Consider the following 1146710-nt stretch of genomic DNA (forward strand, 5'->3'; position numbering starts at 1 on the left):
GTGGTTTCTCCCTGAAAAGCTTTGAATGCGCACCCAAGTCTTCACCTGGGTTTCACTCTGGCAAGTTTTTACTACTGTGGGTCTTTCCTTCTCTTCCCACCTGTGAAGGGACATGCTGCATACTCAGTGTTCCCAGAAGGGCTTCTGGATCAGGTCAGAAGGGGCTCTCCCAATGTGATGTGTGCCCTATGAGGCACCTAGATAGGAAGTGGGATGTTGACACTTCCATCTGAACACTGCCTTCTTCCCCTGCTGGAATGAGAGGTCCATACAGCCTGCATTGGCAGAGTGTAATTGACCCAAATTTGCCCTCTTGGTCCCTGTGCTGTCAGAATAAAAGATGGCTTCTGTAACCAGATGGCCAAGGGATCTAGAGGGCAGGAAGTGAAGCCAGGTTCGTGCCTGGCTCCATGCTAAGCCCTCTGTCCCTCTGAGCTCATCCAGTCCCCAGCAGCTCTCTGGTTCATGGCTACAGCTCATCCAAGTGGATTTCTCTCTTCATGTGCCCTCTCAGCATGAATCAGTCTGGTCCAAGCTGCATTCTAGCATGGCAGTGGCTTCTGGGAAAAGCAGAGGTTGCCAGTCTTCCTAAGGGACAGAGCTGGGATTGCCTTAGAATCATACTTTGTTTGCTATTGATTGATCTGGGCATGTACAAGATCTGGCTCATCTGCTGCCCACCAGAAATGAAGGTCTCAGCTTGAAAAACAGACTCTTGCTGGTATTCTGTCTGCCAGGGCTAGGAAGAAGGTATGGGACACCTGTGTGTGTTACACATACCTGGACCAGGCATAGGTGCAGACAGCAGGGGACAAGAGGATTCAGTGTTGGATTCCAGGACAAACTTACACTTGCTTCCAATAAGCCAAATGTCACAAATCCAAGGTGGCCCTGGAGGAGCAACCATGGCCTTTTCCTGCCCTAGGTCTTGGACAGCATTGGCAATAGCAGCCTGCCAGCTGGTCCAGAAGGAGCCTGGGGACATGTGGCAATGTCATGCTTGGCACTTGCTGGTGAGGTTGGCCAGGGCATGGAGCTGTAGTGGAGTCCAACTTCACCTTCCAGGCTTGCCCAGTGTTTTGCAGGCGAAAACACCTCCTGGTTATTCTTGTTTTCCCACTGCTATGTTTTATGATGTGTTAAGTTTGGGAGAAAAAGAAAATTCCTCCAGCTGTGGACTCCTCCCAGCTGCCGGCTCTCCAGGTTGGTGATTTATGATCTGCTGAGTGCCAGAGCATGCTAGGCCCTGGGAGAGCCTGGGAGAGGGGCTACAGGGCAAGCCTGGGGCTAAGGGGCTCCCTTGTGGGTTCCTGGCTCCCAGCCACACCCTCTGAACTGGTGGCCTGCTGTATCTGCCACCATGAGAGAAGTCAGCAGTCCACTGGGAGGTCTCAGAGAAAGGCTTGGCTTCCAGGAGATCCCCAGGCCTGGCCAGTGACCTTGCAAGTGGGAGGCCCCCAGCCCAGCTCTGCCTCAGTGCCAGGGCCTTCAGTTTTGGAGGACAACTGGTGACCTCCAATGATCTGTGTGTGCCAGTGCCTGGTCCCCAGACTCAGACATGGGGTGCTTCTCCAGCTCCCTTCTGTAGGAGTAGAGGCTGCACTGGTAGAGAAGGATTTGCAGTAGCCCAGCCTGGCTGTGTGACTTCTCCAGGGTCTGTGGCAGGAATCATGCAGGCTGCTGAGCAGAGTCACCTCCTCTAGGTCTGCGTCAGAGATGGCTCCCAGGAGGGCCTGTGCAACATTCACTGCATAAGGGTATACATGTGCTCTGCAGTGGGACTCTGGTGATAGGAGGACCCTCGGGAGCTGGTGATGTCACCTGGAGTTCCAACTCCAGGTAGAACATGACCCTGTACATACTACACCCCCACAGCCCTGTCCCTCAATCAGCCATTCCAGGGCCTCTGAGAACCAGGTACAGAAACAGACGGGCCGCTGCTGCTTGGGCAGCCCAGCATCCTTGCCTCAGAACAATGGTGCTGTATGAGCGGAAGTCACTGCCATTGCTCTTGCTGTATCTGACACTCATGGAGGACACTTGGTGTGGGTGTTGTGCTAGGTAACTGTGTCTGCAGAATGCAGCATAGGGAGCCTTTGCAGAAGACACGGGAAAGTTGTGAATGGATAAGTATGTAACGTCAAGTTGGCTGGAGTAGCTACACAAACAAGTCACTGTGTGACTCAGGGGGGAAGTGACCATGGCAGTGATGCTCCACAAACAGGCTTGCATGTCCTGACTGCTCACAGTGGAGAGAGGGCTTGTGGCTGGGACATGGCCACACAACAGCCTCCTCCCAGGAAGTCAGCACATCCTACGGCCAACAGCCAGCTTCTGAAGCACCCACTGCATGGATGCCGTGTGCACGGGTGTGGGTAGCGTGAGCACACTGACAGTGAGAGCACCAGAAGTGCTAGCCTGTGACCTTCTGGGACCAGAAGTCTTCGTACCGCCTCTCCTCCACAAACTTGGGGTTCTATTCTGCTAAACTCACGATCAGGCAGCTAGCTCAATGGCTCGGCACACAAGTGTGGATACATCCCTTGTGATTACTGACGCTACCCAGTGTCACAAGTCCCAGTCCCAGAGATCTACACACAGTACTGTGTAGTTCTTGCCAAATGTGCATTGCTTTTGCACTGCTGAAGAGTCAAAAACTCCCAAGTTGTACCATCATTAACTGGGGTCCATCTGAGTGGCCAAAGGAGGGCACAGCCAGCCAACTTGCCCAGAAGTGCTTATCTGAGGGCTTACCAGGGTACCCTGGCCCGTCCCTCCCTTACCAGCCCTTTGAAGCATCCCCTGCCCTTCCAAGGCAGGTGCTCTCTCACTTCTTGGTCTGGGTCCTCACAGGACACCACCTGGCCACAGGGCAGCTCCTGTCCCAGCCTCTGGACAACAAGCATCTATGTGCTTCCTCTCCAGTGATGAGCTGTAGACACCTCTATCTCATTATGACACAGAGGGGCCCAGCAATCAGGGATCCCAGGTACTCACTCTTGCACTTGTGTTATTACTTGCCTCGTGTTTACATCTTAGCATCCATTTACCCTCCCCCAACCCAACACACTTTCCCTGAAGGTCCAGATTCTGAGAGAATCCACACAACCCTGCCTGACCTGGCCCTGTCTTACAAACCCCTTATTCTGCAGAGGTCTTAGAGGTCTCCTTACCTTCTGGACGGGACTCCCTTGCAGAACCTGACCTGACACTAGGGGTAGCAGTTGTGCTCAAATCTTATGGCAAAAGGAGGTGCTACTTAGCTCTGGAGGCCAGGTGGCAGTTGAAGTCAGGGAGCCAGGCACCACCTTTCCCAAGAGGTCACTAGAACTGTACCTGCCTGGATGGCTTGGGCAGCCCCCCATGTGCCCCCTGCTCAGTGGCAGTCAGTTGGAGCAGTCACTAAGGGACCTCCACATCATAGTGTTTTGTAAGCCAGGAATGTTAAGCATCCTTGGTCTGGTCCTTTGGTGCCAGGTGCTTTCATGTTGTGCTCCATTATCTGCTTCCTATAGGCTGAACTCTGTCTGGGTAAACAAGCACTTGAACACCAGTAAGTATGTGAGCTTGCTCCACTGGAGATGGGTCACCTTGGACCATGAAATGCTGGCAACATATGCTTTTGTGTTTGGCCTCTTTGGTGACATTTTTAATACAGTTGCTCTGCTAGAGTAACGGTTCCTTTGCTAACATCTCTGGGGGTGGTCCTGAGAAGAAAGGCCCCTGACAGAAAATGTTAAAGGTACTCTATGGGGTGGAATTCACCAAATCTACAAACAAGTCCAGAGTCTTCACCAGTGGGGAAGATGTGTTCTATAGTGTACAGGGACACTTAGTCCTTTGCTTAGTTTGAGGTTGTCATCTCCAAGCCTGGCCAGGTGAGGACTAAATTCTGGTCTTCAGAAGACAAAGGCAAGACAGTGTTTCCTTGGTGGAAAGAAGCAGTGTTTTCCTGTGACCTGAACGCCTGCTGTGAGTGTGCTGCACATAGCCTCTGACAAGTTAAGGTAGTCCCTTCGATCCTTAGCTTGCTAAGACTTTTGTTTATTAAAACCGAGACTTAGTATCTCATTGGATTAGACATTTTTTCTGCATCTGTTTAGAGGTTCAGAGGAAGTGCTCTTGGGAACAGTATTCTCTGAGCTCTTCACTTGGCACCCTTTGTACATTAGAGTCAGTTTTGCTAGATGTAAAATTTTTGGCTCATAAAATCTTCCTTTGAAAATGTTAAATATATTATCCCAGCTTATCTTATAATAAAGATTTGCTTTTAAAAGCTGGATAACAACCTAATTTTTTCCTCGTATTCTTTTTTTTTTTTTTTTTTTTTGGTTTTCCTCATATTCTTTTTGAATTGATGCCTAAAAGATTTTTTAGTTCAAATTTCAGTAACTTTACTAGGAAATTCATTGGTATTGGTCATAAGTCACTTGATAGTATCAGGAAATACTGTATTTCAGTATGAACCTTAAATCTTTCTTTCAGGAATATTCTTTGAATTATTATTCAAAATTGCTTTTGAATTACCATTTGTTCCAAATCCTTGCTCTGGTTTTCTTCTTTAAAACTTCTGTTATCATCTATATGTGGTGGGATATATGTAAGTGAATGCTGCTGCCTAGGGCCATCTGATGGAAGTGCACAGACCCTTGATGCAAGAAGCGACACACTGAACCTTAGTAGCATTGTGTGACAAGTTTCGACTCATTTAGTCAGTTGATTGTGAAGCACGATTGAGAGACGGTGTATTTTAAAGTGTGCCTTAAGTCATACATAGATCACGAACAACACCTTTCAATGGGGCTGTGCAATTGTGTCACTTCAGATTCTGGCTTAAGAAACTGTCATCACAGGAGATGAAAGGTGTGTCTATGGTTATAATCTTTCATCTCTTTTTAAAAATACTTTTTTACGTCTTTACTGTTCATCTAGAATGTGAGCATCAATCAGTCAACTCTTACATTTAATCTTATTTTATAAACCATTTTTGTTTTATATTTCATATATCCCTGCTTCTCAGTTTTTCTATTGAACATATAGAATGCGGCTGGCAAACTTTCCAATGGGCCAGGTGATATGTATTTAAGATTTTATGATCTCAGATGACACAATTGCCTCAGCCACTGCCACTGTAGCACAACAGTAGCCATAGACAATACATAAGCTAATGGGCATAAAAGTTTACAAAAATGGAAACAGCACATATCTGGCTTGTGGACCACAATATGCTGACTATACAGAAAGAGAAAACAACAGAAGTAAGGAAAGGTTCATTTCTTATAGTAGCTGTCTTGTATTTTGACTTCAAAATGAATTTTCTCACACTATATTTAAGTAGAATCACACTATTTTTATGTGGGCAAATTGACGAGCCAAAGATGGTGTTCTGACTCTCTGATATTTACAGCAAGTTTTTCTCTTTTGTAGCCTTCCTGCACTGGCCAGGTAACTCTGGAGCAACCTTCAGTGATAATATCAACAGAGGTTTTGGTATTTTGTTAATAGGAAGGCTGTTTTTCTACTCTTAAATCTGATGTTGCTACTGGTTTCTAAAAAAATGTTCTTTATCGTATTCATGCCTCAGCTATTATGGTTGTATTAGATATCTTTTAAGATCTCTTCCAACTCTAATTGTTTCATGATGAGATCATTACTACTGCTTTTGAATTATAGCAGTAGACCAACAAAGTGCTCCACCAATAACTTCATAGCACCCACTGAGTTCCACTGACCTGTCAGACAGGCATTTCCCAATCTTCTGGTCCAATTCTCAAACCTCAAGACAACCTGGAAGAAAATTAATTCTTGCAAGGAATTAAAAGAAATTAAGTAGAAAATGAAACTTTTTTGTTGTAAAGTTTTTCTTTGAGATTTTTAAAAATAAAAATAAATCACTGAAATGCCTTTTGAGTACCAAATGTAAACTTATTGAAAATTCTGTAATATTCTGGGGAGATTAGGGCTAAAATGTCCAAAGAAAAATAAATTACTAAAACTAACATGAGAATAAAATCTGTAATTTTTATTTCTAAAACATTTTGGTCTAAAATCTAAGCATCATTAAAAATATGTATCTTATCCATTTTCAATAGCCTGTAGGTAGAACTGGGTGTGAGTGAACTGAAATTCTGGGTGTCCATTTGGCCTCTGAACAGTAGAGCAGGGGATGGAAGAGGCCTTGGGTTGTGCACCTCCTGTGTGTTGCCCTTCATCTCTATTCCTCTTTGGCAAGTTGAAAGAAAGCAAATGTATGCATATTTATATGTAAATATTTTGAAACATATTTCAAATTAGCTTTTATATACTCACAAAAGTATCGGTGAGTTTTATATTCATATCCAAGGTAGTAAATGATTCATTATTGGTATTAAATTTAGTATTTCAATCAGAAGTGTTTTTTTTCTTTTTAATTTTGGTTTATTAGCACATGTTTGTGGTTATAATGACTACATTTTTCACAGGGAGTTGGTATGCGTACAGCCTTCTCTTCTCTTCCCCTCCCTTCCATCTCTTGGTCTCCTTCTCATTTGCAAAGGATCTATTATTTGGGTTGTTGTAAGTCTTCTGGACTTCAATACAAATTTTAGAGTCAGCTTATCAATTTCTATTCTACCTTTTTCTCACTTTGCCTTACCCCCCCCAAAGAATCCTTGTATTTTAATTGGAATTAGATTGAATCTGAAGCTCAACTTGAATAGAATTGTTATCGTTACTATATAGTATTAAGTCTTCTGTTCTAGGAACGTGAAATATCTCTTTAATGGACTTTATTTAATTTTTGTTAGAGATGTTTTAGGGTTTTTATCATATAGCTCTTTCATATCTTTTGTTATATTTATCCTTATATGTTTCATATTTTGGATGTTATTGTAAATATTTTAAGTTTCTATTTCTGTTTGTTACTAGAATATAGAAACACAATTATTTGTTGTCTACTGACCTTGGATTCTGAATCTTGCTAAACTTACTTATTAGTTAGTACAGTGTTTTAATGGATTTCATCAGATATTCTACCTAGACAATCATGTTTTCTGAAACCAATGAGAGATTTACTTCTTCCTTCCCCATCTGGTATCTGTTATTTCTTTTTCTTGCTATATATTGTGTTGTGCAGGACACTAGAACAGTACTCAGTCAAAATGGAGAGGGTTTCTTCAAAAAACAAATGAACACTGGAGTGGACATTTTTGTCATGTTCCTGATCTTATAAAAGCTGTCAGAGGGAAGTAGAGAGTAGCCATTGAAAAACTGCAAGATGTCAGAAGTCAGAAGAGAAGACATAGGGAGAATATTCCTTCTGTAGAGGAGAGTAAGCCCTGCAGAATCAGCTTGGGAAATGACATCCTGTTGATTCTCCTTCAGTACAGTCCTTGCTTGAAGAAGGCACAAACCACAGATTTGGGATCTGCAACTTTACTTATTTTCTGAGCAGCAACTACAGGTTTGAACAGCTCGTTTAACTTCTACTATCATCTTTCTTCAATTTCTCTTCAGCTTCACATTGTACTACCTGATGTAGATTTTAATTTAACTTGACTGAAGGCCTTGATAAAGTTCTTTTGCTTTGCTCCTCCTTTCTGATTCTTTAGACCTAAAGTTTTGTCTTCAATCTTCAATAATCTTTTTCTGCTCCATCTTTCTGCTGCCCCTGGCCTGAGCCTGTTGGGGGGGGAGGGGGCACTGGACAGACTTAATAACACATGGATGCCATGCCATTGGGGAATTTGGCACTGCAGCAGAAGATGGGAAGCCAACGCCTCCTCAATCAGAAGTTTTCAATTTGAAATTCATCTTTGAAGAATGAAATGAAAACAAACACAACGAGCATTTCCAAATTTACTTATTTCACTGAAAAATTAAATATATTCAAGCCATAAAAATACAAGGCACACAATGAAGGAGGGGCATGTTTAACATCAAAATCTGAAGAATTTTTCTTACAACATTCTAAGGCCCAGATAAATAAAAATAATTCAGACAATACATAGTAAATAGTTTCATTTAAATAACAGCATAAATCTTTCTCAGATAATTATTATACATTATCTACTCTTTTAATGTAACATAAGAAAAAATTAAATTATAGATACAAACATTAAAGGCCAATCACCAAAATCAAATTAATATTTAACAGAGACTATTATTTATATAAACAGTTTTTGTTTGTTTGGTTTTCTTTGAGGCAGGGTCTTACTGTAGCCCAGACTGATCTCAAACTTGCGATCCTTCTACCTCATTCTCCTGAGTGCTGGGAGTATAGACTACTGCCATCATCCCCAGTTATAAACGGTGTAAATGGCTAGAATCATCAGTTTGATTTAATATCACATATGTTTCCAGTATATAATTATTTTTTAAATGAGAATTATCAATTTTAACTCAACCAATTTAAGTATTCATTTAGTCAAAAGAATAAAACAAGCCTCTTTAAAAACTTAAGATTGATAGATTACTATTAGTCATTTTTTCAATACATAAAATATTCTGTTCTCTACTGAATCATACTGCACAAAGAAATGTACAAATAGCTTTGTAGCTTATTTATATATGACTGGGCACAAAATTCCTTGACCAAAATATCATTATAATTCTATGAAGCAGGTCCTTTAATAGGATGAATGTAATAAGGACCAGAATCTCTTACCTTTTCAAAACAAGAGTATGGAAATTTTCATTTTCAAAAATATGAACTTGGTTTTCCAAAATCTGGGTTCCAGCTCCAACATCCAAATGTTTTCAGCAGAGGTGGAGCAGCAGTGAAAAGAAATGATTTAATGGTATTTGGGGAAGGGGAGAACTATCCTAGATCTTTGATTGAAAAACACATCTGGTGTAAGAGATACTACAAATGACTCAAAATTACATAACAGTGCTTATGTCAAAGTTTATTCGTTAGCTAAAGAGGAAGAGGAAAATAAAATGTAATATTTGCTTTTAACAAAGCAGATTGAGTAATATGTTAAGCATTAGGGTGGGATAGGAAAGAAGTCAGCTAGGCAAATATTTCCTCTTGGACTTTCTCCATAAACATCTATTTTAGTTCTGGACTGTTCACCAGGGTGCCCAAGTGATGGACAGAGGGAACTCTGCCCACCCATAAGATGTTTCCCAGAGCTATGGGGCCTTCACTGGCTGCTTCTAGGAAGGCAGATACTCTGTGGAAGTTCCTGGGACTCCATGGGAACTCAGGAAATGGATGCCAATTTATGTTACAAGTTAATCCATACTAATTGCATTTCTTTTAGATTGAGTTATTCAAATACCAGCTGGGTGCACAGACTGTAGCTAAAGAACATGGACAAACATCTGTCTTAAAAATGCCTGTGAGGGGGTAAAAATGTGAAGTTGCCATTTATTGGCCCTATATTTGCTCAGAATAAGGGTGTATAAAGGCCTGGTAATTCTCACCTTCCTTTGGCCACCTTCCCAAATAAAAGATTAGCAAGCATAGTTTAAGTCTTTTACTGGGTTCTGTAATCCCTTCAACCAAATAGCCAAGCTGTCATTGTTTTATGTAACCTTTGTTCCACTGAAAAACATGGGAGAGTATTATGCTATTGTCCAGAAAGATCAAGAGTCAGCACTATTCACCCCACAATGAACGGTGCTGACTTTGAGGAGATTTTAGAGAGAAAATTAATTGATGCACAAAGAAAGCACACTGTATGCAGACCCAAGTCCCTCAGTGCTTCTCAAACTCCAAGCCACTTGGCAATTACAATAGGAGACAATAGAAGTCTTTTCTATTCCAAAACCAGAAGTTTCCTAAGGACTCTGAGGACAATTTCATAGGTAAAGTGATACTGTTCCAGTAAGCATACATATGAAAAATAACACAATGATAAGTAATTGAAAACCAATATCCACTTTCAGAGAACACATCTGTAATTTTTCAGCCATGTGGGAAAGTTTCCAAAAAAGAACAATTACTTGACTACAAATACTTATTGAGAACTGCTCTGTATGAATATATTTTTAAAATACGAGGGATAAATGATCATAGTATAGTTAATTGAAGGCTTAGCTAAGCTGAGCAGCACTGTGGGGAACTGCCCCATTGATTATCCCCAAAGCAGGCTGTAAGCAGTGCAAGCTGTAAAGAGTTAACCCCACAATTGGCTTATTTTAAGAAGTCTGACCAAAGCATATGAGATAACACACGGCCAAGGCCAGAGTGACTCTTATTGGCTGAGAATTCCATTCTCAGCCTAACACAAGAATGCTTTTTCTCTTCTCCTACAAGCCTTGCCTATGTCAGCAACAGATTCCTAGCAACCACACTAGCCCCCTTACTCCAACTTAACTATGATTGTGTCACCAATAAATATCAATGGTCCTGGCTGTTCAGGGCCTTTGCTTGCTCAAGGATTGGTCATTCCAGTTTTCTGTCTCTGTCTCTTAATTTTGTCTCTAAGTCTTTCTTCTCACCATGTATCACAGCACTGGGCAGGAGATCAGGAACTGCTGCAGGGGTCTCTGATAAAGCACCCATCAATCTCAATTTCCTTATATTCTAGCTGCATAATCTAAATCAATTTCTTAAAAATTCTTTTCATTAATCTTAACATTTCACATATATATATGTATGTGCATGTACATATATGTATTTATGTGTATACATATGTATATTTATATATGTGTGTATATATTTAGTGGTTGTTTATTATAGTCTCCTGATCATCCTTTCCAGTGGTTAATAATGTACAACATAAGCACTATTTTTTTATAACATGCCAATAACCTTAATTTTAGTGGCAACTGCATATCACAAGTTGCTATCAAGAAATTTATTTTTAAAACTTTAAATATGTTACTTTGATCCATGGCTTTATCCAGCAGGCCTGTGACCTCAGTGTCAAAGCTAACCCCCACCTCTGCCCCTGCCCCATGATGTGAGTAGTCCTAAAGGGGCTGACTTCATTGCTCTGAACCAGAAGGATGCATGATAAACAACACCAGAGCAAACTACCTCCACTGATGCTACCTCAAAACAGCAAGGCTTCAGTGAGACTGTATAGGTAACAGAGCTTTTAAAGTATAAAGTGTTACATAATGCTGGTCTCAATCCAGTGTCCTTATTACAGAATTCATGTGGGAAAAGGTTACCTTTGTTTGAATCATGCCACAATGTTGCTTTCTCATTTGTGTCACTATATTCATGATGTCAAACTGTAACAAGATGACATTAATTTTGTATTATCCACATAGGGGAAAGATGAAAACTATGGGTAGCTAAAATATTCCCTATCTCTATCCAGTAACACAGATGTCAGAAAAGTCTCACTGCCAGCCTCAAGAAAATGGGTTTTTTAAAAACCTAGTCCAATAGATAAGGTTTGTTTTAAAAAGTTTTCAGGAGAATGCAAGAATCAATCATTTACAATAAGAAATGCTCTACAATAAAAACCAAAAATGCTCTCCAAAAGAAGTAACAACAAATGTGCCCTTGTGTACGCCCTTCTTTGTATTATCCAGAAGGAGAACTGAAAGCAGCTATGTAATTCTGGAAAAGCACAGAAGGCCTTGTCTGGCCACAAGAGTAGCAGAGCTGCTTTTCATATACACAGCCCATCCATTTGAATGGAGACAGAGTCCCAGTCAGCTGACAGTAGATTCCACACCTGTGAGCAGAGAGCAGTCCACAATGAGTTGAGGCCAGAGACTGGGAGTACTGAGAAACCCTCAGGCCAGTCTGACATTGTGGGCTCCCAAGGAGTACAATCGTCTCAGTAGGACGTAGGGCAGCTCTGGCACTGTAAGGCCCTGTGGATATCATGTGATATACTGTCAACTATAACCCAAAAGTGTACAGTTTTTAGAATGCAGGCATCCCTTTATTTTTATAATGACTTAAAATTATACTTAAGCCCTTTAAAAAACCTTTATTTTATAATACACAGGAAGGTGCTGTTTCCTTCACCCTACTCCCCCCCCCCCGCCACTGATACCTGAATAATTATGGTATAATATAAAAACCAGGAAACCTCCCTGGGACATTGCACAGGGCTTGTTCAGATAGTGCTGATTTTCTAGGCAGTCAAGCACATGTAGAAGGCTCTGCACTCTGGTACATCTGTGAAGACCCACACAACTGCAGCCACAGCCACAGCCATAGCTGCAGCAAGAAGCAGAGCTGTTGTGCCACAAGATTTCCCTAAGACACACACCCATGTACCCCAAACTCCTAGCCCCTTACAGCGAGTGAGCTGCTCTTTGTCTCTGTAATTATTTCAGAAAGGTTTTGAGTAAAATCATATAACCCCTAACCTTTTGATGTAGCATTTTTTTCACTTAGGATAACTGTCATGAGATCCATGAAACTATTCCATGTATTCATGATCTATTCCTTTTTATTGCTAAATAGTATGCCACAGTACTGATGTGTGTCCATTTGTGTAGCAACTAGCTTGTTACAGAATATCTAGGTTGTTTCTTGTTTTTGTCTATTATGATATAATCTGCTAGGAACATCTGTATACAGGTTTTAGTATAAAAATAAATTTTCATTTCTGGAATAAATGCCCAAGGGTTCCACTGCAGGATTTTATGTAAGTTTATTTTTTGTTTCTTTAAAAAATCTGATCCATCGTGTTCCAGAGCCGTACATTCCTAATGTGTATGGGTAATATATGAGTAATCTAGTTTCTATAAACTTTCACCAGCATTTGGTGTTGTCACCATTTTTATATTGGCCTTTCTTTCAGCTGTGTATAATAGCTTATCATGGTTTTAATTTGCATTTCCCCAGAGGCATCTCTTCATGTATTGGCCATCTATGCACTCACTTTGGTGAAAAGTCTGCTCATGTCTTTTTACCTATTTCTAAACTGGTTTGTTTGTTTGTTCTTTTTTACTGTTGATTTTTGAGGGTTCTTTATATATTCTAGATTCATAACTTTTCTTGGGTATGTGGCTTGCAAATAGTTTCTCTGAGTCTGTAGCTTATCTTTTCATCTTCTTTAGCAGGTGTTTTACAGAACAAATTAGTCCAGAAAAATAAATGGAAGACATACCATTTGGAAAAGAAGAGAGATATCTATTTGTAGATCATCTATGTATCAAATCCCAAGGAATCCAAAAGGAGAAAAAAATAAAACCTCTCAGAACTAATAGATAAGTTCAGTAAGTTCAGAGGATACCAGATCAACACATAAAAATCAACTGCAACCACTGAAATGAACATGTGGAAATTAAATAAACACAATGCCATTCATAAGTACTCCAAAGAAAATGAAATAGGATAAATCTAACAAATCACATACAGGATCTATATGCTGAAAGTTACAAAATATTAAAGAATACAAAGAAGACCTAAATAAACAGAGAGACATTAAAAAGTTTTATAGCTTAGATCTAAAATGTCCCCTCAAAGCCTCATGAGTTTGGAAGGTAAATGGATCATGGGGGTGCTATGCTCACCAGTGGATTCATCCATTGCTGAGTTCAGGGTTGAATGTGCTGTTAAGGGGCAAGGCCTGGCTGCAAAAGGCAGACCACTGGGAGGGTGTGTCTCACTCTCTGGCTCCCCTTTCTCTCTCTGCCTTGTGGTGCCATAGGGTAAGCATCTGTCCTCTCCCCATGTCCTTCCACCTTGCCCTTTCTTCCTTGGAGCCAACCAACTATGGACTGAATCCTCTATAAAGACCATGAGCCAAAATAAACCTCTCCTCCTTTAAACTGTAGATGTTGGGAATTCCATTCCAGCACTGAGAAAGTTGTTAAGGCACCAAGTTCTTGGATGGGATGATTCAAAGAAGCCAGGTCTCCCAAACTGATCTACAGAGTTAAAGCAATTTTTACCAAAATTATTCCAAGTTTTTTTGTGTAGATATAGCCAAGCCAATTCTAAATTTTATATGGGAAGAAACAAATCCTAAAATGGCTAAGACAATTTTGAAAAACAAGAAATCACTCTATCTGAGGTTTAAGATTACTACATAACTACAGTAATCCAAAGTGTGGTATGGCAGAATAGATACATAGGTAAATATAACAGAATATAAAATCAGAAATAGAATATTATTTTTTGGCAAAGGTGTAACAGCAATTCAGTGTAAGAAAATATAGCCTTTTCAAGAAATGGCACTATTACAGAAGAAATGGACAGATTCCTAGATACATATGAATTACCAAAGTTGAATAAAGAAGACCTAAAAATTCTGAACAACCCAATATCAACCAATGAAATTGAAAATGCAATTAAAAACTTAGCAACTAAGAAAAGCCCGGGCCCTGATGGGTTCACTGCTAAATTCTACAACACATTTAGAGAGGAAATGCTGCTGCTACTGTTTAAACTCTTCAATGAAACTGAAAGGGAAGCAATACTCCCAAATTCATTCCTAGACGCAAGCATCACCTTGATCCCCAAAGCAGAGAAAGACCCAACTGAAAAAGAGAACTATAGGCCAATCTCACTAATGAACATAGATGCAAAAATCCTCAAGAAGATAATGGCAAACAGAATGCAGAAGATCATCAAGAAGATCATACACCCTGATCAAATGGGATTCATCCCAGGGATGCAGGGATGGTTCAATATACACAAATCAATCAATGTAATACACTATATCAATAGAGCCAAGGACAAAAACCATATGATTATCTCCATAGACGCAGAAAAAGCATTTGACAAAATCCAACATGCATTTATGATAAAAACCCTACAAAAAAATTGGAATAGATGGTCTCTACCTCAAACTGATAGAAGCCATCTATGAAAAACCAACAGCCAATATCATACTAAGTGGTCAAAAACTGAAGTCCTTCACACTAAAATCAGGAAAAAGACAAGGATGTCCACTATCACCACTCTTGTTCAATATAGTTCTGGAAACATTAGGCACTGCAATTAGACAACAGAAAGAAATAAAAGGAATAAAGATAGGTAATGAAGAAGTCCAATTGTCATTATTTGCAGATGACATGATACTCTATATAGAAGACCCCAAGAACTCCACCAAAAGTCTTCTAGACTTAATAACCAAATTCAGTCAAGTAGCTGGTTACAAGGTCAACACACAAAAATCAATAGCTTTCTTCTACACCAATGAAAGACTCACCAAGAGAGAAATAGGGCAAATAATTCTTTTCACAATAGCATCCAAAAAACTGAAATACCTAGGAATCATCTTAACGAAAGAAATCAAGGACCTCTTCTGTGAAAACTATGGCACTCTGAAAAGAGAGATTGAAGATGATATCAGAAAATGGACAGACATCCCCTGCTCTTGGGTAGGAAGGATAAATATAGTGAAAATGGCCATACTTCCAAAACTGCTATATAGATTTAATGCAATTCCAATTGAGATCCCAGCAGCGTACTTCATAGACCTCAAGAAAACAATCCAAAAATTCATTTGGAGCAAGAAGAGACCCAGAATAGCAAAAGCAATTCTAGGTAACAGAGACATGGCAGGGGGTATCACAATCCCCAACCTGCAACTATACTACAAAGCTACTGTGATAAGAACAGCATGGTACTGGCAAAGAAACAGGCTTGAGGACCAGTGGAACAGATTAGAAGATGCAGAAACAATGCCAGACACACTCAGCCATCTCATCTTCAACAAAGGAGCCAAACACCCTCACTAGAGGAAAGATAGCCTCTTTAATAAATGGTGCTGGAAAATTGGGCTTCAACTTGCCAAAGATTAAAACTAGACCTGTATCTCTCATCATGCACTAAACTAAAATCAAAATGGATTAAAGATCTAAATATTAAAATAGAAACTCTGAACCAGTTGGAACAGAGGTTGGGTAGAACCCTTGAAGACATTGGTGTAGGAAAAGATTTTATGAACAAAACCTCAGTTGCCCGTGAACTAGCACAAACAATCAACAAATGGGATCTCTTCTTATTAAAAGGCTTCTGCACAGCAAGAGAAACCACCAGCAGTGTGAAGAGACAACACACAACGTGGGGAAAAATCTTCACCTGCTCTTCCTCAGACAAAGGTCTACTATCTCGAATCTATAAAGAACTTAAAAAGATCAGACCTCCCAAATTTAAAGATCCAATCCAAAAATGGGCATCTGAAATGAACAGACATTTCTCAGACAAAGAAGTAGAAATAGCAAATAAATACATGAAAAACTGTTCAACATCACTGGTCATTCGAGAGATGCAAATGAAAACAACGCTGAGATTCCACTTCTCTCCAGAAAGAATGGCTGCTATCATGACATCAACCAATAACAAATGCTGTTGGGGCTGTGGGGAAAGAGGAACCCTGCTCCACTGCTGGTGGGAGTGTAGACTGGTGCAACCACTGTGGAAATCAGTATGGAGATACCTCAAAGAACTAGGACTGGAAGTCCCATTTGACCCCACTATTCTACTGCTGGGGATCTTCCCCAAAGAATTAAAAGAATCATACCACAGTGATATATGTGCACCCATGTTCATAGCAGCACAGTTTGTAATAGCTAAAACTTGGAAACAGCCCAAATGCCCATCAACTGGAGACTGGATAAAGAAAATGTGTTTTTTTTTTAATAAAATGGAGTACTACTCAGCCATAAAAAATGAGAAATTAGAGACATTTATAGCTAAGTGGGTGCACATTGAGGCGATACTCTTAAGTGAAATAAATAGGACACACATATGTAAATACTGAATAGTTTCTCTGGTGTGAAAAACTAGAAGTGTAAATAAGGACTAAATGTATAATAGGTAATGTGAAATAGGAATAAAAGGAGCAAAGGAGAAGGAAGTGGGAGGGCTAGGGGAAAGGATAGAAGGGAATGGGATTAATATGAGAAAATGGAAAAATAGGAACAAAATCTTTGTAAATAGGGAGGACTGGAGGGGTTGAAGGGAGGGCTGGGCAAGGGTGAAAAATAAGAACCAAGAGAGACTATGTAAAGGTGCAAATTTCCAATAATGAATGTCATTATATTGTATACCTAAAATGTACCAATGATTAGAATGAATAATCAATAATGTAAAATAGGAAGCAAAGGTCCAAAGGGGTAGGGGTAGTGGGAGGGGCAGGGGAAAGGAAAGAAGGGAAAGGAAAAATGCTGAGAAATGGAAAAAATGGAAATAAAGTCTTTGTAAATAGGGAAGGGTGGAGGGCGTGAAGGGAGGGCTAGGAATGGGGAAAAAATAAGAACCAAGACACATTATGTAAAGGTACAATTCCCAATGAGAAATGTAATTGTGTTGTATACCTACAATGTACCAATAAAAGAATTTAATAAAAAAAAGAACTAGACTAATCTCTCACTATATATAAAAATCAACTCAAAATGGATCAAAGACTTAAATACAACAAATGAAACTAGGATTTACCTCAAGAAAGTAGTGGGGAGACACTTCAGGAAATTGGTCTCAGCAGATATGTTTGATTAAGACTCCAATAGCTCAGGCAAAAAAGTAAAAATTGACAAATTCAATCACATTAAACTAAAAAGCTTCTATATAGCAAATCATCAACAGAGTGAAGAGACAACCCACTGAAAGGGAGAAAGTATGTGCAAACTATTCATCTGACAAGGATCAATTTCCAGAATATATAAGGAACTCATAGAACTTAACAGCAAAATAAGAATGATAATAATGAATTAAAATTGGTAAATTATCTAAACAGACATTTCTCCAAATAGGATATGTGAAGTGTGATCACGAAATACAGGGAATGCTGCTGCTGAGGGTCATCCCATGGAAAGATAGGGATCTTCAATATAAGAAGTAATGCATCAAACCTTAGCAGCAGTGTATGGCAAATTCCAACGTGTTCAGTGCCATCAGTCACTTGTGAGGTATGGTTGAGAGAAGGTGTGTTTTAAAATAAGCCCTCAGTCACAGATCACACACAATGCATTTCATTGGAGTTGTGCAATTGCACCACTTCAGATTCTAGAGTTTTAAGAAATGTCATCACAAAAATAAAACTTGGTTCTATGGTTATGGTCTTGAGACCAAGATTCAAAGTTCTCAATGAAAGTCACCCAGTTCTCTTGCAAAGCAAAAAAAAATGTGTCAATTAAGTTCCAACATCATGGTGATGTTGTGTTTTTTGACCTTGGTAGAATTGTGCAAGCTGAGTTTGAACCCAAGAACACTACAGTCAACTCTGAATACGGTAATCACTTTTTAGAGTCTTTAAGAAATGATGTATGTAGAAAATGTTCTAAGAAATGGGCAAATGGTTTCACCTTCCATCATGACAATGTTCCATCTCACATATTGTTTCTAGTATGACAATTTAAGTATTATAATGTATCTTTATCCACTTTATTCCTTAGATCTGGGACCATGCTGAAAAAATGTTCAACATCACTAAACTAAGGAAATGCAAATCAAAACCATAATGAATGTCGTTGGTTTCTCTTGAGGGAGACCTGGAACCCCGGAAAGCACCGACTTTTAAAGAAAGAAAAGGAGACAGCCTGGGGGATGAACAGCAGTTTAATTCCTCTGGCACTATTTGACAATCACAAAGGAAAGAAGCAAGGCTTTTATACATGCAGGAAAGCAGCTTAATTATTCTTGCTATTGCCTTTCTGATTTTCACCTCTGATGATAACTAGTGACTTTAAGTGACTCATAAAAGCTACAAGAGAATTCACAAGTCCCCTGTTTCTATTCACCAATCCCGTACATCAAAGAGCACACTGCAGCCCTCTTCTTATCAGATAGTATCAAGAGAGCAGGATGACTTTAGCCAAAAATCAAGCCCACCAGCCCACCATAAACATCACAGATGTGGATGTGCGTAGTGAGTGTATCTCTCTTACCACCTGTAGAGTCACTGGGTCCCGGTCCTCTGATCCCAGAAAATGGTAAATAAGAAAACTAGGAAAACCTGTTTTTCTCCTGTGAGACTTTTACAAGGTCTCAAAGTTTTCTGGCATTCTTTTAACAAACAGACTTGTGGAATTTCCCAGAAATGACTTAATTCTCTTAGTTAACAAACTTCTTGTGATCTATTCTTACAACTAGATAGCTGAATTCTACCATTTCCCACAAATGAGATATAGTTTCACTACTTATAATGATGATTATCAAAAATACAAAAATAACAGATACCAGCAAGAATGTGTAGGAAATAGAACACTTGTACATTGTTAGCAGAAATGTAAATCTATAAAGACAGTATCTAAAACAGTACGGAGGTTCCTCCAAAAATAGAACTAGAGCCATATGATTCAGTAATGTCACTAATAGATACATATTTAAAGAAATTTAAATGAATATGTCATAATCATCTTCACTCACACACTTACTGCAGCACTGTTCACAATGCCAGAGTACAGACTCAACCTGTCTCCATTGATGAAAGGATGAATGGATAAATAAAATATGTGTTATGGAATACTACCCACCATACAGCACAATAGAAGGAACTGGATAACATCAAATTAAGTGATATAAGCCAGGCACAAATACACAAATATTCTCACAAATACCTGAAATATAAAAAACTGGCTTCAAAGAAGTAGACAGTAGAGGTTACATGAGCCTGGGAGAGGTGGGGAGAACAGTAGAATGGAGACAGGATGGACAATGACTACAGGGTACAGGTAGATAAGAGAAATAACTTCCAATGTTCTACAGCACAGTAGCATAACTATGATTGAAAACAATTAATTCAATATTTCAAAATAGCTAATAGCAAGGATTTTGAATTTTTCAACACAAAGATCTACATCTGAGGTAAAGGATACACCATGATCTGATCACATTGCATGCATGTACTAAAATGTCACGGTGTACCCCATAAATATGTATAATTACTGTCAATTAAAAATAAAAGTATAGTTTTAAAAATAAGGAAAGCAAAACTGTATACTGAGGTTGTTAAGATGTACCATTAGAACAAATCTATCTATGTAATTATAAAGGAGGAAAAGTAAATTAATTGATTTTGTTATATCATTGTTCTCTCTTATTACTGGTTACTGTTTTTAGTTTCTTAATGTGCCTAACTTATAAATTAAATTTTAGGGGCCGGGGATTTAGCTCAGTGGCACCATGCCTACCTGGCAAGTGCAAGGTCCTGAGTTTGATTCCCAGTACTCTGAAAAAAATTAATTAAACTTTAACATCAGTATGTATGTATAGAGAAAACAATATATTCAGATATTTCTTGACTTATAATAGGGTGCTGTAAAAAGTAAAATCTTAAGGTAGGCCATTTCCAAAGCAAAGTATTTAACTCTGAAAAGTTACTAGCACACAAAATTGTTGAATGGCCTGAAGACATGACAAAGGTCATGCAGCTGGAAGATCCTTAAACAAATGGAATGTTGGAGGAGAGATAAACAACTAGTAAAGCTTTTGTTGAGAAATGCAGATGTGAGTGGAGAAGGGAGAAGAAAGGCATAAAATGGTTCATTTTCATGGTAAGATAGTTAAGGTTAAGTGGAAACATACTAACCACAGCATAAAACCTCTAAACAAGAACATTGGGTTCTCAGGAAGTCCCAAAGTACAGACCAGAGAGTATTATAGGAAAATCCAAACTCAAAATTGGACTGGGACCAGGAAACTGCCGTATAAAGAGGTAATAAAACTTAGGCAACATCTGGGAAAGGAATACTGTCTCTCACAGTATTCAGCCAATGAGGAACTGGAGGAAGGGACCTGCATGCTAGGGATAAATTGCTCACTGTAACTGCCCTGTACATGCCTGCTCATTCGCTGATCTTCATGCCTCCGAGTCCATTCCTTGGGTCTGGATAAGTGAATGCATTTCTCAAAGGTTATACCATGGTAAAATCATTTAATTTGGAAGTACTATGAGCAAAAAAGTGCATTTATAGTCAGGTGTGGCAGGCACATCTGTAACTTCATGTCCTTAGGAGGCTGAGGCACAAAAATCGCAAGTTTGAGTCCAGCTTAGGTAATTTATGAAGATCCTATCTCGTATTAAAAGTTTTTTAAAAGGCCTGGGGATGTAGTTTGCTGTTAGTGTGCTTGTTTCCCATATATGACATTCTGAGTTTGAACCCAATACTGAAAAGAAAGCATTTATACTGAAGAATACTATACTTATTTTGTGCTCTTTGACTGTGTGATGATTGACTGGGAGTTGTACCTCACTATGGCTGCCTGGCATCACAAGAGAATAACTTAATGCATATTGCTATCCCAAGAAAAGAAAGTGCTATTTCTACTAAATGGTTGTTGCTTTTGCACCATTCTAATATCAAAAAATCTTAAGTAGAACCAGCGTAAGTAGAGGATCTTCTGAATAGAGATTGGTACTATTTGTGGTTTCAGGCACTCACAGTAGAACCTGGAATATACCCTTCAAAGATAAGGGGAGACTACTGCAATGATTTATGTATTCTGACACTATCATTAGATACTATCAGGGAAAGAGTTAAAAGTGATGAGAGTCGGTGAAATGCACATGTTGGCTTAAATGACCTTGGTTGCTGCCTTTCTGCAGAGAAACTGGCTATTTCTCCTGGGAAAGAAATGTTATGTACAGATAGCATTGAGTGCCCTGTGAGAGTGTCCTTGGTTTTAGCCAGACCCAAGACACTGCCCCAAATATGCAGGCTTGTTGGCACCAAGCCACTTTTGTCTGAACACAGTACTTAAAAAACTAACAAACTGGGTACAGTGTTGGCATTTTCTCTCTTGCCTACCAAAGGCACCATTTCATCCAGGATCCTTCCCCAGAAGATTCCCTTTCATCTTTAGTGCTGTCCCTTGCCTCGTTGTGTGGTAATGCATTACTGGACTATGCTCATATCTGCTGTACTTTCACAAGAAACTTACTTTCATCTATATAAAATCATGTGGCTCTTCTCTGTTGGTGTGAATTCAAAATTCAACTTTCTGTGGCCACATATATGTGGCTCCTTGCTGTTACAGATGCTTATAAATGCAGTAGAATTTTTATCATTTTTGTGAACTAATTCTTTATATAGAGACCTTTTAATGCATAATGTCTGATATTACCATTGCTACACCAATTCTTTTTAATTAGTGTTTGCTTAGTGTACAGACACTCCTTGTTTATGACCATATTCCTTTCCTGAGACTAGTTCATTAAATGAATTGGTCACTAAATGAGGAACTGTATATAGTATGTACATTACAATATTCAGAACAAAGAAATGGTCAAAGGGAATTCCAACATGATAACTTTGCTTTTATTTACATAACTCTTACATGCAGTACTATACAATGAAATATTAAACTACAGTATTACACTGTACAGTACAATAAGCAAAACTTACAGTTCCGTACTGGAGAAAAAGCCACCATAAGGCCACATTCCTGCTTACATTTCTGCATCATAAATCCAAGTGCAGATCTTAAGTCTAAGCAACAGGTTGCTAAGTCCAAACAGTCATTAAATGAGGAATATCTGTGTGTATATATATATATATATATATATATATATATATATATATATATTAACTCTTTAATGTATAGTAGAAAAATGTCCCTTAGGATTCCTGTTAATCACTTCTTGGCCTTTTGGCTAAGATCAAGTGTGGGAGGATTCCTATTAATGCATCACGAATCTGACTAAAAAACTAAATGAGTGTTACAGAGTTGACCTAATCCTGAAAACTAGTTTATCACATCATCTGATAAAACAAATCCCTAAAAATTAACTTGAAGATAATTAAAATTGTTATGTGGAGATTGTTAATAAATTGGGATGGGGAAAAAGAAATGAGGCAGTATTTATCACATCAATACAAGCCCTCCCCACTCTTACAAGACATGTTGAAAAAGTCATTCAAGTACAACTCATTTACTTAGAAAAAGTGACATGTCTAAATGAGAAGCCATAATACAATTTAAATCTGAGACATTGTTCAAGTGGTACTTCAGAATCAACCTGATTATGTTTTGCAAAGAGATGAACTATTCTAGATGGCTGCAATTTATTGAAGACTCACTTAGAACTCTAAAATGTCTCTGAATGAATGGAATGTGATTTAGTTAACAACATCAAGAAGTAACAAGGAGAAATATAGTAAATTATCAAGATGTCAAGTCATTTGGAAATTGCTCATTGAATCAAATCAATGCCAAATTAAAGTAAAGCTTAGATGATTTTTTTCTGAAGACCCTACATTATCTTTTCCATATTACATACACAAAGGATTTATGAGGACAAAGTGAAAATTCTAATACTAGGAGATAGAAGCCTGTCTTGTAGTCTTTTCTCTGTGGCTACAGGGTTGTATGATCATGGACAAATTGCTTCAGCTTTCTGGTCCTGTTTCTTCACCTCTAAAATGAGTGTTGGGGATAAATTTCCTTACCTATCTTTCAGTGTAACCTGTTACATGTCTAGAGTCAAGACAATTCCTAGGGGACAGCATATCCAAAAGGATATCAAGTAGCTATAATATCAAACTGCTTCATAAAATATTAAGAAAAGAAAATCCTCATTAAATTATCTAATTTTCCCAACATACTTTTAAGGACCGTTGTAAGATATTCTGTAGAAAATGCAAACTTTAAAATGTATCAAAACTCATCCTAGATAGGCCAAATCTTAAAATTTAGCAAGAAAATACAAAAACTAAAAATGTCAAGAGATGTGACGGTGACCTTGATGTGGTCACCTTATATATAACAGAGAAGTGGGCAAAATTTTTTGGGAGAAAATAACCAAGCAATAATGCTGTGTTTAAAGCAACATTCCTGCCAGTGAAAGAAGCAGCTGAACTGGGGAAGTGGCAGAAGCAGTACTTGCTCTTGGTACTGATGGGCAGAACTTACAAGAAGTAAGTGTGAGGGCAGCATCACTGCAGAAGTCCCAAAGCTCCAGTTGACTGTATAAGAAAAAGAAATGCAAGGCACCCACAAGATGCAAATGAGTTTCCCTTTCTTGTGCTCTGTCCCTGGCAGTAACTACACAGAAAGGGAGTGTGTTGAAGGTAGAGGTTTTGTCAAGTATTTCACAGTCCTCTATTTTTCCAAAGTGTGGCACACTGCACCATGCTATTGCTATCACAGAAAAAGTCCACCTCAGTGAACCTAAAGGTGCTTCACACTTCATTGAAATTATTTTGCACCTCTGTTAGTAATACAAAACAACGTAAATGTCAAAATGAATTTAATTTCCAGAGTAGAGTAGCACTGAAAAGGTTTTCTTATAGGTGCAAAAAGTCCCACTCCTTCAAGACCCTATTTTGGTCATCTTCAACAACAGAAGGACACACACTTGAGAAATCTCTGTGGTGAGGACAGTATAATAGATACCTATTCCCCAGAGAGCTGAGTCAATGATCCAGGTATCATCTACCATCAGTAAGCAGAGGGCCCTCTCCTTTTGGTTTTACCTTTGATGAAAACGTATTTTTCTTACTTAATGAATGCAAATTCTCCTGGGAATTCAGGTCTTCTGTGTCAGAGTCATATCCTCCATTATCATTTTCTGAACAAAGAGAAGAAAATAATTGATTAAATGGAAAGTGCCATACAGAAGTTAACATCTTAATGAGAAAAGCCAAACTATATGAGAGGAATTTTCACCTATTTTTCTTGTAAATAATTTCATCATCAACCCCCATACTAATCTTCTTTCCCCCTGCTTTAAATAAAACAAACAGGCCAAGAGAACTCTGCTTCTTAGAATTATCCTCAGGGAGTTGATTTCTGAGCAATTTCTTTGCTCCTAATTATTATATTATTCAAGTACTCTTCAGGTAAATTTTAAATATATGTAACCTGCAGAAACTATCAATTGGGAACTATAGAAAATAATTCTTTTGGGCTGGGGATTTAGCTAAGTGGCACTGCACCTGCCTGGCAAGCACAAGGTCCTGAGTTCAATCCTCAGTACCAAAAAACCCCAAAAACCAAAAACCAAAAAACAATTCTTCTGTTTCAGAGTTTATTTTATGAATAAAACATAGCATGTTATAAAAGTCTCACTTTAACATCTTGCATTGTTTATAATTCATAAATTAGTATATGTTGATCTATTTAGAAGTAGTCTTAGGCTTTACTGAAGAACATAATATGAATCATCTCCCCCAAAATTGCTGAGTTCATTGTATGATTTATACTCATTACTTTTGTTAATGTTGCTGTATAGAATCTTTCAGATAAGCCAAGGGAGACATTTTTCTCAAGCCTCAGAATTGAGCACTCAGAATACTGTTTCCCATATCATAGCAGCCAAAGATTTAGAAAGTTTGTTATATGGCATATTACAAAATCAATAAGAACACAGTTAACAAGTACTGTAAAAACTAAGTACATTTCTAAATGGGTTAAAAGAAAATCAAATAAAATTGAAAGGTATTTATCATATTATGACATTTTAAGCTTTGAAAGAAAATAATTGCCAACCCAGATTAGTATATATAGCAAAGCTATCCTTAAAAATTGAAGAACAAATGAAGACTGTCCATTAAGTATAAACTAGAGAAATTCATGAGTACCAAGCCAGCATTGCAAGAAATACTCAAGGAAACCCCACAGATCAAAAATACAGTCATGAGACTAAGGGAAAGAGTAAAGCTTCCTGGGAGAGAAGATAAGTGAATGAACAACAAAAATTAATCAAACATCATAAATATAACAAAATGACAGGAATTAGTACATACCTTTCAATAATAACACTATAAATAGTCTCAACTCTACAATTAGAAGGGATGGATTGGAAGGCAGACCAGATCAAAAAACAAGACCCAACTATATGTGGCCTGCAACAAAAACACACACAGACTGAAAATGAAAGGATGAAAAATGATACTCTAAGCAGCTGGAACCAGAAAGCAAGTAGGAGTAGTTTTACACATATTTGAAAAGATAGACTTCAAACCAAAACTGGTCAGAAGAAATAAAGAAGAACAGAAGAACAGGCGTGGCATAGTGGCACATGCCTATGATCTCAGCACTCTGGGAAGCTGAAGCAAGAGGATTGTGAGTTACAACTCAACATAGGTAAATGAGCAACTTAGTAAGACCCTATCTCAAAAAATAAAATGGGCTGTAGATATAACTTAGTAGAAAGCCTCTGGGTACAACACAATACTGAAAAAGAGAAAAGGAGGGGAAGGAGGAGATCATGAAGCAGGGAAGGAGAAGAAGAGGAAGAAGAAGAAGAGGAAGAAGAAGAAGAAGAAGAAGAAGAAGAAGAAGAAGAAGAAGAAGAAGAAGAAGAAGAAGAAGAAGAAGAAGAAGAAGAAGAAGAAGAAGAAGAGGAGGAGGAGGAGGAGGAGGAGGAGGAGGAGGAGGAGGAGAGGAAGAAGAAAAAGAAGAAGGAGAAGAAGGAGGAGGAGGAGAAGGAGAAAGAGAAGGAGAAGGAGAAGGAGGAGAAGGAGAAGGAGGAGGAGAAAGAAGAAGGAAGAAGGAACAAGAAGAAGAAGAGGAAGAGGAAGAAGAAGGAAGAAGAAGAAGGAGGAGGAGGAGAAAAACAGGGAAGAAGAGAAGAAGAGGAGGGGGAAGATGACAAGGACATACTGTTAAAGAGGAAAATTCACCAAGAAGAGATAACAATCATAAACACATATGCACTGAAAGTCAGTGCACCCAGTTTCATAAAACAAACACTACTTGACATAAAAAGGTAGACCCCAATACCATTATGGTGGGAAACTTCAACACCCCACCATCACAGATAGGTTGTCTAGACAGAAAAAATCAAAGGATTATCAGAATTAAACTACACTGTAGCTCAAAAGGACTAAATTGGTATCTACAGAATTTTTCATTCAATATAAGCAGAATACACTTTCTTTTCAGTACCCCACAGAACTTCCTCAAAATATTTTACAGCACAAAGCAAGTGTCAATAAATAAAAAAACTGAAATAATCTCATGCATTTTATCAGATCACAATGGAATGAAACTAGAAATCAACATCAAAAGAAACCAGAGAAACTACACAAACACATGGAGACTAGTAATGCACTCTTAAATGATCGATGGGTTACTTAAGAAATCAGGGAAGAAATTCAAAAGTTCCTAGAATAAAATGTTAATGAAAAGACTACACATCAGACTCTGTGGGAAATAATGAAAGCAATTCAAAAGAGGGAATGTTATACTTATGAGTGCTTACTTTAGAAAAATAGAACAAACCCAAACATATAACCGAATGATGCATCTCAAGGTCACAGAAACGAGAACAACACAAACAGTAGTAGAACACAAACAACACAAACAACCAGTAGAAGGAAATAAAAAATAAATACCAGAGCAGAAGTTAATAAAATTAAAAGTAAAGAAGGCCAGCACACAGAAGATGAGCCACTCCCAGTGCACAAGAGGAGGCTTCCCGGCCACCATAGCACCCTGCCCCCAGCACACAGGAGGTGAGCCACACAGGTGCCAACAGCACCCCACCCCCCATTGAAATGAGAAGACACATAAACAAGTCTCAAAACCAGACTTCCAGATCACCTACAGCAACCTCAAAGGGAAACAAGATGGAACACTCTGATACTCAAGCACCTGAACTCCCTGAACTGGCAACAAAAGAGGATCTGGAAAAAATGAAATCAGAAATAATTTCTCAGATAACAGCAGAGATTGTGCTCATAGTGCAAGACATGATTGATAAATCTAGAGAGGAGCTCAGGAACATGATGGAATCCCAACATAGGAAACAAATGGAATCCATAAAACAGATGCAAACAGATTTCCAGGATATTAAAAACTCCATTGAAGAGAACCAGGAAGGAAGCTCCCCCACCACCATCCCAAGCTCCTAGGGCAGAGAAGGTGAGCCATGTGGGCACCAGAAGCAGCCCCCCTCCCCACCGTGGAAATAAGAAGACACATAAAGAAGCCTCAAAACCAGACTTCTGGATCACTTAGAGCAACCCCAAAGGGAAACGAGATGGAACAATCTGAGACTCAACCACCTGGACTCTCTGAACTGGCAACAAAAGAGGATCTGGGAAAAATGAAATCAGAAATAATTACTCAGATAACAGCAGAGATTGTGCTCATGGTGCAAGACATGTTTAATAAATCTAGAGAGGACACAGATAAAAATAAATAGAGGAGCTGAGGAACATAATGGAATCCCAACATAGGAAACAAATGGAATCCATAAAACAGATGCAAACAGATTTCCAGGAGATTAAAAACTCCATCGAAAGTCTGCACAGCAGAATGAACCAATGTGAGGACAGAATTTCAGATATAGAAGATAAGATTGCAATTAGTGACCAGGAAAAGAAAAATTGCTTTAAAATTGTAAAGGAACATGAGAAATCAATCCAGCAGCTGCTAGACAATGCAAAGAAGAATAACATAAGACTGACTGGAGTCAATGAAGAAAGAGGAGAGAGTGCAAATGACATAAAAAACTGTTCACAGGAGTGATGGCAGAAAACTTCCCAAGGAGGGGAAAAGAACTTGACATACAGACAAGGGAGGCATATAAGACTCCAAATAGCCTTGATCAAAAAAAATCTACACATAGGCTTATAATAGGATTCCAGAAATCCAACAGAAGAACAAAATTCTACAAGCAGTGAGAGAAAAGAAACAAATCACATCCGAGGGAAAGCCCAGAAGAATCACAGCAGACTTCTCAATGCAAACCCTCAAGGCAAGAAGAGCTTGGATGTATTTCAAGCCCTAAAGGAAAACAGTCTCCAGCCCAGATTGATGTACCCTGCAAAACTATCTTTCAGAATTGATGGAGAAATAAGATACTTTGATGATAAAGAGCACCTCAGGAACTTCACGAATATCAAACCGGCACTCCAAAAAATTTTAGACAATACCCTAGGAAAAGACAATGAGGATCACAACCCCAGGAAACCCAGCAGAATGAATCCATTGGGCATGACAAATTAAATTCAAAGGGGGAGAATCCAACAAAAAGAAAAAGTCATGACAAGGCTTTTAAAACTTTTAACTTCATCTCCCTAACGAGTGTATAATTCAATCTTGTCATTGTACTGAATAGTATTTTTCTGATTCTAGAGTTGCACACCTTTCCTTGTCCTGTACTGGCTATTTATCATCTTCTTATGTCTACTTTTTAATTGGGTTGTCTATTAATGAGCTCTAAGAATTCTTTATATATTCTGGTCATAGGTTATATGCATTGTAAATATGGTCTGTTTAAGGACTACTTTTCATTTTAATGATGTCATTTAAAGTTCTAAATTTTGATGGAATCTCATTTATCAATTTTTTTCTTTTATACATCATGTCTTTTGTATACTAGGTAGTTCTTGCCTACCCTGAATTCATAAACATTTTCCCTTATTAAAAAAAAACTCCATTGAAAGTCTACACAGCAGAATGAGCCAATGTGAGGACAGAATTTCCTTATAGAAGATAAGATTGCAATTAGTGACCAGGAAAAGAAAAATTGCTTTAAAATTGTAAGAGACCACAAGAAATCAATCCAGCAGCTGCTAGACAATGCAAAGAAGAATAACATAAGACTGACTGGAGTCCATGAACAGGAGAGGGTGCAGATGACATAAAAAAAACTGTTCACAGAAGTGATGGCAAAAAACTTCCCAAGCAGGGGAAAAGAACTTGACATACAGATAAGGGAGGCATATAGGGCTCCAAATAGCCTTGATCAAAAAAATCTACACATAGGCATATAATTGCTAAGATTCCAGAAACCCAACAGAAGAACAAAGTTCTACAAGCAGTGAGAGAAAAGAAACAAATCACATCCAAAGGAAAGCCCAGAAGAATCACAGCAGACTTCTAATCACAAACCCTCAAGGCAAGAAGAGCTTGGTGTGATGTATTTCAAGCCCTAAAAGAAAACAGCCTCCAACCCAGATTGATGTACCCTGCAAAACTTTCTTTCAAAATTGATGGAGAAATAAGATACTGTCATGACAAAGAGCATCTTAGGAACTTCATGAATATCAAACCAGCATTCCAAAAAATTTTAGACGACATCCTATGAAAAGATAATGAGGATCACAACCCCAGGAAGCCCAGCAGAATGAATCTGCTGAACATGACAAGAAATTAAACACAAAGGAGGAGAATCCAACAAAAAGAAACAGTCATGACAATGATAAGTCATTATACCTGAGCTATAACCATCAACGTTAATGGTCTCAATTCACCAATCAAAAGAAATAGACTGGCAGAATGGGTCGAGAAGCAAGATCCAACAATATGCTGCATACAAGAAACACATTTAATTCAAAAAGAAACTCATGGTCTGAAAGTTAAAGGATGGAAAACAATACTCCATGTGACAGGAACCAGAAAAATAAAGCAGGAGGAGCTATCCTCTTTGCAGATCAAGTGGACTTTAAACAAAAATCTGAAACACTCTGGTCCCAAGAATTTCAGATAAGGGATACTCAACTTATATGTACAAATCTATTGTGAACATGTGTTTTCATTCCTCTCAAGCAAAAACTTAAGAAAAGGACTGTTGGTTCTTAACAGTAATACAAGAAATTTCTATATTGCTTTCCAAAATGGTTTTATCATTTTACATTCACATTAGCAGTTATTAGAAAGTTCTAACTGGTTCACACCTAAACTGACATTTGTTCTTTTAAAACTTTTAACTTCATCTCCCTAATGAGTGTATAATTCAATCTTGTTATTGTACTGATTAGTATTTTCCTGAGTGTTGCACACCTTTCCTTGTGCTATAATGGCTATTATCTTCTTATGTCTACTTTTTAATCGGGTTGTCTATTAATGAGCTGTAAGAGTTCTTTATATATTCTGGTCATAGGTTATATGCATTATAAATATGGTCTGTTTAAGGACCACTTTTCATTTTAATGATGTCATTTAAAGTTCTAAATTTTGATGGAATCTCATTTATCAATTTTTTTCTTTTATACATCATGTTTTTTATATCCTAGGAAATTCTTGACTACCCTAAATTCATGAACATTTTCCCTTATAATTTCTTCTTAAAGTTTTATACTTTTAGTCTTTCACATTTAGGTTCATAGATCCTTTCAAGTTATTTTTATGTATGGAAATAAAGAGTTGAGGTTAATTTTTTATATATGGATACCAGGTGTTCTAGTACCATTTGCTGAAAACACTATCTTTTCCTCTGCTCTTGAGTTGAGTTTATGTTCTATAAAATATTAATGTTAAATAATCTTTTGAAACTCAGTGGACCATATATGTGTGGTTCTATTTCTAGAATCTCTGTTTTATTCCAATGATCTATATGTCTTTCCTTACACCAACATTGCCTTGATTACTGTAGCTTTAGAGGAAGTCTTAAAATTAGGTACTAAATGTCTTCCAATACTGTTTTTTTTTTCTTTTTCTTTTTACTTTTCTAGGTCCTTTGTACTCCTACATAACTTTTAAATTTCAATAGCCAATTCTTCATTTATAGCAAGTATACATAGACCTGAATTTTTATATGTACCTTGTGTTTTCTAATCCTGCTAAAGTCAAATACAAGTTCTATGGGCTCCTAGAGATTCTTAGTGTTTTCTCTGTAGCTGATCATTTCATCTACATATAAAGATTTTACTTCTACCTTGCCAATCCTATGCTATTTGTTTATTTTTATTGCCAGACTATTTTGGTTTGGGCCTATGTTTCAAAGTTTAATGGACAGATGAAGAGTAGGCATAGCTGCCCTTGTTCCCCACCTTAGGGACAAAGGATTGTATCTTCTCCATTCATACATAAGACGATTTTGCTGGAACTATGGAGTACATCTTTGATCTGTTGAGAAGTTTCTGTTCTACTTCTAGTCTTCTAATAGCTTTTACCATGAACAGCTGTAGAATTTAGTCCAATACCTTTTCTCCAACTACTGACAGGATCATAAGGCTTTTTCCTTTCCTCTGTTAAAATGATGATTTTAGGGGGTGGATCTTCCAATGCTGAACCAACACTGCCATCCCTATAATAAAACCACTTTCTATATATTGCCAGATCTGACTTCTCCCCGCCCCCATTAAGTTTATTGGAACATTTTAGGTATAAAATACAGTTACATTCATCATTAGGATCTTGTACCATTACATGAGAATCTTGGTTCTTATTCTTTTCCCCTTCCCCTGCCCTCCCTTCACCCACTCCACCCTTCCCTATTTGCAAAGACCTTGTTTCCATTTTTTTCCTTTTCTCATATTTTTTCTTTTCCCTTCTTTCCTTTCCCCTACCCCTCCCACCTCCCCTGGTCCTTTAGACATTTTCTTCCTATTATGCAACATCAAGTATACATTTTTAAAATTACAATATCAAGATCTAAGAGATATTACCACAGATTTTACAGAATTTAAAAGGATATAGAAAGCATATTACAAAAATCTTTTTTTGAAATAAATTTGGCAACTTCTAAGAACTACCTTGGAAGACAAATTCATGAAACTAACTCTGGAGGAAATATAAAATTTGAATAGCATCTATTAAAGAAAGTATATTCCTAGCTTGAAAACCTACCTATATGACAACAGCAGGCTCATATACATTTTAACTGATAAATTTTATCAAACATTTAAAACAGAAAAAGAAGGAACACCTATCCCCACATTTTAGGAAATCAACATTGTGCTAATCCTAAAACCAGATAAAGATAATGGAAGAAAAAAGTATGAACATAGATAGAAATTATTAGGGGAAAATAAATAAGAACTAAGATACTCATGAAATGGTACAAGATCCCAATGATGAATGTAACTGTATTTTATACCTAAAATGTACTAATAAACTTAATGGGAAAAAAGTAAAGAAAAAGAGAAAAAAGATCAATGAATCAGTTAGTTCTTTGAAAAGAAAAAAATTTATAAACCCATAGTCAAATTTCCCAAAAAAGAGATGGACTAAATTAAAATTAGAAATGAAAAAGGTAAAATTAAATTACACATTGAAATCTAGAGGATCATTAGAAATTATCTTCAAAATTTATATTCAAACAAACTGCAGAATCTACAAGAAATGGATAAATTCCTAGACCCACATGACTAACCTAAATTAAGCCAGAAGATATACAAAATCTAAATAGACTAATAACAAGCAATGAGATTGAAGCAATAATTAAACTTCTACCAAGTGGAAAAGTCTAGGACCAGATAGATTTATGGCTGAATTCTACCAGATCTACCAGAAAAACTAAGAGCCATGCTCCTCAATTTTTTCCACTTAATAGAAAAGGAAGGAACGCTTCCAAATTTACTCTATGAAACCAGCACTGTACTGATATTAAAATCAAATGAGGACACAACAAAAAGGAAAACTATAGAACCAATATCCATATAAGGTAAATGTTAAATTTTAAAAATGTGTTACAGTAAAAGTCACATTGCCATGAATCCCCTTCAAAATACCCCTCCTCACTTTGAAAACACTTACCCCGTTGTTCTTGTCACTTTTGGAAGCAGTCCTGGAATTCCTCCTTCACGTCCTTATGAAATGTGATCAAAAGTACAGTGAACACTGCTGCTCGGCGCCATCCAAAGGAAAAGCAAGCTCATAACACCATAGTGTGTCCTCATCCACCTTACTCACCAGATCTGGCACTATGCGACTTCTAGCTCTTCGCCTAAGTGAAAATGGCCATAAAAGGTAAACATTTTGAATCTACTCAGGACATTGAGGCAGTGACAACAGCACAACTAAAGACACTCACCAAAAAGGATTTCCAAAACTGCTTCAGAAAGTAGCAAGAAAGATAGGATAAGTGTGTTCAAAGACAGGGGGGATATTCTGAAGGGAATTAATGACAATATATTTTACTATAATACATTTTTTAAAACTGTAAATGTTTTCCGTGTTTTGGATCATGCCCTTAGATGCAACAATCCTTAGTAAGATGGTTGCAAGCAAAATTCAACATCACTTTAAGAAACTCATATTATCAAAATAATTCCCATGTATAATAGTTTCAAAAAATGTAGTACCTAAGAATCAACCTAATCAAGGAAGTGAAAGACCTATATAATGAAAATTATAAAATTCCAAAGAAGGTGAAGAAGACATTAGAAAATGGAAAAGTGTATCTTGTTCTTGGATCAGCAGAGTTAATAGTGTTTAAATGGCCATATTACCAAAAACAATCTATAGATTAAATACAATCCCTATTAAAATACCAATAACATTCTTCACAGAACTACAAAAAGTAATCCCAAGTTTCTTTTGAATTCAAAAAGACCCAGAATAGCCAAAGCAATCTTGAGCAAGAAGAGCAATGATATAGGTATCACCGCACCAGACTTCAACCTATACTGTAAAGCCACAGAAACAAAAGCAACATAGCACTGGCACAAAAACAGTAATGTAGACCACTGGAATAGAAGACATGGAAACAAATCCAAGCACCAACAGACATCTGAATATTTTCAAAGGGCCAAAACCATATACTGATGAAAAGATAGTCTCTTTAACAAATGGTGCTGGATATCCATGTGCAGAAAATTGAAAATAAGTCGCTAACTTGCACCCTGTATTAAAATCAAATCAAAATGGATCAAAGACCTAGATATAAACCAGAATCATTAAAATTGCTTAAAACAACATAGAGGCAACAGTTGAAGCCATAAGGCACAGGCAAAGACTTCCTGAACAGGATTCCAAGACCACAGAATGATATGAACCAATAAATGAAAATATATCAAGTTTAAAAGCTTCTGCACAGCAAAGAAAATAACAAAGAGAAGGTATAATTCACTGAATGAGAAAAATCTTTCCTAGCTTCTCTTCTGTTAGAGGATTAATATCTAGAATAAATTTTAAAACTCAAAAAATGAATGCCCATGAAACAATGAACTGTTTTAAATGGGTAAATGAACTGAATAGATGCTTCTCAAATTGAAAAGTTTAAAGTGCCAAAAAGTATAAGAAAGTCTAAAAAAGTATAAGAAAAAATGTTCAACATCTTTAGCCAACAGAAAAATGCAAATTAAAACTACATATAGATTCTACTTCATCCCAGTCAAAATAGCTATCACATATTTAAACACCAAAACAAAAAACAAATGCTGGTAAAGATGTAAGGGAAAAGGGACCCTTTTACATTGTTTTTGAGAATGTAAACTAGTACACCCACTACGGAAATCGGGACCCTTTTACATTGTTTTTGAGAATGTAAACTAGTACACCCACTACAGAAATCAGTACGAAGCTTCCTTAAAAAACTAAGACTAGAAATTCCATTTCACCCAGCTATACCTCCTGGATACATTCCCAAAAGAATTAAAGACATCATACTCTTATGATACATGCATAACAACATTCACAGCAGCACAGTTTACAATAGCTGAACTGTGGAAACAGCCTAGATGGCCATGAACAGATAAACGAATAAAGAAAAATTTGTATACACACACAACAGAATACTATCCAGCCATAAGGAAGAATGAAATCATGCTGTTTGCAGGAAAATGCATGGAACTAAAAACCATTGTATTAAATGCAATTAGTCAGACTCAGAAAATTAAATATTGCATCTATTCTCCTATATAAAAAACCTAAAATATACCTAAGTTAATAAACAAAGAATAAAGGAGAGATGATGAGAAACCAGGAGGTAGACTTCTGGAGGTAAGGAAGGGGAAAATTAGGAGAGGGAAAAAAGGAGAGGGAGGTAATGGGATAGTCAACATTCCACAATAACCAACTAGACATTGCAAAAGAAAGAAAAATGTCATTCACAATAGGAATAAAGAGTAAAAGGAAACTAGACATAAATTGAAATAAAAATATACCTTTGTATATTTCATTACACAGTGAAAGCTCTCAATTTTTATTAAGAAATATAAAAATAGGAGAAAGAACCTCTATTCAAAAAGGAGAAAGCTCAAAATCATAATTAGGGCACTATTTCCCTAGTTAGTTTACAGATTTAACACAAATCCAAATTAAATTGGAATAGAATGTGTGTGTGTGTGTCTGTTTGTGTGTGTGTGTGTGTGTGTGTGTGTTTATATTCACGTGTAGACAAGCTACAGAATGTAGATCCAAGAACAGCAAAGAACCCTGGGAAGAGAGAACAGATAGGGGACATTTTACAAACAAAATAATGTCAGTATTTATTACAAGCCAAAGTAAGCAAACTGTGAATTTGTGTATAGAGGAATAGATAACTAAATTGAATAGGAATACAAAAACAAAACAAGTACACAGAGCATTTGCTACATGATAGTGGTGACACTGCAAATCTACTGCCTACTGGATCTCAGGGATTGTTTCACTTCTCTCCTCCTCTGAAAATTATTTCCAACCTTTGCTACTTTTCTACGCTTCTGACACCTCCATTCCCCCTTCCTCACTCTCAGCCCTTCATGGATAAATAAAGAGACCATGTGGAACTCCCTGGTTTCTTGGTACTCAGGAGATGGATCTACCACCTCTGTACGCACATCTCCCCTTCCTGTTGTGGTAACACAGGAGTCATGCCCTCTCACTGTCCAACCCTTTCTCTTTCTGCCTATTCAGCTTCTCCGTACGCAGGTTTCACTCAAATTTCAGACAACGTTTCTTCATCTCCATGACCTCCTCCAGATAATAGCCCATTTCTCTCTCCATTTCCTGAAAGAGCTGACTCAAGCACTTGTCATCATCATTTAATCACCTCCACTCATTCCTTCTCCCACTTCAATACACATTCTTGCTTCACACAATACTAAAATATACTCTCTAAAGCTGCCAAGTTATCTGGCTTTGAAATTTTGAATGACTTAAATTTTTCTTCTTTTGCTTCAACTGTCAGCAGCCTACCATACTGTTGACCATTACCTTCCTACTAAAACCTCGTACCTTGGATTCTTCAGGATACTACTCCTGGTTTTCCTCTTACTTCCCACCACAGCTTCCATCACCTTTGCCACATCTTCAACCTGGGTATTTAATGACGCAATTCTAAGGACTCCTCTCAAGATTTCCAATACCTCCTTGGAAGGTTTCAGTTATACCTTAGTCTTCAACTATGCTAACACAAAAATAAATCACAGACATGTCAACTGTACCCTACATAGAAAACTGCTTACTACCTTGCCGGTGGATGTCTCACAACTCCTCAATCTTACTAAATACACACCTGAACTAATGATTTCCTTGATGTCCCCCACACAATAACCATTACCAATAACTGACCCTTCGCCTACAGTCTTCTCTCTGCAGAAAGAAATGACACCATATGCACCCAGTTATACAATATGAGAACTTAGAAATCAGCCTTCATGCACACCTCTCATTTATGCCTGATGTGCAATCATCCCCGAGCTGTGCTGGACTTCCTGAATACTACTTCCCCTTTTAATGCCACTATTATTGTCTATTGTCTGTCTTTTGATTACTGCCATGGTTTCTTTTTTTTCCCATTAACTTTATTGATACATTTTAGGTATAAAATACAGTTACGTTCATCATTGGGATCTTGTACCATTACATGAGTCTCTTGGTTCTTTCTTTTTTCCCCTTCCCCTGCCCTCCCTTCACCCCCTCCACCCTTCCCTATTTGCAAAGACCTTGTTTCCATTTTTTTCCTCTTCTCATATTTTTTCCTTTCCCTTTTTTCCCTTCCCCTACTCCTCCCAATTCTCCTGCTCTTTTAGTCCTTTTCTTCCTGTTACACAATATCAGTTATACATTTTTAAAATTACAATATTAAGATCTAGGAGATATTACCACAGATTTTACAGAATTTAAAAGGATATAGAAAGCATATTACAAAAATCTGTTTTGAAATAAATTGGACAACTTCTAAGAAGTACCTTGGAAGACAAATTAATGGAGCTAACTCTGGAGGAAATATAAAATTTGAATAGCACCTATTAAAGAAAGCATATTCCTAGCTTGAAAACCTACCTATATGTCAACAGCAGGCTCATAAACATTTTAACTGATAAATTCTATCAAACAATTAAAAGCAGAAAAAAGAAGGAACACTTCTCCCCTCATTTTAGGAACTCGACATCGTGCTAATCCTAAAATTGGATAAAGATAATAGAAGAAAAAAGTATGAACATAGATAGAAATTTGTTTAACAAAACAAACTACTAGAAGTCAGATCTGGCAGTATGTAGAAAGTGGTTTTGTTATAGGGATGGCAGTGTTGGTTCAGCATTGGAAGATCCACCCCCAAAAGTCATCATTTTAACAGAGGAAAGGAAAAAGCCATATGATCCTGTCAGTAGTCGGAGAAAAAGTATTGGACCAAATTCTACAGCTGTTCATGGTAAAAGCTATCAGAAGACTAGAAGTAGAACAGAAACTTCTCAACAAATTAAAGGCATGTACTCCATACTTCCAGCGAGAACGCCTTGCCATGGCTTCTTAACAGTCTTTCTATTTCTACTCTTCCTACTCATTTGATTCATTCTCAACAGGAGGCCAGAGAAATAACAGATGATATAAATAGATGGAAAAGAATTCCAGATATTAAATTTTAAAAAGATTCTTAAAGTTCTCTGTTTAATATAAAAGACAAAAATGAAAATTTTGTTAAGGAAAACTTTCTGTGGCTGAAAAGACTCAACAAAAGACTGATACTAAAATGTGTAACAACTAAAACTAAGAAATCAATGGAATACTAGACAGCAGAATGATACAATTACAGAATTAGTGCACTAGAGTAAAATCAGGAGAAACATAAAGTGATACAAAATGAAAAGTACAGAAGAGAAGTGAAGAAACAGAAGATCCAGTGAGCAAGTCTAACACAGGTAAAACTGGAAACCTCAGATGGAGAAGAGAGAGAAAACAAGAGAAGTAATACCACATTTCCCCCAAAATAAGACCCTCTTGGAAAATAAGTTCTAGCATGATTTTAGAAGAGCATCTCCTGAAAATTGTGTGACATAACAGGACTCATTTTCCAGGGATATCTTCTAAGATCATGCTAAAACTTGTTTTCCAGGTAGGTCTTATTTTTGATGGAATAGGGTATATGAACAAACTCTGAGATTTTCCATAAAAGAAAATCGACAAATTATCTTCAAAGAAGTAATAATTAGACTGAAGGTGATTTCTCAAAAGCAAGAGTGAATACCTAAAGCTTTGATTGAAATAAAGTAATCATCAAATTGGAGTTCTCTGCCAGGGAAAATATCCTACAAGAACAAATGTTGATAATCTATAAAATATAAATAAGAGTGTGTGTGTTCGTGCATGAGTGCATGTGCATTTGAAGACCTATCAAAACTGAGAGAATTTATAAGTAGCAGATCTGCACTAAAATACTAAAGGAAACTGAAGGAACAAAATTCACATGAAAGATCAAAGATGTAAAAAGGCATTAAAAAATTGTAAATGGTAAATATGTCAGTCAAACTACTGTTTAAAATAATGATAGTAATCATAATAACAAGTATATGAAATTAAAACAGGATACACACATGGAATCAGTTGGAAGAATGGACACAGCACATTAAGTAAAATGAGCTTCATGCATTATTTGGCAGGCAGGTAAAAGAGAAAAAAATCTCTATATGGTCTGAAGACATTAAGTGGATATTAAGAAAATATTAAAGGCTTTATGCTAATAAAAATAACAATTTATGAAAATATATTTCTTCAAAGAGAAATTATAAAACAATGAAAATAGAAAATCTGAATAAAGAATAAGATTGAAAAATCTTACAAAAAACAACTACCAACCTCAGGCTTATCTGACTTCTTTTCCATGAAACGTTTTATAAATAAAAACTAGCAATTGTACACAAATTATTTTAGAAGAGAAAGAAGATGAAATAGTTCTAGAAACATTCTGTGGCATCAGAATTACCCTGCTATCAAAAACAAGCTAGGCATGGTGGCACACACCTATAATTCCAGCACTTGGGCAGCTGAGGCAGGAGAATTGCCAGAAGTTTGAGGCCAGCCTGGAGTATATAGTAAGTTCAAGGCCAGCCTGAACTACATAGTAAGATCTTGCCTCAAAAAAAAAAGGGCACAAACATTATAAGAAAAGCATGTTAACATCCCTTATAAACACAACAAAAAATAGTCTTTTAATTCTTAGTGCTGATTCAATTGGATATCCACTCACAAAACTCAATTCTAGAAGGATCCGAAATCTACATTTATTAGGTTAGACAATAAGGCCTTCAGAGGAAATAAAGAAACATCATGAACAATGCTGTATCAACTAAAGCCTGGAGTAGCTCCTGGTGTGGTATTGTAAAAACCTTTCTTGTTCACTGAGGTTCTTGACATTGGTTAAGAGGTGGGAAGGCTGATTAGCTGATCAAAAGCCAGTCAGAATGGTTCTACTCAGAATATACAGAATTGAGTGAGAGATATAATAACCATGAAAGATATGTGCACTGATTTAACAAAATGTTGAACATTAATAGAACATTTTATTTACATAGGCACAGTAGCTCCCAGTGACTCAATTAGGTTTATTAATAGGTGGACATGAACTTGGAAGGCCTTAAAAAGTACAAGATATGACTGTAATCCTCTCTCCGACACACAAGTGCAAAGACCAAATAGAAGCATCTCTTAAGAACAAGTAAGGAGCTAAAGATGAAACAGTATTTTGGCAACGGCATTTACTACAATGAGAATTACGTCTGGTCCTAGAAAGGAAGAGAGAGAGAGACTGTTCCAAGATACTTAGGAGTAAGTAGCATAAGCCTTGGTCTAGTTGACTCATCAGATCCTATGTGGTTCTGTAACCTGACACAACAAAATCACCAGAAATTTCAAGTCATCAAAGTTAAGTTTTAAAGGCACCTAAAACATGGAAAAGGCTAAGGATCTTTACATAGACTTTGCCAATGGGTCACCAAAATGACTTAAATTAGCAAATAAATCTGTCCATTATGTTTTCAGAATCAAAAAAAGGATTATTTTTTCTATCATCAAATGTTACAGGGCCAAGTACCTATTCACCTTGTTTTGTGCTGGACAGGGAAGCTTCAAGCAAAGAATTCCCCAGCATTTGGTGGTCTGGGATGTCAGGAACAGAGTGTTTACCCCAGCAGCATGAGGTGAAGTTTCACTTGATCAACAGCTGCCCTACACTACTCCAGTTCGAGACTGCACTAACCTGCCTTGTTCTCAGTGCAACACAGTCAGCACATAGACAGCACGTCCTTCTTCCTTAAGGGTTCACAAACTAACCTTCTGTCTGGTAACAGAAGCTTACCATAAATCAAGATGGCAAATCTATCATTCCTTATGGGACAAAATATTGTAGGAACTACAAATTATTAGTGCCTCTCTTGTTTGTTTTCTTCCACCTCCAATACTAGCTCTGAATAATGAATAATTTAAGAACATCTATTAAACATCTACAATTCACAAAATACTGAGCTTGTTTTTTGTTTTGGGGGGGTGGTTTTGGTACCCAGGATTGAACTCGGGTCCTTGCACTTGTGCAGCAGGTGGTGAAACCACTGAGCAAAATACGCAACCCTGAACACTGAGCTTGTTCTGAAGCAAAGAGGAAAAAGTCAATCTTTATCCTCAAGGAACTTGCATTTCAGTAGGGAAATTGAAAAATAATGATAATTCTGGCCAATAAAACCACACATCCTTTAACAGAGATTTAAGTACAGCCTATGGGCACCTAGGAAAGAGAATATAAATTCCACCTATCCTCCTGATGTTCTTAATAATTTGGGGACTGTGTCTGCGGCTAAAATTTTAAGTCACTTAAGTAACATGGTATTCTCTCTTATTTTGAACTGTGAATCCATATTATATATCTGTTTACATTTTCTGTTTTCCAAATCATTCCTTTTCTTAAGAGACCATTCGCTAGGTGGCAATAAAGAATAAAAGTAGCAATTACCATAACATAATATAGGATGTTTTAAATATATTTAGAATCTAAAAAGGTCTTCCAATAGAATGTTATGAGAATTGCTACTTTCATTGTAATTTCTTTTAAGAAAATCCACCCCGTTTTGTCACTTGGATGTTAATTTGCAAGTGTTCTAAATAAATGGGTGCCTCAACTATTTTTTATGTGCTTATTTTGTCTCTTTTTAAGGAAGCTAAAATAAAGGCAGGGGGTATTTAGCATGTAAAACAGGAAAGAAGCTGACTCAAAATTATACTGAGAACAACCTCAGTAAAACTGCTAATTTTGTCATAGTCCTCAGCAGAAGATCAGAAGATATCAGCCACTGATAGCACTGCTAAGGAACACTTAGCTCAAAAAAGGAAAAAAAATGGGTATAAAAGAAGCTACAACAAAAGCAGATAATAATCCTGAACAATAATTTGAGAAATGAAAATCAAAGCAAGCCCAAGACATCATTTCACAACAATTAAATTGAAAATATTTCTTTTTGCTACAATGACACAAATGTTATGAGGTTACAGTATGGTAAAGTGCCTAACCTCTTCTGGTAAATGATGTGGATTCAACAGGTAGCAAAAGCACAACAAGATTCAGACCCATTAGTTTAAGTATCCCAATCCTGAGGCTGTATTCTAAAGAAATAATTCAAAGAATAAAAGCTACAATTATTAACATGTGGTAATCACAATGTCTATAATGGAAGGAAAAAACTGAGACTACTACATGGGCTATGGCTAAGTGACATCACATGAGAAAGAAGGGTGCTCCTGGTCTCTCAGAGTGTAGAGGACTAGGAGGACTTCTGGAGTCAGAGAACAGGAAGTGTCTGCCTTACATTTCTTTAAGAGGAACCACAAAATACCCTGAATGGCCAAGGCAATCTTTAAATAAAAATAGTTTATTTACAGTTGTACTGTACTTTACCACCTTTTTAAGGTAACTGTAAAAGTAAAACTAGTTTATTTACAGTATTTTTGTGTGTGGATGCAACTTATTTATAAGTCAAGGACTTACTGTGTGGTTAATATGACCACACTTGCAAAACCAATAATAGATTCAATGCAATCTCAATCAAAATACCAACAAGATTTCTCACAGTAATACAAAAACAATCCTAAAATTCACATAAAACTGGAAGAGACTCAGAATAGCAAATGTAATCCTGGGCAACAAGAACAAAGCAAGAGACATCACTAGCCTAGATTTCAAGTTATATTACAAAGCTACAGTGACAAAAACAGCATGGTACTGGTACAAAAATAGACATCTGAATCAATAGAAGAGAATAGAGAATTCAGAAACTACTCCAGGCACTTCACCATCTGATCTTTGAAAAAAGGGCCAAAAACATACACTGGAGGAAAGACAACCACTTTAACAAATAGTGCTGGGAAAACTGGCTATATCCAGGCAGAAGAGTGAATTTAGACCCATACATCTCACCATTACTAAACTAAACTAAAAATGGATCAAAGATTTAAATATTAAAATGGAAACAATCTGCTAGAAGATATAATAGATAAAATTCTTGACAACATAAGCATAAGCATAAACATAAGCATAAACAAACACTTTTTGAAGAAAACTTCAATTGTATAAGAAATAATATCAAAAATCAACAAATGGGATTATATCAAATTAAAAAGCTTCTGCACAACAAAGAACCACAAAGCAAAGAGACAACCTATAGAATGGGAAAAAATTTTACTAGCTATTCCTCAGACAGAAGACTAATATCTAGAATACATAAAGAACTGAAAAGAATAAGATTCCCCAAAATAAAAGCCCCAATTAAAAATGGGCAACTGAAATGAGTAGACATTTCTCCAAAGAAGTAAAAATAAATACATGAAAAACTGTTAAAACATTTCTGGCCATTGAAATATTAAGATTTCATCTTACTCTAGAAAGAATGGCTATCATTAAGTAATCAAATTATAGGGCTAGGGATTTAGCTTAGTGGTTCCCCTGCCTGCCTCTCAAGTGCAATGTCCTGAGTTCAATCCCTGGTACCAAAAAAAAAAAAAAATCAAATAACAAATGCTGGTAAGACTACAGGGAAAAAAGAACCCTTGTACATTGTTGGTGGGAATTTAAACTGGTAAAAACAGAATGGAAATCAATATAAAGATTCCTTAAAAAGATAAAACTAGAAATGCCATTTTATCCATCAATTCTCTTATTAGGTATCTTCCCCAAACCATTAAAAACATCCTATTATAGTGATACATGCATATCCATGTTTATATCCATGTTTATAGCAACTCATAAGAGTTAAATCTTGGAAGTGGCCTATGTGTCCATCAACAAAATGACTGAATAAAGAAAATGTGACACTTATGCACAATAGAGTAATACTCTACTTTAAAGGAGGATAAATTTGAGTCATTTGCAGAAAAATGTATGCACCTTGAGACCACAATGTTAAGTGAAATTAATCAGATACACGAGTTTAAATATTGTATGGTTTCTCTTACATGAGAAACTCAAACTATAAATAAATTAACAAGCAAAATAAAAGACAGATAATAGAAAATAGGGAGATAAATCTTCTGCAAATGTGAAGGTGACCAAGAGATGGAGAAATGAGAGAAAGGAGGGGAAGGGGAAGTAAAAGAATTAAGACATACTATGCACATGGACCAACTCCCCACAAGGAATGTAATCATTATGTACTGAAAACATACCAATTAAAATTACAATTTTTAAATAGTCAAATTCATAACATCAGACAGTAGAATAGTAATTTCTGAGTGAAGGAAATGGGGAGTTGTGGGTCAAATGATACAAAGTATCATTTATGGAGGGGGGTGGATTTAGCTCAGTGGCACCATGCCAGCCTTGCAAGTGCAAGGTCCTGAGTTTGATCCCCGTACCAGAAAAAAAGGATCATTTATGCAAGATTTATACAAAATTTATACAAATTTTATAAATTTTGGCGGTCTGATGGACAGCATGATGCCTATAATGATACCATCATTACATACTCGAAATTCGCTAAAAGGGTAGTCTTAAGTGTTCTCACCTCAAGGAAGGAAGAAAGAGAAGAGAAGAGAAGGGAAGGGAAGGAAAGGGGAGGGGAAGGAAGAGATGGAGGAAGGTAAGGAAGGAGAGAGGGAAAAAGAGAAGAAACTGTGAGGAGCTGGATATGTTAGCTTGTTTGTGGTGACTTCTCAATGCACATGTGTATAAAAATATCAAGTTGTATACCCTTAGTACACATAATTTTTATTTGTCAAGTATACTTCATTAAGCCTGGAAAAAAAAGCCAACCGGGGAGGAAGAAGCAATACCAGTGAAAGGAAAGTAGGATAAAACAGGAAATAGGAGCTAATCTGGACAAGGAAGAAATGAGAAAAAAATCTACTGAAAAATATGGTAAGCTACTAATGTTTAAGGCAAGACAGTGACAGTATGGGTCAGTAGGGAAACAGCTGGCAGCAGATTAAAACACTACACTTGTATTATGAACCAAAAGCCTTAGAAATTTATGTGCCCTGAATGCACATTTAAGAAAATTATACAAATAAACCAAGCTTTATAGCATATTATAGGTCTCATTGTCTTCTTTCTGTGTGTGCATTTTTTTGTACTTCTCAAATTTTTTATAATGAACCTACATTGCATTTGTAATCTAGAAAAAAATATTACTTGGAAAGAATAAGGTCAATGACCAGAGCTGAACCTCAGCACTCTCTATGTGATAGCTTGTTAGAAATACATTTTTGGGTGTCCCCAGACTCTGCAGGCTAAGAAGAGCTATAAGCTGTCCCTCCCCACCCCTGCAGTCTGAAAGGCACTGCTCCAGCTCCTATTTCCACATCCCTCCAAGTGAACAACACACAAGAACCTACCAGAGTCTCTTCTAACCTTCCTGGGTGAAGACATGTCCCCATAGCCTGAATGAGGTGAGTAAAAGGCTTCTGCAGAGATTGAGCCTAAGTCCTCTGAGTCAGGCAGAAGGTGTAATCAGTGTCCAGAGCCAGCACACAATTGGTGTTCACCTGGTCAAACAAACGAGGCAAAGGATTTTCTGTTAGACAACTGGAATGTTCATAGATTTGACATTGTTATTCATTAATTCAGTCAGTGTCATTAGATAGTTCCTCAACTTCTTAAATGCCATACCACCTATTCTTAGTTAGGGGCTGTGATTCAATACTGAATAAATAAGAATTACCTGCGAAGCCTGTCTTCAAGGAGTTCATGTTTATGTACTCTATTAAAAGCCCTCATATAAAACAAGCACTTTTCATTTTCTAACTTTTGCCATAATTGGCCTATAGGATCATATTACATTGATCCCATTAGTTAAAAGCTAAAATATGTTTTATTGGAGACCTTTTTATTAGCTATCTGAAAATGAAGTGGGATTACTATAACCTGAATTTAAAATTAATGTCTTGAAATAGCTTTGTTTTAAAACTTTAAGAGACTGAATGTTAAAAATTATTTAAAATGTATAAATAAGACAAAAAGGTGACATAGCCTTTCAATGTCATATGATGATTTTAGGTCTTTCCAAACATTATGCATGATAGGAAATTGTAGGTTGCTCAATTCATTGTTCACTGGTGACTAACATTTCTAAACTTAGTGAAATTACATGGTAACCTATAGATTTTTGCCCAGTAGTGATATAAATAACTTGTCTCCTATAAAACATAACACTGAAGATTATAATTTATTGCCCTGTCAGGCATTAACCAAGATTTTTAATCAAGCCCAGTATTTTTAACACTGGTTAAAAATATCAATAAAAATATAGATCTTTAAAACATTCTCAGAATCACAACCACCTTTGCAGTCTCTTCCTTGTTCCTTCAGTAATTAACAAATTGAATAAAAGCTTGAATATGGTTTCATCTCAAACTTGTATGAGTCATTTTTAATTTCTTGAAAATTCTACTCTCACCAGGGGGAAAACCATCTGTTTCTAAAAAGAGGATGACAACAGCCTTGTTCTTGGTAGTGAAGCAAGGACTTTAGTGCCAAGCTTTCTGTAGAGCCAGAACTGAGGTATTAAGGACTTCACTGTCTATAAACAACCTCTAAGAATGATACTCAAGCTTCTACATCCCAACTACCTGATTGAAAATATTTGAAATGCTATGTAGTGTTATGGTTTAGATATAGAATGTCCCCCTAAAACCCTTACACACTCAGAGGAGAGGCTTTTGGAAGGTGATTGGACCACCAGGGTGCTACATTCATCAGTGGATTCATCCACTAATGAGTTCAGCAACTGACTGCACTGTTAGGAGCTGGGACCTGGATGGAGTTGGGTCACTGGGGGCATAACCTGGAAGTTTATCTTCCTTCTTAGATCCTCCTTTCTCTGCTTCCTGGCCACCATGACTTGACCAACTTTCCTTCACTGTTTCTACCATGCCATTTCTGCCTTGGCCAACTATGGATTGAAAACATGAGCCAAAACAAACCTCTCCTTTAAGTTGCAAGTGTCAGATATTTTGTCTCAGCAATGGGAAAGTGACTAAGACAGTATCATTTTAATTAAAGACAACTGAAATATCCTTTGAAATTTTGCCAAGTAAGTTCAAGACACTCCTTGATAAATGGAAATGTTCTTACTTATTTAAATACCAGGGTTTAAATATGCTGTACTCTGTATTCTACCAAATAAATACATGAATGTCCTTCAACTCCAAAGACTTATCCCCTTTATATAAACACACACATATACATATATACGATCTCTCTAGCACACAGATAAGCAGACTGAAATCCTTATCAATCAATACCAACAGTGACCAGTTTCAAATCTTCCATAGAAGTCGTAAATGCTTCCAGGTCGCTGATCAGACAAAACAGCTTTGATCAGAAATGCATGCCGATTTCCGACATTTACATAACACCAGTGCAGTTACTCAGAGATAATCCTATAAAGACATAAAAATCAAACTGGGTGAAATTCTCTTCCCTTACATGTTGAGTATATCTTAGAAATGATTTTAAAGGTTAATAATAAGCTGATTAACATTTAATTCAATTTTTCAGTTGCTGCTATTGTATAAACAATTCACCATCAACGTATATATACTAAAAGCCCAAGAGGTTATAAACTCTCCAAAAGTAAATTATAAAATAAAAATAAAATCTTCATTTATTATGAAGCAAAGAAAACTTTTTAGGAAATACCATGAAAGCCTTTTCCACGCATCCCATAGCATGGCTAAATAAGCTCCTGCAAGTGCTTTCTCAACACCTTCTATGCTTTACCTCCTCTGGATTCACCATCCCCACCATCACCCTCCGCCCTACCTGAATGAGCCCACGAGTAGCTTGAGGACAGGAACCCTGACTCTTTCACTTTCGTATCTTTGGTGACTAGCATATCGGAGACACTCTTGAAATGTCTGATTGATTAGTAAATTCCATTTAAAAAATGTGAGCATCACCTGGTAATCTTCATAAAGAACTCTGGAAATTCAGAGATCTTATTTGCAAGATATGAACTCAGTCAGAGGACAAAACTGTGATTTGTATTTGGGACCTACGATCATATCCCTGAGATAAGTTACCCTCCAACTCTTATGGAAGGTGCTGTAATGTAGAAAATCAAGCAACTGACTCAGGCTCAGGGAAGGGGAAAACATAAAATGTATATACTTGTTCTGGGATACAGAGGAAAGAAGCTCTAATATGGCACAAAGTGATCCTATCTAATCAGAAAAGGGGAGAAAAACCACAAGTTTTGGATTGTACAGGCCAAAAAGCAAGACATTTTTCTTCAAGAGTTAGGATGACTTAAAATAAAAGCCATTAATGCTGTGCATATCCTCAGATTCTCCACTGGGGTGCTCCTGGCAGTCTATCTGACTATACACTGAAGCAGATGCTAACCAAGACCAGCTCTTTGCAGTGGACTTTAGTGTGGGAGCAAGGTGCCAAAACAGAATTAGAAATGACACCCTCAGCACGTTGCCTTGGCAATTCTTACCTCCAGGACTGAGGCTACTTTGGTGCTTATGAAAGTGCTATTACACCCCTCTCAGAGACTGATGCAGCCTGAGAAAAGGGAGTGAGAAAGCTCGAAAGGCCCAGGGCTGAGTGACACATGCTGCCCTATCTGCAGTCATCCAGGGATTAGAGGTCCTTATAAAAGCTGTGTTTTCTATGACCAATTCCCAGTGCAAGCATCTTGGACTATATTATTTGGCATGTCCTATGCCTTTTAAGAACTGTTTTTAGTTTAGATTTTTAAAGAATTTTGTTGCTGCTATTTATGATAAAGATAACCAATATTCATACTGAAAGTAAAGTTACCCTTAGTCAATTTTTATTCAATGCTTATTAACCATTCTCTGTGGTACAAGTGGGAGAGCTGGGAGCTCCTGGACAGCAAGGAGGAGTGAAGAGTTGAGGTGTTGCCCCGCCAGAGCCACTTTGGTCCAGTGCAATCAGGCAGAAAAAAGAAATAAAGGGATTCAGATTAGGAAGGAAAAAAGAAAACCATCTTTATTCACAAGGTTATGAGTTTTGCACATAATCATACTACCATAAAGTTGATTTTAAAAAGCCATAAAAACATAAATAATCTACTTCAATAAATTTAAGTAATATACATAGAAATAATTGTATAAAAGCAAGTTTTGAAAAGTTTAAACATTAAAAAAATAGTTGTCACCCAGCAGTCATAGATATGAGTAAATTCTTATCCTTATGTGTTAGCAGCAAGCTCATGAAGGATTACTCTGACATCCTTTTGGACAATGGACAATTTAAGGTTCCAAGAGCATTAGAAGCTTATGTCAACAATGCTTAGCCAACTTGCAACTCACAGACCATTACTATGAGGCAACCTCTGAGCAAATGCTTTACCAATTATTAGAATGGCATAGACAAAAATAACAAATCATTTAAAACACCTTTTAAAAGTGACTCCATAGTCTATATGCTTCTGATATTTAGGTGCCAAGGTAACTAACCTATTTATTTTATTCTTGACATAAATTGCTTTGGCATATTCCCTCTATCCTCTTGCCCCTCATGCCCCTTTGTCTGTCCTTCCTTTCTTCCCTCCCACTTTCCCCTCTTTCTTTCAGAAGTACACCAGTAATTGCATGAATGCTTTATTACAAAATACACAGTGGCTGTACCTTCAATCAGTAGACCTTGACTTGCATTACTCAAAGAATTACTGATTGATTATAGGGTACAGCTGAACCATTTTTGAAACTGAGATAAGGTCAGTAAAGAATGTTCACACATTACTTAAGTATGCAGACAAGAGTTCATGCAACAGCCCTGGGGCTGCTTGCTAGGCTGGTCCTTGGCTGATGTCTAGGAACACAATTAGTAAAACAGTTGCTTTCTCTAACCTAAAACATTCTCAAAAACATAGGAATGGCTCACTATGCCTAGACTGTACAAGTAATGTGAGAATGCTAACCATCTTTTTTCTGGGTGTCTGGAATCTCAGTGATTGCTACCATTCACACTGGCACCCTGTGCCTACCTGACTGACCTCTGATGAAAACCTTGGATGCCCAAACTTGGGTGAGCTTCCCTGGTAGACAACACTTTCTACAAGTTGCTCCAGCTTGTTGTTGTGTGGCTACACTAAGAGAAGACTCTGGGAAGCTTGACTGGTTTCAGTGGGCTGATGTTGCTTTGTGTCTTTGCACCGAGAATGGACTGGAAGAGCCTTGACAAAGAGCATTTTTACCTAGCAACGGGAAATCCATCACCAAGCTTATGAACACCTTCTGAGTTATCTCGCTTTGTGATTTCCTGATTCACACTTCCCAGAGGAGAAAAACATACACAACATTACCTGTACATCATCCCTGGGCCATCACAGAACAGGTATCCCTGCAAAAGGGGAAAGAAATCATTGTACAAGCCTTCACTATTTTTACTGTGAACAATTTTGCACACAAGGTCTACCTACATCTGAACACTTCTATAAAAATGTTTTAGGAAGTAACAATATTTCCTTAATATAAAATATAACCGTTCAACAAAATTTAACTTATTCTGCTTATGAAGAGAGGGAAAACAGACACATATCTCATAGTATATAATCATTGGGCATATGTAAGTTAGGTTTAAAATGACAGGGCCAATAAAAGATAAACAAGGGCAGACTCCAAGTAAATGTGTTAAATACCCTTATCCCTCCCCCCTCCCCACGAAACTCAAGACTCTCCTTCCACCATTCTTGTCTTGCCTATTTCCCAAAGACTCTGACTCTACACTAGCTCCTTTTAAGATATGAACCTTCTCAAAGCAATCTCCTAAAAACACAGTAAACACCTAAAGAACAAACAGGCATCTGAACTAGGGAAATGAAAAGTGAGAGAGAAAACTTCCCAACCTCACCCAAATTACATCCAAATACCCTTAAAGTTCAACCTTGTCCTTAATCATTAGTCATCTAATATATAAAACAAAATATTTAGAACAGGGGTATTAGCAATATGGATCTTTTTCAGATATAAAAATGTTAAAGTCCATAAACACTCTCCTTAAAACACTGAAGATCATTTGCTAGGGTTATAATGCTCTTCTCTGAACTGAGAACTACACTCAGATCCTCTTAGAGATCCTTGCACAGATAGAGAAAAGAAAAGTCATGCTCCTACTCCCTGTCCTCATTTGATATCTCCCTGTGAAAAGTTAATAGGAAGAGAAAACCAAACTTCTGGCTTTCTATATCACTTAATGCTTTGAACTCTAGGTTTTTAAAGGCTTACAAAAAAGAAGCAAGTTTTCCATATCCAAAATTCTTTCCTCCTTTCTAGCTCATCTTTCCAACTTTTCCCTCCTTTGTGGTTCCACATAGTCAGATATATGGTGAAAGATACGGTGAGGCCATGATGCCTGAGCCTTCACCTCTGGAAACAAGGCTCTTCCTAAATAATGGCAAATGATACTCAAGCTTAGGGGGGTTGCATTATTAGGAGTGACTTAAGTTGCCCCGTGACTGACTCAGGGACAAAGAGAAGGAAAGTACAACAGACAGATGAAGAGCAAGATCAAGATCCTTAGTCCCATCATCTGAACCCACCACCAAACAACTCAGACTAGACATGGTTGCCTGGCCACTGCACTTTCTGTGTACTGAATCACAATGTTATGTCTTGCATGATCACAGATCAGGACTGTAAAAAATCCTAGCTCAATTCAGCAGGCTTTCACTAACTACAATGTGTGAGTCACTGTTTGAGATGAAGATATAGAGAGGAATTATTTCAGCAGATGAAGGAAAAAGACATTTGATTAAATCCAAATTCTATTCTTCACAAAAATCCTCAGAAAATTGGACTCAAATAGAACCTCCTCCACTTATTAAAGAATACCTACAAAAAAATCTACAGGTAACTTAATGGTAGGGAACTAGACATTTTCTTCTAAAATGGGCAACAAGGCAAGGTTTTCTTCTCCCAACAATCCTATTTAAAATCATATTAGAAGTTCTGGATGATTTAGTAAGATAAGGAAAGAAAAAGTATAATGATTGGCAAAGGACAAATAAAACTGTCTCACTTCTCAGATAACATGACCACTCATGTATATAAAATATCCTAAAGAATAAACAATAATAAGAACTCCTGGAACTACTAACCAAGGCTGTAAAACACAAAATTCATAAGCAAAAGTTAATTCCTGTCCTAATTAACACCAAGTAACAACTGGAACTGGAATGTAAAACACAATAGTATTTACAGGGGCTTCCCACAAAATGAACTGTATAGTATAAATCTAAAAAAAATACACATATGACCTATCTGAGGAACTCTATGAAACTCTGATGAAAGACAACAAAGATCTAAATAAAGGGAAAAATATTTCATGTTTATTGACAGACTCAACACTGTTAGGATCTCAATTCTTCCTAACATGATTTATATTTTCAATACAATTCCAATAAAAATCCTAGCAAGTTATATTTAGATATTAACAGACTAATTCTAAAGTATATATGGAAAGGAAAAAAATTCAGAATAGCCAAAAAAATATTAAGGAAGAACAAAGTTAGAAGACTATTAGTACAGGAATTCAAGACATACTGTAATGTTATGATAATCACTTATATGACATGGGACATTCACAAAGTTAGGACATATTCTGGGCATAAATACAAATCATAAAAAAATTTATACTGAATATACATTTAAAAATAAAATTAAAATAAATATACATTTAAAAATAAATTTAAAAATCTCTCAAACTTTTAGAAGTTAAATAATACATTTCTAAATAACTGAACTTAAATAAGTGATAAAGGCAATTATAAAACATTTTAAATTGAACAAAAGTGAAAAATACAAGATATCAAAATATGGGTACAGCTGAAACAGTGCTTGGGGGAAATTTATAGTAGTAAATGTTTTTACTGGGAATAAACAGAGCTCTCAAACCAATCATCTAAGTTTCTACCTAAAGAAATTTTAAAGAAGAAGTTAAATCCAAAGCAAGGAAAATAAAGAGCAATCAATGAAACCAAAGCAAGCCTTTGAAGAGATCAAGAAAAATGATTATGCTCTGGATTAGCAAAGTCCAACAGGACTTGTGAGATGGTGGAGCTATTCTATAGCTACACTGTCCACTATGGTCACTACCTGAGACTAATGAGCACTTAAGATGTAACTGAAGAACTCAATTTTTAATTTAACTTTAAATTGATTTATATTTAAAGAGCATGTGCAACTAGGGATAACTGTCTTGGACAGTGCAGCTATGTCGGACTAGTAAAGGGCAGAAAAGAGGTAGGGATAAAAGGGGAGATGGGGGAAGGAAGAGGAAGAGGCAAGGAGGAGGCAGGAAAGGGACAATCAAAATCAGAAATGAAATGAAAAAGGGGACTTCACTACATATCATAATGTTAGCACCATTAAAATGACAATAAGCAAGTATTATAAATAACTACATGCCAAATTCAAAAATAAAGATGAAAAGGACAACTTCCTTCAAAAAAATATTAGCCAAGGCCCTGAGTTCAATCTCCAGCACTGAAAAAAAAAAGTTTACTTATAAAGAACTGAGTAGGGCTGGGGATTTAGCTCAGCGGCACTGCACCTGCCTCCCAGGCACAAGGTCCTGAGTTCAATCCCCAAACAAAAAAAGAAAAAACTGAGTAGCATATAGAACCTAAAAAGTCATCAAGAAGAAGAAATTGAGGCCATAGTACAATATCAACATACAGAAATTCTTTGTCCAGCTGGTTTCCTGCTGAATTCTACCAAAATTTATGGAAAAATAACAACACACAAAATGTTGAAAATTGACTGTCTACATGGAGAAAAGTGAATATAAACTGATATATCATACCATGTATTAAACTAAAATCAAAATGGATCAAAGATCTAAATGTTAAAACAGAAATACTTACTCTGCTGGAAGATAAAATATGTAAAACACTTGAAGATATAGGGGAAGGGAAGGAGGTTCTGAATAGAACCCAAAGGCACAAGAAATAGTACCAAGAATAATCCCCAAATGGGATCATACTGTATCAAATTAAAAGCCTTTTACACAGCACAGGGAACACCCAACAGTGTGACGAGACAATCTACAAAGTGGGAAAAATATCTGCCAGCTCTTCCTCAAAAGACTAATACCTAGAATATATTAAAAAAAAAAATAGACCATCCAAAGTAAAAGTCCCATTCAAAAACCAGCAACTGAGGGCTGGGAATTTAGCTCAGTGGTTCCGCCACCTGCCTGGCGAGCACAAGGTTCCAAGTTCAATCCCTGGAACCAAAGGAAAAAAAAAAAACCCAGGAACTGAAATGAATTGATGTTTCTCAAAAGAAGAAGTACAAATAGTCAATATATGAAAAAATGTTCAACATCACTGGCCATCAGAGAGATGCAAATTAAAACAACATTAAGATCACACCTTCTGGGTGAGCCTTCTGGACAGCTGTACCACTACCTGAGGCTCCAAGGAGGAGAGCCACCCTCAGCACCGAGGAGGTGAGGCACACAGGCACCAGCAGCACCCCTCCTCCCCCCGTTGAAATGAGAAGACATGTAAACAAGTCTCAAAACCAGACTTCCAGATAACCTAAAGCAACCGCAAAGGGAAACGAAATGGAACAATCTGATACTTAACTACCTGGACACCCTGAACTGCCAACAAAAGAGGATCTGAAAAAATGAAATCAGAAATAATTTCTCAGATAATAGCAGAGATTGTGCCATAGTGCAAGACATGATTAATAAGTCTAGAGAGGACACAGATAAAAAAATATAGAGGAGCTGAGGAACATGATGGAATCACAACATAGGGAACAAACGGAATCCATAAAACAGAGGCAAAGAGATTTCTAGGAGATTAAAAACTCCATAGGAAGTTTATGCAGCAGAATGGGCCAATGTGAGGACAGAATCTCAGATATAGAAGATAAGATTGTATTTAGTGACCAGGAAAGAAAAATTGCTTTAAAATAGTAAGGGACCACAGGAAATCAATCCAGCAGTTGCTAGATGATATAAAGAAGAACAACACAAGATTGATCAGAGTCAATGAAGAAGCAGGAGAGAGTGCAGATGACATAAAAATCTGTTCACAGAAGTGATGACAAAAAATTCCGAAGCAGGGGAAAAGAACTTGACATAGAGATAAGTGAGGCACATAGGACTCCAAATAGCCTTGATCAAAAAAAGTCTACACATAGGCATATAATAGGATTCCAGAAACCCAACAGAAGTACAAAATTCTACAAGCAGTGAGAGAAAAGAAACAAATTACATACAAAGGAAAGCCCATCAGAATCACAGCAGACTTCTCAATGTAAACCCTCAAGGCAAGAAGAGCTTGGAGGAACATATTTCAAGCCCTAAAGAAAAACAGCCTCCAACCCAGATTGATGTACCCTGCAAAATTTTCTTTCAAATTTGTAGGAGAAATAAGACACCTTCATGACAAAGAGCACCTTAGGAACTTCATGAATATCAAACCAACACTCCAAAAAATTTTAGACAATATCCTAGGAAAAGACAAGGATCACAAGCACAAGCCCAGGAAGCCCAGCAGAATGAATCCATAGGGCATAACAAGAAATTAAATGCAAAGGGAGAGAATCCAAAAAAAGAAAAAGTCATGACAATGATAAGTCAATATGTATCAGTTATAACCATCAATGTCAATGGTCTCAATTCACCAATCAAAAGAAATAGGCTGGCAGAATGAGTCAAGAAGCAAAATCCAACAACATGCTGCATATATGAAAAATACTTAATTCAAAAACAAACTCATAGACTGAAAGTGAAAGGGTGGAAAACAACATTCCATACAAAAGGAACCCCCCAAAAGCAGGAGTAGCTATACTCTTTGCAGATCAAGTGGATTTCAAACCAACACTGATTAAGAGAGAAAAAGAAGGACACTATATCCTTGTAAAGGGAACAATCCAAGAGGACTTGTCAATCATAAATAATGTGCACCAAGCAGTAGTGTGCACAACTATACAAAAACAATATTAATGGACAAGAAAAATCAAATAAACACTAATACAATAGTAGTGGGGGACCTCAGTACCCCACTGTCACAAATAGATAGATCAACTGGACAAAAAATAAGCAACAAAATAACTAGAACGCAATCAAACTCTTGAACAAAGGAATTTAACAGATGTTTACAGAGTCTTCCACCCCACAAAATCAGAATAAACATTCTTTTCAGCTGCACATGGATCATTCTCCAAAATAGACCACATACTCACTTATAGAACATGTTTAAGTGCAAAGGAATTGAAGTTATCCCCTGTATATTATCAGACCATAGTGAGATGAAATTGGAGGTCAATAGCAAAAGAAACAGCAAGAATTTAATAAACACATGGAAACTGAACCACACACTTCTGAATAAACAATGGGTCACAGAGGAAATCAAAGAAGAAATCAGACAGTTCCTACAGTTAACTAACAATGCCAATACAACATATCAGAATCTAAGGGACACAATGAAAGCAATCTTTTGGGACAAATTCATAGCAGTGAATACTCATATTAAGCAAACAGAGCAAGATCAGTTAAACAAGCCGATCCTGAACCTCAAGCTTCTAAAAAAAATAAAAGCAGAACAAACACAAAGCTCATACACAGGAGCAAATTATAAAGATCAGAGCAGAAACCTGCAATGAAGACTAAGAGAATGATACAAAAACTCAACGAAGCCAAGAGTTGGTTCTTTGAAAGAATCAACAAAATTGACAAACCCTTAGCCAACCTTATCAGAAAAAGGAAAGAAAAGGCCCAAATCCATGCAATTAAGAATGAAAAGGATTAAATTACAATGGACCCAGCAGAAATCCAGAGGATCATTTATACCTACTTCAAGAATCTATACACCAATAAGATGGAAAACATAGAAGAAACAGACAGATTCCTAGATACGTATGAATTACCAAAGTTGAATGAAGAAGACCTAAAAATTCCAAACAACCCAATATCAATCAATGAAATTGAAAATGTAACTAAAGACTTACCAACTAAGAAAAGCCCAAGACTTGATGGCTTCACTGCTGAATTCTACAAAATATTTTGAGAGGAACTACTGCCAATACTGTTTAAACTCCTCAATGAAATTGAAAGGGAAGCAATCCTCCCAAATTCATTCCTGGAAGCAAGCATCACCTTGATCCCCAAAGCAGAGAAAGACCCAAACGAGAAAGAGAACTATAAGCCAATCTCACTAATGAGCAAAGATGCAAAAATCCTTCATAAGATACTGGCAAATAGAATCCAGAAGATGATCAAGAAGATCATACACCTTGACCAAGTGGGATTCATCCCAGCAATGCAGGGATGGTTCAATATACACAAATCAATCAATGTAATACACTATATCAATAGAGCCAAGGACAAAAACCACATGATCATCTCAATAGATGCAGAAACAGCATTTTACAAAATCCAACACACATTGATGATTAAAAAAAACCTACCTTAAATTGGAATAGACAATCTCTCCCTCAATTTGGTAAAAGGCATCCATGAAAAACGAACAGCGAATATCACACTGAATGGACAAAAACTGAAATCCTTCACACTAAAATCAGGAACAAGACAAGGATGTCCACTATCACCACTCTTGCTCAATATAGTCTTGGAAACATTAGCCATAGCAATTAGACAAGAGAAAGAAATAAAAGGAATAAAGATAGGAAACAAAGAAGTCAAAGTGTCATTATTTGCAGATGACATGATACTCTATATAGAAGACCCCAAGAACTCCACTAAAAGTCTTCTAGACTTAATAACCAAATTCAGTAAACTAGCTCGTTACAAGGTCAACACACAAAAACCAATAGCTTTCTTCTACACGTAACAACAGACTCACTGAGAAAGAAATAGGGCAAACATTCCTTGCACAATAGCATCCAAAAACCTGAAATACCTAGGAATCAACCTAATGAAAGAAATCAAAGACCTCTTCTCTGAAAACTATACCACTCTGAAAAGGGAGATTGAAGATGATATCAGAAAATGGAAAGGCATCCCTTGCTCCTGGGTAGGAAGAATCAACATAGTGAAAATGGCCATACTTCCAAAACTGCTATATAGATTCAATGCATTCCCAAATGAAATCCCAGCAGCATCCTTCACAGACCTAGAGAAAAAAATCCAAAAATTCATTTAGAACAAGAAGAGACCTAGAATACCAAAAGCAATCCTAGGCAACAGAGCCATGGCAGGGGGTATCACAACCCCCAACTTGAAACTATACTACAAAGCTACTATGATAAAACAGCATGGTACTGACAAAGGAACAGACCTGAGAACCAGTGGAACAGACTAGAAGACCCAGAAACAACTCCAGACACTCAGCCACCTCATCTTCAATAAAGGAGCCAAACATCCTCACTGGAAGAAAGATAGCCTCTTTAATAAATGGTGCTGGAAAATTGGGTTTCAACTTGCCAAAGATTAAAACTAGACCTACGTCTCTCACCATGCACTAAACTAAAATTGAAATGGATTAAAGATCTAAATATTAGAACAGAAACTCTGAACCGGCTGGAACAGAGGCTAGGTAGAACTCTTGAAGACACTGGTGTAGGAAAAGATTTTATGAACAAAACCTAAGTTGTCTGTGAACTAGCAGAAACTATCAACAAGTGGGATCTCCTTATTAAAAGGCTTCTGCACAGCAAGAGAAACCACCAACAGTGTGAAGAGACAACCCACAATGTGGGAAAAAATTTTCACCTGCTGTTCCTCAGACAAATGTCTACTATCTAGAATCTATAAAGAATTTTTAAAAATCAGACCTCCCACATTTAAAGACCCAATCCAAAAATGGGCATCTGAAATGAACAGACATTTCTCACACAAAGAAGTAGAAACAGCAAATGAACATGAAAAAGTGTTCAACGTCACTGGTCATTCGAGAGATGTAAATGAAAACAAGGCTGAGATTTCACCTCACCCCAGAAAGAATGGCTGCTATCATGAAATTAACCAATAACAAATGCTGGTGGGGCTGTGGGGAAAGAGGAACCCTGCTCCACTGCTGGTGGGAGTGCAGACTGGTGCAGCCACTGTGGAAATCAGTATGGAGATACCTCAAAGAACTAGGACTGGAAGTCCCATTTGACCCAGCTATTCTCCTGCTGGGTATCTTCCCCAGAGAATTAAAAGAATCATACCACAGTGATATATGTGCACCCATATTCATAGCAGCACAAACTTGGAAGCAGTCCAATCGTCCATCAAATGGAGACTGGATAAAGAAAATGTAGTTTTTTTATAAAACAGAGTACTACTCAGCCATCAAAAATGAGAAATTAGAGACATTTATTGCTAAATGGATGCACATTGAGGTGATACTCTTAAGTGGAATAAATAGGACACACATGTATAAATACCAAACAGTTTCTCTAGTATGAGAAACTGAAAATGTAAATAAGGACTAAAAGGTGTAATAGGTAATGTGAAATAGGAAGAAAAGGGGAAAAGGGGAAGGGGAAGTGAGAGGGGTAGGGGGAAGGAAAGAAGGGAATGGAATTAATATGGTAAAATGAAAAATGGAAACCAAGCCTTTGTAAATAGGGAGGAATGGAGGGGTTGAAGGGAGGGCTGGGGAATGAGGAAAAAATAAGAACCAAGGGAGATTATGTAAAGGTGCAAATTTCCAATGATGAATGTCATTATATTGTATACCTAAAATGTACCAATAAAATTAACTTTAAAAAAAAGATCACACTTCATTCCAGAGAGAATGGCTATCATCAAGAAATCAAATAATAACAAATGGTGGTAAGGTTGCAGGGAAATAAACCCTCCGACTTTGTTTGTGAGAATGTAAAACCATTATGGAAATCTGTATGAAGATTCCTCAAAAAACTAAAACTAGAAATACCATTTGACCCAGTTATTTCTCTTCTGGATATTTTCCCAAAAGAAGTAGATATATTACAGTAATACATACATACCCATGTTTATAGCAGCACAATTCATAATAGCTAAATCTTTGAAGTGGCCTGAATGTCCATCAACAGATGAATGGATAAAAGAAATGCTATTTGTATACAATGGATACTACTCTGCCATAAAGGATAAACCTGAGTCATTTGCAGGAAAATAGATGAGCCTTGACACTATAATAAGTGAAATAAATCAGACACATAAGCTTAAACATCACATGGTTTCTTTTGTATGAGAAACCTAAAATATAAAAAAAGAGAAAAATAAAACATAATTGGAAGCAGAGAGATAGATTGTGTTCAAATGGGAAGGAGATCAAGAGATGGAGGGTTAGGAAGGAAGGAAAGGGGATTAAAGAAAAGAAGTGAGATGCGTTATGTGCATATGCAACTCCACATAAGGAATGTGGCCTTTATGTAATGTGAATATGTACTAATAAAAACTGAAAAACAACACTGGACTGGAAGAAATTTAAACTGTTGTACACACCTGAAAACAGCTATACTTCAGCTATACTTCAGTTGTGCACAGAATAAAGACATTTTCTCAGTAAAAAAAGAAATTGTTCCAGAAAATTGAAGAGGGAACACTTCCCAACTATGAGACTACAATAACCTTGATAGCATAATCAAAGATATTACAGATCAGTACTTTTTTAAAAAATCATTATAAATACAGATTCAAAAATATCAACATGAACAAAGAGAATCAATATACATCTCCACTTATTCATTTTTCTTTAATTTCTCACAAATATTTTGTTTTTCAATGTTCAAATATTGCCGAACTTCATTAGACCTATCCGTAAGATTTTTCCGTTTTTTCATGCAGGTGTAAATGGTATTTTTAAATTTTTAATTCTCAGTGGTTCACTGCCTGTATTGAGAAGTGCAACTAGATTTTATATATTGGCCATCCTAAATCTTCCTTAAAGTCATTTATTTCTACTATCTTTTTTGCACATTCCTTTGGTTTCCTACAAAACAATCATGTTGTCTGCAAATAGAGACAATTTTATGTCTTGCTGTTTAATCTGCATACCTTTATGTCTTTTTCTTCCTTTATTTTACTGTCTAGCACCTTATAATAAATAGAAATGGTGAAATGAAATATCCACACAACATGGTATTGGTGCAAAACATATATCTCAACAGAAAAGAACAGCAAGGCCATCAATAACTCACACATAAGGACAAATGATTTTAGTGACAGGTGCCAAGATAATACAGTGTGGACTAGATAGTACTATCAATAATTAATGCTGGAAAAAGTAGACATCCATATGCAAAATTATTAATTTTACCCTATACTCATACTATGCACAAAATTAATTCAAAACAGATCATAGAGGCAAATGCAAAATCTAAACCTATAAAAATTCTAGATGAAAATTGAGGCAAAAATCTTTGTGGCATTGGATTAGGCAAAGATTTTTTAGTATACTAAGAGTATGAACCACAAAAGCAAAAACTAGACTTTATAAAAATATTTTTCCTCTTCAAAAGAACATCTTTAAAAGGACTTGTATGCTACATATATAAACACAACTTTTAAAAAGGACAATTCAATTTTCAAAAGCTGAGCAAAATATTTGAGCAGACATCACCGAAGAAACATAGATGCCAACACAAATTGCCAACACAAAGATGCAAATAAATAAAAACTATGATATACTACTACATATTTATTAGAACAGCTAAAATCAAACACACAACACAACAACAACAATACAATGTAGTTCTGGTGACGACGTGAAACAAGTGGAACCCGCGTGCTTTGCTATCAGGATCACTACTCACTATCTGGCTTTATCTTTCTTAAAAGCACTTTTCTTACCTAAAAATTTGTTTTTGTATGTAAATCCATACATATATGCTCCTATGCTTATTATCTATCTCCTCCAACACAAGCACTACGAATCTGGTGACTTGATCTGTCTTGTCACCCACCATTCTACTGTGTCACCCAGCACCAAGAAGAATGTCTGGCACCAAGTGGGCAATCAGTACATATTTATTAAAAAGGGGGGTGGTGGAAAGAAATGACACTGAGATAATTACAAGTGAATGTATGGAGGCAAGGAAAACAGGGCAGTCTATAGAGGGATAATATGCCAGTGTTGAAGAAAATTGAGAATATTATGAAGTTCCATGGTGTCATGCACAATTTACATTTTCATCTGTACATTAAAATTAGCTGGAAACCTTTGCAAAATTCCAATTTGAAACCACACACAACCAGCATCTCTGAGGATAGAACCTCAGCCTGGGTCATTTGTGAAATTTCTCATTTATACTGGTCAGATTTTTGTTGCTGGGACACAAGACTCAACACCCACAAGTTGAAGAGGTTCAATCTGGCTTATGGTTTTGGGGATTCAGTCCATGTTTACCCGGCTCCAAGGCAGGAACATCATGGCCCAAAGGGAATGTGGAGCAAAGCTGCTTCGTTCATGGCAGCCAGAAAACAGAGCAAGGAAACAGAGCCAAAGAGGAAGGGATAGTAACCAGATAGAGATCCTAAAAACACACCTCTGTGACTCACCCAGACATACCCAGAAGTGCGCTATACTAATCTCCTGGGCAGCTCCCAAGTCAATCAAGTTGACACTTAAGCTTAACCATCATGTTCCACCCCTCATCAAATTGATACTCAAACACATCTCCTTAAACCATACTTAATCCCCAAATATTTTAAAAGGTCATAATTCCGCCTAACATGATGTGGTTAACCTGCAAACAACTGAAAAGCATTAATCCCTTCCCCAAAGTCCCAACAGTTCCAGCATTGTTCAAATGCAAGTCGAAGTCACCTCTGAGACTCAAGGCATACTCTTAGCTGTGGACCTCTGTAAAATTTACAAAGCAAGTAACTTAACCCCAAAATACAATGGCACAGGGTAAACATTCCCATTCCAAAAAGGAGGAATATGGGGATTGTTATGGCTTGTATCTAGATGCCCCTCAAAAGCCTCATATGGTCATAGGTGGGGCTTCTCAAAGGCGATTGGATCAAGGATGTGATTCTGGGATGGATTCAGGGTGCAATGCTAGGATTAAGGGTGGTCCACCCTAGGTGTGACTATTATCCTCGCTAAGGCTGGGTAGCCTGGATAGGCTATAAGGGACAGAAAGGCTGCCTTTGCTGCCTTCTGTCTGTCATGAACTGTTTCTTCTCGTGATGTCCCCCTGACATGCAACCTGCCTTGGAGCCAGCCAACTGTGAACTGAAACCTCTAGAAACTGTGAGTCAAAATAAGCTTTTCCTCCTTTAACCTTGGATGTCGGGTATTTTGTCTCAGCAATGAGAAAAAGTAACTAAAAGAGAAAAGAATTGGATCAAAACCTAGCAAGGCTAACATTAAGTCCTGTAGCTCCATGTCTGGCAAACAGGGCACATAGTGGTAAGATGTAAGTTCCAGGGGGCTTGGGGAGCCCCATCCCCATGGTCTTGTTGGTTTTAGCCCACATGGCCTCTTTCTAGCCCACATCTCCAAATTTTTCTAAACTCTTCCTACAAACCAGTTCCAGAGATTTCTGAAACACATGGTGACAGCAATAATCACACTTCTCTAGTGCCAATGTTCTGTATTGGCCAGCTCTTCATTGCTGGGACACAATACTCAACACCCACAACTTGAAGAGAGAATTAACTTGGTTTATGGTTTATGGGGTTTCAGTTCATGGTTGACTGGCTTCAAGGCAGGAATATCACAGAAAAAGGGTGTGGTGGAACAAAGGTGCTTAGTTCATGGTGTGGTGGCCAGGAATTAAAGAAGTGGGATACCATCAGAGAGGAAGGGGCCAGGGACCAGATGTAAACCTCAAAGTAACACCTCCATGATCCACACGGTACATTCAGAAGTGTGCTTTACTAAGTCCCTAGGCAGCTTCCAAGCCAATCAAGTGGACAAGCTTAACCATCACAGCAGGTGATCCCAGGTGTAAAGTCAAACTTGAGAGCCACTGAGGAAATGGAACCTAGGCTTTTGAAACTGTAAAGTCAAACTTGAGAGCCACTGAGGAAATGGAACCTAGGCTTTGAAACTGTATATACGTGGGCATAAAACTTGTGCAAGTTATTTAACCTCCCTTAGCTCAAAATTCTTACCAACACAATGGGAATAATAACATACTTCCCAAAGTTGCTGTAAAACTAAGATTATATACAAAGCTCTCAGTAAATGTTGATTCTCTTCCCCAAAGTACACCTGATCAAATCTTCACTGTTAAGAGTGAGAAATGCTAATTCAATCATCAATTCACATCGTTTCTTGTTACCTGATTATCAGATTGAATACTTGCACTGGAGAAGTTCAGAAATGATAATTTTTTCACTTTCTTCATGATAAAATGCTCCCTAAAGCTATGTCCATTTTAAATTCAAGGGTAATTAAATTATGGTGGGAAATCTAGCTTATCTGTGTCATGACTCTCAAACCTGGCTGCACGTAAGAATCACCTGGGAAGCTTTTAAAAATGCAATGTCCATTAATAGACAACCCAATTAAAATGTAGACATAAGAAGGTGATAAATAGCCAGTATAGCACAAGGAATGGTGTGCAATTCTAGAATCAGAAAAATACTAATCAGTACAATAATAAGATTGACTTATACACTCATTAGGGAGATGAAGTCAAAAGTTTTAAAAGCCTTGTCATGACTTTTTCTTTTTGTTGGATTCTCCCCCTTTGTGTTTAATTTGTCACACCCAATGGATTAATTCTGCTGGGTTTCCTGGGGTTGTGATCCTCATTGTCTTTTCCTAGGGTATTGTCTAAAATTTTTTGGAGTGCTAGTTTGATATTCATGAAGTTCCTGAGGTGCTCTTTATCATGAAAGTATCTTATTTCTCCATCAATTTTGAAAGATAGTTTTGCAGGGTACATCAATCTAGGTTACAGGCTGTTTTCCTTTAGGGCCATGTTCATACTTTTTTCTTCTATTATCTTTATCCAGTTTTAGGATTAGCACAATGTTGATTTCCTAAAATGAGGGGAGAAGTGTTCCTTCTTTTTTCTGCTTTAAATGTTTGATATAATTTATCAGTTAAAATGTATATGAGCCTGCTGTTGTCATATAGGTAGGTTTTCAAGCTAGGAATATACTTTCTTTAATAGGTGCTATTCAAATTTTATATTTTCTCCGGAGTTATTTTCATTAATTTGTCTTCTAAGTTACTTCTTAGAAGTTCTCAAATTTGTTTCAAAAAAGATTTTTGTAATATGCTTTCTATATCCTTTTAAATTCTGTAAAATCTGTGGTAATGTCTCCTAGATCTTAATATTATAATTTTAAAAATGTATAACTGATATTGTGTAACAGGAAGAAAAGGTCTAAAAGAGCAGAGGAATTGGGAGGGGTAGGGGAAGGGAAAAAAGGGAAAGGAAAAAATATGAGAAGAGGAAAAAAATGGAAACAAGGTCTTTGCAAATAGGGAAGGGTGGAGGGGGTGAAGGGAGGGCAAGGGAAGGGGAAAAAAATAAGAACCAAGAGACTCATGTAATGGTACAAGACCCCAATGATGAATTTAACTGTAGTGCATACCTAAAATGTACCAATAAAGTTAATGGGGAAAAAAAATGCAATGTCCAGATTTCATCCAAGCCAATTAAATCTGACTCTCTGGGGTGACTCTAGAGCTTCCGTATTTTTAAAAAACTGGATTGAAAATTCAAAAACAGAGTCAGAGCTAAAAAGCACTGATTTACACTAATGATATCCCACAATAACAGCATGTCTGAGTCACTAGGGAGCTCTTAAAAAATAGATTGATTCCAGAACCCTAGCAGGGTTTATTGATTCAGAATCTGTAGAAGTGGAGCCCATCATCCTGTAAGACTTCATAAACTCCCCTCTGGTGATTCTGATGCAAACTCACTAAGGAACCACTACTTTAAACAAGGTATTTACTCTCCCTGTTGCATACCAGCAAAGATTGTTTTGAACTTTTATTGCTCTCGAATGCCAAGCATGCCTACTTCCTTTTAATCAATAACTGACAGAACCTGTCATAGTAACTCAAAAGATTTTACTGATCTTTTTGGATGTTTCATTTGCAGCCCAATCACCCACATCATCTACCACATGTTGTGCCCACCTCTGGCTATGTAGTCCATTGGTCTTTCTAACCAAGTCTCTCCAATGGGGTGCTGCTTTGGGAACAACGAGATGGAATCACATCACTCCCCAAGCTTTGTGTCCCTGTTTTAAGCGGCAGGCAATGTCAGGACAAATGAAATGAACCCCATTGGTCCAGTGATTCTGAATGAAATCTAAATTCTTCTCTATACCTAGAAGCAAACTGCTGATTGCTTCCCTCAGAGAGATAATGAAATAAGAGGAAGTAAAAGTGACCCCTGAGGTAAAAGTGATACAGTGCCTTGCAATCTTAAAACTGTACCTAGACACAAGAGCAAGAACCTTAGAGAAATATTTGGATGGAACTAATCAATTAGTACACATACTGCCATCATGCCACCATATTAAATATATTAACTCATGTAACCTTCACAATATTCCTATCAGACAGGTACTACTATTATTCTTATCTTATGAATAAAGAAACAAAGGCAAACAGAAGTTAAATGCTTGGATGAAAGCCACATAATTAGTAAGTGGTAGTTTTTGAACCCAGGCAACCTGACTTTGGAGTAAAATATCTTTTCTTTGTTTTGTTTTTTGAGATAGGGTCTTATTATGTTACCTAGGCTGACCTCAAACTCATGATCCTCTTGCAAGATCCTCCAAATGGCTGGAATTATGGGCATGCATCACCCAGCCCTAATCCATGTAAATACCCCACTACAGTATAGATGGGTGATGGCCAAGCCATTTAACAACTACAACCACAACAGCAAAGTTAAAAGTCCACAGTGAAACTAGAAACTACAAATCAGATCATGTTTATCTTGGGCAAGTCACTTAACCTCTCTGAGTACTCTTGTACCTGGTAAACAGACATTATAATACTATTGGCCTTGAGAAAGCTGAGATGAGGATTAAACAAGATTATGCACATGACACCCTTAGCAAAGTACCTAGCACTTTTACAAGCTCAATGTCAGCCATTATTATAATTTGTATAGTAATACAGCCCAAGTGGTTGGGGAGAAGTGGCACCCTATTAAACTGAAAACTTTCCCTGGTGACCTTAGATCTATAGATCTGGTGATGTTAGATTCTGTAACTACCAGTGCATCAGATCCAATATGAAATGCAGTAATAAAAGATTTTCAAAAAACTTGAGAACTGTCATTGTGACAAACTTCGAACCCATGCAGTCCAGGGCAATGGATCTAAAGTGCAAACAGCCTGAATTATGAAGCTACATAAATGTAACTTCACCAGGAGCCAAGTTTTCAAGGAGATATAAATTGAAGTTGATGCTGAATTGAAGAACATGCTAAGGAGAAGATTAAGTAAGGTAGTAAATATTAGCCCTCAGTCACATTTGTATAACAAGAAAAGAAAAAAAATAGCAACTCAAATAAGAGGTGGTAGAGCCATGCACAGTGGTACATCTTTATAATCCTAGCAGTAGGGAGGTGCTGGCAGGAGGATCACAAGCTCCAAACCAGCCTGAGCTACATAGTGAAACTGTCTCAAAAATAAGTAAATAAATAAAACAAAAAGAGGTGGCATTCATCATGCACCTGGCACCTGGAACTAGATGCTTTTCATGTACTACCTCATTTAACGCTCATAACAACCCTTCCAAGGTTAAACAAACAGAATACCATACAAGTCGATCTAAAAAACTCATGACTACACTTCTCAAACAGGCACTCAACTGCCTGGCAATTCAACTCCATTCCCCAGTTCACTGCTCCCCTCTTCAGGATGATGTCACAGGCATCTGCTGCAGCACACCTCCTCTGCTGTCCCATGTTGCCCCTACTGGCAGCCTGTGCCTGCTTACAGGCAGACCTCCCTCTACCACCTACATAAATGATCAGGACCTGTCGTCCCAGCTTCCTCTAGTTACAACAGAATGTGCCCTACTCCTTTCAAAACCAACTCCCCATCTATCCTAGGTCTCCTCCCCTCTTGTATTCAAGGACTCCTTCCTGTAATGTTCTCTTTCATTTGCATTATATCTCCCTTCCTTTGAGTTCAATCACACTGGCATCCAAACACACCATTCCAATTTTTCTGTCTTAAAAATCCACTTGATCAAAAGGTCCCTTTACGCCACTCAAGTTACTAAAATCCTTCTGTTAAAACACCTTACGCAACACGGAAGACGCCGAATCAGCCCGCTGCAGACAGGCAGGTCTGTGCACGCCCTACCGAGGTCCTGAGTCATGCGGAAGACACCGAATCACCCTACTGCAGACAGGCAGCCACCTGATTCCACATTGCCAAGGCCCAGAGGACACCAGACCACCAGACCAAGGTACTGAGTCCCACTGTTCCCGGCCCAGAGGTAGGGGCTTCTGAGCCACCATCCCACTGCTCCTGGTCCAGAGGAAGGGGCTTCCCGGTCACCATCTCTCCCGCTGCTCCCAGCCCAGAGGAAAGGGCTTTTGGGCCACCTTCTGTCCCACTGCTCCTGGCCCAGAGGAAGGGGTTTCCCGGCCACCATCCCTCCGGCTGCTCCCAGCCCCCAGGAAAGGGCTTTTGGGTCACCATCCCTACCGCTGCTCTCTGCCCCTGTCCCACCTCACCCAGCTCAGAGGAGGGAATCCGTGCAGGCGCTAACAGCCCCCCACCCCAGTTGAAATGAGAAAACACATAAATAAGTCTCCAAACCAGACTTCCAGATCACCTACAGCAACCCCAAAGGGAAATGAGATGGAACCCTCTGATACTCAACCACCTGGACCCACTGAACTGGCAACAAAAGGGGATCTGGAAAAAATGAAATCAGAAATAATTTCTTAGATAACAGGAGAAATTGTGCCCTTAGTGCAAGACATGATTAATAAATCTAGAGAGGAGCTGAGGAACATGATGGAATCCCAACATAAGAAACAAATGGAATCCATAAAACAGATGCAAATAGATTTCCAGGACATGAAAAACTCCCTTGAAAGTCTACACAGCAGAATGAGCCAGTGTGAGGACAGAATTTCAGATATAGAAGATAAGATTGCAATTAATGACCAGGAAAAGAAAAATTGCTTCAAAATTATAAGGGAACATGAGAAATCAATCCAGCAGCTGCTTGATGATGCAAAAAAGAATAACATAAGACTGATTGGGCTCAATGAAGAAACAGGAGAGAGTGCAGATGACATAAAAAATCTCTTCACAGAAATAATGGCAGAAAACTCCCCAAGCAGGGGAAAAGAGCTTGACATACAGATAAGTGAGGCATATAGGACTCCAAATAGCCTTGATCAAAAAAAATCTACACATAGGCATATAATTGTTAAGATTCCAGAAACACAACAGAAGAACAAAGTTCTCCAAGCAGTCAGAGAAAAGAAACAAATCACATACAAAGGAAAGCCCATCAGAATCACAGCAGACTTCTCAACACAAATCATCAAGGCAAGAAGAGCTTGGAGTGACATATTCCAAGCCCTAAAAGAAAACAGCCTCCAACCCAGATTGATGTACCCTGCAAAACTATCTTTCAAAATGGATAGAGAAATAAGATACTTTCATGACAAAGAGCACCTTAGGAGCTTCGTGAATACCAAACCAGCACCCCAAAGAATTTTACACAATATCCTAGGAACAGACATTGAGGATCACAACCCCAGGAAGCAAAGCAGAATGAACCCATCTGGCAAGACAAGAAATTAAATGTAAAGGGGGAGAACCCAACAAAAAGAAAAAGTCATGGCAATGACAAGTCAGTACGTTTCAGTTATAACCATCAATGTTAATGGTCTCAATTCACCATTCAAAAGAAATAGACTGGCAGAATGGGTCAAGAAGCAAAATCCAACAATATGCTGCATACAAGAAACACATTTCATTCAAAAGGAAACTCATAGACTGAAAGTTAAAGGGTGGAAAACAATACTCCATGTGACAGGAACCCCCCAAAAAAGCAGGAGTAGCTCTCTTCTTTGCAGATCAAGTAGATTTCAAACCAACACTAATTAAGAGAGATGAAGAAGGACACTACCTACTTGTAAAGGGAAGAATCCAAGAGGAAGAGATGACAATCATAAATATCTATGCACCAAACACTAGTGCACCCAACTATATAAAACAAATACTAACGGACATGAAAAGCCATATATGCACTAATACAATTGTAGTGGGGGACCTCAACACCCCACTGTCACAAATAGATAGATCAACTACACTAAAAATAAGTAATGAAATACTAGAACTCAATTGAACTCTTGAACAAATGAACTTAACAGATGTTTACAGAGTCTTCCACCCCACAAAATCAGAATACACATTCTTCTCAGCTGCACATGGGTCATTCTCCAAAATAAACTGCATACTCACTTATAGAATATGTTTACATAAGTGCAAAGAAATTGAAGTTATCTCCTGTACATTATCACACCATAGTGTGATGAAATTGGAGATCCATAGCAAAAGAAACTGGAAAAATGTCATAAACACATGGAAAATGAACAACACACTTCTGAATAACCAATGGGTCACAGAGGAAATTGAAGAAGAAATAAGCCAGTTCCTTCAATGAAATGACAATGACAATACAACATATCAGAATCTATGGGACACAATGAAAGCAGTCTTATGAGGGAAATTCATAGCAGTGAACATGCATATGAGGAAAACAGAACGAGCCCAGTTAAACAACCTGATGCTGAACCTCAAGCTTCTAGGAAAAGAAGAGCAGGACAACCCCAGAGCTCATACAAGGGAGGAAATTATAAAGATCAGAGGAGAAATCAATGCAATGGAGACTAAGAGAATGATACAAAAAATTAATGAAGCCAAGAGTTGGTTCTTTGAAAGAGTCAACAAAATTGACAAACCCTTAGCCAACCTTGTCAGAAAAAGGAAATAAAAGGCCCAAATCCAAGTATTAGGAATGAAAAGGATGAAATTACAACAGACCCAGCAGAAATCCAGATGATCATCAATACCTACTTCCAGAAACTATATGCCATTAAGTTGGACAACACAGAAGAAATAGACAGATTCCTAGATACATATGAATTACCAAAGTTGAACGAAGAAGACCTAAAAATTCTGAACAACCCAATATCAAGCAATGAAATTAAAAATGTAATTAAAATCTTAGCAACTAAGAAAAGCCTGGGCCCTGATGGCTTCACTGCTGAATTCTATAAGACATTTAGAGAGGAACTGCTGCCACTACTGTTTAAACTCTTCAATGAAACTGAAAGGGAAGCAATACTCCCAAATTCATTCCTGGAAGCAAGCATCACCTTGATCCCCAAAGCAGAGAAAGACCCAACCAAAAAGGAGGACTATAGGCCAATCTCACTAATGAACATAGATGGAAAAATCCTTCATAAGATACTGGCAAACAGAATGCAGAAGATCATCAAGAAGATCATACACCCTGATCAAGTGGGATTCATCCCAGGGATGCAGGGATGCTTCAATATACACAAATCAATCAATGTAATACACTATATCCATAGAGCCAAGGAAAAAAACCATATGATTATCTCCATAGACGCAGAAAAAGCATTTGACAAAATCCAACATGGATTTATGATAAAAACCCTACAAAAATTTGGAATAGATGGTCTCTACCTCAAACTGATAGAAGCCATCTATGAAAAACCAACAGCCAATATCATACTAAATGGTCAAAAACTGAAATCCTTCACACTCAAATCAGGAACAAGACAAGGATGTCCACTATCACCACTCTTGTTCAATATAGTTCTGGAAACATTAGCCACGGCAATTAGACAAGAGAAAGAAATAAAAGGAATAAAGATAGGAAATGAAGAAGTCAAATTGTCATTATTTGCAGATGACATGATACTCTATATAGAAGACCCCAAGAACTCCACCAAAAGTCTTCTACACTTAATAACCAAATTCAGTAAATTAGCTGGCTACAAGGTCAATACACAAAAATCAATAGCTTTCCTCTACACGAATGACGACTCACTGAGAGAGAAATAGGGCAAATAATTCCTTTCACAATAATATTCAAACAACTGAAATACCTAGGAATCAACCTAACAAAAGAAATCAAAGACCTCTTCTCTGAAAACTATGGCACTCTGAAAAGAGAGATTGAAGATGATATCAGAAAATGGACAGACATCCCCTGCTCCTGGGTAGGAAGGATTAATATAGTGAAAATGGCCATACTTCCAAAACTTCTATATAGATTTAATGCAAGTCCAATTGAGATCCCAGCAGCATACTTCATGGACCTTGAGAAAATAATCCCAAAATTCATTTGAACAAGAAGAGACCCAGAATAGCAAAAGCAATTCTAGGTAACAGAAACATGGCAGGAGGTATCACAATCCCCAGCCTGCAACTCTACTACAAAGCTACTGTGATAAAAACAGCATGGTACTGGCAAAGAAACAGACATGAGGACCAGTGGAACAGATTAGAAGATGCAGAAACAAGGCCAGACACACTCAGCCATCTCATCTTCAACAAAGGAGACAAACACCCTCCCTGGAGGAAAGATAGCCTCTTTAATAAATGGTGCTGAAAAAATTGGGCTTCAACTTGCCAAAGATTAAAACTAGACCTAAATCTCTCACCATGCACTAAACTAAAATCAAAATGGATTAAAAATCTAAATATTAAAATAGAAACTCTGAACCAGTTGGAACAGAGGTTAGGTAGAACTCTTGACAACATAGGTGTAGGAAGATTTCATGAACAAAACCTCAGTTGCCCATGGACTAGCACAAACAATCAACTAGTGGGATCTCTTCTTATTAAAAAGCTTCTGCACAGCAAGAGAAACCACCAGCAGTGTGAAGAGACAGCCCACAATGTGGGAAAAAATTTTAACCAGCGGTCTCTCAGACAAAGATCTACTATCTCGAATCTATAAAGAACTTTAAAAAATCTGACCTCTCAAATTTAAAGACCCAATCCAAAAATGGGCATCTGAAATGAACAGACATTTCTCACACAAAGAAGTAGAAATAGGAAATAAATATATGAAAAAATGTTCAACATCACTGGTCATCCAAGAGATGCAAATGAAAACAATGCTGAGATTCCACCTCACTCCAGAAAGAATGGCTGCTATCATGAAATCAACCAATAACAAATGGTGGTGGGGCTTCAGGGAAAGAGGAACCCTGCTCCACTGCTGGTGGGAGTGTAGACTGGTGCAAGCACTGTGGAAATCAGTATGGAGATACCTCAAAGAACTAGGACTGGAAGTCCCATTTGACCCAGCTGTTTCCCTGCTGAGTATCTTCCGCAAAGAATTAAAAGAAACCACAGTGATATATGTGCACACATGTTCATAACAGCACAATTTGTAATAGCCAAAACTTGGAAACAGCCCAAATGCCCATCAACTGGAGACTGGATCAAGAAAATGTGGTTTTTTATAAAATGGAGTACTACTCAGCCATCAAAAATGAGAAATTAGAGACATTTATTGCTAAATGGATGCACATTGAGGCGACCCTCTTAAGTGAATTAAATAGGACACACGTGTAAATACTGAATAGTTTCTCTAGCGTGAGAAACTGAAAGTATAAATAAGGACTAAAAGGTATAGTAGATAATGTAAAATAGGAAGAAAGGGGCAAAGGGGAAGGGGAAGTGGGAGGGGTAGGGGAAAGGAAAGAAGGGAATGGAATTAATATGAGAAAATGAAAAAATGGAAACAAAGTCTTTGTAAATAGGGAGGGATGGAGGGGTTGAAGGGAGGGCAGGGGAAGGGGAAAAAATAAGAACCAAGAGAGTATGTAAAGGTGCGTATCTCCAATGATGAATGTCATTATATTGTGCACCTAAAATGTACCAATAAAAGGATATCCAAAAAAAAAAGAAAGTGCAACTCTGACTGGCTTAGACCTGAGTGGAATCTTTATCCTGAGAACCCCAGGACCCCAGGAGGCCACGGCTCCATGTCCAATGATCCTACAACTCTGCTGTGACAACAAGATCATGCTTTTTGTGTCAAGTTAAAGAACTCTTTACCTAGCCTTAGATCACAAAGATTTTCTCTAATTTTTTGTACAATGAACTTCAGAATAAAGTTGTTTATGATCTCAAGATATGTTGCTAAGATTGTGACAGGAATTGCATTGGGCCTATAAATTAATTTAGGGAGCAGTGACATTTTTACTACTTTAAGTTGATCAGTCTGCTTCTGCACTACAATTTAATGCTGAATGTGTATGTGTATCAGCAACCTCACCCCAATAGTGTACTAGTGTATAATAGGGACTTACTAAATATTTATAGCAGGGAGAGAGGACAGGAGGGCCAAGGGAAGTCTTGAAGATTCTGGACCAGTGGTCCCCAAATCTGGTCATACAAACAATCATCTGCTAAGCCTGAAAAAAATTACATATTTCTGTGCTTCCTCCCAGTCCTACTGATTCAGAGCATCTGGGGCAAGGCCATGAATCTGTGTTCTTAACATCCTCTATAGTTGATTCTCAAGCACAGGCAAGTTTGAGCGCATTTGGTGGAGAGGCCAAAAGTGAAAGCAGTGTGCAAGGGGTGAGCTGAGTTCCCTGGGAGGCACCATTCTTCCTGACATTGGCCCTGAAACCAATGATGCTGCCACCAAGTTCCTTATGGCATGTTAACACGCTCTTCAAGAGAAATGGCTCAACCCAGTTATGGGCCTGGAGGAATCTTTTCCTACAAGGAGGGGGACTCATTTCAGTTGAATCTTTAAACCTCATTTCTTCTCCAAAGAGGAAAGAAGGAACCAGAATCCAAAGTTGTAAATAATGTCATTTATTCACTTCATTGCATTCTTGATTAATTCTCTAATTGTGAGGCACTGAAGCTTGAGAGAATCTGAAACAAGACTATTCACTTCCCAGGAAATTCCCTTTTCATTTACAATAGAAAAAGTCATAACCTACAAGACTATTCTATCATGATGAGGACAGGAAGATTAGAAATGAAAGCGCGTAACGAAGTAGTTCATAAATTAGATTTTAGAGCAGAGGATTTTTTAAACTTTGTTTCTATCTGGTTTCTCTGTTGGTGTCTCCTTTCCTTGGTGTCTCCTTCTGTGTGTGTGTGTGTTTCTCTGTCTCTCTGTCTCTGTCTTTGTCTCCTCTGTCTCTCTGTCTTTGTCTCTCGCTGTCACTCTCTCTCTCTGTCTCTCTCTCTCTCCCTCATTCTCTTGCTCCCTCCCTCCCCTAGTTGTACCTGTGAGATCTTGCCTCTGCCATATGTCCCCTGTCACATGGTGCCAAGTATTTTCCAGGTCTATTTCTTTTGTGCATTTGCACATTCATGTGGTTTAATTTTTATCATGATGGTGGTGATCTGTCTTAAGATCTGATCAAGCTGGATCTACTACTTCATTCTTCTTAATATTCTCATCTTATTTTTTCTTCACATAATCACTAGAACAATGTGTTAAGTACAAAAGAAAAATTGTTTTAAAGGAATGTATAACTGTTTGGGTTGCATAGGAAGAGTGCAGAAAGATACCAAAACATGCTTTCCCCATGGGCTTTGGGCAAAAGCCCTTAGCAGGTATTTCCCAGCAAACTGGGGCACTTTGAGAACTATATAAACTCCTTCTATGAATAGGGAAATGAAGTAAACAGTGCAAACCAGAAGGCTGCATCTATCCAGGAAGTGTGCACCAGGCCCTTGCCCAAGGTACCTTGATGGAAGAGGTTGGTTCCCAACTCCTCTCTCCAGGAGAAGCGCCCACCCCCACCCCAACACACACACACAGAGCTTTCCTTGATTGAAATTCTGGAACTGTCCAAAATGAGTCCCAGGAATGACAGGTGTCCTCCTTTAGAATTAGCCCTTAACACCTGGGCCAGTCGCTCCATCCCAGGTCATCATCTTTCCTGGTGACACAGCTGGTGGGCACATTCTCTGTACCACAGTCATTTGAGGCCTCTGCCGCCAAAGGGATCACCACTCAGAAATCCTGAGGTCCTGTTCCACGAGACTGGCTGGGACTCTGTTCACCTGAAACAATGCACAGCTTTTAGTGGGTAGCCTCATCATTTGGCCTGCACCCTTCCCTAAATTGAACAGTTCGGTCCCTTTTTTATAACCTTACTGACCTATGGGCTTGATATTTTTATTTACTTATTTTATTGTTGTTTTATTTTTAGCCTCATAAAAGAGAAATGTAATCCTCAGGCCATTTGGTAGAAAGACATATAGATTATACAGAGTGCCATGAAAAGACACATTGTATGAGAAACATAAAAATGTGCCAAAGGTATAGTCGTACGGATATAGATGAATCCCTTGTTCTCACTGTATGATCCTGAACAAATTAAATAACCTGCTAAAGCATTTATAAAACAGAAATAAAAATACCATTCAAAATTTATGTGAGGAATTAAATCCCAGAAACTAACTTCCTACTGTAACTGTCTTAATGTCTAAAAGGATCAAATAAAATAATTTGGATATAGGTCTATTATGGTTTAAATCTATAATGTCCCCCAAACCCTCATGTGCTCATAAGTGTTGGAAGGTGATTGGATTATGGGGCTTAGAGCTGACTGGTTAGGAGGTGGGGTCTGGTCAGAAGAGGTGGGTCACCGGAATGTACCTGGAAGGGTTTATCTCTCTCCCAAGCTCCTTCCTTCACTCACTTTGCTCCCAGTCCACCATGCCATGAGCAGCTCTCCTCCGCCATGCTCTCGGCCATGGCGTGCTATCTGGGAGCCAGCTATGACAGAAACTGGAACAAACTGTGAGCCAAAATAAGCCTCTCCTCCTTTAACTTTCAGGTGTGGGATATTTTGCTTCAGCAACAAGGAAATTGACTGAGACAGAGTTTATAGGATACACTAAGCCATCCCTAACCAAAGTCCTCTTTATCTCCTCTGAGACCTCTCCCCACTCCCAGCGTGAATGAGAGAATGCACACAGTAGGGGTCCTTAACCTTTTGAGGGCTATGGGCCTTTTGGAGAAGGTAAAGAATGTGTAGAGCTGCTTTTTCCAAAAGAAGCACAAATGTCTAGATGTGGGAAACCCTGCATGCATGTGGCATGGACCACACTATGGAGCCCGGGCCAAGAGCTCATGCCTGGAACATCAACACCTCCAGGCCACTCTCTGTCCTCAGGGGAGGATGTGACCTGCTCTCCTTTTTGTGCAGGACAAGAGAGTATGACAGGACTCATCCCAAGCCATGACCCACAGGAGGCTTAATCAGTCCACACAGACCCTGCCACCCTCACTGTACATGGGAATTTCTCCCCATCCCACATCTCATGTCAGGACACAAGCCTAGTTCCATTGTCTACATAGAAAAAAATTAACACAACTGAATGCGTTCAAAAGTTGACATCATCTCACAGAAGCAATTTCCCCCTTTAAATTTGTGATAAAAAATAGCTAGCACTTTTTAAACTCTTGGCACACATTGTCACCTAACCCTTACAGTAACGGCAAGAGGCAGGTCTGATTGTCTCCAGGGGACAGACTGCTACAGGTCACCCACCTAGTGGAGGTAGAACCAGCCTTGGAGCTGGAGCCCCACCTCTTCCCAAATGGCCTGACCCCGCTTCTCTGCTCTGTGCCTGGCACTGTGGTCCTTAGCTCCTGCCTCTGACCTTAGTTCTTGTGGCCAGAGAGGGCCCAGCATTCTTTTTTTAGTTCCCAAACCCTTCCATTGGGAAGGTCTCCCCACTCCCCAGTTTTGTGAATCCATAATGTGCCTTCCAACCTTGTCAGAGTGTCCCGACTTCCCCCACAAATGCAAAGCACTGCCTTCAACCCCTTGGAATTATCCTATTAACTTGTTGCTTCCTATTTCAGACAAAAACTTGCACTTTTAACATCATATTTGAATTTCAAATATCCACCCTCCTTATCACCTTGCCTGCTACCCTCCTCCAAGAAACTTACCATGGCAGAACTCCCTCTCATACAGCCAGGGAACTGTGGCTAGGACACCGTGAGATGAAAGTGAGGAAACAGGTTGCAATTATCCTGGAATCTTCATACATAGAAGCCTAGGTCACTGTCAATGGGCCTTTTAAATAGGGTTACATGAAAGCTTCCTGAACGGTCAGCAATTTTTGCTCTGCAACTATACCCCTTATGCTTTACCAGACTGTTGGCCGTTTGCCTACAGAAGCTAGTTAACTTCATCCACTCCAGGGCCAAGGTCTGTGCTGCCCTCTATCCCCCTTCTTGTGCTCCCACCCTGCCTGGTGGCTCCATCTCAGACTCAGGGGCTCCTGGCATTAATAGTTTGCACTTTCTGGATTCTGATCTGCACCTAGAACTGTGGCACGGTGAGAAGGCCCCATTGGCCAACACAAGACTCTTCTCAGAAATGTACTCACCTGGGGGATTGGCAGCAGATATGACAGGAATGGGCTGTGCACCTGCAGCCCCCAGAAGAGGGGCCTAGGGTATAAGGGTGTGGTCACACTCAAGCCAGGCAGCCCTGGAGTGGAAGACCACCAGCTGAATTCCTCTCCCATGTAAAATGGGGGCAATAACAGTCCTACTTTATAGAATCATTGTCATAGAACAAGGGCCACGTTGAGCACACTCAGTGAAAATGGCTGCTGTAATTTCCCCAGGGAACCACCAGAAAACTTGGTGACACTCCAGCCCAAATGAACTGAAAACACAGAGCCTCCTGGGCTCAGCCTCACTCCCCCCAGACCACGCAGTACCCACCTGAGGGCATTGTCATTGCATCCTTGGGCTCCTCCAGATCTTCCCACTCACTCTCACTCTCCAGGCTCCCTTCCAGAGGCCAGGACTCTAGACAAAACTGTGGCAATGGAATGGTCCCTGAGTCTAGCTCCAAGCAGTCTCCACAGGACAGCTGGCCTTTGGATGAGCAGTGGACGGTCAGGTACTCTTCATCCTCCCAGGTGAGGGAGAGAGCTTCCAGTGGATAACACCCATCCCCTTCGACATGGTCCCTGTCCAATCCCAGACCAGAAAACAGAAACCATGGGTCTTCAGGCCTCAGTCAGAAACTCCTTCCCCTGCCTTCCCCATGGTGCAGCAGGTGAGACCCACCTAGGGTCCAAGCAGCTATGCCAGAGGTGGCTCTAGGCACTGAGAAGCAAACAGTGATACAGGCATGGGCACTGTCCTGAAGGAGGCCCCAACATTGTGAGAACAAAGAGCAGCATACACGTATTAAAGTCCAGGTAGGAAGCAGAGGCAGCTAAGAATGTCATGACCGCAGCAGGCAGCTTCCCAAGTCCAGGGGACCACAGGGAACTTGCTGGAGGGTACAGCATGGCAAGCAGAGCTCTGACCCAAGTCTAGCACAGACTTTCCACTTGATAAGCAGAGCTTTGCAGAGCCTGGACAAGTTTATTAACTCCATTAAGACCTCAGTTTTCTCATTAAAAAAAAAAACTGGAAGGTCCAGAGCTGTACAGGGTGGTTAGAGTGCTGACGTGAAAGAACCCCATTTGCAGCTCCCATGGCTCCTGGCACACAGTGAGTTTACAGTAGGTATGGGGGACCATTATGACTGTAATGGTGACGATCCCTTAAAGCAAGGGATTAGAGGGAAAGAGCCAAAGGACTCCAGGAGCCACTCAAGCAGGTGACCTTCACAGCACTTCTTGCAAATATCAGGTCCTTTACTGAGTGCTGAAAAAGTGCCTATCTAGGGAGGCAGCCAGCTGGAGTGACATTTACTCCCTGTGTCACCGGAAGGACAAAAGAGACAGAGGAACAGTGTTGCTTCTTTTCTAGGGATGCAGCCGCAGGTGACAGAATGAGCCTTCTGGGGCTGCCTCCAGTTCCATGCACAGGGCAAGGTGCTTTGTGCAGCTAAGCAGACCTGCAGAGGGGTGCTCAGAAAATATCTGTTGCAAGTCTGGTTAGAGAGGATGAGAGGGAGAATTTAAGAGAAATGCACAAGATTAGTTTTTGCTAAATTCCTGGATGCTTGTTTCTCAGTCTCCTTCCCCACCCCAAATTGTTGGGTTGGCTTTGTTGTATCTGCCACAACCCTCCACCTCCCCTTCCCCTTCGCAAAGTGCCCTTTCTTTTAAAATCGGCTCTGACATCGCTTCTCAGCCTTTTGGCTAAGATCAAGTGTAAAATCGGCTCTGATGCCCCTCAATAGCTATAATCCCCGGCCCAAACACCCAGACCCCATCTGTCTCCATCTGAACTTTGCTGTGAAATGGACATGATTTATGCCATGAGAAGAATGGGGTGAGAGTAAAAGCGCATTTCATGTAAATATAGGCATGTCCACGTGTCTAAAAAAGATTCTACGTGGTCTAAATAAAGAGAAACCTCACTTTCAGGAAAAAAGTACTTAAAAATTGCTAAGTCTTTGGAGGAAAAATTGATTGAAAAATACTTGACCAAATTATGTAGAAACTATGCTATTTTATAAACATAGAAAATAAATATCCAGGAAATTTTGTCAAAAAAGCAGGAAACCAGACCTGCTGCCCAACCCCACCTCCCGCGCCCCACCCTGAGGGCACATGACACTGCTGCCCACAGGCCACTGTGCCACCTAGTTGACCCCCAAGTCACCCTCCCTCCTTACTCCCTCCATCCCCTTCTAATGAGCTCTCTAGCTTTCCTGTGAGGCCACAGCTGCTGGTGCTGCTTGGACAGAGACCTAGGGGGCACCAGCCCTTGGGACAAGAAGCAAGCAGGCAGCCCATCCAGGTGGACTTTGTGGCTCTGAGGGTGAAACTACAGCTCTCCTTCCACCACAAGTTTGGGAGAATGACAGCCTTTCCTTCTACCCTTCCACACATGCTGCCAGGCTGCTCTTGGAGATCTGACCTTGAACTTGACCATGGGCATGGGAAAAGTTCAAAGAGGAAAGAAGGGGCACTAGAGGTGTTGTGTGCACCCCAAGGCAGAGCCTATTTCATGGAAAGGGCAAGATATGGCAAGCTGAGGGATTTTAAGGACAATAGCATTCTTTAGAGCAAGGCCAGGCGTTTGATGTGCCAGGTGACAAGGCATGGTCCTTCACTAGGGTTCAAGACCACTCAGGGCTTATAGGACAAGTGCAGCTGGGCTCCTAGGCAAGCCTGAAGGGGCCAGGGCACTTAAAGCCTCTGCTCTGCCCAGGTTCCCTGCATGGGCTCCCTGACCAGCCCCTTCCCCAACATGCCAGCAGGGCTCCACTGAATCCTGCTGTTCTTCTGTAGCTATTTCTATGAGAGCAACCTCAGTTCAGCTCTGAAGTCAGTGAAATCATTCTGAAGGCTCAGCTCACTAAGGGACATTTACAGAGAAAACACTGCATGCTCAAGTTCCCCGAACAGCTGTCTGTCAAACATCTGGACCACCAAGCCATCCTCTCAGAAAGACAAATCAAATTAGCAGGTAGCATTTCAGACTTGAAATATTAAGGTATTGTAATTGTCTATTTCTTCATGGATAGACTCACAAAAAAGTGAGGTTTTGTGACTTATTGTACAACTCAGCCTTCTCTGCCTCTCTAGCATCAGGGCCCACCCTATGTCCCTGTTGGCTCCAGGAGTGCAGCTGGAGGCCCTGGGCCTTTGCTCCTATGAGCTGCACTTAGCATCTGGAAGGTCAGTTTGCAGCCACTCCAAAACATCAAGGAAGAGAAGACCAGGGCACTGCAGATCTGAGGCACCAGTGATAAGCCCAAGCTAGAGACACTTACTGAGTTGTTGTCAGAGAGGTGTGTGTGGTGGGGGAAGTGAGCTCTGGGACCCTGGAGGTTTGCGAGAGAACCTTGCAAAGGTGGCCATGCCTGCTATAGCCATGCTGGTCCTGGCCAGGCTGGGCCTCACCCTCCACTCAGCCAGTTTCTGTCCTCACTAGTTACTCTCTTGTCACAGCTGGTCTGGCAGCTCCAATTGAGTTAGACCTCTAGTCTCCTAATCATCCTTTGCTTTTGTAGGCAAAGTGCCCTCCTGAGAAGGGGTACGGTAACTTTAGGTGCATTTCAAAGACTCTTGCTTTATTGTGCATTCTTCTGTGGCCATGAAGACTTACATTATTACTTTTTCAAAATGATACTTCTTGAATTTACATTCATTTTACTTCTATGAATTCAACTACATATACTACTGGGGGGGGGATAACCTTAAGTGTTCTGCAATGACCAAATTTCCACCCACAGAGTACAAGCCCTAAACATGTGGGAGCAGGGAACCCTCTACCTCCTCAGGCAGTCTCAGCTCCTGGATGGATACACATTTTGCATACAGCATAGCCCATCAATATAAGCCCTCAGATTTCATCTAGGGCTCAACCAATGAAAAACTGATTTGCTCCCATTCCTGGGAACCATATAGCATCACACCATCCAAAATGATGTTCAAGGGTAATGTGACTTAATGTGATTTTCACCTTCTACCCAAATTTTAGAAACTAACCTTGCAAAAAGAATGCATCCCCAGCCAAGCCCTCCCCATAGCAGGCACGCAATCCCAACTTTTCTCCACAGAACGTACTCTACAGTACTTTATAATGCCATGCTTTGTAAAGATCTACTGCTATATGATTTTTTTAATCTCTTGGAATAGAACGTAGAAGAGAATGAGAAATGAAAAGTGAAATCCAATCTTCTCCAAGCAAATTCAGGGTTTCCTGGGGTGCTGGCAGCCATCTGGTGTCAGGAAGCAGCCACCTGGCAGATCATACGTTCTGGCATTTGGATGAGATTTTCAATTGATAGGATCTGTCTTTTAGCTAGAAATAGCCCAAGAAAGGGGACAAATACAGACTCATATTGAGTCCTACTGTGTGCCAGGCACTGTGATGTGTTTTACTTTTGACCTGCATAGTGACTCGTGGAGTAGCCATGGGCCTTGTTTGTAACTAGGAAGCTCCAGCTCAGGGACATCAGCCCACCAGACATACCACCAAGTTGCAAAGGTGAAACCAAGCTCTCTGATCTAGAAGTTCATGATCTTTTTATTCTAAACTGCACAAAATGGTTTGACACACACATGTCAGAAACAAAGAGGTTGTTGGCCTTAGAAGCCAGCTCAGAATTGTAGCCACATCTAAGGGGGTCTGCAAAGAGTCATTATCCCAGTCTGTGATCCTAATTACGACCCTACACAGGAGTGGGGGCCACCTTGGGTAACTGCTGGTCAAACACCATGCTCTCCTTCCTTTGGGGGTGGTCACTATGTCCACATAGAGCACAGGCTAATGGCCTGTTGGGGAAGCTATCAGGGTTTGAGTCCTTCTTTCAGGAATGTGGAAAGATTCCTGAGAGGGAAAGAGAGAATAAGATAAAAATAAAGCCAAGAAGTACACAGCAAAGCTGCTGGCCATAGCTGCATGAAACACGCAGCTAAAGATCAGAGACTCCACTAGTACACTCTGAACAACTTGGATAACTCCTTTGTGTGACCCTCCAAAGGGTGACCCTTCCAAGAACGACAGATTTTGGACATCTGGTACAGCCTAGCAAGTAAGAACACTAAACCAAATTTAATTTGATTCAGAAAAATGGAATAAATATGATGAGTTTTGCAAAAACAAAAAATAAGTAGATGACATGAGGTGGATTTGACAAAAGAGGCATTTTCTGATGAACAACTGCATGGTGATAACGTGGATCACCTCAAGAGGAAATGAGCTCTGCATCCCTCGAGATATTTGAGCAAAAGTCAGGACATTTCTTAAGATCAGGATGTCACAGTGCAGATTCTAGCATGCAGTAGGAGGTTAGATTTGACCATTTGACACCGAACAACCTGATACTCTGTGACACCATATGCTGGGAGTTACTAAATAAAGATATTAATAATAATACCTATTTTAAGTAATGATTGCATATATTGGAATATGGGCACATGGTAAGTGTAGAATCCATAACCACTTTTTTATCCAGCAGTTAGGGTCTTTGTTCATCACCCCAAACTATCTGGTAGTAAAACCTTTAAAAATACAGACAAGTGTTCCCTTATCTGCAGGAAAATAGAGTTTGTATATGTCCTTAGGGAGCAGGCTAATGGCTGTGCTTGGATAAATCCCTGTAGGTTATTCACTTTATTATTTTACCAAGAGTATCAAGCACTACCTAGAGTGCAATCTTGAAAGCAGCAATAAATATACTTGTGTTTATATCACTATCAGATGATGGAAATGAGAATCACTGATGGATGTGCTTGCCCACTCTGTTTTCCTGCATGAACTAGTAGGTTCGATGTTCTTATGGAAACTGTATCTGGATGCTTTCGGGGATGAGTGCCTGGCTCCCATCTGTCACAGTTCTCCTGGGGGTCCCATCATCTAACACTCACCATTGCCGCATACAGACACCCTCTGTGTCCACAGGGGGCAGCTCCAGGACCTCCTCAGTTACCCAAGTCCCCAGATGCTGGATTCTCTTATATAAAATGCAGGACATATTTGTGTATAACCTACACATACCCCTCCAGATGCTTTAAATCATCCCTAAGGTTAGTTATAATTCCAAATACAGTGGAAATGTTATGTAAACAATTGTTACATTGTATTGTTTAGGGGATAATAATAAAAAAAAAAGCTGTACATGTTCAATGCAGATGCAGTTTTTCTTCTGATATATTCAATCTATGGTTGCTTGAATCCACAAATGCAGATCCCAAAGATCCAGAGTGCTGACTGTACTTCCAGTCCATATGAATCTACTCTAGTCACTCACCCAGGATGGTCACCAAATAGGAGAGCTTTAATCTCAGCAAGTTTGTATATTGACAAACACAGATGACATTGGCCTGTCTTGAGCCCCTGCATTGAGCTAGAAAATGCTCAGCAGCAGCAACTAAGCCTGCATTTGTATCCCTCTCTCTGTTCCTAATAGGTTTCCAACTACCTTGGGCATGTGTAATAGACACTGGTCAGACTGAACTGAGAGTATGCTTTTCAGACAACAGGACCAGAAACTAGAAACACTTAAGGGTGAATGGGCACAGAAATGCAGACTAACTGAAAAAAATGGTTATTAAAATGAAAGTTTCAGTCTGGGTTTGAAAATATAGATGTATTTTTAATGCTTTATTAGCACCAGAAATGAGAATGCATTCTAGAACTGTTTTCATACCACAGTGCTCTAAGAAGCTGTGAAGGTGATAAAGGTTTGCTTGCTGGGAGAGAACTCAAGACCTGCCATCCGCAACCTGCAAAACATCTTGGGGACAATCATGGCCTGGGTGGAGTTTGCTTCCCCAAAAGCCCACAAGTTCTGGGCACAGCAACTCCAGACCTATATTCCTCTGTTTCTGCCTCCAAGGGGCCAGAACAGCACTGGGCACAGGAAGCATGTGGGAGCAGTCACTGATTACTTGGTGGTAATCCTCTAGCAATGCAATACACACAATTTACAAACTGTCTGCAATGTCACAAGTCTTACCTGCCAAGTCTCCTGATGTCACACACAGAATAGCAGTTCTGCCTCATATCCTGTTTCAAAGGGGTGGCCAGGGCTGGTGCCTCTGTCTCTTGGTGACGTTGGCATAAGTGAGAATGGGGCTCCAGGGGAAGTGCCAAGGACCTGGCCAAGGGTCTGTCCCTGTCTTGACCCCCTTGTGCCTCTCCAAGAGCCGGGCCTTCCCCTGCATCTGGAGAGGTGCTGTACCTCCAGCTCTCCTCCTGGTCCAGGCTGGGGCTCTGCTCTGAATCAGAATACGTTGCTTTGGTAAATTCTCTGTCCACAGATGTCTATTAAAAGAAAAGCTGATGGTTACTACCTCCACAGTATGCACTAAGAAAACTCTAAAGCTGGCTTCTTTAAAAAATGAAACAGTCTTTTTTTCTTACATGATTGTCAGTCAGAGCAGATAAGAGATAGGCTTGGGCTAAGACTCTCTCTGTCAGCTCCACCAGCTCCCCAGACCCTAGGCAACACGCTCAGCCTTATCTCTATGCACCTTAGCTCAGGGGCAATGAAAGTGCTCAATAAACATGAGCACTGTTTTGGTTTTGTTTTTTAATGAAAATACAACAGTTGTCCCTTACTCATGGCTTCGCTTTCCATGATTTCATTTATCAGAGCCTGAAAATATTAACTGGATGTTACGGCTTGTATCTAGATGTGCCCCCAAAGACTTGTGCCTTCATAGGGGCTGGATCTAGAGTGTGTGGTTACTAAATTAGTCCACTGATTGGTTTGACATAGTTCTAGGTATGATTAATGGTGCCCCACGCTGGGTGTGAGTGTTACCCAACCGAAGGACATGTAGCTTGGATAAGATACAAGGGACAGAAAGAGGGTCAATGCTTTTAGCTTGCTGCCTCCTGCCTTCTGTCCACCATGCACTGTTTCTCCTCTGCAATACCTCTCTGCCATACCACCCTGCATTGGAACAAGCCAGGTGTGAACTGAAACCTCTACAAACTGTGAGCTAAATAAACCTTTCCTCCTTCAATTTGGGGTGTTGAGTATTTTGTCTCAGCAACAAGAAAAAGTAACTGAGACACTAGAAAATTCCAGAAATAAATAATCCATACATTTTAAATTGCAGGCTGTTCTGAGTCTCATGGTGAAAACTCACACCATCCTGCTCCATCCTGCCTGAGATGAGAATCACTCCTCTATCCAGCATATCCAAGATGCATTCACTGCCCATTAGTCACTTCATAGCTGTCCTGGTTATCATGTCAACTATTACAGCATGGTAGTGCTGTGTTCAAGTAACCTTATTATACTTAATAATGCCCCAAAGCACAGGAGTAGATTTAAAGGAGGCATCAGAGCACAGAACATGGAAGGACAGATTACCTCTTGTGCTATGTGGCAAAATTTCGGGGCGTATAGGAAAAAATAATACATAGAGCAAGGATCCCCAGCCTCTGGGCTAGGGATGGGTATCAGTTCATAACCTGATAGAAACAGGGACACGTGGCAGGAGGTGAGAAGCAGTGAGAAAGCAAAGCTCCATCTGAATTCACAGCTGCTCCCTGTGGCTCACATCACAACCCAAGCTCCATCTCCTGTCAGATAAGCAGGGCTTTCAATTCCCATGTGAACTGTGCACTCAGAGATCCAGGTTTCTGGCTTCTTTGAAACCATCCCTGAATCCATGGAAGATTTGTCTCCCACAAAACCTGTCTCCGGTGCCAAAAAGATGGAGACTACTGGTATATAGGGCTCAGTTTGAGGCCTCCCCTGTGGCTCTCAAAACATATGCTTTGTGAATAGGGGAGAACTATTGTATTTGCAAAATTTAGATAAAATAGGAGGGAAAAATGAAAACCAGAAACTTTTTTATCTCTCTTTCCAATAAGAAGCTTTTTGTTTGTTTGTCTTTGCCTGTCGTCATGGACCACTCTGCACCACAGTGCATGGCTCTTCTGCCTGAACGTGACCTGATTCCCCTCTACTGTTCACAATCCTGTTGGTGTTGTGTTTCTCCTCTAAGGCCCTGCTGCAACTTGCTAGTGGTGCCTGACCCTTTGCAATACCACAACCTACTTTTCCATGGACACTAGGCTTTGTCCCAGCACACCCTTCTCAGCTGTCTGATTCAAGCCACAGGCATGGTCCTGGAGCTATTTCATAGCTCAAGAGATAACCATGTTCTTTGAAATTTCTTTTGAATCACTTTTAACATCTGTCTGCTTCCCTCTGTGAATGAGTTTTTTTAAATCTTTAACATGGGTTCATGTTTATAACTCTACAGAGTCATTATTTTACCTTCTGAGAACTAGGCTGCTACTTCTATCCCATCATCCAGATGTGGAAATAACAAAGGCACCTCCAACCCTGCCACCCATGGAGGGACAGGCCCCCAAAGTGCACCTTTACTTAATTGTAAATCATAAACATGGCTCCACTGATAAGACTGTGTACATTATACCAAAGGACATACCAAAAATTAAAATTTAAAATGAATGAGATAAAAAGGTAGAGAAAGAGCCATTGTCCCATGATTCCTAGCTGAGATCGCTGAGATCTCCTTTATGATGCTCCAGCTCGCAGTCCCAAGACACTGTTCCTATCAGCCCCTCCACTCTCTAAGGCTTCTGGTCTACCACCTGCTGCTTTCTTATCACCCCCCTTCCCTCATGCACATCCTCACTGTTCCTGTGACCCTACCTAGATTCAGTGATTCCGCCCCACAGCTGCTCCCCTAAAAAGGAAGTTGACCTCCAGCTCCTTCTCATGTCCCTCTCTGCCTCTACCTGTCTCCTGCTGGTGCCACATGGTGATCCCAGTTCCCAGTGAGCCCTAGTGTGGACCTCACAGCTGAATCTGAGTCTCCACCCACACTGAGGTCCAAGGCATAACTGTGGTGACAAATGGCATGCAAGACTTCCAGATGCTCTTTCCCTGAGTTCTTAGTAAACCCATTTTCCTTTCTTCCTACACTCATCTCTCTCAAGTCTCCAACGTCCTCTTCTCCACCTTGCCTCTCACTCCATAGGTTGAAAGAACACTTTAGATAAGAGTCCTCCATCTCCTGAGGCAAATTCCTCCAGGGCAGCCTGTGTTCCAGCCCACCTAGTGCTCCATCCAGCAGCCACTACTTACAGATGAGTGTCTGCCCTCACTAGTTCCCCATCATCCCCTTCTATCTCCCACCTCCATCAACCAGGCTTCCATCCCCACCACCTAACTGAAAGGCTCTAATCCATCTCCAGTGATCTATGTTATCCTCTAGACAAAGGGCAATGCTCTGTCCTCACAAATCTCACAAATCTCAGCACTGATCAGCCACATGCAGCTAAGAGGCCCCTTCCTCCTCCCACAGAGCCCCTTGCCTCCTGCTCTGCTCACCTAGAGTGTGGTGAGGCCACTCTGCTGGCTTCCCACCATTTCCACACCCCTACCTCACCATCCCATGTGTGTCACTCCTCTGTCCAGATTTCTCTAGGATGGGTGCCCCATTCTGACTTCTCAGCCATCATTGTGACTTTCTCAAGGTGGTCTCTACCAATTTGTGCCTTCTTGCTGTGTCATTATGCCAAATTCACATTTCCTGGCCCTGTTCTCCAAGACTGCTGCCTGTGTAGACTTTTTCCCCGAAAAGCCTGTGCACATCTTAGTCTTACATGGTACCAAGAACCCTTGCTTTTTCTCTGCATATGGTGGCTGATGTCTCCCAGCCAGGTCCTCCCAGGAGCTGCCTCAGCCAAACTCAGGCTCCTGCCCTGGGCCTGTGCTCCCCAATGCTAGTCAAAGCAGGGTGCCACTCAGCATGCTTCAAGGGTCTGTCCCAGCGCCACAGCTCCCCATGGGGTCAGCAGAGGCCCCACTGTGGCTGCTCTGCATTGGCCCTTCCTCTGCCCAGCCAGCTTCCAGCACCATCACAGGGGACCTCCAGAGGGCCAGCCCCATACACTTCCTTGCACTGGTGTCCCTGCCAAACAGCTTGTTTCCCACAGAATCCCCAGGGTCATGGCAATGGGTAACACCATGTGCCAACTTGGCTAGGCCACAGGACCCAGACACTTGCTCAAATGCCGGTGTAGATGTCTCCATGAAGGGGCTGTTTAGGTGTGTTTAACATTTAAATAAGTAGATTTAGAGCAATGGTATGGTGGGCCTTACCCAATCAGTTGAAGGCCTGGAGAGTAAAGACTGACCTCCCTGCAGGAAGAGAGAGAAGCAGAGAAGGACAGAGACTTCCTATGGCTGGGCCAGCTGCCTTCCCACCATGTTGAACCTCCCTCCAGGCAGCCAGGGCTTCTTGGACCACAGAGTGGGACAAGGCTCTGGACAGGAGCCAGGTACAGAGATGGGGATGCCGCCTCTTACCTGCCACCCCGGCTCCCTCTTGGGCAGCACACCTGGAGGTGGTCAGCAAAGGAGCAGCGTGACTTCCTGGGAGGGCCCTTGCAGCAGATTGAGCACCTCCTAGGAGAAACCCAAAGCTGCGGTCAGATCTAGGCTGGTGCCACTGGAGCCCCGCACCTGTGCCCCCCACTGTCTCCCAGGTGCTGCTTCCTCCCCAACCATGATCCATTTCTCAGCTCCAAAGACCTCTGCAGACCACTGACTTCCCAAAGGGAAAGGAGCCAAGGACAGCAGCCTGTGGCCCCATGCAGGGGACATGCAGAAGCTGGGCTGGGAATGGCCCCACCACCCTGGTTCCTGACACCAGCTCTGAGTCTTCTGCCACAGCTCAGCTGGGGCTCTGTGACCTCCCACTGTGGGACTGACTGGCCTCCTCCCTGCCCCCAGCCTCTGCTGTGTCAGCCCTCTCCTCCCCAAGAGGGTGGTGGTCCAAAATGTGACATGGCCAGGTCCTTCTCCTGCTGCATCTGCCACAGCTGCTCAGTCTCCACAAGTCTTTCTCCTCTCCCTGCTTCTCCCTCTTTCTCCAGGAGGTCAGTCTGGAACCTGCTCTCACCTGCTGTTGCCTCACCCAGCTGGTCTGGCCCACCTGCCCTTCTGTGCCCACATCCTATGTCCCACTGTTTCAAGCTGCTACAAGCTCCCTCTCACTCCCTAAAGCACAAGATACCTCCTTGGTAGCTCCTGGGCCAGCATTTCTCAACTCCCCCACACTAGCTGGATAATTGTTGAGACAAAAGTCCTGTGCATTGAAAGATGGTTTGTAGCATTTCTGGTCTTTACCTGCAAGATGTCATGGTGCTCATCAGTTGTAACCATGATCATTGTCTCTGGATTTGGCCTAGCATCCCCAAGAGGCAGTAGCATCCCTGCATGAGAAGTGCTTATCCAGCCTCCTGGCAGCTGCCAGGGCCAGCACTGATGCACCTCTTCCTTGCTCCCTGGCATGAGCTCTGCAGCTCAGGCTCTCGTGACTGCTCTCTACTTCTGCAGTCACTGTTGTGTCCTTGCCCACCCTCACCACTGAGGCTCCAGGAGCTGTCCACCTGCATCCATGCACCTCCCAGGGCTGCCACCCAGCAATATGACAGAGGAAGGTGCAGCCTGTGCCTCTGGGCACCCACTGCCATAGTCCTGCTCTGAGCTCCTGGCGCCCCAGAGGTGCTGTGTCAAGCACCCGCTTGGGTTCAGCCAGAGGAACAGAGCATGGACTAGAGAGGGAGAGGGAGGGAGATGCCAGGTCCTGCTGACAACCTCCCTGAAGGGTGCCACACGATGCCTGCACCTCTCCGCTGCTGTCATAGCTCATGTCAGTGACTCTCTCTCTCTCTCTCTCTCTCTCCCTGATCACACCTAGGGCAATCAATGTCACACTATCCACCAGAAGCTATAAATTCAGCAGATAAATGGGCAGGAGAGCAGAAGGGACCCCAGTGAAGCCCTTGCACCCTCACACCTGCTCCCAGAACCATGAGCCCCCACAGTGGCTCAAGTCTCAGGCTCGTCTCCCTGATGTTCCATTATATGCAGGACCATTCTGCCAACTGTGGTCTGAAGGACAGAAGTTCGAACTCCAGGACTGGATGTCAAACACCTGAGGTGGGTGAGGCTGAAGGAAGCAGCTAAGGGCCACCTGTACATGGAGCTTCAGTCCTTGTGGCCCCGCACCTGGAAGATGAGGCCCTCTGTGGCCCTTCCGTTCACTGCCAGGATGATGTCACCAGCCATGATGGCTCCGTGCTCATGGGCTGGCTGCCCTGGAAAAAGCCTCTTAATTCTAATGAGGTCGCTCTGGAGGAGGCTGCAGCTCCCCTGCTCCACCTGCACGAAGCTGAACCCCAGGCCATTGGTGTTCTTTTTCAGCCTGACTTCAAACTTAGGACCTGGATTGTGGAGTGTGAATAAAAATAACTCCTTCAATAGGCTACCACTGAGTGGCCTCCACATGCAGACCGTCACAGAGGCAAATTATTTCTATTTTTCATAGAAAGATGTCATTTGCTCATTTTCATAGTGGAGTCCATTATACCTGTAAATCCACATCAGTGCTGCCCAACAGAGATATAAGATGAACTGCAAACAACCCACAAGTATTTTTTCAAAGCTTTCAAATAGCCACATTTTTAAAAAGTAAAAGGAAACAGGGAAATAAACCTTAACCATGTATTTTATTTAACCCTCAATTTACAATACGGTTACATCCTGATAATCTCCTTGGAAATATTGTAAATTAAAAGTGCACTTAAATAATCTAACCTATCAAGCATACTAGCTCAGCTGATAGAGTATTAATCACCACCACCCCACGTCATGGGCTGACCGGGGGGCTATAGCTCACTGGCACTGCCAGCAACTCAAGTTTATATCATACTAAATATCACCAGCTGGAAAAATACCAAGATTCAAATTCAGAGCCCAGCTTCTACTGAATGTGTGTGGACTTCACACCATGATAAAGCCAAAAAATACTATAGGTCAAACCATTATAAGTTAGGGACCATCTGTATGTCTGAAATATTCCCATTTCAACATATAAGCAATATAAAAATTACTCGTATTTTTCATTCTTTTAATGAACTAATTCTTCAAACTCTGTTATGCATCTTATCCAGTTGGATTGCCACAGTTCAAGTGTGCAACAGCCACACACGAAGTGGCCACCTTGCTGCATAGTGCAATTATGGATATTCAACTAACATACAGAGAGAGAGCTAGCTTGTGGGCACATGCAGCATGTTCTTAGCATTAAGTAAAACTTGCACCACTTGTGCTTTGCTCTTATAGAGCCCTAATCATGCTTTATGACGCTCAGCACTACATTTTGCCTAATTAGACCATGGGGACAGTGATCCTGACTCTAGGGTCAGCTGTCATTTTGGTTAACCATCTAAGATGTGCATAGCCCTGGGCACCTAGGAATTCTGGCAGCCCAAGAAGCTTCTGGGCTTCCTCCAGTTTCCCTTCATCAACTTCACTGGCAACTGTGACTGTGGAGATAGAAGCACAACTTTTAAACATCAACTGGAGCAAGACTGAAGCAGTTAAGTGGAGGTTTCTGGAACAGCTGATTCGGCCATTGCCGCCCTGGCCTCCTTGGCTCAGTTTGTAGTCAGCTTCTCAAAGGCACCCATTGGAGAACAGAGAGCAGAGATGAAATAGGAAAAGGATTTGATTTAATAATGAGTGTTCCCCTCCTGCACACCACCCCCAAGCCTACAGCTGCCTTGCCCCTGACCTGCCCCATGCCTGTGTAGCAGGACCACAGAGAAAGAGCTTGTCATGGGGCTAAGATCCAAATCATGACATGCTAAGATCCAAATCATGACAACCTAGCAGAAAACCAAATCATAAGAGATGTGCAAGGACCTGATCCCTTAGAAGATGTGTAATTAGTGCAATTAGGCTCCTAAACTGAGTATGATCCTAACAACAAGGCTAAATTTCTGAACACCTTTGTCTTCCAACCTGCATGATCAGTGCTCAGGTAACTATCACAAATGTTATGGCAGGAATGTGTATCTGAAAATGAATGACCCTTTCATACCAATTCATCCCTAAATACTTCTAAACCATTAACACTTGGGCAGCTGATCAGAAGACTGAAGAAGGCTTGGGCAGAATTATTCCTGGTAATCATTTTGGAACAATGCATCTGCTTTAGAAATGTAAACCATCCACTTGGCTTATGATCATAATCAGCACTGCTTGCTTTTTTTTTTTTTTAAGAACCCAGAGGAAGGTTTCTTGCCTTTCCCCCTTTGACTTGACAACTCAAAAGCAGCACAGTATGACACGACAATAGTAACACTCCATTCTTTCCCCTCTCACCATCTGTCACTGAGACACAGCTCGTGGGCCTGCCAGGCAGGGCTGTTTCCAAGGAAACTGCCGCACATTAGTCTCCCATCCTGTCATTAGCAGAAGGACACTGCTGTGCCATGTTAGAGTCTCTTCTCTCCAAGACCAGCTTTGCAACCTGGAAGGATTGGTGGACACATTCAATTTACACTCTGGATGATGACTGGGCACCTCTCCCTCTGCAAAGCCTTCTTCCTTTTTCAATGCTTCTGATAGGGTGCTTCATTTGAATCTGAAATTCCAATCTCCAGTTGAGCCTTTGTGGGATCAGGACTGCATTCCCACCTGCCAACTGGACAAAAGCACCTGGAAGTCACACCTAATCCACCAGGGCACGCACTCAGTGCCAAACTCAGCTTCTTCCCTTTCCTCCTCTGCCTCAGTCTTCCCTTTGCATCTGTGCCCTCAAAACATGTGCATTTTCCCCCATTGAGTCCCTGGAGCCACACATGGAGGGCTCCAGCCTTCCCCTTTCTGCCCTTCAAATTCCCATCTGATTTAAGGCTCCTGAGCTCCGCCTGGGAACAGCTCCCCCGTACCCCTCCATCATTCCCTTGCCACTGCCAGTGCTCAACTGGTCTCCCGAAAGCGCCTGGTAGCCTGGCTTGCCAGACCCTGCCTTCATTTCCTTTGGTCCAACCCACATGGCTGTTGCTGAACATGGGACACTCTTGGTTAAAAGCTTCTAATGTCTCCTGTAACCTAAAACCTAAATCCAAAGGATGGCATCCCAGGTCTATGCCAGTCTGCACCCCTCTTTCTGTCTGATTTGACTTCCTGTCCTTCTTCCCCACAACATTCTATGCCCTTGTTAGCCAAAGTGGGTCAGGAATCAGGGCCAGACTTCACCTAGAAGCTGGTTAGAAATGCCAAGCTTCCAACCTAGAGATTCGGTCAGCTGGCCTCCCCTTCTGTGGCAAGCATCATTTGACACCAGGCCCATGACCCCACAGTGATGATTCCCAGCTATTGTCATGCCAGTAGGGCAGCCAGGTAGCCTCTCTAATCATGTTTGTGAGCAGAGGTCTGAAGAATAAAGGTTGCTAATGAATAATGACTGATCTGGAGATATGTCAACCAAGGTCATGAAGATAAGAGGATTTGACCATGAACAGAAGCCTCCTTTGGGAAGGAAAGTAATGAGGGCAGAGCTCTGCCTGGGAGCTTGCTGGGAGGGCTTCAAGAATCCTTTCTCTGTGGACTCCTGAGGTACCTGGAGAGGATGTGCCAGCACTATGCAGCTAAAAGTTGTCACCCCCAAGCAGAGGACAGAACACAGCTGGTTACCCAGAGACACCACCTGGGCATTGCATGGAATGAGGGGCACATGGTGGATGGACATCCTCAGCTCATGACCTCCTGAATTGCTACTCAGTGGTGGCAAAGAGACTCCAAGGACAGCCAGGGTGATGGAATGGCAGGAACTGGGGGTGGGGGTATCATAGGCAAAGGTGGGGGGAGATAGTGCCTGAGAGCCAGGGTGCACTGCTCAACGAGATGGCACAGGCATGGAGGGGGCCCTGCGGGAGCCTGGACAGAAAAGCCACTGTGCTTCCCCAGCTCTGTTCCACTGTCCAATTCCTAAGTCTAGCCAAGAACCATGATCTCTACAAGGCTATTTATAGGAGAGCTTTTCTGCTTGGAGACATCTGTCTGCTGTCTCCTGGGTTTCACAGCTCCATAGAAAAGTGATGCTAAGTGGCAAAAATAGACAAAGAAAGTCACATTTGGTTTCCTGGGTGCCTCTCCCCCACCCAGAGGCAACTGCAGCCTCTGCTGCTGTCCAAAAAAGCTCCAGAGGAAGGGAAGAGCCTCAGGGATGGGCATGCTCACCTGGCCGGGACCCTTGAGGCACTGCACAGCCCGCTTGTGAGTGAGGCCGCACAGACTCACTCCGTCCACCTTCAGGAGCCGGTCACCTGGGGGAGGAGGCAAGCCACATGCAGTGCCCCTGCAGCTGCAGGAAGGGCTCCCACAAAGCCCCTCCCCACACCCACATGCAGCCTCAGGAATTCAGGATGTAGAGCTTCCTGGTGTCCCCATGGGTCAGCTAGCTCCCACTCGGCTGAGCACCCTGCTCTCTGAAATATGTATCCCTACTTCCCAGGCACCTAAGAGATCCACCACAGAAAGGTCTATTTATGCTTGGCTCACATGATGAAGCCAGCCCTGTTTAACCTTACCCTTCCTCCTGTTTTCCTGCAAAACCATTTTTGAAAGTATTTTCAAGTCACTCATGGGTAATATTTATATCACCAGGATTTTTTTTATTTCAAAAATGGCCAGAGAGACATGGTTGATGTTGGGGATACTAGAATTCAAAGGGAAGTATAGGGAAGACAGACTAGATAATGAGACCCGAGGTGCCTTTTTTGGCTTGATTTTGGCAGTATTGGAGAACAATAAAAATAATTCCTTTCCTTTAGAGCAGCGAGACACGAGACAGGCCAGAGAGAAGGTTATTGTGTCCCCTCTGATACTAAAGTGGCTGCAGAGTGGGGGACCAATGCCAGCTCTGTCCCTTCAGGGAGGCAGTGCCCTCTCCTGTGACGCCCAGCAATAACCTTCTATAAATCATTTGATTTGTGCATCCCAATTTGCTACTCCAAATATTAGAGCCCTGCCTACATATCAGGTGGGAGGGGGCAGGTGAAATGCTCCCCTTCCAGGGAAGGAAAGCAGGGCTTGCAGAGGCAATGGTTTGCAGGGGGTCCCAGAGCAGATGAAGTGGGGCCCAAAGCTCCCCACCCAGCCCAAGGTGCCTTCTGCCCAGAACACAGAGCTCCTGGCACAACTCTGTCCCTCACCCTCAAGGATCTGCCCTTCCTTGGCAGCTGGGCCTCCAGGAATGATGGATTTCACATAGATTCCTCCATGGAGCACACTTGTGTTGATGCCGCCCTGAAAGATACAAGGGAAAGCTCATCCCTCATCACCCCAGCCTTCCTAAACTCCCTAACAAAGGGGTCTCCTCTAGCCCCCATCTCTCCCTCTGCCCATCTCCATCCAACACTGTCCTCTGTACTCACCTGTGAGGACTGCACTCACCAATGAGCAATAAAGTCATCTGTTTGCACAGAGCATAACAATACAGGCCAAAGCCCCGCCACACCCCCAGCCAAGCACTGGCACACAGCAAGAGCTTGGTAAGTAAAGTCGCACAAGATGTACCAAATTTCTTCAGGTAGCAACTAACAGAGGTGGATTTGCAATGGGCCTGAGGCCTCTGCTTGGCACATCTTGTGTGGACATGTGCTTGTTGGTAGCTCCAAAAGCAGAATTAAATTACACAGCATTCTTCAACTTACTGTTTTTAACTGATCAACAGATCATGAACACCCTACAGAGCAAACTTTATTCTTTTCCTTCTAATTTACTCTTCACATGTACACATACAATACAGATAGAGGTTTTATCAATGGTATTCTAGGCTTCTTGCACAGTTTTTGAATGTCTTCCTCTTCACTCATTTTCTGCCTCCACCTTCCAATCCCATGATAGGGGACAACGCATTAATAAACGGTAATAACTGGGCATCTAGTATCTATATACCCTTCTTTTTATTAGCACATGTTTGTAGTCCATAATGATTACATTCATTGTGAGGAGTGAGTGCATGTACCTAGCACATCTTCATTCTTTTCTTTTAACTTTTCTCCATACTCACAGAATCATATGAAATGGTTAAATAAAAGTCTGGCTAAGCTTCCCTATGGACACACACCAGGCACCTGAACAACCTTGCCATAGTTTGGGTCTGAAATGTTCCCCAAAGGTCCACATGGTAAGACTTGGTCCCTAGCATGAGTGATCTGGGGAGGTGGTGAAACCTTTGGATGTAGAGAAGACTTTAGATCTTTGCAGATGTGCCCTCAAAGGGAATTGTGGGAGCCCAAGTCCTCTCCTATCTCACTCACTTCTGATGTGCTGCCTTGCGCCCTGCCAAAAAAACCAGGCCCAACCAATCATGGGTTGAAACTTCCAAAACTCTGAGGCATAATTAACCTTTTCTCTTTGCAAGTTGATTATCTCAGGCACTTGTTATAGTAACAGGAAGCTGACTAATGCAGACTCTGAGTCCTGGTAAAATGTTATTCAATAAACCCAAGACTCCTTTGGAACTAGACTTCCAGCATTGCTAATGTAAAACCTTGAGGCGACCAATCATCACACAAGGGCTTCAACATCCCTCCTGAGAAGCTACAGACATTACCTCCCGGTCTCATCTTGCTAGTGGACTTCTGCCTTTTCTGGCCTCTTTCTGTCTAGCTTCTGCAGCTCCTGTTTAGGAAGAACTTGCAGGAGGGTGATACAGTTCTCCCTTCCCAGTCACACAGTAGCTTCAGCTTTATTTCAGACCACTATTTGGCGGCCTTTGTTTTTCACTAACAAGCACAGAAATGTATACACACTCACCTAGGTTATCTGTTGCACAGAAAGGGGGCTCCTTAGCCACAGTTCTGCACTTCTCTCTTGCTTGCTTAGTGGGTGCCCCATAGAAATCCTTCCATGTGACTGGAGCGAGTGTGCACTCATTTTAATGGCAGCAGCTTGGTGTCTATGTATGCATGTGATAGCACATGCAGCCTTTCCTCAATTGGTCTGAGTCATTTTTCCCCAGTGTTTTTGTCACTCTAAGCAACACTACATTAAACATCTTACATGTACAGCTTTAGTCACTGGGAGTCTTCGTTCTATTTCTATGTGCCCAAGGATATGTACATTTTCATTATAATAGATGTTGCCAGATTGTATACCAATGTGAATGTGCACATAATTATTCATATTTCTAACAGATTTGTATGACAGTCCTTTTTTTCTGCATCCCATCAGCTATATTTGGCCAAGCTGATAGTTATAAAATTTCATTTTAATTCAATTTATATTCCCATGGCTTCTCATGGGTTTGAGTGTTTTTCATGTGCTTGATGGCCATTTGGATTTAGGCAAGACATTCCACAATTATTTCTGAAATTAAATTTCTCCAAAGAAAATCTAAGATTTTTTTGCCAGCCAAAGGAAATCACCAACTTTTTAGCATATGCATATATATATATATATGAATAGTCTAAAATTTAGTAAGTGTTTCAGATAAGAAATAGCTGCATTTGATGTCTGTTAGAATTGTTACCACAAGCCAAGAACAAATTGACCATCCTTGGTACCAGCCTGCTCACACTCTGTGGATTCATGAGCCTTATTTCTTGTGGTCTTACTTGTTCTCTTAAAATCACTGACTGACAAGCTGATGGCAGGCAGCAGCCCAGGATCCTTGCTTTATCTAGATTCACAGCATTATCATGTAAGAAAGCAATGCACTCCCACCATCTCTTGGGTTTCCTCTAGAAATTTGCACTGGTCATGCCATTTCCTTACCTGCTGGAAAATTCCATTCTCATTCCAATCAACAACTAAATGCAACAATGACATTCCTGAAATCTAGAAATTTTTCAGGGTCTCAAGGTAACAGGTTTCAGTGCTCAGGAATAAGAGCAGCACCCTCCAACCTGTGGCTCTGAGTTCTTATCACCTTTGTGTGCTCCATTCTCCAAACCTTTGGGTGATCTCAGTTACATGGGTCACCTCCCTCTTTAGGAGTCTACCAAGTAAAACTCAGAAGCCAAATGCAAAGTGTCAATCTAGTCAGAGGTCTTACACACTGAACTTTGTCCTTGGTTTTGGAGGACCAAGTACAAGGCTCCACTGTGGCCCACTTGGGATGACCATGGTCTACTCTACTTGACTTTGGCTTGTGTCCCTGAAGCCCTATCTTCTCACTGTCCAGCTTAACCTCAGAGTCAGGACACATCCTCCAATTCCACCCACACTCTCCTCCTGTGGTTGGCACTCTGAGCATCTGCCCTTACCTCAACCTCAAGTTGTCCTGTTTCCTGGTCTGTCTTTGAACTCCCATTCCCTACAAGTGGCTCCCACAGACCTTCTTGGCTCACCCACTTTCCAGGTGCCACTTGTACACAATGCAGACATTATCAAGGTGGAAAGCCGACCAAGGCTCCAGATGGACAGCTCTTTAACTTTTCCAAGCCCCACTGACAATGCTTACAGTCACACTAAATCCAAATGTTCCATCTTCTTTAACCAGCTTCACAAAGTAGATTTCACTTGTCTTGATTTCCAGAGGTGATGGAAGGGAAGAAGAACCAGCACTCTGCCCCAAACAATGAACAGAAAAGAAGCATGAGGTGCTTGCCTTGTCTGCATGGATGACTCCTCTGAGTCTCACCTGCTCCCAGCAGCAGACAGCACTGAATCTAGAAACAGTGTGAGCTTCCGGGCTGGCCAACAGGGAGTCTCCTCCCTGTGTGACCTTGGCCAAGTCTCTCAGATTCTCCAATGTTCATTTCCCAATCCAAGAGCTAGCAAGTGGATCCCCTTCTGTTTGTATAGCTGCAATTGTGCCCAAACAACGGCAGGGGCTCAATAAATGCAGGCCCCTGTTATATGCACTCATGTTGTTAGAATAGAAGCTATCCAGTTGCTTCCTGGAAGCCTCATAAACAGTGCCAACCAAATGAGGATATGCTGGACATCAGAGATACAGCAGTCGCTTGAGGCAGAACCCAACCTCAGAGGGCTTTCCACTCTTTCTAGTTGTATCTTTGCCATACAATAGTTACATGTTTTAGGGCAGAGAATGATGATTGTACTGTGTACCAGATGTTTTGCTGGGTACTGTGGCAATTGCCATATAAGACTTATTCATCCAGTCATCAAGTCATGCAGCAGCATTTATTGAGTACCTATCATGTGCCAGGCTACTATGGTTTGAATGTCCCCTCCCAAACTCATATTGCAACTGAATGACAATCATGACATTCAAAACCATCACGAGAGACCATAAGGGATGAGTAGGTCACAACAGCACAATGTGCATGATGGATTATTTTGGGAGTGGTTTAGTTGTATTTAAAAGGAGAAAATTCATCTGTTCCTCTTTTCCTCTTCCTCTTTTCCCCTCTCCCTCTTTCTCTCTCACCATGTGATGCCATCCACCATCAAAAAGAAGGCCTTTACCTGATGCAGCCCCTCCATCCTGGACTTCCCAGAAACATGAGCCACATACATATCTGTTGTTGACCATTTACCCAGTCTATAGCATTCTGTTATAGTACCACAAAATGGACTAAGTCACAGGTGCTATGCAAGTTGCTGGGGAGATGGTAGCAGTGAGACAGACTGGCCTAGAGCAGAGTAGAGACTTTTAACAAAGAGATTGCCAACCAATCAGCCCATAACCACGTGATAATAAGTGTGAATGTGATGAAGCCCACACAAGGCCTTGAGACTTAGGGACACAAGTACAAGCAACCTGGAAGGGGAACAGTGAAGTGTGAAGTCAGATGTGGCTGACACAAAAACCCAGGGTGAGAAGAAAGAAGCCAGCGTGTGAGGGCCAGGCCAGATGACCACCAGTTCAAGGCAAAGAATGCCTGGGTCACTGTTCAAGCTCCACTAGTCCCTGTTCCTAGAAAAAAGGTCTTTTGTCACTGTTCAGGCTCCACTAGTCCCTGTTCCTAGAAAAAGGGTCTTTTGTCACTGTTCAGGCTCCACTAGTCCCTGTTCCTAGAAAAAGGGTCTTTTATCCCATCTGTCCCCTTTGCTTAGTGCTTTCTGGCACATGTTGGAAAATACTATTAACACACAGGAAAATAAGCAAGCTGAAATAAACGGAAAAAGTATCAACCCAAAAGAAGAGGTTTTGGAGATAACCTGGTATAGGAGCAGATACAGCCTTGGTTCTCCCAGGAACTTGCCAAACCGTCAGTCTGGTGAGGGATTTTATCTGAACATCAAAATCCATAGAATCAAACAGCTATCAAGGGTGCAAAGTGAGAGCATAAGCTCAGTTTTGTCACAGAAGCTTGCAGTCCACGAAGCTGGCCGTGAGACCCAGGGGAGGCCGTATTACATGGGTCTGACAATGTGTACCACAGCCCACAGTGGCCTGGGAAAGCCATTGCACCTCTCTCTACTGATCCCTGAAACCAGCTGGCAGGGTCATGGAGGCCCTCTCTGTCCTGTGTCATACCAAAGGACCCTCACAGGGAATGGTCTGGGAAGCAAGTGTCAGCTCTGGGTCTGACCCCTCAACTCCAGCCCCAGCTCTACCACAAACTTCTTGTAGACTGTGGCATGACACTTTCATCTCTGTGCCTCAGGCACCTCACCTATAAAAGGGCTGACAAGTGGACAGGTGTACATAGGCTTGGAGGAAGCTTCCTTAAGAGTACCTGGAGGGGATCAGCCTGCACCCCGGCAACAATCCACTGGACCCCCAACCCCGTTCCGCTGTACAGCCACCTAGTTCCACATTACAAAGACACACAGGACACCAGACCACCAGACCACAGTACTGAGTCCTGCTGCTCCAAGCCCAGAGGTAGGGGCTTCTGAGCCACCATTCCACTGCTCCTGGTCCAGAGGAAGGGGCTTCCTGGCCACCATCCCTCCCGTGCTACCAGCCCAGAGGATAGGGTTTTTGGGCCACCTTCTGTCCCACCACTCCTGGCCCAGAGGAAGGGGCTTCTGGGCCACCATCCCTCCCACTGCTCCCAGCCCAGAGGTAGGGGCTTCTGAGCCACCATCCCACTGCTCCTGGACCAGAGGAAGGAGCTTCCTGGCCACCATTCCTCCTGCTGCTCCCAGCCCTCAGGAAAGGTCTTTTGGGCCACCATCCCTACCACTGCTCCCAGCCCCTGTCCCACCTCACCCAGCTCAGAAGAGGTAATCCGTGCAGGCGACAACAACTCCCACCCCAGTTGAAATGAGAAAACATGTAAATAAGTCTCAAAACCAGACTTCCAGATCACCTACAGCAACCCCAAAGGGAAATGAGATGGAACACTATGATACTCAACCACCTGGACCCACTGAACTGGCAACAAAAGGGGATCTGGAAAAAATGAAATCAGAAATAATTTCTCAGATAACAAGAGAAATTGTGCCCCTAGTGCAAGACATGATTAATAAATCTAGAGAGAAGCTCAGGAACATGATGGAATCCCAACATAGGAAACAAATGGAATCCATAAAACAGATGCAAATAGATTTCCAGGAGATGAAGAGCCCCACTGAAAGTCTACACAGCAGAATGAGCCAATGTGAGGACAGAATTTCAGATACAGAAGATAAGATTGCAATTAATGACCAGGAAAAGAAAAATTGCTTCAAAATTAGAAGGGAACATGAGAAATCAATCCAGCAGCTGCTAGATGATGCAAAAAAGAATAACATAAGACTGACTGGAGTCAATGAAGAAACAGGAGAGAGTGCAGATGACATAAAAAATCTCTTCACAGAAGTAATGGCAGAAAACTCCCCAAGCAGGGGAAAAGAGCTTGACATGCAGATAAGTGAGGCATATAGGGCTCCAAATAGCCTTGATAAAAAAAATCTACACATAGGCATATAATTGTTAAGATTCCAGAAGCACAACAGAAGAACAAAGTTCTCCAAGCAGTCAGAAAAAAGAAACAAATCACATACAAAGGAAAGCCCATAAGAATCACAGCAGACTTCTCAACACAAACCATCAAGGCAAGAAGAGCTTGGAGTGACATATTCCAAGCCCTAAAAGAAAACAGCCTCCAACCCAGAGTGATGTACCCTGCAAAACTATCTTTCAAAATTGATGGAGAAATAAGATACTTTCATGACAAAGAGCACCTTAGGAACTTCGTGAATACCAAACCAGCACACCAAAGAATTTTACGTAATATCCTAGGAACAGACATTGAGGATCACAACCCCAGGAAGCAAAGCAGAATGAACCCATCTGGCATGACAAGAAATTAAATGTAAAGGGGGAGAACCCAACAAAAAGAAAAAGTCATGCCAATGACAAGTCAATATGTTTCAGTTATAACCATCAATGTTAATGGTCTCAATTCACCAATCAAAAGAAATAGACTGGCAGAATGGGTCAAGAAGAAAAATCCAACAATATGCTGCACACAAGAAGAGTACCTGGAGGGACCAGGGCACCACCTGGTACATGGTAAGTGCCAAACGTCATCTCTACATGCTCTGCTGACCCCTGCACCAGGCAGATGCCAGCCAATTTCAGACAAACTGGCAAGCTCTAGGGACCAACAAGAAGCAGGTAAGCACTGGGGCTATTACTGCCTGAGCCCTGGGACATGAGCAGGGATGGGTAACAGAGCCAGGGAACCTGGTAGGAGCTGTGCTGTAGGCAGAGGGATAGCCAACACAGGGCAGAGATAAGCCTGTCCCCACTTGTGCCCCACTGCAGTCTCCTGCCAGGCTACTTCAGGGACAGAGAGTGGCACAATCCATGAGTATCAGTGACAGGGGACCCAAAGCAAATGGAAGGGGCTGGAGTGTGGTCTGTGGGCCACCAGGGACTCTAAGGAGATGGTGAGGGTGGAGGGGAGCTGGGCCTGAAGTGCAGTGCTCAGTATGCCAGGGCCTGGCTCAATCTTCTCCCTTCCTGAGGTCTCGGTCAACAGCAGAGCCTCGCGTGCCAGCTTGGGGACAGCTGGAGGCCAAGATCATGGGATGCCTGATTGCCCGAACCCTGCTGGGCAGCCATCAACTTCCTCATGTTGTCTCCATAACCATTCTAACTAGTGATGAAGGGTGCTGGTGCCCAACCCCGAGCCCAGGGGCCCAGCCACTGGCAGGAGCCCTTTCTCCATAACCATTCTAACTAGTGATGAAGGGTGCTGGTGCCCAAACCTGAGCCCAGGGGCCCAGCCGCTGGCAGGAGCCCTTTTCCATGACAACCATGTAGGGCAAGCACCTATGTCCGCTGTACAGATGAAGAGACTGAGGATCAGAGGAGCTGAGTGACCTCTAGTGACATGGCATGTGGAGAGCACAGGACTTGGGGAATGAACTCTAAATTCTAGGAAGTGGACCAAGGGGCAGTCACCTTCACTGGCAGAGGTGAGCCCTGAGGCCTCTGCCAGGGCGTGGGGCTCTGTGCCTGGGCCATTTCCCGCTCCTCAGGGTCTCTGTCCTGGTCTTGTGTGTGTGATGACAAATGTCTCTGGTGCCTGCCACTCAGGATGTCTGTAGAGAAGACGCCAGAATTGGTCGTGCTGTCCTTTTCTTCCCTGGAGGCATTTCTACAAATACCTGTGAAGCAAGGTGAGTAGAGGTCAACAGCTTGGCAAGGCTGGCATCGCAGTGCCATCTGTATGGGCAGTTTTCCTTTGGGGACAGAGAGGCCTTTTGGGGGAGTGGTGTGAACTTAGTGTCTCATGAAGGACACTGTATTTGGAATAAAGAAAGATTCCACATGCAATTCAGAAACAGAAATGAGGCCACTTGTGTGACTCAACTATAAAGCCACAGGAGCGAGGAGAGAAAATAATGCCAGCTGTCCTCAGTGAGCACCACACAATGGGAGAGAGAGATGGAGAGAGAAAGAGAGATCTTTCTGCTTTCTCAAAAGACCCCAGAAAGGTGTCATCCCAGCTCAGACAAGAGAAAGCACAGTCTTGAGGATGAAGCATCCCGTCTCCAATCCATAACCAGCACATAGCACTGCTCTTAGCTCTGGCCTCTCCTGAAGACCCTGCTGCACACAACTACAATCAGCATGTGACCCAGAGACAACTGTGCAGGGTCCTGGGTGGGGTCTTGGTGATAATCAGACAGTGGTATGCATAGGTGGAAGCTGGGTCACCAGTTCCTGTGGAGCTCAGTGATCCTGGACCCAGTACAGAATGGAGAGAGGAATAGGAAGTAGGGAATCCATGGGTAAAACCTTGGACAACTTCCTTATATCTAAAATAGAGATGATACCATTACCAATAATATTGTAGGATTAGTGAGGTTTTGGGATTATTTATAGAGAGTGGGGATTTTGTATATGTAGAGAGAAAGAGATGAAAATATGTGTATATATGCATATATATGCATATTATATACTCAAATGCATGTATAGCTTAGTACATATGAAAAATAAGGTATTCACTATTAATATGTTAATAATAGCAGCTCAACAAACATACATTAGAGGAAGGCATAAGAGTTAGGGTTTCTTTAGACCTGCATATATAAAGGTACAGGTAGATTCTCTACTTTGTTTATTTGGTTTTTGGTACCGGGGATTGAACTCAGGTCTTTGAGCTTGCAAGGCAGGCAGTGGAACCACTGAGCTAAATCTTCACCCCAAGATTCTCCACTTTGATATAGGCTCATCAGTACCTAGGGAAATGCCCAAACTCACATACTGAATGAATTTGATTTGAATGAATTTGACTTAATGGATTTGGCTTTGAGTTATTCAAATCTAAAGGTATTCAGTAATGAGTAGAAATGCTAGAATCCAGGTCATTTTTTTCTGAATCTACAGTCATTGTCCTTCTGGCAATACTGTGAGCATCTGTTCATCTTCTTTCATGCCCTCTATAAGAGACAAGGATAAGACTTATGACTGAACTTGAAAGTCAAGCTGCATCACTGTGTCCTGTCTGATGGAAGCATGGTCTAGGAGACATCCTGTGGGTGATGAAAACTCAATTTATGCCAGCACTGTAGTGCATACCTGCAATCCTAGGCACTCAGCAGGAAGATCTCAAGTTTAAAACCAGCCTGAGCAACTTAGTGAAACTCCATCTCAAAATAAAAAAAATGCATAGGGATTTAGCTTAGTGGAAGGCACTCCTGGATTTGATCTCCAGTACTGAAAAAAGAAATAAAAATCCCCCTCACTTTAGACTAGACCTTGATGCTGCTCATGGCGGCATGCTATCTATCTGGGCCTTGACCTCCAGGCACCACTGGTTACCTCAACAGCAGCCTGAGCAGATAGAAATTCATGGCAGTCAAGTCTGTGCTCACAAGATCCAGGCTGTGTCACTGTGGAAATCTCTTCCTCCATCAGTGGCTCCATTGCAGAAAGAACCCTATGACAAAGGCCACATTCCCAGAAGGTGACTGGGGCCCTGCACTGAGAAAACACATAGTTCCTAAACATTGTGGATGTCTCAGTCACTTTTCCATCGCTGGGACATAATACCTGACACCTACCACTTAAAGGAGAGGTTTACTTTGGTTCACGGTTTCAGTCCATGGTCAGCTGGCTCCAAAGCCAAACCAGCATGGCAGAAGGGCCTGGTGGAGGACAGCTACTCAACCCATGGCAGCCAGAAAGGTGAGAGGGAGAGAAGGGAGGAGATGGGGACAAGAATACACCCTTTCAGGTTATGCCCCCAGCGACCTGCTTCCAGCCAGGCCCCCACTTCTGGACAGTGCATTCAGCTATGAGCTCGTCCATGGATGAACCCACTGATGAGCATAGCGCCCCCATGATCCAGTCACCTTTCACATATGAGGCTTTTAGGGAACATTTTAGATCTAAACTCTAGCAGTAGGGGACCCATTGTCTGGGATTCTATTGTGAGACTGTGGTCTAAACATTGCAGACTCTGGGTATCAATATCACACACACACACACACACACACACACACACACACACTTCAGCACAGCAGACCATCCTTAGACTACCTGGATTGAGACCTGATCATCTGCATTGTTTCTTGACAACCAAAGGGAAGGCCTGAGTGTGCCTCTCTGCAGAGGATGTGGAGGAAAAGTCAAGGATTGCTGAGTGCTGTGACATCCAACAGAGGTGGTGAGCCTCAGGCCAGCACTATGAGAGCCCTCGGCTGGCTTCTGGGACAGCTCCGCCCACAGGCTGAAACTCAAACAGGTGAGGCCCAGCACTGCCACCTCCCCATTGCCACCCACACCTTCCATGGCTTCTGGACAGGGCAGCTGCCATGCCTGGGAAAACCATCTGGTGAGGTTGTTCATATGAGCAAGAGTGAGTGAGTGTGTCTGGCTTTCAGAGAGAAAATAGTGCTGCACATAGGGCTAGAAATTGCAGCCTGGGCAACATGAAGCATCTCCCCTGGAAGCATCTCCCCTGCAAATGCCTCTGGTGTGTGAGAAAGCAATGCATGAGGCTGAGTCTGCAGGCAGACTCCTGTAACTTGCTCAATCACCCAACCAAAAAGCGGGGCTCAGGTAACTGAGCCAGATGTTTCTCAGATTACCATCACGGCCTCCAGCCTACCTCACATAAACACAATACTATTGACATTTCATCAGAGCAGTTATTTTTATCTAAAGGATGAAAAAACTAAAATTTTAAGAAAACAAACTTTTCTCTCGAGCTGATCTGTAACCTGCACAGCAGGTAAAGGCAGCATGCTTGCTCTGAAAACCCAGCTTCAGCATCAGTCTGAGTCCCCTCAGGAGGACCCTTCATATCCCCTTAGGAGGCTGCACCACACAGAATCCCCGGAGCAGCCACTTTCAATAAGCCCTTGGCTGAAAACAGGAATGTTCTCCCTGTCATGCAAGGAGCGGGTAATAAAGCAGATGCTAATAAAGAAGCAGAGTAAGTGGCTTCCTTTCAGCAAGATCAGCAGAGACAGGGCCTGTCCTGGCCCTGAAATCCTGGAGCTTATTGATTTGTACTGCTACACTGGCTCTTCACGGGCCACCACCACTAGGACAGCAGCATGAAGGCCCATACAGCCTTTGGCATTCAGTTCCCTGGAGTGACATTGTCCTTCCAGAAGCAGAGGAGGCCTGCAGCTTCTGAAGGGAGGTGGACACAGACCTTCGGCCTGAGAAATGGTGAGTTCTATGTGGTCAAGAGAATTCTGAATCATTTTGGCCGCCGTGTTGAATGTGAAGCCCTCCAGGCTGATGTGGTTCAAGGTGAGGATCTATCCTACTAGAAAATATAAACATCTCAGAAGTTCCATCAAGGAAAAAGGAAAGCATGCATTCTGAAAACAGCATCTCTGGTCAATTAATCAAAGATGTACCTGGTTTGATCTTTTTAGTTTTTGCTGCTGGTCCTCCAGGTATAATAGAAGATATAAAAATGCCAGAGCTCACTTGGCCTACATCTTCTCCTTCATTAATGACAAAACCTGCAATCCAAGAAGATATTTTAATGACTTTGTAGCTCAGAGATTAGGTTGTTTGCTTGGGCTCAAGTGGCCACCAAGCAGCACAGCTGATAGTTGGACCTGGGTGCACCACATGGGGGAAGAGAAAAGGGTTCTCTCCCTTCAGCTATCACAGCTGAAGCTGGAAATAGCCCACCAACATGCACTGGATCTGCTCCAGGAGATAATCGGAGACAGGACACGATGATTTCTAATCGAGCACCCTGTTTCTGGACCTTGTACCTATGTAGTTTTAAGGGTCTTAAAATAGGATGATAACAAAAGGTAAGAAAGATTGGCTGTTCCTTCCCATCACTATGAATCTAAGTATAAGAGAAAGGCTGTGGCACAGCGTAAGGGGAAATCTTTTGCTATCCTGTGCTTAGATGCACCCTGAAAATGCTTCAGACAAGGAGATTTTTGACCCCAAAGTCCCATTGCTCTTTAGGGATTCTTTGAGGTAGGAAAAGGCAGAAGTGATCACTGACAAAGGCAAACTGGGAGAGGAGAAGTAGGAAAAGTGGAGATGAAGCGTCAAAAGGAGAGAGCTGCACACAGCTGCCCCACTGCCAGGTGGCAAGGGCTGGGCTCACGCACAGGGGCTCTTACCAAAGCCACGGTGTGGGTCACGCTTCAGCACCACTTGTACAAGTTCCTGACCTGGGTGAGTAGTGAAGCTCTCTCTCCTGTTATCCTGTGACCCTGGAAGGGGAATCACACCATCATGCTGTGTTCCACCATCCCCCAAATAGAAAAGGAAGAAACCGAATTTCACACACACACACACACACACACACACACACACACACACACACCTGAAAGCAAAAATAGTTCCCATTTAATCTCCTACCACACCAGGAAGGGATCACTGGGCCTTAGGGGTCAGGGCAGTCAAGTTCAGCGGTGAGAGCAGAGGCCAGGTGGAGTGGGCCATGGGTCTTTTTCTGCACGACTTACTCTGGTTTATTTTTCCTGCCTTGGGACTTAATTGCTGGCAATTATGTCTAAAATGAAAACTCAGCAATGAGGCAGCCCAGCCTTCCCCCTGGGCTTTGCTATATCTGTGATCTGAGTGTCCCCCAAGGGCCCATGTAGCAGAGGCTTAGTCCCCAGCCTTCCCAGTGGACTCCAGTGGAAGGTGGGGGAGTTTCTATGAGGTGGCACCTAGTGGGAGAAAGTTAGGTCATTATGGGGGGGTTCCCTTGGAGGGGAAAAAGGGTCCCCTGCCCTTCTTCTCTCTTTTCTTCCTGGCCACCATGGGGAGAACAGGCCTCTTCCACCAGGATATTTTATGCCACTGAAGCCCAAAGCAGCAGGCCCAAGTAACCATGGACAGAAGCCTCTAAGACCATGGGCCAAAGTAGTCTTTATAAGCTGATCTATCTCAGGTATCTGTTAGAGTAATGGAAAGCCAGCTAACACAGGCCTCTAACAGCCAGAGGGTGATAGGGACTGGCAGCCCTGCCCCAGGGCCCAAGAGCGCTTCCCTAGCTTGTGTCTGGAGGAGATACAAAGCAGAGCCCTATGGTCATTCCCTGCCAGCTGGAGCTGTGGGTGGTGCACCCCATGCTTGTCACACAGGAACCCCCCAGTGGTGACCCACCACCATGGTCATCCCACATCTCTCCCCCCGCCCTCCGGCAGCATGGAGGTGCCTGTCAGAGTCAACAGAGGAGAGAGGCCCAGTGCTGTTCCAGACCCACACCCCGCTCTCCGGGCTTCATGCATAAAACTCCTCTTAGGTGTGGAATCTCTGCCTCCATCCAGCTGGAAACTTCCAGGAGGAGTCTACCTGCCCTACAGTGTTCTGGAGACAAAAGCCTTGGTATATTTTTCTGAACACACCACTCCCTTTTGGTCCTACTTCTCAGGCTGGACCAGAGCATAGGAAAGTGCTTTACTAAAGCTAATACACTTCCAGTCCACACATCCAGCCAAAGCCAGATGTGGATCCAGAGAGCTCTTCCCATCCATTAGCAGTTTGGGAAATAATTTTTTTGCGGGGGAGGATAATTTAAGAAAAAAAAGATCATAAACATTGAGAAGCAAAATAAAGTGGTGGCAAGATTGCAAGCAAGCATCACAGGTAAAGCTTCCTTCACCCCAATCTGGCTATGGCCTAGTCCTTACTTGGGCACATGCTCTGAATAGGTGGCTGCAAGAGAAGGTCACAGGTCATTGGCTTCTGGATCAAACAGGCACTGTCCTGCTGCTCCTGGCCAGTGCAGGGGCTGTGGGGAAAAAGACAAGGTGAGATGAAGTGTCCCTCAAGGCCATTCCACGTGTGTTTCTGAGTATGGGCAGTGGCCTGGGGAAGGCAGCCTTGGCCTAGCCCTTCAGCAGATCCATGGAGAGACCCCATGAAAGGCTCATTTGGCTATTAGGACCACACCAGAAGAGTCTTTCTGCCTGTGAAGCCACAGAGACCTCTTATGAACCCCCCATTTTCCACTTTTGGGTTGGATATGCAGCTGTGGAAGTCTTCACTTGCCCCACCATGGAATAGGAATCATCTTCCTGGGAAACCAGGTGTGATGGCACCAAAGCCAGGTAGTAAGTGTAATGCACCAGCACACTCCATGAATCCTGATGTTTTGCTGTTTGTCTCTGCTATCAGCTGAAGGCCTTTTGCGGGACTAGCCATGCCCCACTACCCTACATATCCTGTCCCTCTGAGGGCTACATGCCATCACTTATCTGAGTGATCACAGCAGACATTTGAGTTGGCTGTCCCAGTCACACACACTGCAATCAGGAAACGTTCCTGGGGGTGCCCCTTGGCCTCTACTGTGTCTGCCATGCTGGGGTTTGGGGATGTTTGTCCCCCAGGGGCTCATGTGTTAGAAGATTGGTCTCAGTGTGGTGGTATTGGGAGGTAGGGCCCAGTGGAAGGTGGCTGGGCTGCTGGGGGCATGGCCTCAGAAGGGATCATGCATTCCCAAGGACTCCAGTCAGTTCCCCATCTCTATGTCTAGATTCTTGTCTCACCATGGAATCTATCCTTCTCACATGTCCTGTCACTATGATGCTACCTGCTCTGAGAAGTGCGGCCCTACTTGAGCCAACACCATGCTGTTTAGAGTGTTAGCTTGCTGAACAGTGAGCTAATTAAATCTCTTTCTTTTATAAGGTACCCAGGCTGCATCATTTTATTATAGCAACAGAAAACAGACTAATACAACACAAGCAAAGATTGTTCCAGGCACTAGGAGAATGAAGGTTCTAGTGTGGACTCTGCCTCATCACCTCTGCACAGAAATAAGCCACATTCAGAGAACAGATCCAAAGCTGTGGGTACCCAGAGTCTTGGTACCCAGCTGGATGGCCAACAACCTGAACAGACCATCACTCAGAATGTCCCCAACACCCACCTACAGCCTTGGTAGCTGGAGCACAGCAGGGGATGCTGGCATGGGAGCCATGGATCCCTCACCACACCCTCAAGCAGTGATACAAGGGGCTCCTGGCAGGGAACCTGGCACTATTCAGAGAGATCACTAGGCAAGAGGAGCTGGGTGGGTTCAAAGGCAAGAGAAACCCAGCAGTGTGGGAGAAGCTGAGGATGTGTGGCTCTAAAGGAAAGGAAAGGCTTCTCTGCCCCAGGTTTTGGTTGCTCAAGTGATCTGTGCCAGACGAGCAACTCTCAGTTGTTAAAAGGCCACTTACCCCAGGTCACAAAAGTGCAAATGATGCCTGGCCTACTCATACTAGGTGCCTCAAGTGGTCACAGGTGCAAACAGGAAATAGATTCTGGTGCCTGCCTCACAAGCACAAGGTCCCGAGCTTGATCCCCAGTACCAAAAAACAAAACAAAACAGGAAATAGAATGGTGGCCATCAGGGCTCAGCAAAGGTGGAATGAGGAGTAAGTGCCGCATGGGGTAGAGCCACAGCTCAGGAAGATGGAAAGGGTTCTGTGACTGCACGGTGGTGACAGATGTACAACAATGTGGTGGATGTGATCCCACTGAATGGATGGGTTGGTCACAGCTGCTTCTGCCTTTGGAACAATATAGTGCTATAAAGTGCCATTAGTTTGGATGAGAGATGAAAAATGGCCTCAGCTTCTTTCACATACCTTCATGGAGAAGTAGAGGCTATTTCTGCTCACTTTGCATCTGTGCTAACCTGGGACGGATTTAATCAAGAACATGGCCAAATTGATACATGATAGCTCCAGGCCTAGACTTTGAGAGGATTCACAGCCTCTCCCTGGGCTCTCAAAGCCAAAGCTGCCCTGTGGAGCCTTTCTGGAGATACTGCATAGAGGACCCAGCCTGCTCTCCATCTCAGCCTGCACACCAAGGGTCTGTGTACACGAGAACAGGTGTCTCAGACCTTCCAAACTCACTGAGGACCATCATGATCCTGGCCTATACCACACAAAGCAGAAGAAGCCCTCATCAAAGCTCTGCCTGATTTTTTTTAGCCAAGATCATTGTGAAATGCAATAATAAAACAGTTGTTGTTTGTTTTGGATTTGGATCTGATATGACCCCCAAAATTTCACCCACTGAGGAATTGATCCCTAATATAGCAAGACACAGAAATGGGGCCTAGGGAGATGTTTGGATCATGAGGGTGCTGACCTTACCAACAGATTATCCCATTGATGAGTTCACAGCTGAATGGGCCATTAGAAGATGGGGCACACTTGGAGGAAGTAGGTCACTGGGGGCATGCTCTGGAAAGGTACATCTTGTTCCAGAGCCTGCATCCAGTCTCATTTTCTCACTCTCTACTTCCCAGCTGCCATGAAGTGAGCAGCTTTCCCCTGCCATGCCCTTCCACCATGACATGCTGCCTCACCACAGCCCAGAAACAATGGAGCCAGCTGACCATGGATTGAACTCTCTGAAACTGTGAACCAAAATAAACCTTTCCTTCTTTAAGTTGTCTAAGGTATTTTGTCCCAGTAACAAAAAGCTGATGTAATGGTTTAGATGTGGATGTCCCCCTTAAGCCTTATTTGATCATAGGTGAGCCTTTTGGGAGAGGATTGGATCAAATACTGATTGGTCCACTGATGAGTTTATAGTTAAATGTGCTGTTAGGAGGTGTGGCCTGGTTGAAAGATGCAGGTCACTGGGGGCATGGCCTGGAAGGGTTCAGCTCTCTTCCCTGTTCATCCCTTTATGTTCTCTGCTTCCTGGCCCCATGAGGTGACCAACTCTCCTCTCCCACATCCCTCTGCCCTGTCTTCCTGCCTTGGAGCCCCCTGAATATGGACTGAACGATGAGCCAAAATAAACCTCTCCTCCTTTAAATTGTGGGTTATTGGGGATTGTGCTTCAGTAACAAGGAGAGTGACTAAGACACTAACACATTGTTTTATGTCACTATATACTTTAGGGTACGGCAATAGATGCACAGTTTTTGTTCCCTGTTATTGGTTGATTTTCAGTGCATTGAGATATACATTTGCATTAACAGAATTTGGGTAATAATTTCCTAAGCATTACTCTCACAATAGATATAATACAGATGTACACACATATATACAGAATTTCAGTTCAAATGAATCATCAATACCCTGTTAATGAAGTAAATGTAAAACTTATCCCAGAAAACAGCTCCTGCAGCAGCAACTTTTGCTGGCCATGTGCTGCCTGGGAATCTGTGCTATTTATACAACTTGCAATGTAAGTATAATCCAAGTCCCCAGCTATTTTTAAATGTAGGGATCATTATTTTACAATGGAAAGTTGCATTTATATGCTCGTTATTTTCACATGCAGGTTTGAAGGAAAGGCCACCCACCAAAAGGACATTAAGCAGATTCAAGGCAGAAGTTTGTTTGAGTATGTTTGAGTCCTGTCCCCTCAGTTTCCCTTCCTGTAAAGTGGGGAGAATGATGAAAATACTTCACAGGTATTATGGCTTGTGCCTAGATGTCCCCTCAAAGCTTCATGTGGCCATAGCAGGGACTTTTTCAGAGGTGGTTTGATCAAGAGTGTGTAATGCTGGGATCAAGAGTGTCTGATTACTAAATTAGTCAACTGATTGGTTTGCTCCCCACCCTAAGCCAGGTAGCCTAGATAGAATATAAAAGGGGTAGAAAGAAGCTGCTACTGTCACTTGTGGCTTGCTTGCTTTGCTGCCTTCTACCTGCCATGAACAGTTTCTCCTCTGGAATGCCCCTCTGCCATCCCTGCCTCAGAGCCAGCCAATTATGGACTGAAACCTGTACAAACTATGAGCTAAATAAGCCTTTCCTCTCTTAACTTTGGATTTCAAGTATTTTGTCTCACCAACAAGAAAAAGTAACTAGGACAACAAGGTTTTGCAAGTCAAGTTAGTTGATGTGTATAAGTACCTAGAACAGTACCTGGCTTATGAGAAGGCCAAATGGGCTTACTGTAACTTGTTCACTTTGTTCTGTCCCATTTTTTGTTATCATCTAGTTGCTTCTCTACCAGTAGGAAAGAGAAACATGGTAGGATGGTGAGGTTTTGCCCTACATGGGCCCAATCCAGCCCATGGCCAGCCTTCTATAATCTCTGAACTTGGTTGCCAGCGATTCAATGAATGTCCACTTTCCTTAGGCACCTGACATCCTTTAAACAGCTGCTTCAAGTGCAGATAGCCCAGCACATCAGGCGCAGGGTAGTTGGGCTCAGAGAACAGAAGTAACCCACCTGCCTCTGACCCCTTCCACCCCAGGCTCCTTGGCACTGCTCATGCTGAAGTTCTCCAGTGATGTGCTCAGCAGGCCTCCCATGGCATCCTGCACCCTGGGTGCAAACATCTCATTTTCTGAGCACGACAGTCTCTGAATCCAAGTGAAAGGCTTCAACTGGGCCTGGTGGGCAGGACTCAAACTGGTTGATTTTTCAACTTTTCCCTGGTCTGCAGTGGAGGAGAAACAGATGAAGACAGATTCACATAAAATGATGCCATTTCCACGGCTTTCGCATACCCACCCCAAGCCCTCCTTTCCTCAGGCAGAAGCTGCTACTTGCCTGTGATTAATGGGATTGTGATTAGTCCCGGGGATGCAAGTCCTCCTCGTTAGCACTTGCTTCCCTCCCCTCCTCTTAGCTGACAGACAGGAAGCCCAGGAGCTTGGTCCATGGGGGTAACTCAGAATATTTCTGGGAATGCCAGAAGCGGGGGTTTGGGTAAGATTAGCTGCCACTACTCTGTTCTGCTCTAACCCATACTGATCTAGCTCCAAAAATGGTCTTATAACAAATGGAACTTCAAATAGCCAGAGCTCCCCAAATCAGGCTCTGCCCTGTGTGCTATACCCCTTAACCCTTAATCTGTACACAGCTTAGTTTGCCCTGATAATAATATCTCATTTAAGACCCCATTTCCTGGAACATGAATGTGTAGTAGCCATGTAGGACCCTCACTTTGACACCTCGCTTTCTCCCTTCACACAGAAAGCCTGGCTAAATGACTCTGGTCATATCCTGAACTTGAGACCATGGGGGTGAGGGACTCCTCACTTCACTCTTCATAGCATTTATAAAAACTGGGATTTGATCAATAGGTCTCTTGAGTTAATGAGGCTTTGCCCGTAGCCAATTTTATATTTTGAGGAAGGAAAACGTTATCCACAGACCATCTGTTCCATGCTAAAATCTGGAACTAAACCATGCTAAAGACCAGTGCAAATGGTGCCTGTGGGCTCCTTTTCTCTATGTATGCATGTGTGTGGAGTCTACGTTTGTGTGTTGATGGGGTGTGGGGCATACAGGGTGTGTATGAGGTGTATGTGATGTGGGGATGGGTGTGTGTTTGTGGTATCTGTGTATGTGTGCATGTGTATGTGTTGTGTGTATGTGCATGTGGTATGGCAGGGTATTTGTTTGTTTATGATGCATGTGCAATATCTCTCTGCATGTATATATGTGTGAGTAGGTGTCATGTATGTATATGTGTGATGTGGGGATATGTGTGTGTGTGTGTGGCCAGGTGCGTGATATGCATGTGTGGGTGTGCACTATCACTCCACGGTGACATGGTGCCCCTTGGCAGGTGTCGGTGGGCTCTGGCCCTTCAAGCAGCCTGTCTCCTCTTTGGTGGAATCTGGTTCATTGTCAGGGCTGTGCCCACTGAAAACACCAGGCTTGGGAATCAACAACTTGAGTATTTTCCAACAGTGGAATAGGCAAGAATGGATGGAGAAGTGGGGGCGATGGGAACAGGAGCTACAGTGTGTGCACAAACTGCATAGCATCTCACTCCAGAGCTTGGGCCATTCATGATAATATGATATCACATGGTGACATCAGTGCTAGTGGCACCCAGCTCTGGCTGAGAGCGTGCCCACGATGGGCACAGTGGGAGCAGGTGTGTTTTTCCTCTCCATGGTGAGCACTGTGCCTACTTTATGGAGAAGGAAACCTGAGGCTGAGAGAGCTACAACTTGCTCCTGGCCCCAAGGGAAGGAAGTGGTAGAGCAGAATTTCCACTGGAGTCTGTAGACCCTATAGTCCATGCTGCACAACAAGGTGTCAGGCATGCCAAGGCAAAACCAGCAGCATGGCAGGGGTGCCTAGCCTTCTGTTCACCAATCCTGAAGAAACTGAGACCATGGGCTTTGTCATGGTGGATGCTAACACCCTGGGGGAAGAGGGTTTCAACAGAGAGTGTGGAGGTCAGGTCTCAGCTCAGAGAGGGTTTAGAGGGCTTGACACAAGGGTGGGGAGCCAAGAGCTGATGCTCTTTCAGGAACAGGATGAAGGGTGGGAGTTCCAAAGCCAGTGGCACTCCAAGGAGCAAGCATGGGCAGCTCCTGTTCCCTGGTATGGGTGACTCGAGGCACAACTATAGCACCCAGGAAGCAACTGAGAAATGCCAAGGGCTCAGGTCTAGGTTAGTTGCAGTGTTTCATGCACATGGGTGACAGCCATGTCAGGACCACAAGAAAATGGGCATTGGGGTGGGGTCCTGGGCAGCTACCAAGGCCCTGGGAGACCCAGAGCTTCCCTGAGGCTGGGGCCACATGCTCCACAGCGCTGACAGCTCCTGCCTGAGTCAGTTCCCAGGTGAGGCATTTGAGCTCACAAGTCCTCTTTCTCCTTAGGGAACAAATGTAACCACAGAGTAACAAGCTGTTGAGACAGTTCGCAGAAGAATGGCTAAGAAGTGTTTGTAAAATGTTCAACTTCCCAACAATCAAAGAAATGCTGAGCAAAGCAACAGTAAGAAATTACTTTTACCTATCAAGTGAGCAAAAATAGTGTTGATGACTTCTACTCCCAGAGGACACAAGGAAACAGGTGGGACAACATGGAACCTGAGCATGGTGCTCAGGCACAATGAGGGCCTTAAAATGCCCTGCTCTTGTACCCAATAATGACACTCCTGAGAGCAGGCTCACAGAAGACTCAAGAAGTGGAAAAGCATTCCCTCCAGTGATGCATATCACAATATTGTTTGCAATACTGAAATACAAAAGGCAAACTATCAAAAGAGCAGGATGATGGACTCACTATGTTTCTACACAGATTGTCACAGACCAGCCACATCCCCCTACACACATGGCTGCTCCACATGAAGCCAGCTTCCAAGTCTGCCAGGCAGATGCATAGGTAAAAGCAGGAGCACGTTACAGGCAAGAAGCCACAGGTCTGCCCAGAGGAGTGCCCACCCCACCAGGAAGGAGTGTCCTGAAGGCAGCTGATCAGGAACACCTTCCAGGGGGGAGGTCCTTCACCTTATTCACAGAGACAAAATTCTCTGGGTGGGCTGGGCCTAGAAGGGTGAGGAAGGGTGTTGCAGGTGGAGGCTGCTAAGTCCAGAGGCCTTGGACCCCAGAAGTCCTGGTGTGATGTACTAGAGGTCATGGTGGCATGCACAACCACTAGAGAGCAAGAAATAAGCCAGGGCTGGGGCCACATAGGCCAGTGCAACATGTCTGTCATCCTGAGGGATGTGAGCTTGTCTCTCCAAACAGCACAGCTCCATGGACAAGTTTCCACTGGGGAAAACCATGATTGGATCAGTCCTTTTGAATGGCCACTTTGAAGGTGACAAAAGGACATTCAGAGGGCTTGAGTGCCAGTGGGAGCACTTGGTGACAGTTATGGTAGGAAGACAAGGTGCAGGGCCAGGTTCCCGATTTCCTGCAAAGTGGGTGCATGGGTGGTCCCATCTGAACAAGACAAAGACTATGGCAGAGGCAGTCATAGGGAGGGAGAATAGAGCATGAGGTCATGGGGAGGTGGCAGCTCTCAGCTATGTGGTCACTGAAAATGGATACCTGTGTTTATAGCAGCAGAACTCATAATAGCTCAATCTTGGAAACTGTATGTATATATGTCCATCAACAGCTAAATGGATAAAGAAAATGTGGTATTTCTATATAATGGAGTACTACTCTGCCAGAAAGAAGGATACACTCGAGTCATTTGTAGGAAAATGGTGCACTTTGAGACCACAATGTTAAGTGAAATAAATCAGACACAGAAGCTTAAATAGCTCACGGTTTCTACCATATGAGAAATTCAGAGTATAAATAAGTTAAAGTGCTAAAGAAAAGATAAACAATAGGAAGAGGGAGACAGATCTTTGGTAAATGGAAAGGAGAATCTTGTGGTGGAGGGAGGAGAGAATGGGGGGCAAGGGGACAAAAAAAGAATGAGATGCATTATGTACATGCACCAGCTCTCCACAATGAATGTTATCAACATGTATTACAAATATGGGCTAATCAAAAACAATTTAAGAGAAAATGGTGTTTGCAGTGATTTCCTCATGGGAAAGTCTCTAAAGGCAAGGGAAATTACCTATGTAAGTCTTCTTAATGGAAATGAATGTTAGGTCCCTGAACACTCCTAAGAGGGTGGAGTATAGAAAGGGCCTGGAAGGACTAATTTCGCAAGTGAGCTAAGGAGTCTATAAATGTTTTATGGTCATGAGATTGGCGATAGATGCTGCATGGGTGGTGTCTACACACCACATCCTGCAGCAGCAGGGCAGTCTGGTCCCAACGCTGTGTGTCCCCATCTGCAGCTCCCCATAAGTCTCCTGGAGCCGGCAGCCTGTGCTTCCGGTGAGATTTCTGTGTGCGTTTGGTTCTGCTGCCTGGACTCTCTGTATTTGGAAGCTGAAGCTCAATAGTTCTTTTTCCCAGTTGCCCCCAGCTCATGGGCGGGCAGCTAGAACCTGTGACATCATTCCCATCAGAAGTGGCTGCCACTCAACCAGACCCCATGGGCGGGACCCACTGCCAGCCTGAATGCTGCCAGACAGCCAGCTGGAAACACCACCCACACTGTCCCACTGGCGTGCAGCACAGTGAGCTGGCCAGCGTGTCCAGCAAGGACACTAGGGCTCAGAGAGGGGGAGTGAGCCTCATAGAGTCACACAGTGGCTCTTGCCTGAGTCTACGGCTTCTTTCCCAGCCAGCCCATCTCCAACTTTTAGAGGCATTCAAATCACCTGGGCTGTTTTTCAAATGCAGATTCTAACCCAGTAGGTCTGGAGTGGGATTCTGCATCCGTAGTGAGCTCCCAGGGACACACACAATGCAGGCCCAGTGCTGAAGAGTGCAAGAACTATATTTTATTCTTCCCTTTCATGATGGAGGAAGAAACAATGCTCAGAGATCAACAGTACCTGTGATAAAGCTAATGCTCAAAGCCAAGTCTCTCTGAGCCAGAAGTCGATGCTCTGGCAAATTATGAAAGGCCATAGCACAGGGGTGGATTAGGCAGGCTCAAGGTTCAGCCCCACCGCCAAGATGCTGCCACAGACCCAACTCCCCAGATCCCCTCTTGCCCCTCCCAGTTACACTGCTTCCTGCCTCATCAGGCTACTGAAAAGCTGCAGTTTGAGAAAACAGTGTATTTTGAACACAGAGGAGATCCTTCACATCAGTACTTAGCCAGGGAAAATAGTAAATAGCTCCCTGGCATTTCCCATGTGCTCAATAAATATTAAGTCTTATGCATGGCCATGTTTTAACCAATAGTCTCTTTCCTAATTAGGCCAGTGATGCATGTCCATCACTGAAAGCTTAATAAATACTGAGAAATGTAAAAAAAACAAGAACCAAGAGAGACTATGTAAAGGTGCAAATTTCCAATGATGAATGTCATTATATTGTATACCTAAAATGTACCAACTATTAGAATGAATAATCGATAATGTAAAATAGGAATAAAAGGTCCAAAGGGGTAGGGGTAGTGGGAGGCACAGGGGAAAGGAAAGAAGGGAAAGGAAAAAATGATGAGAAATGGAAATAAAGTCTTTGTAAATAGGGAAGGGTGGAGGGCGTGAAGGGAGGGCTAGGAATGGGGAAAAAATAAGAACCAAGATGCATTATGTAAAGGTACAATTCCCAATGAGAAATGTAATTGTGTTGTATACCTACAATGTACCAATAAAAGAATTTAATACAAAAAAAAAAGACAAGACAAGCAGGCTTGCAGGCATACTCCTAAAGGACATGAGGTGTGATACTTCAGTCCTGTTCATTTCTGTGTTCTTTCTTTGTGGTTTATAATGAGTTACAGTAACTTGTTATAGTAACACAACATGTTATAGTGACCAAGTGCACCTATGCTATCCAATACAACAGCCACACGTGGCCGTTTGGAATTTAGAGGATCAACTTGAATCATTTTTAGGAGAATGGATGCACCTTGAGACCATAACGTTAAATGAAAAAACTCACACATAGAAGCTCACATATCACATATTTTCTCTTATATGAGAAACCCAAAGTATAAATTAAAGAGCAAAATAAAAGACAGATAATAGGAAACAGGGAGATGAATCTTTTGCAAAAGGGAAGGAGAAGAAGTAAGAAGCATTAAGATATGCTCTGTACATGTACCAACTCCCCACAAAGAATGTAATCATTGTGTACTACAAACATGTGCTAATAAAATAAAATTCAAAAATTATGAATTGCTAAAAGTTAAATAAAATTAAAGATTTAACTAATTGGTTGTTCTTGCCACCCGGATAGGTACACAGTGCTGGTAACTCCCAGGAACCAAGGAGTGGGAGTTTCTGTCAGGAGAACATTCCATCGGACTGCGCTCCATCCCGTCAGGACCCTGCAGCCTCCCACTTAGGATTCTCTCATGCAGCTTCTCCTGTCATCGTTCTCCAAAATCTACTTTCACTGCCAGATATAGATGTTCTGTGATGTGGGTATCTAGTCATTCGTTAGAAGAATTTAGATTGCTTCCAAATGTTCCCTGCTATAAATCATTCTCTAGTGAACACCCATGAACAACTTTTCACACTCCTGCATTTATTACTGTGGAGTAAATATCTGTCTACAAGTAAAATGACAGGACCAAAAGAACATGAACTTTTTCAAGGCTTTCAATATATATTTCCAATCATACTCGGGGAATATTGTATCATTTTGCCACTGATACTGATTTTAACCATGCTTGCCAATCTGAGAAAAAATATACTTCATGTTTATCATAGCTCTGTCATTACTGGGGAGATTTAAGACTTTGTAAAGGCTTCTGGGTCAGTTGTATCTGTTCATACAAATGATTATGTGAAATAACAAACATGCCAAAGCAAGTGTCGAGCATACAGCAGGTGCTCACCGGTTAGGAGGCAGGGAGGCCGCCCAGAGCCTGTCTGTGCATGCAAGCCATGCTGGGCAGAGCAGAGGCCCAGTAAATATGTGCAGGTCTTGGCTGAATCTGTGACAAATGTGTGCTTTTTCCAAGTGATGCTGCTGGTGATGGTGAATTTCTTTCGCTGCAGGAAGCAAACACAGATGTTGGTACATTGTCCGTGCTCACCTGTCCACTGCAGCACACAAGTGCAGAGAGTACTGGCACTCATACACCTGGGCAGGGTGCACTGCTACACTTTCACACGGGCTTGAAGGTTCTATATTAACTTCATTCAGTATTTTAAAAATTTATATAATTTTTATTGTCTCTTTTTAAACCTAATAACTATAACAAATCTGAAGAGGAAGAATCATTCATACACACACACAGAGCAAAGTTTCTTTGACACTCTCAATAGAATGTTCCTTGTAGACACCAGCACTCTGAGGAACAGACAGTGGGATAGCCATGAGATTTCTTGTCATAAAGTTAAAAATGGAGCTGGGTATGGTGGTACATGCCCGCAATCCCATCACTCAGGAGGCTGAGGCAGGGGGATTGCCATGAGATCAAGCCCAGTGAGTTCAAGACCAGTCTCAACTACATGGTGAGATGCTGTCTATAAATACATAAAGCAAGCTGAAAACAGTCCTCACGGTGGAATTGATTTCTACTTAGTGCCACTAGGATAACATCATTTAATGGGAAACTCATATCTTCAGGCAAACATCCTGGCAACAAGCTGCTCTGTGAGTGAGATGATGCAGAACTCCAGGCTCAGGCCTCTCAGCACATGCGAACAAGCCTCTCCTGTGCTCCTGCAGCTGCAGCATAGTTGTTCCTGGGGCTTCTATCAAGCCGTGGCCACCACTTTACCACTTTCAGTAGCTCATCCCCAGCAGTTTTATTACTGCTCTCTGTCTGTCTATCTGTTTTGCTGCATCTCTGCAGAACAGCAATGTTCTTCCAGGCACAGGGAGGTTTTCCCAGAGTTCATAAAGCAGCCCTTTCCTGGGAGGCCTGGCCACGTGTCTCCAGGTTCTTGTGTAATGTGGGAAGGAAGATGCGTCCACCACCATCTGGAAAGCCCACTGGCTTACTTTCCCCTCCTTTCCTCCTGCTAGAGTTTAGATCAGGAATCTCCACCAAAGGCTCATATGTCAAAGACTTTGTAGAGTGGCAGTATTTGGAGTAGTGGAGCCTGTGGGCACCTAGAGGAAGGTCCTTGGGTCCGCAGAGTATGGTGCCAATGAGATCCTGGGACCCAGGACCGTGTCTCTTCCTCTCTTTGCTTCCCAGCCATGGTGTAAGTGGCTTTGTTCTTTACATCCCCTACCCTTCTGTGCTGCTTCACTGTGGACTCAAGGCCAGGGGGCCAATTGATCTTGAACTGGAATCTCCAAAACTGTGAGCCCAAATAAGCCTTTTCTTTGTACAAGTTAATTATCTCAGTCATCTTGTTATAGTAGTGGAAAGGTTTCTAACACGTAGTCTTTCCTACGTCGCAGCCACACACTGGGTAGTGCCGGCTGGAGTGGGAGCAGATCACTGCAAGAAGAGGGTTGAGATGGGACCACATTCAGTTTAGATTTAGAAGGATTTATCTGTGTCATGCAGTCTTTTGCAGTGGCTGCTTTGTTGCCAGACATCTCAGAGTACCCCTTCCTCTGGGCCAGCTCACCCAGGTTCAGGGCCAGCAGCCATGTGAAACTGACCATGCCCTGCAGTACCCAGCCCCTAAAGGAGCTGGAGCTATAAAGAGTCAGTAGCTGTCTGAGGGAAATTTCTGCAATCATCAGACATGAAAACTATCATTTAGTTCCCAAAGCATCCAATCAAGTGAGGTCTGCCCTATCAGTGATATGCTCTATAATTGGACACATCCCATTATCAATACACCACATACAATTTTTCTTCTTTTTAATGGGCACCGCACAAAATAAATACTAGATTTTCTGCATTTGGGGCTGGAGGTGTAACTCAGTGGTAGAGAGCTTACCTATCATGTGTGAGGCATTGAGTTCCACCCCCAGAACCATACACACACACACACACACACACACACACATACACACGCACACACGCACACAAATATTTTAAAGATACCCTCACTCCAGAAAGAATGGCTTTCAACAAGAAATCAAATAACAAATGCTGATGAGGATACGGGAAAAAAAGAACTCTTCTACTTTGTTGGTGGGAGTATAAACCAGTACAACTAGTTCAGAGATCAGTATAGAAATCAGTATGGAGAATCCTCAAAAAATTGAAATTAGAAATTTCACTGGACCCAACTATTACCTTTCTAATTATCTTTCTGAAAGGGTTAAAGACATCATATTACAGGGATACATGCATACCCACATTTATAGCAGCACAATTCATAATAACTAAATCTTAGAAGCAGCTTATATGTTCATCAACAGATGAGTGGATAAAGAAATTGTGGTATTCATACACAATGAAGTACTACTCTACCATAAAGAAAGATAAACTTGAGTCATTTGTAGGAAACCAGATGCACTTTGAGGCCACAATGTTAAGTAAAATAAATCCAATGCACAAACTTAAATATCACATGGTTTCTTTTATATGAGAAAGTCAAATTATAAATAAAGAGCAGAATAGGTAATAGGAAGTAGAGATAGATCTCTCTCAAATGGGAAGAGGATCAAGAGATGGAGGGAGGGTGAAAAAAGAGGAGAAAGGGGATGAAAAAGGAATTAAGATGTGTTATGTGCATGTACCACCTTCGCACAAGCAGTGTAACATTATATACTGCAAACACATACTAATGAAAAAAGATGTCCTGAATTTGTAGCAAAGAAACCTGCAGCAACACTACAAAGATCAAGTGCATCTCTGTACAAAACTGCATGTTTTATGCCTGCTGTCCATAACAAAACCAAATTTCAAGCAGCCATGCCAGAAGAAAGTTCTCTCTAGAGAAAATTATTTTACAAGTGTTTCCCATGAAGAAAACAACCAAAGAATATGCCATCAAAAATTTGAAAAGGAAAAAAGTATAGTAGAACTTTGTTGGCAAGTTAATAAAAGAATTATATTCTGGCTGTTGTGATAGGTACAGTACTTGCTCAGCTTTTTAAAATTCTAAATTGTATTTTCTTTTCTCATTCTGAATAAACATTCTCCTTCATGTGGTAGTTTGTATTTGTAACTTTGTAACTTTGTATCTTTTTTGTTTTTCAGTACTGAGAATTGAACCCAGACCCTTCATATTCAGCACGGTCCCCAGCCCTTTTGAGTTTTTATTTTTGAGACAGGGTCTCGCTAAGTCACTAAGCTGCCCAGGCTGAGCTGGAACTTGTCTTCCTCCTGTCTTTTCTTAAACATGGCCCTGCATAGCCTGTATCTCCTCTGCTTCCTGCATTTCTCTCTGGAGATTTTAACCAGTGCTAACAACCAAGAACAGTCACCGACATGGTCCGGCTCCTTGTTCTGGAAGGGACACCTTTTGATTGAATAATCAAACCATGCATCAGTGGTGTAAACACTGACACACCTAAGAATCATATTGTTTGAAGATGGCATCTTCCCCTGTGTCCTGGGCCGCTTCCGTGCAGGCTGACAAGATGAAGGATCTGTGACTATTGGAAGCATCTCGGCTTCAGCTACTGATAAACAAAATTGAAACCAGCTTCCTGTGTTAATTCTCCTGCTACTCACAGAGTCCCCAATTCTGTGGTTGCAGAAGCATAAAAAAGTTCAAGTGGTTTTCTGTGGCCACTGCCTGGTTGGTGGCAAGCAGCTTGTGACAGGACTCCATGGGATAATAGTTCCATAAAATAAGTTGTTCCTGCCAAGAAAGAAGACGAACATCGGGGGAGGGAAACCCCAATTAAGTAGTTTTTGTAAAGCACTGCATTTGCCTTGTGAACACGATTACTTCTCACCTTTAAGAAAGAAATTCCCCTTGGGGGTGGGGAAAATAAATGTTTGTAAAAATTAAACCAATTTATATGGAAAGCACCTACTTAAAGGAACTGTTGAATTTTCAGCTCCAAAAAATTATATTTTTAAAAATTACTATTTAAGGCATCTGCATTTTTATGAATGTTTTAAAACAAATTACATTAAAAATTAGAACCGTGAAGCATGTAGTGAAGAAAATAAGAAATAATGCAAAAGGAATGAATTAATTCAATATTCAAATTCTTCATAGATCTTTTAATTGCAGTAATTCAAGTAATTAAAATCTGAAAATTCATGAATATAAATATTGTTTATGTTTAAATTTGGTAAAAAAATCTGATAAAATGTCTGTTTCCTGGTAATATACAGGCCACTTTAATGAACTCAAATTGTGTGCAATTGTTATCTATTTTTAGATGTAACCTTTCTTTCCCTGAAGACAAATGAGAATTTATTGTGAAATTCTATTACAAATCATACTTTGACAGTATGTTAACTTAAAAAGCCAGGATGGAAGACACGAAAGAAACATTCAGAGAATGAATAAAAACAATTGTACTCTACTTTGGAAATTAAATCAAATGACAATAAAAACAGTGATCTAGTTAGTAGGAAAAAAATTTACATAGGAGAGAATTAAATAGGAAGAAAAATGGAATTTGTCCACTGCCACAAATCAGAGCACTTTGTCTTAAAATCATCACTGAATATGTACATGTACCAACTCCCCCATGATGAATGTAATCATTGTGTGCTGCAAACATGGACTAATAAAAATAAAAATTAAAAATTAAATAATCACTGAAATAATGTTAGTTCTGACCTGGACAACCCATGGAAGGCAGGGACAGAGCACCATCAGGGTACCAGTGCCAAATGGGTTGTAACTAAACTCAGGAGGTATAAATACTCTCACAAATGGTGTGCAAGTACAATTTCAAATGTTGTGTTTAATAGAGACCTTCTTTTTAAAGGCTTTTAAACTCTCAATGGCCATCAAAAGTTTGCAGTACTCAGTGTCCCATAGCAACCTGTGATCCTTGAGAGACAGACCAGGTGTCTCGGCACATGAGAGCAAGGGAAATTCGAACCCAAGGAAGATGTTACCAAACCTTCCAGATCCCAACCCCCCTGCAACTCACTCCCCACCTTCATCTCCCACCTCCAGCTTTGCTCTCCACAGGGATGGGTCTACAACTTCCAGAAACTTGACCAGGGGGAGAATGTTGCCCTTTAGGCTGATGGCTGTTTGTGCGAGTTTGTAAGGGCCTGACCAGGAAGAGTAGGGAGAAATGGCCTGCTGGATGCCTCTCCAAATCCCCTGGCTTTCACACTTCATCTTAGCCAAAAGTCTGAGAAGTGATTGGCAGATGTCTTCCAAATGCTCCCCCAATGCATCAGAACTTAGGGTGAGTGATGGCTGCCAGGCTGTGGGCACACTTCACGTGACTTGTCACTCTGTTAAATGGGCAGCTGATCACAGGAAAATGAAGCACAGGTCATTGATCAACTGTGTCACACTCACATAAGTCGAAATCTTCCCAATTTCTCTCCTTGGAAACCATAAAGTTCCAATTCTGCTATGGTTTTTTATTTCGTAAACAATGACACCTTTGGCACAGACCCTCAAGCCCACCTCAACTTCCAGCCTCTTCTTCTCTGGGGATACCCGGTGAACCAGAAGCCCATATTCCAGGAGCTGCTGAGTGGCCTGGAGCAAGAAAAAGACCAAGTTAGGAAAGATAGGCAAGGGCACCCCAGTTTTAGATGATGAGCCTCCAAGCACTCCAGGAAAATGTACTGAGCAATGTCTATTGCCACCAAAGCAGTTTAGGAAACACTTAGCTAAGCAGATTCTCTTACTATGGAACAGATCCACACCTCTGACTTGCTAGCATTTTTCTTTCCTTTTTTGACCCAATGAATCCTTTATTTGTGGCTTATCTAAAGCAGTACTTGGAACACAGTTATTATGTGTATGATACAGTAGAGTAATACTATTCTAAACTTTTTTTGCTTTTTTTTTTTTTAGGAAGGGGAGAGGTGCCATGATTACCTTTCTCTTTTTAAATTAATTTTGTTGGTACATTTTAGGCATACAATATAATGACATTCATCATTGGAAATTTGCACCTTTACATAATCTCTCTTGGTTCTTATTTTTTCCCCCTTCCCCAGCCCTCCCTTCAACCCCTCCACTCCTCCCTATTTACAAAGATTTGGTTTCCATTTTTCATTTTCTTATATTAATTCCATTCCCTTCCTTTCTTTCCCTGATCCCTCCCAATTCCCCTTCTGCTTTGCCCCTTTTCTTGCTATTTCACATTATCTATTATACCTTTTAGTCCTTATTTGCACTTTCAGTTTCTCACACTAGAGAAACTATTCGGTATTTATACATGTGTGTTCTATTTATTCCACTTAAGAGTATCGCCTCAATGTCCATCCATTGAGCTATAAATGTCTCTAATTTCTCATTTTTTTATGGCTAAGTAGTACTACATTTCTCTTAAAAAAATTTTTTTCTTTATCCAGTCTCAAGTTGATGGGCATTTGGGCTGCTTCCAAGTTTTAGCTATTACAAATTGTGTGGCTATGAACATGGGTGCACATATATCACTGTGGTATGATTCTTTTAATTCTCTGGGGAAGATATACAGCAGGGGAATAGCTCGGTCAGATGGGACTTCCAGTCCTAGTTCTTTGAGGTATCTCCATACTGATTTCCACAGTGGTTGCACCAGCCTGCACTCCCACCAGCAGTGGAGCAGGGTTCCTCTTTCCCCACAGCCCTGCCAGCATTTGTTATTGGTTGATTTCATGATAACAGTCATTCTTTCTGGGGTGAGGTGGAATCTCTGCCTTGATTTCATTTGCATCTCTCGAATGACCAGTGATGTTGAACATTTTTTCATATGTTTATTTGCTATCTCTACTTCTTTGTGTGAGAAATGTGTGCTCATTTCAGATGCCCATTTTTGGATTGGGTCTTAAAATGCGGGAGGTCTGATTTTTTTAAGTTCTTTATAGATTCAAGATAGTAGACCTTTGTCTGAGAAACAGCAAGTGAAGATTTTTTTTCCCACATAGTAGATTGTCTATTCACACTGTTGGTAGTTTCTCTGGCTGTGCAGAAGCTTTTTAATAAGAAGAGATCCCATTTGTTGATTGTGTTGGTTCACGGGCAACTGAGGTTTTGTTGATAAAACCTTTTCCCACACCAGTGTCTTCAAGAGTTCTACCTAACCTCTGTTCCAGCCAGTTCAGAGTTTCTGTTTTAATATTTAGATCTTTAATCCCTTTTGATTTTACTCTAGTGCATAGTGAGAGATGTAGGTCTAGTTTTAATCTTTGGTAAGTTGAAACCCAATTTACCAGCACCATTTATTAAAGAAGCTATCTTTCCTCCAGTGAGGGTGTTGGCTCCTTTATCGAAGATGAGGTGGCTGAGTGTGTCTGGCATTGTTTCTAGGTCTTCTAATCTGTTCCATTGGTCCTCAGGTCTGTTTCTTTGCCAGTACCATGCTGTTTTTGTCACAGTAGCTTTGCAGTACAGTTTCAAGTTGGGGATTGTGATACCCCCTGCCATGTCTCTGTTGCCTAGGATTGCTTTTGCTATTCTGGGTCTCTTCTTGTTCCAAATGAATTTTTTGAATGTTTTTTCTAGGTCTGTGAAGTATGCTGCTGGAATTTCAATTGGGATTGCATTGAATCTATATAGCAGTTTGGGAAATATGGCCATCTGCACTATGTTGATCCTTCCTACCCAGGAGCAAGGGATGTCTTTCCATTTTCTGATAACGTCTTCAAACTCTCTTTTCAGAGTGCTATAGTTTGCAGAGAAGAGGTGTTTCATTTCTTTCGTTGGGTTGATTCCTAGGTATTTCAGTTTTTTGGATGCTATTGTGAAAGGAATTGTTTACCCTATTTCTCTCTCAGTCAATCTGTTGTTCGTGTAGAGGAAAGCTATTGGTTTTTGTGTGTTGACCTTGTATCCAGCTAGTTTACTGAATTTGGTTATTAAGTCTAGAAGACTTTTGGTGGAGTTCCTGGGGTCTTCTATATCAAGTATCATGTCATCTTCAAATGATGACAATTTGACTCCTTTGTTTCCTATCTTTGTTTCTTTTATTTCTTTCTCTTGTCTAATTGCCATGGCTAATGTTTCCAAAACTATATTTAACAGGAGTGGTGATAGTGGATATGCTTGTCCTGTTCCTGATTTTAGTGTGAAGGATTTCAGTTTTTGACCATTTAGCATGATATTGGCTGTTGGTTTTTCATAAGTGGCTTTTATCAGATTGAGCGAGAGACCATCTATTCCAAATTCTGTAGGGATTTTTTTTATCATAAATGCATGTTGGATTTTGTCAAATGCTTTTTCTGTATCTATTGAGATGATCATATGGTTTTTTCTCCTTGGCTGTATTGATACAGTGTATTACATTTATTGATTTGCATATATTGAACCATCCCTGCATCCCTGGGACGAATCCCACTTGGTCAGGGTGTATGATCTTCTTGATGATCTTCTGCATTCTATTTGCCAGTATCTTATGATGGATTTTTGCATGTATGTTCATTAATGAGATTAGCCTATAGTTCTCTTTTTTGGTTAGGTCTTTCTCTGCTTTGGAGTTCAAGATGATGGTTGCTTCAGGAATGAATTTGGGAGTATTGCTTCCCTTTAAATTTCACTGAAGAGTTTAAATAGTAGTGGCAGTAGCTCCTCTCTAAATTTCTTGCAGAATTCATCAGTGAAGCCATCAGGACCCAGGCTTTTCTTAGTTGGTAAATTTTTAATTACATTTTCAATTTCATTGATTGATATCAGGTTGTTTAGAATTTTTAGGTCTTCTTTCAACTTTGATAATTCACACATATCTAGGAATCTGTCCACTTCTTCTGTGTTTTCCACCTTATTCATGTATAGGTTCTCGAAGCAAGTATGGATGATCCTCTGAATTTCTGCTGGGTCTGTTATAATTTCATCCTTTTCATTCCTAATTCCATGGATTTGGGCCTTTTCTTTCCTTTTTCTGATAAGGTTGGCTAAGGGTTTGTCAATTTTGTTTATTCTTTTGAAGAACCAACTCTTTGCTTCATTGAGTTTTTCTATCATTCTCTTAGTCTCCATTGCATTGATTTCTGCTCTGATCTTTATAGTTTCCTCCCTTGTATGAGCTTTGGGTTTCTCCTGCTCTTCTTTTTCTAGAAGCTTGAGGTTCAGCATCATATTGTTTAATTGGGTTCACTCTGTATTCCTAAGTATTCGCTGCTATGAATTTCCCCCATAAGACTGCTTTCATTGTGTCTCTTAAATTCCAATATGTTGTGTTGTCATTGTCATTTAATTGTAGGAACTGTCTGATTTCTTCTTTAATTTCCTCTGTGACCCACTGTTTATTCAGAAGTGTGTTGCTCAGTTTCCATGTGTTTACGAAATTCTTACGGATTCTTTTGCTATTGATCTCTAATTTCTTTACACTATGGTCTGTAAATATATATGGGATAACTTCAATTCCTTTGCACTTACTTAAACATGTTCTATGAATGAGTATGTGGTCTATTTTGGTGAACAATGTGGGTGCAGCTGAAAAGAAATTGTATTTTAACTTTGTGGGTTGGAACACTCTGTAAACATCTGTTAAGTTCATTTGTTCAAGAGCTCAATTGAGTTCTGGTATTTTGTTGCTTATATTTTGTCTAGTTGATCTATCTTTTTGTAACAGTGGGGTATTGAGGTCCCCCACTACTATTTTATTAGTGCTTACATAATTTTTCATGTCTGTTAGTATTTGTTTTATATAGTTGGGTGCACTGGTGTTTGGTGCATAGATATTTATGATTGTCATCTCTTCCTCTTGGATTCTTCCCTTTACAAGGATGTAGTGTCCTTCTTTGTCTCTCTTAATCAGTGTTGGTTTGAAATCCACTTGATCTGCAAAGAGGATAGCTACTCCTGCTTTTTGTGGGTTCTTGTCACAGGGAGTATTGTTTTCCACCCTTTAACTTTCAGTTTATGAGTTTCTTTTTGAATAAATGTGTTTTTTGTATGCAATATGTTGTTGGATCTTGTTTCTTGACCTATTCTGCTAATCTGTTTCCTTTGATTGGTGAATTGAGACCATTAACATTGATGGTTATTACTGATACATATTGACTTATCATTGTCATGACTTTTTCTTTTTGTTGGATTCTCCCCCTTTGCATTTAATTTCTTATCATGCCCAATGGATTCATTCTGCTGGGTTTCCTGGGGTTGTGATCCTCCTTGTCTTTTCCTAGGATATTGTCTAAAATTTTTTTGGAGTGCTGGTTTGATATTGATGAAGTTTCTAAGGTGCTCTTTATCATGAAAGTATCTTATTTCTCCATCAATTTTGGAAGAGAGTTTTGCAGAGTACGTCAATCTGGGTTGGAGGCTGTTTTTCTTTAGGGCTTGAAATATGTCACTCCAAGCTCTTCTTGCCTTGAGGCTTTGTGTTGAGAAGTCAGCTGTGATTCTGATGCGCTTTCCTTTGCATGTGATTTGTTTCTTTTCTCTAATTGCTTGTAGAATTTTGTTCTTCTGTTGGGTTTCTGGAATCTTAACAATTATATGCCTATGTGTAGATTTTTTTTTGATCAAGGTTAGTTGGAGTCCTATGTGCCTCCCTTATCTGTATGTCAAGTTCTTTTCCCCTGCTTGGCAAGTTTTCTGCCATCACTTCTGTAAACAGTTTTTTCTGTGAACATCACTCTCCTGTTTCTTCATTGACTCCATTCAGTTTTATGTCATTCTTCTTTGTATCATCTAGCAGCTGCTGGATTGATTTCTCATGGTCCCTTACTATTTTAAAGAAATTTTTCTTTTCCTGGTCACTAATTGCAATCTTATCTTCTATACCTGAAATTCTGTCCTCACATTGGCTCATTCTACTGTGTAAACTTTCAATGGAGTTTTTAATCTTCTGGAAATCTGTTTGCATCTGTTTTATGGATTCCATTTATTTCCTATTTAGGATTCCATCATGTTCCTCAGCTCCTCTATTTTTTAATCCATGTCTGCTCTAGGTTTATTAATCATGTCTTGCACTAGGGGCACAATCTCTGCTGTTATCTGAGAAATTATTTTTGATTTCATGTTTTCCAGATCCTCTTTTGTTGCCAGTTCAGGGCATCCAGGTGGTTTAGTATCAGATTGTTCCGTCTTGTTCACCTTTGGGGTTGCTTTAGGTGATCTGCAAGTCTGGTTTTGAGACTTGTTTACATGTCATCTCATTTCAAGAGTGTTGGGGTGGGTGTGCTGCTGGTGCCTATGTGGCTCACTTCCTCAGCACTCGGGGGGGGGGGCGGTGGCCCAAAATGTACACTTCCTCTGCACTGGGAGCAGCTCTGCTCCTCAGCACTGGGGCCTAAACTTTATTTTTCACTCAGAGTCTCCTGGGACATCTCAGACACAGGATTCTTTTTCCTAGCTGTGTCACAGGCTAATGGTCCAACCTCTTCCTGTTGTAGTTGGAGAGATGAGGCTCAGGCACAGAAAGCAACCTTCCAGATCACCCTCATCACTGTCTAAGCCAGCTGACCCGTGAACTCTCCACAAAGAAAATGGTCTGTCATGGTTGGCATTTCTCACTGTGCACAAGGCCTTGAGAGGCTCCCCCTGTCCAGATTTGCCAACAGTCAGCCAGAGCTGGAGACACAGTGGCCATCTATATCCTTCGGGTTTGCAGCATAAACCTAACATAAATATTTTTGTGTCTGGATGGCAGTCACATCTCCAGCCTGGATTCTGCTCTTTCCCTCCACCTGGAAAGCTCCAGTCCTCATCAGAAGGCAGACACACATGGACCCACAGTGCAGACATCTTGCTCTAGGCACCTCCAACCCCTTTCAGAAGGGTTTCCTTTGTGAGATCTGGTTCTTCATCTCTTCTTACCAGCAGAGAGTCCACTTCCTGTTCAGACTCTCTACCCCCAGACAGAGTCACAAAACAAGGACAAATTACAGCTTTTGTCCATATCTCTCAGGCTCATTGCTGACTTTGGTTCTGTTGATAAATCATCTCTGCAGAGATCAGATGCTGCCTGCAAATCCTGTGGTTTAAACTTCCAGACACTGAGTCACTTTCTTTTAACTTAGGAAGCAGGGACACCCCAAAACAATTAGGTGAATTCTCTTAAAGAATTTAATTTGATATTTCAGAAAAATTATTTTAAACCATTAATGTAATCTTCATGAGAATAAAGAGGCTTTTGCTAGACTTGCTTACTTTTTAAACTTGCTTTGTATTAAATTTTTTCATTTTTTAATTATAGCAAGAGGGATATGATACTTCAGTTCTAGGGGAATCCCAAAATTCTTAAACTGACTAAACATCCTGTAAGCATTTCCCAGGAATTATTTCATTATTATTTAGTCTTCACAATAATCACAAGAGACTAGAATAGCTATGTTTTTCACAGGAGAAAATAGGGGGCAAGAAGATCAAGTAATGGGGTCAGCTGAGCAATTTGTCCCTGAATGTGAATTCTTTTTTCCTGGAAAATTCAATATTTTCCTGAAATGTGGGTCCATCTTTTATTTTTATGGTCTATGAAAGTCACAGAGAAAAGTCTACTGCTATACAGGAATTTCATCCCATACCATAGTTGACATCTACCATTATGGTTGCAAAGCACACAAGCACATTTTTACACTGTGCTCACACAGCTCAGTGTTGTACAGCTCCAGGTCATTACTTGTGAATGGATGAGTCCTATTTAGTCACAAAATCAAGTATCACCACAGCCATTCTCTGGAGAAGGAAATAAGGGTTTTAGTATCTACAATGCCCTCAACCAGCTACTGGTTATTTGCAAATTACTAGTGACTGTTCTGCCCAAACTTTCCTGAATATTTTCCACTGCACAGTTCTGCCTGACTCTACCCTTCACTAGGACTCTAGCTATGGATAACAACATCCAGTCTCTGGTTTTCAGCATGCTCATGTTACCCCTAATGATGGCAACTTCCATTGCATGTCACTTCCAGTAGTGTATGTGTCCAAAACATCAAGTCCTATTGGAAAAACTGTAAAGCAAAGTACAGGACCATGAGAGGGAAATGGTATTAATGTTATATCGTAGTGACCCAAATTTATGTGGCAAAATCAAAATGAAACTAATGCTTTAATTTCTCTTTTACTGCATGTATCAGAATGAGGTAGGACAGAAGAAATAAAGATAGGCAGAAAGGGGACAAGGAAAATTATAAATTTTAAATTATACTTTTAAAAAGACCACAACTTCAGGACACAGTTACCCAAGGTTACAATTGTTTAAAAAATACACACTAAGGAACAAATAACCCGATCTATGTCTCTCACAGACATGTCCCAAAATGCTTTCCCATTGTTATGGCTTGTGTGTAGATGTCCCCTCAAACCCTTATGTGGTCATAGGTGGGGCTTTTTCAGAAGTGGCTAGATCTAGAGTGTGTGACTGATTCATGGTGCAATGCTAGGATTAAGGATGGGTGATTACTAAATCAGTCCACTGATTGGTTTGGCACCACCCTAATCCTAGTAGCCTAGATAGTACTTAAAGGGGGCAGAAAAAAGGTGCAAAGGTACCTTGTTTGCCTTGGTGCCTTCTGCCTGCCATGAACAGTTTCTCCTCTGCAGTATCCATTTGCCATGCCAGCCTGCCTTGGAGCCAGCCAAGTATGAACTGAAACCTCTACAAACTGTAAGATAAATAAACCTTTCCTCCTTTAACTTTGAGTGTTGAATATTTTGTCTTGGCAATGAGAAAAGTAACTAAGACACTCATGATGAAAGTCAGTGATCCTACAACCTGCTCCACAGGTGGGATGAATTAAGGTTCCCATCTCCTCTTTGTGGTGGTGGGGGTCTCCTCAGGCACTCAGAACAATGTCTTATTAATGAATATAATGTTTAGATATTTGGTTTTAGTACACTTTAGTACAACTATCCAGGGACAAATTCTTCCATTGAATATGTCTGAGAGACAAATTGTTCTGACCTAAGGAACCTGCCCAAGTTCCCATTTTGGAGCCAGGAGTGGAAACATGAATGCATGAGTCTGTTTGCTCCTGAGTCTTTGCTCTCAACAACTAAAATACAGAGTACCCAGAATGGAAACAGGTGGATGTGCATAATGTTGTCAAGGGCATCTTGGATCTGTAAAAAATAAAATAACAATGTCTGTTTCCATTTTCTGTTAACAGTGGGGCTTCCACAGTGCCTTCCCTGTTCATCCTGCCTTGCTGTTGCTGGTTTCCTCTCAAAGAGGCACCAGCTAGAGTAGGTCCTTGCTTTCATGATAATGGAAATTACAACCAAAGCAACACTATGAATTTTCTTAATTGGATATTGAAGAAAGATAGGGAAAGGACTCCACCTTGAGTAGCTGGAGGTGCCACTCTGAAGAAGAGGATCAGATTAGCCCCTTCACAAAAGAACAGAGCAGATTGATGGAGGGCTGTGGTAGGCTTGGGCCAAGTTGATCATTATCTCAGTCCTAGTTTCGTGGCTTTGGAGTAATCCTCATGACTTGAGGAACAGTCAGTTCCCATGAAATGAGTATGCTTTCTTCCACCACACCCTTCTGCCATGATGTTCCTCCCTTGGAGCCAGCTGACCATGTTCTGAATCTTCTTAAAATATAAACCAAACTAAACCTCTCCTTCTTTAACTTGCGGAGGTTGGGTGTTGTGCCCAGCAACAGGAAAGTTGAATAATACCAGGATATTCACCAAGAGATTCACAATTCATAGCCTTCACCTTCGAATTCCACTTTTGAGAATTTATCTTTAAAAAGCATCCTAAATAATCAGGACAAATCCTTCTCCTAATTCTATTCAGTGCAGACTTGCAGGGGTTGAGTGGGGAGATGAGTTCCTCTATGGTAAACGATTTCCTAAAGACTGTAGAACCTTAATAATGTGGACTCTCAGGCCACTCTCACAGGTCATATTCAAAAATCACTTGCAATTGTCTGGAGAATGTTATAATGCTAAATGGGGGGAAATACAGGATGCAACCAGTACAATTTCAACAGCCAAACCAAAAAAAAATGATTTAATAACACATCACAATCTTGAGTGCTGTGGGAAAAACGCTTCAGTGGTTGAGGAAGTCTGGAAAACAGCAAGTTAACCTTGAACAGGCTGCTCTGGATTTACATGGTTGGGTACCTTTCAGACAAGATGATACATAGCCTTACTCACCTGGGCCACTGACCAGTCTGCGCCAGTGCGAGGTGATGCATGGGCAGAGCCAGGGACCTGTGACCCAGCCAGCAGGCTGCCACCAGTTAACGGACTCCCTTTTTCCAAATGAAATAGAAGATCCAAGAGCTATGATTAAATAATCCAGTGGGTATTTGTGGAGTAAATCCTTAATACTGTATGTAGCAACAAAGTTTAAGCCACTTGTTATCTTCAACCTGTAATTCCACCTAGGAAGTCAGACCCATAATGAATTAAGCAGAAATACAGCTAATGATTCACATCAGAAAACCCTAATCTCAGTATTGTTTATAATAGTTCCATACTGCAGGCAATTAGCATGTTGAATAATAGAGCATTGATGGAAAATATGCATTAAGTGTGTACATAAAGATTTTGTGTGTATTTCATGTATAGTAGATGTACGTGTATAGATTTTGTGTGTATTTGGTATATATTTGATGGAGAGGAGAGTTTTAATTTTATATGTATTGCATCAAAATTCGTTTTCAAAATTTTAGTGATGTACAATGAAAGCACATGCATGATAAAAGTCCACCTTTAAGTCTGTATGCAGACGTATAGGCATATGAATGAGAAGAATAAAGAGCAGGGTGAATGCATCAAAACACAAGTGTGTTGGCTCCACTAGGCAGATGGAGGAGGAAATGTTTGCTTTATAATTAGATAGGGAAAGGATTTTGCTTAACAAACTCACACCCTGAGAAGGGTCCCAGTGTGCTTGCTCAGAGCTGACAGCTCTCTCCAGCTCATCCCACACCCAAGGCAGGCAGAGACAGCATCAGCCACTCTACCCAGGCCATCAAGGGGGACACAAAAACCAGTGTCCTTTAGCACTTATGAACACAGCACACAAATGGATCAAATCCATTCTGTGCTCTCCGTGGAGGACTGGGAGGAGAAAGTTTTCTTCAGTTTTGTCCCCAGATGGTGTCTGCCTTTCCAATCATCTTTCCACATTCTATTAGGGGAGGAGGGCACTGACAGAGCCTGGTACACAAGGCTGAGCATGGGAGAGGCCCGTGAGCAGTGTCCCTATCCCCACTGTGGGAGTCTCCTGAAGGTGAGGTCCTCGGCCTCCAGGCTCAGTTGTACGGAAAGCTTTAAAGTCGCCTCTGTCCTCTTGAAAGGGAGCATATATGGAGGCCAGACTACCATGTGCAGTAAAATTGTGTCTGTCCCTGCCTCTCTGATGATGTGCCTAGAGGCTGGCCCCCCGCTAGGGCTGGGACAGTTCTGCTAAGTGACCAGCCAAAAGGAAAAGGCCAGGCCTCACCTGGCTAACTCTGCTTCCAAATGCTCTTCTCTTTTAAAGGCAAGAAAACATGAGCAGAATATTTCTATCTAACTTCAGAAGATTGTGTATACAGAAATGTGGAGATCCCTGTGCTTCTTTTTGCGACTGCTCCCCAAATCTGAAGACCTATCCATATATCCCATCCTGTGGGATCCAGGGACCCCCTTCACTCATTCCTCAGTAGAGTGCCACACTGCCTCCATCCCACCTAGAGTAGCTAGTGTTGTCCTTGTTACCACCAAGCACTTACTGCAGCCCTGATTGTCACCCTGAGATTGGGGCTCACCAGGAGCAGGGAACACATGCTTCTCATCTGTTCCTTGCAGGGCCTGCACAGTGAGGGGAGGATGGCCAGTGAGCCCAGATGCTCATCATCATGGTGCCCACGGACAGCGGCCATGGAAATGCCTTTGCTGGAAAGGTGAAGAGAGAATGGCACAGAGAGACTCTGCTGTGCACAGATACACACAAACCCCCATGCTGCACTTGGAACGGCTGCCAGAAGCCACCCACTGTGGATTTCCCAATGGCTTGGATTGGCTCACACTCAGTTCTGTCCTATGTGTGATCTGAGAAATGTGGTTTTTGCTACAAAACAGTGGCTGGGATGACGCTCTAAGGTTGAAGCAAGGCTCCAGGCAACCACCCTAGCCCACTGAAACCTACCTTTCTGTGGGGCCTGTGCCAGTTAATCTTAATTGTCAACTTGCCTGGGTTAAAAGACTGTTGGAATGGATTCATCCACTGACCTTCACAGCTGAATGTGTTGTTAGAATGTGGGGCCCCATTGGAGGAAGCAGATCATGGGGTGGGGCAAACCTGGGAAAAGTGTACTCCTTCCTAACACTTTTCCCCTGGGCTCTGTTTCTCAGCCACCATGAAGTGAGCACCCTCCTCCACCATGCCCTTCTACCATGATGTTCCTGCTTTGGAACCAGCCAACCATGGACTGAACCTCTGAAATTATTAGCCAAATAAACCATTTCCTCCTTTAAGTTGTGTATGTCAGGCATATTGTCCCAGCAAAAGGAAAGTTGACCAATACAGGGTCACTTCTAATGCCATCTGCTTCCCCTCTCTCCTTGCCCCTTGGGATGAGGAAAGCTTCCTTCCTTCTGTTATTCAAGGTCCCAGCCTGTCTGGCCCCCAGAGGAAGGCCAGGGGATCACTGACTGCATCCCTTGAGCACCAGCACCCCTCAAGGCCCAGAAGGCCTTACCCTCAAGAACTCCAGCTCTGCTTCCTCTACCCGCAGAGCAGGACTGAGCTGGTGCATCTCTGAGACTTCTACTTGGACTCGGAGAGCAGTCATCCTTTTGATCAGAGTGGCAGGGATGTAATCTTCAACTTGAAAATACGGCTTTCTCTCTGCCTGCTGGAAACAGGATGCAGAAGAAAGAAGTATAAACCAGATGCCTCAAGGGGTTCTGAGTAGGACAGGAACAGATCTGTAGTCAGGATCCCATCATGGCCCCTGTGCAAGCAAGGTTCTTCCAGGTGCCCACCTGGGACAGCATCTTCTACCGTCTTAGAAGTGGGGCCAAGGGGTGGGGATTTAGCTCTGCCTGGCAAGTGCAAGGACCTGAGTTTGATCCCCGGTACCAAAAAAGAAAAAAGTGCCAGACGTGGGGCCAAGCCCTATGCCATGCATAAAAGGGGGAGAAGAAAAGAGCCACCTGGTTCTAGGCCCCTCTGTACCCTTGGTGGCCCTTGGAAACAGCAGGCTCTTTCAATCCTCACAGTGACCCTGTGAGACAGGCAGTATCATTGCCACTGCCAAGGTAAACAAGCAGAGAAGGCCAAGGTCACATCACCTGTAAGTGACAGAAACAAGGTTTGTTCACTTCAAACCCCCACACAGTTCCATGGTGGCACACCATTTCCCAAAAAGCACAGCAAACCCTGGCCCCAACCTTTTGTTCCTTGTTACTAACTTAGCATCTCTGACCACACATGCTCTGATGCATGTCCCTTCTTATGAGAGAAGGCTCACCTGTGCCACCATCTCTGTTCGAGGAGTTTGAGAAGAACAGGAACCCAGAACCCCTCCATGCCATCCCATGCCTCAGCCTTCATCAGGTCTGCTCTTTAGGGTCTGAGGCCACAGCACCCCTGGGAGAAGCTGGAAGATCACCATCATCCACTGCCCCATAGCAGACACCCTGAACATAGAGAGAAACATGCTGGGTTCCTGGAGGAGTGGTCTCAGGCCAGCCATAAAGATTGAGGATGGCAGAAAGGGGCAGAGGAGAAGCTGAGCCTGCCTTTGTGTTCCTGAATCAGCCTGTCCTTGTCAGGATGTCCTGCCAGCCTTCCTATGCCAAGCCCTGGCCCCCACCTTTAAGGGCAGCTGCCTATGAAAAAGGCAGCAGGGAGCTGGGAGAATCTGGCCTTCTCCAGGCAGAGGTGGGTGAGTCAGCCTGGAAGGGGACCCAAAGGGGACAGCACAGTGTCCACCACACTCGCACTATGTCCAGCCTTGTTCTGGCCCATGCCAGATCTCAGCTCATAGGCACAAAGGCAGAGAAATTGCTCAGCAATCAGGTGCATAAAAAAACATACAAAGTGTTAGAATGGCCAGTCCACAGGACACAGACACCACTGAGCACTGGTGTGAAAGTGGAACAAGAGAAACTCTCATTCCCTGCTGGTGGGAATGCAGAGTTACAGCAACTTTGGGAGACAGTTTGGTCATTTCTTGCAAAACTGAATATACTCTTACCACAGGGTCCAGCAATCGTGCCCTTGGCATTTATCCAAAAGAGGTGAAGACCTATGTCCACAGAAAATCCCACCTGGGCCTGAGGGTGTAGCTCAGCCATAGAGTGTTTGTCTAGCATTCATGATGCCCGGGTTTTGATCCCCAGCACCCCCCCAAAAAAAGTAAAAAAGAAAGAAAATCCTTTCACATGGATGTTTGTGGCAGCTTTATTCATAATTGCCAAAAGTTGGAGGCAAAGCTGTCCTCCCGTGGGTGAGTGGATAATAAATGGTGATACATACAGACAATGGACTACTATTCAGCATCAAAAAGAAATGAGCTTGCAAGCCATGAAAAGGCATGAGGGAACTTTAAAAGCAGATTACTAAATGAAAGAAGCCAGTCTCAAAGGGCTACATGCTGCTTGGTTCCAATTATATGACATCCTGTTAGGGAGAAAGTGAAAATTCAGTGGTTACCAGGGCTTAGGGGAAAGGAGGGATGAAGAAGCAGACAACAGAGGAGTTTTGGGGCAGTGAACCTACTCCACATGCACAACAGTGTATATGTGCCTTTTATAAATTTCTCAAACCCATAAAATGTGTAACACCAAGAGTGAGCCCAGCATAAACTGTGGACTCTGGCTGCTAATGGTGGGTCAATATAGGGTCTCCAATATTAACAAATATACATTCTGGAGCAGGATGTTTCTAGCATAGTGTGGGGTGTCCATATGTAGGGCTAGGGAATATGGGAAATTGTGCACCTTCCACTTGATTCTGCTGTGACCCTAAAACTTTCTGTTAAGGTTTGGATCTTAAATGTTCCCCATGAATCCATATGCTAAAGGCTTGATCACAGGTCTATGGCGCTACTGGGAGGTGGTGACCATTGAAAGGAAGTTAAATCACTGGGGGTGTCCCTGGAAGGTATATTGGGACCCCAGTTCCTTCCTCCCTTTTTCTTTACAGCTTTGCTCTACCATTCACTACCCACCAGGATGCTCTGCCTTGTCACTGGCCCAGATCAACAGGGGCCAAACAACCATAGGCTGCAACCACTAAAACCATAAGCCAAAATGTGTCTTTTCTCATTGTAAGTTAATTATCTCAGGTACCTTGTCACAGCAATGGAATGCTGATTATCATGTGCTCTGGAAAAATAAAACCTACTAAAACATTTAGGGAAAAAAGAATTTAGGGCCCTTGGCCCAGTATCTCATTGCTTGAAATATATCCAGGAGAAGCGAACATCCAACTAGAAAAACTGCAGGGACAAGGACGCTTATTTGAACATCATTTATAAAAGAGAAGGATGGGAGGCAACTCCAAGGATAATAACAGCAATTATTACCATATGTGGCCCTGTCAGATCAATGCCCTGCAGTCAGACTATAGGGAAATGAGGGAAGATGCAGACCTGGGAGCCAATGACATGGCCTCTCCAGATGCTTGCCAGGAGGGCCATGGAGGACATGATGTGTAGGGAAGGGCAGAATGCAAATCCAGTGTGGTAATGTTTAGAGCTGTGTAAAAATCCCATGCATGATTTAGGCTGAGAGAAAATGTACCCAGAGGAAAGTTGTTCTGTCATGATGATGTGATTAAGGAGATTTATTTTTATACTAAATTGTCTTTGTCTCCCTTTTTAAAATGCAAATGTAATCATGTTACTTCCCTGCTTAAAATTCTTCAGGGGCTATCAGTCTTTCATAACAATGGTTTTCAAATCTCTTTTCACCCTAGCACCAGAACCACTTAACAAACAAAATATAAGCCACATAAGAGCACACTAGTCCTCCCAGATGTGACTGGTGGCACTGCCAACTGCTCCACAGGCAGCCAGGTGCAGGATGGGATGAGACACTCGGTGGGCTGGGTCACCTCCTCCTCCTGCCCATTATGGATACACACAGGGTCCCTCTGCTGTGGGGCCACTTGACTATGATCTGGGACATGAGTGGAAGGCTTGGTCACAGGCCTGTGAGGCTACTAGCAGGTGCTAGAGCCTATAAAAAGTGTGATCAAAATATATGGTGAATGTTTTGAAAAAAGATATTATGGTAAAAAACACACTGCTGTGAATGCCCTTCAAAATGCTTTTTCACTTCAAACACACCTATCCCATCCTTCTTGACTCTTTCTGAAGCAGGTATGGAAGTCCTCTTTTATGAGTGTCATTAGTTGTAATGCTGTGGCTGCCTCAGTGTCCTGAATCAATGCAAAATATTTACTTGTCACGCTCACTTCAACTTTAAAGAAGAGTCAGAAGTCACACAGTGTCAGATCAAGTGAATAAGACGTGTGAGAACCCAGCATGATGTTCTTACAAACCTGCTTTCCTGCTGGCTGAAACTTGGCAGCAGCATTTACCATATTTGCTTTTTTGTCATACCTCACAAAGGCACTCATGAAAGAGAACTTCCAGAACTGCTTCAGAAAGTGATAAGAGCCATGGGATAAGTGTGTTTGAAGTGAGGAGGAGTATTTTGAATCAGATAAATGGCAATTTGTTTTTTACTGTAATAAATTACTTTAAAATGTAAACATTCACCATCTGTTTTGATCAGACCTTGTAGGAAATGGAGCCTAGTGGGAGGAAGTGAAGTCCCTGGAGGTGTGGCCTTGAAGAGGATACTGGGACCCAGCCCCTTCCCCTCTGTCTGCTTCCTGATCCAATGAGGTGAGCAGTCTCCTCCACCACACACTCCCATCACGATGTGCTGCCACGGGCCAAAGTGATGGGCCCAAGCAACCATGGACTAAAATCTCTGCATCTGTGAGCCAAATCAACCCTGCCTCCTTTTAAGCTGATCATCTCAGGTATTTTTGTCACTGTGAGGGAAAGCTAACACACTTCTCTCATGGCATCTGAAGTGCCCCTACAGTGCCTGGCACAGAGTGAAGTCAGCAAGTAAACTGAACTCTGGGTGATATGGATGAGAGGGTGCAGGCTGATCAACTGTAGGAAATGTGAAGGATGTTTATGGTGCTTATAAGAGCCTATAGGGTAGGCTGTGGGGGGTGGAAGAAAGCTCTCTTTTTTTCACCCAATTTTGCTGTGAAGCTAAAAGTGTTATTAAAAACCAAAACTTATTAAGACATTCTAAGTAAAAAGAATTTAGGTCCTTTTACCCAGCATCTCATTGCTAGGACTATACCCAAGTAATCACTAGAACAGAGTCCTGGGTGGACTCTTAGCAGCTCTCAGACCTCACAGAGCCACAGTGTTCTCAGCTCCAAGTGGAATATCCCTGGATTTTCAGGGTTAGTGTAAGGACTAGATGGTGCCATGCATGGACTGGGCCCTCCACAGGTTGGGACTGAGGGTGGATGCACAGTTGGGTGGGTTTGGGCAACTTGTGGCATTCACACACAAGGAAAAAAAAAAGCCTGCCTATAGGAACCACCAGAGGGCAACAGAGAGCATCTGGGAAATGCTCTGGGAACCAAGGTGTGAGACTTGGCAGGATCTGGGGTGGGGAGCTGGAAGTGGAGGACAAGAGCAAGCAGAGGCCAAGAGGAAGGGTGAAGTCAACCCAAAACCAGACAGCCACAGGGGACTCAGTGTGAAGCATTGTTATGGTTAATTTAATGTGTCAATGTGACTGGACCACAGGGTGCCCAGATATTTAGTCAAACATTCTGGGTTTCCATTAGGGTGCTTTGGGGTAAGATCAAAACATTAAAATTGATAGACTGAGTAAAGCAGATAACACTCTCCAGTATAGGTGTCTCTGTCCTTTGGTGCTGTTATAACAACATACCATAGACTGGGTAATTTACCAAAAACAGAAACTTATTTCTCACAGAACTAGAGGCTAAGAAGTCCAAGATCAAAATGCCAGTGCTAGTGGCTGGTGAGGGCTTCTGAGAGCTCTGCCTCCAAGATGGCCCCTCACTGTTATGTTCTTCAGGGCAGAAGAGCAAAATGGGAAAGGCCCTAGGCTTGTTCCCCCCAGCCCTTTTTTATGAGGCACTATCCATTAATGAGGGCAGAGTTCTCATGATTTAACCACTCCTCAAAGCCACCAGCCTCTGAGTACCAACAGGATAGGGTCTAAGTTTCAACATGAACCTTGAAGCAAATACATTAAAACCATACCAGTGGGCTCCAAGCAATCTGTTAAAGGCCCAAATAAAACAAAAAGACTGAGCACACTGTTGTGCCCAGATTACGAAGTCCCAAAGACCACCAGGAGGCCATTTTTGATGTAAGCACACGAGGGTCATTTATTCAAGCTCAAGCAGGGACTCTCAATTGTCACTGACACAGCGGATCAAGATTGAGAGCCCCGAGTTCCAAATTAGCAGGGTTTTTATTGAGGTTACAGCAAGCTTTGGTCATTAGCAGCCATATGATTGGTTAACATTTGGCAAGTATGAAGTGTAGAATTTTGATTGGCTAGGCTCATTGGGGGTTGAAGGGGATTACGTATAGGTTTTTACAAGAAGAATGGGGACAAAGGTTAGTGGTCTACTGTCACGTACTGATGGTCAGCAGACATCCTGACTAATGGCCACGACCACCCTGTGTGGACAGTCAGCACGTTAACAGATTGTCCTATAGATAGTGGGCCTGGGACATTTGTTTTTAGGGCAAACAGATGGCTGAGTAATAAACTGAGGAATCTTGAGTTGTGGATTACGTCCTTTGTCCCAGTTCAAGCACAAATTTGAGAGAACAAAGGAGACTGCTCCATTTTGGACAAAATGGAGTCATTCTGGTCCCACATTCACAAAATGGAGTCATTTTTGGTCTCACACACACGGGTCTTCTCCTGCCTTTGGGCTCAGACTGCATCTACACCATCTGCTCTCTTGGGTCTCCAGTTTGCCCACTAAAGACCTGGGAACTGCTTAGCCTCCACAGCCACATGAATCAATTCCTTATAATAACTCTTTAGATAGTTGAATAGATGGACGGACGAGTGGGTGGATGGATGGATACCCTATTGCTTTTGTTTCTCAGGAGAACTGAGACTAACATAGGAACACAAAGTTGAGTCTGGACATCTAGGTCCCTGGGGCAAGTAACTCTCTTGAGAAATTCTGGGTCTGAGTGACTTGGTATGACTCAGGCTCCCTGAGTCTTCAGGAGACCTGGACTATATTCCCCATAAACTCTAAGGACTAGAGTTAGACTAAAGTTAACATTAAGCATCTGAATCTATACACTGAAGGCTTGCTGCTGTATTATTTTGTATTTGAGTACTCCCACCTTTGGGGGAGAGGGAAGGAAAGCTTGCACATAGCAATTGCTTCAGGCTAGGCACCATATAGGCATTGTCCCTTCCCCCCTGTTTAGCAGCTTTGCAAGGAACTGATTGTTATTTTCCATTGGGCAGTTATAAAAGCCAAGGTTGAGAGAGATAAGAGGCCCAAGGCCATGTAACTACTAACCAGCAGAGGCAGGCTTTCAATTCCATGCTAACTGATTCCAAAACCCAGGATCATTCCTCTGGTTACTGATCTCCTAAGGATGGATTAAGACACCCTACCCTGTTCATATTAGCCATGCACAAAAGAGTGATCCAGAAGCTGCAGCAAAGATGTTGAAAGATTCACAGGGTCTCTCCTGGCTTAGGGCACCCTCCTCCCAAGGCCCTCAAATGCCTCAGCCAAAGGCCTGAGGGAAATGGTCCAGGATGGCAAGGAATCCAGCCCTGGGGCTGAGGATAGGAAGAAGCTCCAAGGTAGGCAGCAACAGGGCTAGAGGCATGTCAAAGTGGCAGGTAGGAGGCTAAGGGTACAGGCAAGTTTTGGGGATATTGTCTTCCCAGACTGGGGTGGTGCTGTTGTGCCCAGATTGTGAAGTCCCAGAGACCACCAGGAGGCCGTTTCCGATGTAAGCACACAAGGGTCGTTTATTCAAGCTTAAGCAGGGACTCTCAACTGTCACCGACACAGCGGATCAAGATTGAGAGCCCTGAGTCCCTAACTAGCAGGGTTTTTATTGAGAATACAACAAGCTTTGGTTATTAGTAGCCAGGTGATTGGTTAATACTCAATACATATGAAGTGTAGGGTTTTGGTTGGCTAGGCTTTGGGGGTCGAAGGGGATTACGTATTGGTTTTTGTGAGGGAGAAAAGGGGCAAAGATTAACGGCCGGTTGTTACATACTGATCGTTAGCAGACCCACTAATGGCCGCATCTATCTTGTGTGGACAGTCAGCTCATTAACTGCTTATCCTACAGATAGTGTGCCTGGAACGCTCTCTCCCCGGGTACACAGGTGGTTGGATAATAAACTCAGGAATTTCAAGTGGTGAATTCCTAGTTTAAGCACAAATTTGAGAGAACAAAGGAGACAGCTCCAAAATGGAGTCATTTTGGTCCCACAGTGCTAGGAGCATAAAGTGAATTCCAGCTTCTATAGACCATCATGAGCCTAGGAAAGTGGGGAGTGGGCATGGGTCCAGCCCAGCTGCAGAGTCATCCAGTCCAGGGCCCTCAGTCCATTCATAGAGCCATAGACTCCAACAGAAGACAGTCAGCATTTCAATTACAGAAACACACACAATTCTGCTGCCATAGCAAGGGCTTAGCCAAATGATTTGAGCAACTGTTTAAGAAGAAGTTCATCCTAACAGAATCAGCACAGGCCTTGGGATCAGACACCCTGAGCTCAAATTTAGACTTCACACTTATCAGCCACATGAGCTACAGATTGTTCTTCTAGAAAATGTGAGTTACGGTGTCAACTTTGATGCTGTTGTGAGAGGTGAGTGTGTTAACACTATGGGAAATGTCTAGGTCAATGGCAGGCATACAGTGATATCACCATAATGGTTGGCTATTACTATTGGTGAGGATGATGATGATAAGGAGGAGGATAGACATTCAGTAAATAATTACTGTTTTAGGAATGCTATGGTTGGGTGTGGTCTAAATGCTCCTCAAGGGTTCATTGTGATTAAAAGGTCTCTTCCCAGATGGGGTTGTTTAGAGCTGATGGAAACTTTGGGAGGCAGGACTTAGTGGGAAGCCATTTAGGTCATTGTGGACATTCCCTTGGAATTTCAGTTTCTCTTTCTCTGACCTACTGCTTGGCAAAGCATGATCTTCCCGACACATGCTCCTGCTGTGATATGCCACCATACACTACCCTCACCAGAGGCCACACCAACAAAATAGCCCAATCCTGGGCTCTGAACTTCCAAAACTGTGAAATAAATAAACCTTTTCTTTTTATAAGTTAACAGCATCAGGTATTTCAGTGTAATAACACATAGTTGGCAAAGACAAGAAGAAACCTCTTAGACCAGAACTATCTTACAATGTATAAACTTGATCTTTTTCATCATTGTATCATCCACAGCCTAGGAAAGAGCACTCAGCATATGATGGATGGATGGATGGATGGAGAAGTGAATGAATGGATGGATGAATGGATGGATGGATGTATAGATGGATGGATATAGATGTAGGAATAGATAGGTGGTGATAGGTCTCCCACTACCTCAGCAGCTATTATGTATAGTAGCTGTCCTCTTCCTATTGTGCTTTGCCCCCTCCCCTGTGTGATGTTGTGGGACCAGAATGACTCCATTTTGTCCAAAATGGAGCAGTCTCCTTTGTTCTCTCAAATTTGTGCTTGATCTGGGACAAAAGACATGATCTGTAACTCAAAATTCCTAAGCTCATTACTCAGCCATCTGTTTGCCCTAGAAACAAGTGTCCCGGGCCCACTATCTATAGGACAATCTGTTAACGTGCTGACTATCCACACAAGGTGGTCATGACCATGAGTCAAGATGTCTGCTGACCATCAGTACGTGACAGTAGACCACTAACCTTTGTCCCCATTTTTCTTGTAAAAACCTATACGTAATCCCCTTCAACCTCCAATGAGCCTAGCCAATCAAAATTCTACACTTCATACTTGCTAAATGTTAACCAATCATATGGCTGCTAATGACCGAAGCTTGCTGTAATCTCAATAAAAACCCTGCTAATTTGGAACTCGGGGCTCTCAATCTTGATCCACTGTGTCGGTGACAATTGAGAGTCCCTGCTTGAGCTTGAATAAATGACCCTCGTGTGCTTACATCAAAAACGGCTTCCTGGTGGTCTTTGGGACTTCGTAATCTGGGCACAACAACGTCATGCCAAGATGGTTGCTCCCACCAAAGAACAAACCCTTCTTCCCAGCATCCCCCTGTTCCTGCCTACCTAATATTTTCTCACCTCCTACCACCTAGTGACATCACTGGCTCCTCCATTCCCTAGTCACAACCTCACTCGACCCCACCTCAGCCCCTACAAACCCCACCCCAGTCTCTATAAAAGACTCTCCCTGCCCCGGCCATATTGCTTTTGTCTCTCCTTTGTTCAGAGACAGCCTGGCAGATCTATTCCCCTAATAAAGGCTTGTTGTGGCCTGGTCTGGTCTTGGTCTTTGGCCTTTTACCTGACAGGTGGGTGGATCAATGGATTCATGGATTGATGGATAAGCCTATGGGTGATGAATGGATGGAAGGATGAATCAATGGTAAGTATGTGGGTGATGGGTGACAAGTGAATGGGTAGATGCAGTTTACCTCAGTCTCAGTGGTAAATGCCAGCCAGTAACACTTCTCAAAAGCACAAGATCCACATCACTCTCCGTCACCCCTATCCCACAATGGCTTCTCCAGTGACTCCTTCCCAAAAGTGCCAGGTATCCTCCCTACCTCCTTTGGGTAACTGCCAAACTCAGCCTGCAGGGCAAGGACACCCAGCTGCAGCAGTGTCTTGTCATCACAGTGCAGTCTCTCCTCCAGAATGTCCTTACGAAGCTGCAGGTAGAACTGATGCCTGGGCAAGCTGTGCCTGGCAAAGAAATGCTGGAATGGAGGCGCTGATGCCAAGGGTGGGGAAATGCGAACACTGAAACCTGCTTATCATGGGGAGTGGGAAAGGATACAAGACGGAATATGAGCCAAGGAGCCCTGAGGACAATCCCAGGAAGACCAGTGAAGTCTCCTCCTTCACCCACACCTGGGCCCCTGCCTTCTGCTTCCCTGTGTCATGCACTTCACACAACATCCACAAGAGGGCTCCTGCTGCGGTTCAAGCAGAGAAACCACTATGTGGTCAGGAGTGCATCCAGTAAGCAAAGGAATACTGGGGTGGTGACCGACTCTAACCCCCATTCCTGGACTGACTGTATGTTGGAGGGAGGAGGGGGCAAGCTGGGCAGAGGAGAGAAAACTTTGACCTTGAGCAGACTATGTTTAAAACACAAGGGCAAGTTCTCATTTGATCAGAGCCTCCTTCAAGAAACTGATTTCCCCCTGTTCTGTCATACTAGAATCCCACTGACAGAAGACCAGCGATGGTCCCTGCTGCCATTTGCATGTAATTTGCAAAGCACAGGCTGTGACATCAGCCTGGACAGACATGAAAGCCTCAAGGGACCAGGGGACAGGGAGCAGCACTCACTGAAGCAGCCCACAGTGGCTGGCAAAGAACTTGATCCGCAGAAAGAGTGTGAAGGTGTTGGTGGAGGTCTTCAGGGGCTGCTCCCTTCAGCCTTCAGGGGCTATTTTACACAATCTGGTTTCACAGTCCAGGAAAAAGAACTCATTGCCTGAGAAGGAAACAGAGTTTGGAGGGAGAAGCAGTAGGGAGTGCCCCTCCCCTCAGACCCCAGCCCTGAGTCCTACCCAGAAGAGTCAGATTGAGCCTTGTTAGTGCAGGAGAGAGGAGGAGGAGGAAGTCCCTCCACACCTGGTCCCCAGGGGCCTTTGCTGAGGCCATGAGGGGCCAGGAACAAGAGTCAGAGGAAGAATATCAAGGAAGGAAAAGTTGGTACCAAGAGCAGAAACATCACACTTAGGGCTCCATGTCCACACCTCTGTATCCACAGATTCAACTAACCACAGATCAAAAATAGTACCCCAAAAATTTCTTCTGTACTGAATATGTACACTTTTTTCATGGCTCCCTAATCAATATAGTTTAATGCCAATTTAAACAGCATTTACATTGCATTAGGTAGTCTAAATAATCTAGAGATGATTTAAAGCATGCAGAAGGGCAGGAGGGTTGTATAGCCCATATGCAAATACTATGCTATTTTATATAAGAGATTTGAGCACCTGCACATTTTAGTGTCTGAGGAGGTCCTGGAACCAATCCACTGTGGGTGCTGAGGGATGACCGTGTTTTTTGTCGGAGAGCTGTCACTTCATATCTGCTTTCCAGCTATCATCTTTTGTAGATAAGATGAAAAGTGACGGAAAGCAGTGTTCTTAAGTCCTTGGCATGTGTCAGACTCTTCTGCACCAGTGCATCAGTGGGACCATTCCCACCTCCCAGTCCCAGAGTGTTCTGGACCGAACATGTGTGTCCTCCTGGAATCCATATGCCGAAGCTCTTGACCCCCAAAGTGGTGGGATATGGAGGTGAGACCTTAGGGGTACGTGAGGTATGAAGGTGAGCTCCAGGATGGGATCTGAGTCCTCATACAAAGGAAGAGAGACACCAAAGAGCTCTCCCTCTGCCAGGCAAGGACCCATGAGAAGGCTTCCAACTGCAAGCCAGTGGGTCCTCATCAGGAGCTGAACCAGCTAGCAGCCAGATTTCAGACTTCCAGCCCACACTGCTGTGAGAAATGAATGTCTATTGTTTAGGACACCCAGGCTAGGTAGGATATTTTGTGATAGCAGCCCACATTGACAAAGACTGGGTGTAAGTGGAGTTGCATTCACAACTTAAACCTTCAACTCCCATTGGATTTGTCCTCTAGTCCTCCTAAGAGGGAGATGGCATCAGCCCAGCCACTGAAAGCACCACCCCCACCTCTTTGCCCTTTCAAATGTGTCCTAACCTTCAGAGCCTGGTCACCCTTGGCCAGCCCTGGCTCTGTGCCGCTGCACAACTGAAGCATTTCCCCCTTCTCTGAGCCCATGTGCACTGCAACAGCCAGACTAGGCATGGGAATCCCACCCAATCCATACCATGGGGACTTCTGGGGGTAGTGGTCTTCTCTCCACAGGACACGTGCTCACTAAAGGGCCAGCAAGTATCCAGGCAGTTCTAATGGCCACCCTCTCACAGAGCCCAGCCCTCCTCTGCCCTCCCCTTTGCTGCCAAATGGAACTCCCCATGCCAGACTCACCTTCTCCTTAGGGTTTCTTCTCCCCCAGGGACAGGTGGGTCCTGAACACAGTCCAGGTGGCAAACCCTGCCCAGATGGCCTGTGTCCAAAGCCTAAGCTGGCCACTTCTCAGGGATTTTCCCAAGAGTCTCCTCACTCAGCAGCTCTAGGAATCACCCACATAGGCAGGGCTCAGGGACAGCTGCAGGAAGCAGGCAGGGGTTGCACTTGTGCAGTTGTTATTTAGATCACACTTTACAGACCAATAAAGACACAGTGCTTCCCGGAAATGCACTTGTGCGTCCCTTAGGAAAGCTCAGACAAACCTCCACTCATTGTGGTCACTTCACGACGCATAATGGCTGTTCTTTTCTTTGCGAGGCATTTTTGGGATAGCTAGTGAGAAGTATGAGGAGACAAGGACACTCTGCCAGCCCCTCTGCAGCACACTGAATGATTACAAACTTGCAAGCTTCTTGCACTCACAGGAGAACAGGGGGTCACAGAGCTTCTGACAGCTAAGCAGGTGCTGGAGCCCAGATTTAACCTGAAAGCCCACAAACCCCAACTCAGCCTGCTTCCCATTAGCCTCTCTCCACAGTAGGCAGTGGACTTCAACTGCCACAGAAGAATATTTGCAGTAGAGAAAAATGAAAAGTCCCTTCATGGAGAGGCAGAGATGGGAAGGAAATACAGAAACCCTTTCTCTCCGATGGCTGCAGTGGGCTTTTACCGGCTCCTGGGGTCAGGTTCAGAGTGTCATAGTCCTGCAGATTAAATAGATGTTTCTAAGGTTTACCTGCCTGACTTCAATGCACAGAGATTGATCATCCAGACCTGCAAGCCATAAAACCCTATAGTGTCCACACTCATTATTTCATGATAATCCACACACACTTAGCACTTTCCACACAAACACTTGAGGCCCTTGCCATGCCATCTGACGTCTAGGTGTGCAAAGTGAGGCATTCTGGGCTCAAGTGGCTTTCCAAGAGTGAACAGAGTTCAGGTACTGGATACCAGGGGTGCTGGAGCCACCAGGCCAGCCGTGAGCTTCCCAGAGACACCCACTTTTCATATAAGCCAAGTCGAAGTAGGTGATATCTCCAAGGTTGGCAAAGGGCATGACGGCATCAAAGACAGCTCCTGCTGTAGACTCAATGTCGCACTTCACCTGCAGACACTGCGCACTCAGCAGGACCACACAGATGTCTCTGAGAGCCAAGTAGGATTTCCCCTTTTTCATCTGAAAAAAACGATAGTAGCACCAGTGGCCACAATAACTGAGACATTGAGCCTGGAACTTGTGCTAGTTACTGTGCCAAGTGCTTTGCACATAGTGTGTCATCTAATTGTCAAACAAGCCTAAGAGAGGAGTGTGTTTAACGATCCTACTCACACTTGGGCCTGGCCTCGGGGTGCAGTGTTAGTGAGAGACAGAGCCTGAATGTGGACCTGCGCTCTCTGCTACTCTCCAGGAGGAAGCTCGGGTCTGAGGATGGTACAGGAGGAAGTTTCTCAACCCAGAGCAGGGCTGGTCACATGGGCCCTCTGAGACACCCTGGCTCCCACCCCACCCCTGCTGCATCCCTGAGTACCTGAGGGGTGCTTTAATGTGCTGATTCAGGGACCACACCTGAGATGGTTATATCAGTCTGGGGCAAGGCCCAGGACTCAGTATTTTAATGCCCCTAAAGTGACTCATGTGTAGTCAGAGCTGAAAAAGCCTGAGATAGCAGGTAACCAGGTCAGCAGTGTGTCACATAAGAGCCCATGTTCTGATGGACTATGTTTGGGTCCAGTTCCCTGAACCCCTTCTGGAAGTTCTTCATAACCCTATCTTTGAACACGTAATTTCTATGTGAAGTTGACAGCACAGTGGAACAGCCACAAGGAGCTCCAGCTCCCAGTGGCCTTGCCTCCTTGCCTCCCTGTGATGGGATCTGACTGCCAGCTCCTCTGTTCCCTGGATGCCTTACCAACCTCCTCTTCCCCCAGCTCCCCACACAGCAGTCTCTGTTGCCCTCCACCTAGAGTGGTCATAGCTCACATTCTCCCCCAACTGTACCCCTTGTAGAGGGCTGGCACAAGCAGAGGTGCTCCAAAATATCTCAGAGTGGGCATGGCAGCAGCTCTCTATGCAGAGCTGTCTGGGCAACTTAGCATAGACAAATGTCTCACCCACCCACAGTCCAGGTACCCAGGGCATCTCCACAGGAGGTTGTGATTCCTGAGGGAACAAATCTGTCTGGGCTAGGGCAGCAGAGATATGGGAAGGGAGCTTGACTTTTCTACCCTGCCCAGGGCATCACTCATGAATTCAGCAGCTAGGGGAGGGGAACTTGAGGCATAGGTCAAGAACCCAGGGGCATGGAGGGTCTCTGTTTACACAATGCCAAGGGAATGTGACATTAAACAGAAAGTAAAAAACACCATGGTTGGACTTGGGGGTATAGCTCGGTGATAGAGCACTTGCCTGTGAGGCTCTGGCTTTAATCCCAAGAACAACTAAAGAATGAAGGGAAGGAGGAAAGGAAGATGAAAGGAGGGAGGAAAGGAGGAAGGGAAAACAAAAGAAAGCCACCATGACACTTCAAGAAAGACAGAGAGAATGTAAATGAGACAAAAAGACCTGAGAAAAAGAAACATTTTCTATTTTAGACCTCCAGTGGCTGCCTTGCACACAGGGCAGGGTGCAGTGGCCTGTAAATTAGGTAGTCAGCCCTGCGAGAGCCCATTTCCCTGCAGGGACAGCCATGCTGTGAGCAAAGGGAATCTGTCTGGTTTCCAACTGCCAGAAGGAAGCACAGAGAGGTCTTTCTCACTGCACGTGCTTTATGAGCTCTACTCTGGTGCAGGTTCAGTTCTGCAGAGCCTCCAGAGAGACATTGCTGTGCTGGCTGGGATTTAAAATGTCCCAATAGTCCCATGCATGTGGAAGGTGATCGGGTCATGGATACTATGCTCTTCAGTGGATTCATCCACGTATGAGCTCATAGCTGAATGCACTGTGAGGAGGTGGGGCCTGGTTGGAGGTGGTCATTGGGGTTTGACCTAGAAGGGTGTACTTTGTCACTGGCTCTTCCCTCCCCTCTTAGCTTCCTGGCTGTCATGGACTGAGCAGTTTGCCCTGCCAGGCCCTCTGCCATGCTGTTTCTGCCTTGGGGCCAGCTGACCATGGACTGAAACCAAGAGCCAATAAACCTCTCCTCCTTTAAGTTGTGGGTGACCTAGCAATGGGAAAGTGACTAAGATAATAGCCATGGAAGGAGAAGACCTGGAGGGAGAGACAAGGGGCTGTGCAGACCAAGGGTGTCAGGGCTTAAGCAATGAACCTCAGATGTTCTAGCCCAAGCCAGAGAAACTGGGTACAGGGTTGGAGAATAGAAGTCTAAGCAGTCTTCTTTTGGGGGAGCCCTTGGTGCTCCTTTTCATTCATCCTAGCCTCTGCATAGATGCTGGGATTACAAATAGGCTCCTAGGCCTGTGTCTTGGTCAAGAAACCTGGCGGGGATAAAGTGCACCCCACAGCATCCCTAGCACTACGCCAGCGTTCTTGCTGGTGGGGTAGCTCCTCCCATGGTGGCAGGTGTGGCCCACCCACCTGACATTGGAGGAGACTGCAGTCACCTAAGCCATGTGACCTCCAGGGAGCAGGAAGGGGCCCTTGGGAATCACCCCTTCCTTCCTCCCTCTGCAGTGGGTGGGCTTGTATGTGTAGATTGATGGGGTCTGGACTGGACTGGCTCAAAGGGGACCAGCAGAAGAGGGCCTGGCCCAGTACTGTAGGCCAGCACACATGGGGCGAGGACAGGTCCAGGGAGAGGCCCTGGGGATACAATGCTCTCCCCGAAGCTCTGCCTGAGACCACATGTGAAGTGCACTCTGAAGGCAGCAGATCCCCAGGGAATATCACCAAGACACCTCCAACCTATCACATACCCACTTGTCACATTACCTGCATAGGTCCAGAATTCCTGAGCTTTGAGCAACTCAATCCTTGGAATTCTATGGGAAGCATAAACCTATCCCAGGCCAAGCCAGAGGAGGCTTCCTGCCACCTTCTGCACTGCTCTGAACTGTGAGGGACGGGCCACCCTGGGCATGGTGCCAAGACTGGGGGGAGACAGCCACCGAGCCAGCTGCTCCAGGGGGCCTGGGCAGAGGCCCAAGAGCCAGTGTGGCCAGGCTAGTAAGCACACAGGCTCTTTGGCTCCAGAGGGAGAGAGACAGGAAGGGACACTCCCAGTGCACCACATTGGCTGAGACTCCTGGTCCAGCCTGGGTGGGACAGCAGGGACCCAGCCTGGAGACAGGCAGGTACATGTCAGGGAGCTTAAAATAAGGCCATCACAGGCACCAGGGAGATGGGGCTCTCTGGGGTTTCTGGCTGAGAGACCCCCTCCCACCCCTAGCCACTGTTACCACAACTGATCCAGGCAGGTGCAGCATCACAGGGGCCTTGCCAGCCAGCAGGAGGAACTCTGGCCTGGAGAACTGGAAAACAGTCAGTCACTCACTGGAGAGGAGGGGAGGTGCTTCCCCTATGAGCTCATCTCCCTCCCCTTCCCTAGCCCTCTGCTCCAGAGCCAGAAAAAGACAGGAGTTACTAAGGCCCCGGCCAGCTGGCCAAGTCAATGTCCCCAGCAGAAACTGAATGGGATGGGGAAGGAGACTAATGATGTCCTGACTCCCGAGAGGCACACAACAGGCAGGGCTGCATCCTTAGCACTTCCTAAGTCACACAGTGTTGTGTGATTTTCCAAGTGTAAAATGCAGTGTAAAAATATACATCTGTGCAATAAAAAGAATAAAAAAACCAACTGCTCTAGGGTTAGATGGGGAAATGCTTGCTCCCTCGAGCACAAACTCAACAGTGCACATGGGCAGTGTCTGGCCTGGGTAACACAGTTCAGTCCATCTGCCTCACACTTGGGACCAAGATAGAAAAACTGGCCCCACCCTCATCTGTCCTCAGCCTTGGCCACTGCCTGGGACACATGTTCTCAGCTTTACAGCTGAGGAAATGGGGGCTCTGAGAGAATAAAAAGCTCATGGAGGGCCAGGGATTAGCTCAGTGGTTCCGCTGCCTGCCTTGCAAGCGCAAGGACCCAAGTTCGATCCCCAGTACCAAAAAAAAACACTCATGGAGTCACAGAACCAGTGAGTGATAGGGGGCCACCCAGCAGGGCTCCTACCCCAAGAAGCCAAAATCCCACCCAGGGGCTGAACTGTGTCCTGGAGTCCTCAGAGGACGAAGACTGGAGGGGAGGCAGCAGCTGTCCTCTGCTACTGCTCCTGCCCCCACTGTGGCTCCAAAGTTCCCAGGCTGGGCCCCAGCATCTCAAGGCCTCCGGGAATCCCTGGCAACCCCTCCTCGGGGCCATGATGGCCAGAGTGATGTTGAGGACAGCAGAGAACAGGATAGGGCATGTGGGAACATGGAGAGGGATGTTCTGAGGCTGTTTGGGCTCTTCTCAGCTCTGATCTGTTGAGAAGCTTTAAGCAAACCTTCCTGCGATGGGCAGACAAACAGAAACCTTCTGAGGACACAGAAGGTCCTTCTGGTCTGAGATAACAAAGGGTCCTGGATGGTGAGACAGAGGCTGGGGAAGGGTGAGCTCCTCAGTGAACACCCTGTGGCTTGGGGAGGGAACTCCTCCCAGCTCCAGGGGCACCGATCCCCTGTGGTCACTGTGAGCATCAGCTAATGGTAGTGTCCTGTTCTGAAGAAGGTGCTTTATTCTGCCCACTTCATGTGGCATGGCCTTTGGCAGACAGTGCATCCTGGCCCCGCTGGATTGCACCTGCAGCACAGAGCCCTCGGCCAAGCTTGGCTGCCCATGAGCAGTGTAGGGCCCTAACCCTTCTGCTGCCTTTATTCTCCTAACGCTACTGCCCATCATTACCAACCAAATAGGACATCTCCCCCGACCCCAGAGAAGGCCTAGCTGTCCCACATCTGTGGCCATGGCACACGCACTCTGCCAAGTCACTGTCATCACAGGTGGCACTTGGGCATCAAGCTGTGGCATGGACGGCAAAGCCCAGCCCAGGGAGGACACTCAGCTAATACTAAGCAGGACTGCACATTTCAGGTTTGCAGTCATCCATTCTATGGATAGTGGCCTGGGGTCCCAGTCCCCAAGGACCCTGCCCACCTTCAGCCTGTGTACCACAGTGCTGCCCAACCCCCCTGCGGAGGCCCCAGAGTCTCTTCTGCTCACCTTTCCCTTCCTCTGCAGGGAACTCTGCTGGGCCGTCGCTGGCTGTGAGCTCTCTGCCTCTGCCAGGAGCACAGATCCCAAGCTGAGCCACCCCCTGTCCTGCTGCCTGAGGGGTGCTGTGCCTGCAAGAGTGCTGGCCACAGCCAGGAGGGGCAAGGAGCAGGGTGGTGATGCCCATCCTGTCCTGTGACTGCCACCACATGCAGGCACTCAGCAGGGCAGGGTGCACCCACTTTTCAAACCCTCGTCATCCCGCACATGCCAGGAAGTTATCATATCCACAGGGGAGGACCGCACCTGCTTTTCAGATGGGGAAATCAAGGTCAGAGGAAGCTAAAGCCAGACACCCTCAGGTGTTTGCTTCTCCCCTACCCCAGGACTCTGCCTCTATGCTGTGGGTGCTATGGCCCCAGGTCCCCAGTAACCTCTGAGTACATCATGAAAATACCAGGGATTCTGACTTCCTTCCTTCAAATTTTATATATTGTTCAAAATGTTTTGACAATCAACCTGCAGTGATGCACTGCATAATAATGTTTCAGTCAACAGTAGACTGCATGTGTGACAGTGGTCCCACAGGACTATAATAGAGCTGAAAAAGTCCCATCACCTGGTGAGGTCAAAGCCGCTGCGAGGTCAAAGCACCACACCTTCTGTCTGTGGGGACGCTGCTGTACACAAACCCACTGAGCTGCCAGGTGCATAAAAAGACAGCAGATACAATCCCTTACAGCCATACAGCACCATTATGGTCATGGGCAATGATCAGACCTGGCAATGTTACTGGTTTATGTATTTATAATACCACAATTTTCACTGTTGTTTTTGAATGCATTCTTATAGTTATTAAGGTTTCCCATGTGAAAGTCTGCCTTGGCTTGTGGCAGTACCTTCTGCAGCTCCTGATTGATCATTGTCTCTTAATCTGTGGTTAATATGAGGCTGTCCTGTCCACTGTGAACCTAGCAGCATTTGGTTGTATCATATGTATTCACACATGCATGTGCACACATGTATGTACACGTGTGTGTGTGTGCCATAGGACCTAGGTGATTGTACACTGAGGTCTGTATAATCACCTAATGATGCTCTCTCAGCACGGTCCCACCATTAAGGGCTGGAATCTGGGTTTTTCAGGGGGTTTGGGGTGGTTTTTTTGGTGTCAGGTATCAAACTCGGGACCTTGCACTTTGGAGGCAGGCGCTGGAACCACTGAGCTAAATCACCAGTCCTGGAGGCTATATTTAATTAGAGTGTTAGGGGCACTGTCTTTATTGGCTGTTTCTATTGGTTTTAAACAGCAAAAAGAATGACTGTGAGGTGAGCTCTAACATCTGGTCAAGGCCCGGCTGTAGATGTGACACCATGCATGGACCCACTGGACCACACAAAGACAAGACACCATCACTGGCCTTCCCGAATCCATATGAAAATCAGCAAATCCTCAAACCTCAAACACACAGTGTCTCAGCTCCAGGGAGATACAGGACTGGATGGGATTTGATCTAAGCACCAGGATTAGACTGACTGCAGAAAAGACCCCGATTCTTCTCCCCGTCCCTGCCCATTGCAGTGACTTTGTTCCTCCCACCCAAAGATGGAGTCCAGCTCCCAACCCCATGAATCTGGGCCAAACTTTTCATTGTAGTTGTTTTTTGAGATAGTGTCTTACTATACAGCCCAGGCTGGCCTTGAACTCATGGCAATCCTTCTGCCTCAGCCTCCCAGGTGCTAGGATTACAGACATGTGCCAGCATACCTGCTCAGCTGAACTTCTCAAGGCCTGATTTGGCCAAAGGAATGAGGTAGAAGTGGTGGAGAACCCATTCTGGAAGCTCTTTAACTCCTTTCTCTTCTCTCTCTTTCTCCTCTCTCTTTCCCCCTCCCTACTTGCCTTGCTTCTTCCCTCCCTCCCCCCTCCGCCACTGTCCTGACAGCTGTCCCAGCCTGGCTGCTGGTAGAGAAGGGCCAGGGTTCCCTGACACTAAGCTGCCAGCTGAGCTCAGCTGGCTACACATGCAGGATGGCACCCATCAGACAGCAGAGTCCTCTGGGGAAGCAGAGCCGGGTCCCCAACTCACAGACCTTGAGCCCAGTAAGTGGGTCACACTGGCCATTTGCCTTGCCGCCAAGTGTGGCCATGGACAACTGCATCCACACCAAGGCCTAGTTCTCATCCCTGAGCCAAGTGAGGCTCGGTTCCCATTGGACATAGGGCCCCTCGACACCTGTGTGAGCCTGCCTTCTTCCTTTGCTGATGCAGCAGCACTGGGATTTGCTGGAGGACAGGAGGCCTCTCAGTGTGACCAGCAAAGAAGCAGGATATGCATGGCTGCAGTGCCAATGCCCTGCACCAGGTCCCTGGGCTATCACCTTACGGCTCACCTGTTCTCAAACAGGCTGCAGCGGCTGTGTGCTGAGCTGCTCCAGCGGGGCACCTGGTGGCTCTGCGTCTCTGTGCTTAGCTCTGAAACTAACCAAACAGTATGGTGGAGGCACAGCTGGGGGCAAAGGGCATGGTTTCCGTGAACCAGGCAGCCAGGAGCTTGGGTAACACCACGATTTTTTTTTTTTTTTTTGGTACCAGGGATAGAACTCGGGTCCTTGCACTTGCACAGCAGGCAACAAAATCACTGAGCTAAAAATCAGGCCCAACACCATGATTTATTGGCTGTGCACCCTTGGGGAGATTACTGAACCTCTCTGAGCCTGTATTCTCATGTAAAAGATGGAAAAGATAGTCACAGGGGTGGAAACAGCATTACAGAGGACATAAAGCATAATGGCAAAGAGCAGTGGGACACAAAAGGAAAGAAAGAAAGAAAGAAAGAAAGAAAGAAAGAAAGAAAGAAAGAAAGAAAGAAAGAAAGAAAGAAAGAAAGAAAGAAAGAAAGAAAAAGAAAGAGGAGAGAGGGAGGGAGGAAGAGAGGGAAAAGGGCAGCAAGTTCAGATTCAGTTGATAAGTAGAGGATTTGAAGGGCTTTTTGTTTGTTTGCTTCTGTTTTTGTTTTTGAGTCATGTAGTTCAGGGTGCCCTTGAACTCACTCTATAGCCCAGACTACATGATGATCCTCCTGCTTCAGCTTCCCGAGTGCAGAGATTACAGGCATGCACCACCTGGCTAAGGTTATTTTAAAAGCTACTCTTTTAAGATACTTGAAATAGTAACAAAAATATTTTTCAAAACTTTTACAGGCCAGGGATTTAGCTCAGTGGTTTTGCCACCTGCTGCGCAAGTGCAAGGACCTGAGTTCGATCTCCGGTACCAAAAAAAAAAAAAACTTTTACAAGTTACTTTTTCTTTCATTTCACTTGGAAAGTAAGTGTTAAAAGCTTTTCTTCTTTTCTTGCTTCTTTTAATCTGTTCTCATCCACTTGGACAGTTAGACTTCCATAGAGAGAGTTCACATTTGATATAAACAGAGAGTTAAATTGTTAAAATCATCCTGGGGGCACTGGAGCTCAGCCCCCTTTCTCCAGGGACTTTGTTTGCTGCTGCATGCACAGAGTGTCTGCCTGCCCAGGACAGGGGTCAGGGAAGGGGACCCTGGCCCACGCGGGGAGCTCCAGATCCCCACAGACACACCTCTGTGGGGCTGCACACAGTCCAGGGCCTGTGCCTTGGGGCTCCTGCCTCTCTGTGGCTGCAGCCTCTTCCTGAGCAGGTAGCTTCTGCTCTGCAGTGTGTAGGCATCTCCTTCCACAACTCTTCTCTCCACCTGAGAGGCAAGGGCATCATGCACGGGCAGCCCAAGGTCAGGGGGCACTGACACAGGCTGGATTCTATCATTACCTCAGAGATGGTGCCCAGAACCAAGCCCACCAGCCATTGCACATGAAGGCTGGCAGGAGCTGGGTATGCAGCCACTTCCTCCTGATGGGCCTGACAGGCTTCCAGGATGGCATGCAGCAGGTACCGCCTGCCGGGCTGGTCCTCACACATGGCCAGCAGCAGGGCATGCAAGGGCTGGCAGAACTGCAGGGGCTGGGTGTACAGGGATCGGAGGGGTGAGAAGCTGTCAGAGGCTCAGGAAACTGGTGCTGTCACTGTACCACCCATGCCCTCCCCTGCTGGAAAGCTCAGACGGGCACCAGGTTGTCACTGTGCCACAAGGGGAGAGCCACAGTCCCTGCACCAGCTGGGCACAGTACACTGCTCTCCAATCCCAGATGCCCTTCAGCCCATGTGCCTGGGAGCTCATGAACAACAGGTGCAACATGAACACTGCACCCACCCCAGGTCACTCCAGAGCCCCATCCTTCACCCACATTCCCCAGAGGTCCTTTTCTCCAGTGACTCAGGTGGGTCTCACGGGGTCTTGCCCTAGACCTCAAGCTCCAGGTCACAGGACCAGACTGGGGCCTTTTCATTTTGGAGATGCCTGGAGCAGTGCAAGTGCCCAGTCCTTCCTGAGCTTGATGTCATACGCAAAGGGCAAGCAGAAGGAAAGACGAGCCTCTTATAAGTTCTTCCCTCACTCATTTAAGTGGCCACCACTAAGATCTCAGATCCAGAGTGAAAACCAGACTGTTAGGGCTGGGGTGCAGCTCAAGAGTAGAGCACTAGCCTGAGATGTATGAAACCCTGGGCTCAGTCCCCAGCACCTCGAATAATAACCACACGGACAATGAGGATGAGGATGGTGGGATTGTTTCTCCCACTTGAGCCATGCTGAAAGCCACTGTGTAGCTAGGATGCCCTGCAGGTCCACAGAGAGCTGCACCAGGAGCCCCAACCTACAAAGCTGGTCCAGGTGCTCCCTGCCTCCAAGACAGTCACAGCCCAGTGGAAAAGACCTTCACGTAAAGGGAAAGTCAGGACTGTCACTTAAAGGGAGGAGACACACACAACCAGCAAGAATGCAGGGAGGAGCTGGGGGAGGCAGCAGCACGTACAAAGGCTGAGGTGGGAGATGAGTGGGTGCAGGACCACAGCTTGCAGCAAAATGACCATGTGAGACTCCTGGGTCCAGATGATGCCGAGTTTCAGGATGGTGGTAGCGAGTAAGCACAGAGCACAGGGGACATGTGCCCATGAAGCCAGGACAGCAGAGGACCAGAGAGGAGCCAGACAGGAGGAGGAGCCATTCTGGGCTCCAAAGGGGCCTGGCTGAGACCCGGAGTGCCACCCTGAGGGCAGCGGGGAGCAGAGGGATGCAGGCAGCAAGTGTTTCGAATGGGTCTCTGTGTAAGAAAGAGTGGCCAAAGCTGAGTGTGGTGACACAAGCCTGGAATCTCAGCACTCAGGAGGCTGAGGCAGGAGGATCGCTGTGAGTTCAAAGCCAGCCTGGGCTCCATAGTGAGTTCAAGACCACCTTGAACTACATAGTAAGACTCTGTTTCAAAAAAAAGGAGTATTGGGGCCGGGGATTTAGCTCAGTGGTTTTGCCGCCTGCTGCACAAGCGCAAGGACCCAAGTTCGATCCCCAGTACCAAAAAAAAGGAGTCTTCAGAAAGAAAGCACTGGGGTGTTGGCTTGGAAAGGGCCAGGTGAGAAGAAGGAAGGGAAAGAGGAAAGGAAGGAGGGAAAGAGGAAGGGAGGGAGGACAAGAGGGTCTTGGAAGCTGGGCTGGGTTCTCTATCATGTGCTCTGGTAGTACTAGCTTCTAAGAAATTTTTACAGTCAGATGAAAACACAAACACACACACGCACACACACACAGAGTGTGAAATTGTGTAAAATGATGTGCTAACCAAAGCTTAAGTTTCTGTGCTTTAAACCCTCTTTTATAAAAAGACTTTTATAAACTACAGAAAAGTCTCCGCAAGGGAGGCATGGCAAGGAGCATCTTCCCACATGTGATGACCACGGAACCCCTTTCCCAGAAAGCTCCTGGCTTCAGGAGGGGCTACTTTAAAAGCCTTTCCATAAATAAATAAGGAATAAGTAAATAACAGCATCTTTATAAAATCCTCTCACCTGCTGCTCCCTCTGAGCAAAGACAACAAGTGACTCTTCTGTTGCCCTCCAGCTCTGACTTGTGTCACTAAACTGAGTCATGACTGGCGTCCTCATCTACAAACCTGGCTTGGTGGGACATGGAATCCAGCGGCCCAGTAGAGGGTCATCCCTAGGGAGTAGACATGCATCTGCCCAGGAGAAACTCAAAGTTAGATGGCAGTTGCCTCTGCTACTCTGCGGTCCCACAAGCAGACCCAGCACAATTGCTACATCTGGCCAGTCTGATGCTACCTGTACTCCCTTAGCCTTTGCTGCCTCCTGTCCTAGAGCCTAGGAAGCCAGAAGTTTGCTTTCTAGCAATAACTATGACACCCATTGCTGGCAAAACATGTAAGAAGGAAAGTCTGCTGTGACTTCTGAAAAAGCCTTCATTTTACTGACAAAAGTAACATACATGACTGGTTCCATCCTATCTTGTGATACATGGAGTCATAGCAGCCATCCTGTGACCATGAGGAAACAAATCTATGGACAAAGGCCATAGATAAGGAGGATAGAGTGGAAATATCTAGCCTGGATCCTTGATACATTACTGAGCTGTGACCAAACCCTAGCACTGTGACATGCATATACTGAATTTCTTTTCAAGTCATTAAATAAGCATCAATACCCATTTCAATTTAATACTTTCTTGTCTCATATCCACTTCAACTGAGCATTCATCTTGGTCCTAATTTATGACCATTGGCAATAGTATTGCTGCAACTAGCTCCATCCTTGCATGCCAAGGGCCTGTTGGGTCCTTGGGGCTCTTGCTTTATGCTGCATTGGTGCCAACACCCAGGCTGTTACCCACAGCTTTCTTAATGCTTCTGTTTGAGTGTTGTAACAGCCTGATCAACTAGCCCACTCTGCAGGTGTGGAAACTGGGCCTCCGTGAGGCAATCCACCCTTCTCCAGAGCTGGGAACACTCTTAAACCTACTCTGCCTCTGAGGTGAGAACAAGGCCCCTGGGGCTGGGTGATCACTGGGCCCCCATCCCATCCCCCCAGAACACCTGCATCTTACCTGTGATGCATTTGGCCGCTCATCTTCCCTCTTTCCCTGTAGCAGCTCGGAGGCCTTGAAAGGAGCAGCCTCTACATGAGAAACGTGGTCTTGGAAAGAAAGACTTCTGGCCGCAGAAAGAAGGACTGAACAGGGGCACACCACATAGTTCGAGGAGTCTGCAACCAAGGCAATGGTGGGGTGTGGAGACAGGGTCACCCTGGAGGGCCAGCTTGGGGCTGTGTCTGACCACGAGCAGGGCAGGGGAGAACACGGAGAAGAATGAATCTGCCCTGAGGCTCAGGAACAGGGATGACAACCAGTGGCTGTGGCCATGGCCAGGACTTTAGCACCTGCATCCATTGGTGGCTGAGCATCTCATGATAAATGGTAAAGAGAGGTCAAGGCCACCTGGGAATTGGCCCAAGCCTGAGTTCTCAACAGCCAGACCAGGAGCCCAGGCAGCAGGACTTGGAGCGCTGTCACCATTCTAGGAAGCTCCCAGGCAGGGAAGAGGGAGTGAGGATTTGGGGAGCAGGTGAAAACCAAGGCACAGTGCATGGCCTTCTGTCGTCAGCCCCTGCTGGGACCCTGATGGCATGAGTGATCACACACACAGGAGCCTCCTCTGCATGCACTGACCTGCTGGCAATGTGCAACTTACAAGCTGAGCCCTGAGTGTGGGCTCTCAGTGCTGGTTTCAGCCACCAATTTAATGGCTCAGGGCTTCAACTCCATCTCCAGCACCTGCTCCTTTAACATCCCTGCTGCACAGAGAGCACAATGTGCAGCTTCCTGGAAGAGGGTGCTGAGGAGTTATCGCAGCAGGAAAGGAAGGGCTCTCCTGCTGTGTCAAGAGGTCAGCAGTAAGGGCCAGAGGCCATCAGGGGGTGACGCTGTGCCCTGGACTCAGGCCCAGGAGGCAAGGCAGAGCCTCGCCATGTGATCAGGACCTGGTGCCCCTCTCTGCACAGCTGTCCTGCCCACAGTCCCCTGCTCACCGGGGCCAGAGATCATCCATTCATATCCCCTCTGCACATTCACCTCCAAACCTCAACCTGGGAGCGCTTCCTTTCAACACCTGTCCCTCGCTGGGAACCATGTGGACTTTTCTTGTATCTTTCTGTATGTCTTATATGGCAGTTCAATAATTACACTGATCTCCCCTGAGTTTTGTCCTTGATAGGGCACAGATGAGTCCAGCATCCAGTAGACAGATGCAGAGTGTCCCTGGTGATTGTCCCCTGACTCCGTCTCCAGTCATGCCCAGTTGGCTCAACTGTCGGAGGGCCCCATATTGCCATAATCTGTCCCTAAGCTCATGAAATCCAGAGCAGGCCTTTCAGCGCTGCTATGTGGCTGGGTCTCAGCAACAGGCCAGCCTCCAGCACAGCTGCTTGGGGATGGATGCCCTCACCTACTCCTGATCCAGGGACCAACCATGACGGAGAAGCAGCAGGCAGAGTGACCACAGGAGAAGGGACTCAGCTCTCCGCACACTCTCTTACCATTGCTGAGGTCCTCCAGGAGCCTCTCTGCAGCCAGGGACAAGAGGGACCAAATTTCCTCCTCTGACAGAGCTTTGCCCCTGACCTGCAGGGTGCTGGCCAGCGTCACTGAGGCTGGGCTCATGCCTGAAATGACACATATGTGGCAGAGCCCTGCACTGTCACTGTGTGGGCACACAGTGAGGCTGACACTCACCACTCTAGCCACCCTCAATGCACAGTGCTTGCTACATGTCCTCACTGTGTCCCCAGGGAGGGACACACAGGAGCATGAAATCAGCATCCTCTGGAGGGCTGGCGGGGCTGGTGACAGGTTCTCTGGGAATGAGTGAATAAACAGATAAATCATCTCCAGGGAAGGGCAGGCAAAAACTCAAATGCAGGACCAAGTGAGCTGTAGCAGAAGAGCTCCTCCTGTGCCAAGCTGTCTGCTCCCTGCTCTCCTCCTCTGCCTGTGAACTTGGGTAAACAACCACTTTGCCTCCAACACACAAAGCATGCCTTCCATCTCTGTTTCCCTCACTCACTCTACATGGGAACACCTGCCCAGGGGCCATTGAGAGTCCCCAGGAGCAAGAACAGCTGGTCCAGAGAGGGTGGATCACACAGAGAGGCTGGGGGAGGAGGGCAGGAGAGTGGCCTTGTCTTCCCTCTCTTCCAAGCAGCATCCATTTCCATGTCTACCCCACCCCTTCCCTGACAAAACCACCCCCTACTAATCCTGGAGCCCAGGACCTGGTGGCAGCAGGAAGAGGCCAGCTGGGCAGGCTTCTTCTAATCTGATGATAACATTGAGCTTTTTGTGTAGCGGGGGGGGGGGTCGGTGCTGGGGGGTGGGGGGAGCCTACTGCAGCAGCCTCACCTCTCCACCAAGCCAAGCTCTCCACTCACCAGCTGCTCAGGACCTCAGCAAGAGAGACAGAGCCAGGCTAGGTCTTCCCTCTCTATCTGGGGCAGGAGGGGAGTGGCCACAGAGGCCCTCAGGATGCCTGACCCGAGCTGTTGCGTGTCACAGGGCTGTGCAGGATGGCAGGTGGGTGACCAGATGAAGTTTGAAGTGATGGGTGTGCTCCTTTCCTTGATGCAGTCACTGCACCTTGCATACATGCATCAAAGTCACACTGTACCCCACACATGTGAATAGCTACTGCATATCAATTAAATTGTTTTTTAAAAGTCATGGATTAGAAGTCCAGGCTCTCTATTTTCTTTTATTTTCCTCTTCTTCCTCTTTGTAAACTTTGCTTGAGACATAGGGGCTAAGCTTTCCCCTAAGGCCACACTTTTCTCACTTTCTATAACCACCATTAAAGGCAAAAAGTAAAAATAAGGGAGATGGACAAGACTGATTCTCAGACAGAAAATCTCCAAATCCCAATTGAAAATATAGAATGTGTAGTTGTTCTGATCACACTAAGACTAGAAGAAAGAACTTATTGAAAGTCTTCTAGGTGAGTGTGGCTAAGACCACCATTTCAATATAGTAAATCAATGGAGGAAGAACACTTTTCCAACAAATAGTGCTGGACCCATCATGCAAACACTGAGCACCAGCCTAAGCCTCACATGATATACAAATGCTACTTCAAGATGAACAGTGGATTTCACTTTAATGTAGAACTCAAAACTATAAACTTTTTTAAAAACATGGGTCATATGGTAATTACATATTTAGATTACACTGCACATTAGAATATATTGCATATTTAAAATATATTTTTCTATTCTAGAAATAGTTTTCTATTCTAGAAAATAGAATATATTTTAACTGTTTCAAAACCCATCAATAATAAGCAATTTGGGGCCAGGGATTCAGCTCAGTGGTTCCAGCGCCTGTCTTGCAAGCACAAGTTCCCGAGTTTGATCCCTGGTACCAAAAAAAAAAAAAAAAACTAAATAAAATAATAAGCAATTCAATTAGAAAATGACATGAACAGATATTTCACCAAAGATATTATACAGATGACAAATTGAACACATGAACAGATATGACACATCACTAGACATTAGGGAAATAAAATTAAAGCCACAATGACATAGCACTACATAAAGTAAAAATTTGTGACAACCCCAAATGCTGGTGAGAATGTGAAATGGAACAGCCACCATGGAAAACATTTGGCAGCGTCTTACAAAATTAAACATGCAATTACCATATGACCCAGTGACAGCACTGTTGTATTTTTATCCCAGAAAGATGGAAATGCAGGTTTACACAAAAATCTACTCATGAGGTGGCTTAACCAGCCACCTTGGAAAAACGATTAGCATGAACTAGTCAATTTGAACATGAATGTAAATACACACACACACACACACACACACACACGTCAGGTATCATCCCAGTGGTACCACCTGACATGCATGCACACCTGTACAAAGTGGCTTGGGTAGCCATGTCTGCTTCCTTAGTGTATAAACTCTGTGGGAACAGTCTAACATCACCTCTTCAACACCTATAATAGAGCAGAATATCATCTTTGCCATCACAAATTTTTGTGCAGACTTTGAAAGCAGAGAATAAAATTGAGGACTTAGAAATTATTGAACATACTATGGCCAATACTTTCAAATAAATATGAATAGGAGGGGCAAATGTGTGTGTGTGTGCACACTATTTGCAGCTGCAATTTATGATAGACCAAGTAAAGGCAAATGAAAAATATATAATATATAAAATAGGTTAGAATAGTGGTAAGCATAAAATAGGAACTTTTTACAATTACTATGGATACTAAGTCAGCATTCACAGGTAATTAATGTACGGGAATATTACTAAGGTTATTATAGTTATAGATATTTTGGATCCTAATATCTTTAGGTTCAATGAACTAACTTATTGGGTTTTTCTTGTCTAGTAGCCAATTAAGAGAGCCTAGGAATGGTGGAATGAGATCTCTCCCCCTATTTTTGGTTTTAAAACATAAATACACTTTACACCCTGCTCAAAAAGAACTTAAACTGCATTATAGATTGGCCTCTGCCATGGTGTGGATAAGTTTCTTCCCTGCCAAAACTCATATCGCAGTTTGGTTGCTGATGTAGCAGTGTTGGGAGGCAGGTCCTTGAAGAGGGATTAACACCTTTCTAATGGGGCTGGATCAGTTCTCGCGGGAGTGCATTATGTTATTGTCAGAAGGCTGGTTCCTCTGTCCCTCTCCTCCTGTCCACATGTGCCCATCTGCCTTCCTGTTTTCTGCACGAGACTCTCACCAGAAGCCAAGCAAGCAAATGCCACTGTCGTGCTCGTGGCCCTCCAGAGCCGTATGCTAAAATAAATCTTTTTTATTTCTAAATTGCTCAAATGTAGGTATTCTATTATAGTAACAGAAAATGGTGGTACCATGTGACATGCATGCAAATCTGTACAAAGTGGCTCAGGTAGCCATGTCTGCTTCCTTAGTACATACACCCTATGGAAACAGTCTCACATCACCCCAAAATGGATCAAAAGAGCCTCTAAATTCAAACATTGCACCATCCACAAACAGCACACTCCTCCAGCCAAGGGGTATGTTGAACTGCCCTGGAAATGCAATTGCAAAATCCACACCTGAGAAACTCTGGGGGTCAAACAACAAAGGCTTCTCAAAAAATAAATTATTTTCCCTAAAAGGAAAAGCATGAATGAAGTCCTGGGACTGCCAGAGTAGGAAGCTTCCCAAATCCTCCCCTCCATAAAAGCAATGATGAAGCTAGCAACCTCATAGACCCTATGGCTCTGTTAAACGCCCTCTCAGAGAACTGTCACTATCTGATCTATCTGGAAGTTCTGCTCTCACAGAATTGTTTTTATTTTCTTGATTCAGAGCCTTCCCAAACCAAATAGATTTTTCCCTGGGAGGCATTTCTCAAAAACAATCAACCACAATTGTTTAACATTTCTTGAGACAGCAATAACCCTTGGGCAAATAGCAAACTAGTCAGAAAAACTCTAGAAAGGAGCAGCTGGGAAATGAGATTACAGAGCCTTTGAGAAGAGCTTAAATAGCGCTAAGAGTCTAGAAAATCAGGTGAAGGCTCCCAGCTGTGTAAGTGCACAGAGTGGTGCACACGGTTAGCAAACAAAGTACCAGGCCCTAGACTCTTCTCTCTAGAAAACCACGGGCTCCAAACAAGGAGGCAGGAGGCTAAGGCAGAGCTGTCAGCTACCTGACTGGGTGAGGAAGGCATGGCTCTACATCACATGATGCCCTTCCGCAAAGACCAAGAGACTTATTCATTTGGGGCATTTAAAGATATTCCTGTGTCACCTTAGGTGACCATGAGATTAACTGAGCAGACATTTCAGTGACCACACATAACAAAGGCCTTGGAAAGTTAGTTCAGGAAAGTAGTTGGGAAAACAAGCAGTACCAAGTAACAGCAAGGGAGCCACAAGCAACAGGAGTGTGAGATCCTGAAGTGCCACATCCCATTATTTAAAACTCCAGTTTTCAACACCACCAACAACAAATAAGCCTAACACATGCAAAGAAACAAGAAGGTATGGTCAAAAACATAGAAAAGCATCAGTCATTGTTCCTATTCCTCAGAAGAACCAGATAATGGACTTACTAGACAAAGGCTTTATAGTAGCTGTTTAAAGCATGTTCAAATTACTAAAGAAAACCATTTCAGAAGAACTGAGGGAGAGTATGACAATGATTCTCACTAAACAGAGAACAGCAGTAAAGACACAGAAATTATATTTTAAAGGACCAAAAAGTAAAATAACTGAAATGAAAACCTCGCTAGAGGAGTCCAACAGCTGATTTCATCAGACAAGAGAGAATTAGTGAACTTGAAACTAGGATAATTGAGATTATCTCATCTGAGCAATGGAAAAAAAAAATAATGAAGAAAAATGAGCAGAGACCTGGAATGTCACTGTCACCAATCAGTTGAGGGTTCCTTTGCTCAATTCAGTTAGAAATCATGAATTGGGAAAGTGCAGCTCTGCTTGCAGCCCTCATGGTGTTGGTCAACACTGCCAATTGCTGGCCTCTGCCACTGCCAGCCACTGCTGTTCACACTAATTTGTGCAAGATACTATCAATAGACTCTGCTGGATGGATGCTGGTATTTGCCACTGTCAGCCATTGCTTGACACTAGCTTCTGCCAGACATGACCAATCAACTCTGCCAGCTCCTGCTGTTAGAGGCCAGTTTGTGCTAGACACCATTGGTAGACACTTTAGGTTGCTCCCTGCCACTGATCTTTGTTGGCTGCTGGTCTCTGGACTCTTCAGTGTTTATAGCTTTCTCTTTTAAAGCACCCCTTTGTCCAAACTACTCAGGATATAGAGTACCTTCTGAGCCCACACTACTTAAGAAATAAATCCCAAAAAAGGATTTACAGAACTGTCTGAGACAGCCTTATTTGAACAAGATCTGTGCTGCAGCACAAAGAAATCAGTACCTGAGAAGGACACCGCCTCATCAACTCAGGAAGTGTAAGGGAAATGCTACTTTCTAGTAGCTGCATGCCTGCAGATTGGCCTGAATAAGGCCTTTTGATTGGTCCAAATTTGGGTCTGCTGATTAGTCTAAATTGGTCTAAATTCAAGCCTTCTGATCCAAGCCTACTGACTGGTTTAACTAAATTCACACTTCTTAGTTTAAAAGTGGGCCTGCTGCAGTCAGGGCAGACATCTTCCCAAGATAGTGTGGGGCATTCAGCATAGCCCAACTCTCATGGCCATGGTTCATGGGAATATCAGGTGACATGAGCTATTTAACAGCTGTCATATCTCCACACAAAGTAGTGGGGCTAAAACCAGAGAATCTTCAGTAGAATTAGCTGTGTTAATCATGGTTTATTAGAGTTTGATGATGTTGGAGATGTCAATAATGGGCCCAGATGTCCCCCTTGTCTTTGCCAAGATAGAGGTAGTTTCCCTGCCATTTCTTCAAAGAGGCAGCAGCAGCACTTGGAGAGGAGGGAGCAAAGGACAGGTGCCATGCTGACCCCTGAGCCACCCCTCCTGACAGAGTAGCCTAGAGAGCAGCCACAAGCTAACCCAGCAGGACTCGGGGAGGACACTGAGGCAAACTGTCCAGGCCCCCCTCAGGGGACCATGGGGGAGCAAAGGGTAGTGACAGAGGAGGGTGTGACAGCTGTCAGCCCTGTGACCCCCTCCGGCAGTCACAAAAATGAGGCGAGATCAGGCACTTTCATCTGTCTCACCACCAACTTCACAAACATACTAGGGGTAGGGATCTCAGGAAGACAGGGAAGAGCAAGAGTGTTTGAAGGACTAATGCCCCAAATTACCCCAAATCTGATGAGAAATATTAATCAATATATCTAAGAAGTTCAACAAAGCCCAGGAAGGATAAACTCAAAGAGACCCACAGATCAACACACATTAATTGAGCTGTGAACAACAAATGAAGAGAGAATATTGAATGTAGGAAAAAAGAATCGGTTCATCACAAAGAATCCTCAATAAGAAATAAATGTTTGATTTATCCTTAAAAATCACAGAGGCAAAAGGTCACACTGGGTGACATAGTCAGAGTGCTGGGAGGAGAAAGCTGTCAGTCAAGAATTCTGTACCAGGCAAACCAGTCCTTCAGAATCAAAAGGGAAGTTAAGACCCATCTATGAAAACAAAACCAGATAATGTGCTGCTAGCAGGGGCTGCCCTCCAAGCAGTACTAATGGGGCCTTCAGACTGAGATGAACAGAAACTAGACAGGAAGTCTGATCCACATGGGGAAATAAGAGCACTAGTATATCTGACTGTATAGGCAAACGCAGAAGACTATAAAATGTCTTCTGCTTGGAACCATTTTTATCTCTTATTAGATTTAAAAGAAAAGGGAGAATCCAACATCTAACTGCATACAGTGGCTAAAGAAGAACCTCTCATGGTTAAAGCTAAGAGGTTCTTGAGGCTTGAAGTTGCAGTTCTTGTTCCTGGAAGTGTCAAGATCACAGATTCCACACCAAATACAGCCCTGAAGCCAGAAGTCAGTGACTCTGAAGTACTCATCAACCTGACCATAAAACACACAAACACAGCCTGCCATACTTGTTCCATGCATACCCATGGTCCCTCTGCAGAAGGAAACCTGTGTGTCTCACTTTTCTGCACACCTGTCAGCCTGCCTGGCCCTGGAGCTACAAGGAGATGCTATGGCCTGGCCAGGGGTATGACAAATGCTTGGGAACTACCCAGAGCTTTGGATTTCCATATCCCTCCCCAGTACCCACCCTTCATGGGGGTGGGGAGTAGCCTCTTTGTCTACCCTCTGGAGACTCCACTGCAGCCCATCAGCCTCCAGAACCAACCTGGAGTTACAATTCTCACTGTCATCTCTCCCATATTCCAATGCTGCTTCAGCATCAATAACAATACAAGTTAACACTTCCAGGGTGCTTACTACATGCCTAGCAGGATTCACAGGGATCATGTGTATTAAATCAGTTAAGCCTCACAATGAGCTTTTTAAATGAGGATGTTCTCATGCCCATTTTACAGATATGGAAACTGTTGGACAGAAAGGTTGAGTGACTTGGCCATGGACTTTGGTGGGTGCTCTGATTTCCAAGGCAAGGCATTTCACTACCATGCTGTGCTGGCTGTGGAATGGATATGCTGTGCTCTAAGGAGCCTGCAGTGTAGAGCTAGGAACAGTCATCAGCCTTTCATCACACCATGATGCTTCTGGGCTTCTTTCCAAGTTTTTCTAAACAATATGGGGGGGGGGGTGAGGTACTGCTTCACTATGGGTCAAAAAGGAGATCATTAACTATTACAAGAACATGGGGATCTTGGTCCACAGCCAGTGAAGACACCCTGGGAAAGCATCCACTCCCTTTGGGACCTCTGCGCTTCCCCTCCTCTCTCATGTGCCTTCCTGCACCTCACCTCTGTGGACCAAACCATCTGTGTTGATTCCATTATCTGAAGACTTATGTGGTCATCTAGTACCTAAAAGTCTCCTTTCCCATCTGAGGCCCACTTCCCCATCCAGGAGCCTCTCAGCTCCTTCTAATGGGTTCCCAGGCTATGGTGAATCCTGTCCACCAGGCCTTTCTTTGACTGGCATCCAGCCTTCAGCAGCCCTTGCTCTGGTCTGGCTCAGCAAAGCTCTTCCCTATCCTCAATGGTCAGTCCTTCTGTTTGGACCTCCCTCTTACATGGGACATGGTGCAGCACCCTGAGCCTCAACAGTGAGGCTGTCCCAACACTCCTGTCTCAGCCATTGTCTTAGTTACTTTTTTCATTGCTGGGACAAAATACTTGACACCTACAAGTTAAGGGAGGAAAGGTTTGTTGTAGCTCACTATTTGTAGAAGTTTCAGTCTATAGTTAGCTGGCTCCAAGGCAGGGTGGCACAGTAAAGGGGTATCATAGAGGAGAAACAGTCCATGGCAAAGCAGGTAGGAGGCAGCAGCAGCAAGCAGCAGCAGCCTTCCCTCTTTCTGTCCCTTGATAGTCCATCCAGGCTGCAACCACTGTGGAAATCAGTATGGAGATACCTCAAAGAACTAGGACTGGAAGTCCCACTTGACCTTGCTATTCCACTGCTGGGTATCTTCCCCAAAGAATTAAAAGAATCATACCACAGCGATATATGCACACCTATGTTCATAGCAGCACAATTTGTAATAGCTAAAACTTGGAAGCAGCCCAAATGCCCATCAACTGAAGACTGGATTAAAAAAAAATGTGGTTTTTTAATAAAATGGAGTACTACTCAGCCATCAAAAATGAGAAATTAGAGACATTTATAGCTAAATGGATGCACGTTGAGGTGATACTCTTAAGTGAAATAAATAGGACACACATGTATAAATACCAAATAGTTTCTCTAGTGTGAGAAACTGAAGGTGTAAATAAGGACTAAAAGCTATACTAGATAATGTGAAATAGGAAGAAAAGGGGCAAAGGGGAAGGGGAAGTGGAAGGGGTAGGGGAAAGGAAAGAAGGGAATGGAATTAATAGGAGAAAATGGAAAAATGGAAACAAAGTCTTTATAAATAGGGTGGGATGGAGGGGTTGAAGGGAGGGCAGGGCAAGGTTGAAAAATAAGAATCAAGAGAGATTATGTAAAGGTGCAAATTTCCAATGATGAATGTCATTATATTGCATACCTAAAATGTACCAATGATTAGAATGGATAATTGATAATGCAAAATAGGAAGAAAAGATCCAAAGGAGTAAGAGTAGTGGGAGGGGCAGGGGAAAGGAAAGAAGGGAAAGGAAAAATGATGAGAAATGGAAAAAATGGAAACAAAGTCTTTGTAAATAGGGAAGGGTGGAGTGGGTAACAGGAGGGCTAGGAATAGGGAAAAAATAAGAACCAAAATGCATCATGTAAAGGTACAAGTTCCCAATGAGAAATATAAATTTGTTGTATACCTAAAATGTACCAATAAAAGAATTTAAATAATTTTTTTAAAAAGATAGTCCATCCAGGCTACAAGTCTTGATTGGTGCCACCTATACCCAGGGTGGGGCTTCCATTATCCATACCCTTAATCCCAGTGTCACATCCTTAAGCCACATTCACATGCCCTAAACCAGCTACCTCAAAACTCCCCCCCCCATGACTATCTGAGGCTTTAGGGGTCTAGATTCAAGCCATAGCAGCCATGGTTTTACTTAACAAAGATGCACCAATGACCTAGCACAGTGACCGACCTAACATCCTACCCTGTGAAATCTGGGGACAGGCAACAGGATAGAGGTATAAAACAGGCAAGCAAATATCACCTAAAATGCTAAGCTACAGAGGAAAACAAGAACAAGGTGATGCATGATGGAATGTGATCAGTGTGAGAACTTTTTAGCTGGAGCTTCAGGGATGGTACCTCTGGAAGTGGCATCTGGCTGAGACATGGGAGTACAAGAGGTGCCAGCCACAAGAAAAGCTTCCCAAGCAGAGGGAGAAGCAGACACAAAACTTCCAAGATTTGGCAGATTCCAAAAACACAGAGAAGCCAGGCATGGGGAGCCTAGTGAGGGAGGTGTGCAAGGGAGTGAAGAAGTGAACTGGCACAGGCCCATCTGGGGGAGTTCTGAGGCCAGAAAAGCTGTTTGAATCCTTCCCTAGGTGATATAAAGGCTGGCCTGGCTGCTCGCTGCAGAGCAAGTGCAGCCCACATTCAACAACACCTCCGCAATTCTAGGAGGGGGACAGTTTTCATCCAGGCAAGCATCACATCTAAACTTTGCCCTGTCCCCAGGAAGCCTTTCTGTCCAAGTCCCCTGGGCAGCTGCCAAGTGAGTATCACCACCTTCCTGAGGATGCACCACATTCATTTGTTGCCATGGTTTCTTGCAGCATTGGTCAGGCACTGGCTTCTGAAGAAGCAAGGGTGTCCTATTGGCTAACGTCAAGGCTTTGAACTGTGAGATGTGGGCCACCTCCGGTACTGATGCCCATCCCCACCCTCCACTGAGCAACCACAGGGCCTCTGACCTCGACCTGGGGCTGCTGGAGAAGTTTACAGCCCTCTGTGGCATCCAGGGGAAAACACGTGGGCTCAGTTTGTGAGGCCTCTGAGGCCTCTCTTGGCTTTTGGGTCCAAAAGGCCACTGCCCAGGAAGCAAGGGAGGCAGAGAAGACAAATCACACAATGCTCTCTGTTCTTTCCAACTCCCAGTTCCCCTAACTGCCTCATCCTCTCTCCTCACTGCCCTTGAAATGTCCTGCAGGATTCCACCTCCCCCTGAGTATTCGTTTTAGGCTGCTGCTGTAACAAACTACTACAAACTGGTGGTTTAAACAGCAAAAGTGTATTGTCTCACAGACCAGAAGTCTAAAACCCACTTCACGGAGCTGACATGAGAGTACTGGCAGTGCTACCCTTCCTCTAGAGTCTCTAAGGGAGAATTTGTCCCTTGCCTGTCCTGGTTTCTGATGCCTGTGAGCATCCCTTGGCCCATGGCCACTTCACTCCGATCTCCAAGGTCACATTGCCTTCTCTTGTGCCTGTTTTAAATCTCCCTCTGCCTCCTTCTTAAGAGAAAATTTGCACCTATACTTCAGGTCCACCTGGATCATCTAGGATAATCTCTGTTGCAAAATCCTTTAACTTAATCCCATCTATGGAGTCTATATAAAGTAACAGTCACAGATTCCATAAATCAAAACATGAATACCTTTTTTTAACTTCTACTTTTTGGAGGAGATCATTCAGCCCACCACAGCCCCTTTCACTGTTTACTCCACACACACAAGCTGGAAAAGACAGGAGCAGTGGAGTTTGGGTCCCCAACTTCCTGACTTCCAGCTGTGTGACATGAGCCCTAGGTACGTACTTAACCTCTCAGAACTTCCTTCATTTTTGTTACCTGACAAATGAGGCTAATAGTAGCAGCTACCTCACAGCACTGAGAAGAAGATCCTGTTGGGGTGCTGGCCTATAAAGTGTGCTGAGCAAGTCTTGGTGCCCTTCTCTTCCATCTCTGTTCCAACTATCCTGAGAAGATTTTCAGCACCAGGGCTGCTAAGCAGCTGCCAACTCCGTGATTTTGAAGATATGGTGTTAGTTGTTTCTATCTATCTGTTGGGGTTGAGGTGCTATAAACCTTAGCAAAATTTTCTCATTTTCAACCTTAGCAAAATGCTTCAAATATCTCAATGTCCACAAAATAGAAAACCCAGGGGAGGACCCAGGGAAGGGCATGGGACTCCCAAGGAACCCACGCTCCCAGAACCCAAACCAGTCCCATCCTCCCTCCTCTCTTTGTTCCTGTCTCTCTCCTTTCCTTCCGCCTCTGACACCCACCCAGAGCCAGTTGCCCACAGTCACATCCGGACCTGATCATGGCTTACTGGAAGGCAACTGCGTTTTCTGTCAAGGAGGAAAACACTCTTCTGCCTCATGGGCAGCCTGTTTAATAGGCTAAAGGTATCAGGACCCTTCCTTTCCAGAACTCTGACCTCAGGCATCATCACTGCCTCTCCACACAGACCTTTCTTGCCCTAAACCCTATCCCTGCCACCACATGAACACCATGGTGCAACCTCCAGCATGGACACTCTGCAAACCTTGTGTTCCCATCCTTGGAGTGGAGAGGACAGTTTCTATCTAACCCAGCAGGTGTGAGGAACAGAAGAAATCAGTGTCAGAACAAACCTGTGCTGCCTGCCTTTTCTCAGAGCCACACAGTGGACAGAGCCAGCACTTGTAGAGGACCAGCATGGAGAAATATCTCAGGGGGTTTCAGAAGCTATTCACTCATCCGCCATCTTTATATACCATTTTCCCAATATTTGCTACATTCCCATCTCAAGTGGACTACTGTGATGGGATTTTTATTTACATGCTTTGATTTTAAAAGGAAACCATATATCATTACAATAAATGGGAAATTAGTATCATTAGATGTAAATAGAGGGTAATTATAACCATTTTTTAAAACTACTGCATTCGTGTCAGATAATATTGTTTTCCAGAGGCTCTACATCTTAGACCTGACCTTTCCTTATGAAAAGAGGAATTTTTTTGAGAGATGGGAAAAGTCTATGGCTCTGAACAGGAGCTCTTCTTAATAGTCTCTGAAACAAATGTAACTAAAATGCAAAACACATAATTCAATTTTCCACCTATGTCCCACAGTCCTGCCTGCCTGACACCATGTCAGCCTTTTTGTGGGCGAGGGAAGTGTTTTTGGTTGTTGTTTTGGTTTGGATTTTATTTTATTTTATTGAGACAAGGTCTTACTGCATAGTTCAGGTTGGCCTGGAATTCACCATGTAGCCCAGGTTGGCCTCAAACTCAGAGATCCTCCTGCCTCAGTCTCCTAAGTAATGGCTTTTTCAGCCTTTTTAAGGCTTCAGGGATAGTGATTTAACACAACCTGTGCTTTGTACAGGTTAATGGAATCCTCACCAATGATGCTTTAGAATCCTAAGCATAAGGAAAGTAGTACTTTGCAACTTACAGAGTTTTCATAAACTTGTGTGAATCCCATTAAAAACCCTTCTAAAATAGGCAAGGCAAAAATGGTCCCCGCTTTCAGATGGGGAAACTGAGGATTTAACTGATGTCATATTACCAAGGTCATATGGCTAGTAAGGGCCAATCACGTTTCTAAAGGAGGGTAGGATGGAGCTATGAGTCACAGGACTAACTCAAGCTACATGTGCTGAAGTTAGTACTCAATTTATTCAAGTTTTGAATTTAAAAAGCAGCTTTGTCTTGAGCCTTTGGATTCAGCTTTAAAGTATAATGATGCTCCAGTGATCTAATGGCTTACAAAGAAAAGAACTATCTCAGTATGACATTTGTTACTGCTCAACCAGCTCATAGTTTATCTGTCAGGGAGTCTCCAGAGAAGACCCAGGCTCAGAATATTTAAAAGACAGTTTCCAGGTAAATCTCAAGACAGTAAGAGAGGGGGAAACAAGACAATAGAAGAAAAAAAAGCCTCAGACACCTGCTGTGTTGGTGGGAGGAGGGTTAGCAAGAAGACAAAACCAGTAGATCTGTATGTGCCTGTGTATGAGTTCCTGGTTTATTATGAGGAACTGGCTGTTACAGTTTAGACCTAGGATGTTCCTTAGAGCCTCCATGTGTTCAGAGGTGGGGCTTTTGGAAGATAATTGGTTTCCACTGATACAGAAAAGGCATTTGGCAAAACCCAACACCCACTCATCTTTTTTAAAAACTCAGCTAATCAGGATAGAGAAAAACTTTCTCAATTTGATTTTTAAAAAATCTACAGCCCATATCTTATCCAACAGTAGGAAACTAGATGCTTTCCTGATAAAATCAGGAAGAAAACTAGGATAGCCCATCTTACCACTTCTCTTCAACACAGTATAGGAATTCCTAGCTAATGTGATAAAAACAAGAAAAAGAAATTAAAGGTATGTGGACTGAGACAGAAGAAATAAAACTCTCTCTGTCCAGTAATAACATGGATGTCTCTATAAAAAATCCCAAAGAATCAACAAAAAAGTCATTGAAACTAATGATTATAGAAACATTGTATGACACAAAAAGTGAATATACAAAAGTCAATTGCTTTGATTTTTAATTAATGTCAGCAGAGACAACTGGGATTTGAAATTATGAACACAATACTGATGGTCACATTAGCACCAAAAAATTATGAAGTAGTGAAGAAGAAGTCTAACAAAATACGTACAAGGTCATTTCGAGGAAAAATATGAAGTTCTGATGAAAGAAACTGTTAAAAATCTAAATAAAAGGAGAGTTATTTCAGGTTCATAGAAAGACTCAATGTTATTGATGTCAGATATTCCCAACTTAAACTGTAGATTTAATGCAATCCAAATAAAAGTCCAAAATGCCCATGAAGTATGATAAAAAAATATATGGTGAATGTTTAAATTTTTTAAAAAAATATTACAGTAAAGACACATCGCCATTAAACCCCATCAAAACACAGCCCCTCTCTTCAAACACATTTATTCCATCATTCTTGCCACTCTGAAGCAATTCTGGAAGTCCTCTTTCATGAGTGCTTTTATAAGATGTAATCAAAAATATGGTGAATACTGTTGCTGAGTGCCATCCAATAGAAAGAGGCTCATAAAAACATTACAGCATGTCCTCTTCCCTCTTATTCACTGATCTGGAACCATGTGACTCTGGCTCTTCCCCAAACTCAAAACGACCATAAACAATAAATGTTTTGAATCAATTCAGGACTTCATGGCAGCCATGACAGCACAACAAAAGACACACAGGAAAGAACTTCCACATTTGCTTCAGAAAGTGGTAAGAATGCTGGGATAAGTGTGGAAGAGTATTCTGGAGGGAGGACAATGTGTCTTTTACTGTACTGAGTTTTTAAAGATTTAAACATTCACCATATTTTTCAATTATACCTTGTATTTTGTGGTTACTGACAACTGATTCTAAAGTTTGTATGAAAAGGAAAAAAACAGAACAGACAACATAATAATGAAAAATAGAAACAGGGTTATAGGACAGACACTATCCACCTTCAAGGGTTACTGTAAAAGACATTACTCAAGAAAGTCCTGTATAGTACTGTTGAAAGAATGGGTAGATTGAAGGAAGAGAACAGAAAACCCAAAGTAGGCCCATATAAGTATCAGTTAACTGATCTCCATCAAAGGAACAGAGACAATTATACTGAGGTAGTCTTTTCAACATATGACCAGCAAAGGCCATGTGGGGAGCTGAGACTCCTGTTCCCACCTATGATGACTTACATTCACTCCTATGTCATCAGAGACCACCTTCGAGCCTGGGCTTCCACCTCCACCTTGGGATAACAAGATCCCCCTGGGGCTCTCCACTGGGGTGGTATTGGGGGGATTAATAGAGAGCCAGGATTTTGCTATCATGCAGGGTGACAAGGCATCCCCCTGGAGCAGTAATGAGGCACCTCTGACCTCCTAGCAAGGGTCGTATCAGCACAGAACTGGTGGCAGCCAGGGCACTCACCTCTGTGCAGCAGTAATGTGCCCTGGGGGTGCCAACAGGGGCTGAGTAGAGAACCTGGGCTTCTACCTTCACCTGGAAGTCACAAGGAAGAGTCTTCCCCTGCCAAGGCAGTGTCAGGGGACTCCCTTGAGGAGGAGGGATTAAGTAAGCCCCAAGGCTCAACACAATGCTGAAATATCTAGGATTTGATAGATATTAGTTTTCACATCAAGGACCAGGAAAATCTAAACATGAATGAAAAAAAAAACAGATGCTAATGCCGAGATAATGCAGCTGTTACAATTAACTGACAAGGATTTGAATGAGTAATTACAAAACATAATGTAAATAGAGAAAGTCTCAGCAAAGAAATAGAAAGTCTCAACTGAGAAATATAGAGAATCAGATGAATATTTTTGGACTGAAAAATACAATGGCCAGAATTAAAATCTCACTGGATAGGCTCAACAGCAGAATGCAGAATCAGAAGGATGAAATAATGGATTGAAAATAGAACAATAGAAATTACCCAATCTGCACAACAGACAGCAAAAAACACTTTGTGTATCAAAGATCATTATAAAGGAAGAGATAAAATCCACAGAATGGCAAAAAGTATTTGCACTTCCCCTAGCTGGTGAATCACATGTCTAGAATATATAAATAACTCTTACAATTTAGGAACAAAAACAGAAAAAACTCAATTTTAAAATGGGCAAAGGACTCAAGTAGGCATTTCTCAAAAAAGTATATGTGAATATTCCAAGAAGTGTCCTCAGCTGATGAGCAAATAAGTTGTGTAGCCATGCAATGGAATATCATTCAACTATAAAAAGGAATACTGTCCTAGCACTTAATACAATAAGGATTATTTTTGAAAACCTGTATATAAATGCTCATGGTTTAGATGTAATAGTTGCTTTATTTGTAACAGCCCAAAAGTAGGTTAATGATCAAAATGTCTTTCTGATGAATGGTTATATAAGTTGTGGTACACCTGTATCATGCGGCACAACTTAACAATAAAAACCAACCATTGATCCCCACGGCAGTTTGGATGGATCTTAAGGCCTTACACCGAGTGAGAAAGCCAGTCTCCAGTGTTCACATGCTGTGTAATTCTGTGGCAGTAAGGTGGGATGGGAGGGAGTGATCATAAAATGGTAGCAGGAGTGATCTCTCTGGCAACAGAATGATTCTGTGCCTTGATTGTGGTGGTTACAGAAGTCTACCTATGTGTTGCAGTGGCAGGAGTTTGACATATGCATTGTACCGGTGTTAAATTTCTGGGCTGGATATTGTACTATTCTCTAAGGTAAGACGCAATCACTGGAGAAAATTGGGAGAAGAGTTCAAGGGATTTCTCTGCACTATCTTTGCAGCTTGCCACTAATCTGCATGTGAAAATGAAATATAAAAGAAAATAAGCAACTGACTAGAAGAAAGCACATATACCAAATGCCCACAGGGCCACTATTCATACATCAATTAGGGAAAAATCTCCTCTGTAATTTAAAAGTTAAGAAAAAATTAGAGAACAAAAGTACAACTAGTCAAAAAAAAGTACAATTAGTCATTATATATTTGTGAAGACTTAGTATGTGTCTAGAAAATCAAGAAAAGCAAATTAAAACTGAGAACTTATCAGATAGTCCAAACTTTAAACTGATGTTGACAAGGTAGAAGCTGTGGATAAGTCCCTCTTATAATCTCCATTAATATGGGAATTAAGAAGACACCTAATTAGCCCACTGCAGACAAGCAGGTCTGCGCACGCCCTACCGAGGTCTTGAGTCATGCGGAAGACGCCGAATCATCACGCTGCAGACAGGCAGGTCTGTGCATGCCCTACGGAGGTCCTGAGTCACGCGGAAGACACCCAATCACCCTACTGCAGACAGGCAGCCACCTGATTCCACATTACCAAGGCCCAGAGGACACCAGACCACCAGACCACCAGACCAAGGTACTGAGTCCCACTGTTCCCGGCCCAGAGGTAGGGGCTTCTGAGCCATCGTCCCACTGCTCCTGGTCCAGAGGAAGGGGCTTCCCGGCCACCATCCCTCCGGCTGCACCCAGCCCACAGGAAAGGGCTTTTGGGTCACCATCCCTACCGCTGCTCCCGGCCCCTGTCCCACCTCACCCAGCTCAGAGGAGGTAATCCGTGCAGGCGCTAACAGCCCCCCACCCCAGTCAAAATGAGAAAACACATAAGTAAGTCTCCAAACCAGACTTCCAGATCACCTAGAGCAACCCCAAAGGGAAATGAGATGGAACCCTCTGATACTCAACCACCTGGACCCACTGAACTGGCAACAAAAGGGGATCTGGAAAAAATGAAATCAGAAATAATTTCTCAGATAACAGGAGAAATTGTGCCCTTAGTGCAAGACATGATTAATAAATCTAGAGAGGAGCTGAGGAACATGATGGAATCCCAACATAAGAAACAAATGGAATCCATAAAACAGATGCAAATAGATTTCCAGGACATGAAAAACTCCATTGAAAGTCTACACAGCAGAATGAGCCAGTGTGAGGACAGAATTTCAGATATAGAAGATAAGATTGCAATTAATGACCAGGAAAAGAAAAATTGCTTCAAAATTAGAAGGGAACATGAGAAATCAATCCAGCAGCTGCTAGATGATGCAAAAAAGAATAACATAAGACTGATTGGGCTCAATGAAGAAACAGGAGAGAGTGCAGATGACATAAAAAATCTCTTCACAGAAATAATGGCAGAAAACTTCCCAAGCAGGGGAAAAGAGCTTGACATACAGATAAGTGAGGCATATAGGACTCCAAATAGCCTTGATCAAAAAAAAATCTACACATAGGCATATAATTGTTAAGATTCCAGAAACTCAACAGAAGAACAAAGTTCTCCAAGCAGTCAGAGAAAAGAAACAAATCACATACAAAGGAAAGCCCATCAGAATGACAGCAGACTTCTCAACACAAACCATCAAGGCAAGAAGAGCTTGGAGTGACATATTCCAAGCCCTAAAAGAAAACAGCCTCCAACCCAGATTGATGTACACTGCAAAACTATCTTTCAAAATTGATGGAGAAATAAGATGCTTTCATGACAAAGAGCACCTTAGGAACTTTGTGAATACCAAACCAGCACTCCAAAGAATTTTACACAATATCCTAGGAACAGACATTGAGGATCACAATCCCAGGAAGCAAACCAGAATGAACCCATCTGGCATGACAAGAAATTAAATGTAAAGGGGGAGAACCCAACAAAAAGAAAAAGTCATGCCAATGACAAGTCAATATGTTTCAGTTATAACCATCAATGTTAATGGTCTCAATTCACCAATGAAAAGAAATAGACTGGCAGAATGGGTCAAGAAGCAAAATCCAACAATATGCTGCATACAAGAAACACACTTAATTCAAAAGGAAACTCATAGACTGAAAGTTAAAGGGTGGAAAACAATACTCCATGCGATGGGAACCCGAAAAAAAGCAGGAGTAGCTATCCTTTTTGCAGATCAAGTAGATTTCAAACCAACACTGATTAAGAGAGACGAAGAAGGACACTACATCCTTGTAAAGGGAAGAATCCAACAGGAAGAGATGACAATCATAAATATCTATGCACCAAACACTAGTGCACCCAACTATATAAAACAAATACTAATGGACATGAAAAGTCATATATGCACTAATACAATTGTAGTGGGGGACTTCAACATCCCACTGTCACAAATAGATAGATCAACTAGACTAAAAATAAGTACTGAAATACTAGAACTCAATCAAACTCTTGAACAAATGAACTTAACAGATGTTTACAGAGTCTTCCACCCCACAAAATCAGAATACACATTCTTCTCAGCTGCACATGGGTCATTCTCCAAAATAGACCACATACTCACACATAGAACATGTTTAAGTAAGTGCAAAGGAATTGAAGTTATCCCCTGTATATGGTCAGACCATAGTCCGATGAAATTGGAGATCCATAGCAAAAGAAACTCAAAAAATTTCAAAAGCACGTGGAAATTGAACAACACACTTCTGAATAACCAATGGGTCACAGAGGAAATTAAAGAAGAAATCAGACAGTTCCTTCAATTAAATGACAATGACAATACAACATATCGGAATCTACGGGACACAATGAAAGCAGTCTTACAAGGGAAATTCATAGCAGTGAATACGCACATTAGGAAAACAGAACGAGCCCAATTAAACAACCTGATGCTGAACCTCAAGCTTCTAGAAAAAGAAGAGTGGGACAACCCCAAAGCTCATACAAGGGAAGAAATTACAAAGATCAGAGGAGAAATCAATGCAATGGAGACTAAGAGAACGATACAAAAAAATCAATGAAGCCAAGAGTTGGTTCTTTGAAAGAATCAACAAAATTGATAAACCTTTAGTCAAGCTTGTCAGAAAAAGGAAAGAAAAGGCCCAAATCCATGCAATTAGGAATGAAAAGGGTGAAACTACAACAGACCCAGCAGAAATCCAGAGGATCATCAATACCTACTTCCAGAACCTATACGCCAATAAGATGGACAACACAGAAGAAATGGACAGATTCCTAGATACACATGAATTACCAAAGTTGAACAAAGAAGACCTAAAAATTCTGAACAACCCAATATCAACCAATGAAATTGAAAACGTAATTAAAAACTTATCACCTAAGAAAAGCCCGGGCCCTGATGGCTTCACTGCTGAATTCTACAAGACATTTAGAGAGGAACTGCTGCTACTACTGTTTAAACTCTTCAAAGAAATTGAAAGGGAAGCAATACTCCCAAATTCATTCCTGGAAGCAAGCATCACCTTGATCCCCAAAGCAGAGAAAGACCCAACTGAAAAAGAGAACTATAGGCCAATCTCACTAATGAACATACATGCAAAAATCCTTAATAAGATACTGGCAAACAGAATGCAGAAGATCATCAAGAAGATCATACACCCTGATCAAGTGGGATTCATCCCAGGGATGCAGGGATGCTTCAATATACAAAAATCAATTAATGTAATACACTATATCAATAGAGCCAAGGACAAAAACCATATGATTATCTCCATAGACACAGAAAAAGCATTTGACAAAATCCAACATGCATTTATGATAAAAACCCTACAAAAAATTGGAATAGATGGTCTCTACCTCAAACTGATAGAAGCCATCTATGAAAAACCAACAGCCAATATCATATTAAATGGTCAAAAACTGAAATCCTTCACACTAAAATCAGGAACAAGACAAGGATGTCCACTATCACCACTCTTGTTCAATATAGTTCTGGAAACATTAGCCACGGCAATTAGACAAGAGAAAGAAATAAAAGGAATAAAGATAGGAAATGAAGAAGTCAAATTGTCATTATTTGCAGATGACATGATACTCTATATAGAAGACCCCAAGAACTCCACCAAAAGTCTTCTAGACTTAATAACCAAATTCAGTCAAGTAGCTGGTTACAAGGTCAACATACAAAAATCAATAGATTTCTTCTACACAAATGACAGACTCACTGAGAGAGAAATAGGGCAAATAATTCCTTTCACAATAGCATCCAAAAAACTGAAATACCTAGGAATCATCCTAATGAAAGAAATCAAAGACCTCTTCTCTGAAAACTATGGCACTCTGAAAAGAGAGAGTGAAGATGATATCAGAAAATGGACAGACATCCCCTGCTCCTGGGTAGGAAGGATTAATATAGTGAAAATGGCCATACTTCCAAAACTGCTATATAGATTCAATGCAATTCAATTGAGATCCCAGCAGCATACTTCATAGACCTCAAGAAAACAATCCAAAAATTCATTTGGAGCAAGAAGAGACCCAGAATAGCAAAAGCAATTCTAGGTAACAGAGACATGGCAGGGGATATCACAATCCCCAACCTGCAACTATACTACAAAGCTACTGTGATAAGAACAGCATGGTACTGGCAAAGAAACAGGCTTGAGGACCAGTGGAACAGATTAGAAGATGCAGAAACCACGCCAGACACACTCAGCCATCTCATCTTCAACAAAGGAGACAAACATCCTCACTGGAGGAAAGATAGCCTCTTGAATAAATGGTGCTGGAAAAATTGGGTTTCAACTTGCCAAAGATTAAAACTAGACCTGTATCTCTCACTGTGCACTAAACTAAAATCAAAATGGATTAAAGATCTAAATATTAAAATAGAAACTCTGAACCAGTTGGAACAGAGGTTAGGTAGAACCCTTGAAGACATCGGTGTAGGAAAAGATTTTATGCCCATGAACTAGCACAAACAATCAACAAATGGGATCTCTTCTTATTAAAAAGCTTCTGCACAGCAAGAGAAACCACCAGCAGTGTGAAGAGACAATCCACAATGTGGGAAAAAATCTTCACCTGCTCTTCCTCAGACAAAGGTCTACTATCTCGAATCTATAAAGAACTTAAAAAGATCAGACCTCCCAAATTTAAAGACTCAATCCAAAAATGGGCATCTGAAATGAACAGACATTTCTCAGACAAAGAAGTAGAAATAGCAAATAAATACATGAAAAAATGTTCAACATCACTGGTCATTCGAGAGATGCAAATGAAAACAATGCTGAGATTCCACATCACTCCAGAAAGAATGGCAGCTATCATGAAATCGACAACAAATGCTGGCGGGGCTGTGGGGAAAGAGGAACCCTGCTCCACTGCTGGTGGGAGTGTAGACTGGTGCAAGCACTGTGGAAGTCAGTATGGAGATACCTCAAAGAACTAGGACTGGAAATCCCATTTGACCCTGCTATTCCCCTGCTGGGGATCTTCCCAAAAGAATTAAAAGAATCATATCACAGTGATATATGTGCGCCCATGTTCATAGCAGCACAGTTTGTAATAGCTAAAACTTGGAAACAGCCCAAATGCCCATCAACGGGAGACTGGATAAAGAAAATGTGGGTTTTTTATAAAATGGAGTACTACTTGGCCATAAAAAATGAGAAATTAGAGACATTTATAGCTAAGTGGGTGCACACTGAGGCAATACTCTTAAGTGAAATAAATAGGACACAGATGTGTAAATACTGAATAGTTTCTCTGGTGTGAGCAACTGAAAGTGTAAATAAGGACTAAATGTATAATAGGTAATGTGAAATAGGAAGAAAAGGGGCAAAGGGGAAGGAAGTGGGAGGGCTGGGGAAAGGATAGAAGGGAATGGGATTAATATGAGAAAATGGAAAACTAGGAACAAAATTTTTGTAAATAGGGAGGGCTGGAGGGGTTGAAGGGAGGGCTGGGCAAGGGTGAAAAACAAGAACCAAGAGAGACTATGTAAAGGTGCAAATTTCCAATGATGAATGTCCTTATATTGTATACCTAAAATGTGCCAATGATTGGAATGAATAATCGATAATGTAAAATAGGAAGAAAAGGTTCAAAGGGGTAGGGGTAGTGGGAGGCACAGGAGAAAGGAAAGGAGGGAAAGGAAAAACGATGAGAAATGGAAAAAATGGAAATAAAGTCTTTGTAAATAGGGAAGGGTGGAGGGCATGAAAGGAGGGCTAGGAATGGGGAAAAAATAAGAACCAAGATGCATTATATAAAGGTACAATTCCCAATGAGAAATGTAATTGTGTTGTATACCTACAATGTACCAATAAAAGAATTTAATAAAAAAAATGGGAATTAAACTAGGCTAGATTTTTTTTAGAGTCATCTATTAAAACAGAGAACATACTCTCTCCCAAGCCTCAGCAATGCCACCTTGCACCTCCTAGGGACCGTTCCTAGGTTCTGCAGGAAGCAGCAAAGGGTTGTCTGCAGGCAGATGTTGCCCACAGATGTTGCAGATGGGGCAGCAGCCAGCAGCAGGGCAAGTAGGTACTGAAGATGACTCCAGGGGGATCCAGGTGCCCCTTTCCAGGGAGCACAATCACCTATCCCTCTGCAGCAATAGCTGAGGGACAAATTGTTGGTTGGGATGATCAGGCAGGGCAGTGGTTTCTCACCCTCTCACAAACCATAGGGAATCAATGCTGTGTTCTAGGGGTGAAGCAGTTTCATTCAATCAAATCTATCCACTCAGAGCAGACCATTAGAAATAGGACTGGGGAAGAGACTCCTTCACTGTACCACACTTAACAGATTCAAGAGCTCTTACTTTAACCCAGGCAGGAAACTTGAGAGCATCTGAGGGGGTGGGGTGGGGCATTTCCCAACATTCCATTCAGCTAGGCTTTAGGGAGAGGACGCAGTGCCTAGCTCCCCTTTTGGGCTTTGTTCACCTATAACCCTCTGAATCCTGAGTTAGGAAGCTATTTCCCACTGTGACATCTATAAAGTGTACTGAAGTTAAGACAGCCAGCTGAGATAAGGGATGAAGGTCAAGCTAAAAGTGACTATTTCTGTCTAAACAGAGATGAGGCTAGGACTCGTGGGTCCCAAACTGTTAGATAAGTGAGATTAAAGAAAGGTCATAAAAGAAATGTAATTTACTTAACAAATATGGACAACTGTCCACCCCACCATGAACTGAAGAGGTCCACATGGAAACCATATTGAGGCCCACATGTCACCCATCAAGCCAGTGCTAATGACCAGTGCTCAGTGCTCAGGTCATTGTGAGGCTGCTGTTCACACCAGCCTGACAGGTGTGGTGGGTTTATAGAGTGGTTTGGCCATGCAGATGAGGAGCTCCATCACCTTCTTGCTCCACTAGGAATTTAGGCTAAGAATGTAATCCACAAGGGGACATGCCCGAAAATGTCCTCCAGGGCACTGGTCATCAAATGAATAAGCGATATGCCAGATGTTGGTGCTCCTCAAGTTCTTTCTGCCATGGGGTCTCTCCTTAAATCACTCCACATGCTCTAAAGTTACCCACTGCCAGCCCATCACCTGTACAGCTCTGCCTCAAGCTCACACCTCCCTCTCGTGCCCCCAGCCACCTCTTAGATGTCCTCAGAGGATGCTCAAGAGTGAAGGTGCCTTCCCTCCTCCTCCTCTCCCTCCAACTGCCCCCATCCAAATGCCTAGAACTGTCATTGTTATGGTTGGAATGTGTGTCCCCTCCAAATTAATGTTGAATGTGAATCTCCAACCCAACAGCACTGGGAGGAGGGGCCTTTGGGAGGCAATGGAGTTGTGAGGACTTTGCCTCATGAGTGGGATTGGGTGCCCTTCAATGGATAGAGTTTGTCCCATTCTTGCCCTTCCACCTACTGCCATATGAGGACACAGTGTCTGTTCCCTCCAAGTCACACAGCCTTCAAGGTGTCACCTTGGAAGCAGAGATTGGGCCATCACTAGACAACCCACCGGTGCCTAGATCATAGTCTTCCCAGCCTCCAAAATTGTGCAGAAACTGCTCTTCTTTATAAATCTCCCAGCCCCAAGTATTTGGTTATAGCAGCACAATTAGAATCAGAAGTCATCTCCCTAGCCCCTCTAGCCAGACCTTCAGGCATAGTTCTAGTCTCCTTCCTGCCCCTCAACTACCCCTCCACCTCCGAAATCTCTCTAAAATCCATCTGCTTCTCTCCAACAGCACCACTCCATCCCCTGAAACTGCCCTGGTCCAAGCTCCCTGTGTCCCTTCCAAATGACCACTACAGAGGCTCCCAAATGATTTCCTCCACTCTTGCCACTGTCCCAATCCATTCTCTGACTTCAGAGTCCTCTTCCTATAGCACAATCCCATCTTGTTTCTCCTCCATGTTCAAACTTTCACTGGCTTCCTGTTCTACACAGGATTAGCTCAGATTCACGTTCCTGGCAAGGCCTAGGGGACCCCCAAGCTGCCCTTCCAGACTGACCTCCAACCACTTCCCTTTGCTGCCTCACTTTTCCCATGCTCCTCCCCTCCCCTCCTCCAGTATGCTGTGGGGGACACTTTCACCTGCGTGCGGTCCCTTTGTCCTCATCAGCTGCATGACTGGGCAAATCACTGAGCCCATCAAGAGCTGCCTGCACTCTGTGGACAAGCTTCATACATAAATGATACTGAGACAAGAAAGACATGAAATCCTTAGGACATTTTCAAACATCCAACACATTTCCTGCCTCACAGGCACTTTTTTACACCTCACTCATCTGTGGAAGAGTAAGTTCTGGCGGCTTGGTCTTGAAATCTTGCCACTTAACTGGCACTAGCCTCCCAGAAACTGGTCCTTCCCACCTCCCACACACTTCCTTCCTACTTTCTTTCACCATCTACACCATTTTCAGCAACACCAAGCTACTGCAACCATCTTAACTCCAGGATGTGCAAGAATAAAGAGGTCTATGCCCAAGGTAAGGAAAGGAAGGAGAAGACAATGCGCAGGACACCTGCTGTCAACCAAGAGCAAAGTTAAAGCCAGGAAGAAGAGGGGAAGGAGCCAGACTGCTCAGGAGAAGAGCTCTGGGAGGAAGGCAGATAAACACTAGCCAAGCATCTCGGGGCCAATGGAACTCATCAGGGAAATGTTAATAGCACTGCAGAGTGGCCGAGGTCAGAGTGGACTGACCTCAACTAACTTGGAGCAAATTGTGTGTTCCCTTTGTACCATGAGTCACTGTGTCTGGCCCATGGAAGTTTCTCAACAGGTATCATTAACATGGGATGTGCAGAGAGGGCAGAGGTCAGGGTAGGTACAAATTTGCAAAGGTAGGGCTTGAGAGCACTGAGAGCTGTGGGTGACATTGGTCCAAGCTGCATGCCCCAGTCCTTGGAACCCAGTGTGCTTCCTCAGAGCAGCCACAAGGGTGTCACCTGGCTGCTGGCTGGAAAGGCTGCCTCCTAAAGCAGACTCCACAATTTAACCTCTAGGTATTAGAAGCAGCATTGCCTGGGTCTCTGGCTCACCTGGCAGAACCAGTTACAGCCAGCCGTGCTGCAGGCAATTGGAATTTGACGGTCCAATTGCCATTATTAGTTGAGGAGACTAACAAGGGCTGGTTGACAGCTTGGGGAACTCAGATGACCGTTCTGTTACATTAAAGGGGAGGAATTAGATGGAAGATTGATTAGAGCAAGAACTGAGGCTAGAAGCCAGGACAAGCTCTCCAAAATATCAGGTGGGCCTGTGTGGCACTGAACACCAGAGCCATAAGTGGGATGGGCCTGCAGAAGGGGAAAATAAGTGATGAGAGTGTGACCACTAGGGACAGAAACCAGAGAATTGGGACGGGGAGAAATGGTCTGCAGGGCTGCTTCACTTGTTCTCCTGGACCTCAATGGGTGCCTGGCCCATGGCCCCCAGATCCACAGAGAGCTCCTACCAAGCAGGCCCACCCTGCCTTTATGACCTCAAGGGCATTGAGATGACTGGGCAACTGGGGAAGGGGAAAGCCCAGAGATGCTCTCCAGGAAGGCTGGCATCACTTTGTACACATTCATTTAGGCTTAACACACTCCTTAGGAGGTTGCCTTGCTTCTATTTTTTTTTGGTACTGGGGATTAAACTCACAACCTTACACTTGCGAGGCAGGTGCAATGCCACTGAACTAAATCCCCGGCCCCCTTATTTCTATTTTTATAGAAGGGCAAAGTAAACATTACTTCAAAGATGAAAGAATGGATGCAGGATAACATAGCCAGAAGAATTCTCATTGAACTAGACACTTGGGTTCACACAGGCACCATTGACTGAGCACTGATGTGCTGGGTCTGAAGGTCTAGATGCCTGAAATTCAAAGATGTGGACCTCACTTCCATCTGACAGGATTCACTAATGGAAGGGAGCACTGTGTCTGCAGCCACCTGAAGAACTCGTACATTCATATATGTCCGCATTTCTCTGTCTTTCTCGGTGATGGGAGCACCAGTCTGGAGGCCCCCCCCTTCTCCATGGCCCACTGTCATCCCCCTGGCTTACCCCTTCCAATCCCACACCCATACTGCTACCAGAATCATCTTCCTAATATTTACATACAACACCTCCCTCATTAGAAGTGTCAATGACTCCCTGATGAAGTCCTGTCCATAGAAGGCCTTCCTTGCTCTTCCCTTCGCAGACCCCTTTCTTATCGGATGCCAACTTCACACATAGCCAAACTGCCTGCTGCTCCTAGAATACTTATTAAGGCCACTAGGCCTTTGCACCTGCTTTGCTCTGCCTAAGATCGTTCCCCACCCCCTCTCTACCTCCTACCTCCTGCCAGATCCCCTTCGCATTCAAATGTGCTCAGATATCACTTCTCCCAGAAGCCCTTCCCACCTCTACTTCAGCACTTGCTATCACCACAACTTGTCCTGCACTCCCACCTTCCTGACCCCCCTGCTCCACCCTGGAGGGTCCTCTGGGCAGAGAAAGGTGCTCCAAGCACCCAGAACATGGCTTAACACCCAAAATGTACTTACTAAGTGTGTACTAGGCTGGCAACCTAATTAATTAGCTGGTTTTAGCTATACCCAAACCCAGCTTTACTCTGAATTCAATTGCTGATTTGAAAAGAACATTGTTTAAACTGTTGAGAAACTCAATTGAGTTTTTTCTTTTCTTTAAGTATACATATATAAACACAGATGAATTACTTTTTTTTTCTTTCCTTTTAAAATATTGTCTGGAAGTCCACTAGACATGGCCTGAAATTCTTAAATTAAATCCCTGATACACTTCAAGCAATAAGTGGATATTCTTGCAATACTCTGAAAAATAGTGACAGCTGTCACTTATTAGGCTACTATTATTGTCTAAGCACGTGCTAAGTACTTACATACATCACCCATGTGTCTTCAACAGTGCAGTAATGTGTAAAATGTGTCCCCATTTTACAGATGAGGAAACTGAGTCTCGGGATAAGTTAAAGCCTTGTTTGAATTTTCATAAATGCTAAATACCAAAGCAAGGATTCAAACAAGGGTTGCTCTGACTCTTTACTCTGTGTTTTCTTCCCTGAGTCCACCCTGTTCTGCCTAAAAAGCAGATCTCATGTCTATCAGGTTCTCCTGGTGGCCTGGAACTATTAAGCCCCAAGGACACAGCAAAGGATCCCTAATGCAGGGCCTCACCCAGCTGCTTTATCTTAATTCCCCAGACCCAGACCCAGACCCAGGAAGGGTCTTTCCCTTTCCTTGACCCAGATTTACAGGAGAAAGAAAACCATGCCAAGGGGTACCTGTGTCCTGTGTCAAAGGCTGCATCGCAAAGTCTCCAGGACCTGGCTTCGTGCTCACTGCCCAGTTGCTCTGCCTTTGTTTACTGCTTGTCACTAGGCACTCGGCTGGCCAGCAAGTGAGTCAACAAGGCCCCTTCTCTTTCCTGCTGCTGCTGCTCACTGGCCGGACCCCACACTCTGTCCTGTCAATAGTACAGCATTACCAGGCAGCCTGCATCCTCCAAGCCAATGGCCTTCGAGAGAGCCAGGCCTGTAAGAACTCAAGTGGATTAGGTGCCACTAAAGGCCATGGGAGGGCTTCTCAGCAGGGCTTCTACACTGATGTCACTTTATCTCCTCCTCCAATAGAAGAAGGAGCCCTGACAGGGGCAGCAGCTGGTCCAGAGCCAAGGCTTTGTTTCACCAGTTCCCCAGCCTTCCAACCCCAAACCAGGATCAGACTTTGGATCTCCACCCAGGAGGACCAGAGCCATGGGACTTTGTAATGAGGAGCAAAGGACCTGGAGCTGCCCTGGAAGGAAAGGGGACTGAGGTCTGAGAAAGGGGAAAGGATCTTCACACTCTCTTACGCTGGGGTTCAGAAACGAGCCAGCAGAAATGGACACCAAGAAGAGTTCAAAACTCTGTAGAAGTAGCAATGGAAGAGCAAAACTTTTGATCCCCTTAAACAAATGACAGTGGCGAAACAGAGAAGTATTTTTAAAAAGGAAAATAAGAACTTCCGCTTGCCTCAAAAAATAAAATTAAAAAATTTATGAAACCCGGCACTGGTGAAGGCATGGCCAGTGAGCCTAGTCTCATATGCCAGTTGTGAGAGTGTCCATTAGTGCAGTCTCCCTATAAGGAATTTGGTAATGGTCACTGGAATTATGAATGCACAGACCCTTTGCAAACCCAACCGCTAAGCAAATAACCTGGTGGGTGTTTTTGCAAAAGTTCACGCAAGCATCTGAAAAAGGATGGTCATTGCAGTATGTTTTACTACAGCAAAACCCTAAAGACCAGTGTTGGTCAATAGTGGTTATATAGATTGTGGTTCACATACAGTATCAAAAGAACTTCACAGCTAAGCAGAGAAGGGAGGAAGATCTGTGAGTGATGGCACTCAACAACTGCCACAAAAATGTTTGTAAAAACACTAGGTGCGGTATAGTCCAGTACGATTGCTTTTGTTACAAACAGAACCTTAAAATACAATATGTATACATATTCTTATCTGGAAAGAATCTCAAGAAACTTGAGAGTGATGGCTTAGAGAAGAGAGAATTATTGCCCATTCTGGATTTTTTTCCCCCTTTGTACCTTGGTGTTACAATGCTTTTTCAAAAAACAAAAACTATGTTATAATTTTTACAAAATGTATCCATTTCCTATGTAAGACTTTTACTGGAATTCCCTAGAAGCTAGCAAAGAATTTTGCAATGTTTAGAACTATCTTGAGGGTTTTTTCTCCCATGTTTTTCTCCTAGGCCTTTGTCTTCAGGACCTGCCCAGGCCCTGGTAAGCCTGAGACTCTGGCAGAGGCAGCCTGTTTGCAAGGAACTAGCAAGTACCCAAGTTATGTTTGTTCAAGAACTGGCTCAGGCCAACCACACACAACTGAAGAAATTGAGGCTCAGAGAGAGAAAGTGAATTTCTGTAGTCACATAGCTGGTTCCTGGGAGAACACAGAGCAACATCGAAGTCACCTGCCCCTCAAGTGAATGATGGCTGCTTAAGGTGATCGTCCTTCCTCCTTTCTGTCAGGAATATTAGCACCCGGCAGCAATCTCCTTCCACAGCTCTGCTCATGCCTCATAAATCAAATTAAAGCTAGGAAAACTTTCTGCTTCAATATTGAAATTTTTGAGTTTACATATTTTTTAAATTCAGCTGCTTCACTTTTAGGGAATTGGTTTATTCATAATTATGTAGAGTTCTTGGAAGTAGGGTATGTAATCAATAGCCAGTTATGCGATTGTATTAGTCACTGTTGTCTAGGGAAAGAGAACAAATTGGACAGGTAGATAGACAGATAGAGGTAGGTAGATATGTGTGTACAGGTAGATATAGATGATATAGATATAGATGGGATTGGCTTCCATGATTATGGGGATGAAAAGTCCCATGAGCTACCATCTGTAAGCCAGAGACCCAAGAGAGCAGGTGGCACTCTTCCAGTCTGAGTCCAAAAGACTGAGAACCAGGAGAGTCAATGGTATAAGACCTAGTGGAGGGGAGGTGAAAACTAATGTGTCAGCTTAACAGTTGGCCTGTGAGAGAGGGAATTCTCCCTTCCTTTGCCTTTTTGTTCTGTTGAGGCCTCAATGGATTGGATGATGGCCACCCACATTAGGGAGGACAATATGCAAATGTTAATTTCATTGAGAAACACCCTCCCAGGCACACTCAGAATAATGTTTAACAAAATGTCTGGGTATCCATGGCTGAGTCACATGGACACATACAATGAGTCATCACAAGTCCACTTCTTATCAAACTGACACCCATACATATGCCTTATAAGCCACACTTAGTGTTCAAATAAAGCCAATAACAAGAGCACAATTCCACCTAACATGACACAAATATCTGATTGACAACCAAGAATGTACTAAAGAGGAGGAAGTAAAATCCTTGAGTGAGGTTTACTCTTTCCATTAAGTTAAATGCCATAACTTAAATAGTAAGGATATGAAATCAATGATACTTAAATAGTATATGTTGCTTGATAAGGGAATAAGAAAGGAGAGAAAACAAAGACATAGTCATTACTCAGCTTTCACGGAGGACTGGTTTCAGGGTCTCTCCCTGACACTTATAACTACCTTCTCCCACTACCCATTCTATATTCCCTTTACTTTCAACAAGCACCTCAGCTGATTGTGATTCTTTACTGGAGGAGTGACCCAAATTTTCTTACTGAAAGGTCTTGGCCACTAGCCATCCTGCCTGAATTGGGTGGTTGCAATTTTCCACTGACTATTCCCAGGGCATGGTAATACTGAGAGTCACCCAAAGGGATCTCAGTGCTCCAGACATGTTCTTCCTCATCTCCATTGAGGACCGACAGACAGTCCAGTGTCCCCTTGGTGGTCAAGATCAACCATTCTAGTCAACAGCTCTGTTTCCCTGTTGATTCAGAGGCCTGAGGAGCCCAGAATGGCCCCAAGAGCAGAAAAACCATTACAGACCAATGGGTCATTGTTGCATTCCCTGGTAGAAGCATTTTTCATTCAATGATGACTTCTAGGCCAGCAGAGCATAAAGTCAGGGGGAACAGGAAGGAAAAGTTTTATAGCATAGTAGGTCATGAGGGGTGATAGTGAGTATGACTCATTTCCACCCCTTGATTCTTGGACCAATGAGTAGTGGCTATGGGAGAAATAGCACTATACACAGGATGTGGATTCAGAGACTCCTCGAGAACTTGATCCAGCCCTGCAAGATGTGGCCACATAGCTAGTGCTGGAATTGAGTCTTCAAAAGGCCACTGCATTGTTTTACCAACCCAGCTGCTTCAGAATGGTGCAAATGTGGTAACACCATGAATTCCATGAGCACTTTGCCATGCTTCCTTTGCTGTGAAGTGAGTCCTTTGATCAGAGGCAATGCTGTGTGAAATACCATGACAGTAGACAAGGCATTCTCTAGGCCAATGGATAATAGTCTTCCTACTAGAGGTAACCCTGCATCCAGATTTAGTGTCCACCTCCATAAGAACTCACTGAGTATCTGGGCATCCCATGACACAGTCAAGATGACATGGAAATTAATCATCACAGCCCCTCATTGGGACCAAGGCTAAGTTCAATGTTTCAAACATCATAATTTGAACACCCCTTAAATCTCAAATAATAAAGCCTTATGATTCTAAACAGGGTTTAAAGGCTCTTGCATGTGCAGCAGTGACACTATAATGATGTTCCTTCATCAGGCAGCCCCATAGTGTCTCTCAGCAGCCCAGTGAGGTGGGTGCCTCCTGCCTGTTCTCCAATCACACTAGAGCTTGCAGAAGTTAACAGAATTGGTCAAGGTTGCCCAAGTTAACCAAATTAGCAAAGGTTCTTCCCAGATGGGAAGTGGTGAAGATGATAAATAGAAATTCCAAAAGTGGCAAAAATTTCAGATCTAAGAATAAGGGAAGGGTTGGTGACAGGCAGCCTAGCCAAAGTAATACCAGGAGACTGTTGTTTTAATGCAGGGCTAGTAGGGGCCGAGGCTAGGGCCCACTGTGTATAATTCCATATGCAAACATACTGGGATCAGGGAAGATGATCTTTATTCTACAGACTAGGAAATATAAGCTCAAGAGTGGCAAGTAACTGGTAAAGTTAAGATTGGAACCCCAAAGGGTCACACTTAAGACCTGCAAGCAAAGGCTGGCAGAGGTGGAGGGGTGGTCCTGTCTTTGGGGTGTGAGGCAGAAGGCAGGGATGGCTGTAAAGACACAGAAATGCTGAGCCACTGGGGGAATCTGGACAGTCCCGTGTCAAATGGCCACAGACTTTCCAGGGAAATTGTACTCAAAGGCATCTACCAATAAGTGTGACAAGGCTCAGACTTAGAACGGAAGCAATTTGGAGTGCGCACAGGAAGGGCTGTGGTGGGGGCCGCTGAGGAGGAATCAGAGATGGTAGGCAGCAGGTGGGCCCAGGAACCAGGAGCCAGGAGCCAGGAAGGGCAGAGGGAGGCCAGGGAGGCAAGTAAGTGACCAGGACATGGTGGGGGACAAGTGTCGAAGGCTGACCCAGTGCTTTGCACTTCATGTTGTGCCAATGCTGGGGAGAGGCAGGGACTTTTAAAGGATTAAGTCTGAGCAGACATGGTGCTTAGGTTTCAAACCTGGATTAAATGGTGCCTGAGAAATTTCTGAAAAAGATTAAGCAGAAAGGAAGCTTTGTAAATGATGGGAGGAGGATCCTGCTAAATATCAACAAAAGAGCAGGAATAGGGCCAGGTGGTGCTGGGCATGACAAGAATAGGCTGAACTGGATCAGGAGGTAACCAGAAAGGACAGTGAGGACCACGCACAGGGAGGGAGACCAACCCACCATGTCAGGGGCAGAGCCTGGTCTTTAGCAACTGCAGGACTGCAGTTCCAACTTCTGCAGAGCTCAAAGTCAAGTACACAGGCACCAGACGAAGGTGTATAATTTGGGATGTGTGAGGTTTGCTAGCATTGCTGTTGTCTCTTTACATGAAATTTGGGTGTTGCTTTTCTAGAACCCTAAATGAAAGGAAAGCATACACTAAGATTCCCAGGGCAAGGTCCTATGGGCCAGCCTGGAAGTCACAGGAAGGAGGGAGAGGCCTGCATAACCACCCAGATGCAGCCAGTTGCTGCGCTGCAGAAATCCTATCCCCGCCGCATTGGCCCTCTCCTTCCACATAAAATGAGCTTGCAGAAGCCTCTGGCCCAGAGGAGGAAAGGTCAAATTCAGGATTGGAGAGGAAGCAGCAGTGAGTTAGAGCCAGAGTCAGATCTGCAGAGGCCAGGTCTGCAGAGAGAGGAGGCACCTGGTGGACTAGGCCTGCAGGAGACAAGACAGGTGGAGATGATTAAGCTGCTTTTAGATGTGTTTATAGACATCGAGCTCCTGTGGCCCTTTTTCTCATACAACACACTCCTGTGGCCAGCATATTGCTAGAAACAAATGACAACTCAAGCACTCAGCTGAAAACAGAAGCCCCTAGTTGATAGAAGGACATCATCTTCCATGATTTCTCTGGTGCAGAGAAGGGCAGCCATTCCAGGGCACATCCTTCCGCATTTCAGGGAGTGGTAGACACTCTGCATTTGTTCAGTAATTAATTAAGGGGCCATGGCATGCTATCTTCCTGCCATTTCTCACTCCAGTACTTTCTTTGACCTGTGACATGGCTTTGATCTGTAAATGGTCAACGATGGCTTCGATTCACATCCAGTCAGTGCTGACTAAGCTCCAATGTGATCACTAGGTGAGAACGCAGTGCCTTCCTCCCTCACCCTGCTGCCACATTCTTGGCCACATGCACAGCTGCACCCCTGCCCTGGCCCCCTTCCTGCACCTTCAGTGGCCCACCCATGGTGGACAAACTGCTAGTCTCTGCCTCTCTCAGTCTCTGACCCTGCTGTGACCACCATTCTGCCTGACTCTTCCATTACTGAAGACTGGCCCCCCAGAGCATAACAATAATGAAGTGGATCTCCATTGTCCAATTATGCATTCACCATCCCACTCACTGGCTGTAGAAACTTGGGCACCTTCCATAACCTGTTTGTTAAAATGGAAAGAGTGTGAGAATTAAATGAACAAATTCATGGTAATCCAGTGCATATTTCACCTTGGGGTTTTTGTTTGTTTGGTTGGTAGGTTGTTTTGTTTTGTTTTTCCCAATCCTGGGAATTGAACTCAGGGCCTTGGCACACCCTCAGTCCTTTATGAATTTACTTACTTATTCATTTATTTATTTTTAAATTTTGAGATAGAGTCTTACTAAGTCACTAACTTTCCTGGGCTGGGCTCAAACTTTTGATCCTCCTGCTTTAGCTTCCCCAAGTTCTGGGATTGCAGACGTGCACCACTACATCCAGCCTGTATGTTCAATATGAGCTCAGCATGGTCATTATTGTTTTGTCATCATTATCCTTATTATCATTTATGAAGTTATCCACTGAAGTCAACTCCTTGCCAGGTACACATTTGAGAGTGTGCAAATGGCAGAGGAGATCTGTGTCTTGAGTAGCTTAGTGCTGGGATGGTCTAAAATACAACCACCTGCATCTCTATCTACAATCAGTTACCTGTAAAAAAATCTTCACAAGTATATAGTTTCTTTCAGACTCTAGGAATTCTTTATATTCTATTGGGTCATGAACTCTCTGTCAATATAATCCCTTCCCCCAGACCACAAAGCTCATCCAAACATGGGAAGGAGACCATCCTGAAAGATGGGGTGGTGTGCATTGCCTGGGATGTCTAGTTCTGTCAGTGTCACGTGACAGAGAAACCAGGACACCAAAGTCCAATGACAGGACAGTCCCAGTACCAAGGATGCAGACCCAGCAGACAGCATCCAGCCACGACCATGACACCTCGTGGCGATCACTGGAACTACACCAAAACTCCATCATAAAACAATCATTCTTGGTCAGGGCAACCTTGAAAGCTACTTGGTAAGGGGTACTACTCAATTATGGCCACTTTTTCTTAAGATATTAAAGATGGCCAGGGATTTAGCTCAGTGGTTCTGCCACCTGCCTCGCAAGCACAAGGTCCCAAGTTTGATCTCCGGTACCAAAAAAAAAAAAAAGATATTAAAGATGGACCGTGTTATAATGATGAAACCAGACTGGGTTGATAGGCTGGGTGAACATGGGCAAGTTATTAGCCTCTCTGAACCTCTGTTAGGTCTTTGAAAGCTGATATTCTCCTCATGTTTCTGGAATTGACAATCAATCCACTTACAATTCCTGGGGACCATCTTTGCTGAAGGGCAAGGACAACACCCACTTCACCTCCACCTGTTCTAGAAAGGATCACATGAAAGGGACAGGTGGACAGCTTTGTGGCTGGAGATGCCACACTGGCCACACAGGTTCTCCCCATCCCTGTACACACAGCCCTTTGCCCAGACATTCCAGCCACTGTTATTCTGGTCCCACCAGGGCTAGAGGCACTGCCTTGGGCAGGGAAGGGTGCCTTCCTTGCTCTGCTGTGCCTCTCAGGGAGGCCGCTGACAGGCTACTCTTGCCTCCAAAGAGTCACAAAGTATTAGGAGCCCCAGTTCCCATCCAACTGCTTTTCTCTCCCTGGAAAGGGTGTGACATGCTAGCTACATGCCATCCTGAAAACCAGACACTCGGTTTTCTTGCAGAGTCCTGCTAACTAGTCCTGTCTTATTCTTCATGTATGATAAATCCTCACCAAGAGCCTGCCAGGATTCCCTAAGACCTGGATCCATGGGTCCAAGTAAATCCCAGTTAAGAGCTTCACTTTTATATGTTATCACTGCTAGACAACAAAACACCCTAAAATTTAGTCCCTAACACAACTATTTTATTTGCTCATGATACTGAGGGTGATGAATGTACACAAGAATGGGGGACCGTCATCTTGGCAAGCAATCAATCACGCAGTTGTGGGGGATTTCTTTTTTCCTTGTCCATGGGGGAAATCAAAGATGCCAAGTCAGTAGCAAGGGGTGGAGGAGGGCAAGGACTCCAGCACCACAGTCTCCTGCATGTTCCTCTTCCCTATTCACTTCTTGTTTTTGTGTAGTTTTCCTCCCTTTTTCTATAAGTGGGTGCTATCTGGACCCTTCTTTCTCTGCCCAGCCTTTAAAGCAACCATTTCTAACCAAAAATTAACAGCATCATAACTCAGAGCCTCCCAGGGACCAAGAATCACTTGGATATGACCAGGGACTGAAAATGTCCACAGTGGCCAGGGTGATAGCAAAGACATGACAGGTGTTGGTGATGGTGCCAAGAGGAAGACTGAGAGAGAAGCAGTCAGGAGGAGTATTGAAGACTCGTTGTTTGGAAATAGCATTGGAGGGAAAAGTAAAAGAATGATAGAAAAGCCTAAGGTGAAGGCAGAATATGGGGTTCTAGTCCTATTTGGAATTTTGATGGTGAATCCATTAGACATTTAGACAAAACTAGGAAATTGACATCTTTGCAATACTGAGTCTTCTAGTTCATGAATGTGTTATATCTCCTCATGTATTTAGGTCTTTCTTAATGTCTTTTGATCAAATTTTGTAATTTTCTCCTTCAACTAAAAATCAGAACAAAGGGCCGGGGATTTAGCTCAGTGGTTCCAGCGCCTGCTTTGCAAGCGTGAGGTCCTGAGTTCGATCCCCAGTACCAAAAAACAAAGTGATGAAGAAAAATCAGAACAAATTTATGAAGCATTTCAGGCTATAACATTTTCTCTAAATACTTCTTTGATTGCATCACACATGTGTTTTATGTTTATTTTCATTCCTATTCTTCAAAATATTTTCTTATTTTGGTTATGATTAAATATTTTCTTATTTTCTTATTTTGGTTATGATTATTTGATTCAAGGGATTTTTATAAATGCATTTTCTAAGGAATGGCATGTTAAAATCTACTAAGAATGTGGATTTGGGTCTATTTCCTTGTACTTCAGTTTTGTTATACACACACACACACACACGCAAACACACAATAGTCTTATTAGTTGTCTGAAGATTTAAAACAATTATGCTTTCCTGATGACATGAATGTTTTATCAACATAAGTGATTCTCCCCATCTTTAGTCTAGAAACACTTTTGACTTAATATCTGCCAGCTCTGGCAGCGATACAATTACATTACTTTCTCTTCGTTACTAGTTGCATTGTATGTTTTTCTTTCCTAATCCTTTTAACCTTTATAAGATAAAGTTGCTGATTTTAAGATATATTTTCTGTTTCAATTCACTTTATCTTTGTCTTAAATTGGACCTTTTGGTTCATTTACTTTTAAAATAATATAGATTCATCTGGTAAAATATATCATTAAGTCTGTTTTTTAAAATCTTTAGCATGTGCTTTCTATTTATCCAGCCTGCTTAACATCCTTCTATCTGTTCTGATTCTAGATTTTATTTATTATTTTTACATCATTTCTTTTTTCCCATTCTTCTGGTTGGAAATGATATACCCTGGTTCTATTCTCTTTATGATTATCCTATAAATTATGACATAATGAACTTATCAATGTGTAAAATTAATTAATACTTTTAAGCAGGAACCTTAGAACATATCGTCAACAACAAAAATAATACAGAAAGGGCCCCAAACAGCTTTTTCATGGGCCTTATCAGTGATTGGCAGCTTCAGGATGAAGTAGAACATCTCCTTCCCACCAACTGGCTGCGGCAAACTTAGGGAAGTGGACAGGGATGTAAACTCCTTCAAGAAGTGCACAGCCACAGTAGTTGGTGCTGATGATGTTTGTGAAGAGTGAAAAGGTTATGTGGACTGAATCAGTGGTGATGACAATACAAGAGGTTTTATTGTGGATCCTTGTCTGCCTGCTACTGAGTAAAGACATTCGTGTTATAACCCAAGAAAGTAAGCACAAATCTCTCTGGGGTTGCACTGGGGATGCCAATCTGAGTGTTGTCAAGTTGGTTATTGTGAAAACAAGGAGGGAGGAGAAGGATATTTCTGTTCTCATGCCACTGTGGCTAAAAGAGCTAGGAGACTCCTCAGACTTCCCAGGCCCCCAAAAGATAGTATCTGCCAGTATGTTGTGAGAAAGCTCCTGAACCAGGAAGGTAAGAAACCAGGACCACAGCACCTATAGTTCCCTGTCTTGTTACTCCATGCAGCTGGCAACTGTACCAGCTTGTTGCTTATAGGAAACAGCACACCTAGAAACAACAAAGAAGAGGCTTCAGAATGTGTTAAACTTCCGGCCAAGAGAATGAAGGATGTCAAAGAAAAATGCCAGGCACAGACTTCAAAAAGACAGAGGCTGTCTGCTCTGAAAGCTGCTGCCTCTGGTCCAGTTCTAAGAGTAATGAATAAGTAAAATGAGAGAGAGAGGGAGAGAGAGAGGAAGGAGGAAGAAGAGGAGGAAGATTTCAGATATATTATTAGATGGTGGTTATAAAACAATCTTTATATTTAAGTAAATGAAAGACTACTTTGGAACTACAGTTAGGCCTCTATATCCATGTGTTCTATGTGCACAGATTCAAGTGACTGTAAATTAAAAATAATTGGTTAAAATAAATTTTATCTGTACTAAAGAACATATTCAGACTCTTTTCCTTGTCATTATTCCCTTAAAAATATAGTAGAGCAACTATTTACATTTGCATTATATCAGGCTTTGTAAGTAATCTGGATACAGGAGATAAAGTATAAAGCAGCAAGGAGGTGTGTAGATTATATGAAAATACCATTTGCACATATGCCATTTTACATAAAGAATTTGAGCATCTCGCACCAAGGAGGTGAGCCTCCCTGGCTGCCATACCACCACCCCAGAGCACTGAGGAGGTGAGCCATGTGGGCATCAGCACACACCCCCCACCCCCACCCCCCACTGGCTGTGCCAAGCCACTAACTAGCTCCACACTGCAGAGTTGCAGGGATCATAAAGAACATTGTTCTGAGCTTGAGAAGATAGAGTAGAAGTGAACAACACAAAGAGGGCCTTTCTGAGGCCCCTTGATGAAAATTAAAACTCACCAGAAAAGTGAAGAAAATCTATACAATACAGGCACACCAGACCACCTTAGCTGGGGGAGCAGTGGTATGGACCAGAGCAGTGCAACTGCAAGTAGATCCCAGCCAGGGCTCTGTCCTGACCCCAGAGCCTGGGGCACACTGGCTCAAGCCAAGGGCCTGCCTGGAAAAGAGCTGCACAGGCACACAAGCAACAGCCAGAGGTTCACCCCAATACCATCAGTAAGTGCACAAGACCCTAGCCAGAAGCTTGCTCATATAACAGGAACTAGGGTGCACAGCCCCCAGCCAAAGATCCTCCCAGACAACAGCTACATAGGGTCCCTAGCCAGTGGCACACCTAGATATCATCCCAAGTATACACAGGTCCCAGCCAGAAGCCTACCAAGACAATAGGTCACCTCAGGGATCCAGAAGGCCACCTTTATGAACCCAGGAATTAGTGTACTGGTGAGCAAGAGAGAAAAGGCAGCTCTGAGAAAAGGCATGCTGAGAATTGAAGACCACTGGGTGAGCAAAAAGTTGCCTCAACAAAGGCACAGCAGGCTGCATCTGTTGAAATGAGAAGACATATAAACAAGCCTCAAAATCAGACTTCCAAATCACCTAAAGCAACCCCAAAGGGAAATGAGATGGAACAATCTGATACTCAACCACCTGGACTCCCTGAACTGGCAAGGAAAGAGGATCTGGAAAAAATGAAATCAGAAATAATTTCTCAGATAACAGCAGAGATGCGCCCATAGTGCAAGACATGATTAATAAACCTAGAGCAGACATGGATTAAAAAATAGAGGAGCTGAGGAACATGATGGAATCCCAACATAGGAAACAAATGGAATCCATAAAATAGATGCAGACTTTCAGGAGATTAAAAACTCCATTGAAAGTCTACACAGCAGAATGAGCCAATGTGAAGACAGAATTTCAGATATAGAAGATAAGATTGCAATTAGTGACCAGGAAAAGAAAAAATTCTTTAAAATCATAAGGGACCATTAGAAAGCAATCCAACAGCTGCTAGAAAATGCAAAGAAGAATAACATAAGACTAATCAGAGTCCATGAAGAAACAGGAGAGAGTGCAGGCAACATAAAAAAAACTGTTCACAGAAGCGATGGCAGAAAACTTCCCAAGCAGGGGAAAAGAGCTTGACATACAGATAAATGAGGCATATAGGACTCCAAATAGCCTTGATCAAAAAAAATCTACACATAGGCATATAATAGTTGAGATTCCAGAAACCCAACAGAAGAACAAAGTTTTACAGCAGTTAGAGAAAAGAAACAAATCACATACAAAGGAGAGCCCAGAAGAATCACAGCAGACTTCTCAACACAAACCCTCAAGGCAAGAAGAGCTTGGAGTGACATATTTCAAGCCCTAAAGGAAAACAGCCTCCAACCCAGATTGATTTACCCTAAAAAACTATCTTCCAAAATTGATGGAGAAGATATTTTCATGACAAAGAGCACCTTAGAAACTTCATGAATATCAAACTAACACTCCAAAAAATTTTAGACAATATCCTAGGAAAAGACAATGAGGATCACAAGCTCAGGAAGCCCAGCAGAATGAATCCAGCAGGCATGACAAGAAATTAAACGCAAAGGGGGAGAATCCAACAAAAAGAAAAAGTCATGACAATGATAAGTCCATATGTATCAGTTATAACCATGAATGTTAGTGGTCTCAATTCACCAATCAAAAGAAATAGACTGGCAGAATGGGTCAAGGAGCAAGATCCAACAATATGCTGCATACAAGAAACACACTTAATTTAAAAAAGAAACTCATAGATTGAAAGTTGAAGGGTGGAAAACAATACTCCATGCAACGAGAACCCGAAAAAAAGCAGGAGTAGCTATCCTCTTTGCAGATCAAGTGGATTTCAAATCAAAATCTGAAACACTTCTGGTCCCATGAATTTCAGATAAGGGACAGTCAACCTGTATGTACAAATCTATTATGAACATGTGTTTTCATTTCTCTTAGGTAAAAACTTAAGAACAGAACTGTTGGTTCTTAACAGTAATAAAAGTAATTTCTATGTTGTTTTCCAAAATGGTTTTATCATTTTACATTCACATTAGCAGTATTCGAAAGTTCTAACTGGTTCACACCTAAGCTGACATCTGTTCTTTTAAAACTTTTAACTTCATCTCCCTAATGAGTGTACAATACAATCTTGTTATTGTACTGATTAGTATTTTTCTGATTCTAATGTTGCACACATTTCCTTGCACTGTGCTGGCTATTTGTCATCTTCTTGTGTCTACTTTTTAATTGAGCTGTCTCTTAATGAGCTGTAAGAGTACTTTATATATTCTGGTAATAGGGTATATGTATTATAAATATGTTCTAGTTAAGGACTGCTTTTCATTTTCTTAACCATGTCTTTTAAAGTTCTAAATTTTGATGGAATCTCATTTATCAATTTTTTCTTTTATACATCATGTTTTTTGTATCCTAGGAAATTCTTGCCTACCCTAAATTCATGAACATTTTCCCTTATAATTTCTTCCTAAAGTTTTATAGTTTTAGTCTTTCATATTTAGGTTCATAGATCCTTTCAAGTTATTTTTATGTATGGAAGTAAAGGGTTGAGGTTAATTTTTCACATACAGATACCAAGAGTTCTAGTACTATTTGTTGAAAACATTATCTTTTCCTCTGCTCTTGAGTTATGTTCTATAAAATGTTAATGTTAAATAATCTTTCAAAAATCATTGGACCATATATGTGTGGTTCTATTTCCAGATGCTCTTTTTTATTCCATTGATCTATATGTCTTTCCTTATCCCAACATTGCCCTGATCACTGTAGCTTTAGAAGAAGTCTTAAAATCAGGTAATAAATGTCTTTCAATACTGTTATTTTTTTTCTTTTTACTTTTCCATGTCCTTTGTACTCCTACATAACTTTTAAATTTCAATATCCAATTCTTCATTTATTGCAAGTACACATAGATCTGAATTTTTATATATACCTTGTGTTTTCTAATCCTGCTAAATTCAAATACAAGTTCTAGGGGCTCCTAGAAATTTCTTAGTATTTTCTCTGTAGATGATCATTTCATCTACATATAAAGATTTTGCTTCTACTCTGACAATCCTATCCTAATTGTGTCATTTTATTGCCAGACTATTGTGGTTTGGGCCTATGTTTCAAAGTTTAATGGACAGATGAAGAGTAGGCATATCTACCCTTGTTCCCCACCTTAGGGAGAAAACATTGTATGTTTTCCGTTCGTATAAGGTGTTTTTGCTGGAAGTATGGAGTACATGTCTTTGATCTGTTGAGAAGGCTCTGTTCTACTTCTAATCTCCTGATAGCTTTTACCATGAACAGCTGTAGAATTTAGTCCAATACTTTCTTTCCAACTACTGATAGGATCATATGGCTTTTTCCTTTCCTTTCTTAAAATAATGACTTATGGGGGTAGATCTTCCAATGCTGAACCAACACTGCCATCCCTATAATAAAAGCACTTATTACATACTGCCAGATCTGACTTCTAATAGTTTTTTTGTTAAAAAAATTTTTATTTATGTTCATACTTTTCTCTTCTATTATCTTTATCCAGTTTTAGGATTAGCACAACGTTGATTTCCTAAAATGAGGGGAGAAGTGTTCCTTTTTTCTTCCTTAAATGTTTGATATAATTTATCAGTTAAAATGTATATGAGCCTGCTGTTGTCATATAGGTAGATTTTCAAGCTAGGAATATACTTTCTTTAATAGGTGCTATTCAAATTTTATATTTCCTCCAGAGTCAGTTCCATTAATTTGTCTTCCAAGGTACTTCTTAGAAGTTGTCCAATTTATTTCAAAAAAGATTTTTGTAATATGCTTTCTATATCCTTTTAAATTCTGTAAAATCTGTGATAATGTCCTCTAAATCTTGATATAGTAATTTTTAAAAAATGTATAATTGCTATTGTGTAATAGGAAGAAAAGGTCTAAAGGAGTAGGGGAAATGGGAGGGGTAGGGGAAAGGAAAGAAGGGAAAAGAAAAAAATATGAGAAAAGGAAAAAAATGGAAACAAAGTCTTTGCAAATAGGGAAGGGTGGAGGCGGTGAAGGGAGGGCAGGGGAATGGGGAAAAAATAAGAACCAAGATACATCATGTAAAGGTACAAGATCCCAATGATGAATGTAACTGTATTTTATACCTAAAATGTACCAATAAACTTAATGGGAAAAAAAAAGAACTTGAGCATGTGGGGATTCTGGTACCTTTAGTGGGTTCTAGAACCAAGCTCCACAAATACTGAAAGATGACACTATCAGGAACAATGAGGTACAAAAACTGCTTTCCAAATTTGAATGGTACACAAATAAAATGTCTAGGAATTTTATGAATGGGATCACTTGGCATGGACCATGGTGCTGTAAATGTGAGCAGTGTCCCTCGAGGGTCCCACTGCGTGATGTAGGCACCTGACAGAAACCTGCATAAGGCTCCTGACCTCAATCCAGCACCCAGGGAAGCTCTGGTCTCTTGCCAGTTCACCTTCTCCAGTCACAATGTCAGGATCCAAGGGCACAATGTATATGGTTCTTGGACAGTGGGAATACCCAAAATTGATACCAACATCCTGGCCCCAGAGGAAAATCCTGTCCCTGGAGGGCAGACATTGTGCATTTAATGTTCTCTTCCTGATCTGCCCTCTTTTAATTATCCCTATCCAGGAAGACTGGAAAGTAACATTCCCTAGACACACTCACAGGTATGGAAACATTGGCCATGTCTACTTGGTGAAGACTGGTTCAGCCAGACTAGCAGGAAAGTGGAAGTGGCTAGTTGGGCCACTCACCCAAATGGTCTCTGATTCTGCTTTTCTGGAATGGCTTTCTTACCCATGTCCTTTTGATCCTGTAAGAAGCCTGGGAGAAAAGAGAGGTTGTCTAACCCTGAGGTTGAATACCTAGCACGCAAGTCCTCCGCCCAGGGCCATTAAAAACATTTAGGGATTCCTGTGTTTTCAGAGGGAAGGAGAAAAATTATGATGATATTACCCAAGGATATAATTCCAAATGTTCCCTGAATCCTTTGGCGAAACTTTTTTTGTTTTCATCAGAGAAAATGTAGGGTCATAAAAACCAAATTGAAGTGGATCTTGAGTCTGAGGAACTCTTAAGTCCCTCTGCAATGCTCTACTTCATTCTGCGGTTATGTGGGAGGCTTGAGCATTTTATTTCTCCATCTTTCCTCCCACAGGTCTCTCACCACATGGTCTCTCCTCCCACACATACTTCTACCATGGTGCCATCTGGCAGGTCATGATGTGGCCAGAAACCATTACCAAAGATCAAACTAATGGTGCAATCTCATCTTGTACTTTCAGCCTCCAAAACTGGCAGCTACAGAAATCTCTTTCCTTTTTGTACATTTGCAGCCTCAAGTATTTTGTTACAGTAGCAGAAAACAGACTGAAACACCTCACTCATGAAATGGGTGGAGATGTTGATATGCTGTCTCCAGGATCCATCAGTCACCCACACAATAATGAGTAGGGGGCCGGGGATTTAGCTCAGTGGTTTTGCCACCTGCTGCGCAAGCACAAGGACCTGAGTTCAATCCCCGGTACCAAAAAAAAAGAGAAGAGGTTTATTTAAGGGCTGGGGATTTAGCTCAGTGGTTTCACCGCCTGCTTCGCAAGCACAAGGCCCCGAGTTCGATCCCTGGTACCAAAAAAAAAAAATGTGTAGGAACCCCATCCTACACAAAAGACTAACAATAGGGGCCAGGCAGAGGTGGTAAATGCACTATTGACCCAAGGCTCCACTTCTACTTAGGCTATAAAAGATAGTGGATAGCTTAACTTTGTATATTTTGTCCCCTGTTTTAGTCAATCTTGGGCACTACAATGAAACCACCGCTAAGAAACTGTTGTTTGAACCACCCTCAAGTCCCATGGTTTTACTTGTTCTGTTCTTGGAAGCTCATCCATTCATTTTTTTCCCCTCAACTATTTCTGCTCAGCATCTCACTCACAAGGCTTCATTTTTATCATTCAAGGTTGCCCACGTTCTCTGGAAGAAAATGAGTGGTCATCGCAATGATGTTATGGCACCAACTGAAAATTCATAAAGTACAAGATAGTCACACACAAGAGTAACAGAAGTAACATAGCCAAATTACATTTTGAGAGTAGGAAAAAGTAACAAGAACAACATAAAACAATCACTTGCTACCAATTGCCCTCATCTGGTTCAGTCAACCAACAACAGTGCCTCACTCTTCCTCCTTACCTTCACTGCCCTCTGGGTCTCGCTGAAGACACAGCAGCCTTGCAGCCCTCCTAGGCAGGTTAAGCTCCCATCTGCAGGGCTGAACCTTCCTGTTGAGAGGGGCCACAGTCCATTAACTTAGGACTGTGCTGTGTTTCCATAGTCTCTGACAGTCACAGTGAATCTAGGTGCATGTGTTTCTACACCACACCACACAAGCATCCCACAGCAACTCAATGCCCAAGAGAGGGACAGCACTGTAATGTGTGGGACCCAGGGCAAAGTGAAGACAGGGAAGCCTGTTCAGAAAGCAAGAAAAGTTATTATTAAAGATATTAAAATGTAAAGCTTTCTTCTTCAAAATATCACTTCTTAAACTTAATAGGAGTAATAACTCACAAGTAACAACATAAATCTACAAATTCCAAAAGCTATTCTTATATCATTACTTTATGCACTACAATGAGCAATAGTAGTTTACTAATGTGGTGTTTTGATTGACCATGATATTTTTCTGGTTTATTTTTCTTCAAATTCATTTGTCAGGTAATAGAAATGTATACTTTAGTAACTTTTTAAAAAATTACTGTCAATGTGTGTTTTACTATAATATTTTTTATTTAACCATTTAAAGAAAATCAATTTTCAATTGATACAACTGAAAGTAATATCAATTACTTTTGGCAAGTGCAAAATGGCAAATACTTTTAAATTTGGAGAAGGATCTTTCTGCTGATAAAACTTATTGAAACTGCTAAGAGTGTTCTATAGGTTGACAACAGAAAGATAAATGTATAACAAATTATTTAAATGTATAAAATTTAGTGTATATATAGGACCGATTATTGTTAAAGAACATTTTTTCTAAAATAATTTCACTATTCATGGAAATTGTTTTCATGTAAGTTGCATAATTTTAAATGTACATTTATACAATGGCATTTTAATATTTCCTCCAAGATTTCCTATAAATTTTGGCTTCATGGTTGTGTATAGTTTAAAACATTTATTTATGCATTATTGCCATATCACTATCTTCAATCATCTGGAAAAGTTAATTCTAAAATTATTAATAATTTATTTGAAGCTTCATAAAAAAGTGTTCATTTTCATTGAATGTGACAAGTTGATCTTAATTTCTATTTTTAAACCTGTTGAAATTTACTTTGCAATTTGATAGCAGTTTTCAAAACCAGATATTCTAAACTCTCAAAAATTCTAGCAATTCCTTGACATTCTCATCACCACATCTCTGTTGTATCTTTATTTTGTAGTGAAAGCTCAATTCTGTAGCTAACAAAGATGGCTGCTTGTTTAGAGTTTGGATCTTCAGTTTCCCTAGAGGTCCATGTGTAAAGGCTTGGCCCAAGAGGAGTACACTTTTAGGAGGTGGGTGGAGCCTTTAGGAGGTGAGCCTGTGGGATGTCCTCAGGTCACTGTGGGTGTGCCTTGGAGGGAACTGGGGGATCTTGGCCCTCTCCTTGACCTCTTTTGCCTCTTCATGGGATGAGCATATTTGTTCTGCCATGCATTCCTACAACCATGAGCTGCCTTGCTCTGAAAGCAAGAGGGCCAACCAACCAAGGACTGGAACCTCCAAAACTGTGAGCCAAAATAAACCTTTTTGCTGTGTAAGTTTATTATCATATGTATTCGTTACAGTGACAGAAAGCTGACAAAGACACTGTCTGAGCATGGGCAGTTTTTGTCCTTGATTTCAGGCCAATCACTTTGCACCAGAATGAGGTGTAGGGCCCAGGGGGAGACACCTCCCACTGGGTGCCACCAGACCCTCTCCTTTCTCTAGGCCATGGTCACTACCTCTAATGATACTGCTTTAGTCAACACCAATTTGGGCTCATGTTCTGGCCCTGAGTGTCCCTTCAATGACTCACAATGTGGCAGACTGTTCCAGGTGCATGCATGTAGGTCTAAGCCTATGTTGTGTATGCTGCTGCCCAGTTTGCATTCTGTGCTAATGCACGTGATCCAGTGTCTCACCAGACTTCATTTACAGAACACAAGTCTGAAGATTAAAGTATAAGAATTTTTAATGACAGTAGCAGAGCAGTAAAGCAAGCAAAGACCCTTCCTTAGAGCTTGACCCTGTGCAACTGTACAGGTCAAATGTGCAGGAAACCAGGCTTGGCCCAAGGGGATGCTGCATCAGAAAAGTGGCCACATAATTACTCATTCAAGTGTGGGCACTTTTGAAAGTGCTGGCTCCATTATTAAGTTCACACTGGGGCAATGGGTGTAGACTGGCCCATTCTGGACACCCCTGGATACCTGGTCAACTGCTGCTTGTGCATAGCTCTTTGCCTGCTAACTGAGAGTGATCTTGACTTCTGTGACCTCCCAGCCATACCCATTCAAGAACTTACTTAGAGGCTTCAACCTGTGATCTCTCATCCACTCCTGTCACTCCTCACTTCCATGTTCTTCCCAGCATTGACAACTTTCTCAGTCTTAAAGGATCAAAAACACTTGCTGCCTGTGGGAATTATGTCCCAATCTCTACCAGCCTCATTGCCTTCCCAGCCTTGCCTGGGTCCAGAGTCCTTATCCTGATGTCTCAGCCTAGGCCCCAGGGGGGGTTTCAACTTTGACACACTCAGGAAAATGTCAGCTCCTGAAAACATTCGTGCAAGTGCTATCTCTGTTTCTCTGCCCTAATTGACACAGAATCTAGAGAAATGTCCACAATTTTATTATGAGTCTGTGGCTTTTATCTCAGCTGAGTGCACTTGAGAATCCTTATACTCATTGTTCATTTTGCCACTCTAGAGGTCTGGCCTTGGAGCCATAAGCTTTAGGACTGTTTGGAGTGGAGGAAAATCTAGTACCTTGGCTAATTTCCTCAGGGGAATGTTTTACTATGTAGTTTGTTGGGGGTTTTTTTCTGTTTGGGTTAAAATCTATGCCCCAGAGACAAGCTCTCAATGTTTGATTTTTCTCTTTGGCTTTCCTTTTCCAGCCCTGTGCAGTCTCCCTCTTGGGACTGCAGACTTCTAAAATATTGAGGCAAATTCTGCTTTCTAGGTCCTGATGCCCCAACTCACTATAAGGTCAGACTGAGCCAAATATTTGCACTGTTGCTTGGTAGACCTTGCTCAGTTGAGGATAGGAGCCTCATGTCAGGCCCTTCCTTTGAGAAGAGGTTATTGTGGCATCTTTATTCCCCTTGATGACAGAGACATCCTGCTCTCTGCTCTACAAAGCTGGCCACTACCAATCACACTTTGGCTTTTCAAGGAAAGAGAATATTTCAGGGGGCAGAGGATGAGGGGTAGGACAAGGTCTATGCTTGAGACTTTATCCTATCTTCATGGTTTAATACCCCCAAAATGAGTATCTCCCCTGTATACCAGGAATTGCTGATCCTTCAAGCATCAGTTGGAGTGTAGACTGCCTTAAGATCAGGAAAAAATGCTCCTGTGTAGCTGTCCCTTATTTAAGGTCACACCTTGAAGAATTCCCCCAAGTCTTGAACCCCTACTCTCTCTTCCACCTACTTGCTAGTCCCACAACCCAGGAGCAGGGTAGGCTGACCAGCCATGACAGTCTTCAGATGAGTGTAAATCCTGCATGTGTTGGGCAAGAGGGCAATGAAATCGACCCTTATAATAAGTGAAGCTCTTATTGTCTGGGAATATCCTTTGACATAGAGTTAAGAGCTGTTGAAAGTCCCTTTAATGAATTATTTTTTAAATTACCACATATGAATTGTACATATTTATGGGATTTGGTGTAGTATTTCAATAAATGCATACAACATGTTATCAAGGTACTGGGTTTAACACTATTGCCTCAAACATTTATAATTTCTCTGTGTTGTGACATTTAAAATCCTCTCTATAAACTACTGTATTTTGAAATATACAATTAATTATTGTCAGCCATAGTTATCCTAATGTGCTATAGAACAAGTGTCTTCTCTTTTTGTTTGTTTGTTTTTGGCAGTACTGGGAATTGAACACAGAGTTGTCACACTGAGATACATCTCTAGCCCTGTTTATTTTTTATTTTGAGACAGATTCTTTCTGGGTTGCCAAGATGCCTAGACTATTCCTGAACTTGCAATCTTCTTGCCTCAGCCGCCCAGAGTGCTGGGGTTACATGGCTACAAACTGTCTTATTTAACCTTGCTTTCCCAAAGTAAAGGCAACTTCACATTAGCATCAGAGGGCCTGGGAGCTATCTCAGGTAGGGAGATAAGACCAACCTCCTGGTTAGAGGCCCTGCAAAACAATCACAGGGATATGCATCACATTTGTTGAGGGACTCAAAACCCTGCCACCCACGTGACTTTTAATTCTGGTGGTGCCAGAATCTCCTTCCTAATGACACCATAAAAAGCTTTTTCATATTCAGCATGGAAAAGCTGACACTTTTGGCACTGGTTCAAAAAGGGACAGTTATGGAATGCTATTCACTCTCCACTAAGGGCCCTGGACAGATGTTCTGAAGAACCTTTAGAGTTACACATGGAAAAATTTCACTGGGTAGGAGAAATCCTTAGTTAAGAACTGTAAATAGGGCAGAGGTCCAAGCTGCGAGGTCTGGAAGGAAGTCTTCTTCCAACCTATGCATTTGTTAAAACAATAACAAGGATTTCATTATCAGTTATCAGACTTTAACAACACATTCTTTCCCTCCAAATATTCAGTTCTCTTTCTTTTTCTCCAGGGGATGAAACTGAATATCTTCAATGTCTCGGTATCATGGACCAAAGAGGTTTATTTTGGCTCATGGTCCTGGAGGCTGGGAAAACCAAGATCAGGTGACCACATCTGGGGAGAGCCTTAATCTGTATCAACTCCTGGAGTAAAACAGAAGGTGAAGTGGGTGTGTGCAAGAGAAAAGCAAGCTGGAAAGAGAGGGGAGGCACCAGGCTCACTTGATAGCAACACACTCTCAGAAGAATGAATCCTTTCTCACAAGACCTAGTCTAGCCTCTGGAGAAAAACACTAATCCACTCACGAGGATGGTACCCCAGTGACCCAGTCACCTTCCAAAGGCCCCTTCTCCAAACCCTTCTGCTTTGGCAACCAAATATCAACATGAGTTTTGGCAGAGACAAGCCACACCTAAATCACAGCCAGGAATACGTGCTGATTGTCTCATGAGCGCATGCATGTGTACTCAAGTCCATAGGTTTGACAAGATTGTCTCTCTTTCATGTAGCTAGAAGCAAAGATGAGCTTCCACTTGTAACTTCAAAGCACTGCAAGCTTCCATCTTCACTTCATTTTGCTTCAATTGTGACCAAAGAGCCCTCGTCATTTCTGTTCCTGTCTTACTCCTGAGGAAATAAGGCACAATTCTTACAGTTAAATGGAACAATTTGCAATTAGAACACTCACCTTTCTTCTACTCTTGCAAGCAGGGCAGAATCAGAAGATTCTAAAGAGCTTCAAAGAGCATTTTGGTGTCAGGTGGGACTGAACAAGGCACTGAACCTCTTCTCCCAGGGAAGGAGAAGTAGATTTGGCCAGGGCATGATGGGTGACCAGGTTTGCCAGTGAGGCTAACAGAGAAGGACCATGGGTGGACATGAGTGTCAGGATGGCAGGACTGAGTCAGTGAGCACCCCCACCCCAGTCCCCCAGCAAATTCTCCACCCCTACAATGACATCAGGGACCTAGGAGGTGAGATGAAGTCTCAGCTTTCGATTTGTGCACCCTGAACAGCTTGGTGAGCTTCTGGACACCTTATCAAAGACTTATCCCCAGTGTGGCCCAGTGTGAGTGGCCTAGGGGAGAACAACAAGGGAAGAGGTACTCTAGCAAACTGCAGCCTCTCCCTGAACATGACTGAGGACTCCAGCAGAGACTGAGATTTTGGGCCTGCAGCTTCTCCTTCCCCGATCCCAGCCCCAGAGAGAGCCAACAACCAGCTTTTGCCAAGACATTTCCCTGAAACAAGAGGCAGGAAAGAAAGCTGAATTCTCTAGCTCTCTCTTTCTTAGTCAGACTCCAGGAGGTTAACAAAGAGCCCCAGTAGGTTGATGAGGAGGGATTGGATGAGAAGGAAGAAGAAGGCTCAGCTCCACATTTATGTTATGAAAAGCATGTTGAATTTGCAGAGTTTCAGAGATGATTATTTTCAGTCAGAGGTAGCAAATTGTTTTCTGAAATCACTCACATGCATGCGCACTTATAAACGTGTGGGATGCTCTTCCTAATGTGGATAGTCAGAAGCTGACTGTGGTAGCTAATGCTAAATCAGAAGCTGTCACTGTTATAGGAAGGGGACCAAGAGATGGAGGGAGGGGGAGGGAAAAGAGGGGAAAAGGAAGTAAAGAGAATTAAGATGTGTAATATACAGGTATCAACCAAGCTGCCACCATGAATGTGATTATTATGTATTGAAAACTTGTACTAATAAAAATTTTTAATTAAAAAAATAAAATTGTATCCCATAGAGCTAGACTTTTCTAAAACTTTGTATTTACCTATTACCAATAACTATCACTAGTTACTTTTTCTCTTAAAAAAATAAAGAGAAAGAAGCTGTTAACAGCATTGCAGTACTGGGCATGAAACTGTGGAGCTGTTGCTGGAGTGCACTTTGCAACTGCACCAGAGGATTATATTGTCTTCTGCCAAGTCCAGATCTGGAACTTGTCTGGAGGGAGTAGGAGGTACCTAAGGTACATTCACCTCTCCCCGCAATCACATTCTCCCATGCTTCTTCTCTTTCTTGTTTATGAAACTTCTCCCTCTCAAGAGAGCTCCCATCCCATGTAAACTTGGCCTGTGTCTCTCTTCCCTGCCCTGCTCATCTGAGCTCATTGTGTCCCCTTTCTCCTCTCCCATCCATTCCTCGGCCCACTCTAATCCAACTCTGGTTCTACTGCTTCAGTATTCTAATCTTCCTCTTATGGTTGAGATTATTGATTGCTTTCTTCTCCCGTCCCTTTCCTGGGTTTTCTGTTACTTCCTCTGGCAGCTGCATGGCAGGCTCGCCACTCCATGCTGAAATTCCTCAGGCCTGGCTCTAGACCCTTTTCTCCTGTTAACTCATCCATACCCAAGGCTTCCAGTCAGCACTCTCTGGATGATTCATCTCTTACGTAGCTGAGCTCCAGGTCTGTCTAGCCAACACCAAATTAGCATCTCTTTTGAGCATCTCAAAAACTTTCAACAACCAAACAACCTATTTGCACAATTTTTCCACTCTAGCCTGGTCCTTTCCTAAGACTTCCATCTGGGCGAACCAGCACCCATGTCCATCCTTGGCCACAAGGCAGAAGCCTATGCATGTTCCTTGAGGACTCCTCTTTCACTGCCCCACCTAGCTTCATCCTTCACAAAAACGCACAAATTCTGCCAAACGGTCCTCAGACCCTTTCATTTACTGTTTCCAGGATTATCATCCTGCCTAGACCAGGATTTTACCTCTTGCCATGGAGACCACTCCTGAATCCTCCTGGCCTCTTTCCTATGAGAAGTCTTTCTAAGATGCCATTCTGAGCATGCCACCTCCTTTGCTGAGCATGCCAGGGTATTCACTTTGCATTTAAGATAAAAAGATTTCCAAGACGGCCAGTATGGTTCTTCCATTTTTGTCACTTTACCAGTCTTTTCAATTTCATCTCACGGCTCCTACTTCCTTGCTCTTCCAGCAAATCTGGCTTTGCTTCAGTTTTTCCTACCTACCCTTTTTCATCACAGGACCCTTGGATACCAACTTAATTTCTCAGAAATACTCTCTGTCTAGTCAAACCTATTGACAACTCAAGCAGCAGCTTCTCAGAGAAAACTTTTCTGGTCTCATTAAATACATTGATTAGTTTTATAAGACTATGTATCCTTACCATTTTGCATTATAACAGTGGTGATTTTCTTTTTAAACTCATCCTTTTTATATGAGAAGGATGAAGTCTGTAACCTCCGTTGTATTGCTGCTTCTAGCACATTGCTGGCAGACAATGAGCACATGATAAATATTTACTGGAAAAAAAGGAAAGAAAGAGGTACAGGAACTTGAAAGGGGAGGAAGAAATGGGGAGAGAATGAATGAATGTGCATTCCATTTCGGAGTCGCTAGAAATGGGCCAACCTAACATGTAATAGGAAAATAGTCTACCGGAATTTACTTGTTCAACAAATATTTATGTATTCAATAATAAAGTAACAATTCTCTGTGAGCATAGTTGTTTCTTTTGGAAACCATAGGAAAATACTCAAAAGAGAGAACCAAATCACCTTTCCTTCTATAGTGAAATGATGAACCACCGTTATTTGGCATGTATCTTCCAGGACTGTCTATGTATTTTTTTGCTCCATATATATGGTTCATAAGTGGGATCATTCTATATATACTTGTTTCTTGCTTTGTTTTTTTTCTTGCTTCTTTCTTAATGATACATTGTGAACGTTTTCTCATCTTGGTGAGAATTCCTAGAACATATGGCGTTTAAAGTGCTAACATATACCCTACTGCAGGGATAATAGCAATTTAAATGCCTCTCCCTCATTGTTGGGTATTCCAGGGTTTGTCAGTTGACGGCTTCTACAATATTTGAACGCATTGTGGGGCCTCAGAGTGAAATTGAGTAATTCAAGGAACCTGGAAGGAGATGGATTTTGGAGACACGGAAGGCAGCTTTCCTGGGGAGATGAAAAGAACATTTCTTTGAGTGTAGTGACAGCGCTGCGGGCAAGAGTCCTCAGAACTGAACACCCTGTCCCTCGAGTCAGGAAGCTCTTCGTCTCTCAGGTGTGTGCCCTGGCAGGTGAGTCTACTCGCCTGGCGGGCCTGGCCCAACGTCTGACCTTCAATTCCCGAGGCGAGGGCCCAGGAGGCGCGGCTTTGACTAGCGGGACACTGCCTGCCAGACTGGTGACTCGGGGCCAAGCGCCGCCACGAGCCGGCGCAGGTCACGCCCCTTGCCCACCAATCTCACCTCCGGTCGGACTCCGTCTCCAGGCTACCTCCGCAGGTCCTCTGAACCCGCGAGTGTAGCCACACCCCCAGGTTGTGGGCCCCGCCCCCGCAATCCGGGCCCTGGGCTGCCCCGCCCCGAGGCCCGCTGGGGCGGTGCGGGGGCGGAGCTTGCGCGATGACGTGGGCGGGCGTGCGCGGTGACGGCCCGCGTCCCTGTTACTCAGCGGAGTGGCCGAGGGCGGACGACGCGGCCCGGAGCGCGGACCTGAGAGCAGCGCTGGTTAACGGCCGCGGCCACCGTCCTGAAGGTGCCTGCGCTCCCGGCAGGCTTCCGCGTAGTCGCTCGCTGCGCGGCCGGGTGAGTGCGGCGGGTGCTGGACTCCAGGGGCGGGGGCAGAGGGCCCGCCGTGTTGATGTTATTGTGTGGCCGCCGCCGCCTTCTTCTCGGCCGTGACCCCTCCGGGTGGGGGCGGCGGGCCGGCGGGCCAGCGGGCGGGCGGGGGCGCAGGAACAATAGCGGCCCGGGCGGGGTGCGGGGGACGTGGGACCCCGGCTGCCGCCCCAGCACCGCCCCCGCCCCATTCAGGTCCCGCGTCCACGTCGCGAGTAGAAAATGGAGCTGGCGGGTGGCAAGTTGGGAACACTTGGGCGAAGGTCGGGACCGCGCTCGCGTCGTCGGGTCCCCACGCCCGCCCGGCGCCCGCGGGTTCCGCGTCTAGCTCGCGGAAGCTCCTTTGTGCGGACGCGGGCATCTACAGCGCGAGGAGGATGCGATGCTCCGGCCTGGGCTGCGGGGACCCGACCCGGGTGCGGGGTGCGTGTCCCGCTTGCCGGGCTGCGGGGGCCGGCGCGCCTTTCTAGACTGGAAGTTACTCGGCCGCGACCTTTTGACTCTTTCAGTTCCTTGGGCTCTTTGTCTTGCATTTGGGTTCCCCATCCAGAAGTGGCAGAACCAAGACCATTTCAAAGTACAGTTCTCTCTTTTCATTTTCGAAAGTTCCCCATCTTTATTGTAAATTTAGTAATCCGTTGACTACACAGCATCGGACAGTCTCCAATGGTTACTATTTTTACCTCTGAAATTCAGTGATGTTCCCGGAAGAATTCTGGCCTGTCAGCCCATTGTTTTGAGATAAACATCCAGTGTATACCTCCTTGGCCATGAGAACATCTGTTTATTTCATTCATTCATTCGGCAGCTGTTCAGTACTGTGTCCAATCAGAGAGGTTTGAAGGTAAAGAGAAATATCCCTAAATGGAAGAGGATACTTTAACTGAAATGTAATAGATGTGCCTTTAAATAAGATGATTATATAAGGTGGGTGTCTTAGAGAAGGTAGAGTTATATACTCTGGCTCATTTTACTGTTTTTTAGCAGTGTGTCTCTGGAACTTCAGGAGCAATTTTATATTAGTAAGTAGAGTTGGATTTGGTCTAAATGTACAGCAGCTTTTATTTCCAAATATATTTGTTCCGTTCTGGCAGTTACCTGTATAGTTACTCATATTCCCCTGCCGGGCTTACCCTTAAACCGTAGGAGGTCAGATGCTCTGAGTGAACAAGCTCTTGGAGGCACAAAGTAAGCAGTTGAGTTAGGATTTCTTGAGGGCAGGCCTAGCTTGCAGCTCTGTTACAGCCTGGAGTATAGTAAGTGTTCAGAAGAAGTTGGATTGAGGAAAAGCTCTTTATAATTGTGAATACTTAAAATTGAGCATTTACAGAAAACTTAATATTCTCCTTGGAGTTTGGATGCTTCATGTAGACTGTCACTTCCAGATGGCTGACTAATCGGTTCGTATAGTACATTATCTGTTGTGACAACAGGGCTTTTGAGTCACTTCGGTGTCAGTTTTCGTCCTGGCATTTCTAGGCTATTCCAAAGCAAAACCTTGTCTAAATGTTTTTAGTATGATTACTAAAGGAATGTATGTTATGAGACGTGTGTTTTTATGTGTAATCAGTTGAGTATCCTCATGGTGAGAATTCCAACTGCTCCAAAATCTGAATCACTTCTGGTCCTAAGCATTTAGAAAAGTGATACTCAACCTGTGTGTATATGTGCACGTACAGACTTGTATGGTGGTACTGTATTTCGTATGACTGTTGTTATTTTGTGAATATTATTTGAAAGGTTTTTGATGACTCCTTTGTTTTAACTAGTAAAGTAAAACAAAAGAAACAACCTGCATAAATGTTTTATTAAAAACACTTAATTTCTAATTACATTTTAGAAATGCTTACTAGAAACGTTGTCATGTGCTGTTATTGTTGGTAAAGTATATGGGCCTGAAATTCAGTAATACCTGTTTATTCAAGTTGTAGCACTTTTCCATTTCACTATTTAATATGTGTTAGCATTTGTTTTGGATATGAAGGAATTTAAAGTGAACTTATTTGATCTAAGTAGAACTGAAGAAATAAAATTAATATCCTTTTAACATAAGTGTTAAAAATCTTCAGACACCAAACTTTAATTGCTTTACCTAGTTAAGGTATGTTAGATTTCAGTAGGATTATTGATTTAAAAAAAAAAACAAACACCTTTTTGTGTTAGCTCACAGTTTGTGTTCAGAACCAGAGTTAATGTTCTGTTTACTACATATTGTTGGTTTTTGAAAATAACAGCTTTATTGAGATTTATGTATCATTAAATTCACCCTTGTGTTGTGTACATTTCCTTGGTTTTAAATATTTTCAGAGTTGTACATTGATTACCACTGTTTAGTTCCAGAATCTTGTCATCACCCCAAGAAGAAACCCCATGCCCATTAGCAGTCACTCCACATTCTATTCTAAATTATGTTTTAAAGGAAAAGAGAAGAGTCTGTTAGGAAATATATTTCTTGAATGCGTTTGAAAAGGTCTCCCTTTAAGTATCCTGGCACAATGGAAAACTATATCTTTCATATTCCTTTAGGTCCTGAGGGAAAGGCCACTTGGAAATTACTATAAGAATAAATTGTATTAAAATTGAGGTTCAAATTTTAACTATTTGCTCTATGCCTAATATGAAGATTACCTTAAGATACTGGTGCTCAGTGAAATAAATTAATTTGTTGTTAAATAACTAGTCCATAACTATCCTAGTGGTATTTAAGAGATTGTTGAATAGGAGCCTACTTCTAGTTGGTTGTTTTGGCAGTGAGTTGAGTTTTGACATTTGAATCATCTACATGATTGAGATGCTTTGTTGCACCTGTGGAAGCTCTCTTAAGTCTCTGGTCAAGACAAGGGTATTGGGTAGTAGCCTTTCTGATTCATGTAGTGTAAGGAAGTCATTATAACCAAATAGCTTTAGATGTGACTCATTTGCCTGTTTCGTTGAACTGTGGTTATTGTCTTAATCATGAGCTCTTTACCTGAACGTTTTGGAAGCTTTACATTCTTGCTCCAATGCAAGTTACTTTTAACTTTGATTTAAAAACTGAATTCTGATTCAAGAGAATCTATTATCTAAAAGGTGACATGAGTATTGAAATAAGAGTCATTCTGTCATTTAAGGCTACAGTGGAACTAAAGCAGTCCAGGTATCAGTCCTGGGTTCACTTTGGACTTTTATCATCAACAAGCTCTGGAGCCTTAGGCAAGTTGTTTAACCATTCTGATTTTAGAACTGTAAAGGGAGGCTGTCAGAACTCCTTGTTTTATAGAAGGCTGTTCCCCAGTTATGTGGTTCTTCACAGACTGTTTATAAAGAGACCATGTAGGGTGATTATCATGAGCTCCAGTCATTGACAGCAGTCAAAGAGCTGCTCAGTGGTAAAATGTCTGCCTAACATGTTCAAGCCCCTGGGCAGGACCCCCTGCACTGCAGTGGGATAGGGGTGGGGATGACAATCAAAATTACCTTGTATTTTCAGAAGCACAGAAAATTGTTACTCTTTTTCTCTAATATCTCTGGACTTATAAAACAAAAGCTTCACTAATAAGCTAGAGGTTCTGTGAACGGTAGATTTTGATCATTAGGCACCGTGTCTTCTGAGACTCAGTGACATTTTTTCAGAGACTATGGAAGATGTGAAAGTGAAGAGTTCATTAGCCTCAAGCTTATGATCAAGGATGCAATTTAAGGCATATCTAAACATTATTATTGTCTTTTAAAAGATGTGTAAGGGGGCTTCTCCCAAACAAAAAGCCCACTGTAAATCTCTGAGCAGGCCAAATTTCACTGAAATGTGTTTTTTAAAATTGTGTATGCGTAAGGCCTTTCAGAGAATTTATTAGCTGCCATTATTTTTCAAAGTAGCGTGTAATATTACAGATATAACTGATATTTATGTTTCCTATTTCCCTTTAGTAAGTATTACATCAGACTTGATTAAAATCTGCTGTTCTTTAGAAAGCTAGGGGACTCAAACCTACAGGTGCCTAGGATGGGCTTTAGGGCTAGCCCTGAGCTCTAATCCATGCTCCACATCTGATTATGAGACATAAGCTTGTTCAGGTTATAAAATGTATTTGACTTATCTGTCAAATGAGATTGGTAATAGCACATCACCTTATAAAGCTGTGAGGGTTAAACAAGGTACTGCATGTGGAGTGCCTGGGACTGATGTGCCTGGTTGGTAGATGGAAGTATTCAGGACATTTTAGTTATTGTTTTCACATATTTTTAACTTGGAACAAAATGCCCGGTAAATTTAAAATAATTTTAATATGCAGTTTATATTCCAATTCTTCAGAACACACCAGTTGTTTCCTTTACATTTCTGGCAGGGGTCAGGGAGTTATTAAAATTTGATCATCTCGTCTAATCTGAATTGACCGAGGTTATTTATGTTAACATTTGAACCCAGGAATCCTCTCTGCCTTAAAATTTGAAACTATTTCAAAAACATCCGTTGAAAGGATGGTACTTGCCACATGGTACTTGCCACATTCTCTGATACAACTTTATTTCACCTTTTTTTTTTTTTTTTACCCTTTCCCCCAGCAGAGAATTGCCTAAGCATTCCTAGGTTTGTTTTAATATCTAAAGGAATGGGAATTTAGGAGCTGAGAATAGCTTTATTATGTAACCCATTTGAAGAAAATGGAATGCTATCATATCTTCTTCTCTTTTTTTCCCTTTATTTTATTTTTATTTTTTGGTACTGAGGATTGAACCCAGGGCCTTGTGCTTGCTAGATAGGGACTGTACCACTGAGTTACACCTTCACCTGATCGTATCTTTTAATTTTAATTTTATTGGGATTTTGTCACGGAACTGCCTTGTACCCATTAACAGTTCATTAAGCATTTTTTAGAATTTCTAAGTTTTTGGTTAGTTTCTGTGGTACATTTCTTGATCCTTCTTGAGGTTAGGAACTATGACATGATGACACTGATTTTCAAAATGTGCTGTATATTGAGAAACCACTCTGCCACTCCAGTTAGTGACATGGGAAACTGACTTCTACACTGAAATCTAAGTCAGTCTGTACCTTCAGTGATCTACTTATAACTTTGATAGGAAATAAGGACAAATGTAAATGCACGATTTCTAACAAGGAAGCAAATATTGTTAGTCATTTCACTAGGAATTTCTTTTGTCATTGGGACATTTGGGGATTTCCAAATCTTAGCATCTCTTGCCTGGCTTTTAAAAATAACACTTTGATAGACTGCAGAAAGCAAGATGTCTTTTCTAAACTTTGGTTGTCATTGAGAGTGTAGCACAGAGGAGGCAGAGTAAAAGTATGAGAAGTAAATTATAGCTACTCAGATACCAATTGGAGTCCTCAAACTTGTATGTTGACTCTGAAAACTTAAGGCTAGATTTGTGCTGGGAGCACTTTCTTATGTTTAATCTTTGTCTAGTAATGAGAAATACAGGCTTCACTAGTTCACATCTCCTGCTGAGATGTCCCAGACTGTCACCCCCTCATGTTTCTGAGGACACTGGACAAAAAACCAGCCACACGCACCCCTGCTTTGGTTGGCAGGAGGCATCAAAAATATTGGGAAATTGCTATTTGCTAAAAATTTTTGATGGGATAGAAAGTCACCATTCTCAGACTTGCTCCAGAGAGGGTGGCTCATGACTCAGATGCTACTTGGGTCAACCAAAGTTGAAATGAAGGAAAGTTACTGCTAGATTTCTTGGTGACTTGAGAGAGCATCACTTTTTCAGTCACCAAACAAAACCCAAAGTACCTAGTATTGTCCCATCTACTACTGAGAATTAAAAGATTTATTTACATTTTATTTTCATTTTGACTAAGTACTGTATTCACTTTGATTCAGAGTTCCAAAGATTGAAAAAGAGATAAAGAATCTCCTTTTCATTCTGTACAGCCACCAGTTCCTCCACCAGGAAACAGTGTTTAGTGTGACTCCTTCCAGAGATAGGTTATATTTGCAAAAGTAATGCAGCTGTATAAATCTTTGTCCAAAACCCTTGATCTAGATGTATTTCAGAATATTTTTTTTTTGCAATTGTAGAAAGATAGTATAGTGTATCTACCATATTAACCAAAATCCTTAATGGGAAATGGTAATCAAAAACAATGATTCCCTATTGAAAATACAAATAGTACATCAAGTGGGACGGATAGAGCTTATAAAGCCCTTTTTGCCAGTTCCTGTCAAATTTGGCTGCCAAATATGTTTGTACTAAACTTTTTTAAAAAACATCTTCTAGTTTGAATAGATTTTGGTCTTGCCAGTCATTAACTATTCCTCACATATGTAGTGTGTATTCTCTTCCCCCTTCCCCAATCCAAGTTGTTGGATACAATGTACACTGCCCATTGCCTTTATTCTCAATATAGTTTAGAGATTATTTTCTGTTATGTACTGTAAAAAGCATGTTTCCTTCTCCCTCCACTTCTCTCTTTTTAAACCTCCTGGTATTCTGTTTGTCAATCAGTTTGGGCTGATATAGCACAATATCATGAAATAGGTGGCTTGAACAAAAGAAATGTCTTTCTCACACAATTCAAGAAGCTGGGAAGCTCAAGGGCAGGATACTAAGCAGCTTGGTTACCTGGTGAGGGCCTCCTCTTCATTTGACCAGCTCAGTTCCCTAGTAGACCCCTGCCTTCTACCTGCATCCTCATGTGGTCACAGAGAGCTCTGGTGTCTTTGGACACTAATTTCATTGTGGTCCCCACCTTTATGATCTCCTGGAAACCTTGTTACTTCCCACAGCCCACACCTCTGAATACCATCACATTGGATATTAGGGCTTCAACATATGCATGGGAGGGGGCATACAAATGTTCAGTTCTTAGCACCATTACACAAATGTACCATTTAATTAATCAGCTCCTTTTTATGTACATTTAGGTTGGTTTGAGTCTTGCTATCAAAAGCTGTAGTGTAGTGGATTACCTTGTGTATGCATCATTTTATACTTACATAGAAATGTACAGGATAAATTTCTAGAGGTGTAATTATCAGGGCAGAGCATATGTGCATTTGTAGTTTTGCCTTATATTGCTAAAGTGCAGCCTGTAGAGGTTGTCCAGGTTATATTCTCCCAGCACTAAGGACACTGCTTCTTTCCTGTTCACCATTATGAATGAGATAGATAGAACATCTTTCAAGAGTTAATTGTATTTCCTTTTTTGTGAACTGTTGCTATCCTTGCATATTTTTCTGTTGCTCATTTTCTTAAATTGTATTTATTTTTACATGACAGGAATTAATTCCATGCTATTTCTGGAGATTTTTTTTAAACCTAATTTGCTGTTTGCCTTTCCTACCCTAAGATGGTATGAGTGAGCCAAGTGTTATTTATTTATTTATTTATAACAGGTGACTGTTGAGTTATGTTAACGTTATTTAATAAACAGTCCATGTTGGTCTTTTTAAAAATACCACCTTTATCAGTTACTGAATTTTCATGTGTATTGTACCATTTCTGTTCCATTGACTCATCTGTCTGTTTAGGAACCAAGCCACCCTGTTTTAATTTTTTTTTTTTTGAGATTTGAAGGATTATTTAACATTAGCATTTTATAGAATATAAACTCAATTCAAGAGCTGAGGAAGAGAGAGTGTTTTCAGCAAACGGCACTAGAACACCTGGTATCCGTCTATAAAAAATTAACCTCAACCATTTTTTTCCATACATGAAAATAACTTGAAGGGATCTATGAACCTAAATAAGAAAGCCTAAAAGTATAAAACTTTAAGAAGAAATTGTAAGGGAAAATGTTTATGAATTCAGGGTAGGCAAGAACTACCTAGTATACAAAAAACATGATGTATAAAAGAAAAAAATTGATAAATGAGATTCCATCAAAATTTAGAACTTTAAATGACATCGTTAAAATGAAAAGTAGTCCTTAAACAGACCATATTTACAATGCATATAACCTATGAGCAGAATATATGAAGAATTCTTAGAGCTCATTAATAGACAACCTAATTAAAATGTAGACATAAGAAGATGATAAATAGCCAGTATAGCACAAGGAATGGTGTGCAACTCTAGAATCAGAAAAATACTAATCAGTACAATAAGAAGATTGAATTATACACTCATTAGGGAGATGAAGTCAAAAGTTGTAAAAGCCTTGTCATGACTTTTTCTTTTTTGTTGGATTCTCCCCCTTTGCGTTTAATTTGTCACGCCCAATGGATTCATTCTGCTGGGTTTCCTGGGGTTGTGATCCTCATTGTCTTTTCCTAGGGTATTGTCTAAAATTTTTTGGAGTGCCAGTTTGATATTCATGAAGTTCCTGAGGTGCTTTTTATCATGAAAGTATCTTATTTCTCCATCAATTTTGAAAGATAGTTTTGCAGGGTACATCAATCTGGGTTGGAGGCTATTTTCCTGTAGGGCTTGAAATACATCACTCCAAGCTCTTCTTGCCTTGAGGGTTTGCATTGAGAAGTCTGCTGTGATTCTGATGGGCTTCCCTTTGTTTGTGATTTGTTTCTTTTCTCTCACTGCTTGTAGAATTTTGTTCTTCTGTTGGATTTCTGGAATCCTAACTATTATATGCCTGTGTGTAGATTTTTTTTTTGATCAAGGCTATTTGGAGTCCTATATGCCTCACTTATCTGTATGTCAAGATCTTTTCCCCTCCTTGGGACGTTTTCTGCCATCACTTCTGTGAACAGTTTTTTATGTCATCTGCACTCTCTCCTCTTTCCTCACTGACTCCAATCAGCCTTATGTTATTCTTCTTTGCATTGTCTGGCAGCTGCTGGATTGATTTCTCGTGTTCCTTTACAATTTTAAAGCAATTTTTCTTTTCCTGGTCACTAATTGCAATCTTTTCATCTATATCTGAAGTTCTATCCTCACATTGGTTCATTCTGCTCTGAAGACTTTTGATGGAGTTTTTAATCTCCTAGAAATCTGTTTGTATCTGTTATGGATTCCATTTGTTTCCTATGTTGGGATCCCATCATGTTCCTCAGATCCTCTATTTTTTTTATCTGTGTCCTCTCTAGATTTATTAATCATGTCCTGCACCATGAGCAAAATCTTTGCTGTTATCTGAGTAATTATTTCTGATTTCATTTTTCCCAGATCCTCTTTTGTTGCCAGTTCAGAGAGTCCAGGTGGTTGAGTATCAGATTATTCCATCCTTTGGGGTTGCTTTAGGTGATCCAGAAGTCTGTTTTTGAGGCTTGTTTATGTGTCTTCTCATTTCCACGGGGGGTGGGGGTGGGGTGCTTCTGGTGCCCACGCGGCTCACCTTCTCTGCTCTAGGAGCTTGGGATGGCAGCGGGGGAGCTTCCTTCTGGGTGCTGGGACCAGCTCAGCTTCTCTGCCCTAGGAGCTTGGGATGGCGGCTGGGGAGGTTCCTTCCCGGTCCTGGGACCCGCTTAGCTTCTCTGCCCTCTGATTCGGTGTTTTCAGCATGACTGGCGACCTCGGGACCGCGTCCACAGACCTACCTGTCTGCAGCGGGCTGATTCGGTGTTTTCTGCACGACTGGCCCTGTTTTAATTATTACAGCTTATACTGTGCTTTCTGTTAGGACTAATTCCCTTTGATTTCTTTTACAGATTTTTTTTTCCTTGTTTGTTTTGTATGAACTTTTTGAATCAGCCTGTCTAGTCCATTCACCTCCTCTGCCAATCTTTTTGTCATTTCTTTTGAGATCACTTGATTTTTTCCATTATCAAAGTCAAATTTACTTACAGTACACTGCACAAACATTATTCTTGAACAGCCTAGCAGAAGTTGGCATATATATAAATACACTGGTGTAACTTTCAGGTCAAGATACAGAACATTTCCATTACTGAGTTTCCCCATATCCTTTCAAGTTGGTAGTTTCTTCACTTGTCCCTGACTGTGTTTGACGTCAGTTAATAGATTCAGTTTGACATTAGAACTTTTTAATACGAGAATTTACAGGTTTATGATATTGTGGAAATCTTAACCTTTATGTTTGTTGGAGTTTTTTGGGGGAGTCCCTAAGCATTTTAAAGTTTTTTTCCTATCAGTTTTCTATGTTTAAATTTTTTGTGTCACTCATTTTTCTTGCTGTTGAAAATAGCATCTTTTTCATTTTCTTATTCTCTGTATATAAGAAAGCTGTTTATTTTGTGTATAGATAATATTTTCTATATTAAATTATAAGCCCCCTTTTTATTTTTTAGGTATAAATCATGCCGACTTTTTTGTTTCCTTTGAATTTTTACCTCCTCTCCCCAACTTTTATACCCCTATTTTTTCTTTTAGATATTGATAGCAGTTATTTAAGAAGTTTGCAGTTTTCTTTCATAATATGTAAAACAAGAACTACAATATCTTATCTATATATTTAAGTAAGACATGAGTAATAATGAAATTGGGGTGAGATTATTGTTATTAGAGATTAAAAATTGGGCAGATATAAGTATTAGAGTAGTATGAAATTGTCTCTAAAGCTAATGTAAATACATTTTAAATAAATTCTTTTAAATGGACAAGTTGGTGATCATTTGATATGGAATGCAGAATTACTAATTCTTAATTTCCTTGGGTCTTACTTGACACATTTGGACTGCTTTCTGTAGCAGCAGAACCTAGAGACAGTTTCCAGAAATGTAGCTTAATTTGCTGCCAGGGAACATACAGCCAAGTTAGAGGTCAAGATCTGGAGCAGTGAGAATTAAGTGTGTGAAAAAGAAGGTGTTAATGCTTAGAAAATGGTTTTTACAGGGCCGGGGATTTAGCGCAGTGGTTCTGCTGCCTGCCTTGCAAGTGCAGGGTCCTGAGTTCGATCCCCAGTACCAAAAAAAGAAAAAAGAAAATGGTCTTGACAAAAATAAGCAGGTCAGAAAGACATGGAGATGGGGGAGGGGAAGGGAGTGTGCCTTGGCCCTAGGTTTGCGGTAACTTATCTTTATGAAATTATGCAGTACTTGGTTGAAGATCCCTAGCTGTAATTCAGTAGAGATCTCACTTATTAATGGAGAGTACATAGTTTATTTTGTCTTTCCTCTTTGAACCCTGCCCCCTAAAAAAAGCTGAAGCAGTTTACTATTCAAGGACCCATACGTTGTTGAGTAAGGTAGAAACAAAAAATTAGAATTCAGGGAAAACAAGAATCTAGAATATCCTAATAACATAATAAATATTCAGTGTTTAATCGTACTACAAGCACTGTTCTGATGTTTTACATGTGGTGTTTAAATGCTCCATGATGATCCTAGGAACCATTATTCCCATTTTATAGATGAGGAAACAGGCACAAATAAATTATGTAAGAAGTTGTTGGTGATCTTGATGAACAGGTTTATTAGAGTGGGAAGAAAGCCAAATTGAAGTTGGTTAAAAAGCAGTGAATGCGATTTTTTTTTTTGGTCCTGGGAATCAAACTCAGGACCTTGCACTTGCCAGGCAGGTGCGGTGCCACTAAGCTAAATCCCCAGCCCCCTAATGCATTTTTTTTTTAAAGAGTGAGAAAGGAGCAAGTGCAGATTGATGGATGTAGACAATTTTTTCAAGATAGTTTTGAAGTGGATGGGTAAAGGAAAACATGGGGTCCAAACAGTGAGAAAAGGAGAATGTCCAGGAAAGACATTACAGGGAAGAGACAGTTTGGCTCCTGTCTCTAAGACACAGTTTGAAGAGAAATCCTTCCAGGGAAGTTTGGTGATTAGAAAATGGAAGTTTAGACTACTGCCTTTCATCCCTTGTGGCTTCTGTTTTCTCAATGATACAGGAGATTCACATGCACAGAAAGGGATGGGAGTATGGGGAGTTTGAAGCAGTTTGCCAAGAGGTATTGATTGTTCACTTAAGGCGTGAAATCTTGAATTTAAAGTGGTATCAGTCTGCATTTGTGATTGTTTCCAGCATTAACTGATTAGATATGAGTACAGATAAGGCAGATAGTTGGGTTTATTCAGAGTGAGGTTTGCCAGGGGTATCAGTCATCATGGTCCAGAGAAACAACCAGTAGGAGATGTAGATGGATGGATAGACTACCTGAGATTTCAAGGAATTGTGAGGATTGCAAGTCTGAAATCTGTGGAGCAGATAGGCAGGAAACTCTTGGACCAAGCTAATGCTGTGGTCTTGAGGCAGGATATCATCTTCCTATCGGAAACCTGTTTTCACTTTAAAGACTTTCAACTTCTTAAATGAGGCCTGACCATATTATCATTATCAAGGATAATCTTCTTTCTGTACTTAAAATCAGCTCATTATAGATATTAACCACATCTACAAAACATCTTCATAGGATCACCTGGATTTATGTTCAATATAATGACTGCATACTGCAGTGTCGCCAAGTTGACACACAAAGCTAAACATCACATTAAGTCAGTTAAGAGAAGGAAAAGTGGACAAGGGAAAAAGAGAGCTTAAAGGGAATGCTTAGAGAAGTAATGATGAATTATAACACCTAACATTGGTCAGTAAAGGAGATGAGGTGAGAATGTGTAGTATGAATATGGTAGCACCAAGGTAATGGAGTTTTCATTTAAAATTACTGTAGGGGGCTGGAGGGTAAGTAAGTGAACCTGCAGGATTGGATGTCATGATCAAAAGGGGATGCCTGAAAGAAAGGTTTCACAAGGGTAATAGTTCCTGTCATTGATAAAACCCAGGATGCTTTTGGGTGTGGACTGCTAAGGTGGAAATGAAGGACAAATCTGTGCATGTGAGGAAGCCAAGGGATTAGAGTGGCGTTAGGATGTAGCTCAGGGTAGATTACTTGCCTAACATGAGTGATGCCCTGTGTTTGATCCCCTGGCACCCCACTTCCACCCCCCAAACACACAGAAGGAGGAAGGAAGGGAAGGAGACTAATTAAAAGGGTCCATCTACATGAAAGATGAAGTCAGAAAATGGTGATAAGAGTTAAGGATGTATTCAGTGAACCACTTGCTAATGTCCTTGAAGAATGAGGGACAATTGAAGGAAGGATAGATGCCAATAAGAAAACATAAATACAGTATAAATGGTTGTTTGCTTTTTAAAAAGTAGCAATTTCAAAAGGCCAAGTGAAGCAATTAGGGATGAGGAATTGGGTAAAATGGAGGGTGAATAGAGCATTACGGGAATGGCAGTTAAGGGAGAGTTGAACTTTTTCCTATAACTGAAGTAAGCAGGATTGAAGTGTAGTGGGATTAGCCTTCATGATAGATGAGAATGGTTTTTGGTTCTAGTGTTATTGGACTCTTCAAATGAAATTAAATAGAAAATCAGAGTGTATCACAAGTAATAAGGAACTAAGAATTTTTTAAACAGTTTTGTTATAATTCGTATACCATTAGAGTTCACCCATTTGAAGTATACAATTCAAGGGCTTTTCATACTGAACATTCATGTAGCCATCACCACAGTTCAGCTTTAGAACATATTTGTCAACCCCCAGAAATGCACCTCATGCTCATTATCACTCACTCTCCCCTTCCCCCACCTCATTCCAAAGCAGCCACTTAATCTTCTCTTCACCGTAGAGTTGCCTATTTTGGATAGTTTGTTATATAGTATATTTTCATTTGTGACTGGCTTATTGCACTTACTGTAAGCTTTTTGAGATTCATTCATCATGTAGTATGTATCAGTAGTCTGTTCCTTTTTATTGCCTAATATTCCATTATTCAGGTATTCCATACTTTATTTATCTACTGTTCATTTGATGGTCATTTGGATTGTTTCCACTTTTTGGCTAAAGTTAATACTGTCATAAACATTCGTGCATAAGTTTTTATGTGTTGTATTTTTTTTTTAACTTGGTTATATACTCAGGAGTGAAATTACTGGGTCATATGGATGACTCAAATGTTTAACATTTTGAGGAACTACCAAGCTATTTCTCAAAACTGGTGGTACCATTTGACATAACTGCCAGCAAGGTGCAAAGGTTCAAATTTCTCTGCATCCTACTCAAGCTTGTTGTTGTCTGTCTTGAATAGTATTGATTTGCATTTCCCCAGTAGGTAGTGATGTTGAGTATCTTCTCATGTGCGCATTGGCCATTTGTATATCTTCCTGGGAGAAATATTTATTCAGATCCTTTGCCTGTGTAAAAAAATTGTTAGTTTTACATACAAATACTTAAGCAGATCTGTGATTGTAAGTATTTTCTCTTGTTTTGGGGGTTGTCTTTTTACTTTCTTGCTGGCATTGTTTATAGCACAAAAGATTTTAATTTTAATGAAATCAAATGTCTGTGGTTTTTATCTATTAATCTATTTTATCTATGTTTGATGGTGCTTTTGGTATCTTATGTAAGAAACCATTGTCCAGCTCAAAAGTCATGACAATTAGCCCTGTGTTTTCTTGCAAATTTGTTTGAATTCCTTTGTGTGTGTGTGAATGTGATAAAGGGGTCAAACTTCATTCTTTTGCATGTGGATATGCAGTTGTCCTAGCACCATTTATTGAAAAGTACCACTCTTAATGGTCTTGGCATTCTTATTTGTTTTAATGTTTATTTCTTTTGACTCTTGGTTCTATTTTTATGTCAGCCTCATTGCATTGAGTACTGGACCTCAGAAGTTTTTTTTTTTTTTGGAAATTGTTTCGATTAAGTATGAGTGTACTTAGAGATAGATACACACAGAGGTGTGTATATGTAATAAATTGTAAAATCTTGGAAAACTGACTTGAGATGTGGTAGCCCCCTGAAACAGTTCATTCTCTTAGCAGTGTAATGGGATGTCTCCCTCACAGGGAACCAATAGATAAGGCAGGTAAAAGGGCCTGCCTATGGGTATATGAATTCCTTTTGGATTAGATGACTGATTTTTCTTACTTTAGTAGATAAAATTTTTTTCAGGTACATGTGGACTAAAGAAAGGCTTAGAACAGCTGTGAGAACTCCTGAACCAGCAGTAAGAGAGGAATTTATGCAAGCATTGTGGAATGTTGTATAATTTGAAGTTAGTGTTTTACACTGGGCCAGTCTTTTGTGATTGTCTTTTAAAACCACACACACACAAATTTTGTTTGATGTATTAAGCGTGTCTGTATGAAATGCCTTTATTATCTGGATCCTCTATAAGGTCTGATTCTGTAGGCTTTGCGTCACTTGTATGTCCTGGTCTTGTGACGTGGATGTTTTTTATTATGGCATTATATATGAAAAGTATATGGAGGTGTCATTTAATGTTTGAGAGCATCTCCTTTTAGAGAGAATTTTTGTTTACTTTTGGCAGAAAGCTAGCTAGTGGTACCAACAGTCCTGAATCATCGTAATCCAGTCAGAGAGTAAGATATTTTAAAATGAGGCTCTGGAAGTCTGTAAAGCCTGGCCTATTTTGTGTTTTATCCCTCCTAGAATGTGACCCTTTGGAGTTCCAACATAAAGCCAGAGGTATTAACAGCCCATTTCCCCACTCCCACACTTTCTTGGGGTCTTAATGGCAGTATTCAATCTTCCCTACCCTTGTAAATCTGTTGAAAGTTCATCTCATGCAGATGAAAACAACATTGAGATTCCACCTCACCCCAGAAAGAATGGCTGCTATAAAGAAATCGACAAATAACAAATGCTGGCGGGTTGTGGGGAAAAAGGAACCCTTCTCCATTGTTGGTGGGAGTGCAGACTGGTGCAACCACTGTGGAAGTCAGTGTGGAGATACCTCAAAGAACTAGGACTAGAGGTCCCATTTGACCCAGCTATTCCCCTGCTGGGTATCTTCCCAAAAGAATTAAAAGAATCATACCACAACGATATATGTGCACCCATGTTCATAGCAGCACAGTTTGTAGTAGCTGAAGCTTGGAAGCAACCCAAGTGCCCATCAACTGGAAACTGGATAAAGAAAATGTGGGGTTTTTTATAAAATGGAGTAGTACTCTGCCTTAATGAACGAAAAACTAGAGTTATCTATAGCTAAATGGATGCATATTGAGGCCATACTCTTAAGTGAAATAAATAGGACACACGTGTAAATACCGAATAGTTTCACTAGTTTGAGAAACTGATAGTGTAAACAAGGGTTAAAATGATTAAAATGAATAATTGATAATTTGAAATAGGAAAAAAGGTCCAAAGATGAAGGAGTGAAGGGAGGGGAAGGGAAAAGGAAAAGAGAGAAAGGAAAAACTATAAGAAAAGAAAAAAAAAATGGAAATGAAATCTATGTAAATAGGGAAGGGTGGAGGGGGTGAAGGGTGCACAGGTAATGGGGGAAAAAAAAGTAAGAACCAAGATATATCATGTACAGGTACAAACACCCAATGATAAATGTAAACGAATTGTACACCTAAAATGTACCAATAAAAGAACTAAAAGAAAAACAAAACAAAACGAAAGTTCATCTCAGCAGCTACCTTTCAGGCATTGGCAGATACCCCTAGAGAAAAAATGGCTCCAGGTGCCAGGCTCACTGCTGAGGATTTCCTTACATTTCTGGAGCTTGGTGTCTATGCTGTTTTTCTGCCTTGTTATTTCTGTGATGCCTTCAGAGAGGTTTTTATTTTATTTTTTTTTCCTAATTTCTCCTGGGGCCTTGGAGTGGTGTCCAGTTTTCTAGTTGCTCTCAGTAAGAGAGTAGGTCTGAATTACCTAGTTCAACTTTGTAAGGAAAGTAATTTGTTAGCTTTATGTCCTAAGATTCCCTATTTGAAATTCTAGTATATGGGGTTTTAGTTTTTCCTTGGTGTGAGATTTTGTGTGCTGGTTTCTACACATTGTAGCAGTTACCAGAAAAAGAGGAAAATAGGATCAGAAATAGAGAAGGGAAGAAAAAGCAGAGAAAAGTAGGTATTTTTGCAGAATTCAGGAGAGATAAAGGTAGGGCAACATTTTTGTTTGTTGCTGAGAAAGGGCAGTCACATAAAAGGAAGTGATACTTGTATTGGCATGTTGTTACAGTTAAAAGGCTGTGCAGTGGTGGCGAACCTATGGCACAAGTGTCATAGTGGGCCATTTGTTGTCATTGAAAGCTCTAAAAGGTTTGCCATCACTATAGAATCCAAGGTATTATGAAGGGGGTATTGAGCAGTCATGTTGGGTAAAAATTTTAAAATTGTTCCACAGAGAAACCTCACAATAAACTTTGAGTTATTTTTACTTAATTTTTAAAACATTCATCAGTATATGTTTGCAGTACATAATGATTACTTTCATCATGGGGAGCTGGTACAAGTACATAATGCTACTCAGTTCTTTTTACCTCTCCTTCCCCTCTCCTCCTTCCCTACTCCCTCCATCTCTTGGTTCCCTTCCCTTTGCAAACATCTATCTCCGGTTTCCTAAGTGAGAGAGTTAATTTTGGGGCTAGACTAATAATTGTATCTTACAGCAGACCATATCTGCAGCATAACCACTGGTATAGTAAGGGATTGAAGAGAGAATTTAATTCTATAGAACCTGTTAGATACATAATATATTACCAGTTTTGATTTAGGGATCAATTACTACCTTCATATATGTATATAAATGGATTTAAAGTTTTTATGAGTTCGTTCAAGTTCTTGATCTTCCATTTCCATTTTTCCTAAACTGAAAAATTACAAAGTTCCTGACACTTCAACGATTGGATTTGAAGAGGAGAAGCGGTATTTCTTTTGCAGCCTTTTCTATCTTCTCTTGAAAAACGAGAGCTATCAGAGATGTTCTATTTCAGATGATTTTATCAGCAGTGTCTTGGTTAATATTTTAAACTTATGGAATATAAGAATTGTATCTTAAATTGATTATCTTTTTTTCATGTCTCCTAGAGTTTGTGCAGTGTATGTGTTACAGGAGACTGAGTTACACCTGTCCACAGAAGCCATTACTGTTTTCTAGTGCTTTACAACTGATCACACCTTTTGCCTTTTTATGTGTCATCATTTTCCATGCTTCTCCCAACTTAAGAATGTCTATAATAGAAATTTTTAAAATATAGTTAACAGTGCCGGGGATTTAGCTCAGTGGTTCCACTGCCTGCCTCGCAAGCACCAGGACCTGAGTTCAATCCCCGGTACCAAAAAATAAAAAATGTATCTATATCTGTATCTATTTCTATAGATACAGATATAGGTATAGTTAACACTTGTATACTGCCACTTGTATACAGTAGTTTTTAGCATTTTGTCCTCTGCATATCGCTCTCAATAGCAACTTTTTCCTTCCTTCGCTTCCTCCCACCTTCCCTTTTTTCTTTTTTGTGGCCTTTGACTCATGAATGCTACATTTTGCAAGCATCTCCTAAAAATAAACACATCTTCTGAAGTATATCATACTTAAGGGTAAAAAAAATCCTTAATATCTAAATTCAAGTATTGCCATTTGTTCCTTCAAAAGGTCGGTTTGTACTACAACCAGCCACTGTGATCTTTTACCTTACTTCTGTAGTTCTTGTGAAGGTATTAAATCTGTGGACAGTTCACAGTGATGTTTCTGCAGTGGGCTGTAGGGGAATGTAGATGTGCAGTCACTGGAGAGTCCTATTCTTCCATGTTGTCCTGCTCTTTTTCCAGCAAAAGGTCAGTCTATGACTGGTTTTCTCTATCCAGGATTCAGTCAGTTAATGCATTATGTTTGTTGTTGGTTTAGTCACTTTTAATTAACATACTACAATTGTCCCTACCTCTGCTTTTCCCCCTCATGGTATTAGCTTCTTTAAGAGACCTGCTAGTTGTCTTATAGAATGTTCCCACACTTGTGCTTGCTTCAGTAGCACATATACTAGAATGTTCCCACATTTTAGATTTGTGTGATGATTTACTTGTGGTGTTTAACTTGTAGTATCTCTAGGCACTTTGTATCCTAAAAGCAGGTTGACTTTAAAGGCTGAGTTATGTTCAAGAATTTTTGGCTTAAGTGTTCTTCTGTACATTTATTGATACATAAATACAAGACATGAAGTTGTCTCTCAAAGGATGATCATTTGGTTAAGTGGTATTCACCAGATCTATCCATTATAAGGTGGGCTTTTCCTCCTTGTAATTAGCAGTTGATCAGTGAGGTGACATTTTGGTTCCTTTTATAATAAATCCTTTCTCAGCACCCTTTAACCTGTATTTCTAGCATTCATTGATTAGCTTTGTCCGAATCATTTATTTCATTTGGGCTTGCAAAACATTCCTTTTTCTAACCCTATTTTTTTAGGATATTATAGCCAACTTTCCTTTGTTAAAAAGACCTTTGTCAGCTAGAATTGAACTACAGTGCTTCCTGACAAGATAGGTTAAATGCTTATTGCCATTTAAAATGCTAGGTCTTTATTCTGAATATTGGTTACTAGTCACCTTCAATAGTGGCAGATAACTTTCTCAATATTATAGAAATATATTTTTCATTGTTCTGTCATTTCAGTTGCTATTCTTTTTTTTTTCCTTGAAAAGCAGGTTTGGTTTTTAGAAGTTTTAGATTTATAGAAAAATTGAGGCCTGTCATATAACATTTCCTGTATACCTCATACCCAGCATCTCCTATTAGCGTCTTAATATGGCACATTTGTTACTGTTGGTGAATTTTAGTCATTCATTATTATTAACTAAAGCCAACAGTGTTTTCAGTTTTCCTTAGCTTTTACCTAGTATCTTTTTTTTTTTTTTTTTTTTTTGCAACATTATCTCGTCCAGGATACCACAGTATAGTTTTCATGTTTCCTTTGGATTTATTACCTTAATTTCTCAGACAATCCTTTTTGGTGACAGTAATTTAGGTATTTTGTTGAATACCCTTTTACTGGACTTTGGTATTTTTTTCTCATTTTTAGACTGGGCTTTTAAGTTCTGAGAAGGAAGATAACATAAGTAAGGTTAAGGTACCATTTTCATCACATCATGTCAAGAGTAAATATTAACTCTTGATCACTTGGCTAGATCACTTGATCACGTGGCTAGGGTAATGTTTAGGAAGTTGACTGATGTCTTAATTTTACATGAATATTCAATTCTTTCATCCAGATTTCAAGCAGATTTACTACATAGGATCTTACAAGAGCAACTGAGGCTGAGTAATCTATACAAGAGCAACTGAGGCTTTCTGTTGATGCTTGTATTTCACGTCTCTCCTTATTTCAGAAACATTTTCCTGCTCAGTTTATGTATATAGAGCCAAACTCTTCTGTGAAAACCCTGCAAGTGATTTGTACCTAACGGTTTCGCTGTTGAGAGATAGTTGAATGTCACACTGCTGTATCTTTTTAAGAAGTTTGAAAATTGAATATGCAGTATTCTGGATTACCTTATTTGGCCTTTCTGTACAATTATTTCATCATTTTTAAAATGTTTGAACTTTAGCTTTATGGGTTTTTTGTATGTTTCTATAATACAAATATTCTTCTAACAACCTTTATGTAAATACTATTATTCTCCTTCTATTAAATTGAGAAACTTGGGGGGGGGTGAAGTTAAGTTGCCCAAGATCATACACTTTATGAGTGGTGGTCCAGAGTCTGAATTCAGACCTCAGGCTCCTCTTCTCTTTTGGTTAAGTAGGAGAGTCGTCTGTGATTCTGTATCATGTTTTCCTTTTTCTGTAGATTCATTACAGTCAGTATAATGGGTGTCACTCCTGTTAGCAGATGCCTTAGTGCGGCATTGGAAGCACCAAGTATGTAAGCATTAGTTTTTTGAGATTCCTAATGGAGAAATTTAGAACCTTGTATTTCAATACTTTGATTTAGTAGCCTTTTGCTGTAATTCTTTTTGGTGAAGAGACAGACATTTTCATGAATAATGCTAATGTTTAAAGAGAGTGAGCCACACCCCCACACTCCTACCCCCAGTATTGTAATCGATCCCAGTACCTTTGCACTGAGTTACATCCCCAGGCCTGTTTTATTTTTTGAGACAGGGTCTAAGTTGCCAAGGTTGGACTCAAACTTGCCATCCTCCTGCCTCAACTTCCCAGAGTAATGGTACTACAGGTGTGTGCCTTCATCTCTGGCTGAGGTCTTTCTTTTTAAAAGTTTGTTAGATTCATTTAAAGTATGAATTTTAAAGTATTATATTTGTGATGATATAAGATTAAATGATAATAAGTAAAAGCAATGACATAAAGAGTACTAAACGTATTTCATTGGTGTATATAGTTACTGCTGGCACTGTAGAATTGTTATTTTATGGAAAGAATATATTTCACCAGTAGTCTTACAGCAAACTTTTTAGAGCTTTCAGATACAAATAGCTCGCTGCTGCATGTATGCTATAGGTTCGCCACCACTGTCCTAGAGTTTTGGATCAGATTTCTATATTTCAGTTTTTTGATATGTTAACATGGTGTCCAGTGCCTCCTCCTTTCTGGTTTTTGTCCTTGTTCTCTGCCTTGTAGCAGTTAGTAAAGCCTTCTAGGTCCCTCATGTCATGGCATGTTGCACACCGCCCCCCCCCGTTTTACTCCCCCCCCCATTAAGTTTATTGGTTCATTTTAGGTATAAAATAGTTACATTCATCATTGGTATCTTGTACCATTACATGAGTCTCTTGGTTCTTATTTTTTTCCCCTTCCCTTGCCCTCCCTTCACCCCCTCCACCCTTCCCTATTTGCAAAGACTTTGTTTCCATTTTTTTCCTTTTCTCGTATTTTTTCTTTTCCCTTCTTTCCTTTCCCCTACCCCTCCCACTTCCCCTGCTCCTTTAGACCTTTACTTCCTATTACACAATATCAATTAAGCATTTTTAAAATTACAATATCAAGATCTAGGAGATATTACCACATATTTTACAGAATTTAAAAGGATATAGAAAGCATATTACAAAAATCTTTTTTGAAATAAATTGGACAACTTCTAAGAAGAACCTTGGAAGACAAATTAATGACACTAACTCTGGAGGAAATATAAAATTTGAATAGCACCTATTAAAGAAAGTATATTCCTAGCTTGAAAACCTACCTATATGACAACAGCAGGCTCATATACATTTTAACTGATAAATTATATCAAACATTTAAAGCAGAAAAAAAGAGGAACACTTCTCCCCTCATTTTAGGAACTTAACATTGTGCTAATCCTAAAACTGGATAAAGATAATAGAAGAAAAAAGTATGAACATAGATAGAAATTTGTTTAACAAAACAAACTATTAGAAGTCAGGCCTGGCAGGATGTAGAAAGTGGTTTTATTATAAGGATGGCAGTGTTGGTTCAGCATTGGAAGATCCACCCCCAAAAGTCATCATTTTAACAGTGGAGAGGAAAAAGCCATATGATCCTATCACTAGTTGGAGAGAAAGTATTGGACTAAATTCTACAGCTGTTCATGGTGAAAGCTATCGGGAGACTAGAAGTAGAACAGAGCCTTCTCAACCAATCAAAGATACGTACTCCATACTTCCAGCAAAAACACCTTATATGAGTGGAAAACATACAATGCTTTCTCCCTAAAGTGAGGAACAAGGACAGATATGGCTACTCTTCATCTGTCCATTAAACTTTGAAACATAGGCCTAAACCAAAATAGTCTGGCAATAAAATGACACAATTAGGATAGGATCGGTTCTCCTCCTCCTGCGTGCTGGGATTGGCTCACCTCCTCTGCCCTAGGAGCGGTGGAGTGGTGGCAGGGAGCCTCCTCCTGGGCACTGGGATTGGCTCACCTCCTCTGCCCCAGGAGTGGTGGAATGGTGCCTTGTTTTACTTTTTAAAACAAGGTCTTGCTGTGTAGGTTGGCAGGCTTTGAGCCAATGATCTTCCTGCCTCAGCCTCCTTTAGAAAAAATGAGGGCAAATACATATAAATATTGGGGGGGATAAAATGATCAAAAATCCCCATAATATAACTATAATATTTTTGTATGTTTCTTTCTTTATACTTTGAGTGTGTGTAAGAGAGAACATCTTTATGTGCATGGATACATAGTTACATATTCATGTTTATAAGGATCCAACAGTCATATTAGCATACATTAATTGAGGGCTAGACTAGTAATACCTGGTTTGATTTGATTAGCAGTAAAGTCTAAAAGAAAACAGACTTCCTGGCTGGCTGTGGTGGGTGTGTGCCTATAATCGTAGAACTTTGGGAAGCTGACATAAAAGGATCACAAGTTTCAGCCTAGCCTGGGCATCAGCAAGACCTTGACTCAAAATAAAAAGTAAAAAGAACATAGTTCAACACAAAGACCTTGGGTTCAATTCTCAGTACCACCACCACCACAAAAAAAAAAAAAAAAAAAAAAAAGAGTTGCTTAAAAGAAATGGGTGACCTTGGTTGGCAGTGAGAATTTTTATAAAGTAAGAGATTTGGCAACATTAATTTTTGTAGCTTGTCATCTACTAAGGCTTGTTATCATCTCTTAATTCTAACATGAGAAAATATAGGAAGGGATTTCAGGGATAGTGTGAAGTCAGAACTGTTTTCATAGTAATACTAAGGTTATTTGTCTTTTTTATGTCTGTTTCAAGAATTTTCAGGAGGTCATGTGACCTGACCTGTGGTGTGGCAACACACACAATGAAGAAGCAAGTAATGGAACCCAGCTGTCTGAAATTATTTGCAATAATGTAAAACACTGGCACTTTCTTCACTAGATTTTTTACAAAAAAGTTACCTTCTATCAAAATGCTAAAATGTGATGGATTATTATTTTAAAATAGATTTTTATTAAATGCTCATTTGTAATAGCTAGCATAGTAAATATTGATAGGTATAAACAACATAAATAAAAATTTTCTGATAAGAAAGTTCTCTCCAGAATTTTAAAGAGTGTAAAATACTGTTCAGTGAGGTCTGCAGAGTATTTCTCGATCTCACCATTGTCATAGTGTCTGAGAACTCATAGGCCACCAGGAAGCTTCATCTGTGTCAGGTATTTGAGGGCCAAGATTTAGACAGTTCACATTTGGGTAGGAGTATCAATAAAATTGTTAAATTTCTAGCCATACTGATAAAGTTAAAAAAAAACAACCCATAGATGATTGATACTGAGTGAAACAGGATATGGGAATGTATCCTGCCAATATCAAAAGAATAAGGTTATATTATAAACAACTGTGTATTACCTAAGCTACTGAAATGAAGTGGATACATTGACAAACACAAGAAGAAAGCTGTGTGTATTTATGTAAAAAATTGAATTTGGAAGAAAAAGCCTTCCCATAGGGCCTATTTCATTATAAGGAAATACTAATTTTATAGGGTCACTGTCCCTAAAGCAGCTATTCTTAAATCTTTTACTCTTGGAATATCTGTATTTATTCTTAATAAACACTGAGAATCTAAAAGAGTCTTTGTTTAGGCTACAGCTATTGACATTTACCTTATTAGAAATTAGAACTTTAAGCCAGACAATGTGTTGTATAACTGTAATCCTAGCACTTGGGAGGCTGAGTCAGGAGAGTTGTTAGAGCCTGGGCTACATGGCAAGACCTTGTCTCCAAAAGGAAAAGGAAAAAAAGGAGAAGGATTTAGAACCTTAAAAAATATTTGTCAACTAATTCATTTATGAGATAATAAATTTAACATGAGTGTTTTTATAAAAATAACTATTTCCCACAAGAAGAAAACAGTCTGTTGTGATGTCACAGATCATTAAACCCCTGGAAGACTCAGCTGTAGTCTTGTAACAGAATGAGTGGAAAAAGCAAGTGGCGGACATTTCTGAGGTCAACACTTTTGTCTTTTAGCGCTTTAGAGTTGTAGGTTTTACTTTGCTGTCTACTCCCAAAGTACTGTGCCTATGAGCCCCTGCTGAGCCACCTCCATGATCATCTCCCTCCAGCTGCCAACAAGATAATCTGCTGGAACACATCCTGCCCCATAAAATAGGCACTGGTGTTTACATGATCAGAGGCAGTGGACAAGCTGTGTCTGAGGTGGAGAGTTAGATGCTCAGGAGGACAGAGTGTGACACTATGACTCACTGGTGGAAGTGCCTCTGCTGAAGGCTGAGGGCTAAAGTCCTGAAAGCACAGAAATCATTAGTATTGTTCTTGTCTGGAAACAAACTTCACAAAAGAAGTTTAAGAAGCCCATAAAAGATTTCATGGAATTAAAGGCAAACTTAAAGAACAGAGGCCAGAGTAAAACTTTTTGACAGGAGCTGCAGAACAAACAAGCTAATTTCAGAAACTCCTGGATATTTATTGGTGAATCATGAATCCAGATAGCATGGCTGTCTTCCTGGATGACTGTGAGGATGGTTTGACCCCATATATGATTTTCTTTAAGAATAGTTTATAAATGGATCTTTCACCTGTCATAACTGGCTACTGCTTGTCATCTAGGTGGAGGTAGGACTTAAGACAAATGGAACTGATGTCACCTTGAGCTTTTTATTTATTCTGACCTGATTTATTAGGAGTGGAAACATGGTTTAGAAAAGTAAACATATTTAAGCTGGGCATGGTGGCGCACACCTGTAATCCCAGTACTTGGGAGGCTGAGGCCGGAGGAGTGCAGCAGGTTCCAGGCCAGCCTGGGCTACGTAGTGAGACCCTGTCTCAAACAAACGAAAGAAAGAAAGAGAAAGAAAGGGAGGGAGGGAGGGCGGGAGGAAAAAACATATTTAACATCTAGGTTTTTGAAACATACAATGCATTTAACTTAAACAGTTGTAGCTTCCTTATCACTGACTTGGCTAGTTGCAGATGAGAAAAGTGCACTAATTTTTTTTCTTGTTTTTGAATAAGTTCTAGGAATTATTCATTTTCTGTCTCCCAGGCATTTGTTTTTAGCCTCAGACTTGGGAAGTTATGTCTTAGGCATTTTTTTTTTAAGTTTTATTTATTTTTTATTTTTTTATTTTTGTTAAATTCTTTTATTGGTACATTTTAGGTATACAACACAATTACATTTCTCATTGGGAATTGTACCTTTACATAATGCATCTTGGTTCTTATTTTTTCCCCATCCCTAGCCCCCCCTTCACCCCCTCCACCCTTCCCTATTTACAAAGACTTTATTTCCATTTTTTCCATTTCTCATCATTTTTCCTTTCCCTTCTTTCCTTTCCCCTGTGCCTCCCACTACCCCTACCCCTTTGGACCCTTTCTTCCTATTTTACATTATCGATTATTCATTCTAATCATTGGTACATTTTAGGTATACAATATGATGACATTCATCATTGGAAATTTGCACCTTTGCATAATCTCTCTTGGTTCTTATTTTTCACCCTTGCCCAGCCCTCCCTTCAACCCCTCCATTCCTCCCTATTTACAAAGATTTTGTTCCTATTTTTCCATTTTTCTCATACTAATCCCATTCCCTTCTATCCTTTCCCCTAGCCCTCCCACTTCCTTCCCCTTTGCTCCTTTTCTTCCTATTTCACATTACCTATTATACATTTTAGTCCTTATTTACACTTTCAGTTTCTTTTCAGCCAAAAATACCTGACAGTCACTATGATGATTCCTGGAGCTGTTTGTCCTCTAAGTAGCTTTTTTCTCTCTTATAGTGACCTACATTTTAGTCCTTATTTACACTTTGTTACTATTCAGCCAAAAATACCTGACAGTCACTATGATGATTCCTGGAACTATTTGTCCTCTAAGTAGCTTTTTTCACTTTTATAGTGACCTACATATTCCAGTTACCTTCAGCTTCCCCAACTCAAAACTTTCTTTTTCTTTTTCTTTTTTTTGAGACAGAATCTCATGATGTATTCTAGGCTGTCCTTGAACTCAGTGTATCCCAGACTGGCCTGGAGCTCTGGCATTCCTCCTGAGTGCAGGGATTACAGGCAGTACCACCATGCCTGGTGAAGAGTCAAAATCCTCATCTTTCTATTACCCATTGTCTGATATTTCAAATATGTCAAACAATTTAATCAGCTTTCTAGGTTTTCTGTAAGAATGTAAATCTGATTGTAGTTAAAAGAACTGAGCCCTATTTAATACGTAATGGGAAATGTTTGGAAAAATGGTTGAGGATGTAGGGGAATTTGGAGGTGTAATTTTTATAGCTCTACAGAAAGAAGAGCTGGGAAGGAGTTGAGACCTGAGTCAAGGTCAAAGAGGAGGAACTTCATGGGGACAATGATGGACATTGGACATTGAGTATTTTCCTTGATGAAGTGAGGAATAAAAGCCACGATGAATTTGTTTTACCTCTTCCTTACCCAGAATGCTTGGCTAATTCAGCATAAGTAAAAACTAATTGGTTGCAGTTTTGACTTGCCTCACAAGGCAAGCTCTGCAGCTTTTGAGGTTTTTGTTTCTGCTGTTTTCAAGAGAAGGCAGTAGAGGACAGGTAGCCAGAAATAAAAGGAGGCAGAAAAAAGAAGGTAGTACCTACCATACATCAGTATATACAATAGATTTGTCCATTACAAACCTAGGTTATTTGATATGTGGATGGATTTACAGTAGTTTGAATCCTAGACTCGTTACTCCTTGAATGTTTCTTGTGTGTCCACAATCTCTGCCATTTAGCTAGTTTGAATTAATGCAGATTATGTAGTTGGTCAAAAAAAAGAGTGATACCAGAAAAAACCAAGGTAACATGATATTTTTATTCTAATCATGGGTCCTTTTTGTGACCACAAAGGCAACTACAGTTGGTCTCCTTAACAATTGTTAAAAGTAAATATGATTCAGATGAAGCTTAGAAAGTTTATGGTAACAGATTTGCTTTCCCTATGTACATTTTAAAAACTACACAAATTTTGTGAGTTGCTTTTGAGTTTACAGATTCTGGTACTATTTATAACTCCCGGTTGTTTTTATTCCTAAAGAGCTACCCCTCTTGAAGATGGTGGCTGGATTGGCCATCTGCTCTTGTTTCCCAGGAGGCATTAGTTTTTATCTTGCACTTAAAGCATTTCTTCGGTTCAGTCCTGCTTTGAGGAGCCTCACATTAGGCCACTGTACCGAGCAGATTGAGTATCTTGGTGGTGGCCATTGCCAGTATACATTTCTGAACTAGAAGACTGTTACCAGGATCTCATTGTTGATACACTTGCTAGCTTTGTAATGCTGCAGTTAATCTTCCGAATTTATATTCAAAGCATATTATTCTTAAGTATCTTCTATAAGCAAGGTAACATGAAGTATACTTTGGGAAATTTTAACAGATTAATCAGAATTTTTCCACCTTTCAAGTGCCCATAGTTCATTGAGAGAGAGTGTCTAAGTAAGCTAGAATTATTTAAGTATGTAAGACATAGGTAAATAAAAATACTTCATGAGTTCAGGAATTCTTTGTAAGATTGTGATGTGATTGTGCATCCCTCTCTGTCTTCCTGTTTGCTTGCTGAAATCCAGATAGTTTGAAAACAAAATCTAGATGCTTTCTAAAAGATGCAAACCCTGGATGTTTTCCAAAAGAATATGATCTAAAACATAATACAGAAAGGCTAAAAGCTTTCTTAAAAAAAAAAAAAATTTATACATGCTTGGAAAAGAGGAAGACTGTGAAATGAGAAAGGAAACCAAAAATTATAATACTTGTAATAAGGTTTGATAGAATTCAGGGCATAAAATATTAAACAGAACAGGAAGGATTTTTAAAAATTGGTTATAGTGGGAGACCCATACTTGTTTCTGAGAGTAATCTATACAAAGAATAAATAATAAATAGGAAATAAAAGAGATCTGGATAAGCTTATTAATAACTCCAGTTTCATGATCTTATCTAATATATTTGTGAGCTACATTATTTCCTTATGATAGATAATGGGTGCTTTCTCAATTTGGGCAGTGAGTCAACTAGTATATAGTTCTTGAATTCTTTATTATTTTTTTTGCCATAAAGGCAGCCTTAAGTATTTTGTGAAATAAGTAAAATTACCAAGTACTTATAGAGTCATAAGGAGACTAACATAACGAAATAGGAACATTTCCTTGAGTCTAAGTTCTGATTCCTTTAGTGTGCATGTGCACGCACACACACCTGTGTTCCTACCAAGCCTAACCATGAAAAAAATATAAGTAACTTTAAAAATGATGTAGTACTGACTTATGCTTCCAAAGAATACACATTTTTTTCTTATTCTTGCTAAGTACAGCTAAAAGCTCTGGATATTGTATGTAAAACAAATACAAGAAGACTGAAAATGGAAAGAAAATGAATAAGCTTAAGTCCTCAAGATCCAATAATTTGACTAAAATTCCTGGATTTCTTACTGCCTCATACATTCCAGAATAGATGTGGGAAGCTAGCAGTCCAGAAATGTTGGATATAGACAAAAAAAATAAGGCCCAAGAAAAATCTGTTCTCTGAAGCCAAGGAGCAAGAGAAGGGATAGCCTAATAAGACAAAAGTTTTAGAAAATAACCATCCCACTTAAGTCACATTGCTTAGAAAAATGACTCAAATTAGCAAGGCCAAGTGAGGGGGACCTGGATTTCACCATTTTCAGGCTCTGCCAAAGCAGCCCCTCCCACCCCATAGTCAGCAGAGGCAATATGGAGAGTATCTGTTGGCAGGGAGCCTGAGCTTGAACCTGAACCTTTGCATCATAAGTCCCTCCTTTTCTTCTTTCCCACCCAAGATCTACAAAAGCCTAGAAAGGAAACTATGCCTCTATTCTGCTGGGCAGTTCATTTTTTTTTTTTTTTTGGTATATCCTTTTATTGGTACATTTTAGGTGTATAATGTAATGACATTCATGATTGGAGATATGCACCTTTACATACTCTCTTGGTTCTTAATTTTCCCCCATCCCCTGCCCTCCCTTCAACCCCTCCATCCCTCCCTATTTACAAAGACTTTGTTTCCATTTTTTCATTTTCTCATATTCCAGCAGTGTCAGAGGAAGCCTGCTGTCATAGAATAGAACATGTAACTAAAATCCAGAGTCTTCTAACGTGATATTCCAAATGTCCAGGCTTCAATACTAGTTCTTGGTATGAGAGATTTGCATTAGAAAAGACAGTATATAATAACACTGAGATAACATGAACATTAGAATTATCTGACAAGGATTTCAGAGCAGCCATCAAGTTAAAATTTCATCAAGCAATTTTGAATATACTTGAAACAAAAGTGGAAGTTCTCAACAAAGACAATGAATCTGTTACTTTTATTTTTTTTCTTTCCATCTGCTGTGCTAGGGATCAAGCCCAGGGCCTCATGCATCCTAGGCAAGCAGTTCACCATTGATCTCCACCCCCAGTCCTTGGAAATTTTAGAAGTCAAAAATATTAATAGCCGACCCAGAAAAAGTGCAGTGGACACAACATATATATATATATATATATATATATATATATATATATATATATATATATGAATGATAAGTATGGGGGTGAAATAAAAGATACGGATCCTGCAGACATCAGAAGATAACAAAGGAATATTGTAAACAACTACACAAATAAATTTGACAAATGTTGATGAAAAGAACTAATTTCTTGGCATCTTACCATGAATGATACAGATAATTTCAGCAGTGCTATAATAGTAGGAAAATTTAATTTGTAGGTTTAAAATAAAACAGGCCCAGGTGGATTCACTGGAGAATTCTACAAAATTCATGACGAATTCACAGTATTTTTGCAGTCTATGCCAGGAAATAAAAGATAAGGGAATACTTTCTGACTTATTTTATGAAACTAGTATTATCTTGATACTAAAACTAGACACGGACAATACAAAAGAGAAAAGCACAGTTCAGTGCCGTTCAAAAGTACACGTGAAAAGATCCTTAACAAAATATTAATAAATATCAACAATATGTAAATGTTATCATACACTGTAGCCAAATGGGCTTGTTTTTTTCCAGGAATGCAAGATTGGTTTAACATTTGAAAATTTATTCGTGTAATCTTACACTATAGCCATAGTAACAGGTTAAGAACAGTCACATGATCATATCAATTGCAACACATTGACAAAATTCAGTAACATTTACCATTAAAATTCTTAGGAAACTAGCACTAGAGGGGAACTTCCTTGGCTGCTAAAGAACATCTACGGAAAATGCAAAGTTAATGTCACACTTGAAGACTTTGTTTTCCTCCTAGGATAGACAACAAAGTGCCAAGGATGACCCCTTCTTAACACTCTTATTCAACGTAGTATTCCAGCTAGCACAGTAAGCAAAGGGACCATGTTACCAAAAGAGATCTATAGATTTAATGCACGATTAAAATACAACATTCTTCACAGAACTAGAAAAAAACAACCCTAAAATTCATATAGAATCAGAAAAGACCCAGAATAGACACGTCCCAAGGGAACAGAGCAAAGCATGAAGATTGGGAGAAATGAATTCATTCCTTTTAGACTACAACATGATTATGTAGAAAATCTAATGTAATGTACAAAAGAACTTTAGAATAAATTCAACAAGATCATAGGATACAAGACTAACATACCAGAATCAGTTGTATTTCTCTACACTGGCAATGAACTTGTGGAAATTGAAATTAAAAGGACATTTATTTGCAGGATACGAAATAAACACAAAAATTAATAGTGTTGTACATCAATAATGAACCCATTGAGAAATCTGGAAAATAAATCCATTCACAATAGCTTCAAAAAAAATTAAGTGCTTAGGAATCAGCCTAACCAAGGAAATGAAAGAGCTCTAGAATGAAAATTAGAGAACTCTGAAGAAATTGAAGAGGACATTAGAAAATGGAAAGGCATCTCTTGTTCTTGGATTGGCAGAATTAATATTGTTAAAATGGCCATACTACCAAAAGTGATCTGTAGATTTAATGCACTTCCTATTAAAATATTAACATATTTCACAGAACTAGAAAAAACAATGCTAAAATTCATATGGAATCAGAAAAGACCCAGATTAGACAAAGAAGTCCTGAGTTAAAAGAGTAGAACAGCAGCATCACAATAAGGAATTTTCAGGTTATAATACAAAACTATAGTAACAAACAACATTGTCCTGGCACTAAAGCAGACCTGTAGACCAATGTCATGGAACAGAAGACACAGAAAGAACCCTGTGTACCTACCTACAGTCATCTGATATTTGACAAAGGGGCCAAAAACACATGCTGGAGAAAAGATAGCCTATTTAAAAAAATGGTGCTGGGAGAAATTGATATCCACTTGCAGAAAATTAAAACTGGAGTCCTATTTCTCACCCTGGGATCACATCACATCAACTGGGATCAAAGATGGCCTTTTCAACAAATAGTGCTGACATGGATATTCTTAGAATGCAAAATGAACCTTAATCTAAATCTCGTATTTTATACAAAAAATTCTCGAAATTGGATCACAGATCTAAATGTAAACCCTTCAATTCAACCATAAAACATCTATTTCCCCCTCTCGGCTCTCACAATCCCATCCTTAGTGGCAAGAATTAATCTTAGCTGTTTTCCATTTTTGTAATTTTTGTCACTTCAAGAATGTTGTATAAATATAAATGGAATTAAACAGTACATGGCATTTTGATACTAGCTTTTTTTTTTTTATTACCACCCAGCACAATGTCTTTAAGGTCTATCCAGACTGCCACATGTATCACATGCCTTTTTATTGCTGAGTAGAAGTCCATGGTATGAATGCACCACAGATGTCCCAGATATTTAACTATTGGGGAAACTGCTTCTATTTTACTTAGTAAAACTTTAAAAAAAAATTTTTTTAAGCTCCCTAAAGTAGCAAATAATTTCACCTTTTTCGTTTCTAATTGCATGGATTTCAACCTTTTCTTTCCTTTTTTGATATGATTGGCTAAGGGTTTGTCAGTTTTATTTAATTTTTCAAAGAACCAACTCTTTGATTTGTTGTTTTTTTTTTTTTGTATCATTCTCCTAGTCTCCATTCCATTAATTTCTTCTTTGATCTTTTTGATTTCCTCCTTTGTATGAGCTTTGGGTTTGTCTTGCTCTTCTTTTTCTAGAAGCTTGAGACTTGACATTAGGTTTTTTGAACTCACTGTTTTCTTAATATGGGTGTTCACTGCTACTATTTTCCCTTGTAGGACTGCTTTCATTGTGTCCCATAAATTCCGTATGTTGTATTGACATTATTATTTAATTGTAGAAACTATCTGATTTCTTCTTTAATTTTATCTGTGACCCATTGGTTGTTCAGGAGGGTGTTAATTTCTGTGTTTGTGAAGTTCTTGCGGTTTCTTTTGCTATTGGTCTCTGATTTCATTGTGCTATGGTCTGATAATATGCATAAGATAACTTCAGTTCCTTTGCATTTACTTAAGCATGTTCTATAAGCTAGCATTTTGGTGTATTTTGGAGAATGTCCTGTGTGCAGCTGAGAAGAATGTGTATTCTGATGTTGTGGGGTGAACCACTGTAGATATCTATTAAGTCCCTTTGTTCAAGAGTTTGGTTCAGTTCTAGTATTTCATTGTTGATTTTTTTGTCTAGTTGATCTATTTGTGACAGTGGGGTATTGAGGTCCCCCACTACAATTTTACTAGTGCTTATTTGCTTTTTTATGTCCATTAATATTTGTTTTATATAGTTGGGTGCACTGGTATTTGTTGCATATATATTTATGACTGTCATATCTTTCTCTTGGATTGTTCCTTTTACTAGGATGTAGCGACCTTTTTTGTCCTCCTGTTAATTAGTCTTGGCTTGAAATCCACTTTGTCTGCAAATAGAATAGCTACCCCTACTTTTTTCCGGGTTCCTGTTGCATGAAACATTGTTTTCCATCCTTTGAGCTCTAGTCTGTGGATTTCTCTTTGAATTGTGTTTGTTGTATGTAGCATATTGTTGGATCTTGCTTCTTGATCCATTCTGCCAGTCTGTTTCTTTTGATTGGTGAATTGAGACCATTGACATTGATGGTTATAACTGATATGTATTGCCTTATCCTTGTCATGATGTTTTCCTGGTGTTGGCTCCCTTCCCCCCCCCCAATACCCATCAACTGGTGCTTGAATAAAGAAGATCTAGTTTTTTTTAATATGTATAAAATAGAGTAAAGCCATGAAGAAAAGATAAACTAGAATCATTTATAGCTACATGGATACACCTTGAGATCATACTCTTAAATGAAATAAATAGGACACACATGTGTAAATACCATGAGAACATGAAGGTGAACATAAGAAACAAGGTGTAAGTGATGACTAATAATAATAGATACTGTGAAATAGGAAGAAAATGTTCAAAGAGGAAGGGAAACTGGGTGGGGTGGGGGAAAGGAAAGAAGGGAAAGAAAAAAATGAGAGAAGAAATAATAAAAATAAAGTTTTTGTAAATAGGGAAGGGTGGAAGGGAAGGAAGGGGAATGGCAAAAAAAAGCACCAAGAATATATCATGTACAGGTGCGAATTCTGCAAGATCAATGTGATCATAATGTACACCTAAATTGTACCAGTAAACTCAAAAAAAAATTAAGTAGCAAGTAGAAAAAATTATTTTTTGTTATTTTCTTTTTTGGTTTTTTGAGACAGGGTCTCACTCTAATTCAGGCTGGGCTTGAATTCACTATGTAGCTCAGGCTGGCCTGGAGCTCATGGAGATCTTCCTCCCTCAGCCTCCCCTGTTCTGGGATTACAGGTGTGCGCCACCACACCCTGCAAAAAATTCTCAGAGAAGGAAACCAAAGGTGCAGGATCTCTGGAAAGTTAAGTTTGTGACTTTCACTGATTTTTATCCAGAGGTCGTTTGGTAGAACCTATAATACTTGGATTTCTCTCTTCAGCCTCAGGAAGCATTGAAGACCTGGAAGAAAATAATAGGCTCTGTGTAAGTTGATGAGTCTGATAAGAGCATCAAAAAGACAAACTGACCACCACCAACACCTCCATTCTTCAAGATTGCAGGAAAATTTCATTTCTCCCTATACATCTCAGTTTTTAATTTGCTTAAAAATCACCTGGAGGGCTTGTTAAAGACAGCTGGGCAGCATCCTCAATTTAAGGTTCAGTACTTATGGGGTAAGACCTTAAGATATGCATTTCTAACAAGTTCCCAAGTGCTGTTGTTTTGCTGGTTGGGGACATTTCAAAACCATTAGTCTATTTTGGAGTGAACATGAGGGTGAGATGGTCAATGAAGATTTTGAACAATGTGACCCTCCTGTTATTTGCATTTTAAAATTAGCATCATCTAGGTGGTTCTTCCCTCCAGAAATATTCTCCCAGATAATTTAATTGGTGTTTGTCCTTATGGTAGTAATCATGAGACTGAGTGGCCAAATTGCAACCCAAAACCTACTTACTTATTGCAAAGTGCCAGCACTGCAGTTAAACCTTAATACTGAAGTTTTAGTTAAAAACAAACTTATACATTAACATCTTTTGTCTTAAAAGAAAAACGCAGTAATAGAGCTTTCAGTGTACAAACAGCTTTTGATTGAAAGGTAAACGTTTGTATTTGGTGTGCTTTTGCACAATTAATGTGATCTTTTCTGTTATATGCACACTGGTAGTTTGTCAAACCTTGGCTCATACATCATTAGCTTCAGAGCAACACATGCAGCACTCAGGTCATCTGTTAGTCTGTTTCTTATATCAGATTTGATATAATTTAAAGCTGAAAACAGCTGCTCAGAAGAATAAGATGATCCAAACAAAGTAAGAAAAGCAATCCCAAGTATTTTCATTGACTTAAAATTATTTGGCAGAGAATTCCACACTTTAAGGATTTCATTTTTGCAACTGCCAACTGTGCTATCCTTTGTCATCCCTTCACGCTTCATCTTTTCTGTCTTCTCGGGTGTTACCTGCAGGTCATAGAATTTATTTTTCCAGATAGAGCTTTCTTGAAATTCTAATAGTTCCATTTTCACATTTCCAAAATCTAACCAGTGTTAGTAGGAAAGATCAAGTTCTTCAAATTTGGCTTTATCTGAAAAAGTAAGAAAAGACAGGGTTTGCTCCATCTTATGGAACTATAAAAATCTGTTATTAAAATTCGTCTTTGCAACCGCTACAATGCTAGAAAATTCCTTGTAGATTTCCTAATGACTTGTAGGATTGTCTACAGATGTAGAATTTTCTAAATGCATTTTTAGATTTGGAAGATATTTCAGCTGCCCACTTTAAAGTTGTCTTTCAAAAACCTGCAATTTACTCTCAAATGTTTTGATATCACAAAACATCCTTTCTGCTGTTTTCCCTACACCTTTTAATTTTTCATTCAGTACATGGAAAGTTAGTGTAAAATATGTAAAAAATGAACATGAGGTAGTTAAGCCAGGTCATATCAGTAAGCTGTGGACATTCCTGCCCTTCTTCATTCATAAACAGCGTAATCTCATCCAAGCAGGGTACAAATCTCTCCAGGACTCATCCTCTGCTCTGCCACCAGACATTATTATACATAAGTAAAGCATTATACTGTACCTGAAGCTCAACAAGAAGTGCTTGAAACTTTAGAGCATGAGCCATGATGGAATTCACCAGTTTTTGTTGTTGTTGTTTTGTTTTTTGGTACTGGGGTGCGAACTCAGGACCTTGTGCTTTCAAGGCAGGTGCCAGAACCACTGAGCTAAATTACCAGCCCTGTTTCTTAGATTTTTAAAAATAGAATATGCCTTAGACACTTTCTCATTGCTAGGACAAAATATCTGACACCACAACTTATATTTCAGAGCATAGTTGGCAGGCTCAAATGCAGAAATGGTATGGTGAAAGAGCCTGAGCAGAGGAAAGCTGCTCTTGTCAAGATAGGCAGGAAGCAGGGAAAGAAGGAAGGAGGTGACTAAGAAGGCATACCCTTTTAGGTCATATCCTTGGTGACCTGTCTCTTACAACCAAGCCCACCTCTTAACAGCACATTCAGCTGTGTATTCAATCCACCCCATGATCCAGTCACCTAAGAGCCTCATGCGAGTTAGACAATGTAGATCTAAACCATAACATTCTACCTCTGGCCCCTAAAAGATCTATGTTCATCTTCTCATGTAAAATCCATTTAATCCTTTTCTAAGAGTCTCCAGAATTTTAATAATTTCAGCACTGCTGAAAAGAAAGTCTCCTCTGAGACTCAAGGCAAACTCTTGGCTGTTAGCCCCTGTAAAATTCAAAAAGAGACACTGCTGACATACATTTGTATGAGGTAAATACCTCCATTCCAAAAGAGAAAAATGGGAGGATAGAAAGGAATCAGACCACAGTTTAGCAGGGCAAACACCAAATTTCATAGCTCCATGTCCATTACCTGGGGCAAATTGTGGTGAGATGTGAGTTCAAAGGGCCTGGGCAGCATTGCTCACATGGCATTACCTGTTGGAACCCTCATGGCCTGTGTCTTGGGTTAGCTGTACTCATTGCCAACGACTTTCCTCAGACCTTCCACATTCCTGGCTTCTTCACCTTCCTGGAGTCTCCCCTGTAATTTTGGCTTCATTTTCACGTTCTGCTCTCTCAGGGTCACACTGCCTAGCCTTCCTTCCAGGCCTCCTGAAATTTAGGTGGAAGCCTTCCTGACCCTCAACTTTTGCCATTCTTCATGTCTGTAAAACCAGTATCATGTGAATGACACTAGCTCCAGCAGTAGCCATGTCGCTTGAATCTTGCCTTTAGAGGCCTCAGAGTGCATGGATGACAGAACCCTGTGAACCAAATTCCCTGGAAACATCCCTTACGTTGCCCTTCAGGAACAGGTCTCTTCTCTAAGCAAAGTCTTTGAAAGAAGTTTACTTCAACCCTTTTACACCACTGAGCCAGTGATGGGTCTTGCTGATTCCTGAGATGTGCTCAAGGCATTTTTCATATTGTCCTGATGCAAAGTGCTTGGCTTCTTTTTAATGCTAATCTTTTCTCTTTTTTTTTTAGCAGCCATCCTCTCCTTTGCTTCAATTTTGCTGGCTTTTCTTTTCTGGCAAAACTGCATCTTTTTCAAATTTTTTTTTTCTTTTCTTTTTGCTCCTGAATCTCATTGTAAATCTGGTTGAAATCAGAAGTACCCATGCCACAGACTGAATATTGGGCTGTCTTGAAATTTTCTCCACCAGATGAGTTTGCAACTCTATAATCTTGATAAAATGATTGGTTGGGGGTGGGGGGAGGGGAACCCAAATGGGATCAAATGGAAAAGCCTAAATTGACCAGAGTTATGGAAATGGTATAAAGACAGCTGCTTTTACAGGTGAGTTTTATCAAGGAACTTGTCCTTTTTTAGAGCTCCATTTCAGTATTTGCATAACTGTTGGACACCATCTGATCACATTGTTAGGATCTCAAAATCAGCATCTTGAAATCACTGTTTTCATCTACTTTTCCATTGTTGCTTATCATTCTTGCTTTCTTCGATTGACTTGCCTTAGTTAACTTATGATCACTACTTATTTTACAGTGTTTTCATTTTTCTTATGTTCCCAGGTTCTTTAACTTTCTTTACTTTCCCAGTCTCTTTACTGCTCTTTAGGACCTTATGTCCTTTTCCAGTGTGAAAACAGAAGCCATCAAATATGAATTCTTTCAGCCTGCCTTTCCTAGGCTCAGTTAAATGCTTTCCATTTATATACAGTATAATGCTCATACTTTAAAAGAAAATGTAGGGCCAGGGATTTAGCTCAGTGGTTTCACCACCTGCTGCCCAAGTGCAAGGACCCAAGTTGCATCCTTGGTACCAAAAAAAAAAAAAAGGTGTTACAAATATTTCTACTTTCACACATACTTCCCTTTCAGTTTTCCAGCCAATATATTTTTTTTGCCATTGTACACTAATGGTTACATTCTTGTAATGTTATTTCTCCAAGTTTTTCTTCTTAACTCTGATGGCTGTTATGGTGTTTTTCCTCTTCTTTCCTTGTTCCCTTCTTTCTTCCTTTCCAAAAAAAAAAAAGCTTACATGTAGGTCTTACCTCTCTTTTGCTTGCATCTTTCATTTTTATTTGTCTGTAAATGAGAATGCATGTGACTGAATGCTTTTCTGTGTTAATAGTGTTACTATCCTTTCTGATGCGCATACACTGGGATTTCTCTAGTTTTAGTTATTGTCTTTTTATCCAATTAGTTAGCAAATCTTGATTCTTTACAATGCTTCTCAGTTCTATCTTTATTTCCATTGACCTGGCTATGTTCATTTACCTTGCTAAAGTTCTTAGATAGTTCTTCATGGTCTGTGGTGCAGAAATAAACTCGTACTGCCTTTGTAGCCCTATTTCTGGGAGTGAGTCCTTCCTAAAATCTGTTGGCTCAGCATGATGGGGTATTTGCACTTGACAGTTGGTGCTTTTGCCTCTGTTCCTCTACCATCCCTTTCTTTTCCTCCCCCTCCTAGACATTGAATCTCAGAAAGAAAAATTCATAAGCAAAAGTCATCCTTTTTTCAGGCTGAATTCTTCGCTTCACACGTTTCTGTGCCATTGCATTTGTATCTTTTTTGATCCCTTTCTGCCTTGCCTTAAAATAAACTTTAGTACTTGAGTAGCTTGTTTCTGCTACCTAGTTTTTCTGTTCCTTGGCATCAAGAACATCTCTCAAGATCATCTTTATTTCTTCTTCAGAGCCTGCAACATGCTTTCTTTTTTATATCAGTGGTGGGAGGGACTACATTTTCTTTTTATTAACCTCTAGTTTTTTGGAGACAGTGTCCCTAAAACAATTAAATTTTGAGTTAAAAGTTAGCTTATCACTAATTTATTCCAAGATCTGTTTTACAGATGAGAAAAGTATGCCCCCCAAATTTAATTGAATTCCGTGGTATCATACCACTAAAGTAATTGATGGTTTCTGGCATTTTCAAACTTTAGTTTCTGACTTTCAGAAGGAATGAGGTTGACTGGAGAACTCTGAAGAGTTTTCATTTTCTTTAGAGGTTTTTGTCCAAGAGTTTAAGTCTCCTACATTTGCTTACAACATCTAACTTCTGCTGCACAAGGGAGTAGAGGTCTTCCATGAGCTGGGATTGCTTTGGCACTCTCACTAGTGTGGGGTCACAGGCAGAAAAGTAGCCTCCTTTTCTTCATTTTGTCCTGTAGAAGCAAGTCTCATTTCTCTTTTCTGGAACTGCGACTGCCTGCTTGCTCATTACTTTGCCTGGGACCCTTCTTCAAGACCTCCTTAATTGTTAGGAAATCATTTTTGTTTTCTGTAGTGTCTTTTATAAACTTAGTGTCGATGGTTACATGGTTTTAAGAAAAATACCGTAAGGAGAAGTGTTTGTCTTCATTTTCATCTTTAGTTGTCTGTAAAATCTGAATTCCACTTGGGCAGATTAATTTGTCACCACTTTATCCCCAACACTCTCTTAGTTTCCATTGTCTTTTATGGATTATAATTTACTATTCCCAAGAATATCCTTCTTCTTATTGTTTTCACAGAGGAGAATTGGTACAATAAGAACTTCCTTCTCACAGAATAAAACTCCCCTTTTTCTCTTACCCACTAGGTGGCTCAAGTGCACCATGCTGCAGCTCAGTCTGCTATGTGTGTGCTTCATCAGTGCTTTCTGCTTCCGAGTACAGTACTCTTGCTTTCAAATTGTCTGGTGAGCCCTTCTCTGCACCTACTATTCCACTGCTTTACATTTATGTGAATGGAAAATTTCCTCACATTTTCTAATTATTTACAAACAGTGTAATTGTTCCTCATGAAAAGTAAAAAACACTGCATTAAAATACTGAGATGATTTTGTATTTTGTCTTAGACTATTTTGGACTTCAGTTCACTTGCCAATAACCTGTATATAGATTGCCTCAAACTAGGCATACAGTTATAACTCATCCTTTTCTTCCTGATTGATAGTTACTATTCCTAGGATATAGTATTACTTCAGGAGTCTTTTTAAGGTACTGTGGGCTAGTTGCTTCTGTCAGTAGTAATATTTATTGTTTATGCACTTGGCACCCTACAGGTAGAGGGGAAAACTGGATGAATAAACAATCATGTTTATCAGTAGCAAACCCACTGCATTGATTTATTTTTTCTTGAATTTGAAGCTAAATAATGAGTTGTATGAAATGGCTAATGGAAGTTATGTTTGTAAATATCCACGAGGACAGATTTGTTTTTGACATTGTCCAAAATAAAAACATTTAAACTGTATTCTTTAGAAATATTTTATTATGCTTAGCTGGGTGTGGCAATACAAGCTTGTAATCCTGGCTACTCAGGAGACTGAGGCAGGAGGATCACAAGTTCAGGGCCAATCTGGGCACCCTGGTGAGATCTTGTCTCAAAAGATAAATAAAAAGGATTTGAGGTGTATGTAGGTCAGTGGTAGAGAGCTTGCCTAGCATGTGCCAGGCCCTGGGTTTGATCCCCACTACCATAAAAACAAAACAAAACTGTTTATGGTTGGTGGTTATTTTGATTTAAGTACAAAGGAGAGGCAACTAACAATGGTTGAATGCTTATTTTTCCAGTTTCTTACTTAATAAGAAATTATGTATATTATTTTATTTGATTCACCCAATAACCTGGCAGACAAGTACAAATATCTCCAATTTTTCAGATGAAGAAACTGAGGGATCAAGTGGCTTAAATAAATTTCCCAGGAGTAAACAAATGGTAAATGGAAAGGCAAAATGTTTGGACCTGTCTCAGACCTGCTTTTAAATACCTTTTCTTCCTAAGTGTCCTTTTGTAGTCTCCTGGAAAAAAGGTGCTTGTGCCTTCAAAAGCAACCTGAGCCACTCTGGCATATAAGATTGCCTGCCTGCCTGCCTGCCTGCCTGCCTGCCTGCCTTCCATCCATCCATCATCTATCCATCTGTCTATCTAAAATAATTATTTTCTGAAATGGAGCTGTTTTTAATTCTTACATCAACTGGTTGAATACTTCCATATCTGAAAGGCAGTAAATGCCAAACAAAGGAGTGATTGATTACCTTTGGAAATTGATTTTTAAATATTATAGAGAAATTTGTTTCTGTCAAAATAGAGCAAGCAACCATGCTGTCTCTTTGGCAGGAAAACTTAAAAATATAAAAAGCTCTAGAAATTTGTTCAGAAAAATTTTTGTACCTAATAGTTTAGTCTTTTTTTTGGTACCGGGGATCGAACTCCAGACCTTGCACCTTGGAGGCAGGTGGTGGAACCACTGAGCTAAATCTCCGACCCCCTAATAGTTTAGTCTTATTTTTCAGGTATACTGTTTTTATATGTTTAGTACCTATTGTAGTAACTATGAATGATTTCCATCAGTTTGAAAATATATGATTTAAGGAAGATGATGAGTTATTAAGGTAAAAAAATACATAAGTTTCTAACAATACTATAACTAGATAACAGTTTGTGTGTCTTCATAAAGTTCCTTTGATTTCTCTCATTTAAAGATCCTTGCAGCTATGCTTTAAAGCAGGAATTATGGTGGTTACCAATTTTCTTAAACAAGAGTAAAATAAAGTAAAACAGTTAAAAAAATTGTTAGTGAATGGGAGTATCTAATTTCTCTGTGGCTGTGGTATAATTTCCTGGTTCTGTAGTCTTTGTCCTTTGTTTTGTTTTGTTTTTTTGATACTGGGGATTGAACTAGGGACCTTGCGCTTATGAACCAGGCAGTGACAACACTGAGCTAAATCCCCGGCCCTGTCCTTTGTCACTGTATCTGAAAATGTTTATTAGATACATATGCTTCAAAATTGAGGTTGTTTCATCATAGCTATTAAAAGAAAAATAATCATAACTTCTAACTGGACCATTGATGTCATTTTGTGTCACCAGATTTAAGATAATGTCATCCTCCTATGACTATAAACTTATATCCCCCATGCCACCTTGCAGTTATCCTACTCAGTGACAAGATGCACTGACGTTTTTATTCCTTTTTATGTATTATCAGTTATTGACAGTATTACCATATTATACAGTGTTATTTTGTATGGAAATCCCTAAACTTTGACAATTCTTGATAACCAAGATAATATCATCTATAAAGGACTCATCTGTCTATAAAAATTTTTTGGCAAAAGTGTTTATAAAAAGTGTATTGAATTCCTGGACAAGTTAGTATTGATAAGTATGTAACCTGAATGATATTTGAGCTCTAAGGAGGGAACTTTCTTTCAGTTGTCAGTGAATGAGCATGTTTAATGAGTTAGAGTTGTGGCATGATGGATTACGATTAGCTGTCTTAATCAGCTTCATCCAAACCTTAATAATTACATTGTTTAGTCACTTCCTTATTCAGTAATGATGTTATAGTAAATAGTCTGAATAGCTAGCAAATGTGCTCACAGATTTTAAATATCTTTGATGAGTAGAGCCCACAAGAAATTGAAGACAAATGAAAATCCTTTAGAATTATGCAGGGTTTTTATTTTTTTTCCTTTTTTTGAATTTGAATGAAATTCAGATTTTTTTAATAAGAAAATCCTGCCTGCCTCACAAGCAGAAGGACCCGAGTTTGATCCCCGGTACCAAAAAAAAAAAAAATCCTATTTAACCTGTTGTAACTTTTTGTTAGTTGAAAGGTAGGTTTATAGAAAATTAGTATTTATATATTATCTATATTTTAAGTACCAAAAGTACCGTTGTTTTGTTATTTTGATTTTTTTTTTTAACTATGCTCCATGGTGGAGAGGCAGAGCTTTTATTGTGTGGCAGTACATGCTGCTTATGTATAAACACAAATTTTACAGATATCCTTATCACATGGTCTGAATTCTAATACTTCCTTTTTTGTTTGATTTTTTTTTTTAAGAAATTTGAATCCACTAAGTTGACTTCATGATCCATCAGTGGTTTGGGACTCAGTTTGGAAAACATTGCCATATAGGATTGAAAAGTAAGTTTTTCACCTTAAATATTAGCAGCAGACTAATCTAAAAGAGTGTGAGTATTTGAAAACCTTTATGGTAATTGAGTAGCAGAAAAAAATAAAATGAATCCTTCATGCTAAGTAATCAGCAAATATTATTTGACTTTTGTTTTCTGAAATTTAACTGAATGCTTAGAAGATATTAGATCAAGAACTATCTGAAGTATCAAGCTGACAAAGAAAACTTTAATATTGATTGAGTTACCATGGTTGCATGTCTGCCCTTCAAATTAAGGCTATAAAAGATGTTTCAAGTTAATTGTTTTTAAATGATGTTATTAACCAGAGCACAGCATTCTAAATATGAAAAGTCTATGCAAATATAACTTTATTTTATATGTGTCCATGATACTATAAAAATATTGTGAACATTAATAACTTTGTTGCTTCATTTATGTTCAGTTGACTTTGCATAGCTAAGAAACTTGACATTTCTTGGTTGACAAAAAAGTTTAGATAAATAGATAACTTTTAGTATATTCTGAAAGGCAACAGTATCATGTGGGTTATGAATGAAATTCAGTGAAAAGTATCATTTCCTAATCTTAGATGGTGGTAAATGTTGGAAAAGTTAAAAAAAGTAGAGAAGATAGAAATGGTGGTGAAGGGCATTTCACATAAGGAGAACAGAGGCATGAAGGCAGAAAAGTTTGATTTGTTCAAGAAATTTTTAAAAATGGTTGGATTTTGTTAGAGTCAGTTTTTTTTTTTTTTTTGGTACCGGAGCTCGAACTCGGGTCTTTGTGCTTGCGAGGCAGGCGGCGGAACGACTGAGGTAAATCCCCAGCCCTAGAGTCAGTTTTTGATTAGAGGAAAGAATTGTTAAGAAATCTTTGAAATAGTTGAGGAGAAATTAATTTGAAACAGAGCAGTATCTATGAAAATAGAAAAGGCAAGTAGCCAGCACATCCAAGTAAAATCCATACAACTCGTTTATTGAAAAATATTAATTCTGGGATCTGAGCTTTGAACATAACATATTCTTTTCTCCCTTGAGGCATTTTTAGTGTAGGGAGATCAGGAGAGTGCTAGTGATGGAGAAAAGTCAAGGGTGTCATGGAAGTGAGTGCACTGGCTCCTGAACTGAAGCCTCCCAGATGAGGAAGTCACTAGGGAAAGTGAGCAGGGAAGTGTGATACAGACAGAACAGGACAAAAACAAACCAACCTGTGCTGGCTCGAAGGAAAGAGAGATTGGAGTACACTAGAAGCACTTCATTGTGACTGGAATCAATGGAATTGGATCTGGGAGGAGGATCTGTTAAGAGGAAAGGCCAGGGGCAAATCATCCAAAGTCCTAGAATTCCTAATGGAAGTTTGGCCAGAAGGAATCATGATATAATTTTAAGTCAGGGAGATTCAGAATCAAATTTAAATCTTAGAAAGATTAATAAACTAAGCAAAAGGTGTAGGAAGTACAGCTGGACCAGTTTTGGAATCAGTCGTGGTTATCAGTTAACATCAGATACTCCCACACTTTCCTGTCATTATGTCTTTGCTTTTCTCTGTTGTGTCTGCTTCATTGTTCTGTGTGTGCTGGATTTTCTTCTTCTCTAACAGCAGAGCCAACCTACAGCTTTTGAGTTTCACTTCTAAATTATCTCGAGAGAGTCTAATTGGCTTAAGTAGCTTGTCTACCCTTGGTCTAATCAGCTGTGGTTGAAGGATGGGGTCATATAGCAGAAACATAAGTGCTTCAAAGTCCACCTCTTTCATAGTTAAAGGGTTGAAGTGAGTTATGGACTGGACCAAATTCTTAGAATGATCAAACTTTGGAAGATAATTCTGGCTGCAAAATGAAGAATTGGAACCAGAAGGATTAGAGGCAGGGAACCCCTTTAGAAGAATATAGTAATGTAAATGATAGATAATGTTGGCCAGAACTAGGATGGTGAACAAGAAGAAAACAGATTTGTGGCAGATAAAGCTTGACATTCCAGAATCACGTGGTAGGTTGGATGTGGGAGAATGAGGAGTCAAGGCTAATGTCTCTGTTTCTGGCTTGAATAACTGATTGGATATTGATAGCAGTTCCTGAGGTGAAAAAGCATAGGAGAAGCACAAGCAAATTTGGTGGAAATAAAGAGGGATAAAGGACTTTTGTATTGTATAGTTTGAGACATTCAGGTGCATAGCGCATTGGATGTAGTATGTATCTAGAGGAAAGAATTCAGTAGCAGACAAATGTTTGAACTTGTTCAGTTCTATGTGATAACTGAAGCCATGAGAATGGATAAATATAACATGAGGAGAGGGCCAGCTTTCTCTCGGGAATCATGTTTGAGGGATGGTGGAGGAAAAGGAGCCTACAAGAGCGACTGGGAAGGAACAGAAAAGAGTAATAAAAATCAGTAGCACATAGTGTTTTTAGGAACCCAAGGAAAGAGTTTCAGGCAGGAGAATGTGATTGATAGTATCAGTCAGATGCTGCTAAACTGCATGAGGAGTAAAGTTCTGTTGAGTGTTGCAGCAAGAGGCTGGGTGATGACCTTCATAAATGGGTTTAATGGGATTGGTGAGATCAGGATTAATTATTATGGGGAGGCAAAGAGATTGTCTTAGTTAATTTTCTCATTGCTGATACAAATTATCTGACACCCAAAGTTAAAGGAGAAAGGTTTATCTTGGCTTACAGTTCCTAGAGGTTTCAGTCCATAGGCAGGGTAGTGTGGCCAAGGGACATTGCAGAGGAGAATCAGTTCTTGGTGAGGCAGGCAGCGTAAGCAGAAGGCAGTGGGCAGCAAGCAGCAAGTGAAGAAGGAGCAAGCAACCATAGCAGTCCTCTTTCTGTCCCTTATATTTTATCCAAGTTACCTGCCCTGAGTGTGGGCAGCACTCATACGCACGGTGGGGTACCCTTAATCCTACCCAGAACCATGCAGAAATAAATCAGTGGACTAATTCCGTAACCACACACCCTTAATGTCAGTATCATACACTCTAGATCCAACCATCTCTGAAAAGTCCCACCTATGAGAGCATGAGGCTTTGGGGGAACATCTAGACACAAGCCATAACAGAGATCAAATGGCAAATACAAACACTGTGTAAGCTGTTTTGCTGAGAGTGGCCGGTGGCTAGAGGTGTGATGACAGTGAAGTTGGATTTTTAACCATGTTTTTTTTTAGGAAGCAATGGGAGAAAGAGTGAAAATCAGTTGAGCAAGATCTGGAGAGTTTTTTAGAGCACTGTTACTTTTAATGGTGAAGAATAAAGTATGTTGTGTCAGGTCTGGTAGTGCATCTCTTGTTATCCCAGCTCTCAGTAGACTGAAGCAGGAAGATTGTGAGCTGGAGGCCAGCCTAGAATACATAGCGAGTTTAAAGGTCAGCTTGGGCTACATAGTGAGATCCTGTCTCTAAAAAGAAAAATAATAATAATAATAAATTCCTGGAAACTAGCTTAGTGAATGGAAGCTGAAGTATTTCCTGATTTTTATTTTTCTCTGGAAAGGAGTTGCAGTTACCTTGAAGTAAGGTAAAATTGAAGATTTAAGGAACATGGTGACAACTTGAAATTAATACTGTAGAAGTTAGAGAAGGTAGCAGACTTGGAAATGTAAGATGTTTTACCTGGCTTAGATTGGAGGTCTTGAATCCAAAAATTAGCACCAATATGCACAGTTGTGTTTTATTCAGCAATCTAGTTATACGTTCGAAAGAAAGAGACACCTGGTCGAGCCTATGATATTGATGTAATGGTGGCATGATGGGTCATAATATAAAGAGAAGGGAGTGAAGAAGTTAAAAGAGAGGACTAATGGGAATATGAGTTGTTAAAGGCCTGTGGTCTTGAAGTGCAAAGTGAGAATAACTCAGTGTGAGGGCCAGTCCTAAAATGAGAATGACATTAAAAGAGAATGAAGCAGAAGCTTCCTGGGAGGTTTCCAGCCTGTGTTACTAGAAGAATGACATTGCCCATAGAAGAAATAGACATGGAAGGAAAAGCAAGTTAGTTTTAGAGGGAAGAAAAGTTGGATTTTTACTATTTCAAGTTTGAGTTCTATTGGAACATCTTACTGAGATGATCAAGAGACTGTAGGAGAGGGGTCAGGGAAACAAAATTGGGAGATCATAATTGAAGCAGTGAATTTACTAAGCAATATAGTGATTAGATCCTCTTTGATACATTTAAGAGTGGGAAGTAGGAGTAATCAGAGAAAAGGTGTTTGCAACTATTGAGCAATTTGCAAAGAAACTTGGGAGAAGTTACAGAAGTTCCCTGAGTAGGTAGGCCACTGGATGAGACTTGTGAGTGGCCCTCCAGGGAACTCAGGAGACATTGTCAAAGTTTAGAGTAATCTTGGCTTCTTGGCGTTATGTTTATTACCAGTTATGTGGGAGTATTTTAGATGTGATTTTTTTAAAATCTCCCCAGTATACTAACATTTTAAAAATAATTCTTACTAGCTTCTTTATAAAAAGGTATTAGCTGTGTTCTGGCTTTCTGAAATGAAGTATACTGGCCATTTAGTTTCTTAATACCTCAGGAAGGTTATAGTTATTACTCAGGGTAAACAAGGTTGAAGCCTTTGGAATATTGTTAGGACCACTTGATCTTATACTGAGTGGTTCCAGTGTGCCACTTTCTTACTCACTTGTTGCATTAAGTTATTTGACATTATTATTCAAGGATCTTTTTCGATGGTGGCTGATCTGGCTTGTGTCTAGATGTCCCCTCAAAGCCTCATGCAATCATAGGTGAGGCTTTTTCAGAGGTGGCTGGATCTAGAGTGTGTGATGCTGGGATTGATTCATGCCGCAGTGCTAGGCTCAAGGACACTAGGATTAAGGGTGTGAGTGCTACCCACCCTAAGTAGACTGGATGAGATAAAAGGGGCAGGAAGATGTTGTTAAGGTCCCTTACTGCTTTGCTACCTTCTCCATACCATGAACTCTTGCCTCTGTCATGTGCCACTCTGTCTTGGAGCCAGCCCATTATGGATTGAAACCTCTACAGACCATGAGCTAAATAAATCTTTTCTCCTTTAACTTTGGATTTGTCGGGTATTTTGTCTCAGCAATAAGAGAAAAGTAACTAAAAGTGGCAAACCTACAGCACGCATGCCAATAGTGGAATGTTTGTATTATTGAAATCTCTAAAAGGTTTGCCGTCACTGATTTTTTTTCCTTCACAGCACTTCACTGTGTTGTACTTTAAAATTGTTGGATGCCTCTTTAGGTATAAGAACCAAGAGAGATTATGTAAAGGTGCAAATTTCCAATGATGAATGTCCTTATATTGTATACCTAAAATGTACCAATGATTAGAATGAATAATCGATAATGCAAAATAGGAAGAAAAGATCCAAAGGGGTAGGGGTAGTGGGAGGGGCAGGAGAAAGGAAAGAAGGGAAAGGGAAACTGCTGAGAAATGGAAAAAATGGAAATAAAGTCTTTGTAAATAGGGAAGGGTGGAGGGGGTGAAGGGAGGGCTAGGAATGGGGAAAAAATAAGAACCAAGATGCATTATGTAAAGGTACAATTCCCAATGAGAAATGTAATTGTGTTGTATACCTAAAATGTACCAATTGCCGGGGATTTAGCTCAGTGGTTCCACCGCCTGCCTGGCAGGCTAAGGACCCGAGTTCGATCCCTGGTACCAAAAAAAGATGAAAACATTCATGTAAAATGTGCCAATAAAATAATTTAACAAAAAAAAATAATAAAAATAAATTTAAAAAAGGAAATATATGAGGAGGATATAGGAAGAAAAAAACCTCTTCTATTATATTCTTTTTTTTTTGGTACCAAGGAGCGAACTCAGGGCCTTGCGGTTGTGAGGCAGGCGACGGCACCACTGAGCTAAATCCCTGGCCCTCTTCTATTTTCTTACAACACAGAATAATTCTGTGGACTCTAGTCACCAAAATGTATGAGGATTTCTCCTTACCACCAGCTGAATCTGCAGATCTCCAGTGGAAACTAGCTGGGTGTTCTCTAATTCAGTTCAGATCTAACACTGTCTGCCTGGACATAGCCTCAGATCCCATAGGTCAGTGATGGAATCAACTAATTTACAGAGCTAAGGTGAAAACTTTACTTACCTTTACTCTTATATTATAAAGGGTTTACAGAGAATACAGATAAACAGCCCTGTGGAAGAGATTCATAAGGCAGTGTGTGGGAGAAGGGGTGTGAAGCATCCATGCCCTCTCCAGGCACACTCCCACTAGCAACTTGCATTTCAGCCATCTGGAAGCCCCTGGAATTCACCCCTTTGGGCTTTTTCTGGAAACTATTACATAAGCATGATTGATTAAATCATTGGACATCAGTTTTCTTAGCACTTCCCTTCACCCTTTCCACTGTATCCCCTCCTTGAAATAGTTTGAGCCATTTAACCACTGGGTGGTTCTCCCTGACAGTAGTCATTGAGAGGTTATCTAAGAGCCCCTATCTGTTTTAGCTCATTACCAAGCAAAACACTCTACTCACTTTGGAGAGTCCCAGGATTTTAGGATTTTATGCCAGGAAGTGAGGACAAGACCAAATGTATCTTTCAGTTTGATAGTATAAATTAATACACTTATGTTTAGTTGGCACTATTGACATTTGTGAATCCAAAAATCCAAGCCACCAAAAACCAAACCATTTTATCACTTGTTGGACACTCATGTCATTTTTAAATTGTTGTAAATGATATTGTCTTAGTTACTTTTCTCGTTGCTAATATAAAATACCTGACACCCAAAGTTAAAAGAGGAAAGGTTTATTGTAGCTCACAGTTTGTACAGGTTTCAGTCCATAGGCAGCTGGCTCCTAGGCAGGGTGGCATGGCAGAGGGACATCATATAGGAGAAACAGTTTATGGCAGGCAGAAGGCAGCAAAAGGAGCAAGCAACAACAACAGCAGCCCTCTCTCTGTCCCTTAGATTCTATCTAGGCTTTACCTGCTCTTAGGGTGGGTAGCACTCTTGCCCAGGATGGAACACCCTTAATCCTAGCATCACACCATGAATCAATCCCAGCATCACAAACTAGATCCAGCCACCTCTGAAAAGCTGCATTATGACTGCATGAAGCTTTGGGGGTACATCTAGATACAAGCTGTAACTGATGTCATGAGCTTTTCCCATTTGTAGTTAATTTATTCCTGAATGTTTTAAATCTCCTCTGGAGGGGTGTAAAGAATCAGTGGAGAACCTCTTTTTTGTGATACCTAGTAGGCAGTCATCTGCACTGGCTGTCAGAAACTCATTGAACTGAACAATGAACACAGCTTTTATATTTTTGATGAGAAACTCATAGCTACAAAAATTGCTGCTGATGCTCTGGGTGTAGAGAATGGAAGAGTTATGCGGTCCCTATTGGTGTGGGAATGGCAAACAAGGTTGTTTGACACCCATGGAGCAGGTGTCTTGACACAGGAGGTGTGCCGGCTGTTAAGGGGCATTCCGGTCACTGACCACAGAGAAATGGACAAAGAAAGCACAGATCTATTCAGAGTTACACTGTAGATTCCAATCGAAGCATTCTCAACTTAGTATGTAAATGGGGGGGGGTATTTCTGGACTGATACTCCTGTGCCTTGTCAGCCTGGGGTCTGGCGAGCTAGCAGAATCTGTAGACTTTCAGTCGTTCTAAAGATGCTTGTCTGCCAGTATGTAATCAGAGAGCCCTTAAACAAGGACCAAAATCGAGGGCCAAAGCACCCAAGATTCAACCTCTTATTGCTGCTTCATGTGTTTTGCCACACAAACACCAGTGTATGACTCTGAAGAAAGAGCTTACTAAGAAAAATAAAGAAGAGAATATGCTAAACTTTTTTCCAAAAGAGTGAAGAAAGTAAAAGAAAAATATCAGGAATAGATTGCCAAAAGATGAAGGCTGTTCTCTCTGAGAGTTTCTGCTTCTGAGTAAAAGTCCAGTCACAAATGAGACCTTTGTTTTTTTTTTTTTTTTTGCTAGGTGTGATGGCACACATCTGTAATCCCAACACTGGGGAGTCTGAGGCAGAAAGATTCTCCTGAGTTTGAGGCCAGCCTGGGCAACATAGCAAGACCCTGCCTTAAAAAAAAAACCAAAAAAAAGAAAGAAAAAATGCTTAATATCTGCTGCAGATTTATATATTTTTAAAAACCAGTGTGTTTTTAAATTTCTAGCCTTTGTCATTAGCTTAAAAAAACAACAGATTTTGGTGGCTCAGGCTACAGGCCTTACCCTATGAAGGGCAATGTAGAGGTGTATAAAACTGAAGCTGTTTCTGAGTGATTAATAATAGGTTTGTAGCTAGAAAATTAGATTTTGTACTAATCTTGCAAGTTTTCAATTTAGATTTGTCATATTTGGTTATCACAGTCAAATGGAAGTGCTGTTTTTCTCCCCATCTTGCTGAGCTTTCAGATTCTGAAACATGGTATAATTTACTCTAAAATTCAGTGATTTTTTTTTTTCCTCCTGGGAGGGGGAAAATTTAATTACAGAAAGCTATTTTCCATGGAATTATTTTATTCTAACACCTACGTAGCACTTTTTAAAATTCTGATCATAATTATATTGCTGGCAAGATAAACTAATGGTAATTATATGTAGAATTAACTAATATGAATAAAATTCTCTGTAAGATGCATCTGGGACACTTCTCAGTTACTATTCTTGATTTGTGGTTTTAGGAAGTGAATCTGGTGATGTTTGAATGTGATCAACATTTTCTTATGAGACTTGGGAATTATATTAGTAAGTTACTTAGCAAAAGTTATTATTAGAAAGTATCAGGGGCCGGGGATTTAGCTCAGTGGTTCTGCTGCTTGCCTTGCAAATGCAAGGTCTTGAGTTCAATCCCCAGTACCAACAAAAAAAAGAAAGAAAGAAAGAAAGTAGATAAGTAAGTATGTATCAGGCATTTCAGTCTAACTCCAGAAATGAGATATTTTATGTGACCAGTTTTTTTTGTTATTTTGGATAGGGTGAAGATTCAACCCAACTTTGTATATAGTACAAAAATTCCTTTAAAGCTGAACATTCTTTTTGGTGTAAAAACTCAAACAAGTTTTATAGAAATTTATGAATATTAATTTTTGTTATATTTAAAATTAAAATACCTTTTGATTATCTCAGAAGATAGTATGTTCTTATAATTATTCATTGAACATCATTGAATTTGGCATTGTGTTTTAACAACTAGCATGAATCTAGATAACAGCTGAGCATCCTAGATTCAGCTTTGTAATATTTTGAGATATTTGCATTTTAATTAGTAATTTTAAACTTTTGGATACCAGTTAAATTGTTGCAGTGATATCATACCCATATAGTGATATTCTGTTACGAAAAGGTCTACTACTATTGTTTTTTAAACAAACCAAAAACATTCCTTTCCCACTGACGATGCCACACTAAAAAATTCTGAGCTATTTATGCTAAATAGTATGAATGTCCACATGAAGTCCTGGAAATGGGTCCTGAGGCTTAGTGATTTCATGTGGCTAGTATGAAATATTTAATTAAAGGCATCCTCCTCAAACTTAAGATTGTGAAGCAACATCTGCCTAAAAGACTTTGTGATAGAATGTAATAAAACTATTGAACTAAGTGCAATTAGGAGTTAACTGTGTTATGAATAGATCTTATAAAACTCCATTGCAGAAGTACAAACCAGGCTTTTTTCCTCCCTTTGTAGGTAGGGGCTAGATTTTCTCAAGAAGAAATTGCAAACTAGACATGGTCGAGTACCTAGTAGAAAGAACCTGTGATAGCCAGAGTGCCAAGGTTATCCCTTGGCTATAACACTTCTTGTATTCATAGGTAATGAAAGAAATGTGCGAGCCAGGAGTGGTGGCTTGCACCTGTAATCCTAGCACTCAGGCAGCTGAGGCAGAATCATTGTGAGTTCAAGGTCAGCTTAAACTACATAGCAAAACAGAAAAAAAGGTGCTAATTATATAAACACTTGATTTGCCCTCTACTTTCCACAGACTCAATGGGAATGGGACCCTAACCTCTTTGTAAGATAGTAATACAGAAAATGGAGGAGATGCAAGAATCTCAGATTTAGAGGGGCATTGTCTGCAAAGACTTTAAGCAAATTAAGACTTTAAAGATTCTAACCTCTTCTGAAAGCTTTGTTATTTTAATGTTTATGGTAGTAATATTTCATTTTATGTGAATTTAACTGTTAAACTTTCAGATGTCTGTGTCCTGTAGACAAAATGATGGTTTAAATAGTACAGAGAATTCTACCCATCCCAGAGAGCACAGCACATGCCCTCACAGATGGGAATCTACTGTTCTCTCTCAATACTGTGTCTTCCATAGAGTTGGCATCTCACATTTAGTGTGATACTTATTTATTTGTTTGTTTGCTTATTTATTTATTTTGTTACCAAGGATCGAACTTGGGGCCTTGCACTTGTGAGGCAGGTGGTGGAACCCCAAAACTAAATCCCCGGCCCATGTGGTTCTAATTTAAATGGAGCCGTGCCCCTAAAATATTACTGTATATTATGATGTAAGTAATTTCTAGGGACACTTTGCCTATTCTAGTTTTGTGATTGTTAGAAATGCTGAAAACTTGTGTCTCTGTGGTTAGGGTCTTAAAGATAGACCATGTAAGTCCATAATCAGAATCACCTTTGTAAATTCCCTAATTCATAAAAGTCAATATAAATCTTTTGTGTGTATACTCCTGAACATCAGTTCTTATGCAGAATGAAATTGAAGAGTCACCAAACTAGGCTAAAAGGCAAAAGGAAAGTGTACAGTTACCTGTACATTTATTCAGCTTTAAAGATGGTGGATAAGTAGAGAATTCTGAAATGTTCCTTCTTGTCTGCTAGTTTTACTTCATTTTGTTTTCACAAGTTTCTGAAGTCTCAGTACTTACTAATAGTTTATTTTTGGTGGGGATCATAGGAGCTCATGGAGCTTCACCTTTCTGTGAGATAGTTCCATAGTCAGCCATCGCAGAAATGCTGAAAATGCCTTTAACAAAATTCAACACCTCTTCGTGGTTTAAAAATAACCAAAAGAATAACCAGAATAACCAAAGCAAGCCTGAGCAAAAGAGAAGGCATCACAATATACTGGATTTTAAAGCTGTAGTAACAAAACAGCATGGTACTGGCACAAAAATAGATTCATTGATGAGTGGAATAGAACAGAAGACACAGAAACAACCCCATACACCCTCAGCCATCTGATGGTTTGGTCCTTCAATAACATCACTTCTGAGAAGACCTATGTAACATCTCCATTAAAGGGAGCAAAGAAAGAGACATGGTGGCAACTTTTTTTGAGAGTGGGAAGGAAGTAAGTAGTCTGTCCCTCTATGTTTGTGGTTGCAGTGGGAACAATGTAAAGACTCCTGAAGGGGGCAAAAAATGGGAGGGATTTACTGAGAAATTTCTGATCAGTCCCCTTTCTCAAGGGCTTTTCTAGCACTTCTTCTCACTTTTGAAGATAGCTCACACTTTTACCATCATCTGTATGTTCTGTGTATAATCTCAGTGATACTGTAAAATAAAAATAATATGCCCTAGGCAAGAATAGGAGTAGGATCCTAGTGTTCTTAGTTTGGATTTTTGGTTCTTAAAGAGTGGGAGTAAGATTCTGCTTTCTCAGTGACTGAAACATGCTTAGGTGGTCTCACAAGAGCCCAAGAGCTGGCTGGTTGTCTTGCTTTGCCATAGAGGATCGAGCCACACAGCCCAAGATTGGTGCTGCTTTCATACCATCCAGGTCAGTCTCTTAGTTGTAAACGGTTAGTCAGCCATAACTTACGTTTTGGAAAGGAGGAAGACAGGATGGCCCTAGGTTGTACCTTACACTTCAAATATAATTGAAAAAATAAGCATTGAAAAATACACAGAATTGGGCAGGGATTTAGCTCAGTGGTTCTGCCGCCTGCCTTGCAAGTGCAAGGTCCCGAGTTCAATCTCCGGTACCAAAATAAAAAAATACACAGAATTGGAATAGATGAGATGTGATCTGGAGGCCAGTTGAGAGCTTGTAAGGAATGATGTTAAGTGTAGGCTTATATACTTACAGTGAGACAGCAGCTTGATTTAGGCCTGAGGCCAAGAAACTCTTACTCTATTCTGGAAGTAGTCAGACAACATTAGTTAGGCCCACTTTCTGCAGAGCTGATATCCTAAGGGTTATTATCTGCCTGGTGAGGAAGCAAGCTGTAGTTGTTCTTAGCACAAATGGGTCCTGTCACATGTGGTTCTGCCATGTTGGTCATAACTTATGAGATTGGGGCAAGCCTCTGGTCTAAGGCTAGGGCATATGAAGTGGCCTACAATGGAGACTGCATAACCAGCGATAATGAAGGTTAATCATATTCTTTCTTTCCTGTACATTACTCCTAGAGAGGAGGAGAGTGATAAGTAATTCATAGTGGGAACTTAAAGTTTGTTTACTTGTTCATTCATTCAGTGTCTGTTTAAATGCCCAGTTGTCAGGTACTCTTTGAGACTCTGCTGATTTCTTCATGAGTGGAAAAAGTCATGCTTTCATGGTACTTTATGTTTCAGTGGAGCAGTTAAGGCTGATGTAGAAGTCAATAGTGAGAAGTGCTGTGAAGAAAAATGAAGCAGAATAGGCCAAGAGAGTGAATTGCAAGGTACCATTTTAGATAGCTAGGACCCTAGAGACTTATCGTCAGGAAGTGGCTTACATGATCTTGGAGGCTGACAAGGCCCCAGGCCTGCATTTGGCAAGCTGGAGACCCAGGATTGCGGATGGTGTAGTTCTAGTCTGAGTGCAAAGGTGCAGGAACTGAGAGACCCAGTGGCATAGCTCTAGACCAAGACCAGCAGGCTTGAGGCCCAGGAAGAACCCTTGTTTCAGTTTGAGTCCAAAGGCAGGAAAAAAAGACCAATGAATGCACCAGTGAAGAGAGTTAATTCCCTCTTACTCTCAGGGGAATCAGCCTTTTTGTTGTGTTCAGGCCTTCAGCTGATTAGATGAGACCCATCCACATGAAGTCCATCCTGTTTGAGTCAGTCTGTCAGTTTAAATGTTAAAGTCATCCAGAAGCTCCCTTATAGAAACACCCATAATAATGTTTTAACAAATGTCTGGACACATTGTGCCCAAGGGAAGTTGATAATTTTAACTGCCACAGATAGGGTTAGTTAATAGACCTAGAATCATGATACCTAAAGATAGACAGGCTCTGGGCCAGAGATGTAGCTCAGTGGCACAGCACCTGCCTGGCAGGCATGAGGCCCTGAATTTGATTCCTGGCGCGCACACACACACACACACACACACACACACACACGCAAACCTCATTAAGATAGACAGGCTCTGATACCCCAGTGACTTGCCAAGATTGCTTGATGATTAAAGTTGTCTGATTTCTGAACCTTATTGCATTGCCAGAATTACTTTCCAGTGTCTGTGGGCTGGTTGTGTGGCAGCATTAAATACACTCTCTACCCTAAGTACCCCTTATGTACTGTAACTGTTAAGTTTAGCTTGTTTTTGTCTCAGTTCAGGCTTGCCAGATGGACCATTTTATGGGTCACTGCCAGATAGCAGTTTCCTATGTAGACATCACAGAACTCAATCTTGAGTCATAGAAACCTAATACAGTATCTTTTTCTTCTAGTGATTAAGGAAAGCACTGGTGAAAATAAACCAATTTATTAAATAATTTGTGACTTTAAAACTATACATTCTTCCTTAACTTTTTAAAACAGTTACTTGTTAAATTCTAACGCTTTGGAGAGCCTGAGTGTTTTGGAAATCTTAAGATGTCAGAGATATAGCCTTTGCCCCCACAAAGACCACAGCCTGGTATGAAATCTGCAAAGCTCCAAAAGTGTATATTCAGCAAGATAATTTTAGGTGAGAATTTAAGTTCACGCTAGTTTGAGTGAAAAAAACTTTATTAAAATCATAATCTGGACAGATTTTTAAAAATATTTTATGAAAGGGAAATGCATCCACTGGATGTATGAGAGTTTTGGAAGATGCTAATTTAGCCATGTTGACATGAATGCAGTGTTCCTGCCATAGAAATACCAAGAGGAGACATTTGAAAGCCAAAGCTGAATCTTATAGTCTCAGCATTTAGTTTTATGTTAATAATCCCTTGGGCCTCCATTTACTCATCTATTAAACTGGATAGTAATGCCTGTCATTTCATTTATGCTTTAACAAGTCACATCTAAATTCTGTAACTAGCCTTTCTTTTTTTTTTTTGGTATCGGGGATCGAACTTGGGTCCTTGCGCTTTCGAGGCAGGCGGTGGAACCACTGAGCTAAATCCCTGGCCCAAACTAGCCTTTTTTTAAGTATTTAAGCAGCCTTCCTAAGTAGAGAAATGAGTCATCAGACTCTATACCATTTCTTCCTGCTGTTTCAGCTTTGTTATTGTAAAACAGTATACCAAAGGCATTCTCCATAAATCTCACCAGTACAGAATCCTTAATGCCCTTGTCTTTGGAATTAGTCCATCGTTTTCTTTTTGTTGTCTTTGTTAAACTTCTCTAAGTAGCTATACTAACTTTTCTCTATTTCTAATCTTTCTCTAATTAATTGTTTATTAAATGTGGATGTTCACAAAGCTAAATCTTAGGTATTTTTGTCTTACTGCTGCACTTCTCAAGGAATTTAATTCTCCCTCATTGCTTCACAAACGACAACTCCCAAATATCTTTCTCCTGTATCTCCCCTCTGAGGTTTCTTTCTGTATCTAGTTACCAACTTGATGTTGCCAATGGATGTCTCAGATGTTTCAAGCACATGTCCTCTTTTTCTCCATATCTTTTTTACCTTCAGATTTATTATATTTTAGACTCAATATTTGTGAAGGACTCACATCCTTACTCTACCTCTTACAAAATCTGTAAACATAGGGATCTGTAAGATAGTGCCTATCTTAATATATGGTAGCATCAGACAAAATGAGATGAAGTAACAGCCAAGATGAAGTAACAGACCAGATTACCCTGTACCCATAAACAAGTAGAAAACCCTTAGAGAGCTGTTATGAAGATTAAGAATTAGTATTTCTAAAGCATTTTCAACAGTATCCCACATAATGGAAGCTTTCTGTTAAGCACTTGTTTTTATTGTTATTAAATATAGATATGATTTTTTAAAATTGTAATATTAAGATAAAGTTCTGAAAGGGTAAATTGTAATATTAAGTGTTTATATTATAAAAAGCAGCTCTCAAATCAGTATTCTGAAATTTCCATTTTAAGAAACAGAAGAAAAGAACAATCACAAAACAAGCAAGAAGAAAGAAGGGAACTAAGGAAATAGAAAAGTGCAAAAGAATAAAAATCAAATTACAATATTATTTTGATAGATCAGTGATAGTGATAACAGCCAGGTTAATTAGGAGGGAAAAAAAAGACACAGTAGTAATGGAAATGAAAGAGGAGACATGACTACAGGCTTTATAGGACATTGAATTGGACAACTTAGATGGAATGAGTCCTTGAAAAACACAATTACCAAAGCTCACTTAAGAAGAAACGGTAACCTGAACACTGAACTCTATGTCTATAGGAGAATTTAAATTTGTAATTATATCCTTACCTCAAAAAAACTCATCCTAGAACACTTCACTGTGGTATTCTATGAGACTTTTAAAAATGAAATTATATCAATTGTATATAAATTTTTCAGAAAATAAAAGCAGAGGGAACTCTTTCCAATTCACTTTATGAGGCCAGTGTTGACCTAATATGAAGGGAAGCTAGAGTTCAGTGTCCCCCAGAAAAGTAGATAGAAAAACCTTAAACAGAATTGTAGCCTGCTAAAATCAGTATATTAAAAGGCACTAGTTTTCTTCCCACTCACCAAGTGGGATTCATTCCAGGAATGCAAGATTGGTTAAACATTTGAAAATACATTGATGTCATCATATGACCCAACTAAGAATAAAAATTACATGATTTTCTCAATAGATTGAGAAAAAAATCATTTGACAGTTGTCAATACCCGTTAATGATTAGAAAAAATTCTCAGTAAATCCTGATGTTCTGTAGTGTATATCATGCTTAGTAATGAAAGACTATAAACTTTCTTCCTAAGATCAGGACAAGGGAATGATGCTTTACTTTACCACTTCAATTTCGCATTGTTTGGAAATTATAGCTGGTGCAGTGGGGCAAGAAAAGGAATTCAGAGGTACCCAAATTAGAAATGAAGAAAAAAACAGCTTGGGTGTGTACAAAAAGCTCAAAAAATTCGCCAAACACAACAACAAAAATCTACGAAAATGGAAAGCTGAACTTAGTACTATGTCATGATAGAAAATTTAATTGTATATATGTACAAATAATGAACAATTGGAAATTTTAAATTAAAATGTTCATTTTAGCATCTAAAGTGAAAGTACCCATGGAGAAGGTGAACAAAATTTTGCATGGCCCATATATCAGAAATCATAGACATTGCTGAGAAAACTTAAACCCAAATAAATGGAAATAAGTATCGTGTTGATGAATCAAGAAGCTGAAAATTATTATACAGGTTGAGAATCTGTAATTGGAAAATCTAAAATGGCTCATAACTCTTTGGGGCACTTTTGCAACTTCTGTGAAAGTCTAGAATTATTTCAAAACAAAAGATTAAGAAAAGACACTGTTAAGAAAATGGAAGGCAAGCCACAAATGGGAGAAAATCTTTGTAAAACATCTGTTAAAGAGTGTATATCCAGGGCCGGGGATTTAGCTCAGTGGTTCCGGTGCCTGCCTTGTAAGCGCAAGGTCCCGAGTTTGACCCCCGGTATCAAAAACAAAACAAAACAAAAAAAAGAATGTATATCCAGAATATATTAAAAAAGTATCACAACTTAGTAATAGGGAAAAATAGTATAATGGGCAAACAAATTGAATAACTACTTCAACAACAGCAGACACATGAATGACATCTAAGCCTGTGAACAGATGCTCAGCTTCAAGATTACTTACTAGGAAATGCAAATCTAAACCACAATGGAATGCCACTATGTACTATAAAATTAAGTGACAATCACCAGAAAGTGGACAACTGCAATTCATACATTGCAGGTGCACTTTGGAAGTCAGCCTGGCACTTTCTTATAAACATGGGATTGATCAGTCTTCTGCTTCTAGGTGTTTACTCTTCATTCTCAGTAACTCCCAGACTGAAAACCACATAAATGTCTAAGTAGTACATCACAGGATGGAATACTTCTTAGTATTAAAAAGGAATGCAGAATGGATGAATCTCAAAGCTGTTAGGGCAAGTGCAAAAGCTAAACAAAAATTATGTGCTGTGTGATTTCATTTAGGTCTAGATCTAGAAAAGGAACATCTAAGCAGTTCAGTGGTGGTATGGGCCGGGTGGGGGTAAGAGATTTGTCTAGAGAACATTTTGAGGTAAGGAAATGTTCTGTATCATGATTTTGATGATTTTGGTGTAGTTACCAGGCCATGTACATTTATCATAACGCATCAAATTTTATAGTTAATACTGGTGAATTTTTTAGAGCCTGTGCGTATGCCATTTTTCTGCCTAGAAAGCTCCCTTACCCTACCTAGTTAACTCACAGTCCGTGTTCAGATATTGCTTAAATACTGTGTTGTCAGAGGAATCCATTTGTTCTTGAGCCCAGACTAGCACAGCCTGCTGTGGCCCTTGTTGCCCTTATCTCAGCTTTTGTTACAGTCGGGCTGGTAGTAATGAGCTTAAGGTCTCTTTCTGACTTAACTGCAAATGCTGAGGAGCTAGACTGAGGAGCTAGACTCTGATTACTGTTGTGTTTGCAGTGTGTGAGTCAGGTACTCCAGTAAATACTGCACTGCCGAGTAGAAGTGAGAGTTCCCTGACTCCTATTCTTAGGTAAGGCATCTGTGACTTCTGCTGAGGTTCCCTGGCTCCCATAGAGCTGAGAGAGGCTACTGCAGTGTGTCTGGGGAGCTGTGACTGTGTGTTCACTTGTCTGCCATGGCTTTGGTGGACACCCCTTGTGGGCAGCGTAGGTTGTCCTCCTGTTGCTGGGCCATCCTTTCTGAGAATATAGAGAAGCCTTTCCTTGCTGTTACTCTTCTAGCAGAAAGAGAAACCTGTCCTAGGGTGCATTCCTGGACCTAGTAACTTTTTATTTAATTTCCAGCAAGTTTTGTTACCTGCCTTGATAACAGTAAGTCAGCTCCTGTGAAGCACCACAGTGTGCTCCCTTCTCTCCTGATCTGATGTTCCTTCCAGAAGGGAGTTGGACTGGTCCAAGCAGGCCTAATTAGGGAAGCTCATTTCCAGGCAGTTGGATGGCTTGAGCAGACGGCCATTTAACCTTCCAGGAGTAGACATAGCATCAGCTGTGATCAGCCTGTGATCCGACTTGCAGAGTACCTGAGACCATCACTACTGTCTTTGAGCACTGTGCAGACCCAGTTTCCACGTTAAATGTGTACAATATTTAATGAAAAACCTTACACCTAAAACTTTCCTCTCTTCTCTTCCCACTTCTGTTCCTCATTATTTCTCTATTCTGTAGGCAAGAAGGAATTCAAGTTAAGATAGGGGATTGGTTAGGAAGGCCATACTCATATTTGATCATTGTATGAGTATAGTTGAGTGTTTAAATCACTATCAGAGCTTCCATCTTTATGCCTGTCTCCATTCTGGCAGTTTATAAAGCTTGTCATTTCATCCAGTCCTCACTAGCATTACCTGATCAGTCCAGTTACTGATTTTGACTGTTTTTCTGTAACTTTCCTTAAGGGTTTCCTTTGTATTTAATTAATACTTAGCCTTTTTATTTTTAACCCTGTTAGAGCTAAGTAATCCCATTCCTTTCATCTAGATTATTGTAGCCTCTCTGATTTTCCTGTTCCACTCTTTCCCCTTTTCCACCTTCAGAGCAATTCCCACATACCAGGGACCTGGCCAAGGCATCTTCTTGCGCCCCACCTTTTGAGTGGCTTCTCTCTATTCTAATAGAATTTGCCTTCTTACCGTAGTTCGTGACAGCACAGTGCCTGGCCCATAGTAGGCGCTAATATTTGTTGAATTAATTCTTTGCATTATTAAGTCCTATCAGGATTTTTGTGGTTGTTAGTGTTGTCTTACAACCACACATACAAACAGTAATTTCTTTCTTTCTTTCTTTTTTTTTTTTTGGTACCAGGGATTGAACTCAGGACCTTGCGCTTTTGAGGCAGGCACGGTGCCACTGAGCTAAATCCCCAGCCCCAAACAGTAATTTCTTATGTCTAACTGTTTTGTCCTGAGGAGGGCGGGCGGGGAGGTGAGTGGTAGGTTAGAGCTGTCTTTTTGTGTGTTTTGCTTTGTTTTGAAATGGAATCTTACTATTTTGTCTACGCTGGTCCCAATCTTCTGGGCTCAAGTGATCACCAGTGCTGGGACTATAGGTGCATACCTCAAAACCTGCCAGTTGCCTTTAGGAATAGACTGGTTTCAGGTAGTAAGGATGGAGTGATGGATTTGTCATTATCCAGTATTCAACTGGGTAAAAAAAGAATGCCTTGCCAGGGGTGGTGGTGCACACCTGTGATCCTAGCACTCGGGAGGCTGAGGCTGGAGGATCACTGCGAGTTCAAAGCCAGCCTGAACTACATAGTGAGACCCTGTCTCAAAAAAAAAAAAAAAAAAAAAAATACTGCCTTGACTTTTAGTTTGACAGGTGGTAGAGAACTAGTCAGAACTTAGATGGTATTTTTTTGATGTTCCGAATATTTAGAATGGGTTTTTTTGTGTTTTGTATCATATATTAATATACTTAATCTCTCTCTCTCTCTCACACACACACACACACACATATACACACACATTCTCTCTTCTTGATACTACTTTTTCTACCCTACATCTCAGACTTTCGATCAGCATATATGTGACCCTAGGATGTTGTGGTGGGGTGGAAGAGCTATCCAGTGAAAGCACCTTGTTTGTTAGGTAGGGGTGGTGTGTGCTAAGCAGTTTACTACTCTGATCTTCTAGTCAACATTAAATGAGACTGTTAACAATTTTTAATGAATGTTTATAAATTTCTCACAAAAATCAAAACTTTCAGTAGTCTTAATAAACACATAAACTGATTGTAAGTTTTAAACTGTGGAGGTGCTTTTTATAACATGTTTAATTATAATTATTTGCCTTTTATTTTAAAAGTTATGTGTGTGTTAATACTATTGACATCTAGATTGGAGAAACTTACTCTAATAAGTATTTTTTTAAAAAAAACTATCAGTCATGAATATAAGTATGGCATATGCTAACCAAGGCTCTGTGATATTTTTCTCAGTGCATTTTTTAATGAAGCAGCTCTTTGAACATGACCTCACAGTCTGTATTAATATCACTAAATAGTAAGGACTCAGATTTTAAGTTGAACAAGTTCACTTGATTAACATCACATTTTGTTCCATTTTGCAGCCACTTGGTGAATTTTTGGATGAAGCCATTAATTGCTTGCCATCATGAGCAGAAGCAAGCGTGACAACAATTTTTATAGCGTAGAGATTGGAGATTCTACATTCACAGTCCTGAAACGATACCAGAATTTAAAACCTATAGGTTCAGGAGCTCAAGGAATAGTATGGTAAGTTTTTACTTCTAAACTTAGGCAGAGATTCATTAATTACTACCTTTTTTCATCTCAGGATATAGATACTTTGGTAAATAATTAAGTTGCCTCAAAAAATTAAAACTATAATAAAAATTAAATGAAAGCTGTAACATGGTTAATTGTTTTCCTCAGGGATTAATGGTCTTTTTATTATTATTCATAAAGCATAACTATAAACCAGCACTACTATCTTTAAGTGTAAACCATGACTGAACATTTGATCATATGCCATATAGAGACATATCTGTAGCAGGAAAGAATAATTGGCACAGTTGTTAATTCCATATATATATCTATTCCCATAGCTAGTTATTTAATAAGAAGCCTCGTTTAATCTTCACTTTCACACTATAATGAAACTCTGAAATTTCAGAAATTTTATTTTACACTGGAGAATGAAGTCAGCTAATATTATCTCACTGTATGTGTTTTGAAACTCATATATATCTTTAAAATTGATTTACAAGCTAATTTCTACAGAATGCCCAGGCTTTTATAAATCAGCGTAATTCCTTATAAACTGAAATGTAGAACACTCCTTGGGATAATTCTACTAATGATTCAAAATCACTAAGTTAGCAAAATAAGCTAATGTTTGAGGGAACTGTAAACCACAGTTAAGCATAATTATATATTACCTCTTCTTGAACCAAATTTGTTTTGAAATCTATTTAAAATACAGGTGCTGTTTATGATCTAACACTTAGGCCAGATTCTAGAGAAGCTCTATACTTGTACACAGAGAGACACACATAGAGCTCTTCTTTGCACCATTAGGTACTGTAGCAAAACTCAGAAACAGAATCGAGTCCATCAGCAGGAGAATAAAAAATTGTGATGTGGTCATAGAGTAAAATACTGGGCAACATTTAAATGACCTGGAGCTATCTGTATCAACAAGGGAAGTATTAGAAATGTTGAATTGAGTTTAATAACAGAATACACATGTCATTGTACTATTTGTAGTTTAAAATATGCAAAACAATACCATTATTTATGAGTGGTATCATACATAAAAAAGAACACCAAACTGAAGATTTTACTTACCTCTGAAAATAGAGAAGAGGGAGGAGCTTTACTTGTAACATATTTCTAACAGTTGGGCTCATTTTATACACTGCGTTTTCTAGCTGTCATTTTAAGTATATGATCAATTAGCCAACCATAAATTAAAGAAAATATTGTTCTAAAGTCAGTATTAGGATTCTGAAAGCCCGCTCTTGGTTCAGGTTCTACGTCTGTGACTTACTAGCTTTGTGATTCTTGGCAGATTTAACATTTCAGAGCCTGTTTTCTTACCTAATTTATAGAGTAGTTGTGAGAATTATGTTACACTATTTAGAAACACTTATGATATTTAAAAACCTATTAATGTTTCTTTTTATTCTCAGAGAAGTGTACTTTGAAATTTGTGTACCAGAATTAAGAATAAACATTGCTTTGAAAAGGACCTTAAATCCTCTTAACTAGTACCTGTCCTAAGGAATAAATGTCTTCAGATTTTCACTTTATAATTCCCCTAAAAGATTACTTTAAAATAAATAAATATTAAATGTAAAAATTTCAAAACTCATTGATATGTTATTATAATGATCAACTAAAAAATTCAGTTTGGGGGGCAAAAAAGGATTACTTTGAACCTCAGCCATAATATAAGATTCACTGGACTTGGATTAGGGCCTCTGAATCCCCAGTTGTTTCTGATTTGTGCACATTTAAGAATCAACATTTAAAACCTTGTTTCCTTGGATATAAAATGGTGAAATCCACTCATTGTTTTGAACTTTATAGTTTGAAATATTCCTTTTATTTAGCAGGTAAACTATTAATAGGAATGAATTTAACAATTATAAATAAAACTTGTGTTTTCTAAAGATACTCAGAATTTCTAGTAATTTTCCATGACCCCCAGTGTGGTTTTGTTTTGTTTTTAATTTTGACAGGACATATCTGTAAATATGGCATTTTAAAAGAGGATTATAATATTTATGTACATTTTAGTGTGTGTATGTATTTGTATCCAATGGTATTGGTATGTGTAGAATGTATAGATATATCCATTTATTTAGTACTAGTTTCTTAATTCATGTAGTTCTGTGCTAAGTCTGATATAAGATAATTACAAAACACATTCAGAGTTTTAGGTAAGGAAATCACATTAATCAGAAGTGAGCTGACCTTTCAAATATTACACAAACAAATCATCTTTTTTAGCATGCTGGATGGTTTAGTATGAGCAGCACAGCCTCATGTTTTAGTCTTCTCATCTCAGCCTTGCTTTTAACTTACTGGCTAATCTTGCGCAAATTACTCAACTGCTGGCCCTGTAAGCAGTGGTGAATCCAAATGGTTTTTAAAGTCTTTCAATCATAAAATTCAATAATTTAAACACAAGTTAGCTTATTTGGGCTTCACTTTCTCTGACCTGTCAGTATGTGAAAGGGATGCCAAGTGGTGAGTGTCATGGGGTAGAGGAAGACAAGGAGTAAGATGATAGATGAGTGTGATGCTCTCTCTGTGTTCTGGTTAGCAAACATCTACTGATGTCCTCAAATCTGGCATTTGTGTTTATCAATTGATTTGTTTAGTTTCTCCTCCAAAGCAAATTTTAAAGATTTTGATTTTGTTTTTAAATTACAAAATAATCTTACCTTTACATACTTCTATATGTACCTTCCCCTTGCTATATTCATTTTGTGTCCAAAAGGATGGAAGCAGCATATTTATGTAGAATTCTTGGGTAAGTATTTTGAGTAGAATTTCTAGCCGCATGTTTTTCTGTCTTTCACTGATTTAAGGGTAGAAAGAAAAACTCCTTTAGGCTTTAAGCTGTCTAGTGGACCTAGGCACATGTGAAGCATTTGTATATTCAGTGCCCACCTTGTATAAGGTGGGCCTGAAGGATGCACAGTGAATAAGCAGGTTTCTCCTCACAGTCCGTTGTTAAGAGACAGGTGCTACACATTGTAGGAGTGGGCTATGGTAAGTGCAGAAGGCAAATGTCAAACATCAAAGACAGGACAGTAACCTGATTGTGTTTGCCTTTGGAGAAAGTGAATCTATATGAGTGTTTCATAAATTCTGTTTTACAGATTTTTGCTGAAGTTTTCTGTTTTTCTTTTTTAATTTCTTATTGCAGTGCAGCTTATGATGCTATTCTGGAAAGAAATGTTGCAATCAAGAAGCTAAGCCGGCCATTTCAGAATCAAACTCATGCCAAGCGGGCCTACAGAGAGCTAGTTCTTATGAAATGTGTTAATCACAAAAATGTAAGTGAATATTTTAAATTTCTTAAGTATACATCAAATCAACTTTTATTCATGAATACATGAATAGCAAAGACTTTTTAAATATTAGGGGCTTTAAATTGTTCTTCCAGATTAAAGTATTGTTTAAAAGGGATAAACACACACACATATCTCTTCTCAGTGTGAATTTTTCTCAACTCCATTAAATTATATCCAAAGAAAAATAGCTTTTGAAACTTAGATTGTGTAATTTCGTAACATTTAATTTACAAAAAGAGTTTTAAAGAAGCATTTTAGAACAGTTTTATTCAGGATTGGTCTCATCTTTTGCTTTTTGTTCTCTGTAAGGGTGGCATTTCAGAAAACTCTACCCTTAGCACAAAAATGAAATTGTTCCAGTTTTACTTTGACATTGGAACTTAAATCATATGGGATACAGAATTAAAATCACTTTTTCCCACCCTACTTTTTTTTTTTTTTGAGGTAGAGTCACTCTAAGTCACTAAGTTGCCCAGGCTGGACTCAAACTTGCAAACCTCCTTGCATCAGCCTCCCAGAGTGCTGGGATTACAAACGTGCTACCTCATCTGGTTTATTTTGATAATAAACAATTACACTTTTTTAAAGTTATACTATGCATACTGATACTTTTATGATAGTTTTAATGGAATGATCACTCCAAGCTGAGAAATAAACTAGGAAGGAATTTATGCAAGGGATGGTTTTATAAAATACTAAGATGGAAGCATCTGGCTAGAGACACTTTGTGGTGTTTGTCCAAAAGAATTAATGAAATACACTGAATACTCGATACTTTCTGATGGCAGATAACACAATTTAACACATTTTGAGAATTAAGAATTAAATCTTCTGTGTACTGGAGATACAGGTTCTTCACTCAGAAAAATGCATAGCCATTAAGAATTAGGCTCCTGGGCCGGGGATTTAGCTCAGTGGTTCCAGCGCCTGCCTCGCAAGCGCAAGGTCCCGAGTTTGATCCCCGGTACAAAAAAAAAAAAAAAAAGAATTAGGCTCCTTAGTTGGGAAGCTTACTGTTGTTTTGAAGGCAAAACACATATCAGTTATATCAGTGCAGTGATGGTTTAACTCTGAAATGATCATGGATGGACAGGACAGTAAATGCCAAGATCTCTAGAGAGAGATTTCTGTGAGCTTCAATGAACTGAGACGGCTTCGGGGAAGAGTAGACTTATGCTGACTCTTAAAGGTGGAGTAAACCTTGGCTTGTTGAAGAAAGAGGACCTCCTGGAGAGGAAGAATGTATAGAAAAGGGCCAGAGACAAAGATTAAAGTTAGTCATTAACAGTGGAGAAATTATGTAACCATTCTTGTTCCAGGTGGGAGCTAGAGGTGTTAGTCATCAAGGTTTTCTTGGTCTCTTGCCCTTGATAGAGCTGCTGGTGCTCTCATAGCTCATGACCAGTTTCATGATGAGGATTCTGTGGTACTGCCTTTATTTTCCTTTGGACAAGAGTTCAGTTAACTCCTTCCTCCCAAGCCTGTGTGACTGCCAAGAAAGATGGCTCCATTCACCCTCTAGTGGGAGTAACACAGTTGAGGGCTCAAAACATATTTTGTTCAGTGAATGAATATAAATAAATGTGGTGAAACCAAGGTTGGTAACTGCTTTTCCACTCCCTCACAGATGGATGTTTTTGTGTCTTGTCTTTTAAATATTTTCATCTTCTGTACAGATCATCTGTCAGCTGTTCTAAGTATCTGATTTTTCCCACTCTTTTCAAGGATGGTTTTGAGTTTTTCTTTTTTAACTTGGTCACTTATCTCTGAAAATGCTTTAAGGATCCTAGCACACAGTGCTGCATGTCTGATGGAATCCTTTGATAGCAGCTTAGATCTGTGATCTTTGTAATGCAGACATTAAAATCTTATTTGGAAATCATGGCACCACTTGGCTCGGGTTGTCTAACAAGTAATTTTTTCTCAAAAGACTGTTGACAGGTCACATCCTTCCCATTTTTAAAAATTATACCTTCTTTCTTTTCCTTTTAGATTTCAAAGGAGAAACTTGTTTATTCACCCTAGCAGTGGTAGCAAATCTATGGTACACATCCCACAGTGGGCTGTTTGTATCATTGAAAACTAAAGGTTCATCATCACTGCCATTGCATATTAGAGATTGCTTTTTTCTTTGTCTAACTTTTCATTTATTGGTTTCACTTTGTGTTTTGCTCAGGATGCTTTCATAAGCTGGATGAATTCATAAGGAACCGTTGGACATATTGCAAAAATTGGGTGTCTATCAAAATTTGCCAGTTCTCCCTAATTCTTCATTTTATTTATATGGATGCTGTTATTAGAAACATTTTTCACAAATGCCTTTTTAAAATCTTCCTGTTGTATCAGTTGAGTTTCACTCATCTGTTGCTGCTGTCATTCTTCTTGTCCACAGAAGGAAACTGTAAATGTCTTCTCAATGAATTTCTACTTATTCATAGTAATTATTACTTCTATCAGCATAGCCTTATGCCACTCAGTAATCAATCTGTGAATTTTGCTTGACTGTCTAATCTCTCATTGCTATAATTTCCTTTATTTTTCCTTTTGAAAAAAATAGGACAACTGCTTTAATCTTATTTATTGCAGTTTAGTTGATATATAACTCAATACTATACACTTCACCCAGGTATACAGTTTAATGGTTTTTAGTATATTCACTGGTATGTGGGGCAATCTCTACAGTCAGTGCTAGAATATTTTCATCACCCCAGAAAGAAACTTTGTGTCCCCGCTGTCATTCCCCTTTTCCTATACTTGCCTTGCTCTGAGCAACAACTAAGCTCATTGCTGTATTTCTGTGCTTCTTGTTTTTAACACCTCTCTTCTCTTCTTGGATTTCCTAGATGTCAGTGAAAAGTTTTACTACTTGTCCAAGTCTCTGCATATCCAGTTCATCTGGTGGGGAGACCCAAATTTATGTAGAGTGGTCAGCTGCTTTCTTTCTTACTGTCATTCTCTGTGTCTTAAGCAAGTTTCTTTTACCCTTCTTGTCTGAATATTATTTTTCTGAGTTTATTCACTAAATAAATATTTAAATATCTTCTGTAAGCAGGACTTAATGCATTAGATGAATAGCATAGATTCTGTCCTCACGAAATTTATGTTTAGAAAAACAAACCTTCCCGTCTTTAAGTTGTTGGCAGACTTTTAAAATGCATGTCAGGTTCATTGCTGTAAAAGTGAATAAGCCACAGTTCTTTCCAACAAGAGTCCTGTGTGGTCAGGTCAAAGGTGTTGTAAAGACCAGACTTACAGTACAGGGTGAGTGTTGCAATTAGATGGAAGATAACTGGGGACAAAGTAGAGACAGTATTCAACTGACAAGGACTAGGGGTTGTCAGACCACAAAAGAGGTTCATCTGGATGATTCATTAAGTGACAAGCATAGGGAATAGTATGTTTAAAGGCATCAAGAGCATTTTTTTTTTGGTACTGGGGATTGAACTTGGGACCTTATGCTTGTGAAGTAGGCGGCGGAACCACTGAGCTAAATCCCTGGCCCTCAAGAACTTTTTTAAAATGCCCTCCTTGAACCTAATTTATTATGGCTGAAATGTCAAGTTTAATACTTAGTAGATGAAATAAATTGATGCCTGGGCTGGGGATTTAGCTTGGTGGTTCCACCGCCTACTTCACAAGCATAAGGTCCCAAGTTCCATCCCTGCTACCAAAAAAAGAAAAAGAAATAAATTGATGCCGTCATAGTGGGTGTCATAGGTACTGCTGAGAGAATTTGGAACTTATTTGTTGGCTTTAAAGTTCTGGAGGAGAAAAGTAATACGGCAGATCTTTTCTGGGCTTTCTTTTACCATATTATAGGCATTAAAATGGTAGCTGGATTTGCAGAAAACCATTGTTTGGGACTCTAGTTGTCTTAGTGTACTCAAGCTGTCGTAACAAATACCATGAACTGGGTGGCTTAACCAGTAGCGGTATATTTCTCATAGTTCTGGAGGTGGAGAAGTCAAGGATTAAGGTAGTAACTTACAGTGGCCAACTTCTCAACTTATCTTCACATGGCCTTTTCTCAGCGTGGAAATTTTCCTCCCTCTCCCTTCCTCCTCACCAGTCCCATTATGAGAACCCCACCCTGATGACTTGATCTAACCCTAATCAGCTCCCAAAGATCTCATCTTCAAATACTATCACATTGGGGGATAGGGTTTTAGCATATGAATCTTGAAGGAACAGATATTAAGCCTGTGAGATTAGTAGTTTAATTAATTACAGCATGAACACACTAGAGATTTTAGAATCTTCAACCTGTACAATAGCACAGGGAATGGAAAAATGAAGTTGAAGTGCAAACTAATAATAGAATGAATAGCATTCTTTCAGATATTTTTTATGGTACAGGTACTGGAGTAGACAGAAATCACTCTGAATCTTCTATTGTAAACTGGAGGGCACAGTGGAAAATTAAGTTTGGATAGGAATGAAAATGAGTTCAATTTTATACTGTTTGTGAGACATTTGTGTAAGTGTATATCTGAAACTCCTAAGCTAAGCAAAAACTTTTAGTGCATATTGGAAATTAGCCACATAGTGATGATTGGAGAAAAAGACATAGATAATGAATGACATGAAGGGAAAAGGTAAACAGAAAAAAGAAAAGGCTTAAAGACAGTAGTAGAAAAGAGGGTATGCCTGTTGATAAATCAGTGGAATTGATTGGGAATGAAGAAAGCTGGGAAATTAGAGTAGTATTTAAAAATGGAACCAGTAGGAGGAAAGGGCTGAAATTATAGAAAAACACTGAGTTAGACAAGAACTATTAGAAGGTATTACATTTGCTGACGAATTATGTAGAGCTTTTTGTAATATAAGTATTTGAATAAAGTATTCATCAGAGGAAAGGTTTATGTAAAACTCTTGTGTTAATAAGGTTTTTTGTTGGTTTTTAAGACTATTAAACAGTTTTAGGTTCATAGCAAAATTGGGAAGAAGGTACAAAGAGTTATTTTATATCCTGTACCCCTACAGATGACCTGTATCCCCCAAAATCAACATCCCCTACCAAAGTGATACACTTGTTATAATTGATGAACCTGCATTAATACACAATTATTCAAAATCTGTAGTTTACATTAATATTCCCTCCCTCCTTCTCTCACCTTCTACCTACTCTTTTTTTTTTTCCTTATGGTCCTGTGGGTTAAACCTGGGGCCTCATTCCTTCTAGATAAACATTCTACCACCGAGCTATACTTCAGCCTCCCAGGTTTACTCTCAGTATGATATATTCTATGGGTTTGATATATTCTGTCTTCATATTTTCATATAGAGTAGTTTCACTGCCCTAAAGATCTTCTATACCTCCTCCTAATCATTCCTTCCTCTTCCCCAATTCCTGTCCATAAAGCTTTAATATATTAAAATGATTATTTGAGCTTAAAACATAAAATTTGAAGGATTAAACTGATAGTGAATTTTTTTAAGCATGTTTCTGCCAGCTTGAACCACCAGTGGTATTGGGTGGCTTGTACCTCTGGTGGTACAAATAGATCTAATCACTTTTATTGGTCTTTTTACTAATAAAATTAATAAAAAGCCACCCAGTGGGACAGTCATACATGTACCACTGGTGGTTAAATCCACCCAGCAGTGAGACACAAATTATAGCCCAGTTGTGAACATGTTAAACCATGTATTTGCAGTTCCCAAATGAAATATTAAGTAGTTTCTAATTTCTGTCTTTTTGCTTTACCACAGATAATTGGCCTTTTGAATGTTTTCACACCACAGAAATCCCTAGAAGAATTTCAAGATGTGTAAGTATGGTAATTAGAATATTATTAGTACAAAATGCTGTTGGTACATTATTCTTAGGTTGTTGCTGTACACTTTAGCTATCTTCCTTTTCTACCCATGAAGTTACATAGTCATGGAGCTTATGGATGCCAATCTCTGCCAAGTGATTCAGATGGAACTAGATCATGAAAGAATGTCCTACCTTCTCTATCAGATGCTGTGTGGAATCAAGCACCTTCACTCTGCTGGAATTATTCATCGGGTTAGTAGATAAACTACCACCGCACGCTTTTTTTATCATGGAGGTAAAATTCAGATAACAAATTGACCATTTTAAAGTATACAATTCAGTGGCCCTTAGTCCATTCAGTGTTATGCAGCTCCCGTCTGTATCAAATCCTAAAATATTTTCATCACCCCGCAAAACTCCCATATTCCTCAAGTACTCACTGTTCACTCCTCTCTCCTAGCCCCTCATACCGTACTAATCTGCGTTCTCTGTCTGTGGACTTACTTCTTGTGGATATTCCATATGAATGGACTCACATGATGCATGACGTTTTGTGTCTGCTTTCACTTAGCATAATGTTTTCATAATGTCCATGTTGTATCATGTAACAGTACTTTATTTCTTTTTTATGACTGAATAATATTCTGTGTATCACATTTCACTTATCTGTCCATTTATGGACATTTGGGTTATTTCTGTCTTTTAGATATTATACCTAGCACTGCTATGCAAATTCATATACAACTATTTGAAGCCAGGCGTGGTGGTGCATGCCTATAATCCCGGCACTTGGGAGGCCAAGGCAGGAGCATTGCTGAAAGTTCATGGCTTGCCTGGGCTAGCTACATAGCAAGACCCTGTCTCAAAAAAAAAAAAAAAAGTGTTTGGATATTGACTGTCATTTCCTCTCAGTATATACCCTATAAGTGGAATTGCTTAGCTATGTGGTAATTCGGTGGTTCACTTTTTGAGGAGCCAAAGCACTATTTCCAAAAGCAGCTGCACCATTTTACTCCGCAGTAGCAACATAATAAATACTCTAGTTTCTCCACAGCCTTGCCAGTACTGCTTTGTATCTGGCTTTGAGTCTAGCCATCCTAGGATGTGAAGTGTTTCATTGTGGCTTGGATTTGCATTTCCCTAACAGCTAATGATGTCAAGCATTTTTCATGTGCTTGTTGGCAATTTGTATGTCATCTTTGGAGAAACGTGTATTTACGTCTTTTGCTTGTTGTTTAATTTGTTGCTTGTCTTTTTGTTATGGTCATTATAATGACCATATTTACATTCCATATAGTAGATCACAATTTTGTCAGTTACATGATGAAGTAATCACTTCTCCCTTTCCATAAGTTGCCTTTTTACTTTTTGATATCTGTTAATATGTAAAAGTTTTTAATTTTTATGAAATTCAATTTTCTTGTTGCTTGTGCTTTTTGTGTCATATGTAAGAATGCATTGTCAAATTCGAGGTCATGAACTTAGGTTTTCTTGTAAGAGTTTTATGGTTTTATCTCTTACATAGGTCTTTGACCCATTTTGAGTTCTTTTTTGTGTATGCTAATAAGGTAAGGGACCAACTTCATTCTTCATATGTAGAAATGCACTGGTCTCAGCTCTGTTTGTCATAGACTGTTCTTTTCCTCAAAGAATGGTCTTGGTAAAAACCATCAGGCATAGATACATGGTTTTATTTTTGGATTCTCATTTCATTGGTCTTTGTGTCTGTCTATATATTAATACCACATTATTTTTAGTGCTATAATTTTATAGTAAGTTTTGAAATGGAGAAGTAGTATGAATTCTCCAACTTGGTTCTTTTTCAGTATTGCTTTGACTGTTTGGGGCCCCTTGTGATTGAATATGAATTTGAGGATCAGCTTTCCCATTTCTGTAGAAAAGGCCATTGGAATTTTAATAAGAATTCTGTTAAATTTGTACATTGCTTGATAGTTTTGTCATCTTAACAAAATTTAGTATTCCAATTTGTAAACATAGGCTGTCTTTCCATTTTCTTAAGTTTTATTAGTCTACTTGGGCTGCCATAATAATACAGATTGGGTAGCTTAAACAACAGAAATTTATTCTCTCACATTCTAGAAATCTGTGCTCAAGGCACCAAAATTTTTTAGTTTCTATTAAAGGGCTCTCTTTCTGGTTTGTGCCAGCCACCATCTTGCTGTGTCTTGACATGGCCTCTCCTCTGTACCTTTGTGGGTAAAGAATACTTCAGTATCTCTTTCTCTTATGTGGACACCATTCATTTGGACAGGTGTCTCTTATGACTGCATTATAACTTTAATTATCTTTGTAAGGACCCTATGTCCAATACATTCAACATTGGCACTTGGAGCTTTAACATAAGAATTTTGAGGGGACACAGTTTAGTTCTTGATGTGGTCTTATTCATTTCTTTTGGCAGTGTTTCATAGTTTTTGTTTGCAATAGTAGGAATTGAATCCAGGGCTTTTTCACTGAACTACATCCCTACCTAGTGACCGGATCTCACTAAGTTGCCCAGGTTGGGCTCAAACTTGTGAGCCTTCTATTTTGAGCCTCCCAGAGTGCTGGGATTACAGTTGTGTGCCGCCGTGTGTGGCTGTTTTATAGTTTTCAATGTACAAAACTTTCATCTTAGTGTATTTCTTGGCCTCTTATTTCTTTGGCAGCTATTATAAATGGAATGGTATTCCTGTTTTCCTTTCAGATTCACTGGTACTATATAGAAGCACAACTGATTTTTCTGTGTTGAGCTTGTCTCACAACTTTGCAAAATTTATTAGCTCTGCATTTTAATGGATTTAAATGATTTTCTGTATATGATTTTGGGTCATATCATCTGCACCTTAGATTTACTTGTTTCATTTCAGTTTGGGTGCCTTTTTTAGCCTAGCTGCTCTAGCCAGAACTTCTAGTAAAATGTTAACTAGAAGTAGTGAAAATGAACATCTCTATCTTATTTCTGATCTTAAGGGTAAGGCTTTCAGTCTTCACCATTATAGTAGTCCGTTTTCTGGTTCTGTAACAAAATACCCAAACCTGCATACTTATAAAGAAAAGAGGTTTATTAAGCTTACAGTTTTGGAGGCTGAAAATCCATATGGGATGGCCTTACTTTGTAGCAGCCTACTCTGAGGAGAGCTAACTCACTCACACTACCCTTGGTTCCATCCAGGGCAGTGCCCCACTAACCTGACGAGCTTGCACTACAGGTTGCACTACCTTAGCAGTGCTGTGCTGGCAGTGAATCTTTAGCACATGACCCTTGGGGGACACTTAAACCATAGCCAGGCCATAGCAGCCACGTAGTGTTACATTCACTGTGGGCTTTGCCTAAGTGTGCTTTTTCTGATTGCAGAAGTTTCCCTTTTCACTAGAGTTAGTCACATTGTATAGCCAGAGTATGCAGACCCCACAGCTCTGCCCTTAGTAATACATCAGCCACAAGGTCCGGTGTCCCCAGGACCACCCTCACTCATGACAGCTAGCTACAAGTTCAGTAGTCTTGACCAGATCCCCAGGGTACAGTCTTTAATTAGAATGAACCACAGGACTCCAAAAGTACTGTACTTCGTTGTTTTATAGTGAAAGGATACAAATTAGAACTAGTAAAGGGAAGGGACTCACAGGGAAAAATCTGGGAGAAGTCCAAACATGGAGCTTTCAGTTGTGCCCTCAGCCAGATGGAAGTCTTCTCAGCCACAGACCATTACAACATGCAGAATACTCTTAGCCACAGAGCACAACACTCAAGAGTATTGCCAGCCATGAAGCAGGACAAGATGCAAACTGTTACCTGCTAGAGAAGCTCACCAGACCTGTGATGTTTTTAACTTGGCCTCTGTCATACTACTTTCCTGGTTGATTTTTAGTTTCCAGCCTTTCTTAAGGCTCATGCTATTACTTTAGTCTCCATTTTCTGCTGAGGTTGAATTGATGAGTCCCATCATAAGCCACACTGTCAGCCTGTCCAATGGCCCCCATGAGAACAGAGACTCTGCCATGCAGGATATTCAGATGCTTAGCACCTGTACATGAGGGCAAAGGTCAGACCTTCCTTTTATAAGATCATTTCTCACTACATGTCTTCTGTTCCTCATTGAAGTATTTTTATCGTGAGAAGGTATTGAGCTTGTTTCTTTTTTTCTGTTTTTCTGATACTGTTGATTGAACCCTGAAACTTTGCACTGAGCTACATTCCCTGCATTTTTTAGTTTTTATTTTGAGACAGTGTCTTGCTGAGTTGCTGAGCTACCTAGACTGGACTTGAATTTATAATCCTTCTCCCTCAGCCTGCTGAGTAGCTGGCATTACAAGTGTATGCTACTACACCACTTGAAATGATCACCTGTATGTTCATTATTAATTGTGTTGCATTGATTGATTTTTTTTTTTTAAGGTAGGAGATTGTTTTGTTTTGTTTTTTGAGACAGGGTCTCACTATATAGTTTAGCCCAGACAGGCCTCAAACTCATGGTGATCCTCCTGCCTCAGCCTCCCACGTGCTGGGATTTCAGGAGTGCACCACCACGCCTGGGTGGTTTTTGTAAATTGAACTACTTTTGCATTTCTGGGATAAATCTCATGTGGTCACTGTATATGATCCTTTTAATATGTGTTTGAAATTGCTTCACCAGTGTTTCATGAGAATTTTGGCCTTTGTGTTTGGTAGTGATAGTGGTCTGTAGTTGGTTTTTGTGTGTGTATGTGTGATGTCAAAGTAATGTGGCCTCAGAATGAGTTAGCAAGTATTCCTTTCTCTCCTATGTTTTGGAGTATATTAGTGAAAGTAAAGTACAGCTATAGAAAATTTCTTAATGTAATACAGTTGAGTTACTAAGAGACATACTAGGGTCTCTTAGCAGTGATGAACTTTGTCTTAGGTTGGATAATGTGGGAAAATCCAAGATGAAGACAGGAATTTAAGGAGTTTATCTGGAAGTCTCCTTAGGGTCAGCATTCATGGGGAGTAAAGGAAGTAAAAGTGGGCAGGCAGAGAAATTGAACTGGATGCAGTCACTGCAGAGACCTCAGATGGCAACTCAGCCAGCCACCACCCAGGAAGCAGCATGGCCTCTGGTGAGGACAGTTCCTGGGGAGGTTTATTGACTCACCAGCCATCGCTCCCAGGAGCTGGGACAGCAAGTGCCACAGAGCCTGCTGCCACTTCTTCCCTCCTTCTCCTCCCCTCCCCTTCTCACCTCTTCCCTTCCCCATGCTGGGAATGGAACCCAGGGCCTCAGGAATGCTAGGCAAGTGCTCTACCATGAACTACACCCTTGATGCTCCCGCTTTCTTTGTACAGTAAGTTCTAGAAACTGTTCCTCCCAGGTTTTTGTTTGGTCTCTTTTCCTGAAACAACTTTGAAGACATTTAAGGTGATAAACTAGAGCCTCTGCTCTTGCAGCAGGTCTGGAGGGCACAGTTGGTTGTGATGTTTCTGTTCTACTCGTTCTAGATTGACTTCACCCTTTGCCTCTGGAATTACTTTCTTAATAAAATAACCTGATCTTTCATCCCTTAGGGGTTCATTGCAAGTCAGGATTAGGGCTGGATGGTCGCCCAGAGGCTCCAACTGAACTAGGCTTTTTACACAAACAGGCAGGCCTTAATTTGCTAATCTCTGTTCTAGAGCTTCAGGTTCATTATGCATGTGTTGTGCAGGTGACAGCATCATGGAATGTTTTGCCACTGATACTTTGGATTACTTTGGATCACTTTTCCACCTTTGATATTAGTTTTCCTTCTGCTCACCTGTTAATATCTGAAATGCTTGGCACCACATGTGGTTCAGATTTTCTGGTCTCAAATGTTTTTGCATTTGAAAATATTGCGTGGACTTTACTGGTTGGGCATTCCTAATCTGAACATCTAAAATGCTCCAGTATCCCAGACTTTTTGAGCATCATGTTAGCACTCAGAAGGTACAGAGCATTTTGGACTTCAGATTTTCTGGTTAAGGCTGTTCAGCATGTAGCTAGAGCCTATTTGTGGTACCAGTCTTAGGGTTAGAATGGAGTAGGGTTGGCTGAGGGGTAACAGATCTTAAATTCTTGGGGGCTGTACATCATGACTAAGGTTTATTTTCCTCAGTACATGTCCAGTGCAGGTCATAGTGGGGGAAGAGACTGCTTACGAAGATACTTCACCACCCAGGCTCCCTGCATGTCACTGTCTGGGCTCTCCTAATCTTCAGAGCAAGGGATGAGACCACAGGGGCTGTGCAGTTGTCCTTCTTTTCTGTGCCCTGTTCCCATGCCATTGTTGAGAACTGCTCATGTGATTTTGCTTAACTAAGGAAACTGAAAAAAAATGTTGGGGAGAAGATGGAATGTTATTTTGGCTCCACTGCCCTCTGCCACAGATTCATGGAAATTTCAAGTTACATTTTCTTAAATAGCTAGCAGTGTTACCTAGCTCCGATAATATATTTATATACAAGGATTAATTTCAGTTGTCTGAGGCATTTTTTGGTAATTTATTTTTTCTTAGGACAAGAAATTTATTTCTATAAAAAATTGTATTGGCTCTTAATTTTCCAAAATAAAATGTTTAAAGTTGCAATCTTATTTCCAGACTAGAACGCACTGTTATGAAGACCCAGTGATCTGCAGTCATCACAAATAGACATTGAAGTAGTATCAGGGCTTATGATATTTATTTATTTATTTTTTTGGTACCAGGGATCGAACTCGGGACCTTGTGCTTGCGAGGCAGGTGGCAGATCCACTGAGCTAAATCCCCTGCCCCAATGATGTTTATTCGTTTTTTTGTTGTTTTTTTTTTTTTTTTGGTACCGGGGATCGAACTTGGGTCCTTGCGCTTGCACAGCAGGCGGCAAAACCACTGAGCTAAATCCCCAGCCCAAGAATAAAATGAGGATATATTTTGGGGGGTTTTTTTTTTTGTTTTTTTTTTTTGGTCTTTTTTTTGTTTTGTTTTTCTGGTACCAGGGATTGAACTCAGGTCCTTGCGCGTGCACAGCAGGCAGCGAAACCACTGAGCTAAATCCCGGGCCCTGTTTATTCTTGAATATGTGGTGTTACTTTTGCTAAGATACTGTATTTAAAATATTAGCAACATTATGCCCACAGAAGAGGAACAATGAAAATTTTACTGTCTCTTTCACTCTGCTTGTTGGTATTTGCGTATTTAGTTTCATAAAACTATTAGGTTATATATATCTTCTAAATTTATCCATAGTTGCCTATTAAAATATGTTAAGGACGTCATACATGCTTTTCTGGATGTAGACATTACAAAAATAATCTTTGTTTTTCAGGCCAACTTTTTTCCCTTTTGTGTTAATATATGTAGTACTGATGTATGCAGTGTATGTATGTTATGAGAATGTACTTTCTCTCTCCTTTGTTCACAGTAGATTCGTCAGAGCTAACAGGCAGAGTATGTTGATCATAAAGCCATGAGTATTTACGCTCCTGCCTTCCTATTAATGGGGATAGCACAGATTTCCTTCTGTTTGGGGTCAGGTGGACAGTTCTTCATAAAGACATTATTTAGCAGTATCAGCAGCAAGTAATTGTATGGACCATTGGGACCAAAGTGACAGTGTCATACCTCTACAGGCAGACAAAAAGTTTTATGAACAGGTTTTTGAGCATTCATGTGGAAAGTCAGGGATAGAAAGACCAATAACTATTTTGGTCCTTTGGAGCTGAACATTTCCTGGTCTGAAAGATTAACTAATATATGCCATGATGGGTAAGATGGCCCATTTTTCATTTGTAATGTGTGTAAAAGCTTATTGTGAATTTAAAACAAATTTCTGAAATACTAGTTGTTTGGTATTCAAATGAAAATAAATATTAACTTATGACCCTTTGTTTTATTATAGTGGTTCTTATTTGAGCTTAAGATACCATTCCAAGTCTCTTTTACTCTATTTGATCAAAAATTTCTAGCTAATAGTAGTTTCCAGGAAATAAACATTACTAACTTTTCTAATAGATATATTATATTCACGTATTTTTAGAATGACATTTCTCGGGCTTGCTTGTTTATGATGAATCTGTGCACTGATATAGTGAGAAAAATGTGACAGGATAACTTGTGAGCTACAAAATATATATCTTAGCAATCTTTTATTTTTATTTTTTGAAGGACTTAAAACCCAGTAACATAGTAGTAAAATCAGACTGCACTTTGAAGATTCTTGACTTTGGACTGGCTAGGACTGCAGGAACAAGTTTCATGATGACACCTTACGTAGTGACTCGCTACTACCGAGCACCTGAGGTCATCTTAGGCATGGGATACAAGGAAAACGGTCAGCATATATTTTTTATTTGAAATACTCAAATCAAATATAATATTTTAAACATTGGCTGTCACTGTCACTCTTTTATTCTCAAGTAAGCATGCTATTCTGTTTTCTTACTCTCAACCTAAAATTTGAAAGTTTGTTGAGTGTTGATGAGTGACCACCATGAAGGTTGCTTTTGCATTTCTGGTGATGGTGATTGTACATAAAGGATCAGTGTCCTATAAATATGGTAACTGTCACCTACCAAGTTGTTGTCTTGTCCTGTCTTGGATAAGAATTATGTAGTCATCATACTGCTTCCTACCCCTTCCCCAGGTTACTGAATCAAATGTTATTCTTGCTCATAATAAACACATTAGCCAGCAGGGTTACATGTAAGTATTTCCACCTTTTAGTGACACCCTCACACCTGTTAACAGCAGATTTGTTTTAACTGTTTTTTATCCCAAGCTGCTTCTGATCATTTTGGAAAATGTGGGATGAATTGAATATATTTTAAGCTGCTTGTTAATAAGCCCTTTTAAAGCTAAGTTTGGGTATGAATAAAAGTTATGGTATATGAAAGTCTTTATTGATCCAGATAATATCTCTTCTCATACTTGCAGTTTTCAAGACCTTCTTGTTTAAAACTATGTTTTTCTGAAGATTCCCAGCATAAGTCATGTCCTGGCTATTTAGACTGCTGTTTTGTATGCAATCTATAAAACAACAAAACAAACAAAAAAACTTACTCTAATAGATGTTTACCAAAAAGGAAAATTGAAAGAGATCATTCTCTGGTGAACTGATTTATGAATATTAATTTTTCCTCTAAAATTTCATCCTTGAAGGTTAAATCATTCTATAAATATAAAAAGGTTTGTGTGCATTTTAGTATGAAATTTTAGGGAAACTTCAGTTCCTTGGGATTTCCAAAAATGACTCCCAGTTTAGCTCTTAAGACTCTTCAGTGAGCTGGCGTTCTCCTTACAGAAAGGAGTGTGCTAGAAAGTACAGGCTTAAATTTCCTAAATCCTCCAACATGGGTGAAGAGCATATCTCTTTAACAGCTAGCCTTGCCCTTTCCTCTTGTGCCCCTAAAGAAACTTCAAGTGGGCCGGGGATGTAGCTCAGTGGCACAGAGCCTGCCTGGCAAGCACGAGGTCCTGAGTTCCATCCTCGATACCAAAAAAACAAAAAGCAAAAAAAACCTCAAGACCCAAATCCAAGCTTCTAACTCTTTTCCTTTTAAATCACTATCTTCCCCTCTTTTATTATTAACTCCTCCTCTCCTAAGTTTTCATAAGAAGTTAGCTCTTCATTCTCAGTGCACTTGTTGCTCTTGGGAGACTGTGGTAAATGTAGAATGATGTTGTCAAGAAAATAATCAACTTCAGAATAGATATAGTGCTTCTTAATTTTATGAAATCTAGTTTGAAAATTTATGAAGAAATTAACTTTTTATGATAACTGCTCATGGAGACATTGTTTCTCTTAAGTATTTTATATGCTGAACTATTTCTGCTCATACTTTTTTCTTTAAAGAGTATAATGCACAGTTGAATTTCAAAATAATATTTTATTTTTATAATTTTACTACTGTATACACACTTTTATCTTTATAAAGTTTGTGTTTGGGTCTAGTTCATGTTTTATAAAGTTTCACATGTGAAATATGTTTTTTACTTTGTGCAATTTCTGTGCATGGCTCTCACTTTAAAATTAGATCTGTAGTTAAAATGTCACATTTTACATTTTCTTTTATGAACCAGAGGTTTTTGAAAAATATTTTGTTTTAAATTATTCCATTAGCAGAAATTAAAATCACTTTTTTTCTTTTCATGATGTTTTGCAGTTTTTATATAATGCAATCATATTATGCTTCTTTGATTTTTAATGATCTTTTGCTTTGCTTTTCCTTCTTTTGTGCTGCAAACATATAGTGGATTTATGGTCTGTGGGGTGCATTATGGGCGAAATGGTTTGCCACAAAATCCTCTTTCCAGGAAGGGACTGTATCCTTGTGCTGTTGCAGCAGATCAGTTAGTGAGGTGATGAACTCCCTCTGTTCTCCAGTGAAAATGAGTATGCTACATTCATACATACAGGCTTTTAAATAGATGTAAAGTTTGTGGCTGTTATAGTTCAAAAATTGTTGAGATAAGAAGCTGAAATATTTGTAGGCTGCATCTGGCAGTAGGACATACAGTCTCTGCTGGTAGTTAGAGCACATTCACTGTCATTCATTTTTATTTTATACTGCTTTTTTATGATTTTAAAACATACATGGCGTGCGTGATTTTTTTTAATGTTTATATATTTTCTTTTTATTTTAACCAAAATCTTTATGTTAATGTCATTGCATTTTGTTTTCAGTTGACATTTGGTCAGTTGGGTGCATCATGGGAGAAATGATCAAAGGTGGTGTTTTGTTCCCAGGTACAGATCGTATCCTTATCTTTGGCCTAAAATGTAGTTTATGAAGGTCAAAATGTATGACAGCACTTCAGCTTGGTCAGGTGTAATGTATTTTGCCTCTCCCTAATATAAAGTACTGTTAAATTACACTTTCAAAATACCACCTACAATTTGACATAGACTTTCCTTCATTTATTGTTTCATATGTGAATTCTGAAAAGTGCTCAAGTATAATTATCCAGTTTTGTTTTGGTTTTTTGCTAGCTTGGAGTTGATTTCTTTAACCTAAATAAAAAATCATGGCCTGCATTAAAAATTTCTAATAATTACACACTTGGGTATACTGAGGACTTCACGTGAATTTTGGATTTGCCTATTGCTGCTGGCTATCTTTTGTTTTGTCCTTCCACCTTCTTTTTGTTAATGTTCTGTGTGTTTTTATCTTGTTCTTCTCATTACTGAACATAGCATAACTGATTCTTTTGTGTGAGAATTTCAGCAGTAGTAGCTTTAAATGGAAATGATTAGATTTGGATTTGTGCCTTTTGTTCATCTGACTATTTTTATTTAAATTAACAATGATACACTTATCAACAAGTAACACTTAGAATTGCTGTAGAGGAAGAGTGGGAGTATTTACTAGGTTACTGTAAGAGTTTAGGCTTAAGGCTTCAAAGGCTTAGAATGTAAAGATTAGGAGGAATGAAACCAGGGAGTCCTAACCTTACAATTTACTGAAATACTGAATATTTTTATAAGTTTCAGAGCTTTAAAAAAATTTTATTAACATAAGCTAATCAAAAAAATGGCAAAAGGAAATGCCACTTTTATCAAAATCATGCTTTTTGTTGCTAGTTGTGTTAATGTAGAGAACTTTAAAACGCAAGACAGATTATAGAAATGTTCCTCATTCTGCAGTACATATATTCACATTTCTCTTATTAATAAGCTGGAAAAAGGGCAAGTTTTGTGTTTTGGAAATATGTACTGTTTGCACTTAGAGTCTCTGATAATAATGATAATTTGGCTTTGAGTTATTTATAATTTATATTCAGAATTTGTGAGATTAGGATTCCATTTGATGGTAAAATTAGTATTAATATACACATGGTGTACACACACAATAAATAAGGTTAGCAAAGCTTATTTATTGATTATTTCTGTCTACCTAAAGTCATTGGCTTTTACGGGTTAGCTGTGGAATATAAAATTGATAACTGCCACATTCTTGCTTAGGACTCTTTAAATTTCCATATTCTTATATTTTTTAATATGGGTATGACTAATGTGTTGAACATTAGATATGGAGTATTTTTCTTAGCTACTTGATATTAGATATTGATCAGTGGAATAAAGTTATTGAACAGCTTGGAACACCATGTCCTGAATTCATGAAGAAACTACAACCAACAGTAAGGACTTATGTTGAAAACAGACCTAAATATGCTGGATATAGCTTTGAGAAACTCTTCCCTGATGTACTTTTCCCAGCTGACTCAGAACACAACAAACTTAAAGGTAATTTTTACAAATGTATATATTAAATTCCTGTGTGAATGTGTGTGTGTTTGTTCATAAGGGATATAAACCAAAATTATCTCTAGGTGGTTGAACAAAGTAAAGTTTTAGTTATTTTTACCTTTAATTTTATATTTTTAATCATATATATGACCTGGGTTTATAATTTTAAAACATGAGGATAAATACGTTTAAAAGATAATTTTGAGTTTCCTAAATATTACTGATAATTTTTGAGAACCTTATGAATGTGTCCTTTAACATGATTATTTTTGCAGCCAGTCAGGCACGGGATTTGTTATCCAAAATGCTGGTAATAGATGCATCTAAAAGGATCTCCGTGGATGAAGCACTCCAGCACCCATACATCAATGTCTGGTATGATCCCTCCGAAGCGGAAGCTGTGAGTCCTTTTCTTAATGTTAGAGGAACATTCGGTGTTCTTAGGGTTAGAATTAAAGTTTGATTTGGAGGAGACTTTTTCGTTTTAAAAAAGAAAATAGACTTATGATGATGATGCCTTTCTGTTTTTGCATGAAGAATACCTTCAGCTACCAAGTGTGCCTGGGCACTTCCTAGACAAGGAAGCCACCTTGCACTGTTTTCCCTCTCTTGCCTTGACACCTGGTTAGATGGGCTGGAATAGAAAGACCTCTGCGGGACATTCTAGCTTTGGACCCAAAGTACAGCAAGAAATAAAGTATGACAGTTTCACAAGTTGGAAGAAAAGAAAAATGTAAACATCTTTTTTTTGAGCGATAAAAGGAGTCTTACAAAACTAGCCTACATAAGGAAGTTGTTGACAGTTGATCAGTCTTGGCTTAATGATGCATTTTTACAAGCCTTTGGGTAGCTATTAAGAGTTTATATACTTCCAGGAAACTGACTGAATTATTACATCCTTGTGTTTTTCAGCCACCACCAAAGATCCCCGACAAACAGTTAGATGAAAGGGAACACACAATAGAAGAGTGGAAAGGTAACACCTACCACATTTCTTAGAAAACTGAGTTTCTGGATTTTTGTGATAATTTGTTCCTTGTACTTCATGTTAGGGAAATTAATGATATTTTCTGTTGTTTTGTTTTGTTTTGTTTTTGTTCCTAGAGATTATAACCAGTAGCTCTTGCATGTGAGACAAAAGCTGTAACACTGAGCAGCACCCCAGCCTTTTTTAAGATTTTGTTTTGAGACAAAATCTTGCTGAGTTACCCAGGCTAGCCTCCATCTTTTGATCCTCTTCCCTTGGCCTCCTGAGCAGCTAGGATTACAGGTGTGTGCCACCTATTTTCTGTTTTCATAATTAATATTTGAGCCTAGTATGGTGGCCCATACCTGTAATCCTGCTAATTTGGAGACTGGTGGGAGGGTCATGCGTTAGATCCCAGCCCAGGCAACATAGTGGGACACCATCTCAAACACCCAACCAACATAGCTGATAGTAATGATAATTTTTACAAAAGTGGATCTCTTTTTCCCTGACTTAATCTTAATTTCTAAGTTTTCCACCCTAGACATAGACACATTAGTGCTTTCTCCCATTTTTTTCCATAGTCTGTGCTTATACAAGTATATTTGTATAACCACAAGTGCTTGCATACTGTATATGCTATTCACATTTGCTATGGTGTTACAGTCGTGTACCTTGAAGGTGACCCCTCTTGGACCACATAGCTGCCTCACTTGGTTTGATATCTGGTATGTGTGGTGCTATATACATGTGTCACAGTCTCTGTCCAGCTCCCTCTCAGAGTACCTTTCGGGATGGGCCTAGTCTGCTGCTGTTACAGCTCTGTGGTATTCATGTGCACATGTGAGAACATGCCCAAGAGAACAGTCCCAGGAGATGTGCTGGGCCAAAAGCTGTTTTTCAAAGTTTCTATTTGTTTCAGTATTGTAGAGGGGTGTCTGTCTACTGACCATCACCCTCGCCAACAGAAGGGCTGAATTTTTAGTCTTTGTACATCTAATGTAGTTTTATTCTGTTTTATGAATGTGGGTGAACATCAATAATGCTTTGATAGTCTCGGGAATGTCAAAATTGCATATACTTTAAAGATCTTTTGGGACATTTTAGGTGGGTAACTTTTAGACCTGTTTATCTCCATCTGTGTTGTTGTCGTTTAGTGTTTGGACCACTTTTTTAGCTATGTGACTTTGGGCAAAACACATGACCCCTTTTTCTGTCACCTTAAAGTAGAGGCAGAAGACCTGTTATGAAAAACTAAGTTTCTCAGTACGAGGAGGTAAAAACCTGAACAGGGAACCAAACCCATTGATAAATTTATTTGGCAAAAAATGAATTTGATTCTTTCTTCTTAGGAATAACTAGATATTAATTTTCTCTCAGTTGACTTTGGGAGACTCATGGTTGATAGGACCTAGCAGAATGAAAGGCTTGGGTTGAGCCTAGTGCATCTGCATATGTACTGAGTAGTCCACAGGGCTGTAACCCGGGATCAGAGTAGTTATTAAAATATTCATCTGCCAGTTTCATATCCCATTGGTTTACAGTAGACATTTATGGTATTTCAGATTCATCATATCATTGCAGGAAGGAAAATTCCACTGCCAAAGCCAGTAATTACAGATTGTTTGCCTCATTGGTACTTCTATTAGCTTTGGTTCTTGTGTCTTCATCTCCTTTCACAAAGGGATGTTATTTTTACTTTTTTGAATCCTCTTATCTGGAATATGTATCATTCTTTTTTGTTTCTTTGAAAAAATAAAAAGCATCACTTTCATCTGTCAAGCTTTCTTTTTCTGTCCTTCTAAGCCCAAGGTTACCATAGCAAGCGAACTGTGCTCATTCCAACATATCCATCCACTTTCACCTTATGACCAGCATAAGTGTTGTCAGACCCTGTAATCAGGGATTCTTTATAAGAAACTGAATTTCCAGAATTGTGTGGACTTCTTGAAATTTTGTGCAATGCTTTTGGTTCATGTTTTTCTCAGAACAAAGTTCACTGGTTTTATACAATTCTTAAAAGACTCTGACCCAGAGATGATGAATAATGAGGTAGCATTTACCAGCAGGTCATTCTGACAGTGACATGAGAATCACAAGGCACAATACACTTGACATATCCTAGAAGACCCTGGCTGGGGCCAGTACTATTCTCTGTGCTGTCAGAGCTGTTCTCAGTGTGGTCCACCATGGTCCTTAACCTTCAGAGAGCAAAATCAGAATGTTGGCAGTGACAGCAGGTTGTGTTGGGCTACTTGGGAAGATTTGAGCATAGCTACTTACTGCTCTTCCTTTAACAAATTTTGTTCCTATTCCAGTCTGATGAGAGAATCTTCCATACACTTTGATTTAAATCTTTGTGACAGATAACCTGGTTGAGCATCTCCAGTGTGCCAGGGCTCAGGCAGTGGAAATGAACAGAAGAACCACAGGTCCAGCCCTGACTGAAACAATGAAATGAGCATCTGTGGTACAGGGTGCTGGCAGCATAAACAGATAAAGCTTCCCTGACTTCTAACCCCAGCTCTGGCCCTAAATCAACTTGAGAAACATTTACTTTATTTCAGTATAATTTGTGGTAAAGGATCAAGGAATTGTTATTAACACCCATGAATCTCAGGTTGACATATAGGGATTGTCAGGTATGGGAAGGCAGAATCTGAAGTACTTCGTGTGTTTAAAAATTTTGACTTAAAGTGTACATGTCTTGTAAGATTGGCAGTTAGACTTCGCAAAGTTCATTTTACCCATCTCTTTTTCAGAATTGATATACAAGGAAGTGATGGACTTAGAGGAGAGAACCAAGAATGGAGTTATCCGGGGGCAGCCTTCTCCTTTAGGTTGGTTACAATATAAGCATGGTTGAGGTTGCAGTTTACTTCTTGTGTTGTGAAATCTGAAGTGCTTTGCATACTTACTACCACTGTTACTCAAGTTACAATCTGGTTGGTCAAATCTGAAAGCATCAGAACACTATTGGCCTAACAATTGATATGTGGGTAACTGACTGCAAAAAATGCAAGTCTTTTTTGCTAACACTGATACTCCGCTGAAGGACAGAAATTTAAAACCTTTTTCCACTGGCATTACTGCCTTGTCTTTAAAGAAAAGATTTCTCAAAAGTCAATATACAGTGCTAGGGATTTAGCTCAGTGGTGCCACCGCCTGCCTCGGAAGCACAAGGTTCTGAGTTCGATACCCAGTACCAAAAAAAAAAAAAGAATGGAGAGGAAAAGCTAAATGGCAGGTGACGTGTATATATTAAGGACAGACACCAGTGGTTTCATACTTTATTTCATTCACCACCCCCACCCCAGACCCCAAGATAGGGATTGTTATGCACATTTTAGAGATGAGAAAACTAAAGTTCAGGAAAGGTAATGTAAGATGATCTGTCGTGTAGGAGAACTGATAGAACTACTTCATAGCATATGATTTTTCCCAGCATTCCATATTCCCTCTGGCTGGCAGCAGAGACGTCTGTGGCTCTAGAGCATTGATGGCAAACCTATGGCACATGTGCCTCAGTGGACTGTTTATATCATTGAAAGCTCTGAAAGGTTTGCCATCACTGCTCTAGAAGTTAGAACGGGTTTATTGAAAAAGTGAAATTTGAGCTGAGCTTTGAAGGCCTAGAGGGATTTCAAGAAATTGGTCATGATTTGGGGCAAAACTATGCTATTTTAATCCCTCTAAAATTCATCTACATTTTAAGAAAAAATGGACATCATAAACTAACACTTTTTTTTTTTTTTGGTACCGGGGATCAAACTCCCCGCTTGCGAGGCAGGCGCCAGAACCACTGAGCTAAATCCCAAGCCCCACTAACACTTAATTAATGGGTAAGCTTCTTAACTGTAGTTTCACATGCCCATTTTTTTCTCTTAGAAACATACTTGTTTAAATAATTTTGGTGGCCTCCTTTGGCATTTTAGGTTATATTTTATTAGAGTTTTATATTTTAAATCCTTAATCAGGAATGCAGTCTTCTCAATCTAATATAGGTTCTATAATATAGGTTGAAAATATAAATTGATTTTTTGACAGCTTTTACCTATTTTGGAAATGGTCTTTTCTCTGCAGTTCACTTATAACAAAAGGCTGTATTATAAGTGGTTTAATAATATGGTTAGCTTTGTGTTGCTGCATAATAGTGTAAATGAGTTGTTTGTGATGGAGGCTCAGGTGGGATTTGGGACAATTTCCTACTCTGGCATGCCATCCTAGTGAGTGGTACATACATCCTATGTATGTCATCTGTTCAAGGAAATATAATGATAATGATCTCATGGCACTGATAGAGTAGTTGCGTGTCTTCTTAATTTGGGAATGAATAATGTGAATACTAGATAGTACTTAGGGTTACAAAATAAGTCAGTGGATAAGGCTTCAGGTTTCTAGACATTCTGGATTCTCTCTTACGTGGCAAAGAAGACTGTTAGATTAAAATACTATGAAAATAGTCAGTTCTTGATTCCATACAGAAGTGGAAAGAGCAGTCTGTTCAATAAAAGTATCAGATAATCACAGTACCATCTCACTTGATTTTTTTTAAATGAGAATTATTTTTCCCAGTGTATTGCCCACCTATCTTGGCTTTAATTTGCCAGACAAGGCATATAATGTAAATTTTGTCATAAAGGTACACAAACTTAGGTGTTTCTTGAAAGCTCCATTTCACTGTCACAGGAACTTTGGCTCACATGGCCAACATCAAAGTTATTAGCGTCTTCATCGATGCGTGAGTAATCTGATGATTCACTTTTGACCTCCTCCGAAACTTAAAAATCTGGTTTTTCATGTGCCTTTGTATTGAATGGGGCTATTTCTGCCAGATCAAAAAGAAAGCTTCTTTTAAAACAAATCCTAAATATACAGAAATTTAGCATTAATCATTTTATGGGTAAAACTGGCCTGTTATTTCTTTGAGCTTCTGTACACACCGTGCCATTCATCTGCCAAGTGGCTGAATGCATAGATTTTTGCTTTTCCTAGGCACAGCTACTGTGAGTCACACCCACATTCCGTTATGATAAATACATGTTTTTGTAACAGAAGAGTGGTGTGAGTGTCTTTTACCCCCGTGATGCTCAAGTAAACATAACACAAAACTAGATGGAACATTATGTGTGAATAAAAGTCTCAGTTTGACACTTTTGCACATATACACACACCTTGCCATACATCATACCAAGTGGGTAAAGACAAAGATTTCTTCCTGTATCCCCGGCACAGCTACTGAGACGTACAGCCAGCTACTATTATGCTTAAGTACAAGTTTTTAGTGGAAAAGCATGGGATAGGTTGTTGTAACCCAGTACCTTTTGGGTTAAGTGAGTTGGCCTGTCTTGAGTGTGAGAAGACTCACCCTTGGAGGAAATGACCCAGATACCTGAGATGAAAAATGTTCCACGCTATTACTGTTTATATATTTGAGAATTTATTGTATTGCTTTAAAGTTTAGAGAAAACAGTTATTTTTCTTTTTCTTAGGTACTTGATTTTCAGATTAAAAAGCTAACTCATTATAATGTATTAAAATTTAACTTTTACCAGATTAAAAATTTTGGATAAAATGAGCAGGTCCTGAGGTAGAGACCTGTATAAAAAAACATGTGTGGGCTGGGGATTTAGCTCAGTGATTCTGCCGCCTGCCTTGCAAGCGCAAGGACCTGAGTTCAATCCCCAGTACCAAAAAAAAAAAAAAAACACGTGCAGTAGAATTCTTTTTTGTGATTTGAATGTTTTGGTACAGTTCTCAGAAGTCAGCCATGGTACACTGTATATCGTATGTAGTACAGTATGTACTGCACTGTTCAGTCAGCAGAGGCTATGTTAATAGGATCATATTGCTGCGACTACAGAGACGGTACAAGCTCATGTGTGCCCCTGCTAGGAACCTGGTGGGCTGTTCTCAAGGCCCAGAGGTCTTCCCCATTCTCCTTTTCCTTGTTAGGCTGCTTTCCTTTCCCATTTCAGCTCCTAGCACCCAGTCTGTCCTTTGTGGTTCCATTCCTTTCTGCTTCCCAGTTCCCTCTCCTTACCCCAAGGATGTGCCTGTTTCTGCATTCCATCTGAAGACAGCCTCTCAGAGGACCTTTGTAGTTAAATGCTTTATTGCTCATCATGCGTTAGGCAGGATAAGGGATCTCCAACATGGAGATGCTGGGTGTAGGAGCGGTGATTTTCAGCCTCTTCAGCTGCAGCATCATTGGGTACCTGATCATCCTTAGAAATTCTGCTTTTGTGTTTGGTTTAATTTTGTTTTGTGGCATAAATGTATTCTTGAGAACTGTTGTATGACTTATATTATTCAAATTTGTAATGACCATTATTTGGTTGATTGGTTCATTGGTCCTACATAGTATGTGAGTAGCCTTTAACATCCCCCACCACCTGCCTGCCCTCCCCGATGCTTTCCAGCCCAACATCTTGAAAGGATACCTCTCTAGGTCAAGTGTTCCTATTACTTTTTACAATCTGGGAAACAATTGCTAGGTACTACTTTGCCCCTAATCTTTATTATTTTTTTTGTATTAAATTCTTTTATTGGTCCATTGTAGGTATACAACACAATTACATTTCTCATTGGGAATTGTTAATTTTTATTTTTTGATAAATCCATATTTGTATTTGTCAGGTATTTTTTAGAATAAAAATAAGTAGACCTGAGTTTACCTAACTAGGGTACTTTAGTTGCCCTGGCAAGTCACATAAGCTCACGTAAACCAGGGCAATAAAACTCAGGTCCCTTTCAGTGAAAATGAATTTATTATTTATGTTGGCTTCTATTTTACAAGATGTACAAGAAGTGTTGTCTGGACTTACCCTTTTTCATGAGAAGATACCAAAAATAATTTTCTGTAGGTCAGTAGTTTTAAACTTTATTAGTCACCAAGTTCGCCCAGTCATGGATTGTGCTAGAGGACCAATTCCAAGTGTGACTAGGACTTCATTCTCTTGTTTTCTGAAACAAGTTAGTGGGAAGGACAGGACTCCAGGGGTCTAGACATGTTCGGGATTCTCATCTCAGCTTGCTTAGAACAGTGTTCATAAGTGTTACATCCAGTATCATTTGTGGATGTCTTTAGTGAGTCTAAGAGAACAATCACTTTGGCCCCTGGAGTACACAGGACAGTGCAGGTAGCTTGGCCTGCAACTCTCTGCAACTAATTTGCTGTTTTGTTTCTCATAGCACAGGTGCAGCAGTGATCAATGGCTCTCAGCATCCATCGTCATCATCATCTGTCAATGATGTGTCTTCAATGTCCACAGATCCGACTTTGGCCTCGGATACCGACAGCAGTCTAGAAGCATCAGCTGGACCTCTGGGCTGCTGTAGATGACTACTTGGGCCTTGGGGGGTGGGAGGGTTGGGGAATCCGTTAGTCATTGATAGAACTTCTTTGAAAACAGTTCAGTGGTCTTATTTTTGAGTGATTTTTCAGAAACTGTAGAATTCATTTTGTAGTAAAGTAGTTTATTTTTTTTAATTTCAAGTGATGTAATTTAAAAACTAAGTTGTGTTTTAAAACAGCAACAAAACTCTATTGTATTTTTTGCTGTAATTGTATAATGTAAACCTAATTATTTTTATCGTGGTTTAAATTTTTTGCATATTTGCTTTATCTTATGCTGCTGATTTTTTTTTACTGAATTTGTAAGATTTTGTTTATCAAAGCAACTATTTGGTGACTTGCTTATATCATGAATTATTTAAGATTTTTATAGTTTTTTTATTAGAGTTTATTTCAGATGTTTTGTTCATGATGCTATCCTTCAGGGTTATGTGCATATCAGTGAAATAACCCTAGAGGAGTGAGGGAAAATAACCTGTAGCCAGTTATATTCAGGAATAACTACTGTAAATGATGAACGTGTTGAGAGACCTCCAATATTTGCTACTTGCCAATCCTAGTTTAGTTCCAGTAATTGGTAGGTAGGGATCCTACCTGAATTTCAGCAGAGCCCCATCATCTAAATGGCAGAATAACTCAGAACATGTCTTTGAAGATGCTGGGTGTGCACCAACCACTACCTTCTTAGTCTCCCACCCCACCCAACAAAAAAGTCACGGATTGTGGTGTATTTTGCAAATTTGTGGCATGCTCAAAGCTTATCCCATAAAGTCAAGAGGATACTTCATGAATAGTACATTTCAATGCAAATAAACAGACGGTTCACTTAACTAGCTATGAGCCTGTTTTTGTACACACTGAGTTAATCTCAGACTACAGGTCTTAGCTGTGGTTTAGAGTCTGGTCTTTCCCTTTCTTGCAGCCTCCAGCCCTTGGGCCTTTCCATTTTCCTATTCCTTGGAGGTCAGTCAGTTGAGCACCAGTTCTCATGGTGTTTTAGGCCATTTGATTCTACCTGTAGCATAATCACTTATACATACTAGCTGTCAGGAGGTTCCAGAGCCTACTTAGATTTGTGTAGGTGATGTATCAAATGAGCAATATACCGTTCATCTGAAAATAGTAGCACACAGCCATATATAGGATATCATTTTCTAAGGACTGTTTATTCACATTGAGCAGAGCAGGCATAAGTGGTGGTTATTTAGTCTGAGTCTTTGATTTGTTATACTCGATTTCCAATATAACATGCAGTGTGGACGCTGAGTAGTGTAAGAATGGTGCTGCTCCTGACAAGTGTGTGCTAACTGTTTACATTTTATATCTGCAGAATTATTTCTCTATAACTGAACTTTTCCTGAGTAAAGTGTCATTGATGTCTCATTATTATTTTTGAAACACATTGTCTGTAATGGCCCCAGGCACCTTTTGTTACATCTGGAACAAGAGGGATTTCATGTAATGAACTGGGAAGTGCATTCTTACAGAAGCGGCAAGGTTCTAGGCAGAAACCGTTGGCGTTCATGACCAACAGGAGCAAGAGCAGGTGCAGCTCAACAAATGCCTGAAAGTTTGCTTGGCATTTTATTTGTATACTTAATGAAAAATTCCTTTTGAGTTAAAGTGTTTAGGTCATTGTTAATGTGCAATATTTAAGATTAAAATACATTAGCCTTTTTATATACTTTGAAATAGAGGGTATGTTTTTGATGGTTTGAAGTTGTGATTTCTAGCCTCCCAGCCTTTGTATCAATCCCTTTTCTACTCATACAACATGGTGCATTAATTTTATTAAGTAAATTAGCATCTTGAGACTATAATATCTTGAGTTGTATAAATGGAATTGGATTCATGGTTTTAGCAGAACTTAGCATGAGTGTATTCTTACTTCATATTAGTTTTACAGTGAATTAGCTTTACTTTCTCTAAGATAGATTGTGTCACTATTGCACTTTAACAGCTGACATACTTTCAGAAGATTTTTATATTTGGTTGCTAATAAGCCATCTCTATTGATACAGATTTTGGTTAAGCAAGGAAAACCAGGTGTTTTGACTGTACATGCCAGCTCCCACTTGCCAACTATCATGTCTCGGTTGAATTCAAAGAAAATGATCTTAGTGCTTACTATAAACTAAAATACCTAACATTATATCCTAAAAACAAAGTCTGTTTATTAAATGTTGCATGCCCTAGATTTTTAAAATACACTGTCTGAATACAGTTTCTCCTGTTACCTAAGTCCGTTAAACTAAGTTTATATGGTACTTTTTGTTTTAGAGTCTTAAAGCATCTTAAACTTTTTTTAAATTACACATATGTCAGGAAATTTGTTAGCCACTTTTCATATGATTTTGGCTTTTCAGTTCTGTACACAATATACCCATTATCTTAGTGGCAGCAACTTACTTTAACTGAGATTGGCCATTCAATGTTGTTGGTTAGGAAAGAGACCCTGGGAACCTCCATGTTTCCTGGTAACAATTCTCTGACTCGCTGATGTACACTGGCCACTTGGAACAGTCGTGTTGTCGGGATTGCTTGTAGTACTCAGAAGTAGAGCATCTAGGCTCTTTCCTACTGTTGGCTGAACCATACAAATTAGGTCCCGCACCTTTAGCTGCTGACTGCTCTGGTGCACACTCTTCCCAATTGGAGGCACAGTTCATTCACACCAGCCTCTAAGACATACAGCCTCTTAAGGAGAAGGCTGCTGTGCACCCATGGGTTGGTGCAGAGATCCTTGATGGTGTGCAAAGCAGCAGTTTCCCATAAGCCTTTCGTTGGTCTATTCCCAGCTAATCTTGCTGTATTGTCCAAAAAGATGAAGGCCAAGAGGACACCATTGTCCAATAGGGAAATGTGCAGCAGGCACGCAAAGCTGCTTCCTGGGTCCCAAGCTCACCTTCACTGATACTGTCATCCAGTATCTGTCGCCCGAGGGAAGACTTAGCTACAGTAGACCCTCGAGTTACAACTGGCCTGGCATGCGAACAACTTGGGTTATGACCTGAATTTTAGTTTTAACTTACAAAGTCTTGAGTTATGACCTGAGTGCCGGCCACTTGTGCTTCCAGATGGTCTCAGATACAGATGTAACCCTTAAAGAGTTCTGGAGGGAACATTTTACAACATCCTTTCCTGTGTGGGGTTAATTGAGAAATCCTGGGCCAATGTCTCTCTAAGGATACTGAGATCTGCCTGTATACAGGAGAGAGACATTGAAGGCTGTGTAGAGGAGCCTGAGCCTTCATTGACCAACTTTGAGTTACAACCAGCCCTCAAGAACGAATTGAGTTCATAAGTCAAGGGTCCCCTGTATTCAGTGTTGCCTGGGCACTGGCCTGCACAACATTGTGGGGTAAAAAGTCTCTTTTCGAGTGTACTGTTGTAGTTTGTGAGTGTTGTCCATTAGTCGCACGTTAGCTATAGAGTGGATGCATGATGCCCTGTGACCCCGGTGAAGTTCTCTTACCAGTAAGTAGGAAATCCAGCACCACCTTCCATCGTTAGCAGCCCTCTTGGATGTGACTGCTCCACAGCCTGTTGCATTTCAGTGTGCATTGTGTTTCTACTGATCTCTCTCAGCTTCTTCCTGAATCAGAGGAAACTCATCTGTCCTTAATAAGTAACAAGAAAGATGAAGATGTAAAGGGCATTGAAGCGGAAATGTATAGTTTGGGGTAAGATTGGAAAATAAAAATCCTGATTAATTTCAAAGTGACTGCTGTTAGTGAAGTGCTCTTCAGGAGAGTAGTTAAGAGTCACACCTTCCAGCCATTTCTGATTTAGATTCTCTGCATTACTGAAACTTCTGAGAAATATTACCTGTGGATCAGCTTTGTACAATGTTTCTATTCTCACAATGACTTAAAATTAAACTAGGTTTTTATTGAACTACCTCATACTAATTTTCTATGCTTTCCCAAGTAAGCTGTTGCCCTTACTGTTAGATCTTTACTGAGTGTGAATTATAAATGTGCGTTGAATACTTTATAGCCAATGTTGACAAAATACCAGTAAGTATGTAAAATACAGACCTTGCATCAGTAAGAGACACATGTAAAATCTTTCACTGTGTATCTTGGAGAATTGTGTTAGATGTGCTTGTTGACATTATTACTGTCTATTTTGTAAGTACAAACCTGCTCGTGATACCAGTCCATTCTTTACATTTTACAAAAGGAGTAAATCTTAGTAAATTTTACGAAGAAATAAATTACTTTTGTAGGCCCAATATTTGGTATATTTTTGAGAAGCTGTTAATCTTTTAGCCAAATGATGAAGTTAAACTGAAGTAGCTGTCTACCTGGACTGTGACATCTATTTTCTCATTACAGTCTGTCCTGTTCAATAGGTTTTTGAACCTGGAAGCCTAAGTATGATAATTGACATTTGCTTTTCTTCCTTTCCATGTTGTCTCTCCATCCCTTCCCTTCCCCGTGTGCTATTCCCTCTCCTATCCTTTAGATGAATCAAAATGGGGCACTTTGTAGGGAATGCTGAGATCATTGTTGTGGTTTTTAATCATTCATGCCCTAGTCATTCAACATGCACCACTGGAATGTAAACAATGTTATCTAGTATGTCAATTGGTTATAATATTTTAAATAAAAAAGAAAAAAGTGGTATGAAAATTACAAAATTAAGAGTTTTTTTAATTAAAAAAACTGGCAAGAAGTTTTTCTTGATGATTTAGAATTTCCTGTGGATTGGCATAAACAGGATATTGACAGGTTTCTTAGATTGGGATTTTATACACATTGTAGAGTATCGGTCATCACCTTGGTTTCCTGGTTGATCTACCCTTGCTTTCTGGTGTTTAAAATTGCTGGAGAAACTTCAGGAATTTGGCTTTGCTCTTGGTGACCATGTGAGATCAGTCATTGTGGCCACTTGGAAAAAATAAGCGTTTAAACCTGGGGGTCCGCTTCCAGACAACAAAGGATTTAAGCTTGAAGTGCATTTCCAGCTGTGTGTCACTTCCTGTCTGCCTGTTCAGAGCAGCCTGTGCGAGAAGCCACCAGCCTCAGGGTGATGACTTTGTGCGACCTGCATGGTTGGCTCCCCGCTCTTCCCTGCTCTGCACCCAGAGAGCGGAGAGGACTTATTTACTCCTCTTCCCGAGTGCTGCCCTGGCTCATCCTTGTATGGATGCTGCCCAGTGCTGTTTCCTCACAGTCATTGGAGAGCCCTCCATTGACCAGCCAAGTGACAAAGCAGATGTCACAATGTTGATTTTAAACCTGTTTTTATTTGAGTGATCATTTAAGATTTCCACCCAGTCATAACATGGAACAATTCATACTTGTTAGCTCAGGTACTTTTTAAAATGTTCCTAAAAAGGACCAGTAACTTTAAATGAAGATTGAGGTGTACTGATTTTGTGGCTTAAAATCTTTTGCTATTAGAGGTTATATTTCAGTATCTCTTTAAACTTTACTTGAAACTAAAAGATAACTTCACATGTGCTTTGAGGTGTTAGGTTTCTGTCTAACACATGCTTCATTGAATTTCATCAGTTAACGAAAGCATACCTGGCTGAGTGTGCTGGGGGCTGGGAGGGAGGACAGGTGGGTGAAAGGGCAGCCGGTCAGGTTGCAGTGGTGCTGTGTTGGGGACTGGGAATGAGGACCTTGGCAAGTGGTAGAGGAGGGATGGGTGGGAGGACATGACAGTGCACTGAAGATGGGGGGGTCCCTGGTGGGAGACCTGAAAGCCATGGGCTGGGCATGGGTTGGCCAGGCATGGCCTGGGTATGTGAAGAAATTGTGAGAGATGAAGCTAAAGAGCTGAGGGTCAGGATCACAGTTGGGCTCAGAAACTGGAAAACTGAGTATGTGTGCCTGTGATCATGTGTGTGTGTACTTGCTCGCTGGGTCCACCACCCACCACAGCTCAGATGCCAAGACGGGGCATGTTACCCCATGTGGGGTTTAGTGGCTTGGCATCCTTTGTGCCTACTTGGTGCTGATACCACACCTGGAATCCCCTGACACAAGAGCCTGTCCTGACAGGGACATAGGCGGTCAGCATGTCAGATGGGAAAGCAAATTCCGAGGATGTTTTCTACACACCATTTTTGTCATAGGAAACTCCAAGGGCCGGGGATTTAGCTCAGTGGTTTTGCTGCCTGCCTCATAAGCGCAAGGTCCCCAGTTCAATCCCTGGTACCAAAAAAAAAAAAAAAAAAAACACTTTCAAAGAATGCAGTTCATGGCCCTCAGAATGCAGGTCAGGATGTGCATGTCATGCTGTGAAATCACTGTGGCTCTGTGAGCATTGGCCTCATGCCGCAGTTCCAGAGCAGAATGGTGGCCTTGCTCTAGTCACAGCAAGTGGCTTTGCTCTCATGGCTCTGCTTGTCACCAGAAAATGGCATGATAGGGCTCCAGTGTCTTATCTCTGAAGGGCAGTTGTGTCCTCAGGGACCTCATAGAAGCCAAATACTGTTTCTCCCTCTGGATATACTGGGAAAGGAAAGAGATTCTTACACCTGGAATCCATGCCATCCCCAAAGAGGAGCAGAGCCAGAAGGCCCTATCCTAGCCCTACATGGCCCAGACCCAGCCTCTTGTTTCCTTTTAACACTGGTTGGACAGATGCTGAAAGCTGGCTGAAGATGGCCAGAAGGAAGAGGTGAGAAAATGCTTCTTTACCAGGCACTCTTGGGCAGCTGCTGTTGACCAGGGCAGTTCCTGGTCCCAGGGGGCAGGTACTTGTGACTTCAGGGGCTAGAAGGGCTGGATGGGCTGGGGACTGGGCATGGTCTCTCAAACTTGGCTCTGCTTTGGCTCCAAAGCATCTTAAGACACAGATGGGTCATCTTAAGACAGATAACCAGACATCACCATAGAGACTGGCCCTGGCTGACACAGCTTGCTAAGCATGCTGGGGCCCAGCCTACAGCCAGGCAGCCTGGTTCGAGGGTTTCCACTGCTATTCCCAGCCACTTCCAGGGCTTGATTGGTGCTCCCTGCAGCTAGCATCTTCCGAGGGACCAATGGAGCACACCACTCTACTGTCAGCCTCCCTGGCCTGCAGCCCGTCCTTTACCTCACACCTAGTACTGGGCCAGCTCCTTCATGCTCCTGATCCTTGCTGTAAGGTGCAGGGAATAATGTTCCAGGCACCTCCAAGGAGCCAGCCAGGCATGGATGCAAGGCTCTGGGGACTGCTGGCAGGACAGTACTAGAGAGCACCCTCCTGAGACCCACGGCCTCCCTACAGCAAGATAGAGCTATCCTGGCTTATCACAGACCACAATACCCCTAAGATTCCATGGTCCTGGTGTCCCCAGGCTTGGGAGATGCAGGGAACAGCAGTGTGCCTGGTGGGAAAGACTGGCCTTGTGCAGGGGGTGGGTCACCAGTCAGTGGACACCAGTACAGGGGCAGGGGCAGTGGTGGGGGTGGTACCCTGCTGCTCGGCAGGGAGCTCACTGTGGTCAGAACAGAATTCACCTGTCCTGAACAGAATTCATGACACAGAGGGATCAGCAGGGGCAGAGCAGAAGGAGAATCCGAGAAACTTGCTGGTGTTCCTGACTCTGCCTATTACCCTCAGGCTGGAAAGCCGTGGGTACAGGGGTTCCATCCCCAAACCCTCTGCCCTTTCACTGTATGGAACCAATATGGCTCATTACTGGACCAGCATTCAAAAGCCATCTCTCTTCCCCCCTTCCTCCTCTTCCTCCTTCTTCCTCTCTTTTTCTCATCCTTAAAATTGTATTATAAAAATAAAGTAAAATTGTATTACAAATTTTTAAAGTATATTTATCAGACTTTTTTTCCCCTGGTACTGGGATTGAACCCAGGACCTCATACATGTAAAGCAAATGCTCTGCCACTGAGCCACACACAGACCTTTTTATTGGACTTTGAGACAGGGTCCCACTAAGTTGCCCAGGCTGGCTTTGAACTTGTGACCTCTTCCTCAGCCTCCCAGGTAACAGATTACAGGCCTGCACCACTGCACCTAGCCATTTTTAATGTAAGCCAACCATTTTGCTTTTCTGTGTAAGACTTCTACAATTTCCAGATGCTTTTCTTTAGAGTCAAATACCAATTTTAAAACACTATTGAAGAAATTTGTTAACAGACACTTTTGCCAATTTTCCATGATTGCATGGTTTACTTACCTATACTTATTTTGACAGTATTTTTTAACTTGGCCTGTTGAGTCTTTCTAAAGCATCCCATTGGATTTTCAAAGAATTGATCTATCTATTCAGTCATAATTCTTTGGTTTACTTAAAACTTAAATGTTGCCATCACAGTAACAACTAGAGCCCACAGTGGGAACAGGATTGATAAATATAACCCCATTGGGGAGAGCAGAAGTGGATGGAGGTGAGGGTCCCAGGCCAGAGCCCACCACAGATCAGCTGCAGGCGCCAGTGAGCTTTGCACTTGGAAGCCAGATGTGTCATGGGACAGTGAGCTGGCTACAGAAGATGGGACAAGAACCAATAATGCCAGTTACTTTTCAGGTAAAAGCTGCAGCTGCAGATCCTAACCTGGCCAGTAGGTGGCAGCTAGGTTCATGAGCCCCCATTACCTGGCAGGAACTTTGCAGGAAGTAGGGGCTTTGCCCAGGTTGTGGCTGAGATGGACAAGCTCCCTTTCAACCCGTGAAACCCACCTGAGACACTAGTTTTCTCCTCTCTGTTGACAGCCTGGTCAGGTCAGGTCAAAGTCAGCAAAATCCAGTATTGTGATGAGAAAACTCAAGATCCCAAAAATACGCTGGTGTTCCCACCTATCTTCAGGTCTGTTTCCCCTCTGAATAGGAAGAAAGGGCCCAAGCTGGCTTCGGGAGTACATGTATTAAAATTAGAATGGGGCCAATTCCTGTCCTGCTGAGTTGTGAGCAATGAAAGTTGCCTCTTTCTCCTTGAATGCAGCTGGGTGGAGCCACGGTCCACAGGACAGCACTCAGAGCATAGGCAGATGTCTCACCAAACCACAGAGCTCCACATTGCCTGCCCCAGCTCCTGTGGCTGTGGAGGCCCCCAGCTAGCTGCCTGGGGTTGTCAGCAGCTGCCCTTCATGGTGGGCAGCAGGGGAGCACAGGGACCCTGCCACTTACAGCAGGTCCTGTGCTAACGGCCTGTGTTGTCATCCATCAGTCCTGACTCCAGGGAGATGGCCTCTAGGGACAGCAGTCAGAAACTGGGGCACTTTGGTAACTTCCACTCCCAAAAACCACCCCAGGCTTATGTAAGGATACAGGCCAGGTGGAAGGACGGTGGCCCTCTTCCTGCTGCATCCCAGGCCAGCCCCTCCTGCACAGCCTGGGCTGTGTGTGCTGTGGGGGGGGTCCTTCAGGTGGTGACTTGAGGTCTGCAGAGGACCTGGGGAATGGGGAGTGGGCAGGGGAGACCTGGGGGGAGCTGGGGCAGTGAAGGACCAGCAGGCTCTCTTCTCCTGCCTGGATGTGCCACATCCCTGGGCACATGGGCCCCAGCCCTGGAGCAGAGCTGGCCCTGCAGAGAGAACCATGCTGCAGAGAGAAGCATGCTGCAGAGGCTGACAGGGAGCAAGGGGTAGAGGACAGGGCAGCCTGGGTATGGGGTGGCAGAGTTCAACATAACAGCTCTGTGCAAGTCCAGCTTCCCCAACAATGGGACTGAAGCTCCCTGAGCTACCTGGGGAGCTCTGTGTCCCTACCCCAGGGTCCCAAGCCTTCTGAAAAACAGGAGATGCCACTTCATGAACCCCACTTGGCCCAGGCAAAGAATGAAGCAAGAGGATGCACCATGCTGTCAGAACGTATTTAATATACAGCACGATGGCTCCTGGAAGCTTGCAGCTCTGGATACCGCAGCTTGCAGTGAGAAGCCCTGGGGCTCTTCCTGGGTGAGAGGCTAAAAGTCACTCTAGTCACCGTCCCCTTTGATGCCTGCCAGACCCTGGGTAGTCAGAGGGAACAGCAGCAGATCCTGCCTGGGTGTGGGGGGCCCCAGAGTCCATGGGTAGCTGGGTCTGTCTCCAAGCACCTGTCCTGCCTGGGCCAGTGACAAGGCTTCTGGCTTGGCATGCAGAGTGTGCCCTCTGGTCCTTTCACTTTGGGGCTCTGGTGCCTTGGGCCCCGACTGTCAGGCTCCCCAGGGTGGAAAAGAACTCCTCCATTTCCTTCTGCAGCAGCTGGTTCCGGCGCTCTGCATCCTCCCGTGCCCGCTCTGAGTTTCGCAGCTTGATCTCCAACATGGAGTGCTTCTTCCTCTCCTGGACCAGCTCCTCCTCCAGCTGAGACAGCTGTCCCCGCAGCTCTACACTGCCCTCTTCGATGCTTAAACACCAAGAAGAGACAATTTCAGAGCCCAAGAAGCACCACCCTGGCAGGGGCAGTCCTGGGGAGTCGCCAGGGCAGGGAATGACCCACCTGCTCCACATGAGCCTGTGAGCCAGCGGCCATCCCACCCTGTGACCTAGAAGTGCCACCTGAGGACCTGTGTCCTCAGTAAAACACAAAGACCTTGCCTGGCCAGACTTGTCACCTGCCCAGTCACTTGCCCCACTGAGGATTGGAGGGGGGCTGTCCCCTACACTTCACTCCTGTGCCCTGAGGTTTATGCCATGCTGTGCAAAGGTTGTCATTTTCTGTGACCAGAGGACAAGCTCCTGCTTGCCCCCTGAGGCTACACAGAAGCTTGGGACCCGTCTGGCTGCATACAAGCCCCGCAGTGGTGACAGGACAGACTCTAGTGACCATCACCGAGTCCCACATGCTGTGTGCGTGGAACCAGTACCGGTTCCCACCCAGCAGTGAGTATGGTCCTGGAAAGGAGGCCTCCCTTCCCTTAGGCAAGGGCACACTATCAGAAAGAGGGCCCACCCACTTCTTCCTGGTCCCCTGCTGCCACCAGCTAAGGTCCCAGTTCTCCCTCTTCCTTTCTGTGCCACACCTGAGTGACCATGTCCAGGCTCTTCTTGACCCTCAGCCTCTCTATACGACACTTGGCCTGTTCAAAGAGCATGGTCAGCACTGAGCGCCTTGGTTCCAGCTGCCCCACCACTATGGGGCACCCCCTGCAGGCCATACCATGGTCCTGGTTGCAGGCAGTTCCCTTTCATACCCCCACAGTCCACAGAACCCACTTGGCTCCACCTTCAAATGCACTCAGTCTGACTGCTGCTCCCACCTCCGTGCCCCATACCACCCAACCATGGTCCTGGACCCCATGGCCTCCTGTCTGTGCCACCCTGGAACCCAGCAAGCTCTGCATGGTAGCCAGGCATGCCATCAAAGGGACCACAGTGCTTGCAACCGTCCACAGGCTTTTCATTCACTGTCACCTCCCTCCCAATAGGCCAAAGCATCCAGGCCTCTTCAGTCACTGTTCTGGGTGCTGGCGTGGCCCTGGGGTCCTCTCCCCATCCTCTATCCCTCCACCCCACTTTATTGCCCTCATCCCTTGTCTACTTCCAGACACAGGAAGACTCATTTGGGGGTATGGCCTCTCTGTCCTGTCCTCCCAAACAAGGAGGGCAAGGATTTGGTCACAGCTGTATCCCCAGCACCCAGCAAGCATCTGCTCTAGGCAGACAACAGGTTCTCTTTGGGGAAGGCTCCCCATGGGGATAAGAGGAGATGGCAAGCACACCCCTCCCCAGCACCCCAGACCTGGTGACGCCACATGAGCAGAGAATGTTCATGTCTTCCCTGAGTGCCCCTCTTCACAGGGACCCCCTCGGGCCTTTGGGAACCTCACTCTTCACCCACCGAGCTACAGTGACCCAGGCAGTCCAGGCTCCTAACCCCTGGAGACAACACACAGCACTGGGCTGAGCTCAGGACAGACAGTAACCATGAGGACACTAGGTTGGCACTTGGCAGGCTAGGGTCACAGCCGGGCAGCTGAAGGCAGGACTCCTGCCAAACGGCACCTCCCCTCCACTGGGGAGCCCTTGAGGTGGCCCCACAGCAGCCTAGTGGGTGAGGTTGTCCACCTCCAGCATCCCTAGCCAGCGTTTTGGTCACTCTTCCTGTGCCCTGTGACCTGTGAGCTGGCCCACAGCAGCCAAAGCCTCCAAGGCCAACTCTGAACAGGGCGTAAGGTGCAGACCCCATTTCCATCCAGGGCTTGGCTCTCGAATCTCCTTTCTCCTCTGCACAGCCCCAGCCCACCCACCGGCCCTTCAAGCCATGCTGGGCACAACCTGCCTGACCCTACCTGACCCTAGATACCCAGGAGACACTTCCAGCAGAGCAAAAGGGCCACATGCTGCCCTCTCAGCCCACTGAGGAGCCCAGCACAGAGAAGCAGGAGCACCTTCCACATGCACCACCACGGTCGGGGTACAGAGCCTGCAGACCCTACTGGGTGCATGCCCATCTGCCAAGTCAGACAGCTGGCAGGGGCCTGGGCAAGGGCACTGGGGGATGCCTGTGCCTGCTGTCTGGTGTGGCTGTCCCAGAGCTTGGGGAAAACTCAGCCTCTCAGCTTGATTGGCCTCTCTGCAAAGGGGAGGACCCTCTTCACAGGCAGGCTGGGGGAAGGACAGGGACCCATGTGTGAGTGACCCCCCATCACAGCCATCACTGTGGCAAGGTGGAAGGGAGGACCCTGTGTCTGGGAAGAATCTAACTGCCTGGCAGGGTGGCCTGGGGCCCCAGAGCCTGGGGCTGCAGGATCCACAGCACAGCAGGGACCCCAGGCCCAGACTGCCCCACCTAGACAGCACAGCCTGGCCCAAGCCTTCAGCAGACCCGCCAGGCACCAGCTCCAACGGATGTGCCCATTCCAACCCAGTAGCCTGGGGTGCTCCCAGAGGCAGCAGCAAGGCGGGGCTGGCCTGGCACTGCAGCCGGCCCTTTACCTTCTCAGGCTTGCCTCGTACTTGGTCCGCTGGTGGCACAGTTCTGCCCTGAGCTCGGCCACCAGGCCCTGGAGCACCCGGCAGCGGTGGGCAGGGTCCTGGCCAGGGCTTCCAGGGTTGCTGGGTTCCTGGCTGCTGCTGTCGCCCACCCCTGCTTCATCTGGGCCGTAGGCTGGGTCAGGGGAACTTCTGTCCTCACCACTGCTGCTGGGGAGTGGGGACGGCTGGAGGGCCCATTCAGTATGCAGGGAGCAGCCAGCTGACGAGTCGCTGGCCCTGCAGGCCGTGCAGCTACTGACAGAGGCATCTCGGGGTGATGAGGCTGGGGACCACCCTGTGCTGGCCACACTGGCCATGCTGGAAAAGAGGCTGGGCGGGGGCACGTTGTCATAGGTGGAAAGTCTCTGTGTGGAGTTGGAGTCCTTGAGCCGGTCCTCCGATAAGGCCCGGTGGTGGCCACGCAGAGACGACAGCCCATTCATAAGCCAATTCCCCCGGCCACCACAGCCACTGCTGCTGCCTCCAGAGGCCACAGGCACCTCCAGGGACGTACTGCCCTGCTGTGGGCTCACTGACCCTGGTCCCCGCTGGTGGAAAGATGACTTCCAGCCTGGCAGCGTCTGCACCCTCTTCCTGGGACTGCCCTGGCCCGGGGGGGACATCCTAGAGAGCACGGCAGCAGCTGGCCCATCCAGGGATGAGGTCCTGTGTGTGGGCAAGCCAGGGTCCCCAGGCTTGCCCTGGCTGTCCTTGTTGGCCTCCTCAGAGCCCCAGCCCACAGTGCACGGTGACCTCCTACACGGCGATATGGGCCCTTCTGGGGTGGGTGCCGTGAAGAGCTGGCCATGTTTTCGGATGAGGACGGTCATCAGGTGCTGGACCAGGGAGGTACCTGCGGGAGAGAGAAGAAAGGCTTTGCTGTGAATGGCTGGAAGTGGTCAGGATTGCTACAGCCTGGACACAGGGTGGCACCTATGTGGCTGTCCACCCTTTGGTGGTCCAGGGCTGTCTTACATGTGTGGCCACACTCACAACTGCACACACACCCAAACAATACACACAGTGCCTTCTACCCAAACCCTGAGCACACACAGTCCCTTCTTCACACTGAGATGCAGCTCCCACCCCTAGTTCTGGGGACTCAGCTCCCGTGGCTCTTCCGGGGCAGCAGTGGAGGTGGGCATGCAGGATGGGCCTTGGTATCTACCCAGCAGCCTCACGACCAAAGACCAGAGGCAGGAGGTTTGCCAAGAGGTCAGGAAGGCTGGGCACTCCGGTGGACCCTGGCATAGAAGATAGCCAAGAACCCAGGAATTATGCAAGGATTTCTCTGCCAGACAAGGCAGGGCACAGCTTGGTGACCAGGTGGGCACTTTGGTATCCAGACAGGTGAGGACTTGGGCTTCCTGGCCCCAGAAGGTCTGAGCCAAAGCAGCATCCCTGTGGGGACCAGTTCAGCTCCATGCCACCCCACACCACCACACGGTCCCATGGCCATGCCCTGCAAAGATCTGGGCCTTCAGCTGGCCCAGGGGCGGGCAGCATGGCTCCCGTCTCTGAGCCTTAGTTCCTCTGTAAAACAAGGGTGATTGTCATAGTACAGGCTGGTAGTGAGGACTGAAACTGATACAAATTAAGCACTACACAGGCAGAAGATTGAGTCTAGACCCATATTTCTTACCATGTACTAAACTAAAATCAAAATGAATCAAAGATCTAAATGTTAAAACAGAAACATCGACTCTGTTGGAAGATAAAACAGGTGAAAGTCTTGAAAACATGGGCGTAGGCAAGGGCTTTCTGAACAGAATCCCAATTGCAAAAGAAATAACATCAACGATCAACAAATGGGATCATATCAAATTTAAAATCTTCTGCCCAGCAAAGAAAACAATCAAAAGAGTGAAGAGACCACCTATAGAATGGGAAAAAATTTTTGCCAGCAATCCCTCAGACAGAGGACTAACATCTAGAATATATAAAGAACTCAAGAAATTAGGCCCCCTCGAAATAAGACTCAATCAAAAAATGGGCAATTGAAATAAACACTTCTCAGAAGAAGTGCAAATGGTCAATAAAAAATGTTCAACGTCACTGGCCATTAGAGAAATGCAAAATAAAACAACACTGAGATTTCATCTTACTCCAGAAAGAATGGCTGTCATCAAGAAATCAGATAACAACAAATGCTGGTGAGCCTGCTTGGGTAGGGGGGTGGGGTTCTCCATTGTTGATGGGAATGTACACTAGTACAACTGCTCTGGAAGTCAGGGAAGAGATTCCTCAAAAAACTAAAACTATGGTTCCACTGCCTGCCTCGCAAGCAGAAGGACCTGAGTTCAATCCCTGGTACCAAAAAAATGAAACAAACAAACAAAAAAACCAGAAAAATAGAAATTCCATTCAACCCAGTTATTCCCCTCCTAGGTACCTTCCTGAAAGAGCTACAGATATCATATTACAGGGATGCATGCACACGTATGTTTATAGCAGCCCAACTCATAATGCCTAAATCTGGGAAGCACCTTATATGTCCATCAACAGATGAATGGATAAGGAAAATGTGGTATTTATACACCATGGAGCACTACTCTGCCATAGAGTAGGATAAATCTGAGTCATTTGTAGGAAAGTGGATGCACTTTGAGACCATAATGTGAAGTGAAATAAATCAGACACACAAAGCAACTGCACAGTTTCCCTTATATGAGAAACCCAGAGTATAAATAATTTAAAGAGCAAAATAAAAGATAGATATTAGAAAAAAATAGATCTTTTGCAATGGGAAGGGGACCAAGAGGTAGAAGAGGAAGGGAAGAGAAGGGAAAGTGAAAAGAATTAAAATGTTTATGTACATGGACCAACGTCCCACAGTGAATGTAATTATGTGCTGCAGACATGTACTAATAAACAATGTAAAAAATAAAAAGCACTAAATAGGCATATTAAAAGGAGCTGCCACTGCTGAGTTTTTTCTTTTTTAAGAACCAGTCTTGTTATGTTGCCCAAGCTATCCTTGGGCTCTTGGCCTCAAGCAATCCTCCTGCCTCAGCCTATGTTGCTTTTTAAAAATCATTTTATTGGGCTGGGAATATAGCTCAGTGGCACCGTTCCTGCCTGGCAAGTGCAAGGCCCTGACTTCAATCCTTGGTACCCGCTCCAAAATATCATTTTATTATTATTTATCATAGAAAAGCAACAGGGTTTCCAAAGCTGTGACATCCCAGAACCTTGGAGAGTTACTTGTGAAAGTAAAGCAAAAACTACCTGTGTATAAGGGCAAGAGCCCTGACTTCTCCCACCCCTCCTCCTAGCCACTCGGTCCATAGAGACCAGGGCCTGCTCTCAGCTGCTCCAGTGACCGACCACGTGGCCGGGACCAGCCACGGCACAAGCTTCCTTTTCCTTTTACAGCGGACCCCACTGGCAGGCTCCTGGGGAGGTCTGGGGAGGTGGGGAACTGAGCCACTGTTCCCGAGCCTGAGAACGCGCCAGGAGCAAGATGAGCCCCGGCGCCCAGTGCGCCTTCCTCCCCAGCACCTTCCATAATGGTCACTGGGTCCTCCAGTGGCGGCCGCAGGATGTTAGGTCCAAACACAGTTGCCAGGTTCTGCACGCTCATCTTGTTGACGTCTGAGTGGGACTGCACTTCATCCAGAAACCTGCCCAGGAAGGAGAACCAAGCAAACTCTGATGGTTAGATGGCTGCGAGTTACCAGGGCCTACCCCAACTAGGCCGCTCCTCGGCCACCCCCATCCCCACCCTGGCCCCGCCTTGTCCCGCCTAGCCACGCCCCCAGGTTTCCACAGTGGCTGGCACACCGCCAGCGGCACCTGCCAAGCTGGATCAGGGCCATCCAGGGGGCCATCAGAAACGAAGGCCACAGGCCAGGGGCCAGGGCCCCACCATCCTTGGCACAGAAGAAATTTGCAGGACTTTACAAGACTGGGGTGGATGCCCTGGAAAGCCAGACACCCATGGGCATGAGCCCTGACATTGTACTGGAAGGCGCTGAAGGGCTGTGATCCCCACAGATGCCCAGGGGCACAGATGAAAGGAGGAGTCCCCATAGGACCCAAGCACTCCGAGCTCGGGGCAGTGTCCTCTTACGCCCCCCACTCCCTCTGTGACAGGACAGTGTGTCCATGGTGGTGGGGGAGGAGTGCAGAGCCAGAGCGGGAAGGGCCCCACCCCGAGCCACTTACTTGCAGATATATTTGAGTAGGTTGTAATTGGCCTGAGGAAGGTTGCGCACTTGTTTGGCCAACTCCAGAGTCCCCTTGGGAAAGGAGAAAACAGCTTCATACACCCACCACAAGGCCCTGCTGTCACTGGGCTTGGGCTGGATGTGGGCAAGGGATGAAGCCAGGCCACCTCTGTCCCCTGCAGCAAGTGGTGGCCACACTGTGACCTCCGAGGAGGCTGACTTCCTTTCTGGGCACAGGTGGGGGTAAGCGCCATCAGGGACACCAGGGATGTCTCAGCTCACTAGCAAGGGACAAATATCTGCCAGGCAGGCCACAGGGAAGGCAAACTGCTTCCCCTGCCCCAGTGCCCAGGGCGGCGGACACATCTGCTCCCCTCTGTCCTGAGTGCCCTCAAACTCTTTCCAGAGGGGAAAGGACAGAAATGGGTAGAAGGTATCTTTATTTTGGAGCCCCAGGCCTGGGTGGCCTGAGCCAAGCATGGGAGAGGGAAGTGGGATAGGAGCATCCACTGAGACATGGCCACAGCCGGGCTCCCTCGACCAAGGTGGCCTTTAGGGGGCACCTGGCCCTTTTGAACACTGAGGTCTAGACACAGGGCGGGATGGGGGCCATAGAGAGGGCAGGATTCTCTGGCCACTTCCCTCAAAACAGAGAAGGATGCCCCCACCTGCCAAACAGAGCAGGATGCACCAACTCACCCCTACCCAAAACACACACACACACACACACACACACACACACACACACGGGAAGGATGCTCCCGGCCCCTCTCCTCCCACAAACACCAGGCTTCTGGTCCACATATGTAGGACACTGAAAGCTGAGGAGCTTGCGTCCTGACTCTGAGTGTGTGTGCCCAGCCAGCCCCCCTCCCAGGATGGGTCCCTGGGGCACTAACCTCCCCCTCGTCCTTGGTTAGCAGCTGGGCGCAGCTGAGGAAGTCCTCGTACCTAGCGAAGGGGATCACGGGCTCAGGCAGCTCCCGAAGGTACAGCTTCAGCAGGGAAGCCACTGTATGCACATCTGTCGTGCTGGGGGTGGGGGGGATGGTGACAGCGTGAGCCCTAGGACACTGCGGTCTGCGGCAGTGACACACACACCGCATCCCATAGCAGCCTCTTGCCTCAAGTCTGCAGTCAACCTCCTGGTGGCCATCCCCAGGTCCCTTGCAAGGCAGTGCTTTCCTGTGGCCCTTGCCCGGTGCTGCCAGCCCTAGCCTGTGCTTGCTCAGCTCCTGGGCTGGCCCTTGGCCTTGCAGTGAAGGTCACAGGCAGGACCCTGGCCTCTTGTTTGCTGTCTACACTCAGGCATCTGTGCTTATCACCTGTCTCTGGAGCCCTGTGAACCCACTGCCTGGCGTCAGTCCCCCTGCATGTGGCCTGGAGCTGCCCAGGCTACAGAGGTCCCAGGCCCGGGTTCGCTAGGTTCTGTTGGGCCTTGTGGCATAGTCCGTGGTCCACAGCCAGTCTCTCCTCCAAGCTGCATCTCAGGTTGTACCTGGGCCCCCGGAAGCCCATCTGCTTCCCCTGGGCCAAACCTTCCTCTCCCTTGGGAAGACCTCAGCAAAGACAGGCTGGGACCAGGAGGCTGTGGTCACTAAAGTGCCACCAGGCCTGGCTGCATCTCATGCCAGCCTCATTGAGATAAACTCTGGGTCCCCTTGGCCCTGATATCTGGGATTCTGGGGCTCTATGTCCTGACACGCACTCCAAACTCATACTGGCAGGGCCCCTCCCTGCCCTGTCCCAACCTCCGCTCTCCAATCAGATGTGCAACTTTCTGCCCGCCACTGCCTTCGCCTGGGCCAACTGGGCTGGCCACACCTGGGGCTCCAGGTTGAGCCTAAGGTCCCTGTCCTCTGGGGCTCCAGGGATTCAGGGGCAGCAGCCACCAGGTAAGGATGGTTGGGGGACAGAGGCAGAATAGCCATCAGGTCCCCTGCAGAAAGGCACGTGTCACAAAAAGGAAGAGTTAGGGAGGACATCAAGGGTCACGGGTCTGGGACACAGTGGCCCCTCCATTCTGCAGTCCTCCTTCCTACAGCCCCAGGCCCCACTGTTCAGCCCCCTCACACACTGACCTCCTCGAAGTCCCTGACTCCCTCCTTCCCCTCACCTGCAGAGGTCTTTCCTTCAACAGCTAGGGCAAGGCTTTTTCATGAGTCCCCTCCCTCCCACTCCACTGTGGATCCGGCCCAACTCAGCAGCCCAAAGGAGAGCCTGCCAATCTGGGGGCCTCCTAGCTAATGGTGCCTGAGGGGGCCAGTGCATGGCACAGTGGGCATGACGATCAGCAAGACTGGCCTGGGGCACACCAGCCACCCCTGCTGTTCACATCCTCCACGGGAGGCACATCAGCTGGCAGCCACAGACCCTCATATGTGGCATCCTCCTTATCCTCCAGTTCCGAGGACCCCACAAGGGCCTCATACCCAGGGGACCTTCTGCAACACCCAGAGCAAAGTGGGCAGTGCCAGGGGGCTTGAGGGACAGATATGGAACAGTTTGAGTCCTGATGGCTTCCAGCCTGGAAGGGTTCCTGATACAGGAAAAGCCAGGAAGAGGCTTCATGGCAGATGGAGGCCGAGGGCAGACTTCCTGGCAGGTGGACAGGCTACCACACACAGCAAGCCTGCACCCTGCAAGGGGTCATAAAGAGCACTAGGCCCGAGGGTCCCATCCTGGGGAGCTTCTGAAAGCCCAGGTGCCCCGGGCATTACCCAGGCAGTTTGTTTGGAGCCATCTCCAATCCTACACCAGACCCCATGAGCACAGAACAGGAGAGGCCTGGCTAGCAAATGTTCAGAGTGCACCACAGCTCACTGAGAGCCAGGGTTAGGACAGAGCTTCCCAAGGTACCAGGGAAAAGAGACCCCTAAGCAGCTGCAGCTCCCCGCAGCCTCTGCCCTGGGCTGTAAATGCAGTAGCCTATGATAGGGGGCAGCACCTAGTATGTGGGTAAGCCCCGGAGATGGGTTAGGGTGGGCACAGACCCTGGCAAGTGGAGAGGGAACCAAGCGGCTGTGCCATCTTGCCACTGATGGAGGCAGGGCCAAAAGACAGACTTCAGCAAGTCCTGGGTGCAACCGTGCCTAAATTTGTCTAGGCCGGCGGTCAGCAGATGCCTCTCCTCTCTCCTGCTTGTGCCTGGCATCATCCCCGAGGGGACCCATGGCTCTGTGCCCTGGGAGGGCTGAGATGCCCACCAGTGCAAGCAGTTAGTGTCCATGGAGTGCCCAGGCTTCCTGGGTACCACTTGCCCAGCTCCACAGCTCACCTGTCGAAGAGTGGCTTCTGGCCACAGTCGAAGGAGTCCTGCAGGCCTCGCACCAGGTCGGCCTGGCCAGGCAGGCGAAAAAGCCCCTCCTCAGCAAGCCCGCGCTCCCGGATGAAGTCCACACACTGCTCCACCAACATTGGGGCCAGTCGGGAGCCATACTTCCGCTCTTGGTAGACCGTGTCCTCCAGCCGCTGCCCAAAGATCCCTGGCACAGAGAGGGGCTGGTCATGCCTTCCACCACCCAGCCGGTGGCAGGAGACAGGCAGCAGGGACAACAGAGGGCTGTCAGGGCCAGAGGAGGTTCTTCCTGGGGAAACACATTAGAAACTGGAGGACATATATTGGGGCAGCCCCAGGACCCTGGACCAGACAAGACTGGCATGGGGGCCTGCAGATCCCATCCAAGCTGGGAGCCAACAGCCCCAGGGAGCATGCCTCATGAACTTGGTGACTGGTGATGGGTTTACAGTTACCCCTCACAGGAGCACTGACACCCCCAACCACATCCAAGCCTGCAGCCCCCAAGAGCACGGTGTGCAATAAGGACGCAGGTGTGTAGCTCGTGGGCAACAGGGATGGTGCATGAATGCAGACAACACCATCGTGACGCAGCATCCCTGCTTACTAAGGAATCCAGTCAGAGCCACACTGCTCCTGCCGAAAATAGAAAAAACATAGCACAGCCTTTGTGGAGTCCAGCAGGGTGGTGCCCTAAAACAACTTAGTACATATACTAAGTATGTGCCAGATATACCAGCAGTGCCACTTTGGGGATAAGAACTGAAAGCAGGGGCCCAAGAGGTCCCTGCACCCCGTATGTGCAGCAGCACTGCTCACAACAATGTCCAGGGTGGATGAGTAACAGTGTCAGGTCTACATAACAGAACAAGCAGGTTTAAGGGTCAAGAGGTTCTGACAGATGCCACAATGCCGACGAAACCCAAGGATGTTACAAAAAGACAGCCATTCACATTCACAAAAGGGCAAGTACATCCGGCAAGATTCCACCAGACTGGCGGAAATCAGAGACACTGGGGACGAGGAACAGGGTTAATGGGGACCGATTTTCAGTTGTGTAAAATAAAAAAGCTCTGGGTAGCCAGGTACAGTGGTGCACTCCTGTAATCCCAACATTTATGGAGGACTTAGGCAGGACACAGCAGCAAAGGAGTGATAGAAGAAAACAGCGAGAGGAAGAGGCCTGAGGAAGTTCTGGCTGAGGAAACACACACTACATGTGCGACTGGCTCCATAGGTTCCTCACAGCCCAGGTGGAGGGGAAGGAGCTGAGACTGGCACAGCTCTGTACCCCATCACTGGGCAGCAGGAGGAAAGGAACCCGTTCTGTGATGCCAGGCATAGCTCCAACCCACAATGCGGAGACCTGGGGTGTGCCAAGGGCACAATGCCCAAGCTCCATATTGTCCATGTGGCCTCTGAGGATGCAGTTGGCGTGCATTTGTCCTCTAGCAGCTACGTCACTTCTCTGGATACATCAGTCTGGCTCCTGCAATGCAAGTCAGTGGTACACACCTGCCGAGCATGCACAAGACCCTGGGTTCCATCCCCCCCAAAAAGATCGGTCCCTAATATGGTGCCCGGCATACAGCAGGACTCATCAGGCTCCTCCCACTGCTAGACCCAAAGACAAAGCCCACAGAATCGGGGGAGGGAAACTCCCCTTCTGGAAGAACATCCATGTGCCATCAGAGTGAGCACTAGCAGATGCCACCAGGGCTGGCGTGTGCACTGTGCACACAAGTGGACCTGTGCCCTGCACTTGGGCTATGTTCAGGTATGTGCACATGTGTGTTCACAGTATGCACGTAGGCTTACATGTGCAGGTGCACATGCATGTAAGGAAGTATGCTGAGGTCACTGGCACACCATGCTGTCCACTTCGAGTCACACACGGTATGGTAACTCTAGGACTATGACCATCACCAACACTACCTTGGCTGTTCAGGGGAGCAAACCAAGGCAGTAGGGTAGGAGATAGTGCCCATGTCCTCCTCGCCTGTAGCAGGGTCAAAGTTCGGGCCAGGTGCTCTGGCTGCAGGTGCAGAGGATGTCCCAGGCCACCCTTGCTGCCCACACTGGTGCGCAGACACCTAAGCAAGCCCATGTGTCCCCATCATTTCTCAGAGCCAGTCCCCAGGACCAGGTTTGGCTGGGCCACCTGGACAGGTAGCAGAGGTGGCAGTGCTGGCCAGGAGAGGAAGCTGCTGCCCCTTGGGACTTGTTGGGTAAGCCTAGCCACCCTGCTCCAGAGCCTTGACATAGGGTTGACACAACCAAGAGGCTAGCACTCTAGCTACCCAGGCTGTAGGGAGAACCCCTCCCAGTGGAGCTCCCCAGCCCTCCTGCCAACACCTGGCTCAGCAGGTCTGCTGGATCAGGTTGCTGGCCACGCCAGCAGGCTGCGGTTCCTCCAGAACCCAGCCCACACTGCATAAAGCACCTGAAGGAAACTGGCAGGGCTGCCCCTTTGGGGCTGAACCTACAGGTGGGCTCAGTCTCTGCCCAGCAGCCATCCCCTGCTGGCTCTCCTCTCCAGGAAGGTGGAGCAGGCTTAAGGAGCCACAGGCCTGGCTGTCACCTGCATCCCGGGTGACCTGAGCCTCTGCCACTGTACAGGGCTGCATATGAGCTCCACACAGGGCCCCTTCAAGGCCACCTGGGGAGGCCGCCCAGGCCCAGCAGGAAAAGGAGGCACTGGGATTCCCTTTGGAGTGAATCCAGGCTGAGTAGGCAGTTGGGCTGGGCCATCTGCCTGCCTGGGCTCTCTGTGGTGGCGGTGGCTGGGAGGCTGCAGAGCCCACACTCCTCAGGGAGCCACAAAGCAGGATGATTCCGGTTTTCCTCCTGGCCTCAATCCTCCCCACCCTGGGTCAGGACACCCACCAGTCTCCAGCCATCCACCCCACCTTTGTGGACTCATGCACGGAGGGACGGTCCCACAGCTGTCTCTGTCACTCCACAGGCTCTGCCTGGATACCGCACAGCCTGGGCATTGTGCACTGCGAACATAAATCCCACCTGGATCCCTCCCTGCTTCCTCACCCTCCCCTGTGAAACAGAGGGCGTGGGGGCGGGTATGGACGGCTAGGCCCCATGTACAGGGGATCCTCTCCACCAGGTGGTGGTTTTCTGAGGCCCAGGGGGAGATACTAGGCTCTGGGTCACAGTTTGTGTTCCCTTCCTACGCCGGCCCGCGGTGGTGGGAGATGGGGACTGACCCCTCGCGAGTCTGCCCTCCTTGCCGGGGTCTGATCGCCTCTTGAAAGTAGCCCACCCACCCCGACAGGAGACTGGAGGGGTCCTGCCCGCCTCGGGGGCCAGGCAGCCCAGCAACCCGGCCCGCGCCCCCCAGGCCCTACCTGGGGAGGCGGGAGCGCAGCAGGCGGGCAGGCAGCAGGGCGGCCTCGGGCAGACGCGGGCCCGGGAGGAGCCCCGCGCAGCCGGCATCAAGCCCATGGCGCGGGCGGCGAGGGGCAGCGCGGGCGGCGCGGGGGTGCGGCGCTGGAATGCCCGGCACGCGGCAGGTAGCGTCTTGCCCGCAGAGGCGGCAGCAGCGGCCCGGTGCAGAGGGGCGCGGGGTGGGGGGAGGTCTGCTCCAACGCGAGGCCGCCGGAAGCCAGTGCTGTGCTCTCCCTGCGCAGTTGCCGCCTTCTCGCTCCCCGGCTCCTCGGCTCCTCGCAGCCAGGGACCCTGGATCCTGTTCGCCAAGCTCCTGGAACTCAGCCTCGCCCGCCCCGGGGCAGGTGTGCGGGGCGGCCCAGAGGTTAGGCAACCGCGCTGAGTCAGCCGGCCTAGGGGCGCCGGGACCAGACGGTCCACAGCTCGGTCTGCCTAGGGCCAGCACCCTAGGGCCAGGGCCAGCGTGTGCGATTTGACCTCACCTCCCTGGGCACCCCTGAAAAGTATTCATGGACATCCCCATTTCAGAGAAGGCAGCTGAGGCCAAGAGGCCACACAGAGGGTAAGTGGCCGATCTTCATTCACACCCGGATTGTCCTTCTGCAAGGCCTGTGTTCTTCTAGGGGTAGATTCTGAGAAGAGCCCACAGTCTCATTTCCAGGGTGGTGAGAACCAGGGTTAGGGGGTCTGGGCCTGAAACAGCTGGCATGGAGGGTGCAGACTGCCCAGCACACTGCAAGGGGCGTGCTGGGGGAGCCCAGGGCCTGTGAAGGGTGGGGGTGGCCACAACTGAGTGGGCAAGGTGAGGCACGCTTCTTGCTCTTACTCAGCAGGACCTGGGCCGGGGAGAGGTGAGGGAGGTGCTCCCGAAAGCAAAATGTAAGGGATACCTCAAACCCCACTAACCAAGATGGATAACTTAAGGCAGTGTTTTTAAGAATAAAAGTGAATGCAAAAAACCTCATGGTAAACAAAATATCAAAATGTCAGACCAAGCGAGGTTCAGCCCGGCACCAGAATACACCCTGAGGACTACCCCTCACCAACCTCAGCCCTCCCAGACACCTGGACCTCAGTGCAAATCTGGGCATTTTGTGTTTCGTGCCGTGGGCTCTGAACAATGGCCCTCGCCCAAATGTCCACGTCCTAGTGCCTGGCACAGTAGGAGGAACTTGGAGCTGTGGCAAGGCTCAGGGCGGACAGCTAGTCCTGGACCACTGGGTGGCCAGTGTTCTCTCTGGTACTAAGAAGAGGCAGAGGGACATAAACTACATGAGGGAGGAGGCTACTGAGGACAGCACGGGGAGAGGGGAGGAACACAGCGCTGTAGAAAGCGGAGCAGGTGGGCAGGACCTCCTGGGATCTTCAGAGGAGCCCAGACCCATTGTTGACCCTGGACCTGAGCTCGGAGAACACTGGTCCAACCCCTGACCTCCACATCTGGAAGGGTAACTGTGATGATTCAAGCTGCTCAGTAGTTAGCAATAGAACCTAATCCCCCAGATATTTTTACGTTAATTATCATTTGTAAAAATATTACAAGGACATATATGTCTTGATTACTGAGCTTTTTGGTCCCCCTTGAATTCCTGTGGTTCCCAGGACAGTGACACCCATAGTCCAGGCTCTGCTGCTGAATGTGGGGTGGGGCAGAGTTCAGGGAAATGGAAGGGGAGGACAGTTCACAGCTGAGGGGCACTAGCCAGGGAGTGTCCTGCCTCAACCACCAGAAAAGCCTCAGGCAGTCCTGACCATGTTGAAAGAGAGGCTCCGAGGACTGTTGGGGCACTTGGCAGGTGGGGTACTCGGCACTTCTCAGTGGGCAGGCAGGCTCTGGTGCTGGCTTGTTTTTTGTCTCTCCAAGCCTCAGTTTCCCCTAGTGTGTGGTCACTGAGCAAAACTTGTCTGTCTCTAGGGAGCCCCAGACAGATGGAGGTCTGTAGCTGCCAAGCACTCTGAAGGCTCAGATGAGCCCCAGGAGAAGTCTGGGCCTTGCCCAGCTCGGGTGGCTTGCAGATGGGGGCACAGGTGGGCAGTGGAACAGCCTAAGGACCACTTCAGCTTGGCTACCTCTGAGCTGTGTGTGCAGCAGCCCAGGGCTGGGACTGGGGCTGGGGACCTCAGAGACAGCCTCCACCCTGGGTTTTGATGCCCCCACCCCATGCACTTCCTGACTAGAGGCTGCAGCACTGAGGTCTGCCTGGCAGGAGCACCTAGGACAGCCCACTCGGAGGCGGCCACCCTGCTCTCGGCCCTGGTGTGGGTTGTCAGGCCACTCACCACCCACCTCTAGACCTGGCTATCACTCTCGATCATCTAGAGGGCTGAAGTCCTCTAAGGTGCCTGAACCAGTTGAGAGCCAGCGACCCCAGGCCCAGGAGACCAAGGCCACCCTGCATCATGCTCTCCATCCACCATTGTCCCTTGCTAGGCCCCAGGCTCCCACAGACCTGGATGTTGCAACAGTGCCCCACTCACTATGACCAGGACAAGTCCCTGGGGTGTCCCCAGTGCTGTCTACTTTCTAAGGGAATCCGAGGGAACTGGCTGCACAGGTCTGTCAGCCCCAGGGAATACAAAGCCTGGTCCCTAGGGGCTGGGTGTAGGTGCTGGTGTACAGTAAGGAGGGATCCTGGGCATCCCTGGTGCTCTGCCCACCCATGGCTCAGCAGTGATAAAACCAAGACTCCTCTGTCCCTGGGACCTGGGCTCATGCAGCACAAAGGGCAGCCATGCAGCCCTGGAGCCATGCACCACCCCATAGCAGAGGGCAGGGACCCGAGAACGCAGTGAGGGGTGCTGGGCAGGTAAGCAGCCACACCCTGAGCCTGCACCACTGTGAGCTGCTCTTTGGATGAGGAGCTGATCTGGCCTCTGGCCTCCTGCCACCAGCTGTGGGCTTAGCTGTGCTGCCCATGGGGCGGTGGGCCAAAGTTGAGTGTCAGGTCTGCTGTTTCAGCAGGTTGCCCTTCACAGGATCTGGAGTTGCCCTGCAGGGCTTCGATGAGGATCAAGCGGCAGCGGGGAGGAGTGGTCCCCTGGGCACTAAGCTTGAATAGCCACCGTCCACACTGAGTCAAGTGTGGTGCTAAGGTTTCCTCTGGAGATGTCACTCTAAAACTGTTGCCTGCCCACAAACAGTACTGCCTTGGGCCCCTCCCAGTGGTCCAGGGCTGGGCTTGTCCAACTCTGAGACCTCAGGGAGCCTCCCTCCCCACACAATGTCAGCAACCTGGGGTCCGAGGAAAGTGAGGAGAGGCGGGGCTCTGGGGACCCCTGTGGGCCTGCTGCCTGGCTTCCCTCACTCCCCAGCCCAGCGCGCTCACTCTAGGCCCTGAGAGAGGCGGACTGTACTCCACAGTGCCCACTCTTGGAAGCAGAGAGCTGCCATGCACCTTGGGACGGTTGCTGACCCCACCCCAGGCTCCCCAGGACCCCCAGGTTCCTACCTCCGCTGGCTTCATGATCCACAGCATTGCAAATCCAGCCCAGCAGAAGTCCCCTACTCCCACAGACCCAAATCCAGTGGGACTGAGGAGTACCTTCACTACCCACGATGGTGAGGACAATGCACACCTCCGCCCTGAGCCGCAGCACCTCACAGGAAGGTGGAGCTCTTGGAAAGCCACACTTGGGATCCCTATATACTATACTCACGGCCCATCTCCAACCCCATCAAGTGTCTGCCTGCCACCCTCCTGGCATGCTGTCACCAGTCCAATACATGTCTGAACAGTGGCACCAATTCATACCCTGAAGATGCTATTATCAAAACAAAAACAAGAAGCAGAGGTTGCTGGCTGGGAAAAGGTAAGGAAGCCAGAACCTGGGCACTGGTTGGGGTGTAAAATGGCCCAGCCACAGGGAAAATGGTTGTGCAAGTCCTCAAGACAATGAAACATTCAAGCAGAAACCCCACTTCTGGGCATGTGCCCCAAAGAACTGAGAGCAGGGACTCTGACACCCATGTTCAGAAGGGCATTATGCACAGCAGCCCAAAGATGGAGGTGACCCAAGTGTCCCTCAAGGGATAAACAGACGCACGGTGATGAGTACTGTGGATGCAACATCATTCAACCTTTAAAAAGGAAAGAAATCCTGATACCCACTATAAGGAGGAGGGGCCTCAAGAGCATCGGGCCAAGAGACAAAAGCCAGGCACCATAGGGGCCGGGGATTTAGCACAGTGGTTCCAGCGCCTGCCACACAAGCACAAGGTCCCGAGTTTGATCCCTGATACCAAAAAATAATAATAATAATAATAAAAGCCAGGCACCAGAAACAAACACTACATAATTCCACTTCTGCACGGTCCCTGGAGCAGCCAGGGGCAGAGTAGGTGGCGGTGGCTAGGAGCAGGCTCGGGCACTGGGCGGAGGGAGGAAGTGTGTATATCTGCACAGAGCAGGGTGGTGCTGGCTGCACATTTAAAAACTGTTGACATGTGACATTTTTGGGAGTGTGCATTTTACCACAGTAAAAAGTAATGAAATAGAAGATGCTCAGATTTAAAAAACAACTTGGGAGTCTGAATGTCACTCTCATTAGTTCTCTCTCCCCACTGTGCTTCTCTGGATACAAACCTCCTAAACCCAGCAATGCCCAGAATGTGCCCCCCAGGCCAGCCCTGCCCCAAGAATCAGTCATTATCCTGGCTGGGGCCTGCATTTGGCTTTTTCAGAGATGGTCCTGGGAGTTGTACCCAGGGCCTTCACACCAAGCTACATCCCCACCTCACCCCCATTTTAAAATTATTCAATAGGTTCTTGCTAAATTGCCTAGGTACAATGCTCCTGCCTCAGCCTCCTGGAGTGTTGGGACTACAGGCATGCACCACCACTCCCAGCTAGCATTCGGCTTTTCCAGGCCTTTCTGTGGGTGACCCTGAGTCTCCTGCACCATCCAGAACAGCTGCCTGAGCTTCCGCCTGCCCTCCCGGGGAGGAGAACAGAAGCTCTGTGTGTCTCCTTCCCCACTATGCCCTGCTGCACCTGGCAGATGCCCATGACTGAATGAGGACCATTTAGCATCCAGGGAGGGCTGAGCACTTGGCATCCTTTCTCTGTCTCCACACTCAGGATAATCCTGCAGAGCAGACACTATTCTCATTTTGCCAACAAGGACCTGCAGGCACCGAGAGGAGAAGTGGTATACCCAGGGTCACACAATGAGCAGGCAGCAGCGTCAGACCACAGTCAGACCAAAGCCTGTGCTATCCCCGAACCTGGCAAGGCAGGTGGCAAGGCACCAGGCTTCGAGGCTCGCAGCCCTCTCTGGACCAGCACACACACAGGGTCACTGTCATTGCTGAAACAGCCTGGGGACCCATCACTGTCACAGAGCGGGCATGAGGCACCACCCGACACAGCACAGAAGTCTGCAGATCAGACTGGGAGTGTTGCTCTCTTAATAGCAACTCTTTTTTTTTTTTTTTCTGTTGGTACTGGGGATAGAACCCAAGACCTTCCCACTGACCTACATCTCTAGCTCCTTTTTACTGTTTTATTTTGAGACAGTCTCCCTAAGTCTCTAAGTTGCACAGGTTGGGCTGGAACTTGTGATCCTCCAGGCTCAGCCTCCCACAGTGCTAGGATTTGCACCTGGCTAAGTCCTCTAACCCAGGAAGGCGGGCTGTCTTTCCACCTCTTTAGGTCTCCTTTAGTTTCAACAGGGCTTTGTCATTTTAGAGTGTAAGTTCTGCACTTCCTTTGTTAAGTTTGTCCCTCAGTATCTTACTCTTTTTGATGCTGTCATAAATGAAAGTTTCTTGGTTTTGTTTTCATTTTGTTCATTGCTGCTATGCAAATACAATTGATTTGTGCGCATTGGTCTTGTACCTTACAGCCTTGTCGAGATTTTTTTATTAGCTCTACTTGTTTTTTAGTGGATTTCTGGGGATTTTTAATACATTTAAGATCATGTTAACTGCAAATAGGGAAATTTTATGTCTCCCTCTCCAACCTGGTGTACTTTGTTTCACCATCTTTCTTAACTGTCCTGCTAGAATCTCCAGAGCATCACTGAAAGGAAGTAATGAGGGTGAGTGTCCCTGTCTTTGTCCTGGTCTGGAAGGAAAATCTGCCATTCTTCCTTGATTAAGTATCTGTGGGATTTTTGTTTTGGTTTGGTTTTTTGAAATAGAGTCTCGCTATGTAGTCCAAACTGGCCTTAAGCCCACTACTGTAGCCCAGGCTGGCCTCTGATTCACTGCAATCCTCCTGCCTCAGTCTCCTGAGTGCTGGGATTACAGGCATGTACCACCACACCTGGCTTGAATATCTATGGGATTTTGTAGGTGCTCTTTATCAGGTTAAATTCTCTTCTATTCCAAGAGTGCTGGATTCTATCAGACAGTTTTTTGGAGTCTACTGACATAGTCATATGATTTTTGTCCTTTATTCTATTGATGGATTGCATTAATTGATTTGCAGATGTTTAAAATCACCCTGGAGTTCCTGGGATGACTCATTTGATCATGGTACACAATGTGTGTGTGTGTGTGTGTGTGTGTGTGTGTGTGTGTACTGCTGGGGATGAACCCAGGGCCTCACAGGCTGGGCAAGTGCTCTCTCTACCACTGAGCTCCACCCAGCCCTGTAATCTTTTATATACAGCTGGATTCTGTGCATTAGGGTTTTGTTGATTTCTGCATCTGTACCTGTCACCCCTAGCCTCTGTGGCCCATTACTCCTTCCCTTTATAGCAAACTTGCTGAAAGAGTTGGCTATGCCCAAGGCCCAGCCACCCGCCCCCCTCTCTCCCCAGCTCAATTCCTACCTCAGGGTCTTTGCACCTGTGGTCCCTATGCTGCTGGGTTCCCTGGGCATTTCCTTAAGCCAGAATCATCCCCCTGCCTCCCAGTGAGCTTTCGCTTGGCTTCCCTGTGTCTTCACACCTGGATGTCACAGGATACAGTGTGTGTCTACAGGTATCTCCCTCCCAGAGAAGAGGGAAGAGGCATGGCCTGCCTTGCTCACCACTAGCCTCGCATGATTTAGGCACCATAAACACACACACACACACACACACACACACACACACATATGCATTTTTGAATAAAGGAAGAATCAAGTCAAGAGCAAGCACAGTTTTCAGATCAGGGATGGGGGGCGGATGTGGTGGTGTGCAGGCAGGGCAGGGTCCCTGTGTGGCGGCAGGGAACCAGACCTGGGGCGGCAACGTCTTGAAAGCCAGGCACAGTGCACAGCATCTGCACAGCAGGCCTGATGTCTCCTGCAGGGCCAGCTGGGTACAGGGTGTGAGCTGTGACCTGAGGGCTGCAGCCGAGGGGTCAGGCTGTGTCACATGTCAAGGACACGGCCAGCAAGTCCCCAGCAAGGACCTGGTGGGCTGAGGGAGGAAGGGGTGAGATTACCTTTACACAAGGGTTCTACAGGGTGGGCACGTGAGCTATGGGCAATACCTCCACCCTGTGGGGCCCAGATGACCCGGCGGATGGCCTGCACCCAGTCCTCCATGTCCCTCCTGGAGCTGGCCATGAGCAGGAGCGCCTCAGGGCCGGCTGCTGGAGCCTTCTCCTGCTCCCTGGCACCACCTGCAAGACAGGGAGACAAGGCTTAGCTCAGGGCATGTGTGCAGGACAGTGGGCCCCCACGAAGCAGATTCTGGTCACCTCAGCCTCCTGCAACCTTGTACACCCTTCTCTCGGTTTTCTCTTTTCTCCCTTAGTCTCACTTTGCTATTTTTTATTTATTTATTTATTTATATTATTTTATTTTTTTTGGTACCAGGGATCAAACTCGGGTCCTTGCGCTTGCACAGCAGGTGGCGAAACTACTGAGCTAAATCCCCGGCCATACTGAGTTTTTTTTTTTTTTTTTTTTTTTTGGTACCGGGGATCGAACTTGGATCCTTACACTTGCACAGGAGGCGGCGAAACCACTGAGCTAAATCCCTGGCCCTACTTTGCTATTTTTTATATCAAAACAGAAATGATGAAAAGCATCTTAGAGCACTATCAGAAAAAAAGATCCAGATTTCAGGCTGGCTCAGCCACAGTAGCCTCATTACAGGCTTTGTTGTAGATCAATGTCACCGACCTCAAAGGCACAGTTCACTGTCACTATGTCCTTGGAGTGATTTCCCCCAGCCCTGTGCCCCATCCTGAAGGAGAAAGCAGATTTCCCGAAGATAAGAGCATTACAGAGCCTGGACATTAAACCTGAAGGGAGCCCAGCAACCAGCACTGCCCCCTGTGCCCACATGCAGCTGGGCATTGGTGCTGAGGCAGCAGACACCACCCGGAGCCATCTCCCTGCCAGCAGTTGTGTGGCTCTGCATCTGCAAGCATCTTCAAAACGTCTGTGGACCACTTCTGCTGAACTCAACGTGCAGCTGGATGGGCTGGTAGGAAGGCATCTGTCTCTGCAGCCACCCTCCAGGCCCATAAGCTGCAACCCACTAGTCCCTGATGAGGTGCCATAACTGAAGATCCCATCCAGGAGCATCTGCTGGTGGGTCGAGTTCCCAAGTGGGACATAGTGGGCTCCCCGAGACCCAGGCTGGTCCCTGTGGGAGCTTGAGCCCAGCGATGGAGCCCAGACATCAGTGCTTCCTGGGCACTGCCACATGCTGGCACTTCCCCCTCAAACTCCACACCATTCATGCCTCTAACATTGGGCTTCACTGCCTGCCCACCACCTGCAGTTTACAAACCAGGAAACCGAGGCACAGATAATACTGTTCTTGCTGGATAATACTGTTCTTGCTTCTAGGTCCTGGCTCTGGTCTCTCAGCCACCCACCCTCCACAGGGTGAGGTGAGGCCACGCTGCCCAGGAGCTTCCTGGAGGAAGGAGCCTGGGAGGAAGGGGTGATGCTGGCCACAGGTGCCTGAGTGAGGCTGGGAGGCCAGGGAGCCGGGGCAGAGTAGGGCAAAGCTATTGCAAATGGGGAGCCAAAGACGACACCGCACTGGGGACACTGGGGAGAGGAAGCCGGAAAGATTTCTAGACAAGGGTCTCAAGATGCTCGCTTGCTGAGAAGAAAAGGACCTGGAGACCCTGCACCAGGGGTTCATCACCGCCCCTCCTCTACCCTTAGAACTCCCTTTTGGACCTTATCTTGAATTTCTCATTTTAAAATTCGCGAGTTGTGCCTGGTCCAAGGTCTGAACTGAAGTTCATTCTTCTGCATGTGGATGTTCCTGTACCTATTCCGAAAAGCCTACTCTTTCTCTTTCTGCTTGCCAGCGCCTCCCAAATAAGAAGAGTTTTACTCCTTCTTTTCCAGTCTGGGTAGCTTCTATTTACTTTCTGTCTAATCGCACAGACTAGTGAGATTGACATTGAATACAATGTTGGCGAGGGCTGGGGATTTAGCTCAGTGGTTATGGTGTCTGCCTCGAAAGTGCAAGGTCCCGAGTTCGATCCCTAGTACCAAAAAACAACAACACACATACAATGTTGACGAGAATGAGCATGCTTGCGTCATTCCAGATTTGTGACAAAAGCATTCGGATTCTCATCTTTAATTACATCCACTGCAAGGTGTCTGTAGATGTCCTTTATCAGTTTGAGGAAGTTCCTTCTAGTCTCGAAACTAGAAATGTTATTTGAGAGCTTTACTCAGCAGTAGATGTTGGATTTGTCAAATGCCTTTTCTGCATTGACTGAAATAATCACACAATTTTTTTCAGCATGGTACTATGCTGAATTATAGTAATGCCTCAGCTCACAAATGCTTCTGTTTCAGGGGCTTTCAGACAGAAAAAGTCAAAATTTTTTGCTTCCATTTGTGAACTCCACATCATTTAATAAATATGATGGTAGCCATTTTCCCCAGAATTGTGGAACAATAAGTTTGTGAACCGAAGTATCACTGTACATTGATGTGAAAGCAATCTTCTATTCCTAGGACAAATCACAATGACAATGATATATTATCCTCTTCATAGAATGCTGAATTCAGTTTTATTAAGGACTTCTCTACTCATGAGTAATAAGCTTTGGTCTCTTTTCCCGTAATGTCTTTTTCTGCCTTTGGTTTTGGGGTGCTGCTGGCCTAACAGAATAACTAGTGAAGGATTCCTTCCTTTTCCATTTTTTCAGAGTTGTATAGGGTTTCTATTATTTCTTTCTTAAGCATTTGGTAGAATTCATCAGTGCAGCCACTGGGGCCAGGAGGGTTTTTTTTGAGGGGAGGGGCTGGTTAACAACAAATTAAGTGTCCTCTAATAAGTTTATTCTTCAGGAGCAAACTTTGGTTCTTTTTTTTTCTTTTTTTTTGGTACTGTGAATCGAACTCGGGTCCTTGCGCTTGTGCAGCAGGCGGCGAAACCACTGAACTAAATCCCCGGCCCTGTCTTTTCTGTTTCATCTGAGTTACTGAACACATTGGCCTAAAGTTGTTTACCATCCTTTTATCCTCCTTTTATATCTGAGGAATTTCTAGTTTTATGACTTTTTAGATATGGAAAAAATAGCAATTTGGTAATTTGCTTTTTTTCTCCTCCTTTTTTCCCCTGATCAGTCTTGTTAGAGATTTGTCATTTTTATTGATCTAAAAACAACAGCCTTTTTGTTTTCCCCACTTTGTTGTTGATAAACGTATTATAAAGGGCCACATGGCAATTATCTTAGGTTTTTAGGCCAGGTAATCTCTATCATAATTTTTCTACTCTGCAAAAAAAAGTGCTAAAGTATGTGTAGACCCTTTTCTTCCTATTTCACATAGGAAGAAAAGGGGCAAAGGGGAAGGAAGTGGGAGGGCTAGAGGAAAGGATAGAAGGGAATGGGAATAATATGAGAAAATGGAAAAACAGGAACAAAATCTTTGTAAATAGGGAGGAATGGAGGGGTTGAAGGGAGGGCTGGGCAAGGGTGAAAAATAAGAACCAAGAGAGACTATGTAAAGGTGCAAATTTCCAATGATGAATGTCATTATATTGTATACCTAAAATGTACCAATTATTAGAATGAATAATCGAAAATGTAAAATAGGAAGAAAAGGTCCAAAGGGGTAGGGGTCGTGGGAGGGGCAGGGGAAAGGAAAGAAGGGAAAGGAAAACTGCTGAGAAATGGAAAAAATGGAAATAAAGTCTTTGTAAATAGGGAAGGGTGGAGGGGGTGAAGGGAGGGCTAGGGATGGGGAAAAAATAAGAACCAAGATGCATTATGTAAAGGTACAATTCCCAATGAGAAATGTAATTGTGTTGTCTACCTACAATGTACCAATAAAAGAATTTAATAAAAAATAAAAATAAAAAATAAAGTACGTGTAGACCATTTGTCAACGAAAGGGCCTGGCTTTGTTGTTGTAAATTTAATTTACAAAACAGGTAGCCAGCCTGCGGTCTGTGGTTGGCCATCCTGTGTTCTATTTCATTGATTTCCACTCTTACTACTTATTACTTATTTTCCTCTGCTTACTTTGTGTTAATCTGGTCCTCTTCTTGTTTGTCATAGGGTTTAGTGCTATAGTCAGCCCCCCAAATACCACCTTGGAACATCCCCAAATTTTTGGTATGGTGTACTTTCATTTTAGTTCAAAATATTTTCTCATTTCCCTCTGAATTTTTTCTTTGACCTATAGGCTACTCACAAATGTGTAGTTTCCAAATCTGAGGGTACTTTTCAGAAATCTTCCTGATACTGATTTCTAATTTAATTCTATTGTGGTAAGAGAACAAAGGGCTTGAATCCTTTTTAAAACTTGGTTTTGGTCCACTGTGTGGTCTATCTTCGCAGCTGCTCTATGCACACGGAGTCTCCTAGTAACTTTTCTCGGTGCTGAGACAAAATATCTAATACCCACAAGTTAAGAGAGGAAAGGTTTATTTAGTCACAATTTGTGGAGGTTTGAGTCCATAGTGGGCTAGCTCCAAGGCAGGGTGCCCTGGCAGACAGGTATCTCAGAGAAGAAACAGTTTATGGTGGGCAGAAGGTAGCAAAGCAAACAAGGGACAACCACAGCTCTTTCTATCCCTTGTATATTATCCAGGCTACTTAGGGTGGGTAGCACTCACACCCTTAATCCTAGTGTCCTTGAGCCTAGCATTGCACCATGAATCAATCCCACCATCACACACTCTAGATCCAGCCACCTCTGAAAAGCCCTACCTATGACTGCATGGGCTTTGAGGGGACATCTAGACACAAGCCGTATCACAGGGAAAAGTCATGGTGCTGTGCTTGGGTGGAGGACCCTATAAATGTCAATTAGGTCTAGCTAGATCATTTTGTTCAAATCTTCAGTATCTTTATTGATTTTCTGCCTAGTTGTTCTAGGCAAAGGGTATTAAAATCTGCAATTAAAACCTTGGATTTGTCTATGTCTCCTTGCATTTCTATCAGTTTTTGCCTCATGTAGTTGGAAACTGCCATTAGGAGCATATTTAGGATTGTTATGTTGGTGAAACCCTTTTTTGCTTATGAATTGGCCTCTTTATCTGGAATAACATCCTTTGTTCAGAAATTTTTGCTACAAAGTTACTTCAGCCTTCTGATTAGTGTCAGTATGGCATGTCTTTCCCCATCCTTTTACTTTTAAGGTATTTACATCTTTATATTGTAAGTGCATTTCTTGTCAGGCATAAGTTTGGACTTCCTTTTTAATCCAATCTGATAAGCTTGATTTATAATGTGATTATTGGCATGCCTTGGGTTTAGGTCTGTCTTTTATTTGCCATTTTTCCCAACTATTCTTTTCTTCTATGCCTTGAGTTATTTTATTTTGTGATTTCATTCTGTCTCCTTTGTTGTTGACTTATTAGTAAAAATCAATCTCTCGCGCCTCTCCCCGCCCCATGCTGTAGTGACTGCTTTAGGGTTTGCATCTTTACTTACTACAGTCTACCTTGGGGTATGTCACCCTCTTCCTGTATGCTGTTATATACCCTTATGTGTCCCAAAGTACACTTCGATTATTTGTACTTAAATAGTCAATATTCTTCTGGCCTGAGAAACTTAGTAAAACCTAGTTTCAAATTAAAGAATAAAAAAATGCTGGGGATGGATCTCAGTGCAAAAACCTTGTGTTCAATTCCCAGTACCAACCCCCACCCCCACCCCAACCCCTCAAAAAAGGGGGAAGAGGGAGGCAGGAGAGGAATTAGAGAGAAGCAGTTGCGGAAGGAGAGAGACACAATGTGATAAGCACGTGACCTGTCACATTGGCCTTGAAGGCAGAGGAGGCAGGTGGGGAAGAGCTGAGGAAGGTGGGCAGCTTCTAGAAGTTGGAGAGCTGGAGAGAAAGGATTCTCCCGGGATCCTCCAGGAAGGATGCTTTTCCTGAGAGAAAAGCCTTCTATTCGTTCTCTCCAATTCCTATGAGCAATGCCATCTTCCATCCTGGCAGGCAGGAGCAGGTACTGTACTATTCCCTGCCCTGTGTTGGGGAGGGCTCTGTTTAGTCCTTTCTAGTGGTTCTTTCTCCAGCCAGAGTTTCTCTCTGGGACCTCTTTCCTCTTGAGTATTCCATCCTGCAAGCTCTAGGGCTCTGGTCTCCCCAGACTCCATTCTGTGTCCTCAACCCAAGAGTCCAGTGGGCTTCCCTTCCTGCACCCCAGCCTAGGAATTCCCTCAGGTCAGTACTGAGGCACATGTACCTCTTCTTGTCTGCCCTTCTCCTGGGGGTCCTCCACTGTCACGTCCAGTATCTTAAAAGCATTTTGTCCTTTTTTTCCCTTTTCTTTCTTTTTCTTCATTGTTTCAGGTGGGAATATAAAGCAGTCCCTGTTTGGTCATCCTGTGCAGAAGTGAAAGTCATACCCCCACATCTCAGGGGCCCTACATGTGAAGAGCTACATGAGGTGATCAACACACAGTGATAGCCTTAATAAATCCTGACAGATCATTACTAAGCCCACTTTGCAGATGCAGAAACTGAGTCCCAGAGAAGTTAAACAGCTACAAACAAACAAGCAGAGGGGTTGGGATGCAAAGCCATGTTTGTTTACTGTGAACACATTCTCTTTTTTCAACTGAAAACCATCTTTGCAACAAGAGGTCAAGGGAAGTGATTAATTATTAAACCTGGGATTAATTACAGCCTTCAACTGTCTATGCCCACCTTTTCCTCTACTGCTTATGAAAGACTGAGATTAGCATTTTGTTAGAGAAAATAAATACAACAGCAAATATTTCTGAAAGAAATTCATCATGAGAGACAGGCCTGTGATTGTGATTCTTTGTCTTTCCCTTTTCTTTTTTAAAGCAGTCCGTGTGGCCACTGTGTAGCCTTCCCACCTGACTACATACCCTGGACACCAATACCCTCCAGGGCAGTGCCCACCCTGACCTCCACCATGGGGGCAGAGGCGCCTGACTTCCTGGGCACCAGAATCAGGCATCTGCAGGAGGAAGATGATGAAGGCAGCTGTCGCGTTGGGGAGTAAAGGGGATGTGCCCCTAGCTCTGAACCCCAGTGTTCACTTTTATCATCATCCTCAGTCAAATAAAGGGTAAGCAGGGTCTCTCAGCCTCGCACTGCTGCCATTTTGGGCAAGAGGGCTCTTCATGGGTGGTGGGGATGCCCTGTTCATAACACAATGGTCTATCCCAGCCTTGACCTGCTAGATACAGTAGCAGTAGCCCGTCCCTGGCTCCTAGGATATAACAACCAAAACTGCGGCGATAAATTGCCAAGCGCTCCTGGGGAGCAAAACTGCCTCAGGTTCGCTACAGTCACGTGACAACCCACAGGCACAGCATGGCCCCAAAGTGATTCCCGCCTCTTCTATCAGGGTAGCTCCTTCCTGTGTCCCATCTTGGTGTGGGCAACCAGGTGCTAAGGCGGACAGCAGGGGGCCACCTCATCCACATTCTCCTCTGGTGGGCTCATCTGCAGTGACTCCAGTCAAACTCAGACCCGTCCTCTGTGTGGCTCTCTCATCATCTCCACATACAGCAGGCAAATTCAAAATATATTCCAAATCAGATCACTTTCTCCCAGTCCAGGCCACTGTCCTTTCTCAGCTGGAGGACCAGCATGGACTCAGGTTCCCTCCCTTCCCTCCTAAGATCTAGTCTTCATACGGCAGCCATAGTGACACGGTTAAGACCCAAACCAGCTCCCACACCTCTCAGTGCTCCCTGGGTTCCTCAAGTCTCAAGGCTGGCTTGTCCTTCTCCCAAGCTTTCATTCCTGGCCACCCTTGCTTTGCATTTTGCCATTTTCTAAGCATGCCCAGCTCGCTTCTGCTCTCTACATCTGTTACCCACTTGCTGTGCCTCCTCCTCCTCAGACCTTTCCTGTAGATCACCTTCTTGGGGAGCCTTCCCTGACCACGCTGCTAAACTTTACCAGACCTCACCCACCACTTCCCAGGCTCCTGTCTAGCCTTTGTTTTGCATAGCATTTTTCTGGGGTCAAATGCACACACACACACACACACACACACATCATGGTTATTTATGCTATTCACCTGCCCTGCCATAACAGTACCCCTGAGGTGCTCACACTGCACCCAGGCACAGTACTGGCCAAAAGAGGGCATCAGAAGTCTGAGCACTCAGAATCAGAAAGGAAGAGGTGTCATTACCCCATTCCAGAGGAAAGGAAACCAAAGCCCAGGGATGCTTAGAGACATATCCAAACTATAGCTGAACAGTGGTCCTAGGTGACTCTGAGCCATGACCCAGGCAGGCTGGCTCTGCCCCAATGCCAGCTGCATCCACTGCTTCCACCTGTGGCTTGTGGCAGACACCAGCCCAGGGGTTGGAGCTAGTAGGGCTCCAGCCCAGCCAGTGCCTCCCTTCCCACTCCTGAACTTCAGAACTTCCTTTTATGCCCAGTTCCCCTTTCCACCTAAGGGAGAGGTTTTGGGGGACAGGAGGTGGCTCTCAGATGCAGCAGGTCCTAAGGGGCCCAAGATGAGAACTGGCTTTCAACTTCTCCATGCAAATACTAAGAAAAGAGGAGCACATGATATGCGTGGATGCCTTCTCTAAACCATGGGTCCATGCGGGTCAGATGAGAGAGCTTTCATTCTGATAGCACTTTGCAAAAGGGTTACCTGACCCAGCCCTACCCTACCAGCATTTAAGGAAAACATTTTTTCAAAAAGACCATTTAAAAGTGGCAGCAGCAACGGCCTGTGATTAGACTCAGTGCCCGCTGTCCTTCTGTTGTCTGCCCAGGGAGCAGGGAGCTCATAGCAGGACCCCAGGGTGAAGGCCAGGTGTAGGGAGCCAGCTTCCTACAGCATGGTGGTCAAATGGAGACAGGTGAACTACTTGTGCAGTCTTGATTATGTGACAAAGAAGGAAAATGAAGCCGGGAGTTAAGGCACACACCTGTAATCCCAGCACTCTGGCAGGCTGAGGCAAAAGAACTGAAAGTTCAAAGTCAGCTTGGACAATTTAGTGACTTTCTGAGACTCTTTCACACATACTCACACACATACATACAAACACACACACAAAGGCTGGGAATATATCTCAGTGCAAAGGCTTTGGGTTCAATTCCTAGTATCACCAAAAAATAAAAAAAAAGTAAAATGAAACAAGTGTTATCATCGTTGTCATCATCATCATCACCATTAGTGTTAGTGGTTCTGGGGTTTGAACCCATGGCCTTACACATGCTAAGCAGGTGCACTACCACTGAGCTACACAGCCCCAGCCCCAGCCCCAGCTGTAATTATTTTAATAACATTTTTTGTTTATGCCAATATTTTCAAAATAGTATAATTAGTTTCAACATGGAATCAACAAAAAATTATTGAGTATTTTTCATGTTTGTACTGAGTCACTTGGTATATATGCAACATTAGAAGTGCACCTCAGGGGCTGGGGATTTAGCTCAGTGGTTCTGCCACCTGCCTCATAAGCCCAATGTCCCGAGTTTGATCCCCGGTACCAAAAAATAAACAAAAAAAAGAAATGCATCTCAGGCAGAACCAGCCATGTTCTATGTCTCAGGAGCTGCTTGCTGGTGGCTGCAGTAATGGGCAACTCATGGATGGTGTGGGACTGTGGTGGGCGGTGCTTTGTCTTTGGGGGCCACTGTTCTGCCCACCATGCCCCCAGGAGATGGTGTGTGTTGGGGAAAACAGACACCCTCCAGCATCTGTGTGTGGCCAGCTCTGAGGAGCCAGCCTGTTGAAGTCTGCACAGAATCCCAGGGACACTGCCCCTCTGCATCCCCCAGGTCCTCCTCCTTCTCTCACAAGATCCTCTTATTCACTTGGAGTGAGCGAGTGCCACTAACCTGTCAAGTGCTGCTCTCCTGTCCAGCACCCCTACTCCTCACCCCTGCATCCTCGAAGCTCACCTGGGACCTCGGCTGCCCACTTACCCCAGGGTGGATGCCTGATCCTCTTCAGGTGCTTGGCAGGGCAGAAGGGCATGGTGCATTTGGGAGGAGGGTGGCCCAAGGGACTGGGCTGGGGACAGTGTCAGGCAAGGTCTCCACCAGTGTGCTCTGCCCTGGGCCTTTTGTTTGTCCTGGGACTTCTGCATTTCTCTGCCTGCTGAAGGCTGGGAATGTCCAGGGTGAGGCACGGAAGAACTGGGGGATCCCCAGGGTTTTCAGTCCCTGGAGGGAGGGAGACGGGGAGCCACAGAAATCTCCACACAAGGTGGATCCTAGCCTTCTGCATGCCCCTTGCCATGCACCCCAACCCTGGGTATGGGGTGCATCCATTGATCCATCCTGGTCTCCCAACACCAGGCAGGGCTGCTTTCCCTCCTGGGCTGACAGAGGCCCACGAATACAGGTGGCAGCCAGCTAACTGCAAGTGCAGGACACACTGGCTCAGTGCCAGGGATACAGGCTGAGAGCTGCTTCTTTATATTTTGTTTCCTCATCAGCAAAGGATCTGACCCCCAGTTCTGGTGAAGGTGAGAGACGTGAAGAAACTAGGCCCTGGGCAACATATCTGTGTGGGCTGCATGGAGGTGCCCTCCTACTACCTAAGGTTGGCATTTCCCTCTGTGTCACAAAGAGGCAGGACAGCAGGGCTCCAGGAAGGTCATCCTGCTGGGGAGTGACACCATCAGGACTTCCTCCCTTGTGATGCTAGGCTGGAACCCAGAGCCTCACACATGCTAGGCAAGTGCTCTGCCAAGAGCCACACCCCAGCCCCAGGACAGAAACTGAGCTGCTATGGACATTAGCTGCTACCCTGCCCACATTTCCTCCACTCCCTGGTCAAAGACAGGCAAGTGGAAGTCAGCTCCCTTGCCCAGCCCAGCACCTGTCCTGAGGACATTTCTGCCCAGCTGCCAGCACCTGTCCAGGAGAAGCTGCCCACAGTGACCTCTGAGGTGCTAACAGCTCCTGTCTATCACTGGGGTGTCACAGGGCCAGCCTCCTTGGAGAGATTAACAGAAAGGCAAGAGGCTTATGCTCAGCACTTCCAGAGGGCATCAGGATGCTGAGTGCTGTTTCTGATGCTAATGGCTCTGCCTCCTCCTGATGGCACAGCAGCAGGCCAGTTCCTGGGAGACTTTTCCCACCTTTGCCTCTGCCAGAGAGGACTGGAGGCTGGCACTCAGCTCTGCCATTTAGACACAGGTCACAGAGACACAGAAGGCCAAGGCAGGTGAAGAAGGTGTGGGGAGCCCAACAGAGTGAGACAGCCAGCTGCTCCAGGGCCAGGCTCTCCTGTGCCCTCAACTTGTGCCATCAAATAAATCTGAAGGGGAGGGAAGGATGGAGCCCTCTGGGAAGCAGATCTGAAGTTTGGGAACATGAGATAAAGCCAAGGAAGTCCTGGTCTTGTGTCCACGGACCTGGCCAGTACCCTACACAGCACAATTCCTGCCACTTGGCAATGCAAGGCCTGGGGTAACAGCAAACACGTCCCTCCCCATTGGCCGTGGCTCAGGCAGCTGTGTCCCTGGCTGTCCCTCGGAGAAGACACTGACCCTCCAGGGGAAAGGGGAGGGAAAGCACAGCCATCAGCAGGGGAAGCCTCAGGCTGCTTGCAGCAGAAACACCAGGTCCCTGAGCTTCCCTCAGGCTCAGCTTGTGTCTGCCCTGGGGGTTGCTGTCTGTGTACCCCAAAGAAAGGAGATGCAACCTGAGGGCTATTAGCCCTCAATTCTCACAAAGCTCCCTGCAGGGAACATCAGTTGTCCCCAGAGGCCCTGTGTTCTGTGTCCTAAGAGGGAAGCCAGGATGCTGGGAAGAAAGGACAAGGCTGGCCCAGCAGGACAAGAACCGGCACAGCCCCTTACTACCTGCCATCTGCCTGTAGTGACCACACTGGCCAGGCCACAAAGTCATTGTGGTGCAGTGAAGACCTTGCTGGTTGCCCCTTTCTCTTTGGAATTCGCAGCTAAGGTCTCTTTTATCTTTAGGCAAACAGAGAAGACCCTGAGCAGAGGTCACTGGGTGCCCGTCTGTCCTAAGGCCACTGATACCCCACAGCCTGGAGTCAGGGATGGCTCACGTGGAGGAGGCATGGCCCCAAGCCACCCCTCCTCCAGCCTGGGGCTGAGACTTAGGTACAGTTGCTCACAGAGGCGGGGCAGCCCTCTGCTGCCCTCAGCCTGTCCTCGGGGACTCACATCTGCTCGGGACAAGCAGGGTCCCAATGTGACACTCTTGTTGGCCCAAGAAAGGCAGTGGCCACAGAGGGCATGAAGTATGTGGCAGAACTCAGCAAGCGCACAGATGTAGAGGAGCAGCAAAAGCAGCCACAAGGCCACAGAAGGACAGATGGCTCATGGGTGTATGTGTGAGACGGAGGCCTAGGAAGCCACAAAAAGAAATGAAAGCTTGTTGCACATTAAAGGAAATTTCTAAAGAAATGAAAAATAGCTTCCCTACGACTAAAGGACACCACCATGGAGACACAGGGGCCCTGCAGGGACATCTGGGAGGGTTCCCTATATCTAAGAAGGTCCCCACCAAGCTGTGGGACACTTGTGGCCACCTTATGACCATGCAGAGAGAGAGCAGAGCCAGCAGGGCTGAAGGGGATAGGAGGGTGTTGGGGAGCTGTGCCCCCAGCCACAGCACTGGTCCCTCATATGGTCCCACAGCTGCTCCTCTGGCTCCCAGGCTATCTAGAGGTCAGCGGTGAGCTAGGCTTCTCTGCTTCCTGCAACTGGAGCAGCCACCTGGGACAGGAGAGCTTCGGATGGGGCAACTTGTGCAGGGCTGGCTTCCCCCAGGGAGCAGGTGGTCTGGGTGGGGCCTTGCTGGGCACCTGGAGGACCTGCAGCCTGGGGCTACTGGGCAACCCTAAAGGCACCTGGCAAAATCCACACCCGTCTGACTAAGAATCATGAGTTATTGAGGAATGGAAGGACCCTTCCCTACACAGAGGCTCCCCAGGCAGCAAGAAACCAGGCCCTCTGAAGGTATCCACTGTGACCCGTGATGCTGTCATGTCCAGAAGTGCTCATCAGTGTGGGTGGATGAGAGAAAGAATTCAGGAGTGTAACAGCAGGAAGAGAGGATGCAGTGGTGGTACCACTGCTGTTATTCTTTATCTGGTTAGCTGTTCATATATGCAGAAAACGTAGGCCAATGAACTAAGAAATCACTAGAAGCAATAAGAATCTAGTCACTTAGCAGATGCAAAATGAGTGCACAGAATTGCAACCTACTGATAAACTAGAGGAAACAGAATTGCAGGCCATAGAAGCAGGAACACAAAATCTTATAGAGATGCCAGTTCCAATAGGTATGGTGGTGCACACCTGTAATCCTGGCACTTAGGAGGCTGAGGCAGGAGGATCACCATGAGTTCACGGACAGCCTGGGCTACACAGTGAGACCCTGGCTCAAATCACACACACATACACACACACACACACACACACACACACACACACACACACACACACAGATGCCAGTTCCTCCTACAGTCCATCAGGTGACCACAATAAACAATAAATACTAACAGCACTTCTTTTTGATCTGGACAAGTTGATACGTTCTTAAGATTCCAAAGATCATAAGCAAAAATAGCAAATGCACTTTTTAGAAAAACAACAATGATGCCCCGGCAATTATGAAATCAGAGTACAGAGAGGCAGTAACTGAAACCGTGTGGCTTGCATGAAGCCATGGCTGCGCGTGGGAGTCTGAAATGTAGGTAAGGCATTATTTCAAGCGAACAAAGACAAGACTGCTACTTCACAGATGGGACAGGGACAACTGGGGGCCACCGGAGAACAGCCAAGCTGATAGTTGTGTCACACCCCACCCCAAACTCCTGACAAACAGAAACCATCAAAGTACCAAGCTCAACCGTAGGAGAACATCTGTGTAATCTTGGAGTGGATTAAAGACCTTTCGAAGATCCACTCAAAAACTAGAGGGCGCAAAGACAGAGGGACTACAGAGAAGTTTAAAAAATATATGTGTATATATATATAAAACGAGGAAAAGTGAAAAGACAAATGGCAAAGGGAAACGGGATGGAGAGACAAATCCATAAAATGCAATGCTTCCAGGTACTGGAAATAATAAATACATAAATAAACAAACAAACAAACAAATAGACTGGGGAGGCTGCTCAGTGCTAGAATGTGTGCTTAGTGTGCATACCACTCTGGATTTGATCTCCAGCACCACCAACACAAGCAAGACAAAAATAAGATTATTGGAGCTGGGGATTTAGCTCAGTGGTTTCGCCGCCTGCTGCGCAAGCGCAAGGACCCGAGTTCGATCCCTGGTACAAAAAAAAAAGAAAAAAAACCCAAAAGATTATTGCCAGATGTGGAAACTTCTCCCAGATATCCTGTTAAGTAAAAACAAGACAAAGAAAAGCCAGGCATCGTAGCACATGCTTGTAATCCCAGTACTCAGGAGGCTGAGGCAGGAGGATTGCTGCTGGTATGAGACCAGCCTGGGATACATAGTAAATTCAAGGCCAGCCTGGACTACATAGTGAGATCCTGTCTCAAAACAAAACAAAACACAGCACAACAGTAAAGGAAAAATAATCTGCTATTGTTTTTGTGAAAGAAAGGAGGGAGGGAAAGAAGAAGAAGGAAAAATGGAAGATACAGTTAGAATATCTGCAAAATGTTTCTGGAAGGCAAAAGGAGACACTGGGAGTGGTGTTCCTCAGGGGGAAGGAATCAAAAGGAAGAGTGTTTTGTCTTTTGATATTTGCACTATGCTGCTGCCTGTGTTAAAAAGTAAATGGGGCCGGGGATTTAGCTCTGTGGTTCCGCCGCCTGCCTCCCAAGTGCAAGGACCCGAGTTCGATCTCTGGTACCAAAAAAAAAAAAAAGTAAATGAAGAGGGCCGGGGATTTAGCTCGGTGGCTCTGTGTCAGCCTCGAAAGCACAAGGTCCTGAGTTCAATCCCCAGTACCAAAACAAATAAACAAACAAAAAAGTAAATTAGCCTGGGATTTAACTCAGTGGTGCTGCCACCTGCCTCAAAAGTGCAAGGTCCTGATCAATCCCCAGTACCAAAGTTTCAATCCCCAGTACCAAAAAAACAAAAGTAAATGAAGGCAGAATTTAATAAAAAGGGACAGGGGCTGGGGATTTAGCTCAGTGGTGCCACACTGCCTCGGAAGCACAAGGTCTTGAGTTTGATCCCCAGTACCGGGAGGGAAAAAATATCGAGAGCTTAAATAAAATGAACAAATTTCTTTTAAAAAACAAAAACAATAATAAAAAGGAACGGGGGAGCAGCAGCTCACCCCACGTGCTCCAGGTGGCTGGGGCAGGCAGGGTGGGGGTAGTTGTACTAAGCCAAGGCATAGACTTGGAAAGGGGATGAGAAAAGCGTGCAGACCTTCACCCTGCTGATAGAGGTAGGTTCTGGCACAACCAGTGTGGGGAATAATTTGACAGTGTTTATCAACATTTTAAATGACCCCACAATCCATTCCTAGGAAATTATTTCAGCTGAATTTGCACATATGCATAAGGTAGTGAGAATAAACTGGGAACAATTTAGCCATCCATCAAGTTAATAAAAATAATAGTACAGTTGTCCCTGGGGGCCTTCTGGGATTGGTTTCAGTGAGATAGGAGATAAGGGTGTGGCAAAGCTGGCTGGGGAAGTAGGCTGACCTGTTAATTACAAGATCCCAGAACACATGCTCAGAACAGTTCCCAAAGGCCTACACGCGGGCTTCTGTGAACTGGAAAAGGCTTTCACTGGGATGGCCTAGACTCAAGTCAGCCTGAGACTGGTATTTCAGCAGTGCCTCTCAAGACCCATATGTAGAAGTTCTCTCGGGATTCTTTGAGATTTGGACAGTATAAAAAGAGAGGCCCACAAGGACTGGATATCCTGGCTTTTCCTCACTATAGTCCACCCTGCTTTCTCCAGAGTGTTCTTTCCGTTGCTTTTTCTTCTTTTCAACCCAAACTCACTCTGCAGAGCCAGTTTCTCTATCACTCTTCACTTTTACTTTCTTGAATAAACTTGGCCACTGCTTTTTGCTCCTTTCATTCAATTCTTTTTGTTCGAGACAGAAAAACCTAGAATCTAACTCCAGAGGGACAAGTGAGCAGCCCAGAACCCAGTTTATTTGGCAAGCCACTTTTAGAAGAGGCTACCTGATAATATTTTGGCATAGCCAGACTCTGATAACAAGAGAACCCCACACCTACTATGGATACCAAAATCCAGGGACGCTCAAATCCCTTGTGTAAAATGGCACAGTATTTCCACATAATCAACACACATTTCCCACGAACTTTAAATCATCTCTAGGTTACACCTGACACAAGTGCTATGGAATCAACTGTTATTCTGTCTTGGTTAGGGAATCGTGGCAAGAAAACTGTCTGTACATGTTCTAGACAGATGCAATTTTTTCTGGGAGTCTTCAATCTGCATTGGGGTGAACCCATGGGTGTGGAGCTTGTAGATACTGAGGGCTGAAGGTGCTGGATAAATCAATTACACATCTGCACCCCAAACACAGGAAGTGTGGGACTGTGTCCTACTAAGGAACGGTACATAGGAGCACAGGAAACCAAACCACAGTGTGACGAGCAGGCTGCCACATCATAAGAGGGCAGGAGCTGGTGGTGACCCTGCACTTGGAGAACTTTCCGCTTAGAAAAATGCCCTGAATGTCCCCGAGGTTTTCAGTCCCAGTTCCCTTTTCTTGGCCATCCTTGAAGCGAAGTTTCAAAGTTTCATTTCTTTTTTTTTTTTTTTGTACTGGGGATCGAACTTGAGTCCTTGCACTTGCGCAGCAGGTGACGAAACCACTGAGCTAAATCCCAGGCCCAAAGTTTCATTTCTTAAACAGATGCTGCTGGGGAATCTTCCTCTGAGGGCCCGGGTCTGCTGGGCTTCAGGAAATGTGTGTGTGGGTGCAAGGGATGGGGATCTTTCTCCCAGGGACAACTGCAGAAATGACAGGAGCATGGGGTAGGCTGGGGAATGCCGAGGCTAAGTGAGGGCCCCCAACTGGAAGCTTTTTTGTCTCTGTGAGACTCCCACCCTCTGACCTTCAGGACAAGTCCCCCATGGCCCCTCCAGCTGCTCCCACACCAGGAACCCTGCAGCCCTCCACCTGCCTCTTCTGGGAATAGGCCATGCACTTCTGCCCTCTTTGTCATCCAAACAGAAGCCTCTCCTTCGGGCCCCAGGTCAGCTCCCACTCATTCTTCAAGACTGCAGCTCAAATGCCTGCACTTCTTCAGCTCCCTCCAGAGTCCCTCCCGGTCTTCCTTTTCCCACTCTCCCTCCCTCAAGTGTTTACTGGAGTCTGCATGTGCCACACTCTGCCATGTGCTGGGGACACAAACCCATGCCAGCATCAGAGAGACTGACAGGGACCCTGGGTACTGCTGCCCCATGAGCACCACGGCACTGCCTGACCAGCACCCCCACACTGCTCATCAACTCTGAAGGACACACTACAAGGGGCGCTCAAAAGACACAGTGAATGTTTCAATTAAAAAACAATTTATTACAATTAAAGACACGTTGCCAAGAATGATAGGATGCATGTCTTCAAAGCGAGGGGAAGATTCTGAGGGAGATCAATGGCAATGTGTCTTTCACTGTAATATAATTTTTAATGTAAACATTCCCTATATTTTATGATCAACACTCACTGATCAAACAATGGTTAATCAAATAAAAATATGATGCTGTGATCTCATTGACTATATTCATGGAATCTGACACCGTGTGACTTCTGGCTTTCCCCCAACCTCAAAATGACCATGAAAGGTAAGATTTGAATGGATTCAGGGCATCAAGGCAGCCACAACTGCATAACTAATGAAGTCCATGAAAGAGAACTTTCAGTGCTGCTTCAGAAAGTGCCACGATCAATGGGATGAGTGCGTTGGAAGTGAGGGGGAGAATTTTGAAGGGAATTCATGGCAGTACCCTTTCCTGTAATAAATTTTTTAAAAGTAAACACTCACCATACTTGGATCATACCTGGTGTTGTCACCGCACTCTGAGCTCAGGAACAAAGCTCCCCAGGCCCAGGAGAAGTAGGGCTTGGACCCGAAATCGGCATCCAGGCCACCTTCTTGGTGCATGCCCAGTGCAGGTCCTCCTAGCTCCCTTCCAAGCTCCTGGGGTCTGAGGGGACCCTGCACCTCTCCCACATCCCTGAGTTCTTTGCTCTGGGTTAACAGGAGAAGTGTGGCCCCAGGAGAGGAGCTGTGACCACATAACCTGAGCCTGTCCACCTGGGTCACTACTGGGACCCTGTTTCCCAGGAACGCTCCCGCCACCTGTCTCAGCCTAAGTCCCCCAAACTCAGAGATGGAGATGGATTGGCATACACAAAGCTATCGCAGGAGCAGTGCCGGAGGGAGAGCCCCCCCCCACAGGTGCTGGACCAAGCTGGTCACTGCTTGGGGGCACAGAGACTCTGTCCTGCCTTATGAGTTGCCAGCCCTGGGGATGAAGAGGGTGCAGGATGCTCCCAGCATCCCCTGGTCAGAGGAGGTCCTGGGGTTTAACTCCCCCTTCCAGGAAACTGACTGGCAGGAGGTGGCAGATGGATGGTGGATGTCAGTTCAGGAGCACTGGGCCAGCCAGGCCTCATTAGCCAGGGAGGGAGGTGAATTCTTCAGAGAAGCCACAGTTGCTTCCTGAGACCCCACTGTGCCGGGGACTGTGCCTGGCTCTGGCGCTGGGCAGAGCCCCTCCTGGAGCTTACGCTTGGGGGACAAGGGCTGGGGACAGGGAGCAGAGGCAGGCACGGGTGAGCTCAGAGAGGAAAAGCAGGCCTGAGGTTCCCAGAGATGAGCCCAAGGACCAGGGACCCGGCTCCCATTTCGCACACAGCCTCGGTGGAGGCCCATGGATGGGGACAGGGTGGACTTTGAGGACCAGAAAAACCCTAAGCCAGGAGGGGTCCTGCATATGGCTAAGTGACCTCAGCGTGGGGGACCCGGAGGTGGCCAGGAGGTCCCCACCAGTGTCCAGGACTTGTTCCTACTGGGGTTAAGAAGGCTTGGGTGAGGTGGGGCCAAGCAGGCCCCAGGCTCCCAGAAACTGTACTTTTTTTGGTGTGTGGGGGGGATTGAACTCGGGTCCTTGCACTTGCGCAGCAGGCAGCGAAACCTCTGAGCTAAATCCCCAGCCCCAGAAACTGTACATTTTAAACTAAATAAACTAAAACCACTGTAATTATAAGCAATGTTTTAAGATGCTGGTGGTGTCCCCCACCCCACTCAGTGATCCCCAACCATGAGAACTCACCCAGGAGCTGGAAAGGTCAGACTCAACCCCAACCCATGCCCCTTGGTGTTCCAGACTGTGGGTTCTTGGAAGCCAGCATCTGGAACCTGAGGAGTTTGCTTTGTCCCCATGTGGTAGATGCAGACACTTAGGAGACAGTGTCTGAGGACCCACTTCCCCAAGACATTGTCTGACCCTGAGTCCTACCAGGCACTGCATTAGGAACTGGAGACACAAATATGAAACTGAGGTGGCCTGGGCCCTCAGCAATCAGGGCAAATGGGGAGGGTAAAGATGAGGAAGAAGCCTCAGGAGCCAGCGGGCCCAGGAGCTGCGGACAGCACGGGAGGTTAGAGGAGCGGTCTCCACCTTTAGGTCCTTTATTATGGAGATGGCCAGAGCCCAGAGGTCTCCCTCTCCCCTTTCTGCATCACAAAACTTCCTGGAACTGCCTACACTCCCTCCAGGATCCCTCCGGAAGATCTCAGAGCCGGGGAGGCAGAATTCCAGGTGAAGCATTTCTGTCTTCTTGAGGCCAGGGTGGCTCCTCCCCCAGCCCTAGGTGGAGGGGTGGGCAGGAGGCTTCGGGGAAGGGGTGCTGGGCAGACCCCAAGCGCTGCCCACTCTCCAACTGGGCAGGCACAGAGGATGTTTGCAGAGCCTCAGAAACTAATGGGCACAAGAGAAACCCCTAACGTGACACGGCCACCGCTCATCTGTCACTGGCACTTAGACCCTTTGAAACTGGTTCTGCTAAGATCAGCCAGATGTAGGGGCCTCCCCCAGATGTGGGGAGCACAGGCCTGCAGCTGATGCACTCCCCACACTTTCTTCTTCACCCAAGTTGTTCAGGTTTTTTTTTTTTGTACAGGAGATCGAACTCTGGGACCTTGCACTTTCGACGCAGGTGCGGGAACCACTGAGTTAAATCCCTGGCTGCTCAGGTTTTTTAAAAACAATATAAGCCAGGTATAGAGGAGCAAGCCTGTGACCCCCTGCTACTCCAGAAGCTGAGGAAGGAAGACTGCAATTTCGACACTAGCTGGGCAATTTAGCAAGAATCCATTTCAAAACTTTAAAGAAGAATAATAAGTTTAAAAAGGTTAGGGATATCACTCAGTGGTAGAGCACTTGCCTAGCATGCAGGAGGCCCTGAGTTTAATCCCCAGCACTACAAACAAACAAGCACAAGCAACAACTATTCTTACCAGCTGCCTCCTGTAAGTAAGCAGTATGTCCACCGATATCCAGCACCACTCCTTAGCACAGCTCTACGAAGCAGCCACTCACACAGTAGCTAAATAAATACGGCACTCTCTAGGGGGAGCCGTTCATATTATAGTTTCAATGAATGACATCCCCTAGAGTCACAGGACCTGAGGGCCTAGATGGTCTCACATTGAAGCCTAAAGACAGCCCTGGGGGAGCCTTGTGGTTTCATTTTCTATACAAGGAAATCGCCCCAGGTCACCTAGAGCTGAGCCTCTGTGAGGCCGTCAGTCCAGTGCTGTCCCTGGCTGGCTGTGGGGTTCATGTGGCATGATCTTGACGTTGACCTTGGGGAAATTCCCTGGAATTGAGGTAGGATAGAAGAGAGACAGGAGTCAAGGAAATCCTAATTAAAAATTGCACTTTTAAGAAGGCACCAAAGCCACCCAAGGCAAGGCAGATCAGCCTTCTTTGTTTACATTTAGGCTCCTTCCTGACCAGGCCCAGCACACCCCAAATTCCTCAGGGAAACTGAAAGTCTATCAATTGGCTTCACTGGAAAGTAAAGAGCTGGAGCCTGATTCTCAAGTAAAGGTGAGGTTGAGAGAATCCAAAGAAGGTTTAAATTATCTAATAAACAAAACACATACACACACACTGCCCATTCTTGCCGAATGGGGCTGGCACCTTCTGAGGGGTGGGCTGCCTTCTCCTGGCCTTTCCACTCCTTCAAGAGAAGTGTAAACATCCCTGTTCCAGGAACTAATGCCTTTCATTTCCCCGAGTGGCCACACCACACTCTTGAGTACTTCCTAAATCTGTCTAATAAATCCTTCTAGTACCTCTTACTGACATATCCTGAATTCTCTTCCTGTGATGGGAGTCAGTGAAATCTACAAATTTATTCTACCAAAGGGTGGGTTAGCTTCCATATTTCAGCTTTGGGACCTCTCAGACCCAGCCTGGGGACAGAATGACCTGTCCCCAAGGCCCTTCCCCATGCTGGCATCCTCTTTTGAAGATCTAGACCCACAGAGCCAGAAGAGCTGTCAGCCTCCAGGGCCGGCTCTCTGTAGCACAGACATCACAGCATCAGCTTGGTCTGCCAGAACCCAGGCATCTGGCAGCCTCACCTGCCCGGAGTCAGGGCAGAGAGGGGGCCAAGCAAAGCCAATCCAGGTTCAGCTGACCCTGCGGGTAGCTTGGGCCTGTGCAGAGGTTCCTAAGGACTTGGTCACAGCTCCCCTGCACAGTGACCCAGCGGATCAGGTGATGAAGGACGGGGACCGCTGACCTTGGCCACAGCAGGAGGAGACCCAGGGGACTCCAGGACTCAGAAAGTTAAACCTGGGGAGCAAAGAGCAACCCCAAAGTCAACAGTCACCAGCTCAACCCCGCACACAGTGCAGTCTCCTCCTGCTCCGGCCTGGGTGAGCCGGATCATGGCCCACAAGGCCACCGCTGTGACACTGCTGTCAACCTCGACAAGCTAGGTGTGAAAGGCCATCTTTTCCTGGGTCCCTGGCCACCCTGGGCTGTCACTGGGTGGGAGGTGAGGAACGGGGCCCAGCAAGGACAGCAAGGCAGGGGCACAGAATCCCATACTCATGCAGCCACCAGCAGCTGGGACGCATTTGGGCCAGCATGGGAGCCACAGTGTGTGTAGGAGGCATGCGGGGCCAGAACTGCAGTGGTGCGACCAACACTCTGGCAGCAGGCAAGGGGATGCCCTGCGACAGAGGCCAGCATGCCTGCCACACAGCGGAGCTTTGTTCCACCCTCGCCCCACAGACCGGCAGCAGCTCTGTGAATGGCGCTGCTGTGATATTTTCAGAAGACCTACAAATAGCGCTCGCTACCCAGGGCCTCTGCCCCCGGCTCCTGAGGGCTGCCAGGCAAGGAGGGTGAGGCCAGGGAGCCCAGCCAGGACAATGGGACCTCACGGAGACCAGGGCCGGAGGCTGGGGACTCAGGCTCTTCCGGGCTCCCTGCAACACGGCCCATCCTGCAGCGGTTTATGGGAGGATGGGGTCCACTCTCTGAATAGAGGGAGGAGCCTGCCGCTCCAGATTTCAGGATTTACAGGCTCTGAGGATGTCCTGAGGGTCATGGAGGAGGGGGTGCAGGAAGGAAGGATGTTCCCAATTCTCATCATTATTAGGCAGCTAAAGAGCCTCAAAGACCTGCTGTCCCCACAAGCAGGCCAAGACCTGGAGCTCTCCCAGAAAGATCAATGCTGATACTTGGAGAAGCTGGGGGAAGAGAAAGGAACAGGGCTTGGAAGTCCACCTGCTTGAGGGTCAAAGGTGGCCTCCTCACGGACACCAGGGTGGAGGGTTGAGGTATTTACCTCCTGGAGTTGCTGTGTCTTCCAGAAGCACCGGAAGTGCTCAGTGACTGGGAGGTCATACATTCAATCAGGAGCACATTCCAAGCACAAAATGTGTCCTAACTATGGCTGAGGAGTGTAGCAGGCATCACAGGGAGCCCTCTGGACCCTACGAGGCTGCCAGGGCCATGGAGTTCTAAGACCAAAGAGCAGGGCACAGGAAGCCTGGGAAGAGAATAGAGAGGGCTGAGGCCTGCAGCACACTGCAGAGGCTTGGCTCTGAGAGCAGGTTTGTCCCTGGTGGTTCTTGGGAAATGTCTGAGCCAACAGAGCAAGAATCACGCAGGAAAGAGGTGCCTTGCTGTGTAATTGCTGTGCCTGTAATCGCAGCACTCTGCGAGGCTCAGGCAAGAGGACTGAAAGTTCAAGCATAGCCTGGACAATTTAGTGAGATCCTGTCTCAAAATAAAAATTAAAAAAGAACTAGGGATGTAGCTCAGTGCAAAGGCTCTGGCTTCAATCTCTCTTACAGACTGAAAATGGGAAGGGAGTGAGAGCAGGAGAGAGGGAAAAGAAAAAAGGGATCTTGAGCGCCTGTGCACTTTGAGCAGAGGCCACAGCTCTGTGTGTCATCAGCTAAACTAGACGTGGCATGGAAGGCGGTCCCCAGCCTGTGGGCTACCTGCCACCCCCTCAGCTTGGCCTTAAGTCTTACACTCAGGATCAGGAACAGGGTGTGTGTGTGGTGTGTGTGCGTGTGTGTGACCCCAGGCTCTGCAAGTGGCCCAAGACTCTGAGCATAGAGCTGATTAAACCCAGAAGAAGGCAGATGGCTTTGATCAGGGACCAGGGGATTCAGGGGCCTGCACTCGGAGCCCAGCCCAGCATCTGACTGGCTCTGTGGCCTCAGGCAGCTCATTTTCTCCCAAATCAGGGTCTCGTGTACACTAGGCAAGTGCTGTACCACTGAGCTACACCCCAGTCTCCTCTGGGATTTTCAAAAACCTCATTAAAGAAAAGCCAGGCCCAGTGGTCTCCAAGGACCTCAGCTCACCCCTCCAGGCTGACTCCATCTTAGAGGATGGGAGAGAGGGGTGCATAGCTGGAGCACCCTTCACCCAGCTTTTCCTTGGGAAAGACCTCGCTTGGTCCTCAGCCAGAACTGGGCAAGGGCAGGCAGTGTGACCTGCTGGCAGGTGAGTGACTCTGGACATGACACTGAGGCCTTTCTACATTAGAAGGTATGGTGTCTCCAGAGGCCCACAGGCCTGGCCCCTACCCAGACCCCATCCCACACATCCCTTTGTCCCCTGCCCTTGATATGTGGCCACAAGCCTCCTGAGGCCACATTCAGCAGCCCGGGTGAGACCCAGGTCCCATGAACTCAGGTTCCACTGGGGCCTGGCAAGCCTGACATAGATGAGGGTGTGACAAACCTAGCTGGGGAAGTAGGCTGACCTGTCAACTACAAGATCCCAGACACAGAAGAAGAGTTCCCAAAGCCCAGCACATGGACTTCTGGTGAGAACTCCAGCAGGTTTTCAATGGAATGGCCTAGACCCGAAGTCAGCCTGAACCTGGGATCCCAGCACCACCTCTCAAGACCCATATGTAGAAGTTCTTGCTGTTTCCTGGAGATTTTGACACTACAAAGGGCATACTGATGCCAGGATGAGCTTGCTATCGGTGGCTTTCCTCACGATAGCCCAATCTGCGTCCTCCACAGTATCTTTTTATCTTGCTTTTTCCTTTTTACCGGACCCAAACTTGCCCTGCAGAGCCAATTTCTACCTCACTCTTCACTTTTTCAAATAAACTTTGCTATTGGTTTTTGCTCATTTAATGCAATTCTTTGTTCAAGATGAGAAGAGCCTGGAATCCAACTCCAGAGGAGAGGTGAGCAACCCAGAACCCAGTAATGATTATTTGGAGAGCCACTTTTAGGAGCTCCCAGATAACAGGCTGACGTGGAAAGCTGCATTTATACCCTGACTCCAAGGCTCTGTGTGTGGCCCACATTTTCATCTTGACTCCCAAGGACCTCTGTCCATACAAGTGTGGTCCTGGGACAGTGACATGGCCTCTTCAATCTGACTGTCCTCATCAGTCACCGAGGAAGCAGAAACTATGATAGATGGGTAAGTTAGATAGAAATATAATAGGCAGTCAGACGGGGCTGAGGCCTGGAGGGAGTCAGGACAAAAGGTGAAAACACACAACTGTGGCCAGAGACACAGCAGTTAGGGGCCAGGCCTCAAGATATCAACAAAAGGACCAGGCCACCATACTTCCCCAAGGGATGAGATAAGTGACAACACCTGGCCTAGTAAAGAAGGCAGGTATCAGTCACCTTACTGGGTGACCAAGACCCCCAGATCCATCACTCACCTGAGAAGTTCTTTGTTCCTTCCATGTACTCTTGCTATGTGACTTGCTTCCCCGTTGGATCACTATTACCTAAGTGACTATACTTATAACCTTACTGGTTCATCACAGCTGTAACTCACGTTGTACCCATGTAGGTTCTGCTCTACAAAATTTCCCTGTAAAGTGGGGTTCCTGGAAACCCATTGAGGTCCCCTCCTGTCTCTCTCAGGAGCTATATCTTCCTCCTTAGTAAATATTTTCCTACTCCTACCCTCCATTGTTCCTAGAATTCATTCTTTGATTTTAGAGAACACGAACTCAGTGCATCAAACATCTAACAGGTTGGGAGATATATTTTCATATTTCATGTCCTATATCAAAACTGCCCAATCCCAAACTGTCTCCCAGTACCACATTCATCCAGAAGCAGTCCACACAGGCTGGTGCTGTCTGAGACTGCGTAGTCACTCTGCAGGGTCCAGGCCCCTGGGAACAGCGGTAGCATCAAGCTCCCAACTTGTCCAAGGTACCTGCAGGGTTAGGCATGAATGATCTGGTGCCACAGTGGGATGTGGAGGTGGCCTTGGGAAGGCCAAGGCGGTGACAGCTGGCTAAGTGTACACGGTCATCTCAGCCTGTCCTGACCTCCTCACTGTCCTGGAGTGCCATCTGAATCCTGGCCATGCAGCAGAGCCCTGGGCTGGGAGGGGTCTGGCTCCAGGAGGCACAGGGCCCCTGTGGGTGCAATAGGGTGGCTGGAGAACAAGTACATTGGGTCCCATGCAGCCCTTTGCACTCTGCACCCACTGGGATAGTCTCACATGGCAGAGGCCACTGTGATATCACTGATGGTGACCAAGCCTGCTGATGGGTCAGAGCCTGGAGGGGGCAGCTCCTGCAGGGCCTGCTATGTGGCCAGTGGTGGGACCTCCCTTCCCCATTCCATCACAGCCCCAAGCTCCCCCAACACCAGCCTGTGGTTGAGCAGCAGCCCAAACCTGGAGGAGCTCAGAGAGGAACCTAGCTGCCAAGCCACACAGGAGAAGCCTCTATCTGCACCTGACCTCTGGCTCCTCCCCACTGGCTATGACTGGGGCGCTCTGTCCTGCACCCCAGTTTCAGCAGTGACAGGCAACGCTCTCTTCTTGCCACACTTTGGAGTCCTCCTTGCTGTTTGCCAATGAGAGTGCCTACATGTCACTGGGCAGCTCTACCAGTAATGCAACCAGGTTGCAGATGCACCTCAGGCAGACAGCCTGGTGGACATCCTAGCTCTGAGTGCCCATGGGCAGGAAACTCCGTGCCTCAGTCTCCTCATCTCTAAAGCAAGAGTGATAGAAGGATGTATTTGAGGTTGCAATGAAGAGTAAGCAGATTCTCATAGCTAAAGTGCCTGGGTCAGGGGTTAGGCTAGGTTAGCTGGGTTAGAATGCTAGTATGAAGCTGGGTGTGGTGGCACACACCTATAATCCCAGCCCTCAGGGGACTGAGGCAGAAGGATCACAAGTTCTAGGCCAGTCTGGGCTACATATTGAGTTCAAAGCTACTTTGGAGGGGCTAGGGATGTAACTCAGTGGCACTGTGCCTGCCTGGCAAGCACAAAGTCCTGAGTTCGAGCCCGGTATGGGGTGGGGGAGGGAGTTATCTTGGAATACTGGTGAGATCTGTCTCAAAACAAACAACACTTTCTACGTCAACAAAACAATACCTTCCTTGTCTGATTTTAGAGTCTCACTTTAAGCCTCAAGGCAAATAATATTCATTTGCATCCCTGGGCATTTCCTGCATGTTGGCACCCTGATATACAGACACAGTTTAATTCTCCTCTGCACCACACAACCCAGTGAGGCTGTCGGTATCCTGATTATAGACAAACATGTCTCTCCTTGGGTCAGCAAAGAAACTATCCTCAAGGCTGTGTGACCAGGAAGTGACACAGCCAAAACTCAGAACCAGGTCTGTCCAACCGAGGCTCGAGCTTCCTGCATTGCACACAGCCCCTTAGCACCCAGGTCAAGCTGAGGTGTGACAGACAAGCGTCCTGTGAAGAGAAGACTGGAGTACCTACTCCCGTGTCCGGTGGGAACCAGCTTATTGAAAAGCCCCATCACCGAGCACTGTCATCTGCTGCTCCCTGAAAAAGACCCCTTTACAAAGCATGGTCATTATTTTCCCCGACTCCTACCTACCTCAATCTGTGGGAAAAATCCCCTTGATTCCTTTTGACAAATGCTCCATTTCCAGGACATTTGTCAAAAGGAATCAAGAAGCAACTTGTTAATAGTAGAGCTGTGATACCACTCAGGGCACCTGAGAGCTGGCCAGAACACCAAAAAAGAGCTGGGAAAGGACATCACCCCTGGGAACTCTGAAACACTCTGACTTTGCCTTGGAGATCTTGAAAACCACGCATGTGCCCCTGTGCAGAAAGACCCAAGAGGTCCCGGTCTCCCATCTCCAGCTGACTGAGTGCCTGCCCAAAGAGGAAGTGAAGGAGAAAGCAGAGCCACAAACTACCCAAGATGGAGGGTGAGCCCCGACACACACACACACACACACACACACACACACACACACACTTGTGGCAAAGGGAAGAAGACTTTCTGGTTCAAGGCATTTAAGAATCTCTGGCAGATCACGAGCTGACCCTATACTCATTGGTGGTGACACACATCAGGGACAGATTGGGCAGATTTAGCCCAGGAAAGTCACCAAACAGCTACAACCACCACTCCTTGGGGAAAAAAGGTGAATCTGATTTGCTGAATTGCCATTCCATTATCTACGATGTCCAGTTTTTAACTAAAGATGACAACACACAAAAAAGCAGGGAAGTATGAAGCAAACACAAGAAAAAAAAAGCAGTTACCCAAAACTTCCTTGATCTGATAAGACTTACCCAAGACTTCAAGGGAGCTATTATAAACATGCTCCAAGAACTAATGGAAACCTCATGTAAGGAATTAAAGTATGACAATGACACCTTACTCTTCAGAGAATATCAATAAAGAGGTAGAAATTATAATAGAAACCAAATATAAATTCCAGAGTTCAAAAATGCAATAATGAGGTTGAGATGTAGTTCAGTGGTGAGCACTTACCTAGCATGTAAGGTCCTGGGTTCATCCCCAGCACCATAAAAATAAAAAAAAAATTATGACAGCTGAATAAATAATTCACTTTAGGTACTCAGCAGTAGATTTAAGCTGGTAGGAGAAAAAAATCAGGAAACCTGAGCACAAGTTGAAAATGTCCAGTCGAAGGAAAAGTTTTTAAAAATATGAACCGAGTGAACAGAGCCTCAGAAACTATGGGACATCTCCAATTATACCAACATACACATAACATGAGTTCCGGAAGGAGAGGGCCAAGAAAGAGGGTGGAAGGATCTTTAACCAAAGGATGGTTGTAAACTTCCCAAATTTGTTGAAAAACATTATACACCCACAAATCTCAATCAACTCCAAGAATGATAAACTCAGAGGTTCGCCTCAGGCATCACAGCCAAGCTGTCCAAAGATAAGAATCTTGGAAGAAGCAAAAGAAAATGATCTCTCATGAACTAGAGATTCTCAATAAAACTAACAATTCACTTCTCATTGGAAACCATGGCAACCGAAGGCAGTAGGATTATGTTTCAAAATGCCAACAGGAAAAATAAAAAGCTATCAACCAAGAATTCTATCCCAATCAAAACCATCCTTCAAAAAGGAAGGAGAAAAAAAAAGGAAGGAGAAATGAAGACCTCTCCAAATAAACACAATCTAAAAGTATTCAGTTCTTATCCTAGCAGATCTATCCCATAAGAAATCCTAAAGGAAATCTCTCAGGTGAAAGAAAAGAACCATAAATGACCACTCAAATCCATGTGAAGAAATAAAGAACATATACATAGTTAGATATAAAAAAAATACAAATGTATTGTTGTAGCTTTTCCCTCACCAACAGGCAACTTCATAAAGCATTACTTAGGAAGCTATGGTGATATGTGAAGAAAATAGGACAGGGCCGAGGGTTTAGCTCAGTGGTTTCGCCACCTGCTGCAAAAGTGCAAGGACCTGAGTTAGATCCCCAGTAAAGAAAAAGAAAATAGGACAATAACAGCACAAAGGAAGAGGAGGGAGCAGAGCTATATTGGAGCAAAGTTTCTGCATACTACTGAAGTAAAGGCAATAGTAAGTTAAGCTATATAATTTAAAATTACAAGGATAATTGTAACCCCCAGAACATCCACTGGGAAAAGAACTAAAATAAAATATCATAAAGAAACAGTAAGAAAATTAAAATGATACAGTAGAAAAATGCTACTCTACACAAAAAAGGAAGTAATGAAAAAAATAGAACAAAAATGATATAAACATATAGAAAACAAATTCACACATTAAATATAAATGGGTTACATACTCTGACAAAAAGGCAAAGAATGACAGATGGAATTTGTTTAAATGATCAAATGATATGCTATCCATGAGAGACACATTTGAAAATGAAATGATGAGAAAAGATACAGTAGGCAAACACTACCCAAAAGGGAGTTAGAGCGGCTATGCAAGTATTCAGATTAGTACCTTAGAAATGAGAGAGGAGACATCACTACCAACTTTCTAGACTAGAAAAGATTATAAGGAAATAATATGAGCAACTGGTTGTCAACAAACTTGACAACTTAGATGAAATAGATAAATTCCCAGAAAAGACATAAACTACCAAAACCGATGCAAGAGAGGTTTAAATCTAAACAAATTTTTAACAAGAGTAGAGATTTAATTAATAATTTATGCATTTCTAAAAAGAAAATCACAGGACTAAGTTGCTTGAGTGGGGAATTCTGCCAAGTGTGTAAAGAAGAGTCAATGCCAGTTGTTCATATGCTTCCAAAAACCAGAAGAGGGAGCAGTTCCCAATTCCTTCTATTGTCAGTATTTCTCTCATACCAAACACAAAAGTGTTGTAAGAAAACTACAGACCAAATTATGAGTGCAGACACAAAAATCCTTAAAAAAAAAAAAAAAGCTAGCAAAATACAATCCAAATTGGCTGATGAATAGATTAACAAAATGTGGTATCGTCGCACTATGGAATATTATTCTGCCATAAAAAGGAATGAAGCACCCATGCATGTAAGAACCTTGAAAACATGATGCTCAGTTAAAGAAGTGACTCCCAGAAAGCCACAAGAAAGTAGTTTAGCTGCAGGTAAGGAGCGGGATTGGGGAGAGGAGGGGGTCTGAAGATGAGGAAGTGATAGCTAATGGGCAAGTGGCTTTTTTTGAGGTCAGGAAACAGTTCAAAGTTTGATTGTGGCGAAGGTTGCACAATTCTTGCACATACAAAACACTGCAGAGTTGTGCACTCGTGATGGATGGTTCTATAGTAGTGAAATATATCTCAATAAAGCTGTTTAAATAATGAAGTGATGGAGAATTTGGGGAAAGAGCTCAGCAAAATATATAAATTCATGCAGGACATGAATTGCTACACAGAGCTGAGGGTAGCTGGGAGCTGTTTCAGGGTTCAGTTCATTGGAATGCTTCTAAAGGAAGAGCCCCTAAGGTGTGAGGACCCAGGGACTAACAAGAAGAGGACGCCTCCTGGTACTTCTTGTGCCCTCCTTCAGGAGCTCAACTCTAAGGTCCACTGAGAGGTTTTCCATCTTAACCACCTCTGTCAGGGACTTCAGGCTTCTCAGCCCTGGCTCCTCTCCGGGGCCAGAAGAGCTGCCCCTCCCAGCCCAAAGGCCACCAGTGCCAATGTGCTCTGTGGGCTGGTAAACATGCCCCAAAGGGCACCCTGACCTAGCCTAGCTATCTCCCCCACCACCACCTGAGCTGGGTGGCTCTGAATCAGGTCTAGGCGGGCAGGGCCAGTTCTCGTTCCACAGTGAGGGGCACAGAGTGGTGCTGGGATCACTTTAGGGCCCATCCAGTCTTGTTTTCTTCCCACTTCTACAGGAAGAAACGGAAGGTTCTAGGAGGGGTAGAGCTAGGATGATCACTGGGCTTTCTGAAAACTCTCAGGCTTGCAAGCCCATCCCTGCTTGCAGGTGAGGAAGCTGAGGAACAGATAAGTGAAGAGCAGCCCGGTCAAGAAGTGGATCCAAAGCTTGGCTCAGTCTGGTTCCTGTTTTGCAAACCCACAGGTGGCTGCCTGAATGAGGAAGAGGTGACAGAGGGATGCTTCTCAGAAGCAGAGTGAGTTCTGCACCCCAGCACAGTCCCTGGAACCAAGAGTCTGGGACACATTCTCATGTCACACCCAGTGTCACCTGTGACCACAGCGGGTCCCACTGCCTTGGAAGGGAAGGCAGACACAAGGCGACTTCTGCAGAGCAGGCCAGGTGTGAGGGAGCGCAGGGAGTGCAGGGAGGCAGGAGACCACCCTGGCCCCAGTGCATGGTGTTGAGAGTTGACTGTCAGTGTCACTGGGCAGCAGAGCACCCTGTCAGGTGGACTGCACAGGTCACTTCAGCTGCTGCAGGAGAACCCACCCAAGGGTCCACAGGGGAAGGCATGTCAGCAGGCCACTGTGGCAGTCAGTCTAGGCAGGATGCTGGTGGCCAAGACCAGAGTGCTGGCAGGGCATGGAGACTGGCAGAGGATTATGGGAAGATTTTGCCAAAGGCACTGGCAAGACTTGGTGATACAAAATGGGAGGAGAAGGGTGAGATTGAGGGTTCTGATTTGGCCCATCTGCTTTGCACTGGCCTTGCTCAAAGAACCCGCCAGACAACCACGGCAGAGAGGGTGGCCAGAGTGGGGTTGAATGAAGTCAGGCCTGGACGTGGAGCTGTGGAGCTGGAGGCAAGTTGAAGGAGTATCCCTGAGCGCAGGCCCCAAGCAGTAGCAGTGGAGGAGAGGCTGTGAGGGGCATCCAGGCACAGGCCTGAGGCTGCAGCTCCCTGCACACAGGGCCCTGGCACAGCTCTGCAGGCCTAGAGCCTTACCCTGGGCTGCACCTTGTCCTGTAAGACCTTGCTCACAGTCTGAACCCCCAGGCTAGGTGGGACCCCATCACCCTGTCCATGCAGAGCACCCTAGCTTCCTGCTTACGCTGTTTCCTCTTAGCCTGATGTCACATCTCTGGTTCTCCACTTGGCCAAGCTCTGAGCATGTTGGGAACAGACCCTCCCTAACTTTTTCTCCCTACATATGGCTTGGTGTGAGTGGCTACATAACAAATGGCTAACACATAAACTCAAGCAGGGTGGCAGCTGCTTGTTGGCCATCTTGGAAGATGCTGTGAGAGACAGAACCTTCCAGAGAGGGGCCCAGGGGTAACAACAGTGTTAACACCTCAGAACCAGTCCTGTGTTCCCAGCCCTGCAATGCCCTCATCTTCCTCTATCTTCCCTCCATCTGCCATCTTGCTCTGGGCTCCTGCTGGGCCTCCGGGCCTCTGTGCCTTGGCTAGATGCCCTAACAAGCCCAGGGCTGCCAGGGCCTGCCCTCTGTTCATCATAAAGGGGCCCTGGGGCAGCAGGAGCCCTGTGCTCACTTAGCTACAGTAGTATGAGGTGGACCAAGCCAGCTGGCCTCTTCCCAGCAAGCTGCCCCCGGGATCCAGAGTGTCAGCAACACTGACAGGCCGGGCCAGCTAGCAGGTGAGCAGGGGGCTTGTAACAGCTAAGCAAGCATATCTCTCTCTCTCTCACACACACACACACACACACACACACACACACACACTACTGCCCTAATTGATTATGTCTAAAACAGCAGTTCTAAAAGCGTTCCCAAAGGTCAGTGTGCCATAAGCTCTGAGAAAAGCAGATTCCCAGGGCAGAGGTCTGGAACCCATGTAACCAATGATCCACCTGACACACATTTGCACCATGTCAAAGATGCCCTGCCCCTATTCATTGCAAGACTCACTGTGAATGCTGGGCAGAAAGGTCCCCTATCGGCCAGACAAGGCCCATGCATTCAAATGTGTCAGAGTTGACAGCACCTGAACATTTAGAAACTTTCCCATTAAAAAAAGCACAATCTGCTTTCCTTGAGCCATGGATGCCCTAGCCACATGGGTCTTCTCCCTCTGGGGACAATGCTGGCTGCTCCTGTTGTCACTCCAATGAGTCCCTGTCCCCCAGACATGGCCACCTCTGCTCATTTCCATGGCTGCAGAACCTTTGGGGGTGCCTTTCAGGCTGGTGCCTGCCCTCAGGCTGCTGGGCCAGCTGTCCCCTGGGCTGGAGGCTGGCCGAGGAACACAGCCAAACTGGGCATTCCTCACCTGGATGGGTGGGGCCAATGGGGGTTCTGGAGATTCAGCACCCTGGGAGGCAATGCCTCTGGCACCTTCTGATTAGAACACCTGTCATCCCCCTCCCTCAGGCACTGGAGATTCTCCCCTGCCCCTGGGCAAGGTTCTCCCTGAGGAGGGTGGGAAAAGGTCAAGGGGCTTCCTCAGGCCCTGTGCCCAGTGAACCCTTCCCCATTGGGCTCTGACCTGTCCCAGGGCCCCTGGTGCCCTGTCTACTGTGACAGTGAGGTCCATAGGGTGGCTCCAGCAGAGGCCTCATGAGCAAAATGCTTTTTTCTCCTCTTCCTTTTTTTTTTGGTACTGGGATGGAACTCGGGTCCTTGTGCTTGCGCAGCAGGTGGCGAAACCACTGAGCTAAATCCCCAGACTTCCCCTCTTCCTTTTAAAATCAAATACTAAGAGCCAGAGCCAGGCATGGTGGCACATGCCTGTAATCCTAGCACCAGGGAGGCTGAGGCAGGAGGATCTCTGCGAGTTTGAGGCCAGCCTGGGCTACGTAGTGAGTTCAGGGACAGCCTCAAAAAAAAAAACAAAACAAAAAATCAAATACTAAGAAAACTGGTGCAAGGGGACAATGGGGGGCACTGACTGTTGACATTTCCCATTGGTTTTGCCTGCAGAGACTGACCAAAGATGGTATTTTGTTTCCCTTGGGCTTCAGACGCCCTGTCAACAGGTCTTCTATATGTAACCGTTATCCATGCTGGAAGCTACTCCCTCAAACCTTCTGTGGCACCCACCTAGCCACGTGTGGCCTCGCCATCACCCACTTGTGCACTTGGCACTTCTGTGCCCTTCTTCATCAGGATCCAGGTGCTCTCTTCAGAGGTGGCACCTGCCCTGACTTAGGACCGCAGGCCAGGCTTCTGAGGCTGGGCTCTTGGAGCCGCCTGGTCACTCCCAAGTACACAGCTGGCCCTCCCTAGCCTCCCCGGCAGTCAGGGCCACACGTGCCCAAGCTGGCGGGTTTGGGGCTTAACGGCAGCTCCACTGCGTCCCCACGACCAGCTAGGCTAGGGTTAAGTCTCCAGCCGGCCCAGAGGCGGGCCTCGCCGCCAACGTCCCTGGGCCGGCTCCAAGCCACTGCATTCCACGCAGCCCGAGAGCAAATCCACGCAGCCCGAGCGCAAATCCGCGCGACTTTGCAAAACTCTGAGCCAGGGGGCCCACATCCGCGCTGTTACCCCGGTGGTCGGGCTAGCGGGGAGGACACATGGCCCCTCGCGGGCCACGCAGCCCCACGCGCTTGGAAGACCTACAGCCCGAGCCCCCCGCCCGCCCACACCGAGTCAGGAGGAACTTGAGTCACGGGGGACTCTGGAGCTGCACCTGCGCCACTAAAAACTGGGCTGTGCGGAGACCGGGACGGGAGGCGAGCGGATCCCCGGGGCGCAGGGCGCGCGTCCCCAGCACGTGCGCGCCAGTTACCTTTGGGCTCTCGCAGGTGTCCCCGCCAGTCCTTGCAGCAGCACAACCCCATGGCAGCCTTGGCCTGCGCCACTCTCCGGCCGGCGCCCCCGGCTTTCGCCCCGGGCCCAGCCGGCTCGGGAGCCCCCGAGTCCGCGCTAGGAGCGTGCAGCGCAGCGCCTCCGCTTTTATCTGGGCTCGCGGGGCGGCCCCCCGGCTCCGGCTGTGGCGCCCTCCCCGCGGCCCGTTACTCTCCGGGCGCACAGCCGCTAGCCCAGCTTCGGCCAGGGGGCGCTCCTGCGCGGGCCGAGTTGTCGCCTGCTCCCCCCGCCCCCGGAGGACTCAAGGGCGCTGGGGCCAGGCCGGCCTCTAGCCTCTGCTGGACACTAGGTGAGGGGCCCTTGGTGTGCCACTCTGAGCAGTCACCCGGGGTCTGGAGATGGGAATGTCGCAGGGCCCCCTGATCTCAGGACTCAGCTCGCCCAACTGTGTGCGGTGGCAGGAGGAGGATTTTCACGAAGGGCGAGTCACTGCCCCTCCCTGAAAAGTCGCTTAGCACAAATTAAATTCAATGAAAGGCTGGGTGGCATTAAACTCTGATCATGTCCCCATCTATGAAACGGAGGGAATAACAGAAACTGCTTCCCTGGGCCCTGGTGAGAATGAAATGAGTTGAACCATGTAGACCTGTGTGTTGGCTGGGGATTTAGCTCAGTGGTTCCGCCGCCTCGCAAGCGCAAGGTCCCAAGTTCGATCCCTGGTACCACCACCCCCCGCCCAAAACCATAAAAAAAAAAAAAAAACCTGTGTGTGAACAAAATTACTGAACACAACTGACAAGTTGCCGTGCTCAGGGCAGTGGTGCCTGGCATCAGAGGTGCAGACGAGGATCTGGTCAAACAAGCTTTTACCATGAGGGTGGAGTTGTTGTGAGAAACATCTGCTGCTCTATTAAAACTAAGAATGCTACAAACCAGAACCACAGAAAGGCTGGCCCTTGGCCAGGAAACCTACACCAGGCTCTTTCCTGCAGCCTTGCTTGCAACTACAAAAAGATGGAACCACCAAAGTGTTCAGGAAAGGGACTGTCAAGTGCGCTTTTTTTTTTCTTTTCTTTTCTTTTTTGGTACCGGGGATTGAACTCCGATCCTTCTGCTTGCAAGGCAGGCAGGGGAACCACTGAGCTAAATCCCCGGCCCCTAAGCGTGCTTTTCATAAAAGGCAGCACAATGTTTTGGGATGCATGTGCGCACAGAACTCATGCAAAACGCACACCCACAGCATGTGCCCAGTGTTCAACTTGTGTCCAGCTCTGGTCTAGGCACTGGGGCCTGACATTTGGGAGGAAACCAAGACCCAAGAGTGGATCCTGGGACGGATGGAGGGAACTGGGTGGCAGGAGATACTGAGTCTCACTTTGTCAAAGGAAGGCCCATTCACTTACTACTGTGTAAACAAATGAGAGACGTCATAGCTTCTCATGTTATATCAGCAGGGTTCTTCGCTTGTCTTTTGGAAGTGTTGGAGGTGGAACCTGGGGTCCTGTGCATGTCCTCATCATTCAGCTCCACCTCCCACCTGTCTCCAGCAGGGTCCTGAGTTCCAGGTTCTCTCTCACCCCTCCGGTCTCCAGGACCTGTTCCTGGCCTCAAGCTTCCAGGGGACTTTCTCCCTACCTCCCCACCCCTACACTTTCTGGAGAACAGAGGTGGCCTGGGGGGTGAGGGGTACACACACCACCATCCCTTGGCCCGAGGCAGGCAAAGGAGCAGAGGAGGGTGAAGCTGAAGAGTGAACTGGGAGGGGGTGCACTCTGATGACTTAGAGTGGGAAGAGGTTTGCCCAGGAGCTAAGTCTTCATTCAAAGGGGAGATTAACAACAGTGGGACAGTTTTCTGCTCCCTCGTCTTTAACCCCTCAGAAAGACCCAGATGGGGTTGGGGAGAGACAGGGCTGCCCTGCAGCAGATCCGAAAAGAAAGATGTTTTCCCTTCGAGACTTGTAGATGGGGTCAGAGCGAGAGTAACTGAGGAAAAGCAGGGAGACCTGACTTCTGGCGGCTGCCAAGTCCTTCTAAACAGTTTCAGCAAGGGCAAGATCACTTAGTCATAGCGGGCTTAATGAGGCCCCGGGAATTCCAGCCGGGAGCCCTGCGTTCAGGGAGCACATCTGCGGGGAGCCAGCCCCTGGGTGATTATCCAACGGCCAAGTCCTACATTTGGAAAGCAAGATTTAAAAGAAAACATCACAGTGGCCATTGTGGGCCAGTTGTTTATCTTTCTCAGAGGAAGTAGCAAGGCAAAATCTTTCGAATGAGCCTATTATAAAGGGTCAACATCCCCATTGAACCGTTCAAATATATTTTGGGACACTGGACTATTCAAAGTGGCTTTAAATATCAACTCCCAAGGCTGCTCCGGCAAACAAATAGGAGGGCAAGAGCTTCTAATGTTTTCTGCCTTTGGTTTCACACACTTAAATTCCTGATCACACATTGTCCTTTTTATAGTTGTCTAGTTGTGTCTCTTCCCCAAGGGAAAAGGAAACTGCATTCACTCTGGGCTTCCCACCCTGTGCCCAGCAATTCACAAATATTACTCCCTCCACCCACCACAGGACAGCCCTGCCAGGCAGACACCATGAGATTCAGTTGCAGAGGAAGAAACTGAAGTTTAGGGAAGGGAAGAGACTTTGCTGGAGGCCAATGAGGTGGGAATGGCAGAACCAGAGGGATGGCAGATGGATGTATTGACCAGTGAATGGATGCATGGATGGGTAGACAAGTGGATGGTGGACACATGGGTAGATAGATAGATGGACTGGTAGGTGGATGTATGGGTAGGCAAACTGATAGATGGGTGGTTGGGTGGGTAACTGGATTATTGGATGGATGTGTGGATAGACGAACAGATGGATAGATGCTGGGTGGTTGAATGGTAGATAGATGAGTAGATGGTATTTCCTAAGTTTGTTCCAGAGTCTGGGGCTACATACTGGAAATCTACATACTGAGCACAGAATTTGTTTGAAAAATCATATTTCTTGGCTGGGGATTTAGCTCAGTGGCACCGTGCCTGCTTCACAAACGCAAGGTCCTGAGTTCAATCCCTGGTACCGAAAAGAAAAGAAAAGGAAACAAAAGAAAAGAAAAATCACATTTCTTGAACATAGCTGTGCTCTCCCAAATTGATCACACCCATAGACTGTCTTGAACAAGCCCCAAATGTCAGGATCATTCAGGGCTGCAAGACCTTGAGCTGAGCTCAAGCTGCCTGCTCAGAAGGGGAGACAAGAGCTCCTGGAGTACCGAAGCCCCAGCAGACCACAGGGCACAGGGAGCTCAGCTGGAAGGGAGCAAGGTGACTAGGGAGGAGGGCTGGACCTATTCTGTGAGGCAGGGGCTGCCTTATCTGCCCAGAGCCTGCTGCTGCTCCCTGGTCCCTGGGGACCCAAAGTTGGGTAGTGAGCATGCTTACACCTACCCTTGAGTCTGGGTTGGCCTGGGATTTTCTTCAACCAACAGAAAGGGGCAAAAGTGACTCTGGGCCAGTTTGGACTCAAGTCCTAAGCAGGCTTGGCAGCTTCTACTTTTGTCTTCAGGGAATGCCATGCCCACGCCATGACCAATGGGACTGTTCTGAGACCATCGTGCTTCAGAGATCCCAATCTAGGGATGTGGAGAGCCTACACGGAGGACTGAGGTCCCTGTCAACAACCCTAGCAACTGCACTGACTTGCAGCCCTGTGGGTGAGGCTGCCTTGGAAGTGGATCCTCAGATGGTGAGTAAATAAATGGCCAGGTTTTGGTAAAGTTACAACGCAACAGAGCTAAAGCACAAGGAGTACTACACAGCCCTGTTCATGGCTAATGCTGCCCAGTCCTAACAATCTGCCAGGCTGAGAAGGTGGTAATTCTCTTAGGGCTCAGAGAAGCTCTGTGCATTTGTTCATCATTACTTCTATATAAAGAGGACATGAAGTCACAGAGAGGGAAGTAATTTGCACATGGTCACACAGCTAATTAGTGATGAGCTCACACTGGAACCCAGCCCATCTTGGATTTTTAAAGATTCTATGATAAATATTTCAGATGGAAAAGAACAATACCTGCTCATGCTAATGGGATGTTACTTGGTTGTAAGGCTCATAGATCTACAGAGAAACTTTGGATTAAAAAGACAATTTTGAGCCAGATGTGGCAGTGAACGGGTAATCCCAGCACTTGGAAGGCAGAAGCAGAAGGATCACTGCAAGTTCAAGGACAGTGTGGGCTACATAGTGAGACCCTGTCTCAAAACACCAATAATAACAAAGGTAACTCCCATGGAGTTCTAGGTGATGGGCACACATGCCTCCTTGCTCTTAGCTTTTCATAGTCCTGCCCGTGTCCTCCCGAGAGCTCCTGCATCTGGCCTAGGTAGCTCCCAGAAGATGGGAGATGAAGACACTTTGCAGATACTACAAACCATCTGTCCTACGGACCAGCACCTCCAGGCACTGTCCTCTTGTTCAATCTTCCTGCCAGCACCCCCCCGCCCCGCATGGTGATAGTCATCACACCCTCTCTACAGGGGAGGGCAGGACTCCTGCCAGGGAGCACTGACTCTCAGCATCACTCATTTGGTACCCAATAGATTGAATCGCAAGCAGTATGAAGTCACAGACCATCTTCTCATTTTTGTTTTTGTTTTTCGGCACCAGAGATCGAGCTCAGGACCTTGCGCTTATGAGGCAGGTGCCGCACCACTAAGCTAAATCCCTGGCCCTCTCATTTGTTTTTTGAGACAAAGTCTTGCGGTGGAGCCCATCCTGGGCTCTAACTTGCAGTCCTCCTGCTCAGTCTCCCAAGTACTGGGATTACAGTACGCACTGCGACATCTGGCCACAGGCCACCATCCTAAGGACCAACTACTGCATCTGCCTCTTGGTGAGCAGCATCTCCCTGACACTCCCTTAGCTCCATGGGGTTCCTCATCAGTGCCTGGGGTTGGGCTCCATGCTGTGCACATGCATATGTACACACCACAGACACACAAGCTCTGGAACCAGAAGGGACTCTGCCTTAACACCACCTCCTCGTTTTTTCAGGAGAAGTCCAGTCCACTCAATGTCAAGTACTTCTTGGTGGGGTCTGCTCTATGCCAGGCATTGCAAAGTGGGGGAGGGGGGATCAGTGACAAGCTGAGGTGTTCCCCAGAGCTCCTAGTTTCGTTCTGGAACAAGCAGATCTTCAGGACCTAAGGGGAAAGGGGATCCCTACCTACACCCTGTTTCAGGGGCTCTGTGTACTTCTGCCACAGTGCATGGCAGCCACCAGCTTTGCATTTAGACATCTGGCCAGATGTTGGGTTAAGCGAGCTAGCCAGAGCCCCTCTTCCCAAATCAGCTTCACCTTACAGACTCTTGTCTTAGTTTCTTTTTTGCCTGTGATTAAGTATGACTGGGGAGGGTAGATATCATTCTTTATGTTTGAAGCAAGCCACACACAGCTTTGTGCTAGGAAAAGCTGTGGATGCTAAAAGAATGAGTATGCTTGGGGCCAGGGATTTAGCTCAGTGGTTCTACTACTGCCTGCCTCGAAGGTGCAAGGTCCTGAGTTCAATCCCCAGAACCAAAAACAACAAAAAAAAGAATGAGTATGCTTTTTTTCTTTCCACTAATGAGACTTAATTCTCTCTTTTTTTTTTTTTTCCTTTTGGCTTCCAGGAAAAATTTAAAGTTTGCTTTTGGTAAGTATAAAAGTTCTAATAATTTTTATATTTGTGTTTTGGCTTGTTGGTTTGTTTTTCGACTTTTGCTTGCCTTTTATCAGGCTCTTTATTTGTTTTACTACTGTGTTATAATTATTTTATTTTGAGTATTCTCATTAGAAGCCATTTCAAATCCTTTAAGGAATATTGGAATTAAAAGTGAATAAGTGAATGTAGTACATTTTTTAGTCTTTCTTAACTTTAAAATTATTTTAACTGATACATTAAAACATAAAAATTATGCATATTAATGGGATACCGTGCAATATCTCAATACTTGTGTACATTAGGCAACATTTAAATTAAGCTGAAGATCTGTCTCTTTATAACTTTCATGATTTTTTTATGGGGATAATGTTCAAAATCCTTCTAGCTTTTTTTTCTTTTTTTTTGAGATAGAGACTTGCTATGTAGTTCAGGCTGACCTTGAACTCCATGTGTAGCCCAGACAGGCCTCAAAATCACAGCAGTTCTCTTGCCTCAGTCTCCTGAGTGCTGGGAGTACAAGGGTGTGCCACGATGCCCAGCTCTACAGTACAGTTTTCTGTAGTCGCTGTGTGGAACAATAACACACTACAAATTTTTTGGCTTTTTTTTTTAGCAGTCCTCTACCAGTGAATTCTTCCCCCTGCTCACACTAGGACTTCTTGCCCCTATGTAACTCACTTAGTACCCAAATGTACTACACTTTGTTTTAGACCAGGAGTTGGTAAACTTCTCTTAAGGGGCAGACAGGAAACTTGTCTAAGCCCCAAAGCCACCATCTGTACCCACTCACCCCTTGCCTGCAGCAGGAGTCCTGCCAGAGACGATGCCTGTTTGAGTGGGGATGGCTGTGTTCCAATACAACTCTGTGGGCAAAAGTGGCTGGTAAGCCAGACCTGGCCTGGGCACCATCATTCACAGTGTCTTAAAAGAATTCTGGAGCATTTTGGAAATCGCTTCCTCTTATGCTGGGAAGTACTTGACTTGGAAAAAGAAGTGAGTTCAAAACTCCAGGGTGATAGGAATTCTGTCCAAGATGTCTGGAACCCACTGCCGGGTGACAATCGGGGAAGCAGTATGAAAACTGTCTGGGCAGTTTGATTCTGGACAGGGGCTGGCATGCCCCGGGTGGGGGGGTCGGCCCACAAAGCAGGCTGGGCGCTCTGCCAGGGAGAGCCAGTTCCCTGGCACACTCGCAATGCCCACTCCCAGCTGGACAGCAATGGGCCTCAGCTGCACGGATGCTGCCTGTGGAAGGAATGTGTCTGCGCCACAAATTCCCACAGAGAAGGCTGGACCATCGTTGGAGAGAAATTCTTGGGCTACATTTTTCCTGCTGTTCATGTGTCCTGAAGCCATTGAACTTGACCAGACTGCCCAGGGTGGGATTTTACAAAGCCCATTGTCCCAGTCTGAGCCTTGCAGCACCGGGGCCCCTGCCCCCACCTGCTCTTTCTGCTTTTCTTTCCTTGTTCCCTCACCCCTGGAGAAATGCAGCTGAGAAAGTGGGCGGCAGTGGGCATGGATAAGCAGACAGATGCAGACAGTTCCAGGCTAGGCGGGGCACTTCCGGGAGCTCTGGGCACATTAGGGGAGCACCCAGTGGCACATTGCTTCAGTAATAAAGGTAGCACTACTAAGCACTTACTGTATAACAAATGCTGCCTGAGTGTTCTCTGTATATGAATGCATGAATATCCACAAGAGCCCTCCTGCAATCCCCATTCTACAGATGGAGAAATTGAGGCACAAAGTGTTTAAGTGTAACTGGGATCCCACAGCTAGGAGGTGGACGAGATGAGGTTTGAACTGAGCAGTCTGGCTGCAGGGTGTGGTTCCCCTCTCACCTTCAGTTCTATGTACAGTCATCCCCTGAACCCCTAATGGTGCATCTTACAGTTACAGCAAGAATGCAGAGCTCTTACAATAAAGTAGGCAGAGCCTGTGCACCTGTCAGGGTCCCACACCCTATGCCACAGTAGACCAGGCTTAACCATGCACCAGGCCAACTGGCATCTGGCCCACTATGCAAGGACCCCATCCTGCAAACTGGGGGCTACCCAGTACCTTGCTGTGTCTCCGTCACATGTCGATCACCCCAACTCACAGATGAGACAGCTGAGCATGTTAGTGGGGTAACATGCACTGCCACAAACAACTCCAAGTTCTCTTAGCTTCATCCTATAAACACTTCAACATGCAAAGGAGAGGGGCTGTCTGTGTAGTCACTCAGGATCCTAGGCTTCTTCTAGGACTTCACTATCCTCCTCTGAGCCTCTCCCTCTGCTGTCACATTAAGGAAGACCTGGAGGACCTCAGGGGATGTTGAGGGTTAGTGCTTGCCCAGCATTGACTCGAGGGTGGTCCTGGATGCCCATCTGAGTGGCAAGGCTGGGAGGAGAGGCCATCCACAGGAGGAAGAGGAGGAGGAGGAGGAGGAGGAGAAGGAGGGAGGGCCGGCTGCTCCTGGAGTTGGAGCAGGAGAGGTATCAGGACAGTGGGGGCCTCTGGACACCCTGGTGCTCGGAGACCATCATCTGCCTGGACCTGACCCCAGAGTCACTTGGCCGACATCTGGGTCTCCAGTATCTTTAAAGGCCTCAGTCTTCCACCTGGACAATGACGGGGGCTGAAGGCAAGGGCAGAGCAATGCCCTGTGCCCTCTCTGCCTTAGCAGAACTTAGCAGGGCTGCTGGGAGGGTGTGGGCCTGGACTGGGCGAGTCTCTGAAGAGAGTAATCCCTTGGAGGCCCAAGGGATCACTCCTGGGCATGCTTCCCAAAGCCACCTGCTTGTGGAGGGAAAAAGGCACAGAGCAGCCTGGCTTCAGATTCTGGTTTCCAGAGGGCTTAGATTCAGGCCACTTCTGCCCCCTCCTGAAGCCCAACAGGCTGCCAAGCAGAAGCTGCCTTGGGCTGTGTGTGCAAAGCACAGATGCAGGGATGAGTACCCCCCGCCCCCAACCCTCAGCTGCTCAGCACCAGGTTGCCCATGTAACATAACCCCCTACGCCACGTGTCTATGGCCTGCAGCCGCTGTCCCTCCTACGGACTCCTGGACATCAAACCCCAAGGGGCACCTTCTGGACTTGAACTCTGCACTCCAACCCCCCAGGGATCATGAAATCAATTCTGTGAGTCCTGGCCAGAATTTTACAGAATGAAATAGAGCAGAGGGTGCAGCTCTGGGGCAGGAAACTCAGGAAGAAAAATAAAAACAGATACAAGAACCTGTCAGAAACCACTGTACATAAGAATAAAATATAGACTAGTGCTGTTCAGTGTGTGGCTGGGCCCAGGGTGCAGGGAGTGTTCATTTCTAAAAAAAAAGCCTGAAAACACTGTTGGTGTTTTCTCATTCCTTCTGGAAGATTTGTGTGTGTGTGTGTGTGTGTGTGTGTGTGTGTCCACAAATTCCCCCCACCCCCCACCCCAGGCACAATCTTTGCCAACCCACTCAAAAATAAAACCTACCACCTGCGGCCACAAATGTTCCTGTTGTTCCGCACAAAGCCCAGGAGCCCGGCTGTTGGCTAGCCTTGATTTGCATATCCAAGAGGGCCACTTAAGTGACCCTTGACAGGACAAAGAAGATTGGCTTCTCCTACTGGAGAGGAGAAAGAAAAGAACTCTCCACATTCCTGGGGCAGAGCCTCCCAGGCTGCTCCAGGTCCTGCAGCAGCGCACATCTGGGGCTGCTGTCTGGTCTCCCTCATTCTTCCTTTCCCGCTTTCTGTGGAGGGCATTCTGTGCCTGACGTGGGAACCAAAGACCAGAGCCTCCAGACTGACCCTCCTTGGCCTGGGCTGTGGACGTGTGGTGAGGATCCCTGGCCCCCACCACCTCTCCAGCCTTGCTGCAATGTCTCCCCAGACCCCACAGAGTCCAGCTGGCTGGGGCCCAAGGGAAAAGAGTTTCCTCAGCGTGCTAGGATTTTCCACCCTCCTGTACTGGGGCAAGGGGAGCTATGATTTGCATGTGTCCCTCAAAATTAAGCCATTGGAAAGTGGATCCCCAAACCCACATAAGGGTGTTTGGAGGTGGGGGATTAATTAGACGGGGTCAGGAGGGTGGGCCCCCACATGGCACTGGTGACTAAGAAAAGCAGAGGGACCTGGGTGGGCACACTTGCTGTGCCTCACCTTGAGATACCCCTGCTGTGTCATGGTGCAGCAAGAAGCCCTGACCAGATGCCCTTGGACTTCCAGCCTCTGGAACCAGAAGCCAAACAAACCCTACTCTATAAATCACTCAGTCTGTACTATTCAGTTACAGCAGCAGAAAGTGAAACAAGACAGGTTTCTGAGCATTTGCTATGTGCCAGCCCCTACTGGATCTGCAGTCCCTACTGGGGACCTTCAAAGGTCATTGCTGACACCAGCCAGTAGGCTTGGGGAGGTAACATGACCTTCCCAGGTGGTAAACACAGCAGGGGAAGCAGCCAGTCCTCCTTGGGCTCTTCAGGCTTCTGGTTCTTTTCTTCCCAGCTGGTCTTGGCCCCAGGAGCAGCACGGGAGGTCAGGGTGGTGCTGAGGCTGAGCAGATGGCCCAGTGTGCTGGTGGGGCTGTGCAGACCACAGTGCCTGAGGACGGTGGCTGAAGGAGGAGGGAGGGGCCAGGCTCTCGGCTTCAGCCCCTGGTGCAGGGCCGTCCCAAGGTCAGTGCAAAGGGCAGTGCCCAGGGCAGGGTTGTGCCTGCCTACAATGTGTCTAGGCTGCTGTGCTAGACAGCCACAATGCTGGGGCTTTGGCAACAGAGGCTCATTCTCCCTGAGTGCTGAGGGTGGGAAGTGTGAAATCAGGAGTTTCGGGCAGGGCTCCCTCGGAGGTGAAGGGCAGGATCCTTCCTGTCTCTGGCCTCTGCCCACTTCCAGCATGTCTTAGTTATTGCAGATAGGTGAGTTAATTACATAGGCAGTTAATTACGTAGGCAGTTAGATAGGGCCAGCCCAGAAGGAGCCAGCATGGAGGACAATCAAGACACATTCACTGAAGGCCAGAATTGTAAAAGGAGAGAAAACTACCACACCCTAGGATGAATAGCAGTGATTGATATTCTAAATAGGTATCAATCACCTTTCAAGAAAGATCCCTGACCCATCCCTTTCCATTGAAAAATCCTTGCTCATTCCTTGTATGCTTGCTACGTGACTTGTTTCCCCATTGGATCTTCATTTACTCAATATTACCTGGGTGACTGTACTTGCAATCTTATTGGTTGGTCATGGTTTTGTCCCACCTCATGCCCACCTTGTAAATTTCCATTGGGTCTTATAGTTTTGTTCCACTTTGTACCCGCCTCACCCCATGGCTTTGCTGTATAAAACATCTTTGAAAAGTGGGGTGCGTGGGCAACCCACTTTCCATTCCTCCTTCTGTCTCTTTTAGACAGAAGCTTTCTTTCTCTCAATAAATTTTTCCTACTCTTAACCTCCGTTGTTCCTAGAATTCATTCTTTGATTTTAGACAACACGAACTCGAGTCTCAGGTAACTAGTAGCATTGGGAGTTACATCTCTTCCCCCTGTATCATTAACATTCCTTGGCTGGTAGAACCATCCCTCCAGCCTCTGCTCGCATTCAATAGTCTTTGTCCCTTACATGTCTCTGTGTCCTCTCCTCCTCTCCTAAGGACACCAGGCATTTGGTCTGGGCCACCTGATCCACTGTGACCTCATCTTAGATAACTGTGTCTGCAAATATCCACATCCCATCCGAGTGAGGCCACATGGAAGATCCTGGGGGATGTGGGTCTTGGGCACAGTTGCCTCCCTCCTTCCCCAGCACTGGCCTTCCAGACTCTGTCCCTGGGCTGTCAAGTGACCAGAAGAACACTGAGGAGGGTTGTGTTGAACCCCAGAAAGCGCAGTGACCTGGAGTTTTTCTGAAATTGTAGCTTCCATTGCTGACATTCTGACAATCCAGAAGAATATGTTTTTTCTAAATGCTGGATTACTAGTATTTTTGAGGTATATTTTTTAAAAGGCAGAATCATTTACCCCTGAGGATGCACCCCAGTGGAAGCTTGTCACCAGAGCCAGCTTGTCTAGGATGTGGCTGTCTGTTCCTGCATAGTCCTGAGGGGACAGTTGGAGTCCTCCATGGGCTCACAGGTGATAGAGGGCCTGTCTTCATCACAGCCACCATGGGATGAGGAGGGGCCGTGCAGAGTAGGGCTCAGTCACAGGTCATGGGCATCATTGCCTTCAGAAGGAATTATTGCAGTGCCCTCGGGAGTCAGTTAGTTCCTTGAGAGTGATAGGTTGTGAAGGAGGAAGCTGGGTCCCTGCGTCTCTCTGTCTCCTTGACTTGCCATGCAATGGCTCCCTCTTGCACATGGTCCCTGCTTGGTGCCATCCACTATGTTGTGACAGAACCAAGGGGCCTCAGCAGAATCCAGATAGGGCCACTTAGGGATGGACTCTCAATGTCCAAAACTGTGGGTCCAACAAACCCTTTTTCTTTAGAAGTTACTTGATATCAAGTATATTGTTACAGCAACACAGAACAGACTGATACAGGGAGGAAGAGAGGCCAGGTTCCTCTATCACAGCATAAATATCTGTTCAGGTTCAGAGACTTTTTGGAGATATAACATTGGAACAACAGCCCCAAAATTGCCCTGACAACTCCTTGCGTCTCCACCTATCCACAACAACACTGGAGAATTTTGCAGAGATCAACACCGCCTTTAAAATTAAAAAGTGTAGCTCGTGATCAATAAAAAGATGGGCTGAGGATTTAGCTCAGTGGTTTTGCTGCCTGCTGCTCAAGCGCAAGGACTCAAGTTCGATCCCCAGTACCAAAAAAAAAAAAAAATTAATTAAAAAAATAAATAAATAAAACAAATAAAAAGATGCAGCTCCTGCCAGCAACAAAGAAAAGAGGTCAAGAAAAATGGGACTATTTAATTACTTCACTTCATTTGCTCATAATTTTTATTAGAAGGACAATATTTTTAATGTTTCTATTTCATAGATTTATCTTTTCACTTAATGCTTCTAATATTTATACACTTTTACATTTTCAGATTACCTGGATTTTAAAACATTATATATATATATATATATATTTAAATGTTATATATTCTTGTTGGGGATTTAGCTCACTGGTTCTGCCACCTGCCTTGAAAGCACAAGGTCCCAAGTTTGATCCCCGGTACCAAAAAAAAAAAGTTATATATTCTGAGTACCTTTTAATGGAAAATATTGATAACTAATAATGATATTTTGGAAAGGTAGAGAACAAATACCTCCACTTTTGCATTTTGCATGGCACCTGCAATTACTAATGCCATAGTAATTAGCTCTCCATAAATGGCTATGAATTAATTAGTAATTTACAGCTATTTAGCAGTAGCTAACTGTGTGCCATTATTGTACTTAACACTACACATAGCTATTCTGGTTGTGACGATTTCAATGTGATTAGCCTGAACTTGGAGGGCTTATGTGACTTATTCTGGACCCCTGGCCTGGGCAGAGGCTGAGCTAGGATTGCAATTTAGACAGCATGACTGAGCATGCTATCTTTTTTTTTTTTTCAATGCAAAACATTTATTGGTACATTTTAGGTATACATAATGATAACACTCATCACAGGGAATTTGTACCTGTACATGATATATCCTGTCTCTTCTTTTTTTCCCATTCCCATTACCCCCTCCTTTCAAGCCTCCCACCCCTTCCTATTGAGCATGCTGTCTTTTTTTTTTTTTTGGTATCAGGGATCGAACTCAGGTTCTTGCGCTTGCGCGGCAGGCGGTGAAACCACTGAGCTAAATCCCCGGCTGAGCATGCTGTTTTAACCTTGACCCGACATGATCAGTAACCAAAAATGGCAAATGATTTGGCCAACACATGACAACCACTATTTTCTGGACATCTTTAGAGTTTTAACTGATCTATTCCAAGGCTCCTGGCTTCAAACCCCCAGAGAAGTCAGCAGGTAACAGGAATTGACAGAGGAAGGGGCAGGTGATAGGGCATGGTGGGGACTCTGGTCAACTGGAGAGCCCTCAAGTTCTATCTGAAGGGTTAGCTCTTATTTAGCTCCTGCCAGTTGTTAATGTGGAGAAAACAGATCCAAACCTACCCTACAAAAATGTATATTTTTCCTTGGGCAACTTTGTTTTAAAAAAAATTTCATGAGCCAGATGAAATATATCTGCAGGCCAGAATCAGTGCGTGAGCCACGAACCCTGATTTGCAGCCCAAGAACAATCTCCAGCTCTCGGCATTATCTGCCTCTCCCTACTGTCTCTTCCAGAATGCACCCTGCTTTTGAATTATTGCTCCTGTGTTGGTTTCATTTATCAAGCACCTCTTATAGACCAGCACTGAAACTGGCCTCAGAGTGCACTGTTCGTTCCTCTCTCCTGGAGCTCACAGACCAGGGCTGGGAAACTGCGACGTTGATATGCACACAGATCTCCAGGACCTATGGCTGTAACACAGATCATGTTTTCACTGGTCCAGCTGCAGAGCTGATATTTCCCAGCCAGCTCCCAGGAGATGTTGGGCTGACACGTGGACCACAATTGCAGCAGCTGGACCCGACTGAAGAGCAGCCTGATGCCTTCCTGTGCCTGAGCTGGAAGCTCCCAGAGGAGGAGCCTGGGGGCCCAGGTCTTGGTTCCCCAGAGTGACCTGGGTCATCCACCCCCACCCATTAATCCCCTGCCACATTCCTTCCCGCATCCTAATTTATCTAAGGATTTAGTCCAGCTGAGATCACTCGTAAAGAATTTAATCTACATCTTTGTTCTGCACTGGCACTGAGCTGGCCTTCTCCTCCTCCTCCTGCACATCACCCTCTTGGTTCAGAAACCATCACCCTCAGAGAGATTTGTCTGCTCTGTGCTGTGTCCCAGGGTCCTGGTGTCCAGCACTGGTTGGAGCTTCTGTTGGCCACCACCCAAGAGTGACATCCTGGAGTGGAATCTGGACTCTTTCTGTACCAATCATGTGATTTTGGGCAAGGGACCATTTTGTGCCTCAGTTTCTCCATCTAGAGAAGGCAGATGCAAGGTCTACTACTGGAGCTTCAGGAAATTGTTGAGCCAATACACAGCAGGATAATATGTTAGTCAGCTTTCCATTTCTGTGACAAAATATCTGTGATAATCAATGGAAAGAAAGAAAGGTTTACTGTATGTAGCTCATGGTTTCAGAGGTCATAGTCTGTGATAGCTTTCTCCCATCACTTGGGGCCTGTGGCAGCATCATGGCAAGGGTATGCACCTCACGACAGCCAGGAAGCAAGGGAGGAAAGGAAGAGACCAGGATCCCAATACTTCCTTCAAGGGCTCAACTGCAGTGAACTAAGTTCCTTCTACTCAGCCCTACCTTCTGAAGGTTCCACCACCTCCCACCAGCTGGAGACCAAGCCCTGAACACACAAGCCTGTGGGGGAATTGAAGACCCAAACTAACAGATGTCCAGTACATGGCTGGTGCCTCCTTCTACCTTCTTTTCTAAAGAGAAACTCAACCTATTGCTTGGGAACCTCAGCTGTGAGCGTACTGCAGAGCATGTGAAATGGGGACTCATCTCCACTGCTGCCCGGCACTGACCAGTGGCCATGGATGGAAGCATCAGGCATGTGCCCAGACCCAGCCACACGGCAGGGATGTAGACTAGAAAGTGGCCACCGTGGTGGGTGGGTGATCATACTGTGTTTGTTACAGAGCACATTGGCCAAATTTCCAAAACCTCCACTCTGTTTTCAGGTCAGCTCCTCTAAGGAACAGTAGACCCACGGACTGTCAGAGTCACACAGTTTAGAAATATCACACCTGCTATTCTTTGGAAGAAATAAGCAACTAGACCCACTGCTTTAAACCTAGAAGCATTTTATCTGAAAAGGCTTCTTCTGGAGGTTGAAGAATAACACACTGAGCATATTACCTGAAAAGGTTTCTAACACATTCTTTGGAAATAAGTCTGTGCTTTCTCAAGTGTGCAGATGCTGGGCTGTAACAATGATAAGCTTTGTTTAGTACTTAACACAGGCCAGTAGCACCTTAAGATATAGGTGTGTCATATCAATAGCATGGCATAGGTACTTTAGTAATCCAAGTACTCTGGGAGGATGAGGCAGAAGGATTGCAAGTTTGAACCCAGCCTTGACAATTCAGCAAGACCCTCACTCAAAAATTAAAAAGTACTGGGGATGTAGCTCAGTGTGAATTCCCTGGGTTCAATCCCTAGCACTCCAAACAAAACAAAACCAAAAAAGACCCGCATCATTTGTGACCAGTTGTAGTGGTGCAGGCCTGTAATCCCAGCATTCTGGGAGGCTGGGGCAGAAGGACCACAAGTTTGAGTCCAGTCCAGGCAACTTAGGGAGACTCTACCTCAAAAAAGGGGGAAAAGTGCTGAGGACGTAGCTTATGTGAAGGCCCTGGATTCAGTCCTCAGTACTGGAAAAATAAAATAAAATAAAACAAAAGAACTTTCAGAGTTCTAGATTCACAGGAAATTGCAAAGAAATGTCCAGTGAGGTACCCTTCACTCGGAGACCAGAAAGCTACCATCCCAGCTGACCAGCACAGGATCACATTTAGCTGTGCCACTACCCTGTAATGACATCCAACCCCTTCACACCCACCCCTGACCCAAGGGTAGATACTTTCGTTTTCCTCTGTACAGCTGGGGAAACTGAGGCGCAGGGCACTTAACCCAGGGCACACAGCTATGAGCACTGGGTCTGGCTTTGACCCCTTTATCCGGGGACTGGAGAAGGTGGCGTGCGGTCTAGAGAGGCTCCCCAGAGAAACTGAGCACTGAAGCTGGCCTTCAGGATAGGAAGCATGACACTGACGGTGAGCAGGGCTGGACAGAGCCCCGCTGGGGTGGAGTGGAGGCCGGAGAAGCTGCTCCCTGCAGGACTGGAGCCAGGGGACACTGGCTGGCAGCTCTGGCCTCATACCTTCCTTCCTCGTCTCCCATCTCTTCCCTCCTCGAGGTCCTCCTCAGTTGGCCAGCACCCTGGCAGCCATCCCGGACTGCAGCGTTAGCCTCCAGGCCCTTGCAGGTCCAGCCATCCAGCCTTCCAGATGCCCCTGCCTCTGGCTCTGGGCCTGGCAGCACCCAGCTTCTGCTGCTCCTTAGAGCGATGGGGGGGGTCCCTATTACCCCACACTCAAGCCCACCTTCTCCTTGCCCCAAAGTGTGACCACATCTTTCTACACTATAGGAGCCTCCGTGGCTCCTCATTGCCTGTGACTGTCCAAAGCCTGACCTTGACACGAGGTCTTTGGTGATCTCACCCTTCTAGCCAACTTGACCCATCATCCCAGGTACAGTGCCACAGGGAAGTGGTCGAGGTTGGCCAGGCTGCCTCATGCCCCAGGACATTTGCACAACCTCACACTCCTCTTCTGAGCTCCTTATCCTTGCCAGGCACTGAGCACCAGGCTGACGTGGCGGAATGCAAGCCTGGTGTCCAGATCCACGAGCCCAGCCCACCACAGGCCAGACCAGGTTCTGGAGTCTGCAGAGGCCGGGCTGTGGGGTTAGGGCATCAGGGAGAAGGCCACTCTATGGAGGGGAGGCTGGGCCATGGCCCTGGAATAAAGATTGTGCTGTGCTCATGGAAGCCAGGCTAGCCCAGGCACTGCCTTGTAGGGCAGGACACTAAAGGTGCTTCTTTTTTCTCTCTTTTTGCAACTGTTTTATTTTAAAAATTATTTTAAGAGACATTTCTACTCTTCATGGACATGTAGAAATTGCACATATTTATGGGCCCTGGTGTGACCTTTCCATTGACGTGCACAGTGTATAACGGCTGGATCAGGGCCATCGAAAGATCCATCACCAGACATACATGGTATGATAAAAAATAAGATGAATGTTTAAATTTAACGTCATTACAGCAAAAGACACATTGCCATGGATCCCCATCAAGATGCCCTCTCACTTTGAACACACATCCCATCATTCTGAAGCAGTTCTGGAAATCTTCTTCTGTGCGTGTCTTTCATGGCCCTGTCCTAGCTGCCTCAATGTCTTGAATTGACTCAAAAAGTTTCCATTTCATGATCATTTTGACTTTGGGGAAGAACCAGAAGTCAATATGATGGATGAGGATACAACATAATGTTTTTATTTGATAGAAATTGCTTTAAATGTTTTGTATCATCAATTCAGGACACAGAGGCAGCCATATAAAGACTCTCAGGAAAGAAGACTTCCAGAACTGCTTCAGAAAGTGGCAGCAAGGATGGGATACGTGTGTTCAAAGCAAGGGAGAGGATTTGGAGGGAAATTAATAGTAATATGTCTTTTACTATAATAAAAATTTATCTAAACATTCAGTGTAGTACTTGGTAACAATGCATGTATCACTTCTTTGTGTTGGGAACATTTAAAACCTCTCTATAAGCTATTTTGAAATATTCCAGTGATTGCTGTCGATCACAGTTACCCTGCTGTGCATAGAACTTAGCACCTGCACCTGCTCACTGCCCTTGCCCAGCCCCCAGCCCCTGGGAATGACAATTCCCTCTGCCTCTTTCAGAAAACCTTTTTAGCTTCCATGTAGGAGACAGAACACATGGAAATTGTCCTTCTGGCCTGGCTGATTTTATCTGTTAGGGTCTCTGAGTCCATCCATGTCACCATGTGTGACAGGATCCTATTCCTTCACTACAAGTGCTTTTGGATTGGCCCCATCCCAGGGAAGTGGCTGCTGGTTCATCGCCTGACAGGGACTATGACCTTGATCTCAAGGATGCAGGTCAAGGCCACCCACCCAGGTACAGACCACCAACTCTTTGAGGCCTTCTGCAGGGGCATCCAGGTGAAGAATCCTCTCCTCAAAGGAGCAAGATTTGGTGGACGTGGGGGCCCAGAACCAAGCCCCCAGGGCAGTGTGTACATGTGCACCAAGACCATCAGCAGGGGCCACAGAGGAGGGAGGTCACTGGTCCACGTCCCCAGTAAGAGAGTGGATGTCCTGCCCCTGGGGGTCAAGGCCAAACCCAGGCCCCTGCCCTTCTTGTTCTTCCTTCTTCCCTCCTCCTATCTTTCTCCCTCTCACCTCCCTCCTCCTCATCTTGAGGGCTCTTGGTGAGCACCTGTCTTGCTCCATGCAGTGCCCCATCTCCCCCATCCTACCATGAGCTGTCCTGCACGGCACCACCAGACACGGGTGCTTGGCTAGCCCCTAAATGTGGCAGTTGTGACGGAGAAGCTGTGTGGCTCATCTAATTTTAATTCATTTCCATTTATATTCAGAAACCGACATCCCACTCCGTCACTGAAAAAGCTTCAGTGAGCTTGGAATAATGTGGGTGGGCCTACTTTTTCAACCACATATTTTATGAAATCTAAATACAGAGCAAGTACTTCCAATGAAAATTTAGTATTTGAATGGAAAAGTACTCTAAGCATAAAATACTCATTGAATTTAGAATAATTTTTCAAAAAGAATGTAAAATATCTTACTGCAGGCAGAGGGTGTAGCTCAGCATGCATGAGGTCCTAGGTTCAATCCCCAGCACCCTCTCCCAGATCTTACCAATGTTTTGTTGGTCACAGGTGGAATGATGTAGTGAATTAAATAAATTTTGTTATTAAAATTAATTTCACCTGTTTTTTAGTTTCTCCTTAAAAAAAAATATGAATCACTCACTAGGAAGTCTAGAATGGCAAAGGTGCACTGCTTTCTATTTCTCTTGAAGGATGCTGCGGTAGGACACAATTTTGGGCAAAGGAATCAGCAGCAGTCTCCTGCGCCACAGCTCCTCTTTCCAGGAACCCCGTGGAGTTGCCCATACCTGGTCCTGTGTTTAGCTTAAGTCAGGAAGAGGCCAGACTGCCAGTGGGGTGGGAGGTGTGGGCAGCATCTGTGGATTCCTGGAGCCTCCTGTTCTTGGCAGTGGGAATGGCTGGAGATCACAGCTCATTTCACTTCTGGTCATTATCACCATCTGGGAGCTGCAGCAGAACTCCTGGGGCTGCACAGGGTTGGGCTGAGACACAGGCAGGCTGGTACCAGGTGCCAAGGTAGGAGATAGGGCTGTATCAGCATCCCTCCCACTCTGTGGGGTCTCACTAGATCAGGGATGCTCTGGGCACGTCCGGCACAGGGCATTAGTCTCCTTCTCCACGGTAATCTGCATGCTGGCTCCCTTTCAAGGTCAGCCCTTAGCAATAGCAGGCAGTAGCTGGATAAGGACAGGGAGTTTCGAGCTCAGCTGGTGCTGAGGGTGGGACTGGAGGCTCAGCAAGAATCAGCCTTCCCAGTACACAGCACAAACCCCAGCATCCCATCGCTTGCTCCCCACATGCAGCTTCCCAGCTTCCTGCTGGCTCCTTATGCCCCCATAGTTCCCTCTGGCTTCTGCCCCCTGCCCTTGGGACCCTTCAGAGACACCCAGCCAGTAACTCGCCAGACAGATTTAGGGCTCTGGTCTGAGTACTGCTGTTAGCCCACCTGCTCCCCCATTGGTAGCATTATTCTAATACGGGAAGAGGGGGACCAGCCACGAGTTATGATGCTTTATTGATTACTTAATTCAGGATATTGTAGGGGCTGGCCTGCCTCTGGGCTTGCCCAGAATTTGGAAGCATCTTCTTCATGTGGTGGTCCTTCCTTGTGTATTCAGTGGGAAGCCTCAACTTGGCCTGGGCCCAATGCCTACACGGCCAACAAGCCTGCAGTCTGGGAGGCCCATGAGATCAAATCAAAATGTGGGGAATAGACTGGTTCAAAGTGCTGGGAGGGGCGGTTTGTCCCCGGAGGGCAGAATGCACAGGATCCTTGACAGGGAGCAGGGCCCCATATTCAGGGTTCCAGGGGCAGAGCTGGCTCAGGCTGCAGACCCACCTTCCATGCCCCCATTCCCACTCTTAGCTGCAGGATCCTGGCAGTGGCTCATCTGGTAAATGGGTTGGACAGGCCATCCCCAGGAGTGCAGTAAGGATGAATGCGGCAGGGTCAGTCCCCATCCTTACAAAGAGCACCATGGATACTGAGCCCCTGGCACCTCTGTGCACCTTTTGTCTATAACCTCAGGAGCTCAGCAACTCTCACTCGTGCAATGAAGGAATCACGTTAATTCCATCTTGAAATTCTACTCTCCTGGGACACTGTCAGGATGGGGAGGGGCCCCAACTGGGGTCAGGCTTGACTTGGGCCCAGAAAAGGGGATGGACTGCTCTTGAACCCTGGCAGTCACCTGGCACCTCTGCCTGCAGCCGAAGGGGCTGTCACTGCCCTGCTGTGCTTGACCACAGAGGTCGCCTGGGCCAGCTTCTCTGGTGACACCACATGGTCTGTGCCCCAGGATTCGCCATCTTCCAGGGGTGTTACCAAGGGCTAATGTGACCAACTTGGAGGAATGGTTCTCTCTCTTCCCCTCCACATCACAATTAGCTGGAGGAAGGGAGGGTGCAGGAGAGTTACCCTCCCCTAAAGTACAGTGGCCCAGGGCCTAGCCTCCTGTTGGAGATCAAAGCGCAAACCAACTTCTCCTGTCATTAGCCTGCCTGCTTCCCCCTCCTTAGAATAATCATTGTTGTTAATGACATATGGACACCCATGTTTATAGCAGCACAATTTATAATAGCTAAACTTGGAAACAGTTCATATGCCTATCAACAGATACACAGATAAAGAAAATGGGATTTTTATATACAAGGGAGCACTTCTCTGCCATAAAGAAGGATAAACTTGAGATTTTTTTTAGGTAAATGGATGCACCTCGAGACCATACTTTTTTTTTTTTTTTTGGTACCAAGGATCACCCTAGGGACCTTGGACTTTCGAGGCAGGCACAGGAACCACTGAGCTAAATCCCCAGCCCGAGACCATACTTTTTTTTTTTTTTTGGTACGGAGGATCGAAGTCAGGTCCTTGCGCTTGCGCAGCAGATGGCGAAACCACTGAGCTAAATCCTCGGCCCCCAAAACCATACTTTCAAGTAAAATAAATTGAGCACACAAGTTTAAATATTGCATTTTTTCTTTTGTATGATACCCAAAAGGTAAATGAGGAGCAAAATGGAGAACAGACATTGGGAAGTAGGAAGAGAGTGTCCATATGGGAAACAGAAGAAGGAAGGGGTGGGGGAAGGGAAGGGAAGGAAAGGGTGGGGAAGAGAGAGAGAGAAAGAGAGAGAGAGAGAGAGAGGGAAAGGGAGAAAATGGAAGGCAAAAAATGAGAATGAAACTTTTGTGAACAGGGAGGATAAGAAGGGTTGAAGGGAGGGAAGCGGAATGGGACAAAAAGAATTAAGATATACACAGGTACAAATTCTTTATGATGAATATAATCATTATATATGGCAAACATGCACCAATAAAAAGATGATCATCCCTGTTAGCAAAGCACGGTGACGGCATTGCCCTACTGCCCCTACGAGTCTCTCCTCACCCCTGAGCGGCCAAGTCTCAGTCTCTCCACCTCCGCTCCAGTATGGACTCAGCTGAGCTGGCTTTCAACAATCCCCCTGGGCCACCCTAAGGCTTGGGAAAGTTTGAAACCACTGTCTACTCCAACCTGTGGCTATGAAGGACACATAGGATGGGAAGCTGCTGCCATCAGGAGCATTAGTTTTTTGGCTTTATATACAAGAATACGTCCTACTGTGTCAAGATGTGAGATGAGGGATTTTTAGAGCAGCTAACCTGTCCTAGAACAACGTACAAAGAGTAAACATGAAGAGCCATTCCTCAGGACTGTCCCTGATGTTCCCTCCTTACCACTCTCTTCCAGTGTCCACCATGTGCTTATCCTTCTGGGTTCACTTCGGATCCCACTCCCACACTTCTGGTTCAAAGCTCTTTCTGGAGCTGGAGAAGTGGTGGGGTGTGACGGAGGCCGCTTCTGCCAGTCCTTCTCCTGGTGTGGGAAACAGGCAGGGGGAAGCAAGTCCTCCTTTGCTCCCCGGGGCAAGGATACAGCACCCTCACTGGCTGGTGGCAGTGTGAGCAGAGGCCAGGCTGCTGGAGTCCCCTCCCTACCAGCTCCTCTGGGCATGGGTAGTCCTCTGAGTTCCGGTCCCAGTCCCAGCTGAGTCCTGGCTGTGTCATCTTCCTCTTTGCCCCGGGAGAATTCCGGCAAGCACGTGGTCCCATGTCACCTTCTCCCTCAGCTCTCAGCCACAGTCCCAGGGAAGCCCACATTCTGCTCCACTCCAGAGATTGACCTTTGGGGCCAAGTGTGTGACTGCTCCCACCACTGCCTGGCAAAACCCTATTTGGCATGGGTCTTAAATTGACTTTCCCTGTCTGATAACCATGAAAAGCAAATCTTGTGAGTAAGTGATTGTCCATGCAAGACTCAAATGCTGGTCACCACTTTTATCTGGGTTCCCTAACTGTATGGGGGCACTGCTGCGTGCTTCCATGACATCAGGGAGCGCACTTCGCCTCTGCCCACAGCAGCGCCTCCCACTACTCTGGGCTCTTGCATCTGATTGTGAGGTGGCTCCGTGGCTGCAGCTCAGGTCAAGAGGAGAAGCTGCTCTAGTACTGGTGGTCCTTGTGACTTAGACGCTTTGGAGTCAGAGGTGTGGTCGGCTGAAGGGGTCAGCAGTGGGCAGAAGGCACAAAAGTCAGTTGTAGAATTGGCAGGTCCGTCCACTAGATGGCAGTCACACCATGTTTTCTTACATTTTTAATTTTAATTATCTTGAAAAATGGTTAAGTTTTATATGGTTGAAGAGCTCAAAAAGAACTATGACTTAAAACTTAAAATGAATGTAGCTGGTTTGCTGTATGATGAAAATATCCCTCTTTTGGGGAGGAGTTGGGTGGGGAGTGAGGGACTGTCTCATGCCCTGCCTGGCCTCTGCCTGCTGAACACTGCCTAGTGAGCGCAGTCGAGTTCACTTCCTCCCTTCTCCTGTCTGGTTCCTGACCCAGGCCCTGGGCCGGTCCATGGGCTTCACTGCTAGGCTTCTTCCTCTCTTTAGTTCTCTGTGCCCAGTGCCCACCACTCAGGCACCCTCAGAATTGTGCAGGGAGCCCCGAGGGTCTCCTAGCTGCACTACCCTCTCCCTAGCCACAGTCCCTGGTTCCTCTTTGCCTGGGCTTGCTCCCAGGGGACTGCACTCATGCACTCAGCATAGGTACCCAGCCTGCTTCTGCCCCAGCTAATTGTCGTCAACCTAATGCCTAATCTGCTCACCATGCCTGTGGCTCAGGAAAAAAATGTCTGATTCTTTAAGGATAGAGTCTGCCCTGCCATCTCAGCGCCCCTGGAGGCTGGCTTTAGCCTAGGGCCACACTAGGGGACCAAGTGGGATACTGCTGTGATTTAAGGTAGGATTGTGCGAATCTTATCATTAGTGTTGCTGTTGTTAATTTTCAGCCCCAACAAGGCCCACAGCTGCAGGCGTGGTGGTGACAGAAAGCCCAGCACCTGGGGACAGGGTGACCTGGGAGGGCCAGGTTCCCCTACCTGCCAGCTGTCTGACCTCAGGAGGTCCATTTAACCTATCTGGGTTGCCACATTTTCATGGGCTGTGAAAGAGGGAGCTCTGCCAGCTGCAGCCTGAACCCAGCACAAGCCACAGGAACAAGCACCCCAGATCCCATCAGACCAGGCTGATGGGAGGCCCCAGAATCCAGCGCCCCTGGAGGGAAGAGGGAAGAGAGTTCCTCCAAGGCCCGGGGCACACTGGTGTGGCATCCTGCTTTGCAGACAGATGCACAGCACTCTGCAGAGGTGATCCTTGCCTCTCCCACCTGCCCCTGCCCCAGTTTCCCTGAGCCACTCCAGCAGTGGCTGAGTGTTCAAAGACAGCTTTGAGGACCTGCATGAAGGTGCCGCTCAGCCAGGCCATGATTGCTGTGCTTGGGAGAAGGGGCTGGAACCTTCTTTCTCTGGACCTTGCAGCCAGGTCGGAAGTGTGTGGGGGCCCCTAAGGAGCTTCAGGGAAGCCTGCACTGGATGCAGCCTGGGAGCACGGCTTGGGACGCCAGGCAGCCTGTGGTGTGCATGTCCTCACCCACACTGTGAGGTGTGAGAGGATTTTGGGTCACTGTGAGAGCAGGTCTGTTTAAGCAGCCTCAGACTGGGGTATTCACCCTTCCACCCTGTGACCCCTGCACTGCTCTAGGTCTCTGCAGGGTCCTCACCAGCAAGAAGATCCTCAGGGGACATGGCCCCTGGACCTGGGGCCTCCCACTCGAGGACTGTGAGTGGAATAGACTTTGTTCTTTATAAATCACTCAGTCTGTGGGATTCAGTTACAGAAACGGAAAGAGCACTCAGTTCCAGCCCCAGCACCATGACCATCTAGTGGTGTGTCACCAAGCAAGGTGCTTTTTCTTTCTTATCCCCAGTGCCCGTTTTTGTAAAATAGACATTTAAAAAAATCCCATTTCTTTGAGCACTGTGGCTGGCAGAATAGTGGCCCACACAGACGCCCACCTCCTAGCCTTGGAACCTTGTAATGCCACCTCGTGAGACAAAAGATGCGCCCTCTCCCTGGTCACAGGAACCCTTATAAACAGCTCTGCCTCAGATGCCAGAGCATGGCGGAGACACAGACGACGTCCCTGACAGCCTGTAGGGCACACACTCGAACCTGTCTAACTTTCAAACCCCACTTTTGGCTTCGGCCTTGCCCCTCGCCACTCCCCAGGCCAGGGCTGCACCCCAGATCCTTGGCTCCCTGTTTTTCATTCCTCTCTGGCTTCACTGCAGCAACCTTACTGCTGCTCCAATCACCAAGCCTCCGTCTCCTTCACCCTGGGATCCTTGCGCATGCTTCTAACATGCAGTTTAGTACCAAGATCCCTGCACAGATCAAAGGAGTCCACGGAAGCCCCAGGTACGTGGGCGTCACACAGGAAGCCTGAGGTTGGGAAGTGTCTTCTAGCACCTCAGCCCAGCCTCCCGGGATTCCTATCATAGGCCAGGAAAGGAAGCCACACCCTGGCCCCAGGCTTGGCTTGCTCCTTCCTGCTCCCTAGGGCCTTGGCTTGCTGGCCTGAGCCTGGGTGGGTCCACCCCTCGCCGGACCATTTCATCAGGGGTGGCTGCTCACTGGCTCACAGATATCCAGGGAGGCGCTGCACCTCATGTTTTCTCAGAAGGAAGTGCCCTCCCTGCCTGACTCCTGGACACTCACTCTTCCTGTCACGCTGGTGGCCTCTTCCCTGTGACTGTCACCATGGGCCTTCTCTGTCTGCCGGCATGGTCCATGAGGGCAGGCCAGGAACGATTAGGGTCTGGGTAAACTCTGCAGGGCGCAGCTCTGGCTGGCTGGCTGGTGGTGTTGGTGTGTGTGTCTCCAGTCCCCGCCCCTCCCGCGAGACACCCCTAAGGCCGGCTCTGCACCATCTCAGATATCACCTGGGCCACAGCCATCTGTCACTAGCACACCTGGCTGGCTCCCTCCCTTCTCCAGCCTCCTTCCCTGCACCTTTGCCTTACTCCTTGGGGCCAGCTCCAGAATAAACTGCTCAGATCCTTGTCCTGGGCTCAGTGTCTGGTGGAAGCCAAGCTAAATCAGATCCTGCTGGGCTGCAAAACCCAGCCCCACAGTGAACAGATGTGCTCACCTGGCAGTCATTTTTACTTAGTTCAGCAACAACCACAGTGGAAAACATGGAGCTGTGAAAACTATTTTGTAACTGTTAACAGGATAGCACTGTCTCCCTCAGATGTCCTGGTTGACCAATTTCTTCCCTTGCATTTATCATGAATTAAACAATTCAGATAACCACTTGGATTTCTTCCCAGTGTGCAATGCCCTCTAGATTGGTCCCCCACTTTCGGGTCATCTGTGGAGACCATGCTAGTGTTCCCGCAAGGACGAGTCTCCTGGGATCTGCCCTCCCCAGGCAGGGCTGTGGCAACACCCTCTGACACCCTCTCGGGGCCACTGAAAGATGCTCAGTCCTACCTGGGCTGATCTCGAAGAGGTGCTTTCCTGGATCCTCGGGGCCAGGAAGAAGTTCAGTCACTTGAGTCCCTTGTAGAGAAATAAATCCCTAAAATGGAGACAAATACAAACAGGAAACAAGCTGCTGGGGAAAGGGTCCTCTCTTCAGCCCCCAGGGAGAGGACAGCTTTGGCCTTGGGGTGAGGGGCCCAGCCAACCAGGTCCTGGGAGGACAGTTCAGGTCCTGGGAGGAAGTGTGGTCTCCTCTCCATGGCAGAGGACCAGGCACAGAAGAGGCTCCATGCCAGGTAGGGAGGGCCCTGTGACAATACCCACCACTGGAAGAACTCTGTCCACTGCGGGGCCAGTACTGCCTGGGTAAGGCAAGGAGAGGCAGGCCCGGGGCTATGACCCATCACCCCACAATAGGCACCCATCTTCAGTCTTTCTGGGACAGCAGGGCTGTAGCTTTAGATGGCAAGGACAGGAAGCCTGCATCTCGGGGTGAGGCTCCTGGGTGACTGAGGACAATGCGGTGGATCTGTAAGTCCAATACTGCAGGTCCTGGTAGGATGAGCTTTCTTTTCTTGTCTTGATTGTATCTATGTGTTTAATGAAAGCTTATTTATTTATTTAGTGTGGTGATGGGATGGGACCCAGGGCCTTGTGCATGCTACATGATCCTCTACCACTGAGCTACATCCCCAGCCCAAGGTCTCATTTCCTTACCTATAAAAAGGGAGTCAGCTACCATGCACACAGAGAGACAGTGCCACCTCCCTCATATAAGTGAGTACTGTCATCCTCAGTATCCTGGGGAGACTGGTTCTAGGATGCCCCAAAGACACCCAAATCCAAGAATTTCTTCTCTAAAATGGCATTTCTCATAAAATTGCATATAACACATACATCCTCCTATAGTCTTGAAATCATCCCAGCTGAGTTATAATACCTAATGCAATGTAGCTGCTATATAAACAGTTACCAGACTACTATTGTTGCAGGACATAATGACAAATCTGTACAGGTTTGGTGCAGACACAAGTTCTGTTTGGAATATTTTCAACCTGAGGCTGGATGAACCCTTGATGTGGAGCCCGAGTATTCTGAGGGCTGACCAGATCCATTTCAGGGTGTGTCCTATCATGTGGCATGCAGGAGGCCTCCTTTGTCCTTCTGCATGTCAGTGACTTTGATCTCTGCTGAAGACTTCCTTCCTTTCCTCCAAGCTCAATTTTGCTCAGCTCAGACCATGTAAGTCTTTTTGGTCCTCTCCATAGGAAGCCACTGAAAAGCCCATTCTATTCTTTTCTTTCTTTCTTTCTTTCTTTCTTTCTTTCTTTCTTTCTTTCTTTCTTTCTTTCTTTCTTTTTGGTACTAGGGATCGAACTCAGGTCCTTGTGCCTGTGAGGCAGGCGGTGGAACCACTGAGCTAAATCCCTGGCAAAAAGCTCATTCTTGAAGTTAGCTTCCTGGCTTGAAGTCCTGGCTCAACCACAGGTAGATTGCTTAAACTCTGTTCCCCTGTTTCCTTTCCTAGGAGACAGGAATCGTGGCAGCACTTTGGTATTGGCTGTGGTGAGCACTGGGAAGTCCTTGGCCCTCACAAGCCAGAACGCTGGAACAGTGGCTAAGTCAATCTCTACTGTCATCGTGTTGGTCCTCACATGTTGGGTGGACAGCACCCCTATGTCTGCACCCCATACCTGGCCACAGAGCACTCCTCTTTCAGGCAAGAAGTAATCCATGCAAAGCTTCCCATAGTTCCTCAAAGTACATTATGATTCCAGCTTCACAGGACAGAAAACAACACAGAGGGGCCAAGCCGTGGAACTGCAGCTGAGCCAGCCTCCCTCAGGGAGATCCTGGCTGCAATGGGAACCTCCCTCATGACTGCTGGCCCCTGAATTTCAGGGACACTTGGAAATGCCATTTAGGTAATGGGAAGACAGAATGATGCCTCTCCCCACAGATGTCGCATTAGAGGGGTTATGGTCATAAACCAGAGAACCAGCTGGTAATCACTGTAACCAAATTAACTGTTCCCTGCTTGCTGGGGAATCTGGAGCTACTGGGAATAAATGAGGACCTGGCCCTAGGATGAGGGAACCAGCTTCTAGGGGTACTGGGTAAAACCATCACTGATTAACAGGATGTGTCCTGGGTATTCATTGTATCAGAAGCCGAGTCTCCAAGTAATTCTGAGTAGTTTTTTCTTATCTCTTTTTTTATGCCTTAGTATCTGTCATCCATAAAATGCGAATAACAATATTAATGTGGACATTACTTTCCCTCCAGCTGAGTGGAAAAGCAGAAATAGCTTCTCTTTATGGAACTGGTGCTACAGCCCTCGCCTTTAGCTTAAATTACTGGATTTCATCTAGGGGCCCATGGGGTGGGTCCTACTGGTGCCGTCTTCCAGGGTTAGCAGATGTATGTGGGAGAAGCAACATGAGGATGAGGGTGAGCTGGGATGTGGACCTGGCCCGAGGCTGGAGCCCTGTATCCCAAGGGGCTTCCCACATGGGTGACCACAGCCACTCACTTTCTTAGCTTGCAAGATGCCACTGTGGAGAGCCAGGCTGTGGCTTTGGGATATGCTGCTCACCTTGTCTGCAGGTGAATCCCAAGGTTCCCTTCCCACTGCAAGGGGTCCCTAGCACTGATCCTCAGCGGCACTGACCCTGTGCCTCCTTCACATCACTAGTGATACTCTCCGGCAGTGAGGGGGGTTAGGGCAGGGGTGGAGGTGAGGAGTGGGGTGCAGAGGGAGTCTGTTGTCCCATTATGTGTAGGACACTGGTTAGGATTGTGATTTGAGGACATGTACAGAATCGGAATAAAGCACCCAGCTGCAATGCTGGGGGTGGGTCTCCACCTGGAACTTCCTTCCCAAACCACCCCAGGCTTATTGAAACACAGGAGCTGGGCTGGTGTGTCGGTGTTTAACAATGGTCTCCTGTGGAAAGTAAAGCATCCTGATTTGTAGTGTTTGACCAGACTGGCACAGGACCCTACCTGTTCCTGATTCTATGTGTCTGGGAAAGTAGGGGACCTGGCCAGGAGTGAATGGTTAAACTAAATGATTTGGCTGCAGGGCAAAAGCACACAGGCTCTGTGAGGAGTGAATGGTTAAACAACAGCAAGTTTAGATCAGTGAAGCATGTTGTGTTTGGACATGTCTTTCCCCTTCCCCAAGAAAAACTGCCTAGCCTTGAGACAGCTCTGGCTCCAGAATGCTTTTCTCCTGCTTTTTTCTCTTGCACTGAGATTCTGAATAAAAACCAGAGAGTTCTCAGCTTGGTGGCATTTTCTTCTCCCAGAGTCTCCCTAATGGCTGGGTGCTCTCAGTTGAGAAAGAGCCCCTCTGGGCCTCTTGGTGATTGAACTAAAACTAAATCTCTTCTCCCACTAATCTTTTTTTTTTTTTTTTTGTACCGGGATCGAACTCAGGACCTTGTGCTTATGAGGCAGGCACTGGAACCACTGTGCTAAATCCCTGGCCCTCCCAGTAATCTTTTTCATTCTCTATGCTGCCTGGGGTAGCTCACTGTGACAAGTGGTGCCCACGAATGAGGAAAAGCATGTTGCTGCAGATCAGCATAGAGGACAGACCACCCAAGTCTGGACAAGGAACATGGACGAGTCTGACTCTTCATCCCGGTGAGGGAACACAGGCAGCTGTGGAATAGCCTATGGGAGGTCCATCAACCCAGAGGGCTTTTCACTGTCCAGCTGCTGAGTGAGTGGAGACATTTCGTTTGTTTCTCACTTTGTTCTTTTACTTTCAGTTCTCCTGCTTTGCCTACCATCTGGATCGAATTTTAAGGAAAAATAATGTAAACAATATTTACAATGTCTTTAAAAAACATCTGGCTGCTGGGCCACAGATTTAGCTCAGTGGTTCCACCACCTGCCTCACAAGTGCAAGGTCCCGAGTTCAATCCCAGGTGCCAAAAGAACCAAAACCCAAACAACAACACCAAAAAAAAAAACAAAGAAAAATATCTGGGTTCAAAAAAAAAAAAAGAATAAATAAAATGAAAATTTTTTAAAAATGGGAAAAAAGGCAGTATCTAAAAATTAATATTTTATTTAGGCTCATGCATGAGGTTATTTGGTCACTGTAAGTGTCTGATTTTTTTGTGTGTGTCAGTTTTACTGCTTTTAAAATAACAGTTTTGTGTGTTCTATAGCTTCTGGATGGATGGAGTATCTAGGTAAGAATAGGCCACTTAAAAAATGGGGTGGGATGTGTCTCCCTCTCCCCTAGGATCCATTACACACAGCCATAGACTTTCATGGTTGAGTGGAAGATGGCAAAGTAAATGAATTTATTTGTCCAGACCCAAACTGGACTCCAGAGGCAGAAAAAGTGAGGCCTTGGTTTATACTCTTGAATGAGTGGTGCTGATAGGCACACTGGAGTTGAGAAACTGTGTCTTTATTTTTAATCATAGGAATTTGTCCCCACATTACAGGATTTTTGGTTCCATTTTATGTTTATCTCTTGAATACTAATGAAAAAACTTTCAAATTATTACATATAGATAACAATAGGCATTCTATTTATAAAACCAATTCTGATACCATTTTGATTGAAAAGAAGTGTATCACCAACTTTATTTATTTATATATTTATTGATTTTATTTTTTTGAGACTGGGCCTCACTGTCATCTACGCTGGCCTTGAACTCACTGTGTAGCCCAAGCTGGCCTTGAACTCATGGCAATCCTCCTGCCTCGGCCTTCCGAGTGCTGTGCCACCATGCCCAGAAGACTCACTAGCTTTAAGGGCTTATCTATTTTAGCAACTGATTTAAATTAGCCCACTCTTAAGCTATGTAAATCAAAAGGGATTTGAGTTAATATCATGGGTGTCTATTTATCTATAAATCAACGTAAGTAGGACTTTTCTCTATAAACCTTTATTAACTATTATCTGTTAACATTCTACAGCTCAACTTCTAAGACAACCATAATTGATAAAAAACAACAGTTCCCCTGATTCAACCTCTCAATATTATTGCTGATTTGACCTGTGTTGTGGAGACTCTACAAGTGATTAAAATTGCCCTTATTCATAATAAAAATGATAAGATGCTCTTTCATATGATCCCTATCCCTCTAATGGAGGACAACGCCAATTTCCTTACAAACTTTCCTCCAACTCTGACATGGTAAACATGTTACCAATATCCCTCACAACTCCATGAAACAAGCTGTTATAGAAGAGCCTATGAGTGAGCTCCTCAAAACCCAATTTATAGGGCGGGGGATTTAGCTCAGTAGTTTCACAAGTGCACAAGTGCAAGGACCCGAGTTCAATCCCAGGTACCAAGCAAACAAAAAACCCCCAATTTATAAAACAGAAAAGGGGGGATGTGGATCAATATTTGGACCAAGACTGTAATTTAATTTGATGACTTTAAGTTTTTACAATTGTGATTCAGAAGGTTTCACAGCAGTAAAAAAAACAAAACAAAACAAAACACACTGCTCAAGCTGAGCCAATGCTGCAATGCACAAGATTTCCCTTCTCTTCTGAAAACCTGTTTCTTACAAAGATTGAGTAAGTTACTTGCGTCTTCAAAATTACAAAAGTTGGGCTGAAGATTTAGCTCAGTGGTTTCATTGCCTGCCTCGCAAGCGCGAGGTCCCGAGTTTGATCCCTGGTACCAAAAAAAAAAAAAAAAAAAAATTACAAAAGTAAAAAAAATTCCTTATCTTTCTGAGTTTGCTGACATATAAACCTCTAGTAAGTGACATGGTTTATTTGGCTCATGTTCTTACCTCACTTGTCTTGATATAATTCCATGGAAAAAATCCAAAATTATCTCTTTCCTTTAATGACAAATCATATACAGATAAAACATAACTGCAACCTCCCAGCCCCTTAAGGGGCTGTGGGAGGGACTGTGGCCATTCTGGCTATTCCAATGGTTGGCACCTGTTACTCCACAAATGGTATTTCCTGATGAAATAATTTCCATTATATATAGTCACCCATATCACCGATGGTAGTATTGTATTCCTACCCAGCCCCAGTGGTCTATAAATAATGTCTCTCAATTAAACATTCATATTATGGTACTCAAACAAAAAGCCAAAGCTTGGCTTCTCACTAATCTTACAAGAGAATGGATAAAAAAATTCAGCCCTTGAACAAATTACCTCAACACTTAAACTTATCAGGCAAAATGTTTTCTGAACATTCATTATATGACAGCTACAGGGACAACCACTGTGGTCACCTTAAGTCATTCCATTCAAACTGCTCCAACTATGAATAGCTATTTCTAAAATATTACCTCTGAGCTGCTAACACAAACCAATATTGATGAAAAAAATCTTACAGTAACTTAATGCCCTTAAGGCAATAGTTGGTTAGCTCAAGAAGCATCAACAAGTTCTTTGGACATAGCATCAGCTTAGTAGTGATGCCAGTTACTGTTCTGTGTGCATCACCCCTATCCCAGCTAACCCTTCGGAGGCCTAGGAGGAGGCTCAACACATGCTTCATGGTGCTTGTCATACAGATCTTAATGGGGAGATTGCTAATCTCCAGAGCTAACTATACACCCAACTTCATTAATTACAAATAGAAACTCATGATATCATTGTCTTAGTGATATTGACTACTGGCTGAACCCCCAAAATTGTTTTTCTGGCCTCAATCTTCACATTTTGATTCTTACTGCTATTGGAATTATCCTTTTATTGTTTTTTCTTACAGTCCTCAAGGCCCTTTGTATGCTCTTTCGGTGGACACTCCATACTGAGCCCGTGATGACCTTCCTGCATCAGTCCCAATACCCATCAACATTATATTCCTCTATTTCTCCCCAACCCTAATTTTGTAAAACAAAAAGCTGGGAGATGTGGGGGACCTGGGCAGGAGTGAATGGTTAAACTAAATGATTAAATTGTGGGGCAAAAGCTTACAAGGCTCTGTGAGGAGTGACTGGTTAAACAACAGCAAGTTTAGATCAATGAAGCATGTTATGTCTAGACATGTCCTTCCCCTTCCCCAAGAAAAACTGCCTAGCCTTGAGACAGCTCCAGCTCCAAAATGCTTTTCTTCTGCTTTTTTCTCTTGCACTGAGATTCTAAATAAAAGCCAGAGAGTTCTCAGCTTGGTGGCATTTTCTTCTCCCAGAGTCTCCCTAAAGGCTGAGCGCTCTCAGTTGAGAAAGAGCCCCTCTGAGCCGCTTGGTGATGGAGCTGAATCTCATCTATCAGTTATCTTTTTCATCCTCTACGTTGCCATTGTCACTCACTACAACAGGTGAATTTGCATTTCTAGGGTTTTTTTTTTTTTTTTTTTTTTTTGGTACCGGGGATAGAACTTGGGTCCTTGCACTTGTGCAGCAGGCAAGGAAACCACTGAGCTAAATCCCCAGCCCTCTAGGTTTTTTTTTTTTGATGCTGTTGGCACCAGGGAATACACTTATCAGTGGTCTAGGGGTACTGAGAGAAGGTAGCCAAGGGCTGGTGGCTTTTCCATGAGCTTATTCCCAGCCTCAGTTTCCTCATCTGTACCATGGGGATAATATTAGTATCTACTTTGTGAGGCTGTTGTAAGAATGAAATGATCTGTTATTCACCCCAGTGCCATGGAGGCTGGGGTCAGGGCTGATTCTGGGCCTTGGACATGTGTCCATCACAAGGATAATGAGCACCTGCTTCTAACATCTAGGTGATGCCCTCAGCTCTAAGTCCTGGGACCTCTGAGGAGCCCAGAGTGGGGTCAGCACAAGAAATATTACTGATGATAAAAATGATGTTATCATAACAACCAAAGGGCTGATTCATCAATAGAATACAACAGTCCTCAAAGTTTAGGTAACTAATAACAGGTCTTCAAAGTACATGAAGCAAAAACTGTTAGAACTTCAAGGAGAAGTAGATAGCATCCGATGATAGTGAATATTCTAATATCTCTTCCTCAATCATTGACAGAACATGCAGACAAAAAAATCAGTAAGGTGATAGATAACCTGAGAATTCACTGTCAGTCAACTTGACATAATTGCTGCCTCTCTCAATGGTAGAATACACATTCTGTTCAAAAGTGCATAAGACTTTCACCAAGAGGGCCTCAGATAAGCCTCAATAAATAAACAATTGAAATGCAACATATCTTCTGTGATCATATGGAATAAATTAGAAATCAGTAACAGAAAGATTTCTAGAAAGTCACTGAATATTTGGAAACTAATTAATACACTTCTGAATAATCCATGGGCCAAATATGAAATCAAAAGGAAGTACTTTGAATTGAATAAAACTGAAAACACATTTAATAATGTGCGAGTTGCCCCTAAAGACATGGTTAGGGGTAAATTATACCACCAAACGTTTACAGAAAAAAATGAAAAGTCTCAATCCCAGGAATGATGATGCACACCTGTAATCCCAGGACTTGACAGGTGGAGGCAAGAGGATCACCCCAAGTTCGAGGGCAGCCTGGGCAACTAGTGAGTTCAAAGGCAACCAGAACTATATAGCCAGACCCTATTTCAAAAACTAGGGAAAAAAAGTCTTTAATCAATGTCTTCAACATCCCTACAGGAACTAAGCAAATAAAATCCAACATAAACAGAAGAAAGAAAAATGAAGATCTGAGTGGCTATAAATTAAAAAATAGAAAAATAATAGAGAAAAATCAATGAAACCAACAGCTGGTTCTTTGATGAGATCAATAAAATTGATATGCTTGTAGCCAGTCTAATTAGGAAAAAAGGGAAGGAGATAAGTTATCAGTATCAGGAGCAGGACAGGTGTTATCATTTCAGGTTCTTCAGTTATAAACAGGGTAATAATACAATGTTGAGACCATTATGGGTCTTTGGGTATAGCTCAGAGGTAGAATAAGTGCTTAGCATGTGCCTGGCCCTAGGTTCAATCCCTACCACTGCAAAACCATACACGCACATACATGGCACATATGCCCCAAAACATTATGCTAGTAGATCTGGCAACTTAGATGAAATGGAGAAAATCCTTAAAAGAAACAAACTACCAAGCTCAGTCAAGAAGAAATACCTAACCTAGCCAGGGATTTAGCTCAGTGGTTCCACTGCTTGCCTTGCAAGCACAAGGACCTGAGTTCTTTCCCTGGTACCAAAAAAAAAAAGAAAAAAGAAAAAGAAAAAGAAAAAGAAATACCTAACCTAGATAGTCCTATAGAAATTAAAATTGTAACTAAAAACCTACCCACAAAGAAAATCCCAGACTTAGCTGGCCTCATTGGTAAATTCTACCAAATATTTAGGGAAGAAATAATACCAGTACTACTCACAAACTCTTCTAGGAAATTGAAAAAAGTAGGCATACTTTTCAATGCATTTATGTGGCCACCATTACTTTGATACAAAATCAGCCAAAGATATTACAAGGAAAAAGATTCCACAGACCAAAGTTTCCATGACACAGAGGCAAATATGCTCAGCAGAATTTTAGCCAATTGAATCCAGCAATATATAGAAAGGACAACACACAAGGGTCATATGGGGCTGAGCTCAGGGGTTCAGATTTGGTTTAATATTGAAAATTAATCAGTGTGATTTTCTATATTAATAAAACTAAAAAAGAAAAAAGATATAATCATCTCATAAAGGCAGCAAAAGCATTTGGTAAAATTCACCATCTGTTCGCGATAAAAATCCTCAACAACCTAGGGGTAGTAAAATAGAACTTCTTCAATCAAATGAAGGGCATTTGTGAAAACCAAAAGCGAATACCATATTGAATGGTGAAAGGCAAAGCTTTTCTCCTAAGACCAGGATCAGAATGAGGATGTTTGCCCTCATCACTTCTTTTAAACATTGTGTAGCAGTCCTTCCTGGTATAAAAAAGCAAGAGAAAGAAAGAAAAGTTGATCAGATTGGAGAAGAAAAGGTAAAACTGCACCCACAGAGAGGATAATGATCTGTGCATGAAATTTGATGAAAGCTACAAGAACTAATAAATGAGTCATCAAGGTTTCAAGAGATGAGATAAATGCAGAAGACAAAGTCATATTTCTATATACTAACAATGAACAATTGGAAACTGAAAAATTAAAGCCATTTTAATTGCACCAAAATATGAAATATTTAGGGATAAATATTACATATTTGTACAAAATATGTACAAAACCAATGTACTGGAAACTATAAATTATTGCTTGGAGAAATGAAAGATCTAAACAAATGAGGGAGTACCCCATGTTTATTGGTCAGAAAAGTTGCTATTGTTAGTGTGTCAGTGCTTTCCAAATTGGTCTACACATTCAGTACAATTCCAAGCAAAATCCTAATAAGGATTTTTGTAGAAATTGACCAGCTAATTCTGAAATTCAAATGTAAAGGACTTAGAATAGCTAGGCAACTCTGAAGCAGAACAACAAAGTTGAGGCCCAACACTACCTAATTTCTAGACTTGCTATAAAGTTACAGTAATCAAAACAATGAGACATTGGCATAAAGATATACAAATAGACTATTGGAACAACATATTTCAGAAACGCACTCGAACATACATGGACAATTGATTTTCAACCAAGGTATGAAGGAAATTCAACGGAGAAAGGATGTTTTCAACAAGTGGTGGTAGAACAAATGCATAGTTATGCTCCAAAAAGTGAATTTTCACATCATATACAAATATATTCGCAAAAGAAATGGTATTCCTAAATGTAAAAGCAAAGACTATCAAATTTCTTTTGGAAAGCCTTTATGATTTTGGACCATGCAGAATTTTCTAGGTACAACCTCAGAGGTACAACTCAAATAATAACTAATTGATAAATCTGATTTATTTAAATTAACTATGCTCTTTGATGAATGAAAATACAAGCTACAAACTGAGAGAAAATATTTGAAAATCATATATCTGAAAATATACAAAGAGCTCTCAAATTTTAATAAGGAAACAAACAACCTGATTAAAATGGGCAAAATAGTTGAATAGGTATTTATCATGGATGATACAGGGATGGCAAATAAGTTCATAAAAACATCTGCAATGGGGCCAGGGATTTAGCTCAGTGGCACTGTGCCTGTCTGGCAAGCACAAGGTCCTGAGTTTGATCCCCAATCCCTGGTACAAAAAAAAAAATCTGCAAGTCATTAGGGAAATGCAAATTAAAACCACAATGCAATACCTCTATATAGCTATTCAAATTAATGGAGTCAAAAAGAATAGCCATGCCAGTCAGGCACACAATGTGGGTATGGCAGGCCTAGAAACGTAGAACCCTCATACACTGCAGGTGGGAGCAGGAAGTGGCAGGGCCACTTTGGAAGAAAGCAGTTTCTTAAAAAGTTAAACATATACCCACTGTATGATCCCCCTCTATGAGTTTAGTCAAGAAACATACTTTTATACAGCGAGATGGAGATTTGTACACAAATAGCATAGCAGCTTTATTTTTCATATCCAAAACTGGATTCAACCCATTAACAGATGAATGGATAGACAAACCACGATATGTGTCTACAATGGATACTATTCAACAATAAGAATGCATGAACCATTAATACATGCTCCAACATGGGTGAATCTCTAAATAGTTATGCTGAGTGAAAGAAGTCAGAAAACAAGAGAGGGTACATACTACATGATTCTATTTATATAGAAATCTAGAAAGTACTAGTTTGTAATAGCTAAAGCTTGGAAACAACCCAAGTGCCCATCAACTGGAGACTGATGAAGAAGATGTGGGGTTTTTTTTTATTTTTTTATAAAATGGAGTACTACTAAGCCATAGAGAATGAGAAACTAGAGACATTTATAGCTAAGTGGATGCACATTGAGGTAATACTCTTAAGTGAAATAAATAGGACACACATGTGTAAATACTGAATAGTTTCTCTAGTATGAGAAACTGCAAGTGTAATTAAGGATTAAAATGAATAATGGATAATTTGAAATATGAAGAAAAGATTCAAAGGGTTAGGAGTGGCAGGAGGGGAAGGGGAGAGATCAGAGTTACAGGTAGTAAGCTGGAAAGAATCCATATATAGACTGTGTTTAAAACTATGGGAAGAGATGTAGATAGAGACTAGGCTGGAGCTCATCAGTGGGTTGGGAAGGAAGAGTCACTGAGATCAAAGGAGAGAAGGGAGTGTTTCCAGAAGAAGCACATACAACTATGCACCATACATAGTACTTGATAGTGTGATAAATGACTGTTAACTGTTTTAGGTACTTATCATAACATGCTGTGCTTTTTATCCTTTAGAACATAATCCTACTTATATAAAAGAGTTTACTGTAACACAGTGTGCTGCTATGCCCGTGGTAGCCTCATGTATCTTGGGTTTAACTGCGTATTTGGATAATATCAAGGAACCATCACAGATGATTGACATATACCTTTTCAGTTTGCACTTAGAAGTTGGCACTCTGTGTGATACTTTGTGATACACATGGATGAAATTGCCTAATAACATATTTCTCAGATTATATTTCCATCATGTGTCATATGACTATTGAAATTTAAATTTAAAAAAATTTGCCCTATGTGGAGTCTACTAGGTAGTTAGAATTTTTTTCTCCAGACCACTATTTGTTCAATATTAGTTTTGAAAATCTTTCTAAAACAAATCACATCCTCTGATGTCTTGTTAATGCTTGAGATGTTTTTTTAAATTATATGGAAAAATGTTTAAGTACTTTTCAGTTTTGCTTTTGTTGAGTTCTATTATATTTGAATATTATTATAGTTTTTTTCCCTTGGATTGTTTTTCTTTGAATAATTTTAATTTTTGTATATGTGTGTGTTTAGTGAATGATAATAAAGTTATATATTTAAAAAAAAAAAGAAATCTAGAAAGTGCTAACTAAACAGATCAGTAGTTAATAGGGTCAGAGGTCAGGAAGGGCAAAGCCAGTGGGGAAAAGGAGGGACTACAAAAGGATAGAAGGAAATCTGGAGGTAGTGGGTTGTTTGTTATCTTGATCGTAGTGATGGTTTCACAGGCATATACACAATACAAAACTTAGTAAATTGTGCATGTTAATTACTCACATTTTAGCAAATACCTATTATACCTCAATAAAGCTCTGAAGAGATGCTGGTACTTGATGCAGTCATCAGAAAACTTTTAAGTGTATGTTTTACTTTCCTAATAGATTACCACAAATTTAATGGCTCAAAACAACGCAAATTCATTTTCTTACAGTTTGGGGACAGAAGTATGAAATGGGCCTATGTGGGCCCCAGCCAAGTACTGTCAGGAGCTCTAGGGGAGGCCCTGCTTTCCCCCTTTTTCCAACTTCTAGAGGCTGCCTGTAGCCTTTGGCTCCTGGACACCTCCTTTTCCATCTTCAATGCCAGCAGTACTGCATCTTCAAATCTCTCTCGATTCTGCCCTGCTCTTCCACCTCCTTTTCCACTACAAAGAATGTTGGTGACCACATTGGGCCACGTGGATGAGCAGGATACTTTCGGTATGTCTGGGCAGCAGGGTGGCAGCCTGAATCCCATCTGTAGCCTTACCTTTCCCTTACCGTGGAATGGAACACTTCCACATGTTCCAGTGATGAGGACAGGAACAACTTTTTGTGTTTTAGGGGAGGGCATTTGTGTTAGTTACTTTTCTCTCATTGCTGAGACAAAATACCTGACACCCAAAATTAAAGGAGAAAGGACTTATTTGGCTTACAGTTAATAGGGTTTTCAGTCCATAATCGGCTGGCTCCAAAGCAGGGTGGATGGCAGACAGGTATTGCAAAGGAGAAACAACATGGCATGCACAAAGTAGCAAAAGCAATAAGGGACCTTAACAGTGTCTTTCTGCCCTTTTAATGTTATTTAGACTACTTAGGGCGGGCAGCACTCATGCCCTTAATCCTAGTGCCCTCAGGCCTAGCCCCACCATGAATCAATCACACACTCTAGATTCAGCCACCTCCAAAATAGCCTATGACCACATAAGGCTTTGAGGAGACATCTAGACACAAACTATAAAAGCATTGTTCTGCCAACCACAGCATGTTTGGAACAACATGGCCTTGGTACAAATGCAGTTTTTTCTCCCATACTGTGGTCTGTGTTTGTTTGAATTTGTGGGTGAAGAGTGTGTGGATACAGAGGGGCAACTGTATTCAGAAAAGGCCCCCAAAATTTATGGTTTGAGAGGGAGGGAATGGTGAGGTGCTGTAATGTTTGCAGCCAAATAAGTAAATTTCAATAACTAAAAAGTTAAAAAAAAGAAGAAGAAGAAGAAGAAGAAGAAGAAGAAGAAGAAGAAGAAGAAGAAGAAGAAGAAGAAGAAGAAGAAGAAGAAGAAGAAGAAGAAGAGGAAGAGGAAGAAGAAGAAGAAGAAGAAGAAGAAGAAGAAGAAGAAGAAGAAGAAGAAGAAGAAGAAGAAGAAGAAGAAGAAGAAGAAGAAGAGAAAGCCAGTGAGATAGGCTGTGGAGGGCTGCTTGGGCTTGTGTGCTGGGCTGTTGGCATCTGTCTGCCATCATCCTCTCACCCTGTGCGCCCCTTAATGTGAACGGGCCAGGCCAGCCTGGTCAGCCTGCCTGCATGCCGAAGTATGCATCCATCAACCAAGCAAGGGAATGACCCCAACCCCGATCCTTGCTTCTGCAAACATCAGGGTCCCAGGCCTGTCAACTTTCCTGGACTCACAGCAAGTAGCAATTGCTCTCCAAGTTCTCTGGGCTGAGTCTGCATGAGCCCCTGCCTGCAGGGGGTGCTGCCCACAGGGGAGGCTACTGTGGTGTATGTCGAAAAGAACACTGGATCTTGGGGACAGCTCCCAGGGCACTGATCAGTGTCCGAAAGCCTCAGGCCCATCCAAGGGAGGGAGTGAGATTAACAATAGCGAGAGCCATGAAGATTTCTATTTGGGTGTGTCCAGCTGGATATCCTGCACCCAGAACTTCCATTGGGAAAAGAAGCAAGGATCACATCTGAAATTGGAGGTTATATGGGACCAGCGTGGAAACCACAGAGGTTTCGGCCTCAGTCAGATCTGGGTTCAGTCCTGACCCCACTTGCTTACAGATAGTAAGTATTGGACAAGTTTGCCTTGCCCGGTGTCAGTTTCCCTCTCTGTTAAATGGGGTGGTCCCATCTGCCCAGTTCCTGGTCCCTGATTTTCTGACCAGTAATCATAAAGCTGTTAACTTCTGTCCTTCCCTCCTCACAGGGTCATCCAAGGTGGACCTGGTTAGCTCTCAGGGCCTGTGTGACTGTGCATATTCGCATAATTAATCCAAAGGCTATTTTGGCTAACATGTCGTTAATCTGGTCTGTTTCTAGGGACAACCTCTCCCCTATAATCTTATGTGTATGCCATGAAATAAGGTAGGGGGCACACATCAGGGGTCCAGGATGGTGACAAGCCCATAGTTTGTGATGGCAGTCCTATGGGTGGCACCTGCAGGGCCCTGGAGTCTTTGTGTCTCCCCCTGGCCTGTTTTGGGGTTTGCAACAGTTCTGAATTCTCTGCAATGGGCATTCCAGGCTCCCTAGCCCCATCAAAGAACACAGCCCTAAGAAACAACTGAAACATCCTCCATGAGCAGCTCCTTGGAAAATTGCAGACACATTTTAAAAGCAATCTCTCAGGTTCTTTATCTCTGGTAACTCTGATGAGGACCTCAGATCAATCTTAAAAAGCTTCAGCCATCTGACACCCAACCAGGAACGGAAACACTCTGATTTTACATAAATAATAGAAATCAGGAGTATGTTCAGCACCAAGCAGGGAGGGATCCTCCCTGTTCTTATCACCAGAGCCTGTAGCCATGAACCATTACTGTTGAATGCAGCTATCAGAACAGGCCACGGAAAGGCTAGAGACAAATGAGCTGGGAGCAAGGCACTTTCCTTCCCAGAGCGGAGCATCTTTCTGTGCAGAAGACTCTTCGGGGATACTGTCATGCCATAGGCCCAAAATTCCCCTGGTTCTCAGGCAGCGCACTGGCCTGTTGGGGATGCTTGGCTTCTCCCCGTGTCTTGGGCTGTGTCTGCCTTCCCTGGTGCCCCAGGAGTGGTGTGCTGAGAATCACTAGGTAATCTACAGAAACAGAGGCTTGGGGATCTGAGCAGCAGCTCCCTTCACTTTCGGGTACCTGCCCTGCCGGCCACCTCCTGGCCACTCACCCTAGCTCTGAGCCCACTGAAAGTTCAGTGAACATGGGAACAGTGGGGAAGCTGGTGAGTGTATGTGTGTGTGTGTGGGCAGGGCCTAGGACAGGTGTACAGCCTAAGCCTGGGGCCCTGGTAAAGCCCTCAAACCCAGCTAAGAGCCTCTCCCAGCCCCCAGGGAGTGCCTTTTTGGGGTGTCAGGGCTTGGTGAGCTCCAGTGAGTTGCACAACAAGCCAGGACCCCGAGGCAGACTTCACCCCAGACCCTGTCCCCTGACTTGTCCTGAGGCATTCCTGGAGCCTCCAGTGGTCTCATTCCCCTGGCTGTGAAGTTGAGGCTGCCCTGCTGGTCCCAGCATGGTCGCCTTAGGCCCAGGCCCCCTTTTTCAGGGGCCCCACCACCAACATGGGGATTCTGATGTCTATGGTCACGTGTATGGAACCTGGTGCTGCTCCACGGTGGGAATTCTGTACAGAGGAAATGCTCCTAGTCCTGGTGTCCTGGCCTCAGTGGCAGCCTGGGGACTGAGCTAGTTTCAGGGATGCAGGGAGCTCACAAGGAAGGGACCCAAGAGCAGAATGCTAACCTGGAGAGTTCCTGAATCAGATGTGTATCTAGTCCCAGGAGAACGGAGGACAGCACGTGACTTGATGACAGATTAGGAGCAGGTTGTTAGTGTTACCGCATCTCCATGGTCTGCCCTTTGCTTCTGAGCATCCTGAGCTTGGGGCTCGGGGACTGGGAAGGAGCCCTGGCATCACTGACAGGCCTGGCCCTTTAAACCTGTCCATGATCTGTGTGACCTTCACTTTTCTCCTGTTTCCTGATGGGTCAACTGGGGAGGCCACAGAGACAGCTGGTCAACACCTGACCAGAGCTGTACTGATGCAGGGGATTGTACTATGGGTACAAAAAAGGAGGATTTTGGAGGACGTTCAGCAGTGTTTACATCACCTATTTAGATGATTTTGGAGAAAAATAAATATTAATTTTTCCCTGAACTGTTCACTGGGCCCCACACACGTAACACATTTGAAAACTGTAGCACTATTTATTAAACGCTGTGTTTCTGTGCTGACAAAGCTGTGTACTAATATGATAGTCCCCTCCTACCCTCTATGTCACCTCCTGCAGTTTCAGTTACTTTCGGCCAATGGAAATGTGAAAATATTAAATGGAGAATTTCAGAAATAAATAATTTTTCTCTCAGGACTGGCAATTGAACCCAGGGGCTTAGTGTTGGGCTATATCTCCAGTCCTTTTTTATTTTAGTTTTTAAAAGTTTGAGACAGAGTCTTGCTAAGTTGTCCAGGATAGGTTCAAATTTGTGATCCAGAGTGCTGGGATTCCAGGCATGTACCACCATGTCCTGCTCAGAAATAAACAATTTATAAGTTTAAAGTTGTGCACCATTCTGAGTAACCTGATGAAACCCTGCCCTCCCATAGTTACTTAGTAGCTATCTCAATTATTATGTTGACTGCTGTGATATTGTAGTGTTTGGGTACAAGTAACTGCTATTTTATTTAAAAAGGCCCCAAATGCAACCTTTTATCACAATATATTGTTTCAATGATTCTATTTTATCGGTTATTGCTGTCAGTGTCTTACGGTGCCTATTCATGAATTAAAATTTATCATGGGCATAGAGGTCTAGGAAAATACCTAAAACATATTCGGTTCAGAACTGTGCTATGGACTCAGGTGTACACAGGGGAACTTCGAACATATCCTCCATGGATAAAGGGGACCAATATAATATTGTTCCTTTGCTCTTCTGTTTGGCCATTTGGGAGTAAAAGGAAATGAAAGGCTGCCCCGTCTAGTGCTATGCCATCAGGGAGAGGGAGTGCCAAGCAGGGCAGCAGAAGCTCTGAGTTCTGGCCTCCAGCTGTGACAGGCTGTAGCAATCCTCCTGCCTGACCTTTGGATAGAGTGTTGGGAGGAGCTCAGCAAAGATTGACTTAGGTCAGTGTCCAGGCACGTCACGTCTGCATCTCCTGTTCCTGGCCAAACACCCAGCCTGGATGCTGCCTGGACAGCGTGAGGTCCTGGGACTGTGACAGTGACCCTACTTCCTTCACCCTTGGCTCACTGGCCTTTCCCTCCCTGGAATGCCTGTGATCTACGTGGAGGTGTTGGGGACAAGATAAGCGAATCCCTCTGGACATCCATGGCTTTTAGTGGCACGGCTGTGTTCAGAAGGGAACCGGCACCTGTGAGTATGTGCCCTGAGCCTGGCCACCCCCATTTCCTTCCATACAGGACTCACGGTGGACATGGCCTTGATCCAGCCTGGCACTAATCCTCACTCTGCCCACAACTCTTTAGAGCTGCCTGTCAGGTCTGGGGCAGCTTGAGCTGTTTCTGCAGAACTGGGAGCCCGTGATGGTGCTACTGACTCTCAATCTCCATCTTATGAGGCCAGTGAAGACACAGGGCCCCTCCAGCCCAAGCCCACAGCCCTGGACCCCAGCTTGCCCTTCCACGCACTGTCCCTGCCACGCCTGCTGGGCTGTAACATTTCCAGCCTTCTCCCCACAGTGCAGAGTGTCCTGGGGCCAACCTGTGGCTCGGAGCCCGGATGCAGCAGTGCATCCCCTGGAAGCTTTTTCTGTGCAGCACAGACCTCTGGGGCTTACTGATGCAGGACCTGCCTGGAAGCAGGATAGGTCCTCTCCTGGCTGGACATGGCTTGCTTCTGTCTGTTTCTGGGAGGCCCTGTAAGTTGTGCAATGCTCTGGGGAGTATGGTGCCTCCGGGGGAAGGCCATTGTGCAGTTCTTTGAGAGCAGGTCAGTCTGAGAAATTCTGAGAAATGCAGTCTAGATTCTCTTGCATTGACTTTCCCTGGCTGTGGCAGGACAGGCTGCTGAGTGGATTTGCTGAGCCAACTGCTGCATTGTACTGAGGAAGGCACACACCTCATCTCCATCTTTTGTAAAGGCTGCAGTCCATACAGGAAATGCTCACTGTCCTCAGCAGGTGGGTGAGGCAGCAGCCCATGTACATCACTCCCATGATGCTGAGAAACTGGGGCTCCTTATTCTACCAGTACACTAAGGAGTTAGGATGCCCAATTATAATCAAAGTATAGAATGCTTTTCTAAACACTGAGTCAAGTACGCTTCCCAAGCTGCCTGAATGTCACTCATTTTTCTGTCTAGTAATTGATAGACCTCGGAATTTACTAATTGGTCTTCCAGCTGTTACAGTGAATTAATTTGGTTCCACTGAAAGCCAAAGGATTAATCTATGAAAAATTGAGGACATTTAAGGAGCATAAGCTCATATTTGCACTGACTTAAACCAACAAGCCCCCGAGAAGAGCTCATCACATTTACACGAATAACCAGAGACACCAGAGGGAACACAGAGCTGGTTTTATAGAAGTTGAAGATCCATTTTGTTGGCAGTGTAGTGGGTGCAAAAGAATTCATGGGCCATCAAGACACTTGTCACTGGTGATTTATTTATGCATGAGGCATCATCAGTCCCCTTAGGGACTTGGTTTCCTGTACCCTGGCAGAATCCTCCCATATATATGTTAGTTTTAGTCATTTTCAGGAGCTGCTGATGTTTTCAGAGCCACTGGAGGATGGTGTAACATAAGCTTTAAAACATATTTTTGGATCATTATTTATATTTTTTCTTGACATGTGCATAAACAGCTTTAAGTATTCTTTTGAAATTGCTTTTAAAAAGAGTTGGCTGATGCTATCAACTCAAAATTATTAAATAAATTTCTATTTGATTCAAAATATCTTGTCTGAGTAGAATTTGCATGTTGGTCTGTTTAAATGCTCGGGAGTTCTGGCTCTTAAATAGCTTAAAAAATATAAGCATTTTAAAAAAATCACAGAATCTGATATTTGGACCTAAAAAATTGATACCTCTTTCTTTTTTATAAGTTTTCAGTGAGTAATTCTTCAGAAAAGAAACACCTAAGGGGCCAGGGATTTAGCTCAGTGGTTCCGGTGCCTGCCTCGCAAGCACAAGGTCCTGAGTTCGATCCCCGGTACCAAAAAAAAAAAAAAAAGAAAAAAAAGAAACACTTGCAGTTGCCCCCAAGGACATTTTAATCTCCCATTTTCTTTTTTTGGGTACCGGGAATCAAACTAGGGACCTTGAGCTTGCAAGGCAGGTGGCATAATCACTGAGTTAAATCCCTGGCCCCCAAGGACATTTTAAACAAGAAGATATCTATTTAGTTTTTCTGCTGTGACACGAATGGAAGGGACAATCAGACCACAGCTGATGCCAGGTGGTGTGCAGCATGCTGGGGAGGACACTTTCTCTGCACTGCTGAATTATCCTTTCCTAGTGCTCTTGTTTGTTCCTTCTGAGCATTGCCAGACCCATTGCAGCTTGCTGTGCTGAGGTCCATGGTGTGGCAGCCAGGGAGATAATTACTCACTCACTCATTTGAGGTGTAGACAGAGATGTACAGGTGGAACGCAGGAGGGAGGGGAGGATTACTCTTCCATTTTTTTCAGGAGGTCAGGGACAAGTTCACAAAGCCAGCTGCAAGGGCCAATGAGATGAGGGTCCCTACCCTCTGGCTGTCCTGCTGGCAGCTCTGTCCCCACAAAGACCTCTGTAGGCCTGTTGTGGAATAAGGCTTAGACCTCTGCATACAGTGGCTCAGCAGCAGGAATTCTGGGAAGGAGTGTGCTCTGGCCAGGCCCCCAGTGTCCTGCTTTTTTGGCCTTGATCCTTACAACTCTAGGATGAACTCTTGGAAGGCTTGGCTGAATCTCTCTCTCACCCTTCCACTCCTCCCTGCCTAATGAGGTCTCTGGTGACCTCCTGGCTTTGAGAGCTGGAAGGACTCTCAGATCAACTCAGTGATCAACTTACCCCATCCCCTAAAGCCAAGCAATCATCTGACCTCTGTTTGCCCAGCACCAGGGACTGGCATTCACCCCGACCCACGAATACTGCATTGAACCCAGTGTTCTTCACACATGGGGAGTCTGCTCACTGTTCTCCCAGCATTGCCCACACGAGATGCAGTGTCTTCTCGTGCTCTTTCCAAGATCATCTGCTCCAGATGATCCATTCAGTGCCTCCTCCTGGTGTAAGAGTTCAGACACCTCACCATCCTGGCTACCTGTTCCTGCCATGCTGAGGATGCGATGCATCCAGGTATCCACTATTCTCCAGGTAGGATCTGGTCTGAGTATGGCATAGTTCTGCAGGGCTCCCCCTCCCTTGTTCTAAAGTCTGTGTACCTCTTGTACAACCCAAGGTCCTCAGAAGCTTTTCTGGCAGCCACATCTCACTGTTAGCTTCAATCAAACTTCCTAACTCTGCTATATTTGACTTATTTTTAACTCAATCTTTCCATTCTGTGAAATTAAATAATTTTTTTAATCAAGGGAAGGACTTCACATTTTATTTTAACAGTTTTCCATGAGGCCAGGCTGTTGAGGTTATTTTACATCACCTTGGTCCCCCTCCCAGGTCTGTAAATTCATTATGTATGTCTTTGGTTTTCATTGTCACCAAAAACAACACACAGTAGCATAGTGATTAAAAAGAGGCACATTGTTGAGATTTGGCTCTTGGCCCTAGCACTGTTTAGCCTTATGCCATATCAGGCAACTCACTTAACCTCTCTGGCTGTTTCCTTATCTGGACAATGAGTGTAATAATCATTCCCAAGTTTTATCAGTCATATATTGCTGCACAACAAATCACCCCAAAACATAGAAGCTTGAAAAACAGGGACCTGTTATTCCTTATTACACTGTGGCAGGGCTCAGGGGACAGTTGTCTTACTTTATATGAATGGTACAGACTCACATAGCATATGCTTCCGCGTCACGTGTGATCTGCTCAACCATCCTTACAGTGTGGCAGTAGTTTCTCAGAGCAAAAACAGAGTTGGCCTGGCTCCCAGGGGCGAGCAGAATAGACCCCACCAACTTGTCAGGAGAAGGGGCATGCGCACAGGGAGGGGAGGCCTGGGTGGTGGCCATCCTTGTCGACTGTGTGCCACATACCCTGTAGGGTTGCTGGGAGAACTGGAGAGGGTTAACACAGCAAAGCATTTAGAACAGGGCCTGGTTCATAGCACAGGTAAGAGTTGGATTTATTTGGATGCAAGCTATGGACTGAACTTATCAAGCAAGGCAGAGGCAAGGTCAGGGGCCTGCTTTGTGCCACTGGGCTTCTCTGACGCAGCTGGACAGTTTGCTAAAACGTCACAGGGTACAGTTCCACTCTGGAGAGGGCCACCATAAGGGCATTTCTTACATGCCTAACCTTACTCTCAGGGCAGTTTTATAAAGCAGATGTGATTATTCTCACCTTACAAAGGGGAAACTGAGGCTCAAAAAGTAGAATTTCCTGGTTACTGGCTAGTAAGCACTGAAGCCACAGGCCAGAAACCTGCTGCTTTACTCTGTCATGTGGAACTTGACGAAATGCCTTCCTGTGGTTCAGACACCAGGTATCCAGGGTGGGTCTGCCACCTGCTGATACAGACTCCTAACTGCAAAAGGCCAGCAAAGCTCCTGCAGGGGGGTGTCAGGGAGCCAGCCTGTCTGGCAATCCTTGCTTTCCGGATTAGTGACCTGCTTTTCTGGTTTCCTGTCACAACTCTTCCCACACTCCTTGAAGATCTTCTAATTCAGAGCCCATTCTAGGTATTTTATCAACCTTGTCTTTGAATTTTCACATAGTTTGACACCACCAGCTACACCAGCTTCCATTTGTCCAACCTTTCCTGCAGCTGGAGCCCCAGAGCACTACTTTAAAAATGAGTGCAGGAGGGGCTTCGATGATCTGCTTAAAGCTGCAGCTGGTAGGGGGCAGAAATGAGACTCGAACACAGGCACTCTTATTCCCATTATTATGCTCTTCCCATTTTAGTATGCAAGGTTCAATTCCACCTTCCAGAGCAGCACTTTCTCCACCTGTACCCTGGGAATTAACTGTACCTGCCCTCGTAGGGCTGCTGTGGACTCAAAAGAAATTGAGTATTTATTGAGCTTCTACTATGTGTCAGGAACTATTCTAGACACTGAGACATTAGGTAAAACACACAAAATCTAGACTTTGGTGACTTTATATTCTAAGAGGGGAAGGCAGTCCAGTAAGTTCCATGGGAACCCTCAGGTAAGACAATAAAATATTTTTTTCCACTGAAGATCTAGCACAAAGATGAGCCAGAATACATAATCATTTATTTATCTAATCATTTCTTCATTCAACTATTCATGTGACCATGAAATATTACTGGGCCAGTGATGTATTAGACGTTGTGCTCAGTGATGGGAAAAGAGAAGTGATAAGGTAGGCTGGTCCTATGGGAATGAAATTTATACAGAAAGGAGAACCAACATTAAACTGAGGTAGCGTTCCAAAGTAACGATGGCAAGTGGACTTTGTGGGACATGGTTATAATCCTAGCACTCAGGAGGCTTGTTATGAGTTTGAGGTCAGCCTGGGCTACATAGTGATTCAAGACCAGCTCAAACTACATAGGGAGACCATGTCTCAAAAAACAAAAACAACAAACAAAAGTAACAATGGCAATATCAGTGCAACCCCTGTGGAAATCAGTATGGAGATACCTCAAAGAACTAGGACTGGAAGTCCCATTTGATCCAGCTATTCCCCTGCTGGGTATCTTCCACAAAGAATTAAAAGAATCATACCACAGTGATATATGTGCACCCATGTTCATAGCAGCACAGTTTGAAATAGCTAAAACTTGGAAACAGCCCAAGTGCCCATCAACTGGAGACTGGATAAAGAAAATGTGGTTTTTTATAAAATGGAGTACTACTCAGCCATAAAAAATGAGAAATCAGAGGCATTTATAGCTAAATGGATGCACATTGAGGTGATACTCTTAAGTGAAATAAATAGGACACAGATGTGTAAATACCGAATAGTTTCTTTAGTGTGAGAAACTGAAAGTGTAAATAAGGACTAAAAGGTATAATAGGTAATGTGAAATAGGAAGAAAAGGGGCAAAGGGGAAGGGGGGAGGGGTAGGGGAAAGGATAGAAAGGAATGGGATTAATATGAGAAAATGGAAAAATGGAGGGGTGGAGGGGTTGAAGGGAGGGCGGGGGAAGGGGGAAAATAAGAACAGAGAGATTATGTAAAAGTGCAAATTTTCAATGATGAATGTCATTATATTGTACTGAAAATGTACCAATAAAATAAAATTAAAAACATATATATATATATGACTTTGAATTGAAAAAAACCCAAAAAACAATGACAATATCAAGACAGAAACAGTTAAGACCTTTTGGTTAGGCTGAGCAACAATTTAAAACTTGTAAAGTAGGGCCGGGAATTTAGCTCAGTGGTTTCGCCGCCTGCTGCGCAAGCACAAGGACCCGAGTTCGATTCCCCGGTACCAAAAACAAAAACAAAAATAAAACAAATAAACCTTGTAAAGTATTCTCAGGGTTTGCTCAATCAGCTTGTCCTGATGGGTGGCCTGCCCTGTGAGCTGTGAGCACAAATGGGCTCTGACACCTAAGGGTGTCTTAGAGACACCCCCAGATAGTGCTGAGGTAATGATCATGATTATAAGTCCAATATAACCAGTTTTGAGGTTTTATGGGCAGACATTCATCACCCAGCAAAGAATCACATCCTGGGAGTCTCAGTGAAGTGCCTGCCACTTCAGGTGCTGCGAGAGTGCTCATTAGCTGAGGCCTGATGCCAGCCTCCCACTCCTTCATGTAAAAAACAAGAGCATCCAGGACACTTCTCCAAGGCCAGGAGCTTCCAACAACCTCCCCCCGCCCCACCCCATGCAAATCTGGTGAATAACAGCCCTGGGAAAGGGAGGGTTGGCTTCATGGTGGAACACCCCTGTGATCTTCAAGCTAGGGGATCTGACTGCCTCACCTGCTTCCCAGAGGCTGCCTCTTTCTTCAAGAAGACTTACTGACTACTGTTAATGTTGACTCCCAGTATAGCATCTGTTTCCCCATCTATCTATCTTGTCTTCCTCCTCCCAATCCCAAGCTTTTACTCTAAATTCAATCAAGCTGCAAATGAATCTTCTACTGCTTCTTACTACTAAACCTCCTCTCACTTATTTTCCTGGAAGGGGGAAAAAGGCAACATAAACCCAGTCTGCTCTTGAAGTGATTTCTAAATTGCTCCTGCTAGAACCTACATCTGCACCAGCCATGTGGGTGTAGATTTGAGACTTCAAAACTCTGCCTAACTGGCTCCCTGGCCTCCTTTACTTCCCTGCCCCTTGATCCAGCACAGTGGGGATTTCCTGACCTCACCTTATATTACTATTATAGTGTCATCTATGGTTTTTGTGTCCCCAGCCTTGGCCCTTCCAGCCCCTGCCTGTGCTGCTGCAGGTAACCTCCCTGTCCAAGATCTGATGGGTGAGGCTCAGCCCCTCACCCTCACAGATCACCCCAATACTGGAGGCAGATACAGACCCAGCTCCTGGCATCTGGCTTCTAACTTCTGGTTTCTGGCTCTCCACTTCTGGTGCCTGATGTCTAGGTTCTTTCTGGTTGATCCTGTTGGTAGGATGAGCCTTGGGCCTATACTTCAGAGGCCCGGGGCTGTTCCCTGGAGGTGAGCTGCAGGATTCACACTGGCCCTAGGCTCATCCTAAAAACATCCAAGCAACCTCCAGTACGTCAGGACCTGTTCTTCAGAAACCATGGCTGGGCTCAATGGCCCTGTCTAGAGAGCCCTCTGCCCGGCTTCTCCCTAGCCCCTTCTGGTCTATCTGAAAAACTCCCTAGGGCTGTACCTCTATCACATTTCTTCTTTGGTTTCAGTTTTTTCCTTCTTTTTAAAATTTTAAAAAATATTTTAAAATATGAACTTAAGGTAGTCTCCACTGTGAGACATTAAAATAAAACAGACAAAACTTAAGTTGACCTTACCACCTTTTCACTATCCATGCCCTCACCACAGTCCTACCTCATGGCTTTGATCTGTTTTATTTGTGTTCTCAAAATCCTCTAGATTGTTTCATTTTTATTTCATTTATTTTAAACATTAAGTTATATTTGCTCTTAATTTAAGGAACCAAATGGTTCTCTACAACTTGTTACAAGATAGCGATTTGTCACTCCCCTGCCATTGCCTGGATCTGTCACTACTTTTAACACTCTTGGATGAGATTTCTTTTTGTTTCTTAGATATTCATTTCTAAATAACACGTTTATGCTACTACTTCTTGATTTAAAATTTTAAGTACTATTCAAGGACTCTGCATTGTGGAGGGTGAGAGTCCCTCCCTACCACCTTTCCAAACCTCCCTAGTCATTTTGGTTTTATCGGCCAATACTCAGTGTTTGTAACAACATTCTTGGATGGTTTTATGCAGCATTCCTCCAAATTCTCCCCCTTCCTCTCTTCAGTCTTTCTAGAACTCTTTCTGTTCAGACACTGGGGTGTCTCTCTTGTTTTCCTCTTTGTTATTTTTCTCTTCTTCTTGGGATTTTCATGTTTTTCCTCTAACCCTTTTTTCATTTTTGAAATCTCATTTCTGACTTCTAGCGGCATAGTCTGTTTCCATTCCATTTTTACTGTCTGTCTCTGAGGATGTTAAAGACAATTTTAAATAAAAGTTTTCTTCTCCCTGCATGATTTCTGATGCCTCCAACTTGAGATTTTCTTTTCATTCTTCCTGTTTTAGTCTCCATCTTCCATAGGAGATTTACCCTCTAAGGAACTGACCAACTGGTGGGTGAGGAGAAGGAGGGGGAAGTGTTTCCCTGGTGGGCATATAGAGGAGGGTCCTCCTGGGCCATTTCATGGGTGACCCCTGAAAATCCTTGTGTTTTCTTCCTGGGGGCTACTACTGATAGCTGGGGCCTCGGAGCACAATGTGGGATGAATACTGGGGGCTAAGTGACTGGTCTGTAGATTAACTCTTACCAAACCCTCCTGTTTTCAGTGTGGGACTCTCACTAAGAACTGAATGGCTGTCCTTAGTCTGAAATGTTTCTCTCTTATGCTTCACAGGGACTGAATCCATTGTTATGTCTGAGTGTTGTGTGTGTGTGTGTGTGTGTGTGTGTGTGTGTGTGAGGGAGTCACTGCCGTGCACAAGGTTATTTAGAATATTTGAGATTGAATTGCTTTTAAATTGACTTTCAACTGGTTCTCTTGTTACTTCCAGAGCACTCTGGTCTTACCAACTCCTGGGTCTCTGGGCAGCTCTTTTTGCCAACCTGGCAGCTTCTGTGTGCTCCTCAGGCCTGGCTTGGAGCTCAGTGCTCTCAGTCAGCTGAATAAATCTTGCCCTTCTCCTTTCCAGCACCCAGAAGGCTGCTGCCACTCCTGTTTTTTCTGTCTAGGTGTGTTTACACCTTCAAAAACATCCTTTTAGTGCCATTTCTTGAAGCTGGCGGATGTGGAAGAGCTACATGTGATCTTTAAAGGGCAAAATAAAAGACAGACAACTGAAAACAGGGACATAGATCTCTTGCAAATAGGAAGGGAGCCAAGAGATGGAGGGAAAGGAAAAGGGCATAAAAAGAATTAAGCTGTGTTATGTACATGCACCAACTCCCCACGATGAATAAAGTCATTATGTACTGCAAACACATACTAATGAAACTGAAAATTACAAAGAAAGTAAATCTGTTATCCCTACCTGTGAGCTTCAATCTGAATTTTGATTTTCTCGCTGACTAGGAAGGAAACATGTAACATGTGTGCATTTGGGTTCCACACACCTAGCCCTTGGTTTCTCTTGCATACACCCCCTTCCTGGATATCATTTTGTTCGTAATTCTGTCTATTTTTCTTTTATTCTATTGTCAGTGAATGTACCCTATGATTTCATTTTTTGAAAGATATTTGCTTTGGGGGAGAAAAAGAGAGGTGTCGTGCTGTGACTCAGTCGTAGCGTACTTGCTTAGCATGTGTAAGGCCCTGGGGTTGATCCTTAGCCTAGCAAAGCAGCTCCTTTCAAAACTAACAAAACTAACAAGGGATGGGGGTTGAGTATCTGTACATTCTTCAAAGCTGTGTCATTAGAAGCATAAAAGCTCATGGCTGCTGTTTTCTCAGCAGATTGTTATCTTTCTGAAGAGCTATAGTTCTGCATCATTTTTGGTTAGAATCACCTTGAATCCTATTTTATTGGATGTTGCTCAGTCTGCTTTCTTTTTGCTCACATTAACTGGTCTATCCCTTGTTCATTCCTGGCTTTTCAACAGTTTTGTCTCTTTTCCCCTCTTATTTACATCCAATCTTTTAAGAAATAGATAACTCATTTTTTTTTTTGGTGGTACCGGAGATCGAACTCAGGACTTCGCGCTTGCCAGGCGGCACAGCACTAATGAGCTACATCCCTGGCCCAACTCTTTTTTTCTTTTGTACTAGGGTCTGAACCCAGGGCTTTCACACTGAGCTACATACCCAGCCCTTTTGTTTTTTATTTTTATTTTGTTTTGTTTTTTATTTTGAGTCTGGCTAATTGCTAAGATCCCCAGGCTGAGCTCAAACTTGCAATCCTTCTGCCTCAGCTTCCTGAAGGACTGGCATTACAAGGGTGCACTGCCACATCTAGACCACATTTGTTATGACAGCTACGCTTGCCATCTTCTCTGTTTGTTTTCTCTTTGCATTTCTCTCTTGTTTTTTAATTCTCCCCCCCCCCGCCTTTTTTTTTTTTTTTTTACCATTTGTTGGGTTGATCACATTCAATTTGTTACATTTTTTGCAGTCTTACGTTTTGGAAGTTATACTTCCCATTTTAATTCTGAGCCAAGAAACCCACAAGGACTGAGATGATTAAAGTGAGCCTTTGAGCCAGGCCAGGCTAATCAGCAAAGCACTTGGTGGGGTGGTGGGAGTTCCCATGGCTGGAGCAAACATTTTGCGCAGAAGCTAAAGCTACTAAGATGACAAATCGTGGGATCTTTAATATGAAACCATCTGCTGGAAACATAAGGACAAGTTCTGGGGGACACAGGGGGAAGAGGTCATGCTTTTAGATCTTTTTTTCTTTTCTTTTTGTTGTGGTACCGGGGATCAGACTCAGGACCTTGCACTTGCCAGGCAGGCGTGGTGCTGCTGAGCTACATCCTCGGCCCATGGTTTCAGATCTTTATGTCTGCACTTGTGCCAGCCACTTCTGCGTGTGACTGTACTCTCTGCCAGGCCTGATCCCATGACCCCTGTGAGAGAGACGGAGAAAAGCAAAAGCTTTGGTCTAGAACAAGGGACGTGGGGTAAGTGATGCTTATGACTTCCAGGTCTGGGCAGCGTCATGGCCGCCGGCTGTCCCTCTTCCTGACAGTGACAGCAGCTGCTGCGGCTGTCTGACCGGAAGGCTCTGACCGCCAGGCCATGCTGTCACTGGGACAGTGAGCAGGGCATATTTTTCCAGGAAGCAGACACTGAGAATTAGTCTATTACATGGAGTTCATGCAATTAAGTAGAAATTTGTGGGGGCACTTGTGCCAGCAGTTTGTGATATACTGTGGAGGCTGAATGAGTCCAGTTGAAGCCATTGTTGCTTTGAGATTGGGAACTGGGGCAAGGGGCTGCCTCTGGAGTACCACTCTGCAGGCGGAGGGGGTCTTGGGGGGCCTAACGTCACCCCAGGCTTTGGCAGTGCCATCCAGGCCTGAAGGATTCCAAGACTAGCCTGCTGGGCGAGGCCTGCTCCTTTCCCAGATCAACGTGCCCTTGGGCTGCCAATGCCTGGGGTGGGTCTGAGGGCTGCAGCTGCCCCAGGCACAGCTCTGAAAGGCTGGGGATCCTTGCGGTTTTGGTCACGGGCATCAGAGTGACCTATCACCAGTCAGCCCAGAAAGCCAAGCCATGGATGAAGGGCCAAAGAGGCCACAAGGAAAACGATGTGGATTTGGAGGCACAGGCAGGGCCGGGGGCCTCGGGAGCTCAGGTCAAGCACCCAGTGTGTTCGACTAGCCCTCAGTTATGTGCAAATTATGCAATTTAATTTCCAGCATGTAGCTGATATTGTCTCGTTTTACAAATAAAACCTAAAGTTAAAAAAATTAATTTTAGCATCCCAAGTCATACGTACAGGTAGCTTGTGAGATGTAATTTTGACACATTCAAATCTATCAGGTTCCAAAGCTCCTATCTCTCCCTCTTACTGATCTGGGCATGGTTTTTCTTTTTCAGGAGGCAGGACTGGACAAGATCAGGGTTTCCCAGTCTTCTTAAGATCCACTTTAATCTTCTTAATCTTAGGTTCAATCACATGATTTTTGTTCTGTCCATCTTTCATGTATGCTATTATTTATTTGAAAGTTTTCCTTGATTTATTAATTTGTATTGTGGCAAAATCTATATAACACAAAGTTTGAACCCAGGGCCTATGCACTGAGCTATATCTCCAGCCCTCGTTATTTTGAGACAGGATCTCACTAAATCCTTAAATTCCCCAGGCTGGGCTTGAATTTTTGATCCTCCTGCCTCAGCCTCCCAGAGTGCTGGGATGACAGGTTTACACCACTGTGCCCAGCTCACCACACTATCCATTTTTTAAGTGTATAGTTTGGTTCAGTACCATTAGGCCCACTCATACTGCAATGTAACACTGTTTTGTTTTGTTTTTTTTTGGTACCGGGGATCGAACTCAGGTCCTTGTGCTTGCTCAGCAGGCGGTGAAACCACTGAGCTAAATCCCCTGCCCCTAAATCTGGTTTTGAAAGCAGATATACTTTAGAAAGGCAAGCCGGATAGGACCACTGTGAGCAGAAACCTGAATCACTTCCCATAAACAGGGGCAACCACTGGAATAAATACCACAAAGGCAGAGTTATTAACTCTCGTGATTCCAGCTCCCACTGCAGGCTGTGAAATAGGCCTGTTCCCTCCAACCAAACCTGTTTTTCTCTTAAAGGGAGGACAGAAAGTATTGGGGAAGAGCAAAGACTCGCTCATCCACAGCAACACTCCATCCATGGCATACTCAGCAAGATGAAAGGAGTCAGAGAGCCACTTTCTCACTGTGAACTTGGCCTCCTTCTGTCCCTCACCCAGAAGCCTCTGAATCTCTCCCAGCCCTGCACTGTGGGAGCTGCTGGGATGTGCACAGATGTGACCTCTGACCAGGAGCACCTTTTGGAACATGCCCTTTAATGTACCTTAAGGGATGAGAGCAGACGTCCCTTGCCATCTGCAGGAATCGGTCCTGGGACCCCTGTGAGTACCAAGGTCCATGGCTGCTCAAGTCCCTTATATAAAATGGTGCAGCACTTGCTTCTAACCTCCTGGATACTTTCTGTCATCCCTAATCGTTTATAATACCTGGTGGGTTTATAAACAAAGTTAGACTATGTTGCTTAAGGGAGAATGACAAGAAAACAGTCTGCCCACATTCACTAGTGATACAATATTTCTTCTTAAATACTTTTGATCCAAAGTGGTTGAATCTACGGATGCCAGACCCCTGTTCCCTGTCTCAAGGAAGAGGTTGCCCTATTCCCTCAGCCCCGATGTCTTGGATGGTAGCAAGCAGAGCTCTTGGTCACAGTGTCACACAGTCCAGCTGTGATGGGTCCTCCAGCGGTGGAGGACACTAAGTGGTGAACTCAGCAGTTTGGGTGGAAAGGGCAGACACCCTGTGCCCCTGAGGGAGGTCCCCAGCACTGCAAGCCAGAGGCACTGGACACAAGGCTCCAAGTCAGCCTGTGAGGTTAGATTTGTCCTGTACCCAGTTTCCTGGGTGATGGGAGTAAGGAAATGGTCTGGAAAGGACATGGGGGAGTGGGGAGCGCTATCCTTAAACTGAGTGAGCCCTCCATCCAAGTCACAGAAACAGTCTCCTCACAGGAGCTGTGGATGTGTTTCCGTATAATAAGCTGTGATGCCAGGATCTTGGGGGATAAGAACAAAACGTGGGTGCTGAGGTCTCTGTGCCTCCCCCCACCAGGGCATAGTGAACCTTCCCTTGAGCCCTGGCATGACACCCATGGGACACAGGACAGGCACTCTTCACCTGGGGCTTGGTCTCATCTTTGTCCTTGTAGTAGAACAGCTGATCCCCGCACAACACGAACCAGCGCTGCTGCCAGTTCTTCATGATGCCCCGCTGCTTCCGAAGCCAGCCGGCCTTCAGCACTGGGCCCGGCCTACGGAGGCCCAGCGGCTGCCTGGTGCCCCGGGTCTGCTCTGCCATCACCAGGCTCTTGGAGCGGGCTGGAAATGAGAACACGCACTGTGAGACTGGCATGCCCGTGGCCAGTCCCCACCCTGTTCTGGCATCCCAGCCGCCCTGGCACCTAGTCTTGGGAGCCTGGGCCAGCAGTATGTGAGCACACTGGACCCCTGACCCCTGAGTAGCACCAGCCCATAGTTACCACCTGGGGGAGGTGGACCACCTATGGCATCATGCTTCTGCTGTCCCCAGGGTCCCAAGTTCTTGCATTCTCCAGGTTTACTCATCCATGCCCCCAGGCATGCATGTAACCTTCCAGGGAAGCCCCTCCTCGGGAGGAGTCAAACTCCACCACCTCCCTGCAGCTTCCCTGGTTCCATCCTGCCTCAGCGACGTGGTGTGATTTGCTGGTGGCTCCCTGGCAGAGTCAAGAGGTCTTGTGCTATCTCAGGGCCTTCTGAGTGCCCTTGAGCCCAGCTGGGTCCCTTATCCCCCACTGACTGCACTGGCCAGCACTCTGCAATGGAGCACTGCCCACCACAAGTCACTTTGATGACTGAATTCTCATCCCCTCCATTCCACCCGTCCTCATGCATCTGTCTCCTCCATCCCCAAGGACGTTCTTCTCCTCTTGTGTCAGTATTAGGATGCTGCTGCTATGGTCAACTAGGCGAGGCCACCCTGGACTTTGGAGCAACAATTTTGAGTCAAAATGCCATCAGACTTGGAGTTCTTAGAGCACAGATCCTGGCTGCTGATTGGAATGTATGGCCCCTTTTGCCATACCTGTGAGTCTGTGTGCATGCATGTGTGTGTGTGTGCAGGTACAAGCTCTTTCCTTTTTAAAGTGACTGAAGTTCTCCAAGCTTGCCTGCACCCCACCCACTCTGTCCTTCTAGATGGATGTTTCTTCCATCTCCTCTCCCATTTGATCCTTGGCTTTGAGCTTCTACACATCCTTCAAGTTCTGATCCAAAATGATAGGTAACTATGGCGGTGATGACTGTGGGAAAATGGAAATGGTGCAGTGAACATCTCTGTGTGGAATTTGTTCCTGGGAGCCGCTGCCTACAGTGAGCTCCCTGGGCAGAAGGGGTGAACCTTTCTTTTCTTTTTCTTTTTTTTGGCACTGGGGATCAAACTTGGGACCTTGCGCTTTTGAGGCAGGTGCCGGAACCACTGAGCTAAATCCCTGGCCCAAGGGTGAATCTTTCTATTGTCACTGGCTCTGTAGGTGCCGCTGTAAGCTGCCCTCCAAAAACGGCATGTCACCCACACTTTCTCCATCGCCACCTACACAGAGTAACATAATTTGAATCTTTCCACCCTGTAATTTAGCAGGGGTTCCTGCTCACCTTGTTTCTGGGTTAATCACATGCCTTTGCACAGGCAGTTGTTCTGTGTGAGACTTCTGCTGGCTCCTTCTGCTCACTGAACACGCTGCCCTAAGTGGGAGGAGTGGCTGGAGATCTAAAGATCCCTGGGGCTCCCTGAACCTCTTCCCCTCACCGAAAGCCTTGCTCTCCCCCAAAATCTTTCCACAGCCCTGGAAAGGTAGCCATTCATGTCCAGTGTCCAGCATCTCTGCCCCATCAGCTCTGTAGCCTTGCCAGGGCGGACAGGAACTTAGAGGTGAGCCTTGCCTGTGGGGCAGGGCGGGGTTGTGCCTGATGGGACCCAATGGCATGAGGAGGCTTTCTGCCCTTCCCCTGACTCTATTCCTCCCTGATCTCGAGCTGGCCAGGGCGGTGCAGGGCTGGATTCTGCCCACACTGGCAGATCTTTCTCCAAGGCTGGGGATTATGTCAGGCCCTGGAGACATGGAAATGATGTACATGACAAGAACAGGAAACTATGAGGGAGAGGGAACTGATGAGGTATGTTCCTTTGCTTATGAGCTTTCTTCTCTTGGCATCCATTTGCTCATCTCTTAAACTCCTTTAGTGGGTTTGGAATCAATGGTAAAATTAAGTTGCCAGTGCCTGGCTTCTGATTCTTTAACTGCCCATGATTTCCAACTTGAAATTTCTAACTTGGATGCAGAAGACGGCTTGGAGGGAGGATTCTCCCTGTGGGCCCAAGCCTCCACACCTACTCTCAAATTCTTTCCCCTCTTCACAGGCAATCTGCAAAGCCTCTTTAGAACTTCTGACCCTCATAGATGTTTGCTTAGCCCTCTCTGGGCTCCTCATGAGGGATCAAAGCCATGGAACATTCCAGGCCACATGCATGGTTCTGGTCTTCTGTTGCAGCATGGTCTGTTGCAGCTGGCTCATCCCACCAGCAACACACCTGCTTGTCCTGCAGCCCCACAGCATTCTGTGCAGTGTGGGCGAGTGCATAGGAAGAGCTCAATGGCATCTCAGGGATTCATCAGCTTGGCCTGACTCTCCAGAGAGCAGCTGAGCCCTCAGGCTGGAACTGGTTGGTGTCTGGAGATGCCTTCTTCCAGGTGTGGTTGCCCCAGGAAGGTTGAGCTCTCTGGCACAGGACCAAAGCCTAGCAACTTGTGTGATAACCAGCTGAGTGTCTGACCACCTGACTGGCCTATAGGTCCCTCAACCCGGTAGACAAAGCCTCAGAGCCTGGACTGCCCCCACCCCCACTACTGCCCCCAAATGCAGGAAGCAGGAAGCCAATTCATGGGGAAAGGGTGCGCTGTCCCCCAGTGGGGGGCTACAGCTAGCCTGAAGAATGGCAGATACCTGATCTCTTCTGCACCTGTGGGTCTCCACTGGCCCTGCACCCTCTCCTCTGTGCCCCTCTTTTCCAGGCTTTTGGCTAGCTGCACAGACTTCTCCCTAGAAGCTCTGTCACATGGTATTGGAATAACCACCGCTCCTGTCCACAGCATTTCCTTTAATCAATTTCTTTGCTTCTGTAAATATGTAACCCAGGTTTTAAGCCGCATGGTCTGACAAGCCAATGCTGCAGTACAAAGTGGGGTTGGGGAGATGTCTGGGGAACAGGTCCAGAGCCAACCCGCAATCCAGGAGGGGAAACATGCCCTTGCCCACCTAGCATGACATTCACTGATTCATTGATTGATTCATTCATTCATTCACTCCAAACCCTCCAGGTGCAGTGCACAATCCTGGGCTGATGTCCTCTGAGGCACTCTCAGACTGGAAGGAAATAAACCCCCGACCACAGCCACAGAGAAATGAAAGGACCACAGGCTACATGGGGTAGATGAAGGGTGCAGATGCTGGAACAGAGGTGCAGAGCTTTCCTCGACAACCTCTGCAGAGGTCCTGAAGGATGACTAGAGGGTCCACCTCAGGGCAGGGGGGCACAGGAGGGAGGAATGAGTATGGCACCTCCACCCGTAGGCCCACATTAGCCTGGTGCCAGGCAGATGCAGCCACCCTCTTGCTGACTGGCCTGCACTGACAGGGCAGGCCGTGCACCTGCCTCGCCCCCAGGGCCACCAGACCCTGGCTTTTCGAGAGCTGTCCCCTCGAGAGAGCGTGCTGATCAAATCCAGCACCTAGCTTTGGCAGTCATCTTCTCCTACTGGAATCTCGTCTTCCCTCTGCTCTGTGGAGCCCACCTGCTCACTTCCACAGCTGTCTCTCGCTGTTTTTACTGGCTGTGACTTCCCTGTCCTCCCCCGAGGTCTGGCTGTTTTGGGTTGTCCCAGCAGCCCTTGCTTCCATTGTTGTCTAAGATCCTGACCTTTATAGGGAAACCTTTTACAGGTGCACCCTAGGGATTGGTCCTGGCTCCTGGGTCTCTCCCAGACCTGCTCTGTCTCCACTCTCATTCAGTGCTCTGCTGTCTACCAGTACAGATAGATGTATGTAGAGATGCTTGAGCTGTGCTGGCAGATCCTTCCTTGAAAGCTCTCACTCAGTTAGTTTCCAAAGCTGAAGGCCCTCTGCACTCTCTGTCTCTTTCACTTCCCTTGCTGAGCTGATGCAAACCTACCCTCCTCTTCTGGGCTGGTTATGATTCCCACCTCCCGCCCTCCTCAGGATTCTCCCAAGTAGCCATATCGCTGCCCAGGAAATGCTCTGTCTGAACAACTGCATTTACTCCTGGCATTTTCTCTGTTCACAGGCAGCCTGTTGACCCTGCCCAAGTTGCAGCAGTTGCCCAAGGCCACACCAGAGGTCAGAGGTACAGCCTGCTTAGGAATCTGAGTTTGCTTTATTTTTGTTTTGTTTTTGGTACAGGGGATCAAACTCCAGACCTTGCGCTTTCGAGGCAGGTGGTGGAACCACTGAGCTAAATCCCCAGCCCATGAGTTTGCTTTATTCCAAGAAGGACTTGAGCACATCACCTTTCATGACACTGCCACTATTTCTAAACACAGGCTTAATAACCTTGGTAATTTCTCCAAAGTAGTTATGGTATTGAGAGTAAATCTACCCCTCTCCAGCCTGGCAGTCACCATGATTTCACAGAGTAGCACCATGCAGTGTAACCAGGAGCCTCCCAGCTGGACAGCTGGATGAGGTAAAAGCTGCAGGGGAGTCTGCTTGTCACAGGCACCTGGGCTGCGAGACACCCCATCTCCACACTTGCACATGCACATGTATGTGGGCTGTGAGATACTCTATCTCTATACCTGCTCATACACCTGGGAATCAGAGACACCTCATCTCCATACATGCACATGCACCTGTCCTGAGAGACACTCCACAAAGCCTAGGCTCTGTGCCTGCCATGCCCTCCCTGGGTATTAGCAGGGATAACTCTAGTCTTAACCCTTACCCCTTTACTATCCTCAAATGCCATTTCTCAGTGTCCCTGCCCTCAGAGGACATTCTGAGGACAATGTATCCCTCCCCGTTCCTGCTCCTCTTTCCTGCTTTAACACTTATAGTCATACCTGGGATTGTCCAGGACCCCCTTTGAGTACCATAATCCATGAATGCCCAAATCTCTTACCTAAAATGGACACGGTATTTGTGTATAATCTATGCATACCCTCACATACACTTTAATCATCTCTAGATTGTTTACAATATCTAATTCGATGCAAATGTTATCTAAGTAGTTGTTGTATTGCATTTCTTAGGATATAATGGTGAGAAAAATGTCTGTACCCATTCAGTACAGATGCAACAGATTTTAAAATATTTTCCATCTGCACTTGGTTCTTTATGAGAATGTGGATTGTGCAAGTACAAGGAACAGCTCTACTTACATTCTACCACAAAAGTAGAAGACATACCCTGCAGAATATGTGCAATATAAAAGCCATACAAAGGGGGAAGAGAAACACCTACACCAAAGCAAAGACATCATGATGTGTTTTTGACAGGCACAGGTAATAGTATAGAGGAGTGGTGAAAAAACCTATGGCATGGATGCCACAGCCAGCTGTTTGTTTACACTGAAAGCTCTAAAGGGTTTGCCATCACTGATACAGAGTAAGGCCGGCCAAAAACATGCCCCACCCATAACAGAGGATGAGCTTGTGAAGAGAGGTTGGTACTGTAACACTGCATTTATAAAGGGGATGAATTTTGCTTCTGTAAGTTACAGTGAAATATTTTACGTAAAAGAGCTCTTTTGGAATGGAGCTGGCTTCCCTTAGGAGATCTAAAATAGCAATTAAGAAACCACTGATTTTGCAAATGTTTAGGAGTCTTTGTCTGTGACAAGCACCAGGCAAGTTCTGGACCACAATAAGGAGCTAGAAAGACACCTTGGCCTCTGTCCACCTGTCACTCCCAGGCTGTGGGAGTGGCTACTATCACACCCTATCAGAACACAAGGAGCAGCCATGCTGGGGTGAAACCTGGCCTTGGCCCATGTGGCCCTGCCAGGGACCGAGACCAGGGGCTGCAAACAAGCACACAGGTGCTTCTATAGCTGAGCCCTGCTGGTGCCCCTGGTCCCCTCTATCCTACTGAGGGGCTCCAGGTTGCCGAGGGATAGCTCACATGGGGCAGCAACAGGAGCATCTGGTTGCTACTGTGCTTAGAGACTGCTCAGAGAACACATGGCAGACACCTCAAAAGCTCCCTGGTCTATGGGCCCCACGCCTTCCACTGGGCTTTACGTGACTCAGGCCCCCTGGTAGGTCTCAGAATGGCTGACTGGTCTCTTGGAAGACCACCCTGGGCTACTGGAGCCTGTTTTGCCTCCCTCAACTCCTGCTGGGCAGACTGGGTACACCTAGGGGTTTATGTCCTCTCTGCTGTAACCACTGGCTGAGCACAGTTCCCTTGGGGTTCAGGCTGCACCTCCTTGGGCTTGGGTTTGTACATGGCTTGGGCGCAGCTCTCCTGTCTCCACTAGCGTCCCTTGTGGGCACTGCTGTAAACCACCTCATATGAATCCTCATCTCAGGGTCTGCCCACATTTGGTCATTTTCAGGACCTTCTGATCGAGCTCCAGGAGCTGGGCCCTCCAGCAGCTGTCCTGGGCCAGGCTCCCTTGGGCCAGTACCCTGTAGGGTGTTTGTGTTTCTGCAGCCCCAGTCTAGAGTACAGAGAAGAGGCTGCCAGAGAGCTGGATGCAATTGATTTATAAACATCAATGGGATTTTAAAGTGGGCTGGGGAAACAGCAAGATGGATCTCAGGGCTGAACAGATTTAAAGGGTAAGTATTCAGGCTGAAAGATTGATTGAGAAGAGAGGCTGAGGTAATGGAAGGGGCACTCCGGAGGGGCCAGTCAGGATGGCTTCATAAAGCTAATGCGATTTGCAGCCAAGGTCCCGGCTGGGGTCCTGCCTGACCTGGGAATTCGGTCTGAGTGGCTGGTGGGTGATTCATGATGCAATGACTCCGAAGTGCTCCCTGCTTTTTATTTTTTAAATTTTTTTGACTTGTTACTTAGCATTCATCCTGGGCTAAGTTTGGCCCTCTGTTCTTCTTGAGCTTCCCCAGTCCCATCTGAGGGGGGTCAAGGGCAGACAGCCTCCTGAGGGAGCAGTCTCCCTTCAGCACTAGGAGGACCTCTGACAGGAAGGTGCACAACCTACCAGCTGCCCAACAAAAATATTAATTTTTAAAATGGCAGTGAGATAGCCTAGAAAATTTGGAAACTTTTCATAATGATTATTTTAATGATTTAAAGAATCAATGTGCAAGCGCTCATTCTTAGAAGTTGTTCTTATTGGCTTTCTCTGCCTCTGGGCTCAGCTGGCTAGTCCTTGGCAAGAGGCTGGGGAGGCCAGTGACACCCAATGCTTGTTCCTTACTCCTGAGCCAGTGCACCCCAGGTGCAGCTGCTTCTTGTGCTCATTTATCTGGTCATTGGGTGTATGGGCTTCTCGTGTGCCCACCTTCGGGCACCCTGGACATGGCTGAAAGGCCAAGTCTCCCATAGAAAGGCAGTGGGATGCGCAGGGGCAGCAGCAAGGAGGCTGGGGTGGAGGAGGGGTGGCTGGGGCTGGAGAAGGTAGGGAGGCCCAGGCTAAAGAGTGAAAGGCTAGGAGGAGAGGGCAAGCTTAGCAACGAACAGGAAGGCCTGACAGAGTGAGTGGGTGCTCAGCTCCACCTTCCTCTCACCCACACCCCAAACCCACCTGCGTCTCTCCAAAGCTACCCCTTCCCCCATGTGGGCCATGCGGGCTGCCACTGCATCTGCCTTTCTTCCTCCCTGTACTACTGTACTGGCCTGACTCACTCTGGAAGCTCAACTGCAGTTGCTTCCTGTGTAGGAAGACCCTTTTGGAAGGTTCTCAGAGCAGAGTGATTGCCTTCTGTTCCTCACCTACACCAGTGCCCTGGCTGGACATGGCTTCCTGTGCAGTACTGATTTTGAGCTTTGTGGAACCAGAGGGGGCTTGTTTCATGTTCGAATCCTGAGAATGGTGCCTTGCACCTCTCCATTAATGCTTGTGAATGAATGAATGAACACGAGACAGGATGGATCAAACCCAAGATCCCGAACCTCTGTAAATGGTCTTGGTTTGGAAGAAATAGGTTCCCAGAGTTTCTCCTGTCCACAGCCTGTTTACCCACAATAGCAAAGTCAAGGACAGGAGATCATGGATTCTGTGCCTGTGATCAAAGGAGCGGCTGCAAGAAATCAGAAACATGGGACCGTTTGCAACTTTTGCCAGCTTGGTGGTTAGTGTGGAGAGAATGTGGGGTCTCAGAGGAGGAGCACAGGTGAGATTCAGTGCCCTGAAGCCCCTTAGCCTCATGGTTCCCACCCATAAAGGGGGCAAACATCAATCCCGCTCATTTCCTGGACTGTGGAGAGGATGGAGGAGTGCACAGTGCATGGGTAAAAGGGGAGTGCAAGGGAGCAGCTGCTGGCACTGTGTCCCTTTCAGCTAGCCACACCCTGTAGCCTCACCCTCATCTGGACCTATCTGCCAGCTGCTGGCCTAGGACCCCTCCATGCCTGCTGCTTCCCCTCCTGTTCTGTCGGCCATTCACCAAAAGCCTGGAATGGGTGAGTCAATGCAATTCAATATCAATTAGAAATTTTGCTTTCTGCCCTCCTACAAGCCATTAGCTTGGATCAGTGCAGCCTCCACCCCTGGTTAAGTAACTGCTGAGGCTGCTGAAGACTTAGCAGTCAGGACAGGGGCCCGAGCTGCCTAAGGCAGGGGGGTCACAGCAGCCTCTGGCCCAGCGCTGATTCAGATCAGGTCTATTCTGCAAATAAGGTGTCTGGTCCTGCCATCATGGGATACGGTCAAGGCCACTGCCTGGGCCCCTGGCCCAGGCTGGAGCTCCCCTAGCCCAGTGTCTGGCAGGGCCTGTGTCCCAATATCCAGGATGTGCTGGACACTGCTGTCCTCCAAGGGGAGAGGACTCAGCTTCCCATTAGTAGTTGGAGGGCAGATGAGGGAGGGGCTGGAGCCTGTGGTGACCCCCTTGCCCACTCTGTGGACAGCACAAGGGGACACCACTGCTCCCAGGAGCACATGCTGAGGGCCACTCCCTGAAGCCCCAGTCACTGCCCAACTCCCTGTTTAAGCTCCACCAAGGTGTGGGCCAGCCCAATCTGTGCCAGGGCACTGTGTGCACCTGTTGTTTCTTATACTGTGGCTACCGTCACGGCTCCCAGGCTCGTGCCTCTGGCCCACCTGAGTAGCCACACACCTTTGCTGGCACCCCTGGGATGCTGCCTCCCCAGGACATCTGCCTCTCTGAGTCCAGTCTAATCCTGACTCCACTGCCCTTCTGACTGGCTTGCTCTCAGCCAGTCCCTTTTGGGCCCACACACCTGACTTCCAGGACAGAGCAGGGGCCCTGATCTTGCCTTTCCCTTTGGCCCTGCACCAGTGGTAAGCACTGTGATTCCTGCTGTGGACAGTTATGGGTTAGACACATTTCGATGGCCTGGCATCCTTGTGGCAGTTGCTCAGTGACACTGTCAGCTCCACTGGCCTCTGTCCAGGGCTGTCCTTGAGGGAAGGCTTCCGGGCCCTCAGAGTCCTGTGTTTCAGCCATCACTGATTGTATCACTGCTGCAATTGTGAGCATTTCACTTAAACTATTCCTCTTCCATTCTCTGTCTTGTTTTCTAGGGTTGGTGACAAGATTAAAATGAGATGTTTGCGTATAAATCAAAAGTCTGCACACATACAGCATGTTCTAATACTCATCAGAGATAGTCTCACTTTCCTCCCTTCCTTAAGGAGAAAGTGGAAGGACCCACTGTGGACATAATGTGTGAATAGTGGGGGAGTCACACCCATGGTTCCATTTATATGAGATTTGAGAGTAGGCAAAACCACTCAGTGCTAATGGAAATCAGAAGAGCCTCGTCCTAGGAAGACATAGGAGGGAACTTTCTGCAGATAAGGGAATGCTCAAGATACTGGTCTTGATGTGGTCACTTAGGATTTGTGTATTTTACTATGTCCAAGACTGAGAGTCTTCCAAGACCCCCCTGGATGGCTGAAACGATCAGTGTACTGGGCCCTGTAGAAACTGTTTTTTCTCATGTGTATACAATATACCTAGGATAAAGTCAAGAACTTTCACCTTTTCACCTAATGGAAGTACTTCATAGCTTCTCTTTAGCAGAGCTGAATCGGGCAGCAGCACTGCCTTTGTATTTTGGGGCCATTATTAAGAAAAATAAGTGTTGATTAACCTAAACCCAGATCCAAGATACCATGACCGGTTTTTTGTTAAGGTGGCTGCTGAGCGCATAATGAGTTGGTACCAGATACAGCATGGCAACCTGGGCAAATGGTGGTTCACGTCCTGGGTGGGACACAGTGAGATGTTGCAAGACTGTATCATGCTACTCAGAATGGTGCACAATTTAAAACTTACGAATTCTAAATATTTGAATTTTTTCATTTAATATTTTTGAACCATAGTCAACCGATGGTAACTGAAACCACAGATAAAGGGAGACTATCTATGTAAATTATGCCTCAATAAGAACAAATGAAAAATTTTAGAAATAAACAATGAAAACCCTACAGTAAACCTTATTTAAAAATCAATGTGCCACAGTTTGTAATAGCTAAAGCTTGGAAACAGCCCAAGTGCCCATCAACTGGAAACTGAATAAAGAAGATGTGGTTTTTTTTTTTTTTTTAATAAAAAGGAGTATTACTCAGCCATAAAGAACAAGAAACTAGAGACATTTATAGCTAAATGGATGCATATTAGGCGATACTCTTAAGTGAAATAAACAGGACACACATGTGTAAATACCAAATAGTTTCTCTAGTATGAGAAACTGAAAGTGTAAATAAGGATTAAAATGATTAAAATGAATAATTGATAATTTGAAATAGGAAGAAAAGGTCCAAAGGGGTAGGGTAAGTGGGAAGGGAATGGGAAAGGAAAGAAGGGAAAGGAAAATTATGAGAAAAGGAAAAAATGGAAACAAAGTCTTTGTAAACAGGGAAGGGTGGAGGGGGTGAAGGGAGCACAGGGAATGGGGAAAAAATAAGAACCAAGATACATCATGTACAGGTACAAGCACCCAGTGATAAATGTAAATGAACTGTATACCTAAAATGTACCAATAAAAGAATTTAAGCAAAAAAAAAAAAAATCAATGTGCCAGATGCTTTGAGGCCTCTGTTATTCAAAGATCCCCAAATTGGGAATTTTTATCCCCAAGCCACACCATTCACAGCTGGGTGATTGGAGGGGCTGTGAACCCCAAAAACCATCCCTTACACTGGAAGGCTCTGAGTCACCCTGTCAGCTTGGTGATGCAGGTGGCCTCCTAGCTCTGCTTCCTCAACCTTACCTCCAATGTCCTACAAGCCCTGGGGCCAAACAACTGTCTCTAGCCCTTTGCTTCCAACTCCACCCAGAAGCAGCCACATCTTACAGTCATGTGCCACATAACGATGTTTGGGCCACTGAGGGACCCATAGAGACAGTGGTCCCATAAGATTACAACAGAGCTGAAGAATTCCATCACCAAGTGATGGCATAACTGTCATGAGACCATGTTATAGCGCTTTGCTCACCTGCATTGGCTGACACTGGTGCAAACACACCTGTTCTGCTGCCATTGGGTAAAAGCACTGGACATCATACTTGATGATGAGAGCAAAAAACTGTCACTGGTTTATGTATTTAACAGAATGTTCTTTTAAAGATTATTTTACAGTGTTCTCCTTCTATTTATTAAAAGAGAGTCTTAACTGTAAATCAGCCTCCTGCAGGTCCCTCCAGAGGGATTCCTGAAAAAGGCACTGATGTCATGGAGGTGACAGATCTATGGTGTCACTGCCCCTCAGACCTTCCAGTGGGAGGCTGTGGAGGTGCAGGATGGCAACAGTGATGATCTGGACCCTGTATAGGCCCAGGCTCATGTGCATGTTTGTGTCTTACTTTGCAGCAAAAAGCTCAAAGAGTAAAAAAAAAAATTAAAAATAGAAAAATGTTATAGGATAAGGATATAAAGAAAATACTTTTATTCACCTGTACGGTGTATTTATATTTTAAGCTAAGTACTATAATGAAAGAGTCAGAGTAAAGAAAATTGAAAATTTTGTGAAGTGAAAGAGTTACAGAAAGAAGTATTTCTCATAAATGTAGTGTGCAGTGTTGTCAAGTCTGTAGCAATGCATGGTCATGGGTGAGGCCTGCACACCCATTTGCTACTCACCTCCAGACCACTAGGGGCAGGTTCGAGGCTGCAGTCTTCTTTATCTTGTGTTTTAGTTATCCTTTCCTGTGTTCAGACACACAAATGCTCATGAGTGTGCTGTGACACCTCTGTATTCAGGTTGGCAGCCAGGGAACAACACTACACCAGATGGCCTGGGGGTGTGGTCCACTACACCAGCTAAGCTTGTGACATTGGAACAGTGACAAAATCACCTAATAACACAGTGAGAGCTAGGTTTTTTTTGTTTTTTTGGTGTTTACCTCCACATTTCTAAATAGTATGCACTCACTGCCAGTTTTTAATTTTTCCCTTTTAGCTGCTATCTGGTGACTTCTTACTATGGAAAAAGACTTTGGTTTTCACTCCCCTATTCCTACTGCAATAAGCTCTCACCCCACCTTTGCCAATATAATTATATTGTAATTGTGGTTATATTGATATAAAGAATTCCCATTATTAGTACAGTGTAATTGTGAGTCTCACTTGAGCAATGGGTATACAATTACCATCTTCCCTTGCATGTATCAACCTTTGTTTTTCCTGGAGTTTGCCTTGCTTTTATATTTGCTTAGTTTTCTAGTAGATATCAGTTATCCAACCTTAAACACTCCATCAGTTGCTTACATCAAATCTCCATGTGTTAAGAGACCATGGGCACCATATTATAAATATCATTGCATTTCATTATTTCAAGGGTCCATGGCTCATCTTTATGTAACCACAAAGAAATACATAAATACAATAAAAATGCTTGCAGCACTGAGGGTGCACAACAAATGTTGGTTTCCTTTCTCTTTTTTTGGTATCAGGGATCAAACTCAGGACCTTGTGCTTTCGAGGCAGGTGGTGGAACCACTGAGATAAATCCTCAGCCTGGTCTCCTTTCTGATGAGAAAAATCACAAGAAGCCCACTGAAAGCACTGTACCCCATTCAGAGCTCTCCCTAATCACAACACTGACCCAGCCTGCATACTCCTTGAGCTCCCATGACAATGACACTGTGGCCAGGGGTGCCACAACTGAGCTCATCAGCCTGCCCCATAGACGATTCATACAAAAGTTAAGGGCAAGCAACAGATTGGGGAAATATTTGCAGCATACAAATTTGTCAAAGGAAGGGCAGAATTTGCTAGGGATCTGGAGCAGTTAGAGCAGAGATAGTGCTCCAGCCTCCCCAGGCTAATGCTTTTCCTGCTTTTGAACTCTCCATTCATCTATCCATCCATCCATCCATCAGCCCATCCACGTATCCATCCATCATGCATCCAATTTTCCATTTAAACATATGTGTCAAGTGTCTACTAGGTGCCTGGCATTGAGGGTATAAAAATGTTCAAAACCAGAAATTGTCCCAGACCTCATTTAGTTCACAGTCCATTTGTATTAGTCACCTTTCCTTTGGTGGGACAAAATACCTGCCAGACACAAGTTAAAAGAGAAAAGGCTTATTTTGGCTCACAGTTTCAGAGTTTCAGTCTGTGACTGGATGGCTCCAAGGCAGAAACAACAAGGCAGAGGGAAGCTGCTTACCTCTTGGCAGCCAGGAAGCAGAGAGAGGGAGAAAGAGCTGAAGAAGAGATTACCCTCCAGAAGCAGCCCCTAGTGACCTACTTCTTCCAACTAAGTCCCACCTCCTTCCTCCTGAGAGTCCTCCCAACAGCTGTAAACTCAGGTTAGTGCCTTCAATACCAGAGTCTTTGAGGAACACTTAACGCTTAACCCATTACATCAGTGCAGGTGACAAATATTCTAAAAATCACCTTCAGAAGTGTACATCTACAATCTGAGAGAAATGCTATAGAGGAAAAGAGAGTATAGGGCAGGGGACCCAGCTTGGACTAGGGTTTGTGGGAAGACTGGTCTGGCTGTGATCCTTGAGCTGAAGGCTATAGGGGGAGTGGGGGTTTTGGAGTGCATGTGTGTGAGCTCAAGAAGAATTTCAGAGGGAAGCAGGGTGTGCAAAAGCCCTGTGGCAGGAGGGTCATGAAACTCCAAGGAACAGGGAGAAGACCAGTGTGGCAGAGCTTGAAGAGTGAGAGGTGCGGGAGATTCCGGAGGAGCTGAGCTATGAGTCAGGCTTATGTGCCAGAGTAAGCGTTAGCTTTTAACCCAAAGAGCAATGGGGAAGTGATTGACGGATCCTAGCTGAGCTGGAGGGGGATGTGTGACTGGGTTTACATGGGAAAAGATGGCTGTGGCTTTGGGGTGGAGAATGGATGGTGGGAGGGGGCAAGGTGGTATGGCAGTCCAGGTTCCAGCTGATGATGGCCTGGGCAGGATGTGACAGGTGGAGGAGCGGGGTGGGCGGAGCCTCCAGCTGACACCTCTTACACCTGTGGGATGAGGGAGGCCACAGCTACACACCTGGGTGCTGCTCCAAGCAAAACTCCACCAGGACTGAGGAAGGAATCAGGTCTATAAGAAGCAAGCCTTGTGACAGGGAACACTAGAGAGGGAGCAACCCGAGGGGCTAGGGTAGCAGCAGGGTCAAGAACTGGAGGCTCTGCCTGTGGCCTGGGGACATGGAAACAACCAACACCCAGATTTGCCCCTTAGCAGTACCTGATCCTAGCACTGTGAGGAACCAAGAGCCCCAGGGGCTCACAGGGCAAGCGTAGTGAGGACAGCAGGTGGAGGTCGCGGTGGGGGCAGCAGGCCAGGGTCTGGGCCAGACCTACCCTGTAAACCTACCAGTCACTCCCAGGATTTGGCTGGCATTTCCTGTCTTGGAAAATAAATAGCTATTCTCATGGTGTTGTGGAGTCCACAGACTTGCAACTTGCTCCACTCTGTACTTAATTATTTGATGGAGGTTTAATCAATGTATCTGATTTTTCTTCTGGGAATACTGGTAGGAACAGAGTGAGCTGTCTCTTCTGTTCCCACCCTGGGACTATGGCAGTGGGAATGTGGGTCAGCTGAGGACAAGCCTGGGGGACCTGGCAGGGAAACAGCTCCCCAGGGAGCCTTGTGGGGGCTGAGCAGGGCAGGGTCACGAGGCCATGCCTGCCTGGCTCTTGGGCACTACAGCTTGAGCTAGTGTGATCTCTGAACTCATGTGCTGGTTTGAACCGATTTCCTGAATGCAGTGGGAACTGCACTGGTGCCCTGAAAACTAAGCAAGCACACTGTTTGGGTTCCTGGACTGTGTGGAGCCACTTGAAGCTGGGTCAGGCACTTTCCCACTCTTCTGAGTTATTGTTGTCTTGTGCTGTGTGTGTGTGTGTGTGTGTGTGTGTGTGTGTGTGTGTGTTGACATTGGCCTTATCTGACCCCCCTCTGAACTCAGCCCAAGCAGGATAGTGGTCTGGACGGGATCTGTTCCCAGTGAAGCTCAGGTTGAATCTCCATGCATCTGTGCTGAGAAGTGGCAGGGCTTGTAAGAAGCAGTGAGCTCTCTGGCTCCCCTTTCCTGCCGGGATGCATGTAGTTTCCCAGAAAGCAGGCTGGTTATGGCAAGAGGGGTCAGGAAGTGAGCCCGAACCTCTGCTCAGCCTCTTCACAGACCTCCTCTCTTCTACCTTCACCAGAATCTAAAGATGTCAGCACCATGCTTTTGGGGTCCCAGAACAGGAAGCCAAAGAAACCTCTTTTCTTTTTAAACAACACAGTCTCAGGGGTTCTGTTGTAGCAACAGAAGGCAGAGCCAGAGTGTCCTATGCAGGTGATTATGTCATATGAGTGCTAAGGTTTTCCCCAGGAGGTTTTCAGTCTTGACATTTCCCCACTCCCGGAAGGAGACAAGGATGTCTTTCAGGGAGATGGCAGCCTCTCCCCGCTCACTCAGGGCTCGCCTCGGGGGAGAGAGGTCCCTGGGAAGCCCTGGTGTCAAGAGCCCATGAAAGCAGATTCCCGGCCAGACCCCAGAGACGCCTGAGCCTTCGGGCCAGGCCTGATTTGATGGCCTGTCCTCGAAAGCGCCTTGTCTTTCCCACGCAGCACGCACAGCTGCGCAAAGATGAGTCTACACCAAGTGTGGTCTGCAGTAGTCCTGACCAGATGTCGGCTGGGTACTGGGGCTGGATTTCCATAGCTGTCCCTTGCTGGTCATGTTGCTTTCGCTCTGCCTGATTCTTGGAAGGTTTAGACAGGGATGAATTCTGATGAGATTTCTTCTGTCTACCAGGGCCAATTTCTCTCGGTCCCCATTTCTCCAGAAATGCCCCGAGGGGGACTTAGTTCTTCCTGATGAAGCCACAGTCCTAGGCTAGTTCCTGGCTTGGTTCCAGCCCCAGGCTGTGCATACAGCCTCTTCCTGCCTGCAGCTTTCCTTGATCCTATGTGTCCTTGTCTCCCCCACCCCCATCCTCCCCTCCTGCCCACCCTGCTTCCTCCTCCTGAAGTCATCCCATCATCCCAGCCTGCACCTTGGAGCCACTCCATTCCCTGGATGCCTCCTGACACCCTGTGCTGGCAGCTGCATTTGTAACACATGCTCTTAGGACGCCTCTGCCTGTGGCTTAGCATCATACACTTTGGTGGGTAAGAGGTTATTTTATTAATGTCTGAAAAGCAGCGCTATAAACTTCATTTTGTCAAATGTCCAGCTAGATAATGTCATCCAGTAGAGGTTTTCTCTTGGCACTAGGCACTATGGTCATTAGGACCAGGTGACTTCCCAGTGGGGCTGTCTGTGCACTATGGCATATTCAGCAGTGGCCTTAGCCCCTACCTGCCATATGCCAGTAGCATCCTCAGTGGGAAAAGCCAAAAGTGCCTCCACACATTGCCAAATGTCCCCAGGATTGGGCACCAGGGAAGCCACTCCTGATTTCGAACCATGGACTTGAAATCACTGTTTGTAAGACATTTATGATGTCACAGGCAGGTCCCTTTTCTGAAGCACTGGTCTCTTTCTAGACCAGCACTATCCAATAAGAAAATACAAGGTATAATATGAGCCTCAAACAACTGTGAATGTTCTCAGTAACTACATTAAAAGCCAGTAAAAGGAAAAAAGGGTGAAATTAAATTTAATACTTGGCACAATATGTCTAAAATCTGTCATTTTGGCATGTAATTAATATAAAATAGTTACTAAGGAGATTTTTTATACTTTACATTCTTGTACTCAATCATCAAATCTGGTGTGAAGTTTTAGCCTGGGCATAGCCCAGGCAAGGTCCTCCTCTGCCCACTGGCTGGTGGGTGATAGCCTTGTCGCATTGCAACCCACAGTGGTGCTGATGGCCAGTGAGCAGGCAGGAAGGCTGGTCCCAAGCAGGAAAGTGAGGCCAGTGCTGCCTGTGGCATGCTGAGCAGATGGGTGCTCCCTGAGGCAGAAGGGTCCTGCCACAAACCCAGGGTGAGGCTGTTTCCAGTCACCCCTCTCTCCGGATGCCCCACCCATCTCCAAAGGCCTATCTTTGTGCTCACTGCTCACTGCTCACAGGGAGGTCTTCTAAAACACTGGCCACATTCTATTCTCCTAAAAAGACACGTTCTCATCTGAATTTGTCCTAGCAGGGAAGTCGCTGTCCAGGGAGATGTGGTATCCAGCCTATCCAGGCTCTAGGCCCCAGCCACTCCGTTCGCCCAGTCCTGGATTCTACAGATCCTATCTCTCCCTTGCCCATGAATCTGTGCCCCATCCCTACTCCAGGCTCAGCTGCAGTTTGCTGGGCGTTATTCTGGTAGAAAGGCTGACAAGCCCCTGCTGCTCCAGGCTCCTGAGCAAACTCCCAGGCTGCAGTGGGAGTCCCTCACTGGGCCGCGGTCTGGAGGAGCCAGGGCATCGCTCTCCTGGGTAAGGGCCATCTGTCTCTGCTGTGGGCCAATCCTGGGCATTTCTCTTTCAGTAAAGAAGCAAAGTTTCCCCAGTCTTCCCCTGGTCACCTAGAGCAACAGAGGGACGCTGGACACCGCGGAATGTCGGGGGACATCACCAACCCATAGCTGGCCATGGCAGTCTGGGCTCCACGTAGCCCAGGCGTCGCACATCCGTCACCAGCGTGCTCAAGGAGGTCCACAGTGGCCCCAGCACGCGCAGCGGAACGGAAAGTTGGACTCACCCCTGCGGGCCTGCCTGATCTTCGGGCTCAGCATGCTCCTGCAGCTGCGGGGCCGAGCGCGCGGGCCTGTCATCCACGTCCCTCTTCTCGCGCTGTCGCTGGGCCCTTCACGCCCCGCTAGTCCGCCCCCGGCCGCTGGAGTCGCCCTCGCGGCCCCTTGGCTCCCTCTCCTGGCTCCGGACAGACGGCTCGCCTCGGACTACGTAAATCTCGATGCATTATTTATTCATCCCAGGATTAATTCCTATCCTAGCGGACCATTAAAGCCACGGGGATCTTTGCTGATCAATCACCGGGTCAGGGCGGGCCCGGCCTGGAGGTCCCTGGGCTCCGCCCGGGCGCGCGCTCTGTCCACTGGGGGCGGGGCTCTGCAGGGCGGAGCGCCGAGAAGCTCGGAGAGTCTCTAAGGGAGAGGGGCGAGGACGGGCGGGCGTGGCCATGAGGGCGTGGCTGTGGGGGGCTAAGCCCGGAAGCGAGGGTGGGTGGGGCCTTGGATGGGGGGCAGCCAGAGCCCGGGGGATCTTCCCCAATAGTGAGTGGGTTCCAGGGGTCGCTGTGGTCCATGCGGGGATCTCCCATCCTGTTGTGCGCCAGCCTGTAGGTGGCCACCCAGAGGCTACTGGAAGTGCACAGATCTGGGGCTACTCAGCCCCGCTAGGAGAGCGCTTTCTGTGGGAAGTGCTGAGACTCCTGCAGGCCTAGACCCACAGGGCCAGCAGTGTTGGAAGGCAGGTGTTTTTTTAGAAGGAGCTGGTGGTGTCCAGAGGTCCAAATCCCGAGGGGCTCAGGCATAGGCTGAGGCCTGGGTAAGGGGGCAGCGCCGGTCTGGGCCTGCACACAGTGCGTCTCAGAGCATTCACTGGGCTAACGAAGAAGATGAGCAGACTACTAAGCACGCAGGCCTGTGATCCCTTCCCTGAGGGCCAGGATCCCACAGGGTCAGGCTGGGACCGAGGCCACCCAGGAGCACTGGGGAGGACACAGAGCTGGAACACCTAATGTTGACATCAGGGTCACAGGGCGAGCCCCGTGGCCTGTGACAAGGTCTTGAGCAATCAGGAAGCCTGTGTGAGTAATGCAGCCTGGCTGGTGCTCCATCCAAGTCCCAGGCAAGACGGGAGCTCGGCCGGCTCACCCTTGTTTTGGTTGAGAAACCACCTCCGGACCCCTTTCCTGTGCAGCTGTTTCCCCTGGTGACATTAAGTCACCATGCTCACCCGCTGGGCTCTTCTGGGGACCAGAGTTTGGAATGGACCAAACCACAGGCTCTGGGCTCACACCCAGCAGTCAAGCTGGGAAAGGGCTGGGGCCGGGGGAAGGGAATCCAGGAGCAGGGGCCACAGCAGCTCCTCCTTCCTCGCTGCCCTCAGACCTTGCACCCTGTTCCTCCCCCTGAAGGATCTGAGGGTCCAACTGGAAGGGATGTGAGAGCTGCAGAAGGAGGGACAGGAGCAGGGCTGACGGAATCTGTCCGACCCGATGACTTCCTGCAGAAACTTTTATTGGAAGGAGGAGCCCTTTCCTCTGGCTTCTAAGTGGTTCAGGCAGAGGAAGGAGGGAGGCTGAGAGCTGGCCCTCCTGTTGGACCCCATGCAGGCTGCCTTCCAGCTGTAGCCCTGGGTCTACCCTGCCCCCTCTCCTGCCTGGAATCCCTGGGCATTTCTCAAGGGCTGCTCTGGGGCAGGTGCTGAGAGGTGAGGTTGGCACTGGAGGACGGACTCTCTGGAAGGTGGACTGCCATCCACCAGCCACAGTTGGCCTGAAGCCAGGTGCCCTCACAACATGCTCTCCAGCCTCATGCCTGTCACCCTGCACTCTGGGAGGCTGAGACAGGAGGATCACAAGACACAACACAACAAATCAAAACTAAACAACAGGGTGAAGGTTTTCAGTTTTTGACCATTTAGTATGATGTTGGCTGTTGGTTTTTCATAGATAGCCTTAATCAGGTTAAGATAAAGACCTTCTATTCCAATTTTCTGTAGGGTTTTTATCATGAATCAAGTTGGATTTTGTCAAATGCCTTTTCTGCATCTATTGAGATGATCATATGGTTTTTGTCCTTGACTCTGTTAATATAGTGTATTACATTTATTGATTTACAGATGTTGAACCATCCTTGCATCCCTGGGATAAATCCAACTTGGTCAGGGTGTATGATCTTCTTGATGATCTTTTTTATTCTATTTGCCAGTATCTTGTTGAGGATTTTTGCATAAATATTCATTGGGTAGATTGGTCTGTAGTTCTCTTTTTGGGTTGTGTCTTTCCCTGGCTTTGGAATCAAAGTAATACTTGCTTCCAGGAATGAATTTGGAAGCCTTGCTTCCCTGGCAATTTCCTTGATGAGTTTAAAGAGTAATGGCAATAGTTCTTCTTTAAATGTCTTGTAGAATTCAGAAGTGAAACCATCAGGACCTGGGCTTTTCTTTGTTGGTAAAATTTTATTGCATTTTCAATTTCACTCATTGTAATTGGGGTGTTTAGAATTTCTATATCTTCTTCATTTAACTTTGGCAATTCATATGTATCTAGGAATCTATTTCTTCTGTGTTTTCTATTTTATTAGAGTACAGTTTCTTGAAGTAGGTATTAATGATGCTTTGGATTTCTGCTGGATCTGTTATGACCTCACCTTTTTCATTCTTGATTGCATGGATTTGAGCCTTTTCTTTCCTTTTTTTGATAAGGTTGGCTAAGGGTTTATCAATTTTATTTATTCTTTCAAAAAACAACTCTTTGATTAATTTTTTGTATCATTCTCTTAGTCTCAATTGCATTGATTTCTGCTCTGATCTTTATAATTTCCTCTCTTGTATGAGCTTTGGGTTTGTTACGCTCTTCTTTTTCTAGGAGCTTGAGGTTCTGCATTAAGTTATTTATTTGAGTTCTCTCTGTTTTCCTAATATGGGCATTGACTGCTGTGAATTTCTTGCATAGAACTGCTTTCATTGTGTCCCATACATTCCTGTATGTTGTACTGGCATTATCATTTACTTGTAGAAACTTTCATGCTAAAATCAGGAACAAGACAAGGATGCCTACTATCCCCACTCCTGTTTAATATTGTTCTCGAAACATTAGCCACAACAATTAGAAAAGAGAAAGAAATAAAAAGAATAAAAATAGGAAAGGAAGAAGTTAAACTGTCATTACTTGCTGATGATATGATACTTTTCATAGAATACTCTGCCAAAAGACTTCTAGACTTAATTGACAGATTCAGTAGAGTAGCTGGATATAAGGTCAACATTCAAAAAACAATAGCCTTTTTATATACAAATAATAGACTCACTGAGAAAGAAATTAGGGAAACAATTCCTTTTACAATAGCATCCAAAAAAAGAGAAATATCTAGGAGTCAATCTAACAAAGAAAGCAAAAGACCTCTACACTGAAAACCACAGCACTCTGAAAAAGGAGATTGAGCAGGATGTAAGAAAATGGAAAGATATCCCTTGTTCCTGGATAGGCAGAACCAATATAGTGAAAATGGCCATACTTCCAAAACTGTTATACAGATTTAATGCCGATTGAAATTCCAACAATATACTTCACAGAACTAGAGAAAAGAATCCAAAAATTCATTTGGAACCAAAAGAGACCTAGAATAGCAAAAGAAAGTTTAGGCAACAGAGGTATGGCTAGGGGTATTACAATCCCCAACTTGAAACTATACTATAAAGCTACTGTGATAAAAACAGCATGGTACTGGCAAAGAAACAGACCCAAGGATCAGTGGAATAGATTAGAAGATGCAGAAACAACTACAGATATGCTCAGCCACCTCACCTTTGACAAAGGAGCCAACCACCCTCATTGGAGGAAAGATAGCTGATTTAATAAATGGTGTTGGAAAAACTGGATTTCAACCTGCCAAAGATTAAAACTAGAGCCATACCTATCACCATGCACTCAACTAAGATTGAAGTGGATTAAAGAGTTAAATATAAAGACAGAAACACTAAATTTGCTGGAAGATAAGTTAGGTAGAACTCTTGAAGACATTGGCATAGGAAAATACTTTATGAACAAAACCTCAGTGGCACAGGAACTTGCACAAAGAATCAACAACTGGGATCTCATCTTATTGGTTAATGATTCAGACAAGTGGTTTTTCTTGCTTACTCATCTAGCTAATTTTTTGGGGGGAGACTGGGGATCGAACTCAGGACCTTGCGCTTGTGAGGCAGGAGCTGGAAGCACTGAGTTAAATCCCTGACCGGAGAACTCATCTTATTAAAAAGCTTCTGCACTGCAAGACAAACCACCAACAGAGCTGAGAGACAACCTACAATGTGGGAAAAAATTTTCAGCAACTGTACTTTAGACAAAGGACTACTATCTAGAATATATAAAGAAATGAAAAAAATCACCCCCCCCAATTCAAAGACCCAATTCAAAAATGGGCATCTGAAATGAACAGACATTTCTCAGACAAAGAAGTAAAAGCAGCAAATAAATATATGAAAAAATGTTCAGCATCACTGGTTATTCTAGAGATGTAGATGAAAACATTACTAAGATTCCACCTCACCCCAGAAAGAATGGCTGTTATAAAGAAATCATCCAATAACAAATGCTGGCAGGGGTGTGGGGAGAAAGGAACCCTTCTCCATTGTTGGTGGGAGTGCAGACTGGTGTAACCACTGTGGAAATCAGTATGGAGATACCTCAAAGAACTAGGCTTAGAGGTCCCATTTGACCCAGCTATCCTCCTGCTGGGTATCTTCCCAAAAGAATTAAAAGAATCATGCTACAGTGATATATGTCCACTCATGTTTATAGTGGCACAGTTTGTAATAGCTAAAGCTTGGAAGCAGCCGAAGTGCCCATCAACTGGAGACTGGATAAAGAAACTGTGTGTGTCTTTTTTAAATAAAATGGAGTACTACTCAGCCATAAAGAATGACAAACTTGAGACATTTATAGCTAAATGGATGCATATTAAGGCCATAGTCTTAAGTGAAATAAATAGGACACACATGTGTAAATACTGAATAGTTTCTCTGGTGTGAGAAACTGAGAGTGTAATAAAGGATACACACAGATGAAATGGCCTAATAACATATTTCTTGGATTGTGTTTCCATCGTGTGTCATATGACTATATCTAAATTTAAGTTAGGGAAAAGCATGGTTTATGTGGAGTCTGCTAGCTAACTGGAGTTTTTTTTCCAGACCACTATTTGTTCAGTGTTGATTTCAGGGATCTTTCTGAAACAAATCACAACCTCTGGTGTATTGTTGGTGCTTGAGATGTTTTTTTAAGTTATATGAAAAAATGTTTAAGTGCTTTTCAGTTTTGTTTTGGTTGAGTTCTACTGTATTTGAATATTATTGCAGTTTTTTTCCCCTTGCATTGTTTTTCTTTGAATGGCTTTAATTTCTGTATGTGTGTGTGTTTGATAATAAAGTTACTTAAACAACAACAACAACAACAACAACATCAACAACAACAACATCAACAACAACAGGGGCTCCTCACCCCAGCAGCTGCACACAGGGGAGCTCTGATAATCAGTGCCTGTGTGTCATCCTGTAGCTCTGAGGGACCAGTCCAGCATGTATGGTCATCCTGGGGATTTGAAAAGCTCCTCTGGAGACCATTTATGCAGCCAGGGATGAATGAGAGCACTGCTTCTGAAGATAGCTGCACATCCCTGGCCCCAGGACCACTGAAGGGAACCTTTGCCTGCTGCCACCCCAAGGAAGGTTTCTCATGAAGAGACGCATCTGCTAATCAGTCTCCCAGTCAGAAAGAGAAGAGAGGCATGGGTCCTGAGGCCTAACGGAGACAATTTCATTCCACGCAGAGCCACAATACTGTTGTGTAGACTGAGCGCTGCTTAAAAATGTCCAGCAGAGGGGTGAGAGGGCTGGGTTTGGGCTCTGCAGGGAAAGCTAGGGGTTCTAGCCTTGGGTGTGTGTTTGTGGGGGGAAGAGTGCAGCCATGTAGGAAGCAGAGTCCTGCTTCCCTGCTCCAGAAGCTGCAGAAGGACCAGAACTAGCTCTTCTGGTGCAGAGCTGGGAACAGTGCTCCCTTGACTCTGCAGTGCATGTCCAGCACCAGTGTCCCCTGTTGTCTCCAACCTCTAGTATGTTACCGAAGGTCTTCGGGCAGCTCCCAGCCTCTCTCCAGTTCCCCTTGTCCAACCCCCACCACCACCCGGTGGTGGTGGGGGGGTGTGCTGGACCAGCCAGCTGGTACCCATGGGCAAGAGGCCTGATCTTTGTTTTCAGGTATTTTGCAAGCCAGAAGTTTAAGGAAGACATCACTAGAAATTAAATTATACAATTTAGAATTAAATAAATTGCATTTCAAACACAGCCAACAGACTCTCAACTCGTTACTACTTCCAACTCCACCTTATTGTCCTGGTCCTTCCGGAGAACACTGTGAATGGGGCAGATATGGGTCTCTTCCCAGTTCTACATCTGGTGGCACCCTGCTGGTGGTTTGTAATTGGTCGTGCTGGGGGTAAGCCAAGGAAATCAGCCAGGGATAGAGACCAGGCTGAGAACTTGGGTTTCTTCCCAAAGGCCACCCGGAAGTTCCATGTAGGAGAGGGTTGAAGCCACACAGAGTGGCTAGGACCAAAAGCATGGCTAGTGGCTGGCATCTTTCCATCTCTCTTGTCACCATGTCCAAGGCCACAGGGACCTGCTACAGGCTCCAGGATGCCAGGGAGCTGTCACCTGTCCCCTAAGCAGCATGGGGCTGGAGGAGGGGAGAGTGCCGCCAGTACAGCTGCCCAGGCACTGCTGGCCACCCCTGCCCTTACTGGGCTCCAACAAGGAAGTGTGCCTGCAGTGACTTCCCTTCCCTGAAACTCCAGGAAGGAGTAGATTTTAGGAGCTGATGAATCACCATTCTGGTCAGTTTTGCACTGCTGAAAACCAAGGCTTCTCCCTGGTGAAAACAGCTGCCACTGTGGAAAGGCTGGGATGAAACAGATGGAAAGAGTGAATTTCCCAGTTCGCCTTGAGCTCCCTCACACCTTTTGCCACAGTCACATTCCTGGTCACATCCCTCCGGGCAGGTCGATACTGCTCACCCTGGGCACCTCTGTCTCCTCAGCATTCCTCCTTTCGCATCTCCAACATTCCCTGGTTCCTTTATCCAAGGTGAGAAACTCAGTCAGTCTCCCCACTCTCAGGACCTCCTCATCACTGGGGAGTGGAACTCAGTTTTGGCTGCTCAATACCATCCCTCCTTGATCTGGAGCAGTGTCCCATCTCCCTCTGTGAGGCCATAAGGAACCAATCTGCTCTGTCCCCGGCAAGCAGGCAGGGGTGGCCATGTGACTGAGGCTTGGCTCCATGCCCTGCCTGGGTTTTGAATTTGGAGTGGACTTCACAGCTGGGGCAGGAACACTATCCTGAGTGACACAGCACCCTGAGGCGTGGGAAGGTGTCCTACCCACGTGCTGCCCACTGGCTCTTAGCCACTCTGCAACCACTGTCATTCCTGCCCCCAAGCCTGGCTCTCCAGCCCCCAAGGGTGTTGTAAACTTCCAATCCATTCCTGTCCTGGCTTTAGGATTAGGGCTGCCCTTCTGTCACTTGCAACCCCTGGTTTCGAACTGAGGTCCAGATTTTCATGTTGCTCTTCTCTCTCACTTCCTCATCTTCCTGAATCTGTACTGAGGGCACCTTCTACCACTTTCTCCTTCTCTCTCTGAAGTCACTTCCTTCCCTGTCTCTCAATTCTGCCATTAGCCTGATCACGGTACACCTTCCTTCCAGGCCTAGCCCCAGCCTCTCTGGCCTGGCAAGTATTTCTGGTGTTGGTCAGGACTAATGGTGATCTCAGCTCCCTGGGGCTGCTGCTGGATTAGCCCCCTCCGACTGACACTCCTTACCTCTCTGCAGGGAACAGGGAAAGGGGACGTTACCAGAACCTCTGCAGTGAGTCCTGGTCTCCTGTGAGCCACGGCAGCACAAGGCGAATTACAGGAAAGGTAGAAAAATGAGACTGAGAAGAAGCTGAGCTTTGGATCTGATCAGTGCTGCTCTGGGCAGCAAAGACAAAAGCCCCCAGTTTACCGCACCTTTTATTCAGTACATTGGGAGAAACAAATGTAACAAATGACTTGCAGAGAGTTCTGTACATCTGCGTAAACAAGATGTAACAATCCAAGAACAACAAGGAACTGAGTAGATGTTTATTCCAACCAGGATGTTTTCAGCTCCCCTCTTTTTAAAAAATTTCATCTTCAGCTATTCCATAGCCCATTCCTGCCTTGCTGCTCACCTGTGGCCTGTACAGACCACCATACCTGTCCTGGCTCCAGTGGCTCTGCTCCTAGGGCCCCCATCATAGTGGGACTGCTAGGGGAGCAGTTTGTCTTCATCAGGATGTAGTTCTGTGATGTCACCACCGCCTTGGGACTGAAACTATTTTCCTGCAGTCAGTGATGAGCATCTATCTGCCAAGTTCCATGACCCTCAATACTCACCCACACTACTCGAAAAATGGATGCCCACAGACTCTGCCATCTCCTAAGGAGACGGTGACTTTATTAACCATAGCTCCAGTTCCTCACACTCAGCCCTCCTCTGCAAGGATTGTCTCTGTCACTGCCTCATTTGCTCTTCTTAGTTTCTGGGTCATTAATGGAGCCCAAGGAGAGGACACTTAAGCCAAACCTAAGCAGCCAGGCTTGCTAGTCCTCAGGGCAGAGTAGATCCCTTGGCCTGCCTTTGTGGTCTGGTCCTACCCTCCATGTGACACCCAAGTCGGGATGTTGAAGAGAGAGCTGGATGTAAGCTTGTGTCATACATAAATTAAGACCACTAAGACAGATGTAAGAAAAGAAAAAGAGAAGCCAAGACCAAACTCTGAGAACCTTGAACACTCAAAACTGGCTGGGAGGTGAGGGGGCCTTGCTAAGGAGAGCTAACACGACCTGGCCGGTGGGTAGGAGAAGCCAGGACAGTGAGTGGGGATCCCTCTGTGCAGGGCCTATGAGAGGGTCAGAGATGGAGCAGGGGACAGTGGTCAGTGGGCATGGCCAAGGAGAGATGTTCTGGAACTAACAGGAGTAGACGGACACTGCCAACCAGAGTGGGCTGGGACATTCTCGGTGAAGCCTAATTGTAGTGGTATCATGGACCACACATTCCCCAAGTGCTTCCATAAACAAAACAATTCCCCAAACTAAAAATGCTGAACAGGATATTCAGGATCCATGTTTTAAAATAAAGAGGTGAGGCATGAAATCAGTGAATTTCAAACGTCTGTCCCTCCAACAACAAAAAATGCCCCAAACTGGCAAATCAACATTTTAGGACTTTAAAAGTTAACCAAAAACCCAGAAAAGCCAGGGGAATCTTTAATCAGGAAAACTCAGCTGATGGATCAGGTTAACGAGTTTTGCCCTTATGGCAACATGAAAATAATACACATTTGATAGAAAATAATACACGATCTGAACTATGGTCTCTTCCCAGGCTGATGATACGCTGTGTCACGTTTCTAGCAACACTGGGTGAGGCAGGGGGCTGCAGTTCCCGGCCAGTCACACGGTCGCCAGGGAAGAGATGGAGGCTGTGCTGGAAGTGCTGTGTTGCTCAGCTGAGTTCAGTGTCGGGGCAGTGAGGTGTGTGATGCAGTTTGGATCCCTGCTGTCCTCAGCTTATGATGGCACATGGGGCCGTAACCCACTGTCAGGCAAGAGCATCTGTGTGCCGAATTGCACCCCAAACTAGAGTGGGTGCTCAGCCAGTAACCTCTTGCCTTTGGCAAACACCACTTCCCTGTTCACAGCCTTGCACAGTTCACCAGGCAGGGTCTAAGTGAGACTGCAATGAAAGCGGGAAACTCTGCAGATGCAAATGTTCTTCTCAGCCTCTGTGGTCTGATTGAAGCTTTTTGGCTACTGTTATGTCACATGACACAGTGTGCTCTCATGCACAGTGCCCGGGCTTTGGAATGGGACGGTCCTGGGATCAGAATCTGGCACCACTGTGTCCTAGACACGCCATTTCATCTCTCGGTGGCTCTGTTATCTCAGCTGTCACAATGGTCCCCTTGAAGAGGTGTCCTGGAGATCAAGAATTTAAACTATGTAGCATGATGCTTAGTACATATTTAGCCCGCCATAAAAATACAGGCATGTGGCTTCCTGCACACTGGTCCTTGTAAGACAGCTGGAAGAGCAGGGCCCCCATTCCTGAGAGCCCTAAGGTAGGGAGAAAGGGGCTGGAGATGTAGCTAAGTGGTAGAGTGCTTGCCTAGCATGCGTGAGGCCCTGAGTTCAATCCCCAGCACCACACAAAAAAGTTACAATTAAAGTAGTGACAGCGAGGGGGGACACAGGCATGAGCTGGGCTCCCATTACCTGCTGGGGAGATGGAGTCCCTGCTCATCCTATATGCAATGCTTAGAATCAGAATATTTTGCACTGGGCAATAATAAAGTCAAATCAACACAACACCTACTTCTTTAAACAACAAAAGTTTCTGGTCCTAGAGTAACTACTGTTCAACTGTGCATGGCCTTCCTGGGCAGGCTGGGGCAGGAGGAGCAGAGCCTGGATGGAGCATGCCTGGTCTGACCATGTTGTACCCGGCAACCTTGGCCCCTAACCTCATTTCCTTCACTGCACGGGAAGCTGTGTAATACATGAGGATGTGTCAGAGATACCTGACTGCTCCTGTCCCTGCCCACTCACTCATGTGGTCACCCCACTGTGCAAATTGTCCTAGGGTGGTAATTTGCAAAAGAAACATGGAGGAAACTTCAAGGTTGGACCCCAGGAAACCTGAGTTCAAAGTCTTGGCCTGTCTATGCTAGCTCTGGGAACATGGGCTAGTCACTGTCTTCTCTGACCTTTGGCTTCCTCACATGTAAAACAGGGCCAAGAGCCACCTTACGGGGCTGAGAGGTCACGAGGAAGCTCTGCACCTCTTCACAGCAGGGATGGGTATTCATGTCATTAAATCCCATTTGTGGACCAGGTTGTGTGTGCCAGGGAATCTCAAGTACCTTATTCTTACAGGTACCTAGCTGGCAGGCCTTGCCTGGTCCCCTCTGGGCACTGCTTGGCCCATCTGGTTCTCTGGTCTTGAGCTTGGCGTTCAAAGTGTTGCTACCTCTCTGCTTCCCCCTGGTGGCAGATTGAGCACAGATTGAGGCGTGGAGTGGCAGTGAGAGGAACAGTGGTGGGTAGCTGCTTTGGCTGCTGCTCTGCTGTCTTCACTCTCCTACTGGGTTCTCAAGAAAAGATGTCATCCCTTGTCCACTCTGTGTCTCCAGAGGGGCCTTAGGACTGCATTAAGTTGAGGCCTGAGTCATGCTCGATGGACGTGGGATGGTCCCTTGGCTGGAGGTTGGAATTGGTGGTGATGTGGAAAGGGTGGACTGAATGACAGAGCCCACTTAGAGTTCCAGGCAGGGGACACTCCTTCAGAACTCTTAGAAGGAAAGGGGTGACCTGCATGCTGAGGCCATGAGGGGCCCTCCTCACCAAGCTGGTCTCAGAGTGGGTCTGGGGTTGGCACCAGAACTGCCCCAGTGTGAGTGTCCTCAGGGGCATAGCCCAAAGAGGAAACTGGCCCACAGCGTCCTGTAATTCACTCACTGTCACACTTCTGCAGGGGCAGTCAAATCAGTCCCAAAATATCACTTCCTGAAATGACTGGTGGTTAGAGTGGGTTTTTTCCTTCTATGTGCAATACTGTGTATGTGTGTGTGTGTGTGTGTGTGTGTATTTTCTGTGATTCAGCTTGAGTCATATCTTGTGGTCACACATGGCTCCACCTCCAGCACAGCCACTTGGCCCTGTCCAGGCTCCTGTCCTCTCTTCTTTAGAATGGGGCCATGCATACCATAGGGCCAGGTCAACACCTGGTCTCCATGAATTAGGCCCCACTCAGCCCGGAAGCCTCAGGCAGCCTGAGTCATTTCCCTCAATGGTTCTCTTTTCTCATCTGGGAAATGCAGAAACTGGCCGGGAAACCCCATGGAATCTTTCAGGTATGAGAGGACAGGACTGGATGCACACACAGAAAGCTACGCTGAGCCAACCCATGGGAAGGTCTCATGTCACTGAGAGAGAAGCATTGGTCAGAGGGCAGGGTGGTTAGGGTGAAGGGGTCTCACTGTTCTGACCCTAATGTGGCAGCTGTTCCTTACAAGGGTTGGGCTTCTGTGAAACCAGTTGTCTTCATGATAACACCTGAGCTACAGAATGAAGAGTGGATGACATATCTACATAGTGATAGGTCTCCCACTACCTCAGCAGCTATTATGTATAGTAGCTGCCCTCTTCCTATCATGCCTTGCCCCCTCCCCTGTGTGACGTCATGCCAAGATGGTTGCTCCCACCAAAGAATAAACCCTTCTTCCCAGCATGCCCCTGTTCCCACCTAGAGAGTAACCTAATACTCGCTCACCTCCTACCACCTAGTGACATCACCGGCTCCTCCATTCCCTAGTCACTACCTCACTCAACCCCACCTCAGCCCCTACAAACCCCACCCCAGTCTCTATAAAAGACTCTCCCTGCCCCGGCCATGTTGCTTTTGTCTCTCCTTTGTTCAGAGACAGCCCGGCAGATCTATTCCCCTAATAAAGGCTTGTTGTGGCCTGGTCTGGTCTTGGTTTTGGGCCTTTTTATCTGACACATAGGGCATACAGCGATGCCTTGTGACTATTAGACTCATCTGATATTCAGTGTCATGGCCTTAACTTGAGCTTATTGCAAATGTTACACATGCATTTATGAAGCCAGTTTGTGAAATGCAGTGCTGCACAATGGGGACAGGGCTGTGTTGTGATTAGGGTGTGAGTCCCAGGACAGACAGACTTGGATTCAAGTCCTGCCCCACCTGACTCCTTTAGCTGCACCCAGTCATTCAGCTAGATGGGGTGAGGGATATCATGATTATACTCAACTCAGATTGTTGTTCAAGCAAGGTACCTGTGACGGCAAAGCTGAATTGTCAACTTGATTAGCTTGGGTGTCACCTAGGGGATTGATTAGTAAAGCACATTCTGGGTGTATCTGAGTGGGTCATGGAGGAGTGGCCTTGGGTGCTGTATTTGGTATCTCTCCCCTTCCTCTCTGGTGCTTCCTATGTTCTCCTTCTGGGCTGTCATGAACTAAGCAGCTTTGTTCCACCAAGCCCTCCTGCCATGTTCTTTCTGGAGCCAGCCAGCCAACCACGGACCAAAACTCTGAGACCATGAGCCAAATTAAACTCTCCTTTAAGTTTCGAGTGTCGGGTGTTTTGTACCAGTAACAGAAAAGCCCATAAGGGTTCCCCTGCACACAGAACCTGGTGCATAGATGGGATTTAACAACAACCTAAATACCCATCCCTGCTATTAGGGGTGAGTAAAAGGACAGGAGCTTATCACCCATAGTTTCCACCAGGACCTCACAGCCCCAGGAGGTGAGTCTCATTCCCGTTTTACGTATGAGGAAGCTGAGATTCCCAGAAGACTGGCCCAGGGCCAGTTCGCATTCCTACTGGGAAACTTGTTCTTAATGCACCTTCTGGTTCTCAAAAGACTGGACTGGTGGTGGCCACCTGGCCTTTGTGAAGGAGAGCCTCATGCACACCTGCTCTGCCGGGGCTTTTCTTCCCACTGGGGACAGACTCAGACAGGGAAGATCTGACGGTGTGTCAGCTTCAGGGATCTAAGGGGGTGGCCTCTGCAATCCCAGACACATCCAAGCCCTGGACCCCCAACACAGGAGCATGTTCATGCCGACAGCCCACCATCACCATTGCTACCCAGAGCAGAAAGTGCTTCCCCAAATGCTAAGCTCCTGACAGGAAACCCAGTCCAACAGACAGGGGCAAATACGCTTCCAATTTTTAGAAGCAGCCATATCCCTTCTTTGGTAGACTGACTGCAAAAATCTTCCAGGTGTGGTGGCACATACCCATAATCCCAGTACTCTGGTGGCAGAGGCAGGAGGATCACAAGATAGAGCCCAACCCGGGCAACTTAGCGAGTCTCTGTTTCAAAATCAAAAATAAACAAGGGCTGAGGATGTAGCTCAGTGTGAAGGTCGAGTTCAATCCCTAGTACTGCAAACAAAAAAATCTTCCAATTTGCTGACATTGCTCTGCTTCCATGAAACACATGTGGTCATATCAAATCCATTTTTACCCTGTTGACAGCTGGAAAGCATTGCACATTGGAGCCAGACCACCTCTCCACCTGCCACAGCAGACACACCAGCTCACAGGCCTTGATGCCAGAATGGTTTACTGTTTGAGGCCCTGAATTTCAATGCTGGTTTGTCAGAGACCACTACAGGGACAGAGGACAAACTCCCAGACCCTTAACCTGTTGCTCATTAAAAGCATGATTTGTGTTTTCTCTTGAGGCAGTCAGAGACTTGAAAGGGGCTTTTGCTAAAAAAAAAAAAGGCTCTTCACTAAGGCCCACAGATGCCCAACAGGTGACTAAAAACAGGCAGAGCTTGATCTTTGTTTATTACCTTAAACTTTGGGTCCAATCGCTGCTCAGCTCTGCACATAGGCATGTTGACCACTTAGAGAGGGTGGGCTGAAAGGCAGATTAGCCCTGTATTTACATAATTTATCTCACTGAGATAAGAGATTTACAGAGACTTCAACTACCCAAGAGCAAGCTCCAGTCACTGTGTTCAATCTGTGGTTACCTGGATTCCAGGAGAGCCTGTACCAGGCCGAGACTGCCCCATACAGAGACAGTGGTCTCAGGGAGCCTAAATTGTCCTCTCAAACAGCAAGGACTCTCCATAGCCATTCTGCAACCAGCCCTGAGATAACAATCAGCCAGATGCCAACCTGCCCCAGCAAATCCCTAAAACCTGGCCCTGTTCTTCTCTGAATAGATCTTCATTAAGCAGTGTCCCTTCAGCTCCTCAAACTGAAGTCCCTTGGCTGATTGCTATCTGCCTATGCCTCTCAGTGACACATTCTGAAATGTTTCTCTGTGATGAGAATCCACGGACTGACTATATGTGGGTGTGAGGAGGTGAATTAAGGCCTTCATTTCCTCTTTGGGGGACCTCCTTGGACCCTGTCTGGTGATAATCTTGCACTTGCCAACCCTGTTTCCCTCTACATTGGATCTGGATCCAGGTGTAACAGAGACTCCCCAGAGAGGACTTGTTGGTTGTATTGCATCAGTTGACTCCAGCCTTGGGAGCCCAGCATGTGTACCAGACACAGTGCTGGCTAGTCAGAGGTAGGGCCTGACTCTGTTGTCCCCTGGTCCTAAGCCTCTAGGTCTCATCTGGACTCATGATGACCCCTATGTCTCAGGGTCACTGTGAGAACTTGAGCAGAGTGGATGGCTTCCAGGTGGCCCTGAAATCCTAGAGCCTCCACTCTGTGGTGGCTGCTGGGAGGGGCCACACTGACACTTGGGAAATTGTTGCCTTTGGAACTGGAGCCCTGGCTGAGGTCCCAAACCCATGGTACTATCACTGGAGCTTCCTGGAAGGCTGAAGATATTCCACCCCCCCCACCCCCCAGTGTATTTGCCCATAACTGAGACTACACAGGCTCAGTGGGAGGTGCCAACAGAGGAGAGACAGTTGCATCTCTAGCGCATGCACCTGGAGGGTGTGGTGTAGCGTTGGGAGCTGGGTGGGGGTAGGTATCTGGTCTTCATAGCTGGTTCCTGGCACAGAGCTCCTAAGTCCTTGGTATTTCCTGAATGATGGGATGAAGAGAGGAACACCAAGCCTCTTCCAAAGGCACCTGCATCTCTGTTAATGAGGGAACTTGGGAGGATAGAGGATGATTGCCAAGGCAATGCTCCCAGTGACTAGAGGGCTGGATGTCTCAGGCTCAACCTCCTCCAGGAAGGGGGGCTGGATGTGGAGTTCTGTCATCAAGAGCCATGAATTAGATCCATCATGTAGAGAAGACTCAACGATGGGTTTTGGGTGCTTCAGGGTCAGGTCCCTGGAAGGCGGTGATGCTCTGTTCTTCCCACACCCTGCCCTCACTGTCTCTCCTTTCTGGTCTTCCTGAGTTGCATTCTGTGAGTCATTCTAGTGAATGACTGAAACGGAGATGGGGGTCGGTGCCCCTGAACATCAGGCAGAAGTATGGGAGCCTGGATGACCATTGGTAGCAAGTGTCTGCAGTGGGACTGTGCTGACTGTCCAGCTCCTGTCAGAATTGGATGGCATTAGATTGTGGGACACCTCACTCATGTCAGACAGCTCATGGATGTGTGTCCTCTCCAGAGGTGGGCCCTCGAGGACGGGGACTGACTCCTTCCCTTCTGAACTGGACAGAGAGGGCTCTCCATGGGGAGCAGGAGCCCAGAGGAAGGGGCCCCACTGTCCTCTGCAGAGGGCACTGTCTGCCCTCAGGGCCCTGCCCTGCCCTGCCTCGCCTCAGAGCTGCCTGAGGAATCTGTCCTGACATGAAGGTAGGAACATCTGGACTCAGAGTACGAGGCAGTGGGCACAGCTGGCAGCAGTGACAAACATCTGGTTTCTTCTTCTTCCTTAGAGTAGGCAAGGAGATCAGTTTGAGGGCACTGGGGTGCCTGGTGACACCCCTGCTCAGGACAGCACTGCCCACATGGCCAGGAGCATGTGGTACCCAGGGTGGAGGCACAGTGTCTGTGCTTGGCAAATGTCACAGCCCTGACTTTGGCGGTCAGCATTTGCTGAGCCAGGCGTCACTGTCCTGGGTGTCATATGCAGCTGCCCAGAGATGCTGTGTGAATTCTTGCGTGTAGAAGAAAGCAGCTCTCAGAGGCGGTGAGCAGCATGTGCAAGGGTGCCTCAGTCTCCGCCTGCTAAGCTGTCATGCCAGGTGGCCCCACCTATTCCCGCAGCAAGGCTGGCCCAGGTGTCCACCCCATGCTCTGTGTGATGCAGCTGACTGTGCTTTGTTGGCTTTGCCTTGCACTCTGAGACCCCAAACTAATGCACAGGCCTAGAAATCTGGTTCAGGGAATGGATGCTTCTTGGTGACTCTGCTTCCGGTTCTCCACATGGCCTCTGGGATCATCTTCAGTGTGGGCATAGTATGTGGGGCAGCGGCGATGCTTCTGGAGGAGAAGGATGAAGCTAGCCATCCCAGCCATCAGTCCAGGCAGGCTGCACCAAGAGAGGGTGCCATCCACCAGATGATGGCCCCAGCTCCCCAGGGCTCCTGGGTGTGGAGGAAGAAAGCTCACTCATTGAATTATTTGTAACAATGAACGACTAGAGATGCTGGAAGTGGCCTCTGCCACTGCCACTGGATGGCCCCAAGACAGAGCAGCCCCAGCTGCTGACAGGTGGCCTCAGTCTGCACTGGGAGTATCCTAGCTTCGGGTACGCTCCCTTCCTGGGGAGCTGCCACCAGGACTGCTTGTGGAGCACAGAGGCCCGGCCTTGTTGCCCCAACTCAGGGGCCCTTGAAGGCCACCCCAGGCTCAGATCTAATCCATGGGGTCTTGCACCACAATGCAACTCCCCCATCCCCATGGGGACAGTCACGGAGAGGGATTGCACACTCTGCCCTTCCACTCTGTTCTCATCCTTGTGGAGATGGACACATGTGTCACAGTCTTCTGGAGGTGACAGATGTTGTTTCTGCTTCATACTTCCAGTGCTGCTTGAGTTCTTTCTGAGAGCATTTGTGGATAACCAGCCAGTCTGTGTGCCGGACTCCCAGTGTGGGTCCCTGTGACAGAGTTCTCATCATTCCACTTAAAAAAATTCTCAAGGCCATGGTCAGAGACTAACAGTAGGAGTCTATTGTCCGTCTGAAAGGGGATTCCTATTTATCCAGGGTGTACCCTGAGCCCTTCTGTGAACTCTGCTTTCTATAAGATATTTAATCCTCATTGCAGTCTTGCGAGTTACAGCCTGTTGTTATATAAGATATGATAAAACTATTTGGTGAATATCTAAATTAAAAAGTGTATCACAGTGAAAGACTTCACTGTTATTCCCCTCAAAATGCTTCCCTCTCTTGAAACATACTTATCTCATTGTCTTGCCACTTTCTGAGGAACTTCTGGAAGTCCTCTTTCCTGAGTGTCTTTATAAAGTATGATTAAAAAATACAGTGAATGCTGTTGCTGATTGCTATCCAACAGGAAAGAAGGTTCATAAACAACATTGTGTGTTCTCTTCCACCTTATTCACTGGATCTGGCACCCTGTGATTTCTAGCTCTTCCCTAAAGTCAAAATGACCATGAAAGGAAAATGTTTTGAATTGATTCAAGACCTCAAGGGAGCCACAACAGCACAACTAAAGACACTCAGGAAAGAAGACTCCAGGCCTGCTGCAGAAAGTGGCAAGAACAATGGGATGAGGGTGTTCAAAGTGAGGGGGAGGATTTTGAAGGCAATTAATGGCAAATGCCTTCTATTGCAAAAACATTTTAAAAAATTTAAAAACATTCACTGCATTTTCTGGTCACACCTTGTATCACCCAGATAAGACCACCAAGTGAGCAAGTGGTAGAATCAGGATCTACACCCTGACCTGGCTTTTTCTAAAGACTGTTTTTATCTTTTCATAGCTGGCAAGATGAAGTCAGTGGCATGGTGAAAGAGGCTGGCTTTCCCTGTGAATTGTCCATAAGGGAATCTTGTCAGCTGCCACCCTCAGAAGAAGAGCTGCATGTGAACAGGGACCTGGTCATGCCCAGGGGTCTGGGAGTAGTGGAAGCAGAGTCTGGGCAGAAGGAGGGACCTTGTCTTAACTGAGCTCTGGGCCTAATGGTGTGTAGGGCTGTCTTGGAAGGCATTGAGGGTATCTGTGTCCCTCCATCCATCCACATCTTCTTCCTAGGCCACCAGGATGCTGCCTCTCACCCTTGTTTTTATGGTATCTGGTCCTGCATGTGTGACAGCTAAACTGTTGGGAGAAGCCACTCTGGAGCCCTAGCCCAGCCATGCTGGGGGGGGGGTGATGGGTTATGAGCAGATCTTGGGGTGCAGCCCAAGGGTGCAGTCATTGTCCTAAAGGCAGAGGTAGAGATGGGTCTGTTCAGATCAGGGCTAAGTCTGCCACTGTCACTCAACAGCCCTATGCCCCTTGAGTCAGTGAACTTCCTGTCCTTTGCGCCCTTATCCTGCTCCCAGGGAAGCTTTCTCCAGCCTGCAGAGCTGGGCTCTTGAATGAGCCCACAGGAGGGCAAGCCATACCGGAGAGCTGTGGGCCTCCCCGCGGTTCCCATCCCACAGCTTCCTGGGGTTGTGTGTCTCCAAGCCGGGCAGGGGCAGAAGTCACCGAGGAGGCTGGTTCTTTGGGAACAACCGCTGACTCAGTCCTGACTTGGCCCAGCTGTGGGCAGTGGGCAGTACATTTGCAGAGAGTGCTGCCTGACCTCTTCCTGGGCCCAGGCTCTTCACTGCTTGCCAGTAAAGCAGGTGTTAAGCTGCAATTCCCCAAAACTCAGAGGTTAAAACCCAATCTCAGGACCTATGGACGTGGTTGCATTTGGAGATCTAAATGTAAGTGTTAAGCCATACAATTTCTAGAAGGAAAGAAAAAATGTTTATAATTTGGGGTTGGGCAAAATGTCTTAAATACCACAACCAAATTGTGATCTACAAAACAAAAAAATATATAAACTGTATATCACCAAAATTAAAATTTTGTATTTCAAATATTAAGTGCACTATTAAGGAAATGAATAGTCAAGCCACAGAATGGGAGAAAATATTTGCAAATCAAATATCTGATGCAATATTTGTACCCAGAATATAGAAAAATGCTTACAACTTTAATAAAACAGACCAATTAAAAATGAGCAGAAAATTTGAATAAACATATTGCCAAAGAAGATATATAAATGGCTAATGAACACAGGAAAAGATGATCAACATTAATCATTAGATACATACAAATCATTTTTCCAACAATAAAATACTTTATGTCCACTATGATGGTGTTATGGTTTGGACTTGAAATGTCCCCAAAACTCACGCACTATACTTAGTTGGCAGATGACAGGGTTTTGGGAGAAGTGATTGGATCGAGAGGGCTCTAACCTCAAGTGGATGAATCCACTGATAAGATTGATGGCATTATTGGAAGCTAATGGAAACAAGAGATGGGACCTGGTCAAAGGGGGTGGTCATGGGGGTGTGACCTTGGGGACTATATCCGGGCCCCATCTTCTTCCTCTTGGGCTTTTTCCTTTTCTTTTTCTGTCTCTTAGCAGCCATGACGTGGAGAGCTCTGCCCCATCACACACTCTCCACCATGACGCTCGGCTTCACAACTGGCCCAGAAGTAATGGAGCCAAGAGACCATGGACTGAAGCCACTGAAACCATGAGCCAAATAGCATATGTTGGCAAGAAGGGGGAAGATTCAGATCTTTATATATTGCTGGTGGGGATGCAAAATGGTAGAGACTTTGAAAAATATTTTGAGAGCATCTTAAAAAACAAAACAAACCCAGTACAAGAGAAATGAAAGCAAATAGGCACAGAAACACATGTGTGAGTGTTCAGAGCAGCATTATTCAAGATGATAAGCCCATCTGAAAATAACCCTAATGTAACCCTAACAACCCTAAACTCTCCATCAGCTGGTGAGTGGATAAAAAGAATGTACATTCATACAATAACACATCATTCAGCCTCCAAGGACACACTTCTGATACACACAAAAACAGGAGCAGACCTCAGAAACCTCAGGCCATGTGAAAGAAGCCCGACACGAAAGACTAGTCAGCATGCTATTCCATTTATCTGCAATCTCTGGAAAAGGCGAATTCACAGAGACAGAATGAGCACCAGTGGGCTGGAGCTGGGACTGGGGACTCTCCACAAATGGGCACAGAGGAAGTTTTTAGGGGTGACAGAAATGTCCTAAAACTGGATTATAATGATAGTTCTATAAATCTATAAACTTACTAAAAATCATTGATTCATGCACTCAGATTAGGTGAATTTTATCATAAAATTTACATATCAATAAAGCTGTTAAGTTCGTAAACAGAGAACACTATAATAATCACGATGTGTTGGAACTTTACTGTCCCCCAAGGGCCATGTGTTAAAGGCTGGGTCCCAAGGGAGCACAGCTGGGAGGTGCTGGGAAGGGAGCAGATTGTGCTCCCTTCTCCTTCCTCTCATTCTCTTCCTGGCCACATGGTGAGCATTTTGTGTTCTGCATGATGCACGGCCTCTCCACAAGCCCAAAGCAACAGTGCCAATGGATCATGGGCAAGAGTGAAGACTGGGAGATATAAGAAACCCTCTTTTCTTATAAGTTTCTGATGTCAGGTATTTTGTTATAGTGACAGTCACACATTATAGTCACAGTCACAAGCGCTACACAGAAATGTGAGTCAGGAAGAAGCACAGGAAAGTTGGGGTGGGGTAGCAGTGGGTAGCAGTCATGGCTGTGGTTACTGGTGCCACCATCCTGCCCCCCTGGACACATGCTGGGACTGTACCTCCTGGACCCTTGTGGGTAGTTGGGGAAGTGATTGTCATGAGTCATAGTTGCACACAGAGTGTGACATGAGCTGTTCCAGGCCGAGGATTTCTCTGCCAGTCTGAGACCCTTCCAGAGCTCACCCTTGGGCCTCCAGCCTGGTAGCCATGGGCTCTGAGCCAGGCTCTGAGTCACTGTGATGGTCAAGATGCAGCCCTTTACCCTGCCCAGGCGACCCAAGACAGGTGACTGTGTGACCTGCCCTGTTCTCCTAGCCTCAGCAGAAGGGAGTGCAGGGCAAACATGGCCAGGAGGTGAATTTGTGAGCCAGGGGCTGTCTGGAGAATTGGTCCAGAGTTAGGCAGCGCATCCGAAAGCCTGGCACTTCAGCCAGTGTGGCTGGGGCGGAGCTTGAGGAGCCAGTCAGGAGGCCATATGCCAGCCCTGAGGGATGCCTGGAGGAGGGCGGGAAGAACAGTGGAGAAGCAGCAAGTGGCATGGAAACTCATAAGGAGGCATGGAGTGAGGGACTGTCAAGAGGATCTCGAGTTTGAGCTCAGCCTAGGTAACTTTGCGACTGAGTGAGACTGCGTCACAAAAGAAAAAATAAAAAAGGGCTGAGGACATTGCCCAGTGGGAAGGCCCTGGGTTCAATCCCCAGGATGGCAAAAACTCAAAAAAAAATCCAGATGAGGGCTGTGTCACACCCTGCTGCCATGCTATTCTTCTATGTACAACTGTGATCAGATCAGTCCTGTTTATAACTCTCCATAGCTCCCTACTACCCAGGAGAAAGAGCCCAGGATTCCCAACATGCCACCCACCTACCTTCCCTCTCTTATTCCCCTTCCGACTGCTCCAGGCCCCCTCCCCTGGGTCTCCTGCTCCCCAGGACAGAGTCTTGCCTCCCTGCCTTGGCCATCCCACTTTGTGCAGCAGTGAAGGACAAGGCACAGGGCAGGGTGTGACAGGTGTCCCTGTTCCAAGCTGCCCCGGCCTTGGTCCTGAAGTTGGCTTGTGGCCAGGGACTTCGGAGCTGAATTTGGCTCCCAAGTGGGGAAGATTTGGAGGGGCTGGATTTGGAGCGGCCCTCTCCTCTTTTGGGGAATGGGCCTAGGCTGCTAGTGTACATACCAGGAGGACTCAGCTATGCAGTGGCTCCTGGTGTGTGTGGGTGGAGTGTGTTGCTCAGGATAGCGAGCCACAGGGAGAAACCATGATTCTGGGGAAAGGGCCAGGCAGATCAGTGGCCAGAGGTTTAGGGAGATGGTGAGAAAAGATGATGCATTGGGTATGAAGTGGCAGGAAAATTCTTTGGGAAAACAGGTTGGTTCCACAGTGAGGGAGCCATGGGTGGTGCCATTGCTGTATAAGGGTTTTAGCATAGCCCATGAGTGAGGGACCTGGCTGGCATCTGGCTTCCTGGTAAAAGGATAGTTCTGGAAGGTTCTGGAAGGTTCTGGAAGGTTCTTGACTTGGCACAATGGTGGGCAAAGTGAAGAAGTGAGGTATAGCAGTACAATTCAGCTTCCAAGAACCTTCTGTTCACCTTTAACTCCCTGAAAATGTCCAAGACAAAGTCTAGATCCTCACAAATCACCTCAGCTGATAGAAAAAGAGGAAAAAGGAGAGGCAGAGAGAGAAGGGTGTCCCCCAGGAGACCAAGGATGGGGGAGAAGCTGCCTCTCCCAGCCTGGCTGGCTCCCTTCCCCTCTGAAGAGCTTTCTGACATGGCATGGCTATTTTTATGACACTGCCAAAGTGTGTGAGATCAAATAATCCCTACACATTAACCCAGCCAAGAGAAATGATGTACGTGCTGTAGTGTGGATGAGTTTTAAAACACACTGAAAACCAAGGGGCTCAAGGGGACACAGAGTGCCTGATCTCACAGATAAGACACCCATAGAGTCCGAAGACAGGTTGGTGACTGGCAGGTGCTGGGGAGGGGGGTGGGGGAATATTGCTCACTGGGGACTGGGGGAGGAGGTGAGGATGTTCCCCAACTAGATAGAGGTGGCGCTCACGCATAATTGAGCATGGATGAATTCCACTGAAGTGCAAATTTCAAAGTGGTTCATTTTATGTTATGTGAATTTCATTGCAATAAAAAATTACTTCCTGGCCCTCACTACACAGCACGCTCATCTGGAACCCACCCAAGCCCCATTCAGCCCGAATCTCCAAGGAGAAGCCTAGGAAATTTCCACAGCTCTTCAGTGATCCCAGCAAGGAGCAGGGTGTGGACCACTGACCTATTCCCTCTCCTGCCCCGCAGCAGCTGGATTGTGCTCACACACCATCATTGGAGGACCGACTGGACCAGCGCCTTTCTGCCTGTGAGGTGGCCACACCTCAGCCAGCACCTGCTCTGCTCCAGCCGCACAGCACTCTCACAGTCGCCTCCCAGTCACTTACTGGCGCCCTGACCCTTCCTCCTTGTAGCTGAACCAACTGCTTAGCTACATGGTTTTTAAGCAGGGACACAGCATCCCCAGGACCCTCAGGCCTCCCCTCAAAGCCCCTGCCTCCCACCCCAGCAGTGGATGGATGCTACAATCCTAAAAACTGAGTGTCATCAGAGCCCAGTGGCCCTGACAGTCCCAGTCACGAGGACGCCTATTTTGAGGTAGAAACAGAGCAGCTGCCCCAGTTCAGGGGTGAGTGCTGGGCACCAGCCAGCACCCGGGAGCTGAAGTGGCCGGGACCCTGACCACGAATGCTGCTTGGTGCCCTCAGCCACAGGACCAAGGGGGCTCCTTTGGCAACCATGGATGACCCTGTGGCCCAAGGAAAAAGTCAAGTGTGAAGGCAATGAAAATAAGGTTCTTACTGAAATATCTGGCCGCGAAGGTTCTCCTTCTGCTGGAAGCGGTCGGCAGCATAATGGAGCTGGCAGTCTGCACAGATTTCTTCTATATCCTTTTTATAAGAGCGCCAACCACATCCTCAAGCAGACAAGCTAATTCCTGTTTTTCAGTAACAGGAGATCAACATCTATAGAAAAGAAATATATTTAGAATGCCCTTTATCTGGTGTTTTTTTGGATTTCAAGTAAGAAGCCTGCTAGAGGAAAGAGTGCCTGACAGATAGTGTGCCCAGGAACTTGGGATGACTTTGGGGACACCAAGGGGCTTTGGGAAGTCATTAGTTCCTCAAATCTGTAAAATGGGAACAATACTGACAGCTGCTGCTCAGAGCAAACAGACGCCGGTGTCAGCGGAAGGGAGAGGCTTGGCCAGTGGCAAAGTCTGTGGCTCTTGTCTGCCGTTAGGCATTTTTTTTTCCCAATTGGCTGTCCTGGGTTTATTTAGGGAGCTGTGTTTCCAGAAAGCCTGGAAAACAGCAGAGTGCCATGCTGCTTCCTGTTTGCATTGGGAGCCTCCTCTGAGGCACAGCAGCCCCGTGACAGGGACAGCAGGACATGGTCCCCTGAATGGGTGCAGGGTAAAGCCAGGGGGAGCTTCCACCCAGCACCAGGCAGTGTCAGCATCTCCCCACCTGACATTTAGCATCATCAGAGCATAAGTTATTGTCATGGGAAATCAAAAAGCAAAACCTCAGCTGTGGAATAGCCAGGTGACATTTATGTAGTCATCATCACTGACTGTCCTGGAACTGTAAGGCAAGGCCACTTCAAGCAGCAAGGCCAGTGTCACCATGTAGATACACACAGTGTCTGCAAAAGCCAAGCAGCTCCCGGGGGGACACGCCCCATCTTCTTCCTGCTCCCGCCTCCCCACCTTTGCCGTACGGAGCCTAAAACCATCACTGTCAGAAAGACACAATAAACTGCTACTGTTTTAAAGACAGAACAAGCAGAGCCAGCACTCATTGTGGTGGCTCCTTCTGGCTTGGCTGTGAGGGGCCAGGGATTATGTGGGTGTCACATCACAGGAGGGCAGAGCAGGCTGTGGGCTACTGGACAGGGCTCAGTGGCTGTCTTGGAGCTGTGTGCTCTTGGCCCAGGCCTTGTGGGTTTCGGGACAGCTCTTGCCTAGAGGACTCTGGCAAGCAGAGAGGATGGGGCCAGCCTGTGCCTCTGGGGAGTGATCTGGGGCCACCAAAAGCAGAAGGCACCAGTGTGCTAAGTGCTACTTCTAGAAGAGCCTAGCTCAAGAAGCCAGCTTGTCCAGCATGCGAACACAGAGGGGAGCCCAGGAATGGAGGCAAAGACTGGGCTGAGTGGAGAGCTGGAGGACTCAAACATCAGCCCAGAACCTCGAAGCCAGGACAGACCCAGAGCAACATGTCTCTGTGTTCCTTAAGCACCAGGGCTGGTGCAATGCCATGACCCTGAGTACCAGGAGGGTTAGAATTAATACTCAAGCTTCAAGGTTAGGTTTCTCCTTTTTTAGTGTGAATTGAAACATGAGTCAGATTTAGCAAATAAAAATGCAGCATGCCCAGCTAATTTTGTGTTACAAGTATGTTCCAAATATTGCCTGGATACACTCTCTGCCATAGAGGCACCCATGGGTCATCTGAAGCACTGTTCAGGTTTAATGGGCTGCCCTTGGTTTTATTTGGCAAACTTACACCTTCTGAGTACCTGTTTTCTCTTTGGTCAAGAGAGTATACAGGCTAGGATCTTTCAGTTGTGGAAAACAAACAAACAAAAAGCCAGCTAAAATTGACTTCAAAGATAGGGGATTTATTAACTTTTAGCAGGAAAGCCCTTCCTCACAATATTCAGGTTTCAAGCATGCCTGGATCCAGCTGTTTAGCACTGTGTTTCATCATATCTGTGTTGTTTTTTTTTTTTATAGTTCTCTTATTTACTTCTGAGATGGCTGCTTCATTCTCAACAAAGTTTGTCCATCCATCCATCCATCCATCCATCCATCCATCCATCCATCCATCCATCCAGTTTTTCAGTACAGGGGTAGAACCTAGGAGTGCTCTGCCACTGAGCTATATCCCCAGCCCACTTTAAAAATTTTAAATTTTGAGACAGGGTCTTGCTATGTTGCTCAGACTGGCCTCAACTTGCCATCCTCCTGCCTCAGTCTCCAGAGAGGGTGGGATTACAGACTTGGGCAACATCTCTTATTTTTTAAAATGCACTCTTCCATCCAGCAGGAAGAGAGTGCCTATCACTCAGGGTCTCTCCCAGAAGTGCCAGGAAACTGCCCCTCCCTACATGCCATGGGGGTCCTCCGGCCTCCGGGCCACAGTTTGGTTCACTAAATGACCACCCCCAGAAATCACCCAAGTGGATGCGACATTGGGACACGCTGATTGGCTAAAGCCACCCTGGTATCTCCGGGAGCTGGTAGGGTTGGCATGGGAAAGAAGTGGGTGCAACGTGCTAGGGGAAAGGGCTCAGACCTACAGTGCCCCTGTGGGGTCGCCATGGACGGGCAACTTCAGGGGCAGAGGGGGCAAAAGACCCACCCACCTCCCCTCACCCACCTTTCTTTGCAGCAGGGTCAGGAGCAGGTCGTAGGCCGGGCAGCAGTGAAAGGAGGCAGGAGGGAGCTGGGCTCTCCGGGGGATGACTCAGCGCTGGCCTCACTGCGACTGCTTGCCCAGTCGGTGTTGCGACCGGGTCTTTCCGGACCCAGGCCAATACCCCGTGCCCTGCCTCAGCCCACCTGCAGACCTTATTAATACTACAGCCTGCGCTTGTTAGGCGCCAACTGTGTGCCAAGCGCACTAACCCGGCTCCTGCCAGCTCTCTGGGGAGCACAGGACAGTGACACTGTGGGGCGGCCTGGCAGCACCCGCCAACCTGGGCCATTGGAAAGGGTCTTCAGGTGGGCATACCTGGGAAGGCCGGCCAGGTGCGCGCCCAGAGGGAAGAGCGGGCTCTGCTCACCCGTGCCTGGGTCCTGCCTGCTTGCTGGGCCGGACCGCCGGCTGAGGACAGCTCGTGCGGCTCGGCCCCAGGCTCGAGCGCGAGGGCAGGCGCGGGAGACGCGGCGTGGCGTGGACATGGTCGGGCCTCAGTGCCTCCGGAGACCTCGCTGGTGGCAGTGCCTGGGCTGCAGCAGAACCGAGCTGGCCGCGCAAGGCCGGGCTGGCGGGTTGGCAGTGCAGAGCGCCCCCTGGCGGCCCCTGCGCGCACCACGTCCCTGCGGGTCCAGGTCTGGGGAGGGCGTGGGAATCAAGGGCTCTGCTACACCAAGGTCTCTCTTGGCAGCTGCAACCACACAGCTTGCCCGTCCAGTGTTCACTATGGGCAGACAAGTCCAGCGAGTCTCCAAGGTCGCAGAGCTTCAAGGCATCGCCGAGGCGTGCAAGGGGAGGAGGGAGGCGGGCAGGTGGCCGCAGTGACCTAGCTTCCCCCGGCTCAGCACCCATTATATGCTCTGGTACAAGATGGCTTGGGCGAGGGAAGCCAGCAAGAAGAAGCCGAGAAGGCCCCACAGATGACCGTCCCACGCCGGCCTGCGGGAGGGGGAAGGGAAGGCGAGGCTGACTCTTAACACCGACCTTCCTTGGCTGGGTGCTTTGCAACCTCTGACCCCTGGGCCATCTGCAAAGCAAGACAGCAGCACCGCTGACTGCTGGTCTGCTTGGGCACTGAGTGCTCATAATTCAGCCCGGCCAGGTGACTTCACCCGGGGGTGCATGTATGTTTAGAACTGAGTTGGCAGCAGGTGGTGGAGGACATGGTGGCCACCCTTAAGGTTTGTGTGTCGGACCATGGTGAAGTGTGGCTAGGGGGGCAGGGGCCCGATTGTGCCCCCTCAAGTCCTTCCTGGACCCTTTGAGGTGGCTGGGTGGGGATCCAGAACCCTGAGCCAGGAGTCTGGAACAAAGCTGTCACCAGCAGTGGGGTGACCAGCTTCGGCCAAATTAGGGACCTGTGTAAGGGCTCAGCTCAGGGTGCTGGAAGCTGAGCAGGGTGGCCAAAAGTCCTCTGCCCAGTGAGCCTCAGTCCTGGTCCTTCCAGAGCTACCTTGCAAATACATTTAATTGAGAGCTTCTGAGGCTGAGGATTTAGCTCAGCGCACACCACCTACCTGTCAAGTACGAGGTCCTGAGTTTGATCCCAGGTACCAAAAAAAAAAGCAAAAGAGCTTCTGGGGCCGCTTGCTTCTTTGTTTTTTATACAAGGGTGATCAAAATATAAGGTGGATGTTTAAATAAAAAATTGATTACAGTAAAAGACACATTGCCATTTTCCCTCTCAGAATCCTTTCCCTCACTTCAAACACACTTATTCCATCATCCTTACCACTTCCTGAAGCAGTTCTGGAAAGTCCTCTTTCTTCAGTGTCATTATGAGGTGTGAGAGAAAACATGGTGAATGCTGCTGCTTAGTGCCATCCAACAGAAAGGTAGGATCCTACAGGAAGGCAGCTTGTAAACACGAGAGAGTGTGTTCTCACCCAGCTTACTCAGCAGATCTGGCACTGTGACTTCTGGCTCTTCCCCAAGTCAAAATGATCACGAAAGGCAAATGTAGTGAATCAATTCAGGACATTGAGGCAGCCAGGACAGCACAACTGACACTCATGAAAGAGCTGCCTCAGAAAGGGACAAGAATGATGGGATAAGCGTGTTCCAACCAACAGGGAGGATTTTGAAGGTGATTCATGGCAATGTGTCTTTACTGAAATAAAATTTAAAAATTTAGACATTGACTGTATTTTTCAATCACATCTTGTACATAGCAAAGCTGTTTTGTTTTCCTAGTTGTTATAAGCATTGGCATGATTGATTTTTTATGTGTATAAATGTTTAAATTAGTGCGGGAGACCACGTACTGTTTCCACCTTTAAAATTTTTAAAAATTTTATTTGCAGTTTATGTAGTTTGTAATCGTCTTGAGGAATGGTTACATGACATATTAAAGCATCTTCCTCCCTCCTCCCCCTTCCCCTTCCACTCCTTTTCTCTTTCTGGGACTTCCTTCCATGGAACAAGGCTTCTCATTATTAGTGGAAGAAAAACCCAACTGATTCATCGAGACGCTGAGCAGCCCTGACTGTAATCGACAGTCGTGGTCAACAGATGGCGCTCACAGCACACTACTTGCATGGCGCGCTCGGGGGTGTGCGTGTGTGCGTGTTGGTGTGCGTGCGTGTGTGTGTGTGTCCTGCAGCGCCAGGCACCGCTCTGAGCAGGCCCTTCGCAAGAGGAGGGTCTCAGTCCAGTCCCGGGTGCCAAACCCTTTGGCAAGCACCCACGCGCAGCCCTTGCGTCCGCCGTGTGGGATGGGAACAGGCGGGCAGTGGGGCATCCAGGGTGAGGGCGCAGGGGGCCTCACCTGCCTCCGCCTCCCGGAGACGCTTTGGACACCGCAGGGTCGCGGCAGGGATCCTCAGATGGGCTTTCTTCAATGGGCCCAGCCAGATCCGGGTCCCGCTTGGGTCAGAATGCGAGTGGGCGGAGGCCAGCGAGGGGAGGAGGCTGAGCAGTGCCCGCCCCGGACATCGGTTCTGTAGCAGCCTGGTTGCCCGGCCTCTGAGGCCAGCGGGCAGCTGCGTGGAGGATAGCCACAGGTGGGTCTCTGCTTGGGGTCTGCGTCCTGGGTGGCTCAGGGGAAAGTTAACAGGTCTCCACTGGCCTGGAGGCTGAAAGGAGGGAGGGTCTGAAGGTGCACTTAAGGAATCTGCACAATAGGGAAACAGCCTAGATGTCCATCAATAGACAAATGGATAAAAATGTGGTGTATGTACACAACAGAGCACTACTCAGCCATGAAGAGGGATCTTTCCAGTCATTTTAGGAAAATGGATGCACCTTTGACCATAATGCTAAGTGAAATAAATCAGACACACAGTTTAAATATCACATTGCTTCTCTTATATGAAAAACCTGAAGTATAAATGATTTAAAAAAGCAAAATAAAGGAGAGAGGATAGGAAACAGGGAGGTAGACTTTTTGGAGATGGGGATGAGGAGAGGAGAAAGCAGGGGAGGAAGGGGTTAAAGATGATGAAGATAGGATGCATGTAATTTCCCAAGATGAATGTGATCATTCTGTATCTCAAACATATACCAAAAAAAGAGACATCTAGAAACAGGATGTTGACGACCCAGTGAGTCCTGGCGTGTGGGTACTGTGAGAATGGAGGCAGTGTGGATGGCAGGGTGGGGACACTCACACAGGGCGGTGACAGGGCCCGAGCACCACGACCCGGGAGGGGGTTGGAGCTTCGGCCTCCTGGGCACTTGGACCTTTAACTCTAGTGTTACATTGAAATCATCTGTTAAAACGTATTCTTTTTTCTTTTTGCAATACTGGGGATTGAGTTGAGGGGTGCTCTACCACTGAGCCACATCCCTAGTCCATTTTAAATTTCATTTCAAGACAGGGTCTCCCTAGGTTGCCCAGGCTGGACCTGAATTTACAATCCTTCTGCCTCAGCCTCCTGAATAGCTGGGAGTATAAGTGTGCACCATCAAGCTAGGATTTTTTTCTTGAATTAAAAATTTTGAACTGTTTCAAATCTAACTCATGGCCCTGTGCCTCTCTACCATGGAGCTACACTATCAGCCCCTGGACACTAGCTGAGTACAGAACGGTAGAGATTGTAGTATGAGTCACAGGTATAATTCAGAACTTTCTAGTAGATGCATTGAAAGAAGCAGGTGAAATTAATTTAACAACAAATTTTATTCACTACAATATATGAATGGTATGACTTCAACATGTCACTAATATATATGTATTTATTGAGACACTTTAATCTCCTTCTTTACACCAAGTCTTCTAGATCCGGGTGTATTTTCCATGTATCACACATTCTAATCTGGATGCTCCATTCCCACTGGAAACATTTCATCTGCATTTAGATTTCATGAAATTTAGAGTTGAAAGAAAAGATCTGCAAGTTGTTCCAAGCATATGTAAAAGTTTTAAAATAATTGGACCCTGTATCAATCTTTAAGTTAACATTGAATAAAATTGAAAATTTATCCACTCAGTGCTGCTATTTCATATGTTCAGTGGGAACAGATGGCCTGTGGTCCTATTGTGTTGGACAGCACAACAGTACGTGCTTAAAAGCCAGGTACTCATGTTAAAAATGTAAAAGTAAAAAGAAAAATGGAGAATGTATAACTTCCAAACCAATAGAGGGGGATAAAGACCAAAAAATCTTAATTCAACAGAAGGAAGAAAAAGAGAAAAAAAATAAAAGAAAAATCATGGTAAGTGGAACACAAAGCAGAAACAGGTATCAATAAATCAGTAATCACAGTAAATATAAATAAATTAAGCTCATCTGCTACTTTGAATTAAAAAGAAAACACAACTGAAGCTGTTTTCAGAGATGTACTTCAAATAAGAATACAGAAATATTGAAAAGAAACTAATGAAAAAGTACACCAGGAAAGTTACTAAAAGAAAACTGATGTAGCATAGTATATTGATATGAAGCAAGGTCAATTAAAGAAGGAGCTTTGCCAGGGAAAAGAATTGTCATCGTGAGATGATACAAGAGACAAGTCACAGGCAGAGAGGCCCAGGTCCATACCTCTGTATGTCTCCTGGAGGGAAAGGGAGGGAACACAGACATTTGGAAGATTTAAGACACCACTCTGAGACGACGAATCAGCCCGCTGTAGACAGGCAGGTCTGTGCACGCCCTACCGAGGTCCTGAGTCATGCGGAAGACACCGAATCACCCTACTGCAGACAGGCAGCCACCTGATTCCACATTGCCAAGGCCCAGAGGACACCAGACCACCAGACCAAGGTACTGAGTCCCACTTTCCTGGCCCAGAGGTAGGGGCTTCTGAGCCACCATCCCACTGCTCCTGGTCCAGAGGAAGGGGCTTCCCGGTCACCATCCCTCCCGCTGCTCCCAGCCCAGAGGAAAGCTCTTTTGGGCCACCTTCTGTCCCGCTGCTCCTGGCCCAGAGGAAGGGGTTTCCTGGCCACCATCCCTCTGGCTGCTCCCAGCCCCCAGGAAAGGGCTTTTGGGTCACCATCCCTACCGCTGCTCCCAGCCCCTGTCCCACCTCACCCAGCTCAGAGGAGGGAATCCATGCAGGCGCTAACAGCCCCCCACCCCAGTTGAAATGAGAAAACACATAAAGTCTCAAAACCAGACTTCCAGATCACCTACAGCAACCCCAAAGGGAAATGAGATGGAACCCTCTGATACTCAATCACCTGGACCCACTGAACTGGCAACAAAAGGGGATCTGGAAAAAATGAAATCAGAAATAATTTCTTAGATAACAGGAGAAATTGTGCCCTTAGTGCAAGACATGATTAATAAATCTAGAGAGGAGCTGAGGAACATGATGGAATCCCAACATAAGAAACAAATGGAATCCATAAAACAGATGCAAATAGATTTCCAGGACATGAAAAACTCCATTGAAAGTCTACACAGCAGAATGAGCCAGTGTGAGGACAGAATTTCAGATATAGAAGATAAGATTGCAATTAATGACCAGGAAAAGAAAAATTGCTTCAAAATTATAAGGGAACATGAGAAATCAATCCAGCAGCTGCTGGATGATGCAAAAAAGAATAACATAAGACTGATTGGGCTCAATGAAGAAACAGGAGAGAGTGGAGATGACATAAAAAATCTCTTCACAGAAATAATGGCAGAAAACTCCCCAAGCAGGGCAAAAGAGCTTGACATACAGATAAGTGAGGCATATAGGACTCCAAATAGCCTTGATCAAAAAAAATCTACACATAGGCATATAATTGTTAAGATTCCAGAAACACAACAGAAGAACAAAGTTCTCCAAGCAGTCAGAGAAAAGAAACAAATCACATACAAAGGAAAGCCCATCAGAATCATAGAAGACTTCTCAACACAAACCATGAAGGCAAGAAGAGCTTGGAGTGACATATTCCAAGCCCTAAAAGAAAACAGCCTCCAACCCAGATTGATGTACCCTGCAAAACTATCTTTCAAAATGGATAGAGAAATAAGATACTTTCATGACAAAGAGCATCTTAGGAACTTCGTGAATACCAAACCAGCACTCCAAAGAATTTTACACAATAGCCTAGGAACAGACATTGAGGATTACAACCCCAGGAAGCAAAGCAGAAGGAACCCATCTGGCAAGACAAGAAATTAAATGTAAAGGGGGAGAACCCAACAAAAAGAAAAAGTCATGGCAATGACAAGTCAGTACGTTTCAGTTATAACCATCAATGTTAATGGTCTCAATTCACCATTCAAAAGAAATAGACTGGCAGAATGGGTCAAGAAGCAAAATCCAACAATATGCTGCAGACAAGAAACACACTTAATTCTAAAGGAAACTCATAGACTGAAACTTAAAGGGTGGAAAACAATACTGCATGTGACAGGAACCCAAAAAAAAGCAGGAGTAGCCATCCTCTTGGCAGATCAAGTAGATTTCAAACCAACACTAATTAAGAGAGATGAAGAAGGACACTACATCCTTGTAAAGGGAAGAATCCAAGAGGAAGAGATGACAATCATAAATGTCTATGCACCAAACACTAGTGCACCCAACTATATAAAACAAATACTAACGGACATGAAAAGCCATATATGCACTAATACAATTGTAGTGGGGGACCTCAACACCCCACTGTCACAAATAGATAGATCAACTAGACTAAAAATAAGTACTGAAATACTAGAACTCAATCGAACTCTTGAACAAATGAACTTAACAGATGTTTACAGAGTCTTCCACCCCACAAAATCAGAATACACATTCTTCTCAGCTGCACTTGGGTCATTCTCAAAAATAGACCACATACTCACACATAGAACATGTTTAAGTAAGTGCAAAGGAATTGAAGTTATCCCCTGTATATTATTAGACCATAGTGCGATGAAATTGGAGATCCATAGCAAAAGAAACTCAAAAAATTTCATAAGCATGTGGAAATTGAACAACACACTTCTGAATAACCAATGGGTCACAGAGGAAATTAAAGAAGAAATCAGACAGTTCCTTCAACTAAATGACAATGACAATACAACACATCGGAATCTATGGGACACAATGAAAGCAGTCTTATGAGGGAAATTCATAGCAGTGAATATGCATATTAGGAAAACAGAACGAGCCCAATTAAACAACCTGATGCTGAACCTCAAGCTTCTAGAAAAAGAAGAGCAGGACAACCCCAAAGCTCATACAAGGGAGGAAATTATAAAGATCAGAGGAGAAATCAATGCAATGGAGACTAAGAGAACGATACAAAAAATCAATGAAGCCAAGAGTTAGTTCTTTGAAAGAATCAACAAAATTGACAAACCTTTAGCCAACCTTGTCAGAAAAAGGAAAGAAAAGGCCCAAATCCATGCACTTAGGAATGAAAAGGGTGAAACTACAACAGATCCAGCAGAAATCCAGAGGATCATCAATACCTACTTCCAGAACCTATACGCCAATAAGATGGACAACACAGAAGAAATGGACAGATTCCTAGATACATATGAATTACCAAAGTTGAATGAAGAAGACCTAAAAATTCTGAACAACCCAATATCAACCAATGAAATTGAAAACGTAATTAAAAACTTATTAACTAAGAAAAGCCTGGGCCCTGATGGATTCACTGCTGAATTCTACAAGACATTTAGAGAAGAACTGCTGCCACTACTGTTTAAACTCTTCAATGAAATTGAAAGGGAAGCAATACTCCCAAATTCATTCCTGGAAGCAAGCATCACCTTGATCCCCAAAGCAGAGAAAGACCCAACTGAAAAAGAGAACTATAGGCCAGTCTCACTAATGAACATAGATGCAAAAATCCTTAATAAGATACTGGCAAACAGAATGCAGAAGGTCATCAAGAAGATCATACACCCTGATCAAGTGGGATTCATCCCAGGGATGCAGGGATGGTTCAATATATGAAAATCAATTAATGTAATACACTATATCAATAGAGCCAAGGACAAAAACCATATGATTATCTCCATAGACGCAGAAAAAGCATTTGACAAAATCCAACATGCATTTATGATAAAAACCCTACAAAAAATTGGAATAGATGGTCTCTACCTCAAACTGATAGAAGCCATCTATGAAAAACCAACAGCCAATATCATACTAAGTGGTCAAAAACTGAAGTCCTTCACACTAAAATCAGGAAAAAGACAAGGATGTCCACTATCACCACTCTTGTTCAATATAGTTCTGGAAACATTAGGCACTGCAATTAGACAACAGAAAGAAATAAAAGGAATAAAGATAGGTAATGAAGAAGTCCAATTGTCATTTGCAGATGACATGATACTCTATATAGAAGACCCCAAGAACTCCACCAAAAGTCTTCTAGACTTAATAACCAAATTCAGTCAAGTAGCTGGTTACAAGGTCAACACACAAAAATCAATAGCTTTCCTCTACACCAATGACAGACTCACTGAGAGAGAAATAGGGCAAATAATTCCTTTCACAATAGCATCCAAAAAACTGAAATACCTAGGAATCATCCTAACGAAAGAAATTAAAGACACGTCTCTGAAAACTATGGCACTCTGAAAAGAGAGATTGAAGATGATATCAGAAAATGGACAGACATCCCCTGCTCCTGGGTAGGAAGGATTAATGTAGTGAAAATGGCCATACTTCCAAAACTGCTATATAGATTTAATGCAATTCCAATTCAGATCCCAGAAGCATACTTCATAGACCTCGAGAAAACAATCCAAAAATTCATTTGGAGCAAGAAGAGACCCAGAATAGCAAAAGCAATTCTAGGTAACAGAGACATGGCAGGGGGTATCACAATCCCCAACCTGCAACTCTACTACAAAGCTACTGTGATAAAAACAGCATGGTACTGCCAAAGAAACAGACTTGAGGACCAGTGGAACAGATTAGAAGATACAGAAACAACGCCAGACACACTCAGCCATCTCATCTTTGACAAAGGAGCCAAACACCCTCACTGGAGGAAAGATAGCCTCTTTAATAAATGGTGCTGGAAAAATTGGGCTTCACCTTGCCAAAGATTAAAACTAGACCTGTATCTCTCACCATGCACTAAACTAAAATCAAAATGGATTAAAGATCTAAATATTAAAATAGAAACTCTGAACCAGTTGGAACAGAGGTTAGGTAGAACCGTTGAAGACATCGGTGTAGGAAAAGATTTTATGAACAAAGCCTCAGTTGCCCGTGGACTAGCACAAACAATCAACAAATGGGATCTCTTCTTATTAAAAAGCTTCTGCACAGCAAGAGAAACCACCAGCAGTGTGAAGAGACAATCCACAATGTGGGAAAAACTCTTCACCTGCTCTTCCTCAGACAAAGGTCTATTATCTCGAATCTATAAAGAACTTAAAAAGATCAGACCTCCCAAATTTAAAGACCCAATCCAAAAATGGACATCTGAAATGAACAGACATTTCTCAGACAAAGAAGTAGAAATACCAAATAAATACATGAAAAAATGTTCAAAGTCACTGGTCATTCGAGAGATGCAAATGAAAACAACACTGAGATTCCACTTCACTCCAGAAAGAATGGCTGCTATCATGAAATCAACCAATAACAAATGCTGGCGGGGCTGTGGGGAAAGAGGAACCCTGCTCCACTGCTGGTGGGAGTGTAGACTGATGCAAGCACTGTGGAAATCAGTATGGAGATAACTCAAAGAACTAGGACTGGAAATCCCATTTGACCCCGCTATTCCACTGCTGGCAATCTTCCCCAAAGAATTAAAAGAATCATACCATAGTGATATATGTGCACCCATGTTCATAGCAGTGTAGTTTGTAATAGCTAAAACTTGGAAACAGCCCAAATGCCCATTAACTGGAGACTGGATAAAGAAAATGTGGGTTTTTTTATAAAATGGAGTACTACTCAGCCATAAAAAATGAGAAATTAGAGACATTTATAGCTAAGTGGATGCACATTGAGGCAATACTCTTAAGTGAAATAAATAGGACACAGATGTGTACATACTGAATAGTTTCTCTGGTGTGAGAAACTGAAAGTGTAAATAAGGACTAAATGTATAATAGGTCATGTGAAATAGGAAGAAAAGGGGCAAAGGGGAAGGAAGTGGGAGGGCTAGGGGAAAGGATAGAAGGGAATGGGATTAATATGAGAAAATGGAAAAATAGGAACAAAATTTTTGTAAATAGGGAGGGCTGGACAAGGGTGAAAAACAAGAACCAAGAGAGACTATGTAAAGGTGCAAATTTCCAATGATGAATGTCATTATATTGTATACCTAAAATGTGCCAATGATTGGAATGAATAATCGAAAATGTAAAATAGGAAGAAAAGGTCCAAAGGGGTAGGGGTAGTGGGAGGCACAGGGGAAAGGAAAGAAGGGAAAGGAAAAATGATGAGAAATGGAAAAAATGGAAATAAAGTCTTTGTAAATAGGGAAGGGTGGAGGGCGTGAAGGGAGGGCTAGGAATGGGGAAAAACTAAGAACCAAGATGCATTATATAAAGGTACAATTCCCAATGAGAAATGTAATTGTGTTGTCTACCTACAATGTACCAATAAAAGAATTTAATACAAAAAAAAAAAAAAGACACCACTCTGAGAAACCTAGACGCTCAGGACAATGACAGCAAACCTTCCTCTCACAGGTGTGTTCTGATGGCCGCACACTGGACTGTTTCAGACTTTGAGTGTGGACCTCTTCATAAAAGGTGGCTTAACAAACACAAAAGTGTCTACGCGGTTCAACATTCCCTAACCCCATCCAACAGACAGCTAGACAACAGCAACAACAACAACATGTAAAAATAATGGACATTTGTAAACACTGAACAACATTTTGCTTTGTGTCTCAAAGAAGATATTGGAATAGAAATTACACTATATTTAGAATCAAATACAACACTACCAACACATTTCAAGACTTCTCCTGTGCAGCAAATACAGTATCTTGAGGGATATTTATGACATTAAATGTGCATACCAGAAAACAGGAGAAGCTGAAGACTAACTGAACATTTAACTAAAGAGGTTAAGGACAAGATAGCACAAGATGACACTTTAGTATTTTCCCCTGCAGGAGGTTGGACAAAGGAGTTCTCCAGGCTGGGTGGAATCTCTAACTGTTGGGGTGCCCAGTCTTTGTCCTGGGCCTGTTCTGTTTTTTGTTTTTCATACTCTCACAGGTAATGTTATCCAAATTTGCAGTTCAAAAACATCATCTTCCCTGATGGGTCCCAAACTGATATCCTCAGCCTGTCTCCAAGTGTCCCTTTCTCCCTGCCCTCTCCTACTGGCATCCCAAACAGCACATGCCCCAGACATGCACCCCAGCCTGTCCTGACTGTGAGGCATAGCACAAGTTTCTGGCAGGGAGACTTCTGGGCTTGTGGCTCCTGGGCCAGGGGCTGCTGCCACTGCGAGCCTGGAGCTCAGTGCCACTCTGAAAAGGAGTGACAAAGGTGCCAACTAATGCTACTTGTGAACTACCTTTAGTGTACATTTCTTTTGAAAAACGTGTTCCTTTTTCCTGTTCACCAAATAGCAGGTGCTCTGGAGGTACCCTCTAAACTCCTCTCTTCCTGGTATGCACATGTTTCTTGTTTCAGTCTGTTTTCTGTGGCTATAACAGAAGCCTCGTGGCTGGGAAATTTATAGAGCATAGAAGTTTATTTAGCTTATGGCTCTGGAGGTTGAAGTCCAAGGACAGTGCTAGCATCTGTTTGCATCTGGTGAGGCCCTCTTGCTGTACCCTGGTGCGGGGTATCACACAGTGCCTGAGGAAGCATGCTACCTCAGCCTCTTTTTATAAAGCCATGCATGCCATCAGAAGTCCCACCTCATCACCTCCCCTAACCCTAATTATCTCCCAAGGGCTCCACCTCCTGGTCCCATTAAAACATGACTTTGGGGACTATATTTCCAACACATGAAATTTTCAGGGATGCATTCAAATCATAGATCCCCAAGAGGTGCAAATGGCACCATGACAATTCTGCACATGGACACCAACAGGCCTGGTGATTTCATTTTTTCTCTGGCATCTTTTAAAGAAAAATCTACACTGTCCAATGCATGATGAGTGGCCAGAAGCAGAAAGAGAAGCTATAGGAAGTCACTGAGGTGCCTGGCATGTAGGGGAAGCCTGCAGGATCTGCCCCCATCCAGCTCCTGTGAACGCAGCACACGGGACCTTACCAGCCAAGCTCTGCTGCTTCCTGTCCTGTCCAGTCACCAGAAATAAGAAGCCGCTCTTGTTTCAAACCACTACTTTTTGTTGTGTATAATTAGACATCCACAACAATCTCCAGTAAAACCTGGGAAAATCTGACCATCAAATGTTTGAGCACCTACTGCGTGTGAGCTGTGTGTGAGGGGATGCCAGGATGGCCCATGAGACTCTGCTTGGAGCCCTTGATAGCTGAGGAAGCAAAGAGCAGGCTACCCAGAGCTGTCTGCAAGCGAGGGGCTTGGGGAGTGTGGGATGCTGTTGGAGAGCAAGATAGTCCTGTCCCAAGGAGGCAGCAATGAGGACAACATGTCCCCTTGGACCCTCTTCCACCACTAGTCTGGTTTTCGACAGTCCCTGCAATACTTTATCATGCCTGGAAAGCGACAGTGAGGACCCATGATGTTGGAAACTCACTGTGCTCTGAGTGCTGGGGACCATCTCATCTTGTTACTTCCCCCAACCTCCCATGGGAAGGGAATTGCTGTGGGCCCTCAGGGGAAACTGAGGGACAAAGAGCTGGAGCAACATGCCCAAGGTCAGGCTGAGGAGGGAAGAGGCAGGACCCGAACCCAGGTGCTGGACCCAGAGCTGGTCCTTGCTTGAGGCTGAGGAAGCAGATTTCTTGTCTGTTTTTTTGTTTTAAGAGAACATCATAAGGCAGGCATTTCTTTCTGGTATTAATAACATTTGAAATGGCAACTGAATGGCTGAATAACATGCTGTGTTAAAGTCTTCTAACATGGCACCCTTCAGATTATTTCCAAAACACAGAGAACTTCTTCACCTGAACATTTCCTTTTGTGTTTATGTCTTCACATCACTCCACCACTTAAAAGAAGTTCTGAGGCAGATCTATAAAAGATCAGGTCATTGCCTTAGGATGGATTCCCAGAAGGGTGAATGAAACACTCTCAGTTTGGAGTTTCCAGAAGCAAAGGAGAACCATGTTGGTGTGCTGCCCATCCCCTGCTGAAGCAACAGTTCCCACATTTCCTAGCTTCTCTGGAAGCGCAGGGAGGCAATTAGCAGAGAGCTGGGCCAGTTACACTGAAACTGCCTGTCAATTTCCCTCAAAACTTGAAGTGAACCTGTGGCTGAGGTTTGAGTACTCAAATGTGCCCGACTGGCACCTCAGTGGGGCCTGGGCAGAAAGTGGAAGTGACATTGCCTCCCTCCCCTGCACCATGCTGCAGAGTCAGCACCCTGCAAAGCTCAGGACTGGTAGTGGCCCAGGTCGGGGGGGGGCAGCTCTGCTGGGGTGGTGGGGTGGTGGGGTGGTGGCTACCTCAGGCTGTTGGAGCCATGAGCCCTGTTGGTGATGGGTAGTGGGCTGGGTTACCTTTCTCAAGTAGCAAATGTCACATCTGTCCATGCCTTCCCCAGCCTGGGCATTCTCCTAGCCAGTGTCATTTGGACCCTCACAACTGCCCCCAGGCAGGGAAGGGATGGCTTGCCCTCCCAGCCACTGGCCCTCTGCGCTTGCTGATCCAGTCCTCCACTTTGACAGTCTGCAGATCCTACTGATAAGCCCTGGAGTCCTGGGCCACCCAGGTCAGAGGAAGAGGTGTTTCTCTTTGTTCTAGGCTACTTTCTTTAGTGTTGTGGTGGTAAATTCAGACAAGCCCTGGGAACGGTGGTGTGCAGGCAAATGCTTAACACTCAATTTTCGAAAAATAAAAAACAAGAATTCATAGACTGTACAGTTGGCCCTCTGTATCCATGAGTCACACATTCCTGGATTCAGCCATCTGGGAGAATAAACATATTTGGGAAAAAATTGTATTGGTACTGAATGTGTACAGGTTCTTTTCTTGTCATTGTTTTAAACAATGAAGTGTAACAAATACTTGCACAACACTGTTATTGGGTGTTCTAGGTCACCGAACAATGGTTCAAAGTGTCTGAGAAGGTGTGTATAGGTTACATGCAAATTCTAGCTATATATATACATATATAGAATATATTCTTTCCATCCTTCTGGTCACAAATGAGTTGGCAGAATCAAATTCAATAGTTAGGTTCAAAGTTGACTTTATAGGGAAATTTGGTTATGTTCTCATCCTGTTTGGTTTGTGATCAGAATCATGGAGAGAATTGAGTTTGTGAAAGAGGCACCACTGTGTGTGTGTGTGTGTATAGTGTGATTGAAAACTACAATGAATGTTTAAACTTCTAAACATTTATTACAGTAAAAGACATATAGTCATAAATCCCCCTCAAAATGTTTCCTCTCATTTCAAACACACTTATCCCATGCTTCTTCCCACTTTCTGAAGAAGTTCTGGAGGATTTTGAGGGAGATTAAAGGCAATATGATTTTTACAGTAATAAATTTTTGAAGCATAAGCATTCACTGTACTTTTTGATCACCCTGTGTGTATGTATATGCATATATATCATATCTAAATTTATCATAAATTTATTGCTGTAGTGAGAGTGTAGCTCAGTGGTAGAGCATTTGCCTAGCATGTATGAGGCCCTGGGTTCAAGCCCAGCCACCAGATATTGTTTTTCTGGTGTAAAGGAAGTATGACAACACTCTGCAAAGTGAGCGGTGGTCACAGCTGGGCACACGGTAGCCTCACTGATTTGGGTGATAGTAAAATGTAATGGAATTGATGGGATGTTTTAAGCATATATTACCTTTGTTTTCAGTAGAAATCATTTAAGTACATAATTTAATTTTGCCGTTTTATCTTTTGAGACAATCGTGTAGAACTAAAATTCTACAGATTACCTTTGAAATCATAGTATTGTCAGTGCTATTAGTTAGTTTTCTAGTTTTCAAAGTCAAGCTATAGACAAAGCTAGTAAGAGTCATTGAGTTAGCTAACACTAATATTATATTTTAAACCATGATGATGTACAAATAATGTAGGAAACAAAAAATCAGAGGATGAGAAGGGAGCAAAGAAAAACTCTGCTGATGTCTGTATTTTTCAGAGCAGTGAACAGTGTCTTTGTTTGCTACATGAAAGACTGCATATAAGTATTTAAAGTCATGGGGGAAATTCCTGGAAAGATATACAAAAGTGTAATGAACAAGGCTCGAAAAGGCCACCTTTAGCAAAATAAAATGAACATACAATCACCAATTAGGAAGGAGTAGGAGAAAGGGAGATTGGGAAAGCCTGATGATTTCTTGTTTTTTGGGTCTGAGGCCCAAAGGTAGAGCCTGACCTCAAAGCATTCTAACAGCGTTAGTTAGAGCTGTGTTAGGAGTCATCTCCAGGTCCGAAACACAGTTGCTTTTCGTGATTTTTGAGGCAAGTGGCAAAAGGACAAGGGCAAAAGGGAAGCGACTTCTTAGGTTCGTATACACTGAACACAGCTTGCCATGGGCTGGTGGGATTTTATAAATGAAGAAGCACATCTATTTAAAAGTGGCTCTGAGCCCAGATGGACACAGTTCTGTGTGACCCTTCTGTCCAGTCCCACGGCCTCCCAGTCCTCTGCTAGCCAGGGACTTCTGTCACTCCAGCGAGCCTCCATGTCCTGGGCCCGTCTGCACCACAGATGTGCCACGGTGTGAGGACTGCACTTATTAATCTTTGTCGCCCTGAATGCATGCACACCACACAGAGGCTTGGTGGGATGGAGGCTGTTGGAGTCCTGTCTTTGGGGTGCTGACTGGCAGGTTGCTGTTCCCTGCAGCAAAGGGTGAAGACCTAACAAATATTGGCCCCAGACATGTGATACTCCTTGTGGATAGGAAACCTGTGCTGAAGGTGCACATTGTCCCATGGTCCCTTTAAGGGTGGGTGACTGTACTCTTCCCCAGACACACCCTACCCCTGGCTTTCCCTCTTGTCACTGATGTGCCCAGGAGCAGGGACTCTGGCCAGCTTTATCCCCTTCCTCTGTTTAATTCTCATGGCAACTGCGTCTATATGGAGGAGCTCTGCTTTTTTGCATTTCCGAGGAGGGAACACAGTGCAGTGAAGCATGCACCTGAGACCACAAGCCTGACTCTAAACCTTGCCTTTCGCTGCTGCTGTCCCACCCGGCAAGGCGTGGCTGGTCTGTGAACCGTCCCTTCCTCCTCCAGGCCCCAGCCACCCCTCCAGACCCCCCTGCACTCCGACCAGCTTCCCCTCTGACCCAAAGCCGCTGTGCTGAGCAAACAGCTCTGGCAGCGGCTCTATGTCCAGAGACCAGGCCATCCCTTCTTTGTCTCTCATCTGTCTTCTTAGGTAGGGGTCACCACAGAGGTGCCCCACCTTGGCCCTGCCCACTGTTCAAGCATGGAAGCCCAGTCAAGCTGCTTGGAAGGGTGAGCACCACGCTCATGGAGCTCCCAGGGGTCCTGGTGGCTTCCCTTGGTGCTGCTGTCCGGGTCAGCCCAGGGACCTTGGCTTGGTCTCCTCTGTCCTCCTCTAGCAGCATCTCACTTGGTGCACATTCCTTTTCCACCCCTCCAGGCCAGCTGCAAGGGAGCCCCTTAGGGGTTGAGGCTGGCCCAGGGTCCCAGCTGTGAGGACCCTGATGAGGTGGCCACTACCCTGTCACCCTTGTCCCAGATTCCTTGATGCTACAGCCCAGCAGCTAGATTCGTTCAGTGTGGCTGGTGTCCCTGGTTCTAGGGCCACCGGTCCTGACCTGCTGTGACCTGATCTCCACCACTGGTTGTGGCCCCAAGGTCACATCTGCTTGGTCAGGTGTTCACCCATCCACATGGGGGTGCAGGAGCAGAGAGTATCTCTCAGAGGGGCTGAGGCTGAGATGAGAGACACTCAGAACCACTATTACTGGCTGCCTCCTGCTTCGGCACCCTGTGTCCTGCTAGCTGCAGCCCAAGACGGCCACAGAGGCACAGGGAAGAGGATCAAGCCCCGGCTGGCAGGGCTGGGGTAGTCTCCTTCAGACCCTTCCTTTTGTTTACGGTGCAGACAAGCATGGCTCTGTTCTCTGCCCGGGCCCCTCCAGGTCCGGCACCCCAGGACCCTCTCCTCCATGGCTGTTGATGTGACTCAGCCTGAAGCCTCTCGTGTACACCAGGGCCTTGGCTGCCACTGTCCCTGCTTCATCTTCCTGGTTTCAACCCAGGAGCTCTGAGCACAGCTCCATCCGGGGCTCTCAGCATCCTTCCAAGGATCAGTACCTACCTCTGGGGCCGTGGCCTCTTGGCCTCCCAGCCCACCCCAGCACCCTCCCTCCTCTTTGCTGGGGAGGAGTTGGCTGTCTTGGTCCCAGCTATTTCCTTATTCACCTTCAGATAGACTGTCAGGCCTCCCGGGCATGGGCCATCTGGGCCTGCAAATAAAGAAGCAGCCCTCCTGGACTGGGAGGACGTTTGGCAAGGGCCCCTATCCTGGGGTCTTGGTATGGTCTCACTGTGACCTCACCAGGCACCTGTTGGTGGGCATCTTGGTGCAGGGCTTGGTGGGGTCAGTGGTGTGGGTGTCTGGGGGCCTCACAAATGCCATGCCTGGTCCTCTCCACCATCCTTCACTGGGCAGCGGAAGGTGAGGCTGATCCACCCTGCTGACCGGAAGCACCCACTCCTCCCGTGCCTCAGCCCTTCCATCTCTGGATGAACTTGGGCTATCTTTCCATCTCTCGGGTTCTTCCATGTCTCCAGCTCTGTTGTGCCACTGCTGCTGGAATCGTCCCCATCTAGGCTGGGATGCCCCTCCTGGGGGTCTCAAGCATGTCTGTCCCCCCAGCCTGGAGCTTGGCACCTCCTTGGAACAGACCTGTCAGGGCCACCCCTCCAGAGCTGGACCCCACTGCCCCATGTTTATGGATCCTCATTTTTTTCCTCAGTGTATGAGTGGCTGTGTTTTTACATGTAAACAGTGGGTTCATTTGGCTTTTACAAAATCATAAGAAAGGAATCAAATATTTTTCTTCATTCATGTCCACCCAGTTTCCTGATCCTACTCAGTAGCAGGGCCTTTTTCCCCATGGAATGCGATGTCACCACTGTGCATCTAAAGTTGCACACGTGACTGACGCTACTTCCGGATTTTCAACTCTGTTCCACTGTCCTCTCCATGTGAGGTACTGTTTCTGTGATAGAAGGTTCAGAGTGAATTTTAACTTCTGATAAATGGAGCCCTCCCTCCTTGTTCTCTTTCTAGAACCCCCTAAACATCTATAAAATTAATATAATAGCATAATTAACCCCTAAGCATCTGTCATCCAGCTCCAACCTTGATCAACATTTTGCCATGCTGTATTTATACCTCTACCCATTTAATAATTTTGTATTTTTTTAATGTAAAACATTATGCCTGTTGAAATGTACACATCTGAATTGTAGGATTTTGACAAACTGCTCCCCCAGACAATCTTAAATATTTTTGTGACTTCAGAATCCATTAAGCCTCTTTCCAGTCAGCCCCCTTTGCCAGGGCAACTACTGTTCTGACTTTTCCCACCACAGATGAATTCTGCTTGTTAGTGAATTTCATATGAATAGAAACCCAGCACCATACATTTCTGAGTCTGATTTTTTCATTTAAACATTGTATCTATGTGATTCATTCATGTTGCAGAGTATATTAATACTTGTGTCCTATTTATTGCCAAATAGAATTCCATCGAATGCATGTACCATGATTTTTTCATCAATTATCCATTGGCCAAAATTTGGGTTGCATCTGTTTTTAGTTACTATGAATAAAGCTGTTAAAAATACTCATGCCTGGATGGGTGAACACCTGGACACATCCTTTCATTTCTCTTGGGTGAGTACTCAGAAGGGGAAATGCTGGCTCACTTGAAAAGTGTGTGTTCCACTCTGTAAGAGATTGCTAAGTGGCATTCAGAAGTGGATATATCATCATACTTTCCTGCAGCAATGTAGGAGCGTTTCAGTTGCTCCATATCCTAGCCAACACTTAGTGTGAATGATATTCTTAATCTTAGCCGTTCGATTGGATGAACTGTGATATCTCACTGTGATTTTAATTCGTACTTCTCTGATAGTTAACAGTGTTGAGTGGCTTTTTCATATACTTTCTGGTCCTTTACATTTTTGGGGGTGAAGTGTTTATTCACATCTTTTGCCTATTTTTAACTGGGTTACTAATGTCTTTGGTATTGACTTGTTGGAATCCTGTACATATCTGGATATGTCTTTGGACAGATAGATGCTGTTCTTTCTGTCTATGACTTGCATTTTCATTTTGTTTTAATTAGAAGACCTTAATTTAGATGAAGTTGAATCATCAACTTGTCTTTTATATGTATTTCTTCCTATATCCTGTCCAGGAAATCTTTGTCTACTTTCAGTTTCATAGATATTTTCCTGTTTTTTCCTAGGAGCATTATAGCTTTAACTTTTACATTTGTGTCTAAGAAAAAATATAATCCTTATCAAAATTCCAATGTCATCTTCACAGAAATAGGAAAAACATTAAAATTGGTAAAGAATCATAATGGCCTCAAATTTTGAGGACAAAGAACAAAACTGAATGCCCTATACTATTTTCAAAATATATTACAAAGCTACAATAGTCAAAATATCATGGCTGGGCCTAGGAGAAGTCACACTGACCGATGGAACAGGATAGAGGATACAGAAATAAACCCGTACACTTACGGTCAGTTAATTTCTGACAAAGGGGCCTTAGTCTCTTTTTGTTATGGATATCCATGTAGTTCTGGCACCCTTTGCTGAAAAGATTTTGTTTCTCATGAGCCTCTTTCCAAAATGTGTCCTTATCTTCTTATTGCCAGTAGCTGTACCTCTTCTCTTTCCAAGCCAGCTGCTCCCCCATATCCTCACTGTGGCTCTCCCACATTTGAGATGCTTTGGCCAGGATCTTGTTTCTAGCGATGCCACATCAATGATGTGAAGGTACAAGGGCTCTGGGAGTTAAGATGCATCCAGCTATCCATCCCCACTGCCCCAGAGGGAACCAGTTTGGCCTGACAGGAGTGTGGCTTTCCCGGAGGCTCCAATGCACATGGGTGAGTGGTGTTCATGAATAGGGCAGTAACAGGCTGTGCATCATCACCCTAGGCACATGGAACAGTGTGGGAAGACTGGCTGAGAGAGGCCCCACCCTGCACCTTACAGATGTGCCCACTGGTGGGGACCATGGCCCTTTCACACCCTAGGACAAACCCCTACACCTGCAAGACCTGTCCTCAAGCCATAACAGGATCCCAGAGCTGAAGATTCAGGAGGAGGATTAACCACTGTCTTGGTGTGAGTAATTCTCTGAACAATAACTCGCCTTTGTGCCACCTTTCTTGGTACTTTAACACTCTATTGCAGATTTTATTCATGATCGCACTGGGGAGAGGGGAAGTGTTTTCATCAGACTGCAAACACTGTTCCCCAACATCTCTGGGACTGCTCTCTCCCTTAGCCTGTCCTGCATCACCCTTTATCTTCTCAGCCTCTACTCTCATGCCCAGCGCAACTCCATCTGAGGTACAAACAATCCACAGTCCAGAAGTCCAGCCTCTCCTGGCCTCAGCTGGAGAAGGGTCTTGTACAACCCCTGCCTTCCCCATGATGGCACAGTGGACCTTGGAAGTGTTCTAGCTGTGGATTCTAATTTGCAGCTTTAAAAGAAAGTGGAGCCCACTCTGGTTGACATGGGGACACCTGATGCCAAGGTGTGCTTGTCGCCCCTCCCAGGACAGTCCTTGGATTCCTGTCGTGGTGTACTCTCCCTGCATCCATCTGTTCCCTGCCATAGACAGAGGGAGGAGAGATGCTGGGGCGTGGAGACTGGGTCAGCACAGGCTGGTGGCCCAGAACATAGCTGGGCACATCACCTCTGCTGGCTGCTGTCTGCCAATGTGGTGGTGCTGGAGATTTGAGGCTTCATCACCAGTGTCATTTTTGTCCTTTTGTCCCCAAAGTGCTCTAATTTGCTCTGGTCTCTCTCTTGTCTGCTGGTCCTGCGTGCACTATACAGAATGACTCACCCTAACATACTCAGAGGCATGAGTATCTAGAGCCTGCATCTCAGAGGAGTTGATTCTTTTGTTTTATTAGTGCATATTAGTTATGAGGACTTCATTTTTGGCAGATTTGTACATGTATATAGCATACTTCAATCAGGCCCACTCCATCAACCCCTTTCTTTCTCTTTCCCTCCCCCTTTCCTTCCCCTCTTTCTCTTCCTCTTTTCTAATACTTTCTCTTCCACTTTGTGCCATTTTTTTCTAGGTTCTATGTATGAGAGAAAACATGTAATTTGTCTTTCTGAGCTCCAGTTCCTTCCATTTTCCTGCAAATGACAGGGCTTCATTCCTTACTGTTAATACTCTGTTATATGTCTTGGCCACATTTCCTCCATCTGTTCATGGTTGGTGGGTACCTGGTTTAGCTCTTGTGAGTTGGCTCAGAGAACTCAGTTCTATTATTTACATTTTCCTCTAATCATCACAGTCTCTTGTTCACATTACCCCATGGTTAGTCCTTTGAGTCAGAGGCTCCGGTGAGATCTGGGGGTAAAGAGAACAAGAAGACCAGGGACTCTGTGCCTAGTGGGTGGAGGCTGGTGGCTGGGCCCATTCCCTCAGCATTGTGACCTGCCTCCAGTTATATCCACCTGCATGCCTTGCCTGTCTTCAGCTTCCTGGGGCTCAGCAAGGATGAGCCAGTGCTGCTGGTTACAGGGACATGAATCCAGACCTGCACTGCAGGGCTGCACTTTCCCTTTCTGTCCTCCACCCCAGGGCCCTTTCTACAGAGTCTAAGCCATACCAGAGAACTCAGGAGCCATCTTGTGGGGGGTGGCCCAGCATCTGTCAGTTCCACTTCTGCTTTCTCCAGGAAGCAAGCAGACGCTCAGCTTGGTGATTCATAGTGAAAGAAGGCTGCCAGGTGGCTGGGCCCTTCCTGAGCCCAGGGGCTGCCCAGGGATGGAGGCACCCACACCAGCGGACACGTGCAGGCCCTGACCGTGCTCCAGGTAGGCCACCTTCCTCCTGCCAGAGTGGGCATGGGCCCGGCTCTCAGAGTGTCAGGGTGGGGCCTCGGCCACCAGCTAGAAGCCAGCACAGCCCAAGTGACCTTGAGCACCAAGTCTGGGCTGCTGGCTGTGGGAGGAGCTGGTGAGCAGCAGAAAGGCTGTATGGAGTGGGCACCTGAGGGATGGGGGCCCCTGGGCCCCTGTGTGTGCTGAGGGCTGGGGTCCTCTGAGACACCCCAGGATTCCCCTCCAGTCCGCATTTCACACCACGGGTCAAGTCCTTTCTACTGGGGAACAAGACTCTACTGCAGCATGGAAACGGTGATTCTCGCCCTCCAGGTCCTTTGTCGGCCTCTGAGAGGCTCGGGGCTGCAATTCATTCTGCTCCTCTGGGCCGCACTTCCCTCATCTGAGTCAGGTCAGACCTTTGAAAGCCAGCATTTCTTGGAAAACAGGGCTACCTGGCTCCTTGAGGACTGGCCCTTCTCCTTTCCCCAGAATAATGGAACCTTCTAGAATGCTGACCCAGCCCTTGTTCCACCTCTCTGAAGTGATAAATAAGGCTTTTATGTGTCATATTTTGCTTTTCCTTTCGGCTTTTGAGATAGGTCTTGCTATATAGTTCAGGCTGACCTTGAACTCACAGTGTAGCCCAGGCTGGCCTTGAACTCTTGGTGATCCTCTTGCCTCAGCCCCTTAGGTGCTGGGATTATAGGTCTGTACCAACACACACATTTTTTTTTTTTGTATTAAATTCTTTTATTGGTACATTGTAGGTAGACAACACAATTACATTTCTCATTGGGAATTGTACCTTTACATGACGCATCTTGGTTCTTATTTTTTCCCCATTCCTAGCCCTCCCTTCACACTCTCCACCCTTCCCTATTTACAAAGACTTTATTTCCATTTTTTCCATTTCTCATCATTTTTCCTTTCCCTTCTTTCCTTTCCCCTGTGCCTCCCACTACCCCTACCCCTTTGGACCTTTTCTTCCTATTTTACATTTTCGATTATTCATTCCAATCATTGGCACATTTTAGGTATACAATATAATGACATTCATCATTGGAAATTTGCACCTTTACATAGTCTCTCTTGGTTCTTGTTTTTCACCCTTGTCCAGCCCTCCCTTCAACCCCTCCAGTCCTCCCTATTTACAAAGATTTTGTTCCTATTTTTCCATTTTCTCATATTAATCCCATTCCCTTCTATCTTTTCCCCTAGCCCTCCCACTTCCTTCCCCTTTGCCCCTTTTCTTCCTATTTCACATGACCTATTATACATTTAGTCCTTATTTACACTTTCAGTTTCTCACACCAGAGAAACTATTCAGTATTTACACATCTGTGTCCTATTTATTTCACTTAAGAGTATTGCCTCAATGTGCATCCACTTAGCTATAAATGCCTCTAATTTCTCATTTTTTATGGCTGAGTAGTACTCCATTTCATAAAAAAACCACATTTTCTTTATTCAGTCTCCAGTTGATGGGCATTTGGGCTGTTTCCAAGTTTTAGCTATTACAAACTGTGCTGCTATGAACATGGGTGCACATATATGACTGTGGTATGATTCTTTTAAATCTTTGGGGAAGATCCCCAGCAGTGGAATAGTGGAGTCAAATGGGACTTTCAATCCTAGTTCTTTGAGGTATCTCCATACTGATTTCCACAGTGGTTGCACCAGTCTACACTCCCACCAGCAGTGGAGCAGGGTTCCTCTTTCCCCACAGCCCCGCCAGCATTTGTTATTGGTTGATTTCATGACAGCAGCCATTCTTTCTGGAGTGAGGTGGAATCTCAGTCTTGTTTTCATTTGCATCTCTCGAATGACCAGTGATGTTGAACATTTTTTCATGTATTATTTGGTATTTCTACTTCTTTACCTGAGAAATGTCTGTTCATTTCAGCTACCCATTTTTGGATTGGGTCTTTAAATTTGGGAGGTCTGATCTTTTTAAGTTCTTTATAGATTCAAGATAGTAGACCTTTGTCTGAGGAAGAGCAGGTGAAGAGTTTTTCCCACATTGTGGATTGTCTCTTCACACTGCTGGTGGTTTCTCTTGCTGTGCAGAAGCCTTTTAATAAGAAGAGATCCCATTTGTTGATTGTTTGTGCTAGTTCACGGGCAACTGAGGTTTTGTTCATAAAATCTTTTCCTACCCCGATGTCTTCAAGGGTTCTACCTAACCTCTGTTCCAACTGGTTCAGAGTTTCTATTTTAATATTTAGATCTTTAATCCATTTTGATTTTAGTTTAGTGCATGGTGAGAGATACAGGTCTAGTTTTAATCTTTGGCAAGGTGAAGCCCAATTTTTCCAGCACCATTTATTAAAGAGGCTATCTTTCCTCCAGTGAGGGTGTTTGGCTCCTTTATTGAAGATGAGATGGCTGAGTGTGTCTGGCGTTGTTTCTGCATCTTCTAATCTGTTCCACTGGTCCTCAAGTCTGTTTCTTTGGCAGTACCGTGCTGTTTTTATCACAGTAGCTTTGTAGTAGAGTTGCAGGTTGGGGATTGTGATACCCCCTGCCATGTCTCTGTTACCTAGAATTGCTTTTGCTATTCTGGGTCTCTTCTTGCTCCAAATGAATTTTTGGATTGTTTTCTCGAGGTCTATGAAGTATGCTGCTGGGATCTGAATTGGAATTGCATTAAATCTATATAGCAGTTTTGGAAGTATGGCCATTTTCACTACATTAATCCTTCCTACCCAGGAGCAGGGGATGTCTGTCCATTTTCTGATATCATCTTCAATCTCTCTTTTCAGAGTGCCATAGTTTTCAGAGACGTGTCTTTAATTTCTTTCGTTAGGATGATTCCTAGGTATTTCAGTTTTTTGGATGCTATTGTGAAAGGAATTATTTGCCCTATTTCTCTCTCAGTGAGTCTGTCATTGGTGTAGAGGAAAGCTATTGATTTTTGTGTGTTGACCTTGTAACCAGCTACTTGACTGAATTTGGTTATTAAGTCTAGAAGACTTTTGGTGGAGTTCTTGGGGTCTTCTATATAGAGTATCATGTCATCTGCAAATGACAATTGGACTTCTTCATTACCTATCTTTATTCCTTTTATTTCTTTCTGTTGTCTAATTGCAGTGCCTAATGTTTCCAGAACTATATTGAACAAGAGTGGTGATAGTGGACATCCTTGTCTTTTTCCTGATTTTAGTGTGAAGGACTTCAGTTTTTGACCACTTAGTATGATATTGGCTGTTGGTTTTTCATAGATGGCTTTTATCAGTTTGAGGTAGAGACCATCTATTCCAATTTTTTGTAGGGTTTTTATCATAAATGCATGTTGGATTTTGTCAAATGCTTTTTCTGCGTCTATGGAGATAATCATATGGTTTTTGTCCTTGGCTCTATTGATATAGTGTATTACATTAATTGATTTTCATATATTGAACCATCCCTGCATCCCTGGGATGAATCCCACTTGATCAGGGTGTATGATCTTCTTGATGACCTTCTGCATTCTGTTTGCCAGTATCTTATTAAGGATTTTTGCATCTATGTTCATTAGTGAGACTGGCCTATAGTTCTCTTTTTCAGTTGGGTCTTTCTCTGCTTTGGGGATCAAGGTGATGCTTGCTTCCAGGAATGAATTTGGGAGTATTGCTTCCCTTTCAATTTCATTGAAGAGTTTAAACAGTAGTGGCAGCAGTTCTTCTCTAAATGTCTTGTAGAATTCAGCAGTGAATCCATCAGGGCCCAGGCTTTTCTTAGTTAATAAGTTTTTAATTACGTTTTCAATTTCATTGGTTGATATTGGGTTGTTCAGAATTTTTAGGTCTTCTTCATTCAACTTTGGTAATTCATATGTATCTAGGAATCTGTCCATTTCTTCTGTGTTGTCCATCTTATTGGCGTATAGGTTCTGGAAGTAGGTATTGATGATCCTCTGGATTTCTGCTGGATCTGTTGTAGTTTCACCCTTTTCATTCCTAAGTGCATGGATTTAGGCCTTTTCTTTCCTTTTTCTGACAAGGTTGGCTAAAGGTTTGTCAATTTTGTTGATTCTTTCAAAGAACTAACTCTTGGCTTCATTGATTTTTTGTATCGTTCTCTTAGTCTCCATTGCATTGATTTCTCCTCTGATCTTTATAATTTCCTCCCTTGTATGAGCTTTGGGGTTGTCCTGCTCTTCTTTTTCTAGAAGCTTGAGGTTCAGCATCAGGTTGTTTAATTGGGCTCGTTCTGTTTTCCTAATATGCATATTCACTGCTATGAATTTCCCTCATAAGACTGCTTTCATTGTGTCCCATAGATTCCGATGTGTTGTATTGTCATTGTCATTTAGTTGAAGGAACTGTCTGATTTCTTCTTTAATTTCCTCTGTGACCCATTGGTTATTCAGAAGTGTGTTGTTCAATTTCCACATGCTTATGAAATTTTTTGAGTTTCTTTTGCTATGGATCTCCAATTTCATCGCACTATGGTCTAATAATATACAGGGGATAACTTCAATTCCTTTGCACTTACTTAAACATGTTCTATGTGTGAGTATGTGGTCTATTTTTGAGAATGACCCAAGTGCAGCTGAGAAGAATGTGTATTCTGATTTTGTGGGGTGGAAGACTCTGTAAACATCTGTTAAGTTCATTTGTTCAAGAGTTCGATTGAGTTCTAGTATTTCAGTACTTATTTTTAGTCTAGTTGATCTATCTATTTGTGACAGTGGGGTGTTGAGGTCCCCCACTACAATTGTATTAGTGCATATATGGCTTTTCATGTCCGTTAGTATTTGTTTTATATAGTTGGGTGCACTAGTGTTTGGTGCATAGACATTTATGATTGTCATCTCTTCCTCTTGGATTCTTCCCTTTACAAGGATGTAGTGTCCTTCTTCATCTCTCTTAATTAGTGTTGGTTTGAAATCTACTTGATCTGCCAAGAGGATGGCTACTCCTGCTTTTTTTTGGGTTCCTGTCACATGCAGTATTGTTTTCCACCCTTTAAGTTTCAGTCTATGAGTTTCCTTTAGAATTAAGTGTGTTTCTTGTCTGCAGCATATTGTTGGATTTTGCTTCTTGACCCATTCTGCCAGTCTATTTCTTTTGAATGGTGAATTGAGACCATTAACATTGATGGTTATAACTGAAACGTACTGACTTGTCATTGCCATGACTTTTTCTTTTTGTTGGGTTCTCCCCCTTTACATTTAATTTCTTGTCTTGCCAGATGGGTTCCTTCTGCTTTGCTTCCTGGGGTTGTAATCCTCAATGTCTGTTCCTAGGCTATTGTGTAAAATTCTTTGGAGTGCTGGTTTGGTATTCACGAAGTTCCTAAGATGCTCTTTGTCATGAAAGTATCTTATTTCTCTATCCATTTTGAAAGATAGTTTTGCAGGGTACATCAATCTGGGTTGGAGGCTGTTTTCTTTTAGGGCTTGGAATATGTCACTCCAAGCTCTTCTTGCCTTCATGGTTTGTGTTGAGAAGTCTTCTATGATTCTGATGGGCTTTCCTTTGTATGTGATTTGTTACTTTTCTCTGACTGCTTGGAGAACTTTGTTCTTCTGTTGTGTTTCTGGAATCTTAACAATTATATGCCTATGTGTAGATTATTTTTGATCAAGGCTATTTGGAGTCCTATATGCCTCACTTATCTGTATGTCAAGCTCTTTTCCCCTGCTTGGGGAGTTTTCTGCCATTATTTCTGTGAAGAGATTTTTTATGTCATCTCCACTCTCTCCTGTTTCCTCATTAAGCCCAATCAGTCTTATGTTATTCTTTTTTGCATCATCCAGCAGCTGCTGGATTGATTTCTCATGTTCCCTTATAATTTTGAAGCAATTTTTCTTTTCCTGGTCATTAATTGCAATCTTATCTTCTATATCTGAAATTCTGTCCTCACACTGGCTCATTCTGCTGTGTAGACTTTCAGTGGAGTTTTTCATGTCCTGGAAATCTATTTGCATCTGTTTTATGGATTCCATTTGTTTCTTATGTTGGGATTCCATCATGTTCCTGAGCTCCTCTCTAGATTTATTAATCATGTCTTGCACTAGGGGCACAATTTCTCCTGTTATCTGAGAAATTATTTCTGATTTCATTTTTTCCAGATCCCCTTTTGTTCCCAGTTCAGTGGGTCCAGGTGGTTGAGTATCAGAGTGTTCCATCTCATTTCCCTTTGGGGTTGCTGTAGGTGATCTGGAAGTCTGGTTTGGAGACTTATTTATGTGTTTTCTCATTTTGACTGGGGTGGTGGGCTGTTAGCGCCTGCATGGATTCCCTCCTCTGAGCTGGATGAGGTGGGTCAGGGGCCGGGAGCAGCGGTAGGGATGGTGACCCAAAAGCCCTTTCCTGTGGGCTGGGAGCAGTGGGAGGGATGGTGGCTGGGGAACCCCTTCCTCTGGACCAGGAACAGTGGGATGGCGGCTCAGAAGCCCCTCCCTCTGGGCTGGGAGTGGTGGGAGGGATGGTGGCTTGGAAGCCCCTTCCTCTGGGCTAGGAGCAGTGGGACAGAAGGTGACCCAAAAGCCCTTTCCTCTGGGCTGGGAGCAGCAGAAGGGATGGTGACTGGGAAGCCCCTTCCTCTGGACCAGGAGCAGTGGGACGATGGCTCAGAAGCCCCTACTTCTGGGCTGGGAACAGTGGAACTCAGTACCTTGGTTTGGTGGTCTGGTGTCCTCTGCGTCTTTATAGTGAAACCACCACATACATCTTAAACACTACATTTTAATGTGATTTTCTGTGTTGTCATCCATTTGATTATTCAACAAATATGTATAAAGAGGCCACTGGCTACCAGGAACCGGTAGAGGGGCTGGGCTAGCAGAAGGGGTGTGTGGGCCAGGAGCTAGGACTGATGTGGAGAAAGGCTCCAGTCTCACAGGGAGTCAGAGCCATGCTCTTGGCTGAGATCTGAAGGAGGAGGCCTAGTGGACAGCAGCAAGGTAGCACCAGGCGAGGAACACACTGGGGACACGGCCTGAGAGGTCAGGGTGGGATCAGGTAGGGGCTGGACTTTCTGTCTGTCTACCCTTAGGGCCTTGGAAGATTTCCTATGCTGAGTTGATAGAAAAAACGATTCAGAAGAAGTGGGTAGGGCAGAAGGGGTCAAACCCACAGCCCTGTGAGCTAACGCCTTTCTCTTAGGCTGTTCTTGTGCACGTATCTTGGGATGCGTGCAAGGCTTTCTCTAGTGTTTATACTCTAGTAATGGAATCTGTGGGTCAAAAGGGAAACTCATCTTCAATCTCACTGGGTATAGCCTTGGGCATTGGTCTCGGCTCCCCACAGATATCAGATCTGCAGATGTTCAAAATGTGTACATAAAATGGAGGGGAGTTTGCACAGGACTGACATACACCCTCCCATGTACTTTAAGCCATCTCCAGATTATGTACAGTAGTCAAGGGCTGACTGTGGACACAGAACTGCAGGCAAGAAGCACCAAATGCACACTAGTTCAGCAACCTGTTAGCAACACACGAACGTTTTTGTTACCTCACACCATCACCACCGTTGGACATTGTTGAGTATATTTACATGTGTAATCACAGCTTGGATCCCTCTCCTGTTCCAGTCTCTTGCCCTTTTCTCTGTGTAGTTATCTGTCTTTATCCTATTGATTTGCCACTATCAATCCATATTAGGGGTATTAGTATTTGGTTGCAATTATTTTTCTCTTGTTTGTACCTCATTTCCTTGTGCTGTGATTTGTATTAATGATTGAGTTGATTAATTTCCAACAAGTTTGATTTGTCTACCTGTTCCTTTATGATATATACTTGCCAGCTACTAATTGAGTATTCTCCATACTCTGAGGTCATAAAATTATTTAAAAAATTTTAGAATTTTGTCTTTTGCTTTTCAGTCGTATGTCCATCTGGAAATGATTTTTCTATATGGTGTGAGGTGGGGGATGATATATATTTACTAAAATTTTGTTTTCCTCATATGGATAGCCAAGAGTGTTCACTCCATTTATTAAAAAGCTACTGAGCTACATTTGTTTTAGCTACTGAACTATATAGCATCTTTGTTGTAAGTCAAGTCATCATGTAGATGTGAGTCTCTTTCTGGGCTGTTTTTCAATTTATCTATTTTTAGCCAAGGTTAAATAATACTACTTATCATAAGTTTATAAATAATTTGCTATCTAGAAAGATTCTCCCCATATTTTTTCTTCTTCTACCATTCTGCCTTGACTACTTTTATAACTTTCCTTCTTTCAAGCTTAGCTTCAAGTTCAACAGATATGTTCATATTTGATTGGAAATACAATTTGGGAAGAACTATTATCTTTATGAAAATGAGCCTTTTGATGGTGCAGGCTTATAATCCCAACACTCTGGGAGGCTGAGGCAAGAAGATCCCAAGTTCGAGCCAGCCTGGGTAACTTAGGATGCAGCTCAGAGCTAATGCCCTGGGCTCAATCCCCAGTACCATGAAAAATAAATATTCTAACTCATGAATATGGTTCGTCTCCTTACTTAAAGTATTTTAGTAAAATTTTACAATTTTTGAAATAAAAATGCTACCTAATTTTTTTAGATCGATTCTTAGGTGGTTTATATTTTACATTATCTCAATGTTACTAAAACTTTCATTTACTGTTACTGGTGAAGACTTGCATTTCAATAAAGACTCAGCTGGCTTTGTGTGGAGAACAGATTGCTGTAGGGAAGAAGAAGGCTACTGACACAGAGGCTTGAGCCATAACCAGCCTGTGGATGGTGGTTCCCCCAGAGCGACAAGTCAGAGATAACAGGGTGGTCAGGGCCTAGACAGACTGGAGATAGTGTCTTGAGGGTGAGCTTTGAGGGTGCAGCTGATAGTCAGTGTGAGAGACAGGAAAAATGAAAAGTGACTCTAGAGCAGCAGGAGGAAGGGACTGCTCTTACTGTGCTGGGCCAAGGGCAGTAGATGTAATTCCCACAGCAGTGCCTGTTCAGGAATGAGATCTGAACCTGTGGAGGTGGAGATGCCTATTAGACATCGAATGGAGAAATGCACTGTTGGCCTCTTCCCTCCTCCAGCCCCTGTGACAGCTTGGCCACCTGGGGGTAGAGAGGAAGACTCTTTACCAGGAGGAAAAGGGAAGCAGAGCTCCTTGGTCACCCTTGGGCCAGCACTTGTTTTTTTTATGTCTGGGTCCCTGTATCTTCTGCTTCCTCCAAGCACTGCACACTGTGCAGTGGGTCTTGGGGATCCTTCTTGAGCCTGTGGCTGGGGGTCCTGTGGGGAAGCCCACATCAAAAGTGTAAGCCTCAAAATTGAGACCTGTGCTGCCCCACGCAGCAGCTGCACACTGTACTGGAAACGTGGCCAGTCTGAGTTGAGATGTGTTGTGTGATTAAGATGCACTCTAGAACTCAAAGATGTTACAGATGAAGACCACATTTTTATTAACGCTTGAAAATATTGACTACATATTAAAATAAAAATATTTTGGATATATGGTTACCCCTCTGTATCTATGTGAACCTGCTTGAATACTAAAATCCAAAGATCCTCAAATCTCTTATATAAAAAGTTCTTTAAATAAAGTGCCACAGTATTTGCATGTAATCTACACAGTCTTTCCCTACACTTTACCATCTCAAGATTACCAGTAATACCTTGAGGAGGTAAATGCCATGTAACTAGTTAATATATTGTTGTTTAAGGAATACTGAAAGAAAACAATGTCTATATATGTTTATACAGGTGCAATTGTTTTCCCCAGTGCTTTCTACTTGAGGGTGGTTGAATCTGCTGATGGATATGGAGGACCTACTGGGGTTAAAGAAAATATAATTAAAAAATTAATTTAATCTATTTATTTTTTACTTTTTTCATGTGGATGCCAGAAAAGGTAAAATTATACATGGAGCTTGGCTGGCTTTCTATTTGTATAAATAGGCAACTTAAAGACTTAGTGAGAGCCTATCTCGGGGTAAAAACGGGGGCTGGGGATGCAGCTGAATGAGAGAGTCCCTGAGTTCAATCTCTAGTACTGCAACAAAACAGAACAAAACACATAAGTGGGGGAGTGAACCAAGGGGCCCTCAGAACACAGGCTGCGGTTCATTTTTGTCTTCCTTCACACACCCAAGGGCTGTGACACTTCCTCCCGGGGTAGCAGAGACAGGGACCTGGCAGACGGAAAGGGAAGCAGGGCTGGTCCACTTCGGAAGGGCACTACAGCCACCAGCCACAAGAGTCCCCAATCACTCTCCTCCACGTGTGCCCTCATTCCAAGAGACTGTTCTCTGCTCACTCAGTTTAGTGTAAGAATGGTTTCATTTTTTATGTATTGTGTGTCATTTCCCCCTCTACAGTTCTTTCATGAAATCACTGTGGCATTTTTTAATTGACATAAATTTAAATGGAGGGAATTGAGGGTGAAAAAGAGGAAGCGGAACAGGGCCCCCGAGGCTGGGCTGCAGATGCCCAGTGGGCAACTGAGCCCAGGATGAAGCGTGGCCTCACTGCCTTCTTGTTACATCTGTCTCTTTTATAACCTCAAACTCTGGGTCTGAGCCCTCTCTGCACACAGGCGTGTTCATCACTCAGGGATTGCATGTAATACAAGGATCATTAGCCTTAAATTTTTATTTTTATTAGCACAGTTTGCAGTATATAATGATTACATTCATCACAGGGAGTTTGTTCATGTTCAGAATACATTTCAATTCTTTTACCCATCACCCCCATCCATTTCTTGATCCCCTTCCCAATTGCAAAAGCTCCGTGACTGAGCCCATCTCATCCTCCTTCAAGACTGAGGACACCAAAATGAGAGTAGATGAAGTGATTTTCAAGGACATCCACTTGCCAGTTCTTACAGCATCCAGTTCTAGTTTCCCACAGAGCAATGCCTAGAAGTGTCCAGCTATGGTGCTAAACCTGCAGCCCACTTGGGTCCCAGGCAGAGCCTTGTCGACCACCTCTTGTTGAGGTCACCTCTGCCCCCAACTTGGGACATTACCCATTAAGGGAACCAAGCCTGAGTTAGGAGTCAACCAGACCTACTAGACCAGAATCACCTACCCTGCTGACCCTGTAAACCCCTAGCCCTTGCCTTTGTTCCCCTTTCTGTAAACCCCAAGGTTTCTGTTGGGCCCTAGAAGGCAGATCTTAAACTTCTTCCTCTGTCTTTCCCTGCATGGTCACACTGATTAAAGCTCACTTCCTGTCCTTCATCACTGCCCATCTCTGAATGGTGCTTGGGACGGGGATAAGCCTGGTCTGTAGGATCCGTGAGAAGGGGCTTTCTGGCCTGAAACTCCAGGAACAAAACTTAATCATGAGGAGAGCAGTGACAACATAAAGGAGCACAGGATGAGAGCAGTGGGGCTGGAGGAGATCAATTTGGGAATGACACCATGTGGACTTGGACTCAATCTGATGCCACAGCGGCTCTCACCCAGCTTCCTCTCACCTGTACCCTGCTGGTACCCTGCATGGCCCCTTGGAAATTACCAAGTGGGTCACACATGGTGCAGCCCTGAGAGAGTCGGGAGTGGGAAGAATTTGTCTGGTTGGACTCCACTGGGGTGAGGTGGAAGATTCAGTGAGGAAGGGGTTTGGTTGTAGTGTCCAGGGCTGGAGCTTGTGTGGAGCCAGCCCAGATTAATGGAAGGAGAGGCGGTTTCAGAGTCAGAACTCCGGTGCCTGACCTTGACTCTGATGCTTGTTAGGGTTTGATTTCAGGTGAATGACTTGTTTTCTCTGCATCTGGATTTCTTGGAGGATTGCTTTGCCCATTGGTTGAGTGGGACTGGTGCCCCCTGCTTCACAGGCAGGTGTGACCAGAGACCTTGTGTGTGTTGGTGGTTGCTCTTACTCATGTGGTGGTACCAGGTGGTAACTCAGGACCTCCTGGTGAAAACCAAGCTGCCACGTGGTTTCAGCACTGGAGAGGCTCCTGATGAGGGCTTAGCTCTTGTTACTGAGCTGTCCCCTGGTGTGTCTTTGAGCCCTTAGCAATATCTGCATCATTGCTGAGCTGCGAGTCTCTGGTAGGGGAACCGCGCCCTGGACATTTTCAGCCATGTGGAACTTGGGACCTTAAATGCAGATACAAAACCAGCCCCTCCTGCAGGCCGCTGGGAGTTTCCCATCCTTCATTGCCGCTGCCAAACCCTCAGAGGTGTGTGCTGGCCCAGAGTGCAGCACAGCCTGAGACCTAAAAAGGGAAGTCCTGAGCTCCTGTGGAAGTTGCTGCAGGCCCCTGGTTTCTTTCAACTACAGAGCTTGCTCAGTCTTCAGGGGAATTCCTGACTGCAACTTCCTTTTGCTGATTCTGCCAGGTAGGTTGAAGGCCCTGGGCATCATGCTCTGCCTGAAGGCACCAGGGGAGGAGGTGGGGACACTTGCTTGCTAGACTGCTGAGCTCCAGCTGTGGTACCTGCTCCATCGGGAGAAGCTGGACCTGCAGGCTCCTGTCCTCTGCCCTCCCTGCCTTGCCTGCAGGACCACCTGTTCTGCACCTGCCCAAGGCGATGTCTCCTCACCCAGGCTCACAATGTCAGGGCAGTACTCGAATTTCTGGGGTCCCCCTCTTATGGTGGCATAGTCCTCACCTCCAGCCCATCTCTGTGCATTCTCAAAACAGATCCCTGATGTGGGAAACCCATGATTTTGTGGAGCAGGCAGCCAGCTAGGGGCAGGCAACCTAGGCCTGAAGTGGTGTCTCCATGGGCTGGGACAGCTGACTGGGCCTCAGAACTGGGTCCTAAAAACAGACTGAGGTGACTGCATGGAACCAGGAGGGGCCATGTGGGGCTGTCAGGAGGCTTGCAGGCAAGAGCACAGCTCTGTGTAGACAGCTGCTGGCCCTGGACACATGCTCTCCTGCAGTAGCCTGCTTTATTCCTGGCATAACCCTGCGAGGAAGACATTGTTCCATTTTACAGCTGCAGACATGCAGGCTCAGAGAGCTGTCACCAAGGCTCCAGTTGGAACCCTCATCCACCTCTGCCTAACTGAACCTTGGGGTATTTCTGGGGACAGCCTGGGCCTGCAGCTGGGCAGGGCCTGGGCACAGGGTGGGCAGGTGGAGGCAGATGGGGCAAGGATAGTTTTCAAGGGGCTGAATGGCCAGGGCAGCAGAGAGCTGGGAGGCTTGGGGTCAGACAGAGCATGCTACAGGCTCCTTGTCTGCATGGCACCTGGTGCCCACCTTTGGGACCAGCGTGAGGCCAAATGGCCAGCAGTGAGGTGTCAGTGCACCTTTCCGTTCTCTCCCACACGCTGCTCAGGGCTGTCTGCTTGGTCCACTGTTTGGGATGGAGGGGGTGGTCAGGGCCAGATGGCAGAGGCTTCTGTGCCCAAAGTCCCTCTCCAGGGCTCCTGTGTGGTAGGGGATCTTATGGAGTGCTCCCTGACCAGCTACCCCCTACCCTGGGAACTTGTTAGAGACCCCAGGCTCTGGGCCCCATCCAAGCCTACCAAAAGGGAACTGTGGGTTTGGGGCTGAGAAATCTGGGTTTTGACAATGTCTCCAGGGGATTTGGAAGTTTTAGGGCCATAGCCTCAGGAACAGGCTCTCCCTGGGGGCATGAGGGGGTGGAAGGTCTCAACTGTGCTGAGCAGGGATGAGTTGGGCCTGTTGCCTGCTGCCAGCCTTCCCTTGGTGCCCACGTTTGCCCTTCCTCCTTCCCTGTATTCATTTTGCAGACAGTGCCCTCGGGCCCTGTACTACTTCCTTCGGGAATCGGATGATCTTGCCCATTTCTGCAAGCTCTTGGGCCTTATGTCCTCTAGGCCATCCTGTCTCCTATTCCAACCTTGCTGCTGAATTTTCTACACTAGTGCTGTCCTCTCTGCCTGGACCTAACACAGGTGTGGTGTATAGAGCTCCCCTAGATCCCCTGTTGTCTTCCTGTGCAGGGCCAAGTGTGTCTCCTGAAGTCCCAAGCCAGAGGAATTGTGTCTCAGCCTTGATTGCTGTGTGAGCACACCCCGGGGTGCTGCTCAAAGGCATGGGACTCTGTGTCCTGCTCTCTACAGGAGAGTGGTCTCTGTGCCAGGGACTGTGGGTACAATTAAATCAGTTTCTGCCCACACATGCAGAGCTCATGGCACAGGCCCAGTGTGCAACAAGAACTGCATAGATGCTACTGTCACTGTTATTAGCCAGTAAACTGGACAGATTATCCCCTCTTCCTTTAATGTCTACGTATCTATCTACCTACCAGTCAGCCTATTTATTTTATTTATACTTTGTTACCAAATAGGCATAACATAAAATTCACCATCCTAACCATTTTTCAGTGCACGGTTCAGTGGCATGAAGCACATGGACAGTCCCGGGTAGCCTCGGTCACTATCAATCTGTAGGACTTTCTGTCTTTCCAAACTGCAGCTCTGTGCCCACTGAACACCAGCTCTTCCCTTCCTTCCCCCTCTCTTGGACCCACCTTTCTACTTCCCATCTCTGTGACTCTGCTGCTCTGGGGTCTCAGGGAGTGGAACTATTTAGGATTTGCTCTTTGGTGTGTGTTTATGTCACTCAGCGCAATGTTCTCATCTCATCGGTGCTATAGCCTGTGTGTGCATCCCTTTCCTTTTTAAAGTGGAGTAATAGTTCATTGAATTATTTGTACGGACAATACACATAATTTTGTTTTTTATCTGTTTATCCATGATAGACATCTGGGTCCCCAGCCTGTGGCATTCTGAGAAGGAGAGAGTATAGTAACAGCAGGAGCATGTGAGCTTTGGTGTCAGGTGTATAAAACTTTTGTCTCCACGGGAAGCTTGGGGACCTCACTGAGCCCCACTTTCAATGCCTATATGATACTGCTGCTATCTGCTGTTGCAAAAATAAAGAGAAGGCATTTCGCATGTCTGTAATACCAGCACTCAGGAGGCTGAGGCAGGAGGATCTCCATGGGTTCAATGCCAGCCTGGTTTACATCATGAGACCTTGTCAGTATAGAGTGAGCTTTTTGTACAGAGCTATTTCTGTCCCCAGTATAGCAAATAAAGGCTGCAGGATTAAAATTTTCACCTCTTGCTTTTCTATTAGCTCTCTCTCATCCTCAGGCTCATTGCATTATCATTTGCACAGAAACAACTTAACCTTTTTGCTAGTTCACTTTGACAAACACGCTGTCCCTCCAAATTCCCATCTGCCATTGGTAGTCACCCTCTTACCCCCAATCCCTGGTAATTAGGGATCTATTTTCTGTCCCCCAAGTTTTGCTGTTCTAAAAATCCCACTAGAAGGAAACAAGACAGCAAGGGGCCTCAGGACTGGCTCCTGTTGATGGCTTGTTGTCTTTGGGGCCTGGCAGGTCGGGGGTCCTTTTCACTGCTGAGAGGGTCCCGTGGGTGCCTGTGCCCATGAGTTTATTCAGGCCTGGAGGGACCTGTGTGCTTTTCTCTAGGGTTTGGAAACTTTGAACAGACCTTCCACAATGCTTCCATGTAGGTTTTCTTGTGAACATAAGTGTCCATTTCTCTCCAGGGTGGTCACCCAGGACCGGAACTGTGGGGTGCATTCGCTATTCTCAGAAATGGCCATTTGGTGTCTCAGCGTCAGGTCCCTGTTGCATTTCCAGCAGTGAGGGTGACTGTCCTGGTTGCTGAGCCCCTGCCTGTCCTCGGCAATACCAGTGGCTTGTATTGCTTGGAAGGCAGAGACAACGGGTGCACCTTGTGCCTCCTGTCCTCCTTCTGCCTGCTCCCCACATCCTCCGGCAGTGAGATGCAGGCTCACAGCACAGAGCATGGTCACCTTTGTCTCCTGCCTCTCTCCAACCTGCCTCTAACTGGTTCTTGTGAATGTGAAAGGCCAGGAAAGGGAAGCAGGCCTAGCCCCACCCTGGGAGTCCGAGCCCATTTGGGACAATGAGTCTTTGGGCTTTTTTCTGAGAGCCACAGGTGGGGGTGGAGGTTCTGTCTTTGCAGGTGTTAGGCAAGGGTCTCCGGGTCTGCTGCAGGCAGCTGGGATCTGGCTTTGAAGGGAAGCAGGTCACACAGGTATCACAGGCATGGTTCTGCTTTTCTATTCAGTGCCATCTGGCTTGAGGCTCCCCCAGCTCCAGGGCCTGGGGCTATGGCCCTGGGTAGAGGTGAGAAGTGAATCCTGGAGTGTACAGTGGGAAATGGGTAAAGTCACAGATGTGCCTAGAACATCCTCCTAGAATGGAGGAAGAACATCGTGTCCCTCCATTCAATCTAAGCAACTCTTCCTCTTGGACTGCAGAGTGGGGGCCCAGGCTGCCTCTGACCCACCCTCGGGGTCACTTCTCAAGTCTTTTTGCCCTGAAATGGCTTTTCCCGGATACCTTCATGGCATCTTAGCTCCTAGGGCTGCTTCCAGACTCTTACCTCCCTGCACAGCTCTCAAAGGGTTGTCAAACAGCCCTCAGGACCTTCATTCAGCCGGAGCCCCCTGGCTCCCTGGGGCTCCAGGTGTTGCCCTGGTAGGGAATTCAAAGGGGCTGGTGCATGGGCTGCGACACCCCACAGGACAGGCCAGGGTGCCTGGGGCTGCTGAGGCCATGGACAATCCCTCTCCTCTCCCTCTGCCCGCTGCACCCCACCCTCAGTACAGTGACCCTCAAAATAACCTGGCTAAGATGCCACTGTGGGGACCATTTGGGCTGATGTCTTCTCTTTGCCTCCAATCCCCGCCAGTGGCTGCAGGTTTTGCTGCAAGATCTCAAGGACTCCATTCTGGCTGTGAGGAAGCCAGGCAGGAGGGGCAGCTGGGCCTGATTCAAGCTGGGAATCAGTGTGTCTGGCTGGGGACAGGGCTGGGCAGCCATCTCTCTGCCTGGGCTCAGCGCCCCCCGAGAGCTTTGATGTTGAAGGATGGGGGTCGATAGTAAAGAGGTGCCCGGAATTGCCTGGGCCAGGTTGGCACAGATAAGTGCCTGTCCCCCAGTCCTACCAGGGAGGTGAGAAGGGCACAGAGGTAGACATGGATCTCAAGCCTCCATCTGTGCCCATTGCGTTCATCCTGAACTGCCTGGCTGGAGTTTGTGCTTGGAGCCACTGGGCTCCTCCTGCCAGGGGAGCTGCAGTTAAAGCTGTTGATTTTGGTGAAAATTGGTCCGAGCTTATATTCCCACAGGAACAGGCCAGGGGGAAGAGAAAGGTTTAGGCAAGTGCAGGGGAGGATCCTGACTTTATTTAAAATTTTGGGATTTTGTTCATCATGGAGTTTTTGCACTGATTTGGTTTTTAAACGTAATGCATTAATTTATCATTTTCTGCCCTGTCCCTAAATCTAGTGCCCAAGGCAAGTAGATGCCTTGTCATAGCTGTGGCCCCAGAGATGTCCCCAAGAACCCTGGCACCCACGTGTCCTTCTTCCTGAGTTTGTGCAGCAGCGGTCCTGCCGGCGTAGGACGCACCTTGGTAGCAGGTGGATTTTTTCCTGCCAGTCCTCACCTGCCGAAAGGCCACTTGCTCCCCTTCAGGCCAAACAAAAGTGGGCGAAGGTGAAGGGTGGAAGGTGGGGTGGGGGGGCCGTGGCCCGATGTGTGAGTCAGACAGCGACTCCCGGCCCTTTCCCGGATCCTCATTTGTTAGAAACTCTTGTTTCTCCAAACTCTGGGTTCCAGAAGGTGAGGGCGCGTTTCGGTTCAGCAAACAGGGCTGCTCCACAGAGGGGGCGGCCAGCTCAGGCACTTTCCCTGCAAGTCCGTTGCTTTCCGTTCCGAACCCGAGCCCTGCTGTGGCTCAGGGCTTGCTTTTCCCGGGAGGGGCCCTTGTGCTGGTCCTCAGAGGGGCCAGTCACACAGGGAGTGATACCGGACAGCGCTGGCATCCGAGTGGGAGTGCAGCACCCCTCCGGGGGTCGGGCGGCTCTAGGTGTGCAGGAGCACAGAGCAGGGACAGGGCTGGGCTCTTGGTGACACAGATGACAGCGTGGTCTCCACACAGTGGCTTTCCTGTTTGGGGGATATCCGAGTAGGAATCTCACAGAAGAGCAGAAGCACAGTTCTACAGATGAAGGTAAGGGAGAGGACAGAGGAGTCTCAAGTTTATGTTGCTGTTAGGAGGGGGCACCCTCTTCCCTGACTTCAGATGCTGCCTTACTCAGTCAAGAGCTCTTTATTTATTGAGCAGCTACTTTGCCCCAGGCCCTCACAAATACAGTGATCTTTCTTTTGGAGAGCTAGTGCTTCCTGGGGATGTGGCTCTCTGGGTCATTAAAGTCCCAAGGAGAGGAGAGGGTGAGGACTCCTGCCAAGAACCCATGCAGAGAGCGTATTCTGGAGTCCAATTCTGTTTTCTTAGTTTGTGTTTTTATTATCAATTATATTTTATTATAATTCATATTATTAATTTATTTATAATTTTACAATCTATATCATTCTATTTATTAATTTATTTTTATTTATAATCTATACCAATTTATTTACAATGAATTCATTTATAATGACATATTATAATTATGATTTATTATAATATTAATTATAATTTTTATTTTTATATTACGTTTGCAGTACATAGTGATTGCATTCCTCTTGGGAAGTTGGTGCCTGTACATGATACATCTTAATTCTTTTTACATCTCTCTCCTACATCTTTTGATTCCCTTCCATTTGCAAGAGATCCACCTCCCTGTTTCCTATTACCTATCTTTATTTTGCTCTTTAAGTTATATATACTTTGGCTTGCTTATATAAGAGAAATCATGAGATATTTAAGCTTGTGTGTCTGATTTATTTTACTTAAAGTTATAGTCTCACGGTTCACCTGTTTTCCTAAAAATGAACCAAATTTATCCTTCTTTATGATAGAATAGTACTCCACTGTGTATAAACACCGGTCTGACTCCAGGACAGCAGCTGCAGAGAGCTCAGGAGAGGTGGGGAGCAGGCAGTCAGACTTGTGCTCAGCTCTTCCCGCTGCAGTGACCGTGCAGCCAGGGATAGGAGGGCGGCATCAGCTTTTGTTTCTGTTGTACCTGTCAAATCTTCGGGATTTTTAAAAGGTGGTACTAACTGCTGGCTGATGCGGTGCTCTAAGGGAGACTCCTGGGAAATATGGGCCAAGAGCCTAGAAAGTTTACCTGCGTTTAGGACTCTGGGAGGTGTTATGGACTGTTACTGATCCTGAGTAGACCCAAAGATGGCCGCACCAGTGCTGTTTATGGTAACTCCTTACATGCCTGGTGAGTGGGATTGTGAAATAAACCATCAACATTATTTTGGCTAGCACAAGGCCATTGAAAATGAAGGTGATGAGGATCTTAAGGACAGAAAGTTATCAGCAATTTATAAGACAAATGGATCGGAAGCAAGAGACTGGCTTCTAGAACATTTTCTGTCTTGGAAGGCAAGGAAAAGTAGGCTCAGGATAGAAGTCAGGTCACAGAGAGGAACCCCATCTGGAGAGATGTTCATGTTCAGTGGTTTGATGAGATGACAGGGTGACTTCAATCAGAAAGCCGGATGATGCAAGGTGAGAGGAGGCAGTGAAGCGACAGGGAGCCCTGGCCTGCCCGGTGGAGCAGGGTGGTTGGTGCAGCTCTCTGGAGGCGTCTTGTGAGACCAGGTAGCCTTGGGCAGGCATGTGTCCTTCAGTCAAGTATGCTGCTCCTGAGGACGTATTAGAGTCTCACGAGGTCCCTGAGGGGACCTGCATGGACCTGTCCCCTGTGGCACTGTGTGCAGACCCAGAAGTCATAATCCAGCCATCCAAGTCACTTTGAGAACAAACAAGTTAATAAGGATATGATGTCCACTTTGGGGCACAAGGCTGTGTTAGAGGGAGCAGACTTGACAATGCTCCGATCTGGGGACATAATGCTGAGTGAAAATAGTGAGACGCAGGAAGCACCGGGCCCTGGAAATGCAGGCAAGCAGAGGATATTAGGTCCTGGGGGAGAGGCTGTGCTCAAGAGGGTAGGAGCAAGGAGCGGAAGCCCAGGGATTCCATGAGTAAGTGAACAAAGCCAGACAGGAGCCTGTCCAAGTCAGGGACAGAGTTGACTGTGAGCAGCTCCACCGCCCTCCCTGGGGTTCAACCCCCCGAAAGAAGCCAAGAGTCTCCCCCAAGCCCCAGCCAACCACCCAGTTAAAGCAAAGTATATATAAAAACCTTGCTTTAGCAGCATTAAAGTATGTTCTTATTAGACAACACAGTTATAGATACAAACTGAAATATCAGCAATCATTTTTCTGGGGATAGGCAGATTTTATGTTCTTCCTGATATTTCCTTCCTTCCCAGTTTTTGACGATAAACTAACATGGCTTTTGTACTAAGAAAATGTTTTCTGATTTTATACTGTTTTGTATTCTGCTTTTCAATGTGCAACTGAGTCTTCATTCTCCATATAATTTTTAACTGACTTGGAGCTGGAATTTACATATATAAAATACACCAGCATCAGCTTTCTATGGCTGCAACAAATACCTAGAGCAAGTCATCTTAGAGAAAGGTTCATTTTGGCTCACAGTCTTGGAGGTTTTGGTCCATGACCGAACGATTCTCTTGCTCATGGCAGTAGAGTGGCAAGGAAGCCTCATAATGGGAAAGAGAAAGGCAGAAATAGGGAGGGCTAGGGTCCCCCCAGGTCTGTGGAGGCCATGCCTCCAATAACCAGAAGACCTCCCACTAGGCCCTGGCTCTTAAAGGTCCTGTCACTTGCCAAGAACACTAAGTTCGGGGCCAACCTTTCAAGTTCAGATCCAAACTATAGCCACACTTTTAAAGCTTACATTTCACAAGTTTTATCAAATGTAAACATGCATGTAGCCACCACCACAGTCAATATCAAACATTATCATAGCCACAAAAATTCCATTTTGACCCTGCCATCAAACTCCTTCCTCTTCACTCTCAGTCTCCAGCAGCTACTGATTTGTTTTCTAACAAGATAGTTTCTTTTCTAGTTTCACATATGGAATCATTTACTTGAGGTCTTTTGTGTTTTGATTCTTTAACTTGGCAAAATGTTTTGATACTCGTGTGTCAATAGTTCATTCCATTTTTATGGGTTGTATAGTATTTCATTGTGTGGATATACAACAACTTGTTCACTCAAAGGAAATGATTTCTGTAAATGAAGTCTGAGCTAAGAAGCATGTGTGATTGAAGAGAAGCCAGGGACACACAGGTTCGTACACATAAAGTTTGAGAAAATTTCAAGGGGGAATGGTTAGCTTTCCCAAGTGACACAGGACTGACTCCCATTCTAGCCTCCAAAGAATGTATGGCTGAACCAGAAATAGAGCATGAGGTGCCCCTTCTGCTGTGTAGCCAAGAGCAAGACTCCAGGTGACCTGCCTCTGCGTGTCCCTCTGGTTGCTACTCTGCGATTGTGGGTAGGTTCCCACATGGTGGCATTGAGTTTGTGGGATGCTTCTTGCAGGGAGTCTGGACACTTCAATCTGTCCTTAGAGTTTATTATATTACAGACAAACAAACCACAACCCTCTGCTACGCTGTGAGTTAATCACCACTCACCTAAACAGTTGAACAACTGAAAAGTCAAAGATAGGTGTGGAGGTATCAGAGAAATGGTTCTTGGCTATTTTCATCTACTGGCTCTGGGCTCTGGGTCTGCACAAATCATCTCCGTGTGCACTTGTAGAGGGCTCCTGTAAGCCTGGGGACTTATAGGGTCATTGTGAGGACAGGGTCCTCTAAAACTATTGAGTGTGAACAAACATAATGCTGAGAATGAAGGATCTATCTTTCCAGACTCATGAAGTAGAAGGAAGTGATTATTTGATGTAGAATCACACACCTTCCAGAAAGGTTTGGAAATAAGCAGTGGCCACAGCTGCATACCTCTGTGAATGTACTTATGCTACTTAGTTGTGGACTGAAAAATAGTTGAAATGACACACATATACACTGCTACAACTTTACAAATGTAATGATATAATACACCCCAAGCATGGAATTACATAACCTTAAATGTGTGAATTGTATGGTACATGAATTATATCTTCGTTAAGCAATTTTAAAAATAAATAATGCTTTTTAAAAAAGAATTACACGCCTTTACAAATACTGGTAAAATACTAGGCATGACTGAAACATGGTGAATATTTAATTTATAAAATTTATTACAGTAAAAGATGCATGCCATTAATTTCTCTTAGAATAGTCTCCTCATTTTAAATAGTTATCTCATCATTCTTGCCACTTTCTGAAGCAGCTCTGGAAGTCCTTTTTCATGAGTGTCTTTAGTTAAACTGTCATGGCTGCTTTGATGTCCTGAATCAATTCAAAACCTTTCATGATCATTTTGACTTTGGGAAAGAGCCAGAAGTCATGTAATGCCAGATTCATTGAATATGGTGGTTGAGAACACACTGTAGTGTTTTTATGAATCCGCTTTTCCATTGGATGGCACTTGGCAGCAACATTCATTGTACTTTTGATCATACTTGGTAAAGATGCTCACAAAAGAAGACTTGCAGAACTGCTTCAGAAGGTGGCAGGAATGATGGGATACATGTGTTTGAACCAAGGGGGAGTATTTTGGGGGGGTATTCATGGCAATGCATCTTTTTCTATAATATTTAAAAAAATTTAAACACACATTGGATTATTTCTATTGGCCCTTTACACATCTCCTTTACTTACTGTTAAAGTAGGGAGTAATTAAAAAATACCAGCAAGCTTTAGTGTTAAAAGCTTGTGTTTGGACTTGAGGTCTGGTTGCTCATTCATCTTGGCCTTGAGGGTTTCTTTCCTTACATACGGAGGACAAGCACAGCCATTGCTCTTTGTCTGTGTAGTGAGTATAGCCCGATGCCTGGCACACACTGGATTGTCAGTTACATGTTACTTTCATCCAAATATGACTCTCTTTATTCAAAAGCCTTCCTCATTTGGATGAGTTTCAGGTTCTTAGAGGAACTGCCATCAGTAGGAACTGAGCAGAATGAGTACAGAACCTCGTCCCACAGACGATCGCCAGGAAGTGACAAGGCAGGCAGTACTTTTCATTTTCATTTGTTTGCTCTGGATTCAGATCTGCTTTGTCAAGCATGGAGGCTGGAGAGTTCCCAAAGGCTGAAGACAGAGCTGAGGACCCAGGCTCCCAAAATGAAGGGCAGCTTGATTCCCCACCTGGAGGGCAGAGCCCCAGCCCCACGGCTCTCTGGGATATGCTAGAAAGGAAGTTTCTGGAATACCAGCAGTTGGCACATGGAAGCCCAGGACATCGGAGGAGCCTGCTGAGTCTTCTCCCCCTGTTCCTAAAGGTCAGAATTCCTTTGATAAAATTTTATTTAAAATTAGAAATTTAAAAACTTGATGTGTGTTTGTAATATATGATGTTTGCATTCTTTTGGGGGAATTAGTATATATATATAAATATATCTTGATCATTTTTGATTCTCCTATCCTGATCTCCTTCTCCGATTTCAAAAACTCTGCCTTTATTTTACTCTAATTTGTTTATAATTTTGTTTCTCATATAGAGAGAAACCATGTGATATTTAACTTTTTTGTGTTTGACTTATATCACTTAACATTATTGTCTCAAGATCCATCCATTTTCCTGAAAATGAATCGAATTAATTCTTCTTTATGGCTGATATATATATCTATATATATATATGTCCTCATTTTCTTTATCCATTCATCTGTGAATGGGCATTTAGCTGTTTTCAGAGCTTAACTATTGTAAATTACACTATTATAAACTTGGGTGTGAACTATCAATATAGTTGTTATCTTTAACTCATTTGGGAACATACACAGAGAAGGTATAGCCGGGTCACATAGAATTTCAATTTCCAGTTTTCTGAGGCAGCTCCACAATGATTTCCGTGGTGGTTGTGCTACTGCACATTCCCACCAATAATGCAGAGATGCTCCCCAACATCCATCAACAGCTGATCTGATGGGATGAGACAGAATCTCAGAGTAACTTTAGTTTGCATTTTGCTAAAGGCTACAGATGATGAACATTTTTCTCCCCTATTTATTGGCCATTTGTACTTCTTTTTGGTACCAGGAATTGAACTCATGGCCTTGTGCTTACCAGGCAAGCACTGTACTGCTGAGCTACATCCCCAGCCCTGTACTTCTTCTTTTGAAAAGTACTTCTTTTCAGTTCATTTGCCCGTATTTAAAATGTGTTGCTGGTCTGGGGGGATTATTTTGAGTTCCTTGTGTATTCTAGACATTAGTCCTTTATCAGCAGTGTAGCTGGCAATTTCTGCCTTTTCTGTAGTTTGATTCTTGACTCTGTCAATTGTTTACTTTGCTGTGTAGAAGCTTTTTAATCTGATGTGGCCCTACCTGTTGGTTCTTGGTATTATTTCTTGTTCTGTTGGCGTTCTGCCCAGGCAGTCCTTGCCTGTGCCCATGGTTTCAAATGTTTTCCCCTCTTTGACTTTTAGAAGTTTCAAAGTGTTTCAGCTTCTTGGCCTTTTGTCTAAGATCAAGTGTAGTAGTTTAAAACTGTTTTATATCTAGGCCTTTGACCCATTTATATTTGATTTTAGTACAGGTGAGAGATACTGGTCTAATTTCATTTTTCTGCACATGGGTAACCCATTTCCCAAGTGCCATTTGTTAAAGAGGCTATCTTTTCTCCCATGTATGTTTTTGACACTTTTGTCAAAAATCAGATGGCTGTAGGTACATAGGCTTGTTTCTGTTTCTTCTATTCTGTTGCTTTGGTCTATATGTCTATTTTTGTGCCAGTACTATGCTGGTTTTGTTACTCCACCTTTGGAGTATATAACTTGAAATCGAGAATTGTGATGTCTCCTGCTTTTTTTTTCCTTCTCAAGATTGCTTTGGCAGTTCTGGATCTCTTCTGGTTCCATGCACATTTTAAGATTGTTTTAAAGTGATACACAGTAATTGTCAGTGTTTATGGAGTGCTGTGTGATGTTTCCACACATGTTTACAATGTATAATGAATGATCAAATTAGGGCACTTATCAACCACTTCAACCATTTACCACATCTGTGGGGAGGACATGCAGAATCTTCTCTTCTAGTTATTTGAAAATATGCACTAGCATATTGTTAACTGGAGCCACCCTACTGTTCTTAATTTTGAATCTGTAAGGTGATGGAGACTTGAGGTCACTTCTAGAATGACTGAAAACTGAAGTTGGTGGCTTTAATATCACACAAGTGGCCTCTGCTTGGTTGCTCAGAAGCAAGTCATCTTACTCTGTTGATATTGTTGTCCTAAAATACCCTAGGTAAGGTGGCTTTGTAAAAACATGAAAACCAGATTTCCATCTTCCCTTTATGCACTTGGCAGATGTGGTAATCCTGGTAGTGGGCTAGAAAGAGTAAGAGATCCTCTTTCAGACAGAAGAGTCTTGGGGTCTCTGCTTACCCCAGTCCTGTGCTCCCTAGCATCTTTCCTCAAAATGCTATTCTCATTTCTGTTATCTCACTCTACGGCTCTGGGATGTGAGGCCCAGAGACAGTGGGCTCTCTAACCACTGAGCCTGGGCTTGAATCCTGTGTCCCTGCCCTGCCCCATCATCAAAGCCCCACTGTACTGCTATTGAGCACATGGGCCTTCAGATCAGATAGCCCAGGGATCCAACTTTGGCTCTGCCCTTCACTAGCTGTGCATTCTGGGTCAAGTTAGCGAGGTACCAGTGACCTCAGTTTCCTTGTCTGTGAAGAGAAATCAACACTATTCTGATGCGGGACAGGGTAAGTGGAGATGAGGACTGCAGAGTGATAGTGTATGGGAAGCAGACAGGGCCGCACCTTTCTGCAGCTGCCTGGCACCGATGGTCCATGTGCCTAGCTGTTGCTGATCCTACCTCCACCGTGTCCCGAATTGCTGACACAATCGCCTCTGCTTTGGATCCCTAGAGCCCACCTCTGATGAGCCCGGTAGAGGCTGAATATTACAGGCTTCTCATCATTTACTTAATATCGGTATTCTTTTATTAAGTCCTGCAATGCCTACAAACCTGTTGTTTCTCTTTAGTTCTGACTAATAAAACCCTGTCTGGGTCCTCGGCCTTCTTAATTAGGACCTGCTGCTGGGAAGGAAGATGGGGGAGATGGGAGGTATAGTGCAGATAAAATGTGAGCTGTATCTAAAGCCTGAAAATATTCGTTGGAATAAAAGCCCTTGTGTAAGCAGTGAAGCCTGTAACCATTCTGTCCTGAGTTTTATAACGGAAAAGCAGTGTTCTTCCAAGATGTCTATGAAGGGCTCTTTTGGAAATATCAAAATCTAAAATATTGTATCATTTTCCATGCAATGAGGCCCTTAACGTCAAAGCCTTATGCATAGCTTGGTTGTCATGGAAACCATGCCTGGCTTGGGATTTGAGGCTCCTGGGTGATTATAAGAGTCCTGAACTACTTCGGTTGAAAAAAGCCCTTGCTCAGAGGAGCTCAACTCTCTATACTGGACTCTTCAGGATGGTCTGGATATTCATTGTGCTAAGGCAATGCACAGGAGAGAGTTTGAATGGTCTTTGCTGCTTGGAAAGTGCTGCATTCTTGGGGTGTGGGGTCCCGCCTGACAAGTTGGTCCTTTATCAGTGAGACCTGGCATGGAAGGGGTGACCTGTGAGGGTCAGGGTGTGGCTGGAGGTTGATGCTATGTATAGTCGGCCTCAGCGGCTGTCACCTGCTTCAGCCCAGGGAATCTGGAGACTTGACATGGACCTGATCTTGTGTAGCCAACTCTCAGGCTGCTGCTTTGGCAACTTCTTGTCAGAGATATTCCTCTTCTCTTTGGTTTTCTCCCATGATTAACCCCAAACACCTTGCAGGGAGGACCCTTCTTTCTTCCTGTCATTGTTTCTGTGGAAGCAGTCATCTCTTGGGCAGGTGTGAAGCTGGCCTTGGCTTGTTCTGTCCCAATGGCCTTCTGGGCTGAAGAATGACTGCAGGTCGCTCACCCACTCAAGAACCTTTGTGGTCAAAGACCAAATAGGATCTCACGGACTCTGTGGCCAGGCAGGGAGCTGCCCTTCAGAGTGAGTCAGAAGCCAAGTTCTCATTCAGAGTGGTGGGCTTTGCTCCTTTTCTCTCCTCTTCACAGGCTGGAGCAGAGCTCTGAGCTGGGACATGCTGCACAGTGCCTCAGTCTTTTTATTTTTTTATGTGAAAACTGAGAGGGGTTTATTGACTTTGGTATTTTCTTGGAGGAAACCAGTCACATGTAAAAGTTTGACATCTGATATGAGATTTCTGCACGCTTTATTTTACACATAAATTCTTCAACTTGTGGGGCACATGGAATTTTCCAGTTCACCAGGTCACTCACATGATTACAGTCAGGAGATTGGCACACTGTGTTAAAAGGAAATCACACAGAGCGAGGCCAAGCACTGTATGCAGCTTTAGGCCAACTAAAACCTCATCATGCACTGCCCTCCACACCGTCTTGGGAGTCCGCTATGTGCTTCCTGAAACCCTTACCGGGGACCGACGGAGGTTACAAGTGATTCTTTACAAAATAAAACCTCTTTGCCAAGTACTACTTGTTTTATAGAAAAATATGACAAATAAAAATTAGTGTTATTCAATGTGTTCATTTCAAAAATCACATATGGTACATAGGTTCAGGCCTTCTTCCCCCGTCATGGGGGCGCCATGTGCCCTGTGCGAATTACTAGTTAAATGCACCTTGTCCTCCACGGCCGGCTCTATTCCGACTGGTGAGAAAGGAGAGTGAATTCAAACATCTCCAGTGCTGGGTACACTCATAACAGTGCCTAGCTTGAGACTCGGGAAAACTGCTTGAGAAACATGATAAAATTCGTATTTCTTCTGAGTACAAGAAATTTGTCAAAACCTGTGATTAAAAAAATGCATTTGCTTTTTAGAAGAAATGGTTGATTTTTTTTTCATGGTTGGAATCTTATTCTGAAATGATTCCAATTTTAATCTGGCAGGGAGGGAGGGAGGGAAGGCTAAGTCTTCCACAGTTGGTTTGACAAATTTATGGGGGTCTCAGAGAGGCTGGCGGAGCACTGCTACAGTCACTGTAATACGGTCTCCTTTCTCATGATTACGTCAGCTTTAGAGAAAAGAGCCTCCTGTAAGCTATGTACAGCCATTTATAACTCAGTTTCTTTTTTCACTTGATATACAATTAAATTAATTCATGATAAATACTTGCCACAGACATTTACGTGGGTACAGACTCATTCTCTAGCTTTACTGCAGGGGAGAGGTCTTCAGAGGGATCCTGATTCGTGACTCCATTTCCTGAATGAGTGGGACTGTGTAATACACCAGCTCCTCCCAGCCGGGTTTGTGCCAGGCTAAGTTCCTCATGTCCTCTCGGCTCTGCAGATCCTTGTAAGCCCAAAGATGATGCACCATGTATAGCTGCCCAATCTGAGAGAAGAATCCTCCCACTGCTTCATTGTTGTCTTGTCGGAAACAAATTGCACGGGCCCAGTAATTGCCCCACTCAGTCATGGTCCCTGTTCGGAGCTGCTAAGACCTGAGTTCGTAGATGTTAGGTCCTGACCGGAGGACAGGTTCATTCCAGAAACTGAACTCCAGGAGCAGCTGGATCTTCTGAGAGAAGCATGTTGCTTCTTGCCTTACGGAAATTCGCAAATTCCTGATTTCCTCTGAGTTTACTCCTGACCTCCATGAGGAGGGGTAGCCTCCTTCATACCTCCAGAGGTGGACAGCTTGATCCTGCTCGCCATAAGACGTGTTCCAAGTTCCCACCAAAATGCAAGGATAATGTTTATCTTCATGAACCTTTGGTAACATCTCTCGACAAATTTTGTTGTATTCTTCTAGGCATCCCGGTTTAACATTGTGAAACTGTAACTTGTACAGACTGCTCGTTTCCTTTTTGGCTAGGAGATTCAAATGAGCATCTTTTCTTGGATCAACTTTCCTGACAAATAAGGATTTTAACCAGCTGTCTTCTCGAGGTCTGTTGCTGGAAGACGTCAGTTTCCGGAGACCCGGCAGCTGGCTGCAGGGGCCGGGGCGGCCGGCCGCAGGAGGTCTTGGGCCTCGGCCGCTCCTTGGGCGCGTAACACTCGCGCGGCCATCTTGCTCCGGAGCCCCGGCCTCTCCTGCCTCAGTTTTTTTTTTTTTTTTTTTTTGTATTAAATTCTTTTATTGGTACATTGTAGGTATACAACACAATTACATTTCTCATTGGGAATTGTACCTTTATGTAATGCATCTTGGTTCTTATTTTTTCCCCATTCCTAGTCCTCCCTTCACGCCCTCCACCCTTCCCTATTTACAAAGACTTTATTTCCATTTTTTCCATTTCTCAGCATTTTTTCCTTTCCCTTCTTTCCTTTCCCCTGTGCCTCCCACTACCCCTACCTCTTTGGACCTTTTCTTCCTATTTTACATTATCGATTATTCATTCTAATCATTGATACATTTTAGGTATACAATATAATGACATTCATCATTGGAAATTTGCACCTTTACATAGTCTCTCTTGGTTCTTGTTTTTCACCCTTGCCCAGCCCTCCCTTCAACCCCTCCAGCCCTCCCTATTTACAAAGATTTTGTTCCTATTTTTCCATTTTCTCATATTAATCCCATTCCCTTCTATCTTTTCCCCTAGCCCTCCCACTTCCTTCCCCTTTGCCCCTTTTCTTCCTATTTCACATGACCTATTATACATTTAGTCCTTATTTACACTTTCAGTTTCTCACACCAGAGAAACTATTTGGTATTTACACATCTGTGTCCTATTTATTTCACTTAAGAGTATCGCCTCAATGTGCATCCACTTAGCTATAAATGCCTCTAATTTCTCATTTTTGATGGCTGAGTAGTACTCCATTTTATAAAAAAACCACATTTTCTTGATCCAGTCTCCAGTTGATGGGCATTTGGGCTGTTTCCAAGTTTTAGCTATTACAAACTGCGCTGCTATGAACATGGGTGCACATATATCACTGTGGTATGATTCTTTTAATTCTTTGGGGAAGATCCCCAGCAGTGGAATAGCAGGGTCAAATGGGACTCCCAGTCCTAGTTCTTTGAGGTATCTCCATACTGATTTCCACAGTGCTTGCACCAGTCTACACTCCCACCAGCAGTGGAGCAGGGTTCCTCTTTCCCCACAGCCCCGCCAGCATTTGTTATTGGTTGATTTCATGATAGCAGCCATTCTTTCTGGAGTGAGGTGGAATCTCAGAGTTGTTTTCATTTGCATCTCTCGAGTGACCAGTGATGTTGAACATTTTTTCATGTATTTATTTGCTATTTCTACTTCTTTGTGTGAGAAATGTCTGTTCATTTCAGATGCCCATTTTTGGATTGGGTCTTTAAATTTGGGAGGTCTGATCTTTTTAAGTTCTTTATAGATTCGAGATAGTAGACCTTTGTCTGAGGAAGAGCAGGTGAAGACTTTTTCCCACATTGTGGGTTGTCTCTTCACACTGCTGGTGGTTTCTCTTGCTGTGCAGAAGCTTTTTAATAAGAAGAGATCCCACTTGTTGATTGTTTGTGCTAGTTCATGGGCAACTGAGGTTTTGTTCATAAAATCTTTTCCTACCCCGATGTCTTCAAGGGTTCTACCTAACCTCTGTTCCAACTGGTTCAGAGTTTCTATTTTAATATTTAGATCTTTAATCCATTTTGATTTTAGTTTAGTGCATGGTGAGAGATACAGGTCTAGTTTTAATCTTTGGCAAGTTGAAGCCCAATCTAGGGACAGATGCCCTCCCTTTCCTTTCCTGTCCTTTCCTCTCTTCTCCTCTCCTCTCCTCTCCTCTCCTCCCCTCCCCTCCCCTCCCCTCCCTTCCCCTCCCCTCCCCTTCTTTCCTTTCCCGTTTTTTCTTTTCTTTTCTTTCCTTTCCTTTTCTCCTTCCTTCCTTCCTTCCTTCCTTCCTTCCTTCCTTCCTTCCTCTTTTAATATGACTCTGTTCTGCCTTTGGCTGGTGCTATCTGAACCATAGACACAAGGTCATTGACATAGGATGGTTCAATTTACAATTTTTTCAACGTTATGATATGCAAAAATAATATACATGGAGTAGAAAGCAGACTTTGAATTTTGATCTTTTCCTGGCAAGTAAGTGCAGTAAATGGAGCAGCATCCAGAGAAATAAAATGATCCTGGGGTGAAGTAACACCTGTCATGGTTTACATTTAGATGTCCTCCAAGACCCTTGTGGATTCCTAGGCAGGGCTGTCAGGAGAGGACTGGACCATGGCGGGCTATAGTTGACTTGCTGTTAGGAGGTGGGGTCAATCAGCAGAGGCAGGTCACTGGGGTGTGACCTGGAAGGGTTTATTACTCTCCCTAACTCCTCCCTTCTCTCTTTCTCTGCTTCCTGACAGTCATGAGGTGAGCAGCTTTTCTTCCCCTAGACCCCTCTGCTGTGCTTTCCTGCCTTAGAGCTGGCCAATTATGAACTAAAAACCTGAGGCAAAATAAACCTCTTCTCCTTTAAGTTGTGGGTATCAGGTATTTTGTCCTAATGATGAAAAAATGACTAAGTCAATGTCCTAAGTTTGAAAGTTAGCCAGGGGCAGGGCCAAGATGTAAACCCCTGATGTCCAGGTGAGCAGTTGCTGTAGCTGGTGATAACTAGGTCATATTTACAGGGTGTGACTGGCTAACCAGAGCTTAGGTAGAATGTTTCCTAGACTTTGCAATAACACTGTGGAGTTATTTTTATTGCTGCTTTACAAAAGAGGAAAGAGGTTTATAGATGTTGAATAATGCAGCCAAGGTTGTTAGCTGTGTGAACCAAACCCAGCTAGCCTACCCCAAGTCTCTATTGCTGACCATGGGGCTCCCTTGTGTAATGTCAGTGTGTGTAGGATGGGACATATTTGGCTTCTCTTTCTCTATCTATCCTGTGACTCACTGGAGGACAATGACTTTGCTGGCTAGGACCTTACTTTTCTTTTGGGCACACAAACAACTTTACTCCATGCACATGTGATGTCTGGGCAGCTGACTGCAGGATGTTGCAGACAGGGAAAAGGTTTTATTTCGTCACATAGGAAGTGGCACAGGGCCGATGAGCTGGCAGTGTGCAGGGCAATGTTTGCAGGGAGGATTCAAGAGGCTCTTATTCTTTTCTAGCCAGGAGCCCTTGGCCTTGGTCTTTTCAGTGCCTTTTTGGTCATAGGATCTCATGCCACAAGAAGAAGGCATTCAGTGGTGAACATGGGCTGGTCCTGGTCTTGGGTTGAGTTTTCTTGAGTGGAAGGGAAGCCTCCAGGTCCTCACAATGCTTAGAGATATTCTGTGATATGGAGATGCACAAGGCTAGAGCTATGGAAGTAGTGGTTGAAGATGGTTCTTAGGATGTGGACTTGGAAGAAAATGGGAAGCAAGAAAGAGAATGCCCATAAGTTAGTGTACAATCTCCTGGTCTGTGGGACAGATAGTCTTGTGTGGGACCTTGTGGGATAATGGGAGATGTATGGGTGTGGTGGATGATGACAGTGGGAAAGGGATCACACTCCTCCATGCACAGTGGGAGGTCTGTGTCCCCTCCCCTTAAATCTGGATGGGCTGATGATGGCTTGTTTTGGCTTGGCTGACACAGGCCTCAGGAGACTCAGGCTTCTTCTTGATGCTTGGAATACTCACTCTCAAAATCTGGCTGCTCTGTACCGAGGATGTTGAATGGGACTGAGGAAAGGTCTATGTAGAGAGAAACTTAAGGTCTGACCTTACAGCTGTGCTTGCTGCCCACAGCCAGAACCACCTTCCAGCTACACTAGTGGGATTTTGGCAGCGGGTCTCAGCCTTGCTGAGCTGCCCTAGCTGCATAGAGCAGAGCAGAGCTGTCCTTATTGACTCCTGCCCAAGTTCCAGATTCATGAGCTAAATTGATGACTGCCGTTATTTTAAGCCACTCAATTTTGGGGTGGTTTTTCAGGCAACAATAGATAACTATAACAGTGGATGACATGGGGGAGTAATCCACAAAATTACTTGTACTTAGAGTGTGTGTGTGTGTGTGTGTGTGTGTGTACACATGTGTGCCTATTCTTAGGCTAACTATTCGGATAGTGGTACAGAGTTCATGTCATTGAATGCAGTCAATCATTCAGATACTAAAGGTGAATGTAACGACAATTGAAAAGCAACATTTTTTGTTGTTCCAACAAAGCTTTGATGTAGTACTTTTTTACTTTTAAATTTGCTAAGGAGATTGCCCACGTGTCACGCTAGCTGGGGAAAGTCAGGTAAAGTCATGGCAGAAACTCACTGAAAGACAAAACTCCCGACTCTGCAGTAAGGGGAGCAACAGTGACATCCGGGTCAGGCTGGAACACCAACCAGGTTCTTCCTGTCATTGTAAGGCTGAGTTTTCCCCCAGCATCTCTTCAAGGGCTTGGGTTCTTCCTTATTTTCCTTGAGAGACTAGAGCATCATTTTCTCTTTCTTCCATCAGAGGGACAGCCACAGGGCTTGATGGTGTAGCTTAGACAATGTCAGTAAATAAAAGTTTTTTAAAAAAATATTGAGCAATATTCTCCCAGCGTGCAAGTCCCAGTTTGGGAAAAAATTAGGGCCTTTTGGAAGCTGCCTTAACTCTTTGAGTCTCCACGGTACCATTCAGCAAATGATCAGCTCTGCGTGTCAAATAGCACCCCAGTGGCCTGAAAGAGTTAAAGCAGCCTCTGGAAGAGCCCATGGCAGTCCCAGGAAGGAGCCCGAGCCTTGGGAGAGCTGGCTCCGAGTACAATTACTGTTCAACTCGCAGTGGCCCCATTTGCTTTATTGTAGAGTGCTTCCTGAAGTCCCAGTGCTCCAGAGACAATATAGATACTTCTGAGTCAACCGCCTGCAAATTGGTCTTTGAAGGGCTCGAGGGTGCAGAGAAGGAGACACAGGAATTTGTTAGAAAGACATTGCAGCAGCGTACATGGTCCTGGGGAGAGAAATCATCTCCCCGCAGAAGTTCTGACCCTAGAAGATGGATTTTCTTTCCAGGGTGGCCATGCCAGGTGACTGCTGGGCTCCAGATGGCCACCACCAGTCTCCCAGACAGGCAAATGGTACTTGGCCTTTCTGTGTACATGAAAGCATTCACCTCTGGGTGCTGATTCTGGGTGCTTCACCTCCAGCTCAGCCTCCGTTTCTGCAAAGTAGGCATAAAGAGAGTGCCAACCTCAAGGTGTGGGAGGGTCAGTGGAGAAAATGCACTCATGGGCTTAGTCTAGCTTGAGAAATTTGATTTGATGTGAATTTTAGAATTCTGTACAACTAAACCAAAATAATACCAAATTAACAGACAGACGAGAAACCTGAAATAACTGCAAATGTATTATATATCAAAGGCTAATTCTTAATATATAAAGATCTTTGGGCCAGGGATTTAGCTCAGGGGTTCTGGAGCCTGCTGCGCAAACACAAAGTCCCAAGTTTGATCCCCGGTACCAAAAACAAACAAACAAACAAACAAAAAATATATAAAGATCTTCTTTAAATAAATAAAGGAGTAAAAATCTTAATAGAGTAATAGGCTAAGAATAAAAATGGCAGATTCATGAAGCATGAGAAGCATTTATCCACTCTGGTAATCAAGACTGAAATGGGGAGATACGTTTTCTTCCTTGAAGTTTTTCATTGCAGATGAACAGGCATGAGAACACCCATGTAGATGTGGAAAAGCCAGCTTCACATGGAGCCCATGGAGTCTAGCTTGGTAAATTTTATCAAGAGAAAAAGCTAGCAATAGGCACCAAAGATTGAGAAGACAGTACACACTTTAATTTGCAATTCTACGTTTTCGAGTTTATCTTTTTTTTTTTTTAATTTAGAAAGAAAAGTGCATGGTTCTGGAGGCTAAAAGTCCAAGCCCATGGCACTGGCAAACCCTCAGCAGCTGGTGAGGGCCTTCTTGTTGCACCTTAACAGAGGACATCACATGGCAAGACAAAAGTGTGCTAGCATGGATCTCTCCACTTCTTAGAAAGTCACTAATGCCACGATGAGTTCCCACCCTCATCAACTCTTCTAACCCTAATTACCTCCCCGAAGCCCTGCTCTAAGCTACCATTGACATATGAATTTGAGTTTCCAACACATGAACTTTTGGGGGGGCACATTTAAATCATAGCATAGTTGAAGAAAGGAAGGCTTCAAGTATGTTCTGATTGGAGGTTGTTAACATGAGTAGGTTGCAGGCAGCTATCAGTGGGTATTCCTGTGTGATTATTTAGGGGTGAATAGACCATTGGCTTTCTGTGGTTAGTCTTTCTGCAATTCTAGTATAGAAAGCAGACTTGCTTCTGGGGATGGCAAAGGGAATTAATGGGTTTCTTTCCTGAGCTAGTTGCTGCAGATTGTGGGTCAGTTCTATTTTTATGTATGATCTGGCCATTGTCCACTGTACATTCAGTCTCTCACTTGGACATAGCCTCTAGTAGGTCTCAGTGTACTGTGTTGTAATTGATAACTCATTCGCATCAGGTAGTAGAACACAAGGACCACATTCTCTTTGCCTATTGCCCAAGTAAGTATATTCAGAGAAGTGCTACAGATGGTAAGTTCTGCCACAGTTCTGGGGTGAGAAATTACTTCCCAGACTGGAAACCTTCATTCCCCCTTGGCAGTTCTGGAGGCTGAGCAGTTCAACGTTGAAATTCCAACAGGTCTGAAGTCTGGTAAGAGCAGCTCTTTCTGCTTCTGAGATGGGGCCCTGTTGTGGTAGCCTCCAGAGAAGGACTGCTGTATCCAAACCCAATGGTGGGAGGGCAAAGGACATTTTTGAGTTTATCTTAAGGAAATTATTGAATGACTAAAGCAAAGATGGCTGCGTAAGATTTGAAAACTGTGCTGTGGTTTGGATGTTGTTTGAGTGTGTTCCCCAAGGTTGATGTGCTGGAAGCTTGGTCTCCAGTGGTGTATTCTTGAGGCTGGAAAGTTAGGAGGGGGGTTCCTGGGAGGTGATCACTTCATGGGGCCACTGCTCCGGGGAAGAATCAGTGCTGGTGCCCCATGCTTGAGGCCCCTTCTGCACGTGGCTCCCTTTTCTGCTCCTCTGCTATGTGGTAACACAGTCACAGCAGAGGACAGACAGATGAGGGCCCCTGATCTGGATCTTTCATTCCCTAGAGCACCTCTGTTCTATTGAAAGCTTCAGGTATTTTGTTGCAGCATTAGAAAAGGGACAAGCCACTGAGTAATAGGTGGGTCAGACATAGCAGTGATGGGGTAAGGAAGGTGGGAGGAGGGCTACTGAGTCACTCTTGGCATCCCCATCTGGGCAGCTGGGCATGTGGCAGGGCCATCCTGGCACCAGGTGCAGCAGTTTGGGGGCAGGTGGTGGTTGGTCTCTGAGCACCGGGAGCAGGTGTCTGGGAAGATCTCCAGTTTGATGAGATGTGTGGGTCTGGGCGCAGCAGGCATTTCAAGGCATTGTATGTGGTCCGGGTTGAAGCCAAGGTAGGGGATGGGGTGGCCTTGTGGAAGCACTGGGAACGGTGAGCCATTGGCGGGGGCTGGCCAAGAAGGAGCAAGGTGATTGTCTGTCTTGCTTGTGGAGTTGACACCTCTGACCCAGTCCTGTTTGTTGCCCGCCAGGCCTGGGAACACTCTGTGGGCATCATCTGCTTCCCCAGTCTCCAAAGGTTGGCAGAAGATGTTTCCAACCAGCTTGCCCAACAAATCCAGAGGGTCCTGGCCGGGAAGCCTGCAGGTGAGATAGCGGTCTGCGGGAATGAATGCAGGCTGCAGGCAGAACCCTCCTGACCTGTGCCTTGGGCTCAGCCTCCTTCCGCAGCCAGGCAGTGCCCACAGCAGGGCCAGACCCAGTCTGCCTCTGAGGTCTTCCAGACAGAGGGAAAAGCGGGGGAAGGGGGAAGGTGCTCTTGGGGCACAGACACACGCAGTCATACTGCACACACTGCACACGCAGGCACACAGGTGCACACAGTCACACTGCACATTGCACATATAGAGGCAGGTACAGTGCCACTGAGCTGCATCCCAGGCCCTCACACTGCACATATATAGACAGTGAACACAGACACAAGCAGGCACACGGATGTGAGCTACACCTACACATGATAGTGTGCACACAGCCATAGAAGCACACATAGGTCAAGTGTACTCAGTACACACAGACACACAATCACACAGAGATACTACACACATGTGATTCACGCAGACAGTCTTACACAAAGACAGGGACACATAGAGACACACAGTGCCACACACACGGGCAGGTTTCATGCAGACAGACACACAGGACAGGGCCTCCGCCAAGAGCTCGGCCTGATAAAGATACAGGGGCCTGAGTGCACCTCTTTGGCAGAGTCTGTGACCTGCACACTTTTGCTCCTGTGACCGGGCAAAGTGTGTGTGGCTGTGGGCTGAGGGGCAGGAGGAGCCTGAGCACAAAGCACACTACGGGTCCCTGTCCGGAGATGCAGGGATGGTAATGAGGCTCCACAGTGGGGAGCGAGTTCTCACTCTCTGGGCATGGACACCCTAGTGGCCACTAGGCTGCGCTGGTTGGTGGCAGGATGCAGCCTGTCCTCCAGGCAGACTCGTCAGCTGCCTGTGTGTTGGTGGAGATGCGGGTGCCCCAGGATGTGCAAACAGCAGTCAGGGCCCTCTGCAGGGGCAGGAGTAGGTCCCGTGTGAGGGGCAGAGGGGAGGCCCAGGTGGAAGGAGCTGGGGTGCACAAGTCCCTGCACCCCAGCTACTTGCTGTCTTCCAGAGCAAGCACGGGTGGCAGCTGGGCAGTTGCTGAGGTGGAGAGGGGACATGGATCAGGACGGCCACCTGCTCCTGAAGTCGGTATATGTGCTCACTGGGACAGACGCGGTGAGTTCACTAGCCTCTGCTGGGTGCCTCTGGTGTACAGAGGGCTCTGACACAGCAGGTGGCATGTCCCCAAGTGTCTTCCTTTTCTCCAATCTGATCACTTCTCTGCTCTTCTCTCTGCCATGGAACACAGACTTCAGGGTCTGAAATTCAGGTTTGAATCCTGCTTTCCCTTTGACAAGATTTTACCTCTCTGCTACTAGGCTGTGTCTCCAACTATAGAATCAGAAGCAATCATACCTCTCTTGTAGGTCCAGTACGCAGAGTGAAGGGCTGATGTTTATTATTTCCTGCCTGTGGGGCAGGGCCGATGCATCCTACACATGGTGCCAGTCAGAGACCTCCCACCCCTGCAGCCCTGAGTCTGACTGTGGCAATGCCACAGTAGTGACAAGAAAACACCTTGTGGGTGTCAGCCCCCCTCTGACTCAGAGCCTCTCTGAACCTTTGCTCTTCTTTTGCTTCCTAACAAACCCACAGGCTGGCCCACAACTGCCCACTTTGGCCCTGATCCTGGGGCGACAGCCCTGCAAATGGAAAGGGGAAAATGGCCCTTCATAGCTATAGCCTCCAGCAGAAATGGCCAAGACTCCATGCAGAGAAGACCTAGAAACCTCTGCATAGCATGGGAGTGGGTGGTAAACTGCACGGGCACAAATGGGTTCAGAGCCGTGAAGCCTCGAAACAGTGCACACCTATGGTCTGAGGGTGGAGCCAAAGCCAGATCTTCAGTATGGATTGGGGAAGGACCTCTGGCCATTCCTCAGGTTGGCCAACCAGAACCACCACTGGGTGGGCACCACCAGTGGCCTGAGAACCAGGACTTGTCAGCCCCGGAAGTCCTCTCCGCAGTTTGAGTGGGGACAAATCCACATGATGGCTTGCTGTACACTGGAGCAAGTGGCCCTGAAGCAGGAAAGGAAGGAAGAGCAGCTGCCCTAAAGCCTGGGGAGGCTGGGGAGACTGGGGATGGCTGCAGAATCACATCCAGCCAGGTGGACGTCACCTTCCATGGGATCCTTTGGGGTGGGTCCCCAGCTGTGTGCCAGCTGTGTTACATCCTGATTCCAGGGAAAGGAGGCCCAGGAAGCTCCATCTCCACTGCCCTGCTGTTCTTGTGGCCTCTGCTGGTGGCCCCAGGCTGCTGCATGGCACTTTCACTGGTCCACTTTGGTCTTGGCAAAGGCTGGGATCCAGGCCAGAGAGTGGGTGCCTTGCAGCCACGCCCTGTTGTTCACCCACCTGTTACCAATCTCAGTGGCAGTGATTTGTTAGGAAGCCTCTGTGATCTCTTATCCCCTCTCTCTCCCCCTTCTCTGTTTTCTTTCTGTTTGTGTTCTTTCCTTCTTTCCTCCCTCTCCTCCTCCATGTACCTTGTAAGAGAGCTCACCTTACTGAGCACACAGTAAGCACTTTATATAAACATCACCTTCACAGTCACTGAGGTGGGACCCATGGTTGACTGCGTTTTGCATTTGAAGAGATGGTGCTCAGAGAGAAATGATGTCCCCACAGCCCTCACAAAGCGGGCAGGAAGCAGGGCCAGCTCACATGTGCTTTTCCCTTGCAGAAGACACTGAGCAGAGTGGCTGAGTCTGGACTCCCGGCCCTACTCCTCCAATGCCTGTACCTCTTCTTCGTCTTTCCTGTGGACAAGGACGAGCTCTTAGAGAGTGACCTTCAAGGGCAGAGGATGTTTGTGCAGGTGAGAGATACAGGCCCTCTCACCCCAGGCCACAACCTGGCTGCTGGAGCAGACTGTCAGGGGCTGCTGGGAGACTTGACTCTCAGCCCCGATTGTCCCCTTTAAGCACCACATGGCATCGCTGTATCAACATCCCTGCCTCCTCCTGCAGTCTGCACTCAGGTCCTCACTCTCTGGCTCCTGGAAACCCCTCTCTCTGGACCTTTCCCCTCTGAGAACACACATAAGCCCAACTCATAGAACAGGAGCCACGAAGCACCTGGTGGTAGGGACACATTCTCAGAAAGACACTGTTAAGTTTGGGAACTTTGACGTTGAACGCTGCAGAGTGTCCGCCCAAACCTACATTGTACTGGTCACTATGCAGCTGGCCTCTTGCTACAATCCAGAGGCACAGCAAACATGAGTCCTGTTTTATGATAAATTATTTTTTAATAAGTGGAAGGAGTGCACTCCAAACTGCCTTGTGTGGGCCACACTGAGCCAATAGCAATTGTCTTAGGCCACATATAAAATATATAATATAGTTCACATATATATATGAAACAAAACTTCTCTTTTAGAAATATTTTTTATTATGACTTTTGCATGTCTGTCCCGCAGGCCACATGTTGGACTTGCCTGCTTCTGAAACAATGAGAAGTATAGCACAGTAAGTGGAGAAGCCCACAGCATAGCTGTTCGTAATCATTACTGAGTATTTAGGTACTGTATAAAATTGTATGTGCTGGGCTCATACAACTGGCAGCCAAGTGTGTCTGCTCACACCAGGGCTGTCACAAACATGTAGGTAGCATGTATGCTAGGACATTATCATGGCAACAGCCATGGCGTCCCTAGGCTTCAGGAATGTTTCACCGCCGCTGTGATGTCTGGGGTCAGTGTGATATATGTCTGCCATCTCATTATGTGCACCATTCCTGTACACCAGCCCTGCCCACGGGTTCCACTAGGCCCCCTGCAAGGCCCTCTGCTGTCATAGGATGTGTGTGTGTTGTCACCCTCAATCCATGCAGACTAAGGTGTGGTGGGTAGGTGTGGAGTTGTAGTTGCTGGGGACATAGGATGGTCACACTTTTCACTGCGATGTCACCTTTTTCCTTCTCTGAGAAGACAATTCTGGCTGCCTAGCATCAGGGGAACTCCCTCTTCTCATCTCCTCTGTCTCTTCTCTGTCAAGTACTTTATTTTTTTGTTGTTGTTTTTTGGTACCAGGGATCAAACTTGCGTCTTTGTGCTTGTGCAGCAGGTGGTGAAACCACTGAGCTAAATCCCCGGCCCTCCTGCCTCTTCTCTGTTGTCTGCTTTTTCTGCTGCTGAGTTGCTGTGTCCTCCAGCTGCTCCTCCTGCTTCTCTGTTCCCCAGGGCGAGGGAGCAGGGGACCCTGTGGTGTCCCATCACTGCGTGACCATGGCTGCATCCCACAGGGGCTTCCATCCAAACGTTGCACAAAAAGACCATGCAGCTCTGTGTCAGACACAGCAGGCACAGAGTCCTGACTTGCATGGGTAACTGAAAAGTGGGGATGTCAAGTGAGGGACAGCAGTCCACGAAGACATGTGTAGCTACCCATTTTATAAGTGCTCTGAAGGGACAGTCAGAAGCACTCTGGGAGATGTTGGTGGGGAACAATTTACATTAGAGAACATGGCATGAGGTGTTCTGAGGACATGGCATTAACCAGAGGGCAGAAGGTGACAGGGACTCCAGGGTAGCCTGGCCCAGATGTGGTAGAGGGAGCAGAGAGGAGAGGGAAGCCAGCAGAGAAATGGTCATCCAAGCTCAAGGTGAGATCAAGGATACGTGGCCACATCAACCTGCAAGGGAGGTCCAGAGATGGGCTCAGAGGCCTGGCTGCACAGCTGTCCAGCTTCTGCTCCATCAACACACTAGAGGGGACAATGTGTTCATTCTGTGGAAGGAGCTTGTGACAGTTGTGACAGTTGTCAAGCTGGAAGGAGGTCCTGTTGGATCACTGAGAGTCCAAGGGTGAGCTGCACTTGTAAAGGGAGAGAGGACACAGGGCTGGTGCAGGAGGGACCCTGCGGTTGATGCCGGGGCCGTTGGATTGTACCCCAAGTGAGTTGGAAGGTATTGGAAGTCCCTCTGCTGGCCATGGGGAGACCAGACTGGTGGGGGCAACTGTGATCTCAGGGAGTAGTCAAGCTGGAGTGCCAATCAAGAATTCAGGAGCACCTCTCTTTCTGAACAGCATCGGGTCCTGTGAACTCTATACCTGAGTTGCTGATGGCATTTTTCTGTGTTGCCATATGAAGACACCAAAGCCACATCATCCCTCCCTGTTGTTTGCTGTTTTGCGTCCCACAGTTTCAGTTATCTGCAATCAGCCTGTGTTTAAAAATATTAGATAAAAAACTCTGGAAATGAACAATTCCTAAGTTAAAAAAATTTTTATTGTAGTATATTGTTGTAATTGCCCTAGCTCATTATTATTGCTGTTGTCAATCCCTTACTGTGCCTACGTTATAAATTGAACTTTTTCATAGGTAGGCACATATAGGAAAAAGTGCAGCATAGTGGGCCCTCAGTGTCCCCAGGTCCAGGATTTCCCATAGATAACAAAATCTGTGAATGTTCAAGTCTCTTACATAAAATTTGCATATAACCTATGCTCATTTCTCTATACCTTAAATCATCTCTTGATGACTTATAATACCCAATGCAATGAAGGTACTACATCAATAGCTGGTTGCTATGTTGTATTCTTTAGGGAATAATGACAAGAAAAAAGTTTGTACATTTTCAGTATAGTTGCAATATTTTCCACCTTTGTCAGTTGAGCACACAGGAATAGAGGAGGGCTGTATCCATAGGGTTTGGGGCTATACAGGGCTTCAAGCATCTGGACAATGACTTGGGATGTATCCCTGCAGATAAGGGGACAGCTGTGTCCTGATATGGAGAGCATAGGAATTGTCTGTGAGGATTATGGGTGCAGATGTAAGCCACACCTCTACTCTTCCTTCCCAGTGGGCCCTGTTGACCCTGGGGATGGGGACTGTGCTCACAGTCAGGTCCTTGTTTCTGAGACACATCCACCAATGCTCCAGAGAAGTGGAGAAAGATCCATCTGAGGAGGATCTGCTTTCTAACCAGAGCTCCTTGGTCTTCTTCCTCTACCTTCTCCTCAGATGTTGCTGAACCTGTGCAGTGAGCCTCAGGGTCTGGAGGGCCTCCTCTTGGGGAGCGAGCTCCAGTCTCTGCTCATTGCCACCACCTGTCTCCGGGAGCACAGCTGTCGCTTCTGGAGAGAGCCGACCTTTTGTGTGCTGAGGGCCATCTCCAGGGTGCAGAGCCCCAGCATCATCCAGTACCTGCAGGGTAGGTCCTGGAGGCTAGGGGCAGGCCTTGAACTCTTGGAGCAAAGCTGAGAGCCTACTTTCTGCAACAACAGCCTTGCATGTACTAGAAGCTCAATAGAGATCTCTGGGGCTATGTAAGAGAAGCACTGTGCCCAGGAGGGTGGTCAGCATTGTGTAGCCCCTTGAGGAGGGCTTCTGTGGCACATGCTGATGCTCTGTTGGAGCAGGGAAAGGGGGACCCGTGTGCCATGCATGCACTGTCCAACACACTGTCTGTACCCAGAACTTCCTTCCGGAAAGGGTGGTTTGGGTGGGCCTGTGGGATGAGGAGGAGGTCAAGGCATCCCCTGGGGTGGCTTGTGCAGCTCTCAGAAGAGGCCCTACTTAGTAGAAAGTCTTGGAAAACAAGGGTTCTGCACAAAGCAGAGTCTAATAGCACCCCCTCTTCTGACCTGGTTCTTCCCTTGGCTTTCTGCTTGGGGACTGGTACATTCCATGTCCAGCCCTGCATGCTCTTCTACTTGACCCACGCTTCTCAGCCTCAATCCCCTGGCACCCTCTCCCACTTCCTCCCCTTCCCCTTCCTCTCCCCCACCTTCTTCCTCCTCCTCACCTGTGTCTTTCCTTCCCTGCACTGGGAGCCAGCCCTGCTTCTCCATGTCCTCTACCATACTATGGCTTGTGTCCCTCATTGTGTGACTTGGGACCTGGCCTCTCTTGCCTGGAAAGAGGGCCTAGAGGTTGTCCCCACTCCTGTGTCACCTGCCAGTCTACAGATCATGGCTATTCTCCTGACTCTCCGGATGCCACCTCCCAGGCGAGCCTTTTCTGACAGGAGCAGCAGCAGACATGGGGACTCCTTCCTGGAAGAGGAGGTGGTGGCAGGAGGGAAGATGGAAGAGCAGGGTTGCCTGGGATCAACAGGGCTATGCTTTCCTCGCAGCTGCAGACTGCATGCGGCTGTCTGTCCAGAACCTCTCCAGGCTGGTGGACACTCTCCCAGCCCCTGAGGTGAGCCAGGCTGTGAGCCTGGTGCTGAGCTTTGTGAAGGACTCCTACCCAATCTCCTCGGCCTTGTTTCTGGAGTTTGAGAACGGAGAGGGATACCCTCTGCTGCTCAAGGTGCTCCTGCGGTAAGTGGCTCTCCCTGGAGGGAACAGGCCACCCCAGACAAGGTCTCCAGAAACATTGGGGTGCCATGTGTCTCCAAGTGCATGTCTTCTGAAATGCAAAGCCCCCTTGAGAATGGCCAGAGGGACCCCTTGCTGCAAAGGCAACGGAGCATGCAGATGGGGTACAGACTACTCCCTCCCAGGGTCCGAAGTAATGACTTTACGCATCTGCATGGTGGCTGGTGCCATCTGCATACTGCTGCCCTACCTTCTACATGTCAGAGCTATGTCTGCAGTGGGGTTTTGAGGGCAGCTATGAGCTCCCAGCCTATGACCCCAGAGGTGCAAATATTGGGAGTGAACACTCCTAGGGGCAGCTCTCAGCCAATGGGTGGTGCGAGCTGATGGGTGAATACCCAGCAAAATTGGCTGGGTTGGGGGCAGTTCTACACTGCCTTGACTTCCCCAGAAGGACTAACGCCAGTGAGGTGGTGAGGTGATGATGCTCCACACGACCTCTCCCTATCTTTTTCTCCGTGATTGGCTCCCCACGAAATCCTCCTCCCTCTTCCAGACTTTGGACTGTGGGAAACACAAAGACTCCATCCACCCGGGGCTAGACTAATCCCTCCACTCTGACTTACTGTGTCACGTGTAGGTTGGGCCCAGACAGCAAGGGATGGAACTCAAAGAAATTCCTCAATGGCCCAGACCCTTCTTCAGAGCTTGGGGAGCTGCTGCAGGGCAAGGCTGCTCATACTTCTTTGAGCTTTGCTTGGCTTCTGGGTGAGGTGCACGTTCAAACTACTATCCACAGACTTCAAGGTGGAGCTAGGCTTGGAGTCTAGAGGGGGTGACTTGAATGGGAAGGATGAATATCCTTGTCCACCAGGATGTGACCAAATGGCAAAACCTTGAGGATCTCCCTCCTAAGGGAACTATGAATAAATGTCCCTCTGGGCACACCACATTCACATTGGTCTGGACCATGACCCACTAGCTGTGGCCACCATGGAGGTTTGCGCCATGGTATTTCCAGAGTGATTCTTTGATTCAATGAATGGTCAATTTCCCAGTTGTCCTGTGGAAGACAGGAGGGGAAACAAGCCTGATCCTGGGAGTGGGGAAGCAGCCACCTGGCATGGTATCTTTCCTTCCTGCCCTACCTGCAGCAACACTGAAGCATTTTTTCTCTTGAAAGGGCCCTTCCGCACCATGTCAGGAGTGGAGCAAGGCAGCCTCCTGCCACTAGGGTCTAAAACCAAGAGTAGTGTCAACCTTCAGACGACCACAAGGAAGTCCTCTGAAGTCCAGTTCTTTCCATGCTGTCTACTATGCTGCTCTTTGGGAATATCAGATCTCTGATTTCAGGGATGCCCCTTTTCTGCTGGTGCCTGAGTACAGATCTTTTGGGGATCCACCAGGAAAAGTGGCTTCCTCTGAAGTGAGGTGCAGGCTCTTGCAGGTTCCTGTGAGCAGTGGCCCCCAGTATTCACCTGGATGTGTGCTAAGACCCCCTCATGGATGCCCCAAACATTCACTGACAGGAAGGAAGTCTATGGACACTATGTTATACATATACATGATAAAATTTAATTTGTAAATTAGGCACAGTAAGAAATTAACAATAAGTAATAATAAAATAATCATATAATAATATAGTATAACAAAAGTTATTTAAACCTTATGAATTGTTTATGTCTGGAATTTTTCAGTTTCATATTTTCAGACTGTAGTTGACCCAAGTGTAATTGGACCCTCAGTGCCAAGACCCAAAACAAGGGACCAATGTGTTCTCATTGTGTGTCTCCAGATCGGAGGCTGAAGTTTGCAAACAGAGTGACCCCTATATGGGGCAAACTCCTGCCTCTGGGGCAACACTTCTCAGCTGGGGACCTCCAGTCTCCCCAGTGTGGCACATCTGCACTGGCCCTGCATTCCTGTGGGGAGCACCATGCACAAAGGTGTCTGCTTTGCTGTCCCTGCAGGTATGACGGGCTGACCCAGGGAGAAGTGGAGCCCCACTTGGAGGAGCTCGTTGGGCTGGTGGTGTGGCTGACCTCCTGTGGGAGCTCAGAGCTGAAGGTGTTCGACAGCATCACTTACCCACAGCTTGAGGGCTTCAAGTTCCACCAGGAGTCTTCTGGTGGGTACTTCTCGTGTGTCTGGGGGACCAGCAGGGTCAGTGCTGTGCCGGGATGGGCAGAGCAGGACTCCCTGGTTCGTTGTGCGCTTGCGTGTGACACAGGGGTGTAATTCTGCTATAACCCCTGGGGAGAAGACTGTGGATCCCAAGTCTCCTTTCTTTCAATTTGTAACTTTCTTCAATGTGTAACTGCAGCTGTGTCCGTGAGGAAGCTCGTTTTGTGAGGACTCAGGAAATACTGCTTACAAAGGCAGAGATTTTCTCAGTTTACGGAGGAGGCCTGTGATGTGACCTCCACCTTGGCTGTGACTTACTCCGAATCATTTGCTTATATAATGGGGACCAATGAATGAATCGGCCACGTAGGCTCAGAGTCAGTGACTTCTCTTCTCAGGACTTTTGATATTGATTGATTGACTGATGAACTCAGTCAGCATGCCACTCTTCCTGTGCAGCTCACACCTGCCTCATGCTGGGTGCCTCCACCCTGTGGACTGCAGGACAAGTGGCTGATGCTCACATCAGACACATCTGTGATGTTGGCAGGTCATTCAGAAAATGCTGATGGAGTGCTGGGGCTCAGAGTGCATTGCACAGGTTGAAATGAAGGCAGGAAATCTGGCCTGGGGAAGACATGGTGGCCTGGAGCAGCTGGATGAGTCCAGGGTAGTGAGGGCTGCTGCACTGTAGAGGCAAGAGGCTGCCAAGCTTCAGGGGAGGTGGAGAGCCTGGACACATGTAGGGGTCAGGCTAGGAAGGGCCGTGGCGGCCTCAGGGAGACACAGGGCATGGAGCCAGTTTCAGACACTTCTCTGGTATCCAAAGCAGAGAGGACTGTCATAGTCACTTTCCTGGTCACTGAGGAAAATACCTGACACCTGCAATGTAAAAGAGGAAAGGTTCATTTGGGCCCACAGTTTAGTTTTCAGCCCATAGTTGGCTGTCTCCAAGGCACGGCAGCATGGCCTAGGAGCATGGTAGAGCAGGGGTGCTCAGGGTATGGTGGATAGGAAGGAGAGAGATCAAGAGAAGAGCCAGGAGGAGATAAACCCTTCCAGGCCATGCCCCCATTGACCATCTCTTCTGACCAGGCCCTCTTCCAAGGAGTAAGTCAGCTGTAAGCCCCCATGATGCAACTGCCTCCCCAAAGCCCACATCTAGATATAAACTATGACAGAGGGCTGGAGGCCAAGAGAGAGAATGACCTTCCATGGGTCAGGAAGGTGAATTCACTGAGAAGCTTGTCTAGAAATGGCTCTGGCTTGCTTGGCTTGGGCTTTGTTAGTGGCATAGTTTGCTGTCTTTCTTTCTTTCTTTCTTTCTTTCTTTCTTTCTTTCTTTCTTTCTTTCTTTCTTTCTTTCTTTCTTTTTTTTTTGCAGTACAGGGGATCAAACTCAGGACCTTGCCCTTGCTAGGCAGGTGCGGTGCCAATGAGCTAAATCCACAGCCCCTGCTCTGTTTCTTTCTTGTTCTCTATTGGAAATTGGTGGGGAGCACTGCATATTTTGATTGGGGTGGCTGCAGTTGGAGTGCTCATCTTGGCAATGCAGCTTGGGCCTTTTTCATATACTAGGTGGCTGGCATTTTTGGACTATGATGGACATGGACTCACAGGAGTTAGAAAATAGGAACTTCAAATGACATGTCATAATGCACATTTCTAGACATATGTACTATGATCAAAATATTTGGTGAATGTCAAAAACTTTTTAAAACAAAAGTTTTATTACAATAAATATCACATTGCTATTAATAAACACTGCTGCTTACTTCACACAAACTTATCCCTTCATCCTTGCTGCTTTCTGAAGCAGTTCTGGGAGTCCTTTTACTTGAATGTCTTCAGTTGCACTGTCATGGCTGCCTCAATGTCATGAATCCATTCAAAACATTTACTTTGCTTGGTCATTTTGACTTTGAGGAAGAGCCAGAGTCACCTAGCACCAGATCCAGTGAATAAGGTGAATAAAGACGCACTGTCATATTTTTATGAGCCCACCTTTCTGTTGAATGGCACTCAGCCACAGCATTCACCGTATTTCTGATCACACATTATAAAGACACTCAGAAAAGAGGACTTCCAGAACTGCTTCAAAAAGTGGCAAGAATGATGGGATAAGTGTGTTGGAAGTGAGGGGGAGTATTTTGGGAGGGATTCATAGCAACGTATCTTACTGTACATTTTTTAAATGTAAGCATTCACCATATATTTTGTTCACTCCTTGCAGGCAGGAGAAATAACTTGTAAAATGACCCTTGTTTTCATCCTCAGGGGTGACTGTTAAGAATCTTCAGGCTTTCCAGGTCCTGCAGAATGTCTTCCACAAAGCCAGTGACTCAGTTCTCTGTACGCAAGTTCTCCTGGCCATCAAGACCATGTGGGCCTGGAACCCAAGGAACTTCTTCCTGCTGGAGTGGACCCTGCAGCCCATCTCACAGTTTGTGGAGCTTGTGCCCTCAAAGCCGACCCTGGTGCAGGTGCACTTCTTCCAACTGCTGGAGGCCCTGGTGTTCAGGCTGCGCTACGTGCCCCATGAGATCCTGCGCAAAGTGCAGCATCTGATCAAGGAGAGCCCCCAGCCATCCTGCACCCTTGTGGCCCTGCAGAGCATCCTCAAGATCACTGACAGTGAACCCCTCTTCACTGACATCTTCCGGGACTCGGGGCTGCTGGGCCTGCTGCTGGCACAGCTGCGGAAGCAGGCTAAGATCATGAGGAAGTCAGGTGCAGCTCTGGGGCCTTGGGAGGGGTGGGCAAATGGGCACCGAGAGCCAGGCCAGGTCTGTGTTCCAAGCTGGCTATCTCTTGATGGAACAGAGAAGGTGAGCAAGTTCATGCCATGGGCATCGTGAGGATCAGAGAAGGGACTCCTGGTATACTTGGCTTCCAAAAGATCAAGGAGCTTCCCAGCTTCCCCATGAGGAGATCAGAGGGGTGGATGTAACTATAAATGGGCCTGGGGCTCACTGCACCCCTGGCCTGGACACTGTCGGGGTGCAGATGGCAGATGCAGATGGGGGCCTTCAGATCCTTGGAAATGCAAAGGGGACAGGATCCTGGGGCGTTTGGAGTTCTGGATGCCCTTCTGGGGCCGGCCGGGATAGGCCTTGGTCACTTGCATTGTAGGCCTGATGGTCTCCTGCCAGGAGAAGGGTCACTAGGGACTTGATGTCTCAGCATGCCCCCCTGAGTCTGGTCCCACTCTCCGTGGCTCCTGGCCCTACTTCGGCCCTTGCATTGTGGGGGTCTCAGCCTCAGCAGCTTCTGCTATCATTCTGGACTCTGGGATCCTCTGTCTTCATGGAGAGGCCCCTTGGTCAGGGGCTGGGCTCCTTTACAGCCTCCCCATTCCCCACACTGGGTACCCGGAGGGGGACTCCCTCTGTGACCTGGAGCGATTGTATTGAACCCCCTTCCCCGGTCTTCTCAGCTTTCTCTCCATGTCTATACCTGCAGCCCTGGTAAATCATCCTGGAGGAGGGGCAGTAGGACCTCAGCATCCTCCACTTACCTCTCATTGCTTCTTCCTCCTCCCCTCTTCTTCCCACATCACATTGGCTGGGAGCACCTGGGGCTCCATAGCCCTTAGTTGTGCAGAATTCTGACCTAAGCCAAGGCCATCAGCTGGTCTGTTTCCTGGACATCTTGGTGGGGAGGGTGCTGAGGCTGCAGGGCCAGACAGCCAGGGCTAGAATTCTGGCAGTGTCATTAACAGGCCCAGGGCTCTCAGTGAAATGACTTCGCCTCTGTGAGGCTGCTTGTTCCTGTGAGCAAGGATGATGGGTATGTAATAGTGAGGAACAGTATCCAGTGCTATGCCTAGCACACAACAGTCTTGGAATCCTAGAGGGTCAGCCCTGCTGTTTGGAGATTGTGGTAGATTCTCCAAGAGACGCGCAGGTGGGTTTTGAAGGCCCAGAAGGACCCATATACTCCCAGGAGTGTTTGCAAATGAGGTTAAAACTAAAGACAGTATGGGCTTGTGGGGTGATACTGTTTGTGTCTGGGCCAGGTCCTGGATAATATTTTGTTATGTGCTTCTCTTTTTTTCTTTTTTCTTTTCTTTTTCCCCATTAAGTTTATTGGTACATTTTAGGTATAAAATACAGTTACATTCATCATTGGGATCTTGTACCATTACATGAGTCTCTTGGTTCTTATTTTTTTTCCCCTTGCCTTGCCCTCCCTTCACCCCCTCCACCCTTCCCTATTTGCAAAGCCCTTGTTTCCATTTTTTTCCTCTTCTCATATTTTTTCCTTTCCCTTTTTTCCCTTCCCCTACCCCTCCCAATTCCCCTGCTCTTTTAGACCTTTTCTTCCTGTTACACAATATCAGTTATACATTTTAAAAATTATAGTATTAAGATCTAGGAGACATTACCACAGATTTTACAGAATTTAAAAGGATATAGAAAGCATATTACAAAAATCTTTTCGGAAATAAATTTGACAACTTCTAAGAAGTAACTTAGAAGACAAATTAATGCAACTAACTCTGGAGGAAATATAAAATTTGAATAGCATCTATTAAAGAAAGTATATTCCTAGTTTGAAAACCTACCTATATGACAACAGCAGGCTCATAAACATTTTAACTGATAAATTATATCAAACATTTAAAGCAGAAAAAAGAAGGAACACTTCTCCCCTCATTTTAGGAACTCAACATTGTGCTAATCCTAAAACTGGATAACGATAATAGAAGAAAAAAGTATGAACATAGATAGAAATTTGTTTAACAAAACAAACTATTAGAAGTCAGATCTGGCAGGATGTAGAAAGTGGTTTTGTTATAGGGATGGCAGTGTTGGTTCAGCATTGGAAGAGCCACCCCCAAAAGTAATCATTTTAACAGAGGAAAGGAGAAAGCCATATGATCCTGTCACTAGTTGGAGAAAAAGTATTGGACTAAATTCTACAGCTGTTCATGGTAAAAGCTATCAGGAGACTAGAAGTAGAACAGAACCTTCTCAACAGATGAAAGACATGTACTCCATACTTCCAACAAAAACTCCTTCTATGAATGGAGATGATACAATGCTTTCTCCCTAAAGTGGGGAACAAGGGCATATATGCCTACTCTTCATCTGTCCATTAGACTTTGAAACATAGGTCTAAACCGAAATAGTCTTGGCAATAAAATGACACAACTAGGATAGGATTGGCATGGCAGAAGCAAAATCTTTATATGTAGATGAAATGATCATCTACAGAGAAAATACTAAGAAATCTCTAGAAGCCCCTAGAAGTTGTACTTGAATTTAGCAGGATTAGAAAACACAAGGTATATATAAAAATTCAGGTCTGTGTATACTTGCTATAAATGAAGAACTGGATATTGAAATTTAAAAGTTATGTATGAGTACAAAGGACCCAGAAGAGCCAAAACAAAAACAAAAACAGTGTTGGAAGACATTTAGCACCTAATTTTAAGACTTCTTCTAAAGCTACAGTAATCAAGGCAGAGTAAGGAAAGACATATAGATCATTTGAATAAAACAGAGAATCTAGAAATAGAATCACACATATATGGTCCACTGAGTTTTGAAAGATTATTTAACATTAGCATTTTATAGAATATAAACTCAATTCAAGAGCCAAGGAAGAGATAGTATCTTCAGCAAATAGCACTACAACACCTGGTATCTGTATATAAAAACTTAACCTCAACCCTTTTTTTCCATACATGAAAATAACTTGAAGGGATCTATGAACCTAAATAAGAAAGCCTAAAAGTATAAAACTTTAAGAAGAAATTATAAGGAAAAATATTTATGAATTCGGGGTAGGCAAGAACTACCCAGGATACAAAAAACATGATGTATAAAGGAAAAAAAATTGATAAATGAGATTCCATCAAAATTTAGAACTTTAAATGACATCATTAAAATGAAAAGTAGTCCTTAAACAGACCATATTTACAATGCATATAACCTTTGACCAGAATATATAAAGAATTCTTAGAGCTCATTAATAGACAAGCTAATTAAAAAGTAGACAAAAGAAGATGATAAATAGCCAGTATAGCACAAGGGATGGTGTGCAATTCTAGAATCAGAAAAATACTAATCAGTACAATAATAAGATTGAATTATACACTCATTAGGGAGATGAAATCAAAAGTTGTAAAAGCCTTGTCATGACTTTTTCTTTTTGTTGGATTCTCCTCCTTTGCGTTTAATTTGTCACCCCCAATGGATTCATTCTGCTGGGTTTCCTGGGGTTGTGATCCTCATTGTCTTTTCCTAGGGTATTGTCTAAAATTTTTTGGAGTGCTGGTTTGGTATTCATGAAGTTCCTGAGGTGCTCTTTATCATGAAAGTATCTTATTTCTCCATCAATTTTTAAAGATAGTTTTGCAGAGTACATCAATCTGGGTTGGAGGCTGTTTTCCTTTAGGGCTTGAAATACATCACTCCAAGCTCTTCTTGCCTTGAGGGTGTGCATTGAGAAGTCTGCTGTGATTCTGATGGGCTTTCCTTTGCATGTGATTTGTTTCTTTTCTCTCACTGCTTGTAGAATTTTGTTCTTCTGTTGGATTTCTGGAATCCTAACTATTATATGCCTATGTGTAGATATTTTGATTAAGGCTAGCTGGAGTCCTATATGCTTCACTTATCTGTATGTCAAGTTCTTTTCCCCTCCTTGGGAAGTTTTCTGCCATCACTTCTGTGAAGAGTTTTTTTATGTCATCTGCACTCTCTCCTCTTTCTTCATCGACTCTAATCAGTCTTATGTTATTCTTCTTTGCATCGTCTAGCAGCTGCTGGATCGATTTCTTGTGTTCCCTTACAATTTTAAAGCAATTTTTCGTTTCTTCCTCACTAATTGCAATCTTATCTTCTATATGTGAAATTCTGTCCTCACACTGGTTCATTCTGCTGTGTAGACTTTTGATGGAGTTTTTAATCTCTTGGAAATCTGTTTGTATCTGTTTTATGGATTCCATTTGTTTCCTATGTTGGGATTCCATCATGTTCCTCCGATCCTCTATTTTTTTAATCTGTGTCCTCTCTAGATTTATTAATCATGTCTTTAACCATGAGCAAAATCTTTGCTGTTATCTGAGTAATTATTTCTGATTTCATTTTTCCCAGATCCTCTTTTGTTGCCAGTTCAGAGAGTCCAGGTGGTTGAGTATCAGATTGTTCCATCTCGTTTCCCTTTGGGGTTGCTGTAGGTGATCTGGAAGTCTGTTTTTGAGGCTTGTTTGTGTGTCTTCTCATTTCCACGGCGGCGGGCGGGGGGGGGGATGGTGCTTCTGGCGCCCACGTGGCTCACCTCTGCCCTAGGAGCTTGGGATGGCAGCGGCGGAGCTTCCTTCCAGGTGCTGGGACTGGCTGAGCTTCTCTGCCCTAGAAGCCTGGGATGGAGGTTGGGAGCTTCCTTCCGGGTGCTGGGACCGGCTCACCTTCTTGGCCCTAGGAGCCTGGGATGGAGGTGGGGAGCTTCCTTCTGGGTGCTGGGACCGGCTGAGCTTCTCTCCCCTAGGAGCTGTGCTTCTCTTTATTGCTCAGTAACTTTATCTCAGCTCATCCTGTGTTGCTAATGAAACACCACAGACTAGGTAATTTATAAGGTATAGAAGTTCTTCAGGCTGTGGTGCTGGAGGGTGAGGAATCTAATGTCAAGGTATTGGCATCTGGGCATGACTCCGTTGCTGCCTGATAGCATAGTGGAGCATGTCACATGGACAGACAGCAAGCGTGCCAACTTGGTCCTCGTAATGACTTCCTGGTCCCATCATAGGATCCCATACTCATGACCTCATCTAAACCCAATTCTCTCCCATAAGCCCCACCTCCAAATACCATTAATATGTAAGTTTAGGGATTAAGTTTTCAGCAGAGGAACTATTGAAGGACACATTCCAACCAGACCAAACCTAGTGCCCGAAATCCCATCATAAGTGAAATTGACATTTTACTTCCTTTGCTTTCCTTGGTGTTTAACTGGGAAGTCTTTGCATTTAGTGTTTCTGTGTTATCCTAGCTGGGTGTTGGTTTTTAGCAGGCTGACATCAAGTTTGCTTCTAAGTTCAGCCCCAGACCTGGCCATCCCTAGGAGAGCTTGAACTTTATATGGATGAGGCATCCAGTTGTACTTTGAGATGTCTTGTTGTTCCTTAGATACTCAGTCATTCTTGTGCTCATTCATTTATTCTTTCTTTATCCCCTAAATATAACTCAAGCTTCTAATTTGTTCAGGGATTGTTCTGGCAGTGGTATTCAGTGGTAGACCAAGGTATCTTGTATGTCTTCATGGATCTACTGGGGTATCTATTTACACCAGAATCTCTTGAGCTACCTGACAGCTCACAGCTCACACCCTCCCAGGGATGAATGGGAAACTATGAAGTGGCCAGATGAAGCCCAAGTCAGGGCTCTTTACATCATCTGGGGCAATGCTTCTCAAAGCGTGGTTACAGGACCAGTCCCGTCAACCTCATCTCATATCTTAGAAATACAGATTGTAGGATCACATCCAATACTTACTAACTCAGAAAATCTGGGGCCCAGTGTGGGTCTCTGGATTTGACCCACAAGCCTTCTAGGGGGTGTTGTTGTGCTCAAATTGTTGAATTGTTGGGGGAGTAGGGTTCTATTTTAGGAACTGGGGTGCCCACTCCCTTACAATGTATTCACCTCCTCTTAAGACAGAAAACCAATGTAGGTCATATGTATTCTTTAAAAATTTTTTTGGTTGATTATTTAATATGACAGGAAACAAAGAGCCCAGTCCTGGCATCCAAGATCCAGAAAGAGAACTCACAGGCGTGATGCTGAGAACTGTAGTGGCACTTCTCAAAGGCTCGGTTCGGAATGCAGGTAAGGATGGTGTCAGCTTTGCCTTGCCACCCTATAGTAAAACATTGACTACTTCCTGGTTAGCTATGTGTTGGTTATCTATATTCAAAGGTTATATTCAAGGAATAATATATTTATATAATATTTATGGTTGTGGCTAGTGTCCATTGGCTGGTTGATGTTCACTGATCGTCGATAAGTTAGTAGACACCTTGATTAACACTTTTTACTCCTGAGGTTGAACAATAAGATTGGTGAGCTGCGATTGTGTTTAATATGCCAATTTCTAAATTAATGAGACCATGGAGCCCCCTTCCCTTTCAAGAAAAATCTATTACTGCATCAACAAAGTCGCATCCATAGGCTTGGTGATTTCTCATCTTTATCTGAGGTCTTCATAGATCATCTATGTTGAATGAAAAAAATTTACTTCATTATAGCAGAGTAAAAGTCTCTTAACATTAAATTCCAAAATATTCGCAGGAGGTGTTGGTTAAATTCGTAGTCCCAGGCTTGGTCCCAGACATTGAGTTAGCGTAGATTGAGGTAGAGCTCAGGAATCTCCTCTGGGACAGGTGATTTCTGTGTGGGGGTACCTGGCCCAGAAATGGAACAATCCTGCCTTCTGGATCTGAGCTGCTCAAATCCACACAAAGCTACTTGGTTTCATTAATTCCTGAGTTTTATTCCATGAGGATTACTTCAAATATCAATCCTGGGGAGGACATGTTTTGGATTACTTCTAAGCAAAAGCATACCACCAACTGGATTTCTTTAATTCTTTCCCCAAGAAACTACCTAGGAATTAGATATGTTCTTAAATTCACATTTAAATTCTTAAATATGTTCTTAAATGGTTTGCTTTCTATAAGAATTTCGGCAGACAGGAAAGAGAGAATTGTCATCGGCCCTGGATTAAGGAATTACACAGAAATAAAGGAAGACAGCCTGGTTACTTAGGTTTTTAAAAAGAAAAAGACTTTTCCTTTCTCTTTTTTCTATAAGATTATAATACTTTGTTAATGGTAGTCATCATTTTGTACAATAGAGCTCCCGAACTTAACTCCTATGGGGAGCTTATGAGTCAAAGGATTTTTAAAAAGTAAAATTCTCACTGGTGAAGAAAGATTTCTATTTAATTGTCAGCTCCACAGTTTCTCTTTTCCTTTTCCTAATGTCATCCATAATGTATATGATGTGTAAAAAAAGTTAAAAAAAAGACTACCAAAGGGCAAAAGCAAAACCTAAAAATGTGGCCAAACAAATGTGAAAGTTGTCAGGAAAAGCTGTCTTTGCTATTGAAGGCCCCCTCATTCAGCGCCTCCTCTCCATCTGTCCCTAGTGGTCTTGAAGGACCATGGCATGGTACCCTTCATCAAGATCTTCCTGGATGACCAGTGCTACCGTGAGGCCTCACTCAGCATCCTGGAGCAGCTTGCAGTCATCAATGCTGAGGAGTACGCCAGCATCATTGTGGGTGCGCTGTGCTCCTCCACACAGGGCGAGCTGCAGCTGAAACTGGATCTCCTGCAGGTAATTTCCCACCCTGCATTGTGGCTGCCTCTCAGGTTGATATGTAGGTGACTGCCATGTGTCCAGGCATCGGTCCTTTCAGGGGCCACTGTGTTTGCTAGGCAGGACCTTGTGTTAGGTAGCATTAGCTGCTGTAACAAATAGGCCTCCTGTCCTCAGTTGCCGGGAATACTAGACATTTCTTTCTTATGCAGAATCCATCAGTGACTGGGACTGCTGTTCGGAGACAGCAGTCACCTGGGCATCCAACTTGGCCCCCAGGCCTGTGGATGGTAGAGAACTCCTCACTCAATGGCCACATGTTAGCTTCTGTCCTGTTTTCTTTGGGCATAACTTTGGGGAGGACTCCCTTGGGTGCAAAGGGATGGGAAATGAAGTCCCTGGCTGAGTGAGTACTTTCCAGCAGCACTGACAGTTATGGAAGTGGAGGGAATCCTGGTTAGACATGGAGGCTGTCATGGAAGGAGAGAAGCAGGAGAGACCAGAAGGCTCAGGAGAAGGTATGACCTGGAGAGGGAACCAAAAGGCCATCCAAGGAGAGGGAACAGCAGGGACAAAGGGTTAAGAGGCCTGGGTTGTCACCTTTGGAGGACAGAGAGAAGTACGTTTTTGTAACATTGCTAATAGTCATCAAATATAATACCAACTCTCTTATTCCCTGTCCTTTCCATCTATTGCTTTCACAATCTTGTTGTTCCTTCCTTTCTTTTTCTTTGGTACTGGGAATCGAACTCGGATCCTTGCGCTTGTGAGGCAGGTGGTGGAACCACGGAGTTAAATCCCTGGCCCTGTTCCTTCCTTTCATCTCTTCTGTCTTTGTGGTTTACATTTTTGAAAAATTCTCTTTTCTTATCATCCAAGCTTGCATCAGTTGGTGTGGCCCCAGCATCATGAATGTTCTATCCAAAAGTGCTATGTGACCCAAATTATCATGTGTTTCTTAGGTGACAAGAACCCAAACAGTGATTTAATTATAGGGTCCCCTTCCCCCCCAAAATCAGTGACAGTGATCTCTAGGAAGCACAAAATTTAACAAAAGTTAAATGTCTTAGAAGATATTTGAGTCTCATGATTACATAGATAAGGCAATTGCAAAACAGCCTGCACAGCAAGGGAGAGAGACATCAAGAATTAATGAGTTACAGACATCATATTTCAGGGATCCATGCACACCCATGTTTATAGCAGTACAACTCAATAGCTAAATCATGGAAGTGGCCTATGTGTTCATCAATAGATGAATGGATAAACAAAATATGGTTTTTACATACAATGGAGTGCTACTCTGCCATAAAGAAGGATAAACTTGAGTCAATTGTAGGAAAATAAATGCACCTTGAGACTGTAATGTTAAATGAAATAAACCAGATATGCATAGGTTCCCTGGAACCCAAAGTATAAATAATTTAAAAAACAAAATAAAAGATAGATAATAGGAAACAGGGAAATAGGCATTTTGCAAATGGGAAGAAAACCAAGAAATGGAAGGAGAGGGGAGTGAGGGAAAGGAAGAGGACTAAAAAGAATTAAGATGTGCTCTGCACATATACCAACTCTTCATGATGAATGTGATCACTACATGTACTAATGAATTTTTTTTTTGATACCCAGGAATTGAACTCGGGACCTTGTGCTTGCAAGGCAGGCGGCAGAACCACTGAGCTAAATCCCCAGCCCTTCATGTACTAATGAAAACGAAGAGAAATTAATGAGGGCTGGGGTGTAACTCAGTAGTAGAGCACTTGCCTAGCATGCATGAGGCCTGGGTTCCATTCCATCCCTAGCAACACATATGTGCATGTGCGTGCATGAGCGTGTGCGCACATACACACACACACACACACACACACACGGAGGAAGAGAAGGGGAAGAAATGAAAATTTGGTGCTGGGAAGGCCTGAGATTCACATGGCCCAGTTTTCTAGTGTTGCAGGCAGAGACATCTGGAGCACTTCCTTGACCAGACTAACACCACCCAATTGCTAAATGGTGAAGTTAATTTGAATCCAAGACGAGCATCTAAAGACCCAGTGACCTCACTGTGCTGTGCTCATCTGTGCCTCCTGTGTCTGCATTTGCGGCTTGATTTACATGATCCCATGGGGACAGAGAAAGCACTACCAAAACACTCAGGGCTCTGGCTTTCTGCTGGGACCACAATTGTTTCTGACACTTTTGTAGCGAAGGTGAAGCAGATCGTAGAGCAGAAAGTTTTGCTTCACTTTGGAAAGTGAAAGCATCTTCATGCCCAGTGTAGAAGAGGGCTCTGCCCTGTGCAGGGAGCATTCCTGTTGTTTACTCTACAGCTCACAGGCATCTTATTGGAGTGCTGGCCCTTGGGTAATAGACTGAATTTCTGGAATTAGCAATGTAAAGCCATTATGATGTTTTACAGATTCAATATCATTTCAGAACCTCGCTATCAGGAGAGCATGTAAGAAATGAGAGTACAGTGAGCTTATTTAACAAAGCATTAGCCTGAGTTTGGTATGCTGGGTCCTGCTGGGCAGTCGGGAGGCCCCAGAAGCTGCCATCACCCTGCAGGGACTTGGGCTGTGAACATATCGCTCCCCCCAGAGCCTCGTCCAGATTCGCCTAGCATGAGTCACAGGAGTCACTAGTGAACCCTCACTGGGGTGGACGTGAAATCTGCAAGTACCTTGAAATCATTCTGGGAACCCCTGGGAACTTTGGAAACAAACATGTGAAATGAACTCTTTCTGGCCGGATCTCCCTTTTCAGAACTGAGAGGCACTGTGTCTACACAGTGGGTCAGATAACAATGTGGGGGAAGTGCCACAGTGCTGGGACAGCAAGGGAAGGGAGCAAGCAGTGCCGCCCATAAAGGACTGCCACATCTGAAGTGAGATCATGTCATGACGTCACCCCCATGTCCCTTCCCTGTGGCAGAATCCACTAACTCTGGGCAGATGTTTCCAAATCCGGCAGCTCTTCCATACCAACACTGAAGTGCATATGACTGTGCCACCAATTCTGGCAAGCGATAACTGAGTTAAAGGATAATGTAAGCAAATGAATTTCCTCCCTACGGCCGGTGGGACCATGATTGGGTTATGCACAAATTCAGATTGATTTGCTAATATACATTTAGCTGTTCAACTCTGAGCTTAATTGCATTACCTCACCGGTCTTCCAGCATGACACATGGAAAATTATGAGGAATAACAAATAATAGAATGTGAAATAAATCCTGTTAGTCCTAACATAGTTAGCGTTTTGCAGCCCACATCCATTCTATAGATTCAAGCTGGAGGAATACTAACTCAGAGACGATGACACGGTAACTGAGTTAGGGATGAGGAAATGTGCTTAACGCTGACCTTTCTTGAAATGTGTCAACCCGAGCCTGATTACTTTGACTTCAGCTGATTAAATTTACTCCCTTCCGCAGCCTTGAAGCTCTCGGTGATGCATTGCCTTGCAAAGTTGAGCGACAGTAATGGAGACCCTCTTCCTAGGCCCCCAGTTCCTGACAAATCACTTCCTGAAGTAGCAAAGTGTTTATTTTCCTTTATGATAGAAATGTTTCTCTTTAGTTGCTATGAAATTAAGCCTTCGTAATTGGATTTTGGACTCTTTATTTTATGACTCTGCAAATATGAAATTAACCTCATCCTAAGAAATAATAGAACAGTCTACATTCTAATGAGATTAGCCCCATTTTAGATAATGACTCTGAATTTAATAAATCAAACAAAGCAACAATTAAGGACAGCCATCCCCCCTGCCCTCCTCCCTTCTACCCTGGGTGAGAAGAAAGCTACTGCCTAGGCATTGCAGGTGACAGTCCCTCTGAGAGATACAGATCATCAGGAGGACTTTTCCTGGGTTGCTCCTCTTTTAAAACATCTGCTCTCAAGCATCCACACTCCGCTCTGAAGCACGGAGCTCTTCTAAGCAATATCTGGCACCAATTTGGAAGCCTGAAAGATGAGTGCTGGGGCGAGGAGGGTTTCTATGGTCATCTGGCAAGCAAACAACTGGCCATAATCTGATTAGCACCGTTTTTCAATTGTTCTCCCTTTCTGGTATTTGTTTTGTCATGTGTCATGTGAGAAACCCACAAGTGTCTTTGATTCCATTTGCCCTAAGCCAAACTTTTAGAAGTGTTAAGAGCCCTGGAAAGCCTTGACAAAAATGTTGCCTGTTTAACATCACAGAGGCTGAGATTTCCCAGTGTCTCTGTGATTGGTTTATTTTTCATGGCACATGTTGTGTGACCAGGTGCACTGTCAGGCTCAGACAGTGAGACACGTGCGTGTCATTTGCCAATGATCAACCTGCTGTGTAGGAAGGAAGGGGCCAAAAGCATCACACACTGCAAAGTCAGAGTGAGCTTCTGCTCAGCTGAAGAAATAACTCTTTGTTGGGGATGATTACTCTTGCAGGGAAGGTACAAATGCGGTGTCTGCCTTGAGACCCCCCCGGGGGGGCCGCTGGGGATACACAGCCATTTTGTCTACACACATGCACTGGGGCTCAGCCTTCTGCAAGAAGCTTGCTCTAGTATATACATGCTCATCTCTAAGGACATGTCTACAAATACTAGTCTCTTCTCGGTTTTAAGCCAAGTCCACACCCTCACCTTCAAGGAGAAAGCAATGTCGCCACTGAGCCCTCAATATGTGGTTTTTGCCTCTGTCTTTCCAGCAGTGTGGAAGGTCCATCTCCTTGAAATCCATCCTGCAACTCTGATTTAACCCCCACAGTGGTGGCTCTGATGCTGCTTTTTAAAAAAGCAAAATGACAATCTATTCCCCACACTGAGGTGTAATGGGTTATCATTGATCTAACCACAGTAGTAAGTTAGACATTTCTCTAACTGGGAAAGGATCAATCAACCCATACTGGTAAGGATGAGCCCTTCTCCCTGACTTTATATTGCTGCGTCGGTTTGAATATGAAAGTGGACTCTGGTCTTCCATAGATTCTCCTGGTCACTATGGTCTTCATTTTGTTTTTAATTTCTCTCATTGTCACAGGTGGGGTGGTGGGAGACCTCTCAGCAGTTCCTGGCCACCCTTTCTCTTTGTCTCTGAAATAATCCTCCTTCCCATGTGTTGGTCAGTATGGCCCAGGTCCTCTCATGTTCTCTGAGGCCAAACATGGGACTGATGACCCACCAGGGCCCTTGGGTTTCTTATAATGGGATATCATGTAGAGAACATAATGTAAGTGTTGGGGCACACATTATATTGTTGTGAATAGACACTCAGGTTAGATTAAGGTACCAGCATTTTAGAGATTGAGCTAGAAAATTATCTTTCTCCCAAGTTGGAAGGCTTCATGTTAAATAGTTACCTATGACTTTACTGAATTTCCATTTGATTTTCTGTGTAAAAGAATTTTAAAATTGAGTCTGTCTCCTCCTTTTTTTCAAGGCCATCAATTTTTCCTTTGTCTGCTAACTTCCACATGTCCTGCCATAGATTGTTATTCAAAAATATATGTTTAAGTCACAAGATAGCCCTTTGCCCAAATTGGGAGTGTCTCTCTTATTAAATCTTTGAACCTTATCTCAAGAACCCTGGAATTGATGGCCAAATTCTGTCCTCTTCCTTCTCTTACTAGAGCAATAATATCCAAAAAGACAAAGCAAATCAAAACTCTCTGCAGAGTCTACTAATGCAGCCACAGTGCTGTCTACTGTCCAGGAAACATGCACAAAATGCCTGGGTTTAGAAAGGGTCCCCTGTAACTTACGCGATCAATCAACAAATCAATACCCAAACTGCAGACTTTAATATTTATCTGAAATTATCCAGACATGCCTTACTTTTAGGTGTGACATTAGTACAGAATGAGAACAGCTTAAATGCAGACCTTATTCCTTCCAAAAACACGTATTGAGTGCCAGGTGCAGACCATGCACTGGCATCAATGGAGGCCTCATTGTAGTGCTCAGCAAAGCCTTGACTTTAGAAGGAAATCTGTTTGCCTGAGCAGAAGTCTCAGCTGTCTGGAGAGTGCTGGATTCTACTGAGAGCTCTGTCAGTGCTTTCTCCACATGTGTGCTGTTCCATATGCTGCACCTGTGTCTTCTATTTCTTTGGAGGGCTCTCTTCCCTTCCTGAAACCCTCAGCTCTTCTCATCAGCTTTTAAGTCCATTCCCTGTAGCATCCTTCCTCATGGAATGGGTGCACCCACCCTGCATGGGGAGGGTGGATTTCACTGTGGGTCTCCTGTGCAGGGTGAGAGGGGGCTCCTCCCACTCAGCGGGGGCCTGTCAGGTGAGGCTGTGTCCCACTGAAATGAGTGGACCAGGTGTGCTTCCTGGTCAGTGGCAGAGAGCTGAAACTGCTGAGCAGCAGCTGTGGCAGTGTGATGACTGGGGGATGAGAGAAGACTGGTGACCTCAAGTACATGCTGAGTGTGAGCTAGGGTCAGAGGAAGCCTTCTGGAGGGAGGCCCATTGAAGTCAGGGTGCTGGGTGGTCAGGTCAAGCCTATCAGTAAGAGCAGACTTCAGGTATAGCCTTTTGCAACAAGGCACTTATGGGCAACCTAAAGCGAAATGTAGCAAAGCAAGATTGATACCCCGTGGTTAGAGAATCCTCAGCTCCTGCAGCTTCCCGAGACATCCAGCAGGGCGGAGCATATGGATGCCTCTGGAGGAGTCCTGTGTGAGGTGTGCTGTGATCTGACTCCTGTAGTCATGCATTTCTTCTGCTTGCTCTTTCAGTCTCTGCTCCGGATCCTCGAGACTCCCAAAGGCCGAGCTGCTTTCCGAGTCTCCAGCGGCTTCACTGGGCTGCTGTCGCTGCTGTCTGACCTGGAGGGCTCTCTCCACGAGCCCCCGATGGAGGCATGGGGTGCTGTGTCCCGTGGCCAGACCCTGGAGCTGCTGCTGCACACCCTCTGTGCCCTGTCCGCCGCGCTGCACTTGGACCCTGTCAATAGTGACTTCTTCCGGAGGCATGGGCTCTTTGAGAAGCTAGCTGAGGACCTCAGCTCACTGGGCTGTTTTGGGGCCCCAGAGGAAGAGGGAACCCCTCAGCACTCCTGGCCTGACACAAAGGCCAGGCCATTTGCTGAACTGCTGAGCACCTCCTTTTCCCCCAGCTGCCCACTTCCTGCCAGGGCACAGAGCTGCCTGCAGGTCCTTGGCTTCCTGGACAGCATGGCCAGTGGCATCCTCCACCTGCGCAGGGATCTGAGGCAGCCCCCTGCTACCCTCTCCCAGAAAGGACAAGCCGCTGGTGGCCTCCAGGGCAGCTTCAAGCAGTGGCCAGACCTGGAGGAGAGGTAGGGCTTCACTGTCTGCCTTGGGGCATCTGGGTATCTCTGTTTCCTACCCAAACCTCCCACCACATACAGCAGCGGGAAGGCGAAGATACAGACTGGGTGTGCGGAAATGTCATGTGACTTTCTTGAAATCAACTAAGCTCTGACCCTGAGCTCCCCGCTGCTGGGAGCTGGCAGAAAGTTCAGTCCCAGTCAGTATAGGGCTGGAGGAGGCTGTTGGTTGGCATAAGAACCAGCAAAGCTTCTGGGATGCCCGAGGCCACGGGCAGCACTCTCTTCTGGGTCCTTGACCTTCTGAGCTCTCATCTCCTCCTCATGGACTTCCAGGGCTGGGTGAGGACACAAAGCACAGAGCCCACCCCAACCCTGGGACTCTTGCTGTCCTTTCTTGCTGCTTCCACGTCTCTAAGGACAGAATCGCTCCTCCTACTGGCACAAGGCAGCTCTCAGTGGGCTCAGACTTTCACAGGAAACTTTACTGTTCCATGTGTAAAACAGAATTCCACTAGAGCAACCAGACACAGAGGGCCATCCCCACCCTGCTTGTTTTGAGATGAGGGAGACAGTACACAACAGCTGTTATCAGTGTGTTTCCTTTGTTCCTCCAAAGCAGCAAAGTCAGAATGCAATTAATATGGCAATAAATTATCCTTATGTGCATTTTTATCCAAAAATATGGCCCCTTTTGCCACCCACATCTCAGTTTGGAGGCTGGTGGGGTGGGACGGATGTTAAATTTCTACATACTGAGATGATGGTAAGAGTTTTTGTTGTTGTTTCATTGGAAAATCTGGTAAACTAATTGATTTTCTAATCTTGCATTCCTGCACAAACCAACTTGTTTATGATATATTTATTGCTAAATTTGATTTGCTAATTTTTAATAAGGAGTTTTGTAACTCTGTTCACAAGACAGTTTGGCCTTTCATATTCCTTGCTCAACTATTTTTTTAATTTTGTTTTTGTTTCTGTTTTTTGGTACTGGGGATCGAACTCGGGTCCTTGAACTTGCGCAGCAGGCGACAAAACCACTGAGCTAAATCCCCGGCCCATCAACTATTTTTATTATCAAATTTATGCTAGCCTCATAATGTGAGTTTGACAGTGTTCTGCTTTCTGGAAGAGTTTATGTAAAGATTATTTACTTCTATGCCTGGATACATGCTAGAACTTGCCAGTAAAACCCTATGAGCCTGCTCTTTTCTTGGAAGATTTATTCTTGTGAGAATAAATTTCTATTTATTCTTGAATTATCTCAGGAAGTTATTTTTCATGCTTGTTTTCCTGTTTCAATTTTTTAGCAGAAGGTTGCTTAGGACATCTTTTATTTCTCTTTTGAGATGGAGTCTGGCTATCTTGCTCAGCCTGGCCCAAACTCTTGGGCTTAAGTAATCCTTCTGCCTCAGCCCCCTGAATAGCTGGGACTGCAGGTGCTCACCCCCTCCTATCTTTTTAATATGTGTCTCATCTCTCACTGATGACATCACATGCATTCATATTTGCTTTCTCTTGCCTTCTTCCTTCAGCATTTATGCCAGAACTTTATTTTTTAATGTGTCCTTTGAACCAACTTTTTGACATTTCCTGTTTTCCCTCTGAAAATTTCCATTTCATCATTTTTTGCTTCATATTATTTCATTTGAATGTTTTCTTATTCTGGTATTCTTTTTTTAATTTGAAAAATTTTTTTTATTGGTACATTTTTAGGTATACAATATAATGGCATTCATCATTGGAAATTTGCACCTTTACATAATCTCTCTTGGTTCTTATTTTTCCCCCTTCCCCAGCCCTCCCTTCAACCCCTCCACCCCTCCCTATTTACAAAGACTTTGTTTCCATTTTTTTCATTTTCTCATATTAATTCCATTCCCTCCTTTCCTTTCCCCTAACCCTCCCACTTCCCCTTCCCCTTTGCCCCTTTTCTTCCTATTTCACATTATCTATTATACCTTTTAGTCCTTATTTACACTTTCAGTTTCTCACACCAGAGAAACTATTTGGTATTTACACATGTGTGTCCTGTTTATTTCACTTAAGAGTATTGCCTCAATGTGCAACCATTTAGCCATAAATGTCTCTAATTTCTCATTTTTTATGGCTGAGTAGTACTCCATTTTATTAAAAAAACCCCACATTTTCTTTATCCAGTCTCCAGTTGATGGGCATTTGGGCTGTTTCCAAGTTTTAGCTATTACAAATTGTGCTGCTATGAACATGGGTACACATATATCACTGTGGTATGATTCTTTTAATTCTTTAGGGAAGATCCCCAGCAGTGGAATAGCTGGGTCAGATGGGACTTCCAGTCCTAGTTCTTTGAGGTATCTCCATACTGATTTCCACAGTGGTTGCACCAGTCTACACTCCCACCAGGAGTGGAGCAGGGTTCCTGTTTCCCCACAGCCCTGCCAGCATTTGTTATTGGTTCATTTCATGATAGCAGCCATTCTTCCTGGAGTGAGAAGGAATCTCAGCATTTTTTTCATTTGCATCTCTCGAATGACCAGTGATGTTGAACATTATTTCCTATGTTCCTTTGCTATTTCTATTTCTTTGTCTGAGAAATGTCTGTTCATTTGAGATGCCCATTTTCAAATTGGGTCTTTAAATTTGGGAGGTCTGATTTTTTTAAGTTCTTTATAGATTCAAGATAGTAGACCTTTGTCTGAGGAACTGCAGGTGAAGATTATTTCCCACCTTGTGGGTTGTCTCTTCACACTTGTTGGTGCTTTCTCTTTCTGTGCAGAAGTTTTTTAATAAGAAGTGATCCTACTTGTTGATTGTTTGTGCTAGTTCATGGGTAACTGAGGTTTTGTTCATAAAATCTTTTCCTACACCAATGTCTTCAAGAGTTCCACCTAACCTCTGTTCCAGGCAATTCAGCATTTCTATTTTAATATTTAGATCCTTAATCCATTTTGATTTTAGTTTAGTGCACGGTGAGAGATATAGGTCTAGTTTTAATCTTTGGCAAGTTGAAGCCCAATTTTTCCAGCACCATTTGTTAAAGAGGCTATCTTTTCTCCAGTGAGAGTGTTTGGCTCCTTTATCAAAGATGAGATGGCTGAGTGTGTCTGGCGTTGTTTCTGCATCTTCTAATCTGTTCCACTGGTCCTCAGGTCTGTTTCTTTGGCAGTACCATGCTGTTTTTATCACAGTAGCTTTGTAGTATAGTTGCAGGTTGGGGATTGTGATACCCCCTGCCATGTCTCTGTTACCTAGAATTGCTTTTGCTGTTCTGGGTCTCTTCTTGTTCCAAATGAATTTTTAGATTTTTTTTTCGAGGTCTGTGAAGTATGCTACTGGGATTTCAGTTGGGATTGGATTGAATCTATATAGCAGTTTTGGAAGTATGGCCATTTTCACTATATTTATCCTTCCTACCAGGAGCAGGGGATGTCTTTCCATTTTCTGATATCATCTTCAATCTCTCTTTTCAGAGTGCTATAGTTTTCAGAGAAGAGGTCTTTGATTTCTTTGGTTAGGTTGATTCCTAGGTATTTCAGTTTTTTGAGTGCTATTATGAAAGGAATTGTTTGCCCTATTTCTGCCTCAGTGAGTCTGCTGTTCATGTAGAGGAAAGATGTTGATTTTTGTGTGTTGACCTTGTATCCAGCTACTTGACTGAATTTGGTTATTAAGTCTAGAAGACTTTTGGTGGAGTTCTTGGGGTCTTCTATATAGAGTATCATGACATCTCCAAATAATGATAATTTGACTTGTTCATTTCCTATTTTTATTCCTTTTATTTCTTTGTCTTGTTTAAGTGCCATGGCTAATGTTTCCAAAACTATACTGAACAAGAGTGGTGATAGTGCACATCCTTGTCTTGTTCCTGATTTTAGTCTGAAGGATTTCAGTTTTTGACCATTTAGTATGATATTGGCTATTGGTTTTTCATAGCTGACTTTTATCAGATTGAGGGAGAGACCATCTATTCCAATTTTTTTGTAGTGTTTTTATCATAAATGCATGTTGGATTTTGTCAAATGCTCTTTCTGCATCTATGGAGATAATCATACAGTTTTTGTCCTTGGATCTATTGATATAGTGTATTGCATTGATTGATTTGCATATGTTAAACCATCCCTGCATCCCTGGGATGAATCCCACTTGGTCAGGGTGTATGATCTTCTTGATGATCTTCTGCATTCTATTTGCCAGTATCTTATGAAGGATTTTTGCATCTATGTTCTGTGAGATTGGCCTATAGTTCTCTTTTTCAGTTGGGTCTTTCTCTGCTTTGGGGATCAAGGTGATGCTTACTTCCAGGAATGAGTTCAGGAGTATTGCTTCCCTTTCAATTTCACTGAAGAGTTTAAACAGTAGTGGCAGCAATTCCTCTCTAAATGTGTTGTAGAATTCAGCAGTGAAGCCATCAGGGCCCAGGCTTTTCTTAGTTGATAAGTTTTTAATTACATTTTCAATTTCATTGATTGATATTGGGTTGTTTAAAATTTTTAGGTCTTCTTCATTCAACTTTCATAGTTCATGTGTATCTAGGTATCTGTCCATTTCTTCTGTGTTTTCCATCTTATTGGAGTATAGGTTCTTGAAGTAGGTACTGATGATCCTCTGGATTCCTGCTGGGTCTATTGTAATTTCACCGTTTTCATTCCAATTGCATGGATTTGGGCCTTTTCTTTCCTTTTTCTGATAATTTTGGCTAAGGTTTTGTCAATTTTGTTTATCCTTTTGAAGAACCAACTCTTGGCTTCATTGATTTTTTTGTATTGTTCTCTTAGTCTCCATTGAATTGATTTCTGCTCTGATCGTTATAATTTCATCCTTTGTATGAGCTTTGGGTTTGTCCTGCTCTTCTTTTTCTAGAAGCTTGAGTTTCAGCATCAGATTGTTTAATTGGGCTTGCTGTTTTCCTAATACATGCATTCACTGCTATGAATTTCCCTCATAAGACTGCTTTCATTGTGTTCCATAGATTCCAATATGTTGTATTGTCATTGTCATTTAATTGAAGGAACTGTCCGTTTTCTTCTTTAATTTTCTCTGTGACCCGTTGGTTATTCAGAAGGGTGTTGTTCAATTTCCATGTATTTATGTAATTTTTGTGGTTTCTTTTGCTATTGATCTCCAATTTTATCGCACTATGGTCTGGTAATAGAAGGGATAACTTCAATTTCTTTGCACTCACTTAAACATGTTCTATGAGTGAGTATGTGGTCTATTTTGGAGAATGACTCATGTGCAGCTGAAAAGAATGTGTATTCTGATTTTGTGGGGTGGAAGACTCGTAAACATCTGTTAAGTTCATTTGTTCAAGAGTTTGATTGAGTTCTAGTATTTCATTACTTATTTTTTGCCTAGTTGATCTATCTATTTGTGTCAGTGGAGTATTGAGGCCCCCCACTAGTATTGTATTAGTGCATATGTGACTTTTCATGTCTGTTAATATTTGTTTTATATAGTTGGGTGCACTAGTGTTTGGGGCATATATATTTATGATTGTCACCTCTTCCAGTTGGATTGTTCCCTTTACAAGGATGTAGTGTCCTTCTTTGTCTCTCTTAATCAGTGTTGGTTTGAAATCCACTTGATCTGCAAAGAGAGTAGCTACTCCTGCTTTTTTTTTGGTTCCCGTTGCAGGCTTCCCCCTTTAACTTTTAATCTAAGTTTCTTTTTGAATGAAGTGTGTTTCTTGTATGCAGCATATAGTTGGATCTTGCTTTTTGACCCATTCTGCCAGTCTATTTCTTTTGATTGGTGAATTGAGACTATTAACATTGATAGTTATAACTGATATGTATTGACTTGTCATTGTCATGACTTTTTCTTTTTCTTGGATTCTTCCCCTTTATGTTTAATTTCTTGTCACGCCAGATGGATTCATTCTGCTGTGCTTCCTGGAGTTGTGATCCTCATTTTCTGCTCATAGGATATTATCTAAAATTTTTTGGAGTGCTGGTTTGGTATTCATGAAGTTCCTAAGATGCTCTTTTTCATGAAAGTATCTTATTTCTCCATCAATTCTGAAAGATAGTTTTGCAGGGTACATCAATCTGGGTTGGAGGCTGTTTTACTTTAGGGCTTGGAATATGTCACTCCAAGCTCTTCTTGCCTTGAGGGTTTGCATTGAGAAGTCTGCTGTGATTCTGATGGGCTTTCCTTTGTAAGTGATTTGTTTCTTTTCTCTAACTGCTTGTGGAACTTTGTTCTTCTGTTGTGTTTCTGGAATCTTAACAATTATATGCCTATGTGTAGATTTTTTTTGATCAATGCTATATGCCTCAGTTATCTGTATGTCAAGTTCTTTTCCCCTGCTTGGGAAATTTTCTGCCATCACGTCTGTGAACAGTTTTTTTTATATCATCTGCACTGTCTCCTGTTTCTTCATTGACTCCAATCAGTCTTATGTTATTCTTCTTTGCATTGTGTAACAGCTGCTGGATTGATTTCTCGTGGTCCCCTTCAATTTTGAAGCAATTTTTCTTTTCCTGGTCACTAATTGCAATCTTATCTTCTCTATCTGAAATTCTGTCCTCACATTGGCTCATTCTGCTGTGTAGACTTTCAGTGGAGTTTTTGATCTCCTGGAAATCTGTTTGCATCTGTTTTATGGATTCCATTTGTTTCCTATGTTGGGATTTCATCATGTTCCTCAGGTCCTCTATTTTTTTAATCTGTGTTCTCTCTAGATTTATTAATCATGTCTTGCACTATGGGCACGGTCTCTGCTGTTATCTGAGAAATTATTTCTGATTTCATTTCTTCCAGATCCTCTTTTCTTGGCAGTTCAGGGAGTCCAGTATGATAGTGTTCCATCTCATTTCCCTTTGTGGTTGCTGTAGGTGATCTGGAAGTCTGGTTTTGAGACTTGTTTACATGTCTTCTCATTTCGACAGGGGAGGGGAGTGGTGTTGGTGCCTGTGTGACTCACCTCCTCTGTGCTGGGAGCAGTGGAATGGTGGCCCAGAAGCCCCTTCATCTCTGGTATTCTTTTCCTTAACTTGGATACCTTGGAGACTAATTTTCAGTGTTTCTTTTAAAATACAAATTTTGCTGTGTCTCTCCAACTCTATTTTTTTTTTTTTTGGTACCAGGGATTGAACTCAACACCTTTTGCTTGCGAGGCAGGCAGCATCAAACTCTATATTTAACATGACTTAATACTTGGTATTGTTCCACTTTCTTTTATCATTGCAGTTGATGCATGAATTGCTTTGGAGTCATATGGGATGTCTAGTATTCCAATGTTCCAGAATGATTCTGGCTGGCTCATGGCTGTTGAGTATTCTAGCTGTACCTTGGAGAAGAGGTGCACTGTGGGATTCTCTTCCCTTGGCATTAGTTGAATTAAATTCATGGCCTTCTATGTGGGATATTTTCATAAATATTCTACCTGTGCATGGGAAAAATGAACATCCTCCAATTTTTAGATTCAATGTTCTAGTCATGTCCCTTGGATCAAATTTGTCAATTGTTTTGTCCAACTTTCCTATATCATTAAAATTTTAAATATACTTTGACTCGTCAGTTATGAGAAAGCTATATTGAAAATCACTGTAATGGTGGATGTGTCAATTTCTATTAATTTTGCTATACATATATTTGGAGCTGTAAGCATTGTATATATTTTGGATTTTCATGACATTTTACAGATTAAAAGTGTTTGCCATTATATCATAATTTTTAAAACCTCTAGCCACATTTTTTGCCTCAATACTGGCAATCTAATTATAATAGGACTTAATTAGTTTTCTTTTGCTTAGTGTGTGCCTGGAAATTGTTTTTATCCTTTAAAAAAAACTTTGTGTCTTTTTGTTTCAGATGTTTTTCTTGTAAACAGTAAGGAGCTAGGTTTTTTCATTTGTTTAAAAAAATCAAGTGTGGTATTTTTTTTTTTTTGCCACTTAACTGGAGAATTTGATTTGATTTCTTTACATCTTTATCATTATTAATATATTTGGAATGGTTGCTACCTTGCTATTTTATATTTTCTATTTGTCTCATTTTTCTTGTCTTTTAAATTATTTGAATGTTTAAGTTTTCCTACCTAGTCATACAGAACTTACACTATGACTAGTCTTTTAGTGGTCTTCATGCTGTTTAAAGTTAGACCTTATTCTTTATTGTCTTTCCAATCAATAAAAAGGAACTTAGAATTTTTAAATAGCCTCACCTTTTTCTAACATATATTATTGTCCAGATTTTATTGTAATTAATTAATTGTTGTTTTTTTGATACAGGCTCTCACTGGCCTTGAACTCACTATGTAGCCCAGGGTGACCTCAAAGTCACAGCAATCCTCCTGCCTCAGCCTCTCAAGTGCTGGAATTTTCTGAATCCAATAACTGGTGTCTTTCATTAATGCTGGATATTCTCTTTCTTGCCTCTTTCTCATTTTTTTCTATTATGAACTTAGAACCAAGACATTTAGATATGTGCTTACTTTTTCTCTCTCTTTTCTGCATGCTTAACCTCTCTTCCACCTTTCCCATCTTCTTGTGCTGCACACTGTCTTGCATGATTTCTTCTGATCTGTCTTCCAGATTGTTGTAACTCATATTAGCTGTGTCTAATGTGATGCTCCATCCAATGAGGCAGATTCTGCTTCTTAACTTTAATTGATGCATTTTATCTACCTAGATGTACTGGTTTGGTTCTTTTTCAAATCAACTGGATGGTTTTATAGACCTTTTCCTTGTTCACATTTATCTGTTTCTTTTCTTTCTTCAAATGTGTGAATCATAATTTTGTGTGTGTGTGTGTCTTTGGAGAGTCTGGCTCTATGTTCTATGGTATCACTGAAGGTTCTTTGTGTGCAGTGTGACATGATTGTGAGCCTTATTGCATGGTTTTTCTTTCCTTGGGGTCTTTGTGATCCCTATTTCCCTGGTCTTCTTGCCTAGAGGTCTGCAGCTGCTTTTGCAGCCGGGCCATGGAGACTCCCAGAGCCCACACTCTTGGTTCTGTTTTGGGGTGAATTCTTTCTCTGGGATTCCCTGATCTCTGTCCTCCACAGAACTCCCCAGAGAGCCTCTGCCCTGGCCAGCTGGACACCTGGAAGGTAGACTTGGAATCTTAGGGTGGAAACTCATGCAGTATCTGCCAACTCTCCAAGGGTGGACAAAACATTTAGAAAATGGATTAAGTGAGGAAAGTGATGAAACTAAAATGCTTATTTTCATTTAATTCACTCTCAAACCCTGGGATGTTACTTATAAGGAAACTAAGAAAGGGTAATGTAGGCAGAGGACATATATGTGGTAAGTGTCAGAGCCAGAATTTGAACCCCGGTCTATTTCCAAATTCTGAGTGTGTGTGTGTGTGTTTCTGTGTGTATGTTCCTGTGGTGTAAGTTGGTGTGCATGTCTCTGTGTGTGTGTGTTCTTCTTGCTTTTCTGTGATATTCCTGCAGTAATGACAGTGGCCTAAATGCTCAGGCACAAGAGCCTGAAGTTTAAAGTTTGGGCTCTGGTCCTATGGATTGCATCAGCCCAGATTCTTTATAGATGACTTCTGGGTCATGTTTATCCTCTTTTTACAGTGATTTTTAAATTTATGAGTCATGATTTATAAATAGAATGTTTTTTACCATTAAAAGAGACCCAAAGTCATTGACCTTCCCTAATGTTAGAGACAGGAAGTGAAACTCCAGCCTCCTGAGGGATTGTGGGTCCAGGGCAGGGGTGGGGCTGGGATCCAGGCAGAGTGGTCCTCCAGCCCAAGGGCCTGGCTTTGTCCTCTGCACATTTTAGTGACTGTGCAGTAGTATCCCAATGTGATTTTGATTTTGATTTCCTTAATGGCTAATGATATTGAATATATTTTTGTGTGCTTATTGGCCATCTCCATATCATTGGAGAAATGTCTATTTATGTCCTTTGCCATTTTTTTGGTACCAATTGATAACAACCAAGGACTCTTTCTGTCTTTGAGTTGTATGAATTCTTTATGTATTATGAATACTAGCCTCTCATCAGGTACATGATTTGAAAATATTCTATAGGCCTTTCATGTTTTTAATAATGTCTTTTGATGTACAAAAGATTTTAATTTTGGTGAAGTCCCTTTTATCTATTTTTTTCTTTTGTTGCTTGTGATTTTGGCATTATAGGTAAGACTACATTGCCTAATCCAAGGTCATGAAGAGTTACCTCTTATGTTTTCCCTAAAAGTTTTATGGTTTCAATTTCTTGTTGAAGTCATTAGCCCATTTTGCATTAATTTTTGTATATGATGTGAGGAAGGGGTTTAATGTCAGGCTTTTGCACATGGGTGTTCAGTTGTCCCAGAACTGTTTGTTGAAGAATCCATTCTTGAATGGTATTAGGACCCTTGTCAAAAATCAAGTGGCCATAGACACATGATCTTGTCTCTAGGTTCTGAGTTCTATTTCTTTGGCCTCTATGTTTTCTCATGCCAATATCACACTGTTTTGATTACTGCAGCTTTGTAGTGAGTTTTGAACTTGGGGAAGTGAGAGCCGTCCATATTAGTCCTTCTTTATAAATATTATTTTAACCACTTAGGATTCCTCGCAGTTCCACATGGATTTGAGGACCAACTTCACTATCTAGTTTATTGTTAGCTGAGGACTTTTCATAAATGTCCCTGTATTATGATGAGGAAGTTCCTGTTTATTCCTAGAGCTTTTATCATGAAAGAATGTTGATTTTTGTCAAATGCTCTTTAGGCCACAAATGAGGTGGTAATGTGTTCTTTTCCCTTTGTCTATTCATGTGATGTATTTTATGTTGAACCACTTGCATTGGTGGTAAAAATCCTACTCGTCATGGTATGTGAGCCCTTCCACATGCTGTTGATTTAATTAGCTAACATTACATACAGGATTTTGGATGTCTATTCATAAAGGTTGTTGGCCTGTAGTTTTGTTTTCTGTTACTGTTGTGTGGCATTGGTATCAGAGTCATAATTCAGGCTTTCTTGCTGTGCCCAGAATATGCCAGTTGCACTCCTCCTGTGTGACCTTTGCAATGGCTGCTTCGTTTGCTTGAAGTGCTTTCTTCTTGCATATCTACACCCCTCTTCCAATCCTGCCCAAATGTTACCTTCTTCATGAGGCCAGCCTTGACCCTCAAATTAAAATAGCACATTCCTTCCTTTTTTCCTTCCAAGCACTCTTGATTCTCCTATCTCTGATCTAATTTTTTTCTCAACAGCAGTTGTCATTTTAAAATTCGATCATTCAGCATTATATTATATAACATGATCTATTATGTTACTATTTATAATTTATTTATTATGTTCATCTTTGGTATCTATACCTATTCTCTCACTCCCTAGTCATGGGTTTTAGCTTGTTTAGTGTATGGTTGTATTCAAGATGCCTGAATAGTGTCTGGGAAACAGGAAAGGTCAGTTAAATATTTGTTCAGTTGACTTAACTTGGGGTGAGAGACACCCTCATGGTGCCAAGAACCATCTCACTGTGGAGTGGTGTATAGATGTTTGGAAATCAGATGTTTGTAGTTTGGGATTAGCTATGTAGTTTATCATCATTCTTATTTCCATTTACATATGCAAAAATCTTCTAATTTGTGTGGAATCACATGCCCACTACTGCAATTGTGGTGGAGAACAATCCCCTCACCTCAAGTCATCCAGTGTTGCTCTGTGTAGTAAATCTTTTCCCAATTTCCCCACTCCACCCTCCCTCCCTCAGCAACCACTGAGTTTTCCTGTAGTTTTGTCTTTTCCAGAAAACCACGTGACCTTTTGAGACTGGCTTCTCTCAGCACAAGGCCTTTGAGGTCATCTGTGTTGGATGCATCTGTGGTTCATACACTGTTATTTGTGAGTTGTGCCCCATTGCATGGATGCAAATATTTCTTCCAGTCTGAATTTTATCTTTTCATCTCTATACAGAACCCCTCAAAGATCTAAAATTTTTTATTTTGATGAAATCCAATTCATTAATTTTTTTCATCTATGCTTCACACTCTCATGTCATATTTAAGATCTTTTTGCCTCACCCAAGATCATCATATTTTCTTCTATAAGTTTTTCAGATCTGTAATCCATTTTGATTTATTTTTCTCACAGGATATGAGATTAGATTATATTGAGACTCTTTTCTTTCAACATATGGATGTCTAGTTCTTACCCTTTATTGAAAATACTGTTTTTTCTCATTAAATTGTCTGTGTTCCTATGTAAGAAATCAGTTGGCTTTATTTGTGTAGATCTTTTTCTGAACTCTGTTCTTGTCTATTGATTTTTGGGTCCAGCCGTCTATCAATACTGTCTTGATCATGTAGTTTCATAATAAGTCATCAGATCAGCAAATGTGAGACTTCCAAGTTCATTAATCCTTCACAAATTTGCTTTGGTGATTTTAGTTCCTTTGCCTCTGGCTATTTTAGTACCAGAGAAATTTTAGTGCTCAGCTTGGCCATAGCTACAAAAAATCCTGGTGGGATCTTTACTGGAATTGCATTGAATCTGTAGATCAATTTGGGGAAAACTGGCAATTTAACTATATTCACCTTCCAATATGCAAAAGCAGGATGTTTCTCTGTTTATTTGGGTATTTTTTCTCCATTAAGCCTGTAGTATTTATTTATTTATTTATTTAAGTTCTTTTATTGGTACATTTTAGGTATACAGTGCATTTACATTTATCATTGGGTGTTTGTACCTGTACAGGATGTATCTTGATTCTTATTTTTTCATCATTACCAGTGTGCCCTTCACCTCCTCCATCCTTCTCTAGTTACATAGACATCATTTCCATTTTTTTTTTCTCTTAATTTTTCCTTTCCCTTCTTTCCTTTCCCTTTCCCCTCCCTTTACCCCTACCTCTTTGGACCTTTTTTCCTATTTCAAATTATCATTTATTCATTTTAACCATTTTAACCCTTATTTACACTTTCAGTTTCTCATACTACGGAAACTATTCGGTATTTACACATGTGTGTCCTATTTATTTCACTTAAGATTATGGCCTCGATATGCATCCATTTAGCTATAAATGACTCTAGTTTCTCATTCTTTATGGCTGAGTAGTACTCCATTTTATAAAAAAAAGTGCATCTTCTTTATCCAGTTTCCAGTTGATGGGCACTTGGGCTGCTTCCGAGCTTTAGCTATTACAAACTGTGCCGCTATAAACATGGGTGGACATATATCGGTGTAGTATGATTCTTTTACTTCTTTTGGGAAGATACCCAGCAGAGGAATAGCTGGGTCAAATGGGACCTCTAGTCCTAGTTCTTTGAGGTATCTCCATACTGATTTCCACAGTGGTTGCACCATCTGCACTCCTACCAGCAATGGAGAAGTGTTCCTTTCTCCCCACAACACCATTAGCATTTGTTACTGGTTGATTCTTGATAGCAGCCATTCTTTCTGGGGTGAGGTGAAATCTCAGTGTTGTTTTCATCTGCATCTCTTGAATGACCAGTGATGCTGAACATTTTTCCATATATTTATTTGCAGCTTTTACTTCTTTGCCTGAGAAATGTCTGTTCATTTCAGATGCCCATTTTTGAATTGAGTCTTTGAATTTGGGGGTGTCTGATTTTTTTCAGTTCTTTATATATTCTAGATAGTAGACCTTTATCTGAGGTATAGCAGCTAAAATTTTTTTCCCACATTGTAGGTTATCTGTTAGCTCTGTTGGTGGTTTCTTTTGCAGTGCAGAAGCTTTTTAATAAGATGAGATCCCAGTTGTTGATTCTTTCTGCTAGTTCCTGTGCTACTGAGGTTTTGTTCATAAAGTCTTTTCCTACACCAATGTCTTCAAGAGTTCTACCTAACTTATCTTCCAGAAAATTTAGTTTCTGTTTTAATATTAGGTCTTTAATCCACTTCGATCTTAGTTTAGTGCATGGTGATAGGTATGGGTCTAGTTTTAATCTTTGGCAGGTTGAAATCCAGTTTTTCCAAAACCATGATTAAATAGGCTATCTTTCCTCCAATGATGGTGGTTGGCTCCTTTGTCAAAGATGAGGTGGTTGAGTATGTCTGGAGTTGCTTCTGCATCTTCTAATCTATTCCACTGATCCTCAGGTCTGCTCTTTTGCCAGTACCATGCTGTTTTTATCACAGTAGCTTTGTAGTATAGTTTCAAGTTGGGGATTGTGATACCCCCAGCAGTGTCGCTGTTGCCTAGAATTGCTTTTGCTATTCTAGGTCTCTTCTGGTTCCAAATGAATTTTTGGATTGTTTTCTGTAGTTCTGTGAAGTATATTGTTGGAATTTCAATTGGCATTGCATTGCATCTATATAGTAGTTTTGGAAGTATGACCATTTTCACTATATTGGTTCTTCCTACCCAGGAGCAAGGGATGTCTTTCCCCTTTCTTGTATCCTCTTTGATCTCTTTTTTCTGAGTGCTGTAGTTTTCAGTGTAGAGGTCTTTTGCTTCCTTTGTTAGATTGATTCCTAGATATTTCATTTTTTTGGATGCAATTTTAAAAGGAATTGTTTCCTTAATTTCTCTCTCAGTGAGTCTGTTATTTGTGTACAAGAAGGCTATTGTTTTTTGAGTGTTGACCCTGTATCCAGCTACTCTACTGAATCTGTCAATTAAGTCTAGAAGTCTTTTGGCAGAGTTTTTTGGGTCTTCTATGTAAACTATCATATCGTCAGCAAATAATGACAGTTTAACTTCTTCCTTTCCTGTCTTTTTACTTTTTCTTAGTTAATTTTATTTATTTATTTATTTATTTATTATTTTTTTCCCCATTAATTTTATTGGTACATTTTAGGGATAAAATACAGTTACATTCATCATTGGGACCTTTTACCATTACATGAGTCTCTTGGTTCTTATTTTTTTCCCCTTGCCTTGCCCTCCCTTCACCCCCTCCACCCTTCCCTATTTGCAAAGACCTTGTTTCCATTTTTTTCCTCTTCTCATATTTTTTCCTTTCCCTTTTTTCCCTTCCCCTACCCCTCCCAATTCCCCTGCTCTTTTAGACCTTTTCTTCCTGTTACACAATATCAGTTATACATTTTAAAAATTATAGTATTAAGATCTAGGAGACATTACCACAGATTTTACAGAATTTAAAAGGATATAGAGAGCATATTACAAAAATATTTTTGAAATAAATTTAACAACTTCTAAGAAGTACCTTGGAAGATAAATTAATGAAACTAACTCTGGAGGAAATATAAAATTTGAATAGCACCTATTAAAGAAAGTATATTCCTAGCTTGAAAACCTACGTATACAACAACAGCAGGCTCATAAACATTTTAACTGATCAATTATATCAAACAAAGCAGAAAAAAGAAGGAACACTTCTCCCCTCATTTTAGGAACTCAACATTGTGCTAATCCTAAAGTTGGATAAGGATAATAGAAGAAAAATGTATGAACATAGATAGAAATTTGTTTAACAAAACAAACTATTAGAAGTCAGATCTGGCAGTATGTAGAAAGTGGTTTTATTATAGGGATGGCAGTGTTGGTAGATCCACCCCCAAAAGTAATCATTTTAACAGAGGAAAGGAGAAAGCCATATGATTCTGTCACTAGTTGGAGAAAAAGTATTGGACTAAATTCTACAGCTGTTCATGGCAAAAGCTATCAGGAGCCTAGAAGTAGAACAGAAACTTCTCAACAGATTAAAGACATGTACTCCATACTTCCAGTGAGAACACCTTATATGAATGGAGAAGATACAATGCTTTCTCCTTAAGGTGGGGAACAGGGGCAGATATGCTGACTCTTTGAAACCCAGGCCCCACCAAAACAGTCTGGCAATAAAATGACACAACTAGGATAGGATTGGCATGGCAGAAGCAAAATCTTTATATGTAAATGAAATGATCATCTGCAGAGAAAATACTAAGAAATCTCTAGGAGCCCTAGAACTTGTATTTGAATTTAGCAGGATTAGAAAACACAACATATATATAAAAATTCAGGTCTGTATATACTTGCTATAAATGAAGAATTGGGTATTGAAATTTAAAAGTAGGAGTACAAAGGACCTACAAAAGTTAAAAACAAAAGCAAGAACAAAAACAGTGTTGGAAGACTTTTAGTACCTAATTTTAAGACTTCTTCTAAAGCTACAATAATCAAGGCAGTGTTGGTGTAAGGAAAGACATATAGATCATTTGAATAAAGCAGAGAATCTAGAAATAGAACCACACATATATGGTCCACTGAGTTTTGAAAGATTATTTAACATTAGCATTTTATAGAATATAAACTCAATTCAAGAGCTGAGGAAGAGATAGTGTTTTCAGCAAATGGCACTAGAACACCTGGTATCTGTATATAAAAGATTAACCTCAACCCTTTTTTTCCATACATGAAAATAACTTGAAGGGATCTATGAACCTAAATAAGAAAGCCTAAAAGTATAAAACTTTAAGAAGAAATTATAAATGAAAATATTTATGAATTCAGGGTAGGCAAGAACTACCTAGGATACAAAAGACATGATGTATAAAAGAAAAAAATTGATAAATGAGATTCCATCAATATTTAGAACTTTAAATGACATCATTAAAATGAAAAGTAGTCCTTAAACAGACCATATTTACAATGCATATAACCTATGACCAGAATATATAAAGAATTCTTAGAGCTCATTAATAGACAAGCTAATTAAAAAGTAGACAAAAGAAGATGATAAATAGCCAGTATAGCACAAGGAATGGTGTGCAACTCTAGAATCAGAAAAATACTTATCAGTATAATAATAAGATTGAATTATACACTCACTAGGGAGATGAAGTTAGAAGTTTTAAAAGCCTTGTCATGACTTTTTCTTTTTGTTGGATTCTCCTCCTTTGCGTTTAATTTGTCACGCCCAATGGATTCATTCTGCTGGGTTTCCTGGGGTTGTGATCCTCATTGTCTTTTCCTAGGGTATTGTCTAAAATTTTTTGGAGTGCTGGTTTGGTATTCATGAAGTTCCTGAGGTGCTCTTTATCATGAAAGTATCTTATTTCTCCATCAATTTTGAAAGATAGTTTTGCAGGGTACATCAATCTGGGTTGGAGGCTGTTTTCCTTTAGGGCTTGAAATCCATCACTCCAATCTCTTCTTGCCATGAGGGTTTGCATTGAGACATCTGCTGTGATTCTGATGGGCTTTCCTTTGTATGTGATTTGTTTCTTTTCTCTCACTGCTTGTAGAATTTTGTTCTTTGGTTGGATTTTTGGAATCCTAACTATTATATGCCTATGTGTAGATTTTTTTTGATTAAGGCTAGCTGGAGTCCTATATGCTTCACTTATCTGTATGTCAAGTTCTTTTCCCCTCCTTGGGAAGTTTTTTTGCCATCACTTCTGCGAACAGTTTTTTTATGTCATCTGTACTCTCTCCTCTTTCCTCATTGACTCCAATCAGTCTTATGTTATTCTTCTTTGCATCGTCTAGCAGCTGATGGATCGATTTCTCATGTTCCCTTACAATTTTAAAGCAATTTTTCTTTTCCTGGTCACTAATTACAATCTTATCTTCTATATGTGTAATTCTATCCTCACATTGGTTCATTCTGCTGTGCAGACTTTTGATGGAGTTTTTAATCTCTTGGAAATCTGTTTGTATCTGTTTTATGGATTCCATTTGTTTCCTATGTTGGGATTCCATCATGTTCCTCCGATCCTCTATTTTTTTAATCTGTGTCCTCTCTAGATTTATTAATCATGTCTTGAACCATGAGCAAAATCTTTGCTGTTATCTGAGTAATTATTTCTGATTTCATTTTTCCCAGATCCTCTTTTGTTGCCAGTTCAGAGAGTCCAGGTGGTTGAGTATCAGATTGTTCCATCTCGTTTCCCTTTGGGGTTGCTGTAGGTGATCTGGAAGTCTGTTTTTGAGGCTTGTTTATGTGTTTTCTCATTTCCACGGGGGGTGGTGCTTCTGGCGCCCACGCAGCTCACCTTCTCTGCCCTAGGAGCTCGGGATGGCAGCGGGGGAGCTTCCTTCTGGGTGCTGGGACTGGCTGAGCTTCTCTGCCCTAGGAGCCCCTTTCCTGTCTTTATTCCTTTTATTTCTTTCTCTTTTCGAATTGTGGTGGCTAATGTTTCCAGTACTATATTGAACAGGAGTGGTGATAGTGGGCTTCCTTGTTTTGTTGCTGATTTTAGCATGAAAGTTTTCAGTTTTTGACCATTTAGTATGATGTTGGCTGTTGGTTTTTCATAGATAGCCTTAATCAGGTTAAGATAAAGACCTTCTATTCCAATTTTCTGTAGGGTTTCTATCATGAATGGGTGCTGGATTTTGTCGAATGCTTTTTCTGCATCTATTGAGATGATCATATGGTTTTTGTCCTTGACTGTGTTAATATGGTGTATTACATTTATTGATTTACGAATGTTGAACCATCCTTCCATCCCTGGGATAAATCTGACTTGGTCAGGGTGTATGATCTTCTTGATGACCCTCTGTATTCTGTTTGCCAGTATCTTGTTGAGGCTTTTTGCATCTATGTTTATTAGGGAGATTGGCCTGTTGTTCCTTTTTCGGTTGGGTCTTTCCCTGGTTTTGGAATCAAAGTAACACTTGCTTCCAGGAATGAGTTTGGAAGCCTTGCTTCCCTTTCAATTTCCTTGATGAGCTTAAAGAGTAATGGCGATAGTTCTTCTTTAAATGTCTTGTAGAATTCAGCAGTGAAGCCATCAGGACCTGGTTTTTTCTTTGTTGGTAAATATTTTATTACATTTTTAATTTCACTCATTGTAATTGGGGTGTTTAGAATTTCTATATCTTCTTCTTTTAACTTTGGCAATTCATATGTATCTAGTAATCTGTCCATTTCTTCTGTGTTTTCCATTTTATTAGAGTACAAATTCTCTAAGTAGATATTAATGATGCTTTGGATTTCTGTTGGATCTGTTGTGACTTCACCTTTTTCATTCATAATTGCATGGATTTGAACCTTTTCTTTCCTTTTTTTGATAAGGTTGGCTAAGGGTTTATCAGTTGTATTTATTTTTTCAAAAAACAACTCTTGGTTTCATTAATTTTTTGTATTGTTCTCTTAGTCTCCATTGCAGTGATTTCTGCTTTGATCTTTATAATTTCCTCTCTTGTATGAGCTTTGGATTTGTTATGCTCTTCTTTTTCTAGGAGCTTGAGGTTCTGCATTAGGATATTTATCTGAGTTTTCTCTGTTTTCCTAATATGAGCATTCACTGCTATGAATTTCCTGCATAGAACTGCTTTCATTGTGTCCATAGATTGGTGTATGTCGTACTGGCATTATCATTTACTTGTAGAAACTATTTAATTTCTCCTTTAATTTCCTCTGTGACTCATTGGTTGTTCAGGAGGGTGTTATTCAGTTTCCATGTGTTTGTGGGGATTTTGTGGTTTGTTATGTTATTGTTCTCCAATTTTATTGCACTGTGGTCTGATAATATACAGGGGGCAACTTCAATTCATTTACATTTACTTAGACATGTCCTTGAGCTAGCATGCAGTCTATTCTGGAGAGGGACTCATGTGCAGCTGAAAAGAATGTGTGTTCTGATTTTGTGGGGTGGAACACTCTGTAAACATCTATTAAGTCCATTTGTTCAATAACTTGGTTAAGTTCTAGAATTTCCTTCTTAATTTTTTGTCTAGATGATCTGTCTATTTGTGATAATGGGGTATTGAAGTCCCTCACTACAATTGTGTTAGTGCTTATTTGGTTTTTCATGTCCATTAATATATTTTTGTATAGTTGGGGGCATTCATATTTGGTGCATATATATTTAGGATTGTCACCTCTTCTTCTTGGATTGTTCCCTTCACAAGGATGTAGTTACCATCTTTGTCTCTCTTAATTACTTTTGGTTTGAAATCTACTTTGTCTGAAAATAAGATTGCTACCCCTGCTTTTTTCTGGGTCCCTGTGGTGTGGAGAACTGTTTTCTATCCTTTTACTTTCAGTCTATGAGTTTCTTTTTGAGTTAGGTGTATTTCTTGTATACAGCACATTGTTGGATTTTGCTTCTTAATCCATTCTGCCAGTCTATTTCTTTTGACTGGTGAATTGAGGCCATTAACATTGATGATTATAATTGATAGATATTGATTCATCCTTATCATGATGTTTTACTTTTGTTGGCTCTCTTATTTATTTTTTCTCCTTTCCATTTAGTTTCTTGCCTTGCCTGGTGGCTTCCCTCTGTTGGGCCTCAAGGAGTTGTGACCATTGTTTTTTTCTAGAATATTGTTTAGAATTGCTTGTAGTGCTGCTTTGGTGTTTGTGAAATTTCTCACGTGTTCTTTGTCATGGAAGTATTTAATTTCCCCATCAATTTTGAAAGATGATTTTGCAGGATACAACAGTGTAGGGTGGAAGTTATTTTCTTTTAGAGCTTGAAATACTTCAGGCTCTCCTTGAGTTGAGGGTTTGTGTTGAGAAGTCTGCTGTGATTCTGATGGGCTTTCCTTTGTAGGTGATTTGTTTCTTTTCTCTAACTGCTTGTAGGATTTTGTTCTTCTGTTGGGTTTCAGGGATCTTGACTAATATAGGTCTAGATGTATATATATTTTTGATCATGGCTAGGTGGAGTTTTTTTTTGTATTAAATTCTTTTATTGGTACATTGTAGGCATACAACACAGTTACATTTCTCATTGGGAATTGTACCTTTACATAATGCATCTTGGTTCTTATTTTTTCCCCATTCCTAGCCCTCTATTTATGCCCTCCACCCTTCCCTATTTACAAAGAATTTATTTCCATTTCTCATTATTTTTCCTTTCCCTTCTTTCCTTTCCCCTGGCCCTCCTACTACCCCACCCCTTTGGACCTTTTCTTCCTATTTTACATTATCGATTATTCATTCTAATCATTGGTACATTTTAGGTATACAATATAATGACATTCATCATTGGAAATTTGCACCTTTACATAGTCTCTCTTGGTTCTTATTTTTAACCCTTGCCCAGCCCTCCCTTCAACCCCTTCAGTCCTCCCTATTTACAAAGATTTTGTTCCTATTTTTCCATTTTCTCATATTAATCCCATTCCCTTCTATCCTTTCCTCTAGCTCTCCCACTTCCTTCCCCTTTGCTCCTTTTCTTCCTATTTCACATTACCTATTATACATGTAGTCCTTATTTACACTTTCAGTTTCTCACACCAGAGAAACTATTTGGTATTTACACATGTGTGTCCTATTTATTTCACTTAAGAGTATGGCCTCAATGTGCATCCACTTAGCTATAAATGTCTCTAATTTCTCATTTTTTATGGCTGAATAGTACTCCATTTTATTAAAAACCCACATTTTCTTAATCCAGTCACCAGTTGATGAGCATTTGGGCTGTTTCAAAGTTTTAGCTATTACATACTGTGCTGCTATGAACATGGGTGCACATATATCACTGTGGTGTGATTCTTTTAATTCTTTGGGGAAGATCCCCAGCAGTGGAATAGCGGGGTCAAATGGGATTTCCAGTCCTAGTTCTTTGAGGTATCTCCATAGTGATGTCCACAGTGGTTGCACCAGTCTACACTTCCACCAGCAGTGGAGCAGGGTTCCTCTTTCCCCACAGCCCCACCAGCATTTGTTATTGGTTGGTTTCATGATAGCAGCCATTTTTTCTGGAGTGAAGTGGAATCTCAGCCTTGTTTTCATTTGCATCTCTCGAATGACCAGTGACGTTGAACATTTTTTCATGTATTTATTTGCTATTTCTCCTTCTTTGTCTGAGAAATGTCTGTTCATTTCAGATGCCCATTTTTGGATTGGGTCTTTAAATTTGGGAGGTCTGATCTTTTTAAGTTCTTTATAGATTCGAAATAGTAGACCTTTGTCTGAGGAAGAACAGATGAAGATTTTTTCCCACATTGTTGGTTGTCTCTTCACACTGTTGGTGGTTTCTCTTGCTGTGCAGAAGCCTTTTAATAAGAAGAGATCCCATTTGTTGATTGTTTGTGCTAGTTCATGGGCAACTGAGGTTTTGTTCATAAAATCTTTTCCTACACTGATGTCTTCAAGGGTTCTACCTCACCTCTGTTGCAACTGGTTCAGAGTTTCTATTTTAATATTTAGATCTTTAATCCATTTTGATTTTAGTTTAGTGCATGGTGAGAGATATAGGTCTAGTTTTAATTTTTGGCAAGTTGAAGCCCAATTTTTCCAGCACCATTTATTAAAGAGGCTATCTTTCCTCCAGTGAGGGTGTTTGGCTCCTTTGTCAAAGATAAGATGGCTGAGTGTGTCTGGCATTGTTTCTGCATCTTCTAATTTATTCCACTGGTCCTCAGGTCTGTTTCTTTGGCAGTACCATGCTGTTTTTATCACAGTAGCTTTGTAGTAGAGTTGCAGGTTGGGGATTGTGATACCCCCTGCCATGTCTCTGTTACCTAGAATTGCTTTTGCTGTTCTGGGTCTCTTCTTGTTCCAAACGAATTTTTGGATTGTTTTCTCGAGGTCTATGAAGTATGCTGCTGGGATCTCAATTGGGATTGGATTGAATCTATATAGCAGTTTTGGAAGTATGGCCATTTTCACTATATTTATCCTTCCTACCCAGGAGCAGGGGATGTCTGTCCATTTTCTGATATTATCTTCAATCTCTCTTTTCAGAGTGCCATAGTTTTCAGAGAAGAGGTCTTTGATTTCTTTTGTTAGGATGATTCCTAGGTATTTCAGTTTTTTGGATGCTATTGTGAAAGGAATTATTTGCCCTATTTCTCTCTCAGTGAGTCTGTCATTGGTGTAGAGGAAAGCTATTGATTTCTGTGTGTTGAGCTTGTAACCAGCTACTTGACTGAATTTGGTTATTAAGTCTAGAAGACTTTTGGTGGAGTTCTTGGGGTCTTCTACATAGAATATCATGTCATCTGCAAAGAATGACAATTTGACTTCTTCATTAACTATCTTTATTCCTTTTATTTCTTTCTGTTGTCTAATTGCAGTGCCTAATGTTTCCAGAACTATATTGAACAAGAGTGGTGATAGTGGACATCCTTGTCTTGTTCCTGATTTTAGTGTGAAGGATTTCAGTTTTTGACCATTTAGTATGATATTGGCTGTTGATTTTTCATAGATGGCTTCTATCAGTTTGAGGTAGAGACCATCTATTCCAATTTTTTGTAGAGTTTTTGTCATAAATATGTGTTGGATTTTGTCAAATGCTTTTTCTGCACCTATGGAGATAATCATATGGTTTTTGTCCTTGGCTCTTTTGATATAGTGTATTACATTAATTGATTTTCATATATTGAACCATCCCTGCATCCCTGGGATGAATCCCACTTGATCAGGGTGTATGATCTTCTTGATGATCTTCTGCATTCTGTTTGCCATTATCTTATTAAGGATTTTTGCATCTATGTTCATTAGTGAGAGTGGCCTACAGTTCTCCTTTTCAGTTGGGCCTTTCTCTGCTTTGGGGATCAAGGTGATGCTTGCTTCCCAGAATGAATTTGGGAGTATTGCTTCCCTTTCAATTTCACTGAAGAGTTTAAAGAGTAGTGGCAGCAGTTCCTCTCTAAATTTGTTGTAGAATTCAGCAGTGAAGCCATCAGGGCCCGGGCTTTTCTTAGTTGATAAGTTTTTAATTACCTTTTCAATTTCAATGGTTGATATTGGGTTGTTCAGAATTTTTAGGTCTTCATCGTTCAACTTTGGTAATTCATATGTATCTAGGAATCTCCATTTCTTCTGTGTTGTCCATCTTATTGGCGTATAGGTTCTGGAAGTAGGTATTGATGATCCTCTGGATTTCTGCTGGGTGTGTTGTAATTTCACCCTTTTCATTCCTAATTGTATGGATTTGCACCTTTTCTTTCCTTTTTCTGACAAGGTTGGCTAAAGGTTTGTCAAATTTGTTGATTCTTTCAAAGAACTAACTCTTGGCTTCATTGATTTTTTTGTATCATTCTCTTAGTCTCCATTGCATTGATTTCTCCTCTGATCTTTATAATTTCCTCCCTTGTATGAGCTTTGGGGTTGTCCTGCTCTTCTTTTTCTAGAAGCTTGAGGTTCAGCATCAGGTTGTTTAATTGGGCTCGTTCTGTTTTCCTAATATGCGTATTCACTGCTATGAATTTCCCTCATAAGACTGCTTTCATTGTGTCCCATAGATTCTGATATGTTGTATTGTCATTGTCATTTAATTGAAGGAACTGTCTGATTTCTTCTTTAATTTCCTCTGTGACCCATTGGTTTTTCAGAAGTGTGTTGTTCAATTTCCACGTGTTTATGAAATTTTTTGAGTTTCTTTTGCTATGGATCTCCAATTTCATGGCACTCTGGTCTGATAATATACAGGGGATAACTTCAATTCCTTTGCACTTACTTAAACATGTTCTATGTGTGAGTATGTGGTTTATTTTGGAGAATGACCCATGTGCAGCTGAGAAGAATGTGTATTCTGATTTTGTGGGGTGGAAGACTCTGTAAACATCTGTTAAGTTCATTCGTTCAAGAGTTCAATTGAGTTCTAGTATTTCAGTACTTATTTTTAGTCTAGTTGATCTATCTATTTGTGACAGTGGGGTGTTGAGGTCCCCCACTACAATTGTATTAGTGCATATATGACTTTTCATGTCTGTTAGTATTTGTTTTATATAGTTGGGTGCACTAGTGTTTGGTGCATAGATATTTATGATTGTCATCTCTTCCTCTTGGATTCTTCCCTTTACAAGGATGTAGTGTCCTTCTTCGTCTCTCTTAATCAGTGTTGGTTTGAAATCTGCTTGATCTGCAAAGAGGAGAGCTCCTCCTGCTTTTTTTTGTGTTCCTGTTGCATGCAGTATTGTTTTCCACCCTTTAACTTTCAGTCTATGAGTTTCCTTTAGAATTAAGTGTGTTTCTTGTCTGCAGCATATTGTTGGATTTTGCTTCTTGACCCATTCTGCCAGTCTATTTCTTTTGACTGATGAATTAAGACCATTAACGTTGATGGTTATAACTGAAACGTATTGGCTTGTCATTGCCATGAGTTTTTCTTTTTGTTGGGTTCTCCCCCTTTCCATTTAATTTCTTGTCATGCCAGATGGGTTCATTCTGCTTTGCTTCCTGGGGTTGTGATCCTCAATGTCTGTTCCTAGGCTATTGTGTAAAATTCTTTGGAGTGCTGGTTTGGTATTCACAAAGTTCCTAAGGTGCTCTTTGTCATGAAAGTATCTTATTTCTCCATCCATTTTGAAAGATAGCTTTGCAGGGTACATCAATCTGGGTTGGAGGCTGTTTTCTTTTAGGGCTTGGAATATGTCACTCCAAGCTCTTCTTGCCTTGATGGTTTGTGTTGAGAAGTCTGCTGTGATTCTGCTGGGCTTTCCTTTGTATGTGATTTGTTTCTTTTCTCTGACTGCTTGTAGAACTTTGTTCTTCTGTTGTGTTTCTGGAATCTTAACAATTATATGCCTATGTGTAGATTATTTTTGATCAAGGCTATTTGGAGTCCTATATGCCTCACTTATCTGTATGTCAAGCTCTTTTCCTCTGCTTGGGAAGTTTTCTGCCATTATTTCTGTGAAGAGATTTTTTATGTCATCTGCACTCTCTCCTGTTTCTTCATTGAGCCCAATCAGTCTTATGTTATTCTTTTTTGCATCATCTAGCAGCTGCTGGATTGATTTCTCATGTTCCCTTATAATTTTGAAGCAATTTTTCTTTTCCTGGTCACTAATTGCAATCTTATCTTCTATATCTGAAATTCTGTCCTCACATTGTCTCATTCTGCTGTGTAGACTTTCAATGGAGTTTTTCCTGTCCTGGAAATCTATTTGCATCTGTTTTATGGATTCCATTTGTTTCTTATGTTGAGATTCCATCATGTTCCTCAGCTCCTCTCTAGATTTATTAATCATGTCTTGCACTAGGGGCACAATTTCTCCTGTTATCTGAGAAATTATTTCTGATTTCATTTTTTCCAGATCCCCTTTTGTTGCCAGTTCAGTGGGTCCAGGTGGTTGAGTATCAGAGTGTTCCATCTCATTTCTCTTTGGGGTTGCTGTAGGTGATCTGGAAGTCTGGTTTTGAGACTTATTTACATGTTTTCTCATTTCAACTGGGGCGGGGGCTGTTAGCGCCTGCACGGATTACCTCCTCTGAGCTGGGTGAGGTGGGCCAGGGGCCAGGAGCAGCGGTAGGGGTGCTGACCCAAAAGCCCTTTCCTGTGGGCTGGGAGCAGCGGGAGGAATGGTGGCCGGGAAACCCCTTCCTCTGGACCAGAAACAGTGGGATGGTGGCTCAGAAGCCCCTCCCTCTGGGCTGGGAGTGGTGGGAGGGATGGTGGCCCAGAAGCCTCTTCCTCTGGGCTAGGAGCAGCGGGACAGAAGATAGCACAAAACCCCTTCCCCTGGATCAGGAGCAGTGGGACGATGGCTCAGAAGCCCCTACCTCTGACCTGGGAACAGTGGGACTCAGTACCTTGGTCTGGTGGTCTGGTGTCCTCTGCATCTTTGTAGTGTGGAATCAGGTGGCTGGCTGTCTGCAGCGGGGTGATTTGGTGTCTTCTACATGACTCAGGACCTCGGTAGGGCATGCACAGAGCTGCCTGTCTGCAGCAGGGTGATTCAGCGTGTGTTCCGAGCAACTGGGGACCTCGGTAGGGTGTGGGCAGAACTGCCTGTCTGCTGTGAGGTGATTCGGCATCTTCTGCGTGACTCCGGACCTCGGTAGGGCATGCACAGACCTGCCTGTCTGCAGCAGGCTGATTCGGCATGTGTCGCTATTTGCAGTTTTATATGCCTCACTTTTCTGTATGTCCAATTCTCTACCTCTGTCTGGGAAGTTTTCCACTTTTACTTCTGTGAACAGTTTGTTTATGTCAAATGTACTTTCTCCTGTTTTTTCATGGACTCCTATCTGTCTTATGTTATTCTTCTTTGCATCATCTTGCAGCTGCTGGATTGATTTCTTATGGTCCCTTACTATTTTTAAGAAATCTCTGTTTTCATGGTCCTTAACTGAGATTCTGTCTCATATATCTGATATTCTATCTTCAGATTCCCTTAATCTGCTGTGGATACTTTCCATGGAGTTTTTAATCTCCTGAATATCTGTTTGAATCTGTTTCATGGATTCCATTTCTTTCTTATGTTGGGAAGTCATGGTTTCCATTTCTTTCTTATGCTGGGCATTCATGGCTTCCAGCATGTTTCTGAGCTCATCTATTTTTTTTATTTGTTTCTATTGTAGATCCTCTAATCATGTCTTTCACTCTGCTCACCATCTCTGTAGATATCTGGGAGATTATTTCTGGTTTAACGTTTTCTAGAGCCTTGTTCATCTATTTTGTTACTTCTTGTGCTATCAATTCAGGGTGTCCAGGTGGTTGATTATCAGACTTTTCCACCTCATTTCCCCTGGGGTTTACCCTTGGTAGGATGGAAGTCTGGGTTTGTGCCTTGCTTAAATGTCTTCTCATTTTTGTTTTTGGTACTGTCCATAGTTTAACTCCTGGGTTGATAATTTGAAATTGCTTGTTGTAAGTATCTTTGTTGCTTGTAATTAGAACCCTTATGGGATGATTGCTTCTCAGAGTTGTTTTCCAGATATAGCTGGTTTTTAAGTTTTGAGTCTCTAAAGACTCTGAGACTATCTCATTTTCATTATACCAGGAAGAACCACTGACTAGATCAATAACAACACCTTAGCTGAAGTGGTACAATCAGCAACACCATAGTATCAAGTACATCTTAGAAAATTACATTTTGTGGTAGTTATTAATCCATCACCTTTAACTGGGTGAATTAAATCAAAATCAAGGACCAACCCAACATATGTTATAGTGAATAAACTCTTCAATATAACAACTTTACCCTTCAGGATGGGGAGTTAGAAGGAGTTGGGAGGGAGGGATAGGTAGATAGAAGGATAGGAGAAGGTTAGCAATGAGGCCAGAGGACACAGGTGAGAGAAAAAAGAGAATAATAGAAAAATAAAGAAGAAATCCAAATGAGGGCCAGAACAGGAACAAAAAGGGAGATGAACAATGTGGGACAGCAAGCGAGTGAGTGCAAGAGACAGAGAAAGGAAAGAGAAAATAAAGAAGAAAAAAAAGAACAGAAATACAAAAATTTGCAAAGAGTAGGAAAAAAATTAAAGATAAGAGGAGAAAAAACAAACCAATAATACTAATTTTGGAAATAAAAAATAAAAATGAAAATGAAGGGCCTCCTTCTGGGTATGTCTCTGCTGTCATAATAGACAACATGAGTAGCAGTATGCAGATATAAGTCAATGAGTTTTAGCATGCCAGTTGCAGACCCGTGAGATTCAGGCAGATATCTGGCTGCAAGTTCCAAGCTGAGCTCCCTGTCCTCCTGTAGGATTGAACTCTGCAGGGTTGTACTGCAGATTCTAGCTGCCCTTCCCTTGAAGATAGTTCTGGTTCCTATGGGAGGTGATGATCCCTCCATCTTACCCAGTATGGTTGTCTGATTGTCCGTTGTCTCCTGTGTCTTTGTAGTGTGGAACCAGATGGTGGTACAGCCAAGAGGCCAGAGGAGTGGGGGTGGTGGTGGTGGTGGGCTGCTGCAGGTGCCCTCGCAGCTAAGCGGATGACTGCCAGGGGTGTGGGCTGGATGGGGCGGGTTCCCTGTGACTGGGAGTGTTGTATTTAGTATAGAGATGCTGCATGTGTTTTCTTAGGTTTACACCCAAGTACTTCATCTTTCTTTGAGCATAATTCCAACTGTTATTTAAATTGTTTTGTTTCTAATTTTTCACTTCTAGTATATAGGAATGTAATCAATTTTTACATGGGAACTATGTTTTTTAACTAAATTCATTATGTGTTTATATACTTTGCTAAATTCAATTATTAGGTTTCGGAATTTGGTTAGCTTTTTAAAACATAGTTTCCTTGGGATCTTCTATGTAGGTAATTGTATTGTCTGTGACTAGTGACAGTTTTATACATTTTTTTCCAATCTGTATGTTCCAGTTAAATGTTGAATAGAAAAGGAGAGGGTGGATATCTTTATCTTGTTCTTGATCTTAGGAAGAAAATCTTCAGTCTTTTCCCCTCAAATATGATATCAGCTATGGGTTTTTAAACAGATGTCTACTATCAGCTTATGAATAATTCCTTCTAATTCACTGAAAGCTTTTATCATGAACAGATGTTGAATCTGTCAAATGTTTTGTCTCTATTAAATGATATGATCATGTGATTTTTTGTTTACTTTATTAGTATGACAGATTACATAGACTGAATTTTGAATATTCAACCTGCCTTGCATCTGTAAGATAAGCCAAAATGGCACTAATGTCTTTTATATGCATATCTTGATTTGGTTTGCTTATAGCTTATTGAGCATTTTTCACCTGTATATGAAAAAGGGATATTGGAATGTAATTTTCTTGTACTGTCTTTTTCTGCTTTTGAAATCAGGATAATTATGGCATCATGAAATTAATTAGGAAGTGTTCCCTTCTCTTGTATTTTTAAAAGAAGTTCTATAGAATTGGAATTCTTTCTCTTTAAAATGGAAGGTAGAATTCACTAGGGAAAACACTTAGCCTGGAGGTTTTTATGGGAAGGTTTTTAACTACATATTCAGTTTTTGTAATAGCTATAAATTATTCAGGTTATTTATTTCTTCTTGCTTGAGTTTTGGTAGTTTGTGGCTTTGAAGGAGTTGCTACATTTCATCTAAGTTATCAAATTTATGTGCACAAAGGATTCACAGTGTTTTCTTAGTGTCCTTGCAATGTCTGGGGCACCTATAGTAGTGTTCTGCCTGTCATTCCTGATATTGATCATTTGTGTTGTCTCCCATTTTTTGTTAGCTGAGCTAGTGATTCTCCAACTTTTAAAACCTTTTCAAAGAAGGTGTGACCTTTAGAGGCTGGCTTCTTTCTGCACAAGCCCTTTAAATTTTACTTCAGTTATTTTCTCTATTTTTTCAGTTTTTAATTTTATTGATTTTTGCCATCTTTATTGCGTGTTCTCCATTTGGGTTTAATTTTCTCTTTTAAAAACAGCATTTTTGGGGCAGAGTTAAAGTTTTTGATTTGAATCCTTTTTCTTTTGTAATGAAAGCATTTAATCCTATACATTTTTGGGCAGCACTGCTTTAGCAACATATCACAAGTGTTTCTATGTATTTTTAAAATTTAAACTCCAAATACTTTAAAGTTTTTCTTGAAACTTCCTCTTTCCTCCAACAGTTATTTAGAAATGTGTTGTTTAATTTCCAAGTTAAAGATTTTTAAAATTGTCTGTTATTTATTTTTAATTTAATTCTGAGTGGTGAGAAAACATACTTTACATGATTTTATTTATATGAGAGCTTTCACAGTTTGTTTTGGGATGCAATGTATAGGCTCTTTTGACAAATGTCCCATGGGAACTACTTGAAAAGACTGTCCATTCTGCAGTTGTTGTGTGGTGCATTCTATAAATGTCAATTACATCAGTTGGTTGATGGAGCTGTTCAGTTCAATATATTTGATGATTTTCTGTTTGTTATTACCATCAATTATGGTAAAAGAGCATCAAGGTCTTTGGCTATCAGTGGGGATTTGGACTTTTATCCTTTCAGTCATATCTGTTTTTATGCATTTTTGTCACTGTCATGTGAAGTGTGTACACATTTTGGAGGTTACATCTCCTTTCATCATTGTGCAATATAGCTTGTTTATTTCTGCTAATCTCCCTCATTCTGAAACCTCTTTCTCAAAAATTAATAGAACCATGACAACTATTTTTGATGAGTGTTAGCACGCTATAACATTTTTTAACCCTTTAGTCTATTTGTGTCATATTTAATGATGGCATATAACTTGGTCTTTATTTTTCCATTATAATATATATAAGTTATTTAATGTAATAATTCATCTGTTCAAATTGTCTTACTTTTTTTGGTTTTCTCTTTTCCCTCTCTCTTTTGTTCCCTTGTTTTTCTTTTCCTGATCTTTTGTGGATCATCCAAGTGTATTCTAGTTTTCCATTTGAATTTGTCTATTGAATTTTTGGCTCTCTTTGCCTAGTGTTCATAGTGTTTACAATAGGGATTCCAATAGCAGTCTATGTAGAGTTAGTATTTACTCCTTCAAGTGGATTAGAAGAAGCTTCTCTCTACATGGGCCCTGACTCACCCTTGTGTGTGCTATGCTATCTTCTGTATGGCATTTAGTACACTTGTACTTCAACTATCATGTGTATATTTAATGACTTAAGAGGAAAAAAATAGTGTATACATGTATCTAAATATTCACCATTTCTGTTGCTCTTTCTTCACTCTTGAAGTACCAAGCTTCTTTTTATAATTATTTCCCTATCATCTAAAGAACTTTTGAAAATACTGTTTTCAGAATGAGTCTGATGGCAAGAAAATCTCCTTGTCTGTTTTCATCTGGGAATGTTCTTTTTTTTTTTAATCTTGCCTTCATTATGGCTGCGTACATGTTATGGTTTAAATATGTCATGTCCCCCGAACACTCATGTGTTGAGGGTTTGACTCCCAATGCAGCAGCATTTAGAGGTGGGGCCTGGAAAGATAACTGCACCAACAAGGCTCTAATTTCATCAGTGGGTTAATCCACTAATTAGTTGTTCATGGCTCAATGTGCTATTAGGAGGTGGGGCTCAATTGAAGGTAGTAAGTCACTGAGGTGTGCCTTGGAAGGGTGTATCTTGTTCCCAGGCCCTTGCTCCCTCTCTGGCTTTCTCCCTTTCTCTCTGCTTCCTGGCTGCCATGAGGTGAGCAACTTTCCTCCATCACATTCTTCCACCATGATGTTCTGCCTTGCTCTATGCCTAAAAGCAAAGGGGCCGGGTTACCATTGACTTCATTGGGTCCCTCTGAACATGTAAGCCAAAATAAGCCTTCCTCTAAGTTGTTTTTCCCAGGTATTTTGTCACAATGATACAAAGCTGACTGACATAGTATGGAATTAATTCTGTGTGTTTCCTTAGAGCACTTTAAAAATCTTGTTCTCTTACCTGTGCTTTCTCATGAGAAAATCTACAGTCATTCAAACTCCTGTTCCCCTGTCTGCAGTGTGTTGTGTTTCTCTGATTGCATTCAAAATTTCCTCTTGTTTCTGAGTTTATCAGTTTACCAATGATATGGCTGGCTGGAATTTCTTTGTTTATTTGTTTGGATTCTGCCAAGCTTCTTGCATCTTTAAGGTTACGTATTTCATTGAATTTGATGACAGAATGTATAAAAATTTACCAATTATACTTTTCTTCTTCTTCTTCTTTTTTTTTTTGGTACCAGGGATCGAACGTGGGTCCTTCTACTTGCACAGCAAGTATACTTTTCTTTTGTATCTCTCCTTTCTCTTTTTTGTGACCCCAGTAACCAGAGAGTTAGATGTGTTGATATTGTGACAAATGGCCTTGAGACTCTGCATTTTTAAAAATCTTTTTCCTCCTTGTTGTGTAGTTTGAGCGATATCTAGTGATCTGTTTTCAAGTTTATGGATTTTTCTTTTTCATTTCATTCTTCTATTGTTCTAATTCAGTGAGATTTAAAAAAAAAACAGCCACTGTATTCTTTAGTCCTTAAATTTACAGTTGATTTTTCTCATTGAGTCTGTTTCTTGACTTAGTTTTTGTCTCTCCATTTATTTCAAAAGGGCTCATTCTTACCTCATGGGGTCTGGTTAATAATAACTGCTTTAAAGGTTTTATCAGAAAGTTCCAATGTCAGTTTTATCTCAGCACTGGCATCTGTAGACAGTTTTTTTCTGTGTGAAATATTGATATTTACTGGTTCATTCTATGTTGAGAAATTTAGGTTGCATTATGGACATTTTGGTGTTCTCTGATTAGCTCTGACTCTTGTTAGCTTTTTATGGAGAATATTGATTGTTTTGTTTCAGCAGACAACTGCCCCAGCTTGGTTTGGGTCCTAGGTTTCTCCCCATCTGCTGCAGTCCATAGTTACAGTGTGAGGACAATTTTCAAGGGCTTTGCAGGGTGATTTGAAGTATAAGTTGTGATCAAAAACTGTAATGAGTATTTAAATTTAAAATAGTCATTATAGTAAAAGACACATTGCCATTAATCCCTTTCAATATACTCCTCATTTTGAACATATTTATCCCATCATCCTTGCCACTTTCTAATGCAGGTATAGAAGTCCTCTTTCCTGAGTGTCTTTAGTTGTCTAGTTCTGGCTGCTTCAGTTTCCTGATTAAAAATGTTTGCCTTTCACAGTCATTTTGACTTTGGGGAAGAGCCAGAAGTCACATGGTGCCAGATCTGGTGAATAAGGTAGGTGAGGACACACCATCATGTTTTTTTGAGTCTGCCTTTCTGTTGGATGGCACTTGGCAGTAGCATTTCCTGTATTTTTAATCATATCTCTTAAAGACACTCCTGAAAGAGGAGTTCCAGAGCTGCTTCAGTGGCAAATAAACAATGGGATAAGTTTATTCAAGGAGAAGTGGAGTGTTTAGAGCGAGAGTCATGGCAATGTGTCTTTTACTGGAATAAAAATTTTAAATCACAAATGTACTGGATATGTTGATCACAGCTTGTACTCCCCACTCACCTTGTGCAGTAACCAGTCTTGGGAAATGCTTATCCCTGTTATGGTGAGATCTGCACACAGAGTCAGAACTGAGCACAGGGGTGAAGGTACTACTTAGTGGTTGCACTGTTCTCAGCCTCCTCTTCATCCTCTCACTGACACTTTTTGACTCCCTGGGGTCTCCTTTTTCCTTCTTTGTCTAAAAAGCTGGATGAGGATTTAATTTCTCTGCTCTTCCATTACACTGCATCTATCTCTGCTGCAAAAGCAGAGAGAGGAGAAAGTGAAGGCAATTTCACCTATGCTCTTGTGACACAGATCCCCTGCCTGGGGAGCAGGAACCTGCCTGGAAGCTGCCTATTTCTGCTGCTCCTATGGGTGTTACCATGGTGGGGTGGGAGAGAATGACCAAAGACATATCAGGGGTTTCCTTCTTGTCCCCTGGATGAGAAGTAGTGGGCTGTCTTGGAGCTCTCTTCTTCCACCTGCACCTGGTGCAGAATTCTGGGTTCCAGGCTCCCGGTGTGTCCACATCAGGGGATGCTGGAGGGGAAGGCCTGGGAAAGTCACTGCCAGTTCTATGGTTCTTCGAGTTTGTTGTCTTTGTCTGCAGCCATTTGTTTTCAGAGTCCTCAGAGCTGACCCAGAAGTTCCATCAGGTTTTTTTTCATTAGTCTCTGTTTACAGTACATGATGATTGTACTCACCATATGGAGTTGGCACATGTATATAACACAGGTTAATTCTTTCTTTATCCCCTTCCCTCCCCTTTCTCCCCTTTCCTTCATCACTCTGTCCCCTTCCCTTTTGCAAAAGATCTATCTCACTGTTTCCTATTATCTATATTTTAATGTGCTCTTTAATTTATTTTGTGCTCACCACCATGAAGGCATCCAGGAGTGCGTGTGTGTGAGACCTTGCTGATCTCCCTCACACCTGGACAGAAAGGAAGAGGCCAGGGACCTGACTTTCACTAATCTTCGACTCTGTGCTGGGTCCTATGCCTTAGAGTACTGAGGCCTTGCTCTGTGTCTCCAGAGGAAACTGAGGCATAGTCTCCTCCATTGTACAACTGGGGAAATTGGGCTCAGAAGGGTCAGCTCAGGGTCCTCCAGGTAATTATGTGGTGAACTGAGAATGCAGGTCATGAACTGTTCAGAAAGAAAGACTCAGAAGACGCTGTGACACCGAGGCAAGAGAGGTCCTTCCTGATCCCCTGCTCTCCCTCTCTCCACAGGCCAGATGAAGGGGATGCTGTGATCATGCACCCCAGGATTGTGTGCATCATGGTGAAGCTGTTGCCCCTGCTGTACCACGAAGACCACCCACAGGTACTGTATGGGCACACGTCTTCTGCCCGTGTCCCATGGCTGATCTTTCAAGCTCCTCTGGCAGAAGACTCTTTTTTTTTCTTTTTGCCTCCACTCTCAGGACTTGGGTTAGCAGAGCACCTTGGATGGTACCCCTTTCAGGGACTCTTGACTGATTTATGCCCACCCTTCCAAGGCCATTTAAAGTGGGTCACTTTTGTTGGTAAAGTGATCTTCTACAAGCAACAGGTGAGAAGTATGTGAATGAAAATGACTCAACACTTAGGAGTAGCCAAGTGCTATGCACAGATCTGGTGCTGGTAGCACCAGCAGGCCCTGGCCATGGATCCTGGCTGAGACTTGGCCTTGTGCTCAGGCGGGTGTGCAGGACTAACCAGAGGGACACAGACTGTCTTCAGAGGCTGCGTCTGTGGCTGGGACAGGGAGGTGGGGACACTGCAGGAGGTGACATAAATACGCACACAGATCAATGCACAATCACAGATAATAGTAAGGGGAAACAGTGATGAGAGAGGCTGATGGGATGGACGTGGGGAGGCTAATTTGACTGAAAGGGCAGAGGTCAAGGAAGCCTTTTATTTTTTTTGGTATGGGGGATTGAACTCCGGTCCTTGCGCTTGCGAGGCAGGCGGCGGCACCACTGAGCTAAATCCCCGGTTCAAGGAAGCCATTTTGATGGGGCAGGGCAGTGAGCCATGAGCAGCCATTAACCAGCTGGAAGGAGCTGCAGCAGGTAGGAGATGCCACCCAGGAGGGGCCCTTGTCCCCAGGGTAATGAGGTTCTCTGGAGTGAGGGAGGATGGCAGGCATAGGGTTTTCATGATAAACAGCTCTGTCTGATAGGGACTGTGGTGGGGTAGAAGTGGGTGGTGGTTGGGAAGCCGTATCTACAGTCAAGGCCATGCATGGTGGGCACTGGGTTTGGATGGTCTGCAGAAAGGGGTGGAGACAGAAGTCAGGGGACCTGCTCAGAGACAGAACTGACAGAATTGTGGTCCCCAAAGGGACGGGGGTACAGGGAATGGGGAGACAGAAGGACCAAGGAGAGGCAGGCTTCTGTGCTGACAGGAGGCTGCACACCCCAGCAGAGAGGCAGCGTGGCATGGAGGTGGGAACGGGGCCGGGGACAGTGTGGGGGAGTCGTGGTTGTGACAACAGAACAGATGGGATCTGAATGAGTCATCTCAACTTGAAGATCGCATCTCTTAGAAGCTCTGAGGGAGAGACTGGGACCAGTTGAGGGAGGTGTGGAAAATGCGCTTTTCACAGTGATCAGCAGCAAGGATAGGAAACCAATGAAAGGGGTGGCCACAAGGTACCTGGCCAAAGCTCGGTGCTGTTGCTCTGTGCTCAGTCCTCACAGCTGCTTGGTTGGGGATATTTTTGTCTCTGTCTTAACCAACGGAGAAACATAGGTTCCAATAACTTGGATGACTCTGAGGGTTCTGGTTGGGCTGATATTAAGTCTGGTCCCACCTGCTGGTTGTTCCCTGGGCTTGGCATCTCTAGCAGGCACAGAAGATTGAAAAAGAGGCTGTATGTTTTAGGGAGAAATGACAACTATTTAGCATTATTAATCACACCCTTAAGTGGAGCAGAGGTGAAGCCCAGATGGCGGTGACCAAAACTGTTCCCTCCGAGGACAATCTGTAGTATTTGGTACAGGAGTTAAAACAGGCCTAAGAGGGGCTGGAGATTTAGCTTAGTAGTTCCAGCACCTGCCTCACAAGCGCAATGTCCTGAGTTTGATCCCTGGAATCAAAGATAAATAAATAAAACAGTCCTAGGTTAGTTCTGTGGCCACGTGACTTGTAGTGACTTCCTGTTCTGCTTTCTGTTCCTCTGCTGGAGAGTGACGGCAAGGTTCATGACACCAGTGTATAGGGACATGCGTAGTGGCCATTTTCACTGGTGCCATGGAAGAGAAGCAGGTGGAATGGGATGGGATAAAAGTTAACAATGACCCCACCAGTGCAGTCATGGCTGCACAAGGACATGTCAGTCAGTGACAGACCCCTTTGTGACACTGACCCCAGATTATATTTCCTGGTGACATACTAGCCATCTTGGTTTTTTATAAGCACCCTCTATGATGATCACACAACAATGATATTGCCCAACAATGGATTTCCCAGCATGTGTCTGGTTGTTGAGCAGTCCGTGGCTGTGTTTCCCCGAGTCTGTTAATCAGAAGGGATGGGTTCAGCTCCATATGGTCCTGGCCAGGGTGGGCTGCCCACACAGGCTCCATCTCCCACAGAGCCAGAACCTCTGAGAGGCAGTTGCCATAGCTCAGCTGGATCGTGGATCTGGAGCCTGCTCGCACTGTCACAGGGCCCTGAATCTCCTCTCTGTGGCCCTCTCCATCTGGCCTGTCCCTGTGCCTCAAGAGGTTGCTCTTTGGGGACACAGCTGCTCAGGGCTCCCAGGGCACAGAGGCAGGAGCTTCTGGCATTCTGGAGCCAGGCTGGGGATAAGCCCATATTGCTTCTGAAGCATTCTGGTGATACCTAGGGCTCAGGAGAGTCATATAGCTATCTAAGGTTCTGCAGCAGGTAAAGGGAAGATCTGGTTGGTCTTCGCAGCTCTCCTGGAATGGAGGGGCACACATGCTGGGCATTGCACACTGCTCTAGTGCCTTTGCCTTAGCCCAAGGTTGTCCAACTGCCTGAGCTGGTGGTTCAGATGGTTTTGGCAGTGGAACTGCTGGATGAACTCTGCAAAAGTCCACTGGTAACCAACAAAGAGATATAGGACCAATGGACAGTGTTCCATCCTGCTGTCTCTTACATGCATGGAAACTCCTTGGAAGTCATTGTGTGGGAAAGGCCTTCTACACTTTGCTCATCCTACAGTAGTAACTGGACAAATCAAGAATGCAAATAAGAATGCTCTTGGGTGCAACACTTTTCTCCATTGAGGTTACAGTGATAATTTAGGAACAGTCTGGCTCTCCCTCCTTGTCTCTCAAATATGCAAATGAAATATAGTGGTGCATTTTTCTCAGATATTTTCTGCAGATGCCAAATCAGCAGCCATTAAAAGTTGGATAATTACAGTAATTAATTTCTAAAAGGGGTGGGGGAAAACCTCATAATAGCAAGTAGAACAATAAATCAAATGAGAAATGAGACCTCTGAAGAAATGCTGAAGCTAAGTGGACTGGGAGCCTGTGTGGTCTGGGTGCGGGAAGGGCACGGGACTCAGTAGGTGGCAGTGTTACTAAGAGGATGAGGGCGAGTGCCTTCCGCTCTGCTGGACACTCACTGCTCTCTTCACCCTCTCTCCATCACTCGAAGCTCTCCCTCCTTTCGGATGAGAAGCAATGGGCTTCCGGGGTACAATGTCATCTTAGAGGCCAAAACTTAAATGACCTTACGACTGTCCTGTTTTTGCTCATTTCGAACAGTGATTATGTTGTAGGAGCTCTGTACACAGCCAGGCAGTGTTTTTTGGGTTCTTTTTCCCCCCTCTCCAAAATGCCAGCACTGCAAGCTGCTCTCGGAAACAGACAATCCAGCTGTTTTTCTATATCTGGGACTCTCATCCTTATTAAAACCTGGAAGATAGAAATTGTACTCTGCAGGAGGCAAAAATGGAGTGTAGCTCAGTGGTCTTAGAGCAGAGTTGGCCCCAGCAAGGTCATAGTCACTGGGAAGCAGATGCTTTCCCTTCCCACATGCTTAGCAGCTGCAGGGTGACAACTGTGACTCAGAGGGCAGAGGCCCTATCCAGGTGGCACAGGTGAGGCTTGGCCTGTGCTGGAGCCATGAGCAACTGGAGTTGCTTTTGTGAATAACTGAAAGCCTTGCAGATGCCTCTGGGGAGTCAGAGCTCAGCTCACCTGCTGTCCTGACTGGGGCTGAGGGGAGCATTCAGAGGAAAGAGGGACAGAGGAAGACAGTGTCCTCATGCTTGTAGCAGAGTTGGCTCACAGGGCTTTAGGACATGGCAGAAGGAAGGGCAAGTCACAGAGAAGCTGGGGACAGTCTGTGAGTGAGTGAGGCTTTAAGGAAAAGATAGGTCCATCCAGATCAGATTGAGCAGGAGGGAGGAGAAGCCCACATGCAGACGTGTGGACCAAGATGCCTGTTTGGGGACTTTGCTCAGCGGGGCCTGACCCTGTGAGTGCAAAGGCAGTGAGTGGGGCTGGAAAGGGTACTGAGGCTACATTGAGAAAGGCCTTGAATGCCAAGCTAAGACAGCTGAGTTTTATTAGGTTACTATCGATCATCATCGTTGGCATCCTTGTGAACACGCTAAGGGCAGAGCAGATTCTGAAGACAGTCAGACCTCAGTCAGACCTCAGCCATGCCACTCAGCAGTCACTGAGCCCTGGGAAAGTCCTGCAGCCTTTTTCCTCTTCACTGGTGTGGGATAGGGGTGACAGCGTCCTTGTCCTATGTTGTCCTTGGGAGGGTTCTGTGAAGCTAGGATGGGCTCTGAGGATGATGAGCCTTGGGCACTCAGCTGGGGCACTTGCTAAACCCTCCATCTCCCTGATCAGTGGCTGGGTACTTCCTCAGCAATCATAGTTGCATCATTAGCAGACCCTGAGAGGTGGGTACCAGTGTTTCTGCTTTGCAGACATAGGCTGTGGACTTGCAGCCACTGATAGAGTTGATGCCATTGCTGAGTGGTGGATGTGTGTGCTGATGGAGGTCTGGACCCCTGAAACCCCAGGCCACCTTTCCTGAGACAGCAGTGACCAGGTCAGATCTGGGCATTGCAGAGTCCATGTGGGTCCGCAGTCTGCCCTCCAGTCACCACTGGGGCCTGGCATCCACCTGCAAAGAGGCCTTTGCCATGGAAACTCCTGTAGCCCAAGGCACAGGAAGGAGAGGTGGGAGATGCGCTGATGTCAACGCATCTGTGCCTAAATTTGGAAAATCCAGCCATTTTCCGGAATCTGCTATATTTCAAACACATTGAACTAATTATATGGGTTTCAAGTAACTAAATATCGATGACACTAATAGCCCGGGTGCATCACATAAGGGCTGCTTGGAAACAGACATTTCCTCTAACCAGGAAATTGGCAGAGAAATATCCTTGCTTTGTTGGATTATAATACAACAGACACCCCAACATCTTGGTTTTCCATGTGCTTTCCCAATGAGCCCTGTCCCTCAAATATTTCTATTACTTTTGGGTTAAAAATTTCATATCCTAGTAAAAATCCAGATGATTTCTCAGGGCAGCCTCTTACATAGAGGAGACCCAATGTGGGTTGGAAATGGGGAGGAGTCAGAGCCAGCTACCGGGGTCAAGGAATGATGGACGGGAATCAGAGTCAGATCCCAGGGCTCTAGCTGAATTATCGGGCAAATTTTCTGTGAGTTCCTCTCCTGTCTTTACTTAAATGACTTATGCAGACCACTTCCTCTGTCTGCACCTCAATTTTATCTTCTCTGAGTTGTTGGACCACAGGCCTTGGTCAGACAGATAATGGAAATGAGGTCAGGTGTCACAATGGGGCAGGTGAGGCCTGCAAACAGAAAGGAAACGTCCTGCAGAAAGATTTCCTGTTAACCAGGGGGAGCCAACCAACAAGACAACCAAAGGATACCCAGAAAGTTAAAGGGTTCCATCAACCACCAGTCTGTGACCCTCCTCAGACCCTGAATTCCTTCCTCTTATAGTGAACACAGAATGAAGTGTCAGCATCATGGCTTTAGAGAAGGAAGACCTAGGTTGGGGGATGGTCAGCTCTACCACTCGTTGGTTACATGAGCTTGGGATGCTGATGCGATGTTTTCAAGTCTCAGTGACCTCATCTGCAAAGTGGGTATGACAATATGGTCCTGTGGATAGGTGGGGATGTGATTGTGAAGTCCTTGGCATACTCTCTGTGCCCAGCTTGTGCCAATGTCACAGGCACTGGCTCTACCATAGCTGCTCTCTGCCCTTCTGGCATTGACAGCCTGTGTTCTTGGGAGTCTGGGTCCTGGTGGATGCACTGCTGAAAATATTAAAAGGAAGGTAATACATTCTAGCTGTAATTCCACCTGACACACTGTCTATCAGCTGATACCAGAAAGCTGCTACTGAACTATGTGTTACTGTCTACATGTGAGTCAGAAGACTCTCGTATTTCCTTCCCTTGGTCCTGCATTTTGTGGGTGACCTGAGCTAAGTTCAGATGGCAGCCAGCTCACATCTGGGGAGGGGTTAACTATCAGGTGGCAGAAAGGTGAGGGAAGGTCTGACCAGCTTGAGCAAAGGGACATAACTCAAAGGAGAGAGCCAGGCCTGCACCTTGCCCTCAGGCGCCTTCACGCATGGCAGAGGCCAGAGTTGCGAGGTGGGTGAGGACCCTGCATGGTGAATTCCACTTGTGGGAGGAGGCAGCAGCAGGCCAGCTGGATGATGAGGCTCTGAGCTGGGGCACAGCCATATCCATGCCGTGACTCCTGGGATGTTAGGCCCAGGCTGGGCACCTGGAGCAGGAAGGCTGAGGTTCTGGGCCTGGCATGGATGCTAGATACCAATTTGGGGCAGGCTAGGCCTGGTTCTGGAGCATGGAGTGGGTGTAGTGGTCAGAGGGTGGCCCTGTGGTCTGGGCTCTGCTAGAGCTCAGCTCAGAGACTCCAGCTTCTCAGGGCAACTGCACCAGAGTGGGGGCCTGTGTCTGCAATGGACTCAAGAGCAAGGGGATGCTGGGTCACCAGGCTGCTGTCCCTCCAGCATCAGATGAGGAGCTCTGGGTCTGGGCTACAGTCTTGGATTCCCCAGTAGCTGGGACAGGTCAGGACCTGCCTGGCTGCAGAGTGAGTCCCTTTGCATGGTGCCTCAGGGATCTCCTATTGGGTCTTTGTCCTGTGTGACATCAGGCTTCCCTTAAAGTCACCTCCTGGCCTCTGAGCACACTGTTGTCTCATCACTGGCCTACCTCTTCCTTCACTATTCTTCAACACTTAAATGCACACTGCTTTTTCTGACTCCCTGTCCAGGCTTCTGGATGAGGTGCCCTGCTTCATCCTACAGCCACCTGAGCCTGCACTTATGAGGCAGCTGTCATATTGGGGGGAGAAAAACACAAGGGAAATAAAAGTGCAGGGTCCTTGTCTCAGGGTCACCACAGTGAGGGGTTGGGGGAGGAAGGGGAGAAGGCAGACAAAGGGGATGAAGAGAGAAGAAGAGAGAACCAGGTATGGTGTGACATTCACCACAATTGAAATGTGGACATGGTGCTGGTTGGGAAAGTCTGAAAAGTTTCTGGGAAGAGAGGATGTGTGAATTATTGCTTGAATAAAGAGCAGCATCTCAGCAAAAGGATGGGATTAGAACAGACTGCCCCAACCTCAAGCATCAGCCTCAGAGGGCAAGAATGTCACTGTGGCTGGAGGACAGGGTGGACCAAAGAGGAGGATGGGAAGTCATGTCAGAAGAGAGAAATATTCTGTGAATGTAAGTTCTGAGGCTTCTGCTGCCAGGAGGAACTGACCATCAAATACACACGATCTGAAAAAGAGGCAGAGGACTTGGACAGGCACCATCCACGAACCTGTGTGCTGGTCTCTACTGTCTGTCTGAGCACTTGGAGGAAGCAGACCCTTCAGGCATGGGTTCTACTGGTTTAGTGAAAGTTAGGTTCTGTCATACCCCAATGCCACCAGCTCCTGAGCCTGCACCAGCCAGTGTGTGGGCCTGGGCCAACATGGAAAACTCCTGCCCATGTAGGGAGCCGACTGACTCTAAGAAAGTGAAGGTAAAACCAATACACCTGTCAAGTCCTACACACTGTGGGCCCATTTGTCCCTGGCACCCTCTTTACAGTGTTTGATAATGTGCTGAGCTAAGATCACTCAAAGTCCAGCACTTCTCTTCCAAAATCATCAAATAAAGAACATTTCAAACAAAATGAAGCAAACAGTGAATCTAAACCCAGGTATCTCATAAAGTCTCAGGTTTTTTCAGGATGTCTGGGGAAGATGATGCTAGGCCTAGTGGATTTCTGTCATGACAGCATGGTCAAATCCAGAAGCTGCACCATAGACTGATGTATCCAACACCCTGGGCTCCTTGGAAGCACCCACTTTCTTTACGGTAACAGAATCCCTGAGGCTGGATTCTGTGGAAAGAAGAGGTTCATGCAGCTCACAGTTCTGAAGATTCAAGGGGATGGCACTGGCCTAGGCTGAGCTCTGGAGAGGACTGCTAGGTGACAGAGGATGAGGTCACATGGTGAGAGACCATCACCTCCAATGACCTACAGTTCTCCCACAGCCACGCCCCTTAAGGTACCACCTCACCACACTGGGGACCAAGCTTCTTGGGGCGCAAACCACATCTGAACCACAGGACCCAGGACCCAGGAACCTCAGGACCCAGGCCACCATCCCACCAGAACCCACCCCTTATTGGACTGTGGGACCAGATGAATGTGGCCCAGGAGAGAAAGTGGGACAGGGTCAGGATGAGGTGTGGACTGTCAGAGGGAGAGAGCAGAAAGCGCCACAGGTGCCTGCAGTCGCCCTGTACCCATCTGCCTGGAGGTCCCATCCTGTCACTGCTCGCCTGCGACCCTGTGCTCTGACACTGAGTCCTGATTGAATACAATCCCTTCCTGCATGGGAAGTCGGGCGCATTAGGAAAATCAATCCCACTGTAGGGGGAACCAGACCGGTTTCCTGCTACTGCTCACATTTTCACTAAAACCCTACTTTACTGGAACCAACACTGAAAAAAAGCAGCACATTTTATTCAAAACCAGGCGATACGGGTATTGACAGAGCTGCAGCGATAATGAGGACAATCAATTTTCCCTCCTCCATTATGGGGCATTGAGCAGTTTTGGAGTAAACTTGTGGCACCATTAGGCAAGATCAGCATTTCTCCCTTCTGAAAACTTTCTTTTCTCCCTCTCTTTTTTTTCCTTTTTTTACATTCAAATTATAAGTAATATTGCTCTGTTGAAAAAAAAAAAAAAAGCAACAACAACAACAAAAAAACCCAAAAGGCCCCAAAGCAATAAGCAAAGTGCTGGTAATAAAAACTGAAGATTATAGGCACTTCTTTTTAGTTCTTATTAATAATACATCACGATGTTATTTTTGCATCTTGCTTCATACAGACCGTCTCCCCAGCTCTCACCCCGAATAAAGAGTGCAGTTGCTAAATGAAATAACCCAGGTCTGGAGGAGGGAAAGCTCAGGGTAGGACAGTGGCCATCCCTCTTCTGTCCTGAGCAGATGGGAAAGGAAGGGGAGGATGCAGGAGACAGGGTAACAACATCACAGGAAAGACCTGGGAGTAGTCAAAAGAGATCAGTGGATTTGCTATGGGGAGTCCTCACAGAGAAAGCAACAGCATTGGAGTTGCTGGACACAAACCAGCTTGGGCAGGTCTCCCTCTGGCTGCTGGTCCCTGAGGGGCTGGGTCTGTGCACCTAGCAGCTCACACTGGCTGTACAGGTGTCACATTTAAAGGGAAGGGGGCTCCCATGATCCAGAGACAGTTTGAGTGCATCCCCCAGGGTCCCAGTGTGTGGAGGAGAGGGCGCCTACAAGAAGAATAAATGCAGTTCTTACAGAACTCCCATGGGTTCCTGAGTGAGGGCTGCTAGAACAGAGCGTGTCAGGCCTCTCCTCACCTCTGGCTTCTGGTCTTACCATGGGATCACTCCCTCTTGCTAAGTTTCCCAGGCTAGGTGATTAAACTTGTGATCCTTCTGCCTCAGCCTCCCAGCATGCTGGGATTACAGGTGTCTTCAAGCTTGGCTTTATCTTTTTATTTAAAAAGAAGACCATTAAAAAAGGATGTACTGTATTTGCTCAAATACTTATGGAGCCCACTCTGTGCTTTCTCATCTACATGTGTCAAGGGACATAAAGTGAGGGAGGGAGCTTGAAATCCAGCAGAGGGCAGGGCGAGAGCTCAGTGTCCCCAGGATAAGGTCAGGACCAGAGGCAGACAGAGGGGACACAGTGGTGGAGGAGCTGACACATGGGTGAACCTGCGACATTGGGATCCCTGCACCTGCTTCAGCCAGTGGGGTGTGTGTGTGTGCATGTGTGTATATGTGTGTGCACATGTGTGTGTCTGTGGGGGTCCTTCTGGTAGACTCACACACTTAGGTGGACTCTACTCATTACACCAAGTGGTGTAAACTCAAACACAGGAGCCCAGTGGCAGGGGCAGTGTGGGACCACTTTGACAGACAGCCACTGCCTGGCTCTAGCAGCTTGGATGGCCCCATCTTTGAGAGGGGCCACAAGCCTGGATTGTTATGTGGAAACATAGACTTTTCTACATTGGTATTTAAATCAGAAAGATCCCAGCACCAGGAAGGGCAAACAGCATGCGTGTGAGGACTGAGCTGTGTACAGCTGCCACCGTGGCTCTTTCCCTGGCCTGCAGGTGACTGCAATGGACATTTCATCTCTGGGCCAGCCTCTCTCAGGCTGCCATGCAGGGGAGGGGACCCATGGAAGAGCCCCTGAGTTGGACAGGTTATGGGGCCATAGGCCATGGGTACAGTCTACCTGTTCTACCACCAATGTTTGCTTTGGTCACCTCTTAGCTGTCAGAGGAGATCCAGTGCTCTGTGGCCAGCCACCTGCTATCCCTGGTGAAGTCAGAGAAGAGCCGGCAGGTCATGTGTGAGGCAGGCATGCTCAGAACGCTCGTAACCTCCTGCCAAGGGGTCCTCCGCACTGGCAGCAGCCCCCTGCATGTGCCTCTCATCAGGATTTTTGAAAAGCTTGCTTCGCAGGCCATCGAGCCCGACGTGCTGAGGTACCACATACATTTTTGCACTGAATCCTGCAGAGCATGTTGCTGGGTCCTGTGTGCTCCTCAGGAAGCAGTGCCTCTGCAGTGACATGTGTCCTGAGAACCCTCTGTGCCCCTCCAGCATTCAACACTGGAGCCTTTGGTCTGTGCTGAGCAGTGTGCCGGTCCCCACTAGGCAGACAGAACCTACACCCGGCAATAGTGGTCCAGGGAGGGGGCCGCAAGGAAGTGAGGCTGGGTTGAACCCTGAGGCCTAGGCAAGTTCCTGGGAAGCACTAGCAGGAGGGAAGGCGGCCCACAGCAGGAGCACATGTGGAAGGCATACATAGTACAGGAGGAAGGTGGAGAGGCTCCAAGGACCCTATGCGGCCTTGGAGTGGCACAGGGAGGGCAATGCAAAAGGTCATGCTGCCCCGCCCATGGGAGGAAGTTCAGAGGGCCAGAGGCCAGCCCCTCCAGCCAGGGGGCATGCCAGGAAGGCTGCCATGCTGGCAGGCAAATTCCTGGAGACCTATAAACAGCATACCTCCCAAGGTTCACCTTGAGGCCCCTACCCCTGCCAGCTCTCTGAGCTACATGGCAAGGCAGGCACACTGTGTCTCTGTATGGATTTTGGGAAGGGTATTTCAAGGCAGAAGGGCAGAGGAATTGAGACTATGTGTCTAGGGAAGTGGTTCAGATGAAGTGGGGGAAAACTTTTGCCTGTACAATGTCCTCACTTGGTTCTCTCTTGTGTTGTGCTATCCAGACAGTTTCTAGGGTTAGGAATTCCCCTGCCCCTGTCAGCTGCAGTGAAACACCTCAAAGCATCTCCCGAGGGCAGTGGAGGCACCCCTGGGTGCTCAGGTAGGTGAGGGAAGTGGGGTAGCAGGCTAAGGGGTGTGGGGCAGGGATTACCCCCAACAGGGGAGAAAGGGATAGATTTAAGAATGATTTTACCTGCTGCTCAGCGGTCAGGGTCCCTGGAGAAAGGCCAGGGAAAAAGCAGGAAAAGGATACCCCACATTCCATGTAAGTTGGGTGTTGGGGGCACCTGCCTGCCCTCTAGGGCCTGGATCATGAGACAGTGATGGAGTTTCCTTCATGACTCTGAGACACCTGGTGTGGCCCAGGCAATGGCCACACCTCAGGCTTCCTGCACCCTTCACAACCTGGGGTGAACTGGGGGCCAGAGAGGAGCCCAGGTGAAGACCAGAGTCAGGCCTGCTCCCGGGACGATGCTATTCAGAAAGGCACCGAGAGAAACGGCCTTGGATACCTCAGGTGTAAGATCACCCAGGACACTGAAGTTGAGAAGCATGGACAAAATCTTTGTAAATAGGGAGGACTGGAGGCGTGGAAGGGAGGGCTGGGCAAGGGTAAAAAAGAAGAACCAAGAGAGACTATGTAAAGGTGCAAATTTCCAATGACGAATGTCATTATATTGTATACCTAAAATGTACCAATGATTAGAATGAATAATCGATAATGCAAAATAGGAAGAAAAGATCCAAAGGGGTAGGGGTAGTGGGATGGGCAGGGGAAAGGAAAGAGGGGAAAGGAAAAATGATGGGAAATGGAAAAAATGGAAATAAGGTCTTTGTGGATAGGGAAGGGTGGAGGGTGTGAAGGGAGGGCTAGGAATGGGGAAAAAATAAGAACCAAGATGCATCATGTAAAGGTACAATTCCCAATGAGAAATGTAATTGTGTTGTATACCTACAATGTACCAATAAAAGAATTTAATACAGAAAAAGAAGCACGGATGGGGAAGCAGGCTCGGAGACAGGGTGTTGTGGAGAACAGGGCTGGGCTCGGGGAGCTGGGACAAAGGGAGGAGTGGGCCCCACAGCTGCAGAAAGGCCGGATTGGAGAGGGGCACATGATGGAATGAAAGGGAGAAGTTTCTAGGAGGGCCAGGTCACTTCCACTCTCTCCTGTTCCCCTTGGCAGCAGAGCCCAGGTGGTCAGTGCCTTACGATTTTGCCACATTCTCCACCTGGGTGAGGTGAAGTGGAAACACAGGGCAGGAGACGTCATTTTTCTTACTTGCTGCTGTAGGGCCACCAGCCACAGATATGCGTCCATCTGAGGGACCTGCCGATGCCATCCCTGGAGTGGCTCAGGATAGCACATCTTCGAGGATGTCCTGGGATTCCACCCCAGCCCTTCAGACAGCACTGAGCCTCATCTCCATGACCTCCCCGCGCAATCTGCAGCCACAGAGGGCAGCCCTGGCTCCATCCTTTGTGGAATTTGACATGTCTGTGGAGGGTTACGGGTATGAATGGTGTCCATGCCCTCTGAAAGCAATTTATCAGCTTCCCAGCGCCTCTGGTGCATAAAACATGGATTACAAAGCTAGCTCCTGGCAGAGCCCACCACTCTCAGTCCTGGTACCTGCCCCTCAGTGACTCTCAGGGCAGCATCCCCAGCTGGGAGGACCAGAGGCCCCCTCCCTGCTGTGGCTGCCTTCTGCAATATACTCCAACCTCCAGTGTGGGTCCCCTTCTTCGGGATCTCCTAACTCCACCAGCTGCTTCCTGTCCTTGGGGTATGACCCCTGTGTCCTGTGCCCCAGATGAGCCATACTGATGTGGGGAGCTGCTTGTAGGTCAGTGGTCTGAGATGCTCTCCTGTTCCCAGGTGCCTGTTTATTCCAACCCTGTCTACCGTTATGGGGACCAGTACTGAGTACTCTATCTCCGGAGGGATCGGGACAGGTGGGTCTCCCTTCAGGTGGCCTCAGTGGTCAATTTGCACTTGGCATTTCCAAAAAGTGCAAGTCTTCCCCTTGGTCCTGAGTATCCACAGATGGTGGTCCTCTAGCTGCTGAGTTTGCTTACCCTCTGTAGGACAAGTGTCCTGGTCACCCTGTGTCCCAAGGGCTCAGTCCAAGACCATGTTCAGTCAACACTGAGAGACTTATGGTGACTGGGCTGCTGATCCTGGGTTTGATTCATTGTACAGTGCCTGGAGTAGACGGAGAAGGGCACATCGCCTGCCTTGAGGGTCTCTGCTTCCCATATTGGGTGGGTGCTGGGTGCTGAGAGCCAGTGCCTTCAAGGACCAGCAGCCAGGGCAGACCTCTTTCCAGATGGGGTTGACACTGAGTGTGCTGCCATCCATGAGTGTCACCGGCCCTCTTATAGGGTGGAGGGCACAGGGCTTCCCTGGAGCAGGGCATGAACCTGTCAAGTGTCCTCTGCCCCATGGAACATGAAGCCTGGGTTCAGATCAACTGAGCAGGGGTCCAGGTGGTGACAGGCCTTGGGGACAGTGGTGGCCCCTCTGCTCCATAAGAAGGCAGTTGGGATTGTGGAGGGTAGGGGAGCAGGCTGGGAAAGGCTTGGAGACTTCAGTGCAGTCCAACAGAAACACATTGGGCAGGAATGCTGCTGACTTCTGGGAGCTTCCTCTTTGTCCTGTGGTGACAGGACAGCACTTTGTGGGTTGGGATTCAGTGGGTGTGAGGCCGGCTAGGCCCAGCACTGGCTCCTGGAGGTGACACAGGGCACCAATCCTGGTGAGCACACACTTGCTCCCCCAAAGGGCAGAGCCTAAGGCTGTGCTTGTGTTGTGACAGGTGGAGCCAGGCCCTTCCCTCCTCCTGGGGGCCTCACCTTCTCTTGCTGGTTCCTGCTCAGCCGGCAGGCCATCACCACCGAGGGCCACCCGATCCGCTTCCTCACCCTAGTACGCCACCTGGCCAGGACCGAGCAGCCCTTTGTTTGCTTCTCTGCCAGCCTCTGCCCAGATGACCTCTCCTTGGTGGTATCCACAGAAGAGAAGGAATTCCAGCCCCTGGGTGAGCTTTGGGATCCAAAGTGGCTTTGTCCACACTGGGAAGACACAGGGCCATGTTGAAGGCTCTGGCCTTGGACACGTGTAGAGTCTGGTGACCTCTGGTCTCTCTATATCTTTGAGACTCATTCCCTTGGTTCCATACCTGCTTGAAGAGCTGAGCAGATAAGGGTTGGGTTCCCAAGGTCCAGGCTCTGAGGTTGCGCCTGGCTTCAGGGATCTTGCTCATGGCTTCCCAGAAGAGTGGTCATGAGGAGTACTCAGGGTTTGCCTTCCCTGGCTGCCCCTGGCCCTGCCTGTGGGGCCTTGGCCTTATTCTCCAAGTTGACCTACCTGAGGTGGCCCCAGCATGTCCAGGCTACCTGATCCTCAGTGTCCTATGAGTCATTTTCCTGGGTAGCATGGCGAAGGTCCTAATGGGTGACACCTTTGGCCACAGCAAGACTACCTGTTCCCTCCTTTGGCTGCATGTGTGTGTCACCATGAAAGCCATCTACTATGGGATGGTGTCTTACTAGAGTCTGGCACTTAGGGTTGAATCCTGGCAGGTTGACCTTGGGTGAGTTACCTAAGCTCTCTAAGCTTCAGGAGGATGAAATGGAAGAAGCAAAGCACCTACCTCAGAGTGTTCTTGTGACAATAAAATAACCAGGGACTGGCTCTTGAGGAGCCATAGCTGTTACTGCTGCTGTTGTCACATTTTATGAGAAGAGGACCAGGCCACACCTCCAAGGGCCAGGCCCAGTGTGTGATGCTGCATGATATTCCAGCATCTGTGTTCTCTTTCAGACGTCATGGAACCCGAGGATGCCATTGACCCCTCCCCTGGACGCCAGCTTCAGGTCAGGTGTGGCCAGCTGCTGGCCTTCGGTCAGTGGCATCACCTGGCTGTGGTTGTCACCAAGGAAATGAAAAGGAACTGTACCATCTCTACATATCTGGATGGACAGGCTATCGGCTCAGCCAAAGTGAGATGGTGTCCCCACCCCAGCTGCACTTTGCTCTCAGCTCTGTCACCCAGATAGGGCCTTGACTCAGCTCTGTGTTTTCTTTTGGGAACGGGTTTGATGTCTAAGGAAATACATTTGCTGTCCAAGATGTTGGTTGAGCACAGGTATGGAAAGGATATCCTAGTAAAGTGGACTGAAGGTCACAGAACCAGGGCAGAAGGGAGAGCCCGGGGCCAGATCTGTAAGAATAGTGAGAAGAAGACAGTTTAAGGTTCAAAGTCCCCAGGGAGGTCTGCGCAGAGCCTGAGGTCTAACTTTTCTAAGATGCTTCCTGGGGAGGCCAACAGGGCTGTTCTGCACACAACTCTTGGGAGCAAGACACCAACACATCTCCCCTTACTTTGAGCAAGATTGATGAAGAAAGTCACAGAATGTGAGCATGCACAGGAAAGAAGCTTTCCTCACCCTCATGTAGAGATGCCCAAGTATAAAGCAGACCAATGAGCTGGCAGGCATGTGCCATCCAGCAGATGCTGTCAGAGGTCCCCAAGGAACCTGGTGGGGGGGGCAGAGTCCAGGGTGGGCAGGGACAGCTGGTTTTCCACCCAGCTTTCAGAGAGAGAGTCTCACCTCGGCTGCATTCTAGAATCACCCATACAGGCTTTGTAAAGCTCTTGCACAAGAATGCACCCCAGATCAGTTACACTGGACCCTCTGTGTGTTGGGTTACTGAACAATTCAGTAGAGTCTTCAGATTTTCAGAGGTTATTCTAATGTGCCTCCAGGTTTAGGCAGAAATCTATTCTTTGCCTATCTGGATAGTCACTTTCCTTTCTTTAGCATTACTTGTTGAAAGGCTGTCCATCTGCCATTATATTACTTTTTGCACCTTTGTCAAAAATTAGTTGTGCAACCAAGAGAGTATGTAAAGGTGCGTATCTCCAATGATGAATGTCATTATATTGTGCACCTAAAATGTACCAGTAAAAGGATATACACACACAAAATTAGTTCTGCATGTTAGGGTGGGTTTATTTCTGGGTTCTGTGTTGTACTGCCTTGATCTATGACTATCACTCTATCAGTGCCACACTGTCTTGATTATTATAGTTAGACAATATGAATTGTTACTTGATAGGGTGCTTTCTTGCACTTACTCTTTTTTCTAAATTGTTTAAGCTATTCTAGAGCCTGTGTTTTCTATACCAATTTTAGAATTAGCTTGTTTATGAGTACAAAATAGTCTTACTGAGATTTTGATAGGAATTGTATTATACATATAGATCAATTGGAGGAAAATAGTATCTTTATTGTAGTGAATCTTTCTATCCATCAACATGGTATGTATCTCCACTTACATGGGTTCTCTTTGAATTTTTTCATTATCATTTTGGGATTTTTAGTATAGAGAGCCTGTTCATGTCTTATTAAGTATGTGATTATTATTTGAACAATTGTAAATGATATTGTTTTAAGTTTTAAATTACACTTGTTAGTCTATAAATATGCAATTTTTGGTGTGTGTTTTTTTTTGATATCTTGTAGCTTTGATGAGCTCACTTAGTTCTAGGATGGTAATGATGAACCTATGGCACATGTGCTGCAGTGGGCTGTTTGTATCAATGAAAACTCTAAAAGGTTCACCATCAATGTTTCAGGGGTTTAAAAAAGTTCCTTGGAATTTTCTATGTAGGCATGTCATTTGCAAATAGACAGTTTTATTTCTTCTTCTCTAAACTATATGACTATGATTATTGTTATTCTATGAAGCTTCATTAATGTGCCAAAAATAGACATTTAAGTTTTTAATAGAATGACTGGGACAAGAGAGATGGACCATTGTGTCTCCTTCTGTGTTTTATCAAATTTGTTTCCAAAGGTAGCTCCAGCTTTTTACTTACACCTACATTTCATAATTTGTTTTTCTGCATGCTTCTTAGATTTGAGTTCTTTTTAATTTTTTAGATAAAATAACATTTTTTAATAAACAAACATGGCTCATTATGTTGCATCACTATGTGCTTATTTGATTAAGTCTGAAGTTACACACCACCTACTTCCTCCATCCTGTTTGTTTTCACAGATGCTGTATATCCAGGCCTTGCCTGGACCCTTCCTTTCAATGGATCCGTCCTCATTTGTGGATGTTTATGGATATATTGCAACCCCTCGAATTTGGAGACAAAAGTCGTCATTAATCTGGCGTCTTGGTCCTACCTACCTCTTTGAAGAAGCCATATCAATGGATACTCTGGAAGTTATTATCAAACTTGGCCCAAGATACTGTGGTAACTTCCAAGCTGTGCATACTCCAGGTATGGAGTGTTCTGATTTATAATGTTTTTTCTGGAATCAATTTTTAAATGGACATCTAGTTATTTATAGCACATTTGTAAAGAATAAACTCAGCACAGGTCAGTCATTAGGAAAGACCTCTGTAATTGGATCATTATATATTTACAACCCAACAGAAAATGTCACAGAAAAGGAAATGACAATATCCTGTAGATTTAGTCTCTAAAGCTCCTAATGGAGGAGGATGGGTGGGTAATACCATCAGCAAAGAAAGAGAAACGAGAATGAGATAAATAAGTTACATTCCTTTTAATGAAGAAGCTTTTTAACTAAAGTATGCTGTTGTCTTCAATTATTAAACAGGCAGACAAAACATCCACATTCTCCTTATTGATTGTTGGCTGTTCAAACAGAGGACATTGCTCATCAAGTTGGGGGTCAGCTCCCATCTGGGAAGAGTGATAAATGCACTGGGGCAGGGAGGCCTTGTGGGTGGGGAAGGGCTACTGAGTGCTGCTGACTGTTTCTATCTCCAGGCCTGAGTTTTGCTTGAACTTCATTTCCTGTGGCAAATGGCACTGACCAAAGCAATGGGACCAGGTCAGGGCTGCAGCCAGTTTCATGGGCTCTGTTTTCACACACCACACGTCTCCAGCATGACATTTAGTCCTGGTGACTTGAGTATCAGGGTACTGATTCCAAGTTGAATATTCACACCAGCCCATGCAGTTCATGAAAAATTTCCCATTTCCTTCTTTATAAGTCAGATTTCTTATTCCTTAGCACTTTGGCTTTGGAGAGCAAGTTAGAGGTTTGATAGATGTTTTAAACTCTGGTAATTTAATACCTGGAATCTCTCTATTTTATAGAAGGCTCAATCTTGGAGATGTGCCTAGTTTTTGTAAGTGTCAGAGAAGCACAAGCTTAAGCATAAGACATCTCAACACACAACTTTGAAAAACCATACAGTGTAGCAGGATACAAACCTCTTCTCAATGATTACTTTGTTGTGTGGCTACAGATATTTAATTGTCTGAGAGTTAATTTCCTTCTCTGTAAAGAGAGACTATACCTGATTGAAGATGTGTCGCTATAGGAGAAGACCTTGATGGTGAAGTCAAACCCCTTGTTGCAGAGGAAAAGGTTTCCTTTGGACTCCACGTGGCCAGCTCCTCCATCACCAATGTGGCAGACCTCAGAAACACCTACAACGAGGTGGACAGCCGCCTAATTGCCAAGGAGGTACCCCTTCTAATTCCACTGCCTTTCCCTGTTGAAATCTTGATTTCATGGCTTGCTTCTGCTTCTGTGCTTAAGTAAACACTAATTCATGTTTGTCCTAGTGTGGCTGGACAGATACACACATCCACAAACTCTAGTTCATTTAATAAAATACGCTGTGCTTTTCTACTCATCACATCCCTCACGATTGACCCTTTTATTTATAATCACTCAGAGAGGAAAGTGGGAGCTCTTCCTGGTAGAGGAAGAACAAATGGAATATTTTCACTGCTGTTGCAATGTACAGACACAGTGCTGGTCTTCCCTTTGAATTCTCCTGACCCATCAGCACTGCAAAAATCAGTTTTGAATTGCTGTGACATTTTAAAAAACCATATAAACTTGCAGAAAAACAGGCAAACGTGTATAAATGAGGATGCCCTGGGTTTACAACTTCTACTTCCTGCCTAAAGATCTTCTTTTGCTTTTAGTACTGATGCATGTTGGCTGATCTGTTTACATTCTTGTCACCCTCAAGGACAGAAAGCACCCTGCAGCAAGAGGGATGGGGAGTAGGTGCTGCCACACCACAGTGGTGCTCACCACACAGGGCACTTCCTGATGGAGGTGGCCCCGATTCCTCTCTCATGCCCTTCAGAAATCAGGAGGGCTCAGGCATTGCAGAATGGGGACAACCCAGGCTGAGAAGGTGGTGGCTACCTTGGCAATGCTGGGTCCCCTGAGATGACCTTGGGTTCTTCCTGCCCTCACCAAGGGCTGTTTTCCAAAGCCACTCAGTTAAGACACAGCTTGGGAGTAGGACAGGCTTCCAGCCCCCACCATTGGTTTAAGTATGATTCACCTGCTAATCACTGCCTATGGAAGCACCAGCCCTGGCTAGGCCCCAGGGACCCTGATGTCTAGGAGCTTATGACCAATACCCCCTCTTTTCTAGGAGACTCCCAAGACTAATTGTTGCCAATTTCTCTAGATGAACATTTCCTCCCGTGACCATACCACACCCGTGTTCCTGCTGAGAAATTGTGCTGGACACCTCTTGGGTTCGCTCAGGACCCTTGGAGCTGTTGCTGTGGGCCAGCTAGGTAGGTTGCCAGGGAACCTTCACTGCTCTTCAGGAAGAAGGGCTGGTGCTCCCTGGAATTGTGGAGCACAGGCCAGATGGGGTGTACTGGGGTCCAGACCAGGAGGGCCAGAGTGGGAACCAGAGGGCACAGAGATCAGTGGCCCCTGCCCCATCTGAGAACTGGGGGATAACTCAGCTACAAGCAGGCTGGTGTCTGTGCCCAGTGGAGCCTCTCTAGGAGGCGTGGTGGTTGTCTTCAGAGACACAGGCAGCACCTGCTGCTCACTAGGCAACGGGGCCAGGGTCTAGCCCTGCAGAGGACAGAGGGCAGGAGAAGCCCAAGGTTTTCAGAGCTACCAGGAAACTGAGCTGAGGAGCCATCTGGCTCCTCAGCACTGAGGACCCAGGACAGTGGGTGCCCCATGCAGCCTCTGGATTTCAGTCTTCTGATGACACAGACAGGTCTCCCTCAGGACCCTTGCCTCCTGAGTCTTTCCCAGCCCCTCCTTCCTGCTCCTTCTGGCCTTCCAGATGGAGGCCCTAGTGGCCCCTCCACCCTCCTGCTTCAGGGATTTTGCATGGCAGGGTGGCTGCAACTCACCAATCCAGTGCCTTCTTTGTCCCATGCAGGGGTGAGGGTCTTTCACTCCAGCCCTGCTGCCAGCAGCTTGGACTTCATTGGTGGTCCCGCCATCCTCCTGGGCCTCATCTCCTTAGCAACAGATGACCATACCATGTATGCAGCTGTGAAGGTCCTGCACTCAGTTCTGACCAGCAACATCATGTGTGACCACCTGATGCAGCACATCAGCGGGTACCAGGTAACCCACCCCAGCCCGGGGACAGGGACAGGCTTCCTTGCCACATGGACATTTCCTCCAGGGTGATTTCTGGCTGGCAGGAGTTGCTGGGACCAGCAAGGTCACAGCAGGGGAGGACCAGGTTACAACTAGCCTGTGATGCTTTGAGCATGCACCTGAATTCAGCTTCTGGCACTTTCCCTGTTGATTGTAGGACCCTCTGTGCATCCTCCATTGCTGTCTGTACCACAGCCTCAGGGCTAGTCTGCCTGGCTGGGAATCCTGACTCATCCTCATCTTGTTATGTGACCATAAAAGAGTTATATACCCTCTCTGCCTCAATGTCCCCATCTGTAGGGATATGGACTGCCATAGCTAGTGCATCATTGGGCTGCCATGAACATTAGATTCCCTATACAGGAGAGGCTCTGCACACTGCTCAGAACTGCTAGCTACATGTGTCCTTTGTCTCTCTGTGCCTCAGTTTCTCCATGTGTAAACCAGGAGTAACACACCTGTTGGATAGGGTTATGCTGATTACATGTGAAAACATAGGTTGAGGTCCTAGAAGGATGCCCGTGCAAGAAAATTGTGCATGTGTGCATTGTGGTCACTGCTGTTTACAGCTGACCAGGTCAGAGGAGAAATGGACACAGCCCTCAAGTGACTCCTGCATGGCAGGAAGATGGCCCTTGAAGAGACACAGGAACAGGACCAGAGGCACAGACTTTGGCCACTATACTAGTCCTTGCCAGGGGAAGAGACTGTGGTTAGATCACACACTTGGCAACACTGTGACCAGGACAGTCTGAAATGGTATTGCATTGTCTTTCTGGGTGTGTTGGAAGAGGAGGGCAGTGTTTCTGGGAAAGGGGGACAGAGAGGACAGTGTTAGAACCAGAGATGGGGAACCAAGCTGTGCAGGGGATGAGCAGGAGCCCAGACAGGGGAAGACCCAGATGCTAGGGACAGCTGGCAGTCTGGGTACTGTTTCACCCAGGTCCCTGGGAAAGTGCTTGGTGGGATGCATCTTCCTAGGCTCTGGGAAGGGCTGGCTCCCGAGGGCTTGCTGGGACCCTAGTATCTCTCCACTGGGTGGTAGGATGCAGGCACTGCTAGCTTCTGGGACAATGGAATGACACATCTCAGGGGCACAGAGGAAGCAAGGCTGGTGTGACTGGGCTCCTGGGGCATGGAGGCTCCCTGGTGTTGCTTCAGCTTCTATGAGATGCTTATGCATAAAGGATCCGGGAACAAAAAATGGGAAACCTAGGAGGGGACCAGCAGCACTTGTCACCAGGGAAGAGATTCAGAGAGAGGCCAAGTCACACGAGCTCAGAAAAGGGGACACCAGCGGGGCAGGAGCCCCAGAGTCGGCATAGGCTTTTCTTCTGAGAACATGCAGACAGGGATGGCAGCAGAATGAGCGTGGTTTTGCTAGTGGGTCTGCCCAAGGAGCAGGCTGCTGAGGAAGGACGAGTCCCCCTGGACATTCACAGGCTGCTCCATGTCACCATCCCAGATCCTGGCGTTCCTCCTGCGGAAGAAGACCTTTCTTCTCAACCACCACATCCTCCAGCTCATCCTCTCGGTGGCTGGCACTGCAGAGCTGGGCTTCAGGCCATCTGCTGTCACCAACATGAGTGTCTTCCAGCACATTCTCTGTGACTTCGAGGTAAACCAGAGGGCTGAGGCCTTCTGGAGTGTGTGTGGGCATGTGTGTGCACATGTGATGGTAAAAGTCTGGAGGTTCTGCTATGCCAGTCCACCAGCTTCCCCCAGAGTGCCCATGGCAGGGACCACACAAGTTCCAGAGCCCTGGCTGGATTATAGTTAAATCCTGCTACCTCTGGGCTGTGTGGTCTTGGACAATGTTCTTGACCTGTCCGAACCCCATCATACTTCTATTTGACATGGAGACTGTCACCTCTTACATGTGGGCTATGGTGGGGTTAAACCAGGTAGTATCTGAGAGACTTTAAGCTGTGAAGTGTCATGCCCATATGAGAGTTTGAAAGAGTGATCCCTATTCTTCTGGATGGTGCTTTGCTACTTCTAATGATTCTTTAGAAGAGTGACTGCAGAGGAGCTGATGTGTCTTGGAGTCCCTGTGACGCCCAGGACCCAGGGCCTCCTCTCTGCCACGAGGGCCTGGGACATGCCAAAGGCCACACTGCAGCATTCTGGGTGCCATAGTTGAGGAGGCACAGGATGAGAAGAGAAGAGAACAGCTGTGCAGCTTTAGGCAGTGGTGTCTGTGGCTGAGTTGTAGAATCCAGCCGGAAGAGAGCCTTCGGGTGGGGGTGTGCTGCTTGCAGACCCTCCATGTGGGCACAGCCTGGCATCCTGTGGCACAGGCTGTTCGGTGTCAGTGCAGCTGGGGTGAGGATGGAGGGGAGGCAGGGAGATGAGAAAAGGTGCTGACAGTCGGGTACCAGCCTCAGTCTCTATAGGTGGAGACCCAGGGGATGGTTTAAAAGCCGCTTCTTTCTTACAAATTAACTTATTCTTTTTTTTTTTTGTTAAATTCTTTTCTTGGTACATTTTAGGTACACAACACAATTACATTTCTCTTTAGAAATTGTACCTTTACATAATGCATCTTGGTTCTTATTTGTTCCCCATTCCTAGCCCTCCCTTCACCCCCTCCACCCTTCCCTATTTACAAAGACTTTATTTCCATTTTTTCCATTTCTCAGCATTTTTCCTTTCCTTTCTTTCCTTTCCCCTGCCCCTCCCACTACCCTTACCCCTTTGGACCTTTTCTTCCTATTTTGCATTATCGATTATTCATTCTAATCATTGGTACATTTTAGGTATACAATATAAGGACATTCATCATTGGAAATTTGCACCTTTACATAGTCTCTCTTGGTTCTTATTTTTCACCCTTGCCCAGCCCTCCCTTCAACCCCTCCAGCCCTCCCCATTTACAAAGATTTTGTTCCTATTTTTCCATTTTCTCATATTAATTCCATTCCCTTCTATCCTTTCCCCTAGCCTTCCCACTTCCTTCCCCTTTGCCCCTTTTCTTCCTATTTCACATGACCTATTATACATTTAGTCCTTATTTACACTTTCAGTTTCTCACAACAGAGAAACTGTTTGGAATTTATTCATGTGTGTCCTATTTATTTCACTTAAGAGTATTGTCTCAATGTGCATCCACTTAGCTATAAATTTCTCTAATTTCTCATTTTTTATGGCTGAGTAGTACTCCATTTTACAAAAAAAACCACATTTTCCTTATTCAGTCTCCAGTTGATGGGCATTTGGGCTGTTTCCAAGTTTTAGCTATCACAAACTGTGCTGCTATGAACATGGGTGCACATATATCACTGTGGTATGATTCTTTTAATTCTTTGGGGAAGATCCCCAGCAGTGGAATAGCGGGGTCAAATGGGACTTCCAGTCCTAGTTCTTTGAGGTATCTCCATACTGACTTCCACAGTGCTTGCACCAGTCTACACTCCCACCAGCAGTGGAGCAGTGTTCCTGTTTCCCCACAGCCCTGCCAGCATTTGTTATTGGCTGATTTCATGACAGCAGCCATTCTTTCTGGAGTGAGGTGGATTCTCAGCGTTGTTTTCATTTGCATCTCTCAAATGACCAGTGATGTTGAACACTTTTTCATGTATTTATTTGCTATTTCTACTTCTTTGTGTGAGAAATGTCTGTTCATTTCAGATGCCCATTTTCAGATTGGGTCTTTAAATTTGGGAGGTCTGATCTTTTTAAGTTCTTTATAGATTCGAGATAGCAGACCTTTGTCTGAGGTGAAGATTTTTTTTTTTTCAGGTGAAGATTTTTTCCCACATTGTGGGTTGTCTCTTCACACTGTTGGTGGTTTCTCTTACTGTGCAGAAGCTTTTTAATAAGAAGAGATCCCACTTGTTGATTGTGCTAGTTCACAGGCAACTGAGGTTTTGTTCATAAAATCTTTTCCTACACCAATGTCTTCAAGGGTTCTACCCAACCTCTGTTCCAAGTGGTTCAGAGTTTCTATTTTAATATTTAGATCTTTAATCCATTTTGATTTTAGTTTAGTGCATGGTGAGAGATATAGGTCTAGTTTTAATCTTTGGCAAGTTGAAACCCAATTTTTCCAGCACCATTTATTAAAGAGGCTATCTTTCCTCCAGTGAGGGTGTTTGGCTCCTTTGTCAAAGATGAGATGGCTGAGTGTGTCTGGAGTTGTTTCTACATCTTCTTATCTATTCCACTGGTCCTCACATCTGTTTCTTTGGCAGTACCATGCTGTTTTTATCACAGTAGCTTTGTAGTAGAGTTGCAGGTTGGGGATTGTGATACCCCCTGCCATGTCTCTGTTACCTAGAATTGCTTTTGCTATTCTGGGTCTCTTTTTGTTCCAAATGAATTTTTGGATTATTTTCTCAAGGTCTGTGAAGTACGCTACTGGGATTTCAATTGGGATTGGATTGAATCTATATAGCAGTTTTGGAAGTATGGCCATTTTCACTATATTTATCCTTCCTACCAGGAGCAGGGGATGTCTTTCCATTTTCTGATATCATCTTCAATCTCTCTTTTCAGAGTGCTATAGTTTTCAGAGGAGAGGTCTTTGATTTCTTTGGTTAGGTTGACTGCTAGGTATTTCAGTTTTTTGGATGCTATTGTGAAAGGAATTATTTGCCCTATTTCTCTCTCAGTGAGTCTGTCATTCGTGTAGAGGAAAGCTATTGATTTTTGTGTGTTGATCTTGTAACCAGCTACTTGACTGAATTTGATTATTAAGTCTAGAAGACTTTTGGTGGAGTTCTTGGGGTCTTCTATATAGAGTATCATGTCATCTGCAAAGAATGACAATTTGATTTCATTTCCCATCTTTATTCCTTTCATTTCTTTCTCTTGTCTAATTGCAGTGCCTAATGTTTCCAGAACTATATTGAACAAGAGTGGTGATAGTGGACATCCTTGTCTTGTTCCTGATTTTAGTGTGAAGGATTTCAGTTTTTGACCATTTAGTATGATATTGGCTGTTGGTTTTTCATAGATGGCTTCTATCAGTTTGAGGTAGAGACCATCTATTCCAATTTTTTGTACGGTTTTTATCATAAATGCATGTTGGATTTTGTCAAATGCTCTTTCTGCATCTATGGAGATAATCATATGGTTTTTGTCCTTGGCTCTATTGATATAGTGTATTACATTGATTTATTTTCATATATTGAACCATCCCTGCATCCCTGGGATGAATCCCACTTGATCAGGGTGTATGATCTTCTTGATGATCTTCTGCATTCTGTTTGCCATTATCTAATTAAGAATTTTTGCATCTATATTCATTAGTGAGAGTGGCCTACAGTTCTCCTTTTCAGTTGGGCCTTTCTCTGCTTTGGGGATCAAGGTGATGCTTGCTTCCAGGAATGAATTTGGGAGTATTGCTTCCCTTTCAATTTCATTGAAGAGTTTAAAGAGTAGCAGCAGCAGTTCCTCTCTAAATGTGTTGTAGAATTTAGCAGTGAACCCATCAGGGCCCAGGCTTTTCTTAGTTGATAAGTTTTTAATTACATTTTCAATTTCATTGGTTGATATTGGGTTGTTCAGAATTTTTAGGTCTTCTTCATTCAACTTTGGTAATTCCTATGTATCTAGGAATCTGTCCATTTCTTCTGTGTTGTCCATCTTATTGGCGTATAGGTTGTGGAAATAGGTATTGATGATCCTCTGTATTTCTGCTGGGTCTGTTGCAATTTCACCTTTTTCATTCCCAATTGCATGGATTTGGGCCTTTTCTTTCCTCTTTCTGACAAGGTTGGCTAAAGGTTTGTCAATTTTATTGATTCTTTTGAAGAGCCAACTCTTGGCTTCATTGATTTTTTTTGTATCATTCTCTTAGTCTCCATTTCATTGATTTCTCCTCTGATCTTTATAATTTCCTCCCTTGTATGAGCTTTGGGGTTGTCCTGTTCTTCTTTTTCTAGAAGCTTGAGGTTCAGCATCAGGTTGTTTAATTGGGATCGTTCTGTTTTCCTAATATGCGTATTCACTGCTATGAATTTCCCTCGTAAGACTGCTTTGATTGTGTCCCATAGATTCTGATATGTTGTGTTGTCATTGTCATTTAATTGAAGGAACTGTCTGATTTCTTCTTTAATTTCCTCTGTGACCCATTGGTTATTCAGAAGTGTGTTGTTCAATTTCCAAGTGTTTATGAAATTTTTTGAGTTTCTTTTGCTATGGATCTCCAATTTCATCGCACTATGGTCTGATAATATACAGGGGATAACTTCAATTCCTTTGCACTTACTTAAACATGTTCTATGTGTGAGTATGTGGTCTATTTTGGAGAATGACCCATGTGCAGCTGAGAAGAATGTTCAGTGTGATTTTGTGGGGTGGAAGACTCTGTAAACATCTGTTAAGTTCATTTGTTCAAGAGTTCAATTGAGTTCTAGTATTTCAGTACTTATTTTTAGTCTAGTTGATCTATCTATTTGTGACAGTGGGGTATTGAGGTCCCCCACTACAATTGTATTAGTGCATATATGACTTTTCATGTCCGTTAGTATTTGTTTTATATAGTTGGGTGCACTAGTGTTTGGTGCATAGATATTTATGATTGTCATCTCTTCCTCTTGGATTCTTCCCTTTACAAGGATGTAGTGTCCTTCTTCATCTCTCTTAAACAGTGTTGGTTTGAAATCTACTTGATCTGCAAAGAGGAGAGCTACTCCTGCTTTTTTGGGGGTTCCTGTCGCATGGAGTATTGTTTTCCACCCTTTAACTTTCAGTCTATGAGTTTCCTTTTGAATGAAGTGTGTTTCTTGTATGCAGCATATTGTTGGATTTTGCTTCTTGACCCATTCTGCCAGTCTATTTCTTTTGATGGGTGAATTGAGACCATTAACGTTGATGGTTATAACTGAAACATATTGACTTGTCATTGCCATGACTTTTTCTTTTTGTTGGGTTCTCCCCCTTTCCATTGAATTTCTTGTCATGCCAGATGGGTTCATTCTGCTTTGCTTCCTGGGGTTGTGATCCTCAATGTCTGTTCCTAGGCTATTGTGTAAAATTCTTTGGAGTGCTGGTTTGGTATTCACAAAGTTCCTAAGGTGCTCTTTGTCATGAAAGTATCTTATTTCTCCATCAATTTTGGAAGAGAGTTTTGCAGAATACATCAATCTGGGTTGGAGGCTGTTTTTCTTTAAGGCTTGGAATATGTCACTCCAAGCTCTTCTTGCCTTGAGGCTTTGTGTTGAGAAGTCTGCTGTGACTCTGATGGGCTTTCCTTTGTATGTGATTTCTTTCTTTTCTTTGACTGCTTGGAGAACTTTTTTCTTCTGTTGAGTTTCTGGAATCTTAATAATTATATGCCTATGTGTAGATTTTTTTTGATCAAGGCTATTTGGAGTCCTATATGCCTCACTTATCTGTATGTCAAGCTCTTTTCCTCTGCTTGGGAAGTTTTCTGCCATTATTTTTGTGAAGAGTTTTTTATATCATCTGCACTCTCTCCTATTTCTTCATTGAGTCCAATCAGTGTTATGTTATTCTTCTTTGCATCATCTAGCAGCTGCTGGATTGATTTCTCATGTTCCCTTATAATTTTGAAGCAATTTTTCTTTTCCTGGTCACTAATTGCAATCTTATCTTCTATATCTGAAATTCTGTCCTCACACTGGTTCATTCTGCTGTGTAGACTTTCAGTGGAATTTTTCATGTCCTGGAAATCTATTTGCATTTGTTTTATGGATTCCATTTGTTTCTTATGTTGGGATTCCATCATGTTCCTCAGCTCCTCTCTAGATTTATTAATCATGTCTTGCACTAGGAGCAGAATTTCTCCTGTTATCTGAGAAATTATTTCTGATTTCATTTTTTCCAGATCCCCTTTTGTTGCCAGTTCAGTGGGTCCAGGTGGTTGAGTATCAGAGTGTTCCATCTCATTTCCCTTTGGGGTTGCTGTCGGTGATCTGGAAGTCTGGTTTTGAGACTTATTTATGTGTTTTCTCATTTCTACCGGTGGGGGGGGTTGCTGTTGGTGCCTGCACGGATTACCTCCTCTGAGCTGGGAGAGGTGGGACAGGGGCCGGGAGCAGCGGTAGGGATGGGATGGTGGCCCAAAAGCCCTTTCCTGTGGGCTGTTAGCAGTGAGAGGGATGGTGGCCAGGAAGCCTCTTCCTCTGGACCAGGAGCAGTGGGATGGTGGCTCAGATGCCCCTACCTCTGATCCGGGAGTGGCGGGACTCAGTACTGTGATCTGGTGGTCCGGTATCCTCTGTGTCTTTGTAGTGTGGAACCAGGTGGCTGTACGGAGGAGCCGGGTGGGGGGTGTTCAGTGGATTGTTGCCAGGGCGCGGGCTGATTTGGCATGTTCCTTGTGACTTGCAACCCCAGTAGGGCTTGCGCAGACCTGCCTCTAACTTATTCTTATGGAGTTTTAAATTAGAAAGTTATGGGGGAGATCCTCCTATTCCCAAGACCCTCTCCACTAGTGTTAAGTTTGTGTGATTCTCCGTTCTTTCCTTAATCACAGTCATGATCACAGTAGTGTTATTACTCTGAGCCCTGCCTTTTCTCATGTAGCAAATGCATTTCAGTATTTTAATTCTGAACACACAGGCACTTCACTGAGATCAGAGGAATATTCTACCATACAGCAAGTTCCTGGCATCCTCAGTAGTCCTCCAGGTACAGCATTCCTCCCTACTTTAAAATAATTTTCCTACAATAAGCCATCAAAGTTGAAACATGAGGATAAAGACTTTATAAACAACTTTTAGATAGTCAATAAGTTTTGCCAAACTGCTCCTATTAAGAGGATGTTAAATGAAGATGGACACATTAGAATATTATGTTAGGTATGTTACTCTGGTGGTAAGAGTCCCAAGCAGGGTGTCTATCAAGAGCTGGCTGCAGAAATTTCAGTGGAAAATTTGAAACCTACATTGAGGAAAAGGCAGTGGGGTTAAAGAGGAGAATAAGTGAAGAAATCATTCAGATTAGAAGTGACTCAGAATTAAAGGACAGCGGCGGGACCAGGTACCCAGACACTTTGGGGCTGCTGCTGAAAGTCATCCATGTCTACATTAGAAAGAGAAAACATTTTAAAATTAATGAATAGAACTTCTAGATCAGAAAGTTAGAATGACCAACACATCAACCAACCAACCAAACAAACAAACAAACAAAAATAAAAACAAAACTCAGAGAAACAAGGAAACAAAAAATGAAGATGAGAACATAATAAAACAGGAAAGATAAAAATATTCAGAGAAGCAATAAGATCTGGCACCTATAAAACAGACAATTAAGACTGGTCACTGGCTGCAGGGGTAGCTTAGTGGTGGAACACTTGGCTAGCATGTGCAAGGCCCTGGGTTCCAATCTCAGCACTGAAAAAGACGGTCAAGAAAAAAAGACGTAAGTCCCCAATTAATAATATGAGGAAGGAAAAGGAGCAGATACTGCAATTAGAAAGGTAATGTGAAAATAAGGTCAGTAACCTTGTGTGAATAAGTTAGAAAGCTCAGCTCATTTGAACAATCTCAGAGAAAACTTGTTTCCCAAGCTTGCTTACTCAAAAAGAAATAAAAGGCCAAACAATACCATCACCATCAAATAAATGGAATCACTGGTTTGAAATCTGTACAAGTCAGCCTCCTCTATAAAGAAACTCTAGGCCCAGGGGGTTCACAGGGAAAATCTATCAGTCAGGTGACAGGCTGCCTCAAGTTTAGGAAGTCTCCCATGAGTAGAAAAGGAATGAGTGCCCTCCCAGCTCACCTGACCGGCTAATCTCTATACCAGATCAAAACAAGGCACAGTACAGGAAATGAAAAATGCAGTAATCTTAACCATAAATGTAGCTGCCGAAGTCCTGAATATGATATTAGAAAACAAAAAGGAGTCTCAAGACTTCTGGGTTTGTGTTGAAGGTGAGAGACTTAAGCCTGATTGCAGGCTGAGGGGGAAGAGGCAGTAAGATGGGGCAGTTTCTTAACTAGTGGGAGAAGAGATTGTTGGTAGAAGAGGTCCTGAAAGGAGATAGAAAGTTTGGAGACAAGAGGGTGAGGTCCATGATGACTAGTGGATAGCAAGGAAGAACAAGAAATCGAGGCGCATGGAAGGACAGGAATTTGAGAGGCAGATGAGACAGGAAGTTGAGAAGCAGGAAAGGACAGGAAGTTGAGAGGCAAGGAGAATAAGAAGTTGAAGATATTCAAGTCTTACACTTCTGGTTTTTTAAAATTTTTTTTTCACTTCTGGTTTTTTAAAGAAGCTCATATCTGAGAGTAAAGTGGTCTCAGGGTTAGGGGGAGAGGAGCATCTGAACATTGTCTATTTGTTATGCAAACAAATCTAATCCATATATTTCAACACAGTCCTTCATATAGGGTTATGTGACACAGGACAATAGCCAAAAGAATCAATTTTCTATGCCTTCCCAAGTTCAGATACTTAGTATGGTGCAAAGAAATTTCTATACTCTGAGAAGCAGAGGCAGGAGGACTGCAAGTTTGAGCCCAGCCTGGGCAACTCAGTGACTTAGTGAGACCCTGTCTCAAAATAAAAAATAAAACAGGGCTAGGGGGCCAGGGATTTAGGAAAAAAACAAAACAAAACAGGGCTAGGGATGTAGCCCAGCATGAAGGGCTTGGGTTCCATGCCCAGCACTAAATGAATGAACGAATGAATGAATAAAGAAAGAAACAAGTTTCTAGAAAAGCTAGATAACCTTGAGTAGCTGTGGCAAGTTATTGTTCTAATGTGCTAGAAGGGAAATGCGGGGCTAGAAGCTCCTATAGGAAGGGGACAGGGGACCCACATTACTGGATGGTAGGTTTATCTCTTTCTTTCTCAGCTCACCAGATCACAGCATTAAGCTGTTGTGTTTGGCTGAATAAACAAATCCATGAATGAATGCTTCAAACGCACAGGGCTCTTAGGTCTTAGAGTGGGTACTTGGGGTGCCCTCCCTGCCTGACTGCCCAATCTCTATGTGTCCATGGTTATACGACATTATACTAAGGGCTGGAAACCTGTCAGCCTGGGTCTGGCTTCCTAGCACCACACTCACTCACTTTGCTTCCATTCTCTTAAAGAATTTAATTGATCCATATTAAGCACCCATAGTGTGACGCCAGGCTCCTGGGGTTGCAGACAGGTGGTCCCTGCATGCACAGCCTCCTGATGAACTGTGTTGACGGGGCTCTTTCATTTCTCTGGTAGTCAGGACATGGAGTAGGGACACCTGCCAGTTTCAGTGGATTCATCATGGGCCCTGTGGGTCATTGTCTGAACCCTCTACTGTGCAGACAAGAAAATTCCAGGCTTTGACACCAGTCTTTCCCAACCAGAGACCAAGGTGACTCAGTCTCCCTGAGCCTCATTCCCCGTCTTCCCTAAATAAAGATACTGTCATCCCTCCTTATGTGTAGTTTCACTGTAGACAAGTTCAGTTACCCATGGTCAGCCAGAGTCCAAAACTATTAAATGGTAAATTCCAGAAATCAGCAGTTCATAAATTTTACATAAGCTATTATAGTATATTGCTATTATAATTCTATTTTGTTATCAGTTATTACTGTTAATCTCCTGTTGTGCCTAATTGATAAATTGAACTTTATCATAGGTTTATAGGTATAGGACAGACAGTGCACACCAAGTTGTGATTTCAGGCATTCCAGGAGTGCCTTCAAACTCATCTCCCTGCAGCTCTGTCCCATGACTCAGCATCTGAGGACTGTCATGGCCTCTCTTCCCTTGAGCAAATGGCATTGTTTTCAGGCTGTGGTCTTTTTGCTGCTCTTGAGTACACTCTTATGATTTCATGTCCCCACCTGCTGTATCCTGGGCCTTGGGAATTGTTAGAATTTAGAGATAACAAATAGAAAGGAAGTAGCAATGGGACTGGAAGGCACACCACCAGTCCCGCCCTGAGGCTCAGTGACAGCTGTTTTATTTTTTTTGCTATGTATGCATCAAGCCATGTGTATTTCTTTTTTTTTTTAATTTTATTTTATTGGTATATTTAAGGTATACAATATAATGACATTCATCATTGGAAATTTGCACCTTTACATAATCTCTCTTGGTTCTTATTTTTCCCCCTTCCCCAGCCCTCCCTTCAACCCCTCCACCCCTCCCTATTTACAAAGACTTTGTTTCCATTTTTCATTTTCTCATATTAATTCCATTCCCTTCTTTCCTTTCCCCTACCCCTCCCACTTCCCCTTCCCCTTTGCCCCTTTTCTTCCTATTTCACATTATCTATTATACCTTTTAGTCCTAATTTTCACTTTCATTTTCTCACACTAGAGAAACTATTCGGTATTTATACATGTGTGTCCTGTTTATTTCACTTAAGAGTATTGCCTCAATGTGCATCCATTGAGCTATAAATTTCTCTAATTTCTCATTTTTTATGGCTGAGTAGTGTGCTCCATTTTATAAAAAGCACATTTTCTTTATCCACTCTCCAGTTGATGGGCATTTGGGTTGCTTCCAAGTTTTAGCTATTACAAACTGTGCTGCTATGAACATGGGTGCACACATATCACTGTGGTATGATTCTTTTAATTCTTTGGGGAAGATCCCCAGCAGGGGAAAAGCTGGGTCAAATGGGACTTCCAGACCTAGTTCTTTGAGGTATCTCCATACTGATTTCCACAGTGGTTGCACCAGTCCACACTCCCACCAGCAGTGGAGCAGGGTTCCTCTTTCCCCACAGCCCTGCCAGCATTTGTTATTGGTTGATTTCATGACAGCAGCCATTCTTTCTGGACTGAAGTGGAATCTCAGCATTGTTTTCATTTGCATCTCTCGAATGACCAGTGATGTTGAACACTTTTTTATATGTTTATTTGCTATTTCTACTTCTTTGTGTGAGAAATGTCTGTTCATTTCAGATGCCCATTTTCGGATTGGGTCTTTAAATTTGGGAGGTCTGATCTTTTTAAGTTCTTTATAGATTCGAGATAGTAGACCTTTGTCTGAGGTGAAGATTTTTTTTTTCAGGTGAAGATTTTTTCCCACATTGTGGGTTGTCTCTTCACACTGTTGGTGGTTTCTCTTACTGTGCAGAAGCTTTTTAATAAGAAGAGATCCCACTTGTTGATTGTGCTAGTTCACAGGCAGCTGAGGTTTTGTTCATAAAATCTTTTCCTACACCAATGTCTTCAAGAGTTCTACCTAACCTTTGTTCCAGGCGATTCAGCATTTCTATTTTAATATTTAGATCTTTAATCCATTTTGATTTTAGTTAGTTCATGGTGAGAGATATAGGTCTAGTTTTAATCTTTGGCAAGTTGAAGCCCAATTTTTCCAGCACCATTTATTAAAGAGGCTGTCTTTCCTCCAGTGAGAGTGTTTGGCTCCTTTATCAAAGATGAGATGGCTGAGTGTGTCTGGAGTTGTTTCTGCATCTTCTAATCTATTCCACTGGTCCTCAGGTCTGTTTCTTTGGCAGTACCATGCTGTTTTTATCACAGTAGCTTTGTAGTATAGTTGCAGGTTGGGGATTGTGATACCCTCTGCCATGTCTCTGTTACCTAGAATTGCTTTTGCTATTCTGGGTCTCTTTTTGTTCCAAATGAATTTTTGGATTATTTTCTCAAGGTCTGTGAAGTATGCTGCTGGGGTTTCAATTGGGATTGGATTGAATCTATATAGCAGTTTTGGAAGTATGGCCATTTTCACTATATTTATCCTTCCTACCAGGAGCAGGGGATGTCTTTCCATTTTCTGATATCATCTTCAATCTCTCTTTTCAGAGTGCTATAGTTTTCAGAGGAGAGGTCTTTGATTTCTTTGGTTAGGTTGATTCCTAGGTATTTCAGTTTCTTGGATGCTATTGTGAAAGGAGTTATTTGCCCTATTTCTCTCTCAGTGAATCTATTATTCGTGTAGAGGAAAGCTATTGATTTTTGTGTGTTGACCTTGTATCCAGCTAGTCTACTGAATTTTGTTATTGAGTCTAGAAGACTTTTGGTGGAGTTCTTGGGGTCTTCTATATAGAGCATCATGTCATCTATAATAATGACTTCTTCATTTCCTACTCTTGTTCCTTTTCTTTCTCTTATCTAATTACCATGGCCAATGTTTCCAAAACTATATTGAACAAGAGTAAGCCATGAATATTTCATGAAGTGTAAAACCCAAAAGGATAGGACCTAGCTTCTGGTCCCTCTCCTCTGACTTGCTGTGGTGAATGACACCTGTCACTCAGTTGCTCTGTCTCTGCCTTTACTTTCTCACCTGTAAAGTGGGACTTGTGTTGTCTTGTGGACTCCAATATGGACACAATGCATCTGGCATATGATCTTGTTGGTGTGGGCCCAGCACTGGGCACATGCGGGCACGGTTAGTGCCAGTGACCTTGGTTTGGAATCCAGACCCACAGTGAGCACCAAGCAGCAGCAGAGCCTGGAGGAGAGGGGTAAGTTTGAGCTTCTCCAGGAGAGGCACCCCCACCTGCCTGAGGTCAGGGGAGCTGGTCCCATTGCAGTGCTGGCTCCAGGCTGCAGGAGACCCATGGCCGGCAACATGCTGCCTGTGGACCCTGCCCAATGTGTGCTTTGGCCTCAGTGTGTGTGTCCTGTCTTCCAGCTCTGGACAAAAACTGCAGACAACCTGGAGCTCGCCCTCTTGTCTCACCTCATGGATATCCTCCAGTCACCAAGGTAGGGGAGTGCCAGCAGCCCTGGGTTAGTTCTAAGTCTTCCTGCCAGGAATAAGGCCTGAGAGGACAGGACAACTGAAGCTCAGTGACTATGGCCTCCTCCCTGTGTCCAGTGGGTGAGCGGGTGGGAGCTGTCCTCCTAGATGGTCGTGCACATGGTCCAGGTCTCTCTCTTCTGATGGCCTTGGGCTCAGGAGCCGGGGATTTAGAAGCCTCTGTAGCCCTGGGGACCAGCACCAAATCTGGGTTCTGCCACTGTGGCCAGCAGAGGAAAACTCATCCTGGTTCCCAGCCCACTTCCCCCAACAGAATTCTCCAAGCCACTTCTAGTTGCTCAGGGCTCTTTTGGTTGCAAGCAGCAGAAATAGAACCCAAAGCAGCTTGAGGTAGGAGAAAGAGGAAGAAGGATGGGAAGGAGGAAGGAAAGAGGAAGAGAAGGGAAAGGGGACAGTTGAAGAAGGAATTCATGGCTCCTACAAGAGAAAGAGGCAGCTGTCCCCTCCCAGGCCTTTTGCCCACATGACTGTGCCTAAGCTGTGTCCCTCTGTCCCTCAGGACTGCATCATTTCTGCAGATCTCTTCCATGGTTACCAGGTGGCTGCTGGGCAGCTTCTCTGAATAGCTCCAAAGCTTATCGGGGTTGTCAGAGGCAGGACTGCTTCTTTACTCGATAGTGCTGGAAATAGGGTTGAGTCTCTTTGGGACAACTTGGACCCTGTGGCTGGGCCAGCAGGCTGGCTTCTCTGCAGTGGATGGAAAGGGAGAGTAAGAGGGAGGCCTAAGGACCCACCTCCTCACCTTCTCAGGCTGTTCCCATGGCCATTAGTATCCTTGGCATTTGGGATACATTTGTAAACCTCTCTCCGTGCAGACTCTTACTGTGGAAGCTTGTCATAAACCCACCACATTTCCCACCTCATTTTTAGTGCTGGAAATTCAGAGAAGCACACACTTGTTCAGGCAGCTTCTCTGGCACAGGACGGGGCTGCTTCTTCCTCCTTTGGGTATCAGAGATGTGCAGCTCAGGAGAATTCAGTGTGTTCATGGCAAAGAGCTGCTTCTGAAGGGGCAATCCTCCCACCCAAATTTCTCTCCTCTTCTGCCCACCCCACTCCCCTTTTACTTTTTCCACCTGAAATTGTTGTTTTCTAAGAAACAGACATTTACCCTGGGAGCTGCTTTCTTTGAGGGAGTAGAACTTACTGGAAACTGGCTTTGTGGTTATCCCAAGGAGGGATACTGGAGTCTACTTTGTGGCTTGGGCAGGTAGGAAGATGGCAGGCACACCCAGACAGGCCCTTGCTTCTGCATGGGGACTGGCTCCGGGTCACATGAGTGTCTGCTGTCTTGATTCTGAGTTTTCTGAGGCTGGCACTCATTTTCCTCGGGGCTCGGGATTTAAAAGTCAATAATTGGGGTTTGTCTTTGAAGGCGGTTTCCGGAGGATGGAGGGCTGGGGGTTGTGTCCCAGTGACTCAGGCACTTGGCAGACGCATATTCAATGGGTGTCTGACGGCATCTTGACAAGGTGCCAAGAGAGCACTGGAGTCAGGAACAAGTCTAGTGTTGAAAAGCTTTTTAGCAGAAACATAGTGAATTCGGCTCATTCCAGTAAAAGCTTTTATTGTCTCTCTCCTGGGCTTGCAGGGAAGGAGCAAGGAATGCCGAGGTCGCCCACCAAGCCCAGCTCATCCCCAAGCTTGTCTTCCTCTTCAACAACCCCAGACTTGCTCCCGCCAAGGTCCCCATTATCATTGGCATCCTGGGCTGCCAGTTGAAGGGTCACTTCAGCATCCAGGACCTACTGAGGTACCTCACCAAGCTGCCTGGACTATTACAGAGGGACATGCACCAGCCGTGTCCTTGCTGTGCTCAGCCCAGTGACAGCACTAGGATCCTGCCAGGGCAGCGTCTGTTGAGTGCTGAGAGTTGGAAGAAGAGATGGGCGTGGGGTGAGAGGTGGTTCCCCATCTGGGGTCTACTGACTTTGATGCTCATACCCCCCCCAAGGCTCCCTATGAGTGTGGCCGTCCCCACAGCAGTGGTGGTGCCTGCATTAGCCCAGAGCACGTGCCAGCTAGCCCCACCCTCTGCCTCACCCTCCTCATATGCTGATCTGCAAATGCCAGAGGTCACGTTGATGAATCTCAACAGATTTTAGAAGTTTCTGGAAGTACTGTCTGTGTGGACCATAGGATAACATGATTTCCCCTGTCCTTCTCTCCTGCTGTGTACAGGATCGGGCTCTTTGTTGTATACACTCTCAAGCCTTCCTCAGTGGAAGAGACTCAGGTCTGTGTGGATGGAGCCCCGGCCTCCTCAGTGCCTGGTGAGAAGATCTTGCCCAAATGCCCGGGGCTGAGGGAGACAGGGAAGCCACCTGCAGCTGAGCAGTTTTATGATCAGGGTCACATATTCTTGCCCTAGAACATCAGCTGGTTTCTGAGGCTTGGGGGATACTCAGTTCCCTGAGACAGCACCTGGGCCTTGGTGGTGCCTTATGGGTGGACCCCCGCTCCCCAGAACCCCTGGATGCAGATGCCTGAGCTCCTGAGGTCCCAGTGCACAAGGATGCAGCCTCCATGTCTGGTTTGCCCATACTGATCTCCAGAAATGCCGCCCTTGTCTGCCCCATTCCTGCCTCCTCCTGTAGACCAGGGTTTTCAGCCCTGCTATGCTATATTGTGCTGTTCTTTTTGCTTCCGAGGCTCCTGAGGCTTTGTGCAATGCACAGCCTGGGGTTGGTTTCCTTGGGCAGATCTCTCTCCTTAGCTAGGTGCAGAAACGGAAGCTCTGCCTTGTTTGGTGTCCCTGCTGCTTGGGTGGTGCGAGGGGAACATTGCCCCCACTGCATCCAGGCCCTCTAGGCCTGTGCTGCTCAAGATCAGAGCCTCTTGCCACATGTGGCCATTTACATTTACAATTTAATTAGTGAAACTTAAATGGAGTTGAAAATTCAGTTCCTCAGCCTAGCCATATTCCAAGAGTCCAGGGAAGCACAAGAGGCTAGTGACTATGGTATTGGACAGAGCAGGTGCCAGACAGTCCCATGGACACAGGAGACCCTCTGGAACAGCATTACTCAACGTGTACAAATTATGTTACCCCATGATCTCAGATCAAGGCCCAAGAGTGAGACTTCTGTTCCCATCTTAGACCTGAAGGGAAGTGAGGCTCAGTGGGATTAGTATCTTAGAGATTAGGCCGACTCTCTGAGCAGCCTCCTCCGTGCTCTCACTGCAGCAGGGTGCTGCAACGCAAACTGCTCCCAAGATGCCTGGCAAGTGAGGGGATGGATGACAGGTAATGGCCCAGAGTGAGCTCCTTTACACAACCTTTGAGTTTTCGAATATGGACTTCACTCTGAAACTTCTAACGAGTCATAGTAAAGCAGTGTTATGATATCTCCTAGGGCTTCAGTGATATTTGGGAAATCATGTTTCTTCTCAAGCCCTCTGCTCTGGCTTCTCTTTTATTTTCAGGGCAAAGTAAACAAGAAACATAGAAGCCTTGTCTGGAAGAGGATTGAAAGCAGGAAGCCAGGGAACACAGAGCCCCAATTTACCACCCAACTCCCAATGCCACCCATAAAACCAGCACACGCTAGGTGCTCTGGAAATGCTGCAGCCTATGATAACCTACAAAGATTCTGCTGAAAGATAGATTTGCCTTTATCATTTTTGTTTGTTTGTTTTCAGAGATAGGTAACACTGAAGACATTTCTAGGTAAAGGGAACTTCAGCAGCATTTCCTGAAATTCTTTTTTAAGTATTGCATTGTAATCTAGAATCGAGTGCCAAAACTTTAAGTCTCATCCATGCCCCAATTCCTGGGTAAACTAAGCGTTTGATGAATATGATGGCTCACTGCAGTGAATGTTATGTCTCTTTACATCCGTTTTCTCTCAAATCTGAATTTTCTGTTTTATAGCTGGAAGCCAAACATCTGCAAAGACAATCAAGCTCAGAAACCAGTTGCTGGAGATGCTACTCGGTGCAATGTCTTCCCCTCAGATCCATCTGTCCTCTGAGTGAGTAGCTCTGGGAAGAGTGATTTGGCACAAGATCGCCTCCTACAGGGTGCGGTATTAAAACCTTCTCTTAATGAAAAGTTTAGCATTTCTGAGTCTGTTTTCTGTGATGTGTTTCCTACATGAGGCAGAACAAAAATTGTATTTTCTCCACCCAATAAACCAGACCTTGCCCTGAGATATTTGGATGCAAATGTTCAATAGGCAAGAGTAATGGGAAACAGATTCAATGTCATTTCAATCAACTCCTTTGTCACCATTGCCATCATGTAATTGTTATGGTTTTGGCAGTTATGACGATCACTGACTTTGATGTCCTGTACTTGGCAGAAAGCAGAATGGAGAAATGGTTAGCCCAAGTAACATCCATCAAGGGAAAGCCTTGCCAAATTCTTCTGCTATTTACTCTTAGTGCTTTAGTTATTTTTCCAACTTGGAAAAAAGTGGCATCTGCCTTCCGTTAACTTCCAAAGTAATGTGTAATCATAAAGTTGATTCCATTAACTCTTCCCATTGCCTGCTTGCAACCCTGGAGTCATTTATTCAGCACCTATTTGTTGAGCACCTACTGTGTACCAGGCACTGTTCCTGGCTCCTAGGATGCAACCATGAGCACATCAGTACAATTCCTCGGCCTCTCAGAGTTTACAGTTGGTGTGTTTGTGTGTGTTTTGAGTGAGGGGAGAAGATCACCCCTCAGCGAAGCAACCTGCAAATCGTGGTTGCAAATTTGCCAGTCTGTAAGTCTTTACATGCTTAGAATTGAAGCATGTTGACACTGGAAGATGTCTTGGAGATCAGCTAGTGTGGCCCTATTCTTTTTCATCTTTTAAAAAGAGAATGTAGTATAGTGCTTAAGCACTTGGATACTGGCATCGGGACCTTCTGGCCTGGACCCCAGCTCTACCCCCAGGGAGTCAGGAAGGCTAGGCAAGCTCTGTATGCCTCTATCGACTTGTTCGTGTGAAATTAAAAATAATACCTTCCATAGACATCTGTGGTGAGGATGAAATAAATTAATATGTAGATAGACCTGAGAGTGAAACTGTAACACTCTAAACTGCTGTCATTACCAGTGTCACCATCATCACTCTCACTATCATCACCATCACCACCATCATCACCATCGTTACCATTACAGTCATGAGCATCATTCATCACCATCATCCTTATAACATCATCATCCCCATCATCACCACAATCATCACTGGGTCAAATGACCAGAGCACATCAAGAGTTCTGCCAAAGTCATCTAGTCTGTGAACATCACAGGCCTAGGAAGGAGCACAGTTTTTTGGCCCCTAGTCCACTACTCATTCCAGGGGACACCAGCCCCAACCCCACCTTGCCTAGTCTGTCAGCTGAAGCTGAGACCACTGCTCTGTGTAGATGTCTCTTTCCTGACGCCCGAGGCTTAGTCTTGTGCTCAGTCACTGTCCTTGCTGCCCACCTCCCTGCCCTCCTGTTCCTTTCGGTTCCCATCAGCAAGTCTGTATTCTCAAGACTCATCATTTTAAAATTAATTTTTGAAAGTGGTAGTCATGGCCTTTCTTTGCCTAAACTGATAAAAATGTGTAAATATTGGACAATTCCACTTAGATTGGTTTTGACTAATATCTTTAAAAGGAGATAAACAAGCATTGTGTTTTATGACTAGATCAGTGATAATTATATTAGACACGTAGCTGTTCCTGTACTGTGTACATATGAATAGTGGTAAAGTTGGAAAATTAAGGAGCATGCATGATTTTACCTATTTCATACAGAGTTTCCAGTTGCTTTGCAAAGCTTTGACCAACTTATATTGCAGCAGCTAATGAACAAATTTATCCACTGTGCAGCAATTCTGCCATCATTTTACTCTGCATTCTTTCAAAATGTGCTGGTATGTGCTTCACTAAGTCATAATCAAATGCCAACCTTCACTGAGTTTCCTAAAGGACTCGTGAGGCCAAGCAGTGTCACTTCTGGATGTGGCCCTTGGTCATAGCCTGAAAGATAATGGACTGCATTTATCCACCCCCAGGTCAAAGGAGGAGATGTTTCTGAGCCTGGGTCCTGACTGGTTCCTGCTGCTCCTGCAGGGCCACCTACATCCCAGCACCACCGTGCTGGCCTTGAAATTGCTGCTGCACTTCCTGTCCAGCCCCTCCCTCCGTGCCCAATTCAAGGATGGCCTGTCTGTGGGCTCCTGGGTGGAGCGAAGTGCCGAGGGTGTGACCATCATAATGGGTAAGTATGGGTACCTCCTGGTCCTGGGGTATGAGTGACACTGCAGAACCTGTGCCACTCCCTGCAGCAGGATCGCCTGAACCCTTCACCCAGGGAGGCCCCATATCAGCCCCTGCCCCAAGACTGCTGGGCAGCATCTTCCTGCCTCAATGCTCTGCAGCCCCTGGATGCTGCTCCCCAGCACTCCCAGGGTCCTCATCTGGTCACACACCTGGCAAGGGCAAGCACTTCCCATTTGGCTTCTGCTGCCTGTGTGCCTCTTTTGGCCCATAGGGTTCATCCTTCAGGTGGGTCTCAGTTCTTCCAGGAGAGGAGGGTCCTGACTGAGTCAGGGAACCTCTGTCAATCCTCCCTGCCCCTCTTCCTGTCCTCTGCAGTGCTCCTTACTTTCTCCTAGTGTTTGTGTTTTATTACTTATTGTCCATCCCTTCCACCACTCTCTACACTTCTGTATCCAAGTTGCCTAATACAAAAGTGCCTGGTTACTTCCTAGCTGGTTGGCATTTAGTATCTGTCTTTGAATGGATGAATCAATGAATGGTTGACTGATGGAATGGGTGAGTGAATGAATTAATAAATAGATGGATGAATGCATAAATGAATGGGTAGATAGATGAATGAATTAATAAATGGATGGATACATGAATTAATGGATGGATAAATGAATGAATGAGGCTATCAGGAATAGGAAAACGAGTTATAGCCAAGTGCTTTCTTCTCCTCAACTTTGTGAAAGTGTATTTCAATCTCGTGTCTCTAAGGGAGGGATAGGTGGCAGAGACCCCTGGTGTGTCCACCCCTACCTTGACCAGAAGTGATTGTTCTCAGCTCCATTTCATGCCTCCTCTTCAACCCACAGACAACCTGAAGAGCCCCGAAGCTGTGCCCGAGCACAGCCACTGCCTGCTTCCTGGCTTCCGCGTCTTGACTGACTTCCTGAGCCACCGCGTTCACATCCCGGAAATCTACTTCATCGTGTCCACCTTCTTCCTGCAGACACCACTGACAGAGCTGAAGGATGGGCCCAAGGTGGGACCTAGGACCACCCTGGGGCCGAAGGACATCTGGCTTTCTGATTCCACAGGACTGAGGCAGCTCCCTGAGATGCTATGCTCACCGCTTGCTGCTCCTTCGGGCTGCAAATGTCAGACTCACTCTTTTCCCTTGTGGCCCACACCCCAAGTAGCTCTCAGACAGCCTCCCCTTAGTCTATGACCCTCTTATCCTCAGCCACTATCTCACCTGGTAAGTCTGGTTTGGATTAGTCTCGAGTTAAAGTTTTTCTTTTCCTGGACACAGCTGAGAAATGAGGTATTGGTGAGGCATCTGCTTCCCGCCGCTTACTTTCCCTGCTACCCTCCTCAGCACCCTGTCACCATGGGCACGGGAAAGGCAGGCTTTCCAGGCTGCTCTGGGACTCCCCACCTTCCTCAAGCCGTCCTTGTCCTCTCTCTTCACTGTCTTTCCAGTGTCTCCCTTTCTACTGACTCATCCTTTTAGACACAGCTGTGTTAAACTCTGTCCCACTGGAAACCAGAGGCTGACCCTGGGCTCACACTCTGGACCAAATGATGTCCATTTACCACATTCCTTGCCTTCCTGGAAAATGATCCAAGAGGAGTCCACACTCACTGGGCACAGGATCCCACCCTCCTTTCGACGTTCATCTACACCCACCTCACCCTCCACACCCTCATGCTCCAAGTCCAAGTCTTGTTGGCTGCCATTCCTGCAAGGCTGGGTTTATACTCCGGATGGAGCACCAAAGTCCCTTGTGTTTGGGTCCCTGATTGTCTCTAACTTGCCCTCCCTGCTGTCCCTACCCTGGGTCATTTTTCCAAGAAGACCAGCTGCTCTGTGCTCACCTACCTGTTCCCCTTACTGATTCCTTTCTCCATTGTCACCTGCCTGCCAGGAGTGTCCTTCCCCAGACTCAGGTCCTCAGATCCTCTTCCACAGTTTCTAGACCCTTCCTCCTCTGTGACTCAGTGTATCTTTGTGTTGTATGGCACCAGCATATGTACTTGGTGCCTGTCTCTGTGAATACTGAGCATCTGTAGGACAGAGCCCACCTTTTACTGGCCTCCCTGGGCACCTGACACAAAGCAGGCTTGGAAATCGTTTCTTGGTCTTAATTTTGTTGAGTGAAACTGAACTGAATTAAAATAAGGCAAGGGCATGAATGTGTAGAGAAAGCTCAAGCATTTGCCTCTCTTGTATACCCTTACATTTGGTAGATCTATGTCTTGATATATATTGAAAGTACAGTATCACAGATCATACTTCAGAGTTCTGAATATACTATGCTAAATTCATGGACACCTGGACTTTTATTTCTCTAAGAATATATTGTAGGAAACAAACATCTGCCAAGTGTCAGGACCTATGATAGATGCTTTACATATTTTATTCCGCTTGATATTTAAACAATCCCTTGAGGTGGATAATGGGATTTTTTTCTCATAGGGAAGGAAACTGAGCTGCCAGGAGGCTGGGCAGACCCCACCCTCCATGCCCTTGTTCAGAGTCCCAATTCCAAATCCTTGCTCTTCTGACTACACCACACTTCCCCTCAATGTTTGGATTCTTCCTGGGTCTTCTATAACCTCATTTATAAAAGGTCATTGGCATTCTTTAGGACATTGAGTGCTTGTGAGATCAGATCAAAAGAACAAAACTTCTTTTAAAAACGTTGTGCTTATTTATTGATTGATGCTGTGGATAGGACCCAGGCCCTTTCATGTGCCGGGCAAGCCAAGTTCTGAGCCCAAGGGAACCCACCTGTCTTGGGGCAGGTCATGAGTGGGTCTTCACTTCCTATAGTGGCATTGCCTCCATCATGGACGCCCTCTGGGCTGAAAGTTTCCAGGTGGCCATGCACTGTGGCTGCTGCAGTGCTGTGGTACTTTGCTCTTAGAGGTGCCTCAGAACAGGCAGTACATGGGCCACAGAGCTGGTGCCCTGATCATGTGCCCTAGGTCTCCTCATAGCCCTCCCTCCTCCTGCAGGACAGCCTGGATGCCATGCTGCAGTGGCTCCTGCAGAAGCACCACCAGCAAGAAGTGCTCCGGGCCGGGCTGTGCACAGAAGGTGCCCTGCTGCTCCTGGAAATGCTGAGAGCCACCATGAGCCAGGTGAGATGCATTTCCCACAAGCCACCCTCTGATGGGAGGCAAGTGGGGAGGTCTCAACCCAGTAGCTTCCCAGGAATGCTGATGTCTTAGTCCTCTCTCTCTGGCTGCCACCAAATGCCCAAGACCAGGTAATTTATAAAGATAGGGGTTTGTTTAGCTCATAGTCTGGAGGCCACACTCCTGAGGGATATGGCGAGGCTGTCTTGATGAGCCAAAGCAGAGTAGGGGCATCACGAGTGGAGACAGCAAGCTTGCTGGTTTGGATCTTGCTTCCTTGTCTAAAGACATCAGTGCCATCATGTGGCCACCCTTGGGACATCTCATCCTAATCACCCCTAGTGGCCCCTCCTCCAGATACCATGAGCATAGGAGTTAGGGGATTAAGCTTGTAGCACATGAACTTTCAGGGAACATGTTCACGGCACAGCAGGTGGTAATTAGTGAAATGAAATGGAAGAGGTGAATAGGCTCCCAGGGTGACTTGAGTGCAACAGGAAGCCCATCCTAAAAGAGCCCAAGAAGCTCTGTGCACCCTGGCTGGGAGATGCATTTTACGAAAGCAATAGCTTCCCTACACAAATAAGCACCTGATGGCCCTCCACATCTGCAGATCACAGTGTATCCTGACAGAGGTGGAGGCCACAAAACTATTTTTGCATTTATTTTCTCAATATGTTGTAAATGTCTTTCCAGGTCAGTAGAGTGGGAAACTATAGGCATTTTCTGTATTTGTAGTAGAAGTTTATGTTGATTTTCAGAGTGTTATTATAAAAAGTCTATGATGAACTTTCTTGAACAAACATGTTTTCCTTGATGGACTCCCTAGTGTCAACTCTGGGATGTGGGCAGCAGGTCACAGTGAACACTTCATGCATTTTTGGATGCACTTCTCAGGAAGATTGCGTTAAACATCGCACATGTACCTGACACATCTCACTGTCCTGTGTCTGTCTGTGTCTTGTGCCGAAGTGTACAGCCCCATTCTCAGCCCGCAGCAGCCTCACAGCCTAGGGAATGATTGTTTCATGGTCGAGTTATTTTTGCATCTATTATTACTCTGTTTTTTAAAAACAATTTTTCAGGTGCTCGTTAACTATATATTTTACTGTGAGATGCTTGTTTATGTCATTTGCCAATTTCTATGTGTATGTGTTTGTGTGTGGTTATGTGGAGAAGATATAGATCACACTTTTGCCCTTTTTAAAGATACGATTTTTTTCACTTTTATTCAGTAGTCCCTTAGCATATAAGCAGGCAATTGTGTGCTTTTTTCCTTCTAACCAGTTCTCTATGGTGAGTTATACTGATAGACTTGTAGTATTCTTACAAAGATCTTATTTAGTCTCCCCGTTTTTACTTTGTTAAGAATACTTCCTTATTTTGTTCGTAAATATTTATTTATGATTTTATATGCACCTTTGTAAATTATATTGGGCTGCAGTTTTCTTTTTTGTTATATCTTTATCGGTTTTTGATGTTGGTCTTTTGCTAGTTTTATATAGAAAGGGACTAATCTGCTTTATAGTCAGGAATGTATTAAATCCACAATTCTTAGGTCATTTAAATGGTTTCTATAAGGCTGCTTACACCTAAATTTTTTCCATGATTATTGACTTTTTAAAGCCTTTAAATGTCTTCTTGACCCAGTTTAGTTAATTGGTGTTTAGACATACTTTCCCATTTATTCAGTGTGCACAAATAGTCTTGTGTTAATTACTTTCCATTACATGATCAGTTGGCCTGTTGCTTAGGACTCGTAGCGACTCATCATAGCAAGAATGTGCAACACAGCAAGACTTCTCACTTCACTGCCAGGATTGCAAAAAAAGGAGAGGAAGAAGCCAGGGTTCTACCATCTCCTTTGAGGTCATGCCTCCAAAGACCTAAAGACCTCCCACTAGGCCCCACCTCTTAAAGGTTCTACTACTTCCCAACAGTGCCAAGCTGAGGACCAAGTCTTTGACACGTGGACCTTGGGAACATCCCAAACCTAAACTATGGCAGGCCTCTTCTAATTCATTTAATTTGCTATGTTATTTCTCCCTTCTTGCTCTTAGTTTGGGAGTTCACATCCTTTTTTTTAATCACACCACTCCTGCTACTTAGGAGCTGATAGCTTGTGGATTTATTTAAAGAATCAGATCTTGGGTATATTTACCAGTTTCTTTTTTTCTGTCAGCTTCTAAGATTTTTATATTTACCATCTTCATTTTTGATTGTTTTCTAGAAGTTCTGTGATTATAATTGCAAAGATCACTTTGATTTCTATTTTTCAAAGTCTGGGTTTTTTTAATTTCAATTTTTTATCTATTTCTAGTTTGTTTCTACCCTGGTCAGATTATATAAGCAGTACATTTTTCATCTTTGAGATATTAATATACAATTAATTTGGGGGTACCTGAAAAGATGTATATTTTCTGTTTACATTATAAGGAACCTGCTACCCTACTTATTCAATTAAGGTTATTGAAAATAAAGCAAACGAAAGGGACAACAAAATATCACTAACAACATAGAAAATGTGTGTCATGCTGATAGTAGTATAAGTGTGAACCCAAACATTTACACTATAACAGCAAACATCAGAAGGTTAAGCTCACATATTAAACACGTGACTTTTAGACGAGGTAAAGAAAAGGGTCCAGGCTCATTGTACATGTTAGATTAACAGATAGGTACTGAGAATGAAGCTTCTCAGTGATTGATTTGGTACAGATGCCTGTAGTGAGAGCATCGTTTACCAAATACAGTAGACAAGCATCTAACTCTGAAAGACAGAAAATAGAAGAATAGTGGAAACAGGCTGCAAACTTAATTGTAAAAATAGCCCTAATATATCTTTTCCAAACAGTTTCATTTATTTCCTTTTTCCTTCGCAGTTTATTTTGTTTGACATCCATCCTTGCTCAATGGTAACCATAGATGAGGCTACCTGTTCCTGACCTTGATACAAACAGAACCATACAGTACATACTCTTTAGCATCTGGCTTCTTTTGCTTGTCACTGTGTTGTGAGATTCACTCTTATTGTTCTGGATGTTAGTAGTTCAGTTTTTTCTCTGCAGAGTGGTATTTTCTTGTCATAATTAATCACAATCCATTCCGGGTTGTTTCAGTTTGGAAGTATCAGGAATAAAGCTTCCATATACCTATCTTTTTATGGACATTTCCCTTTCTGTGGAAATGTCCCCAGGAGTGGAATTGTGGGTAATTAGCTGTACACATGACAAATAATTCTCCAAAGTGGAAGGACCAATTTACATTCTCACCAGCTTTCATTTTGGGAGGGTTCTTGCTGTTCCACACCCTTGCCAATATTTTGCATTGTTAGTTATCATTTTAATATTAGACTTTCTACTGCATGTGATAATCCACTGGAAGAGACAGCATTTCCTCCATTATAGAGATGTAGAATCCATCCAAACAAGGTCACAGACCACAGGCACAGGGGTCACACGTGTGCCTAGCATTTTGTGGCCATGTCTTGACCTTCAGGGGTCCCTGTGGATTGGTTGATCAAATCCAAATTCCTCTTCCAAAAGTCCAAGCCCTCTGTCTGTAACCTCATCTTGCAGCTGCTTCTGTTTTCACCCTGTGCTAGTCACTGTGGAAATAAGTCGCATTGCTAAAATGTGTCATTTGATCCACATAGCAACCTTCTGAAATAGGTCACATCAGCATCTTTGCTCAATAGAGCTGGAGCCAGAGGCATTGTAATAAGGAGCTGGTCCATCTGGGCATGGTGGTGCACATCTGTAATCCCAGTGCTCTGGGAGGCCAAGCCAGGAGAATCCAAGTGCAAGTCTAGTTTGGGCAATTTAGCAACTTAGCAAGATCTGTCTCAAAATAAAAAAGGGCTGGGGATGTAGCTCAATGCAAGAGCCCTGGGCTCAATCCCTAGGAGCCCCCTACCCTCAGAAAAGGAGCTGATTCAAGCCAGGCTGTATTAAGTGACAGAGGCTGGATTCCATCCAGGCTGATGAACTCCCAAGATAACTCTGCCTTCCTCTTGTGCACACTCCCTGAAAATCTAATATTGTGCTGGAGGGCCTGGGGGGCCCAGATGCAGGTGGCTTCAGAAATGTTTCCTCCACCTGCTCTCACCCAGACCAAACCCTTGCCAGGTTCCAGAACTGCAACTGCGTGTGTCTTGCCTTCCTTTCTGCAATTAGGTTTGAGTTTCCCCGTGTGAGCCAAGTGGCCAAAAGCTATGAGAGACATCACAGTGTGAGGCACACTAATGGTCAGGCAGGGTAGTGGGACCAGCACAGGACACAACCCATCCCAGACCCTACCGGCAAGGGAAAGGGTGTGCCCGGGTATTGGCCAGGGGTGGTTTGCAAAGGGTGGGGAAGGAAGTGACCTCTGGTGGGCACTCCCCTTGGGCTCAGCACTCATGATATGTCAAATTGCGTAGGGGAATGATGGTTCACCAGTGTCAGTCTCTTGCTCTGATCCTCACCACGGGGTGACCTTGGCAAACAGTGTAACCTCTCTGAGCCCCTTCTGTAGATGAGGGGGTCCACAAAGAGCCTGCCTTAGAGGATTGCTGTGCGGTGAGGAGAGGACAGCACTTGCAGCCCAGGGCCAACTCCCGCACACACTGCACCATCCCCATGTGACGGCCTGCGCATTGCTGACCGCAGTTTTGGTGACTCACAGCACGACCTTTGTGAGTCTTGGGGAGGAGCCTGCGAGCTGAGCTCAGGCTACTCCGTGTCACTGCTATGGACACTGACCTCGACACTGACCCTGACTACATCTCATGAAGTGTGTCCTCAGCCCTCTGCAGGTTGTAAAGAAGGCACATGGGAGCAGACATTTCCGGCCAGTGTGCTGTACTTCCTGGGCCTTGTGCACCGCACCTACCCCCAGGACCCGGCCTGGAGGGCCCCTGACTTCCTGCAGACCCTGGCCACAGTCACCTTCCCCCTGGGAGCCCAAAAGGTAGGACAAGCCACCACCCACCCACCCACCCCAGGGAGGGATTTGAGGACTTCCTCATCTTTCTCCAGTGTAGGGCTAACTTCTCTCCACCTCCAAAAATTGGGACCCATTTAAAGCAGTGGGACTGGAGTGTTAATAAACAGCTTGAGTAATTTACTTTTTTTTGGTTGAGATACAGTCAAGGTCATTTTCAGCTCCAAGATGCAATGGTTGTTTTGAGTTGTCAGGAACCTCAGTAATGAGCAATGCGATGGTAGAGCAGGTCCAGTTCTATGTGAATGCCTGGTCTGCTAATGAAGATGTTGGTGACTCTTGTTTGGAACACAGCTTGGACTTCTGACAGCCAGGGTGCTGTGAAGACCCAGCTTGGAGGCAGGCAAGCCAGGAGTAGGGGAACAGAAGGACTCCCATGAGATGGAGGACAAGGTCTTGGGTCTCCTGCCTAACCTTTCCCAGGGTTACATCCACGGTGACAGCATTTGTCTCTGGAGCCCTAAGACACACCAGTCCTGAGCCTTGAGCTTTACATCACTGTACAGCAGCCCTCCACACAGGTGGTGTCAGGAAGTGGAAACCGAAGCTTAGAGACAAAGTGGTGCTCAGAGTCCTTGGGCATCAGAGAGGGTGGTGGGATGCACGTCACGGAACTGTTGAGGGAATGTGATGTGCTGCTCATCTTGGGACTAATAAATGACACAGCAGAGACCTAAACTCCACTCTCTCCCCTCAAAACCTCCTCCCCCCCGCCTGGCTAGGGTCTGCAGGAAGTCAGGGCCCTTCCCATCATGGCTGGTTTAAAATAAAATTTAATCACCAAATAAAGTGTAAAGAGTGCAGTCAACTCTCTGTAACCTTGGGATCTTCATCTGGGGTTTAAGCAGCCCTGGAGAGAAAGTAGTTTTAAGAAAGCTTTATCTGTGCTGAAGGTGTACAGACTTCTTTCTTTGTGATTCTTCCCAAAATAACATAGTATAACAGCTATTTCCATAGCACTCACATCACAGTAGGCATTGTAAGTCATCTAGAGATAAATTATTCAGGAGGATGTGTTTAGGTTATATGCAAACATTATACCATCTTATATAAGGGACCCAAACACCTTCGGAATTTGGTATCCTTAGGGAGTCTTGGAACCAACCCCCATGGGGACTAGGGATGAATATAATCAGTTTCAATGAGAAGGAGTAGAAGACACATAAAAAAAGAAAACTGGTTGCAAAATGGTTTGATGGATTAATATCAACTCCAGTAACTTACTGGAGAATCAAGAATAAAAAACGGCTGTAAAATGTATGAAAGGGGTGCAGTGTGGGGAGGTGGGGTTCACACTTGCAGGCCAGGCTAAGAAGAGGGGCCATCCCTTGGATTGCCCTTGCTACCCCTCAGCAGGCCCTCTATAGGGCCAGGGCCCTGAGTCTAAGGCCTGACATTGAAATCCTGAGGCCTACCTCAGCCCCTACCCCTAGGGCCAGGCTTGGCGTTGCTGAGCCAGCCCAGGCTCCTCCTCCCACAGTATGCAGGAGCTGCTTGGGGGAGGAGGGCCCAGCCCAAAGACCCCTTGTACAGTCAGGCAGTACCCTGTGGGCCAGCTGGGTCCACCTTGGGGCTCCTGGCTCCAATTCCAAGGCCCCCTCCATACCCTCCATGCCTGATCCCAGCTCTGAGCCAGATCTGCCAGGCTGTGCTTCTCGGGGACATGGCGGACCCTGCTCCCACAGATGGCTGTCGGCCCAAGGCTTTGGTTTGCTGTGGATTATTTATATGGCATCTTTCCAGTTGAGGCTGCACAGAGCTAATTAATGCAGTCACCACCTCCCTAGGTGCCATTAAATTCATTTTATGGCTTAATTAAGAATGGCTGCATTAATTTTATGAATGAGCAAAGGGAGGTGCCAACAGATGAAAGCACAGGAGAAGTTGGTGGGCGGGAGTTGGGCTGTGGCCAGTGTCCTTGGATGTGTCACCCACCTCTGGCACCTGCATGTCCTCTAGGAGGGGGTGCCTGGCTAATGACTCCTGTCTCACTATCTCCTGGCGACTTTCTAAACCTCAAATAAGAAACTGAGTGCAAAGGTCTGGGGGCTCCTCTCTGAAGGAGCTCTGCTGTTCGGTTCTTTTTCCCTCCCAACCGTCTGTCACGTGGGCAAGGTGTAAAGGTGGGACACCCCTGTGAGGCAGGAGCAGGGATCACTGCATCCCCTCTCCCCTCCTTCCTTCTCCCAAGCCCTGGTGACATCCTCTTTGTGACTGCCGTAGCTGATGGTAGCTGGCTTGGAGCAGTGATGAGCCATGGCTCTACACACTCTGGACTCAGCTCCTTCACATAGCCCCAGCCATCTCAGGTACCCAGGTCATAGCAGCCACCTTACCAGCAGCCAGGCAGGTGCCATACTGATCTATGGGACAGTGGCAACCCTGCCTGTGCTGGGCAGAGGCAGGTGTGCCAGGGCTCTGAGCCAGGCCAGGCTGCTCGTCTTATGGTTCCCTTGTCATCCAGGACCCTGTGGCTGAGTCCACCGGGAGTACCAGTCCTGGGCCTGCAGCTGGAGGGGACAGCACTATGGGGGGTCTCCAGGCTGCTGTCACCTTCCACCCTGGCCGAAGGCAGCTGAGGGAGTTTACACAGGGCCTGCTGAGGGAGCTGCTGCTCAGAGCCTCCAGTCCCAAGCAGTGGCAGCCGCTGGACATGCTCCTGGAGGTGGGTAGGGAAAGGCATGGTCACCATGGGTTGTTTGGAGGCATGGGGGTGGGGGGCCCAGGCAGGGTCTGCAGAGGCTGAGCTTGAGGCAAGGGTTTTGCAGAGGGATTTATGGGATAGTGCTCTCAGGAGAAGGAGAGAGGGAAGCCAGTCCCAAGGACAGTCAACTGGAGCCTTGTCCTGAGGGGCACTGGGTGACCTTCCCAGAGGTCACCTTCGGGCATCCATCAGCTGGGTGGCCATCGCTGGGGGCTTCCCATAGCCCTGAGCACCTGGGGCAGTAGAGGGCAGCAGTCTTGAGCAGGAGCAGGCATTGGCGTCCCTCCAGGCTTGGGCACACCCAGAGGCACAGGGGCCCTGTGCTGTTGTCTCAGCCCCGGCTGTGTTTCTAGGCCTCTCTGGAAAATGCCAGCAGCCAGCAGAAGCGAGACTTCCAGTCTGAGGTCCTGCTGTCCACCATGGAAATCTTCCACACCTCAAGCACAGGCAGCACCCTGCTTCTCCAAGGTGAGGGCATCTTGGTCCTCCTGGCCCTGGCATGGAGTTACAGATGCCAGCAGTGTGACCCTGTGCAACACACAGTGACCATGGCAGGGGAGCTGCCACTGCCCCACAGCTGAGGCTACGTTAGGGGAATTCAGTGCCAGGGCAGAGTGGACAGAGCCCTTCCATGTCCCCTGACTTTTCCACCTGTTTCTGGGCCCTCTGCACCCTGGCTCCTCCTCCTGGATGCCCTGCCTGCAGGAGTGTGGGCAGGTGGCAGCTCAGCTCCTGTCCTGGCTCTGTCACCTGCAGCAGGGTGACCAGACAAGGACTGGAGCTGTGAGTGGTGACACCAAGGAGGCTGAGTCAGTGTGGTTCTGGGGCTGAGCTGAGATCCTTGGCACAGTATTGCATGTTGGTGAGCTGGCGGGCCACCCACTTTACAGCTTTACCCTCTTCCCTGTGTGACAGCAGGCTTAGTCACCACTGTGTCTTCTTGTTTGCCTCAGGCATTAAATGCACCCATTCTTGTTCCAAACTCGCCAGCGGAGCCTCCCTTGCTTGAGTTTCAGTACTCAGTTCTGTTCACTGACCAGATCACTTGCTGTGGGTTTGCTCTGCGACCAGACTGTTCAGTGGGCGCTAGGACCCCGTCTTGGAGCGATGGAGGATAGGGTGGGAGGACATGGCTGGTAGTCACGAGGGGTTGGAGGTCATCCCAGTGGTGTCACACTCCCTCTTGGTGTCCCCCCCCCCATCCAGGCAGTAGCGAGCCTCAGCCCAGCATGGATGCTGCACCCTCCCTCTGGAACATCTCCCACTTCGCTCAGCGGCTCGTGGAGAAGCTATACAGTGGCGTGTTCTCGGCAGACCCCAAGCACATCCTGCTCTTCCTCATGGAGCACATCATGGTGGTAAGTGATGCATGACAAAGCTCCTGGGAAGCATCAGGAATCTGCAGACAGCTGTGCCCCTGGGCTCTGTACACTATGTCTGCTGCCCTGTGCAAAATCAGCCTGAGATGGGCTGAGAGGAGGGAAGTGCTGAGGGATGGGTGCTGCCTGGCAGCCACCCAGTGCCCTGCGAAGTGCCTGAGTACCACAGCACCCTGCACAAGGCCTTGACCCTGTGACCCCTGGTCCCTCAGCACCCTGTCTGTGCTCTTGGCCTCTGCGTCCTTCTGTACCCTACTTCCTCCTTTTTGAGATTTTACCAATTGTGGTTTAACCTGTTATATTGTCTATCCTTTCCCACACAAGGCCAAAAAAACTCTTGTCTTCAAAAACCCATTTTTTTTCTTCCTAATTTCCCCTCTGCTTGTGGTCTTTGTGCCTTCTTGGAGGTAGGACTCTGTTCAGCCTGGTCCCATTGCCTCTCCTGTACCCTCTCTTTGCATGTAAATGCATCCATCTCTTTGCCCATGCAGGATTTCACATGCCTCTAGAGCCATCTCTCAGGGCAGGTGTGTGCACGTGTGTGTGTGTGTGGACGTGCATGCACACAGAGAATTGTGCAGCCTGAAGTTCTGGAATTGAGAAGGGGTGTTTTTACACACTTGCCTCCCTGGCTGCTGGAGGCTCTCCTGAAGAGATCCTGTGTCCTTGTTCATGGACCTTCCCCCCTGGGTGGGCCTGCCCCCTGTGAGGACCCTTCCCCTGAGAGGACTGTCCCCCCATCTGGACCCTCCCTGTGACTAAGGCCTCACCATGCTATACATTGCCCAGCTCCACAATCTGGGACATCTGGGACATTGGAGAGGCCTTTCTCTCACCACTCTGAGTCTGCCACCTGAAGATGGGAACCCAGCCTCAGTGAACTTCCTAGGGTGATGGTCAGATCCCAGAAGCCTGGAAAGAATGGTCCCTTCACGAATGACTCCAGCAGGGAGAAACAGTCCTTGTCAGCTTGGAGAGGGTTAAAATCAGACTCTTGGGAAGTTGTGTTGAGAAGGAACATAGCTGTGGTGATCAAAGCAAGTCTTCGGCACTAACCCAAAGAGTGGCAGCTACAGGGCCAGGATGCCTCAGGTTGCAGGCCCCAGGCCCATGCTGTCCTCATGCCCAGCCTCCTCATCTTCTGCTCATTACCTGGGTGCCCGCAGCCCTTAACTGTGGTCTGAGAGGTGCAGTCATTGGAGCAGCAGGAGAGGATGGTGACAAAGACATGAAACCCAATCTCAGCAGGGAAACTGAGCCTGATTTCCTGGAACAGAGGACCTGCACTGCGCATGGAGTCTAAGGGCATCTGTGACTAACAAGTGGCTCTTCTGACCCACGATGATGCTTTGCCAGTGTCATGCTCTGTCAAGTCCTTTCCCTGTGCCCAGCACACATATGTACCTGTCCTTGTTGAGGCTACAAACTGGCCCTTCTGCCTCCCTCCTGCATTTCTCATGAGCTAAACCCAGTTGATTCCTGCCTCCTTCAGGTGATATGGCGTGGCAAGCATGGTTCCAGTGTCCAGAGTGGTTTGATCCTTGCTGACCCCTGACCTCTGATCTTCAGCTACTAAAGGCTAACGTGGGGTTATGACATTTAAACAAAGAAGCATATTTAAATTGATGCAAATCAATATCAACAATGCTTATCATAATACCAGAAATATTTTACATGATAATAATTACTAATAAATGACATGAATCTATTTGAAGAAATCAGCTGCTACTCATTGCATGTTCTCATACACTGAATGTCAGCCATGTTATCAATATTTCAGAAATCTCTGGTCACTGAATGTATTTTCCATAATATAACCTTAGTGAACTTCAACTTTTTTTAACACAAGTTTTTACCCAAATTCTGAATTTCCTTAAATGAGCATTCCCTTAGGTAGAACCTCAAAGGTAGAGGAACGAAATGCTATTTGAATTTCACCTCCCATCACTTTTTGATTGTATGGTGTTTGTGGTAAACTGGGTCTGTATAGAGCACTGCCACGTGCTCACAGGTGTGTGTGTGTGTCTGTGTGTGTGTGTGTGTCTGTGTGACTTGTTTTTAACCACACAGGTCATCGAGAACCCCTCTTCTCAAAGGGACACTGTCCTCAGCACCTTGTACAGCAGTCTGAACAAAGTCATTCTTTACTGCCTCTCCAAGCCCCAGCAGTCCCTGTCCGAATGCCTCAACCTGCTCAGCATCCTGGGCTTTCTGCAGGCACATTGGGACATTGTGTTTGCCACCTACAACTCCAATGTCAGCTTCCTCCTGTGTCTCATGCATTGTCTTCTACTGCTCCATGCAAGAAGGTAAGAGCCTGCTTGTTTCCTGCCTGCCAGGGTTCCATGCAGAAAGTGAAGGGTTAGAAGGATCTTTGGTTGGGTTAATATAAATGAGAGAAGTCTTTGGTCACCAGGTCGCCACACAATGTGCCATGTTTGATAACAAGCAGTGTCACCCCCAAACCTGTCCATGTGACTGAGCAGGTAGATTGCCAGGAAAGAATACTTTACTGTTTCCATAGTTCTAACTTGTGAGATACTTCATTGATTTAAGTTTTGAGGCAGAAAATGCCGGACATTAAATGAACCCACTGGTTTTTGGATACAATCAGATTTCAGAAACATTAACATTTGATAAATGCAATCTTAGGGTGGTGGAAAAATTATGTAATACATTGTATCGTGCAAGCCAGGAACAATTCTCTTCACAGAAAACAATATGCACCGAACAGGTGATATACAGTGATGTCTGTAAACTTGCTTGCCGAAAAAACATTAATAAAAAGCTATTTAAATGACCATTTTCTGGAAGGCCCATGTGTGCACATATGTGAGACTTCTCTCTGTACATTCACTTTGTCCCTGCTCTGAGGGGCTGAGTATCCTTACTCAAACTGTTGTTACCAGTGTTTCCAATTTTGGATTTCCTTTACACTTTGGGACCTTTGCATATCCATAACGAAACATGCTGGGGACAGACCCAAGACTAAGAGCAGAATGCATTTATGTCCTCTGCACCTTGCCCACATGGCCTGGAGGTGATTTCATGCAGAATTTTTTAGTGCAGCTGGGGAATTTCCCTCGTGTGGCAGTTCAACTTTCAGAACCTGGAGCAATTTGTATTTTCAGACTGGGGATGCTCAGCCCGTGCCACAGGGTTCAGCTGAGCACTGTGCTGCTTAGGGTTATTGGTTCCTGTTAGGAGAGCCAGGCTGAGAGTAGTGGGGAGAGGGCTGTGGGGGTTACACTCTGCCCTTGGCCTTTTTCTCTTTTCCTTCTTTCCTTTCTTCCCTTCCTTCCCTCATCCCTTTCTTTCTCCTCCCTTCCCTCCTCTTTTCTTCTCTTTTATTTTTTTGGTACCAGAGATTGAACCCAGGACCTTCACATTGAGCTACATTTCTAGGCCCTTTTAATTTTTTTATTTTTTTGAGACAGAATCTTGCTAAGTTGTCTAGGATATCTGAATTGGCAATCCTCCTGCCTCAGCCTCTGGAGTAGCTCTTCTTATTTTTTCCTGATGATATTTATCCCAGTAATAATCATAAATTTTATCACATGGAAAAAGCAAATCCTTAATCTTGTAGCTGTGACTGTTGAACATTACAGAGCATGAGAGCTGACGAATCTTAAACTCTCTGGGGAGACCTCCCAGCAGGGACGGGGGACTTGACCTTTAATTGATCTGAAAGAAAAGATCCCATTTCAGTGTGTGTTTAAATTTGGGGGTTTTTCCTTTCTTTTCTGTATTTCACATTGAAAGCATCGATGAAAAGAGAAGGCCAAGTGGATTATGCGCTTCAAATCACTAAACCCCTCTGTGCAGGAAAATGGCTCTAACCTCCACAGATGACCTGGTCTACAACCTCCTGTGCCGGCCTTTTCCATCGTAGGTTCAGGCTGTGAGCCTTGGAGAGTGTCTGTCTGTTCAGGAGGCTGAGCCAGCCCCTGAGGGAGGGCACCCAGGCATGCACATGTTTGGACCCCCAAGCTCATGGCTCCTGGGGAGCCTAGTGCATAAGCCACCATGTCTCCACCTAGAGCCGGCTCCAGCATGTGGGCAACTCTGACAAAACTACAATGTGGGTGGTTTAAAAATGTTTCCAAGGGCCGGGGATTTAGCTCAGTGTTTCCGCTGCCTGCCTCAAAAGTTCAAGGTCTGGAGTTCGATCCCTGGTACCAAAAAAAATATTTCTGAGACTTTCAAAATGGTGACAGCAGAGGCCAAGCAGGGGCCCTTCTAAGTGTAGGGCTTGTGCACTTGTCCAGGTTGCACACCAGGAAGCCAGCCCTGGCCCCAGGGAAGGAGTGATGAGGTGAGTTCCAAACAAGAGAGAGTTCAATACTTTGGGAATTCCCAGCAGAATTGACCTTAGTCCTGATAACAAGGAACCAGGAGATGGCTCGGGGACTGCTTCGAGCATGGCTAGGATTTCTGTGCACAGGACTTCCTGTAAAGACAAGGTGTTTTTCCTGCCGTCCAGAAAACCGCACAGCTCAACAGCCTCTGTGGAAGCTGTTACAAGGGGTCTGCTTTACACTGTAGATGTGATGTGTGTTTCCATCCTGCTGTGTACTGAGTTTGAAGGACAGATGCTTGTGATAAGCAATCATACATAGAAGGATCCCAAAGAAACTTGAGTTGATGGTGAAAAACTTTTTGTCTCCAGTTACCCAGAAGGTTTTGGATTGGAGCCCAAGCCTCGAATGACTCCTTATCACCAGGTCTTCCTCTCCCCCAATGAAGAAGGGAAGGAGAAAAGAGACGACGAGGACATCCCGAGCCTGAACGATGGTACATTGTACTTGCTGCTTGTTTCCTTGTGTGGGGCAGTGGGTGGGTCCTGGTACCTGCCAGGCGGCAGTCTTCGGTTCCTCTCTCCCAAGGTAAGAAGGAAATACTGTTGAGGAAATTTTGAAAGGCTAGAAGAAGAGCTAGGAAGTCCCAGAGTGATGCAGCAGCACAAGTCACCTGGTGGAAAATAACTGGAATAATCTTTGTATGTTAGAAATGGAGTGGGAAGGGATGTGTGGATGGATGGAGAGAAGGTTCTGTGAGACCTTAGTGTAGAACATTGATGGCAAGCCCTTTAGAGCTTTCAGTGATACAAACAGCCTGCTGTGGCACACGTGCCATAGGTTTGCCACCACTGGCCTACTCATTGAAACCCTGGGCACCTCGCTGTGAGTTGAAACTGGCATGCCACCTCACCTAGTTCAAGTCTGTACCTACTTACCACTCGGCTTCAGTCCCTAGAGAATGGGAAGGGAGTAAATAAACTCATTATTTTCTGTAAGACTTTGTGCTTTATGGAGTTTATTCTTGGATTTTCAATCTCAGATCAACTTAAAGGTATTAGAAGTCTACATATAACATAAATGTTATGTTTAGATATATAGCAGTCAGTTGAATATGTCCGAGATACCTCTCATTCTGTCTGTCAGTCTCTTCCTCCCTCCCTCTCTCCAGAAAGTGGGGCTGCAGTAGACCTTTCTCTGCCACTTTGGTTTTGCAGGGTCTGTCACTGACCTGGTGATGTACGTTCTGATACAAGATTGTAGGCCAGCTGGCTTTGTGCTCTGGTCAGATAGGTTAGGTGCCCAAAGCCAATGCTCAAAAACCAGTGACTTCAAAGTTTATCCTGACACAATGTCCATTTGAGCATAAATGTACACACTTTGGGTTGTGACTCTCTAGGGTAAGAAAAATAGCATAGAAGGCTAGCCCCAGGGAGGGACCTGGAGGGCCAAGGCCAGAAGAAGTTTGGACACAGTTCAGGGGGCTACAGATACGGGCCAAGCAGGCAGAGTTGGCTTGATAGTTGGGTCCAGGTCTGAGGAAATCCAGGGCATGAGATGGGTAGGTGCTGGGGAGAAGATGTGGTGCTGGACAGAGGACAGTTTTGGTTTGGCGTCTTCCCCAGGCCGGCCAACATGTAAGAGGAGCTTGGAGGAGCTGTGTAGGGCATCTACGGGGCAGCAGGATCCAGCAGGGATCCAGCAGGGAGGTGGGGAAAGAGCGTCCCTAGTCCCACCAGTCACGTTTTCCTGACCTGGATATGGGAGGTGGGCAGGACTTGGTGGGAGGCAGTTGGAAGTGGGACTGGCTGGCTTGCTTGTGTGTTGGAAGTATTGGATCAGTGCTGAGGTCTACATAGCAGCAGCTGCAGCTTGAGGCTTACAGGAGAGGCATTTGGGTAAAAGCAGCCAGGGTTGCCAGCTCCTAGCTCTCTGGGCAGAGAACTGAGGTCCTCCTGATTGTGCCCTGTGTTCTCTCGCCAGCCCAGCACAGCATTGAAAAGACCGTGCAGGCTCTGTGGAAGCAGCTTGTGGCGCAGAGGAGGCAGGCGCTGGAGGATGCCTTTAAGATTGACCTCTCTGTGAAACCTGGAGAGAGTGAAGTGAAGATCGAAGAGGTCACCCCGCTCTGGGAGGAGACGATGCTGAAGGCCTGGCAGCATTACTTAGGTGTTGCCTATTTATTTATTCTTTACAGTACTGGGGAGTGAACCAGGGCCACTGCACTGAGCTACATCCCCAGCCCTTTTTGTTTATTTTTTATTTTGAGACACACTCTCGCTAAGTTGGTCAGTTCTCCAGACTGGGCTGGAATTTGTGATCCTCCTCCCGCCTCAGCCTTCCAGAGTGCTGGGATTACAGGAGTGCACCACCATGCCTAGCTTCTAGGTGCTTCTAACATATGATCTATGTCATCTTCACGACACCCCAGTGGGTTCAGATACTATGATCCCCACTTTACAGAATGAGAAAATTACGGCCTGGCCACTTTAGCTAAGTTGGCAACATCTCACTACACATTCAGAAGCCACAGTACTAGGAGCATAAGCCTGGTCTGAAGACCTCCAAGCCCACACAATGTTTCTCAGCCAGGCAAGCTTGAAGATGCAGTGTGGAGCAGGAGCAGGCGCTGTCTGTGTCCTTCTTCCAACTTCTGGTCTGTCGTTCGTTCTTTGCTCCCCTGTCCCCAGCGTCCGAGAGGAAGTCGCTGGCCAGCCACTCCAGCATCCTGCCACACAGCAAAGTCTCGTCTTGGAGTGGGAGCCTGTCCACGGTCATTCGATTGACGCCTGGGCGCCAGGCCAAGGAGCCGGAATGCAGGGCTGAGGTGAGCCCAGAACCCCATCCCCAGGGAGGCCCTGGAGTCACAGCTCCTTTCTGTCATCACGTGTGACCAGGGCAGGTGTGGCAGGTGTGCAGGTGGCTTCTCAGAAGTCCCGTGCAGGGCCGGGGTGTCAGGCTGGCGTGACAGAGCGATGTGGAAGTAACGCACTGTTTGTGTATTTGTTTATTATTTAATTTACAAAGGTGTTTTCAGTGCTGTTTATAATAGTGAAAAAATTGGAAAAAACTTAAAAGTAAGAGGAATAATTAGGCAAACTATAATACGTGTATAAAATAGCTCATTTATAGTATAGTTTCATTTTATGCATAAATGAGATTTTTATTTGTGTATGTTTGCGACACATAATGGTTGCATTGGTTTGGGGGGAATTGCTACATGTAGATGTCATATTTTGATCATTTAGTATTTTTTTCTCTCTTTCCCTTTATCCCTGACCTCAACCCCATCTCTACAAAGTCTGTCCTTTTGTCTCCTATGTCAAATCTAAAGTGTAAATAAGCTAAAAGGAGAGATGGCAGGTCCCAGTCCTTGGGAGTTCTGTGCAGTCAGGTGGCCCTGGGCATATGAGCCCAGCAAAGGGCTTCCACCCTGCCTGTCCACTCTGTCCTTCTGGCAGACACCGTGGAAGGTCCTTGGGACAGTATGGGGCAGAGGCCAAGGGTGTTCCAAAGCTATGTGGAAAACCATCTGGAAACTCAGCGGCACCAGCAACGGCTTTTTGGGATGGTGGTTGCCATTGGAAGAGTTTGGAGCACAGTGAGAGTGTGTGTGTGTGGGGAGGGTCTCACTCCACAGTGACTTACATACCTGGTGGCTGCCGCTGGCTGTTGTCTGAGACTCTGGCTGGGGTGTTGGTGGGATCGTCCACACAGCCTCCCCATGTGAATGGGGCTTCCTTTCATCCCTGTGGCAGGTTCTCCAGGGCCAGGCAGGAAAGAGGGGGTCAGAGACTGAGAGAGAGAGCACACCAAGCAGAAGCCACTTTGCCTTCAACGACCCGGAAGGCATGGAGACAGCCAGCGCCACCTCCTGGTGGGGGAGTGGCAGGTTCTCTGAGAACTTGTGGGCCTGGAGATCCCATTGAGGTGGTTGTGTTTGGAAAACACAGTCTGTCCTGTATCCTAATGCTGGGTCATGGACTTATTTCAGAGGTGGATTGTGGTTGGTCCAAGACATGCCCTGAGAGTTGAGAAAACCTGGGCAAATTCCTTTGCTCTCCTGAGTCTTTATCTCACCTCCACGATGGGACAAATTGCCCTGGAAATGGGGAAGTGGAGCTGGCAGCCAGCACTCCTTGTTGATTTCCTGATAATACTGGGGAACAGGAGGACCTCAGTTACCCTTCTGAAGCTCTGTCCATTGTGGCCTCAGGTGTCCAGAGGTTGGGGATAAGAGGGAGTACAGGCTGCCTGTACAAAGCTGGAGGAAGCCTGGCATCCAGGCACAGGGAGCTGGAAGGCTGGTCCAGATCAGGCTGCCAGGGTGTGGCCACTGGGGCTGGGAGTGGGGGACCCGCCTCCCTCCTGGCTGGACACTGAAGCCCATGGCTGTTTGAAGACACTCTCCTCATTCATTTCATCCAACAGACATTTATTAAGTGCCGAATCCACACCTTGCCCTAAGCACCAAGGTTACAGTCAAGAACAAAACTTATTTATTTATTTTTAGTTCTGGGGATGGCAGCCAGGGCCTTCGCACTCTGAGCTACATCTCCAGCAGCCCCCCCACCCCACCCCCGCCATGGCTTATTTTGAGATAGGGTCTCACTGAGTTGCCCAAGCTTGGTGGCTCCAACTCTCCTTTTATAGAATTGATTTGTAGGGAGTGATGAGGATGATATGTAGGTAAATACCTTTGTGTCAGGGTGCTGCTTGCAGTGAGGAACAATCCTGCAGCCAAGGAGGCAGGTTGGGGAGGAGCTGGGTGCTGAGATGTGGATTGGCAAGGCTGTACCTGTCAAGGCATCCCTGGCACCAAGAAGAGAAATGAGGAAGGACAGGGGCCTATGATGGTTGGAGAAGGACAGGCCAGGCAGAGAAGATATCGCACAATGGCACCGAAGCAGGCACAGGCAAGGTGTCCGGACCACCACAGGGAACACAGGAGCCAGGACCACACTTGCTTCCCAACAGCCAGGTGGAAACCCCCTTCTGCTTTTAGCACTGGGTCAATCTGCTCTCAGCACCCCAGTGGCAGAGGTTGTGCAGCTGACTCTGACTTTTTCTTTGCTGTGGACCCACAGGGGCTCAGAGAGCTTAGTATGGTCAGCAATTATAACTGCATAAGCCTCGGGGACAGTGGTTGTGAACACACACGTGTGATCGTAGTGTACACACACAGCCTTCACCCTGGCCTCTTCCTCCCCCTTGACTCCCATTCGCCCTTCATCCTGATTTGTTTATCTTTCTCACAGCCTAAAGTACCGTAGGCATTGTAGGCATAGCAGCACATGCCTGTAATCCCAGCACTCTGGGAGCTTGAGGCAGGAGGATCGAAAGATCCAGCCCAACCTGGGCAACATAGGGACTCAGCAAGGCCCTGTCTCAAATTAAAAATTAAAAAAAGGTTAGGGATACTGCTCAGTGTGAAGCTCCTTGGTTAAATCCCCAATTCCAAACAAACAAAACCCTCCCAACTTTATGCATTTTAAAGACATTTTAGTAGGCAAACATTGCACTTGGGCTCAGTAGCATCCTAGATGGATGCATCGTTTTGCTTAGCAGCATCCTAGATGGGTAACTCCTCAGCCTGGGTGGAGACTGCCCCTGTGCAGAGCAGGCTGGGAGAGATGGGAGCCAGAAGGGTCCACACGGAGGGCAGGCTGGAGCCCCTTCTCCTACAGAGAGGAACTCTGCAGGCACAGACAACACACCAGCACTTTCTCTATGAGCCGCTGCCAGCAGGCACACGTTCTCTGGTCCATGTGTGCACCGTGATGTCATAGAAAGAGAGCGTTGACTATTTGCCCTGGGGTCTGTTTAATTATTTTTAAAAATTAATTTTGATTATTACAGCTGATTACACCTCAGTGAGCAGTGTAATTGATATTTTCTAATGCATCCCCAGGAACATTTTGTACAACACGCTTTTTGTTGTTGAAGGTTAAAGACTCCGTTATTGGTTTTTCCCTAAATATGCCCACATCATTAGTCCTCCAGCGAGGAGGTCGCCATCTGGAAAGAGCAGCACGGAGACATTACTCAGGCACAAGTGCATGAAATTGGTGTTTTTGCATCTTCTGTCTCTCTTCTGGAAGGAAGAGGCTCGTAATTAAAGGAGTTGGTGTTGGTGGAAGCATTATTCATGTGGTGTTATTCCTTATCATGTCAGCACTGACAGCTCCACTGCCCTGACAAATTGTTCCTGGAAGCGAGGCAGATGATGGTGGGCCCATCGTTCCTCTTCCCACCCTCATTTGGGCTAGAAACATTTCCTTCTTGGCCTGTGAGCCACATTTGGAGGTGAGGCTGACTTGATGGATGTTATTTCCTTTGAATAGATGTCCTTTCTTCTCTTTTCTCCTTGGGCCTGGTCCTGGGCGCTTCTGAGATCAAACTGTGAGGTCATTGTCTCTAGCTTGGTACAGGCCGTGGCTGTTAGCCTTCTAGACAGAGCCTGGGGATTGGGCTCCTTTGAGGTCACCAAAAGCCAACTTAGAGCTTTCTAGAAGCTGTTTGGTCACGTCCACCCTTTGCCAGGAGGGACCCAGGGTGCACACTCAGGCTGGGGGTCCCTCCCTCTTCCCAGCAGGGTGGGTGGTGAAATTTCAGACGTCCTACTGAAAAGCCAGCTGAAAAGACATCAGCAACCATCCTGGCATCTTAGTTTTCATGGATTCAACAGCAGTGTAGGAGGTTAATTTGCATTGTGGGAATCCTGGGGCGGGGTAGCCAGAAACCCTGAGGACTATTTTTATAACTTTCCTGCAGATCTACAATTATTCTAAAGTATAAGAAATACTATCATTTGCTGACATGGTAACAAGAAAAGCATTTGCAAACAGGAAATGGATGCTGAGGCTGGGGGAAGGGCCTATGGGCAGAGGCTGGGTCTGGGCACCATGGGCTATGCTAGGTGTGCCCATCTGTGTGCATGTTTCTGTGCAGCAATTTAGACAGGGTGAGGGACCCACCACAGGAGGCTGGCAGAGCAGCACAGAACATGTGGGAGCCACAGCAGCAGTGATTAGAGAAGTGAACATCAAAGAACATGCAAGAAGATTCTGCCACACCAGGCTGGGATGAGCAAAGAGAGGAGGTCAGGGAGGTGGAGGGCCTGGCTTGGAGAGGAGAGGGTGTGGGGTGGGGGTGTGTGTGGCCAGAAAGGCTCCGTGGATCTCTGCAGAGGATGAGGAGGAAGAGGTGCTGAGGAAGTAGGGTGAGAGTGTGGGGCCAAGTCTGGCCCATAAAGGGGTGAGGACACCTCTAGGCAGATGCATCCTACCAGGGTCTTGCTGGGTACAGTGTGAGTGGGGTGGGGCAGGACGTCTCCCCTTCTGTCCTGGGTCCTGTATGGGGGACAAGGCAGCCACACCAGCCCCATCCATGCTTGGGTGCTTACAGAGGAGCAGGTCACCCTGTTGAGGGTCGCCCTTGCCTAGCACATTTCCAGGGTTCTCAGAAGACAGCCAGGAAAGCTTCTAGTTGCTCTTTTCAGTGGCAATTGTCAGACAGTGGAAATGACCCCAGAGTGAGGTTGGGGCCATATGGCAATTAGTAGACTGGACTGGAAGGCACCAAAAGCTGAAAGCTGGTGTGTCCAAGTTGCTAAAACTCTAAAGATGTTTTTTGGTAATTCTGCCACTGTCCTGGCAAGGACTGCAGAACACTAGACATTTTTCCAAAGCCCCCAGGGGTCCTCTGAGGGTGGCCTCAGGGTCTGAGAGGCAGGGCCATCCATAGCCCATTGCATGCTAGACCCACGACCCCACCGAGCAGAGGACAGGATGCTGACTCGAACCAGCAAATCAGTGACAGCCCTGTTAAGGGCCACCCTTCCTAAGGTCTCTGTCAAAGGCAGTGATATCTGTGACCATTCACTGTGAATGCTTCACTCATCATCTCTTTAAAACAAATCCTCCTGGAAAATTTCAAACACCCACTGAAGTAGAGAAAATAATAATAACGAATCCCTGTGTGTCTGTCCATCACATCAACAGTTTTCAACTTCTGGCCAGCCTTCCCTCTTGCCTTTCTCTAGCTATTTCCTCCCTGGCACTGGATGGTTCTGAAGCCACATCCCACCATGTCATGCACAAATATTTCTGTGCACTTATTTTCTCTTTAGAGAGCTCATGAACACAAACAAAAATTGCAGAAGAGAAAGCAAGTGTGCAGCCCTGGGATGTGGTGGCTGTCACTGCAGTGTGATGCGCAGCCCCTGGTCCTTCTCGCTGGTGTGTCTGTGTGTCCCCTGCCAACGGACATGACTGCCATCAGCTTTGTGCTGGGCTTCTCCATGTTCAGGATGATGGTACAGGTGGCCCAGCCTCAGAGTTTGCTCCTTCGGAGATCCCCAAGGTGAGAATAAATTTGCAAAAATGGGCTTTAAAATGAAAGGGAAGTGAGTGGTGCAGTAGAGCAAGAGCTGAAAACATAATAAAAATGCAACTATGAAAACAGAAGCCAGAATTTTCAAGGTATTCTGCTGTGAGAGACAGAGTCAAAGGTGTTTTGGAACTTGTAGGAAAATTTAAAAACCTGGAATTCCAAAGGCCCTCATAACAAATATTTTTACTTAAAAGTGCAGCAAATTCAAGGTAATGTTTTGGGTATGTGATGAGGGCTGCCTAGAGATGGATATAACTTTTCGAGAAATGCTTGGGAGTAGGTGGCCTACATTTGGGAGAAGGTTAGGATGCCTGAGGACTTCTAAAATCGAAGTAGAAGAGGGTCCAGAGAGAAGGACAATCCTGGTGATTTGCTCTCAGTGGACAGTGGAGAAAAGAAAAAACACACTGTGCCCACAAATCAGGAGATGAGAGGGGGCTGGGGGTGCAAAGGCCTTGAAAACCGAGGAGGAGGAGCTCAGAAAGCCTCACATGAGCGGTGAATTCTACATTGCTGGGAAGCTCTCTGTGTTTGGTGGTGGGAAAAGTCGTGTGAACAAATAATCAGATAAGGCCACCTGTTGAGGAATAAGAGCTCTCAGAGATGGTGAACAGAAAACCCCAGCTGGTGCTCGGACAGTGAGAACTGCTCTCAGGGTGAGTGCATCCTGGGGCTGCCCTCTCCATACTGAGTCTTGATGCTATGATTGTGTGGGCCAAGGCTGCCAAGGCTTCCTTCCTCTGGATGCCTTTCCAGCAATAACTGACCCCAGGCTACTGCCACTGTCCCCCACTGGACCAGGAGCTCTTCACGATACTCCTAGGATGGGCACTACGTACAGAGGGACTTGGTTAAGCTCCAGTTTTGGAGGTGTTCCAGGGACAGGAAGGAAGAGAATGATAATGAGTCCAGTGGTGTATCTTTTATACCTCTGTAGCTTCCTTTTTCACTTCTAAGTGAAGTCGGTGGAGTGTGTCCACAGTCCTGCACGTGGAGATGGTGGAATGCCACACCCAACATGCTGTATTCGACCTTCCCCAGTGTCCCCCGGTGACACCAGAAGCCCTGCAGGGCACTAGAATGCACCAGGCTGGGGAGTAGGAGAAGGGGAGAGTCAGCTCTTTAGATTTTCTCCCAGTGGTCTGCACTCTCAACCGTTTCCTCTCCAACACACACACAAGAACACATACCCACATCCCACCCATTACATAGGTGAGGAGTGAATGGGAAGGAGCTTGTTTGAACGAGGAGCTCTGCTTAAAGTGTGTATGCTCTGAGAAACGTGTCACTCCTTCATGGGACCATCTTGTTGTTTGGCAGTGAACAGTGTGCTTATATGAGTCTGTAAGCATGTGGGCTCTGTGACACACATGTGGTGCAGCCCTCTGCTCCTGGGGCCTCCATGATCAAAGGTTAAGTCAGGTGATACAGTCAGGAAATTTGATAAACACAAGCTCTGCCAGGCTACTGCCAGCCCAACATCACATCCTGTTGACAGGCCACTTGCTCACAGTCATAGAAGGCATACGCACTAAAGTAGCTATAAAAATTACAATGTAGTATATACACGCAGCCGTCACTTCAGTTGTGTCTTATCATTCTCATGCATGATGTACATAAAGACTATGTTTATATAAAGGACTGGCAGCTCAGTTGGTTTGTTTTCACCAACATCATTACAAGCAAGCCAGCAAATTGTGGTGCGGTGACACCAGGACAGCTCTGATGTCACTGAGTGATGGCAATGGTAATTTTCAGCCCTGCTGTGATCTTATGAAGCCAGATACACGTGGTCTATTGTTGATCAGAAGGTCCTCACATGATGTTTCTCACAGCAGAGGTCTTGTAAACACAGCAGCAGCAGCCCTGTGACAGGGTTAGTATCAGAATTACAATCTGAAACGAGGAGGAAAGATGGCAGAGGGCTGATGGAAAACAGTGGCTCCTTCTTTCTCTGTTTTAAGAAGTCTTAAATGTCACTAGTCTATCACAAGCCCCTGTTACAGGAGTTTGAAAAATAGATGTAAATGAACGAAGCAAACACTGATGCCTTTAATGATGTTTCTTTACCAAGTGCATCATTTGTGAGACATCTTTATCTTCATAATAGAAGGATAATTAACATCACTAATTATCTAATTAAGTTCATTAAGCATCCACCAACAGTGCACCATGAAGTTGACATTATGTTCTACTGTCAACAAATGCTTTTGATTTCTTAGGAAGTAATTAAAATGTAAATTAGCATGTGATTATATGCACAGGGGAAGTTTTGAATCAGATATTCATTTCAAAACTGCTTAGAGCAACATAGTTTCTGTTTTTTTCTTCTTCTTCAATAAAAGCAGTCATTTTTGCTGTTAGCAGTGTATATTAAAGTTCCATTCTGCTGCTCAGTGCTTGCATCGAAGAGAGGTTTTGTACCACACAACACAAGTGCTCACTTAATATATTTGTTGCTATGCTTCATGTTTTTTTTCTTATGTGATAATTTTATTTAATATGTTTGTTTATGGTTGCGTTCTTTGTGCTAAAACATATCACAACTGAAAAATTCCTTAAACTCATGGTTTAAGTTCTCTGTCCAAACTTACTCTTTACAAATGTTTTAGGGCAAATCTTTTAATGGATACTTGTTGTCAGTGAGGTTCAGGGGACATCATCTGTGCCTGCTGGAAGCAGGTCAGGCATGCTCCCTTCCTAATCTGGAAGGAAAAGCTGCTCTTATTAAACTTGTGGTCCAGCCATCTTTGGTCCAAGTTTAGATTTCTTAATGCTTTCTTTGGGAAGCCTCTTGATTTCTGCTGAAATATTATAGCTGGGGCCAGCACATGGCAGTGCTAAGGGGAATGACCCCCTTAGATTAAGACCCTGCCTGAAACATCACAAAGTCCCCTGACACCTGCTGGGAAAGATGTTCCCTAAGATAGATGCCACCACACCCAAGGCCCCAAAGCTTTCATTCTTGGAGCCATCCTGATGGCATCCCAGAATGCCAGTCTCTCAATTCAGCAGACTGGCCAGGGCCAGGAAGTCCACCCTGACGTCTTCACCCATGGAGATGCTGGGCCACCGGGGAACTGAACTGTGGTCACCTGACACAGGTGAGGAGCAAATCCTATCACCTCTTCCTGGAAGATTTTTCCAGGGATGGTTGGTGCTGGGCCAAACCCCTTAGTTTTGTGTGAAGATTTCAGATAAATGCAAATAGAATACAGAGGCCTAAGAGACTCTCTCATTCCCTTAAAAGAAGCAAGGTCAAGATCTGGCTGTGAAAAGATCCAGCTGAACTACTAACTCTCCCGATGGCCTGCTCTCCTTTTCTTGCCCACAGTGGACTCCTTTAGCTCGTTCATGCACAAGACAGTGGCCTACTGGTGAAACCCTGGGCCGACCAAGGGACCAGCAGCTAAAATCAGAAGACACTGACCAGACATGCAGCAAGCTTCTGTCTCACTTAGCCAAGAGGATTTTCCCTGCCAGAATTTTCCTCTTGAATTTAAAACTTGTCTAGAAATGTGGGCTGCCACAGTATGACTCAGCTTTATGATCTGCACTCTGAGTGATCAGTAGCAGCAGCAGCTCCTCATCATGGCTGCTTGGCCTCTCTCCTGCTCTGCATATTCTTCTGCCCATAACTTCGCTAAGGAGTGCCTGTCATAGCAGTCCACCACAAGGGGCGAGGGGTAGAACATTACCTGTTGACTATTCTCTTGCTCATTTGGCCTTACGAGAAATGCGGGTATGGTTGGCTTGCTTTGGGCAGCAGGACCATAGTGGGAACCTGTAAGCCCATGGGTGGAAGGGTATTCTCCACCTGGGGTCCTGCTGCCCATTGAAGGGTGCATCCTGTCCAAATCATGCTTTCACCCAAATCAAGATGCCTCCCCTGGAAGGACTGGCTAGACCTGCTTGCCTCCTTCTGACCGTTTCTTCTCTCCCATGGCGACTTATTTCATTACACAGTCGAGCTAGTCACCATTATTTCCACATGCCATGGCCATTATGGAGGAACATTTCATCTTACTTAAGACCCGAGTCTGTAGCTCAACTCACAATATTTTAATGGACACAAACACTTCCATTTGCAGTTCAGCAGCAAGTGAATTTATTGAACAGCATACCATTGCTTGCTAAAAATATAAAGATGAGTAATACACAGTCCCTAATTTCAGGAGTCCTTCTAGAGTGATTATTTATTTCCCGGGTTTGAGGATATGCAGTAGATGGGTTTCAGAAAAAAGGCACAAGTATGAAGATTCTGTAAATTAAAGCAGATTTGAAGTTAACTTAGGAACTTGGCAATTTAAGGGAACACTGGGTCAAATGCTTTGGATAACAGACTGCCATCCTCTGCTTTCGAGGTTAATTATTCCCAGGGATCTATTTGAGGTACAGATTCATGTATATTGGGCTTCCTAAGGTGAAGTTAGCCTGCTGGCTGCAAACTGAGGCTGTGGTGGGAACAACCCAGGAAATGTTTTCAATTTCTAAAAATTGTGATTTGTGGATGAAATTTACCATGATCTAAATTTAAATATTTGGAACTTAGGCATATCCATCAAGGCAAAAAACTGTAGCGTGGTGAAAGACAGAAGCGTCCCAACTATCTGAGTGATGAGACGGCAGATGGTCATGGCATGCAGACGCGGGCTGGGACCCTCCCGAGGCGCTGCTGCCACTCACAACCCGCTAGGTGCCCGCCCACTTGCAGCCTGGCCGCCAGGCGCCTGTCGCATGATGGCAGCATGCGCTCGCCCTGGGAGACATCTATTATGAGAAACCATTTTGGTTAATTAAAAAAGTCTTTGAAAGTCTCAGAACAGGAAGTTGGGAGGTTTGCTCATCTTTGCCGTGGTGGATGGGGGGTGGATGTAAACTTGGCTGTTGGCAGACAAAGAAGGGAGGGGAGGCTGAATGTAGGAGGCTGGAGGTAGTAGGGAGCTTTGGAGTCCAGAGCTGGGGTGCCCAGGGCCAGCCACAGGGTCCTTGTGCCAGTTTATCAACTAATATGGCAGAGTGATGCAGGAATGAAGTGATGAAGCCAAGGCCCCTGAGTCAAAGCCATTGAATAAGTCCCAGCTGCCCAACCCTTGAGCCTGGGTCCTGCTCCTAGGACCTGCATATGGGCTCAGGCAACAGCTGAGCCAGGGGGAAGGCAGCTTCTCTGCACCTCGTGGCTGGCAGACTGCAAGTGAGGTGAACTTGGGAGAAGATGTCAGATGAGTTGGACAACCCAACAGCCCAAAGGAAGCACGTGACCAGCCCAGACAATGCCTGGTGACTGCTAGAGGTGATCGACTTGATCAGGTTTCTTTATCAGGGAAGTGAGGGTGGCTGAAAGCAAGAGCCAGCCATTGACATCTTGGGGGAGCTCAGGAAGGACCAGCTGTGCTGAGCTTGAAGGAGGAATGACCTTGTGTGCTGAGCACTGAGAGAGGCCATTTGGCTGAGTCCAGAGAGCAGAGGAGGAATAGACTGGATGGAGGTGGCGAGACCCCACTGCAAAGCCCACTCCATGTCCTCTAGGGCACCCAAAGGTCCCTCTCTGTCTCTGACCCCCTTTGCTGCTCCATCTCCTTCCATCTCTAGCTCTCCATTGAACATCCTCCTCCAGCATCCTACACATTCTTTGATTTCCTCCTGTGTCTCAGGCCTTAGGTTGAGGCTGGGGGCACTAGCAAGTGATGGAGTGGTCCTGGCCTTCTAGGCCCTCTCACTGTGGCAGGTGAAACAGTCATGATGGGAGGAGGGGCCCAAAAGAGAAAAGGTTAGGGAGGGTTTGGAGGAGCTTGACCTGACACTCCAGAGAAGGAAGGGGACCAAGGTCTGAGACCAGATGGGTGAGGGATGCAGAAAGACAGTTGGCCCTGACCTGTGTGCCTTGTGGGCCAGCTGCTGGCTCAGAAGTACTGGAGGATCCTAACCGGACTGTCTTATTTTATGTGTTTATTTATATTCTTATGTATTCGCCAAAGGATTTAGGTTACCTTTAGATGAGGCTGAATTCAATAAAATCAATAAATAAGACCAGAACAAATAATAATAGGAGAAAGCCAATTCCTAGGTATTAAGATCATAAATGTGCATTCTATACAGACCTAAGCATTAGAGCCAGGGCCAGCTCTCCGGGTGCACCGTGGACAGGGAGGCAAAGAATTCTCACATCTCCCGCATCAGTGATGCTTGAGAACAGGGACAGGGATGAAACAAGCAGGTGGCCCCGGCCTAGCAGCTTCTTCTGCCTCCTCCTGCCCCACTGCCAACCCCTATGGTGAGGTTTCAATGATCATATCTGATGACATCATGGCCCTGATCAAAAGCCATTACTGGGTTGCACGAAGCCCAAGGTGGACTCAGAGACCAGGTATGATGGAGTGAGAAGCCCCGTAGCTGACCTGGACTGCATTCCCAAGTTCATTTCCTTCCATGATCCTACACAGTCTTTGTTTCTGACAGGCCCACTTCTCTGTTTTATAATGATGTATCCTACTACTCCTATCTTTACCCTTGGGCACATGGGTCTGCTCTTTGTGGAGTCTCTGTTCCTATTGACCAGAACCTTTTCCTTGGCTTCTAGAACACTGTCTCTTCTGGTGGCCCACCAAGCCCATTCCAGCCTGGCTGTGACTCTGGCCAACACCCTCTCTGGGAGGATGATTTTCTTATACCCCCATCAGAGGAGCTCCAAGTCACAGGTGGGCAAGCTGTGTGCCCTGCCCATCTCTGGGTCCCTGTGGCCAACACAACACCTGGACCAAGGCAGGTGCTAGGAATCAGTGACTGTAAAGAGAGTGCTGGGAGGAAAGCAGACCTCTCTACCTGTCATCTACCATGGCTGCAGCCCAAGGGCCCAGTGTAAGGTTGAAGACTGGGAGCTGTTATTGCCCAGGCTATTTGAGAACCTTGTATGGCCCAACAGAGGGGGATATGGCAGCTCCAGTGTAGTCCCTGGGAGTGCCAGGCATGGGGGTGTCTTGGAGGCAGGCACGTGGTTGGTGGCCTCAAGAGCTCAGGATAAGGTTCCAGTTTGGAGGCTGGCGGTGCCAGCTGAGGTGGCCTTATTGGTCTCCTTAACCTTAAAGAAGGATTCTTCCCCATCAACTCCAGTTTTCTTTTCTCTGTGTGGAATGTTAGTTATGGTGTCCAGGTGTCTCCATGCCAAGAATTGTGTGGTAGTCATACCTGTCCAGGTTGAGCTTCCCTAATGGAAAAATCTGAAATCCAAAATGCTTCAAAATCTGACACTTTTTGAGCACCAATATGGTGGCCACAGGGGAAGCTTCCACACTGGACCTCCTGTAACAGGTGCCTGTTAGGACACAGACACACAGAAGATACTGTGTCAAATCACTTGTAAGCTGTGTGGATAATGTGTCCTGTGTTTATGTACTGGAGACATCCCCAAGATATCTACTAATATGTATGCAAATATTCCAAAATCTGAAACAATGGACATGCCAAGCACTTCTGTTTCCTCAAAGTTTGGGTAAGGGATCCCCAACCTGGATCAATCTCTTCAGTGTGCCATTGCCCTGGGCAGCTCAGACAATAGACAGATATTTTCTCTCCTTTCTGGAGCCTGGAAGTCCAGGAAGGAAGTGTCGCAAGAGTAGGTTGGCTTCTTTTAGAACCTGTTGGCTTCATCTTGGTTTGTGAATGACTCCTTCTTCTTTTATCTCCCTTTCTTATCAGAACCCCAGTCAGATTGGAGGAAGACCTTAACAGCCTCACTGAAGCCTAATCGGCTCTTCAAAGCCCCCACTTCCAAATAGAGCCTCGTTCTGAGGGATGGGGGTGCTTAGTCTTAGTTGGAGTCCAGGTGTAGAGGGCCATGGATCAGTCCCTACTGGGGCCTCAAGTCTCACATGTGTAGAGGAAGCTGTTTCCATTGGCTGCAAGTCCCAGGTGGGGCCTCATTGTCACTGCACACGGGAGCCCTGCCTGAGGAGGCGCGAATCCTCCCTGTGTGACTTCTGAGGACGAGACTGAAGGACAGTAAAGATGCCGAGTTAGGAAAAAGTCATCCTGGGGACATGGCCTATCCTTCTGAGCAGCAAAGAGGCTGGCTGTGATCCCATAAAGTGTATGAGAAGCGGCCTTGCTGAGGAAAGGGCTCGGGCCTGTGTTGTTACAGCTCCTGTCCTCCGCTACACCAGAGTGGGGTTTTTCTTTTTCTTTTTAAGTAGTTATTCTCCGTGTTCCATGTACTCATGATGATTGAATTTAATAAAAACATCACAGTTCAAAAAAGACAAATTAGAAACCACCGTTCATCTCAGAAATTAATATGTGAGTGAATTTAACAAGAGACGAATTGCACTGTGGTGATCCGGTCCCTCCTCACCCACGCGGAGGCCCAGTTGTTTGTCATTATTGCTGAAAATATGATTGTTACTCTGGTATTGCTTGACATTTATTAAGGATCCAGGGGCTGTGTCTCCACAGCAGAGAAAAGTGCAATTATCTGGGCACTCCAGAAAGAGTGTCTCCTGGCCTGAGTCATCTAAACAGATGTCCCCCAAAGACCCAGCTGCAGTTGGGGCCTGTCGCTCGGCACACGCAGTGCCTGCTTCATGAGGGGCTGCTTACATCTCACGTGCACACGGGTGGATGTTATGTGTGATTTGCTGACCACAGAGAAAGTGTTTTATGCAATGTTCTTTCTTATTAATTGCTTCTATTATTTAATTTAATCCAAGTCTCCACTAAGAACTTGTACTTCAAGGCAGATACACCAGCCTTATGTGGAAGACACAGAATAACACTGTTGAGGCTCAGCAGCTTCCCTGTCCACAGTTTTGATCTTTGCGGTGTTAGTTACCCATCATCTGAGCATAGGAAATTCCAGGAATAAACATTTTATAATTTCCAAATTATATGCCAATCCAAGTGGAAGGGTCTTGCTCTGTGCCCTCTGGGATGTGACCCTGCCTCTGTCCCTTAGATTTGGGCCATGCACTCTACCTGCTCATTAGATCCTGAGTAGCTATCTCTGTTATGTGATTTTTAAATTAAATCCAACCATTATCAGCCAGTTGGTTATTAGAGTGACTGACTCACAGTGTCACAGTATGTAAGTTGCTCTTATTTTATGTACTAATGATCCCCAGATGCAAGAGTAGCAATGCTGGCAATTTAGCTGTGCTAAAGAGAAGCCTCCTGAAAATGGAAAGGAGAAAGTTCTCAACAAGGAAAGAGAACATCAGACGCTGAGATTGCAAAGATCTACAGTGAGAACAAATTTTCTGTGCCTGACATTGTGGAGGAGAAACAAGAAATCTATGCTAGTTTTGCTGTCCCACCTTATGCTGTGTAAAAGTGACAGCCACAGTGCTTGTGTGTAAATGCTGAGTGACATGGGAAAGGTACTAAATGGCGGGTGCTGAGTGCCACCTCTGCAGGTTTACCCTCTTCCTAGGGAGGCACATTGAGGCCAGCATTGGTGACAGCTACTGGTTCACGACACCTCCCAGGGCTGTGCAGACGCGGTTCTCTCTGTTGCCCACTGCCTTCCACTGCATGGCACAGCCAGGTCCCCTGTCCTCCTGCTTGCACCAAGCAGAAAAGATGACAAGTGAGTGCCTGCTGTGACCAGGGGGTGTGTGACCTAAGTCTCTGCAGCTGGCCCAAGAAAGTCAGATGCTAAGGGAACCTAGATTTGACCCTAAAACAGGATAATAATGGCTTTTCTCTATGGAATTGTCTATTTGTGGATATACAGAAACTTTGAAAAATTATAAAGAAAACTACTGTGGAGCCACATATTATATGGGATTAAGTTTAAATATCTATTCATAAAATGGAAATCAAGTTTTTACGTCCTTAAAATTCCCTTAAATCATCCATAGAAAACATCACTGTTTGTGGGTTTGTCCTTTCACCAGGTAACTTTTCTAGCATTTTGGAGATCCAGTATTATTTCTTTGTTAAGCATTGGATGAAGTGGCTGGCTTGTACAATTTGGGGGACCAGATTTGCCAAAAAATAATGGCCTTTAGATACAAGAATTACATTCAGTGCAATGAACCTATTCTACCCATGAGATATGGTGGAAAGGTGTCTGCCAGAGAGAATAGTGACTCCTGTATCCCATGGCAGGCTCACAGTGGATAGGGTGAAAGGCTGGGAAAATTCCTACTGTACCCTTTTAATGATTAATTTTATTAGTACATGTTTGCAGCATATAATGATTGCATTCTTCATGGGGAATTGGTACATGTACGTAACACATCTTAATTCTTTTTTCATCCCCTTGTCTCCCTGCTCTCTTCCCTCCCTTCATCTCTTGGTCCCCTTCCCTTTTGCAAACGATCTATCTCCATATGTCCTATTATCTGGCTTTTATTTTGCTCTTTAATTTATTTATACTTTAGGTTTCTCATGAGAGACACCATGCAATATTTAAGCTTGGTGTATCTGACTTATTTCACTTAACATAATGGTCTCAGGTGCATCTATTTTCCGACAAATGACTTAAATTTATCTCTTCTTATGGCAGAGTAGTACTCCCTTGTATATAAATACCACATTTAAAAAATGTATTCATTGGGCCGGGGATTTAGCTCAGTGGTTCTGCCGCCTGCCTCATAAGCGCAAGGTCCCAAGTTCAATCCCCGGTACTGAAAAAAAACAAACCAAAAAATGTATTCATTTGATGATGAATATATAGGGCACTTCCAAGATTTAGCTCTTATGTATTGTGTACTTAGCTATTATTGTATCTTTAAGCCACCTTTATTTGTTTATTTTTGTACCTGGGATCAAACTCAGGACCTTGTGCTTGCAAGGCAGGCATTGGAACCACTGAGCTAAATCCCTGGCCCTTAAGCAACCTTTATATTTTGGAAAGCATTTTATATTTATATCCAATACTTTCACCTACTCCCCATCAGATTTCCCCTGTAGTTAACCCCTTATCTCTGTCAAAACAGAAATTTATATTCATATATTACTAGGAACAGAATTGCAGACTTCATTTTGATTTTGCTAGTTTTACCACTAATCCCCAACTCAACCCAGGCTAAACCATCACTCTGAATCGTCATGTCTCCATAGTCTCCTTCCTTTCCCTGGGTCTGTGCCAGTTTCTCAGACTTTCCTTGTTCCATGACCTTGATGGCTGTGGCGCTTTTGTAGAACATCTGCCAGTTGAATTTGCTGAGTTCTCCTCGTGATTCGCTTAGGCTCTGGGACTCTGGTAGGCAGACCCTGGAGGGAAGTGTTTCTCTCTGTGCACCTCAGGGGTATGTGACATCTGTGTGACATCGCCACAGGAGATGGTAGCTTTTATCACATGGTTAAGGTCATATCTTCCAGATTTCTTCATGTCCCTAAATCCTTTCCAGCCTCAATTAAGCTCCACTCGCTGGAGGAGACAGTATCTACATAAAGTAAATTGGAAAGTTTATGTAAGGAAACTTTGTCTTTTTCCCCAATTCATTTGTTTATTCAATCTTTTATTTATATCAGTAGGAACTCATCCATATTTTTTTCAGAATTGGGCTGTCATCCATTAAGCCCATTAAGTTACTTCTCTCAGTGCTCAAATGTCCCAACATTTTGCCCACAGGATTGAAGTGGTCCCACACTTCCTTTCCCTGTAGCTCTCTTGATCTCTTTCCCTGCTCACTAACATTGTTGTGTACCTGTGTTAGTATGGACACACTAGAGATTGAGCCCAAGGCCTTACATGTGTTAAGAACACATTCTACCATGAAGCCATGACTCTAGTCCTGTGAATTAAGCAGGAGGAGATAAGTTGTATTGCAGTAGCAAACACTCCTAAATCTAACTGGCTTGAAATAACAAATGCTTATTTCTTTATGTGCTACAGGTGCGTTGTGAAGTGGCCAGCGCCTCTGTGTGCCTCTTTCTCGCTCAGCAACCTGGAACTCATGGAGCAGCTCCACTGCTCTGGTGCTGTGGGTGCTGTTTCCCATGCAGAGTGAGGAGCGCTTAGCAAATGGCTCATAAAGCTCTGCACACTTCTCCCCAGCCTCACTTAGCCCAGATGTAGCAGGGAGCCTCTGGACTGAAGATTGCAGGAAAGAGCTGGAAACACTGGCCAACAGCCCCATCACTTACACACCACCTTTTTTCAGTTTTCCTTTTCCATCCAAATATATACAAATTTAGTTGTGATTGTTACTCCATTGTTTTCTAACCTCCTTTAAAAACATCTTAGTATAGCAGGAAGGTAGTCCCATGCCACTGAATCCCTGACACGAGGGTTTGCACTGTGGTGCATGGCTGTGCAGGCTGTGAACCAGGGCATCTAGTTGGGTCAGGAAAAGGAAGCTGCAGTTCAGCCTTTGGTCCCCTATCCAAGTTGCCCAACCAAAAAGGCACCCAGATACCTCAGGGATGAGTGGTAGCCCCTGGTGAGAGCATGATTTGTGGCAGTTTCATGGCACTCTATGAGAGGGAAGAACAACCTCCATGCGTGGATAGTTAAATGACATCATTTTGTGCTACTTTAAAGAGGATGGTTGAAGATGTCCACTGTATATTTGTGCATTTATCTTACAATCTCCTTGAGATGGATTGCTAGTGGTGAAAAAGATGCATAAAATGATGCTAATGTGATGCTACTGTGTCAGCCTGTAGATGTGGTGCAGATGAGTTTGGCCTCCCTCCTGCTGAGCTTAGTCTTAGGAGCCGATGCATGGAGCACTTGGCTGGTAGGAGCAGGACTCCTATCTGTGATCTTAGCACCAACTTTCTGAGTGGGGTCTGAGCAGCTGACTTCAGATGCTAGCCTCTCTCATTTTTGTGAGGCCACATGACTGTGATTACAGGACTAATGATGCTTTAAAGAAACATTCATAATGATTGTCATCAGTGGACAGTGGGTACTTCCTGGGGACAGCTTGAACAAGAGTGTCACTAGCAGTTGGCTAGCCCCAGGGGTGCCCCTGGGCACCAGAAAGCTGTGGTCAGCCCACTCAAAAGTGACCCTCCATGTGGGATCAGTGTCTTTCCCCATCCCAAGATCAGACCCATGTCCTGAAGGCAAAACCTTCTTCCCACACTGGGACAGCCGACCCTGTACACCCCACTGTTTCCCTCTCAGTCTCTGAACAGCCTGGGGAGGCCTTTGTTCTACTTCAAAGGCTCCCAAAGTCTTTAATGCACTAGCAGTTGCTAAGCAAAGGCTATTTAGTTCCAATAAGCAATACAGAACTCTGCCTGAATCTGTCCCTGATCGATGTGTCACATTCACTGCTGTCCAGGCAGATGGGCCTCTGTCCTTGAGTTGACTCAGATCTCCTTCCTCTTGCCTCTGCAGCCTGAGTGGGACAACTTCCCAGGCCCAGAATGACTCAGAGGATGGGCACATTTGCTTGGCATTGCAGAGACACACAGTGGAGGCCAGGCTACTGCTTCCCACTCACTGCTTCCTATGCCAATGGAGTCCTTGTTCTCCTCGGCCTCAGTGTTTTCCTTACTAAAATGAAAGTAATCATAATATAGATTATACAAGCTGTGATCACAAAATATAGTGGATGTTTGAATTTTTAAAATTTATTACAGCCGGGGATTTAGCTCAGTGGTTTCGCCGCCTGCTGAGCAAGCTCAAGGACCTGAGTTCGATCCCTGGTACCAAAAAAAGAAGAAAGATATTTATTACAATAAATGACACATTGCCATCATTCCCCATCAAAATACTCCCCTGTGCTTCAAACACACTTATCCCATCCCTGTACTTTTGAAGGAGTTTTGAAAGTCCCTTTCATGAGTGTCTTTAGTTGTGCTGTCATGGCTGCTTCAGTGTCCTGAACTGATTAAAAAAGTTTACCTTTCGTGATCATTTTGACTTTGGGGAAGATCCAGAAGTCACATGGTGCCATATCTGGTGACTAATGTAGATGAGGACACACCATCATGCTTTTATTTGAAATTGCTGTAAATGTTTTGAATTGATTTAAGACTTGGAGGCAGCCAAGACAGTGTAGCTAAAGACATGACAGATGACTTCCAGAATTGCTTTAGAAAGTGACAAGAATGATGGGATAAGCATGTTTGAAGCAAGGGGGAGGATTTTTGAGGAGAGTTAATAACCATATTTAGGAAGCTTCTAATTCGAACATATTGTATTTTGGAGCAGCCATATATATATGTATACATTACATATAATATAGTCAGTTAAATATGACCTGCACACGGAAACCCTCTTACGTGGGAAGTGCCATGTGCACTGGGCATGAACTGGCCATGATGTTGAGAGAACAGGTTGAGGGGACAACAAACACCTGGGTCTTCCATCTGCTTAGAGGATCCCCGAGACATCCTTGGGAGTGCCCATGCCATTCTCCCACACATTCACTGTATGTCCAAGACCCCCGTTCAGCTCCCAGGGGAAGCAGAGCACCCCACTGCCCACCCTACACTCTGGTGTGAGCCCCTCACTCTCCAGATGCCACCATACACCCACCCACAGCTGCACTGGGCTCACCTTTCTGTCCAGCCTGGCACAAGGCCTCTCTCTCACCTGCTGCTAGGGTCAGCCTCCATAGGGGCTCCAGACTTGTAGGTCCTGGCCCATCACTGTCCCTCCTCTTTCCTTTGTTTATCTCCCCCTTCCTACTGCCAACTTCCACTGTGCTCACTAACACCCAGGTGACCTTTGGTATCCCTGTAGGGTTTATCCCAGGACTTCTGCTGTTGCCAGAACCCACTGACACTCAGTCCTTGAGATAATTCTCCTGATAGTCACCAAGTGATCACTCCTCATGGGCAAATCAATGTTTTCTGGCTGCATCTTGGTGGACTTCTCTGACAGTCTCCCTGCACTGACTCCGCCCTTGCTGTCAGTAACATTTCTCTCTGATTGGCCTTACACTTTTCTGTCCCTTCTCCTTGGGCCCAAACTTCACTGCAGTTCTCCAGGCACCTGACCCTGTCTCATCAGTTTCCTCTCTGTATTTGTGCTCCTTGAGGGATCCAGGAAAGACTCACATTTATTTTGACCTTGGCCTCTCTCCCGGGCTTTCTCCGGGGGCAGCCAGCTGACTTTTTATCATGCAAATGTGCTCTTTCTCTTGCTTCTGTGATCTCATCATTTTTCTTAGGTTACCAAACTGAACACTGTAGTTATTCTAGGCTGCTCACACAGTCCAGCCTCCTCCTCACAACACTTTCCATTAGTCCTTGAACTTGACTCTTTCACATCATTCATTCATCACCTGACTTCTCCTATGTTACCATGACAACATACTTGGGGGCTCCCTGCTTCGTCTTACCATCAACAAATCCACTTTTCAAATCAATGCCAGGGTGACTATCAGAAGCATAAATAAAAAAAGTTAAAAATAAAAAATAGAACTCAACCAGACTTCTATTTGAAACAACCCGTTCAAGCAGCATCTCACCCAAGGAGGGGTCTCTGGGCCAGCTCATGCCAAGGTTCCCTCTTTTTTCATACATCACTTGTGTCTCAGGTTGGCCTTGTTGGTTCACAATTCTCTGCTCCTTCCTGTGAAATGCTGCAAAGCCAGACAGGGGTTCATCTCTGTGCTTCAGTGCTTGGAAAACAATAGTTGTTCAATGCATGTTTGCTGAATTTAATCACAGAGAGTAAATTTGAAGCCAGATTTGGAGTATCTGAGTGGGGTGTGAACAGCTCAGGGCTACTGGTATTGTAGACGGGGTTATACTATTGGAGGGTGAGGATGACCCACAACTGACCTCCTAGCATTTCCATTTGTGTACAATTTGAAGAGATCATCTAGGTCATTTTTTCCTTGCAACTGATCTTATGTCCATGACTCCAGTACTTCACCCCAGAATGAATAACCTACAGGTGACCTTTTGTAGGCTAGAGAGTGCTTTCATTCTACTGCCGTGTCCCAGCTTCATAACATTTCTGCAGGGCAGACAAAGGTGGTGCTAGTAACTTTGTGTTATAGACAATGAACTAAGTTTAGAGACATGAAGTGATTTGCCCATGTAAGCCACTGCCAAGAGCTCGGAGCCAAGGTGTGGATTTCCCTGCCTGAAGGGGGCTTCCTGTTCCCTGCTGGAAACTCCTGCTGCCCCCCAAAAGCCCCCTCCTTCTTTGACAAGACAGCAGTTGCCTGGCTGGGGGAAGGCAGCTGCTCTGTTCCAAGTGCCCCCAAGAGTTCTCTACTTCCTGTCTCCAAAGCATTGTGTCTGGGCTTCTGCCTTAGATGCAGTATTAGTCAAATTCTTCAGCATTTTATGTCACTTGTGATGCTCATAATGGTTGCTTTACTTATAAATGTGTACGAACAATGCAACAGCAATATTGAAGAAAATTTTGTAAACAAAAAGAAGGAAAAAAAGGAAGAAATCATTATATTCCCATTACTGCAAAATAGAAACTGATTTAAAAATTATATTGTTTTTGTATGTTTTAGTCTTTGCCAGTAAACACTTTTATAAATTTTCATTAAGGATAATATACAGAGGGAAAAGTGTTCAAGTCGTAAATGTACAGAGTAAGAATTTTAGCAAAGTGAACATGTGAGTGGCCCCCAGATCAAAAAACACAGAAGCACCCCTAACCCACGTCCCATTCTAGGAAGCAAACATTCATCCCTGAAATAGCCATTCCCTGGCACACTTCAACTTTGGCATTATCCACACTCTCAATTTTGTATCAATGAAATAACAGCAGATGTGCTCTTGTCTCACTTATTTCACCCTAAATAATGTTTATAAAATTTATCAGTATCGTCGAATAAAGTAGCAGTTCATTCCTTTTACAGTGACAAAGCAACAGTTCCAAACTCTTTGGTCTCAAGACCTCTTTACCCTCTGAAAAGTTACTGAGTACTCAAAAGGCTTTTTTGTGTAGATTATATCTATTGATATTTACCATAATAGAAATTAAGTGTATTTAGAGTTCAGACTTAACTCGCTTGTACTGCTTCATGGGGAATAGTGAATAGAGATGGTTGCCCTCCCCTCCATAAGTACTGGCTATGAGGAATCCATACAGTGATCATCTTATAGGGAGTGAGAACACCATGAATTTGTACTTAGTCCTAGTTTTCTCCACCATTGCATTTGGGCCATGTCTGAATTACTTTTACCTCGTTGCTGAGACGAAGTACCCAAAACCTACAAGTTAAGGGAAAAAGGGTTTATTTAGCTCACAATTTGTAGAGGTTTTAGTTCATAATTGGCTGGCTCCAAGGGAGGGTAGCATGGTAGAGGGGCATCACAGGGGAAAAACAGTTCATGGTGAGTAGAAAACAGGAAGCCAGCAAAGCAGTGAAGTAGCAAGCAGCAAGCGATTACAGCAACCCTCTTTCTGTCCTTTAAATTTTTATCCAGACCACCCACCCTTAAGGCAGGTAGGACTCACATCCAGGGTGGGGCACCCTTAATCCTAGCATCCTACCATGAATCAATCCCAGCACCATATCCTTAGTCCTAGCGCCACACACCCTAGATCCACCCACCTCTGAAAAGCTCCATTATGATGGTATGCTTTAGGGAGACATCTAGATACAAGCCATAAGAGGTCATGAGTAAAATTGTCAACATAGTAGAGGGAAAAGGCAAGAATATCCTAGGATTTTGAAAATAATTTTGACTTCATAGATCTTCTGAATGGGTCTAAGGAACCCCTAGAGACTCGTGGGCCATACATTGAGAACCTTCACTGTAGAATATTCAATATATAATATATCACAATTTATTATCCAGTCTATTATTTATCAATCCCCAAGGCTGTTAAAGTTTGCATATCCTTGATAGTAAAATGACTATTCATGTTTTTTGCACATTTTCCAATGAAATATTTTCTACTGAGCTTTAAGAGCACTTCATACATTTTAGATGCTAGTCTTTTGATGGGTATGTGGGTTGCAAATGTTTTCTCCCAAACAGTAGCTTGTCATTATATCTTGTTCACATGGGCTTTTGCAGACCAAACGTTTTAATGTTGATGAGATACAATTTATCATTTTTTTCTTTTTTAGAGGGTGCTTTTAATGTAAACTCTCTTTGCCTAGCCCTAGTTTTTAAATTTTTTCTTCTAAAATATTTATAGTTCACAGTTTACATCTAAGTCTCTGAACTATTTTAATTGAGTTTTCTTCAAGATGTGAGACTTAGATTTGTTTTGGGGGCTATGAGTTATGAGGTTACTTCAACATTATTTGTTGAAAATCTATCCATTGTATAGATGTAACAACTTGGCCAAATATATATTGGGTATACATGCATCGATGTATATTTGAGCTCTATTCTGCTTCATCGATCTTTGTGTCTATTCTCTTCTCACTACTACATATTCTTGGTTACTGTAACTATGTAATGAGACCAGGTAGAATTATTCTTCTCATTTTATTAATAATTTTAAAAATTGTTTTAGCTCTTCTAATTCCTTTGCTATTTGGTATAAATTTTAGAAATAATCTTGTCTTTATTTACAAAAAGTCTTGCTAGGATTTTGATAGGAATTGTATTAAACATGCGTATCAAGTTGGGGAGGAATGATGTCTATATGTTGAGTCTTCCAATTCATGAACATAGTACACCTTTCTCTTTGTTTAGATATTCTTTTTTTTAAATCTGAATTTTGGAATTTGAAGCATATTGAGTCCTGTATGTGTTTTATTAGATGTACATATATCTGAGAAACAGAATGATACTGCTTTTCATTTCAGCACCTAGGAGTAATATTTTGAAATGTATTCAATACATGTATGTTGATCTTGTATCCTGTGATCTTGAGTTTTTCTGTAAATATCTTGAATATTTACTTTATTGAATTGTGTTTTGTAAATACTTTGGAAATTCAACACAATCAGGGCATCAGCAAATAGAGACAATTTTATTTCTTTCCTTTTGATCTGTATAGATTTTCTTTCTTTTTCATGCCTTATTGCACTGGCTAGAACTTCTAGCACTATATTGAACGAAAACTGTGAAAGTAGAGATCCTCATTTTGTTCTCAGTCTTTGAGGGAAAGCATTTATTATTTCAAATGAAGCATAATGCTAACTGTAGGGGTTTTAGATGCTTTTTATCAAGTTGAAAAAAACCCTTATTCTTATTTTATTGAAAATTTTTTTTATCAGAAATGACTTGAAAAAATGCTATTCTGCATTCAAGTGATGTGATCATGTGATTTTCATCTTTAACTTGCTAGTATGGTAGATTACATTGATTACTTTTTAAAAATATATATTTACTAGACTTGCATCTCTGGAATAAATAGCCCTAGGTCATCATATAATTCCTTTTATGTATTGCTGAATTCCATTTGCTAATGTGAGAATTTTGCATCTGTATTCATGAAAGATAGTTTTGTTTGTTTGTACTGTTGGGCTTTGTTGTCAGCATATTTCTAGCTTCATAAAACTATTGGGGAAAGGTATTTTATCAACTTATTATTAATTCTTCCTAAATTGTTTTTGAAAATTCTCAAGTGAAACTATTTGGACCAAGGAATTTATTGGTAGTTTTCAAATTTTGAATTTAGTTTTCTTAACAGAGTTGGCCATCCTAATCACCTGTTTCATATTGAGTGAGTTGTGATAATTTGTGTTTGGCCATTAATGAATGTGTACATTACATCTAAATTATTAGTTTATGTGTATATGGGTATTCAGAGTATTCTTTTGTTATCTTTTGCATGCCTGCAGAGTCTGTAGAGTGATAGTTCCTATTTTAACCCTGATACTTGTAATTTGTTTCTTCTCTCTTTATAGTTTTTCCAGTCTTTCTACAGGTTTGTAAATTTTATTCATCTTTACACAGCACCCATTTTTTTGTTTCAGTAATTTTTTCTATTTTAATTTCATTGAATTCTATTCTTTTAAAAATTTTCTTCTACTTGCTTTGGGTTTATTTTTCTGTTTTTTCTAGTTTATTGAGTCAGAGCTTAGATTATTGATTTGAGACTTGTTGCTGAGTGTCATGGTGTATGCCTGCAATCCCAGCTACTCTGAAGGCTGAAGAAGGGGAATCATAAATCCAAAGTTTAGCCTGAGCAATTTAGTGAGACCCTATCTCAAGAATAAAATAAAAAAGGCTGGGAATGCAGCTCAGTGGTAAAATATTTGTCCAACATGTATGGGGCCCTGGGTTGAGTCCCAAGCACAGAGAGAGAGAGAGAGAGAGAGAGAGAGAGAGAGAGAGAGAGAGAGAGGGAGGGAGGGAGAGAGAGAGAGAGGAGAGAGAGGAGAGAGAGCACCACTAAGTCAGTTAAGGTTGCCATAACAAAATAGGTAAATATTCAGTAAAATAGGAATAGGTAGGAATTTTTTGACTTGATAAGAAGCATCCCACATCTGTTTCTCAAAGTTTTGAAGGCTGGAAAGTTCAAGACGAAGGTACTGCCCATTTTGCCTCCTGGTGAGGGCTCTGTTCCTGTCTTGATGATGGCTGCCTTCTTGCCGTATCCTCACCTGGTGGAGAGAGAAGGCTCTGATGTCTTTCCTTCTTCTTAAAAGGGCATCATGAAGCCTACTCTCATCTCCTCACACATCCCCTTCAAAACATGAGTTTTGGCTGAGGCAGGAGGATCACAAGTTCAAGCCCAGCCCAGGCAACTTAGTGACTTTGGGAGACATTGTCTCAAAATATAAAAGGGCTGGGGATATAGCTTAGTGCAAAGGCCCTGGGTTTAATCCTCAGTTGTGGTGAAAAAAAAGAATTTTTGGAGGACACAAGCATTCAGTCCATAGTAGAATCCCACTCTCTTCTGATGCATGTATCTTTGCTAGTGTCCTCTCAGTGGTGCTTTAGGTGTGAGACACACATTTTCATTGAATCTGTCTTTAATTTCATTGAGTTTCATGCATTTTTAAAATTCACCTCAGACTTCTTTTGGACACACAGATTATTTAAATGCTTATTAGATTCCAACTATTTGGAGATTTCATGTGATTTTTCTGTTGCTGATTTCTAGTTTGATTGCATTATATGGCCAGAGGAAACATCTTCCGTGTCTTCATTTAAATTTGTTGAGGTTTGTTTTATAGCCCAGGATGTAGTCTATCTTCGTTTGTATTTCATGAGCAATTGAAAGGAATATGTATTTTATTATGGTTGGAGTCTTCTACATTTGGAGTAACTTGAACAGTTTTTAGAATTCCATTTTGCTTTTTTTTTTGTTTTGAGTGTATTTCTTTGTACAGTTTTTTTTGGTAGATATTGTCATAGGTATTACATTATATATGTATATGTAACTCATAGAGCCTACTGCTATTATACAGAAGTATAAATAATAACTCCTCCATTCAATACGTAATTGTTATAAATATTTTCCTCTATATTCATCAGTGTCATAATTTTGGCTTCAGCTATCACCAAATAATATAGACGTCTCAAAAATAAAAGTATTGTATCTATTCATATTTTGCTTACTCTATTCTTTATTTTTTCCTGATCTTTCAAAATTCCTTCTTTCACCATTTATTTTCTGTTTAAAGAGCTTCTTGTGGTAGCCTTCTGGTCACAAACTCTTTTAATTTTCCTTTATCTGAGATGGTCTTAATTTTCTTCGATTCAAAAGGATATTTTTGCTGGATATAGGATCCTGTGTTGACAATTCTTTATTTTTAGCACGTGAAAAATATTCCACTTCCTTCTGGGGCCCCTGATTTCTGGTGAAAAAAAATTCACTGTTGTTCAAACCTCTTTTCCTCTATAGGTAAGATGTTATTTCTCTCTTGTTGCTTTCAAGGTTTTTTCTTTGTATTTAATTCTCAGAAGTCTGACTCTAATGCATCTTGATATGGATTTCTGTGGCTTTATCTTTTTGGGGCCTTGTTTAGTTTTTTGAGCCTGTAAATTCACATCTTTTTTTTTTTTAATTTGGGGAATTCTGTAATCATTCTTTGTTCGAGTAATTTTTGAGCACCACCTTTTTATTCTTCATGGGATTCTGATGACACAGCCACTAGGTCTGGTGCTCCAATTTCACAGTCTCTAGGCTCTGTCTACTCCCTTCCCATTCTGTGTCCTCTCCATTACCTAGGGTAGCTCATGGCTGTCACTCAGGCTTCTAGTACCCTGGTCCTTCTCTCTGTCCCTTCTATTCTGCTCCTGAGCCCATCCACTGAGGGTTTTCCCTTTAGTTATTATAGTTTTAAATTCTAAAATGTGCGTTTGATTCTGCTTTATATAGTTTATTTTTCTGATGAGGCTATATTTATTGACTGATGCTGCTTAATTTTTTCACATATGTTGCTAATTAGTAGTCGTCAAAGCCTTTTTATAATGGCTGCTTTAAAATCTTTGTCAAATAGTTCTAAATACTTCAATCCTCTCACAGCACCTGGGTGGTTGTCTTCTTTTATTCCATTTAAGATTTCCCTGGCTCTTGGTATGAGTCTATGTTACGAGACTCTAGCTTTTATTATTTTCAGCTCCATTAAATTTATTTACTAAGCAGCTTTATTTAGACATGATCTACTGAAAGTAAGTAATTCAGTGGTTTATAGTACATCCACAGATCTGTGCAACCATTACCTGGTCAATTTAATAGCATTTTCATGGCCTCAAAAGAAACTTTATTATTCCCCTTCCTCCAATTGTAAGCAGCCGCTGATTTACTTTCTTTCTCCATGGTCATTTCATATAAATGGAGTTATAATATATATTCTTTTGAGACTGGCTTCTTTAACTTAGGGCTATGTTTTTAAGGCTCACCCATGTTGAGGTGCCTGTCATTACTTCATTCTTTTTTAGGACAAGATAACACATATACATAGATCACATAATTGTTTATCATCAATTGATGACATAGGTATGATGTTAGCCACAGGTTTTGTGTAGATGTTCATGATGAGGTTGAAAGAGAACTTGTTTTCTCTAGTTGGTTGGTTGGGTTGTTTTGTTTTTTGTTTGTTTGTCATCAAAAGGTTTTGTATTTTGTCAAATACTTTTCTGTGTCCACTAGAATGACCATGTGGCTTTTATTTTTTATTTTACTGCTGTGGTGTATCATATTAATTATTTTGAAAAGTTAAATCATCCTTGCACAAATGGGATAAATTCCATTTGGTCATGGCATATAATTTTGATATGCTGCTGGAGTCAATTTGGTGGTATTTTGTTGAGAATTTTTACTTTCCTATTTATAAGAGAAGCCTGGTCTTCTTTCAGGTTTCTTTCCTTGTGAACTCTTTGGTTTCTGTATCAGGGTAATAACTGATCTCATGAAATGTGTTGGAGAGTTCCTTTCTGTCTTTTTCTTGTCTTAGTCTTTTTATCTGTTATTAGTATAGCCACTTTAGCTGTCTGATGGTTATTGTTTTCATGATCTATCTCTCCCCATTCTTTTAATTTCACTTTGTTTATATGGTTGAATCTAAAGTTCTCCTGTAGCCAGTATACAGTTGGGTCTTGTTTGCTTTTTATCCAATCTCACAGTCTCTGCTTTTGGATGGGATTGTGTAGCCCATTTACATTCTATGATTGGGTTTATGTCTGTTATTGTACTTTTGGTTCTTTGTGTATCTCATATCTTTATTTTCTATATTCTTTTATTGCTTTCTTTTGCATTAAGTGAATTTATTATAGTGTAGCATTTAAAATTTCTAATTTTCCCCCTGTATTTTTCTATTCCCTTCCTCTCTGGTACTCTAGGTTTACCATGTACATCTTATTTCATGAAAATAAGCTTCAAATTTATACTAATTAGCTCCAGTGAGACATAGAAATGTCACTCCTGTGTGTCTGTTATCCCTTCCCTCTTTCTGTGCCATTATTGATGTACATATATTTATAAATGTTAGAAGCCCAACAACACATTCTTATAAGTTTTCTTTTATATAATTTTATATATTTCAAATAAACTGGGAGATGAAAGAAGAGCAAGGATGTATATGTGGATTTGGCTTTGTTGATGTTCTCATTTCTGACTGTCCTCGTTTGTTCCTGTGGATTTGAGGTCCTATCTGGAGTTACATCCGTAGCCTAAGGCAGTTTTGTTCACCTCCTTGAAGTGCTTTTCGTGCATGGTTTGAGGTAGTGGTGTAATCTTCACTTCACTGCAATACAAATATCAAATTAACCTTAAGATTTACTGAAAATATTTTTTCTACTGCATTGTTACCCTTGTGATCGCATCAAATAATCACATTCTTTGCAGTCTGTTTCTGAAAGTCTTTTTCTGTTGCATAATTTTTTTGTTTTTTAAACTACATTCATATCATTCTTAATTATTAGAGTGTAGCAATCCTTCCCATATCTGATAATGTAAGTCCCTGATTCTGTACTTTAAAATTGCCATGAGTGGTCCTAGCTCATTACACATTTTTGTACATTTTTAGAATTATTTATTCTGTTTCAAAATAAGAACCTGGTGGGATTTTGATTGGTGCTGCATTGAATCTATAAATCAGTTTGGGAAGAATTCACATCTTCCTGATGAGTCTTCCAATCTTTGAACAACAAGATATATTACTTTAAAAAAATTTTTCTCAATAATATTTTAGTTTTCTTTGTAGGAGACTTGAATATTTCTCATAACGTTATTTTTAAGTATGGTATTTGACATTCTTTAATACCAACAAATATTATACAATTTTCAATGTAAAATTATTGATCATTAGCATAAAAATAATTAGGTTTTGTATTTTGAGAGCTTGTTGAAGCTTCTTTATAATTGTAATAGTTTATTAGTGGATTTTTAGATATTACATATACAGAATAATATTTAATATGACTAATTTTAGTTTTATTCATTATTTTTCCATCCTTATACCATTTCTTTATCCTTCTTGTTCTATTGCATTGGCTGCTACCATCTTGGGAATGGTGAGTGATATTCTTGTATTACTTTGATTTCAGAATGAAATCAACAGGGTATTTTTTTCAGATTTGTTATGAATGGCCTTCATTAGATTAAGGAAATTCTCTTCTATCCTAGTCTTCAAGGAGTTTTTATTCTTAACGACAATTGTGTTTTATGAAATGTTTTGTGATGTCTTATCCTTAATTCATGGTGAAACTGATCAAACAGCTCCCAAAGTTAAACAAACTTGCATTCTTAGAAAGGACATAATTTTGTAGTGATGTGTTATACTTTTTGTATATTGCTAAATTCAATTTTCTTTTTCCCCTTTGATTTTCCCTAGCCTTGGCCTCTCATTTAGAGTCATGGATGAAATCTTAGAAAGAATTTTCTTTATGTATTTACTTTCTGTGAAAATTATGAGACAATTCAGATTTTAAAAGTTTTTTTTTCTAATGTTTTCTTGGGAATGTGTCTAGTTCCCTAGTTTTAACTTGATTTTTTAACTTTTTACATGCACTATTAATTTATAAGCTTTATTTTTAATAAAAAGCATTTGTATGGTTCCTTATATTTTTAATAACATTTCTCCAAAAGAAGAATTTTGGTTGTATCATATGTTTCATTTTGTCATATTTTTATCTAGTTCAAAATATGCTATGATTTCTGTTTTGATCTCTGATTTGACCAGTGGATTACTTAGAAATTATTCCTGGATTTTTAAGCATTTGGGAATTTTCTTTTTGACATTTGCTTCTATTTGATTTCCACTGTGTTCAGAAAATACCTTCTTTATAATTTAAATCATTTGAAATTATTTTATACTTCATTTATGTCCCATTATATGGCCAATTTTAGTAATTATTACACTTGAGTATTCTGCATTTTAAAAAAAAATCGGTATTTTTCGCATTGGATTATCTTGTTTGCTTATTTTGTTCTTCAAATATTCTACATCTCTATCTTTCTTATTTGTCTCTATTGTTAATTCCTGGAGGATGAGTTATGTTCTTCCTCTGTGATTGTAAATTTGTTAATTTCTCTTTTTAATTCTGTCATTTTACATGTGATACATTTAAAAAGAATTAGGTGGTTGCCATTTAGTATTTACGCAGTCAGGTGTATCTACCCCTTATCATTTTAAAACATCTTTTCCTGTCTAGTGACACCTCTTACCCTGAAGTCTACTTCATGTGATATTTTATAGCCTTAGAAGAACTCTTTCAGTTACAATTTGTACAGTTTATCTTTTTCCATTCAACTTTCTGGAACTTTTTTTTAGGGTATATATCTTAGAAGCAGCATTTACAGTACTTAGCTTTTACTCTTCACTAAACTTGACTTCATTTAAATTTTATTTGGAGCACTTAGTCCATTTATGTTTAATGTAGTTAATATTTATAGTAAACTTAATCCATTTTAATGTTTACTTTCTGTTTGCAATGCCTTTTTAAAACTATTTTTGCCGTCTTTCAACATATTGGCAATTGTTTTTCATTATTTCTCTTTATTTTGTATTAGATAGAAGTTGCATATTCTTTTACCTGATTTTGATTTGTTATTCTAGAGCAATGGCCTCAAACCTTTTGACCTCAAGGACTGGTTTTGTGGAAGACATTTTTTTCACAGATGGTGGGGGATCACATTATATTTATTGTGCACTTTATTTCTATTATTATTATTATTATTACTACATTGTAATAGACAATGAAATAATTATACAACTCATCATAATGCGGCATCACTGGGAGCTTTGAGCTTGTTTTCCTGAAACTAGATAGCCCCACCTAGGAGCAATGGAGGACAGTGACACCCAAAGTGTGTTGCTAATGTCCAGTCTATTCCATAACCCCATTTTGGTTGCTGTCACTGCAGAAAACCCAGCTTCATACAGAAAGGTTGCAAATGGAAGCAGGTTTTGCAGGAACTTTGTGGCAATGTCAGGATATTCTGCCACGATATGTGGAGATTTGAAGTTGCCTCAAACATACTTTGAAAGCCACTATTATTTGCATTCCCAAGCAGTTGATCCTCTTTAAGGTCGAACAAAGTTGATTCACTGGCTTATTCACAAATGGCTCCTGGACCCGTTCCTTCCCAGGGTGTATGGGGTTCTGTATGTGGACAAAGTCTGCTCACATGGAAATTACCCATATACACAGGTGTGTGTGTCTTGACATGTGGGTGTACAGCAAGGGCAAAGTCTCTCTATGTGGAAGTACCCCCACACATGTTTACCTGAGCACGTGAGCGTATCTGCAGGGGCCAAGTCTGTTCATGTGAAGTTACACATGCACAAGCTGTGCACATTTTAGCACATGAGCAGGCTGATGTGAGAAGAGGCTTCCTGTGGAAGCCCACACATGTGCATGTGCACGCATTAGCACATGGGTGAGCTCACCCAGATGGAATCTGCATGTGGGTGTGATTGATTTGACCAAGTCCTGTGACTGCAGTTTCTGGTGATTGGGCAGAGAAGTGCTGACCCAAACCTGCAAGGATCACCGAGCTGTGGCTTCTCTTCTCTCCTGTCCTCCAGGATTTCGTGTCTTGTATTGAGAACTGCAGACGAAGAGGACAGGAGCTGTATGCATCTCTGTACCAAGATCACATTCAGGTGAGACACAGAGCCCGTCTCTGCAGAGTTGGCCAGATCCCACTCGAATCTCAAAGAAAAGGACCCCTAGGGCCTTTGGTTTGAGTGCTGGATTGCAGCAGTCAGTAGTAGTCACCAGTGTTCAGTCTTTCCTGCACAGCCCATGCAGTAGACTGAGGCCCGATGGTCAACCACCAAGGGTCAGGCCTGTGTCTGTCACCGGTCCACTCAGAAAATGGGTCCCGGAATTGCTGGGAGCTGCAGCACAGTGTAAAGACACAGGCCTGGCCTTGCTCCCAGAAGACCTCCCTCTAACAGCAAGGTCTATGTGAAACAACTTCGAAGTCAGTAGTACTTATGACATTACGGTGGGCACTGGATGGGGAGAGCACAGGTTCAAGCAGAGATTACATTGAGAGACTTCATCATAGGAAGTGACTGTGAGCTGAGACCTGGAGGAGGGGGAAAAGGGGCTGGGAGGACCTGGGCTGTGAGGGACAGGGTGAAGGGCAAGCTGAGACCTAAGCAGACCAGGCCGAGCCTAGTAGGGTGTTGGGTTCTTATCCCGGGTGCAGTGGGTTACCAGGAGGGAGAGCGGGTCCAGGTATCTGAAGCCCTTGCATAGCATGACTTCCACCCAGATGAGGCAAAGAGCTCTCAGGCCAGACACAGGCCTGGGGTCTGAGCCTCAAGGTTTTCATCTTCAAGAAAAGAGAATACTTCCCACATGTGAAGATTAAAGAGCAATAAGACTAGGGCTGCTGGTATAACCCTGGCATCTAGAAGGCTGAGGGGGGAGGATCACAAGTTGAAGCCCAGCCTGGGCAACTTAGCAATGCCCTGTCTCTGAATAAAACATTTAAGAAAGGTTGAAGATGTGACTCAGGGTGAAGGCTCTGGGTTCAATCCCAGTAGTGCAGTGACAAAAAGGGCAAATTAGGAAGTGCTAGACTGCAGTGAGTAGGGAATAGATACCCTGTGCATGGTTATGCCATGGCTAAGAAGTCAGATTTAGTTGGTGTAGATTTTGTTGTTGTTGTTTTTGTGGTACTGGAGACTGAACTCAGGGCCTCACACTGAGCTACATCCTAAGCCCTTTTTAATTCTGAGACAAGATTTCAGTAAGTTTCTAAGGTACCTTGGCTGGGTTTGAACTTGCAATCCTCCTGCCTCATCTTCCCAGAGTGCTGAGATTACAGGCATGCATCACTGGGTCTGGTTAGTTGGTATTATTTTTGTTAATAACAATTTTAAAAATGATTTCTAATTATGAAACATGCCATACAGTATCAAAACCTTATGGGTTGTTTTTTACTGAGCAGTTTCTCTGTTCCAAAGCCTGTCTGGGTAGGAAACACAGCCCCAAAGACACTACAGCTCTGCCTGGGAGGTGCTTAAACCTAACAAAGGGACAGAGGGAGCAGAGGTTCCCACAGGTGGGCCAGTACTGGAGGTTCTGCCTTAAGGGCTACAGTGCAGCACAGGGAACCTCCCTTGACCAGTCGGAGCCCGGTGCTAGGAGCCAAAGGAGGTGTAGAGCAACTGGAGTGGTCACCTGGTCTACTTCTCCCAACGGAAGCTTGCTTGGGGTCCCCTGATGTGCAACTGGCAGCCCAGAGCACACAACAGCCTCTCCGATTGTCCTGGGTGATGAGGAGCAGAGGCCTGCCGTGGATGGGTCAGGGTCTGGGCCCCTGTGGAGGGCGGATGGCATGTCTAGTTTCTGTGGCAAGCTTTGGATTAGGTCTTCTGGGGCACCTCCCGTCGGTACTGCTGAGCACACTCTGGTGGGTGCTGTCTGTTCCCCCTGGCAGCTCCTGCAAGGCAGAGCCCCACATGGACTTATTGGTTGTGTCCAGGATGAACAACTAGGCTGATAGGCTCAGTTGCCACTGAGGGAAGACAGGGAGAATTGGTTAGGATTGTGTCCCTGATTTGGGACATCCTTACATCATTTTTAGACAGAGGAGAGGTTTATAAAAATCCAGATCAGCCTCAGCACCATGGAGTGAGGCCATCTCTTTTGGGGGAGCAGGGAGGTGTGTGCATGGGCCCTGTGTCTGCTGAATTCGAGACACTGCAGGCTCCTGGGGTGGCGGGACCTCACAGAGGTCCAGAGGGGAAGGACCAGCTTCCTGCAGGGTGGCCCAGCTCATCTGCAGCAATGGGACTTGATGGAATCCGGGGAGTACTTAAGAAATTTGTGCAGTTTTGCCATTGCTTAGGTATTTTTGAGAAAAATCAGCATTTTGGAGCTAATCCATGAGGATACTTTCTATGTGTTTAAATATTTAAAACGTTGTTTTGATATTTAAAAGAATGCAGATGTAATTGCTGTCTGCTGGAGATAATGGGGTCTGGAGCAGTCACCCCACTTTTAAGGGGCAACACACTTTCCCAACAAGGCCCTGCTTGGCTTCCAGAAAGCTCCATGCTCAACCTGGACAACGCTCATCAGCCTTTCTGTATCCCTGCGCAGTGACTTGACTCAGCCAGGGGTTAGTGCTCAACCTGAAAACAGGCCTAAGGTCCACAGAGCCAAGTGCAGAGGCTGGAGGCAGGGAAGAACTGGGCACCCAAGAGAAGGTCTAGCATGGCCAAGTGAGCAGCTGGTCAGCCAAAACCCTCAGCTGCTCCTCACAGAGCCTTCCTGTGAATGTCAGTTATGGCACTTGGTCACTTGTGGTTGGAGCTGAAAGAGGACCTTCCACTGTGCTGACACTGGGTACTGAAGAGCACACCTGCCATGCAGGGACCCAGGGCTTCTGCAGCTTGGTCACCTGGCAGACTCTGTCCTGGGGCCACATGCAACTTGCTGTTGTGACATAGACGTCGTTTCTCTCGGGAATCTCTCCCAGGAAAACGCCTCTGGCTGTCTGCAGATTTGTACGACAACACGCGTGCTCTTGGTGCAGCCTGGGATTGCACAGGAGGGGCCCTGTGTGAGGAAGGTGCTCATAATTAAAGGACCTCTGTGCAGCCCTGGCTGCAGGCCCAAGGGGTTAGGATTGCTTCTTCCTCATCAAGGGTAAATGTTACTGCAGGCCCAGCTGCAATCTCCAGGGGACTGAAATCTTTCCCCAAAGCGAGTGTTCCTTTCATGGGATCAAAGGTTGGTGAAAAGCTATTAATGGTTGTTATTTTTCTGGGGTTCCTTGTTAACCACTTGGAATCCTGTATAAAGTGCTGTGACAGTTTTGGATATGAATTTAGGAACTGGATAGTAACAAAATCACCTTGTTTTTTGAAATGGGATTAGCTTTATTCACAGTCCTGACACTATGTGAACTGGGGATGGCACCATATCACACTATTGTCTCAGTCTTTCCCTGAGCCAAGGCTCTGTGACAGTGGTGACATCATGAACCACATGAGATGGATGAGGAGCTAAGGTTCTTCAGGTTCAGCTACTGGTGAATAGCAGGAACAGGGTGACTAAGGTCACTAGACACCAAAGGCCACCTACAGGGCACTATTTCCTCCCCCCAGACTTGCTTGGGGCAAGTTCTGAGAATGATTTCCCCATTTGGAATAGCCCAGATTGCCTAGACATGAAGTTCTGCCAGTTGTTGAGGAAATAGCAGCAGAAATCTTAAATCTATAAAAAAAAATAGGCCCCCTCTAAGAACTCCAGCTCATACACTCAAAGGGAGACTTTAGAACCCACAGGCTGGGTTTCATTCTCAGCTTGTCCACCTCTTAGACTTTGCAGGAATCACTTCTCCTGTCCGGACTCACTGTCTCCATGGGGACAATAGAAATTTTTGCTCATGGTGCCCACTGCCTAGAGAGAATAAGGTCAAGCAGGTGCATGGCAGAGCCAAATGTGGGGTCACGGGTTTCTCTTCTATTTATGCTCAGTTTCTGAGACCTACATTTCTTGTCATTAGAACTTCCGTGCTTCTATTTTCTGAAAAGTTAAAATTTAGGGCAAATACCATGAAATACTTGAATAATATTTATTTGAATAAAGTCAACCCTGCAGAGAAGTTGGTTCCAGTGTCTGAACTGGACTGCCATGTTTCCCTGCTGGGTGAGGTGTGGAGTGTCAGTGTGGCTGACAGGAGCAGCTTACTTAGGCTGTCGTATATTTACATAAAGGTCCAAATTATACTCTGCAGGAGGTGTGCCACTCAAAGACCACATGCAGAGACTTTATGGGCTTCATAGCTACCAGATGGGAGTATTTTCACTAAGACAAAAAGTATAAGTTTTTGTGAACACTCTTGAACCCTTAGACATTCAAGAATCATATGGAGCAGGGTTTGAAAGCCCTTAGACGTCATCTGGGCCCCACAGTTGGGGACTCTGAGGTCAGGAGTTGAGAATGAACTGCTCACGTGACTGTCACCGGGCTGCCAGCCCCCACTGTTTCTCTTGTAGGAGATGGGAAGAGTATCATATCCAGCATCCCTTGGAAGGGCAGGGAACCTGGTGAAATTCCATGTCCCATTGTAAAACAGCAGTTCAATTCTTACTGATAATTACTTTCAGGACCCTTGGGCCCTGCTGCCTTCTTCACACCAGGAGTCTGGTGCCTCTGAGGGTCAAAGAGTAGACAGCTTTCTTCTCCCCCACATGGAATTGAACCATGTCAAACCCTGCTCCTGGCCTGGTGCTGGCTAGAGGGGTGTCTTTCTCTGCCAGTTATGAGGTCTTGGTCTTCTCATCCTGGAGGGAGCTGGGCCTGCCAATAAGGAACATGTAGCAAAGGTGATCACTGTTTCTGCTCCTCAGAGGCAGCGATGTAGCAACATCAAGGCAGCCAAGGCCTGGGACCGGATCCAGGAGCAACTGTTTGGGGAGCTGGGCTTGTGGGGCCAGGCGGCTGGAGAAGTCATGCCCTGCTCCCAGTGGGAACTGGACTGGAGAGAAGGCCCAGCTCGCATGAGGAAGCGCATCCGCCGCTTGTCTCCACGGGAGGTTGGCAGCCCAGGAGGGTGCGAGGTAGGTGTAGGTGCACAGGGACTTGGGATGATGGTTTCTGCACTTCCACCAGGTGGGAGAGAGAATGCAGGCAGGTACAGAGAAGAGTCCCATAGCTTATTCCAATGTCCTTTAACACGAGAACAGGAGGTGCTAATCCTCCCAGGTGCATAGAGCAATGCTGTAACTGGAGTCTAGATGGAAGGAAGGTGCGCCGACAATGGACGAGTGGTTCACATGGTGGCCCTGACACCCAGGACACATTTTGCTGTCTCCTGGGGTCCAGGGGCCAACCCAGTGTCAGTGGACACAGGGGTGGCAGCATCTGCTAGCACAAGCTCTCTGTCATGGAGCACTTGGGCCCCATACCACTGTGGGCACTGTTTATTGCATGAGCAAATCCCACACCAAGTTTTACAATGGAAATCTCCTGACTCAGTGATTTCTGCCAGCTCCAGCCACTGACCCAGTTAGTCCATGCCATGCTGAGGCTGTGCCCACTTCCAGAGCAGTAGGGCTCGGCCGTCCCTGGGACTTTGCCATAATGAAGCTGCACTTGACCACGAAAACATGGCTTTGCCTTCCTTTTAAGGGATGGGAAGCCAGGTGGACTCATTCAGTCCTGGATGTAGAAGAGTCTGTTCACAGCTATCACATCCTTGTTGAACAACCGTGATTTAAGCTCTTCTGAAAGGCAGCCTTCCAGACAAGGGGTGCCCAGTACTTTCTTCCCAGGGTTCAAAGTTGACTTTATTCTCTAGTCTGTAACCCCAGAATGTCTCAGCAATGCTAAGAACCTTTTAGAGAACCTAATGAGAAGGCTGTATTTTACTCATTCAATATTTTAAAGCTGTTGTCAGTAAGCATCTGGTGGTTTGTAGTATTTTTTTCCTCCATACATTTCTTATGAATTGAAGGCAGGAAAAGGAATAATATGCCCTGTGCCAGGACTGTGCCCTGTTCTGGGACTGTGGTCCCTGGTCTCTTGGGCCTGTCCAGTCCCAGGTCCTCTGAGCCCCCACTCCAGGGTGACCACACAGATAAGCAGCATGCTCTCCAGAGCGTCTTGGCACCGTCATCGGTAATTACCGTACATTCTACTTAATGGAAGATTGTGGGTTTTTCCCTTTGACTCAGGAGCATTAAAGCTTGTATTTTACTGTGGTGCTTTAGCATTTAGTGTTTCCCTCCTCTTGCACCTGAGTCTTGAGTAATCTAAAGGGTTTGCTTGCATGTTTATGAATCTATGGAAAAGGCTTGGGATTTCATTTTTTTTTTCTGGTCTTATTTCAGGAAAGCCAAGACCAAAAGGGTGATATTTCACAGAATTATGCTGAAAAACAAGGTATTGGGTTTAATAGGTTATTATCTCCTTGAATAATTAAACAAATCATGGTTTATTTTTCTTGTTTGTTTATTTTCTGGTTTTGTTAAAGGTATTAAATTAATACTTTGGGAGAAGAAAAAGCTGTAAAGATAGGCTAAGCAGCCCTAAAACTTTCCTTACTGTGTGGCCAGACTAAAGAGTATCCTGTCCCAGGTCTAAGCATGCCGTTAGCACGGGGATTTCGGACTGAGTTTGGAATAAGACACATCTTTATGGAGAAATTGGCTTGCCAGTTTGCTATATCAGGGAGACCTGAAAGTGTCCCCAGACAATCCAAATACATGTTCGGTAGGTGACAAAAACACCTAGGCAAAAATAAAAACATGTCTTAAAATGAAAATGGATAGCATAGATAGTTAGTTCTTTTTACACTGGACTTCCCAAGGATGTAAATGACATATATCAGAGTCAACTGTTATTTCCCGCACTTTAGGAAAACGCTCGGAGTCATTTTGGATGTGAATGCTTCCTCTTTGTGTAATTCTTATGGAGAGATTGCTTGTGTTGATTTGCTGAAAATGCAGAGTTTATTTTCAGAGGTAATGTTGTGACGAACATGTCCAAATACACATGCACACACACATGCACACATGCGCACACAATTTCAAATTTTCTGTTTTCACCAAAGACTCTGCCTTTGGCTCTAGTGCTCCTGGCCTGTGAGCCTGTGAATTTTGTTGCAGCCTGGCTGTGGTTGTTTTTCATTCCTCCACCCAGTGATACCACCTTGTGCCACCGGAGCGCCAGTCCTTTGCAGCCTGAGGAAAGGCCTTGTGCTGCACCCACTGCCTGACCTGTCACAGTAATGGACACACAAGTGAGAATCGTGGGCTCTGAGCCCCGCTGAGAGGACTCAGAGGAGGACTGGAGAGAGTTGTGCTGATCCATGGACTGTGGCTGTGGGCAGCTTATTCCACTGGGCCCTGACTGCCCTGGTATTTCCTGCATGGATCCCGAGTAGGGAGCACAGTAGGAGAAAGGAGAGGGCTGTGCTTCTCCAGCATGCTTCCAGCTTCCCATACCCGCATGGGCAGAGCCTAGGAGGGCTGCCATGTGAGCAGGAGACACTCTCATCCAGATTTGCAGTTGTTCGGGGAGGTGGTCAGAGAGCTGAGCATCTAGCCACAAAAACGGCTTTGCAGTCATGATGGATGTGAGCCTGCTCCAGGTGGGGGACGCTTAAGACATATGCGAACAGAAGAAGTGGGATCCAGAAATCCAGGTAGTTACATGCCTGGCTTGGACCCAAATGTCCCTGCCTTTGGGAAATAAATCTAGATACACACCTGAGTGATTGCAGCACAGTACATTGAGGCACTAGAGATACAGAAACCATCCAGACCTCTAAAAAACAGGAGATGAGTTCAATGGTTATGAACCAGCCACATGACAGAATATCTCACCAGCATCTAAATTGTTCAAGAAACTTGAAATGGGATGGCATGGTGCTCACGCTATAATCTTGAATGGAAAAAATTAGCAAAGAAAGACTGCAAACACAATGTTATTCTTATCATGACACAATCCCATGTGCACGTGTGTGCATGTATAGGTGAACACAGAAAAGGTCCTGGGAGTAGACCAGCTGTACTGAGGGCATGGAGGCCAGTAGCCTAGGGGCAAAGATGCTGGACTTGGGGCCCAGGGGGGCTTGGTTCAGATTCTACTTGTAGTTCTCAGGAGCCATATGATCTTGTGCAAAGTAAACAGCCTCTTTCAGTTTTCCCTCTGTGATGAGAGGGATGAAATAGTGCCCACCCCTTAGCAGTACTGGAAGAACACATGTCAGATGTGTTCAGCATAGAGAAGGCACTTGCTGAACAGGACCAGTTACTCTCTGCACTCTGGATATGGGTAATGTCTGTTTCATTTCTCACCACATCATGGCTTTTCTGAGTTTTTACAAGAGAAGATATTAGATGTTAGAAAATATCAACAGTAGTGTTCAAAGAGTGAACTAAGTGGGGACTGGAAGGAACTACTCCCAGAGGAGCCTTGAGATGTGACTGGTTAATGAGGGGGTGGACTTTGGAAGGTTGTGCTGGTGACACTGGGCCTTCTGGGGAGGTGATTGTGAAGGTGTGTTGACCATGCCACAGGGCCAGGCAGGTGTCCCTTTCCTGAAGCAGGAAAGACACACTGAGCAACCTACACTGCTCACTCTGCCTCCAGGCCTTGCAGTCCTCTTGGTGACACAGGGGCACACCACACACCCTCCCCTGTGACACATCCCTTGATGCTGTTGCAGGTGAGCTGGCACCAAAGGAGGCCGAGTGCAAACTCGACGAGGTGGCGCTGGACTGCACCCAGCTCACCTTCTTTCCTGCCCTGAACGAGAGTCTGCACTCAGAAGACTTCTTGGAACTGTGTCAGGAAAGACAGGTCATCCTGCAGGAGCTCCCAGATGGAGAAAAGGTAACACACACCACCAGTCACCCTTGCAGACTGTCAGGCAGGAGAGACCCATGGGTATGCAAAGGAAGCCCTGTGCAGAAATGTGACTCAGGCTAACAAACTGCTCAGTGGAAGCTGCCGAACTTCCTATTTTAGCTTCCATCACCGCCTGGAAGGCTAGTATCAAGTTAGAGACTCTTGGCCTTATAGGTCAGACCCTGCCTGCAGTCCGACCCCTGAAGGACCCCATGCTCTACCCTGGGGCCTGGTGCCTATGTTTGGACCCTCCCACTCCTGTATCCAAGATGTCCCACCCTTGGCCTCCCCTGGCCATGACTCAGGCCTAAGTGTAAGAACGCATATGGTGAGTCCACCCTGAAGGGCACACAGGCCAGACGTCGAGCTGGGGCCAAGCAGCAGAAAGCCAGGGTCTGGGGCTTGAGCCAGCTGGAGAGCTCAATGTTCCCTGCCCTCTTGGTGTGGCAGGAAGAGAACTAGAAGCCTCACTAAAAAAGTCACCCAGGCAAGAGCCCTGCTGCCTGAATCTATGAATGGTCCAGAGGATAAAGCCCAGGTCTTAATGTAAAACAGACCTGAGTTCAAATCTCAACTTGGCCAAGTGCTAAACAGCAGTCCCCTACCCTTGGTAAGCCCAGTTTGCTGATCTTTACCACGGAGCTCAAAGCAAGTTTCTCACCACCCGGGTCAGGCTTAGATGGCAATGGAAGGGGATTGGCTCAGCATGGGGTGCACGTCAGTGCTCACTGCAGACAGGCTCTCTTCCCTCCCTGGAGGCCTCATGGGTGTCCCAAGCTCTGCTCTCCAGGTGTAAATGAAGGAGATGACCCAGCAGAATGGCGAAGGGAACGGAAGGACTAGTGAGCTCCAGGATGGACATAGAGACAGAGGCCTGGGTGGAGGCTGGAGCTGCCCAGGAGGGCAACTGTGGGTTCAAACCCAGGCCTGCTGGGCTCAGAGCCTGCACCTCCAGAGCAGGTGCCAGGCTCCCAGGGCCACACAATGCAAGGAGGTCTCTGAGATGGCTTGGGTCCTCGCCAGGACCAGTGGCCTGCGACATCTGGAGGACCTCAGGCTGAGGCTGGCACTTTCCAGGAGCTGGGTGAGAACTGTCACAGATGCCTAGCTGCTGTCACACTTGGGTGGCTGTCAAGGGCACAGGCATGTGCCAGCACCACCTTCTGACACCTGCATAGCCCAAACCTTTCAGACATGGGGCACGCATGCAGATCCCCTGGCACCTGGCCGTCATGCCCTCTACCACATGGGTGCTTGACCACTGTGCCGAGCCCACTGGCTGCTGCTGTTGACTCTCTTAGCTGGATCTTGGCAGCTCCCTGCTTGGGGACCTAGAGAGCTGGGGTTGCCCCTTTGCTGCCTCCACTCTCCCCTCATCATCCCCACTGCTGTCCTCCCCACTTGCCTGCCAGTTACCCCCATTGCTCTTTGAAGGAAGAAGGGTCCTGGTTGCCTGAGCCCAGTAGCCTGGAGCCTCCAGGCACACTGGTGACTAGGATGTGTTATGGTTGGGCTCATTTTGCTCTAGTTATGGACCTCACATGTGCTTACTGCATGCAATTTTAAAAGTAGATGCTAAGGTACATGTATGCATACATGCATATGCACATATGTGTGTGTGTGTGTGTGTGTGTGTGTGTGTGTGTGTGTGCCCTTGTGACCCCTAACAGTTGGGATATGTGGATGTCCTCACACACTCAACCAGGGGAATAAGTATTTCCTGAACACCCAGGCAGTTGAAACAACAGCCAAGGGACCCATGTTTTCGCCATGAAAACTTCTTTGCCTTTCTCCCGGGCTTATTTATGCAGGCAGTGATTCTCCAGCTGGGGAGACAGTGCTCTGGGGACCAGTCCTCTCCAAGCTCACTGAGCTGCTGGCAGAGTGCGGGTCTGTGTACCTGTGTGTCTGAGGCTCTGTCCCTGCTGCTTGTCACCCAGCATCCTTATTCTCAATTCTCAAGAGGCCACCACCCAGCATCCCTTGCCCTGTGACCCTCCCTCCACCTCCAAATCCAGTTGCACAAGCTTCGAGTTCCCATGACTCCTGCTGCCTTAGCTGCCTGCTGCAATCCTCCTGCCTCAGCCTCTCAGAGTACTAGGATTACAGGCGTGTGCCACCATACTTGGCTTCACGTCTCTTTATTTTAAGGTCAGCTGATTTCTACCCTTAGGTTTGTTTGTAATGCTCCTGAGTGCAATACCCAGGTTACTGGGAGGACCAGGGACAAGGCTTCTCAGGGGCATCTCGGGAACACCACCTGCCACCTTTGGGGTCATCCCCTGTCTGTCCTCCCCTCTGAGAGACCTTCAGCAGACAGCCTGGGGGTGGCAGTCCCAAGGACAAGGCTGGGGTTTACAATCGGGTGCAGAGTGAGCACTGCCTTGCCCCCTGCACCCCATAGATACCCCTGAGAGTCTTGTTCTTCCAGATGTTCCAAGCCATTGGCATTTCCCTCCGGGTCCTTTTGCAGGGATGAGGGTCAGGAGCCCACAGTGACCTACTTTCTATGAGGTTGGGCAGAACCAGAACTGAGCTATTCCGCCTCCTCCCTGTCTGTTCTTAAGCTTTGGTCTTGGCCTCCTTGTCGTACAGCTGAGGGTGTCAGAAAGGTGAGTAGGGGTCCAAGGTGTGCAAACTGGAGTATATGTGATGGGGTGGGAGTGGCTTAGCTTCACTCAGCTCCCAGTGTCCCTGTATCTGCTGGGGGGAGCCAGCCCCAGGGAATCTGAGGGAATATGTTGTGATGACTTGGTTTCCTTGGGGTCTGCCATTCCCTGGAGAGCAGGTGGGACAGGGACTGTGGGGGCTGCAGACAGAGCTATGTCTGGGCCCTGCCTGGTCTCACCCTTCCCCTGCTCACAGCCTCATGACTGAGGCCAAGCATTCCTGCTTTGTCCTCAAAGCCAGGTCACACATCTCATTTCCTCTGCTGTGTTGAAGCTCAGAGAGGTGCTCTGTGTCCCTGTCCACATCTCTTTGCCCCACAAGGAGGGTGGTCATTGGTAGTACTTGCTATTCTTGCTGTAGCTTTGTGTCCCATGTCCGCATGCTCCTGAGGGTCAGATCCCAGGACCAGAGATGCACCCTGAGGAAGTAGGTGGGAGCGCACGGATGATGCAAGTGACTTAGTTACTTTCTCATCACTGAGACACAGTATCCCATACCCACGAGTGAAAGGAGGAAATGTTTATTTTGGCTCACAGTTTGTAGAGGTTTCAGTCCATAGTTAGCTGACTCTGAGGCAGGGAGGCATTGCAAAAGGGCATCACAGAGGAGGAACAGCTTATAGCAGGCAGCAGGTGGCAGAGAGGGATCAAGGAAGGAGGAGAGACATGGACTCTTCCAGGCCTCACCGCCAGTGACCAACCTTCTCCTACCAGGCTCCACCTCCCAACATCACAGTTAGTTAGTTACAAACTCACCAGAGGACTGCTTCACTGATGAGTATTACACCCCCATGATCCAGTCACCTCCCCAAAGTCCCACCTATGAGTGCATGAGGCTTTGAGGAGACATCTAGATATAAACCATAACAGCAAGGAACTGTAGGTACGGGGAGTGTTAGCACAGAACCACCACTCTGAGGGTCTCGATCGGTCTGCATGACTTGCCTACATGGTGGGGGAAGAGATGGGGGTGTCAGAGTGGAGCGCCCAAGATACCTGATATGCCGGGGTGGGGCCCATCTCAAACTTCAAGCACCCACCACAAAATGCTGGCTTTGGGGAAAGGAAGAGAGTTTCTAGTGTGGGGCCTGGACTAATGTGGGAAGAAACCAAGGATGTCCCTGTATGTAGAGCAGGGGGTGGGAGGAGGGGAAGATGCAGGGGCCTAGGACTCCCATGAATCCCTAAACCCTAGGGACAGAGGAAGGAGGCTCCTCTCTAGAGATGAGAGTGCAGGGTACGGTGGGCTGGCTGCGGGGCCCCTGGGGGCTGGGCAGCTCCCTCCCTATGCCTCCTTTATTCTCATGCATCACAGCTTTAGTCCCTGGGTTTCTTTCTGTGGCCTCATCCCTCCTCTGTGACAGCCTCACCTCATCCCTGCTCCACCATGGCTTTTTTGCAAGAAGAGGAACTTGAGGCTGAAGAAGGAAGCATTTGTACACTGACCTTTGAACCACTAACATAAAGAAGCAAATATCAAGCAAGCTTACCCAGGGCAGTGTGTGTGTGTGTGTGTAGGGGACCCCTAGTAATTCCCAGCCTGGCATTATTAACCTGTTCTGACACTAGGTAGCAAGCATTGGTGGCAGCCGGAAGCTCCCATAATTCAGATGCCTCCCTGAGTCCTTGCAGGCCACACACTTTCCTAGGTTTCCAAGTGAAGGTGCCCAGGATGGGCACACAGTATGCCCATGTGCCCAGGGCAGCACCCGCTTCTCAGAAGCGCTTGGTCCCCTGCCCAGGAGGCCCCGAGCCTGACCTCCTTACACAATGTCCCGAAATCCCTGAGCCCCATCCTGGCTCTGAGAAGCAGCAGCCCTGCAGCTCCGGGTGGCCGCAGCTTGACTGGTTCCTCTACATGATTATCGAGTTCCACTCCATCCAGCAATACCTATGCTGGTAAACTCAGGTCTGTGCCCCCTTTGCACCATTGATTAATGCTTCCCAGAACCATGATGGTTTGCTCCGCAAGCTGGTCTACTTGTTGCTAGTGTGGCTGATCGAGTACATGTTAATGGTGGGCCTGTGTCAGTCAGTGCGTGGTTGGGGATGGTCCCTCTTACCCTCCATGCAGCTTCCAGATTTGTTCAGAGTCAGACTTCCAGTGAGGGAAGTCATGGCTCCTGTTCTCTTTGATTGCATAAAAGTTTAAACACGTGGATTTGGTTTTTTTTTTCCATACAGACTCAATGTAAAATGCATGTGGCCTTGGTAGGAATGAGCAGCTCACAGGGAGAGATGTTTGCTGCTGGGGCAGCAGGGGGTGGTGCCTCCCATAGGCTCCTCCCAGGTGCTTTCCGCTGAGACTGCTTGTGGAAGGGGAAGAAGGGTGTCCACCTTGCACATCAAACCCTCTTGTGGGGTGTGTGGCCTGGCTGCATGGATGTCCCTGTTCAGTTCCTCTGAGACCCTGTGTGGTTCCCAGGCAATTGCTGAGCTGGCTCTGCAGCTTGCCGGACTGGCCTTCCTCATCTTCACACACATACAAGCCCACATAGGTGCACACACATATGTGCACATGCACACAGCTGACTTGCACTCTAGGTGCACGGAACTGCTACAGCCTCCATACATGTCCAGCTGGTACAAGCCTTCATGCCCTCCCCTGGTCCTGGCATGCGGGCCCCCTCCTTAGGACCACTTCTAGGATGCCACCTGTCACACCTCATTCTGAGACACCCTCCTCTGCAGAGTCCTGTCCTTCCCCTCTCATGCTGTACATGAGAACTCCACTGGAAAGAAACACCTTGAAGGCATGTTTTCTTCCCCTTGTGCCTACCAAGGTGGGGCACAGCTGACACAGGGCACCTCTGTTAAATGAATAAAGGGACAAATGGATGCAAGAGATAGGAGCCATGTACCTGGGTCAGATGGGCCCGAGTCTTCCCTAGCCCCTCTGGTGCTGACAGCTCCGATTCTCAGTGCTCTGGCTTCACACCGTCTGCATCAGGGTGGCAAATTAAAATGCTGCTTCCAGGCCCACTCTGCACCTGTGGAATCCAAACTTCTAGGGATATAATGTGGCAATATGAATTTTATGAAGCTGTCTCCATGATTCTCACACACACTAACATTTTGAATAAGTGCCTGAGACCTTTGAGGCCAGGTTTTATAGTATTCAGAGATAGCCTGCCAGAACTGTGCCCTGATTTCAATCAATTGCCAATGAGCAGATCCTTCGTGCATTGAACGTCTTCGGGACCTGCACTGTACTCCACATCAGGCCTGAGCAGCTGGGCAAGATCAAGGGCATCAGCCTTCACTGTATCCCACCCCCTCATCCTGCAGGGAAGCCTCACTGAAGAAAGTGGCATCCACTGGCAGGCAGGGGGCATCCCTGCTCCTTGTCTCAGCCTGCGAAGATCACTTACACGCTACATTTCCTCTCATATTTGCTAAACTGATATGCATACCTGAATCCTATCTCCTTCCTGTTTTAATGTACATTCTCTGATCATTACTGAGTGCCCCTCTAAAGGTGATCAAGGTAGCAAAAGTAGATGCTGGCTTCATGGGAAGGCAGCATGAATGTGACCTGTATAGCCTGTGCTCTTAGGGGCTTAACTTTTTCTCAATGATTTCTGCTCTTTTGAAAAATGAGGGTGCAGTGGACTCTCCATATCTTCAGGTTCCACATCCACAGGTTCTACTGACTGCAGATCAATAATAGTTTTTAAAAAATTATCTCTGTACTGAACATAGACAGATTTTCAATTGTCATTATTCCCTAGATGACGAAATAGAACATGGTGTTGACATTGTACCGGGTCCTTTAGTCATCTCAGATGGTGTAAGGTGAGGGAGGATGTGTGAGGTGTTAGGTCTCATGCAGACACTGTGGCACTTTGTGTAAGGGACTCTGGCTTCTCATGGCATGAGGTTCCTGGAATTTATCCCCAAGCATATGAAGGGATGATGGTGCTTACTCCATGTGGTGACCCAATTGCATGTGTTGGCAGAAGATGTGCAAGAGGGACAGATGACACATGAATAGACCAAACCTTTCTTTGCAGTAGACCCAATGGCAACTTTGCCCTTGCCCAGTGTGCCCCTGAGGCCTGGATTTAGAAGGATTGTGGTGTAAGCTGCCACAGATGGATCCAAGAGGTCAGCTGTCCCTCTGTCTTTAGTCTGGCCCTTTCTGCTTTTCCAACCACCTGTTTGTCATCATCCACAGAGCAAGGTGCAGCCCTTCTTTGTCATCTACCCTTCAAGAATGATAATACATCATCCAGCCAATCTTTAAAAGTTCTCCTTAAGAAGCGAAAGTTCCACTCTTCTGAAGGTGATCAATAGCCTGTGGCGTGAGGGACGTCTTAGTCCTGGGTAAACACAGAGATGGAGCCCCCCAGGGCTCATTCAAGTGGAAGTGCATGGAATAATTCACTTGGGCTCATTCTCTAGTTTTTATAAGATGCCATTTCTTTTCTAGTAGAATCAATTTTTAAGCTATTAACTCAATGCTCAGCAGACATTTTTCTTGTGGTGTGGTTCATTCTGGTTGTTACTTAATCCCCCTCAAGGGCAGCCAGATCGGGAGAGGTTCTGGACCTACAGAGACTAGGACTTGTACCAAGGCACCACAGTTCAGTGTGTGTACTTGAGGATGGAGTGCTCTTCAAGTTGTGGCTATAAAAAATACAAGAGAAAAAGGTTAAACAGCCTCACATGACCCTTTGCATTCGCCTGCTTTGTGGCACTATAATGAAACACTTGAAGCTGGGTAGCTTTACCAAGAAAAGAAGTTTACTTGGGCCTATGGATCTGGAGGGCCAAGGGCCCACATCTGGTGACAGGCTTGTTGCTGGGATACCCCTGGTGACATTGGGCATCACATGACAAGAGACAGAGCGTGTGTCTTCTAGTCCCTCTCCTTTTTATAAAGCCAGCAGTCTTCAGTCTTAGGGACCCCTCCCCACTGACCTTACCTCACCCCACTCACCTCCTAAAGGCTCCACCTCTAAACACCATGGTTGGATTAAGCCCCCCCCATATCTCACAATGGGGGTGAAATTTCAACACACAAGTCCTCGGAGGACACATTCAGACCACATCCAGACCTTAGCACCCCCCTACAGGGTTTGGCTATGTAGTCCAGGCTGGCCTTGTACCAGAGACCCCCGAAGTTAGGTTCTAGTACCCACCTGCCCAGTATATGGCCCAGGCCTGAGAAAAAAAATACACTAAGAGACAGAACTAGGAGAGGAAAAAGCAGGGCACCAGGAGAACCAATGCCGGTGCAACCTACAAAGGCCCTGGACAGTCCCAGGCACTGACTTTTTTGGGCAATCAATTGGGTTAAAGGTGAGCTACGAGTGGTTTCTATGGACATTAATGTAAACAAGGCTCATTAAGGACAAGACAAAGTATTCTTGAATTAAGAACAGAATAGACAAAATATATGGTTGCAATTAGAACATTGTCCTTCTAGTTAGGAGGTTTTAGTTGTGGGAATGGAATTTGGGTGTGAGTTACTCTGACCTTGGCATGTAGGCTTCAGCCAGACTCACTTCTATAAATGAGCCAATCGTGGGGTTAACTCCTTACAGCCTGCTTTGGGCATAATTAATATCACAGTCCCCTGCAGCCTTGAACTCACCATGCAACCCCGGGCAGGTCGGGCAGGTCTCAGACTTGCGACGATCCTACTGCCTCAGCCTCCCAAGTGCTAGGATTACAGGTGTGCACCACCACACCCAGGCTTTGCACTTTCTTTCTGCTCTTGACCCTTCTTTTTGCATCTACTTCCCACTGGCAACAGCCAGCATTTTCTTTTAAAAATGAGCTCTTCTATGGTTTTCTACTGCAACTAAAATAAAATCCAGTGGACTTGGGGAGACAGCTAAGGTTCCCATGAGTCCCACAGAAATCTGGATGGATGGTGAAGTTACAAATGAGTCCACAGCAGGCTTGGAAGGTGCTCGGAGGATCAGCTTCTCTGACAAAGTGGACTCAGGAGAGGCCCTAAGAGCCAGAGGCCTGCAGCACGCTTGGTTACAAGATTGACTCTTGGCTGGTCCTCACTTAGCAAAATAACTCAGCCCTGAGTCACCTTGAAGCCTCGTGGTTAATGCTTATCTTGGAACCAAACCCACAGTGAGCCTCTGCTTCTGGCTTTGGCCCTCACTCTGACTGATCCCATTTGATACTGGAGATGGAGCACAGGGATCAGCCTTAGCTTTCCAGATTTTGCAACTGTGACCCCATCAACTCCCAGAGATGAGCAGGAGCTGAGCTTCTATCCCAGGGCATGCCATTTACTGGGTGTCTCAGTCTGTATTGTGTTGCTAATGAAATAAGTGATGCTGGGTTATATCTATTTTATTTATTTATTTATTTATTTATTTATTTATTTATTGGTACCAGGGATTGAACTCAGGACCTTGCGCTTGCCAGGCAGGTGGCAACACCACTGAGCTACATTCCAGGGCCAGCTGGGTTACATCTAAAAGAGGCTTATTTTGGCCCATGATTCTGGTGGCTGGAAAGTCCAGGCAGCCTGGCACTAATGTCTGGCTTCTAAGTGTAGAGAGCTTCACATGATGGGGGAGGAGGACAGGAAGCAGGAGAGCCAGCTGAGGAAGCTGAATTCAACTCATAACTACAGATGCCAATCCACCGTAAGACTGCACCACCTCTCTAACATCCCCCACCTTAACACTGTCACTTTGGGGAACTGAGCTTCAGCATTAGCTTTTGTTTTTGGGGGGGGGGGGAATCACATTCAAACTATAACATTAGGGGACTGATCTTTGGTAAGATTCTTCTTTAGGGGGTGGGGAGTCTCACTTTGTGGTCCACGCTGGTCTTGAACTCACAGTTTAAAGCAATCTTCCTGCCTCCTAAGTAGCTGAGATATAGGCACACACCACTGTGCCCAGCCTTTGGTGAGATTCTAACCTCCTGAGATTTCCTCTTATTTTCCTTCCAAAAATATCAGTTCTGCTTTTGTGTGGCTGGAATTGGCACAGAATCACCCTGAGACAGTGGTGGCCTTGGTTTCAGGACTGTGGGTCACTGTCATAGCACAGGTTCCCAGGGCCGGGTGGAGGACAGCTATGACCCAGAGATATATATGGAGGGAGCTGATTGGGAGCTAGAGCTGCAGGAGTGGACTGGTGAGGAAGGAGGAGAAGCAACCCTAATGAAGCTCCAGACCTGGGAGCTTTCTCCATAGTGGTACCGAGTGCAGGCACAGGGCTGAGCCCCCTCCTCCTCCACAGTGACCAGGGTTGGGTGCCGGCTGCCCACAGAATGGGTTGTGATCTTGGCCCAGGTGCTCTCTGCAGCTGAGGCAGCTCCAGGAAGCTGTGGACATTTCCTCAGCTAGGGGGACATGCACTGTCCTGAGAGGCAGGATCCGGAAGGACACAAGCATCCTCCATGCACGGTTACCTTGGCCTTGCAGAGACAGCCTTGAGCACCTAGGTTCTAGTCCTGCCTGGCCCTGCACCAGGACAGGCTCCTTCTCCTCTGTCACTGAGGACGCCTTGCATCTGGCAAACTTTCCTCCCTGCCAGATGTAGAATGCTTTGCTTTGCCATGGAAAAGCTTAAAGTGAGGAAGGACCTGGGAATGTGTAATACAGCAGCAAATAGCACCCATGTGTCTCTGTGGGAGTGGAGGTTTCCTGGGGAGATGAACAACTGCACGGGATGTTGGGAGTACAAGTGCCACCCAGGCTGTGAATAGTGGCATAGGCTGCCTTTCTTACAAGACACTGCTCTCACCTCAGGTGCCCAATGGGTGACTGGTCACTGTCCCCCATCCTTCCTGAGACCCATGGACATGCTTGACTGGCACACAACCTGACTCCAGTGCTCTCTCCCTCTAGGTGACACAGAAGTTCTCCTTGGTGATTGTGCAAGGCCACCTGGTCTCGGAAGGCATCCTGCTCTTTGGCCACCAGCATTTCTACCTCTGTGAGAACTTCACGCTGTCTCCCACAGGTGACATCTACTGCACCCGCCACTGCTTATCCAAGTGAGTTCTCAACACATCCCAGTGGATCTCCCTGGAGCCCCTCTTCTCTTCTGCATGTGGCTCTTACTGTGGGCTTAGGTCTGGGCCTGGACTCAAGCCGAAGAGTTGAGGTCTAGCTGGCATAACAGCAAAGCAGCTCCTTATGTCTCTCTTGGTCTGAACCCAGGGAACAGGCTATGGGGCTCTGTCCCCAGGTTATTTCATTGCTTGAATTCAGTCACATCAGCAAATGCATGCAAGGATTTGCTAATGCCCATTCTATTTTTTTATTTTTTTTGGTACCAGGTATCAAACTTGGGTCCTTGCACTTGCGCAGCAGGCTAATGCCCATTCTATTAAGGGAACGGGCACTGCCATCAGGCAGAGGTACGAGTGCCATTGGCAGCACAGTTTTTTGGGAAGGACTTGGAACTCACTATTGGCATAAGATGAGATGCATGTTGTGGGGGACTTTTCACTGTGTACTTGCAGAGAGGCTGTGGGACTGTAGGCAAGGGAGGGCTACCGGAGGAGATGGTGAAGGTCGGATCATGAACGGTGGGTGAGTTTGGATAGAAATTTTGAGTCATTTTTATACCAACTGATACCAGACATTTTGGGTAGGAAACCCCAAGGTTCTTCTTCATCTATTTGTGTTTGGTCTATTTGGGTTCAACCATGTTTTATTGATCAGTGACCTTGTGTTTCTATGGTACAACCATTCAAAGTCAGATTGACCATGTTTGCTGCTTTTTCAAAAGTCCAATTGTCAGGTTGTGGATTTTCAATTGATCACTGCTTTTGAAAACATTTGGTTGAAGATTTCTCCATGTATAGACAGCTTCGCCTGCTATGGTTAGCTGAGGTGCCAACGATGACTGGATGACCTCTTAGGTGGCTCTCAATCTAGCTACATCAGAATCACTGGGAGACCTTATTAGAACAGACTTTGGGCCTGGTCCCTTCCTAGTTTCTAGTTCAGTAGGTCTGAGTAGGATCTGAGATTTTACCAAGTTCCTGCCTCAGGCTGATTCTACTCTGATCTGGGACCACACTTTGAGAACCACTATTTTAGGCTATTGACAGAGAAATAAGAGACTTGACATGCCAATAAGTAAGAAGTTTAACTCCCAGTTGTCAGGGTTTCCAACCTAAGTCAGGAAGCAAGAGCTGAATGAATGTGGTAGCCAGCAGCCCACCCTCTTGTGTTTACATTTGCTGTATAATGCTTGGCATTTTCTCTCTGCTAATTTCCACCTTTTATTCATACCAAACATCCACCAATTGGTATAAGTCTTCTTTGCTTTTCTAAAACAAGAGGTGCATAATTAATCCCTGGCACACTCATTCCATCTCATTGGTCATGTTTTATTGATACTGATCAATATGGGTAGTGGGACTGCAGACTTGCCTTTCTGGGAGCTGGTGGGTGCTTCCTCCTCTTCCATCTGTGTGGTGTGCCCTTTGATGACTTATGTAACCTTGGGAGTAGAGTGAGCTTGTGTTAAATAAGATCTTATTGATTAACTAAATTGTGTTCGTGAGGTGCATCCAATCCTGATCAAATTGACTCTCTCTGCATTTTTAGTAGAAGCCTAGTCGTTAGGTCATATACATGCACTTGATTTGCAATGAAGGGAGAGACCTCCCCTGTCTGGAAGTACACTTTTCTAAAATGCAAGTAGGAGTACAGTGAGAACAAATTACTACCCTAGAGTCTCAAGGGGGAACTTTGAGGGTGATTTCAGTTACCATGCCTTGGAAAAGTGTTTGTTAATCAGATAGCACACTCTCTCTCTCTGGGGTCTTGTCTATGGCCCTGAGAAATTCCTGCCCTCCTGGAGATGCATTTCTCAGAGACAGGCTCATAGATCATGTCAGATCAATGGGGATTAAGTCTTATTTTGACATGGAGACTAAGGAAGATACATAAATAAGCCTGTTAAAAATAAAGCCCAGTCAAGCCTGAAAAGCTTCTTTAAAAGATTGCCATCAAGTTGAGTACGGCTGAGCACTAGACCTTGAAAGAGCCCCCTGAAGTACCATTAAAACATCCCAAATAAAGCTCAAGAACACTCCAAGTTGCACATTGGTGATTTGATCTGTGTACTTTGGAACTTTCCTAAGAAACTAAGAATCTCTTGAGAAAGTTAGCTCTTACACAGGGTTTCCATCTTGGCTGAAAGTTGAGTGGCTGCGCCAGTTTTCTAGGGATATCCAAAACTGGGTGGCTCTAAAAAGTGGCAGAATATGGTTTCAAATCCTAGAAGCTAGAAGTGTGGAACCAAGGAGTGGATGGGGCACCTTGACTGCTTGAGGAGAGGATCCCTCCTTCCTCCTGCCAGCTTTTGCCCCATGTGGCCATCCTTGCTGGTTCCCTTGTAGCTCATGTCAGGTGGCCATCCTCTCCCTATATCTTCATGCCATCTTCCCTCTGTGTGTCTCTTTGGCCAAATTTCCCCCTTTTATGCCAACATCAATTATATTGGATTAGAGCCTACCCTGATGGCTTCATTTAACTGATGAATTCTACAAATAATCATTTCCAAATAAAGCCACATTCTGACTTAAACTTAATTCTTCCGGGGGACACAATCCTCCTTGTATCAATGACAGTCAGGCTCACTTTTGGCATTTGATTGACTTGGTGAGATCTTAAGCTATTTAACTGCACCCTAGTGATAGGACATGAAAACAAGATTCTTGCTCCACATTACTGAGCAGCTGTAAGGCAGCATTTCTCTCTTTATTGAACTCTACAAATATTTATTGAAAATCCATCTTGGGTTAGGTATGATGGTAGACTCCACAAAGGGATGAGTCAGACATGGGCTGAGTCTGCTGAAGAATTTTCAATCTAGTGAATGATTCCAGGTGTAAATTTCAGGTATAATTCTGGCAATAGTTGAATAATTTCTAATGGGAGTGAATCAAAGTAGTTTTATCGTGAAATCCAGTTCTGCTGGCAAAGACCACATGAACCAACATCAGGACTATCATTCAGTTTACTGTACTCCCCCTAATAAAAGCATTAAGAGTTATACTATGACTGATCTAGACAATTTTCTTACGTTATAATAGCTGTTGGGTAGGGGAACCTTGAATAGCAGCCTATGGACCATGACAACAGGCCTTCTCTGAAGAAGAACATGGCTCTGCTGCCCCTTTCTATCTGTCCACCTTGGATTCCTGGGCTCGGGTTTATTGTGTAAAACATGGAGGGTATGTTGCTGGCAAAGACATCCAGTCAAAGCTGTGAGGCATGCTACATAAGACAAACTTCAGCTTGGACTTCAGTGGTGAACTCAATAATTTACAGGATTTGGCTTTTCTGAGTACTGGGGTCCTTCTCTAGCATTCCTGTCCTACATGGTTACACAATTCCTACAAACAGGATTGTAACGGCCCCTGGTGGTGTTCCAGAACATTCCTCCTCCTGCCTTTAGTACTTCAGAGGGCTGGGTGGCAGAATCGGGAAGCACAGAGCATAATGAAAGGAGGAAGCTAGTGAAAAGAGCTCCATAAAAATGTACCCCCACACAAAGAAGATGTCTGAAAGCTTGGCTTTCACAGTCAGAGGCCCTTGGTTGGAATCTGAGTTCTATTTCTCCATAACCATGTGACCTTGGAGAGTCTCATCTCTCTGGAATGTTGTTGCCTAATTCCTGGTATGGAACTAATATTCACTAACCTCTAGTAGAGGTTCATTCTGAGAATCAACTGAAAAATGGATGTAAATGTGACCAAGCAAACGTGCCCAGAGCTCAGGGTAAGATGAGAAACAGTGAGCCTTGAGCAAAGTGTGGTCCTCAGCATATCCTGCAGGAGAAAAGGCAACCAAATTCACAGCTATGGTGGGGATTTGCTGTGGCTTCCACAAGCAGGTCCTATGGGAACATGGAGAGCTTGTGATTGCCCTTTCTGCCAGGCCTGTCTGAAATGCCTTTGACTAAGCCAAGGGTAGAAGGAGACATCACTGTGGTCCCTGGGATCCAGAGAAGCTCAAGAGGACGCTTAGCTTAGACTCAGCAGAGATGTCAATAGTGGATGGAGCAGATATGAGTGACAGCATCCAGAGCCAAGGCCTCATTGTGTAATTGATCTTATGGAGACGTGGCTTTAAGCAGAAGGCTTGGCTCTGAAAAGGGCCCGAAAAGGGCCCACAAAGTGCCTGAGACCACATCGCCTAAGTCTAGCTGTACAGTGGGACACAAGAACCTCAGCTCTTTGTGCCCATCTGTGACCTTTAGCCAGGCACGCAAGTCCAGGATTCTTGTCCTCAAAGTAGTCAGGTGACTCCAGTGCCAGAATGTACTTTAAGGGAACAAACATCCAAACAAACTCATGATTCTCCTCCCCAACCCTCTCTTCTTCCCAAGGAGGCGGGGTCACCCTGCCATCCTTTGGGACTTGCCCCCCAGCACCCTCATGTCTCTATCAAGCGGTCTCATTTCTGGCCCATAGGCCCCTCTTTGATGTGGCAGGGCAGGCTCAGGTCACCCCTTTGTCCTTGCTTTGCCTTCCGTGGGAGCCCCTGGCCTGTTCCCCAAGCTTGGGGCTTGCTCTCCAAGGCCTGGCTTGAGGATTCAAAGAATGTCTCCTTACCTGTTCTCTCAATCAGGCCTGGCTTTTGCAAACCAGATGAGCTCTGGTTTTCAGACATGTTTTTACTGTGTGATCAAGTAATGTCTTCAGAATCCAGGGGACCTCTTCATCCCAGGCTGGGAACATCCAACTACTTAAGACCATCCACCTGAAAGCTCTCAGGGCTGCCAGAGATGTGGGTATAGTAGAGGCCTAGGGTACTGAGGGGTGCATGGTTTAACACCATCTCACACACCCATGTACCCAGTGTTACATGGTCCTGTCCCCTCAGATTGGCCCCCACCTGCCCCTTGGGGCAGAGCACATCTCCATGTGTCTGAATCCCAGGTGCCAGGTAGATTTGTGCAAGCACTCAGAAAGTGCTGGTCTCATCACGGGGACTGGCATGCCAGTTGGCAAGCCCACAGCTTTCCTCCAGTGTGTCTCCAAACTCAGATGGGGCTGTGGAGACAAGAAGTGTAAGGAGCCTGACAGACACCAGACTGTGCCACTACCTGTCTCTTCCTTCCAGCATCAGTGATCCCTTCATTTTCAACATGTGCAGCAAAGACAGGTCCTCCGACCATTACTCGTGCCAGCGCCATGGCTATGGGGACCTCAGGGAGCTCCGACAGGCGTGCTTCCTGCTGCAGGTATGCTGGGCTCTGAGATACCCTCGTGGGATAGGTGGGAGGGCCTCCTCATCATAAAACATGAGGTCCAGGCTCCACATCCAAGGACACACCTCTGGGCCATGCTTTGTGCCAGTGCACAGCAGGGGACCTTGGGATGCACCTGTGGGTTCCTAGATATGTTGGTCCCAGTTGGCTTGGTGTTCTGGCTTGCACTGCACCCTGTCCAGTCCCAGGCATGGCTGCAAGGTTGTTTCTTCCCTCCCTGTGTCATTCAGAGTTAGGTTCTGCGCTGTTTCCTTCTTGACACACCCCAGGGCAGCCTGGGGGATTTAGGAACAGACAGCAGGCATGTCCATTTTTTTACCAGAGAGCTGAAGGAGTTGTGTCCAGGCTGGTGTACTGCTTGGACTATGTGGTGTGCACTTCTCTCCCTAACTTCTCTTCCTTCTCTCCCCAGCACTCACCCGGCTGCAAGTTCCTTGTCACTTCCCAGGCCATGTGGTTCAGGGTCCTGCTAACTGTCCCCTCCCAGCGAGGTCTCCTGGAGTGCCCCACAGCCTTCATGGGCTTCCCCAGGTGCCACCCAGAACAGGAGGCTCCCATCAGAGGAAGAATAGGCAGTGAGCTCTGTACCCCAACTCAGCCAGGTGCTACAGGGCAGAGAAAAAACTGTGGGTCCCACGTCCTCAGAGGATGCAGCTTGTATAAGTGGAGCTAAGAGAGAGAGCAAAGCTGTGTCCCCATTCCCAGGCTTACTGTAGGGCAGCAGAGCAAGAGGAGATGAGGAAAGCACAAGAGAGGGGCAGGGCCAGGACTTGGTGCTCACCTGTGCAGGGTCTGGTTCCTTCCAGAGGCCAGTGAGGGACATCATTATGTCCTGATCAACTTCGTAAGGGCGCCTCAGAAGTGTAAAATTACTGGGTTTGTGCATCAGGGCAAGCTCTGCAGGAGGTTATTCTCTGAAACTGAAGCTCAGGAAACCTTTCAGAGAAATTAATTCTGGAAAGTTCCAGCTGGCCTGCTGACCAGGGCCCATCCAGCTGCTCCAGCTCTGTTCATCCCTCATGGCTGCTCATTTTGTTGGGGTTCCAAGCTCCCTTGTGAGGAGTGTGGGCAAGGAGGTGGTGCAGGGAAAGGGAGCTCTGTGGGCCAGGAAGGCTCTAGGCAGGGTGCCTTGGCCTTGCTTTCTTCCTTCTTTGGGAGCCTTTTCAGCTCCTTGCCCTCCAGAGCACAGGAGGCCATGCCTTGTCCTTTCCCTCTATGCATAGAGCACTATGGACATTTGGGGCACATAGTACGTATTCACAGCTAATTTTTTATAATGATTCTGTGTCTTCCTTTTGGGATATACAGAGTAGCAGATGAGTTCAGTGAGTGAGTTTCTTTTCTTCCAGCAAAGGGTGACTGTTTCCAGATGCCTGGTTCTCCTGATGGTGCTGGGCCCCAGAGTGTGAGGCTCCTGCACACTGCCATAGGGGACAAGGGCTGTTGAGAGCAAAGCCACAGATTGTCCAGCCCTCCTGGGTTCTCCCAGGAGAAGTCAGAGCCTGATGTTCCAGGTTGCTGGACCAAGCTGTAGCCTCCACAGATTCTCATTCATGTTCAGCTTTACACAATTTCTTTTTGAGAGGAAAACCAAGGCTCTTCCATGCACCCCAGAAAGGGGTTTCCATATCATCATGAATCCTTCACCTCTCTAATGGACTACACTTGGGAACTCACTTCCCACTAGGCAGAAGCAGGACATGGCCGAGACTGGGGTAGAACCCAGCTCTGAGGCAGACCCTTAACCCAGACCTCTGTTCCCTGTGTCCAGGGCCATTCCTGGGAATTCTCTCTCCCTGACACCATCTCATTCCTGAAGTGGATTCCAGAATAGATTCACTCTCTTATTCTAAGTCTGTTATCTATATAACTTGGAAGGGAAGGGAGGGAGACACAAGAGGAAGAGGGAAAGAAAACACAAAGGAAAAAAGATGTGTAGGTTTTATTTAGGTGTTAGCATATCCTTAGTAATAGCACCATTACAGTTACATTGTTGTGGGGTAAAGTTCCTGTGCCTCTTAGGTTTGCAGAAGAGCCCATGTTGAGAGTTGCCCCCACATGCTGGCTTCTTGGTCTTTTTGTTGGGTGACCTCTGCCTCAGGAAACCCAGCCCATGACCCGGAAGTGAAAGTGTCTTGAGGGTGCAATGAACATATTCTCTGTTTGTCTGCTCCTCACTCTTCCTGGCAGTGAAGTGGAGCTTTTGCTTCTTGCTTCAGCCAAAAGAGCTCATGGCTGTGGTCAGGCCCTCTGCCCACCCAGCTCTCCATAGACCCCTACTCACCTACCACCAAGGCCTCCATTCCCCTGGGAGGCCAGAAAAATGACCAGCAGGCACTGCTCACCTCAGAGACCTGCACAGCCACTGGCAGCAGCTTGGTCACCTGGGGAGAGTCCCTTCCAGAGAATGTCAAGGCTAACAAAAGGAGTTTCTCTTCATAGGACATCGCCATGGAGATCTTTTTCCAAAATGGATATTCCAAGTTTCTTGTCTTCTACAACAGTGATCGGAGTAAAGTCTTCAAAAGGTAAAGGACTGAAAATCTTCCCTTGTGGGAAATATATCCTGAACCAAGAGTGCAAATGCAGAGTTTGCTCAGCTCTGTTTTTAGGAAAATTGTTCTCAACCCTCCCACAGCAAGCAGGACTTGGGTTAAGCACAAGGAAGAGTTTCCCAACCTCCAGCTCAGGTGAATCCTGGAAGAGGCACATACAGAAGATAGAGAAGTTCCTTTGTTATGTCTTCCATGTCCACAGGCTGAGTGGCTTGGAACAGCAGTGACTGAAGGAGGAAATTCCTGCATATACAGCCTCTTTCAGAAACTGGCTGTTCAATGCAGAATGTTCTGAAGATATTTCCAATTTGCCAAGAAAATTTTTTTTTGCTTCTGTCTTTTTGATCCCAATTGCCAATTTTAGTGGCTCTGTTTTGATATTTCATTGGAAAGAATTCCAAATAACTGGTTTCCTACTATACATGGAACAACTTTCTTCTCAAATAGAGAGGCCAATCTTTCATTCAGCTCAGCTCCTCCTTTCTGTGAATGAGATGAGTCAACCCTTGTCTAAATTCATAGCGCTTGAGTTATTTATTATTATTATTATTATTAAAGTTATAGATAAATAGATTCAATAAGAACGTGGGAAGGCAGAGAGAAAGAATCCTGGCCTGGGAAGTCCACTTGGAGGCTGGGGTAACGGACATAGTTACCCCTGCTCCACTCTGGGCTGGACATTTGAAGGAGAGATTTCACTCTTATCACCTGGGAGCCATATTTTGTGCTCAGAGCCTTTAGCTTTGCCTTGCTGGTAGCCCTGGCCAGTAAGTGGCTCTAGGAACAGATGCTGCATCTAGGCAACAGAACCAGAGTGCAGAGAAACAACTCTCATAGTGGTGGCAGTGGGGTATCTACTGGCCCTGCCCCACCTTCTTCAACTCAGTGAGACTTTCAGGGAAACTCCTCCAGGCTGCTGTGGGTTCCTCCTAAAATGGCCTTTGAGGTCCATTTCAACCCACGCCGAATAGTCAATATGCAATGTTGACCTCAATCCATTTTCTTCTCTGGTTTCTGGGTATAAAACATAGTTTTTCACAGTCAATCTAGAAGTCTTACACATCCATAAGTGTTGGTCAGTGCTCTATTGTTATAACAAAGCAATTGAGATGATCAGTGTATAAAGAGAGAAGATTTATCTGACCTCACAGTGTTGGAGGTCCTTGTCCATGATCAGTCTGCTGAGTCCAGTGGTTTGGGCCTTTGGTGAGGGTCTCATCATGGCAACAGGAGGTGGCAAAGCTGTTAACCTCTTCAGTGGGGAAGCAAAAGACACCAAGAGGAGGCTGGGGTTCCACAGTCCCCTTTGAGGGCGTGCCAAGAACCTCAGGACCACCCCTTATGAGCCCCACCTTTCAACACTTCCACCCCTTTCAATGGTGCCCCCACTGGGCCCAAGCCTTTGACACATGGGCCTTTGGGGAGCATTTCAGATTAAACAATAGTTCGGTGCATGCATGAGACCTAATATAAACTCTATATCCCGGAGCTGCTCTGCTCCAGGAGCCTTAAATCATGGTGGCATTTGCCCCAGGGTGACACACTGGAATGTATAGCAGTGGTTGTCAAAACTGACCCCGGAAATTTCAAGTACCTGGCCTAGAGGAGGTTCCTCAAAGGTATTGCCTTAGTGACAGCTGTTTTACTACTCTCATTGCTGCTGTTGAAGCTGGAATGCGTGATGCCACCAGGTGCTGAGGGGGTTCCCCAGGGGCACACTGGCCCTGGTATTCATGGCCTCAGGCCACCATGGCCCATAGGCCATGGAGAAACTTGATGGGCCAACTTCTTGCCTGGCTCTGGAGATGTCTCTGCAGGTTGAGGGAGGTAGTGGACTCCACTGATAAGATTATGGCTTTCTTTTTGTTTAGCTTCTGCTCTTTCCAGCCCAGCTTGAAGGGGAAAAGCACCTCCGAGGACCCCCTCAACCTCAGGTAACATGGGGTCTCTGGCTCTCAGGAACCGGTGCTGCCTTACTTTGACTTCCTTTGCCTGGTCCTACTCTGGAGCTGTGCAAAGAGCATGCACAGTTTCTCGTTATCTGTCCATCTCTGTGTCACATGTCTGTGGAGGTACTCCTGAAATCCTGTCACACCTCTGTGAATGGATCCAAAGCCCCACAAGCCCTGTGGCTTTCTTAGGCCTGAGCAGCAAGTGGCCTGCCTGTGGTGGTGGGCCAGTTGCCCACTGAGGTCCCAATGTCATCACAACCCATGGGGCTAGACCCTCAGGTGGGGTGTTTTGGTGATCGTCTCAAGTCTGCCCTTCCTATAATGAGTTTCTCAGTATTCAGAGAAAATTAATAAAAGGTATGCATTTTTAGCCAGAAAATCTGAAATATTCCCAAATCTGAAACTTTTCTAGGGTTACTACCATATGATGCTATGAAGTGTACAGTTCCACCACATGTGACCTGGTGTGATAGGTTCCAGTCAAAAGGGCAACACACTAAAAAACCTCATAAAACCCTCTTCAGGCTGTGTGTAAGGTATAGAGGAAATGACACCGAACTTAGCCACACAGGTCTCATTGGCAACCTTCAACAGACCAGTGGATTTCTTGTTTAGACTTGAGTCCCATTCCCAAGAGATCTCGATCTCATTAATACATTCAAATATCAAACAAGCTAAAGTAATCGAAATTGGAATCATTTCTGGCTCTAAGCATTTAGAGAAGGGCTCCTCAGTCTGTATGTGGTGGTGGCATGTGGGATGGTGATTTGTGAATCATGACCGGGGCATCTTCCCATGGTATGAAATGCCTGCTGCTTCTCCCTAGCGCCCCCTTCACAGGCAGCCTGTTTTTTGCAGCCAAATCCAAGATCAGTAGGTGTTTTATTTTAGTTAGGAATGAAAATAGGAAGAAGGGAGTTACTGATTTCCTCCAGGAGTGTGTGGGACAGCACAGGAGGTAGGCCCAGGGATGATACCCAGGACACTTATTGTGAGGATGGAATGGGGCCCCCTAATTCATTCAGAATTATTTATTGACAGTTTGTAATATTTGATGTCTGGTGCTTAACAAAGCAATACGAAAAATAGCCCCAAGTCCCCTGTCCTTATTGAGTTCACATTCCCATGACAAGGACAGGCATAAAACAATGTAAGTGAGGGGGTGATAAAAAGCACATTAGACAATAAATGTAGAAAATAAAGCAAAGAGAGGTGGCAGTGTGACCATAGACTGGGCACTGGGGGACACCCACATCAAGGGAACAGTGCTTGACTTGAGACTTAATGAAACAAGGAGACCATTTCTGCATGGAATCTGGAAAGAGTACTTCCTGTGGAGGGAAGAGCAGGGGAGAAGGGGAGATTGGATGGTGTGACTGAGGCTGGAGAAGTTAGGGTACGGGGAGCAAGGGGGAGAGGTAACAGGAGTGAGTTTGAGTGATCTTTAGGGGCTCAGTAATGGTTTTGCCTCACTATGAGTAAATGGGAAACTCTGAAAGGGCTCTGAGCGGAGGAATCGAGTGACCTGTCTTGTATTTGAGAAGAATCGCCTTGACTGCTGTGCCAACAGTAGACCAGTTGGATGTGGTGGTGCACGCTTATAATCCCAGCACTCAGGAGACTGAAGCAAGCTCACTGCAAGTTCGCGGCCAGTGTTGACTATATAGGGAGACCCTGCCTCAAAACAAAGCTAAACAGAACAAGACATTTTTAGAAGGTAGAGTCTTGGAGAAATGGTCATGAATGTGGGAAGGAGATCAAGGTTATGTTGTGTGTGTGTACCGATTTCTCAAAATAAACATCACTATTCTGTATTACAAACATGTGCTAATAAAAAAATGAATAGATCATAGCAGGTCAAAGGCAAAAGCCAGAGACTGATTCAGAGCCATTGTGGTGATCAGTTGACAGATGATGGTGGCCTCCATTGGAGAGTTAGCAGCAGAGTTGCTGTGGATGATCAGGTGCTAAATGTGTTTTCAAGTCATATTTGATAGGCTGATGGCCAGCATGGGTGTGTGTGTGTGAAAGAGAGAGGACTTGAGGGTAAGACCGTGGATTTAGCCTTGACCAGCTGGAAAATGAAATGGGGTGACCAGGAAGAGCTGCTGTGGGCTGGATTGAATCTTAGGAGCACAATTTGGACCTGTCACCCTGGGGAGCATCATACATCCAGGTGGGGCCTGGGGATGTGACCTTGGAGTGCAAAGAGAATCTAGACAGATGTAAATTTGGAATAGTGCTTAAAGCCACAAGCGTGGACAGCAGTGTGCACATGGAAAAGAGGTCATGGACCGTGCTCTGGGGACAACAACCCAAGGGGGCAGCACATAGGGAAGGGACACAGATGGGCAGATGTGCGAGATCCCCTGGGAGCCAGGCTTCAAGATGGGAATGGCCAGGTATGAGTAGGCCTAGGTGGAGAAGAGCTGGCACCTGGCCATTGAACTTGACAGCCCATGAGTCACAGTGGTTGCCAGCAGGCATTAGCCCATTAGCTGCCCACGACAGGCCAGGACCCCTGCAGAGCCTGGGTTGCCAGGGTCCCAGATCATGGGGTGGCTGTTTGCCTGCAGCATGGGACACAGCTTTGTTGTTCAGTAGCCCTAAGTGCGCACACATGGGCTAACCAGAGCCCTGGGAACCTCATGTAGCTTCTGTGAGAGCCTTGCTGTCCTTCATGGGGTCCTTGGTGCTGCTTCAGTGAAGGCGGTGGTTGGCTGCTCATACTAAGTGGGATGGAGAGGGATTTGTCACCATGCATACCTGGAGGCCAGTACATCCTGCTGCGGGCTTGGTGGGGTCTCTGGGCTCAGGAAGTCCTCGGGCAGCCAGGCTCTCCTTCATGAGTGAGGCTGTCCTTTGGACTGGCCTTGTTCCTCATGGGTCCTCCTGGCACAGTAGCTTTCATGCTCCCCGCAGCTCCAAGCTGGCAGTCACTTGAGAACTCAGCCACATACTGCTCACATTCAATCCCAGTGATTTTGGCCAGGAAAAAATTGCCCACATTGAATTTCCTTTTCTCAAATTAGGTTACGTGCACATCCCAGAACCAATTAAATGGCTTCCTTGGCCAGACCAGGATGACCTGCCTATCTAGGTGCTGGGGTGAGGTCAGTTCACCCCAGATAATAGACCTAACTGAGAGGAGGGGGTTCCCTGGGCTAATCAAGGCTCTGATGTCACTAAGGGATGAACATGGAGGCACCCAAAAAGGCAGAGGGCTGTCCATTGCCCCATGCAGAGGGGGCTCCCAGGGACCATGGCCCCCATCAGCTGTGACATAGACTACTTTGCCCACTGACACCCTCTTGCAGATCCATTGTGTCATACTGTGCAGTGATCCCACAGCTATCTCTGGCTGTGAGCAGCACTCTGTCCACTTCTATTTTGTCAGCGTCTCAGAGGACCTTCCCCCTCCACACACTCCTTCATTCATACCATCAAGCTCGGTTTCTACCCCAGACAGACAGGCACAGGCAGAGAACAGCACCAAAGAGGAGCTAGACTTTGGCTGTGGCCGCTGAGTTGGGGATTCCTCCAGAGATGGTAGCTGGGTGAGAGGGAGAGAATTCTGCAGGAGATGAGCCAGACACTTCAGAGCCTTCCTCACCCATCTGCAGGTGGATGATGAGGTTATGCTGGGCCCTGCAAGTATTCAACAGCTGCTTTTATTTCTGCTGTGGTTGTTCTTCTATCTCTGCCATTTGTGCTCACTGGACCTGGAGGGGGGTCTGCTAGGTCCTTCTGTGTCCTGCCTGGCACAGTTTCCACACTGCTCAAAGTATGGGGCCCTTGGAGAAAGCTCCTGCGTTCCCTGGGAACAGGGCATGGTGCTCCACACTTTAGAGCAAAACTCACTTTTGGATATCAAGTTCTATAGTTGAGCATTTTCAGTTGTTTATTTCCTTCATAGATTATCTTTGAAAAACAATGAAAGACAAAAGATTTAGAAACACAGCCATAGAAACTGGGAAATTCCCAAGAGGAGATGATCTTCTATATCACCCATCACACTCTGTGTACCACTGTCAGCAGCGTGGAGCCCTAAAATCAAGCACTCTGCCTCAGTTATTTCCTCACCACTGGAACACAATACCTGATACCCACAAGTTAAAGGGGAGTGGCTCACAGTGTGTACAGGTTTCAGTCCATGGTCTGCTGGCTCCAAGGTAGGGTGGCATGGCAGAGGGGCATCACAGAGAAACAGCTTATTGCATGGTGGCAGGAAGCACAGAAAGATCAAGGGAGGAGTGAGGAAGAGATAAACTCTTGCCAGCCACAGCCCCAGAGACCCATCTCCTCCAGCCAGGCTCCACGCCCCCCCCCCCACATCACATTTAGCTATAAATTCACCAATAGACTAATCCACCCATGAGTATCAAGCTTCCGTGATCCAGTCGCCTCCCAGAATCCCCACCTATGAATGCATGAGGCCTTGGGAGATATCTAGGTATAAACCATAACACACTCTTCCCCCTTTCTCCTCTGCCAATCGCACTCCCCAGAGTTAACATGGACTCAGAGGTTAAAAATCTGTAACACACATGGTCACTCTGATAAACAGCACCACACCACCATGATGGGAGAAACTTGGTCCTTGGGTTCTCAATGACCTACAGCCCCAAGAGGGCAGTGGCAGAGACAATAAGATTGATGCCTGGAATCTGGAGCAGAACTTCTAGAACTGGACTAAGTCTGGCTACAAACTAAAAATTCTGAACATGGCAACCATGCCCAGCACTTAGGAGCTTTTCACACTGTTGGTGTAATGAGCATGGGCATCAAGCCCTAGTGATTCTGCCCGGGTCATGCTCAGATCTGGATTTGGCCCCTCCTGTGTCACCTTTTGTCTTCTTGCTGCACATGGCTCATGTCTTGTCCCAACTGTACCCTCAGCCACACCCTTGGACCCCTAAGCAGGCAGGAGTCTGGCTCAGCCCTGCTCTCTGCAGTCACCATGCCCATTTTCCCTTCCAGCTCCACCCACCATGTGGCCCCCCCAGCCTCCACGCTCCCCAATACCATGTCCAGAGTCGACGGATGCAGAAAGGCCACGCATCCACTGGGGCAGGGCCCCCACCCTAGTGCTGCCTGTGCCCAGCCACCTCCAGAAAGCCAGGACATAGGCATAGGAGCCCTGCATTTTCTTTTGCTTTTGGCAGCTTTCTCAGTCACCCTCCAGATGAGATCAGGCGTGGGTAATTTTTAATCAGTCTGGTGGGCTGAGGGAAAGGTGCTCTTTCTCTTGAGATGGTGAAATGTTGTCTGGGGTGATGACTGGCCTAGGTTCTTGATATCCCAAGCAAAGAACTGAGCAGAATACATAGAAGTAGAAATGAAAGCAGAGATTATCCAGGATGCATTCTGCAGGGTGGGAGCTGACCAGTGAGATGAGCTTACAGCCCAAAAGAACCCCGATGCCAGAGCCTCTATGTGGTTTCTACAGGAAGGGAGTTGCTCCTTGGGCTAGCACTGCAGTTCACTCCAATGAAGGACAAGTGTTCTCTTTCCTATTGGAGGGGGAGGTTTCCCTATAGAGACCTTTGAGGAGTGGTCATGGCGCCTGAAGCCCATGGGGGGGGACCCAATGTAAATGAGATTATAATTAATAGCACTGGAGTTAGGGTCCCTTTGGTTGTTTGGACATTGTATAGTGCATGTATTCCCAGGGATGGCTTTTTCATTAGAGGTGGGTGCCCTGTGTGGTCTTTAGAGATCATCTTGATCCCCAGCCTGTCCAGAAGACTGTAGTGCATGTGGCCTCTTATCTTTCCTGGCTGGACCCAGCTGTCAGGACAGGCACACTGTGCCTCTTGGAGAGCTGGCTTCCTCTTTTCTCCTCTTTCCTTCTGGCCCCCTCTTTCCAGGAATTTGTCCTCCCTACCTCCTGCCTCATTAACTCTCTGAGGTGGTAGAGGAATTGTGGCTTTGGGTGGACTGTGCGTGTTTAAGTTTCACTCTCAGCTTGCTATAGTGACTGGAGCACTGTCAGAGATAAGCACTGGAGAGATGTGGAAGGGTCTGTTTATTATCACAGCGAGGTGGTAAGACTGATTTTTAAATTTTTATTTTGAATTAACTATAGATTCCCAGGAAATTGTACGATCATGGAGAGGCCCCCTACAGTCTTCACCTGATTGCCCCATAGGTGCATGATATTTACTGTACAACTTCAAAACCAGGGCATTTACACTGCTACATGTGTTTCGTGTATCTTTGTCACTTTCTCACTTGTGTAGATTCCTGTAACACACATAGTTATTTTATGCAAGTATCTCTCACACTGCCCTTTCTGATCATGCCTGGCTCTGCCACTCCCTGCTGTCCTTAGCTCCTGGCAGCCACTCATCCACTTCCCATCTCTATCATTTTGTCATCTGAACAATTCTATAGATAGAGCCACAGAGATCTTTGGAGATTGGCTGTTTTAAACCCAAAATGATACCGCTGAGGTCTATTTGAGTTGTTGCATGTGTAAATAGCGTGCTCCTTTTTTGTGACCAGGCAGTATTTCAGGATATGAACATACCAGAGTTTGTTCAACCATGTGTGCATTGTTTCCACTTTGGCGCCATTACAGATAAAGTCGACTGTTTACATTTAATGCGAGCTTTGAAACGTTAGGATGTAAGTCTGACATTTTAGTTTTTGTAGTGTTTTCCTTCCTTTTTGTTCATCTCTGTTTTCTTTTTTCTGCTTTCCTATGCATAGCTAAAGGATGTGTTAAAATTCTACTTTGATTTATCTGTGGTATGTTTCTCTGAGTAGATGTTGTATATAAATATGAGCTCCTTGCGGCATTGCATTTTATATAGATACTTATCACAGGATTCTGGTCAGGTTGAGATTGTACCAGTGTGAGTGAAATATAGAGACTGCAAGGCTTTGAAGTCTGAATGTCTTCTTTTAAGTTTGCCATTGTTGCTAATGCATGTCTATATTTTCTTAAATGTTCCTTCTATATACACTTTAAAAAACACATAAGATGTATCCCGGATTCACTTTCACACATGGAGAGCCCACAGCAAGGCATTGACAGTGAGCTTGTGAGCCAAGCCCGGGGCGTAGGCAGCTTTCAGAATGCTCCCAGCCCTCTGTCTTCTCCTAACCCGGTTCTCCTCTTCAGAGCTGTGCTTCTGTCAGCTGAGTAGTCTCCGTGTTTGGCCATAAGCTACTCGAGGAAGGTGGTGAGCGCAACCTGGGGATGGAGACACAAGAAGCTGAAGCCATTGCTCCTGGCCACAGGCAAAATACAGATCACCCAAGGTCACACAGGGTCACTGGGTTATAGCTGGCTTTCAGAATCAGAGATGAGTGGGTCAGTGTGTGTGGAGTGTTTGTTCTACTAGTGGCAGGAGAACTCCCATATGGCTTTGCTATCCATTACTTTTAGGCTTCCTACAATTTCCAGGAAGAAAAGGTGACTGATGTTTAAAGCATGAAGGAATATCAACACCAAGCTGTGCCCTGACAGGAAAGGAAGTAAAACACAGATGCCTCCTAACTGGCCCATGGTGCCCGCCTTTCCTAGCTAAAATGGTGTCTCAATCGAGTGTGTTCAGTGGCAAATCAGATCCCACTGCCTGCTGAAGTCCAACACACCTAAACCCCTTCCTGAGACCTGGTGACGAGAGTGAAAGGATTCCAGGGCCAGACCCCATGCAGCATGGATTGCGCCGCACAGACGGAAGTGGGAGCCAGGGACAGTGAGGTCTGCGGCTGCAATGCTTTGCTTAACACTTCCCTTTTGCTGATCTTTTGGGGACCTAAGATGGGGACACTGATTCTCCAGAAAAAGCATCTCCAGGCAGAACAATAGGAATTGACAGTATCCAGATAAGTCGCTGCCACTCTGCCAAGAAACTTGCCACCACTGTCTGCCCAGGCACGTTGGGCCTTTTGGCTGAGAGGGAAAGGGACAGAGAGAGCAGCCAGATGGATCACTCACAGGCAGGTCCAGGGCCTACCCTACTAGTGGCTTCCCTGAGCTGAGTGTGGCACCGTCATGTACCTCTCGGTCATGACCTCCCTTCACCTTCAGAAGGCTCTAGCCAATCAGACGTGCAATGAGAAGGAACATACAAGGGACAACGCTCAGTGCCATGAGGGTGCAGGGAAACTGCCTCCCTACTCCATCACTGGTGGACATACACATCCATGAGTTACATGACGGCATATGTCAAAAATTACTTTTGAAACAAGCATAGACTTGAACACAGTATTCCCAGGGAGGCAGCTCTGCCAAAGAAATTATCTGAAACATTTAAAAATGTTTTAGTCATCTCAGATCATTGCAAAACTATTTCCATTAGTGAAAAATTGGAAACAACCTAAATCCCCAACGTGACTTAGAGTTATGCATAACCAAAAGAATAACTATCTTGCAGACGCTTTAAATTATAGATGTGAAGACCATCCGCCCAGATGGGTTTCAAATCGGGATAGAGTTGGCATGAATGCTGTAATTTTAACTGTGTGTAAACACATAAGCAGAAAAATAATTCGTAAGGAAACCTGCCAAGGTTATAGTTAGCTCACACTGCAAATGGGTGCACACTTCCAGCGACCACGTGGAAAGCTAGATTGTGGTTTTGTTACTTTTCTAATGGAAGGCATTTAATAAAGGGAAGAAACTAAAATGAGAACTTTGAATCTAGCTCCTCTGGTATTTTGGAAGTATGACAGCATTGTCACAGCTGAGCATGACAAAGGAAAACCAGCAGAATGGGATGGAGTGATGAAGCATTTGTCTGCTGTGGTTCACAGTGTGAGGGAGAAAGAAGCACATCCTCCAGAGGGTGCCTGTTGCACTCCCCAAGAACCACTACAGCAAGGCCTTCCCCAGAAAAGCCTTCCCCAGTACCCCTCCCTCAGTCCTTTTAGTTGTCAGCAAGTGGTACTTAGCAAGCCCACCAAAGAGTCACAGCTATTATGAGGATCATCTCTACCACTATCATTTCTGCCCAAAGATATGGGTGGCTCTTGGCTTGCCCCAGAAATGTTTCAGGTTTTCAAGGCACCGAGCTCTTGCCTTGGGAGAGAACACTGTGTGCATGCTCTCTGTGCTGCCTGTTTTAGTTCGCAGCAGTCCTGGATTGGGCATGAGCCCCACCTCACAGTTGAGGCTGAGCAAGGTGCCCCTCAGGAATGGCAGGAGAAGCAGAGGCATCAAGGACCTACATCTGCCCAATTCCAGAATCTCTGGCCTTTTCCATGCCAGGCTGGCCCTATACAACTCACTTGCCCAACAGTAACTTGTAGTTATGCACAGCCATAAGAAGAGATGTCCTGCAAATGTTTTAAATATGGTCCTGAGGATCATGGCTCTGGTCTCCTAGGTTCCTCAGGCTATGATGTTCTGCTCATCTTCTCTCAGATGGCCTCTCCTCCAACTTTCCCAAGGCAGGCCAAGCTAGTCCAACTGGAAATGGGTCCTTCACCTAGCACAGAGTAGTGAACTATTTATGTGTTGAATGCACTAAGCCATACATCCCCTCACTCCTTCCTTTCTTCCCACAAGGGTCTCCAAGGCACAGGTGAAATAAGCTCATTCATTCACAGCCCATGGGGGCCTGTAGGTTCAGGATAGAAAGCTTCTGGACCAAACTATATATGTACAGATGGGAGAAAAGTGTAGGACAAGATGCTACCTGCAATCCTTAAAACCTGCTCATCTCTGTGGCCTCAATTGGTGCTTTATCTCTGACCAGTGCCATTTGTTCTCCTACTAATCCACACTCTAGGATTGCTGACCTTGGAGCCCAGATCCAAGAAATTCCTGTGGAACACACTATACTTGGGGGCGGGCAGTGGGTCCTAACATGCCATAGAGTGTTGGCAACATTTTCGCTTGGGCCCCGGGCTGTAGACTGGAGAGCTCAGGGGCAGAAGTGAGCTGGATGGATAGATGGATGGATGGATGGATGGGTGGATGTATGGGTGGATGGATGGGTGGATGGACAGGTAGATCAGCAGATGAGTGGATGGACGGGTGGCTCTTTCCTGACTTGCTTCACTATGAGGGTGTATGCACATAGAACAGGGAGAAATGTGCAGAGTAGCAAGGAAAGTCAAAGCCCTCCAGTGAACACAGTCACAAGCTGAGGAGGTAGGAAAGTTGCTTTATGAGCTGGGATGGAAGAGCTGTTGCTGTAACAGGGCATCCTCACTTTCCTGGTTGCAGTCCTCTGCCCCTGCCCTCCCTTCTTTCCCCTCCTGCCTCAGGATCAGGGGCCCAGGTCACCTCCACTCTTCCTGGGATTCCTTGGCTGTAGAGTTAGGGGAGATCAAAGTAGAAAACAGCGCCTTTCTTGGTGTTGCTGTGACTGTGCTCTTTATTCGGTTCAGCTTCTCCCGGGCCAGTTGGCATCTTCTCAGGCAAGGCCTGCACAGGTCCTTCTCCTCCACCAGATGGAGGTTCTCCAGCCTTTTGATAGAGTCCACAAAGGTGTCTGCATCCTCCGCCTTTGGAAAGGGGTTTCGCTTTGTGTTGAGCTTCTTCAGCTTGGGGAGCTGGACAATGCTTGTGGGGATGTCATTGAGTAGGTTGTCATGGAGCCCTACCTCATGCAGCTCCTTCAGGGCCCCGAGTGTGGTGGGCACACTGTCTAGGTAGTTCAGTCCTAGGTTCATGGTGCGGATGTTCTTGAGCTGGTTCAGTTCCATGGGCAGCCCTTTGGTGGTCAGCCGGTTGTTGCTGACATTGAGGTAGAGAAGGGTGGTCATCTGGCCAAGGGACGTGGGCAGCCGGTCGATGTAGTTGCTGTGCAGGTCCAGCCACTGCAGGTTCTGGAACCTGGCAATGGAGTCAGGGATTTTCCTGATCAGATTTCGGCTGAGGTCCAGCTCATCCACATCACTGAGGCGAAGAATACACTTGGGGAAGGTGGTGATTCCCATCTTGCTCAGGTCCAGGCGTTTTTTCCCATCAAAGGTGATTTTAATGCAATTCTTGGCTACATTGAGGGTGATCTTCTTGCCCTTGGGGCCCTTCCTACCCTTGGCCATGTTCTCTTAGTGAGGGAGAAGGCTGTCAGAAGAATGTTTTTTCTGATTGGATGGTGATCAACTTGAGGAAGAGGTCACATGAAACTGTTGATAAGAAGAGAGAAAAACGTCTCCTCAGGAGAGGACGTGGAGTACTGGACCTGCCCCACCTTGATCATGTGAAGTGTTTCCGATTGGTATAGAAAGAGACACACAAGAGAATATAGAGGAATAAAGGAATCATCAGAATCCATTCAGGGGGTCCTCAATGAACCTGTGGCCCCCCAGGCCTCAGTTTCCCCAGATGCTAAATGGGAATTGTTGGGTTGGCCTGAGGATGCTTATTGCCTCTCTAGCTTGCCATTTCCTGCCTTATAGACACTTCTATTGTCCTGGGCTTGAACATGATCCCCTGACTCCAGGAACATGTATATGTGTGTGGGGGGGGTGGAGGGATGGGGGCGGTTTCTTGGACATCTGCCACTTCTCAGATACCCACATAAATCTGGCATTCCTCGAGCTATCCTGTGTCTATCCTATGGAAGGGCTGCATAAGCCCAGGTCTGAGGGGTAGCATTAAGGATTTATTATTCCCTCCTCACCTTTGGACCTAGAGGAATGAGTCAGGTTGTGGCTACAAGAACAATGGAGCAACAGGAGCAGCACTGGGCACAGGGGGTGGGGTTTGCCTCCCCTGTACCCTCATCCCTAGCATGGAAGAGCAAGGGCTGAACATGGCAAACTTTCGGGGAATGCCACCCTTCCTCTTATCCTCCTTCACACTGGAAATCTACACTGCAAACTCCTCTGACCCAGTAGGTGTTGTGACACCTGAGTGCCACCATAAGGAGGCATAGCATGCAGAGGGTGGTGGAAGAGTCAGCTCAGCATGCTTGGCTTAGCTGTCCAGTTCTGCTGCTAATGATATTCTTATATTCTCAGTGCCTGAATTCCCTCATTGGTGAAAACAGCCCCTTTATGGAGCTCTTAGGAAAAGTAAATTATCTAATACTAGAAAGCACTCTTAACAATGCCTGGCACACAGTAAAAGCTTGATGGATGTGTTATTAAATATTGTTACATGGAACATTGCACATATTGTTTCCAATGTTCAGTAATCCAAGATACACAGAATTATCCCTATAGTAGAAAGGAAGACCGAGGAAGCTCTGCCATAAGAAGAAGCGCACATACTGCTCTGTGGGGTCTGAAGCTGAACCTTGATTCCTCTTGCTTTCTGATTTGCTACTTTTAGGTGGAGCTCCCCGAAGCTGATAGTCCTCTTAGCTGTCAGCAGCACTGATGAGAACCTTGCGAGCGGGTCCTATTCTTTGGAAAGGGTGGATGAACTGCATTCAGGCATAGCTATCTGGGTAGCAGAGATAGCATGAGTGTACCAGCAAGGAAGTTTCTCTATCCTTCAGAGTAACCAGGATATCCTGGGAGTGATAAAGCAACTCAAAGACAGCCAGGGTTCCGGGACTGATAAGGTGGAATGAGGATACTCTGCCCCTCTTCCCTCTCTGAAGTGTCTGAAGACCCAAGGCAGAATACGCAAAGGAGCATGCACAGGGCTCTGCAGATAGCCAATGGGCAGGTTGGAGAACATTCTACCTAAGTAAACCTGTGTGGCTGCAAGTTTCCTGCATTATCCCCTCCTCTGCCTAGCAGGGAAGGAGGCCTCTAGGTTCAGAAAGAAAAGGAAGCCTGGCTTTGCCCACAGCTCCCCTTCCCTCCTGCCTCAGCTCTGGGTGGCTGGTGGCTCTGGGTGGCTGGTGACCCTGCATGGCTGGTGTCTCTAGCACCTGGAAGGCTGAAGAGAGAGAACATTACCTCATGATCAAACAAACTGAAGTCTTGAGAAACTTCAAGACTTCAGGGCCCACTTTGTCCTCTCTATCTTACTTCTGGTTGGCCCTAGAGGCAGCAATTGTGGCAGAAAGTGTGCAGCACTTAGAAAACATAATCCCTGGACTTCCAGCCAGATGACCAAGAAGGGGGAGAAGAAATAGACTTCCAGGAGCCACAAAGTGTAGAGCAACTTGCAGAGGGGAGGAGCTCTAGAAAAGTGATGCCTAACATAGCATATGAATGCTGGATCCATCCTGAGCTGCCTCAGCATAGATAAGAACATATTCTTTCATACTTGGACCTAAATGCTTTGAAAACTGAGCAGAGAGGTACACCAACATTCAGGTTCCAGGCTAGTGATGGGATGCCAGTGTGAGGGTGGATCCAAATCACACTGCCTATTCTTTGAAAACCAGATGGATCTTAGAATCCTACCCACAGAATCGACAGATGGCACACAGACCTTGGAGCCTGGATCTAACTGGGTTGATTGCATACTTACAAAATAATACATATCCCAGAAGAAAAGGAAAAAGAGTTGTGATGCAGAAAAACATTTGCAGAAAAAAATGACTGAAAACTTCCAAAAGTTATTGAAAGACATGAAAATTGCAGATGAAAGAAACAAAGAAAACTCCAAACAGGATAAACTGAAAGAAATCCATACTCAAAAGCATAACAAAATTTCCCATAATGAAACAACAAACAAACTAACTCTTGGAAATGTGCCAGACAAAAAAGACATAGTCTATACAGGGGAGTTTTGATACAAATGACTAGAGTTTTCTCATCAGAAACCTTGGATGCCAGAGGTACTGGAAAAAAATTTTAAAGTGCTGGAAGAAAATTTGTCAAACCAGACACTGAAAGTAGTCTTTACAAATGAAAGTAAAGGTCTGGGGATTTAGCTCAGTGGTTCCAGGACCTGCCTTGCAAGTGCAAGGTCCTGAGTTTGATCCCTGGTGTAAAAAGAAAAAAAAGTAAAGACATTCTCAGATGAATGAAAAATAAAAGGTTTTACTACAACCTGAGTAGAAATGCCAAAGAAAATTCTTCAGATGAAAGGAAGGCCACAGTAGAGAGAAACATGGAACTTTAAAGTCAGAGCAATAGAGATGGTAAATATCTGAATAAATAATACAGTAGACTTTTTATTCTTCTTTAAAGATTTTTAAAATATGCACGTGGTTGAAAACAAAAATAACACCATCTGATGGGGTTGGCAATGCATGTAGGTATATGTATGACAGTCACACCATATTGGGGGAAGTTAATGAGACACATGTGGTGAAGGTTTGTTTTTACATGGTTTTAAAATGGCAACATATTAATTGTAAGTAGGTGTGAATGTTAAGGATGTATGCTATAATCCCCAGCAAAATCACTACAACAATGTTAAAAAGAGCTATGGTAAAAAGTTAAGTATTTAAATGAAAATAAAACAGTTCTTAAAATTTCAAATAACCCAAAAGAAGGTAGAAAAGAGGAAATAGATGGAGGACTACTAAAATAGTCCTAAATGTAAACATACTAATATTTACATTAAATAAAGGTGACCTAAATGCACCAATTAAGACACAATTATCAGTATGGACTACAAAAGGAAAAGATTCAATTTTATGCTAGCTTTAAGAAATTCATTTTAAATAAACAAAAATGAGTTAAACTAAAAGAATGCAAAAAGTCATACCATGCAAACATTAAAGGCAGGCTGGACTGACTTTATCAATATTAGACCAAGAATATTTCATGACAAGAAAATTTACCTACGCATAAGAATATTACTTGATAATAAAATAGATGTTTTACCAAGAAGACCAGAAAAGCTAAATATGTATATGCCTAAAAATAGAGGTTCAATATAAATGAAGCAAAAACTAATACAAATGGACAAATTTACAAGTAAGTTGGAGACATCTATACTTGCCTCTCAATAATCAATAGAGCAGGTAGAGAGAAAGTTAGCAAGGAACAGGATTTTTATCCTTGGCTCTGTTGACATTTTGAGCTAGATAGCTCTTATCGTTGGTGAGGATAAGGGAGAAGACCTGACCCATGCATCATAGGGTGTTTAGCCAGGAGATTCTGCCCACTGGATGCCAGCAGCTGCACATAGGCTGTAACAGTCAGTAATGAAAGAAATGTCCACTGTGGAGCAAAACTGCCCACAGATGAGAACTACTGGGGGAGAACTAAGTGTTACCATCAACCAACCAGATTCAATTGACATTTATAAAACACACTACCCAGCAATGGCAGGATGCATTTTCTTTCCAAGAGTACACAGATTATTCACAAATATAGATTGTATTCTGAGTCATGAAACAAGGCTCAACCAATTTAAATGGGGTAGAATCATACAAAAAGTGTCCTCTGAAAATAAGGGAAGTGAATTAGAAATTAATAACAGAAAGATAAGTGGAAGATCTACAGTTAACAATTAATACATTTATGAATAATCCATGAGTCAAAGAAGCCTCAAGGGAAATTAGAAAATATTTAGAGCTGGACAAGATGAAAATGCAGCCTGTCAAAACTTGCAGAATGTAACCAAAGCAGTGATTAGAGGAAAATTTGTAGCCTAAATGACCCATATTAGGAAGAATGGGCTTAAATCAATCATATAAACCTCCACCTTAAGAAACTAGTAAAGACTAGAAAATAAGCCTAAAGTATAGTCAAGAAGGACTCAATACATAGCATAAATCAGTAAGGAAGGAGAAAGGTAATATACAAAAATAAATGAAACTTGGGCTGGGGCTTTAGCTCAGTGGTTCTGCTACCTGCCTCAAAAGCGCAAGGACCTGAGTTCGATCCCCAGTACCAAAAAAAAAAAAAAAAGAGAGAGAGAGAGAAAAAAATAAATGAAACTAAAAACTGGTTCTTTGAAAAGATTAATAAAATGGATAGCCAGATTGATACTGGAAAAAAATAAAAAGACACAAATCATGAATATCCTGAGGTGAAGAATAGATTCACTAAAACCCACAAACATTAAAGTGATCATAAGGGAATAGTACAACTTGTATGATGCAAAAGAAAACTACAAAGCACATACATGAAACTGACCACAAACTTCCAACTTTCACTGAAGAATTACACTCCTCACATAGACCTATATTTATGAGCAAAATGAAATTCACAATAAAAATCTAGTAAAGGGGACCCCAGCCCCAGATGGCTGTATCATTAAATCCTACAAACATTTCAGTATGTTCAGAATGCTAAAAGAAAGTGCCACAGACTGGTGGCTGGCATGCAGTGCTTCACAGAGTCAAAGGCTGAGTCCAAGATCACGGCTGGCAGATCTGGTGGCTGGTGAGGACACTGGACCTAGCTCACTGATGGCCACCCTTGGATTTGTTCTTCCATGGTGGCGAGAGGGAGAGAGAGCTTTCTGGGCGCCTTTTGTAAGGGCACTAACCTCACTCATGAAGACCCCATCCTCATGATGTAATTCCCTATCAAATCCCCCCCAAGCCATCATATTTTTCAACATATAATTTGGAGTCAGGGTGGGGAGCTTTCGGTCCACTGCAAAAGTGTAACATCAATTTTACATGATCTTTATGGAAAATGGAAAAGGAGTAATCCTCAACTTATTTGCTAAGGTGAGCATTACCCTGATACAAAATCCACACAAGGATAATATAGTGTAGCCCAACATCCCTCATAAATACAGACACTGAATCCTCCACACAGTATTCACAAATTGAATCTAGTAATCCAGTAAATGACAGCCCACTGAGTATTCAAGTCCAACTCAGTATTTGGAAATCAATGTACATGGTATGTTTAAATTTTAAAAGTCTATTACAGTAAAAAACATTGCCCATAACACTCCTTGAAACACTACCCCCCCACACACACACACTTCAAATACACATCCCATCATTTTTGCTACTTTCTGAAACAGGTCTGGAAGTCCTCTTTGGTGAAGATCTTTAGTTGTGCTGTCATGGCTTCCTGGATGTCCTGAATCAATTCAAAACATTTATCTTTCATGGTCGTTTTGGCTTTGAGGAAGAGCTGCAGCCTTAAGGTGGCAGATCTGGTAAATAAATGGGTGAGGAAACACTGTAATGTTTTTTACAGCCTGCCTTTCTGTTGGGTGGCATTTGGCAGCAAAAGTCTCTAGAAGTTTTTTACCATAGTTTCTAAAGACACAAAAGAGGAATTCCAGGATTGCTTCAGAAAGTGGCAAGAATGATGAGAGAAGTGTATTTGAAGCAGGGGGAGTATTTTGAGGGAGATTAATGGTAATGTGTCTTTTACTGTAATAAATTTTTAAAAATTCAAACATTCCCTGTGTATTTTGATTATACTTAGTAATATACTATAAATAAGTATTACAATGCCATAGTAACAGACTAAAAGAGAGTAAACGTGATCATATTGATTTTTTAGTATACATCTGCAATACATAAAGAATACATTCATCATGGGGAGTTGGTACATATACATACCAATAGACACAGAAAATATATTTGAAAAATTTTAACACCCACCAAAACAACACCCTCAGCAGACCAGCAGTAAAAACATTCTTCCTTACATCACATAGGCCACCTACAAAAATTACAACAAACTTGCTACAGCTGATGTCCTTGCTGAGGAACTGAATGTTTTGCCCCTTAAGTTTGGGAACAAGGCAAGAAGATGCACTCTCATTTTACCTATTCAATATTATATTGGAAATTCTAGCCAGTGCACTGATCAAGAAAAATAAATAAAAGCATATAGGTAGAAAAGAGTGAAATAAAACTGTCTATATCACAGTTCACTTGATAGAGAATCTCAAAGAATTTAAAAATTACTCTTGGAAGTAATAAGTGAGACTCATAAGTTTGCAGGAAACAAGGTTAGCACACACACCCCTACTGCATTTTTGTATACTAGCAATTAACAATTTGAAAACTAAAATTTGGAAAATAATAATGCTCCAAAAAGTGAAATGCTCTTTTTCCACATAAATAATAAAAATGTACAAAATTTCTGTGATGAAAATTATAAACCACTGATGAATAAAGAAAAGATCTAAACAAGCAGAGAAGCAGACTATGATCTTTTTTTTGTACTGGTGATCGAACTCAGGACCTTGCGCTGGCAAGGCAGGCTCTGGAACCACTGAGCTAAACCCCCAGCACTTACGCTCTTGAGTTAGAAGACTCAAACCAGTTAAGTTGCCAATTCTCCCCAAAGTGGTCTAGAGAGCAACCTGGTTCTAACCAAAACTTCAGCAGGATTATTTATATGTATGAATGAATAGATTTTAAAATTTATATTAAAATGAAAAGCAGCTAGAAATAAAAAATAATTTAAAAAAAGAATAAAATTGGAAGACTCATGCTTCATATGTTAAAACTCACCATATAGTTATAGCATATAATATAGCATGCGGAGGAGGCTGGACATGGTGGTGCATACCTGTAATCCCAGCACTCGTGAGGGTGAGGCAGGAAGATTGCAAGTTCGAGGTCTACTTAGTGAGGTTAAGGCCAGCCCAAACAAGACCCTACACAACAAGACCCTACCTCAAAAAAACCAAAGTAGTAATAATAATAATAATAATTGATGTTAGAGAAGGTACAGAAAAATAGATGAATGGAATAGAAAGCAGAGTGTGGGAATAGAAAGCAGAGTGTGGGAATAGAAAGCAGAGTGTGGAAATAGAGCCTCACAAATAAAGCCAGTGTGGTCAATTGATTTTTGATGAACGTTCAATGGAGAAACAAAATTTTCAACAAACAATGTAGGGTGATTAGTTATCCACATGCAAAAAATTAAACCTCAACCTAGTGAAATTAACTCAGATTAACTCAAAGTAGACCATAGATATGAAAGTAAAATGTAAAGCCATAAAACCTTTAAATAATAATGAAGGATAAATCTCTATGACCTTGAGTTAGGTGAAAGCACGCTCCATAAAAGATTATACTAATAAATCAGACCTTAAAAACTGCTCTGTGAAAATGTTGAGAATGAAAAGATAACTATAGACTAGAAGGAGAAGTTTACAAGTCACTTATCCAGCAAAGAGCTGGTTCCCAGAATCTACAAATGGGTCTTAAATACAACAGAAAGAAAAGAATATAATGTTTTTTAAAGATGCACAAAAGATATAAAGATGCACTTCACTATGGAAGTTATATGGCTTGCAAATATGCCCACCAAAAGTTGTTCAACATCACTAGCAAGTAGAAAGATCCAAATCAGTCCATCAGCATCGTAATCAGGTGCAAGGGCACATCTGTCAGACAGCACCACAATCTGGCCCTGACCTAGAACAACCAGGGCACCCAACCCTTGCTGATGGTAACACTAAGTCTTAAGAGTTTGGCCATTTCTTATCAATATCACCAAATACTTATCACATGACCTTCCTTTTTCCCACTGGGAATTTCTAGAAAAATATAAATGTATGATCACACAAAGACCTGTCCACATGTGTTTATAGGCATTCTATTCATAATTGCTCAGAACTATAATGTGATGCCTTTGGGTCTTTCAAGAAGATACCTAGAAGGGGAAGAGCTGGGCTGAATGCAATTTCTATCTTTAGAATTTTGCTAGCTACATATTAAAATAATTTTTAACATAAATCTATTTGGGACTCCATAGTCTATTTCAACCACTTTCTCCATGGCCACTTGCTCTGCCTGGTTGGGAGTTGGGGATGTTTTTATGCCAACACCTGGTTCTGTCCTTTGTAGAGCATCCAGAGGTGCAGTATGGGCACCACCATGGGCACAGGAAGCTTCTATGCATGCCAGGGGGACCACTTGCCCCCCAGGCCATGGCCACACCAGCTCTCTGCCCTCTAATACAGATTTTTATAAAAGGAAAGATGGCTTGAGATCTGGAAAGCTGTGTACTGATCTTACGTTCATCAGTGACTTCGTCCCATGGCAGGGTCACCGGATTCAGTGAATAGTGAAAAGATCTCCAGCTAAATTTGCACTTCTGATAACAACAGGTAGTTTTTAGTCCATTTGTCCCAAGTCCTGCGAAGTCTTCTCTTGCTTAGGGGCCTGGTCAAGGGGTAACCACAGGGGCCTTTGTCCACGCCCTCACTAGTCCTTGGTGACAGATCAGAGGCAGCTCCTGGTGTTTATCCAGCTTCCTTCCTTTGCTCACCCACTGATACACAGGAGTATTGTGGGGTAGACAGTAAACACCTTGGTCTCCAGGTTCTCACAGCTAATATCTCCATTGTTACTGATTCTGGCCACCAGATCGATCCCACCATGCTTGGGCTGTGGTTTGGTTTTCTTCTCTTTGAGATTAAAGTCAAGCATGGGTTATCAGTCACTGCACAGGATGGGATGCTTCCCAAGATGTAGATACCACTCTGCCCGCACAGCCCACTCAACCTGTGGCAAGAGGCCCCCAGACCTGATTGATGGAGGCCAGGAGCAGAGAGGGGGCTGCACAGTCCTGCTCCATTAAGGAGCCTCTCCATGCCCCTTTGGCTCTGAGCCCACCATTAATCATCTGGAGGCAAAGTGGGGCATGGCTGGGCTAATGCACTTCCCTCCTCCCTGGGGAGTCTGTGTCCCCAGGTAGCCCCAGGCCACATGAGGGCTCATCTTGCATGCTTTTCCTTGAGGCTTCCTTACTCTGGCTGGAACCCTTGGGTGTGGAAGGCAAGGAGCCATCCTGACCCGAGAAGCAGCTGAGTACCACTAGACACAGTCTGATGCCAGGAGTTCCATTTCAGAGCCCTAGTGAGCAGGGGTCTCCCTACAGTCCTTCATCTCTGCAAGGCCAGCATCCTACTCAGCTCTCCTGCCCACTGAGTAGGTCAACAGGTGTTGACATCAGAAGTGGGAAACTGTGACCTTTCAATACAACAGGAAGGATTGGATGGCCTGTTCTTTCCAACTCACAGATGTCCTCAACTGTCACAGTAGAACCAACCCACATGAGGGAAGCTGGAAGTTAAAGGGAGAAAGACATAAACAAAGAAACAGAGAGGTGGTTAGATGAATGAATGGAAGGAGGGAGATGGATGGCAGATTTCATTTCATGTGAACAGCTTAGAAGTCCATATATGAGAAGATTCTAAATGCTCTCTTTTTGTCTTTTATGCTTTGGGTAGAGTGGGCCAGTTGATTTGGTTTTAATTTCTGATTAATTTTTCTATTTAGTAATTCTGAATCAAACAGCATGGCAGGACACCCCATGGATATCTAAATTAAAAATGTAATGGCAACTCATATTTTAATGTCATACGCATTTCCAATAGTAAGAACCTTGTCGTCACCACAATGCTAGAAGTTATCGAGGCTTCCCACTTAGGAATCTGCTGACTACATTTTTAAGACTGACTTTGTTTCTATGTATCTCTGATATCTCTGATATCTCTAAATGTCATGCTAACCTGATCTCAGAATAACTATTTCACCCTTTGATACAGGAGACACAGCATAGACACATATAGAATTGAATTCCCAGGGTCACCACTGATTCAAGGCCAGCAAAGTTCATAGGAAGTGCCCTGCCTTGCACCTGAAAAATTCCGTTTGCTTGTAGGCCATCCCTCCAGAGGAAATGATACAGATTTCCTCAGCCATGCATTGATCCAAAAGCACAGATGCTTCTTGGCTTACCATGGGCTTACAACCTGATAAGCCTGTTGCCACCGTCAGCTGAAAATGCTGAGTGGAAACTGCACTTCATTACCCTTAACTTACAGCACATCACAGCTTAGCAACAGCACTGCTCCCCCTGCTGCCCAGGGCTGTGCCTCACTGTGTAACTGCCTGGACTCCCAAGAGGGGGCAAGAGGGCATATTGCATACAAGTTCAAAATTCCCAGTACAGTTTCTACTTTCACACCATCCTAACTTCAAGAGATGTTAAGTTAAACCCTAGTAAGTGAGCATCCACTGCAATTCTGTTTGTTCTCTCTGTAACCTTCACGTGGCAGGTCTTGTCTGTGGAGTGGATGGGTCTGGAAACCTGGCCCAGCCTATAAAATCAGCACTAATGTTTGAGGAGGGTGGAGCTATGCTGCAAGAATTATGAGCACTTGTCTAGTACCCATACTGTTCCAAGAAGTGTGTGCCTGGTGATTGGCCTTAGGTGTTACCTGGGCTTAGGAGGGAGCATGGGCTCTTTGCAGGTGTAATTGTGAAGTGCTTTGTTTTCCCTCTTACTGGGGCTAAGGTAGGCCAAGACTTCCTTTTCTAGGGGCTGAAGGATATGCTAGGAAGGCAGCAGGCTAGAGGCACAAAGATCATCATGGGACTCAGAGAGTGGGCGGGCAGGAGCAATCCAGAGAGCAGGGCCTGGAGGCTGGTGGGACAGCGCGGTTGGGGTTTCCTGACATCTATTTCAAAAATTCTCCCAGTGCCCAGAGCCTCACCCTATCGTGCACCAGGTGAGATGCCCCTAGATCACTGCCACATGCCTGCTGCCAGGCCCTTCCTGTTTCTCTGATCTCCAGAGCAGTTATGCCAGTGTTGACCCCATTTAAAAAATAATGGAGTTGAGAGAAGTCAAGCAAGCCTCCCAAACCCCCACATCACACGGTCTACAAAGAGCACAGCTAAAGTCGAACCCAGGTGAGTTTGATACCCGAGCACAGGTGTGGCCTTTCCTACACCCTGCCTCCTTGGGCTCCTCCCTCACTGCTGTCCCACAACAAAGCCAGCCCTTAGCCCAGGCACAGCACTGGCCCCGCTGACTCCAAAGAGGGGAGGCCATCCTTGATGTCCTTCTCCTCTGCCTACTTACCCTACTAATCAGGTGTCAAGAGGCTGAGGACTCATGTCCATAGCTATGCACGTGCATGTGTATGTGTATGGAATCCATGAGAGGAGTGTGCATTTTACTTCTTACTAGCATTAATGGAGTCATTTAACTGTAAGAGATTGGCTGGTGACGATGGGGGTGCAAAGAGAGGGAGAGACAGAAGCAGTGAAAAGGGCCCACATAATGCCACACACAGCTCACTCAGTGGCCCTGTGTGCCCAGGGGGCGGTGATGGAACAGGAATATGTGGGGCTCTGCCCCTCCATTCCCCACAGTGACACAATGAGTGTGAGCTGAGAGTGTAAAGACACAAGCTCTATCCCCAGCACGGCCAGGGGACATCAGCTGGCTGTGTCCCTGGTGCCCACCGAGGCAGCAGGACCCTCTGTACTGGAGATGCAGGTGGGTTGTGTGGGTGTCTCTGTCACCTGATGCTGCCGCCCCTGGCACCCATGATTAAATCAGCCCTCAGAGGTACTTTGTGCCCTTTCCTTCCCAGAGCAATCTGATGTTCCTTTTGTCACCCACTGTCACAACTCTTCTCTGACAAAGTGAAGATTGGGGTTGGGGTACAGTGGCCTTAGGCCCGGGCATATGCTCGGGAGGGAAGCTTCTTCGTGTGATGTCAGAGCCCTGCCCCTCCTGACCACATATGAATGGTCTGGTTCATGAATCTGGCAAAGATTTAGTTAACTTCTCGCTTGAAGCTCTCGGCGTCTTGCTGGGACCTTACATGTCCTGCTTTGCCCACTGGGATTTTATTTAGTCCCCTTTGAGCCTGGTCTGGCTGTGCTCATGAGCTGCCTGAGAATGTTCTTTGTCACACTGTCCCCTTCCCCAGGTGGATAATAAGAATTCAACTTTTTTTGGAGCAAGAGTTCCCAAGGGGTCACATCATCCCATAAGAAAAGATTATGATTTCTTACTGGTTTAATAGCATCTATTTTGTAATTCTGAATGTGCTCTGTTTTAATTGGATTTGTTGAAGGAACAAAGGGGAATAGGTGTCTTACAATTAAAATAAAATACTGAGATTATTAGTTAACAGGCTAGAAATGCCTTGTTCACCAGCCACATGCTAAAAATAGACAAACTGGCTTCACACAAGCAGAATCCAAAGGAGCCTCAACAGACCTGGTCCTTCCCAGCCCAGAACATGCATGGGGTTCCAGTCACTGGATGTCTACGGTGTCACCTGCTTCCTTCCCATGCATGCTAGGAAACAGGGCTTGTGGCAGTGGCATGGCCTTAGAGCAGGTGACCTGGCCCCCAGCTTCCTGCTCACCATCCCAGAGAGCTGCTAATGGATGAACAAGTGGCTGTTTCCAGGGCGGAGTACTTGAGAGGCCCTGGCTCTGACTTGGTAGGAGGTACAGCACGGCACGGACAGTGTCACTGACCCAAGATAAAGCCGGGACTCCAGGATCCCACCTGGGTAAAACCCCACTTGGACCCTGTGTCCCAGCTCCTGCTTTCACAGTAGCATCCTTGCCTTTCCAGGCGAAGGCTTTACTGGATCCTGAGGGTGCAGGGACAGAAACCTGAAGGGTCCACAGGCACCGAGTCACGTCAGGGTGCAGCTGTCTTTAAGTGACCTTTGCTATATGCACTCCTTCTGCCCCAGGTACCACTGGCCTGGTACGTAATTACCACCAGTCATTGTTTCTCCATCTAATTCTAATTCTCTAACAGAGAGCAGGTTCCAAGTGAGAGATTTCCTGGGAGAGACTCAGGTTGTCACCTGTAAAATGAGCCTGCTGATCTCTGATTGTGGAGCCAGCCCCGAGCATGGTTCCCTGGAGACAGGAATACTGTCCAAAGAGATCCCATATGGCACAAACTGTGTGACCATGAGAACCTGTGCTGGAAAGGGGCTCCAGGGGCCACAGGTGGAGCTGTTTTAACTGAGTTAAGCCTGGAAGAGAAGAAAATGCATTCTGAGGTAGAGAGAGCAGATTGCAGTAAAGGCAGAGGGCAGGCGAGCACAGAGCCAAGGCTGAGACCCCGGGAAGTGAGGCACCCAGGCTGTGGATTCTGTGCTTTCCATGCCTTATCTCATTTAATGCACCTCACTTCTCAGATAAAACCTGGGGCCTCACCATCGTGGCCCTGGTCAAAGTCACACACTCAGGCAGACCCAGGCTCTGCTCAAGTGTCCTTCCTGGGGAACTAACTACCATGGGAGTTTGACTTTACAATGTTATGGGACAAACTGGCCTCACTGGGCAGACAGAACTCATGCTGTTCTCCACATCAGACCCTTTTTTTTTTTTTTTGGTACCGGGGATCGAACTTGGGACCTTGCGCTTGTGAGGCAGGCACTGGAACCACTGAGCTAAATCCCCGGGCCCTGGACCCTTCTTCATGTTACGTCTCAAGCCGAAAAGAAGGCAAGTGCACATCCTCACATCCCCTCTGGGGATTAGGATACATGGCATGCTCTGAGACTGGTAGCTCAGAACTGAGTCAGCAGAGGGTGGATTAGATGAGGAGAGGACCCTGGCCGGGGCTGAGGCACGTGGCATCACCCACCTGTGTCCTACAGGGTGAGGGACTCAGGGACATCCCTGGCTTTCACACCCACGTCACCCTGCTGATAGGGGGGATGGGGGACCACTGGGAAGCAGCGGGGGACCCGGGAACAACAGCCCCCTCAGCCTCCTTCTCCCCTGGAGGCTCTCACCCAGGTGGAGGCCAGGTGAGCACTGTCCCTTCCTGCACTGTGGCTCTCAGGCACAAGTCGCAATCTTCCTGCATCCACCGTCTGTGGTCTGGAGCTGTTACTCTGCACTTGGCTCTTGGAAAATCTGAATTGTTCACAAAAGCATCGAGAGCCCTTTGCAAAGCAACACTACTGCACTGTGACACAGGGAGATTAGATTCCTGCCTCCAAGCTGCATATGTGGATTATATGGGCCACCGGCCCCATCCCAGGCATCTTACAGACCCCATAGGTGATTCTGTAACTGCTCAGTGCACTGAGTTCCATGTCCATGGACCAGTCACAGCCCCTGAGGCCCAGAGAGGCTAAGTAATTAGGCTGAAGTCCCAGAGACTCTGAGTCAGGACCTGCCTTTTCCCAACACACTGCCCTGAAGATAGGCACTCAGCTTGAGGGGTGTGCTCTGCTCTGTGCTGGGAGGAAAGCCCTGCTCAGCCCAGGACTAAATCCCTGTGCTGCTGGGCTCCAGTATTGGGGTGACCTCCAGGAGTTCACTCCCAGACTCCCCCAGTGACCAAGTGTGTGTGGCTGGAGGAGCCCAGTGCTCTCCATTGTCATTCCAGTTTCCCCGTATGAAAGCAGGTGGTTCAAACACTGGCCTGCATGGGGTGGGGGTGGGGGTGGGGCACCACAGTTTGGAAAGCGAATCAAGCGTGACCCTCAAAGCCCCACTAATTCATACACCTCCTTGGCACCTGAGAACCCCTAGCTGTGTACCCTACCAGCAGCTGCCCTTCCTGGCAGGGACAGGGCCCAGGGCAAGCTGCTGCTTGTAAATAACGCATTAGCTAGTGTCTGGGGTCAATACAGAACAGCACCCACCAGAAGTGCAGTGGTTCTAGTGCTGCCCACTCAAGGAGGTCAGGAAAAAAGCAGTTTGAAGTAGCAGTAGTTTGGCAAAGTTAAAGCAAATCATCAACAAACACAGGGCCACCACCCAAGCAAAGACTTACCCCGTCCCAGGTCCTCTTCCTCCACTGGGAAACTTTGTCACCAGGCAACAAGAGACTTGGCACCTGAGGCGAATTAGCATAATCTCCAGGCCAGCCTACAAAGGGGAAGGACGAAAGGCTCGATGTGAGCAGGACGACCTGTCCAGGCAACATGTCCCCAAGCTGAGGGATGGGGCCTCGGGTCCCTGTGACTCCTAAGGCTGGTGTCTTCTCGGGTTCAGCCAGGGGGCAGTGGGAGAGGGTCACCTATCCCAGAGCCTGGCCGTGGCTCACAGGGACAAAGCTACAGAGGCCCCTTTTTCGGGACATTGTTCCCATAGCATTCGGTCCCAGGGAGTATCACACCACTTTCTTTTAATTGGCCTACATGTGTTTGTTTTGCTTTGTTGGTGTTTCTGAGGACTATTTTTTCTGTTTATTGACTTGAATTAAGTTTTTTTGTAGTTTTGTGTCTCTTTCTACTCTTTTTGCATTAAGTCTGAGTAACTATAATGCTCATAAAGTCATGCAATCCTGTAATTATTTTCTTTCACATTGATTTTCTACCCTGCTGTTTCTGAAGTCTTTGTCTTTAATGAAAGCCTGTGATGGACTCTGGGGACCCCACTTTCTTTGTGTTTCTGGGGCGGCCTTACCCTAAAAAGGACTGCAGTGAATGCATTTGTGCATTTATGATTTTTTTCAGTTTTTTCTTTAGGTTTCCAGTAACTGAGAAAACTAACAAAACAAGTGCTAACATTATTAGGTAGTAATAATATGACAGCCTAGGAAAATTAGAAATTGCATATAGAAATAAAAGCTAAAAATGCTTTGTTTCTGAATTAAGAAAAGAAGTAAAAAAATTAGCAAATAAATAATTTTAAATTTAAAGTTAATACAATTTTGGAAAGTACAAAAAACCCAAAATGAAATGATTTGAATTTAGAAATAAAAGTAAAATGAGCCATAAAATAAGAGGTAACTATAAAATTTTTGAATACATTAATACCACTATTCGGATTTCAATCCCCAAATAAATTAAATACATCACTTAACTTACATAGTAAATGGGCTTAAATGAATTAGCAAGGAATAACTAGAAGATAACTAGAAAACGATTTAAAATTATTGCCTAACATAGTTCTAATTGGAATATATAATTTAAATTAGAAAATAAATAACAACCATAAAACAGATAAGTAAAAATAAACTGATATTTTAAAGAAGAAAACATACACGAAGATATGAATATTTCAAGATGCAGACATGTGAAACCTTATAAAAATTTAAACCCCTTGTAATTTCAGCAGGTAGATGTAACTTTATATTGTATAAACATCCAGACATTTAATACATCTACAGCATCACATCATGCCATGGTTATGCAATAACAATTTGATAGATTTGCTAGTGCTCATTTTTTAACTGGATGTCTCCAAATACAACCAGTTATTGTTTTTCAGACAGCTAACTCTCATGGCAATCAGGACTATGGTTTGTGTTGTTCTTCTCTCCTTTTGTTCTTTTCCCCTTCTGGGGGAGGAGCTTGGTGTTCAGAGTGTGGCCCCTCAGGGCCTGTGAGCCACACAGTGTGTTACGGGTCCTGCCCTGTGCCCAGCCCCAGCGTGGGTAAAGCAATGGATTCCCCTCATCCCTGGTCTGCCCAGCACCTCCTCACCCCACTCTTCCATGTCCTCCTCTGTAACTGGGGACGAAGGCTATCTCTGGTGAAAAGCCTATGCCTGCTGTGATGGCTTAGATACCTGCCCAGTGTCATTTTAATTAGTGCTAGAGCTGTGAGCAAGATTTCTGCTTGTCTCAGGAATGAAGGGAGGTGAGAAATCCTGAGTTTGAGGGTGTGTCTGTCTCCTCATGGATTTCTGTTGAACTGTCACCTAGATCAGGACATCAGAGTCCCGCCCACCCTGAATCCTTCTAAGGATGATGACATAGGGGAGGGGCATAGGAAAGGAGTATGCAGGCTCTCCCTAGTGTCCCCCAGCGGGAGTTTGTCTATTCAGCAGACTTACCCACCAGGCCAAGGCTATGCAAGACCACAGCTGCCTTTCCTGACAAGTCTCCCAAGCCCGTGTGCCCACTAGCAGACATGCATTTCTGCTTCCTCAAGGCAGATGCACTGCCTTGCCTTTCAGTTGGTTTCTCTGAACCCAAATTACTCAGGCATCATATCCCTGACACTTGCTAGTCCACCCCTACTGTCCTTATAACTGTTTGACAATCATCTGAATCCCAGAGGTGAGGGAGGCAGCCCCTTGGCATGGACTCCATGGTTTGGGGATTGACCCACTTCCTCCAAAGGCCCTGTAGAAGGAGGGCAGTCCTTAGGGCAGGGTGTGGGTCAATGGTCACCTCCTCCTCTGGTTGGGCCAGGCTGTGCCCAGGCACAGAGTCAAAGCCCAGGGCATTGAGGCTATGGCACTGGGGCTCCCTAGGACCATATGGCAACAGAGTTCAGGTTTCAGAAGTACTTCTGGGAAGTGAAGGGCAGAGATGGTATCACCATCCAAGCAGCCTGGGGAACAGTTACCCCAGGGGTGGGGAGAACTTGGACTGGGTCCACCTACTGACTGACATGGAGTTCCGATTTGGAGACAGACTCTCATCTTAGCAAGTCACCCAGCAGAGGGAGATGGTGCCTTTGGGGAACCAGGCCAGGCCACCTTCAGGCTGGGCAGGTACTCAGGTGACTGCGCTTGTCCCCACTGGCTTGTTAGAGAGCTTGTGTTTTTACATCCTGGACTCCAGTTGCCTGAGGGCCCTGCTTCTTTCCCTGTACTTCAGCACTGACTCCCAGCCCTGGGAGTGCCTCACACCCCTGCCACTGACTCCACAGAGCAGGCAGGTGACCCACAGCTGCACAGTTATCCTGAGGGGGCCCAGAGCTGATCATGTCCCTGCCCCTGCCGCCTCTTTTTCTTTTTTTTTTTTTTTTGGTACCAGGGATCGAACTCGGGTCCTTGCACATGCACAGCAGGCGGCAAAACCACTGAGCTGCAGAATCCCACCTTCTGGGAGGCCCTGGGCCTACACCTGTGCTCACCATTGAAACCCTGGTCCTGCCTGCTGTCCTAGAAAAGTGTGGCCACTGTGTAGGAAGGAGATAGCCCCAGTCAGAGGGGGTTGGGGTCTTACCTGACGCTCAAGTCAGATGGTGGAGGTCAGATTAGAATTGAACCCAGAACCCAGGGGACTTTAGAAAGCCAAGAGCCATCTCTGATACCTGGCTTCATCTAAATCACACCTGATATTGATGGGCAGCGCATTTTGTCAATTCTTAAGAAAACACCCTTCGTTCTTCACCAGGGGTTTACATCACTCGAATGGGCTCTTCCACAAGTTCTGTAATTGCCTTCAGAATAATGTTGAAAAACCAATATTAAAAACTGGCGAACTCACTTTTGCATAGGTGGCTTGGGACCACTGTCCCTGCTGTGGCCCTCTGATAGTCCCAGAAAGGGGGAGTCGCCCTCAGAGCTCACAGCGGATGTCAGGGGGAAGGGGACGGAAGTGCCTCCCCCTCACCGTTCTACCCGAGGCAACATCACAAATGACCACAGCCCAGATTCTAGAACCCTTTCAAAGAGGGAGGAAAGAAGAGACTCCTTGAATTTTCTGCATCCTCACGGCCATGTGTGGCCTTTCTTTTCTGTTTTCTGTCACATCCTAAAACAGTAGCAAGGGAAGAAAGTGTCAACATGCAGAGTCTACATGCTCATGGCTCTACAGGCCTCAGGATGGCCTTGAACAACCTTGAGGGCCAAGATGGTGGCTCTCACCATCTCCAGCTTGGGCTTTGCCTGTGTTTACGGCTTTCAGAGAAGCCTGCTCTCAGAACTGGGGAAATGGCTGTGTCCTGGATGAAATCTGAGAGCCAGATTTTCCTTGAGCCTTTTCAGTGCACAGTGACTGTGCATTGCCTCTTTGTTCTGGTTGGTTTTGCCTGGATAGACTGGGCCTCTGCTGGGAAGAAAGTGGGGATTCCCAGCCCAGGAGTTGTTTTCCCCCTATGGAAAAGAATTGAACACAGAGGGTTGGGGAACCCAGGACGGAGAGTATGCTGGGTAGATGAAGGGCACGGTCCCTGTGGGATACTTCGCAGGCAGCCAGATTGGAGGCCACAGGATCCTGCCATTCTTGGCATGGTGGGTGGAGCATGTGGGATGGGGTCTGTGGGCATCTGAGCAGGACTGTGGCAGAGGATGGGTATAGTGAGGAAAAGTGCTTGGGTTTGGTGGAGCATATTGAGCAATGACCCAGTCTTGAGAGTAGAAAGAAGAGTCTCCTGGAGACAGGAGGGCAGCTGGGGAAGGAGGAGGGACACCATCCCCCAATCTTTGATAGGCAAAAGGAACATTTCAGGTGGAGAGGGCCTCTTCTCCAACTCTTCCCAATGTTGTGTTTTGCTATATGTTCAAACTCTTTCTTTCACAATGGCCAAGAGTGGTGTCTCTTTGGTTCAATTCGTATGTCTTAATTACAGGAGTGTAAATTGGTACAGCATTTTAAGTGAATGATTTGTCAATACTTAGAAAAACAGAATACCTTAGAAATTACCTCATGGATAAGTTCAAAGGTGGTCAGAGAAACACAATTGGTGGGAATAGGGCTTTCCCCAGGGACGGGCAAGTCAGTGACAACCTCACACAAGATAGTGTCCTGTGGCTGCAGAAATAAGCTCCATAGAGCAGTGCCAAGGGATCTCTCAGGGAGCTGTGGAGCAAAAGAGGCACAGGGAGGACTGTACATGCTTCACGCCCCGCATATGATAGGTTAGAATAATACAGTGCAAGGATGTAGGCAGGTATATGGGTGAAACTTTTCTGAAATGATCCTCTAGAATCAGTGAATTGTGGATACTTCTTGGGTTGAAGTTATGGTCTGGAGACTCATATTTCATGGCCTTTCATGGTGTTTGCAGTTTTTTTTTAAATCTCATGCATATATTGTATTCTATCTCAGGAGAGGAAGTGGGGAGCAGAGGGGGCTGAGGTGTGGCTGTGGGAAATCTGGGTAGGTGGGAAGGGAGACCCAAAACTGCTCCTATATGGCCAGGGGCATCCCATGGGCTGTGTTCAGTGCCTTCCAGATTCATGTGAGAGAGGCAGTGACCATAAGAACCAAACCTCCAGCAGGAGGGCAGTAGAGAGCTAGGGCAACAGTCTCACTGCACCAGCCCCTGAGATTTGCCATGTGTTTTGGGAAGCCAAGGGCCCCCTACCCAATGTTCCCTAGGAAGCCCTCTCTCTCCTGTGTTTATGCCTGGGGATAGTTGGTCACCATCTGATCTCTCTTCCATAGGCGACCCCACAGCTCCGACAGGACCATGTTGCAGAGGTGGCAGGTATGGTGGCCTCTGTAGGGAAACCCCACGGGGAGAGATGTAGACCAGAAGAGAGCTCAGGCCCCAGCAACCTGGAGAGGAAGATTGGGTTCATCCAGAGAGAGCTTTTGTTTTCAGGCACCAAATGTCCCAAATCTTTCCCTGACAAGGGCTCAGTGAGTGACACCAGGTGACTCTTGAGCACTAGGATCAGAGCTGGGAGTACACATATGTGTGTGCACTGTGGGTGCCTCTGTGGATACACATTTCCCTGAGACTTGCACATGGATGCACACTTGTGGACAGACAGGGTGTCACTTCTTGTTCTTAGAAAGCTACACATGGCTGATGTAAGCTCAAGCTTCCCCATGAGGAAGGGACCCCGAGGGAGCCAGTCCTGAGATCAGGAGGTGACAGGAAGTAGCAATGGGTTGCAGACATCTAAGATACCTCTCAGGAGCAAGCTGAGCTGGGAGAGACTCTGAGCACACAGGTCTTCATAGAGAGGGTCTTCCTGGGTGGCCATGGTGACTTTCTCCCCAGTACAAGGCCTCTGCCCTTTGTAACTGCTCACCTGATGGCAGAGAGATCCTGAGAGCCATCCTAGAGGCAGAGGGAGGGAGCAAGGTCACTCCTGAGGCCCTGAGGAGACAGATCACCCCACTGTTGGCCAGGTTTCCTTTGCTGTCCACCATGTCCCCCCACATATTCCCCTGGCCATGAAGGTCCAGCAGTGAGCTCACCACAGCACCTATGCTATTGTTTTCATCCCTGTTGAATGTGGATCAGTGAGCTCTGACCCTCTCTCTGGTCCCCAAAGGCTGCCTGCTGCAGGTCTGGTCCTGTGCCAGATGTGGGACAGACAGGACCATGTGTAGGCAGCCATCCCCAGCAGGCTTGTGAACCAGACTTCTGTGGCCTCAGAGGATATCTGACATGTTTGTTTTGTCCCCTCTGTCTCTCCTGGTAGAAAAGGGACATCAGCAATTTTGAGTACCTCATGCACTTGAACACACTGGCCGGGAGGACTCACAACGACTACATGCAGTACCCGGTGCTCCCCTGGGTGCTGGCTGACTACACCTCTGAGGTGAGCCTCCTCATGGTGCACTGGCTGCCCCAGAGCCCAGAGCACCCTCAGTCAGCACGCCCAGCCTCTGCCCAGCCCATGCACCGTGGCAGCCTTTGGAGTTCGGCCCACCTCCTCCTGTGGAGCGAGCACCAAAGAAGCACAGGGGCGAGCTCTGACAGTCATATGTAAGACAGGGTAGGGACTCTTCCTGGGGTTATTGTGTGCAGACAGGAGAAGAAACAGAGAGGTGAGAGAGAGAGAGAGGTAGAGAGAGACAAAAGAGAGGGGATAGAGACAAAGAGAAACAGAGAAAAAAAAGAAGAGAGACAGAGAAAAGAGAAGGAGACACAGAGAGAGGAGAAATAGAGACAAGGAATGACAGAGACACAGAAAGAGACAGAAGAGAGGAGAGTCAGAGAGAGGAAAAAGAAACAGAGACAGAAGGATAAAGACAGGAAAGAGAGAAAGAGACAAAGGAGAGGGCTGGGGCGGGGGGGGGGAGAGAGAGAGAGAGAGAGAGAGAGACCCTCTCTCCCAAAGTGTGATTTCAGCCGCTGAGTTGTTGGCCCCTGGCATCCCCACGACCTGAAACATGTGCTGATGGGGGTGGCTGATGCCAAGGCCAGATGGTCATCTCCCTCAGCTCCATTTCTGAAGAATCGCACAGGTAGGTGGCGTGGCACATGTGTCTGTTCAGGGTCAGTCAGGCCAAGGAGGTCTCTGGTCAGCAGAGGTTGGGTTGGGCCGATCACAAGGAACAGAAGATGGTGGGTCATTGGTACTGACCAGTTGGCCCATCCTGCCCAGGGACGCATGAGTGGCAGTGTCCAGGGCTTGGGAGAGGAGGCTCTGGTGGTTGTGACCTGCCACCCCCACTTAAAACATGGGAGGCAGTAAAGTTTTCCCCCGGCCTCACACGGCTTTTCATGGCCCACCCAAGGCCAGGCCTTCCCCTCATGAGGCTTGCCAACCCCAGCTTTCACTCAGGCTTTGGCAGGTGGTAGTTATTTTATGAGTCCTTTTTGCTTAATCTATTGCCCATATTTAAAATTTTTATTACTTACTGGAGTTTTAAAATTGAGAAATTTCTCTTAAAAAATCTGGGTCTCCAACATCTTGGAAAATCTGGAGATCTGGCACTTATGAGCCATTCTGAGAGGGAAAACCAGCAGGAACTGAGTCTGGGTCTGCAGCATCTCTTCTGTCCCTCACTGGGATCTGTCACTTCCCTCTGCCCTGGTCTGGCTTCTGCAAGGTCAGAGATGGTGACATCCCAGTCCCAGGGGAGCCATTATGGCTACTGCCATGGAGAAGAGAGGGTGATGAACATCTCTTCCTACAGAGAAATATGCAAGGCCTGGAAGACTGGGTCCTCCAGTGACACACAGGGCATCTCCACTATAAGAAAATGTGTCTGAGGACTGGTGGCCCCAAGCCTTCACATCTCACTCTTGCTGCCTTCATTGCTGGAAGGGTCAGCGGATCTGCAGAAAGCCACGATGTTCCTCTCCTTCTCTCCCCAAAACAGATGACTTCCAGCATCCTATAAAATCAGTTTGATGCTAAGCATCAACTGAAGCTGAACTCCTGGAGTCAATTACTCCATGTGGGCAGAAGCCAAATGCCTCTCGGGAGATGAGAATTGTTTTGCAAGTCTCTTTTTGGTAACTGGTGCCCGTGCTCTGCTTAGGGTCAACTTGGAACAGGTTCAGCGTGAACTCAATCTTTCCCTCCTCTCATTTCCCATCTCCCCCCTATTAAGTCTTTGTGGATCACTGGCTCCAGAGCCATAAAACCCCACTGGCTATCTAATCACCAGAGGGGGTCAGACCAAATGACAATAAACCAATAAAGGGAACCATAAAACTTAAAGAGCGTGGCTCTCAGAGCACAGAGGGCTGTGGGGAGTTAACGCAACTGCACATCTGCCTTCTAGACGCTGAACTTGACCAATCCCAAGACTTTCCGAGATCTTTCCAAGCCCATGGGGGCTCAGACCAAGGAGAGGAAGCTGAAATTCATCCAGAGGTTTAAAGAAGTTGAAAAGACTGAAGGTACATAGCTCCCGGTTTGGTCTTTCTTGTGTAGTATTGTTCACCTGGAATGACTGGGAATGGCTTAGGCAGCCTCCTAGCCTATGCATAATTGCACTTGATGGAGAACTTTCCAGTTTGCACTGAGCTCCTGGGACACACAGAATAACGACCTGGAAGAGCTGTTTTCTTGAAGTGCTAAAGTTCAGAGCTCATATCTGAAATCTGATTTAAATGAGTCTGTGGCGTGGCACCACCTGGGTGACTCCGAGATCCATCCTTGGTGTCATGTAGCATGCTCAGAGCTGCTGACTCATAATGAAGGGCAGGCAGAGGCAGTGGAACTGTCTTCATTCTGCACATCCTCCTGCTGGGCATAGGGCTGTCTGTGTTCACGTATACAGTGGAGGGCACTGACGCTCAGATCACAGCTTCAAAGGGTGGAGGTGGCTTGGGACTGGCCCTAGAACCTGGTTCCCAGACCCAGTGCATCTGCACGTCACTTTGAGGTGTTTGATACATGCACGTGCTGCCTGTACTCTTGCTGCCTTAATGTCTTTTCTGCAGCTCTACTCCATTCCTAACCTTCCATAAGCGTGTCTTCTGGTGAGCATGTTTGCCCATATGCGTGTCCAGTGGCCTCAGCCATGTCCTTCTGTTGCAGGAGACATGACTGTCCAGTGCCACTATTGTACCCACTACTCCTCTGCCATTATTGTTGCCTCCTACCTGGTCCGGATGCCACCCTTCACCCAGGCCTTCTGCTCTCTGCAGGTGAGCTTCATGAACACACATCTGCATGTGTATATGTATACACATGCATACTCACAAGCTCACTGACAACTGTGAGTATAGGCTGGGAATGATTGCTGCTGGTTCTGGCTGCTGGGTTCTGCTTCATCCAGACCAGGCCGGCTGTTCTTCATCAGGGGTGCTCTCTTGCTCATCTGTCCAACAGTCTTACAAGAAAAAAAAAATCCTCTAAAATACAAGGAATAAAGGAGATGAAAAAACTCTTAACATAAATAAACATAGAAGAGAAGGAAAGCAGGAAGACTGGAGACCAGAAAGACAAGCAAAGATTAAAAAAATAAACTCAAGAAGGAGCAATGAGAAGAATATGACTCAGGACACCAGACTGCATACATCTGCTAAGTACAAGCTGAAAGGCTCCAAAGGACAAACAAAATATTTGAAAACCAAAACAAACAGCTAACCCAGGGCAAGAGCTAATTGACATGCCCACCCACAAACCAACAAATCATTATGCCAGCTTAGGGTTGCTAGGTTTTGCAAATAAAGCTACAAGATCACTAGTTAAATTTGGATTCCAGATAAACAGTGATTTTCAGATAAACCATGACTTATATAAAAAATTATCTGTTGTTTATCTGGAATTTCAGTGTTGCTGGGCCTCCTGTGTTTTGCCATCCCTGGCAACCCTAAGGGAGCTGGAAGTGAGCCAGCCTACCACCGAGTGGGGGATCGTGTCTGAGACCTGGGCTTCTGGGGCAGAGTGCCCTTGGGCAGCATTGTGAGGGACCAGGAAGCTTTTCCTCTCTTTTCCTGCAACTTCGTCATGGTCACAGGGACTCTGTGCATGCAGGGACAGGGACCTCAAAGGAACAGCCTGTGATATGCAGAGCCTCAGGCAGCCCCAGAGCAGCCAGCTATTTCTGCCTACTGCAAGCATGCACACAGGGCCAGCTGTGCCTGACCCACCCTGGTTTTGTATGGTCCACAGAGAGGAATGTATGTGCGCAGCAGGCCACAGACACACCCAAGCCTCCTCTCAGAGACCTGTGAGCATCCCAGGAACAGAGTTGGGGCTGAGCTCACCAGCAAGATCACTCTTCACAGTCACTTGGAGGAAGTTGACCCTAAGAGACTAACGGCCGCTCTGGGTCAGCACAAAAGCCAACTCCGGAGCCCTGCACAGGACTGGGTATGCAAGGTCAGGGCGCCTTCTCCAGTAAGAAGCAAACCCCTCCTGTCTTCTGTTTCTTGGCACAGGCATCTCTCTCCTTGACTTCCTGACAGCATCAGGCTCGTCTAGACATTGTATAACCCCCACTCCCTGGAAATTCACTCAAAAAATAATAAATGTGCTTCCCCCGAGTCTTTCTCCAGCAACAAGCATTTTAAGTAAGTTTAGTTTGGAGAATGAATGGTCCCAGAGCTCTACCTCGTGCCAAGAATCCCATCCAGATGTTGCTCATTAATCCACAAGAAATGATGATCACTGTTGATGATGATAATGATGAATTCCATCACTTTCCATCTAGGGAGTTGAAATGTTTAAATGCTCAGGGCACTGAATTTCAGAGTTTCCCCTCTGTCTCTTCAGTTGAATGCATTAAAGCCAGAAAGCCCAGCTCTACCTGTTGCTAGGGGTCTTTACAATAGGAGGAGGCAGATTGAAATTTGAACAGCCTGGGCTATGAGATTTTCATCCCAGCTCTGCCACTTGATAGAAAGAAAATCTCAAGTTACTTTACTTCTGGAAATGAGAGTTAATTATGCACATCTCACTGGTCTGTTGAGAAAATGTGGGGAAAGCCCCTAGTTCAGATGATCAATCACTGTGACTTCTCTCCATCCCTCTGCAATCAGCCAGCTCTACTATGAGAGTGGGCCTGATCTCGTTTAAGCTGGTCTCCCCTGGCTGAACCTAATTCAAGGCAGTCTGGACTGCATCTAAGATTCCAGCGGAGCATAAGCCAGACTAAACAGGTGTGCTGTGGACCCACAAGGACATGTGGGTAATGGCCACTTTCAAGCTCATCACTCGTTTGTGCTTATGGGTAGCCAGTTTGATTCGTGATAACCAGGCCAATCTAGTTTGAGATGGTCTAAAACAGTGAGAGATGGTCAGAGCCAACTGCACATGCTTTCCTCTGAACTGAGCCCCTTTAGGCCCCTGTGTGGTCTCTGTTGTGACTTCTGGCACCTTTGCGCTCAAGTCTATCTTTGTCAGAGTGACCCATCCAGATCAAAGCCATCTGGACCCTCCACATGGGCCTCAGAATCCATCTCTCAGTTACTTTCCCACCTCTGAATGACTTCTTGTCATTCAGGTCAGGGTTGGTCTAAGCCTCTGGAGCCAGCAAAAGAACCAGCCATTTCCTGCTTCTTCCTCAACAAAAGATGAGATTTACCTCTTTGCAAAGGAGTGGGTACAGAGGGAGGGAATGTGCCTACCTCCCCTTTGGGAGCCCTGGGCCTCAGTAGCCCTGCTCAGGAATGTTCTGGAATCTTCAGGTTCTGCCCTCCATCCCCCTCCCTCCCTCCCTCCCTGGGGGCAGTCCTGTTTCTTTTATCCCTGTGGTGACAAGGAAGGGGCCTTCCATAATCTCAACAGCCAAGGTCTGACTTCCAGCCTGGTTTGTAGAATGAATGTATCTGCTTAGAATCCACACATAGCCTCTCAGCTACTTTAGCTCCTCTTGGGAATGACTGAGAATGTGGGACCCTTGGACACAGAGGAATAGCTGTGTCTGCCCTTGATTTAAGCAGGTGGCCCATACCACTAGCATGACGGGACACATGTTGGCTATGTGGTCTGTCATCCCCGCTCCCTGAAGTGTGAGCCACTGTCTTCCAGGCTGGGGCAGGTCTCTGGTTCCCTGCAGTGTCCTCTAATTCTCACGAGTCTTTCGGCCTAGAGCCCAAGTCCAGAGCCTCTAGAAAGTTGTGTCACCAGGTGGCCCCATCCTGCTGGCCCTGCCCTGGCACCCGTGTCTGCCCCAGCAAAAGTGCCAGGTGTTCTCACATCAGACCCAGCCTCGGTGGGGCCAGAAGGCAGCCAGTGCCCACTGAGGACACAGCAGCAGTGAGGCTGCTGCTGCTGCTGCATTTAATAAGAAATGGAAATAAAGCAGTGGGCTAATTAAGTTGCATCCCTGTGAAGTCAGCAGTTACCAGCAGTGGGGACGGGCCTTCCCTACCACCTGAGGAGGGCTGGCAGGCTGGTGTTAGACACTAACTGTGGAAAAAGCCAGGCCCAGGTAGTGTTTGGCTGCCCTAGCTATTCACCAGGGAGCTCCTGGTGGGTGAGAGGAGGAGCTGGGTGCCCAGGTCAGTGCCCATCGCCCACCACCTGCACGTACTGCTCTTACCCTGGCTTCTGCCTCCTGACCCTTTGTGTGAGCCTGAGACACTGCCAGGTGTGCAGGCCAGACCTGGAGGCTCCAGCCAGGCCCTGATGGCAGCAGCAAGATGTGAGTCTGTGAGGACCCTAACTATGACTCAGGAGACCCTTTAGGGTCCCCAACATAGTATAATTATGAGGACACAGACTTAGCAAGGGCATTATAAAGGCACATGTGATAGAGTCCAGCCATCTCGGAATAAACTGCTTCTAGAACTTTCTAATGGGTAGTGCTGCCTAACTCAGCCTCAGTTTCCTTTGAAAGAGCCCCTCACTGGGTGGGGGTGGGGTGCTTGGCTATGCCGACTCCTCCATGCATAGCTGCTATCCTCCTGTCTCCTCAGGAAGAGCCATCTCCTGCCAGGAGAAGAGCTGGTGGCCTCAGTCAGAGCAGACTCAGTCAGGTGCCTGACAGCTTCCCAAATATGCATGAGGTTGCAGCTCTTAGCTTTGGAGCAGGAGTCGGGCCTGGCATTTTCCACAGGAACTCCTGGAGCAGTGCTCCACGTCTCTTCTGCCCTCACATGCCAGCCTTTCCTCCCTTGGCAATGGCTTTGCCTCATGATGCCTTCCCTGCTTCCCGTGCTCACCCTAAGGTTCTCCAGCCCCTCAGCCTCTCACCTCTGTCCCTGTCCCTGCAGAACCCCCTTCCTTTTCTCTCCCTTTCTCCTCCCACCTTCTATCTCCTTCGCTTTCTCTTTCTGGGAGCTCCTGGTTGCCTTTCACACACACATGGAATTTGGAGCCCACACTAGGATGACGCTGCATCCTTGTCTACTAGGGGAAAGAACACAGGGGCGTGGCGCCTGGCACCACTCTCTATGTGCCTCAAGAACTGTGCGAGGCATGTCACACATACACGTATACACACATCCACACGTATGAGTACCCACAGGCGCACACGTGTACATGGGTCTTCATGTGCATATACTCACCTGTACATAATACACTCTGTATCAGTCCCTTTCTCACCCCTGAGACACAACACCCGACACCCACCAGTTAAAGGAGGTGAGGTTTATTTTGGTTCACAGTTTCAGAAGTTGACTAGCCAGCTCCAAGGCAGAAATGGCATTGTGGAGGGCCCTGGTGGAGGAAAGTTGCTCACATCATGGTGGAGAGGAAGCAGAGAGAGTAGGGAGGAGCCAGGATGGGAGACAAATATTTTGGGGTCATACCCTTAGGGAGCCAGCCCTAATAGCACACTCAGCTGCTGAATCTACCAATAAATGTAGCACCCCAGGATTTAGCTGCCTTCCAAACACATGAGGCTTTGGGGCCATTTCAGATCTAAGCCTTCACACACACGCATTCATACCTGTACATACACACTGTACACTCAGGTGCACAGACATGTACACACGCACATGTACACACATATAATTGCTTTCACATCCACAATAATCACCTAAGGTTTGCAGAGGAGGGAATAGGTGGTTAAAGAGATGAAGAAACTCTTGTCCACTTGCACATAAGTAGGCAGGCCCTCCAGTCCCCGCCCAAGCTCCCTCTGCCAGGGCACACTGCCTCTTTGGTGGATCGATGGTGTCTTAGGTCACTGGCATGTCCACAGGTCCCCTAAGTGATTGCAGAGGAGACTTTAAAACTATTAGCAAGAATATCTAGGGCAAGCATGGGTTGTTGGCTTGCTCATGAAGCCGACCCTATTATCAAGATGTGAGCAGGGCTAGTCCTAGATGGAAGGAAGGCCCGACTTTCCAGAATGTGTTGTGAAATACCTGTGCTCTCAGGTGTCCTGAGCACATCTGGTTTCTGAGTTTCCTATGGAGATCGATTAGGAATTGAATGTTTTTCCCCAACATATTTCTGCTGTGGCAGAGAGGGGTTTGAGAATACAGCGGTTGAAGTGTTTATCCAGGGACCTTGGTGCACGGACTCTGTGTCCCCACATAAGAGGGTCACCTTTTGAGTCTTCTCTAGCAATACTGTGCATCTGCAGCTGAGGAAAGATTCATTAGGTTTCATTGCTTCTGAATCCCAAGCTGCACTCTGGTTGTACTTGTAAGTGATGTCTAAACTGGGCTAAAAGCCAGATGCTCTGACAGTTTGCCACAGAGCTCTTTAGCTGTGGCCTGGCTTCAGTGTCTTCTGGCTGGAATATCGCATGGGATCCTCTGCCAATACAAAGTCAGTCCTCTGTTGACAATTGTGACCTTGCTATTATTTTTAACATTCCATTTGGATACAATAGAACTCACTGTTCTTGATATTCAAGAGTATCTGCAGAATAGAAGTAGGAACAGATCTTTGTTCTGGAATTCTCTCTGATCACTTTATTTCCTTCCAACTTCCAGAGTTGATTCTGTTGTCTATTTCTTTTGGCTTTGGGCTTTCCTTATGCAGCACTCCGTAAACCTGAACTGTGCATCTGTCTGTATCTCCCTTCCTTACCCTTTCTTCCTTCTATTTTCTCTACCTCTTCTCTTTCCTTCCTTCCTTCCTTTCCTGAGAATCAAGTCCTAGCTGGAACTCAGGCCAGCAGCCACTAGAGTTTATGTCAGCCACAGACTTACAGTAGGAGAAACAAAGCTACTCCATTTCTTCTTCTAGGGAATTTGGTGTTTTGTTTTGTATTGCAGAAGTGAAAACCCATTAATTTTGAAACAAATGTATGCAAATACATTTATTAATATAGGCAATAGGAAAATCAGTTATTGCTTCCTTTATAAATAATACAGGCTTAAGTTTTAAAGATATTACTTTTGCTAAAATGCATTAGACAGCTGTGAAAAAAATAACATTTTTCTTTGTGGTAATATCTTTAACCAGATTTGTAGCACTAACAATATTTCCTATGTATATATTATTTTTATTTAATACAGGTAATCTTTTTATTACCAAATCATATTGTTTCTCAGGAGATTACCATCAGTGCTCATAAAAGCTGCAAAAGGAAAAATGGGGCACTGCGAAGGCATCAATCTCCCATGATGTAAAGCTCAGGCTGCAGATTAAATACACAGAGCTCTTAATACATTTCAATGAGTGACTCATTAGGTGCAGATTTATTTAGATTCCCTTCATTTTATTTCCATTTCAATTTAAATTTGATGGTGGACCTCATCTCCTAATTTCAACCAAGAGCAAATTGACCTCAGGGAACAGCTACAGCTTCATGCTATCCATGTACTGTGTTGGGTGGAGACCCCACACATAACTGAGTACCTTGATGTCCCTGTCCCTCTGTGGAGAATGGGCAATGGGTCCCACTGGGGCCTTAACTCTTGCCCAGAAGATTGACTAGCCAGACCATGCCCCTTAGGATACCCAGGTGCAACCCGCCCACCTTTCAGAAAGACCTAAATGCCCCTTAGCCTGTACATAGTATATCACTTCCTCCAGTCTAGGAATTTATCCAAGAAACAGGCACAGGGCAAAGCATGTCCCTTGGAGTGGCATCTTAGGTCTGACCCAGGATCCCTGCTCTGTATTTACCTTCAGGAAGATCAGTACCCTTGGAAGAGCCTCCATTTTCCCATCTGCAAGATAGAAGCACCATCCCTTCCTAATGCACCTGCTGTGAGGATTAGGAGAGGTCACTTCTTTGTGCATAAGGCAACTAACAGGACAAGTGAACCAAGACAATGCTTTTATCCTTTCTGAGCTGCAGTCACCTGATGCTGTGATGGGTAGATCCTGATGAAATGAAAGTTCCAGGCCTCTGAGATGGAACGGAGAGGAGGCACAGAGGGTTCTGCTCCTGTTCTTGTGGCCTCCCGTGTGCTCTGCAGAATGTCCGAGCTCCTTGTTTGTCTCTGAGCCTAAATGGACCCAAGGTCGAGTTTCAGAAACCCTTTTCTAAAGTCCCTCTGTTCCAGCATCATCACCTCTGCCCTTAGTACCTCCCCCGAGGCCCCTCTTTGCTTCCTCCTGATCCTCAAGACAACCTGATGTATAGGGGTGGCCAGTTTGGCAACTAAAGAGATGGTGTGACAAATCAGGTGAGAGGACCAGGCATCCAAGGAAGGACTGCCCTCAGTGTCACTAGGTCCATGCCACCTGCCAGGCTCGGGTGGGATCAGGTCACCCCCACGGGGAGCCTTGGGCCTAGGTGGCCTTGGAAGGTGTCATGGGGTTAGGTCTTTCCTTGCTAGCCTCCTGCCCTGAGTGCTGGCATCTTCTAGCTCCTTCCTCGTGTCAAAGTCATGGCTACTGAGCTCTCAGAACACTGCCAGCACCTGTCACCAGGCTCCCGGGCTCACCTGAGTTGGGATTCTCCAGGGGGGGCCACAGATGTCAATGGACCACAGCTTACTGCATCTCTGTGCTGTAGTCAGCTCCTTATTTCCTGTCTGTGACCATCGACTCTGATCCTCTCCAGAGCTGAAGCTGAGCTACCATCACCCTTGATGCCTTATGTCAAGGACTTGAATCAGTGTCTCCAGCAACCTCAGTAACAGCCAGCAGAACAGCTATGGTTTCGTCTCTGACCTGAATTCAGGTTTCCACAGTGGAGACACAGGATACCCTGAGTCCCAGGGGTCATTTCCTCTCCCAGAGGGCCCAGGTCCCTGGCAGTGAGAGGGTAGGTGCTGAATGAGAGGATGGATCAGAGTCCAGCACTGCAGCCTGTGCCACCGAGGCAGGAAGGAAGGAGGACACCCCGACATGCGGGGTGTGGCAGCTGAGGACTCGAAGGCATGCGGCTGATCCTGTTGTCCTTTTCCTGCAGGGAGGAAGCTTTGATGTGGCTGACCGGATGTTCCACAGTGTGAGGAGTGCATGGGAGTCAGCCTCCAGGGAGAACATGAGCGATGTCCGAGAGCTGACCCCTGAGTTCTTCTACCTGCCCGAGTTCCTCACCAACTGCAACGCTGTGGAGTTTGGTGAGTGGGGCCCGGGTAGGATGCTGGGGTGAGGTCTGGCACTGGGCCTGGCTCCTCCCACAGCTCCCTGCTCATCATTAACCTGTTATCAAGGTCTTTGTGGGCAATTCAACCAACAGCCTCTTGACAGGCCCAGCACTTGGAGTGTGAGGTTCCCACCAGGGGCAGCAGCCAAGTGCCAGTCAGTTGCCAAGCAAGAATGCAAGCCCCAGCTGTGACCTCAGAAGGCCTTGGTAATAACCTGGGTCTGCCCTGCCCCCTGTGACCTTGGCCAAGCCTCTGCCCATTCCCACCATGTTCCACAAGTGGGCAGATGCCTTTGTCCTGCAGCCCAGGATGGGCCAGGCGTTTTCCTGCTCTGGACAATGGGTACCTTGGTGTCTGCTGTACCCAGGGAGCTGCCTTTGGGAACCTGTGTGCAAGCAACTTGCCGAGGGCAGGGTGCAGGAGAGCTCTCCACCCAGTGCAGGGCAGCCGTGAGCAATGCCCAGCCAGGATTCACCAGCCCTGCAGAGGGCTCTTGGAACTGTCACCAAGCACCCTGGAGGCCCAGAGCACCCCTTCCCTGGAGTCCCCTTCTTCCTCCACAAAACACAGGCGGGAGTGCTCCTTGAGCCAATCAGGGTGACCCGGGAACACAGGAAAGGAGTTTTGCACCCCAGAACCTCATGTGGTGGCTTCCTGCCATGGATGTGCCCTAGATTCCTGTGGGGCATTTTAAGACACCTCTGCCTGACCTGAACCCAGTGAGTTAATTCTTGGAATTGGGGGCTTGGCATTGTTCGAAATCCAAAGAACAGTTTGAGCCATGTGTTGGAGCACATGGAGTAAGTCAGGGCGGTGAAGACAGGAGGAGCAGCTGGTGGCCTAGGGTGGACCCCAGGCAGAACCACCTCTGTCCATTCAGTGAGTGGCCCTCTGGAAAGGCATGGCAGGCATTGCTGCAGAGTGGACCGCACATTCCAGGGATGGAGAACACAAGGACCGGGAGGGCAGGTGTTCTCAGGTGGTCAGGAGAGCATGTGGTCCTGGAGCACCTGTGAATTGGGTGGTTTTCCTGGGACTAACTATGCTGAAGATGGACATGTTCTGGGCGGCAAGCAGGAAGGGATAGGAACACAGACAAGGAAGAGATATGCATGGAGTGCTGGGAATCCTTCAAGGAACACACAGGAAGTGGCTGGAGAACAACTGTGAGGGGCCTGGGTTGTACTGGCCTCCAGGAAGGACAAAAGAGAGGACAAGCATGCTGAGGCTGAGTGACCAGAAGGGCCAGGCCAGGAGAGCAGTGGGTTTTATTCTGGTTGTACCCTTAGCAGGACCACAACTGGCATCCCGCAGCATCCGCCACAGGCCTGGTATTCCAAGCTTGTTTTGGGTATCTTCTCTTGTCACCCTTGTGCCACCCCTCCACAGTACCTCCCATTGTCACCTTCAGTCTTACAGTGGTAGAACTGAATCCCAAGGAAGTTACTGACTTGCTCAAGGTCAGCAGTTGACAGGGAGGAGAGCAGCCTGGCTGGGAGCCAGGCCCTTCTTCCTACTATCCAGGGCATCTTCATTGAAAAACCCTGCTGCTCTCCTTTAAAATGGGGAAAACATGCAAAATGATAGCGGGAAGGCTGGCTGAGATGTGTGTCCCGGGCTTCCCCACTTGCCCTCGAGGTTGGCCGCTGGGTGTCATCACTGATTGCTGCCTAACAGTTTGCACCTGGGGAAAAGTCCTGGGCCTCGTTGTCGGGGTGGGGCTTGTGAACTGTGGTGACATGAGGACCTTTCCATGTGACTTGGGGCTTCAGCACTGGGGCTGCCTGGGAATCGAGGGGACCTCATGGAAGAGACACAGGCTTCTAGGTCCCTAGGAGTTTAGGGAACTGCTAGAGATGGAGCAGGCAGGCACAGGGGTGTTCTGACAGGGGAGGCCGAAGCAGGGTGCACTCCTAGGGGCACTGGCCCAGGTGGCTCCCAGTGATCTAGTGCACCTTGCTCTTCTGCACCCCCAGGTTGCATGCAGGATGGGACAGTGCTGGGTGATGTCCAGCTCCCTCCCTGGGCAGATGGAGACCCTCAGAAGTTCATCAGCCTGCACAGACAGGTGAGTTTCGCCTCCGACTATGTCCTGCTGTGGATCTCAATATCTCCTCAGATTCTGTGGAGGCTTTCTGTCCCCAGGGGACCCATACGTACTGAGGCTTTTATGTCACCCTGGGATTCTCAGCTGTGTTGAGAGCCCCGTTCTGCTTTGTGCCTATGCGGGAGGCTGAGGGGAATCACTGCAGGAAGTGAGTTCCGTGTCCTGAGCAAGCCCTAGAAGCAGAGCTGGCCCTGGGGTCACACCTCAGCAGCAAGGCTTGGAGGACTTTCCAGGCCAGGAGAGGATGTGGCCTGTGATGCAGAAGGGCTGACGCAGGTGGAGGCCAGAGGCTACTGGCGATGCTTCCCGGGATCACAGGCCTTCCTGGCTGACAGGAGGAGGTGAAAGGTGTGATACATCTTTGGTTGTCATGGAAATGGGAGTCAGAGCCTCAGGGAGATAATGCTGCACACTCACAGAATCAGAGCTTGGCATCTGGAATGCACTGAGTTGAACTCTTTCTGGAAAGAGCACAGTGGTTTCTGCCAAAGTGGAAGTTGCCTCTGCCAGTCTCCTGCAAGTGCCCTGTGAGTGTTCATCTAAGAGAAGGGAAAACATTCCTTGTCAAAACCTAGGGCACCAGCATTCACCATTTTTACCCAAACCAGTCAGTAACTGAAAAGAGCCCAAATGTCCATCAAGAAATAATACATCCACATGGTGGAATTCTACACAGCAGTGAAAGGAGCAGGCTTGCTGATAACAGAACAGCACAGGAGTTCAGAGTGTTTATGCCAAGTGAAAGATGCCACCCTGAAAGCAATGTAGTATGTGATTACTTTTATAGGTGAAGCTGTAACAAAACCTCATGAGTGTTACTGTGGTTGGCAGCACGGCAGTGACTGAAAGTAATACAAGGTGCCTTGAGAGTGGATGGAAATGTTCTGTCTCTTATGCTATGGTTACATGGCCACATGAATTTTTCAGAATATGTTAAATTGTATGTTTTTACAGCATTTTATGGTATGTAAATTAGACCTGAAACATGGAGCAGGCTACAAACCTGTGACTACAAACCTGTGCTTTTCCCTCAGGAAGGAGGAAATCCTCCCCTGGCACACCCTTGCTGCTCCCACAGCTCCCCAGTGTGGGATGTTGGGTCAGAGATGCCCTTGACAAGGGTGGCAGCTGCCCCATCTATCAGCACACAGAGCACCGTGATTCAGTACTTTGTCACCAGGCCTGTGGGCGGAAGCCAAACTGGATGCAGATGTGACTGAGGACAGAAGGGAGCTGATAGTTTCCAAGTAGAAGGATGAGGGAGGTCCAGATCAGGTGAAGGCAGATCTGAGAAGTCAACAGCCAGCAAGACAGGAAGTGGCTTTCTCCAACCAGTGTTTGATGAGTGCTTTTGAAGGTGGAGCAGCTATGGACGCTGACATGGGTGAAGGGGTATCCACAGTAGTGGATGACTTTAGGAGGAGTAGAAGAAGAGTCTTCAAATAAAGGGAGCCTAAGGGACTGAGTGTCTGGAGATGGCAGTCACAGAGGATGAAGGCAGATCTGAAAAGAAGGGAGGTATGGCAGGGTGACTTTCACTGGTGGGCAGAATAGCAGAGGCAGGTCATTGAGGCAACACTCTGTGGAGGATGGAGCTGGCTCTCAGGAAGCACAGAGAGCAAGCATTTTGTTCTTTTCACACACAGAAGTGGTCAGAAGATGGAGCCACAGACTTGTGGCTGTGTCCAGCAAGCGGCTGCCACGTGGCTTGCTGAAGGGCACAGGAGCCAGGTTTCACTGGGGGGAGGAGGAGGGACCACTCCAGACCAGCCTTTGGACATGGCTGTGAAGGAATAGGAAAAGGGCCCAGCAGGGGTCAGATGTCCAGGTTTGTTACTTTCCCTTGGGGATATGGCATCGACTGGTGACCACATAGAATGGCCACTTTGACCACAGACCTCGGGAACCTGGTACAGGTGGCTAGGCTTCCCTGGGCCCAGGCGTGGAGCTGTGTGTCCTCCCAGAGAGCCACCAAGGGGAGCACAGACAATGCCCAGTAGACACCTCTGGGTCCTGGAGATGCAGCCTTCGGGGGCTGTGCCCAGACAAAACAGGTGCCATCTATCAGTGATGTCCAAACCCTGGGCTATATTTCCTCTTGCCTGTGGGTGACAACCAGTAAGAATTGTGTTCAACTTGGGTGCCCTAATCTAGGCTGGCACCACCCATCTGGACTATGTCCATGAGGGATCCAGCATGCTTATTAGCTCTTACGCTACATTCCTTCTGTTTTCTGTTGGATGTCACCTTTAGTTACAGGTGGGTGCTTCTGGCTTTCTGGAGGAGCTGTGCTTTTGAGCTTTGTGAGGTTTCGTTCCAGTTGAGAGGCTGTGAGCTCTGAGCCAGGCCTGGTGGCTGAGACTGGGAACTCTCCCATTGGGAGCAGCAAGCCTGAGCATGTACAGTGTTCCTTGGATGTGGACCTAAGTCTCTGTGTGCCAGCTGTGTCCCTGGCTGGATGGAGGTGCCTCACCGAGGAAGCTACCATCCTGGGAACTGCGTGCACCTCAGAGGCAGAGTCTGTGCTTCTTCTGCCAGAGGTGATTCAGCAAGACGCCTATCCCAATGTCAGTGGTTTCTGTGACCTATGTGAATGAGACCTGCTCAGCAGAACTGAAGTCCTTGGGGGTATGAAAGCTCCAATATGAAAACTGGAAGCTGGAATGGGGGGTGATTATTCCTGTCAGCCAGAGGGGTTGTTGATGGGAACGGACAGGGACACCAACCAGGCCATTCCTAGCACCAGGCAGGTGCTTGGGTGTCACCGACCACATGGATCTCAGCTTTGTCCTCACATTCACCTCAGAAGACAGCCCAATCCCAGGTGAAGAAGCTGAAGGCTGGAAATGTAAAGGAACATGCAAATGGCGACCTCAGCTCCAGGCTGCTCCAGAGTGTGCTCTGGGACATCTGAGACTCTCGGTCTCAACCTCTTGAATTTCACAGGCAGAACTAGCTCTGCTGACTGCTCTGCCAGAGCTCAGAAGGACCCAGGTCTCCTCCATGTCAGCATCACCCCTGGACCTGCCTGCATAGACATTCTAAATGGTGTGGCTGTTGTATGAGTCAGATGAGCTGGAGTGCTGGGAATATTTAGATCTGGATGGCAACTGGGTGGCTGCAGGACTCGGGTGGCCCTAGGTGGCTGCCCCTCTGCCTGCTTCCTGCTCGCCAAGCCCAGAGGCCATCAGTCACCTCCTGCCTGTGTGGCACAGGTGTGCCCCCTGACCCATGCAGAGCATACACAGCCCCCTTAGCAACTTGGGTTTTCACGTTCTTTGGGCTTTTATTCCAGGCTCTGGAGAGCAACTTCGTCAGCGCCAACCTCCACCACTGGATAGACCTCATTTTTGGGTACAAGCAGCAGGGCCCAGCTGCGGTGGAGGCAGTTAACACCTTCCACCCCTACTTCTATGGCAACAGGGTGGATCTCAGCAGCATCAGTGACCCCCTGATCAAGAGCACCATCCTGGGGTTTGTCAGCAACTTCGGCCAGGTGCCCAAACAGGTAAGGCAGGCCAAGTCCTTGTCTTGCTTCTCAGGAGAGCATGCGAAGCATGAGCTTGTGGGAGAGAGGACAGCAAGGACAATTCTGTCCTGGGGAGGGGAGGGCAGGAAGGGCAGAATGGTCCCAACCATCTTCCTGGGCCTTTAATGTCAGAGCTTAACCCTCACTTATCTGCTGAAGGTAATAAAGACGATGAATCCTGGATGATAGCCCTGAGGGCTGCATTCTTCTTCTGTGTCACATGTGATAGACCCTATGATAAATTACCACACCATTCTGTATCTAAGTATTTGCCCTTCAGGTTATTATTTCTAGTGAGTTAAGACACATCAAGTGCTTGAAGGTGCACGAAATATGGCTGGCTCATCAACAAGAGTTAGTTATTGGAGTGATCTTGTCTTTAGATCTGAGCATAGCACGTTTCTTCTATGGAGCAGGAAACTGGGACCCAGAAAGGCTGTGTAAGTCACCCGTGTGGAACTAGCATGGACCACTAGCAGCAGAAGAGGCAGAGCTCTGGTCAGTGGGCCACTTGGGAAGGTGGCCCCAAAGCATGGGCCATATGGCCACTGCCTAGGAACATCTTCCTCCTGATGAGACTTCAGGGGTCTTGGCTGGGCCCTGGGCTCTGCTGGCTCTGGTTCCCATGGGCACAGTTACTCAGTACCAAGAGGTTGTGCGTGGCCCATGCTGCCATACTTACGAGACATGTGCAAGGGAGCAAGATGCTTATTTAACTACCCCAGCCCTGTGGACTCCCGAACTGTGGCTCTGCGTGTCTCCTTGGTGTCCTCTCTGCCTGGTCCTGTGTAACCTAGAGGTTTGCTCATTCCCTGGTAAGGTGCATGGGAGAGGAGCCAGGGGAACTTGGAGGTGGGGGCACATCTAGCGTGGGTTTGCAGGGAGCTTTGCAGACAGGCCAGCATCTCAAAGAAGAGCATGGCAGCCTAATAGCTTTTTCCTTGAATTTAGATATACATAATAATATGAATAAAGCAATAAAACAATTCAAAGTAATAGCCTGCCACCCAGCAGGCCCAGTTTTATATGTGTGCAGCCCCTGTCCATAAGCACGTATCTTTACCTGTCACTGTGATCAAGGAGTGCACACAATTTTAGATTCTGGTCTTACTTTGTGATACATATCACTATCCCTTATCCAAAATGCCCACAATTTGAAGTATTTCCAACTTCAAGTGGTTTTTGGAATTTGGAATATTTGCCTAGACTCCCCGTTCAGCATCTATAATCCCAAAACCCAAGCTTAAAAATGCTCCCAAAATCTTTCTTAGTATGATGTCAGCATGCAGGAACCCAGGAATTTCAGAATATTTCAGAGTTTGGATTTTTGGATTAAGAATGCCCAACCTGTTTATCATGTTGAGCATTTAAAACTATTTCCAAGTAGTCGTCAGAATGAGGCTTCATGCTGTCCCATCTGAGGATGGGATCAAAGTGCTTCTTTGTCCCACTCAAGGGCAGTGAAATTGTGCTGGGGACCCAGAACCCAGCCTGTGGGCCCAGGAGGTGTTTCGTGTGAGATGCTATTCAATGTTCACTAGCACTTCTCTCTTATTCAGTCACAACACGGCTTTCTAGATAGTTCAGCATTTGATCACAGGCTATAACTAAGCTGAGGCTGTTCTGAGAACTTGAACTTGAATTTGACCACTGACCCTGCCCATGTCCCAGCAGGGACGGGCTGTCACCTTGGTTCCTTCCACAGTGTACCCAGCAGCCAGTTCCCTGTGGGAGTGCAGAAGCCAGCAGGGAAGGCAGGCAGGGGAGCCAGAGCTGGGCACGCACTTTGGGTTAGCAGGTGGGACTGGGCCAGGTGGTGCAGCTGCACACCTGACGTTTGCCCAGCAGTGCAGAGAATTTGGCATTAGGGACAATCTGATGGAAGAGACCTGAAGGGAGAGAATAAGGCCACTAACAGGGTCCACCCACATGGGAACATTTGCATGGATGCTGTTGAAATGCTGACACCAGGATGGATGAGCCTTTGAGCAGGATGTAAGGGGGAAGAAAACCAGGAGAAATGGCTCCAGCAGATGAAGGACACCTGGGATTTAGGCAAGGCAGGGGCCCTTCTGACCCCAGAATATGAAAGCCAGCTCTCCAGGTACCAGGGTTGCTCCAGCACGGTCAGTTTCTACCCAGGCAGTGGGGAAGAAGGGGTTGGGCAGGTGTAGCTGTCCGAGCTCCTGGCCTGTCATGAACAGCACCTAAGGGTCAGGCTTGGACCCAGCCCTGTCCAGGGAAGCCTGGGGCAGTGCCTGGGGCGGGGCCTGATGCCCATGTGCTGTGTATGCCTCTCCAGCTCTTCACCAAGCCCCACCCGGCCAGGAGCTCTATGGGGAAGCCTTCACCTGGGAGGGACACAGCCACACCCTCCAGCCTACCCAGCCAGCCAAAGCCTTTCCTGCACAGCCTGCAGTCCCTGAAGCCCTCCCAGGTCACCATCAAAGGTGAGTGTCTGGCCCTGCATGGCTCTTCTGAAGTTTCCAGGGCATGGATCCAGCCAGGTGCTGGGGTCCGGCTTCAAATGAATGTGTCTCTAAACACAGTGGGCCACTGGGAGGCCTCTGCTCTGGAGGTGGTTGGGACCCCTCAGATCCTAGACATCTGTCTGTCTGCCTGCCTCAGACACACACACCCCTGCCTACTGTGTGTACACAGACAAACACATATTCCAGCAGCTTGGTGCAGTGGTGCATGCCTATAAGCCCAGCACTCTGAAAGGCTGAGGTAGGAGGATTGCAAGTTCAAGCCCACCCTGGGCAACTTAGTGACTTAGCAAGACCGTGTCTCAAAATAAAAAGTTAAAAGGACTGAGGATGTAGCTCAGTGCAAAGATATTAAGTTTAATCCCCATGACTGTGAAAAAAATCCACATATTACACGATCCTCCTCCCTTTCTCCCTGGAGCTCTGTCTCTCCCTCTCTCCTTGTCTCTCTCATACACATACACTCCTCCTTCCCTCTAAAGCTAGAGGGGAAGTCCCAAGTGTCTTGCAGTCTCTACACCTTGGTGACCATTGCTCCTGGAATCCACATGGGCCTGTAGCCCGTAGCTGAGACCATGCACCTAGGCAGAAGGCTGTGCAGAGTCCCAGACTGACTGTTCCTCAACAGTGGTGGTGGGGAGGGGACAAGAAAAGCCAGTTCTCCAATCTCACTAGGACAGGCAGGGACACCTCCAGGAGAAAGGAGGACACTGTGCAGGATATAGGGTGCATTCTCAGCAGCCTCAGTTGGAGGCACATGTGGTGGAGCTATTACCTCCATTCCATGGATGGGCCCCCTGGTAGTAGGGGTGGAGTGACATGACCAAGATAAGCTTGGAGCAGACTGCTAAGCAATAGATCCCAGTTCTGAGCTATCATTGGGCTGAGGCTGAGGGCTTCCAGACAGACCAGACTTATGCCACCTGCCTGGGGCTCCTCCTAGGAAGGGCAAGGAGGACAGTCCCTCCCGAGCATCCTATGGCTTTGTGCTATCTGCCCCTACAGACAACCTGGGCTCTTCTTCCCTTGTGTATTAGTCAACTTTCCCATTTCTGAGACAAAATATCTGTATCCACAATTTAAAGGAGGAGAGGTTTAATGTAGCTCATGGTTTCTGAGGGTTTGGTCCATGGTTGGCCAGCTCCAGGGCAGAAACATCATAGTGGAAGAGTGTGACGGGTTAAAGTTGCTCACCTCCTGGAGGCTGGGAAACAGGGAGCAGGGGACAGGTATAGTCCCAAAGGTCATACCCCATGACCACCTCTTCCAGCCAGGGCTCTCCTCTTAATAACCCATCCAGCTATGAGCTCAGGGATGGGTTAACCCATGGATGAAGTTAGAACCCCCACAATCAGTCATCTGTCTAGGAGGTCTCTGAATGCAGTCAAGTTGACAGTCACCTGCACTTTTGCTTACAAGACCTTGGTTTGTTGCACTGACTTTTCCTCTCCAGCTCAGCTGAAGTCAGCCTCACAGTTTCCACCATACTGACCGGCAGGCAGATATGTTCCTTTTCTCTCTAGGATCAGAGTCTCCCAAAGGGGCTATTGGCCACATCGTCCCCACCGAAAAGAACATTCTAGCAGTGGAGAAGAACAAAGTGCTGCTGCCTCCCGCCTGGAATAGGACTTTCAGCTGGGGGTTTGACGACTTCAGTTGCTGCCTGGGGACCTATGGCTCCGACAAGGTGAGCAGACATAGCCTCCCTCTCACTGGCTCCAAGGGTCTGGAGGTCAGGTTGTGTTCCTGCCTAGGAGACAGAGAGCTCCTGGGATCCCTCAAAGACCCCCTCTGAGCCAGATCTCAACCACATGTTCATGGCCTGGAGCTTACAGGATAGTTGTGCACATGGTCACTTCCAGAGGGAGTCTGGCCAGCCATGTGGCAACCTGGAGCCCACCCAGATGTACACTTCATCTCTGTGGAAAGCTGGGGACTTCTGCCACCCTGGGAAGTGTGAGAATTTAGGATCATGCTGAGTGTTCAGTGCCCCCAGCAGACAGCAGTGCAATCCCAACTCTAGTCCCTCTGTCTCTGCCTTGTCCTCAGCCACCACCTGTCACACCCAGGGGATTCCCAACCCTCCATGCTCCCACCCCCAGCCTTGCTTCTCCAGCTTCATCAGGCAGCATGGCTATCAGCCCCAGAATCCCTCCTGAACTCTGTCCCCGCCCCACCAGGTTGAGCCACTACCCCCGGTGCTCATGGGACTTTTCACACCCCAGGCTCCTGTTGTTTCTCTCTCCTACCACTGAGGAAGGAGCTGCTCCTTAGGAGTGGCATGGATTTGTTACTTGGACCCAAACATAGGTCTCAGGGCACCCAGACTCACCAGTGTCTCCTTGCTCTGTCCTGGCTTCCTGGGCTCTGCTGGCCCTGTTCCAGCACCTGTCTCTTCTTCACAGGTTCTGATGACCTTCGAGAAGCTGGCCGCCTGGGGCCGCTGTCTGTGTGCTGTGTGCCCATCACCCACGGTGATCATCACTGCCGGGGCCAGTGCCGTGGTGTGTGTGTGGGAGCTCAGTGTGGTCAAAGGCCGCCCGAGGGGCCTTCATCTCCGGCAGGTAAGTAGCCCAGCAGGCAGGAACCTCCTGCAGGTGCAGGGCCCTGGGCAGGTATGTGCCTGGGCCAGGTATGTTGCCTGATCACACCTGGCTCCCTGCTCCATGAGGGTCCCGCCTCCTTTGGGAGCAAGGAACATAGGGAGGACCAGTAGGCGGCCACCATCTGTCACTCTAGGGAGTCTATAGCATAGTGTGAGGTGCAACCACTTCCATTTATACCAGGACCAGTGGAGTTGATCTCCTGCACCTGATGTTGCTCTCTGAGCGCCTGCTATGGGCTGCCCACTCTTATGCTGAGCACTTTTGTAGGCATTGCACCTACCCAACAGCCCTGTAAAATCAGTGTCACTATCATCCCTGCTTTCATGGTGGCACAAGGAAATTGTCTTAGTTACTTTTTCCTCATTGCTGAGACAAAATTCCCAATACTCAAAGTTAAAGGAGGAAAGGTTTATTTAGCTCACAGTTTGTAGAGGTTTCAGTCCATAATTAGCTGTCTCCGAGGCAAGGTGGCATGGTGACAAGGATGGTAGAGGAAAAACAATTCATGGTGGGCAGCAGACAGCAAAGCAACAAGGGAGGACCATCTTTTATCTTATACAGGCTACTTAGGGTGGGTAGCACTCACCCTTAATCCTAGCACCCTTGACCCTGGCATTGCACCATGAATCAATCCCAGTGTCAAGCATTCTAGATCCAGCTGCCTCTGACAAGCCCAACCTATGACCACATAAGGCTTTGGGGGACATCTAGTCATAAGCCATCACAGAAATGAAGAAATGGCCCATCCAAGGTCACAGAGGGGAAAGCAGGACTGTTTCAGAGGGATATGGTCCTGGTGGGGAAGGACCAAAAGCAGGGCAAAGTGGAGCTCTGGGTCCAGCTTCTGGAACCCACTGTTTCTATTGTGGCTGGGTGGAGCTAGCATTTCCATAACACTTATGATGCCCTGGGGCCTCTCTGAGCACTGAAAAGAAGGGGCTGTGAGTTCTCTTTCAGATGAGGAAACTGAAGCTCAAAGTGGTTGAGGTGCCCTTGAGTCTGGACTTGTCTACTTCTAGGTTTCGTGGTCTCTCTGTGTACTCATGCACTTGCCCGGAAGCATCACTAGGGATGCTTCTTGTGTGAAGTACAAGTCATTTTCATATCTGTTTCTCAGTCAAGGAGCCCCAAAGTGACAAAAACCAAATAGATCCTATGACATTCACCCTGCCCGGATCCCTAAGCTGAGCATGCTTCCTTCTGTGGGCTGATTCTAGATTTCTCTTGATGACTTTCAAGCCATTGAGTATGTCTTTGTTCCCTGCTGTCACCACCAGGCACAGGCAGCAGGGGTGGTGGCACTTTTTAGGCAGCTGTGCAGGCCTACAGGTGACCTCCTATATCTATGGACCCCTCCAGAACAGTCCCTTCCTGGTTTTATGCTGATTCTGGAGGTTTTCTATGGTGGGCAATGGAGCAGGGTTTTATTCCCGACCTAAGGAAGAGACAGGAAATGAAGGGCAGGGCCCCTTCCCCAGGTGTTGCTGATGCCATTACAACTCACCTGGGTATGGTGGGTGGGTCCAGCCTGACCCTGGTGCTGGCCTTGGGGCACAGCAGGTGACTGTTCTGCTGCTACTCTAAGCCTCCACTTAGCAGTAAGATGCACTATAAAAGCCCTGGTATCGACACCATAAGAACACAGTTATTCATTCTTTCCTGGCTCCAAATCAAGAGACATAAGCTTTGGGAAATCCACATGGTTGTATTTTCCTAGGCAAAGTCAACACTTTATTATTGACCCATAAAGGCTGATATGGCCTTGGGAAGCCCCCAAACCACTGCTTGCTCAGTGACCAGGGTCCATTCCTGACCTGTAGACAGAGAGTCAAGTCATGGTTAAATAGTTTTATAATAGCCTTAAAAGTGGTTCGTCTTTCAAGACATTACAACTTTACAAAGATATTTCAAGTACACTTTGAAGATAGTTCTCTACAATTCCTATATAAAACTTTTCATTTTTTGCATACTACTACCCCAATATATGTATTTATACATCTCCGATCCTTGTCTGGATATTCTTATTTCATTTTCTCCGAGCCTATCAAATGGCTTTCATATTTCTACAGCCTCTATAATTTGCATTTCAATTGTTCCAGATTATTGCATTTTCATAAAATTACATTTCAATTGTTTTGTTATGTCAATGCACCATGGTTTAATAAACCATTTCTTCCAAAACTAGACAATTAAGTTATTTCTAAGTTTTAGCTATTATAAACAGTGCTGCAGAAAGCACCTTAGATCACTGTTTGCTTCTGATTAATGTTTCCTTATGATAAATTTTAGGGAGTAGAATTACTGAGTAGTAACATAAAGTTTTCTAAGATGGTTCCATAGCTTTCCTGTGCCACCAATGATTAATTAAGGGTACCCATTTCATCACAGCACAGCCAGCAGGGGGCCTTATTTTCAGAAGTTTTGATTTTATTTTTGCTACATTAGTTAGGTATAAGATGATAGAATGAAGTTCCTTTAATTGGCCTAGAGAGAAGTGTTATTCTGGAAAAACAAAGAAGCCCATTGGGGGACACATTTCAAACTGCTGCACCCTGCCTTTATTTCTTCTGCCTTGCCAGTTGGCGGGTGTGTGGCACCTCCTGATGCCCTAGCTGCCAGCCTTGGGAACCTAGGTAGGGAGCATTCTGTACCCTGCCCTGCAGAGCATAGGCTGACTCAGTTCCACAGATGAGCAGTTGTGTTGGCATTGGGCTCCTCTGAGCTGCAGTCTGAATCCCAGCGTTACACCCAGGTCCCCATCCTGTCCCCTTGGGTCAGAGCTTAGACATCAGACTTAGTCCACTCTGGGAAGAAAATCAGGAAGCCTGCTCTCTCCCTGCTTATCAAGACAGTTTCCGTGTTCCTAAGATGCCATGCATCCTCTGCCATGGGTTGTGACCAGAAACTTGCCACTGCCATCTGGTTGGTGTCATGTTAGGATCCACTGAGAACAAATGGGAATATGCGGCAGGACTGTTCATTGCTGTGACCAACAAAGTGACAGCTTTGAAAAATGGTGCTCAGCCTCATTAACCCAAATGAGTTAGCCGTGGTCCTTGCCTAAGGGATGGCAGTAAGCCTGGCCAATGCCACCTCATGCCCACTACCTGGTGTCCAGGAGGTGGCAGGCTTGGTGAGCACAGGGGACCTCCAGCAGGCTTTCCTCCTGCCTCTGGGATATCTGGGATGGAGTCTTTGCCATTACTGGCAGCAGTGGCTCCCAGGTACCCCAGTCCTGATCTGCACCCACAGACAACTATGTCAGGCCAGGCCCCACCTGTACCCCACCTGAGGGCCAAGAGAAGGCTGAGTCACCACTGGACACAAACCCAACCCACTGAACTTGTAAGGCACATTTTCCTGAGCATGGTATGACTTCCCCTCCTTCTTCCCGGTTTAGTTCAGGGCCCTTGTGTCTGAGATTCCCACCACATGATAACCACGGGCTTTAGTGTGCATCGAGTCCCTCAGAGGGTCTGTGAAGATGCAGGGTGTGGGGCAGAGCCTGAGAATATGCATTTCCCAGTTTCTGATGCTGTGGGGCTGCAGGGCCAGGCCTTGCTGAGTGACTGTGCTGTGCAGGTTCCAGATAGTGCAGGGGAGGACAAGGGGCAAGGAGGCTGCTGGGCTCTGGTTGGGGTGTTGCAAAGGGATTGCTGAGTCTCCCCAGCTGGGCCTCCCCCCAGAAATGGGGTGACCCATGGGCCAGCTAAGGACCAACACAGCTACGCAGCCATGGACTGGGCTCTGGAGCCACTGAGTCACGGGTCATGCTGAGTCTCTCTCTTTCCTGGGGATTGGGAGCAGTAAGGAGAGGGTAGGGAGTCACTCAGGGACAGGGTGGATGGTCCCTCCCATAACCCTTGATCTGCATCCCGTCCCAGGCCCTGTACGGACACACCCAGGCTGTCACGTGCCTGGCAGCATCAGTCACCTTCAGCCTCCTGGTGAGTGGCTCTGAGGACCGCACCTGCATCCTGTGGGACCTGGACCACCTTGTGCATGTGGTGCGTCTGCCTGCCCACCGGAAGGGCATCTCGGCCATCGCCATCAGTGATGTCTCGGTGAGGCTCCCATTCTTCCATGTCCGTGGGCCTTCACAGTGGCATGGTAGACTGCTCCCCACAGGAAAGCACAGGGACATAGGGGGCTGTTGCCCCAGGTGTGGAGAGACCCCTGTGTGTGGCTACTTGCTGCCCATGAGCCGGTGCAGCCCCCAGGTGTAGCTTTAGCTTCTACTTCTTCCTTGTCCTCCCTTGCTGACTTGGGGTGCTGGAGCATCTGCCCTGGCATGGGGACCACACAGCAGGGACAGAAGCTCCACCTTTGGTAAGGAGCCTGCTGGGCATGGCTGCAGTTACAAGTGGCCTGGTCAGGGCTGACCTCCAGGCAGTCCTCCAGCTGGTTAGCAAAGATGGACTTGGCAGGAACACACAGGTGAGAGGCAGTTAGGGAAATATTTGTAGCAGTGTGGGTTTTCTTCCAGGATGGAAGCCCTGTCTTGGGTCTGGGGCATCCCGAGCATGCAGAGGTTTCCGCATCTGCTCACAGAAATACTCAGAGTCTCAGGGTATAGAGAACATGGACAGAGACTCACAGGAGGAGAAGTCTTCTGGTTCCAACTTAGTGGTGCAATAGGCAGCCTTGACTACAGGGTGGATGTTAGATGGGTGTACAGAGGATGATTGGATGGGTAGGTAGATGGGTGGATAGATGGGTAGAGGGACAGAAGATGGATGGATGGATGGATGGGTGGATATGTGGATGGGTGGACTGATGGATGGATGGATGGATGCGAGGATGGATGGATGGATGGGGCTTGGGTGGATAGGTAAACAATTGGGAATGTGGATATATTTGCGACTGTTTATGTGGATGAGTGAATGGAGAATAGGTGGATGATGATGGTTGGTAGGTAGGTGAGCAGATTTGTTGGGGATGGGTGACCACAAAAGCCAGAATGAATGATGTCCCCGACCTCAGAAAGCACTAGTAGCAGTGTAGATTATGATGTGCTTCTGGGTGCAGGTCTGGCAGAGGTGTGTCAGACAGAGTCTTGGCCTTAGGCAGATGATCCCTAACAAATTGGGAAATTTCACAATGAAGCACAGCTTGAGGAAGGGCATGGACCGTCCTCTATCCCTTCTGCAGTTAGGCAAAAATTAAAGGCATGGCCTCAGCTGGTGACATCCCCACCACTCCAGTGGGTACAGGAGAGACAAGATATGGGGAGCAGAGGTTCTGGATGGGAACATTTCAGGGGATTACATTAGGGGGTTTCCCCTCTGAGACCACTTTCCACCCAGCTTCACACAGGCTCTGAGCCTCGTGCTGTCATTTGAACCTCTGTGCTCTGACCTCCACCAGATGGAATCCAAAACCTCTTCACGGTGTGGGGTGTCCAGCTGGGTATAGGTTCTGTGTCCAGAGCCAGGATTGCTTTGTGATAAGAGTGCCGAATTTGTGTGAGCCAGCTGAAAAGAAGTGGGTGTCTTAGGAGGTCTTGAGGTACCCTGGAAGGTACCCCAGATCAGGGGTGCTTGGTTGTACAAACTGGGTAACTGAGAAAGGGGCAAAGGAGGCATCACTAGTGACTCCAGCTGTCACTGCTGCAGGGCACCATCGTCTCCTGTGCAGGTCCCCACTTGTCCCTGTGGGATGTGAATGGACAACCCCTGGCCAGCATCACCACAGCCTCGGGCCCGGAAGGAGCCATAACCTGCTGCTGCATGGTGGAGGGACCAACATGGGACCCAAGCCACGTCGTTGTCACAGGCAGTCAAGACGGCATGGTTCGGGTAGGTGTGTCTTGGGCAGAGTGAGGACATAGCACAAGTAGTGTGTTTGTCTTCCTTTTTGCCCATTTCCTCCAGGGGTTCAAACCTTCAGTTTGCATTTGGGGCACTTCCAGTCCAGGTGCCTGCAGCAGATAAAAGAAAAGGCAAAGCTCTTTCTAGGCAAAAAGCAAATAAATAAAATTAAATATATATATATATATATATGATATTGCATGTATATAATAAAGACTGTTACAAAGGTGTGAATGATGAATGGTCAAATTCAGTAGATTATAGCTCAATGGTGAAGAGATATATGTGGCACTCACTCAATCCAACTTACCCATCCATTTATCCCTCCACTAATTTAATCTATCTACCCACCTATGCAACTATCTCTCCAACCATCCATCCATCCATCCATCCATCACCCACCCACCAGTATGTACCCCAACTATGAACTCAAGCAACATCCACCCACCCACCCACCAATCTAATGCTGGCTGAACCCTGGCTCCATGCCAAGTGCTCCACGAAAGCCACTGCAGATGCAGAGATTCATGAGAAACAGGCACTTTTCATCAGGATACTCATATTCCAGAAAAGGAAGAAGAGAAGGCAAACAGGAAATGGCATGTGCATAGCACCTGCCATGGTTGAGGTAATCAAGAGTGCCATGGACTCTGAGGAGAGCCATGGAGAGGGAGGAGCTGCTGGGAGCTAAGAACAAGAGGAAGATAGAAGAACAAGCCACAGGAAATGGCAGGAGGATGAAGCAGTGAGTGAAGATAAGGAGGAATGAGAGGTTTGCTCAAGAAGCTGTCCTTAGAATTTCATGATCCTTTGTCCTTAGAATTTCATGATCCATGAAAGGAAACATCTGCCAAATGCACAACCATATTTAGCCTTGCCCTGGCCCCAGGTTCTGCAGGCTTGGAGTCTCAGAAGGGGATGACTCTTTGGTTAGGGAATGGACAAGCGCAGTGTGGCCCAAAGCAAGCATGTGTTCCTTTCCTACAGAGAGATTCAGGGGAGGTGCAGGTCAGTGAGACCTGAGCATAAGGAAAAGCCAGGGGCCTGGGGCTAGAACATGATGAAGATCACAAAGGCTCAGGCTGCTGGGGTGTGGACTGACCTAGGTAGGTCAGAGGAGCCCTGTGCAGTTAGCCTGAAGCCCCAGGAGGGGCCAGACACAGAGGACCTGGAGGCCAGGGTGGTGTATTGGGGCCCTCCTGGCATTAGCTCAGGGCTGTGGAATCTGCAAAGGACAGGTGATGGGAGCAGGGAAGGAGAGGGACTTAGGGACCCCGGGGTGGGCATGGACCCTTCCAAGCTCCAACTGTGACCTAAACAGACAAGAGCTGGAGCCCTGAGCAAGCATTTGCTGATAATAAATATCATGCCCATCACTTCCCTCAGGGGACCCCAGGCATGATGGAGAAGCTGGGCCACTCGAGCCTGCAGACACAGTCCTGCCCCCAGCCCATTAACATGTTCTATTTTCTGGACAGATTTGGAAGACTGAGGATGTGAAGATGTCTGTTCCCCAGCAGGCAGCAGCAGAGGAGCCCTGCATGCGGCCTCACAGCCCCAGAGGTACCTGCCTTGCCATACACAGCCTTCCTCTCGTCTCACCCTGCCCTGTGCCACCCAGGGCTGCAAAGCTTAGGGAAGCCATGGAGATCAGGATTGCCACCAGGTTTGGGGACAATGGGAGAATGGTTTGTTTACTGTAAGTTGCTGGTATGGAGAAGTCCTAGCAAGTCCTGACCTCAGCCCTGTAGAGACTGTGATCCTGGGGTTCCATGGCCATGTAGACAGTGGTGTGGTGGGTGTCAGGGTGCCTGAGTTTCAGGAGGAAGCCCCATGCTTCCCCAGGTTGCAGCAGTTGTTTGCTCATGCCCATCTACCTCATGGACATGGGCTCTACCCAGCAGGCTCTGCTCAGCAAGGCCCTCAAGGCAGTCCTGGGGATCATCTGCTCAAGCATCACCAGGGGCCATGTTAAAAGTGTGGGTTCCCATCCTGCTACTCAGCCTAGGCCCCTGGAAAAGCCTAAGAGGTGTTAGAATTGATATAGCTTGGGATTCTGGGTGCCCCAAAGTAAGAGAACCACTGTTCTGCAAGCAAAACCCCTCTGGGTGGTGGCAGATGAGACCCATATGAGAAAACCTGGTGACCTTCACAGCCACTGTTACTGGCTGCACCAGGACAGATCCTTCCAGCTCATTCTCCTTTCTCATAGTCATCCTGTGCAGTCCTATTACCAAAACATTCATTTGAGAGAGAGAAGGAAACTAAGGCACAGACCAGCCAGGAATTTGCCCAAAGGGTCTCAGCAAGCATATCATCTTCTCGTTGCTGCCACCATAGCAACCACAACCACTGCAGGACAACCTTCCCCAGACACTGCCATATAGTCATCATCCTGAGCTCTCCACCGGGAGCACAGAGCCAAACTCACCATCGCCTTTGTCTAGTGCCCTGGCCACATCACCTCCTTCAGCACAACCACCTTCTCTCCCAGCTCTGTCTTGACCAGAACCAAGACATCTTTCTCGGGTCCCACAATCCAAGGAACCCATGATGGTGAAGAAAGAGTTCTGTCATCCCTAGGCTTCAGGGACACCCTCGTCTGTGTGCTCCACCTCCCAGAACTATGATCACCCCCACAAGAGCATTTCTCAACTCTTGAGGGTATCTTTGGAAAAGAGCAGTCATTTTCAATGAGTTCGCCTCTACCATGTAGTGCACACCTCTTTGATTCACTTGACCATTCATTCATGGCTCAGCCCCTACCCTGTCCTAGGCTCTATGCTGGGAACCTCTTCCTTCATCATCCAGGGACCCATGTGACAGTCTAGGGTGATCCAGAGCACTAACGTCACAAAGACCTAGAGCTACACTCAGCCCTCTGATCCTCATTTCTCCAGGGAGGGGAACATGGAGGCCATGAGGAGTCATCCCTTCCATCCCATCCCATCTCAGTTGAGAGAAGAGAAGGTGGGGGTGGTATGGTCTCAGAAACTCAGCACTTCTTTGGACAGCAAAGGTCCATCCCCTAAATTGGTGCACTGGGAGGACTATCCCTAGCCTGATTAGGGTATGGTTCTGTAATATGCCTGCATGAGACTGTATGCCATCTTGGTCTGGCCACCACTTACCCATTTCTGAAGCTATTGAAGTTCAGTAGGCTAAAGGCATTTGCTTAACCCATCATGGATGGATGGATGGATGGGGATAGGTAGATGGATGGATGAATGGCTGGATAGATGAATGGATAGGTGGATGGGTAGACAGATAAAGAAAAGTCACCTCGGAGCCATTTCATTGGTTTTGGACAAGGCCATGCATCCTCATCCACCAGCATCAGCATGGTGGTGAAGCTGGGTTCATTGCCTGGGAATCCAGTGAATATGTGGACAATAAGGCTTGAAGCCCAGCTCCATCCCAGCACCTTGCCTGGCCCTGATCTCCCTCTGTCAATTGGAGATATTTCCTCTACTGCCTCTCTCATCTGATGATAGGAAAGTAATAGGCACAGATCAGAATCCACTCCACAGTTCAGTTCATCACTGTCATTTTCTCACACTGCTAGGAGTGTCTTCTCCTTAAATGCAGCAGCTGATGACATTAGGGAAATTACAAGATGGTTTCAAGTCACAGGGAGTCCCTGATCCACACCTTCTTCTACTCTATGTCCCCACCCCAGCTTACTGCTGCCTAGGCACTTTGATGGCTGAGGTGCAACTGTTGTTCAGTGAAGGGTGGGGATGAAATGGCACAAAGGCCTGGCATAGGAGAAAAAGAGTCACATAGGGCCGCAGTTTAGAGTCAACAAATCTGTGTGCAGATTTGCAAGTGAACTCACTGGAGGTCTTTAGCAAGGAAGCATGTTGCTCTTATAATATTGCTCAAAACTGTTTTGGTGGAAAGGGATTAGGATTGAGCATGACACGTGGATATTTGCACATATGTCCTCTTGGCGTATATTTTATTGCATCCCGTCAAATGTCTTAAGGGGCTAGAAAGGAGATCTTTGATGATATTGAAGATACTGCGTTTACGGGAAGATGAAATCTAATTTCTGCCTGGAATTCATTTGTTTGTCATTTGCAGCAAAGACCAACCCAGATGAGTACAGATTATTTCAGAAATCATCTCCTAGATTTGGACTCAATCTGGTACATAAAAAGAGCTTGGGAAAAGCTTGTTTGGACTTATGCAAGAATTTGCAAATGTCTGTTTCCAATTTATGGTGGTTCCCCCTCTTGAACCCACCATGTACTCCCAGCACAGCCTGGCTGCACACATAGGTGGCCACACCAGGACAGCTGGGGATGCAGCAGCTCCTGGCCCCAGGTCCAAGGAAGTGGCCTCGCAGGGCCATACCTAGCTGCTTTCTTCCCTTCATGTCAAAGGAATTACTGTCCATCCCCAAATGCAGTCATTAAGATGAGTGAAGTAACAATCATTGAGTTATATTTTTTGAAAAAACGTTCTCAGCATTTAATTATTGGTTGTGGCGTGAGAGGATTTAGATAAGTTGATAATGCCGACTTTATGTAATTTATTTTTACTAGGCAATTATGGGCTGCATTACATCCTGGCAGCAAGGTATTGTGGGGCATCTTATTAAGCATAAAGCCAGTAAACACTGATGAACAATTTTGCTGAACTAGGCACGCAATTTAGAAGGCAATAATACACAAATCCAATTTGGTACACAGTGGATCGGAGGCCCGTCAGCACATGTAACTATCACAGCCTGCAAATTAAATTGGGACAGCCCTCTTTGCAACAGCACAGGCCAAGATTAAATATAGTTTCCCCCTCAATTTAGCAAGTTGCTGACCACAAATATAAATATGTGTGTATGTGTTTGTGTGGACGCATGCAGGCTCGGGTGTGAAGGCACCTGGGTGTCCTAACCGTTCCTTTGCATGCTCCCCCCAGGTCACAAGTGGCAGAAGAACCTCGCCCTGTGCCGGGAGCTAGATGTCAATCTGGCTTTGACAGGAAAGCCCAGCAAGGCCAGCCCTGCGGTGACAGCTCTGGCCGCCTCTAGGTAAGCGCAGCCTGGTTTCTCAGGCATCCAGCAGAGGGCGCTGGGCCACCCCAGAAAGTCCATCAGGCCCAGTAAGGCACTGGTTAGACAGAGGTCTGTTGCTTTGTGACTTTTTCCTGAGTTCTGCTGCTAATGGTAACACCTGGTGTAATGCCATCCTGTACTAACAGAACCTTCGTCTGAGGCTCTGAACCAATTAGGGCAGCCAGTGGTCATATGGCACTCAATGGCTATTTAGCGGGCACAGTGACCTGTGGCGCACTTCCCATGGTGAGCTCACCACGCACCCCCGGAAATGTGGGCTGGGAGCTGCTGACCTTCCAGAGCTGCCTCCCTTTTCCCTCCCTGCCTGGGTGGGCTGGACTGGCATCCTCAGTGGTGGGAACAGCACAGGGTCCTGGCTGCCCACCTGGGTGAGTGGGTGGATGGCTGGGCAGGACACAGAGAAGGAGAGTCCTGAGCTGCAGTCTTCACTGAAGAATTTGCTGTTGAGTTCTGCTTGGTTCTGGACAAGCGGCAGTCTTGGCACAGGAGACACAGAGGCCTGCCATCTCCAGCTGCTTCTCCAGGCTCTGGGAGCCACCACCCTCACCACTCAACTCCCCCACCCCCCAACACACACACACACACACACACACACACACACACACACGCACAAACAAGCTTCCAGCCCTCCCTCTTCCTTCCCCAGCTTCTGGGGTACCTGAGGCCTGGCTGAGCCCCACGCTGCAGTTTCCAGCAGGTTGGCTGGACACACCACAACCACTGCTACCTCCAACACTTGCTGTCTTCTCTCCTCCCCAGGAACCAGCCGAAGCTCCTGGTTGGCGATGAGAAGGGGAGAATATTCTGCTGGTCTGCAGATGGGTAGGCTGCAGCAGGGGCTCTGGCATGCAACCTTATGTGGTACCCAGCAGTGGAAATGATCAGGGCCTTTGGGGGCCCCCTCTCCCCAGGGCATTTGAGGAAGGGGCCTCTGCCCATCAGTGCTCCATACCCCAAACTGTCCCTGTGGCCCGTGGGAGGACTCTAGACAGGCTACAAAAACACATGTATGCTGGACACTGACCTGTGGGTGACAAGACACACAGGAAATGCACATGACTCTGCTATTCCACTGAGAAAAATGGGGCGGGTTACTGGAAACTGTCTGGTGTGTTTATTTTATTAAAGCAACTATTTTCCCAGTGTCAGAACCTGAGTTTGAAATCACTGCTCTCTTCTTCTCTGGTGTCCTCATCTCACCTCACCTGGGCCAGAGAGCCCGAGCAGTGAGTCAAGAGAGTCACCCACTGCTGGTGGAGGGAAGTCGGGCTAGGGTGCCGCTGCTGGGCCCAGGCGTGCAAGCTCCTCCCAGGGCCATCCTTACACGGAGCCCAAGTGTACAGCTGACTTTGACCCGTACTCTGTCTGTCCTGGGGAAATCTACACTGTGGGAGGACTTTTGCTCCCCTCCTGCAGATGGGCAGATGGGATGCTCACTTGTCCCCTCTGAAGAACTTCAGTCCCTTCTGGGGCAGGCCACCCTCAGGTCAGGCCTTGGGTGTCAAGGCCTCAGGCCAGGCTTAGTCTAACGCCCCCTCTCCACGTTTAGCCTTTCAGAGCTGGGAAGGACACTTACCTTTTGGATAAAACCACAGTCGGGTGGCTGAGGGACTGTAGGGAGGCTCGGCCTCTCGCTTCAACTCCCCCTCAGCCCAGGCCTTTCTTCAAGGGCTCAAGCAGAAATATGAACCTCTCCAAGCCCCAGAGAGGGCCAGATGATTGTTCCCAAACAATTTACCCCAGGCCAAAGGATGGCAAGAGAATGAGCTTGGTATTGTGTGCGCCTCGGGGGACAGGGAGTCAATTTAAAGATGGCTTAGAAAAGGCACAGTGGTGCATAGCCCTGTCAGAATAGTGAGTGCAGCCAGGACACGCTGGTGCATCCTGAACTTTGAGTTCCCTGCAAAGAGGAAGATGGGGAGGAAACACTTCTTAGAGCACAGCACTCCTCCCTGGGTGGGGAGCTCTCTTGTCTGACCCTGGGCGGAGGGTCACGCCACCTCCCCTCCGCCCGCACATGCTATTAGCTCACAGCCATTTGCAATCTCCCAGTCTGTCTGCGACTGCATCCCAGGCCCATACATTTAAGAGCAGAGAGCACCACTCCCCGGAAGCATGAGAGCATGCCATAAATACTAGGACTGGGTCTCCTGTCATTTTTCAAAACACAATTTGCAGCATTTACCCAGGGCTGAAAGCTCTGTTGGCCAAAGGTCTGTTTCCTTTCATTCACTCAACAGTTTTGCCCTTCATTTGCTGTGTATTGTGGGGAAGATGGGGAGATGAGGTTGGGTCTTCTTGGGGTCTAGGGGCTAAGAAGTCAGAAGGGCCCTTGAGGGACATCTCATGCCCCAGGGTGGGTAGGGGTGACATCCTGGCTGTCTTAGTCTGCCATAGACTGGGGGGCTTAGGTGACAGAAGTGTTTTCTCACAGTCCTAGAGGCCAGAAGTCCAAGATCAAGGTGCAGCAGTGTGGGTTTGCCCTGAGCCTCTCTCCTTGGCTGGCAGACCCTGTCTTCTCCTGGGTCCTCACAGAGTGCTGCCTCTGCATGTGTCTGCAGATGCACCCCAGCTTCCAGCTGGAGTCCATCCAAGAGAGTGGAAGCCACGTTGCTGGATGGAGTGGACTCGGTGTCCCTGCTGTGGGGATGTCTGAGCAGGAGGTGAGGGATGAGGTGAGGAAGAGATAGTGGTCCCTACTGCCCACCTGGCTGTCACATCTCAGGCAGGAGGCTTGGGAGGGGCGTCCTCAGCCTCTGACCCCCTCACCCTATGTTCCACTCGCTTGCACCTGGTCCACTCTGAGATGACAGCCATGCCTGACTCTGCCAGCTGAGCCGCCCTCCACAAGAACTTTCTAGTCATGGTGACACCAGGCCTGACCTAGCCACACAGTGCTGACATGCCCCACACTTGCCCCAGCAGCAGCGCTACAGATTCTGCTCCCAGGAAGTCCTAGGTCAGTCCCCTCCCCATATACCTTGCGCACCAACCATTCATCCCAGAAGTCACTGGGCCTCTCTGGAGGGGAGGTCACCTTGCAGTGGACCATGCTCTAACCTCAGGACAGCGAGGACCGTGAAAGCACAAGACCCTGTCAGGCAGGCACTGGAGTCCTGAGAGGCAGTGTCATCACTGAGGCAGTGTCACCACTGTCCTTAGTGGTGGTTCACTACTTAGGAAACTACTGAGATTTCCCTAAGGCACAGGCTGTGTCTGCATCCCCATGGGTACAGGCCTGGTCTCACCTGGATGCACCTCCACAAGCAAGGTGTTTGTAGGAAACTCACAGTGAACCCAGTGTCTGGAATCCGAATGTAAGTCTGGCCACCCTGCTCCCTGGACTGAGTTCAACAGTGGGAGCTCAGGGAGGGCCCTCAGAGGCTCCTGGTGCTACTGAGCTCCAGACCTCCTGTGCATCTCTCCGGCTGTCTCTCACCCATGCGGGCACAACCTCTGCTGCACACTGCCCTTGCCTCTCACCCATGTGCTCCAGGTCCCGCGGGTAGAGCTCAGTCCTGGAGGTGACAGCACTGTCCTTCCAGCTCCACTACAGCCAGAGCCAGTGCTGAGAACCCAGGCCTGGCACCTGCAGAGAGCCAAACACCAGACTGAGCTGGTCCACACTGAGATGCCAGCAAGCAGGGTGCATTGGAGAGGAGTCAGCTCTTCACATGAAAATCCAGATGGAATCTGCTTTGCATCAAATCGAATCTCTCTGAGACAAATCTGATTTCCCTCAGAAAGTTCTTGGGAACACATCACATGCCTGATGTGATGACATAGGGGGTGTGTGCATGAGTGTGTCTGTGTGTATGTGTGTGTGTGGGCATGAGTGTATGTATCTGTATGTATGCATGTGCAAGTGTGTGGGTATGTGTGCATGTCTATGTGTATCTGTGAGTGTGTATGTGTGCGGGCATGTGGGCACATGTACAAGTCTTTATGTGTGTCTATGAGTGTGCATGTGTACATGTTTGTGAGAGTGCAGGTTTGTGTGCATGTGTGTATGTGTTTGCATGTCTCTGTGCGTGTGGGTGTGTTTCTGTGTGCATGCATGTGTACACATGTGCATGTGTGCAAATGTCTATATGTGTGACTGTGAGTGTGCATGTCTGTATATGTGTGTGCGTGTGTGCATGTATTTGTGTGTGCAGACGTGCACATTTGTGTCAATGTGCTGGGGCACATTGCCTGAGCTCTTTCTCACCCTCAGGCAGTAGCAAGCCCCCCCTCCCCACACAGCCCCTCCCCAGGTCCCCAGAGGCTCAGGTCCTGCACCAAGGTCTCCATGTGCCCCCTCCCCTGCCACTTCCCAGAAAGGCAGCAGGACAGGGGGCCTGAGCTGCCCACACTGAGCTGCACTCAGCTCCCTTAGCTTTGGGGCCTGGGCTCTGGGAGATCCTCAGCAACACCAGCATGGGGAGGTGACCTTGGCCATCCTGTGAATCCCTTGTTCGTTCACTCACTTTGCACAAGGACCCGATGGAGCCAACAGGAGCCAGACATAGAGATCTGACATGGAACCGTGAGAGTCCTACTCAGCCACTTCACACTAGGGGAAACTGAGTCCCAGAGAAGGGAAGTGGAAGGAGATCCTGGTCCAGGCTCAGGCCTGAGCACCCCTTCTGCAGAATTGAGTGGGTTCCACTCCTTCAAAGGGCCATGGGCAGAGGGAGTCTAAACAGCCGGCCAACAGGACCCAGGGGTCTGTGAATGGCTACCCCCAACCTCCCAGGGAAACACAAAGAAGAATGGGCTCAGGAGCTTTGGGGTGAATAGAAAAGCAAGCCAGGATCATGGTGTCAGAGGAGAGCAGCTTGAGCACCCCCTGTCCTAGGAGCTCAGCACTGCAGCAAGGGACCTGTGAATGAGAGTTTATTCTCCCATGAGCCCTGGTCTGTGCAGCCTGCTCCTCCTCAGCAGGAGTCTCCTGCTCCCCAGACAGTGCAAGGTCCGAGGCCACAGCCCCTTCCACCCCAAGGGTCTGCGCAGAGAGGACTTGACTGTCGATCATTTCCACACCGCTGACAGGACCACGGTGGCCTCCCTTCTTCCTACCCTCCCCACTCAAGACACTGGCCCGGTTCAGACATTGACGTGGTCTTACTCAAGCCCATGCCCTTCAGGAATGGTCTTTGTCACCTATACAGCGATTTCTCCAATCTGTCTCTTTAACGTTGCTCTCTCCTCTTCTGAACTTCAGCTTCCGATCGGTGCTATCTGAGAAATCCAGGCTGGGTGCACTGTCAGCCCCGCTCAGCTCACACCTGTGTTCATGAGGGCTTCTGTGTAGAGTAAGAACCCAGGTGGCCCTGGAGAGATGCAGGGAACCAGCCCTACTCAGAAACCTGGACCATGCAGCGGGCTCCAGGCTGGAGAGCAGCTTTCTCCCCATTTCTGCATGAAACAGGGTGACAGTGACCAAGCAGGACTGAGGGGCACATGTAGAGATATCAGGGGTCTCAGATGGCAGGGAGAGTTCAGGAAGGGCACCCTCCAGGAGCTGGGGGTAGTGACAGCCACAGAGGTGGGGCTGGGGAGCCTTGGACAGCCCTGATGACATCCTAACCCTGAAGGGTCCCCACTGGATGATACAGCTGGGGGTTCGACATTACTCACTTGAACTTGGGGACAAGGGAAGCAGGGACACAGGGTTGCAAGGCATAGAGCAAGCACCACACTGGGGGCCTCTGCTCTCTTGATACCCTCAGTGCCCCTGCAATAGGCTGGCTGTGCACAGTCTCTTCTTCCCAGAGCAGTGGATGCTGATGGCATCAGCTGTGGAGACAGGGGACACCCAGCCTCCCAGCCTCTGCACAGGTAACTTTTGGGGCTCCAGGAATACAGTAAGGTCCCAAACTGGTGGTTTGGGGGTGGGTGGAATTGGCAGTGCCTCCTGTGTGGGCTGGGCATGTCCATCGTTACTTGGTCTCTATTCCCTGGAGAGGCTCAGCGACAGCGGAATCTGTTACTTCCTATGTGTCTTTTGGTGGCTCTCCTAGGAGGTTGTATTGTTGAACTGGCCTGGAACTCCTTTGGTCTGATTGCTGGGCCTGTGCCTTGTGGGAGACTCAGGCCTTGGGGATGGTGCAGAAGATCCCGTCCTGCTGATGGGTGAGCAGGGTGCCTCTTCGAGTCCATGTGTGGTTTCTCAGAATTGGCAGGGCGGCTCCCCTGCCTGGTGTCCCACGTCTTCATCCAAAGTTACCCTAGTGACATACCGAGCACCTCCTCACTTCAGTGTCAGGATGCAAGGACGGTGGGGACAGGAAGCTCCTGCCTCGGGACTTCACACTCTAGAGGCAGATGGGATAAGTGAGAAGATCCTGGTGCAGGACCCAGGAGACAGGATATCTGGAGACACTGGAGGACTGAAGGGAGGGACACCCATAGACACCTGGCCGTGGAGGAGCAAGAGAAACCGGTGATGCTGTGACCGTCACATCCATGCCTCCCAGGCCAGGACGCCAGGGTTCCAGGACAGTTCCCAGATGAGGTCAAAGGGACCTAGTGAGTGTCTCTGCCATGCATGGCTTCAGGTACTGTCCTCAGCTCCGAGATATGGCTGCCGTGTCCCATCCTGTCCTTCTGTCACCTGTGCCTCAGAGCCATCATCTAGGCCACCTGAACAGCACATAGCACAGGGAAGGGGACTGTAATGTGCCACTTGCCTTCCTCACACAGTCCTGGCACCCAAACCCACAACCTGGCTCTTCCTCTCTGACGTGCCCATGCCAAGCCCCAGCCTGCTGCTGTGGGGCCACAGAGAGGCGCCTGTGAAGGGACCTAGGTGGGCACCACGTGGGCCCGGCTCCCACAGGAGTGGCCAGGATCTGGGCGGGGTTGTGGCCTTTCAGTGGGGTGGAGACAAATGGATCTGCCCCTTTCCTGAGGGTGGCCCCTGGGCTTTAGGAGAGAAGGATCCAGACAGGAGGGTCTACACCAAAGCCCCAGCACTGACACCGGCCCTGCATTCTAGATGAAATCACCAACTTTCCTGACTACCCCCAAAGCATCTGAGGGTCTCAAGGTCAGAGGATGCCCTGTTTATTCAGCCCTCTCTGTCCTGTGCACCAGGAGCCGGACCCATGTGGCACCCCAGAAAGGCAAACTGGATGAATGGATGAATGAATGAATGAATGAATGTCTTGACAGTGTTATTTGGAGACTAGCAGAGGCATGATGGATGGTCAGTGTGACAGCTCCAAGCCCTGACCAAGACATGGCTTGGAGCAAGACAGTTGGGGTCATGTCCAGAGTGGGGCTCCAGTCCACAGTCACACGCAGCCATGTTGGGGTGACACGCAGAGTGTGTGGTGAATCCCCTGCCCTGGCTGGTGTCCAGAGTGTGGGCTAGACCCGTCTCTGATGTGCCAACTTGCAACTTGGAACCTAGAACTGCACCGGCCTTACCCTGGTCCACTCCCTCGGTCCATCTGGCCTTGCCACCTGCCTGTTAGGGGAGCACAGGGCCTCAGTGCTGGGCAGGGCACCAAGAGGGCCACTGTAGCCTCAAGGGTGTGAGGGGCCAGCACTCCTCCCCAGCGGGAGACACAGGGCACACCATGAGGCTCATGCCCCTCCAGGGAAGGGGCGAGGGAGTGCTGGGAACAAGAAACACAGCAGGGGACAGAGCAGCCTCCTGGGAAGGTAACATTTAGCCACGTGACATTTAACGAGGGAGGGAGCTCTATGGGGATCAGGGCTCATTCTAGGCACAGGGATGGACAGGAAGAAGTAAGGCAGAAAGAAATAAGCAGCTCTCGAAACAGTTTGAGGTGACGGGAGCCCTCAGGGTGCTGGACAGCAGCAGGGGCCACAGTGTCACAGGGGACATGAGGAAGGTGGCTGAGCACTGGCCAGCAGGGCAGCCCCTGGGCTGCAGACAGAGAAAGGGAGAGCTGCCTCTGAGCACAGGAAGGCACCTGTCCCACCCTGGCTCTGTGGGACACTGGGTTACTTGCTGGCCACATCTGTCCCGGGGACCACATGCCCCACTTGAGCAAGAGCTTCCCTTTGACTGGGGCACTGTGTAGCTGCTAGTCCTCAAACTGGGGTACCTGCTGTCAACCTCCCCAGCTGGTGACCAGGCCCAGGAGGACCCACACGGGCTTCCTCCTTAGCAACATCCCAGCCGGCTGCACATGGGGACAGCTATGAAAAATGACACTCAGGGCCAGCACCACCATTTCCTGTACAACACATAATTAGGTTAGATAAGAAACTAGCTGTGTCTAAGTGCTATAAATGTCTATATTAAGCTATTTTGAGAGTGCCAAGCACTTTGACATTTGAGAGTTCAGAGTAATTGAGGGATTGAAATAAAATTGCTTCTGTTATTTGAAAGGTCATTATCATCTTCAGCGAGATATATGAGGACTATTTTCCACTCTAGTGAGCCGTTCTCTCTGCACAATTAGCATCGCTTGAGCAGAGGCCTGCCAGGGAGACTCCTACCTGCAGCCCCCGCCAGGACCCAAGGTGGTCGTAAGACACTGGGCACAGGGGAGCAGGACTCAGCTCTGACATGCAGCCCCTACTGTCACTGTGGGACAGCTGTCACCATGGACTCTGCACCTGCCCCTTGTGTGTTGGTCCTGGTGCAGGTGCATGCTGGGAAAATTGGTCTCATCCTCATCACGTGGTCAAGGATGTGGTCATTGTCAGACACTGTGGATGAGGAAACTGAGGCCCAAGGCTGGCCATGGTCAGAGAAGCTTCAGGAGTATGGGTGGTGAGTATGGAGTAGGCTGCTGGCCCCCTACTGCATCAATCACTTGAGGCTCAACCCCATGTCAAAGGGAGACAGCTCACATGTGGAGCAGCTCAGAGGGGTAGGCTCTTGAGGTCCCCTAGGGCCTGACCCCATCTCCCCACAGACAGTGCTGCTGGCTCCCCCTCCATGGCCTGAGCCACCTGTCTCAGTCATTGAGTCTCCAGGGGCTCCTCAAGGAGCAGAGCGGCCCCCACTAGCTACCAGCTTGGGTTCTTGGGAGGGATGGAGGTCAGCAGGGAGTGCAGGGTCCTAGGACAGCAGTACCACCACCCTAGAGCCGAAGGGGTAATGGCCACCAGTCCAGGGCCACCAAGCCCCTAGTGCTTCACAGGTCACACCGTGTCTTGGGAGCTTCTAAATCAAGTCAAGATCTTGACCCTCCTCTGCAATGTGAAGCTAGAATATTGGCCAGAAAACCAGACACTGTTGCCTCCCTTCTGGCTCGTTCAATCCTCCTCCCTGGCTATTGAGTTAAATAAATAGAATGCTCTTAACTAACGGTGAGAATCCCAATTTAGAAATAAGTCAGTGCTGAATTCCATCCTTGGTTAGCATTAACTTAATACAGCACAGTCTCTGAGGATCCTGCAGAAAGAACTTGAACTTCCACCACGAGTGCATCTCAACCACATAGCTAGCACTCCTGGGAGGGGATGGGCAGTGTCATCTGTGACAAGCTGTCAGGGCCTGGCAATTCATAAAAAGCAGAGACACTTCTTACAGTCCTTACGGTTCTGGAGGTTGGAAGTCCAAGGTCCAGGGCCCACATTTGGGCAGGGCCTCTGAAGACCATCACCCCATGATGCAAGGTGGGAGAGCTCAAGACTGTCAACTCATGGCCTCTTTTATTATCTGAATCAATCTATCCATGAGGTCACCCCTCCCAGGACCCAAAGCACTCTGGTGAGGGCCTACCTCCCAGCACTGCTACATAGGGATGAAGTTTCTAGCACTTACCTTTAGGGACATGCTCAAAGAGGAGCAAAGAGCAGTGAAAAGTATCGAGAGGGCATATTCGTGGGACACTTGCTGGGTGACAGGCCCTGTGATGGATGACAATGAAAGTCTCCTAAGAAACAGGCATCCTTTGAAAGCAGGGACCTGAAGACACTGTCTCTGCCACAGCTGCACTGTTTGGAGCCCTCAGAGCTCCGAAAAAAGCAGGACTCACAAGTGTGCAGACACACACTGGAGACCAAGCTGCCTCGAAGAGGGGGAAAGCTGGCCCTCCTGCAATGTTGGTGCATGATCCTCCTTGATTTGCTTTGCCAGGGAAGATACATGTAACATAAAGTTTACCATTTTAACTATTTTTGAGTGCATAATTCTGTGTGCATGTCAGCCAGAGAAACAATATTGTATTTTAGTTTCTTTTGCAATGCTGGGGATCAAACTGAAGGCCTCTTATAAGCTGGGCAAGGGCTGTATCACTAAGGTATATCCCCAGTGCCTGCTTTTTATTTTCTTTTTTCTTTTCTTCTTTTTTCTTTTTTCCTTTCTTCTTTCCTTCCTTCCTTTCTTTCCTTCCTTCCCTCCTTTCTTCCTTTCTTCCTTTCTCCTTCTCTCCCTCCCTCCCCTCCTTCTTTCATTTTTACATTCTCAAGCCTGAAGCTATCCAGCCAGGTATCTTCCTAGAACACTGAGGACACTTCCTCCTCAGGCCCCAGAGCTCCGCTGTGGCTTTCTGGCCGAGCTCTGGAGCAGCTGGGAGTTCTGAGTCTGTGGCTTGCCCTGAGCTGGCCCCTCGGTCCATCATGGTTCCAGGCCTGGATAGAAACAGCTGCAGGCCCTTCTAGTCCCATGGAGGAGGAGCTGCTGCAGGCCCTGAGGGTGGATACTCCAGGACCCCACCAGACAGGCGCCTGCCTATGGTACAGAGGGCGGCCAGCCCCCACACCAGTGTCCCACCGCCAGTCCAGCTTGCTATTTCAGGCTGGTCTGGTGGAAACCGGCAGCACTAGCTGCCAAGGGGATAAATATAGCAGTGTCTTTTTGCTGAGCTGTGGCAGCTCTGGGGAATGTGGTTTGGGGCAGAGGGTTCCGATGGTGGCTTGGGGAGGAACAAGTTCTACCAGAAAGAAAGAAAATCCCTTCCATGTGGGTCAGACTTTTCTGCTGTCAAAGCACCTTCAAGTCTGCGGCCACTGTGCTGTGGAGCAATGAAAAGTGGGGTGAGTTAGTTGCCAGGGACAACTGCAGAGGGCTCAATGGAGACAGGGGTCTGCCCTCTCTTCCAAACTGGACTTGCTCCCCCTGGGAAGACAACTTTATGTCCCCTTGAGCCTGACCACTTTTCAGAGGAGGAAATTTCAGGTCAGAGAGCTCAAATGGCTTCCCAAAGACACATAGGAGTGGAAAGAAAGCCCTAGGTCTGGGCCAGAAAGCCAGGGTTCATGCTATCAAATAAGAAGAGCCAGGACTTATGCTAAAGCAAGCAGACTGCGTACAAGAAGAAATAACCCCAGACACTGAACCCCATCTGGGAAATCTAATAATAAGCCTTGTACCCAAGCCAGAGAGAATCATTTGCACACACCTAGGTAGTTTGTAGCACATGACATACGTTACAGGTTTGCTTGCAAATGGGGCGAATGACATAGATATAACAGAGTAAGAAGATAAAGAGAGAAATTTGGGCTGAGTTTGGATTTGGAGAAGAATGTGTGGGCTTGCAGAGGGGCAGATAGAGGTCCTGGCTATGGAGAAAGGGAGGAGAGGAGCCAGGGAGAACTGCAAGTTCTCAGTGATGGTCACCAGGAGGTGCTGTTGACCTCAAGTAGCTTGGGTGCTGTGTTTGGAGAAGAGCAGCAAGAAGTTCCCTGGACTGGGGGCCAAGGGACAGGGATGAGCTGTGTGTCCCTGCACACCCAGGTCTGTAACTCAGGAGGTCCCAACTCCTGGAGAATAAGCTCCTGCCATTCCCTCACTCAGCCGCATGCTCTCAGAGGCCAAGCTGGCAAAGGACAGCAGTACATGTACTTGGTGTCTGCAGTGAGCCACATGGACTGTGATAAACTGCCTGAATCCCCAGTCTTCCAAAACAAAACAAGTGAGAATTAAGAGAGGTCACCCAGAAAGTTCCCTTCACTGGAGATGGAATGCGAATAAATTCCAGAATTCAAGGAGACTTTTTGTTTTTTACTTTTACTATACATTCTTTTTAAATTAAAAAAATTAGTACTATGGAGGTCATGATGACTAGAGCCAGGTCACAATGCTGTATATCTCTAATGGTCCTGTAACTTGTAGATCAAGGACACCTTTAGAAAACAAGAAAATGTCCAACCAGCACCTAGAGAGCACAGACCTCTGCATAAAGATGCCTCAGACCTTGCAGATTCCCTCAGATCCATCCATAAACACAAGACTCCAAAGTTCTGTGCATATAGGAGCAGCAAGAGGTCAGCCCAGCCTCCTCGGGGCCAGGAAGCTGCAACACAGGAGGACAGAACCCAATTCCCTCCACAGCACGGGCCCCCATGCCAGCCGCTAATGAGTGCAGCTTCTGTGCTGATGAACGACACTGCTAATAAAGTTTAATGTGGAAGAACAAGGTGTACTTAACCGGAGCTGTAAACATGGATAATTCTATTTAAAACTATAAGGTACAGCGCATTAATGTCCAGCAATCAGACACTCAATTGGTGTGGAGCTCATGGAGCTGTGCTTCTGAGGAAGCAGGCACCTGGTCATCTTTTACCAGTGACAACAGAAGGTGCAGGACACCCCCACGGTGACCCCTGCACCCACCCTGCACCTCCAGCAAGAGCCTCATGCGATCGTCATAGGGTCTCTTCTAGTCTTGCTGGGCAGCCCTCTCTGGGATTTGCCTGCTTTCAGGCCTCCAGCTTCAGCACATATCTGAGGATACCTTGTCACCATAATGACCTCCGTATCCCTCCTACTGTCTCTTTATAGTCTTACTTCTCAAAACGTGGTTGAAAGCATGGAGATTTCCTGGGAGATTATTAGAAACTCAGAACTCAGGTTGCACCTGGACCTCCTGAACCAAGATCTGTGCTTTACCAAGGTCCCAAGTGACAGCTTTGCTGCCCCAGGGAAGATGGCTTTTTTCTCCCGAGGATGCTGATCTTCCCAGATGAGCCTCATGCATGCCCTGAACCACTGTGAAGTGATTGCCACACCTGTCAGAGTCCTTGACATGATGAGGAATAGTCCCTAAATGTGAGTCTGGGTTTCTCAAGGAGTAGGCAGTCCACAGAATTACACATTGCAAACTGTGAAGTGCTGGGTACCAATTTCACACCAGTAAGAAACAGGAGGTGGGTCGTGCAGAAGACGCCGAATCAGCCCGCTGCAGACAGGCAGGTCTGCGCACGCCCTACTGAGGTCCCGAGTCACAGGGAAGATGCCAAATCAGCCTGCGCCCCGGCAACAATCCACTGGACTCCACCCCCACCCCTCACTCCTCTGTACAGCCACCTGGTTCCACACTACAAAGAGGCAGAGGACACTGGACCACCAGACCACTGTACTGAGTCCCACTGCTCCCGGCCCAGAGGTAGGGGCTTCTGAGCCACTGTCCCACTGCTCCCGGCCCAGAGGTAAGGGCTTCTGAGCCGCCATCCCACTGCTCCTGGTCCACAGGAAGGGGCTTCCCGGCCATCATCCCTCCCACTGCTCCCAACCCACAGGAAAGGGCTTTTGGGTCACCATCCCTACCGCTGCCCCCTGCCCCTGTCCCACCTCTCCCAGCTCAGAAGAGGTAATCCATGCAGGTGCCAACAGCCCCCCCCCCAGTCAAAATGAGAAAACATGTAAATAAGTCTCAAAACCAGACTCCCAGGTCGCCTACGGCAACCCCAAAGGGAAATGAGATGGAACACCCTGATAATCAACCACCTGGACCCACTGAACTGCCAACAAAAGGGGATCTGGAAAAAATGAAATCAGAAATAATTTCTCAGATAGCAGGAGAAATTGTGCCCCTAGTGCAAGACATGATTAATAAATCTAGAGAGGAGCTGAGGAACATGATGGAATCCCAACATAAGAAACAAATGGAATCCATAAAACAGATGCAAATAGATTTCCAGGACATGAAAAACTCCATTGAAAGTCTACACAGCAGAATGAGCCAATGTGAGGACAGAATTTCAGATATGGAAGATAAGGTTACAATTAGTGACCAGGAAAAGAAAAATTGCTTCAAAATTATAAGGGAATATGAGAAATCAATCCAGCAGCTGCTAGATGATGCAAAGAAGAATAACATGAGACTGATTGGAGTCAATGAAGAAACAGGAGAGAGTGCAGATGACATAAAAGATCTCTTCACAGAAATAATGGCAGGAAACTTCCCAAGCAGGGGAAAAGAGCTTGACAAACAGATAAGTGAGTCATATAGGACTCCAAATAGCCTTGATCAAAAAAAATCTACACATAGGCATATAATTGTTAAGATTCCAGAAACTCATCAGAAGAACAAAGTTCTACAAGCAGTTAGAGAAAAGAAACATATCACATACAAAGGAAAGCCCATCAGAATCACAGCAGACTTCTCAATAAAAACCATCAAGCCAAGAAGAGCTTGGAGTGACATATTCTAAGCCCTAAAAGAAAACAGCCTCCAACCCAGATTGATGTACCCTGCAAAACTGTCTTTCAAAATGGATGGAGAAATAAGATACTTTCATGACAAAGAGCACCTTAGGAACTTCGTGAATACCAAACCACCACTCCAAAGAATTTTACACAGTATCCTAGGAACAGACATTGAGGATTACAACCCCAGGAAGCAAAGCAGAATGAACCCATCTGGCATGACAAGAAATTAAATGTAAAGGGGGAGAACCCAACAAAAAGAAAAAGTCATGGCAATGATAAGTCAATACGTTTCAGTTATAACCATCAGTGTTAATGGTCTCAATTCACCAATCAAAAGAAATAGACTGGCAGAATGGGTCGAGAAGCAAAATCCAACAATATGCTGCATACAAGAAACACACTTCATTCAAAAGGAAACTCACAGACTGAAAGGTAAAGGGTGGAAAACAATACATCATGTGACAGGAACCCAAAAAAAAGCAGGAGTAGCTATCCTCTTTGCAGATCAAGTAGATTTCAAACCAACACTGTTTAAGAGAGATGAAGAAGGACACTACATCCTTGTAAAGGGAAGAATCCAAGAGGAAGAGATGACAATCATAAGTATCCATGCAACAAACACTAGTGCACCCAACTATATAAAACAAATACTAACGGACATGAAAAGTCATATATGCACTAATACAATTGTAGTGGGGGACCTCAACACCCCACTGTCACAAATAGATAGATCAACTAGACTAAAAATAAGTAATGAAATACAAGAACTCAATCGAACTCTTGAACAAATGAACTTAACAGATGTTTAGAGAGTCTTCCACCCCACAAAATCAGAATACACATTCTTCTCAGCTGCACATGGGTCATTCTCCAAAATAGACCACATACTCATACATAGAACATGTTTAAGTAAGTGCAAAGGAATTGAAGTTATCCCCTGTATATTATCAGACCATAGTGCCATGAAATTGGAGATCCATAACAAAAGAAACTGGAAAAATTTCATAAACATGTGGAAATTGAACAACACACTTCTGAATAACCAATGGGTCACAGAGGAAATTAAAGAAGAAATCAGACAGTTCCTTCAATTAAATGACAATGACAATACAACATATTGGAATCTATGGGACACAATGAAAGCAGTCTTATGAGGGAAATTCACAGCAGTGAATACACATATTAGGAAAACAGAACAAGCCCAATTAAACAACCTGATGCTGAACCTTAAGCTTCTAGAAAAAGAACAGAACAACCCCAGAGCTCATACAAGGGAGGAAATTATAAAGATCAGAGGAGAAATCAATGCAATGGAGACTAAGAGAATGATACAAAAAATCAATGAAGCCAAGAGTTGGTTCTTCAAAAGAATCAACAAAATTGACAAACCCTTAGCCAACATTGTCAGAAAAAGGAAAGAAAAGGCCCAAATCCATGCAATTAGGAATGAAAAGGGTGAAATGACAACAGACCCAGCAGAAATCCAGAGGATCATCAATACCTATTTCCAGAACCTATACGCCAATAAGATGGACAACACAGAAGAAATGGACAGATTCCTAGATACATATGAATTACCAAAGTTGAACGAAGAAGACGTAAAAATTCTGAACAACCCAATATCAACCATTGAAATTGAAAATGTAATTAAAAACTTATCAACTAAGAAAAGCCCGGGCCCTGATGGCTTCATGGCTGAATTCTACAAGACATTTAGAGAGAAACTGCTGCCACTACTGTTTAAACTCTTCAATGAAATTGAAAGGGAAGCAACACTCCCAAATTCATTCCTGGAAGCAAGCATCACCTTGATCCCCAAAGCAGAGAAAGACCCAACTGAAAAAGAGAACTATAGGCCAATCTCACTAATGAACATAGATGCAAAAATCCTTAAGAAGATAATGGCAAACAGAATGCAGAAGATCATCAAGAAGATCATACACCCTGATCAAGTGGGATTCATCCCAGGGATGCAGGGATGGTTCAATATATGCAAATCAATCAATGTAATACACTATATCAATAGAGCCAAGGAGAAAAACCATATGATTATCTCCATAGACACAGAAAAAGCACTTGACAAAATCCAACATGCATTTATGATAAAAACCCTACAAAAAATTGGAATAGATGGTCTCTGCCTCAAACTGATAGAAGCCATCTATGAAAAACCAATAGCCAATATCATACTAAATGCTCAAAACTGAAATCCTTCACACTAAAATCAGGAACAAGACAAGGATGTCCACTATCACCACTCTTGTTCAATATAGTTCTGGAAACATTAGCCACGACAATTAGACAAGAGAAAGAAATAAAAGGAATAAAGATAGGAAATGAAGAAGTCAAATTGTTATTATTTGCAGATGACATGATACTCTATATAGAAGATCCCAAGAACTCCACCAAAAGTCTTCTAGACTTAATAACCAAATTCAGTCAAGTAGCTGGATACAAGGTCAACACACAAAAATCAATAGCTCTCCTCTACACTAATGACTGACTCACTGAGAGAGAAATAGGGCAAATAATTCCTTTCACAATAGCATCCAAAAAACTGAAATACCTAGGAATCAACCTAATGAAAGAAATCAAAGACCTCTTCTCTGAAAACTATGGCACTCTGAAAAGAGAGATTGAAGATGATATCAGAAAATGGACAGACATCCCCTGCTCCTGGGTAGGAAGGATCAACATAGTGAAAATGGCCATATTTCCAAAACTGCTATATAGATTTAATGCAATTCCAATTGAGATCCCAGCAGCATACTTCATGGACTTTGAGAAAACAATCCAAAAATTCATTTGGAACAAGAAGAGACCCAGAATAGCAAAAGCAATTCTAGGTAACAGAGACATGGCAGGGGGTATCACAATCCCCAACTTGCAACTATACTACAAAGCTACTGTGATAAAAACAGCATGGTACTGGCAAAGAAACAGACCTGAGGACCAGTGGAACAGATTAGAAGATGCAGAAACAATGCCAGACACACTCAGCCATCTCATCTTCGACAAAGGAGCCAAACACCCTCACTGGAGGAAAGATAGCCTCTTTAATAAATGGTGCTGGAAAAATTGGGCTTCAACTTGCCAAAGATTAAAACTAGACCTGTATCTCTCACCATGCACTAAACTAAAATCAAAATGGATTAAAGATCTAAATATTAAAATAGAAACTCTGAACCAGTTGGAACAGAGGTTAGGTAGAACCCTTGAAGACATCGGTGTAGGAAAAGATTTTATGAACAAAACCTCAGTTGCCCATGAACTAGCACAAACAATCAACAAGTGGGATCTCTTCTTGTTAAAAGGCTTCTGCACAGCAAGAGAAACCACCAGCAGTGTGAAAAGACAATCCACAATGTGGGAAAAAATCTTTACTTGCTCTTCCTCAAAGGTCTACTATCTCGAATCTATAAAGAACTTAAAAAGATCAGACCTCCCAAATTTAAAGACCCAATCCGAAAATGGGCATCTGAAATGAACAGACATTTCTCACACAAAGAAGTAGAAATAGCAAATAAATACATGAAAAAATGTTCAACGTCACTGGTCATTGGAGAGATGCAAATGAAAACAATGCTGAAATTCCACTTCACTCCAGAAAGAATGGCTGCTATCATGAAATCAACCAATAACAAATGCTGGCAGGGCTGTAGGGAAAGAGGAACCCTGCTCCACTGCTGGTGGGAGTGTAGACTGATGCAACCACTGTGGAGATCCATATGGAGATACCTCAAAGAACTAGGACTGGAAGTCCCATTTGACCCCGCTATTCCACTGCTGGGGATCTTCCCCAAAGAATTAAAAGAATCATACCACAGTGATATATGTGCACCCATGTTCATAGCAGCACAGTTTGTAATAGCTAAAACTTGGAAACAGCCCAAATGCCCATCAACTGGAGACTGGATAAAGAAAATGTGATTTTTTAATAAAATGGAGTACTACTCAGCCGTAAAAAATGAGAAATTAGAGACATTTATAGGTAAGTGGGTGCACATTGAGGCCATACTCTTAACTGAAATAAATAGGTCACACATGTATAAATACTGAATAGTTTCTCTGGTGTGAGAAACTGAAAGTGTAAATAAGGACTAAATGTATAATAGGTAATGTGAAATAGGAAGAAAAGGGGCAAAGGGGAAGGAAGTGGGAGGGCTAGGGGAAAGGATAGAAGGGAATGGGATTAATATGAGAACATGGAAAAATAGGAACAAAATCTTTGTAAATAAAGAGGACTGGAGGGGTTGAAGGGAGGGCTGGGCAAGGGTGAAATATAAGAACCAAGAGAGACTATGTAAAGGTGCAAATTTCCAATGATGAATGTCATTATATTGTATACCTAAAATGTACCAATGATTAGAATGAATAATCGATAATGCAAAATAGGAAGAAAAGATCCAAAAGGGTAGGGGTAGTGGGAGGGGCAGAGGAAAGGAAAGAAGGGAAAGGAAAAATTATGAGAAATGGAAAAAATGGAAATAAAGTCTTTGTAAATAGGGAAGGGTGGAGGGGGTGAAGGGAGGGCTAGGAATGGGGAAAATATAAGAACCAAGATGCATCATATAAAGGTACAATTCCCAGTGAGAAATGTAATTGTGTTGTCTACCTACAATGTACCAATAAAAGAATTTAATTAAAAAAAAAAAAAAGAAAAGAAACAGGAGGCGGCAGGCCAGGCCCTCCCTTCTTGTCCCTGTGTGCTGACAGGGTCACAGTGGTGAAGGGAAGAAGTGATCAAAAGGGGCCCTAGCCCTCCCCTCCACCAGGGCTCTGGCATGGCTGATATGTTCCCCCTCCTGGCTTCCTACCTACCGTGGCCTGGGCTGAAACTCACTGCCACCAGCTCTCAGTGTGTCTGCTCTCTGCCTGCAAGGAGCAAGGGACCCATGTTTTCCCTTCTTTAAGCAGACAAGCGATTGTTTTGAAAGCAACTCACCCGTTTCTGCTACCAATGAGGCCTTATAGTAGGAACAAACTGAAGAAAGTTTGCTACCTTCTAATTAAATAATATATTCCCTCTTATCTTTAGAAATGGTAGTGCATGATTGGTGGTCTGTTTGATAGACAGTGAATGAGTAGACACATTGTTTTAGCCTACAACAGCAAGAATGTCAACATTGGTCACCTTAAGTGAGTGCCAGGCACAAACAGTCCATTCCTTCCATTCTGGGCAGTGCTTGGTTGAAATGTGTTCATTTCCATTATGTGATGACCCTAAGCTCTGGCTGCATTTAAAAGGGTTGATTTGGGGACCTGGGGCCTAAGAAGATATTGCCTCCGCCCCCATTACCCTTTCCCCATCATCTCCTACCCCCTTGGCACTTGGTGGCCCCACTTGTCCATACGTAAATTAGGAAATCACCCTGTCCATCTGTTGGAACACTGCCATGACAAAATAAAAAATCTCCAATGGTAATTACTGTACGAATGGTGTGCTAACCATATACCTTACCCTCCCAAAGATGCTAAGAAGTTCTAGAGTATTCTCCCAAATGGTCTTCCGCAAAGCTAATGACGTATTCACGGTCTTTCAGATCTGCAGCAGGAAGGAGACACAGGTTTCAGCCAGGGAGGGAGGACTTCCACTTTGTCAAGGTGGGCTGTCTTTACTTCCAGGAAACCAGCATCTGCTTTCATTTGGACCCTTTCCTTAAATCACGAGCAGCTGTCACAGGATCACGAGTCTTTGGGAGCATTCATGTAGATACCGCTTTTAACAAATTAACAATTTATCCCGAGCATCCCTCGGGCGGGTGTCATTTCTTGCACTGAATAAATTTGATTGTCATTTTTATATTTCCTGTTATATTATCTTATTAAAATTAACAAAAAATATGCAAATTTTGGTCATCGTGTATTTAAATAATGGGACTGGTAAGTGGTTAAATTTAAAGAACTGAGTCTTAGAAATTTTCACTGTGGAAATGAAGACTGGCTTTAACATGAATATCAACAGCCATTCTCGGTGAAAGGATTCAGTCTTCAGAATCCGGTTGTACTCACTACCTTATTTATGCCCTCAAGAATTCTAGGAGAGATTAGGTTACCTTTGCACTCACAGAGAACCCAAGGCTCTCAATGGATAAGAAATCCAAAGTCACACTGTGATATAGCGGGACACAACCCACACCCTGGTTGTGTTTAAAATAGATAACTTGTCCCATATATACGGCATACTACATAGACAAATCATTTCTATATATAGTGTGTGTGCAGGCTATGGCCACCCAGAGTACACTCACAGACAGAACAGTAGGGACCAGCACCATGTGCAGAAGGGATGGCGCTCAACCAGTCCCAGCTCCCGTATGCATGGCAAGGCCACGCAGCCCTGCACCTGTCCAACCCCATTTGAGTTCACAGACGAGGTGGAGGCGGGCAAGGCGCATGGCAAGAGAAGGGCCCTTGAGACACAGGCTCCAGGGTGGTGTGTGTGTCCTTTGCTCCTTCCTTGAGGGGACCTGGGGGAAGACTTCGCTTTCCCACAGTGGAGACCGGAAGGAGAAGACAGTGTGGCACATTTTGGCAAGGCCGCTTGCTCCACAGTCCATTGGTGGCAAACTCCCTGGTGAGGCCTTCAGAAAGGTGAACTTGGCCTGTGGCCTCTGGATTGTCGTAGGCTGGCAGGTACAGAGTTCTCTGAGACCTCAGATTCGCCCATGGCCCCTCCATACTTACTAGGATCAGCACATCTATTTTAAACAATGGATGCCATCGAAGTAGCTGCTGCCATCTTTGGCTTGCTGGGCCCGGGGTGCTCTGATGATGCCATTTGGGTCTCTGAAAGCCAATTACTATGTATCTATTGTCTCATGCTGTGGCTTATAATGGCATTTCCTGTAGCTTGGTATCACGTATACTGGCAGTGTGGAAGGTTAAAATTAAGATTTAGAAAAAGATTTTAACAAATTAAAATCCAGGAGAGGAGGAGGAGATGTGATGGGATGGCTCAGCAGACAGTGTTCCCAGGTACACTCAGGCAGCGTCCTCGGCCTGGGGCTGGGGCGTAGAGCTACCTGTCCTTGAGGAGGGCAGAGTCACTCTGATGTGGCGGGACCAGGAGTGCCACTGGGAAGGGGCCCCAACACACACTGGCACAATGGAGAGAACCACAGGAGGGGCTGTGTCCCCGAGGTTTCATAAATAACTGGGCAGTGGGGATGCAGGACCTGGGGCCTACAGCTTGTTCTCCTCAAAGAGGATCTGAGCGTAGACAGTGCTAGTTGGGGTGCCCTTGGCAGCCCGGGGCGGCTTGGTCAGCTCCAGCTCGGCATAGGTCAAGTTCTCCTCGGTGATCTTTGGCTATTCAAAAAAAAAAAGAGAGAGAAAGAAAACCACCATGCTAGCTGACCAATGCAGCTCCACATGCATTTTCTCAAACATGAATTTTCATAGCATTTGGGGGTTTTGAGGGGAAACAGTGAACAGAAACATTGAAAAGGGTATAAAATCTCATAATTACAAAGCTAGATAGATCGAATTGTTCTGCTTGGATCTCTATGCCCTACCGATAGACACTGCAATGTATGTTAAAGCTGACATGAACACTCACGAAAATTACTAATCCCTAGGCCTCAAAAAACTTTAATTCTGAGAAGTCAAACATAACTAACAGTTTCTGATTAAAAGGAAATATAAAAGGGGAAACCAAAACAATCCATCCTAGGAATTAATAATGTACCTAGAAAAATGCACCTACAAATAATGTACCTAGAATAATGCACCTAGAAATCTTTGTAAATGACTTAACCTATATAAAGCTAAAACTTCAGAGTATCTTGAAAATAATGATTAAAAGTATTAAAGAGTGTATGGTTGAAAGAAAAGCCATAGCTTTGAATACTAATGTTAAACAATCTGAATTGGTCAGGCATCCATCTCAAGGAATTAGAAAAAGGGCAACATAAGGGAAAGAAAAACAGAAGGAAAAAACCCAATAAAAACAAAATGGGACCATGCATCCAAAACAAATAATAGAGTATCTAAGAACTGATGTTTGGAAAATAACAACAAAACAACTAAAAAGAGAAAAAAGTACAAGTGAATAAAATAGGAAATGAGAAAGGGGATAGAATGTAAATTAAGGAAATTGTAAAAAATTTTGTCAGACTATTTTGCTCAACTTATTAGAAACATTTTAAAATACAAGGTAAAATGGTAATGTGCCAGAAAAAATAAAAGGTAATGAAATTTGAATGTTCTAATTATGATAGAAAGAGGGGGGGGGAGAGAGGGAGAGGGATAAGAAGAGGAAGGGGAAGGACAAAGGGAAGGAAGGAAGGAAGAGCTGTTTGCAAATAGTACCAGGCTAGCAGTTTTGTAGAATTTCTAAAAGAAATTCCTTTGGGGACCCAATAATTTCAATGTAATTAAGTTCATCCAGCCCATAAGAAAGGAAGAGAAAGTTCACATATTTTAGAAGAAGATCATTTATTAATATAAAGTTTAAGTTAAATTTATTCAGAGAAAATGAAGAAATGCATTAAGAGATAATCATATTCAAGTTGATTTTATTCCAGGAATGCAAACACAGTTCAATATTAGAAAAATCTATTAATATAATTCATAAAAGTAAAAGATCAAAGAGAAAACCATATGATTATAGTTGCTAGAAAGGCATTTAATAAAATTTAAAATGCATTTTTGTTAACAGTTTTTGAGTGAAGTAGTCATAAATGTATATTTTCTTAACATGATTGAGAAATACTATTAAAATAAAGAATAATTGGTGATCCAAGTCATGATATTAAATATATAGAGAACTGAACTTATTTAAAAACTGTGGTACAGCTATTCCCCTGCTGGATACCTTCTCCAAAGAATCATACCACAGTGATATATGTGCACCCATGTTCACAGCAGCACAATTTGTAATAGCTAAAACTTGGAAGCAGCCAAACTGCCCATCAACTGGAGACTGGATAAAGAAAATGTGGTTTTTTTAATAAAATGGAGTACTACTCAGCCATAAAAAATGAGAAATTAGAGGCATTTATAGCTCAATGGATGCACATTGAGGCCATACTCATAAGTGAAATAAATAGGACACACATGTGTAAATACCAAATAGTTTCTCTAGTGTGAGAAGTCTTTATAAATAAGGAGGGATGGAAGGGTTGAAGGGAGGGCAGGGAAATGGGGAAAAAATAACCTAGTGAGATTATGTAAAGGTGCAAATGTTCAATGGTGAATGACATTATATTATATACCTAAAATGTACCAATAAAATTAATTAAAATAAACAAAAAAAAGCTGTGGTACTTGCAGATGAATAACCATATTTAAGAAATTATATACATATATATGCATATATGTCTCAGTGGAGTTGATGTAAAAATATGGAAATTAATCCAAGTATTATTTTTCATTAAATATTTTTTGGGTACTTGGTAGCAACTGGAGAAAAATAAAATCATTTCTCTATATCATTCTTTATACCCAGGTAAATTTCAAATTAATTAAAAATCTTCATGCAGAATATAAACCCATAAAAATATTGGAAGATTATATGGGGACTTTTAAAAAATCTTGAGTATGGAAGGTATTTTGAAGTATGGCACAAAATCCAGGAGCAATAGGAAGAGGATGTAGACGTTCATGCTCGAGATGGCAAAATATTTTCTAAATAAAGTCAAAGGGCAGCTTAAAAACAGAGAAGGTATTTTCAGCTTATAACAGAGGGTTGTACAATACAACAAAGGTGATGGTCGGGATTCCACTGGAAAGCGGAAGATAGCAGTGGGCAGCAGTGGGCACCGGGCGGTCACGGGAAAGGGGACACCAGTGCCCCTCTCAGATGAGACAAGACGCAGGCTGGCCCGAGAGAACCATGATTCAAAGTCACACTCAAACTTAATCATTGGTCACTCAAATTGCCAAACATAAAAAAGTATAAATGTTGCCCCAACTAACAGGTTCTCTCACGTACCCTTGGTGGGAATGTTTCTTGGCTCACACAAAACACCAGACATGGAAGTGGGCATCAGCGGGAACTCAGGGCATTTAGATAACAGAGTGTGTGGTCCAGTCTTCGAGCAGAATGTGGGAGCTCTGGGCCTCAGCATCCTTTGGGCAAACATGTGTGTGTCTGTGAATGTGAGTAATTATGTCTACATATGCGTTACATACCTAGAAAGCCCTGGGGGCCCTCAGAAATTATTTAGCAAATGGAGCCCATTAACCGTGGCTCCTTTGGAGGGGCAGTCATGCTTTAGGACACATGTGTGTGGGGACATTTGGATTTTGAAGTCAGTTTGTGTACTTGAATAGTGCATAAATTTAAATTCATAATGAAAAAAGAAAAGTGGTTGTGCATTTATGATCAAAAAATCATGTTCAGTTAAGTAGCTCTGGTCTTTACAAACTAGATATCAAATTTAAGGTTTTTTAGTTTGGCTTTTTGTCTTTACTTTGATGCTAGTAGTTGTTTTATTTTCACCTCTTCAAAATATTTGCGTCCAACTACCCTCCTTCGCATTAATATTTCAAGCAGGCTTGGTGCCACTGAGCTACATCCCCAGCTTTCTGCATTAATATTTCAATGGAAGGGTTAAGTGTACCTGAGAGTTATCTGAGAGAAAAATGGGGTGTATCAATAAGATCAAGTAAGACTTGGTCTTAACAAGAGAGCTAGTAGCAAAACCAGGAGCCAGCTTGATTTTCTTGGGAAAATTTGGGACAAGCAATCTGATTACCTTTAAGTTTCTTAGAAAAAATGCCCAAAGAAAAAAACCTGTTTTCTTTTGAGGTGCAGCACCCACCACAGGACAGGAGGTAACAGTCAGAGAGGAGAGAGAGAGAGAGAAAGAAAGAGAGAGGGGAGAGAGAGAGACAGACTCCGGGGGAGGGGGGCTCTGCCTCCCAGCCATACCTCTGGTCCAGGTGATTGCCCAGCAATCTGAACCATATGTTAGGCATTTTTTGAGTTTAAAGTTCAGAACTTTTAGAGAGATGAGAGTCGTTGCTTGTCTTTTGACCCTGAAAGACTTTACATCACTTCTTGGCCATCCATATCTTACCAGCCTACAAAAACCCTGTTTACATTCTTTGCCTTTTGGTTTAATTACATTTCACATTATAATGATTCCATTTAGAAATGCCATGTGTCTTCAGATAAGCCCCTAAAACCCACCTCATGTAAATTTTAGAGCCAAGATTTATGAAATCATATTGTCCAGGTGTTTTATTGCATTACCTTGAAATTGCATTGTTTTCTACTGTAGATTATCTGTTTATTCCTAAGTTATTTCATTACGTTTGGATATGAAAAATAACACTAGCTTTCTCCATATGGGTCACCAGGCTGGCGTGGCTGATGTGTTGTTTTCATACATTTTTATGATGTTCCTATAGTAAACATAATTTAATAAAGCCAAAGCACACTAAATAAATAATTGCATCTAGAAAAGCAATAAAAACAAATAAAATTAGTACTTTCATAAGTGGAAAAGGTACTTCAATTACTGCTACAAGCAACAATCCACCATAAAATGTGTACAGTCATTTCCCTTATGCATATTTCTGGAATGTAATAATTTGATTGAAGATATGAGGTGGCACATAGGAGGCTCAGGGTGTGAAGTGTACACCGTTTCCAACAAGAGGTGCATAATGTCAGTCCTTGGCATCTTTAAAAACCTACTGTTTTTCTGGCAGGCACCTTTGGCTAGTGCCATCAAACATGCACTTAATTACACTTCCTAGCTTGTTTAACTGGAAATAAATTCCTAATGGCCAACAAAAGGGGCTCATGTGTGCATCTCACCAAAATGTAGTTTTGATGGAAGGGTGAGAGGCCGCTGAGGAGCAACTTAGAGACAGTTTTTAGCATACTGGAAGGACAAGGTAAACCCTGTGGTAAACCAGGAGCTAGAAGCAGGACACAGTGGCTAAAGCAGGTAATGTAGGGGCAAAGCTGGGGAGGGACCTGAGCAGGGCCTGACCTGGGCTTCAGCCCATGCAAGTTCACTGCCATCTGCACCAGACTAAGCCAGCTCAGTATGAAGCTCAGAAATTGCTCCCAGCATCCATGCCAATCGCAGAGCTGGAGGGTGGCAGGTAGGACTCTGAATTCAAGTCAAGAAGCCCTGTTTGTGCCCTGTGAGCCTCTGGCACCCAGGAAGGCCCTCTTCAGCTCCTTCCTGCTCTCCTGGGTGCCAGATGGATAAAAGTACATTGTCAGCATGGAAATATGCATTAGCCAAGGAACAAAGGGGTGGTACACTAAACTATTATGAATTTATTTATATAAATACAGTAAAATCCAGCTGGGCTTGGTAGCACATGCCTCTCTAGTCCCAGCACTCAGGAGGCTGAGGAAGGAGAATCATTTGAGCCCAGGAGTTCAGAGCCAGCCTGGCAATGTAATGAGATCCCTATCTCAAAAATAAATAAATTAAATTAAATCCAGGAACATTCTAAGCATGCTCCTGAGCTTTGTTCTCAAAGGTGTGCAATGCTTCCCCCCCCCCGCCAAATGTCCAAGCACATGTGCCTATGAACACATGCCACGAACATGTGCCACTCATGTGAGCACACTCAGCCCCACATGATACTCCTGTCTCCTGCTACATCATCCAATGAATGATGGCATGAAGGAAGTTTCAAAAATACTTAAGTGACCTGAGGTGATACTGGCTTTGTAGGTGTGGGGTTTTATGAGTTTACTACATGCATAGGTTTCTAATCACGACTGCAATCAGGACACAGGATAGCTCTGTGGCCTCAATCACGCCACCCCTCTGTGTCCCCCTTCTCCCCAGAGCCGACCTCTGGTGACCAGAGAGCTGCTGGCAGTCACCATGGCTTTGTTTCTTAGCTAACATCACAGAAAGGCACTCCAGGACCTGCCTTCTTCTCTTTGCTCAGTGTGCCTCCCTGCCAGGTGGCCCCAGCTTGCTGGGTCTGTACGGTTTGTGCCTTTGCTGCTGAGGAGACTGCAGGGGTTCCAATTGCACAGTCAGCTTCCTGCTCAGTGATGCAAGTTGTCCTGGAATGGCGCTGTTGGGTCATCTGGCAGGTACACATTTAACTTCCTGAGAAATAAAACTGCCAAATCACCAAGGGGCATTGTTGTCCCCTATCCGCCAAGCCTGGGGTATCAGTGGTTCTGCATCCTTCTCAGCTCTCAGTATCCCTTTCACTGTCCTAGGAGGTGTCAGGACACAGTGGACAGTGGTCCCCAGCTTCAAGGGACGAAGGACTCGCCAGTCCCAGACTTGAGCTCACAAAAGACTGCTGAGTCAGAGGAGGGTCCCCTCAGGAGAAGGATGAGGGGTGACCACATTTGAAGGTCGGGTGAGACCCCAGTCTCCAGGTGTAACAAATCACGTGTGCAAGTTTTCACAGTGCTCTGAGTGGCCTGGCCTGCATTCCATCCTTCTGTCCTGCCCCTGGTGAGGTGCTGTCACCACAGGTACCAGCTCAGGCTGGTCCTCCCACCCCTGCTTTAAGCTTTTCTTTGCCCCCACTTCCTGGTGATAACTGAAAAGTATATGAGAAAGGATAACCAGATTCAGCTGACGCTAGAAAAACCAAACCCAGGGGTCCCAAAATTCAAGCTCCTAATGGGCACTTTCTGAGCATCTGATTTTGCAGGTGTGTTTCCATGATTTAAGCCAGAAGTTCACATTCCTACTGGAGAAGAAAGACAGGAAAGGAGAGAGAGGGAAGGAGAGAAGGATTTAACAGTCTCTTATGCAGACTCTTTCAAAAGGACATTTTCATAGATAGCGCAGTTGGACGTGCAAGTTGAATTAAGTTTGCAGAAATAAAAGAAAAATGCAATTGCTGGTGCTGCAAGTTCCCCAATGTCAAGAGTTCAATTGGGTAACACCATTACCACGCAGTGGATCAATCCCAGGATGCAGAATACTTATGCTAACATCACCTAGGAGCTGCATATGCTTTGCCCCAGATCTACAGAGTTGTGTTTTCAGGAACCTGTTTACCCCAGAGAGGAGGAGACAGATTGGGGTAGACTAACTCTTCTCCATCAAGGTAAGTGCTCATTTTTTAGTCACCAGAGAAGTAACTGGTAAGATAACTCTCTCCAAAGAATACCTCCTGCACCTGGCTCTGGCCACCAAGCAGGCAGAGGCTGTGTATACTGTGAGCCTTGTGAGATTTGTGGGTCCAAACTAGGTAAGGAAAAGTATGCTACGGTCCCAATGTGAATCTACATGACTTGGACATGAAGTTGACTTCATTTGGTTTCCATGGGTCTGCTGGCTGGCATACTTATGTATATTTAAACATTATGAAGAGAGGAAGCAGAGCTCTCCAACGTGCATGCTAAATAAAAATAAAGAATGAAACCAGTGAAAGAAATTCAATTCAAAAGTGCCTTGGGAGGTAGCAGTGCAGGGACTGAGAATTGGGCTTCTGAGAGCAGAACTCACAGATGTCACCTGACTGTCAACACCTCTGTGGGTCCCGGCCTCAGCCTGTGAGGTGGGTCCAGGGATCACATTCACTTCCCAGATGTGCTACAAGGCTTAGATAGACAGGACACTTGCTAAGGTTATGGGGCAGCCTGGCAGAGTCTCCATTCAGAGCCTGTGAGTCCCGTGGGGCCCCATACTCCTGCTGGCTCATGGGCAGCATCTGTTACAGGCGGTCAGTAAGGGTGTGGCTCCACTTGGGTGGGATGTCACTGTCATCGTGAATCCAGGTCGGGAAGATCAATCTCAATAGAAACATAGGGAAAGATCCTCGGCACAGGTCACGTGAGGTTTGGGACAGGGTCACACCCTTCAGCACATGGCTTGTGCTCCTGCCAAAGGGGCAGGGGAGAGGGAGCCAGCCCCATCCTGGCTGGATGTGAGGGAGAGGGGACCTGGGTGGCCACAGAACCCAAGAGATCTCAAAGGTAAATATACGGGGCTGCCACTGTCTAGGGGAGTGGGTGAGGGGAACAGGAAAGAACTCATTGAGATGCCTTCGGACCAGACACTCCTCCCCCAGCCTCACCTCCTCACTCTGCCACAGCACCACTTCCCAAGATGCGACAGAGCACCCCTAGACAGTGCGGGACGTGAAGCTGACCCGACCTTAGGGTCTGCCTGGGCCAGGGTGGGTACGGGGTGGCAACAGAGCCCTACTGGAAGTTGCCTGCTATCTGGTCCAGTAGAAATGTGAGACACAAAGTCAGATGGGAGGGCTCCACCTGGAGAAGTTCAAGGGAACTTTCTGCTGGAGCCAATCGCCAGGCTGTCTCTCCTTCTCCTCGGAGCAGGGTCTTTTCCACTAGGACCTCACTCTCCGGAGGCACAAGCCAGTAAAATCTGCTGGTATTACCTATGCTGCTAGAGCCAGAGGTCCTGGTGGACCATGGGCCCAAAGGCAATCTCAGAGGTGAGGGCTAGAATTCAGTTGCTAGAACTGCGGGCTTAGGGGCATTTTGACAATGCCCCATCCCCAGGGGCCAGTCTGAGGCACAAAGTGGCCTCCTTGTTCTGTGGCTTCAGCCATCACTAAGCCCTGGGTGACATTGCTAAGCCTTTGTGTGGTCTCTCGGTGCCCAGTGGTGCTACCACAAGGGCAGGACAGAAAAGATCAGGAGCTGGAGAAGAAGGCTTCACTGGAGGCGATCTCAGTATCCTGGCCTGTTGTCAGCAGTTCATGTAGCTGAGCCTGCTGGGAATCCCTAGCCGAACAAACCTACATCAGGCCCTTGGTCCAGAGAGGTTACAGGGGCTCAGCAAAGCACATGCTCAGAATGAGCTTGGTGTGACAGCAAGTGCCAGGCCCAGGCTGGCTGTCTCAGGACACAGGACAATGCTCCTGAAAGCTGCTGGCTCAAGGTCCTATGAGTCATCAGGCTGATGGATGCCTTTGGCTTCTCCACTGCACACCATGCTTTGAAGCAGAAATGTGATCAGGGCTAATGGTCTCGAGAGGACCCATCCTGACACTGAACCCATCCCTGGCTGCACAGAGAGCACTCCAGGATCTAACACCACCATTCATTTTCTCCTCTGCATGGGCCATGGATATGCAGGTTCCCAGCTGCCTCCAGAAAGGACTTTTACTGGCAGCATCATTCAAGATGGTTTTTGCTTAGAAAGACAGAGTGTTTGTTTATCTGCTTCAAAAAGTGGTAGACTCTGAGATTCTGCAAGCTCTAACATGCTCAGTCTGCTATTCTACTGCAAACTTGAATGCTCTCCTAGGCTCACCAGATTGTGCAAGGGCCAGTCTCATGGTCCCCACATCTATGCTGTCAGAGTCAGAGTGACTGCTGTGTATGGGCTATGTGACCTTGGGTAAGGTGCTCGACCTCTCTGTGCCTGTGTTTCCTCATCTGCAATGCAGGACTCAGAATAGTATTCCACCTTCAGGGTTATTCTGAGGCTTAATCGTGTTAATATATGTAATGCACTTAGAGAGGCACCTGATAAGCATACAGTAAATACTATATAAGTGATCAATTATCATTACTATGGCTATCATTTTATCACTGATTATGAGCAAGTATTTTAACAACTGGTTCTGTTCAAAAATTTGGAGGCAGAGAGAAGACACTTAGAGACACTCTGGGAAATGCAGGATGGTAGAAACTGAGGGATGCTCCTGGGCCTCAGGCTCATGACACATAAATCTAGTGATTTCTTTTCAACAGTAGGAAAGAAGAACCCTCTAAATGATAAATACATCAAATCCCACCGCTCACTGCCCTGTTCTAAATTCTCTAGTGGTGTCTCCTCTTGCTTAAAGAAGGTCCTTTTCTGGATCTCAGGATGGTCCTGCTCTGGCTCCAACCTCCCTTCACTCCACACATTCTCCTCAGGGACCAGCACTCCAGCCTTCCGCTCTGCGTGTTTCTGGTACTCACCTGGGAGCCGACCTTGTTCACAATCCAGTATGGTTTGACCGGAAGCTTCTCTCACACACAGTGCCCTTGTCCCTCACTGGGTCAGGGCTTTGCTCCCCCACCAAGGTGGGTCCCCCTGAGCAGGAAGCTCAGCATCACAAGGGGTCACTCATCACTTAGATGGCCCTCTAGAATGTGACAATGGCCCTTAGCACTCCCTCAGCATAACCACGGCTACCTCAGCATAACCACAGTGGCTAGAGTGGGCTGGAGCATATCACTGCCTGTGACCTGAGCTCCTCAAAAGACACCTGCCTCAGGTAACACCTTACACAGAGTAAATACACAGTACTCATCTTAATAAATAAGATACCATGAAAGAAAACCAGCCTGATCCATGGGAAACCCTCCTATAGCTATCCCTGACCTCAGGAAGTAAGGGGGGACACTCTCTCCAGGAACACTTTTCTCTCCTGCAGTCTCTCTAGGGATCTGTGATGACATTCTAACAAAAAGTAGGAGCCCTGAGTTGCGCTGCTTGTGTCACACAAAATATGCTCATAGCATTCACTAGTTTAAAATAGAGATGGATGAACAACCTATAGAGACAGAGATAAATCAATGGGTGGAAGGATAGATGGATGAATAGATATCCTACATTAGGGAGGATGTGAAGAAAGGGTGACATCTATCCTTTATTAGTGGGAGAATAAAATAGGAAAAGGCTTTTGGAAGGTGACTGCACAAAATCTATCAAAATTGAAAACAAGGAAAAACCTCTCCTGCAGAAACACATTCAATAAAGTTACACGAGAAAGGATACTCACTAGAGCTCCCATCCTAACAGTAAGAAGGTGGAACAGCCTACGGGGCCCACAAGGTAGAGGCTAACTAAAGAAATAATGTTAATAATGTTAATATCAGGCATTTACCTTCCTGTGTCATCTCTGTGAAGTGGAGACAAAGAGGGTTGTCCCAAAGTTAAATGAGTGCTCCTACTGGTAACCTTTGGGACACTGTTTGCATACTAACAGTGCCATCCAAGTATGTGCATTATCACCACCATCACCATCATAATCATCACCATTATGATCATCATCAGCATTATCATCCGAATAATCATCTCCATCACAGTAATGTCACTGGTAGGGTGTACAGGGTGCAAAGTAAGAATGAAGACTAAAACCAGACGGCTGCTCAATTGTTCAATTCACACTGTGTACAATGTGAACCATGGAAACAAACCACTGCATTAAAATTTGTCCCTTCATTTTTTTTTTAGGTAACGGGGATCAAACTCGGGACGTTGAGCTTGCGAGGCAGGTGGCCGGACCACTGAGCTAAATCCCCAGCCCTTGTCCCTTCGTCTTTCTGTGAGTGCTCTCACCATTGATTCACAAGGTTGCATGCTACTGCCTTTGGTCAACATATCTGCTCCTTGACAGTTTATAAACTTAGCTTTAGAAAGTTATAATAATAAATTAGAATTTAATCTGGCTAAGGGAAAAAAATCCCTCCAAGGCACTCTCATTGCGAACTCATAATTTCAGGTAGAGATTTTCTTCCTGGTAGTCTGGATGTCTAGCTTGATGTTATAGATATTTTAATGATTTCTTTTTTCTCTCCAAAAATGGTACCTCATTGCCAGTATTCTTCACTTGAGATTGAAAAAGTCTTTTAATAACAACTCTAAAGTATTCTGTGTTCAAAATTGCGGTTTTAAATGAAATAATCTTAAAAAATCAAATGTGAGCAGAAATGATATTGTTTCACAAGATTACAAAAATAAAATAGAGTGGAAAAGATTTTTTAAAAAATTTCCCAGAAGTGCAATGAGCCCAAAAATGAAGTGCCCAATAAAGGCAGCAAATCAGCCAAGCTGAAATGGAAAACAAGCTACTGCTCTGCAGGGAGGGACCATCCCACCAGTCACAGGGGGACAAGCTGCCCCAGAGTGGGGCCACCAGGACCCCCAGGCTGTACTCGAGAAGAGGTCACGTGGCAGGCCCTGCGGGGAAGCCATGCCCACCTTCTGCCTGGGCTATCTGCTGGCCCAGCTCCTCTCTGCCACCTGTTCCTTTGTCAGATGGCTCCAGGGTGCCCAGCACAGTGCACACTCATGGCTGGGGAAGGAGCAGGTGGAGGCTTGGATGGGGACCCAGACCAGTCAGCCACATAGAGCACAGGAAGACACCCATCCTGAGGGGTTGGCCCCAAAGCCACCTCCATGCCAGACCACAAGCCCACGTTTCCCTTTGAAGACAGTGAGGCAGCCTCTGTCTGTGGCACTTCTGCAGTAGGATTGTCCCTGTCTATGAAATCAAGGCTTCTAATCAGCTCAGAGTAGGTACCAAGTCTTAAGAGACTGCATTCAGCCCATCTTCAACATCATCAGACCCTGACCAGCCACCGTAAGCCTCAACATTGCTGAAAAGCCTCACCCTGGTCAGCATACATGGTCCCCGCCAGGCAGCATAGGCCTGGCAAGGCCAGCTCTGTGCCCAGGCACTAGGTTCCTCAGCATGGGAAATTCTCTGCCACCTGATTCTGACACTTCCGGTGTTCCACAGTCCTAGCGCCTTTCTTTCTGGCCTGGAAGAGGTCCATGAAGCCAAAAGACTTCTGTGTATCCTCCCTCCCTGCCATCACACACATAACTCCCGGTGACAGTAATAGGATGTGCATGGGTGCCAAGGGGGGCATAGAATTTTCATCTCCCCGCAAATGGTGCCGGTGTGGTACAGGCAAAGTTTTTGTTTTTTTCCCAAGGCTTTTACTCAGGGCAATATATTGTACATGTGGTTGTGGATTTTTTCTTTCTTTTCAATTTTAAATTGAGATTATGAACATATTTTATGCAGGTTAATATATCCTTTTCATGTACAATTTAACTTGAACTAGCTTTAGCACATTAACGACAAGAGAAATTCTCCAGCTTAGTATAAACATCCTTCAAGAAACCTGAAATTCGTGTCCTCTGAAATAATTTTGTTGGGATTTGGGTTATTATTAAATCCTCTCAGAATTCTATCACTGGAGTCTAATGAGCCTCTGAGTCTTTTTCTGCCGCCACAGCTCAGACCAAACTCTTCCAGGTCCTGCCTGTACATCCTGCAGAGTAAATCAGGGTCAGGGAGGGGCTGCTTCTCAGCTCAGGGCCACATGGCAGGAGGCCTGGTGTCCCAGTGGGTGACCCTCCATGGCTTCCAACCAAGCAGGGAGAGGCAGGATCCCAAGACAGAGGTCCCCTGTGCTGCTGGGATGAACTATGTCCTCTCCATCCGTTCTGAGGACTTCTATCTTTGGATTTCTGCAAAAGGAGGGCAGTGACTAAGACTTAGCCCTGAGGGAACCCCAGCCATCTCAGCCACCTGTCAAAGTGCTCCCCGGTGAGGGGCCTCAGAGGACAAGGTCAGTGCACCACCTCCCCAAAACAAGCATGAGCTGTAGAGGTTTCACTACCCTGTAGAAGCCTCCTGTTTAATTTTCTCTTGTTGATAAACAGCCCACCATTATCTTGCTCCCATTATTACTGGAATATAAGAAAGAACCTCCCCAAGGTGGGGCAGTGACACAGGGCCTTGCTCCTTGGTTCACCTGCTGATGGCTGCTCAGCTGATGGGTCGCACCAAGTTCTGGTCTACCAGATTCTTCTGGGATTCTGTGAAACTGCAGGGTCTGCCTCAGTGGGTCTGAGCTGGGCCTGATATTCTGCTGTTCCAGCATCTCCCAGGCAGGCAGGCAGGGGCTGGCTGCTAGGTCCCTGCTCCAGGTGTCCCTATGTTCAATCGCCAATCCAGTCCAACACTCTGGACTCCAGGTCTGATATGAGCCAGTTCCCATGACAATGCATGACCAACAGGCCAAGGAGGCAGCCTCCAGAATGGGTGATGATGCGTTCAAGTCACACATCTGATGAGGACACAGTGCCCAGAATACGTGAAGAAACCCAGTAAGTCAACAACAAAAAACAAATAACCAGGGCCGGGGATTCAGCTCAGTGGTTCCGGTGCTTGCCTCTCAAAAGCAAGGTCCTGAGTTTGATCCCCGGTACCAAACAAAACAAAACAAAACAAAAACCCAATTTAAAAATGGACAAAGAACTTGAGCAGACATTTTTCTGAAGAAGATAAATAAATGGACAGCAATAACATAAAAAGATGTTCCGTGCCACTAATCATTAGGGAAATGCAAATTAAAACCATAGTGAGATTCACCTCTCGCATCCATTAGGACAGTGAAAGAGGGGAGGAGGGAAAGGAGGAGAAAGAAGAGGAGGAGGGGGAAGGGAGGAAGGAAAGCAAGGAAAGGAGAGTTAAGAGACTTAACAAGTGTCAGGAAATGTGAAGCATTAAGAACCCTTGTGCATGACTGGAGGGAATGTAAAATGGTTCAGCTGCTTTGGAAAAGAGTATGGTAGGTCCTCAAAAGATTAAAAATAGACTCAGCCTATTATTCAACAAGGCGACTTCTAGGTATAAACCCAAAAGAATTAAAAGCAGGGACTTGAATAGATTTTTTTCCCAGATAGATATTTTTATACCCATCTTTCTAATTTTTACAATAGCCCAAAGTGGGAGGCAGCTCAATGTCCAGGACAGATGGCTGGGCACACAAGATGTGGTCTATCCGCGGAAGGGCAGACCTTCTGACAGGACATGGGTGAGCCTTCATGCTACGATATGGGTGAGCCTCGGGAACACTCTGCTAAGTGGAAGAAGCCAGCCACACAAAGACAGTGCAGTGTGACTCCACTTCTCAGAGGCCCACAGAGTCGTCAAATTCAGAGTCAGAAAGTGGAGTCACAGTTTTGGGGGGCTGAGGCAACGGGAACATTGTTACTTAATGGGCACAGAGTCTTAGTTTTGTGAGATGAAGAGTTCTGGAAATTGGTTTCAGGACAGTGTGAGTAGACTCAACGCTACTGAACTATATGCTTAGAAATGGCTGGAATGATGAGCTTTAAGTTGCAGGTACTCAACTACAATTAAGAAACAAAACCAAAATAGGGTCCACATCTGCACTCTCTGTGGTCTACGATGTGTGACCTTTTGTAGAGTAAGAGGCAAGGGGATGGCCTGGTTCTAGTGAGGGAGAAACCAAGTCAGGTCATGGGCACCACCCTATTAAGAGCCACAGGAAGGGCTGTAAGCCAGGCAAGGCCTGGGCTCAGGGAGCCCTGGAGAGGCCCTGGGCTTCGAGGGACCAAAGGTGGTGGCCAAGTGACCTGCTGCTATGGCAGTGGTGGGGGTGGAAAGAGACTTTTGATATTCTGAGAAGTGACAGAAAGGTTCTGGTCTCCGGCAGACAAAGGTGGAGTAGGAAGAAGCTGTCTGAGCTTGAGGTTCTGCCATTGCATCCATCAGGGACACCTCAGGGGAGCAGGTGCGGGCAGGGAGCTCAGGTGCCCTGGGTCGATCCAGAGGCCTGTCCTCCAGGGACTGTCCGGCTGGTGGTCACGGAAGCTGGTTTGAAAGTGGCTTCGAGACCCTGGTTAGGAATCCAAAGGACACACACCACTGCTGTGCCTGTGTGAGGGACTCTTCCCGCCCAGGAAGGTATGCAAGGCGAATCCCAGAGACCCCCATACTCTGGGGTGAGGCACAGCCAGGAGGAAAGGCAGGCAGCGGGTGACAGAGGGGACTCTGATCACCTCTAAGAACAAGGGCACGAAGGTCAGCATGGGGTCAGTCCTGATAGGCTGAAGGCCAAGGCCTCAGGGGTGGTAGGCAGGCAGGTGGCTGCTGGGGGTGTCCTGACTTTAACCCCTGGGTGAGCAGGGTTCTTGGAGAAGCAGGATTCACCAGGGGAGCAGGAGACCTCGAAGAGAAGGTGGCTCACCAGCCCCATCTTGGAGCCCAGCAGCAGCTCAGGAGGGTGAGGAGGGCAGCAGGTTCAGGGCCAGAGCCCAGTGAGGGGACCTGGACCACAGGGGGCCTGGAGACCGAGGGAGCAAGGACAGCCAGGGACCAGGGACGGCCACCACTCCTTGTAGGAAGCTGCACACCATCCTGGGGGCCAGGCCGAGTCACTGGGACATCTGAGCAGGGAAATGACAAGGCAGGAGCTGTGAGTGAGGAAAGTTCCTCAGCAGTGCTGTGAGGGGTGGGGGACAGGCTGCAGGGACCCTGGGGAAGCATGGTAGTGCTTCTTATTCTTCTGCCTTCTGACTCTTGATCTCAAGAATTCCCCCCCATCCCACCCCCTGGGGACTGAACTCAGAGCCTTCCCACTGAGCTACATCCCTATCCTTATTAAAATTTCTTCACTTTGAAACAGGATCTTCAGTTGCTTGCTAAGTTGTCCAGGCTGGGCTTGAACCTGTGGTCCTCCTGCATCAGCCTCCCAGAGTGCCCCAGTCCATTCTCCTCAGAGGATAGGGTAGAGGTGGGACTGGCTTTTCTAGCTCACCTAACAGCACCGTATGTGAGCAACTTAATTCCACCCAGGGAGGACCTGAGGGTGCCCTGTTAGTGTGCAGGGAGGGGGAGTATGAGGTTCATCTCACTCCAGGATAGCTCGCCTTTTACTTCTACTCCCCACACTCCTCTCCAACTCTGGTTTCCTGTTGCTTTATTTTTTTCCTTTAAACTCTGAGGTTTTGATTCCACATCACAGACACTGTGTGTATTTTTCTTTTTCTACTCAACCTCCAAATCAATAACTGGCCTAATGCAATCAAAATAAATCAAATGTGCTTCTGGCTTTCTCTGTTTCTTCTGAAACAAGGAAGCACGGACAGCTTTTTCTGGAAGTGAGAAAATTCCATGCCCAGCTCCCGAGGCAATGCGGCAGGGGGCTTAACCAGGAGGTCTTTGAGCCCAGGCAGGTTTCAGGACTGTGAGCCACCACCCCACTCACAGGAACATCATGCTGCTAATCAGCACGGGGAGGGTTTTGGTTTGGTTTGGTGTTGGGTGCTGGGGAAGGGATCCGGGGCCTCACACCCATCTGGCAGATGCTCTGCCGCTGACCAGCACCCACCCACCATTTATTTGTTTTGGGACAGCGCTCCCTCCCTGCCCAGAGGTTGCATAATTGCTGTGCACACTCTGACTTCTTAGACGAAGAGGCTGCACTGCCAGACATTGCAGGAGGAACTGCCATCCAGAGGCCTGGAGCCTGATCAGCCACACTTGGAATGTAGATTGCTGCACGTGTCTTGTTCCACACAAACAAGGGGAGAGGAGAAGAATCCTAACTACTGTTACTCTCTGATGTCCACACTTCCTACAAACTGCCCTGTTGTCCTGGAAACACAAGAAAAGATTCTGTCTTGGTCATCCTGGGGGTGGAGGGGGGTTGCAAACACAAAGTCAACTGTCACAGTGTTGACCCTATGGTTCAAATAAGTGAGACAGGGCCATCAATCACCTAGAAGAGAAGCTGGTACATAGCAGGTGCTCATTAAAGGGACACTGTCTACACCAGCCTTGTCCCTTTGTATCACTGAGGAGGGTAGTGGCTTCTAGGAAGAAGGGCTGGGGGCCCTGAAGCCTTGGCCTCAAACCCAGGCAGGAAGCACTTTCTGACAGAGACAGAGGTGACAAAATACAACAGCGATAGAATTCAAGTCCTAGCCACTCCCTCTGTGCTCCAAAGCATCTCCACATTATTTCCTGAATTGCCCCTAAAGGTGTGTGAGTCAACAAGTGGCCTCTGCCTGCAGCTTCAGCTCCATCAAGAAGCATTGACCCACAGGGAGATAAATATTGACCACATCCAGAGAGATGTCAGTGCTGCCCTGGGCAAATACAGCTTAGTATTCACCAGATCTGCAGACGCCAGGCCTAATTTTTTGGGGGGGTACTGGGGATCGAACTCAGGTCCTTGCACTTGCGAGGCAGATGGCAGAACCACTGAGCTAAATCCCTGGCCTAGGCCTGATAGTTTTGACTCCAAACTGCTGTTCAGAGGCCCAGTGGAGGTCAGCTCTTCTCTTCATTGTGAGCTGTTATCCATGTACACTAAATACCCAAATACACTTGTTCCTAGAAAATTAGGTTTAAAATATTTTCAACATCTTCCTATCTTCAATGATTAAAGGATAATTTGGTATTTGAAGAATTGTTATTGGAAATTGTCCCATAAAATAAACAATCCTTTTGAGTTGCATATAACTGCCCCTACCTATTTTTTGTGAAAATGAAGAATTTCCCATGCCAAGTCAATGATGAAAACTTGTGATCAGAGGCAGTTGTTTTTGAAAATGCTCTTGAATCCAATCTTTTGATAAGTGGCAGGAAACTGCTTATGACAGCATTTTGTATCCAAGATTTCCACAGTGATTTTTGTTTCTGTTTAATGGGTAAAGAAGAGGTGGGGGCCCCCTGGGCTGTACACTGGAGTAGATTGCTTAATTCAAGGTTGCTGACACTCTCTTCCCTAGGAGGATGTAGAAGTCTGTCATTTCTCCAGATCGAGTTTTTGTATCCTCATATGCAAAAGTGGTGGGGGAGGGAGGAATCTTATTTCGAAAACCAAATATAAGAGCATGAAGAAGGCACTAACCAACAGAATCCCAAGAGCCTGCCTTCTGCAGTATGTGCACATTTTAGCAGCGCTTAGATTATCTCTCTCGTGCTTCATACACAAACTGCTGGACAATATTAGCAACACAACCACAGTATGACTGAAAACTAGAAATGTCAGATAAATCTCTATGCATCCTGGTTGACATCAAGGGATTAGGGAATAGATAAGAAAAGAGAATGGACAGCTTTTTCTTGGGGAAGAATTACAAGTGGTAACCACAGAAGGATTGGGGGGAGCAGGAAGTCACCATCTTCACAGGCAAAGGCACCAATGAATGCAAAATCAGTGGGAAATTTTCAGGGAAAACTAGAATATTTTCACAGCCTTAAACAGACCTCCCCTAAAATAATCGTTAATTACTGTGGTGGCTTTAATACGTCACAATTCTCGATCCTTATCCTTTGGGAGGTGGAATGTGTCTCACCTCACTCTGCACTTGACTGATGGACTGGCTTCCAGCACATACAGCATAGCAAGGAAAAAGTAGACATTTACAGGAAAAGAGTTTGATGGCTGTGACCTTAACCGTGGGCTGAGAGGGACACCACACTAACAAGATACATAGCTGTCCCCTCTCAGCCTCAATTTTATTTTCCAAAGTTTCAGCTACCTGTAGTCAACCTCAGCCTGAAAAATAGTGAAAGGAAATTCCAGAAATAAACAAATCATAAGGTTTAAATGACTGAATTTTAAACCACTCTTATAGAAACCTGAAAGCCCATGTTCACAAGGGATGACTGGAAGATACAGTGAATGTTTAAATAATAAAAAAAAACCTATTACTGTAAAAGGCAGATGGCCAAGAACAAAGAGGTGTATTCAAAGCAAGGGGGAGCATCTTGAACATTTTGAGGGGGATTAATAAAATTTTATTGTAACAATTTTTAAAATTTAAACAATTACTGTATTTTTGATCACTTCTCATTGATCAAAAATTTACAGAAACTTCTGTCAAATAAAAACATGACACCGTGTCCTCATCCAGCCTTATTCACTGGATCTGATACCATGGGACATCTGGCTTTTCCCCAGAGTCAAAGTGATCATGAAAAAGAAACGTTTTCCATCAGTTCAGGACATTAGAGTAGCACAACTAAAGATACTCATGAAAGAGGACTTCCAGAACTGCTTCAGAAAGTGGCAAGAGCCATGGGATAAGTGCATCCTAAGTGAAGGGGAAAATTCTGAAGGCAATTCATGGCATGTGTCTTTTACCGTTATGCATTTTTGAAAATGTAAAATTCTGTGTATTTTTGGTCACACCTCATGCAGTGGCACTGCTAACAATGGTGAAGAAACAGGATTGACCTAGGTAGCAGTCATGAAGTAGAGATAAAGCAAAGATGGCTCCTGTGCACACTGGGGCAATTATCCAGCCATGCAGGAGAATAAAGTCCTGTCATTTGCAAGAAAATGAATGAAATCGGAAGACATCGTGTTAAGCAAAACAAGGCAGGCACAGAAAGCCAAGTATCGCAAATTCTCTTTCATGGCAGAAACTAAGGGAAAGAAGATGCCCTGCAAGTGGAAGAGCAAGAGTGGTTACTGGGGATTGGGAAGGAGGGGGTGAGGGCCGAAGAAGAGTGAATGGTCGGGATCTGTGCATGATGCATGCGTGTATGGAAATGTCACAGTGAGTCCCAGTGATGAGCACAACTAATGTGTTAATATAATAAAGAATAATTATATTACATTGCTGTAACTATTCTATTCTGTTGTTGTTGTCATTAATCTCTCACTGTGCCCCATTTATAAATTCAGCTTTATCATAGGTACGGACGTGTATATGGATGGGAGAACAAAGCCTGCTCGATGGTGATGTTCAGCACTGTTTGTGGTTTCAGGCATCCACTGGGAGCCTCAGGGGGCATCCTGTGTGGCGGGAGCCACGGTTCAAATATGATGAGCCCAGGACCATGCAACAGCAAGGAAGCTTCTTCACCTCTGTCTCGGTGTTGTTCTTCCCCCAGATCCACACCCTCATTTCTAAGCATCAGCAAAATCCAAATTTGGGACATGCTGAAAATGACTGGCTCCTTTTTAAGAGTTGTCAATGACATGAAGAAAGGGAGGGAGGGAGGAAGGGAGGAAAGGAGGGAGGGAGGGAGGCAGGGAAGAATGGAGGGAGGGAGGGAGAGGGTAACAGTAAGGCATCAGTGTCAATGTCCTGGCTGGGTAGAGACACCATGGCTCTGTAGATGCCAAGGTGCAGAGGAGAAGGGAGGAGGGATGTGGAACTCTGTGCTATCTTGCACCTCTTCTGCAAATCTAAAGTAATCTCAAGGTGAAGACAGTCCCTTCAGAGTGAGTTAGCAGAGGAAGTGATACAAACTGATCCATTTTCTAATTTCTACATTTCTGAGTGTGACTTTTCCCCCCTTGGCTTTGAAAGGTAGCATTTAGAATCCCATTTGGATTTTTGAAAAGTCACTCCAGCAACTGGGTGGGGGACTCAAAGAATCTCACCTAGGAGGGAGAACACCTAAGTTTGGGGACAAAGGTACCAAGAACTTCCAGCATGCTGTGAGTCACCCTGTTCGGCCCTGAGGGGTGTACAAGGCTCGACAGCCCAGCACGGTCACTTACCAGGGCACCCTTCCTCTGTGGCTTCAGGAGCTTTGGCCTGTGGAAGGAGGTAGCAACGGGAGCTGCAGGAGAACATGAGAGGTTTAAGTTGTTCCTCTCCCTCCTGGATCCCCCTAACAGTTCACCTGCCATGAGCATCACACACATGCTGTGCTCTGCATGGGCTGCAGACCCCTCCAGGATCCCTGCACAGAATACCAGCTTTTGAATCAGATTGCAGAGGCCGCTCCTCATGTGGTGGGGTCCCCTCTACCCTTTGGACACATCAGGGTCTCCCTGGGCTGGCTCAACAAAACAGCTCTGCATCTGTCGCTTGGTGAAGGCTAGGGCTGAGCCCTATCCTGGGGGGTCACTGTCCTGCTGACTCACTGACCTGGAGAGTCATGACAGAGCCTCACACAGGTCACCATGAGGTCACCAGGAAGACTCTCCCTGTCTCCATCCCCAGGAGCGATTTGAGACTTGACCTTGGCATTGAAAGCCCAGCTCTATGATCTGGCTCTCTAAGTCTCATTTGCTCTTTCATGAAGCAGGGTGTTATCCACCCAGGGATGGAGACTGCACCTCCGGGTGGCCCAGAACTCATCTTGCTAAGCACCAGGTGTGGGGTAAGATACATCTTACTTTGTGCATCTTACATTGTGCACCTGGGAGTTCCTGTCCTCCCAACTGTATTTCAAATCTCTTGAGGTACGGGCAGCTAAATTGCCTGGTTATTGTAGCAACTATCTGCAGACAGCCTTGGCTCTCCTGTCTTGGGAAACAGCTCACTCATGTTGCTCTAAATCAAGATGACAATCACAGAATGACCCTCATTGTATCCCCAGGATAAACTCAAAAGACACTGCATGCCAGGGTGACATCTTTAAAAAGCTTTTCTTCCCTGGAAGTGGACCAAAGGGCTGTAGACAGGCCCCAGCCCCTCCTCACCATGTGTAGGATTTCAAGAGTTCTTGGGGAAATGCAATGTGGACTCCTCTGTGGCTATCAAACTTTCCCCAACCTATGCTGGGCTACCCATCCCCACTTGGTGGAGCACCAGTTGTGAGCAGAGGCCAGTGGGAGTGTCCAGTCCATCATCCATCGAAGGTCACCTTCCCACCAGTCCCCTTCCCAGGCAGACCTCATCCGCCCTCACCTTTGGCGGGGACTTCGGGGGGCACATCCACCTTCTCCTTCCGCCTCTTGCCCTTCTTTGGCTGCAGTGGGGCCAAACTGGTCATGCTAGTGACAGTCTCCCCAGAGCTGTAGAAGAAAAAGGCCTCAGTAAAGCTGAAGTCTGGTTTGTTGCAAAGCAGAAAAGGTCAGGAACCCCTCGGTTCTGAGAGCTCCTGCAGCTGTGTGAGGAGGGCTGTCCCACAGCAGGGTGGGGTGGCTTTACTCTGGTCTCCAGGGACCCAGCCTTGGCCAAGATAAGGGTGATGAGATGAGCCTGTCTGTGATTTATGAGGTGCTATTTAAAGTTCAAGGTTCCCTGGAGGAACCTGGAGCCAGCTTGTCAACATTACTTAGGGTTGTATGGGTGGACGCCTTATCCGGCTTAATGGGTCACATCAGCTGGCTTGGCTGGGTACTGCAGGATATTAAAGAAGCCTCTAGAAACTTCTACTTGAGCTCTGTTAAATCCGAGATTCCTGCCCATGTCTTTGTGGCTCACAATTCAGACACAAAGCACCTGTCAGCACTGAGGGAGGCCTGGAGGGTTGCGCCTGGACATCCAGTGTCCCTGTGCTTGCTGGTGCTTCTGCTGGACAGATGAAGTGAGTTCACCCTAAGAAGGCTGTGTTCCCACTCAGCCACCCCTGGGGACCCAATCCCTGCAGTTATGAGTGTCTTTCCACGTTATTCATGCTAATCCCCAGTGCTGGGGTGACAAGCCTTTGATGAGAGAAGGCGGCACAGGAGTACAGATGCCGGTGGCACTCTGAGCGGCACTGTCCACGAAGAGCAAACACAGAAGCCACCCCTGTGCTTGGCCCTCTAGGTGTGATGTGTCCATAGACCTCCTCCAAGGGCTGGTTTTGTCCCAAAGCTCCTTGGCCCCACCACCCAGAGGGTGGTCCATTGGAGCTCCTGTCCTCAGGCACGGGTTCCAGCTAGGGGTGTGTGGCTGCTAAGGAGGCTCCCTCCCCAACCCATGAAGGAGACACTCTCAAAATCCACAAGAACATGGTCAATTGTCCAGCACCCAGTGAACAAAGGCATCCACAGGGGCTCCCGCCCTGAGGGAAAAGGCTCTATTCATGTAAAACATGCTAACACTCCCCCGGGGAGAGGAGTCCAGTCTGACAGGGACTGCATTGCTGCATTCCCAGAACACGACAGCCACGATCAGAGACACAGCAGCCTTTGCCCAGAGCTCGGGGCTGGGAAGGCAAACCCTTCCTGTGGAGCGCACTTCAGCAGCATCTGGCAAAAACACAGAGGCTCAGACAGCTCCTCTTGGAGGACTTCATTGTGTGGATATCCGTGCATGTGTGTGAAATGATGCATGCATGCGGTGTAAGATGAGGTGTCACTGCGCTATTTCTTTTGTTGCTTGTTTGGGGGAATTTTTTGTTTTGTTTTTTGATACTGGGTATTAAAACCAAGGCCTTCACTCTCAGCTCCATCTCCAGCTCTTTTTATTTTTTATTTTGAGGCAGGGTCTCCATGAGTCACTAAGTTGCCCAAGCCAGTCTTGAACGTGTGATTCTCCTGCCTCAGCCTCCCAGAGTGCTGGGATTACCTGTGTGTGCCACCACATCTGTTTCCCACACTGTTTAGAAAAACACTAGATTAGAAACAGCCCAACCGCTAATTATCTGGGGACTGGTGAGCAGGTCATGGAGAATCTATAGGTGGGGTCTCTGTAGCTAGGAAAGGAAGACAGAACAATTTGTGCCCAAATGAGGAAAGATACATTGTTGAGTGAAAAAGCTGGGTATTGGACACTGTGTGTAATGTCCTGGTCTTTGCATAAATATACGGCAAAATAATAACATGTTAGAATTCACTTGTGTATGGATAAAAAAATCTCTAGAAATAGTCACAAGAATTTAACAATCATAGTTCCCAAGAATGGGGGAGTTGAGAGCCTGAACAGATGTGAGACAAGACAGAGAAAATTATTGCTGGATCTCTTTATAATTAAAGATAAATGAATATATACATATACTTAATAAGAGAGGCTATTCTAATAACAGTCCTGTATATTTAAAAATAAATAAATGAAGACTGAATCATACAAGTGGGAAAAATTCCAAGAATACAGTTCCCATTGAGATGCCCCAAGGACGGCTTATTTTCTTTGGGAACAGAAACGCTAACTGGTCCTTGCTTCAGAATACGGGGAAGCTGTGTAAATTCACCAATAGCCAAGAGGAATGCAGGTTTACAAAACGCTGGCCACTAAGAGCAAGCAAGGGATTAGAAACTCTCAGAATTGCTTAAATATACAGACATGTGTACAGCATGGTTCTGGAGCTTTTTAAACTCTCAAAATGTTTATTTTTTCTTTCCAATATAAAATAACACAGTTTATGTTTTAAAATCATAATGACAGGCATAAAGATGAAAGGAAACAAGTCTACCAGGACTAAAACACTACCTTTAGTAAATATTTCCAAAACTCTTTCCTCTTATTTGCTTTTTTTAAAAAATGAACTTTATTTTTTAAGAGCAGTTTTAGATTCAAATCTGAGCAGAAGGCACAGAGGCCCATCTGCCCCTCCTGCCCATGCCCTCCCCCCAACCTCCACTCCCCACCAGAGCGGGAACTGCTGAGCCTGCACTGACCTATCACCCAGAATCTGCACACTGCCCAGCTGGTGCAAGGACCTGTGTCCAGAATCAGAGCATCCTACAGTGTCCTTTCGCTGACTTAAAACTCCTCTGTGACCTGCCTATGTGTCCCTCTGTCCTTTCAATCCTTGAAACCACTGACCTTTACTGCCTCCATAGTGTTGCCTTTCCTAGACTGGCACAGAGGTGGTATCCTACATCCATAGCCTTTCCAGATTAACCGGCTTCTTCCACTAAGTAACATGCATTTAAAGTTCCTCCAAGTCACTCGCAGCTTGATGGCCCATTTCTGATTAGTGCTGAGTGCTGAATAATATTCCATTGCCTGGATGTACCACAGTTTGTCCATCACCTACTAAAGACATCTTGGTTGTTTCCTAGTTTGGGCAATTACGAATGAAGCTGTCATCAACATCCATGTGCAGGTTTTTGTATGGCTAGAAGTTTTTAACTCTTCCTTGTTTTATATATTATTTTTAAAAAATCATACTAAATTCTGCATCCTTCTATTTACTTAATCTACATTTTCATATTCCATTCTCTTACTATTCCAGTGAGAGGATAAGCCACAGTTTATTTAGCCATGCCCTGACACCTAAACACCTAATTTGTTTTCCACTTCCACACATACAAAACCACACACATTTGTTTTCCATTCTGAGACTTTCATTTTAAGTTGGGTTATGAGAGCTGGAATTACCATGTCACAGAGGGGGACCACCTTAAAGGGTACTTAATACCCACTGTCAAAACTATTGCCAACAAGTTACTACTCCTTTACTCAAGGCAATGAGCAAAACTACCTACCATAGCACTCTCTGAACACCAAGTTTATCGGTTTAAGAAATTACTCATTTTATAAAGAAAAATGTGATCCTCTCATTCCTTGCCTTTTCTGATTGTTAGTGCAGGCAAACAAAATTTACTGTGTTGGTCTGGAGTGTTTTCTCATTCAAAATGTTTCCACTTTTATTTACATAGGATTCTGTGTTTTTCTTGTAGATTTGCATGAACCTCTACATCAGTCTGACATAATTACCGCAAATATTTTCTCCAAAGCTTTTTGAATTCTGCTTTTCGTTAAATGCATAATTTTTCTTTGTTTTTGCTGAAATCTTGATATTTTCCTTTTTTTCTGTGGCCTCTGAGATTGGATAATCTCACCAACTGCACCTGACACATTGCACATTCAAATAAGATTTCTATTTTCTTTTGTCTTTTCTTGGATTTAATTCTTTAGCTCTTTCACAGAAAATGGAAGTTGCTGGAACATGATTTAGGAGAGCTGAAAAAGATCTGTTTCATTATCACTGCTTTCCTTTCAAACAGCAAGACCACTGAACTAAATTTAGTTCTAATTCCTAGTTGCACAGTGAGGCCTCTTATAGAGAGGGTCATGGTGACACAGGGCAGATGTTTCTCATGGAATCTCCTTCCTCCCACTGCTCAGCGGAGCTGGCAGGACTGTGACTAAGAAAGCTCACCTGACAATTCACTTACTAGAAAAGCCACCTGCATCTCAGGTTGGAATGGGGCTGGTACCACAGCGGGTGTTGCTGGTGCCAGGCCTGGGAACTCCCTGGAAATGGGGAGTGGGGGCTGTGCCACCAGAGAGGAGCTGTTTGTGGGAATGTGTTGTCCAGTGGGGCTGTTTCTGGCTGACCAGGGCCTGGCAGGGGGTGGCAAGCATGGGGCCCTGGGGACATGGACACAGTTCTCAGAGTCCCCATGCAAAGCCAGGGCACCTCTGCTGCTTCCCCAGGCAGCTGGATTAGTGAAGAGCACTGGCCCAGGGTAGCAGGCCCGCCCTGGAGCTGGCCCAACTATACTGGCTTGGGCAATGTCCCACCCTGATCTGTAAAATAGGTTGACCAACCCTGGCTAACAATCTCACAGGGTCACAACACAGGTCAGATGAGACAGCATCGTATAAACAAGACAGCAGGAAATGGCTAACTAGCACCTAGCTCCAGCGTCCAGTGCGTGGGCACAATGTGAGCCTTCCACAGTGCACCTCTGCCGGCACGCTGTTGCTGCTTGGGCATCTCAAGCCAAAGGAAAGAGATGCCAGCCCCCACCGGAGCCATGACCAGAAGACCTTGTGCCGGGGGCACACAGCAGGTCCTGCCCTGCCACGTGCTTCCCATGAGTGCAGAACACCAGCAGTTCAGGGCAGACCAGACAGGCCATAAGGGCAGAGGCTGCACCCTGAGCAGTGGATCCCTGCCCAGCACAGCAGGCACAACAGACAATCTGGATTTTGCAAGGCACTGCACAAATTCTGAGCACTGGTGTTTTGTAGAAATCAAAGTCAGCAGTGGTACCCTAACAGCCAAGCTTGTGTCTGCCTGTGTAAGCCACTGTGACAGGGACTGGGTGTCCATAGCCTCCAGCCTCTCCACCATGAGAAAGCGGGACCTCAGAGGGGCCAAAGCTTTCCAAACAGCATTGGCCAGACAGAGATGTGGGACTCCATCCAGTCGGCCTGCCTTGCTGGCCCTGAAGGAGGGAACTTGGGCTCAGCCCAGATAAGAAAACTGGGACAGGAAAATGTCAGTCTAGACAGAGCCACAAGGGCTGCTCTGGGCTTAAAGCAGTCGCTAAAGAGAAGGGAGCAGAAGGCGACATCAGCATTCCAATGCATTATGTTTGTGTAAGTTCAGGCATTGCAGCTGCTCAACTGAAGCTGATGGGAGGAGGAGGGCCTGAGCCCAATGCTGTGGTCTCAGTGCCAAACCAAGAGCCATCGTGGCCCAGGAGTAGACAGGGAGGAGGCAAGAAATGTCCCGGATGCTGTATGGAATAAGTGATGTCAAGCCCTAAGACAGTGGGCATGGTAGGCAGCCACATGGAATTTCTGTCTCTGCTCTAGGGCCAGGAGTGTTTGGGAGTAGAGAGAGGAAGAAAAGAATGGACATAATTATAAGGAAGATGCATCCACACAACCACATGCTGCTTTGGTAACTGACCCTGAGATCAAAGCACACCCAATGTGGAACCACAGCAGCCGTCCCTCTCATGTCCTGTGGCCATCAGATGGCTGTCCTTTTACCAGCGTATCGAGGATGTGCCGAGGTGTGGCTGACTGTGGGAGTCCCTGCTCTCAATCACACCATGGATGCCAGTGTTCCCTTGGTCCAGGGCCATGGATCCAAATGCCCCTGGATATCTGCCAGCCTCTTTCCTGTGGGGTGGGCAGGGCTCTCCTCCGGGACACAAGCTGCCTGTCATGTGGTCCAATGGGAGTTGTTGTGGCCTGAACTGGGACAGCCAAGGACAAAGATCCAACAGAGGAAGCTCTAAGTGGGTGGGGTAAGGCAGCCTATTTATTGTGGTGTTGCTGCTGCCCTCGCGGACCCAAGCTCTGCCGCTCCACGCTGTCATGGGAAGGCACTGCAGATGGTTCCTTTTACTGAGATGCCCCAGGCATTCTTTCCCCACCTGTGTCCTTCCGTCCTGACCTGGGTAGTGATGGACCCATCCATTCCTTTCCCATGACCATCACACAGCAGCACACTGGACACTGCCCAGCCTCATACCCCATGATGCTAAGTGTCAAATCTTGCACTTAGGACCTCGACAGCTGGTCTTTGAAACTATGGTGGCAACTTCTGTCACTTTTAATATGATCATATTAACAGCTGCAGGTGCCCCCTCCCCAAGGTCAGCTGCCACCAATGAAGGCCAAGGGATTCATGCAAATAAGGCAAGTGCCTGGACTTCTCACTCCAGGCTTCTGGAACTTGCTTCCTGGGTCACCTGCCATGAAATACCTAAGGTCAACTGGTGCCACTTGTGAGGGGTTGCTTAGAAGCCACACAACTAATTTCACTTCTGAGATGAGTGAGCAGCCCCACCCCATCACAAGGACAGCCTTGAAAAGACTTTATTGTTAATGAGTAATACATGTCAAGCATGGATAATTGTGTCCAGTGCCTGGCAAATGCTTAGCAGGTGTCACCTGCCATTATCTTACCAGTGTCACTGGCATGGTTGGCATTATGGAATCTGCTGAGTGCTGGCATCAAGTGTGGGCCAGGCAGAGTCCTCTACATGCTGAGCCAGGTCCCTATGCCTGGACAGGGCCACCAGGCTGCCAAGGTATAAAGCATTGCTTTTTTTGGCTGTCTCTGTCCTAGGAGGCCTGGTGCATATTTTGTATGCATATTCAGAGCAACATCATAACATAAGCTGCTCTTTGATGCACTGGTTCCAAGGTGCCTCTCCATCCCAGCCTCCCAGCTCCTATCCTAAGTGGGTCACATTGCCCCAAAATTCTGTTAGAGCCAAAGGAGATGACACTGCAGCAGCGAGAGAAGCTCTCTCCGTGATGCCGTGCCAGTCACATGACCTCCACAGCATCACCTCTGCCTGTGTAGGTCTGTGCTGGTCAGAGCTGGTCCACAACAGGAAGTCAGAGTGGTATCTGCTGGTCAGGAAGAGAGGCAGTGCCTTCACAGGGGCCTTGGGTGAGTGCGGGGCCTGTCCCATTGGCTCCTCTTCCTTCCCAAGGATATTGCTTTGCCTAGGGACAAACAGGCATCTGGAGTCAACACTTCCCAGACAGGCAGCACCCTTGTCCCCCTGTATCCCTTTCCTAGCCTGGAATACAAAGGTTCAGAGGGAAGAGACTGAGGAAGTCTCATTCGTGCCCTCCATCTGGGAGGTGAACTTGCACCCTGTGGGATTTTGATGAAGATTAAAAATAAATACAAAGCGCCCAGCTGTGCCAGGAGGAGAGCACACTGTGAACAACTGAGAGTCAACAGTCCATGACCACTGTCATGTCAGTAATCCTCATGGTGACCCTGAGTCTTAGGGATAAGGACAAATCTGTACCCCATTTTACAGAGGCTAAAACACTCCCGAGAGGTTGAGCTACTGGCCCAAGGTCACAAGCTGCCAGGGACACTGGTCAAATAGAAACCAAGGCAGTGGGTATCCAGGTGGAGTGTCCTTTATACCATGTGAGAAATAAGCCACCCTGTGGGCTGCCCTGCCACTGCCACCCTTGCCAAGTGGGCGGTGGAAGCAGACACTGGGCCTAAGCCCTGGTAGGAGCACATGACTGGGAAGTAATGACAAAAGCAAGCCGGAAGGAGGCTGATGGGGGATGCACACTGCCTTGTGTCTTTGCCCCGATGCCATGCGTGCCTGGGTACCCAGGGACAGGAAGTCTGCCATGTATGTGTGGGTTGAAGACCAAGCAAAAGGAACACAGTGTTCAGAGCTTCTGTGCCCTTGGAGACAGAAGGTCCTCTTGTGCACACCTCTCAGTGACTGAGTGACCTGCCCCAGGCTCTGACGTGGGTCCCAGGAAGCCCTACCTACAGCAGCTGCCCATGCCAGAATCCATGGTCAAAGGAGAGCCTGCTGACTTTTCATCCTCATATCCACACCTCTTCTGGGAGGCCACTGGGCTTCTCGGAGTCAAGTTGAAGCCAATCCCTGCAACCATCCCTGTCCCCTTCCCATGTCCCCTTCCCCTGACTGACATCTCCAGCACCTGCCCCTCGCCTGCAGATATGGACACATACAGTCAAGCCAACCTTCTAGGGCATCTGGATCCAGGGGTCTGGGGCCGGCTCCCTCCTGTGCCACCATGCTGCTCACAGGCCAGGAGCCCTTAGCGCCTGTCACCTGGGGAACAAGCGATGATACCCCCCCTATGGAATGCTGGGGGTACTGAAAGAGGGGGCCTGGGTTCCCTGCTTAGTGCCCTCCCCAGGCCGAGACATTTCATACAAGTGCATTGTGGCTACTGTTGTCAGCAGGATGACTGCTCATCCCTGCCCCTGGCCCTGACCCCTCCTGACGCTCTGCCTGTGTCCTCAGGGACCAAGTTCCTCCAGCTCTGCCACTCACCTGCCAGGCTACCCATGCCTGCCTTCACTTGAGCACTTTCTCATCCTTCAGGCCAAGTCTAAATATATCTCCAGATACTGTCTCCATTTTAAAGAGAGGTTAAAAAACTAGCCAAGGGCACACAGCAATCAATGGCAGAGCTTGGATTTGAATCAAGGCAGCCTGGCCCCAGGGCCTTAACCTCCACATCAGGTTGCCTTTCACAGAAAGAATACATGCTCCATAGCCCTGTGACCATTTAGAATTATAAAAAAGTAGCAAGCTCCGAGTTCAGAGCACCTATTTCTAGTTCTCTGTGAAATCCTGTCTCTCCTTCACTCTGAGATCCTGAACATGCCACTTGTTTGTGAAAGCCCATATTCGCTTTGTTGGGGATGTTTAGAAATCCCTCATAGTCCAGAGGAGACTGGAAATGCTTTCCATCAAGCTCATAGAGCATGACCAAGCTGTGCCTGTACTTCATCCTGCATGTGCATAGCCTGTGCCCATTTATCCACAAGGAGACCATGAACACAAGGAACGGTGTGTGGCTTCAGTGGTGGCTGTTGTAGCTTAGTGTCCACCTAGATGATATCATTTGTGAGCCCATCATTGGCTCACACCTGGGAGAGGCACTGGCTGGGCGCTGCACTGCCATCTGTCCCCTCAACAGCTTTCTTTAACATGGGCTGGAGGGAGGGAGGCACCCACCCTTGCACAGCTGGTGGGGTTTCATCTGCAGCCTGATTTTCCATGACTTTTAGAGCAGTTTCACACTGACTGGCTGTGCTGCCCTATGTCTGCTCTTCCTGGGGAAGGCGTGTTTAAAATCCCACTGTCCCCTCTGCTCTGGGACATTTCGTCCTTGGGACACTTGGCCATGGGAAAGGAACCCTCTTCTGACCCCAAGGTCAGGGCCACCCCTCCCAGAACAGGTGACTTCTGACCTCAGGGACAATACACAGTCAAGAGCAGACTGATTTTCCTCCCCTTTGAACTTCTCTTAGCAGATCACAGACTTCTCCAGGCCCACATCCTGCCCAGGTCACTTGGCCAGGCCCCTTTCGCTGTGACCACAGTCTCCAGTTCCAGGCTGTGGCTTCTTCCAGAGGTTCCCTACCCTGCTTGAGGTTTCTCTCCCTGGTGTCTCACCCTGGTCCTGGGCTTCCTCCCCAGCCCCCTAAGGGGGAAGTGCCCAGAGAACAGAGAAGGACAGTGGTCCTCATGGAGCTCAAGATGCACAGTGCAGTGGCTCATGACCAAGGGGAAAGCCATAAACCAGCCTCCACCTTCCTCACTGGGAGCACCAGCGTGGTACACTTGACAGGACCCTGGGATCGTCTCTGGCTTTGGTGTCACAGTTTGGGTCTTGACAGAGGCCATGTGCTAAAAGCTTGCTGGCCTGCCTGTGGTGCTACTAGGAAGCTTGGAGAAGCAGGGACTCATGAGAAAGTGGGTTGTGGGGGTGTAGGTCACTGGGACGTGGCCCCTTCCTCTATCTCTGCTTCCCAGCCACCATGAAGGGAGCAGTTTTCCTCAGCTACTGGCTACCACTATGACACTCTGCCTCACCACCAGCCTAAAAACAATGGAACTAACTGACCATGGGCTGGAACCCCTGAACTCATCAGCCAACATGAATTCCTCTTCCTTTAAGTTGATTTCCTTAGGTATTTTGTAACAGTAAAGGGAAACTGACTGACACACTTGTGTCAGGGCTGGAAGCCATCCTTGCTGTACCCACAGACCCTATGTTCACCACACAGGGTGAGGTCCAGGAGGGAAGGAAGGGACCCAACCCAGCAGGGACTGTGTGCTCAGGACAGGCCAGAGCTGAGTATCACAGGAAGCAAGCTCTGAGTACCAATGGTGGGCTCTGACTTCCCCAGCTACAGCCTCCTCAAGGAATAAAGGCCCACACCCTCTCACCCTTGGGGCCTAAGGAGATGCATGCTTCAAAAAAGCAACAAATAGCTTCACTGAGGTACCCTAAAATTTATTGATCAGAGTGTACAGTCTGATCATTTTAATAGATTTAGTGGTTTAACAGATTTATAAAGTTGTGTAACCATCACTACAATAGTTTGAGAACATCTTGATCACCCCTCAAAAGTTCCCTCTTGCCCATTTACAGTTAACCCCCACTCCCACCCTCAGGCAACCACTAATCTACTCTCTTTCTCTATAAATTTACTTTTTCTAGGGATTTCATTAAATGTAATCATATAATATATAATTTTTACAACTAGCTTCTCTCACTGAGTCGTATTTTGACACTGGTGTACACTGCACTGTTTCATTGCCACATATGTAGTAACTCATTGGACATTGTGTGGACCATAGTCATGTTTAGATTGCTCCAGTGTCTGCCTATTAGGAAAGAGGTGGCTATGAAGAACTACACAGAGGCCATCTGAGTTCAGTTCCCTGGGGTTGATTCCCACAGGGGGAACTGCTGGGTCCCATGGTAATTTTAGGGTCTTAAGACATTAACAACATATTTTCCCAAGGAGCTACACCACTTTACATTCCCACCAGCAATGCACAAGGATCTATGGTCTCCACACTCTCTCCAGTCCGTGGTGGTGTCTATCTTTTGGATTACACCCATCCTAGTAGAGATATAGTGTGATTTTAATTTAATTTTCATTAAAATGATAATGACTAATGATACTGAACATCTTTCCATGTACTGAATATCTTTTTTTTCTGTTATTGTACTAGAGATTGAATCCAAGCCTTTTCACTGAGCTATATCCCTAGCCCTTTTGTTATTGATTATTTTAAGATAAGGTCTCCCTAAGTTGCCAAATTGCCCAGGCTAGGATTGAACTTGGGACCCTTCCTCCCTCAACCTCCCAGAGCACTGGGATGGCACATATGCTGCACCACACTTAGCTCATTTGTGTATCATTTATTCAAATCTTTTCATCCATGTGAATTGTGCTGTGTCATCTTATTATTGAGTTGAAGATCCCTTTATATGTTTGGAAACAAGTTCCTTATCAGTTATTGGATTTATGAGTATTTTTGCTCACTTGTTGGCTTATATTTTCATTTTTAATAGTGTCTTTAGAAGCTCAAGGTTTTTCATTTTATCAATTCTTTCATTTATGATTCTTGCATAGGGTGCCTTTGCTCAACTCAAGGTCATAAAGATTTATCTCCTGCTTTCTTCAAGAAGTTTTGAAGTTTTAGCTCTGAATGTAAAAATTCAGAGCTCAGACCCTTTTTTAGTTAATCTTCAAACAGTGTGAGCTAAGGGTCTCTGTTCTTATTTTGGTATGTTGCTATCCGCGGGCCCCAGCACCTTCTGTTGAAAAGACCAAGCTTTTCACACCTTTGCTGAAATTCACTTGACCATAAATGTAAGGATGTATTTCTGGGTTCTTGGTTGTGTTCCAATCCCTGAATGTCCTGATTACTGCAGCATCAGAATGGGTTTTGAAAGCATTGTATATAAATCCTTTAACTTTGTTCTTTTGCAAAATTTACACATATAACCTAGAATCAGCTTGGCACTTCTAAAAGAACTGTGTGTTTAATTTCTATGTCTACAGCTTTCCCCACTGTCATTTTGTTATTGATTTCTAGTTGATTCCACTGTAGTCCAAGAACACAGGGCACGCTTTCAATTCTTTCAAATGTGCTGATGTTTGTTTTCAAGCCCAAGATATTCTCTGAGTTGGTGAATGTTCCATGGGGCTGAGAAAAATGTGTTCTTCAATAGTTGCTTGTTTGATAGGTGTCAGGGGATTGGGCTGGCTGATTCTGTTGTTTATGCCTTCCATGGCCTTACAAACTGTCTGTCCACAGTAGGGCTATCAGTTGCTGAAAGGAGGGTCTGAGGTCCTCACCAAAACTCTGGATTTTTCTCTTTCTTCTTTCAGCTCTTTAATTTTTGCTTGATATTCGTGGCTTGTTTGGCGTATTAATCTTTGTCTTACTAGTGGATTGATCATTCTATCACCTCATGCTCCTCTTTGCCTCTAGACAGTTTCTTTTCCCTATGAAGTTTATTTTATCAGATGCAGTATATTTATTCCTGCTTTTTTATCATCTGTGTCATATATCTTCTTCCATCCATTTACTTTCAACCTACCTACATTCCATGAAGTGAGTTTCACATACACAGAATATATTTGGATCATATCTTTTTTTACACTCTGCCAGGTTCTACAACTAAAGTAATGTATTTAGAGCTCAAAATTAAGATAAGTAGTATGGTTAGCAATTAAGTCTGCCATTTTATTTTGTTTGTTTCTTATAAGTTCTCATTCCTCCATTTTTATGTGACTTGAATATATATTAACATTTAACTTGATTTTTCAATAGTGCTTTTGAGTGGGACTTTTTGTGTAGTTATTTTAGTAGTAGCTTTGACTGGCCACAGTCTACTGGAACCAATATACCTCCACTGAGTAAAATGTGGGACCTTTCCTCTATTGGAGTCCTTTTTATCTCCACTTTTGAATATCATTGTCTTGAGTATCAAATGGTTTTATACTTTTGTTTCAGTCATCAAATTTGGTATTTAACACTCATGTCTATTCATGGAAAGTAGAGCCTACTGCTCTTTCCATGGTTTCTGCTTCCTTTCTCCTCTAAGATATGTTTTTTATGTCTCAAAAAAGTTTTTTAGCCATTATTTTAAAGCAGGTAGGTCTGACTCATTTTTCTTGTATTTGAGAATGTCTGTATTTCTCCTTCATTCCTGAAGGATAGTTTTGCTGAGTATAGAACCTGTGACTGACCGTTTGTCGTTTCAGTATTTGAGAAAAGTACTGCTTCTTTCTCTCCTCCATGGATTCAGAAGAGAAACATGGGAATTCAAGTTTATCTTCTGCTTAATTATATAATTCATCTTCATATGGATTTCATTGGGTTTATCCTCTTTGCTGTTCTTTTTGTTTTCTTGGTTTTTTTGTTTTGTTTTGGTTTTTTTGGTACCGGAGATCGAACTTGGGTCCTTGCGCTTGTGCAGCAGGTGGCGAAACCACTGAGCTAAATCCCCGGCCCCGGTTCTTTTAAATCTATGAGGTTTTTTTTTTTCTTTTGCAAAACTGGGGAAATTTTCAGCCATCATTTTTTCCATATTCTTTCAGCTCCACTCTTTCTCCTCTCTTGAACTCTCATCATAGAATATCTGATTTCTAGTCCTGTAGTCTTTGAGAACTGTTCATTGCTCACTTGTTTTTAGTCTGTTTTCTCTCTGGGTTCAGATAAATTAATTCTATGAATCTGTCCTCCAGCTCACTCACTATCCACTGACATCTCTACTTATCCAATGAGATTTTTATTTCTGTTATTATATTTTTCTGTAATTCCCTTTAAAAATAAGTGCTTTTTACTAGTTGAGAATTTTTATTTTGCCACTTGTTTTAGGAGATTTTTTAATTGGTTGTCAAAACATTTTCATGACTGCACTTCAAAATCCTTTGTCAGGTCCTCTTAACACCTGATCCATGTCAGGGTTGATCTGATCAATGTCTTTCCTCATTCAGGTTGTGATATTTGTGGTTTCCAATGTGATGGTTGATTTTTGTAGTTCAGTTCAGAGGTCTGGGGTCCTATTTAAATTGGTTACTTTTGCAAGTATTTTTCCTGTTTAGTTTATAACCCAGTCCTGCCCTCCTTCTGTGGGCTGTAGTTCCAGAGAGATTTTCACTTCCAGAGCTTCCCTGTCTTACTTTGCTCTGTTTGGTTTATCTGGTGCTTATAGACCCTGCTGGCTTAGCTAAGACAATGTAAAGAATTTACCCTGGTTGGGAGGCTGGATGCTTCATGGTGAGTGAGGAAGATTCAGGCCCATGGAGGCAAAGAGGCTTCCTAGCTAGGCCTCTTGTGTCTGGGTACCTCTCCAGTTTATTCTTTAAGCCCTGGTGTTACCTGGTGCCTAGGGTGGGAGGGGTTCCCACTCCACCCACCTGCTGGTGGTAGAGGGCTCCCCAGAAGGGGTTAGAGGAACTCCAGTCAGAACCAGGAAGGAATGAGCTTACCTGGATCCTTCTGTTGGTAATTTGGGGATGGATAAAATGGGTTAGAGTCACCTTCCATTGGATGGAGAAAACACAAAATGCTCTGTAACCATGTGCCTCCTCCAGTCCTAGGATCCCAAACCAGTTCACCTTCTTTCCACCTCCTAGAGTCCTCCTTTGGTTGTCTCTTGAGCTATTTCCAAGGCTTATAGGTGTGTTTAGGTGTATTTACGCTATCTCATCTGGATTAGCAGTCCCAAATCTTTAAATAATTTAAGTTTGCAATATCTCCTACAGCTACTGTTTGTCACCCATGAGGTATATCTCACCAGGTAAAGTAGGCAAAGGGGAATTAGTGGAAAGGGATTGACGGGAATGTTTGGGGCCAGAAAGATCAACATGGCTTGGACCAGCTATGAAGAGCACACGCCAAGCCTCTGGCAGGTAGCACACAGGCTGAGCAGCATGAGCCACTGGGCATCTGACCCTCTGGGGGTGGTAATCAGAGTGTGGATTCTTCAAACACATGCAGATCACATATTTTTTGGCTTGTTCATACACAAATATGCAGACTTTTATGTAAAAATACAAATTTAACCAGTTTCTTGGTAATATCAAAAGAAAGTAAAATAGCAAACAGTTTCATTTGATAATAGGAAGAAAATATTCATACCTGTTCTGAGGACATTTCACCAAATAATGTCTCACTGTGAGAGAAAAGAAAGAATAGGAGATGGTAAGTAAATGCTACTTCAAATATATGCACTCCAGGAACGTCATGAAATGCAGGGGCCCAGCCTTTCCTATATCTTGGTGCTGCGTCAGCCAATTCTCAGACAGAGGAGCACAGCAGAGCCATCTCAGGGACTCCACAGTGGCTTGATATTGTCTAGTTCTGGGCTTAGCCAGGCACCAAGCCACACACCCTAGACTTCCATTACATAACCTACAGTATTCATTTTAGGCCAAAGCAGGTTGAGTTGTTTCTAACCTGAAGGCCTCAGCAGTAATAAAGTCACCTAACTCTTGGGCTGTGCCTCAGTCATGAGGAAGCCCTCTTGGGCCCAGATGGGACAACTGGTCTCCAGGTAGAGCTCTTCCCTATAAAATGGGTTTGCATTCTCTAACTGATACTCTTCCAGGACTCAATTAAAGAGGACCTTGGGAAAACAGCCTTGGAGCAAGACATCCCTTCTGCAGTAGGTCTCCTTTGGGAAACAATGATTCTGACTACAGAGGAAAAAACAAAAATACTCAGCCACTGAAAACAACAAGTGTGCAATATAAGTACCTGAGTTCACGTCAAATAGGAGGACAGCCAGGTTGCAGCACATGGCTACACCAACGGTGAGTGAGTAATCCCTCCTAGTATCTGTCCATACCCACACTGACTTGAGGCTTGGTCACATGGCTTGCTTGGGATGAAGGAACATTAGCCACTGTGCTGTGGAGAACCCTTCTTCTGCCACACAAAGAGAACGGGCTGGCCCACTGGGACATGGGGACCCATACAGCAGCCATCATGTGTCCCAGCCACAGCCTGAGCAGCAGGACCCAGCAGACCCCAGCCAACAGCAGCTGTACAGGTGATACAGGTAGAGGCCACCAGAACTGCACAGAGGGCCCAGTCCAGACCCAGGGAATTGGGAGCAAGTGAGAGAGTTGTCCTAAGCCTTTAGCCTTGGGGTGATCTGTTGTGCTGGCCACCAAAGCAGGTTCCATAGCAGAATGAGACTCTCAGCTTCAGAGGGGGCTGTGCTTATCTGGTCCAACTCCCCACTAACACCTCCACTCTCTCTGCATCCCACTTATGGATGCAGCAATGAGGGCAACTCAGTGAACAATTAAGGTGTTTATGACCAGCATTCTGAGCTTATTACATGGGTCAGCAGGCTTCAGTCTAGGGTGTGCACTCCCTGGACCCTCTCATATGGGACAGTTTTAAGGGAATCAATTTCTGGAACTTCGTCTTCCATGCATTCATCCCTAAGAATTCACTTTCTTGCTGTATGGCTGGCATCTGACTGTTTCCCTTCTCTCCCCACTTAACACTCTACCTCTTCTACTTTCTAAAACCAAGGCACACTGTTCCTCACCAGGACCTGTGTCATACATACCTTGCTAGGATGGAATGCCAGCAGCAATCAAGAGGTGGCGTGAGATGTCGGCATCAGTGTAGGGAAGGTAACTCAGGACTTAGCTAAACTTCCAAAAGGGGCATGTTCTTCATATTTTGCCTCCAAAAGCATTGAACGATGACCTAACCCAGTTGTCAACTGATGGAGTATTAAAAATCATTTTGATGCTGGATCACTATATAACTTTTGACATCTCATTCAGAGCCAGTTTGAGGCACTCTGTGGTATAAGAAAATTTCATCCACTCCTGCCTCTTTTTCTATTTTAAAGGAGGAATTTTAAAGCTAGCATCTATTAACAAAGTAGAAGTAGGACTGAGCATAAATTCTACCCCTAAGCAAATTCATACAAGGGTATGTGAAGCAAAAACAAAAATCAATTCCAATAAAATTGTGTCTCCATTACAATTTTACTTATTATTATTATTATTAATTACCTACATTTATAATATACCTATAAGATGTATTATTTAGGTTAATTTTACTCTAGTTTTTCAATATTGTTTATTTGGCAATATTAATAACAATCTTATAAGGGTATTTTAACAATTAAAGACTTATGGAATAATCATATGAAAAAGTTGTTAACAGACCATTATTTTATAGATGAGTATGACAAGGTGATCAGTAAAGTGCTTTCAAAACAAAATGTGTAAAAGTAGGATAAGATTTTGTGGGGAAAGTAGACCAGAGATAAAAGTTCAAGAAGAAAACGGGACAATATAAACTTTTGAAACAGCTAAATCTTTTCCAAGGCATCTTTAAATAAATGAGGGTTATGATTAAAATCAAGACCTTCTAATGTAAAAGAGAGCTAGACCTGTCCCTGCATTTTAAGATAGCAATATATGCAATGATCAGGAAATAACATTCTTTGAAATGATTCACATTTAAGATGCAAAAGCTTCTATGTCCACAGAGAAAGGCCAAGGGTATGCAGTTTTGGAAATTATTTTAGGAGCTATCCAGGCAAAAATGTTTGAAGACCACAGCTTTGTACGGTGACTCTCACGAGTAACTTCTCAGCACTCTTAGGTTACAGTGAGAAACACTGAAGTACACTGAGAGGTTGGTGAACTCGTCAAGGTCACAGCTGGTTTTATGGGCTGAACTGTGTCCTCTCCAAAGTGTGTGGGTCCTAGCCCAGCACTTTAGACCCCTGTGTAGAAGGCACCTCGGAGCTGCCCAGGGCCAGTGGCCTCAGAGCTCAGAGAGCTTGGGTCTTGTTTTATGGTCAGCACCTGGGGGCTCAAAACGTCATTTATTCAGGGTCTCAGAAGATCTTATTCATAAATAAAGAAACTTGAATCCAGGCTCTACAGCCAGGACTCATTTTAGGAGGCCACAGGAGAAGCTCGGTCCCCCTAGAGGAAAGGTGGCCCCTCTTCCTACAGCATCAAGACCCAGGACAGCCAGTGAGAGCCCGAGGGGCTTCCAGCTCAAGAGCCAGGGGTGGTCCATGTGTCCCAACTTCCCAGACCTCCTCCAGCCTGGGGTCTCCCTCTGCTCCCCACAGTCCCCAGTCACTGCATTCTGTCCTGTGGCCCCTCCCTCCATCCCAAGTCGGGCATGAGTGGATACAGCCCCAGCTCCCACCTCCTGGGGCCTCTGTCAGGAAAGGCCACCACTTTTTCATTTGTCTTTCAGGGAAGCCAAGGGGCATGTGGTTGGGGACAGGGGAGGATGGTGTAAAAGAGCCCTGGGTTGCCCTGTCTCTGGTTCCAGTACTGAGCACCAACCAGACCTTGTTGGAGTGGTTCTGAGGGGTATAGGTGATGAGGTCAGGTGCCCCTCTTCCCTGCTGGCTCCAGGGGCCTCAAAGAACCTTCAAGGCTCAGATGCAGGAAGCGGGGGGTGGGGTGGGGGGTAGCAAGCTAGACTGATCAACTCTTTAACATGCAAAAACCTTGGAGAATCCAGAACTGCTGAGGGTTCAGCCTGAGCCACCAAGATTGTTGTTTTCTAGGGTAACTCAGCTGCAAAGGCCTGGGGTGAGGCTCTGGGAACTGCAAGGACAACAAAGAGTAGGGACAGAGACTTGCTGTGTGGGAGAGGAAGTGGTTGCAACAGATGGTACAATTAGCTCCAGCTCAGGAGGCCAAGCAGAGGGCGCGAGGCCAGGGGACACAGCAGAGGGCTGGCTAGTGTCCCCGACTTCCAGGCTGGGCTGATGATTGCAGGATCCCTCCAGCGTGCATATCAGGAGCAGAGCAGCTACTCTGACACCCTGTTTGCACAAATGTTGCTGCAGACCAGGGAGCAGGCTGCAAACCTTCGTGCTCTGTGGCCCCCAAAGACAGAGAGCTGGCTTCCTTCCTGCACATCTGCCCTCCTAACCCGAAAACTGCAGGTCTCAGGAGGAAGTCCCTGGAAAGACCCGACCCTCCTCCCACAGATTGTAGTTCCCAGCCTTCTCACATTTTTAGTTGAATCAAATGGCCAGACTGATTGTGAGAATGGGTTACCCCTGAGTCACCAGGGCCTGATCTCTGAGGATGGACTTGATGTTCTCAGAGGAGCCAGGATCATCAGCAGCCACCCATGAAGGAGGCAGCCTTCTGGGGTGCATGCATCCTGGCCTCAAGGGATGCATATCCCTGTGTCACTCTGGCACCTCCAGGAAGCTACTTGGACTCATGGTGCCTGCTACTTGGGAACCAGCTGGTTGCCAGGGAAACAGCCCAGTGCCCCAGTCCTCAGGCCACAGGGGTAGCAATGATGGAGCAGCCATCTGCAGTATTGGGAGGGCTCTTTTCCTCCTCCCCAAGGTGGGGCTGCCTTTGCTTCCAGTTTTCAGTGGGGACACACAGCAGTAGTGTTCTTGGAGGCCGGGTTTAAAGATGACTACGAGCTCCTTACCACTCTCCCCTCCAGAGTCTCGGTTGCCCTCGGGACTTTCTATAACCAACAGGAGGTGGGACAGTAACCCTGTGCCAATGTCCAGTCTACACCTGTCCAGGGAGCCTGGTCCCCAGGTGATGGCTCTGGCTGCCTGCTGGTGAGGGGGACACCTAAGTGTCACCAGTCCTGCTGTCCCACCCATCTCAGAGGTGGCCCCAGAGCTGAGCTGGTGCCATCCTGGATCTCCTGCCCATTTCCAGATAAACGTCTCACATAGCCCAGTCCAGGACACAGAGATGATGCTTCCATCATCATCTGAGGGACCTGTTTGCAGCACTAGCCACCTGGGATGCTTGGGATCCATGTTGTGTCCTCTGGGTGGAGCCCATCACCAACGGGAAAGGGAACCCTGTTCCATCTGTGTCCAGGAAAAAGGTTTTTGACCAACTTAAAACAAAGCCACATTTATCAGACCCCAATTTCATGAGGAAAAGACCAGGAAGAGTCCTACAATCCAGGCCCCAAGGAGGCTCGGGGCTCCTACCTGCAAGCCCCCTGCCCATCCCCTGTGGAACCCTCCTGGGAACCTCCCTCCAGTGGCTGCAGTGTGACAGGGAGAATGGCTTTTTTGAGGGCCTGCAGGGGAGGCAGAAGGCTCAGACTAGGACAGAGTAGGCTTGGGATCCTGAGCAGTAATGGGGCAACTCTGGGTGCCTTTGCCTCCCCAGCCAGGAAACAGGGACTGAATAAAACAACTCCCACCCAGAGAGTGTGTGAGGACAAAAGCAGAACCTAGAGGGACAGCATCCCATGTGCACCAAGAGCCCTCTGCTGAGCCTGGCCCAGACTCCCGGGGGCCTTGTCGCCCCCAGCTCAGTGGACACAGCCTCAGCTGGGATCCGTTGCTCACTGGCAGTGGTTTTCAGGGGCACAGTCTTCCGGAGAAAATTGAGCTGGCAGGGGGCATTCCTGTTACCACTCTGAGTGGGGACCGACATCTGATGGGGGCAGGGTCCTGGGTGCAGGCAATGCAGAGAATGTCCACAGGTGAAGACTTATCTCCCTTGACTTGAATGACCCTTCAACATCCACATAGAGGAAAAAGACTACTCATGGGAGCCGGGGCCTGAGTCCACTTGACACAAATACAAGGTATGTTTTGGTCCCAGTAAATATGCAATGTGCGTTTCAAGGGTGTGAGAACCAAGTGAGAGTGTGTCCTTTATTAGAAAGCTTGCCAGCAGTTGGGAGTTTACAAGCAGCGTCCCCTCATGGATTCTAAGGCACACTTGCATCCACCTACACTTGTCCCTGTCACATGCAGATTAGGTCACTTATATAACATTGATTTCACAAGTCAAATACCAAAGAAACTCACACTTGTGAAAAGAAGTGCAACCCTAAAGTGTGTTTTACTGCCTTACAAATTACTTTCCCTTTATTTCTCCTTGAACTGGAGAGCATTAGATGGGGTGAGGGCAGGTAGCATAGCTTCCCTGTGACTCTCCTTTCACACTGTAATAGGGTCATCTGGACATGTGTCATGAAGGGTGCTGGGTGGGTGGAGGTCAGGGGAGCTGGCTGGTGGCCTTGCTGTGGCAATGTCTGGTGTGAGTAAGGGTGGCAGCTCTGGAAAGCAGGGGGCTGCTGCTCTACACCTGAGCACACCGCACAGGGCCTCTGTCCTTGGCCCCACAGTATGGTTGGTGGTGCCAATCTGAGCCTGCTGTTGGGGATCCCACCAGGTGCCAAAGGGCTGCGGGAGCCAGGGAGAGCAGAGTGGGGAGATGCATAGTAACCACCACCACAGAAGGCTGCAGGCCAACTCCTGGGCCCAGGCGCTGAGGCTGTCCTGAGCAGCATGTGAGGCCTGCCAAGGGGCTGAGGTCTGAGCCTTGCTCTGTCATGCCCCTTCCGGGACTTCCTCAAAGTCTTCAGCCCTGCTGTCACATGGAGGCCACGTGGCTGTCATATAGGACCCAGAGGGGCCAAGCCAGGTGCCTGGCCCACAGCAGATGGGCAGACAACCCTGGCGACAGCTGAGCAGGGCTCCAAACCTGAGCACAGGTGCACTCGAGGCCACCTGGAGCCCACCCCATGAGGAGCAGCTGGGTCCCTGTGTGTCCCAGTCTGCCCTGCTGGCCTGGCTTTGATTCCCTGCCTCCTGCCCTGGGGGCCGGCAGTGGGCATCTCACTCTCACACAGCCGGCTGGGAAATGACTCAGAGGCTTCCAAGGGGCAACAGCTGGGAGCAGAGCAGCTGGAACAAACCCCTGTTGCACCATGTGCTGAGCACCTGTCCCGCTCCAGATTCCCAGGATAATGGGCCACATGTGTGTCCCTGTTTGCAGGATCCTCTCAGGAAAAGCCAATGCCCACACCCAAGTGCAGCACATGCCACAAGCTCAGAGAGGCAGTTGGGTAGGACAACAGAGGAGCTCAGGTGTCACTGAGTGGGTGGCAGGCACCAGGAAGGCAGCTCTAGGACAGTACAAGGACATACACTGCTGGGCAGATTCTCGGCTGCTGGGTACAGAAACCCAGGCTTCATGAGAGGCAGGGACTGGAGATAGAACAGGCAGCATTCATGGGGAGACATCCCCAGAAATGGAATTCCTGAGAAGGAAATCTGAAGGGGCAGAGGACAGAGTCCAGGGAGTCAGGGACACCACAGGAAAGGAAGCCAGAGGGGGGCTTTCCAAGTCCCACCTTCCTGCCAAGCAGACACTTGTGAGAATGTGCCATCCAGTTCAGACTGGTTCAGGAACTTGTCCAAAAATACAGTTTTAAAAGGCATAGCCAAAATGCAGCCTGGGCTCATCCATTCGGGAAGGAGGGAGGAATTTGAGGAAAAGAGGACTGAAACTAGGTCAGCTTATTTTAGCATTGCCTGAGCAAAAAACACCTTCTCACTCACTTTGTTGCCAAGTCTCAGGTAAATTATGCCTGACACAGGATGATTTTCCTACCCCGGGGACACTGTGCTGGCCTCCCCTGCCTGTCCCTGGTTGGTGTGATCTTGTGGTTGTCTTACCTCTGGACTTCCTCTTGTGGAACACAGACTGGCAGATGATGACCAGGGTGAACAGCAGGACACTGAGGATGCCCACACAGCACACGAGGACGGCGTACATGTAGAGATCTGGAAAGTGAGGACATGCATGCCACTGTCACAGGGCACAACAGTCCCATATGGGATTCCAAAAGTCCCCAGACTGCAGCCATCAAGGTTGTGGTGGAAGGACACATATGGATGAAACAAACACAGAGAAACACAGAAACAGAGCCACACCAGTCTGCTGGATTGGTTTTGACAACTGAGAAAGCAATTCAGTGGCAGCAGGATCACCTCTTCCATAACTGGTGCTAGAGCAAATGGATTTCCATTGGCAAAAAATAAAATTAACTTCTCATCCTGTATATAAATTAACTCAAAATGATCTATATTGCTCATTTAAAAATGTGAATTAGCAAACTTAGGAAAAACACAGGAGAAAAGTCTTTGGGATCTAAGACTAGGTAAAGAGTTCTTAGACCTTATGCCAGCAGTGTCCTCCATATCAAACTTGAAGGCTGGGCATGGCTCAGCAGCAGCACAGTTACAGAGCACATATGAGGCCCTGAGTTCAATCCCCAGCACCATAATATAAGTAAAATAAATAACTTGACAAACCTGGTTACATCAAAATTGAAAACTTTGGCTCTTTAAATAACCATAGGAAGAGGGTAAGAAATTTAGCTATAGACTGGAAGAAAATACTTGGAAGCCATGTATCCAGCACAGAACTAAAGAACTCTCAAAACCCAACAGTAAAATATAAACAAACAATTCTATTATTTAGAAAGTCAGCAAAACATACGAAGACATTTCACCAAAGAGAATATACAGGTGTTAAGCAATTGCATGAGAAAATGTTTAACTTCTTCAGCATTAAAGAAAGGCAAAATTAAACCAGGATGGAATATCCCAAACACCATCCAGAATGGCTAAAATAAAAAGTAGGGCCGGGGATTTAGCTCAGTGGTTCCAGCACCTGCCTTGCAAGCGCAAGGTCCCGAGTTCAATCCCCAGTACCTAAAAAAAAAGAAAAGTAGTGGTGACACCAAATGCCAGCCAGGATATAGGTGAGCTGGGTGACCAACCCATGGCTGGTGGTAGTATAAAATGGGGCAGCCACTTTGGGAAACTTTTGGCCATGAAAATGCCTAAGACTTTCACTGTTGGCTACTCCATATCTCCAGCTGTTCTTCCCATAACAAAAGACCCTAAGCTGAACATCCATAATCTGAACCTTAAAGTGGCTCACACTTGAAGCTCTTAAGCTGAGGTTCCTGGGAGTGCAAGTGCTGAGTCAGCAGGAACACACCTAGTAAGGCCCTTGGGGCCAGGAGAAGCAGACAGTTAGGTGCTTAAACTGAGGAAGCCAGGGCTGGGGGCAGCTGGCACTGGTGCTGGAGCCACAGGCAGGCTGAGGGTCCATGAGAAGGAAGGCGGTGGGGAGAGGAGCCAGAAATGCAAGTTCTTTCCATCTCTCCCTGATCTGGCTCCCAAGGGAGCAGGTGCAGTCTTCAACCATGGAATCCAAGGGGTCCGCTCATCTTCTTGGAGTTGCCCAGCTTTTCTGCCTGAGCTAGCTTGAGCAAGCTTCTGTTCCTTGCCACTCAGAAGTCTGGGCTAAAAATAAAATGCAGATTTCCCTCTGAATCCATGGCTTCAATCAAGGGTGGAGCAAAACTATTCTTTAAAAACCTGCATCTGTGCTGAATGTGGAGAGACTTCTCCTTGTCATTATTTCCTACACAGTGCAATGTAGGAATTATTTGCATGGCATTCATATTGCAATAGGTATTATAAGTCACGAGGAGATGACATAACACGCATGGGAGGTGTGCATAGGTTATACGAAACCAAGATGCCATTTTATATATTAAAAAAGGAGACTTGAGCATCCAGGGATTTGGGTATGGGGCAGGAGTGTGAGTCTTGTTGACACCATGGACCACTTCAGGCCAGGCACACGTGTACCTACATATGAGGGGGGCCAGGCAGGGCAACTAAAGGAAGAGCCTTCCACAAAGGAGCCTGGGGCAAGGTACAGTGCCTGGAGGAACCAGGAAGCTTTCTAGAAACCCAGAGTAAAGCTTTAAGTACAGCTGAGGAGCACCTACATTTCCCATGTGGAAGCTGCTGGGAAAACTGGGGGAGAAAGCCATCCCAGAGGGACAGGGGAAAAGCTGGAGGTCACCAGGCATGAGGTGCTCGGGATGAAAACAGAGAAAACTGTCCTAGCACTCCAATCAGAAGTGCCTTGCTGTCCATGCGACAGTGTATCCTGCTGATAGGTGGAGCTACAAGGAGCAGTCAGTGGGGACAGGGTCCTGGGCCTCCTTTTTAACAGCATGGGCCACACCAGCCAGGCTCACAGGTTCCCAGCAAGACCCTAACTGAAGGACAGAGCAGAGCTCACACTCATTAATGATGGGTCACCAGAACACAGGATGACTGGACCATGGAAATCCAGTGAAAAGTCTTGAATCTATATACTGTTGGGAAAACCACTCTGTGAACAGAATTGCAGAGCCATTTCTGGCTTAAAAAACATGGTAAATAACACAAGCACATTTCCAGGCCAGACAAAACTGGGACAGGTGGGCACTATATCTGCCCCGAAGGGATGCTTGAGGGAGGTCAAAGATATGGGACCCTGGACCAAAGGGCAGGCCATTTGGCTTCCGTTTCCTTCTGGAAATGGAGAGAAACCATCCAGCTGAAATTCCCCTGCCAGGGAGTAGAATGGCCTGACCTCCAAGCTCACTTTCATCTTTCCTTGGTTTTGGGCTGCAGGAAGCAAGGAGGACCAAGGCAGCAGTAAGAAAAGCAGCTGGCAATTCTCCTGCAGGGTTCCAGCAGCTGTGCACATCTGGGGCTGCCCTACCCTATCAGGAGGCAGAAGCTTGAAGGCCCAAGGTACGGTTTCAGGTTGCAGCCTCCATGACATGGAGCAGAAGGAGGTAGCTCTCCAAGGGGAGCTATGGCTACAGAACCCAAAAACATCTGGCCAGTCCTCCAGAAGCCTAGGTCTCTGTGCCAAGCACATGGGCCCTCAGGGCTGTGGCCATTGGCCACATGTGGTTCTCCACATGCACAGGAATAGTACTAACCCTGCCTGCTCTCAGCTCTGTTCTTGAAACTACAAGAACCTTTAAAAGTGTCACTTTACCCGAGGAGACAAGCTCAGAAAGAACGTATCCCTTTCCTGGACTGGCAGCAACCTGACCCCTAAAGTTCGGGTTTTTCCTTGTTTCCAGCATTTCTTTTGTGGCATAAAACCAATCATTTGCTGAGCCTGTTCAAACCATTGACAACACCTCCCTTCCTGGTTTGTCCTGCAAACAAAGGCTGGACCTTGAGCCACTGAACCACAGAGTCATGTCACCTTTTGCCAGGACAGCCAGGTGGCGCTGAGCCTCAGCCTGCCCTCCTCCTACTGTTCTCAGGTTGGAAAGGAGCTCAGCATTGGCCTAGCTTCCAATCTGTCCTTTCACCATGCATGAAAGCAATCTTTCTATAAATGTTGGCTCAAAAGTTTCAAAACTCAGACCTGGCCAAACAACACTCCAAAAGCTGAAGCTAAACCTTCAGGCCCAGATTTAAGAAAACCTCTGCACTTTTAACCAAATCTGAAATTAGCTTATAGAATACCACATAGGGCAGGGGTGTAGGCAATGCTTGCCTCTCATGCTGCGGCACTGAATTCAAACCCCAGCAGCACAAAATTAAAATAAAGCAAAATAGGCTTGCACACACACAGTATTCTAAAAACGATGTTATTGTTCCTGTAATCATTTGCCATTTTATTTTTTGCCATTGAACTTTCAGAGGTACCCTTGCCATTGTTAGACTCAACTGCACAAAATGCCCAGGACTCCCTGAAGCAGATGGGCCAGCAGGCTCGGGTGGCTGTGCACACTGAAAGGAGACCAGCAGGGTGACACTGTCAGCCTGCCAGCTCCCGCCCTGGCACCTGTTGCCTGGCAACCTGGTGGGGCATTCAGCAGAGGCTGCTTTGGAGCGTGATGGCCCCAGCATTCCTCAACACCATGCAGAAGCCCTAGTGACCCCTCCTGACTCCTGCTTAATCAAGAAAATCAGAGTCAGTGTTCTGCATTTCCAGGGCAAATTCAGGCACCTAGGAGATGCAGTTCTGGCAATAACACTGTGTACTTCTGTTATCTTTTTTTGCAACCCATAAAACCATCTTGCTGAGGGCGTAATACCTGAACAATAGCCCTGAGGGATTTTAACTTGCTCTGGCATCTCATCCAGGGGCCGGACAATCGATGCTTGTTTTGTTCAGCAGGCACACAGCCAGGCCGGGCTAAGCCCCAGGAGGACAGCCATCCATCCTCACCCCACACCAAAGCCTTCTCATCCAGGAACAAAAGGGCAGAAGGCCTGAGAGCCTGCACTGGGAACTTTCATCACCATGCCTGACCTCACCAGAACTGTGATGGGTTAAAAAAGCAAAACACAGATGATTCTGCTTCTGCTGCTGTAATCAGAGAAAAGGCCAGCTGGGAGACAGCTGCTTTAGGCACGAAGGAGGCAGCAATGACACCAGCTGCCCAGAGCCTGGCTCTGAGTCTTGCCATGGAGAGGGTGTGCATGCCATGCAACAGCTTTCACCAAGAGAAGGGAAGTGTAAAGCCCTGATGATCAGGCATGGTGCTCAGAGGCTCTGGTGATGCTGGGTGTGTTGGGACCAGGCGCTGCAATCTTTCCTAATACATAAAGTCTGGATTGGGCTTCAACCATGTTCTTAAATACAGTCCTCGGACCACTTGCATCAAACCACCTCCAACCCCAAGGAAGTGCAAATTCTTCCACCCCTTCCTTATGTAATAGTCAGAACCTCTGGGGTGGAGCCCTGAATCTCCCCAGGGATTCTTAGCATCTGATAAGTCACAGCCTCACTGACACACATCAGACGCCCCAGGACCTGTTCAGGGACCCACCCCATCACGGGGCCAAGGCACAGGACAGCACTGGAAATTGGGTAACAATCAACTGGGTTGCCTCAACTGACTAAATGGAAAAAGAAGAGTAAACCTTGCTTTTTCTACTGTGTTATTCTGGGGAATAAAGGCACTTCTATCCCTGCCCATGGGTAAGCCGTCCCTGAATGAGAGTCTGGGGGCAAGAGGAGGGACTATTTTGCTAAGAGAAAGTCATCAGATAAAGAAAAGGCTGCTAGAAAGGATGCAGAAGAAAAGTCAGGGAATACAAAGGGTCATTGTTTCTGCCCAAACACAATCTCAAAGAAGAAATACTCAGGACTTTGAACCAAACACCAAATTCTAACAAAAGGCTTGACTCCTCTGCTTTGCAAACTTGTTCATAATTAAAATGATGTTTTCCCACATGGATGAACCTTGAGACCATAACGTAAGGTGAAGTAAATCAGGCACACAAGCTCAAATAGCACATGGTTTTTTTTTAGATGAGAAACCCAAAGCATAGATAAATTAAAGAGCACAATTAAAAGACAGATAATAGGAAACAGAGAGATGAGTCTTTTGCAAATGGGAAGTGGACCAAAAGATGGAGCGAGGGGAGAGGGAGAGGTAGGGAAGGGGACACAGAAAGAATTAAGACATGTTATATGCATGTACCAACTCCCTTTGATAAATGTAATCATTATATACCACAAACATGGACTACTAAAAATAAAAATTCAAAACTACATGACATTTTCCCGAGAAAAGGTACCTTAGTACACCATTTCGTGGATGGTTTTGAATCCAAAGACCCCCTCACCCTCTTAAAGCTGCTCCCCTTCTCTGACCCCATCTGGCTGGGTCTTTCCTCATCAATAAATCCCACACCTCCACCAAGTTCTATGTCCCCTTTAACACTAATTAGTCTTTCCTGGACCAGAGGCCCTGCCTGAGAACTTACACGTACAGTCTTTCACTGTTCAGTTCATAGTCTTCAGTCACATGGATGGGGGATGACAATTTCTCTAAACTTCCCTTTCCCCAAGGCCGGGCTTAGCCTTGACTCTTGGGGCCAGAGTTCTTTAATGTGGGACTGTGAGGTGCACTGTGAGATGTTGACCACTGTCCCTGACCTCTAACCTCTAGATGCCAGGAGCACCCCCACAGTGGTGCCAACCAAATCACCTGGTGACACCCCAGACTTTTGACCTTGAGCCAAGGCAGAGATTGCAGAGGGCTTTGGTAACAAGAGGCCAGGTGACACTAATGCTGCTGGCAGGGACCTCGAAGGGAGCCTCTGCTAAGGTGGTGGACCTCAGCCTGGCTGCGGGCTGGAATCGCCTGAGGCACTTTCAGTAAGTTCCAACCAAAGGAGAACCCTCCGGATGTGGTACAGGCATCTGTGTTGAGAGCTGCCTGAGTGACTCATGAGGCTGGGAAAACAACTTGCTTAAAGATTTTCACACTTTCTAGAACCCCAAAGTCCTTAAGCAATCTGAAATAACACAAAGTCACAGTGATACACTTTTTACTTTTTTACACATCATAGACGATCTCTCCCTGGTATCACCTGGAGTAAGAATTCTGGAGCAAAACAGAACCAGAAAACCATCTAATCTAAGCAGATTGGCACTGTAACCTGCACTTTTTCCGAACCTGTAGCTGAGACCCCAAGGATTCCCCTGACTCCTAAATTTCAATCACAAAACCACAATTTGATGTTATGGCAAAATCGAAAAGTTAGGGTTCTTTCTTCCTAGTTTATTCTTTTTCTATTGTCTAAAAATGAGGCTTCATCTTAGAACAACCAGGCCAAACTTACCTTCAAAAAATGCCCAGGTCTCTTTTTTCTTCTTGAAAGATGACTCTTCCGAAGCTTTGAGGGAAATCACTGTAAGACACAAAAGCGAAAGTGCAGCTTGAAGTACAGCTGGTGGTCCTGGCCCACCATGGTACATACATGGATAAAGTAATTTTCACACTAGCCAAACCAACTGAATGGATGTCTCAACTTCTACCACCTGGTAAATCACACACACTTTTAAGTTCGAGGTGCACTGAGACCCCCCAGGTAGAGATACTAATTTGCCACTTGCTCGTTGTGGGACCCCGGACTTCCCTGGCCCTTGATTTTTCCTTGGGGAAATGAGGACAAGTGATTGTGTTGGGTGAGTGTGAAGGTGAAATGAGCTAACATGTACAGTGTGGAGACAGGGCTGAGACCCAGTGAGCCATCTCTACCCACAAGGACACCAGCTCCCTAAAACAGGACTTTTTATCCATTTTATTGGAGACTCTACTGCCCATGCCTAGGTGAGCCTTGGTTGCTGGCCCCTCCTTTGCCCCAGAGTGTGACTCTCCAGTATCCAGATGGTCGATGTGAAAGACTCCCATCCCTGCAGCTGAATCCATACCACGGGACAATCCATGATCATCCTGACCAAGACACCCACCTTCAGGTCACTTTCCTTCATCTTTCAAGGGGAGAACCTGCAGGTCTTCGATTTAATCCAATCCCAGACCTTTGGTCTCGTGTAGGAAAGAAGATAGCAAGTTCTCCCTAATACAGCTAGGGAGATGCATGTTGAAGAAGCTCACAAACTGAGATTCTAAAGTAAAGGGGTTTCAAGGAAGTAATGAACGGGTATTCCCCATTTTCCCCAGTGCTGTTATTTTATGGAAAATGTGGGGCAACTTTGTGGTATTAGAAGGATAACCACACCATGATCTTATCTGCTCCTGCAAGAAAGAAAAATTTTTATGTGGTCCCTGCCAGAGCTTCAGAAATGTTCCCAAGGTTCTGCTCTAACTATCTTGTTTCAGCTGCTAATCTTGCACTATCTCCAAGTGCATTTTGATACATTGTAAAGGATGTGTCCAGTTCCACAGGCTGCCAGGAGACAGGGCTGTGGGATACTGCCAGGCCCACAGCAAGGGCTCCGTGGCACACAGTCTGTCCCCATTCTGCTAACTTTATTAACCCTGCTACCCACACTAAATAGCCACATGCGGCTGATATAAATTGACCTTGGTCAGCCTGCCCTGTGGGGCTGGGGGAGAATGAAAGGCTTCCAGAACACTTCATGCTAGGGGCTGCAATAATAGCTGAGGACTAGAGCTGTGCTTAGCATACAGGAGGCCCTGGCTCCATCCCCAGCATAGTGAAAAATTATCGAGCCCCCCAAAATCCAAACCAAACCAAACAAACAAAAAACAAGGCAAAAGAGGCACATTTTCCAGACACAAGTAATTCACATTAGCCAAAGACTTTCTGAAATAAAAAGTCCATCACTTGATGGAAGAGCACGTGTGTTTCCCATGGAATCAACCATAGAAAGCTGCAGCCTCTTCAACACAGACAGTAAAGCTGCCTACCTGTAATGATGTTGAGCTCCCCGTGTGGCCCAGCTGGACACAGGGACGATGGGACAGAGACAACAAGCAGCCCTAGGACCCACACTGCTGGACCCTCCCAAGCTCCCACCTGCAGAGCTGCCGGTCCTGACCCTGGGGGACTCCCCTGTAGGCCCTGGCCACAGTCTGGGGTCCTTCCCCTCTCTGGAGCAAGCCTGCTGGGACACTGCCCCCTCTCCTCCTCGCAGCTCTGCTCATCATCCATCTGATTCCCCAGAGTCCCCCCACGATCACCAGGTGAGCAGAGGACCATAGTAAACACTCTCTCCCAGGCAGCCTGTGTCTTGCCTCATGCTCCAACACTGGTCTCCCAGCAAAGGATCCATGGAGCAGACCTTGTGCACCATGTTGAGGAGGCCTCATCACGCCAGGTGCCTTCTGCCCCACTGAGACCCCTCATGTGCACCCCTGTTCTTCCTTCTCTGCTGCAACCAGGGGGCACTCGAGCAAGATGGTGCTGGCCCTGACCTGCTCCTCCCATTAAGCACAGGGCCTTTAGTCCCTCCGTGGGCACAGAAGTGGGAAGGGGAGAGGCCATTGACTGGGGAAGTGGAGGAAGCCAAACTGCCTGTCTCAATCCTGCTTTAGCCGAGACAAAGTAGTACAGTGTTTTGTTTTCTGTTGGAGGGGGACAGAAAGGCAGCAATGTAACGAGGGATAAGTTGTGAGATCCAGTGAGTTACTGCCCTCTGCAAGGGGCTGGCTGAAGGTTGCCACAGGGTCACATAGTCAGGAGGCACGCAGACCAGAGCTCCCCAGACAATCTGAGTGCATCTGCCCTCTGTCTGGAGGGCCAAAGGAACCTTGGTTAAGTCCCTTTCAACAGGGCCTGTGGGAAAACCATTACCCAGAGACGTGTACAACCCAGAAGCCCAGGATCCTGCCCTGGAGGAAAGCCCCAAAGGCTTCCCTGGGGAAGTGGGGTCCCAGGCCTCTCAGGCTGTGAGCTCACACTGAGACCTGTGATCACACCCTCTGGGCACCTGGTGGTGGTGGGGCTCTGCTGTCACCACCCATTATCTGAACTGACTCTGGTCATCCACAGAAGGACGTCCAGGGAATAATCTGCATCTCCTGAACTTCTCTCTCCCTCTATTCACCTGTGGCCCCGATTCCTTTAACAAAGAATCCTACAATTAAAGGAGCTTAAAATGCACCAACAAGTTTCACCCAATGTGAGGTGCATGGTCTGACACAGATACTGCTGGAACTGAAGATTGGTTGGAGGAGCAAGAAAGGGCCCTGGAGAGCAGGGGCCAACATGTGGCAAAGGCTGACCCTGAGCTGGAGACATGGTCCTGGGCTTTCTGTTTCCACCGCTTGTCAGGCTAAGAGAAGATCTGCAGATCTTGCCCTTAGGGAGTCACTTTCACTTGGTACCCCAAGGGCAAGATCTGTCATGTGCAATGCAGAGTCCTGGAGACCTACCTGATGAGAGGCAACACCTTCTGGGAGATTCTGAGCTCAAGGTCCTGGGACCCCACATGGCCAAGTCTTGCCTTCAGTGAGACAGAACGAGTTCAGGGGATGCAAGAGAAGAGGCACATGTGAGGAGGGACTGAAGTCCGGTCTCCATTTCCTGGACAGCCTGGGCAGGGCCTAGAGACCCACCCTTGAGTATTGCTGCTTCAATTCAACCCAGAGGAAGTGGGAGGAGCCACCAGACACTGAGGTCAGCCATCACAGAAGTGCTGTCCACTTGGTACCGTGAAACAGCCCTTTAACAGTGAGTCTCAGTGTGGAAATATGCAATGCACAGAACACAGGTGTCAGAAGAAAGCTACTGTGGAAAGCACAGGACCTCTCTAGGGACAGGTGTGTCTCCCAAGAAGATGACTCTCAGGTTTAGAATGGAGGCCCCTGAGTCCCACTAGCCTTTGTGCAATGATTCCCTAGTGTCTCACACTCCCTGTTAAATATGCTGCCTTAAAACACACCACTATCCACAGAGCATGTGCTTTTACAAATTTAACTTGACAGTTATCTGGTTTCTTCACTGTCTAGAGTCCTCAGCCCACCATTCAGGTCATAGTTACTTTGAATTGATGACTGAAGTTGGGCGTGGTGGCACATGCCCATAGACCCAGCTGTTTGGGAGGCTGAGGAGGAAGGATTGCCTGAGCTCAGGAGCTCAGGGCTGGTCTGGGCAATAGAAAAAGGCTTCATCTCAAAAAACAAAAACACCTGAATGAATGATATGGTTGTGAAGATTGTGTCAGTGAGTCAAGGCCACCCAAAGGGAATGTGGCCCAAGGACCCTGACCTCCTTATATCCTGGAAGACTGGAAAAAGGCCAGGGCAGGGTCCCCACCTACCCGGCCCCCTTCCTTCACCTGGAGCCCTGGGACCCCCAGGGACAGCAGCCCCCTGGCCCTTGGCACAGACCAATTGGAAAGAGGGCAATCAGAAGAGAAGGGTGACACAAAGTAAGCACAAGTAGAGAGGCTTGAACAAGATGGCACCTCAGCTCAAATGTTAACACACTCAGCTCATTGTCCCCTCTTATTCAAGGACACAGTCCCCAGGGAAAACACTGGGTGATATGGTCAAATCCTTGCTATTTTTAACTGGCTCCCTGTCCTTGGTGGAGACAGCAGCAGCCCGAGAGTAAAAGCCCTTCTGTTCTGCCTCCTGCTTCCTTTCTCCACCTTCCAAACCCAGGTCACAGGCAGCCTCTCCAGGGTGCAGAGCCAGCCAAGTGTCAGTGGGGCCTGGGAATGACCCACACAATGCTGCAGAAGAGACCAACAGGGCTCCGGCCCTGTCCATTCTGCTGCCCCTCCCCTGCACTCTGCCCTAGACAGTCTAGAAAACTGAGCAAACCACCACACAAAGCAAAGGCAAGATGTCAAGTTGACTTCCTGCAATGGACCCAGCAGCTTATAAAGAAGTTCTTGCTCCCCAAAGGAGCCACTGCAGAGTGCAAAGTCGCTCCGATGTCCCTACATGATATCAGGAAACTGGAAACAGGGCTGTGACTGAACCCACATACTGCACCGCGTTTTCTCCTTCGGCCCCTTTCAGTTGAGCGTTCACCAGAGTTTGCATTACTCATTTGCTCCTTCATCCAAACTCTCCACTCAAGCCCTGAGTCCAGGGAAGGGGCTGCTAAAAAGGAATCTGACAGGGCCGCTGATGCCCATCTGGCCTCCCATCACTGCTCACCATGTCCCCTACCTGTGAACATGCATTCCACCCCATTGACTATTTGTGACCTCCTTTGCCTCTTGTTCATGAATGTCCTCCATGTGACCTTCTCAAAGACTGCATCCTTGTCCTTCCCTTAGTCCCACATCACTGTCACCCACAGGCATGACCTACTCATGCTCTCTAATTTGCTGTGTCAGTGAGGTCTATTAAATCCAAACTCATGTCTGCACAGCTACTGTCCTCTGGATTATGAGGCTGAGGCCCCTCCTCCCTGACATCTCTCCACCTCTCCACCCTGACATCTCTTTGGCTGATGACAGTATGTGATAGTTAATCTTATCTGTCAACTTGACTGGATTAAGAGATTCCTGCAGAGGTGATTGGATCATGGGGCAATAAATTTATCAGTGGAATAAACCACTGAGAGTCACAGCTGGATGTGTTGTTAGGAGATGGCCCCAGTAACAGTCGGAGGTGGCTACTGGAGGTGACCCTTTGGAGGGAATATCTTTCAGAGGTGCTGTTCCTGGCCTCTAGTCCTCAGCTGCCATGAACTAAGCAGCTTTGCTCCACCATGTCCTTCCACCATGACATTCCTGCCTTGGAGTTGGCCGTGGACTGAACCCTCCAAACCCATGAGCCAAATCAAACCTTTAAATTGTGAGTGGAAAATACTTTGTCCTAGCAACTGGAAAGATGACTAATACATGTTCTCATGGACAGAGGACCTATACATGCTTCTGAATTTAAGTTTTTAATTCCCTAAATCTTTCAAAGACTGTGGTGGTCGGCTGAGGATCAGGACCATGAAGGATGATTCTAAGTAGTGTTTGAACTACATTCCAGCTGTCAAATTTATTCCCTTTGAGCATCTGGACCTGTTGACACTTTAAACACTATGATATGTGCTTGCTTAATTAAGCAGTAACATTAAATGTTTAGTAAATCTCATTCCTAATTATCTGTTCCATGTCTCCAGAGAAAAGGCAATTATTCAGTTAATTTCTTCCACTGAAACTTAAAGAATCAGTTCTCTGTGGTATTAACTTCAGATCTAATTATTAAAGTTCCTCTCTCATTATGGAGTCAAATAGTCAAGTGATACAATTTATTCTAATTTCATATCTGCCCCAAATACTTTTAGGGTGATAGGGCATTTTCTGTTTGCTTTGTCCACTCACCACATTTAAACTTGACTCACAGAATCTTTTCTTTTCAATTTTTAATTTTTCTCAGTATATGTTTTCAGTACGTAATGATTACATTCCTCATGGGGAGCTGGTGCACACTTACAACATCTCAATTCCTTTCTTCACCCCCTTCCCCTTTTCTTCCCCCCACCCTCCATCTCTTGATCCCCTTCTCTTTGCAAAAGATCTATCTCCCTATTTCATACTATCTATCTCGATTTTCTTCTTTATTTATAGTATGGGTTTCTCATATAAGAGAAACAATGCAATATTTAACCTTGTGCATCTGACTTACAGAACCTTACATCACCATTTGGCTATTAAACAATACTGCTTAGGGCTAGAGTGAAACATTGACTAAATTGCAACAGACAACCTTTGCAAACTGCTGTTACCTAAAGGTGGCTGTCACTGGCTGCAGGGATCCAGGGGAATGCACCTCAGTACCCCTAGTTAGCATCTCTTCTGTTTCTGCAGGTGTCTCTTGCTATGAGCGTAACAGCATGGAGATCTCTGTGGGCTCAGAATCTTAGACTCTCCCAGGATTGAAACTAGGGTCTTCATACTAAGCTATAACTCCAGCCCTTTTTATTTTTTATTTTGGACAGGGTCTCCCTAAGTCACTAACTTGCAGTCCTCCTGCCTCAGTCTTTCAGAATGCTGGGATTACATGCATGCACCACCATATCCAGCTGGAAGAACATCTGTTATGAGCTCATGGGATTGAAGCTGTTGCAGCCCTCAGAGCCAAAACCTAAAATGAAAGCCAAGGATGGCTTGCACAGTGTGGCACTCAGGCTTTTTGGGATCAGGACGATGTGGCACCCTCAAGGGGAGCCCTCAAACTGTCCTATCCCACAGCTCCTGGCAGCTCAGGGTGGGTGGCACCTGGATCTAAGGCCTCATAGATCCCCAGGTTTCATCCTGGAAACTCTGATCTCTGCATGTTCAGAAGTCTCAAGGCTCAGGGGGTTGCCCAGACCCCCTCCTGCACGGTCTCCCTTGTGCAGAGCCAAACTATAGAATTCACAGGGTCAGGCATGACCTTTGCATCTATAGGGCAAAGTGTGTTTTTGCAGAAAGCATCTTTAGATTGACTGTAACCTGTTGTCTACAGGCTGAGCATCTGCAATCTGAAAATCCTGAATCAGAAGTGCTCCTAAGATGCTTGATCCATGCACCTATGTTTATAGTGGCACGGTTTGTAATAGCTAAGGTTTGGAAACAGCCCAAGTGCCCATCAACTGGAAATTGGATAAAGATGTGGGTTTTTTATAAAATGAAGTACTACTCAGCCATAACGAATGAGAAACTAGAGTCATTTATAGCTAAATGGATGCATATTGAGGCCATACTCTTAAGTGAAATAAATAGGACACACATGTGTAAATACTGAATAGTTTCTCTAGTGTGAGAAACTGAGAGTGTAAATAAGGATTAAAATGATTAAAACAAATAATTGATAATGTGAAATAGGAAAAGGTCCAAAGGTGTAGGGGTGGTGGGAGGGGAAGGAGAAAGGGAAGAAAGGAAAGGAAAAATTATGTGAAAGAAAAAGAAAAAAAATAGAAACAAAGTCTATGTAAATAGGGAAGGGTGGAGGGGCTGAAGGGTGCACAGGGAATGGGGAAAAAAATAAGAACCAAGATACATCATGTACAGGTACAAGCACCCAATGATAAATGTAAATGTATTGTATACCTAAAATGTACCAATTAATATATAAATTTAAAAAAATATTCCAAAACTGAAAAGCATTTCATATATGGGATGCTCAATCTGTCTTATTTCTCACTTGTATAAGAGATTCAGATTCCTAGAATGTGAAACATTCACTATTTCAAAGGTGATGTTGGAATTGACCTTGAAGAGGACGGGAGCATTGTGTCTGGGTTTCTAGGGACTTTCGATGAGCTCAGTGCTTAGGACAGCAATTCTTGTTGGAACCAGTTACTTTAAAAGCAAAATTGTTAGGAGGCTTTTTTGGTTTTTATCCTAACCTAAGGGCATCAAGAGCCAAGAGTCCCTGGGAATCTGCACATGAGGCCATGGTGCTCACCAGGCAGGAAACGCACTCCAGTTCTGAATTCCTGAGCTTCCTGACATAAACAAGTCAGCCCCTTGGAGAGAGGGAGGAGCAGGCAGAGCTGTCCGTCTCCCTGTTGGACATGACTCTGCTCTCTGGTTAGACTTCTTAATTTCAGTCCTGTTTTATAAGCCACCCACTTTAGCCTTGCTCTGCCCTACGGTTCTGGGCACAGGGCACTCAGACGTGGGCACTGGGTGAGGTAGGGCATGACCCTGCCATTCACATGGTCACATCTCCGGTGCAGCGAGGCCTCACCTGCTCAGGATGCTGGGACCTAAAGGTGGTTGTCACCTGCTGTGGAGACCCAGACACCTCCTTACACACCCCAGTCAATGTGCTTCCTGTGTCTCCCTGACCAACCCCCTACCCTTCTGGGAAGCAGTTACTCCTCCTCATCCTCCAGGGATTCTTCCTCTGCCAGAGCACTACAAGCCCCAGTGTTGGGGTTTTCCAGGCTCCACCCTCAGCCCCTGCCTCTGGGCACCTCATCCACCCACAGCCATTGCCTGCCTGGCCTGGAGATCAGCTGTCAACAGAGATCACAGAGGAGCTTCCCACCCAAGGTGTCTGTGCCTACAGACTTGCCTGCCAGACAGCCTCCAGTCCTCTTGCTCTCCTGGAGCTCCATCTAGAACCTCCCCTATGAACCAGCTGCCCCTTCTTGTGACCCTTTTGTCAGCGCAGGCACCCTTTACAGACCTCCTAAGTAGGCCCCAAGGTGTGACCCACAGCCCTCTTCCTTGCCCACAGCTACTCAATTAACCAAGGATTCTCATTTGACCTAAGTATAGCTCCTTTCCGCTGATGGATTTACTCCTCTATCAGTGGACTCCTGGGAAAATACAAAGGTCTCTGCTTCCTCCCCTTCGATGTGGGCTCCCCAAATCCATGCCCCAAGCAGCCAACAGAGATCCATCAAGAGATCTGAATTGCTCCACAGCTTCCCAGGGCTTACACTACTATAGCAGACTCCCCAGCCTGACGAGGGGGAGGATCCCCTCCACCTAGTGCAGAATATTCAGATTCCATCCCACCCCTAATAAGCCAGAGTTTCCTGGGCAGATGTTAATGATGGCTGAGGATTCTTACATCAGACAAGACTGAGAACGCTGGCCTCCAATATCAAGTGGAAACCCTTAGTATTCAGTACCAGCCCCTGCCTAATGCTGCCCCCCTAGATATCCACATTGCCACCACATAAACCACCGGAGTCCACTCCAGCCCTGCCCTCTCCCTCAGCCTTTGAGGGACACTCTGGCACATCCCCACATTGTCCTCTGTGCATATTTACTAAGCACTGGATCTGCACTATAGCTGGAAATACTTCCCCACACACCAGTTCCTAGGTCCATCACTGCCAGGTCTGAGAGCAGCCACTCAGGTCAGAATCTACTCCCAACAGCTCATAAGTTGGGAACTTGGGTGGTGAGGTGAGTGCTTTGGGAGGGGCTGGATCATGAGGGCATCCTTCTGAGTGTATGAATCCCTTCATGGATAAATGAGTGAGGGAGTTAAAGAATTCTTGGAGGAGTGGCTTGGTCCCAAAAGCCAGCTCTGTCTGGCACATGTGTCCTGTCTTGCCATGCGATGCCCTCTTCCACATCATGAAGGGGCACAAAGCCCTCACCAAAGCCAGTACCATGCTCTCAGATGTCCCTGTCTCTAAAACCATGAGCTAAATAAAGCTCTATCATTCATGCATCACTCTGTCTCTGATATTCTGTTAGAGCAACAAAAACCAGACTCAGTGATCTATGCCACTGAGTGAAGGTGTAAATAATCCCCCAGCACCCAGTGCTGCTGTTTTCCAAATCAGCTTCTTCCAGCACTGAGCAAAGCGCCTTCCATGGAAGAACAGATCATATCCCTGAATGCAGGAGCTCATTTCCTGTGATCATTTGCAGTTCTCTTCCAGTGTGAATCTGTCTTTCTGGAAATGAGCTTCTGGAAATGAGGGACTATGTGGTCCCATTAGAGTCTCACCAGTGTCGTAGACACAAAACACTTGCCTTCCTTCTCAGGGACCTGCCTCAACAGGTACATGGCTGGAAATCACCATCGTGCTGTAGAGTCAGATGCATTTTGCCCTCCACTGTATCTCTGAAGCCCTTGGCAGACGCAGCCCCCAGCCTCCCGGTGACAATGCTACCATGCTTGAGATACATGCTCCCCCGATGTGTTGCTCTGCCTTCTTTCAAATCAAATCTCATTTTGTTATTTCCTGCCTCTATTTCTTACCTCTCTGGAATCATCTTTATTATGCTTCACTCCTCACTGCTGATGTGAAGAACATTTCCCAATCTTGCATTTCTTGAAAAGTTCATTAGGGTGACGCAGGCTCCTTTTCCAATGTCATTGATAAAACAATTCCACAATATCAAACCTAACATTTACCTCCGTGATTTTCCCTAGTGACTTACCCGGGGAGTTTCCACTCCATGGTCTTTGCGACTGGCTGTTCAACCTGCTTCCTGTCTGAGCAGGGTTTTCCACCCAGTGAAACTGTCATGGTACACAGGCAATTTAAGACACTGCACAGACTTTGCCTTTTCCTTTTGCCTTGCATGAAAAAAATGGCCTGACAAGTTCATCAACCATGACAGGCTCTCTAAAATGAGCCAAACATGACTTCATGTCCTCTAGAGACCCACATGCCTCTCCTTCTTTGTTCCCATTTATGGTTTGTATCACATCACAACAACCATCCTTGGGGTACGCAGGAGCAACCCCCAAGTCCAACATGTTTGTAGTTTGTAGAGAAGCCCCTGTTTAATTTAACTTCCTCACTCTTCAAAATACCTGATCTCTACCTATTTTAATAATTTTCACAATGAAAACAGAAAGCAGCAACCTCAGCAATTTATTAGTGTAGTGTAGTGTTTATTCCAACAACTTACTATTTTTTTATCAACATACACAAGTATCAAGGACATACACAGAATTAGAGACAAACCAAAACTACACAGAGCCAAGTTAAGCAAGCAACATTGAAGATGTGGGGTGGGCTGATCATTTGGTTTGATCTTACGTTTTCTTGTTTTAATTTTTTTTCCATACCACCCAAAATGCATCCAACAAGCAGGTGACTATTGAGCAAAGATCTTTTGCAACCAATTCTCTCCCCTCTTTACATCTCTTCCCTCCTCAGAGAAGGATTGCTGATGTTTCTTAAGTAGAGACCACACATGTCAGAAGCACCTCCACTAAGGAAAAGTGAGAACTCCTAGAAAATAGAAAAGTGCCAGATGGCTAGAGGCATGTAAATGTCATGGTTAAAACAAAAAAGACAAAAAGTAAGTTATAAAAATGATCATCTACTTTCGACAGGCTTCTAGAATAAGTTTTTAAATAAGGGGTTTAAGAAATTCAAAAGGGGAAAGGTAAATCACTAAGAGACACAATCAAGACAATCCCAAGTGCTTTTCTGATAAGTTCACTAGTGGGGGTCAGGAATAAGTCATGGATACCTCAAAGGTAGCTTCTTACTAACACAGTCTGAAGGTATTGAGACTATGAGGAAAGTCGTGCATGGTCAAGATACAAACAGAATGATAAAGTGAAGAGTCATCGTAGGGTCATCCAAAAGGAATACTGTCATACAAAAGATGACTCGTCTTGGAAAGTACTGGACAGTGTAATATGGTTAGAAAAACAAATGAGGTGGAAATTCACAGACACATTGAGAAGCAACTGAAAGTGACTGCATTTGAAATCATAAAGTAGCTCACTGTCAAACACGAGTCAACAAACTTCAAACTTCAAACTTCCATCTATCAACAGTCACCATGCTACAAGCTATGTGCATGTGTGTGTATAGAGAGACCGGTAGATCCTATTTATGAATACCTAGAAATAGAACATATATAAAACAATCAAGAGTCACGTGAAGAGATTTTTATTGATGGCCAAAAAACACCCTGAATTCATGAAGGAACATGACAGGTCCCTGGACGCAAACATGTGAAATAGTAAAGATCAGTAAGATGCTGGGAAGGTTTGGATGTGGTCTGTGCCCTGAGGGCTGGTCCCCAGTGAGGTGGAGTAAGAGGTGGAGGAGCCCCAAGAGCAGGGCCTGGTGGGAGGTAGAGGTCCGAAGGGATCGCTGTCCCATCACAGGACCCCAGCTCGTTCCCTGTAGTGAGTGAGTTGTTACACAAAGGGCAAGCAGCACCGAATTTCCCTGGCTTCTGGTCTCTCTTGTAATCTCTCCTCTCACACCTGCCATGCTCCATTATTGTGAGGCAGCCAGAGCCCTTCAGAGAGCCAAGCAGAAGGCACCATCCAGTCTTGGACTTCCAGCCTCCACAAGTGTGAGCCAATGGACCTCTTCTCTTTGTAAACAACCCAACCATGGGTATTTTGTCAGAGCAGCAGAAAACAGACTAAAGCAGAGGTAGGTAGCCACCCAAAGCAGTTTATAAAGTCAATAAAATCAAGCTCCTTCATAACTTTCCCAAAACTATGTAAGTTGTTTCTCATGATTCTCTTAAAGAAAAATTAAATATATAAGAAGAGCTAGATTATTGATTTAAAGAAAGAGACTTGTCCTATTCCATAATAATTAAAACAGAGCTACAATGTTTACATGTAATCATTTTATATTTAAATGTAGAAGTTTAGCTTATGAAAAATGTAGAAATTTAGCTTATAGCAGGAAAATCTCTGTTCAACAGATATAGAAGTCAAAAAATTAGCATTTGGAGGGGCCAGGATTTAGCTCAGTTGTTCCACCACCTGCCTTGCAAGTGCAAGTCCCAAGTATGATCCCCAATACCAAAAAAGCAAAATAAAACAAAATGTTAGCATTGGGAAAAAAAGTTAATTAGCTTATATAGATAAATAAGTAATTAGCACATATATGTAAATGGATTTCAAAGAGAGAAAAGACCAAAGCTTTCTTTTAATCATTTAAAAATATTACAGAAACTTATAAAAACATTTGTATAAGCTTGGGATGAGAAATACTTTCTAAAATCAGATACAAACAAAGGCGCTATGTGCAACTTATTGAATGCAAATTACACCTTAATAAAAAGTGACTATTGGAAAAAAGGAACACCATAACAGAAAAAATGACAAATTTGATGACAAAAATATCCTGAAAGTGTGAAATGTGTGTATGATAAAAAGAAAACATGAAGTGGAAAACTCAGTGACAGACAAACTGAAATGCTTGTGCCATGAATAATAGCTAAGGAGCTAGTGATCAGAAATGCACGCACACACACACACACACACACACACACACACACTAGAAATACAGCAACCCAATTACGGACAGCTATAATTACAGACAGCAATTCACAAAAGAAATTTTTTAAGCAGTCAATAAGCATGAAGAGATGCTACAACCACATTACTAATTGAATGGACAACAGAAATTAAATTTATCACATTAAATATAATAATTAAAATAACATAATACTTTTCCCATCATTGTGATAAATAATGAAAAAGATTAACAATATTGATCGCTCATGAGGCTTCAGGGAAGGAGACACTCTCAGGCAATGATGGTCAGAGTATAAATTGGTAAAGTCTCTTTGGCAATAGAGTTTTGGCTTTGTCTAGTAAAAATTTAAATATGTGAAGCCTTCCGCCCAGCACTCTGTTTCCAGGAACCAAACCTATAGAGATAGTTGAAATTGTGAACAAAGTTGCTCACTAAATCCCTGTGCTGGTGGAAAATTGGAAGTTTCCTAAGTATTCATCCCTGGGGGGAGGGGGTCAGAGGCAGTTTGGTCCTGTCCCACTACATGATGTCATTTACAGAAAATACACGGAAACCCATCTATTTCAAGCTTCCAGTGGATTTTTGTAGAAGTCAGATTTTATTCAATAGATGCTTATTAGGAGAGAAACAAATCATTTCAGAACAAAATTCCAGGTATAATATATTTCTGTTTGAAATGGTATTTTGAGTAATCTTTTCCCCTTAACATTTCCAGTATAAACACTGCAAGAAACAGCAATTTAGCTTAAACAAGTTAGCTTAGCCAAAAAGCAGCTTTTATTTTCCGTACTGTATATAAACAATGCAAATCCTTTTTTCTTTTCTTTTTTTTGGGGGGGGGGTACTGGAATCTAATTCCTAATATCTTAGGTATAAACAAAAGGGGTTTTTTTCATAGCAAAAGTTTTTTTTTTAATGAACAAAGAGAAACATTTCCATTTATGCCTTCCACTCTGAATAATATTTTGGCCATCCTTTAAAATCATAATATACAGCAGTCTATTAATTATTGATTATTTTGTTATGAAATTTTGGGGGTTTTTTTGCAGAAGTAAAAAGTGCTTTTCATATTTTCTTCATGAATATCTACTTGTATTACATTTTTTAAAAATTTAAAGGGAACAGCTAGAATAAAAGGTTAGGCCATGATGATTTTAGTGTTTTTAGACTGTAATAATTTTGATGCTATTTGTCACTGGATATAAATACAGTATAGACATATAATTTTTCAAAGTCAAAAACTCAGCAATAACTATAAAGCAATATACAAACCCTTGCTAAAGTATACCTATACTTGTGTGGTCATGCATCAGTAAAATAGGGACCTGCAAATTCAGTGGGTGACTTTAGGTTTGGGTGAGGTGAAACAAATTTTCACCTTTTACTCTTTGCCCTGTTTGACTCTTTCACTCAAAATTACTCTTTGTATCCTTCCTTTGCCACAGAAGATGGCAAACCAGTACAGTGACTACAGTGCTGGGTCAGCCTCGCCCAAACCAGAATCCCCAGGGTGCCCTCAGTGGGGGGGACTCCCATCCACGAGGTGGCACACACAATGGAAGCTCAGTGGAAGAGGAAGGGAGACAGGCACTTCATTGAGATGTGCAGGTGGAGAAGGCCAAGGAGAGGCGAGATCTCTGGGATGGTGACAGCATCCACCCCATCACACCCACCCCATATGCACCCACAGCACAAGGTGCTAGTGCCACCCACCAAGGAGCACTCTGTGTACCCACAGAACAATAGGGGTCTTTAAAAGTTAGACTTTTTCTTTTAAAGATGATCCACTTCTCCAAATTTCCTCATGCTCAGAGCATAAACCACCATGCCCTCCTCTCTTCCAATCAGGTGAATGGAGAATGCTCAGATGCCAGCTCAGGAGATCAGAGTTCAGCTTCCTCTCCACAGGGAAAGAACAGAGAAGGGTTGCAGGAGCAGTGAGGAAAAGCCAGCTAGAGTTGTCCATATCTCACCATGTTCCCTCTCCCATCTTCCTTATATAAAGACCCCTGCGCACCTGCACGCAGTGACAGGGTGATTTGTGTTACTCTGAGGAACCTCCATCTCCTCGAAGCTAGCTTTGAATAAGGCCTTCACTCTTTTCTCCAAGCCTCCCATGTTCAGGGGGAGCCACCAGCATGCAGATCTGAGCAACTGGTAACTTCTGCACATCCATTGAGTATTAACTGAAGTAAGTCATGAGGCACACATTCACTGTCATTATCATTAGCATCCTCAAAAGGTGCATGTGATTGTATTAGAGAAACAGAAAAAATACACCTAGAAAGAATGTTTCACTAGCTCTCTGGGTATCTCTTATCTCAGTCAACACAGAAAGCTAACCATCACAATGACGGAGACCAAGTCATGGGAAGAAGCATTTTTCATGCTGGTGAGAATAGAAATTCTTCAATTACTCTAGAGATCAATTCAGATCTTTGAATTGTTTCCATCACTAGGTTGGAGAATCCTTGGACCAAGTATCTTATTTGTAGGACTTTATACTAAGGACAGGGACATTTGTTGAAGTTAACTGATAAGGACTGAGCATTGCTTATATGTCCAGTAACAATAAGTAGGAAGCTAAATTGTGGTGTATCCATACCACAAACACTACTTCATCATAAAAAACCATGCTATGGAACCATATTTAACAAAAGGCAACATGTGGACTGTTTAGTAATGTCAGGCATAGAACACTATTTATGTTAATAGTGACATGAGATTTTATGTTTTCATTTGCATGAAATATCTGAGAGGACTGATACTGAATATCAGGTTGCATTGCAATGGAGACATGGAAAGTCATTTTTATTTGCTTTAAACCCTTTCAGTATTTTTCCATGTCTTCTGTGATTGAACTGTATGATTTCTGCAATAGAAAACAACCAGCATATGGAAATCAGAAGCACATAATGGCACCCAACACTCCCCTGGCAAGTGCTCTGGGCCATGAGCTGCTCCAAGACATTTTTGGTGAGAGTCACCCTTGGTCCGCTGAGCAAAGAGCTCACTGCAGAGGAATGAGGAGAGACAGGGTATGGCCATCCCTATAGGGAGTTTACAATGACAGACAGTTTTGTCTCAGGTAAGAACACACAGGAAGAAGGTCCCAATCAAGTCCACCGTGAAGGGCAAAGGGTGGAGCAGTGTTACAAGGGAAATCCCGAGCAGCGATTTCCTCTCCCATGGATGGCTAGAGAGAGAATCCAGTAGAAAGAAGGAAGTAAAGTAAATGTGGAACAAACAAACATAAAAACAGGAGGTGGACATCTGGCATGACAAGAAATTAAATGTAAAGGGGGAGAACTCAACAAAAAGAAAAAGTCATGACAATGACAAGTCAATATGTTTCAGTTATAACCATCAATGTTAATGGTCTCAATTCACCAATCAAAAGAAATAGACTGGTAGAATGGGTCAAGAAGCAAAATCCAACAATATGCTGCATACAAGAAACACACTTCATTCAAAAGGAAACTCATAGTCTGAAAGTTAAAGGGTGGAAAACAATACGCCATGTGACAGGAACCCAAAAAAAAGCAGGAGTAGCTATCCTCTTGGCAGATCAAGTAGATTTCAAACCAACACTGATTAAGAGAGATGAAGAAGGACACTACATCCTTGTAAAGGGAAGAATCCAAGAGGAAGAGATGACAATCATAAATATCTATGCACCAAACACTAGTGCACCCAACTATATAAAACAAATACTAATGGACATGAAAAGTCATATATGCACTAATACAATTGTAATGGGGGACCTCAACACCCCACTGTCACAAATAGATAGATCAACTACACTAAAAATAAGTAATGAAATACTAGAACTCAATCGAACTCTTGAACAAATGAACTTAACAGATGTTTAGAGAGTCTTCCACCCCACAAAATCAGAATACACATTCTTCTCAGCTCCACATGGGTCATTCTCCAAAATAGACCACATACTCACACATAGAACATGTTTAAGTAAGTGCAAAGGAATTGAAGTTATCCCATGTATATTATCAGACCAGAGTGCGATGAAATTGGAGATCCATAGCAAAAGAAACTCAAAAAATTTCATAAACACGTGGAAATTGAACAACACACTTATGAATAAGCAATGGGTCACAGAGGAAATTAAAGAAGAAATCAGACAGTTCCTTCAATTAAATGACAATGACAATACAATATATCGGAATCTATGGGACACAATGAAAGCAGTCTTACAAGGGAAATTCATAGCAGTGAATACGCACATTAGGAAAACAGAACGAGCCCAATTAAACAACCTGATGCTGCACCTCAAGCTTCCAGAAAAAGAAGAGCAGGACAACCCCAAAGCTCATACAAGGGAGGAAATTATAAAGATCAGAGGAGACATCAATGCAATGGAGACCAGGAGAATGATACAAAAAAATCAATGAAGCCAAGAGTTGGTTCTTCAAAAGAATCAACAAAATTGACAAACCTTTAGCCAACCTTGTCAGAAAAAGAAAAGAAAAGGCCCAAATCCATGCAATTAGGAATGAAAAGGGTGAAATGACAACAGACCCAGCAGAAATCCAGAGGATCATCAATACCTACTTCCAGAACCTATACGCCAATAAGATGGACAACACAGAAGAAATGGACAGATTCCTAGATACATATGAATTACCAAAGTTGAACGAAGAAGACCTAAAAACTCTGAACAACCCAATATCAACCACTGAAATTGAAAAGGTAATTAAAAACTTATCACCTAAGAAAAGCCTGGGCCCTGATGGCTTCACTGCTGAATTCTACAAGACATTTAGAGAGAAACTGCTGCCACTACTGTTTAAACTCTTCAATGAAATTGAAAGGGAAGCAACACTCCCAAATTCATTCCTGGAAGCAAGCATGACCTTGATCCCCAAAGCAGAGAAAGACCTAACTGAGAAAGAGAACTATAGGCCAATCTCACTAATGAATACATGTGCAAAAATCCTTAATAAGATCCTGGCAAACAGAATGCAGAAGGCCATCAAGAAGATCATACACCCTGATGAAGTGGGATTCATCCCAGGGATGCAGGGATGGTTCAATATATGAAAATCAATCACTGTAATACACTCTATCAACAGAGCCAAGGAGAAAAAACATATGATTATCTCCATAGACACAGAAAAAGCACTTGACAAAATCCAACATGCATTTATGATAAAAACCCTACAAAAAATTGGAATAAATGGTCTCTACCTCAAACTGATAGAAGCCATCTATGAAAAACCAACAGTCAATATCATACTAAATGGTCAAAAACTGAAATCCTTCACACTAAAATCAGGAGCAAGACAAGGGTGTCCACTATCACCACTCTTGTTCAATATAGCTCTGGAAACATTAGCCATGGCAATTAGACAAGAGAAAGAAATAAAAGGAATAAAGATAGGAAATGAAGAAGTCAAATTGTCATTATTTGCAGATGACATGATACTCTATATAGAAGACCCCAAGAACTCCACCAAAAGTCTTCTAGACTTAATAACCAAATTCAGTCAAGTAGCTGGTTACAAGCTCAACACACAAAAATCAATAGCTTTCCTCTACACGAATGACAGACTCACTGAGAGAGAAATAGGGCAAATAATTCCTTTCACAATAGCATCCAAAAAACTGAAATACCTCGGAATCATCCTAACGAAAGAAATCAAAGACCTCTTCTCTGAAAACTATGGCACTCTGAAAAGAGAGATTGAAGGTGATATCAGAAAATGGACAGACATCCCCTGCTCCTGGGTAGGAAGGATTAATATAGTGAAAATGGCCATATTTCCAAAACTGCTATATAGATTTCATGCAATTTCAATTGAGATCCCAGCAGCATACTTCATGGACCTTCAGAAAACAATCCAAAAATTCATTTGAACAAGAAGAGACCTAGAATAGCAAAAGCAATTCTAGGTAACAGAGACATGGCAGGGGGTATCACAATCCCCAACCTGCAACTCTACTACAAAGCTACTGTGACAAAAACAGCATGGTACTGGCAAAGAAACAGACCTGAGGACCAGTGGAATAGATTAGAAAATGCAGAAACAACGCCAGACACACTCAGCCATCTCATCTTCTGTAAAGGAGCCAAACACCCTCCCTGGAGGAAAGATAGCCTCTTGAATAAATGGTGCTGGAAAAACTGGGCTTCAACTTGCCAAAGATTAAAACTAGACCTATATCTCTCACCATGCACTAAACTAAAATCAAAATGGATTAAAGATCTAAATATTAAAATAGAAACTCTGAACCAGTTGGAACAGAGGTTAGGTAGAACCCTTGAAGACATCGGTGTAGGAAAAGATTTTATGAACAAAATCTCAGTTGCCCATGAACTAGCACAAACAATCAACAAGTGGGATCTCTTCTTATTAAAGGGCTTCTGCACAGCAAGAGAAACCACCAGCAGTGTGAAAAGACAACCCACAATGTGGAAAAAATCTTCACCTGTTCTTCCTCAGACAAAGGTCTACTATCTCGAATCTATAAAGAACTTAAAAAGATCAGACCTCCCAAATGTAAAGACCCAATCCAAAAATGGGCATCTGAAATGAACAGACATTTCTCACACAAAGAAGTAGAAATAGCAAATAAATACATGAAAAAATGTTCAACATCACTGGTCATTCGAGAGATGCAAATGAAAACAATGCTGAGATTCCACTTCACTCCAGAAAGAATGGCTGCTATCATGAAATCAACCAATAACAAATGCTGGCAGGGCTGTGGGGAAGGAGGAACCCTGCTCCACTGCTGGTGGGAGTGTAGACTGGTGCAACCACTGTGGAAATCAGTATGGAGATACCTCAAAGAACTAGGACTGGAAGTCCCATTTGACCCCACTATTCCACTGCTGGGGATCTTCCCCAAAGAATTAAAAGAATCATACCACAGTCATATATGTGTGTCCATGTTCATAGCAGCACAGTTTGTAATAGCTAAAACTTGGAAACAGCTCAAATGCCCATCAACTGGAGACTGGATAAAGAAAATGTGATTTTTTAATAAAATGGAGTACTACTCAGCCATAAAAAATGAGAAATTAGAGACATTTATAGCTAAGTGGATGCACATTGAGGCAATACTCTTAAGTGAAATAAATAGGACACACATGAATAAATTCCAAACAGTTTCTCTGTTGTGAGAAACTGAAAGTGTAAATAAGGACTAAATGTATAATAGGTAATGTGAAATAGGAAGAAAAGGGGCAAAGGGGAAGGAAGTGGGAGGGCTAGGGGAAAGGATAGAAGGGAATGGGATTAATATGAGAAAATGGAAAAATAGGAACAAAATCTTTGTAAATAGGGAGGACTGGAGGGGTTGAAGGGAGGGCTGGGCAAGGGTGAAAAATAAGAACCAAGAGAGACTATGTAAAGGTGCAAATTTCCAATGATGAATGTCATTATATTGTATACCTAAAATGTATCAATGATTAGAATGAATAATCGATAATGCAAAATAGGAAGAAAAGGTCCAAAGAGGTAGGGGTAGTGGGAGGGGCAGGGGAAAGGAAAGAAGGGAAAGGAAAAATGCTGAGAAATGGAAAAAATGGAAATAAAGTCTTTGTAAATAGGGAAGGGTGGAGGGGGTGAAGGGAGGGCTAGGAATGGGAAAAAAATACGAACCAAGATGCATTATGTAAAGGTACAATTCCCAGTGAGAAATGTAATTGTGTTGTATACCTACAATGTACCAATAAAAGAATTTAATACAAAAAAAAAACAAAAAACAAAACAGGAGTTTGAGATTTAGGTAAACAAGGCCTCTGATGTTGAACAAGACACAAGGGCCAGAGAAGGGTGACCTGGATAGACAGATGCAAATCTGACCCTATACCTGGCTGGAAAGGAGAAGACTGGGCCAAGCCTCCCTTTTGTGAAGAGCACAGTCCAACCTACACAGGCCTGTTAGGCTTCAGGCCATTTACTTAAAGATGACTTTCCTTAGTCCCCATTCATAACCCCTGGAAGCTTTGTCATTGTTTCTTGAGGCACTGTTCCTTCCTGGCAGCAAACTATGGCTGGCTGCAGGCTGACACTGGGCAGACCTAGTGAAAAAGGCAGCAGTGTGTGAGATTAGAACCACTTCCAGGTCAGAGGTAGAAGGAAGGCAGGGTGGCAGACAGAGAGACAGAGAGCTCGAGAGGAAGATTAAGAAGGAAAGATACAGTGTGCATAGGGAAAGGGAGTGGACAATGAAAGAAATGGGAGGGAGAGGCAGGGAGGAGAGGGAAAGGAAGAAGAGGGAGAGGAGGAGATGAAAAGGAAAGAGTCTGATTTTCAATAAAGTCTTTTGGAGCAAGTTCCTTGTGAATATTCTAGAAGGAACTGGCTAGACTCACTGGAGTTAATTCACATTAAATAATAAGCTAATGATCGTGGTTATTTGAAGGAAATATACCTTTTTATATGTTCTAATCACAGAGCTTCATTACTGCCAAGAGCTTCAGCATATGATTCCAGAATGTACTATGATGGGGAGACAAAAATTACATTAATCACACACACACGCACGCACGCATGCACGCACACACATGCAGGCCAAGTGATACTCAGTGTGGGTTCCCTTTTCAGCTCTTGTATTTTTTATGTAATTTTTTTGTTTTCTATGCCAAAATACATATTTATACTAACAGTCATTTGTCTTCTTGAATTAATTTGTTTAAAATGAAAAGGTGCCCAACATTTTATACCACACATCATTCTGTGCTTACTAACATTACAATACTGCAAACTCCAAAGACAAGCAGCTGCTTTAAAAACTACCTATATAAATGACTTCACTTTAACATGCTCCTTATTCATGTAGCACACTGACATTATTTACACAGTTGAGTTTTATCCCTTAGAAAAGCTTATCAGCCAGGCATGGTGGCCTGTAATCCCAGCACTCTAGAAACTGAGGCAGGAGAATCTCCATGAGTTCAAGGCCAGCCTGAACTACACAGCAAGACCCTGTCTCAAAAAGCAAACAAACAAACAAGGGGCTAAGGATTTAGCTCAATGGCACTGTGCCTGCCTCACAACAACAAGGTCCTGAGTTCAATCCCCGGTACCGGGAAAAAAACTCTAGCAAACAAACAAAACTGCAACAAAAAGCAAAACCAAAAAAAAGCCTATCAAAACTCAGGCCTTTAATATTATTGATATTACATACATAATAGAGCTAGAGGGGGGCGGGGATTTTAGCTCAGTGGTTCCAGCGCCTGCCTCGCAAGCGCAATGTCCTGAGTTCGATCCCTGGTACAAAAAAAAAAATTAAAGTCAGCATAATAGAGCTAGATTATTTTTCATATTTTCATACTCTGATCCTCTAGATCTTGTGCTGAACTAAATCCAAGATCCAACCAATCAAAAATATAATTTGAGCGCACTGTAGAAAGTTTTATAACACCGGTAAGAAACGTCCTCCTTCTTGGATCTCTGGTGACAAAGCTTGGCAGCCCTCCAAGGTGGCACGGGGAGTCCACAATGTTCTGAGAGCAGTGTACATCTCCTGTCCTGCCTTGGCCTACTTCCTGAAGGATTGCTCAGTCTGAGCTTGGATCCACTGGCTCATGCATCAGAGCCACCACTTGCCCTGTGGGTGGGCTTTGCCATTCACATCAGGACCCCCAGGCCAATCTGGGCCTCTCTGTGGGTGCCTCCATGAGCTCAGCCAGGGTGAGTAAGGCTGAGCAGACCTGAGCTGCAGGCTGGGCACTGATCAAGAGTCTTCTCTGAGAATACTCTGGCCCACACTGGGCTCTAAAACCCATACCTGGGACTTCCTGAGTGCTCCCATATGCATGCCTGAGATGAGCCCCTCTCCAGAGCATGCCTGGCTGCTGAGGAATCCCAGGGCTTCCTGAAGAGTTTCTGTGGGTTCCACACCACCTGGAGGCAGACCCTGGCCCAGCCTTTTTGGGAAGGTGGGAGACCAGCTTCTGGAAGCTCCTTAGCAAATCCAGGTGGGTCCCAGGGTTATCAGAGAACCAGAGATCCTATCCACTGCCACTGCTCTCTGTGGGTTCATATCCCCCAACTCCTTCTGTTTCCACTAAAGCACCCCAGACCTCTACACAGAGAGTCAAGGGGGCTCTTTTCCCTCTGGCGACAGTCCCTGCTGAATGCGATCTATCCTCAGCACCCTAATGAGTGTAAGGCTGCTCACCTGAGAGCACACAGCCAGTCTGATCTTCACCTGTGAAGATTCCTGGTAGAGCCAACACTGGGCCTTCTTGGTGACCCGAGTGGGGACCACGCTCCTGCCCCTCCTCCATGCTCTCCCCATCTTACCTCTCATCTCCGTGGCCGAGGAGCCGTTGGACCAGGCCGTCCACTTGTTCCGGTGCTTGCTGATCTCCTGCACACGGCAGACATACTGGCCCTGGTCGGCTGGCCGCAGTGTCAACACTGAGAGCCTGTATAGAGCCCCATGCTGCTCTTCCAGCAGCAGCAGCCTCCGGCGGTGTGCACTTCGGCTGAAGTTCCCATAGTACTGCACAGCCCGAAACTTAGTCATCTTCACCATCAAGGCCTCCGTGCTGTCAGTGCCAGCGAAAAACCAGCGCACAGCCAGCAGGCTGTCCTTGCGCCTTTTCTGGGACACGTGGCACAGGAGACTGGCATTGTCCCCCTCCAGGTAGTCAACCACAGGTCCCGGGGACACAGTGACATTGAGAGCCCCACAGACCTCTGCAGAAGAAAAGGAAAGAGGAAATGGTGAGTAAAGGGCACAGCCTCTCCACAGGGCCAACGGGCACAGCCAAGGGCCTTAAAGACAGGGCCTTAAAGCTCTGGTAGCTCTGTGCCTGTGTGGCTGGAGCAGGTGGCCCCATGCCTTCTGGTCATCCCCCACCTTCCTGCTGGTCAGAGGAGGGCTCTTCTGGGGGACATCAGGGCTCCACACTCTCAGCTCTGGGTGATCCCTTTCCTGCAACTGCCAAACACTGACCACCTGGTCAGATATTTTTCAGAAAACTATAACTAGTTACTGCCATTTAAAATTCAAATTCATCAGACTCCACATAAGAATGTGGAGAGCTGGACTCTCTTGAGAACATCTGGCCCACAGCCATGTATGCAACCAGCACTCCCAGGGCCTGCAAACATCAGTGTGGGCAGTGCTGGGTCAGGCTGCCCTTGCTGATGGCCTGTCTGCCACAGCACTGAGCCTGCCTTTCCCTTCTTAAGTCCAGCCAGGACAGATGCTCAGGAGGGGGTCAGCGGGTGCTAAGCCAGCACCTTGAGCTGGAGCAGCAGGAGTGATTCAGGGTCTTCCTCAGGCTCAGCCTGGGTTCTCAGAGTTGAAGCGCAGGAATAGAGGCACCTCAGAGACAGGAGGGAAGAGGGACTATCCCAGTGCTCCAAAAGATGCTACAAATTTTTGGGCCCCACCCACTATTCCTGTCCTTTGGTTTTCTTAGAAACCATCCGAGGCTACCCACTCTGGCTGCTGTTCTGCCCTTGAGCTGACCTTTGGTTGAGCCCTCCCAACCCATGTGGCCATCCAGAACAGCAGACCTCAGAGAAGCCAAGTGCTGTGACCTTTCTCAGGAGCCACTGTTCAGGGTGGGCAGTGGCCACACTGCCCTGGGGCTCACAGGTACACCCTCCTATGGTTTGAATGTGTCCCTGAAACATCCCTATGTTGGAAAGTTAATCCCCAAAGCTGTAGGTAAATGGTGTTCGGAGTGAGAGAGCCTTTGGGATTAGATGGGGCTAGGAGTGTGGCCCCAGGATGGCATTAATGGGTTTGTAAGGAGAGGAAGAGAGCCCTGGGGTAGCCAAAGGCACTTCTATTCTTTATAAATTATAAGGTCTCAGGTGCTGTGTTATAGCAACAGAAAACCAACTAAGAAACTCTGGCAGACAGAGCCAAAAAAGTAGTATGGTGCGGAATGCTGAAGACTCCTGCTGTCCAAGCTAAGCTTTCCCCCCACCAGGTCCCATGTCCCCAGACCCCTACAGCCCAGGGTACCACTCCAGGAAGCACTGTTCCCTGCCCAACAACCACAGCAAAAGGTATCTCCAGGGCCATTCCAAGCCACAGCTTCAGACCCCCAACATCTCCTTCTGGTCACAGGAGGGAGTTTGGGCCCCAGATATCAGAGTCACCAAAAGCCTTGTCCCCTGGTCAGTGCTTCAATCAAGCAAAGATGAAGAAGGAAAATGAGATGGAGAAAGATTTGAACATTTGACAAAGAGGATGTGGGTCACTGAGGTGCCATGTGGCTGTGCTGAGCTTGTCACAGAAAAAGCACTCTTCATTGTAAAGAGCTGGCAATAGGTCTTGGCCTGCTTTCTGTGGCTAAGAACACAATACTACAGACTGAACAGGTTAGAAAGAAAAGAGGTATATGGTTTTGGTCCAAGTACAAGGGGCCACAGAGCCCTGGTGGCACAGGCATCATGTGACCAAGGACCAGCGCTTCAGAGACCTTGGCCCACTGGCTTTTGTTGCAGACACACCCTTGTGACAGCTCATTAGCCTATGAATCCATTAACTGGATAAGTGGATTAATCCATGCAGGATGGAGCCCTGATCACCTCTGAAAGTCCTGCCTCTTGATGGAAATTAAACCTCAGCTGAGCCTCGGAGGGGATAAGCTGTTCAGAGCATAGCAGTCACTCTCTTCTACTGCTTCCACTGCAGATTTCACACACCAAAGGCCTTTCTCCTTCTGAGGTCAGGGCCAGTTTTCTTTCCATCTCCTCATCTCTTAGGAGCCAGAACAACCCAACAACCTTGCCTGACTGGCACCCAGGAAGCGCCTCTGTCACTAAGGTAATATTCACGGGGGGGGGGGGGAGCAGCATCTTTAGGGGCCAATGCTCAGCATGCCACACCATGACAGCAGAAGGGACAAAAGTGAAGAGGAAACCAGGCCAATGCTCACCTGGACCCTAAGAACCTGGGAGATAGGAGGGAGGTCCCCCGTGTCCACAGTGATGATGGACAAAGCCAACCCAAGGAGACAGCTGGAAACACAGATAACAGGAGCCAAGGTGTCCTGTGCTAATCCCTGGCAACCTGCGAATGTCACCTCCTCTGACAAAAAGCACTTTATAGACACAACTAAATGCATGTTTCTGGACTGCAGGGAGTGTCCTGCAGCTGGTGCCAGCTCCTCCAGAACAGTCCCTTTGCTATCAGAAGTCACTAGCATAGGGAGAGAGATGGGGAGTCAGCCTCCATCTTCCTTGTGTCTTGCCCACCTGGCAGGCTCTCCTGCTGCCAGCTAAGGCCCCACAGTGGGACTCCCTGGAGAGCAAGGCACCAGTAGGACCCCTGGCTGACCCCACCCCAGCAGCCACCAGGGGCAGACAGCAGAGGCCCCGAAGCTGACTTCCAGAACCCAAGGCCAGCCACACCCACCTGAGAGTTTCCACTGGGGCCCAGGGAGCTGGGAAAGCAGGAAGGGGACACCAAGGGTGGGAGGACAGTGAGTGCCCCAGGCTCCTGCCATTCACACTGTGTGAAGAAGGGCTTATTTATAGTGACTGCAACCAGGACAATGTTCCAAGTGCAGCAGCAGCCCTGGAGAGGCCAGTTCTGTTGCCCCCAGGAAGGGCCAGACAGACAGAGGGACAAGGCCAGCTTCCAGGACACAGCCTGCTTTCTCTCTTGCAGCACCTTCACCTTGGCCTTCATTCTGCCTTCTTTTCTCTGACAAATGGCTGTGGCACCTGTTTCTTCCATCACAGTGCAAAGACCCTCATTATGTGTCCCTGCCCCCAGATTCCTGTGTGGAAATCCTAATCCCAGCACTCTGTGTGTGATTGTATTTGGAGATGGGGCTTTTAAAGAGGAGGCCGAGGTCCCAAAGGTGGACCCTGCTCCAACATGACCTTAAGAAGAGATCAGCACAGAGCCTTTGCAGAGAGGAGATGGTCAGTGTCATCAGCAAGCCAAGGACAGAGGCCCCAGAGAAACACCATGTCTGACACCTTGACCCCAGGCTTCTGGTCTCCAGAACTATGTGTAAGTAAATTGTTGTTGCTTAAACCTCCACCTGTGGTGTTAGTCTCCCTAGCAAACAGATACAACCTGTTGGCCAAGACTGTAATGTTCAGCAAAAATGAACCAGACACACAGCTTAAATATTGTATGGTTTTCCTTATATGGGAAACCCAAAGTACGAACAAATTAAAGAGCAAAATAAAAGATAGGCAGTAGGAAACAGGGAGATAGATCTTTTGCAAAAGGGAAGGGGAGCAAGATATGGAGAAGGGGGAGGAGAGAGGGGAAGGGAAGGGATGTAAAAGGAAGTAAGATGTGTTATGTACATGCATCAGCTCCCCACAAGAAATGTAAACATTATTTACTGCAAAAATGCACTGATAATAAATTTTAAAATATTCACACTCACCAGCTCCAGTATTCACATCCACCTTCAACACAAGGGATTTGGGATTGAGGCAGAGATGGCAGGGTCCCTGACCCCAGCTAGAAAGCTCAGCTGGAGGTCACAGGTTTCAAGGAGTCCCCTGGCCAAGGCTGTCCCCAGCACTGAGCTGGCAAAGGGAGAGGCCTGGCCTGGATGTAGGTGGCTTCATGCGCTGGGATCTTGAGAGGGAAGAGGTGCCGGAGGGCCAGGCTGGCAAAAGTGAGCTCAGCAGGATGCTCATTTCAGTGCCAGCATGGGGGGAGGGTGGGCAGCTTCTGCCCCTTGGTTCATCCATGGTGCAGAACAGAGAAAATGGCAGTGGAAAGAAGGATGACAAGAAAGCATCCCCCAGGGACAGAGGCAGGTTGGTGAGAGCTCAGGGCTACCCTTCTAACCAGCTTGCTAACAGAGCTTCCCTGGCTAACAGCAAGATAGGACAGGGTGGGTAACCCTGCTCTCCTCCACCCGGGAGGGCTGATTCTCCTCTCCTAGCTAGGAAGGACAATTGTTTAAGTCCCACCAGCCTGAAGAATTTAAGAGTTTGCTCTGTGACCTGCTTTGCAGAGAACTTAAGTAGGAGCTAGGATCCCACACATGACACCTTCCCACTTGGAATCTTTGCCTCTTCCTTCTGCACCATGTGCCAGGCACAGTGTGGCCTTCTGGAGCTAAGAAGCCAGTGAGTAAGGTGGCCACTCACCAGGAAAGATGCAGGAGGATATTCCTATATTGCCAAGGGCTACAGAGAAAATGCAAAGGGTTTAAGAAAATCATGGCACAATCTTGATCCAAAGTTCAAGGTAAGAGACTTGAGAATGAACCAGTGAGCTGAAGGTTGCACTGGAGTTAATGACATACAACTCAAGCAGCAGCAAAAAGTGACCTTCCTGGCAAAAGGTCCTAGCTGTGCAAAGGCTCTGCAACAGGAGGAACATGGTGCTGACCAGAAATTGAAAAATTTTCTGTTCCTTGGTGAGCTGCACACCACTGGGGCCCAGAGAGCCACCTCTGCCTGCACGTGGGCCTTGAGAGTGGACTCTCTGCCCCAACCAAGGACCCATCAGCTATTTCTTTAAGAAAAAGGTGACAACACAGGCAGGGAAGAGACTGAGCCAAACAGAGGGAGGGATTCTTGCTGCCACTATCCCATTCCTTCAATGAGTTCTGATACTCTAGTGTCCCAGGTACCCCTTGGGATGGCACTGGAATGCTCATGGGCCCAAGTCTTCCAAGCTCTCTGAGGAGAAGCAATGAGACTCAGAAGCAGCAGCTTGGGGAGTTGGTGAAGAGACACTAGGTCGACCAACAGAGCTGGGCTGTGAGCCTGGCTCTGTTAGGTAGGAGGCCACAGGAGCCTCAGTTTATTCATTTGGAAAATGGGAAAAGGATATCTTTAATGGTGAGAACAAAGCTCCAGAGAAGAATGACTTTAAAATGCAGATGGAAGTTTACATGTGCTGAGAGCCACAGAGGCAGGAAGAGTAGAAAGTGACTGAGCTGCAGGAACACAAGGCTCCAAGCTTGGAAGGACTCCCACCAGCTTTAATCTTTAACTGTTGATTTCTTGAAATTTTAATAATTTTTTAACAAGGGACCCTGAGTGTTCATTTTGCACGGAATCCCCCGTTCTGCAACCAGTCACCTTGTGAGTGAACTTTAAATGCCTGGGGACTAGAGCTGAGGGCCCAACCCTCTGATTTGCATTTGGCTAATGTCATGAAAAGGATGAAAACAGCTCTAAATCCAGCTGCAAAGGAAGCCTGTGTAGCCAAACTGCACAATGTACTTCTCACATAGAGGCTGAGTTTGGGGGATGACACCCCAGTGACAATCCTCTTGATAGAGACAAGGCACCCACCTTGCCCAAGACACAGATATGGGCATGGCCTGGTCCCTTCTCTTCTGCCTAAAGAGACTCCCCACTCATTTCAGGAGGCAGGAGCCTCTAGGTCCACCAGCAATGCACACTGCCAGTACTCCATCAGCACCAAAGAGACCTGTAGACCATACCCATGACTATGATTCTCAGAATGAAATACAGTGTTACCCAAAACTTCGCAGCACCAGGAGCCTGTGTTTGCCAGACAGAAGCAGAAGCACTGCCAGACCTAACCCATGGGTGATTCATTCATATTAAGCCCATCATCTAAAATTAGCTGTATCCATGACAAACATATCACCTTCTCTAGAGATAGAGGCTACATCTTACACTTGCTGATAGGAACTCCATGCCAAGAACAGTTCTAAGCACTTTACCCCAAGTTATCCTTATACCTTGCTAATCCTCACTTTACAGAAAAGAGGTCTGAGCCACAGAGAGAATAAGCAGCTTGCTTAAGTTGGAATAGTACAGTGGTGGGGCTGGAATTAGAATGTGAGAGAGCTGGCTTGCAAGCCCACTCTTAACTGCAATTCAGGACTGTTGCTTGGTTTTTAGTAAGTATTTTGCCTATTGGCTTTGTTGAGGGACTAGGTGGCCATGCAAGTCCTACTCCAGCCCAAAATGGAGAGGCTGAAGAGGGCAGGGGTAAGAAGTGTGGACTTGGGCATCAAGCTAGTCTACCAGGCCTTCCTTTGCAGCATTGAAGCCAGGAGTCCTGCTGTAGACCTAGAATGGGTGGCAGGTTATGTGTCGAGTTTCCATGCAAGCAGGAGCAGGGGGTTTGGCACAGGAGGACAGAGTCTAAGGGATCCCAAAGCCCAGCTCTCAAGGCTCTTGAGGGCTCCTGGAAAGGAGACTATCCTTGACCCCTAAACAGTGCATATCGGGGTACCCTCTCTAACATACCCTGCATCAGGAAAGCAGGGGTCACCCTGCAGAGAAGGAAGGACCTGGTGCCCAAGGAATCCACTGCCAAAGGCTGCTCCACACAGGCCAAGAGAGAGGCCTGGCCAGGAACTCAGCCCAACCTCAGTCATTCCCAGCCTCAGCAGGGATTACCATGACAAGAAGCCCTTCCCACAGCCCACTCCAGGCTCACTGGAAGAAGTTCCACTGTCCTTGTAGCCAGGGGTCACTGGGTGCATCTCTCTCCACTGGTGTCCAAGTCCCTCCTCCTCCAGCCCAGCCCTTGGGAGCTGGGTCACTGTGGGAATTTACTTCCCTCTGAGAGTGGCTCACTTTCCTTATTCACAAAGCAAATGCCAAACAGCTTAGAGGTTGTGAGCAGGATGAGGCCAGGTTTCCCGAGAGGATTCACATCCCAGCTCTACCCTTACCAGGTCCTGGGCCTGTGCCTCTTTACTCGCCTGCAACAGGCGGATAACAGCATCAGATGAACTGAGTTAATGTTTTGTGAAGTACTTGGATTTGTAAATATCTGCTCTAGTCATTGTAACTGTAATGGAGATCATACACAGCTGGCCCCAGATGGGCACCTAGGAAATGTGAGCCACCCGTACACTCTTTCTCCTGGTCGTTCCAGCCACGGCCCTGGGGAATGCAGAGCGCAACAAAGTTTTCTGCAGTTTGCAAGTGTTAGCCGCGAGCCTCAGGGAGCCCGCGCTGGCAAAGGCTGTCCAGGCCTGGTGCGTGCGGCCAAGCGAACTGCTTCCCCGAGGACGCTGTCCCTCCAGGCTCCAGACATCTCGTCCCCGGTCCCAGGCGGCGAGGGGACAGAGCTCCGAAGTGGCTCCCAGGAGCTGCCAACAGCTGCGGTCCCGACTGTCGAGAAGAAGGCGGTGACCCGCCCGCCTCGCTGGCCGGTCCAGGCCTGGAACTCGCTTTCCCGGGCCTTTCCTGAGGGGCGCTCGCACAGAGTGACAGCGCCGCCCGGGCCCTGGCTGGCAGGGAGGGGAAGCGAGGCGCTGGACCTGCCCCAGTCCCGAAACCAGGACCCCCGCGCCCCTCCTCCCCGCACTCCCTGCTCCCTCAGCGCTTACCGGGACCCGGAGCCCGCGCCCACAGCACCGCCGCCAGCGCCAGCAGCCTCATCGCCCCGCCGTCCGCCGGGCGCACCACTCTGGTCCTGCTCTGCGCCCTGCGCTCAGCCCTTGGCCTCCCGCCCCGCCCCCGGCCCCGGCCCCGCCCCCGCCCCATCACAAGCTTTGCCCGCGTCCCCGCCCCCTCCCGAAATGGAGCCCTCCACCCCGCCCCATCAGGGGGCCACGCCCACCATTGGCCCCAGCCCTGGTCAAGCCGAACCAAGGCTACCCCAGGCCGGCTGAACACCGCGGGCCCTAACCTGCACCGGCCAGGAGCTGCCTGTGGCTGAGAACCTAAGGGGCTTCGCCGGGTGTGTGAGTGTCCTTGACCCCTAAGACAGGGTCCTGGGGGTTGGAGGTTGGGGGAGAGCTTCCGCTAGGAAACCCCACCTGAGTCCAAGCTGAAGCCTTGCGCTCTCTCCTCTGGAGCCTCTGTGACCCCAGGACCTTTGAGAAGGAGAAGCCCCTGGTGAACTTGGAGAGGAAAGGCCCACGCAGACAAGTCCAGAATATGTGGAAACTATTAATAAGAGCCACCTTAACCGTGCCCAGAGCCAAGAGGCTTGCAGATGTTACCAGCTCCTACCACTGTGAGACCCAGGACGGCTCCTGGTCTCCCCGTGCCTCGGTTTCCCCCATCTGTACTATGAGGCCTACCGATTGGGGGTTAAAAAGACCAAGTGAGCCAGTCCTTTAAGGTGGCAGCCAGCAGCTGTCAGGATACTATGACAGATAGGGATACAGAAGCAGGGGATGAAGGGCACAGCTAGGGACCCACGACGAGGCCGCGTGGCCCAGTCACTCTGGGCCAAAGCCTAGCCCTCTTCCCCAGGCTGCAGACGCAGGCTCTGAGCCTGACTGAGGAGCTAGGTTAGGATCTCTGCACAGGAAAAAATCTATGTGAGGAATGCTTTGTGGCATCTACCGGAGGGGAGTGTGAGCTCTCCAACCCCAGGCGCTCCCTGGTCCCTGAGCCCTGGGAGGTCTTCAGACTGGAGCCCCCAACCATGATGCAGACCCTGTAGGAACTGGGCTGACCAAGGCAGCCACCTCTCGGGCAGGTGTGTGGAAGGGCCTGCAGAGCTGAGGATGGGCTGGCCTTAAGGTCCCGGCATCTGATGCTGAGGACAGCTGAACCCCACACCTCAGGGCTGCAAACACTCCTACCAGACTCCCAGCTAAGCCCCAGGGAACCACTATGCAGGCCTGAGCTGAGCCTTGCTCCCACCCTGGGAGTCTCTGGCCCTGTTTTACAGATATAATACTTTCAGGCTCAAGGAGGCCTGGGAGACCACTCAGGGTTCTGCCTCACTGGGAACCAGGGAGATGGTCCTGGACAAGGAGTGCTAGCTCTCATCTACATCCCATATTGAGCAACAGCTGGAAGTTTGGGGGCAAAGTGACATCTCTGAGCACAACTTCTCAGATGAAGGTGATATCTGTGAAATGGCATGTGGGCCTGAGTTCAAGAGCACAGGGCAGGAAAAGACATTGGGCAGTTTGATGTCCTCGGAGACCTCCACCCAGCTGTGCTGCTTGGAATGACTTCTAGTTGATGGAGATGTGTTGCCCACACTTGGAGAAGCCAAACCCTGCTTTGCCAGTGTATATTTCTAACTGCCATCCTGTCCTTTCAGACTTGAGATGATACCCATTCCAGCCACTCCTTGCTGTTTTCTTTGCCCACACTGGTTGTTTGCTGGAGGTTTGGGGCTGGAAAATGCTTTTCTTGCAGTTCTGGGATATACAATACCGTTTAGTTTTCAGCTGGGGGCTCTGTTATTACTTTTCAATCTCCCAAATGATCTGGCAGAACATGTTGGTGAGGGCTATGCTCCATGACTCACAGACAAGGGATTTACCCAGGACCTGTGGGAAACACAGCCAGTGACCCTCTTTAAGACTCATATTTCTGCTCTGCTGGTCAACATAGGCAAAAACCTTCCTGATCTTTCCCTGCCTCTACTGACTGCCCACTTACAAACGTAGGATGATTAGAAAACTTCCATTGATTATTCATCTAGCCCTGGTTCTATCAGGTCTGCCTTTCTTCCAAATTAAAATAATGCCTCATTACTTTTACAAAATTACCTCTACTAAAAATATCCCCATCTGGCATTTCTGTATAAGCATTCAAATTGTTGTAAAGTTGATCCAGGTTACCATGGATGTTAAGCACTCAGGCTAATCTTTGACTCTAATCACCACTGAGGGAATCACCCCAGAAAGCCAAGTCTCTCAATATAACTGCAGTCTGTGTTTGAGAACAGATGTGTTCTCCTCCATGATAGAGATGGAAGAGCCTGGTTTACAATCAGTGCAAGTTTGTGCACACAGATATAACCCTAATCTAAGAGCAGAAAGGAAAAGCAAATGCCCCTACTCAGGTGTCCAACTGATTCCTACTTGTTGCACTTCAGTCTGGATGTATCCAGGCAAATTTGAGGATTTCCTCCTTCATGTTGCTCACAGGCACATTCCAGCTCAAAGCAGTGTTGCATGCTCGAACTGTCACTAAAAGAGAGTGAATGAACAGTAGACTGGAGAGAAGAGGTTTTCAGTTGTGACCCACAGCAGGAGGATAGGAAAGGGGTTGTGGCTGCAGATGAAGCATCCATCCATCAGTCAGAAGGGACAGCCCAGCATCCCCCAAATATGTAGGACTTTGCATGGGACCTGCAGCAGCATCTTCTTCCACACAGCCGGGAAGGGTGTAGAGTGCACTGGGTTTTCCCCTAATAGTGAGGAAGTTTGAAGCTGAAGTCATGACAGAAATAGCATCTCCAAACCAAATGTGTTGGTGCCCCTAATGGATGGGCTCATTCACCATTTTAGCAATGATTGTGAGCTCAGTACTTGGCTCTGCAGGCCAGCTAGGGGTGGCCACCTGGGCCAGCTCTTGGGAAACAGAAAAGAAGGGGCCCAAGATTCCTAGAGGGCTCCAGAAAGAGGAGTTGGAGTATGAAAGAGCCAGAAGCTAGGCAGGTAACCTACATAACTGACTACAAGGAAATTTCCTTCGAACTGAACACTGATGTCCAAGACTATAATCTCACTCCATTCCTTCTACTTTCATTGAATAAAACATCAACTGGGCAGAAAGACAGACTGAGAAACTGTCCAGGGTAAAGGAAGTTAAGCAGGTGTAATGTGTGATCTGGGTGGGATTTGGGAGCACATTGTTAAAGAACATTATTATTGGTTTTGGAAAGTTTTTAATATGGACAGTGCATGGTATATGGACAGTATATTTATATGGACAATATAAATGTTAAATTTCCTAAGTGTGACTATGGAATAGAAAGTCTGTATTCAGGAGCTCCACACTGAAATACTTGGTGTTAACAGATAGGATGTTTGAAAATTACTCTTAGTTTAGCAAAAATAGTAAATCTTTCTATCACATGTATTATATATGCACACATAGAAAAAGAGATTTAAGGAGAGGGACACAAAATTAATCAGGCAAGCCAATAAAGCTAGATGAAGAGTATATGGAATTCAGTGTACTATATTCCTGCAACTTCTAATAAGTTTTCGATTATTTTCAAGAAAAATTTAAAAATAAAAGTTTGCTTCTGCCTAGGCATGGTGGCACATACATATAGTCCCAGCTACTTGGGAAGCTGAGACAGGAGGATTGCTGGAGCCCAGGAATTCAAGCCTAGCCTGGGCAACAGAGTGAGATCCCATTTCAGAAAAAAAAAGTTTATGAACTTTAAGATGTCTCATTTTATTTTTATGTTGATCACAAGCATCCTATAATTAGTATCACATATATCATGACAATTTTCATATTTCATTTATTGTAAGGTGTCATTGATTATAAAATGTCCCCTCCCAATTTCAGAATGAGAATGAAATAGAGTTCTGATGTTTTGTGAATCTAAGAAGAGGACCTGGGCTTCCAGTCAGTCCTCCATTCTGGACTAGTAACATCTCTGTACAGAGAGGTAGAGACTCCCAGCTTGGAGCAAGTCTAGATTAAAGGTACTATGGAAGTAATCAATTGTAAGCAGCCAAACAAGGCCATCAGCCTCCCAGTCCTGACTCACTTTCCCAGCAACCAGGGAGGGATCTCATCACCACCGGAAAAATCTGGCCCCCATTTGATCCCCTATTCACGTAAGAGGCAATTTAGTTACAAACCATCACAAAAAAAATGAATGCTGTAATTTGAGTTTTATTGCTGCTGTAATTGTGTGTGTGTTTAATTTATAAATGTATTTTTGTTTTACAGTGGCAAAGCTGCTATAAACTTGGATGTTCGTGTTTTTATCATTCAGATCGTTTCAACAGCAATAACTAAAGTCAGCATGGGCTCCATTGAATTTCATGGCCTTTGAAGCCCAGGCCTCAGTTTGCCAGGCCCTGTGATGGGGATTCTCATACCCTTCTCCTGAAGCTGGTGTAGGTGCTCCAGGGGCTGTGACCAGTCTGACAGCAGAGTGCAGAGCAGGCTCAGTTCAGCATCATTTGTGGACAATCATATGGGGTCTCTGTGCTCTGCCCCAAGCTAGGCATCATCACCACAGGCCACTGCAGAGCAGTGTGCATGCACAGGTACATGCACACACACACACACACTCATTCTCACACTCACTCTCACACATGAGCCCTCTGTTCATGTATCCTGGTACCTGGCTTAGAGATCTGGACATGGCCTTTCTGTAAGCCTCTGGGTTCCACGTTTCCTACAGCTCAGCACATCCTCCTCATTCCTATGCCCAGCTATTTCCTTTGGGCCCTCTCCTTGACCTCCCCAGGAGTTAGAGCATTGGAGGCTCAGAGCATCACCAAAAACTCAAACACAAGACCTTGTGTAAACTCACTGGCTTGTGCCCACAGCACACCTCTTGCTCTGAGATAACACCATTCTAAACTGGCCAAAAGTCAGCAGCTGAGTCCCAGATATACTTATGTTTTCCCAACATTCATGTCCGTGAACACTTACAGGCACTCCCCATTCACTGTAAGCCTGTGCGTGCGTCTAAGAACCCTCAAACAGAAAGCCTGCCTACCTATAGGGGGCACTCACACAAGCCTTCCTCTGCTGCCTTCCCACCTTGGGCTCCTGCTCCACAAGATCTGCCTTAGACTTCTTGGTCCACCATAATAAGTGCCATAGATGGAGTCTTAAACAAAAGAATGCATTGTCTCATGGTTCTGGAGGCTGAAAGTCTAAAATCAAGGGGTTAATCTGACGTCTTGATCAAAAGGCTGGTTTCTTCTGAAGCCTCTGGTTGGCCATCTTCTCTCTGTGTCTTCACATGCTGCTATACTTTAGATTGCAAATGTTCCCCCAAAGGTCCACATGTTGAAGACAGTTCACAGTTTAGTGTTATTGTGAGAGCCTAGGACCTTTAAGAGGTGGAGCTTAACAGGGGTGTTCAGGTCATTGTGGGTGTGGGCTTAAAGGGAATTATGTGACCCTGTTCTCTTCCTCTTCCTTCTTCACACCAATCATGAGGTGAATGGGATTCCTCTAGCATATGCTCTGCCATGATGTGCTGTCTCACCTCAGCCCAGAAGCAACAGGGCTGGCCAATCCTGAGCCAAAATATCCAAAATTATGAGCCAAAATAAAGCTTTTCTCTTCACAAATTGACTATCTCAGGAATTTGTTACAGTGATGGGAAGCTGACTCACACATGCTCTTTCTGAGACTGACCAATATACACCATCTTTGTACATCTGTGAGTCATAATCTCTTCTTGTGACATCACCAGTTATATTGAATTAAGGCCCATCCCTATGACCACATTGTACCTTAAATACCTCTTTAAAGACTCTGACTCCAAATATAGTCACATTCTGAGGTATTAGGGATTAGAGTTTCAACAGAGTTGAGGAAGACACAATTTAGCCTCTAACGGCATTCATTACTGAGCATGTCAGAGACTGTGGATAGCCATGGAAAGATCTGTTAGGATCTGATCATCCTTGTCAATCCTGACTGAAACCCCCTTTGTGATATCACAGTGCTAGTCAATGCATTGCATATTATTCTTAACATCTGCTACTTCTGTTTTTCCCTCCTGTCCCCACCATCTTTCTCACCTTTCCTTCATCCTGGTTTAACTCCTTTCCCTTTATTTCCCTTGGACTTTATACCCAGTGCTGAACTGACTGTATTTACTTTCCCAACTGAGATCCCACTATACTTTGATCCTTCTCACCTAAAGTTCTCATCTGTGGTGAGAAATAACAACACACTTCCAAGAAAGCTTTGGCATTTTACTGTATTGTCCTGGCTAGGTTCTCATCCACTATAAATTTCTCTTAAAATTAAAGCTAACTGGAAACTTCCAGGCAGACATGCCACTGCCCCAAGCACCAAGGAGCAGAGTTGCCCCCAGCACACAGGAGGTTAACCTTCTGGGCCACTGTGCTACCACCCCCAGTGCGGAGGAGGTGAGCCGAACAGACACCAGCAGCACCCTCCCTCCCCAATGAAATGAGAAGACACGTAAAGAAGTCTCAGAAACAGACTTCCAGATCACCTAAAGCAATCCCAAAGGGAAACAAGATGGAACAATCTGGTACTCAACCACCTGGACTCCCTGAACTGCCAAAGAAAGAGGATTTGGAAAAAATGAACTCAGAAATAATTTCTATGATATCAGCAGAGATTGTGTCCATAGTGCAAGACATGATTAATAAATCTAGAGAGGACAGAGAAAAAAAAAATACAGGAGCTGAGGAACATGATGGAATCCCAACATAGGAAACAAATGGAATCCATTAAACACATGCAAATAGATTCCTAGGAGATTAAAAATTCCATGGAAAGTTTGTGCAGCAGAATAAGCCAATGTGAGCACAGAATTTCAGATATACAAGATAAGATTGCAATTACTGACCAGAAAAAGAAAAATTGCTTTAAAATTGTAAGGGAACATGAGAAATCAATCCAGCAGCTACTAGACGATGCAAAGAAGAACAACATAAGACTGATCAGAGTCAATGAAGAAACAAGAGAGTGCAGATGACATAAAAAAAAAAAAACTGTTCACAGAAGTGATGGCAGAAAACTTCCCAAGCAGGGGAAAAGAACTTGACATACAGATAAGTGAGGCATATAGGACTCGAAATAGCCTTGATCAAAAAAAAATTTACACGATGCCCTACCGAAGTCCTGAGTCACACAGAACACGCCGAATCAGCCTGCTGCAGACAGGCAGGTCTGTGCATGCCCTACTGAGGTCCTGAGTCACGCGGAAGATGCTGAATCACCCCGCTGCAGACAAGCAGGTCTGCCTATGTCCTACCAAGGTCCTGAGTCGCACAGAACACGCCGAATCAGCCCACTGCAGACAGGCAAGTCTGTACACGCCCTACCGAGGTCGTGAGTTATGCAGAAGATGCAGAATCACCCCGCTGCAGACAGGCAGGTCTGTGCACACCCTACCGAGGTCCTGAGTCACGCGGAAGACACCTAATCACCCTGCTGCAGACAGGAAGCCACCTGATTCCACACTACAAAGACACAGAGGACACCAGACCACCAGACCAAGGTACTGAGTCCCACTGTTCCCGGCCCAGAGGTAGGGGCTTCTGAGCCGTCATCCCACTGCTCCTGGTCCAGAGAAAGGGGCTTCCCGGTCACCATCCCTCCCGCTGCTCCCAGCCCAGAGGAAGGGGCTTCTGGGCCACCATCCCTCCCACCGCTCCCAGCCCAGAGGGAGGGGCTTCTGAGCCACCATCCCACTGCTCCTGGTCAGGAGGAAGGGGTTTCCTGGCCACCATCCCTCCAGCTGCTCCCAGCCCACAGGAAAGGGCTTTTGGGTCACCATCCCTACCGCTGCTCCCGGCCCCTGTTCCACCTCACCCAGCTCAGAGGAGGTAATCCATGCAGGCTGTAATAGCCCCCTGCCCCAGTCGAAATGAGGAAACATGTAAATAAGTCTCAAAACCAGACTTGCAGATCACCTACAGCAACCCCAAAGGGAAATGAGATGGAACACTCTGATACTCAACCACCTGGACCCACTGAACTGCCAACAAAAGGGGATCTGGAAAAAATGAAATCAGAAATAATTTCTCAGATAACAGGAGAAATTGTACCCCTAGTGCAAGACATGATTAATAAATCTAGAGAGGAGCTGAGGAACATGATGGAATCCCAACATAAGAAACAAATGGAATCCATAAAACAGATGCAAATAGATTTCCAGGACATGAAAAACTCCATTGAAAGTCTACACAGCAGAATGAGCCAATGTGAGGACAGAATTTCAGATATACAAGATAGGATTGCAATTAGTGACCAGGAAAAGAAAAATTGCTTCAAAATTATAAGGGAACATGAGAAATCAATCCAGCAGCTGCTAGATGATGCAAAGAAGAATAACATAAGACTGATTGGGATCAATGAAGAAACAGGAGAGAGTTCAGATGACATAAAAAAACCTCTTCACAGAAATAATGGCAGAAAACTTCCCAAGCAGGAGAAAAGGACTTGACATACAGATAAGTGAGGCATATAGGACTCCAAATAGCCTTGATCAAAAATAATCTACACATAGGCATATAATTGTTAAGATTCCAGAAACACAACAGAAGAACAAAGTTCTACAAGCAGTTAGAGAAAAGAAACAAATCACATATAAAGGAAAGCCCATCAGAATCACAGCAGACTTCTCAACACAAACCATCAAGGCAAGAAGAGCTTGGAGTGACATACTCCAAGCCCTAAAAGAAAACAGCCTCCAACCCAGATTGATGTACCCTGCGAAACTATCTTTCAAAATGGATAGAGAAATAAGATACTTTCATGACAAAGAGCATCTTAGGAACTTCGTGAATACCAAACCAGCACTCCAAAGAATTTTACACAATATCCTAGGAACAGATACTGAGGATCACAACCCCAGGAAGCAAAGCAGAATGAATCCATCTGGCATGACAAGAAATTCAATGTAAAGGGGGAGAACCCAACAAAAAGAAAAAGTCATGGCAATGACAAGTCAATATGTTTCAGTTATAACCAACAACGTTAATGGTCTCAATTCACCAATCAAAAGAAATAGACTGGCAGAATGGGTCAAGAAGCAAAATCCAACAATATGCTGCATACAAGAAACACACTTCATTCAAAAGGAAACTCATAGACTGAAAGTTAAAGGGTGGAAAACAATACGCCATGCCACAGGAACCCAAAAAAAAGCAGGAGTAGCTATCCTCTTTGCAGATCAAGTAGATTTCAAACCAACACTGATTAAGAGAGATGAAGAAGGACACTACATCCTTGTAAAGGGAAGAATCCAAGAGGAAGAGATGACAATCCTAAATATCTATGCACCAAACACTAGTGCACCCAACTATATAAAACAAATACTAATGGACATGAAAAGTCATATATGCACTAATACAATTGTAATGGGGGACCTCAACACCCCACTGTCACAAATAGATAGATCAACTACACTAAAAATAAGTAATGAAATACTAGAACTCAATCGAACTCTTGAACAAATGAACTTAACAGATGTTTAGAGAGTCTTCCACCCCACAAAATCAGAATACACATTCTTCTTAGCTGCACATGGGTCATTCTCCAAAATAGACCACATACTCACACATAGAACATGTTTAAGTAAGTGCAAAGGAATTGAAGTTATCCCCTGTATATTATCAGACCATAGTGCCATGAAATTGGAGATCCATAGCAAAAGAAACTCAAAAAATTTCATAAACACATGGAAATTGAACAACACACTTCTGAATAACCAATGGGTCACAGAGGAAATTAAAGAAGAAATCAGACAGTTCCTTCAATTAAATGACAATGACAATACAACATATCGGAATCTATGGGACACAATGAAAGCAGTCTTACAAGGAAATTCATAGCAGTGAATATGCATATTAGGAAAACAGAAGGAGCCCAATTAAACAACCTGATGCTGCACCTCAAGCTTCTAGAGAAAGAAGAGCAGGACAACCCCAAAGCTCATACAAGGGAGGAAATTATAAAGATCAGAGGAGAAATCAATGAAATGGAGACTAAGAGAACAATACAAAAAATCAATGAAGCCAAGAGTTGGTTCTTCGAAAAAATCAACAAAATTGACAAACCTTTACCCAACCTTGTCAGAAAAAGGAAAGAAAAGGCCCAAATCCATGCAATTAGGAATGAAAAGGGTGAAATGACAACAGGCCTAGCAGAAATCCAGATGATCATCAATACCTACTTCCAGAACCTATACGCCAATAAGATGGACAACACAGAAGAAATGGACAGATTCCTAGATACATAGGAATTACCAAAGTTGAATGAAGAAGACCTAAAAATTCTGAACAACCCAATATCAACCACTGAAATTGAAAAGGTAATTAAAAACTTATCACCTAAGAAAAGCCTGGGCCCTGATGGGTTCACTGCTGAATTCTACAAGACATTTAGAGAAGAACTGCTGCCACTACTGTTTAAACTCTTCAATGAAATTGAAAGGGAAGCAATACTCCCAAATTCATTCCTGGAAGCAAGCATCACCTTGATCCCTAAAGCAGAGAAAGACCTAACTGAGAAAGAGAACTATAGGCCAATCTCACTAATGAACATATGTGCAAAAATCCTTAATAAGATAATGGCAAACAGAATGCAGAAGATCATCAAGAAGATCATGCACTCTGATCAAGTGGGATTCATCCCAGGGATGCAGGGATGGTTCAATATATGCAAATCAATCAATGTAATACACTGTATCAATAGATTCAAGGACAAAAACCATATGATTATCTCCATAGATGCAGAAAAAGCACTTGACAAAATCCAACATGCATTTATGATAAAAACCCTACAAAAAATTGGAATAAATGGTCTCTACCTCAAACTAATAGAAGCCATCTATGAAAAACCGACAGCCAATATCATACTAAATGGTCAAAAACTGAAATCCTTCACACTAAAATCAGGAACAAGACAAGGATGTCCACTATCACCACTCTTGTTCAATATAGTTCTGGAAACATTAGGCACTGCAATTAGACAAGAGAAAGAAATAAAAGGAACAAAGATAGGTAATGAAGAAGTCAAATTGTCATTATTTGCAGATGACATGATACTCTATATAGAAGACCCCAAGAACTCCACCAAAAGTCTTCTGGACTTAATGACCAAATTCAGTCAAGTAGCTGGTTACAAGCTCAACACACAAAAATCAATAGCTTTGCTCTACATCAATGACAGACCCACTGAGAGAGAAATAGGGCAAATAATTCCTTTCACAATAGCATCCAAAAAACTGAAATACCTCAGAATCATCCTAAAGAAAGAAATCAAAGACCTCTTCTCTGAAAACTATGGCACTCTGAAAAGAGAGATTGAAGATGATATCAGAAAATGGACAGACATCCCCTGCTCCTGGGTAGGAAGGATTAATATAGTGAAAATGGTCATACTTCCAAAACTGCTATATAGATTTAATGCAATTTCAATTGAGATCCCAGCAGCATACTTCATGGACTTTGAGAAAACAATCCAAAAATTCATTTGGAACAAGAAGAGACCCAGAATAGCAAAAGCAATTCTAGGTAACAGAGACATGGCAGGGGGTATCACAATCCCCAACCTGCAACTATACTACAAAGCTACTGTGATAAAACAGCATGGTACTGGCAAAGAAACAGACCTGAGGACCAGTGGAACAGATTAGAAGATGCAGAAACAACGCCAGACACACTCAGCCTTGTCATCTTCGATAAAGGAGCCAAACACCCTCCCTGGAGGAAAGATAGCCTCTTGAATAAATGGTGCTGGAAAAATTGGGTTTCAACTTGCCAAAGATTAAAACTAGTCCTATTCTCTCACCATGTACTAAACTAAAATCAAAATGGATTAAAGATCTAAATATTAAAATAGAAACTCTGAACCAGTTGGAACAGAGGTTAGGTAAAACCCTTGTAGACATCGGTGTAGGAAAAGATTTTATGAACAAAATCTCAGTTGCCCGTGAACTAGCACAAACAATTAACAAATGGGATCTCTTCTTATTAAAAAGCTTCTGCATAGCAAGAGAAACCACCAGCAGTGTGAAGAGACAACCCACAAGGTGGGAAAAAATCTTCACCTGCTCTTCCTCAGACAAAGGTCTACTATCTCGAATCTATAAAGAACTTGAAAAGATCAGACCTCCTTAATTTAAAGACCCAATCCAAAAATGGGCATCTGAAATGAACAGACATTTCTCAGACAAAGAAGTAGAAATAGCAAATAAATACATGAAAAAATGCTCAACATCACTGGTCATTTGAGAGATGCAAATGAAAACAACACTGAGATTCCACCTCACCCCAGAAAGAATGGCTGCCATCATGAAATCAACGAATAATAAATGCTGGAGGGGCTGTGGGGAAAGAGGAACCCTGCTCCACTGCTGGTGGGAGTGTAGACTGGTGCAATCACTGTGGAAATCAGTATGGAGTTACCTCATAGAACTAGGACTGGAAGTCTCATTTGACCCAGCTATTCCCCTGCTGGTATCTTCCCCAAAGAATTAAAAGAATCAAACCACAGTGATATATGTGCACCCATGCTCATAGCAGCACAATTTGTAATTGCTAACACTTGGAAGCAACCCAGTTGCCCATCAACTGGAGACTGGATAAAGAAAATGTGATTTGTTTATAAAATGTGGTACCACTCAGTCATAAAAAAATGAGAAATTAGACATTTATAGCTAAATGGGTGCACATTGAGGTGATACTCTTAAGTGAAATAAATAGGACACACATGTGTAAATACCGAAGTTTCTCTAGTGTGAGAAACTGAAAGTGTAAATAAGGGCTAAAAGATATAATAGATACTGTGAAATAGGAAGAAAAGGGGCAAAGGGGAGGGGAAGTGGGAGGAGTAGGGGAAAGGAAAGAAGAGAATGGAATTAATATGAGAAAATGATAAAATGGAAACATTCTTTTTAAGTTGTGAAGGATGGAGGGCTTAAAGGGAGGGCAGGGGAATGGGGAAAAAATAAGAACCAAGAGAGATTATATAAAGGTGCAAATTTCCAATGATGAATGTCATTATATTGTATACCTAAAATGTACCCATGAAATTAATTTAAAAAATTAATTAAAGCTAACTTAATTTTAAAGGACCAAGGAATAAGATGGTTAGAGCTGGACCATAGTGTGGTCTGTAGACCACAGATTTGAAGGAAGGCCTCTAAAGTTACTTCAAACTGTCATATTGTTACAATTAAATGTTTTACTGCCTCTTATTCTAGAAGTCATACTTGCTAGTACAGATGCCTCATAAAATAATATGAACTAGAGGGGGAAAGGATCAATAATTACTAACTAGAGATAATCACTTGGACATTTCATTGCATTTTCTTTATTTGCCTGAGTATTTGTTTACCTAGTGCTCTGCTTTGCATGTGTTCCCTACAAGTTCATGGATCCCTCCCTGAGCCCTGAACTATAGCAACCATTAATCTGCTTTGTGTCTCTATAAATTTACCTATTTGATTGTTCAAAATACATAGAATCATATATGGCATAACCTTTTGTGTCTAGCTTCTTTCACTTGGTATATTTTCAAGGTTCATTCATTTGTAGCATGGATCACTTTTTTCTATAGCTGAATAATATTCCATTGTATGGAAATACACCACATTTTACCTGTTCCTCATTTGTTTTGTTTGTTTCTTTTTTTGGTACCGAGGATCGAAACTCAGGACCTTGTGTTTGTGAGGCAGGCAGTGGAACCACTGAGCTAAATCCCTGGCCCTACCTGTTCCTCGTTTGATAGACATGTAGGTTATTTTCATGTTTTTATATTATGAATGCTGTTGCTATGAATATTCATGTGCAGCTTTTTGCATCAACCTGTTTTCATTCTTGGAATGTATACTTGTATTTCCTTTAAGAATTTTACAGTGTTAGCTCTTAAATTGAGGTCTTTTCAATTTTGTGTTAATTTTTATATATGATGTGAAGTAGTGATACAACACCATTATTTTGCATGAAGATATCCAATTGTTCCAGTACTGTTTGCTGATAACATTATTCTTTCCCCTATTGAATTATCTCAGTACCTTTATTTCAAAAGCAACTGACCATAACTATATGAGTGTTTCATATTAGCATGTCCTTTTAATATTTTATTAAGATAATCATGTTTGATCTTTCAATATGAAGTATTAATTTCTCACTATCCTTGGTCAAGTGATGACCCAAACTCAGTCCTAGTGAATTACTCTTTTCACATTCTTTTAAATTTGCTTATTATTCTGTGTTTATAAAAAAGATTAATGAGTCTTTTTATAGTGCCATCTTTGTTGCATTTCGTAATTTGGTTTATGTAAGTTTCATAAAACAAACTCTTTTCCTATGGTTTGGGAAAGTAAAGGTTTAAGGTGGTTTATGATCTAAAATATCTGGGGTCCCTTGAATCCCCTAAAAGTGTTTCCCTTACCCTGGTATTTATCTGCAGAAGTCCCATTTGTCTGCAAAGCAATTATGTTTAAACTACAAATGAATAAATAACTTTGTTGAGTTACAGTTGTATTTTAAGAACAAGTTGCTACTTTATCCTCTCCTCTCCCACCCATACCAGCTGAAGTCATCCTTCAAAAGTTTGTTTACCAGGTTGATATCATCCTTTACTTGTCCTAATTATCCATCATCTTTTCCATGATCTCCAACTGCTGCTACTTAATCTAAAGAAAACACAGCCTGTGGATTGAAATGTTTGTTTTTCTGTGTACATCTATCTTTACGTGAAAATTTGAGTCTCAGTGTCGTGTGGTGGCTAGAACATAGGTTTGTGCCCAGGCTGTTTGGGTGTGAGCCAGGCATATGACCTTGGCAGGTGTCAGCTCATGCACTAATAAAACAGGATAACAATAGGATCCACAGCTCATTGGATTGTAAGGTGCACACATGATTTAATTTATAAATTGTTTAAAATAATGCTTAACTACTAGGGTATCAGAGTTTAGTATATAAGTATATTTGTCTTTTAAAGGCTGAAATTTCAGACCTTAGTAGCTACTATGCCTCATGTGAGTTTCTTCACCCACTAATTTTTAAAATCAATATTCAATATTTTAATCAACATTTAAACATTCTCCCTCTCTGGCTCAGCAGCCTCCATGTCCCTTAGATTGTCTTTGGATTCAACCTGCCTACTGAGCCCCTTCAGTGCCCCTCAACTCTTCAAAGAAGAGTTTGACAAAGTCGGGCTCCTTTTTCTCCCTCTAAATCTTCCAGCCCATTTCATGGTAAATTAAGAAAGCCTCTGGTCTTGGCTGCCCCTTCACAAGACTGCTATCGTCCTTGCAGCTGATGTGCATTCTAAGCTGACTAATGGCTTCCTGATGCACCTGGACCAGAAGGTGGGAAGTGACCAAGACAAGGCCTATGGGATGCCCTGGGCCTCAGCTAAGGTCTCCATCCTCATTGCCGTGCTTCCAAGAGCCACAACTTTTGAACCAGTTCCCTTCCAGATGTTCCTGTCTCAAACTCAGCTTGTTCAAAAGTTGGGCTGGGGATTTAGCTCAGTGGTTTCGCCGCCTGCTGCGCAAGCACAAGGACCCGAGTTCGATCCCTGGTACCAAAAAAAAAAAAAAAGTAGACTTAGCATCCCAGCCAGTGTTTGCTCCTTCTCTTTCTCCTTCTCCCCTCTCTTATTCTCTCCTTCCCATTCCATTATTTGAAAATGGTACCAGCATTCACCAGCCACCCCCAAATACCTGGCAGTTGTTCTGGACAGCTTACTCTTGCCACCTTCATCAAACATTAGCCATGCTCCATAGTTTCAGTCATCTAAGTTTCCCTCATGTCCCTCCTACTGCCAGCTGTTTACCTTGTTACAGTAATGCTGGCTCTCATTCATCCTTTACTTTGTTCACCAGGGTGATCTTTCACAAATGCAACTCCAACTTGCTTAAAATCTCTCAAGAGTTCCTTGTCATGGGGGATGGGTTTCAAGGTCCAAAGCCCTACTTGGCCTACTACTACCTTGTTGGTGTCACCACCTTTCCTGGCCTGGACTTCTGCAGGAGGCTCCTAATGGTCTCTCCAATTCCTTCTCCTGCTACTATCCCAATCCATACCCCACTGGAGAGAGCTTTCTACAGTGTCAACCTGTCTTGTCACTTCTCAGCACCAGCCGCACACACTATGCTAAGGCAGCCTGACCAGGAAGGCCCTTTGGAAAAGTGACATTTAAGCTGAAACACCAGAAGAATACAAGGTCAGCCAAAGGAAGACAGAAGGTTGTGTTCCACTTAAGGGAGAGCACACAGAAGGCAACAGAAACAGTAGCAAAAGCTGTAGGTCATGAAAAAGGTTCCCAAGCTCACTGTGCAGCATCCACATCAGCTTTCCATCCTTTGTTCACATTTTATTCCAGGGCAGTGCCTGACACAGGGTGAGTGCTAAATCTTTATTTAGAGTGTTTGGAGAAATAAACACTTCCAGCACTGTAGCCAGGTCAAGTGGCTGGCAAGTCCCCAAATGTCATGTTTTGTTCCCTTTTCTAAGGTCCCATTGGTTCTCTCTCAAGGACAATTTTTACGCAGGGGACAGCTGATAGTGCCTGGAGACATTTTTGATTATCACAACTGCAGAGGGAGGGAATGGTACCTAGTGGATGGAGAACATTTCCCAACAAAGAACCATTCACCTGTAACATCAGGAGTCCTGTCCCTGAGAAACTCCTTTCCCATGGCCTACCTGTCCTCCAAGCACCATGACCATTGCCTTTGGGGGAGTTTTTCATCCTGATCCAACAGCCTGTGTGTGGGGGACTCTTCTGGGTGCCCCCATCCTATTTTATGTGGTCCACCCCCGCCTTGTGTCTATTCTTTCTGTCCCTGGAATAATGGAGTTTGGTGTACAGGGTGACCATCCCTAATCCAAAAATCCAAAATGTTCCAAAATCCTTTGTGCAGTCACAGTCAAAACACAGGTGAACTAAAAATAAAATTACCTTTAGGAGAATGTGTAAAGGTGCACATGAAACATGAATGAATTTTGTGTTTAGACTTGGGTCCCCCATCCCTGAGATATCTCATTATTTATATGCAAATATTCCAATGTCTCAAAAAATCCAAGAGTCCTCTATTCACAAGCATTTGGGATAAAGGCTTTTCCACACCACTGGCAGGCGTTCCTAACACAGTGAGCCAGAGCGGATATCATCTCTTAAACGAATGCACTTGGCTTCAGTGGGAGCGGACAGGAGAGTGAAGACACATTCCGTGGCAACATTTAAAGGCCTGTAGTTGACACGCAGGAACTCAGATCAGGACTTCCCCAGCCCCATCTCCCCCTGCGAAGCTGCCTTCCTCCCCTCATCTGTGCCACTTTGTCACCTACAGAAACAGCCACTTCTATGGGTGCCACCTGAGAGCATGGTTCAAGGAGTCACTGCAAGTTTAATCACAATAACGTAAAATACAGAACCCAGGCAAATGACAAACTCCTAACAATGTAAAAATAGGGCTAAAGCTTCATGTCCAGTGGGTTCGTCTGGGATCCACATCTTGTACAGCAAGCGGGACCTGCGGAGCCCCCTACAAAATAAGAAGTTCCTGTGGCTTGTGCGCAGATCTCGGATCCCGCACCATCGCAAACACTCCAAGCGCACTTCTTCGCACTTGGGTTTTGAAAAGCTGAGCCCGTGAAGGGGCTCCATTCCGCTGCGCTCTGGCTCTGATGCTGCTGGCTGGAAGGGGCGGGATGGAGGGCTAGGGGCGTCTCCCCTGTACTTCATTGCTGCTGCTGGCGTGACCCAGGGTCTTCACCACGGGGCCTGGCACGGTGCTCGCCGCCCTCTTCGTGGCTCGGCTCCTCGCCCTCTGGCTCCGGCTCCGGCTCCGGGTCCTGCGCCTGGCCCCGCTCTAGCCCCTTCTCCAGCATCTCCTCGAAAAAGATCTGGCAGCTGCAGCCCTCGCGGACGCCGTGCTGCGCGTGCTCCAGGAGGGCAGGCAGCGATGGGAAGACGCGGCAACAGGCGACACAGCGCAGCCCGTGTCTGGTGGTGACCAGGGAGTCCGGCGGAGCGCGCGGCTCCTGCTCCAGCTCATCGTCCTCTCGCCCCGAGTCCTCCTCGGGTTCCGCTTCACGCTCGCCGCCGCAGACTTCCAGGTCCCCGCGCAGGTCTGTATTGGAGGCCACCTCGAAGGAGGAGCCCCGCCACCGCTGCCGGTTGAGGAACTGTGCCTCGCGAACGCGCGGCCGGCTGCTGACCGGAGCGAAGCCCGCCTCAGTCTCCCAGGCCACGGGCACGCCGCGCACTGTCTGCACGCGGGTGTACAGCGCGGGCACACTCCGCGGGCCAGGGTCCGGGTCCCCACGCGGACCCAAGCGGTAGGAAGGGCGCTGAGAGTAGGAGCGATAAGAGGACGAGGATTCGGACGAGGGTGAGGAGGGGCTCCAGCCCAGTGAGAAGTGCCAATGTGTCCTCGGGGACTGGCGGTCCTCGCCAGCCAGCGCCGGTCCCTCGGTGGTTCCTGTGGAGCCCAAGGACATCAGCGTCAGTGCCCTTCATGGATAGGGACAGAGTGTAACCTACCTCCAGGAGTCTCTGGGGCGGAGGGGCCCCTGGGACACCACCTGCCTTTGACCATTTTCTGCTGACATTGAGATGACGGTGCCCAGCCCGCAGATGATCAAAGGCAGTGGTGTATGTTGCCACTCAAAAACTTGATTGAGCCCCCAGAGGCCACCAAAGGGGGAATAGAGAGGTAGCGGTACAGCGCTCATAGGATAGGGTGCTCTGGACACCATGTGATCCCACTCATAAGTAAACCAAGGTGACTGGGGGTGTGTGCAACCCAGCATTTGATAGAGGAGCCAGAGTGAAAAAATCACACAGGACAGCTGCCAGCAAGGTGACACTGTAGAGAAGGCAAAGCTACAGAGACAGAACGGGCTGCCATGCCTATTCCTGCACCAGGCACTGTGGGCTGTGGCTGTGTTGGGTCCATAAAGGTACACACGTCACAGTTCTCCAGAGCAGACACGCACAGCTGCTGGAGGCCGTGTACATAAACACCTGCTCCATGCCCACTGTACACAGGGCAAAGCTGCCCACCACACCTTCCCCACATCATTTATAATGGGTCTGTCTTACCTGGGGGGATCTCGCCTTCTACTGGAATACTTATTGTGTCCCTCTCACCATGTAAGGACACACCATGTTTTAAGTCTTAATATTCAAAACAGCTGTAAAGTCTCACAGTTTTGATTCCCATTCAACAAATGAGGAAACCAAGGCACAGACAGTAGAAATGCCTGATGCAGCCACTCAGGCCCAAGAGCAGTGTTACCGTGACGGGCTGGCCATGGAGACATCCTGAGGCCTTCAGATCTCAGTGTATTATAAGGGGATTGTTGTCACAGCTGGAGCCATAGCACTGACACATTGTTTTTTTCAAATACACATTAAGATAAATACATGATAGTTAACATTTTACACTTTCATCCACACAACTCCCAAGACCTCTTCCTGTACTCCCTGCAGCCTAGGTTGTTGGCAAATTGACAAAGACCAATATCCTTGCCCTCTTCCAGTCTGTGTGGTTAACACCTCCTTAGTGGCAGCTTCTGGGACCATCTGGCACCTCCCCCAGGGCATTCTTCCTTGGCACTCCAGCCCTCTATTTTTCCCTACCTGGCCAGCACATTTTCAGACTGCTCTCCATGGACTCGGGGCTGGTCACACTGAGGGTGGTCACATCAGTCGAGGAGTCTTCTCTCCGAGGGACTTCAAAGTGGCGTTTCATGATTTGAAACTGAACCTGGTGCGCTGTACCCCTGCTGTTGGTGAGAGTTGGCTTGGGCAGTGCTGAGCCCTCCAGCTGGCCCTGGCCTGAGAGGCCCCTGGGCTGCCCACAGTTACCAGGCTCCTGGTTTTGCTCTGTGATGTCACCAGTGACGCAGTCTGTTTCGGGCCTAAAAGCCAGGCCAGGCTTCCCAGCTTTCCCAGAGCTCATTTTCCCCTGGGGATATAACTGTCTTGTATGTTACCAGGGACAGACACAAAACATAAACCAACACAGTGGCACACACATAAAAGACACAAACACATAAGCACACACATAGACACATAATACACACATCAGCCATGATCACTCAGATACACATGCACATGAACATACACAGGCACACAGTACACAGTAGCACCAACAAATACATAGAACACACACACAGACATACATAGACATTTACATGACACACACATTGGTGCACACAAACTCACCAGATGCACTGAACCATACATCCAATGACAGACACAGTCATCACCCAGGAACAAAACAGTCCTGCCTTGTGGGGCACAGTCAGTGCACACTTGTAATCTCAGCACTTAAGAAGGCTGAGGCTGGAGGTTGGCCAGTTTGAGCCCAGCCTGGACAACTTAGTGACTTAGTGAGACCCTAACTCAGAAAATAGAAAGAGCTGGGGATATAGCCCAGTATGAAAGCCCTGGGTTCAATCCCCAGGGCCAAAAAAAAAAAAATAGTTCCTACTTTCCACCATGGACACAATGGATGTTCACACTTGTCACCTCCCAGAGTTCCTAGCCAGCACTGCTGCAGCTCTGCAGCCCTCTCTCCCCCACCTCTTCCCCTGCACAGTTCCACAGTTCCACACTCCCAACCTCTGCTCTGTGCCCACACATCAGGGCCCTCCCTGGCCAGGCTCAGAGCTCGCCCATTCCCTCTTCCTCCAGGCTGCTTCCTGCCTCCCTCCCAGTGTGGCTCACTATCATCCCAACTGGGCTGAAATGTTACCTCCCCTGAGCAGCCCACTTGCAGCTTGGGGTCTGAGGTCACCAGCCCACCCTCAAACTTTCCTGGGCTTTCTCTCTCTCCAACATAAAGGAGGAAGAAGAGTCAGAAGATGATGCAAAGTGAAAGTAAGTTTATTTGCAAAAGGAAGTGGTCAAAGCCACGCTGGGGGTGGGGGAGTGAGTCCCAGAGCTGGGTACCCACTGAATATGGGGCAGTGGTCCTGTTCTATAGGGTTGGGGCCCAGGTACCCCTCCCTCTGAGGGTGACTGGACCTGATTGAGTGGTTGGCTTGTTGCTAGGGATTTGGTTTCTGTGGGCTAATAAGAAAATTTGGGTAATCATGGCAACCTGCACAAGGAGGAACCAGGGTACACAGTCTCACCTGCACAGCATCAGAAGGGAAACCACAGACTGCCTGCTGTTCACTGTCTCAGAGCATTTCTGAAGGTGGCTTTCTCCTCATTTTTAAAGGGCCCATGTCCCTACTCTGACCCTACCTAAGGGTCCTATTTTTCTGTCTCCTTAAGTACGAAGGTAACGATGTCCTTCATTTTTCCCATCATAACCCTAGTACCTGGAGTGAAGTTAGACCTGCTAGTGAGCACTTTAGAAAAAGTCGCCAAATTAATAAATAAACAAGGTATGCACTAGGCCAACAAGGGGGTCCCCTGCCTTGTGGAGCTCTCTGCACCTCGGATCTCTGCAGCCCCCTGATGACAGTCTGCTCCCAGGAGGACTCAGAATTGCCTCCTACTTCTCCACTTGCACAGACCATGCCTGGGCCTCCAGCAGCCTGGCATACATCCTCTCCCACCTCTCCCTACTCTGGGTGTCTTTTCGTCAGAACACACTTCCTCCAGCACAGTCCACAGCAGGACCCCGCAGGGCTTACTTAACCCTTTCCCACCTGACTTGATTTCTTTGAATTCCAAGTCCTAACCAGTTCAAAAAAGCAACGAATTAAAAATAACCCCAATCTTCCAGCAGCAGCACCAATATCACACACACACACACACACACACACACACAGAATCTCCCTGCCCTTGCTCCTCCCTGAGGTCACCACATGGAGGGACGCACCAGGTGGCCCACAGAGTCATGGGAAGTCACACCTGCAACAACAGCGAGCCGTGGGCCCCTTGGAAGAGGAAATCAGAACTGAGTTCTTTCTTGCCTGGTAAATATGGTAACCTGCTTTGGAACAAGGAGATGCCAGAACCAAAACAAGATCAACCAAGCATGAAAGTTACTCTAGAAACAGACAGGGAAGGTTGGAATTTTTAAGGGATAACACAAATAACAAATTTCCAGGGGAAAGACAACTCAGGTGATAAATAATGCTGAAAACATTTATTCACTATTATAAAAATGAACTTCGGCCTCATCTCCTGTGAAATGACTAGAATATTTTCACATGGCTCAGAGGTTATTGTTTGAGTTAAAATTTGAAGTAAGAAAATACAAATGAACACTTATAATGATAGGGTAGTTTTTCTCAACTGAAATAATGCCAGTCTTCACAAGCATTGAACATCTTTGCCATCTTTCTGAACTTCGCTGCTTAAAAAAAAAAAATCATCTGACCGTTGGAATTGGTGTTTTTCTATAAAACTAAATAGAAAAAACGTAAAGGAAATGAATATGTAATTCCCATGAGAAGCAGCGCAAGTGGCTGATAAAGCTTAAAAGCATGATAAACACTGCATCATTCTCACCTACAAGACATGCAAAGGTTGAAAGATCTGCACCACCAAGTGTTGCTCAGGACACAGGACATGAATCCTCCTACTCTCTCTTGTTGACCTTTCTCACAGGAAGTTTGGTGGTACCCATTACAACTGTAAGTGGGAAGACTTTTCACTAAGAGGTTTACTATCATCTCTTTCCTGGGAAACAGTTACATTTAGGCTAATAGAGAAATATATATTGCAGCATTGTTCAGTGATAGAAAAAAATAGGAACCATTTCAAAGATCCATCAAACTAGAGAAATGGTGAAATGAATAACCAGTAATATAATCAATCCATGGAATGCCATTCCATAAAAAAGAGAGCTACACATACTCATAAATGAATTTCTGTTACATGAAATTGCAAGATACAAGAGAATAGGAAGGTGCCGAATCACCTCCCTCCAGACAGGCAGGTCTGCCCACACCTTACCTAGGTCCCCAGTCGCATGGAACACACGCTGAATCAGCCCACTGCAGACAGGCAGGTCTGTGCACGCCCTAACAAGGTCCTGAGTCACAAGGAAGATGCCTAATCACCCCGCTGCAGACAGGCAGGTCTGTGCATGCCCTACCGAGGTCCTGAGTCACGCGGAAGACACCTAATCACCCTGCTGCAGACAGGAAGCCACCTGATTCCACACTACAAAGACGCAGAGGACACCAGACCACCAGACCAAGGTAGCGAGTCCCACTGTTCCCGGCCCAGAGGTAGGGGCTTCTGAGCTGTCACCCCACTGCTCCTGGTCCAGAGGAAGGGGCTTCCTGGTCACTATCTCTCCCTCTGCTCCCAGCCCAGAGGAAAGGACTTCTGGGCCACCTTCTGTCCCACTGCTCCTGGCCCAGAGGGAGGGACTTTTGGGCCACCATCCCACTGCTCCTGGTCGAGAGGAAGGGGTTTCCCAGCCACCATCCCTCTGGTTGCTCCCAGCCCGCAGGAAAGGGCTTTTGGGTCACCATCCCTACCTCTGCTCCCGGCCCCTGGCCCACCTCACCCAGCTCAGAGGAGGTAATCCATGCAGGCGCTAACAGCAACCCACCCCAGTTGAAATCAGAAAACATGTAAATAAGTCTCAAAACCAGACTTCCAGGTCACCTACAGCAACCCCAAAGGGAAATGAGATGGAACACTCTGATACTCAACCACCTGGACCCACTGAACTGCCAACAAAAGGGGATCTGGAAAAAATGAAATCAGAAATAATTTCTCAGATAACAGGAGAAATTGTGCCCCTAGTCCAAGACATGATTAATAAATCTAGAGAGGAGCTCAGGAACATGATGGAATCCCAACATAAGAAACAAATGGAATCCATAAAACAGATGCAAATAGATTTCCAGGACATGAAAAACTCCATTGAAAGTCTACACAGCAGAATGAGCCAATGTGAGGACAGAATTTCAGATATGGAAGATAAGGTTACAATTAGTGACCAGGAAAAGAAAAATTGCTTCAAAATTATAAGGGAATATGAGAAATCAATCCAGCAGCTGCTAGATGATGCAAAGAAGAATAACATAAGACTGATTGGGCTCAATGAAGAAACAGGAGAGAGTGCAGATGACATAAAAAATCTCTTCACAGAAATAATGGCAGAAAACTTCCCAAGCAGGAGAAAAGGACTTGACATACAGATAAGTGAGGCATATAGGACTCCAAATAGCCTTGATCAAAAAAAAATCTACACATAGGCATATAATTGTTAAGATTCCAGAAACACAACAGAAGAACAAAGTTCTACAAGCAGTCAGAGAAAAGAAACAAATCACATACAAAGGAAAGCCCATCAGAGTCACAGCAGACTTCTCAACACAAACCATCAAGGCAAGAAGAGCTTGGAGTGACATATTCCAAGCCCTAAAAGAAAACAGCCTCTAACCCAGATTGAGGTACCCTGCAAAACTATCTTTCAAAATGGATGGAGAAATAAGATACTTTCATGACAAAGAGCACCTTAGGAACTTCGTGAATACCAAACCAGCACTCCAAAGAATTTTACACAATATCCTAGGAACAGACAGTGAGGATCACAACCCCAGGAAGCAAAGCAGAATGAATCCATCTGGCATGACAAGAAATTCAATGTAAAGGGGGAGAACCCAACAAAAAGAAAAAGTCATGGCAATGACAAGTCAATACGTATCAGTTATAACCATCAATGTTAATGGTCTCAATTCACCAATCAAAAGAAATAGACTGGCAGAATGGGTCAAGAAGCAAAATCCAACAATATGCTGCATACAAGAAACACACTTCATTCAAAAGGAAACTCATAGACTGAAAGTTAAAGGGTGGAAAACAATACGCCATGTGACAGGAACCCCCCAAAAAAACAGGTGTAGCTATCCTCTTTGCAGATCAAGTAGATTTCAAACCAACACTGATTAAGAGAGATGAAGAAGGACACTACATCCTTCTAAAGGGAAGAATCCAAGAGGAAGAGATAACAATCCTAAATATCTATGCACCAAACACTAGTGCACCCAACTATATAAAACAAATACTAATGGACATGAAAAGTCATATATGCACTAATACAATTGTAGTGGGGGACCTCAACACCCCACTGTCACAAATAGATAGATCAACTACACTAAAAATGAGTAATGAAATACTGGAACTCAATCTAACTCTTGAACATATGAACTTAACAGATGTTTAGAGAGTCTCCCACCCCACAAAATCAGAATACACATTCTTCTCAGCTCCACATGGGTCATTCTCCAAAATAAACCACATACTCACACATAGAACATGTTTAAGTAAGTGCAAAGTAATTGAAGTTGTCCCCTGTACATTATCAGACCATAGTGTGATGAAATTGGAGATCCATAGCAAAAGAAACTCAAAAAATTTCATAAGCACATGGAAATTGAACAACACACTTCTGAATAACCAATGGGTCACAGAGGAAATTAAAGAAGAAATCAGACAGTTCCTTCAATTAAATGACAATGACAATACAACATATCAGAATCTATGGGACACAATGAAATCAGTCTTACGAGGAAAATTCATAGCAGTGAATATGCATATTAGGAAAACAGAACAAGCCTAATTCAACAACCTGATGCTGAACCTCAAGCTTCTAGAAAAAGAAGAGCAGGACAACCCCAAAGCTCATACAAGGGAGGAAATTATAAAGATCAGAGGAGAAATTAATGCAATGGAGACTAAGAGAATGATACAAAAAAATCAATGAAGCCAAGAGTTGGTTCTTTGAAAGAATCAACAAAATTGACAAACCTTTACCCAACCTTGTCAGAAAAAGGAAAGAATAGGTCCAAATCCATGCAATTAGGAATGAAAAGGGTGAAATGGCAACAGACCCAGCAGAAATCCAGAGGATCATCAATACCTACTTCCAGAACCTATATGCCAAGATTATGGACAACACAGAAGAAATGGACAGATTCCTAGATACATATGAATTACCAAAGTTGAATGAAGAAGACCTAAAAGTTCTGAACAACCCAATATCAACCAATGAAATTGAAAAGGTAATTAAAAACTTATCACCTAAGAAAAGCCCAGGCCCTGATGGCTTCACTGCTGAATTCTACAAGACATTTAGAGAAGAACTGCTGCCACTACTGTTTAAACTCTTCAATGAAATTGAAAGGGAAGCAATACCCCCAAATTCATTCCTGGAAGCAAGCATCACCTTGATCCCCAAAGCAGAGAAAGATCCAACCGAAAAGAGAACTATAGGCCAATCTCACTAATGAACATACCTGCAAAAATCCTTAATAAGATCCTGGCAAACAGAATGCAGAAGATCATCAAGAAGATCATACACCCTGATGAAGTGGGATTCATCCCAGGGATGCAGGGATGGTTCAATATATGAAAATCAATCACTGTAATACACTATATCAATAGAGCCAAAGACAAAAACCATATGATTATCTCCATAGATGCAGAAAAAGCATTTGACAAAAAATACAACATGCATTTATGATAAAAACCCTACAAAAAATTGGAAGAGATGGTCTCTACCTCAAACTGATAGAAGCCATCTATGAAAAACCAACAGCCAAGATCATACTAAATGGTCAAAAACTGAAATCCTTCACACTAAAATCAGGAACAAGACAAGGATGTCCACTATCACCACTCTTGTTCAATATAGTTCTGGAAACATTAGCCACGACAATTAAACAAGAGAAAGAAATAAAAGGAATAAAGATAGGAAATGAAGAAGTCAAATTGTCATTATTTGCAGATGACATGATACTCTGTATAGAAGACCCCAAGAACTCCACCAAAAGTCTTCTAGACTTAATAACCAAATTCAGTCAAGTAGCTGGATACAAGGTTAACATACAAAAATCAATAGCTTTCCTCTACACCAATGACAGACTCACTGAGAGAGAAATAGGGCAAATAATTCCTTTCACAATAGCATCCAAAAAACTGAAATACCTAGGAATCATCCTAAAGAAAGAAATCAAAGACCTCTTCTCTGAAAACTATGGCACTCTGAAAAGAGAGATTGAAGATGATATCAGAAAATGGACAGACATCCCCTGCTCCTGGGTAGGAAGGATTAATATAGTGAAAATGGCCATACTTCCAAAACTGCTATATAGATTTAATGCAATTCCAATTGAGATCCCAGCAGCATACTTCATAGACCTCGAGAAAACAATCCAAAAATTCATTTGGAACAAGAAGAGATCCAGAAGAGCAAAAGCAATTCTAGGTAACAGAGACATGGCAGCGGGTATGACACTCCCCAACCTGCAACTATACTACAAAGCTACTGTGATAAAACAGCATGGTACTGGCAAAGAAACAGACCTGAGGACCAGTGGAACAGATTAGAAGACGCAGAAACAATGCCAGACACACTCAGCCATCTCATCTTCGACAAAGGAGCCAAACACTCTCACTGGAGGAAAGATAGCCTCTTTAATAAATGGTGCTGGAAAAATTGGGTTTCAACTTGCCAAAGATTAAAACTAGACCTATTTCTCTCACCATGCACTAAACTAAAATCAAGGTGGATTAAAGATCTAAATATTAAAATAGAAACTCTGAACCAGTTGGAACAGAGGTTAGGTAGAACCCTTGAAGACATCGGTGTAGGAAAAGACTTTATGAACAAAATCTCAGTTGCCCATGAACTAGCACAAACAATTAACAAATGGGATCTCTTCTTATTATAAAGCTTCTGCACAGCAAGAGAAACCACCAGCAGTGTGAAGAGACAATCCACAATGTGGGAAAAAATCTTCACCTGCTCTTCCTCAGACAAAGGTCTACTATCTCGAATCTATAAAGAACTTAAAAAGATCAGACCTCCCAAATTTAAAGACCCAATCCAAAAATGGGCATCTGAAATGAACAGACATTTCTCACACAAAGAAGTAGAAATAGCAAATAAATACATGAAAAAATGCTCAACATCACTGGTCATTCGAGAGATGCAAATGAAAACAACACTGAAATTCTACTTCACTCCAGAAAGAATGGCTGCTCTCATGAAATCAACCAATAACAAATGCTGGCGGGGCTGTGGGGAAAGAGGAACCCTGCTCCACTGCTGGTGGGAGTGTAGACTGGTGCAACCACTGTGGAAATCAGTATGGAGATACCTCAAAGAACTAGGACTGGAAGTCCCATTTGACCCCACTATTCCACTGCTGGGGATCTTCCCCAAAGAATTAAAAGTATCATACCACAGTGATATATGTAGACCCATGTTCATAGCAGCACAGTTTGTAATAGCTAAAACTTGGAAAGAGCTCAAATGCCCATCAACTGGAGACGGGATAAAGAAAATGTGGTTTTTTTATAAAATAGAGTACTACTCAGCCATAAAAAATGAGAAATTAGAGACATTTATAGCTAAGTGGATGCACATTGAGGCAATACTCTTAAGTGAAATAAATAGGACACACATGTGTAAATACCAAATAGTTTCTCTGTTGTGAGAAACTGAAAGTGTAAATAAGGACTAAATGTATAATAGGTCATGTGAAATAGGAAGGAAAGGGGCAAAGGGGAAGGAAGTGGGAGGGCTAGGGGAAAGGATAGAAGGGAATGGGATTAATATGAGAAAATGGAAAAATAGGAACAAAATCTTTGTAAATAGGGAGGACTGGAGGGGTTGAAGGGAGGGCTGGGCAAGGGTGAAAAATAAGAACCAAGAGAGACTATGTAAAGGTGCAAATTTCCAATGATGAATGTCATTATGTTGTATACCTAAAATGTACCAGTTATTAGAATGAATAATCGATAATGTAAAATAGGAAGAAAAGGTCCAAAGGGGTAGGGGTCGTGGGAGGGGCAGGGGAAAGGAAAGAAGGGAAAGGAAAAAATGATGAGAAATGGAAAAAATGGAAATAAAGTCTTTGTAAATAGGGAAGGTGGAGGGCTTGGAGGGAGCGCTAGGAATGGGGAAAAAATAAGAACCAAGATGCATTATGTAAAGGTACAATTCCCAATGAGAAATGTAATTGTGTTGTATACCTACAATGTACCAATAAAAGAATTTAATACAAAAAAAGATACAAGAGAATATATGATAATCCCATTGATACAAAAATGAAGCAAGGCATCTTTCCTCCAAACCCCCCTAATCAAACTATATTGTCTATGTATAGATAGGCACATAAGAGATCTGAAACCAGTGACACCCAAGTGGACCAATGTTGACCTCAGAAGAGGAGAAAGATTGGCGAAGTAGGCTTATGGTAGACTGAATTCCCCAAAGGTAGCCACACCATCCTGTGAACCTTCCTTATAGCATGACAGGTTCCTTGTCTTGGAGTGGGTGGTCCTTGACCAGTGGAATACACAGGAAGATGCTTTCTGATGGTCCATGCCCCATCACCAAGAGAGTATATGGCTTCCTCTTGATTCTCCATTCCTGTGTGGATCTGTCCACTATGTTGTGAGGAAGTCCAGACCACATGAAGAGGTCACAGGGAGGTGGTCCAGCCCCAGCCTCAGTGAAGGTCTCCATCAACCATCAAATGGTGACCAAAGGTATCTTCAGATGATTTAGCCTCCCAGCCTTTGAGTCTTTCATTTGGAGCCTAGAAATCACAGAGCAGATAGCAGCCATCCATCTTGGATCTGCCTGATTCTCCAACATGGGAATAATAAGCAAAGAAAAAGGTGGTTTAAGGGGGACATGGCAGTTCGTGCCTGTAGTTCCAGCACTCAGGATGGGCAAGACAGAAGGATCAGGAGTCTGAGCCTAGCCTGGGCAATTTAGTGACTTGGTGAGATCCTATCTCAAAATTAAAAAGAAAAATTTAAAAACAGGTTGGGGGTGTGGGTCAGTGTGAAGGGCCTGAGTTCAATCCCCAGTTTGGGGAAAAAGACAACAGTTACACAGTCCTAGTAATGTAATGGACATTGATTTTCCTTGCAGTGTTTAAATGTTATCCCATGAGGTGAGGCAGCTCATCCATGCCATATGTGTCCTACGTGTCTCCCTAGCCCAGTTAGGGAAACCTCAGGGTTAGGTGACCACTATGTTTTCCCAGAACAACTTGAGGGACAGCCATATGGCCACGACCCATGTCCCTAACTGTTCAGCCTTGTGTTTATGTTCAGCAACCTAAACCTTATTCCCCCATACCCCAGGCCAAACCACTTTACCCACTGGATCACAAAGTTTCCAAACAATTGCATCTGTCTTTAACCTTATAGTTCTTCATATAAACACCACGCTTTCTCTTAAATAAGAAACCCAAAGTATAAATCAATTAAATGAAAATAAAAAATAGATAAGAGGAAATAGGAAATTAGATATTTTCCAAAAGGAACAGGTACCAAGAGATGAAGGAAGAGGGAGGGAGAAGAAGGGATGCAAAAAATTTAAGATGCATTCTGTACAAGTGCCAACTCCCCATGATAAATGGAGCATTACATACTGTAAACATGTATTAATTACAAAAAAGTTTAAAAACCACTATTTTCCAAAATCCTTTGGGCTGGTTCCTTTTCTCCAGAATCTGTGTATGTCCTTTCTGATCCTCTTGATGCCCCTTCCAGGTAGCCATGTTAGCCCTCCTTATGGATGGGGATGGGAAGCTTATGGGGTTAGATGGGGCACAGGTAGGAGGGCTGAGGACAGGACTTCCATCTCACACCCATGTTGCCCCTTGCTGTCCCCTGCGCCCCTCCACAGAATGGCTTAGGGAAACCCCAGAAATGGCATGCAACTGTCCCTCACCCCTGTGGTCTCTGGCTACTTCTGTCCCTGGGAAGGAGCTCTGTCCTAGCCCTGCCCTAGCTCGTGAGGATAGTGAGCTAAGACAACCCATGCAGAGTTCCTACCTCCACCCCTATATCTCCCCAGCATAAAGTTTTCCAGCTGTTTCTTTGGCCTTGCCAGGAACCTCCCTGCTTCACTGCAGCAGGCAGCAGGGGTAGTGCGCAAAACCCCAAAAGTCCCAGCACAGCACTTTCTTGGACCTGAGGCTGACTCCCAGCCAGCTCATTGTACACAGCACATGTGAGGCCTGACCTTGTCCAGAAAGCCCTGAGTGTTTTCCAGGCTTAGCTCCGCTCCCAATCCCTGCTCTCCCCAACTGGCTTTGCTCAGCTGAGAGGGGGCCAACAGGAAACGAACCAGTCCAGCCACGCAGGAAGCAGAGGTGCCACACTGTATGCACTTTCCTTTGCTTCTAATTCCAGAGATGGCTTGCACTCTGACCTAGGTCACTGGGAGAATCAAGTCATTCCTCCCAGTGCCCATTAGAGTCCAGAAATAGTCTGAGCACTTGGGCCCTGGAGCCTGGCATTGCCTGGGCAGCACATGGATAGCATCAGTGGCGTTTCTGTGGCTGACCACTGTATAAGGCCTTTCATGCTGAAGGAGGACTGTGTGGAGGGGACAACTGCTTGTCACCCTCCCCGAAGTATACCTGGGATCAGACTCAACCCTGGAGAGGGGGACTACTCCAAATGCTGGGCCAGGTGTTGAGTGGAGGACTGAGGCCCAGGGGATTTCTGATGGTGGAGAAGTGAAGGATGAACTCATTCTTGCCCTCCTAATGCAGAGAAAACAGAAACCATCAGAGGAGTTGAGGATAGGTGTAGAAAAGATTTTATCATTTGGGATCATTTTCTGTTGCTTCTTTGTAACTATTTAAAAAGAAATGAGTCAGTAGAGCACAGAAAGCAAATCTCAGCCACCAAAATATGAGCTAGGAAGAATTCCACCTTAGCTCCCTCCAGCGACCAGGACAGGAGTTTTACTTTTGTTTTCCTTCTGACTACATAACAGCCTGTGGTTGGATTTGATTTCACTTGGGGCGCCCACATAAATAACCTAGGCTTTCTCGGTCATCACGGAGCAGAGTTTCCATGTCCCCATCCCCACCCAGAGCCAGCCTCCCGCCTACTAAACTCTGGCTCTGTGGGACTGTGATGTTTCGTGAGGTTGCTGGATGCAGAAATGTCTTCCAACACATGATTCCCTGAAAGGGTGATCTAAGCTGGGAAAAGGACATCCCACTGGATGCCACATGTGTGATCCTGGAGCCCCAGCATCCCAGCAGTTCACCACATTCTTAACGAGCCACACAGGAAGCTCTGGGAAAAGGGCTGGGTCTTCCCTCTCTCTGTCCAACATGGGCTGGCTGCTGGCCACCTGGACACAGCACACCAGCTGCAGTTGGTGCATTTTACTGAGCAAGCTATGCCTCCCCACAGCACGGCCAGGGTGGAGATCCCAAGGCCCCAAAGGCAGACAGGAAGTTGCTACAATTTCCAAGTGCACTGTGCATGCTCTGGTGCAAACTTTACCTTGCCTTTGAGGCATGTGGATGCTTTGTGGCGGAAAGACTACGTGCAATCACAAATCACCCTGAGCAGAACTGAGATCATTTATGTTCTTATCCTCACCACTAGACTAGGTGTGGTGAGGACCTGTCTTAATCCTGGCTTCTTCCCACGCCATCCTTCACAGGGATGACACTGTTGCTTAATGGACGATAGAGGTGTCTCAGGGGAGGACAGCAATACTGCCCCTTCCCAGAACACTGCCCAGAGCTTTGGGTGGATCCAGACCCTCCAAGAATGAAGTAGCATGGGGCAGGGACTTCTGGGAAGACTGGATCAAGCTGCACAAATCCCCACAAGAAAGTTCCCAGGAAAGGAATCAAGATTTAGGGACCAGAGCATGAAGCAGTCCACTGGAGCCTTGCCTTTAGGCTGCTGTCTGTATCCCTTGTAGGGCAGTGACACTGGCCAGTTCTGGACCAAGATGCCAGCTTCTATCCTCGGGACACACTTGCCCAGCCTTTGAGTCTTGCTCTGGTGGGGAGGTCTGGCTTTAAGTGCCCTCTGTTGTTTCAGGTACCCAGTATATTCACAGGAGGACCTCATGTCAGGGCAATGGCTTCCATAAGGCCAAGCTTGGCTCCCAGACATCCAGAGTACAACAGGAAGCAAGCAGAAATGTCTGCAGCTCGCCTCCCACCTGACCACCTGGGTTGCATTGTCTAACATCCCAGGGAAGACAGAGAAGCCTATCAAGTCAGCTTGGTGCACCTTACAAGAAAGAAAAAGTCTGTTTGGTGTTGCTATAACAATATACTAGAGGCTTGTTTGGTTTGTGATTCTGGCTGGAAGGACCAAATAGCATGGTGCTTCCCTCTGGTGAGAATCCCTGGCTGCCTGCACAAGAGCCCAAATAAGGGATGGAGGCCACACAATGCAATCACCCACTCTGCATAGAACTAACTAGGTCCTATGAAAACTACAATAATCCCTTCTGAAAGTGGTGCTGCCGCTACATAATTGAGCCACATTTCCAAAGTTAACCCCACCTCCCAATAGGATTGCTTTGGGAACTAAGCTTCTAGCACATAAATTGTCTTAATTACTTTTCTCTCATTGCTGAGACAAAATACCTGACACCTAAAGTTAAAGGGGAGAGAGTTTATTTAGCTCACAGTTTATAGAGGTTTCTGTCCATAGCCAGCTGGCTCCAAGGCAGAGTGGCACATGGCAGAGGGGCGTCGCAGAGGAGAAATAGTTCATGGCACCCACATGGTAGCGAAAACAACAAGGGAACCTTAACAGCATCTTTCTGCCCTTTTTATCTTATCCAGACTGCTAGGATTAGAGCAGTGCCAAACCAATCAGTGTACTGGTTTAGTAATCACATGTTCTCAATCCTAGCATCACACACTCTAGATTCAGCCACCTCTGGTAAAACCACCTATGACCGCCTTTCAAAGGGCTTTGGGAAACATCTAGACCCAAACCGTAACATGAACTTTGGGAAGACAAAGCATATCTGAGCCATAGCAAGAACTCTTCTTAGAAATCAACCCAGGGGCCTCCCAGCCAGGAGTGGTCTGGTGAGGAGCAGAGCCGCACGCGGGCCCCTGCAGCATCCCCCCACCCCCTCCGGACTGCACCTGTACCTGGATCCACACCGCAAAGGCACATGGGCACATAAAGGTCACTGTCCTGAGCTCTAGAAGATACAGCAGAAGTGAACAACAGAAAGAGGGCCTCTCTCAGGCTCCTTGATGAAAATTGAAGCCCACTGAAAAAGTGAAGAGAATCTCTGCAATAAAAGCACACCAGAACTTGGTAGTTGGTAAGCTGGAGGGATCACCACCTCCCATTGGAAACTGGACTATCTTCAGGAGAAGGGTAGCTGGAACCTGCAGTAGAACCTTGTAGAGTTCAACCCCGCAGGAGGTCAGGGAGCTCAACTTGGGGCTTGCAGCCAGAAATCAACCTGAATCTCAAGGGTCTGCTACAGGCTTCCTAAGACTAATTTACTTCAATCTGCACACTGCAGCCCATGTTGTCTATTGTGACAGCTGAGACATACCCTGAAGGAGGCCCTTCATTTTTATTTTTTTATTTTCAAAATTATTTTTTCTCTTGTTTTTAATTCTTGCTCTACTCTTTTCAATTTTTTCTGTCTTCTTTTTCCTTTTTCTAAAAACTTTTCTTTCTCTCTTCTCACTCTTGCTCTCTTGCTCTTCCATATTGTTCTTCATCTCCCATTTTGTTACAGATTCTAGCTTCCTTATTGCTGTTAGGTTGTTCTGTTCTTGTCCTTGTTCTTTCATTCTGTCTTTTCCTCTTGTCTTCAACAGTTCCCTGGAGTTTGTGTGATCTTCCTGTGTCCTCTGGCCTCACTTCTAACCTTACCCTATCCTTCTACCTCTATTCCTCCCTCTCCAACCCCTTCTAAGTCCCCATCTGAAGGATAAAGTTGCTACATTGAAGAGTTTATTCACTATAAACATATTTTGGGTTGGTCCTCGATTTTGATTTAATTCACATGGTTAATGGTGATAGATTAATAACTACCACAATTGTCATTTTCTAAACTGTGCTTGATACTATTGTTATTGCTAATTGTATCCCTTGGGCTAAGCTGTTGTGATTGATCTAATCAGTTATCCTTCCTGGTATAATGAAAATAAGATTGCCCCAGTGTCATTAAGGACCCAAAACCTAAAGAGCAGCTACATCTGGAAGACATCTCTGAGAAGCAATCATTCCATAAGGGTTCTAAATACAAGCAACAAAGATACTTACAATAAGCATTATCAAGGTATCAACTCAGGAATTTAACCAAGGACAGTACCAACAACAAAAATAGAAATGAGAAAACATCTAACAAGGCACAATCCCAGAGTTCCAGCTCACCAAAAGCAAATTCTGGGGGAAATGAGGTGGGAAAGTCTGATAATCAACCACCTGGACACCCTGAACTGATAGCACAGGAAGTAACAAAACAGATGAATGAGGCTCTAGAAAAATTCAAAGCAGAAATAATTTCCCAGATAACTACAGAGATGGTGAGCAGAATTAAAGACATGATTACAGACCCTAGAAACAGAAACAGATTAAAAAAAAAGAAATAGATGAGTTTAGCACCTTAATGGAAGCCATGAATGCCCAGCATAGGAAAGAAATGGAAACCATGAAACAGGTACAAATAGATATCCAGGAGATTAAAAACTCTATCAAAAGTATACACAGCAGACTGAGCCAATCTGAAGATAGGATACCAGATATAGAAGACAAGATGGCAGTCAGTGATGATGAAAAGGGAGATCTCTTAAAAATAGTAAGGGACCATGAGAAATCAATCCATCAGCTCCCAAATGACAAAAAGAAGAATAATATAAGACTGAGGAGTCCACAAAAAATCAGGAGAGAGTACAAATGACATAAAAAAACTGTTCACAGAATTAATGACAGAAAACTTCCCAAACAGAGCAAAAGAATTTGACATACAGATAAGTGAGGCATATAGGACTCCAACTAGCCATGATCAAAAAAAATCTACACCTAGACATATAATTATAAAGATTCTAGAAACCCAACAAAAGAACAAAATGCTACAAGCAGTTAGAGAAAAGAAATAAATCACATGCAAATGAAAGCTCATCAGAATCACAGCAGATTTTTTAACACAAATCCTAAAGTCAAGGAGGGCCTGGAGTGAGGTATTTTAAGCCCAAAAAGAAAACAATCTCCAACCTAGACTGATGTATCCTGAAAAACTATCTTTCAAAATTGATGGGGAAATAAGATACTTCCATGACAAAGAACACCTGAGAAACTTCATGAATACCAAACCAGCACACCAAACAATTCTAAAAAATTTCCTAGAAAAAAGACAATGAAGGTCACATCTGCATGAGGCCCAACAGAGTAAATCCATCAGGCAAGGCAAGAAATTAAAGGGAGAGGAGGGAAAATAAAAAAGAGTCAATAAAAGAAAAAGAACATGGCAATGATAAGTCAATATATATCAGTTATATCATCAATGTTGATGGCCTCAATTCACCAATCAAAAGAAATAGACTGGCAGAATGGACTGAGACGCAAAATTCAACAATATGCTGTATACTAGAAATACACCTAGGTCAAAATTAAACTCATAGACTGAAAGTAAAAGAATGGAAAACAGTTCTCCAGGTGACAGGAACCCAGAAAAAAGCAGGGGTAGCTACTTATTTGCAGATCAAGTGGATTTCAAACCAACACTGATTAAGAGACACAAAGAAGGGAGCAATCCAAGAGGAAGAGATGACAATCATAAATATTTATGCACCAAATAGTAATGCCCCAACTATACAAAACAATATTAAGGGACATGAAATATTATGTAAGCACTAATACAATACTAGTGGGGGACCTCAATACTCCACTCTCACAAATAGACAGATCATCTAGACAAAAAATCAACAATAAATAATAGAACAGAATCAAGCTTTTGAACAAATGGACTTGATAGACATCTACAGAGTGTTCCACCTCACAAAATCAGAATATACATTCTTTTCAGCTGGATATGTGTCTTTCTCAAAAATAGACCACAGACTAGTGCATAGAACACGTTTAAGTAAATGCAAAGGAATTGAAGTATCTCGTGTATATTATCAGACCATACTGCAATTAAACTGGAGATCAATAGCATAAGAAACTCCAAGAACTTCACAAACACATGGAAATTGAATAACACTCTCCCGAACAACCCATGGGTCACAGAAGAAATTAGACAGTTTTTACAATTAAATGATAATGCCAGTATACAACATACAGGAAACTATGGGGCACAATGAAAGCAGTTGTATGAGGGAAATTCATAGCAGTGAATGCCCACACTAGGAAAATAGAGTGAGCTCAAATAAACAATCTAATGCTGAATCTTAAGCTCCTGGAAAAAGAAGAGCAAGACAAACCCAAAGCTCGTACAAGGGAGGAAATAATAAAGATCAGAGAAGAAATCAATGCAATGGAGACTAAGAGAACAATACAAAAAATCAATGAATCAAAGAGTTGGTTTTTCAAAAGAATAAATAAAATTGATAAACCCTTAGCCAAACTTACCAAAAAAGGGAAAGAAAAAGCTCAAATCTATGCAATTAGGAATGAAAAAGTTGAAGTCACAACAGATCCAGCAGAAATCCAGAGGGCCATCAATATCTACTTCGAGAACCTGTACTCTAATAAAATGGAAAACACAGAAGAAATGGACAGATTTCTAGATATATATGAATTACCAAAGTTGAAAAAAGATATAAAAATTCTAAACACCCCAATTACAATGAGTGAAATTGAAAACATGATTAAAAATTTACCAACAAAGAAAAGTCCAGGTCCCAATAGCTTCACTGCTGAAGTCTACAAGACATTTAGACAAGAACTATTGCCACTACTCTTTAAACTTTTCAATGAAATTGAAAGGGAAGCAATACTTCCAAATTTATTCCTGGAAGCAAGTGTTATTTTGATTCCAAAACCAGGGAAAGACTTAACCAAAAAAGAGAACTACAGATCAATCTCCGTAATGAACATAGATACAAAAAATCCTCAAAAAGATGCTGGCAAACAGAATACAGAGGGCCATCAAGAAGATCATACACCCTGACCAAGTCGGATTTATTTCAGGGATGCAAGGATGGTTCAACATACATAAATCAGTAACTGTAATACACTATATTAACAGAGTCAAGGATAAAAGCCATTTGATCATCTCGATAGATGCAGAAAAAGCATTGGACAAAATTCAACACTGATTCATGATAAAAACCCTGCAGAAAATTGGACTAGATAGTCTTTATCTTAACTTGATAAAAGCTATCTATGATAAACCAAAAGCCAACATCATACTAAATGGTCAAAACCTGAAAACCTTCATGCTAAAATCAGGAACAAGACAAGAATGTCCACTATCACCACTTCTGTTCAATATAGTCTTGGAAACATTAGCCACAGCAATTAGACAAGAGAAAGAAATAAAAGAATAAAGATAGGAAAGGAAGAAGTTAAACTGTCATTATTTGCTGACAATAAGATACTCTACATAGAAGACCCAAACAGCTCCACCAAAAGACTTCTAGACTTAATAACCAAATTCAGTAAAGTAGCTGGATACAAGGTCAACACTCAAAAATCAGTAGCCTTCTTATACACAAATAATAGACTCACTGAGAGAGAAATTAGGGAAACAATCCCTTTCACAATAGCATCCAAAAAAGGGAAATATCTAGGAATCAATCTAACTAAGGAAGCAAAAGACTTCTACATTGAGAACTACAACACTCTGAAAAAAGAGATTGAAGAGGATCTAAGAAAATGGAAAGACAGCCTTTATTCCTGGGTAGGAAGAACCAATAGAGTGAAAATGGCCATACTTCCCAAACTGCTAACAGATTCAATGGAATCTCTATTGAAATCCCAACAGTATATTTCACAGAACTAGAGAAAACAATCCAAAAATTAATCTGGAACCAGAAGAGACCTAGAATAGCAAAAGCAATTTTAGGCAACAGAGGCATGGGAGGGAATATCACAATCCCCAACTTGAAACTATATTACAATGCCACTGTGATAAAAACAGCATGGTACTGGCAAAGAAACAGACCCAAGGATCAGTGGAATAGATTAGAAGATGCAGAAACAACTCCAGACATACTCACCTACCTCATCTTTGACAAAGGAGCTAACCATCCTCACTGGAAGAAAGACAGCCTCTTTAATAAATGGTGTTGGAAAGCTGGATTTCAACTTGCCAAAGATTAAAACTAGATCCCTATCTGTCACCATGCATAAACTAAAATCAAAGTGGATTGAAGATCTAAATATTAAAACTAACACAAAACTAGCTAGAAGATAAGTTAGGTAAAACTCTCAAAAACATTGGCATAGGAATAGACTTTATGAACAAATCCTCTGTAGGACAGGAACTAACACAAGGAATCAACAACTGGGATCTCATCTTATTAAAAAGCTTCTGCACTGTAAGAGAAACCACCAACAGAGCTAAAAGCCAACCTACAGTGTAGGAGAAAATTTTTACCAGCTGTTCCACAGACAAAGGTCTACTATCTAGAATATATAAAGAACTCAAAAAAGTCAGACCCCTGAAATATAAAGACCCAATTCAAAAATGGGCATCTAAAATGAACAGACATTTCTCAAACAAAGAAGTAGAAATAGCAAATAAACACATAAAAAAATGTTCAACATCACTGGTCATTCGAGAGATGCAGATGAAAACAATGTTGAGATTCCATCTCACCCTTAAAAAATGGATGCTATCAAGAAATGAACAAATAACAAATGCTGGCTGGGGTGTGGGGAGAAAGGACCCCTTCTTTATTGTTGGTGGGAGTGCAGACTTGTGCAACCACTGTGGAAATTAGTATGGAGATACCTCAAACAACTAGGATTGGAAGTCCTGTTTGACCCAGCAATTCCTCTGCTGGGTATCTTCCCAAAAGAATTAAAAGAATCACACCACAGTGATATATGCTCACCCATGTTTATAGAGGCAGTTTGTAATAGCTAAAACTTGGAAATAGCACAATTGCCCATCAACTGGAGACTCGATAAAGAAGATGTGTTTTTTTATAAAATGGAGTACTACTCAGCCATAAAGAATGAGAAACTGGGGCTGGGGATTTAGCTCAGTGGTTCTGGCACCTGCTTTGCAAGTGCAAGGTCCCATATTCAATCCCCAGTTCAAAAAAAAGAAAAAAAGAATGAGAAACTGGAGACATTTATATCTAAGTGGATGCACAATGAGGTCATACTCTTAAGTGAAATAAATAGGACACACGTGTGTAAATACTGAATAGTTTCTCTGGTGTGAAAAACTAAAAGTGTAAATAAGAATCAAAATGTAAAATTGATATTGTGAAATAGGAAGAAAAGGTCTAAAGGAATAGGGGAAATGGGAGGTATAGGGGAAAGGAAAGAAGGAAAAATAAAAATATGAGAAAAGGAAAAAAATGGAAACAAATTATTTGTAAAGAGGGAAGTGTGGGGGAGCGGTGAAGGGAGGGCCGGGGAATGGGGAAAAAATAAGAACCAAGATACATCTTGTAAAGATACAAGATCCCAATGATGAATGTAACTATATTGTAGACCTAAAATGTACCAATAAATGTACTTAATTTTAAAAAAAGAAATCAACCCAAATTCTTCTTGGCTGTCAGACTCAACAAATACAATAAACACAGAGGAGAGTTTTACAGACAATACTAAGATTCTGCATATTATTCAAATGCCAACTTATAGTTTTAAAATGATTTCCAACAAACTTGAAGCTAATTCTTCAACTTTATTTTTATTTTATTATGCACACTGTGTAATAGGCTTTTTACCCAGTGCAATTCACAAGTTATGGTACATTATAGACAAATATCACTGAATATCCCCCAAAATGATCTTTACTTATTTACCTGCTTTAGTGAAATTTGTGTAAATGGCTTGTATTTGAACCATGATGGATACATCAGCTTATTGGAAAATCTGTAGTCCACAAATGTCAGTAATCAACAAAGATCAATCACACTTCAGGCTACACCCCCTAACCCACAACCAAGTAGCCAGATCACAAAAAACCAAACTAAGAAACCAAAAGGCAAGAATAGCAGCATGGAAAACTGACCTCTCCTGTCTTAGGATTGAGGCTGTGGAAACAGAGCCTGGGTCCCCATGTTGTACACAGCCACTGAGATGTGTGCAGGGGGCTCCATGGCACTGTTTGTGCACCCATTCAGTTCCTGCAGAGCCTAATATGGACTATTTGCAAAATACTAAACATTTGGGATCAAAATAGCTCAGAGTACTGGGTAGCCCTTAGTCAAGTGTAAAAAGAGCAAATAGGAATGGCTGGTGAAGCCATCCTTCCTGAAGAGAAGAAGAGGAACTTACCTTGTAAGGAGTTTAATGGGGGTATCCCCTGATGCACTGGGACCAGTCAGTATTGGCTAATAAGAACCAATTATTTTCTTAAAATGTTTTCTTATATTTTTAGTTTTCTTTTGTTTTTATTTTTATTAGTACATGTTTGCAGTACATAATAATTATATGCATTGTGTGGAGCTGGCACATATGCATCACACTTCTCAATTCTTTTTCTGTCTTCTTCTCTTTCCCTCTCTCTCCTCTTCTCCATCTCTTGGTCCTCTTCCCATTTGCAAAAGATCTGTCTCTTTGTTTCTTATTATCTATTTTATGTTGTTTTAAAATTTATTTATACTTTGGGTTTCTCATATAAGAGAAATCATGTAAGAGAAGCAGTTGTTAAAACTTGCAGAACTTGGCAAACCAGTTTTCAGTCATTACCAAAATCAAAATTGTATAAATTTGAGATTAAATAAAGAGCATTGTCTTACTTTTCTCCTTGCTGAGACAAAATATCCAACACCCAAAGTTAAAGAAGGAAAGGTTTATTTGGCTCACAGTTTGTAGAGATTTCTGTCCATAGTTGGCTGGCTCCAAGGTAGGGTGGCATAGCAGAGGTCCATTGCAGAGGAGAAATAGTTAATGGTGACCAAAGGCAACAAAACTTCCCGTTATCTACACCCAGAACTGTGCCAAACCAATCAGTGGATTAATTTAGTAATCATATACCCTTAATCCCAGCATCACACATCCTAGATGCAGCCACCTCTGAAAAGCCCCACCTATGTCTGTATGAGGCTTTGGGAAGACATCCATAGACACAAGCCATAACAGGCACTAAACACAAAATTAATAAATATTCAAAACACTTCACTTCCTAATTAGTTTACTACATTTTACAATGTGGTGGCAACTTGTAAAAGGGATTGATAGGGATATACTCTGGTAATCAGCACAGGCTAAAGCCAGAGCCTCTTTCTCCTTCCCTAAGCAGAGAACAGGTTGTTAAAGATTTATGTCTGTCACATACCTGAGGTCTCCCAGGGACAATGACCTGAGGCAGTTGTGACTTCTAGGACACTTCTTCTGGCAACCTTTCCCAGTAGTTCCACCATTCTGGAGCAGTTCCCACAGTGGGGCTGCATCTCCATCCTTTGGGACATGCTTGGTACCATCCACTTTCATGAATCACACTTTGGAAAGTGTACATCATTTGATGATTCCTACAGCAAGCCAGGAAGGTGAGCAAAACAGTGTTCTTTCCCCTTTAACAGCAGAAGAAACTGTGGCTCAGAGAGATGAGAGAAGTTTCTCATAGCCAAGATGGAAACCCAGAGGTCTCAGCTGTATTAGCCATTCACATAGGCCAGACGTATATGCATCTTTTCAGTGTTAGAATTTATTGAATAATGATAAATTTATAAGCTATGTCAGCTGCCCCAATTTTATGTTGCTAAGTACTCTAGATTTCACTTGATAGCCATGAGCAAGGCAATCTGTTTCTTTTACTGCATTTTAGTCTTAATTACTAAGATCTGTGACACCTGAGTCATGCATCACACTGCACAAAGTAAGGCACAGGATACAGAGTGGCTGACAGTTAAGAGGGGCTGCAGGATTCCAAGGGGCAGGACTGAAATCAAAGGCAGGAGCACACAGACACATGAAAAGTCACCACAGTACCCAGGTGAGATCACAGACCAGGCAGAGCTGGTCCCAGGCACCAGGCTGGTGAGCACAGAACTCATTCAGGGCCCAAGTCGGGACATTAGGTAGTTCAGGTGGGCAGCATCAAGCAGGAGATGCAGCTGTGCTGAAGCTGGGGACAGAGCTGAAGCTCAACCTGTCATCCTCATGATGCATGCACCAGGGGCTGATGAGGTGACAGGTTAGTGTGTGTCACAGGTGGACCAATTCTGGGGCCCTGTTCTCTGTGGCCCAGGGGAGGAGGTGCATCATTCTTTGATGTGGGTGTCCTGTAGCTCACAGGTCTGGTTTCTGTGATGTGGTTTTGCTATGTCATGTGTCCTTGTGCCCCTGATTCAACTGGCTAAGTTCACTTTCAGTAGCATAATTAATGTGGGCATCAGGTGGCACCTCAGGATTGTGCTGTGAGCCAAGGTTGTTCTCATTGGTCAGTGTGGTGTGCCCGACATCTGGTGCTAATCTGTCTGCACAGACAAGTCACCACGCCATTCTACCTTGGCCTCCACACCCAAGATGGAGCAAACGGCTGCTTTTAAATGGAGCCAGTCAGGGTAAGGCACAGCCTGGAAGCTACTGCTCTGTACAGCCCAAAGTGACTCACAGCAGGCACAGCCTGCTCAGCACAAGTAGTCGAGAAGTACAACCTGTGATAGTGTCTGCCTGGGATGCTACCCTTAGACAGTCACTCTAAAGGAATAGAGAGGCATGCTCAAGATTTCCGTAGCCTGTTGCCAACATGACATGGTTTATGTGAGTGGGCTCAGAAGCAACCTGGAGGCCCCAGTAAGCTATATTGTTGGCCAGCACCATCCTCATACAGGAACTTGTTAGAAATGCAGATTCCCAGGCCCTGGCCTAACCTACACACTGAGAAGCTGTGGGTGAGACTCAGACATCTGTTCAAGCCACTCCCCCACATGTGGTTCTGGTGCCTGTTGGAGTTAGAGAACTTCTGGAGTTAATAAAGTTTGGAATGTCACATCCTTAATAACAAATATGGGGGAAAATGTTCACTACATCATGGCTGAAAACACACACCATATAATCCCAATTATGCAAAACCAGTGTATGTATGCATGCATAATGTTCACATACATGTACAGTCTTGAATTGTGCATACCAAAACCCTAATGTTCCTCTTCGTGTGGTCCTCATCCTTTTATCTCTCTTGATTTTCTAATTTTTCTACAATGTGTCAGAGGACAAAATTACAAGTTAGTTCACAGAACTCAATAGGCTTTATTTTCAATTCTAGGGATTGGGCAGCACTTCTCTCTATAAAATAAAATAAGTGTTCTGATAGGGTGAGCAGAGGAGGTTGGTCTTACAGACAGAAAAGGACTGAAGAAAGCAGAAACAAGAGGACAAAAAGTGGATTGGTCACTTCTCTTGACAGGTAGGACCAGGAGACAGACCAACAGGAACGTCACTGATGAAGTGACATTCTGTGCTTTGGGCTCCCTTTCTGTGTAGGGATTAGGGCAGACAGAGCTTGTTGGGGAACTTTGGCTGTGAACTCTCTCTCCTGATTTCTTGAAAGGTCAGATAACATCTCAGATTGAGCTTGGTGACATGGGTGATTTCACTTTTAGTCTGTTGCTGGGGCCCAGTAGAGGAGCCTAGTCTAAACCACAGCCATCTGTGATTCTCATTTAACACACGTAAAAAAATGAGCTTTTAGTTTTATTTAAAGGCAAATGGGATGGGGGGGGGCAAATATAGACCCAGAAGCAAGATACTGCAAAGCCACCTGCCACCTTGTCCCCAAAATGCTCTCTACCCACTCCTGGGGTAGGTTCCTCAGCCAGACCCCAGAATCAGCACAAGCTCTGGTCCAAGAGCAGCATGTAGCCAGTGGGTGCACCAGAAGGGCCTGAGTGGGAATGAAATCCTGCCCTGTCCACAGGGGTTAAACCCTAACAGGATAGAAAGAGGCCAAGTGAGAAAGACGTGACTTTTTTTTTTTTGAGGAACCACAAACAGAGACAAATGAGGACAGTGAAGTGGGACCTCTTGACAAAAGCCAGCTGGGTGAGCTTGTTGGTCTGGGCCTGTGGAGGCCAGGGGTGCTTCTCCAGCTCCAGGAAGTATAGTCTGGGACACAAATAGCAACTGGGGACACTGAGCATGAGGCTCCAGGCACTGAGACCTGAACCAACTGCTAAACCCACATCTGCCCCACTGCGTGACACAAAGCATCAGCATTTATCTACCACCAACCATATGCAAGCTCAGAGCAGGGAGCTTCATTATGTCACCAGATCTAGGTGACAGTTTTAAAGAAGATGCAATTGGCCCTACACCTTCCACTTTCCTATTTTCCCATGGTCAAATACAGGCCAACTTGTGAAGCTGATGTGGCCAGCGAAGACGGATGTCCATCTACATGGTGCAGGCCTCCTCATCACAGAAAGCCAGGTTGTCTCCAGGGCCCCCAGACCCTTCCAGGGTCCCCCATGTCCTTTGCTCCCCTGGACCTGCCCCGGCTCACAGCACTCCACCCACTGCCATCCATCATTCCTGAGAGAGAGCTCCTAATAGAGCCAGTTAGAGGCCTAGGCTAGGCACTGCAGACAGCCTGCGTTCAACACAGTTTGGCTCACCATTTTTTGACTTTACAATGGGGAAAAGGAACAGCCATTTAGCAGAAATCATAGAATATGATTGTTAATTTTTTTTTTCTGTCCAAGGGATCAAACATAGGACCTCAAGCGTGTGCTCATGCAAGTGCTCCACCATGTCCCCTTGGCCCCTGAATGTTGCTTATTGTGGCTTATATCTCAATGTGCCCCTAAAGCCTCATGTGATAATAGGTGATCCATTATGGGGGCTGATACCTGACTTGCTGTTAGGCAGTGGGATCTGGTGAGAAGAGGTGGGTCACTGGGGATGGGGTCTGGAAGGGTTTATCTCCCTCCCTGGCTCCTCTTTGCTCTCTACTTCCTGTCTAACATGCTCTGAGCAGCTTACCTCCTCTCTAGTCCTCTGCCATGCTTTCCTGCCTACCTCAGAGCCAGCTGAAATGTGAATGGAAACCTCTACTCTCTGTGAGACAAAATAAAGCTTTCCTCCTTTAACTTTCCAGTGTTGAGTATTTTGTCCCACTAATGAGGAAAGCGACCAAGACATTGCTCTTTTCCAAGGCTTGTGACATGCAGTGTGACCTTCTCATGGTGCCAGCAGAGGCATTGAGCCTGAGCTTTCTTGGTCAGCCCCATGCCACAAGGGACACACTTGTCCTTTCCAGGCCATGGTGTTGCTAAACTTTGATGTTCAGGACCGTGGCATTTGGTATATTAAATACATTTTTTACTTCACCATATTTAAAATGGGTTTTTGGGATATAAGTCAAGAATCTATGTTTCCATCCTATAAAAGTTAGGGCACCTTCGCAATGTTTATTTAACATTTAGCCAGACAAATGCAAAGCCTGAGTTGTATCAACTGAAGAGATGGTTCCCTTTGGCAGATTTGATGTCTCCCTGATTCAGTGGGCAACAGCTGAAGCTGAGAACTCACCTGGCATTTACAAGTTTTCTCAACTCACTGGACTATTTTCCCTCGTTGCTTTTAGAGAGCAGACTCCCCACTCACAAGGGGGAGGTGATGCAGGTGGGACTATACCACCCCCCCGCCAGGTGCCTGGTGTCAAAGTCACCCCCCACCCACCCCCCAGGTTGGCCCCCTTTTCTCCATCTCGTCCTTTATATTGACTGAGTCATTGTCACCCCTTTCTAGAAAGTCACTTGAAATGGAATGATTTTAGCCTGCTTGAGGCAACATTCTGCTTATCCTCTCTGGTGTTCATCTTTCCTTGAAGGGACTTCAAGAATTTTACATTGCAAAACTTTCCAAATCCTCTTTAGATAAGTACTGATAAAAGTCTCTTTCTGGAGGCAGATTCTGTTCCTGAAATCTGGCCCTTGCACCCCTACCCCTTTCTCTGGGAAGCAGAGTTTTTCCCCTGGGCTTGGACTTCATGACCAGGGAGGTGTCCCCTCCCTGTGACTTGGGGACATAAAAGCCCTGTGTGGTTCTCTCAAGCTTTGGTCATTCTTTTAGGGTTGAGTTGTCACAGATCCACAGTTATGAGGAAGAACAGAGAGTTCCTGGATTCAGAGCCTGCTGTTAAACTAGGAGATTTTTACACCAATTCAGGCCATTCCGGTCTGTGTTCACCTGAGGAGGGAAAGGATGTCTCTAATTTACCTACTCCCAAGAGAGAAGAGAAATGGATGTGCTCTCATGGCAGAGCCAAACCTGAGCTGCAAACAGTCCAAGGGGCTAGAGAGGAGCAAACTTCTGTTCCCAGGCCAGGGAGGGATCCAGAGGCCCTGGGGACCAGACACCCCTTGAGTTGCCTTTTTGTTTCTGTTCTTTTTTCCTGGTACCAGGGATTGAACTCAGGACCTTATGCTTGTGAGGCAGGCACAGTGCTACTGAGCTAAATCCCCAGCCCCAAAGTGTGGTTTTGATAGTAAAAGTTCTATCTGCTCATTGAGAAATTCTCACATCTGGGCCAAGAGAACATACAGAAGAATTTTCATTCCATGTGGTTTATGTTAACCAAAAATTAGAAATGGTGCACAATAAAAGACCAAGTGGAATGCTGGAGATGATTTCAATCAATAAAAAAAGGCAACATATTTAAAAGGCCAGAAGTGTGTGTGAGTGTGTGGGGAGCGATGCTGCCTGTACATCGTTAGTGAAGACTGAGCCCATGGAGACTGGGTGATGAAGACCATGTAGTAACCACTGCAACTTTCACCACCACCCCCCACCGTTCCCTCCCCATCTAGTTTTCCAGCTTCTTTGGAAGCCAAGTATAATTATTTACATTTTCTGGGAAAATGACTCATTATATGTAGATTTTCCAGTTTGCTTCTTCTTTTTCTTTTATTAGTACATATTTGCAGTACATAATGATTACGTTCACTGCAGAGAGTTGGCACATGTACATGACACATTTTGATACTTTTTTGGTTCCCTATCCTTCCCATCCCTCCCTGCTCCTTCCAATTCGTGGTCCCCTTCCCATTTGCAAAAGCTGTATTTCCATTTTTTTCTTCAATTCATTTTTTCTATTCCCTTTTCCTCCCCTCCATCTCTTATTCCCTTCCTACTTGAAAAAGATCTAGTCCTTATATTTTCTTTTACTGTTTGAATATAGATGGTAGTTCTTAGCATTAAATGTTTACTAAACACCTACTTTCTGCCCAGTGCTGTCCTGGGCTCTGGGGATACAGTAGTGAACAGGACAGACAAAATCCTTGTCCTTAAGAATCTATCATTCCTCTGGGTAAGAGAATAGATGGATAAATATGAGAGCATGTGGCAATAGACAGCTATGGTGTGCTCTTGGAGAGGTGTCTGTGGGATGCTTTGGCAACAGAGTGTTGAGTAGAGAGAAGAGTGGTCAATAATTTGAGGATTAGGGGAAAGAGCTTTCCAGGCAATAGAAACAATAAGTACAAAGATGTAGATTAGATAGGGCATTTTTCAATTCTAGAAATTCTATATGACACTTTTATAGTGTTTCCATTTGCCTACCAAGGAGTCCTCTGTTTACCTCTCTGTTCATTTAACCTGAAAAATATATACAGATATTCCTCATTTAACAACCTACCTATTTATGACAGTTCAGACTTATGACCCACCACTGGGACTTACTATCTGCATTCAGACTTATGAAACATGAATACGAGTGACAGTGTGGACTTATGGTGGCTTCTACAGTACAGTACTGGAATGTTTGCTGATTGTACTGTACTATAAAGTACTATAGTTTTATGTGCTGTTATACACTATAGTGCTACATTTAAGAGTTATACAAATAAAAGCAAAGTCATCAAGTTGGAGTTTACTTTGACCACTTATTTGTGTGGAATACTGTGATGTACATACTATGTATATATGACTCCTCATTTAGTGACCAATTCATTTAATGACCTAGTCATAGAACAGAACTCTGTCGTTAAACAAGGAATGTCTGTAATAAATTTTTTAAGTCCTTGCCTGCTGATTTCAACATCTGGGTGGTCATAAATCTACTCCTATTGGCTGCTTCCTCTCATTGTGAGTCACAGTTTCCCATTTCTTTGAATGTCTGGTATTGTTCTATTAAACACTAGACATTGTGGATGATCCACTGTAGAAACTCTGGAATCTGTTGTCTTAGGAGGAAGGCAATTGATTTTCAGTTCTGTGTTTTCACAGACTTTCTGTAGTTGTTCATTTTGCACCTATTAATTGAAGGACCAAACTAATAACCAAACTTGTGTATGTCTCCTCTGCAATCCAGGTTTCACAGATGCCTTAAAAGTCATATTACAAACCTTCCAACTAATCCCAAATTTATATTCCCAACCACCTCTTTATCTAATTATCAGACACCAAACTAATACTAACCAAACCAGCTAACCCCAAGCTGTTCTACCCATCTTGCCTTGCCTTTCCCATGGAAAACAAAACATAGGCTCTGGGCCATGTGATCATCTTACTCTTGCCTTCTGATCAAGCATAGTGCTTTTACCCTGTGACCCCATGTGACATGATGTGCCCCTTTCTCTTGGGGAATATAAGTGCTAAATTCTTCTTTCAGTGACAGCAAACTCTTTGTGTTGTCACTCAGTGATCTTTAAAAATTAAGACCAGGGTACAAATTAAAACAGCTAACACCAAACCATGTAAACACAACTCATTCTCTCACAAAGTCAAAGAATTAAATTGTGGACAAAAAGGAGAACGGATGTTAGGAGAGTGTTTATGGGAAGTGAGAAGAAAACTAGCTCTTAGTTTGGAGGGATCCCAAGCAGGTTGTCATGAGGACGCTCAGTCTAGCACTTTTATGGATAAGTAGAATATGGGAATTGTTCATTTGTCCAGTGGCCACCTATCACAGATGGCTCTAAAATGGGCATAAATGACCAACCAGAACTTGAACTCTCTATACCAATTATTCAACCTGCAGAGTTTAAAGGAAACTGATTTTAAAAGAAAACCTATTATTCTGCATTTTTAAGTTCCTCCAAACTGTGCCCTGAACATTGGAAGGGAGATTGCATTCCATGTTGCCTGAGGAACTGCTTTTCTTGTCAAACTCTCAGCATCACTGCTTATTCTTATTTTCAGTTTTATCAGTGCAGCTGATCCACTAATTCCACCTCAAGTCCTTTCTTTTGTTAGCTGCCTATTCATAAGCTGACTAAGTAAACTGTCTTTTACAAAATCATTAGTCTGGCAAGTTAAATCACTGGCAAATTACTAACACTCCATAGAACCTTGGAGTTAGGCTTTTATTGGTCCATTTCAGTTTTTTCTCTAGTCCTAGGTTTCCACAGGAAGCCACCTGTGCTTACTGAGTATATTTGGGTTCTCTGAAGAAACAGAACCAAGGCTATAAATAACAGAGATTTACTTGAAAGACTGGGTTTACATAGTTATGGAGGTTACCAGGTCCTAAGTCTGCAAGTGGGCTGCAGCTGGAAAGCCAGGAAGAGCTGAGGTTGCAGTTCCTCTACTGGTGAATTTCCTCCTGCTCAGGGGAGACCAGTCTTTTGTTGTATCCAGATCTTCAACTGACTAGACAGTCCCACCCATGTTATGGTGGGCAATCTTTTTGACTCAGTCTACTGGATTAAATGTAAGTTTCATCCACAAATACCCTCACAGAAACATTTGGATGTTAATAATAATGCTGAACAGGTATCTGGGCACTGTGCCACACTCAAGTTGACACATAAAACTAATGATCTAATCAAATCCTTCTAATGTGGCAGAACTTGAACTCCATCCAGACTCTGTCTCTCAATTGCAGAGGAGCTGCTGAAATGTCTTCTCTGCTCTTTTTAGCCTTCTGTCTGTTGATTTCCAATGAGCCTCTGGCACTTCACCCCATGCATACACAGTATAGGAGTCAGCCAAAGAGTTAAGGGGGATTTCAAGCAGATTTGGGTTCTGTCACTAAGGTTGACTCATTTCAGGGACTGTTCCCCTGACTACTTCAAACCTAACTTCTGCCTCCCCAGCCCAGTGAGACAGTTGTACTCCTGCTTCACAGGCAGCATAAACTGGTATGCATGCTCAGGGGCAGAGCTGGGTAAACGGGAAGCTCAGCTGCTTCTTTTCTTTCCCAGCTCCTTCCTACTTTCAGTGGCTCTTTGGGCCTTTAAACAGTTGTTTTAGTGAATTCTGTGCTGAGTTTATTATCACTGTGATTGTAAAGGAGATGCAATGAGACACAACTCTGTCATTACCGGCTTTAGAGTCCTTTGTTATTTTTTTAATGTATTTTGAGATTTTCAAGCAAAGAAATATTGTTGTACTAGCATTTAGAAATATTATGTATGTGTGTATGAGGGGTGGGTGCTGGGGATCGAGCCCAGGGCCACATGAATGCTAAGCATGTGCTCCACACTGAGCTATATGCCAGCCTGTATTTTAAAGTTTTAAAAAAATGTTTATTTCATGTGATTAGCCAATGTAGACTCTCTAATTTCAATCATTTTCTATTTGTTGAGATTATTTTTGTTTTTTTGTGGTCTACTTGATAGAAATACCAAACTTGCTGTGTTGTTATTTGGCAGAGATGGCTTAATACCTTCTGTTATTTCTCCTGATGTGTCTATCATACTTCAGTGTAGGTCAGAGCTATGTTGTCAGGTACATAAAACTTCATGATGCTGGTATTATCTCAGTGGATTATCAATGTCTACTATTTTCTCAACTTTGTCAGCCTTCTTACTTGAATTCAGTTTTTTTCTGGCATTATTATTTCTGTTTGTTTTAGCATTTGCCTAGTAATCCTTTTTAATATTTTAACTTTCAATCACACTGTAATTTTTATTTGAGTTGTGTTCCTTATAAATAGCATGTAGCCTCTGGGCTGAGGGCGCCCCTACTTGATTGGTTAATGATTAACTTAGCTCATTACTAGGGACAACAGGGAAGGGTCTTTTCAGGGGCCATTTATATCTTAGGGCCAAGGTTCTTTTTCTTTTTGATCTTAGCAAACCAAGCTTTGCAGGGTACAGTGTGAAGAGGAGGTGCAGCCTCAGCAGACTGTCAGCTTTCTATGGGTGGTTAAGCCTGTTCTGCCAGCTATCTGAACTCCTTTGGGGAGGGACTCATCTCTCCCTGCCTAGGGGTCTCTAACCCTCCAGGGCTATAGGCTTTTCTATTACTGGAGACTCAGGTTATGGAACCCCCAAGACATGAGCTCACTTCCTTGGCAACATCTCCAAACAGAACTTGGAACCCTTGTTAATGGGTGTCACAATCTAGTAACAGCCACCTCCCAAGCTCACTTGGCCAGAGACAGTCAACAGCAAACATTCTGAGCTGCTTCTCCACTTTGAGAGGCTGCAGCCTTGGGACCCCAGGTAGAGAAAGTATCTGTGAAAGATTAAGAAGATGGCTGACTCCATCCAGATGCCACATGACTGTCATAGACACCCCAGGAACAGTCTCCCCAGGAGTGACCACCAGTGACCTACCAAAATCAAGGTACCCCAGTAAAATCTCCCTAAGCCCAAATACCAATGGCACAGAAACTGGGAAGAGCATGGGGCAAGTATCACCAGGCCCAGAAACACCCAGTAGCTCTGGGCAGGCCTCCCCAGAGTGGGGCACAGAAAACCTAGAGAGTCAAAGTCCAGGGGAGAAGACCGAAGTCACAGCCACCAGCCCCCAAGAGACACTGAGAAGCCTGGTGTACATCCATCCAGACCTGGCCGCCACTATTGGAAACAACTTCACAAAGAGCCTGGCAGAATTCCAGCCAGTGTAGTCCCTGCAGGAAGTCAGGCCACTCTCGTTGCCTGAGCCCTGCCTGCCTGTTTCCCTGGGCAGCCAATCCATCTATGATCCCTTCTTCCTGGGCACCTCCACCACCCACCCCTCTACCCAACTGGCCCTGATTTTGGGAAGAGACATCATGGCAAGATCTCTTGAGAATTCCATCCCTCTTGAGGGCCTGTGTGATAAAGATCGAGATGTGTTGTGTTTGGACAATAATCAGCTTTTCACCACACACTGGGTAGAGGAAGAAGGAGACCCATATAATGTGTCACCTCAGTTGGAGTTAGAAGAGGCCATTAGGCTTTCTGAGCTAAAGAAAGATTCTGAGCTCTTAATTCATTCATCACCTTGTATACCAGAACATCCTAAAGTGCCTTGTCCAGGAGAAGAGAAATCCATCCACCACAGAGCTGCAGGCTGCTGGAGAAAGCTGTATTATGTGAATGGCCACACTTTTCAGGCCAAACGCTTCAGCAGGCAAGTTCACTGTGCTGTCTGCACAGACCGTGTAGGGGGACTTGGCCACCAAGTGTGTAAGTGCACCAACTGTAAACTGTCAGTTCGCAAGAAGTGCCACGAACTTGTCACAATTGAATGTGGGCAGCATTCTTTACCATCAGAGCCCATGGTGCCAGTTGATCCATCATCCATGGCTTCAGACCTGCGCACACAGCGATCCCACATAACCTTTCAACTCCTGAGGCTTTAGAACAAGTTGATGAAGAGAATGAGGCAGGGAACACCGGGGAGGGTGGCAAAGCTTCATTTGGTTTAGGTCTTGAGGACTTTGATTTGCTCCGAGTGATTGGCAGAGGAAGTTATGGGAAAGTACTGTTAGTCCAACAGAAAGAATCAAATCATATGTATGCAATGAAAGCAGAGAAAAAAGAGCATGTCAACATTGATCAGATACAGAGAGAGAAGCACATTCTCCAGCAAGCATCCAATTGTCCTTTTCTAGTTGGACTGCATGCTTGCTTCCAGACAGAAAGCAGACTGTTCCTTGTTCTAGACTATGTCAGTGGGGGAGATATACTGTTTCATGTAACACGGTTTCCTGAAGAACATGCCAGGTTTTGCTCTGCAGAAATCAGTTTAGCAGTCAACTACCTTCATCAGCAAGGAATACTTTACAGAATTTTAAAATTAGAAAATGTATTACTTGACTCAGAAGGGCACATTAAACTCATCGATTATTGCTTGTGTAAGGAAGACTTACAGCCAGGAGACACGACCGCACTTTCTGTGGCACTCCTGATTTTGTGGCTCCAGAACTTATAAGAGGGGAAGATTACAGTTTCAGTGTGGACTGATGGAATCTTGGAGTATTGATGTATCTTATGATGATCAGAGAGTCTCCATTCCATCTTGATGAGAGCTCTGATAACCCTTATGAAAACTCAGTCGAGCATGTCTTGCAAGTAATTTTGGAAAGAGACATTGTCATACCTCGTTTTCTGTCTGTACAAGCTGCAAGTGTCCTAGAGGGCTTTCTGAACAAGGACCCAAAAGAACAACTGGGTTGTCATCCTCACAGGGGCTTTGCTGATGTTCAGGAGCATCCATTCTTTCAAAATGTAGACTGGGACATGATGGAGCAAAAGCAGGTGGTGCCTCCGTTTAAACCAAGTATCTCTGAGTGATTCGGTTTGGACAACTTTGATCCTGAATTTACTAATGAACCTGTCTGGCTCACCCCAGATGATAATGATGTCATGAGGGAGGTTGCTGGATATGAATTTGCAGGTTTTGAGTATACCAATCATCTTACAATGTATGAAGAAGAAGGTGTCTGATCTCCATTTTTCAACTATGCATTTTGCTTATGTTCCCATTTAATGCTTGGAAAAACTTGTTACCAGCCTAGATAGAATTAACCATTTCAGAGATGTCTGGAAAAAAATAAAATAAATAGCATGTAGCTTAATCTTTTCAAATCAAGATCTTTGCAAAAGGTGAATTTTGTGAATGTAAGCAATATAATGTTATATATTAATGTTATATATTTGTTGCCCTAATTTGCTATTTATGACATGTTTATTCCTCTTCTTTCCCTTCTTCCTCCCCCTGCCCCACATTTTGGACCATAATTACTTAGAAGACTTCCATGCCTCTTATTCTAAGTTCCAAGGCTTCTTCTGAACTTATACTATATGTATTGAATACTATATTTATCTATCAATATTGAGAATTAACCAGTACTCCACACCATGCCTGTATTAGTCTGTATTATGTCCCTAATAGAATGCTTTTACTTCTCTCCGCCTCCTTTTCACCTACAACCTCCCATGATAAGATCATGTGGGGTTTTAATGTACAGAGTTAATATTACCATTTTCAAAACAACTATTACTCACTGAAATATCAATTTCACTCACTTACTGCCTCTTCTCTGATCTCAAATATTCCTCTTAAATTCATTTTTCATTCTCCTAAAGTTCATCTTCTCTTTCTTTCAGAATGTTACTTGAACAGTAGTTTTCTGAGTTTTTGCACTTTTAAGGTTCTCGTTTTTGGTTTTTGCCTTCTCATTGTATGGTATGCTGTGGGGCTTACTTTTTCCCCTTGAAAATTTTGAAAGCATTATTCCTTTATCTTTTTTTCATTCAATTCTGTGAACAAAATGTCTAAATTCCCTAACAGCCTCATATTTTTACAGGTAATTTGATTTTCTTGCTCTTGGTACTTCAGAATGTACTTGGATTTTCCTGGGGGATGTCACCCTCACACGTATCTCACTGGATCCTTCTGCAGCTCTGTGAAGCTTCTGGCCTCTTTGTTCTCATTCCTCCTTCTAGAGCATTCAATGAAGGACCCATAGAAACTTCTCTGTCTTTCAATAGACTCTGTTTCCTGCAGTCCCTCACTATCTTTCTGCAACTAACTTTGTGGAAAATGAAATGGACTTCACAGGACACCAGACAGCCAAATGACCCAACACGTCAGGACCTTGTCTGACCCTTGACTCCCCCACCCTGCTTCCATGTAGCCTTAGCCCTGAGCACCATGATGTCCCTGCCCTACCTTGGCTTTGCCATGGTCTTTGACATTCCTGGGTGTTGGGCCTGGGAGCCAACCTATCCCTTCCATGCTGCTGTGGTCAGCATCTCCTCTTGCCACACTCCAATGCACCCTGCTCTCACCTTAGAATGGTGCCTGCTCACCTGCTTGTCCACAGCCTTCTCTGCCTCAGAGCCATGGCTCTGTCTTCTGTGCTCTTCCCACATTGCCTGGTACCATACAGTAGGGCAGAGGGCATTTATAGCGCATTTCCAAGTGTGGGGCACTGTGCAAAGGGTGTTGTATACAGCAGGCAGATGATAGCCATCCTCTGGGGTCATTGCCTACTTTATGGATGAAGTAACTAAGGCAAGGTCAAGTCACTATCAGAAGTCACACACAAGTAGTAAGCAGCAGAGCAGGAGGTAGTCCTCAGTCCGCTGGTCAGAGCCAGCCAAGTGGACAATTCTACCCTTGAAGGAGACACCGGGTGTCAGGGTGGTTGTGATAGTGACAGCAACTCCAGCTGTCCCAAGGCATCTGTGGGGGATGGACTCCAGGATTCCCCACAGACACCCACATCAGCGGATGCTCAAGTCCCTACATAAATGACAGGCTGTTTCCACACAAACTACAACACTACTCACTTCACAGAGGGCCACAGATGGTATAGTCATAGTCCAGCTGAAAGTCAGGACCATGAACACTGGGCTTCCAATGTTCTGGCCTATGTGACATCCTGTCCTCTGCACTCACAGCCAGGAGACGAGCCACTCCGTCATCCCACTGTGACATACTTGGGCAAAGTGGTCCTCTTTAAAGGCTGATGAATTAATCTGACAAACCTGAGATTGTGACAATTGACTTGGAAGGGAAAGACACACTCAGCAGGCTGAGCTCTGGTAGCTGGTACCTGTCCACCAGGTCACCTGTCCCAGGCCACCTCCCTCTCCACTGGGCTCAGCCCCTCTGGCACTATGATCCTGTCCGCCCACTCCACCCTGGCACTCTCCCAGCCTACTCCCCTTCTCGTGGCTCTCACAGATCATGTGCTCTCGCCCCCATTTATCAATCATGTGAATGTGGGGCTCACTCCCTTCAAATGCTCTTGAGCATCACTGCAAGAGCCCTAAGTCCAGCTGCAGACCCTCCCCAGGCTGACGCCACCTGGTTCCCCAAGTCCTGGAGCTGGCTGAGCCTTCCACTGCCTCCTTCTCACCAGGACTCTCCCCCAGGCCATCCTGGCCTCTGCTCCCAGCTCCACCCCAAACCCAGCCACAGTGTCATCTTTGATGTCAGCACTGAGCTCCACCACACTCCCTTTCACATGGACAAGAACCAGGGTGCTATCAGGACTCATCAGGAAGCCAAAGTCACCCTGATATTTCTACCTCCCCTGGCCTAACTTGTCTGTGTCTTAACTGTGTCCAGCCTTGATCATGAAAGGGTACCTGTGCTGGCTGCCAAACCTGCAGGTGTTTTGTCACTCCATGATGTATGGCCTTCAACATACATAGAGGAGAATGCTCACACCCAGGGATGTTTAGTTTTTAAGTGTTGATTTTAATTTAGGGTATCAGCGTAAGCATCTTTAATTTACAGATCTATGATCACTACCTCTATCGGTGATTTTGAATTCATTAACCTTGTCAGATAACCATCTCCTGTCTCCTCCTGGTGCCAGTTCTGGGGCCCCATAGATCCTGGCTGTTGCTGCCACCTGCAGCTGTTGTCTTCCATGTCAGCTTTCCTCTGCACTGGCACTGGAGAGTCAACTGTCCCTTCCCTTTGTGCACAGTGCTCTCCACTTTGGTGAGCTGATGGGGTACAGTGTGAGCTGTGCACATGCTTTGGGTGCCCTAGGCCCCACAAATAACAGGGCCAGGTTTTTCACTACCCTGGCCTCTGTCTGCATGCTCCTTGGTGACAGGGGAGGCACCCAGGTAGGAACGGTCCTGGCTCAAGGCATTCCACCCATAGACACTATGACAGTTGTGGCTTCTCCACAACACTTCCACAAACTGTTTCCCCTGTGGAGAGGCTATCAAGAAGGCTCCTGAGAGTTCCCAGCAGGACCAGAAGGACTTACCTAAGGAAGCCACAGCCTGAGATTGGGGTGCAGACCAACAAGATGTCACCCCACACTGCCTCCTAAATGACGTTAGTCCCTACCATCTGAGGGAGGTCACTGGTCTTCAGCCTGCAGACATGCCCAGAATAGCGCTATTTCCATCAGTGATGGACCATATGCATGGTATCATAGTAATGCCACAACCATCGCAGTCCCTGTGCGGGCATCTGCCGCATCCACATAGTGATGAACCCCAAATGCACACTTCCTGGACATGTCCTTGTCACCGAGTGACACATGACTGTGTTTCTCTGCTCAGTGCACAGGACATTTTCATGGACTGAGAATCCAGAGCCTTTCCCTTCTGCTCACAACTATTTCTGCCCTCCAAAACCAGATGCCTTAATTAAAATGCTGCTAAAAGAAGCAAATCAATTAACAGATCCCTTACAAGATGGTTTATTCTATCTTACATACAGAAAATTGCTTATGAATACCAAGTTACTGCTTCAGGTTATCAGTTAACAAACGCTGCTAATGAAGAACATTGTTATCAAGTCAGGTAAAAGATACCCTGGGAATTCAGGCAGATGATTATAACACAGCACTTTGTTTTGAAATATAGCTCATCTGTTGTCACGCACAAGGAGGGCACCCATCTGAGGAGAACCAGCCCCCACAGACACCCGGATTTCTGCATAGCAGAAGAGGCTTCCATAGTGAAGCCCCAGAAATGTGAGATTGGTAAGACAGGTGAGAGGCGCCTCAGACCAAGGACAAGAATAGATGATGCAGGTTTTCTGGGCCCCTGCCAATCACGGCTTCCATGCATGTACCATGCACATGCAACATCTGCACGGCACCATGGCATGAGAATGACAACAACCGCTTGCCTTGTAGAGCTCTGCACAGGCATGGCATCTGCTTTCTCACCTGATGCTTTGTTGGTTCCTTAATTTGAAGAGTTGCAGAGCCGCAGGCCAGGCCCATGGCTCCCAATGGCCACTGTGCTTACTCTGGCCAGGCTGCCCTTTCCTCTCAGCAGCTATGGCCCAGTGACAGTGCTGGGGACTGGCTCCCAGGTTCCACATCCCCTTCACTGTGCACAGGCTTCCTCTGCAATGTGGGGTTCTGGCAGCTAAGGAGGAAAGGCCAGTGACTGCAGAAAGAGCTGCATGATGTTGCTAAGATGGGGTGTTAAGCAAGCCGTGTCTCTTTTGGGTCCCGTTCCTTTGAGCCATTGCAGGGCCAAGTGCAGGAACAGCACCAGCATGGCCACCAGGCCAGGTGCTGTTGGATTTACTGGTTCCTAGCTTTGCAGTCAAAGCATCCTGAGATTGGAATGTGGGCAACTGTCCAGACAGCTGGGCCTCTCCTGTCTCTGCCACTTGTCACAGCTCAATCACCTGGGCCTCTCTGGAAAAGAAGAGAAACATCAGAAGACTTGGTGATGCATGGCCAAGCCCCACCTAATCCCTTCCTTTGCTATGCACATCGTAAGCAGGTGTGAAGGAGTCCAAGGTCGCAGGGAACTCAGCAAGATGGGGCATCTCCTCATGCAAGTCAGAGCCCTAGCGGCCAGTAGCTCCCAGGTAAAACAGAATTTTCCTGAATGAGCTCAACCTTGAGGTCATTTCCTGCCCAACAAACTCAAAGCCACAAAACCTTCTTTTTTAGAAAAAGAAGTCATTTCCTAAAGTCAGTGGACACATTTAGGGGAAAGGGAACTTTTCAGCAGTTGAAGAGTTTTGTACATCTGGGCAGATGCTGCAAAGAATGAATAGCATAGACAGATCCCAGGGAGGGCTACTGGGAAACAATGCCTTCAGTTCTAAACTCCAGGATGTAGTAGGGTTATCCTCTGAACCTTCCAGAAAGCAAGACCGTTCCATACTCAGCACAGCAGCACAGACAGGAAGGAAGACAGTGCAGATGTGTTTTTAAATTAAAAAGGATGAACATAGAAGAAAAGATGAGGTCACCAAACCAGACTCTGCACATGAAGCCAGACCAGGAAGTTGGGCAGAGATTCTGCCACAGTCACTCTGGGCTGGGGGCCTTACCAGCACCTCCATGCAGAAGACTCATTCACACCATCACTGCAGATGCACATTCACTACACCTGCAGCTGTAACTAAATGCCATATTCCTGCTTCCACTGAGTCATGCAAATTGCATATGCCATGCACTGTGCACATGCAGTCAACATCTCTTGGCTCCTGACATCTCCCCAGTGGAGCAGTAGCAGGAGAAAGACAGGGCATACAGAGGCATCCATGGGCCAAGGGCCATAAGATGGACAGCATGTGTTTACAGACCAAGGACACAGGTCAAGGTGAAGGCCATAGAGCTTGATGATGTTGTAGGGCTGACAAGCGGGGGTTGGAAACAAGGAAGGCCAGGTGAAGGGAAGTGGAGAGAGATGGAGGGAGGTTTCCTACAAGGGTGCCCAGTGCTGTGAGTGTCCTATCTCTGGATCCAAAAGAAGGTAGTGTTGAAGTCAGTTGCTCAGGACACCCTGAGAGTGAGCAGAGTCCATCCCTTCTCTTTAGCAAGCCCTGAGTTAAGGCTCCATAAGGTATTGGATGGCTGGACAGAGCCAGCATTTGCACCTGAGATCCTGACACCCAGAGCAGATGAGAAGCCCAGAAGGGTGGCTTCCCCACCCCAGCAGCTCTGAGCCAGGACAAGTAACACTTGCTGAGCTTCTTCATGAGTGACGCTGTTCTTTGACAGGCAGTGGGGATTTTGAGGATGGACTTGTGTGCTGTGTTCACTGGTACTGAACACAGGTGGCTTCAGCCAATGCAATCAGGGAGCAGAATAGTTAGGGACCCAGAATTGGGCCAGAAGATCCAGCACTTTGGCAGATGACACAGTATCATGAACAGTCAAAGGGATCCAGGAGAAAATAAAGGCAAACTGTAAAAGCCTTCATCAAGATAGTTCTATGATGTTCACATGCACAAAAGTCAATATATAGTCAATGGCCAGGTCAGAAGCACAAGGGGACACACACACACACACACACACACACACACACACACACAAAAGATAAAAGAAAAACTTAGGAATAAACTTAACATGAAATGTAAGAATCTTGTAAGAGTAAAATCTGACAGTTTTGAAGCACATGAAAACAGACGTGTTAAAAAAGGGCTTCATAACAAAAATGGGGCAGTCGTCAGGCAGGCGTGCGGCTGCACAGTTCTGTGCTGCTGGAAGAATTTGTGTGTTGTTAGGACACATCAAGTGGGTAAAAACCTCACATGACTGAAAACCAGGCTTTTCCCTTGGAGCAGGGAGGAGCTGAGAAGAGCCAGATGAGTCCTATGCGCTTGTGATTTAAATGTGTGTTTCTGGACTCTGGGTGCCGAATGAGGAGAGGAAATGATGCCTCGGGCCATGAAAACACTGGGTCTAGAGCTTGGTTTCTAAATGTACTCAGCTGTAAGAGAAAGAAGAAGGAAGGGAAGGGAAGGGAAGGGAAGGGAAGGGAAGGGAAGGGAAGGGAGAAGGAAGGAAGGAAGGAAGGAGAAAGAAAGAGAAAGAAAGAAAGAAGGAAGGAAGGAAAGAAAGAAAGAAAGAAAGAAAGAAAGAAAGAAAGAAAGAAAGAAAGAAAGAAAGAAAGAAAGAAAGAAAGAAAGAAAGAAAGAAAAAAAAAGAGAGGAGAGTGGAGTCCTAGGGGAATAGGTGACTGCAGGCGGGGCAAGGTGAGCTGAGAAGCTGCATCGCATCAAAGTGTAGGAGGCGCTGCTTCAAGACCGGAGGGTCCTCTCGCAAGAGCACAGAGACCACAAGGACAGGACTTGCACTGGCTACATTTGGGATAATTTGAGCATTAAAAGGAGCCATGATGCTAACAGTTCAAATGCACAGTAATAATACACAGCAAGCAGGAGAAGAAGAGAAGGAAGGAAGGTAAAAAGCTTGTTTTTCCCCAGCAGAATGTCAGCTCTTACATGTAGAGGGAATGTGAGAATTGGAAACGCCATGTCTTGTTATGGCCAAAGGTGGCAAATAGATTCACAGAGGGGGTCACAGTAGAGGTGGTCGGTGCTCAGGGAACTGTCGGGACCAGATAGTCACACTGTCTCAGGTATTAGCTCTCCGAGTGTTTGCTAATCTCTACAACACAAAGAGCAGTGGTCACTTCCTCAGCTGTGCCATCAAACTAAGTGTCCCCAGCAGTGAGGCTGCTTGGTGCTGTGTGCTGCTGCACCACAACACAGGATGCGCCATGCCACCTCCATGGCAGCCTTGACGAAAACATCTCAGTCTGATTCTATCAAGAGGAGACAGACAAATCTGGAAAATGAGACATTTGATAAGGCTACTGACTTGGATATTCAGAGGCCACGGTACCATGGGGAGAAAAGCAGAGCGACTAGGCATCAAATACTAAGATTCTTCATGGACTGGACAAACAAAGCAATAAAAGATGAGTTCTGAAATCATCAGAGAATCCAGAACACAGGCTGTGCGCCATGGATTACTGATTCAGCACTAACCTCCCTTTGCAGCAGTGCCCCTCGCATTGTGATTATGTGGGAAATACAAGGGCAAGATACTTAGGGGTGAAATGTCATGATATCTACACTGAATTTCAAGTGGATCAGCCCCCAAAATGTTATGTTCTCAGAGATAAAGCAAAGGAGGAAGATGTAGTGGATCGAGGGCAGGGGTATATTTTTTGCATGATTCTTTCAGCTTTTCAGTGCATTTGAAGATTTTTCAAATAGAAGGAGGCCAAGAGAGCAGATAGGAGGCTGCCCAGAACTGGTGACCATCCTGGGGGTCAGACAGGCACTATCACTCTAAGGGTGAGCAGCTAGGAATGTGGCTCCAGAAGCAACCATGGGATAAACCATTAGGGGTGCTGGGTGCAGTCCCTCTGGGACAAGGCCCCTGCCGTGGGGCACCATGGTCCTGTCCCAGGTCCACTCTGAGACCCCAGAGCACTGCTGGAAGCAAATGGACAGCCTGATGACTATGAGAGGTGCTGGGACTTTCGTGTCATCAAGTGAACTAAATTAGCTGATGATTAGCTTAACCACCATCAAAGAGAAGGGCTCCATAAATGGAAAACATTATTTTTTCCTTAGGACCCGCTTTTCTCAGCCTTAAAGGGGTCAATACCCACAGCTTCCCTGTGTCCTGTTGGCATCTGGTCTCCCAGCTGTGCTCACAAGGCCTCTGGCTGATGGCCAGCAGTCCCTGCCTGCCACACAGTGGAGCCACCAGCCAGCCACTGCCACTGCAAGATGGCCACGCCCTTCTCAGGTTTTTTTTTTTCAGTGCGTGGAAATGAACGCAGGGCCTTTGCACTGAGCTGGATCTTTACCTCTCCCCACCCTACCCTTTGAGACATGTTCTTGCTAAGTCACTAAGTTGACCAACCCAGCCTCACATTTGGGATCCTCCTTCCTCAGCCTACCACAGTGCTGGCAAGTGGCTACTCTTGTAACCCATTTCTTGGAGAAAATGAGGTTTAGCTTGAAAATGAAAAAACAGGATGCTTCCGATCCAAGTCCTAGGTGACATAAAGCACATACAGTATTACTCCAGGAGGGAACCCAATGTGCCAGCCCTTGGTGGCTCCATGGGGTCTAACATCTTCCTGACTCAGCCTGCTCTACCCAGTGTAGTTTGCATCATGTAAGCTGTGCCTCTGTCCCCACCCCCCAGCAATCCCCACGCTTCCTTCCCCTGCCCACTGCCTGCCTTCCTCCTGCACCTCTTCTTGTCCTTTCCATGGCGCTTTGCTGCTGAAGTGTTTGCAGCTGAAGAAACACTGTGGCTATGGAACAGGGATACGACATTGCCTCTTCCAGCCCCAAGCCTCAAAATAACCCAGTGTCTGCATCTTTCCTCTTCTCAGTCCCCTTCGGGCCCCAGTAGCGGGTCTCATGGAGTCTGCAGTATAGCTCCCCAGCACCCCCAGAGCTCCTCCTGCTACTGTCATGAAGAATGTGTCCTCCACCCAGTTCAGTTCACAGCAGCAGAGAAGTTTCAGCAGAGCTCAGCCTCCTTCGTAAGCATGAGTCCCTCTGTTCCCCAAAACCCTCTCCACCCTCCCTCCTGTCCCCTGCTCCTCTGGCCACAGTGCCTCTCGTGTTTCCGATTGTGCCCAGGCCCGGCTTTGTGAGCTTTACTTCTCCATTCCATGTGCACAGAGAGGCCCACTGACCCCACACATCCTGCTTCCCACTGCCAGGCCTGGGCACCCTAACACTTGGAGCCCTCCACCGGCAGCTGGCAGCCTGGATGGGGGAGGCTATGGTGCTGTTGACAACAGGTCACCTGACCGCCTTGGCAGAGGAGAAGGAAACAGGGCAAAGGCTGCAGCTGTCTGGGCAGAGCACTCCAGGGTTTGGAAACAGGAAGAGCAAAGCCCCGAGGCAGGCAGGACTGAGCATGGAGGGGCATTCTAGTCCCCAAGAGAGGCTGGATGACAGCACAGAAGCGGGACGCTTGGCTAGGAGGGAACACGATGTGTCCCCCACACACAGCAGTGGCCAATTTACCTCGACAACAAGCTCCTCTTCTTCCTCTGCTTGAAGGGGTCAAGAAAGGAAGGGGGGCGGGGATGTAGCTCAGTGGCACCTGGCCTGCCTCAAAAGCACAAGGTCCTGAGTTCGATCCCCGGTAACAAAAAAAAAAAAAAAGGAGAGGAAGCGGTGAGTTAAGAGGAGCGGCACTCAGTGCCCCAGAGAGAATCCTGGGCCCGTCTGGGGCAGTGTCCTGGTCCCCACTGCTGGCCCTGTTGGGGCTTCTCTGTCCAGGTCCCTGGGCCCCTTTAGCTGGGCACAGAGGTGGGACGAGCAGTCCCTAGACTCTTCTGCACCCCTCTCATTTCCTGCTGCTGGGAGCTTCAGCTGCCAGGCTGCTGTGTTACAAGAAGCTGTTCTCTCTTTACCTCTGTCGGTAGGGGACCAAATTAAGGCCAAGCCAGCTCTAGTGGCCCACAGTGTCTCTCATGTCCCCAGTGCTGCCCCAGATGAATTTTCCAGAATATGAGCTCCTTGCACCATCCTCAGGAAGCTTCGTCATCACTGCGTGGTGAGTGTGACCCCATAGAGGCTGCTCTGTAGGTGACACGGAGAGAGGGCCCAGGACAATGTAGCTGCAGAAATTCACCTAGCAATCATCCAACATCCCCTTTGACAGCCACACTCTGTCTGCTTGGTGAGGGACCCTTCCTTGCCACCTGCATCACTGCACCAGCAGCATCACTGACCACCCGTGCCTAGGGCCACCTTGGGCTTCTGGACCAGCACCATCTGATCCCATCACTCAAACAAGAGAAGAGACTTTTCTGTCCAAAGCCAATTTCTGATCTGCTTCCCACCGTTCTCCAGAAACCATGTTCTCAGGAAGAGGGGCTGAGTAGAGACAGAGAGAAAAAGAAGACAGAAAGAAAGAAACAGAGATAGAGGAAAACACAGAGAGACAAGGAAATGGGACAGAGGCAGAGAGGCCACTGTGCCTCTGTCCTGCTCACATCTGCTCAGATCTGCTGGGCTTTGTGGCTTTCACTCCTTCCTGTCCCCTGCTTTGGAGCTGCCTCAGTGCCTCAGGTTGGTGGCTTTGACAGACACTGCTATAGTTGAGATCTTGCCTGTCCCCCAAAGGCCACCACAGGCCCAGAAGCAACAGGGTCCAGCGATTGTGGACTGAAACCTCCACCACTGTGAACCCAAATATACCCTTCCTCTCTGTAAGTTACTGCTGGGATGTTTTGTCACAGTGTCAGAAACCTGACTGGCACACTCCATCTCAGCAGCACGGAGTGGGGCAGAATGCCAGGCCCCTCACCAGGGACACTCCGGGCTGTGTTCCTCTGGTCCACAGAGTCCTGATCAGACAGGTGCTTCCAGATCAGGCAGATCTTAAGTGCCAGGAAGCCTTCGGAGATGTCAAGGCCCAGCACGGTCCCAATGAGGGCATATTTGAAATCAGAGAGGAAAGGTATACAGGCTCAGCATCCTCCCTGCAAGGCTACATAACCCTGGGTGAATCCACAGTTGCACTCCTGGGCCTAGCATCTCACACCCCAGCTGTGGAGGCCGGGCCAGAACACGTTCTAGCTTCCTACTCCTTGGAACCAGAGCAGGCTGTGTCCACCTACCCATCTCATCTCCTGCAGGCTTGTCTGTGGCCAGCACTTGAACTCTGACATCTGCAAAGAAAGAACACAGCCACTAGGTACTAACGGCTGCCTGGAAAAGAGCTACTGGGATTGCCAGGGCACAGACCCTATGGCCACAGAGTCCAGGGCCCTTGCTGGGACCTCAGAGCCCTATCCCACCCTTTAAGTGTCCAGGCCCACGCTGCCATCTGCCCCCCAGGACTTGTCTGTCCCTCTCTGAGGACCTCCACCCCCATCCCCAACCCCACCCTGAGCCTGCACTCCTTGCCTCTGGGCCACTCCCTTTGCCTGTCCTCATCTTACCTGGTCCTGGTTCTAGGCAGTTCTCCCCTGGCTGGGGAGTCACAGCTGGGTTAGCCACTCTTCCAGGGGACTCCAGAGTCAATGGACTTAGCAGATCTAAAGGACTATTCCTTAGAGCCTGGCTGACCAGGATCACACACCTAACTGACCACACCCCCATCCTAGTTGACCACGCCCATGGGTCCTAGCTGGCCAGGCCCCAAGACCTAGCCAACCACGCCCACATTCTTTAACAAATGCACAGCACTACTGTGCCTGCTAACTCCCTCAATCCATCTCCTTGCTGGTCTCCCCACTGGGCTGCACAGCACAGTGTCAGGCAGGCGATAGTGCCTGATGTCCAGTGCAGGAAGGAAGGAAGGATGGATGGGAGGGAGAAGGAGGAGGCGGGGGAGGGAGGAGGGGAAGTAGGTAGGTAGGTGACTGAGCATCACGCAGGCAAAAACAAAGACAGAAACAAACCATCTCTCGGTGCTGCCGGCCCCTCCCCGCCCAGTGGCCATGCCCTGTTTTCAGGAGCAGCTCCTTACCAGCCCCACCCAAGGACACTTTGCCCTGAGCCCTGGCTCCTTCCTCCCCTCCCAGGGGCCCTACTTTTTGACACCACCCTCCAGGTTCAGCTGTGCCCCCTCCAGCCCTGAGGCTTCTGGCGTTCCTGGCAGCTTAAGCTTCAGGCTCTTGACCCTGGGGTCTATAATTAGGGACTCCGCTCTTTACTGTGGCCTAGCCTGGCGGTGGCCCAAGGTGGCTAGCTCCTGCTAGCCAGCCTGCAGCCACTCGGCGGCAGGCTTTTCCTCTGCAGGGACGGGGCCCTCCTACAACAGGCGCTGGAGCCCAGCCTGCGCCTGCAGCCCCGCCAGGGCCCAGGCCTTGGACTCTGCTCTGCAGCCCAGCAGGCACTGGGGCCCTGGCAGTCTACTTGGCCAGCACAGAGAGGACTCCAGCGTTCCAGGAGGAGCCTGCAAAAGGTCGGAGCTTCGGGGCTCAAGGCCTGCTTTCTGGGATTGGGCTGCAATCAACAAGGAGCTGGCAGTGGGCTCTTTGACCCCAGGGGGGAATGCAAGGAAAAGGGGTTCCCTGAGAATCAATCAGCCTCGAACCCCTCCCCTGCTGCTACCTCCTCCGGAGCCCTCTGGACTTCCCACAGCCTCCATGTGAGGCTCCGGAGGCCCTTAATTCGGAGAGTATTGGGGGTGGGGGGTTGGGAGTTATTTTGCTTTGTTTTGCAGTTCTAAGAATGGAACCCAGGGCCTTCACACTGAGTTACATCCCCAGCCCTTTTTATATTCATTTTGAGACAGATTCTTACTAAGTCTCTAAGTTCCCCAGGCTGGGCTCAAACTTGGAAAGCCTCCCAGAGAACTCTCCCTGGCCAGCGTACTCCAAGGTGCTCCATGAACTCTCCATTCTGGAGTCTGTGCTTTCCTCAGATGTCCCCATGGACCTGATGCTCTGCCCCTCCTGCCAAAGTGGTGCTCCTGGTCCCATCTCTGCAGCCCTGCCTGCCTTAGCCTGCTGAGCCAAAAGCCCTGGAAAATCGTGGAAGCAGGGAAGATGATGGGCTGGTAATAGGGCTGCAGGAGAGCTGAGGCAGGCTGCTTCCGTGGGAGCTAAGCAGACAGCCCTGCCCATCTTGCTGGAACCTGACCCTCCCCAAGCCGCTCTTGGCATGCGGGCCTCTGTGCTGTCCACCTGTTGGGCCCACCCTCGCGAGGGGCCAACACCTCTGCCGCCCTTATTTGGGCAGAATCAGGCTGTGTGTGCACTCAGATGTCATTCTATAAGTATCTGGCCTAAAAATAGGGAGAGGCTGCCCTAAGTGTGCATCCATGCCAGGCCGAGTCCTTGCCGGAACTGTATTATTGCAGGGTGGCTCCCACAGACACCTCAAGAATTCTGGCATTCACAGCTGGGGAAAGAGTTTCAGCTGCCTGATCCAGCATCCATCCTCCCCTCCCAGAGTCCCCAATAGAAACAGGACTTTACAGGATGCTGCAGGAGCCCTGATGCCCAGGACAACCCAGACAGCCAAGATCCAGGGCCCCCAAGAAGGAGATCACAAGGAGACAAAAGAAACAAGAAAAAACCAGTGTGTCCCAGGGGCTTCACCCCTTCCTGCAAACCTCAGTCTCTGTGAGCTGGAGGGAGTCTGAATGGGGTGGGGTATCAGCATTGTATTTGTGGAATGGCCTACCCAACCCTTTGTCTGCTAGTAACCTTGACTTTTCTCCAGGGGACCACCTCTGAGGGAAGCCCAGGGAGCTGGCTCCAGGATGGACTTGGGACCCACAGTGATCAATTAGCATATTTCTTCTTCCTGTCAACAGTGATTGGTTGAGGAGTTGGGCACATGACTCAATTCAGGTCTGGGACCCACTGATCAATTAGCATATTTCCTCTTCCTATCAATGGTGATTGGTCAGGCCTAGTAAGGTTCACTGAACCTGGGAAAAATAATGAAGGGCAGGGGTGTGTTGTGGAATTAGTACGTTGGAGCCAAGGGAGGCCTGAAGCCACCATAGGTGGAAAAAACTCACAGAGACCAAAGTCCCTAGTGAAGTGAAGCTGAGACCCAGTCCTAGTGACAGCTTTGAGTCCTCCTGTGCCTGAAGTCCTCTCCCTGGACTTTTCCATTGCCTTGGTGAAGAATAGCCTTGTTTATCTTAATTTTATTGGGGCTAAGTAGAGCCCTCTGTGAGCTGAAGGATCCTGATGTCCTGGGTGACAGTTCTGCTGCAGTGTGGTGGGACATCAGGTTGGTGAGGTGGAAATGGGCATGGAGAATGCTGGCTCGTGTCGAGGTGCTCTATGTACAGCCTTGAGCATGCCTGATGACCATGTGGGAGACACACGGTTATGCCCCTCTCCATACGCTGCGTTCTACTTCAGTGCCTGCCCCTTGTCCCTGTGGAGAGATCGTCCTTCATGACTTAGCACCAAAGCTACCTCCCCCTAGTGTCTGTGGCCCAGTTCACCCTCCACCTCACCACACCTCTCCCTGCATTATTTTCTGGCCTTCAGGCCTCTCTGAAGCACAAGAACACAAACAACCCAAGGGGAGCTGTTTCTCCCCTGGGCCAGGTGACACATGAGACTACTAGGAGCTTGTATTCTGCTGCCAGGAGATCCAAGGGAGGAAGAGGCCTGGACTGGCTGAGTAGTTGCCCCAAAGCTATTGAGCATTAAAGCAGAAGCACCTTGAAGTGCTAAGATTGGGGGTCTCATGCTGGGAGATATGGAGCTCAGGAGCCAAGGTCAGCCATAGGGAAGGAATCCAGCTGTAGCCTTGTATGTGGGACCCCAGGACCACAGTGAAGCTTCCGTCTTCCCAAGAGGCTGAGGTCCGCAGTGCTCGGGGTCTTATGACACACAGCTGGCACCACACAGCAACCATGAGGCTCACAGAGAACTTGGACCTGTGGCTCCCTAGGCTCTACTTCACACTGCTGGACCCCAACTCACTTCTCTCTTGGGAAAATGGGGACTTGAGGCATGATGTATAAGAAAGACTCTCCAAAAAGTGCTCCTCCCCCGCCATGTACCCATGGTCTCCCTTGACCAACTGACATAGGGGTCAAAGCAGACATGGCACTCATTTCTAACTTGGCTGGTTTGGGGTCTGGACACTGACAGCCCCCTCCTTCCCGGAGCTCCTGAGAGGGTGCACAGTCCAGAAAAATGGGGCAGTAGCCTTGGAGCCTGCCTCCTGCTGCAGGTCGCTGCTTCAGCCCTTTCTTAGAAGGTGCACCTTCCATGGCAGCACTGTAGTTCCCTGCCCAGCCTGTGGGTCCTGCTGATACCACCACAACCTGCAGAGACCACAGATGCCTGTCAAAATCTGGGAGCTCTTCCTGGGTCACTTCTTCCTGCCTCATCAGAGCTCAACCTTCCATAAGCAGAACTCCCTCTGCCCCTCCCAGAGCTCTCTGTCCCCTGTCCTTCTCCTCCAGGACAAACTTGGGCCAAAATCTGCACCTACCAGGCTGAGCTGTGCAGTCTGAAAGAGGGCCAGGCAGAGAGGGCTTTGGGGCTTGTGGCGTGGGGTTGCCCTCATGGTTCCCATAGACCCTGCACCCCTGGAAAGAGGAATCAGTGGACTGCCTGCTATGCAAACCCACCTGAGCCACCCAGCCCTGGCCCTGGGGTCCTGGAAGAGGGAGAGCCACACTCATAGGTCCTAAGAGAGACCAGAGCCAAAGCTGGAGAGGCAGCTCCACAGTGGGGAGTAGACAGGGCTCTGGCAAGAGATGTGTAGGCACTGTGGATAGGTGAGAAGAGCCCACAGCCAGCTTCAAGGTGGGGAGCTGAGCACAGAGCCATTTGCGTGACATTCTGTGTCCCTCCCTTCAGTCCATGCCACCATGGCTGGGTAAGCTGAGGCTGGAGGCTCACCAGGGTTAGTGACATGCAGTAGAGTGGGAAGCAGGAGGCCCTGGAAGGCCACCATGCACACAACGAGGCCAGGGAGGCTGCAAAGCAGGAGCACTGCTTTGGGCACCCCGAAACAGCACCATAAAGAAGAGAAGGCTAATCATGGGGAGTGACAGGCAGCATCACACTTATGCACTTGGTTTTTCTCAGAGAATTTTTGCTAATTAATTCTTAAAGATTCACTTCCTGGGACTGAAGCTCTTGGCTGACAGAAGCCAGACTAATCAATAACTTACCAAGCTCATAGGGCTGGAGGGGGAGCTGCCTGGGCCTGAGGTGAAACCAGGGTGCTCTGAGATAGGCATTCTCCCAAAGGGATCCCCCGGGGCCAGACCTATTTTGACCAGGACATGGTGACACTGCCCTGGAAGCACTCAGCTGCACCTGGGCAGGGAGCAGCTCCAGCCCTGAGGGAGACAGGGTTCAGGAAAGAGAGGGAGCTCAGGGCTGTTCCCACAGTGGGCAGTGCAGTCCCAGGAAACTACACAGGAGGGGCCACAGCAGGACAATGCCAGTCCTACCTCACTGAGGAGTGGGTTGCTCCACCTTCCAACCCCACCATAAAGGTCTCCAAACCCACCAGGACACTAAGAGGGAAGGGTGCTGGTTCAGGAGCCTTCCAGGGAGTGTGGCCGGGACCAAGAGTCTCCTTGTGGCCACTGTTGCTCAGCCAGGGGCTGATGTTGGTGGCCTCTTGGTGATGGGCCCTTGGTGATGGGCCAAGTTGCCTGGAGGTGTGTTTGCTGCCCTCCTACTAGCAAGAATGCCACCCATTAGAGGAGTGTTCCCTGCTTCCTAGGCACCTGCAGAAGTGGGAAGCAGGGTGCACCCAGAGGCCATTCTGGAGTAGGTGCTCAGAGCAGGAAAGGGTGGCCAGTGCCCGAAAGTGACTGAGAGGAGGCCCTGCCAGGCCTCCATGGGAAGGACTGGCTGTGCTCTCATCCCAGCAGGCTGCTTCCAGGGCGAGGCTAGGGCTGGCTTTTCAGGGAGTGCAGGGGAGGCTGGGAGCCATGCAGAATAACTAATTAATGATGGTAAAGTATCGTGGAAGAGGAAAGCTCTGTATAACTGCTAAGTGGTGGGGTTATTATTATTCATGTAATATTCATATCCTGCTCTTCAGCCTCTGGGAAGCTTTGCTCTGGGTCCTGAGGGAACTGGCGGGAGTGGATCGGGGCATACGTGCCCAGGAAGGGAGCCATGGGATGGCATCAAGGTTGCAGGGCCCCTGGGCAGACCCAGAAGGCTGTGTCCAGTCTTCTGCTTCTGTTTACCAGGGGCAGCTGGGGGAGGCCTGCTATGGGCTGGGGAGCTCTCTCATCTTTCCAAGGCAGCTCCTGAGGTATGCAGGCCCAGGGCATGCCATGTACCCAAACACTTAGGCTATACATCAAGCCTCTTACACCACCTAGCCTCTCCCCAATGCTCTTCTGTCCCCTCCCTTGGGGAGCCTTCTGGAAGGGGAAGCTCAGCTCTGACAAATGTCCCCAGTGGTGTCCTATGGTCCCATGTTCCCATGGGCAGAGTGGGAAGAAGACAGGATCAGCCCCAGTTGCTGGAACCCCCACCTCTCCAGGACTCCCCTTGGGGTTTCCTACCCAACCTGTAGCTTCTGCTAAACTTCTGGATGTTGCTAAGTCACCCCATCCCCCAGGAGACAACCAAGTAGAAGGGGATGCACACGCTGCTGTCCGGATCTGCTGGTGACTGAAGTGGAAGCCACCCCTCCCTCCATCTCTATCCCCAGGCTGGGCTCTCTCCAGCACTGACACCTTGCCTTTGTTTCCTTTGGGAAACAGCATACACAGGCCCTTCTCTAGTCCTTTCCAGAAAGTCCTAGCAAGATCAAAAAAGAAACCACATCTTTACATTTGGATGTGTGTATAAATGGGGGTCAGGCCTGTCTTGGGGACAGTGGCTGTCATGCAGAGGGTAGCCCCAGCAGGTGACATGACTTTAAGTTCCCATATCATCTAGAGCTTGAGCCTGGCCCTGGGGCTCCAAGGAAGAGTCTTATGTCACCTCCAGGTGGATGTCACCAAGAGCCAACAAAGCATCTTCAGGCACCACGTGTGACTCAGTCATCGGGGCTGTGATGGGGCCTGTGACGGGTCCAGCCAGCCTTCCCTTGCCTGGACTGCCCAGCTGCTTCTCCTAGAAGCCTCACTACTCCAGCCCAGGGACCCTAAAGCACTGAGGAGTGGGACCCAGTTCCTTCTACCTGGCTGCTCAAGGCTCCTCCCTGCTGGCCTGTGGTTCCTGCTGCCTCTTCTCTCCACACCCCGTCTACCCTCAGTGGAGGCTGTCTTCTATGTTGAGTCTTGGAATCTGTTCCATCCAGTTTCTTCCTGCACAGAGTCCCTACAGGCCAGCTCTCCGAAGCCACCATCTTCATGCACCAGCTGACTCACAAACCAGTGAGTTACTGGGCAGGTGCTGGGGCTGTGCACTGAGTTGGGGCAGGAGAGCAGGGAAGGTGAGTGTCTCTGTGGTTAGGGAGGGGACAGTGCTCTTTCCACTCAGAGGAGAAGGCATGTGAGGTAGCCTGGAGGCTATACAGTAACACGCAGACTTTCCCAGGTGCCCTAGGCTGGTGTTGGAGGAATCTGACCACCAGCATCCTAGTCCAACCAGAGACCCCTGTAAACTCCTTTCAGAGCACAGATGCACTCAATGTTTCATATCATTATCAGCTCTGCTATTGATGGTAACCACTGCTCCCTGTGCTTCCCAGGCTTCATCCTTGGGTAGCTATTGCCCCTTGTGCTCTCTCAAACCTTGTTCCTAGCAGGGAGCTACAACCCCCTCTCGCTGAACTCCACCCCACCTTGACCCAATAAAAGACCCCATGGCCTGTAAGAGATGATCTAATCTGATCTCAAGGCCAGAGAGGCCCCTCTCGGGTTTGTTCTGAAGTAAACCTGTCCTATCGAGCTTGTACCTTTGTTTCTTTTCCTCCTTTTTCCTCACAGGTGTGTGATGGGGTCATGTGGACCCAGTGACCACTGTGGTCTGTGCTGACAGCATGGGAAGCTGCTGGAGGGTGTCATCCTGGCAGGAGCACAGTCAGCTCTCCTTCCTTCACTGGGGGATCTTGTCTCTACTTCAGGAGACTCTGGGACCAGGGAGGTGTGTCTGAGAGACATTCAGTGGTTGTGGTCACTCCCTAAAGAACTTATTCCGCATCACCCACCTTCCAAAGGCTTTGAAATTTATTTCAGACTCGAGTTTCTGGAAAAGTGGAATGGGCCTACTTTTCCCTATTCCTCTCACTAGGTATAGCTAAACCCCTAAGATATTATATTAGAAAACAAATGCAAGGAGAAACCAAAAGATGAGGAGAAGGCGGCCGATGGACCAGGGACCTTGGGACCCCACAAATAAAAGGCGAGTGACTTTCTTTTCACATCACAAATCCCAGACTGAGCATTAGAGCAGATGGAAACCCAGAAATGCCAAGGGGCACAGACAGAAGCCCCAAGAAAGCTGAGCTCTCATCAACCAAAGCAACAGGCAAGGGTAGTGTAGAAAGGCAAAACTTTCAGGTCATAGCCAGTGGACTCTGGCAGATAGCACAGAAAGAACTGTGGTCTCATCCCATTCCAGCCTCTCCAGAGAGCAAGTGGAGACTGGGATTTTCACCCTTACTGCACTGTAATAAGTCCAACTGTCTCACCAGTGCTGTAAAGACCAGCAGGGTAGCAGGACTTCATCCCCAGTAGATGAAAGAGGATCACACTCTCGGGTGGTCTCTGGAGACCATGAAGTGAATCTGACTTCCACCCCCACCTCACTGGTGTCTTCCCAGCAGAGGGCTCATGGAGAGTCAGGATGTCCACCACTGCCCAGCAGTCCTGAGGCCACCCCACAGTGTCAGCACTGAGCCATGTCTTTCCCTCCAGGCAAGAGGGACATCCACAAGAGCCCAGAAGGCAGTCTGAACTTCGGCCCCACCCAGGGTAAAACAGGAGCCCTGCTACCTCCAGCTATGTGTGAAGCCAAGAGAGGAGACTATACACTTAGCCACCTAGTGCAGTGGTGGTGAACCTACAGCACTCATGCCACAGCAGGCTGTTTGTATCATTGAAAGCTCTAAAAGGTTCCCCATCACTGACCTAGTGATAATGAGGTAATGTTCCTGTCCTCCATCCAGAGTGATGCTTGAGGGTGCCTGTTAAAACAGATCTACTTTGGGCTGGGGATTTAGCTCAGTGGTTCCAGCACCTGCCTCTCAAGAGCAAGGTCCCAAGTTCGATCCCTGGTACCAAAAAAACAAAACAAAAACAGATCTACTTTCATAGCATAAGACCCCAAATGCCCAGGTTTCAGTTGAAAACCACTTGTGTTAGTAAAGACAATCAACAGATACCAACACTAAAATGACCAAGTATTAAAATCATCAGACAATGATATAAAAGTAGCCATCATAAAAATGTCTCAACAAACAATTATGAAAGTGCTTGAAATAAATGGAAAACCATAACCGGTCAGCAAAGAAATAGAAAGTCTCAGCAAAGAACTAGAAGATATAAAGAACTAAAAGAGATTTTCGAACTGAAAAACACACTAATTAAAGTAAAAACTTAATTGATAGAGTCAATAGCAGAAATGAAGAAGACAAAGGGCAGTGTAAGTGAATTTGAAGTTAAAAAATAAAAATGTTGGGCTGGGGATTTAGCTCACTGGTGCCACACCTGCCTCACAAGCACAAGGTCCTGAGTTCAATCCCCAGTACCAAAAAAAGTGTTCAATCTGAACAATTGAGAAAAAATTGAATTTTAGAAATGAATAGAGCTTCAAGAACTGTGGTATTTTAACAAACTAGGCTTTGTACCGTGAAGGTCCTACAAGGACAAAAGAAGAGAGTGGGACTAAAAAATATTTGAAGAAATAATAGCTGAAAACTTTCCAAGCTTAGAGAAAGATATATACTTCAATACTTAGGAAGTTGCTCAATCTCAACAGGATAAATTCAATCAAACCCACACCAAGACATTTCAGTCACAATAGCAAAAACATAAAGTAAAATAAAAGTCTTAAAAACAATCATAAATGCCTTAAGTACCCAAGAACAATAACTCGGTTGAGAATAAGTTTCTCATCAGAAAACAGAGACCTAAAAGAAGACCAAACATCCAAATTCTATGTCCAGTGAAACTGTCCTTCAGGAAACAGAGATCAAAATATTCTCAGGTGAAGAAAGCTAAGAAAGCATGTCATCCACAAACAGAGCCTACAGGAATGGCCAAAGAGAGCTCTCTAAACAGAAATGGAATGATAAGATCAGAAAGGGAGCAAGAACACTTGAAAGAGTGAAAATATGAGTAAGTAAAATAGACTTTCATTGTTCTCTAATATTTCTAAATTGTTTGACAATTATGTGTGAAGCTAAAAAATTATAACATTGATGTAGGTCTCAAAATATATGAAAGAAATATTTAAGGCAATTATATTATAAATATAGGAAAACAATGGAACAAAGTGCCACAGTTTCTACACTTTACCTTAACCATCCATGTATCTATACCTCACTAATTGTAAATGGCCTAAATTCACCAGATAAAAGACAATGATATTGTAGCTCAGTGGTGCTGCACTTGTCTGGCAAGTGCAAGGTCCTCAGTTTGATTCCCAGTACCGAAAGAAAAAGATGATGATATGAAGAATGATTTTTTAAAAAAAAATCACTGAAATATGTGGTATCTATAAGAAACTCCACAATGATATATGTGCACCCATGTTCACAGCAACACAGTTTACAATAGCTAAAACTTGGAAGTAGCCCAGATGCCCATAAACTGGAGACTGGATAAAGAAAATGTGGGGTTTTTTTTTAATAAAATGGAGTTCTACTCAGCCATAATAAATGAGAAATTAGAGACATTTATTGCTAAATGGATGCACATTGAGGTGATACTCTTAAGTGAAATAAATAGCACACACGTGTAAATACTGAATAGTTTCTCTAGTGTGAGAAACTGAAAGTGTAAATAAGGACTAAAAGGTATACTAGATAATGTGAAATAGGAAGAAAAGGGGCAAAGGGGAAGGGCAAGTGGGAGGGGTGGGGGAAAGGAAAGAAGGGAATGGGATTAATCCGAGAAAATGAAAAAATGGAAACAAAGTCTTTGTAAATAGGCAGGGATGGAGGAGTTGAAGGGAGGGCAGGGTAAGGGGAAAAAATAAGAACCAAGAAAGATTATGTAAAGGTGCAAATTTCCAGTGATGAATGTCATTATATTGTATACCTAAAATGCACCAACAAAATAAAATTAAAAAAAAAAAAGTATAAGAAACTCCAGCTATACCTAGGTTGAAAGTCAGAGGATCTAAAAAGATAAACCATCTGAACATGAATTTTAAAAAGGAGTAGCTATATTAATCAGATTTTCAGTCCATAGCTGGCTGGCTCCAAGACAGGATGGCATGACAGAAAGGCATGGTGGAGGAAAGCAGCTCACTTTGTGGCGCTCAGGAAGCAGAGAGGATCAAGGGAAGAGCCGAGAAGAGAGAGAAACCCTTCCAGGTCACACCCCGGCGAACTGCCTCTTCCCGTGAGAACCCACCTTGAAGCAGCAAGTCAGTCATAGCACCAATCACCCTTCAGAAGCCCTGCTTTCAAGCTCATGAGGCTTTGAGGGACGTCTAGATATAAACCATAACATCACATGATTATATAAGGGAAGCAAGAAACACTTTGACAAGATTCTGCATTCATCCGTGACAAAAACTCCCAGAGAACTAGGCACTTCCTCAACTCAGTAAAGGTCATCTACAAAAATACCTGCAGTTGGGGGAAAGTGGAGTACATGGTTGTGTGCAGGTACAAATCTGCCAAAATGAAAGCCATTCATCTGTATACTCAACATGCACTAATAGACACATATGGGGGAAGGGAATTGCATAGTAAAAAAAAACATGTGCAGACACCAACTCTTAGAATGAGCCAAGGTGAGCAGCACATAACAACATACCCAAACCAGCTGTGTTTCTGCTTACTGAGAATTATGCACCAAAGGGAAAATTTAAAACATAATACAATTTACAACCACTCAAAAATACTTAGATGTGAATCTTAACAGTCCACGTACAGATTTTTTATGCAAAAACTCCACAACACTGAAGAGAGAAATCAAAAAGCATATTAATACAGAAAATGCTTGAAATGAAGATGTGAGATCTTCCCAAATTGATCTATACTATATGGATCTTTGGTGTAAATCCTATCAAAAGCCCAGGAAGATTTGGTTTTTTGTAGACACACAGGAAACTATTCTAAAATTTCCATGGGGAGGCAGAAGAACTGAATTACAGCAAGCATTGTTTTTAAAAGGGAAGAACAAAGAGTGACTGCCCTAGAGCCTTGGAACTTTTTGTATCTACAAGAATCAAGACTATGTGCTACTGCCAGAGGGAAAGACACATACAAAAAAAGAGGACTCCAAATAACTCCACACAGGTGTGAGCAGCTGTACAAGAAGAATAGCTTCCTCAACTATTTCCAAAGCAGAATAAAAAGTACCTTGACTCTGGGAGGCTAGGCAGAAGGATTGCAAATTTAAGCTCAGCCTGGGGAACTTAGCAACTTGATGAGAATCTGACTCAAAATAAAAATTTTAAGAAAGACCCAGATGTGATATCACGTGCCAGTAATTCCAGCACTCTAGAAGGCTGCAGCAGGGGAATAGCAAGTGTGAGCCCAGCCTGGGAAAATTAGCAAGATCCTGTCTCAAATGAAAAACAAGAAAAAGGATGGGGATATTGCTCAGTGTGAAGGCTCTGGGTTCAGTCCCCAGTGCCACAAAAAAAGAAAAATAGCCCTTGGCCTACATTCTTACCCAATACAAAAATGATCTCAAAATGGAAAAAATCTTAGAAACCTAGAACTTGATGAAAACTCAGATAGTACATCAAAAACAAGATCCATGAAAGAAAAAAAAAGTAAATCAATAAATTAGACTTAGTTAAAATTAAATACCTTTATTCTGTGACAGACTCCGTTAAGATGAAAAGAGAAAGTACAGAATTAAGAGGGAACATTTGCAGACCACATATTTAATAAAGGACTCATATCTAGAAAATGTCAAGAACTCCTAAAATTTGACAGTTGCAAGAAATCCAAATGTAACAGGAACAAAAATCATGAGAACAATTCTTGCTTTATCAAGAAATTTGTCACTGGGAGTGGTGGTGCACACCTGTAATCCCAGCACCCTAGTAGGCTGAGGCAGGAGGATTGCAAATTTCAGCCCAACCTGGAAAACTTAGAGACCCTGACTCAAAATAAAAAATGAAAAGGGTTGAGGATGTAGCCCAGTGCAAAAGCCCTGATTTCAATCTCCTGTATGAAAGGAAAGAAAAGGGAAGAAAGGGAGGGAGGAAGAGAGGGAGGGAGGGAGGCTAGAGGGAAAACAGTCTCTTTTCTGAAATGCTTGCCCGCCCGCCTGAGTCCCAGCCTCTTCCCTTTCCATCTGTTGACTCACTAAGAGACCCCAGTGTTCTCTTAGTGGTTCCTGTGATACATTTGTGATGATTTATTATGCAGCAAAAGAAAACGAATAGACCAGGAATTCTTTCTCACTAACAGCCGCACACCACACAATTCTAAACCCTTGTCTTGGCAGGAAACTGGAACAGGGGAAAAGCTGTCAGCAAAGATTTTGACAAAGATCTCAGGGACTAGGAGCCAAAGAATAAAGTGATAGCTTTGACTTGTACGATAAAAACGAATTTAATTCTCTTTACTCCGGCCTCTGCCATCTTTTCATTATAAATTAAGGCAGAAAAAAAAGCCTCTGCTCTCTTCAATAACTCTGGTCTTTCTGTGAAGGATGTTTTAGGCACTGCAACATAATTAAAGTGATATTGTATTTCTTTTATTCTCTTGATTATAATAATACATAGATGTCAGCAGATACTTCCAACAGCACTGAAGAGAAGACAGAGGGCTGACATTTCGGCTGGAATTGGAGTCCAGTGGAATATTTCAGAATGCAGCTTTTCTACAAGAAAGATGCAGACTGCTACTGAAATGCCCAGGCACTTACAAGACATTTTCAATAGCTATTCTTAGAGCAATATTTTAGCAAAGCTTAAAATATCAGTTTGTTGATATTGAAGTAGCAAACTGTTTATTTGGAAATATAATGAGCATAATCCAAAACCTAGTTCTGAGGTTTCTTCACTATCATGTCAAAAGGACATCTGCCTTCCTCACATACCCTGTGGACCCAGGCCTGGAGCTGTGCAGAACTGTTACTTGTCACCCGGGCATGTGCTCACCTGGTACAGAGTCTAAGGACCAAGGAGTATAGGCAGCCCTAGTGAAAACTATTCTGTGTGCCTCAAAACATGCCACTGTCATGGAAGCCAGAGCTAAGCTGTGGAGCCCCTCCAAACCCAGGAGGAGGAAATGACACAACCCCCCCCGCCGCGACGTCACCCCAGCCCAGGAAGGGCCTGTCCTAGACCCCTGGAAAACTGGACTATGACCAGTGAGTCTGTGAAAGTATTTCATCAGTGTGAAATTTCTTAAAGCTGATGACTGCATTACGCTTACGTAAGAGAATTCCTCTATTCTTTTTTATTTTTAATTGACACATACCATTTGCAGGTGTTTATGGGGTGTGGTATATGTGTGCAATATGTAGTGATCAAACCAGGATAACTACCAATTCCACCTCCTCAAGCAATTATCATTTCTCTCTGTCGGGAAACTGGGTATTTTTGTAGCTCTTTTGAAGCATATCATAAATAGTCGTAGACTATAGTGACCCACTGTGCGTACAAGGGCAGACGAACTTCCTCCTCTGGACACGTTTTGGCTACTGTTATCTAACTCTTCTCTGTCCTTCTCCCCTCTCCCTTCTCCGTCTCTAGTGCCAACTGTGCTGCTCTTGTCTACTAGGAGACTGACATCTTTAGCTTCCACAAGCTGGTGAGAATACAGGAGTTTGTCTTTCTGTGTTGGCTCCAGCCCTGTCTGAGACTATCTCTGTTCTCAAGAAATACACACAGCATATCATTTCCTCAAATATCTCCTCAAATGGTTCAGAGAAAGAAATATGTGTATGTATGTATTTATGTATGCATGTCCATGTGTGTATGTAGACAGGAACACAGGATAAAGCAAAACAAATAAGGTCAGTTGTTAAAAATAGTTGTCACACTAGTGTCCTTCATGATGCTCTTACTGCAACTTTTCTTTCGGTATGAAGTTAAAAAAATTTTAAGGAGGAACAGTTTACCCATGTGTGATGATGCCCACCTATAATCCCAGCACTAGGGAAGCAGAGGCAGAAGGATTGAAGCAAGTTTGAGGCCAGCCTGGGCTACATAGTGAGTTCAAAGCCACCCTGAACTACATAGCAAGACTTTGTCTCAAAAAACTCCATCAGTCAATCCATCAATCAATAAATTTTAAAAAGAACAGTTTAAAAGTCCTGTTAGTATTTTCACACTGACACCTTTTCCATCCTCCACTGAAAGGCAGTCTGTTCTAAGAACGGAGACTACAGCTTTAGGGCATCGGTTGCCTCTGTGTGGATTACCAGTTGGTAAGAGTAAGTCCACATTAATTGTTCATTTTTCTTTATATTTTGTATGTTTTTTACTATTTTATATTATATTACATTATTATAATCATTTTATATGAATATTTTGAGGTTGTGGAATGAATCATCCTAGTTTCCATTATTTCTTATGGAGAATTCTCTTTGATTTATGTGTGCTTTGAATACGAGCATGTTTCCAGAACAAATTATGCTCACAAACTAAGATTTTACTGTAAGTTAAAGCCCTGATCATGAGAATGCAACCACTTTCAAGTAATTTTTTAAATGTTTGTTAGGCAAGATAGAAGAGCCAAATCCACAAAAGGAAGACTGATGCATTTGATTCTATTACATTTAGAGAGTTCCTGGTACCCGTGGATGCCACAAAGATGAAAGATAAGCCCCATGCTGACAGCAGGTACTTGCAGCATATGCAGCAAATAATTAACATCCAGAAGAAAAGATATAAAAGACTAATAACAACACAAAACCTGGGAGAAAGATGTATAAAAAGAAATTTACGGAAAAAGATCATTGATAAATATAGGAAAATGTTTCTTCTCAGTAATAATTAGGAATGCACAACCTAAAAACTTTGAGACAATCTTTTGCACCTCTCCAATTGGCAAAATTAGGGAATTATGGTAATATCAAGTGTTACTATGTACACAGGCAAGCAGATATGGCCCCTCCCACTGGTGGACTGCCATGTGGTAATATCCCATGGGCTGAGACCTGCATTCCTGCAGGACAGGGCAGACCCCTCCCTTTCAGGGGAGACAAGTGGACCTGAGTCCAGGAGGAAGGGCGAGGGGGCTCATGAGCATAGGTGGTCAGGCAGGAAGGTAGAAACAATCTAACTTCCACAGCAAGAGACAGACAAACTGGTAAAGGAAGAGTGTTTAGACAGAAGCTATAGAATAGCTAAAGTGAGGGCATTTGATCCACAGAATCAGGTAGGCAACAAGGCAACACACTAACTCTGGGAGTCCACAGAACTTGGAAGGTCTACATAGCAGCAGTAGGAGGAACCCTTCATGTAGGACAGAGGAAGGAGCCGAGGGCTGCGTGGCTCCTCCCAGGGACAGGCTGACTGAGCTCCTGGCCCTCAGACACACATATCTGAAAAAAAAAAAAAAAAGCCAAGAAATTCAAGAATTTGTTAATTCTAGGGTTGGCTCCAGGAATATATGTCACACTAATCTGTTTTTAAGAAATGATTAGAATATTTGAAAATTGTTGTTTTGAAAACTCTCCTGCTACTCTATCTGTGAGAATAATGAGCTGGAGTCCTGCTCAGCTGCTCAGATCTGTGAGCCTGCGTGGCGTGGGGTGACCTGGGGGTGATTGTTCCCCCACTGGGTCCTGCAAGGGTCCCCCAGGCACAGTTCACCCAGCCTGGGTGACCAGGCCACCTCTCAGCAAGTTACACAGTTGATGAAGGGAAAGTAGAATTTTTCTTAACTTGCTTTCAACAGCCTGCCATGTGATTTTTAATAGAAATTTATTTATTGGAATTAAGAATATATATGATCATTATGAAAAATCCCAACCACACATCTCCTCTGGAATAAAGGGAACCAGTAGCCACTTGCTGCATCTCCTTCCAGTCTGCTTTCAGGTGGGTTAGGTCAGCACACACAACTACTCCTAGTTAACTCCAGCTTTGTAACTGTGACTCTGTCACCTCTGCCCTGTTCACAGTGATTCCCAGAAAGTCACATCTTTCATCTGCTCCTATTGGATAGTGTACAAAACACTGGAGGGTCACTGATTCATTTAGATTCCTGCTAATGGCCATTCCTGTCTGTTTTTTGCTATGGTTTCAGCATCATGGGAAACACCCTAGTAAAGATGTTGGGGAGCTTTGAGCCTATTAACTCAGTGGGATTAATTCCTTGGAAGGGACTTTCTGGGTACACAGGTATAAACAGCTTGCTTGTTGGTAGTATTTGGTAAAGTGCACTCTGGAAAGATGGACTCTGGAAAGATGAGTTCCCTGATGTCCAGCACCGGGAGGCCCCCACATGTCCCACCTGTGCTGAGGGCTGGGACTGCAGGAACAGACTGAACTCCCTCAGCAGTGCTACAAGACAGGCAGCATTGTGGCCTCCCATTTGCTGATGTGACAACCGATCGCAGTGTGGGTGCATAGCCTGATTTCTCTGGGCTGGCACATAGCCAGAGCAAGGCTTCACATACCAGAAGTTTTGAAGGAGATCCACTCTCCTCCCACCTCACATGTGCAGTAGCGGCCCACAGGTCCCCACAGTCAGGGGTAGCAGTGTCATCTTATCCAGAGTCCTGGCGGGAACTGAATGAGCAGTGTACATTTCAGCTCAGGAGCTGGTGTGTCAGAAACACTCAAAAATGTTAAGTGTTCTCCTTTCTTTTTTCATTGATCAGTTAGAGCATTTAAAAAGTTTATTGTCTGTAATTCTTGAATGGATAGCTTGTTTCTATAATTTGCACATTTTTCATTTGGTTTCAAATTCATCTTTCTTTCCAGGGGCAGATTGGCTTGTGCATCTTCATAGGTCAAAAGCAGAAGGCAGGGGTAGAACTTCTGCCACCCAACGCCCCTTCGCTGGCCCCTGCACACCCTGACCTGCTGCCTGCCACACCTGCCACCCCTCAGAGCCACTGATAGGGGCCAGTGTCCCTCTGCAAAGGACAGACATCTGTCAGACATGCTGGCTCCCAGAGGCCACAGACTTCACCATCCCTACTTCCTGCCAGCTTAAGAGGGGCCCTAGAATAGTGTGTCCCTGTCTAAGACATGGACAGCTGCTCCAGAGACAGAAGACTGTGGCTGCTAGCAGACACTGGCCTTTGCACTGTGCAGTGTGTGTTCTGGGAAGGTGCTTCTTGAGTACTCACCTGTGGCCTTTTCAAGATAATGATTGATTTCAAAGGGCACTGTGTGTAGCCCCACATCTCTCCCTCCATCTCTGTCTGCACATGGTTCTGCCCATCTTGAATCTCCCTCTCTGTGGGCTTCCTTCTGTCTACTTCTCTGACTTTACTTTTCTCCCTCTCCATCTGGCTCTCCTTTTCCACTCAGCTCTGCCCCTCTCCCTTCTTACAATACACAGCATTAAAGATGTTTTGTAAAACAAAAATACCTCTGAGTAACAGAGTCCCCTCCGCAGCCTGGTGACACTGATCCACATCAGTGCGACAGCACCCACCTCCCTAGATGTGCTCTTCCCATGTCTTTATCTTCATTTGCCTCGGTTACACTGAACTTCGTTTTCTCACGGTCATGGAAAGCAAACATCATTGGCTCCCTGGTTGGGAAGCTGATACTGGAGTTTGGGAGCTTATTGTCAGTTATGAAGTCAGGACTGAAACTGCTTTCTAGATCCTGAGCCAGAGGCTTTCTCTGCTACCAGGACCTTTCTATTCTCCCCTGACCCAGGGCCATTGGTAAGTTGCAGTTAAAATGGAACAAATAAGAGCCTGGTCCACTGCCAGGTCAGAGTCAGGAACACCATCAGAGCACAGCACAAGGATACAGCCCCAGGCCAGAAGAGGGTGAGTCACCCCATTTTCACACTGCCCACTTACCTAGGAGGAAGAGCAGGGCTGTCAGCACACAAACCCCCGGTCACATGCTGGTGCTGGGCTCTGGGCTCCTGCAGCAGGCACAGTGAGCTGTGTGACCCAGGCTCAGCTTGGGGATAGGAGCCACAATCCCCGTGACTGGTGAGGAAGGAAGCAACCACCACTGTGGGGCTCTTCTGGGCCCTCTGCCAGGCAGTGAGGGGGTGTGTGTGAGCTGAGAGTCCCCACAGGGATAGGCATTGGCTCTGGCTTGCGGCCTGCAACTCTCCCCATGGTTCGTGGGCACCCAGCCTGGTGGGTTGTGCTTTTGTGCCTGAAGTTCTATGCCCGTGAGTCTTAGGAGAGACCGAGGGCAGAGCAGCCTGCCTTGGAGTCAGCCCTTGCCATGACCCCCTACCTTGGGGCAGGGACAGGAAGTGCCCAGCCCACCAGGCAGCTCTGTCACTGCCTTTATGACATGGACCCTTCCAGCTGTGGGAGGCCTATTGCTCTCTTCTCAGAGAGACAGTTTTAAATGCTCAAACTAAAAAAAATTGGGGGATTACAAAGATAAGAAATACTGGACTGTTATCAAAATATTTTTTTTAATTTTTTTATTAGTATATGTTTACAGTACATATTGATCACATTTCTTGTGGTGAGTTAGTCCAGGTATGTAACACATCTTTTTTTTCATTCTCTTCCCCTTCCCTGTCAGATACACAAGCTTAAATATCATGTTTTCTCTTATATGAATAACCCTATGTATTAATACACTAAAGAGCAAAATAACAGATAGGTAATAGGAAACAAGGAGATGGATCTTTTGCAAAAGGGAAGGGTATTAAAAAAATTTCTAGAAAGCGAACTTGTGATATGAAAGATTTGTCTTCTTTACCCTCAGAGTAAGCAGCTGGATCCAGGGGCAGATGAGGTAGCTGCCAACCTGAGGGTGTGGCGACAGGTAAAAGACATTTGGAAGGGCTGGGGTGTGGAGGGAAATACCAGCGGCCCCAAGTGGGCATGGGGTCGCTGCGGTCTGGGGCCATGACCTCTGTGCTGTGGAGGGAACTGCACTTGGGTTCCAGGGCAGAGGGCAGAGCTGTGGCTCCTTTCCCATTTAAGTTCACGGCCACAGGTCCAGCTGCCCACTCTGAAGAGCTCCAATCATCAACCCAGGCTCAGCTGGCAGGCTGAGGTCCACATCAGCTGTGCAAGAAATATCACTTTTTAAAGTATAAATGAACTTAATGACAAGTCTTGACCCCCCCCCCAAGTGAGCTGGAAGAATCTGAGCTTTCATCTGTGGGCTCCCCGTTCAGTTTCCCAACAGCAGCCACCAACTTGCATGCCCTGGTTGCTGTGCCTGGCACTGTCCTGGACATGACAGTTGTTTGACCCTCATCACAAGCTTATGAGCTGGTTTGGAGGAAGAAAGAAAAGCACAGAAGGCATGTGACACTCCTAGGCCCTCTCAGGGTGACCTAGGAATGGGGCTGGAACCTAGGCCCTCTGCTGACAGCCTGTGCCACCTAGGGCCATGGTCCAGCACTCAGCCAGGGACAGGTGTCCATGGGGTCTTTTGGTGAGTTCACCTGGGTCTCACACGAATCATGGACATACAACGGGGAGGCTGCTCCTGAGAAGAGCAACTTGATTCATCCTGGGCTGTAAAATTCCATCCTTCTACCCAGACACAGTTTATTTCCCAGAATTACCAGTTTTCATCTGCATGGAGAAATATGCAGCCTTGCTTGTTTCTATTGAAATATATGGGTTTTAAAACCTTTTCCCCAATGAAGGGAAACATGCAGGGGAAATGTACTTTGCTTGGAAGCACGGGCTAAGAAAGTGACTTGCAGATGGAACAACCTGTAGACTCCTGGGTAGGGAGGGAGCCAAGTTCAGACCAGCCCAGAGTTCCCGGGCCCAGGTGGGTCCATTGGCAGAAAAATTACTCGTTTTCCAATGCTGGCAAGAGATTTTCAAGTGATTCCACAGGGAAGAGTCAACACCCGTAGCAATGTGAACTTCTGCTCCAGAAAATCTCTAGGGACCACCTGCAGGGGCTCAGCCAGGCCTCTGCACCAGGAAGGGACAAGTCTTTGGCAATCACTTCTGCTCTTCACCTGCCACAGGCTCCAGAGTGTGAGTTGTGAATCTGATGCCCGAAATCCTAGGGGGAGGTGAAGGGGCTCCAGGTGTCCTTTGTAGGAATCTCTCTGGGGCCTTCCATACGCCCAGGGCACCTCAGGGTAACACCCAGCTAGGATGTCTCAGGGTGACACCCAGCCAGGGAACCTGGCTGAATGCCAGGTGCCCGCCTAGAGGCTGTTCTTGTTACAGGTGGTGGACAGGTCGTTGGAGGGCAAGGACCAGAGCACCTTACCCAACCCAGGTAAGCTCCCAGTCATATCTGTGTCTGCCTTAGCTTATACCAGCCTCCCACCCACCCAGCGGGAACATTGTGGAGCTCACCTGTGGCCTTGATGTTACCTGCACTGCCAGTCACCCTCACTTTGCCTGCTCTGACACCCTGCCCTGCCTATGGGGTGCCAGTGCCACCTCCAGCACTGTCTAGCAGGGGCTCCTGTAATCCCCTGCACCCTCACATCAGTCATGGAACCCCAGACTTCGCACCTCTAGTGGGTGCCTTGAGTGCAAGCTGGAGCAACCATCAGACACCATCACTGTGAGAGATTTGAAAGTCAAAGGTGGGGGATCTTGACCCTCAGTCTATGATACACATGGAGAATTTGACTCATGACAATTAGAAATGAACCATTCTTCCCAAGCTCACATGCAGCACTTGCCTCTCAATGCAGCCACACCCTGGGCTACCATGTAAGTCTCAAAAAGTTAAAAGAACAGGTGACAGAGCAGGGTAACGGAATCAGAGGACAGTGACAAAAATGCATGACCAGATTCCCATATGTTTGGAAATTTTAAAATATTTCTAAGTAACTCATACATCAGAGAAAAAGATTATGGTGAAAATTAACAATAGTCAGAAGTGAGTCAGAATAGGAGTGTCGCCTCTCAGGGTCTGCAGAACACCAGTAAAGCCATGATTACAAGGAAGTGTGTAGGGGGAGCACTTTGAAAAGAAGGACTTTTGAAGCAGGAAGAGGCTGGGTAACCAGGTTCAGGAATTTGGAAAAGAGTAAGCCCCTCTCCCAACCCCCTAAAAAAGGAAAGGAAATTAAAAAACAGGAGAAGAGAAGAGAGTGAGTCAGAAATCAAAGACAAAACCTTCCCACACAATGCATTAAGAAAAAGAGGGAAGACAAAAACACATAATATGAAGAATAAAAGGGAGGCATGAGTAACAAAGCAGAAAAGGGCAGTGACGTGATGCTGGCAGTGTGGACAGTCTGTGCTGTGAACTTGAGAGCCCTGGAAACCTCAAGAAAATATGACTTGCTGAAACAGTCCTGGAGAAAGAGAAGGCCAGGGGATTCCTAGTTCCTTCCAAAAAGAATATGTGAGACCAAACTGCTTTAAAGAGTTTTATAAAGAAGAAAATCCCAGCATTAACTCATTTGGATGAGAGGGAAGAAGGGATATTCCCGGACTCCTTCTGTGAGGCCGGCCTAACTCATTACCAAAACTGGACAGGAAGGCAATGAAGATGGAAAAGTGCAGCCCAACCTCATTCGTGAGCACAGAGGCCAAAATCCTAAACAAGTTAAGAACTTGGACTGGGACTGGGAGTGGGAACTGGGAGTAGGAACCGGAACTGGGAATGTAGCTCAGTGGTAGAGCACTTGCCTAGTGGGTGGGAAGCCCTGGTTCATCCCCAGGACACAACCCCCAAACTCTGGCAAAAAATGAATTACCTCAATCTACAGGAAAGCAATTTGATAAAGTCCACCACCCATTCATGACAAAACCTCCTAATAAACTGGGAATAGACCAGAACTTCCTGAATCTGATAAAAAGACCTCTACTGAAGAGTAACAACAAAAATCATTACTATCACAAGTCACATCAATGCAGTCTCTTTAAAATTAAGAACTAGACAAAATGTTCTGTATTACTGTTTCTATTCAGTGTTATCCATAGTCCTAGATAAATTGCAGGATAGTGCAGATACTTTCTTTTTTAAAAAGGAATACATAGAGGACTGGGATTTACCTCAGTGGCACCGTGCCTGCCTTGCAATCACAAGGTCCTGAGTTCAATCCCTGGTTTCTGCCCCCCCCCAAAAAAGGAATACATGGAGAATTGGGAAGCAAGAGAAAAAGAAGAAAAAACTACATTTTCAATTGAAACATGTGTTACATAGAAAATCTCTAAGACTCAAAGATAATATTAAAAATAATAATATGGCTGAATACAAGGTCGATATTTTAAATATGAATTTCTATATACTAGTAATAAACAAAAAACATTTCTTCAGAAATTAAAATTACACCATGGCACAATGTATACATATTTCAAAAGAATATGTTGCACCTGACAAATGTATAAAATTTTGTCAACTAACTAAATAAAAAATGATAGTAATGATACCCTTGCCTGATATAATATATATACATTATATATACATTTATATATACATTATATATATTTATCTTATATATAGCAATCTAAAAAGGGTTGCTCAAGAGTCATATGAAGAAAACAGTGCACAGCATTAAAAACCTAAAGAAATAAAAAGTGTCATGGTGGGTAGGAAATCTCAAAACTCATAAAGATTCAACTTCTCAATTGATTTCCAGTGTCAGGGAGGCCTTATGTTCAGCCTTAGTAATCAGAGAAATGAAAATCAAGACCACAATGAGACATCATTTTACTTTTTTGTTTGACTAACAGCAATAAAAATCTTGAGTGATGCTAAAGTGAAGTGAGAATGAGGACTGTGTTTTGACATCTTTGGAAACAACTCCTATCCTGTGACAAAGTTGAAGACTGCTCTGTCTTGTAACCCAATGATCCTTTCCCTCAGTAAACACAGTCAGGACATCTAAACATGTGTATTCAGAGAGACGGGAAAGAATATTGATAGAGAAGGATCTATCACAGCAAAGAAAACCTTGAAAGAATGACAAACTCTATCAATGAGAGAATCGATAGTATTTTTATGATAAGTTTTTGTGGTGGAATAGTATACAGCTATAAAACAAATGAATGATAGTAACACAGGGTAACTTGAATAAATCTTAGGAACAAACCATTGTATGAAAACTCAAATTGCAAAAGACATAAACGGAATGATGCCATTTTCATGAAGCAGAGAAACAAGCAAAGCTAAATTATAATGATTCCAGCACACTTTCATAGTTTCCACTAAATAGTATTTTTTCAACTCAGGGAATGATAAACACAGAAGGGACAGGGTTATCGCTCAGAGCAAAGCAGACAGAGGATACAGAAGGCAAGTAGAATAGAATGCAAAAGTAGCTCCTGAGTGCTCTAATTGCCAGGTGGATGTGGGGTGTTTTTATTATTATGCTTCATTAAGAGGAAGATCATATGTTGAATGTTTCCCAGATAAGTCCTGATTCATGTTCATAATTTTAGTGCAACTCTAATAGCATCTGATGTCATTCCCAAAGGTGTGACAAATATCCTAATCTGAATAATAAATTATATAATCACAATCATTATGCATAACCCACATATGTTATGGAGAATCAGATATGTATTAAAGATTGCATAATTAAAATGAATTTGAAACAAATATGAATACCAGCAAGGTTGTGTTAATGGAAATTTAGACGCTTCACCCATTCTAACAAACAGACATCAGCTACATTAAAGGTTTCCAAAAGGGCTATGTGAATAACTCAGAAGTACGGTGTATGCTTAGCATATACAAGGTCCTGGGTTCCATCCTTAGCACCACCTGCACAGAAAGATCACACAAGATTTCACCCACAGGCCCCACATGAAGGAACGTAGTTCAAGGAATTAATTGAACAAGTGTGTATGGATATAAAGGATGTCTACCATCAAGCTATAGAAAATTAAAAATCAAAAAAACTAAAAGATAGGAACCGACCTACATTGGCACCTGCCAACGAGTATGTACTAGTCAACGCAGGTCCTCTTGCTTTACCTTACTTGGCTGTCAGTAAGTGCACTGGTGCAGACACCTATTTCCAGGAAAGAAATAAAGGAGAAAGTTATAAATAAACTTGGTCAGTGACTACAGCTCACTTGTCCAAATCTTTTTGCAATCAATGAAACTTGTGACTTTGGACCACATTAGCAGAAGTAGTAAGGTCCAGTGAGGACAAGTGCGCATTTAGGGGCGGTCTAGAGGGAATCTTACACTAAAGTGATCCACTTTTACCATAAATACGTAAGCATGCATTGTTATTTTGATATTGTCTCCTGATTAGAAAACTTGTATTTATGCCTTTACATAGTCCTGGCTTAATTTCCTTCCCTGGCTCTGCACAGCTGTGTACACTCCTAGTGCTGACCCAAGGATAATATTGTGATTCTAAATTTCTCTCAATATGGCCAGGTCATGATAAAGAGTATAAAGTTCATTAAGATTCTAATGCAAATTTGATTATTAAAGTCATCAATCTGGAAATAATGAAACCACCAAAACCCAAAAGCAACTTTCAAGCTCAGTTTTTGTTCAGTGTCCCGTGTGAGCTAAAGAGCCAATCACCCACTGATGGGGCTTTGGGAAACCCACAGACCAAACTCACATTCAACAGTGCATGAAGGGCTGAGTCTCAGGAGACATGGCTCTAGGGATCCTGGGCAAAGAATCCAGATAGAACGTGCTAGAAGCACTATTCAGAGGGAGCTTAGAGGGCAAGGGCGGAGCACATTGCTCGGACTGGTCACCCAGTTCCCCATCAGAAGGCCATGTGAGAATCAGGAAACCATGGCCTATCCAGTATTTCTAGTATTTCCCTCACTGGTGAAAACAGGATCTTCACTCTCAATCCTTATCTCTTAAAAGGTCACAAAATTTAGCATTTATTAAATTTGAAGACCTGCAAAAATGCAAATCATGCAGATGCCTATTTTCCTTACTTTAACCTTAAGTAAAGGATTATCTGCTATTTAGGCCTCTTATAAGATGTAGGAGGCTGGCCAAGGATTTAGCTCAGTGGTTCCAGTGCCCGCCTCGCAAGCACAACATCCCAAGTTCGATCTCCAGTACCAAAAAAAAAAAAAGATGTAGGAGGCTTCTTAGAGGATGCAGTCAAATGTCAAGAACCTCACATTCCCACCTTGTCTCAGAAGGAACTGATGTTTCTCTCTGCCTTTCCTGCCTAAGAAGTGATCTTTGAGTCATTTACAAATTCTGACTTAGGATATGGGCTTCTGCCCTTGAATCCCATCAGTTAACAATCAATAACATGTCCTGTGTACGGTTGTTCCTGGGAGTATCCTTAGAGGATTGTTCCTGAGACCTCGAGGATACTAAAAAGTCCAAAGTTGCTGAAGTCCCTTAAATAAAATTCCATAGCTCTGCAGAGAACATATGTGTCTCCTCCTGGGTATTTTAAAACACCTCAAGATTACCTATCATTCCTAATACAGTGGAATTGCTATGTGAATTGCGAGTATGCTGTATTTTTAGGGGATAATGACACATAAAAAAGTCTATATGTTCAATATAGAAGCAATTTTTCCCAAGTATTTTCAACCCACAATCGATTGAATGCATAGATACAGAACCATAGATCATCATCAGATAAAGATACCAAACATGGGCTTATATGAAAACTTCTTCTCAACTGCACACACCCAGAGACCTAAGCACTTGGGTAAAATTCTCAACAGGATGCATTGTTACTAAGCAGTAAGTCTTGGGATTGTGGAAGAAGGCAAAAATTTTGGAGAAACAGTGCTTGGGTTCAGTCATTCTTTTTAAAACATAAATTCAGAGTCAGCTCTACTGTAATGTTTCAGAACTAGACACAGACTTGGGCCTCAGAGCACCTTGGACCTGCATTGACCCTCTCTGCACCTAAGTTTTTTCATCTGTAAAAGAGAAACGTGCTCCTGGGATTGTTATGAGAATTAAGTGAATGAATACATACAAGCTTCCTGAACATTGATTGGTGCATAGTGAAAGGAACTGCAAGTTGTCCAGGCTGTTGGTATTTTGGTAACACTAATTTAACACAAAAATGAGTAATCCATAAAATGCATGCTGCTAATCTATAGAGAGAGTGATAGGGGGTAATGTGAATAAGTGGAGAAGGCCCTGGGGGAGAAAATCTGGGCTTCTGTGCATGCAGGTGGGAATTGGCAGCCTGGAGCTCATCCTGGCTCCACAGCCAGCTTTGGGAGCTCAGAACTTAATCTCCCTTTTCCCCAATTGCCTGGATAAAGCAAAAGGGCATCAGGACCACCTTGGTGCCAGGACGCCGACAGGAGTGCCACCTGGCCACCCCAACATTTCTCGCCCTCCACATTCCACACACTTGTGTGCACACCATTGTTGCCATATGGGGGCCTGGGGGCCAGGCCAAGGTACTGCTAAGGGTTGTGCTACAGATACGGTTTGTCCCCAGCCAAACTCATACTGCAATCCATCTGCCAAGGCTGCAGGGGTGGGAGGTGAGACCTTTAGGAGGGATTAATGTCTCTCTCACAAGACTGGATTTGTTCTCATGGAATGGTTAGTTCCCATAAGAGTGCTGTCACACAGCAGGTGAAGTTCTCTGTCCCCTCCCTCTTTCCAAGTGCACCAGCCACTCCCACTCACAATCCCACCATATGGTGCCATCTGCCCTGTGGCACCCACCAGATGTGGCCACCCAAGCTTGAACTCTGCTGCTTCCAGAATCATGAGCTAAATAACCCTGTTTTGTAAAAATATATTACTCAGTCTTGGGTGTTCTGTTACAGTATCAGCAAGCAGACTAAGACACTGAGCAATCTCAAGTTGCTAAACTTTAAGTCTTAGGAGGGAGAGGTATATGCAAATAGGTAAGGAATGCTGGAGCCCAGATCCCAAAATCAGAGACACCACCCCAACAGGCTGCCAACTCTCACAGAAGCAGAAGCAGAGCCAGAACTTTGCAGCTCCGTTGGTGCCCAGCACCAGTCTGGCACTGACTGTCCTGGACAGCAGGAGTTCACAGGGTGAATGTGAGGTGTCTGCAAAGCAACAGAGCTAAGCCTACAAAGTAAGAAACTAAGCAGATGATGCTACAGGGATTAGAGTTAATGGAGCAGGAAAAATAGCAATTTAACACAGGGACACACAAAATATCCCAAAAATGCAAAGGGTTAGGTAAGGGTATTATAAATATTAAACAGGAATAAGTGCTTATAAAAGAATAAAAATGTGTAAATAAGGTGCACAAAAGCATGTAAATAAGGGACACTACCAAGAAGATGCATGAAAGAAAGAATACAGCAGAGAAATTAATTAATGAACTTTGAAAGAGCAAGTTTCCCTTATCTCTCAAAACCCTCCAAACAGAAGGGAAGAATGGAAAGAAGAAAATAAATATCAAGAAGCTCCAAGTAAAAGTGTGAATATGATGCAATTGGAGTATTGGTAAAAGGGAAAGAAATTAAAGCGGGGAAAGAAATATCTGGGGGAAGTAATAAATAAGGTTTCTCAAAATTAAAGATGAAAATTTCAGATTGAAATTGCAAAAGAAATGTTTAAAAGGATCTATGCAGGAGAAAATTCTAGAACGTGTTATTAAAATTTAATAACATCACAGAAAAAGAGGAAATTCTGAGAAAATGAGAGACTGACTAAGGAAAATGAATTGTTTGAGTATCTCAAGGGCAGAACCCGCATATGCAACTGTAGCACAAGGAAAAAGCGAAGGACGCGGAACCAGACGGGCACAGCCAGTGGAGCTCTCGAAAATGCAGAGAAAAAAGGAAAGGATTCTTGATCATGTGGAACCTCAGAATCTCTGAAAACACTCAGAAGAAATACTTCAGCAAAAGAAAACTTCCAGAAGCCAGATAAATATATTAGAAATTACTGTTTAAAATAACTTTAAAAGTCTATTGCCTAAATGTGGAATTATCAAAAGAATGAAGAAAATATTTATTCCTTTTTTTTTTTAATCCCTCTTTTCTCCTTTTTTTTTTTTTTTTTTTTGATACCAGGGATCAAACTCAGGACCTTGCACTTGTGAGGCAGGCAACATTTTCTCCATTTTTAATGTGCTCTATTTTAAGTTTTTAAAATAATTTTGAATGTATGCACATATTTCAGAGTTAACATCCTGTGAGGTGCTGATAAGGAGGTGGGATGGAGGCAGGCCCGTTGATGGAGGGTGACTCCTGGGAGGACTGACCTTATTTCAAGAAAGACCTGGTATTGCTGCACTTGTGAAACTGACAGGGAGGAAGTCATGGGGGAGAGAGTTATAGATTGGGGTGAATATCAGAATCACTAAAATGAGCTACTCAAATTTTAAACGGACAGAAGACAATTCAGCTTGTCCAATATTATAAGAGAAAAAGAACAAACAACAAAAAGTATAGTAAAGGGAATAGGGAAATAATATGATAGAAAGAAATTATAAAATGTACAAATGGAAAGAATATCTTGTAGCTTTGAAGCCAACAATGACTTTTTAAATAAGACGTGAAGGGGGAATTGATAAATGTATCTTATTGAAATAAAGAAATTCCGTACACTAATAGAGTAAAAATGCAACTCACACAGTGGAAGAACGTAAGTCATAATGCATGTATTTGACCCAGAACTCATTTTCAGGATACATATATATACACGGAGAAAAATGACAACACAAATTCCTATGAGTCAACGAACCCAGACAACTGACTCAATAGAAAAATATGCAACAGACTTAAGAAGGACTTCATGAAATATTGATACACACACAGGCCAAGAAATATAAAAAATGATCTTTAAATTTATAAGCAGAGAAACATAAATTCTTCCGTGAGCCCACCACATTCCCACTAGAATCACTGAAAAGATAAAAACAGAATATTCTAAGTGTTGATAAAAATACAGGTCAACAAAATCCCTTATGTAATACTGGTAAGCATGTAAATTGACACAACCAGTAACACACAGTTGGGAGAATCCACTGAGGCTGTATCCACAGATGTCCCTTGGGGTCACTGTGGGTGGCTCCAGGACCTCTCACCTCCCATAGACTCCAAGTCCCTAGGTGCCCCAGTCCCTTATGGAAATGGTGTATTTGCATTCAGCCTATGTACCTCCTCTCCATGCTTTAAATCACCTCTAGACTACTTATGTATCATAGCTAATGCAAGGTAAATGCTACATAAAAGCTGTTATACACTTTTGTTTGAAGAAAATAGTCTGTGCATGTTCAGTAGAGATGCCAGTTTGCCATTTTTTCCCTCCATGGTTGGCTGAATCTGTGGATCTGGAACTGCTCTTATAGAGAGCCAATAGTCTGTGTTTACTGTGACCAAGCAATTCCACGTCTACGTATATACTCAAGAGAAATGTGCAAATGCATATTGCATTAGCTACTTTCCTGTCACTGAGACTAAACACTTGACACCTACAACTTAAAAGAAGGATGTTTATTTTGGCTCACAGTTTCAGTGGGTTCAGTTCATGGTTTGTTGGCTCCAAGACAGAAACAGCATGGTAGGTGGACCTGGTACAGGGAAGCTACTCACATTTTGGCAGCCAGGAAGCAGAGAGGAAGAGGAACTGGGGACAAGAGCAAACCAATCCAGTCATGCTCCCAGTGATCACCTCCAACCAGGCCCCACCTCTGAACAGCACATTCAGCTATGAACTCATCAGTGGATGAATCCACTGATGAGTGTAGCACCTGCACAATCCAATTACCTTTTAAAGTCCAACCTCTGAATGTTAGAGACTTTTGGGGGACACTTAGATCACATATATTCACCAGAACACATATATTAAAATGTTCATAGCTCCCCAAATAGGAATAACAAAACACAGGAAATCATTACAATGCCCAACAACTAAGTAGAAAAAAAATTACATATTTATACCATAGAATTCTGTACCATTATGAACACTGAGAATCAGTGTCTTCACATAATAACATAGATGAATCTCACAAACATATGAGCAAAAGAAGTCAGATACATTTATGTAAAGTAGAAAAGCATGTTGAATTAACTGATGCTCTTAGGAATCAGAATGGGGGTCTCCCTTGGGGTGAGAGTGATGGATGTGGAGTGCAGAGGGACTTGGGGGGCTGGCGATGATGGGGCCTTTATACAGGCACATTCTTCTGTTCTTGGAGCTGTGTCTTTTCATATGTGCATTCTCCACATCAACCGTGAACTTCCATAAAAATAAGTATATAAGTTTGGACATCTCACTAATTATAAAGTAGAAACAACTGATGTTGAAATAAATAATTTATTTGTGTACAGTATGTTAACAGGTCATTAAACAAAAACATATTTTAAAAAGACATCCAACAAAGTTGAAAATAAGGAATTTAACATGTGGCAGACCAATAAAAAAACAGAATAGCAATTTTAATATTGAATAAACCTAAGGTGAAAATTATAGGAGAGGGAAATGGATAGTGTATACACTGGTGAACAGAGAAAGAAAGGAAATACAATCAATGATCATCCATCTGTAGACACTTAAAAACAATCTCAAAATATGCAAGACTACAACAGAAAGAACAAGGAAGAGAAATGAGTCATTATAGATGGAGGCTGCCATGCATCTATTTTGAAAACCAAAAGCTATAGACAAAGGTCATCATCATCATTTCCTCTGACATTTCATTGGCAAAAACTTAACCATATGATTCCAAAGAGGCTGTTGTCTTTCCTTGTGTGTCCTGTGTAAAATGGAGGAATTTATTATGAAGCTAATAGGGGATAAAAATGTCTCATTAAAATGATTAACAAAACACTGGCTAAAGAGATTAATACAGTGGACTTCTAGCAAGACTTATTAAGTAAGAATGGAGAATAACATAAATACTGACAAATTTGAGTTTTTTAAAAGATTTATAAAGATCTACATCAATAAAATTAGTAACATCAAAGAAGTGAACAAACAATGGTAAAGTATAAAATGTCAAAATTAAAACAAGAGACAAAGATTAGACAATTAGACAAAGGCAATTAAAGAATAGATAAGTAAAGACACTCTTCAAAGATATTCTTCCTTTTAAAAAAGTTCAAATTGTGGCACACACCTATAATCCCAGCACTCTGGGAGGCCGAGGCAGGAGGATTGGAAATTCAAGTCCAGCCTGGACAACTTAGTGACTTAGGAAGATCTCACCTCAAAATGAAAAAACTGAAAAGGTCTGAAGATGTAGCTCAATGTGAAGGCCCTGGGTTCAATGCCCAGTACTGAAATAAAGTCCATGGTTATATGGTTTTTATAAATGAGTCCTACCTAATTTTACAGAAGCAAACAATTCTTACACACATTTTTACAGTAAAAAACAATTGAGTAAAACCTATTTTACTCATTTTTAACCAAAGTTTATATCATCTGGATGCCAAAACCAGGTGACAAAAGTATGAGACAATATGCTCATATGTTAGTGTGTGATTTTATATAAAAATTAACAAATCAAATTGTACTGCTTATTAAAAAAATAAATCATATCAAATAGGATTTAATTAAGGAATTCAAGAATGGCTTAAAATCATAAAATCTATCAATATAATGCACTACTCTTGTGGATCAAAAGAGAAAATTATATGATTATTTGAATAGATACAGAAAATGCACTTAGTAACATTCAGCAACTGTTCATTGTTTTTTAAAACCCAAAATTTCTTGGTGTTGAAAACAAGAAGCAAACCCATCCTTACTTCCAGATGAAATGATTATCTGAATAGAAATCTCAACATAATTAATACATGATACTGAAAATTAATAAAGGAGCTAACCAGATATTTGAACAGAAGCAACTGTACAAAGCAATAGCTTTCTAACAGCAAAAATAAATTTTAAAATGCATTCAAATATTAAGACACCGTTCACAACTGCAACCTGTTCCATATTATCTAGAAAATTACTCAATGAAAAATGTTCAAATCACTCATGAAGATATAAATCTGTGCTGACGTTCAAGAAGATCTGAATAAAGACAAAGACCACCACATTTATATGTGGGATATTAAATACTGTAAGATGACAGTGGCCTCAAAATTCACATAGGGTTTAATGTGATGACAATACATATTTCGGATGAATTTTGGGGAGCTTCACATACTGATTTTAAGTCTTATGTCGAATATTGGAAATCTACAAATAGCTGACAGAGTTTTTCTAAACTGAGAGTAGGTGGGTGGAGTTGGGATGAGGATCCTTGGGGAGGGCAGTGGTCCCACCTGGTGTGGCCACTGCTAAGGGGTCCAGGGCTGGGCACAAAGACAGTGACTTTGTATATTTTTAATGTAGGCCTACTGGTACCATTTTTTCTTTTTCTTTTCTTTTTTTGAAAAAACTGTTATCTCATAGGATTTTTTTTCAGATTATTACAAGAATTAAACATATGCAATAATTTTCCTTTACTACTTAAAATTATTATTAATTTATTATTTTATATTGAAGTTCTGCTCTCAGCAATGAAAGATCCAGGTTTTATGTAGTCTGAAGATTATAAAATCTAGGAGAGGTGGTTTTTAAAAGGGATAGGGGTCGGGGGAGGTGTTGCATGCCTGTGATCCCAGCACTTGGGAGGCTGAGGCAGGAGGATCTCTGACAGTTCAAAGCCAGCCTGAACTACCAAGCAAGACTCTGTCTCAAAAAAACAAAAAGGGGGGTTATGAAATGACAGAAATAAAGTTAGGTTTAAAAGTAAATATGAGAGAAGAAGCCATAGAAAATTATAAATTTATAAAAAGTTAACAACACAGAAACATCAGTCTTTTTTAACAAGTAATATTTTTATTATTCAACTACCTGACAAAACTATATAATACTTTTTCCTCCATCTTTTCTGCAATTCTTTGATGTCTCTCCTTATAACCACTTTTTTCTTTAGGGAAAAAGGGAAAGTTTCCTCTGATGTAGTTGAAATTTATTGTACACTTACTGTTTATAAAACTTTCTTTATCATCACTTTATTGCAAATGGAGTAGCAAAAAGTTTGTAATTGTTGCCAACATGAGGATAGCCTACACCAAGTCTCTTTCCTATGTGAGCTGTAAGACTTGCAAGGATTTCCACGGACCAGCTTCTGGCTTCTGGATACTTCAAGTCATTTGCTTCACTGCTTGCTTGCTCTTTCTCAGTACCCGGGTACTTTCTGTGCTGTGGAATCAGCCTAGGTGCCCAACAACAGGTGACTGGGTAAAGACAATATTGTACACAATGGGGACTATTCACCCATGACGATGAATGAAATACATCACTTGCAGGAAAATCTAAGAAACTGGAGGACATCTTGTTAAGCAAAGTAAGTCAGACATGGAAAGACAGGTACCGCATGTTTCTCTCACAGCAGAAACTTTAAAAAACGATGACCCACAGGAAAAGAGGGGCTATTAGGAACTGGAAAGAGGAGCAGAGGGAGTGGGAAGAGTGGTAAAGGTGAGAGGGGTAGAAGGAAAGGTGGACATGATCCAAATGTGATATGTGCATGCATGAAAATGTCAAGGTGAAATCCACTATCTTGCATAATTAATGTGTCAATGAAAAGAGGATGTGTTCTGTACTAAGATGCAATTTTGGGCTCTATAGCTTTGTGTAATGAGCATCACAACAAATAGCAGAAAAGTATTACCAAAAACTACTCCTGCACCAAAATGATACCTGAAAAATAAGCAAGAACCTTATGATTAAATCCCATTAAACCCAACTTCACAAATCCCCAGCTCATCGTCACCTTTACCTGCTCCCCTCTCCCCCATCCTGGACCAACTCTAACAAAACCCATCACTGTAGTAGTAGATGGAGGGAACCTGCAGTGGAGGAAGCATTTTTCCTCAATGAGAGTTAAAGTAGCTTAGTAGCATGTTTTATAAAAACGTGTGGTTGTGCACCATGCCTCTGATGGCCCTCCCCATGAGGACCTGGAGTGCAGGAAGCTTCCTGGGAAGCCCGAGTCCAGCTCCATGGGTTCCATCCCCAGCACTGCAAGGGGGAAAAGCAAATGCTTCACTGATGTCACAAAATCCATATTTGACAGTGCTTCTTGATGTTGCTCCTTTGGAGATGCTTTTTCCTCTTTTCTGGCTGCTTCTAAACTTTTCCTTTTGTCTTTCATTTTCATTAGTTTCTCCCTGATGTGCCTACGTGTAATTTATCCTGAGAAGTGTTTTTAGGACTCCCTGAATGTATGACTTGATTTTTTTATTTGTTTGAGAAAATCCACAGCCCTTATCTTAAAATCCTGTTTCTTTCCACTCTTCTTGCCCCCTCCCTCCAGGACTCTAAGGATCCCTATGTTAGGATTTCTCTCTGTGTTCCCAATGGCTGTTTAATTATCTTCTGCATCTCATTTTTCTGCCTTTCTGTGCTCCAGTTGGGGATTTTCTCTAAACTGTCTTCTAGTTGCTGATTCTGCCTTCAATTGTGTATAATCTACTGTTAAACCATCTACTGAATTCTTAATTTCAGTTATTATAATTTTTAGTTCTAAAATTTTCATTTGATTTGTATGAATCAAAAGAATTATTTCATTGATCTTTTTTCAGGTCTCTGCTAAAATTCATGGTCTTCTCGTTTATTTCCCTGATCAGAATAAGCACCTTTTTTCCTAAGTCTATCCTTAGTGGCTCTGCTGTCTGAAGTGACTGTGGTCTGTTTCTATTGTCTACTGTTGTTCTCTTTGGAGTTTGTTTGTGAATGTGTGTGTGTGAGTGTTTATCTGTGTTACACGTACTACGTTGTTTTCTCATGCACCTGGTTGCTGTTTTTAATAAGTCCTAGACTTCACAAAGAAAAAAGTATAGAAGCAAAATAATTTCAAGGGATGATGCTATCTTCCCCCAAATGTATGACTTCCAGGTCATCATTTCTGCTGAGGATTAGCTCCATAGTGCCTGATTCTAAACTGGGAGTATTAAGAAGAAGGTTATGAATTCTATCCCTCAAAACTACTTACAGCTTTTCTCCCTTCTCAGCCTCTCACCCACCTATTCTGGGATATAAAGATACCTCTGTGAGGAAGATCAGTTTTGGATTTCTTCTCTTAGATAGTATTCACATCATTCTTTACAGCCTTGGCAGATGTCTGATACCTCTAAACTGATATTTAACAAATACATTTTGTCTGGCTTCTCTAGTAATTCTTAATGGAAAGAAAGTTCCAAATGACCTGGGCCATATTCCTGGAGGAATTGCAAGTCCCTGAAGCCAATACGCTGCAGCCTATGCACAACCCAGGCAACCACAATGGAAGCTTCCAGCACCTAGTTCACAGACAGGCAAGACCATGGAAAAAGGGTTTTGTGAAGTTGCTGACCTACTGGTGAATACTCCAAAAAGTTTGATTATTATATTAGTGTGGATAGATCTGGTCATTGAGCCATTTAAAAACAAATTTAGGCACCATGCCCTAGCGATTTTCTGGTGATAAGTCTTTCTCCAACCTATAGAAAGATATGCCAAGGTTCTCAAAGCCCATCAGAGCTCAGAGGTGCATCTACACCAGGGCTTCCCCTCCTTTGCTCTGCTCCCAGAATACCCCATTCTAGAGCATCTGCCATCACTGAGGAGCCCAGGTTCACTCTGTGTCACCTGTCCCAGACTTTCCTGCACCAGGAGAAGTCAGCCCAATTGCCTCCTTTCTCTCCTTGAACTCCTTCCCCACCTATCCATTATGGCTCAGGATATGTACATTTAATTAATTCAGCTTTACCTCCAACCTGTGAATAGTGGGAGAAGTGTCAGATTTATACAGTGGATAAATAACAAGTTTCCCTGGAGACTCCATCCCGGTGAAAGAGGGTAACTGTAATTTTCAGCCGTGAGTAATTGTACATAATATAATCCTAAATGATTTTTCTTCTGTAATTTCATTAGAGTTTAGAAATTTAATTAGATTTTGAATCACTCTGAAATAAAGTAGCAAAATACCGAGAGACAAAGAGCAGTGGTTATTTTGTCCTTGGAGGCCACATTCTTGGTCTCAAACTGGCATGTCTTCATTAGGAGGAAGTTTGCAGAACTTCTTGATATATTATTGTCTTTCAGAATGGACTCTGAATAGGTCTTCAGAGAGCATTAGAAGAGTACACAATTATTATGCACACTCTTCGTGAGGTTTAAGATCATCTGCCTTGCATATACTTAATAAAAATATGTCTCTAAAGTTGTTTAAGAAACTGTGGAGATAGGAAAGATGTTCTTTGAATGCCCAATGCTGTTCCTGGATTATTAGCAGCTACCTGTACATTATGATGCAGCGCGGGGCTGTTTGCTTAACTTTAATGATTATGTAAGGCTTATGGTTATTTTTATTGCTGCAACATATGAACTGTCATGGTGGCTGTAATTAGAGCCAAGCTAAAGTGTTACTGTTGCAGTCCTCTGGGACCGAGGAGAAGCTACTTCCTTCCTATCAACTTTGCCTCTGCGTGAGAGTTGTCAAGAAAGAAAAAAAGAATCAAACTGAATGTACCGTCCCTGCTTCAAAATATGCTGTAACAGAGAAAGACTGGAAAGAATGTTAAAACTTCAGGACAACAGCCTGCATGTAAGGAAGCAGTGAGGTAATCATCTTGTGTCCCCTGAAATATAGTCTTTTCCCAAATGCCACCCAAGTAGCAGTAGAGATGCTCTGAGAGGATGATGGCTACATTGCTGCTGCTTCCTCTCCCCAGACATTCTCCCTGCACCCTACACGGGAGACAAGAGACTCAGGACTGACAGATTTAGAGGGAAGAGAGAGCAGAAGCCCCAGGAGCCCATGGAGCAGTGCCTGAGCAGGAGACAAGAAAGACAGCAGCACTGGAAGACAAGGAGTCCAACACTCTGTTTGCATGGCCAGACTGAAGGAGCTGGATGGTTGGTAGGAGGCTGTGGGGGTCATCATGGACTCAGGACAGCAGAGTCCTGTGCCTGTGCTTGTAGTCCTGAGGATGTATGATGGGGACAAAGTTCCAGGAGTGGCTTTCTGTAGAAAGGTGGTGATCCCAGGACCCCTGGGCTGGGGGAACAGGAACCTGTGCCTGAAGGAGCAGACCTGCAGCTGTGTACACAAGAGCTGCTCAGAGAACCACAGCACCTCCTGCTCCACCCCACTCCAGCATCCTCTCTTTCAGACTGCAAGTCCTCTGGGGAACAAGTATGTCCCATTCATTTTTCTTTCCACTTTTGAACACACAGCAGTGCTGGGTACACAACAGGAGCTCAATAACTGTTGAATGAATGAATAAATGAATGAATGAATGAATGAATGAACATATACTCCAAAGAAGCCAAAGGCTATGGTGGACTTTGGGACCTAAGAGAGGATCATCGGTGGCTCCTTGATGACACTAAAATGGGGATCTCCTCAGGGAAGCAGGCTGGCCATTATAAACAAACCTTTTCAAAATAAGCATGCTCTTGGACATGCAACCTGTACTTCCAGTTTTTCCTACTGCAGTGAAAAATAATAAAATGACCATCAGCACCAGGGCTGGGCTTCTACCCAAGCAAGAATCAAGGTCCCCTCCTCCTGACTTTTCTGTATTTTCCAAACTTTTACTAATGCCAGCAGGGTACCCACTGTGAAGTCTGTCTTTCCAACCCATCTCAGTTCCCACCCATCACTGCCATCTTCACATAGGTCCTATCATCCTAGATGGTCTTTGCAGAACCATTTCGGGGTTTAGCCCCTTGGTGATTTCTACCCACAGAAACTGTGATGTTTCATCTTGACTGTCAACTTGATTGACTTAGAAATGCCTAGAGGATTGGTGGAGCACACTCCTGGGTATGACGTTATGGCTATACCAGATCCCTGGCCCCTTCATCTCTGGTTCTTCCCTTGAGCTCTGCTTCCTGGCTGCCATGGGTCGAGCAGCTCTCCACCATGCCCTTCTGCCATGATGTCCCTGCCTTGGAACAGCTGAGCATGGACTGAACTCCTTGAAACCATGAGCCAGGCTACAGGTCTTCTACTTTAAATTGTGTGTGTCAGGTATTTTTCCAAAGCAGCTAAGAGCTAACACAGAAATCCAAACACGATCCCATAGAAAATGCACAGAAACTCTAAGCCACAGAGCTGCACTGAGCTCTGTATTTGTCCCTTGCTTTGAAGATTTTATCTCTTTGTATGTGTACAAGTCACCAAGGCTCTAATTATATTGCAGTTCCAGTGTAGGTCCCCACTAGGACCATTCCATCCTGTTGATCCACATCCTGCTGTCATTTTCACTGAAATTGTGTCCTCTCATCACATCCTGCTTTGAGCAGTTGGGAGAAACTTGCTCAATTGTCAAATGCCAACTCCCAGCATGGCCTCAGTGGTGTCAGGTGATGTGTTGTCCTTTGTCCTCTCCAGAAGTTCATCTCATTGATGCAAAGCCAGGGGCCCCTCCCAGGTTATCTTTAATAGGAGCTGAGAAACAGGAGATGGCACAGTTGACACATGTGATGAGCTGCTGAGCCAATCCTGAGCATTAATTAAAGTATGGTGTCAGGACACTAAGGTAGAATGTGAAGTCCAGCATCAGAAACAAGCAGGCAGGAGAAAGTGAGCAGCATCAAGGTGGAGGAGCAGCTCTGTGAAAGTAGAGAGGAAGCTGAGCCCTGTCTATGGCTTCTGGGGTCAACATCCCGGGCTTTGGGGCCATGAAGTGCTGGCTTTGACCCCTGGCTCCCTCTTTCACAATGGTGCCCAGGAGCAGGGCACACAGGATGGCAGGCTGAGATGTGAGTGTCCATGGCATTGACAGGGGCCTGTGCCAGCTGTGTGAGTGGGTGTTGAGAGCCATTCTACATAATTTTGGGGAAAAATCATTTCATAATTAAATTATGATTGGGCTTAGTCTTTTTGCCTACAGGCCAGCTATGACATGCCAAAACATAACTCCACTTTTGCCTCTGTTCAAGCTGAGACCTTTATAGTCCTGTGATGCTGTGACACTCAAGGGCAAGATTACAGCAGCTGAAGACATCCTGTTTCCTTGAGAACCAAGTAGTGAGAGAAAGGTTTCACCTGAGGAGGGACAAATTCCTTAACAGCTTAACTCATCCCACCTACTGTTATAAGAACTTCTTTGCTCATCTTACCATCCTAATCAACATAAGCTCCTCATTGACCTAAGATCCTTAAGAGCATAAGATCCTCATAGTCATAGGGTTACCTCCAAGACATCTGATACTTCCTCCAATTATAAGATACTTTTCAAATTAGGATTATCGCTGCCCTCTGAGTCATCTGTTACTCCTTATGAACCCAATAAATAGTGGCAACCTCAGGGTGCCTTTGTCTTTGCTGCCCAAAGCCGCATTGATTAGGCCTAGAACCCAGCTTCTTGCCTAAGTTTTGCTTCCTATCTTTATTCTTTAATTCACCTTGTGCTGTCATGGCTCACAGGAGACCCCTTTCCCTGTTCCCTACAAGTGGGGATTCATAGGTGAGGCTGGAGCTCCACTGGAGCTAGGCTGCTGGATCCCACCCTGTCCACACTTCTACATGTTCCTGAACCTCAGCTTCCTCATGTGTAGAATCAGAATGACAATGACAAGACGTGCCTGCACTCACTGAGTGACAGCTGCAGGCCAATGGGGCTGCTGTGGACCACCCCAGGGAAACTTGGCACCGATCTTCCCTGGCCTTGGTGCACCCTGACTGCCTAAGCCACACTGAAAGCCATACAAGGCTAAGGTCCTCGCCTCTGGCTTCTCCTGGCCCCATCTATCTGCCGGTGGTTTGGCCCAGCTGAGGCCCAGCTCTGAGATGGCCCCCTGAGCTACCTGGCCTGGCTCCCACCTCCTTCTCTATCTCTTCTCACTGGAGGAGGGGTTAGAAATAGGGGTTCATAGCCCCCTTATAGCTCAGCATCCCAGCTTCCTCTCTGGACATAGGCAGGGGCATACAGGTTCCAGAGAGCCTGGGTCCCAGCTCCTCTGCTCTCACCGCCTCCATGCCAGGCCCAGCAGTCAGACACCTCATGGCTTCTAGCTGGTCTTCCTGGGTCACTCCCACCCAAACTGTGTGGGAGCAGCAAACCTCCTTGGCCCTTTCTGCTCCCTCGAAGTGCAGGACAGCAGGGCCTCCATCTCATCTGTCCCTGCTGTTCTATCTCCTAGGGTCAGCATAGCCAACATACCTCAGACCTTCCAACCTGTCCTGCCATGTGCAGCCACTGAGCCTGGTGAGCTGTGGAGTCCAGGGTTTTAGGAAAATGCTGTCCCCAAAGAAGAGCAGAATGAAGCAAGGCCTGTGCTGGGGGCCATGGCAGGGGTCACTTAGGTAAGAGAACATTCTAGAAAGACTCAGTCCTCAGGCTCTGCCTCCTCCCTGAGGTGATCAGAAGAAGAAAGGAGAGGATGCTCCTCAGGGCTTCTTTTTGGGATCTCACACTTTATCAGCCTTACTACTCCCCAGAAACATGCTGTATAGGAGCAACCCTATAACTATGTATCAGGAAGACCCCAGACCCCGAAACCTCCTTTTAGATAAGGAAACTGACTCCAAAGAGATGAGGAGCTTGCACAGTGACAACATGTCCCACACCAGAGCTGTGTGGCCCCCAGGCCCCCCATCTTCTCCTAGGAGAACCCAGTGTTCTGGGGTGGGGGTGGGGAGCTTGAGGCCATTCCTGGGGATGGACCCAGGATCACAAAGGTCTTTCAGCCCTGTCTAGGCTGCTTTTGCTGAAGCATGGTACCTAGGTACTATATGGGGACATGAAATTGTTCTTGGACTTTGCCTGGCCACTGTGATTTCCCACCCATTGCTAAGCTGGAATAACTGAAGAGCTCAGAGATTCTCCTCCCAGCCCTGTAGACACCCCTGTGTGGCTCTGCTCTGCACAAAGCAAACCCAGATATCCCTGGCAGTGTACACTTCTCTCCTCCCACTGCAGAAAACTTGAGAAAGAAACACCTTTCTGACCTTCTGGATTAGAAACACTGCTCACTTGACCTCTATAGGATCGTCTCTCCTTTGGCAGCTTTGGAGGAAATGCTACCTGATGATGCAGAGGACATTAAAAACACCCGTGGAGGCTAAAAAAGGCATCATCTGGCCACTGCCACCAATTGGAGGGCATCCTGGGAGACAAACTCATGGACTCGTAACAGTTCTCATGGAAGGAAGTCCCCTATAATCTGGACTGGCCTAGAAGGACAGAGCTCAGAGACACCTCTAGGACAATTCCCCAGGTCACCTGTGCACTCCATAGGGCCTGGAACTGTCACCAGGAGTCTGGGGCTTGTGGAAGGAGTTTCCCCCATGGATTTTATCCTGTCTTTCTTCCTGGAATGGATGTGGTAGAGACACTATGGCTAGGAATTTCATTGCTCATGGGAAGGGGCAGTTACTAGCTCAATTCAGCCCCACAGTTGACTCAGCTATCATTTTTCCCAGTGGCCTTTGGTCAGCTTTTTCACATCAAAGGCAGGAGACAGCCTGGTCTTTGGTTGGTTTGAAGTCAGTCATCTCAGACTAGACAGTTAGTTGTCTGGAAAGGAAAACCAGAGTCCTGAACTCAGTTCTGAACTTGCAGGGCAGAAGCTGTGCCCAGACTCACACATCCTTCCCGAAAATCAGTTCTTCCCCACAGAAGGAAATTGCTGATAGTACCAGGATGGACTTAAAATGAGCCACTGCCTAGAATGATTTCATTTGCTATTCTTTTTCAGAATAAATGAAATTATACCAAAAAATGCATCTGTATTTTTCCCTATTTGAAGGGCTTCTATCTTGAGTCAGAATTTATTGTTTTGAGCCAAAAGTATAAGATAGGGTTGAGAATAAAGACCAAAGAAACTGTTTTTCTATGTAATTAAGAGTTACAAGGATCAAATGATTGTTGGAGCCCAACTAGAAAGACATTTAGCATTTCAAAGACCATTCATAAAAGCAACCATTATAGTTCACGCCATATTGATTTTATCTGGACTGTCTAAACTCTCTTTAGTGCGATTTTTTAAAAGCCCCTGCACATAAGTGTGGCTCCAGAATCTGAAAGAGAGAGAGGGGTGGGGGGAAGCTGTATCAGCAGTGAGGATCCAGCTTTCATCGGCTTGATCACTGTGAGAGCTTCTCAGAGCACAGAGAATTCTGGGTGTGCATGTCAGATAAGGAACCACTCCTGGATTCCAGTACTTTGAGAATGAAGGAGACATCAAGGCTGGGTAGGGAAAATCTCTGGATAGTTCAACATGTTCCATCCTTCCCCCTAAAAAAATCTACCCCTACAATGAATATTCTGCTTACTCCACACCTTCCATGCCTCCTGTGGGCTCCATGGCCCATCCCTGTTTAGCTGGCTCCCAAACAATGGATGTCATGAGACTATCTAGCAGAGAAGGATACACTTGTTGCCCTGACAGGGCTCGTTGATGGAATGTAAGCACTCTCAAAAACACCCAATGTCCCAACTATAGCAGGTGAGAGTGGGAGGTGGGAAGGACCACCTTTGTCACACCATTTGTAAGGGATTCCACTCAAGTCTCCTTCTCTTAGCCCCTGTCTTATCTTCCTGTGACTGAGTGGCTTTCTTTGCTCCTCTTTGAAGGCACAGATAGATTTATCCTTCAAAAGTGAATTGCTTGGGAAAAAAAGCAAGACTTCACTTAGAGCCAATCTAGAAGACAAGGTGCACAGGTACACAGGTAAAAGGTAAGCAGGCTCAAGAACTCTTTCCCAGGATGTCTGTGCATAGCTACACAGAGGCTACCCTTGGGGACCAGCCTGTGCTGCATCTGAAATGATCAACAAGAGCAGCTGTCAGGTTTGCCCTCATCCCTCTGTCCCCTCTCAGGATCCACTTGTCCACATCTCCATCTCACCCACCTTCTGGTCATTTTCTCTTCCTAAATATTCCAACCTGTCAGGGAGACAAAAGCCTGATTTCCTCTATTCTTCCAGACATACTGACTTGCCCAATCTCTGATCTCCAGTCACCTTTCACCAGAGTTAACAAATTTCTAATTCCTAGAGACATGAACCAACACTGTGAGAACAGAACCTGAGCTCTGCTGCCGCTCTTACATTGATCAAGTACACCCTGGGGTCACTGGAAGACTTACACTCCTTCTGAGAGCCCTGGTGCCGGTGAAAGTTGTGCAGATGGAATGAGGGATCCTGGGCTCTTGCTGGATTCTGGGCACTCTCTTGTACTGTGCAGAGGCTGTAAACTCTCTCCCCATGTCCATGCCTCCTCCAAGTTCAACCACAGCAGGTAAGCAGTTCCAGACACACCTTGAGCCTTAGTCTTCGCTTCCCTGTTCTGAGCTTTCTGTGAAGGTTCAGTGCTCCTCTCGCTCTGCTCCTATGCAGCCTGGGAAGTCAGGGTGGGGCAAGTGTGCTACAGCATCCTGTCCACTCAGACGGTGGAGATGGGAGACTGAGGACTCGTGCCCATTGCCTGGTCTGATACAGGTGACTCTGGGAGGCTCTTCTCACCGATTCCTGCAGGTCCAGCCTCTGTGATCAATCCCTGCCATCTTACTATCCACACCTGCCTCGCCCTCTGCCTCCTGCCATGACTTCCCAAGGGGCTTCTTTGCACCTGGGCATTTGTTCCAGCCTCTGTTTGGGGGCAACACGAATAGAATTGCTTGGATAATGGAACAGAGAATTTCACCCCATGTTCTCAGCCACCTCTACAAAGCTGGTGCTGTTCAATGAGAGATCGTTCCATGGTATGCTGAGCCCCCAGATGGCTGGGGTATGATCTCTGGGGAGGAGAACTGGGGTTCCTGTGTTACCTGTTACAGAGCAGGAGGAAGGCACTGAAGAAGGAGTGAAAAGCCTGTGGGGAGGTTATGGATAGAGATGGGTGAGAGATGAGCTTAGTCGAAGGTAGCTGGAGGAACGCTGTGGTGTCCCATCTGACTCCTCCCAACCCGAAGTCAACAGTGTGTGAGTGTGAGTGTGTCCTGTGGCACTCAGAGCAGTTCTGCATCTCACAGTTGTGTCAATGCCTTGCACAAAGGAGCCCCATCCCCCTTGAAGGAAGTTGTACCTCCAGGCAGATGACTCAGGGTTCTGGGACATTGGAGTCTGGAGTGGCACCACCTGGTTTTTATGGCAAGTGGGGACAGGGTGAGCCTTCCTGCCCAGAGCCTGAGGGCAGTGGCTCCTCTGCCCTACATGGCCCATCTGAAGTCCTTGTCTCAAGGTCTGGAGTTTGGGCAGGGATGTAGGATGGGCCCAGGTTAACAGCAGGGACCAGGATGCGAATCTGGGCACATCTGTCTCTAATCCCTTGCTCTTCACAGGTCCCAGTGCTTCTTGGAGGAGCAGTATGGCACCAGCCAGGACCAGTACACCCAGGAGTGCTGTTGCCTGGGGGTACTGTGGCCCTGGAATGGAGCTTTATTTCCATGTTGCATTTCCCAGCATGGCTGCTGGCAATTTGGCCTCTCTGAGGGCCTTCCACAGTCCCTGTAAAAGCCCTCGGCAACCCCACAACTCACTGCTGAGGGGAAATGAGAGCTGTATGTCTGGTGGGGGCAAAAATAGCCAGATAGCTGCAGACTCCACAAGCTGAAAGGGTATGGCTCCCCTGCTGTTCTCTTGTGACCAGACAGAATTCTCTTCCTTCAAAGTGGGTCCTGAGGGCCTGACCCAGGGGCCCAGGGCCTGACTATCAGCACACATGCTGCATGCATGTGCCAGAGGGTAGGGGCCACTCTGTAGGTGCCAGATCACAAAGACCCCAGGAGGCTCCAGTCTGGGCCTTTTCCTTTCCAAGCTCCTAAACTATGTGACCAGCCATGGCCCTGGCCCATTGACAGGGAGGACTCAGAGGGCAGGCAGAGTCCTACATCCAAAACACAACAGGTCACAAATAGACTCTTCTGGTGCCTTTTTATATTAATAAACTTGTCCTTCAAGGGGAAACTAACAGCAGCAAGCACCTGATGAGCAGGTTCACCCATTTTACAGATAGGAAGCTGAGGGATGCTGGGTCTGGTCCAACACCATGCCCAAATACCTGAGATGAACAACTCCTTGGAGAGAAGGTTGGCTTCGTCTTATAGGTTCCAAGGATCCAAACCGTGGCCCAGTGGCCCCATAGCTGTGGGTCTGTGGCCAAACAGCACATCGTGGATGGTAGAAGCACACAGCAGAGCAAAACAGCTAATCCCAGCCAGGAAGCAAGAGAGGGCAAGAGGAGGGGTCAGGGTCCCGGGAGTCATTTTGAGTCACACCTCAAGACTCTGACTAAGGCCCTGCCCCACATCCTCCCTCTTAAAAGTCCACAGCATCTCCCACAAGAGCCAGCATGGGGACCAAGCCTTTGGGGGACATTTATCTACACCATTGCATCTTCCTTCTGCAGCACAGCTCACAGGGCAGGGTGGCAATGCTGAGATGTAAACCAGGTGATCTGGTCTCTGAGCCAGTGTCTCAGATCAGAGCGCTGTTTTAGGGACCAGCAAACAGGGAGGTGATCCAAGGTCTGATATCAGCCCCACCAGCCTGAGCACGCTGAGCATTTCTGGAGAAATGTTTCTCACCCCAAACATCTCCATCCATCTGGCTATTATAACTGAACACATTAGTCTGGTGCCTTCTACACAATGACAGTTATTTCTAATGGTTCTGGGGCTGCAAGTCTAAGGTCAAGGCAGTGGCAGACTCAGCATCTGGGGGGCTGGCTTTCTGATTCAGATGACTGTCTTCTCGCTGCAACCTTCCTGGCACCTCGTGTATACTGGTACTAACCCTACTCACAAAGGCTCCACCTCAGTGACCAATTATGTCCTCAAGCCCCACCTCCTAACACTATCTCCTTGGGGAGCAGCTTTCAACAATTGGGACTGGGGAGGCACAAACACTGGGGCCATTGCACCTAAGGATTCCAGATCTGAGGAACCCTTTCCATTCTCTTTTAGAAACCCCAGGAGTAGGAGAGAAGGAAGTAGAGGGAGGTGAGATTGAAGTTAGTCGGGGATCTAGAGGAAAGTGTGCTGCTACTAGTTAGCAGCTAGTAAATTCTGACCCAAAAGATCCAAAGGCCTCATTTGCTACGAACCATTCCTCATGTTTTCTCTGCTGGCTATCCAGTCTCTAGAGTGAAACAAGAATAGACTCAAAGGAGGTTAATTCAAAAAGGATAAACACCTAGAAAACTACAGCTGCACACATCCTATTAAATCTGTGATAGATCAAAGATAAGTAAAAAATATTTAAAGAAGCCAGAGGGAAAAAAGACATATTACCTTCAGTGGTCCAGAAATAAGACCAAGCTTGGACTTTTCAATACAGATGATGGAAAACAGAAGATAATGGAATTATACCCTACACACAGGAAAATCATTGGAGCTCTGGGATTCCATACCCAGCCAAAATACCCTTCAAAAGAAAAGCAAAATGAAGACAGTTTAAGGCAAATAAAAGCAGAGACTATTGCCAGCAGATGGACTTCTAATGGAAATGCCAGGTTTTCTTTTAATAGAGGAAAATGATCCAGGTAGAAGCAGAGATGCAAACAGGAAAGAAGAACAACAGAAAGAAAATTAATATAAGTACAAATGATCCTTGACTTCATAAGGCAATACTAATATAATGAGAAATTAAAGACATTTATAGCTAAATGGATGCACATTGAGGCGATACACTTAAGTGAAATAAATAGGACACACGTGTAAATATTGAATAGTTTCTCTATTGTGAGAAACTGAAAGTGTAAATAAGGACTAAAAGGTATAATGGATAATGTGAAATAGGAAGAAAGGGGGCAATGGGGAGGGAGAAGTGGGCAGGGTAGGGGAAAGGAAAGAAGGGGATGGTATTAATATGAGAAAAATGACAAAATGGAAGCAAAGTCTTTGTAAATAGGGCGGGATGGAGGGGTTGAAGGGAGGGCAGGGGGATGGGGAAAAAGAACCAAGAGAGATTATGTAAAGATGCTGCAAATTTCCAATGATGAATGTCATTATATTGTATACCTAAAATGTACCAATAAAATAAAAATTAAAAAGAAAACCCACAGACCATCAATGCCAAGAGTAAGCCCTGGCCTGGGGATTTAGCTCAGTGGCACTGTGCCTGCATTGCAAGCGAAATGTCCTGGGTTCTATCCCAGGTACCAAAAACAAAAACAAAAAGATTGAGCCCTAACTTATGCTGTAGTCTCTTGATGGGAACAATGTAGTTCATCAGTTGTAGCAGATGTACAATGTATTGTGATAATTATACTATATATCACTTTGCTGGGGGATGTTCCTAAGGCACATGTGGAGGAAGGGTAATAGGAAACCTCTGTCCCTCTGCCTGATTTTATTGTGAACCTAAAATTGTTCTAAACATAATAAAATCTAGTCTTAAAAAATAAAAGCATGTAAAAGGATATGTCATGCAACACTAGCCAAAAGAAATTCAAAGTAGCTGTGTAATAGCCAACTTCAAGGCAAAAAGCATTATTAAAAATAAAAAGGTCATTCATAAGAAAAATATTCCCAAGCAGATAAAGTAATCCTAAGATTTTTACCAGCATATCTTCAAAATATATATAAGAAGAATGAAAAAGTTTAGAGGGATAGAGGCAAATCCACAGCTGCAGTTGAAGATACTAAAATTTCTTCCTTGGTAACTAACAAGATGGGTACGGACTAGAACAGTAAGAAAAAGAGAAAGTTGAACTGGCACAAGCAAAACACAGGACCCGATTGGTCAATGTAGAGTATGGCTGCCAGTGGCTCAGGGATACCCCACCCCGGAGGGATCCAGAGGAGAGAAATGACAAGGGCCCAGGAAGAGACAGCTGTGGACAAAGGGCTGGTCCCAGGCAGGAACAGAACCCAGGGCAACTGTAAGGCAGGATCTGGGGAATAAGCACCTGACTTCACCCCTCCCCTCTGCTCTCTTTTCAGTGCTCCCCATCGGCCCAGAGCAACTGAAAACCATGAAAAGGACCCCCACCAGTCATCCTCCCAGGGCAGAGGACATGGGGAATGTGGGTGGGCAGCTGGGGCAGGGCCAGAGGAAGCGACCCAGTGCAGATGTAGCAGGGAAACTTTATTTTCTGCACCTCAATGAACTGTTGACTACTTACCCTCGTCTTTCTGTGTAGACACTTAATCTATGCACTTTCTATAGACTTAACCCCTGCCTGATTTCTCAGTCCCTGAAGATGTCAATTCAGTCATACCAGCATTTTTCCTTTCTGAGGAATTCCTTCCCTCTCATTGTTTCTTTTTGGGAGTTGATGCTAAGCTGGTGTGCGCCAGGTACCCATGGGGGCCCATCTCCAGCCAGCAGACTCAGTCCACACTTACAGCCTCCCAGAAGCCCAGCCCTGTCTCCTGCACAACAGTTCCTCTGCCTGGTCCATCCTCCTCTGGAGCCAGGGAGGACACTGGATGTGTAGCATTTCTTCCTCTGTACCAGCCCTGCCCCTCTGCCATCTTGCTGCCCAGGACCCACTAACTGTGACACAGGTGTGAAAGTCCATCACTTTCTGCTGCTTCCTCACACTGTAGTGCAACAGTGCAACATGGCATGCACATCCTCCTAGGGAACTTCCTGCCAGATCACCTGGCCTGGATGTCACCTTCTGGGGTGCTCTGCCCTCACTGGGGGCTGCCATGAAAGCTGGTTCAGGAATCTGGCAACCAGCAGCTCCTGTGTGACCAGCTCCCGTGTGACCAGCTCCCATGGATTACAGAAATGAGTAGTTAAATCCCATATGCTCTATGAGTCCAGAGAGAGATGGAGCCCTGCAGGTCAATGTGCAGGGCCCCAGCCACTGTCCAGACTAGCAGTGAGCAGCTCTCAAGCCCACCTTCCCATCAGTCCCCATCCTTTCTCACCAGCAGGGGCCATACTAAACCCTGTGCTATTCCCACATTAGTACACACAATGACAAAACAAAACTGCCCTAGGCGCTAATTCCCAGGAAAGAATGTGCAAAGAATTTAAGAGTTTAGCTCTGAAATATGCATTTCCAAATACCAATGGAAAATGCATACATATATGCACAGTCATACTTCTGTCTGTGGGGTGTGTGTCTGCAATTTCAACCAATTGCAAGTAGAAAATATTCCAGGGGGGAGAAATGCATCTGGAGTGAATATTTTTATGTCATTATTCCCTAAGCCATTTGCATGGGCTTTACATTGTATTAAGTATGCAAGTAAAAAACATTAAAGCAGGGGTCCTCAACACCTGGGGCCATGAACAGGTATTGGTCTATAGTCTGTTAGGAACCAGACTGCACAGCAGGTGAACAGTGGGTAAGGGAGTAAGCAAAGCTTCATCTGTATTTACAGCCACTCCATGGTACAAATTACAGCCTGAGATCCACCTCCTGTCGGATCAATAGCAGCATTAGGTTCTCACAGGAACTGGAACCCTATGTGAACTGTGCATGTGAGGAACCCAGGTTGCCTGCTTCTTATGAGAATCCAACACCTGAGGGTCTGAGGTGGAGCTGAGGCAGTGACATTAGCACTGGGGAGAGGCTGCAAATACTGATGAACATTAGCAGAGAGGTTTGACTTCACAGAGACCTAATAAACAAACTACTTTCAGACTCCTATCATGAGTGGCAAGTGACAATTAGGCTGCATTTGGCAGCAGGCTTTAGAATTGCAGGTGAGTTGATGCACTTCAACTATACAGTGCATCTGCTGTCTGGCTTTAAATCACAATCCCAAACTTATTTTAGTCTCTATGTAGCCCATCCATTATCTTATTTCCCATGTCCATATGTACCTCTTATTCACACTGTGCATTTGTCTTAGTCACAGTTTTGGTAAGTCCACAAGCTAACTGTGGCCAAAATGATAAAAACAAACACCTCCTGAAAGTTTCTTTGAGAAGGGAAAAAGACCCAAGGATGAGACAGCAAAAGACTCTAAGACTGCCAACAAAAAGAAAGCTACACTTAAAAGAGAAACAACTCTACTTATATTACAGATTCATTGGAACAAGTGATCCACATTCTCCAAGCCCACTTTGTATAATATGTAATGATTGGCTATCCAATGAGGGCAGAAAACCTTCAAAACCTTTATCACATGGAGACCAAGCATCCTGCATTTAAAATAGAAAAACAAGCCTTTGTTTTTTTCCAAAGAAAAAAATGTGGAACAAAGAACAAGAAATTATTGAAGGTCACCACTTCAAATGTGTCTGCACAGAGTATCATTCTTAGAGTATCACTCTTAGTGGCTAAGTTGCTAAAGCTAAGCTATTGCTAAAGCTAAGAAGCACTTTGCTATTGCTGAAGAGTTGATTCCCTCCTGTTGCCAAGGACATCCGTTGTGAACTTTTAGCTCAATAGTGGCTCATGTTCATGTTCCTCATTTGGTTAGCACCATAAATAGACACATTGATAAAACACCAGGAGATACTGAGACACACTGTTAGAGACAATTAACGAGTCACCATGGTACAGGTTGACAACAAGGAAACCATGCTTGTTTTATGTGATATATATTTCAGCAGGATGTGCATGAGAATGTGTACTTTCGTTGTCAAGCAATACCACGGCTACATAACTGTCTAAGTCTTTGAATGATTACATTTCAGGAAAACTGAATTGGTCATTTTGTGTCAGTATGTGCATATGGAGCAGCTGTCATGACTGGATGACCTTCTGGTATCACTACTTGGGTCACAGACGTCACTCCTGAATGAGTCTATGTACTGGGTCATCTGTACAGAAATGTTGGCTATCTGAAAAATGTCATCTGAACTTAATAACGTTTTTCAGAATATGATTTAAATTATTAGTCTCACTAAAGTACATCCCCTTAACTCACATCTGCTCATGAAGCTCTATGAGGAAATAGACACAGAACACACATGACTTCTCTTATACACATAAGTGAAGTGGTTTTTTTAAGGTTAGGTCACTGGCCAGTTTTTGAATTATGATAGCCACTCCAGAGATTTCTTTTAGAAAAATAGTTACTGGAAGCACATTTCAGTGGCACAGAATGGGTCATCAAACTTTCTTACTCATGTGACATAATTTGCTCTGTTTACTGAACTTAATCTATCACTTCAGAGGAGAATGGCAACTGTGTTCAACTTGGCAGATAAAATGGATGCATTCAAAGGCAAATTGAAGCTATGGAGGTGATTAGTGAACACTGAGATTTTTTTTTCCAGTACCAGGGATCAAACTCAGGAACTTGTGCTTGCCAGACAGGCACAGAGCCACTGAGCTACATCCCTGGCCTGGAATTTTTTATATGTTTCAAATATCAGCAGAGATTTTAAAAGAGATTGAGCCAGGGCCTTCTTTCTCTAAACTGGTAAATATCACCTACATCACCATTCAAAAGAGTTTGAGCATTATTTCTCAACCACAAAAGATCTCTGACTTGGGAAGGAATGGATTGTGACCCATGTGAGAATAAGCCAGATCAACTTTGTACTCAAAGAGGATCAACCATTTGAGATCATAAATGACAGTGGCCTTAAAAATATATTTTAGACAACTTCATATCTCCACATGGTCTGGACTAAAGTCAAGGCAGAATATTCTGAGATTGCAACAAAAATCCCTGAAAAGCCTGCTTCCATTTCCAACTACCTGTCTTTGTGAAGAAGGGTTTTCTGCAGTGACAGCAAGAAAAATGAGATTATGAGTAGTCTGGGCATAAGCAATACACTTTAAATGCCACTGTCTCCCATCACTCCCAAATGAGAGTGTCTAGTTGTAGGGCTCCCACCAATTCTGCATTATAATGAATTACAGAATTATTTTACTATATATTGCAGTGTAATAACTACAGAAATAAAGTGCATAATAAATGTAATGTACTTGAATCTTCATAAAACAACCCCCAACCCTGGTCCATGGAAAAATTATCTTCTACAAAACCAAGGTTTTGGTGCCAAAAAAGTTGGGACTACTGAATTAAAGGCTATGTGTGGGTGATGCACAAATGCAGTGCTGTTTTGTTGAGGAGCATGGAGGATCTGCGGACTTTGGTGCTCAAGGGGACCCTGGAGCTCATCCCCCAGGGACACTAGGGAGCACTGATAGAGACTGAAGCACAGTATTCCTGAGGGAGAAAGAAGTCCACTGTGGAAATGATGTTGAGGGACAGGGACAGGGTGACAAGAAAGGTGAGGGTGGACTGAAGGACAAGACCCTGGCCAGCACGTGGGAAGAGGGTGAGGTTATTCACTGTGAACAGAAAGAGAAAGGTGGGGTGATGATTTCCTGTCTAACGTGGGCCACTGGGCAGAGCTCAGAAGAAGTCTGTAGGACCCCACCATATTTGGAGGCCTTGAGCCACCAGAAGGAAATGTCCACAGTATGTGCAGTGTGATGGGCCATGTGGAGACTGGACCTGTACCCCATGATGTGAGGACAAGTCCCAAGCTCACAGGGACACCCACAATACTGTTCCTGTTCTACATGTGGCTCTATCTGGTTAGGCCATCTCCCCACTCCAGAGGGGAGCCCATGGGATGTGTGGTCCCTCCCCACATGTCAGGATTGACAGACTCTGGGTGCCAGAGTGGGAATAGGCTGGGACACCATATTCCCTGTGGGCCCAACACCCTTGACACAGGGAGTTCTGGACACCATGGATCCCTGAGAGAATCCGGGAGGTGAGGCTTTAGGAACCTGAGGTCATGGGCTCAGGAGAAGAAGGTTCCAGAAGCCCAGTTTCACCAGCCAGGGTAACAAATGGGTGTTGGCCATCAGCTGCTATGTGGGAAGGGAATGGACTTGTCTCCAGGCTGTGCCTGAGAGTTAGCCTGATATCACAGCCTACTCCTGCCCACAAGGCCCTGTCCAGCCTTTCCACTTTTCTCACAGGAAACAGCTGACCAGGGCACCATGCTGCCATCTTCCAGGACTCTCAGCCCCAGGTAGCCTGGAAGGACCTGTCACCTTCTGAGAGAGAGCAGCTCTTTCCGCCACAGGAGCAAAGCTGTTTGGTTTTAAATCCTCATAAAAGCGGCAATGCTCATTTCCTACATTGGGTTGTATTTCCTAATTACTGCCCCAAAGGAGAACTGAGGGAGGAGGAGAAGGGAGAAGAGGGCTGGCAGCCTTCGTTTGTGCGTTTAAATAAAGTGTGATTAAAAGCACACCCTGTGCATTTCCTGAAGTGCTCACCTTCCTTTTGGACCTGCCTCAGGAACACAAAATGGAATTGCTCAAAAATATGATCAGTCCAATGTAAAAGTAATTGCCACTTATTTTGTTTATAAACCCAGCTCTGCCAGTGACATCAGATTAGAATTAACTGCATCCTGTTTTGATGCTAACTAATATTTGCCCTAATACTAAGCATAAATAAGTAGGAATTTCTCCTGAGACACCACAGATATTACATCTTTAATGGGACCTAATAGTCAGAGGCAGGCCGATAGCCCTGCTGTGGGATTGCAATTATGTACGCTCCCCACCCCCTTTTAAATTCACAGAGAGGAGCACTCAAAGCCATTAAGCTTTCTCCAGAAATGTCGAGTAAAAATAAAACCATCCACGTGCAAGCTCCTCCACCATCCATTCCAGAAGGTGACAGCATTCCAAACACACCCTCGGAGGCAGTGCCCTGTCCCAGGACTCCCGGTAAGTGGCCGCTGCCACCCAGGCTGCTGGCAGGAGGCTGTGCAGCTGGAGGAGCCACCCACACCCTCCCAGGCTGGAGCCCCATTCTGAGTGAGCCTGCCTCCCACACCCCCCAGCCTCCCTGGTGTCTCTGAGGCTCTGTGGGGAGGCGGACAGGATGGGGTCAGATTGGGAGACGAGTTTGTGTCAGGGTTGTGTCAAGAGAACCTCAGACTGCAGAAGCCCACAGGAAACCTGTGAGAAGCGCCCTTCCTGGGACTGCCCCACCCTAGCGGCAGCTGCAGGGCTGAATGAGCCTCCCTGCCCCTAGGGGGCACCATCCTGCCAGGGACCTGTTGCATGTCTTCTTGGACAAGTTTGGCCACTGCTAAGTAAAGCCCAGTCTTTCTGTTTTACAATTTTTATGATTTTTTTAATACAGAAAAATACAAAGAAAAAAAAAGAAACCATACCAACCCACAGTTCAAACCACTATGAATTAACCAATATGCTGATTTGACATATTTCTTCTCCTGTTCTTTGTATGATCCTTTTTTTAATTGCATAAATAATACATATATATGTATATATAACGAGTCCCTGATAGAAAGCTTCAGCTCAAACTAAGGCCCTCTCTTTTGAGTTTTTCATGGTCACCACCTCGTTTTTATAATTTGTACAGTCAGTCCCTCATATTCAGGGTTCCACATCCACAGATTTCACCAACAAAGGGGTCAAAAATATTGGAGAAAAAATACTGCATCTGTACTCAACATGTTCAGACTTCTTGTCTTATTACTATTCCTTCACAGTGCAGTACAATGACTCTTCCCTTAGCATTTATACCATGCTAGGTTATTATAACTCATCTAGAAACGGTGCAAGATTTACAGGACAATGCACAGGTTGTTTATAAACGCTATCCCACTTTATAGAAGGGACTTGCCATCACAGTTTTGGACACTGGGTGTCCTAAACCCACCTTCATGGATACTAAAGGAGGATCATAAGATGGGTGCATAGCTACTCATAGAAAACCAGTAATAACATTTGGCATGTTCCATTTTCATAAGTGGCATACAGTGGTTTCTCTGTACTTAGTTTTTTTCTTTTTCTCACTTGATATTAAGTTTTTGAGTTCTATCCTTGTTGACTCAGGCAGACTCGGATCTCTCTTTCATGCTGTCCAACGCATTCATATTCATAAGGATCTCATTTAATTTAACACACACACACACAGACACACAAGCACACACACATGCACATGAGAGCCTCCTGCAGGATGTTACAGTCCATCATCATCACACACACTGCTGCTAGGACACCCTGGGCAGTACCCTGGCCTAACACTCTGAATCCTGAACCACTCCCATCTTTAAGGCTACTCAGCCACCACCCTGAGACAGATGGCAGCCCCCAGAGCGAATACCCAAAGGGGATGTGCTGAGTGATAGGCTAAGTGCATTTTAAATCCCTTCTAGTCTGTGCAGGGCTCTAACTGGCCATACACAGTCCCAAAATAAACCCCTTAGAGCTCAGGGGCATCCACTGTGCTCTCAGGAGGAATTAGCCCTGGACTGTCTGGAAAACCAGATTACAAACCTTTCACATGGACAATGCCATTTGGCCCCTGCTTGCAACTGTTGCTAAATTGGTGTGAACTTTCACTATTATACATTTGTATTTTAAATTACAAGTATATTGACAACATTGCATAAGTGTGAAAAGAAGTGAAGTGCCACTCACATGGAAATAGAAAATCACAGTTTTCTTATCTCAAGGCAGTGAATCTTTCTTAAAAATTAATTTATTTGTAATTGACACATAGGAATTGTACATATTTATAAGTACAGTGTGGCATTTCAATATATGTCCGTGATATATAATGACCAGATCCAGGTAATTATTGGCATATCCATTGCCTCAGGCATTGTTATGGTTTATATCCAAATGTGCCCCAAAGCCTCAAGTGCTCATAGGTGGGGCTTTGGGGAATTGATCAGACCATGGGGTGTGATACTCATGGGTGGATTAGTCCACTGATGAGTTTATATCTAAATATGATGTTGGGAGGTGAAGCCTGGTTGGAGGCAGTGGGTCACTGGAGGCGTGGCCTGGAAGGGTTTCTCTCCCTCCTCCTTCCTTGATCTCTCACTGCTTCCCACCACCATGGCATGAGGTATTTCTCCTCTGTCATGCCACCCTTCCTTGGAGCCAGCCCACTGTAGACTGCAATCTCTACAAACTGTAAGCCAAAATAAACCTCTCCTCCTTAGAGTTGTGTTGAGTATTGTGTCTCAGTGAAGGGAAAATAACTAAGGTAGGCATATAGCATTTCCTTGTGTTAGAAAATTCAGAATGCTCTCTATTCGGTATTTGGAAATGTTCAATTACTTGCTGTTAGCCATGGTTATCCTATTCAAGGTAATGAGTTCTGACAGCCATAATGACACAAGTCCACTAGGTGGAAGATTAACAGGGTCTTCTTAAAAATTGAAGGGTGATATCTGCCAAACTCCACTCAGAGTGGGGCCCCAGGTCCAAGGCTCTTTGTTTCTATGACATCACCTGCAAAACAAAATGAACCTGACTTTGAGCAAGTGCTGGTCCCACTGCTGGTGAAAGAAAATCCGAGGACGACAGAAACATGTGAAATGACACTTTTTCATTTAAAATTAGAAAAGTCAATCGCTTCTCGGCCTTTTGGCTAAGATCAAGTGTAAAATTTAAAAAATCCAGAATGTGGGAAATTCTACAGAACAATCTAACTCAACCACAAAAAAATAGAGTGAAAGGGGTGCTGCGATGGATTATTTAAACAATTTGAAAAGACTTATTACCAAACTAAAAGTTTAAATTTGTTTGGATCATCATTATTACAAATCAACTGTAAAAAGATACTATATACAAATCAGGGTAAATTGAACACATTAGTATTAGATAGTATTAAGAAATTACTGGGGCTGGGGATTTGGCTCAGTGGTTCCGCTGCCTGCTTCGCAAGTGGAAGGAACCGAGTTCGATCCCCAGCACCAAAAAAAAAAAAAAAAAGAAAGAAAGAAATTACTGTTGGCAGCCAACATTGTGCTTATGACTAAATCCAAATCTCCCAAATAAACCCCCCCAAAAAAAGAAAGATCTCACACACACACACACACACACACACACAGAGCAAATAAAGCTACACAAAACCCATGCTCTCTCCAGTTAAAAGATAGAACCTGTCCAAACTTTAAAAGACTTATTTGAGCAAAGACACAAACACACTGTGGGTAATGGAGTAAAAAGCATTGTGGCTGGAGAAAAGGAGCTGGACATAGGGGAACTGGGAAATGTAGATTAGCCTTGTGGTGTTGAGTTAGGATAGAGGTACCATAATACATTAGAGAGACAAAATCACTAAGTGGCTACACAGACTGCATGTTTGTGGAAGAGTGAGTGGATGTGGGTGTGTGTACATGAACGTGGCATGGTAGACCACTAGAAGTAATGATGCCCAATGCAAAGGGCACAGTTGGCATCCAGACCTTTGATTCCCAATGCCATATCTGCTCAGAGAAGCCAGCATTGCTTGGCAAAATAGCTGACTCCCAGGCAGGAGCACAGAATACAAATGAGACTGGAACATTTCTTTGTGCTAGGAAGTGCTCAAACATTGTGGTGACGTATCTAAAGAACACTGGATCCAACATGAAGGCCATTCACTGGCCAAATCTGAAACAGTGAAAACATCAAAATAAATAATGGCATCATAGATAATTACCTGATGCATCCAGAAATCCATCCTGAGCTCAATCAATCAATCAGTCACTAGGGGAAGAAATTCTTCCTTACAGTAGAGGTCAACTAACCGAGGAAGAAAATTTGAAATTAGAAGTCATCACTTGTCAATCATCGTAACAATTCCCTCAGGCAAGAATCATCAACTGATGCTGCAGGTGAATGGGAAATTTTGAAGAGTAACAATATATAGAGAGAAGACTCTGTAGTGATAAATGTCAAAAATGAAAACAGTAACTTTAGAGTTGGTTGGCTGATCAAAGTTGACATCCTGAGACAGTGCACTGAAAAAAAGATAGCGCCACTTCTGCCGTGGTCCCACTGAGCATGCTAGTCCTAAATCTAACTACCACGGGGAAGCCCTAGGAACCCCACACCAGGGGATATTCTCCAGGGTGATTGGCCTGTGCACCTTGAACACAGCAGTGTCAGGGAAGACAGAAGGAGCTCGGGACCTTTTCCTAAGTGGAGGTAGATGAAGAGGTGTTACAACTCAATGTTATATATGATTTGTGGTTTGGCTTATTTGATTTTTGCTTCTTTTGGTTTTGTTTTTGCTACAAAGTATACCATCATGTAAAATCTGAATACAGCCTCTAAGTTAAGTAGTCTTACACTCAGGAAAACTACATGATTTGTGGGCACGGTGCAAAATGAGTATTTGAGCCACTTGTTCAAAAACTACTAGGCTGAAGAACATGAAGCCAGCCTGGGGTCCTTCTGGGGCTGCGGTTGTCTTGTGCAGTTGTTCAGGTCTGGTATCCAGTTGTGTGACGTAATTTTCTGGCTATAATCACTGGACCCCAGTTATGCACAAGAATGACTCCATCTTGGGGAAATGCACATTGTAGTATTCAGGGGTAAATGGACATCAATTCCACAAGTTCTTTTCAAATGGTTTAGAAAAAATAAAATGTGTGTCACAGGAAGGAAGGTGATTAGAGCAAATAACATGTCACATTAACGCTGGAAATCCTACAGAGAGTATAACAGAACCCTTTGCACCATTCTTTTAACATTTCTTTGAGTCTAAAATTTCATTACAAATTTTAAAGGATGCAAAATAAAAATTATTTATTTTGTCTCATGATGATGTCATGCTGCTTATGGCTTTTTAAAAAATGAGCATCCAAGACACGCGGGCAGAGCCGCATGGGCAGAGCACCCAGAACTGACTGAGCCTAGCTCTGTCCAGCTGTCTATGCCTACTTGTGACCAAGAGCAGGTAAGGAACCCCCAGGCACACCCTCCAGCTGCCTCTGGCCTCTTGCCTGTGCAGCTACCTGGTTCCACACTACAGAGGCACAGGGGGACATAAAGGCCATTGTCCTGAGCTGCAGATGTGAACAAGAGAGAGAGGGCCTCTGTCAGGCTCCCTGATGATAACTGAAGCCCACTGGAAAAGTGAAGAGAATCTCTGCAGTAAAGGCACACCAGACCACCATGCTTGGTAAGTTAGAGGGATCATCAGCTCCCATCAGAACCTGGACTATCTTCAGGGGAAAGGCAGCTGGAACCTGCAATAGAACCTTGCAGAGTTCAACCCCACAGCAGAACAGGGAGCTCAACTTGGGACTTGCAGCCAGAAATCTGCCTGAATCTCACGGGTCTGTGACTGGCTTACTGAGACTCATTGACTTATAACTACACACTGCTGCCCACGTTGTCTATTGTGACAGAAGAGACATACCCTAAAGGACTCCCTTCATTTTTATCTTTTACTTGTTATTTACAAAATTACCACTATTTTTTGCTCTTATTTTTAATTTCTTTCCTTCTTTTTCTACTCTTTTAAATTTTTTATTTTCTCTTTTTTCTCTTTTCTCTTTTCTTTCTCTCTCTATCTCCCTCACTCCCTTTCTGTCCCACATTGTTCTTCATCTCTTTTTGTGTTTCTGTTCTGGCCCTAATTCGTATTTCTTCTTTATTTTTCTTTTCTTCTCTTTCCTTCTCTCACCTGTGTCCTCTGGGCTCACTGCTAACTTGCCTCTACCTATCCCTCCCTCCCCAACTCCTTCTAACACTCCATTCCAAAGGGTAAACTTGCTACATTAAAGAGTTTATTCACTATAAACATATGTGGGGTTGGTCCTTGATTTTGATTTAATTCATACAGTTAAAGGCGATAGATTAATAACTACCACAAATTGTCATTTTCTAGGAGGTACTTGATGCTATTGTGTTGCTAATTGTATCACTTGGGCTAAAGTGTTGTGATTGATCTAATCAGTTCTCCTTCCTGGTATAATGAAAATGAGACAGCCTCAGAGCCATTAGAGACTCAAAACCTAAAGACTAGCCATATCTGGAACACAACTCTGAGAAGCAATCATTCCATAAGGATTCTAAATACATCAACAAACATACTTACAATAAGCAACTTCAAAGTATCAACCCAGAAACTAAAACAAGGAGAGTACCAAAAACAGAAATGAGAAGTCATTTAAGCAAGTCACAAACTTGGACTTCCACCTCACAAAAGGCAAATTCTGGGGGAAACGAGGTGGAAAAGTCTGATAATCAACCACCTGGACACCCTGACCTGATAACACAGGAAGTAACAAAACAGATGAATGAGGCTCTAGAAAAATTCAAAGCAGAAATAATCTCCCAGATAACTACAGAGATGGTGAGCAGAGTGAAAGACATGATTAGAGGCTCTAGAACAGAAACAGATTAAAAAAAGTAGATGAGCTCAGAAACATGCTGGTAGCCATGAATGCCCAGCATAAGAAAGAAATGGAAACCATGATCCCCCAACATAAGAAAGAAATGGAATCCCTGAAACAGATTCAAACAGATATTCAGGAGATCAAAAACTCCATTGAAAGCATGCACAGCAGATTAAGGGAATCTGAAGATAGAATATCAGATATAGAAGACAGGATTGCAGTGAAGGACCATGAAAACACAGATTTCTTAAAAATAGTAAGGGACCATGAGAAATCAAGCCAGCAGCTGCTAGATGATGCAAAGAAGAACAACATAAGATTGAAAGAAGACCACGAAAAAATAGGAGAAAGTATAATTGACATTAAAAAAACTGTTCACAGAAGTAATGGTAGAAAACTTCCAAGACAGAGGTGGAGAATTGGACATACAGATAAGTGAGGCATATAGAACTCCAACTAGCCATGATCAAAAAAATCTACACCTAGACATATAATAGTCAAGATCCCAGAAACCCAACAGAAGAACAAAACCCTACAGGCAGTTAGAGAAAAGAAACAAATCACCTACAAAGGAAAACCCATCAGAATCACAGCAAACTTATCAACACAAACCCTCAAGTCAAGGAGAGACTGGAGTGAAGTATTTCAAGCCCCAAAAGAAAATAACTTCCAACCTAGACTGTGGTATCCTGAAAAATTATCTTCCAAAATTGATGGGGAAATTACATACTTCCACGACAAAGAACACCTGATAAATTTCATGAACACCAAACCAACAATTCTAAGCAATATCCTACAAAAAGACAATGAAGGTCACAACTCCATGAGGCCCAACAGAGGGAAGCTGCCAGGCAGGGTAAGACACTAAAGGGAAAGGGGGAAAAATAAGAAATAAAAGAGCCAACAACAGTATAACATCATGATGAGGATGAGTCAGTATCTATCAATTATAACTATTAGTTTTAATGGCCTCAATTCACCAATCAAAAGAAACAGACTGGCAGAATGGATTAAGAAGCAAAACCCAGCAATATTCTGTATATAAGAAACACACCTAACTCAAAAGGAAATTCATAGACTGAAAGTAAAAGGATGGAAAACAGTCCAGAAAAAAGCAGGTGTAGCAATCTTATTTGCAGACAAAGTAGATTTCAAACCAAAACTAATTAAGAGAGACAAAGATGGTCACTACATCCTTGTGAAAGGAACAATCCAAGAGGAAGAGATGACAATCCTAAATATATATGCACCAAATACGAATGCCCTCAACTATACAAAACAAATATTAATGGACATGAAAAACCAAATAAACACTAATACAATTGTAGTGGGGGACCTCAATACCCCAATGTCACAAATAGATAAATCAACTAGACAAACAACAAGCAATGAAATGCTAGAACTCAATCGAACAAATGAACTTAACAGATGTTTACAGAGTGTTCCACCCCACAAAATCAGAATACACATTCTTTTCAGCTGCACACAAGTTGTTCTCCAAAATACACCACATACTTGCCCATAGAACATGTTTAAATAAGTGCAAAGGAATTGAAGTTATCCCCAGTATATTATCAGACCATAGTGCAATAAAATTGGAGATCAATAACATAAGAAACTGCAAAACTCCCACAAACACATGGAAATTGAATAACACCCTCTGGAGCAACCAATGGGTTGTAGAGGAAATTAAAGAAGAAACTAGGCAGTTTCTACAAGAAAATGATAATGCCAGTATGACATACACCAATCTATGGGACACACTGAAAGCAGTTCTATGTGGGAAATTCATAGCAGTGAATGCCTGTATTAGGAAAACTCAGTTAAATAACCTAATGCAGAACCTCAAGCTCCTAGAAAAAGAAGAGCATAATAAACCCAAAGCTCATACAAGAAAGGAAATTATAAAGATCAGAGCAGAAATCAATGCAATGGAGACTAAGAGAATGATACAAAAAATTAATGAATCAAAGAGTTGGTTTTTTGAAAGAATAAATAAAATCAGTAAACCTTTAGCCAACCTTATCAAAAAAAGGGAAGAAAAGGCTCAAATCCATGCAACTAAGAACAAAAAAGGTGAAGTCACAACAGACTCAGCAGGAATCCAGAGGATCATCAATATCTACTTTGAGAACCTGTACTCTAATAAAATGGAAAACACAGAAGAAATGGACAGATTGCTAGATACATATGAATTGTCAAAGTTAAATGAAGAAGATATAGAAATTCTAAACACCCCAATTACAATGAGTGAAATTGAAAACGTAATAAAAAATTTACCAAGAAAGAAAAGACCAGGTCCTGATGGCTTCACTGCTGAATTCTATAAGACATTTAGAGAAGAACTATTGCCATTACTCTTTAATCTCATCAAGGAAATTGAAAGGGAAGCAAGGCTTCCAAATTCATTCCTGGAAGCAAGTGTTACTTTGATTCCAAAACCAGGGAAAGACCCAACCCAAAAAGAGAACTACAGACCAATCTCCCTAATGAAGATAGATGTAAAAATCCTCAACAAGATACTGGCAAACAGAATACAGAGGGTCATCAAGAAGATCATACACCCTGACCAAGTCGGATTTATTCCAGGGATGCAAGGATGGTTCGACATCCATAAATCAATAAATGTAATACACTATATTAACAGAGTCAAGGACAAAAACCATATGATCATCTCAATAGATGCAGAAAAGGCATTTGACAAAATCCAACACCCATTCATGATAAAAACGCTACAGAATATTGGAATAGAAGGTCTTTATCACAACCTGATTAAAGCTATCTATGAAAAATCAACAGCCAACATCATACTAAATGGTCGAAAAGTGAAAACTTTCATGCTAAAATCAGGAATAAGACAAGGATGCCCACTATCACCACTCCTGTTCAATATAGTTCTGGAAACATTAGCCATAGCAATTACAAAAGAGAAAGAAATAAAAGGAATAAAGATAGGAAAGGAAGAAGTTAAACTCTCATTATTTGCTGATAATGTGATACTTTACATAGAAGATCCAAAAAACTCAGTCAAAAGTCTTGTAGAACTAATTGACAGATTCAGTAGAGGAGCTGGATATAAGGTCAACACTCAAAAAACAATAGCCTTCTTATACACAAATAGCAGACACATTGAGAGAGAAATTAGGGAAACAGTTCCTTTTACAATAGCATCCAAAAAATGAAATATCTAGGAATCAACATAACAAAGGAAGCAAAAGACCTCTACACTGAAAACTATAGCTCTCTGAAAAAGAAGATTGAGCAAGGTATAAGAGAATGGAAAAACATCCCTTGTTCCTGGATAGGAAGAACCAATATAGTGAAAATGACCATACTTCCAAAACTATTATATAGATTCAATGCAATGCCGATTGAAATTCCAACAATATACTTCACAGAGCTAGAGAAAACAATCCAAAAATTCATTTGGAACCAGAAGAGACCTAGAAGAGCAAAAGCAATTCTAGGCAACAGAAACATGGCTGGGGGTATCACAATCCCCAACTTGAGACTGTACTACAAAGCTACTGTGATAAAAACAGCATGGTATTGGCAAAGAAGCAGACCTGAGGATCAGTGGAATAGATTAGAAGATGGAGAAACAACTCCAGACATACTCAGCCACCTCATCTTTGACAAAGGAGCCAACCACCCTCATTGGAGGAAATATAGCCTATTTAATAAATGGTGTTGGAAAAACTGGATTTCAACCTGCCAAAGATTAAAACTAGACCCGTACTTAACACCATGCACTAAACTAAGATTGAAGTGGATTAAAGATCAAAATATTAAAACAGAAACACCAAACTTGCTCAAAGATAGGTAGAATTCTTGAAGATATTGGCATAGGAAAAGTCTTTATGAACAAAACCTCAGTTGCCCGTGAACTAGCACAAAGAATCAACAACTGGGAACTCATTGTATTAAAAAGTTTCTGCACTGCAAGAGAAACCACCAACAGAGCTAAGAGACAACCTACAATATGGGAAAAAAATTTTAGCAGCTGTACCTCAGACAAAGGTCTACTATCTAGAATATATAAAGAATTGAAAAAAATCAGAACACTCAAATTCAAAGACCCAATTCAACAATGGGCATCTGAAATGAACAGACATTTCTCAGACAAAGAAGTAAAAGCAGCAAATAAGTACATGAAAAAATGTTCAACATCACTGGTCATTGAAGAGATGCAGATGAAAACAACACTGAGATTCCACCTCACCCTAGAAAGAATGGCTGCTATCAAGAAATCAACCGAGGAAGCTCCCCGCCTCCATCCCAGGCTCCTAGGGCAGAGAAGGTGAGCCAGTCCCAGCACCTGGAAGGAAGCTCCCCGCCTCCATCCCAGGCTCCTAGGGCAGAGAAACTCAGCTGGTCCCAGAACCCTGAAGGACGCTCCCCACCTCCATCCCAGGCTCCTAGGGCAGAGAAGGTGAGCTGCGTGAGCGCCAGAAGCACCCCCCACCCATGGAAATGAGAAAACACACAAGCCTCAAAAACAGAGTGCCAGATCACCTACAGCAACCCCAAAGGGAAATGAGATGGAACAATCTGATACTCAACCACCTGGACTCTCTGAACTGGCAACAGAAGAGGATCTGGGAAAAATGAAATCAGAAATAATTTCTCAGATAACTGAAAAGATTGTGCTCATGGTGCAAGACATGATTAATAAATCTAGAAAGGACACAGATAAAAAAATAGAGGATCTGAGGAACATGATGGAATCCCAACATAGGAAACAAATGGAATCCATAGAACAGATACAAACAGATTTCCAAGAGATTAAAAACTCCATCAAAAGTCTGCTCAGTGGAATGAACCAATGTGAGGATAGAATTACCCATATAGAAGATAAGATTGCAATTAGTGAGGAGAAAAAGAAAAATTGCTTTTAAATTGTAAGGGAACATGAGAAATCAGTCCAGCAGCTGCTAGACAATGCAAAGAAGAATAACATAAGACTGATTGGAGTCAATGAAGAAAGAGGAGAGAGTGCAGATGACATAAAAAATCTGTTCTCAGAAGTGATGGCAGAAAACTTCCCAAGGAGGGGAAAAGAACTTGACATACAGATAAGTGAGGCATATAGGACTCCAGCTAGCCTTGATCAAAAAAAAAATCTACACATAGGCGTATAATAGTTAGGATTCCAGAAATCCAACAGAAGAACAAAATTCTAGAAGCAGTGAGAGAAAAGAAACAAATCACATACAAAGGAAAGCCCATCAGAATCACAGCAGACTTCTCAGTGCAAACCCTCAAGGCAAGAAGAGCTTGGAGTGATGTATTTCAAGCCCTAAAGGAAAACAGCCTCCAACCCGGATTGATGTACCCTGCAAAACTAACTTTCAAAATTGATGGAGAAATAAGATACTTTCATGATAAAGAGCACCTCAGGAACTTCATGAATACCAAACCAGCACTCCAAATCATTTTAGACAATACCCTAGGAAAAGACAATGAGGATCACAACCCCAGGAAACCCAGCAGAATGAATCCATTGGGAGTGACAAATTAAACGCAAAGGGGGAGAATCCAACAAAAAGAAAAAGTCATGACAAGGCTTTTAAAACTTTTAACTTCATCTCCCTAATGAGTGTATAATTCAGTCTTATTATCGTACTGATTAGTATTTTTCTGATTCTAGAGTTGCACACCATTCCTTGTGCTATACTGGCTATTTATCATCTTCTTATGTCTACATTTTAATTGGGTTGTCTATTAATGAGCTCTAAGAATTCTTTATATATTCTGGTCACAGGTTATATGCATTGTAAATATGGTCTGTTTAAGGACTACTTTTCATTTTAACGATGTCATTTAAAGTTCTAAATATTGATGGAATCTCATTTATCAATTTTTTTCTTTTATACATCATGTTTTTTCTATCCTTGGTAGTTCTTGCCTACCCTGAATTCATAAATACTTTCCCTTATAATTTCATCTTAAAGTTTTATACTTTTAGGCTTTCATATTTAGATTCATAGATCCCTTCAAGTTATTTTCATGTATGGAAAAAAAGAGTTGAGGTTAATTTTTTATATATGGATACCAGGTGTTCTAGTGCCATTTGCTGAAAACACTATCTCTTCCTTGGCTCTTGAATTGAGTTTATATTCTATAAAATGCTAATGTTAAATAATCTTTCAAAACTCAGTGGACCATATATGTGTGGTTCTATTTCTAGATTCTCTGTTTTATTCCAATGATCTATATGTCTTTCCTTACACCAACACTGCCTTGATTACTGTAGCTTTAGAGGAAGTCTTAAAATTAGGTACTAAAGGTCTTCCAAGACTGTTTTTGTTTTTGTTTTTGCTTTTTAACTTTTCTAGGTCCTTTGTACTCCTACATAACTTTTAAATTTCAGTATCCAATTCTTCATTTATAGCAAGTATACACAGACCTGAATTTTTATATATACCTTGTGTTTTCTAATCCTGCTAAATTCAAATACAAGTTCTAGGGGCTCCTAGAGATTTCTTAGTATTTTCTCTGTAGGTGGTCATTTCATCTACATATAAAGATTTTGCTTCTGCCATGCCAATCCTATCCTAGTTGTATCATTTTATTGCCAGACTATTTTGTTAGGGACTAGGTTTCAAAGTTTAATAGACAGATAAAGAGTAAGCATATCTGCCCTTGTTCCCCACCTTAAGGAGAAAGCATTGTATCTTCTCCATTCATATAAGGCATTCTCGCTGGAAGTATGGAGTACATGTCTTTAATTTGTTGAGAAGTTTCTGTTCTACTTCTAGTCTCCTGATAGCTTTTACCATGAACAGCTGTAGAATTTGGTCCAATACTTTTTCTCCAACTAGTGACAGGATCATATGGCTTTTTTCTTTCCTCTGTTAAAATGATGACTTTTGGGGGTGGATCTTCCAATGCTGAACCAACACTGCCATCCCTATAACAAAACCACTTTCTACATCCTGCCAGATCTGACTTCCAATAGTTTGTTTTGTTAAACAAATTTCTATCTATGTTCATACTTTCCTCTATTATCTTTATCCAGTTTTAGGATTAGCACAATGTTGAGTTCCTAAAATGAGGGGAGAAGTGTTCCTTCTTTTTTCTGCTTTAATTGTTTGATATAATTTATCAGCTAAAATGTTTATGAGCCTGCTGTTGTCATTTAGGTAGGTTTTCAAGCTAGGAATATACTTTCTTTAATAGGTGCTATTCAAATTTTATATTTCCTCCAGAGTTAGTTTCATTTATTTGTCTTCCAAGGTACTTCTTAGAAGTTGTCAAATTTATTTCAGAAAAGATTTTTGTAATATGCTTTCTATATTCTTTTAAATGCTGTAAAATCTGTGGTAATACCTCCTAGATCTTAATATTGTAATTTAAAAATGTATAACTGATATTGTGTAACAGGAAGAAAAGGTCTAAAGGAGCAGGAGAATTGGGAGGGGTAGGGGAAGGGAAAAAAAGGGAAAGGAAAAAATATGAGAAGAGGAAAAAAAATGGAAACAAGGTCTTTGCAAATAGGGAAGGGTGGAGGGGGTGAAGGGATGGCAAGGGAAGGGGAAATAAAAAATAAGAACGAAGAGACTCATGTAATGGTATAAGATCCCAATGATAAATGTAACTGTATTTTATACCGAAAATGTACCAATAAACTTAATGGGGAAAATAAATAAATAAATAAATAAATAAATATTGAAAAAGAAAAGATATCAACCAATAACAAATGCTGGCAGTGGTGCGGAGAGAAAGAGACCCTTCTCCATTGTTGGTGGGAGTGCAGACTGGTGCAACCACTGTGGAAATCAGTATGGAGATACCTCCAAGAACTGGGGCTAGAGGTCCCATTTGACCCAGCTATTCCCCTGCTGGGTATCTTCCCCAAAGAATTAAAAGAATCATACCACAGTGATATATGTCCACTCATGTTTATAGTGGCACGGTTTGTAATAACTAAAGCTTGGAAGCAGCCCAAGTGCCCATCAACTGGAAACTGGATAAAGAAGATGTGGGGTTTTTTTTATATAAAATGGAGTACTACTCAGCCATAAAGATCGAGAAACTAGAGACATTTATAGCTTAATGGATGCACATTGAGGCTATACTCTTAAGTGAAATAAATAGGACACACGCATAAATACTGAATAGTTTCTCTAGTGTGAGAAACTGAAAGTGTAAATAAGGATTAAAATGATTAAAATAAATAATTGATAATCTGAAATAGGAAAAGGTCCAAAGGTGTAGGGGTGGTTGGAGTGGAAGGGGAAAGGAAAGAAGGAAAAGAAAAAATTATGAGAAAAGAAAAAAAATGGGAATGAAATCTATGTAAATAAGGAAGGGTGGAGGGGATGAAGGGCACACAGGTAATGGGGAAAAAATAAGAACTAAGATACATCATGTACAGGTACAAGCACCCAACGATAAATGTAAATGTATTGTATATCTAAAATGTACCAATAAAATAATTTTTTTAAAAAATGAACATCCAGGCTGAGGATTTAGCTCAGTAGTTCCACTGCCTGCCTCGCAAGCACAAGGACCCAAGTTCGATCCCTGGTACCAAAAACAAAAAAAAGAACATCCATTAGATATGTTGAAATATGAAGCAAATATTGCAAAATTTAGTCATTGTGTAACCTAGGTGCTGGTTTATTATCTGCTCTTCCTCTGTGTATAGAGACATTCCTCATTCAACAATGAAGTTTCATTCCTGCGACTCGGTTGTTAAATGAATTGGTCACTAAATGAGGAACTGTATATAGCATGTACAGTACAATATTCAGAACAAAGGAATGTTCAAAGGGAACTCCAACACGATGACTTTGCTTTTATTTGCATAAGTCTTACATGCAGTACTATAATGTATAGCAGAACATAAAACCACAGTTCTATACTGTGCAGTACAATCAGCAAAAATTAGAGTAGTATATAAACAAGGTATACTGTATGAAAAAAAGACACTAAGGTTCTATAAACAAGATGTACAGAACTGTATAAAAAAGAGACAAGTCATAAGTCCAATCAGCGGGGTCATAAGACTGCATAGACAGGTCATTACATAAGGAATAACTAATTGAAATTGTTTGTAATAAACAGTTTTTTGAAAAGTCATTCTTAATTCCATCTGACTACCGTACCATTTTGGTGGATTCTCTTCCAGCCCCTGGGGTGAGACGCATTTTATGTTGCATACACCACTCTAATCCTGCCTGTTTTGCATTTTACGTTGCCAGTGTCTTTCTAATTGGCTCTTTAATGGCTGCATATTAGTCATCAGCCAGAAAATACCCTAAATCACCCTTCTCATTGTTGATGTTGTAGCTTGCTTACACAGTACACTCAGATATACAGTGCTGTTCCCTATTTTTAATCTCCTTGTATAAAAGATTTCCAGGTGAGGCATTTCTGGATCACAGACATGGTCCTGTTTATGAATCTTGAAGTGCTTTGCCAAATTGCTTTCCAGAAAGTGGTGCTCATTTACACCATATGAGACTAACCGCTGGGAGTTCCCATGAATTTTTTAACTGGTGCTGGGGTTGTGTCATATGCATCTTTCTGACTCCTGTTTGGTGAGTTGTTGTTACTATGCTTCTGTTGGGGGGATTAACGTACTTCCAAATCTGCCTGAAAGGTTTTGTATCTCATATTGTGTTGGCCTCCAGAGTTTTCCTTGAAAAATTAACTTTAAATCGAATGAGCGTGCTCTGTGATGTCCTCGTAGCTAGACAGCCATCAGCTGGCCACCTCTCATATCCTGAGAAGAGCTCCATGCCCTGATAAGACGATTATCACTCAGAAAACAAAACAGTTATGTTTATTTAGAATGTAAAATGTCATGAAAGGGCTTTCTGTAGCTGAAACTTCTGGCTCCATCTTCATGATCAAAATAACCACCTTTTAGAAATGGCTTATCTGAAAAAAAAAAAAAAAAGAAAAGAAATGGCTTATCTGGTCTTCACACTGCTTTCTTTTCAATCAAGTCAGATGATCTCATGAGAAGTAAAAGCAGGTGGGTTGGGTAGCCATGTACGGCTAATCCATAGGAACAACAGCCAAACAGTCTCCATTTCCACAGGGGAAATGATTCTCCAGGTTAGTCGATTGCTAAATAACTCCACCTGAAACTGACAGAAAGGGGTACCAGCATGGAGTGTGACCTCCACATTGTCCCAACAAGCATGATGTGAGTTTAGGCTGGAGCACAGGTGATGATTCAATGTTTGGCCCTCCTTCCCCAGGCACTTGTGTCTCTGTCCCCTGCCTAGGTCTTGCCTTGTCTCCCTGTCTTATCCCTGCGGTACTAACTAGACCACCATGCATTCATGTGTAGTAGGGTTAGTGCTGGGGGGAAAGCAGAGCTCTCATGGGAACTGTCAGCAGTGGGATAGGTGGGATGGGCACATGGGGGACTTCTTACGTCCCCCTGCCACTTCTCCACCAATAGCTGGACCTTCCAGACACACAGGCAAATTTCTACCATTTGAATCACAGTGTTGGTTTCAGTTAGAGGTTCATGAATATTGCACTGAGAGTTTCCTGAGCTCCAATGGTAGGGTGAGCACAATACTTGCTCTCACTGGCTACTCCAGTACCATGTCTGTGCATACCCTCAGCACTTCCTCACATCCACCAGAAACAACCAGCATCTCATGAGGTGCATGGAACCACTGGTTTGTATCAGAGAAGATGCAATCACCAGTAGAAGATTTTCTGTTTGTGATATCTCCTTTTGACAGGTTGCCTGTCCTCAGCTTATCCTCCACCGTCACCCTCCCAGGGTCCCACAGATACAGCCTGTTGTTTCATTAGATGCAGCCACACCCACTCATTTGCATGTTGTATAGGGATCCTGTTGAGCTCCAATGCAGAGATGAGGAGCTGTGACAGGAATCCCTAATGGCCCACAAAGTCTGAAGTATTTATTATCTACTCTTTAAGATGATGTTTGCCAAACTCAACTCTCAGTCTCCCCAGCATTGGATCCACTTTTAGATTTTCCCCAGGACTGCTCTCTTTTGAAGGAAAGCAGTTGACTGTTTTCTGGTTTCTGCCTTTAAAAGCTTAAGCTTGCACACCCACACCAGATCCTGTGGGAGTGCACTAGGAGCATGACACACTTCCACTCAGTCAGCAGAAGGCCTCTCAGGCACCGAGCTACTTCTCTCACAAGGCTGTGGCCATGGGAGGGAGAAGAAAAGGACACTGGGATTGCTGCATATCACCCTTTAAGAGCCAGACTATGGCTGGGGAAGCTCCTTGGTGGGGAGTTCTTTTTTTTTCAGTTTTTTAATATAATGATTTTAGTTTTTAGCAACCATAATTGATGTAATGGCATCAAATTCAGAGTCCTGATTCTGTTCATTCTTTTGTTAGTCATGTAAATGCTGGTTTATTGCCAAATGTCTCTTACTTTCTATGCTAGTCTTTATACAATTTTTCAGTTTTGATTTTTTTTCTTTTTGGTACCGAGAATTGAATTCAGGGCCTCATGCTTGCCAGACAAGGACTGTGCCACTAAGCTACATTCCCAGCATGGTAGGGGATTCTTACCTAGCTTGTGCAAGGCCCTAGGTGTGATCCATACCACCAGGGGTTGGGGACTTGGTCCTTACTGGGAGGACCATCAGGGCCTCATGCAAGGGAATCTAACCCCTGAAATGAACTCCCCTTGGCATCTCTGACATCAGCAGATGGGCTATAACTGGCCTGAGATGGGAGGCAGTAGGAGGAGGCCAGGCTGGGGTATAGGAGAGAGGACAGGCCCGAGGAGGGAGCTAGCTGTGAGAGTCCTCCCAACCCAGGGGACTGCACCTCTGCCCAGCTGAGGGAATACAGATCCCAGACCAATGATCTCTCTGGAAAGATCGCGCAGAGAGAAGCTGTCTCTGACCTCTGGCACCAGCTGCACTCTTGACTTCTAGCAAAGACAGCCAGAATGTAGCCATGGCCAGATAATCTCACCCAGATTTTATCAGCAGCAAACATAAAAAGATGGTGAAACCATTAGCTACTGTGGAAATGCTAACCAAAAGCACCATGAGACTCTACTTCTCGATCGCTAGGATGACTAGAAACAAAGTCAGATGACAGCAAGTGTCGGTGAGCATGTGGATAAAGCAACCCAGCTGTGCTGCTGGTGGGGCTGTAAAACAGTGCAGTCACTGTGGGACATGGAGTGATGGTTCCTCAATTAAACATAGTGACCATGTGACCCAGCCATCCCACTCTCATTTATGTACCCAAGAGAAATGAAAACAAATTTTTACACATATACAAAAATTTGTACTTAAATGCTAATAGCAGTGCTATTCACAATAGCCAAAACTTAGAAACAAACCAAATGTCCATCAAATATGAAGGAATAAACAAAATGTAGTATCCCCATACAAAGGAATAGTATTCAGCCATCAACACTGAGACCCATTGCTACAATAGGCAGTGTCTATAAATCTATAAGTCTATAAATCAACCACTCAGTCAACTTCTTTCTCACTTTGCTTTCTGTTCTGCAGAGACCAAGAGGCCAGAAACTACATTTTGCAGGCTCTGTCGCAGACAGAGTTTCATAGGTGACCTAGTGTCCAGCTCAGTTGGGAGGGGAAGAGCACAGCAGAGGGTCTGGCCACACAGCAGGACCCAATGTCTTCCAGGATTTCCGTTGGTAGAAGCTTCAGGCTCCCTTCGAAGCTGTAGTGGGCTCTCAGTGCTGTGGGGCCAGGGCCACAAAGCTGTGGGCAATGGCAGTGTAGAATTCAGCTAGAGCAGGTCCGCGTATGCACACTTGGGCAATTTCCTGGCTGTGTGGCAGCCAAGTTCATTCCCTGGTTTCCCCAGAGACCCTGTAAGCAGACTTTCATGGTTTTAAAATCTCCTTTCTGATGAAGCTAACTGGTATGAATTTTGTTGATTCCTAGTAAAACTTCTGTACAACACAGGTGGGGAGCCCAGGGCATGAAGAGCTCCTGGGGATGACAATGCTTCAAAGATATGATCCCCTTTAAACAAGTCCTCTGAGAGAAGCCAAGCAAATTTACAAGCATCTTGCTGAAGTTGTGAGGAAGAGATATCACAAGTTTCCAGAGAGGAAGGGCTGGTAAGTGAAAATTAATTATAAACTTCCTATAATTATGAATTTATAATGTGTAAGAGGTCAATGGTTTAGTCTTTACTTAGTACACTATTTGCTTTATTGTATTGAATATATATATATATATATGGGGGAGCAGTTTGTGGGTTCATTTCTGGCCTCAGTCTTCAACTCTGTTTTCTCAAAAGCTTCCCAACAATGGGGTTTCAAGGAAATCACCACTGGGCCTGGCACAGATTCCAAGCCAAGCACTGTCAAGATGACAAAGCCAGCAATTAATTGAGTGTGGCTGGGTGATTGTAGCCATCATCTTAAGCAACAGTGAAGGAGCAGATCTGAGGATGTTAAACTTTCCAGCTGCAGCGCTTCACCACCATCTAAGCAGCCTGTGATTTCTAAGCCATGGAGGCCTTATTTTCCCACGCTGGTGGTACGCTTGCAGTTGGCAGTCTCTCTTAGTGCCAAGATTCCCGGGCAGCTTGTTGACCCCCAAAGCCCTTGTGAGAGCCCAGGAGAGAGTTCAGGGACTCATGGAGCCTCTAGCTCTGAGACAACGCGACACTGGGGAAGAGAAGACAGCCGGGCTGGCTCCCCAGCACCAGGCTGCTGGACAGGAAAAGGATGTCACCCTGCCATGGGGAGCAGCTTGCAGAGCTGCTGCTTGCTCCCAGCCTTGGGATGCAGAGTGAGTTCCCAGCAGCACAGGGCACCAGGCACCCAACTGAGTCACACCATTCACGGGAGATGACAGCTGCGAGGGCTATGACCAGGCCATCTGGGAAGCAGCGATTTTCACTTGGAGCCACAGAGCTGCCCCACCAGCTCTGCACACTCGGGCACTCTAAGAGGGGCACACTGAGTTTCTTGGAGCCAAGATGAATAATCCAGCAGGGCTGGTTCTCAGATTCACAGCTGCTCAGGGCTCCATGACCCACAAAGCCACACTTCCCGACAGCCCTCAGTGGCTCTGCATGGGGAATAAAGTGCCCACTCTCACCTCGGCTTTTGGGGCTTAGCTCTTTGCCATTCCTCCTGGCACCAGGGTCTCCGCTCCACTCACAGGTGTCCTGTGCCTTCCCCTGCCCTGGATGTTTGCCTGTGCTCTTCACCACTCTGCACTCCCCACTTGTTTGCCCATAGGTGTGGCTACCTTCTTTAGGTCTCTGCTCAGGGACAGTGAAGACTTCATCTCCTCAAGCTAAACCTATGTCATTCTAGGTGCTTTGAAACACCTGTTAATCGGGGGAAGGAAAGTCTCCAAGAGCTGGGTGATTCTAACCAGGGTGACTTACTAACAGCTAAGGGACAGGGTGGTGCTTGCGCTTTTCCTTTTCCTTATCTTTAGGCTCCTGAGCAAAAGCTGGGGATGTGCACTGTCCTTTTGGGTTTCCTTGATCCAAAGCTTTCCTTCTGGTCACATTGTAGGCTTGCTGGTGGCCACTCAGAGGCAGAGCCCACTTTGCCGTGACAGTGACCAGAGTCTCAGTCCTCACCACTACTGTTCCTTTGTCCTGTGCGAGGCCTCTCTGGCTTCTCTGCAGCCTGCTTGATTCTTCTATTCCTGATTGACCACTGAGGACCAGAACATTGGGACCATTAGGAAATGTGGTGAGGGTCACAGTTCTTGTGTGACAAGGCTGTGACTCTACACCTAGTGCTCTGTACTTCATATCCCAGAAGCTCGTAGGTCCAGGGTGCTCCTGAGGGAGTCACCCGAGTCACCCAGGAAAGTCCCTAACCCGAGCTTTCCTGGGGAGCTGAGTGGGCTGAGGATGAGGCTGGAAGCAGTGAAATCCACAGCCAGTTCTTGGGTCCAAGGCAGGGCCAGCAGCTCCGACCTGTCCTGGGTGTAACCTGAGCTCAGAGCTGGAAGTACGGGGACCATAGGGTGAGGGCAAATCTTTCCCGACCCCAAAGCTGCCTGTGCAGCAGGAGGGCATGGTGGCTGCAGTCTGCTGACAGCTCTGGAGTGCAAGGAGAATTAACTAATAAATGATTGGGAAGCACTCGGCAAATGTAAAGTGCTATATAAATGCTTAATAGTAACAGCCACCCTGTCAGGCATCCAGGGCTGTGTTTGGGCGCTGTGGTCCCTGTGTAATGAGACTGAACCCTACAAAGTGCTTTACAAATAGTAAATAATTCATTCTCAGGGCACTCCAGGGAAGCTAGAAAGTATTCCTCCTGCTGAGAGGATCAGAGATCCAATATTTGCTGGGGCTGCTCAGCCAGGAGTCCTCGCAGAGCTGAGTTTGGATAAGGGGCCCTCTGGGTCGGGCCAGGCGGCCGGCTCAGTCTGGGAGGGAGCCTGTACCCACCCACGGGGCTCTGCTCTGATCCAGGGAGCCGGGAAGAGCGTGAGGCCCAAGAAATTGAATGAACACAGCCTGGGAAAGGCTTTCGGCTGTCTGGGTCCTTGACCTTTGAAGAGGCTGGATGCTTCCAAGGCCTGAGACTCCATCAGCACCCAGTAGGGGTTATATGGGGACCCTGAGGGAAGAGGACTCAAATGCAAACACTTGTACAGGGTGCAGGTGCAGGTGCAGGTGCAGGGATGTCCCCCAACCCAGGGACAAGCCTGTGTGCACCCGGCCTGGACAGTCATCCCTGTCACTCAGGGCTCACAGCCTGACTTTAGCCAGGGAGGCAGAGCTGAGGGTGGAAGGAGAGGCCAGGGACCCCACTGTCAGGGCAGAAAAGCCCTCCGGAGAGACTGCAGCAGACCAGGCCTCCGACCTGTGGACAGGGGTGTCCAGGACAAGGGGTCAGTAGGAAGAGGCTGGGCCAGAGCCCTCACAGTCTGCAGCAGAAATTACTCATGCAAGGCCCTAAAATACAGTGGAAAAAGAAGTTGATAACATTATTTAAATGAGCAAGTGAAATTTTTAAACAGTTGATGGGATGGGCTCTTAACTAACTATTGAATCATAGAGATCAGATTTACAATTACATATTCTTGAGTGCAAAAAAAGCAAGCAAAACAAAAGGACTGAATTTTGATGGATAAGGAATATGTCCCAAAGTGGAAGCAGAAACTATGATCTGAAGTGTGTTCATTATAATCAAGAGTATGTAAAGCTAGTAGGAAAAAAGCAAACAAAAAGCCTAAGTAGAACATGTAAGTGGAAACAGTAGAGAAAAAGCAAAAATTAATACCACAGCAAAACAAGTAAGAAGGCTCCAGGCTAAGAGGAAGGAATTGATAAACCCTTCTCCAGCTGTCTCTGTACATGTGGGGATAGAGTTGGGTGAAAAACACTATAAAATAAATAAATCTTTGTAAAGTTAATACAGAAAGGGAGAGATACACAAATAAACGCAGTTATATGAAAGGGGGTGTACTGAAGGTAAGCCGTTTACAAAGGTTACTATAAAACCTCATGTGGAAAATTACTCCAAAAAGTACAAACATGAAGTTAATCAATTTTCTAAAAAAAAAAAAAAAAAAAAACAGCAAATGGTTACAAATGGCTTTAGACAGTGGGAAGCGTGGGTGGCAATAATATCCATGTTGTTCTTTAGATGACTTTTCAAGGGTGCACTGAAATCAAATGGTCAGGCCTGGTGTCCCCTTTCATATTTATAAGGAATAATTAATTCTGATGTCAAAAACTACCAGAGATGAAGAACACAGCAAGCCGCCCTGTTCATTTTGTGACATGGACACACACTGACACCAAAACTTCACCAAGACAGTGCCAAGGGGCCAATGTCAAGGTCACATAAGAATATAAAACCAAGAGTTGGGGCCAGCTTTGTGTTGTGATCCTGTGTGGGGACATGAGAGGGACCCTGGGCTTGAGTGCTGCTGCCACAACTACCTTACAATTCTCAATTTTTAAATAAAGACCCCATGTTTTCCTTCTGTACTGGGGCCTGAAAGTTCTATAGCCACCCTAGAAAAGCTTCTAGCAAATTAAATACAACAGTGCAATAAAATAGTCACTACCTTCATAAAGATGATTTTATGTAAGAAATTCAAGGAAGATTAAGAATTAGGAAATCTAGTAATACATCTAGGAGATGGATTCTAAAGTGGTGATGTTAACAGATACTGAAAAAACATTCAAAGAAGTCAAACACAAAATTTATTTTCTTATAAAGTTCCTGGAATGGTAAAAGACAACCTTAAGCCAAAATAAAAAATTAATTCATTAATACATAGCTTTATTACCTTTAAAACAGTTGCGTATGCCTGTCATCCTGGCTTCTCAGGAGGCTGAGCCAGGAGGATCACTTGAACCCCAAGATATTCAGACCAGCCCAGGCAACATAATGAGACCCTGTCTCAACAAATAAGAAAAAAAGGAAAATAGGGAGGGAGGAAGAAAAGAAAGAAGGAAGGAAGAAAGGAGGGAAGAAGAAAGGAAGGAAGAGAAGAGGGAACAAGGAAGGGAGGAAGGAAGAAAGAGAAGAAGGAAGGGAGGAAGGGAGGGAGGAAGGGAGGTAATAAGCACCAGGGTTAGTGATCACTTCGTAGCTCTGGCTGGTGAAATAAGTTATGGGAACAAGATGTAGAGCAACTCCAGGAAAAGAGATAAAGTATTATGCTATTTACAGACAATACAAGTATAGACTTAGAAGACTCAAGAAGATTGACCAAAATATCATTCAAGTCAGTGAGATGGTTGAGTCCAAGAGAAATAAAGATAAATCAAGATATCACCAGGCACCAGCAATAATTATTTCAAAGACATAATAGTAAAAGGACTTCTTCACAATAGATTTAAAGCATAAAATAGCCAGGAATAACTGCACATGTGTGATCAACACCAAAAAAAAAAAAAACCTGACAAAAGTTTATATATAAAGTAATATGTTAAGAAATGGAGAAAAGAAATTGCAAGTATATTACAAAGTTGCCAAGGGTCTCATAAATAGGGACAAATAAATGAATAAATGGATGAATGTTCATTGCTTTCCAATTAAACCATTAACACAACCTCTATCAAGTGCCAGTGGAATATTTTAATGAAACAAATATTCATAAAATAACTCAAAACTTAAAAAAATAAGCAAGTGAGAAACATTGGAAGTATTTTTTTTAAGCAAGGGGAGTTGTTCTGCCAAATTTTAAAGTATATTCTAAAGTTCCAACAATTAAGTGTTTTATTGGCAGAAGAATTTGCAAACAGATCAATGGAACAGACTAAAGAGGCTCAGAAGAAATGTCAAAAATGTGTAAGAAGGAAGGCAATGGTAAAGAGAACATCACACCCAAGGGAAAGGGAGTGGATTAGTCATCAAATGGTATGTTTATTTATAAAGGAAACCTTAGAAAAAGGATGTGGATATCTATCAGTAATTACTGGTGGAGGCGATTCAAAACTCAGCAATAAAAAGTACCACAAAGGAAACACTGGTAGATAAAATGCAAAATCTATGCAAGGATATCATACACAGATTATATAAAAATGTCACATTTGAAAATAAAAGACAAGGGCATGGAGGTGAGGGTGTAGGTCAGCAGTGCAGTGTGTACTTAGCATGCTTGAGGCCCTGGGTTCAATCCCCAATACCAAAAAAAAAAAAAAAAAGATAAAACGTTAGAACAAACTGGAAAGAAATACTTTCAACAAATATAGTAAAGGGCTTAATAGTCTTATTCTTGGAAAAATCTTCACAAAATAGAGTTGAAGAATTAAAGACAGCAGTAGAGACAGATATGAGTAGCTATGAAGGAAAATGGCCAGTGAGCCATAAACATATGCACAAATGTTTAGTCCCACCAGGAATCAACAGGATGGGATGAAAGCAATGAGTCTAATGCGTGTAGAATTGGCAGTGATGAAGGCAGTTGTTTTTGTTCTTGTTTTCAGCATTAAATGAGATGACTCAATACTACTGTGAGCACAAAAACAAACTTAGGTGGGGGTGTAAAATCTGCAGATTTCCTGGAAACAATTTGGTAGTATATATTAGGAGCCTCGAAAATTATGCCTTTTAACTTAATAATTCCATTGCAACAAAACTACGCCCAAAAAGAAAAAGTCACAGGAGTGCCAAAAGATATGTGTGTGTGAACAATCAACACATTATTATTTTTTCCCCAAGTCTCTTTATAATTAGTGACTTAATAAATTCTTTGGATAAGTTCACATTTTTTAGTTAGACAAATTTTTTGAAACTTTTTATTTTAAGATAATGGAGATTCACGTGCAATTATGAGAAATAATGCAGAGAAATACCTGGGCTCAGTGTTCCATTTTCCCTCAAGTATGACACCTTGTGTAGCCATAGGGCAATCCCAGAGCCCTAAAGTGGATATAGTACAACCTGCATGTTATAGTTGTGCATGTGTGTGCTATTTCATCACATGTGTAGATTAGTGGTACTCCCAGCATGGCAAGGAAACCACAAAAATCCCTTGTGATGTCACAGCTGGCCTCACCAGCCTTGCCTTCACCCAAGCTCAGTATGTCACTGACCTGCAATCTGCCCCCCTCACTGTGCCATTTCCAGACTGCAATGTAAGAGGCATCAGACAGGGTGGGACTCTTTGAGGTTGGCTTTCTCACTCCCCCAAAATCCCTTAACATCACCCAAGTTGGTACATGTGACTTTGTTCTTTTTCATCATTGAGCAGGATCCTGGTCTTTAGGTAAGAGCCCAGCAAATCCAAGATGGACAGGGTTGTAAACCGGCTCAAATTCCATTGTGTGGAAGACTTGTCAGGGCAAGTTACCAACACACAGGTTTCCAGGAGGGCCTGAGACTGGAGACTGCTGCTGAGCAAGATGGGTCTGTAGGAGACTGTTCCTTGATTGTTCTCTGAGAAGCACAGCTCATGATCTTTGAAGACCTGGAACAATCCCAGTTTACTATACCTCAGTTAGGCAAAATCTGCCCTAGCTAAGGAGGAGTTTCAGGTGGCTTCCACAAAACAGTAAACTTTCTTGTTGGAAAAGTCAACATCAAAGTTATACATCCCTGTACTGATGTGTGGCCTGTTAGGAACCAGGCCACAGAGCAGAAGGTGAGTGGCAGGCAAGTGAGTGAAGCTTCATTTGTATTCATAGCCACTTCTAATCACTCACATCCCTCCCTGCCTGAGCTCCTCCTCCTGTCAAATCAACAACAGCATTAGGTTCTCACAGGAGCTCAAACCTGACTGTGAAGTGCAAATGCGAGGTATCCAGGTTGCCTGCTCCTTATGAGAATCTAATGCCTGATGATCTGAGGTGGAGCTGAGGTAATGAGCTCCTCAGGAGGGGTGGAAAGAGGCTGCAGATACAGATAAACATTAGCAGAGAGGCTATGCTGCACAGAGACTATAATACGTCAGCTGTTTTCAGGCTCAAGTCAAAATCCTATCAGTGAGTGGCAAGTGACGATTAAGCTGCATCTGGTCGCAGGCTTTAAGTCAGAATTCCAAATTTATTTAGTCTATAGATGGCCTGCCCTTTATTTTGCTTACCACTTCTTTTTATAATTTTAAATTTAATTTTATTGGTACATTTTAGGTACACAATACAACGACATTCATCATTGGAAATTTGCACCTTTACATAATCTCTCTTGATTCTTATTTTTTTCCCCATTCCCCTGCTCTCCCTTCAGCCTCGCCATCCCTCCCTATTTACAAAGACTTTAGGGTTTTTCATTTTCTCATAATAATTCCATTCCCTTCTTTTCTTTCCCCTACCCCTCCAACTTCCCCTTCCCCTTTGCCCCTTTTCTTCTTATTTCACATTATCTATTATAACTTTTAGTCTTTACTTACACTTTCAGTTTCTCACACTAGAGAAACTATTCAATATTTATATGTCTGTGTCCTATTTATTTCACTTAAGGAACTCAATGTGCATCCACTTACCTAAAAAATGTCTCTAATTTCTCATTTTTTATGGCTGAGTAGTACTCCATTTTTTTTTTTAACCCCACATTTTCTTTATCCAGTCTCCAGTTGATAGTAATTTGGGCTGTTTCCAAGTTTTAGCTATTACAAACTGTGCTGCTATGAACATGGGTGCACATATATCACTATGGTATGATTCTTTTAATTCTTTGGGGAAGAAACCCAGCAGAGGAATACCTGGGTCAAATGGCAATTCCAGTCCTACTTCTTTGAGGTATCACCATACTGATTTCCACAGTGGTTACATCAGTCCACACTCCCACCAGCAGTGGAGCAGTGTTCCTCTTTCCCCACAGACCCACCAGCATTTGTTATTGGTTTATTTCAAAATAGCAGCCATTCTTTCTGGGGTGAGGTGGAATCTCAGCCTTGTTTTCATTTGCATCTCTCAGTGATGCAAATGAAACCAGTGATGTTGAACATTTTTTCATATGTTTATTTGCTATTTCTACTTCTTTATCTAAGAAATGTCTGCTCATTTCGGATGCCCATTTATTGATCGGGTCTTTAAATTTGGGAGCTCTGATGTTTTTAAGTTCTTTATAGATTCTAGATAGTAGACCTTTGAGGAACAGCAGGTGAAAATTTTTTCCCACATTGAGGGTTATCTCTTCACTTTGTTGGTGGTTTATCTTGCTATGCAGAAGCTTTTTAATAAGAAGAGATCCCATTTGTTGATTGTGCTAGTTCACAGGCAACTGAGGTTTTGTTCATAAAATCTTTTCCTAAACCAATGTCTTCAAGAGTTCTACCTAACCTCTGTTCCAGCTGGTTCAGTGTTTCTGTTTTAATATTTAGATCTTTAATCCATTTCAATTTTAGTTTAGTGCATGGTGAGAGATATAGGTCTAGTTTTAATCTTTGGCAAGTTGAAACCCAATTTTTCCAGCACCATTTATTAAAGATTCTATCTTTCCTCCAGTGAGGGTGTTTGGGTCATTTGTCAAACATGAGGTGGCTAAGTGTGTCTGAGGTTGTTCGTGGATCTTCTAATCTGTTCCACTGGTCCTTGGGACTATTTCTTTGCCAGTATCCTGCTGTTTATATCACAGTAGCTTTGTAGTATAGTTTCAAGTTGGGTGTTGTGATACCCCCTGCCATGTCTCTGTTACCTGGAATTGCTTTTACTATTCTGGGTCTCTTCTTGTTCCAAATGAATTTTTGGATTGTCTTCTCAATGTCCATAACATATGCTGCTAGGATCTCAATTGGGATTGCACTGAATCTATATGGCAGTTTTGGAAGTATGACCATTTTCACTATGTTGATCCTTCCTACTAAGGAACAGGGGATGTCTTTCCATTTTCTGATATCATCTTCGATCTCTCTTTTCAGAGTGCTATAGTTTTCAGAGAAGAGGGCTTTGATTTCTTTGGTTAGATTGATTCCTAGGTATTTCAGTTTCTTGGATGCTATTGTGAAAGGAATTCTTTGACCTATTTCTCTCTCAGTGAGTCTATTGTTTGTATAGAAGAAAGCTATTGATTTTTGTGTATTGACCTTGTATCTAGCTATTTTACTGAATTTGATTATTAAGTCTAGAAGACTTTTGGTGGAGTTCTTGGGATCTTCTATACAGAGTATCATGTCATCTGCAAATAATTACAATTTGACTTCTTCATTTCCTATCTTTATTCCTTTTATTTCTTTCTCTTGTCCAATTGCTGTGGCTAGTGTTTCCAAGACTATACTGCAAAGGAGTGGTGATAGTGGATATCCTTGTCTTGTTCCTGATTTTGGTGTGAAGGATTTCAGTTTTTGACCATTTAGTATGATATCGGCTGTTGGTTTTTCATAGATGGCTTTTATCAGATTGAGGTAAAGACTGTCTATTCCAATTTTTGGTAGGGTTTTTATCATAAATGCATGTTGGATTTTGTCAAATTCTTTTTCTGCATCTATTGAGATGATCATATGGTTTTGTTCTTAGCTCTATTGATATAGTGTATTACATTTATTGATTTGGGTATGTTGAACCACCCCTGCATTCCTGGGATGAATCCCACCTGGTCAGGATGTATGATCTTCTTGTTGGTCTACATTCTATTTGCTAGTATGTCATTAAGGATTTTTGCATCTATGTTCATTAGTGAGATTGGCTTATAGTTTTCTTTTTCGGTTGGGTCTTTCTCTGTTTTGGGGATCACGGTGATGCTTGTTTCCAGGAATGAATTCAGGAGTGTTGCTTCCCTTTCAATTTCATTGAAGAGTTTTAGCAGTAGTGGTAGTAGTTTCTCTCTAAATGTTTTGTAGAATTCGGCAGTGAAGCCATCAGGACCTGGGATTTTCTTAGTTGGTAAGGTTTTAATTATGTTTTCAATTTCATTGATTGATATTGTGTCATTTGGAATATTTAGGTCTTCTTTGTTCAACTTTGGTAATTCATACGTATCTAGGAATCTGTCCATTTCTTCTGTGTTTTCCATCTTATTGATGTATAGTTTCTTGAAGTAGGTATTGATGGTCCTCTAGATTTCTGCTGGCTCCAGTGTAATTTCATCCTTTTCATTCCTAATTGCATGGATTTGGGCCTTTTATTTCCTTTTTCTGATAAGATTGGCTAGGGGTTTGTCAATTTTGTTTAATCTTTTGAAGAACCAGTTCTTGGCTTCATTGGTTTTTTGTATTTTTGTCTTAGTCCCCATTGCATTGATTTCTGCTCTGATCTTTATAATTTCCTCCCTTGTGTGAGCCTTGGGTTTGTCCTGCTCTTCTTGTAGAAGCTTGAGGTTCACCATCAGGGTGTTTAATAGGTCTCGTTCTGTTTTCCTAGTATGAGTATTCATTGCTATGAATTTCCTCCATAAGACTGCTCACTTTGTGTCCCATAGATTCTGATATGTTGTATTGTCATTGTCATTTAATTGTAGGAACTGTCTGATGACATCTTTAATTTCCTGTGTGACCCATTGGTTATTCAGAAGTGTGTTGTTCAATTTCCATGTGTTTATGAAAGTCTTGCAGTTTCGTTTGCTATTGATCTCCACTATGGTCTGATAATGTACAGGGGATAACTTCAATTCCTTTGCACTTACTTAAACATGTTCTATGAGCAAGTATGTGGTCCATTTTGGAGAATGATCTGTGTGCAGCTGAAAAGAATGTGTATTCTGATTTTGTGGGGTGGATCACTTTGTAAACATCTGTTAAGTTCATTTGTTCAAGAGTTTGATTGAGTTCTAGTATTTCATTGTTTATTTTTTTTCTGGTTGATCTATCTATTTGTGACAGTGGGGTATTGAGGCCCCCCACTACTATTGTATCAGTGCTTATTTGATTTTTCATGTCTGTTACTATTTGTTTTATATAGTTGGGTGCACTAGTGTTTGGTGCATATATGTTTAGGATTGTCGTCTCTTCCTCTTGGATTGTTCCCTTTACATGGATGTAGTGTCCTTCTTTGTCTCTCTTAATCAGTGTCGGTTTGAAATCCACTTGATCTGCAAAGAGGATAGCTACTCCTGCTTTTGTTTTGGTTCCTGTCACATGGAGTATTGTTTTCCACCCTTTAACTTTCGGTCTATGAGTTTCTTTTTGAATTAAGTGTGTTTCTTGTATGCAGCATATTGTTGAATCTTGCTTCTTGACCCATTCTGCCAGTCTATTTCTTTTGACTGGTGAATTGAGACCATTAACATTGATGGTTTTAAGTGATACATGTTGACTTATCATTGTCATGACTTTTTCTTTTTGTTGAATTCTCCCCCTTTGCATTTAATTTATTGTCATGCCCAATGGATTCATTCTGCTGGGCTTTCTGGGGTAGTGATCCTCGTTGCCTTTTCCTAGGATATTATGTAAAATTTTTTGGAGCGCCGGTTTGGTATTCTTGAAGTTCCTGGGTGCTCTTTGTCATGAAAGTATCTTACTTCCCCATCAATTTTGAAAGATAGTTTTGCAGGGTATATCAGTCTGGGCTAATGGCTGTTTTCCTTTAGGCCTTGATATACATCACTCCAAGCTCTTCTTGCCTTGATTGTTCACATTGAGAAGTCTGCTGTGATTCTGATGGGCTTTCCTTTGTATGTGATTTGTTTCTTTTCTCTAACTGCTTTTAGAACTTTGTTCTTGTGTTGGGTTTCTGGAATCTTAACTATTATATGCCTATGTGTAGATTTTTTTTGATCAAGGCTAGTTGTAGTCCTATATGTCTCATTTATCCATATGTCAAGTTCTTTTCCCCTTCTTGGGAAGTTTTCTGCCATCACTTCAGTGAACAGTTTTTTTTTTTTTATGTCATCAGCACTCTGTCATGTTTCTTCATTGACTCCAATCAGTGTTATGTTATTCTTCTTTGCATAGTCTAGCAGCTGCTGGATTGATTTCTCATGGTCCCTTACTATTTTAAAGAAATTTTTCTTTTCCTAGTCACTAATTTCAATCTTATCTTCTATATTTGAAATTCTGTCCTCATTTTGTCTCGTTCTGCTGTGTAAACTTTCAATGGAGTTTTTAATCTCCTGGACATCTGTTTGCATCTGTTTAATGGATTCTATTTTTTTCCTGTGTTGGGATTCCATTGTATTTCTCAGCTCCTCTATTATTTTTTATCTGTGTCCTCTCTAGATTTATTAATCATATCTTGCACTATAGGCACAATCTCTGCTGTTATCTGAGTAATTATTTCTGATTTCATTTTTTCTAAATCCTCTTTTGTTGCCAGTTCAGGGAGTCCAGGTGGTTGAGTATCAGATTGTTCCATCTCATTTCCCTTTGAGGTTGCTTTAGGTGATCTGGAAGTCTGGTTTTGAGATATGTTTATGTGTCTTCTCATTTCAATGGGTGGGGGGTGCTGCTGGCACCCATGTGGCTCACCTCCTTGGTGCTTTGGGGTGGTGGTTTGGCAGCCCAGAACATTCACCTCCTCTGCGCTGGGGGCAGCTCTGCTCCTCTGCACTCTGGGCAGTGGTACAGCAGCCCGAAAGGTTCTTACTTACCACTTCTATCTGCACCTCTTTCCTGCACTGTGCACTTGTCTCAGTCACCATTTTGGTGACCCCACAAGCTAACCCTAGGCAAAATGAGTAAAAAAGAAAAAGTCACTGGAGAAATTCTCTAAAAAGGGGGAAAGACCCAATGATGAGACAGCAAGACAACAGTTATCTAAAGCTGCCAACAATAGAAAGCTGCACTTAAAAACAAACACCAAGAGTCATACTTAACTTTCAAGTCATCGTAACAGGTGATTCTTATTCTCTAAGCCAATTTGTATAATATGTGGTGACTGGCAATCCAATAAAGTCATGAAAACTTCAAATTTGTTTCACCACATGGAGAACAAGAATGCTGTGCTAAAAGAGAAGGATTTGGAGTTTTTCAAAAGAAAAAAAACATAAATATGAAGAATAGAAGCAATTACTGAAGGCCACTGCTTCATCAAATGCATCTGCACTGCAGGTATCATTCTTTAGGGGCTACCCACATTGCTAAAGCTAAGAAGCACTTTACTATTGGTGAAAAGTCAATTGTACCTTCTGCTAATGACATTTGTTATAAACTTTTAGGAGAGGCTATAGTTTAAAAGTTGGAACATGTTCCTTTTTCAGCCAGTACCTCAACTAGATGAACTGATAAAATAACAGAGGAGAATATTGAAACACTATTTTTAGGAATGAGTCACAGTGGTACAAAACCCAGGTTGACAAATCTACCAACATTGACAACAAGGCAACACTGCTTGTTTTTGCGCACTCTACTTTTCAGGAGAATGTACATGAAGATGTTATATGCACTTTTGCTGCAGAACTATTCAAATCTGTGAATGATTACATTTCTGGAAAACTGGACTGGTCATTTTGTGTTGGCGTATGCATGGACAGTGTAGCTGCCATGACTGGATAGCTCTGTGGTTTCACTACTTATGTCAAAGAGGTTGCTTCTGAATGTGAGTCTGCACCATCATCCATAGAGAAAGGCTGGCTAGACAAAAACTGTCACTTGAACTTCATGTTTTGTGAAGGAACCATATTAAAGTACATGCCCTTAATTCACATCTGTTTGTGCAGCTCTGGAAGGAGATGGACACAGAACCACATGTCCTCTCTGATAAAGTGAGATGGCTTTCTAAAGGTCGGTCACTGGGCCGAGTTTTTAAGTTAGTGGAGCCATTACAGGATTTCTTCTAGAAAAACAGTCACCACTGGCAGTACATTTTGGTGACATAGAATGGGTTCCTAAACTTACTTACTCGTATAACATATCTAACCTGCTCAACCTGCCACTGCAGGGGAGACAAATTACTATGTTCAAGTTGGCAGAAAAAGTGACTGCACTCAAAGCTAAACTGGAATTATAGAGGGAATGAGTAAAATAAATAGGGATTTTTATGGTTTGTTTTGTTTTTTGGGTTTTTTTGGTTCCAGGGATTGAACTCTGGTCCTTGCGCTTGTGAGGCAAGCAGCAGAACCACTGAGCTAAATCCCTGGCCCAACATAGGGATTTTTGATGTTTCATACACTAGCAGAGATTTGGAAAGAAACTGAGCCTGGGCCTTCTTTCTCCCAACTGATAATGATCACCTATCTCACCTTTCAAAGGAGTTTGACCATTGTTTCCCAGCCATTTTAGGGAGGAATGGATTGCAACTCATTTGTGAATAAGCCAAGTGAATCGACTTTGTCTGTGCTCAAAGAGGATCAACCACTTGAGATCACACATGGCAGTGGCCTTAGAAGGATGTTTGAGACAACTTCAAATCTCCACATGTCCTGAGCTAAATCCTGAGATTCTCACAAAAGCCCTGAAAAGCCTGCTCCCATTTCCAACTTCCTGTCTTTGTGAAGCAAGGTTTTCTCCAGTGACAGAAACCAAAATGAAATTACAGCATGGACTGGACATAGCAAAACATTTCAGGTGTCACTGTCTCCCATTACCCTCAGATGGAACTGTCTACTGGCAAGATCCCACTGATTCTGCGTTATGGCAAGTTGTGTAATTATTTTGTTGTACGTTCACAGTGTAATAATAATGGAAACAAAGTGCACAGTAAGTGCAATGCACTTGAATCATCCCCAAACCATCCCCACCACCACCACCCCCTCTCCCTCAAACCATGGAAAAATTGTCTTCCATGCAACAGACACCTGGCCTCACTCCCAGGCAGGAAGCAGTGCACCCTCCCCATTCTGTGTGGGGGCTTTACCCCACATACCCAGAACCTTATACCTTCAGGAATCAGCCAGCTTCACCCAATCCCTTTCACCATTAACTTTATCTAGGACTGAGTGGTCTTCAGTTTTAGTGTCAAAAGACAAAACTGCAACATTTTAAAGACTAAATTGGCTTTTATCGAGAAACATTTTTTTTCCTTTGTGATTCTGGGGATTAAACTCAGGGTTTTTGCCCTGAGCTACATCCTCAACTCTTTTCATTTTTTATTTTGTGACAGAGTCTCACTAAGTCCCTAAATTGCCCAGATTAGGCTCAGACTTGTAGTCCACCCCTCAGTCTCCCAGAGTGCTGGGATTACAGGCCTGCATCACTGTTTGTGGTTTTATTCAAGATTCTTGAATAAAATAGAATGAGTATTCAGTTTGGTGTGGCAGAAAGATTGATTTTATCAAGGTGAAACAAGGAAGCAGAACAGCTTGAGAAGGATTAGTTAACATCAGATCCCAATAGGCAGCTTCTCATGAGGGAACTTCCCCCACAGGCTCACTCAGGCAGACAGGGCACTTTTTGGCTGGGTGCTGCGCATCTCCTATTTTCAGGGAAAATGGGTCTGTTTGGGCAGTGTCTACTTCCTTATAGCTTTGGTTTCATCCCAGGTCACCTGGCAGGGGTTACCCCATTCTGGGAAGTTCAGTCTGCAGCCAAGGCTCCTGGAAGCTTTCTCACATCAGCCCTGAATGGCACTGGCTGTACCTGCGCACCCTGGGTATCATGCTACTGTTGGTGCATCACAAGAAAGCAGGTCCAAGTGCAAAGTGGGGTGACAGTGGGGTCACTGGCTCTTCCTCTTCTCTGATCTGCAGAACTGAGGTCCAGGTGGCTGGCCATGCTCCTAACAGGCAGGTGCTCTAGGAGCAACTGTCATGGTGACCAGGACCCAGGCCATGGCTCTGCAACCCACAGCACATAGGGGATCTTGCAGTAGACACAGTGGATGTCAACATCACCCTTTATTCTCATTTTCTCCTCCATTACAGATCCCTGGTTTCTTCAGTCAGGACAAAAGGCACCAGCTAAAATCTTTATTGACTTTTCTGCCTCGCAGTTAAAAGTAATGGTATGACTGCTCCTGGCCAGTGGAATGGAAGTGAATTGTTCTATGGAAATGCTGGGAAGTCTGTGCAACTGGGAAGAGCAGCCTCCTTTGTGCTTCCAGCCTGGAATGCTGGTGTGATGGCTGGATCTTTTTTCATCAACTTGGCCCATGAAGTGACCTTGAAGAAAACTACCAGATGCTGCAAAGAAGAAAGGGGTTATCAGGGGTTTGTTCCTCCAGTGCTGGACAGCCCTGCTTTAGAATTTTTATTTATTTCTGGGGGTAGTACTAGGGATTGAATCAGGACCCACACACTGAACTACACCCCTACCTCTCTTTTGTTAATTAATTTATTTTTTTACTTTGAGACAAGGTCTTTCTAAGTCACCAAATGCCCCAGACTGGACTTGAACATATGATTCTCCTGCCTTAGTCCCCCAGAGAGCTGGGATCACAACTATTCCCCATATGTCCAGGTCAGATTTTGTTAAGACTACTGAGATTTTGAGTGTCTTCTCTTGCAGTGAGGCTGACCTAACTATAGATTATCTCAGCGATCCTGGGTTCCACTCGTGGAAAGTTCAGGTAGCCTGGAATTTTCCACTCCCCTGAAATTGTGGCATTTAGGGAACTACAGTAAAGTCAGGGTGAATCCTCAGGCATGACAGAGCCCCCCAAAATGACCTGGAGAGGCATTCTTTCTCTGAGCAGTGGGGAATGGTGGCTGCCCATCAGAAGCCAGGAAGGGTGAGTGATGTCTCAGGAACCTGTTGCTCACATGCTCTGTCCACAGCCTGAGGGTAAAGAGAAGGAGCAAGGATTTCCTAGGCACAGTCTTGGAGGGAAAAAGAAAAGGCCCTCAAATGCCCCCTCAGCTACAGGAGAATCAAACAGCATTCATTATAATGATGAAAACTGTACAATACCTAAGATACACAATGTGCGTCAAGTATTCAGTTAAATAAAAATACCATTTTCTGAGCTTCCACAGGACCATTAAGGTGGGATAATGAGCAGGGTTAACATGGTCCAGCTAAGCCCAGTTCATTCCTATGTTCATTGCTTGAAATTTACTCTCCTGGGCCTCAGTGTCCTTGTCATTGAGACAAGGGTGCATCCAGCAGCATTGTGTGTCTGTGCCAAATACCTAAGATAAGTCATGTTATAAAGAGAAAGAGTTGTTTTGGCTCAGTTTGGGAGGTTTCAGTCCATGAGCACCAGACCTTTTGCTTCAGCCTTGAATGTTTGATGGGGTGGGGTAGGGTCAGCACATCACGGTGGGACTCATGACTTCAGAATACAATCACCTCAGGCTGGGAGGTAAGAAAGAGGAGGCATGGTCTTCGGTCTCACAGACCCTTTAGGGGCAGTCAGTGACCAGAAGACCTTGCCTAGGCCCCACCTCTGAACAGTTCTTCTGCTTCCCAACAGTGCCCAGCTGGAGGCCAAGCCTGTGACACGAGGCCTTGGGGCCACTCCAGACACAAACTATAGCAAGGGCTTGTGTGAGACGCTCCGGAGCTGTTGGCTCATGTGTCCAGCATTGGAAGCCATGCCATTCTGGGCACTGTAGACATAGAGCCCTTCCCTCTGGGGTGTGGGTTTGACTTGGAAATACTGAAAGCTCTTTCCCACAGGACAAAAGTGGTTTCATCACCTTCTCGGAGATGCATTTTGCTGCCACAATTCCAGACAGGCTTCCTGTAGCAGAGGGAATGATAGGCTGCATCCCAACACTTTCCAGGTCGTGACCCGCATAGGACACAGGACCAAGCAGTTCAGTCTGCCTGGGGTCTGAAGTGACCAGCCGCCCTCCCCACATGCCCAGCCATGAGCACTTCTGAAACCCAGTTGTGCCACCCTGGGAAGTGCTGGACTGAGGGAGTTGGTGCCTTACCTGTCTGGTTGGCAGACTCGCTTGTTTCTTTGGTTTGGGCTAAAATGGGGTCACAGGGAAAGGGGACATCTTGCTATAAACTACGACCCTGAAGCCCTCTGCCTGCATGTCCACAGGTCTGTCCTCCTCACCCTGCAACCCAGCCCTAGCCACGGGCCTCGGTGTGTGTAGCAGAGCCACCCTTCCCTCTGCAGGTCCTCAAAGTCAGACCACATCCGGCCCCAGTCCTTACTCCTGGGACCAGTGGCAATTGTCCACTACCACAACAGCCAGGGTTGGGGTTTCAGGGTATGGTCTTGAAAAAAAAAGGAAAACTTTGCTTTGGTCCTGAAAAGTTGAACTTGATTTTATTTATAGCAGATAAGCATCACCTACCTGCTCCCCTTCCTAGTTCATGAGTGGAGAAAGGACAGCGATGAGGGCTGTATTCTGGAGTTGGGACCAGACTTCTCCACTGTTTACTTCACATCCCTGATCCTTCTTTTTCTCCATGTGAATGGGAACATGCTACTGATGTGAACAAATGTCTATAAACCTTACTACAGCCCGGAGCTGTGCTCGGGTCAAGGGAGATGACCGTGAAGGAACTACAGAGGATAATCGTGATGTGGCACCCAGAATCCCCTCACTGAAGGACGCAGCTGCCCAGCTGTTGAAGTCTCACCCCTCCCAGGGCAGACCCTCCCAGTGGGTCGGAGCTAGAGGATGAAGAAGGGGCCATCCCAATCCACTCTAGGAGACCTCTGAAGGCCACTCCTGCCCCTGCCCTACTGTGATGTCAGCCGTGTCTCTCATCAGCAAGATCACAGCTTGGCTCTCCCCTCTGCCCCCTTCACACACATCCTGCCTGCTAAGCTCCCACTCAGGGTCTGCTCCCAGGAAGCCCAGCTTGTGACCAAAATAGTCTTCAATCTTTCAGGCAACCAGCTCTCGGAGAGAAATGATAAAGCCATTTTCAGAGAGCCATTGAGAAGAGAAAATGAGAGAGTTTGTGAAAATACTCCAGTCACACACAGCTATGATGGAAGCCATGGGTCCCTTTTATTTTTCTAGTGTCTTGGAGTGAATCAGGTGGCTTGGAAAACACCTGCCTGTCCCCTTCTGTCCCTATCTTCAAAACCACATCCTTAGAGGCAGCCCACAGGGGGAGCTCAGCCCAAGTAGATGTGGCAATGCCCTGGTCCCGTTGGGGAGGGAGGCTGAGGGGGACTTCAGATACCCCAAGGACACCTCTTGGCCCCTGTCTGCCGAGCTGTTATTGGTGCAAGCCTCATTCCAGAGGCCTCCAAAGGGGAGAGCCATGCATCCCCCAGCCCAGCTGACAGCTTTCCAAGTTCCACTGTGCTATAACCGACTTTGCAAAAGCAGAATCCTTGGCTCCAAACCACTAATGAACTCCTTCTAGCTCCAGGTTTAATTAGTTTTCATTGCAATATTAATGATCTCAACAAACCATTTCAACTTTCCTGTTGCACAGCTGGAATTCTTTTATTTGGCATTTGGTCTCTTTATAAAAGAATCCCCCATGTATCCTCCTCCCCTCTTGCCCCATCGAGAGGGAATAAGATCACATTCTTACTTCGCTTATCACTTTGGCCAGCCCAGGGACAGTAGCTTTAATAATTTTGAAACTGGGAGCATTAAACACATCACAAACTGCCATACAAATAACATATAATATAACTCCAGGATTTTAATTACATTGACTAATATATGTACCAATCCCGAAATCTCTACAGCACCATTAGGCCACATGCATGGACATTACAGGGAGGTTTAAAATTTGCACAAGGTATGTCATTAGTTGATCCAAGACCTTCCAGGTCTCAAGTTCTCGCCTGGGACTCAGAATTCATTTGTTAGGCACTTTGAACTGCCCTGCCAAAGTCAGTACTATTTTCATTAGTGACAATGAAAAATGATTACCAGCTCAGGTTGGTTTGTGTTGAGGGCGCAGGAGTTGCACAGCAGAGCATTTGCTGGTGGATCCCACTGGCTCTTTATTTTCTCTGCTTCTCCGGTGGAGGAGAGAAGCCACAGCTCCTGAGGTGGACAGAACTCTGCTTCTCAGTTCTCTAGGCTGAGCACCCAATAGTCATGCAGAGTGGGCTGGCAGTGAGAGATCAAGCTCAGATGTCAATGTGAGCATCCCCAGCAGGCTCTGTAGAGGGGACAGGAGCAAGGGCAGCAATGAAGGCAGATTGAATGAGGGAAGGAGCCATTCTGGAGCTCACCCAGGGTCTGGAACAGGTTGTGACAACATTCATTCTCTACTGAGGAAGGAGCATTCCGAAAATAGAGGGAAGAACTTCAGGGCCTACAGTTCACAGAGCAAGTCAGCTGGGACCACTGGCATGGCCTTAGTGATAGGTCCCACCATAAAGTCATCCAGGCTGGGTCCATGACTGTGACTGCTGCCTCCAAACTGTGTCCCTGCTTTGTATCCTGGCTTTGTATCCCTAATGGCCCTGCACACACTGAGGCCAGAAGGCTCTTCCTGAAACATGTCCCTTTCCAGCATGTGACTTCTCAAGACCCTTAAGTGACATCAGCTCCAGTGAAAAGGGGCCAGAGCCGTTGGTCCTTATGGGACCTGTCTGTGTCACATCCCAGGACTTCCTTCCAGAGGGCCCCATGGCTCTTGGAGAGCTCTCCATAGACAGTCAGATAACGGAGAAGGCTGAAAGGATCCAGACACAAAATACTGTAAAATAGTTGTAAATATAGACCTGTATACTTTTTAAAACTACTGAATGTTGGGCCCGGGATTTAGCTCAGTGGTTTCGCCACTGAGGTTCCCCACAAGGTTCTGAGTTCAATCCCCATACCAAAAAAACAAAAAACATAAACAAAACAAAACAAAAAAACACTACTGAATGTTGTTCAAAGAAAAGCCATGGTGATCAATACTGTGTGATCTTGGCATAAGAATAAATATACAAGGACACTTCACAGTTTTCAGAAAATAAAAATAAAATCAGGAGCCCTGTCTTAGTTACTTTCTTAGTTGCTGGGATGCAATGCCAGACACCTACAACTCTAAGGAGGAAAGGTTTATTTCAGTTTGCAGTTTGTACAGGTTTCAGTCCATAACCTGCTGGCTCCAAGGTGGGACAGCATTGGGGCAGAGGGGTATGGTGGAAAAGAAAGTGCTCAAGACATGGCAGCAGGAAGCAGAAAGAGATCAAGGGAGGAGGAGGGAGACAGACCCTTCCAATCCACACTCACAATGACCCACTTCCTCTTGACCAAACTTAACCTCACAACATCAAATTTAGCTACAAACTCATCAGTGGACTAATCCACCAGTGAGTATCACACCACCATGATTCAATGACCTCACCTCCTCCAAAGCCCCACCTATGAGTGCATGAGGCTTTATGGGACATCTAGATATATACCATAACATCCTCTATGAAGGAGGGACAATCATATGTGTACTGATTATGCATCAGCTATACTTGGTGCTAAATGATCATGAAGCAATGCCTAAAAAAATCTGAGATAAAAAATTATTATCAACATAAATTCCATACTGACACAAAATGCGAAATGTGAGAAAAGAACAAAGACTTTAACAGATACCAAGATTTGGAAAGTATACTTGACTCAAACTCTTTCTTATGTGTTACTTGAGGATGCACTCCAGCCAAACAAGGGAGCCCACCAAGAGTAAGGAAAACAAGATGTACAGGGAACAGGAAGCACTTGAGTTAAGGGGAGAGAGAGAGAGAGACAGAGAGAGAGAGAGAGAGCGCCCTGAGAACCACAAGTAGTCCAGGTCAGAAAGGAATATGGAGGCTACAAGAGGGAGCTAACTGGGATTTTCTTAAAGTCACCATTAGAGTGAATTTTTATTACCACAGTCTCAAACTAGGTGCCAGAGAAAATGGAACCCAAAATTGCCAACAAGTAAGAAAAAAAAAAAAAAACAAAGGGCTGGAGAAGGATATAGGGTGCCAGCCTCACTTCCCCACAACTGCTGCACAGCAGGTGCGAAGAGGAGCAGCCACCCCCTGCTTCCCATTCATTAACACCAGTGAGCCTGATGTGCCCACATGATGCCCATGGAGCCAGGGCTGGCCAGCCCACATCCTGCCTCACACGGGCTGGTAGCAGTGGACCTCATCTGCCTGCAGATAGAGCATAAGTAGGCCCAATGGAAAAGCATCTCCTGCTTCACACCAGCAAACAGCGATGGCCTAATCTGCCTGCCGCAGCATTTCCAGCAGAACCACAGGGCCAACCCGTTACACATGGCATACTCCCTGCATTAGTTTCCTATGGCTGTGGCAACAGATTACCAGAAACATGGTGGCTTGAAATGACATGAATCTATTATCTTACGGTTCAACAGGTCAGAAGCCTGTTGAGAGTCTCACTGAGCTAAATAAGGGTATTGGCAGGATTGTGCTCTTTTGGGGGGCTCTAGGAAAGGACCCATGTCCCTGCCTTTTCTAGGTTCCTGTATTTTTAAGATCTTGCCCCGCTTCCATCTTCAAAATCAGCAATGGGCAGTCAAATATTTCTTATGCTGCCATCTCTTCCAATTCTCTATTCCTCTATCAAAGGTCCTGGTGGTTACACTGGACCCACCAACAATCTTTTGATCATAAGGTCAGCTAATTAGCAACCTGAATTCCAACTACAAGCTCAATCCCTTTCTCCACGTGTATTATTCTGCCTTGTATTGCTATAACAAAATACTACAGATTATTTGTAAAAGAAAGAAATTCATTCAGTTCACAATTTTAGAAGCTGGAAGTCCCACCAGTCCATGGTGCCAGTTCTGTCAAAGGCCCCTCTGGCAATGGCACATCATGGCAGATGGTATCAGGACAGAAGCCTGTGTAAGAGAGAAAGACCACATCACAAGACAGGAAAAAAGATGGAAAAGAGAGGGGATCAGCCTCATTCTTTTCATATCAACTCTGTCTCTCTCAAGAACTAACCAGGATCTCACAAGAACTACCTAAATTTCTTCAAGGGTGACACTCCCCACCCAGCAGTGATGTAAACTCCATCTACAAGAGTCCATTTGTTGAAAACTCTACCACCTCCCAACATCGCCCCATTGTATGAAACCTGGAAGACACACATGAACTATGTGCAGAGTACCGTGTAATATAACAGTCTCAGATTCCAAAAGTGAAGATGAGAACGTCTTTAAATAATGGCCATTCTTGGCCATTATTCTGCCTACCAAGACTACCTGCAGTGCTAGCCTCATCTACCCCAGCAGAATAAGCACCCCACACGCACACACCAGGAAGACTGCAAGAACCTGCGTGCTAAGCCTGAACAGGAAAATTGCCTGCTAAAGAAGAAGACATGGTAGAACCAAAGGTCTCCTAACACATTATCCAAAATGTCCAGAATAAAATTGAAAATCACAATTCATTCCAAAACCAGGAAATCATAACTTAAATGAGAAGATGATGAAGCACTGTCAATGCAGAAATGAATCTGATTTTGGAACTATCTGACAAATGTTGTAAGGCAACCATCATGAAGTTGATTTAAGTAATTGTTATGGTTTGTGTCTAAATGTCCCCCCAGAGCCTCATGTGGTCATAGGTGGAGCACTTTGGAGGTGGCTGGATCTGGAGTGTGTGGTGCTGGGATCAAAGATATGTGGTTACTAAATTAGTCCACTGATCGGTTTGACATAGATCAGGTAGAATTAAGGGTGTCCCACCTCAGATGCTACCCATCCTAAGGGTAGATAGGCTGGATAAGATATAAGGGACAGAAAGAGGGTTGTTTCTTGTCACTTACTTACTCCTTGCTGACTTTCGCCTGCAAATATTGCCATGAGTGTTCATCCTCTGTGGCCCCTCTCTGCCATGCCACTCTGCCTTGGAGCCAGCCAACTATGGACTGAAACCTCTACAAACTGTGAGCTAAATAAACCTTTCTTTCTTTAACTTTGGGTGTTGGTTATTTTTATCTAAACAACAAGAAAGTAACTAAGACTAATAATGATAAATTCTGTTGAAACAAATAAAAATATATAACCCAAGCAAGGAAATAAAGGTTACCTCACAAATAGAAAGTATAGAACTATAAAGTGAACAAAAACTTTAAAACTCACAAAAAGGGCTTGATAATAGAGATGTGAAATGAGAGGATAAATGAACTTAAGGACAGATAAGTAGAATTTATTTAATCTAAACAATAGAAATAAATTAGACAGAGGCAAATAAATAAATAAAAGTTCAGAAAACATACACATTTAACAAAAGATCTAATATTTGTGCAATTGAAGTTCCAGGGAAAAAAATGAGAATAAATGTGGGCCCAAAAAGTACTCAAAGAAATGTTTGAAAGCCTCACAAATTTGATAATAAACATAAATTTACAGAATCAAGAAGCTTACCAAAAAAAAAAAAAGAAGCTTAGCAAACTTCAAATAGGATAAACCAAAAGAAAGTCATGTCAAGGCACATGATAATTAAATGAAAATTAGAGACTAAGAAAAAAACCTTGAAAGCAACCAGAAAAAGTTGACATTTGACATGTAGGGAATACCTGAATTACAGCCAATATCTCATCTGAAACTATGGACCTCAGGAGAAAGTGGCACAACATTTTTAATGTGATATGAGAAAAGAATATTAACTTTAGATTTTATATTCAAGGAATTCAGCCTTCAGGGAAATCTAGCACTAAATATGCTCACATTAGAAAAAAAGGAAAAAGAAAAATCCTCAAATCAGTAATCTAAGTTCCTAACTCAAGAGGCTGAAAATGAAAAACAAAATAAATCCAAAACAAGCTTAGAAGGAATAAATGGTAAAAAACAAGAACAGAAGTTGATAAAATTAAAAAAGGAAAACAACAAAGAAAATCAGTGAAGGGCCAGGGATTTAGCTCAGTGGTTTCACCACCTGCTGTGCAAGCACAAGGACCCAAGTTCGATCCCCTGGTACCAAAAAAAAAAAAAAAAACAAAGAAAGGAAAAGAAAAAGCAAATCTGTGAAAGCAAAACCTAAAAAAAAAATCAGTAAAATAAACCTCTAGCAGAACTGAAAGAGATTTTTTTAAAGAGAGAAAATATAAAGTACCAATATCAGGAGGAAAACAGGAGGTTTGGCTACAAATATTATAGACATTGAAAAGATAATAAAGGGAGGCTACACATGACTTTATAATATGAATTCAACAATGTAGAAGAAATGGGTCAAGTTCTCAGAAATACAACTATAAAATTCAACTAAGAAATAATTTGAATTATCTTATAATCATTAAGTAGATTGAATTTGTAATTCAAAGTTTCAAAGTCTCTAATCCCATATTGGTTAGGGTTCTTTAGAGGAAGAGAATTGATAGAAAATATATGTATAATCATGAAAGGGGATGTATTAGGTAGCTTATAGGATCAGAGGCAGGAGAGTCCACAGTGGCTGTCTGCCTGGTGAAGGACCAGAGGATCCAGTACCTGCTCAGCCCAAGAAGATGGAAACTGCAGAACCAGAGATATCAGTGATGCAGCTCCAATCCAATGTCAAAGGTCCAGAAGCTTGCTGCAGGTCAAAGTCTGCATCTGAAAGCTGAACAAACTGGATGCAAACCAATGTCCAGCCTGGAGCTCTTCATAAACAGGCACTTTTTCTTCTTCTTTTCCTTTTTTATTCCATTCAGATTACAAGCCTATTGGTTGATGCCATCCAGAACTGGGTGAGTCTTCCCTCCTCAGGTTTCAACCTACACATCAGTCATCTCTGGAAACACCCCCAGATACACCCAGAACTGTGCTTTACTAGGTGTTTCTTACTCTAGTCAAGTTGACAGATCACAGTTCATGATTAGAGTCCACCCCTTGTTAATCCGAAAACCAGACCCATCTCCTTAAGCCATACTTAAATGTCCAAATATAATAGCAAGTTCATAACCACATCAAACAAGAGACAACTGTCCTAGGTACAAAAAGAAATGTACTAATTCCCTCCCATAAATAGAAGACAAAAACTTTCTTTAGGTGATGATCACCCTTTTCCTGACATTCTATGCCTTAAACATTATAATGTACAATTAACAATACCTAAATTCCAATATTAAGTTAGTCAATGTTTCAGATTACTTACAAAGAAAATAGACATCCAATGCTTGGCAAATGCAGGCCTTGAGCTTCATGGGGCAAGTTGGGGCCAGGCTCTGCTGAGCTATCTCAGCCCCTGAGCTCCCTGGAAGACTGGCCAAGGATGTGCTCGCCGCTCCCTCTCAGTTCCTCTGCACTGACCTGCTTTTCCCAGTTCATTATAGGAGATTAATACTAATGTAACATTAGAAATGGAATCAAGAGAGGAGCAGAGGTCCCCAGCACCCAGCAGCTGAGCCATTTGGGCTGCTGTACCATCACCCCCAGCTCAGGCAGCAGAGCCTCCCAGCACCAAGCAGCTGAGGCTTTTGGGCTATTGAACAATCACCCCCAGCACAGAGGAGCAGAGCCCAGGCCAGCACTGAGGAGGTGAGCCATTTGGCCTGGCATACCACTGCCCACAGCGCAAAGGAGCAGAGCCCCACCATGTGCCAAGGAGGTGAGCTGCATGGGTCCCAGCAGCACACACCGTTCCCCCCACTGAAATGAGAAGACACATAAACAAGTCTCAAAACCAGACTTCAAGACCACCTAAAGCAACCCCAAAGGGAAATGAGATGGAAAAATCTGATACTCAACCACCTGGACTCCCTGAACTGGCAACAAAAGAGGATCTGGAAAAAATGAAATCAGAAATAATTACTCAGATAACAGCAGAGATTGTGCCTATAGTGCAAGATATGATTAATAAATCTAGAGAGGACACAGATAAAAAATAATAGAGGAGCTGAGAAATACAATGGAATCCCAACACAGGAAAAAAATAGAATCCATTAAACAGATGCAAACAGATGTCCAGGAGATTAAAAACTCCATTGAAAGTTTACACAGCAGAACGAGACAAAATGAGGACAGAATTTCAAATATAGAAGATAAGATTGAAATTAGTGACTAGGAAAAGAAAAATTTCTTTAAAATAGTAAGGGACCATGAGAAATCAATCCAGCAGCTGCTAGATGATGCAAGGAAGAATAACATAAGACTGATCAGAGTCAATGAAGAAACAGCAGAGAGGGCAGATGACATGGAAAAAAAAAAATCTGTACACTGAAGTGATGGAAGAAACTTACCAAGCAGTGGGAAAGAACTTGACATGCAGATAAGTGAGGCATATAGGACTACAACTAGCCTTGATAAAAAAAAAAATCTACACATAGGCATATAATAGTTAAGATTCCAGAAACCCAACACAAGAACAAATTCTAAAAGCAGTTAGAGAAAAGAAACAAATCACATACAAAGGAAAGCCCATCAGAATCACAGCAGACTTCTCAATGTGAACAATCAAGGCAAGAAGAGCTTGGAGTGATGTATATCAAGGCCTAAAGGAAAACAGCCATTAGCCCAGACTGATATACCCTGCAAAACTATCTTTCAAAATTGATGGGGAAGTAAGATACTTTCATGACAAAGAGCACCCAGGAACTTCAAGAATACCAAACCGGTGCTCCAAAAAATTTTACATAATATCCTAGGAAAAGGCAACGAGGATCACTACCCCAGAAAGCCCAGCAGAATGAATCCATTGGGCATGACAATAAATTAAATGCAAAGGGGGAGAATTCAACAAAAAGAAAAAGTCATGACAATGATAAGTCAACATGTATCACTTAAAACCATCAATGTTAATGGTCTTAATTCACCAGTCAAAAGAAATAGACTGGCAGAATGGGTCAAGAAGCAAGATTCAACAATATGCTGCATACAAGAAACACACTTAATTCAAAAAGAAACTCATAGACCGAAAGTTAAAGGGTGGAAAACAATACTCCATGTGACAGGAACCAAAACAAAAGCAGGAGTAGCTATCCTCTTTGCAGATCAAGTGGATTTCAAACCGACACTGATTAAGAGAGACAAAGAAGGACACTACATCCATGTAAAGGGAACAATCCAAGAGGAAGAGACGACAATCCTAAACATATATGCACCAAACACTAGTGCACCCAACTATATAAAACAAATAGTAACAGACATGAAAAATCAAATAAGCACTGATACAATAGTAGTGGGGGGCCTCAATACCCCACTGTCACAAATAGATAGATCAACCAGAAAAAAAATAAACAATGAAATACTAGAACTCAATCAAACTCTTGAACAAATGAACTTAACAGATGTTTACAAAGTGATCCACCCCACAAAATCAGAATGCACATTCTTTTCAGCTGCACACAGATCATTCTCCAAAATAGACCACATACTTGCTCATAGAACATGTTTAAGTAAGTGCAAAGGAATTGAAGTTATCCCCTGTACATTATCAGACCATAGTGGAGATCAATAGCAAACGAAACTGCAAGACTTTCATAAACACATGGAAATTGAACAACACACTTCTGAATAACCAATGGGTCACACAGGAAATTAAAGATGTCATCAGACAGTTCCTACAATTAAATGACAATGACAATACAACATATCAGAATCTATGGAACACAAAGTGAGCAGTCTTATGGAGGAAATTCATAGCAATGAATACTCATACTAGGAAAACAGAACGAGACCTATTAAACACCCTGATGGTGAACCTCAAGCTTCTACAAGAAGAGCAGGACAAACCCAAAGCTCACACAAGGGAGGAAATTATAAAGATCAGAGCAGAAATCAATGCAATGGGGACTAAGACAAAAATACAAAAAAACCAATGAAGCCAAGAACTGGTTCTTCAAAAGATTAAACAAAATTGACAAACCCCTAGCCAATCTTATCAGAAAAAGGAAATAAAAGGCCCAAATCCATGCAATTAGGAATGAAAAGGATGAAATTACACTGGAGCCAGCAGAAATCTAGAGGACCATCAATACCTACTTCAAGAAACTATACATCAATAAGATGGAAAACACAGAAGAAATGGACAGATTCCTAGATACGTATGAATTACCAAAGTTGAACAAAGAAGACCTAAATATTCCAAATGACACAATATCAATCAATGAAATTGAAAACATAATTAAAACCTTACCAACTAAGAAAATCCCAGGTCCTGATGGCTTCACTGCCGAATTCTACAAAACATTTAGAGAGAAACTACTACCACTACTGCTAAAACTCTTCAATGAAATTGAAAGGGAAGCAACACTCCTGAATTCATTCCTGGAAACAAGCATCACCGTGATCCCCAAAACAGAGAAAGACCCAACCGAAAAAGAAAACTATAAGCCAATCTCACTAATGAACATAGATGCAAAAATCCTTAATGACATACTAGCAAATAGAATGTAGACCAACAAGAAGATCATACACCCTGACCAGGTGGGATTCATCCCAGGAATGCAGGGGTGGTTCAACATACCCAAATCAATAAATGTAATACACTATATCAATAGAGCTAAGAACAAAACCATATGATCATCTCAATAGATGCAGAAAAAGAATTTGACAAAATCCAACATGCATTTATGATAAAAACCCTACCAAAAATTGGAATAGACAGTCTTTACCTCAATCTGATAAAAGCCATCTATGAAAAACCAACAGCCGATATCATACTAAATGGTCAAAAACTGAAATCCTTCACACCAAAATCAGGAACAAGACAAGGATATCCACTATCACCACTCCTTTGCAGTATAGTCTTGGAAACACTAGCCACAGCAATTGGACAAGAGAAAGAAATAAAAGGAATAAAGATAGGAAATGAAGAAGTCAAATTGTAATTATTTGCAGATGATATGATACTCTGTATAGAAGATCCCAAGAACTCCACCAAAAGTCTTCTAGACTTAATAATCAAATTCAGTAAAATAGCTAGATACAAGGTCAATACACAAAAATCAATAGCTTTCTTCTATACAAACAATAGACTCACTGAGAGAGAAATAGGTCAAAGAATTCCTTTCACAATAGCATCCAAGAAACTGAAATACCTAGGAATCAATCTAACCAAAGAAATCAAAGCCCTCTTCTCTGAAAACTATAGCACTCTGAAAAGAGAGATTGAGGATGATATCAAAAAATGGAAAGACATCCCTTGCTCCTGGGTAGAAAGAATCAACATAGTGAAAATGGCCATACTTCCAAAACTGCCATATAGATTCAATGCAATCTCAACTGAAATTCCAGCAGCATATTTCATGAACCTTGAGAAAACAGTCCAAAAATTCATTTGGAACAAGAAGAGACCCAGAATAACAAAAGCAATTCTGGGCAACAGAGACATGGCAGGGGGCATCACAATGCCCAAGTTGAAACCATACTACAAAGGTACTGTGATAAAAACAGCATGGTACTGGCAAAGAAATAGATCCAAGAACCAGTGGAACAGATTGGAAGGTGCAGAAACAACCCCAGACATATCCAGCCACTTCATGTTTGACTAAGGAGTCAAACACCCTCACTGGAGGAAAGATAGCATCTTTAATAAATGGTGCTGGAAAAATTGGGCTTCAACTTGCCAAAGATTAAAACTAGACCTATATCTCTCACCATGCACTAAACTAAAATCTAAATGGATTAAAGATCTAAATGTTAAAACAGAAACTCTGAACCAGCTGGAACAGAGGTTAGGTAGAACTCTTGAAGACATTGGTTTAGGAAAAGATTTTATGAACAAAACCTCAGTTGCCTGTGAACTAACACAGTCAACAAATGGGATCTCTTCTTATTTAAAAGCTTCTGCATAGCAAGATAAACCACCAACAAAGTGAAAAGATAACCCTCAATGTGGGAAAAAATTTTCACCTGCTATTCCTCAGACAAAGGTCTACTATCTAGAATCTATAAAGAACTTAAAAACATCAGAGCTCCCAAATTTAAAGACCCAATCCAAAAATGGGCACCTGAAATGAACAGACATTTCTTAGACAAAGAAGTAGAAATAGCAAATAAACATATGAAAAAATGTTCAACATCACTGGTTTCATTTGCATCACTGAGAGATGCAAATGAAAACAAGGCTGAGATTTCACCTCACCCCAGAAAAATGGCTGCTATCATGAAATAAACCGATAACAAATGCTGGCAGGTCTGTGGGGAAAGAGGAACACTGCTCCACTGTTGGTGGGAGTGTGGACTGGTGTAACAACTGTGGAAATCAGTATGGCGATACCTCAAAGAACTAGGACTAGAAGTCCCATTTGACCCAGCTATCCCCCTGCTGGGTATCTTCCCCAAAGAATTAAAAGTATTATACCACAGTGATATATGTGCACCCATGTTCATAGCAGCACAGTTTATAATAGCTAAAACTTGGAAGTAGCCCAAATGCCCATCAACTGGAGACTGGATAAAGAAAATGTGGTTTTTTTAATAAAATGGAGTACTATTCAGCCATAAAAAATAAGAAATTAGAAACATTTATAGCTAAATGGATGCACATTGAGGCAATACTCTTAAGTGAAATAAATAGAACACACATGTAAATACTGAATAGTTTCTCTATTGTGAGAAACTGAAAGTGTAAATAAGGACTAAAAAGTGTAATAGATTATGTGAAATAGGAAGAAAAGGTGCAAAGGGGAAGGGGAAAGTGGGAGGAGTAGGGGAAGAAAAGAAGGGAATGGAATTAATATGAGAAAATGAAAAAATGGAAGCAAAGTCTTTGTAAATAGGGAGTGATGGAGGGGTTGAAGGGAGGCCAGGGGAATGGGGAAAAAAATAAGAAGCAAGAGAGATTATGTAAAAGTGCAAATTTCGAATGATGAATGTCATTATATTGTGTACTTGAAATGTACCAAAAAAATTAATTTTGAAAAAATAAAATAGATATCTACTTAATATATGTGTATATACATACAAGCATATTAACAACTTAGGCAAGAAATATCCATTACAACCCTCATTTCTGTAACTGGTCACATAGTCATAGCTGGTCCATAGTACCTCAGTTCATGAACACTTCTGTTCATAAACAATTCAGTTCTCAAACAAAAGTGTTTGACAAAATTTTGCTTCCATTCACAAACTCCACATGGGGTGACAAACACAACCACAGCCGTCTTCCCTACACAAATGCAAACTCAGCCATCTTCCCCCAAATCATAAAACAAATTAAGTTCATAAGCCATGGTACTATTGTATTTATAACTACATTTTCCTCCTACTTATTCTGTGTTTTCTTGGCCTCCAGCAAGCATCTCTTCAGGTCTCAGTTCTTTACACAGAAGGTGATCCATACCTTCATTGCCAAAGGTTCTGGGGCCATTTGTCATCCTGCTTGGATTAAGTCATTGTAATTTCCCACTGACCTTAATAACAAGGCATGGTAACACTAGGAGACACCCTAAGGGATCTTCTGCACTTCAAACATATTCTTCCTTACTTCCATAGTGGAGTAGTATCACAGTTCCCCTTGGTAGTCTGTATCAATCACACCCACCAACAATGTAACTCCCTGTTTAGGGTGTTGACTCAGAGGCGTGGGGTGCCCAAAATGACCAAAGGGCATTAGCTTCTACTTCAGTGGGACCATTGTCATTTCTCCTGGTAGAAAACTTCCTCCTTCTGAGACTAAGACTTCTATACCAGCAGAGCATAAGGTCACAGGAACAAGAATAAACACTTTTGCTAGTGGATCACTAGGGGTAATGGTGAATGGTACCATTTCCACTTCCACCCCTCAATTCTTGGACACATAAATCTCAACTATGGGAAGACCCAATAGCTTCACTGAAGATTTTGTGAAACACTTAATGAATTATATCAATTTTATTCAATCTCCCTGAAATAGTAAAATAGGGAAAAATTGCTATTTTATGGAACCAGTATAACCAAAACCAGACAAAGATATTGCAAGAAAAGAAAACTGTAGACCTATATCCTTATAAGCATAGATGCAAAAACTCTCATAGTAAATCTAACTCATTGATGGGCAAGGGTATTTCTACAATGTGGTCAAATGGGATTTATTCCAGGCATGCTAGGTGTAATCAATATTTGAGAATCGGTCAGTGTAATCCCCCATATCAACAGGCTATATAATCACATCAATTGACATAGAAAAACATTTGACAAAACACAATGCCCATTTATGATAATAAAAATCATTTAAACACCTTCCAGCAAGCTGGAAATAGAAAAGAGCTACCCCAAGTTGATAATGAGTGTTTACCCAAACAATTCCATGGCAATCACCATGCTTCATAGTGAAAGCCTTGAATCCTCTTCTAGGCCAAGACAGGAACAAGGCAGTGGTGTCTGCTTGCCACTTTTCAGGGTTCACTGAAGAACCGTAAGTCCCAGCCTCTGCAATAAGAATAAAAGGCCCCACGTGGAACGGGAACCCTCAGTCATGGTTGCCTTTCTGTTGTGAAACATTGATAAATTTGGGCTGAATAAAGTCTAAAGTACTTTTTAGTTCAAAGTTCAATCGGATATGTTATAAATTCTAAAACACTGCTCAGATATAAATAGTCATGTCCTTTAAAAATCTTCTTTGTAAATAGATGTAAAAATAATTATGCTCTAAGCTGCATAGACAATCCATACCATAAAACCTAAAGTGTAGTGAATATTACCTGCAAGTTCATCATCCACAAACTCAACCAACTGTAAGTAGAAAAAATGTTTTCTTGATGTGTCTGTGCTGTACATGCACAGACTTTTTTCTTATTAATATTCTGTAAATAATATAGTATAACAACTATTTACATAGCACTTGTATTGCATTGGGTATTATGAATAGTCTAGAGGTGATTTAACATACACAGGAGAATGTGTGTAAGTTCAGTACAAATTCTACACCATTTTATATGAGGGATTTGAGCATCCACAAGTTTTGGAATCTGCTGGGATTCTGAATCCAATCTACTCCAGGTATCAAGGAACAACTATATTATTCTTATCGACACAGAGAAGCACATTATTATTCAAAAAACAGGAGCCCTTTTCCGGTTGAAGCACTGCGCAGTGTGGAGCTCTAGTCTACTTTAGGAACCATGCCATCCAAGGACCCACTGCAGTCCAGGGCAAGTCTTCGGTTGCAAGAAGACAGCCACAGCTGTGGCACACTGCAAAAGGGTGCTGCAATGGCCTCATCAAAGTGAACAGGCATCCCCTGAGCATGATCGTGCTGTGCATACTGCAATGCAAGTTACTGGAGACTGTTCTGCTTCTGCAGAAGGAGCAATTTGCTGGTGTTGACATCTGTGTCCGTGTGAAGGGTGGTGGTCCTGTGGCCCAGATTTACACAATCCATCAGTCCATCTCCAAAGCCCTGTTGGCCTATTACCAGAAATACGTGGATGAGATTTCCAAGAAGGAGATCAAAGATAGTCTCATCCAGGACAACGGGACCCTGCTGGTCGCTGAGCCCTGTCACTGAGAATCCAGAAAGTTTGGAGGCCCTGGTGCCCATGCTCATCACCAGAAATCCTACCAATAAGCTCATCATAAAATTGGCATTGACCTTTGTAATAAACATGGCATTTTAAAGTAAAAAAAAGAAATAAAAAGGTATCCAGATTAGAAATGAAGAAATAAAACTGTCCTCACCAATGCTGAAACAGAAAATCCCAGGGAATAAATTTAGAACCAATTCATGAGTACAAGAAGGTTGCAGAAATCAAGACCAACACAAAAATAAATTTCATTTCTACATACACACATGAAGATTTTTGAAACTAAAATTAAAATCACAATGCAATTAACAGTTGCTCCAGAGGAAATAAAACACTTAGATATAAACTTAACAAAGTATGTATAGGATCTGTATGCTGAAGCTGTAACCAGCTGAGGAAAGAAACCAAAGACATAAACAAGGGAGTCATAACATCTTCATTGGAAGATTCAACACAGTAAGGACATTAATTCCTCCCAATTTAATCCACAGATTTAATGGAATATCTACCAAAATTCCAGCAAGGTTTTGTGTGTGTTTGTGTGTGTATGTAGATTTAGACCAAGCTACAGAAATTCCTCATTTAACAACTGAGTTCTGTTCTTGAGACTTGGTCACCAAATGAATTGGTTGTTAAATGAGGAATTTTATATAGTATATACACTACGATATTAAGAACAAAGAAATGGTCAAAGGAAACTCCAGCTGGGTGACTTTCCTTTTATTTGCATAACTCTTACATATAGTACTGTGATGTACTATATAACAGAACATAAAACTACAGTACTGTACAGTACTATCAGCAAAAATTAGAGCACTGTACTGTAGACAACACAGGCTGCAGTGCTGCTCACGTTCCTGTGTCATAAGTCTGAATGCAGATTGTATGTCTGAGTGACAGGTCATAAATCTGAACAGATTGGTTGTTAACTGAGAAATATCTGTATTATACTAAAATTTATATTAATAGGGACAAATGAATAATACAAGCAAACAAGAAAAACAAGAATAAAATGACTGTACTTGTTCTACTGGGTATTAATGGTTATAATAAAACTACAGTAATCTGGTCCATATGACACTGGCCTGGGGGTTTATCCTTAGAAGAGTGGCTCAGAAGAGAGAATCAGAAACAGACTCACATGAATAAGCCCAGATTAGTGTAGTAGAGCTGACACAACAAGGGACCACAGATTGGATTTGTCTGCCTGTCTGCCTGTCTGTACATCCATCCATCACCTGTTCATCCATTCATCTACCTATAGATCCACCCATCTGCCCATCCATCTATCTGTCCATCCATCCATTCATCCAATAGACATTTATTTTCTCACAAGTTTGGAAACTTAAAATCCAAGATCTAGGTGTGGCCAGGATTAGTTCTTCTGAGGTCTCTCCATGGTTTGTGGATGGCTGTTGTCTCCCTGTGTTGGCCCTTGGTATACCTGCTGGGTGTGCCCATGTATACTTCCTCTTCTTATAAGGTCATCAGTCATATTGGATTAGGGCCACTCTGAAGACTTTCTTTTTAACTTAATTTCCTCTTTAAAGACCATATCGCCAAATATAGTGACATTCGGAGACCCAGGGGATTTGGACCTCAGCATGTGAATTTCAGAGGGGCACAACTGAGCCTATAATGATGCCCAAATAATTTTTTAAAAAGGCACAAAAGCAAATTGATGAGGTAAATCCATCCCTATGACACATGACGTTGGAGCAGCTAGCCATCCCAGTGAACCTTAGCCTAAGCCTCATGTCCTCCAGAAAAATTAACAAAAATTGATCACAGATTTCAATGGCAAACTCAAAATCACAGACCTCTTACAATAGGGATAAGTCACTCAGATCTAGAGGTAAGAAGAAAACTTTTAGATATGGTCTCAAAAGCATCATCCATAAAAGGAATAAATGATATGGGCCAGATCAAAACCAAAAACTATTTCTCTGCAAAAGACTCTGCCAAAGGAAAAAAAAAAGATCAGGAGAAAATATTTGCAACATCTGAGAAGGACTTACACCTAAATATATAAAGAGCTTTCAAAACTCAGGGTAGGTGGGGCAGCAGAAAATGGACAAAAGACATGGCCAAGAAGACTATTTTACCAAGAAGACTACACAAATAGCAAATAAACACATGGAAAGGTAAATGCTTTCAGTAATCATGACGGAAATGCGCATTCTTACTGCTATGAGCTGTCACCACACACCTACCAAAATAGCCAAAATAAAACAGTCTTTAAAAAGTGAGGCCAAGAGCTGAAGGCCACATATATTGCTGGTGGAGACATAAAATAGTTTGATTGCTCTGGAAAATAGGCGTTTCTTTAAAAACTAGACAAGCAGTTATCATATGGTCCTGTAATTGCCCCCTTTGGGAATCTACCTCAGAGGGATGGAAATTTATCTTCAAACAAAATCCTGTGAACATGGCAATCGGATCCAAAGCTTGGGAAGGGTTTGGGTGATGTAAAAGCTGACCAACCGTTCCCAAGGGGAGTGGCACTTGTAACCCCTAGAAGGCCTTGTTTAGAAGGAATATAGAAGCTTGGCACCCATGCATCCGCCTCCTGGAACACCCCTTGTTCCACGCTGTCAAACTCCTTCTAAGCACCACTGCCAATCTGCTTGCGCACACCTTATGTGCTGGTCACTGGAGATTCAACCTGAGACAAGCCACAGGCTTCAGGGACCCCACCCTGTGCCTCTTACTTCCTCATTGAGACTTTCCCAGAGTCCAGGGCATGTGGCTACGCCAGTGCAGCTCCTCTGAGTGCTCACACAGATACAGTCCCCTGGTGAAGGGTGCTTATCCCCAGGCCACCCTTGACCCACAAGAGGAGGGGAGCCCCAAGAGACCTCTCTGGAAGGCATTTCAAGAAGATCTTCAGAAGATTTGAGCTGGACTAGTACCAGGCCGCCCACTTAGCTGTGAGTAACTGCAGCACATCCTTGAGTTGCCTCTCAATTCCTCCTGTGAACCCTCATCCCACACTTTGCAAACCTGGGGCTCCCCCCAGTACACTGCCTGTACCCACTCTTTGTCTTGGTCTCTGATGGAGCCACCCAAGATAAGATCCCTCACAGAGGGTCAACAGAGACCAACTAAACACCACTACCAAAGAGGCTGAGGACACATGGCTTTGCATGACTGCTTGAACCAGTGAGAGTAAAGTCCAAGTGCACAAGTGATCACAGTGTTTTCAGTCCATCTGTGCACACATGCAGTCATCTGTTCATCCATACATCTATCCATCCATCCATCCATCCACCCACCCATTCATCCATCCATCCATCCATCTATTCATCCATCTATTCATCTGTCCATCCATCCATTCATTCATTCATCCATCCATCCATTCATCCATCCATCTACTCACCCATCTACCTGTTCATCCATCCATCCATCACCCACCTATCCATCCACCTGTTCATCCATCCACCCATTTTCTAATCCATCCATCCATCTACCCATCCATTTATCTACCTTGTCCAGCTTTTTATCCATCTGCCCATCCCTTCCTTCATTTAGACTTTTGCTGAGTTCTGGGAGCCCACAGGTACCAGACCCTAGAAGCCTTGCTCATCCTTGAGCAGCCTGTGAGGGGTTGTGACTCCTTGTACCTTTCTCTGTCCTCTCAGTGCCTCACAACAATTTGCTCCACCCGACTCCCTGCCAGGCTGCATACTTCAGTGGGAAAGCTCACATTCACACAAACCAGCACACATTGCCCATCCTCAGTGCTCAGCATGGATTAACACAGCAACTTGAAGAACCAGGAGTATACAGCTAAAGAGAGTGAGGCCCAGAGAGGTGAGTGACTTGGGTGAGGTCACACAGGAGGTTCCACCTGGGCCTGGGCCAAGCACAACCAGAGTCACAGCTGGGATGCTATGTCACTGACAAGTCCCAGGCCCAAGGGCAGTGCCTGGGCCACCACAAGCTCACAGCATGGTTAAGGAAAGCCAGACAAACAGAATAAGTGAGAGGCACCACAGGAGTTCTGGGAAGGGCATTGCCCAAAGGCTGGGTGCCTGAGGACAAGGAAGAGATAACACTCAAAGCTTACTGGCCAGGACATGTGATTTGGAAGAGGGACACTGATGTAGGCAAAGCTGACCCTAGGGCTGTTACCCAGCAGGGGTCACAAGTCATTGGCACTTTCAAGGGGAAGAAAAACAAATGCAGTGTAAAGAGCCCCCACCCCCATAGGGAAGCTGAAGCAGGAGAATGATCAGGTGTATGGGGAGGGGGGTTTCAAGGACATTGGAGGGGTCAAGACAAAGATAAGACTCGGGGGGAAGGGGAGAACAGAGCCCAGGTGAAGTCCATGTGGATGTATAGATGATCCTGTCCCCCATCAGGACAGCATGTCATGAGTGCCTACTGTGTAGCAGGCTGCCATAAGTGCCTACTGTGTGCCTGCCAGGCCATCTTGAGTGCCCACTGTGTGTCAGGCCATCATGAGAGCCTTCTGTGTGCCAGACTGTCATTACTACCCACTATGTGCCAAGCCATCGTAAGCACCTGCTGTATGCCAGGCACTGCACCAGGCCCTAAGATGACATCCAGCTCTATAACTACAGCAGCACTTTGGTTTTCTCCCTCCTCCTCTTTCCAGTAAGAAGCCATCTGACATCTCGGAGGCAGAAAGGATGGAGGGGATGCACAAAGAGGTCATATAACTCCAGAGCCAATTACCCCAAGAGGAAACCCAGGTCACCTGCACTCAGCAAAGAGCAGAGCACAGCAGGTGACAGCTGACCCCGTTTTGTTTGTGTCATGGTGGCCAAGCTACAAGTCAGCCACAATACCATGAAGCCAGGGCGAGGAGCACTCGTTTCTGTGTGGCGTGCTGACTCCAAGCATGCAGTTCCACTGGATCTGTTGGGGATGCACTAATCCAGGCCAGGGCTGGGCACCTGACCCTAAGACCAGCCTCTGCCCTAACTGGGTGACACCCAGCTTGCTCCCGAGGCCTCGGATTAGCCAGTGTTAGTCACCATCAAAGAGCTCCCTGAAGAAAAGGCACCACTTAGCCTTCCTGGGGCATCCCAGAGAGCAGGGCAGCAGGCGTGCCTCACCCATTGTCTGTGTCATGCTTCCTTTCTCCTGGCCTTTCTGCTGCAACCCATAGGACATTGGCCATCCGTGTAAATTTCATTCATGACAAGCTTCAGGGAATCGAATGGTGGTGGTTCCTTAAAAGCTGTGTCCACATTCTAATCCCCAGAATCAAGGACTGTGGCCTTATTTGGAAAAAGGGTCTCTCTGAGGATGCAGAGATTAGAAGGACGCATCTGTAGGCCAGGGAGCGAATGGTCCACTAGAAGCAGGAAGGGTCCCCAGGGACCTGACAGAGCTTCAGGGTGTGAAACCTGCTCACATCGTGGGTTTGGACTCCTCCAAACTGCAGATGAATATAGTTCCATGTCTTGAGGCACACAGGGCATGGTAACTTGTTACATTGGCCACAGGAATGGGCCAGACACAAGCTGACTGAGGCTGCTGACCAGAGCCGGGGCTTCTATTTGCAGGAGAATCTGTGACCTCATTGCTCAGGCCCACACCACTGGCTACTGCGCCCTTGACTGGAAAGGGAATCCTGGGTTGCATCTGCCCTTGGGCGTGGAGCTGCGGGTGGGTGGAGAAGATGAGAAATGGGCCTATTTATAAACAGACAGGGCCCCAGGGTGGGCACTGGGTCAACCGAGGGCTCCAGCAAGGTCAGAGGCCCTGTCTCAGGGAATGGAGACATCACAGGGAAGAGCAATGCCTAGTGGAAGGTGGGGGCGGAGTAGGGTGCTCAGGCTCAGGCAGCGGGCTCCCATCCCTTCTGGAGCTGGAATGTCCAGCTGGCTTCCAAGTCGTATCTGGTGTCGGGGCAAAGGGCAGATTCTTCCCTGCTGTCTCACTGCCTCTCTGGGAAAGGAAACCAGTGCCCAGGGAAGTGCCCTGCACACAGCCGCGGCATGCTCCTGCCACCCACGGGGGACAGTCATGGGAGCAGGCTTCCATGTCTCCCCCATAATGACTGCTTCCTGCACAGGGCCAGGGCAGAAGGACTTGGCTGGTGGTGCTGTTCTACAAAAGGCAGGATGTTGTGCAATGTGCAGGAATGTGAGTGGTGGGGACCCTGCTAGTGAAGGTCCATTCACCGCTGGTTCTGGGGACAGCTGGATGAGGGGAAATCATGGTGCACAGGCTGCCTCACTCAGCTCGCCCATAGGTCTGTGAGATGCAAGGGGGCCTGGGAGCCATAGGTAGGTCACAACTGTGACCCTAACAGGTACTGGCCTCTGGGTCTTGAGTACCTATAAGCACTTCTCTGTGTAATGGCCCCAGCAGGAAGCAGAAGGGTGGCAGACTTTACCTGCTCAGCCTCGGTGGGACAGGATTTAATATTAAGCCTCAGATGGCAGCTCCACCTCCTTCTTAGCTGTGTGACCCTGAGTAAGTCACTCAACCTCTCCAAGTCTAGTTTTCCTATCCATGAAATGAAGAAGACAGTCCTATTTCACCAAGCTCTCAGGACCGTTAAGTGTGACCAAAGCTCTGTCCCATTAGAGCCATCTCTGAACCTCAGTTTCTTCTGCTTCTTCTTCATCTTTCTCTTGAGAAAGTCTGCAGTGGCTGCAGGGCCTGTCCACATCAGCCATGGTGTGGCCACATGGCCCACTCAGCAGGTCACTTGTGCTTCCCAGAGCCACCCTAGAGGCAGGAGCCTTGGGGAGTCTCAGGCAGCCTGTGGGATCCAGGCCCAGGCAGCTGCTGCTCCTCCTCCTGACCCTAGGAACCCAGCCAGGACACTCAAATTCTCAACCTTTACCCTTCTCATCCACTTGTCATGCAGGAAGCTGGGGAGTGAGCCTCCGGGTTAAGCTCTGGGCAGCATAGATGCAAAATCTGCAGTAGGCCAGGGTGACCCGTGGGGAAGAACTGGCCACCTGTGTAGGGAGCCCTGGCCGGCTGCTGCCAGCATCACACATGGTCTCAGAAGGGGCCCAGTTTCCTCTCCATCTCGGTGTCCTTAAATGGTTGCTATTATCCCTGAGGCCCCGGGGACACTGACCCCAGTAACCTGTCTGCTCCTATCAGGCTGCAGGGGCTCTGTGAGCTCAAGATCCTCCCCTGCTCCTGCCTGACCTTTTGTGTGAGCTGTGACCCCAAGAATCATCAGGGGCCCCACCTCCTGGGCCTGGAGCTGAGAGTCACTGCAGGGGCAGTAAGGGGGCATCAGAGGCCATCTGGGTCTCTCCAGTGCCACACTGTGCTCCTTGCCACACAGGCAGAACTGGCCTTGACCCTCCTCGGAGCCCCACAGTGCCCTACGAAGCACATCACCTCCCGAGCACCCCATCTCCTGGGCTCCCCATGGCTCCGTCCTGCTACTGCCAGTCAGGTCCCATCTGTCCCCACCACACAGCCACATGGGCCCCTTCCCAGGCCTCCCCCAGGGTGAGTCCCCCCAACAGGAAACTCTCAGCACCTGTCCCTGCCTCCAAGGCGCCCTGTGCCCGTGTGGACACTGAATCTCACGGCCAGCCCGAAACCGGAACTCAGACTGGAGGGATCCCTCTGCCTCCCACCCCGTGGGTGCCTGTCCCTGTCCCCACACTCTCCCCAGCACACACACACACCCCTGTGTGAACACTGAGCCAGCAACCAGCCCCTCCCCAAAGCGCATGGCACACACAAAGACTCTCACTTGTGCACACTTGCTCACACACACACGGCACATTTCACAGGGGTGAGGAGAAGGAGGATGCCCAGGCACCCAGCCTGAATGGAGCCCCCGCCTCCCGACCGAGCACACTTGTGACACTGCAGCCTTCAGTCCATCTCCACTGGTCCCGCAGTCCTAGCCCAACAGGCTGGCAGGGCTAGAGAAAGCCTGGGAGTGTGGTGTGAGCCAGGGCTGGGCACACTGGACAAAATGTGGAATGGGTGGGGGACATGCCCCATGGCTCGCTGAGATGCGGGGTGGCCCCTAGAATCTACTAGCCCTAGGGTCTCGGAATTGGCATGGACTCAAAGATGCACAAGAATGGAGAGTGCCCACCCCGAGCCGGGCTAACCCACTCACAGTCAGGGATCTCCATGTAGACTCATGTCATCTGGGATCCGATAGAGAAATGACTTCTCCGGACCCACCCAGCCCAGTCACTCGCTCACTCCAGGGCAGGGCTATCAATCTGCATCTCAGCGAGTGCACCTTCCTATGCTGCTCAAGGTGACCACTGCCTGTGCTCCAGTCTGCCATAGTCACACCAGACCTGGAGGCAGCACAGGGCCCCACAAAGCTGCCACCGAGAAGACAAGCCCCTGAGGCCCATCTGCCCACCTCCTGGCCTTCATATCCCTGGCTCTGATGCAGGCCCTGCCAGGAACCGGTAAAGTCAGGATTGGAACCCAGACCCAGCTACAGGTGTTCACAGACACAAATCAAAGAGAGGTTCCCAGGGTGAACCCTCAGCCTCACAATAGGAAATAGGGAAGGGTCTGCTGGCCGGGTTTGTGCCCACCCATCTGTTTCAGAGAAATCTGTAGAGTCCTCCTGCATGAGTGAGACCTGCAGAGCACAGGACAGAGCAAAGTCACTCTTGGAGATGAATCTCAGGCTGCCCTGGAGTGGCTATCTCCAGCTTCCCTGAGCCTCTCATCAGCTCTGGACACACAGGGGGCCAGGTGCCCACAGAGGAACAACAGGGCTTTGTGTCCAATGGACTGAAGTGAAGAGACAGGGCAGCCTCTCTCAGGGCCCTCCTCCAGAAAGGAGAGAAGCCTGGTGTGGGAAGAAGGCCCTGGGGGCCTGGATCTGGGGTGATATAGCTGAGGCACCTCCTGGGGTGAGTGGTGCATGGGAGCCTTAGGACTCAGCACCCGCCCACACACCAGCTCCTGTCTGCCACACTGAGTTTCAGGACCTGTGGGAACTGGAGCTGAAGTCACTGCACTCTAGAAGGTGGGGAGACCACAGGCGGGTGGGCAGGGCTTGCTGGGAGGGTTGGACCTGAAGATGAGTTGAGCAGGCCGGGAAAGAGAGAGCCAGAGACTCCCAGAGTATGTCCAAGCACAAATATCAGCAAGTGTGGTATTAGGGTTCAGTAGAGGAACAGAATCAATATAAAATACATGTCTGATTACATCACAGATTTACGAGGTAGATCAGAGATGAAAGAATCCAAAATGGCAGCAGGCACTCTGGTGCAGCAGAGGATTCAGTAGCAGTGGAAGGTCAAGACCTGGAAGCTCACTGATATAGGTCACCATTGTGAGTCCATGTCAGAAAGCCAGTGTCTCCACTGGAAAACCAAAGAGTCTATGTAGGAAGGCAAAGAGTCTTCTCCAGAAGGCTGAAGGAACTGGAGGTGAAAGTCCAAAGGCAATGGCAAAAACCAGAGCTTGTCTGAAAAAGGGGCATGCTTCCTTCTTCTTTTCCTTTTTATCCCAACCAGGCTATAACTCTATTGGTTGGTGCCGCCCATATCTGGGGCAGGCCTTCTCCCTCAGCTTGCAGCCTACATGCCACCCACAGACACACCTGGAGCCAGTTACTAACCTGCTTGAAGATGCCTACTCAAGTCAAGTTGACATATCATAAGTAACAATCACAACAAGTGACGCCCATGCATGTAAAAACGTTCAGACGAAGTAAATGTGCTGAGGCCAAATGCCTAGATGCCTAAACCCTGTGAATCTGGCAAGGTGTCTCAAGTTCCTGGTTGCCATGGGCTGAACTATAGCCCCAAAAGATGTGGCTGCATCCTGGTCCCTGGAAGCTGTGAATGTGGGAAAACTGTCTCTGCGGGTGTGATTACATGCAGAACCTTGAAATGAGGAGGTCATAATTATCCAGTGATAATGTGTCCTTACAAGAGACGTGCAAAGGAGAGAGACACCCAGAGAGGAAAAGCCTAGTGGAGACAGAGACAAAGATTGAAGTGCCACAAGCCAAGGGACTCTGAGGCTGGCTTCCAGAAGCTGGAAGAGGCAGGAAGGATCCTGCCCTAGGGCCTGCAGAGGAAGCAGGCCATGCCCACACCTTGGTGTCAGACTTCTAGCCTCCAGGACTGTGAGAATAGGCTCTGTTGTGTTAGGCCACTTGGGTTGTAGCAGTTTGTCATAGTAGCCACAGGAAACTAATAGAGTGGCCTTGCAAAATGGGTTCATATCTACACATTACAGTCACAGGGGAGGATCGCTTTTAATCTTCATAAAAGGAAGAACTCATGGATCCCAGCACAAGAGACTGGAAAGCCTTCTATGCCCACTCTCAGAAGACTAGCATGTAGCCCTACAAAGAAGTCAGAGGACAATAGTTCATGATGGGTCAGATGTTCATATTACAAAACCAAATACAAAATTAAACACATACACTCTTTGTTTTGTTTTTATAAGCATACTGAGAAAAGAAAGAATAACATTAGCTATCTTTGGGCTCTATGGTAGCATGTCCTTTATTCTCTAAATTTTATTTTCTCAACTTTTCCAAATTCTCAGTAAGTATATATTACCTTTGTCACTAGAAATAAAGACAGCCATTCTAAAAATGGAGTCTTCTTGCAAATGTAACATCTGTGGTCTCAGGAGATCCTTCCAGCAGCCCCATGCCGTTATTCTGTGTCATAGGTAAGTATGATGGCTGCAGGAAGCACTTGTCTGATGAGAGCCAGCTGTGTCCTCCAACCTGCAGATGGGGCTGGGACTGCACATGCCACCATTTCCTGCCTCCTTTCTGACCACACCTGGGACCTGGCCTTGTCCTTCAAGTCAGTTGGTGGCTAAAAGTCTCAAGTGCCCTCCAGGCAGAAATAAATAACAGAGCACAAGATCCTGGGATTCCAGTTTCCTATTTTTAACTGGAATGAAGGATAAATCATTTCTGCTAACTGTTTTTACCTGGCTGCAGGAAATGATGCATCGCCATCTTTTAAGAGAAAATTAAGCCTCTAATTCCATGGTGAATGTAATAAAATGGTACTTCGGCTCTCCATGCTGAATATATGGCCCATCTCATCCTAATTTACTATTTTGACACTGCCTGAAATGTTCTGAAGTTATTAATGTGGCAATATATTCAAGCACAAAACCCGGCCTTCAAACGCCATGGAAGCACTTAATTAACGCAATGGATGGTTGTGTAGAGAGAAGGGGTAACAGAAAGAGGCACCCGCCGGGAGCTGGGCACACAGCCAGCCCCAAGGGGCTGCTGCTGTGAGCAGGGCCTTGGTGTCTCTTTCTGGAGGGCAGAGAGGGGGTGCCCAACAGACAGGCCCTGAGGAGATACCCTGCTCCTCCCTCGTCTGGACCCTGGCTGCACTGTCTCCTTCTGCCAAGAACACCCCAGATGCTGCTCTTTGTCCTGACTCTGCCACAGACAACTGTGAATGCTCCTGCACACTGTCCACATGCACATGGGCAGGTCAGCCCCAGGCTCTGAGCTGTCCCTGCTGTGTGCTAGAGAAAAGGCCTTTCCCAGGGCAGATCTGTCCTGATGGCCCAGGCAGTGATGGTCGGGGCCAAGTCTCACCCTAACATACAGGGAAGCCTGGGGGCTCTGGGCTCACAGTCACCTCCCTGCACACCTCTGTCCTCCTTCCTCTGCCAGCATGGACCAGGGTGGTAAGCAAACCTCCTGCCACGCCTTTCCTTCTCCAGGATGAGGGGCACCTCCTGCTTGGGGGACAGGTCACAGAGAGCTCATTCAGCTGTGGTTATTATAAGGAGTTGGTTCCCAGTCACAGACTCAGGCCCATGCCTGCCACATGGACGACGTCACTTCATGTCAGCTGTGGAATGTGCCCACTAGAAGGTGGCTATATTCAGCCCACACCTCACCTCAGGTGCTGTCCAGTAGGACCAGAAGCCCAGAGTCAGGGGGCAGGAGGGAGGCAGCACAGAGCCCTCACCACCACACCACCCTGGCTGGGCAAGCCCAACAGGCTGCCCCAGGAAAGTATGCACTTTCCAAACACATTTTGTCCCCAGCGTGAGAGAGTTCCATCTTAGGATCCCAACCTCCACTCCTGGCCTGTGAGGAATCATGACCTGGCAACCTCATTGGGAGTTGGAAACCCAAAGCAATCCATTCAGTTTGCAGCTGGAGGAATTTCAGCACAGGGTTAGGGGCACAGTGGCCACAGACAGAGTTTCCTTCTGTGTCCCTGGGTAATAGTAATGGGGAGTCATCTGTGTGTCTGGCCTGGATACCTCTCTTCTTTGGAGAGGGTACTTAGGGTCTTCCTGATCCTGGGAATTGGCCTTTCTGGGTTCATGTTCATTCTACAAAGGGAAAGCAGGCTCTGAGGTCTGGGCTCTCACCCCAGATGAGATCGCAGCACTGTTCCCTTGGTGCTAAATGGCCCAAGAAAATCACAGCTGGGGTTGAGGAGCTGGTTTCTCAACAGCAATCTGACCTCTGCTCTTTGAAGTGTTAGGAAATTGGCCACTCCTGTCAGCAGCCCTTGTCAGCGGAGAGCTCTTTCAGCACCTGATTAAAGGAGGCTCCTTCTCTCAAAGTCCCTGCCTGCTCCTGTGTCAACCCCAGACCAGGGGGAAGTAGAGGCCATCACTCCCTAGGCTGCCCTGAGGGGCACGAGGGGGACCCAGCTGACCAGATAATGGCTAGATCCCTCTGTAGCATGGTCAGAGAGCAGGCATCCAGCAAGTCCACCTGGCCTCTGGTGTAGACAAGGAGGCTCCTGTGACTAGGGGCCCCATTTCCCACCACTCTCAGTAGCCTTGCAAGATGAAAACTCCATGAGCCACCCAAGATGTGGTGAGCCAGGTGGCTGGCTCCAGCTCAGGCTATGGCAGGCATGGAAAGCTTAGTCCTGAACACTGCTGTCATCCACTAATGACAACCAGCAAATCCATCCCAATAAGTCTAAATAAGTCTCCCCGAGAAGTGTCACCATCATGGCACTCCCTAAAGATCCCAATGACCTGGAAATCCATGGTGTGGTGTATGGAGCCATTCCTGTGCTTTGGAAGGATCCATCAGAATGCGAAATGCTTCCCTTCCAACCTTTAGTTGCAAAAGAAGGTTATGAAAGGTGGTGTGATAACTGCATGGGGGAGAAAAAGGGAAAACAAGAAGTAAAAAAATGAATGGATTAGCCAGGTGTGGTAGTGCACTCCTGAAACCCCAGCACTCAGGAGGCAGAAGCAGGAGGATTGCCATAGCCATTTTAACACCAACTTGGGCTACATGATGAGTTCAAGGCCAGCCTGGGCTATAGACATAGCAAGACCCTGTCTCAAAACATACGAGAGAGAGAGAGAGAGGGAGGGAGAGAGAGAGGGAGGGAGAGAGAGAGGACAAGAAAGAAAAGAAAAGAAAAGAAAGGATTGGTGTTGAAATGTCACATGGAACTGTTGGTAGAATTTCAGTGTTTTGCTTTGTTTTTTGTTTTTTTGGTATAGGGGATCGAACTCGGGACTTTGTGTTTGCAAGGCAGGCACAGTACTTCTGAGCCAAATCCCCAGCCCTGTTTTGTTTTGTTTTTGAGACAGGGTCTCCCTTTTAGTCAAGGCTGGCCTTGAACTCACAGCAATCCTCTTGCCTCAGGCTTCCAAGTGGTGGGACTACAGGACTGCATCACCACACTCGGCTGGTTTTTCTTTTCTTACCTCTCTGATGAGTACATTTTCTTTTTTAGAGTAGTTTTAGGTCCCCAGCAACACTGAGCAGAAGCCACAGAGATGTCCCCCGACCTGCATAGTTCCCATTTTCAATACCCCTGCATGGGTTCTTCCCCACTTTCTTTTCCCTCCCATTTGCCTGTAATGAGAAAAAAATGCATTTGATTTGAGATGAAAGAAGGGAAAGGGGAAACAGTGAGAGCTTCTTGTTCCAGGGTCAGAACCCCCAGGGTTCTCTCCTTCAGTTTTCCTATGCACACGTGCATTTTGCCAGCTGCTGGGCTTCCTCCCTTCCTCAATTAGAGACTGTCCACAAGCCATCTCCACACTGGACTCTGCTGACTCCCACTCACACTAGCCTCCGCCCAAAACCTCTGCTCTCCAGGTCCGTGCCCTGGGCGAGGTCTCCAGCCCACCTCAGCCCTCTGCACCCTGGCCAAGCTTGTCTGCTGCCAGAGGGCCCAGGCAAGGAATTAACATCTTCTGCAGGTCGGCCGTCCTCCAGCAGGGGGCAGAGTCCGGGGTTCGGGTGGGGCCGCCCAGTGCTTCTGTCTGTGCCCAAAGGGGGTCACACCAGACCTGGCTAAAAGTGGAGATGTGTCCTGGGCCTATTTTCAGCTCACTTTGGAGCTTTACAAAGGGGAGCAGTGGAACTTATGTGCATTAGTCACCTCGGTGCCCAGGAAAGAGGCCAGGGTGAGGTGGCAACTGTGCACCAGGGGACCTGGGGTTGGGCTTGTACCCTCAGGTCTCAATTTCCCTGCATAGAAAATCATGAGGCAGAGTCGCACGGAACACCCCGAATCAGCCCACGCCACAGCAATGATCCACTGGATATGCCCCCCACACCCCGCTTCTCTGTACAGCCACCTGGTTCCACACTACAAAGACGCAGAGGACACTGGACCACCAGACCACTGTACTGAGTACTGCCGCTCCCGGCCCAGAGGTAGGGGCTTCTGAGCAGCCTTCCCACTGCTCCTGGTCCAGAGGAAGGGGCTTCCCAGCCACCATCCCTCCCCCTGCTCCCAGCCCAGAGGAAAGGGCTGTTGGGCCACCATCCCTACCACTGCTCCCAGCCCCTGTCCCACTTCTCCCAGCTCAGAGGAGGTAATCCATGCAGGCTCTAACAGCCCCCCGCCCCAGTCGAAATGAGAAAACATGTAAATAAGTCTCAAAACCAGACTTCCAGATCACCTACAGCAACCCCAAAGGGAAATGAGCTGCAACACTCTGATACTCAACCACCTGGACCCACTGAACTGCCAACAAAAGGGGATCTGGAAAAAATAAAATCAGAAATAATTTCTCAGATAACAGGAGAAATTGTGCTCCTGGTGCAAGACATGATTAATAAATCTAGAGAGGAGCTGAGGAACATGATGGAATCCCAACATAAGAAACAAATGGAATCCATAAAACAGATGCAAATAGATTTCCAGGACATGAAAAACTCCAATGAAAGTCTACACAGCAGAATGAGCCAATGTGAGGACAGAATTTCAGATATAGAAGATAAGATTGCAATTAATCAGCAGGAAAAGAAAAATTGCTTCCAAATTATAAGGGAACATGAGAAATCAATCCAGCAGCTCCTAGATGATGCAAAGAAGAATAACATAAGACTGATTGGGCTCAATGAAGAAACAGGAGAGAGTGCAGATGACATAAAAAAAAACTCTTCACAGAAATAATGGCAGAAAACTTCCCAAGCAGGAGAAAAGAGCTTGACAAACAGATAAATGAGGCATATAGGACTCCAAATAGCCTTGATCAAAAAAAATCTACACATAGGCATATAATTGTTAAGATTCCAGAAACTCAAGAGAAGAACAAAGTTTTACAAGCAGTCAGAGAAAAGAAACAAATCACATACAACGGAAAGCCCATCAGAATCACAGCAGACTTCACAACACAAACTCTCAAGGCACGAAGAGCTTCGAGTGACATATTCTAAGCCCTAAAAGAAAACAGCCTCCAATCCAGATTGATGTACCCTGAAAAATTATCTTTCAAAATGGATGGAGAAATAAGATATTTTCATGACAAAGAGCACCTTAGGAACTTTGTGAATACCAAACCAGCACTCCAAAGAATTTTACACAATATCCTAGGAACAGACATTGAGGATCACAACCCCAGGAAGCAAAGCAGAATGAACCCATCTGGCATGAAAAGAAATTAAATGGAAAGGGGGAGAACCCAACAAAAAGAAAAAGTCATGGCAATGACAAGTCAATACGTTCCAGTTATAACCATCAAAGTTAATGGTCTCAATTCACCAATCAAAAGAAATAGACTGGCAGAATGGGTCAAGAAGCAAAATCCAACAATATGCTGCAGACAAGAAACACACTTAATTCAAAATGAAACTCATAGACTGAAAGTTAAAGGGTGGAAAACAATACTCCATGAGACAGGAACCGAAAAAAAGCAGGAGTAGCTATCCTCTTTGCAGATCAAGTAGATTTCAAACCAACACTGAAGAAGAGAGATGAAGAAGGACACTACATCCTTGTAAAGGGAAGAATCCAAGAGGAAGAGATGACAGTCATAAATATCTATGCACCAAAAACTAGTGCACCCAACTATATAAAACAAATACTAATGGGCATGAAAAGTCATATATGCACTAATACAATTGTAGTGGGGGACCTCAACACCCCACTGTCACAAATAGATAGATCAACTACACTAAAAATAAGTAATGAAATACTAGAACTCAATCGAACTCTTGAACAAATGAACTTAACAGGTGTTTAGAGAGTCTTCCACCCCACAAAATCAGAATACACATTCTTCTCAGCTGCACATGGGTCATTCTCCAAAACAGACCACATACTCACACATAGAACATGTTTAAGTAAGTGCAAAGGAATTGAAGTTATCCCCTGTATATTATCAGACCATAGTGCCATGAAATCGGAGATCCATAGCAAAAGAAACTCAAAAAATTTCATAAACACATGGAAATTGAACAACACACTTCTGAATAACCAATGGGTCACAGAGGAAATTAAAGAAGAACTCAGACAGTTCCTTCAATTAAATGACAATGACAATACAACATATCGGAATCTATGGGACACAATGAAAGCAGTCTTACAAGGAAATTCATAGCAGTGAATATGCATATTAGGAAAACAGAACGAGCCCAATTAAACAACCTGTTGCTGAACCTCAAGCTTCTAGAAAAAGAAGAGCAGGACAACCCCAAAGCTCATACAAGGGAAGAAATTATAAAGATCAGAGGAGAAATCAATGCAATGGAGACAAAAAGAACAATACCAAAAAATCAACGAAGGCAAGAGTTGGTTCTTCGAAAGAATCAACAAAATTGACAAACCCTTAGCCAACCTTGTCAGAAAACGGAAAGAAAAGACCCAAATCCATGCAATTAGGAATGAAAAGGGTGAAATGACAACAGACCCAGCAGAAATCCAGAGGATCATCAATACCTACTTCCAGAACCTATACGCCAATAAGATGGACAACACAGAAGAAATGGACAGATTCCTAGATACATAGGAATTACCAAAGTTGAACAAAGAAGACCTAAAAACTCTGAACAACCCAATATCAACCAATGAAATTGAAAATGTAATTAAAAACTTATCAACTAAGAAAAGCCTGGGCCCTGATGCCTTCACTGGTGAATTCTACAAGACATTTAGGGAGGAACTACTGCCCCTACTGTTTAAACTCTTCAATGAAATTGAAAGGGAAGCAATACTCCCAAATTCATTCCTGGAAGCAAGCATCACCTTGATCCCCAAAGCAGAGAAAGACCCAACTGAAAAGGAGAACTATAGGCCAATCTCACTAATGAACATAGATGCAAAAATCCTTAATAAGATACTGGCAAACAGAATGCAGAAGATCAACAAGAAGATCGTACACCCTGATCAATTAGACAAGAGAAAGAAATAAAAGGAATAAAGATATGAAATGAAGAAGTCAAATTGTCATTATTTGCAGATGACATGATACTGTATATAGAAGACCCCAATAACTCCACCAAAAGTCTTCTACACTTAATAACCAAATTCAGTCAAGTAGCTGGTTACAAGGTCAACACACAGAAATCAATAGCTTTCCTCTACACTAATGACAGACTCACTGAGAGAGAAATAGGGCAAATAATTCCTTTCACAATAGCATCCAAAAAACTGAAATACCTAGGAATCATCCTAACAAAAGAAATCAAAGACCTCTTCTCTGAAAACTATGGCACTCTGAAAAGAGAGATTGAAGATGATATCAGAAAATGGACAGACATCCCCTGCTCCTGGGTAGGAAGGATTAATATATATATATATATAGTGAAAATGGCCATACTTCCAAAACTTCTATATAGATTTAATGCAATTCCAATAGAGATCCCAGCAGCATACTTCATGGACTTTGAGAAAACAATCCAAAAATTCATTTGGAACAAGAAGAGATCCAGAAGAGCAAAAGCAATTCTAGGTAACAGAGACATGGAAGGAGGTATCACAATCCCCAACCTGCAACTATACTACAAAGCTACTGTGATAAAAACAGCATGGTACTGGCAAAGAAACAGACCTGAGGACCAGTGGAACAGATTAGAAGATGCAGAAACAATGCCAGACACACTCAGCCATCTCGTCTTCGACAAAGGAGCCAAACACCCTCACTGGAGGAAAGATAACCTCTTTAATAAATGGTGCTGGAGAAATTGGGCTTCAACTTGCCAAAGATTAAAACTAGACCTATATCTCTCACCATGCACTAAACTAAAATCAAAATGGATTAAGATCTAAATATTAAAATAGAAACTCTGAACCAGTTGGAACAGAGGTTAGGGAGAACCCTTGAAGACATCGGTGTAGGAAAAGATTTTATGAACAAAACCTCAGTTGCCCATGAACTAGCACAAACAATCAACAAGTGGGATCTCTTCTTATTAAAAGGCTTCTGCACAGCAAGAGAAACCACCAGCAGTGTGAAGAGACAACCCACAATGTGGGAAAAAATCTTCACCTGCTCTTCCTCAGACAAAGGTCTACTATCTCGAATCTATAAAGAACTTAAAAAGATCAGACCTCCCAAATTTAAAGACTCAATCCAAAAATGGGCATCTGAAATGAACAGACATTTCTCACACAAAGAAGTAGAAATAGCAAATAAATACATGAAAAAATGTTCAACATCACTGGTCATTCGAGAGATGCAAATGAAAACAATGCTGAGATTCCACCTCACTCCAGAAAGAATGGCTGCTATCATGAAATCAACCAATAACAAATGCTGGCAGGGCTGTAGGGAAAGAGGAACCCTGCTCCACTGCTGGTGGGAGTGTAGACTGGTGCAACCACTGTGGAAATCAGTATGAAGATACCTCAAAGAACTAGGACTGGAAGTCCCATTTGACCCCACTATTCCACTGCTGGGGATCTTCCCCAAAGAGTTAAAAGAATCATACCACTGTAATATATTTGCACTCATGCTCATAGCAGCACAGTTTGTGATAGCTAAAACTTGGAAACAGCCCAAATGCCCATCAACTGGAGACTGGATAAAGAAAATGTGGTTTTTTATAAAATGGAGTACTACTCAGCAATAAAAAATGCAAAATTAGAGACATTTATAGCTAAGTGGATGCACATTGAGACGATACTCTTAAGTGAAATAAATAGGACACACATGTATAAATACTGAATAGTTTCTCTGGTGTGAGAAACTGAAAGTGTAAATAAGGACTAAATGTATAATAGGTAATGTGAAATAGGAAGAAAAGGGGCAAAGGGGAAAGAAGTGGGAGGGCTAGGGGAAAGGATAGAAGGGAATGGGATTAATATGAGAAAATGAAAAAATAGGAACAAAATCTTTGTAAATAGGGAGGAATGGAGGGGTTGAAGAGAGGGCCGGGCAACGGTGAAAAATGAGAACCAAGAGAGATTTTGTAAAGCTGCAAATTTCCAATGATGAATGTCATTATATTGTATACCTAAAATGTACCAATGATTAGAATGAATAATTGATAATGCAAAATAGAAAGAAAAGATCCAAAGGGGTAGGGGTAGTGGGAGGGGCAGGGGAAAGGAAAGAAGGGAAAGGAAAAATGATGAGAAATGGAAAAAATGGAAATAAAGTCTTTGTAAATAGGGAAGGATGGAGGGGGTGAAGGGAGGGCTAGGAATGGGAAAAAAATAAGAACCAAGATGCATTATGTAAAGGTACAATTCCCAATGAGAAATCTAATTGTGTTGTGTACCTAAAATGTACCAACAAAAGAATTCAATTAAAAAAAAAAAAAGAGAATCATGAGGCTAGATGACCTTTCCCTACCCATCCACAAAGCTGTTCTAGGACCTGGTTAAGGATCCTTGCTTAGTATCAAAGCCCAGCAAATGTGAGACGTGCAGGAGGATTTGTTTCATTTCTATGCCACACGTGACATCTATGAAAAATTCTACCAAAGACCCTAGAAAAGCAGCTCCAAAAGTATGAATAAGCCTCTCACCTTTTATGGAGAGATGACAGTGCCAAGTTTGACCCATGAACCCGTCTATACTACACATTCATACACACAGACATTCTCAACCAGGCACATGCTCAGCCATACACACTCCAACTGCAGATGCACGCTCAGCCACACACACTCAGAGATACACACACCTCACACATACACACTCACACTCATACACACCCTGAGACACATACGCATACACAGCCACCCACACACACCCTCAGCTACACACACAGACATGCACACCCTCAGCTACATGCACACACATAACCACACACTCACATATGTGCACATTCTCAGATAACACCCTCAGACACACATGTATACTTTTTCATACATGCGCGCGCGCGCACACACACACACACACACACACACACCTGTACACATTCTACCTCCCTCCTCTGTAAATGCACAAAGAGAGTTTTAGGATGGAGACCACTCAGTAGAACCAAGGGACAGGTGTAACTTGGTATGAATTAGTAGGAATTGACCCTTAGCCACTGAGTGACAGCCCTGTGCCTGGATTAAAGGAGATGGCAGCCTGGGCCTTCTGGGATCTCTGGGCAGGAAAGGGAGTCTCTGCTATCACTGGGTGCCACCAAGGAACTGAGGACATACATACATCATCGTAAATGCACCCCAAAATGCCAGACTACATCATTATCCCCACTCTGTAGGTGAAGGAAAGGCAGAGGGTGGCAGAGAGATGCCCATACTGGACAGTGACAAGAGTCCAGACTAGGATTTGAAGGCAGATGACAGGACTTCCTATCACCTGGGGAGGGCAGGCTGCATGGAGGAACAGCACATGCCTGGGAGGAGGTGGAAAGCATTCCATCCTGCTGTCTTTCCAGTCACCAACAGGAGGTTTCCTCTACCCTCTGACTGGTGGGCATCAGCACTGCAGTCACTATCAAAATAGTTCTCAGGGGTGTGACTGGCTTGGTGGCTTTATCTTGCTCCAAATTAAAACTGCGGTCCCTGGCAGTCCATTCCGTTGTGGACATCATTCTCATGGATGCCCTTGGTGCCGGTGACATCAACTCTATGTCTGACCTGACCCCTCCACAATCCTTTATTTCAAAGGGCTCCACCTCTGCCTTTGCACACCCTGTGCTCACTGGGGCTCTACAATCTGGGCCTGGGTCCCAGCTCTGTGGGCAGCTCAGGGTGCTGCTCCTGCCTGCTGCCCTGAGCATGCACCTCAAAGGCTGCAGGTGAAGGGGCTTCTGTGGGAGGATCCCTGCTGGGTTTGTAAAGCAGAGCTTTCTGAGTGCACTCCCAAGGCCAGGAATCTGCATGTCCAGTCAGCTCCACTCCACTAATGCTGCTGGCGCCAGAGCCACACTCAAATAGCTTCTGGTTGACCATGTGCAGTGTCCTCAGCAACAGGCATCTTTACCCAAGTGCACAGGATCCAGTCACCAGCCAAGGGAGCTGTTCCCACACCCTGCCCCCACCCACCTCCTTGGGTAGTTCCTGGATGACTGAGATCTGTCATCTCTGAGGTCCCAAGTTCGATCCCCGTACCAAAAAACAAAAGAAAGAAACCAGAGCTGGACATAGTGGTTCACACCAGCAACCCCAGATATTCAGGAGTCTAAGGCAAGAGGGTCCAAACTTTGAAGCCAACTTGGGCAACTTAGTGAGATGTTGTCTCAAAAATAAAAAATAAGTGGGCCAGGGATTTACCTCCTTGGCACTGCACCTGCCTTGCAAGTGAAAGGTCCTGCGTTCGATCCCCACTACCACAAAAAACTAAAACTAAAAATAAAATAAATAAAAATTTAAAAAAATAAGTTACTCTGTGATAGAGCACCCCTGGGTTCAATCCCCAGTGCTGTGGGTGGGGGGAAGAAAAGAGAAAAGCAGAACAAACAGTTGGGCCCTGTGGTAGTTAAACTTAATCGCATCAACTTGATTGGCTTGGGAGCCACCTAGGGGATAAACAGAGCATACTGCTGAGTATGTACAGTAGGACACGGAGGCAGGGCCTTGGGGTTAATATGTGGTCCCTGGCCCCTTCCTCTCTGGCACTGTTCCTCTCCTCTGCTTCCTAGCCACCATGAATTAAGCAGCTTTGCTCCACCACACTCTTCCAACATGATGTTTTTGCCTTGGAGTCAGCTTACCATGAACTTACTCCCCTGAAACCATGAGCTGAACTAAATCTCTCCTTCCTTAAGTTGTGAGTGTCAAGTATTGTGTCCCAGGGACCAGAAAGTGGCCAGTACAGACCCCCCATACAGAGTGAGCAGAATCTACTAGCCATCACAGAAGCACAACCTGCTCCACATGCAAAGCCTGCAGTGGAAGCCAGAAGCAGCCATCTACTCCATGTGAAACAAGGGGTGCTAAGGAACATTGTTTCTGTGGGGAGGAGTCATTCACCACTGGGTGATGAAGACACTGACCTCTGACCTCTGCCTCATTTCTGGTGTCCTTGGGCAAGCAGCCACGATGGGGCAGGACTGAGGTAAACTTCCCAATGGGGCCTCATGCCCAGCACCAGGAGACCTAAGCCCAGGCAAGAGGCTCATCATTGTCTCCTCAGGCATTCGTGTCCCCTCCTGCACCCCTGAGGATCTTGCATAGACAAGACATTGACAGCACTGTGGTGCCCAGCCTGGCTGCACCAGAGTCACCTGAGAGACGTTACCACCCTCCCCTACCCAAGGCCAGGCATCACCATGCCCACTACACCAGGAACCGGAAATGCAAAGATAGGGAACACATCCTCAGCAGGGTTACTGGGTGCTACCCACTCCAGGAAGTCAGGCCCCTTGCACAGGACAGGGAGGGATCCCCACAGCCACCACCCACAGCTCTCCTGGGTCACCTGTGTGCCCTGCCCATCTGCACAGACACATCACAAAGCACATGAAACCCTGTGAAGCTGAGTTTGGGTGCTTCTTTAAAAACTATCTCTGAAAAGTTGCTCAACACCACTAATCATGAGGAAGATTCGAATCAAAGCCACAAGAGACACCGCTAGGGTGGTTACTACCAAAGCAAACTTCACAAGAAGTAGGAAATCCAGAGCATGGACAAGGATGTGGAAAAGTCTGGAACCCTCATACATGGTTGTTCAGCAGCTTCACAAGTCCCCTGCAGCCAGTCATTCCACTCTGGGCGTGGGCGTGTGTACAAAACACAGAAGCAGGCAGTCAGAGTCCAGAGCAGTGTTGTTCACCAGACCCAAGAGGTGGTCCACCCACAGGGAGTGGAAAAATGAGTGTCATAGAGGTGTAATGAGCATTCTCTGCTTTACGGAGGAAGGAGTTAGAGACACATGCTACAACACCGATGAACTCCAAGGACACGCTGTTAAGGGAAATAAGCCACAGAAAAGTCAAAAATTAACCAGTGTGGTAGTGCATGCACATAATCCTAGCACTCTGGGAGGCTGAGGCAGGAGAATCACAAGTTCAAACTCAATCTGAACCTGGGCTATTTAGTAACTAGTACGAACCTCTCTCAAAATAAGAAATACAAAGGGATGAGATATACGAATAAGCACCAAACTGTACCCCCAAAATGATTATGCTGGTAAATTTTGTGTTATGCATATTTTACTACATCAGGAAAGAAAATCACAGCAATAAGAAGAGCCCTTTTGTGGAAACGACTAGGAGTCCTTTCACAGTCAGTGGTTTAATCTGAACCAGTGTCTTAGTTGGCTGGAGCAAGGGCACCATGGCACCGAGCATCCCGGGACCATTCCACACTCTTCCCAAGTGCAGAAATGCCCTGCTGGGTGAGACTGGCTGGAAGAAGGTGGTCGTGAGCTCCTGTACCTGGCAATGGTGCAGGACTGTGCTGCCTCCACTGGCCCTGTGGAACTTCACCAGACAGATTCTCTCCACCAGCAGTTAGCAATCACTGGGCATGAAAGGCCGAGGCAGGAGAGTGCAGGCTCTGGCTGGCACTCCCCCAGCAGGAAGATTAGGGAGAAGTGGCTGTAGCCCAGTGAGAGGGAAGAGGCAGGGGACAGGAAGAGGAGAGGGAGGGAAAGGTCCCTCCCAGCCTCTGGGACATAGGAGGCACCAGACCAACATTGACTTGCTACATGTCAGAGAGGGGACTTTCACTTGACTGACAAAGGTGTAGGACAAAGGCACAGAGTCTCTGCCTCAGATGAGTTTAAAGAGCACACCTTGCCTGGCCCACCTCTGGGTTCTAGGAAGCTTGCTCTTCACCTGTGGCCACACGGGGGGGGCAGCCCTATGTGCCCACCTCTCTGCTTCGCCAGCCGTGGATCCCTCCCATTTCCTGCCAATTGCAAGGCAAGATGGAAGCGAACTCAATTTCTGATCAGCTTCATTTCTCAGGTCTGCTCAGGGAAGGCAAAACTCATCAAGGCCCCTCTTTCTGCACCCCTGAGAGAACGCTGGGCCCCCAGTGTGGGGAGACGGATGCTTTTGGGGGGGACACACATGTTACAGGCCTCCATGGCTGGCTGATTGTGGGCGCTTAATAAACATTCGATCATAACCATCTTAATTACTGGATTACATCATGTCTGTCTTTGGGTAGGATATAAATAAATAATGCCATGATAATAACGAGCCTCTCATGCAAGGCTGCTCAGTGTGAGTTCCTGCTACGACACAGATGGGTTTAATAAATTTGGGTGGATTTCATATTTCATAAAGATATATGTGCACACAGCAGGTAACTGGTTCTGAAGGTGAGATTTGTTTAGTGCTTACAGAGCAGAGCACTTCCCAGTTTCCTCCTTTGGGTTTTCTTGAGGCTCCCTTTCATCCAACTCTCCAAGGGCTGGAGAGTGTCCAACACAGGCGATGGGATGCTGGGCTGGGAGTCACAGGATCCTGCCTGCCTAGAACAGAGCTGCAAATGCTGAGGTCTCAACCACCCAGGCTGGCAGGTTCTATGGGAGGGGAACAGCAGGGGTCCACAGCGGCAGGTGGAGCCTGCCCTCAGCTCAGGTCAGCTCCTGCCCATCTATGGGTATGCCAACCCCAGGGGCTACCCCCATGTGCCCCATCCCCCACCAAAGAGCCAGCCAGACAGCTATTCCTGCAAAAATCTCTCGATTCCTAAATGCAGCCAATCTATCTTATAAAACCCAGCCACCTGGGGACCACACCTGGCCCTGGGAAGCCCCAGACAGTGTAGGAGTCTAGAGCTGAGGGTCAAGGTGTGCCAGGAAGGGACAATGCCCATCCCTCCATGAAGGCTGGGAGTGAACAGGGTCCTGGGGTCAGCCACTGGCTCTGGAATCTTCCAGATTCACTGTGTGACCCCCCAGAAGTCCCTTCCCCTCCCTTCATCCCTGAAAAGTGGAGGATGACAAGACTGCAGGGCTCTGGAAGCCAATATGTGATATGGTGATATGAAGCCCTCTGCAGACCAGCCAGCACCATGCTCTACTAGAAAGTTCACAGCCTCCTGAATGCTGGCCTCTGGAACCTTTTGGAAGCTTCTGGAAGCAGAGCTAGTCTTGGAGAGCTTGAGCTTGAATGCCAGACCACAACACCAGAAGGGAGATGGTGAGTCATAAAGCCACCCTCCAAAGGTGCACAATGTGCTGTGCCTGTCTCACATGCACTGAGCCAGGTAGGTGCCCACTGTGGGCACCTGCTTCCGAGCCTGGGCTCTGGAACGAAACGGGAGAACAAGAAGGAACTCCTCTGGAGCAGCTTCTCTGTGCAGGGTAGGGGCAGCTGTGACATCCTCCGGTCTCCACAGGAAGCCAGGAGTTGTAACAGTAGAGGTGACCATGCTGGGTGCAAGCACCCGCCTTGCCCTCCTGTAGTTCCAGCAGGAAAAGCCACAGGCAGCCGAGTGTCTCTGATCAATAGTAGGATAAGCTTTCTCCACCCTGTTGCAGCCACCTCAGTGAAAGACACATTGCTTTTCTTTCTGTTGTCATTGTTTTGAGACAGTCACCTTGTGTAGTTCAGTGGCTGGCCTTGAACTCACTATGTAACCCAGGCTAACCAGGTGATCCTCCTGCCTCAGCCTCCCAAGTGCTAGAATTACAGGCATGCCCCACCCACCCAGCTTGCATCACTCTTTAAAGGAAAATTCAACACACACACTTCACTTATAAAATGACATTTGTTGGCTTTCTATATTTTTCTATGCTTGCACTATGGCATTTGAGCCATTTCATGTAGACAGACATTTTTGCTTTTTGCCTCTATATGAACACTCAGGGTTTTACACAACTATATGCACTCCATTTTACTTCATTGCATAACAACCCACCCTAACTGTTTTCTCCTGTTCTACATTTTTCCTTCGTCAGGGCAGCCTTAGGCAACTGGATCATGGGTTGGATGTTTAATTGTTCCTGATGTCTGTGGCCTTGCCAATGTTTGTGGAACTGCTGGCCTCCTGCAGCCTTGCTGTATCGAATAATCCTAAGTGAGGTTACCAGACAGACTGGAGTCTGTGGGATGGGCCAGGCGGGCCCAGATGACACCTCCCTTGCCATGTGGCCAGAGCGACAGTCTCAGATCTCGCCAGGGTCAGCCAGGCCTGAGTCTCTGGCTCCCTGGCTGTGTCTCCTTCCCAGGAGTCTGTCTCCCTTGCAGCTCCCTCTGGTCCCTTTTCTGACCAATGCCCCAGGGAACATCCCATTTTCTAAAATTGTGGGATTTTTCAAATGAATGTATACAGAGGTTCCAAAGATGGCATAACAAGTGCCTGGCTTCAAAATCTTGCCTCTCTATGGCAAGCATATCTGCACATGCCACCTGCTTTGAAGAAAGCCTGGGTACTTGGGATTTCACTCCTAAACTCAATGCCATTATCATGCCTGAAAAGTGAGCAGTAAATCCTTAAGTCATGCACCCCCAGCAGGGTCCCTAGGTGTCTCATAAATGTTTGCCAGGCTCAGGAAGCAGAGAGGCTTCAGATGGTCCTTGGCCACTGTTCTTCTGGTCTGTTAAGTAAAAACTCAACAGGCTCCACCCACCCTGTTTTCCCAGAGTTATTGGTCAGAGACCTGGGCCCTGGACCTGCAAGCTGCACATGGGTCTCTCCAGCTTCCCTGGACTTGCTGATTGCACCCGCGCGGTGTCATTTCACTGCTGGCCCGGCTGTGCCTGTTGTGTTTGGAATCCCGAGGTTAAGCTCAGGTGGGAAGCCGGTTCCCATTGAGTCCTGACCTGTGTGCTTTCTCACAGCCCATCCACCCTCATGGTCCTGAGTTCCCTGGGGTTATAAAAGTTCCCCTGCTAGGCATCCCAGGGCCTTCCTGTGCCAGACACTTGCCACTTGGGACCACAACGCTGTTCACACAGTGACCACGCTGGCCCCACCCTGTACCATCTCTCAGGCTGGGCTGACTCTACCATCCAAAGGACCTGAGGGGTGGTGTGAGCTCCTGCGTTTGTTCACTGTCATTTTGAGCCACAGGGTTGGAACACATTTAGTGAGCATTTTATTCATTGTTGTTTTATGTGCACTGATAGACAAGTTGCTTCCTCTCCCCCTGGCAGGGGAGCCTTTTCGGATGGCGCCTTAGTTTTTTTTAATAGGCTCCCGGGAGGTTTTTGATGGCCTGCCTCCCTTTCCGGTGTAGTGTCCCAGGCTCTTCTTATACATTTTCTGTTCTTTCTAACAAGAAATGGTGTTAGGTACAAAAACCCAAGGACCAGCTGTGCAGATTGCCATTCTGTGCATTAAGAAATACTTTCCTTTTTTTTCTCCTTTTTTCCTTTAATTTTATTGGTACATTTTAGGTATACAATATGATAACATTCACCATTGGGAATTTGTACCTGTACATGATGTATCTTGGTTCTTATTTTTTCCCCATTCCCCTGCCCTCCCTTCAACCCCTCCACCCCTGCCTATTTACAAAGACTTTATTTCCATTTTTTCCTTTCCTAGTATTTATTCCTTTCCCTTCTTTCCTTTCCCTTACCCATCCTATTTCCCCTTCCCCTTTGGACCTTTTCTTCCTATTTCACATTATCTATTGTACATTTTGATCCTTATTTACACTTTCAGTTTTTCACACCAAAGAAACTATTCAGTATTTACACATGTGTGTCCTATACTTCCCTTTTTATGAGGATGGAATCAAAAGTTTATATTGATATTCCAGCTTAGTGATACAGGGCTTCACCCGAACATTTTAATTTTCTCTAACATTAAAAAAAAAAAGTCTTGCTTTCCAGTGGCATTAACTAATTTGCTTTGTCTTTAGCTATCTATATTTTGGAGAAACCTACAATTTTATGTTGCACTTAATTTTGTGTTAGGTTATGCCTCCATTCTGGATATTAATCAGATTACTACATTTTAAAGCCATTTGATACAACTCCTCTCGGTGAAATTACACCACCTACACATTAAGCTCATTTGTTTCACTCATTTGAAGTCAATGTTTCTCAATTTGTAGGCACTGACTTAAAAAGTTTTTTTTTAATTTGAGTTTTAAAATTCTGTAAGAGTCCAAGTCACATCTACCCACCCAGGGGATGGGCTCTGAGAAGCCCAACTCCCCGGATTCCCATGCCCTGCCCCACCCTGCCACATAGGTAACTATATGTGTTGTCCCTGCTCATTCTATTGTTTGTTTCCTTTCAGTCTAAACAAACACACATGGGTACAAACACAGCCTTGGCCCTCCTGGAATAAGTGGCTGATGTGCTGTGCCTAGGTCTCCCCACGTCCTGGGAATCGGGTCCTGGAAGGAATGGAGCTGAAGAGTAGTCCACCACAAGGAGGAGCCCAAGGGCTCCCATCTCTGCAGACCCATTCCTGCTCCTCACACACCGCCATTTGTTAAACCACTCATGATTGGGACAGAGGGCACCATGGCTGTCAGCTGCCGTACAGCTCCAGCAGCACCCCCACTGGATGAGCACTGCCTCAGAGTTTGGGGAAGTCAAGTCACGTGCTGCAGATTTGGGAAGAGCACCATTAAACCCCCGAGGGCAGACTTCCCAACATCAGCCACTCCAGAGACTCCTCCCTGCCGTGCCAACCAGAGGGCTCTACCAAGCCCCACCTGGCAGGAAGTGGAAACAGATGGCTGGATCTACCTGGCTCCAGTGACCCACACCCAAAGGCCGCTGGGAAGCCAAACCTAGGACAAGCAGGAGGATGGGACCTTATTTGGTGTCTCAGGCACTTTCTCCTTGCTGGGACACAATACCTGACACCCACAATTCAAAGGAGGAGAGGTTTATTTTGGCTCACAGTTTGTAGAGTTTTCAGTCCATAGTCCACTAGCTCCAAGGCAGGTCGGCTTGGCACAAGGCCATGGACCAGGAGAGAAGCACATTGCATGGCAGGCAAGAGGTAGAGAAAGATCAAGGGAAGAGCCAGGAGGGGATGAAACTTCCAGACCATGCCCCCAGTAGCATCTCTGCTGATCAGATCCTATCTCCTAATTCCAAGTCAGCTCTAAGTTCCATAACCCAATCACATTCCAAAAGCCCTGCCTCTGAGTGCAGGAGATTCTTGGGAGACATGGGACTGAAGCCATAACATCTGGGCTGGTGCCTGACTCTCTGAGGTGGAGCCTCAGCGTCACCTGTGGGGGGGAGCTCTGGAACCTAGCTGTCTACTATCTCAGAGATGGAAAAGATGCCACCCCTGCTTGTGCTGTTGCTCAGAAAGAGCTCTGTATTTGTGAGCTGCAGCTGTCAGTATGGGATATGCAGCAGGCATGAACAGGGTGGGTGGGCTCTGGACTCAAGGTCTCCAGAGAGCAGGCTGTCCCTGTAATCAGTGCATTTACCCCTTCAGGGGACCCAGGATGAGCCCTGTGCTCCAAGTTCACAGTGGAACAGGGGATGAATGGTGGGGAGCCCTTGGAGTGGGAAGGTACTGTGCCTGGCACCTTCACTAGGTGTGCAGAGCACCGGCTGCTGCATAGAAGCTCTCAGAGCTGTGTTCTGAAACCCAGCACAGCCCATGCACAAAGCTGGATGGCTTCTGAGCCATGAAGAACAGAAAGAGCGTAGCATGATGAACATCCACCTCAGTGTGGGCACTAGAAGAGGTGTCTCCCAGCCTCCTTTCTTCATTAGCAGAAAGCGTAATTTAAGAGCCACATACTTTACAGCAAACAGGGACAACAGTACCAATAGATGACCCAGGAAGTGGCTGCCTGTGCTCCTGCTTAACATCTGGGCTCCAAGGTATTCCTGATGGAGGAACTAGTCCCTTGCCAGGAGTTCCCCAGCCTGCTACCAGGGCGGCCCCACTGGGTGGGGATACTGGGCAAGGGGGATTGGAGACCAGAGAAGGGCTGGCCCTGCCCTGTGTGACAGAGTCATTTTAAATCTCCTAGTGGACACACTCAAAAAGAAAAAGGAAATGTGAAAACAAATTTTAACCGTAGATCTTATGAAACTCAAAATACCCAAAGCACGGATGTTCCTCAACTTACAGTGAGCGATGGCCCAAAAAACCCATGGGGAAGCTGAACTATCTAAGTCAGAACTGTATGGAATGCACCTAACTCACCTATAATACTTTTGAGCCATCATAAGGGGGAGAGCTGGCAGAGATCATTTTAGGTCGGGAGTCACCTGCATGATCATTTTAACATACAGTCCATGCAGAACACTAGGAAGCTATTTTGTGGGTTTTTTGTCGGGGGGTGGGGGGCGGTTAATGCTGTCTTTGAATCCATGTGCATTTCACAGTGTGTCTCAGTGTAGACTTACCACATAAATATTCATTAGCACAGACGGTTTTATGAATCAGGTGAGAAGGACTCCAAAATCTCTCAGGCACTCAGAGGCCAGGTTTGGTAAGTGCTTGGATCATCTGGGCTGCTGTATTCATTGGTGGGTCTGTTCACTGATGTGTTCTGCAGCCCAGTGTGAGGCTAGCAAGCAGGGTCTGGTTGGAAGAGGCAGTCACTGGTTGGAAGAGACCTGAAAGGGTTTCTCTCCCTCCCCAGCTCCTCCTCTCTCTCTACTTCCCAACCACCATGATGTGAGTCACTTTCCTCCACAGCAGGCCCTTCCGCCATGTGTTCCTGCCTTGCAGCCTTGGAGCCACTCCACCAGAAGCTGAAACCTCTCAGAGCAAGAAGCCCAAATGCACCTCTCCTCCTTTAAGTAGTGCGTGTCAAGTGTTGTGTCCCAGTGAGGAGACAGTGTCCAAGACAGGTGATCCATGTCCACTGGTGTCAAGTGGTTCCATGGTGGAGATCAGCCAACTGTGGTCCCTCAATCAAATCCAGCCCAGTACAGCCCAGTAAGCTAAGAATGATTTCCACCTATTACCATAGTTGGAGGGAAAATCAAACACTACTTTTGACATGTGAATATTATAGGAAACTCAAAGTTCTGAGTGTACATTTTAAAGTTAAGTTTTCTGTGCTGTGTTCACCACTCCTCTTTGCAGAGATTGTCTCTGTGGTTATGAGGAAGGCCCTCGGACTGTGAGGCTGCAGGACTAGGATGCTCTAAATAGTAGCTCCTCCTACCCCTGGCCTCCCAGGTCCCAGGCAATTCCAAGAGAGGAGGCCCCTCTCCAAACACAACAAAGCCAGAGTGAACAGCAGGAAGACAGACCTTCCAGCTATTCACTCTGGCTTTGTTGTGTTTGGCGACATTTTAGTAAACCACATTTACCCCTAACACAATGCAGCTTCTCTCTCACTTGTTTAAACCATTCACTGTAAAGTCTTCAGCAAAGAATCCTGAAAAGGGACAACTCTCCTCGTCGATGGCCCTTGGGTAACTGCAACAATCATCATTCTGGTTCCTAGCTATTCAGACAGGAAGGACAACAGCCCCAGGAAGAGCCCTAGGCTACCTAGGTGGTTTTTACAAGCTGTGATCCAACAACAGGGACCCCATCCCCCAGGTCACCTCCTTGGTCAGGTGCAGGACAGCCCTGAGTAGTGCAGGTGCCAGCCCTGTGTCCCTGCAGGCAAGGTCACCTGCACAGACCCATTGGTGGGCAGGCTGGGCCTCAGCCCCAGGATCACCCTCCTCTAGGGATTCACCAGCTTGCCAACACCCCTGAGGACACACTTGAGTGGTGCCCACACAGGGCACAGATTCTCAAGTTCCCATAACTAGTCACAGCCAAGGAGGGGCCCAGGCTGAACTCTTTCTCACCTGGGAGAGGCAAGGCTGGTTGGTAGAGGAAGAGGGCTGTGTCCTGGGCCTGGGCTGGAGGAGTGGTTGGTGGGGAGGTGACAAAGACACACAGCTGGACAGGCAGGGGATGACCCCATCCCTGCTGCTCTCAGCTGCATGCCCTCTGGACCTCTGCAAGCCTCAGTTTCCTCATCTATAAGGAGGAGGCACTGACCACCATCACTCAGGGCTGGAGTGAAGATGCAGTGGAAGAAGGAGATGGCCCAGGGGCTGGGAAACAGGTTTAGTTTATCATTATTATTATTATTATTAAGCCAGAAAAATGCACCAGGCTCCTGTGGAAGTCTACTGAAGAACGCTGTGCCCTCAGGGAGAATTGTTACCTAACAAGAAGTCGCAGCTGCCCAGGCTGAGAGAGTAGGGGAACCCTGTGAGTCACCTGGTGTCACTTGGAGGGATGGGAGCTTTAGGTGCTGAGAACCAGAAATCAGCTGCAAGGCCCATGCTGCTCAGGCCTCGGCCCCAACCTTTGAAGGCATCTCATGGACACAGATGCAGAGTGGGTTGGATTTGCTGTAGGATTCAGCCACTGGTTCTCCTGTGAGTGAAGGACAACCAGGACATTTGTACCCTCACCAGCAGCCAGATGCCCACCCAGCAGAGTCCCAGAGCCACTGCAAGGATGAGACACGAGTGTGCCACCCGAGGACAGTTTTATTTATGCTCTTACAGAATGTACACGTGGGCCTTGTTTTTCTGGACAGTCAGGGGCAGACTGGCTCACATAGCGTCCATGAGGCTGCTACATTTAGAATGGTGTCTTCATTCACATTCTTTCCATGCGGCTCATGGCTGCTGGACTGGAAGGCAGGGGTCACTTTCTCTGGGCCAAGCCCCCAGGAACTGAGGCTAGCTTCCACCCATGAGACCTTGGGTTCTTGGTCGAGAGCTCAGCCGTCCCCTTGTCCAGGGGTGGTTTGCACCCGGGCACCCACCAAGCCACCCGTGGGACCCATGGTGTGGAAGGGTGCAGGCTTTTCTAGGGACAGGGGACTCTGCAGCCACCATCTGTGCTCAGACTGGGTGGGGCTGTAAAGCAGGCCCCAGGGTCTCACTGGGACAGCTGCTCGCCTGACATTGCTGCTGACGTTGTTGACCAGGCTGCCTTCTCCCACCCAGCTCCTGCACTCCCCCGGTCACCCTCACAAGTTTCCTTTCTCAGCCACTTCCAGCAAACAGCACTGGCTACGGGGCAGAGCACAGGTCTCCATTCCTAGGATCCTACACCAGACACTCTCCCCACCCGCGAAGACTTACAAGTCAGGCAAGAGCATCCTGAGGAGGGGAAATGGAACAGGAAAACTGGGGACACCCTGACGGCTGTAGCTCTGGTTAGGATCACCCCAAAGCCACTTCCTGCATAAATGAGCTTTGGCAAGGCCTCATTTCCTAGCACCTGGGACAATAATTTGGGTCAAGCGCAGCTGATACATGGACTGGCTATACATTCGCTTCCATATGTAACAGGAAAAAATATGAACTAACATATCAGCTATCATTGTTCACCATAACAGTCTGCTCAAAACCAAACTAAGTTGATTTAAATTTTCTTTAAAGGAAAATAGTCAACACATGCTGATACACAGGGTTGAGGATGTGGCAAAAATCTTGAAAAGAATAAACAACAGGTGAATATTTGAGAAGCTTTAGTGTATGAGTATAGTATATTTCTGTATGTGAGCTTCTGCAACCTTCAGTCCACTCTCTCCACCTGAAAGATGGGTAAACTGAGGCTCAGAGCAATGGAGTGCTTTAGCTGGCACCTCCTTCTCCAGGGCATTGAGGAACTGTTCCTTCCAAACTGCTTTGAGTGAAAGTATATAGACCAGGTCCTGAGCCCCTGGCCCACCAGTAGTGTCAAGGCAGAGGGTGGTTCCAGGTCCCCACTGGGGCCAGGACAGAGGTGGCTGTCCTTGAGGAGCCACAGATGGGAGGGGCAGTACGCAAATAGATCAGAGATACTGGTGCTGCAGAGTTTCCAGGCTGGGGCACCTCAGGAAGCAGGGCACCTCCCAGGGACCCATCATCTCCATTTTCTTGGGCCACAAGAGAGGGGAACATGAGGAAGTTTTTGGAAAAATAGGAAAATCTCTGGTACTAAATCCCAACAGTGAGTGGAACCTCACGGGCCCAGCTGGGGGAGGGTCAGAGGGTGCCTGGGAGTTGGCATGGGTTAATGAGCAAAGCCTGGTAAGGAATTGGGGGTCTTTGGGGGAGCTGGTGACCCTGGGGAGTACAGAAGGTGACCCTGGGGAATACAGAAGGTGCCCATGGGGACGGTAGGTGGGAGCTCTGCCCTAGAGACCAGTGGAGCCCCTGCCAAGCAGAAGGGCCTTGCTCATTGGCTCCTGGGCCCTGCAAGGGTCTGGGTGGCTGTGGCTGAGCTCAGCATGGGGTCACTTACCTGCTGCTCCTGATAATTCATGACCGTCTGCACTGTCCCCTGAGCCCCAGCCTGGCCTGTCCCCAGCCTGCAGCTGGGCAGATCATTGCTCCAAAAGCTCAGCAGAGAGTGGCTCCTTACTCGAGGAATGCAGGCTAGACTCTCCAGAGCTGATGATGAAATGGGCTATTTCTGCCCAGGGACACCAGCAGGCCCCTGGGTGCTGGCCCCAAGGCACACACCATCATGTTTTCAAAGTTTCCCTAGACAAATGCTTTCCTTCCCACCTTGAGACATTCTTATCTGCTTCTACCTGCTCGAATGGCTGTAGCAGTCACTCTGGAGGAACATTGGGATTGTGAGGAGGGTCCAGCTAATCAGCAAGCAATTTCTCACTCCCCAAGCTATCCATCACCCAGGCTGATCTGGATGTAAAAATAGCTGCTGAGGCTGCTTGTTTAATCTGACTGTCACTTGACACCACGCTGGTGTCGCCGGGTGGACTGTTTGCCTCTTCCGTCCGCAGTACACTGGTCCCCGCCGGGTCTCTGCCGAGGTAAGCCCCTCGGACTCCAGGGTCCGGCCACAGTGTGCGGGGTTGGGAGTCGGGAGGTGTGGGTCTCCTGTCCTCCGTCCCCTGGCAGCCCTGGCCACTGGGGAAGAAGCCACCTGGGCTACTGGACAGAGCTGAGCACTCTGGTCTGGGAGGCCTGCGGAGTGGCAACTGGGACTGGTACTGAGGAAGGGACAGTGCAGACACAGGCAGGCTCCTTGGCACACCCAGGGCACTGCCAGCTGAGGGCAGAGGGGACATCGGCCCAAGACAGCCTTGGCACAGGGTTCGTGGGGTGGTGGGGAGCAAGGGTTCTTTGAGCACGCTGTGCGGGCTGTGTAGAGTGCATAGTCCCCACGCTGGAGACGTTGTCATCTGTCAGAGCTCTCTGCTCCCATGCGGCTGAGTGAGCAGTCACTGCTGAAGTGCCCGGTACCTGCGTGGCCAGATGGGGCGACTTCCCAGCCACCTTTGGAGACTCAAGTCAGAAGAAGTGGCTCTCCAGTCTCCCCATGCTGAGCCAGGCAGGATCCCAGCAGCTGTAGCAAGGAACATGGATATTGGGACATTCTGGTCTGTGGACTTGGGAGGCACATGTGTCCGCAGCGCAAAGCCCTCCTCAGGCTGCCTGTCCCCATGCACCCTAGGGGCCCAGCCAGCCTCCCAAAGCCTTCTGGGCCAATCTAAAAATTCTTTTCTTTTGTGGAGAAAAATTGATGGGCTAGAAGAATAGCTTTGACTATGTATGAAAAGCTAGATAGCCTCAAGAAACATTATTTCAGATTTTATAATGCCACAGCAAGGGTAGGCACCCTGGAGAATAATTTTTAAATATGTATGATAGGTGATGTCCAGTTTTCCAGTGCGGAGAACCTTTGCCTCAGTGGGTGGAGAACGTTGCCTGTGGGCTAGGCACCTAGTTTTGTAAATAAAGTTTTATTGGCCCATGGCCATGCTCCCTCATTTGTATATGGTCTACAGCTTGTTTTATGCCACAACTGCAGGAACCATAGGGCTGTCAAATGAAGTCCTTGGCTATGTGGCCACTTTCAGAAGTTGGCTGCCCCTGTCGCACCAGACCCTCCTGCAGACAGCCAGTGCAGCACCCCATACCCACAGAAACCCTTGAGTGGCCCTGGGGACCAGAGGCGGGCCTCTGCCCTCCACAGCCTATTTCAGGTCTGGCCAGCACAGGAAATGTTCTGTTTGCTGGTGCTAGGAGGCTTAGCTTCACTGTGAAGTCACTAGCCATGTGTCATGTCCATGTGGCCGGCCGAGCAGGGCAGATTGTGCTTATCAAGTGGTTTATAAATAGCCACCTCCTGGTGACCCAAGTCCAGCCTGTGTCTGGCCCTAGATCTCTGGACCAGGAACCATTGTGCCTGCTCTTTGGTGACAGAGCTTGTTGATGGGAACAGCTGTGTCTGGTGGCAGAAAGAGGCTGGCGGTGCAGAGGTCCTGTGAGCTGAGGGCTCTGGCCCCCAAGACAAGGCATGTGGGGCAGGTGAGGATGAGTCCATCCACTGGGCCACCCCTCCATGCATGTACTGGGCCTCTGCTCCTGTCCTAACTCCAAGAATGCCCTGGAGACCCAAGCAAGAGGAAGAGGGAAGCCCTGGATCTGGAAGTGGGCTGCCCCAGCTTCCACCAGAGCTGGGAACAAGGATACATCTGTGGCCAGGCTGGGCTGCTTCACTCTGTGTGCCCAGTGCCAGTGGGGAGAAGCCCAGGGCAGCGAGGGAAGGCCACCTAGGTGGGGCACACAGTACCAGCATCCCCAACAATCCAGCCAATCCACAGCCCCTGGCTCAATGGCAGGTCTCATTAGGCCTCTGCTTGTCTTCTGGGTCCCTAGGGGTTTGGGGACACAAGCTGGTGAAAGAGGACAGAAGAGGAGCTGGGAATCCACCCAAGGCAGAGATGGGGACCCAGAAGCAGAGTGTGTGAGCCTATTGACACCGGTGTGCCACCCAGCATAGGTAACAAGCTCGTGTGGGACTCAGCTGCATGGGTGACCAGTGGGATCTGAGTGACAGTGGCTTCCTGAGGTCAGGCCAGATTTGTGAGTTCCCTGTAGGCTAGTGCGAGGCTGCATTCTCTGCAGAGCGTGCCTTGGCGGTCCTAGCCCAGCGCATCAGGAATATCTTTGTCCCAGAACCCAGGATCCCTCTGTCCTAGGACACAGTGTCTTAGCAATGCTCTCCTGGGCAATGGGAATATTGCCTGCTCTCAGTCCAGTCCCTGAGGACCCCTGCAGGATGGCTTCCTGGGGTGCTGGGCTCCTCCCTGTCTCCAGCAGCTCCTTCCTCCTCAAGTGGTCCTTGAGCAACTGGGGAAGAGTTCTGTCTCAGCCTCTTTCATCGCAAAGCTTCACCAGGGCGTGAGGAAGCAAGAATGGAAAGGCTTAGGTCTCCTAACCACTTCCCACCTGTTCCTGCAGCCGCCCAGCTCTTTGCCACCCCTGCCCACCATGTCTGGAGGCTGCTTCCAGACCTGTGCTGCTGATCCGGTCCTCCAGGGCCAGGGCACGTTGGAGCTGCCTTGGCTAGCTCTGTCCTCGGGCTACCAGGCCGCACTCCACACCCTCAGCCTGTCACCTCCTCTGGCCCTGGGGTACCCTCTCAGAAGCAGGTCAGCCCTGGAGGCTGCAGAAATCACAGTCAAACACTCAGAGCTCAGCATCACAGTCAGTTTCCAGCCCTAGTCTCCCACCCTGGGCATGGTGGCCACCACTGCCTGCCATTCTCCCTGGGCCAGAACCCTAGCTCTGTTTTGAGCCCTGAGGTTACCCAGCATGATAAGGCTTGTGAGCCCCTTGCAGAGGCAGGACTGAGGGTAAGGGATTTGCCCAAGGATGCACAGCTCAGGAAGGGGTCAGTGGTCAGGTGACCCACAGAGCACCCAGCAGACCTGAGGCAGGAAGCCTCTGCCCTTCAGGAAGCTGCCCTGGTGGCCGGGTGGCAGATCATCCTCACAGAGAGCCTTCCCTCCTCTCAGCAAGCCCCGAGCCTCAGCTTGCCCTCTGTGAAATGGAGACAATGCCAGCTCCCCTGCCAAAGGGAACCCACAAGTGTTATGGACAAACAAGTGCTGGGCTCCCAGCACGTGGGAGAAACACAAGAACTGCTTTCTCCTCTCCTTGTCTGATTGGGGAATTCTTTTTCTCCCGCTTAAACCCCAGTTTGGGTCTGTCCCTTCCCAGAGTCACCAAGGAGAAAGCTCTCAGTGCATACTGCTCAGCTTGTGAGCAGCTGGCACCACATAGGACTGAGCCATGCCCGCAGTGACCACTGGGCACTTGCACATGACTGTGCATCATCACTTGCCCTTTGAGCAGAGAAGGTCTTGAATCTTCACATCTTCCACACTCAGGGTGGAGGACCGAGCCCTAAGGTTGATGTTTCTAAATTGTATGGCAGTGCCTCAGAGCACACGGGACACCTCTCCTCCTCACTGTCCACCCCGGGGACCAGAAGAGGGTTAAAGCTTCTGAGGCACATTAGAGGAATTTGAATGTCAACCATGAGCCCAAGAATGTGCATTGTAGCTGAACATTCAAGGTTGGCTCAGTGGCTGCCAGGTGCGGGAGGGTGTGGGTGGCCCAGTGGACCCAGAGGACAGACTCAGGAGGTGGCTCAGAGGCCAGGGGCCCTCAGGGCTCTGCTCAGGCCCAGTCGATACCAGTGCTTTCCCACACTTCTCTCAGCCCTTTGTGTGTGTTGGGGGGGGAGGGGTGCAAAGCTATTGCAGTGGCTTCAATGACCCCTGACCTGGAGTTACCCAGGTTACAGGGTGGTGATGATGGCTGCTGCTGGGTGGTGTGCTGTCAGGAGCCAGCCTCACTCTCCTTACAACAGACCCATGAGGCAAGGACTGTTATCATGCTCATTTTACAGACAGGGGAACTGAGGCACAAAACCAACTTGTCATTTGTTGAGGGCCATGCAGAGTTGGCACAGCTTGGGTCCAAGCCCTTCCCACCAGCTTACAGTGCCCCAATCTGGGGAGCAGAGATGGAGTGTGGGCACCTACTTTCCATGTGTATTAGCACGTCTGCCATACATGATCACATTCCTGGTCACATTCCAATCACATGATCACATTGTGATCATGACCATACATGATCACATGATCACATTCCGCATGCCCACTGCACATCTTAATTCTTTCTATTGCCTCTTCTCCCATCACTTGGTCACCCTCCCTTTTGCAAAAGAGCTATCTCCCTGTTTCCTATTGGCTATCTCTAATTTTGCTCCTTAATTTCTTTGTACTTTGGGTTCCTCATATAAGAGAAATCATGTGATGCTTAAGCTTACACATGTGTCATTTCATTTAACATTATGGTCTCAAGGTGCATCCATTTTCCTACAAATGGCACAAGTTCATCCTTCCTTATGGCAGAGTAGTTAGTGCTCCATTGTGTATAAATACATTTCTTTATCCACTCATCTGTTGATGGACACATAGGCCACTTCCAAGATGTAGCTATTATGAGTTGTGCCACTGTAAACATGGGTGTGCATGGATCATTTTAATATGGTGTCTTTAACTCCTTCAGAAAGATACCTAGAAGGGGAGGAGCTGAGTCTAGTAGAATTTTTGGTTTCAGTTTTTAGGAGTCTCCATGGCACCTACTGGATGCTTTTCAGATGTCAGCTTCCTTGTTGCCCAAGGCAATGCTGTTGCGCATTATTCCTGCCATGCTGGATGTGAGGCTCCTTCCCCCAAGGCATCCGCTTCCAAAACCTGAGGTCTCTGTCTTAGTCCCTAAAATCCCAACAACTGTGTGGCTTGCAGACAAGAAGCATTTATGTCTCACAGTGTTGCAGCCGGAAGTCCGAGTTCGAGGCCCAGCAGCCAGGTTCTCAGAAGAGGCAATATCTCCTGCATCCTGGCCCACAGGAGGAGGGAAAAGGGAAGAGCATCCAGGGGCCTTTGTGAAGGCACAAACCTCATAGGTGAGGACTCCGCCCCCGTGACCTGGTCACCTCCCAGAGCCCCTCCCCCATACCATCTCAGGGGGCCCAGACTTCAGCATGAGTTTGGGGGACATGTCTAGGCCTTGCAGGCTCTAACCTGGGTGGCACTGTGGCCTCGGGCCTTGCTCTGTGCATGTCTGTCTGGTTGCCTGGCCTTTCGGGAGCTTGAAGAGAGGAGGGGACTTGCTGAGGTCACACAGTACTGGGGGTGGGGGAGCGCAACTGGGCCAGCCTCGGTTCTGCTTCTTGCTGCACTGGCTGGCTGTGGCTACTCCAAGCAGGCCTTGCCCACAGGGGTGTCCTCTCTCCTCCACTCGGGGGCCCCAGCAGCCTGTTCCATTCTCTCCTGCCCTCCCCTTCTGGACAGCTGTCCCTAGAAAGGGCAACGCTTCTGATCCATCTCTGTGCCTTACATACGGTGACCTTCCCAAGCTGATGGCAACCCTGGGACCCTCTGGCCGAGTTGGGTACAACTTACTGAGAGCAGCCCTCTCGTGGGTGGCCCCAGGACCTGCCTTGACATGTCCCTCAGACTTGTGACAGTGCCAACACACTGGACCCACTGCTGAACAAGTCCTGGTCATGGTGAGAGGCCAGGACCTGACCTGACCTGACTTCTACTTAGGAGAGAAAGCAGACAAGTTGTTGTTCTTGGACCCCCCAAGGGGCTGGCTTCTGCCTGTCAGCAGGTCCATGGCTTTAAGCAGCTGGTCTGGCTCACTTTCTGTGGCAAGAGCAGGCTGGGGGCACTCTGAGGCCTTGCTCCTGCAGGAACGCCATGAGGAGGGCAGGGGTTGGCCAGTCCCACTGTTGGTCAGTGACAGTCCCCACTTCTCTCCTCTGCTGTGCCACCCAGCCTGTAGCACCTCATCACAGGCAGGGGAATTAGAGGTGAAGATAGTGTGAAGAACTCTGCAGCCCCACCTATGTGTTCTGGGTAGCCCTGCCCAGGATCCCTGTCTGCCCTGCCTGGCACACTTGGGAGCTGCCTTCCAGGGGCCCTGGTGCTCTTCCCAGGCCAGAGAGTGGATGGTAGCCAAGGATGCCCCTGTGCCCAGAAATGCTTCTTCAGCTCTGCAAGGGTGGTCTGGCCCCTGTGCCAGCTACCACACCATCACAACAACTATCAGGCTGCCCCCAAGGAGACCAAAGCAAAGCTGAACTTGAGCAAATTGAGCAGCTTGTCCAAAGTCTGTCTGATTGGAAGCTCTTCCCTGAGAGCTGTGCATCCCAGTCTGCGAGGAACACCACAGACTCCACACTTCAGACCGCGGGTGGGATGAGACACAGAGAGGACATGCTCCTCCTGGGGCTGTAGGTCTGAAGATGAGCTCCAAGGAAACCCAAGGGAGGACTGGGAGTACCAGGCTGCAGGGCTCTCCCCAAGAGACAGGGTACACAAGCAGGGTCTCAGCCTCTGGCAGGCCCCTCAGAATCTCTGGGGAGGTTTAATGCAGGAGGAAGGGACGTCCTGCCCCATGCCACCCTAGACAGTCTTCCTCCTCTGTAGAGAACAAGAGTAACTGCTGTGTTACTCCTCTATAATGGCTGCTGTGCTAATAATAGTATTAATCAGTCATACTGGGTTATACCAGGTGCTCAGTAAGTGGAAACATCTTTCTATTCCTTCAACAAATAAATGCCTAGCCCCATGCTAGGCACTGACACTGTGTGGGGACCGTGGACCCAGCCCCGAAGCAGAAAGGCAAGGCCCGACCTTGGACCTGCCAGAAGTGGGTCCCCTCCTCTCCCTAAGTGGCGCTTGGCAGTCCCTGCATCACTGCACTGGACCTCCAGACTGCAGCACTCCATCCAGATGGAGTCCCAGCACCCCCACAGCCACAGGTGAGCCCTGCAAGGACAGGTGGAGGTTCCGGTCTTGGACAGCATCTTGGGAAATGCCTCGGATCCTAGGGCACCACTGAGTCTCAAAGTCACTCGGTGCCAAGTGGGCTTTGACATGGAAGACCCCAGCCGGGCAGGGCAGGATGGAGTTATCTGGGCAGTGTACAAAACGAGGGCAGGTTTGGTGAGACTTTTCCCTTCCTCCACGTGACTCTGAGCCTGTGTGGCAGTGTGATGTAGGTGCATTTCTTTCTCTGTGTTGAGGGAAACAAATATGACCACTTCACCATGGGAAGATGTGTAGAGCAGGTGTGCAGCAGCCCCGTGGCCCCCAGCCCTTTGTCCCCAGCTGAGGGAGAATCCAGGATCCAGAGATGCCACAGCCAGGCCTTCCAGGGAGACCAAGTCCACTGTTCCTGTCCCCAGTGCTAGAGCAGCCTGGGGAGGGCAGGATGGAGCCAGCTTGCATTGTCTGAATTTTACAGTGGCAGTTACATGACATGCCCAAGATGACACAGGGAATGCTTGAGCCATGAGCCCAGGAGCTCACCCTGCTGTGCTCCCAGATGCTACACAGGGTTCTTAGCCAGGCAGGTTTTACCCCCCCCCACCAGGACACCAGCAGGTTCCACCATGAAGAAGCCCATTAGAAGCAGCTCTGTATGGTGCATGGTAACCACCCCACCTTCCAGATGAGACACCGAGGCCCACAGCTGCCAGCTCTGCTCAGCAGACCCGAGACCCAGGAGGGCCTGTGTGGTAGCCCTGTCTCTAAGGAGCTGTGTCCCTCCCCTAGTGGCTGCCCTTGCCAGGACTGGTACAGGGCACTGCCCTGTAGTTCAGGTTGAATGACAAGGAAGTCAAAGAGTCATACCTTCTTGAGCAGCAAAATCATTCCTGCCAGTCCTTCTCTTTCTGTTCCCAGCTGTTGCTGCACAGGCAAGTCCCCAAGGTCCTTGCTGGGCAATGGGACAGCCTGTCACCCTGTTTCTGAGAGAGTGTGAGGAAGGGAGAGGAGAGGTGCAGATCCCCTGTGGCCTGTGCCAGGGCTCAGAGCAGTTGCTCCAGTAGACAGGCATGGGACACCTCAGGCCCACAGGAGGAGCCCTGGGCCTTTGCTGGGGGCAGCCCTGGGCATCTGCAGAGGGGGCAGAGGGGCACCATGCATACCCCTTAGTCCAGCCTGGCTTCCATCCCTCTGCCCTACCGTGACCTCTCATTTCTTCGGAGCCTAGGGTCCACCCCTCGGCCTGTGACACCTGGAGCCAGTGTCTCTGCATCACCCTCTGCTGGGCCCTGTCCCTCTCACTGTAGTCGCAGCCTCTCTCTGAGCAGCACCCCAAGGCTTCTAGGAAAGCAGCTCATGTCGACCCACAGACTGGCTACGTGGGCAGAGTGAGATCAGGAGGGCTGAGCCCCCACCCAGGTATCCAACCCCCAGGAGCTCCTGGGGCTGTGGAGCATGGCCACAGTGACCTCATGCTCACAGTGTGCAGACCAAGCTCACAGCACACAGGCTGAGCCAGCTGGCTTCTTCCCCAACATCCCAGGAATGTCCTGGATGCCTGCCCAGACTCAGTTGTCCTCCGCATTCAACTTGATTCTAGGGATTCAAGTTCTTTGGGCCCCAGGACCAACCACCCTATATCCACCATGGCTCTCACCAGGCCCCAGAGCCCTGGCTTGTCCAGGCCAGGCCAGGCCAGGCTGCTGCCCTCCCCAGGAGCCAAGTCCTAGACCTGGGGTCCCAAAGAGGCCAAAGGAATACGCAAGGCTTTTGTGCAACTCAGAGTTCCCTCTGACGTGCAGCAGAGACCCATCCAGGGGAGCCAGTCTGGGGCCATTGGCAGTGTATGTACTTATAAGAAGTAATGACCAGGCCTGCACAGGTTGGCTCTGGTAGGCAGTACACACAGGTGTTCCATGAGTGGCTGCACAGAAAAGCTTTGAGCTCAACGAGCAGAGGCCCCAACTTCTTCAGGAGAGTCGGAGGAACTGCAACTTCTGCCTTGCACAGGTCAGTAGGGGTCGAGGAGAGAGCAATCAAGTGGCTGAGGAAATGTCATCTTGGGGCCAAGAGCAAGACCCCCAGGCCTCAGAGGGCTTGGGAGAGGGACAGGCAGCCAGCCCCTTGTTTAACCCTCAGTTTCGCCAGCTGTTTCAGGGGAGGAGCTGGACAGCTAGATTTCATTGGCAGCCAGTGGTGCAGGCATGAGCATGGAAGGCCGAGCTGACTGCCCAGACTCCTGCCTGCCATGCCTGCTCTTCCCTGGAAGACCATTTGGGTGGGGAAGCTAGTGCTGAATGACTGTGCCCCCAGGACTTGGTGAAAATTGACCCTTGCAATAGAAAGAGGCTATCGTCGACCCAAACCAGCCAGTGCCTGGTGCTGGGCTCCCCATAAGTCTCAGAATTACAGGTCCCAGCCAGTGAAACATCCAGCTCACTGAGCGTAGAAAGCAGATAAGAGTGGCCCCTTGGAAGCAGGGGGCTGTTGGAAATGGCACAGAGAGGTCAAGATCTGGGCCCAGAACTGACCAGCAAGTCACGGGTCCAGAGGAGGGAGCAGAGTGGTACAGGGTGTTGCAGGCTATGTTCATGGTGACAGTGAAGCTTCCAGGCTGCACGCAGATGGGGAACTCAGTTCATACTGGAGAGCTGCTCCTGAAGGCTCCTTGAGTTATGCCTCCTGAGCCTGGCCTGGAAGAGACAGCAGAGGCAGTGGTAGCGTCTGCGGGGTCCTGTGGTGTGACAAAGCCAGCCCTGCCATCTCACAACCTCTTGCTTCCTCTTGGTGAGCAGCAGAAACACCACTCAATTAGAGCAATGAAATCATCCCAAGGCCTTAGCTCAAACCACAGCATGGGCCAGGCTGATCCCAGCGCTTCCTGCAGAAAGAGAGACGGATGGAGCAGAAGAGGGTCCCGGTATCCTCAGCATCCCAGCAGCCCAGTGGGAGGGAGGCTGAGAACCCAGTGGAATCAGCCACAATGCCCTGGGCTGAGGAGACCCAAGGATGGGACACCACAGTGTCAAGGGGCCCCCTTTCCCATCCATGCCTGCAACGCTCCAGAGCCCAAGCTGGGCCAGACAGAGGTGGAGTCAGAGGTGGGGCTTTCATCCTGCAGAAACTCTCGCAGGTGACCTGAGCTGGACCCCAGCCCAGTCCTTCTCCATCCCTACAGTCTGTGTGACACTGAGCCACACCCCATGCTTCTCTGTGCCTTCTCCTCTGAGAAAAATGGTGACCACAAGTTACATTCCCCCCACCCCAGCCCTCACAGGGGCATGAGGATCAGATCTGCAGGGTGACACACACACATGGGCATTGCTGTCACCTTGTTGGACCACAGTTTCCCTGTGTGGCCATCCTGGCTGACTCAGCTACCAGCTCCCTGCGATTCAGATCCACCTTGGGCCTGCAGAGCTATGGAGGCTTGGGGTTGCTGCTGAGGAAGTCCCGTGGATGTGACTTCCAGACAAGCTATTGCCTTGTGCATGGGATACCCTCAGACTAAAAGGGGGTTCTGTCATCTGAAGCCAGCAACCGTAGGTGTCCTCTGTTCAGCTTGCTGGAGCTCTGGACCTCAGCCATCCTCCCCTTGCACAGATCCCAGGGCCAGATAGCCCAGGTCCCAGTCTGTCACCCACCAGCTGTGACATATGGACTGTTGCTTCTTTGCTGGCTCTGTCTTCCCGTCTCAGAAGGGAAGTGGTGACCTCATTGGTGGTGACCCTGAGGTGGGGGCTCAGATGTCACCAATCAAAGCTCTTGTCCCATGGGACCAGCTCTCTCCTCGGCCATGGAGCTCCAAACACTGGCTCTACATGGGCCATTTGGAACAGCTTGGCATGTGGAGCTAAAGCATATGCCTCACACAGGCCATCTCCAGCCTGCCCCAGAGCAAACACAACGTCACTGGGCACCCACTTGTGGCATGGACCCTCTAGTGCCCATTTGCAGCATGGCTGTCAGAACTTCTCCCTGTCACCAGCAGTACCACCCTTATCCTAAAAGGCATCCAGGTGATGGGACACAGGGTCCAGAGACACGCAGGGTGCTTTCAGTGCTGGTCTCTGGGAAGCATGTATCCACAGTAATGACAAGGAGACCAGGGCTACAGGTCCCCTGAATGTCCACAAAGCAAATGCCACAGGTCCTTCCATGCCAGTGTCCTATCCTTGTCTTCCCTGGCTGGAGCCCACCCTCCTCCCTGAGCAGGCAGAGGACTGGGCTTAGCGTAAGGCCCAGGGCTAGGGTCTCTGGGGCTATCATGCTCCTCTTCTCTGTGCCTCAGTTGGCCCTTGAAGAGACAGTGACCCAAGATGAACACACCCAGGGCAGAGCATTGGCAAGAACAAGACAGAGCTTCCCCGTCAGTGTGCTTAGTGCCCAAAGCCATGCAGGCCCCTCTCTGGGCTCAGGCAGCTTCCAATGGAGGACAGAGAGAGTGATCTCCGATTTCTAGACATCTGGGTGACACTCGCTGTGCGATCTGTGACAGAGCCGTGAGAGCTGCAGGGAAGGCACAGGAGCCCGGGGAGTCATACAGGCCAGACGGGCCTCACTGTATCCCCCAGGCCCAGTGAACCCCTGCTACTCTCCAAAGAAACTGAGTTATTATGATTACTAATATGATTAATAAACAATCTCAGACTAGGTTGATATCCAGATGTTGCAGTGTGGGGAGGGTCTTACAGAAGCCCTTGAGACTTGCATTTAAGATTTGCCAAGTGGGCTTATTTTTTTGTACCACAGATCGAACTCTGGACCGTACCTTGCGCTTGCCAGGCAGGCGGAGGAATCACTGAGCTAAATCCCCACCCCAGGTCTTACTTTAATTAGTTTACATTTCACCCTGAGCTCTCTGAAAATCCTCCCAGGCAGCTTTTTGGTTGTTTTAGCTGTCATGATAGATACTCCAGCCTCCCACCAACAATAATTCGAACGCCAATGCTGCCACGGCTTGAGTCTGGCCACACCAGTTCCCTGCACTGCAGACCTGAGTCATTAATTCAGTGAGCAAAGAGCCTCTGGTCTAATTTTACTAGGAATAAATAAATAATAATAAATTTACAACTGGGCCAATTGTATTAGAAATCCCAAAGGCTTAAAATAAGTTCCTGAAGAGTACTTGGACAGTGGACAAATTCATGAATATTAGAAGGAATATGAATTAACCTTGTGTTGGTTTTCCCAAAAATGCCTATGTCTGGAATTTTGTTGCATTCGAGTGTGAATTTTTTTAAAAAGGACTGCTGGCCAATTGCATTGCAAATTATAACTATGTTACTGGTGTTTAAAGATGGTTCTTGGCCATTTGGTCTGCTGGGTTCCACTAAAATTACTTTCCCTCTTATTTCTAGATGGGCTGTGATGACACGAAAAGTGAGCAAGAAAATAAATTTGGAAACTACAAAACCTAAAGCCCAGAAAGACAGGCACGTGCAGCCCCTGCTGTGGTAACAGGTATGTGTATGAGTCAGCCTACTGTCACTGTGACAAACACCTAAGATGATGGACTTGAAAGGGGAAAAGCCTTTCTGCTTCTGATTCTGTAGGTTTTGGTCTGTGGTCCTCTGGCCTGTGGCAAGTTCTGGATGCTCTGTCCATGAGTATCTTCACTGGTGTTTGGAATTAAGGTGGAACCCAAGATCACTTAGGGCTCTTGGGCCACAGGCAACAGAAACCAGGCACAGGGACAGGAAGGAAATTGGATGCTGGGGACTAGGAGTGGAAGGGCAGGACAGCAGCACCAGAGCCCCTGGAGCTCAGGAGAAACAAGCCGTCATCAGCCTTGTCCTGGGTGTCACCTCCATACCAGCCTGGAAGCCTTGCTACACACCTTGACTCTGCACCCCAAGACTGAACATGGCAGAGGGGAGAAGAGATTCTCCAAACTCAAGGTTCTTACTGGGGGGACTGGGGAGTGGAGTGTTCAAAAATCACAGCATATTCCTGCAGATAGACAGTGGGCCTTTTACATGTCTCTGACATTCCAGCTTTCCATCTGTACCAATCCCATTTTCATCTTGAAGTGGAAGTGTAGAAACCCCAGGATTCCTGGGTTCATTACCAGTTGTGGCCAGGTTGAAAATCCCAGCACTAGGGCCACAAGGAGACCCCTGCCTTGTCCTGGAGGATGCCAAGGACAGGAAACCTGGCTACTGTGGCCAAAACCACTAACCACCACCACCCCCTGGCTCCGGCAACAACCCTAAGAGTGGATGGGTCTCTCATCGAGGACTCAGCTATCCATTGCCCACCCTACCAGCAAGGTAGGCTTTGGTGGTCATGGCTTCTTGTTCTTCAGGCTGCAGAGCGAATGCATCCACGTTATAGTTGAATTCATTCCCCTAAGAATCTACACATTGCCTTCCTAACCCCAGGACTCCACTGGAAATAAAGATGAGGTCCTTAGGTGGGCCCTGATCCAGTCTGTCTCAGGTCAACATAAAAGGAAAATGTGGACACCTAGACCAGCAGCAAGGAAGACAAGGTGAAGCCACCGGGGTCACAGCCATCTGCACCTCAAAGAGCAAGGCCTGGGACAGCCCTTCCTCCAAGCCCTCAGGAGTCCCCAGCCCTGTTGACACCATGACTTTGGACTCTGGCCACCAGTGCTCAGAGATGACACCATTCTGGTCATGGGCTCCTGGGCCGATGTGGGACTGGCAAAGCCATGTCCTCAACTTCTGGCTAGTTGTCATACTTGGAGTAGGAAGACAAGGCCCCACTCAATGGGAACCACACACAAGCCCTTTCCCAGATGTCTGGCTGGTTTTGCCCCTTGAACTAGAACCCCGTGCTCTGGCAACGCTAGCTGCAGACAGTCTATGGTGCAAGTGTTTGGCTTTCCCAGCTATTTTGGAGGGGGCAGCAGGTAGAAGAGGAGGGGTGTGAGAAACAGATGCAGCTGGGGGTCAGAGGGGTCCACCTCCCACGCCATGCCTGGGCCACTGCTGTCACTTTCTGTGACCTTGTGAAAAGCTGTGCTCTCGTGAGTGTGTGCATCCCAGGCAGCAGGTGACCTGGTGTTCAAGGCAGGGCCGAGGAGCACAGAGAGGCTTCCCAGCATGCGTCTCAGTGCTCGGTCCACTCAGCCACTCGCTGGACACCAGGTCCTGCCCCTCCCCATGCCACAATACAGCTCTTTCATTCAGAGATGCAGCTGCATGCTGGGGGTGGGCTTTGCACACTTCCAAGTGCAGTGATCAAGAGACCAGCGACAGCAGACCCCAACACAGCCAGCCTCTAGGACAAAACAGGAAGAGGAACAGACAGCACAGCAGCTCATCCCCTCTCAGGAGTGCAATTAATGCTGGCCCCAGTGGACTCTGAACCCCAGCAGCCAGCAGCAGCCTATCAGGGGGGCCTTGTGGAGCCAGGCGAAACCCTCACAGTGTTGAGAGACCATCATCCTCCTCCAGAACACTGGCTGACATCACAAATGGCAAGCAGGAGAAGTTGCACCACTTGATCAGCAGCTGCTGCTGTGAGCAGGACACTTGGGACAGGGTCCTTCAAGGACTTAACAGCACCCTGCTGGACGCTCACTGTGCCCCCACACGGCCCCTCCCAGGGTCCGTCAGTGCTCTTTCATGGAGCATCTCACAAACTCATTACCTGCCCTCTGCCTTGGTCATGTGCCGTTCTCGGCTTTGGAGGTGTGTGCCCCAACCCCCAGCCTGCTCAGCATCCCAGCAGGAAGCAGCACCCTTGGCATCCAGAAGACAATGTAATGTGCCCACCCCATACCCATAGGGTAGATTTTGTATAAAAAATAGGAAATACCAGGGGCCAATGGGGATGTGGGTAAACTGAGAATGAGGTGAGAATGCAAAGTAGTCCAGCCCCTCTGGAAAATGGTCTGGTGGGTCCTCAAAAAAGTAAATAGAGAATCACCGTACAACCCAGCAATCCCATTTTGGGTACAGAAGAATGGATCCCAAAGAATTGAAAGCCAAGTTTCAAAGAGACATTTGCACACCCACATTCACACAGCACCATCCACAGTAGCCAGAAGCTGGAAGCCACCCAATTGTCCACCAATGGGTGATGGGCATACATGTGGTGTGGTCCTCCTCGTCCACAGGGTCCTGTCTCAAAGTGGACCCAAAACATCTAGAAGGCTCTGCAGTGAACAAGTACAGATGTTTTTCCTTGTCATTCTTCCCTAAATAATGCATTAAAAACAACTATGTAGTATTTAAATTGCATTTGGCATTATTAGTATAGAGACTATTTAAAGTATATGGTAGCATTGTGTAGGTTACATGAAAATGCTACATCTTTTACATAAGAGACTTGAGTGGTATGCATAGAGGGGTCAAGAGTCCATTCACACAGATATCAGTGGATGACCCTGCGTATGCACACATAGATATAGATGAGAGAGAGAGAGAGAGAGAAGTAGAGAAAGTGATAGGGATATGGCTATAGATATGTGTGTATACCAGATATGATTTGCCTTGAAAAGGAAGGAGATTCCAACACACCCTACAACATAGGTAAAGCCTCAAGGACTTTATGCTAAAGAAACCAGAAACAAAAGGACAAATACTGTACACTTCCATTTTTACAAGGATCCTAGAGCAGTCAATTTCAGAGACAGAAAGTAGAAGGGAAGATGCCAGAGCCCTAGGGGAGACTGTGAGGAGCTGGTGTTTCGTGGATACAGAGCTTCAGTTCCTCAAGAGGCAGCCCGGAGACAGTGGTATAGACAGCATAGTTGTAACCAGCACTACTCAGCTGCACAATCAAAAATGACTAAAATGGCAAGTTCTATTTTGCGTATATTTCAGGATTTTCTAAACAGAAGATAATATAATGAAAGGGTACAACAGAACAGGTAGAATTCAGGAGAGCCCAGGGATGTGGGCTCAGGGACAGTGGGGTCTGCTCTCCCAGCCCCAGAAAGGGGCCTCAGTGACAGTGGACAGCAGAGTTACAGCCACAACCTGCCACCCTGCCCCCCTTCCAGCCACCAGCTCCTCTGCAGGCCACACCCAGGGCTATCAGAGTGTCCTGGCCCTGGCTGCAGGCTCTGGGAACCCTGTCCTCCTGCAGGAAGATCCCTTGATGAGAGACAACAGTGAACACGGAGCCCAGAAGTCCCTAAGCTCCAGTGCTTATGGGATAATGTGAGGACAGACAACAAAGAGGTCAATCTAATTTTAGTTCTTGCTCAGTACCAGGATAATAAACCAAGAGGTAGAGGAGATGGGGGCATCCCATGGGGTGTCAGGGAACTTGCAAAGGTGACAGCTGGCTTCAGGCTGTATATCAGTCAGGGCTCTGCAGAACTGAACCAACAGGATGTGTGCAAGAAGAGAGGGAGAGAGAGAGAAAGAGACCCATTTAACATAGATCTACGCTCTTGGCCAATTTCTAAATATTCAGTACAGCGCTGTTAACTACAAGCACCGTGCTGAAAAAGGGAGCTCTAGGACTTACTCATTTGCAGACTGCAAACTTTGAACCCTTTGCCAATGTCTCCCTGGCCCACACCCCAGCCCCAAGTAGCCACTGTCTCCGCTCTGCTTTGAGGTATGTTTTAGATCCCTTGCATAAATGGCTTCATGTTTGTCCTTCTGTGTATGGTTTGTTTCACTTAAGATGAGGTCCCTGGCATTCATTTGTATTGTGAAAAAATGAGGAGATGTCCCTCTTTCTTCAAGGCTACGTGACCCTCCTCTCCAAGTATACAGCGCCCTTCCTATCCATCTGTCTGTCCTCGGATGTTCAGGATGCTCCTGTGTTCCACTACTTAGAACAGGGCTGCTAAGAGCATGAAAGGACAGATATCTCCTTAAAAACTGATTTCATCACTTTGGGGAACTACTGAATCACAATATATTGTGGTTCTTAGTGTTTTGAGTGCCCCCCATACTGTTCTTCATGAGGCTGCTGTGCATTCCCACCAGCAGTGTGCAAGTTCCCTTCTCCCCCTGCCCCTCTCTACATGCATTACCTTGCTTTATATATAAAGTACCCTAACTGGCAAATGCTTTCAACTTGAGTTTCCCTGATAAGTAGAGATGCTGAATACTTTTTCGTATACTATTCATGTCTCTTCTCTCGAGAAATATCTCTTCAGTTCCTGTGCCAACTTACAGTTATTTGCTTTTGCTTTGTTTTTAGGCTTTTGGCTATTGAATTTTATGAGTTCTCTATATATTTTTATATATTAATCCTTTATCAGTTATACGGTTTGCAAATAAATACTCCTTCCCATTCTGAGGGTTGTCTTTCAATTTCTGGATTGTTTACTTTGCTGTATGAAAGCCTTCTAGTTTGATGTGATCCTGCTTGGCCAGTTTTTTGTGACCTTTCAAGTGGGCTCCCCTTACAACTTTGCTGATGAGATGAGGATCTCCTGCAGCAGGAGAAAAGCTACCTAGAGCCTGTTGACTCTAAGGTTAATCACATCTGAAAGACAGTGTCTCGGCAACATCTAGATGAGCATAGTACTGAAAACCAGCTACCACTGGCCAGCCAGGCTGACACATAAAATCAATCATCATAGTCGCCTTGCCCACCTGACCAGCAGAGAGCTCACACCATGACTTCTTTCTTTTGCAGAGAAAAAGAAAATCCGTGCTTCGCACTTGGAACTGATACACAGGAAGCTCCAATTCTGTGGGAAGTGGGCTGAACCTACCCTCGCCAGCATCGTCACCCAAAGTTCCCAGCTGACAGGGACATGCAAGGAAACAAGAAGTGCACAGACGGGTTCAGTGACTCCTCGAGCATCGGCAGTGTGCTGGACGATGCGGACCGGGAAGTGAGCAACCTCACAGACCGGGCCTTCCGGAGCCTATGCATCTCTGAGGATGCCTCCTTCCATGACTCTAATCTGGCCCTGTCCCCAGAAGTCACCCACCGGGGGTTTGGGCCTCTCTACCAGAACACCGTGAGCCATGCCCGCAGGAAGAGTGGCATCTGGAGCCAGCTTCCATCACAAGGCACAGAGCACACAGGCTGGGCTGCCACCTTCCAACAGCAGCCCAAGTACGTTCAAGGGGAGGACAAATACCCCAAAAGCAGCCCCCCGCTCACACCAGCCCAGCAGAGACTAGAGGTGCCAGTTTCCGGCCTGCGGAGCAGCCACAAGCCTGTTTCCAAAGTATCGTCCCTGATCAAGTCTTTTGACAGGACTGAGAGCCAGCACTGCGACAGCAGGCTGCCCCCCAGCAAGCCTCCAGCTCTCAAAAATCCCCCCAAATTTGCCCCTCTTCCCGACAGCAGTGTCAACTTTTGCTTCGACTCAGCCTTTCTGACAGTCAGGAGAGTGCCGGCCGAGGTCTCCAGCGCACAGCAAAGCAGCCACCAGCCCACCTGGAGCCATGGAGAACAAGGGTCCCCCCAAAACCCCGAGATGGCCCATCATGACTCCAGCAGTTTCCTCTCGAAACCAGACAGTGCAACCAGCTCATTTGAGTCCAGCTTCCCCTCTCCAGCCCACCACCCCGCCAAGACGGAGCCTGGCAGAGGCCAGGAGTGGGCACACAAAAGGACCTTTCTGCACAGTGAGAACAGTGCCTTTGAATCATGGGACACCCACCAACCCAAGTTGTTTGAGAGAAAGAATGTTGCTGAAAGCATGCCCGAAAGCAAAGTTCCCAAACATTATGAGGACAAGCCCCCCATAAGAGAAGCCCATGATCCACAGCACAAAGTCTCTCCCTGTCCAGTCCGGCCCAGCTGCGCGCAGGAGAACAGGTCGGCCTCAAGGGCTCTGTCCATCTCTGGACCACAGGGGGTCAGGGACCCAGGATCCCAGGTTTTTCTCATAGAAGGAAAAGCGGCCAGCTCACACCCTGACCCTCAGGTAAGGCCAAGCCAGCCTCCATGGAGGAAGCCAAAGACCAGCAGGGGCAGGAAGGAAAATCTGGCAGATGTTGTAGAAGAGCAGAAGCAGACTCACAAGAGAGGCCCCGCTCTGTACACAAAACACAACACACAGGCACACCTCGCAGAAAATGATGCCATGGACATGCCTGAGGACCTCGACCAACATTACAGCCCTCCTTTCAATATCAGCAAGCTCCTGACCCCTGTCATCCCTACCAAGCACGCCCTGGAGTCATCAGACAACTGGCCAGAGGAGACCAGCCCGTCCCCACCAGGGAAGCTGAATGGATATCAGGAGCAAGAGCAGGGCGAGCATCCGTTGAGAGACAGCTACAAATCCAAAGCGCCCAGTCTGCTGTTCAACCTCAAGGACGTGCGGAAGTGTGTCAAGAGCATGTACAGTCCCTCACCTCTCTCCAAAGGCTTTGATGAGAAATCCCAAGGAAAGGCTGGTGGCAAACAAGAACCAGTGAGCAATGGGGTCATGCTTCCCAATGGGCTCGAGGAAAGCCCTCCAAATGAGCTGTTTGCAGAAAGGCCAGCCGAGGCCCCTACTGCCTCGCACACTGGCTCCCAGAACCCTACAGCCAACCAGGGTGAGGGCTCTGTGCACAACCTTGGCTCCCCTCCCACAGTCGCCACAGCCCCCTTCTGTGTCAACGGGAAGGCTGCAGGAAGGAGCGGTGAGGAGAAAGACGCTGTCGGTAGGGAGTCAGAGCCAGGTTCTTCCAAGTCCACCTGGCACCCAGACAGCAGGGGACAAGGCCCCAGGAAGCACCTGTCCCTGAAGCTGTGCACCAGGGAGCCTGAGGCCGAGGCTGGGGAGGCTGCAGAGCAAACCAAGCCCCACCCGCTGGAGAATGGGCTCTCAAGATCCATCTCCCAGGGTGCGGAACCCAAGCGTGAAACGGGGCTTCTGAGACCATGGCCCGACCAGAAAGCCTCCCCGGGGCCCCTTTCCCCTGAGGAGGAGGAGGATGTGTTTTACAGTGACAGCCAGTCTGACTTTATGCCAGGCCTCCGCAGGAAGACGGAGTTCAGCACCAGCTCTTCAGATCCATCTTTTGCTTCATTTGACGATCAGCAGAAGATGGGGTTTTCTGAGAGCCAGAGGGAAAACAGGAAGAATGACTTGAGTGCAGGCGACAGTGAGAAGGAGAAGAAGGAATATGTGACGGGGACGGGTGACATCCTGAGCAATGGGCACACATATGTGGGAGAGCACAGCCAGAGCGAGGTGCCACAAAGCACAGGAGGTTTGTGTGCAGGCAGCCCCAGGAGGGCGTCCACCGAGGAAGCAACTCTCAGCAGCTCTCAGATGGGGGTAAATAGGGACTCGGCCCTTTCACAGGCCAAAGGCCCCACCCACTCTCCATCTCCTGCAGCAAGCAAGCACCTGCTGTTTACAATTAAAGACAACACCCTGAGGGCCACCCCGGTGATCAGACCCATCATCCTGCCCCTGCTGAGGACCCTGTCCTCAGAGGACTCATTCAGAGGGGGCCACAGAGAGGAAGAATCCCCAAGGCAAGGCTGGGGTGAGAATGCTGGAGGTCGCAATGTTCTTAATAGCCGGGAAATGCCCACCACACCAATACCCGCTAACACTTGGGGCGCACGCTCAAAGCGCATGCCCTTTGAGGTCCCAGAGGATCCTGGGCAGGTGTCCACAGCAGCTGGGGCAGACACCTCCCAGCCAGACCCAGAGGAGACTTTCTCACCTCTGCCACTGGTGGGAGAGGGCAACAGGACAAAGTCACCCTCAGATGGGGCACCGGAAGTTGTTGCCAGGAATGGAAGGAGCAGGCCCACAGACTGGAGGAGGCTGGCTGCCCCAAGACACATCCCCACCATTGCTTTCCCCGAGGGTGACCTGGAAGAGCAGTCATCCTGGCAGACACCGGCCATCGGCTGGGAAGAGCCGATGCAAAGTGTCCAAGGCCACTTTCTGTCTGCACCCAGAGCAGGGCCACTGGGGAGGAGATTGGTCCTGGGTGAAAGGGCGACATCTCCCAACCCCAGCTCCCTGGGAGAGAGCAGCGCCTGCTCACCTGCTGCCAGCAGCCTTTGGGACGACACCTCTCAGGCACCCGGGGACCTGGGTCTACTGCCCGAGGAGCCCCCCAGCAGTGCCAGTCCCTGGGCCCCAGGTCCTGCCAGGCTGGCACACCGGGAGGACCTGACACATGGCCTCATGTGGGAGCCAGACAGCTCAGACCCCCAGTGCCAGCTGGCCATGGAGGACCTCCGACCACCCTCCCCGGGAGGCTCCTTGCTGGACTCGGCCACCGGCCCAAAGAGACCTGAGCCTCCCACTCAGCTGGAGAGGGCAGCTGGGAAGCCCCCCGCAGTGCCCCCCAAAACAGAGAAGGCCCTTCGGCGAGCTAAGAAGCTGGCAAACAAGCGAAGAAAGAGTGATCAGGTGGCTGAGAGGCTCAGCGAAGCCAGAGAAGGTCAAGAGGGGACAGTCTGTGGGCCCCAGGCCTTTGGGGAGGGACCCCAGCTCCCTGCTGTGCATGCACTGCCCCCTCCTGCACACCGCCACTCGGTATCAGGCATTGTGGAGCCCATAGGAAGGCGGCTGTGGGAGGCCCAGCCCCTGGCACCCCTGCCCCCGTACCCTGCCATGCAGAAGGTCCTCCAGGACCCACAGTCTGGGGAGTACTTCGTCTTCGACCTGCCCCTCCAGGTGAGGATCAAGACCTTCTATGACCCTGAGACGGGCAAGTACATCAAGGTCTCAGTCCCTGCCTCCGAGCGGGCCTCCCCCGAGCCCCCTGGGCAGGATGCCCTGGCTGAGCCCTACCTACTATACCCTGGCCTCCGGCCAGTGCCCATCACCACGCTGAGGCCCCTGCGCTGCTCTTCCCAGCTCTCTGCACCCACCTTCCTGGGGCAGAGCCTTCACTCCAGGCCCTACAGTGCCCACGACACTGGGCCTCAGTGCAACACCAGCCCACCCAAGGGCACCCAGCACCCGCGGGGGCCACACAGGGGCCCAGAGGACGAGAAAGTGGAAGCCCCAGGTCTGGCCATCATCTCCACCGACGACCTGGAGGACTTTGCCACTGAAGGCATTTCTTGAGGGTTACAACGGACTGATCCCCACCCCCCAAAACCAAAGAGCTTACATCCTGTCCCCTCAAACAGGCAGTCTCTCCTTCATACACACACACACACACACACACACACACACACACACACACACACTCAGCCATCTGAGATCCCAATTGTCCAAAGGGAAGTGGAGATCTACCAGCCCCCTCGGAGGAGGGTGCTCTTTGCATAGCCCATCCCCACACCCCCTCCCAGCTCAACCCACGCCATCTCTGCCTCCCCCATCCTGCCCTGCCCAGTCCCTGCCCAGTCCCTGCCCCAGGGCAGTGTAACTCAGTTACTGGGTCCTTGGGGCTGCTGACTCTGGCAGTCTCCAGCCTTCCTTAAGGTGAGCTGGCCAGGGAGGCATCCAGAAATGTTGAACCCTGCTGTGGGTGGCCGTATCCCACCTGAAGCGGAGCAACACATAGCAGGCTGCAGGTCACCTCAGCAGTCTTGGAGAAATGACAGTGAGAATGAGGACATGTGCCCCCGGGGCTATTTTCTGACAAAGAGAAGGCTACAGTCTAAAAAATGAAACAAGTTTGCCAACACAGTTCCCTCCCTGGACTCCTTACTGTCTTTCTTCTGTGAGCAGTGGGGGTTGTGGGCCGTGAAGTTCAGGGTCACACACAAGCAGTGAGGGCCACACAGTACCTGTGGGTCCCCTGGTTCTTCCAGCCTCTGCTTATGCCTTCCTGAACCAAGGCCTCCATTAGTGCCAGGGAGGCCAATGAGAAAGCCCCAAGCCTGCCATCAGGGATGGCCTGGGGAAACTGAGTCAGAGCCTAGTGGCCCTGATTTAGTGGCTGGTTCCTGTGCCCTGCACTCAAAAGGAAGTTGTTTCCTAAGTCTTCAGCCTCTTGGGTTTAGAGGAATGTCTCTAAATCAGCACAGGGAGGCGAGGGGGGTAACTGGCCCTGCTCCCTGAGTACTGAGAAGGTCCCAGAGCAGCAGGCAACCCCAGCCTCCTGCAGTTCCCCCACCCCAGCTTCTGTGAAAACCTCTGTTCTTGTCCTAGAGAAAGACAGAGCTGAAAGACATCCCTCCTTGGTTAGAACCCCAACAGCAGCAGGATCATGCTGTCCAAGTCCCGTGGACCTTGCAAGACACTTTGTGCCATTTCTACACCAGGAAGATGGACAGGCCCCTGGCTATATCCCCACAATCTCAGTCTGTACCTCCCCAGGACACTGCAGGGCTGGGTCTTCAGCTTGGCCTGGATAGAGGGCTTTGGGGTGGCACTCTGGGTGGCTCCTGTCAGGTGCACAGGAGGAAGAGGGACCTGCTGGGGTGAGAGGTAGTAGGCATCAACATACTCTCGAGTGACCAGCACTGCCTCCCCCACACATGGAAGGTAGGGCGCTTAAGTACCCCAGGCAAGATGGTGGGGCTGATGTGTTCCCTCCTGAGGCAGGGACAGATTCAGGTGTCACAGGGACTGAACCATAGCTTTCCATGACCCAGCTATGTGTGGGGCTTCCAGGAAGTGATGGCCAGGATTCAAGTCTACATGGGGTGGTGGTGAACATTGATGGGGGTCGTCTGGGTATAAATGAGGATGCATTGGAAAATCTGAATTCTGTGCACATAGATAACATTGCAGCCCAAGCAACATGTGATGTAGAGCACAGTCCTCTGTGTGGCTCTCCCATTCACTCAGGTTTAAAGTCCAAACAGAGCAGAGAGAACTCTGAGCCATGTCAGTGAGCTTGTTACCCTGAGTCCTGCTCAGGCTTCCTCTGTGTCAGCTCTGGGGGCCATCAGAGCAGAGAGTTCAACCCTTTCACCTGGCTGGGCTCCTCCCCTACCCTCAGGCGAAGTTCCATTCTGTCTAGGCTGTATAGCCACTCCGCTGGCACTTAGCAATGGGACAGCTTCAAGCCCACCTGCACCTGACCTGTCAGACTCCCAGGTGCTGAGAAAGGGAGGCTGTAGACATCAGTGCTCCCCAAGATTCTGATGCGTGCAGACTCCTAAATGCCACCCCAGAGCAGAGTCCCACATCTGGCCTTGGCATACCAGGCAGCTGCAGCCAGGCCACTGGCTGAGTGGTCCTCTTTTTTTCCTTTTCTCTTTTTTTTTTTTTTTTGGTACCGGGGATCGAACTTGGGTCCTTGTGCTTGCGAGGCAGGTGGCAGCACCACTGAGCTAAATCTCTGGCCCTGGCTGAGTGGTCCTCTTGCAGAGACCCTCAAGAGGAGGGCTCAGAGGGGGCTGTGGACATTTGGGCTGCCAGGGAACTCAGAGGACCTGCTCCTCTCCATGGAATGCTATGGCAAGGGTCAAGGACCATCAAGGGAGCCACCATCCCAGAGCCACCCAGGACATGCCCAGACTCAGCAGCCAGGTTTATCTGGCCTCTGTTGCCAACACTTCTTCCCCTCCTTGCTCAGCCACTCTGAATTGGGGCTTTTAGAACAGAAGGCTTCCCTTCCACAGATGAAGCAAGCCCCAGGATCTGGTAGCACAAATGGGTATCTGGAGATGAGAATCCTCTGCCCATCCTCACCCCCAGGAGAGTAGCCAACCTTCACTTTGTGTTGCTATGACAAAGTACCCAATGCTGTGTACTTTATGAAGAGAAGAGGGCACCCATATCCTGGTGAAGCCCCCTGGCTATGTCACAGGATGGTGGGGAAACAGAAAGGGAACTGGCTGGGTTCAGAGGACCAAGAGTGGGCACAGCACAGGAGGAACCAACCACACTCAAACCATGGTACTGTGGTCCTCATTTGCTAAAATGTAGTTTTGTCTGTGATTCATGTTACTGTCTCAGCATTTTCCTCAATCCCAGTGTGTCCTGGGCACCACTACACTGATGCCACCTTTCTGGTCTTTCTATGTCATTGGTCTTCCAAGACCCAAACTCAGCTCCCATCTCCCATACCCATCTTTCCTGTGTGTTAGAGCCTTCTGTCCCCCTTCAGGAGAGCATCTATGGAATGATATTGTTGGCACCTACCTCTGTCTTCCATGTTCATTCCAAGTCCTCAATTGGAGAACTTAGGGTGGATGTGCTCTTCTTTCCATCCACACACTCCAAATTATGTGGCTGGTCTTCCTCAGTATTCCTGTGCTTTTTTTCACCAGCGCATTCTTCCTTGATGATTGTATCAGTCAGCTTTCCATCACCTATAAGCTCAGCCTCACAAAGCTGTAGAGCATGCACAAATGTAGACAAATTCTTTACCACAATGTAACATGCATGGCCTCTAGTCAAACTCCCAACAGAGACCTCATTACCATTTGAAACCTCCTGAGCCTGGCCATTACTGTCCTCATTCCTATCAAAAATTCTAGTCTTCTGGGCTCTGACTAGAATTTCTCATCAAGCTGAGTTTACAGCATTCTAGGGTTTCTTTAGCCAACATCTCCAAACCTTTCAAATTCCTCCCTCAAACCAGGTCAAAAGGCTTCTGGACTACAGGGTGAGGTATACTCACTGCAATGATCTTTCTCTCAGTACCAATTTTCTGTATAAGTCAGTCTTTTGTTGCTGGCACAAAATTCCTGATACAAGGAAGAGAGGTTTATTTTGGCACACAGTTTCAGAGATTTCAGTCCATGGTAAGCTGGCTCCAAGGCAGAAACATCATGGTAGAGGGGCCTGGTGAAGAAAAGCTACTCTACCCATCACAACCAGGAAGCAGACAGCAGTGGAAGAGGCCAATAAAAATAAGCCCAGGGACCAGATCTAATCCCCAATATCATGCCACATGACCCACCCAGACACACCAAGAAGTGTGCTTTACTAATCTCTCAGGCATTGCTCAAGCCTGTTAAGTTGACAATGAGGATTAATCATCACAATGATCAAAACTGAAAATGTCAGTGAGCCCAGCCAAGAGTTAATCCAATGGTCATCTCCCAGCAGAGACTCTAGCCAATACTGCCATCATGGCAACCCTGTGGCTGCTTTCTTGTACCTGTGGCCCATACATGCCTGCAATAGGAGTGATGCACTACACAGGGCCAGGCCATCTCAATGCAGCTCCGAACTCTCCTGGCCCACCTACATTACCACATTGTTGGTGGATTCGACCACTAATGAATTCATGGTTAAATGTGTTTTTTGGAGGTGAGTCCTGGTAGGACATGGATCACTGCTCCCTTTGCTCTCTGCTTCCTGGCTGCCACAGGGTGAGCACCTCTTCATTGTCCGTGCCCCTCTGCCATCCTATTTCTGCCTTGAAACCAGTACACCACCATTTCAGAGGGACTGAACCCTCTGAAATAGTGAGCCAAATAAACTGTTCCTTTAAGTTGTGTGTTGCGGATATTTTGTGCCAGCAATAGAAAACTAACTAAGACACACACCTACACCATCTGGTGAGATGATTTCCCTAAAGGTAGATCCCTGAGGAACCTCTGACCAGTGCTCAACATCCCTGGTCACTGGAGAAATGCAGATCAAAACCACAGCAAGACTTCACCACACCCATTAGGATAACTACTCAAAGCAGCAATAGTAAAGACGAGAACAAACAAGTGTTGATTAGGTTTGGAGAAACTGGAACTCCTGTGTACTGTTGATGAGAATGTAAAATGGTACAACTGCTGTGGAAAAATTTGGCAGTTCTTCAAAAAGCTAAAGATAGAATTACTGTATGGTCCAGCAATTCCACTAATACACACAAAAAATATATGCACTTATACACACCAAAAATGAAAGCAGGCATCAAAGAGATGTTTCTCTACTCACACTCATAACAGCTACTGATGATAGCAGGAAGGGGGAAGCAATCCTGGTGTCCCTCTGTGGGTGGGAGATACAGAAAATACAGTATGTCCATATAGTGAAATAATACACATCTTTAAAAGGAAGGCAATTCTGATCCATACTACAGTGTGAATGGATCTTGAGGATACAATGACCAGTGAAATAAACCAGCCACACAAGGACAAATGCTGCACAGTTCCATAGCTCTGAGAGCCGTGGTGCGGTCTGATGTACAGCTGGAGAGAAGAGAGTGTTGGCTGCCAGAGCCAGGGGTGGAGGTGGGACAGGAACATGGGGACTTGTTGTTTGATGGTACAGAGTTTCAGTTAAGGATGGAAAAGGTCAGGAGGTAGAAAGTGATGAATATACTTAATGCCATTTACTATGCTTTGAAATATAGCTAAAATGGTAAATTTTAGGTTTTGTATATTTTACATGTTGTTTTCAAAAAACTAAACCAATCAAGCCATGTGCCCAGTGCAATGCATCCCATCTGCCCACAGGATACACCTTAGTGCAGCTGGAGCCTGAAGTAAGCTGCTTCAACCCTTCCCTGTCCCCCTCCTCCCACAAACAAAGGAGCAGGGCACAGAACAAGCAGAACTGGGGACCCTGGGCCCTGTAGGAGCCAGGACAGCCTGCTCAGAACTATGGCAGGTGACATGCCTGACCCTGCAGAGAAACATGGCAGAAGAGGAACCCCCAAGGTCCCCACCACTTACCCAAGTCCCCACTGCTCAGCCCACATCCCACACCTGGTAGTCCCAGCTGCTTCCTGGGTGCTGTTCCCACTGCACCCAAACACTTGCCTCAGTCCAGTTGGCCCTAGCTTGTCCACTCTACCTCCAAGTCACTGTCCATCTGCAACCCATGGTGTCACCTCACTGCATTACCATTAGTGCCTCCTCGTTGTCTCTGATCCCCACAGGCCCTCCTTCCCGACCATTCCCATGGGCACCCCTCCCTTCTGATCCCTTCCCTCTCATCCTCCCTTTCCCTGCCAGCCTCCTCCTCCTGTTTCCCATGTCCTGACTACACAACCTCTTTCGATGCTTCCTATGGGTCCTAACCTCATGAGCTACTCAGTCCCAAGCCCCATCTTACAGATGAGGGCCCAGGTCCTCATCTTACAGCTTCTCCTGCCTACTTCCTGGGACAAAGCTCACAGCCTTCCTCTGCCTGCCTCTTGTGACCCTTCTGTGCCTCCTGTGGCCACTGTGTCCTCTGAGAGAGGCCCCTCAGTATCCACTCTGTGCCAGGCCCAACTCACTCCTGAGTCCACCAGCACCATGCGTCCTGCTACACTCACACACCATGCCTGCTCATTCACTGTTCATCTCCCTCACCCGCTCAAAGCTCAGGTTTGAAGGGAGGAGTTGAGTCTGCTGACATCCTACTGGACCAGGGCCAGCACTGTGCCAAGAACTAGGCAGGACATCAGCCAACATCATTGGTTTGGGCAGCGTTCTTGTTTTAAACTGCTGGGTTGGAGCCAGAAAAAAGAGATGGAGGCAGGAAGACTACAAGTCTGAGTACAGCCCGGGCAACTTAGTAACTTAGCAAACTCTATCTCAAAATAATAAATAAAGGAAGGAAAGAGTGAAGGAGGGAGGAAGGAAGAAAGGATGGGCTGGGATATGCAACTGCTAGCCTCCATTTCTCGCTTCCCCAACTCATTCTGGGACACCAAACTCTGCTCCCTGCAGCCCAGCAGGCTGCAACACACAAACGGGGTCTCAGAAACTGAGAACAGAAGAACAGATGTCCTTCGATACACCCCCTCAGGAAGAATTCCCATTCCACTATTGATCTTGGATGAGAAATTTCACACCTGCCAATGAAGGAGGCCAAACCCTTGCCTGCCACTCACAGTGACATCCAAAACCCTGATTAGAACCGAATTAGTTTGGCTTTTGAGATGGGGTAGTGATGAAGACATTAGGCAAATTGTGTTAAGTGAAGAGTGGTAGAAGAGCCTGAATCCTGTGTTCCTTTCTGCAGAGAGACCACCGCCTACCACAATCTTCCAAGGCCATCGGTGGTGCTCAGCCCCAAGCGGGAAGGCCAGGTTGGCACCTGGGTTTCAACTTTTAAATCATCTAAGAAAAACCAAGGGTTTTTTCCAGATCAGGAAGGTAAATAAAGGCAGTTATTTTATCTCTCTTCCTATTTTCCCTCAATTCAATCCAAAGAATCTAATTTTACTTCCATAGATGGAGACATAAATATTGTTACAGAGACAAATGGCTCTAAAAGATAAACCACATTGACACCTCCAGGGTCATTCTGTAGCAGGACTGGTACCAAGCATAGAGGAGCTTTAGAAAATCCTAGAGCATCCTGGGTGGCTGGGCCCCTGCACCACACAATTCATTTCTCTAAGGTCTTGGAAAGAAGTGACTCTGGAGGGTCCAGGAAGTCAAGTCAACCATGTCCCCGAAAGTTCCCACAGCTTCCTTTAAGCATATTCTTTAGGCTCCAAAACCTTGAAACCATTTGATGCCAGTGAGGCACATTTGTTAAAGGGACTACTGTGTCAGCCCAGGGCATGTAGTGCTCACTGAGTCCTCAGAAAGGCTGCGCTCTTACATGCTACACCGGGAAGGCCAAGGCAAGGCCAGCAGAAGGCAGAAGAAGGGAGGAAGCAATCCCCACACATGTCCACATTATATCTGAACCTAACCTAAGTCCTGCTAGCTTTTGGGAGGAGATGCAAGAGGAAGGGTTTTCTAAGTAAATCTCAGCTCATGTTGATGGCTCTGGAGAAGATTTGCTAGGTCCCGCATAACTGCGTGGTTCCTTTCTTCCTGCCATTTGGGCAAGGTGCTACCACACCCATTAAGATGCATCCATCCACATTCTTATTTAAACCAAGGGCCTTCTGGCCTTTTAACAGAAACTTGTATCAGAGGAATCTGTGTTGAAAAAAATTTTCTTACTTTCCATGAATAAGAACTTGTCAATCACTAAAGTCAACCACCATAACTAACCGACGTAAACGCTGTACAGCATGCCTCTTCCACCCTTCCTCTTAGCAACAGGGGCTCTGCATGAAGAATAGTTCTAGACCTTGGACAGCAGGCAGAATAGGACTGAGATCCTGAAGGTAAAGGAAGCAAACAAGGTGACCCTATGATTTACCAACTTATTATCTTGGAGGCAATTTCCAGGCTGCTGTACAGGGACCCAGAAGCCAAACAGAATCTGGCAATCTGTGGTCCCAGAAATCAGAGTTGCAAGGGATCAAGAATTCCAACATTTGCAGACAGAATATTGAGGAGAAGGGGCTTCACAGTAAGAAATCTGGAAATCTGCAGAGGGGTCCCCTCAAATCTTTGGCTGAATGGTGATATTTCTATGTGTGCGAGGAACGTGCCAGTGTCAGGAAAAGAACCACCAGAGGTGCACAGGCAGAGGAATTCCCAGAGTTCAGTCAAAGCTGAGAACAGTTTATGTCAGAGTAGAAATGCCCCATGAGTAGAAGGGAAGTGAGAAGAACCTTCAGAGGGCCATCACCTTAATAATGGGGCTAAATAATCTCACAATATGAGCTCACTGCATGGGTGGGATTTTGGAAGGTGATTGGATTATGGGGCTGATAGCTGACTTGCTATTAGGAGGCAGGGTCTGGTTGGAAGAGTTGCGTCTCTGGAGGTGTGGCCTGGAAGGGTTTAATCTCCCACCCCAGGTCCTCCTCCTTTGTGAGCAGCTCTCCTCCACCACGGCCTGGTGCCATGCGTGCTGGCTTGGAGCCAGTAGACTATGGACTCAAACTTCTACAAATTGTGAGCCAAAATAAACCTTTCTTTCCTTAAGTTGTGGATGTCAGGTATCATGTCTGAGTAACAAAGAAAGTGACTAATACAGGAGTTAAGGCACAGGCCTGCAATCAGGTTCACACCCCCGCTGGACCACTCCTTACTCAGTGGCTAAGCAAGCCATTCTGACCCTCAGTACGTTCATCCATAAAATGCGAGCCTCATAGAACCGTGACAGGAACTAGGTGAGATAGTGTGCCCAGTTCCTGGCATCTACTGGTGCTGGAAAGTATAGGGCACTCACCAGCCCTGGCTGGTTCCCTTGCCTACAGCTGCTCCCTGCTCAGCCGTCCTGGAGGGCAGGGTAGCCTGCTGCAGATTGAGATGGCAGCAGAGGCCCTGGTGAGCCAGGCAGGGCTGGACCAAGGGTAAAGTTCCCATCCAGGAGGGTGTGGAGGACCCTGCCAGCTGCCCACCGCCCCCAAAGCGTGTGGGAGAATCTTCAGGAGTGCAGAGCCGTGCAGCTCTTGGCAGGTGGTTGGGACTTCTTTGTCGGGGGGGGGGGGGGTAATGGACCAACTTTGCAGGGAAGGTCATAATGAAGGTTGATTCTCAGACCCAGGCACAGGAGAGGACTAGATTCAGAAAGCAAAGTACATGTGGCTTCACTGGAGAAAAGCTATTCCCTCCTCCTTTTGAAGCTCCAGGACCAGCATCTGCAGAAACAAGCAAGGTTCGTGGAGCTCCAAGCACCAGGAGACATCACCATGATGTGGCCAACACAAGGGCTCTAGCCCTGCTCAAAGACTATCCCATGTGCTCTGCACAAAAGGCTCCCTGAGATGCAGGCTCCTGCTGCCTGGACCACAGCACAGGGCATGAGAAACCAGAGAGCCAAACTCCCGCATTCCCTGGGTGTGGGTATCAGACAGATCTCGGCCACCCCCACAGCACCCTGACGCATGAGATCTCCCCGAACTTTGGTCCCCTACCACCCAGCACCCAGCACCCCAGAACTGCCACACTTCTCTTCTATTCCTTGCTTTTCCCTCAGGACTTGTCACCTGCCCACACCATGTAACTTACGATCAAGTCACATCTGTTGCTTGTTGTCTCTCTTCCTCTATCAAGCAGGCAAGCCATAGAAGGTAGGGATCTGTTGTGTTCTGTACTGTATCCCAAGTGCCTAGAATGCAAGAGACAGTAAACAGGAGTGGAAACAGGAGGGAAGAAAGACCTGCAGGAGGTGAGACTGTCAGAATCAAAATGGAATCACTCATTTCAACTTCAGCAAGATAAAGCCAAGCATCATGAAAGGATGGTCCTCATCCATGACTCACCTGACACAGAGCTTTGTGCCCTGCCTGGGGCCATAGCTGTCATCCAGGGTCACAGCAACAGAAGGTCAGGGTCACTAAAATCAGAAGCCCATCCCTGGGTCTGGGTTGGGTGGTGGCAGCAGTAGTTGGGGTGATGGGGACTCCAAGGGTGCATGGTGACCAAAGAAAATGAGGCATCCCTGGGTCATTTGAGGAGCAGCCTCCCAGCCCCAAAGGCCTCCTGAGAATTTGGTGCCAGGAGACAGTGCTGGGGAGCAGAGGGGAGGAGGCCCATGGGTGTCAGCATTCTGAGTCCCATGGATGGGGTACCGGAGCCATGCAGACCTCCTGAGGACATGCTGAGAGGCAAGTCTGAGGTGCACCCGGCCCAGCTAGGAAGACGGACCTGCTGCTTGGCTGGGTGGCCCCAGGGTTCAGGGCACAGCCAGGGTTGGGCTCTTCCCCAAGTCCCTCCCTCCAAGTTCATCCCACTGAGTAAACGGAGATGAATCTTCCCCATAAAGAGGGACTCCGGCTGATGCCTTTACTAATTGCCAGCAATAAAACTGCTAAATAAAGCACAGAGATGAGAGATGGATCTATGGGAGGCGTGCCCGACAGGACAATTAGGCTTGAGAGATGAACCCCCAGGCAAACACCCACACCAGGCATGGATTATTAATGAAATCGGCCCTAGATCAGCTGAGATGAAAGGACAGGGGCCCCCGGCTCCCTAGCCACCATCAGGAAAGTCCTCCAGGATTGGAAGGTGTGCAGAGGGAGGCAGGCAGACCCAAGGAGCAGGCACAGCTCACACCAGGCCCACATCCTCCTTCACAGGCATGATGGCAGTGTTCCCCACTGCTGCATAACAAATTGCTCTAAAACTGAGCATCTTAAAACAACGAATGCTGACTATCTCTAAGCTTCTGTGGGTCGGGGATTAGTGGCTGGGTGCTTGTGGGTTCTTGTGAAGTTGTAGAAGGCTGATGGCCTGGGTATCCCCTGAAGATTGTGGGGAAAGGGGTGCTTCCGGGCCCTCTGTGTGTCCCCTGTTCCTCTGGGCTGTGGGCCTGAGGCCTCTCCATTCCTGCCTGGGATTGGCTTCCCACCCAGCCAATCCTCTGTTGAGCCACAGAGCCAGCATCCAGATGGATGTTGAGGTTTTCACGTGGCCTGACCTCGGTTGGGGCCACACCCGGCAGCTCTGAGTACCCACTGCATCCACACTGCGGCGGAGGGGGGGGGGGTGCTCCACAAGACACAGGGTCCTTTGGGTCATTTTAGAAAGCTGCCTGCCGCACCCACTGTGTGTACTGGAGACAGAGTGGGGAGATACAGAGGCTGACAGATAGGGGCTACAGCTGAAAGTCAAAGGAGGAAGAGAGAGGAGAAGGGATGGGCCAAGCATTCTCTGTACCTCAATGTGCTCGGTACTCTATCTTCAAACCTACTCACTTTTCCATTCAAACAAAATAGGTTCAGGGGCCTGTGTCTCCCAGATCTGCCAGGTTGTTACCTGATACTTGATTCGTGTTGTGACAGATCTGACTCCTCCATCACAATGCTGCCATGTTTCTGGTGCCAGCGATACAGTGTGGCCACACTCTGGGCCACTCCGTCTGCTCTGGCCTGGGACACCTGGTCTGCTCTCTCCCTGGAGGGACAGGAAGAGACCCAGGTCCCTCTGAGGACCATCTGCTAGGGGCCCCTGTGTGGGGGCCTGGGAAAGGTGTGGCGTCCACCCACTGTGACCACACTGTGGAAAGCAGGGCACCTCTCCAACCAGCAAGGCATGGGCTCCTGAAATTTGGGGCCCCTTGAGGACCATGCTTCCACCCTAGCCAGCATGCAGGAAAGCAAGGGGCCAGGGCCTGGGGCTCATGCCCAGGAGAACACTGGTCCACCAAACAGTCACCACTGGACTCGATAAGCCACTCAATCCAGGAGCCCAGTTTTTCCATGGATAAATTGAGAAAAATAAAATAATAGCAGCTGTAATGGCTAGGGTGAGGGTTAGATTCCTGTGCTGGCAACTTCATCCCCAGTGCAGCAGCTTTGATGGGCAGGGGGGATGCAGGAGGTGACGAGGTTAACAGGGCAAAAGCCCTGGCACTGATGTCCTGTTACAAAAGTTTGTCACCTCTAGAGAGGGCTTGCTAAAAAGTGGTTTTCTGCACCACGCTACATCATAGCCAGATGGGGAACCTCAGTCATAAACTTACTTCCCAGTCTGTGGATCTGTGAGCCAAAATATTGCTGCTCTTTATAAAACACTCAGTTTCAGATATTTTCTTATAGAGGCACAAAATGCACTAAGAATCCAGCCTCACGCATGCACCCAGCACCATAACTAACAGGCGAGAAGCACCAGGCAGAATTCAGCCACACAGGTGGTACCCACGGGTCATAACCAAGTCAAGCCCTCAGCCCTCGGGTTCCTGATTCTTCCCACACCCTTGCAAAGCACAAGCTATACCTGTGTTCCCCACTCCTCTCCTGCCACCCCATCCTCCAGCGGCCTGCACCTTTAGAACTACATCAACTTTTTTTTTAATGTGTCTTATTTTAATGTTTAATTGGCACACAATGACTACTCAAAGGCATGGATACAGTGCAATACTGCAACACAACCTAAAAGGGGTAATGATCATGTCAGGGTAGTCAGCACATGTATCACCTCAAACTTACCATTTCTTTGCATATAATGACTCGCAACATACACACGTCAATTTTCCCAAAGGCAGAATTTCCACACATTTTCCAGGCATCCCTACCTTGATACCCTACTACCAAAGTTAGACAAGAATGTCAGCCAGTGAACAGACACTTGACTAAGGGGTCAACATTTTAGTATCAGTGCATTTATCTACACAGCACTGTTGTGTTATCCTAGACACTGGTGGTGGTTATCTTCAAAAAAATAAGTGGAAGAAGGACATTGAGTTGCTATCCAGAACTAAAGGAGGAAAAACCACAAATCATTAGGCACACAGTTCCACCACCTCTGCCTGCCCCACAACGTCCCCTGGACAGGCTCACCCTGGGCACCAGGATGGAACAAGAAGGGAATTTCTAGAGGCCAAAGACATAGAAGCTGTGGTTGAGAATGGGCTGCAGAACATCCCAGAAGCAGAACCAAATGGAGCTCTCCTCAAAATACATATTTAAGAGGAAAAACCAGTATGTTCTGCAAGCTGGCACTTGTTTGAGGGGGGCGTGGCATCTCTGAACAGATACAGGGGTGCCAGACGCAGGCAGCAGGGGCAGCTCTGGAGGGCGAGGTGAAGAAGGTGGGTCCCCAACAACACCTCTCTCACCTGGAGTAGTGGAGGATGGAGATCCAAGCACAGTGAAAATTCAGAGTCTCTGTGTGATGCTGTGGCTTGCCACAGAGTTCTCTGCTAAGATGAGCAGGCTGGTGTTCCATCACCTCTTGATAAATTGTTCCAAAAAGTTAATAGGACATCACCAGAGTCAGTTTTGCATTTTCCTGCTCCATCTTTTACAGACTTTCTCCACCTCGAAAACAGTTTCCTTTAATAAGCACATGAAAACATGTTCAATCTCACTCTTCATTAGGGAAATACCAATCCAAGGCTCAACAACACTCCACCTCGCACCTGTTAGAACTAGCACTTAAAAATACTTAAACAACAAGTGTTGGTGAGGATGTGGAGAAGTTAGAACCCTTGCACACAGTTGGTGGAAAGGAAAAATAGCATAGCCAATATAGAAAATGGTAAAGCAATTCCTCAAAAATTAAAATTAAAAAGGTACCATCATGTGATCCAGCAATCCCACTTCGGGTATATCAGAAAGAATTGAAGCAGAGATGTGAACAGATATTTACACAGCGATGCTCATAGCAGCCTTATCCACAATAGCCAAAGGGTAGAAGCAACCCAAGTATCCACTGACAGGTAAATAGACACACAAAATGTGATGTACTCATTCAATGGAATTTATTCTGCCTTCGAAAGGAAGGAAATCTGACACAAGCCAGCATGTGAATGAGCCTTGAAGACATTATGCTCAGTGGAATAAGCCAGGCACAAAGGGACAAGCACTGTATGAGTCCATTAACATGAGGTCCCTCAAGTAGTCAAATTCATAGAAACTGGAAGTAGAATGGTGCTTTCTGGGAATGTGGGGAGGTGGAAGTGAAGAGCTGTAGTTTCACGGGGACAGAGTTTAGTTTCACAAGATGAAAACTTCTGGAGATGGATGATGCCCATGGCCACTCAACAGCATGAGTGGTCTTAACCCAACTGAATAATCCACTAAGAAATGGCTTCGAGCATAGCTTTACTTATGTGCTTTGTACCACAATTTCAAAAATTAAAAAATAAATCAACTTCCTCTGTCTCATAATTGTCCTGTAGGCTAATTGACTAGAATTGGAGGTTTGAAAAAAAATTCTGGAAGCAGTTCTGGTGTCCTCTTTTGTGAATGTCTTTCATTGTGCTGTCCTGGCTGCCTCAATGTTCTGAATCAATTCAAAATTTTAGCTTTCATGGTTATTTTGACTTTCAAAAAGAGCCAGAAGTAGCACAGTGCCAGATCTAGTGAATAAGGTAGACAAGGACATATTGTCATGTTTTTATTTGACAGAAATTGCCTTAAAATTGTTCCTTCAACTAGGGATGATCAAAAACTAGGTAAATGTTTGGTTTACTTCACTTTAGAAGTACTGTGGACTGACAGTCCTCAGACTCCCAGATCCCAAACTCAGAAAGTGCATTTTTTGCTGAGTAAGCCACCCAGCCCACCCAGCAGTGGGCTAATAGATCTTTTGCAGAATTCATGGTAACTCTCATGGGGGGGGGGGAGTACTGGGGCTCGAACTCAGGTCCTTGCGCTTGCACAGCAGGCGGTAAAACCACTGAGCTAAATCCCCTGAGCTTAATTCCCTATATTTAATGTTTTAAGCCATCACAAATGACAAATCATATTTAACACTGTCTTTTAAAAAACCTCTATAGCCCCTGTGTGACCCCATGTATGTTGCAGGCTCAAAGTCAGAAAAGACTCAAGATGGCTCAGTGGTTCCCCAGGGCTGGCATGGGCATGAGAGTTTCTGTGGGTGGTGGAGCAGTTCTGTACCCAGATGGAGGATGGTCCCGGGAATCTGTCCGTGTGATGACCATTCACGCCACCGCCACCATCACCTCCTCCCCTTGAACATAAGCATGTGCCAGACAGTGAGATCCAAAAGGCCTGCAAGTCAGTTCACCACCTCAGCTAGGGTCACAGTATCATGCCTGGGTCCATGGTTGCTGTGGGCCGGGCAGTGGTGCTCTTGCTATAAGGCGGCTGAGGCAGAAAGACCTTGAGTTCCTTGCCAATCAATAGTGGGATCAGGCCTGGCAATGTAGCTCACTTGCCTAACATATGCAAGGCCCTGGGTTTGATCCCCAATACCAAAAATAAAAAGTTCTCCTTGAGGAAAGTTGGATGAAAAGTACACGGAAACACTGTGCTATTCTTGCAAACTATGTGATCAGAAAAATGCAGTAAATGTTAAAATTTTGAAAAACGTTTTGCAGGAAAGGACACATTGCCCTTAATCCCCCTCAAAATGCTCTCTTTCCCTTCCAACACACCTATCCCATTGCTCTTGCCTCTTTCTGAAGCAGCTCTGGAAGTCCTCTTTCAAGAGTGCTTTAGTCACATTGTTATGGCTGCTTTGATGTCCTGAAATGATTCAAAATTTTAGCTTTCATGGTCATTCTGAATTTGGGGAAGAACCAGAAGTTGTACAATGTCAGATCTAGTGAATAGGGTGGATGAGAACACAATGTGATTTTTGTTTTCTGTTTTAGTTTTTTAGTTTTTTTGAGACAAGATCTCACTATGTAGCCCAGGCTGGCCTTGAACTCTCCGTGATCCTCCTGCCTCAGCCTCCTGAGAGTTGGGATTACAGACATGCACCACCACACCTGGCTACTGTGATGTTTTTATTTGACAGAAGTTGCCATAAACATTCTATCAAAGAGGGGTGATCAAAAACTACAGTGAGTGTTTACATTTTGAAAATGATTACAATAAAAGACATTAATTCCCCTCAAAATATACAACCTCACCTTGAGCACATCTATCTCATCACTCTTGGCAATGGGTCTTTTACTGTAGGTTTTTAAATTTAACCATTTACCATATTTTTCAATCACCCCTGCATGTGAGTCTAATATTATCTCAGAATAATCCAACAATTGGAGAACAGGTGATACCTTGTAGCTCCCTGGAGACAAAATCCACCTTATAGTGAGTCAAATGAGGTGCTGCCAGATGCCCGTGCAAGTACCTGTGTCTGTGCCAGGCCACTGTAGGACCACCACGACCTCAACCTTGCACCCTCCGTCCCTGTGCTTCCCTCTGCCCACAGGATTCTCCAGCAGCCTAAGTCTGGGCTCTTCACTCTGGGCTGGGACAGCTCATCCTGCTGAGCACGTTGCTCCTCCCCATCTCTTCACACCTAAATCTCATTGCCTCCACCGAGCAGATGGGGAAACTGAGGATAAAAGAGGGCAGGGGACATGCATAGGACCCATAGCCATGGATGGCACAGGTCTGGGGACACCCAGCCGGGCCCCATGCTCCCCTATTGGCCACCTCGGGCTGTCCCCTGCAGGCTGGCCTCCAGGGCAGGTGCGAGGCCAGCCTGGGGTGGGCACTGATTCAGGCGAGGGCAGAGCAGCTGTTCTCCTAGTCCCAGCTGTGCTGCGCTTCTGTCCCAGTAGATAAAGTGCTCCACTTAGGAGCAGCTCCTCCGGGCTGCGGGGCCATTAGCTCTCCGTCTCCTGGAAAAGTCGTTTGGCCAGCGCTGACAGATGTGGCCATTACACAATCACTTAGCCCCTCTCCCTGCCCCATGCAGACTGGGGGGAGGGGCAAGGCACGCAAAGCCCCAGTGGGGGTGGGGTCCTCGAGATCCACTTCCTGGTATGGCCTCCTCCCAACTCTAGGATGCATTTTTTGATGCCACATGGAGGCAGCAGGAGGTGGCCTCAGGCAGCAGGGCATTGCCAGTGACCTTGTCCTTCTGCTGCCACGGGTATCACCTGCTCGGCTCCTCACTCACTTGACATCAGACTTATCTCCACCACACAGATGAAGAAGAAGCCCAGAGAGGTGAAGGGGC

The 1146710-nt window shown here is 45.1% G+C and overlaps 9 protein-coding genes, 1 long non-coding RNA gene, 1 other non-coding gene and 2 pseudogenes across 46 annotated transcripts; 4 read left to right on the forward strand and 9 right to left on the reverse strand.

Moving 5' to 3' along the window:
• Positions 1-22417: 22417 nt before the first annotated feature.
• Positions 22418-167932, reverse strand: Frmpd2 (FERM and PDZ domain containing 2). The gene is given in 36 exon segments (XM_087210584.1): positions 22418-24368; positions 33233-33284; positions 33389-33422; positions 45491-45640; positions 47399-47536; positions 48924-49041; positions 50434-50471; positions 75294-76079; positions 78769-79019; positions 85424-85731; positions 89771-89869; positions 91478-91692; positions 93638-93785; positions 95501-95586; positions 96475-96568; positions 99732-99836; positions 104583-104788; positions 108292-108408; positions 108503-108610; positions 109238-109330; positions 110759-110859; positions 115266-115476; positions 122163-122319; positions 127747-127821; positions 139865-140020; positions 150022-150160; positions 150773-150920; positions 153504-153678; positions 156858-156929; positions 158660-158792; positions 161045-161132; positions 162246-162378; positions 162453-162644; positions 164684-164749; positions 165631-165788; positions 167118-167932. Coding segments are annotated over 29 exon segments (4233 nt in total). The 5' UTR covers positions 167467-167932; the 3' UTR covers positions 22418-24368; positions 33233-33284; positions 33389-33422; positions 45491-45640; positions 47399-47536; positions 48924-49041; positions 50434-50471; positions 75294-76029.
• A 54104-nt stretch (positions 167933-222036) lies between these two features.
• Mapk8 (mitogen-activated protein kinase 8) lies at positions 222037-319836 on the forward strand. 7 transcript variants are annotated; one of them, XM_087210582.1, is made up of 13 exons: positions 222037-222215; positions 265572-265655; positions 286015-286180; positions 289347-289476; positions 295207-295265; positions 295369-295507; positions 303377-303542; positions 305462-305533; positions 307272-307454; positions 307733-307857; positions 308370-308433; positions 311187-311264; positions 315619-319836. In XM_087210582.1, the coding sequence occupies exons 3-13, from the start codon at positions 286059-286061 to the stop codon at positions 315633-315635; spliced, it is 1155 nt and encodes a 384-aa protein (XP_087066708.1). In that variant the 5' UTR covers positions 222037-222215; positions 265572-265655; positions 286015-286058; the 3' UTR covers positions 315636-319836. The 7 variants fall into 7 exon arrangements, with proteins under 7 accessions (XP_087066708.1, XP_087066704.1, XP_087066707.1 ...); XM_087210578.1 differs by having other exon boundaries at positions 315624-319836; XM_087210581.1 differs by lacking the exon at positions 305462-305533 and adding an exon at positions 305895-305966.
• Positions 319837-325542: 5706 nt separating this feature from the next.
• Positions 325543-485837, reverse strand: Arhgap22 (Rho GTPase activating protein 22). 10 transcript variants are annotated; one of them, XM_087210571.1, is made up of 11 exons: positions 485647-485837; positions 482659-482822; positions 440267-440466; positions 408246-408333; positions 346889-347068; positions 336091-336298; positions 333713-333845; positions 332812-332885; positions 332146-332267; positions 328606-329497; positions 325543-326074 (listed from the first exon to the last, which is right to left on the reverse strand). In XM_087210571.1, the coding sequence occupies exons 2-11, from the start codon at positions 482708-482710 to the stop codon at positions 325846-325848; spliced, it is 2178 nt and encodes a 725-aa protein (XP_087066697.1). In that variant the 5' UTR covers positions 482711-482822; positions 485647-485837; the 3' UTR covers positions 325543-325845. The 10 variants fall into 10 exon arrangements, with proteins under 10 accessions (XP_087066697.1, XP_087066695.1, XP_087066696.1 ...); XM_087210569.1 differs by having other exon boundaries at positions 485595-485837; XM_087210570.1 differs by having other exon boundaries at positions 485241-485837.
• Positions 485838-507660: 21823 nt separating this feature from the next.
• On the forward strand, positions 507661-795606 carry Wdfy4 (WDFY family member 4). Of its 4 annotated transcripts, none has more exons than XM_004874534.4 (62): positions 507661-507776; positions 530674-530905; positions 544156-544270; positions 545297-545403; positions 546974-547108; positions 550261-550450; positions 551375-551564; positions 553532-553689; positions 555963-556415; positions 562415-562519; positions 563841-564031; positions 570735-571297; positions 605887-605980; positions 616506-616720; positions 617466-617563; positions 618758-618977; positions 619343-619419; positions 620283-620504; positions 621290-621468; positions 623534-623765; positions 624842-624987; positions 625958-626069; positions 626681-626871; positions 628373-628525; positions 641428-641501; positions 643148-643309; positions 643738-643829; positions 645431-645530; positions 647557-647762; positions 648622-648791; positions 650771-650896; positions 655679-655843; positions 658341-658541; positions 658934-659048; positions 659787-659938; positions 662030-662268; positions 664629-664753; positions 666241-666426; positions 666948-667084; positions 699918-699995; positions 704712-704921; positions 706194-706245; positions 708536-708702; positions 719221-719369; positions 724465-724585; positions 727055-727140; positions 729039-729101; positions 760692-760734; positions 761684-761803; positions 763722-763839; positions 764483-764592; positions 772662-772815; positions 774819-774910; positions 778245-778457; positions 780781-780928; positions 782470-782654; positions 783373-783531; positions 787458-787637; positions 789189-789371; positions 790862-790946; positions 794307-794418; positions 795223-795606. In XM_004874534.4, exons 2-62 carry the CDS (start codon positions 530690-530692, stop codon positions 795287-795289), a joined length of 9507 nt encoding a protein of 3168 aa, XP_004874591.2. In that variant the 5' UTR covers positions 507661-507776; positions 530674-530689; the 3' UTR covers positions 795290-795606. The 4 variants fall into 4 exon arrangements, with proteins under 4 accessions (XP_004874591.2, XP_087066712.1, XP_087066711.1 ...); XM_087210586.1 differs by having other exon boundaries at positions 782491-782654; XM_087210585.1 differs by lacking the exon at positions 507661-507776 and adding an exon at positions 525322-525688.
• LOC106008616 (protein NipSnap homolog 2 pseudogene) lies at positions 535679-536677 on the reverse strand (annotated as a pseudogene).
• Positions 731103-758930, reverse strand: Lrrc18 (leucine rich repeat containing 18). Of its 3 annotated transcripts, none has more exons than XM_004874533.4 (4): positions 758790-758930; positions 755394-755488; positions 739366-740213; positions 731103-736320 (listed from the first exon to the last, which is right to left on the reverse strand). In XM_004874533.4, the coding sequence occupies exons 3-4, from the start codon at positions 740127-740129 to the stop codon at positions 736245-736247; spliced, it is 840 nt and encodes a 279-aa protein (XP_004874590.2). In that variant the 5' UTR covers positions 740130-740213; positions 755394-755488; positions 758790-758930; the 3' UTR covers positions 731103-736244. The 3 variants fall into 3 exon arrangements, with proteins under 3 accessions (XP_004874590.2, XP_021107604.1, XP_087066718.1); XM_021251945.2 differs by lacking the exon at positions 758790-758930 and adding an exon at positions 758526-758750; XM_087210592.1 differs by lacking the exon at positions 731103-736320 and having other exon boundaries at positions 739228-740213.
• A 3112-nt stretch (positions 795607-798718) lies between the features above and the next one.
• Positions 798719-898787, reverse strand: Vstm4 (V-set and transmembrane domain containing 4). Of its 6 annotated transcripts, none has more exons than XR_015451059.1 (9): positions 898667-898787; positions 890691-891089; positions 867157-867225; positions 860371-860478; positions 853032-853065; positions 837892-837998; positions 836754-836815; positions 826565-831122; positions 815988-816121 (listed from the first exon to the last, which is right to left on the reverse strand). XR_015451059.1 is itself a non-coding variant. In XM_087210590.1 (8 exons), exons 1-8 carry the CDS (start codon positions 898716-898718, stop codon positions 804214-804216), a joined length of 903 nt encoding a protein of 300 aa, XP_087066716.1. In that variant the 5' UTR covers positions 898719-898787; the 3' UTR covers positions 798719-804213. The 6 variants fall into 6 exon arrangements, 4 of the variants coding, with proteins under 4 accessions (XP_087066716.1, XP_087066714.1, XP_087066717.1 ...); XR_015451058.1 differs by lacking the exon at positions 815988-816121 and adding an exon at positions 817341-821853; XM_087210590.1 differs by lacking the exons at positions 815988-816121; positions 826565-831122 and adding an exon at positions 798719-804285.
• A 16135-nt stretch (positions 898788-914922) lies between these two features.
• Fam170b (family with sequence similarity 170 member B) lies at positions 914923-919510 on the reverse strand. Its single transcript, XM_004921226.4, has 2 exons — positions 918339-919510; positions 914923-917175 (listed from the first exon to the last, which is right to left on the reverse strand). The coding sequence occupies exons 1-2, from the start codon at positions 918658-918660 to the stop codon at positions 916433-916435; spliced, it is 1065 nt and encodes a 354-aa protein (XP_004921283.3). The 5' UTR covers positions 918661-919510; the 3' UTR covers positions 914923-916432.
• Positions 919511-955921: 36411 nt separating this feature from the next.
• Positions 955922-965474, reverse strand: LOC101716755 (transmembrane protein 273). Its single transcript, XR_015451060.1, has 3 exons — positions 964871-965474; positions 964547-964597; positions 955922-957831 (listed from the first exon to the last, which is right to left on the reverse strand). It is a non-coding gene; the product is annotated as a transmembrane protein 273 (transcript).
• Tmem273 (transmembrane protein 273) lies at positions 960518-964396 on the reverse strand (the record flags this gene model as incomplete). Its single annotated transcript, XM_087210559.1, is given in 2 exon segments — positions 960518-960700; positions 964181-964396. Coding segments are annotated over 2 exon segments (399 nt in total), but the record flags the coding sequence as incomplete, so codon positions are not given.
• Positions 965475-1019478: 54004 nt separating the features above from the next.
• On the reverse strand, positions 1019479-1107590 carry LOC110347417 (uncharacterized). Of its 5 annotated transcripts, none has more exons than XR_002392046.2 (5): positions 1107455-1107590; positions 1103599-1103776; positions 1058338-1058572; positions 1022696-1022778; positions 1019479-1021500 (listed from the first exon to the last, which is right to left on the reverse strand). It is a non-coding gene; the product is annotated as an uncharacterized LOC110347417 (long non-coding RNA). The 5 variants fall into 5 exon arrangements; XR_002392044.2 differs by lacking the exons at positions 1019479-1021500; positions 1022696-1022778 and adding exons at positions 1050942-1054713; positions 1055199-1055308; XR_002392047.2 differs by lacking the exons at positions 1019479-1021500; positions 1022696-1022778 and adding an exon at positions 1034166-1035275.
• LOC101713851 (small ribosomal subunit protein uS9 pseudogene) lies at positions 1072390-1072937 on the forward strand (annotated as a pseudogene).
• A 258-nt stretch (positions 1107591-1107848) lies between the features above and the next one.
• On the forward strand, positions 1107849-1130325 carry CUNH10orf71 (chromosome unknown C10orf71 homolog). 7 transcript variants are annotated; one of them, XM_021251958.2, is made up of 6 exons: positions 1107853-1107989; positions 1109842-1109965; positions 1112811-1112947; positions 1116693-1116830; positions 1120181-1120283; positions 1125399-1130325. In XM_021251958.2, exon 6 carries the CDS (start codon positions 1125520-1125522, stop codon positions 1129753-1129755), a length of 4236 nt encoding a protein of 1411 aa, XP_021107617.2. In that variant the 5' UTR covers positions 1107853-1107989; positions 1109842-1109965; positions 1112811-1112947; positions 1116693-1116830; positions 1120181-1120283; positions 1125399-1125519; the 3' UTR covers positions 1129756-1130325. The 7 variants fall into 7 exon arrangements, with proteins under 7 accessions (XP_004874589.2, XP_021107617.2, XP_021107616.2 ...); XM_021251957.2 differs by having other exon boundaries at positions 1109842-1112947; XM_087210594.1 differs by lacking the exon at positions 1116693-1116830.
• The last annotated feature ends 16385 nt before the right edge of the window (positions 1130326-1146710 follow it).

This window comes from Heterocephalus glaber, unplaced genomic scaffold, assembly GCF_053883595.1.
Source record: "Heterocephalus glaber isolate CG9 unplaced genomic scaffold, H.glaber_assembly_v1.0 deba00001150, whole genome shotgun sequence".
NCBI classification, from domain to species: domain Eukaryota; kingdom Metazoa; phylum Chordata; class Mammalia; order Rodentia; family Bathyergidae; genus Heterocephalus; species Heterocephalus glaber.

What these genes read in the sequence shown, in the direction of transcription:
- Vstm4 (XM_087210588.1), bottom strand. Translation starts at nt 898,718, where the DNA reads ATGAGGCTGCTGGCGCTGGCGGCGGTGCTGTGGGCGCGGGCTCCGGGT. An exon ending in GGCGCGGGCTCCGGGTCCCG is followed by an intron (nt 891,090 to 898,666) that starts GTAAGCGCTGAG and finishes TTTCTTCTGCAG; the next exon opens with AGGTCTGTGGGGCTCTCAAT. An exon ending in CCCCGAAGTCCCCGCCAAAG is followed by an intron (nt 836,816 to 837,891) that starts GTGAGGGCGGAT and finishes GTTCTCCTGCAG; the next exon opens with CTCCCGTTGCTACCTCCTTC.
- Wdfy4 (XM_004874534.4), top strand. Translation starts at nt 530,690, where the DNA reads ATGGAGGCTGGAGAGTTCCCAAAGGCTGAAGACAGAGCTGAGGACCCA. An exon ending in AGCTCCCAGATGGAGAAAAG is followed by an intron (nt 708,703 to 719,220) that starts GTAACACACACC and finishes CTCTCCCTCTAG; the next exon opens with GTGACACAGAAGTTCTCCTT. An exon ending in CGGAGTAAAGTCTTCAAAAG is followed by an intron (nt 727,141 to 729,038) that starts GTAAAGGACTGA and finishes CTTTTTGTTTAG; the next exon opens with CTTCTGCTCTTTCCAGCCCA.
- Lrrc18 (XM_004874533.4), bottom strand. Translation starts at nt 740,129, where the DNA reads ATGGCCAAGGGTAGGAAGGGCCCCAAGGGCAAGAAGATCACCCTCAAT. An exon ending in GAATCCCAGGAAGAGTGGAG is followed by an intron (nt 736,321 to 739,365) that starts GTGACCTGGGCC and finishes CTCCATCCCCAG; the next exon opens with GTTGCGCTCACCACCTTCCT.
- CUNH10orf71 (XM_004874532.3), top strand. Translation starts at nt 1,125,520, where the DNA reads ATGCAAGGAAACAAGAAGTGCACAGACGGGTTCAGTGACTCCTCGAGC.
- Arhgap22 (XM_087210568.1), bottom strand. Translation starts at nt 458,527, where the DNA reads ATGACAGGCCCGCGCGCTCGGCCCCGCAGCTGCAGGAGCATGCTGAGC. An exon ending in AAGATGAGACCAAGCCCCAG is followed by an intron (nt 408,334 to 440,266) that starts GTGAAGAGTGCC and finishes TCTCCATTTTAG; the next exon opens with GGATTTATTTCTCTACAAGG. An exon ending in CTACTCAAATATATCTGCAA is followed by an intron (nt 332,268 to 332,811) that starts GTAAGTGGCTCG and finishes CTTCCTGGGCAG; the next exon opens with GTTTCTGGATGAAGTGCAGT.
- Mapk8 (XM_087210578.1), top strand. Translation starts at nt 286,059, where the DNA reads ATGAGCAGAAGCAAGCGTGACAACAATTTTTATAGCGTAGAGATTGGA. An exon ending in AATGTGTTAATCACAAAAAT is followed by an intron (nt 289,477 to 295,206) that starts GTAAGTGAATAT and finishes GCTTTACCACAG; the next exon opens with ATAATTGGCCTTTTGAATGT. An exon ending in CCTCTTTCCAGGAAGGGACT is followed by an intron (nt 305,534 to 307,271) that starts GTATCCTTGTGC and finishes ACTTGATATTAG; the next exon opens with ATATTGATCAGTGGAATAAA.
- Fam170b (XM_004921226.4), bottom strand. Translation starts at nt 918,660, where the DNA reads ATGAGCTCTGGGAAAGCTGGGAAGCCTGGCCTGGCTTTTAGGCCCGAA. An exon ending in TCTGAAAATGTGCTGGCCAG is followed by an intron (nt 917,176 to 918,338) that starts GTAGGGAAAAAT and finishes TGGGCTCCACAG; the next exon opens with GAACCACCGAGGGACCGGCG.